This window comes from Tamandua tetradactyla, chromosome 7 (assembly GCF_023851605.1).
Source record: "Tamandua tetradactyla isolate mTamTet1 chromosome 7, mTamTet1.pri, whole genome shotgun sequence".
Lineage (NCBI taxonomy): Eukaryota > Metazoa > Chordata > Mammalia > Pilosa > Myrmecophagidae > Tamandua > Tamandua tetradactyla.
Window position 1 is genome coordinate 62,595,841 of NC_135333.1, and position 991,064 is coordinate 63,586,904.

At 37.5% G+C, this 991,064-nt stretch overlaps 3 protein-coding genes, 2 non-coding genes and 8 pseudogenes across 26 annotated transcripts; 9 read left to right on the forward strand and 4 right to left on the reverse strand.

The window, feature by feature from the left end:
* The first annotated feature begins 24,748 nt into the window (after positions 1 to 24,748).
* On the forward strand, positions 24,749 to 31,318 carry FBXL14 (F-box and leucine rich repeat protein 14). Of its 6 annotated transcripts, XM_077169615.1 has the most exons (3): positions 24,861 to 24,941; positions 25,043 to 26,050; positions 27,439 to 27,696. In XM_077169615.1, the coding sequence occupies exons 2-3, from the start codon at positions 25,116 to 25,118 to the stop codon at positions 27,533 to 27,535; spliced, it is 1,032 nt and encodes a 343-aa protein (XP_077025730.1). In that variant the 5' UTR covers positions 24,861 to 24,941; positions 25,043 to 25,115; the 3' UTR covers positions 27,536 to 27,696. The 6 variants fall into 6 exon arrangements, with proteins under 6 accessions (XP_077025726.1, XP_077025728.1, XP_077025729.1 ...); XM_077169611.1 differs by lacking the exon at positions 27,439 to 27,696 and adding an exon at positions 31,145 to 31,318 and having other exon boundaries at positions 24,749 to 26,050; XM_077169613.1 differs by lacking the exon at positions 27,439 to 27,696 and adding an exon at positions 31,145 to 31,318 and having other exon boundaries at positions 24,749 to 26,045.
* Positions 31,319 to 111,048: 79,730 nt separating this feature from the next.
* ERC1 (ELKS/RAB6-interacting/CAST family member 1) lies at positions 111,049 to 866,486 on the reverse strand. Of its 17 annotated transcripts, XR_013179465.1 has the most exons (21): positions 866,381 to 866,486; positions 818,831 to 819,656; positions 723,844 to 724,260; positions 700,353 to 700,427; positions 696,286 to 696,441; positions 694,965 to 695,057; positions 692,256 to 692,423; positions 674,696 to 674,863; positions 596,366 to 596,503; positions 594,945 to 595,085; positions 593,890 to 594,030; positions 573,785 to 573,978; positions 516,105 to 516,240; positions 458,420 to 458,551; positions 456,630 to 456,683; positions 422,347 to 422,507; positions 305,982 to 306,126; positions 229,257 to 229,355; positions 165,383 to 165,571; positions 115,983 to 116,597; positions 112,717 to 112,795 (listed from the first exon to the last, which is right to left on the reverse strand). XR_013179465.1 is itself a non-coding variant. In XM_077169618.1 (20 exons), exons 2-20 carry the CDS (start codon positions 819,497 to 819,499, stop codon positions 116,460 to 116,462), a joined length of 3,405 nt encoding a protein of 1,134 aa, XP_077025733.1. In that variant the 5' UTR covers positions 819,500 to 819,656; positions 866,381 to 866,486; the 3' UTR covers positions 111,049 to 116,459. The 17 variants fall into 17 exon arrangements, 16 of the variants coding, with proteins under 16 accessions (XP_077025733.1, XP_077025734.1, XP_077025731.1 ...); XM_077169618.1 differs by having other exon boundaries at positions 111,049 to 116,597; positions 694,974 to 695,057; XM_077169619.1 differs by lacking the exon at positions 115,983 to 116,597 and having other exon boundaries at positions 111,049 to 112,795.
* Positions 172,984 to 173,246, forward strand: LOC143689718 (small ribosomal subunit protein uS14 pseudogene; annotated as a pseudogene).
* LOC143691321 (V-type proton ATPase subunit E 1-like) lies at positions 283,629 to 291,930 on the reverse strand (annotated as a pseudogene).
* LOC143642986 (U6 spliceosomal RNA) lies at positions 344,834 to 344,943 on the forward strand. The gene has a single exon (XR_013156043.1). It is a non-coding gene; the product is annotated as a U6 spliceosomal RNA (small nuclear RNA).
* Positions 540,253 to 542,722, forward strand: LOC143689738 (E3 ubiquitin-protein ligase XIAP pseudogene; annotated as a pseudogene).
* Positions 614,175 to 648,323, forward strand: LOC143689743 (5-hydroxytryptamine receptor 1D-like; annotated as a pseudogene).
* Positions 829,921 to 830,227, forward strand: LOC143691322 (cysteine-rich PDZ-binding protein pseudogene; annotated as a pseudogene).
* Positions 831,887 to 835,708, reverse strand: LOC143689719 (transcription initiation factor TFIID subunit 13 pseudogene; annotated as a pseudogene).
* Positions 866,487 to 903,584: 37,098 nt separating the features above from the next.
* LOC143643016 (U6 spliceosomal RNA) lies at positions 903,585 to 903,655 on the forward strand (annotated as a pseudogene).
* Positions 903,656 to 926,218: 22,563 nt separating this feature from the next.
* On the forward strand, positions 926,219 to 927,683 carry LOC143689721 (elongation factor 1-alpha 1-like; annotated as a pseudogene).
* Positions 927,684 to 938,380: 10,697 nt separating this feature from the next.
* Positions 938,381 to 938,451, reverse strand: TRNAV-UAC (transfer RNA valine (anticodon UAC)). The gene has a single exon. It is a non-coding gene; the product is annotated as a tRNA-Val (tRNA).
* A 16,675-nt stretch (positions 938,452 to 955,126) lies between these two features.
* Positions 955,127 to 956,005, forward strand: LOC143689722 (SKA complex subunit 2). Its single transcript, XM_077167891.1, has one exon. The coding sequence runs from the start codon at positions 955,132 to 955,134 to the stop codon at positions 955,495 to 955,497; it is 366 nt and encodes a 121-aa protein (XP_077024006.1). The 5' UTR covers positions 955,127 to 955,131; the 3' UTR covers positions 955,498 to 956,005.
* The last annotated feature ends 35,059 nt before the right edge of the window (positions 956,006 to 991,064 follow it).

Here is a 991,064-nt window from a genome sequence, read left to right on the forward strand (position 1 = left end):
AAATATGCCCACCCATTTCTGCTCTGAAGGTCACATACTGATCATTGTGGAGAGGGACTGGAGGTGGAGAGGGACTGAACACAGCGACCATGGAAGGCCAGTGATGGCTGGCATGAGGTCACCAACCAGGTGAGTGAGATGTCTGTCACTGGGACCCTGAAGTCCTTTCTGCCTGCTGGGTCAGCTTCCATCTCCTCACTTCCTAGGTGTCTGAGATTTAATTCCAATATAGAAAAGAAGATTGTACAATCATTTCACTAGTCCAATTTACCCTGATACCAAAACCAGACAAGGCCATTATAAGAAAAACTGCAGACCAATAATCCTCATGAATGAGAATGTAAAATCCCCAATATTAACAAATAGAATCCTGCAGTATATAGAAAGAGCAGTTTATCCTGGTACTGCAAGGCTGATTCACCATTCGAAAAAATCAATCAATGTAATCCACCATATCAACAGACTAAAGAGCAAAGCTATTTTTAGTTGATATTCTTATTTTTTTTTAATGAGATAAAAGCTTACATAACTAGAAAAATATTTTTGGTGATTCGACTGCCATTGAATCTTGTTCCCAGGTGATCCTGACAGACTATAAAAGCACAGTTAGTCACTTGCATAAATTAAATAATATTTTTTAGTACCTTTTAGAGTACCCTTTCTCTGAGCAATATTGTTATACACTGGTGATTAAAACACATTATTTTCTGCTTTTCAACCCAGTGGGGGAAAACGGACAAACAGATAAACAACTCACTAACAACTGTCATAAGTGCAATGAAAAAAATAAAGTGTTGTGATGGAAACCAATAGGGGAAACTTAGTATGTTGGATGGTGATAGGAAGCCTTTCTCAGGTGATTAAAACAGAAAAAAGATGTTAGTACCTGATCTATCCTTTGTCTGACATACTTTGGTGGTGATTCAATTTGTTTTAAATTTATTTATTAGAGAAATAATGTACTTTTAAACAGCTCAGGGGAATGAGTAAGAAACGATAGCTTTTTAAAATGTTTTTTATTATGAAATGTAACATACATATAAAGAAAAAGCAATAATTCTCAAAGTATACTTCAACAAGTAGTTACAGAACAGATTTTAGAGTTTATTATGGGTTACCATTCCACTATTTCAGATTTTTCCTTCTAGCTGCTCCAAAACACTGGAGGCTAGGAGAAATATCAACATAGTGATTTAGGAGTCATACTCATTCGTTAAATCCCATTTTCTCTGTTATAGCTCCTCCTTCTCCTTTGACACTTCTTCCAACCTACAGGAATCTTTAGGCAATGCCTATTCTGACTTTTTATGTTGAGAATGGTTGTCAACACTAAAGGATAGGGGGGTGTAATCAGTTGATAATCTCGGAGAGGCTGGTCCCTCTGGGATTCAGGATTTAGCTGGCCTAGGAACCATCTGGAAATTATAGGTTCCAGGAAAGCAAACTTAGTGCATTAAATTTTTATAGAGTCTTAGTTCAAGTTCTAGGTGTTCTTAAGGGTTAACAGGAGTAATGGTGGTTGGGATTTAGCAAACCCTGACAGTTAGCACTATCTAACTGAAGTTTGCATAAAAGTAGCTTCCACAATAGCCTCTTGACTCCATTTGATCTCTCTTAGCCCCTGATGCCTTATTTTATCACACTTCTTTCCCTCCTTTTGGACAGGAAGGCATTGTAGATCCCAAGGTGCCAGGGCCAGACTCATCTCCGGGAGTCACGCCCCACATAGTCAGGGTGACTTTCACCCCTACATGTCATGTCCCACACAGGGGAGAGGATAATGATTCTCCTTGCAGAGTTGGGCTTAGAGAGAGAGAGAAAGGTCACATCTGAGCGACAAATGAGGTTTCCTGGAAGCAACTCTTAGGCCTCGTTATAAGTAGTCTTAACTTCTCCACCACAGAAACAAGTTTCCTAAGAGTAAGCCTCAAAATCAATGGCTTGACCTATTTTGGGGGGAGTCCCCAATGGTTGAGAGGGTATCTGGAGTTTCCCACATGGGAAAGTTTAATAGTTTCATTTTGTTCCCCCTTCAGATTCTAACGGACCCTACCAATACTTTTCAATTATCAGCCCACCATAGTCTGAGATGTATCTAGGTATTACATTAAGCTATACAGAATTACAAGGCCTTGTTTCTGTTCTCGACTCCAGGAGTTCAGATTGTTTAAATGAGCTATCCAAACAGATTGATTTAGATGGTATGTTGTAGAAATGTAGGTTCTAGACATAACAAACCTCTATGCTTTTGGTCTCATACAGTAGGTGAAGGTCTAGAGTACACACACTATCATCTTTTACTCTGTATTCTGATTCACATTAGCCTCAGACAGATTGGCTTCATTTGTATCTCAAAATTCCAGGGAAATACTAGCTGATATATATATAACTCAATGTCTCAGAATGAAGAAATACATTTACAACTTCAGACTAAGAGTGGCTGCTGTAAGGGCTTATAATCTAGGCTCCAATTTTCTTATATGTATTTTCTGAAAGAGACCTTAGCGTATTTGGGTTTTTTTGTTTGTTTGTTTGTTTCTAGTTTATTTATTTTATTTATTTATTTATTGTGCCTGAGCAGGCACGGGAATCGAACCCGGGTCTCCAGCATGGTGGGCGAGAACTCTGCCTGCTGAGCCACAGTGGCCTGCCCTGCTTCTGGTTTATTTTGCACAATACACTGTCCCCAAAGGTTTGTTCAGTTCACTGCATACCTCTTGGCATGCTTCCTTTTTGTAGTTGTAACACATTCTATCATATAAATGTATCACAGCTCACCATTCTGCTTCTCAGTCATTTTACCCTTTGCCTCCCTCCATCTACTGGGCACCATGGATAATGTTCAGAAAAACAAACCATGTCTTACAGTAGCCCCACTTGGCTGTGTAATCAGCAGCACCATCAATTTTGGATGATTTTCGTTAGTCCATGGCAGCAAAGAACTGACAAACATAGCATCACCAAATATCAAATCAAAACTACCCCGTATGTATATTGGAGAGGTGGAGGGAGCTGCCTGAAAATGTAGAGCTGTGCTCCAGTAGCCATGTTTCTTGAACATGACTGAATAATGATATAGCTTTCACAATGTGACTGTGTGATTGTGAAAATCTTGTGTCTGATGCTCCTTTTATCTATGGTATGAACAGATGAGTAAAACATATGGATTAAAAATAAATAAATAGGGCGGGCCACCGTGGCTCAGCAGGCAAGAATGCTTGTCTGCCATGCCAGAGGACCAGAGTTCGATTCCCGGTGCCTGCTCACGTAAAAATAAATAAATAAATAAATAAATAAATAAATAGAGGGGACAAATGTTAAAATAAATTTAGTAGATTGACATGCTAGTGATCAGTGAAAGGGAGTGATAAGTGAAAAAAATAGGGGAAACAAAGGCTAAAATATATTGGGTAGATGGAAATACTAGCAATCAATGAGTGGGAGGGGTAAGGGGTATGGTATATATGAGTTTTTTCTTTTTTCTTCTTATTTCTTTTTCTGAATTGATACATATGTTCTAAAAAATGATCATGGTGATGAATATATAACTATGTGATGATATTGTGAGCTATTCATTATATACCAAGAATGGAATGATCATATGGTTAAGAATGTTTGTGTTTGTATGTTGTTATGTTTAAAAAAACAAAAACAAACAAACAAAAAACTATCCCTTATCACTTGTCTCTACCCCCACAGCCCGCAGTTAATTGCCCCAGGTAGTGCTGCGGTATTGTTGATGTCTCCCTATTAACTACTGACCATAGCATGCATTTTTAGTTTTCCCCCTATACTCCTGTACTATTGAAACAGTTCATGTGAGAATTTATTCATAATTGTAGATTTAATCAGTGGGATAGATGGCACTATACATCCCCTTTCAATCATATTCACCTTCAGTATGGCAATGTTACTTATAACCCCACTAATTAGTTACCATCAAGAAGTGGTTAGTTTCAAACAATATTTTTGAGTTCCTTTGTTTATTCTCTATGTACCAGTGGCAGAACCAAGAATAAAAAATGAGAATTTTTTTTTATGTTTAAGGATACACCTTTGTTTCATTACTTATAATAACAAAGAGTTAGATATAGCCAAAATTCTAAGCAATAAGGGATTGGCTAAGGCAATAATAGCATATCCTCTTGGCAGAATATTATACAGCCACTAAAATGATGTTTACAAATAGTTTTAATGACATGGGAGCATGATCATCATATAGGCCAGTGAAAAAGGCAGGATAAACAATGCTGTATCCAGTATTGACACAATTGTTGTGATAACTATTTGCCCTTGTGCAAATTTAATTTCTCTTGGCCTGCTTCCTCATTTGAAAAATAGGTGTGTTAGCTATCACGTGGCTTGTGAAAGAGAAATAGGATGCTATTTGGAAATGGTGTAGGACAGTGTCTGACAGTTAGTGGGGCAACCAATTCATGGTACTAGTTACATGATTTTTTTTAAAGTTCTTTAAAGTCTAAGTATTAAACACTAACTTAGATACCATTTGATCAGTTGTTAAAACTGTGGATGTTCTCAAAATATCAAGTAGAAAATTCTTACAAATATCTGCATTGCTATAGTAATGACCTATGTTACTAAATATTTTCCAGATTTCAGGAAAATATGAAGATACAAATGTTTTTACAATTAACATATGGAAATCTTAACCACCTAAAATGGATATCCTATTATCCATTTTAAGCTTATCCATAGGCATATTAAAAAAAAAAATCTAAGTAATCATTATAAAGCCTGTTTGTACATTATGTTTCATACACCAATTTAAAATTAAAGCTAGGAAGGAAAAAATCTATAGATACAGATATCAGAGTTTCCTCAATTCTAAATATTAAACACTATCTTAAATACTATTTGATTAACTATCAAAATTGTGTGCATACTGTGAGCCAGTGATTGTATGCTTCAGATAGTCTATGGTGTGTGAGCATATCTCAATAAAACTGTATTTAAAAAAATAATAATAAATAAATAAATATTTTAAAAACTGTGCATTTGTAAAATATCAAGTAAAAAGTTATTACAAATCTCAATTTTGCTAGAATAGTGAGCTATGTTACTAAATATTTTCAATTTTTTTATTTCAGGAATTTATTTTATCTAACATTACTATAGCTGCCTATAGTTTTTTTAAACCACTTAAAAAATGAGAAATTAGGGTGGGTCACAGTGGCTCAGCAGGCAGAGCTCTCATCTACCACGTCAGAGACCCGGGTTTGATTTCCAGTGCCTGCCTGTGCAAAAAAAAAAAAAGAGAGAGAGAGAGAGAGAGACATTAACTGAGGGGAAAAAAAAGCATTACTGATAATTGATAGTGGTGATATTTGCATAACTTTGTGAACATATTAAAAATTATTGAATTGTATACTTTAAATGGGTTAATTGTATGGCATGTGAATTATATCTCAAGAAAACTGTTATATCAAGAAAACTGTCACATCAAAATCATCAGGAATATGATGATTTAGCTGTTCCTGCTGATTTAGGTGATCCATTCCTCTAAATCTGCCCATATGTGCGTGACGATACGTGTAATGAATAGCAGCACTGAAAGTAACACAAATGTCCATCAATAGTGCCTGGCTGGACTAGTTAACTGGGGTATATTGATCCAACAAAATACTACACAGTAATGAAAATGAATGGACTACAGCTGCACACCACAATATGGATGAATCTTACAAACACAATGTTGAGAAAGAAGCAAGTCACAAAATAATAATCTATGATTCTATTTATTGCAAAACTATATTGTTTAGGGATCCATCTATAGGTATGGAAGCCATAAAGAAAAGCATACGGACAAGTGATGGGAAAGGGCCTTAAGGGAGGTTCCTGGAGTGCTGGTGATGCTCTAATTCTCAGCCTGGTTGATGGATGCACGGCAGTTCACTCTAACAGGCTACGGGGTTGTGCTATATGCTCTATCACTTCTCTGCGTTGTGTTACATTACACAACCAAATATGTTTAAAAATGGAGAAGAGTCTTATTAGTGCCTAATTATTTGATGGTTTTTATATATTTTCTCAGTGGAAAGTACAATTATAGTCTCCTGGGAACATGTTGGCAAATTTAGGTACCAAAACAGTCACATGGGATCAGTACTCGAGGGCAGGGGACACAGGAGGGTATGGTGAAAGGTCAGTGCCAATCACACCCATATCTCACCTGTAGTGCCAGGCCTGGCTTCACTACACTTAAAATAGCAGCTGCAATGCCAGGAGCCTGTTCAGCATTTTGCTTCCTCTCTTTCTCACTCCAGCAAAAAAGAATCTGGCAAAACCACCTTCTCTCTCACTTTTCTTTGTCAATTTTTACTACTTAGCCCTAAGGCTAGCTGGTTCTCTTGCACGAATTTTTTCCAGAGACCTTTCTCCCTTAAAAAAAAATATATATATATATATTTTTAAGTAGTGACCAAAGATTAATAAAATAATGCACCTAAGATTTTATCAGAAAATTACACAAGCTCTTAAAAGAATCTCCAGATGCTCATCTTTCTTTTCAGCTCAATTAACAAAGCCTTTCCCTGCCAGCCTTAATTATTTCTCCCAAGGGTCTCTCTTGTGTGTTTGTGTGTGTGTGTCTCTTCCCCTCCTCTCTTTTTCACTCACTCACCTGCTCACTCTTCCTTTCAAGTTTAGCTCAATGAATCCTCTTAGCCCTAAGGCAGAGCAGTCCTTTGTGTGATCTACTTTCTTGACAACTGGTGGAAATGAAAATAAAATAGATTTTTGTGGGAGGGGGCGGGAGGGGTGGTATTTGTGTCCCAGCTCCTCACCATATAACTTTGCAGCAGACCTTTGGGAAGCCTCGTCTTCCAAATACTCTGTTTCTTTTCTTATTGTTTCTCTAGCTTGCAGGAGAAATAATGTCATTGTGTATGTATGTGTGTGTGTGTGGGGGAGTTTAATGTCCTCAAGAAAAATGCAAAATTGTCCTTCCCCATACTTATATTTGTCATTCGTAATAATGATGCACGGTTCTTGCAAAGTGTTCAGCAAAAAGGGTGCAACCACAGAGCAGAACGCAGGTACACAGAAATAGTCCCCAACAGCCCCACACTAAAGGGAAGCGGGATTCCCAGATCTCCAGTTCCCAGTGTCTTGGGAAGATGCACTACTACTCACGCACTGCCAGAATATATTCCACAAGGCCAGGCTAAGCAAATCCTGAAGATTCCAGGTCACTGGCCAGTTCCCAGAAGCAGCAGATTCCAGGTGACTCCTCCTCAGCTTTCTGGAGAAAGCACAATTTTCTTCCCAGGATACCTAGCCAAAGCCCACTGGAAATCTTATTCAATGCAGAAGATAAGAAAGAAGAATATGCCCTGTTCCTGAATCCCTAGGATATTAATTTTAAAAGATGCTGAGAAAGAAAGGCAGTAGCCTGTTACTGTTTTATTTCTTTTTCTGTTGTCTTTTTATTTCTTTTTCTGAATTGATGCAAATGTTCTAAGAAATGATGAATATGCAACTATGTGATGATATTGAGAATTACTGAATATATATGTAAAATGAAAAAAAAAAAAAAGAAAGGCAGTAGCGTGTGACCCAGAGAGTGACATTAGGGAACTTTTTTGAGGAGCAGGGAGGGCAGAGAGCAGTGCTGGCTGGATGCGTTCAGCTTCCTACAAGTCATCTATTTTCACCAGCTCTAGAGTTTTTGGATCTTGTACTATAGAGGGAAACATTTTCCTGGGTGGGCAACTGCCACCCATTTCTGCATATTCCCTAGTTTAAAGAGGGCAAATGAAGCAAATAAACAGAGTTGTGAAACCCCATCCTGGACAGGCTGATGACCCCTGTTCCATGCCATGAGCTAATTAGAATAAAAATGTTCTTGTGCTACCAGGTAGACATGTTCCTGTTTTTGCAAACTAAAGCATGTTTTAAAAGCATCTGGATAGATCTTAACATTTAAAAAAAGCAGGGATCGCCAACTGGCAGACAGCCAAATTTCTTTGGCTAGCACAAAGTTTTTAAATTTGGGGAATATGAATACATTTGGGGTGGGGGAGCAAAGGATCTCTAATTTTCCAAAGTCCCACCACTTCCTATTGTATTTCTCCTGGCAGCTTCACAATGTTCATTGTGTTTGTCAAGCTCTCAAATAATCATTTTGCTATATGCTATATAAATAGCAGGCTTAATTGTTTATAAATCTGAATTTTCACATGTGGGTTTTTCTGAAAGCAGGCATACTGATTCTTTTTCTCAAAATAATTCTTTAACTCAATCCCCCAAACAAACTTTGGGTGAGAAGTTACTGCCTCAGCTTATTCTAGCCTTCTTACTCTCTTAAAATGTTACTGGAACTGACAACCTTCTGCTTCAAAAAAATTAGCAATTTCCATTTGGAAAAATAGTTATAGCTATTACATTTTTATAAACAAATGGGAGAAAAAGGAAGATTAAGGGGGTTGGGTATTGCAGGGAAAGGAATAGTGGGAGTAGCAGCTCTGGGCCTGTAGAGCCTTCAAAGATGAGTGCCAGTAGGTCTGCCTTGGAGCCTTCATCGGCCAGGAAGGAGCATGTGGGAAAATGGCAAAGGGATGATCGTGGGCAGATGGGCTCTCCCAGCAGAGTGGGAAAGGAAGAGTCTGCAGGCTACTCCTCCCTGTAACTTAATGCTCATGCAGAAATGACTGGCTTTTATTTTTTGGAAAACCAGTAGCTCTAGGTTATGGAGGTCTGCCTAACGCTGTCCCTGGCTATTGCCCATGTTTCAAATGAATCCTTCAACTGGGCTATGGAAGAGTTCTTAAATCCTCACCAAGAAGTGCCAAGCAGCTTTCCAACGAACACCAGCGGCCAGGAGTCCAGCCCGATTCCGCCACAGCATGGTGTCCTTCCTCCCCGGATGAGAACATTCACTGCCAACCTGGGCAGCCACTCTCATCTCCGCCTGGTCACTGCTGAGAGGCTCGTGTTCCCTCTGCCAAAGCTATAGTCACCGCCAACCACACCAGACCAGGTTTGTGGGTCTCACAGACTCTGAATTTTGGCACCAAATAACCTCTGTGGCTGCCTCAGGAAAAAGCCTGAACCCCAAACTCAGGCCTGGGCAGGTTAAAGAGGCTTTTGGTTTGCCACTGAGATTCTCGAATTTCTTTTATGGCTCTGCCAGGCCTCTTTTCACCTGGCATCCAGCCCTCTTTGTAAATTGTGCCTGTGGCTATGTGGATTCCCAGTAAAGGCTGTGATGATGGAGCCCAAGCCTTGTGGGCTTTTGTGCTGCCCCAACCAGGATCTTTAGAGAAAATGGATGTAACTGCAGAAAAGCCTCTGGTCAGTACCTAGCATTCAGCAAGTGCTCAATAAATGTTAACTGCTCATCACTTAAAAGTATTTATTGAGGACCTACTGAGTACCCAGGGAGTAATACGGGAGGTTATAATAAATTAATAAGATGTGATCTCTCTCTTCTAGGAATGCAATATCACTGTATTGGCCAATGTTAAGTAAAATTAAATGCTCATTTCCTCAGTTGCATTAACCATATTTCAAGTGTTCAACAGCCACATATGGCTAGTAGCTATCATTCTGGACAACGCAGATACAGAACATTTCCATCATTGCACAGGATTTAAAGACAGCGCTGGTCTGGAGTGAAAGCCATGCAAGAAAACCAATTATCACTTAACACAAAACCAAAAGCTGCCTCTGAAAACTGTTGTTTCAGTTTGGTACAGTAAGGGCTATAAAAGGGGTATGTGCAAATACCATGGGCACGCAAGCAAGGCGACTAGCTCCAACCACGGACCCAGTATCAGCACCCACCTTCTATCTTGGGACACACACTCCTCTCCAAGGACAACCTCTACCTCACATCTTTATCGTTAATAATGAGCAAAAGCACACATTTTGTAGTGGAACTGGGGGCAATTAACGATTATCAGATCTAAATATTCTGTAACTCAGAGAAAAAGAAAAAGTTCAGACCCAGGGAAAATGCCAGGAAGTAATTTAAACGGAATTCTTTCTATAAATCTGATTCGAATCAACTAATAAAATTAAGCATCTACTTGGTCTAACTCAAAGATGAGTAAGAGATTCTTATAATCTTGTAGGGATGAGGCAAATACTGCAAGATTTTAATATTTAGCAGAGAAGTGTATTAGAATGGAGGTACAAATCACTATCCAAATACCTAAGAAAGACAAATGCCAAAGAGGGAGGTGCTCCCCTGGAGGTGGCATTTGACCCTATCCCTAGGAGGATAGGCAGGATTTCCACCTGTGGAGACACGGGAGTAAGACCCGTCCCCTGAGCAATGGCACAGAAGTCTGAAAAATGCATGTCACATTTTGAGAATGACAAGTACATCATACATGTAGTATGTCCAAGGGGTGGGGATGTGGGGAGAGTGAGAGAGTGTGCCAAAGCCAAAATCCAAAGAAAAGCAAAGTCATTAATTCTTGGTGAAGCAGGACCTTCGTACAGAGGCTGCACCAAGGAGTTTGGGCTTTGTGCTGTCATCTGCAGGGGCATGCAAAGTCATTTAAACATGGGAGAGGTACTGTTAGACCTGTACTTAGGAAAATGCTGGCAATAGTTCACTGGCAATGGTGGTTGATGGAGTGTGGAGAGTGAGAACCTGGAGGTTAGGGGGCTGCTGAGAAGTCTAACCAGTGGGAAAATAGGTAAGGAGCAGAAGGAGAACAATGTCACCCTGAGTGGAAAGGAGGAGAGAAGTATGACCTGCATACAGTGCAGCCATGAGAATAACAAATGATAGTGGTGGGAACTCATCACCACTCAGACCCCCAGATTGTCCTCTGCCCTGACCTTGGTCACTAATGACTTGAAATAAAGAATTCTAATGGTAATTTCTATCTGCATGACGCTTTGGTGGGAGCCCACTAAGAGTTCTGTGCTCATCTCCAGGGCTGCCTTAGGAGGCTACAACAGGTGTGATCCCCATGGGATCTGGCCATCTTGTAGACACATGCCATTATCAGAAAGAATCACTGCTACTGGAAAAAACAAGTAGCATGTAGTACATAAGCAATCTAGGATGATTCAGCAGAAATACATTTATTAAAATTAACAACAATTATAGTTAACGATAGAAATCATTATTAATGGCATCTGCAGTCCTGGATATACACATATTTGCCCAAGGAGTTCCTTTACCCTCATACAATGTCTTCCTATTTTGGATCCTCATAGCTATTTGTGGCAGAGATCACTTAAGAGTCACTAAAACTGTCTTATTTTTTTCTCAGACACACAGCTTGACTTTATTTCCCATCTTCCATTGTACTAAGGTGTGTCCATATGACTGAGTCCTAGCTGGTGGAATGTTTGTTAGAAGAAGGGAAGTCCACAACTTCCAGACTTGGCCCATAAAAAACCTCCAACAAGTAGACGTCTGTGCCCTCTTTCCACCTTTCAGCTTGCCGTAGACAAGCATGGCAGCCTCCAAAGCCAATGCCAAAGACAGAGACAGAAGACAGAAGAAGCCCAGATTTCAGAATTACCACCTGGAGGAGAACGGCCAGCCAATAAGGAATGCTCATTTTGTTTTTTACATGAGTGAGAAATAAACTTCTATTGTTTTTTAGCCAATCTACACTTGGGGGGGTTGTTTATTACAGGAGCTAGCATTACCTAAACTAACACAAGCACATTTTCCTTTTTTTTAATTAGAGAAGTTGTAAATTTACAGAAAAATCATGTATAATATACAACACTATTATTAACATCTTGCATTAGGTGGTACAATTGTTATATGGAATCTTGAATAGGGAATGGGATTTTGTTGGTTTGTACAGGTTAGTGTAATGCCCCAACACATCCCAGAGTAATTTTGAGCAGAGAATAAAAAAGAATTGCAAAGTCCCCTTGGCGGACTGGGGAGAAAGGAGAAAATACTAAACTTCCCCATCTAAGGAATTCCCAATATTTTTGCAAGCAGAGGGGACAACCAATTCAATAGACTGAGCCCGTGATCTTAGGGCTCACCCTTATGAAACTTATTCCTGCAAAGGAGAAGCTAAGCCTACTGATAACTATACCTAAGAGCCACCCCAGAGAAACTCTTTTGTTGCTCAGATGGGGCCTCTCTCTCTAAGCCAACTTGGCAGGTGAGTTCACTGCCCTCCCTTCCATGTGAGACATGACTCCCAGGGGTGTAAATCTTCCTGACAACATTGGACATGACTCCTGGGGATGAGCTGGGACCCAACATCATAAGATCGAGAAAGCCTTTTTTTTTTTTTTGAGAAAGCCTTTTTGACCAAAAGGGGGAAGAGAGAAATGAGACAAAATAAAGTTTTGGTGGCTGAGAGATTTCAGACAGAGTTGAGAGGTTATCCTGGAGGTTATTCTTATGCATTATATAGATAGCCCTTTTTAGTTTATGGTGTACTGGAGTGGGTGGAGTGAAGTACCTGAAACTGTTGAGCTGTGTTCCAGTAGTCTTGATTCTTGAAGATGATTGTATAACTGTACAGCTATTATAATGTGACTGTGTGATTGTGAAAACCTTGTGGCTGATGCTCCCTTTATCCAGAGTATGGACAGATGAGGAAAAAAAAGGACAATAAATAAATACTAGGGGTGATAAGGGGTAAAAAAAACTTGGATAGATTGCAATACTAGTGGCCAATGGGGGAGGGGGATAAGGGGTATGGGATGTATGAGCTTTTTTTTTTCTTTTTCTGGAGAGATGCAAATGTTCCAAAAATGATCATGGTGATGAATACACAACTATGTGATGATATTGTGAGCCACTGATTGTATACTTTGGATGGACTGTATGGTACATGAAGATATCTCGATAAAAATATCTTTAAAAAAATTTTTTTTTAAAGTTTTTTCTCTTTCCAGTGCCTGCCCATGCAGAAATAAAAGGTCTTTTCTCATGATGGGTAAAAAATGCTATCTCATTTTGAACTTCATTTCTTTGATTATCAGCAAGGGCATGCATAATTTTGATGTCTATTAACTATTTGTATTTCCTCTTTCATTGATCATTTAACTTCAAAATTAGAACGTTTACAGGAGGTTCACAGGAGATATTGCTGCCCGCAATTTTTAGCCAGTGGCCGAGTAAAGGGGACTAAAGTATCTTGCCCAGAACTGCACCAGCTCAACTGACCTGAAATCATGGGCCTTCTAGTATCGGTTCAGCTCGCTGCCTCCAGGAGTATGCCTGCCTCTCATTATGTGTTAAATTCAATGGAATAAAAGTGGCTGCAAGCATAGCACTGTGGGGTTCCATATTTATTCTCTTTCTGTGACAGCCGCATCCAATTTTCTCAGTTGAGGAGTCAAAGGGGTTACAAATTCCACCCAGGACCTGGAAATCCAGCTGGGCTATTTGAGCTTCTTTCTACCTCATCATGAATAAAGATTCTACAGAGGGGCCCTAAACAAACAATGCTGCTAATGATGTGTGAGGCAGATGGGTCCTCAAACTCAACTAGCCAGGGAGACACTAGCTTTGCCTGGCTAACTCCAGCGCAAAAATGTGTTTTTTGCCAAAGAAACCCTGTAACTAGATATATGCTTAAGTCACACAGAGCGCGGAAGTGTTGAATCAGAAGGCATTTCTTGGCCCTGCTGCTTCTCCAAACCTAACCAAGCTTTGTGGCCAGGGAACTATCCTGAAATCACCCCTCTGAGTGTCTGGGTGATACTAGGCAGCACATGTGTATTGAGTCAAAGGGACGGAAAAAACCTAACCCTCTCCTCTTTCCTTCTGGGTTCTATCAGCAAAGTAAAGATTGCTGGTTTCAAAGGCAATCAGAAATTTAGTTTAAAAATACAGATTAAAAAAAAAAAAAGACAAGAGCAGGAAATTCTAATGAGGATCCTCTGCAAAAACAAAAACAAAAACAAACAAACGAACTGCCCAGAACCAGTGCCCAGAGTTCAAACCTAGGAAACGTTAGCCAGTAGTGCTCCAGCAGATCAACCGTGGGGGCAAGAACGAGGAAGAAGGAACGAGGGAGGAGCGTTCCAGGATCTTCTGGAAAATCCTTTGTGGCTGTAGTGTCCGGTGTGGCTGGATCTGAAACTCTGACACACCACAAACTAATGTGTATTGATGACACACAACCTTCCTACAGGCTCCTTGTCAGCTTGGCTGCACAAGAGACATCTCATTCTTTCTACATACATGTGGCACATTCACCACCCAGCAGAATGCCTAGGCTACTGGTGGTACCCATAGATGAAAGTAAGAACAGGAATGTAAAAATGAATCCTGATGGCAATTTCCAGCTTAACATAACCAGATCCCTAAGAAAATTTTGGTGGTAAAATGTATTCGTGTTTGTGTCACAAGAAACCACACACCCAACGCTAAAAGCCAATATCAACAACCAAAAAGTCAATGGAAAATAGCATAGCATAACGCAGCAAGTACAATGTGACCTGATTTGGTTCAGCATGGAATGGTGTGGAGCAAACGATAAAATGATTGCATTTTCCCAACTTTAACAAAATATTCTCAAAGGTTGGGCCCAAACCATAAATATCTGTGTGCTCCATCCCACATCCTGCACAACTCCAGTTGCTCTCAATGACCTAGAGTGGTGCACCCATCTACACATTAAGGCAAAACTTCCTATTCCTCTGTCTCTTCCCACTCTCTCTGCCCACCCTCATGCACACATCCATTGACCAAAGAAAAATGATAAGACTCAGAGTCAATATTTATTGAATGTTGACTGCATATACCCTACCAGGGGGCAGGTGAAGAGTAACAAAGAAAAGAAAGGCAAAATCCGCATTTTGTATGAATAGCAAGAGGGGTCCGGGAAGTGGGTAGCAATCACAGGTAAAGGTTGCTGTGGGATTGAGGGGTGGGGGACTGAGTCCCCATTTCTGTTACATTCTGGGCAGCTGAGGCTGCAGGATCTGTTTGGCTAGCCTGTTTGAACAAACAGAAAGTGTGATAATGTATACATTATGCATCAAAGTAAACTTTCCTTGACCCATTCAGCCCTCTGACTTAAAAAAACAAAACTTTTTTTACTGAAACAAGACATGCATAGAATTAAATGCACAAATCTTAAACATGCAGCTTGGTGAATTTTTACATATGCATACATGTGTGAACCCACCATGCACATCAAGAACCATTTAATTTTTCATGGAACAGACCAAATTGATGTGCCACAGAAAAATGCAGGAACATAATCCAGCTGGATCTCTAATATACTTTCAAAAGTTTTTTGTTGTTGTTGTTAATTTTTTTGATGTTTAGAGAGTTGTTGTTTTTTGGTCAACTTAAGAAGGATCTAAGAAACATGTTCCAGCAGGCATAACAAGCAGGTATTCAGGATAGTCTTCTCTAATGTTTAAGAAAACATTCAGGCTTAGCCTGACAGCTGCCACATATCTGCATCCCTAATGTTTAGGAACAGGGTGTGAAGCAGTTTAACTTTTATATGTAATCTTGGTGTTGTCTCTTGCAAAACACTACAAACTTTTAATTCCTTCTACTTTTTTTTTGTCCCCAAAACATTTATTTTCCATGGTAGAACAGCAAGGGTAGACAATGCTCTTTTCAGGGCTCAATTTTCCCTTTTCCAGCTATACCTTAGTATTTAAATAAACAGGATTAAAAAAGAAACGATTTTTCCCCCCCAAAGAAAAAGGGAAAAAAAACACACCTTGGTTTGGAACAGGATCCAAGCATTGGAATTGAACAACCAGTTCTCTCCCAGTGCCAGGGATAATTTAAGATGATCTAATGTTAATTATGAGATTCTTTATGTTGGTCAAGGATTAAGAAATGCTTAAATTTTAACTCTTGACAGTTCTTTTAATTCATGTAGTGGTCACAACTTTCCATCAATCCTAAACGGTATTTTTAATAAATGATTTATTTATAATAAAAATTATGATGTTCAGGATATGAAGTGTAACAGAAGGAAGCAAATATATATTAGTTAGCAGCTTCTGTGCACTTTCTATATGAAGCATTACAGGCAAAGCTACGTAGCTGATGAAATCCCAGTACAAGCTAATGCCATCTTAGCCCTACCAGCAATGACAACTTCTTAATTTAGATAATATTCTTGAAAGTATGCCACACTTTTTAAAGTTTATAGGTACATAATCAGGAAATTGGAGAAGTACAGTGAAAGAGGACCACAAAGACTGTGCTTCCCACTTTCTAGCAGTGCTTTTAGCAGCCACTGATATGTCCAGATGACACACATAATCACTCTCTTTAACATTTCTACCTTTCCTAGATGGAAATACTAGTGGTCAATGAGAGGGAGAGGTAAGGTGTATGGTACATTTGAGTTTTTTCTTTTTAATTCCTTTTCTGGAGTGATGCAAATGTTTAAAAAGATGATCATGGTGATGAGTACAAAACTATGTGATGATATTGTGAGCCACTGACCGTACACCACGTATGCAATGGATGTGTGTGAAGATTTCTTAATAAAAATACATATTTTTAAATTTCTGCCTTTCCCCCTTACTGCAGCTATGTCTATTAGTAATCCAATCACACAGCAGTAAAAATGATCAAATCCCATGTGCTTTTTTTGCTTATGTCACTTTAACGTTCATATTGCATATAAATTTTATTGAAACCTGGAGTACAAAAGCAATGATGGCAGAAGGCTACAAAACTGAGTGTGCCTCTGACTGAAGCCGTCCATCGAAGTTCTGCAGGCTGTAGGAAAAGTGCCCCCAGCCACTTCCTGTGGCCCTGAAAAGGTTGCTCCTTTATCCTTCACCTTGTTTTTCTTCATTTGTGAAAAACAAGTATCGTCATTAACTGTCTACACAGTGTTTTCAAAATTTCACAGGGAAGGTATTATCCAACTAGTAAGATTTGTTATGATGCCCAAACGTTGAGAACTCTCATTTGGGTTCCCTCAACTGGCAAAGCCAAGGAATTCTGATGCTTAAAACAGATGCCTGCTTGATAAACCACTCATGGCTTGAGCAAGTTATTTGAACTCTTTGGCCTTAAACAGTAAGTGAGGTTTAAAAATAAAAAGTCAACAGCAAACAAAGAGCCTCACTGAATTCTAGGTCCCAAGACTGACGCAAGTTGTTCCAACTTTAGAAAAAAATGTGGGCAGGATTTTGGTACTATTTTAATTTCACACAACGGGGTAGATGTCAAGGCTTGGTGTTAGGGGCATTTGGGAAATAACTGGTGATCAGGAAAGCAGCAGCATCACATAGTATAAAGATAGGATCTCTATTTGTTAACCATCTTTTCTGGTGTGTGAAGAGTTAAAAATACTAGCAAGGTTGAAACTTGGCTTTTCTGCCCTATGAGATTCTAGCTATTATTTTCAAAACCCTTAGCCCTAACCTTTTGGCAGAAAAGGGGACCTGGCTTGTGAACTCTGCAGCAGGGCTGATCCCCAGCACTCCTCTGGGTCTGACATTATATAAGAAATGTAAATGCTTTGGTTCATCCAAATAAGACTTTCCAGCAAGGCCTGGCTCAGGGCCAGCCCCTTTTCACAAAGGGAATATAACCTTCAAACTCAGGCTCAGTAGGGTTTTAGACAGCAGGGTACAAAACAGTTCTGAGTAAGATTGATCTCTATCCCCCCTGCCTTTTGAAATATTTATCAAGATATGACAGACCTGTGAGGGTCCTGAAAAAAAAAAAAAAGACCTTTCCCAGCAGAGAGAACACAGCCTCAGGCTAGAGAGAAGCAGTAAAGTCAGCTGTCCACTCGGGGGTGGTAAAAGTTTGGAATTTAGTCAGCCTGGGGTAGTCCCAGGGCTCGTGTTTACTTCCTTTGGAAAAGAGAATTGAAACTGGTTAAAAATATCCCTTCTCCACTCCCACTTCAGCCTTCAGGACTGAAGATCTGGAAAGAGCTCTAGGTGCAGTAATTGTCTGGTTCCACAAACACAAAATGACATTGGATAAAAATTGATGAGGCAGAAGCCTAGCTTGAGTCCTTTCTTCTTCATTCCTCTTCTCATTCCAGATGTCCCTCCTGCCTTTCCTGCTTTTGCATTCTTCTCTGCCAGGAATGGACTCATAATTATTCCTATATCACTTTTCCCTCTGTTCAGACCCTCCCACTCTTTTCTTGCCCTTGGCCACGCTCCTTTTTTTCCAGCACTGCCCCTCCATGTCAAAATTTCCTTTAGGTTCTGCTTAGTGGATCTCATTTGGGAGAGAGGTCTCCGGCACTGAGAGTGGGCTGTTTCATGGGTAAAGGGCTAATGGGGATGCAGCCACTAGAGGGTGACATAATTACACAAAAGCACATTCCTTCGGGACTCTCCAAGGCCAGAGCCAGTCGAGCATCCATCCAGCTGTGGGCTTGGAGGTATAAAAATGGATTATCAGCACATCTATTCACCATATGCATACTCACAAATGCTGATTCATATACAATCTTCCTCCCTTTCTCTCTTTCTCTCTCTCTGTCTCTCTCTCTCTCTCTCACACGCGCACAAACACGCATTAAAATGCTGACCTACTTAGGCTAACAAATCAACCAGAGTTCTCACGTGTTTCACACAAAAGCCCCATACCTCACCCTGGCCAGACATTTCTGACAGTACAGCCAGTACTTCATCCACTGCTAACCAGTGCTTTGGTGGACCCCTCTTTATTTGGCAACATAGAGTAACTGCATTCTAGTAAGGAAGAGTGCTATATACCACATAGATAGACAGATAGATACAGCCATATATATATATGTGTGTGGCAGCGAAGCATGGTTTAGAATGTGGGTTTTAGAACCTGACTACAGGCTTCAAATTCCAGTTCTGCTAGCTGTTTGATTATGAGCAAGTGACTTCTCCATACCATAGTTTCCTTATCTGTAAAACGGAGATAATAACAGAATCTTCTTTATAAGTTGTGAAAATTAGACAAGTTCATATATGTAAAGACCTTGAAAGAACACCTACTACAAACAAGTCCTCAATAAATATTAGTTATTTTCATTATGATCAGGAACCATACCAGGAGATTACATGCATTTTCCCATGCAATCCCTATAAAACTCCCAAGATGTGGAGAACACTAGTTCCATTTTACAGATAAGAAAACTTATCTCCAAAAAGTTAAATGACTTGTTCAAGGTCATAGAGCTAATAAGTGGCAGAGCCAAGATCTAAATCCAGAATCCATCAAACTCCAAACTGTTTTTCTCCCTATACTAGTGGGGGAAAATAATTCAGTCTTCATTCCAGAGCAGCTTATCATTCAATAGACATAAAGATGGGGGGGAAAAAAACAAAAACAAAAAACAACAACATAAAAAAAAACATAGGGGGAGTGGGGACAAGGGATCCGCGTCTTAATAAGTCTTCAAAGTTATTCTGATACATGCAGTCTGAAAACCACTAGTGGAAGCAAAAGAAACCGTGAGAGCTGGTAGTGAAAAACAGGTTAAAGGATGGATATTTGGCAAAAAGAAGTTTGGTACTATTTCTGTGTGGGTGAATGGACTATATTCCTCTTTGCAACTTAGGAGAAAATGAGGTGCGAAGAGACTGCTGGTTTTGCTCTAACCGAAAGATCATTTTATTAATATTCTGCACTTTTGCTAGGTTACTCCTCCTCAAACCTGCATATTTTTCAAAAACAGGAAATAATATTAAAAAAAATGTTTAACTGTCAGCAAATGTATATCTGCACACTTTGAGGGTGCATCTGTGTGGTTTGTTTGGGCTTTTGCTTCAAGGCACAGTTAAAAATAAACTGACCATTTGTAGGCCCTCCTGCTGCTATATGTCAGGTTCTAGAAGAGGCCCTTCCTTTCTCCTGGATTTTTTACCTCCACAAATTCATTTTATAGAGGAGGAAACCGAAGCTCAAAGAATTTAAATCACTTTGCTGTAGGCCATACAACTATAATGGGAGAGCCAAGATTCAAATGCACAACATCCCTGTCCAAGGCCATGTAAATTTTGTCCAAGGCTGCCTTGGAATCAGAGCTTGATGGAGTGTCTCCTAAGGAGTCCTGCTTGTCACAGCACTCAGGGGAGACACAGGGGAGACACTCCCCATACTTGGAGGCTTTCCTCAAGAGGACAGCAGCCCTTGAACATCTCCCTTTTTTCCATCCCTGCCTGAATACTTCCAAGTTCTATTGTGGAGGGGGAAGGGGAACACGTGGACAAATGAGGAAAAAAATTTTTTTCAAGGCAATCTTGGTTTTAAAAATAGTAGCAAGGCCACAGTGGCTCAATAGGCAGAGTTCTCGCCTGCCATGCCAGACCTGTGTTCGTTTCCTGGTGCCTTCCCACGAATCAAAAAAAGAAATGTAGCAAGGTCCAAAACATGAACTAAAGTTGTCTGACTTCAAGCACTGAATTTCATCCAATAAAGCTTCCTTCATCTTAAAAAAAAAAAAAAAAGCACCTAAGAATTGTCTGAAAAGGCCATTTTTTAATTAGCATAACTGTCACAATAGGGAACAGCTTCACAATGTATGGTTGCCATTATCTTGCAAGTAAGGAAAAACTTCAACTTGTTCCCTAATAAAATATCCACCCGATGCAATGACCCTCCGCTTCACCCTAGCCATTCTCTGAACTGAGTATATTTTATTGCTATTACTCTATTGGCACTTACAACAGTAACAAATACTGTCATTGCCAGCAGGTATTTTCTGGCTCACTCACCGGATTCTAAGTCCTTAAAGAGGAGATAGCATCTTCAACACCTCTGTTTACTTCAGGACACAAATCAGTGCATGTAATTTATATGAATACTTCCTAAGTGACTGAGAGAATTGAAAGCCCACCTTTCTCGGTGTTCAGTGCCTGGTTTTGTCTCCAGTTAGAACACAGCTTATTTTTCTAAGATTATCACATCCACCTGCTTTCTAACAAGAACTAAAGTACTTGTTAATATTAACAAATAATAGCTGATATTTGGGATTATTCTCTCACTGTATTTATAATCCTTTGGGTTGGGTATCTAAAGATATGAAAATATATGTTAGCATTATTAACACTCAAAAGTTGCAAATTACAAAGGGCAACACTATTTCAAAGTAGAGGGAAGCCCATTCACCCATTTGCCTTGTCAGCCGGCATAATTATTAACTGTGCCCCACTTTTATTCTTATGAGTTTTCCAGGCTATACATCCAAGTGTATAATTGTCCTAATGAGAGGGCTCTAACTACCCAGATCTCAAGCCCTTATTTTCTATGTGGTAGATAAAGATGATGTTACATCCTTGTTCACAGGATACAGCAAACTGATAATTTGGGAAAGAGTAAATAAATGTTTCAGGGTGTTCCTGGCACTTTGTTGAGGTGAGAAAATTTTTCACCTATTTTTTTTCCTCTTTTAGTTGCTTTCAGTAAACCTTGAAGTTGGAAAGTGGCTGGAAAGGCACCATTTCATAAACTTCAGATATCCACTTCTATTGGTTCCTCAGAACTCTTGGAGAAGATTTGATATGTAGATAGTCTTTCATAAGGATATACCATTGGTATTCATCTCATTCATTTCAGTTCAAAAATATTTAAGGAAAGTCTATCAGGTACATTAGAATTAAAGGAAAATATGCACAACATATTTTAACTCCTTTGATCTGACACCCAGTAGACTCTGAGCCAATCATTGTGGATATACGTATATATTCTCGAATGAGGAGCTAAATCGCACATCTCTCCTGATCCTTCCTGCCAGAGCTTCCCTCTCAGAATGAGGAAGTACACAGACTTCACTAAGCCTGACCTTTGGGTGGGTCTTTCCACTTTCCCAGGCCACACCCAGGTGGAAAAAAAAAAAGACAACAAAAAACACCCTAAATGAAAACCTAATTTCTTTAAAATTTTTGGTTAAGTTTTGGAAAGACTTCCTAGGCAAGGCTTTTATTTCTACATCTAAACATTGAAGTTCATAACTTAATCAGAAAATCTTTATTTTGGACGCAACCTGTTGAAATGGATTATATATACGAATCTCAACCTCTCCTTAAAATACGAACAGTTATCCATAGGATTTCCCACAGTGATATACATCTTTTCCAGACAAGCAGAGTCTCTGACCTATACACACCCTCCATATATTTTGTGCCCAAATGTGAGGGGAATCATTTCTTCAATGCCATTTAAAAAGCACTGCCTGGCCTCCATTAATTTTCTGTGATGCCTCGATGTTATATTTTTCTATTTATTTAAAGTGAAAGCAATCATATTATTATCCTGAAAATCCTTGTAAGAGATGTTAACTATTTAAAATAAAAGGCTCTGTATTAACAAAATTCTAGAGTTCAATTAAAAAAAGATTTTGCTAGCACTAGGACAGGGTAGGTGGCCAACTTCTAGGGAAAGTGCTCCAAGGCTCCTCTGAAAGACTCTTCAGACTTGAGAACAATGGTCTTTCCAGAAGAGGAAAACCACAAAGCCCCTTCTCTTTAGGTGAGGTCCCTGCCTACAAATCCACCCCAAACCTATGGCCTGGCACTTTGTTTTGGGTTAAATAGGATTAAGGTACACTATAGGTGCTTTGGATTAAGACCTCAAAAACACAAGCATATCTACATCCACATACAAAAACAGTAACTTTCATGTAGACTTTAAAAGTTTAGGCAGTGAGAAGCCCGTATGCGCAGATACACTCCTGAATTTAGACACCGCCAGGGCACATCTGGAATCATCTGAATGATTAACAGTACAGTCTATTATTCAGGAAGGTTATAAAAATCAACAGGCCTCACACCACGTATAATGTGGGTGAGGTAACAAACTTGTGAGAATTTTTGCTTTGGCCGTTTCCTGATTTAGAAGCAGGCAAGGTAGGTGAGGTCTACAATGTATTATGCCTATTAGTGAATCTGTGGGTACTTGGGCAGTATTGGTCTCTTGCCCCAAAAGAGAAGTGGCCAACAGTGAACACTCATATACTAAATATGGATTCCATTCAAAATCTTGTTCAGGTCCTCAAAGAATCTATGAAACCTTTTTCTGATAGATAAATCTGGTCGTCTTTGTCTAACCGCTGGGCCCAAAAACAGGTAAAATATATATATACATAGCAGGCCGATATTTTTGATGTCCAAAATTCTTGGTTTGGCAAGGGTAGTTAAAATGAAACCCTGAAACCCTGTCCTCCGTGTGGGAATCTAAGACCCAAGAGCCACGTTCCAGAATGGAGCACTGCCCTGCTTCCATAAAACATGGCTTATGAACCAACAAGACATCCGTTGGTGCACCTTAAATCAAATCCAACAGTCATTATCTGTTACACAAAAGTAAATTTGTATTAGCACATACAACTATCCTGACAAGCAGTCTAACCGGGCTGTACAATTTATAGTCTAATATTTGACGAGAAGGAAAATTAAAAAAAATACGGTTTAGGGGGGTCGCTCCCTGGTATACAAGAGAAAAGAAGGCTGAGAGAATGCACGCCAGGGCACCGCGAGGCGCACCTGAAAGCAGACGCAGAGCCCGGAAGTGGCTGAAGTATAAAGATCGAAGGGAAACGGGCTAGCGGTTTCTGGAAGCACCTAGAAGATGCTAGAAGGTAGTAGTGAAGCTAATTCTAAGAAACTCTAGAACGAGAACTGAAGAGGGTCAGGGTTAAACTAAAGTATGGAAATAATAAAGCTAATTTTTTCCGCAATTTAAGACTGGGGAGAAAGGAACGGTAGGAAACAGCTTCATTGGGGGGAGCTAGGGGTGTGGTAGCAGAGACGTGTTAAGGGGCATTAAGGACAGTAAAAGGAAGGGGAGCTGGGGTGATGATTATTGAGTACTAATATCAGGAGGTGGGTCTTGTGAGGATAATAAAGGGAGAAAGGTGTAAAGTAAGGGTCAAGAATTGTAGGGGCAAACTATGGGAAGGGGTTGCTCAGACGTCAGCAGCAGAGGAAAAGAAGGAACAGGGTTGGGGCGTGGCCCAGAGAGGGAATGGCTCAATAACGGGCGGCGGGGTGAAAAGAAGAAGGGTGGGGAAGAGCTCGGCTGACAGCTGCTCTCCAATGGCGTCCACAGGGTTAAAAATCAGGGGCGACTAGAATAGGAAGAACTCCGTTTCCAGGGTAACGGCTCCGACAGTTCCGGCAGCGCAGGCTCGTACCACTGCGCGCGCGCGCGCGGGGGGAGCGAACGAGGGAGGAGGGGCCGCGAGAAGGAGCAGTCGGGCAGAGGGGTACGTCCTGGACGCTACCAAACGCGCGGCCCGCCTGCTCGCCCGGGGTCTGCGCCGAGCCGCGCTCTGGCCGCGACGTCCTCGGTGCCGGGGCTGGCGGATCCCAAGTGCCTGCGGACAACAGGGGGAGAAGGAACGTGCGCCCGGCGGCCCGGATTGGCCTCCTGGTCCCCCCGCCAGGTCGGTGGAGTGCGGGCGGCCCGGGGCAGAGAGGTTTGAAAAGCGGGCGAGAGACAAAGGCAGCAGGAAGCCTCGGCGGCGCCCCGAGCCGGAGCGCCCAGCCCCCGGGGTCCTCTCACTGGCCCGCCGAGCCGGGCGGCAGCTGGAGGCAGCAGCTCAGGAGGCGGAGGATGCGGCAGGGGGCGTGGGAGCGGCGCAGCGGGCGGCGCGGCGCGGCCGGAGCGCGGCGTGGTTAGACCGCAGGCGGCGGCGGCGGCGGCGGGCCCGGCCGGGCTCTGGGAGCGAGGAAGGGGCGCCTTCCCCGCCCGGGATGTGAGGACCGAGCGGAGCCCGGGGCGGGGGGAGGGCAGGGAGGCGACGCCGGCAGGCAGGCAGGAAGGAAGGACGGACGGAGCAGGAGGAGGAGCGGCTGCGGCAGCCGGAGCCGGAAGGCGGGGAGGGGCCGTCAGTTGGGCCCGCGGCGGCGGCAGCGGCCGGGAGGAACCGCGCGCGTCGCCTCCGCGGGGCCCGAGCGGCGGAGCCCGCTCCTCCTCCCCCCGGCGCTGCGGAGGGGGGAGGAGGAAGATGGAGACCCACATCTCATGCTTATTCCCCGAGCTGCTGGCCATGATCTTCGGCTACCTGGACGTCCGGGACAAGGGGCGTGCGGCGCAGGTGTGCACGGCCTGGCGGGACGCCGCCTACCACAAGTCGGTGTGGCGGGGTGTGGAGGCCAAGCTGCACCTGCGCCGGGCCAACCCGTCGCTGTTCCCCAGCCTGCAGGCCCGGGGCATCCGCCGGGTACAGATCCTGAGCCTCCGTCGCAGCCTCAGCTACGTGATTCAGGGCATGGCCAACATCGAGAGTCTCAACCTCAGCGGTTGCTACAATCTCACCGACAACGGGCTAGGCCACGCGTTCGTGCAGGAGATCAGTTCCTTGCGCGCCCTCAATCTAAGCCTCTGCAAGCAGATCACCGACAGCAGCTTGGGCCGCATCGCCCAGTATCTAAAGGGCCTGGAGGTGCTGGAGCTTGGGGGCTGCAGCAACATCACCAACACTGGCCTCTTGCTCATCGCCTGGGGCCTGCAGCGCCTCAAGAGCCTTAACCTCCGCAGCTGCCGCCACCTCTCGGACGTGGGCATCGGGCATCTGGCTGGCATGACCCGCAGTGCGGCCGAGGGCTGCCTGGGCCTGGAGCAGCTCACGCTGCAGGACTGCCAGAAGCTCACCGATCTTTCCCTAAAGCACATCTCCCGCGGGCTGACGGGCCTAAGGCTCCTCAACCTCAGCTTCTGCGGGGGAATTTCGGACGCGGGCCTCCTGCACCTGTCGCACATGGGCAGCCTACGCAGCCTTAACCTGCGTTCCTGTGACAACATCAGTGACACAGGCATCATGCATCTGGCGATGGGCAGCCTGCGCCTCTCGGGGCTGGATGTGTCCTTCTGTGACAAGGTGGGGGACCAGAGTCTGGCCTACATAGCTCAGGGGCTGGACGGCCTCAAGTCCCTCTCCCTCTGTTCTTGCCACATCAGTGACGATGGCATCAACCGCATGGTGCGGCAGATGCACGGGCTGCGCACGCTCAACATCGGACAGTGTGTGCGCATCACGGACAAGGGCCTGGAGCTGATCGCTGAGCACCTGAGCCAGCTCACCGGCATCGACCTGTATGGCTGTACCCGAATCACCAAGCGCGGACTGGAGCGCATTACGCAGTTGCCCTGCCTCAAGGTACTCAACCTGGGACTCTGGCAGATGACGGACAGTGAGAAGGTCAGGTGAGGGCGGCAGCACCAGCTCCCCTTGTCCTGCCCTCTTCACCCTTCCTTTACCACCACCGCCCCCTCCTCCCTCTCCATGCATATGTATACATAAATCATTGCAGTCGATGGGATGGGGCGAAGGAGGAAGCCTCAGGCTCGTTTCTCCTTCCTCCCACCATCCATCCCCTACCAAGCGCCCATTCTCACCCCATCTGGGGATGGAAACCGATCTAACCCCATCACTCTTCTGATACCCTAAGCTTGTTCCCCTCTCCTTTCCCCAGAGGAGGGAGAGATGGACTCAGTTACTTACCCACTCCTCTTTGGAAGACGGATGGAGGACTGATTCAGCTACTGTTTCCCCACTGTGATGCATTTGAAAATGGGGTGGGGGACGGGGGAGAGTAACTAGTCCTTTCAACCCTGGGGAGTTGAAGAAAATGTCTGCCTTCACTTAAACTTTCATTTGAATACTGTGATCTGGTTTTTATTTTGAAGTGTATAAAAAGCAAACCCAACTACAACGGCCTTTTCACCCTTCTTTCACGTCTGTAACTAGTTCCAGTCTTCTCATCACTTCTCCTTTTACCAAACTTTGATGTTCATTGTTATCTTTTATCTTTTTTTTTTTTTGGAAGAAATTTGAAATCACAGCCTTTTTTAAAGTACTTTTTTTTCTGCTGAAAATATTCTATATATTATATATATATAAATTATATATATATGTGTGTGTCTGGCTACCTCGTTTTAGTTTACTTTTTTCTCTGAAGCCCTGGAATTCTACAAGAGAGATATTTTGAGACTGAAACATTTTGTGCCTACCCTGGAAAGATGCCCGTTGGGTTTGTATGTCTTTTTTGTTTTGGCTTCTTCCCAACCCATCATCCATCCAGTGTGTCCCACTTCCACTTTCTGGCTATAATTTTCTCCATATCCATTGGGATTTGAGGACCTAATGATATTTCTAAATCTTGACTTAATTTATAGCACAAATGTGTGGGAGAAATGAGAGTTGAACTGTTTTTTTGTTTGTCTGTCTGAGATGCAGATTATGTCTTGAAGATGATTATTATATATGCAAACTCTGCCCTTCTTCGCCCTCTTTCCAAGTTTCCTCACAAAAAGGTCACCCAGTGAGGCTTCCTATTGGAAGCAGAGGAGCAGAGCTGGCCTGCAGGAGCCCCTGGGCTCAACGCAAAGGGAGGAAGGAGACTGAAATCCATGTCTATCTCTGTTCTGTTAATAAAATGGAGTTTGTGGGTTTTAAAAAATTGTTTCTAAATGGAAGAATAGATGACTTTCTTTATTTTGGTGGGGGTTTGAACTTGTGGCTTTAAAAACAAAAGATTCGCTTTTGAGTAGGATGTATATTTTTGTTGGATTTTTTGTTTATTTTTTTTTAGAATCCTCCACAGCAACATGCCAGATCTTTACCAACATGGAGTAAAAGGAACCCAGAGACCTTTATCAATTAATTGTACTGTTTGTGAATTTATATAAATAATTACAAAGATCCTCTTAAAACGTTTATATTCTTACAGTAAAAGGTTAAACTGATATTTATATAATAAAAGAGGAAATATGAAGTATGTTTTGGAAAAAAAAACAAACCTCGTATCTGTGCATTATTTTGAAGGCATTGTGTGTTTGGGTTCATGCCAGGGTAGGAGGTGCTATTTGGTGTGCTCAAAGTCAAAGGAAATAAGGTTCAGAATTTGCAGCCTCTGCGGTGCAAGGAAACGCAAGGTTAAAAGTTTATTCTGTATTAGGCTTACTACTGACATCCAAATGTTCTGTTTCTAGAAATGTGATTAGTCTGGAGATTACAGAGCTTTTGGTTTTAAACTCAACAACATGGACATTTAAAGAAATTGAACAAAATGGGGGGGGGGATTTTAACCAGCTTTTTAATAGTCAGTTTCCCCCCTAGTGGTCCTTTGTGGGGTGGGGTGAGGGTGGAAATGGGATCTAGGAGTAGATACTGAAAAGTGGGTCATGAGATCTGGAAGTGGGGAAGAAAGATGGATTTCTTGGCCCTTGGAGTGGGTGTGAGTGGAGGGAACTGAAGCCATTGTTCAGAAAAGTTAAAAGAGCACTGTCCCTGCCTGCTCGCCTGCTCAGTCATGCATACTGAATCTCCCTGAGTGAGTGAGGGTCCCAGTGGAAGGGAGGAGGGCAGTTCAACCCCTCTTTTTAACATTCCCCTCCAGGCCTGGCTGTATTTAAGCACTTTCCTGGGGGATGGGGCCCTTGGCCGGGAATTCTTACACATTTGCATTTTAAGCACTTCCAGCTCTGAGGCTGGCCACTCCTCCCTGTTATAGAGGGTTCTAAGACTGACTTCAGGACAGATGAATACCCACAATTCTAGCAAAGAAGCTGCTCTGGTAGGCAATAAATAAGCTGACACCCAGTGGTAGGGTTGTGGAAACATAAAGAGTATAAAAGCTCTTTAACAGTGGAGTAATTCATATTCCTGATTTCACAAGGGTCTATCTTAGTTGTTTCTGAGATTACTTTTTTTTTTTTTTAAACACTGATCCCAAGCAAGAGCTGATAAGAGTAGATAAAACTTTCCTGGATCAGCCCCTCTTTCCAGGAAGGAGGCTAAAGCTCAGGTTTTTCTTGGGATAAGATTATTTTGTAAAATTTCCAAACTTTCTGATTGAACGTAACACAAAAGCAGCATTGTTTCTTTCTAGAGAGGGACATCACAATTGGGTCTAATCGAGCCTGACACTAGATCCATCTTCCTTTTCTTTGGGGAAGGTGTAGATCTCTTTCTTCCCACTTACATTACATTGCATATTGCCTGGGAAAAAAAATAGTTATGTGTGAACCCTAGTAAGAAATAAGGATTCTGGATTAGGGTCAGTTTGTCATTTGGCACCTGACACTACAATGCGTGAAGGTTAACACGAGTTATGGAGGTTCTAAGCCTGGCTTTTCTTTCAAGAGCTTGCATGACTGCACAGTTCCAGTCAGTAAAAACGCAGGCGCCTCCCAGGTCTTAGGTGCTATGCTCCCATTCTTCATTTTAATTCACAAAATAATCCTGCCAGCTATAACCTAGAGGGTTTTCTGCTTTGCTTAGCTTTTTTTTTTTTTTTAACATTAAATATACACTTCATTAGAGGCTGGTAAATTAATATTTCAAAGTTAAGAGCATGGGCCTAGTGTCCTTATCCCAAATTGGGCATACTTAAGAACAACTGTCCGGAGCTTCTCTGGAAAAGATGAATAAACCACTAGTTATCTCATTAGTCAAGATCATTTGCTAATCTCAGGCTTTTTGGATGAAGGAAATGAACATGTGTTGAGAACCTATGGTGTGCTTTGCATGGTACCTGGTAAATATCTCATTTTAACCCACTGTGAAACAGGTATCCCTTTCTTTACAGTAAGGTATGGAACTTGCCTAAAGGCACCCAGCCTGAAAGCTAGCGGGGCAGGATTGCAAACCCAGGTCTGGGTCTAAAGTCCAGTTCCCTTCTCTATGAGGTTTTGTTTTGTTCCCGGTCTGACCCTGTTTTCCAGGAAGGTGACCCTCACTGAAGTGATCGGCAGCTGTGAGGAGCTCCTGCCCCAGGGCACAGCTTGGGAAGAAGGGTGGGCTTCCGGAGGTAGGGAGGATGCGATGGGCACCACACCAAAGGAAGGCAAAGAAACCCCTTAAAGAGTATAAGCTCTAGGAAATGAACTGCTACGTATGGGTGGGGCAGGGGCGGGTACAAATGTTAAAAACACATTAAGGCAATTTTAGGTATCTACTGAAACTCAGGACTGAAAAAACAAAATATAAAAATATATATCTTATCTACAAAGTAATAAACCTTATCTAGAAACTGGGTAGTGGTAAAGAAAGGGCTTCATGTACCTCTCCCTTCTGTGTCTCTTTGGGCAGTAGCCCTTTAATATCTGCACTGAAAAGACAACCTATAACTGCAACTGGGGTGTTCAGACACTTTCTGCAGCTTTCCCCCACCCCAGGGCATAACAAGTCCCAAGCTGAGTATACTGGGCGCCTTGTGCAAGTCTCCCTGCCCTGGGACTCCTTCCTGCTGAATTCCTATCCTAACTTGGTGGGGAGAGGGGCAGGATTTGGAGAAACCTGCTTGATTTATTCTACACTGGCAACAGCAACAAGGATGTTTGCCTAACTATTACGTTTATTAAAACTGAAATAGTTAAGAAAAACTGGTCATAATTTCATAATTCAAATCAACAGATTTGAAAAAGTAAATTTTCCTTTTATTGAGTTTCTTTTCAAAGATAAGAACTTTCTTTTAAAAGATACATCTGAGGACTGTAAATTGAAGCATAGCTTATCCCCCAAATCTTGGTGCTTTCCTGCAACAGTTACTAGGTAGATACAGTCTTGCAATATAAGTAAAACCTTTTACTTTTGACATGGAGAATTTGAACTCAGGTTTTCAAAGGGGAAAGGGTAGTGGCCCGCAGGGACCACTGTGTTCCAAAAGAAGAAGAACCTCTTGATTAAAAGCTCAGATCTGTAAAACAAAACCAAGACCTCATGCAGCTTCTGACAACTGTCTCTCCCCAGTGGGATGAAAGGGGGAGCCCCTGGCCTCTGATCTTAGCTCTGTTCTGCCTTCGAGAGGGAGGGACTGTGTGAGTCAGCTAGTGGTTCCTGCTTTCTGTTCTCTTTCTCTTCCCTGCATCAAACATCAGCCCTTTTAAAAGTTAATTCTATCCCTTTAGTGTAGGGCAAGACCTACATTTTGTGCCACTGTGAACCCCTGAGGAACCAGAGGGGTGAGGCTTTCTGGCAAAATAATGTTGACTGCGGGTAGAGCACAGACATCAGAAAGCCATGTGCAAACCTAAGCTTATGCTTGGGCCACATATTCAAATATTGGGTAGCCAGTTCAATTTTTTTTCAAAAAATTGCATGCAGTGAGACATGAAATAATCATATTTGGATTAGTGCCAGCTGTTATTCATTTGCTTATCATTATCAAAGGTAAATGGTATGGCTGGGATAACAGCATATATTCTCAGCTCTTGGATGGGAAGCAGGTATTTCTAATCAGTTGGTAAGTTTAAATCTCCACAAATGTTCAGTTCCAGTCTTTTCCTCTTTTCTAGGAATTGCTTTGATTTTGCCTGGTGGAGCTGCCTTTACCAACCCAGGACACTTGATTCTTTGTAAGGCTGCGTCTTCCCATTAAGGTGCAAGAAAAAGTAAGCTTGAGATCTTAACTGCCCAACACTACAGTGGGCACTGCTTACCACCCCAAATAAAACAAAACAGAAACCGGGTCCCTCAGCCTGCTGTTTGTTAACCCAGAAACATGTGCACATCTTCTTAGAAACAAAGACTTAAGTGTTTATTTTCTTATTACTCTTCTACTTTTAATTGTTTTAGGGGCAAGTGCCACATATCCTTAGAAGTCCATTTTTATTTCTGATAGTGGAAGTGGCAAGTCCCAATTAAAGAGGTACTTTAATCAGGTCTCCCAAAGCCAGCCGGTGTGATGGCTGTCATTTACTGGAATGATTTCATCATAGCACAGTGTTTAAGTCCTCTGTTGCAAAATTTTCCTTTTCCCAAACCTGGCAGATACCGTACATTTAATCTTATCAATGGAGAAAGAGTCCTGACAGGGTTGAAAAGGTTCTGCCTAAGTGACAAGTCAGTTTCAGAACCAAGGCTGCTCCAGACAGTAATGACAGAGGTGATAGCATGCAGGTGGTTGTTTGATCTTTCCCGGAGACACTGCAACTACCAACAGACCCTTCTCTTCAGAAAGGTGCTAAACTATAGCTTAGTATTTTTGGTGGGAGTAAAAAACAAAATAGAACAAAACAATAACCCTGAAAGTCATTACTACAATTTAATACGCATTGAGTTATGCAGACTTTCTTAGATATTGTTTCCAAGCACTATATGTACACAATTACTCAAGAAGCTGAAAAACCAGTGCAAGTTGGCAAATGGACTACAGGGGATGACAATAGCTAGTAGTGCCGAATCTGTTGCCTGTTACCCTCCAAGGGCTTGAGCCAGTTTCAAAAACACTGCTTCGCCACACACAGTGATGTGAAGTACAGATGCTGGACGTCTGTGCTTGTGATAGCCTCAAAGCTAAGAACTTACAGACAAGTTTGCCACACTACAAATGTCCATCACACAACTCTACTGCAATCCTTTTACAGTCTTTCAGAATCAAGTTCAGGAACACCAGCTATTTTCTCTTCATTCAAAGGTAAAAACACTTCACAGATGTTTTAGTTACAAGACCCTCTTGTTCAGGAAGAGTAAAAGGGTCTAATTTGTTAATACCAGGCACCCTCTTATATTTATTACTCCTCAATTTATGTAATCTACACTTGAGAAGAATTGGCCTAGCACGCAGCTGCCTGTCAATAATTATCACTCATATCATGAATGTAAGATGCTGGGATTGGATGGTGGGGAAATAGTTGTCTGACACCAGATTAATTTATCATGAATAGTATGGGATTACTCAGTATGGCTTGGAAAACATTGTTTTCCTCATCTAAAAAGAGTATGAAAAAAAAAAGTATGAGAAACATGAGTATGTTATGAACATCTATAATAATATTTCTCCTTAGGAAATGTTTATCCCAAATGGCATTATTTTATGTCCATATTTGTGTAGGAAGAGCTACCTGCTTCCATCTTCCAGCCCAGGGCAAGGCTCTTTTAGAAATGGTCTCTAGATAAGAGGAGACAAAACAAATTAGTCTGGATATTCCTTGGAATCTTTAGAAAATTCACCGAGGCTATAATTGGACAGATGTTTAAAATAAGGGAGAAACTACAACAGTTAATCCCCTCAAATAAATTCCCAATGTTCTTAGATGGATGATGACCTAGTTGATGCCTTCCATTTTTATTTCCAAAGTTTTAAACCTTAACTTCATCTCAAGAACCCACTGCTATGAACTATTAAAGTTTCTTTAAAAGAGATGGCCAGTAGGTGTGTCTTAAACAAACAATAGGAAAATCCAGCTAGATTCAAATGACAATTCCTAGCTCTTCTAGTCCATTTCAAAATCTAGATAGTTTTTCAGGACTCTGTATCAATGGTATGGCTGGGTTCTGGGGCCCCCTGGGCTCTGCCAGGCTCATAGCCTACTGCTGTAAGGGAGCAGAGATGGTCTGGAAGTTTCCTGAGCCCAGAACAGCTGAGGGGCTCCTCCAGCCTGAGCCGGTGTCTGCACTTGAGACAGATGCTCGGCCATTGTGCTTGCAGCCAAACCATGACAGTCAGAACAGTGGGACCCTAAGGGAACCAGCTGGCCCATCCTTCCCCCCACAGAAGGGTCTAATTTTCAATGGAATCACAAGAGAAACTGCAGAAACTCACTAGAGTGATACCACACGGCATTTAGTGAGCTTCACCCCTGTTCACTTCAAACATAAAAATGTGTATACATGGGTTAGAAGTCAAACCCTATGCATAATTGAAAGGTGGAGATGGAAAATAGCTTTTGTCTCCTTGTTCCGGACTGTTCCCCTGATCCTCCCCACCCCCACCCCAAACCAAAAATACAACTCTCCGGCCCACTCACCCACGATTTACCCTCCTCCCTGTGATGGGGATACACTGTTGGGTTACATAACCAGGATCAGAGGAAACTAGGATCCCTTTACCCCAAGTTTATTAAAATGATTTTAGGTTCCGATATAAGGCAGCAAAATAAAGTATGGTTAACGCAACACTAAATATTTGCTCTCAAAAGTGGAAGATGGTAAGAGGGAAGATGAAATTTATTCCAAAATATACAAGTCCTAAGTTTTGCCGGCAGGCGGCAGCATTGTCTGCGAGTTGGCGGCTCTTTCCACTGGGGCACCACGACCTCCCATCTGACAAATCCCCTCTGGTCACCCACCCTCCTCTTACCTGGTCTTCTCTCTCAAAAGAATTTCCCCAGGGTGTAAGAGTTGACTAGAGAGAAGTCTCACATCGCTGATGAGATGAAATTGAATTTTAAAATACCAGTGAAGCTACTCCCAAGAGACCAAGAGCTGCACATTTGTTTTTGAGCAAGGTAAAAAACGTGACCCCCTCACAAAGGTTCCCTGCAGTAGCTAGCAGCCCTCTGCTTTGGGAACCTGCAGGAATCAAAGAACAATTTCTAATTCTTCTTCAAAACTATCTCAAGCTCACAAATCCTGTTAGACTGCCATATCTGGGAAGTTTGGGAGAATAGATATAGAAAAATGTTTCGGTTATCCATGGAGATACCAATTTTAATAGCAAGAGCAAAAGAGCTGGTTTTTTTTTTAATATTACAAAAAGTATATAAAGTGTATTGTCTAAGATGAAATGTTTTTGAGGTCCTTTGAGGGAAGGCAAATATTTTTAAAATATCAAGATTATCTGTTCGTTTTATTATTACTAAAAGAATTTTCCCAGCTAAAGAGCTCTATAAAATGTAAAGGAGTCTAGGAAACTGAAAATGTTAAGAGCCCTAATAAAGAAGTGAGGTTGCTTGCCTGAAATTCTTCCTATGGAAAATGGACGTTAGGAAAAGGTAGCAGAAATCAAAACAAGGAAAAAGAACCTTCTGAGCAAAACTGGCCAGATTCCACAAATGCCACAATAAAGGAGACGCTAAAGCCAGGAGAGGCCTTAGCAGGCCTTGCCTTCTGAGCCCCCAATCTTCTGTACTCAGGGAATCAAAGTGCAGGTCTAAGGGCAGCTGCATTAGTGGGTGAATCACCTTTTATCAGCTCCATAAGGCAGGGGGTCATGTTGTGCTTAGAGAATGAAAAAAAAGAAAGGAAAAGCTTCGGGAACTCAGGGCTTAGTCATGAAGCAAACTGCCATTCCTGGCTCCACCACACAGGTCTTAAAAAAGCAAAAAGCTCCCTGGACAACCTCATGGAAACCACAGCAGACGTATGCCACTATTAGTGACCATACAGGCAGAGTACAGACTCAGGGGGAACAAACAAATGAAACGGAAGACGGAGAGGAAAGAAGAGAAAACACGTTATCACTCCATGCAAAGCTAGGAGTCTGACGAGCCAGAGTAAAGACAAATGACCTGGAATTAAAGCAAGGGGACGGGTAAGCTGTCAGCGCCCTGCAGTGCCTGAAGGTGATCGTGGAGGGGCGTCTGGAGGACGGTTCTTTGGTTTGCTGCCTCCAGAACAGCTTTCCCGGACCAGCAGGTTTTCAAGAAGATAGGCTCTCTTTCTTTGATCGTTTGAATTCTAACTCGAGGCAAAAATTCCAACGTTTGGCCGCAGGGCAGGTCTGGCGATGGGCCTGCAATTGAGGAGATGGGTCTCTGGAGGGCATGTCAGTGGCTGCCTGACCCCCACGGCCACCCCCTCTCTAGCTGTACACTCATGGCAGCCGGGAAGATGGTTAGGTTTTACCCATTATCCCAATTTCACAGGGGAAACCAAATTAGAACGACCTAGTGTGTGCAGGGAGAAACAGAAAACCAGCGTTTCCCATGCAGGCTCGACTGTGCTCCCTTTTAATCCCGCATGACCTCTGTGCTCCATTTTGGTGAGGAAGATACGGCTGACAGTTCTGTGAATCTCCAAGACAAGTTTCTATTTCAGGGAACTCTCCCCCCATCCTCACCCTGGAGGGCTCCCATGGCTGCACAGCAGCCACACAGCCTCAGTTCAGGGTAGACGCTTTCTGAACCATCCTCTCTCTGCACGCTCAGTCCTGTCCCCAAACTTCCTCCAAAAAGTAAAATGTTCCACCGGACACACAGTCACCCTTTAAGGTGTCCCAGCATGGCCACTGCCCCCCACCCTCGCTTTTCTGCTGCTTCTAGGAGGGCTGCCCTTGGGAAATTCCTGGTGATGTGCATGTAAGCCACCTGTAATGCTATGAGACCCAGGGCCTCTTGCACACCTCCGAGCAGGTTTGGGTTGCCTTCCAATTGACGCCCCAGAGCAAACCCTGCAGTCCATTAGTCCTACCTCCACACCTGCCAGGGACTCACAGAGAACCTGAGGAGCCTGTGTGCAAGTGGCTGAACCCCTTCCCACCCTTCCACTGGTGCCAAAAGCAAGCCCGCTGATGCTAATCTACCCCCTCACTTGCAGCTCAACAGCTTTTCTCCTTTAAGCCCCTGATAATGGTTTAACTAAAATCCCCTTTTGATGGAAAAAAAATCCCAGCTGGACGTTTCAGGCCCCAGCACAATGTACAAGTCTGCAGGTCCCTTTCCCTACCTTACAAAGGCCTCTAATCAAGTGGAAAATGTGCTGGAAGCCAGAGGTTTGGGTCTGCAATTATTTTTTAAGGGATTACTAGAGAAGAATAGGGGGCAGCAAGGACCCCCCCTCCCCCTTTGTTTTCCATTTGGTCCTGCTTTTAGACATATTTAGCCAGCAGTAGTCACCCAGTTCTCCAAGAACGAGAGCCTCGGCCCTCCCTTTCCTAGTGGAAAGATGTCAACTTTGAACACCATCCCTTCAAAAAGATTCAGCATTTGGAAGCAATATGCAGGTCCTATTCTGACCCCATTTAAGCTCTTATTTATAAAACCACCATCCAACAGAATCCTATGTGTGGGGAGAGCACTCATTCATTAACCTCTAACCCTGCACCGCATGCAGAGGGGAGAGTTCTCGCCGTGTCCATTCAGGGCTAGAATTGAGGGTATTCACTCGGGCTTCCCAGGCTCAGGAGGGCAGGAGGTCATGTTCCCAACCTGGCCAGATATCCTCCTCCTTATTTATACACATTGACCCTTCCCCTCGACGCTCAGCAAATATCCACAAACCCCGACCGCTTAATCTCAGGGCAAAGCAGGGATAAAAATATAAATCGTTAACCATTTTTATTAGTCTATTTGGAACCTTCGTTTAAAAATGTCCTCAATGGAAGGAAGTGTGTCTTCTATGTATAATGTCATTTATTCAGGGATGTTTATTAAGGGTTATTTGATAAAGATGAACCTTTCAGGTTTGCCCAAACTGCTCGTTTGGATTGTTTGTTCTATTTCAGCACAGAGAGACTGCTCATCCTTCTAATCCCAACTGAACTAGTGATATATGCAGATACCCAGTAAAAAGGAAATGAGTACAAATTCCTAAACTCATTCTGGAATGATCGAGGACTAGACTATTCCTGAAAGTTAAAAGTCAGCATATATTTCAAACCAAATTCCACACTGAGTAATAATTTTTCCAGTCCTTTTTTCAAATTCCCTTAAAAAAGAGCCTATGGTCAAACAATAACTACAATAAAAAACAAAACCTAAAAATAACCTTTTAAAAAAACCGAAATAACTACAAATAAAATAACTCTGACAACTCTGCTGTGTTTTCATCAGTCCAAATGCTTCATTGATACGTTTTACGGTATAGGTTTTTCGTTTCTTCCTTAGAAGAACCCTAAACAATCCAGAACTAGAAGGACAGAAGAACAACTATCCCATTTAATATTTAGTGCAAATAGTCCACAAGTCTTTTATGTTGGCTTTCACACCCCTCTGGGAAGGTGTTACAGAAGGAAACCATATAGTTTCCCTCAAGAACGCAAGGAAGGGTGTACTCTCTGGGCCCCCTCCGCAAATAACGACAAGCAGGCCTGCTGAATCACGTCCACTGGTCACCCCCAAAACGTAGCTTTTCTTCAGAGGTGAATAATCTCAACCCAACTTTAGGTGAAGAACAACTTCTTCAAAAAGGCGACAGGTTGCCTTCTAGGGCACCGAAAGCAACAGGAGGTATCTCCTGCTCCTTGACCAAGGAGCGCATGGCGAGGTGGGCCTGCCTTACAGGACCATCGCTCCATGCATCCCCCACCCTATTCAGAAGACTCCTCTGCTGCTTTCCCTTGGATACCACCATTGTTTGGGTATTTGTTATTATTCTTTTACTTCTCTCCTCTTTGGACATACTGCGTTAAACAAAATAACAGTTTTCCAAGTTGTTTTTCCTAGCAAAACCAGTTTGGGGAGGAATAAGGCAGCACTTTGGAAACAATCATTTGATGAAACAGTGACAAACTATGCCTCTCAGCTTTTCCTGAGCAGCTGAAAATTTCAGTACCTTGGAACAGAAACATCTTTCAGACCACAAAGGCATCAACAAACCCTTTATAAGACCAACTTTCTTAATTTTCCAGCCAACAAGCAAAGCAAGCTGAACGTCATTAGAATTAAGATGTGCAAAGCTTTCAAGGTCTAAAAAGAGAAGGAAGCTGCATCTTGATGTTGAAATGGCATCTGTCTAAAGTTCAACGTGTCTACTGGCAAGGCAACCTACAATGTTTGGGAATTGCCCTGGAGTCCACGAAGAAGAAATGAAATAGGGGTATCTCAGGACCACCCTGAATGGGACCTGCAGGGAGGAAGGGAGCCCACCTCCTCTCACACTGTTTTCTTTAGCTCTTTCTCTCATGCTCTTGGTAGCCCAGGTCTACATCTCTCTCCTGTTCAAATGATTTCAGTCTCGGTTGTATGGATTCATATTTTAAAATTCTCCCTGATTCACTAGTTTTCCAACACCTAAGGGCAAAAATCATGTTCCACCTGATTCTCTTAACCACCATTTCCATTTCCATGCTAATGTTTACAACTCAGCATCTGCAACCCCACTCCTGAGACTCTGCCTTCCTGACTCCCTCTCTTCTGCCCCTGTTCTGCCTTCCATGTCCATCCCAGGCCTCTCCCAACAACCATGGAAATTCCCAGAATCATCCAAACTCTGCAATTCTGTTTCCTTCAGCTTGTCACCAGCAGCCAGACAAATAATAATTACCATTATTGTGTTGATTGGCAAAGTCCACACCACAGTTTTTAAAAATAATTTTCACTATAATATGCCCTTTTAAGGCTGTTTGTAGAGGTGATACATAAATCCTTATAAAAATCACCCAATTTTATGTTATACATATATATAACCACAATTTAGAAAAAATTGTCCAGAATGGAAAAATTTTGGATGGCAAGGCTCTTGAGTCCGCATCTGCTCCAGCTTTCACGCAAGCAAGATGACCAACTATCCCAAATTTGTCTTCGATAGGAGAATCTTATTCTTGATAGGGTATCTTGAAATTAAACATCATTTGTAGGGGCTGAGCCCCCAAAGGACTAAGGGTCCTCAGTAACATAAAGAATATTAACATTGTTCCCTGGATCTCCTGCTTAAGAATCTCTTAAAGTTCCTCTCTGGGAACCATTAAAAGTTTATCCACATGGTGCTGACAGTCAAGTGGCAGGACTGATAAAGCTTGAGCTTGACTTTATCAGTTAGAGAGTTAAGACTACCTTAAGAGCCTAAAAGAATGCGAACAAATATTCCATCTGACCAACCCATGACAACAGTCGTGCAAAATCGCAAGATTCCACTGGTCTTTTGGGATGCACGACTAACTAATAGCTAAAATGCTAATGTTTATGAATGACTTTCTAAAGATACAAATTCATGTAGATTCAAGGCTATGTTTCACTTAATAAATATTTGGCTGCAATTACAGGCCTGGTGCCAAGAGCTGGGGATACAGAGTGATGTTGCACACTTACTTGTACTGAGCTGTGCTTTCCTGAGTGGGAGAGAAAGAAGTGGAGTTTCACTGGGAACTGCTCCCAACCCACAGTCTGATTTATCTGTGCCGCAGCCTGTAATCTGGATATGCCCATGGGAGTGAGTCTCATGTGTGTTTTAGGAAAAAACAAATGTTAGGAATTGTGGCTTTACAGAAAACCACTTCGGAGCTTCAGTACAGCAGGGAGCCAGGCAATGGTGGAAAAGGAGGCAGAAAGGAGGTTTCTAGACATACAATCTTAAATTCCCTGTAACTTCCTGAACAGTGGCTCCAGGCTGTGACAGCCTGGCTCCTATTCCACATCAATCTCAACCTGTTTTCATTGATACAAAAATATTGAGGAGTGAGGGGCTAAATGAACACACAATGTCCTACACTGCTCCCCACCCTTGTCTCCAGCACCCCCAGCACTGGACCTGCCATCTGCCTTTCCATCTGGGTCAGCTCGGCCAGCCCAGCCTTTACCAGCATAGCCCAAACTAAAAAGTTTCCAGGAGGCCAGGCCGAACCAGGTCCCTGACTTACATGGCTATTTGAATTATTCCCTGCTTCATCTCCAGTAATTTTGTTTTAACAGAAAAAAATGGCTTACGAGAAGAAAAGGAAATATTTAAGGTTTCCTTCCGCTGCTCAAGGCTGATTAAGAGAAAACTGAAAAAACCTGTTGGGTTATGTGGAGGCCCTGTGCACAATCTGTCATGTGCATGTCGTGTTGACACACACACAAGCCGACAGAGATGAGAAAGGGAAGTTCCTGGGAGCTGCTTTCGTAGGGCAGGGCCCTCTTCTACTGAAGATCCTGCAAAGGGACAAAGTGCAGCGTAGGGGCCACACTGGCCCACCACTTCATGCTCATTCCATAGGGTCCCAGCAGACACAGGTCCCTAAAGACACGAGCACAGAGACTGTAAAACTCTCACAGCGATTCCTCCACGACACGCCCAGAACAGATCATGCACACCGCACACAATTTTTCCACTGAGAAACCACAAGGGCCTTCACAAGCTCCCACGACTGTCAGCTCCAGATATTGACACGGAGCATGGCTAGAAGCCAACAGCAACCTCCACGGCCAGATCACAGTATGCCTGGGTGTGGAGAGGGCTGATTCCAATCCCAGAGAGTCCTACATGAGCTTTTGGCCTGAGGGAGTAGATGCTGCGAGCACAGCATTGCCAGTGACCAATAAGAAAGAGGATTTTTTTTTCAGGGGACCCTGAGCATTTTGGTGTTGATTCCAAATTCCATTAACCCCAGCCCTGCACAAAGGTCAACTGCTTATGACTGGAATATTCAGGACCAAAGATGACACATGAGACTGACAGATATAGATAGAAAGACAGATAGATAATAGATAGAGGATAGATGGTGACAGATATAGAATAGACACACACAAACATTCATTCATGCATGCATACTTACTTATACTCTTTTCTGATGAACTCTTAATCAGTTTCTCCTCAGAATCCCAACTCCTTTTATTTTCAATTGAGAAATCTCCACACATATAAACCCAACCATATTATACAATCAGTGGCCCACAGTATCATCACATAGTTGTGCATTCTTCACCATGATCATTTTTAGAACATTTGCATCACTCCAGAAAAAAAATACAAAGAAAAAAAAAGAACTCATATATCCCATACCCTTTTCCTTCCCTCTCATTGACCACCAGTATTTCAATCTACTCAATTTTTACCCTTTATCTCCCCCTATTATTTATTTTTTTATTCTTACTATTTTTTTTTATTCATCTGTCCATACCCTGGTTAAAAGGAGCATCAGACACAAATTTTCACATCACACAGTCACAGTGTAAGGGCTGTATAGTTATACGATCCTCTTCAAGAATGCGGAGCATCTGTGCAGCTGTTATTATGGATGCTCTGGTATCACTGAGGCTCCGAATTTCAGATCCCTCAAAAGAAGGCTTTTAGCTGGGGGTGCCCTGGTCAACTCTCCCTGGATTCACTGGCTATGCCTCCAAATGGCCTTCCCTGCCACTAGTGTCACTTATTGCATGTTCTCATCCACACCATGGTATCTCTGGGTGTGGTCTTGGGATTGTCCATAGAAGAATCACCTGGGGACTTGCCCAAAATGCACTTCTCAGGGGGAGGGGTCCACAACCTCTCTACTCTATCCCTAGAGTTTCCCTACATGTAAGCTGATCATATTGTTATCTTGCTTAAAAACCTCCAATAGCACCTATTGCATAAAGAATGAAATCCAATGGTAAGGATAGTCCAGGACTCTGAGCCTTCAGGGGTCCCCAGATGCTCCTCAAACTTCATCTCCTGCCAGTCCTCACCCTCCTAAACTGTAGCCTCTCATTCTGGTTACAGATGACCCTTTGGCTTTGTTATGTTGCATCCCAGCCTAGAATGCTCTTTCACCCCGATTGATTGGAGAACCCTTCCTCACCCTTCAAGGCCTGGCTCAAATAAACTTCATAAAACCTTCCATTACTTCCTGATCTGAAGCTCTGGTCTTTGCACTTCTTTGCATTTCCTAGTTAAAGGTGGTTGGCTGGAATTCATATAGCAAGTATGAAGTACGTACTGAGCTTCTACCTGGTACTCGGCTCTGTGCTGGGGGCTGAAGATACAGCAATGGACAAAGCTTGGCTCCAGACTCACAGAGCTTACAGGCTGTCAGGAAGGTAGACAATTAATAAGTAATTACCACAATATGTGATGACTGTTTGGACAGAACTAACTAGTACTAACAGAAAAATCACAGGGATTTAACCTGGTCTAGGGATCAGAAGACGCCTGCTAGATAATGCCAGAACTGACTTACCTTTGTATTCCTAGCTCTGTCCACGGGAAGGGTCTTGAAAAACATCATTAACTGAAGAGTCATCCAAATACTCATGGTTCTCAAATGTTCAGCGAGACTTTTACACCCACAGGCCTATTAGACATTTCTACTCATTTAATTCACAGGCACCTCAACTGAACACATTCAAAGCTATATATTTTTCCTCCCAAACCTACTCCACCATCCCCAATTTACAGTCTTCATAAAAGGCATCACTTGGTTGGCCAAACAATAAGCCTGGAAATTGGTTGTTTTGGTTTATCAATGCTGCCGGAAATGCAATATACCAGAAATGGAACAGCTTTTTAAAAGGAAATTTATTAAGTTACAAGTTTACAGTTCTAAAGGCCATAAAAGATGTCCAAACTAGGGCATACAGAGAAAGATACCTTGACTCAAGAAAGGTTGATGGGTCTGCAACATCTCTGTGAACTGGGGAGGCATGTGGATGGCATTTGCTGGTCCTCTGGCTTTTGGTTTCAAACAACTTCCCTAGGGGTGTTTTCTTTCTGCATCTCCAAACATCTCTGTGTTGGCTCTGAAGCAACTTCAAAATGTTTCCCTTTTAAAAGGACTCCAGTAAACTAATCAATACCCACCTTGAATGGGTGGAGTCACATCTCCATCTAAATAAAAGGTCACACTCACAATTTGGGCATGCCACATCTCCATGGAAGTAATCTTATCAAAAAGTCACACCCACAATTGAGTGGTTCAGTCTCCATGGAAACAATCTAATCAAAGGCTTTCACCCTACAATTTCAAATCAGGATTAAAGGACATGGCTTTTCTGGGGTACACAACACTTTCAAACCAGTGCATTGGGCATGACTCCTTTCTCTCTCTTATTATTCTCCAGGACCAACCAGAGCATCCATGTCCTATTAATTCCACTTTCTAGACTCCAAGGGCCTCATCCTCCCTCTCCACAACCACTGCCCCGTGTCAATCCTCATCATTTCTAATTTTAACCCAATTTTGAAGAGTGGCTTTTATAATGTACACATTTGATTCTAATCACTTCCTTGCTCATAATTTTCCAATGGTTCCTTCTGGCTTATAACTTAAAAATCCAAATTCTGCTGCACACCATCCCAGGTCCTTGGTGATCTGGCCCCATCTTCCTGTCCACTATACATGGCAACTGCTTCCATCAGCTGTGGTCATGGTCCTTTAACAGGCCATGTCCTCTCACACTGCACCCTCCACTGGGAATGGGGCAGAACCCCTGGGCTTGAGGGTCCAGTGCAAGGGACTGGATGGGATGAGACCTGGGTCAGTTGAGGCTGCCTAGTACATCTTACGTGGTAATAAAAAAAAAAAACCCAAAGGCTTAATGAATGGTGTTTTGTTTGTTTGTTTGTTTTGGGTGTATGGTCCAAGAACTGAACACAGGTCTCCGACATGAAAGGCAAGCATTCTACCACTGAACCACCCATGTACCCATGAATGGTGTTTTGATCAGGTCAGAATATCCTTGACTTGAAAGAGGAGCAGTATTTGCATTAAAAGATTCCCTGAAGCATGAGGTCACCTTTGGGGGTAAGGGAATGTTCTGTATCTTGAACATCGTGGATGCATGCATATGTCAAAATGCATATTCTATATTTTAAATGAATGCAGTTTCTTGTACATCAATTGTACCTCAATAAAGCTGTTTTAAAAAATGTTCCCTCCAACAAAACTAACTACAGTATGAAATTTCATATTCCCACCAAGAATGCACCATCCCTGATTATTAGCCTGTAAATTCTGCTTTTCCTTAGCTCATAGGCATGAAGCATCTCCTGACTCCCCTAGGCAAACGTGGGTGTCAATCCTCTCGTGCTCTTTTCCAGTTGCAGTCTTCCCTCTCCATTCTTGATGGTGAGGTCTCTGAAATCCCCTTGTTAAAAGAGCTTGCAATTAAGATGCAGAATGAATTCTTAGAAATAACAGATTTGGGGAGCCAAGGTCTCAAGTGACTCAAATAGCAGGAACTGTCTTTTCATATTGGTACTCCTTGCACCCAGAAGAGTGCTTGACATATAGCAGACACTCAATAAATACTTGAGGAACAAATGGATGGGAAGGCTTGGGGTTGTAATACATGTTCAGTGATTGAATCATATATTAGTAATGACTTCGAATATGTTTGGGACAATCTTGCACTAACCTTGCTGGTTGAGAAGTCCATTAAAAACCTAGCATTTTATTAAAACATCATGCTTTGATAACTGCTGTGTCCCTATCCCATTTCAGGGATGAAGAAACTGTACATATGATTAGAATATTTCAAGTGTCTTTAAAAAAGCACTATTTAGGTTTATGCAAGTGATGAGCTGTGTTGCTTAAGTTCTGCTGAGTTAAAAAGTGTTTTATAAATACTACCATATGAAAACATGTTTTTGGAAATATACCCAAGTATATCTAAAATCTGAGATAGACCCAGGATTCCAAAACAGAGACCAAAGGACTGTCCAGAGCAGGGATTATTAATGATACGCAAATGCCCCAGGAGAGGTGGACTACTGACAGCAAGACATATTTAATTTGCCATAGTCTCTCTCAACACAGAGATTCAGCAGGCATGAGTGGAAGGAGCCAGATAAGTGACCAGGCTGAGCTGTCTATAATTTCTCCTCCTACTAAAACCACAACCCCCTTGGGAGACCACCAAAGGGATAAGAATCATAAGAGACAGAGGACAATTAATACCATTTGGTCTCCAGGATCGTCAAAGAGCTACTGAATAGTCAGTGTACGCTCAGACTAAAACAGACAAAAATGGTCAAGAAATTTGAGTTCTGTTTGGCTTTGCTCACTTAGTCCTTGGCTTAACTTGATTGACCTTGCCTTGCCTCACTGTTTTCACTTGTAAAACCAGAGCCGACACTAGACACAATACTTGCCATCAGTCCCAGCAAACACTGAAAAGGGTCCTATGTAGAGGGGATTGGGAAGAGTATAATAAGCTTCAGTTTGGCAAGTATTTTCTGCAGATATAGAAAGGGCAGAGGTTCTGCCCTAATCCCCTCACTTTCACCCCTTCAGGGCTCAGGAACCCAACTTTTAACTGCCAGCTCCTGCACTGATCTCTTTGAGGGCTGTGTCTGGTTGCAGAGACTACTTACTTGCCCATCCCTTTAGAAATTCATGTTCCCAGGGACAGCCCTCAACTAACTGGTAGGAGTTGGTGCATAAGCACTCCAGCTGCCTGGCTCCCCTGGGATATGTGTGCTCTTGGGCTGAGCTCCCCAATGTCACAATGTACCCTTTATCCACTACTGCCTTCTCTTCCCTGTCTCACGTTCCCAACCAGTATTTCCTTCACCTCAAAATAATTTACTTGCCTTTAAGCCACTGCTTCAGGGTCTGCCTCTGGGAGAACCCAAACTAAAACAAGAGGTCTTCTCTGGGCAAGACACCATACTCATACTAGGTATAGCTGGGAGAGGCTTAGACCAGAGAGGAAAAAGGACTTCACCTAAACTGAACACAAACAACCAACTTCAAAAGTGGATCTTTTGCAAATGTTCAAAAAAATGATCATGGTGATAAATACACACTATGGGATTATATTGTGAGCCGTTGATTGTAACCATACCAAGAACGTTTGGATGTCAAGAACGTTTGTATGTTTGTTTGCTGTTTACAATAAAAATATCTTTTTAAAAAAGTGGATATCTTAGAGAGAGCCTCAACCCCATAAAATGAGCTGTGGTCTTTCCTGCCTGAAACACCCTTGCTTGCACGGGCAGCTCTTATTACATGGATGGGGAGTGGGGTCACACTGCAGTCTCTACAAGTGGACAAAGGGAGGCCCTCACTCTCCTGCTCCTCTATATCCACCTCCTCTCCTTGGCACAGGGGACCCTGGAGGAGCACAAGTCTTCAGGCAAAGTTGACTCAGCTCCTCTGCAAAGGGCTTTTCTGTAGAACTGCCTAGAATGAGCACTAAACAAGCTTGTAAACAAGGGTGAACTGTGCACAAGAGCTGTGAAGTGCTGGAGCGGACCACATCGTTTGTTTTTTAATTCAGTATATGAAGTTGTGTGGGGAAGGAAGAGGGCGGGGGAGGGGGGAGGGGGAAGGAGAGAAATATCAAATAAATAAAAGTGAGTTTTTAAAAGTAAATGGCACACTGAATGAAGCTGCATCCGAGCTATAGGTTTTTGTTTTGTTTTGTTTTGTTTTACTATTATTACTTTTATTTTTTTCTCTATATTAACATTCTATATCTTTTTCGGTTGTGTTGCTAGTTCTTCTAAACCAATGCAAATGTACTAAGAAACGATGATCATGCATCTATGTGATGATGTTAAGAATTACTGATTGCATATGTAGAATGGTATGATTTCTAAATGTTGGGTTAATTTCTTTTTTTCCGTTAATTAAAAAAAAAAAAAAAAGTAAATGGCCCCTTTACAGTCATTACCTTTACTCAACTAACAAAGGAAAGGAAAAGGAAAAGGAGGAAAAAGAGAAGGCAAGACAGAGAAAGGATAAATTAAAGCCACTTATATTCCCTTGACACACAGTCACCATAAATATATATTACATATGCATATAAACATAAAATTATTGATCATATGTATCAGCATGAGATAATGATGCATGCATTTTTTCCATTTCTGTTCCATAAGAACTTTAATGTATTCTTTGCATCCTTCCCCCAAGAAAATGTTTTTAAGATTATTATTATTATGAAATATAATTATTCTGGGTTGTTCTTAATGCCTCAGACTATATCTTTTGCTGCCCAGTCCAAAATGGCCTGAGAAGCAACACATTTAATTATATATATATACACACACACGCATACCTAAAATTATGATAAATTTAACAATGTTATGCATTACTGAAAAAGCAAAATATGACTACACAGCAAAAGCTGAACACACAAGGAATTCACAGCTCCCCTAAGAAAAGACATCTGTTTGACCTGACTAGCAATTTCCCCCCGAGATATAGGAATGTCTCTGTATTTCATTCCCTGACCCTTCCCTGAAACAGTTTCAATCACTTGACAAATCATTATCATTCATTAGGAATGTTTACTGAGTGCCCATATGTGAAAGAAATCCACTGTACATTCCACAGATGCAATGCTTCTCCCAAGGGGTTTTCATTTTGAGGCAAACAACATAGAATATATGTATATCTTCCTTGTACACATTCTGTTTGGGGTTTTGGTTGTTGCTATTGTTTTTTGTTCTATCTCTCTCTCTGGTACAAAGGAATAATATCTTGGTTTTGTAAACTATGTTGGGTCATTTTGCTTCCACGAGACATATACTGTAGGAAAGAATAGAGATTGAAGGAGGACAGAGGACAGGAGATGAAAGGAACAGGAGGTAAATTAAGCAGTCATGGCTGCACCCATGAGGAAGAGGTCAAATTGATTACAAGCAAATATCTCACTATCACAATTCTCATAGCCTCATCTCAAAATTGCCTCATCTCAAAATTGCCTCATCAATTTGCTTGGGTCAAATTCTTTCTGTCCCCATTTCATAGAAAAAGAGACTGAATTCCTTACTACACAGCTTGAGAAGTCGAGGGATATAGATTCTAAATTTTCTCTTCCAAAGCATCTTATTAGGCCTGTCTGAGTCCAGTTATGTGCCAAGATGTGGGAGAGCTTGTCTCTCTCTCTCTCTCTTTTTTTATTAGAGAAGTTATGGGTTTATAGAAAAATCATGCAAAAACTTCAGAGTTCCCGTACCACCCGCCACCCCCCCCGCACACACACACACATACACACACACAATTTTCTGTATTCTTAACACTTGGCGTTAGTTTGGTACCTTTGTTATAAATGATGAAACAATATTATTATAATTGTCGTATTAACTACATCCATAGTTTACATTACGGTTCACTGCTTGTGTTGTATTGTCCTATGGCTTTCAAAAAACTTTCTATTCTATTAACACCCATACAATCTAAAATTTCCACTTCCATCCACCTTCAAATACATAAGTCAGTGGTGTTAATTACATTCACAATGTTGTGCTATCTTCACCACCATCCATTACTGAAACTTTTCCATCAACTTGGTCTATTTTAATTGTTCAGGAAACTGCTTTCTACATCCAGTCTTCCCCCTGCTTCCCAAAAGCATCTTCTGGTTGGAACTCCAGAACAAGGCTGCCAAGACCTGAACTTGCCTTCATGCTGAACCTGGCTGGCATGCGCTTTCAGTGAAAGCAGCTTTCCCCAAAAAGAGAGCACCACCCAGCAATGTAGACATTTTGATAAATCTGGTTTCCTGATGTTTAATCCCTTGTTCTTTTTACTATAATACCCTATCTCTATGAATCTATTCTGAACAAATGGTCCTCTATGTGACAATATGAAACCACAAAAATAAATGACTTAATGCTTTCACTAAGGACTCTCCCCAATCCCTTCCCTACAAGGGAGAGGTTTTCAGCTCTTTGTACCACATAACTCCAGTTGGTAATTTTGAATTCTTCTTGGCAGAAGTAATATAGGTCAAATTCCATTAAACACATATCACTATAATGAAAATCCATTAAGCAAAAAGAAAAAAAAGTCAAACCCAGCTTATGATGTACAAACATCAGTAAGGTTTAATCAGCAAGAGTTTAGTACTATACCACAAAACAATGCGGACAGTGTTTTGGATTTTACTGACAAAAGATCTTGCCTATCTTGTAGATTACTGACCTGCTGTTGGTACGCTCTATAATTCAGCTGCCAGTACCTGACTTCTATGCCCCTCATCATAAAAGTGGCTGCATATCACAAAGTTCAAAGCTAGGATGCACCAGGCAAGTCCCCGAAGGGTTCGTCCCTAAACCTCATTTGGTATCTTCCAGGTAATCACGTATGATATGCATCTTGCTACCCTGGTATGGAGAAGAGGATGAGAACTCTCAGCACCTCCCCTGGCCTGGCTCCCCCAAGACCCAGTAACCAGCCATCTGGAAGCTTAGGAGGTTTGGTCATCTGGGAGAGGTGCTGGGGTCCTCCGGGCTTTGTTGGGGAAGGAGACTTGGGTCATTTTCAAGAATTCCTTATTAAAGGAATTATGGTAAGGTTTGTTGTGTGTGTATGTGTTTCATAAAAATTTATTGTTGTAACATATATCGTAAAATTTGTCGTTTTAACCATTTTTCAGTGCACAGTTCAGTGTCACTAGTTATCTTTCTAAGGTTGTGCTCCCATTGCACCACCATTACGAAAGCATCTCATCATCCCAAACAAAACTGAACCCATTCCCCGTTCTCCTTGCCCCCAGCCCCTGGTTACTCGTAGTCTACATTCTGTCTCTATGGATTTGCTTATTATAGTATTTTGTATAAGTGGAATTATAAAATATTTGTCATTTTGTTTCTGGCTTATTTTCCTTAGCACAATGTTTCCAAAGTTCATCCAAGTCGTAGTATGTATCAGAACTTCATTTTTTTTTTTTAGTGTTAACATAACTTTATTTAAAACATCGTTTATTGTCAAATATAGCGTATATACAAAAAAGCAATTAATTTCAAAGTACACTATAACAAGCAGTTAGAGAACAGATTTCAGAGTTTGGTATGGGTTACAATACCACAATTTTAGGTTTTTCCTTCTGGCTGCTCCAAGACACTGGAGATTAAAGGAAATATCAATATAATGATTCCACAGCCATACTCATTAGTTAAGTCCTATCTTCTCTGTTATAACTCCTCCCTCACTTTGATTCATCTCCCAATCTTTAGGGGTATTTGGGCTCTGCCCATCGTAACTTTTTCACATTGGAAAGGGGTGTCGATAACATGGGGGATTGGGACTAGATGATGTTCTGGAAAGTCTGGCCCCTCTGGGCTTCAGGACTTAGCTGGCTTAGGAACCATCTGGAGGTTGTAGGTTTCTGGAAAGTGATCTTAGTGCATGAAACTTTTGTAGAATCTCAGATAGAGCCCTAGGTGTTCTTTAGGGTTGACAGGTTTTGGTTGGGATTTGGCAAACCATGTCAATTAGCAAAATCTAGTGAAGCTTGCATTAAGAGTAGCCTCCAGAAAAGCCTCTCCACTCTATATGAACTCTCTAAGCCACTGACACCTTACTTTGTAACATTTCTTTTCTCCCTTTTGGTCAGAAAGATGGTGTTGATTCCATGGTGTCAGGGCCAGGCTCATCCCCGGATGATGGTAAGGTTTTTAAAGAAGGGATAATAAGTGAAAATTCTTGAGAAATGTATCACATATCTGAAAAATTCAACTGTAGGTAGAAGTAGGATAAGGTGGGTGTCAGAGTGGGAGACTGGTTCCTCTGTGAGACAGCCCTTCCGAGAGGGGGTCCCTCCTATCTTCCTGCACATGGAGACAGTGTGTGTAGGTGTGGGTGTGATGTTGCAGTTTCAGAAAGGGCCAGTCGAGGAAGCAACAGCAATGAAAAGGAGGCCACAAGGAACGAGGAAACAGTCTACATGAGTACAAATTCAAGGCTAAGATCCAAGTAAAACATCAAATTGGAAAGAAAAAAGAATAACAGAAACATTTCAGATGACGAAGCTGAAACTCCGTCCCGGGGATGTGGCTGCTTGAGTCTCCTCTCACGCCTGACAGCTGGAATCAGAGCCCTGTCATTTCTAGGAACCGAGTCCCTGGCATGCAATGCCTCTGGTGTACATGGAACCGGCTTGCCCACAAGGGCCCTGGGAAAGGGACTAGGTATGTGGGGCCAACTCCTCTCCTACCGGGATTTCTCAACCATTAGCTCAGATTGGAAAGTAGGTATTAGCGTAGTTCACGCTGGGACACCCTCTGAACTCTGCTTGCCCTGGTCCTGGAACTTACACCGTTCAAAGGGAGGGGAGTTTTAATAGCATGGAAAAAACAAGAGAAAGAGAATGAAACACTTGTAAAGTATTTGATAGTGTTTAGTCATAAACATATATTCGTGCAAGTGGAAAGGGAACTGTGCACTCTATAACATACACAGTAAAGATTCCAGAAGAACAACCTTTTATGTGACCTCACGGAGCAGCCAGCCTGCGGCAGAGTCAAGAACCGAGCTGAAGCTGCTCAGTGCCTGGGGCTTTTAAATACCTTTGCACAATATGTTGCTTTGCCGTGACCTAGAGCTTTCTGAAGAGAGCTGAGAAATGAGTGCATGTAATTTCTGCAGCACTGTAGAAAAAGCACTGGAGTTCAAAGCTCAGTTATGCCCATTATTTGTTGCATAGCCCTGAGCAAGTTATCTAACCCCCAGCTCTTTCCTCCTCTGTAAAATGGGAATATTAAAACCTACTCCATAAAGTTATGATTGTAATAATGAAATGAGAGGATGTCTGTAAAGCACCTACTGCAGCGCCTGGTACTTAGTAGAAACTTCAGTCCTTCAACCAATTTTAACTGAGCACCGTGCTAGGTGCTGGGAGTGAAACAGTGGGCAAAGGCAGACCTGTCTTCTGGGAGCTTTCAGTACGGCCACAAGTCGTCTACTCACTTGATGGTGGCATTTCGTGTAGGACACACCAAGGTTGTGCCAAGGGACACCTGTGGTACTGCATAAGTGACAAAGATAAGTGAGGTTCAGACTTTGTCCCTCAATTGCCTAAATCTGATTGAAAAGGTAAGAGAATCACATGAACGGATGGTCGGCCAATCGTTATGTGACCTTGAGCATCCAATCACTTGAGGCCTTACTTTGCTTGTAAGCAAAATACGGAGATTGAATTTAATTCCCAAGCTCCTAATGGAGCTTTCAAAAGTACAGATTTTACTGCCCCACCCCAGACCGACTGATCAGAATCCCTAAGCGTGGGGCTGAGGAATCCAAAATGATTTCTACAATGTTCCTAAGCAACTGTGTTCTATGACAACTTAACTGTAACACAAAACTGAAGCTAAACATGCCCCAGAAAAAGCAGGATACCACGCTATGGGATAGCATGGAAGTGGAACTTGAGCTGAGCCTTGGATGAGGGGTTACATCTGAACTTGAGGGGTCTGAGAGAGGGAGCAGGATGGAGATGAGTAGCCAGACGTTCGGCCTGAGGATCAGGTGTGTGAACTGCAGTGATGGGACTTGAGGTTGGCAAAGAAGATTGGAACCAACTTCAATTTCACTCATTCATTCATTTATTCACTCATTTAGACATGGAGTATCTGGCAATATCAAGCATGATTTTAAGCCCTAATGCTGGAAAGATAAAGATACGGCGCTGGCTGAGCAGCTTGGTCTAGGAGGCTACAGATGCCCAAACACTAATTAAGCATGTACAAGTGCTAAGGGAACCCAGACAACTAACTGTGCCTCGAAAAGACCAAGATGGGTGAGAATAGAGGAGAGAGACTAGGATAATAGGAAAGGGAAAAGAGGCCAAAAGACAAGTGTTAGAGGCTAGACACAGATTTACAAAGCATTGGCTTAACCAGCTAATTAATTAAAAACAGTGTCTGGCACATAGCAAGAGCTCAATACTCATTTTCTGAGTAACTAATGGGATGTTGGGCAAAATCAGAGTAAAGATGCATTCCTAAGAATGGTGGGACGTGGAGGAAATGCAAACTCAGTCTGAGACATGTTGAACTTCTCCAGATAGGAGATATCAAGAGGCAGCTGGAACACAGAAGTGAAATTTGGGAGAGAAGTTTGGGCTAGATGTTAGGTTTTGGGAATCATCCATGTGGAGATAATATAGTAGATACAGTTACAAAAATTATATAGAAAAAGAAAAGAGCCACAGGCAGATGCACCGTAATTGAGGGTCTCTGAAAAAGACAGAGAGAGCACAGAGAGGGAACAGAGGAAAAAGGAAAATCCAGCATCATGGAAGGTGGACAGAAGAATTTTGAGGAAGGCTGAGGTACCAGAGAAAGGCAAATCCAAATTCTGACATAGTTTCAATAATTTTTTTCCATAGAACAATGTGGTTTTTTTTCCTTCTTGACATAAGTCCATGACAAGTCTTGAATGGTTTTACAAGGAATATCTTTTGAATTTCTAAAATTCAAAAAAAGGTTCGGAGAGTTAGAACACTGAAACTATGAAAATCAGCATTACCCCATTCAGTAACTGTTAAGAAAGCTGAAAGAGTGCTCAGACTTTGACTAGAGATACAAGTGAAGCTGATCTGGATAGGACTAAGGTAAATCCAAACACTAGGGAAAGCATGAGGTGGCCCACATTTTAAAACATCAACTTCTGTGCGAGACTAAAGGGAGAGAGATTTATTTGGGTCAAAATTTATATTTTGGGTAGCACATCATCTAATTTAACCTGTATGGTCAATTTACTTGAACACCATAATGACATGGAATCTTGAGGTCTGGTGGTTTGTCCAGGTTAGTGTGATGTCCCATAGATCCCAGAGTAATCTGGACAGAGAATAAAAAAGTATTTGCAAAGTCCCATTGCGGGGCTGGGGAGAAAGGAGGAAATATTCAACTTTCCCATCTGGGGAGTTTCTGCTATTCTCACAAGCAGTGGAAACAACAAATTCAACAGGCTGAGCCTTTGATCTTGGGGCTTGCCCATATGAAGCTTATTCCTATAAAGGAGAAGCTAAGCCTACTTAAAATTACACCTAAGAGTCACCCCCATAGAGCCTCTTTTGTTGCTCAGATGTAGCCTCTCTTCTAAGGCAACTGGGCAGGTAACTCACCACCCCACCCCCTACTGGGACATGACTCCCAGGGGAGTAAATCTCCCTGGCAACATGGGACAGAAATCCTGGGATGAGCCAGGATCCAGCATCATGGGATTGAGAAAGTTCTTGACCAAAAGCGGGAAGAGAGAAATGAGACAAAACAAAGTTTCAGTGGCTGAAAGATTTTTTAACAGAGCCAAGAGGTTATCCTGGAGGTTATTCTTACACATTACATAGATATCGCTTTTCAGTTTATCATGTATTAGAGTGGCTGGAGGGAAGTACCTGAAACTGTTGAGCTGTGTTCCAGTAGCCTTGATTCTTGAGGACAGCTGTATAACGACATAACTTTTTTTTTTGAGCACTGTTTATATAAAGTTTATATAATTGTGGAACATTATTTTATACTATTTATGAATACAAACATGTAGTAAAAGTATAAAGAAATGAATGGGAAAGACACAACAAATACAGGATGGTAGTTTCATTGAAATGATAGGGAAGGGAACTAGGCGGGCTATGCAGGGATGCTCACATATATTTGTAATATAGTTAAATTATAGGTAGAAACAAAAGATCAGGTTAAAAGTTTTAACAATATGATTGATATGGATGAATTTGATTTTAAGGTAATGACAACTGGAGTTAGAGAAGAACCAAGCAGTGATCAACAAACTTTTTCGCTTTAGTTCTGCCCACAGAAGTAAAAACTCTCATACCTCCAGGTAAACCCAAAGCATTCTACAAAGTCTAGAGTTTTATATTTGAAGGCTTTGTTACTTTTGTATTCAACCCTATAATATGTTTTTTTCAACATATAAACATACAAACACAAACATTCTTACCATGTGATCATTCCATTCTTGATAAAGACTGAGATGGTACCATCCAGGAATGCCAAGAGTGTATAATGACAGTAACTAAATGCACAAATTCAAAAATGCTTTTGCATGAGGAAGAATAAAGGAATGTCAACACTGCAGGGAGTTGAAAACAGATGGCAATTAATATTTTAAAACTTTAACTCACGTGTGAGACCAAAGCAAAAAATGTTTATTTGGCACAAAATCTACATTTTGACCAGTGCACCTCCTAATATAACTTATGTAGACAGTTTAATTGAACACCATTAGTACATGGAACCTTGAGTAGGGCATGAAATTTCGTAGGCTTGTCCAGAGTGATGCCCTGACAAACCCCAGAGCAATTTGAACAGCGAATAAAAAGGCAAGAAAGGGAGAAAACTCAACTTTCCCAGGTGCAGAATTCTGGACACTCCCACAAGCAGTGGGGACAACCAAAGCAACAGGCAGAGACCTCAATGTGGGGGGTTGTTCGTACGAAACTTAACCCTGCAAAATATGTTTGTTTTAATATCAATGTATCTTATATATAATTTACATTCTAACCTATTTATATATAATTTGCATTCTAACCTATTATATGTGTAACTACATAGCTTTTAAATGTGATCATGTGATTGTGAAAACTGTGTTGATGCCCTTTTTATCCAGGGTATAGATAGATGAGTAAAAAAAAATAAGGATAAAAATTAAATAAATGATAGGGCAGAATAAAGGGTAAAAAACTGGGTGACTGAAATAGTGGTGGTCAAAGAGAAGGAAGAGTAAGGGGTAAGGGATATACAGGTTTTTTCTTTTTTCTTTTTCTGGAGTGATGCAGATGTTCTAAAAATGGTCATGGTGATGAACACACAACTATGTGATGATACTATGAGCCACTGATTATATAAAATATGGTTGGACTTATGTGTGTGAAGATTTCTTAATATTTAAAAAAAAAGTATTAGTATTAATCCTGAATGTTTCAATGCAACGTCAACCTGAAAAACTAAAAATGCAGTGAGGTAGGGAAAGAATTTATTGGGGAATATTACATCCTTCTTGTCACAGATAAGAAGGAGAAAAGTAGATTTGTGACTGTTTTACCCGGGTGAATAGCTGGGTTCTGAGTCTTGAGGAAATATTCAAGTCAAAGCACACTTGGCTCACCCAATGATTCATTCATTGAGGGCCTGGCACAGGGCTAGAATCTGAGGATATAAAAATGAAAAATCCATCAGGGAGCTTATGGTCTATTGGGAAAAATAGTCAAATTATTAATTAGTTTAAAAATATGTTAAAAGGCCTTAAACAGAGAAACTTTAAAAAACAATAATGTTTGTGAACCTATCACATACTGGAAGAAATTAAACGTCTTCTTCCATGAGTTCCCGTCAGAACATAAAAGGCTTCTTCAGCTTAGTGAGTGGCTAAGGTCTTATGCTAGTAGATACAAAAAGCTATGTTCAAAGCCTCATATTCCGTTTCTGCTGCCCAGTTTGAAAGCTAGCAGCACTCCATTGGGGCCTTTTTGACTGTGACCTCGTGTGTGACAGGTCTTTTCCACTGTTAGGGATCAAATGAAGCTGGACCAATGTTCCAGATGTTCAGAAACTTCTGCTCATCCTCAGGGAGAAATAAGCCCTCTCCCCCACTGGGGTTCCTCCCTCCCATTTCCACAGAAGTCAAACATCTAACTTCAACAACAGCCCTCTCAGAAAGACAAGAAATTCACCCTCCAACCAAGGAAATGGTAGTTTAATTTAAACAGCAGGTTACCACAGATGTTAGCTATTAATACCGGTCTCAATAACAGGCATTCTAAATTTTCTTTTAACGAACAGAAAAGGTATCGAGAAGTTAAGTGACTGACTCTTTGTCAAATAATAAGTTGATGTCAAATGCAAGAAGACAGACCACAGGCCTAATCTGCAGTTCCAGTACATATCATTATCTGTTATAGCTTGAAGTGTGACCCACCCCCAACCCCCAAAGATATGCCGAAGTCCCACTCTCCAATACCTCCGTGTGGGGCCTTATTTGGAAATAGGGTCAATACGGATGGAATTAGGCAAATTAAAATGAGTAGGGTGGGCCCTTAATCCCATATGACTGGTATCCTTCTAAGAAGCAAAAAGGGGACACTGGGGAGAATGCCATGCAATTGACACTGAAGAGATTGAAGACCAAGAATTGCTGGCAAACCAGCAGAAGCTACAAGAGGCAAGAAAGGACCCTTCCCTACAGATTTTGGATTTCTAACCTCCAGAACTGTGAGACAATAAATTTCTGTTATTTTAAGCCACACAGTTTGTAGTAAAGTTTTTCTTACAGTTAATCTGTATTTGCAACTTTAAAAAAGTAACTTATGGGTTTTACTTCATTCCATGATCATTTGCAGAAATTTTAGAAAACATAAATAAGCAATGAGAAGAAAAAGTGCCTAAAACTCTAACACCATGAAAGAACCACTATTAATATTTTGCATAGCATTTTTAGCTGTCAACTGTCCCAAGTTCGTTTTTTAAAAGTCCAATACCATGTAAGGAAATTTACCACTCTCCTTAGCTTACAGATAGCAAAATGTGATCTAGAAAAGTCTGGTGTCAGGAGGCAAGTCAGACTTACAACTCAATTCTACTCAGTTACCCAAGCCTTCTTGCCACTCCGCTAACTATCTGGATGTTTAGAGTCATTGCCTGCTATAGCCAAAGCCCCTGGCTAAAAATACAACCTCCTCTGAGATGGTTTCAGTTATTTAAATGTTTGAGAGCCAGCCAGACCCTGGTCTGGGCACTGAACAAACATCTGGGAGAGGGTTCAGCCAGAAACGCCCCCAGCAGCTGGAGGCCATATGGGCACAGAGCCTCTCCAGCCGGTGTGCCCGCCATGCCCCGCCCCACCCCCACTCTCTGCACTTCGCCTTCAAAGCCTTCTGGCCCCTCTTTGCCAAGACCATGGCTCTCTCTGCTCCTCGGACCTTCCTTACTTCCCCACTCTGCCCAGGATAATGATTTCTTTTGCCTTCTTTGTTCCTTTTCCCTGTCATGTCTCTACCATCTCCCTTTTCCATTCTGCCCTTCACCTGGAAGAGTTTTTCCCTTTCTTGCTTGTCAGTCTGATGGTTTCCTCCAAGTCCTTCCTCAAAAGGCATTTGTTGCTGAAAGGCTTCCACTGGACTTCTCACACCAGAGGCTTTCCTTAAGCTTCCCCTAACTGTTTACCCTCACCAGCCAGGAGTCATTTATTGAACCAAACTCACCAGGAGCCTATTCTGGGTCAAGTGCTGCATGGCTGCCACAGACACAATAATGAACAAAAAAAGTGGCTTCTGCCTTCAAGGACCCATGTCTGGTGAGGGGGACAAATTAAAACCAAACAGTTAAAGGAGTGTGCTAGGTTTTATACCAGAATTACCTGGGGGAGCTTTGAGGAGAAAGCACGCCTGCCTGGGGAGAGCAAGGAGGCACGAGGAGAGGGTCTTTCTGAATGAATCGTATGGTATTCCTGGTCATCGAAAAGGTCATAGGTGCAGAAGGGCATTCCAAACAGTGGGAAGAGCATGTGTGAAGATCTATAAGCATAACAATTTGGGCATCATGTTCAGGAAAACAGCTGGTGACTCTTCAATTTGGGGAGTGGCAGGAAAGGACCCCAAACTCCATACCAAGGAGTGAGAGAGCACAGCTTCCTCTTGGGACTACAGAGTGCTGCTGTTCATATTTCCCTTGTAAAAGGGGCTGAAATCGACTTTGATCTTACTGGATTCTGTATCTAATTTTTATTTTCAGTTGGAAAGGTTCAGAGCAGTTTTCTCCAGGCATTGGGTCACAGCAGAGCTAATACCATGGCTGAATGCAGTGCACGGTCACCGTTAAATCACAATACAGCCACTGGAGTCTGTTCAAGTTGAATAACTGTCTCAGCAATGATAGATTCTCAGTGCTTGTGAGTTTCCTCATCTATTAAATTTGGCGATGGGCTAGATCAGGGACTTGCTCTGAGAAAAGAGGGCTCCACAGGCAGTAAGTGTGGGAAACACTCCCCCTGGTGAAGGAGTCACATTGCCCTTTAACACATTAAAGTCCTGTGGTAAAAAAAGCTTAATTTGGTTTACATCAGCACTTCTCAAACTTCCTTGATCACACAACCCTTTTTGTCCCACCAAATACCTATTAGCCTCTAGGGAGAACACATGTTGGAAAGTGCTGTATTAGATTATTTCCGACCTACTTCTCAACCATTTAAATCCACTGTTCTATGGCTTGAGAATAAGCCATTAGGCTAGAACTGAAGTCATCAAAATGTGATTGAGTTTTATATATACTAACATGTATTCCGAGAAGATAATGAAACTGGAAATGGGGCATATCTTCATGAAAAGGTACAATGATGATAATGATGAGCGATACTGGAGGCTGAAGGACCAGAAATAGAAGTGGGTAGAGAAATAATACAAAAAGCAGGAATAAGAAAAAGTTCTGAGAGGTAACCAAACTGGTTGAAAGATAAAGTTAGGAAAACCTCGATCAGAAGGAAAGAAAAGGATCTAATAAGTTAGGCAATCAGTTTAAACTCTTTTGGAAAGTGTGAGGCAGTTTCCCAGAAATTCCGTGGGCACAAAGGAAGGCTGAAATAGGGAACAGGACGCCATAAGGAGAACAGCCTCTACCTCAAAGCACAAGAAACCCATTTCCTCACTGACCAAGGGAACGGTGAGAAGGAGTCTTGGCAAAGGACTAAAAATCTAAGGAGAGACTAGCAAGAAGCAGAGTATGACCACAGGGCCAAGAAGAGGAAGACTCACATAAACTTGGGGTGAGAGAACTAAAGAGTACCTTAAATCTGTGATCTACCCACTTGGTATGAAAAACACAGGTTACCTGCTTCAGCTGTGCTCTCAACCCCTTCCCTCCTGAGGCCTCTGGAACTCTGCTTTGTTTAATCACACCCCTTCTCGTGCATCTTCTGCCCCTTTCCAGTCCACCTCCAAGATTTCCCACTGCAAGTTACTGTCTGATTTCTATCCTTACCTTCACCGCCAGACTTCTTCCTGGATAGTACAATTTCCCAGATAGACGAGCCACCTAAAATTGAACATGTCCAAAAAGGAATCTATCCACTTCCCCTTCAATCCAGTCCCTAACTTAGTTATTCACTTTCACACTAACTCCATGTTCCAGGCAGCCAGGCTTGAAGCCACAGTCACCTTCCCATGATACTTAGGTGACAAGTCTTATAAAATCTACCTCTGTGAAATGTCTTACATCCGTGCCATTCTTTGCAGTCTCACCGTACCACCCTAATTTACTCCTGACCTCTTAGCATGGTGGCCTTCAAACTGCTTTCTGTCCTCTAATCCTGGAAGGACAAATCCTCACACACATGCCCCCATTCTCTCTTAATTGATTCAGATACCAATTAGAAGACTTCAGTAATTGATTACAGCACTCTTTCACCCTGGGTGAGGACTTAACATCATAATCTTTCTTCATGCAGGAGGCAATCCTAAGAAGCCACCAGCAGTCAACTAAAATTGACACTCAAGATGATGCGCTAGCATACATTTGATCACAGTTAACAACTCTGAAATGTGAATGTAAACTGCAATGCTGTCAGCCAGCGAGCAGTCGTGACATAATCGTCATTGCCTCTAAATGACAGAATTTGGTCACAGTGGCTTGTATTGTCGTCACTTCAGTTGAGTAATGTGCATTGTTGGTTCTATGCACACTGAGTTTAACTGCCATTTAAATGTCATCAAAAAGATGACACCATAATTTGGCATTGAAACAAAGTTGTTAGGACACAGAAACAGCATGGAAACAAAACAACAAAATCTAAATTTTACATTAGTGAATCAAATGTTTGCTATCAGAGCAATGGCCAGAATTCCATATTTTCTTGCAATGGACCAACCATAAGTTTCATGGGATCTAAGAAAGGAAGATAATCACAGGTATATGAAGTTGGGTTACCTCTATTACTGAGATATGGCTTATCACAGACCAAACAATGCAACTGAAGGCAAGATAAATGTCCAAATCCTTCAGAAAGAATCTTTTTCATCCCCTAAAACAGAAACTTTGTACCTATAAAACTTCCCATTTTATCCAGCCCTAGAAGGTTTATGAACTCTTGGTTGTCATGTTTAGTGTCTCAATAATTTTTACATGGAACCCTTAGGCCAAAAGAAATACTTAATGGTCCATTTATTAAGTAGCTAAGTCCAAACAATTAAAGTACTTTGTCCCAACAATTTAGTCACTTGAAAAAATAATACCCATAAAGCGAAAGAAAAATATTTGTATTTCACTCTTAAATAACCTCACAATAACCCCCTGAGGTACTCTCATAACCCCTGTTTAGATATGAGGAAGTTGAAACTCAGAGACATTCCCAAGGTCCCAGAACTAATAAATGGTCTGTCTTTGTGTAATCTGTGTAGTTTTCTTGTTCCTCCTGCAGAATGTAAGCTTCTTAAAGGCAAAGACTTTGCCTCAGTCATTGTACATACTCTGCAGAACCTAACAGAGCATCTTGCAACACTATATAAGTGAATAATTATTTAATTAAATAGTCTCTATGGAAAGAGGCACTCTCATTATAGCATCTTTTGCATTTTTAGTGCTATATCTGAGCCTGCCAGATTGAAGGATGGTGGGGAAAAGGAACCAAAGGAAACGGAAAGAAGAAAGGATGGATGGTCTTAGTAACCTGGACAGAGGTGGCCAAGGAGTCTACAAGTGGTGACCATTTCTCACCCACAACAAGTCAGCCTGGGGAAGTCTTAAACTTATGAGCCACCCCTGGGCTGTTTGGCTTTCACAGACTGACTCACATGACCCCAGCCAGCTCTGAAGTGCCAATGTGAACTCTCCTGGAAGGAAACGAGCCCTCGATCACCCAATATGAACATCTTCATTGTAAAACTAAGTCTGGGGGGACCACCAAGGGATTCATCACACATGTGCTAAAACCAACTGCACCCAAAGGGTAAAAAGCCAAAGCAGGTGCACGGCTCTAAGAACGAGCACAGGGCAGCTCCCTGTCACTGGTTCAGAGCTAATGTCCAATGTTCACCTCTCTGGGCCATGGCCATTCAGGGTCTCAGTGAAGGTGGTTGGTAAACTCACTGCAGATTGTGGAAACAAAAGCTTCCATCACAACTTTGACCACACATGCACCTTCACGGGAGGAGATCTTCCGGGGCAATACATTGCTGAATCACTCCAGCTGTATCTCAGGATACCCACTGTGATATCTGCTATAAACCAAACACAACAAAAGCCCATTTTTCTACACTTACCCTATGGCATGAGTGTGAGCCACATGTCCCAGTAATCTGTACAAAAGGACTTTTATTTTACCTCTGAAGAAAGTGCAGAGTATGGTGGAGGGAAAACAGCTCTCCATCAGAATTCATTTAATTCACTTCACCTCATGTACCCTCCTAAATTCTGAACGTGAGTATGTATGTATGTAATATGCGGTGGCTGACAGAAATGTGTCCCCGGGGAAATGGCCAAGGAGAAACTATATGGATTAAGTGGATCTACCATGCTGAAATGCTGACAAACCCCTGCAGTTCTGCAGAGACAGCAAGCTAAAACCACAAGATTCATAGATCTCCCGAGACCACAGAAATCATCCAGTGGAAGGTACATTTGAGGCAGAAAGATTAGGAAACAAGACTACAATCGGGGCCACCAAGTCCAACAGTGCGGAGACCCTGCAAAAGTGCTGAAGTAAGAACTTCCTGGTCCCTTCTCCCAGACCTCCTTGTTCTCTCACAGCCCATTCCAACATGGCGATCAGGACAACAAGGTAACAGTAAAACTAGTGGTACCTCCTACGATACTTTGCATCTGCGGAAGTGAGGGCAGTTTTCAAGCACACATCTCATTTCAACGGATCCTCACAACACCTCAGTGAGGTGGTAGGCATATGTTAGCCCTGAAGAAATGGTTACCTAAGAAAAATATTAGCCTAAAGTCAAGACAGCTGGTTCACAAATCCAGATTTCTCCAAGTTGGGACTTGTCTACCTCATTTTTAATCCAAACACCTCAAAGCATTCTTACCACCATACAAATGGGCAAATGAAAGAGTGAAGTGATATGCTTGAGGTCACACACACATGCAAAGCATTATCATATTATCACCTGTTCTTGCCAAATATTCCCATAAACTGCAAGGTTCCCAGCTGATGGAAAGAACAGCCTGGCATGGAAGACTTGACTCACCAATGATGGAAATGCCATTGAAAGATGACTCCTAAGGATACTTTTCAGAATATTTAGCAAGGTAATAATATTCAGTTAGGATTCTGCATGATCTGTGATTAGCTCCAATTATCTTAAGAGGTATTAGGAAATACAATCTAAAATCACTTCAATTCACACTTATTTAAAAGACATACATCATACAGTATTTTGAGAGAAAATTGACAAGAGTTGTCACAACACATGAAAGATGTTTTCATTTCAAAAAATTTACTTTTATTTTTTGGTGGACTTTCATTTACCCCTAAACTTCTAAAATTGTGCAAAAACGCTATGATAAAGCTCAAGTTACTGAGCTCAGACTCCTAGCTGTCTCACACTGCTAACAATCTCACTCAATGAGCTACGGGATGGGGTTTTGATGTCCAAGTCATCTGTCCCTTAGGAAAGTCCATAGCTTCTGAGATCCTGAAATCCTGATGACACCAGCTAATGACCTTTTACAGCATTTCCCACTTATTACACAAGGAAACAACCTTAAATACTCCACATATAGGAAGACTTTAATTTTGTCAAAATTATTGTGGCTTAACTAGATTTCTAAAGATGTACAAGGTACTTCCCCACATCAATAACTAGTATAGGATGCCTCAGTGATCAGTATTACCTATTTGATATGTTTCAAACGTTCGATAGTGGCACAAACGATACATCAAAAAATGAGTAACTCATAAAATGGCAGAAAGCATTTGAAAATCATAAATATGATAAGGGAATTATATCTAAAATATTAAAGAACTCTTACAACTCAATAATTAAAAGACAAAACCCAATTTAAAAATGGGCAAAGGACCTGAATAGATATTTATCCAAAGAAGTTATACAAAAAGATGCACAGTATCATTGGTCATTAAGGAAATAAGTTAGTGGTTGCCTAGGACTGAGAGAGTTGGGAGGAAATAGGGGAGTGACTGCTAATGAGTATGGGACTTATTGTAGGGGTTCTAAAATTGATTGTGGTAAGGGTTGCACAACTCTGAAAATAAACCAAGAAGCACAGAATGGATGAATTTATAGTATGTGAATCATATCTCAATAAAATTGTTATTAAACCAAAGCAAGTAGCAATTAACACCCCTGGAATCAAGCTGAGACATGCCTTAAGAGTAAGGACCATGTCCTAGGGTAGGATGGATATAGTCAGACTAGGGAAACCGAGAAAGATGAATAGAAAACAAATAGCAACACTGTAGATTTAAACCAAACCATGACAGAAATTACATTATATTGATAAAAGTTAACCTCACTATTAATAAGACATAGCAACATTGTGTATCCCTGATATGATGCGCTGAGAAGGGTACAACATCACTTGTGTGTTATTATTGACAGAAATGCAAAATCACCATCTAATCACGAGAAAACATCAGACAAGCCCAAACTAGGGGTCATTCTACAAATGTACTCTTCAAAAGTATCAAGGGCACAAAAGACAAATGCAACACCAAGGAATTACCACAGATTGCAGAAGACTAAGGAGACATGACAATTAAATTTAATGAGGGATTTTGGATTAGGTATTGGTGCAGGAAAAAAAAATTAGTGAAAATTGGTGAAATTTGAAGATCTGTGAATTACTTAATACTGTAACAACATTTATTTCCTGTTGTTGATAATTCTATTGGTTATGTAAAATGTTAATATTAGGAGAAGCTGAGTGGAGAACATACAGGGATTCTCTGTACTATTTTTGCAACATTTCTGTAAGTCCAAAATTATTTCATAATAAAAAGTTAAAAGATGACATTAAACATAAACAGACTAAACATCCCAAATAGAAGACAGAGATGGTCATATTAACCGAAAACTAGAATAGAACAAATGCCCATCAAAAGTGAAGAGATGAAAAAATTGTGGCATATTCATTTAACAGTATACCACTCAGCAATAAAAAGGAATAAGCTACTGACACCTGCAACAGCATGGTAAGATCTCACAGACGTTATGCTGAGCAAAAGATGTCAGACACTCCCTGCCCCCCCCAAACATCCCTTATAATTCTACTTATGTGAACGTCTAGAACAGTTAAACTAATCTAGAGTGATAGAAATCAAATCACAAGATGCCTGAAGTGTGTATTTGGGGGTGGGTGGGTGTTGTGGAGACTAATTGCAAAAGAGAACAAGGAATTTCTGGGGAAGTAGAAATGTTCTATATATTGATTGGGGTGGTAGTTGCTGGTTATATATTTTTGTCAAAATTCATTGACCTGTACATTTAAAATACGTGAATTTTATTGTACGTATTTATTTAATTGTAATTGTATTATATATATTTATTGTATGCATTATATATATTGTATTTATTGTATATAATGTGTTCTACTTCAATAAAGTAGAATAAAAATAAAAAGTAAGTACATGCACACTTTGGAGATATTAGGGTTCCATTCCAGATTACTACAATAAAGCTAATATTGCAATAAAGTGAGTCACAAATTTTTTTGTTTTCCAGGAGCTTTGGCTCCCTGTGTGACACCTAAGACTCAGAAATGGAGTCCTGCAGATCTGAAAGTCAGCATTGCTACACACAACTACTGTTAAAGAAACTGAAAAAGAAATCAGCCTTCAATTAAAGATAAGAATGAAGTTAATAGGTCGGGATTAAGGTGAATCAGAATACGGATGATAGTATGTATATTTTAGAACTTCACTTACCGTATGAGACCAAAGGAAGAGAGGTTTATTTTGTCCAAAACCTAGATTTTCTCTAGCATATAATCTAACAACCTGTCTGGACAGCTCATTTAAACAATCCAAACACATGGAGCCCAGAATCAGAATAAGGGCTTGTAATTCTGTATGGCTTAAGGTAATACCTAGATACACCTCAGAGTATGTTGGGCAGTTAATTAAAAAGTATTGTCAAAATTCCTTGAGGGATGGAGAAAAAATATGGAACTATTAAGCTTTACCACTGGGAAATTCCTGATCCTGTCTCAAATATTAGGGACTTCCACGTCAACAGGCCAAGCCCTTGTTCTTGAGATTTGCTTTTGTGAAACTTATTTCTGTAGCAGAGAACCTAAGCCTACCTATAGTTATGCTTAAGAGTTACTTCCAGGAAACCTCTTCTGTTGCTCAGATACGGCCTTTCTCTCTCTTTAGTCCAACTCCACAAGTAAGACCATTACCTTCCCCTGTACGTGGGACATGACATCCAGGGGTAAAAGTCTCCCTGGTAACATGAAATATGATTCCCAGGGTTGAGCCTGGCCCTGCGTCATGGGATCGACAACACCTTCCTGACCAAAAGGGGGAAAAGAAGTATCACAAAATAAGGTATGAGTGGCTAATAGAGTTCAAATAGAGTTGAGAGCTATTCTGGAGGATTATCTTATGTGAGCTTCAGCTAGATTTTGCTAATTATCAGGGTTTGCCAAACCACAACCAAAACCATTCCTGTCAACCCTAAAGCATACCTAGGGCTCTATCTGAGATTCTACAAAAGTTTCACACACTAGGAAAACTTTTCAGAAACCCACAACCTCCAGGTTGGTTCCCAGGGCAAATTAGTCCTGAAACTCAGAGGGACCAGACTCTCTAAGAACATCAACTAGCTCCATCCCCTTATTCCATATTATTGACAGCCATTTCCAACATGAAAAAGTTAGAATGGCTGAGCCCAAATACCCCTAAAGGTTGGGAGAAGGATCAAACGAGGAGGAGTTGTAATAAAGAAGATACGATTTAACAAAGGAATATGACTGTTGAATCAGTATATTGATATTTCTTTTAGTCTCCAGTGTTTTGGAGCAGTCAAAAGGAAAAATCAAAAATTGTTTAACTGTAGCCCATACCAAACTCTGAAATCTGCTCTATAACTATTTTTTACAATGTACTTTGAAATGTATTGCTTTTTTGTATATATGCTATATTTCATAATAAAAAATGTTAAAGAGAAAAAAATAGGGAGGAAATAATCTTTGTAACAAACACTGCCAATAAAAATTGTTCAAAATATTTAAAAAATAGTTTATAACTGATGAGATTCATTCGAGGGCAGGAAACTTAATTCGTATCTCTGTGTCCCCAGAACCTAGCACAGTACCTAGAACATAGTCCATGCTCAATAAACACTTGGTGAATGACGGGGAAAAAAGTAAAATGCCACTAAAGACTTCATCAGCACACAGGATGGTTATTAGTACACTTCAAGAATCTCACTTGAAAGGAAATAGTTAAAAGCTGTCTGGTAAGGTTTTGACCATGACCCGCCTTGTTTTGCTTACAGTACTCAAATTGTATGTATATGAAAATGTAATGTTATTGAGGTCACATTACTGTTGAATTGACATATTTGTGTGGCCTATTAATGCCATGTTTTAAGTCTGACCATCACACCAGCTTTATCCATCTCAAGCTTTCGGTTATGTCAGCAGAATGAGGGGCTGGCAACTGCACAATGGCATTTTTTGTGCCTACTTAGAAGCACGATTAGCGTGTTCATCCGCTGGGTGCTATCTGTGTGCCAGGTCCCGTTAAGCACTTTCCATGCCCTTCACTTAGTGCTGATAGCCCTTTACAGATTTTAACAGATGAGGAAACTGAGGTCAAGGACATTTAAGTAACTTGCTCAAGGTCACCTCTGTGAGGTAGTCCCACTGCAGAGAACTGGGGAGCCAGAAATGAGTCAACACCTTTGGGCTGCAGAGCCTGATTTCTCAAGCACTGTGCGTAAGAGACGGGGCTTATTTCTTCATGATAAAGACGACTGTGTTAATGCAGATGATATTTTACCTGACACATGTTTCAATGCCAAGGCAGTGAAATAGAGAAGTGTAAAGTGGGAAGGAAAAAAAAATAAAACTCAGACTCTAGTTATAGGATGTAATTCCTTTCTGATCCTTTCAGTTGCAATTTTACTGTATGCCTAGAAATAGACAAACAAGAAGATAAGCCCCAGGTATGACTCATTGGTGAGTCACCTGGGCTTGCGTATTATCAGTGAATGTAAATAAGCCTCTGGGTCACATTTCCACTCTACACATCTGACAGGTAGGAATAATGCCTTATATTTTGTTATAAACCATGTTCATACACATCATCTCATTACACCCTAACAACATCTCAAGGAGACAGGCAAGGCAGGGGTGGGGGTGCTACGCTGTGAATCCACTCACAAATGAGGAAAGAGAGACTTGCAGTGTGAAGCTGCCCAAGATCCCTGTTAACACAGGGGCAGAAATCCCAGATTTCTGACTCTCAGGTGGATACAGGAAAGCTGAGCATCCTCCAGCATCAGGGTCTAGGGATCCAGAGGTTGGTCTTTGTCTAGTTTCCTTTTTCAATTCTAACTCTTGACCAGTGCCCATTTAACATGAAGGTGACACTCCAAATATTCCGTGTGGCAAAACCACAGGAGCACATTTCCAAGGAGACAGCAAGGCAGGCACCAGGATACAGCAGGTCATCTTAGTAAAAAGTGATCAATGATGTTACCACGTTTCACCAAATCTGAGACACTACTGATTCTGAAAGGCACGTTATTTTGTATTACTAAGAAAGAAAAATGCTTCCAATTAAACTAAGACACAATATTGATTTTTAAGATGCCTCCTGTTCTCAGATATGCTAAAAAGTGCCTTAGCATTGATGATCTATGTATGTTAATTCAGGTCCAGCTTTCTCAAACTGGGGAAGTCACTGACTCATTAATTTACCAATATTACCGAGTAATAACAATGTCAGGTGCTGGGGCTGCCGGTGCTTTGAGAGAGAACAAAGATGAGTAAGGCACCACTTCTGCTATCCAGCAGCCCGCCTCTCAGACTGTGGGGTCCTTCCAGGAAATTCCAAGAGCCTGGGGCTGCTGAGCATGGAATAGTTCTTTGGTGAAAGCAGCTACCTACCATACAAGTGAATTTTCAGGTCTCCTTTGCGCCTGAACTTTCAAACCAAGCCAAACTATGAAACACTCTATTCCTCCAAACCAAACTGTGAGAGGTTATTTGGAGCATCTATATGATGATTTCCTGACACTTTCTCTGTTTTCAGTGAAGAGATGAAGAAGGCAACTATCACTTGCTGAGTACATCGTATGTGTCAAGAGGTGCCCTAACTCACATGAATGATCACATCTGATTCTCCGAATTCTCCAACTTTACAAGGTGGGCATCATCATCCCTGCTCAACAGATACAGAAACTGGAGCTCAGGAAAGTTAAGTAACCAAGGTCAATCTGGCTGTAAATGGCTGAATCGGGATTCAAGCACGAGTCCACTCAACCCTAAAGGCCACACGTCAGCTCCATGATATGATATGAGAGCGCATGGAGGGCCAAGGCTTTGAAAAGCTTGAAAATCACCACTACACTCAAATGAAGTCTGGAAGGCTGACAGCTATTTAAGCAACCACACAGTTGGTAACAAAACTTGTTTTGCTACAGAACACCCTCAATTTGGGATCCTTTTAAATCAATAGGATGGCTGTTCATTTCTCTGCAGTGATTTAGGTACAGTCCTAAATTTAGGGATAGTGGGGAAGCAGCTGCAGAGCTTCTCCTACGATCCTCTGAATCAACCTGGGAAGACCACTTAACTGTGGATTCAGCAAGCATGCAGTTATGCCCGTTAAGTCACAGGGCTAGGGCTCTGTCTCTCAATAAGCACACAGCTAGAGGGGAGATAAGACGTGAGCACAAATAACAACAATAAAAAACAAGGCGTGAAGAGGATCATGTGATGAATATCCAGAGAGAAACTCAAGTTCAGTATTCTCTGAACTGTAATGGCAGAGCCCACTCCTACCACAGAGAGATCATTGCCAACACAGGTGACCAGAAAGGCGGCTTCTTCTACCTTGAAGAACAGGTAGGTATGTGTTCTAGTCTGCCAAAGCTGTCAGAATGCAACACACAAGAGGTGGATTGACTTTTAATAAAAGGTGATTTATTTAGTTAAAATGTATAGTTCTTCAGAGGAAAGACAACTAACTTTCATCTGAGGGTCTCTCTTACAAGGGAAGGTACAAGGCGATCTCTGCGGGCCCCTTCTCTCCAGGCTTCTGGGTTCCAATAGCTATCCCTGGGGTGATTCCTTTCTGCATCTCCAAAGGTCTGGGTTGAGCAGTGAGTGCTGAGGTAAGGTATTCTGAGCTGCCTGGGCTATGCTGCGTTGAGCTCTCTCTTTTAAGCTTCCCATGAATTAAATCAGACATCACTCATGGTGGAAGGCACGCCCCTTAGAGACTGCAGATGTAATCAACCACAGATGAGTTTCACAAGCTAATGATTCAAATCCACAGCAACAGAATGAGGCACCATCACCCGGCCAAGCTGACACATGAACCTAACTACCACAGTGTGAAGAGGAGATGGAAGGGGAAGGGGCTCCCAGAGGAATGAGTGGCATGAGCAAAACAGCAGAAATTCTAGTTTGGCTGCAACATAGGGAAGTTGTGGGAGAGAGATCTGCAAAAGTAGATTAGGGTAAAATTTTGAAGAGAATTGAATATCAGAGTAAAGCTATATCTGTTGGGTAGGGAAATGAGGAGTCCTTCAAGAGTTTCAAGCAGGATAAGGACTAAAGCAATAGTTTGATTCAGCTGGGAAGACAGTGGGAGATGTCTTGTTTGGGGGGTGGGGACAGACCAGGTTCAACCATCAGGTGAGAAGCTGCTGTCATAACTCACTCCTGATGCACAAGGAAGGGCCTACACTCAGGCAGTGGCATGAAAATAGGACTCAAAACAGATCATTCCAAAGGAGTTAGGAGGAACTTAAGGAAGGAAATATTGTCAGGAAAAATACTGAGATATTTTGGAACAGTGGTTCTCAACCAGGGGCTATGTTGCCCCCTGCCCCACACCCCTCCCCACCCCTGCCAGGGGACATAAAGCCATGTCTGGAGACACTTTTGAATGTCAAGATTCAGGGAGGGAGGTGTGACTGTCCCCTAGTGGGAAGAGGCTGGGGACATGGCTAAACATCTTACAATGCACAGGACAGCCTCAATAAAGAACTGTCAGATCCAAAATGTCAATGGCGTGAGGTTAAGAAATCCCACTTCAGAACAACCGCAGGGAAACAAAAGTGGTCAAAGACACTACACTCACTACACTCACCAATAGCCAAAGACACCAGAGGGAATGGCTCTTCACAGAGCACAACCATTTACCAAAAAACAGACCCATGCTGATCCATTCATTCTCTTAACCTACAACAGTCTGCACCAGCTCTATGCCAGACCGGTGATAGGCACCGGTGATACAGAGAATAGGCAAAGTCCGCCTTGAGGAGTTCCCACCCAGGAAGAAGAGGAGCTTATGAAGAAATAAACAGATGTGCTTATGAATACATCTATACTTGCACATATGTGCATAGGAAAGGCTGAAAGAAATATACCAAAATATTATCGATGGGTATCTTAAACTTAGAATTATCATTTCAATTTTTCTTCTTATTTTTCAGTGAAAATATGTGTGAATTAAAAACATGAACTGAAATTTTTTCTATTTTTTTCAACAGGTGTCATTTTTTAATAATTTTTTAAAAGTATCATCAGTTACAACAAGATAGAGGTATGCCCTATCTTGCTTATTATAATTAGTTCACACCAGTGAGATCATACAATATTTGTCCTTTTGTGTCTGGCTTATTTCACTCAGCAAAATGAGGATCATCCATGCTGTCACATGCATTAGGACTTCATTCTTTTTTACTGCTGAACAATATTCTATCATATGTATATACCACATCCATTCATCAGCTGATGGACACCTGGGTTGTTTCCATATTTTTAGCAATTGTGAATAATGCCACTGTAACATTAGTGCACAAATATCTGTTTGAGTCCCTGCTTTTAATTCTTCTGGGTATATACACAGTATCAGGATTGTCAGGTCATATGGTAATTCAATATTTAGCTTCCTGAGGAAATGCCAAACTGTCTCCCACAGTGGCTGAACTCTTTTATATTCCCAATAGCAATGTATGAGTGTTCCTATTTCTCCATGTCCTCTCCAACACTTGTAACTATCTATTTTCTTAACCATTTTAGTGGGTGTGAAATGGTATCTCATTGTGGTTTTGATTTGTATTTCCCTAATAGTGCTGTTGAACATCTTTTCATGCACTTTTTAGTCATTTGTATTTCCTCTTTGGAGAACTGTCTACTCAAGTCTTTTGCCCATTTTTTTAAATTGGGTTGTCTTTTTACTGTTGAGTTGTAGGAGTTCTTTAACTATTCTTGACGTTAAACCCTTATTGGCTATATGGTTTCCAAATATTTTCTCCCATTGAGTAGGCTGTCTTTTCACTTTTGTGACAAAGTCCTTTGATGCGCAAAGTTTTAAATTTTGAGGGAGCCCCATTTGTCTATTTCTTCTTTCATTGTTTATGCTTTGGGAATAAAGTCTAAGAAATTATTGCCTAAGGAACCACAAAATCTTGAAGATGTTGCCCCTACATTTTCTTCTAGAAATTTTCTAGTTCCGATTCTTATATTTAGGTATTTAATCCATTTTGAGTTAGTTTTTTTTGTATACAGTGTGAGGTAGTGGTCTTCTTTCTTTTACATATGAATATCCAGTTCTCCCAGGACCATTTATTGAAAAGGCTATTCTTTCCCAGTTGAGTGGACTTGGAAGAAATGGCCATGGATGTGAGAACCCTCATGCATTGTTGGTGAGAATGTGAGAAAGTGCAGCCACTGTGGAAAACAGTTTGGGGGTTCCTTCGAAAGTTTATCAGAGAATTACCATTTGATCCAGCAAATACCACTTCTAGGTATATACCTCAAAGAATCGAAAATAAGAATTCTAATAGATATTTGTATGCCAATGTTCATAAACACCATTATTGACCATTATTCCACCAAAAGGTGGAAGCAACCCAAGTATCCACCGACAGCTGAATAGATAAAAAAAATGTCTATCCATCCAGCTGAACATTATTCAGCCAAAAAAGGAGTGACGTTCTGATACATGCTTCAGCGTGGTTGGACCCTGAAAACATTACGTTGAGTGAAATAAGCCAGACACAAAATGACAAATATTGTATGATTCCATTTATATGAAATACCTAGAATAAGCAAATTCATAGAGCCAGTGTGTAGATTAGAAGTTACCAGGGGCTGGGGTGGGAGGGAATGGGAATTATTGCTTAATGGGTACAAAGTTTCTGTTTGGGATGATGAAAACGTTTTGGGAATGGAGAGTGGTGATGGAAGCACAACATTGTGAATCGTACACCTAAAAATGGCTAAAAATGGGAAATTCTATGTTAAATTTTGGTTACCAAAATAAATTTTTTAAAAACTCCCCTCCTTTGTGGTGTTTGTATTCTAATGAAGGGATGCAGATGAGAGAACAAGTAAGTAAACTTTACACATGTTCAATGATCATAGATACTATGGAGAGAAAGGACGTAGAGAAGGGGGCTAGAGAAGGATGGGATGAGTACAATGTATAAACAGAAGTCAGAGAAGACCTGGCTGGGGGACATTTGACAAAAGGCCTGCGGATGGTAAGGGAGTGCAGATGGGCAAAAAAACCAAGGCAGAGGCATGGAAGTAGGTTCTAGGATGAACAAGGAGGACGGCATGCTGGAGTAAAATGAAGCAGGGGAGAGCTGATAGATGACAGTCCCAGAGGGAAGCAGGGGTCAGATCGCACAGGGCTTGTGAGCCACCAACAGGACTCTGGCTTTTTCCTGAGTGAGACAAGAGGCCACCGCAGGGCTCTGGAGGGAAAGTGGCACGATCTGACAGGTTTCAGCAGGTTTGCTGTGATGACCAACGCAGAGACCAGTTAGGAGGCTATGATCCAGGAGAGAGGAGGTGGTGGTGGAACGAGGGAGGGAGCGGTGGTAGGTAAGGGTGAGATGCTCTCAGGTTCTGCATATATTCTGAAATTAGAGGGAAAGACAGAAATCAAGGATGATTCTAAGGTTTATGGCCTGAGCAACTAGCAGGATGAGAAGGAGAACCGTATCTATGTCCCCAGCACATGGAACATGTCTGAGTCAATACTGTTAAATAAATAATTCAACTATCAACAGAAAAGTCATTTCAGCATAATTAGTAGGCAAGATGGGCATATTTCTAGCAAGGAACATGCCATGCAATGACAGGGTTCACTGCCCTAAGTGAACACAATAACAAATATTTATTGAGCACTTTCTACATTTCAGACACCGTTTTAGGGTCTGAGGATGCAACGGAGAATAAGACAGACATGGGGGGAGACAGATATTTAATAAGGAAACTAATAAATGAATAGCAGAGTTATAGGTGGTGATAAAGGCCATAAAGGAAACAGAAAACTGTTGCGTGGGTGGGTACTCTTCCAGAAGCAAGAAGTGGAGACCTCGGCAGGGTGGGAAGGAGCCACCCTGGCACAAAGAGGGCACAGGGAGCAGCAGATGCAAAGGCCTGGACAGGCATGGGGTGACCACACAGCAGCAGTGAGGCCTGGGTGGCAGGAAAAGGGGTGGGGGGAGCAGTGCAAAATGGGGGGTTGGGGGAAAAGATTCAGGAGCCAGGCTTGGGGGCTGGGAAGACCATGGGGAGGGGTCTGTATATACAAAACCTGTAAGAAACAAGACTCTCAGGATATGGTTAAAATCCGTATATATTCAGTACTGGCTGCTGCTGTGGGAAAAACCATTCTCATAGAGGACCTGGGAGATTTGGTTGGGAGCAGGGCTGGCGGCAGCAGCACTCACCTCCATTCTGGAGAAGGGCCCAGAACAAGGAAGGCAAGTGGGTCCCCACTTTCCCGCCAGACATCCCCTGCCTAATGGGCTGCAAAAGCACAAAAGGAAGAGCTCACAGCATCCAGCCCACAGAGGGGTAGAGATGGCCTGACTCAGTGATTTCTAAATATGTGAATTCGAATGCCCTTTAGGCAGAATGTACTCTTTGCTATAGGGAGCCCTCTCCACTCTCCTCTCATTTCAGCTACTTGCTTGATTCCTAGAAACAACTGAGTATGAGATCTGGAACTTTTTCTCTACACAAGCCTACAGCCTTGTTTCACAGTGGTAGATTGGCTTAGGAAAAAAAGGGAGACTCTCCCCTTATGTTTAAAGCCAGTTTTACATTTGGTTTCATAGAAGTCACATTTTTAGAAATAAGAATATACAACATGGGAAGATTGTGAGTGACTTCTAAATGTCGGGAACTGCATGAGCATCCCCTTAGTAGGGACAAGACTTGTTTGGGACGGGGATCAGCAAGACTCTGGCCTTCCCAGCCAGGCAAGGTGCAGCCCTCAACCACAGACACATCAGAATCTAATGCTCCTATTGAGTTTCCGACCTTTCCTTCCTTTCCTCATGGCCCATCCTAAAAATCTATTTTCTCCTTGCCATTCTATAAAAAGTAGGCCTCCATGATCCCCACCAATGCAATCATCGAAACAAGACCTCTGTCTCATCGGCCCAGGTGACGTTCATGAGCCACTTTCTTCAAGAACTGGCAAGCACATGCTGACACAGTGAGTGTGCTGCTCACATCCCACAAAGAGCAGCTTTCACCTTTACGGGGGAGGGGGGCAACTCAGGGGCGGAGGGCCAAGGGAGAGCCCTGCCGGCAGGTCTTCACCAATCCCTGTTGCTACTCCAGGCCTGCAGATTTCCAGCATGGGCTACCTGCTTTATAGACATTAACCCCCACCAAACCCACTGAATTAGTCAGGGTTCTCTAGAGAAACAGAACCAACAGAAAATATCCGTAAACATGAGACTTATAAAAGTGTCTTATGCAACCATGGGGATTAAGAGTCCGAAATCCATCAGGCAGGCTGCAAGGCTGGAAACTCCAATGAAGGCTCTCGACGAACTCCACAAGGGAGGGTGGCTGGCTGAAGAAGTGAAAATCCTCTCTTCTCCTTTAAAAACCTTCAACTGATTGGATCAAATCCAACTGATTGGATTCTCTTGTTTGTAGCTGATCGGACACGTACTCAGTGACAGATGCAATCAACTGACTGACAATCGATTTAATAAAACAGCCTTCAGGTTTATCAATCAGCTAAGAAATTCCTTGCAGTAACGGTCAGGCCACTACTTGCCTGACCAGACACCATTACCTGGCCAAGTTGACACTTAAACCCTACCATAACACCCACCTCATAGCAACCAGGTGTGAAGCAACTTACCCTACGTCATGAGTGACACTAAGGCACATAGAAGTCAGGCAACTGGTCCCACACAAGGATATACAGCTAATACATGATGGTGCTGGCACTCACACCCAGATGGGCTGACTGCAGAGAGCCCTTGTCTTCTCTGCTGCTCTTACTGCCTCTTGTCTCAGACTATATCCTTCTAGTACAGTCTAGAACGTTCCTCACCTCCCTCCTTCTCCCACCAGCTCCAGTTTCTGAGGGGGATGGAATACTTTCTAGTTCTAAACGTATATACAAAATCTCTTCAAAGGTTTAATTACCTTGACTTTGCAGGTCCTGGACCCCAAACAAGATTTCAGTGGGGTATTTAACAGTTTATTACTCAAATTTTTCCAGGAGAAACTTCTCAACAACCGTGGTCTTAGAGATGAGTCTGTGACAGAGACCCAGGGTACTCCTTCCCCCGGGAGCAATGGAGCCTCCTGTCACCTTAGGGAAGAGAACTGGTGCTGGCTTCTCAGCCGTGTCCAGCTGCTGGTTAAGTCCAGACTCGGGAAAAGCCATATCCTGGCTCCAGCCCAGGAGCTGTATTGAGTGCAGGCACGGCTACAGGAGCAGAGTCCAGACGTCCTTACCTTAAACCCCAGGCGGAGTAAGACTCTGCAGGCAACAGCATTACCAGGAGCTGAGGTCAGAAAAGCTTTGTTACCATATTTCTCCCTCCCCCAACAGGACTCGGACCAAATCCAAGGACTGACGATTCACAGATAACACTAAAGAGATCTTTGGGGGGTAACGTTTGTAAACCGATAACTTTTTAATCCACTGCCTTCTCTAACCCAAGCCCCTTTATACATTAGTCAGACCAGAGTAACCTTTTAGGAGTTAGCGTTTCTCCAGCTCAAGGAGAAGACTATAAAGTGGCTTAAGAATGGAATCTGCGGGCCTCACCCCAGGCACTCGGGCACCAGCCTGAAGTCACCCAAAGCTGGAGACAGAGCCTCGTCCTAAGCCTCAGATGCCGACGAACCGCAGAGGGCCCTGCCAGGCCAGAGCCCCAAAGCCAGGAGCACAACTAGAGCCTCCTGCTCAACCACAGACCCCGCCTGCAGCCCACCGCCTGTGAAACACTGACGCTGTGAAGGAGGCAGGCGGAGCCCTCCCCCCGGGTTGGGAACGCGCCTCCTGGCCTTCCATTGGCCTGCCTCCCCAAACCCCAGTCCTGGGCCACGGCAGAGAGATTTCCAAAACCCAGAAATAGCAAAAGCTGTTTAAAATGACAGAAGGTCAGCACTGGAAGAGGCCTCAGACACAATCTCACCCAACACCCTCACTTTATAGAACCAGAGAGGAAAGGATACAACGTGCCCCCGTCTCCCACCCCAATCCTCCAGCCCCTGCCCAAAACAAAAACAAAGCACAAGAAAATCTCAAGAAAAGACGCAGACACAAAGAGCAGGACACTGGCAGCTTGGGTCCTTTAGAGGTTTGCAAAAAATAAATTCTGAGAAAACACCCCGCTGCTGGCCTTGCTCAAAGGGGAACCCTGAGCCTGGCTGGGGATGATTATAGCTGAGCACAGCCCCCGAGGGCCTGAGGTGGCAGTCTGAGTCCATGTGTCCTGAAACCTCCTTGCAGAGTATTTGGAGGGGTCAGAGGAGAGGTTTGAAAGTCTATGCTCTGCAGAAGTGAAAATCACCTCATCTCCCCCCAGTACCCAACCAGGTTCTAAATCACCCAGGAAGAAAAAGAGACGGGAAGAAAGCCATATGGGTGGAGAGGCAGACCAACTTTAGAAAGTCTAGAGGAGGACTCAGGCAGCACAAAAAGACCAAACTGCAACCACAGGGGAACAGAAGTCAGGAAATGCTGCTGCAGCAGCCAGCCCCATGGCGAGACCACAAGCCAGTGTGTCAAACTGGGATGGAGGTGGGTGGGTTTAAATTTAGCCAGGTAAACAGAGCCAGCAGAGGTGGAGAGCTGGAGAGCGCCTGGTAGGAGCCTTGCATCACCTGCGCTGCAGAGCCGGGAACACTTCCCACTGAAGGGAAAAGCCCAGCTAGAACTGTACCAGACGCAGGTCCATTTCCAGGGCTCTACCAACATTCCATGGTAGAAGTGGAAGGCAGAACCTCAGGGTGATTTTTACCTTAAAAGGTGGCTTAGATGAAAACCCATCAGGTCTTCTCATTCATATCATGGTATCTGTTCTGGACTTCTCTGGACTGCCAGTTATAGTTGGAAGATGCTCAGCAGAAACCAGCTAAGAACACCCTTAAGCAGGATTGGGGGAGCTCCCACATTCTCTCACCACTGCACAGAGGGAATGGGATTTTTATATCTATCGCTCTGATGTTTACAAAGAGTTACCAAAACAAAGACAGCCAACGATGAAGACTGTATTCAGTCCTGGGGCTGGAACAAAGGTAGAGTTGAAGTCCCCTTTCAAAGATGAAGGAGAAAAATGACAGGGAATTTGAAAAGAAGGCAGGAAGGACAGAATCATAATCACAAGCAGGAAAGTTTCTGTGGTTCAACTGGTTTTTATTCCTGAGAAAGGCAAGAACCACCAGTTCATGTAAAAATGTCCTCCCCTGTTGAAGATGCCAAGCTGGGGCAATCTAGAAATCAGCAGAACTACCCAAGAAGTAAAAATTAGAACAGAGCAGCCTGGTCCCCTGCCTTTCTTGAAGAGGAGCAAATAAAAATTCTTTTGCTGCCACTGCAGTAAGAGGGGAGTGGATTACACAGGTGAAGAACAATCACCATTTTTTTGTATGTTTCTTTCCCCCCTTTCCTTCACAGCATATGGCTCCCAGCAATTTGGCAATATCCCTTTTAACTTATGCTTTTTTGGATAGAAAATGTTTTAGAAATGGATTGTTTCAAGCCAATAAGAAACCCTTGGAGATATTACAACCACCAAATGATCTAAGGAGGGAACTGATTTCAGACACCCTGGGCGCGCACTCACACACACACACACACACACACACACACACACACACACACACACACAAACACACACACGCCCTCGCTCACACATTTTTACTGTAATACATGAGAAAGCAGAGCCTGGGAAAGTAGGAAATCCATGGATGGAAAAGCGCCAGCAAGCTCCTCCAAGCAGGGCTCCCGCTCCCTGGCAAGGAGATCCCAGAGTGTGTCACACATGCCCTCTCTGATTTTCTATCACAAGAAAAAAGGAAGGGGAGGTGTTTTTTTTCTACTACTGCCCATTATTTATCCATATATTGTCTCTTGGGGTCCCTTTTACTCCTGTCACTTCTTCCCCTGGGGTTGGCTCCACTTACTTGCTAATCTACCTGCACAGCCCTGGCCTGAATTATGCCTCTTCTCCTGGTGCTTGGACCTGACATAATCTGAAGATCCCAACTGCATCCTTCTTCTTGCAATTATTCCAGAGGAACAATTCCCTGCAAAGGAGACCCACCTCCCTTCTATTTGCTATATTATAACCACAAATCTCCTGTGTCAAAGACAGAAAAGACACTGTTTTGAAATGGAGGAAAACCACCACTCAGCCTCCCACCTCTTATGGGTCTAGTAAGTGTTTGCCAGGGCTTGCGCAGGAACCTGGACAGGGCATGCCGGCACCAGCATGGGGCCTGGCAGCCACCAGTCATCCATGCCTAGGAACCAGGACACCTGTCTTTATAGCAAGCCCTACATCTGAAGCAGACCCCAGCCTGAGTGGTTGATGCAAAAAAAGGGTCCTAGAGCTTTCTGTGTGCCTGCCCAGAGGCAGCCCTATATCACCTTAAGGCCAGATACAGAAGGGGTCACCCTAAGCTTCATCCCCACAGCTACTTAGTGCTGGTATTTGTCCAGGAGCTGACCAGGCATCTGACCTGGTGTTTTGCCCGCACTGATGTCAGGGGCATAGATTTCCCCTGCAGCTCTGACAAATGGGTGCATTCCTGGGCGACTGGAGCAGGCTAGGGGATTGGTAACAGGATCCTGAGCCTGAGCCAGGTACCACCAGGGCAGAAACTGCTTAGAGGAATAGGAACTGCAAGCTGTATGCCAACAAGACCAGGTGGCAAGAGCAGTGAAGAAGGAATCCAGGAAAGTGGAGACTAAACCCCCAATCATGGCTGAGAAAAGAACTCACCTCCTGACCCCCTCGTTTCCCTCTCTGTAAAAGAGAAACAATCAATCTCTAAAAAAAATGGAATTATCTCCCACAGCGATTTGCAGGATTTGACTAGTATTGCAGGATTTGACTAGATTTGCAGGATTTGACTAGTACTTGGCAAGTATTTACTACGTTCCACGGACAAGATGAAGACATAGGTTCTGTCCCACCTCCCACGGCAGAGATGACGAGACGTAAGGGGAGGGTCAAAGACTGAAAACTTTACCACCACTGAGGGCTCTACCTGCTCCGGGCTTAGGCACCGAACTAACATTCTCTTGCTGGGGTTCAAGTCATCCGGATGTAGCCCTCATGCCAGTCTGCTTGATGCCCTGCGCAGACCTCAGGAGAAGCGGGGACGACCCAGCCCGGGAAGGTGCGCGAGAAGTTCCAAAGGACTCACGCCTGGCGGGTGGCGGAGGGCAGTGCCCGGGGCGGTCGGTGCGCACGTCCCGGGGACAGCAGCGCCGGGGCCACCTCCTCGGTCGCTCCCCTCTTGGGGATGGAAAAGCCGCGAACGCGGGTGCTGCCGTGAGAGGGAAGCCTCGCCCTAGGTCGGGAGCGCCCTCGGCGCTGCACGCGCGATTAGGGAGCCGCGGCCCGGCCGAGAGCCGCTCGCGACCCCAGCTTTGTTCGCCGCCCGGGGTGGGAGAGAAATGCTTCCCTCCCTCGCCCCCCCCTCCCCCCCACCTGACGGGCCGCCGCCGACTCCGCAGACCCTGCTCCGAACAAGCACAACAAAGTCTCCGCGGGCTCCCGGGGCTGTGCCGCCCCTACGCTCTTTCCGCTCCGGGACCCTGGCCCGCTCCCCGCACCCCGAGCGCCCAGACCCACCGGTGTGGGTGGGGGTTGGGGTGAGGACGAAAAGCCGCGGGAGCTTTCGGAAGTTTCGGAGCGCTGAGGTAGAGAGGGGGGCGCCTCCGGGTCGGCGAGGGCCGAGGGCCGAGGGTGGCGGGGAGGCCCCGGGCCCGCGCGGCCCCCTTTCGCAGCTGGCAGCGGGCGCTTACCTGCATGTCCCGCCGCTCGTCAGGCCCGCCGGCTCCGGCTGTCGTCCTGCTCGGCCCGGCTCGTCCAGCGCCCGGCTGCGCGGAAGCGCGGCCCGAGGGGTTTGGGGGCGGCGGGGGGCCTGTCCGGCCCGGGGCCCGGAGCCGTCCCCGCCCGCTTCTCTCAGCGCGCGGGCCGCTCCGGCGGCCTCACCGGGCTCCTCATCCGCTGAGGGCCGGGGTCCGGGCGCGGGGCGGTCAAGCGGGCGGGCGGGCGCGTCCCGCTCCGGGGGTCCCGCTGAGGCGTCTGCCCGGCCCCCTGATGCTGGGGCAGCGTCTGTGGAGCCCGCGGAGCCCGTGGAACCCGGCCTGGGCGGTCTGGCCCTCGGAGCGCGCGCTCCTGTCTGTTCCCGGAGGGCTCGGGCTCCGCGCCGGGGACCCCCGAGCTCGGCCGGTGGGGGAGGCCGGGGAGCGGAATCCGCGGCCGAGCAAGAGAGGCCCTCGGGCCTGGGTGCTGGCTCGGCCCGGCGGCCGTCGGTCGTCGCGGGGCTGCGCGCACTTCTCCGGTGCGCGGGAGCCCGGGCAAGTTTCGGCCCTAAGTTGGCTGCGGGGCGGGCGGCGGCCGCGGCGCGGAGTGCAGGGCCGGCGCGGGCGAGCGGCTCCCGGGGGCGCCACCGCCTCCGCCCCGCCTCCCGCGCCTCCTCCCCGCCCCCCGGCAGCCGCGCCGGCCCCAGCTCGCTCCTGCCCACCCGCCGGGCCCGCGACACCCCTCCCGAGAGCTTCCTCCGAACGCCGGGACCGTGACCTCCCGCACCTGCCTCCTGCTCCCTCCCTCGGCCCCTCGGCAGAGCGACCCCGGCCGTGGGTGCAGACGGGCCCACCGCCCAGCCCCTTCCCCCAGCGTCGCTCACCCACCGCCTCCCTCTCCCGAAACTCGACCCCGGCCTCCGAGAAGACCTGCGGGACTGGCCGGGCGCCTCCGGACTCTGCGTCCTGGGCTCCCGGCCGGAGCTCCAGCCTCACGTGCTGCGGAGCTCGAGGCAGTGAGATGAGTAGTTACACCAACACCTTTATATTGAGCCATCAAACATTTGCACGAGCTTTATCATCCTCTGAGTCTTCGGAAGACTTAGAGCGATCAGGGAACTATTATTTCCACTTTACAAACCTAAGTGGTTCCCCTCCCGGTCCTGGACCACGTCCCTTCAGGCTCCAGCACAGCGACATCTCTGGGATGGGGAAATCTGACGCTGGAGGGAGGATCACACCAAGAAAAAGGTTTCCTTCCCAAAGGAAATGCCTCTCTCAACACTTCGGTGAGGGATTTAGGGCTGAATTCTCTTGCTTTTTGTGGGGAAACGGAGGCGTTTGTGGGGAAAAGGTGGCGAAACCAGCCCCCTGGCAACTAAAGGAGGTTGGTGGCCTGAAACGGTTACTAGAGTCCAGTATTTGGCCTCAGGTGAAACCGAAGTTTAGATATTGAGGCCCCAAGTCCCCGTAGCAGCCACCTCACAGCGCCCCTGGATGAGCTGCCATGAGGGTGCCCTAGGAGGTCAAGAGTTAACAGAGATCCCACCGAGGCAGGAGCTCACACTCCAGCTGCTGGATCCTGATCCCCACCTGGTCAGAGTGGCCAGCCAAGAGCAGCCAGCAGGATTTGAGGCCTGTGGACCAGCTGCCTTTTCTTTTACATTCTGAAACCCCCATCTCTTCCCTGAGTGAGTAGGAGGTCACCCGGCTAAAGAAATTGCCTTTGAATGCAGTATACAGTGAGAAAAAGAAAACAATAGTAATCGTGGAAAGCTTTGCCTTTTCTTAATTAGTAACCATATAAGGTGACAGCCTCCCTCCCCACCTCAGGGATGGGCTTCCTTTCAGTGGGGGGAGGGGCAGGGAATGGATGGGACCAGAAGCCCACCGCACTGGTCAGGCAATAAGGAGCTATTGTCCTCTGGTGCTTTACAATGAGGAAAGCAAGAGCTGTTTTAGCAAATACCCAACTAATTAGAGGAAAAGCCTTCCTTGGAATGGTGCTGGCCTGGGCTGGAGGTGCCCTGAGACTTTTCTCACCTCGAAGTGAATGGGGTTTATGAGGCCAGGTCCAGCAACTTTAAATGAATGGCCTATAATTGTCTTGGGGTGGGGGTGGGGTTGCTGCCTCCACCCAGAGGAGAGGGGAACTAGTTCAAGGCTTTATCTTTGGGAGACAAGGAGAAGAGCTGGTCTAAAGATGGTATAAAAGCTTTAAATCCACTTTGTCAAATCCCAAATAGGCCCAGTTCCTGTCCTTTGAATGAAGCATCAGTCCTGGGGTTTAGGACTTTGTGGGAGGTCAAGAGGCCCCCATCATTCCAGAATGCAACCTGGGAGAATAGAGGGATTCACTTCAACACACATTGAGTCCTAGACACCCTCAGGAAGTTTAAGTCTAGAGGGCTGGACTGGGGGATGGAGAGGTGGGGGGGGGGGGTGCAGGGAGCAAACCTCTCATTTGAAGCCCAGAACAAGCCCAAGAAGGAGTGGCTTTGGTGCCCAGCTGAAGACCCAGGATGTGTAAACCTGACCAGATGACAGCAACCCCCTGCTGAATGTCCCACAAATCTTGTTCCCTCCACCGCCACCACCACTGTCTCTGTCCAAGATGAGTCAACACTGGGGCCCTGGGAGGGAAGGTGCAGTGCCCCCAGGAAAGGAGCTTGCGGCTGAGTAGCCAGGAAAACATTTGAATGAGGAGACAGATGAGATGTGTGCCAGATTCCCAAGGGAAGTGGTGAGCTCCCCATTGCCTGAGTCACGAAGCTCCCAGAGCATCTGTAGCAGCCCAAAGCCCAGTGCTGATGGGAATCTCCACCCATCTTTCACTCATGTTTTGTCTGTGATTGCTGGGTGGAGTCTCTCACTCTCTCATTCATGTTTTGTCTGTGATTGCTGGGTGGGGTCTCACGCCTTCTCCCCCAAATAAAACATATCCTGACCTAGAATTTGTGGCTATGAAAAGAAGAGAGAGTAATGGGGCCTGTGGCTGTTTTTCATGATTCCTGCTATGTTCATTGTGGCATCTTTCCTCCTCCAGTCAAGGTCATGACAGGCCATGACAGCCACACTGACCCTTCCCAGCCCAAGAATCTAACAGAAACCCTGTGAGAAAGAGCCAGACAGGAAAGAGCCACTTCCCTTGGGAATCTGGAGCCTCCTCGATGTCCTTCCTTTGGGGTATACACCTCCAGCTGAGCTCTGGCCCTTGGGCTCTTCCTTTTGTCATTCCTAATGCCGGGAGGAAGAGTGTCAGGTGTCCCTGCTGTTCTGTGGCTGCTGGTGGCAGAGCAAAGCACTCCTGTTGTGAAACAATCCTCATTCCACCCCTAATTTTATCTTCTCTGGCCCTTTCAAAGGCTTTATTTGGGATACAGGAAGGTTTTCTTGGTGGAACCAGCCTGATGAGCCTTCAAACCCCAGAACCAGGCTGCTGGAAAGGCAAAGCAAATAGTTTTTTATTCTAAAGCTATTTCACAGGTATTTTTCCTCTATGGCCTGCATTATTCACTGTTCATTTCATGCTTGTTGTCTGGATGCAATACAGAAATCACTGCTTTTTTAATAACAAGGACTTAAAACATTGGTAGACTCTGCCCCAAATATACAGACCCCTTCCATAGATTACTACCACAGACTCACATCTGGAGCAGAGGGAATTCTAAGGGATGGAATTACAGGGCTGGTAAGAAGAAAACTATGCCAGGCGTCATGAATTTGAATCTGGCTCTACAGTTTAGTTGTATGGGAAACTGTTCTTACTAAGATGTGGAAAACATGAATTAATTTCTATGCAGAAGGAGAGCCAAACATTCTCTCTCTAAGCCAGGTAGGCAGGTGAACTCACACTGCCCTTCCCCCTAAATGAGACATGACTCCCAGGGATATAAATCTCCCTGGCAATGTGGGACAGAACTCCTGGGATGATCTGGGACCCAGCATCATGGGATTGAGAAAGCCTTCTTGACAAAAAGGGTAAGAGAGAAATGAGACAAAATAAAGTTTCAGTGGCTGAGAGATTTCAAACAGTTGAAGGGTTACCTTGAAGGTTATTCTTATACATTATATAGATATCACTTTTTACTTTATGGTGTATTGGAGTGGCTGGAAGGAAGCATCTGAAACTGTTGAGCTGTGTTCCAGTAGTCTTGATTCTTGAAGATGATTGTATAACTATATAACTTTTACAATGTGACTGTGTGGCTGTGAAAACCTTGTGGCTGACTCTCCCTTTATCCAGGGTGTGGATAAAAAAAAGTTAAAAAAAAAAAAATAATAGGGGGTGCTTTCGTTTGTAAGCTGCTGGAATGCAATATGCCAGAAATGGAATGGTTTTAAAAAGGATATTTAATACGTTGCAAGTTTACAGTTCTAAAGCCATGAAAATGTCCAAATGGAGGTACCAACAAGCGGTTACCTTCACTCAAGAAAGGCTGATGCCATCCAGAATAGCTGGCCTCTGCTGGGGTCTTTGGGTTCTGGACACCTCTGTCAGGTTGGAAAGCACATGATGTCTGCTAGGTTTCTCTCCTCATTTCATAAGGCTTCCTTATCTCCAAAGGTCATGTCTGTGTGGACTGTTTTGGTTCTAAAGGTTTTCCCAAAATGGTTCCTTTGTAAAGGGCTCCAGTAGGCAATATCACCTTGAATGGGTGGAAATCATTTTCCATCTCCATGGAAACCATCTAATCAAAAGTTACCACCCACAATTAGGTGGGTCACATCTCCAGGGCAACAGTCAAAAAGATCCCACCCAACAATATTGAATGAGAATTAAAGAACTTGGCTTTTCTGGGATACACAACAGATTCAAACTAGCATGGAGGTGGGGAGGGGGTGGATAAGGGGTAAAAAGAAATTGGGTAGTAGTCAGGGGCCGGGATGTTTGGGTTTTTTCTTTTTATTTATTTTTCAGGAGTAATGCAAATGTTCTAAAAATGATAATGGTGATGAATATACAACTATGTGATTATACTGTGAGCCATTGATTATATACTTTGCATGGACTGTATGGAGCATGAAGATAGCTCAATAAAAATATATATCGTTTTAAAAGGAGGGCCAAACAACTGACAGTCATGACAGCGCATATGCGCATAGGGCTTACCAGTTTATAAACTGCTCTTATGTTTTTTATTCCAATGGAGGTTGGTCAAAATGATGGCGGCCACACTCACTACCTTTGAGGGGGAGGTTCTAGCACATTACTAAGCTGGGGACTCTCGAGTCAGCCTGCCCTGCAATACCCAGACTCTACCTGTGTGATCCTGGGCAAGCCTCTCAGTCTCTCTAAGTCTCACTTTCCTCCCCTGAAAGATGAGAGTGGTGGTGAGATCACCTACCTGTGAGGAATGTGAGAATTAAATGAGATAATGCAGGAAAAGAAACAAAGTACTATGTCTCACACATAGTATATACTCAATAAATAATAATATTATTATTTAGATATGACCTGATTTTCTATTTGTCCTGCTTAATGATGTTCTTTGTCCTTGAATTCCTGGGTTTTTTGTTTGTTTTTTGATTAGAGAAGGTTTAAAGAGAAATCATGCAGAAAGTTCATTGTTTCCACAAAACCTCCTCACTTATACAGTTTTTCCAATTATTAACACTCTGCATTAGTGAAGCACCTTTGTTACAATTGATGAAACAGTATTATAATTATGCTATTAACTCAAACTCCTGGATTTTAATCCTAAATGTTTTCTCCTAAGAAAAGTCAACAAGTGTCCTAAATTGTTCTATCAATTAATTGCTACCTCATAAATACCAAGATTGCAGCAGCTGAAGGGGACACTAAAAACTTTCAAAGTCTAGAGACCCCAGAGCAGACTGGGTGGAAAGAATGTCATCATCCCATCAGTATCACGTGTCAAGGTCCAATTAAGAGAAAATGGGAAGGGGTGGGCCATGGTGGCTCAGCAGGCAAGAATGCTCACCTGCCATGCCAGAGGACCCGGGTTCGATTCCTGGTGCCTGCCCATGTAAAAAAAATAAAGAGAAAATGGGAAGTACTAGTGATGTGGGCTCTTCTTTATAAACTGCTCAAGGGCTTCACCAAAAATTAAGGTGCTATTTGGAATTGTGATTGACAACAAATATTATTTTCCTTTTAGAGTCTCAATGACATCCCCATGTCCCATCTCCCCACCCACCCACCCCTTTCTCAATTTGGATTAAAGTCCCTTACTGTTTTCTACACTAAGAGACAGGAGCCTGCCCTCGAAGAGCTTTATTCTCTTGGTGGGGCCAGGTTACAAGCAAATGGAAGCAAAAGCAATTGACAGCTGCCCATGTCATCTGCCTGGGTGCCAAGGCTCTGGCAGGTGAGGCCATCAGGACTAAGAGGGCTTGCCCCCTCCCTCCCTGACTGGCTGGTATACGCTGGGCCAGCCCCTCCTGGGCTTCACTGTCTTCACCTGTAAAAAGAATGGGTTTCACTAAACAATCCCCAAGTTTTTTCCCAAAGAGTTAAAAGGGAAATGGGGCAAGACGATGGAGGTTTAGGTGGAAGACACTGAATTTGAATCATATACATTTAGTTTTGAGTGTCACTGGGGGCAGTCAGGTGTTGACAGCAAGAAAAAGGGAACTGGAGGGAGGGTTAGAGGTCAGGTTGGATGGAGAGGCTGTTTCAGCGAAGCGACTGATAAATATGAAAGCCAGACGGCAAGGGGTCAAGGCGGAAAGAGATGGCGAAGGAGGGGGGCAGCATGTGCAGATAATGCCTCCGAGTGTAACTATGGAGGGAAGGGCGGGGGCTGAGGAGTAGCAGGAAGGGGCACTGGGCTCAAGTGATGTGTTTCGCACAACAGGGGAGCACGGACACGGACACGCTTGAGAGCAGAGAGAAGAAAATTGAGGAGGGCGAGAAATTCCTGTTAGAGAGGGATGGGAAAAGGTGGGGAGTGAGGTCTCACTGGCTGGGAGGAGAGAGAGGCCAGGAACTCTGCAGGAGGGTAGCATTCCGGGCATCAGGGGCTACTTCCTCCTTCTTCTCCAGAGATCCCAAGAACTACAGGAAAGGCCGATCCCAAGGGAGAGGCCAGTGGAGAAAGAGAGAAGGGGAGGCAGCTGCCTGCCCAATGAGAAGCAAGTGGCTGTCAGGGAGGCTGCTGCAGGGTGAGGGCTGGCAGCCTCGTGTGGGGGACAAACCTATGTCAGGGGATCAGAGGGCATCTCAAGGTCATTCATCCCCAAATTGTTCCCAGAGGGGCTTCCCAGGACATGACGGGTTGAATCAATTGTACGTCAGAATCTCCTGGGAGAGAATTTAAAAATATAAGTTCCCAGGCTACCCCTTAGGTTTCTGAATTTGTGTGGTTGAAATCTATAATTTTTAAGGCCCCACAGGTGACTGATTTTCCATCTGGTTTGAGACTCAGTGGCTGGGTTAGCCGACACAGATCCAGCCTTTGGAACTGGGGAACGAGGGGGAGGCTGGGGAGAGTGAGGAGTGGGGGTGAGGCATGCCGAAATGTACAGAGGTGTGATGATTAATTTGCCGTGTAAACTTGGGGAGCCTCTGGTGCCCAGTCGTTCCGGCAAACACTAGTCTAGATGTTGCTGTGAAGGTATGGTTGTACGCGGCTGACATCTGCAACCTTTACGTAAAGGTGATGATCCTTGGTAATGCGGACGGGCCTCGTCCAATCAATTGAAGGTCTTAAGAGCAAAGCTGAGGTTTCGCTGGAGAAGAAATAATTCTGCCCTCATGACAGTGGAATGGAAATCCTACCAGTTTCCAGTCTGTTGGCCACCCTACAAATTTAGGACATGCCAGTCTCCACAATTATAAGCTGGTTCCTTAAAATAAACCATCTATGTATGTATGTTATGTGTATCTCTCTATCTGTATCTACCTATATGTCATCTACAGAATGTATAGAGATCCTGTTGTTGTCTTTCTCTGCAGGCCCCTGACGATATGAAAGGTAAATTTGAGAAGAGCTGTTGCCCCTCCTTCCCTCAGCTGCAGGAAATTTATCAGGTAAAGTTCTGCAGGCTCTGTGGCAGTGGAGATGGGTGAAAAGAGGGTGGGGTGTGAATCTGCCCTGTTTTCCCGCAGCCTGTCTCCTTTCTGCCCGTCCCCAGGCAGGGACCAGCTGTGGGTGCAGGGCCCTCCTGAGCTGGGTCCTGCCACCATGTTTGCGAGTTCACTTTGGCTAAATGATACTAACGGGAAATAAAGGAAATCCATGGGTAATCCCAACATCTGAAGGTAAGTGAAAGTTTGTCCCCCACCCTGTAATTATCATCAAAAGCATTTACAAACTACTGAATTCCACTCTGTGAGCTTTGAGGTTTCGCTGGACATTTTCTTCTCTGCAGCTCATGTTTGGCTTGAGAACGAATGGCTGCACATCAAGGGGAAATGGTGATACATGAAAACATGTCATTGTAATGGACAACTGTTTAACAGTCGGAATTCTTAAACATTCAGAAAATTAAGTGTAAAGCATTTAGCCCAACACCCTCCCTTATTTTCGGATATTTTCCACTCTACATAATTATGCACGCATCTGGGTCTTGACACAACCACTTTTAGCATCCTTCATTAATCTTTCAGATTCTTAAATATACTGTTTAATAAAAATGACTCATAGAAGACAGCAGTCAGGTTCAATGTCAACTAGACTAACACATCTCCCTTCTAAGAGTCCTTCCTGGGACTTCACGCTTTGGCCATAAAAAAGGTGAGGAGGGAGAGCTGGCTAGTATAGAGATTAAACGTGGATTACGTTTGGTATTCCCTTATCTTTCCAATTCCAAATACGGGCTGTGAAACCTTCCATTCAAGGAAAAGAATGAACAGATAAATTCTTCCAGTTTTTATAGGGTTGGACGCCTGTCCAGAGGTGCAGACTTGCACACTCCAAATCGGAGTAGGTAGGAGATAAGGAGAGAACAGGGCAAGAGGCAACTAGCCCAGGGAGAAGGAAAGTGCTGCCTGGTGACTTGGCTCCCTGCACCACATGCTCTGATCCCTTTGATGGCCAAACTCCCACCCACCCGCCCTTTCAATACTGCCCCTCCTTTTTCTTTTGCCTTTCTTGTAGCCTGTACCCCCACCTGCCTATTTCAGTCGCGGAGTGCCATCTGCGGTGCATTTTAAGTAGGGATTTCTGGAAACAGGAAAGCTACAAGCTCCACAGCAGAGGATTCTCCAGTGGAGGAATTTCAGGCACCCTCCAGGCATCTGAATGCAGGAGACACTCCAAGGCCAAGGGGTAGGTGAGGAAGCTGACGGGAGCCTGCCCTGTATGCTTGCATCTTGCCACCCAGGCAGCAGCCTGCCAGCAGCGTCCACCCCTGAAGGCAGCACTGCTGGGGACGCCCAGCCACCCAGCCGGTGGCAGGCAGCCAGAAGCTACTTGTTTGGCTTTTTTCATTTGAATGTCCATCTGGGTTTGCAGTAAGTTACAGGGACAAGGCCCTGGAGCTCAGGAGCTGCAGTGAAGGCTCTGCACAGGGAATGTAAACCATGCCGGGGAAGCAGGGTTCTCAGGAGTTTTCCTCTCTGGGTGGGGTTGTGTGTGTGTGGGCGTGTTTAAGATCCCTTCATTGTAACAATTAAAGGATCAGAGTAAATCTGGCCACAATCTGCACTTTAAAACCACTTTCTTTGCACTTGAAGAACCCTCTGCCTGGCTCTGCTTGCAAGGGTGACAGATGACAGTGACCCAGGCAGACAGAGGACACTCAACTGTTACAAATACTGAGTGCATAAATATTTACCTAGGTACAAGCAGGGCCCAAGTGCCTTTTATGTGGTCGGGAAAGAGGAATGAATCATGCAGGCTGGTAGTTGGCCCAAGACCAGGAGGGAAAGGGGAGTTCCTTCCCTGGGGAGCAGCAGTCTAGGAACCAGAAGTGGGCGGGGAAGGTCCAGAGCTGGGGGGGTCTGGATTTATGGGGCGGCTGGAAAGCGCACATGCGTGGACACCCCGGGCAACCCAAGTTCTGCCTTGGAAGAACCTGGGGGAGCTCTGTGGCTCCCCAAGGGCTGGAGGGGCCCCAGCTGAGTTTTCACCACTCTTTGAACAGAGTAGAATCCCAGCCTGTTCTCAGAGGAGGGAGAAGGAGAGGGAGGGAGGAGAGTACCACCAAGTGTGTGGGGGGATTGCAGTGAAGACCTGCTCAGCTGCCACTGGCCTGCAGTTCCACCCCGCTGCAGGGCATGCGCTCCGGCCTTCACACTGGGTTCTGCTGGAAAAGGGGTGTCTTCTGCCATCACAGGTGATACTGTCACCCACACCCCAAGCCCCAAGCCTAGACCCAGCTTTAGCCACAGACCCACATTCTAACTTTATTTTCAGTGAAGTTGGGGAGCATCCGGTTGGCGGGTAAAGGGTGTTTTGAGCAGCAAAATCCACAGGTATAAACTGGGACCAGGCGCCCCTGGGCAAGGTGCAAGGCCACCCCAGAGCTCCATCTCTTCCTGTCAGCAAAGTCACTCAGGGCTGGTCCAGCAACAGGGAAACCCTCCCAGCTTGTGGTTGTTTCTGCAACTCCCCATTTGACCATTTCTCTGCCCCAGAGGGCAGGCGAGAGAGAAGGGAGTAATGAGGTGGAAGTGTCTCTGTTCGGCCCTTGTTCCCAACTTGGCTAAGAAGGAGGAGATGTCCATCTTCCACCTGAGCCAGGCCCTGGCCACCTCCCTCCTTGAGATTCCCCTGCTTTGCCCAGGGGGCCCTCTGGGTGTACCCAGATCTTCCACTCACTGGGTCCAGATATGGGTGCTGGGGCAGGGACACCTTCCCTGCATGATCCAGCATTAAAACCACTGTTTTGGTAGCTTGAATTCTGAAGTACAGGCCTTAGGAAGAGCTTTTGGAGTAGGATGGTTTCCCTAGCAACTAAATGAAGATGCTTTGCCAATTGTACCTTACCATATAAATGTTAGTTTTATGTGTATATATCGGCGAACGGTGTGAGGAATGTGTGACGGGACACCTGCATCGATCCAGGACTAGTTTCTGCAGTTATCACAACATCAACATGACAAAAAGGGCCAGTTCTAATTGAGAGCTTATAGTGTGCTAAGGAAGCACTTTTCAAGCAGTAGCTCATTTAATCCTCACGACATCACTATGAGGTTGGCACTGTTATTCTCCCATTTTACAGATGAGAAAACTGAGGCTTAGAGAGGTTAATTTACCTCCCCACAACACACAGCTGGCAGGGAGCCAGTTCAGGCTTCATGGAGAAGGGCCCATATGGAGAGAAAAGACTTCGGGGAAATGTGCCCCTAAGGGAGAAGAGTCCTAGGCCAAGCTCTCTGCTCCAATCTACTGCTTAAGCTGTAGGAAGGACCTACCTACCCACAGGAAAGCAAATTTCCTCTGGTCCTAATTCTATAAATAATGGGAGAGAGAGAATCGGGCTGGAGAACATGAGGGGGATGTAAAAGATAATGTGCTTTTTAAATATAACCTGTTGGGTGGGCTGTGGTGGCTCAGCAGGCGGAGTTCTTGCCTGCTATGCTGGAGACCCGGGTTCGATTCCCGATGCCTGCCCATGCAAAAAAAAAAAAAAAAGATTATAATAAATAAATATAACCTGTTCACGGTGAGGCAGGAAACCCATTTTCTCCAAACTAAGAACTGCAGCCAGGGCAGTTCTTGGATTCTCATCTCCATCCCTCCTGCTAGATGTTGCTTTTATTAGAGCAATTTCCAGGTGGTGCTTAGAAGCCCAGGGGATGAGACCCTGAAGTCTGTTCAGGCTGTGAATGGGCCAAACCAATGAGCACGGGTCTCTGAAAACTTGGGAGGGCTGCTAATTCCTTCACTGTGGTCTCACAATTTCCTTTCTCACCTCCACCCAGCCAGGGTCAGAAAAGTCAAAGACCCCACCAAATCCCAGGGTGGGGAGCTCCCCCTAGTGGCTCAGTGGCTCCACTGTGAATGGCCCCTGGACCCTTGACTCAGGAGGGAAGGGTGCCGAGTGTTGAGCAAACTCAGTCGGAGCTTGGCATAAGAGAGAATGGGTAGTTTTAATAGCTGATCAAACGGTATCTAAGTTAGTTTTTAATACTTAGAATTTAAGAACTTTGCTATCCGAATATCTAGATTTTTTTCCTTGTTGCCTTAATTTTAAATTGATTTATGAAACACTTCGTAAACACAGGCTTTATAATGATTATATGGACACTTTATTTAAATATGCCTATGGTTAAGCTAACTAAGATATCTTTTTTTGGTGGTTCTAAGTGTATTGTTTGTTTTCTTAAAAAATACTTTAAAAAAAAGAGAGCGCGCGCGCGAGAGAGAATAGGTCAACAAAGCAGACACTTCCTAATATCCTAAAAATTTCCACAAATCACTCAATTTAGGTTGAAATTTTCCTGTGCTCAGTCTCAGCCTATAGTGAAATCGAGGGTGGAAATTGCACTGAAATCCACTTAGCTCAGAAGACTGAAGTGAGAGGAATCCCTCTACCTGATGTTAAAACTTACTATGTAGTTTAGAGTAGTCAGGACAGTGTGATCTGGGTGGAGGGAGAGATGTATTAATCAGTGGGGCAGAACAGAGGACCAGATATAGCCAGCATAGATATTTACAACAGATTTTTGACAAAGGTACAATTGGATGGACTTCCATAGGTGAGAAAAAGAACTTCAACCTCACGTTATACAGAAATTCATTTTAAAAAGTCATGGGTTTGCATGAATCAGGTAAAACTATAAAACTCTTAACAGAAAACATAGGAGAAAATCTTTGGAATCTAGGGCTAGGTAGAGCATTCTTAGATATGACACCAAAAGCACCTAAAATTAAAAAAAAAGGGGGCTTCATCACATTTAGAAACTTTTTCTTTGTGAAAGACCCTGTTAAGAAGATGAAAAGACAAATTACAGATTGGGAAAAATATTTGCGAGCCACATTTCTGACAAAAGATAAATTTAGAATATATGAACAACTGTCAAACTCAACAGTGAAAAAACAAACAATTCTATTAGAAATTGGGCGAAAGACATGAACAAACATTTCATCAAAGAGGATGCACACATGGTAAATAGGTCCATGAAAAGATGTTCAACATCATTAAAATCACTATGAGATGTCACTGTGAGAATGGCTCAAATAAAAAATAGTGACAAAACTCAGTGGCGGCAGGGGTTTGAGAAAGTGAATCTCTCAGACATTGCTGGTAGGAATGAAAATGGTACAGTCACTCTGGAAAACAGTTTGGCAGTTTCTTATGAAACTAAACACACACATTAGTGTACTATCTGGTAATCTCAGGCTTGAGCATTTATTCCAAAGAAATGAAAATTTATGTTCACACAAAAATCTGTACTTGAAAGTTTGTAGCAGCACTCTGGGTAATAGCCAAAAACTGGAAGCAGCCCAGATGTCCTTCAATGGATGAGTGGCTAAAGGAATTGTGTTCTGTCCACAAGAGGATACTACTTAGGAATTAAAAAGAACGAACCATGGAGACATGCCACAGTTTGGATGGACCTCAAAGGCATTATGCCGAGTGAAAAACATGTGACATAGTGCACGTTTCCATTAAAGTGACATTCTCAAAATGACAAAATTATGGTGACAGAGAATAGATTGGTTGTCAGGGCTTGGGGATGGAAGAGTGGAGGAAGGAGGAAAGCGGGGCTATGATGAGAGGTGTGAGGGAGAGCTTTGAGATGGTGGAAGAGTTCTGAATCTTGACTGTGGTGGTGCTTATATGAGTCTAGGCATGTGGTAAAATGGCAGAGAACTGCACACACACACTCTCACACACACACACACACACACACACACACACACACACACGAGGGCATGTAAGGTGGAGTCAATTTCCTGGTTTCGACATTGTGCTATAGTTACGGAAGATTCCCAATGGGGGTAAATGGGTGGGGGGTACATGGGGCCTCTTTGTACTATTTTTTAAAACATTTTTTTAAATTGTGAAATGTGCCATGTATGCAGAAAAGTGACATATTTCAAAGTACATTTTAATGAGTAGTCATAGAACAAACTTCGAAGTATAATACGTAGGGTTCCACCATTTCAGGTGTTTCCTTCTAGCTGCTCTAAATACACTGGAGACTAAAAATAAATATCAGTATAATGATTCAGTAGCATACTCATTTGTTAAATCCTATCTTCCCTGTTATAACTCCTCACTTTCATTTGATCCTTCTCTCCATCTTTAGGGATATTTGGGCAATGACTATTCTAACTTCTTCATGTTGAGAAGGGGTATCGACATTATAGGGTAAGGGGGATGCAACTGGTTGATGTTATTGGAGAGAATGGTAACTCCGGGTTTCAGGGCTTCTCTGGCATAGGAACAATCAGGAAATTGAAAAATAAACTGAGTGAAACTATTATAGAGTCTCAGGAATACTGTTGGTGGGGCTTGGCATACCGTGGCAATTTGCAATATCTAGCTGAAGCTTGCATAAGAGTAACCTCTAGAATAGCTTTTTCGATTCTATTTAATCTCTTAACCACTGCAACTTGATTGTGTTACATTTCTTTTCCCTCTGCTGGTCAGGAACGCATTCAAAATTCCATAATGCCAGGGCCAGTCTCATCCCTGGGAGTCATGTCCCATGTAGTGGAGAAAGTAATGAGTTTATTTGCAGAGTTGGTCTTGGAGAGAGAGGCCACATCTGAGCAACAAAAGGGGTTCTTGGGAAGTGACTCTTAGGAATAATTATAGGTAGTCTTAGCTTCTCTGCTATAGAAATGAATTTCATAAGAACCAGCCTCGAGACTGAGGACTTGGCCTATTTACTTGGGAGTCCCTAATGCTTGAGAGAGAAAATCAGGAATTTCCCAAGCGGGTAAATTTAATAGTCCCATATTTTTCTCTCTACTACTTTTGCAACTTCCTATGAATCTGTCATCATTTCAAAATAAAAAGTTGAGAAAAAAAGAAAAAAGATTGGAAAACGATTCACTCAGTTCTCCAAGAGATAAGGAAGAGACGGGAAGAAAGCTTTGTGGAGCTAGAGCAGGGCATTGTGCATGGAACAACTCCTCAGTCCTCACAATGGCCTCACAAAGCACACAGTATCCCCTTTGCAGACAAGCAGCCAAGACATAGGTGGGAGAATTATGCTTCAAGCCGAGTCTGTCTGACCCCAAAGGCTGTTCTCTTTTAGGGAGCTGGAGAGTGCGTGTGCTTCTGAGGTTGAGTGCTTGAAGAAGAATCAATGGGCACATCAAAGAAAAATAAGTTGTGCCATGCCTGTCGAAGTAACCACCATCTCAGAAACAGGCCTTGTGCACTTTATTTCAATCATCATTAATTGAACTGGGTCACCTACACAGGTCATTCTGTTTGAGTTCATCCACATAAGCCAATCAGAACAAAGACCTGCCTTCTGAGCACTCATGTCCTTCCTTCAACACCATTCGTATATCACTTTCCAGCCCATAAATCTGGGTGATTATTGAATGAAGGTTAAACGCCTTGGTCCTGCCCAATCAACTCCTAAATAAGCATTTGGTGTTCCCTCCCATTGCTCTCCAGATGAACTGTCTCCTCTGACTGAAACAGTTTCTGGTCCTCAGGCTGACTTGCCCACAATCCCTAGTTCCCATTGATCCTTCCATTGTTTGCAGCCCATCTAAATTCTGTTCATCCTTCCAGACCCAGACAAGTGCACCCTCTGAGATGAAGCCATTAGCCCAACATCCAGGAAGTTCCCTGTTTTCACACTCAAGTGCTTAGGTCTCAAATACTCTATGATCCCACTGATACGAAATAATTAGAAAAGGTAGATACATAGTCAAAGAAATGTCAGGGGTCTAGGAGGGGGTGGTGAGTGGGGAATTATTGCTTAACTGATACAGAGTTTCTGTTTGGAGTGGGATGGAAATATTTTGGTCATGGTAGGTGATGGTGGTACAACATTGTGAATGCCATTAACACCATTGAATAGTCTATGTAAAAGTGATTAAAATGGGAAATGTTATGTTGTATATAGGTTACCAGAACAAAAATTAAACAGACAAACCATCAAACTGTACAACAAACACAATGAACCTTAATGCAAACTATGGGCTACACTTAATAATATAATTACAATAATATTGGTTCATCATTTGTAACAAAGTTACCACACTAGTGCAAAATGTTAATAATAGGGAAAAAATGCATGGGAACACTGTACTTTCTGCATGCTTTTTCTATAAAACTATAACTACTTGAATAAAAAATGAAAAAATGAAGGTAAAAAACTTGGGTCTCTTCCTAGCACAAAGTAGGCTCTCAATAAAGGGTTGTTGAATAAGTTAACTGTGAACTTCTCACATATGGCCTTTACTGACACTGAATGTATATCCGTACACTAGTTTTACCTTTCTAGCTAGAGGGTAAGTACCTTAACTTATTTTTTTATATTTGTTTTGTATTCGCCAAAGCCTCAGCCCAGTTTGTTAATGGATTTTAAAACAACCACTAGTGACGAGAGCTTTGGCTTTCACCCATGCCTGGCTAACAGCCTCTCCCCCTTGCCAGCTATCTGGATTTCCCAGACCCAGACCCGGCTGGGGGTGCTGGTGGACTTGGGGTCCTGTCTCCATTGACTTCCCTCGCCTTGTCCTCTTCTTTTGTGAAGAAGTATGAACTGCTAAGGTCCCAAGATGTGCAATCTCTTAGCAAGAACCCATCCACCCACCTCCCTCTTCATGATCATTTCCTCCAGCAATCATAACCTTCCTTGGCAGGGGGGTAGGGGGTGGGTGTGTGGACGTAGTTCCTTCAGTCTCAGGCCCACATCTGAAATGAACTCAGACTGTCCCTCATAGCTGTGCAGCCATCTCTCAAGGTGAGCACATTTGGAGGACATTCTGGAGAGTATAACTGAAGAAGAATTGGTTGGTGGCTGGGGTAAGGCTGGGGCTATGGCTGCGAGGGGGCCTGACCTCATCGCCTTTCATAACACAGTGGGGCGGGGGCGCCGAGGGAGACGCGCCAGAGGGAGGACGGTGTTTGTGAAACTCAGTGACTGTCTGGAGAAGGAGCCTGTGGCAAAGACAGTGAGTGCACAGAGTGGCCTCCTTTCTGCTCTCCAGGTTCTCTGGAACCCAGCATTGGCGGGCTGTATAACCCTCCTGAGCCAGCAAGAAGTTGAGGGCTTCTGCTCATGAGTACCTTCCGGAGGGAAGGTGTGGGTGTTCTTGAGCCTTTGCTTGGAGGTCAGGAGCCAGACTGGGATTCGTCCATCCAGCCCTAGCCCCAGAGAAACACTACAGAGCCCAGGGAAAGGGCGTCCAGGGAAGCTGAGTTCTCTAGTACCCCCCATTCTCTGGTCAGGCAGGAGAAGCAGATCCAGGTTCACAACACTGACAAAGTGACTTTGTAGAGTTGGGGGAGGAAATGGATGGGAGTGTGGCTTAATGAGATGGCCCAACTTTCACCTCTATTTCCACTGGTTGGGTAAGTTCCAGGCTCTTCAAGGAAGGAAGGAAGATCCCTGGGAAGGTGCTGCTGAAAGGCACGTTTCCTCCTCCCCATGGCAGTGTGGACACACATGGCTCTTGGTAACCGACCACCCTGTTCCTGTTTTCCAAGATGGCAGCACTTCAGCATGACCTGTGCAGAGCAAGCCTGGTGAATTCCTGGGGCTCCAGGCCACCATGCAGAATTGCAACAAGAGGAAAATCAGGGTCTCCCAGACTTTTTTCCAAGGGCAGGAGTCAGCAAGCCATATCTCACAGGCTAAATCTAGCCTGCTGTCTATTTGTATGTGGCCTGTGTGCTAAGAATGAATTGTATGCTTTTAAATGGATGGGGGAAAATGTTTTCAAAGAATCATATTTCATGACATGAAAATTAAATAACATTCAAATTTCAGTGTCCATAAAGTTTTATTGGAACACAGCCACACATATTCATTTACGTATTATCTGTGGCTGTTTTAGCACTACTCAGCAGAGTTGAGCAGTGGCAGCAGAGAAGGTAAAGCTTCCAGAGCCTAAAATCAAGACTGGCAACATAATTTGAGGTGTAAAACGAAAATGGGGGACTCCTTGCTAAAAAAACGATTACGAATTCCAAGACAATGAGAACAAAACATGAAAACAAATGTGGGGCCTGCTAAACCCAGAGGCCCTTTACAGTATGTTTGCTGACCTCTGCTCTAGGGTTCAAATCCCAACCTACTTTTTTTTTTTCTATTAATGTCACTCTTCAGCAAATTTTAGAGGAAATTATTAAAGTGTTTGTGGACTCTCTGAGAAGAAATTGTTAAATACCAGGACCCACTCTGGGTTCACTAAAAATAAATTATTCCAAATTAGACTCCTTTCTTTTGTGCTAGAACTATGGATTGGGGTGGGGTGGGGAATATGGCCGGGCAGGCAAATGCCACAGATAAGCACACCAGTTCGTCAATCCAGGCAGTCATCCCATATTTAAATCAAAATAGCAAGAAAAATGTGTGAAATTTTCTTCACAGGCAAAGTGAAATTTAAAGGTGTAATTTCTTTGTGTCTTCTTATTTCTTAGATACCGTGATGGCTCATTTGAAAGTCCATCTCATATGACTTATGGATGGGTGGAGAGGCTATTTTTAAAGTTATTTCGAAATTATTTGGGCTTTTTCTCAAGCCATTTGCAGAGGCTGTGCATGAAGTCAAATGCATGTTAGCATTTTTGTTAGATACATTAATTGAATTTGGTACAAACCTGGGGGGCATGGTTTATGGCTCTAAAATGGGAAAGGATTGAATTCCCATCTTGGTTCCCATTGGTTCATGACTGTCTACCCTTTGCTGTTGCTGGCAATTTGAGAATTTTATGGCTTTGGAAGCTGCAAAAAGTTTTTTGCTGTCTCCTCTAGATGACAATTTATTTAGTAAATGTGAGCCTGTAAGAGAAGCCTGTAAATGGCTTCTGTAAGAGGGCCCAGTGTGCTTTCCATATCTAATTGAAGCCAATCATAGACCTTTGCCATTTCTGGTAGAACGGATTTGTTCTTGGGGTAAAAAGGGCTGGGAAATGGAGTACAGGCTCCACCAGTTTAGCCAGGGCCAGGTTGCCCAAGCTCGGAGACCTTACGGGTTCCATGGAGAGTCTCGGGCTCAAGAGCAGGGATCTGGGGGCTGCCGCGAGAGGATGGGTGACCTTGCACACGCCACTTAATATTTCGAGGCCAGCTTATAAAATGAAGAGAATTGACAGGATTATTTCCAAGATTTTTTCCAGTTCTAATCATCTATGCATCTATAAGGAAGAATTTTCTAATATAAAAATCTGTTCAAAAATAGAACTGGATGCCTTGGTGAGGTGGGGGGAGGAAGACGTGCAGTCATGCAGATTTCTGCAGCAAAAGGGAAGTTAGCGCGATCCCCACCCCCACAGCTCTCTTACTGAGCCCTTGACGGAAAGCAGCTTCTTCTTATTTCTAGTACAAAACGAATTCCTCAGGAGGTTTCTGCTCTAAACCAAGCAAATCTAATAAAAGGTAGTTTACTCAACCTCCTTGTGCCCTATTCCCCAGCTGCAAAATGGAAGCAGGATTCAGGTATAATTTTAGAATAGGCAAGAGGAAGGCCAGCCACTGGACAGATGGCCTGGGGCAAGGGGGCGGGGTGGTGGTGGCTGCTGGGCCGCTTGGGGCGGGGCGCGGGGGGAGGTCATGGTTCTCCCAGAGGCCTTCAGGCCCCAAGTGAGGCCAAGGCTGAGCCAAGGAGGTGGCAGGCCCTTGTGCCCTGGGGCAGAGGGGAGGCCCAAGGAGCAGATGCTAAGCTGTGGAGGGACCTCGGTGCCTGGCTGACTGGTGGAGACCCTTTCCTTGTCAAACTGGCATGTTCGAAAGAATCTAGACTAGGGAGTGACATGACCCAAGCTGGGCTTGGGACTGCAAGGATTTGGAGTGGGTGCAGCTTTTGAAAGGGCACCAGCTGCACCCAGAGAAGATGTAGGAGAGCCCTGGAGGGCAGTAGAGGGGAAATTAGGTATCAGGAGGGCCTGGGTTGCAAATCCTCCTGGCTGCTGCCCGGCCACGTCACTTGGCTGCTTGGACCCTCAGTTTCCTTCATATTCATTTAGGGGACCCATTTTTATTGAACACCCTAGAAGATTCCAGCCACTGTTCCAAGCCCAGGGATGCACTGATGATAAAACAGGCATGGCCCGGGTTCTCATTCAACATCTGTATAAAATGTGGACAGTAATGCCCAGTAACGCATGTCAGGGGCCAGCTCGGTGTCTGGTCACGAGCACTTAACACAGAGCTCTTCCCGTCCCCTTTACTCGGCCGTGGGGGGCACGTTGGCAGATCAAGGACACTGTAGGGTCTCCTGCAAGTAACCTCCTGTTGAGGGATTCATATAAATAACTCCCTTCCAATTTCCATCTTTAAAATTCAAAGGAGGGGGCGGGCCGCGGTGGCTCAGCGGGCAAGAGTGCTTGCCTGCCATGCCGGAGGACCCCGGTTCGATTCCCGGCCCCAGCCCATGTAAAACAAACAAACAAACAAAATATAATAAAACAAGAAAATGTTTAAAGATGTTTCCCTTTCTTCCTCCCTTCCTTCCTTCTCTCTGTCTTTCCTTCCCTTCCTTCCTTCTCTCTGTCTTTAAAAAAAAAAAAAAAAAAAAAAAAAAAAATTCAAAGGAGGCCATTGTGAAAAAATAAAAACAAAATCCAAGGGGTGCTTCATATAAAAACCAGGAATCGGCTCTATGTGCAGGCAAGCTGCTCAGAAAGGAGAGGCCGCGCCCGGGGGCAACGTGAAGGCAGCGGGGTTGGTCGGGGCCAGCGGCCGGGCGGGAGGGGCTAGGTGGGGACGGGGCACTGGCCAGCCCCAGGTTTGCTCTGGTAACCAAAGTTACCAACGGTCAACAGTGACTGACGCAAACCTGGAAACAAACATGTATCAGCAAACCTCAAAAGGCATCCCAAGAAAAGCTGGTGCAGACCCAGAAGATAAATAATGGCATTTGGGTCTGGAAACGCCTTCACCAAGCCGGCCTGGCTGCAAACAGGCAGGACTTTTGTATCCTGGAGACCCAGGAAAAATTCCTTCCTGGCCTTGCTGGGAATAGAAACCATCCCTGGTGAGCACCCGGATAGAGCAGACCGTGGCCCACAGAGCAGGGCCGTTTCCAGTCCCTGCAGTTTCCTGCTCTCCGACGGCACGTATGGAGGAAAAGATGAAAACGGGGTTTTATGGTGCAGCCATTTCAAGTAAAGGGAAAAAACAGGAGCGAAAGAAAATAAGGCAACTGCTGGCAAAGGGTTTGGAGGGTTTGGGGTTGTAGCAGGCGTGCCCACGCCCGGGTGGGGGACAGAGCATAGGTGGGGAGGGCCAAGGGCCAGAGGGAGTGCGGCTAGTTTTCTTCCCTGGTGGAGCGCAGACCTCTGCTCTCAGGGTTCGAACCCCACCCTACTCTTTCTGTTCTGTTAATGTTAATCTTCAGCAAAGGGCCGTATTCTTTCCTGATCACCAGGTTCAAGCACGAGCATCACAAAACCCCCTGTGAACGGCACACTTGCTCACTCTACGGGCTGAGCTTCTAGAGCACACACCTTTCTTTCTTCTCCACTACTCCTAGGAGGAAGACGTCAAACAAACTCCCGAAAGAAGAAATTGCATTGAATAGAAGTCCTAGTTTGCAGACAATGTATCGCATTTTATTTACAGATATACCAACAACCATCTGTATATTGGAAATTATTCCAAAGGTATCCTATGGAGTTCCACAGAACCCATCCCCACTCTTCCAATCTTATAAGATGACAAAGATTCCGGGCAAAGGTCCTATGTACCCTAGGAGTTAACCCTAAGGAGATTTATAAGAATCTTGTGTCCAGTACCAAACTGTCATGATTTTAATATGTTATAATGAAACCAACGCTTTTGTTAAGACAGGACAGAGCAGTGTGTCTCCTGAAGGCATTCAACCACTGGAGTCTAACTAGACAGGAAAAGATGAGAACGGCCCTGTCTCCCTTAGACAAGATTCCCTCTTGTGTCAGTTTGAAACTGTTGTGCCCCCAGAAAAGCCATGTTCTTTAATCTTCATTCAATATTGTTGGGTGGGATCTTTTCTTAGTAAGTTGTTTCCATGGAGATGTAACCTACCCAATTGTGGGTGGGACCTTTTGATTAGGTGGTTTCCATGGGGATGTGTCTCCACCTATTTCAAGGTGCATCGTTTACTGAAGTCCTTTAAGATGGAATCATTTTGGAAAAAAGCAACAGAGCCAACACGAGACCCAGATATTTGGAGATACAGAAAGAAAATGCCCCTAGGGAAGCTGTTTGAAATCAGAAGCCAAAGACCCCAGCAGGCACCAGCCTTCCCAGCTGACAGAGGTGTTTCAGAACCATTGGCCTTTCTTGAGTCAAGGTATTTATCTCTGGATGCCTTAGTTTGGATATTTTTATGGCCTTAGAACTGTAGACTTGCAACCTAATAAATTCCTTTTTTTAAGAGCTGCTCCATTTCTGGTATATTGCATTCTGGCAGCATTTAACAAACTAAAACACCACTCTTCCTCCTCATCATTATACTTTTCCCTCAGGTCAAAGAGCTCAGAGGGGCTTCTCATTTCTCTTACTCCCACTCAGTGGCTGGAGGGATGTTGCTTGCTGTGGAAAGGAAGGGTTCCTGTTCTAGGAACCAAGGGCAGCTGAGTGGGCAAGGGGCAGGGCTCCTGTTCTCAGGAGGCTTATGCCAGAGAGGTGAGATAAGACACTTTCAAGTTCAAAGGCATAAATTGCAAGATACCTAGTGGTGCAGAAACATGCTCATAAATTCTGAGAATTCAGGCGATGAACCATTGAAATGTTTGAGTTTGGCGGGGCCACTGTTGGAAGACTTCAAGTATCTGAACTTGGGTTAGAGATAAGATTTCCCTCTGCACTGTAACAGTATTTCCAGTTGATGCTAATTCTGATCCCAAATTCCATTGCTCATTGTTGATTCATCTCTTCTTCTGATTCCTCAGTTGGACTGAAATTCCTTGCAAGCAGGGATTGTATGTGTATTTCTGTGACTGGTATGATACTGGTATAGTTCCCTGTACCCAGTGAAGAGGCACCTAGTTTTGGGAGGAGGGAGGCTGCCTTGGGTGGGGAGAGAGGGATGGGGTGTCCTTGGTGGGGGGAGCTGGGCAGGTGAACAAGCAGAGCTGGTCTGTCAAAAGCTACTAAGTGGACAATTTTGGCCAGCTTTGTGTCTTGCTGGAGGAGACGCTCCCCTCCCCTGCCATGGTTCCTTAGGCACACATGAAGTGCCAGTTGCTAAGGAAATAACATGAAGAAAAGTGGGAAAAGAGTCAATTAGTTTAAAGGCTTACCTGGGCTCCTGTGCTGTCCTCCCAGGCCGGGGCGGGCGACCGTGTCTGCTCGGCGGCTCCTCCTGCCCTTCCTAGGGTGCACACCTTGGCGCGCTCCCGCTGCTGTCTTCCTCCACTGATTCCTTCTGGATTAGCTCAGTGTAGCATTACCCCAAAGACTCTGTCCAAGTTGGCAGGAGCCACAAATAGGGCTGTTTGGCTTTTAATAAAGTTTATGGTTTAAATCTTGTGCTCTTAACACTTTCTTTGCAAGCCTCAGAGGGACACAAAAATGTTGAAGTTGTTTACTCATTTCCTTTATAACATGGAGACCCTCGCTCTTAGCCAAAGCTTGTGTATTTGTGTGTGTGTTAACATAGAGTTAGGTCATGAGGCTGTATGTTCACACACACACACACGTGCACATGTGCACACACGCTCAGAGAGAGAGGAGGGAATCTTTAGAAAGACTGGATGCATTTCAGTCCCTGGCAAGTTTCCAAAATATCAACTGAGTCTTTCAGCATAAAGATTTCCCCTGAGGAACTAATACCTACACTGGAGTCTGTGTCTTTGCTCCCTTGAGACAGGGAAGGAGCCTTATCAGACTTGTGGAGAGCTGGAAGGAAAAAAAAGTTCAAAGAGCACCAGGGGCCTTAAGCAAAGACTTCAGCCCGGGAGAGCAGAGAGAAGGGCATGGTTAGCTCCTGCAGACAGATTCTGAGGCTCCAAGGTCAAACCCCAGCTGCCTGGCTCCCAGCTGTGTGCCCAGGAGCCACAGCGTCAGAGGCAGCCGGCTCTGGTGGAGCTGCTGCTCCAGGCCCCGCGTGGAAAATGAGGAATCTGACAGAGGAGGCAGCAGGCGGGATTCCCCGTGACGTCAGGGAGCATGGCCCAGGCTCGTTTTGACCTGTCCTGCCTACAGGGGGAATTTCAGTTCAGAACAGATGTCCGTGTCAATATTTCAGGGACGAATGCATTTCCGACAACAGGGGCTAAAAGTGGGTCAGCTGGGGCAAAGAGTAAAAGCTAGCGGGGCGCCTGCAAGTAAGCAAATCAGTCCTAACCGCTCTTGGCAAGCCCCGGCGTGTGCCCTGGGGTGCCCGACTGCTGTGCAGGGGACCCAACGGGAAGGCTGGACACATTGCCTGCCCTCACGGGGCTTCCAGTCTGTGAGGGGATAGAGAAGAAAAGCAGGGACATGTGTTTTGGGTGGGAGAAAATGGGGATCCAAGCCCTCCCTCAGTTCTGGGGCTGAATAGGGGACATCTTAAGTGCCTTTTGCAAGTTTTAACCCATGTAGATGAGTTTGGAAATACCGGACCCGGGGTTTGTTCATCCCCCGAAGCCTGAGCTCCATGACGCGATGTCCTGGCCAAAGAATCCAACCTGGGACTGCAGCCTCCCTGGGTCTCTTTTGTCACAGTGACTAAGACAAAAGGCAGGGCAGACAAAGCTCTTATTCAAGAGCCTGTCCCTGCAGGAGGAGCCCCGTCCCCGGCTGATGAGGCAGGCGGATTGGCATCTGGGTTTTCTCCCCTCCTAAAGCAGAAACAACATGATTGTTGGCAAATGACTCCCTGGAGGGGAGGGGACGGCAGCCCAAGCTGAGGACCAGCCTCCCGGCGGGCAGGCCCAGAGCCCCCTGATGGGCAGGGGCTGGGCGGGCTGGGGAGCCCGGAACAGGGCTGGAGTGTTGACAGAGGGCAGTGATTCCCTCCTGTGCCCAGGAGACACCCACCCCAGACCTCAGGTTTCCCATCTGTGGAATTAGAGGCAGACTCAGGTCGGGGTGGACTAACCCCATTTTCACTATTCTAGGCTTCCAGGCACAACAATCTATGGATTTCCTCACAGGCAGGGGGGCATTCTCGCTGTGCATATGGCCAGCACTGAGCAAGAGTTTCCTAAGCAAGGATTGGTTCTCCCAAGCTGATTCAACTCAACAAAGAGCTACTGGGCCCACCATGCGCTATCATTGGGCCTGGTGCTTCCCTGACACCGTCCCATTTCACCTTCAGTACACTCCCGTGAAGGGGTAGCAGTATCTCCATTTTAAAGATAGAACACTGAAGGTCAGAGAAGTCAAGTGAATTCATCAAGGCCACGTGCTTAAAAAGTGGCAAAGCCAGAATGGGACCCCAGGTCTCCCAACGCCCGGCCCGGTGTTCTCACTGTGCCTCCCTCCATGTTCAAGGCCCGGGCCCACACAGCCCACACCCAGCTTTGCCTTGAAATCCAGAAGCTGGTTTATTTCTTTCCATTCAGCTGGATGAGCACCCTGTTCCCCACCAGCCCTCAGGCCCTCAAAGGCTGGACTTGAGCCTTCTGGGCTGGGCCTTGCTCAGCAGCCAGCCCGGGGCAGGGTAGGTGGACTGGCTTTTAGAGTTTTATTTCCCCCTTAGGAGCCGGCTGACTCCTGAGAGCTGCAGCAGCATCCTGACCTTGACTCTTGAGATACAAATCAAAGAAGAACTTTAGGTGCATGGCGTGGAGCACCTCTGCCACCCATTCACCCTGGAGCCTGCCCTGTGTCTCCCAGTTGGGTGCGTACCTACTCATTTGAGCTTTACCCCTTCCCTCGATGCCGGGTCCTGGCTGCTGCAGGAGGCGTGAGGGTGGGTGCCTGAGAGCCATCACACACCTTCTTGGGGTGTGTTCCCAGCACAAACATATGGCAAGGAGCCTGGGGACCAAGCACTCAAATCCATATGAAGACAGTAAACAGATTCCCTCCAGAGCTTCGTTTCCAACAACCGTTAAAAATAAAATCTTATTTAAAAAATTTCAAATCCAAGACAGACCAACAGGATACATCTCCTGAGTGGTGTGGGGTCTAGCAGGGGCCAGAGACAGCTTTTCAGCATGGAAGCTCCGCAGACATTTGATGGACATTTTTCCTGCACATGTGCACATCTGCCTCTTAAGAAGAACATGGCTTGAGTGCTTCACCCTCATAAGCAAAGCTGAGGAGACCAAGGTTCTGAGACTGAATGACCAGGGAATGGTCAAGGAGTGTTAAGTCAGGAAGGGAAAGATTAACATCAGTGCGGCTGTCTTGGAAACATGGAAGACAGAGTGTTTTACCACCGGGACCAGTGCAGGACTGAATGCCCCACAGTCATCCCTTAAGCTGCTGCTGATGGCAAGTGAAATGACTTCTTCCCCAGGCAACATGGCAAAGGGATGGGCTCTGTGGGTGGGGAGGGCTGATATGGCATTACTAAATCTTCAAACCTCATTCATTTCCCACCCAGGGCCTGAAGAAGCCAAGAACATTCATAATGCTTCATCACCTGACTCCCAGGAGATATATGGGGTCCAGAGTCTAAGAGCCTGGACTCCTGGTGTGACTCACGTCCATGTTAATGGTAATAAGCCAGGCACATTATTTCCCTCTGTTTTCTGAACCTGAACACCCCCCCCCCCCCCAGCCCCCACCTGAGTCCAATTCCTCAAACCCTCCAGGCTCCCAGGAAGTGTGTTCAGTGCCTACCATGGCTTTGGGCCTTTGGTGGTGCTGTGGGTTAGTGAAAGGAGCTGGGGACCAGACCGACCCACGTTTGAACCCCAGATCCATCCCTTCCTGGCTGTATGACTTTGGGTGACCTAATATCCGCTTTTTAGTTTCTTTAACAGAAAACCAGTGGGGAATGATGACTGCTTCATAAAGTAATTAGAATGTATAAATAAGATAACTTTTGTAAAGGGCCTACCTGCCCGGCTTGTAGTAGGAGATGTGTTAAAAAAAAAAAAAAAGAGACAAATTCTCCTTGCTTTACAGATACCCTTGGTGCCACCTTCTCATCTAGCCTCTCTGGGCAGGATCTGGGAAGCTGCCTTTCCCAGGTCCAAGCCACAGCCTTCTCTTCACCATTTTCAGGAGCCCTCAGAATCAGCGAGGTTGGAAACTTTTCAGAGTTAGCATCTGGGGTGCTTTTCTTAAAATCAGCCCCTTGTGGCTTGGGAGGGGTTAGGGCTGCCGTTGGCCTTGTGAAGTACAGCACCCTGCCAAGCAGTCCTTCCTTTTATAGCATTAGAGATTTTTCACCATATGGACCCATTTAACCTCCTTTCAAGCTTCATTTGTGGCTGCTACGTCCCTCCTCCCTCCCAATGAGCCATGCAGTACTGAATCTATCGGCCGTGGACCACTGGCTATGCCTAACACTGAGGATTTTCCTCCTCTGTTTTTGCTCGTGATGTCTTGCTGGCAAAAATCCATCTCTCAATTTTCAAAGTCCAACTTGAAGATCTGTGAAGAGTATTCCCTGCTCTTTTGTGCTCTCACAACCCATTGTTGGGCTTTGTTTCCTCAACTGTATGAGTTCCCTGAGACAAGTGATTCCAGCAAGGGGTTGCAGAGCACAATCTCTGAAGACAGAGCTACCCTACCGCTGGCTAGCTCTACGACCTTGGGGAAGTTATCTACTCTGTGTGTCATCTGTAAAATGGGGATGAACTACGTACCTCAGAGGATTGTTATGACAGGTAAGTGAAATAAAACACATAAGAAGCTCAGAACTATTGAGTAGTGGTAAATTAGTGGTAAATGTGGGCCGCTAGCTATTATTCTTTATAATCCTGGTGCCTAGAACACAGTGGAGTACAAATATGGAACTGAGTACCATAGTGGCAATTTGTGAATGCGTATTACTTGGAGCCTGGGTGAAGAGATCCATGTGTGATGTTTGGACAACTACTATTGAAAAATGTGAATATTCAATTAATTAAGGAAAATTCAGACATACACAAGAAAAGAGAGGAGTATAATGAAGCCCCATGCCCCCAATGCCCAGCTTCAACAATGATTCAATCCTGACCCATCTTTTTGTGTTTATATCCCACTCCTCTCCCCCTCTCCAACACATACACACACACTGGATTATTTTAAAACCAATTACAGATGGGAAGAGAGCAAGTTTATGCTTTGTAGTCTTAAAGTAGCTTTCCAAATGGGTAAGCATAATATTCTACAATCCTTATTATGACGTGTGGCTTGTGACATGGACGGAGACGGTATTATTTTACAGAGGGGGATTGAAGAGAGGCTGACAGGTCAAGGAACAGCAAAAGGCTCCTGTCTGCAAGTCCAGGGCTCTTTCCAGGATAGCCTGGAAAACTTGTGCTCAAATCAGCTCCTGCAGAACCCCTTCCCCTTCCACAGTCTGATTCTTAATCCTCTTTGAGCCAGCCTGAGATATTCCACCTCAAAAAGCAAGTAATAGTGGTCCTTTTCCAATTTGCAAAAAAAAAAAAAGAAAAAAAAAATAGGTTAACGGATAGAATTCTTAAAGTTCTTCTGACCTATTTTCCTTAAACCTATGGTTTCCTGGTCCAGTTGTCTGCAACTGAATGCTGGTAGACCACAGAGTGAATAAATAAAGGATGAACGGAAAACCCTGGAAACAGCTGACCAATGTGATGATAGCTCTCTGTGGACACATCTGCTGTGGCTGTGATTTTAGGCTCTGCCATATGCCACATTCTCTGCTCTGCTTCCTACTCCATATGAACCAGTTTTTCAGAATTGTCATAGCCTTGTCTCCAGGTGCTCCTCTACCAGCAGAGCTGTGGAATTGCTGTTCTGGTGGAAGAGGGTGAGGTAGGGATGAGATCTGGGATCTAGGGACTAGGAAGGCCTGCGAAGAAGAGCAAGGTTTGACTCACATAAAGCACCAAGGCCAGGGGTAGGAAGAGAGAGTGCAGCAAGCAGGGACTTCTGGATTTCTTTCTGGGGTAAACACAGAAACAAAGCTATGCAGAAAACTAGTTTTTATAAGAGAAATTCTCCAAAATAATTTCTTATTGAGCATAGAGCACAAGAGAAATATTGAAGCTGAAAACTATAACCACCTTCCAGCACAGGTCCTTGTGGTTCCTCTTTTGCTTGATACCCCTACTTTGTTGGCTGATACAGCTCCTATATCCCAGGGTTAATCCATTAGAACATACTTCACTAAAGGTCAAATCCGAAGTTGGAACATAGCCCTTTCAAGGTGTGAGACCCTCCTTGGTGCCCTTCCCTCTTAGTGTGAATAGGAGCTTCATGGGGACCTACTCAGGTCTGGAACACAATTAGAATGGAAAAGGGGAACTTGGCTTAGGGCCTAGGGCAAGAGGAAGGCAGAAGCGAGGTGGAAATTGACTGATAAGCAGTGAAGGGGCTGCAAATCCAGAAAGTTCAAGTAGTCTCCTAAAGGGAGCCTACCCTTCTCTCTGATGAAATCACCCCACTAGGCCTGTGGATAAGGAACTAAACCCGATCTAGGGCTGAGTGTGCTATAAATTTGTGACCTCCCATCCCACTAATCTCCTGGTTCTCAAGTTATCTACCACTGGAATTGACCTTGTGGGACCTCTGGCCTCTCCTTGCTCTTCTAGCATTTGAGGACACATCTCACCGAAAGACCTGACTGGATGAGACTCAAAGAAGGACACAGCACACAATTTTTAAATAACTTTATAATTTCCTGATGGATTTAGTTTGTGAATAAAAAAGAAAAAATGAACAAAGTGTTTACAATAATTATCAAGGCAAAGTTGAATGTAACACATTTCTTTGTAATGTCATTATCCTGTCAGTAACACGACTCCAGCAAGGATGCACATATACGGTTGAAGGCAGCGGTGCATGTGCATCACTGGCACCACCACGTGGGCTGCTACTGCTACCAGAAGGAACTCAAGCTACAAGGAGACAGTGCCCAGTGTTCCTCAGCTCCTCCACTAAAGTGCAACACTTCTCTTCTGAAGTAGAGGGGAGTAAATCCCAGGGTGACCCCCAAGGCCCCATCTTGGACATCCCAAGGTGCTTGGCAGGTTCCTGGGCTAGGCCTGCAGTGGGGCCAGCTGGCCAGAACAGGTGGTGTTGCCTTCAGGCAGGTCTAGCTGCATTAGAGGATGAATGCAATACTGGTGTGGTGGGGAAAGAAGGGCTGGGCCCAGAGTGCTTGCTCAGGCCCAGGGCTGGATTCTGTGGCTTCAGCACGGTTCCTTTCCTTTCCTGGCCATGGCATCTCTGCGGCCATGGGAGATATCCTGGGCCTCGGACATTTGGGAGTCTAAGAAAAGGAAAGAATCTAGGGACTGAAGCCCAAAGGAACTGAGATCTGAGTACAATTCATTTCACCTGGATTGCAGGCTCCAGGCTGGCCAGTGTCTGGCCCATACTGGATGGGCCACTGGGTGATATAGCACCAAGTGGGCAGGAGAGAGGTTCTGTGGCCTGGGCAGGGCTGCTGCCAGGTGCGGGGGCCTCCAAGTCAAGCCCAGGTTACCACATAGTATTAGGCACACTGGGCTAGGACTAATGTGGGGTGAGAGTGGTTCTGGGGTCACAAAATTTGAGGCCTCTACCTAGAGGTCCTGAGGATGTACAGGAAAACCCTGGTGCAACTGGGACTTTGAGTCCCCAGATTCTTGTTCCTTTTACTCACCAGCTGTGGTCATTGTATTTCCCAAGAGGCTATCCCAGCTTCCACCTAAGCCAGCTTGAAAGGAGGGAGAGGAGTTTGGCTGCCCCATAGCTTGAATTCCTTTTTTTAAAACATGATATTGATTTGCAATTTTTAAAACACAGCTCTTTTTTTCAGTTCTACAACTACTTTAAAAAAATTTATAATCTCAACAATGGACACAATGTAACTGCTCCGATTTTCTGAATCACACGGACAATATTGACAAGCAGAGAAACAAAAGAGGAGGTGGGATGGGACAAAAATCCACTTCCTCCAAATCAATCCCTAAAACCACCTCCCCTAGAAGAGTCATGGGGAGAAATACATACCTACAACAGGGTCACAGCACTTGCCAAATACATTGAAAAAAATCAGGAGACACTCAGTTACAGTTTTGACACTAAAAAGTTCGGAAACAGTTTTTGCTTAAAAAGAGTACATAAGGACAGCCATTTTGTTCAGAAGGATTTCCCTGTAATTCATGTGTTTTCTTGCCTAAAGAATCCCTTGGTTCACATTGGGGAAGCCCCAGATTCTTTTAAAAACATTTCCTTGAATGATTTAAGTCACTGTCCTGAATGCCCAGGGACCAGCAGTGATGAATGGTTGGTCTTGCAGGTGTTGTGAAGGGAAGGCTGCTACACTGTGGTCTGTTCTCTCTCTTCATCCTCTTGCCACTGTTCTGAACTCCTGCAGGTGGGAGATGAGGCTGGGGAGGCAGACACTGCACCCTGCTGGGATGTGGGAGAGGCCAAGTGAGGACCACATTCTAGTGTTGACATGTTCCTCACTTTGCTTTTTTTTCAAAGACTCTGAAGACCTAGTGCTTAAGTAACTGGCTTGGGCAGGAGGGCAGATGGTTCTGGGATCAGTAGGATGCTCTAGCAGCAAATCCAAATGCCAAACTGACCATTAATAGTGGAGGGATTAGTTCAGCAGCTGACCAAAACTTTCTATAGACTTCTCCTTCCTTTCCTCTCTGGGGAGTAGCTATGCCAATGGGCCCCTCATGGAAAACTATTTATTGACAAAAAATGGTGAGTCACATCACCACCATTAACACTGAAGATGGCCTTGGGTCCAGTCTGCTTTATTAGGATTTCTAAAGCCAAAAATAATAAGAAGAGAGAGGCTCTTAGATTTTCTTTAGATGTACAGTATAAGGTTAAATGTTAGAGCTGAGATGGATTTGGGGATTCCTGTTCATACTTTTTAATATGCTAAAGTCCATTTAAAAATGTTTCCATTGCAGCATGGTACGATGGTGGCTCAGCAGGCAGAATTCCTGCCTGCTGTGCTAGAGACCTGGGTTTGATTCCCAGTGCCTGCCCTTGTAATAAAAAAGAAAGAAAGAAAAAAATGCTTCCATTGCAAATGGAATCCAAGTCTTGCAAATTCAGATACTTCGTTAATAACTCAATGAGGACCTGGGATAGCGATACATGAAAAGATGACTCACTTTGCATTCCTTTAGTTATGAGCCCCAGGTAAGATTTCACCCTCTCCTCTTCTTATTGTCCCCTTTGTGATGACTGTGATTTGGGGAATGGATCTTTAGGTGCCAATGGAACAGATTAGTTTGGTGGACATTACAGGCAATTTGCAGTGAGTTTTTCAGGCCACAAACCTTCAATTCAATAGCAGTTGAATGACCTTGTGAATACAGAAAAAGGCCATGGAATGACAAGTTCTAGTGTGATGGGAGTTTCACATTTAGTAAATGTTGGCTCAGTGAATGAGGTAAACTCAATTATATTCTTTAAATGCTAGAAAATGTATTAACTTTGCCCCTACAAATATAAAGGCAGGTCATGTTTACTATTACATTTTATCCAGAGCCTGCTTTCATCCAGAACCATTTGAGATGCCGGGATCACCTCCCAAGAAGGACCAAGGAGAATCCTTGCTAGGGTCATAGCGACCAGACAAATGTCTGTCTCAGAAATTTTTCTTCTCAGAAACACTTCCCACAGAGAGCTTCTGTAAGATTTTTTGGGAGAGAAATCTATGGGTAGGGTTGAAATGAGGAGGGGAAAGAAGGTGTTGCAGTTGGAGTCACGCCAAGTAGACAAGAGTGGGAGGGACTGAAACTGCCAAATGGGTGGAACCCAGGGAAACTTGCCTGATGCCTTCCCTTGTCAGACCAGGCAGAGAAGAGCAGGCCAGGTCTGGCCACTTTGTTATTCTGCTGTGGTCCTGAAAAGGGTGTTAGCATGCCTCAAAGTTCTTTGCATTATGGTGAGTGGTGTGAGATTCTAATACCCAGTCCTGAAATATTGGAGGCTTTCTACGTGATGGGCACTGCAATAAATAAATGGAATTGAGGTAACTGACCACAAATGACCACCACTTACTTCCTAACCCCTGCACCCACCCCTGGCTGGCCTGGCTCTCAGGAAGCATCTCAGTAAGAGGTTTATGAGCAGAGTTCATTAAAACCTTCGATAAGGAACACTCCACAGCTTCCCATAGGGAGAGGGATTGTTTTACAACAGGGAATAGGGCAGCTGGGGACCTGACCATATAAGTTAAAGGGATAGCCAAAGGCTGGGGGTAGGGGGAGGAGGGGCAGGTGGGAAGATACTGGACTGATGGCTATGATGACTTTACAGGCAGCATTAAATTCTTTGGGTGAGTAATAGGGGGAAGGGGAGAGGAGAAAAAGCAAGATATAAGGAGAAAAACAAGATAAAAACAGTTAGCCCAGTAGCTGTTATCAGAAGATGTTAAGTGTCTGTTGGGAGGCTAGTGGCAGAGATGGTCAGAGGGCTGAATTTGGGTTAAGTGGCCTATTTCTTGGTGCCTGATTATTTATCACTGACTTTGTCTATATAGAGGAAGCAGGGAGGGGTAAAAATCTTCAGAATGCCAATACTTTTATTTGGATTTGCAATTCTAGTGTCAACTTTCTGATTTGCAAGGTGGAGTTGGCCCAGTTCTAGGAGGTGCCTGCAGACACGGTGAGAAAATACTATCTGTAAGTGGATAATCAGTCCCCTAAAGAGTATACTCTTTCAGGAGTGACAACCAAAATCCTGCAGGTAATGGGTGACTCAGCCCTCCCAAACCCATTAATCCCATTATAATAAGAAATGTTGATTGGCGAAAAACTTTTCTAAAAAAAAGGGACTTGCTATTAGACAGAGGAGGGACAGTATATGTGTCCCTTTACTGCTTTGACTAAACTACCTGCTTCCTCGCTGAAAGGAGACTTTTTCTCTGATGGGTACCTAGCACATGACATGTCCCCAGTAGGTAGTTCATAAGTATTATTTGAATACAAGAAAGGGGGAAAGAGTATTGTGGGATAAGGAACACTCACTGGGCCAGAAGAAGTTTCCAGGCAACACACAAGGTTGTGGCTCTAGGAGTATAAGTCAAGAATGAAGTTCACAGGTAGGAGATGGGTCATAAACTTTGGCAACCACTGAGTGGCAGGAGCTGGAAGCATGGGCAGCATTCTTGTGGGGCCTGAGGCCTACAATGCTTATGAGGGAGAAGCTCTGGAGAAATAGCCCAACCCCAAGAACAGCTGTCATCCATAGGATGCAAGGAAGTGGCTACGGTGCTTCGTGTATCAATCCCTCTTCTCTTTCTTTCAGTTAGTGATTTTATCTGACAAACTAAAGTACAATAAGGTCAAACTTCTAAACAAAAGAGATTAGGGAGAGATCTTTTCATGCCATAAGCAAGAAAGGGTAAGGCAGACAGGATTGGGGTGAAGTCTCAAACCTTGGGTGTTATGTTTGCTAAGATACCATGAGGCTGCCTGCACCTCCCCTGCATAAAACATTACACATGAGATGAGACAGTAAAAAAGGAGAATTGGTTTTCTCCTTATTCCTGCTCTTTCCCCCCACTGTCTTTTTCTAAGACACTCTCTTTTTGAGATTTTTTCTTTACCCTCTTAGGAAAAAGCACCTGTTGTGATGTTAGAACACTAAGCTCTCTGGTCCATTGTGAGATAGCATTACAATATGCTGAACTTGAAATAGAGTCCAGATTTGGTTCTCATGTCCAAGGAGAAAAGGTAAAAGGATGCTCTACTCTATGTCCTTCTGTAAGGACAGAGTCACCAGCTTCCACACTTCTCTACTGCTGATGATGGGATGGCAGTTTTTCATGGAAACTCAGAAGCTTTCCCACCCTGGACATCAAGAAAATTAGTGTAGACACATGACATCCAAAGCAGACAGTCAGATTAAGATGACAGACAGCATTAAATTAATAGAAATCATGCTGGAATCACACTTGAATTGCTGAGCAAGATACGATGGAGTTTGTAGTGTTGATTTGGTGCCAAGAAGTTTCTGGGTGCCTTTCCTCAGACTGCTCCTTTCTTGGCTCCTGTATTGGTTATATCAGGCTGTTTGGCTCACCACACCCCATAAAACAGGGTCAGGATGACTCTTCTAATGCATTGACCACCTGCTCCAGGATGTCAGGGCAATGGTCTGCTATCTGCTGGAGGATGGCATTGGCAAACTCCTGTAGTTCTGCATTGTCCCGCTCACCTTTTTCCAACTCATTCTGCAGCTAAAAGGGAAAGGACACATGAATTTCAGTTAAAATACAACAAACCTATTTATACTGAGTTGAGAATTATTGTTTATCAATAAAGAAATGACAAAAAGAGATACCTCCTATGTGAAGTCTCCCTGCATCAAAATTAACAAGAAAAGTATGAAAGTAAATATCAAATGTCTCTTCACGAAAATGAGGACCAGAGAAGCTAGTGACTAGTCCAAGGCCCAAAGTCAGTAATTTGCAGAGCTAGGACTCCAAGCCCAGTGCTCTCCTTCTAGGTGGAAAGTCCTCTCTCCTGTGCATGTCAGTGCATGCACGAGAGTGGGAGAGGGGATCAAGGATGATCTTAGCTAGGATCTTGATCTTGCTATTGTCTTCTGACACAATGGCAGAAGTTTATAATTAAAGGACTTTCCTCGTTTGCTATACCATTTTATTCAGTACATTAGACCACCCTACTTCAGGCCTGCTTATTTAGCTAAAGAGATTATTTTGAGAAACATAAGACAGAACTCCATTTGTTTAGGAGTAAGCATATTTTTGTTTCTATTATTTTTAATACCCTCTGACAATCCTTCAAATACTTTAACCAACATTTATTGAATGCTTATTATATACTAGGTGCTGAAAGATGGATGGATTTTGTCCTTGTCCTGAAAACCCATTTAGGTTAATGGAAGAGAGAAACATGTACACAGATAAATCACAATCCACCAGAGCAACTGAGGCATGAGCATGTGCTATGGTAGAAGACATTAGAATGAATGGTTCATCTTGGAAGAGACTGAAGATGTTACTAAAGGTAACACAAGATCTGGTTCTTGAAAGCTGAATAGAAATTTGTCTGGCAAATCCAAGGCAGAAGAGGCTTTCAAGCAGATGAAACCAATGCAGATGTGTGGAGCCATGAAAGGGCCTGACATAGATCTAGGGATCGCTGAAACACTCAGTATACTTGGAGCATAAGGTAAGGGGATTGGATTGGGCACAGAACGAAAAGAAACAAATCTGAAGAGACAGTCTGGGTCCAGATTGTGGATGTTAAGTTAAAGAATTCAGATTTTATTTTTCTATTTTTTTTTTTAAAGAAGGAAGTCCAGGACAGTGACATAGCAGCTTAATTTTCTTGGAAGATAACTTAGAAGATAAGAAAAATATGTAGATTAATTGGAAAGAAGAATTTTCAAGGGATGTTATTGTTACAAGTCCAGCTGAGAGTGAAGGAAGGCTAAAAACTCAGATAGGATTGGGGGAACAGAGAGAAGAACAGATGGATCTGAAAGTGTTCAAAAGTAAGATGGTAGGAGGTGGAGTTAAGTGAGAGAGAAAGGGGAGTATTTTTTACGATTCTAGCTGGTGAAACTGGGCAAATAAAACTGAAAATACAGGAGACAGAACAGGTTTTACGAAGGAAAGTTGGGGAATTAAATTGAATTTAAGGCATGATCAAGAACATGGTCTCTGGAATCAGGCTGCCTGGGTTCCAGTGCCAGCTGTGTCAGTCTGTACGACCTGGACTGCCCTGAGCCTCAGTTTCCTCATTTGTAAGATGGAGCAATAATAACATTTACAGGGTTGTTCTAATGATTTTTTTTTAAATGCAATTTTATTGAGATATATTCACATACCGTATAATCCATATAAAGTATACAATCAATGGTTCAGTGTCTCATAGTTGTATATTCATTACCAGGATCAATTTTTTTTTATTAACAAAATTAACTAACAAAACATTTAGAAATCATTCCATTCTACATATACAATCAGTAATTCTTAATATCATCACATAGTTGCATATCCATCAGTTCTTAGTACATTTGCATTGATTTATAAAAAGAAATAAAAAGACAACAGAAAAAGAAATAAAATGATAATAGAGAGAAAAAAAAAACACTATACCTCACATGCAGCTTCATTCAATGTTTTAACATAATTACATTACAATTAGGTAGGATTGTGCTGTCCATTTCTGAGTTTTTGTATCCAGTCCTGTTGCATAGTCTGTATCCCTTCAGCTCCAATTACCCATTATCTTACCCTATTTCTATCTCCTGATGGTCTCTGTTACCAGTGACATATTCCAAGTTTATTCACTAATGTCGGTTCATATCAGTGGGACCATACAGTATTTGTCCTTTAGTTTTTGGCTAGTCTCACTCAGCATAATGTTCTCTAGGTCCATTCATGTTATTACATGGTTCATAAGTTTATTCTATCTTAGAGCTGCATAATATTCCATCGTCTGTATATACCACAGTTTGTTTAGCCACTCGTCTGTTGATGGACATTTTGGCTGTTTCCATCTCTTTGCAATTGTAAATAACGCTGCTATAAACATTGGTGTGCAAATGTCCGTTTGTGTCTTTGCCCTTAAGTCCTCTGAGTAGATACCTAGCAATGGTATTTCTGGGTCATATGGCAATTCTATATTCAGCTTTTTGAGGAACCGCCAAACTGCCTTCCACAGTGGTTGCACCATTTGACATTCCCACCAACAGTGGATAAGTGTGCCTCTTTCTCCACATCCTCTCCAGCACTTGTCATTTTCTGTTTTGTTGATAATGGCCATTCTGGTGGGTGTGAGATGATATCTCATTGTGGTTGTGATTTGCATTTCTCTAATGGCCAGGGACACTGAGCATCTCTTCATGTGCCTTTTGGCCATTTGTATTTCCTCTTCTGAGAAGTGTCTGTTCAAGTCTTTTGCCCATTTTGTGATTGGATTGGCTGTCTTTTTGTTGTTGAGTTGAACAATCTCTTTATAAATTATGGATACTAGACCTTTATCTGATATGTCGTTTCCAAATATTGTCTCCCATTGTGTATGCTGTCTTTTTACTTTCTTGATGAAGTTCTTTGATGCACAAAAGTGTGTTCTAATGATTTAATGAGATGTTTATATAATGCTAAGCATGATGCCCAACACAGAGGGAATGCTCAATAAATGTTAAATGTCATTATAACTATTATTACTGCTGTTATTAAATAGAAAGAACATGTAGATTGAAAAGTGAGGAGAACCAAGTTTTCATTCCACTTATTGAGTCTAGATACTCTGAGCCAAGAATTAGCATGGTGCTTGTTCAAATATATGAGTTGGAAACAGATCTATAATCTATCTTCTGCTAAATATTAATTAAAACACCAGTAGTGTGAGGGTCAGATATAAACCACACTAAGGTTTGGGACACCTCAGGGTCTGGCTATGTCACATGAACATGACTCTCTGAGATGGGACACTTGGGAAGCCAAGTGCCTTGTAAATTCAGCTGCACAGAATATAACCCAGAAATGCTGTTAGGTGAAAAGGCTACAACTCTTCAGCCCCTTCCCTGGAACTGAGGGCAGCCATGCAGAGCAAGTAAGGAGGTGGGGACGGTGGGATGCGTCACTTTCTTATCTCATTCTCTCCCAGGAATATTCTCCCAGGAATATTCTGGACAACTCTGAAAACGAAAGAAAAAAAAATCCCCCCAATACTACCACCACCTGTAACCACTGCTTTATATTTTGCCATATACTCACACTTTGTCTTATCACATACACAGTAAATTTTAGAAACAAATGGGAATAAGATTATATAAATTATTTGTAAACTGGTTTTGTGTCTCACCTAAAAGTACACTTTAAAAATATTTTTGAACCAAATCTAAAAGGCTATTTTGGAACTTGGTAATTCATTCTAAAATTTATCCTGAAGTATAAATATATAAGAAGAGGAAAGAAAATAGTTTAAATGAAGAATCATGTGGGACCTACAGTACCAGACAATAAAATAAATTATGAGTATACTAACTAGAAGAGTATTGCATTAATAATATTAGATCTATAGAATTCAGAATATGTTCGGGAGGCATTTAAAATCAATGAATTGTATTAGGTCAACCGGGCTGCATTTGTGGTTAGAGTCTTGCCTCATATCATACATAAACACAAATTTCAAATTCGTTAAAGATCTAAACTTATAAATTGTACTGTGACTATACTAGAAGTAGATTTAAGAGCGTATTTCCATAATTTTGGACTGGTGCTTTTTAACCCAGAGGCCATAAAGGAGGAGACAATGAAAATTTGACTGTTCAGATATTTAAACCTTCTTATTTAGAGAGAGAAGATACATAAATTAAATTAAAATAGAAATGAGGACTTGGAAAACTTTTATGATAAAATAAGACAAGACAAAAAAGATGAAGGATCAATATCAATATATGGTGAAAGAGGTACTATAACTCAAAAGACCAATAGTGTAATAGATAAACAGGTGGAGATATGAACAAAAAACTCACAGAAGAAATGTAAATGGCTAAAAACAAAAAACACTCAACCTCATTAATAATTAAAGGAATACAAATTAAACAAGATAGATGTTTTTTTACCTACTGAATTGGCAAAAGTTTCAAAGATTAATAAATTATGTTGGTAAGGGCTTGGGGAAATGGGTATTCATAAACAACAATCAGTGAGAAGACAGACTGGTGAGCAATTTGGGCTCATCAACCAAATTTAACTGTACATATCCTCTGACCAAACAATTTTTACTTCTGAGAGTATATGTTATAGCATTATCAGTTAAGAAAATTTTAAAAATATGCATACAAAACTACAATGAGATATCATATTTCACAGCCAGCAGCAGAAGGCCATTATCAATAAAACAGAAAACGACAAGTGCTGGAGAGGATGTGGAGAAAGAGGCTTCTTTTCCACCCGTTGGTGGGAATGTCAAATGGTATAACTGCTGCGGAAGGCAGTTTGGTGGTTCCTAAGGAAGATAAGTACAGAATTGCCATATGACCCAGCAATACCATTGCTAGGTATCTACTCAGAGGACATGAGGGCAAGGACACAAACGGAAATTTGCACACCAATGTTTACAGCAGCATTATTTACAATTGCCAAGAGATGGAAACAGCCCCAAAGTCATCAACAAATGAGTGGCTAAACAAGCTGTGGCATATACATACAATGGAATATTATGCAGTTGTAAGACAGAATAAAGTTATGAAGTATGTAACAACATGGATGGACCTTGAGGACATTATGCTGAGTGAGATTGGCCAGAAACAAAAGGACAAATACTGTATGGTCTCACTGATAGGAACTAACATTAGTGAATCAACTTGGAGAATTTCAGCTAAGAACAGAGACCATCAGGAGATAGAAATAGGGTAGATATTGCATAATTGGAGCTGAAGGGATACAGATTATGCAACGGGACTGATTGTAAAAATTCAGAAATGGATAGCACAATACTACCTAACTGTAATACAATAATGTTAGTACACTGAATGAAGCTGAATGTGAGAATGAAAGAGGGAGGAGGCCTGGGGGCACAAATGAAATCAGAAGGAAAGATAGGCAATAAAGACTGAGATGGTATAATCTAGAAATGCCTAGAGTGTACAAAGATAGTGACTAAATGTACAAATTAAAAAATGTTTTTACATGAGGAAGAACAAAGGAATGTCGATAGTGCAGGGTGTTGAAAACAGATGGTAAGTCATATTTTAAAACTTTAACTTATGTGTAAGAATAAAGCAAAAAATGTTAATTTGGTATAAAATTTATAATTTGACTAGTGCATTTCCTAATATAACTTATGTGGAAAGCTTAATTGAACACCATAAGTACATGGAACCTTGAGTAGCGCATGAGATTTTGTAGGTTTGTCCAGAGTGATGCCCTGATAAATCCCAGAGTGATTTGAACAGTGAATAAAAAAGTATTTGCATAGTCTCTTATGGGAAATGGCGAGAAAGGGGGAAAATTCAACTTCCCCATGTGGAAAATTCCTGATATTCTCTTAAGCAGTGGGGACAACCAAAGCAATAGGTTGAGCCCTCAATCTTGGGGTTTGTTCATATGAAACTTATCCCTGCAAAGGATAGGTTAAGCCTACTTAAAATTGCTCAGATGTGGCCTCTCTCTCTCAGCCAACATGACAAGCAAACTCACTGCCCTCCCCTTCTCTACGTGGGACATGACTTCCAGGGGTGCAAACCTTCCTGGCAACATGGGACAGAAATCCTAGAATGAGCTGGGACTCAGCATCAAGGAAATGAGAACTTTCTAGACCAAAAAAGGGAAGACAGAAATGAGACAAAATAGTGTCAATGGCTGAGAGATTTCAAACAGAGTCAAGACGTTATTCTGAAATATTCTTACGCATTATATAGATATCACTTTTATAGTTAAGGTGTAATGGAGAGGCTGGAGGGAGGTGCCCGAAAATGTGGAGCTGTGTTCCAGTAACCATGTTTCTTGAAGATGACTGTATAATACTATGGCTTTCGCAATGTGACTGTGTGAATGTGAAAACCTTGTGTCTGATGCTCCTTTTATCTATGGTATGGGCAGATGAGTAAAACATATGGATTAGAAATAAATAAATAATAGAGGGAACTAATGTTAAAATAAATTTAGTAGATTGAAATGCTAGTGATTAAGGAAAGGGAGTGATAAAGGGTATAGAAAAAAATAGGAGAAACAAGCTAAAATATATTGGGTAGATGGAAATGCTAGCAGCCAATGAGAGGGAGGGGTAAGGGGTGTGGTGTGTGAGGATTTTTCTTTTTTCTTTTTATTTCTTTTTCTGAATTGATGCAGATATTCTAGGAAATGATCACGGTGATGAATATACAACTACATGATGATATTGTGAGTTACTAATTATATACCAAGAATGGAATGATCATATGCTAAGAATGTTCGTGTTTGTATGTTGTTATGTTTAAAAAACAAAACAAAATAAATAAATAAAATAAAAAGTACGTATAAGAATGTTTACTAAGGCAATTTGTAAGAACAAATTTTATTAATGACCTCAATGTCCAACAAAAGACAAAATATGTTTGGACCTAAAAAGATAATACAAGTTAAAAAATTAAATACATATCACATATGAAAGAAAAACAAGACTATTAATAGCAGTTACTTTGAGAGGATAGAATGATTTTTTATTTTACTCTGCACTGTTTGAGTTTAATACCATATGTGAGCATTAATTCTGTGATAAGAAATATGAGTAAATACATATAAATATCTTTCAGAGTTGAATGTTTCTTTTTTCTTTAAGCTTTTTACTTTGAAATAATTTCAAACTTATAGAACTGTTGCAAAAATAATACAAAATCCACACACTAAACTTTAATATACCTGCCCTTGCATACCTACAATTCACCAATTTTAACATTCTGTCACATTTGCCATATAATATGATTCTATTTTCTCAATATATGAGAGTAGGCTGTATACATCATGCTCCTTAAGCACATAATACTTGAAAGCATATTTCCTAAGAACAAAGATATTCACTTATACAACCATCTTAAGTACGGTTATCAAGTTTCAAGAAATTTAACACTGATAAACAGCTTACAATCTATACTGCAATTTTTCCCTATATTTCAATAATGTCCATTTGAGCCTTTTCTTCCCCATTATTAGATCTCATCCTGGATCATGTATTGGATTTAATTGTCACTATCTCTTTAGTTGCTCTTGTTTTTTAACCATTTATATACAACACAGATGTTCCCATCTCAAACCACTCCCTCCCAGCATACCATTCTGTGGAATTAATAACACTGACAATGTTGTGCCACCCTCACCACCATCCATTACCAAAACTTTCCCTCCACCCCAAACAGAAACTCTATACCCACTGTGCATTAACTGCCCCTTCCCCTTCTCCCCTGACCCTGGTAACTTGTACTCTACTTTCTGCACCTATGCATTTGCATACTCTAACCATTTAATATAAATGGAATTACACAAAACCTGTCCTTTGGGTCTAACTTATTTCACTCAACATGATGTTTTCAAGGTTCATCCATGTAGTGGCATGCATCAGAACTTCACTGCTTCTTTTAAGGCTGATTAATATTCCATTGTATGAAGTTACCACATTTTCTTTATTCATTCATCTGCTGATGGACCCTTGGGTTGCTTCTATCTTTTGGCTATTGTGAAAATTGTTGCTATGAAAACCGATATATAAATATCTGTCTAAGTCCCTGCTTTCAATTTTTAAAGACCTAATTCTGATATTCTAAATTCTTGAGAAGGGACAAGTAGAAGTAGATAAAATACTCATTCAAAAAGTATTGACTGGGTGGGCCGCGGTGGCTCAGCAGGCAAGAGTGCTTGCCTGCCATGCCGGAGGACCCCGGTTCGATTCCCGGCCCCAGCCCATGTAAAAAAACAAACAAACAAACAAAATATAATAAAAACAAGAAAATGTTTAAAGATGTTTCCCTTTCTTCCTCCCTTCCTTCCTTCCATCCTTCCTTCCTTCTCTCTGTCTTTCCTTCCCTTCCTCCCTCTCTCTTTAAAAAAAAAAAAAAAAAAAAAAAGTATTGACTGATTTGTCAATAAAAAGAAATGAAGTACTGATGCATATTACAACATAGATGTACCTTGAAAATCTTACACTAAGTGAAAGAAGCAAAACACAAAAGGTCACATAGCCTATGATTCCATTTATATGAAATGTTCAGACTAGGTCAATCCTGAGACAGAAAGTAGATTAGTGCTTATCTTGGATTAGGGTGGGCTGGGGTGGGGAACAGTTGGGAGTAACTGGTAATGGAGATGGGTCTTTTTCGGGTTATGAAAATGTTCAAAAAGTGATTACGGTGATGGTTGCACAATTCTGAGAATATACGAAAAACCATTACACTTCACACTTTAAATGGCTATCTCATTAAGCTGTAAAAACCATTCATTAAGGGGTGTGGCCAAGATGGCGGCTTAGCAATGTGTGTGCTTTAGTTTGTCCTCCAGAACAACTACTAAATTACCAGAAACAGTACAGAACAGCTCCTGGAGACACGTCAGTGACCGGACACACAGTGTACCCCAGTCTGGACCAGCTGAACCGGCTGCAAGCCACCCTAGAACCATGAGTTTCCCAAACCGTGGGGGCCAGCGCCCCTCCCCTATAGGCTGCTTCCCAGAGGGGAAAGGAAAGGGACTTTAACAGCAGCAGGGGTTGAGTCCAACCAAACACCAAACGTGGCATTAATTAACAAATTCTGACTATTAAAAATAGGCCCCCAGCTCAGGTGAACCTGGTCAAAGTGGAGGTCACTCATTGGGCTAACAGAAAAAGAAAAAAAGAAAAGAAACAGGTTTTTGTGGCTGTGTTTCTACAAAGGCTTGACTGCCTCTGGATTCAGCAGCAGGACTTCTCAGGCTGCAAGCTGCTTTCAGGGCTTGTCTCCTGCCTGTGCCTTCCCCAGGGGAGGGGTGAAGCCCAACTTAGGTGGAATCCCTCCCTCAAGGAATTCAGACTGCGGGGCTTGGTAATGTGAAGCCATTAAAACCAGCTTACACCTCTCCTCTGTCTTCACCATGCCCCCAGCAGGGAGAGTCTTCCAAAGTTAAAGGTGCCACATAATCTTATGCAGGTGGGACCCGCAGGCAGACAAGTGCCACATACTGGGCAGGATAAGAAATACAGAGCCCAGAGACTTCACAGGAATGTCTTTTAACCTGCTGGGTCTCACCCTCAGGGAATACTGATGAAGGTGACTCCTTCCCCCTGATAGGAGGCCAGTTTAGTCCGAGAAAACCTGGCTGGAGTCTATAATACCCAAGTAGATCCTCCTAAGGCTGGGGTGGGGGGAAAGGCACCATACAAGCAGGGCAAGAAACAAGAAAACAAAAACCGAAAAATCATCCTTTGTTAAACAAAACCTAAGCTAGATGTCCAGAAAAAGCTGAACTGAATGTCAAAAAACAGATAGACAACAAATTCATCCAGCCAGAAAACCCTAGGTAAGAGAAGTGAAAGCAATCTCCAGAATAAACTAATTAAGGTAATTAAATGTCTAGATGCCAGCAAAAAATAACAAATCACACTAGGAAAACTGAAGATATGGCCCAGTCAAAGGAACAAACCAATAGTTCAAATGAGATACAAGAGCTGAAACAATTAATTCAGAATATAAGAACAGACATGGAAAAACCTCATTAAAATCCAAATCAATGCATTGAGGGTGGATATGAAGAAGGCAAGGAATGAACAAGAAGAAGAAACGGAAAGTCTGAAAAAACAAATCACAGAACTTATGGGAATGAAAGGCACAGTAGAAGAGATGAAAAAAACAATGGAAACCTACAATGGTAGATTTTGAGAGACAGAGCGTAGGATTAGTGAACTGGAAGACAGAACATCTGAAATCAGACAGGAAACAGAAACTATAGGGAAAAAAATGGAAAAATATGAGCAGGGATTCGGGGAACTGAATGATAATATGAAGCACACAAATATACGTGTTGTGGGTGTCCCACAAGGAGAAGAGAAGGGAAAAGGAGGAGAAAAACTAATGGAGGAAATTATCACTGAAAATTTCCCAACTCTTATGAAAGACCTAAAATTACAGATCCAAGAAGTGCAGAGTACCCCAAAGAGAACAGATCCAAATACACGTTCTCCAAGACACTTACTAATCAGAATGTCAGAGGTCAAAGAGAAAGAGAGGATTTTGAAAGCAGTAATAGAAAAGAAATCCATCACATACAAGGAAAACCCAATAAGATTTCTCAGCAGAAACCACGGAGGCGAGAAGACAGTGGGGTGATATATTTAAATTACTAAAAGAGAAAAACTGCCAACCAAGAATTCTATACCCAGCAAAATTGTCCTTCAAAAATGAGAGAGAAATTAAAACATTTTCAGACAAAAAATCACTGAGAGAATTTGTAACCAAGAGACCAGCTCTGCAAGAAATACTAAAGGGAGCACTAGAGACAGATACAAAAAGACAAAAGAAAGAGGTGTGGAGAGAGTGTAGAAAGAAGGAAAATCAGATATGACATATAAAATCCAAAAGGCAAAATGGTAGAAGAAAGTACTACCCATACAGTAATAACACTAAATGTTAATGGATTAAACTCCCCAATCAAAAGGCATAGACTGGCAGAATGGATTAAAAAACAGGATCCTTCCATATGCTGCCTACAGGAAACACATCTTAGACCCAAGGATAAACACAGATTGAAAGTGAAAGGTTGGGAAAAGATATTTCATGCAAATAACAACCAGAAAAGAGCAGGAGTAGCTATGCAAATATCCAACAAATTAGACTTCAAATGTAAAACAGTTAAAAGAGACAAAGAAGGACACTATATACTAATAAAAGGAACAATTAAACAAGAAGACATAACAGTCATAAATATTTATGCACTGAAACAGAATGATCCAAAATACATGAGGCAAACACTGCAAACACTGAAAAGGGAATTAGACACATCTATCACAATAGTTGGAGACTTCAATTTCCCACTCTCATCAATGGACAGAACATCTAGACAGAGGATCAATAAAGAAACAGAGAATTTGAATATTACAATAAATGAGCTAGACTTAACAGACATTTATAGGACATTACACCCCACAACAGCAGGATACACCTTTTTCTGAAGTGCTCATGGGTCATTCTCAAAGATAGACCATATGCTGGGTCACAAAGCAAGTCTTAACAAATTTAAAAAGATTGAAATCATACAAAACACTTTCTCAGAACATAAAGGAATGAAGTTGGAAATCAATAATAGGTGGAGTGCCAGAAAATTCACAAATATGTGGAGGTTCAGCAACACACTCTTAAACAACCAGTGGGTCAAGGAAGAAATTACAAAATAAATAAGTAAATATCTCGAGGCGAATGAAAATGAAAACACAACATATCAAAACTCATGGGACGCAGCAAAGGCAGTGCTAAGAGGGAAATTTATTGCCCTAAATGCCTATATCAAAAAGGAGGAAAGGGCAAAAACTCAGGAATTAACTGTCCATTTGGAAGAACTGGAGAAAGAACAGCAAATTAATCCCAAAGCAAGCAAAAGGAAAGAAATAACAAAGGTTAGAGCAGAAATAAATGAAACTGAGAACATGAAAACAATTGAGCAAATCAATAAAACCAGAAGGTGGTTCTATGAGAAAATCAATAATATTGATGGGCCCTTAGCAAGATTGACAAAAAAGAAGAAGAGAGAGGATGCAAATAAATAAGATCAGAAATGGAAGAGGAGACATAACCGCTGACCCCACAGAAATAAATGAGGTAATAACAGGATACTATGAACAACCTTATGCTAATAAATACAACAATGTAGATGAAATGGACAACTTCCTAGAAAGGCATGAACAACCAACTTTGACTCAGAAGAAATAGATGACCTCAACAAACCAACCACAAGTAAAGAAATTGAATCAGTCATTAAAAACCTTCCCAAAAAGAAAAGTCCAGGATCAGATGGCTTCACATGTGAATTCTACCAAACATTCCAGAAAGAATCAGTACCAATCCTGCTCAAACTCTTCAAAAAAACTGAAGTGGAGGGAAAGCTACCTAATTCATTCTATGAAGCCTATATCACCCTCATACCAAAACCAGACAAAGATATTACAAAAAAAGAAAACTACAGACCAATCTCTCTAATGAATATAGATGCAAAAAACCTCAGCAAAATTCTAGCAAATCGAATCCAGCAACACATTAAAAGAATTATACATCATGACCAAGTAGGATTCAGCCCAGGTATGCAAGGATGGTTCAACATAAGAAAATCAATTAATATAAAACACCATATCAACATATCAAAGCAGAAAATCACATGATCATCTCAATTGATGCAGAGAAGGCATTTGACAAAATTCAACATCCCTTCCTGTTGAAAACACTTCAAAGGATAGGAATAGAAGGGAACTTCCTCAACATGATAAAGGGAATATATGAAAAACCCACAGCTAATATCATCCTCAGTGGGGGAAAACTGAAAACTTTCCCCCTAAGATCAGGAACAAGACAAGGATGTCCACTATCACTGCTGTTATTCAACATTGTGTTGGAAGTTCTAGCCAGAGCGATATGACAAGAAAAAGAAATACAAGGTATCAAAATTGGAAAGGAAGAAGTAAAACTCTCACTGTTTGTAGATGATATGATACCACATATTGAAAACAATGAAAAACCCACAGCAAAACTACTAGAGCTAATAAATGAGTACAGCAAAGTTGCTGGTTACAAGATCAACATTCAAAAATATGTAGTGTTCTATACACTACTAATGGACAATCTGAGGGGGAAATCAAGAAATGAATTCCATTTACAATTGCAACTAAAAGAATAAAATACTTAGGAATAAATTTAACTAAAGAGACAAAAGACCTATACAAAGAAAACTACAAGAAACTGTTAAAAGAAATCACAGAAGACCTAAATAGATGGAAGGGCATACCGTATTCATGGATTGGAAGACTAAATATAGTTAAGATGTCAATTCTACCTAAATTGATTTACAGATTCAACGCAATACCAATCAAAATCCCAACAACTTATTTTTCGGAAACAGAAAAACCAATAAGCAAATTTATCTGGAAGGGCAGGGTGCCCCGAATTGCTAAAAGTATCTTGAGGAAAAAAAAACGAAGCTGGAGGTCTCACGCTGCTGGACTTTAAGGCATATTATGAAGCCAAAGTGGTCAAAACAGCATGGTATTGGCATAAAGATAGATATATCGACCAATGGAATTGAATAGAGTGCTCAGATATAGACCCTCTCATCTATGGACATTTGATCTTTGATAAGGCAGTCAAGCCAACTCACCTGGGACAGAACAGTCTCTTCAATAAATGGTGCCTAGAGAACTGACCATATGCAAAAAAATGAAAGAGGACCCATATCTCACACCCTATACAAAAGTTAACTCAAAATGGATCAAAGTAAACATTAGGTCTAAGACCATAAAACAGTTAGAGGGAAATGTAGGGAAATATCTTATAAATCTTATAATTGGAGCCAGTTTTATAGACCCTACACCCAAAGCACAAGTACTAAATAAATAAATAAATAAATAAATAAATAAATGGGAACTCCTCAAAATTAAACACTTTTGCACATCAAAGAACTTCATCAAGAAAGTAAAAAGACAGCCTACACAATGGAAGACAATATTTGGAAATGACATATCAGATAAAGGTCTAGTATCCAGAATTTATAAAGAGATTGTTCAACTCAACAACAAAAGGACAGCCAATCCAATCACAAAATGGGCAAAAGACTTGAACAGACACTTCTCAGAAGAGGAAATACAAATGGCCAAAAGGCACATGAAAAGATGCTCAATGTCCCTGGCCATTAGAGAAATGCAAATCAAAACCACAATGAGGTATCATCTCACACCCACCAGAATGGCCATTATCAACAAAACAGAAAATGACAAGTGCTGGAGAGGATGTGGAGAAAGAGGCACACTTATCCACTGTTGGTGGGAATGTCAAATAGTGCAACCACTGTGGAAGGCAGTTTGGCGGTTCCTCAAAAAGCTGAATATAGAATTGATATATGACCCAGCAATACCATTGCTAGGTATCTACTCAGAGGACTTAAGGGCAAAGACACAAATGGACATTTGCGCACCAATGTTTATAGCAGCATTATTTACAATTGCAAAGAGATGGAAACAGCCAAAATGTCCATCAACAGACGAGTGGCTAAATAAACTGTGGTATATACATATGATGGAATATTATGTAGCTTTAAGACAGAATAAAGTTATGAAGTATGTAACAACATTGGTGGACTTTGAGAACATTATGCTGAGTGAGACTAGCCAAAAACTAAAGGACAAATACTGTATGGTCTCGCTGATATGAACTGACATTAGTGAATAAACTTGGAATATGTCACTGGTAACAGAGACCATCAGGAGATAGAAATAGGGTAAGATATTGGGTAACTGGAGCTGAAGGGATACAGATTGTGCAACAGGATTGAATATAAAAACTTAGAAATGGACAGCACAATACTACCTAACTGTAATAGAATTAGGTTAAAACACTGAATGAAGCTGAATGTGAGAATGATAGAGGGAGGAGGGCTGGGGGCATAAATGAAATCAGAAAGAAAGATAGATGTTAAAGATTGAGATGGTATGATCTAGGAATGCCTAGAGTGTATAATAATAGTGACTAAATGTACAAATTTAAAAAATGTTTTTGCATGAGGAAGAACAAAAGAAGGTTGTGTTTGTTTGGTTTTTTGGTATTTAAAAATTTTTTTTAATTAAAAAATGGTCATGGTGATGAATACACAATTATGTAATGACATTGTGAGCCATGGATTATAACCATGGCAAGAATGTTTGTACATCAGGAATGTTTGCATGTTTGTTTGTTGTTTACAATAAAAATATTTAAAAAAAAAAAAAAGAGGCTCTCTTGGGGGTGACTCTTAGGCCTATATTTTAAGTACACTTGAGCTATCCTTTGTGGGGTTAAGTTTCATATGAACAAATCCCAAGACTCGGGGCTCAGCCTATAGCTTTGGTTGTCCACACTGCTTGTGAGAATATCAAGAATTCAACTTGGGGAAGTTGCATTTCTCCCCATTCTCACCATTCTCTGAAGGGGGCTTTGCAAATACTTTTCCACTCACTGATCGAATCACTCTGGGATTCATCGGGGCATCACTCTGGACAAACCAACAAAATCTCATGTCCTACCTGAGATTCCAAGTACTTACAGTGTTCAATCAAACTATCTACATAAGTTATATCAGAAAATGCACTAGTCAAAATAAAAAATTTGTAACAAACATTTTTTGCTTTACTCTCACAGTAAGGTGATATTTTAAAATATTATTTACCATCTATTTTCAGCACCCTGCAATAATAACATTCCTTTGTTCTTCCTCATGCAAAAACATTTTTAAAATTTGTGCATTTAGTCACTATTATTATACACTCTAGGCATTCCTAGATTATACCATCTCAATCTTTAACACCTATCTTTCTTTCTGATTTCATTTATGCCCCCAGCTCTCCTCCCTCTATCATTCTCACATGCAACTTCATTCAGTGTTTCAACATAATTGTATTACAGTTAGGTAGGATTGTGTTGTCCATTTCTGAGTTTTTGTATTCATCCTGTTGCACAGCACTGACACTTTATTTTGTTTCATTTTGCTTTTCCCCTTTTGGTCAAGAAGATTTTCTCAATCCCTTGAGGCTGAGTTCCAGCTCATTCTAGGATTTCTGTCCCATGTTACCAGGAAGGTCCACACCCCTGGGAGTCATGTCCCATGTTGAGAGGGGGAGGGCAGTGAGTTTGCTTGTTGTGTCGGCCAAGAGAGTCATCTGAGCAACAGAAGAGGTTCTCTTGGGGGTGACTCTTAGGCCTAATTTTAAGTCGGCTTAGTTTATCCTTTGCGGGATTAAGTTTCATATGAACAAACCCCAAGATTGGAGGCTCAGCCTATTGCTTTGGCTGTCCCCACTGCCTGTGAGAATATCAAGAATTCTCTACTTGAGGAAGTTGAATTTTCCCCCTTTCTCACCATTCCCCCTAGGGGATTCTGCAAATACTTCCCTATTCACTGTTCAAATTGCTCTGGGACTTATCTGGGCATCACTCTGGACAAACCTACAAAATCTCATGCCCTACGCAAGGTTCCAAGTACTATGGTGTTTGATTAAGCTGTCCACATAAGTTATATTAGGAAACACACTAGTCAAAATACAAATTTTGTACTAAATTAAAATTTTTTGTTTATCTCACACATACGTTAAAGTTTTAACATATTAATTACCATCTATTTTCAACACCGTGTATTATTGACATTCCTTTGTTCTTCCTCATGCAGAAACATTTTTAAATTTACACATTTAGTCACTATCATTATACACTCTAGGCATTCCTAGATTATACCATCTCAGTCTTTATTGCCTATCTTTCCTTCTGATTTCATTTGTGCCCCCAGGCCTCCCTCTATCATTCTCATATTCAGCTTTACTCAGTGTTCTAACATTATTGTATTAAAATTAGGTAGTATTGTGCTATCCATTTCTGAATTTTTACAGTCAGTCCTGTTGCAGAATCTGTATCCCTTCAGCTCCAATTACCCAATATCTACCATATTTCTATCTCCTGATGGTCTCTGTTACCAAATGAAATTCTCAAAGTTCATTTGCTAATGTCAGTTCATATCAGAGACCATACAGTATTTGTCCTTTTGTTTCTGGCTAATCTCACTCAGCATAATGTCCGTAAGGTCCATCCATGTTGTTACACACTTAATAACTTTATTTTGTCTTACAGCTGCATAATATTCCATTGTATGTATATACCACAGCTTGCTTAGCCACTCGTCTGTTGATGGACATTTTGGCTGTTTCCATCTCTTGGCAATTGTAAATAATGCTGCTATAAACATTGGTGTGCAAATGTCCGTTTGTACACTTGCCCTCATGTCCTCTGGGTAGATACCTATAACAGTATTGTCAGATCATATGGCAATTCTATACTTAGTTTCCTGAGGAACCACCACACTGCTTCCACAGCAGTTGTACCATTTGACATTCCCACCAACAGTGGATAAGTGTGACTCTTTCTCCACCTCCTCTCCAGACTTGTCGTTTTCTGTTTTATTGATAATGGCCATTCTGGTGGGTGTGAGATGATAGTTCATTGTGGTTTTGATATGCATTTCCCCAACAGCCAGGGAAGTTGAGTGTCTTTTCATGTGCCGTTTGGCCATCTGTATTTCCTCTTCTGAGAAGTGTCAGTTCATGTCTTTTGCCCATTTTGTAATTGGGCTGTCTGTTTTTTGTTGTTGTTGAGTTGAATAATCTCTTTATATATCCTGGATACTAGACCTTTATCTGATATATCATTTCCAAATGTTGTCTCCCATTGTGTAGCTGTCTTTTTACTTTCTTGATTAAGGTCTTTGAAGCACAAAAGTGTTTAATTTTGAGGAGTTCCCATTTATTTATTTATTTCTTCAGTGCTCGTGCTTTGGGTGTAAAGTCAAGGAGACCGCCTCCTCTAGATTGATAAGATATTTCCTGGCATTTTCTTCTAACAGTTTTATAGTCTTAGATCTAATGTTTAGATCTTTGATCCATTTTGAATTAATTTTTGTATGGGGTGTGACATATGGATCCTCTTTCATTCTTTTACCTGTGAATATCCAGGTCTCTATTCACCATTTATTGAAGAGATTGTTCTGTCCCTGGTGAGTTGGCTTGACTGCCTCATCAAAAATCAATTGTCCATAGATGAGAGGGTCTATATCTGAACACTCATTCCATTGGTCAGTATATCTATCTTTATGCCAGTACCATGCTGTTTTGACCACTATAGCTTCGTATTATGCCTTAAAGTCAGATAGCAAAAAAGAATTTTTGCTCTTTCTTCTTTTTTGATATAGGCATTTAGGGCAATAAATTTCCCTCTTAGCACTGACTTTGCTGCATCCCATACATTTTGATTTATTGGTTTTTCATTTTCATTTATCTCGAGATATTTACTGATTTATTTTGTAATTTCTTCCTTGACCCACTGGTTGTTTAAGAGTGTGTTGTTGAGCCTCCATATATTTGCGAATTTTCTGGCACTCTGCTGATGATTGATTTCCAGCTTAATTCCTTTATGATCTCAGAAAGTGTTTTGCATGATTTCAACCTTTTTAAATTTATTAAGACTTGCTTTGGGTCCCAGCATATGGTCTATCCTTCAGAATGATTCATGAGCACTTGAGAAAACATCTTAGGGAAAAAAACGAAGCTGGAGGTCTCGCGATGCCTGACTTTAAGGCATATTATGAAGCCACAGTGGTCAAAACAGCATGGTATTGGCATAAAGATAGATATATCGACCAATGGAATCGAATAGAGTGCTCAGATATAGACCCTCTCATCTATGGACATTTGATCTTTGATAAGGCAGTCAAGCCAACTCACCTGGGACAGAACAGTCTCTTCAATAAATGGTGCCTAGAGAACTGGATATCCATATGCAAAAGAATGAAAGAAGACCCGTATCTCACACCCTATACAAAAGTTAACTCAAAATGGATCAAAGATCTAAACATTAGGTCTAAGACCATAAAACAGTTAGAGGAAAATGTAGGGAGATATCTTATGAAACTTACAATTGGAGGCGGTTTTATGGACCTTAAACCTAAAGCAAGAGCACTGAAAATGGGAGCTCCTCAAAATTAAACACTTTTGTGCATCAAAGCACTTCATCAAGAAAGTAGAAAGACAGCCTACACAATGGGAGACAATATTTGGAAATGACATATCAGATAAAGGTCTAGTATCCAGAATTTATAAAGAGATTGTCCAACTCAACAACAAAAAGACAGCCAACCCAATTACAAAATGGGAAAAAGACTTGAACAGACACCTATCAGAAGAGGAAATACAAATGGCCAAAAGGCACATGAAGAGATGCTCAGTGTCCCTGGCCATTAGAGAAATGCAAATCAAAACCACAATGAGATATCATCTCACACCCACCAGAATGGCCATTATCAACAAAACAGAAAATGACAAGTGCTGGAGAGGATGTGGAGAAAGAGGCACACTTATCCACTGTTGGTGGGAATGTAAAATGGTGCAACCACTGTGGAAGGCAGTTTGGCGGTTCCTCAAAAAGCTGAATATAGAATTGATATATGACCCAGCAATACCATTGCTAGGTATCTACTCAAAGGACTTAAGGGCAAAGACACAAACGGACATTTGCTCACCAATGTTTATAGCAGCGTTATTTACAATTGCAAAGAGATGGAAACAGCCAAAATGTCCATCAACAGACGAGTGGCTAAACAAACTGTGGTATATACATACGATGGAATATTATGCAGCTTTAAGACAGAATAAACTTATGAAACATGTAATAACATGGATGGACCTAGAGAACATTATGCTGAGTGAGTCTAGCCAAAAACTAAAGGACAAATACTGTATGGTCCCACTGATGTGAACTGACATTCGAGAATAAACTTGGAATATGTCATTGGTAACAGAGTCCAGCAGGAGTTAGAAACAGGGTAAGATAATGGGTAATTGGAGCTGAAGGGATATGACTGTACAACAGGACTAGATACAAAATCTCAAAAATGGACAGCACAATAATACCTAATTGTAAAGTAATCGTGTTAAAACACTGAATGAAGCGGCATCTGAGCTATAGGTTTTTTTTTTTTGTCTGTCTGTTTGTCTTTTTTTCTCTTTTTCCTTCTTTTTTTTTTTTACTATTATTATTATTTTTATTTTTTTCTCTATATTAACATTCTATATCTTTTTCTGTTGTTTTGCTAGTTCTTTTCCTAAATCGATGCAAATGTACTAAGAAATGATGATCATGCATCTGTGTGATGATGTTAAGAATTACTGAATCATATGTAGAATGGAATGATTTCTAAATGTTGGGTTAATTTCTTTTTTTTTCTTTAATTAATAAAAAAAAAAGCATGCCTTAACTACATGCTGTTAGAAGACACCTTAAATTCAAAGACAAAAGCAGGTTGAAAGTGAATGGATGGAAAAAAATATTCCATACAAACAGTAACCAAAAGAGGGCTGAGGTAGCTATACTAACATCAGATAAAATACATTTTAGGTCAAAAACTGTTACTAGGGGTAAAGGAGGTCACAATATACTAAAAAACGGGTTAATTCAACAAGATATATACAAACATACATGCATCTGGCAGCAGATCCCCAAAATATATGAAAAAATATTGACAAGTTTGAAGGCAGAAATAGATGGTTTTGCATTAATAGCAAAATTAATAGCAGGCTACTTTAATATACCTCTTTCAATAATGGACAGAACATGTGGAAAGAAGATCAGCATGGAAATAAAGACTTGAGCGATAGTATAAACCAACTCGATCTAACATATATAGAGAGAACACTTCATCCAGAAGCAGCATCAGAGTACAGATTTTTCTCTAGTGCATATGGCTCATTCTCTATGACAGAGGATGTTAGGTCACAAAACAGTTCTTAGTACTACTTACAAATACTGAAATCATAAAATGTATCATCTCTGACCACAAGAGAATGAAGCTGGAAATCACTAACAGGAGAACTGGAAATTTCACAAATATGTGGAAATTAAACAATATACTCTGAAAAAAACAACAGGACAAAGAAGTCACAAGGGAAATTATGAAATATCTTGAGGTGAATGAAAACAAAAGTACAGCATGCTAAAACTTGAGAGATGTAGCAAAGGCTGTTCTGAGTCAGAAATTTAAAGCTCTAAATACTAACATCAAAAAAGAAGACATCCTGTGACATGACATCCAGGGGTGAAATTCTCCCTGTCACAGGGGTATGAGTCCCTGGGATGAATCTGGCCCTGGCACCATGGGATCCACAACACTTTCTGGACCAAAATAGAGGAATGATGTATAATAAAATAGGGCATCCATGGTTAAGAGATCAAATACGGTCAAGAGACTTTTGTGGAGGCTACTCCAATGCAAGCTTCAGTAAGATAGTGTTAATTCACTGGGGTTTCTGGCAGTGTTCATGATTCACAATGAATGGAGGTGGCCTGAGGGTACAAGGCCTGAGTAATGGAAGAGGGAACTATGGTGTATACATACAATGGACTAATGAGCAGCCACAAGAAAGAATGAAGCTGTGAGGCATGCAACTAGATGAATGAACCTTAAAAGCTGTATGTTGAATGAAAAAAGATAAATATTATCATGCCTCAATCATATGGACTAACTACAATATAAAAATTCGGTGAACTAAAGTCCAAAGCATGGGTTATTAGGTTGGGGCTTATTGTAAATGTCACATATATTCAAGAGGTGCAACTATTAATTCTAAATTCCGAAATACTGAGCTATTTGTATATAACATGGTCTTCCCCAGAAACTTGGGGTATTTATGTGACACCTGAGACTCAGAGTTAGAGCTCTGAAGCTATGAAAGTCAGCAGTACTCCATACAGGAACTGTTTAAAACATTGCAAAGTGACCAGCCATCAAGTAGAGATACGAATGAAGCTGATCTGGCTAGGACTAAGGTATATCAGAAGACTGGGTAAAGGATGATATCGTCCATATTTTAAAACTTCAACTTCTGTGTGAGACTAAAGGGAGAGATGCTTATTTGGTGCAAAATTTATATTTTGGGTAGTGCATTTCCTAATTCAGCTTGTATGGTCAGTTTAGCTGAACACCATAAGTACATGGAATCTTGAATAAGGCATGAGATCCTGTTGATTTGCAGAGGTTAGTATGTTGCCCAATAAATCCCAGAGTGATTTGGACAGTGAGTAAAGAAGTATTTGCAAAGTTCCCTTGGAGGAATGGGGGGAATGGGGAGAAGGGGGAAATATTCAACTTCCCTATTTGGAGAATTTCCGATATTTTTGCAAGCAGTGGGGACAACCAAATCAATAGGCCGAGCCCTCGATCTTGGGTTTTGCCCCTATGAAACTTATTCCTGCGAAGGGTAGGCTAAGCCTAGTTAAAATGATACCTAAGAGACCCCCAGAGAACCTCTTTTGTTGCTCAGAAGTGGCTTCTTTCTCTCTAAGCTGACACAGTAAGTGAATTCATCGCCCTCCCCCAGTATGTGAGACATGACTCCCAGGGGTGTAACCCTCCCTGACAACATGGGACAGAAATCCTGGGACAAGCCAGGACCCAGAATTAAAGGATTGAGAAAACCTTCTCGACCAAAAGGGGGAAGAGAGAAATGAGAAAAAATAAAGTGTCAGTGGCTGAGAGATTTCAAACAGAGACAAGAGGTTATCCTGGAGGTAATTCTTATGCATTATATAGATATCCCATATTTAGTTTATGGTGTATTGGAGTGGCTAAAGCTAAAGCGAAGTACCTGAAACTGTAGAGTGCTGTTCCAGTAGCCTTGTTTCTTGAAGATGATTGTATAATGATACAGCTTTTACAGTGTGACTATGTGATTGTGAAAACCTTGCGTCTGATGCTCCTTTTATCTATGGTATGGATAGATGAGTAAAAAATATGGATAAAAAATAATAGGGGGAACAAAGGTTAAAATAAATTGAGTAGATGGAAATACTAGCGGTCAGTGAGAGGGAGGGGTAAGGGGTGTGGTATGCATGAATTTTTTCTTTTTTCTTTTTTCTTTCTTTTTCTAGAGTGATGCAAATGTTCAAAAAATGATCACAACTTTGTGATGATATTGTGAGCCAATGATTGTATACCATGTGTTCTAGTTTGTTAGCTGCTGGAATGTAATATACCAGAAATGGAATGGCTTTTAAAAAGGGGAATTTAATAAATTGCTATATTTTAAAATAAATATAGCAATAATTGCTATAGAAATGTCCAATCAAACGCATCCATGGAAAGATACTTTGGTTCAAGAAGGCTGCTGAAGTTCAGGGTCTCTCTCTCTCTGTTCGCACATGGCGAACAGGGTGAGGATTTCTCTCTCATCTGGAAAGGCATGTGGCAAACATGGAGTCATCTGTTAGCTTTCTCTCCTGGCTTCCTTTCGTGAAGCTCACTGGGAGGCGTTTTCCTTCTTCATTTCCAAAGGTCACTGGTTGGTGGGCTCTCTGCTTCTCGTGGCTATGTCATTCTTCTCTCTCTGAATCGCCAGCTTTCTCCAAAATGTTTCTTCTTTCATACAATTCCCACAAACTAATCAAGACCCACCTGAATGGGTGGAGACACGTCTCCACCTAACCCAGCTTAACAACCAATCCTGATTGAGTCACATCTCCAGGGAGATGATCTAATTATAGTCTCAAACATACAGTACTGAATAGGGATTAGAAGAAACAGCTGCTTTTACAAAATGGGATTAGGAATAAAACATGGCTTTTCTAGGTATGTACATCCTTTCAAATCAGCATACCATATTTGGAATGTTTGTATGTTTATATGTTGATTTATCAATAAAAATAGTAAAAAAAAAAAAAAAAAAAGAGATAGTGCTAATTGCCATGGTTTGCAAAACTCCAACCAGCATCACTCCTGTTAACTCTTAAGTACACCTAGGGCTTGAACTGACACTCTATAAAGATTTCGTGTCCTAGATTTGCCTTCATGGAACATATAATTCCCAGAGGGTTACAAGGGCAGATAAATCCTGAAACACAGAGGGACCAGCCTCTCTAAGATTATCAATTAATTTCATCCTCCTGTCCTTTAGTATGGCTGCCTCTTCTCAACATGAAAAAATCAGAATGGGCATTGCCCAAAGATCTCTATAGATTGGGAAAAGGCTTAAAGGAGAAGGAGGAGGTATAACAGAGAAAATGGGATTTAACAAATGAGTATGGCTGCTGAATTACTGTCTTAATATTCCTTCTAGCCTCCAGTGTTTTGGAGCAGGTAGAAGGAAAAATCTGAGATGACAGAATGTTGCCCATGACAAACTCTGGGATCTGTTCTGTTACTACTTGCTGACGTATGCTTTGAAAATTATTGCTTTTTTCTTTTTTTGCATTGTATGTATGTTGTATTTTATAATAAAAAAGTTTTCAAAGAGTAAATAAAATGTCAAAAAAAAAAAAAAGAGAAGACATCCCCAAATCAGAGACTTAACCTCATACCTGGAGAAACTAGAAAAAGAAGAATAGTAAGTGCTCACTAAATATTTATTGAATGAATACTTGCTATGTTCCTCAGGGTAGCTAGAGTTTTCAATGTTATAACATAATAAAATCTTCTCTCAAGGTTTCAAAGGTTAAAAACAAAACAAAAATAGAAACAAACCAATTCTCTGCTTCCCACCTATGGCACTGAAAACTCTGTATTGAGATATTGCCAATTCAAAGCTCATAATTTAGTTTTTTACACTGCTTCCATCCTAGGCAAATATCTAGCAGTGGAACTACTAGATCCAAAAGTGCTAGATTCTGAAATTTAGAATTATAAATCTGGAAGGGAGTTAGACAACCACCAGTTCAATTCTCTAACATTACAAATAAACCAACTGAAGTCTAAATAGGTAAAGTGACTGACATAGGTTAGACTCACAGAAGTATTTGCTTTAGGAAAACTTAATATGTATCATTATTTTTTAGGCCCAGCCAGTGGTAAGGGGATCAAACTCTACTGTCCCTAGATGCACAAGATCTCTGCAGAGAAAAAATGGGAGAACATTTTAGAGCTATATGGTCTTGCTGGCTAACTACCAGACCTTTCAGAGTTGTGATATTATTCATTGCTTACCATTTTTTGAAGGTTAGGTCAGAATCATGATTTTGTGAAAGTTAACAACTGAGAGAAACATCACACAACCTAAGTTAAAATGGACAAATGAACTAGGGTCAATAGCAATGACCAAACACATGTTGCTAACAATTGTCACTCTAAATTAATCTCCTTACATATAGCAGAAGCTGGAAACAGACAAGTACAGTGGAGGAAACAGCCCTGTTTTAAGAAACGATCCACAGAATGAACTTTTGCTTTCTATCTGATGACTCTGTTTCGTATTTGCTGATGTTACTAACATTCGTATGTTAGTCTAATGTCTTAATTTCTAACCTACTTACGTCTAGACACTTCTAAAATGCTGGTTGCTTTCCTGCCTAAAGCATTCTTCCCAGGCTGAGATAATTTAATTTTTTTCTCTGTGATATTCTCTCTTTACAACTTCCCAGGGTACTGTCTTTCCTGAAAGGCTGTATCTTGATATAAATTCTATGTATTCTCTGAACAAGTGGGGAAGGGGGATGGAGAGAGGGAGTAGGGCAAAAAAACAAAACAAAACAAAACAAAACGACCAAAAAACCCTGAAAACTTGCCTACAAAAGGTAAAGGTGGGAATAGTGGAAAAAACCTACAAAGCCAACTGAGATTTACAAAGGTTAGACTGGCCCCTTGTATGTTAAATTTCAAGAGCCAAGGAAATTGCAAATTATCTCTTATGTAAAAATGTTCCTGGAAAAAAAAATGTTCCTAGAACACCAAAGGAACAGTAATGTATCATCCAATTCAAAGGACAAGCCAGTTACCTGTCTGCGTGGAATGCTCAGATAAGGTACAGCAATGAGGCAAAGAGATGGATGGGATGCTCTCTAGAAAGCTTTACCAGTCCAAAGATTTCCCGATGTAGTACTTGAGGCCTGAGAAAGTGCGGAGTTTTATAAACAAAGAACAAGATATCCAAAGCTAGGCACAATTGGAATACGGTTGTCTAGGTTGATTTAGTAACATCTCACATTATTTCTTACAAATCTTTTACTGTAGTGAATAGAGACATTCAAATTAAGGGCTCATCATCATCAAAATGGAGGAAAATTCCCTTCTCTGCCAAAGGGATCCATCAGAATAGCAGTAGGGTTCTCAGAAATCGCAGACATAGCCACGTTAGCTAGCCAGCCCAGCGTATTTGGTTTTATTCTCAGAAATGAAAAGTGTCAAAGGGGAGAAGACCCCAACCTACCCCACTCCCATTCCGAAACACACACACACACACACACACACACACACCACAACAAACCAAACAATAAGCAATCCAATGGCTGAAATTGCCAGGGTGGTAAGAACGAGGCTTTGTTACAGCTGAGATTTAAGTGCTAAACCATCACAAAGTCAATCCAGGTCCATCCAATCTCTCTGGCCAAGCAAGAAGAGAGAGGAAGAAGTTTCCCTCCACCATAGAATGCACCTTATGCCCAGGACTGCTCTCTGCTGTTTCCAGCACAGGGTATCTGATTCTAGCACCACTATAACAGAGGAAGAAGGGAAAGGCTCCCAAAGAGAGCTATGGCTCTTACTTGATTTTCTTTTTCTTCTACATGCCAAATTGATACATTTCCTAACTCCATGGTGAGATGACAGAATGACCCTTTGGTGTGATATAAACCCTTGGCCCAGTAACTCAAAAGGACCATGGGAAGGGGTTCCATTATTCACCAAAGCTTTGGGATTATGTAGGCTGCTCTAGGTGACCTCTTGGGCACACATAAGCATCTCATGTGCAGTGGTAAGGAGTAAGCACAGTATGGTAATGTGGCAAATTGTGTCTGATGTAGGTGACATGGAGAAGGATGGGGGTGGGGTGGGGGCCTAGAGTTGCATGCTGCTAATTTTGGATTGCTGAAGGGAAGAAAGTATGTGATATGATTTGAAAGCTCTTGGGGAAGGTTGGGGTTGAAAGAAAAATATTCCCACAGCCCCTACAGCTCCAAGAATTTTGCAGTCAGAGTTTACTAAGGTGAAAAGGGTGAAAATGAGAGCTCCAGGGATATTTCCAATACAGTCTGGCTCAGTGAATGCTTTAGGTCCACCACACATGTGAGTACAACTCTCCCAGAAAGTGTGGGCAAAGCTATGGCATTCCAGGCTCAAATGGCCTCACACAGTTTATTCCCACATGGAGGGAATGGCCAAGCATGAGAAGAAAAGCCCACACTAAAGAAGTATTTCTGGGAAGTTTTACTTTACTTACTGAAGAGAAGAAGGATCACCAGATATTTTTTTCTACATCTCTTCCCAAAGAAGGAACTTGAGAGGAAGGTGAGCTCAATTCTCCAGAAGCAGCCAAGGGAGAAAATGAGCTCTATCCTGGGCAAAAGATTGAGCCATGGAATCATCCCACTGCACACAACCCAAGGAGGCCAACTAAAATAAACAACACCCCCAGCTACTCCCACATGTGGCTCTTTCCAATTATCCCTAGTACCCAGAGGGCTGCTGCCTGTGGGCTGTGGTTTACTAGACAGTGCTGAAGAGCTCAACCATAAGGGTTCGACTGTCAGTGCAACAGAGAGGCTGGCAAAGGTACAGCCCTGCAGGAAGTTAAGGAAACTTTAATAGATTTTTTTTTATCATCAACTATTCAACTTTTTCTCCCCCCAAAACCCACAGGACTTGCTCTGTTATCCATGACTGAAACACACTCTGCTGGAGCTAGAAGGCAAATGCCCCTGAAGCATACCGCAAAAGATTTAACATTAGTGAAGGAGATGATAGTGAAGGAGAATATAGAGCTTCCTCTGACAACCTAAGGGGATTTTTTCTAAAGGCTGCAAGGTGAGGTAGTGCAAAAGGTTTGAAATGGAAGTAAATGTCCAGTCCCAATTCTATCACTTAGTCTTATCATCTTGGGCAAGTAACTTCACCTCTTTGGCCTCAGGTCCCTTATAAGTTGCACCTGTTTGAAAGGATTATGCATCCTAGAAAAGTCATGTTTTAATCCTGATCCGTCTTGTGGAGGCAGCCATTTCTTTTAATTCCTATTCAGTACTGCAGGCTGGAAACTTGATTAGATTATCTCATACAGGTGCGATGTGCCCAATTGCAGGTATTAACCTTTGATTAGTGGGAGATATTACTCCACCCATTCCAGGTGGGTCTTGATTAGTTTACTAGAATCCTTTAAAAGAAGAAGCATTTTGGAGAGAGAGAGAGAGAGACATGAGAGCCTATGCAGCCAGAGACCTTTGGAGATGAAGAAGGAAAACACCCCTGGGGGAGCTTCATGTCTACTAGCCACCTCTTTAAGAAAGGTCCAGTTACTAAGTTCTTTTCATATAGCATGAAGTACTAGTTCTAGACCGAAGTAACCAGCAGGACCTGCACTTCCCTAAGGGACCATTCTGTATTCAGTGTGAGTAACGGATTCTGCCATAGTCTCCTTACCTTAACAGGCAGGACCCCATGGTTTATTTGGTATGTGTCTTGGGGAAAACCTATTTGGATTTATTCTGTTTGGAGTTCATTGGGTTTCTTTGACTTGTATATTTATGTCCTTTATAAGGGCTTGGAAGTTTCCCCCCATTATATCCTCAACTACTTTTCCTAGCCCTTTACCCCTCTCTTCTCCTTCAGGGACACCAGTGATTCATATATTTGTGTGCTTTGTTTTGTCTATCATTTTCCTGAGATCCAATTCAAATTTTTCCATCTTTTTTGCCATATGCTGTTTTGAGTCTTTGAAGTCAGTTATCCTGTCCTCTATGATATCTGCTATTTTTCTATTTATTCTTTCAAATTCCTCTTTATGCTCTTCTACTGTCTTCTTGATCTCCTTTATGTCATTTGCCATTTCACTTATTAAGTAGAGTTGTATGAACATTTTTGATTAGATGTTCCAATGTCTGTGTCTCCTCTGGTGTTTTAATTTGGTCATTAGGCAGGGCTGTATCTGTCTGCATTGCGATATGCTTAGTGATCTGCTGTCTTTGTGGCATGTAAATATCTTGATTGATTTACTTTGGGAGTTGATTTCTTTCAGTAGTCTAAGGCCTTGTGTTTGCAGGATGGATGTGCAGCAGGGAGCAGGGTATGGGGTGGGGCACAACAGTGTGGTGATTCATTTCAGGGCAGGTATAGGCGCAGGCTGGGGATATTATGCTGATGCTTGTGCACATGGGTGCTTAGTTGACAGGGAGGATGTAGCTGTGTGGGCACACTGGTCTGGGGCATGGGGCCCTTTGTGGACATGTGTAGAGCTGTGGCAGCAGGTCGGCGTTTTGCCTTCGTGGATTGGGGGCAGATGTGACCCGGCTGTGCAGGTCAGCACTTTCTCAGAGCTGGGAAGTGTGATTGAGGACTGTGTGCAAGTGTGGTTCTAGACTGCCATAAACTGAAGTTCCCAGAACTAAATGACATGATTGGGGGTCCATGTGCATGTGCGGGTCTAGGAGAGCTGTAAACTGAAGTTTCCAGAGCTGAAGAATGTGATTGTGGGCCCGTGCACATGCATGGGACTTGGAGTGCTGTAAATTGATGTGCAGAGCTCAGGGTGGGTGGGGTGAGGCTGTGCGACACTATGGGTTGGGGGCCAGGGGCAGAGATTAGTGCCCACAGCCTTCATGCACTGGCAACAGCCTGTAGGGAACAGGGAGGGGGAGGTAGTGCTCAGGAGGGGTATAGGAGAGGTGGGTTGAGTTACACTTGGGGTGGGAGTGTGGGGCAGGTAGGCAGGAAGGGGGCTGGTGGGGCTGGGGCGCTTGGAGCATAGGGAATGGGAGCAGATGACAGGGTTTGGGTGCGTGGGGTGTGGGGTGAGTCACTGATTACGGGGCTGCACTGGTAAAGGGTAACGTATTCAAGGAACGTGGTCTGGCTTATTTCCTAGTCCCTGGCTCCTGTCCATGCACTCCTGTGGACTCCGCACCTCCATGCCAGGCTCTAGTTACTTTTCAGTTCCTCGGCCTCTGCAACCAGGGCCACCCTATGTGGTACAGCAGGCTCTTCCAGGTCAGTTGCACTCTTGAATCACTGTCTCAGTCACCCTCCCATCTTTTCTCTGATTTTTCCATGGAGCAGGGCTGAACTGGAGCTACTCTATTTGGCCATCCCCCATGGATATTTGGAATGCAGTTTCCAGAGCTTGTTTGCAAATCAATTGTTTGAGACCCTGAAACAATTTCCTAAATAGTAGTCATGGGGGACTCCCAGGGAGTCCCCATGAGCCTAATTTACCAGCATACTGTTGGTGCACAGTGCCACAAAGCCTAACCACCATTTATAACACTTTTCATGGGGAAAGATGCCATTTGAATTCTAACTACAGACATCAGGAATATATCTTCACTTATCCCAGTAGCAAGTGAGTGAGGCCTGACTCTATCTTTCCATCTTAACATTGGCAGGGGCAGTCAGGAAGAAAATCCCACTTTTCTGGCAGTGTAGCAGAACATTTTTCTAAGGGGTACAGGAGATTTTCTGGGAGGCTCAGGGAGGAATAGCAGCAACAGCCAGAAAGGCTCCTAGTGGCTGCAGTGGAGGATTAGGTAACTCAAGTAGCTGGTTCTCTTTGGATTAGTGAATAATAAAGGAAGTTCAAGGGAAGCAGAACTTTAAGTTATGGAGCACAGGGGAGTCTAGTGGGCAATGGCAGCAATGTCTTTCTGTATGTAAACCAGGAACTGCTTATTTCAGGTTACTCCTTTGATTTTATACCTGGAGAGTCCTGCCCCACTGGGGGAAGGGTAGGTTCTAAATCTTTTTCTTTCTTTAAATTTTCATGGGTTAACTCTAGAGAATTTGGAGAATTGCTACTGTGCAGAGTCACTGTCACTTCAGGAGCATCATATTCCTCAGGTCTACTGGGGCAGAAAAGTGGCTGAAGGTCCCTGGTATACACAATAGTAGGAGGTACGGTCTATGGGAGACTTAAGTTACTACTGTTTCTAGACTTTCCTTATAAAATTTCTATCACCAAACCTTTTGTAAGGAGTTAAATAGTTTAGAAGAAAACTAAGAAAAAGTTATTTCAAACATTCTGACTGGATAGGAAAAATGTCATTTCCAAAGTGTTGAAGTTCTAGTGGCTTTAACCTCACAGCACCCTTACTGGTTATGTTCATATTTTTTTGGCATTCATGAGGACTAATCTTTGCCTAGTTGGAGGAAGCATTACTCTGGAAGATGACATTGGAAACAACAGACCAGTGTTTAATGTAGTAGAGTGTAGTAATTGTCAAGACTTATTAAAATTCTAAGATGGTACATAATCACTCTGGCAGGAGTACCAGGGAACCAGGGAAGGGTGCTAACCTTCTCCTCCCAGGGGAATTCTTTAAACACAAAGGGAAAAATACAATTAGGACAGATAAAAAAAACATTTAAGATCTCTATAAATACAAAGCCTTATAATTAAAAATTACATTTTCATAATTTAGAATTCTGAGGAGTCCAGTGGAAGGCCAAACTAATAAAAACTAGATTAAAAAAGATTCTTATGTTCTTTACTGCAAAGCAGAGGGCACATGATACCTAATTCAGAGTGGGTATTTTATGTTCAATTTAGTCTTGGTGAGTTGGGGGCAGGCACCAGTAAAGAGGATCTGAGCTGCCTTAGTCAAGAGGTGGAGGAAAAGACTAGTAGATAAACCAGGAACAGAATTCTCCTTCTCCAAGACAAGTATAGGAAGGAAATGGTTAAAGGGCTCTTTCGTATCAAAAACATTTTGGGCTAGGTAGGTTTCCTAATATTCTTTCCAGGTCCACTGCATACTGAAGGGCGAATCAAATGGCCTTCGTTCCTTTCTCTCTCTCTCTCTCTTTTTACACAAACAAGATTATTCTACATTTAGCATGAAGCCTGGAATTTTGCCCCATCTACGTCTTTTAACATGTGTATACCACAAGGCTATTCTCACAATGGGAGTGAAATGCAACTAACATTTAATAACTGTGTAATTTCAACTATGTAAAAGAGTTTCTTATCTCTTCTGTATTCAAATCCCCGTTTCCTCTTTCTTTTCCCAACTTAGTTTTAGGGGGCTTTATCAGAATTAAGGCAGCAGTTTTGTGTCTTAAAGCCCAACCTATTACCTTGGCAGCTCCTGTACCTCTCTTGTGGTATGTCTGCCCAGCTCTTACCTATCTTCCTCATTCTTTCTTTTCTTTTTTTAATTAACTTTTCTTTGCCAGGGATTTCCACATTCAATTGGGAAGATACTCTGCTCTTTGTATAAAAAGGTTAGCAGCAGCTGTCAGAGGAAAGAGAAGGTGCCAGACTGTGTGAGAGCAGAGAGGAGAGAGACAAAGAGAGGCTATACCACAGTGTTTTCTCATAAATTTGTCCAAGACAGACAGACAGACAGACAGACAGACAGACAGACAGACAGACACAAATACACCATTCCCAAGCCTGGTGCTGATACAGACACACATTTATTTTCAAGTCTCTGTAGTTTTTTTTTTTTTTTTTTTTTTTTTACTGGACTGCTGGTCTTGCCTCTCTCAGCCTCCCACATTCTGCTGCTCATAGTTTTTTGGACAAGAGTTCAGCATCTGAGCTTAGGAAACAAGTTTAAACATCACAAAAAGAAGAAAGCCAGATTAAATACATTCAGGCTGGGAACCAGAACAAACTTCGTTGCCCTACAAAGAAAAATTACTCTTTTTCGTTTTTTTCTTATATTGTCTCCCTGCCACCCCTTAGTTCCTGTCCCACAACAACTCATATGCCCATTTGGCTTACTTGTGTGATACAATAATCTGTACAACAATCAAAAGAAGAGAATGAAGTGTCATGTCTGTGACTGAAGATGGATGCACTCCTTGACTGAGGGAGCTGCCTTATATGTTCTGTGCTCAATGCTGCCCTAGCATTAACACCCTGTAATCCACCACATTGAAAAGAGAGGGGTACAAGGCACAGAGCATTTGATCAAAACTGGGAAAACAAATGGAAGAAGGAATCCAAGGAGAGTACACAAGTGAGCCAAGTTTTGAAACAATACTTCCTGAAAATTAAAAATGAGACTGATTGCTGGGAAAGGGACCTGGTATCCAAAGCTCAGTGACCCACATAGTGGGCTGGCTGATACAAGCTCATTCCAGTGTTCAGTTCCTGATGTGAGGCTGCCATTTATGGTGGGGGAAAAAAAAGTTTGTACTCCAGGGAAAAATTCCATTTTTAGCTTTTTAGCAGAATCTCTTATCAGTTGAACTGCTTCCAGCAGTTCAAAAGGAGACCGAAGGTGGGGTTTGGTTTTCTATTTGTTTTAAATTACATTAACATTTATAAACAGCAAAATGCACAAATCTTTAAATGTACATTAAAAAAAATCTTTTTATTTAGAAATAATTTTAAGCTCACAATAAAGTTACAAAAATAATACAAAAACAATACAGAGAACTCTTTAAGTGTATTATTTGATTAATTCTGATAAATATATGCACCCACATAACCATAACCCCAATCAAGATAGAACAATTCTATCATCCAAGAAAGCTTCCTTGTACCTTTCAGTCAATTCTTATCCCTATAGGCAAAGGCTGTTCTAACTTTTATCACCATAGATAAGTGTATCTTATTCTTGAAAACTATATAAATGGAATCACACATTAATTATATATTCTTTTGTACTGATTTCCTTTAACATAATATTTTTGAGATTCATCACAAAGTTGCCTGTGTTAGTACTTTATTCTTTTTTATTGCTGAGTAGTAGTTTGGTATATGATATAAAATAATTTAAAAAAATCAATTCTCCTGTTAATGTATATTTGTGTTATTCTGTTTTGGTTTTTATAAATAAGACTGCCATGAACAATCTTGTTCAAGTCTTTCAATAGACATACGTTTTCATTTCTCTTGGGTTAATAACTAAGGATGGAATTGCAGGATCATAGGATAGAGGTATGTCTAACTTAATGAGAAAACTGCCTAACAGTTTTTCGAAGAGTTATACCATCTATGAGAAAATATATCAGAGTTCTAGTTGCTCCATAGTTTTGCTAACACTTGGTATTTATTCTTTCATTCATTTCTACCAGTATAGACTCACAGATTTCTATTTTATTCAGTAGCAATGATAATCTGTTATCATTATAATCTGCTATCATTATTTTATTATGGCACTCAAATTCTTCCAGATTTTGCCAGTGGGATACCCCATATCTGTCTGACATATCCCCATTGGTCTCGGAATAGTTCCTTACTTTCTGGTACAGTAAGGTTCAGGGCTTATTTTGTACTTCCCCTTACATAGCCCTAGCTTCTATCTCTATCTATCTGTCTGTCTGTCTATCCATCTATCTACCATGAGTTTACACCAATACCTCCAATAATAATCCAACACCACAAGATTTATTCTAGCTTTATCCTTTATATATTTGTAACTCCTTTCTTCCTATGGTGAGAAACCTGGCTCCCACTATCTTAATATATTTACTTATTTGCTCAATCTTCTTGTATGTAAATAATTTTCTAACCATAGGAGCCATCTTCTCAGCTCCGACCTAACTAGTTCCACTCATGCCAAATGAATTTTGGCCCTGCCAAAAATACTTTCATGTGGGTTGAATCTCTGGCCCTAGCCTTCCAAACCCTTTAGCTTTGCTGGCAAAATCCTTGGTCACACCAAATATATTAGACCCAATCCCTGGATCCAGCTCTAATGTTAAACATGCCAGCCATGCTGACTAAATCCTTGGCCTCTAGTTCATTATCGGCTGAATCCTTGGCTCCAGACCCATGAAACAATGGTAGCTAATTCCTTGGTCACCATATAGGGGGAGAGACTGACAGACTGACTTTTAAAGCATATGGCTCTACATTTAAAAGGAACACCAAATATTTACAAACCAGTATTTGTCAGGGACTTTATCTTTGAATTTAGTGCTGCTTAACATATATAATATTTGGTCATACCTACTAAAATTTAACAAGTATTTCCTGAATATGCAGTCCATCAATTCTTCCAAAGATGAGAATTTATTTCTTAAATTAAATAATAACCTAGATATCTGAGTACTTATTTGGGCAGCAATATTTATGGTCTCCTATAGATTGCTATTTTATTTTTATTGAAATGAACTTTGGTGTTTTGGTACTGGTATACTTTGAGAGACGTTAAAAAAAGACAAGCAGCTCCATGAAGCTCATTGTTGTATATAACAGAAGACTGCTGAAGATGTTGCTTATAGTTTGACTCTTTATGAGGATCATGGGGAAGAAATTTCTTTCAGATGTCAGGACTAGAAATAGACATGTTTCTGCTGAGTTACTGGTTTGTTTTAATCTTCTGGGATATTACAAACCACAATCAAGTTTCTTGATACTGCCTGATAGCTTACTTCTGGCTTCACCTTATTTTTTTTCTAGCTTCATTTTCCCTTCATTATTAGAACCATGGGTATGGGAAGGAAAAAGTGAGGAAAGTTCTTTAGGTGATTCTGATAAACTTCCTCCCAACCCCCCAGGCAGTTTTCCAGAACCACTCAGCCAATGTGGAGTATTATAAGATTTAGAACAATATTATTATTACATCTGATTATTATTACATCTTTTTGATCCATGCATTCCTTAACCTTAAAGGTGAACTAATATAATGTTGTGACTTATAACATCTAATCTTAAATGATAAGACATAAAAACGATTCTGTAAACTAGAGAAAAATGTTTATCTCAAAAAGGTAAAGTAATGACAATTCTTTCATGTATACAAGATATTAAGGAACAATGTTTTCTTGGCTATAAAGTTTCTCAAATTTGACCTCATCTAAGTTTATTTAGCTGCTGGACCTTGACAAGATCATAGTCAGAAGCAAAGTGGTCCTGAATTCCAAAGTTTGGTAGAAAACCAAAAAGAAAAGAACTGAAATACTTAAGTCTCCCAAACAAAATTTGCATGCACCCGTTCACGAACAAACCAAAATATCTGAAGTGTATACAATTAACTGTTGGTAGCTAAGACCAAATCTCATTAGTCTATAGTGACTATCTGACCCTGGCCTGTGTGTGTAAAATCATAATACATAAAATTTCTTCAAACTAGGATACTGTGACACAAGAACAATATTATGCTCCGAGCTGGTTACCACATTCACTTTATAACCATATGAGCCATTACACTGGTGACAAGTTGAAAAGTTGAAGTTTATTGTTGCAGAGAAATCATGTTATACAGCACAGCAATGGATGAATAAGAGAGCCATAGGGGACTTATAAATGTTTCCTCACTTCACTGTAAAGCTGAATACAACCACTTGGAGCCATGAGAAAGATTACATATAAGAGCGTGGTCTTTCCACTATCTACACCTGCAAATATCTGGAGTATCTCACCCTGCTGCATCTTTCTGAAATTAAGGAATTGATGTGTAGCATATGTTCAGTTCAGCACAGGCTTTTAAAAACATACACAATGTTTATGTTCACCCATTGTTTCCCCTCTCAAACATAACAGGACCCAAATCCTTGAGCACTGTGAAAGTAACTAAGTTTGAAATTTTAAAACCCCGAACTATTTGCATTTATTTTGAAGGGAAAAGCTATTGGTCTGAAAGATTTCAGTTGAAAATTTCCCACAATTATCATGTAGCTTTATAATACTCAAACTGAGAACTGATGACTCCACTCCTTGAATAAATGTTAACAAGTGTCAATGCTGGACTTGTGGAGACACTAACAAGGTTTTGTGTCCAAGAGTTGGTAGGAAGGCTTGGCAAAGATATGAGAGTATCTTATGTACGAAAAGTTAGAAGTACAGTATGGAAAACCTAGTGGGACTGGGCCTGGAATTTCAATAACAAGCTATGATTCTGGAAGATAACAGGCAAATATAAGAATATCCTAAAATAACAGAGAAAATGCTTAAATCTAAAACTGAACTCAATGAAAATGTTTCCTCGGTGCTAGGCCCAAACCACTTTGTACCATAATGGCACTTTAATTTTGACATTTCCTCTGTTTCTTTAAAGAACGTTCTTTAGGGCTCCAGGAACCACATATAAAATGGTATATGATTCACAGCTATCTGAGAAATTTAAACAAGGTCTCTTTCTTTTAATATCAATTGACTAGAGAGTCTGGGTTCACTAAATAATAATGAATAGAAAGATAGGTTGAACAGTATAATACGTATATTTCAAATCTACATCTAAACAATACTGCATATCTTTTTATGGAAACATATGTATATTAAAAAGGTAAAGATGTGGACTGGAAAACACACAGGAATTTAGGACAGTTGCTGCCACTGGAGAGGAAGAAAAATTGAAAAGGGATAAAAGAGGACTTTAAATATATTAAGCATAAAAAAAAACCTGAAGTAGATATGGTAAGGTAATATTTGTTAATTCTGGGTACCAAGGTGATGTTATATCAATCTCTGCACTCTTCTGAATGCTTGAAATATTTCATTGAAAATAATTTGGCTTGCTGGAATGTGAACAATATACTTTAAAGCACTATCTTTGTTGTTTTGCAAAAAAAGGCAGGGAAAAGAACTAATAAAATTTGATTTATTTACCTCATTTGGTTGTTGCAAAGATCAAGTGATATCACATATGAGAAACTGTTTTTTACATGGAAGGGACTGCAGTTAGCAACAATAAATAATCTCACTGAATTGACTAAATAATAAAACATCTTATTTTTTTCAATATTGTTTAGGATTTATTCTATTACATCTCTTTAAAGTGCCATTTATTTAAACTACTCATGCTTGCAAGTGAAATTATGTCTGGGTTAATCGTTGCAACTTATTAAAATGACAACTATCAGAACTCAGGTTAAGAGCAGTCCCAGCTAATCAATTTATTTTTTAGCCCATACCTGCTCTTGTAACTTATGAAATATAATCTGAAAATTTTGATAACTAGTATATTTCCCCCATAGCTTTCAGAGAAGTATTTTTTCTTAACTACTAATTTCTATGACATACAGCCCATATAATAATTACTCTGCAATAAATTTATTTAAAAATGATAATGATTTGGTACAACTACACACAAAAACCAAAATAGCTTGTTTTCCAAAATTAGAAATATATATATTATGTAAAAAGTGGCATCTATAGGCCTTCACAGAGGAAACCTCTGCAAAATATTTTTATGACTCATATATATTTTATGATTCATATATATATATATATATATATATATATATATATGACTGCTTTCTTGGAGCATAACATGGATATAGAATGACAGGAAGCTTAAAATTAGGAAAAACAGATATGGTTAGAGATATAGGATTAAAATTTTCCATGTTCCAGAACAGGGAAAAATTCTAAGCAGATGTAGGACTCATCAAGCTGATTCTTAGTAAAATATTAATTGAAAATACTAATGATGATAACAGCAATATCAACTACCATCTATATGCATTATAAATCTTAGAACATTGAAAGATGAAGGAAAGATGTAGGGAGTAGAGATGTTAAAAAAATTAAGATATAGGGTGGGCCACGGAGGCTCAGTGGCAGACTTCCCACCTGCCATGCCGGAGACCCAGGTTCGATTCCCGGTGCCTGCCCATGTTAAAAAAGTAAAAAAACTAAGATCAAACAGATAGGAAGTAGAGGAGAAAGAATACAAATCTAAATCTGTCTAGACTCTAAAATACTGTGCCCTTTACTTCCATACTACACTGATACTGATGCTAATAGCATATGACACACCTGTACACATGCCTTGCCTGTCATCCATGTACCCAACTGTCTAATCCCTTCCAAACTCACATACCTCACTCAAAGAAAACTTCAAAGAGTATAAAATTTGGAGACAGACTTACAAAACTCATAAATTAAAAACTACCTCTTTGAAGAGATTCAAGGCAGAGCCTAGAAAGGAATTCATCACATCCTGCCATTTAGCTGTCTTATAATTATCATTAAGTTGCCACAGACACTTTGATAGGCTGGGAAAACACTTCAGCAGTTTTATGGAGTTAAATCATCTTCTAACTTTCAAAGATGAACTGTTTTACTTGGCGTGTATAAATGCCAACTGGTTCAATTTTATACTAGGAATAAAATGACAATCAATATATTTCCTAAATGCATCCTTATGGAATTCTGATTCAATGATATAATCTTACTTCTAAATTCCTTCCTAGGCTCTGGCTTACATCTATTTACTGAAGTGATGTATAATTTTTTCAATTTTTTAACTATGATCAAAATTTTATATTCTCATTTCTGGATATTTTTAAAGATGAGATTTAGTAATCTTTCCAATCTATTTGAATACACTACTTTTATACTTTTTAATACCATGGGTTATGTGCTGGTTTGAAGCTATTATGTACCCCAGAAAAGCCATGTCTTTTAATCCTCATTCAGTATTGCTGGGTGGGATCTTTCTGATTGTTTCCAAGGAGATGTGACCCACCCAATTGTGGGTGGTAACTTTTGATTAAATGGTTTCTATGGAGACATATCTCCACCCATTCATGGTGGGTTGCTTTCTGAACTCTTTAAGAGGGAACCATTTTGGAAAAAGCTCTAGAGCCACCAGAGCCAACAAAGCCCACACAGGCAGAGATCACTAGAGATAAAGAAAGAAAATACCCTGCGGGAGAAGCCATTGAAAAAGCTTGGAGAGAAAACTGGTAGATGTCGCCATGTGCCTTTTCACCTGAGAGAGAAACCCTGAACATTGTCGGCCTTCTTGAACCAAGGTACCTTTTCCTGGATGCCTTAACTTGGACATTTTCATGGCCTTAGAACTGTAAGCTTACAACTTAAGAAATTCCCCTTTTTTGAAAGCCGTTCTGTTTCTGGTATATTGCATGCTGGCAGCTTACAAACTAAAACGCGTTATACAGGGACAAACATCAAAAGTTCAGTTGTCTTGAAAAAAATAATTATGGAATTGAGAAGACTTAATTAGCCTATAGGGAGACTCTTTAATAAAGTGATTCATGACTGAAAGTAAGGTTCTGACATTCACTTCCTTTTAATTCACCATCACAGAGCATTCCACTGTAACTATGCTAGGTGATTTAAGTAATTGTTGTTAAACCTCATGCAATCCTGAGGGGCAAGTATTATTATCCCTATTTTAGTGTTGAAAAAACTGAGGCTCAGAAAGTAAAACAAAACAAAACAAAAAAAACTTGCTCAGTGTCACATAGCCAAAAAAGGACAGAGTTGGGCTTTGGACCCAGATCTGTTGGGCTCCACTGTCATTATGTTTTTTACTATGCCACTCTGCCTCTGGGTATGTGTTTATTATGTATGTATTTTTTAAGATGTGAATAGTTTATTGGGTTTTATTTCTACATGGTTTAAGAAAACTTCCAAATTGGGTTAGCAGAATGAACATCTGCTTTTCATGCTATCATTCTTTAAGGGCATGAGAGCTTACTTACCCTGTTCTCCCCTGGCTTTTCAAAGATTTCACAACCCCTTTCCAAGTAAATACAAATTAAAGTACCAGTTACCTATCAGTACACAGAAAGCCTGAAAATGTATATGTAATGAGTTGCTTTCTGCATCTCTCTTTTATATGTATTCTGTACAAAAATGTACAGAAAAAAAACATTGGAGCCTAAGCTTAATATACTCCAGCTGTCTAAGTAAGCAGAAGTTGAGCGTCTTGGATAAAGAGAGCTTTGTGTAAACACATGTAAACTCTGTATAAGTAAGGACCAAGAGATGCTGAGGTCTTAAAATGGACCCTTTGTGCATTTTCTTCCGTTAACCTTGAAAGTTGACAATAATCTAAGTTTATAAGGAATTCACGTCTGCCTAGAATACAGAAAACTCTAAAATAACACTGCTCCCACTCTAACAACAAGAAAAGGTAGATAATCTTCAAAATCATCATTTTTTTTGAGCCCATTAGCGAGTAGAGGTCACAAGGTAACTAGATAAACTGAATTCAAGGGTGACAAGCCTGTCTGAGGAAAGATGGGACACACCTTTGGCACAGCACAGGAGGGAGTGGTGGCAGCCATGAAAGTGGGTAGGTAAAAACAACCAAAATTTAAGCAAAGTCAGAGTGAGTGCCAGCTTGACAGTTTAAAGACTCTTGAGGCCCTAGAGGCAATGGGGAATCCACACCCATTTTCCAAATATTTCCCCTGGGCCTCCACTGAGTGTTCATTAGAAAAACTGGAGGCAGAGCAGGAAAGCTGAGAGCACCTTTCCTCAATGGTGCAGGGGTGTGGGGCCTGCCAAAGTCTGAGAGTAGAGCAGGAGTACTAGAGAAATCTGCTCATCTCCGGGCCCTATAACAGCACAGGTGGTGACTGACTTCCATGGGAAGACAGGCACAGAAAACCCACAGCAAAAACCATGTGTCAGGGAAGGGCAAGAAACTCTTCTGTGCCTAGAGCCTGATCCTGTTTTGCAAGGAAAAGCTGTCAGAGCAGGAAATTCTCATGGCCTCTGTTACTAGGCAAATATTGGTTGTCACTAGAGAAGAACTACAAACCTAACCTATCTCCCGCAGTGACATTAGGCAAAAGCAATCTATCACCAAGGTAGAGACAGGGAGTCTATCAGCGTCCAAGATTCTGAACTGATTCGAAGCAGAAGGGAAAGGGCAGAAGTCTACCTGCAGTCTAATCCCTGAACTGGGTAAGGGCAGATGCGGTATGTTGCTGGGGTGGGGCAGGGACACAGAGACTGAGGCTGCCTAAGACTGAGGCTGGAGCACAAGAACTGAGAAACCACCCTTGGCCTCACCGTGAGTCTTGCACTGAAAAACAAGAGCAGTCTACAGCTTGGAGAAGGGCAAGAGCATGAAGAGAGAGCCGTCTGTGCTGGCATGCAGGACCCGCTGTAGGTTGAGAGTGAAGTAGGAAAACAGAAAAACTGGCACTCCAGAAATCACATTAAGCATACAGCAATGGCAATCCACAACTGGAAAATTTAAAGCCTGTGATACAAAGCAAAAACCAAACCTCAACTCAGCTTAATTACTGACATATCTGACCCGTTTTACTGACATAAATACTATTTACCTCAGCCACCACTGCTCTTTTACATACAATATTCAAAATTTAGTTATAAGACACAAAAAAGCAAATTAACTTGGAGATAGATCAATAAGAACTATCCAAACTGAAATATAACAAGAAAAAAAAAGTGAAAACAACAACAAAACAAAACAAGCATACAAGAGCTGTGGAACAATATCAAATTATCTAACAAATATGTAACTGCAGTTACAGGAGAATGGGCAGAAGCATTTGAAGATATAATGGACAAGAGTTTTCCAAGATTAATGAAAGACCACAAAACATAGATCCAAGTTGTTCTGAGAACCCCCAAATGGATAAATATAAAGAAAAATACAACAAGGTGCATTACTGTCAAATGGCTGAAAACCAAAGAAAAAGAGAAAATCTTGAAAGCAACCAGAGAAAAAAGAAATATTGCATAGAGGGGATGAAAAAAGATATTAGGTATTACAATAGTTCTCTTCACCGAAACTACAAGCCAGAAGAAAATGGAACAGCGTCTTTGAAAGTATTAAAAGAAAAGCTATACCTAGAGAAAAATATCTTTCAAAAAGGAAGTGGAAAAAAAGACATTTTTTCAGACAAGCATAGATTCATCACCAGCAGATGTGTCCTACAGGAAATTTAAAAGGAATTTTTCTTTAGGCAGAAGGAATAAAACAGAAATTTGGATCACACAAACAAGAAAAAGAGTGCTGAAGACAAATATATGAATGAATACAAAAGACATTATTCTTACTTTAGTCTCTTTAAAATGTAACTGACTGTCTAAATAAAAAGAAATTACAATTTACTGTGGGGTTTAAAACAAGTAAAATAGCATAAAGTTTGGTACAAAAAATAGAAGTATACTACTGAAAGATTCTTATACTAAACTATTCTTATAGTATACCTGAAAAGGTATACTATCTCTTCAAAGTGGACTATCATAAATTAAATACATATACTGTAAACTATAATGCAATCACTAAAAACAATAAAACAAAACAAAAAACAAATATGCATAGAAGTATAGCTTTTAAGGCATTAGTGGAGATAAAATGGAATTATAACATAATTATTTCAAAAGAGCAGGGTGCAAAATCTGAGAATCGAATTTGAGAGCATAGGGTGTCAGGTGGAGGCCTATTCTAAAGGTCCCTAGATTGTAAACTCTTACAGCAGTCACATCTCTTTCAGAGTTATAGCTGTCATTTATAAATTCTGAGATGCTGAGCTCTTTGGGTATAACTTGGTCACTCTCTGGAATTTCGGGTATCTGTGTAAACCACCCAAGATTCAGAGATAGAGTTCTGCTATTAAGAAAGTCAGCATTACCCCACACGACAACTGTTAAAAACACCAAAAAAGTGATCAGACTTAGAGATATGAACGAAGCTGATCTAGGTAGTACTAAGATAAATCAGACTGAAGGGTAAAGGATGATATTTACTGTATTTTAAAACTTAAGCTTTTGTATGAGACCAAAAGAAGAGATGTTTATTTGGTACAAAATTTATATTTTTGGAGCATGCTATCTTAATTTAACTTGTATTGTCAGCTTATCTAAACACCCATAATTACATGGAACCTTGAATAGGGAATGAAATCTTGTTGATTTGTACAGGTTGATGTGATGCCCTGATACATCCCAGAGTAATCTGGGAGGGACTGGGGAAAAAGGTGGAAAAATTAAACTTCCCTACTTGGGGAAGACCTGATATTCTTGCAAGCATTGGGTACTACCAATTTGATGGGCAAGGCCCTTAATGCTGGAGACTGCCCTTATGAAAGTTATTCTTGCAAAGGAAAAGTTAAGCCTACTTATGATTAAACCTAAAAGTCACCCCCAGAAAACCTCTTTTGTTGCTCAGACATGGCCTCTTTCTCTAAGCAACTCAGCAGGTGAACTCACTGCTATTTCTATTACATGGGATGTGACTCCCAGGGTGTAAATCTCCCTAGCAATGTGGAACTGACTCCTGGGGATGAGCCTATCTTTGGCAGTGTGGGAGTGAGAAAGCCTTCTTGGCTAAAAGGGGGAAGAAAAATGACACAAAATAAAGTTTCAGTGGCTGAAAGATTTCAAATAGAGTCGAGAGGTTATCCTGGAGGTTATTCTTATGCATTATACAGATATCCCTTCTCAGTTTTTGGAATAGCTAGAGGGGAAATATCTGCAACTGTTGGACTACAATCCAATAGCCTTGATTCTTGAAGATGACTGAATAACTATAGAGCTTTTAAGTTACGTCCATGTGAAAATCTTGTGACTGACATTCCCATTATCCAGCATACAGACAGATGAGTAAGATAAGAAAAAAAAAGATAAAAAATAAACAGTAGGGAGTATGAAAGGTATAGGATGTTTTGGGTATTCGTTTTTTACCTTTATTATTACTCTTATTTTTATTTTTAAATATTATTTTGTGAATAATAAAAATGTCCCAAAATAGATTGTGATGAAGAATGCACAGCTATATGATGATACTGTGAACCATGGACAGTATACTTTGAATGATTATATAATATGTGAATATGTAATATATCCTGATAAAAAGAAAAAAATAACAAAAAGAAAAGAAAAAAAAGCAGGGGAAGAAGAAAATGGAACAAATAACAGATGAAACCAACAAAAAATAGATGATAGCTTTAACCCAACTATACTGATAATAACAGCAAATGCAAATGGTCTAAACACTTCAATTAGAAGATAGATTGATTCATTGGATTTACTGTGCAAGAAATTCACCTTACAAATATAAAGGCACAGAGAGCTCAAAAGCAAACGTACAGCAAATGATTTACCAGGCACACACTAATCTAAAGAAAATTGGAATGGTTAAGTTAACATCAGGTAAAACAGACTTCAGAACAAGGACCATTATAAACTTTGAAGAGGAACACTGTATAATGACAGAAGAATCAATTCATCAAAAAAAAAGACATAAAACTACCTTTAATATGTATGCACTCAACAGAGCTTCAAAATATATAAAATATATATTAAAAACTGGTAGAACAAGTAAGAAAAATAAACACATCCATAAATTTAGTTGGTATGATAGCTAGCCTCTATGATGGCAAAGGAAATGAAACAATTCTGGGAAATCTTCAGATGTAACGTTACATTTTTAGATTCCTATATGCCAGGCAGCTATAGGCTATAGGGTCAAGACTCAGGGTGGAGAATATTCCCCACTGGTTTCTGACATCAACATTCAGAGACTACCCAGAGCTATTCAATGGCACCGAGGAAACTGTCTTGTTGAGCATTCTCTACATGTATTGTACTGTGCCAGGTATTTTCAAAATACAAGACATCTGGCAATGAAGACATTTATAATCTAGTTGGAGAAATAAAAATCACAAATACGAAATACTCATGAATAACAAATTATAAAACTATGCAGAACTTATTAGAATTCATCCATTAATTTAACAGTTATTGACTAAGTACTAAGCACCTAGTGTGGTGTTAATTCTAAGATGAAAATGATATTGTTCCTGCCCTCAACAGTCACACAGCCTAGAATGGGAAGACAGATATGAAAACAAGTAAGTATGAGAGTTATAGGTACCACAGAGCCCAAGAGACGGAATGGCATGCTTTTCCCAGGGCTTCAAGTAAGAATGCATAGAAGAACTGATGTCTGAGATGAGTTTTCAGAGATTACTATTTAGGTGTTCTCCAGGGAGACAAGGGAGGGAAGGGCAAAGCAGGCAGAAGGATTGACATAAACAAAAGGACAGAAGTATGACATAGTGCAGCCCTTTCAAAAAACTGTAAGTGGTTTGGTATGTTTCAAGGTGAGAGAAGGGGTGCATTTAGTGTTTAGGTTAAATGAAAGATGGTCTTGTATGATGTTGGTAAGGAACATGGATTATCCTTTCTGCCTTCTTTTCTCTTCCACTTTGTCTTTCTTATTCAACATATACTTACTGAGCAGTTACTATATGCTAGGCACTGTTCTTGGTACAGAAAATACAGTTTTGAACAAGATATACAAGGTTCTTGTCTGCCCTCATGGGGATGATGTAGGATGGAGCATGGTGGCAGTGAAATGCCCTAGAGATACAGATTTGAATAATGCAAATATCAGAGCAGAAAGCGCTAAATCACAAAAACAAAAACATAAAAAAAAAACCCCCACACAAAATGAAGTAATATACATATTCAGCAGTAACTCATATCTCATGTCTTGGATTTCAAAGATTAAAGTCAAACCCTGATTACAATATTTTCACAGGCAAATCATTTTGTACTGTTAAAGGGCATCTTTGTCAATGCCACGCATTATTTCCTTAAATTACTACTTGAAGTAAGGAGGCAGAAATTTGGTTGATTTCTTCACCAGTCTATAGCAGCTACAGAGAAGCTTACAGAAGGTGGTAGTAGTTGCTGAACTCCTTCATGGATGACCTAATATAGAATGAGTTATGATATGGTACACCATGGGAAGACAGGCTCAGGCACAAAAAAAGACTCCCGGCAAGTGACTATTTTATTACTTACATGGCACAATGGGTCCAAAAGAGTAGAGGAAAAGATCCCAGTATGGCCAGTCACCTGGGGAGGTCAACTGCTCAGGTTAGGGTCAGTGGATGATGGGTCTACACACCCCGCTTAGCATTGGAGATGAGAGACAATTGTGGCTGGTACCTTGGGAGGCCACATGTTTGGCAACTCCACATACTTCGTTTTCTGTCAGAGATGAGGGACCTACACTGCCCCAGTACTGGGATTTTATACACTCTGGGGGATGGGGTGAGGGAGGGGGAGTTCTGCCAATGAGCAACCTTTGTGCCTGGACAAGCACAGCTGCTGGTGAAACTTTAACATCTCCCCTGGCTGCCTGCAATTTCTTATGAAATGGAAACATAATGAACACCTGCATGCAAACAAGCACAAATGGAAAGAAACCAAACACTTGCACACAAACAAGCAAGATGGGAAAAGGAAGGGTGTAGCAAAGGCCAGGAGAGGGTAGGTAAGGGCTGGGAGATGGCCACTGAGTATGTTGGTGTTTCCCCAGCATTTAACCACCCATTTCCCAGGTTCCCAGGAAATACTGCAAAAGATACACTTTTGCAGACCTCAAAGAATAACTTTAGTAACTGAAGTACATTCTTGATCAAGTGGAAACAAACAATAGTAACAGAATTCATGTATATGAGCAAAACTGTTTTGATGACTGTGGTAGCTTGACTGTAATATCATGTGCAATGGTGAATTTATTAATGAATTTCTGGTTTCATTCCCTGAAAACTTTCTGAAGAATTTTTAATTTGGAATTTTCTTTGCTTGGTCTCATCTCTAAGTTTTTGGGTGCCCCCTCTATCCTCCCTTAGACAGACTGAATTACGTCTAACCCATATTTGAAATACAAGGCTGAGGAAAAAAACTTTTTCCATTTTAAAGACAAAACTATTTTATAAATAATTTAATGTCAGTTAAATTCTGATATACCACTACTGGTGTGCAAAAATCTGAAGTAGAAGTCTCTAAAATAAACTAGCCATATGCCCTATTTCCAGTGGGTTTTTAGTTACATTATCACTGCATGGTTATTAAAAGCCAAAAGAGCTCTTACGAATTAATTCTACCCCTTAAAATGTCTTCCTTCTTCTAAGAAAGAAAGAAATAAAAAATTTCTATGGCAATATGGTAAATTTAAGAGGTAGGGCTTACCTTTTCACATCAAATAAACAAGGTATCTTGAATAATTAGACTGTTAAATATGTCTATTATTAGATAATATCCACATCATGGCACCATAAATACAGCTCTAAGACTCCAGTTTGCATTTCTTAATTTGCATTTCCCTTGCTATTGTTAACATCACATCACAGGAGGTTATGTATTTAACATTATTTGCCTTCATATATTACGAGTAAATATTTAGCTGGGAAATAGTGCAAAGTTTCAAAATTCTGATGAAGCATTATAGTAAATTTATAATGCCTATGCATCTCTTTAGTCTTCTGGTTGGTCTGGTTTTGGTTTATAAGAGATAGGGGTATCATCAACCTCTATCTATAATCTAGGAGCAAAAGGAGCTTAGAATTGATGTTTTAAAAACTTTGCCTTCTCTGTTTCGCTTTCTCTTTTTCTATTTCATGTGTTCCTTCCATTTTCCTTTTTTTTCACTTTCCCATATCCACTCTATATCCCTATTCTCATCCTGTTTTCTGTTTTTTTTTTTTTTTTTTTTTTCTTTTTTAACATGGGCGTGCACTGGGAATCGAACCCGGGTCCTCTGGCATGGCAGGCAAGCATTCTTGCCTGCTGAGCCACCATGGCCCACCGTTTTCTGTTTGCTTTATTCATGATTTTTGTTTCTAGACTAGCTTTCTCACTTTGTTGAACTAGAAATCACAACAGGAAAAAAGAGAATGATTGTATCTTTATAGACAAGAGTAAACAAAAATGCCGTATGGGGGTTAACCTAAACTAATCTATCTAATGGTTCTTTAACTTAAAAATGTAAGAGATGTTGAATTCATAGTTCCCTACAGACAAGTGAAGATACATGCTACTGAGTTGTCAAAAATTCCTTATCTAAACATCCTTTACTCAGACTTTCTTTCAGTAGCCATAATTTCAATGTAATAACCTATAGCATGTTAACAGACAAGTTCTCAACCTACTCCCTTCTAAAGCAGCCCTTTCTGACTTCTAAGCAAGTTATACTGAGGGAGGGATAAAGTGACATTTCCTTCAAAAGACAATTCATAATATCTGTTGTAGAATTAGCTACTGCTAAGAATCTTGTGTCTAAACACTGAACTCTTCAAGGTGGCTCCTAATGCTTCAACCTAAATAGCTGCTGAATTTTAACAGACACTTAGGAAAGCTCAAGTGACAGACTTACCTGATCTTGGGTCATCTTCTGCAGCTCATTCTCCCAAGCTGCCTGGTCATCATCCAAGTTATAGGAAGCTGGTGGAGTGAGACCACGAAGGATCACGGGGTCTCGATCATGGCAGAGGGCTGTCAGGTGTCCAATATACAACTTTAATTTGCTTCTATTTTGGTCAAGTTCTAAAAGGGGCTGGATGATCTGAGGTGGAAAAAAATGAGGAAAGTCAAAGTCAATCTGCACTGAGAAGTTCAAATATTCTTGATGTCTTCCAAGTCAAAGAAAACTGACCAAAGACTAAAGCTCTTCTAATCACTACTGAAATCTTCAGGATTATAAAAATTAACAACCCCACATACTGTGGCACATTTATATTGTCACTCCCAACCATCATTTTGGGGAACGAGGAGGAAATATAGGTTTAGTATATCAACATGAGACCAAGAGGTCTGAATTTAGGCAGAAGATTAAGCACAGGGCTAACGTGTTTTAACAGAGATGACATTCCTAATACAGAAAGATTCCAGTTACATCATAGTTTCTCTCGTCATTTGTTTGTGAATAGGTTACAAAAAAATTGCTAGTGAAATCTGTTCATCTGAAAATGTGAACTATGTATACCTCTGAGTTTCTCCAATTCCTGGACTGGAAGAAAAATTCTGCCTCTGGCGAGGGTGCATGTTTTTCTTGGCCAAGAGATGTGATGGGTTAACTCATTACTAAATCTGCCTCATCTTGGTTTAAGCTCTCTTCATTCATTTCACAAAGAGTCTATCCTATATTCCTTTTAAACACTAATTGAGAAATCCTTATATAACACCAAGTACTTGACTCATAGCCAAAGACTTGGAAATTCTCTTAGTTGTAATAGTGGTTCTATATTTTTCTTGAATAGCAGACCTGTTCTAATTTGTTTTTTTTTTCTTACTCCTTGTACCCTGAATGAATAACTATCTCTTTACCTTCTCTCTTTGGAAGCAAACTAAATGGGTAACTTCTGCTCCAGAATTTCATTTGACAGCTCTTATGACAATGCTCTGGCAAGGTATTTAGTAGTCGGTCAAAGCCTGGGTGTTTAGGAAGAGAGTTGGGCCAAATATCAGAACACTGAAGTGTCACAGCAGCATCTGCTTGATACAGAGCAGCTGTGAGGGATGCAGAGTGCAGCCAAAATCCTGGAAATTCTCAAAATGTTCCCAAGACTTACAAGGCACAGACTTACACCTGTTGCATGTCACCAGGCTGGCATTTTTCATCAAAAGCACACCTCTGACCCACCTAATGAATAAGGAGTTCAGTAATCTTCAAGTCAACAGATACAGGATCTGGTACTACTTTCAACAGTGACACTGATTTCTCCTTGGCTCCCACAGAAGACTGCTCCTTCCATTTTCCTTTATTTCTTTTTACTAGTTTTTTTTTTTAATTAATACTTTTTTAAGTGAATAAAGTTTTATATTTTTTTATAATGAAAGAAATACATATTTTACTTTTTAAAGGACTGTTCATGACATTGCATAGTCCAGAAAACTTGGTTTTTAATGGCTGCATAATAAATATACCAAAGTTCCTTTGTTTCTAATACTATCTCCATGAAATAAATATTGTAAAGAGGGCAAAGAATCAGGGCTCCATGGTCTAAACTTTATCTTTGGCTTACTAAAGAGATCAGAGTTCAGATTTGCCCCCTAGGGAACAGAAAATAAGAGTAATAGGGTTAGACTAATATACAATATAATATGGATTAACATATATATTAACCTAATCTAACCTAACCTAACATAGGAGCTGGGGCCTGGCTGGACAAACCAAAGAACATGAATCATTTAGCATTATTTTTATTTTTTGAACACACACACAAGTCTATACACCTTATAGAGCTTATAATGGGTAAGCTTATGGTACTGGTTCTGTGCTGGATCCTACTTGTGGCAGGCAGGCAATCTCAACGATGGCAATCTCAGAAGGCAGAGACTGTTTCAATCACAAACACCACTAACCTCTAAAAAAACAACTGTATGTTATTTCTAATAGAAATAATTCCAAAGTGCAATCTTTAAAGGCAATATTCTTTTAAATGTAAGCATACTTTGCACTTCAATAACTAAATGTTCAGTCACAGTTCTACCACTACACCATGACTCTAAGTGTTACATTCCAACTTACTTCTGTTCCTTAGGGAAGATGTATTTTTATAGATGCACATCACATATTTGGGCTGCAAGGGTAAAGCAGCTGATATATTAGGTAATAACTGTTTTGGACTAGAAAATGGGCATAAAAAAAAAAGCATGACCACTGAGGAAAGGGACATGATGAATAACAGTAATGGAAAGGTCAAATATGCCATAACAAAATGGAATTTAGAAGGACACTACTTTCACTGTATGACTGGAGATGAAAAAAAGAGATTTTCCTTGTTCTTAACCAAAGATGAATTTCAAAGTAGTTTAAATGCATTTCATGTTGAGTGCTAATTGATTTAAAAAATATGATCATGTTGCTGCACTCTGAAATTTTTCAAAGTCCAGTTGAAGACTTAAAGAATTTATCCCTCATCTCTTAGGACAAAAACTCACTCTATGCAATGACTAGGACATCTGTCCTTTCTTCTCATATCAAAAGGAATGGCTTTTATTTTTTTCTTTCTTAAACTATAGCTCTTATTAAGTTAAAGTATATGAAACTGCCCAAATAACACTGCTCTCAAATCTATCCATAAAAAAATTAGTTTGGCCTCTTGGGACACATTAACCTTATCAATGATGTGGGAAATACACTTATCTCTACCTTTTCTCTCCTGTCTAACTTGAGCAGGCCACTTAGAAAAGAAACTGCATTTCCTACAAGGTTGAACTACCACTGCCTAATGTCTAGAGAAAAGAGTGACACTTGTCAAGTAGAAAGAGGATGCCTTATAGGATCCATTAGTTATGTTTTATGTCTACTTAACCCTGGTAAATTTGCAAGGAGTCCTACCAAAACACATAGAAATGTGGTCAGAATATATTGGTCCTATAGCTATGCAGAACTAGAGCTATCTAATTTGTACTGGTGAAAAATACGAAATGTACATGTCAAGATAACCTTGTTTATGCCAAATATAATGCCCAAATATCAATATTTCTCCAATTCTACATTTATCAAGTTGTTAAATAGAAGAATTTAAATTATAAAGAGGGATGAGAAATTTTTGGTTGAACTACTCAGAGTTTTGTTTCTTTTTGCAAGGATTTATTTGCTTATGTATTTGATTCACAAACAGGTTTCAAAGGTCGGTATTCAATGGTATATGATGTCAGGACCAGTGGTCTTCTGAAAGTGTTTATTTTAACCTCCCTTCCACTTAATTACGGTTAAATGGTTAAAGGTCTTTTGGAAGACAGATGAGTTGTTCTTATATTCTTCAATACAGATAATAACTAAAAGATTCTATAGGGCTCATTTCTGCAGCTCAATTCTCTATGAGATCTGAATGTACTTTCTTGGACCATCTGACTTTTCAGTATCAAGATGGGATGTGCAGAGTGAAAGTCCCTTAACTGGTCAATTATGTGGCCTGCTTTTCTGTTCCCATTCTATTGTTTCTATGTCATATGTTTACTTTAAGTACAGGTTAGTTGGTTAAAACACATTCTAGGAACTCATTTTGAGAGGTATAGTATATCTTCATCATAAAGACTGTATGGATTGGAATTGATTATTATTTGGGACTTAAGGTACTTGCCCTTGGAGGACTAATATTTTATTATTTGGAAGATGCCATTTGTTTCAGGCTAACATTTACTGAGCATTTATTAACAAAATTTATCAATCCAGATTCAAAAATATTTTTTCCTTTGATAATTAAGAATATCTTTTTGATTGTACTTCAGGATCAGGAAGATGGAGGATAGTGTTAAGCCTCCTGACAAAAGTTTGGAGCTTTGATTATGTTCTCATTTACAAGTAGCCATTTTGTAAAGAACAGAGGTCTTTGAAAAAAAAAATACAGTAAAACACTATAATACTTTTGTTATAAGCTGTACTGCATATTAAATCACATATATTAAAACTAAAAAATTACATAACTTGCTTAACAAACATTTACTTAATGCCTGAGGTATGCCACATCTAGTTTTAGCTGATGGGGATATTAGGAAAAAGATGTGATCATACACTATATTAAAAAAAAATCATTAGGTAAGAGAGCTAATGTTTTGGGTGTGCATTAGAATAGGTATAAATTCATTATTTATCTCTGTTTTAACTTTGATTTTGAAATTTACTTAGGCAAACTCTTAAATTCCACATAAAAACACTTTGCCTTGATCTGAGGCTTAGTCTGACTTAGTCTTCAATAATAAGGTTATGAAATTCAACAAGTTTTTCTTAATGGCCTCTGAAATCCAACCTCTTAAACAAATAGGCTTTCCATTTAAAACACAAACAGAGGATAATTAATGGATTCCCGAATGGTTTTAGTGCTATGGTGCTTACTCATCTTTAATCCTAACAAAAAGAAAAATATATATACATTCTAGAATAGCCCTCATCTTATACTTTTCTGGCAAGAAATATACTGGACAAGAACATGCATAGCAGGTTTGTGTCTTCATAATAACCTGTAAAGAACTCAATGCTTCAGGATGTTTTATAAGAAGATACACCTGTTTAATCCCCATCAGAAAACAAACTTTGTTGTAAGCTTTGGGAATCTGAAAAGTTTCAGTAGCTTTATACTGAATTTGTGCTTAACTGGCGGTCTACAGTCATTAAAAAATGACTTTTTTAATACAGATAAATGACTTTTTAAATATAGATAAAATGAATGAGAAAAAACTTTCTCATTTAACACAGTTAAAATCTTCATCCTAAAAAACTTTCTCATTCATTTTATCTATATACTGGGTAAATGAGAGAAATAGATGTAAAAAAGAAACTTAAAATTTCAAGAAAATTAAAAGATAACCAAGTTAAAACTAAAGGCAAGAAACCTCAGAGCTCCAAATCCTAACTCTTACTTCATAAATATTTTTCTTGTGTATTTATTTGATTCCCCAGATTTTACTGACTGTGATGACTGTCTTGTATGTTTATCTAGAGAAACAAAAACAAAATGAAAAATCATGCCAATGACAGAAATAAAGAGCCCAGAATAATGCTACCCAGAATAATGTTTAGTAAGTACTTAGAATAATAGTTTTACTACGCAGGTCCCACTTTTTCAGCACCTCTTATAGATGACCTACCTGTTTAATTTAATTATTATTATTTGTTTAAGTATTTGGACCAGGGAATCACTTAGACTCAATTAACTTTATCATTCATTTTATCTATATACTGGATAAATGAAAGAAATAGATGTAAATACTCAGTTACCACTAGGACTTCAAGATGTGGTCACAGAGATCAGAAATCTCACTACTAAAAGAAATATATGGTTCTAAAAGAAAATATTCTCTAGGTTACCAGGAGACAGAATGAGGGTAGAGAATAGGGAGCTGATAGTTTGTGCAGTATTTTTTTTTAATTGTTAGCAATGCATTTATTTATTTTAAACAAAATATAGGAAAATCATTCCGTTCTTATATGAAGCTTATTATAATGGAATTTACTTGTACTTGTACTATTTATCTAAACACTTTTACTTTGTATTTGCCCCTTTTAAATTTTTAATTAAGGTTCCTTAATACTTCTATGAGAATAAGCACTGGACTATGTTTTGGAAATAGAACCTGGTAATGGAAATAGCATAAGATTATTCTTAGTCACGAAGGGACTAATCATAGGATGAAGATTTTAACTGTGTTAAATAGTATAAGCATTATCTTCTTGTGGGCTAGGTGATGAAATAGTGGTGTTAATGAAATTGTTTTGTGAAGATATTCATGATGTGTACTAGTACAGCTAGATCTAATATAAAGGACCTTTTCCAATTAGGGTTCTATCAAGTGTGAGCATTTTATATAGTTTCTCTAAAAGCTAATTAGCTAACATTATCTTTGAAAACTTTAGCTAAGATGTTGATGATTTGAACATGATCCTAAATGATTTCAGATTCTCAGATATGGCAGAGGGATTGTCCCCCATCTGGATTTCTGGTGAAAATATCTCTGAAGAAAAGGATATTCCAAATTGCCTTCGTAGTACCAAGAGAATATTTGAATTCCAGGTATGACCTTAAAAATAAGGGGTATTTTAGTATGTAATCACTCTGATTTATCTTTTTTGTTTTCTTTCATCAAGATGAATTCTTATATCATATAATACATCTAAAGTGTCCAATCAATGTCTTCTAGTTATATTCACAGAATTGTACAGTCATCACCTCAATCAATTATGGAACATTTTCACCCTCAAGAGGGTTCACTGTGTTATACAGTTCCATGTTTCCTCCTCTGGCTTTCCTTCTAGTGATACACATCACCCTAAACTTTCCCTTCCGACTACAATCATATCCACACATTATCACTGTTAATTACACTCACTATATGTGCTACCATCACCTCCATTCATTTCCAAACATTTAAAATCCAATGCATTACATATTATTTGTACGGGTTTTTAATAAGTGCTTTTGTCTCAGGTGATGAAAGAATATTACAATATAACATTATTTAATAAGGTTGATTGTAAATGTTTGGAAATGGATAGAGGTGATGGTATCATATTATTGTGAATATAATTAACAGCAGTGAATTATGGGTATGATTGTGGTTGAAAGGGGAAGTTTAGGGTTGTGTATGTCACTGGAAGGAAAGCTAGAAGACAAAACATGGGACTGTATAATATAGTGAAGGTGTTGTGGACAACGTATGTGGCTAATTGTACAAATATAAGAATATTCTTCCATTAACTAGAACAAACATACGTCACCATTACTAGGTATTAATAATAGAGTGGTATACGGGGAAAAATACAACTAAAGCAAACCATGGACTATAGTTAACAGTAATATTCTTTTATCACTTGAGACAAAGGCACAATACCAATGTTGAGTCAATAATAGAGGGGTATAAGAGGTATGGTATTTTTCTTTTTGGAGCAGTGAAAATGTTCTCAAACTGATCGTAGTGATGAATGCATAACTCTGATTATACTGAGAGCCACTGATTGTTAAAAATAAAAACAAAACAAAAAATCTGTCTTATGTAGTCCAATAAATGCTATTCAAATTAAACCTACAGGATGTAAATAGTGAGCAGAGTTGTTGGGGGCCTGTCCATTTATGAGGGAAGAAAATGTCCTGCTAAGCCTATCTATTCATGTGCTTATATAGGATGTTAAGCCTGCAGGTATCTCAAGCACTTCCTTTAATACTTGAAAACTTTAAGATCTATGAAAGTAAGGTTATTCACCAACAGGAGGGCAGGCAAGGATGTACAACTGAAGAAAGGGTAGATAAATGGGACATTTAGTAGAGAGAATACTACTATGAGGCACAGGAGCCATTACGTGGAACTAGTCAAAGGCACTCAGAGTATATCCCTGGAGGGATGGTCAAGGGAGAGACAGTGGGATAAGCAGAATCCAGAATCCACCAACTCTGCTGGATTCAGAAATGCCAGGAGTAGTTATGTGTTTCAAAAATTTTATTCTCTCTTTTTCCTTCTTGTCTCCCTGAAAGCAAGATGAGTCATCAGCAGCTCTACTGGAGCATTCATGAAAATTTGGCCAAGGTTCCCACTCTTGCTGCATCTGCTCAAACCGGCATGGTCTGATCTGGAAATATGGCCTCAATATGTGCTGCCAATGTTTCCATCAGTACGCCAAGGATATCAGCTTCATCAAGTTGGACTAAGTGATCTTCCTTGATCTTCCAAGACATCTACCTGACTAAGGAAACAATGCTAGTTCTTTGTATATAAATAAAGCTAAGAAACTAAAAAAAAAAAAAAAATCTTATTCTTTGATGTTAAGAGTGAATAAAGATGGGAAAACACACTTCAACTGAATTGAAGCTTGTGTCTCCAAAAGTAAATAATTTTTATGTATTAGTGAAAAATCTGGGAGCTAAATATTAGCCATATATATATATAAATGTCTTCCCCACTGTACAGTGAAGTTCCAGGGTTATATATTTATGAATGATAAATCATGGGGAAAAAATTAGGCAAAACAGGAAGAGAAGCTGATGCTTTTTGAGATGGCAAACCAAATAAGACTGATGCTTGGATTTAAAAGGAAAAACTAGGTAAGCAGTTGGCTACAGGCAAATTAGTGGCCTTTAACTCCTTGTATGTCTGTGTACACACTCAAGTACTGAAATTGATAAATTCACTCCTAGTTCTGATCCTTTGCAGTCGGATGCCTAAAGGACCCCTGGAATAATTGTTTGCTGCAAACACAACAGCACTTCTTGGCATTATTACATGTCTTATAGATAGATCTGAAAAACAGCATCAAGCATGTTGCCTGTTGGGTAAAACATAGTAATAGAATTTTTAATAAGGCTGACTGCCAATATTTGGAAATGGATAGAAGTGATAGAGGTAGTACAATACTGTTAAGTATAATTAATAGCGCTGAGAGTGAGTATAGTTGAAAGGGGAAGCCAGTATTGTGTATGTCACTAGAAGGAAAGCTAGAGGATAACATGTGGGACTGTACAACATAGAGAAAACTGTTGTGGATGGTGACTGTGGTTAACAGTACAAATATAAGTATGCTCTTACATGAAATAGAATAAATGCACATCACTATTAAAAAGTGTTAATAATAGGGTGGCATATGGGAAAATACAATTAATGCAAACTACGGACTATAGTTAAAAATAAATTATATTCTTTGATCAGTTGTAATGAAGGTACTACACTAAAGCTAAGAGAAAATGACATGGGGGGACAAGGAGTATGGGATTTTTTTTTTTCCGGAACAATGAGAATGTCCTCAAATCGACTGTGGTGGTGAATGCACAACACTGAGAGCCATTGATTGTACACTTTGGACAGACTGGTGTGTAAATAAAATGTTTTTTTTAAAAATGCAGTAACTGGAAACAGCCAAAATGTCCATCAACAGACAGTTGGCTAAACAAACTGTGGTATATACATACGATGGAATATTATGCAGCTGTAAGACAGAATAAAGTTATGAAGTATGTAACAACATGAATGGACCTTAAGGACAGTATACTGAGTGTGATTAGCCAGAAACAAAAGGACAAATACTGTATGGTCTCACTGATATGAACTGACATTAGTGAATAAACTTGGAATATTTCCTTGGTAACAGAGATGATCAGGAGATAGAAATAGGGTAAGATATTGGGTAATTGGAGTTGAAGGGATACAGATTGTGCAACAGGACTGAATAGAGAAACTCAGAAATGGACAGCACAATACTACCTAACTGTAATATAATTATGTTAAAACACTGAATGAAGCTACATATGAGAATGATAGAGGGAGGAGGGCTGGGGCATAAATGAAATCACAAAGAAAGACGATAAAAATTGAGATGGTGTAATCTAGGAATGCCTAGAGTGTATAACGATAGTGACTAAATGTACAAATTTAAAAAATGTTTTTGCATGAGGAAGAACAAAAGAATGTCATTACTGCAGTGTGCTGAAAATAGATGGTACTTAATAGTTTAAAATTTCAACTAATGTGTGAGCAAAAAATGTTTATTTGGTACAAATCTATACTTTGACTAGTGCATCTCCTAATATAACTTATGTAGATAGTTGATTGAACACCTTAAGTACATGGAACTTTGTGAAGGACATGAGATTTTGTTGGTTTGTCCAGGTGATGCCATGATGAATCCCAGAGCGATTTGATCAGTGAGTGGAAAAGTATTTGCAAAGTCCCCTTCGGGGAACGGTGAGAATGGGGGAAAACTCAACTTCCCCAAGTTGAATTCCTGATATTCTCACAAGCAGTGTGGACAACCAAAGCTATAGGCTGAGCCCCCAATCTTGGGGTTTGTTCATATGAAACTTAATCCCAGAAAGTATATGTCAAGCCTACTTAAAATTAGGCCTAAGAGTCACCCCCAAGAGAACCTCTTTTGTTGCTCAGATGTGGCCTCTCTCTCCAGCCAACACAGCAAGCAGACTCACCATCCTCCTCCTGTCTACATGGGACATGACTACCAGGGGTGTGGATCTTCCTGGCAGCGTGGGACAGAAATCCCAGAATGAGCTGAGATTCAGCATCAAAGGATTGAGAAAAACTCTAGAATGAGCTGAGACCCAGCACCAAGGGATTGAGAAAACCTTCTCTACCAAAAGGGGGAAGAGTGAAATGAGACTAAGTGTCAATGGCTGAGAGATTCCAAACAGAGTGGAGAGGTTATCCTGGAGGTTATTCTTATGCATTAAGTAGATATCACCCTGCTATCCAAGATGTAACGGAGAGGCTGGAGGGAACTGCCTGAAAATGTAGAGCTGTGTTCCAGTAGCCATGTTTCTTGATGATGATTGTATAATGATATAGCTTTCACAATGTGACTGTGTGATTGTGAAAACCTTGTGTCTGATGCTCCTTTTATCTACCTTGTCAATAGATGAGAGGAGCATATGGAATAAAAATAAATAATAGGGGGAACAAATGTTAAAACAGATTTAGTTTGAAATGCTAGTGATCAATGAAAGGGATCAGTAAGGGGTATGGTCAGTAAAATTTTTTTTCTTTGTTTGTTATATTTTTCTGTTGTCTTTTTATTTCTTTTTCTGAATTGATGCTAATGTTCTGGGAAATGATCATGATGATGAATATGTAACTATGTGATGATATTGTGAATTGCTGAGTGTATGTGTTGGTAATGTTTGTGTTTCTTGTAATTTTTTTTAATTAATAAAAAATTAAAAAAACAAAACAAAACAAAAAAAACGCAGTAACATCCACAACACTTCATTTTCTCCTCTATCTAATGGAAGGTACCAATTGCATTTGGGAGTGGAGAGGAATGGCAAACAGGGTTGCCTTGGGAAAACAAAGGAACCTCCTGACCTAGATAGTATCTAACAACCAAGGAGAAACATAACAAGGGATGTGAATCTAGATTACAGGGAACATATCCATTGGCAACGTCTCATTGCCCACAGGAATATAAAGAAGAAAAGAGCTAAGTGTGCTTATCTTCTAAAATGAGATTTGACAGCCTATGTTGGGGTCTGTCAGAGGCTTCTGACAGAGGCCAGTTTCTGGAGGAAACTTCAGTAATTAGTAGTCATTTCAATGTCAGGTTAAGGTGTGTGTGTGTGTACACAGAAGAGTTGGAATAGCAGACACAGACAATCTGCCGTTAGTCACATTATCATTTCAACTCTAGTGTTCAATCAAACACAATGGATTAAGAAGATGCTGTGCAGTCTACTGCTGAATGCTCAGACGGGATGTGGCCACTGAATACCTCATCCTCTGTGTGAAGCATTTGGCAGAAATAGCTCCTCATTAAACAATGCTTAACAAGAACATGGTCTGAGAGGGTACGGGGGAAGGGAAGGAAAGTTTAGCTATCACCTGGAATCCAGGGCAAAATACACCTGTAGCTGTGTATAACTCTCAGAAATAAATACCTTTGCTGCTCGGTGAAAGAAAAGTTACAGGGGGTGCGCAGGTAGTTCATTGGCAGAATGCTCACCGGCCATGTGGGAGGCCTGGGTTTGATGTCTGGCCCACGCACACACACACATGCACACACACACACACACACACACGCACACACACAAAATCCATTCTTTTTTTTTTTTTGTCAGTCAAAAGTGTTTGTTTTCCACAAACTCCCTTTATTTTCTACTCAAGATAACATTGATATTTCTCATTCCTCAGTTTGTGATATTCCTTATTTTCGTTTTTAGAATTCTCCCCGTGTCAGGGAGGAGAGACAAATAGTGCTTCTTTCATGGTCAAGGTCTGTACATACAACTTTATCACTGCATTAAAAAAATGAGATGATTTTGCCCCATAATTTATAACCTAAATGATTGTCATCTGATAACATTCAAATGCAATTATCTATAAATTTGGGACACTAACAAGCTGTTTTTATATTTTTAATGGAAATATTAGAAAGTAGATATAGGCATAAACTTGTTTCTTTGTTTTATTGTATCTACTATAAATTATCTTTTGCTGCAAAATGCAAAACTGCTCAAAAAAATAGTTGCAGTTTATCAAACACTAAATTGTACAAGTAAAGAAAAGTATTATTATATAACAAAGGACCATAAATTTTAGCCCTGTAAACAGGATTTTTTTCAAAATCCATTCTTGAAGCATTATTGTTATAGGGTAAAACTGGATAAAGTGTGGCACATTCACCCAGGGGAATATTCATGATGTACTAAAAGTGAAGTTATAACAGAATATTGAATGATAGAGAAATACTTGCACAACATGTTTTAGAGAAGAGACCCAAAATATATCAGTGCTATATGTTGATTATACTTATTTTTCCACCTGGTATTTTCCTATTCCAAACTTCCTTTGCATTAACTACGTGATCTTATGCTCTAGAACTGTTTCCATGAAAGTTTATTTTTTAAGAAATAAAATAAAAGTTAAAAAAAAGAGAGAGAGAGAAGTTACATACAGGAGTTTGATCTCTTAATGATGAAGCTGGAAATAGCCAGGAAACAAACTGTGAAAAGTTAGAAACATTTGTGATTTGGTGTGTACAAGAATGCAAAAGTGTGTGCTTGTACTAGCAAGGAGGAAAGATGGGGGGGAGATTTCAGCAAAATGGCCCTAAACTAATATATGTTTAGCTTCAGCACAGCTTAGTTTTCTCTGAAAATGCATGCCTTGAGAACTTTGCAAAATTGTAAGAGGATATAGGAAATGGTTTGACTATTATAAAATTGCACTTCAAGAACTGAAACCAGGGTTGGGACAGGAGGCACAGAGGGTCTCTCCCTAACTTACTTTCTCATTACTATAAATTGAAACAAAGCTATGGTTCAATGAGATGCCAGCTAATTGCAGGAAAGCTGTGTTATATATCCTCTGACCCCCACCTTCAGCAGCTTTGCTTTTTTACCCGCTCATTATTATTCTCTTCTCTTCCTCTTCCATCTCTTCTACTCCTGACCTGCTCACACGAAGAATCTTCACTTCTACTCCAAACATACCCAAAATCTCTTATATCTAAGAAGCTATAGAGGGTTCTTGGCTGCTCTGACAGAGCTGTTCTTCCTGGATTTGGGTCTGCCATAGTAAATCAGGAAATAATATTTAAAGCAAATTCTTTCTGAAAATGTTATACACCCTCAACAAATCCCATGGATTAACAATTTCCAGACATCACCTCTTTCACCTTGGGAGCAATCCAGGCTTCGGGTGGGAAAAAAAATATTTGCAGAAAACAAAAAAGAGGAAGCCTGCTCATCTTCTTTTTTTTTTTTTTGAGAATAAAACCTCTCATGCAGTCACTGAATTAATTTCTCTCACTCTTTCCTTCTCTCAGAAAGTTTAAACTGCTTGACATAACACAAACCCTGATGGACATCACCATTTTTATTTTACTAGTTGCTAATACTTAAGCAAAGCTTTATTATTTGAGAATATAAAAGTAAATATGATTAAAGGGTGCTTTGAAAATTATTGTTTTTTATTTGCTTTGTATATATATTACAGAATTTAGAAAGTTTTTTTTTTAAGTAAATATGACAAAAGAGGCTCAGCATAGCAAATACCCACAAATCCCTCAAGTTGTGGCTGATGCCATATGTTACAAGTTAACAGCCAGGGGAATCTAGGATTAAATAACCAGGGGCATGACAAGTTCCATGATCTCCTGTCATAGTATCTTTTTCATTTATATAACCCATCTTTGGGAGAAGGGTCATGTGCCCTAAATCCCTCTGCTCCAGCACAGGGCTCATTACATGCTGAATGAAGAAAAATTCTAAAGTGTAGTGGCAGAGAGGGACAGTTCCACTGGAATGTGAGAAACCAAACGGGCAGAAGTTCAAACCCTAGTGTTCTGACAGAGTTGACAGATCCTGAGAGGAAAACAAAGTATTAACTTGTAAAAAAAATTGGGGTTCAGACAGGCCATGGGAGATATGCCAAGGAACCAGAAATGAGGGGGTACATCTACACTAAAGCATGATCTAACAGAGTAAGTGGGCTCCTACTTAAGATGTAAAGTGACTTAATAGTGTTAAAATAATAATAATAATAATAAAGTTTGTTCAGAATCTATTTGTTTAATTTACTAGGCTCTAGCCCAACCTTTTAGTATTCATAAAAAAGCTACCATATATACGGACCCACATTTTGCCAAATGTAGTAACTGTAGTGTAGAAATCTAAAGGTTAAGGACCAAGTTTCTGACATAAGCAGAGTATCTAATACATTACGGATATTTAAAAATGAAACAGAATGAAAGAGTAAAATAATAACTCCAACTCCAGAGAGATCAAGCAAAGAAGAAAAGGGACCAAACAAGGCAGAAATACATCTTTTCTTCACCATGTTAATCTATTCTTATTTGTACTTTTTTTCCTGGTTCTTTTTCTAGTGAGTATACTTTTGGTGCAGGAGGAATACCTCTCTCCATGTTTCAAGCAATCTGCCCAAATATATGCCCCACCCAGTTTTGGGGGATTCTTCATACTCCTGCCTTGTGAGTTTTAGCAACTATAATCTTCTTGTGTGAGATGCTACTGCTGACAAGAAATAGAAAACTTTTCTTGGATTATCAACAAAGAGAAGCCTTTGCTGTCTTTTCATCTGAGGTTTCATGCCACGTGGTCTACTTCTATCATTTGTCTATCTAAAAAACCATCCATACCTCATTTTCCAGGAGCACCAATTCAAAAGATATTGCAAAACCATTGTAAGGCCTATGCGTGTGTCTCAGACTGCCTTGTGAATACACGGCCGTGCGTTCTGTATACCCGAAAGTTTACAGCTTCCCCTGATTTCACTAATATGCTGTCTCAATGATATATTTCTGTGCACAAAAATAAAGCATCAGGTTTGTATATTACATAAAAAACACACACACATGAAATGTGATATGATCAGCTGGGGCCAGGCTCCTCTGAATTGGAACTTTGGCATTCTGGCATCTTTGGAGCAATTACAATTTGAAACTTCCAGGAAAGCACAGCTGGCTTGCCTGGCTGCTTGCTCTTATGTTATTTCTCTTATGAAATTTAGAGAGAGTTATTTCTCTTATGAAATTTTTTTATTAGCTGGTAATGGAATTAACTTAGGTAGGTCTCTGTCTCATGATCTCAACTAAGAATTTCATCTCCCAGAACATTTCTCTGGCAAAAGCTTCTGTGGCATCTCAGCACCTTACAGCACTACATTTAAAGCAGACACAGTAGTCTTCATTCTTTAGTGCCAAGGAAGGCAATGTGGCTGGCTATGGCCATGGCCAGAAACATGACTTATTCAAATCTGGTAGCCAGAAGCATGCAGGCCCTAGGCTGGTGACATGCTAATTACTGGTGTTTCCGGTTTCAGAGACTTTAGTGAAAAAAGGTTTTCTTCACCCTGAGGATACCCTCACCAGAGGCAGATTTGTAACACTTAGGTAATATGCTTTGAAATCTACCCTGTGCTGACCACTCTGTGGAGCAGCGCAGAACTATGGAGGAATATAGTGCCGTGGTTAAGAGTATGGGCTTTGGAGATAGACTGCCTGGCTTAACTCCTGTGTATTCTATATTCTAGCTAAGAGACTTAGAACAAGTTACTTTGGGGATAGTTTATCTTATAGGGTTGTAATAATCCATGTGTCTGCCACACAGTAAAACTGCATCAATAATTATTAACTATTATTTCCAAGCATCTATTTCATCATCTGTAAAACAGGAATAATAATGCCCAGCCTCGTGATGATTTGAGAACATGTAAAATAGAAGTTTTTTCTGATAACTCAAACTGACATTCTGACTCTGACAATATTTTAACCCTACCATTTGCTCTTCACAAACAACTCTAGGTGCTTAGAAAATGGCATATAAAGTAATGAAAAGCACAAAGAATTGGATAAGCAATACAATAGGCAAGGGAGCTGGCAAATTAAAGCATGATTTTGTATAGCTATCAGCTAAGAATGGAATTTGCATATTTCAATGGTTGAAAATAAATCAAAAGAAGAATATTATGTGATGTGGAAACTACATGAACTTAAAATCTCAAGACGTATAAATAAAGTTTTATTGGAATACAACCAAGCTCTTTCATTTACATACTGTCCATGGCTACTTTTATGCTACAACAGCAGGGCTAAGCAGTTTTGACAGAGACTGTATAGTTTGCAAAGCCTAAAATATTTACTATCTGGTCCTCTGCAAAAAGAATTTGCTGACTCCTGCAACAGAACACTCCCAGATAACAGAGTAATTGTAATCTCAGAGAAAAAAACTCTTATAATACTTTTCTCACAGATTACTTAAGAGATAAATAATAATTATTGGCTTTTAAAAACCCAGTTCAAAATGAACATTACTGGTATCAACAGTAATAACCCAAAATAACACACTGGCAACTGGAAAACTGGATTGGTATAGGCATATTAAAAAAACTCAGAGTTGTAGAAGTTCTAATAAGTAAAATATGATATGGACAAAAATATCTGATTGATAATAAGATTATTACAACATTTAAATATGTAAAAGAATCACTGCTTATTAAAATGATTTTGGTAAAATAAGAAAACTGAAAAAGTTGGACATATTCATCTATTTTGTATAGAAAGTGGATCACAGAGTTAAATTGGATTAATTTAGTTTCAGCTCCAGAAAATATTCTGAAAACTCTTTAATATTGATATGACCTGATTTAAATGTTTGTGAAGAGATCAAATGTTTATACAGAGTCAAACATTATGAGGGTTAAACAAGTTAAAAACAATCACTGGATCAAAATAACATCCTGTACTCATTTTGAATATACAGCATAAAAAACGGAAGGGATTTTAGAGATCATCTAGGTCATCAGTCCCCTTGCTCCCTTTTTTTGGTTCCACTTTCTAAATGAAAAATTCAAAACTCGGAGAGGTAACCCAACCTATAAATACGATCAGAAGTTAAGTTACTCAATTCGCATCAATGCATTATAGCTTGATAATTCTCACCATGATCAAATATTGAACATGCAGTTTTTATTTCATTGCTTTAATCTGAATAGTTTCCGTGGGCAGGTTAACTATACGCTTGAACTATAACTTGACTTTTGAATTGTTCTCTATATTCTAAACCAAGAGAGACCAGAAACAACTTGAGTTTCTTGGAAGAACTAAAGCTTTTTGACAATAAATATATTCTCACTTATCCAACTCTTCCATCACTGCACCCATTCAGGCCCTCTGAATCTCTCAAGGACAAAATAAGAAGCCTGTCACTGGTCTTCCCGTTTTCAGTACTGCTCCCTCTCCCATCCATTTTCTACAGATGGCAACGGAGTACTAGGCTCTCCAGGATCCATCTGCTACTGATTGCACCAACTGCATGTCATGTTTCTGTGGTGATTTTTAAATGAGACAAAAATTCTTTGACATTCTTCCCTTCAAAAGGTGGAATCTAAGTCCTCATGCCCTGTTAAGGATAAGATGGTCTTAGTGACTTGCTTCTAGGGAACAGAATGTAGGGAAAATGATGGTATGTAACTTCTGATTCTAGGTCATATAAAACATTGTATTTATCCACCTTACTCTCTTCCCCTGGATTATTCATTTTGGGTGAAGCCGGCCACCATACCCTGAGGATACTCCAGCAGTCTTATGGAGGGTTTATATGGGGAAAAATGGAGGTTCTTGCCAAAAGCCAACATGAACTGTGGGTGAGCCATCTCGGAATCAGTTCCTCTATGTCCAGTCAATCCTTTAGATGACTGCTATCCAAATGACATCTTGACTGTAACACCATGAGGGACGTCAAGTAAGAAGTACCCAGTTAAGCTGCTCCTAAATTTCTGATCCACAGAAACCATGTAAGAAAATCAATGCCTATTGTTTTATGCTGTTAAATTTTAGGATAATCTATTAGTTAGCAATAGATTATTAATACACATCCTAAACATTATCCACATGAATCCCTAAGAGTCCACTAAATTTATCATGTTGTTTAGTGGACTTCTAAACCTTTGCGAATGCTACATTCTCTTTCTAAAATGATAGCTGCCTGACAAATACCTTTTGTTTCTTCAAGAGTCAGCTCAAGTGCCACCTTCTCCATAAACCCTTGAGTCTTTTGTGGAGACCTGGGTTCTCCTATTGTGCCTTGTATAATTTTCTCTGTTGGAGAAAAATCTCTTCTTTATTATTTGTTTCATAGTCATGAAATATGCATTTAATCCATGTACCTAATTTAGTGCAGGCACATGGCAGATTCCTAACAAATATTTCTGAATTAATTTTATTTCTCATTTTAGTCCATTTTAAACCAAAATAATAAAAGCTTCAAAACAGAATTATGGAATTATTCTACATGAACTTGAAGACCTGGGCTTCAATGTTAAAAAATTGTGCAGAATAGATTTCCAATTTGTTAAAACATGAAGTCTGTGATAAACATGCTGGTTCCATTCAGGACAGATAAAAAAATATAAGTATAAGATATTATTATTATTTTTTTATGCATGGGCAGGCATCAGGAATCAAACCCAGGTCTCTGGCATAGCAGGCAAGAATCCTGCCACTGAGCCACTGTCACACCGCCCTGAATATGAGATTTTAAATAATGATCCACCACTACAACAACAGAGACCAAATTTAAGATGTTTTATTTGATATCAAGAATGCCAAAATTAAAAGTTAAATAACTTATTTCATATTCAGATGAAAAGAAACCCAAGAATCTAAGAGCCTTCTATGCTTGCCAAATTTCTACTCATATAAGAAGTTTGTGTTTCTAGTCTTGAAATTCAGGAAGAAACCATGGTTTATGTTCAGTGTTGACTATGTTTCAATGAAAAGAAATGAAATCTTGCTAACAAGTGTTTTGCCTTAAAACCTGAATTTTCACCAAAAAGAATCAGACATCTGTTACGAATATTTCAAAGACTAAGTTTCGATTTGTGCTCTGCTTTGATCTCCTAGGATAATAGGAAGACAGTGATACAGTCCAGCTACACCTCAATCAAGTGTGTTCATTTAATTTATCCCAGAAATGCTGAGGGCCAGATTCAGCTGGAAACTAGCCTCATCATCCCAGGATCAGGAAAAAGGAAGACATATCAATGGAGAACAGCTTTTTTGCTTTGGCTAATGATGCGGTTTTATGTTTAAAAAAAAATTCATTTAACCCAAAACAGACAGAAATCCTAATGACAGAAAGAATGTATACAAAATAACAAATTAGTGGGGAGCTGAGAACAAATTAACAGAAGGAATACCATAGAACCCTATTGTGAAAAGACTGTTGTTTAGTAGTTCAGGTAAAATGTGATCCCAAACATGTCCTCCAAACATAACTTTATAAAGTAAAAATGTTAAATGTTGGGCAGGTGCTGGGCCTATCTTCCAAAACTGGTATTAAAAAGCAATATAGAATTAAATATCTAGGAATAAACTTAACCAAGGATGTAAAGGACCTGTAGACAGAAAATTACAAAACAATGCTAAAAGAAATCATAGAAGACCTAAATAAATGGAAAGACATTCCATGCTCATGGATTAGAAGGCTAAATGTCATTAAGATGTCAATTCTACCCAAACTCATCTGGAGGTTCAATGCAGTCCCAATCAAAATTTCAACAACCTATTTTACAGAAGTGGAAAAGCCAGTTATTAAATTTATTTGGAAGGTTAAGGGACCCTGAACAGCCAAAAACATCTTGAAAAAGAACGAAGTGGTAGGACTCATGCTTATAGACTTAAAAGCATATTATAAAGCCACAGTGGTCAAAACAACCCCCTCAGCATTTCTGGGATAAATTAAATGAACACACTTGATTGAGGTGTAGCTGGACTGTATCACTGTCTTCCTATTATCCTAGGAGATCAAAGCAGAGCACAAATCGAAACTTAGTCTTTGAAATATTCGTAACAGATGTCTGATTCTTTTTGGTGAAAATTCAGGTTTTAAGGCAAAACACTTGTTACATCTGGGACAGAACATCTCTTCAATTAATGGGACAGAACAGTCTCTTCAATTAATGGGGTTGGGAGAAATGGATATAGAAATGGATATCTATATCCAAAAGAATGAAAGAGGACCCCTATCTCACACCCTAAACAAAAATCAACTCAAAAATGGGTCAAAAACTCAACAACCAAAGAACAAATAACCCAATTATAAAATGGGCTAAAGACATGAATAGGCATTTTTCTGAAGAGCAAATACAGATAGCTAAAAACACATGAAGAGATGCTCATTTTCATTAGCTATAAGGAAAATGCAGCTCAAGACTACAATAAGATACCACCTCACACCTATAAGAATGATTGCTATTAAACAAACAGGAGATACAAATGTTGGAGAGGATGTGGAGAAACTGGAACAATTATGCACTGCTGGTGGGAATGTACAATGGTACAACCGCTATGGAAGACAGTTTGGAGGTACCTTAGGAAACTAAATAATGAGTTGCCCTATGACCTGACAATACCATTACTCAGTATATACCCAGAAGATCTGAAAGCAGTGACACAAACAGCCACTTGCACACTGATGTTCAATAGAAGCATTATTCATAATCACCAAAAGATGGAAACAATCCAAGTGCCCATCAACAGACAAGTGGATTAACAATATGTGATATATATATCACACACACACACACATATATATATATTCCATCGTATATATTTATATACGATGGAATATAATGCAGCAGTAAGACGAAACGAAGTCCTGAAGCACATGACAAGATGGATGAGCCTTAGGGACATAATGCTGAGTGAAATAAGCCAGACACAAAGGATATATACTGTATGATTCCACTTTTATGACCATGGTAAAGGCAGGGTTTAACAAATGAGTATGATTGCTGAATCATTATATTGATAATTCTTTTAGTCTCCAGTATCTTAGAGCAACTAGAAATAAAAACCTAAAACTGAGGAACTGTAACCCACACCAAACCTTGATATCTGTTCTACAACTAATTGTTGCGATGTGCTTTGAAATTTATTGCTTTTTTGTATATGTTATTTTTCCCAAAAAAGAAATGTCAATTGTGATGATAAATGCACAGCTATATGAAATAAAAAAGAATAAATCTGGTGTACAAATTAAAAAAAAATGGGTCAAAGACCTAAATATAAGAGCCACTACCATAAAACTTCTAGAAGAAAATGTAGGGAAACATCTTCAAGATCTAGTGATAGGCACTATTTTCTCAGACCTTATACCCTGAGTACAAACAGTGAAAGAAAAAATAGATGAACAGACTAAATACTCTGAACTTTAAAGAACTTTATTAAAATGGGTGAAAACGCAGCTGAGTCAATGGGAGTTTGATTTTCAGAAGATATAAAGAAAGCATACAACTCAACAATAAAAAGATAAACAACCTAATTAAAAAATGGGCATGAATATTACTTAAGGACTTGCACCCTATTCTGGAAAGATTTTGTGCATTTTCGACTGTACTCAAGACAGTTGAGTATTGTTAGGGGAAAAATATGGCTATTATTGTTTTTTATTTGGAGATTAAGCATGGTTTAAGAGGATGTGTATAGCTGCCAAGTTGACAAGAGGTGGACTGTGATGGTCAGGTTCATGCGTCAACTTGGCCAGGTGATAGTGCCCAGTTGTCTGGTCAAGCAAGCACTGTCTATCTGTTGCTGCAAAAACATTTCGTGGACATAAAGCATCAGCACATTGATTGCATCTATGACTGACTACATCTTCAGTCAGCTAAGGGGTGTCTTCCACAATGAGACAACTAATTGTTGCGTTTAATTGGCTGAAGGCTTTTAAGGGGAAGGTGACCACTTCAGCAATCAGAAGAGAGAACCTTCATCTCTACTACAGCCAGCCAGCCTCTCCTACAGAATTCATTGAAAACCTTCATTGGAGTTGCCAGTTTGCAGCCTGCACTATGGAATCTGGATTTGTACATTCCTGCAGTTGTGTGAGACACTTCAATAAAATCTCATACTATTTTTTTATTGTATAGTATAACATATATACAAAGCAAATAAATAAAAAAGCAATAGTTTTCAAAGCACTCTACAACAAGTGGTCACAGGACAGACCCCAGAGTTTATCATGGGCCACCACATGATCCTCTCATATTTTTCCTTCTAGTGGCCCCAGAATATAGGAAGCTAGAAGGCTTAAATACTTTTTCATCATCACAATCGACTTTCTTTCCTTCTTTTTTTGTGAAAAATAACATATATAGAAAAAAGCTATAAATTTCAAAGCACAGCAACACTATTAGTTGTAGATCATTTTTCAGACTTTGGCATGAGTTACAATTTCACAGCTCCAGGTTTCCACTTCTAGCTGCTCTAAAATACTGGAGACTAAAAGAGATATCAATCCAATGATTCAGCCTTCAAATTAATTTGTTAAGTCCTATCCTCTGTGTATAATTCCACTATCACCTTTGATCTTTCCATACCTCTCTTCAGGGTTGTTTAAGCTATGGCAATTCTAACTTTCTGATATCGGAAGGGTCTCTCACCAACATGTGGTAGGGAGATGGAGCCAGCTGATGTTCTGCAGAGGCTGGGCTAGGTTTCAGGAGTTATCTGGATCAGGGACTCACCTGGAGGTTGTTCGTTTCTGGAAAGTTACTCTAGTGCCTGGAACCATTGTGGAATCTTATATATTGCCCTAGGTATTCTTTAGGACTGGCTGGAATGGTCCTGGTTGGGGCTGGCAGGTTATGATAAGTAGCAAGGTCTAACCGAAGCTTGCATAAGAGCAACCTGAGAGTAGCCTCTCCACTCTATTTGAACTCTCTCTGTCACTGATACTTTATTAATTACACTTCTTTTTCCCCCCTTTGGTCAGGATGGAATTGTTGATCCCATGGTGCCAGGTCTGGATTCATTCCTGGGTGTCATCTCCCACGTTGTCAGGGAGATTTTCACCCCTGAATGTCATGTCCCATGTAGGGAGGAGGACAATGAAAATCTCATACTATTTCTAAAAAATGGGCAAAAACCATGGATAAGTATTTTTCCAAAGAGGAAATACAAATGGCTAAAAAGCAAATGAAAAGATGTCCAGCTTTACTACATATTAGGGAAATACAAATCAAAGCCACAATGAGATTATCATTTCACACCTACTAGAATGGCCACCATTAAAAAACAGGAAGCTACAAATATTGGAGAAGATGTGGAGAAATAGGAACACTTATTAACTGCTAGTGGGAATGTAAAATGATAGAGCCTCTGTGGGGACAGTTTGGTGGTTCCTCAGAAAGCTAAGTATAGAGCTGCCTTATGACCTGGCAATACTGATAGTCAGGATATACCCAGAGATCTGAAAACATAGACTCAAACAGTACTTGCATACCAATGTTTATAGCAGCATTATTCACAACTAGCAAAAGATGGAAACAACCCAAGTGTCCATCAAAGATGAATGGATAAATAAAATGTGGTATATACATATAATGGACTATTATTCAGCAGTAAGAAGGAATGAAGTCCTGAAGCATGTGAAAACATGCATGAACCCTGAGGACATTATGTTGAGTGAAATGAGTCAGACACAAATGGACAAATATTGTTATGATCTCACTAATATGAAGTAATTATATGTAAACTCATAGACATAAAATCTAGAATACAAGTTACCAGTAGATAGAATGAGGCTATAGAACAGGGAGGGATTGTTTAATATGTGCAGAATTTTTAACTAGGTTGAACTTAATTGTTTGGAAATGGATAAAGGGAATGGTAGCACATTATTGTAAGTATAGTTAATAGAGCTGAACTGTGGGTGAATGTGGTGGAAGGGGAAAGTTTAGAGTCATGTATATCACCAGAAGGAAAGCTGGAGGTTAAAACATGGGAATGTATAACACAGTGAATCTTGTGGTGGATGACTGATTTACAGTAAAAAATATTAAAAATTTCTTTCATTAAAAAAAGGGGGATCCTTCCTTATGTTAACTGATGAGGGCAGGTATTAATGATGTAATATTCTAGAAGGTGCACTAGATATTGGTGGATAGTCCCAGGCTAACATCATACTGGGAAACTGACACCCATGAATGAAGTCAGCTTATAGGCTAACTTGTTAGGGGGTAGTGGGATATTAAGTGATGAAAAATGTCTACAACAATGCATAAAACAATAAATAAAATACATGCAGCTTTTCTTTAGGGTAAAAACTCATCTGATTCTTTCATTCAATAAATGTTTGTTGAGCTCTGTAGGACTACCATATTTTCAGATGACTAAGAGAAAACAATTAAAATGTGAAGAATTTTATTTTGCACAAAGTACAAAGATAATTTTAACGTCCAGGAAGAAGGTCTATAAAAAGTAATACCACAAACAGGAGGAAGATGATCCTTCATTTAGTCTAATTCTCAAGATCATTAAGATTTGAACCCTTTGTTCTGAGAGTATATGTGTCACAATGCTTAGGCAACTTTATTATTTTCAGTCTAAGAAATAAATAAAGTGAGTCACAGGACACTTAAATCACTTAGCAGAAACCACAAATATGTACGTTGTATCCACAGAATACTATAAGCGATGTTTTAAAATTACATTGAGAGATTCTCTGCCCCAAGTTACTTAAAACGTATTCATGTGACCTCTGTCAAGCTCATACTGTCACCAAGCCTGTCAAGAATTACTCAGAACTCTAGAGATGGTAGCTTCTGCTACATTCTATTGCCCAAAAATTATACTTGTGTCAGAAAATCCCAGAAAAGTCACCCACCATGACAGGGTGCTTCTTGTAGGTAATTAGGTGGCTAATTTATTGGTGCTTCAGGCACTATTAGTGAGCTAATTATTCAATGTTTCAGAAAAGAAGAGTAATTTCTTTTGTGATTATCTTTTACTGTAGGAAGAATTAATTACTAGGTTTTTGTGTTTTTTGTACAGTTGGAGCATGTTACTGTATCAGGACGGAGGAGAAATCTATGAAACTAATAGTAGCAGCAAAAGAACTCACGAGCTTTCTAGGGTTGTACCACTGCCACCATCACTGTCAATGTCATTGCCATTGTTACTGAGAACTTCCTATGTACCAGGTACAGGCCTAAGTGCATTGAATACATTATTATATTTAATTCTTACAATAATCTTATGATATAGGTTTTATTCTTGCCATTTAACAAATAAGGAAATTGATGCTTAGAGAAGAGGTTACACGATTTGTGGGAAGTTATACAATTACCTACTGTCCAATCTGGATTTAAATGAGCAAAACATGCTCTATATCAAGCTAAGAGGTCATAAAAATAATATAACTACCTTATAGGGGAAGCAAAAGAAAATAAATTTGTTAGTTTCAGGGTATGATGTAATACTAAATTAAAAAAAAGAAGTAGAAACTTGTAGGTGTACTACTATGCATGCATCACATAAGAAAAACTATAGCACTGGACTGTGATACATGAAAACATCCACAGACGTTGCATCAGGTGGTGGGATTATGGGAAATTTCTTTTTCTTCTCTATTTTCCAAGTTCAGCAGCTATTGTTGACTACAAATCCTCTTCTCATTCCAACCTCCACAAGCTCTGAGGTGCACGGAGACACCTTAATGGAGTGGAAACCCCTGCACAGTAATTTACCCAGTACAGTATGTAACGTTCTCTACCCAGTATATTTTGACAGGTAGAGAGGAGAGACATCTAGGAGATATGGTGAAGCCTATTCTTTTCTTGCCTGCTACTGAAATGGCAAAATGAGATTCAGTGTGCTTCTATCTTCATGGTCCTCAAGTTGTGGAAGGCTCTGGACTTTAAGAAAAAGAAGGTAAAAAGGGGTTTGAAATACTTCTAGGCTGGTGACCAGTTATTACAGAAATCCTACCTGGGAATAAGACACATAAACTTTCCTGTGTTAAAGCTTTTGGGGGTAGGGGTGTGGGGGAGAAATGTTATAGTAAGCCATTGGAGGAGGGCAGAGGCAGCTATTTTAAAGCAATCCCAACAGTTATAATACTTCCATAGCAGAAATATGCTTTTATAAGAAAAAACTGGAAGGTAGAACATGGGCTAGTCCCAAACTGTTTTAAATTATGGAGGAAAAAAAAAGAGAAGAAAACAAAATTGAATTTAGGGGTACAAAGGTGGGCAAGAACAGGGTGAGAAAAACTGAAGCAAAGTGTTTGAGACATGATTTTAATTAGGAAATAAAAGCAGCATGTCATTCCCATGTTCACAGAGCTTTCAAATCTGAAATTAAGATGTATTTCTGTATCTTACTATATGAACTACAGTAGCCCACAAAGCATATAACAAAGCTGTATTTAAATTAACCAAAGCTTTACCCTTGAGCGAAGATACTAGACTTATGGGAATTTCTGCACATTATTGGAAAGCACTTGAGTAATAGATATGGTTCATGTTTAGGAGAGAGACTAAACCTAAGAACCCAGAAATGTGGTATTGACTATACCCTGTTGTCATGAATGAATTCCTCTGACTTATCTGTAAAGAATGTTCTAAAACTAATCGTGTTAGACTTCAGATACCAGCAAAAATTATATAAAAATGAATATTGGCTATATGCAGCTTAATATATAATACCTACAATTGGTATAGCAAACTATGGATTATAATATATAATACTTTCATATTCATGAAAAAAGAGTATGAATTCACTAATGAGCATTTCATCAGTGGCTTAAGAAAGGTAGGATAATTCTCATATCCTTTTTAGAGATGAATGAATGGAGATACTAAGAGTTTAATGAATTACTTGAAGTCTCTGAACTTTCTATGTTTTTTTCTATCTCATTTTTTTCTTTAATTTTAAAATATTTCTTTAAACATAACAACATACAAACACGAATATTCTCACCATATGATCATTCCACTGTTGGTATATAATCAGTAACTCACAATACCATCACATAACTGTATATTCATCACCATGATCACCTCTCAGAACATTTGCATCAATCCAGAAAAAGAAATAAAAAGAAAAAAGAAAATAATCATACATACCACACCCCTGCCCCTCCCGCTCACTGATCACCAGCATTTCAATCTACAAAATTTATTTTAACATTTGTTTCCCCTATTACTTATTTATTTACTGAAGTTTACTTCAATTTTTTTATAAATTAAAAAAAAATTTTTAAGCATAACAACAAACACAAACATTCTTACCATATGATCATTCCATTCTACATGTATATCAGTAATTCATAATATCATCACATAATTGTATATTCATCATCATGATCATTTTTTAGAATATTTGTATCAACTCAGAAAAAGAAATAAAAACAAAACAGAAAAAAAAATTCATACATATTCTCCCTTATCCCTCCCTTTCATTCATCACTAGCATTTCAATCTACTAAATTTATTTTAAGATTTGTTCCCCCTATTATTTATTTTTAATCCGTATGTTTTATTAGTCTGTCGAAAAGGTAGATAAAAACAGCATCAGGCACAAGGTTTTCACAATCACACAGTCACATTGTGAAAGCTATATCATTATATAATCATCCTCAAGAAACATGGCTACTGGAAGGAACACAGCTCTATATTTTTGAGCAGTTCCCGCCAGGCTCTTCATTACACCTTAACTAACAAGGTGATATCTATATAACGCATAAGAATAACCTCCAGGATAATCTCTCGATTCTGTTTGGAATCTCTCAGCCATTGACACTTCATTTTGCCTCATTTCGCTCTTCCCCGTTATGGTTGAGAAGGCTTTCTCAATCCCTTGATGCTGAGTCCCAGCTCATTCTAGGATTTCTGTCCCATGCTGCCAGGAATGTCCACATCCCTGAGAGTCATGGCCCACGTAGAGAGAGGGAGGGCAGTGAGTTTGCTTGTCATGTTGGCTGAGAGAGAGAGGCCACATCTGAGCAACAAAAGAGGTTCTCTTGGGGGTGACTCTTAGGCCTAATTTTAAGTAGGCTTGACCTATCCTTTGTGGGGTTAAGTTTCATAGGAACAAACCCCAAGATTGAGGGCTCAGCCTACTGCTTTGGTTTTGCCCACTGCTTGTGAGAATATCAGGAATTCTCCACATGGGGAAGTTGAATTTTCCCCCTTTCTTGCCATTCTTCCAAGGGGACTTTGCAAATACTTTTTTATTCACTGTTCAAATTACTCTGGGATTTATCGGGGCATCGCTCTGGACAAACCTACAAAATCTCACGCCCTACTCAAGGTTCCATGTACTTATGGTGTTCAATTAAGCTGTCTACATAAATTATATTAGGAAATGCACTAGTCAAAATATAAATTTTGTACCAAATAAACACTTTTTTACTGGGAATCGAACCCGGGTCTCCAGCGTGGCAGGTGAGAACTCTGCCTGCTGAACCACCATGGCCTGCCCACAGATACACATTTTTTGCTTTAGTCTCACACATAAGTTAAAGCTTTAAAATATGAATTACTATTTTCAGCAACCTATAGTATTGACATTCCTTTGTTCTTCCTCACGCAAAAACATTTTTAAATTTGTACATTTAGTCACTATTGTTATACACCCTAGGCATTCCTAGATTATACCACCTCAGTCTTTATTGTCTATCTTTTTTTCTGATTTCTTTTGTGCCCCTAGGCCTCCTCACTCTATCATTCTCACATTCAGTTTCATTCAGTATTCTAACATTATTGTACTACAGTTAGGTAGTATTCTGCTATCCATTTCTGAACTTTCATAATGTCTTGTTGCACAATCTGTAGCCCTTCAGCTCCACTTACCCAATATCTACCCTATTTCTATCTCCTGATGGTCTCTGTTCTTAACTGAAATTCTCCAAGTTCATTCACTAATGTTAGTTCATATCAGTGAGACCATACAGTATTTGTCCTTTTGTTTCTGGCTAATCTCACTCAGCATAATGTCCTTAAGGTCCATCCACGCTGCTACATACTTCATAATTTTATTCTGTCTTACAGCTGCATAATATTCCATTTATGTACACACCACAGCTGGTTCAGCCACTCTGCTGATGGACATTTGGGCTGTTTCCATCTCTTGGCAATTGTAAATAATGCTGCTATAAACACTGGTGTGCAAATATTTGTTTGCGTCCTTGCAATGGTATTGCCTAGCAATGGTAGCGCTGGGTCATATGGCAATACTATACTTAGCTTCCTGAGGAACCGCCAAACTGCCTGCCACAGCAGTTGTACCATTTGACATTCCCACCAACAGTGGATAAGTGTGCTTCTTTCTCCACATCCTCTTCAGCACTTGTCGTTTCCTGTTTTATTGTTAATAGGCATTCTGGTGGGTGTGAAATATCTCACTGTGGTTTTGATTTGCATTTCCCTAATAGCCAAGGAAGTTGAGCATCTTTTTATGTGCCTTTTGGCCATATGCATCTCCTCTTCTGAGAAGTGTCTGTTCACATCTTTTGCCCATTTCGTAATTGGGTTGTCTGTCTTTCTATGGTTGAGTTGAATAATCTCTTTATATATTCTGGATAATAGACCTTTATTTGATATATCATTTCTAAATATTGTCTTCCATAGTGTAGGCCATCTTTTCACTTTCTTGATGAAGTTCTTTGATGCACAAAAGTGTTCAGTTTTGAGAAGTTCCCATTTCTTTCTTCATTGCTTGTGCTTTGGGTGTAAGGTCTAGGAAACCACTTCCTATTATAAGGTTTGTAAGATATTTCCCTACACTTTCTTCTAAAAGTTTTATGGTCTTAGACCTAATGTTTAGGTCTTAGATCCATTCTGAGTTAATTTTTGTATAGGGTGTGAGATATGGATCCTCTTTCATTCTTTTGCATATGGATATCCAGTTCTTTAGGCACCACTTATTGTAGAAACTGTTCTGTCCCAGGTAAGTTGGGTTGACTGCCTTATCAAAGATCTATTGTCCAGATATGAGAGGGTCTATATTTGAACACTGTATTTTATTCCATTGGTCAGTATATCTATCTTTATGCCAGAACCATGCTGTTTTGACCACTGTAGCCTCATAATACACCTTAAAGTTAGGTAGTGTGGGACCTCTGACTTTCTCAAGATATTTTTAGCTATTCAGGGCATCCTGCCCTTCCAGACAAACTTGGTTATTGGTTTTTCTATTTCTGAAAAGTAAGTTTTTGGGATTTTAATTGCCATTGCATTGACCCTATAAAATCAATTTAGGTAGAACTGACATCTTAACTATATTTAGTCTTCCAATCCATGAATATAGTATGCCCTCCCATGTATTTAAGTCTTCTGTGATTTCTTTTAGCAATTTCTTGTAGTTTTCTTTGTATAGAACTTTTCTCTCTTTAGTTAAATTTATCCCTAAATATTTTATTCTTTTGGATGCAATTGTAAATGGAATTTTCTTCTTGATTTCCTCCTCAGATGGTTCATTACTAGTGTATAGAAACACTACAGATTTTGAGTGTTGATCTTGTAACCTGCCACTTTGTTGTACTAATTTTTTTTAGCTCTAGTAGTTTTGCTGTGGATTTTTTGGGATTTTCAACATATAGTGTCATATCATCTACACACAGTGAAAGTTTTACTTCTTCCTTTCCAATTTTGATGCTTTATATTTTTTTTGCTTGTTTAATTGCTCTGGCTAGAACTTCCAGCACAATGCTGAATAACAATGATGATAGTGGACATCCTTGTCTTGTTCCTGATCTTAGGGCAAAAGTTTTCAGTTTTTCCCATTGAGGATGATGTTAGTTGTGGGTTTTTCATATATTCCCTTAATCATGTTGAGGAAGTTCCCTTCTATTCCTATCCTTTGAAGTGTTTTCAAGAAGAAAGAATGTTGAATTTAGTCAAATGCCTTTTCTGCATCAATCAAGATAATCACGTGGTTTTTCTGCTTTGATTTGTTGATATATGGTGTATTACATTAACTGATTTTCTTATGTTAAACCATCCTTACATACCTGATATGAATCCTACTTGGTCATGGTGTATAATTTTTTTAATGTGCTGCTGGATTCGATTTGCAAAATTTTTTTTGATGATTTTTATATCTATATTCATTACAGAGATTGGTTTGTAGTTTTCTTTTTTTGTAATATCCTTCTCTGGCCTTGGTTTGAGGGTGATGTTGGTTTCGCAGAATGAATTAGGTAGCCTTCCCTCCTCTTCAATTTTTTTGAAGAGTTTGAGCAGGATTGGTACTAATTTGTTCTCAAATGTTTGGTAGAATTCATATGTGAAGCCATGTGGTCCTGAACTTTTCTTTTGGGGGAGCTTCTTAATGGCTAATTCAATTTCTTTACTTGTGATTGCTTTATTGAGGTCATCTATTTCTTCTTGAGTCAAAGCTGGTTGTTCATGCCTTTCTAGGAAGTTGTCCATTTCATCTACATTGTCTAGTTTATTAGCATAACGTTGTTCATAGTATCCTCTCATTACCTCCTTTATTTCTGTGGGGTCTGTGGTTATGTCTCCTCTTCCATTTCTGATTTTATTTATTTGCATCCTCTCTCTTTTTCTTTCTGTCAACCTTGTTAAGGGCCCATCAATCTCACTGATCTTCTCATAGAACCAGCTTCTGGTTTTATTGATTTTCTCGAATGTTTTCCTGTTCTCAATTTCATTTATTTCTGCTCTAATCTTCATTATTTCTCTCCTTTTGCTTGCTTTGGGGTTAGTTTGCTGTCCTTTATCTAATTCTTCCAAGTGGACAGTTAATTCCTGGATTTTTGTTCTTCTTTTTTGATATGGCATTTAGGGCAATAAACTTCCCTCTTAGCACTGACTTTGCTGCATCCCATAAATTTTGATTTATTGGGTTTTCATTTTCATTTATCTCGAGATATTTATTGATTTATTTTGTAATTTCTTTCTTGACCCACTGGTTGTTTAAGAGTGTGTTGTTGAGCCTCCATATATTTGTGAATTTTCTGGCACTCTGCCGATGATTGATTTCCAGCTTCATTCCTTTATGATCTCAGAAAGTGTTTTGTATGATTTCAATCTTTTAAAATTTATTGAGACTTGCTTTGGGTCCCAGCATATGGTCTATCCTTCAGAATGATTCATGAGCACTTGAGAAAAAGGTATATCTTGCTGTTGTGTGGTATAATGTCCTATATATGTTGTTAAGTCTAGCTCATTTATTGTATTATTCAAATTCTCTGTTCCTTTATTGATCCCTTGTCTAGATGTTCTGTCCATTGATAAGAGTGGGGAATTGAAGTCTCCAACTATAATGGTAGATGTGTTTATTTCTCTTTTCAGTGTTTGCCTCATGTATTTTGTAGCATTCTGGCTCGGTGCATAAATATTTATGATTGTTATGTCTTCTTGTTGAATTGTTCCTTTTATTAATACACAGTGTCCTTCTTTGTCTCTTTTAACTGTTTTACATTTGAAGTCTAATTTGTTGAATATTAGTATAGCTACTCCTGCTCTTTTCTGATTGTTATTTGCATGGAATATCTTTTTCCAACCTTTCACTTCCAAAATATCTTTATCCTTGGGTCTAAGATGCATTTCCTATAGACAGTATATAGATGGGTCTTGTTTTTTAATCCATTCTGCCAGTCTATGTCTTTTGATTGGGGAGTTTAATCCATTAACTTTTAGTGTTATGACTGTAAGGGCAGTACTTTCTTCCACTATTTTGCCTTTTGTATTTTATATGTCATATCTAATTTTTCTTCTTTATACTTTTACTGATAGTCTTCATTTCTACATTTTTCTCCACACCTCACTCACCCCACTTTTCCTATCTGTCTCTGGTGCTCCCTTCAGTATTTCTTGCAGAGCTGGTCTCTTGGTCACAAATTCAGTGATTTTTTTGTCTGAAAATGTTTTAATTTCCCCCTCATTTTTGAAGGACAATTTTGCTGGATATAGAATTCTTGGTTGGCAGTTTTTCGCTTTTAGTAACTTAAATATATCATCCCACTGTCTTGTCGCCTCCACGGTTTCTCCTGAAAAATCTATGCATAGTCTTATTGGGCTTCCCTTGTATGTAATGTGTTGCTTTTCTCTTTCTGCTTTCAAGATTCTCTCTTTCTCTGACATTCTGATTAGTAAGTGTCTTGGAATATGTCTATTTGGACCTATTCTGTTTGGGGTACACTGCACTTTTTGGAGTAATTTTAAGTCTTTCATAAGAGTTGGGAAATTTTCAGTGATAATTTCCTCCATTAGTTTTTCTCCTCTGTTTCCCTTCTCATCTTCTTACCCACAACATGTATATTCCTGTGCTTCATGGTGTCATTCAATTCCCTGAGTCCCTGCTCATATTTTTCCATTCTTTTCCCTATATTTTCTTTTGCTTGTTGGATTTCAGATGTCCCATCCTCCAGTTCACTAATCCTACCTTCTGTCTCTTGAAATCTAACATTGTAGGTTTCCATTGCTTTTTTTCATCTCCTCTACTGTGCTTTTCATTCCCATAAGTTTTGTGATTTGTTTTCCCAGACTTTTTTTTTTTTTTTTTTATTTTAAGGAAAGACAGAGAGAAGGAAGGAAGGATAGAAGGAAGGAAGAGAGGAAGAAAGGGAAACATCTTTTAAACATTTTCTTGTTTTATTGTATTTTGTTTCTCCGTTTTCGTTACATGGGCTGGGGCCGGGAATCGAACCGAGGTCCTCCGGCATAGCAGGCAAGCACTTTGCCCGCTGAGCCACCGCGGCCCACCCTGTTTTCCCAGACTTTTGATTTCTTCTTTTTGTTCATTCCTTGCCTTCTTTATACCATCCCTCAATTCACTGATTTGACTTTTGATGAGGTTTTCCATTTCTGTTCAAACATTCTGAATTAATTGTTTCAACTCCTGTATCTCATTTGAATTGTTGGTTTGTTCCTTGGGCCATTTCTTCAATTTTTCTAGTATGATTTGTTATTTTTTGCTAGCATTTAGGCATTTACTTTCCTTAATTAGTTTATTCTGGAGATTGTTTCACTTTTTTTACCTAAGATTTTCTTGCTGGATGACTTTGTTGTCTATCTGTTCTTTGACATTCAGTTCAGCTTATTCTAGACCTCTAGCTTAGGTTTTGTTTAACAGGTCAAAAATTTTCAGTTCTTGTTTTGTTTCTTGCCCTGCCTGTATGGTGCCTTTTTTTTTCTCCCCCTTAAGAGCGTCCACTTAGATATTATAGACTCCAGCCAGATTTTCCCAGACCCAACTGGCCTCCTCTCAGGAGGAAAGAGTCATCTGCATCAGTTTTCCCTACGGGTGAGACCCAGTAGGTTGGTAGGCTTTCCTATGATGCCTCCGGACTCTGTGTTTTTCCTATCCTGCCCAGTATGTGGTGCTTTTTTGTCTGCAGGTCCCATCACCATAAGTGATGTGGTACCTTTAACTTCAGCAGGCTCTCCCTGCTGGGGGCATGGTTGAGACAGAGGAGAGGTTGTAGGCTGGCTTTAATTGCTTCCCTATTCCAGACTCTGGGGTCTGAATTCCTTGAGGGAGGGATTTCACCTGAGCTGGGCCCTACCCCTCTCCTGGGGAAGGCACAAGCTCTAAACAAACACTCAAAGAAGCTTAATTCTGCCTATGTCTGGGGCAGTTGAGAAGCCCTGAGAAGCCCTACAGTTGTATCCAAAGGGTAGTCAGGCTCTAGAAACACAGCCACAAAAAAAAAGAAAAAGAAATATCCTTTTCAGAGCAGGATCCCCATTCCTCAGGTTTGCCAATCAAGAGCTTAAGTTGGTACATTGCTCTGTGTATCTTCAGGTCCTATGTGCCCTCTCCTTTCCTTCAGGGCCCAGACCCTTTCAAGTATTATGTGCTATCCGATTCAGAACACCTGTTCTCTTTTTTTTGTCAGTCCGCCCCCTCTGGCCGGGGAAAAGCCCAGCAAATTCAGCTTTTACTCAAAGTTCAGTTGAGGTGTGGGCCTATTTTTAGTAGTCAGAATTTGTTAATTAATTCCACAATTGGAGCTTGGTTGTGCTTAGCCCCTCCTCCTGGGAAAGTCTCTTTCCTTTCCCCTCTGGGAACTGGCCTGTGAGGGAGGGGCGCTGGCCACTGCAGCTTGGAGGACTCACGGTTCTGGGTGTGCTCACAGCTGGTCTAGTTTGCCTGGACTGGGGTACACTGTATGTCTAGTCACTGATGGGGCCCCAGCGGTTGTTCTATACTGTTCCTGGCTATTTACTAGCTGCTCTGGAGGATGAGCAAGATCCCATACCTCACTAAGCCACCATCTTGGCCCCACCTCTTTTTTGTGTCTTTCTATGTTTTTTATTATTTCCAGTAGGTAAATGGATATAATAATGGATAATTTACATTAAACAGAAAAATGGATATATCTGAACTTTAAGGAACTTAATATCTTAGTGCATTAGGGTCAGAAAAATGATAATTGAATAAAAAACAACCTTGACAATTAAAGGGCTATTTAAAACCTGTGTTTAAGTCATGTAAACAGATCAACTTTGCCTCAAAGAGATTCTGAAAAGTAAAAAATATATCAAGGAGGAACGATGTGTGTGAGGTCTTTGTCCACAGAGGACTGGGTATCTTTGTGACTAACCAATCGGTTTTCTGTTCTACACCTGCTGTGAAATAGGCTGGATAAGTACAGATGATGGGCTACTCTCCTCTCAGTTGAGTCAGGGATTCAGGATTTGGTGAGGCTGGTGGTGTGGAAAGTCTGTTTCTTTGTCTGTTTATCAAAGGCTGCTATAAGTTTGGGGGAAAAGATAAGGAATCAGAACATGGAAGAGACTGCTATCCATTGTAGTAGGAAAATATTATTATCCCTACAGGAGAAATGGCCACATCATCATACCCAAAAGTACTTCCCTTCCATCATGCACAATTCAGTACAAGTGCCTTACCAAATTTAATCATGTATATATATCCCAGGAGTAGGTAATTTCCTTTGCACAACAGAAACACATTTCAGAAGAAATAATTCTTGGCACCAAGGAATTCTAACTCTGTTCTAGTATAAGCAATAAGGTGCTGTTCCAAAAGCTAAAAATATTAATATTCAATTGAACAGAAATAAAGAAAGAAGAGAAAGTTTCTTAGGTTTTAAAGATTGAAATAACAGCTTCTTGAGGTCCCAGGCCTCTATCGCCTTCTCCCTGGCTAATGAGTTAGTGAGTACTGCTGATCTATGAATCAGCAGCTCTTCATATCATCAGCTCTTCACAATACACAAGAGTTAAAAAAAATATCATCAGCTCTTCACAATACACAAGAATTAAAAAAATAGTTGGGTAAGGAAAATCACAGGGGATCACTTCATTGTTTACTTTATTTCTCTTTAAAATGCCACAACCAATTTTGGTTTGTTTCCTTCAGGGGATAAAGAAATAAGAGAGGAAAAAGGGAAGATTACAGTGAGCTTCCTTTAGGCTACTGGGTCTCTCCTGTGTTTCTGCTTAAGGCAGCTAGGCTGATCGCCTCTAATTGCCTTGAGGATATTTAGAACAAGGAGCATCACTCTCTTCAGCCCTCATTTGGATAAACTGTTTTGTTCTAAATAAATGAAAAAGAACAAAGCAGAATTATTATACTTTATTCTCCAAAAGGTGTTGGTATATAGAGAATGAGTTTTGGTTTAAATAAATACCAGAAAAGCAGTGAAAATGTAGCAGAAGGTCATTAAAGTCCTGTATTTATGAAGTTCTTTACCTCTTCTATTACCTTTCCAGTGAAATCATATTATATGGTATATACAATTAGTATCTACTCACTCTGTCACTATAAGGTTCTTCTTCCTTCAATATTACATTTCAGAAGGACAGGACTAATGTTAAGTCAACAAAGGAGGTAACTAACTTCCTGAAATAAATGTGTTTTCCATAGCATCTCAATCACTTTGAGACTTCTAAAATAGGAATATTAAAAAGAAACACATATAGGGTGCCTGGGTAGTTCAGTGGTTAGAATGCCTGCCTTTCATGCAGGAGACCTGGGTTCGATTCCTGGACCATGCACTGCCCCCCCCCCCCCCGCCCCCCCAAAAAAGAACAGAAACACATATATTTATATACAGGAAAAATATATCATGTGGCAATCTGCCACCCAGAAAATACTACAAAGTTAATCAACAAGTATTCACGGATACCTCTTATTTGCAACGTAACGCTTTTATCAATCTTTTGTGTCAATTTTTAGTGCTCCTTCATGATTTAGACTGATAAAGTAGATTTCAAGGAAACAAATATTCTCAGAAAGAAAGAGGATATTTCATAATGATAAAAAGGCTAGTTTATCAGGAGTACATGAAAATCATAAACAGGTATACAACTAATAATAGAGCTTCAAAACACATGAGGCCAAAATGGACATAATTCAAAGGATAAATAGAGAAATGTACAATTATAGTTGACAATTTTAATACTCTTCTCTTAGCAATTAATAGAACAGATTAAAAAAAGTTCAGTGAAGACACAGAAGATCTAAACAACTCTATCAATCACCCTAATAAGGTATTTATAGAACACTGTACACCACAACTGAAAAACACCATTCCTTTGAAGAGTACATGCTATGTTCAATAAGATCAATCATATTCTGGGCCATAAAACCAGTTTTAAAACATGTAAAATAATTAAAATCCTACAAAGAATGTTCTCTGATCATAACGGAATTAAACTGGAGATCAGTAACAATAAAATATCTAGGAAAAAAATTGTGACACTAAAACATACACTTTTGGATGAAAGAAGAAATCTACAGGAAAAAGAGGAAACACTTTAAACTGAATAATGAAAATACATTAGAATTTGTGAGATGGGGCTAATGCAGTGGTTAGAGGGATATTTATAATTTTAAATACTTGTTTTAGGAAAAAAAAGATATGAAACAACAATGTAAGGTTTTATTTTAAGAAGCTAGGAAAGAACAAAGTCAACTTAATTAAGTAGAAGGAGTAAACAATAAAGAGAAGCTTATGAAAGAAAAAACATACAATAGTAAAAATGAACAAGACCAAGAGTTGGTTCTTTGAAAAGATGAACAAAATGAATAAACCTCCAGAGAGACAAAAAAATGGAGTGAGGATTGTGGGAAGATGGCAGAGTAGAAAGCTCCTGGAATCAGTCCTCCACCCAAACAACTATTAAACACACAATAACTGTCTGAATCAACTATTTCAAGATTCCAGAGTTCAGCAGAACACTGTACAACATCCAGGGAAAAGCAGGAAGAAGAGACTGGTAAATCACTTCAAAAAAAAAAAAAGATCAATATGCTCAAGGGGATTGTCATGGTTAGGGATAGGTGTCAACTTGGCCAAGTTGTGGTATCTGTTTATCTGATTGGGCAAGCGCTGGCCTGTCTGTTGCAATGAGGACATTTCATAGGATTAGGTCATGATCACGTCAGCTACATCAACAGCTGATTCCATTTGTAATCAGCCAAAGGGGAGTGTCTTCTGCAATTAGTGATGCTAAATCTAATCATGGGAAGCCTTTTAAGGAGGACTCAGAGGAGACAGGTTCCATTCCTGCTTTGGCTGGTGAGCCTCTCCTGTGGAGTTCATCCAGGCCATTCATCGGAGTCATCGGCTTCGCAGCCTGCCCTGTGGATTTTGGACTTTGTGTTCCTACGGTCACGTGAGACACTTTTATAAATTTTATATTTGAAAGTGTTCCCTGTTGATTCTGTTTCTCTAGAGAACCCTAACTAATACAGGGATGAAGGGGAAATAAAGACAGAACTAAAGGATATCAGGAAAACAATGAATGAACAATATGGAACTCTTAATAAAGAGTCAGAAATTTTAAAAAGGAACCTAACAGAACTATGGGAATTGAAGATAACAAAAACCAAAACAAAGAATTCCTAGAAATGTTTCAACAGCAGATTGGAGCTTGCAGAAGAAACATCAGTAAACTGAAAGACAAGATAATTCAATGTGTCACTCCAAGGAGCAGAAAGAAAAAAGAATTATAAAATACAAAAACAGCTTGATGGGACACCATCAAGCATATCAATATAGACATTGAAGAAAGAGAGAAAAGGGAAAAAAGAATATTTAAAAAATGACAGAAAACTTCTCAAATTTAGTGAAGACATGAATATGCTCATCCAAGAAGCCCTGAGAGTACCAAACAAGATATGCTTGAAGAAATGTACACCCCATCACATACTGATCAAATTAACAAATGCAAAGGACAAGGAGAGAGTTCTGAAAGCTACAAGAGAAAAGCAATGTATTATGTTCAAGGGAGGCCCAATTAGATTAAATGCCAATCTCTCATGGAGATTAAATGCCAGTCAATCATGGAAGAAAGAAGGCAGTGAGTTCAAATACTTAAAGTGCTGAAAGAACATAATTGCCAAGCAAGAATGTTATATCTGGCAAGATTCTTTTTCAAAAGTGAAGGACAGATGCAGACATTCCCAGATAAAAGCTCAGGGAGTTCATCACTAGTAGATCTGCCTTACAAAGCAATGCTAAAGGGAATTCTTCACAGTGAAAGAAAGGACACAGATAGTGTGGTTCAAAGTGATAAAATAAAGACTCCCATTAAAGGTAACTTTTTAGGTAACTGTAAATGCCAGTACTATCATATTTATTGGTATGTAACTCCACTTAATACTTTCTATTGGTGCTTGTTTCAGTTTGCTAAAGCTGCCAGAATGCAACACACTAGGGATGGATAGGCTCTTAAAAAGGGGATTTACTTAGTTATAAATTTATAGTTCTGCAGAGGAAAGGCAGCTGGCTTTCTCTGTCATATGAGAAGGCACATGGTGAATGGTGGATCTGCTGGGCTTCCGTCCCATCTTCTGGGTTCAAACGGCTTTCCCCAGGGTGAGTCCTTTCTGCATTTCCAAACTTCTGGGTCTGGGGGGGAAGGAGAGGGAAGGAGAGGGAGGAAGAAAGAGAATCTTATCTGGGAAGAAGACACTCTGCTGTGATCTTTACCAGTCAGACTTTGAATGCTGTCTCTGAAATTCCCTAGCACTCCTCTTCAGTGGTGCTGTCCCGTCTGGTGATGTAACTATGTCCCATGTCTAACAATTTTTTAATTACTTTCCTAATAAATTCTGTTTTTATATCACTGAAGTCTATGTTGTCTGTGAATCTGAGCCTATAAATTAAGTGGCCACAATATATTGCCTTTCATGCAGCAGGTATTCCGAGCTGCTGAGCTCTCTTCTGACTTTTCTCTTTTAAATCTCCATTGAAATTAAATGTCACTCATTGTGGAATGCACTCCCTTTAGTAGACTGCAGATATAATCAGCTACAGATGAATTTTACATGCTGATGATTTGTGTCCAGAACAATGGCGCATCATCACCTGGCCAAGTTGATACCTGACCCTAACTATCACAGAGCTAAAATGTGAATACATTAAAAAGTAATGATAAAATTTTTTTTTTTAAAGTAATGATAAATCAATGGTTTGGGACATAGAATGAACAAAGATACAAGTTGTAACAAGTACAAAAAAAGATGGGGGTATAGAGAGACAAGGTATATACATACAGAGTTTATGTATGCTGTTGAAGTCAAGTTGGTATCAAATCAAATATGATTGTTGCATATTTAGGATGTGAAAATTTAATTCCATGGAAGCCACAAGGAAAATATATGAAAAATAACTCCGGATAGAAATGAGAAGGGATCAGACAAGGTACAATACAAAAAAATCAAAGTAGTCATTAATGGAAGAGTTGAAGGGTAAAAAAGTTATAAGATTTTCAAAGACTGAACAGCAAAATGGCAAAACAAAGTCCTGCATTATCAATAGTAACTCTAAATATAAATGAATTAAACTCATCAGTCAACAGGCAGAGATTGGTTGAATGGATAGAAAAGAATGACTTACATATATGCTGTCCACAAGAGATTCATTCACCTTACATTCAAAGACAGCAAAGTAAAAGGATGGGAAAAATATACCAAGCAAGCAGTAATCAAAAGACAGCTGGGATAGCTATACTAATATCAAATAAAATAGACTTTAAGTAAAAAACAATTACTAGGGGCAAAGATAGCCATTATGTAAAGATAAAGGGGTCAGTTCAACAGGAAGACATAATAATTATAAATATATATGCACCTAAGAACAGCCCCAAAATATAGACGACAAATACTAATAGATTTGAAGGGAGAAATTGACAGCTCTACATTAACAGTAGGTGACTTTAATACACCACTTTCAATAATGCATAGACCATCTAGACAGAAAGTCAATAAGGAAGTATAAGAGTTAAATGATACCCTAAACCAACTAGACCTAAAAGACATATATATAACACTAGACATATATAGAACACTTCACAACAACAGAATACACGTTCTTCTTGAGTGCACATAGATCATTTCTCCAGAACAGACCATATATGTGGCCACAAAACAAGTCTCAATAAATTAAAAAATATTAAAATCATGCAATTGAAATCATCTCCAACCACAATGGAATGAGCTGGAAACCAATAACTGAGGGGGAAATGGAAAATTCACAAATACGTGGAAATTAAAAAATGTACTCAAACAATGGGTTAAAGAGAAAATCTCAAGGGAAATTAGGAAGCATCTTAAGGTGAGTGAAAATGAAAATACAACCTACCAAAACCTGTAGGACGCAACAAAAGGCAGACCTGAGAAGAAAAGTTATAGGTTTAAGTGTTTACATTAAAAAAGAAAAAGGATTTAAAATCTGAGCCCTAAATGTAAAATGGAAAACCTAGAAAAGAAGGACAAATTAAATCCAAAGTGAGTATAAGGAAGAAAATAACAAAGACTAGAGCAGAGATAAATGAAATAGAGAATTAAAAAACAATGGGGAGACTCAATAGAAACAAAATTGGTTCTCTGAAAAGTTCAATAAAATTGACAAACTTTTAGAAAGACTGACAAAGAAAACAATCATTCAATTGGGAAAGAATAATCTCTTCAATAAAGGGTGATGGGAAAACTGGATCTCCATTTGCAAAAGAATTAAGGTAGACCCCTACCTCACCTCACAAACATAAAAAAATCAACACAAAATGGATCAAAGACCTAAACATAAGAGCTAGGAATATCAACCCCCTAGAAGAAAACATAAGGAAGCATATCCAGGTCTTTGTACTAGGCAATGGCTTATTAGACTTTACACTAAAAGCAGAAGCAACAAAAGAAAAAAATTTTTACTTTTGCACATCAAAGGACTTTATCATGAAAGTAAAATGAAAACTCCACAATAGGACAAAATAATTGGAAACTACATATCTAATAAGTGTTTAATATCCAGAATATAAAAAGAAATCTTCAACTCAACAACAAATAGTCAAGATTCAAAAATGGGCAAAAAGCTTGAATAAACATTTCTCCAAAGAAGATGCACAAAAGGTAAAAACTCACATAGAAGAATATTTTAGCAATTAGGGGTAAGGCAAAGGTATCTTAGCATCTTAGTAAGAATCCAGAAAGCAATAGTATTAAAAATTGAAAAATTAGACTTCTATGCTAATTGATAATTCTAACTGATAATTCGACTTCTATGCTAATCAGAAGATACCACAGAGAAACTGAATAAACAAGCCACAGACTAGGACAAAAAAGGACTGGTATCTAAGATATATAAAGAATGTTTATAACTGGGCAGTGCAATGGTGGCTCAGTGGCAGAATTCTCGCCTGCCATACCAGAAACTCTGGTTCGATTCCTGGAGCCTGCCCATGCCAAAAAAAAAAAAAAAAAAAAAAAAGAATGCTTATAATCTAATATAAATGGGGTAAAGATTTGAACAGACACTTCAGAAAGGAAGATATACAGATAGCAACTCAATACATGAATATTATTACTCATCAAAGAAATTAAAATGAAAACCATAATGAAACACTACTAAGCACCCATCAGAATGGTCAAAATTAAAAAGACAATATTAAATGTAAATGGGAGCATAAACTGTTATAATCACTTTGGGAAAAGTTTCTTATAAAACTCAACATATAGTCCGGGCCAAGATGGCGGCTTAGCAATGTGTGCGTTTTAGTTTGTCTTCCAGAACAACTAGTAAATAACCAGAAACAATACAGAACAGCTCCTGGGACCACATCAGTGACTGGACACACAGCGTACCCCAGTCTGGACCAGCTGCGAGCCCCCCCAGAACCATGAGTTCCCCAAGCCACGGCAGCCAGTACCCCTCCCCCACGGCTGCTTCCCAGATGGGAAAGGAAAGAGACTTTACCAGCAGCAGGGGCTGAGCCCAACCAAATGCCAATTGTGGAATTAATTAACAAATTCTGACTACTGAAAAAGGCCCCCAGCTCAGGTGAACCTGGTCAAAGCGGAGGTTGCTCATTTTGGCTCCGGTGCCAAGGGGGCAGGGCTGACAGAAAAGGGAAAAAAAAAAGAGAAGGAAACAGAGGTTTTTGTGGCTGTGTTTCTACAAAGATTTGACTGCCTTTGGATACAGCGGCGGGGCTCCTCAGGCTGCAACTGCCCCAGGCATAGGCAGAAACAAACTCGTTTTGAGGGCTTGTCTGAAACCTGTGCCTTCCTCAGGGAAAGGGTGAAGCCCAACTCAGGTGGAATCCCTCTCTCAAGGAATTCAGACAGGAGGGCTTGGTAATTTGAAGCCATTAAAACCAGCCTACAACCTCTCCTCTGTTTCCACCACGCCCCCAGCCAAAGTTAAAGGTACCGCATCATCTTATGCTGGTGGGACCTGCAGGCAGACAAGCACCCCATACTGGGCAGGATAAGAAAAACAGAGTGCAGACACTTCACAGGAAAGTCTGTCGACCTGCTGGGTCTCACCCTCAGGAAAAACTGATGCAAGTGAATCTTTCCTCCTCATGGAAGGCCAGTTTGGTCTGGGAAAATCCGGCTGGGATCTATAATACCTATGTAGACCCTCCTCAGGGTGGGGGGAAAAAGGCACCATACAAGCAGGGCAAGAAACAAGAAAACAAGAACTGAAAAATTCTCCTCTGTTAAACAAAACCTAAGCTAGAGGTCCAGAAAAAGCTGAACTAAATGTCAAAAAACAGATAGACAACAAATTCATCCAGCAAGAAAACACTAGGTAAAAGAAGTGCAAGCAATCTCCAGAATAAACTAATTAAGGTAATTAAATGCCTAGACGCCAGCAAAATATAACAAATCACACTAGGAAAATTGAAGATACGGTCCAGTCAAAGAAACAAACCAACAATTCAAATAACATACAGGAGCTGAAACAATTAATTCAGAATATATGAACAGACATGGAAAACCTCATCAAAAACCAAATCAATGAATTGAGGGAGGATATAAAGAAGGCAAGGAATGAACAAAAAGAAGAAATCGAAAGTCTGAAAAAACAAATCACAGAACTTATGGGAATGAAAGGCACAGTAGAAGAGATGAAAAAAAACAACGGAAACCTACAATGGTAGATTTTGAGAGACAGAACATAGGATTTCTGAACTGGAGGATGGAACATCTGAAATCTGGCAAGAAAAAGAAAATATAGGGAAAAAATGGAAAAATATGAGCAGGGATTCAGGGAATTGAAGGACAATATGAAGCGCAGGAATATACATGTTGTGGGTATCCCAGAAGGAGAAGAGAATGGAAAAGGAGGAGAAAAACTAATGGAGGAAATTATCACTGAAAATTTCCCAACTCTTATGAAAGACTTAAAACTTCAGATCCAAGAAGTGCAGCATACCCCAAAGAGAATAGATCCAAATAGACATACTCCAAGACATTTACTAATCGTAATGTCACAGGTCAAAGAGAAAGAGAGAATCTTGAAAGTAGCAAGAGAAAAGCAATCAATCAGATACAAGGGAAGCCCAATAAGACTATGCGTAGATTTCTCAACAGAAACCATGGAGGCAAGAAGACAGTGGGATGATATATTTTAATTATTAAAAGAGAAAAACTGCCAACCAAGAATTCTATATCCAGCAAAATTGTCCTTCAAAAATGAGGGAGAAATTAAAACATTTTGAGACAAAAAAATCACAGAGAATTCGTGAACAAGAGACCAGCTCTGCAAGAAATACTAAAGGGAGCACTAGAGACAGATACGGAGGCAGAAGAGAGAGGTGTGGAGAAGAGTGTAGAAAGGAAGACCATGAGTGAAGGAAAATTAGAAGGACATATAAAAGCCAAAAGGCAAAAAGCTCAGGCAGTAAGAACACTGATGTTGATAGATTAAGCTTCCCAATCAGGGGACATGGACTGGCAGAACGGATTAGGGAACGGGACCCATATATAGCCTGTCTCTACTCAAAGGACACGAGGGCAAGGACACAAACGGATATTTGCACACCAATTTTTATAGCAGCATTATTTACAAATACCAAGAGATGGAAACAGCCAAAATGTCCATCAACAGAGAGGTGGCTAAACAAACTGTGGTATATACATACGATGGAATATTATGCAGCTGTAAGACATAATACAGTTATGAAGTATATAACAACATGGATGAACCTTAAGGTCATTATGCTGAGTGAGATTAGCCAGAAACAAAAGGACAAATACTCTATGGTCTCACTGATAAAACTGACATTAGTGAATAAACTTGGAGAATTTCGTTGGTAACAGAGACCATCAGGAGATAGAAATAGGGTAAGATATTGGGTAATTGGAACTGAAGGGATACAGATTGTGCAACAGGACTGAATGTAAAAACTCAGAAATGGACAGCACAATGCTACCTAACTGTAATACAATTATGTTAAAACACTGAATGAAGCTGAATGTGAGAATGATAGAGGGAGGAGGGCTGGGGTCACAAATGAAATCATAAAGAAAGATAGACAACAAAGATTGAGATGGTATAATCTAGGATTGCCTAGAGTGTATAATGACAGTGACTAAATGTACAGATTCAAAAAATGTTTTTGCATGAGGAAGAACAAAGGAATGACATTACTGCAGGGTGCTGAAAATAGATAGTAATTAATATTTTAAAATTTCAACTTATGTGTGAGACTAAAGCAAAAAACGTTTATTTGGTACAAAATTTATATTTTGACTAGTGCATTTCCTAATATAACTTATGTAGATAGCTTGGTTGAACAATATAAGTACATGGAACCTTGGGTAAGACATGAGATTTTGTTGGTTTGTCCAGAGTGATTTGATCAGTGAGCGGAAAAGTATTTGCAAAGTCCCCTTTGGGGAATGGTGAGAACAGGAGAAAATTCAACCTTCCCAAGTTGAATTCTTGATATTCTTACAAGCAGTGTGGACAACCAAAGCTATAGGCTGAGCCCCAAGTCTTGGGGTTTGTTCATACGAAACTTAACCCCACAAAGGAAAGGTCAAGCCTACTTAAAATTAGGCCTAAGAGTCACCCCCAAGAGAACCTCTTTTGTTGCTCAGATGTGGCCTCTCAATCCAGCCAATACAACAAGCAAACTCACCACCCTCCCCCTGTCTATGTGGGACATGACTCCCAGGGGTGTGGACCTTCCTGGCAACGTGGGACAGAAATCTGAGAATGAACTCGGACTCAGCATCAAGGGATTGAGAAAAACCCTACAATGAGATGAGACCCAGCATCAAGGGATTGAGAAAATCCTGTCGACCAAAAGGGGGAAGAGTGAAATGAGACAAAGTGTCAATGGCTGAGAGATTCCAAACAGAGTTGAGAGGTTATCCTGGAGGCTATTCTTACGCATTAAATAGATATCACCTTGTTATCCAAGATGTAATGGAGAAGCTGGAGGGAACTGCCTGAAAATACAGAGCTGTGTTCCAGTAGCCATGTTTCTTGACGATGATTGTATAATGGTGTAGCTTTCACAGTGTGACTGTGAAAACCTTGTGTCTGATGCTCCTTTTACCTAGTTTGTTAACAGACGAGTAGAACATATGGAATAAAAATACCTAATAGGGGGAACAAATGTTAAAATAAATTTAGTTTGAAATGCTAGTAGTGATCAATGAAAGGGAGGAGTAAGGGGTATGGTGCATATGGGTTTTTTTTTCTGTTTTTGTTTTATTTTTCTGTTGTCTTTTTGTTTCTTTTTCTGAATTGATGAAAATGTTCTAAGAAACAATCAGGATGATGAATCTGCAGCTATGTGATGATACTGTGAATTACTGATTATATATGTAGAATGGAATGATTACATATTGGGAATGTTTGTGTTTCTTTCTGTAATTTTTTTATATTAATAAAAAAATTTTTTTTAAATTGAAAAAAAAAAAACCTCAACATATACCTAATTTATAACCAAGCAAATTCACTTGCAGATATTTATCTAGAAAAATATAAGCACATGTACACCTAAAGAGTTGTACAAGGATGTTTATCAGCCTTATTCATAATAGAAAAAAACTGGAAACAGGCCAGATATCCATCAACAGAAGAAAGCATAAATAAGCTGTGGATCAGTTGTCATACAATGGAATTCTACTCAGCAACAAAAATGAACAAACTACTTATTTAAGCAGCCAAAGGAAATGCATTATATTATCAAACGCATTATACTGAGTAAAAGAAACCTTTCACAAAAAGCACAGACTATATATGCATAGTTCTGTAGTTCTAGAATAGGCAAAACTGACCTATATGAAAAAAATATTAATAGTGGCTGCCTCTGGGGTTGAGAGTGAGTGCAGACTTGGAAGGGGCAAAATAGAATTTTCTTGAGGGATGGTAATCTTCTGTATCAGCGGTTGGCAAATTACAGTCTACAGGCCAGATCCAGCCATCAGTTTCTGAAGTCCTGTGGGAGCTTAGAATAGATTCTGCATTTTTAAATGGTTGAAAAAAAAATCAGAAGAACAATAATATTTCAGGACTCATGAAAACTATATGAAATTCAAATTTCAGGGTCCATCCATTTATGTATTGTCTATGGCTGCTTTCATATTACAACAACAGAGTTGATTAGCTGCTACTGAGACTTCATGGCTCTTGAAGCTCAAAATTTTTATTATCTGGTCCTTTTACTATCTGACCCTGTTATATATCTTGATAGAAGTTTAGGTGTCAAAGGTGTATGGGTATTCATTTGTCAAAACTCACACAAAATACTTTATTACCAAATCTGTGCATTTCACAGATTTGTACATTTGTATATTACAAATTATATATATATGCATATATAAAAATACGTATATTACAAATCTGTCCATTTCACAGATTGAGAAAACAAATATAAACTACGTTAGAGCTTTATGACACACATGGAGTGAAATATATATACGTGCCTAATAATTTGAAATACATGAAAAAAAATGAGATGAGTTGATGAATGGAGAGACAAATAAGGTAATATATCAAAGTCTTAAATGTAGAATCTCGTAACCGAGAAGTTAGGATTTAAGGGATGATTATAATTATTGAATCATTATATAAATATTCTGGCATACTGGAGTAGACACAGGGAAAAACTTAAAATCGCTGAACCATAATTCAGCTGTCTTGATCTCCGATAATGATTATTTAGCCTTTATCTTGTATCCTGGTGATTGTAAAAACCTCTTGATTGATCCTCACTTGTACCCATTTTATCTTATTTTTTAACTTTGAAGTCTTGTGATCACTAAAGACAGTCTGTAACGTTTATTAATGAAGGGACCTGGGTCAACCCAGAACTAATCCACCCCAAGTCCAAAGTTATCGTGGTAACTGAAACTGGATCTAACCAAAATGGGCCCACCTGACATGCATAGTAGCTTAGACTTTAACCTCTGAGTGGCCACCTACACCTCACTGTAATACTAAAAAATCACACCCATCATCATACTGAGGCTGCCATTTTCATATAAAAGTACTGTGACTAAGCATGTACTCAATTTGCACATGCTCAATAATTAGATCACCTCTAATTACATCATCTGGAGCCACTGTGCTCATTATCCTAAAATCTGCCCATCTTTTGATACTACAAAAACTGTAGTGATCAGAATCACTACAGTTTTGGGAGAACAGATTTTGGGGTCCATAGGCCATCTGATCTCCTGCTTTGTGCCCAGCAAGAAACTCATTCTCTCTTTGGGGTCTCAGGAATTGGTCACTGAGTACATCAGGCATAGAACTGATCGCCTTTGTCTGGTAACAATCTGAGCCATGAGTATTTATATGTTCATGGTACAATTCTTGTAACTTTCCTATACACTGGAAAAAATTTGTAGTAAAATGTTGAAAAAAGGCAAAATTTCATTAAAAAGAATCTAGTAAAACTATTTATAAAAGTGATTTTCCCATTCATAGCATTTTTCTGGGTCTAATTTTTAAAAGGGGGTCCCCAAATTACGTATCTCTATTGAAAAATATTTCAATTCATTAAAAAAGTTCAGTTCATAGCTGTTGGGTTACCTAAATCTTTAAAGCCCTGGGTTCTAGCAACAAAGATAGAGTGTACCTTTGTAAAGGAAATCCCAAATAGGAACATATTTTAAAAGAATAAAGTATGCAAATATTATTTTAAGAACTCTTCCTACCCTAAGAGTTCCATTCTAGGAAGAACAAACAGCACAAACCCCTTAATATGCTAATAGATGAAACAGTTAAATAAACAAATAGACCTGGTCCCAAGCAGAGAATAAAAAGCTAATCAATGTGGGGGCAGGGGGGAAGAAGAAAAAAGAAAAGACAACAAACAAAAGCTCAATGGCAGTTCTTTTCCAGTTGAAAACCTTGACGTATTTATCTGGTAAAGAGAAAGGATGCCTCTTTTCCTTACTTCACTAGGTTATAAAAATGTTTCAAACACTATTTGGTACATATTTTGAATACTTTTTACTAGAAAATCATCATTACTTTTTTTTTTTAAAGGTTCTAGGCCATATATAAAATCTGATTTAAAAACACAGCTTCTGGGTGGGCCATGAAGGCTCAGTGGCAGAGATCTTGCCTGCCATGCCGGAGACTTGGGTTCGATTCCTAGTGCCTGCCCATGTGAAAAAAAAACAAAAACACAACTTCTATACTGATATGGGAAAGATGAAATTCAATTAAAAATTTTATTTTATATGAAACTTTAAAAAAAAAAAAGAAAGAACTCTTCCTAAAGTAAAAGATAGCTTATTAAATAGAATAAAAGAATCTGAGTGTCAGGTTTAAAAAAACACTGAATCCCCTCATACTATATATTATTAATATTTGAAGCAAGAAAGGTATATCATATTCACCTAAGAGGTACCCAGGATTTATTATTCTTGAGGAAAAGTGCATTTGTAGTCTACTAAACCCAGGATGCATTATCAGAAAGGTTAAGGTACACAACACTTTGGACGAGAGCCACAAATCAGTCCAACATTCTTATGTTGTTACTATACGGTCCTTACTACTTATTTAGCTAGGTAAGAGAAGTTTCTTATCAATAGTTCTCATTTCCTTTTTTTTACTTTTTATTAATGTACAATATAACACATATACAAAGCAAAGAAAGAAAAGAAGCAATAATTTTCAAAACACTCTTCAACAAGTAACTACAGGACAGATCCCTGTTTGTCATGGGCTTCCATATAATCTCTCAGATTTTTCCTTCTAGCTGCTCCAAAACATTGGAGGTTAGAAGGAATAAATATTTTATCATCATAATCAACTTTTTTTCCTTTTTTTGTGAAAAATAACATATATACAAAAAAACCAATAAATTTCAAAGCACATAAAAACAATTAATTGTAGAACAGATTTCAGGGTTTGGTATGGGTTACAATTCCACAGTTTTAGGTGTTTACTTGTAAGATACTGGAGACTAGAAGAAAACATCAATGTAATGATTTCAGTAATCATACTCGTTTGTTAAACCCTACTTTCTCTGTATAACTCCACCATCTCCTTTGAACTTTCTCCCACTATTTAGGGGTATTTGGGCTATACCCATTCTAACTTTTTCATGTTGGAAGGGGCTGTCATTAATATGGGGTAGGGAGATGGAACCTAGGGAGGCTGGCCCCTCTAGGTTTCAGGACTTATCTGGTCCAGGGACCCATATGGAGGTTGTAAATTTCTGGAAAGTTATTCTAGTACATCGAACCCTTGCAGAAGCTTATATATTGCCCTAGGTGTTTTTTAGGATTGGCTGGAATGGTTTTGGTTGGGGGTTGGCAAGCCATGATAGGTAGCAGTATCTAACTGAAGGTTGCTTAACAGTGACCTCCAGAGTAACCAATCAATTCTGTTTGAACTCTCTCAGGCACTGATACCTTATTTGTTATACTTCTTTTCCCCTTTTTGGTCAGGATGGCATTGTTGATACCATGGTGCCAGGGTCACATTCATGCCTAGGAATCATCTCCCACACTGCCAGGGAGACTTTCATCCCTGGATGTCATGTTCCACGTAGTGGGGAGTACAATGATTTCACTTGCAGAGTTGGGCTTAGAGAGAGAGAGGCCACATCTGAGCAACAAAAGAGGTCCTCCAGAAGTAATTCTTAGGCATAGCTATAGGCAGGCTAAACTTCTCTGCTACATACATAAGCATCACAAGATCAAGGGCTTGGCCTATTGATTTGGGTGTTCAGAATGTTTTGACACAGAGGTTTCCTGGATGGTGGTAAAGCTTAACAGTTCCATATTTTTTTCTCCCATCCCCTAGGATGTTCCCTAGGGAACTTTGCCAATACTTTTTATCTGCTTAATATATTCTAGGATGTATCCAGGCATTATGTTAAGCTATACAGGATTAAAGGCTCCATTCTTATTCTGGGCTCCTTGTGTTTTGACTGTTTAAATGAGCTATCCAGACAGGTTGAATTAGATTATGTGCTAAAGAAAATTTAGGTTCCAGACAAAATAAACCTTTCATCTTTTGGTCTCAATAAATACAGACAATGTCTTCCTTACCCCTGTGTTCTGAATCTCATTATTTTTAAATTGGATTTTCTTATTCTCTTTTCTTAGCATGAACACAAAGGCATAATACCTCTTTTTAAAAAAGTCCTTCTAGCTATAGGTTTCCTTATTCAAAGTGGATCAAGTTGTTAGGCTTAGTCTGATACTATCTGGGTTAAAATCTCTGCTACCTAAAGGCTACGTGAACTTGGATAAATTAGGTAGTTTTCCTGTGGTTCAGCTTACACAACAGTAAAACTGTGATAATGGGGTGTATCTCTCAGAACTGTTGTGTTGAATTGTTGGACTGAAGCTTATAAAATGCTTGGTGCTTAGTAGATAATCTTAAATGCTAACTATTAGCATCATTATTATGTAGTTTCTATTCTCTTGCTGAAAATAGCCCCCTCTTCTAAGATCTTTTAGGACTTTGTATAGGTTCAAGCTGCTGGGCCCAGGCAAAAAATGAAACTAAATAGTTTAAACGTTACAGTTTTATCCTAATGATAAAAAGAGAAGGGGGCTATTGTCAACTGATCTTTGACAAGTCCTCCAAATCCACTGAACTGACAAAATAGTCTTCTCAATAAATGGGCATGAATATCAACAGCCAAAAGAATGAAGGAGGACCCTTACCTTTTGACGCCCTATACAAAAATTAACTCAAATTTGATCAAAGACTTAAATATAAGAGCCAGTACCATAAAACTCCTAGAAGAAAATATAGGGAAACATCTTTAAGACCTAGCATTTGGAGGTAGTTTCTTATACTTCACATCCATAGCACAAGCAACAAAAGAAAGGAATAGGTAAATGGGAACTCCATAAAAGTAAAAGTTTTTGTGCATCAAAAGATATTTGTCAATCCTAGGAGTGTAAACCTCCCTGGCTACATGGGACAGAAATCCTAAAATGAGATGGGACTCAACATCAAGGGACTGAGAAAACCTTCTCGACCAAAAGGGGGAAGAGAGAAATGAGACAAAATAAAGTGTCAGTCAGCTGAGAGATTTCAGAGTCAAGAGGTTATGCTGGAGGTTATTCTTATGCATTATATAGATATCCCCTTTTTGGTTTAAGGTTATTAAAGAGACTAGAGGGAAGTGCCTGAAACTGTAGAGCTGTGTTCCAGTAGCCACGTTTCTTAAAGATGACTGTATAATGATACAGCTTTTGCAATGTGACAGTGTGATTGTGAAAACCTTGTGTCTGATGCTCCTTTTATCTACAGTATGGACAGATGAGTAAAACTTATGGATTAAAAATAAATAATAGGGGGAATAAATGTTAAAATAAACTGAAGATTGAAATACTAGTGACCAATGAAAGGGAGTAGTAAGGGGTATAGAAAAAAAAAGGGAATAAAGGTTAAAATATATTGAGAAATACTAGTGGTTAATGGAGGGTAAGAGGTATGGTATATATGAGTTTTTTTCTTTTTATTTCTTTTTCTGGAGTTATGCAAATGTTCTAAGAAATGATCATGGTGATCAGTATATAACTAGGTGATGATATTGTGAGTCATAGATCATATTCCAAGAATGGAATGTTCATATGTTAAAAATGTTCGTGTTTGTATGTTATTATGCTCTGTGAATAAAAATTTAAAAAAAAATGCTAAAAAAGAAAAGCCATCCTGTAGAAAGTTTATAAGAAAACCATTATTTGAGCAAACTGTGGAATATTAAATAGAACTGTTTTTAAGTAAAAAAAAAAAAAAAAAAAGACTGTCAAAAAGCTGACAAGGCAGCCAACTCAATGGGAGAAAATACTTGGAAATCGCGTATTGGAGAAAAGTTTGACATTCTACATACATAAATAAATCATAAAACTCAACAACAAAAGAACAACTCAATTATAAAATGAGCAAAAGATATGAACAGACATTTTTCCAAAGACAAATACAAATGGCTAAAAAGCACATGAAGAGATGTTCATTTTTACTAGCTATAAAGGAAATGCAGATCAAGACCACAATGAGATACCACCTGACACCTATAAGAATGGCTACTATTAAACAAACAGGAATCTACAAATGTTGAAGAGGATGTGGAGAAACTGGGACGTTTATGCACCACTGGTAGGAAGGTATAATGGTACAGCTGCTATGGAAGACTATTTGGTGGTTTCTTAGAAAACAAAATATTGAGTTGCCCTATAACCCATCAATACCACTACTTGGTATATATCCAGAAGAGCTGATAGCAGTGACACAAACAGACACTTGCACACCAATGTTCATAGTAGCATTACTCACAATTGTCAAAAGATGGAAACAATCCAAGTGATCATCAACAGACAAGCGGATCATGAAAATATGGTATATACATACAATGGAGTATTATGCAGCAGTAAGATGAAATGAGGTCCTGACACATATGAAACATGGCTGAACCTTGAGGACATAATGCTATGTGAAATAAGCCAGACACAAAAGGAGAGATACTATATGCTTTCGCTTTTATTACCTTGGTAAAGGTAAACCCAGAGGCTTATAATGCAGAATACAGGAGAAATAGAGATGCCCAGAAACTAGAGATGGGTGAACGGCAAGCTAATAAGGTTGAACTTAAATAAAAGGCAATGGATAGAAGCGAAGGCAGTTCATTAAGTGGGTCTATAAGTAATATTGCCATGTTGAAGGTGAACATGTTTGAAAGGGGTTGTATAGAACCATGTATCCCACTGATTAACACTATAAATACAAATAAGTTTTTGCATAAAAAAAGAAAGAAGGCAGGTGGGGGTGTCTATACAGAAGTGCCTTACCAGAGTGCAGAATATGGCATGCAGAAAGAGCCCATGGAAAGACAGATATGATAATAGCAGAGAGAACCCAGGATGGAAACATCGGAGTGGAGGGAATAGAATCCTCTACAAAATCATGAAAACAGAAACAAATGAGGATTTTAACATTTATTTTAGAGGAGGGAGAGGGAGGGAAGAAAAGCATGAAGGGTAGGAGGCAGGCTCTGTGTCTATGATAAAGAAGAAACAATTAAAGACATATTTGGAGATCGAGATGGTATAATCTAGGAATGCCTAGAGTGTATAATAATAGTGAAATGTACAATGTACAAATTTTAAAAATGTTTTGGCATGAGGAAAAACAAAGGAATATCATTATTGCAGGGTGCTGAAAATAGATGATAATTAATACTTTAAAATGTCACTTTATGTGTGAGACTAAAGCAAAAAATGTTTATTTGTTACAAAATTTAGATTTTGACTAGAGCATTTCCTAATATAACTCATGTAGATAGTTTGATTGAATGTCATAAGTACTTGGAATCTCAGGTAGCACATGAGATTTTGTTGGTTTGTCCAGAGTGGTCCCCCGATGAATCCCAGAATGATTTGATCAGTGACTGGAAAAGTATTTGCAAGCCCCCTTTGGGGAATGGTGAGAGTGGGGAGAAATTCAACTTCCCCAAGTTGAATTCTTGATATTCTCACAAACAGTGTGGACAACCAAAGCTATAGGCTGAGCCCCCAGTCTTGGGGTTTGTTCACATGAAACTTAACCTCACAAAGGATAGGTCAAGTCTACTTAAAATTTAGGCCTAAGAGTCACCCCCAAGGGAGCCTCCTTTGTTGCTCAGATGTGGCCCCTCTCTCCAGCCAACACGACAGACTAGCAGTCTCACCACCCTCCCCCTCTCTGTGTGGGACATGACTCCCAGGGGTGTGGACCTTCCTGGCAACGTGGGACAGAGATTCTGGAATGAGCTGAGACTCAGCATCAAGGGACTGAGAAAAACTCTAGAATGAGCTGAGAATTAACATCAAGGGATTGAGAGAAACTTCTCGACCAAAAGGGGGAAGAGTAAAATGAGACAAAGTGTCAATGGCTGAGAGATTCCAAACAGAGTCGAGAGGTTATCCTGGAGGTTATTCTTACACATTAAGTAGATATCACCTTGTTGTTCAAGATGTAGTGGAGAGGCTGGAGAGAATTGCCTGAAAATGTAGTGCTGAGTTTCAGTAGCCATGTTTCTTGATGATGATTGAATAATGATATAGCTTTCACAATGAGACTCTGTGAATGTGAAAACCTTATGTCTGATGCTCCTTTTAGCCACTATATCAATAGAAGAGTAGAACATATGGAATAAAAATAAATAATAGGGGGAACAAATGTTAAAATAAATTCAGTTTGAAATAGTGGTAAATGAAAGCGAGGGGTAAGGGGTATGGTATGTATAGTCTTTTTTTTTCTCTATTATCATTTTATTTCTTTTTCTGTTGCCTTTTTATTTCTTTTTCTAAATCAATGCAAATGTACTAAGAAATGATGAATATGCAACTATGTAATGATATTAAGAATTACTGATTGTATATGTAGAATGGAATGATATCTAAATGTTTTGTTTGTTAATTTTTTTAATTAATAAAAAAAGTTTAAAAAAAAAAGACATATTTGGGAGAAGTGTACAGGAAATACTCTAGAACTGGGATTCAGCTAGTGCAAGAACAGTCTGAAGCCAAAGCTGAAGATGATGGAATTTATCAAATCTTCTTATTCAAAAGAATAAGAGGACCAAGAGAAAGAAAAGGAGAAAGGGGGGCCAAGAGGAATGGAGAGAGAGAAGGCAGGGGGAATCATGTTATAAATGATCAGCTGTCTCTTCAGGTTGAAGACGTCAATAACTAATATTAATCAAGTGCCCATAATATGTCAAAGTACTACTTTAAGAGCTTTATATTATCTTATTTAAGTTATTATTTCCTTACGCAAGTGAACAAATGAGGTACATGGAGGTTAAGCAACTTATTCAACTTCACATAGCTACTCAGTAGTGGAAGGGTAGGATTTGAAAATAGGCAATTTGGTTCCAAGGATGACATTATGATATTGACCCCAAGCATCAGGACTAGATGAGGCAATAAATTTAAAAGACAGTAATTCAGGCAATATCCAAGGGAGGATGATTACTATTTAGTCCTCCTGTAAAGTTTAATATGTAACTGTTCTTGTGAGTCCCCTTACATTTGCAGTTTGCCTAAAGAAACTGAGTGCCTTATATTATGAGAGAAGTATGTGTGGGAGATAACCAGGGGATGAATGAAAGGACACAGACACCCACTGCTTCATTTGGGCTGTTTTCCTTACTGGCCCCTACACATAATCTTCTCATTCCTAGGACCTTTCTGTTGATTTCCATTCAAAATTCTTTTCCTTTTCCCTTTCATCTACTTCAACTTTACCCAAACTCCAAAACCTAGTTCTTCTCCTAAGCTGTTGTTAATTTCTTTGGCTCCAAATTTCTCACTACATCCCTGGTTGGTTACATTTATAAAAATATCAGTGAAATGAGGTCAGAAATCCACTTAGGTTCCTTCTGGTAAAGGCAGTTTTGTCATATTCCCACATAATAATACAATCCAATTTAACACCTTTTACTGAGTGGATAAAAAATCTTGGGTTATTTAACTTCTATGAGTTCTGTTTTTTGTTTTTATGAAAATGAGGAAGACAACCTGTTCTTATTAGGGCATTATGAAAGTTAAATATGAGAAAACAGATTGAAAGTGTCTGGCCCATAATAAGCACTTAATAGATACTTATTCTTCTTCCTATTTCTCTGCAGCTAAGATAGTTCTGCTTCTTGAATTTCTACTGGTTTTCCAAGTATGGTGGTTTGAAGCTGTATGTACCCCAGAAAAGTTTGTTTAAATTCAATCCATTTCTGTGGGTGTAAACCCATCATAATAAGTAGAACCTTTGGATGAGGTGACTTCAGTCAACGTGTGTATGGTTTAGTCCAATAAGGATGGATCTTAATTCTATTACTAGAGTCGAGGAATGAATTCAGACACGAGTGAGAAAAAGCCATGAGGCCAGAAGCTGAACTGGAAGAGAAGGGAGAGACCAGGAGATGCCTCCATGTGCTTTATCATGTAACAGAGGAGCCAAGAATCCCCTGCAGCCAGTCACAGAATGCCCCAGAATGATAGGGATTCAGGGAGAAAGCATCCCCTGGATGATGCCTTGATTTGGAATTTATTTTAGCCTAAAAACCGTAAGCTAATACATACCCATTGTTTAACCCAACCCATTGCACAGTAGCTTAAGCAGCCTAAGAATCTAAAAACACCAAGCTTTTCAGGAAGGAAGGCTCCTGCTAAAGTAATCTCTGATTCCCTTCTAAAAATACAGGGTCAAATTCTTCTTTGTTTGTTGTTATATGTCAAAAATTGGTCCTGGTACTTATTGTGAGATGCTTTAATGCTCACAGAATCAACTATTCCTTCCAAACTGACAAAATATTACAATTACAAACCCTGTTCAATTCTGCAAGATGATTTTAACACCTCCCTTCCATAGACACAGTCTCTAGAGATTTAAGCAACTTCCACTTTAGCACTATTGCAATAAGAATAATTTTAGGATGTTTCCAACTGAGAAGGGGATTATGTAGACAATTCAACTAGGACAGATAAAAGGGAAATGCCAAAAGAGAAAAGGATACTTGTCTTAAAAGCTTGTGTTAATATTAATATAGTCTCTAATTTAAAAAATATTTTAATATACTGGTCCAAATCCTGCTTTGGGATGTTACAGTGCTAATCTAATAGGCATGTAACCTTATCCAGACTTTAGTCTGTGGAATGCTCTTACATCAAGACCAACTGCTAAGCCTCTTGGCAGGTACGTCCTTTACTTGAGGGTCTGGCAGTTTACAAATTGTTTCCATAGGCAAAGTCCAGAAAGAGCACATGATCACGTACCTACTATGCTTCCAGCTCTCTTTAAAGGATATAAACCACAGGTTACTAAAAGGAAAGCTTCTATCTGAAGGATGTTCATTTAGCAAATGGAAAAAATTTCTGAATTATACTTGACTCCATTTTTTTACAAGTGTGTGCTAAATGGTGGGGAGTCACATTTCATTCTTTTACCATGTAACTATCCTGTTATTGCAGTACCATTTGTTGAAAATTTTTTTGGGGGGAGGGGGAAAAGTGCATGGGCCAGGAATTGAACCCGGGTCTCCAGCATGGCAGGTGAGAATTCTACCACTGAATTACCCTTGCACTCCAGCTTGACTCTGTTTTATTTACATGTGATTATAGATGTAAGACACTAGGACTTAATTATGACTTCCCTTTAAATTCTTAACATTTCTCTAGAGTTCTTTTGTTTTTAAACAAATGAATTCAGAGGAATGAATTCAGACATGAATAAATCTTTCTGAACTTCCTTCACATGTATTAGTAATGCTGATATTAAAGCCAATAGCCACTTCTATGTTCTTGGTTTAAATGCAACTTTACATTTCTGGATTTCATGAATTCACAAGATCATTCATTCATTCAATATTTACTTATTGAGGCATTGTTTTAGATGATGAGACTAAAAATAAACATATTATTGAAGTCACTCCATTACTCTCAAGAAAAAAAAAACATTAAATTCCCTGACCTCCTGGGACCTACATTCTACTGTAAGAGAACACAAAGAAAGAAGAAGTAAAGGGATCCCTTTACTTGGAGTACCCCCTTGGAGTAAAGGGATACAGAGTGGCAGGGAAGGCTCATTTAGAGGGGATGTGCTACGAATCAACAATAATGCCATACAACCAGATTTAATGGCAATTAGACCCAACGCAATTTAAGTATAATACAGTAATGTATTCAGCTGACTTGCTGAATAGTTATATAACTATTATCAAATCATGCTTAAATTCTACTTAGAAAATTCAGAAGACTTGATAGAGATCTTTGAAAAGAACAGAAAGAAATATGAGGGAGAAAACTGCTTTATATTTCACATGGATTTTTTATATGTGGAGGTAATCCTTTTCATACATTCTGCCTGTGTCAGGAGGGTTGCCTGACAGCAAACTCTTTCAGTAACTAAATTTCATTAAACAAATTTATTTTATAATTAATTTCTTTATAAAGTTTTTTCTCAAGAAAAAAATTCCTCAATATATAGGAGATTAAACTTTTGGTGATGAAAAAGGAGATATAATTATTACTATGCCTTGGATATCTCTTTCACTCTGAGCTACAAGTCCTTCTCTCCAGACCACAGAAATACCAGCGGACCTTAAAGTCACAACTTCCAAATCTTTGTTTTGCACTCTTACCTATAAAATGAGAGCAGTGTATTAGACGAGGAACAGATGACAATATTGATGATAAAACTAACTTTTTTTCTTGTATGGGCAGGCTCTGAATTTTTTTTTAATATTAACTTTTATTGGAGCTTACTATTTCTCACAGTTAGATCTACGTTGATGACATTGACAAAAATAAAAGCACACATTTACAGAGTACTTTTTGTGTGAAGACACTGTTCAAAGCATTTCGCATACATTAATTTATCTATTTCTTCCAACAACCCTATGAAGTAGATACTATTAGTAAACCCATTCTATAGATAAAGAAGTTATCTTCCCAAGGTTACCACCTAAGTAGAAGAATCTGGACTCAAAAGCTGTGCAGTTTTGGATCCAGAGTCCATGCTACACTGCCTCACCTAACTCATCTACTTCTCATAATTATCTTCATTTTAAAGATGAAGTACAAAGAGTTTAAATAGCTTGCCCAGGTCAAAGCTAATAAGTGGTGATATTAGGATCCGAGCAGAGATATTTGAGCTCCAGAGTCTATACTCTTAACCACTATTCTCTACCACCTTTCATGAAATGGCCTAATTTCAAAATTCTTTCAGCTTTATACTTCTGTGAATTTCCTCCTCTCTAAGTATTGATTATGCACAGTAACACTTTGCCAGTATATACTGGTGTTCTGTAAAATGTTTTAGATGCAAAGTATTATCTATGTTCTTAAGTTTGATAAGTAAATTTCAAGAGTTTGAAATATTGTTATGAAAACCTGCTCTCTGTAGAATTAGCAAGGCAAAAAGTAAAGGAAACTGAATACCTGATAGCGACTTCTGCAATGTTTTAAGAATTACTCACACATTTTGTTAGGGAAAACCTTTATGATTCAACGTTGTTTATAGCACATTTTAGAGAGTTTGAAATTCCACATTATAAAAACTCCACTCTGGCCAGCCAATTGTAATTGTATTACGTTTAAACTAAAGGCAGTTCATATTTTAGGGCAGTGAGCTCAACAGTGTAATAACTGCAAAAATAAAAATCAACGGCATTTGAATTCTTACTCTTAGTTATTCTATATGGTAGAAGAGTAAGAAAATGGAGATATCAAGAACAAGTCTATGAGTGTTTGCTCATTTTTCACTGTTCTGGTGATGCTACCTATGGGCCTTGTTTCCCAGAACACTGTTTCTTCTCATTGGCAAGAAAAAGGGCTTGTAAACAAAATACAATCCTGTTCACATATGGGGGTGGGGGCTGCTTCCTTCTGAGGCATGCCAAAAAGCTCCTATGTTCTTCCAAAATAGACAAGGCTGAAACAAGTTTATTTCTAAGTAAAAGACTAGTGAATTACATTCAACTACTGTATGCCCCCCACATGCCTCATGATGACAAATATCTATCCTTGTAGAGAGTAAAGAAAAACTGCATAGTAATTTTCTCAACTTTAGCTTTCTTTGGCATGCAGTATTCTACCCTGAAGGTTTTTCGGACTGGTGTTGCACATTTAACCTTTTTTTTTCACACCCTTAGGATAAAGTCATCTGGAAAGCTTCCCTTTTCCATAGAGTATATCTCTTTCTACAACTTACCTTATCATCCTTCTTGGCTGTGTTCACTAGTGGGAGGTCTACAAATGTCCTCATCACTTTAAACAGTTTAACACCAAGACAGACATTTCAGGGAGGACTGACTCCAAAAGAGTGAGATCACCAATAAGCACAGGCAGTGAATCCAGGGAAAACAGGGCCACAAATATGTGTGAACTTATTAATCACAATTATTATTTTTTTCTAAGAAAAGGATTTCCTTAGTCAAACCTCCAGGGCATCAGCTCAAAGGGAGATACTGCCACAGCTGGACTATATTTTCTAGCCAACTGGCCTGGAAGGGAGAATCTAGACAGTGTCCTGGTAACGGTTTAACACAGCAGCAGTTGATGAAAGAGAAGGAAAATAATTCTTTACAGGGACCTTTAAAAAAGTCTTTCTTTACTTTTTTGCTCCTCTTCATTTTTAGGAATAGTTTGAGAGCAATTTCAAGGCCCTAGGGGATGTCTTAGTACACATTCCATAAGAATTACCGACCCTGAGAATTTAGAGCATTCTTCTAAAGATAGAAATAAAAGGTTTTAGTCTATAGTTCAGTTTCATTTTTAAAAAGACTATATATATTTATAATTATCATAGAAAATATGTTTTAAACCTAGACCAGTAATAGAGTATTTGATGAATTTTCTATTCTCAGTTTGATGTAAATCGTTATAAATCTTACCAGGACACTGTAAAATCACCCTATTTAGGGTGATTTAAAAAATCACAACTGGAGAAATTTAGTTATATGCCCTGGAAGTTCTCCCAAAAATGCACAAAAGAAATTATAAAAGTGACTATTAACACACACACATAAAAGCCACAAAATCCAAACCCCACTATGTCAGAAGCACAGCAACACACACAAAAATCTTGTGAAAAAGAAAAAGAGATAGCACACCAAGGGATTTCATGAATTACAGAGAAACAAGAAGTGAGCATGATTGTGTAAAAAAAAGGGAAACAAACAAACCAAAAAAACATTTCCGTAGTTAAGGAAAGCTGTTTCTCACCGTTCTGAACAAAATGGCTGAACTAAGAGCATCTGATTGGCTATGCCCATATACCCTCCTCCTCATCCTATTGGGAGAGAGATGACAAAGGAACAATGCCCCAGAGCAGCATGGGAATGAAAAAGAGTTGGTTAGTATTTAAAACAAAGACATAAGCATAATGTAGTAGAAGAAAATGGTCTTTTAATTTCTTGGCTCTTTATGTATTGAATTCCAATTTCCTAAACTATTAAAATTAGTATTTTAGTTTGCTATTACACTTCTACTCTTCCTACCTTTCCAAGATGCCTTCTCTATCTCAGGGCTGGATCTGGGCAAAATTGTTAATTTGGATGCTTTTTTTCATATTTTACCTTTTCTTCAACCTTTCTCCATCTGCTTGCCTCAACCTACTCTTAGGCATCCAGTTCCTTTTATCTATTATCAATTTCCTTTCCGCTAAGGAAAGTTCTGCATATGCATCTTATATACCCTGGCATAAATTTAATTCTAGGAATCAGGAAGCAGAAGGAGAAAACAGTTATTTCTTGGCAGGGAAAGATTGCTGACATCAGGCAAAAAGTGCTCCTTTTTATCTACATTAAAGAGTGGTACTGTCTTTCCTCTAAAATCAAAGGCATGCCTCAAGTGGTTTAGTAAATGTCATTGTACTAGGACTATATCATCTGAATCTTAGAAAAACTTGTAATTTGGATATCACTGCTGCTTTCATCTACAATATATCTGCTCTTCTCTTAAGACAATACTGTAGCTGTCATTTAGTGGAGATGTTTAGCCCATGGGTTTTCCTTGACTTTTTGTCATATGTATGTAATTACTTTATTATTATTTTTTCCCTCAATTATATATTTTAAAACTGAGTGTGATGGAGATGTTGAATCTGATTTTTGGCAATGGGATATGAGGTAATCTGTTCACTACTCTCTTGCATCCATCACTTTCAAGATCCTGGGAGAGTTTCCTTTTAAAAAACTAGCATTGGATATGATTCCCTTCAGAACTATCAATTCCTCTGTTGCACCGATGCGAAGTTGAAGGCTGCAATTTTCCTGGAGAATCACATATGCTGGAGGAAAGTCACCAAGGAAATGGAGTGAAGAGACTAAATTTCAATCATCAGTTTTAAAAGGGAATGAGCAAAGATTTAAAAAACTGCAAGTTAACTCTACATTCAGTTAGTTGTACTTCGTTGAGCTTACAGAGCAAGCATCTTGTTTTCCTAATAAGGCATTGTTTCTTTGATAAGAAAGTAGGACAGCTAAAAATTAGTGTGTATCTCTGAGAAGGTTAAAAGATTTTTCTCAGTCCAATTCAAGGATTCTTTATTGAACTCAAATTTTTGGAGTATCTGCTTTTAAAATATTCAACATCACCACCTTCATATACAGATACTGAATCTGTGTTTGTTTTTTAATGGGTGAAGGAGTTTTCAGAAACTTAGATTATCTATTTTTATTTGTCTAACTTGATATTAGAACATATGTTATATGCCTGAACTTGCCAATATAATGATAAAAAATACGTCAAAATGTTAAAAAAAAAAAAAGCATACTGGATTTTATAAAACATTCAAAAGCAATCTTACCTGGTCTGGGGAGGGTTTATGGTTGGATTGATTGGAATGAGAGGATTTGAAGTGGTCATCCTCATAGTTGTCGGCCATTAGCTTCATTCGATTTTGTGTCTAAGACAAAATGATTCATAAGGTGAAATTTAAGTAGAATTTCCATGACATACTGTAAGGTTACAAGACTTTTATAAGAAAGGATAAACCTAATCATGCTTGCAACAAAACAAATGAAACATAGGATTTTTGTGGTTATTGGGGGAAAAAAGTTTAGGCACCTAAACTGGTAGAAGAATTTGTGGGAGGAGGGTCAATTTCCCCAAATTAAGTACTTTAAAAAATGCTTGTATGCTGTTGTTTTTAAAGTAAAGACTGGATTATACATATAACACTCTGTAACTTTGTTTTTTCATTTTATGATATGCAGGAGCCATCTTTCCATGTTACTATATAAGAAACTACTCATCCTTGTTAACAACTACACAGTATTCCATTTTGAGGAGATGATATAAAACATAAATCATAAATATTGGGGGAATAAGTTATTATTTGTAAGTGAAATGAGTATACACCTAGAAAATCCAAGAGAACCAATTGAAAAATGATTACAACTTAAATACAGCTAAGTAAGGTGGTTAGACAGAAACCACCTACATTTATAACATTCAATAGCTTTTCTTTATATCATCAATAAACAACTCAGGTTTTGAAAAGAAATCAAAGATTCTAAAATCCTGCTCCTTAACTCCAGGTCAAGAGAGGGTTACTGGGTGCATGGGTGATTCAGTAGTAGAATGCTTGCCTTCCATGCAAGAGACCTGGGTTTGATTTCTGGACCATGCACTGTCCTACATTCCCTCCCCCCCCCCCCCAAAAGAGCGGTATTATTTAATTGCTTTTTCTCCATGTTTACCAAAAGGGAGGATGGGATTAGTGATTTCGTGTGACTGGTCAATTTATGTCCTGAATAAATGATTAATATATGCAACATGTTAGAGAATTCACTCTAACAGGGCAAGCAATTCAGAACATGCCGGGTACACTATGCATGAAATAAAATGGCAATATATGTTGCATTAATAAAACTGCTGCTGAAACCTGAAGTGTGTGCATCAAAATAAATTTGCTAATACTGTATGATTAAAACATGTTTATTGTAGATAAACATTTATTGAAAAATAAAATACAAAATAAAAAAGCAAGAAAGAATCATCTGCAATCCCTCTAATCAGTGATAATTACTGTTACTATTTACATGCATCCATTCAGTCTCTTCCCTATGAACATACAAAGTGGTATGCTCTTCTATCTATTCACCTATTTCTGCTACAATATGGTACTTTTAAATTAGGATAACATGGTTTAATTTAATATCTGGTAGGACATGCCATCCCTCCCTCTCATCAATTCTACTTTTCCAAAATTTGACTGGCTACCTTTAACTCATTTTGAAGAAGTATTTTTACTGCGAAATCTTCACGCACACATACAGTCAACATTTAACTCATTTTATTTTATAGATGAACTTAAAATATTTTGTCTAGTTTTATGAAAAACTTCATAGAGATTTTCTGCGGTATTTTTTCATGACATAAAGCCTTAGCAAAGGCTCTGCAGTCAAATTGCCTTGGATGTGAATTCTAGCTCTTTTATCAGTTATCTAATCTTGTAAGGTACTTAAAGGGTCTGAGACCCAGATTCCTTATCTTTAAAATGGTGATAATAATAGTTTCTCCACAGAGGGTTATTAATAGTAACATGAGTTCAGCACTTAGAAAGGTGCCTGAATAAAATCAGCACCAGGTAAATTTTAGCCATCATCATCATGAACATTTAATTAAATATTATTCTAAAATGTAATTTTAACTGGCTACATAGCATTTACCTGAATCAATGTGTTTAATGAGTCCCATATAGTTGGGCATTTAGGCTCTTTCCATTGTCACTTAATTTATTTAACAGTTCCTTTCTCCAGTAGATACAGAGAGCAAAGAAAATATTAATCAATAAATTGTCTGTGACATAAAATTTATCTTTTCTGGGATGCCCTACACTGACCTTGACAATACATTGGCAATTTTTCTTATGTTATATGGTTTCTGCATGACACAAAGTTTTCTGCAAAGTAGTTTTGGGGAAAGAAGAAAGGACAGAGGAAAGTGCAAAGAGGCATATCCAGACGTATGCAAAACATCTGCACATCATTTATTTGATTAAGAAACCTTTCCATGTAGACTGTAATAGGAATGTGGGGGAAAGTGTATTTTGGCTAGTTATTTTCTTAGAACAAAAAGACACTTTTAAATACCTGATATCTAGAATAAATTTTTAAAAAAGTAAAAAATTCTAATAAAGCACATGCAAATCCATTTTCAAGGTAGAAAGTATTTCAAGAACTTCTTAGGAATGATTATGTAGACCAAAGATTACTGATTCGATCCATGTAAGTGAATGAAGAAACAATCATAGGAATTTAAGCCTCATATATCTAAAAGACATATTTTACTGCCATGGAAGGTACTTGACAATCAAATGTTGCCTCTTGAACCATGCCATGGGCATGTGCAGGTAGTTAAACTCCCCTGGTCCCAATGGTATAAAGAATAAGATAGCCTGTAGGAAGGAAGGGATAAAGAAAAAAGAAAAGAAAGGAAAGAAGTAGAAACTTGCTGAAATAAACTTCTTTAGCTATAAATGCTTATCTACTTATATATGTTTACATATTCTCCTAGAGGAAAAGGAGCTCACTGCTTATTTTATCTTTTAAGACTGAAACATTAATGCCTAAAAAAAGGTGTTACAAAAACTATATTTCATAGAAAATACATAACATATTTAATAAAGTATGTTACTTATTCAAATCCAGATATTAAAAGGAGTTTGAATTCCAATTGGCATTATCAGGTGATTCACTAATCTGCTTTTCAAATTTTGATAATGATATTAACCTACCTTATTAAAAATGTTTTAGAAATAAGTATTAGAGCTCCTAAGGTATTTTTTAAAAATCATAAATAAATCTTTACTAATTTGGGTTATTCCAATTATAATTGCCTTTAAGACAATATCCAAAGTATTTTGTATATATTTGTTAACCTTGGGTCAGGGTTTCTCTCTCGTTTGGAAAGGCTTGTGGTGAACACGGCATCATCTGCTAGCTTTCGCTTCTGGCTTCCCTTCACGAAGGTTCCCAGGAGGTGTTTTCCTTCTTCATTTCCAAAGGTCGCTGCCTGATGGACTCTGCTTCTTGTGGCTATGTCATTCTCGGCTCTTTCTGAATAGCTCATCCTCCAAAGTGTTTCCTCTCTTATAGGACTTCAGAAACGAATCAAGACCCACCCAAATGGGTGGAGACACGCCTCCAGCTAATCCAGTTTAACAACCACTCTTGATTAAATCACATCTCCAGGGAGATGATCTAATTACAGTTTCAAACATGCAATACTGAATAGGGATTAGAAGAAATGGCTGCTTTTACAAAATGGGATTAGGATTAAAACATGGCTTTTCTAGGGTACATACATCCTTTCAAACTGGCACAACATCATTCTTTCCCAACTGAGTGGACTTGGCATCTTTCTCAAAAATCAACTGGCTGGAGATGTAAGGGTTTATTTCCGAACTCTCAACTTGATTCCACTGGTCTATATTTCTGTCCTTGTATAAGTATGACACTGTTTTGACTACTGTGGCTTCATCTTAAATTTTGAAATTGGGAAGTACAAGTCCTCTACATCCATCCTGTTCTTTTTCAAGATGGTTTTAGCTGTTAGGGGCACCTTGTCCTTCCATATGAATTTGATGATTAGTGATTCCATTTCTGCAAAGAGGCATGTTGGAATTTTTATTGTGATCTCATTGAATTTGTACATTGCTTTGGGTACCACTGACATCTTAACAGTATTTAGTCTTCCAATCCACAAGTAAAGAATGCCTTTCTATTTATTTAGGTCTTTTTAAATTTCTTTCAGCAATGTTTTATACTTTCCTGCATAGAAATCCTTTACCTCCTTGGTTAAACTCATTCCTCGATATTGTATTCTTTCAGTTTTTGCTGAATTTGTTAGCTCTAGTAGCTTTCTACTAGATCTTTTTGGATTTTCTATATATAAGATCATGTCAACTTCAAAATAGGATACTTTTATTTCTTCCTTTTCAATTTGGAATCCTTTTATTTCTTTTTCTTGGCTAATAGCTCTGGCTAGAATTTCCAGTACAATGTTGAACAGCAAAGATGAGAGCAGACATTGCTGGCTTGTTTCTGATCTGAAGGGAAAGTTTTAATCTTCTTCCCCTGAATATGAGGCTAGATGTGGGTTTTTCATAAATGCCCTTTAGCATGAGAATAATTCCTCCTATTCCTAGTTTTTATCAAGAAAGGTGCTGGATTTTATCAAATGTCTTTTTTGCATCAGTTGAGATGATCATATATATATTTGACCCCTGCTTTCTATTACTGTGGTGATTTCTTTTGTTATGTTGAACCACCTTTGCATTCCTGGGATAATCCCACTTGGTCATGGTATATAATTCTTTTTGTGTGCTGTTGGACTCAGCTTGCTAGTATTTTGTTGAGAACTTTTTCATCTATATTCAAAAGGTGTTTTCTCTTATGTTGAAATCTTCTACAAGTTTTAATGTAGAACTTTTAACTCTTCTTCTAAATATTATCCCGTTTCCATTAGGATTTATACTTCGAATCATGATTATTTAAAGATGAGCTTTACATTTTTCAAGTGTTTGGAGTTTAGTAGTTGTTTTATTATTGATTTTCTAAACTTACTGCATTATATTCAGAGAACTAGACCCAAACATTACAAATTTGTTGGTCTTTGAGGGACTTTAAGGCCTAGTATGGATCTCTTTTCATAACAAGTAATTCATTTGTGCTTGCTAAAAATGTATATTTTCTAATTGTTGGGTAAAGAACTATCTATATATGCAGGGGCTAAGACTATTAACTATGTTTTTGAAAGATCTGATATATTTTAATGTTGCCTTTAATCTGTTTGATCTGGTACATTACTGAGAAAGACGTGTTAAATTCCCCAATATGACTATAAACTTATACATTTTATCTCTTAGGTTATGTTCTTAGTTTCACACAGCTTTAGGAATGTTTTGTCATTGAGGAGAATTATTTGTCTTATTGCATAGTGAATATTTTCATACCTAATAATGCTTTTCTGCCTTAAAAGCCTATTTTGTTCAGTAATCACAGAAGTTTATTGGCTTTCTTTTCATTTGCATCCTCCCTCCTACATTTTTAAAAGCATTTTATTTTCATTCTTTCTGTATCATTTTGTTTGAGGTATGTCTCCCAAAAATAATATATTCATTTATTCAACAAATATTAGCTACTTGACCTTTCTCTAAGTCTTGCAATAAATGAACAAAATCTCCGCCCTCATAGAGCTTACATTTTTAAGGATATTGGCTAAACTTAAAAACACAACAACAACAAATAGTTCAATTTTGTATTTTTTCAATCTATACTCCCAAAAATGTAAAACTATTTATATTTAATGCATTACTGATTGTAATAGAGTCCTCTAGGGAAACAGAACTGAAAGAGATATCTATAAATAACATGACAGTTTTATAAGAATTGTCTTGTATTAGTTTGCTAAAGCTGCCAGAATGAATATACCTGAGATAGAATGACTTTAATAAAGGGAATTTAATAAGTTACATATTTACAGTTCTAAGGAAATAAATATATTAATTAATTTATTAATAAATAAAAACTGAGGCGTCCAGAGAAAGATACCTTGGTTCAAGGAAGGCTGATCTGGGAAGGCATGTGACTGGCATCTGCTGGGCTCTGCCTGTGTCTAGGCATCGACTCTCTTTGTTGGCACTCCAAGCATGTCCAAATATCCATGCCTCTGTCAGCTCTGAAGCAAATGTTCTCTAAGCATGTGCATTTGAGGTTTCTTCAAAATATTTCCCCTTTTACAGGATTCCAGTAAGATAATTAAAACCCACCTTAAATAGGCGGAGTCACAATTCCAAAGAACCAAAAGGCCACACCCACAACTGGATGTGCCATATCTCTGTGGAGATTATTTAATCAAAGGGTTTCCACCCTACAATATTGAATCAGAATTAAAGGTCATGGATTTTCTGGGGTACACAACACTTTCAAACTAGCATGTCTCATATGACTACAGGGACGTGCAAGTCCAAATTCCATACGGCAGGCCACAATATGGGAATCTGATGGATTTTGATGAATTCCCCAGGAGAAGCTAGCTGATTGAAGTAGAAATGGAAATTTCTCCCTTCTGCTGAAATCATCAAGTCTCCCTTTAAAGTCTTCAAATGATTGGATGAGACTTTTCTCATTGTTAAGAGGCAATCTCCTCAGTCGACTGCAGATGCAGTCAGCCATAGATGCACTAAACTTACTGATGATTTAAGCCCATGAGATGTTCTTATACTAACAATCAGGCCAGTGCTTGCTTGACCAGACAACTGGACACCACAATCTAGCCACATTGACACATGAATTTAAGCATCACACTGAAATATATAGATTTATTTCTATGATGATGCAGGGTAATTTACATGTATTTAACCTACCTCTCCCCTCTTTTCCAGTCTTCTAGTGAATATATCAAAAATTTTATTTGATCTTTTCCTTCACTGTTTTGAAGTTTTATATCCTTTTGCTTTAGCTTTACTGGGTACCTATAATTTTCACCATGTCTACTTAACAGTCTAAAGTTAAGCAGGTCTCTCCTGTCCTTATTCTATAATATAAGGATTTATATAATATTCTGACTGGCCCTACTTCCCACTTATTGATTTTATTACTTTGGTTTTAATCCTTCACCACATTTGTCATTGTTATCAAATAAAATTTTTATGTTTAATGCTTATTAAGATTTACCTGCACATTCATTTCTCCCTGGAGTATGACATCTCACTTAATTTCCTTTTTACTGAAGTAGTTAGTTTTTAAATTTTTTTAAATTGTGAAATATAACATATATACAAAAAAGTAATAAATTTCAAAGTACATTGTAACAAGTAGTCATAGAACAAGTTTCAGAGTTTGGTATGGGTTACAGTTCCACAATTTTAGGTTTTTCCTTCTAGCTGCTCCAAGATACTAGAGATTAAAAGAAATATCAATATAATGATTCAGCAATCATACACAGTTGTTAAATTCTATCTTCTCTGTTATAACTCCTCCTTCTCCATTAATCCTTCTCCCAATCTTAAGGGTATATGGGCTATGCTCATTCTAACTTTTTCATATTGGAAAGGGCTGTTGATAATATGGGACGGGGGATAGGAGTAGTTGATGTTCTGGCCCCTCCGGTTTTCAGGACTTATCTGGCCTAGGAACCCTCTGGAGTTGTAGGTTTCTTGAAATTAATCATAGTACATGAAACTTTTGTAGAGTCTCAAATAGAGCTAGGTGTTCTTTAGAGTTGACAGGAAGGTTTTTGGTTGGGATTTGTCTAACCATGATGAACAGCAATATCTAGCTGAAGCTTGCCTAAGAGTAGCCTCTAGACTCCATTTGATTTCTCTCAGCCACTGATATCTTATTTTGTTACATTTTTCCCCTTTTGTTTTATAAGGGCACAGTCAATCCCATGGTTCTAAGGCCAGGCTCATACCTGGGATACATGTCCCACATTTCCAGGGAGATCTTCACTTCTAGATGTCATATCCCATGCAGGAGGGAGGATAATGATTTTACTTGCTGAGTTGGGCTTAGAGAGAGAGAGATAGAGAGAGAGAGAGAGAGAGAGACTACACCTGAGCAACAAAAGAAGTCCTCTGGAAGCAACTTTTAGGTATAACTATAGGTAGGCTTAGCTTCTCTGCTACATAAATAAGTGAAGTAGTTATTTTTTTAATCAGTGAGCCCATATGGTCTCTCAGCTTTTTCTAAAAATTTTAATTTCTCCACATTTTGGGCTCAGAGTTTTAGATTAGCAGTTATCTTCCTTGACATTTTGAAGATATTATTCCACTTTTATACCTTTACTGCTCCTTCTAATGGTTAGGTTCTAGCATCAACTTGGCAAAGTGATGATACCCAATTGTCTGGTCAGGGAAACACTGGCCTGATCAATGCAGTAAGGATATTTCATAGCAGGCTAACGAACTGGAAGGCTGGTGTACTAAATCATCAATCAGTTGACTGCATCTACCATCAACTAAGCCATGTCTTCCACCAATGAGACATGGCTTTTTAAAGAAGAGAGAGTTTAGGTTACTTCTTCAGTCAGTGAGTCTCTCCTGTGGAGTTCGTCCAGACTCTTCACTGGAGCTGCAAGCTTCAGAATATGTCCTGCGGATTTTGGACTCTTCCATTCCCATGGTTGTGCGAGACACCTTTCTAAACCTCATATTTACAGATCCTCTCCTGTTTGTTCTGTTTCTCTAGAGAACCCTGACTAATACAGCTTGGTACCAGGAGTGGTTCTTGAAAAACCAAATCTTAAAAATGGGTTTTTACAAATGGTTTTCTACTCTGATTAGATTCAGAGGCACTAATGACTTTGTTTCCAATAATCAAGATAGCACTGACAGTCCATGGGGTGAGCTGGCAAATATCATCGTTAGATTCTGCTAATCGTACGCTTGTATGAGGGAAGGCTCTGAGTGAGAGTGTTTTTTACACCTTTACAGAGTTTTGTGAGATTAAGAGGTATAATGATGTTGGCTGGTTGTGTTAGATACTCCGGATACAGTAATGAGAGAAAGGGATGAGCTGAAGGCTTCAAATTTGAAACTTAAGTGCCATATGAATGATGTAAAAGTTTCTGTGTTTGCCCTGATAGAAAATCTTATTTTCTGTGGTTGCAGACTTGAGATTTCTAAAAACCAGACACAGTGCCTTATTGTGCAAGTTGCAGATTTACAACATAAAATAAAATCTCAACCTTACAGGATGTTTGCTATTAAATTAAGGACTTTGATTGGAAAAGAATGGGATCCTGAAACTTGAGATGGAGATATATGATTTGATAATGATGGTAATGGTGAGATGGACTCCCTGGAATCTGCTGAACCTTTGCTAGATAGACCTTTATGCTGGTTTGAATCTGTGGTGACCCCAGTAAGGCTATGTCCTTTAATCCTCATTCAATACTGCTGGCTGGGAGCTTTTTGATTGTTCCCATGTAGATGTGGTTCACCTGACTGTGGATATTAATTTTGATTAGAGGGAGATGTGACTCCACCCATTCCAGGTGGGCTCGACTGGAATCCTTTAAAAGAGGAAACATTTTGGAAAGAGTTCCTTTGTAGAGCCACAACAGAGCCCGCACAGCCAGAGACCTATGGAGATGAAGGAGGGAAAACTACAGTGGGAGAGCTTCGTGAAACAAGAAGCCAGGAGAGAAACCTAACAGACACCACTATGTTTGCCATGTGCCTTTCCAGTTGAGAGAGAAATCCTGATCATCGGACTTCTTGAACCAAGCTATCTTTCCCTGTATGCCTTAGATTGGACATTTCTATAGACTTGCTGTAATGACATTTTCACAGCCTCAGAAAATGTAAACTTGCAATGAATAAATTCCCTCTTTTAAAAGTCGTTCTGTTTCTGGTATATTGCATTCTGGCAGCTAGCAAACTAGAACAACCTTTAATGCACTGTCCTGAGAAAAGAGATTCCTGACCTCTAGCCTACCTTGAGAAAAGTTTCCCAGCATTCAGTCTGCCCAGAGGAGTCTGCAATCCACCTAAAGAGATTAATCCTTCTGTGCCTGCTAACCTTGTAACCACCTCCCCTGGGGAAACAGCCCTCACTCCTCTGTCTGGAGCAACTAATCTGTTTCACCAGATGAAACAGCAATGGAATGTCCTGAAGCATTTGGCTTGAAAGACCCTTCTATTTCTTTTCATGACCCACCCCTACCATCCCTCTTTTCTTAAGACCTATAACAAGATTAAGTCCCAAAAGGCCCAAAAAGGTGAGGCACATAATGTGACCCATGAAGAGATATGCTATACTTCAAAAGAACTGCATGAGTTTTCCAATCTATATAGGCTGAAATCAGGGGAGTATGTGTGGAAATGGATATTAAGGGTATGAGATAATAGGAGAAGGAATATAAAGTTGGATCTAGTTGAATTTGTTGATATGGGCCCACTAAGCAGAGATTCTGCATTCAATGTTATAGTTTGAGGGGTTAGAAAGGCATTAACAGTTTGTTTGGATGGTTGGCTGAGACATGGATCAAAAGGTGGCCAACATTATCTGAGGTTGAAATGCTTGACCTTTCCTGGTATAATGTAGATGAGGTGATCCATAGGCTTACAGAGGTGGGAATGTTAGGGTGGATTTATCATGGAAGACATGCTCACACACCCTGGGAAGTATACAGAGCACACACCTTCCACCAGAACTATGAGAAATAAATTCTGGAGACCAGCTTCATCATCTCTGAAGAACTCTGTAGCCAACCTTCTCTGTAGGTCAGATATTACTGTGGGAACTGCTGTCACTGAGCTGGAATCCTTAAACACAATGGGGACAACAGGATCCTGAGCTGGCAGAAGCCATGCCGCAATAGTCAATCACCACAGAGAAGATGGGTGTGGCCACCATAATGGACAGCAGACAAAATAATCTGACTTGAAGAGACTTGTGGCACTGGCTAATAGATCATGGGGGTACCTAGAAGTGAACAGATGGACAGTCTACTCAATTTTTGTTTGAGCTGTATAAGCAGAAGAACTCTAGGTCAAGTGAACAGAAGTCTAACTTGAATTACAAAATAGACAGTCACGGCCCCTTAATCAATTCCCAGACTTGAGACAGTTTACAGGCCCAGAGTTCCTTGAATGAGGGGAGAGCTGGGTACCCTTGAGGGAAGGACCCTTTAACACTTCCCAAAATTTACACTGTTAACTTTCCCTCCAGCCTTTCCCAAGGAGACTTATGGCCTTTTATCAGGGTGACTGTGCACTGGGGAAAAGGAAATGATCAGATATTTCAGGGATTATTAGACACTGGCTCAGAAATTACATTAATTTCAGGAGATCCAAAATGTCACTCTGGTCCACCAAGCAGAATAGGGGCTTATGAAGGTCATGGACCTGTAGCTGAGGTCCATCTCATAGTGTGTCTAGTTGATGCCCAGACCCATTCTTTGGTTATTTTCCCAGTCCAGAATGCATAATTGGAATTGACATATTTGGCAATTGGTAGAATCCCCACATTGGTTCTCTGATTTGTGGAGTGTGGGCTATTATGACAAGAAAGGCCAAATAGAAGCCACTAGAACTGCCCCTACCTAGCAAAATGGTGAATCAGAAGCTATGCCAGATTCCCAGAGGGACTGCAGAGATTTGTCACTCTTAAGGACTTAAAGGATGCAGGGGTGGTGATTGCCACCACATCCCCATTCCACTCTCCTATTTGTCCTGTGAAGAAAACATACGGGTCTTAGAGGACAGTGGATTAATGTAAACTTATCCAGGTGGTGACTCCAATTACAGCAGCTGTCCCAGAAGTGGTATCATTGCTTGAGCAAATCAACACATTGACTGGTACCTGGCATGCAGCTTTGATCTGGCAAATGCTTTTTTCTCAATAGCTGTCAGTAAGGACCACCAGAACAGGTTGCATGCAGCTGGCAAGGCCAGCAGTATACCTCCATTGTTCTGTCTCAGGGGTATATCAACTCTGCAGCCCTATGTCACAATCTTGTCCTCAGGGACCTTGATCATTTCTCCCTCCCACAAGACATTAGGCTGATCCATTATATTGATGATATTATGTTGATTGGACCTAAGGAAAAAGTAGCAGCTCCTCTAAACTTATTGGTAAGGCATTTGTGGGTCTGGGGATGGGAGATAAATCCAAGAAAAATAAAGGGGCCTTTCACCTCAGTGAAATTTCTAGGTGTCCAGTGGTGTGGGACATGTAGAGATATCCCTTCTAAGGTGATGGACAATCTGTTGCATCTGGCTCCTCCTACAACCAAAAAAGAGGGAGAACGCCTAGCTGGCCTCTTCAGATTTTAGAGACAACATATTCCTTATTTGGGTGTGCTACTCTGGCCCATTTAACAAGTGACTAGAAAAGCTGCTAGTCTTTGGTGGGGACTGGTACAATAGGAGGCTCTGTGACATGTGTAGGCTGCTGGGTAAGCTGCTCTGCCACTTGGCTCATATGATCCAACAGATCCAATGGTGCTGGAAGTGCTAGTGGCAAAGAGGGATGCTGTCTGGAGCCTTTGGTAGGCCCCTATAGGAGAATCACAATGCAGACACTTAGAATTTTGGAGCAAAGCCTTACCATCTGCTACAGAGAACTACTCTCCTTTTGAGAGGATTGGGTATTGGGGAGAGCTTGGCTGCCTCCCCATTGTTCTGGAGGGGTTGAGCATGTGCCCCAGAGATGGTAGAGAGCCCAGGTGTGGCCCTGGTGCTTGGAGAGACTGGAGCCAAGAAAGAGGTGGTCTCCCCAGTGTGTGCCAAGGTTGCATTCAGAGAGAGGCAGGCTGCTGCACAGACACTTGGAAAGGGTGGGACTGCCATTTTCTAAAGTCCTCTCAGATTCTGAAATCTAATGGAGTTTGCCCTGCAGTTTTTCAAAACTGTTTGGGTCCAATGACCCCTGTGCTCCTTCCAATTTTTCTGTATGGAAATGGGAACATCTATTCTATGGCTGTTCTTCCTTTGCATGCTGGTAGCAGATAACATGTTCTGAGTTTTTACAGGTCAGAGTCAGAGGAAAATTTTGCCTTAGGATATACCGTGCCTTTAGCTGACTTTGATGAGATTTTGTACTGTTTCAGGCTTTATACTGTTACTGAAATGGTTAAAGGCTTATGAGATATTGTGATGGAATGAATGCATTTTGCATTTGGAAAGAACATGTCTTTTTGGTGTCCAAAGTTAGAATATGACATTTTGAATCTGCTGTGTATCCCAGAAAAGCCATGTCCTTTAATCCTCATTCAATATTGCTGGGTGGATCTTTTTTATTGTTTCCATGGAGATGTGACCCACCCAATTGTGGGTGGTAACTTTTGGTTAGATAGTTTCCATAGAGATTAATCTCCACCCAGTCAACATGGGATTGCTTTCTGGAGCCTTTTGAGAGGGAACCATTTTGGAAAAAGCTCAGAGCCACCAGAACCAACAGAGCCCATGCAACAGAACCTTTGGAGTAGAAGGAAAATACCCCCAGGGAAGCCTTATAAAATGAGGAGAGAAAGCTAGCAGACATCACCAAGTGCCCTCCCAGCTGAGAGAAAACCCTGAACTTCATCACCATTTCTTTGGAGTTAAGGTATCTTTCCCTCGATGCCTTAATTAGGACACTTCCACAGCCTGTAAACTTGCAACTTAATAAATTTCCGTTTTTAAAAGCCATTCTGTTTCTGGTACATCACATTCTGGCAGCTTATGAACTAAAACAGTTGGTGCATTAAATCATCAGTTTATTGATTGCATCTGTGGCTGATTATATCTGTGCTCAACTAAGCCGTATCTCCCATCAATGAGATAATCCAATCAACTGAAGATTATTTGAGGAAGAAGAGAGATTTTCGGCTGCTTATTCAGCCAGCCAGCCTCTCTTCTGGAGTTCATCCAGACTCTTATTCTGAGCTGCCAGCTTCACAGCCTGCCCTGCAGATTTTGGACTCTTTCAATCTCAGGTTGGGTGAGACATCTTTATAAATCTCATATTTATAGATCTCTCCCATTGGTTATGCTTCTCTAGAGAACCCTAAGACACTCTCGCTGAGATATCTGTTGTCAAATTCTTGTACTTTTGTAGGTGATCTGCTCTTTTCCCTCTGGTTACTTGTATGATGTCTTCTTTTCGCCCCCTTTTTGATGTTCTGCAGTTTCACTAAAATATTTCTGCATGGGGATTTCATTGATCTTTATCAAGATATGCTGTGCTTCTTCAGTCTGAGGATTCATGATTTTCATCAATTCTGGAAATGTGCATTTATCTATTCTAATGTTGCTCCTTCTAAATCTTCTCTATGATCTTTCTCAAAACTTCTATCAGATGAATGCTGTACCTTCTCTATCTTTCATGTCTCATAATCTCGTTTACATTTTCTGTCTGTGGTATATTCTGGGTAACTTCTGCAATTATCTTCCAATTCATTAATTCTCTTTTCAGATATGTCAATTTGTCCATTGAATTTTTAATGTAAAGACCAGAATTTTTGTTGCATTTCATGTTGGTTATTTTCTACATGTACTTGGCTCTTTTTGTTGCTGTTGTTGTTGTTGAATTAATATTTTTTATTAGAGAAGTTGTAGGTTCACAGAAAAATCATGCATAAAATACAACAGAGTTCCCATGAACCACACTATTTAAAATCTAGCAACAGTGTGGTACACTTGTCACAATTAATGAAATAATATTTTTATAATTGGACTATTGTGATGGTTAGGCTCTGGTGTTAACTTGGCAAAGTGATTATGCCTAGTTGTCTGGTCAGGCAAGCACTTGCCTCATCACCGCTGCAGGCATATTTCATGGCTGGTTGATAAACTGGAAGGCTAGTGTATTAAATCATCAGTTGGTTGACTGCATCTCTGGCTGATTACATCTGCTATCAACTAAGGTGTGTCTTTCACAACAAGATAATCCAGTGAGTTAAAGGCTTTTTTTTTTTTAACTTTTTTTATTAATTAAAAATTAATAAAATTAATTAATTAATCCTCCCTCACTTTTTTGAGGATTTTTATAATATCTCAGCTCATTCCAGGATCTCTGTCCCACATTGCCAGGAAGGTCCACACCCCTGGGAGTCATGTCCCACGCAGAGAGGGGGAGGGTGGTGAGACTGCTCATCATGTTGGCTGGAGAGAGAGGCCACAACTGAGCAACAAAAGAGGCTCTCTTGGGGATGACTCTTAGGCTTAAATTTTAAGTAGACTTGACGTATCCTTTGTGGGGTTAAGTTTCATGTGAACAAACCCCAAGACTGGGGGCTCAGCCTATAGCTTTGGTTGTCCACACTGCTTGTGAGAATATCAAGAATTCAACTTGGGGAATTGAATTTCTCCCCGTTGTCACCATTCCCCAAAGGGGGCTTGCAAATACTTTTCCAGTCACTGATCAAATCACTCTGGGATTCATCGGGGCATCACTCTGGACAAACCAACCAAATCTCATGTGCTACCTGAGATTCCAAGTACTTATGCCATTGAATCAAACTATCTACGTGAGTTGTTTTAGGAAATGCTCTAGTCAAAATCTAAATTTTGTAACAAATAAACATTTTTTGCTTTAGTCTCACACATAAGGTGACATTTTAATGTATTAATTATCATCTATTTTCAGCACCCTGCAATAATGATATTCCTTTGTTCTTCTTCATGCCAAAACATTTTTGAAATTTGTACATTGTACATTTCACTATTATCATACACTCTAGGCATTCCTAGATTATACCATCTCGATCTTTACCATCTATCTTTCTTTCTGATTTCATTTATGTCCCCAGCCCTCCTCCCTCTATCATTCTCACATGCAGCTTCATTCAATGTTTTAACATAATTACATTAGTTAGGTAGTATTGTGCTGTCCAATTCTGAGTTTTTATATTCAGTCCTGTTGCACAATCTGTATCCCTTCAGCTCCAATTACCCAATATCTTACCCTATTTCTATCTCCTGATGGTCTCTGTTACCAAGGAAATATTCCGAGTTTATTCATTAATGTCAGCTCATATCAGTGAGACCATACAGTATTTGTCCTTTTGTTTCTGGCTAATCATACTCAACATAATGCCCTTTAGGTCCATTCATGTTGTTACGTACTTCATAACTTTATTCTGTCTTACAGATGCATAATATTCCATCTTATGTAAATGTCACAGTTTGTTTAGTCAACTGTCTGTTGATGGACATTTTGGCTGTTTCCATCTCTTGGTAATTGTTAATAATACTGCTATAAACATTGGTGTGTAAATGTCCATTTGTGTCCTTGGCCTCGTGTCGTTTGAGTAGAGACAGCATATAGATGGGTCCTGTTTTTTAATCCATTCTGCCAGACTATGTCTTTTGATTGGAGAGTTTAATCCATTAACATTCAGTGTTATTACTGCATGGGTAGTACTTTCGTCTACTATTTTGCCTTCTGGATTTTATATGTCATATCTAATTTTCCTTCTTTTTACCTTTACTCATAGTCTTCCTTTCTACGCTCTTCTCCACACCTCTCTCTTCTGTCTTCGTATCTGTCTCTAGTGTTCCCTTTAGTATTTCTTGCAGAGTTGGTCTCTTGGTCACAAATTCTCTCAGTGATTTTTTGAGATCCTGGAATGAGCTGAGATATAATAATATGAGCTCATATTATTCCATTTTTTTTCCCCTATAGTTTCTGTTTCTTGTCGGATTTCAGATGTTCCGTCCTCCAGTTTTGAAATCCTATGTTCTGCCTCTCGAAATCCACCATTGTAGGTTTCCATTGTTTTTTTCATCTCTTCTACTGTGTCTTTCATTTCCATAAGTTCTGTGGTTTGTTTTTTCAGACTTTCAGTTTCTTCTTTTTGTTCTTTCCTTGCCTTCTTTATATCCTCCCTCAATTCATTGATTTGGTTTTTGATGAGGTTTTCCATGTCTCTTCGTACATTCTGAATTAGTTGTTTCAGCTCCTGTATGGCATTTGAATTGTTGGTTTGTTCCTTTGACTGGGCCATATCTTCAATTATCCTAGTGTGATTTGTTATTTTTTGCTGGCGTCTAGGCATTTAATTAACTTAATTAGTTTATTCTGGAGATTGCTTTCACTTTTATCTAGGGTTTTCTTGCTGGATGAATTTGTTGTCTATCTGTTCTTTGACATTCCATTCAGCTTCATCTGGACCTTTAGCTTAAGTTTTGTTTAACAGAGAATTTTTCAGTTCTTGTTTTCTTGTTTCTTGCCCTGCTTGTATGATGCCTTTTCCCCCCCACACACTTAGGAGGGTCTACTTAGATATTATATACCCCAGCCAGATTTTCCCAGACCAAACTGGCCTCCTATCAGGAGGAAAGAGTCACCTGCATTGGTTTTCCCTGAGGGTGAGACCCAGCAGGTTGAAAGACTTTCCTGTGAAGTCTCTGGACTCTGTTTTTCTTATCCTGCCCTGTGTGTGGCGCTTGTCTGACTGCAGGTCCCACCAGCCTAAGATGATGTGGTCCCTTTAACTTTGGCAGACTCTCCCTGCTGGGGGTGTGGTGGAGACAGAGGAGAGATTCCACCTGAGTTGGGCTTCACCCCTCCCCTGGGGAAGGCACAGGCTCCAGATAAGCCTCCCAAAGAGCTCACTTCTGCCTATGCCTGGGGCAGTTGCAGCCTGAAAAGTCCTGCCGCTGTATCCAGAGGCAGTCAAGCCTTTGTAGACACACAGCCATGAAAACCTCTGTTTCCTTCTTTTTTGTCCCCCCCTTTTCTGTCAGTCCTGCCTCCTTGGCACCGGGGCAAAAATGAGCAACCTCCGCTTTGATCAGGTTCACCTAAGCTGGGGGCCTATTTTTAGTAGTCAGAATTTGTTAATTACTTCCACAATTGGCATTTGATTGTGCCCAGTCCCTGCTGCTGGTAAAGTCCTTTCCTTTCCCCTCTGGGAAGCGGCCTTTCGGGGAGGGTCGCTGGCTGCCGCAGGTTTGGGAACTCACGGTTCTGGAGGGTGCTCGCAGCCGGTCCAGCTGGTCCAGACTGGGGTACGCTGTGTATCCGGTCACTATCGTGGCTCCGGGAGCTGTTCTGTACTGTTTCTGGTTATTTAGTAGTTGTTTTGCAGGACAAACTAAAACGTGCACGTTGTTAAGCCGCCATCTTGACCGAGTTGAAGGCTTTTTAAGAAGAGGGTCTCTTTGGCTGCTTCCTCAGCCAGTGAGCCTCTCCTGTCCAGTTGGTCAAGACTCTTCATTGGAGCCGCCAGCTTCACAGCCTGCCCAATGGATTTTGGACTCTTTCATTCCCATGGTTGTGTGAGACACCTTTATACACCTCATATTTACAGATCTCTCCTGTTGGTTCTGTTTCTCTAGAGAACCCTGAGTAACACAACTATTAATTGTAGTCCATCAATTATAATAGAACTCACTGTGTTGTACACTCCTTTGTTTTTTTAAAAATAATTTATATTCTAGTAACTTATATACAATGTAAAATTTCCCCTTTTAACCACATCAGATATATAATTCAGTGCTGATAATTACATTCAAAATGTTGTGCTAACTTCCCTGCCATCCTTTACCAAAACTTTAAAAACAACCTAAATAGAAACTCTGTACAATTTAAGCATTAACTCCCCATCCCCTACATCTACCCCACCCCCTGGCAGTCTATATTCTATATTTTGACTTGTTTTAAAGTCTATTTTTCATATTCTGTTTTACTCAGTGTATTTACTGAATGTTTACTATTTGCCTATCTGTATTAGTCAAGGTTCACCAGAGAAACAAAACATACATGCATACATATATATGCAAATACTAAGGGATTTATTATAGGAATTGACTCACATGACTGTGGGGATTGCAAGTCCAAATTCCATAGGACAGGCCGCAGGTTGGAAGCTTGATGAAGGTGAAGCTAACTTTCCCAGGAGAAGCTGGCCTGACTGACTGAAGTAGAGACAGCAATTCTTCTTTCTGACTGAAATACTGAGTTCTTGCTTTAAGGTCTCCAACTGATTGGATAAGAAGACTCCTCCCATTACTGAGGGCAATCTCCTTTGTTGACTGTAGATGTAATCAGCTAAAGATGCAATCAATGGACTAATGATTTAAATCCATTTACCAGTGCCTTCAAAGTAACAGTCAGGCCAGTGTTAGCTTGACACAACAATTGGACAGCATGATTTAGCTAAGTTGACTGACAAAATTAAGCATCACATTCTACCTGTGTCAACTTGGCACCCATACACATCTCTTTATACCAAGCTTAATATTTAAATAAAGACAATAACATAGTCATACTTTGACCTAACAATCCAACTGTCCTGTATACAACTGGAAACATAACTAACCCTTTTCCCAGAAGGAGACGCAAGTTCTCGGGTGATAGTCATTCTTATCCTTGAAATGTTGTATATGAACTACTATGAAATAAAGTTAATACCACATATTAACTTATATGTTATATGATAAGGAAATAAGAGAGGGAAGAAAGCAAAGATATTTTTTATGCACATACATACAAACATATTTATAACAAAACAAGGAAGATATGCTCATAACCCATTAACAATGCTGGTTTCAGCAACTGGTTAGATGTCATAGCTCATATTTAAATTACCTTCTTCCACTATCCATTCTATATTTCCTTTACTCCCAGCAAGTACTTCAGCAGGCCATATGGTGGCGTGACCCAAACCTTCATTCCTGAAAGGTCTGGGCCATTAATATTCCTGCTGGATTTGGTTATTATAGCTTTCTATTGACTTTAATCACAGGGCATGGCAGAAGTATGAGTCATTCTATGGGACTTCCTGTATTCCAGGCATACTCTTCCTTACCTCCATTGTATAGCTGCAGTCCTATTTTCCTTTTACAGTCAGGATCAATCACCTTAGACAGTATAGCAACTCCCTTCTTTGCCTATTCAGGGGCATGAGGAGCCCAAAGTAGATGGAAGGCAGTCTTAACTTCAAGTTCAATAGAATTATTGTTATGTCTCCTAGTGGAAGAACTCCTCCTTTTATAACTAAGACCACTAGACCAGCAGAGCATAAGACCATGGGGGCAGGAAGCACACATTTTTCTAGTGGATCAATAGGGGTATTAGTGAGTAGTGCCACTTACATTTCTATGTGATTATGTGAGAAATAGCACTATATACTGGGTGTTGAGTGAGAGCATATACAACTTCCTGGAAAACACTGCCGTAGCCCTGCAAGGTATTGTTACTTAGTTTGTGCTATAATTCAGTCTCTAAAAAGCCATTTCTGACCCAAGGGTCCATTGATTGATGAGCAGAAGGGTGATCTGAGGTGTACACATACAATGGAATACTGTGTGGCTGCAGGAAGGAATGAAATCATGAGGCATGCAATAAGGCAAATGAAACTTGAGGACATTATGTGGAGCAAAATAAGCCAAAACTAAAAGGACAAATGTAGTATGGTCTCACTATTGTGAACTAAGTATAATGAAAACTATCTGAGAATTAAATTTGAGAGCTTAGGTTATTAGGAAAAAGAAAGTGGGCAGAATTTGAGGTATTGATGATTAAGGAATGTAGAATATTCAAAAGGTTCATTGTAAAGGTTTATAAATGAATAGCACAATACTGTGTGATGGTAGCACAATACTGTAAAAGTGCTGTTAACAACATGAAGTGTGAGTATGCTTGAAAGAGGTAGGCTAGGGTCATGCATGTCACCAGAAGGAAAGTCAGAGGATAAAAACTGGGACTGTATAACTTAGTGTATAGTATAACAGAGTGGGTAATGATGGTGGTTAATTGTATAAATGTAAGAGAGCTCTTACACGAACTAGAACAAACATATGCCACCATTACAAAGTGTTAATAATAGGGTATTATAAAGGAAAAATACAATTAATGTAAACTAATTGTTAACAGTAGCATTGTAATATTCTTTCATTAATTGTAACAATGGCACTATATGGAAGCAAAACATCAATAAAAGGAGGATATAAGAGGTACAGGATTTTTTTTTCTTCAGAAGAAATGAGAATGTTCTCATACTGACAGTAGCAGTGAATACTTAACTTTGTGATTATACCAAAAGCCATTGATTGTACACTTAGGATGGGTTATATGGTGTATGAATAAAACTGTTATAGAAAAAGGCCATTCCACCATTTTATGCATCCACTTTGTCCAATGCCTTGTGAATGGATAAAGCATTCTGTAAGTTCATAGATGGTAGTTGTGGCAGAAGCATTACATGTCTATTCCAGTAAGAACAGAATGCTGCCCTTTTCATGATAGAAGTGGTCTGATGTAATCAACTTGCCACTAGATAGCAGGCTGATCACCTTGGGAAATGGTGCCATATCAGGGGCTGAGTGTTGATATTTGGTGCTGGCAGATTGGGCACTCAGTAGCAAGTGAAACCAGGTCAGCTTTGTTGTGCAGACATTCATGTTGCTGAACCCATGCATAACCTTAATCCCTACTACCATAGTCACTTTGTTCATGAGTTCATTGGGCAATGAGAGGAGTGAGTGGGGAAAGAACCTGGCTGGTATCCACATCCTGGGTCATCCTATCCAGGTGATTTTCTCCTCTGTGGAGGTCACCCTCTGAAAAGAAGTCACATGGAAGACAAATATCACGAAGCTTCACACATGCAGCTTTCTACATGTGTCTGGGGGTATATAATTCAACTGATCACACAGCATTGCTTTAAGATCCTAAATAAATTAACTCATTTAATTTCATAGCCACAATATGAAATAGGTACAATTTTCATCCCAATTTTAGAGTTGAGGAAACTGGGGTATAGAGAGCCTAAATAATTTAATGAAGTTCATATGATGAACACATTGGGGGGCTGGAACTCTAATACAAATAGATGGATGGATGGATATACCTATACATTTTATTTCTTCATTCATGAGTTGATGGATATTGATGTTGTTTCCCCTTTTTAGCTATTATGAATAATGCTGCTATGAACATTATTGTATGATATTTTGCATGAAAATATATTTTCAGTTATCTTAGGTATAAACCTAGAAGTAAAATTGCTAGGTCATATGGTGCATTTAACATTTTGAGGAACTGCTAAACTGTTTTCCAAAGAAGCAGTACCGCTTCACAATCATCCAGCAATGTGTAAGCATTCCTCCGCTTTTTCACCAATAATACTATTGGAACTATCACCTCGTTCTGAGGTGATAAAAATGTTCTAAAATTAGATAGTGGTGATGGCTGTACAACTCTGAAGATACTAAAAACTAATGCATTTGGCACTTTAACATAGTGAATTATTTAGTGTATGAATTACATACACTAATGTAATGTACCACTTCGTGATATTTGGTGAAAAAATATGCAATCTGTCTTTTTCATTATAGCCATCCTAGTCAGTGTAAATTGGTATCTAATTATGGTTTTTTGGTTATATTTCCCTGATAGCTAATGTTGAGCATCTTTTCATAGGCTTTTTGCCTATTTGTGTATCTCCTTTGAGGAAATGTCTATTCAAATCTTTTGCCCATTTTTCAGTTGGGTTATTTGTAGTTTTGTTATTGAATTATAAGGGTTCTTTATATTTTAGGCACGTCCCTTTTCAGATATAATGATTTGTACATATTTTCTCCTGTTCTGTGGGTTGTCTTGTCAATTTCTTGATGGCATTATTTGTAACATAAAACATTTTGATTTTGATATGGTCTAATACATTTGTGTTTTCTTTTGTTTCTGTGTTTTTGGTGTCATCTCAGAAACCACTGCCTAACCTGTGGTTATAAAGAGTTATTACTATGTTTTCTTCCAAGAACTATAAACTTGTTTAAGTTTAGTGTTTTGGGGTTTTGTTGTTTTTTTTGTCTTTTATTTAAGTCTAAGATCTAAACAGATCTTGAGTTCATTCTTTTCAATAGTATAAGGTAGGGGAAGGGGTCTAATTTCATTCTTTGCAGGTGTGTGTCCACTTGTTCAATTGTTGCAAAGGGTATTCTTTCTATATTGAATTGTCTTGGCAGTCTTTTTGCAAATCAATTGAGCACAAAAGTTAATTTCTGGAGTCTCAATTCTATCCCATCAATCAATTTGTCTACCCTATCCCAGTATTACACTGTCTTGATTACTGTTGCTTTGTAGTCAGTTTTGAAATCAGTAAGTATAAGTACTCCATCTTTATCCTTTTTCAAAATTGTTTTGGCTATTTTTGTTCTATATATTACAAATGAAAACTGCATGTGAATATGCAGTTATTTAAAAATTAAAAGTTAAAAGAAGAAATACTCCAGTAAAAAAAAAAAGGGAGGAAGGGAGGATAAAAGAAACTTGTATTGCTATATAATGATAGTTTTGAAACTGGGCATGGGTCAGTGAAGGTTTCTTTCAGTTTTTGCCTTTTATGTGTATTTGGAAATTATCAATATAATTTTGTTTTGGTTTGTTTTAAAGAAAAGTATTGAGGCTCTGAAGCTATCCATCCACATACTGAAATATTATTCAGCCATAAAAATGCTACAAATATGTATTAACCTTGAAAACACTAAGCTAAGTAAAAGAAGTTACAAAAAGACCACATATTGTATACTTCCATGTACATGAAATGTTCAGTAAAGGTAAATCAATAAAGACAGGAAGTAGATTAGTGATTCCCAGGAGATAAGGAAAATGACTTCTGATGGGTATGAGATTTCATTCTGAGGTGATGAAAATGTTCTAAAATTAGATAATGGTGATGGCTGTACAACTCTGAAGATACTAAAGACTAAATGCATTTGGCACTTTAACGTGGTGAATTATTTAGTATACAAATTACACATCAATAAAGAATTATGAAAAAGAAAACGGACACAGAAACAGGTTGAGGGGTTGTTCCAATGGGTAAATGTTAGCAATTTAAATATTAAAAAGATTTGAGCATTCACGTTATTGAAATGCAGTGAATGATACTAGAAAAAAAAGACACTAAAATAAAAGTAGGAGATTGTGGTGATAATTGCACAATCCTATAATTTACTAAAAGACATTGAAACATTATATGGGTGAATTGATGGTATGCAAATAATATCTTAATTAAACTTTTAAAATAAATAGTAAAATAGTGGACTAATTTACCATAACCGAAGTTTGCTAGGGCACTAACTGTTTAAGCATGAATGGAATTTCAGCATAACAAAATAGCTCTAGTAGATGAGAGAACATTAAATACAAAACAATTTCAATGAACACATTCAGAAGTAATAAGAAAGTTATAAAAATTATTTTGTAACCCTTAAAAATAATTGACTCAGGTACTGAATATTATTAAGAGGATAAAATAATTAGGTAAAAGGTTAATAAATTTATAATGAAGAAATCAGTCTGTTGCCATCTGAATTCACTAATCAATCTTATTGCTAAAAGTCAGACAACCATTACGTGTCTCCTCATGAGATGTAATAGGAAATATACACAACTTTCTGTATAAAGTATTTTTGTCCAAAAGACAAGAAATTGGACTTGAATCTAATAAAGTCTTTATCTGGTTTATAGGAAATACAAAGACAAGAGGAACAGATTAAGCATAAACAGATTCACTAAAAAGAAATAGGCGAAATCTAGAACGTGGGGCATTCTACAGGACAAGTGACCCAATTTTGTCAACAAGTTAATGGCATGGGAAATCAAAAATGTGAAGGAATGGGGCAGTTATCCAACTACCTTTCATTCTAAAGAATATTCTTTCCCCACTGAATTAACTTGGCAACCTTGCTGAAAATCAAGTGGCCATAAAAGTTAGATTTTATTTCTATACTCTCAATTCTATTCCATTGATTTATATGTTAATCCTCATGCCAGAAATAAACTGTCTTGATTTCTGTAGCTTTGCAGCAAGTTTTGAAATAAAAAAGTGTGAGACTTCCAACTTTGTTTTTATTTTTCAATACTGTTTTGGCTATAAAAAGTTCCTTGTATTTCCACATGAATTTTAGAATAAGCTTGTCAATTTTTGTGAAAAAAAAAAAGGGGGGGGGGAAGTGGGAGCTGGGCTTTTACAAGGCATTGTGTTAAATCTGTACATCAATTTGGTGGGCACTGATATCTTAACAACATTCAGTCTGCTAACCCAGAGACATGGGATGACTTTTTATTTATTTATGTCTTCTTTAAAATTTTTCAATTATGTTTTATAGTCATCAGTACACAAATCTTGCACTTCTTTTGCTAATAACATTTTTGATGCTAATGTAAACAAAACTGTTGTCTTAATTTCATTTTTGGACTGTTCATTGTTACTATGTAGAAATACACATGATTTTTGCATATGGATCATTTACCATGTAAGCTTACTGAACTTTGTTTATAAGTTCTAAAACAGTCACTATTGGTTTTTTTTTTTTGGCATGCTGATTCCTTAAGACTTTCTTATATAAGGTCATGTCATCTATGAATATAGCTTTATTTCTTCCTTTCCCATCTGGATGGCTTTTATTTCTTTTTCATTTCCAATACAATGTTGAATAGTAGTAGTAAGATGGACATCTTTGCCTTGTTCCTGATTTTAGGGGGGAAGGATTCAATCTTTCACCACAAAAGATGATGAGAACTGTGAGTTTATCATAGACGCCCTTTATCTGGTTGAGGAAGTTTCTTTCTATTCCTAGTTTAAGTGTTTTTTAATCATGAAAGGAAATTGTCTTTGTCATATGCTTTTTCTTTATTTAGATTATCATGTGGTTTCTGTCCTTTGTTCAAACAATACAGTATAATACATTGATTGTTTTTCATATCTTGAATCAACTTTGCATTCCTGGGATAATCCCACTTGGTTATGGTATATAATCCTTTTTATATGCTGTTGGATTTGGTCTGCTAGTGTTTTGTTGAAGATTTTTGTGTGTAGATTCATAAGGGGTATTACTCTGCAGTTTTCTTTTCTTGTGATGTCTCTTCTGGTTTTGTTATCAGCATTTGTATGTCCCTTTGACAGGATCTTTATTATTTTTGCTATCAGGCCAAAGGTGTGCAAGATCATCTGGCATCAGCCATTTTTCCAAGGAGTCCATTTAATTTAGTGGGAAACCTCAATCTGGGTGTTGGGGTGTTCAATGCTGTTGGGTTGCCCTTGCTTTTATGCTGTTTCAGTAAGAGCCAGAAATGACTTGTGTTTTTTTTTTTTAAAGAGGAGGACAATTACAAGTTAACATTGATATTTTCATTTCATATTTTAGATTATAGATATTAACATTTATGGCTAGGTTTTTATATTACTTCTTATTTTATGTATCTTTTTTCTCTTACGCGGAAAAATCTCGGTTCCTCACAAAAAATACCATAATCACTAGTTATTTGCATCCAGCAATATAATGTTTTCAAAATAACAATACCGACAATCATATCAATATGACTTCAAAATTAACTTTAATTTTCCTTGTGTTTTAAAATTTTTCCTAGGAGAATATTCCACTAAGGATATACAGAGAAAAATCTATATTATTTAAATTTAGCTGACATAATTATTTGCTCTGTGTGACTAGATCAACAGTATATAAATAGATTCACTTGTTTCCTTTTATTTTCAATTTCCGAGAATTTTGAAATTTCTGATCTAGTTTACTTTCAATTATGTAAAACATTTACATGATTCCAAAGTCAAAACTATAAACTAAGCACATTCATAGAAGACTTGCTTCTATCCTTGGTTCCTCTACCTGTTTTCTCCCTGTTTTCAAAGACAACTTATTTGGGCAAATTATTTTTTATTTATTTACTTTTTTTTCTCTTTCAGCCATTTTTTTTTACAGTTAATGTTCAATGCAAATCAATTCTATAATATGGTAAGTTTCTATGAATCACAGTATGAGTACAAAACAATATACAATTCAAAACAGATGAACGATATTCAGATATGAAGTAAAAGGGAGTATTCATCCATACATATACAGAAGTTTGAGATCTGTTGGGTTTTTTACTGTGTGGGTTTCTAAAGGTGGAAAAAAATGACTGGCTAATGACACCACTGTGGCTATATCAGATACTGAAACATCTAAGCATCAGTGTGTAACCATGTGAATAAAAAATTTCATGGAGTATCTTTTAAAAAGGTTTCTGTACATTGAAGCAATTGTAAAAGACTCACTTTGCAGAATCAAGCCAACTTTAGGTTCTAACTATACAAAAATATTAACTTATACAGAAAGTGTTCCAAATGTGGCTATTCTGATTCATAAAGTTAAAAATGCGTGTACAGAAAGAGTACAACAATTTTCGTGAATTTAATGCAGGGCAGGTGCCAGTCTTCATTTCTCAAATACTGGATTTGCATTATTTTTGACTCCTTTGTATTTGCCTTTTAAATTTCAAGATCTGTCAATTGTACTTTCAAAATAGATCACTTATTAAATTGTAAAAAGTATGCAACCTATGCAGAAACAAAAAAGCAACATTTTGAAAATGGTTGCTGTCAGTGTATCTCTTCTCTTTGGAATCAGTTTAGCTAAGTGAATCGGGTGCAGTTGTTGGATGGGAATGTGATGGGACATGCCTACCATTTGATTTCGTAAGTGTCTAAGCAAGATTTACTCATCACACTTATACTGGGGGATAGGTTCTAGTACACCACTGCATTGTCAATTATTACACAGAAAGTCAAATACACCATCAATCCAAAGCCTCAAAAATAAAAGTGCAGTTCCCAAGAGAACAGTGACAGTTTAACAATGTAAAACTTTCATCTAGAGTTTATCAGCATTAAGTTAGTATTGGTGAAACAGTACATGGAGAATTTACAGTAACACCTGGGTTCCTTCTAATGATCATATCATGGAAGCTTTTGTATTACCTAATCATTTCATGGCCCTATATATTTAATGTACCAAATGAAAACTTAATCTCCATTTTGCACCCCATTGTTTCTCTCTAGATCTTTTTTTTTTGTTGTTGTTGTTGTTTTGCATGGGCAGGCACTGGGAATTGAACCTGGGTGTCTGGCATGGCAGGTGAGAACTCTGCCTGCTGAGCCACCGTGGCCTGCCCAAAAAAGAGTTTTTAGTGTTTATATTTATTAAGTCACATTTAAAGAAATCATCTCTTCATTTTAGATGTTTTCTCTCTTCATCTTCTACATGAAACTCCATAAGATTTAATATTGGCATTCATCATGTAGTCAAATCCTTTACGTGTTCTTCAAACCAGTAAATTTGGGATTCTCAATATTTCCTGCATCAATAAAGCATGGAACCAGGAGATTTGATGAAGACTTGTTTTCTCTTGCCAGTGCTGAACTTCACATGCCACTTGGACTGGGTTCAGAAGATGGAAAAGTATAGATGTTTCTTGGCCTAAGTCTTAATAATAGAGATGTAAAAGGGAAAGCGAGACCATGAGAAGGCTGGTCGTAGACTGCAGGGCACTGCCACCTCCTGGGATGTTGGCATTAGCTAGACTTGGGGCAGCTTAGGTTCTGGGAGGAGTTACTTTCAAGAATTAAGACAGTTGTTGGAGTTGGAAAATTCTGCATGGGTAAGAGCAGTGCCAGAGGTAGTGGCCCCAGCCCGGCCACCATTGCTTTGCCTGTCTGGTCTGTCAGTGTACTTCATGTCTCGCTGGATGCTGGGTGTGTGGACAACCACTGGCACAGAGGGGCACAGACAAAGTGGGATTATTAACTTATTTCACTGTGGTAATTTATATATATATATCTGACTTAAATTAGACATTTTAACCATTTGTAAGTATACAATTTAGAGGCATTAATTAAATTTATAACGGTGTGCTACCATCATTTCTAGCCATTCCCAAATTTTTCATCATCCTAAATAGAAACTCTGTATCCATTAAGCAATAACTCTTCATTTCCCTTTCTATCCTTGGTAACCTCTACTCTATTTTGTCTTTATGAATTTGTTTAATCTAGATATTTCATATAAGATGAATCATATAATATTTGTCCTTTTATGTCTGACTTATTTCATTTGGCATAATGTTTTCAAGATTCACTGACGTAGCAGCTATCAGAATTTCATTCCTTTTTGTTCCATTGTATTTAAAATATCACGTTTGCTTAACCAATCATCTGTGGATGAATACTTGGGTTGTTTATACCTTTTGGCTATTGTAAATAATGCTGCAATGGACAATGGTGTACAATTATCTGTTTGTGTCCTTGTTTTCAATTCTTTGGGGTATATAACTAAGAGTGGAATTGTTGGGTCATATAGTAATTCTCTTTAACTTTTTGAGGTGGAATCACCTATTTTCCACAGCAGCTGCCCCATTTACATTTCTACTTGCAATGCATAAGAACTTCAATTTCTCTAAATCTTCATCAATAGTTGTGTGAAGTGGTATCTCACTGTAGTTTTTTAATTTGATTTCTCTATTGGCTAATGATGGCTAGTATCTTTTCATGTGCTGCTGGTCATTTGTTTATCTTCTCTGGAGAAATATCTATACAAGTGATCTGTTCATTTATTAATTGGGTTGTCTTGTGTTGTTGACTTGCAATTCTTTGTATATTCCAGATATTAAATTTTTAGCAGAGATATGATTTGCAACTGTTTTTTCCCTGTCTATAGGTTGGCTTTTGAGTTTCTTGATAATGTCCTTTGATGCACAAAAGTTTTTAATTTTGATGTAGTCCAGTTTATCTATTTTTTTCTTTTGTTGCTTGCGCTTTTGGTGTCATATCTAAAAATCCATTGCCAAATACAAGGTCCTTAGGGTTTTGACCTATGTTTTCTTCTAAGAGTTTTAGCTCTTGATTCATTTTGAGATAAATATTGTATATGATGTGAGGTGATGGTCCAATGTCATTCATTTACATGCAAATATCTAATATTTCTAGTACCATTTGCTGAAGACACTATTCTTTTCCTGTTGGGACAGGATTTGGCACCCTAAACAAAATTCAATTTGCCATAAATATGTAGGTTTATTTCTGGACTCTCAGTTCTGTACCATTGGTCTACATATCTATGCTATGACAGTACATTGATTACTTTTTGACTTATTCTTCAACTGTTTCTTTTGCAATTACAAGTAAACATATACACAATTATGAATGTTACCTCCTTTTCTTACATAAAAAGTAGCATGTTAAATACAGTATTCTGCATCTCTCTTTTTCATTTAATAATATATTCTGGAAACCACATCCCATCAATCAGTATCTTTTGCATTCCTTTTTAACAGCTGCACAGCACCCTACTGTATTGTATGTATTATAATTGATTCAACCAACATCCCACCATTAGACATTTGTGTTATTTCTATTCTATTACAATTACAAATACTGTAGCAATGAATTACTGTATATATATATATATATATATATATATATATATATATATATATATATATATATATATATATTTTGTAGTTTTGAAGATGTATCTTTGGGATGAATTCCTAGAAGTGAAGCTTGAGTCAAAAAGTAATAATGCACAGAGAAGTAATTTTATTAGATATTGCCAAATTCCCTCTGTAGAAGTTGTATATTTTGTATTTCCACTCACAGTACAGTAATGTCACAGCCTGACATTAGAGTGCCTGATTGTCACAGTTACTAAGCTGCCAAAATGCAATATACCAGAACTGCCAAGGCTTTTAAAAAGGGGAATTTAATAAGTTACAAGTTTACAGAGCAAAGAAAGTGAAAATGTCCAAATTAAGGCACCAACAAGAAGTTACCTTGACTCAAGAAAGACCGATGCTTATTGAACACCTCTTACCAGCTAGCTCATGGTCCCTTGCTTTTGGGCTCCATTTCTTTCAACTTCTGTTCCTATGGGGTTCCTCACTATGCTTCTCTGGGGCTGGCTTTCATCTCTTGTCTTCTCTTGGCTCTCTCCAGGTTCTGTCTTGCTTACTCTCTCATGGCAATATCTGTTGGGCTCCAAGCATCTCTGTCTCTGTTCTCCAAGTGTTGGCATCTGCGGCTTTTGTTGTTTCTGTCTTTTCTCTCTTCAAAATGTTTGCTCTTTTAAAGGATCCTGGTAAACTAATCAGGACTCACCTGAAATGGGTGGAGTCACAGCTACATCTAATCAAAAGGTCATACCCACAATTGCACATGTGACATCTTCATGGAGATAATCTATTCAAAGGTTTAACCTACAATATTGAATCAGGATTAGAACAGCTGCCCCCCAACCAAAATTGGATTAGGCTTAAAATATGTTTTTTCTGGAGTACATAATATTTTCAAACCGGCATTCGGATTATTTCTATTCTATTACCATTACAAATACTGTAGTAAGAAATGGCCTTGTATATATGCTGTTTTGTAGTTTTGAAGCTGTATCTTTGGGATGAATTCTTAGAAGTGAAACTTGAGTCAAAAAGTTAATGCACAGATAGGTAATTTTATTAGATATTGCCAAATTCCTTCTGTAGGAGTTGTATATTTTGCATTGCCACTCACAATACATTAGAGTGCCTGACTATCATAGCCTGGTCAACTGAGCATGTTGCTAAACTTTTGATTTTGGCCAAAATTATCATGAGTGAGGTTGAGCATCTTTTTATATATTAATAACCATTTACATTTCTTTCTCTGTGATTGTCTAGTCACACCTTTCGACTGTTTTATACTATTAAACTGTTGGTATTAGGTAACTTTTACCTATTAACTGTTTTCCTCTCAATTTTTAGGAATGTTTTCTATTAGGGATACTAGCTCTTTGTGATGTAAGTTGCGATTTCTTTCTATAGTCTGATCTTTGTTGACATTTTCAGAGTACTAACCATTATGCTTACTGCCTCAATTGCTCTTTTCTTATGGTCTTTATACCTTCTTTTTATCTGTATAATTATTTTAAAAACTTTTTATTATTGCTCTTCTATTATCTCAAGTCCTTAGAGTGGCAATCCTCCTGGTTGTTATGGTTTCCTTATGGTGGATTGATTTTGAGTTTATCTTAAGGGGGAGCTTCTTTTTTTTTTTCTGTAGGAACACTGTGAAGCCTGAGTTGTTGAAGGATTCCATCAGTGATACCGTAATTGCTTCTGCTAGGCTCTGAAGGTGTATATAAGCCTGGGATCAATTTTAGTAGCAGTATCTTAGTAGGACTTTCTACTCTAAGTGGCAGTGTAAATTTGTACCCTTAAACTGCAGGAGGTAGACTTCAGAATTTTTATTTCTTAGAGTGGACCTTTGTTTTACTTCCCAGAATCTCGGCAGAGAAAAGCTTTTTTATCAAGTACTGATGTAGAGGTTTGACTGAATTAGTCCTGCCTTCCATTGGACTGTAGCCCTTTGATTGTTCTGTCTTTAGACCCAACTCCCTATCTCATGTGAGCCTAATGCCTCATCTCCTTTCCCTTTGGAGGCATTAAAATCTAAGCTCCTAGTCAAAACTGGGTTTGATAATTCCTTAGGCTGATGCTGCATCATCTCACACACCTCATCTTTGTCTTTCAAATGCTGTTTGCTTCTGACACCTTGAGATTTTCATTTTTCTCCCATGAGCTCAACCATGCATCACAAATTTTGAGAGGTGATTAAAACTTAGCCAGCATCTTTAGGTTTGGAACAAAAGGGTTTCAGTGCTCTTGGAATCTCTTTCAGATTCTAACAATCTGTTTACATATCTTTTCTTTCAAAAGAATGTGAGATTAGAGGACTGAGACAGTTTCATTCAACTGTGCATTTTTTGAATATTTAGAAAAATTGCTAGCACATATAAGATCCTTAATACATGTTTGCTGAATTCAAGAATACATTTCCATGTTTGGTACAAAGTAATAATACGTTGTAGTAACCACCTTTTCTATCATTAAGGAATGTTCTTATTATTTTTCTTGTAATGGACTTTTTATTTTGAAAGATTTTTCTATTAAACTTTCTGTATTAAATAATTCATTTTTCCATTTGTATTAATTAAAATAGATATACTTACCAATTTCACACGAATATGAAAATCCAGTCTTACCACAATGAGTTATCTCAGCCCAAAACAAAGAAAATAGACATTTTAACTAAACTAGTACAGTCTTATTTCACATAAAGACATACTTTCTATTAAGCTACTTACACTAGTTTAAAAAAAAAACTCAGAATCTGGGGCTCCAGTTTGTAAGTATTTATAACGTTTTTCTTTAATTCCCACACATACAAGTAAATTTATATATATAAAGGAGAATGTTTAATTACAGATACTCATTATTTACTTCAGTACTCACTGGATGTTTTAAAAAAGAGCCTTCCTATAATTTACCTTCTCATCTCAGAGTATTCTTAGCTACATCACCACTGATGGCATTAAGCGCACAGGATATCTGTTCTTTCAACATATTCCACATTCCCTACCAAAAACCCTACTTTTTTCCTCTGGGCAGAAGAGCAAAGAAAAAAAACCAAATAAATACTAAACTGCCAATCTACTGGTTTTACACAGCCTAGTTTCTTCCATCTCCTTAACCCCATATCCTTAATTCTTAGACTAGTTTTTGTGGGATTCTGCGCTTTTATAACACAGAGACTTGGAATATAGTTGGAAGAATTTTCAAATATTAGTTAATAGACTGCACTGAGCTGAAGAAACTCCTGAGCTGCCAGAAAGAATATTTTAATCTTAATAGTTAATACTGATTGTCATGTATATCTAGCATTTTTATATATGCCATGTATACTTTAAATGAACTCTGGAGGACAGGAGCCTACACTTGTCTCTCCAAACAAATATTAACATGAGGATAAAGAACATATTAAACATTTTTCAATTAAAAAATGTTATACAGGAATTTCTATTCCATTCCTAATTTTTAGCTGTCTCATTTTTTGGCAAGGCCATGGTATATAGCTGCAATATACTCTGGTGAACAAGTGCCAGATGTATAAAACCATTCCTAAAATTAGGTCATGAACTTCAGTTCCAGGACTAAAATATTGTGTAGGCCAACTTCCTTATACTGATCCAATACAATATTTGAAATGAGACTATTCAAAAACAAAATGTGATTGAGATTGTATTTCTGATCACTGCTATATTTTCTTGTATGCATTTCCCATCTTTGCAATAAATCTAACATAACTCAATTTTAATTTTAATGCCATAAGAAAAATTTCTGGGGTGTATTTGTTCTTAAAGAAATAGCCCTATATTCTCCAAAGCAACTAGAATGTTTAAGGGAAATATTAATTTGATCTAGTGACACTCAATACTATATATAAAAAAAGAAGAAAACCTAGGCCAGTACATCTGTTATTCTGGACGGTAGTGAACAAAGGCTAGGATGTGAAAACATTTACCACATTTCTGTCTATGGTTTAGGTTATATAAGTGGCTGAGTAGGCAATTACATTTTTACAGATAAAGATGGCCATAAGTTAAAAAAAAAAAAAGACACAATTTATTCATGCCAAACAGAAAAGGCAGATCTTTTATTTTTTGTGATCTTAGATGGTATTTAATGCAACTTAAAATAATATTTCCTTGAGTCCTGTAGCACAAACTACAGGTACCAGTTACAACGCACCCCCTGACCTCCCAACCAAACAATTTAGCACTACAAAGTAAAAAAGTTTGGTATTTTTCCTTCAAATAAAAGTAAGATCTTTTCTTTTGTAAACACACAGAAATTAACTTTAGATGCTTTGCTGCTTTTCATAAAATAGTAAAAAAAATTTTTTAATTCTCTTGCTAGAGGAAGAGTTAAAGCACTTACCATATCCCTTGCAACAACCCCGCCCCCACCCCAACACACACACATACACTATAAAGGGAAAGAAAAGAGTACTTTAGATTACAAGATTTGAAATTCTTAAAGTAAGAGGTTCTGAAGAAATCTTACTAATTCTCTGAAGAAAATCATATTATTCATGTAGGAAAGGAAAGAATGAAATTACCTCAAAAAATAAGCTAATGATAAAACTATACTCATGTGCACATACCCTGAAGTATCTTTAAATAAACTCAGGGCATATGAAAACAGGAATCTTACTGGAAACTATGCAGACTAAAAGCAGTTGATATAAGGCCAAACTCCGCAATACCATCTTTATTTCTGTTTTCTGAGAATCATTATAAAATGAATTCATTTCTCTGTATATATGTGTTTAGATAAATTTATATTCTTGGTCAAATTGTTAAAATTGTTATATAATGGTCAGTTCATTGTTGGTTATTTGTCTATTCCTCAAAGTTACTTCTTTTTTGTAAACTTGAACTTGATGCTTTCAAGTCTTTTGCGCAGAAGTGAAAAAACAAACTGCCATTATTAAAATCAGGCCTTCTTAAAAAAAGCTTAAATTATATACAAAAAAAGTATCTTACATGAGTTCAGCTATGCATGGTTATTAAAATACTTCCAATAATCATTCAATATATCTAAGTATTTGAAAACCTTTTATTTCTAGAAATAAACAAGAAATATCTGGTATGGATAGATTCTAATAAGGAACAGATACTCATTAGAACTACTTAAAAGGAATTAGAGACTGAATAAATTAATGATACTAGACAGCAAAACTTGTCTGCTACTACCTACATGTTTTTCTAAAACACGTAACTATGTCACTGGGGCTAAAGGGTAAGAAAGAGATGAAAATTATGATTTAAAAAAAATTGGGTTATCTAAATGTAAGCTAAAAAATTAAACCTATTGATTATTAAGATATCTAAGCCCAGAACATATCTTTGGATTTTCTAAAGAGACAAAAGTAGTTTTGCATAAATCTTTTTTCAGAAGTAAATGCTAGCTTTACCTTCTGTTTCCAGGAAGATGAGGTAAATGTACTTTTCCCTGTCTTCACATTAGGTACAGTTAAAAGCCCTAGACAGTCTATATAAAACAAATATAACGAAGAAGGTGGAATGACTAAGAACCCTAGAACCCTAGGAACGACACAATGGTAAGTTCCCTGGATTTTGCTTTTGCCTGATATATGTAGACTTAGAGCTGAAAAGCCAAGAAATCTAGAAACGTCAATGGCACAGACAAAAAAAGAGTCACAACAAAAATCTGCTCTTTCCAGCCAAAGAACCAAGAAAGGGGGAGCCTAGCAAGATAGAAAACCTTTGGAGAATAATCACTCTACTCATCACAGAGAACTGTAGGCCCACCCACCATTACCTGGCCAGTAAAGGACTTCTTTCTTGCCAGGTTGTAATGAGATGCCCCAAACTCCACTCCCCACACTGGGATGATGTCAGAGAAAAGCAAGGAGCAAGGTTGGACTTATATCCTCACTGGGTGCTAATAGACTTCCCCTCTGTGGTGTCAGTGAAGAGCAGGTGGGTATCCTAGAATTCCATCCCCATCTGGCAGTAATGAGTTGCTCTTCTCCTAGAAGGTGTCAGAGGAAGCCTAGTTGTGAAGAGTCAGGACTTTCACTACTGCATAGTGGTAATGGAGCCACTCCGCTCCCAACTCTGAACCCTTATCTCACTCCCATCTCTCCATCCCACCCCCCACACCCCACCATTCTGTCAGTGGCAGACACACAGGGCACAGTAATGAGACACTCCTACCTCTCCCAGGCAGAGAGACAGCAGTGGAGACTTACTGGGGAGTCAAATTCACACATCTGCCCAGGAGTAACAAGGCAACCCTATACCTTGCGTTTCAACAGTGGCTAAGAAGGGAACCTGGAATTTTACCCTCACCAGGCAACAGTGAGGCATCACCCCATCCCCAGTCAGAGAATCAACTTTATTGTTAGCTAAAATAGAATGCATGCCAAAACTGAAGGTTTAAATAAGATGCAGACTCATAGAACATAATATTGAAAAGGTCTAAGTTTCAACTGAAAGTTAACTTGTCGCACCAAGAAACAAGGAGAGCTCAAATGGAATGAAAGAAAGGACAACCAACAGAGATTTCAGAATTATTTGACAAAGATTTTAAGGCAGTATCATTAAAATGCTTCAGTAAGCCATTTTGAACATATTCTAAAGCAAATGGTTCAAACATTTCTAGTTCTACAAAGAACTAGAAGATATAATGAACAACCAAATGGAAGTTTCAGAACTAAAAAAAATACAATAGCTAAAATAAAAAGCTTAAGGGACAAAAAGGAATCAAGGAACTGAAGTACAGAAAAATAGAAATTATGCAATATAAACAATATATATATAAAATAGACTGAAAAAGAAATGAATACCTCTCTTTGAAAAGGATATAAAAGGTATATTGAGCAGAAAGGAAGGGTTAAAATTGTCCCTATTTGCATATGACATTATTGTCTATATAGAAAATTCCAGAGACTCTACAAAAAAAATACTAGAAATAATAAGTTCAACAGGATTGCAAGATACAAGATAAACATGCAAAAATCAATTGTATTTCTATATACCAAAAAATAACATAAGTACACTGAAATAAAAAATACAATACTATGAGAAATCTTTCAAGGGAAAAAACACAAATGAAACTAGGAGTATATCTATGAAAACATTTACAGGGTTTACATACTAAAAACCACAAAACTCCAATGAAAGAAATCAAAGCAGATCTAAATAAATAGAGATATATATCATGCTCATGGACTAGAAGACTCAATATAGTTAAGACATCAATTCTTAACTATGTTGTAGACAGCGAAATGTAGACATAGACAAGCTTATTATAAAACTTACATGGTGTGCCAGTTTGAAAATATTATGTACTACAGAAAAACATTGTTTTAATCCTGATTCAATCTTGTGGGAGCAGCCTTTCTTTTAATGTTGATTCAATACTGTAGGTTGGAAACTTCTGGTTAGATTATCCCCATGGAGATGTGAAACACCTAATAGTGGGTGTGACCTTTTGATTAAGTGGAGATATGACTCCAACCACTCCAGGTGGGTCTTAATCAGTTTACTGGAATCCTTTAAAAGAGGAAACATTTTGGAGGAAGTTAGAAACAATAAAAACCTCAGAGCCAATAGAGAGAGCAGAAGTAGATGCTTGGAGAACAGTTGCTTCTAAGAACAGAGACATGGATGTTTGAGACGCTTGGAGTCCAGCAGACATCACCATGAAATATTAAGAAAGCCAGAAGCTGGAGAGATCTAAAGGAAGCCAAGAGATGAAAATCAGCCCCAATGAAGCAAAGCGAGGAACCCCCACGGGAACAGCGGCTGAAAGCAAGGGAGCCCAGGAGCAAGGGACCAATAGATGCCAGCCATATTACTTCCCAGCTGACACAGGTATTACTGACTCATTGGCCTTTCTTCCATGAAGACAACCTCTTTTTGGTGCCTGAATTTGGACACCTTCACTTCCTTAGAGCTATCAACTCGTAACTTATTAAATTCCCCCTTTTAAACGCTGTTCCAGTTCTGGTATACCACATTCTGGCAGCTTGCAAACTAACACATATGGAAAGGCAAAGGAACTAGAATAGATAAATCAATTTTGAAGAAGGAAAATAAAGTGGGTCTACTCAATTTTCATGATTTATTAAATAGCTATAGTAACCAAGACTATTCATTATTGGTGAAGAATAGAAACATAAATCAACGGACCAGAATAAAGAACCCAGAAATGGATCCAACATACATACTCAACTAATTTTTGACAAAGGTGCAGCAAAAACAATTCTATAGAGGAAAGACAGACTTTTCAACATATGATGCTGAAACTTCATATGGGCATCCATAGGCATCCATTGGGCATCCATAGGCAAAAAAGAACAAACCATGGCCCCAAGTCTCACATTTTATACAAAAATTAACTCAAAATGGATCACATATTTAAATTTAAAACCATACAACTTTTAGGAAAAAAACAGGAGAAAATCTTCAGGTTAGGCAAAGAGTCTTAGACTCGACATGAAAAGCATGATTCATGAAAGCAAAAATTTATAAACTAGACTTCTCAAAATCAAAAGCTTTTGTTCTAAGACCCTGTGAAGAGGATGAAAAGGTAAACTACAGACTAGGAGCAAATACTTGCAAATCACATATCTCATAAAAGACTAGTACCAGAATATATAAAGAACTTTTAAAATTCAACAGTAAAAATCAAATAACCAAATAGAAAATGGGCAGAAGACATGAAGAGACATTTTATTTAAGAGGACACAAAAATGTCAAATAAGCACATGAAAAGATGTTCAAGATCATTAGCTATCAGGGAAATGCAAATTAAAACCACTACAACAAAAGAGAAAACAAACAAAAGAGCCACAATAAGTATCATTACATACCTAGAGAATGTCTAAAATAAAAAATAGCAAGAGGGAACTGCCCTCTTGGAGTAATTCGCCAAAATGATGAACACAAAGGGAAAGAGGAGAGGCACCTGCTATATGTTTCCTAGGTCTTTTAGAAAACATGGAGTTGTTTGGCCACATACATGTGAATCTATAAGAAAGGCGATATTGTAGACATCAAGGTAATGAGTACTGTTCAAAAAGGAATGCCCCACAAATGTTACCAAGGCAAAACTGGAAGGGTCTATAATGTTACCCAGCATGCTGTTGGTATTGTTGTAAACAAGTGAAAAGTCTTGCCAGAGAATTAATGTGTGTATTGAGCATATTAAGCACTCTAAGAGCTGAGATAGCGTCCGAAGCATGTAAAGGAAAATGATCAGACCTATTTCCTACAAATTCATGGCATAAGAGACATAAAAAATAAAATACTTGTGGATTGCAAAAAAGAAGAAAAGCAAGAACACTGAAGACTGGTGAGGACGTAAAGAAATAAGGCCATTCATACATTACTGTTGGAAATGTAAAACAGTACAGCCACAGTAGAAAACATTTTGGTGGTTTCTTTAAAAAAATGCATAACAACTAGAAAGCACAACACAACTGCTCTACTGGGCATTCTAGAGCAATGAAAACTTACATTCATGTTCACACAAAAACTTGTACAAATGTTTACAGAAGATGTATGCATGACAGTCCTTCAATGGATAAATGGTTTAACAAAGTATGGTATATTCATACAATGGGAAACTTTTTATTGATTTTTGTCATCAATAAAAAGGAATGAACTACTGATAAACAACAACTTGGATGAATCTCCAGAGAATTATGCTGAGTGAAAAAAAGTCAATTCTTAAAAGTTAGATTCTGTATGATTCCATTTATAAAATATTCTTGAAATGACAAAATTATAGTAGTGGAGAACTGAATAGGGGTTTCGAGAGATTAAGGAGGGGAAGTGGGTGTGGCAATAAAAGAGCCACATAAGGGAACCTTGTGGGGATGGAAAGAGTCTGTATTTTAACTGTATCCATGACAATATCCTGGCTGTGGTTTTGTACACAGTATCACATCTTAGTTTTCTAAAAGGTTATCATTCAGAGAAACTGAGTAAAGCGTACATGGATCACCTTGTCTTATTTCTTACAACTCCATGTGCATCTACAATAATCTAAAAATGAAAAGTCTGATTTTAAAATGCTATAAATAAAAAGAAAGAGAGGGCAGGCCATGGTGGCTCAGTGGCAGAGTTCTCATCTGTCATGCCAGAGACCCAGGTTCGATTCCAGGTGCCTGCCCAAGCAAAAAAGAAAAAAGAAAGAAAGGGAAAGTACATGGTGATGATTTACCAAAATAATTTCTTAAGATTCTTTTTACAATGTTAAGTGTATACCTTAACAACTACTTATTTTAGTAGCCAAATAGTTTTGGAAAAACTCTTTAATATGTAACTGCCCACACTATTCTAACCAACTGCAACGAGTGAGATGGAGATTGTTAGAGTGGAATGCAGCAGCTAGCTCATGCTACAAAACAACACTATGTATTCAGTCATAAAAATCACACAGCAACCCCTTTCCATTACTTCTAACTACAACTGGTGAGGATGTAGTAGCTCTTACTTAAGGTATATAGACTGGAGTAGTTAAAAACACAGACGGGGTTGGGCCATGCTGGCTCAGCAGGCAGAGTTCTTGCTTGCTATGCCAGAGACCTGGGTTCAATTTCTGGTACCTGCCCATGCAAAAACAAAAACAAAAACAAACAACCACAGACAGAAAAAAACAAAAGACAAAAAAATGAATAAACAACAGGGGTATGGGATGTTTTTTACTTTTATTTTAATTTTTTTTGAGTAATGAAAATGTTCAAAAATCAATTGTGATGATGAATGCACAGCTATATGATGACATTGTGAACCACTGACTGTACACTTTGGATGACTATATGGTATGTGTATATATCTCAATTTTAAGAAAGTGAACAAAATTAAAAAAACACAGACTTGGGGAAGACTTGTGCACTCAGACATAAAAGAGTAATTGGTGTGGAATTTGACCGTCCACCATGAACAGATAAGTGGATACAATATGTAACACAGCTGTTTTCAGACAATGGGACAAAGGCAGTGTGTGATTAAGATTCTTCAGAGAAAGGAAACAAAAAAGTTGGACCATATAATTGCTGTGGTTTTCTGCTTGGAGGCAACATGCAGACTTCAAATCAGAGAGGAGAAATCTAAGCAGAGCACAGGAATCTCCCTGATTCAAGGAGACAGAGACTGGTGTTCAGGGAGGCTGAGGTGACTAGAATTACTAGGGCAGAATACCAAAGGAGAGAGAGCCAAGAAGAGTAAGCTACTCAAGAAATTTACATAAATGTTCCTGTGCATATTTAGCTGAATAGTATTCTGGGCAAGCGTAGGGCAAAACTCCACAGGGCCAGGAAAATAACAGCTGCTAGGAACCGATAAACTGGACAATTACCAAGCGCATCCACAGGACTATGAGATATTCAAATTCCACGCGGGCTGAGAAGAGTGACCTCTTGAACACTTGGGGCAATGAGGACAAATCCCAGAAAGGCCATCTCCTATATGTGGGGCTAACCCAGTCCTAGAGTAAAGGATACTCCAAACCCGTCCTATGAAAGCATAATATCAAGCTTTGAAAGGGTCAAAGTTAATCAGCAAGTAAATTAACTGCCTGCCAAAACAAACTTCAATACTTTTTAAAGGAAAACTATAAAATACAAAAAGCCACCATTTCTAATGTCTAGCATCCAATAAAAACAATGACATGCAAAAAAGTAGATAATTGTGATTCATAATGAAAAGGAAATCTAGAAATAGAATCAAACCTAGGAAATGAAAGTGGTGGCATAATTAAGAAGCAAGAACCTTAGAGGAGCTATTATAAATAAGTTCAAGGATTTAAAGAAAAATATAAATATAATGAGAAGTGAAATTTATAACAAAGAATCAAGTAGAACTTTTATAGATGAAATATACCAATTTGAAAAAAAAAAATAACCAGATGGGTCTAACAGCAGGTTAGACAATGCAGAAGATAAAAGTGGTAAATATGAAGATGTAATAATAGAAACTCCCCAAAGTAAAGCATAAAAGGAAGTACAGAAACTCAAAGAAACTGAACAGAGCCTCAGTGCCAGTAATATAATATCAAGCAATCTAACATGCATATATGCAGAGTCCCAGAAAAAGGGAAGAGGTCAGATCAAATATATGAAAATGCAATGGCTGAAAAATGTCCACTTTGAAGAAAATGACAACCCACAACTCCAAGAAGTTCAACAAATCTCAAGCAAGAGTAACACAAGGAAAACTTCACCAAGACACATCATCATCAAATTACTAAAGGCCAGTGAAAAATAAAAACAATTAAGGTAGCCAGAGGGAAAGAAGAGCACATGATATACAGAGGAACAATAATAAGAGTGACAGCAGATTTCTCATTAAAAAAAAAAAAGAAAAGCAGCACATAAGGTAATGCTGAAAAAAAAATGAACATTGATATCAGGTGAAAATAACTTTCAAAAACAAATGCAAGATAAATTCATTTTCTGACAAACAAAAGCGGAGAGAATTTGTTACTAATGGACCTTTGCTGCAACAAACATTAAAGGAAAGTCCTCAGACAGACGGAAACTGGATATACAGAAAGAGAGTATAGCAGAATGTAAAAAATACGAATAAATGTTAATCTTCTTCTCATTTCTTTAAATGAGAATTGCCGGTTTAAAGAAAGAATAGTTACAATGTATTACAGATTAATAAAGAACGAACTGTGAGGAGTCATACACATATCCATTTAATATACCAAATTAAATGCATGATAACTACTAAAAAAGATGGGAGGAGAGAATAGAAATAAGATTCTTATATAAGAAACCCTATCATATTACTTGAATGCAGAGTGTGGTAAGTTAAAGGTGGATACTGTAAATCCACTAAAGAATGAAACAGAGATATACCTAATAAGTCAATAAAGGAGAGAAAATGGAATATTAAAAATTACTCAGTTCATTTCCTGGTGCCTGCCCATGCCAAAAAAAAAAAAAAATTACTCAGTTAATCTGAAAGAAAGCAGTTAAAGAAAAGAGGGGAAAAAAAGAGATGGGACAAATAGAAATAATGCAAACTCAACCATCTAGATTATCAGATTAAATGTAAATGGTGTGAGCCAATTAAAATGTAGAAATTGTGAGTCTCAATAAAAGCAAAACTTAACTTATGTTGTTAACAAGAAACATTCTTTCAATATAAAGACACAGCTAGATTAAAAATAGAATGGAAAAAAGATACATTAACACTACTCATAAGGAAACTAGAATGGCTATATTAATATCAGACAAAGACAACTTGGGATAAAAACTATTACCAGGTTTAAAAAGGGTCATTTAAAATTGATAAAAGGGGAAATTCATCAAGAGAAGAGGAAACAACTGTTTTAAATATGCATGCACTTAATTTTTTTAACTTTCTCAATTGTATAATATAACATATATTCAAAACAAAGAAAGAAAAAAGCAATAGTTTTCAAAGCACTCTCCAAAAAGTTGTTACAGGACAGACCGCAGAGTTTGTCATGGGTTACCATACGACTCTCTCAGATTTTTCCTTCTAGCTGCTTCAGAATATATGAGGCTAGAAGGAATAAATATTTTTTTATCATCACAATCGACTTTTTTCCTTTTTGTGATAAATAAACACGTACAAAAAAGCAATAAATTTCAAAGCACAGCACAGCAATTTGTTGTAGAACAGATTTCAGAGTTTGACATGGGTTACAATTCTACAATTTTAGATTTTTACTTCTAGCTGCTCTAAGATAATGGAGATTAAAAGAAATATCAATATAATGATTCAGCAATCATAGTTGTTTCTTAGACCCTACCTTCTCTGTATAACTCTACCACCACGTTTGAACTTTCTCCCACTGTTTAGGGGTATTTGGGCTTTGTCCATTCTAACTTTTTCATGTTAGAAGAGTCTATCAATAATGTGGGGTAGGGAGATGGAATTAGCTGATGTTCTGGAGGGGCTGGGCCCTCTAGGTTTCAGTACATATCTGGTCCAGGGACCCATCTGGATGTTGTAGGTTTCTGGAAAGTTACTCTAGGGCATGGAACCTTTGTAGAGTCTTATATATTATGCTAGGTGTTTTTTAGAATTGGCTGGAATGGTTTTGGTTGGGGTTTGGCAAGCTATGATAGGCAGCAATGTCTAACTGATGGCTGCATAAGAGTGACCTCCAGAGTACCCTCTCGACTCTATTTGAATGCTCTCTGCCACTGATACCTTATTTGTTATACTTCTTTTCCCCCCTTTGGTCAGGATAGCATCATTAACCTCATGGTGCCAGGGCCGGACTCATCCCTGGGAGTCACCTCCCATGCCATCAGGGAGACTTTCACCCCTGGATGTCATGTCCCATGTAGTGGGGAGGGCAATGATTTCACTTGCAGAGTAGAAGCTACTTACATAGGCTTCACAAGAGTAAGCCTCAAGATCAAGGGCTTGGCCTATTGATTTGGGTGTCCCTAAAGTTTGACACAGTATCAGGGCATTCCCTGATGGAAAGCTTTAATAGTTCCATATTTTTTCTCCCATCCCTCAAGGGACTTTACCAATACTTTTTAATTATGTGGTATGCATCTAATTTTAGAGCCTCAAAATTTATGAAACAAAATCTGAAGAACTGTGAGGAGTCATACACAAATCCACAAATGCATATGGAGATTTCAATATACCCTCTCAGTAATTGTTAGAACGATAGGTCAGAAAAATCATTAAAGATACAGCAGAATTGAACACCACCACCAACCAAATATTCCTAATTGATATTTATAGAACACTCCACCTCAAACAGCAGAACACATGTAACTTTCAAGTGCAAATGGATAATTCACTGATATTTTATAGACTGGTGAATAAAATATGGATCTATAAATTTAGAAGGACTGAAATCATTCAGAGAATGTTCCCTTATTACAATGAAATTAGAAATCAGTAATGAAGATGTGTGGAAAATCCTCAAATATTTGCAATTAAACAATAGAATTCCAATATACTAGATTAAAGAAAGAATCACAAAGAGCATTAGAAAATATTTCAATGGAATCATAATGAATGTATAATCTATCAAAATTTGTGACAAGCAGCCAAAGGAATGCTCAGAGGGAAACTGGTAGCTTTAAATGCTTCTGTTAGAAAAGTTGAAAATCAACAATCTAGCCCTCCACAGTAAGGCTAGAAAAAAAAAGGGCAAAGTAAACCTGATGTAAACAGAAGGAAGTATAATAGAAAGCACAAATTAACACAATATAAAATGGAGAAGTAGTGGAGAAAATTAATGAAAACAAGTTTAACTAGCCTGATCAAGAAAAAACAGTTAAGAAACAAATTACTAATATCAGGATATAGGCAGGGGTATAATGATAGATCTTGCAGACAATAAAAGGATAATGAGGGGGATATTATGAGTAATTTTGTGCCAATAAATTGTGTCAATGTAGATGAAATGGGAAAATTCCTTGAAAGGTACAAAATACCAAAACTGACACAAGAATTGAATAGAAAATTTGAATAGACTTTTATTAATTAAAGATATTAAAAATCATTCCACAAAGAAAATTCCAGGGCCAGATAGTTTTTCTAGTAAATTTGGTCACTATTTAACAAAGAATAAATAATAACCTTATACAAACTCTTTAAAAAAAAAAAAAGGGGGGAACTTTCCAATTAATTTTATCATGATACCAAAACCAGAAAAACACATTATAAGAAAACTTTACCCAATATATCCCTCATAACAAAGATATAAAACATCTTTAACAAAATATTGGCAAGCAGAATCCAGTACTATATTGTAAAGGAGTGTTTATCCCAGGAATGTAAGAATGGTTTACATTAGAAAAATTAATCAGTACAACTTATTATATTAAGACAATAAAAGAGAAAAAATGTAATTTTCTAAATAGATGTAGAAATAGCATGTGAAAAAAATCTAATACCTATTTATGATTATACTCCTCAGCAAATCAGGAAGAAAAGGTTACCTTCTCAACCTGATAAAGAATATCTATGAGAACCCATAGCTAATACTTAACGGTGAAAGACTGAATTCTTTCCCCCTAATTGAGGAAAAGACAATGATGTCCACTCTCACTACTACTATTCAACTTAGTATTAGAGCCTCTAGCCAGGACATTAGAAAAGAAAAAGAAATAAAAGGCAACTAGACTGGAAAGGAAAAAGTAAAAATTATCTCTATTCACAAAGGACAGGATTTTAAAGTAAGTCCTAAAGAAATCTATATGCACAAATTTTTATTTTTTATAACAAATGAGTGCAGCAAGATTGCAGGACAAATGATCAACATATAAAAATCACTTGTATTCCTATAGAGTAATACAACAATCCAAAAATGAAATTAAGAAAACAATTTTATTTATATTAATATCAAAAAGAATATTAGGAATTTAACAAAAAATTAATAAAAGAACTGTAAGACTTATATACTTGACAACTACTAGACACCACTGAAAAATATTAAAGAAGGCCTAAATAATTGGAAAGCCAGCTCATGTTCATGGATTAGAAGACTCTGTACTGTTGAAATGGTAAAACTTATAAACTGATCTACAGATTCAATGAAGTCATTTTTAAAATCTCAGTTGTGTCTTTTTGCAGAAACTGACAACTTGATCCTAAAATTTATATGGAAATGCAAGGGAAGAATAGCCAAAACAATCTAGAAAATGTAGAGTAAAGTTGGAAGACTCATATTCAAAACAATGTGATACTGGCATAAGGACAGATAAACTAATAAAAAGAATAGAATTGAGAGTCCAGGGGGAAAAAAAATTCACATATTCATGGTCAATTTAGTTTTGAAAAGGGTGCCAAGATAATTCTATGAGAAAAGTGGAGTCTTTTTCAACAAATGGTGCAAACACAACTAGATAAACACATGCGAAAGAATGAAGCTGGTCCCTTTCCATACATCATAACCAAAAACTACAAAAAACGGACCAAAGCCTTTAAATGTAAGCACTAAAACTATAAAACTCTTAGAAGAAAATACAGGAGCTAATCTTCAAGACATTGCATTAGGCAACTTTTTCTTAGATGTGACACCAAAAGCAAAAGCAACCACAGAAGAAGTAGATAAATTGAGTTTCAACAAATTTAAAACTTTTGTACATCAAAGGACACTATCAAGAAAGTGAAAAGACATCCCATAGAATGGGAGAAAATATTTGCAAATCATAAATCTGATAAGGGACTTGTACCAGAACATATAAAGAACTTTGACAACTCAATAATAAGAAAACAAATTACCAAATCAAAAAAATGCACAAATCCCAAGAAAATAAGCCAAGCCCTAGATGTTGATCCTTGCCCATATGAAATCTATTTCTGTAAGGGAGAAATTAAGGCTACCCATAACAAGGTTTAAGAGTTGGTTCCATGAAGGCTGTTTGTTGCTCAGATGTGGACTTTCTCTTTTTTTTTTATTAACTTTTTAATTTTTTTAAAAACATAACAACATACAAACATGAACATTCTTAACATCTGATCATTCCATTTTTGGCATATAATCAATAGCTTACAATATCACATAGTTGTATATTCATTACCATGATCATTTCTTAGAACATTTGCATCAATTCAGAAAGAAATAAAAAGAAAAAAGAAAAAAAAACTCATACATATACCATGCCCTTTACCCCTCCCTCTCATGAGACTGCTAGTATTTCCATCTACCCAACATATTTTAGCCTTTGTTTCCCCTATTTTTTTTCTATACCCCTTACCACTTCCTGTCATTGATCACTAGCATTTCAATCTACTAAATTTATTTCAACACTTGTTCCCCCTATTATTTATTTGTTTTTAATTCCATATGTTTTACTCATCTGTCCATACAGTAGATAAAAGGATCATCAGATACAAGGTTTTCACAATCACACAGTCACACTGTGAAAGCTATATCATTATACAATCATTTTCAAGAAACATGGCTACGGGAACACAGCTCTACATTTTCAGGCACTTCCCTCCAGTCAGGAGGTAGACTCTTAAATTTTACACCAAAAATACCAGGAACAAAATTAAAAATAGATAAATGGGAACTCCTCAAAATCAAATTCTTCTGTGTCTCAAAGGACTTTGTCAAAAATGTAATGAGGAGGAAGATGGCGGCTTAGTAAGACGCGCGGATCTTAGTTTCTTCTCCAGGACACCTACAAAGGGGAGTAGAAACGATACAGAAAGCGCCCAAAGCCACAACAGAGATAAAAAAGACAGCGTACCCCATCCTGGAACGGCTGGCTGGCTGAGAGAAGCAGCTCGGGTGAGATCGCCGAGGCGCGCGGGCCTTACCGGGCGGGGTGGCAAGCGGCCGGAGTTACTCCCTTCCCCCTTCCCGGGCCGGCTGGGAGAATTGGAGAGGCGGTCCCCTGAAACAAAGACGGCTGGCGCCCACACCACGCGCAGCCCCCGGACCAACAGAGAGAATTGGATCAGAAACCCCCAGGCCGCGGAGAACGGTGACCCCGTGACTCCCGGGGAACGTGCACTCTCTCGGGCGGGCCGCTGCCGCTGGCGCCCTCCCACCACGCTTGTTGCCCAGGGCCGACTAGGAAATTCGGACGGGCTCTTTCCCTGGCTGCGGCGACCAGCAACCCTCCCTGCGTTCGGACCCCGGGCCGGCTCAAGCCGTTTCGGCTAGCGAACCCCCAGGACGGCGAGAGTTTTCCAAAGTTTAAGGTCCCACAGCACCTTTTACTGGTGGGACCCGCAGACAAACGTGTGCCACGAGCGCCACCTACTGGGCAGGATAAGAAAAACAGAACCCAGAGATTTCACAGAAAAATATTACAACCTTGCTGGGTCCAACACCAAGAGAAATCTGAATAAATGCCCAGACGCCAGCAGCAGAAGATAACTGTCCACGCTCAAAAGATTGAGAATATGGCCCAGTCAAAGGAACAAACCAATAGCTCAAATGAGACACAAGAGCTGAGACAACTAATCCTGAATATACGAACAGAAATGGAAAACCTCTTCAAAAATGAAATCGATAAATTGAGGGAGGACATGAAGAGGACATGGGCTGAACATAAAGAAGAAATAGAAAAACTGAAAAAACAAATCGCAGAACTTATGGAAGTGAAGGATAAAGTAGCAAACATAGAAAAAATAATGGATAGCTACAATGATAGATTTAAAGAGACAGAAGATAGAATTAGTGATTTGGAGGATGGAACATCTGAATCCCAAAAAGAAACAGAAACTATAGGGAAAAGAATGGAAAAATTTGAACAGGGTATCAGGGAACTCAAGGACAATATGAACCGCACAAATATACGTGTTGTGGGTGTCCCAGAAGGAGAAGAGAAGGGAAAAGGAGGAGAAAAACTAATGGAAGAAATTTTCACTGAAAATTTCCCAACTCTTATGAAAGACCTAAAATTACAGATCCAAGAAGTGCAGCGCACCCCAAAGAGATTAGACCCAAATAGGCGTTCTCCAAGACACTTACTAGTTAGAATGTCAGAGGTCAAAGAGAAAGAGAAGATCTTGAAAGCAGCAAGAGAAAAACAATCCATTACATACAAGGGAAACCCAATAAGACTTTGTGTAGATTTCTCAGCAGAAACCATGGAAGCTAGAAGACAGTGGGATGATATATTTAAAATACTAAAAGAGAAAAACTGCCAACCAAGACTCCTATATCCAGCAAAATTATCCTTCAAAAATGAGGGAGAAATTAAAACATTCTCAGACAAAAAGTCACTGAAAGAATTTGTGACCAAGAGACCAGCTCTGCAAGAAATACTAAAGGGAGCACTAGAGTCAGATACAAAAAGACAGAAGAGAGAGATATGGAAAAGAGTGTAGAAAGAAGGAAAATCAGATATGATATATATAATACAAAAGGCAAAATGGTAGAGGAAAATATTATCCAAACAGTAATAACACTAAATGTCAATGGACTGAATTCCCCAATCAAAAGACATAGATTGGCAGAATGGATTAAAAAACAGGATCCTTCTATATGCTGTCTACAGGAAACACATCTTAGACTCAAAGATAAACATAGGTTGAAAGTGAAAGGTTGGGAAAAGATATTTCATGCAAATAACAACCAGAAAAGAGCAGGAGTGGCTATACTAATATCCAACAAATTAGACTTCAAATGTAAAACAGTTAAAAGAGACAAAGAAGGACACTATATACTAATAAAAGGAACAATTAAACAAGAAGACATAACAATCATAAATATTTATGCACCGAATCAGAATGCCCCAAAATACGTGAGGAATATACTGCAAACACTGAAAAGGGAAATAGACTCATATACCATAATAGTTGGAGACTTCAACTCACCACTCTCATCAAGGGACAGAACATCTAGACAGAGGATCAACAAAGAAATAGAGAATCTGAATATTACTATAAATGAACTAGACTTAATAGACATTTATAGGACATTACATCCCACAACAGCAGGATACACCTTTTTCTCAAGTGCTCATGGATCATTCTCAAAGATAGACCATATGCTGGGTCACAAAGCAAGTCTTAACAAATTTAAAAAGATTGAAATCTTACACAACACTTTCTCGGACCATAAAGGAATGATGTTGGAAATCAATAATAGGCAGAGTGCCAGAAAATTCACAAATACGTGGAGGCTCAACAACACACTCTTAAACAACGACTGGGTCAAAGAAGAAATTGCAAGAGAAATTAGCAAATACCTCGAGGCGAATGAAAATGAAAACACAACATATCAAAACTTATGGGACGCAGCAAAGGCAGTGCTAAGAGGGAAATTTATTGCTCTAAATGCCTATATCAGAAAAGAAGAAAAGACAAAAATTCAGGAATTAACTATCCATTTGGAAGAACTGGAGAAAGAACAGCAAGCTAACCCCAAAGCAAGCAAAAGGAAAGAAATAACAAAGATTAGAGCAGAAATAAATGAAATTGAAAACATGAAAACAATAGAGAAAATCAATAAGGCCAGAAGTTGGTTCTATGAGAAAATCAATAAGATTGATGGGCCCTTAGCAAGATTGACAAAAAGAAGAAGAGAGAGGATGCAAATAAATAAGATCAGAAATGGAAGAGGAGACATAACTACTGACCTCACAGAAATAAAGGAGGTAATAACAGGATACTATGAACAACTTTACGCTAATAAATACAACAATTTAGAGGAAATGGACGGGTTCCTGGAAAGACATGAACAACCAACTTTGACTCAAGAAGACATAGATGACCTCAACAAACCAATCACAAGTAAAGAAATTGAATTAGTCATTCAAAAGCTTCCTAAAAAGAAAAGTCCGGGACCAGATGGCTTCACATGTGAATTCTACCAAACGTTCCAGAAAGAATTAGTACCAATTCTCTTCAAACTCTTCAAAAAAATCGAAGTGGAGGGAAAACTACCTAATTCATTCTATGAAGCCAACATCACCCTCATACCAAAACCAGGCAAAGATATTACAAAAAAAGAAAACTACAGACCAATCTCTCTAATGAATACAGATGCAAAAATCCTCAATAAAATTCTAGCAAATCGTATCCAACAACACATTAAAAGAATTATACATCATGACCAAGTAGGATTCATCCCAGGTATGCAAGGATGGTTCAACATAAGAAAATCAATTAATGTAATACACCATATCAACAAATCAAAGCAGAAAAATCACATGATCATCTCAATTGATGCAGAGAAGGCATTCGACAAGATTCAACATCCTTTCCTGTTGAAAACACTTCAAAAGATAGGAATACAAGGGAACTTCCTTAAAATGATAGAGGGAATATATGAAAAACCCACAGCTAATATCATCCTCAATGGGGAAAAATTGAAAACTTTCCCCCTAAGATCAGGAACAAGACAAGGATGTCCACTATCACCACTATTATTCAACATTGTGTTGGAGGTTCTAGCCAGAGCAATTAGACAAGAAAAAGAAATACAAGGCATCAAAATTGGAAAGGAAGAAGTAAAACTATCACTGTTTGCAGACGATATGATACTATACGTCGAAAACCCGGAAAAATCCACAACAAAACTACTAGAGCTAATAAATGAGTACAGCAAAGTAGCAGGTTACAAGATCAACATTCAAAAATCTGTAGCATTTCTATACACTAGTAAGGAACAAGCTGAGGGGGAAATCAAGAAACGAATCCCATTCACAATTGCAACTAAAAGAATAAAATACCTAGGAATAAATTTAACTAAAGAGACAAAAAACCTATATAAAGAAAACTACAAAAAACTGCTAAAAGAAATCACAGAAGACCTAAATAGATGGAAGGGCATACCGTGTTCATGGATTGGAAGACTAAATATAGTTAAGATGTCAATCCTACCTAAATTGATTTACAGATTCAATGCAATACCAATCAAAATCCCAACAACTTATTTTTCAGAAATAGAAAAACCAATAAGGAAATTTATCTGGAAGGGCAGGGTGCCCCGAATTGCTAAAAACATCTTGAGGGAAAAAAACGAAGCTGGAGGTCTCGCGCTGCCTGACTTTAAGGCATATTATGAAGCCACAGTGGTCAAAACAGCATGGTATTGGCATAAAGATAGATATATCGACCAATGGAATCGAATAGAGTGCTCAGATATAGACCCTCTCATCTATGGACATTTGATCTTTGATAAGGCAGTCAAACCAACTCACCTGGGACAGAACAGTCTCTTCAATAAATGGTGCCTAGAGAACTGGATATCCATATGCAAAAGAATGAAAGAAGACCCATCTCTCACACCCTATACAAAAGTTAACTCAAAATGGATCAAAGATCTAAACATTAGGTCTAAGACCATAAAACAGTTAGAGGAAAATGTAGGGAGATATCTTATGGATCTTACAACTGGAGGCGGTTTTATGGACCTTAAACCTAAAGCAAGAGCACTGAAGAAGGAAATAAATAAATGGGAACTCCTCAAAATTAAACACTTTTGTGCATCAAAGAACTTCATCAAGAAAGTAGAAAGACAGCCTTCACAATGGGAGACAATATTTGGAAATGATATATCAGATAAAGGTCTAGTCTCCAGAATTTATAAAGAGATTGTTCATCTCAACAACAAAAAGACAGCCAACCCAATTACAAAATGGGAAAAAGACTTGAACAGACACCTCTCAGAAGAGGAAATACGGATGGCCAAGAGGCACATGAAGAGATGCTCAATGTCCCTGGCCATTAGAGAAATGCAAATCAAAACCACAATGAGATATCATCTCACACCCACCAGAATGGCCATTATCAACAAAACAGAAAATGACAAGTGCTGGAGAGGATGCGGAGAAAGAGGCACACTTATCCACTGTTGGTGGGAATGTCAAAGGGTGCAACCACTGTGGAAGGCAGTTTGGCGGTTCCTCAAAAAGCTGAATATAGAATTGCCATACGACCCAGCAATACCATTGCTAGGTATCTACTCAAAGGACTTAAGGGCAAAGACACAAACGGACATTTGCACACCAATGTTTATAGCAGCATTATTTACAATTGCAAAGAGATGGAAACAGCCAAAATCTCCATCAACAGAAGAGTGGCTAAACAAACTGTGGTATATACATACGATGGAATATTATGCAGCTTTAAGACAAGATAAACTTATGAACCATGTAATAACATGGATGGACCTAGAGAATATTATGCTGAGTGAATCCAGCCAAAAACTAAAGGACAAATACTGTATGGTCCCACTGATGTGAACGGACATTCGAGAATAAACTTGAAATATGTCATTGGTAACAGAGTTCAGCAGGAGTTAGAAACAGGGTAAGACAATGGGTAATTGAAGCTGAAGGGATACAGACTGTGCAACAGGACTAGATACAAAAACTCAAAAATGGACAGCACAATAATACCTAATTGTAAAGTAATCATGTTAAAACACTGAATGAAGCTGCATCTGAGCTATAGGTTTTTGTTTTGTTTTGTGTTGTTTTGTTTTGATTTTACTATTATTACTTTTATTTTTTTCTCTATATTAACATTCTATATCTTTTTCGGTTATGTTGCTAGTTCTTCTAAACCAATGCAAATGTACTAAGAAATGATGATCATGCAGCTATGTGATGATGTTAAGAATTAATGATTGCATGTGTAGAATGGTATGATCTCTAAATGTTGGGTTAATTTCTTTTTTTCTGTTAATTAAAAAAAAAAAAGAGAAGGGATAATTGGAGATGAAGGGATACAGACTGTACAACGGGACTGGATATAAAAACTCAGAAATGGACAGCACAATACTACCCAATTGTAATGCAATTATGTTAAAACACTGAATGAAGCTGCATGTGAGGTATAGGTTTTTTGTTTTTGTTTTTTTTGTTTTTTTTTCTTTCTATTATTGTTTTAATTCTTATTCTGTTGTCTTTTTATTTCTTTTTCTAAATCGATGCAAATGTACTAAGAAATGATGAATATGCAACTATGTGATGTTATTAAGAATTACTGATTGTACATGTACATTGAAATGATCTCTAATTGTTTTGTTAATTCTTTTTTTAATTAATAAAAATAAAAAATAAAAAAAAAAAATAAAAAAAATAAAAAAAATGTAATGAGGAAGTCAACTCAATGGGAGAAAATATTTGGAAACCACATATTGGATAAGGGATTGATATCTGGATATATAAAAAAATCATTCAACTCAACAACAAAAGAACAACCCAATTATAAAATAGCAAAAGATATGAATAGACATTTTTCCGAAAAGCAAATACAAATGGCTAAAAAACACATGAGGAGATGTTTATCTTCATTAGCTATATGGGAAATGCAAATCAAGACTACAATGAGATTATCTCCTCACACCTACAAGAATGGCTACTATTTAACAAACAGGAAATGACAAATGTTGGGAGAGGATGTGGAGAAATTGGAACATTTATGCAATGGTTGGTGGGAATGTATAATGGTACAGCCACTGTGGAAGACAGTTTGGGGGTTCCTCAGAAAATTAAATATTGAGTTGCTCTATTACCTGGCAATACCACCATTTGGTATACCCTTGGTATATACTCATTGCATGCCAATGTTCATAGCAGCATTATTTACAACTGTGAAAAGATGGAAGCAATCCAAGTGTCCACCAACAGACAAGTGGATAAATAAAATCTGGTATATACATATGATGGAATATTATGCAGTAGTAAGGTGAAAAGAGCATATGACAATATGGATAAACCTTGAGGACATATGCTGAGTGAAATAAGTCAGACCCAAAAGGATAGATGCTACCTGATCTCACTAGTATGACCCTGCTAAAGGAAAACTCAGAGTCTTATAGTGTAGAATATAGGGGACCTAAACATACACAGAGGCTAGAGCGAGGGAATGGCTACTAGTAAGGTTGAACTCAAATGTATGAAAATGGATAGAAGCGATGGTAGTTTATTAGTGGGTTTATAAGTAATATTGCTATATGGAAGGTGAATATGATTGAAAGGGGTTATATAGAGCCATGTATTTCACTGATTAACATGAAAAATATAAATAAATTTTTGCATTAAAACTACTTCAAAGGTATGAATCTTGAACAATGAGTCAATGATACAGGGGTATAGGAGGAAAACTACTATTGCATCCTATGGCCTATATTTAAGAGACATCACCAGCAACATAGCAATACTAGTAGGTAAACAATTGGAGGGGGAGGGACAAGAGTTAAGGTGAGTATTGTATTTTCTTTTTGCTAAAGGTGTGTTCATATTTTAATTTTCTCTTTGGAGCACTGAAAATCATCTAATGCTGAAAATGATGATTGTACAACTAAGTGAGGATACCGTGAGACGTGGATTGCTTATTTTGAACATTATCTATGATGCCCAATGGATGGAGGTGGCCAAATGGTACAATGACTGAGTGTGCAGGTTTGAAACTATTATGTACCCCAGAAAAGTCATGCTTTGGTCCTGATCCAATCTTGTGGGGGGGGGGGGCAGCCATTTCTTTTAATCCTGATTCAATATTGTAGGGTGGAAATCTTAGATTAAATTATCTCCACAGAGATGTGACAAGCCCAATTGTGGGTGTGACCTTTTGATTAGCTGAAGATGTGACCCCCACCATCCAAGGTGGGTCTTGATTAGTTTGTTAGAGTCCTTTAAAAGGGGAAACATTTTGGAGAAACTTCAGAGCAGATGCAGACACCTAGAGAACAGTTGCTTCAGAGCTGACAGAGCCAACATGAGAACCAGATGTTTGGAAATGGAGAGCACAGCAGGAGTCGCCATTTGCCTTCCAATGTGATGCTAAACAAGCCAGTGCCAAGAGTTGTGTCCTGAAGGAGCTAAGTGAAGGCCCACAGATACCAAGTGTTCTAGTTTGCCAGCTGCCAGAATGCAATATGCCAGAAACGGACTGGCTTGTTAAAAAAAAGGAATTTAATAAGTTGCAAGTTAACAGTTTTTAGGTCATAGAAATGTCCCAATTATATTAAGTCTATAGAGATGTCCAATCTAAGGCATCCAAGGAAAGATACCTTGATTTAAGAAAGCCGATGAAGTTCAGGGTTTCTCTCTCAAATGGAAAGGCATATGGTGAATATAGTCAGGGTTTTTTCTTTCTCATCTGGAAAGGCACATAGCGAACACGGTCAGGGTTTCTCTCTCGGCTGGAAGGGCACATGAAATGATGAACACAGCGTCATCTGCTAGATTCCGCGCCAGCTCCTGGGAGGCGTTTTCCTTCTTCATCTCCAAAAGTCACTGGCTGGTGGATTCTCTTCTTCGTGGTGCTGCGGCATTCTCTGCTCTCTCAGAATCTCCCTCTTTCTCCAAAATGTTTCCTCTTTTATAGAATTCCAGTAAAGTAACCAAGACCCACCTAGAATGGGTGGAAAGATGTCTCCACCTAATCCAGTTTAACACCCACTCTTGAGTGAGTCACATCTCCATGGAAATTTCCAACATGCAGTACTGAATAGGGATTAGAAGAAATAGCTGCCTTTACAAAATGGGATTAGGATTAAAACATGGCTTTTCTAGGGTACATACATCCTTTCAAACCAGCACACCAAGTGAGGAACCCCCACAGGAAACAGAGGATGAAAGCAACAGAGCCCAGGAAAAGGGACCAGTAGATGCTAGCCATGTGCCTTTCCAACTGACAGAGGTATTTTAGATGGCGTCAGCCTTTCCTGACTGAAGGTAACCTCTTGTTGGTGCCTTAGTTTGGACATTTTCTTGATACTATACCTTTAAACTTTTATCATTAAATTCTCTTTTTAAAAGCTGTTCCATTTGTGGTATATTGCATTCCAGCAGCATTAGCAAATCAATACATTGAGAACCAGAAAGGCTAACTGTAGCATATACATATGATGGAACATGGTGTGGCTAAAGAAAGGACAGAAGTTGTGAGGTACACAATGAGGTGAATGAACTTGAGAACATTACGTTATGCAGAAAAAGCCAGAAATAAAAAGACAAATAGTGTATGGTCTCTTTTAGAAAACACTTATAAGAAAATTGGGGCCTAGATTGTAAGCTCTTATAACAGTCACATTTATTCCTGAGATTTGTTATTTCTAGACTCTAAGAAAAACAAAGAAACAAAAAAATCTATAAACTTACAAGCTAATAAATTCCCACTGTTAAAAACTAATAAATACCCAATTTATGGTATCTGCTTTGAGCAGCTTAGCAAACTGAAACAGAGGGCAATGCATGATTAGGAAACATGACCACATCTTAATGTCTATATACAAATAGAGTTTGAGATGGCAATTAGCTAGACTAGAACCAGTCTTGAATACTTTGATTTCCTCTAGCATATAATTCTAGCTGGCTATCTTATCTAATTAATAAAGGAAGAAAACTGTCACAAAATATTAACTTGACTTTAAGAGTCTTGTACTTATTGACAAATCTTCACTTGGAAATAGTCCATACATGGTTTACAATCAGTGGCTCACAATATCATTACATTGTTGTGTATTCATCACCATGATAATTTTTACAACATTTGCATCACTCTAGAAAAGAAATAAAAAGAAAAAAGAAAAACTCACACACCCCATGCCCCCCACTTTTTTTTTTTTAAAAGAGGTCTTCCATTTAGCAGATATTGAAATTACTATAAGTTGAACACAGCAGAGTAGAGGGATATGAGGAAATGGTGGCCTGTAATTGGTTTTAGGCAATTGACTAGACCACCAAAAGGTCAACCAGGCTCCTAAGTGTGTTTTAGAATCTGGGTCTCAGTAGACAGTTTGTATTGGCTTCCAGTCTGCAATGTGGGTACAACGTGAAGAGAATATGTATATTTAAATGTAGTAATATCCATTCAATCTCTCTGTATATTTCTGATGATTCAACAGCTAGTTAAAAGTTAGGTATGCCCTGAATGTACATGTTCAAAATCGTTTCCAAAGATCTCATAATTTTAGATTTGACTATAGTAAGTTGCAATTTTATACAAGTCCAGGAAAAACATCAAAACATCATATCCAATACAGAATGTAGTATTCAGAAATAAGATTGGCAATACCATAAAGTTTATTTTAAGCATTCTCTACTTTGAAAACCAATGACCAAAAATACTATTTTAGTACTGAGACTCAACTGTTCAGGTATTTGGCTAGATTCTTTTATTTTATAAGAATTCTGAAATTCGGGGGGGGGGGGGGGAAATCCTGAACCTTAGGTATGACAGGTGGTTATTCTCTGATGGCCACACTTTTAGAGGCGCTTTTCAATAACAGTTTTCTAGCTCTCTTACCTGTATGAATTTTTCTTGAGAATGCAAATTTATGAATTCTTAAAATTAAATACTGGTGGCCAAAAGATAACTTAACAAATACTTTGAAGTACTTTGGGGCCAGATTTGCATGTATGTGCCTATATATGAGTGATAGTAGCAGTAGTTTCTTTTAGGGTGGGTGATTTTTCTTCTTTATTAGAGAATTTATGTCTTACAGAACAGTAATGCATAACATACAGGAGTCCCATATACCACCCTATTATTAACACTTAGCATTGGTTTGGAACATTTGTTGCAATTAATGATAGCACATTTTTGTAATGGTACCATTAATTATAGTCCATGGTTTAACTTAGGGCTCATTGTTTGTGTAGTGCAGTTCAACACTGGGTTTGGAGTCTTGAGTCTATCACTAAATAATTGCACCATCTTAAGAACTGAGTTTGCTGTGGTAGAGTTTTTCTCATGCACCTCAATTCCTTTCCCCTGCTCTAGAGAAGAGAAATAATGTCACACAAAAGGGGTCAAGTTCTATGAACAAAATACCTGTTCCAGAATTTATTGGCAATAATCCCCATCTAATCTAAAACTCAGGTTAGGGAGGAAGAAGATGGTGCTCTACTAAGGAAGAGGATGGTTTCTCTACTAAGATGAGACAGAGTCAGACAGACCCAAATTAAAATTCTAGCTCTGCTATTTATCAGCTGTAAGACATTGGGCAGCTCCTGCAGTCATCTGAGGAAAAAATAAATGGGCAGTGGGAGAAAGAAAAGGGCTTTGTGAAAATATTTAGGCTTAGCACTAAGCAACTTCCCCAAACCCTTAGTTTCCTTTCTTTTCTGTCTGCTAAAGATAATAAAAGTATTCTCTCAATAAAGCGGTAAAACTTTTGCAGAAGATGGATAATGGAAATGGCTCTTTTCTAGGTAGCTCAGTAAGAACTTAACACTTTAAATCATTAACTTGCAGTGCCTTGACAAAACAAACAAAGAAAACCAACAGTTATAGCCACGCAAACTTTTTGTTTTAATAAACAAAGCTCATTTTCAGGGCTTAGATTTTAAATCACATTTACACATAAGGAAAATTTCTAGGCTCAGAGGGGTTAACAGTGAAGCTACTATAGCTGAAAGGAATGCATGCCCCACATGAGTTTTTAAACATAAAGACAAAATATCAGACATATCACTCTCTAGACTAGATTGCAAGAGCCAGAAAAGAGTGGAAGACTCAGGGAAGTTCATGCAACCACTAACCAATTCTTCACCTTCATGCTGCAGAATCAATAGAGAGCTGTATTAGTTTTAAATGAACTCAAGGTAGGGTCCTGATCATTTTAAGTGAAACTTTCTCCATTGTTAACAACTAGGCCAAGGGCATTTCCTAACGAAGGGTATTTCATTGATAAGTACTTAACAATATTAGAATAGCAAAGAGGAAGTTAAATAAATAATCTTGGTTCTTCAAATATCAGAAACTTTCATATCATAGCAGCAGAAGAGTGGAATGAATTACAACTCCCAAAGGCTTGGTCCAAAAACTTCCTGTTGGCATTTGCACCAAACAAGGCTCCCCGTACTTCCGGCATCATCTGCTGGGCTATAAGATCCAGCCTACTTTCTAGGATCATTTATTTTATGATCTCCACTATAGATCTCAACACCACCAGCTATATCCTCCAGCAAGTAGGACTCCTGATCAATCTGAACATCAACATCTTTTTTATTTTTTATTTTACATGGGCGGGCACCAGGAACCGAACCCGGGTCTCCAGCATGGCAGAAGAGAATCCTGCCACTGAGCGACCATCACATTGCCCCATCAACATCTTTTTTTGGTGGCAATTTTGTACATAGGAATTTCTTTTTTAACACCACAGCCTTAACCAGAGCAAAATCCTGTTTCCTGCAACGAATAAACATTTGGGGCTCCAGCAACTGGTACAAACCTTGAAGGATCAGTCCATCTGGCAGCACTTGGTACCTGGTTGTATCTTGCTGAGTCTCTGTTTTGCTTCATTTAGTAGTTCTGTAATAAGGTCATCTCTGGCACTGAGAACTCTGCGCCTTGTTCAATTCATCAAATTGGACATCTAAATTTTCTTCTGCTGCTCAATCAGCTTTTCTTTCTTTTTATAGTATTCCATAATCTTCAGTCTTTGGTTTTGCACAAGTCAACCTTTCTCAATGTTGAACTCTTCTTTTGCCTTTGCATTTCTTTCTTCTGCTTTTTCATTAGCTACTTGTTCAATGAAAGCCATCATATGCTTAATCTGCTTTTGCACATCAGCATCGCTGAAGGCCATGGTGAAAACAATGCTAGCCAGGTGGTTAAGAATATCAAATTTGGATTTGAAAAGGGTGGTAGAAGGAATGAGTAGCAGTATTTTAATAGCACAATTATCAGTGATAGTGATTTCAGGTTACTAGCACATTGGTTTTCAAACTTGGCTACTTAAAAATGAATGCACCATCCTTCGTGATCTAATGCTATTCTTTATTCCAGTCAACAATTTCTAAAATAAATGTTGAAAAGAGAAGACATCTTTTGATAGAAGATGAAGAAGAGACAGAATTTCTTTTGAATGATAAAAATTCTGAAACTAGATGGCAGTTATAGTTGTACAACATTGTGAATGTAATTAATACTACTGAATTGCATACTTCACAAATGGTTTAAGTGACAAATTTTATGTTGTATATATTTTACCACAAATAAAACAATAAATTAGAGGAAAAAAAATTGGAGGCAGTTCTTTATGATACTTTACATATTTTCACTGTAATTTAAAGTAGGGATAGGTTAAAATACTATCTTCCACAATAGAATACCATGGGTCCATTAATAATATGGCTGAAGGCTACTGAAATCTCTTGTCAAAAGCATGTAATGACTGATGCATTTTGGTGTAGTAATTAGGAGTGCCAGCTCTGGAATGTCATGATTTATTTGACTCCTAGCTTGTCACTTACTAATTATGTGACTTTGGACATTTACTTAACGTTTTCCCCTCACTGTCTCAACTGTAAAATGAGAAAATTGCTACTTCACAGGGTTGGTTTTTTTCTTTTTAATTAAAAAAAATGTCTATTGTGGTCACATGTATACAACACAAGATTTCCCATTTTAACTACTCATATGTACAATTCAGTGACTTTACATTTGAATATCACACTACCAACACCACCATCATTATCAAAACTTTTTCATCACTGCAGACAGAAGCTCTATACTCACTGAAACAGTAATTTCCCTTTCTCATCCTCCCCCACCCCTGGCAGCCTTTCATAGGGTTTTTGTGAGGTTAAATGAATTAATTCATGCAAAGCACTCAAAAAAGGGCTTGGATCAATATGTTAGATATTATTATCCACAAAGCAATTAATGACATGAATATTGTCTTCTTGAAAGCCATGTAATACAGATGATTTAATTTGGTCATTAAATTCTAGTTTGCTAACAAGGCACTCTGTGACACCTTATTTTCTATTCTATATATCATTCCTCTTGTTCATGAATGCAAATATCATTTAACTCTAAATTCACATTTAGTTAATACTTTTGTTAATTCAGAGAAATCTAAAGAGGCAGAAGGGAAATACTGGTCTTGTTTATCACCAAGAGAAGTTTCACAGGGGAAAAAAAAATCCTCTAACTAATCTTTCTAGTTTTACTTATGCTTAATGAGATCCTCAGACCAAGGTCAATGAGCACGAGAAACATAGCTATAAATCACACTATCTGGCAGCTACAGAAGAAGAGGTAAGTATAGGAGAAGGAGGGGCAAAAACATGGGTGCAGGAAACCTAGATTGATTTATTTGTATTGAGACAATTCAAGAGAGATCAGAAAATCCAAAAGATTTATAAGTTCCCTGTGGCATCATAAAAGGCAGCAGTCTGATAATAGGAATGGCAAGTTAGATTTGATACTAGAAAAGAAGAAAAGGAAGAGACATCAGGTTTTTATGAAGAATTTTCTCACATCTGGAATTAATGACAAAAAAAGACAGAACAGATAGAGGAAGGGAGACCAGGTTCAGATATCCCCACATCTTCCAACCTCTGGACTTCAATTACTACCATCAAGCAGATCTCATCAAAATATGACTAACTTCTCTGTATGATTCAAAACAGATGTAAAAGTTAGTGAGAAATGAGGATTTCCCCCCCAACTTCAAAATATAATACATTTTACCTTTATAAAATAAGCAATTTCTATAGATGGATTTAAGCAATTCTTATATATATATATATATTTCTTATACTTTACTTCTTTTAAAACTATTGCCAGTATTGCAATTAGCAGACAATACAGAAATATGTAAATATGCTGATTTGTCAAAATATGGAAAATAAAGAATTTCAGACCTCAGAATTCATTTGTTCTAACTAGCCAGTATTTTATAAACAAGGAAGATAAAGCCTAGAATGGTTAAGTTAGGCAGCCTGTGGTCTGATTTAGTCAGGTTTATTAGATTAAAAACAAAATTAATAAATTAGTTACCCACACTTAGACTTATATAAAAGTCTGGATTATGAAAGGATAAATGGATACCTGGGTAATACTGGGCTCATTTCTTTCATGGCCACAACCAGCTGGAATGAAAGGTGGCTGTGCTCTTTAGACAGGGCATGTGGCTCCTAGTTCATCTATATTCTTTCTCTCCAACTGGCTTATACCACCTGCTCACTTTTATTTATGATATCTGTCTGGCCCACCTAGCCCTAGTGTAGGTGCTATAAGGGATCTGAATAGTGAGTGGTGAACTAAAGTGCGGTATATTAGCTGATGGTGGTAATATTGCTCAAGATTATACAGATAGGTATCAACAGAATTGGAGCTAGAGTTCAGGTCTCTTGACATTTAGTTTAATAGTATTTCCATTGTACCAAACTGCTTCAAAAAGCAAGAGGAAATAAGACAACTACAGTTACAGAATGGGAATTTCTATGTTTAAGGAAAAAGCCATACTAATGAGAATAACGTGGTTCAGAGTAAAAAATAAATAGGATTCTGGAGTAGCTAGAAGGAAAAATCTGAGAGGACGGTATGGTAGCCCATGACAAACTCTGGGATCTGTCTTTTAACTATGTGCTGAAGAGTGCTCAGAAAATTAATGCTTTCGTCCTTCTTTGCTTTGTATATATGTTTTATTATACAATAAAAAAGTTAAAAAAAAAAGGATAAATAGTATTCAACTACAGTGCAGTGAGTAAACAGTTTCTCTTTTTCAATCTCTCTGCTCTCTCTCTTCCTTCCCCCCTCAACTGTTTCAATTCATGCCCAAAGGAAGGTGTGTGACAGAAATAAAGCACAGAGTAATTCTGCTAATAAGAAAACAAACAAACAAACTGATTTCATGGCTAACAAATTTCAAAATACGAAGATGAGTCTTGAAGTGATGATTAAAGTAGAGCTTAAGATTAGGAAGTTGAAAACCATTCCAAAGGTGAGAACAATGAGTGGAAAATGTTATTTGTATTTAATTCTTTTCAAATAAAACTGAATATTATCATCAGCCTGTTTTAATGTTTATAGTGGTGCAGAGGAAGAAGTTTTATTTTTTATTGAATACTTAACATAATTTAGAATTGAAAAGAGGATAATTAAAAAGAGATTAACACTTAAAAACAGGTCATGCCCTTGATCCTGAAGCTTACTCTTGTGAAGCTTATGTAGGTAGAGGAGAAGCTTAGCCTACCTATAGGTATGCCTAAGAGTTATTTCTGGAGGACTTCTTTGGTTGCTCATATGTGGCCTCATTCTCTATGCCCAACTCTGCAAGTGAAATCATTGCCCTCCCCCCTAAATGGGACATGATATTTAGGGGTGAAAGTCTCCCTGGCAATGTGGGAGATGACTCCCAGAGATAAATCTGGCCCTGGCAGCATGGGATCGACAATTCCATCCTGACCAAAAGGGGGAAAAGAAGTGTAACTAATAAAGTATCAGTGGCAGAGAGAGTTCAAATAGAGTCAAGAGCTACTCAGGAGGCTGCACTTATGCAACCTTCAGTTAGACACTGTTTCCTATCACAGCTTGCCAAACCTCAACCAAAACCATTCCAGCCAATCCTAAAGAATACCTAGGGCAATATATAAGATTCCACAAGGGTTCCATGCACTAGAGCAACTTTCCAGAAATCTACAACCTCCAGATGGGTCCCTGGACCAGATAAGTCCGAAACCTAGAGGGCCCAGCCTCTCCAGAACATCAGATAGTTCCATCTCCCTACCCCATATTAGTGACAGACCCTTTGTAAAAGGTTACAAAGGCCATAGTCCAAACATCCCTAAAGAGAGGGATGGAAAGATCAAACGTGATGGTGGAGTTATATAAAGAAGATAGGATTAACAAATGAATATGAAGGCTGAATCATTAAATTGATATTTCTTTTAGTCTCCAATATTTTAGAGCAACTAGAAGTAAAAACATAAAATTGCAGAATTGTAACCCATGTCAAACTCTGAAATACGTTGTACAACTAATTGTGGTGTTGTGCTTTGAAATTTACTGCTTTTTTGTATATATGTTATTTTTCACAAAAGAAAGAAAGAAAGAAAGAAAAAAAAAGGCAATTGTGCTGTTAAAAAAATTTTAAGCCTTCTATCCTCCTATAATCTGGAGCAGTGAGAAGGAAAAATGTGAGGATCGTATGGTAGCCCACAACAAACTCTGGGATCTGTCCTGTAACTACTTGTTGAAGAGTGCTTTGAAAACTTTTGCTTTTTATTTCTTTGCCTTGTTTATAAGTTATACTATACAATAAAAAAGTTTAAAAAAGAAAAAAGAGGTTAACATTTTCATCTAAGTCAGTAAGGATTACTGAATCATGAAATACTGATTAAATTGCAATGTCTATTCTGTCAACTTCTGAATATTGTACATTCTAACTAGGCAGAAGGTTTTTACTTTCTATGATCACAACATAAGTCACTATTTAAGAGATAACATCACACAGGACAGCTGAGAGGTTGGCATTAATGTATACAGCAAATACAGGAGAAAGTAGTTACTGTGAAGTGCAACATAAAAGGAATCCTCCAGCAGTGCCGGACATAAATGTGTTCTCTGAGGAATGTCTTCTCAGTCATGCAAAAGGTACCTGGCACCATCAACGTTTGGTGAACAAGTAGATACATGAATGCTTTCAGAGGTAGTTTCACTCCCAATAATTTAAAACTGCTTACTGAGATGGATAGGAGTCTATTACATTTCACTTTCTATAAGCATTTTCTGTAGCACTTAAGCTGTTTTAACACTTGCTACTCAATTTTCCCTTTGTTTCACTAGCAACTCAGGAGCTCTTTGCAGCTTTACTCGACTATGGTTCTCTTTTTATGGGATGTAAAATAGTTTTACTATTCCTCTCTCTCTCCAATTTTAGATATTACTTTTTAACTAATTTTAATGGTATGATGAATGGACTTTTCAGTTGTTTCAGAATTGATGTTCAGGGCCCAAAGCTGGGAACAAAGAATTAAGCAATCCATATTATGGAAACGGCTAACCAACAAATGGAAGCACATACCAGTCTACCACCTCAGTTCCTATCTTTTTTAGTCTACTAAGACTGGTGTTAGAGACAGAAGAGAGGAGGTGGTAGAACAAATCTTGATAGCATAGGGACGATGATGTGAAAAACAAAACCAAAGGGATCAGGAATAGGCCCTGGTCAACTGAACTCTGTAGCAAAGGAGGAGTCCTGGTATGTGTATCTGTTTGAAAAAACAGCTAGATTTCCCAAGGGAAGATACCCTTCTGCAGCGTATGTAACATAAAATCTTCACACATCACACAGCATTACATTTATATACCATTCTTCTCAAGAAGATCTTGGTTCTCTATCAAAATACTAGCCAACTGATCTTCAAATTCCCCTAACAGAAACGGGAGCGATAATAATTTTATACTTGGGGAAAATGTAGCATGAACATATAGAAATTCATCCAAGCATTTTCTTTATCCACAAAATAACAAGCATGTATGCATTATTTGATTATTCTGGCCTACTCAGTCAACTTAGATATCCTTAATCCATTTAGAATTCTTTTATTTAGCATATTGGAAACTGATAGCTTTTTCAGAAAATATAAATGTGGATAATAAAATTAGTTTAGAGCTCTCAAACTGAGTCAGATATCACTAATACTAATACTACGAGTAATAAATGCTCAATAATAAAATGAGCAACCTAAAATTGTGTGAGAAATCACTGATAAATAGATTCTTTTGTTCAGTTTTCTTGTGTAATATCAGGGAAGTACAACTTCTTTGTCAGACTAGATAATTGGAAAACCCTTGGGTGACAAAATACTTAGAAATGCTGAATTAAGTAGCTGAGCTTGCAATAGAGGGAGGTTCTCAAAGGTCATGTCTGTTTTGTATACTACTATATCACCAGCACCCAGGACAGAGCTTCACATTATAGTAAGCACTAAATAATAATTGCTGAATGTTACTAAATGAATTTGAAGAGAATCTAGAAGGACCTGTTAACAGTAAAGGGTGTGGATCAAGGAAGAAGAGGTTCCTAGACAACAAAAGTGCTAAAACAATGGAGATTAGAATTAACTAGACCCAAAGCTCCAATTAGAAACACTGATAAGGCAATGGAGGCTATGCTGCAGTGCAGATTGACTCTTCATATAATCTTCTGATACCTAGAGATGATTGTATCATTAGTTATTTAGTACATTGTTTTATCCTCTATGAAATGGAACTATACTACTAATATTCTGTTTTCCTATAGAAGATCCTTTTAGAAAATGACAAAATTATGCAAACACATGAAAGAGGGAAAATAAATGCTCAACATTACAGTCAGACAAGTGTGAGCATACAAATAAAAGATGTGAAGCCATCTGACTTTACAAGAATTTTTTTTAACTCAACTGAATCGTTGATATCAGTATCAACTAGAATAGATTTCCTGATAGTTATTTTAATAATTCATCAATAAGAATAGAATTTTCTATGGAAAAATAGGTATATAGAAGGTATAAAGAATCACAGGTTTAATGCTGACAATAATTTTCATAATGAATTATGAATCTGGAAAATTCATAAATGAGGAGCAAAGGTTAAAGCCTAAAATGTTTTATTGTAAGCTTATTCAGAAGAAGCAACTGATTAAAAAAACAGCCAATCAAAATCTTGTGCTTCTCATTCCGGGTGAAATGATTCATCTACATAGCTTTTTCAGAACCAACTCACCATTATCTTATTACAGAAAACAGAATATTGGAGGGGGGGATAGTTATGAGGTTATTTCTATGAATGACAAACAAACATGGAAACATTCCTGACATGATTATAATCAATGGTTCACAAAATCAACACATAATTGTGTATTCACCACCATGATCATTTTTTTTAACATTTCCATTCTTCAGCAAAAGAAAGAAAAAAGAAAAAACTCATACATTTCATACCCCTTACTCCTCCCTCTCATTGACCACTAATATTTCAATATACTCAACTTACTTTAACTTTTGTTCCTATTATTATTTGTTTATCTCTTATCCATATTTTTTACTCATCTGTCCATACTGTAGATAAAAGGAGCATCAGACAAGGTTTTCACGATCACACAGTCACACTGCGAAAGCTTTATCATTATACAATTATCTTCAAGAAGAATGGCTACTGGAACACAGTTCTACAGTTTATACTTCCCTCTAGCCACCCTAAAAAGGGGATTCATATACAATATGTAAGAAAAACCTCCAGGATAACCTCTTGACTCTGTTCGAAATCTCTCAGCCAGTGACACTTTATTTTGTCTCATTTGTCTCAACACTTTTGGTCAAGAAGGTTTTCTCAATCCCTTGATGCTGGGTCCTGACTCATTCCAGGATTTCTGCTGCATGTTGCTAGGGAGGTTTACACTCCTGAGAGTCATGTTCCACCTAGAGGGGAGAGGGCACCGAGTTCACTTGTCATGTTGGCTGAAAGAGAGGACACATCTGAGCAACAAAAGAAGTTCTCTGGGGGTGATTCGTAGGCCTAATTTTAAGTAGGCTTAGCCAACCTTTGCTGGGATAAGTTTCATATGAACAAACTCCAAGATTGAGGGATTGGCCTATTGATTTGGTTGTTTCCACTACATGTGAGAATATCAGGAATTCTCCAAATGGGGAAGTTGAATTAGAAAATAGAACATTTGCCTATGGAACACAAAAGCTGAAAAATCCATAATGAATACCATCATCAAGCACGAAGTTTCCAGAGCAACCTGTAATTATGGGAAATTTTATTTTAGAGGTGATTACTTTATATTATTTTGAAAAAGCAAATTATTTTCTAGTTTTTGTTTTTTTCTAAAGCAATTTATCCCGAAATGCTACTAAATTAATGCATTTTGAACCTCAAGTTGGTGGTCAGCTAAATAGTCTTTAGAACAAATTTTGTATCAAAAATGGGGTTTGTGAAGGATTGCGGAAAGACAGCAGAACAGGAAGTTCCAGGAAATGGGCCCTCCACCAAAACAACTATTGAACTGGCAGGAACTGTATGAATCAACTATTTTGAATTGTTGGAGACTAGCGGAACACTGAGCAGCATCAAGGGAAAATAAAGAGGAAGAGACTGTGTATTGCAGTAAAAAATCAATGAATTTCACACTCTGTTACCCCCAGGGTCTTGACAAATAATGATTAGGTCCAGCAAACTAGGTGTGGTGATGTATGCACCCTAGTAAAAACACGCTCTTAAACATAATCCACTTCTGTTGGGGTAACCCAATGTAAGGAGGACCTTTTGACATGGCTAAGGTGTGGCCCAACCCAATCAGGATGAGTCTTAATCCTAATACTGGAGTCCTTTATAAGAAGAATAAACTTCAGATACACAGAAACAAAGATATATGAGGCCAGCATTATCCTGATACCAAAGCTAGATAAAGACAGCACAAGAACAGAAAATTACAGACTGATATCCCTTATGAATACAGATGTAAAAATCCTCAATAAAATACTGTCAAACTGAATTCAACAGCATAGTAAAAGGATTACACACAGGGACCAAATAAGATTTATTCTAGGAATGCAAGGATAGTTTAACATAAGAAAAGCAATCAATGTAATATATCACATTAATAGAACTAAGGAAAATAAGCACATGATCATCTCAAATGACACAAAAAAGTCACGTGACAAAATCCAGTATCTTGTTATGATAAGAACATTAAGAAAACTAGGGAAGGGAACTTTCTTAACATGATAAAGAGCATTTATGAAAAGCCCACAGTATATATCATAAGCAATGGTAAAAGACTGAAAGCTTTCTACTTAAGGTCAGGAACGAGACAAGGATGCCTGCTGTCATCATCTTGTATTAGAAGTTGGAGCCAGAGCAATTAGGCAAGAGGAAGAAATAAAATGAATCCAAATTGGAAAGAAAGAAATAAAATTTTCCCTACTCACAAATGACATAAAATCATATATTAAAAATCCCAAAGAATCCATAAGAAAGCTACTGGAACTAATAAATGAATACAGTACAATTACAGGATATAAAATACATAAGCAGAAGTCAGTTGGGCTTCTATACACTGGTAATAAATAATTTGAAAAGGAAACCAATAAAATAATACTATTTACAATACCAACTAAAAGAATAAAATACCTAGGCATAAATTTAACCAAAGAGGTGAAAAACTTGTACTCTGAACACTCTAAGCACTGCTGAAGACATTATAGAAGATCTAAATAAGTGGGAAGATATCCTGTGTTCATGAACTGAAAGACAACATTGTTAAGATGTCAATACTGCCTGAAGATTACCTACAAATTCAGTGCAATCTCTATCAAAATTCCAGCAACCTGGTTTACAGAAACAGACAAACTGATCCTCAAATTCATATGGAATTGCAAGGGCCCCAAATACTCAGAACAATCTTGAAAATGAAAAAACAACTTATTACAAAGCTACAGTAACTAAAATAGTGTCATTTTGGCATAAGGATAAACCAATAGAATAGAATTGAGAGTTCAAAGATAAATCCACACATCTAAGGACAGATGGTTTTCAAACAAAGGTGCCAAGTCTATACAACAGGGAAATAATAATCTCTTCAACATATGTTTCTGAGACCATTGGAAATCCAAATGAAACGAATGAATGTGGATCTCTACCTTTCACCTTATACAAAAATTCAAAATGGATCAACAACCAAAATGTTAACACTTTAAAATTCCTACAAGAAAACATAAGAGAAATATCTTCTGCACCTTTAGTGAGCAGTGGATTTTTAGATTTTACATCAAAAGCACAAGAAACAAAAGGAAAAAACAGACTAAATGGGCTTCAATATTAACATTTTTTTGCATCAGAGGAAAGTATCAAGAAAGTAAAAACACATCCTACAGAATGTGAGAAACTATTTGGGAACCATGTATCTGATAAGGGTTAAATATCCAAAATATATAAAGAACTTCTACAACACAACAACAAAATGACAACCTTAAAAAATGAACCAAGAATTTACATAGACATTTCTCCAAAGAAGATATTCAAATGGCCAACAATAAATGAAAAGATGCTTAGTATTATTAGCTATTAGAAAAATGCAAATTAAAAGTACAAAGAGATACCATTTCATAACCACTAGCTTGGCTATTAATAAAATTCTGAAAAAATAAAAGTGTTGGCAAGTATGAAGAAGAATCTTCCTATATTGTTGATGAATATGAAAATGGTACAGCCATTGTACAAAAGAGTTTGATGGTTCCTGAGAAAATTAAATATAGAATTACCATATCACCCAGTGATTCTACTCCTTGGTAAATTCCCAAAGAACTGAAAACAGGGACTTGGACAGATATTCATATATCAATGTTCAACAGAGCATTTTTCACAATGGTCAAAAGGTGGAAGTAACTGAAGTGTCCATCAACAGGTGAATGAATAAACAAAATTGTGGTATGTGTATACAATGAAATATTGTTCAGTGATAAAAAGAAGTGAAGAGCTGATGTACAGGCAACAGCAAGGATGAACCTTGAAGACATTATTTTGAGTGAAATAAATTAGACACAAAAGAACAAATATTATATGATTTATCTTATATAAAATACTTAATATTAGCAAATTCATAGAGACTGAAATCAGGAAAGTGGTTAAAAGAGATGAGGATTGGGGGAATGGGGAGTTACTGTTAAATGAGTATAAGTTTGGTTTGGGATGATGAAAACAGTGGAAATAGTAGCAAAAGCTTCACAATATTGTTAGTATACTTAATATAGAACTGTCAAATTAAAATGGTTAAAACGAGCTTTATGCTATGTATATTGTATGCTAATTAAAAATGAAAAAATTATTTTAAAAAAACCTATAGTTTTGAACCTATAGGACCCTGAAATAAATACTACACCCGGCTATACTCAGATTGTAATAACTCCTTATTTCATGTAAGTCATGAACACATATGAAGCTGTAGGAGCTCTGATACTCCTACAGCTTAAGTGGATGGTTCTGTTCTTTCAGCCGCCCTGTAAAGGCCAAATGGACTGGTCCCACACATACCCACAGGTCAGGGATCCATGGGATCAAACTCTCTTCTATAATCACTCTGCATATGAATATCCACGTACTAAGAGTGGCCTATGAATCAAAGGAATGCTTTTAGTAAGTTGGCTCCTGGCTGGTACTTTTAAGAGTGGTTTGCAGACTGCTCAAAGCAGATAGAACATGAAATATTCCCAGGTGCTTCCTCTTAGACCACAAAGTATTTAGTCCTAAGAAGGTACTATCATCTCTAAAGACATTTAAAAAAATCTATTTTGTAGCTTCAGGGTCATCTTGTATATCATTTGAAGGATAGGGACAAGCCAAACCATGTCTTTCTGTTTCAGGTTCTTCATAGGTACAAAGGAAGGAAGCAGTCGAATTACAAATAAATACCTTCTCTTATTTTTCAAGGATGTGGGAACAAATGAGTGCCATAAAAAGCATGAATTATTCTAATTCCAATATACCTTTCTACTTACCTATTGCCTATATATAAAATGGAGAGTAAGAGAATCAGTTCTCAGGTGTTTCATCCATATAATAATACAATCCAGACTTGTGGTGAGGATAGATCTGATGTATATCAAGCACCTGTGCTGAGCATATTACAGTGGACACAGGTACTATGCTTTATTCATTGTCATTTTATTTTCACATAATTCTTAAAAGTCAGCAATGGTAGTCAGCAATATAAGGAACAAACAAGTATGCAAGTGGAAGGTCACAGAAACAGAAAATGAGTGAGATGAGAATGTAAGCTTGGGAGCTAAAATCTTCCCAGTGTTGAGAACTTTAGAAAGGTTGGCATTTAAATGATGCTCTTCAATGATGGAAACGTAAGCAAGATTTAATTTATAATTATTTTTTAAAATGCTACACTACAATCACAGTATTATGAAGAAAAAGAAGGAAAAAAAGGTGCTCTTTCTCCTAACTACTCTTAGAATATATTCTTCTACAGAGGACTAGAACACCGTGTGCTAGCTGTGCAATTCTGAACACTAGAGTCGCATTGAAAATTATTCAAAATTATTAAAATGACTGAAAATGAGAATAATAGTTACTGAAATTCCTCCTTCCCTCAATGTAACAGGCATCACCTCCTCTAACAATAAGAAACATGTATCTTTCTTATTGTGGAACAGGGACCTTGATAGGGAATGGGATCTGAGCATCTTGGGTTTGCTATCTTATTTACTTTTATACCAACCCTGTGGGTAGGTAGTGTGATACCAATTTTATACAAGGAACATAAATCTCAGAGAATTAATTTGTGCAACTGATAAAGAGATAGAGTTATAAAGGCTCGATTAGTTTTCAAGAAGAAAGAAATTCCATTTTCATTAATATAGTATTTGGCATATAGTTGATAATGAATCTGAAATGAATGGGCAAACAAATCACTTAATGTTTGAATTATCTGTTGAGGTTGTCAATAGGAAGGTGGTAAGACCTGGAACTACCCTTTAAAGAATGAGTTTGCTGAAAAACTAGCACTTAAATCTCTAAAACTGTAAGCTTCTTTAAGGCACGTAGTCTGTCTTTGCATCCCTCATGCCTAGGAAGTGTTGGAATGAGATAAATCTGACAATTTACCCTGATGCAAAGGACTACAAAATTGTAGTTGCAAATGAGATTGTCTAGATTCAAACGAAATCATTTTCAGTTTGTAGTCTTTACTCTTACATTGTATAGCTGACTTCTGTATGTGTGTGTGTTGTGTCTCTCATACTTTCCCCCCCTATTATTTATTTTTAATCCATTTGTTTTACTCGTCTGTTGATAAGTAGATAAAAGGCACAAGTTTTTCACAATCACACAGTCACATTGTGAAAGCTATATCATTATACAACCATCTTCAAGAAACATGGCTACTGGAACACAGCTCTACATTTTAAGGCAGTTCCCTCCAGCCTCTCCATTAACACTGTAACTAAGAAGGTGATATCTATATTACATGCAAGAATAACCTCCAGGATAACCTCTTGGCTCTGTTTGGATTCTCTCAGCCACTGATACTTTATTTTGTCTCATTTAGCTCTTGCCCCTTTTGGTTGAGAAGGTTTTCTCAATCCCTTGATGCTGAGTCCCAGCTCATTCTAGGATTTCTGTCCCACGTTGCCAGGAAGGTCCACTCCCCTGGGAGTCATGTCCCACCCGTAGAGAGGGGGAGGGTAGTAAGTATGCTTGTTGTGCTGGCTGAGAGAGAGAGACGCCACATCCAAGCAGTATAGTTGACATTTAAAAACAGAGAAAACTTCTGGCCTGTCTTGAAAAGCCAAACCTGCCACTGACACATCTGTATAGAGCACACAGCCACAAAGTTAGACTGCACATTAACTGCAAATGCACTATGGAGGCTGTAAAATTCTTTAGGTGTGAAAAGAAGAAAATAATGTGGACAGAAGGGTCATCTTGTGACAGACACTGAGGCTGAACAGATAGAATTAATGCTTTCCAGGATTCTATCTGAGTTTACATGAAATCCAGTTTGGGTGCGCAATAATCACAGCAAGGGCTTCTTCATGACACACCGGCTGGCATCTGCCACAATACATCTGGAGTTTGTTGGAAAACCTTTAGTTTTTATTTTCTCACTGGGTGCAGCCCCTTCCTCTGATGCAGCCTCTCCAAGTGCTGTGTTACCATGAATAAGGTAAGGACTCAAGTTACTCTGAAGGGGGAGAGTAAACTGGCATCACATTAGAGGGTGACTTAAAATCTGTAAATCTCTCCTTCTTCAACTCTGACAACAGCAATGGTTTGTGAGAGCCAGGAGGGAGCGGCAGCTCCATTTACTAGAAAGTATGATCAAGTTGACTGCTTCCTTGTTAGGAAATGGCCTGTACACTGAGGCACATTCCAGCTATTCAAGGGCTAGAAGCTTTTATTTTAAAACAATGTTAATGTTGTATCCTCTTTCTAAAAGGCCTCTCCGTTGTCCAAACTTTAATATACAGACTTAGAGAAATTAAAGAACTGAAATGTCTTTGGCAAGATTCATTCTTTCTTGCTCACATCATCCCAGATTCATGTTGAGAGAGAGGAGAATGTGAAACTTCACATGGAAGAAAGATAGAAAAGCATGGAAAAGATTTGTTCTATATTAACTTTCTCCTCACATAAATTGCATCTATACAGAATAATCTGTGCATTTAGCTAGAGGTGAAGATACTAGGAATTTTTAGCCACTAGTTTCTAAGGTTATAAACTCATGGGTTAATTTTCTTTAACTAGGGCTAATAAAAACAAATGGACTTGAGAGCCAAATAATCAAAAACCACTGTGAATTTCACGAAGTGATTCACATACTGTTTGATATCCTGTCTTAAGTGATAATTACACAGATGTATGTGAATGTAATTTTTCATCAATTTATACATTTAAGATTTGTGTATTCTATGTGCTTTACTATGTATCTTTTCTGTCTCAATAAAATTAAAATAAAATTAAAAAAAAACTATGAATGAGTTATAGTAATTCTCTGGTCTGCTAGACATTCTATTTTGTTTGGTGTCTCAAGATGGAATGATTATAAGCTGCTTAAATCATATGCCTATAGCATCAATCTTAAAGAGAACTGATATTGCTAAGCCAAACCCTACTGGACAGAAGCTTTTAATAATAAGCAATATTCTTCTTGTTTTACTTAACAGACATCCAAAAATTGGACAATATCTTCTTCTTGCTACAAATTATCTTAGGACACCGGAAAATTTTTCTTTCACTTGTACATGAGCAATGAGTTGGTCATCTATCTATCCTGCAGAAAAGGAATTTCTTTACCTGTGTTCTCAGCAGAGCCAGCCACATAAACAAATATAAAGCCTATTCTAATCATATTTAATATTGGTATACAGAGACAGTATCTTTATGGTATAAATATTGATTCTTGATAATTAGAATTTTAAATTATGCCCCAAACACTATCAATTGATGACTGACTTCCCAAAGTACAAAAAAAGAAATTTCTTCACCCAAGAAGCTCTTTCCCAATCTCATTTTTTCAGGAGGAGAAAATTTAACAGTCAAAATGCACAGAAAACATGACTGAGAATGCAGGGGATGACACTGGAAGACAGGGCTGTGCATACTGTACGTTGTACAGGAACAGCCAATGAAGGGGGTTAAAGTTATAGAAGTAGACTCAGCTTTAAGAATCCTGCCTTTTCCTTACCCTAAAAAGGGGAAATTTTTTAGTTTTCACTTTCATAGTTGAAAGGCCTTACATAAATATTAAGCATTAAATTGGGAAGAGTTTAAGTTGGGAAAGAAAAGGGCTAAACTTTGCTCTTATCTTCAGAGCTTACCCAACCCTCTATAAATGGAAATCCTTTAATGAAAGCATCTTTAGCACCTACTGTAATGGGTCATCTGATTGGATATAAAAAACAGCCTTTTCCATTTCAAATGAGCAGAATTTCACTTAGCCAATGTACAATGTTAAAAAAAGCATTCTCACAGGAGACTTGCAACATATTTCAAGTCAGCCTTGCTACCAAGAACACTCTGTATTTGTTAGTCAGAATCAGAGATGTGTGAAGAAGATGAAAACTATGTGCATATGAAAATTAACAAGATACAAACATCATGTGTCTAATATGAGACATAAGACCTTAAAACACAGTCCAGCAAAGAACTGTGTAGAGAATAGTGTGAAAGCTAGTCTCAGTGATCCTTCTCCATGGGATCCTCCCTGGTATTTGATTTTACCTGCTGTTTGAGCTGCTGCACTAGACGATCCTTCTCTCGCTTGAGTGCAGCCACTTCCTCTTGAGTCTTTTTCTTAGAGGATGAAAGCTCCAAAAGGGCTATATTGGCATCTTTTTCACTAATGGCAGCTAGAAGAGCCTCTTGCCTACAAAGGAGAGAAAAGGTAGACTTTCATTTCATCCTCACAATTCTTTGACATCACTTTCTGGGTCATAAAACTGAGGCTTAGAAAGTTTATATAGCTTAAGTTCACACTTCCATTCAATCCCCCTTCAAATCCTTCTGACTCCAAATTTCTAAATCATTCTTTTATACTGCCATCTCAATAAAGAGTTACTATATGTAGTTATAGTTTAATTTCCAAAGAAAATAAGTTAGCAACATCTTTTTTTTTTTTTTTACTAAGAATAACCCTTTTACCTATACACTTCATCCATTTAGCTCATCCTTTGATAAGTATTCTATAACTTCCAGGCAATGCAATGTTATCCCAGAGAGGCATTACTGAACCAGAAAACAGTTTCATGTATAGAATTATAACAAATTGAAAACCTCCATAAATAGGATTTAGAAATGCAGTAATTTGTTCCTGGGGCATTCTGAACATGGAAAATTCTTTTAATCTTATCAATGTTTCCAGATGTGGTTTTATCTGGCAATGATCTATACACTTTGAAAAAGTAATTTAAACTTTACACATTTCTTGTGGTTTAGCGCATTACTTTATGGTTCAAAGTCCAGAAAGGAAAAAAGAGACTTAGTAGGGAAGGAGACATGAGAAATTAACAAAATAATCACAATGAAGTTGATGAACAACAATCAATCTCAGAATCCAAAATGCATCCCTCAATAGTTTATCTTTTATGTAAGTTATCCCTAAGAAGATAGATTTTATTTACAGGAACTATATAAATGGCCTGAGCTTCTAATCTGAGGAAATGCTGAATCTGAAAGTTTAACTTTGCTTCAGTTTTTTTAAAGATAATTATGCTTCCATAGCGGTCACGTGAACGAGTTTTAGTTTAGCCACAAACTGGAAAGCTATCTTTTGAATATGCTGATAGGGATATTCTTTATTCTGGGTGGGTAGGTATGCTGAACTCTGAACAAACAATACTAACAAATGGGAAATACATATCAGTTTGCTCACAGAAATAAAGATTTGTTTAGTATTTGTTCTCTATTACAAGGGATGAAAACCCTTATCAATTCCGGTTATCACTTTCTACTGTCTCCATATTCTAGTTAATTCTAAGAAATGACTTACAACATGAGGTTCCAGTCAATTCCAAAGGATGACAGTCTAAATATAACCACTGGCCACTTAAAAAAAATATGCTAAGTGGTGAAATGAGCATAAAGGTGAAGGAGCTCAAGATGGTCTTGCTATGCACAGTTTCTTGTTGGTTGTCTTCATCTGTTCCCTTCTGAGAAGCTAAACCACTGACAAAGTTGGAATGAGAAACGTAATTTCTCAAGAAGGGTGCTGCATTTCTATGCACCATTAGTCAGAGTCACACATTCAGTAGCAGACTTGTAGCATAAGATACAGGAAAGATACTACTCCATCTATTTAGATTAAGAGTCACTAGTACCTTTGCTGAATGCAAGACACAAAGGTAAAAGGATTTAGTTCCATTCCGTGCTTGGGAAAGCAACATAATATGAAATAGCAAAATTTATTCTTTATTGTTGAAACATCTTGACCGAATTTCAAATTCTTTTCATAAATGATACTTGGCCAACTAGTTTGGTACAGTTAATCTCTGGGGTACAGTGTCAAATTCCAAACTGCAACAAGCAAGTGACAATTTAGATTTTAAATAAAGGATGTGGCACTCAAGTCTGAAACACTGGAATAATGTCTTCTTAATACGACATATAATTTGAAGTTTTTTTTTTTCAGTTCAAATAGAGATTTTATCATGTCATTGATGCTATTTATTTTTCATTGAGCATTGAAAATATGCTATGCCTGGCACAGAATCAAATTTTCTCTCCCATACCCTTAGCTCTCACCCTCTAAAAATTCCCTAACAGTTTATCATACTACTGCTGCTGTCCTTTCCATTTGAAAAATATATTCTTTTTTTTTTACTTGTCTTTATTTTATTTTTTGATACTTGTTCATTATGGATTTTTCCTGCATTAATTTTGATTTTTTAAAAATATTGCACTAAATAGTATTTATATTGATAACTAAGTATTTTGACACTCTCTTAAATTTTGCCCAAGGCATTAATCTTTTTTTTTTTAAATTTTTTATTAATGAAAAAAAATTACAAGAAGCACAAACATTCCCAACACATACACTCAGCAATTCACAATATCATCACATAGTGGCATATTCATCATCATGATCATTTCCCACACATTTGCATCCATTCAGAAAAAGACATAAAAAGACAAAAGAAAAATAAAACAAAAACAGAAAAAAAAATTTTACTTACCCTTACCCCTCCTCGCTTTCACTGATCACTAGCATTTCAAACTAAATTTAGTTTAACATTCGTTCCCCCTATTATTTATTTTTATTCCATATGTTCTACTCGTCTGTTGACAAGGTAGATAAAAGGAGCATCAGACACAAGGTTTTCACAATCACACAGTCACATCGTGAAAGCTATATCATTATACAATCATTATCAAGAAACATGGCTACTGGAACACAGCTCTACATTTTCAGGCAGTTCCCTCCAGCCTCTCCATTACATCTTGAATAACAAGATGATATCTACTTGATGCATAAGAATAACCTCCACGATAACCTCTGGACTCTGTTTGGAATCTCTCAGCCATTGACACTTTGTCTCATTTCCCTCTTCCCCCTTTTAGTCGAGAAGGTTTTCTCAATCCCTTGATGCTAAATCTCAGCTCATTCTAAGGTTTTTCTCAATCCCTTGATGCTGAGTCTCCACTCATACCAAGATCTCTGTCCCACATTGCCAGGAAGGTCCACACCCCTGGGAGTCATGTCCCACTCAGAGAGGGGGAGGGTGGTGAGACTGCTTGTTGTGTTGGCTGGAGAGAGGGGCCACATCTGAGCAACAAAAGAGGCTCTCTTGGGGGTGACTCTTAGGTCTAAATTTTAAGTAGACTTGACCTATCCTTTGCGGGGTTAAGTTTCATATGAACAAACCCCAAGACTGGGGGCTCTGCCTATAGTTTTGGTTGTCCACACTGTTTGTGAGAATATCAAGAATTCAACTTGGGGAAGTTGAATTTCTCCCCGTTCTCACCACTCACCAAAGGGGGCTTTGCAGATACGAAAAGTATATTCTTGATAGATAGATGTAGATCTGCCTAAAAAGGACAATTCATCATCAAGAGAATGAAGTATTTTGATTATATATTATACATAATCATAAATTCTGGTTAATGTCAATATCCTTTATGGGTAGATTAGCTTTCAGATTTTTCTGTATTTTGGAAAGGGACAGAAATAGTAGTTTTCTCTGCTTTACGATTTTAGTGCATTTGAAATGGATACTATGGGAAGAATAACTTCTTGAAAAAAATTTGGAGGATAGGCAAGAATGTGGAAACTAGTAAATATTAATAACCCTAACTTTTTGGGAATAAGAAAGATTGTTATTCCTTGAATATATCTGATAGAAAAGACCATATGGTATAGTTGAATTTATGTGGTTAAGTTTCTTTCCCCCCCATTTTTTAAAACTAGAAAAATTGTAAGTTTACAGAAAAATCATGCATAATATAGAGTTCCCACACAACACCCTATCGTTCTGGTTAAGTTTTACACAGCACACTGTAAAGTGTCTAAACTGAAAATTTTTGTTAAGAATATCCTGCTTTTCAGAAGGAATCAGAATGAAAACAAAATAAAGCAAATTGCAAAAAGAACCTTATTTTAGTACCCACCTTATTTTATAATTGCTTCTTTGTAAAAATTTTTTTTTTCTGAAAAAGTAATATGTATTTCATTGAAGAAAAACTGAAAGAAAGAGAGGCTATAGAGAAGAAAATAAAAATGAGCAGAAATAGTTCCTTTTTAACCTGGGTCAATGGTTTCAGATATAGAAGTCCCCTGTTCTAATTAAAATATGGATATTTTAAAGAAAACTACCCTTGACAGGGATTAATAACTGACTTTAAGAGCTTTACTAACTAAAGATTATTCATAGAAAAGAAGACTTGCTGGTGAAGGACACTCTGACTTGGTTTCCCTTGAGGCCCTAGGGAATAGTACAAGCCCATAAAATGTGAATGGTAATATACACGTGACAAGCCCAAAGCAAAATAAAAATACAATGTTATTCCTGCCAAATTAGTCTTCTTCTTCTGGTCATGTCTCTTTCTCAGTGAAAAAAAAATTGAAAACATGGATACACAACATTTCAAAGTGATCAGTAACCCCCTACTCCATGACTAACACATCATATTACTTGCATAAGAAGTAGGTAGTGCAGAAACCCAAGTTCATGTCATTAAAGTGGTCTACTCACTCCATCCATCCCTGGTGCTTTAAACTACAAGAGCAGTTGAATCTGCCCTTTGACCTCCAAATTCTAACAGAATCAAGACATCTCTAAATGTACTCTGCAGCTGCATTTGGGACCCAGGAAATATTTAAGATCACCTCCTCTACCTTTTCTGCATTTTAGGCAAATATCAAAAATAGGCAAATATTAAAGGCAAATGGAGGGAGAGGCAGGGCAAGATGGTGGCATAGTGAGGTATAAAATTTAATTCATCCCCAAAGCAGTAGTAAACAGTCAGGAACTGTACGGAACAACTGCTGGGGTGAAATCAGTGAATGGCACAGCATACACAAATCTGGAATTGGTGAAATGACTGAGATCCTACATGGAACTGTAAGTCTTCCAAGCCACAAAGCCTGGTGGCCCTGACCCACAGGCATAGCAGGCTGGTTCCCTGAAGGGAAAGGAATTAGACGTTAATAGTAGCAAGGGCTTAGCTCAACCAAGCTCCAACTGTGGAAGTAATTAACAAATTCTGACTACTGAAAACAGGCCTCAAGCAAGTTAAACCTGGAATAAACACTAAAGAAATCAGGAGCTTTCACCATGGCAGAGAGGGAGTGGGGTTGATGGAAAAAAACAACAACAACAACAAAAAGGCTTTTTGAGTTGGACAACACAACACTGGAAAAGGGCTGGACCCTAACAAAAGGAGGCACATAGAGCCTTGGAACACACAGAGTCATGTACCAGCTTAAGCTCTTGTATTGGCAAGCCGAGGAGCAGGGGTCCCATTCTGACAAGGCTTCTTTTTTACTTCTTAACAGCCATAAGATAGAACTGAAAGCACTCTCGGGCTCCAGCACTGCTTCAGGCAAGAGCAAAATTAAGGCATGTTTGAGAGACAAAGTAACTAGTCAGGTGAAAGGGATTAATTCCCTAAGGCACATATCTTTTCTAAGAAAAGGGGGCAGGGCCTAGCTCTAGTGGAGGACCTCCTTCATGGAATTCAGGCCACAGGGGCTGGAAAATGGAAGCACTCAAAGCTCAACTACTACCCCAGCCACAGTCTCAACCATACCAGTGGCAGGGAGAGGTTGCTGAAATTAAAAGCACTGCCTCACTTTACACTGGTGGAGAGCTGTGGACTGACAAGTGCCACATGCTGGGTAGGATAGGAAAAGCACACAGTCTAGAGGCTTCAGAGGAAAGTCTGACAATCTGCTGGGTCTCACCTTCAGGGAAACTTGATCTAGCTACTCTTTCCTCCTGAGATGTGGGCTCCTCTGGTCTGGGAAAATCTTACTGGGGTTAATAATATCTGAGGAGACCCTCTTCAAAAGAAAGGCTCTATAGGCAGAGCAAGAAACAGAAAAAAAGAACTGAAAAATTCTAATCAGTTAAACAGAACCTATGCTAGAAGTCTAGAATAAGTTGAACTGAATGCTGAAGAAGAGATAGAGGACAAAGCCATCCAACAAGAAAACTCTAGGTAAAGGAGTGAAAACAACCTCCAGAAAAACTAATTACAGAAATCCAATGCCTAGATGCCAGAAAAAATAATGAATCGAAGACACAGCCCATAAAAGGAACAAACCAACACTTCAAATGAGATAGAGGAGTTGAAACAATTAATTCAGGATAGTCAAAGAGACATGCAAAAATCAAATCAATGAGCTGAGGGAAGAATAAAGAAGAACTCATATTAAAAAAAAAAAAACAAATCGCAGAACTTATGGGAATGAAAAGCACAACAGAAGAGATGAAGAAAACAAAACAAAACAATGGAGGTGGCATGGGTGGCTCAGTGGTAGAATGCTCGTCTTCTATGTGGAAGACCCAGGTTTGATTTCCAGACCATGCAATCCCCCACCCCTCACAAAAAAAAAAAAAAAAAAGAAGAGGCAGAAAAAAAGATTAGCGAACGAGAGGACTCGACATCTGAAATGTGACACACAAAGGAAAATATAGAGAAAAGAATGGAAAAATAGGAGCAGGGTCTCAGGGAATTGAATGACAACAGCCAGCACATGAATATACGTGTTATGGGTGTTTCAGAAGGAGAAGAGAAGGGAAAAAGAGGAGAAAAATTAATTGAAGAAATAATCATTCAAGTTTCATCTCTCATGAAAGACACGAAATTACAGCTCCAGGAAATGCAGAGTACCCCAAACAGAATAGATCTGAGTAGACCTACTCCAAGACATTTACTAATTTGATTGTCAAATGTCAAAGACAAAGAGAATCTTGAAAGAAGCAAGAGATAAGCAATCCAACACATACAAAGGAAGCTTGATAAGACTATGTGTGGATTTCTTAGCAGAAACCATGGAGGTAAGAAGACAGTGGTATGATATATTTAAGATTCTGAAAGAGAAAAACTGCAAACCAAGAATTCTATACCCAGCAAAACTGTCCTGCAAAAAACAAGGGGGAGATTAAAATATTTTCAGACAGTCACTAAGAGGAATTGTGACTAAGAGGCTGAACCTACAAGAAATACTAAAGGGAGCACTACAGGCAGATAGGAAAAGACAGGAGAGAGAGGTCTAGAAACTAGAAGTCTATACTCTAGAGAGGTCTAGAGTATAGAAATGAAGTCACTAAGAGGAAGATAAAAAGAGAAAAAAATTAGATATGACAAATAAAATCCAAAAAGCAAAATGGTAAAAGTATTGCCTTTACAGTAATAATATTAAAAGGTAATTAAACTCCCCAATCAAAAGACAGAGACTGGCAGAATGGATTAAAACAGGACCCATCTATATGCTGTCTATAAGAGACTCACTTTAGATCAAAGGACAAAAATATGTTGAAAGTGAAAGGCTGGGAAAAGATATTTCATGGAACTAACAACCAGAAAAGGGAAGGGGTAGCTATACTAATATCCAACAAATTAGACATTAAATGTAAAACAAAAGAGACAAAGAAGAACACCAACTACTAATAAAAGGAAGAATTCAACAAGAAGACATAACAATCATAAATATTTATGCACTGAGCCAGAGTGCTCCAAAATATAAGAGACAAACACTGCCAACACTGAAGGGAGAAGTAGATAACTGTGCCATAATAGTTGGAGACTTCAATTCCCTACTCTCATAAATGGATAGAACATCTAGATAGCAGATCAATAAGGAAACATAGATTTTGAATAACATGATAAATGAATTAGATTTAACAGACATTTACAGAACATTACATCACACAACAGCAGCATACACATTTTTCTCAAGTGCTCATGGATTAATATCAAGGAAAGACTATATGCTGGGTCAGAAAGCAAGTCTCAATAAATTTTAAAAGACAACGCTTTCTCAGATCATAATGTAATGCAGGTGGAAATCAACAACAGGCAGAGAGCCAGAAAATTCACAAATATAATGGAGGCCAAACAACACATTCTTAAACAACCAGTGGGTCAAGGAAGAATTTACAAGAGAAATCAGTAAATATCTCAAGGTAAATGAAAATGAACATACAACATATCAACACTTATGGCATGCAGCAAAGGCAGTGCTGAGAGGGAAATTTATTGCCTTAAATGCCTATATTAGAAAAAAAGAAAGAGCAAAATTGAGGCATTAACTGTTCATTTGGAAGAAGTAGAGAAAGAACAGAAAACTAATTGCAAAACTATCAAAAGGAAAGAAACAATGAAGAGCGGAAATAAATGAAATTGAGAATATGAAGATAGAGAAAATCAACAAAAGCAGACGTTGGTTCTTTCAAAAAATGAAAAAAATTGATGGACCCTTAGATAGGCTGAGAAAGAGAGAGAGAGAGAGAGTGAGAGAGAGAGAGAGAGAGCGAGCGAGAGAGAGAATGCAAATAAATAAAATCAGAATGGAAGAAGAGACATAACCACTGACCCCACAGAAATAAAGGAGGTAATGAAAGGATACTATGAGCAACTATATGCTAATAAATTAGACAATGCAGATGAAATGGATAACTTCCCAGAAAGGCATGAACACCAAACGTTGACTTGAGAAGAAATAGACAACCTCAACAAACCAGTCACAAGTAAAGAGACTGAATTAGTCATCAAGAAACTCCCATAAAAGAAAAATCCAGGACCAGATGGGTTCACATGTGATTCTATCAAATCAAGAAAGATTTAGTCCCAAACCTGTTCAAACTCTTCAAAAGAACTGAAGTGGAGGGAAGCTACCTAATTCATTCTATGAAGCCATTCTCACCCTAATACCAAAGCCAGACAAAGATACCACGAGAAAAGAACATTACAGACCAATCTCTTTAATGATACAGATGCAAAAATCCTCAACTAAATGCTTGCAATTTGAATTCAGGAGCACATTAAAAGAATTATACATCATAACCAAGTGGGATTTATTACAGGTATGGAAGGCTAGTTCAACACAAGAAAATCAATTAATGTAATAGACCATATCACTAAGTCAAAGCAGAAAAACCACATGATCATGTTGATTGACGCAGAAAAGGCATTTGACAAAATTCAGTATCACTTTCTTGATGAAAACACTTCAAAGGACAGGAATAGAAGGGAACTTCCTCAACATGATAAAGGGAATATATGAAAGCTTTCTACCTAAGATCAGGAACAAGAGAAGGATGCCTATTGTCACCACTGTTATTCAACATGCTGGAAGTTCTAACCAGAGCAGTTAGACAGAAAAAAAAAAAAAGGAAAAGAAATAAAAGGCATCCAAATTGGAAAGGAAGATGAAAAACTCTCACTGTTTGCAGATGACATGATACTATATGCTGAAAATCCCAAAAAGTCTACATCAAGCTTACTAGAGCAAATAAATGAGTATAGCAAAGTGGTAGGATAAAAAAATCAACACCCCCAAACAAGTAGTGTTTCTATACACTAGTGGTGAGCAATCTGAGAAGGAAATCAAGAAAAAAATTCCATTTACAATTGCAGTCAAAAGAATCCAATATTTAGGAATAAATTTAGCTAAGGATATAAAAGACCTATACACAGAAAACCACAAGAAATTGCTAACAGAAATCATGGAAGACTTAAACAAATGGAAGGGCATATCATATTCATGGACTGGAAGACTAAATATAATAAAGATGTCAATTCTACCCAAAATGATTTATAGATTCAATGCGATAGCAATTAAAATACCAAAAATTTACTTTGCAGAAATAGAATAACCAATAACCAAATTTGTTTGGAAAGGTAGGGTGTTCTGGATAGCTAAAAATATCTTGAGAAATAAAAATGAAGTGGGAGAGCTCACATTACATGACTTTAAAGCATGTTATGAAGCCACAGTGGCCAAAACAGCATGGCACTGGCATAAAGATAGATATAGTAACCAACGGAATTAAACTGAGTGTTCAGAAATAGACCCTCTCATCTATGGACAACTGAACTTTGATAAGGCAGTCAAGCCAACCCACATGGGACAGAGCAACCTCTTCAATAAAAGGTGTTTGGAGAACTGGATATTCATATGCAAAAGCATGAAAGACAATCCATATCTCACACTCTATACAAAAATTAACTCAAAATGGATGAAGGACCTAAACAGAGTTAAGACTATAAAACTTTTAGAAAAAATATATAGGGAAATATTTTACAAATCTTGTGATAGGAGCTCTGGGAAACTAAGAAACCTTTCAGCACTTTTCAGTTTGTATTACATTAATAGGCATTGTTGTGTAAATGTCCTCCAATTCTTTGGCATATGTATGGTCTGCGTTTATGGTTTATTATGTTTATGGTTTATTTCTCTTAATTATTTTCTGCACTGCATGCTGCATGTACCTAAACCATTTGTAACTTTTTTTTTTAAAATTTCGGGTTGCAGTTATTCTATTTACTCTATACTCATACTATTTGCTAGTCTTTTTTGTTCATCCTAAGCCTTTGCTCAGAAACAGCTAGAATGCAAGCTCCACAAGGGCAGTTTCTTTGTTTGTTTTGTTCACTGATGTATCCCAAATGCCAAGAATAATTCCTAGCACAGAGTATGTACTTAACAGATGTACTTTAAACCAATAGCTCCTTCATTTTCTGGTTCTATTTCTGACTGTATGGTAAATTTCCAGTTGTTCCAGGATTGTCACATATCTTGAAGTTGTTTTACTGTATTTTTAAGACTTTTTTTTTTTTTTTTGAGGTGGGGAGAGGGGACCCAGCACGATGGAAGGCCAGTGAGCAGAGTTTAGAGTAGAGAATGTCAAATTTTGAAACCATGAAGGAAATCAAGACGTAGAATGAGGCCACCACCTTTAGCAACCTATATTTCATTTAAAGACGGAAAAAGCTGCATTTTTATCTACCTAGAGAGGCTACATTTGGAATACTAGGCTTAATACCCACCCCCCAACAGGAAGGTTGTTTATTTTATGCTTTTCATGTTGGTTGTTATGTTGCCTTTACTTGCTTTTTTAAAAACTTTTTTTATTGTATAACATAACACATATACAAAGCAAAGAAAGAAAAAAGCAATAGTTTTCAATGCTCTCTTCAATAAATAGTTACAGGAGAGATCCTGGAGTTTGTGATGAGTTACCATACCATCATCTCAGATTTTTCCTTCTAGCTACTCCAAAACACTGGAGGCTAGAAGGAATAAATATTTTTTTATCATCACAATTGACTTTTTTCTTCTTTTTTTGTGAAAAATATCATGTAGATAAGCAATAAATTTCAAAGCACATCAAAAAAATTAGTTGGAGAACAGATTTCAGAGCATGGTATGGGTTACAATTCTATAATTTTAGGTTTTTACTTCTAACTGCTCTAAGATACTGGAGACCAAAAGAAATATCAATATAATGATTCAGCATTCATACTCGTTTGCTAAACTCTACCTTCTCTGTATAACTCCACCATTACCTTTGATCTTTCAGGGGCATTTGGGCTATGCCCATTCTAACTTTTTCATGTTGGAAGGGGTTATCAATAATATGGGATAGGGAGATGGAATTAGCTGATATTCTGGAGAGGCTGGTTCTACCAGGCTTCATCTTGATGTTGTAAGTTTCTGGAAATTTACCCCAGTGTGTGAAACCTTTGTAGAATTATGTACACTGCCCTAGGTGCTCTTCAGGATGCTGGAATGGTTTTGTCAAATTATGATAGGTAGCAATGTCTAACTGAAGCTTGCATAAGAGTGACCTCCAGAGTAGCATCTCAACTCTATTTGAACTCTCTTAGCTACTGATACCTTAATTTGTTACACTTCTTTTCCTCCTTTTGGTCAGGATAGCATTGTTGATTATATGGTGTCAGGGCTGGACTCAACCCTGGGAGTCATCTCCCATGCTTCCAATTAGACTTTCACCCCTGGATGTCACATCCCACGTAGGGAGAGGGCAATGACTTCACTTGGAGAACTGGACTTAGAGAGAGCGAGGCCACATCTGAGCAACCAAAGAGGCCCTCCAGAACAAGTTCTTAGGCATACCTGTAGGTAGCCTAAGCTTCTCCACTACATACATAAACTTCACAAGAGCAAGCCTCAAGGACTTGACCTATTGATTTGGGTATTCCTAATGTTTGACACAGTATCAGGGGTTTCCCTGATGGTAAAGTTTAATAGTTCCATATTTTTCTCCCATACCTCAAGAGGCTTTGTCAATACTTTCTGATTATTTGCTTAATTTACTCTAGAATGTATCCAGGTATTACATTAAACTACACAGGATTAGAGGTCCTCATTCTTATTCTGGGCTCCCTGTGTTTCGATTGCTTAAATGAGCTATCCAGGAACTATGTGCTACAGAAAACTTAGGTTCCAGATATAATAAACCTTTCTTCCTTTGGTCTCAAAGAGTAGGTGAGGTTCTAAAATACAGACAATGTCTTCCTTATCCCTGTGTTCTGGATTACCTTAATCCCGACCTAACTGACTTTATTCTTACCTCTAAATACCTGGTTATACATGTATAAAACAGTCTCTCAAAATCTAGAAATAATAATTATCACTCCATACTAAATGTGACTGTTATAAAAGCTTACAATCTGTTTCTTATAAGCATTTTCTAAAGGAGACCATACAATACTTGCTTTTTTGTTTCTGGCTTATTTTGCTTCACCCAGAATCCCACAGGTTCATTCACAATGCTGCATGCCTCACAACTTCATCCCTTTTTTGTAGCAGCACAATATTTAATCATATGCACACATTATTTTTCACCAATCTACTTCTCACTCAGTGTATCCTTCAGCCACCTGCAGTCATTAGGCATCATGTATAATATTAGGCTTAATTTTAAATGTCATAATTTAAGAAGCTATGCAAAAGTAGAGGGCATCCAAAGGAAGGTGACAGAGGGTAGCATGTTCCTCAAAAAAGATTTATTGATTTTAGCAAGATAATCGCTATCAGGAATTTTTTTTTAAGTTTTTTTTATTAATTAAAAAATTTATTAAAACATAACAACAAACACAAACTTACCATATGCTCATTCCATTCTACATATATAATCAGTAATTCACAATATCATCACATAGTTGTATATTCATCATCATGATCAATTCAGAAAAAGAAATAAAAAGAAAACAGAAAATAATTCGTACATAACATATCCCTTACCCCTCCCTTTCATTAATCACTAGCATTTCAATCTACTAAATTCATTTTAACATTTGTTTCCCTCATCATTTATTTTTAATCTGTATCTTTTATTTTATTCATCTGTCAAAAAGGTAGATAAAAGGAGCATTAGACACAAGGTTTTCACAATCACATAGTTACACTGCGAAAGCTATATCATTAAACAATCACCTTCAAGAAACATGGCTACTGTAACACAGCTCTACATTTTAAGGCAGTTCCCTCCAGCCTCTCCACTACACCTTAACTGAAAAGGTGATATCTATTTAATGCATAAGAATAACCTCCAGGATAACCTCCTGACTCTGTTAGGAATCTCTCAACCATTGACACTTTATTTTGTCTCATTTCTCTCTTCCCCCTTTTGGTCGAGAAGGTTTTCTCAATCCCTTGATGCTGAGTCTCAGCTCATTCTAGGATTTCTGTCCCATGCTGCCAGGAAGGTCCATACCCCTGGGAGTCATTTCCCACATAGAGAGGAATAGGGCTATGAGTTTGCTTGTCCTGTTGGTTGAGAGAGAGAGAGACCACATCTGACCAACAGAAGAGGTTCTCTTGGGGGTGACTCTTAGGCCTAATTAAGTAGGCTTAGCCTGTCCTTTGTGGGGTTAAGTTTCATATGAACAACCCCCAAGATTGGGGGCTCAGCATGTTGCTTTGGTTGTCCCCACTGCTTGAGAGAATATCAAGACTCCTTCACTTGGGGAAGTTGAATTTTGCCCCCTTTCTCACCATTCCCCCAAGGGGACTTTGCAAATACTTTTTTATTCACTGTTCAAATCACTCTAGGATTTATCAGGGCATCTGTTCTAGTTTGCTAGCTGCCTGGAATGCAACACACCAGAGATGGATTGGCTTTTAATAAAAGGGGATTTATTTGTTGGTTCTTCAGAGGAAAGGCAGCTAACTTTCCACTGAGGTTCTTTCTTACGTGGAAGGCACAGGATGGTCTCTGCTGGTCTTCTCTCCAGGCCCCTGGGTTCCAACAACTTTCCCCCGGGTGACTTCTTTCTGCATCTCCAAAGGCCTGGGCTGAGCTGCAAGTGCAGAGATGAGGAATGCCGAGCTGCTTAGGCTGTGCTACATTGCGTTCTCTCATTTAAGCACCAGCCAATTAAGTCAAACGTCACTCATTGCAGCAGACACGCCTCCTAGCTGACTGCAGATGTAATTGGCAACAGATGAGGTTCACGAGTACCACTGGCTTATGTAAACAGCAAGAAGATTAAGTATGCTCACCTGGCCAAGTTGACAACTGAATCTAACTAACACAGCATCACTCTGGACAAACGTACAAAATCTCATGCCCTACCCAAGGTTCCATGTACTTATGGTGTTCAAGTAAGCTGTCCACATAAGTTATATTAGGAAATGCACGAGTCAAAATAAAAATTTTGTACCAAAAAACATTTTTTGCTTTAGTCTCACACACAAGTTAAAATTTTAAAACATTAGTTACCATCTATTTTCAATACCCTGTAGTATTGAAATTCCTTTGTTCTTACTCATGCAAAACCATTTTAAAATTTGTACATTTAGTCACTATTGTTATACACTCTAGGCATTCCTAGATTATACCATCTCAATCTTTATCATGTATCTTTCCTTCTATTAGGAATTTTAAGGTAGGCCTTACAGAAACAAGATAATTTGTCTGTGTTCCCCTAGAAGATGCAAATAACACCATACATGGGAAATACTGAAAGATACAGATTTCACTTTATAAAATGAACAGCAAGTGTATTAACACTTGTTAATGGAATTGGGTAGTCTAAAAAATTATAATGCTTTCCATGACTAGGTATTTAATGAGATTATCAGATATACTATAAAAATAATTTTGTTTTGAATGGCAAGTCTATCCTTTTTAAGTTTGTCCGGAGTGTTGCCCTGATAAATCCCAGAGTGATCTGAACAGTGAATAAAAAAGTATTTGCAAAGACCCCTTGGGGGAATGGTGAGAATGGGGGAAAATTCAACCTCCCCAAGTTGAATTCTTGATATTCTCACAAGCAGTGTGGACAACCAAAGCTATAGGCTGAGCCCCTAGTTTGGGGGTTTGTTCATATGAAACTTAACCCCACAAAGGATAGGTCAAGCCTATTTAAAACTAGGCCTGAGAGTCACTCCCAAGAGAACCTCTTTTGTTGCTTGGATGAGACCTCTCTCTCCAGCCAACACGACAAGCAAACTCACCACCCTTCCCCTGTCTACGTGAGACATGACTCCCAGGGGTGTGGACTTCCCTGACAACATGGGACAGAAATCCTAGAATGAGCTGAGACCCAGCATCAAGGGATTGAAAAACCTTCTGGATCAAAAGGGGGAAGAGTGAAATGAGACAAAATGTCAATGGCTGAGAGATTCCAAACAGAGTCGAGAGGTTATCCTGGAGGTTATTCTTATGTATTAAGTAGATATCTTGTTATCCAAGATGTGACAGAGAGGCTGGAGGGAACTGCCTGAAAATGCAGAGTTGTGTTCCAGTAGCCAAGTTTCTTGACGATGATTGTATAATGATATAGCTTTCAGTGTGACTGTGAAAACCTTGTGTCTAATGTTTCTTTCATCTACCTTGTCAACAGATAAGTAGAACACATGGAATAAAAATAAATAATAGGGGGAACAAATGATGAAATAAATTTAGTTTGAAATGCTAGTGATCGATGAAAGGGAGGGGTAAGGGGTATGGTATGTATAATTTTTTTTTCTATTTTCGTTTTCTTTTTCTGTTGTCTTTTTATTTCTTTTTCTGAATTGATGTAAATGTTCTAAGAAATGATGATGATGAATATGCAACTATGTGATGATATTGTAAATTACTGATTATATATGTAGAATGGAATGAGCATATGTTAGGAATGTTTGTTTCTTTCTTCTAATTTTTTTAAAATTAATAATAATAAAAAAAGAGGGCAGGCCATAGTGGCTCAGCAGGCAAGAAGGCTTGCCTGCCATGCCAGAGGACCTGGGTTCGATTCCCAGTGCCTGCCCATGTAAAAAACAAAAAAATTAATAATAATAATAAAAAGAAATATGTAAGAAATTTGTCTCATTCATGTTCAATATTATCCGAACAAAGAAAACATTTTTAAGAAAATGCATACAACAGTATGCGAGAACAAGGGAACAAACGTTTATTAGATACTGCAGACATAGATATTGTAGCAACGTACCACAGCAGTGAAAAATCAAAAACTCACAAAAATTTTCCTACAAGTTTCAAAAGCCAGTTACTGCAAAAAGTAACTTAAACTTTGCTAAGCTCATTTTCTAGGCATTTTTATACGCTTAGCTGCAGGTCCAAAACCATGAACTGCTTTACTTACACACTAGCCTGTGAGCTGTAATTTCATTTCTACTATCACAAACAAAATGATAAAAGTTAGCAATCACTAAATATATGACGAGTGCCTATTATTTGCTGGGTCTCTTAATCTAAGTACTACATACTATTGATACACCAAAAACAACGATCTCACAGAATCTAATAGTCTTATTAGGGAAGTAAAGTTATATATACAATTGAATAATTATAAATGGGATTTCTATTTGCTGTTTAATGTCAGATGTTGTACAACACATCTTTATAGATTATTTTTAGTTCTGATGATATGCATGTGTCAAAATACCAGAAAATTCTCTCTGTTTTAAAAGCAAACAAAACAAAAATTTTAGACAAGGTTTCCTTTAACAGAGCCTTACATTTCTTATGCTGACAATAAAAAGACTGACTTTGTTAAAACTATGGCAAATACTGAGGTATGTGCAAAATGCAACTGTCCATATGGGGATAATAAATATGGTATCATCTATATCCCATGATTAAATCAGTTTGCCCCAACATAAATGAATTTGATTCCAGAGTTTCCTTGGGACTACTAAAAGTTTAATATTAGTAATAGGTAAAGATGCTCCTTTTATCCTATTTACTTTAGCAAAAGTTATTCAGTTGCTTCCTCCATATAATGTAGTATAATGCAGAGATAAAAAAATTTTACCTGCACTTACATTTCCGAATAAAACTAAGAACTCGTTTTGGGAAGTTATATAAAAACATTTATTCTAGTGATGCTGTCAGATTTCTCTTAGAAACTGGTTTCAAAACTTATTGTATTATTTAACTATTTGGAATTCTGACATCCTTTTTTTAAAAAAATTGAAGTTTATTTTTAACACTAACCCTAATTAGTACTAAATGAATCAGGGCATCAGGTTTCCTGGGTCATAACAAGAAATAAGCGTCTATTTCAGGGGAATCTTGTAAACTGGCTCTGAAAGTAAATCCCAAGAAGGGGTTACAAAATAGTTTTAGCAATGGCAAGCACCAATGGATTACATGTAAAATTGTCTAGGTAACTATTCTGAGACTTGGATGCTAAATTCTGGTATTCGTTTAAAAATTATTCTTAACTATTTTTACGTATTCACAGCAAATGTTATATTCCTCATGAATAGATCAGGATAACATCGTCTTTTGCATACAATGTTTTATCTAGAGATTGCCTTCCACTGAGTAAGATATCCAGATTCTTGTTGGTGATATTCTAAGCTTCTTTACTTTTGAGTTATACTCGTTCAAAGTAGTATACTGCATATGTAGCTTAGTGTGTTCTCTCTTTCCTGCTGGCTGGATGAAATGTGGTAGATCACATGGATGAGGGTAACATTGCAAGGATGGAGAAGCAACAAGAGAGAATGACCCTGAACCCCTGACAACTCTTCGAGCAGAATTACTATAATGGCTTGGACTATTACATCAAAGAGACAAATACTTACACATAGTTTGCTCCTTGCATTTTTTGTTATAGCAGTTGAACATATGTCTTAATAGTTTTAATGAAGTGATCTGTATCTGCTTAGCATTTTGTATAAATGACTTTTCAAAGTCTATGTAAAGTCTATGAAGAGCAAAATAGACATTATAACTGGGATCTGAATATTAGAAGAAAAGCAAGACATCACAATAAGCCTCAGAATACAATCTTTAAAAAAAGGCACTAGAGGAGAAAGAAATGCCTTGTTAAATTAATGTCTGCTCTTTAGGAATGGCATTTTACTTATAATCATAAGTAAATCATAATCATAAATCATAAATAATCATTTACTTATATGATTATAAGTAAAATCCACTAAAATATACAGGATCCACATTAATTTGTAAAATAATGGCACATGGTGCCTTTCATTAAAAGAAGTTGAGAACTACAGAATTAGTCAACTGCCAAATTTTTACGTAAAGTACAACAAATTCTTAAATATTAGAGGATTCGAGCAATAATGCAACTATTTAGTGATACCCAAATATTTAGAGACCAAGAGTCTTTTCTGCATACTATGTAGAAGCACCACAACTTATTTTGAAATACTACATCAGAAAGTAAAACAGTATCATTTAAATAAGATTCTTGGACTTTGTTTTCAACATAGTCACAGTTCATCAGAGTGAGCTGTCTGAATCTAGTATAGAAGTGATTCCTGAATATTACATAAGGTCCACCTATTTCCAGGGAGGACTCATAAAATAAAGTGCATTTTATTCAGTCTAATCCAAATGACTGTTCCAAAGCTCATCATGTTAGAATTACTGATGCTCGTCTTAAAAAAAAAAAAAAGAAAAAAAAAAAAAGAGAAGAAAGTCTCTATCAATACTACTTTTCCCAGTAGATGCTATGCCTTCTTTCCCCTCCTGGTCAAAATGTTTAGGACTCCAAATTATTACTAATGACAAATTTGGGTTTCTGATATCTAGATGGCAAAGACCTTATCAGTTCCTTTCTCATATAGAAAGTCACTTCCAAACACTAGGACAAAAAATACAGAACAAACTTTATCTTTGACAATGCAAGAAAAATTAACACTATGCTAAAATATAATATACAAAGAGGACATGGGAAAGGAAATTCTAAATGACTTAGCATATGAAAATCAATCCGAAGTGTCTACAGAGGGAGATAGTTATGAGGGAGAAGTAACCTTACCCTGTACAACCCAGGTCAGTGGCTATGAAAACTTGTATAGCTTATTACATTGTATCAGATTTGCTTTACAAATAGTGCTTTTTAAATGTAAAATAAATTATTATTTTTTAATATTTTAAAAAAATATTTTTATTGAAGACTTCCGGGAAGATGGCCGAATAGAGTAGCTCGAGATTAGACCTGCTCCATGAAAAGTTAAGAAGGGACAGAAAGGCAAGTGAAGCGGCGATTCCAAAGTACAGCTGACCTGGGAGAGCCTTATGCACATGGGGCAGCCCTGGTTTGGATGAGTACAGTCTGTGGGAGTACATGGACAGGGAGCAGGGACTAGGAAGTAAGCCAGGCCATGTTCCTTGGGTATGCTACCCTCACCAGCACTGACCCTATGACCGGTGACTCACCCCACACCCCACACACCTGAACCCCCTCACCTGCTCCCAGTCCCGGTGCTCCAAGTGCCCCCCACCCCACCAGCCCCCAGTACACGTACCTGCCCCACACCCCCATCCCAAGTGCAGCCCAACCCACCTCTCCTACACCCATCCGAGTACTACCTCCCCCTCCCTGTTCCTTATAGGCTGTTGCGTGTACAAGCTGTGGGCACTAACCTCGATACCTAGGCTACCTCTGCTTGCCTGCCCATAGTGTCGCCCAGCCTTACCCTGATCTGTGCATCAGATTATGGCACTCTTAGAGCCACACATATGCATGGGCCCCCAATCACATCATTCAGCTCTGGGAAATGCACTTTACAGAAGTCCTAGAACTGTGTATGTGTACAGCTCTCAGCCTCACTTCCCAGCTTTAAGAAAGTGCTGACCTCCGCAGCCAGATCACATCTGCCCCCAATCCATGAAGGCATAACATCGACCTGCTGCCACAGCTCTATACATGCACACAAAGAGCCCCATGCCTGAGATCAGCGCACACCAGGGTTACGCCCCCCAGACCAGTGCACCTGCACAGCTACATCTCCCTGGCCGCTGGGCGCCCACATTCACAAGCATCAGCATAACATTCTCAATCTTCGCCTATACTTGCCCTGAAACAAATCACCGCACTGAGTGCCCCACCCCATACCCTGCTCCCCGCTGTACAACCATCCTGCAAACACAAGGCCCTAGACTACTGAAAGAAATCAACTTCCAAAGTAAATCAATCATGATATTTATATGCCATGAGTACAGTAGAAGATCACTAAGCATATCACAATGCAGACAGATATAGCCCTGCCTAATGACCAAATTAAAATACCAGAGGAGAGACAGATGTTGGAACTAATAAAAGATGTTCACACAACTCTACTTAATAAGTGGGACAGCAAATGAAATAAAATAGATCAAGAAGAGAGTAGAAGGGCATAAAGAGGAATTTGAAAGAATAAATAGAAAAATAGTAGATATCACAGAGATGAAAAATTCTGTTTACCAAATAAAAAATATACTAGAGGCACACAACACCAGATTTGAAGAGACAGAAGAAAGAATAAGTGATACAGAGGACAAGATAACTGACTTTGTTATCAGTTGACTTCAAACTGACTTTGAAGATTCAAAATGGCAAATGGCAAAAAAAGATGGAAAAAAATTGAATTGGATCTGAGGGAAATGATAGGCAAAACAAACCATACAAATATAATCATTGATGTCCCAGAAAGAGAAGAGAGGAGTAAAGGGCAAGGAAGAGTAGTTGAGGATATAATGGGGGAAAACTTCCCAACCCTCATAAAGGACATAAATATACATGTCAAAGAAGTCCAAGGAACTCCAAACAGAATAAATCCAAATAGATCTTCCCCAAGGCACATAATAATCAGTCTGTCAAATGTTGAAGAGGAGCAGAAAATTCTGAAAGCGGCAAGAGAAAAACAATCTATGACATACAAGGGAAAGGAAATAAGACTGAGTTCAGACTACTCAATTAGCACCCTGGAGACAAGAAGGGAAGTGGTATGATATATTAAAGATGCTGAAAGAGAAAGACTTCCAGCCAAGAATCCTGTATCCAGCCAAACTGTCCTTCAAAACTGAGAGAGAAATTAAAGTTTTTATAGACAGAGAAGTTCTGAAAGAATTTGTGTCAACAAGAGAATGGTCCTACAAGAAATACTAAAAGGGGTTCTGCTGGCTGAAAAAAAAAAAAAAAAAGATAGGAGAGGGAGGTCCGGAGGAGGGCACAGAATTGAAGAATACTACTAAGGGTAATTGAAAGAATACAAAGAGAAAGAGGGAAAAGAATATATAGATCTGACAAATAAAATAAAAAATATAAGATGGTGAATCAAGAAATGCCTTTTCAGTAATAACTTTGAATGTTAATGGATTAAACTAATGGACAATTAAAAGATACAGATTGGCAGAATGGATTAAGAAATATAATTCAGCTATATGCTGCTTATAAGAGACTTATCTTAGACACAAGGATACAAATAGATTGAAAGTGAAAGGATGGAAAAAGATTTTTCCATGCAAGTTGTAACCAAAAGATAGCAGGAGTAGCCATACTAATATTGAACAAAATAGACTTTAAATGTAAAGACATCATAAGAGACAAAGAAGGACACTATATACTAATTAAAGGGTCAATTCACCAAGAAGATACAACAATCATAAATGTTTATGCTCCAAATCAAGGAGCTCCAAAGTACATGAGACAGACATTGGCAAAACTGAAGGGAGCGACAGGTGTTTCAACAATAATAGTAGGAGACTTCAATACACCACTCTCCTCTATAGATGGAACAACCAGACAGAAGATCAACAAGGAAATAGAGAAGTTAAATAACTTGATAAATGAATTACACCTAACACACATATATAGGTCATTACATCCCCAAAGCACAAGGATATACATTCTTCTCTAGTGCTCATGGAACATTCTCCAGGATAGATCATATGCTGGGGCACAAAACAGGTCTTTATAAATTTAAATACACTGAAATTATTCGAAGCACTTTCTCTGATCACAATGGGATGAAGTTGGATCTCAATAACCATCAAAGAACGAGAACATTCACAAATACTTGGAGATTAAATAACACACTCTTAAACAACCAGTGGGTCAAAGAAGAAATTACTAGAGAAATCAGTAGCAACCTGGAGATGAATGAAAATGAGAATATGACTTATCAGAACTTATGGGATGTGGCAAAGACTGTGCTGGGAAGGAAATTTATTGCTCTAAATGCATGTTAAAAAACAAAAAAGGGCGGGCCACGGTGGCTCAGCAGGCAGAGTTCTCACCTTCCATGCTGGAGATCAAGGTTCAATTCCTGGTGCCTTCCCATGCAAACAAACAAACAAACACAACAAAGCAAAAATTGAGACTTTTAACAACACACCTGGAGGAACTTGAGAAAGAACAGCAAACTAACCCAAAGCAAACAGAAGAAGAGAAATAACAAAGATTAAAGATTAAATGAATGGGAGAACAAAAGAACAATAGAAACGATCAAAAAAACCAAAAGTTGGTTCTTTGAGAAAATCAGAGAAATTGATGGGCCACTAGCAAGACTGATAAAGAAAAAGAGAGGATGCAAGTGAACAAAATTAGAAATGAGAAGGGGTGCGTTACTATACAGCCTGAAGAAATAAATCATAAGAGAATGCTATGAATAACTATATACCAGCAAACTAAACAAGTTAGATTAAATGGACAAATTCCTGGAGACACGCAAATCAGCTTCACTGGTTCCTACACGCAGGAAGAAACAGAAGATCTCAACAAACGAAAAATAAGTAAAGAGATTAATCAGTCATCAAAAATCTTCCTACAAAGAAAAGCCCAGGGCCAGACGGCTTCACAGGGGAATTTTATGAAACATTCCAAAAAGAACAGTAGTCCTGCTCAAACTTTTCCAAAAAACTGAGGAAAAGGGAACTCTACCTAACTCATTTTATGAAGCTAATATCATTTTAATACCAAAACTGGGTACAGATGCTATAAGAAAGGAAAACTACAGGCCAATCTTCCTAATAAACACAGATGCAAAATTTCTCAATAAAATATTAGCTAATCAAATCCAACAACACATTAAAAGAGTTATATACCCTGACCAAGTGGGGTTTATACCAGGAATGCAAGAATGGTTCAACACAAGAAAATCAATTAATGTAATACAGCACATTAACAAATCAAAAGGGAAAAATCACCTGATCATCTCAATTGATGCTGAAAAAGCATTCAACAAAACTCAGCGTCCTTTCCTGATAAAAATGTTCCAAAAGATAGGAATTAAAGGTAAGTACCTCAATATGATAAAGGGATTATATGAAAAAATGATAGCCAGCTGTCATACTCAATGGAGAGAGACTGTAAGCTTTCCCCCTAAGATCAGAAACAACATAAGGATGCCCACTGTCACCACTATTATTCAACATTGTGCTAGAAGTTCTAGCTAGAGCAATCAGCTAGTACAAAGAAATAAAAGGCATTCAAATTGGAAAGGAAGAAGTAAAACTCTCATTATTTGCAGATGATATGATACTATACTTGGAAGATCCTAAGAAATCTACAGCAAAGTTCCCTGAGCTAATCAACAAATACAGCAAGGTGGCGGGATATAAAATTAATGTGCAAAAATCAATTATATTTCTATACACAAGCAATGACCCAGCTGAGGAGTCAGTTAGGGAAAAAATTCAATTCAAAATAGCAACTAAAAGAATCAACTACTTAGGAATGAACTTAACTAGGGACATAAAGGACTTGTACACAGAAAATTACATAACATTGCTAAAAGAAATCAAAGGAGATCTAAATAGGTGGAAAGACATTCCCTGCTCATGGATAGGAAGGCTAAATATAGTTAAGATGTCAATTCCCCCCAAATTAATCTACAGATTCAACACAGTACCAATCAAAATTCCAATAACCTACTCTGATGATTTGGAAAAGCTAAATACCAAAATCATCTGGAAGGGAAAGACACCCTTCAAAGGTAAAAGCATTCTAAATAAAGAACAAAGTGGGAGGTTTAACACTCCCTGACTTTCAAACCTATTATAAAGCCACAGTGGTCAAAACAGCATGGTAGTGGCACAAAGATAGAAGCATTAACCGATGGAACCGAATTGAAAGTGCAGAAATAGACCACCAAATCTATGGTCAACTGATCTTTGACAAGATCCCCAAATCCTCTGAACTGGAACAAAATAGTCTTTTCAATAATTGGGCATGGAAGAACTGGATATCAATAGCCAAGAAAATGAAAGAGGATCCCTACCTTACACTCTATACAAAAATTAATTCAAAGTGATCAAACACCTAAATATAAGAACTAGTACCATAAAGCTTCTAGAAGAAAATGTAGGGAAACATCTTCAAGACCTAGTAGTAGGTTTAGAAGTAAACAGGTTTCTAAACTTTACACCCAAAGCACAAGCAACAAATGGGAACTCCTCAAAATCAAATGCTTCTGCACTTCAAAAGACTGTCAAAAAGTTCAAGGCAGCCAACTTAAAGGGAGAAAATATTTGGAAATCACATATTGGACAAAGTTTGATTTCCTGTATATACAAAGAAATCATACAACTCAACAACAAAAGAACAAACAACCCAATTATAAAATGGGCTAAAGATATGAATAGACATTCTTCTGAAAAGCAAATACAGATGGCTCAAAAGCACATGAAGAGATGCTCATTTTCACTGACTATAAGGGAAATGCAGATCAAGACTACAATGTGATACCACCTCACACAGATGGCTACTATTAAACAGGAAACTCTAACTGTTGGAGAGGATGTAGAGAAACTGGGACACTTATGAACTGCTGGTGGAAATGTATAATGGTGCAGCCACTACGGAAGACTGTTTGATGATTCTTTAGGAAACTAAATATTGAGTTGCCCAATGACCCAGCAATAGCACTATTTGTTATATACCCAGAAGAGCTGAAAGCAATGACACAAACAGATATTTGCACACCGATGTTCATAGCAGCATTATTCTCAATTGCCAAAGATGGAAACAAACTAAATACCCATGAACAGATGAGTGGATCAACAAAATGTGGTATATACATATGATGGATTTTTATGCAGCAGTAAGACAAAATGACGTCCTGTAGCACATGACAAGATGGATGAGCCTTGAGGACATAATGTTGAGTGAAATAAGCCAGACACAAAAGGATAGAAACTGTATGATTCCACTTTTATGACCACCATAAAGGTATAATCAGAGGCTTATAATACAGAATATAGGGACTTAGAGATACTTAGAAGCTAGAGATGGGTGAATGGTTAGCTAATGAGGTTGCACTCCAATGTAAGGGAATAGATAGGAATGAGGGTGGTTCTCTAGTGGGTCTATAAGTAATATTACCATATTGAAGATAAACAAGATTGAAATGAGTTGTATAGACCTATGTGTCCCACTGATTAACACTAGAAATAAGAATTAGTTCTCATAAGAATTACTTCAAAGATACGATTCTTGTACAGAGAATGTTTTAAGTCCAGGGTACAGGAGGTGAAAGGAAATCATCAGCACTAACACAGCAACATCAGAGGTAAATAATGGGGGGAGGGACAAGAGGTAAAGGAGGTTTAGATTTCCTATTTGTTGAGGGTGTGTTTATTGGTTTTCTTTCTCCTGGGAACAATGAAATTATCTAAAATTGAGAATGTTGATGGACTGTGGACTTTGGGCCCTCTACATGATGCCTGATGAACGCAGGTAGCTGAAGGATGCACTGACGGAGAAGGAGATTGGTGAATGAACTATGGTGTATACTTACGAATGAAGGTTGTGCTGCTATAAAAAGGAACAATGTCGTGAGGCATGCAACGATGTGAATAAACATGTGGGTAATTAGGTGAGACAAAATAAGCCAGAAACAAAAGAACAAGAATGATATGGTCCTTCAGAAAATGATTACAAGAAAACAGAGGCTTAGATTATAAGCTTTTAGAGCAGACACATTAAGTCCAGAGTGGTGATTGTGATTTCTGGATTTTGAGAGGCTGTTTTAAATATATAACCTGATATTTAGAGATAAGAATGAAGCCGAACAGGTTGGGGTTTAACTAATTCAGAACATAGGGGTAAGGAAGACAGTGTCTATATTTTAGAACTATACATACTCTTTGAGACCAATGGAAGAAAGGTTTATTTGGTCTGGAACTGAAATTTTCTGTAGTGCATAACCTAATTCAACTTATCTATATAGCTCATTTGAACAACTGAAACACAGGGGGACCAGAATAAGAAAGAGGTCCTCTAATCTTGTATAGATTATTGTAATGTCTGGATACATCTTATATTAAGCAGATAATCAAAGAGTATTGGCAAAGTCCCTTGAGGGATGGGAGAAGGAATATGGAACTATTACCATACTCAACATCAGGGAATCCCCTGATACTGTATCAAACTTTAGGGACACCTAAATCAATAGGCCACACCCTTGATCATGAGGCTTACTCTTGTGAAACTTATGTAGGTAGTGGAGAAGCTTAGACTACCTATAGGCATACCTAAGAGTTACTTCTGAGGACCTCGTTTTTGCTCAGATGCGGCTTCAGTCTCTCTAAGCCCAAATCTGCAAGTAAAATCATTGCCCTCCCCCCTACGTGGGACATGATATGCAGGGGTGAAAGTCTCCCTGGCAACGTGGGTGAGGACAGACCTGGAACTGTGAGATTAACAATTCCATCATGACCAAAAGGGGTAAAAGAAATGTAATCAATAAAGTATCAGTGGTAGAGAGAGTTCAAATAGAGTTGAGAGGCTACTCTGGAGGTTGCTCTTATGTAAGCTTCAGTTAGACCTTGCTACATATTATAACCTGTCAACTCCCAACCAGGACCATTCCAGCCAATCCTAAAGAATACCTCAGGCAACATATAAGATTCTACAAGGCTTTCATGCACTAGAGTATCTTTCCAGAAATCTACAACATCCAGATGGGTCCCTGGACCAGATAAGTCCTGAAACCTAGCCCAGCCTCTTCAGAACATCAGATAGTTCCATCTCCCTACCCCATATTAGTGACAGACCCTTCCAACATAAAAAGGTTACAAAGGCTATAGCACAAACATCCCTAAAGAGAGGGATGGAAAGATCAAAGGTGATGGTGGAGTTATACAAAGATAGGATTCAACAAATGGATATGACTGCTGAATCACTAAATTGATATCTCTTTTAGTTCCAGAATTTTAGAGCAATTAGAAGTAAAAACCTAAAATTGTGAAACTGTAACATGTCAAACTTTGAAATATGTTCTACAACTAATTGTGGTACTGTGCTTTGAAATTTATAGCTTTTTTGTATACCTGTTATTTTTCACAAAAAAAAGAAGGAAAAAAAGTCGATTGTGAGGAAAAAAAATATCTAAGCCCTCTAGCCTTCTATATTCTGGAGCAGCTAGAAGGAAAAATATGAGGGGATTGTATGGTAGCCCATGACAAACTTTGGAATCTGTCCTATAACTACTTGTTGAGTGCTTTGAAAACTATTACTTTTTTATATCTTTGCCTTGTGTATATGTTATACTATACAGTAAGAGAAGTTAAAAATCAAAAAAAGAAAAAAAAAGTACTGAAGCAGTCCAAGGGCCCAGCAATTAAGAATGGGCTAACTAAATTGTGGGGACACCAGAAAATTGAATTCCATGAAACTATTACAAAGAATAAGGCAATACACTAATAGGAAAGAGCTCCAAGGCATTTCGTTAAGTACAAAAAGCAAGATGCAGACAGTGTCATAGAATGCAGCCACCTGTGAGGGGAAAAATCTACATACGTAAGTAGGCAAACTCTCAGTCTCTCTGGTAATAGTGGTTGTCTCTGAGGAAGGAAATCTGGTGGCAGGAGGGGACGGGTGGATATCTTTTGAACTTTGTACTGTGTACATATATTTATGTGAAAAGTAGTTTAAAATATGAGTGGATAGGAAGATGGATAGAATTGTCAGTGGTAGTGGAGCAGTGGTAAACTGCTGCTGCTTTAATTGTGTTTTACTGTGCCTGGCAACCTTTTTTTTAACAAAGATGAGATTGTGTTACTTTGATAATTAGAAAAAACATTAAGTAAAAGTCTAGGTGGGAATTAATAGTAAAGTAAGAAAAAAATATTTTTATTGAGAAATATCCACACACGTACAGTCCAACCATATTATAAAATCAGTGGCTCACAATATCATCACATAGTTTTGTGTTCTTCACCATTAACATTTTTAGAACATTTGCATCACTCCAGAAAAAGATATAAAAATAAAAAAACTATTAAAAATAGAAGCCTAGGATCTTCTCCTGACATAATGAATCTGAATTTCTGAAGATGGGCATCTATGCTTTTAATAAACTCCGCAGGTCATTTTGAGACTCACTACCTTACAAGGAGATGAACTAATTAAAAAAGCTACCAGCAGTTTATTGGGTATCCCTGATTCCCAACATCCTTACCAAGACTAGGCTTTTAACACTTGTATTATTTCTCCAAATAAGCAAAAAACAGTAAGTATATACAACTCTTCCAATTTCAAGGTGAAAATGATCAAAGTATTTTTAAACTCTTAAAGGCTAATGATATTGCAGACACACATAATACTGACCATTTCTGGCTTTAGAAAAACCATGTAGAGATGACTACCAGGGGCTGGTTTTATGTAACAGATTATTTGAAAGAAAGTTTAAGAGGACATCTCATAATGCCTCTGTGGGCAAATTTCCTCCTATCTTCAAGGCAATGGCTATCACAAGACAGATAAGTGATCTTAGGATCTTCTATTTTCCACATATTTGCCTTTAGAAACAACCAGAAGCCAAGGTTATTTTGGTGGGGACTTTACTCAAACACTATCAAAATCCCTAGTGAATTATACCTGTGTTGGAGATCTGGGGGTTTATGGGGTTAGGGGTATGAAGCTCAAGAGAAACCTCAAGAGAAGAAACTAAATGGTGGATTCACGGTAACATCTAGGAATGGTTAGTATAAAAAGATTTATACTGGCCTTTTCTTCCATTTTGTCTGTCCAACTCCCAACAGTATGTTCTTTCTGCTTCATATTTGATAGTATATCATGAACAGAAAATTTCAGAATATAAACCTCCCATATGAAGATGGAGTCCCTTCAAAATAAGGTACATCTACCATTTACCTTTTCATTGTTTCTTAGGAAGCCTGTTTTCAAAGAAAAATAAAGTCCTCTTACATTATTTCTCAGAACTCAAAATCCCAAAAAGCTCCATTTAGTTAGATGTCCGCTCTAAGAATTATTGAAAGCTTTAAGCAATTAATCCCTGCACTTTGTCACTGTCCCACTGTTTACTTAACCTTTTCCAGTACTAGATGGATAACACGTCCATACCAGCTGTCCACAATGTGCTACAGAGAGGGCTTGCTTGCCTTTTCTTTAGCTTGCACTGCATTCCAAGTCTGTTTGCTATGACATTTGCTAGAAGAATGCCAGTGGTATCATGGCACTCATTTCCCCACTTTCTAGCATAATCAAGAGCTAATTTAGTCATGATTTCACATAATAGGCAACATTAGACAGAACATGTAATGTTTGGATTTGTGGTAGGCTGCCTGAAAAAAAAAAAAAAGGTAGGAACCATCCCAAGGCATAAATATCTTAGATATTCTACAAGCTGTAGGTGGTGGTGTATGAGTGCCTGTTCGGGTGTGCTAAGAAAGAATTGAAGACTCTGGGGATGCTGAGACCTTGGAGGTTACCAAAAAGACCTGATGACCAAAACGGATGAAAACAAACCCTGTAATTTATTACCTTCTTATATTTATGATTCAACAATTCCATCACTCATCTGCTGTCCATTTGTTGGGGAAAATTAAAAGACCAAATCTCCTACACAGGTTTGGAATGGAAACACATGAGAGAGAAATTCTGTAGGACTGGGCAAGTGACTATGCTGGCATTAGGTGATGAATTATTATTATCAGCTGGGGTGATTCTGTTTTCCTTGCATTTTTTCACAGGTTCTAGTTCTGGTCAAACACCAGATATAATTTAGAAAGAATGCTTACCATGCCCATTTTTCCTTTAAATAAAGGAGCACATAGTTAAAGCAGGTTTAAAAGGATAGGAAAAGCAGAATCTTTTAATAAAATTATTTTTTTATCTGAAGTTTTCCTGCATAGCAATGACCTTATTTTTAGTGGGGAAAATAGGCCCAAAAAGTAGTAAAACAATAACCCTTTGCTGTCTACTGTCTATATACTTACTTTTCAAAGACACAGGAAAACAACAGTTAAAAATATTATTTCAAAATAAGTTTTACAATTTCACTATATGTAAAATAAAATTTAAGCTTTTTTTTTTGCATGGGCAGGCACCAGGAATCGAACCCAGGTCTCTGGCATGGCAGGCGAGAACTCTGCCTGCTGAGCCACCATGGCCTACCCTAAACTTCTGCTTTTTAAAAAGTATTTTTAATACTAAAGATTTTAAAACCACAGAAATTTTTATCTATCTAGCTTAGTTATTTTGTATATGACCTCTAGATCTCTTCCTCCTCTTGACTGAATATTCTCACAGCACCTCTATTTTGTGTTAAGTTATAGCAACATTCATATTTTTCCTCCAAAAGCTGATTAATGGTATGAACTTCATCACCTACATCTTCAAATCAGCTATAGTACCTAATTGGTTGTGCCTTCCTTATAGGGGTAATTCAATAAATATTTGTTGAACTGTCTTTTCCAAAGTGTCCTTCCATCTGTCCAGCTAGCTCAACTAATCAGAGCAAGAGTAATAAAGATACTTCCTCTGTAAGCTTGTTATTTTCCATCTGTTCCATGGCCCAAATTTTGACATAGCTAGCACACATAGCTAGCTATTCTTTAGTTCAGCATTTCCCAAAAGTGCATTGCACAAAAATACAGCAAGTGATATTAATAAATGTCCCATGTAAAAAGATTTCCATAGTCAAATAAGCTTTAGGAATATTGTGCGCAATAGCACTACTGTAGAACTTATAATAGCTTTTTATGGTGTATGTTACACATTTTACTAGGAGGCAATATTTAAAGCAGGGATTGGAAAACTGCTGAGAAGCTAAGAATAGTTTTTATATTTTTAAATGGTTGAAAAAAATTAAAAGAATACTATAAATGTGAAATAATGATATACAATAATTTTTGACAATTCTATTAAATTCAAATTTCAGTGTTCATAAATAAAATTTTAGTAGAACAAAGTTCATTTATGTATCGTCTATGGCTGCTTTAGAGCGAAGATGGTAGAACTGAGTGGTTGTGATAGAGAACCAAATAGCCCACAAAGCCCAACATAATGACTATATGACTTTTTACAAAAAAAAGTTTTCCAACTCTTTTATAAAGCATTTTCCAAACTTACTTGGCCATACGACCCTACCTTCTCTTTTACTGGGTTTCAGAAAACCAACTAACACCTTAAGAGATATTACTATTCCAAGAAAACCATTTGGAAAGTGGTGATTTAAGGATAAGCCAACGGTTCCTCAAGAGAATGGCAGCAAACACTATGAAAGGACTAGGTAAGAATTCACCGTGATTAACACTGCCAGCATGATTACTATACAGCCAGATACTTTGCTGAGCACTTTATATGGATTAAGAACTTTAATCCTTACAACTCTATTAATGAAATGTCTTGAAATATCCAAAGGAGACATCTACTAGGTAGCTAGATTGATTGGCATGGAGCCAGGATCTGAGTGGATGTGGAAATCATCAGCCACAGAAGTCACCTGAGACATAGAAGTATAAGAGACCACCAAGATCAGAGGAGGGGTACCTGGTATTGGTGCAAGAAGAGTCTGTAAAGAACTGAGGGATAGTAGTCTTAGAGGAAGAAGGAAAAAAGGAGAGAGTGGTAACCTGGAAGCCAAAGATGGAGTTTCAAGAAATAAGAAGTGGATCAAATACTTTAAACTGTTTACAGACCTGTTAATGCAAAGAATGCAAAATTTCCATTGGATTTAGCTTTTGGAAAGTTACTGGTTACTTTGGAAAGCAATTTCAGTGATAAGAGTACATCGAAAGCCACACTGTAAAAAGGACTGAGGAGTAAATGGTAGCAAAGAGGGGGAAAGAGACCATAAACTAGTCTTTGTAGATCACATAGAACAAAACTAGAATCATAAACTCTTAACATAATAACATCAAATCCATCCACAAAAATCATTGCCCAACTTGTTCTATTACATTATTGTCAAGTTGCTCTCCAAGTCGATGCTCACATTTAAGGACATGGAACTCTAGCTGTCCCAAAGCAGCCTATACCAACTTTAATAATGTAACTCTTAGAAGTAATTTCATTAAAAAATAGATCCTTAAAAAAAAAAAAAGTTCCTAAGAGTTGTCTATTTGTAACCTCCTTAGTCCTACTCCTTCATGTCACATAAAGAAATTAATCACTCTTCCTTATGACTGTCTCTTTAGTGCTAAACAATTACTCATCAAAAATTTGACTAAGATGCTATGACTTAATTTAGTCGTTCTCTAAGTCCAAGTACACTGAATAAAAGTGTTATAGGGCCAGTATGAACTGGTACTATGGGCTGATTTGCTGATGAATTTCTAAGGTACTGGATCTCCAGAGCGATTATTTTTAGAACAAAGTAAACCTTAAGCAATTAGTACACACCACAAACAACAAATTAGGATCTTCAATGGCTCTTTCACATTTAGGCTAGTATTAGGAAATTTCACAGCAATTAAAACGTAACATTATCTCTTATTTTAGAAAGTTCATTATTTGACTTGTCCAAACACACCTCTGGGTAGAAAGATTTGACTGTTTCTCATGCTCCAGAATTTTGTCACAATGAAAACTAAGAGATTAGATTGAATATCAGATGCTTAAATGGCCAAAAGAAAAATGATAATTCAAACTTAGAGTACTCCATTTCTAGAGTAATTACACATTGTCTTACACAGGAGGCCATGAATTTAAGGAGTCTTATTTGTATGTACTTTGAAAGAAGTAAAACGAAAGAAAACAACAGAAAGAATAGAAAAAGTAAAAGCAAGTGCTGCAGCCTCAAAAAAAAAATCTCTAACTATATTATTATTTTCTCAAAGTTCTGTAAATCATTAGGTGCAACTGTAAGTATACTTGTGGACCCTTGTTTCAAAGGTCTAAGGCTAAAGGTGTATGACAGCGAGAACTTATTTGGGGATCTACTGACAGATCTCAGTTTGGTATTTTCTGGATGAATTCTAAGAATATTCCAATTATAACAATTCATGATTCTATTTTTTTGCATTTCCCTTATGTCTAATGATGATGAACATCTTTTCATGTGCCTTTTTGCCATCTATATATCTGTTTCAGTGAAATGTCACTTTATTACACATCACAAACTATACATCATAGCATTCAAACCTTTTGCAATTTGGCTCCAACCTAAATTTTTCAACTTGATGTTCCAGTCACGTGGAAATTTCTCATGTTCTCCAAATATATGATGCCTTTTGTTTTGCCAGGGCTTTTAAAATTCTTTTCACTTAAGATGGCAGTCTCCTAAGCCCTCTTGCCCCTGTTGGCTCAGTTTAATTCAGTACTTATTTATTAAATGCTTTCTATGTAACATACAAGGTTGTATGAGAAAGCCAACAAATGGACTCCTGAAAACTCTTCTAGGTGACTGAAACAGGGTAGCATGATGACATTTTATTGTGGATGGAGCCCTGTGAGGCAATGGGTGGCAGAGGCTTGAGACCTTTGAAGCTCTGGGGAGAATGGGACATTTCAATATGTTGGACTGAGTTGAAACTGAAAGAAAGGCCTAATGGAGCTTGGGGCAGAATGTGGTACTTGGTGATTTATTTAGTAACGGTTTGGCCATGTAAAAAGAGCAACTGTTGTTTGCTTCTAAAAAGTAACTTGTGAATCACAATTATGATGTAAAACTAGAAAATAAGTCCTCTCCAATTCAACTGGTTAATCACATATACCTGCAAGGTTTCCCCTTCCCCCTATTTCATTAACAATGATCCTCCCTCCAGTAAAACAAGATATATTTAAGTTATTATTTAAACATGTTAAGCCTACATTCACTGGACACTTTTCATGAAAAACACACATAGATTTATTTTAACAAAACATATGTGTTTAAAATTTCAAAGAACAGAAGTCATATCTAGTTAGTTAAAAGACCCTGTTAAGAGAATGAAAAGACCATCTGTAGACCAGGAGAAAAATTTGCAAACTACATATCTACAATATATAAAGAACTCTCATAACTTCACAGTACAGATGAAACAATCCAATCACAAAATGGGTGAAGGACATAAAGTGACATTTCACTGAAACAGATATATAGATGGTAAAAAGGCACATGAAAAGATGTTCACCATCATCAGACATAAGGGAAATGCAAATCAAACCCAATATTACTATGCACCTATCAGAATGGCTAAAATAAAAACAGTAACAACACCAAATGCTGATAAGGATGCAGAGAAACAGGCTCACTCATGCACTGCTGCTGGGAAATTAAAATAGTACAGTCACTCTAAAAAATAATGTGTCAGTCTCTTAAAAAAAAATTAAACATACAACTACTACTAGACAATGTAGCAATTGCACTCATGGGAATTCATCCCAGGGAAAAGAAATATATGTTCTCTCAAAAACCTGTACATAAATGCTTAAAGCAGCTTTATTAATGACAATCTAGATGGGAACAACCCAGATGTCCTTCAATGGGTAAATGGTGAAACAAACTGTAATACACCCATACCATGGAATATTATTGAACAATAAAAAGGAATATAAACTATTGATAGATGTAACAACCTAGATGAATTTCCAGAGAATTATGCAGAGTGAAGAAAGCCAATCCCCAAAGATTATGTACTGTATCATTCCATTTATTTAACATTCTTGAAGTGAAAGAATTATGGAAATAGAGAACAGATTTGTGGTTGTCAAGGGATAAGGGAGGTGGGATGAGAGGGCAACATGAGGGACCAGCTGTGGTGAAAGGGATGTCCTGCATCTTGACTGTGTCAGTGTCAATATCCTGGCTGTGATATGTTGGTACACAAGATCACATTTTGGTTTTGCAAAATGTTACCTTTGGGAGAAACTGGGAAAAAGGTATATGGGATATCTCTGTGTTGTTTCTTACAACTCTATATGACTCTACAACTATCTCAAAATAAAAATTTAATTAAAAAGCAGAATAGACTATTTCATTTGGCTTAAAATGAAAATTAATTTATTATGTTTACATAATTATGTTTAATTATGTAATTAATTAATTTTGGCTCAAAATTTGACTACCCCATATATATCTGAAGTACAATACTAACAGAACCTCTTGAAGTCTAAAATGTTGGCTAGATTGTAAATCTTGACAAACAAACATACAAACATAAAATGTTGGCTAGAATTCTAATCTTACTGCAATCCTGGCAATCATAAGCTCAGACACACAAAAAAAGGTGACTGATCATTGATATGTAGTCCAGTGCAGTAATTTGCCAAAAACAAAACCGCTTGAAAAATATACGGGCAAAAATCTAATGTATTCAAGTCAATTTCACTATACAGAAATAAATCCAAGAGAAATATTAGTGACAACAGTACTAAACTAAGTTTCAGAGCTATTTTTAAGATTTTTAAGCAATGAATTGAAGACTGGATAGACAAAAAACCCAAGGACATATTCTGAGTATGATGCTGAGCTGAGCCAGGTCTAGAACTGTATGTTCCTAAAATATAGGAAGAGATATCTTGGATATGACACAAGCTGTTACTGGCTCTGCCCTATCTAACTTTATGGATTTATGGCAGTTTCCCACTTAAAAGCCCATTCCAGAAACCATGTGTGTCTTACATATTTGCCATTCCTACCGTGGTATGGGATAAATAAATCATGGGGCTGGGTCCGTACAGCCAGCCTGTAAAGTGATTCATAGAGCCAGCAGTACCATCCCTTAGGACTGCGTACTTTATTACGGTGAACCTCAGAACAAGATACAATTTCCTGATTCAAGAAGCAGCCTTTAAATCAAGACACATGAACAGCTCTGGAACCACTTGAAAATACAAAAGGTCTCAACCTACCACCGTTTCTTGGTGCTGGCCAGCACTTGCCTGATTCTGTGCTTTTTAACACTAAATAGTAAATTAAAAAATGAGCCCCTTCTGGGTGAATTATTATGATGTCAGGACAACAGAAAAAAATTAAGTGCAATAGACCCATCCTCTATGTCCACTGCCCTCTGTTTTTCCATGACTTTATATACCTACTCAAGAAAATAATATTCCCCATGTCAAATGTTTCTCTTCTCCTTCTCCTGGTATACAAAACTCACAAACCAAGAAGAGTCCTTTTCGGTGTCAAAATAAAAAAAGCAAAGGACTGTGAGCCTGGTTTCTCCCTAGATAATCCAATAAGGAGCATTAACTAGAGTGATGAAGCAAAATTGCTAAGGCATTTTCTGGGCTTGGAGATCTACATGGCAGTTAGTACCATTTATGTACATGTTACATATACTTTAAACCAAGATTGATAATAGCTTCAATCTTGTTACTCATGTTTAGGAAAACTGGAAATGTAACCAATTCTAAAGATTATAGGTTTGCTGGACTACTAAGGGCATTTTACTTTAAGCTCTAAGTATAATCACCAAGCTATCTTTTATGTTCTCAAGTCTTCCCTGAATAAAAGCAGCTAAAACCACATTCCTAGGTATAAAAAGAAATCATAAGCCAAGCTCCCAAAGTTTTTAGCTAGATAAAAAGTTATTAATCCTAATCAATCTCATTCTATGGATTTACTTTAGTCTCCAAGCCAAAGGCCAGTCACATACTAACATTGTTTTATGCCTTTTCTTTTGAAAACCTTGGAGCAAAAGAAGTGTTGAGATGCTCTATTATAGCTAAGGAATTGACTCCAATGCCCTGGTTCTTTTGGGTACAACTGCGACTACTTCACTTTTATTCAATAAAGACCTGTTTGATACAAATGTTTTGGGGGCATGCAGTCAATATCAGACACAGGAAGCTGAGTGCTTTATTACATTCCTTTACAATAAAGAATAGGGCCAAAGAAAGCAATATGGAGTCTACCTCAGTTGCCTCTTTATACCTACCTTCCCAAGTTGTTGAAAGGACTGGACTGCACATTCATGAGGTGTTCAAAAATTTGAACATGGTAACTGGAAGTCAAGCTAAACTGCAAAGATCAAATCATAAACATTTCAAGATTCAAACTTTCCAATGAATCACACGGGAATAAATGACTACGGAATTCTCAGCAACTTCTAAAAAATTTACCACATTTAGATGATAATGTCATCTCCTTTATATCTTATAGGACATATATCTTTGAAAGTTCTGAATTGGAAATATAATCTTATAATGTGAGACATTATACATCTTTATATTATATGTATATATAAATTAATACATCTTTTCCCTTAGGCTGATTTTTCTTCATTGACCATACAGTCCAATAAGTTTCCAAAAAATAATTCAGTAATAAAATTTCTATAATTAAAAATATTAAATCTTGGGAACAAGAGAGGCAGACAGGCTCTTCTTAATGACCTCTGGCTCACTTCTTGCATCTGTGTCTTGCTAGAAAAAGTATTCAAGCCAGAAAACAGCAGTTTGGCAGATCACTAACATTGGCTGTGGAGTTGGTTCTCAGGAAACGCCACCAGCCTTTGCAGACTGCCAGCAGTTTACACAAGCAATGTACACATGTACTGTATGCACATGGAACAATGCAAACATGTGCTGTAAAATGAATCACACTTTGGAGGTAATGGAGAGAAATATGAGAAACCTGAATTAAAGAAAAATAACACTCATTTCTAGATAAGCCTTGATTTCCTAAACCTGGAAGCAAAAAGATATTTTATGTGGCTGATGTGAAAACTGACACCAATCACAAAATTTATTGAGTATTTTATAGGACATCAAAATAGACATGTCTGAGTTTTATAGAATTTCTCTATATAGAAATTACTACATTATCTCAATTTCTCTTTTCAAGGTGGTTAATTCTGATTTGGGTGCATTTTATATTCACTAGTAAGTTAAGCACACTTTGAAAAAGTTAAAAAAAAAATACCTGACGCTGAAACATATCTTAGTTTTTCAATGACATATTTTAAGGAGGTACATTTCAAAATTGTCAAGAGTGAGTCTTGATACAGGTAAATTATTGTGTTGGTCTCAATTCTGTAAACATCTTGGACTATAAAATATCATCTTCAATTGATTCTGGCTCAAATTCTAAAAACAAACAACAAAAACTTCAAAGCCAACAATCTCCTAAACAAACGTCACATCACGCACTGTTTCCCATACACTATAGTAACTGACTGATAGCATCTATCTTATTCTATTAGGGTCAGCCAGGGGATTCTCCTAGAAAGGAAAGAAGAATTATCAACTTTTGAGGTGGATCATAGTTGCTCAAATTTCTCATTACATCCTTTATCTATACTTCTTATTTATTATTAGCCTAAGATGAGCTGTTAAGTTTTTAAACTGAAACAAAAAGATTCTTCTTGTCATTAAAGATGGACCCCTTTTGATACTTATTATGTTTTTTTTCCCTTCAGCTGCCCCCTCTGCAAATCAGAGGGACTAATATTGATCTGTTATCAAAGATACTATAAAGATTAATGAATATTTGTAAACATCCCCGAAGAAAGGCAAAGTAAAACAATGAAAAGGGTTTTTCCTAAGGAAAACTCTTAGGATATTTTCTCCAGAATTTGTGCTTTTTATAGTACAGTTCAATATACAGGTAGAGAGGAAGACAAACTTCTTATTGCCAACCAGGCCCATTTCCCACCCAGGCCACTCACCACCACTTGCCATTAAGCCAAGCCAGTATTATGTAAGGCATTTAGAGATATGTAAAAACAAAATGTCACCGGGTGCTCACATTGGCAGCACATATATACTAAAACTGGAACAATACAGAGAAGATTGGCATGGCCCCTGCACAAAGGATGACATACAGATTCATGATGCATTTATATTTTTGAGACCTTTATGCAGAAAAAACATTTTCATCATTTAGGTGAACTTTGTGCATAGTATGTTTTATTTTTTGATTTTTCAAATGAATGTTCTGAATTTAAACAGAGTTTTAGTAATAAATTTTTTTTAAAATGTTATGGGTAACATGAACACTGACTTAATTAGAAATTATATTTTTCAAAATTATATCAAGAGAAGATTAAAGTGGGCGGGCCATGGTGGCTCAGTGGCAGAGTTCTTGCCTGCCATACCAGAGACCTGGGTTCGATTCCCAGTGCCCGCCCATGCAAAAAAGAAAAGAGAGAAGATTAAAGTCACTCAAATTTTAATGGAAAAAATAAATTTTCTTTTCCTTAATTTAAAATTCTATGTAAAATCAACATTTTCTTCTTAATCTTGTGATCTTCCTCCTCTATATTTGCAATTAAAATGTAAGCAAATATTACACAAACATTAAAAAGACTATGAAAACTAAATACACAAATAAAAAAAGAAAGACTCAAATTCTTCATTTCATTTGGATATGTTGAACTTCTTTATATCTTCAATAAACCAGCTAAAAGTGTCAGATACTACTGATAAAAGATGAAAAAGACAGTCGCTGCACACAGAAAGTTATAGTCCAGGGGTTACCAAACTGAGGTCCTTAGGCCATTGGAGGCCTTTGCTTCTCAATCTATACTACTACCCACTCCCTTTTGTTTCAGCTTCAGGCACATATCCGATAGCCTACTGGATAGTTCTATTTAAATGCTTCACATCTCAGTGGAACACATTAGCACCTACCTAGTTGCTTAACCCAGATACCTAAGGATCACCCTTAACACCTCTACTTTCTAACTCAACTAGATCCAATTGATAACCAATAAATTGTGTCTTTTCTCTCAACTATTTATCAAAAATCTCTTAAACCTCATTAGCACTGTCTTCGTTCAGGATCTCAACAACTCTAGAGTACTAGTGCTTCCTTAACTCTAAATTTGCCCCCTACATCTCATTCTTCACACTGTTACCAAATTATATATCCAAAATGCAAATATGAAAATGGCTTATTTGCTCAAAACACTTTATAGCTCTTCTATCACATCCAGGATGGGGTAGCCAGTCACCAATATAGCTCCCAGAGCCCCTCTTCCTGATATCCACCCACTTTTGTAATCCCTTCCTACATTATACTAGGGTTAGTCTGTATAACCAACAGAATGTGGCAGAAGTGATACAATCACTTCTAAGATCAGGTTATAAAAGACACTATGGTGCTCTCTCAATCTTGGATCATTTCTCTGTGGGAAGCCAGCTGCCATGCTGCAAACAACCCCACAGAGAGGCCCACAGAGTGAACAAACAGCCAGTGAGGAACTGAGGACTCTTGTCAGCAGCCATGTGAGTGAGCCACCCTGGGCATACCTCCTCCAGCTGCAGTCAAGCTTCATATGACTGCACCTACAGCTGCAACTTTGTGAGAATCCTGGGCCAGAAGCACCAGGCTTGGTGATTCCAGATTCCTGAATAGCAGCTGTGAGGATAATTATTGTTTTAGACCACTAAGTTTGGGGTACTTTTTTATGAAGCAATAGGTAACTAATATACTGGATAACAGCCAAGTTTCTTAGCATGGCACATAATTCCCTTCATGATCTATGATTATCCCTCTCTAATATTAAATTCTACCATTATCCATTATTTTATGCTCCAATAGTACTGAATTACTTTGATTCCCCATCTCTTATCAATTACTATCCAGCTTTTAAAATCCTTTTCTGAGATCACATCTTCCTGGAAGCTGCCCCAGATCATTGCTTCCTATCTACTTTATGTTTCAGGTACAGTTTGACCACAGCCAGGATTCTTAGCTACCATTATACAGAGTACTTGCAGGGCCAGATGCCCAACACAACTTTAGTAGTGAATGGCACAGTGTGGCTATACAGAGTAGCCTTATGTATATGCTTCCATTTTTGCAATTGCTCATGCTTTAATATATTTGTTTATATGTCTGTTCTTAGCACCTAAAACAAGGTATTCAATAAACATTTGTTGAATAAACAAACTTGTACTAAATTTTCAATATAACCATGCCACAAGAACACTTAAAATATACAACTTTAAGAAACAAGAATTTTCAGAAGCAGTAATGATAATTCTCAACTCTTATTTTAATTATTTTAACTCCAGACACAAAGTTTTTATCACTAGAAAAGGAATAGGCTATGAAATGCAGAGAATATATCCTTCACAATCCATATCCAAAACAAATTTTTTTTTTGCTGTTGAGAAAACAAAGCCTGGGGTTTAGATTAGTGTTTCCTGTTTTCATATGATGAAATACATAGAAAATGATAATATTTGTGTGGCACACTGAAATAAAAACATAAGGCTAGGGTGGTTAATGGTGGCTCAGTGGCAGAATTCTCGCCTGCCATGCCAGAGACCTGGGTTTGTTTCCTGGTGCCTGATCATGTTAAAAAAAAAAGGAGGGGGGGGGGGCAGATTTTGCTTTAAAGTGGCAGATTTCAGAATTTCCTCCCCAATACCTGAAAGAAAGAAACAAAACACTGTAAAAGCCTCCAAAATATTCACTTGCAGCTACCAAACAAGACACAGTTTCAACTTCAGTTGCAGGTAGGGAAATGAAACAAATTCTGGCAGGGAAAGGTAGAAGTCTTAACCCTATTCTAAGCCCAGAAATAATACCAGAGTAAACAGTGAGATGACAAGATTACGAGAAATTCCGATGATAGTATCCCCAATTTTCAATGCGGACTGAAAGGGCAGATCAACAGTTCCAAGAAATTTAAGTGAGAAGAAAATGCTTCAGCACATGCATGTGAAATTACTAGGATATGCCATTTTCTAGGGTTTAATGAAGAATTTCACAAATTATCTGAACCTGACTCATTCCTGACTAGGATGAATACATGACATTTATTAAAATTTCAGACGAGGAAAACCGAAGTCCAGGTCTAACAAAGGCTGTGCGTGGTCCTGGCTGAGCACTGGTCCCACTCCCCACATCCCTCAGGCTATAGAAAAGCAGACCAAAACCAAATCCCAGTTCTCACTCAGACTTGGAAAGAGAAGCAACCAGGTTTCAGAAAGGTGGGGCCAGAAAAGGATTAGGAAACATTCATTCACTCTACATTAGAACACACCCAAGAATTTCATAACCAACCAAGCTGTCTTCCAGTATAATGACAAATAAATATCATCCATCATGCAAAGACAAAAAATGAAAACAAGAATTCAGCAACCATAAGGCATTCCTGGGGGAAAAAATAAAAACAATGAAGGATAAAATTCAATAAACAAAAAGATGAATCAAAATTAGTTATTCAGGAACAGAGAAAATGTGGTATAAGATAGGTAATAACACCAAAATATAACTGTAGAACATAAAACAAATTTGGGAATTATAATTATAAAACCAAATGTATTATAAACTTTGGCAAAGCTAAAATAAAAATGTGTCTTAAAAATTGGTGAGAAGTGCTATTTTCACCATCTTTTAGAACAGGGGGAAATTAATACTGATTAAAGTAAAAAGATGCTGTCAAAAAAACATTATTCCAATCTCAAACTTTATTCCTTAACCTTGGAAAGATGTCAGGAATTCTTTTCCTTTGGAGTGAAGAAATATTCTATTGAAAATCCATTTGTTTATCTGTTATAATCAAGTAAAGTCAAATCCAATTTTTATTTAAAATGGCATATTGTTATGATTCCACTATTTTTTCCTTGGGTATATATGCATAGTAATACGACTGTAAATGATGGTTATTTCTTAGCTAGTCGACTTTTGGGCTACTTTTTTGCTTTTTTCTTTCTATATTTTGCTATCACTTAAATTTTTAAAAATAATAACTATTATTTTTAAATTGACAGTTATTACTCTGAGAAATTATATATGCTTTTACACTGATAAATTATGAAAGGAAGTACTTGTGAAGAGACAGTATTTCAAGTCAAGGTGCATCTCTCTAGTCTTATTTAATATGTAGTTCAAAATTATAGTATATACTATAATTTATGTATTGGCTAAAGTGCACACTGACTTGAGGACCAATATGAGAAAGAAGAAAAAGCATGCGCTTTAGACTTCTACTTTATCACCTATTAAGTGCTGTGACCCTAGATAAAGAGCTTTCTGAACTTCATTTTCACATCTGTTACTATGGCAGTATAAATGCCTAACCTTTTAGAGTTACTAAGAATGAAACAGTTTTAAATAACACACCTCTGTTACAGGTGTGAGTTGGGCACATGGTAAGTACTTAAATACCAGTTTTCCTAGAGAGCTCAAGTTCTAACTACAGAAAGGGAAAACTCAATTCCATTCTGAGTTTTGTATTTCTCTCCAATTATATCTCATAATCTTTAGTTAAGACTGAAATGGATACGAGTTTTATACCCCAAGATTATTGTGGCTAAGGACTGTTAACTCTGTTAAAACATGATGGCCGAAATGCAAGGAACTCTAAATGGTTTAACAATACAATCTTTCATATGGTTCCATGTGCTCCTCAGAAGATTAACATCTTCTTGATCAGTGTAGAAAGAATATTATATTCAAAGTGTATGAAAATTCCCCTTTCTCCCATTGAGATGTTACAAGAAACTATCACATGCTCAAAGCAAAGGTCATGACTAGCAAAGAAAAACAAATACCACAGGACTGGATCAGATAATCTATTTTTAAAAACAATGCCTTCCCCCCAAACCTGTCCCCTTTTCATCCATATAAGACAATTTTAACACAGTTAAAACAATATAGATGCTTTATTTAAAATAATTATGAAAATGTTTTTACATATGAAAGACATAATAAAATCTCAGAATATGGTTTATTTCCGCATAATAGCATACAGTTTAGAAGCATCAAAAGGAAGCTCTATAGTAACAGTAATTATATGGTGTGCTAATCCTTTCTAGTTCTGTAGAGAATAAAATGAAAGCACTTGAGATTTAGTTGAGAAGGAAGAGGCTGAAGAATATATATGACACAGATGTTCACATAGAATGGGTAGAACGGGTGGGTAAATGATTGATTAAAATAGTAAGCTCATAAAAGCTACAACCTACCTAAAAAAAAAAAAAAGATTTGATAACAATACAAAAATAACTAAACTGTTAAGTTACTAGAGAACCTGCTTCAAGGAAAAACAGGCACATAGTTTTTGTGTTAAATTCAGTGGCCCCACTGTAGCTCATAGGATTTATTTTGAAAGAGTATGATGACTGAATGGGATATTGTCATCCTGGTACAATGAGCAGCAGAGCTATGAAACTGTGTAATACAAGGATTAGTACCAAAGGTCCTATAATTTGAAGGCCCCATGAAATATTTTAGAATCAGTAATAGAGGCAAAGGACGGAAATACTAGTTGCAACAAAAAGAATTCTCCCTTGAAGGATGGAGTCTACAAAGTAAAAAAAAAAAAAAGGTCATTTGCTTACGAAGCTGGTTTGCATAGGGCTCTGTTGACCTCACGCTGTCTGCGTGAAAGATCCCCAGAAGAGCTGTAAAGTCTGCTTTAAATCGAGGTGCTCTAACTCCTGTCTGTCAAAACAGGGCTATTTTCTTAAAAACATTTTAGAGCTGCCTAGTGCCAGGACTGATTAGTTTAGGGACTGAAGAGAGTTGTGGGACAGCATGAGTGATGAGCAAAAAAAGAAAGAAAGCATGGATAGTGGTGTTTATTTCATTAACATTTTTCAGAATGTGCTTAATTATCAAATTCAGAGAGTATTTCTCTCTGGACTCAGGGAATAGATTCTTTACTCGTCTTCTGTGCTAGTCTCTTCCCATTCCAATCAATCTTTAACAGAGTCAGATTAGCTTCCTGAAATGAGAACTGGATCATGTACCTCCCTGTTTCCTATGCCAACAGAATAAAAATCTCAATCAGTGGCAAGGCACACAAAGCCCTTTCAATTTTAACCCTCGGAATTCTCCTTAAATACTCTTTGTTCCAGCAATATTAAATTTCTTAGTTACTCAAATATATCTTAATATTTCACATTTCTGTAATTTTTCATATGCTAAGAACACTATCAGTGCTCTGTTTCTGATTTCTCGTTTAAGAGAGAGTTCTGTGAATCCTGCCTTTACATTCCTGGTAGTTTTGGGTCCTTCTCTCTCCTCACTCTCCCATTTGACCCTTTTCATACTTCCTTTATATACATTAACACAGCACATTATAATTTCCTGGCTTTGTGTATTACTCCACTGATTAGTGAAGGTAAAAATCATGCCTTTTCATCTATGAATCCCAAACAGAGGACTAACAGGCACAACTTATTTATCAATTTGTGAAATATTCTTATATTTTTCTTAAGTTCAAAGCTTTGAATATACATTTAAAGAGATTAAAAAACAAACCTATCAACAGAATTTTTCTAAAGTATGCAAGCCTATTCTAGAGGAAAGCCTGACATCTAGTAGACACTCAATAGTTTTAATGTCTGAATATGTTACATAACCAAATTTCTCTAGTAGGAATTTCTATTTCTGGGATACAATTTATATCTGTGGGAATTCATTTGATTCCCAAATCCTATCTCATGTGGCTATAATGTGGAAAAGAACTCTATTTCCCTCAGGTATTTGGCAGAAATACTGACCCAAAGAGACTGCGTTATAGACACAAAGTGAGATTATCTACCACAGTTCCAAAACAAGCAAAATGTGTGCAGGTCCCAGACAAGTAAGTTTCTGAATCTCATAAAATTCACTACTTTCAAGATGATCATATAGGAATGTGAGGAGTCAATAGGGGAAAGGGAAGCAAAAGCTTGTATCAGGGAGGGAAATGAGAATTTAAAAGAGGCACTTAATAGACTAAGGCTTTAGGCATCTGCAAGTACAGAAACCCATTTTCAAATATTAATAAGGCAGAAATCCCCAATTGTGGATTTATTTTACATCTAAAAATATGACCTTCACAAATGACCAATAAATGCAAAGCACTTAAAACTGTCATGCATAGCATAAATTTCCTCAATAAGAAGTAACTAAAGCTGGCTCACACGTCTGTCCTATATATCATACATGCTATTCACTGGCCAGCTAGCCAATTAGCATTTGAGACCCTAGTAGATACCAGTCCCTATTCTACATGCTGAAAGATGGGAAATAGGAAATCTTTGTTGAATTTAGCAGAGCAAGACATAGATCTCCAAGATTGTCTTCCCACTCAGTAAGTAAGGACAGTTGTGTGAATGGATGAGTCAATGTTCCCTGGGAGTATATGCCAGTTATTAAGCTTGTGGATGAACCAGAACAAATTCTGGGATGTTAGCACTTCTAGGCCCACCCACCTTCTAAGAATGGCAAATACAGACTCATTTAACTCCATCAATGCCTATTCTAACCCAATGAAGAGTTTATTAAATTATGCTAAAGGAATACAAGTAGTAAATTCATTAGGAGGAGAGGCAGTAGCACATGTTCGAGTTCAACAAATTTCTAGATAAATAAAATGAAAATCAGTATGCTGACAGATGAACAGAACAGGGGAATCTGACATTCAGGATACAAGCAGAAAGGGGCTAAGGTAGAGATGGGAGTTGATCTTTCCTGCAAATCTGCAAAGAGGTCCAGGACTCAAAACTAGTCTGTGTGAAGAGTAGGAATGAAAAGTCAAAAGCAAGGAGGGTCACTGAAAGTTTACCTGTAGACTGCAAAAATCAGCTCTCTTTACCTTTTTATCCTCTTAAACAGGGTAGGCAGCCTAATATTTTCCTAATCTAGAACAAACAAGAAAATAAGCAAGCAAGCAAACAAACAAATACATAAATAAACAAAGTTATTGGGAGCGATCTATGCCTGTTTATGTCAGAGTTGATACTTAGAGTAAATTCTTCATTCTCACACTTAGGGGAAGCCTCTAACCTAAAAGTCTGCAAGTTGACAAGTTCTGTCCATGTATTTGATGCTTCTAGTCAGTGCATTATTTAGATGAGAGAACCAGAATGGAAGTAAACTAAACATGCAAATGCCACTGAAAAAAATCTTAATTCAGCTTAAATAACCCAGTTCTCCTTGAAAGGACAATTAAGTACCATCAGACATATGCGCAAAATCTCTGAAAAAAAGAGAAAATAAACAGATCTAGTAACCCAGGCTGGAGATAAAAGAATTTGGGAAGGAGAAGAAAGTTTCCAAAAGCATCTAGTTAATTTTCTCAGAGACATTCAGGAAGATATTAAAGTCACAAAAGAAGAAGCCATAAAAAAGAACATTTGGATTGTACAAAGGATATAATTAAACTGATTATCAAAATTAAAAAAAAAATTCAAAAGAAGGACTGTAAGATACAGTCAAGGAAAGACCCTAGAACTAAAGGAGGAGGAAAAGGAATTGCAAAGTGATGTACAAGGCTGAAGCCTGGCCTGCCAGGTTGTGGGTCAAAGAGCAGACTGAAATGGATAGGAATTTGACTCTCAGTGGATAATGGGGTTGAAAGTATGTTATAGGAGACACAGGATAGGAACCAGGCTCATTGCTCAAAATCAGAAGTCACAACTCCCCACCCCTATCCTGCTGTAAATTGCTCTCTAGAGCTAGGGTACAGAGAATCAAGAACAGAAGAACCAAGTCATCTGGGGTCTCTGTGACTGGATCCTTGTGGTGACAATCTCACTATCACCCTGGCCAGGAACCACCATTTAACTGAAAATGTTCATAGCACAACTATGTACCTCAACCTGTAAAACAATCCATGTCTCTATCAATAGTAGCATTAATAAATAGATAAATAATTGACAGATAAATAGTGGTATATTCACACAATGTAGTACTATGTAGCATGAGATTAAAAAACTATTAACTACAGCAATTATTTGTATAAAACTCACAAACATAATGTAGAGTGAAGAACCAAATAGATGTAAGAATTCTTATTTTATAATTTCATTTATCTATCATACAAACAGAGGTAAAATTAATATACGCTTTTAGAAGTCAGAATAGGTTACACAGGGGAGAGGTATTACTGACTGGAGAGGAGCACAAAGAGGGGTTCTGGAGTTCTAGTAATATTCTGTTTCATGAATTGGGTTTCAGGTTACACAAAGATTTTTTTGTTTATGGTTGAGAGATTCTTTTTTATTTTGAAATAATTTCAAACTTACAGGGTAGTTGCAAAAATAACACAAAGTCCATACTTTGTGTGAACTCTAACTCTAACATACCCCTCTGAGATACCCAGATCCACCAATCTGACATTTTCCCACATTTACTGCATACACAGTTTTAAGTTTGTGAAAATATATTAAGCTGAACTGACAGTATATATAGTCTTTGATAGATAAAGAATACTCCAAAAAAGTTTACCAAATATTTCAATGAAATTAGAACAAAATCCCAAATGACTAAGTAACTTGGATACAGCTGAAGGGGGAATCAACAAATTGAAAAACAGTTCTAGGAACTCACTGAGAACACAGAACAAGACAAAAAGATTTTTAAAAAATTGAAAAAAGAAATAAAGAGAGATGGATAAGAGACTAAGTGACCCAGAGTAGAAAAATAAAGAGATACAAACTAGAAAGAAAAATGAAGAGACATGGAAGAAAAACTGAGCAATGCCAATATAAGGCAACTAGGAACTGCAGAAGAAAAGAACTCTAGAAAGTATAGAGGGAAAACAATATTTGTAGAGATAATTATTGCTGATTTTCCAAAATAGAAGAAAAAAAGTCTTCAAATTTAAAGCATTATTCTACATCCTGTATGAATTAAACAACAATAAAAGTTCAACTGCGAGAAGTTAGGAACTGAAGAGGATAGGGGAAGAGAAGTAGAGGGAAGGATAGAGGTACAGATAACCTTGTTTTACACAGTGGCTAGTCAAAGAGATCCTATGAGTAGCTGACAGAATAGAAATTAGAATTTAAAGTACATGATTTAAAGTTAAAAGGCAACAAATAAGAATACTAAGAATACTAAAATAATACTACAAAAATTGGGAAGAGAGAAGGAAGAAAGGTAAAAGTTTAAGTAAGCTAAATCTTAAACTTTTTAATCAAGGAGTCAACAAGACATAACAGTTTGAGCCTAAAGTTTAAAGTGATGAAAGAAACCTCAAAAAGAAAAAAAAAATCCACTCTAGGAGGTGGGACTGGAGGGAGAGAAGGTTGAGGTATTGTTGCTTTTCCTTATAAGCCCTTCTGTACCATTTGATATTTTACCATGGTCATGCATTATGTAGACTACATAGTTTACTGAAGAAGATAATAGAAAATTTTGCTCCTATAAAAAGTGAGTTGCTATTACTAGTCACATAGTAGAGGAGACTGATTCTAAGTCATAAATCAAGATACTGCTTGAAACATCAGAGTTCAGTCCAATGCTGCTGGCTCTAGGGTTTAAATATCCCTATATCAACTTTCATAAGTTACTTCCACTGGGAATCATTAAACTATTCTCCAGAATCTCTTTAAAGGTAAAACCAAGCACACTAAAAAACTGAGGTCAAAAGTTAGGGGAGCTTTCAGCTTAAATCATCTTTGACTCCTCCCTTTCCTTCAAACCCCAGATATCTCTGTCACCAAATCTTCTGTTCATTCTACCTCCTCAATATTTCTCCAGCCTCCACCTCTGGCATAACCCTAATTCATTATTTCTTGCCTGAATTGTTTTAACAACCTCTTTTGTTTTATATTAATTATTCATATTTTTCTCCTTCCCCAACTAGTAAGATCTAAAAAGGCAGCATAGGTGGCAATAAGAAACCAGTGTTTCAGTTCTGGTTCTTTTCAACTTATTGGTAGAAGTGGAAACATTACTGGCTGCCCTATTACCTCAGTGTTCTAGTTTGCTAGCTGCCAGAATGCAACACACCAGAGATGCATTGGCTTTCAATAAAAGGGGATTTTATTTAGTCAACGTATAGTTCTTCAGAGGAAAGGCAGACTAACTTTTGACTGAGTTCTTTCTTACATAGGAAGGCACAGGAAGATCTCTGCTGGCCTTTTCTCCAGACCTCTGGGTTCCAACAACTTTCCCGGGGTGATTCTTTTCTGCATCTCCAAAGGCCTGGGCTGAGCTGCGAGTGCTGAGATGAGGTATGCTGAGCTGCTTAGGCTGTGCTATGTTGAGCTCTCTCATTTAAGCACCAACCAATTAAATCAAACATCATTCATTGCAGCAAGCATGCCTCCTAGCCGACTGCAGATGTAATCAGCAACAGATGAGGTTCACATGCCATTGGCTCATGCCCACAGCAATATAACTAGGCACCTCCACCTGGCCAAGTTGACACCTGAATCTAACTACCACACCCAGTTTCCTTAAATATAAAATGTGTATATTGAAGGCAGCCCACTCATAGGCTACTATAAGCTTCCCCAAATTAACAAAATGCATATCTAGAAAATAGAAAACACTATGAAAACTTATCATTATTGTATTTATTGCATCTTTTTGCATTTCAAATATAATTTTATATAGCAAAGGCTATCATTAAATATACATGTGGTTGATTTGATTTAGGCTACTGGGAAATCATTTTTGAGAAATTAGATGAATCCATACTGAAAAACTGAGAAAACATAGCTTTCTTTAAGACAAAGAATTCTATAAGAATAAAGTAACTTTTAAATAGATATTTATTCATCCATCAAATGAGCTGTCTTGGAAGTTCTAAGTATGAAAAACACAAGAAACCTCCTTCCCTTCTTGAGAACAGAGATTATGTACTGTTCATAGTTATGCTGCCAGTATGTAGAACAGTTATAACACTGATTCAAGGTGCTCATAATTTACTAGAAGAAAAGACATGTACACACATTGCTTCAATTGCTTGTAAAAAATGATAAACAGTTATAGAGGTTCAGATCGAACTCAGGAAAGGAGTGGCTGCTTCCTGCTGTGGTATCAAATTGGGGAGTATCTTAGTTTGCTATGACAAATACCATCCAGTGCGTTGGCTTAAACAACAAACATTTATTGTCTCATGGTTTTGAAGGCTAGAAGTTCAAAATTAAGATATTGAAAAGGCATTGCTATCTTCTGGTGTTAGTCGTGCTCTGGTGATGACAGTCTGTCACATGGGGTGATTTCTCTCTTTCTCTGGAGTCTGGCTGACTTTACTGCAACTTCCTCACTTACGAGGACTCCAGAATAAGGTTCACCCTGATTTAGTCTGACTACACCTCAAAAGGATCTTTGAAGGTACTATTCAAAAATGAGTCCGCATACTGAATCACCTGAGTATATCAAAGATACTATTTACAAATGGGTTCACACCCACAGGAACACAAAGTAAGACCTGAATATGTCTTTTGTGGGGTACATGACCCCATAAACAGGGGTCACCAACAGGGACAGAGAATAAGTGTATGTATGTGTATGAGAGACAGAGATAAAAAGAAGGAAGGAGAGAGAGAAGTCAGGGAGGAGGAAGGAGGAGAAAAAAAGGTGATAATAGGGACTTCCGGAGAAGATGGCGGCTTAGTTAAGGTGCGCGCGTCTTAGTTCCTCCTCCAGAACAACTACTAAATAACTAGAAACAGTACAGAACAGCTCCCGGAGCCACGACAGAGACCAGATACACAGTGTACCCTAGTCTGGAACGGCTGGACCGGCTACAAGACTCCGCTGCGGTGAGGTCCCCGAGCGATGCGCGCTTTCCCGGGCCGCGGTGGTTGGCGGCCGGCCCCCCTCCCTCCCTCCTGGTCCGGCTGAGAGACTCGGATCAGCGGTTCTCCAAGTCGTGGCGGTTGGTGACCAGAGCCCCTCCCACACACGTGGCTTTCCGGGCCGGCTTGGAGCCTCCGATCGGCGGCTCCCCAAACTGCGGCGGCCGGCGCCCCTCCCCCACGTGCAGCTTCATGGCCGGCTAGGAGCCTCGGATTGGCAGTTCCCCAGGCCGTGGCGGCCGGCGATCAGAGCTCCTCCCACACACGTGGCTTCCTGGGATGGCTGGGAGCCTTGGATCGGTGGTTCCCTGAGCCGCGGCGGCCGGCAACCGGAGCCCTTCCCACACACACGGCTTCCCAGGCCAGCTGGGAGCCTTGGATCGGTGGTTCCCCAGGCCGCCCTCCCCCACCCACAGCTTCCTGGGCCGGCTGGGAGCATCGGATCGGCGGTTCCCCAGGCCGCGGCGGCCTGCGACTGGAGCCCCTCCCACACACGTGGCTTCCCGGAGGGAAAGGAAAGAGTCTCCAACAGTAGTAGAGACTGAGTCCAACCTAACACCAATAGTGGCATTAATGAACAACTTCTGATTACTAAAAATAGGCCCTCAGCTCAGGTGAAACTGATCAAGGCGGAAGTCGCCTATTGGGCTAACTGAAAAAGAGGAAAGGGGGCGAAACAGAGCCTTCTGTGGCTGTTTCTAGGGAGGCTTGGTTGCCTCTGGGATCAGCGCTGGGATTACACAGGTTGCAACTGCCCAGAACGCAGAAACAGGCTGCTTTCAGGGCTCTCTACCACCTGAACCTTCCCCGTGGGAGGGGTGAAACACAACTCAGGTGGAATCCTTCTCTCAAGGAATTCAGATCCCAGGACTTCACAATTTGAAGCCATTAAAACCAACCTACAACCTTTCCTCTGTCTCCACCACACACCCAGCTTCGAGAGTCTTCCAAAGTTAAAGGAGCCACAACATCTTTTGCTGGGGGGACCCGCAGACAGACAAGCACCACATACTGGGCAGGATAAGAAAAACAGAGCCCAGAGACTTCACAGGAAAGTCTTTCAACCTGCTGGGTCCCACACTCAGGGAAATCTGATTAAATGCCCAGACGCCAGCAAAAAATAACAAATCACACCAGGAAAATTGAAGATATGGCCCAGTCAAAGGAACAAACCAATAGCTCAAATGAGATACAGGAGCTGAGACAACTAATTCTGAATAGACGAACAGAAATGGAAAACCTCTTCAAAAACCAAATCAATAAATTGAGGGAGGACATGAAGAAGGCATGGGATGAACAAAAAGAAGAAGTGGAAAGTCTGAAAAAACAAATCACAGAACTTATGGGAATGAAAGATACAGTAGAAGAGATGGAAAAAACAATGGAAACCTACAATGGTAGATTTCAAGAGACAGAGGTTAGAATTAGTGAACTGGAGGACGAAACATCTGAAATCCAAAAAGAAACAGAAACTATAGGGAAAAGAATGGAAAAATTTGAACAGGGGCTCAGGGAATTGAATGATAATATGAAGCGCACAAATATACGTGTTGTGGGTGTCCCAGAAGGAGAAGAGAAGGGAAAAGGAGGAGAAAAACTAATGGAAGAAATTATCACTGAAAATTTCCCAACTCTTATGAAAGACCTAAAATTACAGATCCAAGAAGTGCAGCACACCCCAAAGAGAATAGACCCAAATAGGCATTCTCCAAGCCACTTACTAGTTAGAATGTCAGAGGTCAAAGAGAAAGAGAGGATCTTGAAAGCAGCAAGAGAAAAACAATCCATCACATACAAGGGAAACCCAATAAAACTATGTGTTGATTTCTCAGCAGAAACCACGGAAGCGAGAAGACAGTGGGATGATATATTTAAATTATTAAAAGAGAAAAACTGCCAACCAAGACTTCTATATCCAGCAAAATTGTCCTTCAAAAGTGAGGGAGAAATTAAAACATTTTCAGACAAAAAGTCACTGAGAGAATTTGTGACCAAGAGACCAGCTCTGCAAGAAATACTAAAGGGAGCACTAGAATCAGATACGAAAAGACAGAAGAGAGAGGTATGGAGAAGAGTGTAGAAAGAAGGAAAATCAGATATGATATATATAATACAAAAGGCAAAATGGTAGAGGAAAGTATTACCCAAACAGTAATAACACTAAATGTTAATGGACTGAATCCCCCAATCAAAAGACATAGACTGGTAGAATGGATTAAAAAACAGGATCCTTCTATATGCTGTCTACAGGAAGCACATCTTAGACCCAAAGATAACATAGGTTGAAAGTGAAAGGTTGGGAAAAGATATTTCATGTGAATAACAACCAGAAAAGAGCAGGAGTAGCTATACTAATATCCAACAAATTAGATTTCAAATGTAAAACAGTTAAAAGAGACAAAGAAGAATACTATCTACTAATAAAAGGAACAATTAAACAAGAAGACATAACAATCATAAATATTTACGCACCGAATCAGAATGCCCCAAAATACGTGAGGAATACACTGCAATTACTGAAAAGGGAAATAAGACACATCTACCATAATAGTTGGAGATTTCAATTCCCCACTCTCATTAATGGACAGAACATCTAGACAGAGGATCAATAAAGAAACAGAGAATTTGAATATTACAATAAATGAGCTAGACTTAGCAGACATTTATAGGACATTACACCCCACAACAGCAGGATACACCTTTTTCTCAAGTGCTCATGGATCATTCTCAAGATAGACCATATGCTGGGTCACAAAGCAAGTCTCAACAAATTTAAAAAGATTGAAATCATAGAAAACACTTTCTCAGATCATAAACAAATGAAGTTGGAAATCAATAATAGGCAGAGTGCCAGAAAATTCACAAATACGTGGAGGCTCAACAACACACTCTTAAACAACCAGTGGGTCAAGGAAGAAATTACAAGAGAAATCAGTAAATATCTCAAGGTGAATGAAAATGAAAACACAACATATCAAAAGTTATGCGATGCAGCAAAGGCAGTGCTAAGAGGGAAATTTATTGCCCTAAATGCCTATATCAAAAAAGAAGGGCAAAAATTCGGGAATTAACTGTCCACTTGGAAGAACTGGAGAAAGAACAGCAAACTAACCCCAAAGCAAGCAAAAGGAAAGAAATAACAAAGATTAGAGCAGAAATTAATGAAATTGAGAACATGAAAACAATAGAGAAAATCAATAAGACCAGAAGTTGGTTCTATGAGAAAATCAATAAGATTGATGGGCTCTTAGCAAGATTGACAAAAAGAAGAAGAGAGAGGATGCAAATAAATAATATCAGAAATGGAAGAGGAGACATAACCACTGAACTCACAGAAATAAAGGAGGTAATAACAGGATACTATGAACAACTTTACGCTAATAAATACAACAATGTAGATGAAATGGACAAGTTCCTAGAAAGGCATGAACAACCAACTTTGACTCAAGAAGAAATAGATGTCCTCAACAAACCAATCACAAGTAAAGAAACTGAATCAGTCATTCAAAAGCTTCCCAAAAAGAAAAGTCCAGGACCAGACGGCTTCACATGTGAATTCTACCAAACATTCCAGAAAGAATTAGTACCAACTCTGCTCAAACTCTTCAAAAAAATTGAAGTGGAGGGAAAGCTACCTAATTCATTCTATGAAGCCAACATCACCCTCATACCAAAACCAGGCAAAGATATTACAAAAAAAGAAAACTACAGACCAATCTCTCTAATGAATACAGATGCAAAAATCCTCAACAGAATTCTAGCAAATCGAATCCAGCAACACATTAAAAGAGTTATACATCAGGACCAAGTAGGATTCATCCCAGGTATGCAAGGATGGTTCAACATAAGAAAATCAATTAATGTAATACACCATATCAACAAATCAAAGCAGAAAAATCACATGATCATCTCAATTGATGCAGAGAAGGCATTTGACAAGATTCAACATCCTTTCCTGTTGAAAACACTTCAAAGGATAGGAATACAAGGGAACTTCCTTAAAATGATAGAGGGAATATATGAAAAACCCATAGCTAATATCATCCTCAATGGGGAAAAATTGAAAACTTTCCCCCTAAGATCAGGAACAAGACAAGGGTGTCCATTATCACCACTGTTACTCAACATCGTGTTGGAGGTTCTAGCCAGAGCAATTAGACAAGAAAAAGAAATACGAGGCATCAAAATTGAAAAGGAAGAAGTAAAACTATCACTGTTTGCAGACGATATGATACTATACGTCGAAAACCCGGAAAAATCCACAACAAAACTACTAGAGCTAATAAATAGTACAGCAAAGTAGCAGGTTACAAGATCAACATTCAAAAATCTGTAGTGTTTCTATACACTAGCAATGAACAAGCTAAGGGGGGAAATCAAGAAACGAATTCCATTTACAATTGCAACTAAAAGAATTAAATACTTAGGAATAAATTTAACTAATGAGACAAAAGACCTATACAAAGAAAACTACAAAAAACTGTTAAAAGAAATCACAGAAGACCTAAATAGATGGAAGGACATACCGTGTTCATGGATTGGAAGACTAAATATAGTTAAGATGTCAATCCTACTTAAATTGATTTACAGATTCAATGCAATACCAATCAAAATCCCAACAACTTATTTTTCAGAAATAGAAAAACCAATAAGCAAATTTATCTGGAAGGGCAGAGTGTCCCGAATTGCTAAAAGTATCTCGAGGAAAAAAAACCAAGCGGGAGGTCTCACGCTGCCGGACTTTAAGGCATATTATGAAGCCACAGTGGTCAAAACAGCATGGTATTGGCATAAAGATAGATATATCGACCAATGGAATCGAATAGAGTGCTCAGATATAGACCCTCTCATCTATGGACATTTGATCTTTGATAAGGCAGTCAAGCCAACTCACCTGGGACAGAACAGTCTCTTCAATAAATGGTGCCTAGAGAACCGGATATCCATATGCAAAAGAATGAAAGAGGACCCGTATCTCACACCCTATACAAAAGTTAACTCAAAATGGATCAAAGATCTAAACATTAGGTCTAAGACCATAAAACAGTTAGAGGAAAATGTAGGGAAATATCTTATGAATCTTACAATTGGAGGCGGTTTTATGGACCTTAAACCTAAAGCAAGAGCACTGAAGAAATAAATAAATAAATGGGAGTTCCTCAAAATTAAACACTTTTGTGCATCAAAGAACTTCATCAAGAAAGTAGAAAGACAGCCTACACAATGGGAGACAATATTTGGAAACGATATATCAGATAAAGGTCTAGTATCCATAATTTATAAAGAGATTGTTCAACTCAACAACAAAAAGACAGCCAACCCAATTACAAAATGGGAAAAAGACTTGAACAGACACCTCTCAGAAGAGGAAATACAAATGGCCAAAAGGCACATGAAGAGATGCTCAATGTCCCTGGCCATTAGAGAAATGCAAATCAAAACCACAATGAGATATCATCTCACACCCACCAGAATGGCCATTATCAACAAAACAAAAAATGACAAGTGCTGAAGAGGATGTGGAGAAAGTGGCACACTTATCCACTGTTGGTGGGAATGTCAAATGGTGCAACCACTGTGGAAGGCAGTTTGGTGGTTTCTCAAAAAGCTGAATATAGAATTGCCATATGACCCAGCAATACCATTGCTAGGTATCTACTCAAAGGACTTAAGGGCAAAGACACAAACGGACATTTGCACACCAATGTTTATAGCAGCATTATTTACAATTGCAAAGAGATGGAAACAGCCAAAATGTCCATCAACAGATGAGTGGCTAAACAAACTGTGGTATATACATACGATGGAATATTATGCAGCTTTAAGACAGAATAAACTTATGAAGCATGTTATAACATGGATGGACCTAGAGAATATTATGCTGAGTAAGACTAGCCAAAAACTAAAGGACAAATACTGTATGGTCCCACTGATGCGAACCGCCATTAGAGAATAAACTTGGAATATGTCATTGGTAACAGAGACCATCAGGAGTTAGAAATAGGGTAAGATAATGGGTAATTGGAGCTGAAAGGATACAGACTGTGCAACAGGACTGAATACAAAAACTCAAAAATGGACAGCACAATACTACCTAATTGTAATGTAATTATGTTAAAACACTGAATGCAGCTGTATCTGAGCTGTAATTTTTTTTTGCTTTTGTTTTTTGTTTTTTTAATATATTTTTTGTATTTTTTATTTTTATTTTTTTCTCTATATTATCATTTTATTTCTTTTTCTGTTGTCTTACTATTTCTTTTTCTAAATCGATGAAAATGTACTAAGAAATGATGATCACACATCTATGTGATGATATTAAGAATCACTGATTGCATATGTAGAATGGAATGATTTCTAAATGTTGTGTTAGTTAATTTTTTTTAATAATAATAAAAAAAGGTGATAATAAAGACAGTGAGTGGTGAACAGTAGGGAGAGCCAGATTATGAAGAACCTTCAAAGACAGGCTAAGGTGTCTCAATTTTATCCTGAAAATGAATATGAAAAATAATATTCTACACAAATAGTAACAAAAGAAGAATTGTGGTAGCTATACTAATACCAGATAGAGTAGACTTTAAGTTAAAATTGTTCTAAGGACACAGATGACACCATATACTGATAAAGGGGTCATTTAACAAAACATAACAATTATAAATATATATGCACCTAATGTCAGAGCCCCAAAATGTATGAAGAAAACACTAGCATATATGAAGAGAGAAAGTAAAAAGACAACCTACAAAATGAGAGAAAATATTTGGAAATCATATATCTGTTAAGGGTTTAATGTCCAGATTATATAAAGCACTGATACAATGCAATAAAAAGGCAAATAACCCAACTGAAAAACAGGCAAAAGAACTTATTTCTTCAATGTAGACATGCAAATGGTCAATAATGACATGAAAAGATTGTTAATATCATTAGCCATTATAGAAATGCAAGTCAAAATTACAATATACCATTTCACACTCACTAGAATGGTTACTACTTAAAAAAAAAAAGAATAAGTGGTAGTGAGGAGGTGGAGAAATAAGCTCCCTTATACATTGCTAGAGGGAATATAAAATGATGCAGCTATCAGGAAAACAATCTGGTGGTTCCTCAAAAAGTTGAATACAGAATTACTATTCAACCTAGCAATCCCACTTCTAGGTATATACCCAAAAGAATTTAAAGGAATGACTTGAACAGATATCCTCCCAACTATTCACAGTGGTATCATTCACAACTGCCAAAAGATGGAAGCAACCCAAGCGTCCATCAATTGATGAATTTAAAAACAAAAAGCATTATATCCATATAATGGAAAATTATTCAAACATAAAAAGGAATGGAGTGTCAATACATGCCAATGCATGGATGAACTGTGAAAAAATATAGAAAGGACAAATATTGTAATATCTCAATTATATGAAATAATCAGAATATGCAAATTTACAGTCAGAAATTAAAACATAGGCTACCAGGGAGAGGAGTGGTAACAGGGAATATAGAGTTAAGGTTTGATGGATACAGAGGGAACCTTTGGGGTCATGGAAAATTTCTGGTTTCAGATGACAATGATGGTACTATACCATTGTGAATGTAATTAACAGCAGTGAATTGTATACTTGAAAATGTTTAACATGGGAAATTTTATTTTGTATAAATGTTGCCAGAATAAAAAACAAAACAAAATGCAGTGGGGAGCAGCCAATGGTGGCGCAGTGGCAAGAGTTCTTGCCAGCCATACCGGAGACCCAGGTTTGATTCCTGGTTTGATTTCCTGTCCATGAAAAAAAAAATGCAGTGGGGGACAATTTGGCAGCTCCTCAACAAGTGAAACCAAGAACTACCCCATGACCCAGCAATTCTACTCCTAGGTATATAGGTACCCAAAATAACTGAAAGCAAGTATTCAAACAAAAATTTGTACAAGACTATTCATAGCAGCCTTATTCACAACAGCCAAAAGGTGGAAATCCAAATGTCTATCAAATGAAGAAGAGATAAATAGTATGTTGTATATCCATATATCAGAATATTATTCAACCATAAAAAGAAATGAAGATTTGATATATGCTACAATATGGATAAACCTTGAAAACATTACACTGGGTGAAAGAAGCCAGACACAAAGGCCATAAACTCTATGATTCCATTTATATGAAATAATCAGAATAGGCCAATTCATAGATACTAAAGACAGACTAATGGTTGCAGGGACTGGAGAGAGAAGAGAATGGAGAGTGACTGTTTAATGGCTTGGAGTTTCTTTCTGGGGTCATGAAAATATTCTGGAACTAGGTAGTGGTGACAATTGTACTATAGTGTAAATGTACTAAATGCTACCACTTCTGCATTTTAAGATGTGTAAAGGGGTAAATTTTATTTTATGTGTTGTTTACCACAATAAAAAAACACAACAGAAAAAAAAGCAGAGAAAAAATAGTACTGCAAGGACTGTCAAAAATTGAACCTGGAGTAAAGTCACATTCTTTACTTTGGAGAAAGATATGTAGAAATAGAAAGTTCTACCTTATGTTGGTAATCTCTAACTTTCCCAAAGGGGGAGAAACAATGAAGTAAAAATGATCAAAGAAATTACCGTATGAACTATTCATAAACTAGAAACTAAAAACTACTTAGTTTTCAATCTAAATCAAATGTCCTTATAAGCAGTTCCTATCAAAACTTAAGGGAGATTTCTTTCTCTATGTCTAAAACATCTTTTAAGTACAAAGAATTATGGCACTTAGTCTGTTCCAAGCTCTTCTTGCGTATAACCTTTGTCTTTGATAAAGAGTACTTAAAATGCAATTTGGAAAGCGTACTATTGTGCAGGAACAAAATTTAGTTTGCATCCTTTTTCTGAAAAAGATTAACTGTGTTTCAAAGGCACAGTACTAATTTATGGACAACTGAGGTGAGTTTTTGTAATGAATGCTTTCAGTTTCATGTGATCAGGATCATTCTGAATTTGACTGGAAGTTATCATCTGACAATTAGACAACTTTGATGGAATAATGGGACTTACTATAGTTTATTACTCCATTTAACTGGTCAGGCAAAGGTCTGTTAGGGCAGACTTTGAATTTTTTTTTTTATCAATTAGTGGACTTCCCATAACATATCTGGCTTATAATATGTTTCACTTTGTCAGAGGTTGCAAATAAGTGGGGAGAGAATGATTCTACCTTATTTTCATAAAATAAGAATTCAGAGAGAAACTTGTAAGATTCCAGCATTTAAAAAAAATAAATCAAAATGTATCTATAAGACTACAGCTAATACACTAATTCGGACTCTTTTTTTCCAAAGGAATGAGAAGTTTTTGGATTATAAATATCGAAGTAGAAAATTGGTGGTTTTATACTACAAGCAAGACCCTGAAACCTGTAAAGTTCATCTGATTTCTATATGAATTTGTATATTATGAAATAAAAGTAAATATTAAGTGAATTAATGGTTCACAGTGATCACCAAGACCACTAATGTCCAAATAAAGGTCCAAATGGTCAGTTATAAAAACCATAATTTCTGAAAATCTGATCTGAAAGTAAATAGAATGGAAGTTAAAAGATATACAATATTAGGGAGCCTGGAACAAGAATGAAAGCCTTTAATCCTGTATGGCTTAATGTGGTGCCTGAATGTATCCCAGAGTATACTAAGCAGATACTCAAAAAGTGGCAGGGTCCCTTGAAGGATGGGAGAAAAATTATGGAACTGTTAAACTTTACCACCAAATCCTTGGACACTCTGCCAAACATCAGGACACCCAAATCAATAGACCAAGCCCTTGATCTTGAGGCTTGCTCTTGTGAAGCTTATGTATGTAGTGGAGATGCTTAGCCTGCCTATAGGTATGCCTAAGAGTCACCTCCAGAGGATCTCTTTTGTTGCTCAGATGTGGTCTCACTCTCTCTAAGCCCAACTCAGCAAGTGAAATCATTGCCCACCCCACCACATGGGACATGACATCCAGGGGTGAAAATCTCCCTGGTGACATGGGACATGACTCCCAGGGATGAGCCTGGCCCTGGCACAGTGGGGTCAGCAATGCCATCCTGACCAAGATGGGGAAAAGAAGTGTAACAAATAAGACATCGGTGGCTGAGAGAGCTCAAACAAGAGTTGAGAGGCTACACTGGAGGTCACTCTTCCACATGCTTCATGTTAGACATTGCTAACTGTCTTAATTTGTCAAACCCCAACCAAAGCCACTCCTGCCAATCCTAAAGAATACCTAGGGCAATATATAAGATTCTACAAAGGTTCCGTGTACAAGCATAATTCTTCAAGACCTACAACCTCCAGATGGGTCCCTGGACTGGATAGGTCCTGAAATGCAGAGGGGCTAGTTCCTCCAGAACATCAACTAGTTCTATCGTCCATCCCATATTATTGACCCCTTCCAACATGAAAAAGTTAGAATGGGCATAGCTCAAATACCCCTAAAGAGCAGGAGCAAGATCAAAGTTGATGATGAAGTTGTACAAAGAAGGTTGGGTTTAACATGTGAGTATGAATGCTGAATCATTATACTGGTAGTTTTTAGCTTCCAATACCTTAGGACAGCTAGAAACAAAAACTGGAAATTATGGTATTGTAAATTATTACAACAACTAATTGTTCTACAATTATTTGTTGTGATGTACTTCAAAATTTATCGCTTATATATATATATATATATATATATATATATGTTTTTTAAAGATAAGGAGTATAACAAAGAAAATAGGATTTAACAAATGAGTATGACTGCTGAATCATTATATTGATATTTCTGTTGGTCTCCAGTGTCTTGGGGCAGCTAGAAGAAAAAACGAAAAATCATTGAACTGTAATTCATATCAAACTTTGAAATCTGTTCTATAACTACTTGTTAAAATGCACTTGGAAATTTGTTGCTATTATTATTATTATTATTTTTGCATGGGCAGGCACTGGGAATTGAACATGGATCTCCGGTATGGCAGAGAACTCTGCCTGCTGAGCCACTGTGGCCCACCCTGTATGTTATATTTTACAATAAAAAATATACATATACAATATTATCTTTATTGAATTTTCTCCAACTTTTGTTCTTCTGATGTTAATTTTACAGAGTTTTATGCAACATGCCCCCTATGTTTACTAATAATGAGTTGTCTTGACTTCCTTAGGTAATTTTCCTATGGCAGAGAAAATGCTAGTCAAATAGAATAAAGAACAAAGCCAAACTCAGGGATTTCTTGGCAAGATCAGCAACCTTGACCAAACGTTATGCTTAAGATAGTCTTATATTTAAAAAAAGGGGGGGGGGAGCTGGTGGCGAGAAGAAACAAAAAAAGAAAATGTAATTACGTGATTTTTGGACAGATAATTGGCATTTTTGCAACCCATAATCTAGGTAAAAATAGTATGCTATGGATTCTCTATACATGTAAAGGAAAGTAAACAAGGTAAAAATAGTATGCTATGGATTCTCTATAGTAAAGGCCCTGACAGTTTGACAATATTCATCAATACAGATTCTCAGAATACTGATATACACTGCTTGACTTCTTAATGTTTTCTTAAAATGTGGTTTTATTTTGTTCTTACTTAATCTCCTAAACTGCTAGACACAAAATCAGTTTAAGACAGAAACTTGCCTGCTGGATAAGGGTAATAAAATAATTTTTAAGAACTTTCTCATGTTCACTGTGCCAGTTTGAGTCTATTGTGCACCCCAGGAAACTCAAGTTTTTAATCCTTATTCAATATTGCTGGGTGGGATTTTTTTTTATTGTTTCCATGGAGATGAGATCCATCCAACTCTGGGTGGTAACTTTTGATTGGATGGTTTCCATGGAGCTGCGTCTTCACCCATTCAAAGTGGGTTTGGTTACTGTAGCCCTTTAAGAGGGAACCATTTTGAAAAAGCTTCAGAACTAACAGAGCCCACACAATCAAGGACCTTTGGAGATGAAGAAGGAAGATGCCCCCAGGGGTGCTTCATGAAACAAGAAGCCAGGAGAGAAAGCTAGCAGATGTGGCCACATGCCTTTCCAGCTGAGAGAGAAACCCCAAACATCATCAGCCTTCTTGAGCCAAGGTATCTTTCCCTGAGTGCCTTCGTTTGGACATTTTTATAGCCTTGCCTTAATTTGGACATTTTCATGGACTCAGAACTGTAAACTTGCAACTTAATAAATTCCTTTATTAAAAGCCATTCTGTTTTTGGTATATTGCATTCTGGCAGCTTACAAACTAAAACATTCACATTCTGCCTAAAGCTGAAGGAAGGAAGTTGAAGAGCTTCTTTAGAAATACTAGTCAACAAGTTTTTGGTTTTGTAGTAGTATATTGGTTTAGAAAATATTTCCTGAAATCGGTGGACCAATTTCAAGACACTGATCACTCTTTTGACTCATGATCATGACTGCCATAGCACCATTATTAATATTATTAAAAATAATATTATTATAACTTAACTTTTACAACTACCCAAAGTGGTAGGTGCTAATATCTTTGTTTAAAAGATGGAGAAAGATGTAAATTAAGTTAATTTGTCCATACTCACAGAGCTAAAATGATTTAGAGATTTCAACTCCAATTTTGATCTATATCTCTAAATATCTACCAGTAGTACTAAAATTACTGAAAACAATTTAATATGATCAAGCTTCTAAATCCAAGAATCAATTTATAGAAAGTACTAAAAAAAGAAATATTATATTTTCACAGGGATGCAATCAGCAAAATTCAGATTGCAGTCTCACAACCTGTCAGTTTTGCTTTCTTTTCAAATAAACAGAAATGGATGGGGAAGTAAATTAAATTTAATAAACTGAGATAAATTTAAGAGACATATAAACCAATTGCATTATACAAAATGATTTGGATACTGAATTGGATAAATTACATTATACAAGTTTTTTTTTGGTTATATTTCATTCTTTTTCCATGAGACTGTTCCATTATTGCAGCACCATTTGTTGAAATTTTGTGAGGGAATGCATGGGCAGAATCGAACCTGGGTCTCCCACATGGCAGCAGAGAGTTCTACCACTGAACTACCCTTACACAGCGAAATTGAACAAATTATAAACAAAGAAATGTAAACGCTAACTTGATATTTGATTAGCATAAGGAATTACTGTTAATTTTTTAAAGCTGTGAATATAGTATCATTGCTATGTTTAATACCTTTATCCTTTAAAAATATATACCGATAGACTCAGGATAAAATAATATGATGTCTATTATCTGCTTCAAAAATTAAACAGAATGGTAGAAGTGACAATAGATAGAAAGCAAAATTAGCCCTAAGCTGATATTGTTGAAGATTGGTGACAGATAAATGGTGGTTCATTGTTTTATTTCTAAATATTTTTAAAACTTTTCATAGGGAAAAAAATTCCATCCAAAAAAACTGTCAGCTCACAAATCATCTGATCTCCATGGCTTGAATTAACATAAGTATCACACAAAATATGATTATTTGAATGATGGACTGGGCATGAAAATTTTAAGTATCTAATATTTGCACTTGAGTGGCTTCTTTAAACAACAACACCAAATTAACACTAAAAACCTGATGTTTACAAAAAATAAAGAGAAAACTAAGTAACAAGAGGGAAGGTGAATTTTTTATGAAGGCGTATCTGAAGTAAGGTAAAAACTCAATTCTGACTTCTAGTATCCCAAAGAGACATTCAGCCCTTGTTATCTATAGAAGGGGAACATTCTAATGTATCATAAGAAGTTTTTTTTCTCATGTAGAGTATCTTAGTCACAAAAGTCTTTATAAAAGGAATACTGAGCAATATAGAGGGTATCATACAGTAAAACAATACTTTTTTCTATAATCATTGGTTTTTAAAAAATTTAGAGACTTTCAAAGACCACCAATATTCCATGTTTAATACACTTCCAAGTAATTAAAAATTGTTTTGCACCTTCAAATTAAGTTGCCTACTGTGTGGGTTACAAAATATATGTGTATGAGTGGTTGTTGCTACCAGTGAAAGTAGAGGATGAGAAATGGGAGTGAATGGATGGGGAAATAAATACTTTAGAGTTGTGACACGTGATAAAACTTGAAAATTTACTTTAAGTATCGACACCATTTTCAGTTAAATATGAGATTGTTAGTAAATATCTCCAGAAATAAAGTAAACAGAAGTAGCTAATAATTCTAATGTCCAATTTGGTAAATTATATGTATCAGACAAATTTTTAATGGATGGAAAGATTATATTTTATTTTTGTCTTTTTAAGAATAAACTTTGGATTTAAGCCTGCTTCCAATGCTTCCTTTCTGCCTGGATTATTGCAATGACTGTCTGAGACTATGAACTCTGATTTGCTATGCTGAGAATAATAAAACATATGATACCTTTGGTATCCGGAAGTGACAAATTATACTCCTGACATTCATCCAGGAAAGTCTACCTGTTAAGCTCCTTGAAATGAATCCTGTTAAAAAGTAAAAAAATCTCAACAGACTCCAGAATGAGTCACGCCTTTTGTCTGGGTTCCTTTCCCACCCAACCAGTAAGGCAATCCTTGAGTTCATCATCGTTTCATCAATGTATCTCTCAGATGCCAATGATGAGTAAAGGTTATGCCACTTATTAATTCCTGGACTTTCTGTCTTTTCTCAGGCAAAAGCAAATCCAAAACAGATGGATATGTTTTAAACTCACTATACCCAATCAATTCACCCAACTCAGAATAGGGAATGACTGACAGATGTTGGATATGCCACTAAATAGGCACATTTCACATTGTCAAGATGAAGAGCAGGAAAACCAAGATGTCAGTTTGGGGGGAGAAAAGAGCACTAACCCACCTTAGACGAATTGCTGATGACTAGGCCTCAGGTGTGACAGAAGCTCAGAGCTGAGACTGTAATGCAGCAAGAGTGAAGTTCTGGTGAAGGGAGTGAGGCAAGAAAGAATGCTGAGAGGCAGAAACAGCTAACCATAGAGGTCTCAAGGTAAGGAGTACTTTCATGTTAAGCATTTAAAATAAGGGACAGAGAAAACAAAAGTAAAAAACATTCTTTGTAAGCAAATTATCTTCCCAATGCCTTTTCTATTTTGAATGTGGGTTCAGGTCTAAATTTTTCCTGGGAAAAACATGGCCATAGTTAATTGTCTGCAATGAATTTACTGTACTTTTTATCTACATTCAAGAAACTTAAAACAAGAAAACTTAAAGAAATACTGAGAAAATGGATTTTAGGAATAATATGTAAAAGAATGTATAATAGGTATGATTATGTTTTCCTTATAAGAATACAGCATCTGACTCTCAATCTTGGTAATACATGTGTAATAATAAGTTGTAAGGCTCTTTTCAAATGGTGTAATGGTAAAAGAATCAAAGACAATGATCATATTGCTTACTATGAACTTAAACTTTATTTAAATACACCACACATATTTAATAGTACTTAAAAAACCGCAATATGTAAATGTAAGGAGTTGCTATTATTTTCAAAATTAACTGATATCCTACATTGGCTGGAGGTAAAGAAAATATTCAAAGTGAAGGCATAACAAATTGCAAGTAAATATAATAAGATAACTATGGTTGCGAACTTTTTTTCTATCATATCACGTCTCATAATTCAACTCATATAAGTGTGGTTGACATTAAAATGAGAATTATCCAAATTTGAGACACTGCATACTAATGTCCCACATTACTTGCCAAAAGTTAAATATTCACATTCCCAATTAAATATTAGTATATACCAACATGGGCCCTCTTTTTAAAGATACCAGATTACAAATGCAATTTTCCTATTTTGGAGATGAACTGCCTGGTAATAAAGACAAGAGATGGACGAGAAAGCAGCTTTTATCAATTCCTAGGCCAGAACTTTCTATTTTTCAATTCACTGTTAGAAAATGCAAACTCTGATTAATCCTTAATAAGCAAGACTTAAGAAAATTAGATGTGGAAAAGGAAGTCAACAATAACTGATTTAATAAATGAGCAAAATCAGCGAACTTGGCTATTCCAAAATGAACAAACTGACATGGGCAAACTAAAAAACCCAGTTAGAAATGAAAATGTAGAAAATATAAGAAGGTTCAAACTGGAAAAGAACTACTGGGGCAAGTTATAGCAGTTTTCAACAAGGAGTTAAGAAGAGGCAAACCTAAAAGAAACTGGTGAGAAAATTCTGAATTGTCACTACTAAAGATGTTTATTATGTTGGAACTAAATCCTCACCTCTCTGGATTGGTTCGGTGTGATAAATATTTAGTTCTCAGCAATTTAATTAAGTACTAGATTTTATTAAGATGGAAAAAGATGTCCAGTAGTTTCTGCTCTTTCTTTTTTTTCACTGAAAATTAATGAATATGAGATGTTGCTTAGTATAATGGAAAGAACCTAGCAGTAACCAAAGTCATAGATCTAGTCCCACTTTCTCACTAAATTGACTTTGTGATTTTGCACAAATATTCATTCTAAATACCACTTTCCTTCTGTGTAAACTAAGAGAATGGAAAAGGAAAAAAAGGAAACCAGTATGCACTGAGAATCTATTATGAACCATGCATTCTTAGTTATTTTCATATACTACGCATTTTACAAAGTGTAACAGAATATAAAGTATCTGAATGTTCTGCATGTACAAAGGAAAAGTATTATTTCATGAAGGTTTTTTCCAGTAATATAAAGCACAATGTGTAGGTGTATATACTATAAGTTTAGAGATTTTTTTGAATTTGAACAAAGGCCATCCAAAGGCTTTCAGAAAAAAGAGGCAGATACTATGTTAACTTTAGAATAAGTTACAGGGTTTGAATGATTCTGAATATAAATTCTTATAACATTTTAGAAGGTCTACAGAATATAATGAAATTAATATTCTGAGCAAGACAATCTATGATACCTAAAATCACCTTAACTTTGTTCTTTTAAGAATTAAAACTTTCAGAGTTATACATTTATTTGTCAGTACATCATTTATCTTTTATAAACACTGACCATCTCAAGTGACAAAAAGATATTGGATAAGAATGGACTAGGTAGAGAACACTTAAGTAAACTGATGCACAGTAAAAAAAGATGGAAATTAGTGTAAAAGATACAAACTTTTAAAAAGAGGATAGAGAAAAAAAGAAAAGAGAAGGAACTGTACTTAGGACCTCTTCAGTTCTTTGGAGTTGCTGACTATCTTTAGGGCCACTTGGATGTCAATAGAAACCAAGAGGAATAAACTTTCCAGCTGTCTTTTCTAATGTAACATCCTTAAAAAGAAAAGTTTAATGAAGTTTCTGAGGTTCAAGTGATTTGGCAAAGATAACTAAAGAAGTGGATATGGAAGAAACATAAGATATTTTAACACAATGCAGTAATAATATGTACATGTTATTAAAACAAGTTTATATTCTTGTATGATGTGTGTATATCTATCACTAGTTCAAATTGTATTTCTATATAGGAATTGCCCAGAAGTTATCACTGGTTAACATATATTGACTAATATTATAGGCAGGTCCAGTCTACATACACATATGTATGCATGATAATGTATGAAATTGGCCTAAGAACTGCTCTAATAAGCCATAGTTTTAGAATAAGTGTTTTACTCACTGAAGTACACTATACCAGCTCTATCCTTTACTCATTTTTCTATATGATAGTTTCCCATTCATGTTTATTTTTCCATTATTTGACATTAAAAACATTTGTCAGAAAATCAAGCCAGGGTAACAGCCTCCTTCCTAGCAAAACAAATAGTCCAACTCTGCCCCTATATTCACATTTAAAGAGAGTGGTAAAAATAACAGACATTCTGTGACTAAGTTCTACCCCTCTAAAAATTATCTTTCAGACATTTCTTACTATAGGAATAGCCCTGACAGAAAGAATGAAAGAAACCTAAAAGAGCTTACTATTACTAACATGAATCATGTGCTAGTGGTCACTGTGCTACATACTTCTACATACAATTTCTCACTTAATCCTCACAACTCTACAAGATAAGCATTTACTAGTATTTTTATATACATGAGGAAATTGAGGTTCAGAGTAAATAAAATCAAATGTTTATGCCTGAGGTCATATAGTATGGATTTAAATTTGGTTCTAATTTGAAAACTCATGTTTTTATTACTAAATTGAAGACATTCTTACTATATTATAGAGGTAATACACACATGATTTAAAAAATCATGAAGTATAAAAAGATACATATATATAATGAAAAATGTCTTTCTCAACCTTACGTTTCTTCTCCCAATGACACAGATAACTTATATGAGCTTGTGTATCTGCATATGTATATTCACATTTCCTCCCTTTTTACACAAATGGTAGCACACTGTTTTCCTTCTTGTTTTTTTCATTTAATAGTATCAACCAGATTTATAATGGCATGTATCTTCTGAAGTCCCTAGTCCACTTTTGGGTTTGAAATAGTTGCATCAATGTGAAATGAATTTTGTACAAGATTACTAATATATTTATTAAATTTTATAACATTAAAATTTATTATTTTAATAGCATAGTGTTAGAAGTAACTCGAATGTCCATCTAATTAAATATAGAACTATGGAAGACTGTATCACTGGAGGGGAAATAGAGTAATGGTGTGGAAAGACATCCCAAATATAAAAACAGGGCAGGAAAATTTAACAGATGAATACCACCCAGTAAGCACAACAGCGTGGATCAGAAATACTCTCATATGTAGCCGGTGAGAGCTTATTTTAGTAGGGCTTTTTTTAAGGGAAATTTATGTAACAGGTATTAAACAAAATCTACATTATTTTTTTCTCAGCAATTCCATTAAAAATTATCTTAAAGAAATATGCTTACAGATGTGTAAAGATGCAAGTATAATGATGTTCTGTCCAGTATTGTCTGTAATACTGCAAAACTAGAAATAATCTAAATGACAACAGAAAAATGATATGTAAATAATATATCTGCACACTGAAATACTAAACTGTTGTTCAACAAAAACAGTAGATCTTACACTGACACTATTTAAAAAAAAAAACACCATAATATTCTTCATTTAAAACAGCAAAAAATTGCTGTTAAGTGTTAAATTGCTGAACATTGTAGCTAATATTTCATATACATAAATCAGAAAACCAAACAAAAAAATAATGAAACATGAAACCCCTACTCCCTAGCACTCACACACATATACATACACACTCAAATAGTCTATATACTTTCCCGTTTCCATTTTAGCTTTAGCTACTTTTAATATGAAGACTTATTAAAGGTAAGTAAATAAATACAAGATTTAAACATGCCAAGCACACCTTTGTGATTGCCAAAGGTTTGGAAACAAGAGTCAAATTATTACAATTCAGAGACCTCTATTTTCTAATGATAAACTCAACTCATGAATCTATTTCAATAACAATGTAAACTATAAGAACCTACAGGAAAAGACAAATCTGAAATAGATGATTAAATGAAGTTTTGCCATACCACTCAAATAATACTTTCAGAAATGCGGGTTTATGGGACTGACCAGCTATGGATGGCTGCTAGTAACTAACTACTCAAAAGAACTGTACATTATCCCACAGAGAACCTAACAGTATCCTGTATATACAAAGAGATTAGCACAAAAATAGCAGAAAGTGACACAATAAACAGACATTCTGTAACACAGAAACTGATTCAGAGTCACTTGATAATAGGCAATCACCTGTTTCAGGATTTTCAAATCAGTTACCAGTTTACAGCTGGGGCAAGTGATGTAGACTTGTTCTGTTTGGGATATGAAGCAAAGAGGAAAGCTAAAAAGTAGAGGGAAGTACTCTCCTTAAAGCACAAAAACATATCCACATATAAACAATATGGGATGAAATAAATATCAAAATTAACTCAAAGTTATTACTGCCAAATTTTAACAATAGGCAATAAACTGTCACTGATGTGAGACTAAGGGATGAAAATGAAGAAAATTATCATTGTAGAATAAAAATATCAGAAATAATAAGGCAGCAATCATAAAGCTAGTATCAGTAAATTCAAAAGTCAGGAACATGGAAGAAATATAGGCTAAAAGTTCTGTTCTTTGTGAACGTCCCCCTGCCCCCCTTTTCTTGGGGATAACATATGCTGACACTTAATTATTCCCACAGAGAAAATCCTTTTCTGTAACGTCGTCTTCAAAATTACAAAGAGCTGAGAATTACACAGTAAATTTTTGGCAGTTAACACTGGAGAGACTGTTGCTTAGAGCTGCTACACCCAAACACTTAGCTTCTCAGCAAATAGGACCTGCTGAGGCCCATAAACTAATCTCTCTGGAGGACCCCACTGAGATACCCACATGTTCTATAGCTCAGTGCCAACACCCCTTTCAATATTCCAAAGGTTCACTTGCAAATCTGCATAAATTGCCAGTTTCTGTTGGCTCCAGAGACAGCTTCACCTGCAGGGTTTCATTTTTCTGTTTGACACCTTAATGTTGATTTTCCTATACACTACAAAAGAGCCCTCTCCAGTGCTTTTCCCACAATTATACAATCACTCCACTGTAACTCAGAAGAGGATTAATGATTGAGTTTTATTTTATTGTAGTTTTGATTAATCCTGACTTTGTTTAATTTGTGACCTTTGCTGGAATCTCAAGGGCTGGGAATTAGAAAATGCACACTGTATCACTGTACTCTGAGCAGTCTGAGCTTGCCAATTTATTTCATGCCTCATTAGCCACAAAAGCTATGAAATTTTAGTCCAAAAACAGCTCCGTATTTTTTCAGGGTATGGGTACAAAATTTTGTATGAGCTTTTCATTTTGATTTAAATATAGTAAGCCAAGAAAGTCCATCTTGGTTATGCGAACAGGGTTCTGATTCCAATTGGCAGGTATCTCAGTAAAATACTAAAACTCAGGCAAGTCAAATCATGATGCAACTATGCTGATTCCCAAAGTTTAGAATTAATTTTCATGTAGAAAAAACAATGACTTTTTAAAAATTGCCAAAAAAATTACAATATTCTTTGATAAATTTTTTTGTAACTAAAACCAAATCAATACCAATAAATTTAATTGACTTTATGTTAAATTTTAAAGATATCACATTATGGAACAAGTGCTATAATTTTTATTTATTATTTGATAATCACGTATTTATACATTTTTTATAAATTTACAATACAAACCATGTGACATGCAAAGTAGCGTCTGTGTTAGGGCTCCTCGAAATCCTAGGTTGTCCAAATCAGTGCAATTAAGTGACACAGTCAAGATTCAAACCCTGCTGCCTTTGTCCTTAAAGATCATACTAGAAAAGATATCTAACTGCTAAAATTTATGAAATAATGTTACCTTCTGGTAAAGATCATTATAGAAAGGATATCTAACTGCTAAAACTTATTTTGTTCTCCACATTTCAACATCTCTTTTTTCCAGTCTAATTCCCTTGTGAGTTACTTGATTGTCAAGTTTTGAAGAAAGAGAAGAGCATGCTTGTTTCAGACCATTCTGCTTTCTTCTCTTCAGATCCACCTGCCTATGCAGAAGGTATATCCTGTGTTGCGTTCTGCTCTGTTGTAAGGAGACTAGTTTTTCAGGTGTGCTAGTAGGTAGACTGTGTAATGCAGAAGTGAAATATTAGCAAAGTCAACTGGCAACAAAAATAAAGTCAATTTTTCCAGTGATCTTTACCCGTACCAGAGGCAATATTTTTCACTTCCTTTGTTATAACCCCTGTAGTTCTCTCTCAACTGGATTCAGATTCAGAAGGCATCAAATGCATTAAATCATGGTTACAAAATCTACCTCCGCCATATTTCAGCCTTCAGTAAAAATTCAGCCTTTTTACTACATAAAGGACCACCACAACTTAGAGCTATTGCTTTTGTGCAATTGTCCAAATTCTATCCTATGACTATTCACTGAGCTTCTAGTAATAAATAACAGTAGCAAATAACAGCCAAGAATTGTCTTAAGTTCCTTAAAATATTTTAGCTTATTTAGTACCCTCAACACTAAATATTACTACTAATCCTCATTGGACAATGAGGAAACTGAGTGACTGAGAGGTTACCTATGGTCACTTAGCTAGGAAGTGTTGAAGACCATATTCAAATCAAGTCTTTTCTCGAAGAAGATACACAAATGGCCAAAAGTCACATGAAAAGATTTTCAACATCCTTAACCATTAGGGAAATGCAAATCAAAACCACGAGATACTATTTCACACCCACTACAAGAGTGAATGAGTACTATTTTGAAAAAACAAAACATAATATTACAAGTATTGGAGGGGATGAAGAAAATAGGAACACTCATTCATTGCTGGTGGGAATGTAAAATGGTGCAGCCATTGTGGAAGGCAGTTTGGCAGTTCCTCAGAAAGTTAAGTATAAAATTACTGCATGTAGTAGTTAGGTTCAGGTGTCAACTTGGCCAGGTGATGGTAACCAGTTGTTCCTCTGTAGTGTACTTAAACATCAGCATGTGAAATTCATCTATGGCTAACTACATCTGCAGTTGGCTAAAGGGAATGCCTTTCACAATAAGTTTAATTTAATTAGCTAGAGGCTTAAGAGAGGTCAGAAGAGAGCGCAGCAGAGCTCAGGAGCCAATCACATCTCACCTCAGAGTTCAAAGCCGGCTCAGACACAGATATTTGGAGATAGAGAAAGGAACTGCATTGGGGAAAGCTGGTTGAACCCAAAAGCTGGGAGAGAAGCTCAGCAGACATCACCACTGGCATTCCCAAAGTAGTAAATTTGTAACTAAATAAATTCCCATTATAAAAGCCGTTCCATTTCCGGTGTATTGCATTACAGCAATCTTAGTAAACTAAAACACCATATGACCAAGCAATCCCACATCTATGTATATACCCCAAAGAATTGAAAGCAGAGACTCGCATGATATTTACACACGGACGTTGGTAGGGGCATTATTAATAATTGTCAAAAGATGGAAGCAATCCAAGTGTCCCTCACTGGTGAAAGAATAAACAAAAAGCTTATATCCATACAATGGAACATTATTAAAAGTAAGAACAAATTAAGTGTTGATACATACCACTCCATGGACGAACCTTGAAAACATATGCTATGTGAAAGAAACCAGAAACAAATGGACAAATACTATATGATATCACTGATATGAAATAATCAGAAGAAGCAAACTCAAATAGTGAGAATCTAGAACAGGTTAGCAGGGAACACGGTTGGGGTAGGAATAGTGAGTTAAGGCTTAAAATGTGCGGAATTTCTATTTGGGAATGACATATAAGTTTTGGTAATGGATGGTATGATGGTAGCACAATGTTGTGAACTTAATTAACAGTACTGAAATATATATTTGTATGTGGTTGGTTAAAAGGGCAAATTTTAGCTTGTATACATGTTCCTAGAATTAAAATTGTTTAAAAAATCCATGGAACTGCACTACACAGTGAATCTTAAGTTAAACCATGGTCTATAGTTAATAATACAATAATAAAAATGTGCTTTCATCAATTGTAACAAATGTACCACACCAAAGCAAGGTGTTAATAATGAGGTGGAATTTGGGGACCCTGTATTTTATGAATGATTTTTCTATAAACCCACAACTTCTCTTTAAAAAAAAAAAAAGGTCCCAGAGTCTGTGTGGTTAACCAGTTTTTATTTTTTTCAGTTTAGTCGGTCCTGAGGAGCTAATTTTTAAATAATGAAGTAAACAAGAATAAAAATGAATAGAAAATGCAGGATACACATAGTAAAAAAAGTATTGTTTTGTTAAACATTTGTTTCAGGTGTGTGTGTGTGTGTGTGTGTGTGTGTGCATGTGTATGCCTGACTGTGAAACAGATACATGTAAAATATTTTTCTTAGTCAAAGTCAAAAAAGTTTGAAAGTTACTGTTCTTATATGCTATGCTGTCTTTCAATAGGTAGGTGAAGGGCCACAGTTATTCAACAGGTAAGCATTAAAATTTATCCACTTTCATTATAGTCTGGCATAGTAGTAATTATAACCTGAATTAAAGTACCATCAATATCTACTATTAGATAATCTACAATACTACCCCAGTTCCCGAAATGTGGAGCCAAAGCACTCCTAGGGAACTCACAGCGGCACTAAGGAATACTTTAGTTTTAGAGGGAAGAGCAATATCTGTCCAACCCTGGAACATTACCGAAGTAGCTCACAATTTCAACACTAGATCAAGTACATTCCTCTTCATAATGTTCGATCTTGGGAAAGCTGACTTTTCAACGGGTTTGCGATGATTTAAAGCACTGGACAGAAATCAATGGCAACAAGAAATGAGAATGGCATTGTCCAATCTGATTTCATGGTTTGAAAACCTGTGCCCAACAATCATACATACCATTAGTATTAAAAATGAAATAAAAATGTTTTTTGAAATGGCTATTAAATTGTTAGGACATAAATATTTTAAGTTGTACAGTTATAAATATTACTAGATATTTTGGTCTAAGGAACATGAAAAAATTACTGATGGCACTGAACTAAGAAAATTTAGGAACCTCTATAAAAAAATGGACTTCCTTTAAGATACATGATAAAGAAATTCCTTAAATTTGAAGAAATTTCAAGTAATCTTTCATTTCATACATGTGAAGCAACATAAATTGCTTTTATTTTTCATTAAAAATTCATTTTAATACAATTAGAGTTCTTTTCCCTTTATTTCAAGTCTTTATTTGTTGCTAACCTGCTACAATACTCTGGGATCAAAAGGAAATATGCCCATGAAGTAATCACTGCCACTAAGGCGAAAAACTTACAGTTAACGAAGAAACAGATTCTCAACTGCAAAAACATTATAAATCAGCAGTCACTAACTCATCAAACTTTCATCTTACTTTGGTCCTTGCTTTCCCTTCCCTAAGAACAATACTGTTACTTTTAAAATAATGAAATAAAGTCTTAAATAGGCACAGTGACCTTAACAGTAACATGACTCTTGGGATTTATCTCCTGATATTTAGAACTGTGTTCTGAGTATTCAGAAAGGATTTATGATGAATCAAAGCTACTACTGTTCACTCCATTACATCTACAATAGAGTGCAAAGAGATACCATAATATTTTCATTCAGTACATTTATTAGCTACAGTTCAGTTTAGTTCTAGTCAATAAATACACAGTGTTATATAAGCTGAAAGCCTTGACTTACAATACTTCTTTAAAAAGCTGAGGTGGAGGAGGAACACCACAGAAAACATAACTCCTCTCACCTAAAAAGGCAAGTAAAAAATGTTCAATTTTAAATAAAAAATCTTGGGCATCATAAGGGAATCATCAACTTACCTAACAGTGACTAAAAGGATGCTTAGGTAGTTAGTTTAAAAAACAAAACAAGAAAAAGCTCTGGTATCTTTTCATGTTTTGAAAAAGAAAAAAGATATTAGGATGCAAATGGTACACATACAAACTAAAAAGTAGTGATAAGAAAAGAAGCAGCTATATCAAAGAAAGTCTTTCAAACTAATAATTCTAGAATTTACTATAAAGGGAAGAAGTTACTTCATTCAAAATTCTACGTGTTGACTGAGAAGTAGAATGGTGAACTGTGGTGTATACATATGAGGGAATATTGTGTGGCTACAGAAAGGAATGAAGTTGTGAGGCATGCAACAAGGTGAATGAACCTTGGGAACATTATGTGGCACATAATAAGCCAGAAACAAAAGAAAAAATATTGCATAGTCTCTTTTAGAAGATACTTATAAGAAAATTGGGGCCTAGATTGTAAGCTCTCACAGCACTCACATTTAGTCCGGAGCTGAAAATGTTGGTTCTAGACTTTGAGATGCTGTGCTATATATATAACCTGGTATCACCCTGGAACTTTGGCTACCTGTGTGACACCTTAGACTAAGAGTTGGAGTTCTGCAACTCTGAAAGTCAGCATTGCTACATACAATAACTGTTAAAGAACCCAAAAAAGAGATCAGGCATCAATTTGAGATACAAATGAAGCTGACTGGGTCAAGAATAAGGTAAACTAAGGTAAATCAGGATACAGGGGTAAGGACTTAGTACTTCATCTGCTATATGAGACCAAAGGAAGAAAGGTTTATTTTGTTCAAAACCTAAATTTTCCATATCACATAATCAAACTCAACCTGTCTGGATGGCTCATTTAAATAAGCCAAACACATGGAGACCAGAATGGGAATGAGGGATTGTAATTCTATATAGCTTAATATAATACCTGGATACATCACAGAGTATATTGAGCAGATAATTAAAAAGTACTGGCAAAGTCCCTTGAGGGATGGGAGAAAAAATATGGAACTATTAAGCTTTACCACCGGGGAAACCTCTGATACTGTCTCAAACATCAGGGACTCCCAAGTCAATAGGCCAAGCCCTTGGTCTTGAGGCTTGCTCTTGTAAAATTTATTTCTGTAGTGGAGAAGCTAGGCCAACCTATAGTTATACCTAAGAATTACTTCTAGAAATTTTCTCTTGTTGCTCAGATGTGCCTTCTCTCTCTCTCTCTCTCTCTCTCTCTCTCTAAGCCCAACTCAGCAAGGAAAATCATTACCCTCCCCCATATAAGCGGTATGACATCCAGAGCTGAAATTCTCCCTGGCAACATGGGACATGACTCCCAAGGATAAGCTTGTCTCTGGCACCATGGGATTGATGACATCTTCCTGACTACAAGGAGCAAAAGAAATGTAACAAAATAAGGTATCGGTCACTAAGAGAGTTCAAATAGAATTAAAAGGCTATTCTGAAGGCTACTCTTATGCAAGCTTCAGCTAGATATTGCTCATTACCATGGTTTGCCAAACTCCAACTAAAATCATTCTTGTTAACTCCAAAGAACACGCAGGGCTCTAACTGGGATTCTTCAAAAGCTTCATGCACTAAGATTACTTTCCAGAAATCTACAATCTCCAGATGGGTTCCTAGGCCAGATAAGTCTTGAAACCCAGAGGCCAGCCTCTCTAAGAACACCAACTAGTTCCATCCCCCTATACCATATTATTGACATATTTTTCCAACATGAAAAAATTAGAATGGGCATAGTTCAACAACCTCTAAAGATTGGGGGAAGGATCAAAAGAGAAGGAGTTAACAGAGAAGATAGGATTTAACAAATGAATATGACTGCCGAATCATTATACTGATATTTCTTTTAGTCTTCAGTGTCTTGGAGCAGCTGGAAGGAAAAACCTAAAATTATGGAACCAAACTCTGAAATCTTTTCTGTCACTACTTGTTACAATGTTCTTTGAAATGTATTGCTTTTTTGTATATATACTTCACAATAAAAAATATTAAAAAAAAATCCAATGTGTAATTTCTATTCAGTCCCAACTACTAAACAAACAAAAAACAAACAGCCTGCCTAACATGATTAAGTGCCTGTGGACTCAGTAAAATATTCTGTGCTAAAACCATAAAGTCATTGGGGGTTGGGGGTGGGGGGTGGAAGTAATTTCACCTGAGGGTAAAATCACAAAGAAATTATTTTATATATCATTAATTCAACTATTGCTTCTTCATTTATTGGTTCAACATTAAGTGACCTGATAACGATTTTGAAGAAAAAACAAAATTTATCTTCCTTCTCAAAATGATCAATCCACCGAACCTGACAACAGTTGAGATTTGTTAAAATAGCTGCCTGCTTAGTGATAAAAGAGATGGGATGCTAACCAGCACTAGCAGATTACAAATGGCCTTTAGGATTTTTGTAGGTCCAGTGCTGTGGACCATCAGCACTGCCCAGAATAGTGGCTGATAATATGGCATTTGCCTACAGTATTCTCATATGAAATTTCACTGTTATAACACAAATTGTTTGAATGTGATGTGTATCTAAGTCTGTGTGACGTTCAATTATTGATACTCTTTAACAGATGGAAAATTTCAAGGTGATTTCCAAAAACAGATTTTATAATTTTGTAACACTAAAACAAAGGAAAGCACACTCTTAAGCAGCACAGATGCAATTGGAACAGGTACATTTGTCCTTGCCAAGAAACTTCTGATTAAGCTCTCTTCAGCATCTGGAAATTACCGACAACTTCAAACCATATTACTTCATTATAACATGGCTTCATCTGTAGCAAGGAGAGCTATAGGATCTACCTAATAATAGAAACCAATTTAAATTGTTCATGGTGTCTTAAGTCTTGAAGTGTTGAAGTGGTTAGGCACATTAAGCCTGACAATAAAATCAAAATAAAATAAATAAAATATCAGACCTAGAAAGAAAAATAAATGTCCTCAAGTACAGTTTTATAGGAGAGATCCAAACATAATACAGTCTTATCTCTGAAAAAACTGGTAGCCAAAAGAGGCTTACTCCCCTAGTTTCTCCGTCAGTATTTATGGGTTGAGCAATTACCACATGGAATAAGCCCCTTTAATACCACCTGGTTCACTTCTCTGCAGTAAGTTCCACTCCCAGGACTTTCATGGCTCATTTAGATAGTACAGTGCATTCCCTCTATAGATTTGCTCCTGGGGCTTAGAGAGTTTAAGATATACAAGATATGAAGATGAAGGTGTTCATCATGACACAGAATGGAACTCTGAGCAAAAGCAACAGAAGCTGGTGGTCATGAGCAGGATGGGAACAGAAAGGATTTTTTTTTCTTTAAAATATACTAGAAAAATAAACTATCTCCATAAGACATGTAAAAATTGTGTAAAAACAAATGTTTCAAGCAGAAGTAAACTCTCTTAAGTTTACAAAAACTTAAGACAGCAAAATAACATTTCAGATAGAGATGAGGAGGGGAAAGCACATCTTTTTATCATTCCCTGTGCTGCTTTTACCATCAAATTTTGATCCAAAAGTGCTGTAATCCTACAAACAATGGCAAAAATTTTGCAATAGACACTTTGTCTAAAACATAATAATCAAAATCCATCTAATGGATTCTGAAACTTTAGGAGGGAAAAGTATGCATTTAAAATGGAAGGCAGGCAAAAATTAGGAAAGGAGGAGAAAAATAAACAATACAAACTAAAGATAAATTTGGTTTAAGTTGGAACTTACACTTCTGATAAAATGTGAACTAAGTAAAAATAAAGACCCTCCTCCCATCTTGCTCCAACCTTACGAAAATACTTCATAATATATAAAATAATGATCAGGCATTAAGTACACACTAAATCAGGAGAAGTGCCAACAATAAAGATGGACCTCAAAGTCAGAATGAATAACAGCTTAAGCTAAAATCGCTCATGGGATTAAAGGCCTTAACAGCTAGGAACTACAGAGAAGATTCCAGGATTCAGGGACAGGAGGAGATAGAACTAACCTCTGGAAAAAACTTAAGAAAGCCACACAAGTTGGCTGTAAAATGTGACCTGAAAACTGCCTACCAGCCTTATGAAGCAGCAAAGAATGTGGGGCTATGGGTGAAAAAAGAATCAGCCATAAGAAATAAGTGTTATCTTAGAGGTACACAGAATCTCAAGCAGAGAAATTAACATAAAAACTGGTCCCAGAAACAGTGAAGGTATAGGGTTCCAGTAGAGACCAATTCAAAGCTGATCTGAATGGATAAGACTACCAAGGAAAGTAGTCCCACAGAATATGAGCTTGTAAATAAAGATTACTAACCATATGTGAAAACAAGTTCCCATGAGGTAAAGCTTAAAGTCACAACAAACAAAAGACCTCACATTGTAAAAACTGGAAATAACAGAACCGTTTCAAAGGGCCTTAAAATAAATATAAGAGTAACTACCTTAATATAATGCCAGATATCACTCTCAAGATTAACCAATATCGTCTTTTCCCCTCCAATAAATTCATGATGTCTGAGGAATATTCAAAGATTGCAACTAGGAGGTAACTGTAGAAGACTAGGTTGGCTACCAAATCAACATTCATACCCTGATCTTCCACCTTCTAGCATGCAAGCTTTTTTCATGTATCCTCCTGTTTTGGTTTGCTAAATTTGTGGAATGCACCATAACAGAAATGGAATGGCTTTTAAAAAGGGAATTTATTACAAGTTTACAGTTTTAAGGCCATAACAATGTTCAAACTAAGATATCCAGCGAAAGGTATGTTGACTCAAGAAAGGCAGATGGGATTCCGGGCCAAGATGGCAGCTTAGCAATGTGCGCATTTTAGTTTGTCCTCCAGAACAACTACTAAATAACCAGAAACAATACAGAACAGCTCCTGGGGCCACACAGCATACCCCGGTCTGAACGAGCTGGACCGGCTGCGAGCCCCGCCAGACCCATGATTCCCCGAGCCATGGCAGCCATCGCCCCTCCCCCACAGGCTGCTTCCCAGAGGGGAAAGGAAAGAGACTTTACCAGCAGCAGGGGCTGAGCACTACCAAATGCCAATTGTGGAATTAATTAACAAATTCTGACTACGAAAAATAGGCCCCCAGCTCAGGTGAACCTGGTCAAAGTGGAAGTCACTCTTTCTGCCCCAGCGCCAAGGGGGAAGGGTGACGGAAAAATTAAAAAAAAAAAAAAGGAAACAGAGGTTTTTGTGGCCATTTATACAAAGGCTTAACTGCCTTTGGATTCAGCGGCAGAACTTCTCAGGCTGCAGCTTCCCCAGGCATAGGCAGAAACAAGCTCGTTTGAGGGCCTGTCTGGAGCCTGGGCCTTCCCCAGGAGAGGGGTGAAGCCCAACTCAGGTGGAAACCCTTCCTCAAGGAATTAAGACCCTAGGGCTTGGTAATCTGAAGCCATTAAAACCAGCCTACAACCTCTCCTCTATCCACCACGCCCCCAGCAGGGAGAGTCTGCCAAAGTTAAAGGTACTGCATCATCTTATGCTGGTGGGACCTGCAGGCAGACAAGCACCACATACTGGCCAGGATAAGAAAAACAGAGTCCAGAGACTTCACAGGAAAGTCTTTCAACCTGCTGGGAGGCCAGTTTGGTCTGGGAAAATCCAGCTGGGATCTATAATACCCAAGTAGACCCTCCAAAGGGTGGGGGGAGGGGAAAAGGTACCATACAAGCAGGGCAAGAAACAAGAAAACAAGATCTGAAAAAATCCTCCTCTGTTAAACAAAACCTAAGCTAGAAGTCCAGAAAAAGCTGAACTGAATGTTAAAGAACAGGAAGACAACAAATTCATCCACCAAGAAAACCCAGGTAAAAGAAGTGAAAGCAATCTGCAGAATAAACTAATTAAGGTAATTAAATATCTAGACACCAGCAAAATATAACAAATCACACTAGGAAAACTGAAGATATGGCCCAGTCAAAGGAACAAACCAAAAATTCAAATGAGATACAGGAGCTGAAACAATTAATTCAGAATGTACAAACAGACAAGGAAAACCTTATCAAAAACCAAATCAATGAATTGAGGGAGGATATAAAGAAGGCAAGGAATGAACAAAAAGAAGAAATCGAAAGTCTGAAAAAACAAATCACAGAACTTATGGGAATGAAAGGCACAGTAGAAGAAATTTAAAAAACAATGGAAACCTACAATGGTAGATTTTGAGAGGCAGAACATAGGATTAGTGAACTGGAGGACGGAACATCTGAAATCTGACAAGAAAAAGAAAATATAGGGGAAAAAAATGGAAAAATATGAGCAGGGATTCAGGGAATTGAATGACAATATGAAGCACACAAATATACATGTTGTGGATATCCCAGAAGGAGAAGAGAAGGGAAAAGTAGGAGAAAAACTAATGGAGGAAATTATCACTGAAAATTTCCCAACTCTCATGAAAGACTTAAAATTACAGATCTAAGTACTGCAGCATAGATCCAAATAGACATACTCCAAGACATTTACTAATCAGAATGTCAGAGGTCAAAGAGAAAGAGAGAATCTTGAAAGCAGCAAGAGAAAAGCAATCAATCACATACAAGGGAAGCCCAATAAGACTATGAGTAGATTTCTCAGCAGAAACCATGGAGGCAAGAAGACAGTGGGATGATAAATTTAAATTATTAAAAGAGAAAAACTGCCAACCAAGAATTCTATATCCAGCAAAACTGTCCTTCAAAAATGAAGGAGAAATTAAAACATTTTCAGACAAAAAAATCACTGAAGAATTTGTGACCAAGAGACCAGCTATGCAAGAAATACTAAAGGGAGGACTAGGGATAGATACGAAAAGACAGAAGTGAGAAGTGTGGAGAAGAGTGTAGAAAGGAAGACTATAAGTAAAGGTAAAAAGAAGAAAAATTAGATATGACATATAAAATCCAAAAGGCAAAATGGTAGAAGAAGGTATTACCTGTGCAGTAATAACACTAAATGTTAATGGATTAAACTTCCCAATCAAAAGACATAGACTGGCAGAATGGATTAAAAAAACAGAACCCATCTATATGCTGTCTCTACTCAAAGGACATGAGGGCAAGGACACAAACGGACATTTGCACACCAAATTTATAGCAGCATTATTTACAATTATCAAGAGATGGAAACAGCCAAAATGTCTATCAACAGATGGGTGGCTAAACAAACTGTGGCATATACATAAGAGGGAATATTATGCAGCTGTAAGACAGAATAAAGTTATGAAGTATGTAACAATATGGATGGACCTTGAGGACATTATGCTGAGTGAGATTAGCCAAAAACAAAAGGAAAAATACTGTATGGTCTCACTGATATGAACTGACATTAGTGAATAAACTTGGAGAATTTCATTGGCAAAAGAGACCATCAGGAGATAGAAATAGGGTAAGATATTGGGTAATTGGAACTGAAGGAACACAGATTCTGCAACAGGACTGAACATAAAAACTCAGAAATGAACAGCACAATACTACCTAACTGTAATAAAATTATGTTAAAGCACTGAATGAAGCTGCTTTGGGAATGACAGAGGGAGGAGGGCTGGGGTCACAAATGAAATCAGAAAGAAAGATAGATGATAAAGACTGAGATGGTATAATCTAGGAATGCCTAGAGTGTATAATGATAGTGACTAAATGTACAAATTAAAAAAATGTTTTTGCATGAGGAAGAACAAAGGAATGTCAATACTGCAGGGAACTGAAAATAGATGGTAATTAATATTTTAAAATTTCAACTTATGTGTGAGACTAAAGCGAAAAATGTTTATTTGGTACAAAATTTATATTTTAACTAGTGCATTTCCTAATATAACTTATGTAGATAGTTGGTTGAACAACATAAATACATGGAACTGTGGGTAGGACTTGAGATTTTGTTGGTTTGTCCAGAGTGATGCCCGGATGAATCCCAGGGTGATTTGATCAGTGAGTGGAAAAGTATTTTCAAAGTCCCCTTTGGGGAATGGTGAGAACGGGGGAAATTCAACCTCCCCAAGTTGAATTCTTGATATTCTCACAAGCAGTGTGGACAATCAAAGCTATAGGCTGAGCCCCCAGTCTTGAGATTTGTTCATATGAAACTTGACCCCACAAAGGATAGGTCAAGCCTACTTAAAATTAGGCCTAAGAGTCACCCTCAAGAGAACCTCTTTTGTTGCTCAGATGTGGGCTCTCTCTCCAGCCAACAAAACAAGCAAACTCACCACCCCCGCCCCCCATCTATGTGGGACATGACTCCCAGGGGTGTGGACTTTCCTGGCAACGTGGGACAGAAATTCTGGAATGAACTGAGACTCAGCATCAAGGGATTGAGAAAAACTCTAGAATGAGCTGAGACCCAGCATCAAGGGATTGAGAAAACCTCCTCAACCAAAAGGGGGAAGAGTGAAATGAGACAAAGTGTCAATGGTTAAGAGATTTCAAACAGAGCCAAGAGGTTATCCTGGAGGTTATTCTTACATATTAAGTTTTTTCACCTTACTATCCAAGATACAATGGAGAGGCTGGACGGAACTGCCTGAAAATGCAGACCTGTGTTCCAGTAGCCATGTTTCTTGATGATGAGTGTATAATGATATAGCTTTCACAATGTGACTGTGTGATTGTGAAAACCTTGTGTCTGATGCTCCTTTTATCTACCTTGTCAACAGACGAGTAGAACATATGGAACGAAAATAAAGAACAGGGGAACAAATGTTAAAATAAATTTAGTTTGAAATGCTAGTGATCAATGAAAAGGTGGGGTAAGGGGTATGGTATGTATAATTTTTTGTTTGTTTTCGTTTAATTTTCCTGTTGTCTTTTTTATTTCTTTTTCTGAATTGATGCAAACATTCTAAGAAATGGTCATGATGATGAATATGTAAATATATGGTGATATTGTGAATTATTGATTATATATGTAGAACGGACTGATCATATATATTAAGAAAGTTTGTGTTTCTTTCCTGTAATTTTTTTTTAATTTAAAAATTAATTAAAAAAAAAAAAAGAGAGGCAGATGGGTCCAGAACACCTCTGTCAGCTGGGAAGGTAGGTGGCTGGCATCTTCTGGTCCTTTGGCTTCTCCTTTCAAACAGCTTCCCTGGGGGCGTTTTCATTCTGTATCTACAAACATCAGGGTTTCTTGTCTGCATCAGTGCTGAAGCTTTTTCCAAAATGGTTCCCTCCTAAAGACTCCAGTAAAGGCCCCACCTTGAATGGGTAGAGACACATCTCCATGGAAACCACCTACTCAAAGAGTCTCACCCACATTTGGGTGGGTCATATCTCCATGGAAACAACTTAATCAAAATGATCTCATCCAACAATGTTGAATTAGGATTAAAGAACAAGACTTTTCTGGGGTATACAAGTTTCAGACCAGCATATCTCCCCTTCCACAGTCTGACTCAAAGAAAAAAAGACTCCATCTTTACATTTCAGGGGAGATTTGGATTAGTCTAAACTAGAAAAGGTAATCCTATTTGCCCTTCTTATCCTAATGAATTTGAATTTGACTCAGTCTGCCAAACTAAATATTGAGTAAAGATGTCTGCTATTGGTGGAGGTAGGGAAGAGTGGTGTCCTGGATTGAAACTGTTGTGTACCACAGAAAAGGCAAGTTCTTTAATCCTCATTCAATATTGCTGGATGGGATATTTTTTATTAAGTTGTCTCCATGGAGATGTGACTCACCTAATTGTGGGTGGGACCTTTTAATTAGGTGGTTTCTATGCAGATGTCTCTCCACCCATTCTAGATGGGTCACTTACTAGAATCCTTTAAGAGAGAACCATTTTGGAAAAAGATTTAGAGCCCATACAACCAGAGACCTTTGCAGATGAAGAAGGAAAATGCGCCCAGGGAAGCCTTGTGAAACGACAAGCTGGGAGTGAAAGCTAGCAGATATCATCATGTGCCTTCCCAGCTGAGAGAGGTGTTCTGGATGGCATCAGCATTTGTAGAATGAAGGTAACCTCTTTTGGTGCTTAATTTGGACATTTTAATGACTTCAGAACTGTAAACTTACAACTTAATAAATTCCCTTTTTAAAAGCCATATATATTGGATTCCAGCAGCTTTAACAAACTAAAACAAGGGGCTTCTGAGGAAGGTTTCCTCATACCCTCAAAAAACAGACCCAAGAACACCCAGAAATGGTGTCATCATCCTGATACCAGCCTGAGGATAAAATCAATAAACAGTCCAATGCTGGTATACCTGGTCAGTGAATAATTTTAAAAATCCCTACTGTAGTTGCATTTATGCTTTCCACGTACAGAATGTTTTCTCATGACAATACAAAAATATTGTAAACTCAACAATGAATACCCCTTCCAATTTTATGAAAGTAAACCACCACACCCTAAATAATATCTGGATTAAAGAGAAGACCTCAGAAAAACAAAGACTTTTATAATACACAAAACAAAATTTCTGTATATGAAACTTGGATAGAGCTAATGGGATTCTTAGAGAAAAATGTATAGCATTCTAAAATAACATTCAATTCAATGACTTGGGAAAAATAAACATGGTAAATGTAGAGAAAAGAGAAAAAGGAAATAATGGAGCAGAAACGAATGAAAAAAGGAGATAAAAAACAAAGAGATTCAACAAAATAAAAATTCCCTAATCAGAATTAATAGCACCGGACTATTAGGCAAGTGAGAAATAAACTCCTACTATGTCGTGCCATTGAAAGTTATACACCAGCAATAAACAATTAGAGAATGTAACAGAAACAAATATACCACTCACAACAGCAGCAAATAAGGTATCTAGGAATAAATGTAACACAGAAGTACAAGAACTGTAATGAGAAAAAAGTACAAGACATTAATGAAGGTCATAAAAGAGAACTTAAATAAATGGTTGAATAGGCCATGTTAGTGAATGAGAAGAGTCATGGTTATTAATATATCAAATATTGCCTAAATTAATCTATAGACAGATGTATTGTGATGGATTGTTTCCAGATGTGCACACTGCCATCTGTGAAATGCAAGGGTAATTTTAAGGTCAAGTGTTTGTTATCACTGCTAACTAGTAACCAGTGTGTGACAAAATCTCTAAACAGGAAATACATGGTCATAAACGCACTGAGAAGAAATAAGTTTGGGTGGAAAATTGTATCTAAGTCAACAGGGTGTTATAAGAATGTCATTGTGTGGTAGAAAAGGCAAAAAAGAGAGAATGAATCCAGTCACAATAGCTTCCGCATGCATAGCAATTGTGAGCCTCTGCTAATTGGAGAGGTTTATCTGTTTTCCCTCTGAGAAAGAATTACATCTCAAGTTATATGTACATCACAACTATTTTCCATAGCACTTGTTCCTAACCAAACTGGCATTTTCTACTTAATTTCCTAGAGTCTTAAACAAGAGAGAAGAGATGAACTCTGGATCTAAACAATATTCAATCTGTCTTGAAGACCTACCTTGTAGGAAAGACACACATTGTAAAGTCTTTTTAAAACAACCAGTTTTTGGTAACATATCTTCTAGGATATTATATGATATGCAGTCCCTATCTCATTTTCCCTCTACAAACATCCAGTTGTGTTTACATCATTTGCTGAAAACATAACTGCTTCCCTATTATATTACACTGGCCCTTTTCACCCATAAATATGTGGGACTTTTTGGGTACTCTTTATTCTGTTTTACTCATCTATGTGTCTATCTTTGTGCCAACAACACTGTCTTGATTTTGGAGCAAAATTTAAACCAGGTAATGTAAGTCTTCAGCTCTGTTCTTTTCCAAAATTGGGTAAGCTCTATGAGCTGCAATGAAATTCCATGCACATTTTAGAATGCAAATGTCAGTTTCTACTAAAAAGCCCCCTAGGTCAATTAGAGGAAAACGGACACCTTAAAGTTTCAGTAATTCAAATTATGAGCTAGATATATCCCTTTATTTATTGAGGTGTATTTTTATTGTCTCTCAGCAACACCTTATAGTTTTCAACATGAGATCTTACAAACTTCTGTTAAATTTATTCCAAAATATTTTATGGGTTTTGATGCTATTGAAAATAAAATTTTAGAATATATCTGTTTCATTTGTAGTTGCTAGTATATAAAAATACAATTTTTAAGAATTAGTATCAATCCTGCTCAAACTCTTCAAAAAAATTGAAGAGGAGGGAAAGCTACCTAACTCATTCTATGAAGCCAATATCATCCTCATACCAAAGCCAGACAAAGATACTACAAAAAAAGAAAACTACAGACCAATCTCTCTAATGAATACAGACACAAAAATCCTCAACAAAATTCTAGCAAATCAAATCCAGCAACACATTAAAAGAAGTACATACTATGACCAAGTAGGAATCATCCCAGGTATGCAAGGATGGTTCAACATAAGAAAATCAATTAATGTAATACACCATATCAACAAATCAAAGCAGAAAAACCACATGATCATCTCAACTGATGCAGAAAAGGCATTTGAAAAAATTAAACCTCTTTTCCTGTTGAAAACTCTTCAAAAGATAGGAATCGAAGGGAACTTCCTCAAAATGATAAAGGGACTATATGAAAAACCCACAGTTAACATCATCCTCAATGGGGAAAAACCGAAAACTTTCCCCCTAAGATCAGGAACAAGACAAGGATGTCCACTATCACCACTGCTATTCAACATTGTGTTGGAAGTTCTAGCCAGAGCAATTAGACAAGAAAAAGAAATAGAAGGCAACCAAGTTGTAAAGGAAGAAGTAAAACTCTCACTGTTTGCAGATGATATGATACTATATGTCGAAAACCCCAAAAAATCCATAGCAAAACTACTAAAGCTAATAAATGAGTACAGCAAAGTGGCAGGTTACAAGATCAACACTCAAAAATCTGTAGTGTTTCTATACACTAGTAATGAACAATCTGAGGGGGAAAGCAAGAAAATAATTCCATTTACAACTGCAACCAAAAGAATAAAATATTTGGGAACAAATTTGACTAAAGAGGCAAAAGACCTATACAAAGAAAACTACAAGAAATTGTCAAAAGAAATCACAGAAGACCTAAATAGATGGAAGGGCATACCGTGTTATTGGACTGGAAGACTAAATATAGTTAAGATGTCAATTCTACCTAAATTGATCTACAGACTCAATGCAATACCAATTAAAATCCACAAAACCTACTTTTCAGAAATAGAAATATCAGAAACCAAATTTATCTGGAAGGGTACCCTGAACAGCTAAAAGTATCCTGAGGAAAAAAAGTGAAGTTGGAGGTCTCACGCTACCTGACTTTAAGGCGTATTATGAAGCTACAGTGGTCAAAACAGCATGGTACTGGCATAAAGATAGATATACTGACCAATAGAATAGAATAGAGTGTTCAGATATGGACCCTCTCATCTATGGACAATTGATCTTTGATAAGGCAGTCAAGCCAACTCACCTGGGACAGAACAGTCTTTTCAATCAATGGTGCCAAGGAAACTAGATATCTATATGCAAAAGAATGAAAGAGGACCCACATCTCACACCCTATACAAAAATTAACTCAAAATGGATCAAAGACCTAAACATTAGATCTAAGACCATAAAAATGTTAGAAGAAAATGTAGGGAAATATCTTATAAATCTTAGGAGGTGGTTTCCTAGACCTTACACTCAAAGCAAGAGCATTGAAGAAAGAAAGAAAGAAACAGGAACTCCTCAAAATTAAACACTTTTGCACATCAAAGAACTTTGTCAAGAAAGTTAAAAAACAGCCTACACATTGGAGACAATACCTGGAAACGATATATCTGATAAAGGTCTAATATCTAGAATACATAAAGAGATTGTTTATCTCAACAACAAAAAGACAGCCAACCCAATTACAAAATGGGAAAAAGACTTGAACAGACACTTCATAGAAGAGGAAATGCAAATGGCCAAAAGGCACATGAAGAGATGCTCAACTTCCCTGGCTATTAGAGAAATGTAAATCAAAACCACAATGAGATATCATCTCACACCCACCAGAATGGCCATTATCAATAAAACAGAAAATGACAAGTGCTGGAGAGGATGTGGAGAAAGAGGCCCACTTATTCACTGTTGGTGGGAATGTCAAATGGTATAACTGCTGTGGAAGGCAGTTTGGCAGTTCCTCAAAAAGCTAAATATAGAATTGCCATATGATCTGGCAATACCATTGCTTGTTATCTACTCAGAGGACATGAGGGTAAGGACACAAATGGCCATTTGCACACCAATGTTTATAGCAGCATTATTTACAATTGTGAAGAGATGGAAACAGCCAAAATGTCCATCAACAGACGAGTGGCTAAACAAACTGTGGTACATACATACGATGAAATACTATGCAGCTGTAAGACAGAATAAAGTTATGAAGTATGTAAAGTTATGGATGGACCTTAGGGACATTATGCTGAGTGAGATTAGCCAGAAAAAAAAGGACAAATACTGTATGGTCTCACTGATATGAACTGACACTAGTGAATAAACTTGGAGAATTTCATTGGCAACAGAGACCATCAGGAGATAGAAATAGGGTAAGATATTGGGTAACTGGAGCTGAAGGGGTACAGATTGTGCAACAGGACTGAATATAAAACTCAGAAATGGACAGCACAATAGTACCTAACTACATAATTGTAATACAATTATGTTAAAACACTGAATGAAGCTGAATGTGAGAATGATAGAGGGAGGAGGGCTGAGGGCACAAATGAAATCAGAAAGAAAGATAGACAATAAAGATTGAGATGGTATAATCTAGGAATGCCTAGAGTGTATAATGATAGTGACTAAATGTACAAATTTAAAAAATGTTTTTGCACAAGGAAGAACAAAGGAATGTCAATACTGTAGGGTGCTGAAAATAGACGGTAATTAATATTTTAAAATTTTATCTTATGTGTGAGACTAAAGCAAAAAATGTTTATTTGGTACACAATTTATATTTTGACTAGTGCATTTCCTAATATAATTTATGTAGACAGCTTAATTGAACACCTTAAGTACAAAGAAACTTGAGTAGGACATGAGATTTAGTTGGTTTGTCCAGGGTGATGCCCCGATAAATCCCACAGTGACTTGAACAGTGAATAAAAAAGTATTTTCAAAGTCCCCTTCGGGGAATGGTGAGAACGGGGGAAATTCAACCTCCCCAAGTTGAATTCTTGATATTCTCACAAGCAGTGTGGACAATCAAAGCTATAGGCTGAGCCAATCTTGGGGTTTGTTCATATGAAACTTAACCCCACCAAGGATAGGTCAAGCATACTCAAAATTAGGCCTAAGAGTCACCCCCAAGAGAACCTCTTTTGTTGCTCAGATGTGGCCTCTCAATCCAGCCAACACAACAAGCAAACTCACCACCTTCCCCCTGTGTATGTGGGACATGACTCCTAGGGGTATGGACTTTCCTGGCAACATGGGACAGAAATTCTGGAATGAGCTGAGACTCAGCATCAAGGGACTGAAAAAACCCCTAGAATGAGCTGAGATCCAGCATCAATGGATTGAGAAAGCCTTCTCCACCAAAAGGGGGAAGAGTGAAATGAGACAAAGTGTCAATGGCTGAGAGATTCCAAACAGAGCCAAGAGGTTATCCTGGAGGTTATTCTTAGATATAGATATCAGCTGGTTAGTCAAGATGTAGTAGAGAGGCTGGAGGGAACTGCCTGAAGATGTGGAGCTGTGTTCCAGCAGCCATGTTTTTTAAAGATGATTTTATAGTGGTATGGCTTTCACAATGTGACTGTGTGATTGTGAAAACCTTGTGTCTGATGCTCCTTTTATCTACCTTATCAGCAGACAAGTAAAACATATGGAATAAAGATGAGTGATGGGGGGAACAAATGTTAAAATAGAGTGAAATGCTGGTGATCAGTGGCGGGGAGGGGTTGGGGGAATGGTACATAGGAATTTTTTTCTGTTCTCTTATTTCTTTTTCTGAATAGGTTCAAGTGTTTCAAGAGATGATCATGATGATGAATATCTAACTATGTGAGGATATTGTGAATTACTGATTATATATGTGGAACAGAATGATAAAAATTACTAATGTTTGCATTTGTTTGGTGTTTTCTGGTATTTAAAAAAATAAAATAATTAATTAAAAAATACAATTTTTATGTATTTGTCCTACTTAGACATTCATGTTGTATATGAACAAAGATAGTTTTCAATACTTCCTTTCAAATTTTATGCTTTTTCTATTTTTTGACTTATTACATTCATGGGATCTCCAATATGATATTAAATAGATGGAGTAAAAGTGGACATCCTTGCTTCCTTTGCAATATGAGGGGCAAAGTGTTCTACTTTCATCATTAAGTATGATATAAGCTATAAATTTTTTGAAATTACCTTGGTACTGAGTTGAAGAAATTTTTTTCTATATATCTAGCCTGCAAGGAGTTTATTTTTTTTTAAATCATGAATGGGTGTTGCCTTTCCTCAAAGGGTCCTTCAGAATGTACTGAGATAATATGATTTTCTCTCTTTATTAATTAATTGACTTTTGAATAATGAACAAAACTTGCATTCCAGAAGTAAGCCTAACTAGGTTGTGATGTTTCTTATTTATGTTTGACTCCATTTGCTAAGATTTTGAGGCGGGGAGAGGGGTGTGTTGTTACGTCAATGTTCATGAGGGATATTGATTTATTTTTTTCTTTTTATAATGTTATTGTCAGGTAAACTTGGTTTCATAAAATGATTGGGAAGTATTCTGTCTCACTTTCTGTAAAGATTTCTATAAGATTGGTATTATTTATTGCTTAAATGTCTGGACCTGGATTTTCTTTGTGGGTTTTTTTATTTCAAATTCAGTTTCTTTAACAGATACAGATTTTCTGTTCCTTCTTGAGCAAATTCAGATGAGTTGCAGTTTTCAAGGAATTTGTCCATTTCATCTGAGTTATCAAATTTATTTGCACAAAGTTGGTCAAAATAATCTTATTAGCTTTGTAAATGTCTTTAGAATCTGGAGTTACACTAGTTTTCATTCCAGATATTGGTAATTCATGTGTCTTCCTTTTTTCCTTCAGCAGTCTGTTTTAATTTGTTAAAGCTGCTGTAATACAATATACCAGAAACGGAATGGTATTTAAAAAGGGAATTTATTAGGTTGCAAATTTACAGTTCTAAGGACACAGTAATGTCCAAACTAAGGTATCTAGAGAAAGATACAATTCCAAAGAAAGACCCAATGAAGTTTGGGGTTTCTTTCCTAACCGTGAAGACACATGGCAACATCTGCTAACTTTCTCTCTTCATGTCATAAAGCTTCCCAGGGGGCATTTCCTTCTGCATCTCTAAAGGTCTCTGGCTGTGTGGACTCTGTTGGCTCTAAAGCTTTTTTCAAAATGGTTCCCTCTTCAAGAGCTCCAGTAAGCAACCCTACCTTGAATGGGCAGAGACCTATTTTCATGGAAAACACCTAAGCAAAAGGTACACCCACAACTGAGTGGGTCACATTTCCATGGAAACAATAAAAAAGATCCCATCCAGCAATACTGAGGGAGGATTAAAGAATACAGCTTTTCTGGGGTACATAACTTCAAACTGGCACACAGCCTTTGTAGGGGACTATTATATTTTATTAATTCTTTGAAGAGAACTGGTTTGGCTTTGTGAATTTTCTGTAGTCTGTTTTCTGTTTCCTTAATTTCTGCTCTTATCTTTAATACTTCCTTCTTTCTATTTATCTCAGATTACTTTGCTCTTTTTCTACGTTCTTTAAGTGAAAATTCAGATTACTGAGTTTAAACCTTTTCTCTTTACTAGTATAGGAATTTAAAGGTATACATTTTACTCTACTTCTTGAGCTGCATATGAAAATTTGACATTTTCACTTTTATTCAGTTCAAGTGATTTTTTTCATATTCCTTATGGCTTCTTTAGAACTGTTTAGGGTTATTTAGAATTGTGTTTTTCCAAATATTTCTAAATATCTTACTATTATTAACTACTAATTTAACTTCATTGGGGTCACAGAAAAACATATTTAAGCCATACAAATTTTAATGCAATTTATTTTATGGCCTAATATATATTCTATTGGTGAACATTCCATATGTATTTGAAAAACATTTATTTTTGAATTATTGATTGTGGTGTACTATAAATGTTAAGTCAATTGGTAGTCGCCAGATCTTCTATAGTTTTTTTACTGATTTTTATTTTGTTGTTCACTTACTCTACCAATTTTTCAGAAATGGTGTTAAAATCTCCAAAGGTAGCTGTGGATTTGTCTATTTCTCCCTTTGATTTCATAGCTTTTTCTTCATGAAATTTTAAAGTCTGATATTAAGTGTATGCATATTAAGGACTGTTTTATTCTTCTGATGAATTAGCCCTTTAGCATTATGATGTGTCTCTCTTTATCTCTGGGAATATTCCTTGTCTGGAAATCTCTTTCATCTGATATTAATATAGACATACTAGGTTTCTTATGATTACTCTTTGCAAGGTCTGTGTTTTCAATTCTTTAATTTCAACAATCTGTGACAGTATGTCTCTCACATACAGCATGTAGTTGGGCCTTGCTTCTTTTTTGTTTTTAATCCACTCTAATAATCTCTGTCCTCTAATTGAAGTGTTTAGCCCATTTGCATTTGATGAAGTATTGATATGGTTGAATTTAATAATATCATCTGTTTGTCCTTTCTGCCTTTGTTCCTCTGTTGTTTCTTTCCTGCTTTTACCTTCTGGGTAACTTGTATAATATTTATTATTACATTTATTTCCTCTATTGGCTTTTCAGTTTTTAAGGTTTGTCTGTTTGTTGTTTTTAACATTTGGCAGTTGCTTACAGCTAGCAATATGCATCCTTAATTTATCAAAGACTATCTGGGTTAGAAATTGTACTGCTTCACACCTGACACTTTGTATTTTCCACTTCACAAATGTAACAACTTTACAACAGTAGAACTCCAACTTCAACCCCAATCTTTTGTTGTACTGTTGTCATACTTTTATACACATTATAAACTCCATCTTACAACGTTTTTATTTTTGCTTTAAATAGTCTTTTTAAGAAAATGATGGGAAGAAAAAAAGTGTTCTATATATATCAACTTATTTACCAGGTCTTCATTCCTTCCTATAGATTCATATTTCCATCTGCTATCATTTCCCTTCAGCCAGAAGAATATCCATTAGCACTTACTGTAGAGCATATTTTCCAAAATTAATTCTTTTCACTTTTTTATCTGAAAATGACTTAATTCCATCCTAGTTTTATAAGGACATTTTTCTCTGGTGATATAATTCCATGCTGACAATTATTTTTTCAGTACTCGAAAATATTTTCCATTTTCTTCTGATCTCCACCGTTTCTGATAAGAACTCAGCTATGATTCTTATCACAGATTCCCCACATGTTCTGTTTTTTTTTCCCCTCTGGCTGCTTTTATTTTTCGTTATGTTTTGTTTTTTATCAGTTTGATTATAATGTTTCTAGGCATTATTTTCTTTGTATTTATCCTGCTTGAATTCACTGAATTTCTAGGATCAGCGTATCTTAATCAAATTTGAGAAGATTTTAAGTCATTGTTCTTCAAATTCATTTTCTTACCATTCTTAACTCTCTTATCCTTCTGGGATTCCAATTACACATATGCTAGCTCATCTGATGCTATCTTACATGCTCCTGAAGTTTATTCATTTTGTAACAATCCTTTCTCTCCATGAACTTTAAGTAGGATAAGATAAGTTCCATCAACAAGATAATACTTTCCTTTAGTTACTTTCGGAATTATGGTCTTTAAAATGACTTTAAAAGGCTTCGTGTGTGAAATCTAACATCTAGGCTTTCACTCAACTGATTTCTACAGGATGCTTTTTTCTTGACTATGGCTCATATGGTACTGTTTCTTTGTATGTATGGTGCCTGAGTTTCCTAGGCTGTCTTAGCATAGAACGGATGGCTTAAAACAACAGAAATTTATTGTCTCACAGTTCAAGAGGCTAGAAACTCAAAATCAGCATGTCAGCAGGGCCATGCTCCCTCTGAAACTTATAGAGGGGTGTTTGTACGTAATCCTTAACATTATTTAGCTCGTAGATGCATTATTTCTATTTCTGCCTCCATTATCTTCACACGCCTTCTTTCTGGTTCTGAGTTTCTCTTCCCCTTCTCATAAAGACGCTATTCATAATGCATTATGTGCCCACCCTACTGGTGTGACCTCGTTTTAACTTAATTAATTTAACCTTCAATGAGGCTATTTTCAAATAAGGTCACAAGGACGGGCACCAGGGGTTTGGACATCAACATTTGGGTGACACAAGTCAACTATAACATCTGGTAATTTTTAAAATTCAATATAGGGTATTGTAAATATGTGCTGTAAAGTTCCTGGATTCTATTCTTTTTTTCTGAAGAGTTGATTTTTACTCCAGTAGATAGTTCAGGTGATCTCCTTGAACTTGTGTCACCTGGTTTTATCTCGGATTAGGATGAACATTTTGAAAACCCAGGGCATTATCCAAGCTTATCTTGCTGTGACTTATCCTTCAAGCTCCGTCTCCCTGAACACTTTGGTAGGGTTTTAAATTTTGTTAGGCCGGGTCTGGGGTCAGCTTTATCCAAGGGCATGGCCCTTACCCCTAAGGCCCAGGTATTCTGTTGTCTCAGTTGATGTCTGAAGTGTTTACAAGGACTTTTTCACTCTGGCTGTTGGAATTCCAAATGTCTCAACGTGTTTTACCTCTAGTGTTACAACTCTACTCCCAACCCTGTAGCAATCATAACACTGGTAAGCCTCAGATAGTTCTCATCCAGTAAATGGGTAGCTTAGTCCTCCACCAGGAATTCCTGAACATCGACCTCCAACTTCTCATTAGCATACTGTTACTATATTATTTACTTCCCTGAGTTACTGAGGGCATTTATAAACATGGAATCAAGGGACCTCAGAAGGTTGACTTGGCAGTGAATTATATGATTTGCAAATGGGTAATAAGAATCTTAGAGATTTAGGACAAACCTTTCATTTCTGAAAGACAAAACAGCAGACCTGAAAAGTTAAGCAGTTTTTCCAGCTGAAAAGAAGTACAAACTCGATTTTCAGTTATGAATATCATGCTTTACAAATATTCAGCTTTACCAATTTCAAAGCGTTTTCATTATATTTGATCCTCACAACAACTTCATAAGGTGGGTCTAAGTTTTATTATATTTGTTTATAGGTAAGCAATCTGGCTCAACTTGTAAGGACATTCTTTGGTTCACAGAGTATCATACCATAGTTGTTATCAGGATACTCTGATAGCAAAAGCTAATAGGTAAACATCTGGATTACTACCTTTTAATCCATAGCTTGAGGGAGTTTACGTCTACATAATGAGTAGCTATCTATAAAGTATTCTCTGCAGGACACTGACAGGGAGGATCCTGAGAGGAAAAGACAAAACAAACTAAATAAAACAAGAAATCTCGCATATTGGTATGTTATATAACAATTTCCTACCCATGATAGTTATCCCTTTAACTAATTCAGCTATATTTAACAGAATTGACTAGGATTAACCCTCTACCTCAAGCATAAAAAACATGGAAGAGATAAAGAAGTAGCAGGGCAGTAATCCCATGCCCTTCCCCTGAGAAGAAAGAGGATCTGCTTTAATTTCATTCTGGCACTGGTGAGGACATTTTTGCACACAGACCATACAGGGAGAGAGAAAGAATTATGCAACATGGAAAAGAGAGGGATGGGGAACCCTCATTCTGAAAAAGTGAGTTGTATAGTTGCTGCTTAGAGATTATTCCAGCCATATGAGGCTATATATATGAAAGATGACTCATATAAGAAAAATTATTTCTCAAGTGGGGTATCTTCTGTCTGGAAGTTACATTTCACCATAAATGGCTAAAAGGTAGAATTTCTTTAGGCTTTAAGGGAAGAAAGAGGCAAGTGACTTTTTTTTTTTTTGGTCAATGCACTCCATTTATTTTAATGTTTGTTCCCCCTATTATTTATTTAGTTTTAATGGATATTTTTTACTCATCTATCCATACTGTAGATAAAAGGAGCATCAGACACAAGGTTTTCACAATCACACAGGTACATTGCAAAAGTTATATACAATCATCATCAAGAAAATGGCTACTGGAACACACTTCTACAGTTTCAGACACTTCCCTCTAGCCTCTCGAATACACCTTCAACCAAAAAGGGATATCTATATAATGCATAAGAATAGCCTCCAGGATATCATGACTCTGAAATCTCTCAGCCACTGACACTTTATTTTGTCTCATTTCTCTCTTCCCCCTTTTGGTTGAGAAGGTTTTCTCAATCCCTTGATGATGAGTCCCAGCTCATTCTAGGATTTCTGTCCTACATTGCCAGGGAGGTTTACATGCCTGGGAGTCATGTCCCATGTAGAGAGGGGGAGGGCAGTGAGTTTGCTTGCTGTGTTGGCTCAGAGAGATGGGCATCATTTGAGCAACAAAAGAGGTTCTCTTGGGGGAGACTCTTAGGCCTAACTTTAAGTTGGCTTAGTCTATCCTTTGCGGGGATAAGTTTTATATGAACAAACCTCAAGAATGAGGGCTTGGCCTATTGATTTTGTTGTCCCCACTGCTTCAAGAATATCAGAAGTTCTCCAAATGGGGATGTTGAACTTTCCACATTTCTCGCCATTCCCCCAAGGGGGCATTGCAAATACTTCTTTATTCACTGTTCAAATTACTCTAGGATTTATTGGGGCATCACACTAGACAAACTTACAAAATCTCATGCCCTGTTCAAGGTTCCATGCACTTATGGTGTTCAATTAACCTGTCCACATAAGGTATATTAGGAAATGCAGCAGTCAGAATACAAATTTTATACCAAATAAACATTTTTTGCTTTAATTTCACACAGAAGTTGAAGTTTTAAAATATGAATATCTATTTTTAAAAGCCTGCAATATTGACACTCCTTTGTTCTTCCTCATGCAAAAATATTTTTTAATTTGTATATTTAGTCACTATCATTGCACACTCTTGGCATCCCTAGATTATACCATCTCAGTCTTTATCATCTATCTTTCCTTCTGGTTTCATATGTGCTCCCAGCCCTCCTCCCTCTATGAGTCTCACATTCAGCTTCATTCAGTGTACTTACATTATTGTGCTACAATCAGATAGTATTGTGCTATCCATTTCTGAATTTTTACAATCAGTCCTGTTGCACAATCTGTATCCCTTTAGCTCCAATTACCCAATATCTACACCATTTCTATCTCCTGATGACCTTTGTTCTTTACTGAAATTTTCCAAGTTCATTCATTAATGTTAGTTCATATCAGTGAAACCATACAGTATTTGCCAAGTTCATTCATTAATGTTAGTTCATATCAGTGAAACCATACATGGCTAATCTCACTCAGCATAATGTCCTCAAGGTTCTTCTGTATTATTATATGCTTCATGACTTTATTCTGTTTTCCAGCTGAATAATATTCCATTGTATTGTTTAGCCACTCATCTGTTGATGGACATTTGGGCTGCTTCCATCTTTTGGCTATTGTAAATGATGCTGCTATAAGCACTGGTGTGCAAATGTCCATTTGTGTCCTTACCCTCACGTCCTCTGAAAAGATACCTAGCAATGGTATTGCTGGATCATATGGCAATTCTACAGTTAGCTTCTTGAGGAACTGCTCAACTGCCTTTCACAGCAGTTATATCATTTTATATTCCCACCAACAGCGGATAAGTGTGCCTTTTTCTCCACATCCTCTCCAGCACTTTTCATTTCCTATTTTATTGATAATGGCCATGCTTGTGGGAGTGAAATGATCTCATTGTGGATTTGATTTGCATTTCCCTAATAGCCAGGGAAGTTGAACATCTCTTCATGTGCCTTTTAGCCATTTGTATTTCCTCTTCTGAGACGTGTCTATTTGTGTCCTTTGACCATTTTGTAATTGGGTTGTTTGTCTTTTTGTTGTTGAGGGCAAGGAAGGGACTTTTATGGTCATTTCTAACGGATTCCAATTCAAGTCATGAGAAAATAAAAAAGATTTGGGAAAAACACAGTTGTAATACTCATGTGCCATCTTATGGGAAGCTAGGTGCCATGGTAAAAGCATAGGGGCAGGAAGAGATAAAGAAACCCAATAATTACTTTATTTAATAAACCCATTTCTACCATTTTCTTATAACAACTGAGTGCCCCAACTACACTATTAAGTTCTGATGAGATAAAAAACAGTCGAGATCATAGAGTCTATGAGGTAGGCAGCATTAATAGTTGGAAATCAGGGTAGAAAAACAGGGGGCAGAATCAGGGAGTTAATGAAGACTAGGAAGGAACTCCCAAAGGATAATTTATTATAGAAATAAACTCTGCTTTATAATTTTAACTAGGAGCAGTCCCATCAGTGTTACTTGTTTACAGCTATACTGTAGCACACACACACACACACACACACACACATATATATATACTCTCTATATATGCTCTGTCTATATATGATCTATATAAATATTTATATATGTTTTTTCAGGACAGGTGTAGGAAATATCTATATTAATTTTATGTTGATTCCCCATAGAATATTTAAACCTCCATATTTTGGCTCACTGTGAAAAATGCTTTCCACTCCTCTAAAAGCCCTTTACCATATTTCTAATTACTCAAATAAAGGCTTCTGGTGGAAGTATTTAAAAATAAACATGACTTTATATTAAGTACACATGTTCTTATGCAACTTAGAATGCACTTCAACTCTGATTTTTCCTGATACATTGTTATTAGGATAAAATTTGCATAACTATTTTCAAATCTGTAGTTAATACGAACGACTAGGTCATAAATCTTCAGACAATTTTTTTTCAAATATTGGCAATCCTACAATGACTTTTAAAATGAAATACTACAGAATATCAAGAGATTAAAACAATTTTTAAAATCTCATTTTAATTATTTAAGGGATAACAGATTGATCACTTAACACAATATCCCCAAATAGCTTGACTGTTTTTTTTTTTCGACAGCCAGTTTCTTCAAACAATTCCAAACATGCCATATTTTTCTCTCTGAAAGGTAGGGATTTTCTGAACATCAGAATTCAGATTATTTGCCAGACTCTTTTTAGGCACAACGAAAATTTATTTTCTGTCTGAGGGAAGTTAGACCTTTTCTTTAGCCAAAAGGCATATCATGATGATTTTAATTTAGCTCACAGAGGTTCAGATTTCTCTGCCTGTCTTACTAATATCAAGAGAACATAAGCCTTCTAAACATGTCTGTTTAGTTCAGTAATGTTTTTGATTTTTCACCTGTGTTCTACATGATGTTTTTATCACAATTCTTTTTATGAATTATCAATTAATATAGCAATTTGTTGAATTCCTATTAGTTGGTTTCATCCCTTGACTGACATAACAATTAAGTTGTTTAAATTTTATATTATGAAGCCAAATGGTTAACTAAAATCTTTCAATGATACCTGTCTTATCTTATAGACAGGTGAGCAAAGAAAAATAATTTAAAAATGCAGACCCACAGGCAGAGCAAGTAAGCAAGAGACAGTGCATATAATGTGAAATTAATAATAATGCTTGGCACAGCGGCTCAGGGTAAAAACTGCTACCATGAGACAGGATATGGGAAGCTACTTACCAAACAGTTCAGGATTCATACACACACACAGAGAGAAATATCTCTTTGACCCCTTAACCCAAACAAATCGGTCCTCAGGGTAGTCAAATTGACAGCTTGATACACTTTTATTGAAAATGAAAAGTGAGGCTTTTTAAGCTTTATTCTGAGTGTCAACGTTGAATGGGGATGCAGCAGAAATTTGAAGGCAAGGTTGGAGAAGGAAGCACCTCATCTAGAATTCTTAGTAGTTAACATCATGATCTGAACTTAGAATTTATTACAGCTATTCGAGTTTTTGGTATTTTATTATTCTGCCCCCCCAACCCCATCCCACTCCCTTCCTTTCTTCCTTAAGGGAAAGGGGCAAACAAAAGAGTGGAATAAAAAATTAAAAAATAAAAAAACCACAGCATAAGGAAAAGAACTACTGTGAGATTTGCAAATAAAAATGTTCTCTCTCTTCAGGGCTGGCTGAACAACTCAAATGTTTCTACGGACCACTGGCAGGCCACCAACAGAACAGTTTCACCATCTCTCCAAACTGATGCCCATGATTTACCTGTAATAGACACTCAAAATAATCATAACCATAAGTGTTAGGAATAGAAAGAAGTATTAGATCACTCTTTTTTGACTAGTCAAGATTATTTCAGAAAACTAGACTATTCCAGTGCTTTGGAGAAGAATAGTTGATACCCACAGGCCAACTGCTTTTTCCTCAGGGCAGACTTTTTTTGTTCTAGATCCAGAGTAACACATGCTTCAGTCTCTGCACATTGCATTCCACTCCTATTTCCTCTACATTTCAATTTCTCTGGTTATACTAAACAAGTCCCTATACTTCTTCAATTACCAGTAATTGAACAATTTATACCTTTAACAATGGTAGCTATTACGACTATTGAGTAAACAATTGTGTTGTCACTGCCAATAGCCACAGGTGGGATGTTGCCTTTCTCCTCTTAAATTTTCCTTAAACAGATTTTGGTTTTTCTAAAAATCATCATCAGGAAACACTTAAATCAAGATAATAATAGGAAACTATTAAGTGTTTATTGTGTCAGGCCTGTTCTCAACCTCTGAATTAATTCATTTATTTCTCAAAAAAAATCTATGAAATAGGCACAATTATCATCATCATTTTTACGAATGAGGAGACTAAGGCATAAAGAGAGGTTAAGTACGTTGCCAGGGTCACAGAACTAAATAAGTGGCAGAGTCAGAATTCAGAAACAGGCTTTTTTATACCAGGAAGTACACTCTTACCACTTTCATGCAGAACTATCTGGAGAGAATAAACCTCCTTACAAATTGACAGAATGAAACAAATTTGGAGCAAAGTTGTAGAAACTGAGAGTTACACAGCAGCCCAGACTGGATGATTAATAGAATTTGTTCAACATATGAAAAGGAAGAGTACAGAACATTGCAGAAGAAAAATAATTCCTTTGGTCAGCTACTTAGTGAAAAGGAATTGCAAGTTTACCATATCAGAATCTATAATATATCAGGTATAGTTTTTGCATATAATTATACTTAGGTTAATTGCATTGTTTTCAAATAACATTTTACCAATTATTATTTTATATATTTGTTATCAAACCATAAATTTCCAGACTTTAAAAAAATATAGGGGGACATGATATCCAAGGATGAAAGTCTCCTTGGTGGTGTGGGAGATGACTCCTAGGGATGAGCCTGGCTCTGGTACAGTGGAATCAACAATGTCTTCCTAACAAAAGGGGGGAAAAGAAGTGCAACAAATGAGGTATCAGTGACTGAGAGAGTTCACATAGAGTCAAGAAGCTACACTGCGGGTCACTCTTATACATGCTTCAGTTAGACATTGCTACCTATCATAACTTGACAGACTCCAAACAAACCCATTCTAGCTAATCATAAAGAATACCAAGGGCATTATATAAGATTCTACAAAGATGCCATGCACTAGGGTAACCTTCCAAACCTACAACCTCCAAATGGGTCCCTGGACCAGATAAGTCCTAAAATGAAGAAGGGCCAGCCCTTGCAGAACATCAACTAGTTCTATCTCATATTATTGACAACCCCTTCCAACATGAAAACGTTAGAATGGGTACAGCCCAAACATCCCTAAAGAGTGGGAGACAGATCAAAGGCGATGATGAAGTTATTCAGAGAAGTCAGGTTTAACAAATGAGTATGAATGCTGAATATTATACTGGTATTTCTTTTAGCTTCCAGTATCCTAGAAGAGCTAGAAGTAAAAACCTAAAATTGTGGAATTGTAACCCATACCAAACTCTGAAATCTGTTCTACCATTAATTGTTGCAATGAACTTTGAAATTCACTGTATTTATGTATATGTTATTTGAAGAGAAGGAAGAATATAACAGAGAACACAGGATTTAACAAATGAATATAACTACTGAATTATTATATTGATATTTATTTTGGTCTCCAGTGTCTTGGGGCAACAAGAAGAAAAGATGAAAAAATGTGGAACTGTAACTCGTACCAAACTTTAAAATCTGTTCTATAACTATCTGTTAAAATGTACTTGAAAATTTATTGTTTTTTGTATATAGGTTATATTTCACAATAAAAAAAAAAAGGACAGTGAAAAGGTATAGTGGTTTCAATTAACCATTCCATTCTAAAGAGAAAAAAATAGGCAAACCATTTTTGTTTCCCACTCATTGAAGACCTGTTTGGGTTGGTCTACAGGGCAGTGCAAACAGATTTATTACGAATCATCACTCTCTCATCAGAGAATTTGGATAGAGAATTTGTCCTAAAGCACTGAAATAATTTACTAAAAGGCAAAGTATTAAACAAACATTTTAATAAGATATTAAAATGAAAGATGACAAGTTCAAGTGCAAATTAAGGCAAGGATCTGCATGACATTTACATGGGCAGGCACCGGGAATCGAACCCGGGTCCTTGGGCTTGGCAGGCAAGCATTCTTACCTGCTGAGCCACCATGGCCCACCCTCTGCATGACATTTAAAAGTATGTCTAAAAACATCTTGATGCCACAGTGCTTTACGAAACAGGTCATCTATCTGCCAGAGCCAGATTTTAACACTTTATATCTAGAAATTAATGTTCGTATTTAAAATTTCCATACCATTTATAAATGTCTATACATATTTTAATTATTTACCCATGCCTTATTGTGTGAGTTCTTGACCTTACCAAATCAAAAACAGTTTTGCTAATCACACTATTTTTTAGAAATGCAATCATTAACCTGGGTTGGCAAGGGAAGTATATAATACAGTTTGGTACAGCAATGTGTTAAAAAAATTCAGACACAATGCTTATTTCATGGTTTGAAGTCAAACATTAAAAAAAAAAAATTGATATCATCTCAAAGTTGTAGGGTAAAGGGAAATTCCCATAAAAGTACACCACTATTATGTTCTAAATAGTTACCTTAACAGAGCATAGAAGACCTGACAACTAAAGTCAATGTAGTAATTAATGTTTAGGGAAAACATAACAAAACTTATAATGTTGTTTTCCCCAAGGCTTATTTTTGCTTAGGAAATCATATATGATACCTTTTCTCCCCAAAGTTATCTCCATCTTTCTTTCTTGGAATGACATTGGTACTTGATTTAATTTTCTTCAACTTCATCTCCTACCATGTCCCAGACCTCTTCAAATCAATGACTTCTTCTCTACTGCCCAGCAATTACCTCTATTACTCTATTTCCAAAATATCAAACTTTGAAATTTCCCTGCAATGACAAAAATCTTGTCTTACACCTCTTTCACTAGCTTGCTACAAATAAACATATTTTCAAGTTTTTTCCTCATGATGATGATAACCCCCCCCCCCAAACCCTCCTTATTCCCACAGTATATAAACCTATTCTGGCTCTACCTACTCACCACTTCTAAGAGCAGATCATTCATAATGCTTTTTCAAAAGGTTAGAATCTTTCTTTAACTGTGGTCTAACAATCCACAAGTACAAGAGACACCCCAACATTTTTTTTCTCCAACTCTTGGGTTATTGTCATAATACCATGGTAATTGTACTCATGAAAATTCATGCTAAAGTATCATGGCAGGATCCTCTACTACTCTATTATTCTAGTGTTCCGAATTTATTGGTGTTCCCACAAAATGCTAATCGCAGTCCTCAAATTAACAGAAAAGATGTTATGTTAGCTTAAATTAGTAGGGGGGTTGAGAAAAGAGTGTTTCTTTTAGGACAGGTAGACTGTGCACTTATGCAAAGGAGAAGGAAATAGTAGAGAATGAGCAACTTAATATACGAGAAAAATTAGTACAGGAATATTTCAGAAAATGAGAACAGTGCTTGAGATTGGAACCAAGATGGCAGCTTAGTGAGGTGTGGGACTTAATTCATCCTCCAGAGAAGCTAGTAAATAGCCAAGAACCGTACAGAACAACTGCTGGGGCCACGTCAGTGACCGAACGCACACCGTACCCCCGTCTGGACAAGTTGGACTGGGGTCCAAGCCCACCCAGAACTGTGGGCTCCCCAAGCTGCGATGGCCAGCACACTTTCTCCACAGGTTGCTTCCAAGAGGAGAAAGGAAAGAGACTTTACTAGCAGCAGGGGCTGAGCACAACCAAGCTCCAATTGTGGAATTAATTTAAAAATTCTCACTACTAAAAATGGGCCCCCAGCTCAGCTAAATCACGAGTAAAAGCTGAGGTTGCTGTTTTTTGCCCCAGCACAGAGGGGGCAGGGCTGACTGAAAAAGAAAAACAAAAAAACAAAACAGAGGATGTAGCATAAAATACTTGAAAGGGTCTGGGCCCTGAAGGAAAGGAGGGTGCACACAGGACCTAGAAATACAAAGAGCAATGTATCAACTTATTCTCTTGATTGGCAAACCCGAAGAATGGGGGTCCTGCTCTGAAAAGGTTTTTTTATTCTTTTCTTTTTTCGTGGCTGTGTTTCTATGCCTTGACTCTTCTTTGGATATAGCTGTAGGACTTCTCAGGCTCCAAATGCCCCAGGCAAGGGTGAAATTAAGCTTCTCTAAGAGTGTCTGGAGGCTGTACCTTCCCCAGGAGAGGGGTGGGGCCAAGCTTAGGTAGAATCCCTCCCTCAAGGAATTCAGAACCCAGGGTCTAGAAACTAAAGCAATTAAAGCCAGCCTACAACCTCTCCTCTGTCTCAACCACACTCCCATCAGGCAGAGTATACTGAAAGTAAAGATACCACATTACCTTATGCTGGTGGGACCCACAGGCAGACAAGTGCCATATACCGGGCAGGATAAGAAAAACACAGAGTCCAGAGGCTTCACAGGAAAATCTTTCAACCTGTTGGGTCTCACCCTCAGGGAAAACTGACGTAGGTGACTCTTTCCTCCTGAGTGGAGGCCAGTCTGGTTTGGGAAAATCTGACTGGAGTCTTTAATACCTAAGCAGACCCTCCTACTTTAAAACAAACAAAAAAACAAAAAACAGGCACCATACAGGCAGGGCAAGAAGCAAGAAAACAAGAACTGAAAAATTCTTGATCTGTTAAACAAAACAAGCTAGAGGGCTAGAATAAGCTGAACTGAATGTCAAAGAACAGATAGACAATAAAGTCATGCAGCAAAAAAAATCCTTGGTAAAAAATTGAAAACAATCTCCAGAATAAACTAATTATGGAAATTAAATGCCTAGATGCCAGGAAAAAGTAATGAATCATACTAGGAAAACTGAAGATATGGCCCAGTCAAAGGAACAAACCAACAATTCAAATGATATACAGGAGCTGAAACAATTAATTCAGAATGTTCAAACAGACATGGAAAACCTCACCAAAAATCAAATCAATGAATTGAGGGAGTATATAAAGAAGACAAGGAATGAACAGAAAGAAGAAATCGAAAGTCTGAAAAAACAAATCACAGAACTTATGGGAATGAAAGGCATAGTAGAAGAGATGAAAACAACAATGGAAACCTACAATGTTAGATTTAAGAGACAGAAGATAGGATTAGTGAACTGGAGGACAGAACATCTGAAATCTGGCAAGCAAAAGAAATTATAGGGAAAAGAAGGGAAAAATAGGAGCAGGGACTCAGGGAACTGAATGACAACATGCAGTGAATGAATATACGTGTTGTGGGTAAGGAGAAGAAAAGGGAAAAGGAGGAGAAAAATTAATAGAGGAAATTATCACTAAAAATTTCCCAAATCTTATGAAAGACTTAAAATTACAGATCCAAAAAATGTAGCATACTCCAAAAGGGAATAGATCCAAACAAACGTACTTCAAGACACTTACTAATAACAATGTCAGATGTCAAAAAAAAAGAGAGACTCTTGAAAGCAGCAAGAGAAAAGCAATCCATCACATACAAGGGAAGCCCAATAAGACTGCGTAGACTTCTCAGCAGAAACCATGGAGGTGAGAAGACAGTGGGATGATATATTTATGTTACTAAAAGAGAAAAACTGCCAACCAAGAATTCTATATCCAGCAAAATTGTCCTTCAAAAATGAGGGGAAATTTAAAAATTTTCAGATAAAAAATCACCGAGAGAATTTGTGACCAATAGACCAGCTCTGTAAGAAATACTAAAAGGAGCACAAGAGACAGACAGGAAAAGTGAGGAAAGAGAGGTGTGAAGAAGAGTGTAGAAATGAAGACTATCAGTAAAGGTAAAAAGAAGAAAAATTGGATGTGACATATAAAGTCCTAAAGGCAAAATGGGAGAAGAAAGTACTGCCCTTAAAGTAATAACACTAAATGTTAATGGATTAAACTCCCCAATCAAAAGACATAGACTGGCAGAATGGATTAAAAAATAGGACCCATCTATATGCTGTGTATAGGAGACGCGCATCTTAGACCCAAGGATCAACATAAAGTGAAAGATTGGGAAAAGATATTTTATTCAAACAACAATCACAAAAGAGCAGGAGTAGCTATACTAATATCCAACAAATTAGATTTCAAATGTAAATCAGTTAAGAGAGACAAAGAAGGATACTATGTATTAATAAAAGGAACAATTCAACAAGAAGACATAACAATCATAAATATTTATGCACTGAGCCAAAGTGTTCCAAAATACATGAGGTAAACACTGAAAAGAGAAATAAACATATCTACCCTACCAGTTAGACACTTCAATTCCCCACTCTCATCAATGGACAGAACATCTAGACAGAGGATCAATAAAGAAACAGAGAATTTGAATAATACAATAAATGAGCTAGACTTAACATATATAGAACATTATATCACACAACAGCAGGATATACCTTTTTCTCAAGTGCTCATGGATCATTCTCAAGGATAGACCATATGCTGGGTCATAAAGCAAGTCTCAATAAATTTGAAAAGATTGAAATCATACAAAACACTTTCTCAGATCATAAAGCAATGAAGTTAGAAATCAATAATAGGCAGAGTGCTAGAAAATTCACAAATATATGGAGGCTCAACAACACACTGTTAAAAAACCAGTGGGTCAAGGAAGAAATTACAAAAGAAATCAGTAAATATCTCAAAATAAATGAAAATGAAAACACAACATATCAAAATTTATGGGATGCAGCAAAGGCAGTGCTAAGAGGGAAATTTACTCCCCTAAATGCCTATATCAAAAAAGAAGAAAGAGCAAAAATCGAGGAATTAACTGTACACTTGGAAGAACTAGAGAAAGAACAGCAAATTAACCCCAAAGCAAGCAAAAGGAAAGAAATAATGAAGATTAGAGCAAAAATAAATGAAATTGAGAACATGAAAACAATTGAGAAAATCAACAAAACCAGAAGTTGGTTCTATGAGAAAATCAATAAGACTAATGGACCCTTAGCAAGGTTGACAAAAAGAAGAAGAGAGAGGATGCAAATAAATAAAATCAGAAATGGAAGATGAGACATAACTACTGACCCCACAGAAATAAAGCAAGTAATGAGAGGATACTATCAACAACTTTATGCTAATAAACTAGACAGTGTAAATGAAATGTACAACATCCTAGAAAGGCATGAACAACCAACACTGACTCAAGAAGAAATAGACGACCTCAACAAACCAATCACAAATAAAGAAACTGAATTAGTTATTAAGGAGCTCCCCAAAAAGAAAAGTCCAGGAGCTTCACATGTGAATTCTTCCAAGCTTTCAAGAAAGAATTAGTACCAATCCTGCTCAAATTCTTCAAAAAAATTGAAGACAAGGGAAGGCTACCTAACTCATTCTATGAAGCCAACATTACTCTCATACAAAGTCAGACAAAGATATTACAAGGAAAGACAATTATAGACTAATTTCTTTAATGAATATAGATGCAAAAGTCATCAACAAAATTCTTGCAAATCAAAGCCAACACCACATTAAAATAATTATATACCATGACCAAGTAGGATTCATCCCAGGTATGCAAGGATGGCTTAATTTAAAAATATCAATTAATATAATACACCATATATCAACAAATCAAAGTAGAAAAACCACATGATCACCTCGACTGATGTAGAAAAGGCATTTGACAAAATTCAACCTCCTTTCCTGTTGAAAACACTTCAAAGGACAGGAATAGAAGGGAACTTCCTCAAAATGATAAAGGGAATATATGAAAAACCCACAACTAATATCATCCTCAATGGGCAAAAACTGAAAACTTTCCCCCTAAGATCAGGAACAAGACAAGGATGTCCACTATTACCACTGCTACTCAACACTGTGTTGGAAGTTCCAGCCAGAGCAATTAGACAAGAAAAAGAAATACAAGGCATCAAAATTGGAAAGGAAGAGGTAAAACTTTCACTGTTTGCAGATGATATGATACTATATGTTGAAAACCCTGAAAAATCCACAACAAACCTACTAGAGCTAATAAATGAGTACAGCAAAGTGGCAGGTTAGAACAATCAAAGCTTTGTAGTGTTTCTATACACTAGTAATGAACAATCTGAGGGGGAAAGCAAGAAAAGAATTCCATTTACAATTGCAACCAAAAGAATAAAATATTTAGGAATAAATTTAACTAAAGAGACAAAAGACTTATACAAAGAAAACTACAAGAAATTGCTAAAAGAAATTGCAGAAGACTTAAATAAATGGAAGGGCATTTATTCCATTTATTTGGAATTCGTATTCATGGATTGGAAGACTAAACATAGTTAAGATGTCCATTCTACCTAAATTGATTTATAGATTCAATGCAATATCAATTAAAATCCAAAAAGCTTACTTTTCAGAAATAGAAAAACCAATAACCAAATTTATCTGGAAGGGCAGGGTGCCCTGAATAGCTAATAATATTCTGAGAAAGAAAAATGAAGTTGGAGGTCTCACACTACCTTTAAGGCATATTATGAGGCTACAGAGGTCAAAACAGCATGGTACTGGCATAAAGACAGAGATAAAGACCAATGGAATCGAATGGAGTGTTCAGATATAGACCCTCTCATCTATGGACAACTGATCTTTTTTTTTTACATGGGCAGGCACCGGGAATCAAACCCGGGTCCTCAGGCATGGCAGGCAAGCATTCTTACCTGCTGAACCACCATGGCCCAACAACTGATCTTTGATAAGGCAGTCAAGCCATCTCACCTGGGACAGAACAGTCTCTTCAATAAATGGTGCCAAGAGAACTGGATATCCATATACAAAAGAATGAAAAATGAAAAAGGATCCATATTTCACACCCTATACAAAAATTAACTCAAAATGGATCAAACACCTAAACATCAGATCTAAGACCATAAAACTTTTAGAAGAAAACATAGGGAAATATCTTATAAATCTTATAATAGGAGGTGGTTTCCTAGATCTTACACCCAAAACACAAGCATAAAAGAAAGAAAGAAATAAAGGGGAACTCCTTAAAATTAAACACTTCTGTACATCAAAGAACTTTATCAAGAAAGTAAAAAGACAGCCTACACAATGGGAGATAATATTTGAAAATGATATAACAGATAAGGGTCTAGTAACCAAAATATATAAAGAGACTGTTCAACTCAACAACAAAAATACAAACAACCAATTACAAATGGGCAAAAGTTATGAACAGACACTTCTCAGAAGAGGAATACAAATGGCCAAAAGGCACATGAAAAGATGCTCAACTTTCCTGGCTATTAGGGAAATGCAAACAAAAAAAATTTTCAGCTAAGAACAGAGACTATCAGGAAGATAGAAATATGGTAGATATTGGGTAATTAGAGCTGAAGGGATACAAATTGTGAACAGAACTGACTGCAAAAATTCAGAAATGGATAGCACAATACTAACTGTAATATAATTATGTTAGTGCACTGAATGAAGCTGAATGTGAGAATGATAGAAAGAGGACTATTGGAGGCACAAATGAAATCAGAAGGAAAGACAGATGATAAAGACTGAGATAGTATAATCTAGGAATGCCTAGAGTGTACAAAGATAGTGACTAAATTACAAATGAAAAAATGTTTTTGCTTGAGGAAGAACAAAGGAATGTCAACATTGAAGGGTATTGAAAATAGTGGTGTTCAAGTTTGCTAGCTACCAGAGTGCAATATACCAGAAACCAAATGGATTTTAAATAGGGAAATTAAATAAGTTGCTAGTTTACAGTTCTAAGGCTGAGAAATTGTCCCCATTAAAGTAAGTCTTTAGAAATGCCCAATCTAAGGCATCCAGGGAAAGATACCTTGGTTCAAGAAGGCCAATGAAGTTCAGGTTCTCTCTCTCTCAAGTGAGAAGGCACATGGTGAACAGGGTCAGGGTTTCTCTCTCATCTGGAAAGGCATGTGGCGAACATGGCATCATCTGCTAGCTTTCTCTTCTCGCTTCCCTTCATGAAGCTCCCCAGGAGGCGTTGTACTTCTTCATTTCCAAAGGCTGCTGCCTGATGGACTCTGCTTCTCATGGCTATGTCATTCTGCTTGCTCTCCCTGAATCTCTCTTCTCCAAAATGTTTCATCTTTTACAGGGTTCCAGTAAACTAATCAAGACCTACCCGAATAGGTGGGGACACGCCTCCACTTAACCCAGCTTAACAACCACTCTTGATTAAATCACATATCCAGGGAAATGACCTAATAACAGCTTCAAACATACAGTATTGAATAGGGATTATTCTGTCTTTATGAAATGGGATTTTGATTAAAACATGGCTTTTCTAGGGAACATACATCCTTTCAAACCAGCACAGATGGTAATTCATATTTTAAAACTTTAACTTATATGAAGAATAAAGCAAAAAACGTTTATTTGGTACAAAATTTATATTTTGACTAGTTCATTTCCTAATGTAACTTATGTGGACAGTTTAACTGAACACCATAAGTACATGGAACCTTGAGTAGGGCATGAGATTTTGTAGGTTTATCCAGAATGATGCTCTGATAAATCCCAGAGTGATTTGAACAGTGAACAAAAAAGTATTTGCAAGGTCCCCTAGGGGGCATGATGAGAAAGGGGAAAATTCAACTTCCCCATGTGGAGAATTCCTGATATTCTCACAAGCAGTGGGGACAACCAAAGCAATAGGCTGAGCCCTCAATCTTGGGGTTTGTTCATATGAAATTTATCTCTGCAAAGGATAGGCTAAGCCTACTTAAAATTAGGCCTAAGAGTCACACCCAGAGAACTTCTTTTGTTGCTCAGATGTGGCCTCTCTCTCTCTCAGTCAACATGACAAGCAAACTCACTGCCCTCCCACTCTCTACATGGGACATGACTCCCAGGGGCGTGGACCTTCCTGGCAACATGGGACAGAAATCCTAGAATGAGTTGGGACTCAGCATCAAGGGATTGAGTAAATGTTCTCAACAATAAGGGGGAAGAGAGAAATGAGACAAAATAAAATGTCAATGGCTGAGAGGTTATCCTGGAGGTTATTCTTATGCATTATATAGGTATTACCTTTTTAGTTAAGGTATATTGGAGAAGCTGGAGGGAACAGTCTGAAAATATAGACCTGTGTTCCAATAGCCATGTTTCTTGAAAATGATTGTATAATGATATAGCCTTCTCAATGTGACTGTGTGATTGTGAAAACCTTGTGTCTGATGCTCCTTTCATCTATGGTATGGATAGGTGTAAAACTTATGAATTAAAAATAAATAAATAATGGGGGAAAAATGTTAAAATAAATTTAGTGATCAATGAAAGGGAGTGGTAAGAGGTATAGAAAAAAAATAGGGGAAACAAAGGCTAAAACATATTGGGTATATAGAAATACTACCAGTCAATGAGAGGGAGGGGTATAGGGAATGGTACATATGAGTTTTTTTCTTTTTTGTTTTCTTTTTCTGAACTGATGCAAATGTTCTAAGAAATGATCATGATGATGAATATGTGATGATACTGTGAGTGATTGATTATATACCAGGAATGGAATGATCATATGGCAAGAATATTCGTGTCTGTATGTTATGTTTAAGAAAAATTAAAAAAAAGAATAGTGGTTGAAATTTATGATAGAGAAAAGAAGCTAGTATTATGAAGGAGAAGGGATATCTTTTCTGAGCAGAATATAACAAAAATTCAGAAAACTGCTGAAGTTATGATGTTAATGTTAAGACTTGGCTTCGGTAAAATGGGTATAGTGCCTTTATTTAAGGGTGCACACTGGGAAAGGAAAAAGAGATAGTAATGTGTGATCTCCAAAGCAGACATACTTGTTCCAAAGAGGAAGAAACCAAAATTTCTCAACAAGTCACACAGAAGAAAAAGAAGCATCTACTAAGTATGAGCAGATGCACGCAGGCTGCACAATAGATTATAATCCCAGGGAGTCACAAGATGTGAGTTAAGCAGGAAAATAACTTACAGCAAAATTTTGCTAAAATAGACAATTTTACGAAAACTTGTAGCAACATGTTAATTGTTCAGTCTGGGAAATAGGTGTATGAGGGTTCGTTATGGTCTATTTTTGTGTATCTTCAGAAATTTTTACAATGAAAATGTTTTTAAAAATTGCCTTGGGCAGGCCACAGTACTTAATAGACAGAGGACTCACCTGCCATGCCGAAACCTGGGTTCAATTCCTAGTGCCTGCCCATGCAAAAAAAAAAATTGCCTAGGCATTATATGATTCAAAGTCAATAGTCCTACCAGACAACTGAGTGAAAACATATGAAGAAATAAAAGTCTGTGGTAAAAATGACATGGATAAATATAAATACCAATATTATTGCATTTTTGCTTTATAATTCCACTTTTTAATTCCTACGGGATTTAAAAGGCAAATGTTCAAAATGTAATGATAAATCAGTGATTGGGAATCATATTGTATAAATACATAATCTGTAACAAGAACTATATAAAGGTGGGGGACAAGGATGTAGGAACATAGTGTGCACATACTATTTAAGTTAAATTGGCATCAAAGCAAATGAGATGCTTATAGATTTGGGATTTTAAATTTAAATTTAAGCCCTTGGTAACTAAAAGAAAATATTAAGGAATATGCAAACTCATAGAGACAAAAAGTAGAGTACAGGTTACAGGGGTTGGAGGCATGGACAATAGGGAGTGAAAGCAAAATGAGTATAGGGATTCTGTTTGGAGTGAAGAAAAAGTGCTAGTAATGAATGCTTAGGGAACAGCAACATTGTGAATGTGATTAATCCCAATGAATAGCACACTTGGGAGAGGTTGGAATGGGAAGATTTATGGCGTATATATGTTCCCACAATTAAAAAAATAAGAGAGAGAGAGAATCTAAAGAGATTAAAAACGAAAAACAATGAAAACAAAAAGTCCTCTTCCCTCAGTAAGCTCACCAAATCACCTGAACTTTTAGAAGATTTTAGAAATTTCAGAGAGGCAACTGGATACAAATACATAGACAACAGAGAACATTAAAATCCACTGAGGAAGAGGCAAAAGTAATTCCATTTAACCAAGATTTATTTCAAATTTGTTCTGAGGATTAAGAAATACAAGCTATCCTAAAAATTAGGTAAGTGTCTTGGGGAAATAAACAAGGCAAAAGATGAAAATAACAAGGAAAAATACTTTTACTAAGCATAGGTCTGAAGAATAATATTATAAAAACTTACTTCATCTCCAGAACTTCCTCTAAATGTTTCCTCCTCTCTGCCCGTAGATTGGTCAAATGAGTTTCCTTTTCTGCCAGTGATTGCTGGGTGGAGGACAGCTTTGCTTTCATGGACTCGAGTTCCTGCTTTACCTTCTCCATGGCCATCAGCAACTCCTCCACCTATGATACATACGGAAAGGAGGAAAAGAGAACACCCTGATCAATTAACGGCAAAGAAGTCAGGGAATGGACAAAGTTCTGAGTTCACACAATTGAAAATACACAAAAATATATCATAAAATCTGTACTGTTCATGGATTAGACATGTGCATTAAGAAGATACAGCGGGTAATGAAATAAAATCCAGATGATCCCGCCACTATAATTCTTTACATCTTAGGTAAGACAGAACTTCATTTTCTTTTTGATACATGTAAGGGATATAAGTCATCAATTCAAGGAGTCACACACCGCCATAGACAATGCCTTTCCAGGAAGTTCTTCAGAAATGGTCCAGAAATGTCCAATGGAAATAGTAACATAATAGAAATAAAAATATAAGGAGCAAAATAATAATTAAAAATGTTTACAGAACGATTTTAGAAAATAAAAGACATAAACTTGACTAATAACAGAATCAGGACACATACAAAACAAGACTATCTTTTTTTATACAATTAAAAAAGAATTTTATTTTAAGAAACAGCTAAGTTTCAAACAGATAATTTCTGACTTAAAATCCAGGTAGGCAGAATTTTTAAGGAAGGAAGAAGTTAAAAAAGAAAAAAAAGAAAGAAAAATATATGACCAGATACACAGCTATAGAACACCTGGAGAAAAAAAGACTTAATAGAAACAGGCCTAAAAAAAAAAAAGCTCAAAAGAAAGAAGATAGAACACCAAAATACAGAGGAAACAAACTAGTAAAGAAGCCTAAGAACTTTACTAGAGATTTCTACTTCTGGAGTGGTCCCTAAATCAGAATTATTTAAATAAGCATGTTTATTTTAATTGAGGATAAAAAAATGTGCAGAAAAAAATATGTAATAAACAAAAAACATGCTGAAAAAATTATGTGATTAACTCAACCAATTAAGTGACCACCCAACTGCACCAATCATGAGAGTTTATGTTAGGTTATTGCTTGTCAATAAATAATAGTGGTGACAAAAAATCATTTCAGAGGTAGAGGTGGGGTAGGTAGAGGTTGGGCATCTGCCCTTTATTTATTCCTCCTTAAAACTACTGTTGTGAAACTGAGAGCAGTCTGGAGATAAATCTGCAGTATTACAAATATGAATTATTAACAACCCCCTGGATATTAATGCCTCATACCAAACCAAAGGCTTCATGTTTATTGGTAACAACTGTCGAACACAGATAGTAAACAGACATATCTCATTTGGGGCACCTGAATTCCTTTCTTTGTTAATTTTTCAAAAACAATCAAGTTAATGTTCTCAGCTAAAAGCATCCTCACCTTTTCAGCTGCCGTGAAAATATATGCAAGTATGCAGGTCTCTTTAGATATGTATTCAGATACCTGAGAGCTTTATATGAACGTATGTCACTGTCCACCCTTTTGAAAACTACCAATAAGGATAATCCCATTTTACTGTTCAAATTCATGTAAAATCCTATCTAAAACTGGGTTCAAATGGCACACCAAGATATGTTCTTATATTAACACAAAATTAGTAATGGATAGCACCATTTAAAAGGCTCAACTACACAAACTGTGGGATGTTCCTCTGTTTTATGAATTCACTAGAAATAGATTTCTATTCTAAAAAAGAGACTCCCTCCCATCCCTATCTTTCTACAACTCCGAGCAAACAGTAGAATCAGTGTCTTTACATAATTTGGAGAAATATTTTATGTATATATAAGAAAACATTTATAAATAACATATTTCTACTTTTTCTACACAAAAGGAAGACCACTGTATACATACGCTTGTGCACCTATATGTTTGGTAAACTTTTTATCGAAGTACAACATAAATACATAAAGCTAGCAAGTAAAAAAGCATGAAAAAATTTCACAAAGTGGAAACACAGCTATGTAATCATCACAAAGATGAATAAACAGATTATTACCAGTACCTCAGAAGCATTGTATTCCATTTCAAAGATAAAAGTTAGTGATTTACTCTGACTTCTAACACTCTATATTAGTTTTGTCTACTGTTTTTAAACTTTATACAAGTTGAATTATGTAACATATAATGTTCAGTTCAGGTTTTTTTTGCTCACTTTTTTGTCTGTGAAATTCATGCATGTTATAGGGTTTAATTATAGTTCTGCAATTCTCATAAATGTATGAAATTCTAATATGTGAAATTGCCACAATTTATTAAGGTGATTTAGATAAAGAGAAATTTAGTGTAGTAAAATTAATTTTTTTCTTTGTTTCTTTTACGTTCAGAGATATTTTGTATAATGAAAAAGAAAATTTTGCCTACCTCAAGGTAGACTGTTCTTTCACCTGTTGTTCAGTATTACTGTTTATGTTTCACATTTAGATTTATAATATACACAAATGACTTTTATATATGGTATAATGGTCAAAATTCATTTTTTAACATGGATATCCAATTGACACAGCACTTCAAACAGCAGTTGGAAGGTATTTCATAGTTAGAAGGTAGTACTTTTTTATTTGGCAAAAGATCAGAAATTGTGTAAGACTACTTATAATAAAATGGAGCAAAAACTATTTAAAAATGTTTCAGAGTAAGCACTTAAAGTTTCAGAAATGGGCAATGTGAAATACTGAATCCATTAAGAAAAAAGGAAACATACCATATGAATATATTCCAGAACTAAGAGAAAAACATATACCTGCATACTCACCATCTAGGAGCTGTGTAAATGCAATTATCTATCTGCATCTAACTATTCCCAGTACGAGATATCCCCATCTTTAATTTGTTTCTTATTCCCTTGCTTTTCTTTATTTTTTACACTGAAGGATATATTCTGAAATAAAATACTACTTAATTTATGAATTTAAATAACCTTTATGAAAGGTTATGAATTTTGTATAAATAGAATCTTATTTATTTTTCCATGATCATTAAAGAAGGGCCACCAAACATATATATTCCAGAACAAAGAGCAAAACACACACCTATATACTCACCAAACAGGAGCTAAAAGCAGTGATAGACAAACAGTAATGAGCAATCCAGCACACATAACATGGTTTCCTACTAAACTAAAACAGCAGCTTGGAAAAATGCAGCAAAAAATGTACAAGATTCCTTTCACACATCTTGTTCCAGAAAGCAAGAGAACTAGAGGACATCTCAAAAGGACAAAGAAACACTGATAACAAAACAAAAAACAAAGATATCATGAGGAGAAAAAAACTACAAAGGAACATCCTTTTACAAATATTAATGAAAAAACCCTTAGAAAGTATTAGAAAACTGACCCTCACAAAATTGAATATGAGATTTACCAAAGAAACTTAAATTTGGTTTAAGATATGAAAATCAACCGATATAATATGCTATATTTTTTAAAAAATGAATAAAAAACATGATCATCTAAAAAGATATAGGAAAAGCATTTGACAATATCTAACATCCTCACATGAAAACAAAAACACAAAAAGCAACAGAACTTCCTCAACCTATTAAAGGGCATCTATGAAAAATCCACAGCTAACCATTTGTGCCAGTTTGAATCTATTGTGTACCCCAGAAAAGTCATGTCCTTGAATCCTTATACAATACTGTTGTGTTGTATCTTTTTCATTGTTTCCACGGAGAAGTGTCTTCAAGGTGAGGCTGCTTACTGGAGCCCTTTAAGAGGGAACCATTTTGAAAAAAGAGCCACCAGAACCAACATAGCCCATGCAGCCAGAGACCTTTGGAGATGAAGAAGGAAAGCGCCCCCAGGAAAGCTTCATAAAACAAGAAGCTGGGAGAGAAAGTTAGCAGACATCACTATGTGCCCTCCCAGTTGAGAGAGAAATCCCAAACCTCATCAGCCTTTCTTGAGTGAAGGTAACCTCTTGGTAGTGTCTTAATCTGGACATTTTCACGGCCTTAGAACTGTAAACTTGCAACTTGTTAAATTCCCCTTTTCAAAAGCCACTCCATTTCTGATATATTACATTCTGGCAGCTTTCAAACTAAAACACCATCCTTAATGATAAAAGAAAAAATGCTTTCCCTCTAAGACCAGGACCAAGAAAAAGACAAGAGTACCCACCCTCACCACTTACACATATAATCTTTTTAGAGATGAAGCCAGGGAAATTAGGCAAGATAGAGAATTAAAGGCATTACCATTGGAAAGGAAGATGTAAAACCATCTCCATCTCCAGTTGAAGATGATATGATCTTGTATAAAGGAAAATCCTAAAGAATCCAATAAAAAAACAATTAAAACTAATAAATGAGCATACCAGGATACAAGGTCAATATAAAAAATCAATTGTATATTTGTACACTAGTAATGAATGTTCTGAAAATGAAATTTTAAAAAAGTCCACTTAAAATAGCATAAAAAAAAATCCCTACTTAAAATTTAAACAAAAGACTGGAACAGAATAATCTCTTTAATAAATGGTGCTGGGAGAACTGGATATCCATATCCAAAGGAATGAAAGAGGACCCCTACCTCATACCCTATACAAAAATTAACTCAAAGTGGATCAAAGACCTAAACATAAGGGCCAGTACCATAAAACTCCTATAAGAAAATACAGAGGAACATCTTCAAGACCTAGTGAAAGGAGGTAGCTTCTTAGACCTTACACCCAAAGCATAAGCAAAGAAAGAAAAAATAAATGGGACCTTCTCAAGATTGATGACTTCTTGCTTCAAGGACTTTGTAAAAAGGGTAAAAAATAAGAAAACTCAATGGGAGAAAATATTTGGAAACCACATGGTTGATAAGGGTTTGATATCCAGAAGATATAAAGAAATTTTACAACTCAACAATAAAGACAACACAATTATAAAATGGGTAAAAAACATAAATAGACATTTTCCCAAAGAGGAAATACAAATGACTTAAAAGCACATGAAAAGATGCTCATCCTCACTAGCTTTTGGGAAATGTAAATTAAAACCAAGATTGAAATTATCCAAAGTACTTTCTCTGATCACAATGGAATAATGTTGGAAATTAATGATCACCCAAGAACCAGAGCTTTCACAAATATATGGAGATTAAACAAAACACTCTTAAATAATCAGTGGGTCAAGGAAGAAACTGCTAGAGAAATCAGTAAATATCTGCAGACAAATGATAATGAGAATACAACATATCAAAATTTATGGGATGTGGCAAAGGCAGTGCTGAGAGGGAAATTTATTGCCCTAAATGCCTATATTAAAAAACAAGAATGAGCTAAACTTGAGGATTTAACTGCTGACCTGGAGAATTTAGAAAAAGAACAGCAAACTAACCCCAAAGCAAATAAAAGAAGAGAAATAATAAAGACTAAAGCAGAAATAAACAAACTGGAGAACAACAGAACAATAGATAGACTCAATAAAACTAAAAGTTGGTTCTTTGAGAAAATTAATGAAATTGATGGTCCTCTAGCTAGACTAACAAAGATGAAACAAGAGTGGGTACAAACAAACAAAATAAGAAATGAGAAGTGGGCTGTTACCACAGATCATGAAGAAATTTAAAAAATCATAAGAGAATACTATGAACAACTCTATGCCAACAAATTAGACAACTGAGATGAAATGGACAAATTCCTAGAAGCACATAAATTACCTATACTGACTCAAGAAGAAATAGAAGATCTCAACAAACCAATTACAAGTAATGAGATTCAATTAGTCATCAAACAACAACAACAACAACAAACCCAGGACCAAATGGCTTCACAGGAAAATTTTATTGAAGATTTAAACAAAATAATAATGCCAATTCTGCTCAAACTCTTCCAAAAATCTGAAGAAAAGGGAACGTTACCTAATTCATTTTATGAAGCTAACATCACTCTAATACCAAAATTGGATCAAGAAGATACAAGGAAAGAAAACTACAGACCAATAGCCCTAATGAACATAGATGTGAAAAATTCTTAACAAAATTCTAGCAAATCATATCCAACACCACATTAAAAGAATTATACATCATGATCAAGTGGGATTCATACCAGGAATGCAAGGGTGATTCAGAGTAAGAAAATCAATCAATGTAATACTGCACATTAACAAATTGAAAGGGAAAAATCACATGATCATATCAATTGATGCTGAAAAAGCATTTGACAAAATCCAGCACCCTTTCCTGATTAAAAAAAAAAAAACACTTCAAAGTTAGAAATCCAAGTAAACTTTCTTAATATCATAAAGGGCATATATGAAAAACCCATAGCCAGCGTCATACTTCCTGATGAGAAACTGAGAGCATTCCCCTTGAGATCAGGGATGAGACATGCGTCCCCATTGTCACCACTGTTATTCAACATTGTATTAGAAGTACTAGCTGGAGCAATTAGACAGGAGAAAGAAAAAGGCATCCAAATAGGAAAGGAAGAAGTAAAACTTTCATTATTTGTAGATGACATGATCCTATACTTAGAAAACCCTGAGAAATCTACAGCAAAATTACTTGGGCTAATAAACAAATTCAGCTAAGTGGAAGGATACGAGACTAATGTACAAATATCAGTGTTTCTATACACAAGCAATGACCTATCTGAAGTGACAACTAAAGAAAAAATTCCATTCAGAACAGCACCCAGAAGAATTAGGTTTCATGGAATAAGTCTAACCAGGGATGTCAAGGACTCATACACAGAAAATTACAAAAAATTGCTAAAAGAAATTAAATATGACCTAAATAGATGGGAAAATATTTCATGCTCATGGATAGGAAGATTGAACATCATCAAGATGTCAATTCTACCCAAACTGATCTACAGATTCAACGCAATATCAATAAAAATCCCAACAATCTACTTTGAAGACTTGGAAAAACCGGTTATCAAATCTATATGGAAGGGAAAGAGACCACAAGTATCTAAAGATATCCTAAAAAAGAAAAGCAAATTAGGAAGTCTATCACTTCCTGACTTCAAAGCTTATTATAAAGCCACAGTGGTCAAAACAATATGGTACTGGCGCAAGGACAGAAGGACTAACCAGTGAAATAGAATTGAGAATACACAGATTGACCACCAAATTTATGCACATTTGATCTTTGATAAGGCCCCCAGATACACTGAATTGTGACAGAATAGTCTTTTCAATAAATGGGCATGGGAGAACTGGATTTCAATAGCCAAAAGAATGAAAGAGGACCCTTACCTTACACTCTATACACAAGTTAATTCAAAATGGATCAGAGAGGGGTACAAGGGTAGTTCAGTGGTAGAATTCTTGCCTACCATGCGAGAGAACCGGGCTCAATTCCTGGGTCCATGCACGTCCCCAAAAACAAAACAAACAAATAAAAATTCAACAAATAGGGTGGGCCACGGTGGCTCAGCAGGCAAGAATGCTTGCCTGCCATGCCACAGGACCCAGGTTCGATTCCCGGTGCCTACCCATATTAAAAAAAAAAAAAAATTCAACAAATAATGCTGCAATAATGGGATACTCACATGGAAAAATAATGAAACGTGACCCACCATACAGCATAAAATTAAAAAGTGGATCAAAGACCTAAATATAAGAGCAGTTCCATAAAACTTCTAGAAAAAATTGTAGGGAAATATCTTCAAGATCTACTAATAGGAGGTAGCTTCTTAAACTTTGGGCCTAAAGTACAAGCTGTGAAAGAAAAAATGGACAAGTGGGTACTCCTTAAGATCAAGAGCTTCTGTGCCTCAAAGAACTTTGTTAAAAAGGTGAAGAGGCAGCCAACTCAATAGGAGAAAATATTTGGAAACCACATATCAGACAAAGGCTTGATCCTTTATACATAAAGAAATTATACAGCTCAACAACAAAAGAACAAATAACCCAATTATAAAATGGGTAGAGGAAATGAATAGGCACTTTTCTGAAGAGCAAATGCAAATGGATAAAAAGCACATGAAGAGCTCCACATCCTCATTGGTTAAAGGGAAATGCAAATTAAGATGACAATGAGATATCACCTCTTATCTATAAAAATTGCTGCTATTAAACAAACAGGAAACTATAAATGTTCGAGAGGATGTAGAGAAATTGGAACATTTATTCACTGATAGTGGAAATGTAAAATGGTTTAGCCGCTGTGGAAGTCAGTTTGGCAATTCCTCAGAAAACTAAATATTGAGTTGCCCTATGACTCAGCAATACCAATACTCGGTACATACCCAGAAGAGTTGAGAGCAGTAACACAAATAGACATTTGCACACCGATGTTCATTGGAGCACTATTTACAACTGCCAAGAGATGGAAACAATCCAGGTACCCAACAATAGATGAGTGGATAAACAAAATGCAGCACTTAGACAAAATGATGTCCCGAAACATGGCAATGTGGATGAACCTTGAGTACATAATGCTGAGTGAAATAAGTCAGACATAAAAGGACAGATACTGTATGATTCTGTTATGACTGATATAGCCACTAACATTTTGGTAACAGGTAAGAAGAAAAAATCTGAGATGAAGGCAAGGTAGCCCATGACAAACTCTGGGAACTGTTCTGTAGCTGCTTGTTGAAGTGTGCTTTGAAAATTACTGCTTTCTTTCTTTCCTTTGTGTGTGTGTGTGTGTGTGTGTGTGTGTGTGTTTGTGTTTACAACAAAAAAGGTACAAAAAAAAACCCAACTATAGGAAGTTATAGTAATATTAGATAAAATAAATTCCTGAAATGAAAAATTTAAAAATATTTACTAATATAGCTCACTGCTATAGCAAAGTTGATATTTGTAATAACTTTTCACTTGATATTTTGAGAATGCACAGTTTTGATAGTTAATAAATCAGTATTTAACATAGTGTTTAATATTTGGAATTTAAGAAACTCTGATATCTGTATCTATAGATTTCTTTACTTCCTTGCTTTAATTTTAAGTTGGTTTATGAAACATATTGTACAAACTGGCTTTATGATGATTACTGAGATTTTTTTTTTTATATATTCCTATGAATAAGTTAACTAAGATATCCATTTTAGGTGGTTAAGATTTTCATATGCTAATTGTAAAAACATTTGTATCTTCACATTTTCCTGAAATCAGGAAAATATTTAGTAACATTGGTCATTACTATAGCAATGCAGATACTTGTAAGAACTTTCTACTTGGTATTTTGAGAACATTCACAGTTTTAACAGCTGATCAAATGGTATCTAAGTTAGTGTTTAATACTTTGAATTAAGAACCTTCAAAAAAAGTGAGGGAGAGTATAAAATATTCAAAGATAAATACAAACAGAAAGTTTGTCAAAAAATGAGTTGTTCTACAAAAATTACTAAAGGAAGTTCTGTAGATTGAAAAGACAGGAGAGAGTGCTTCAGAGAAGTGTGAAGTGAGGATCTTCAGTAAAGGTTAACTAAAAGGGTAAATGTAAAACCCAAAAGTACTGTATCCTCATTATATAACTGCAGTTCATATGAGACAGAATACAACTGAACAAGTAGTAGTTATATTTTCTGATACTAGACATATATGTATAAAGAGGTAATCAGGAAAAAAACCATGAAGAGGGGAAACAGAGGGATAGGAAAGAAGACAACATGTATGCTATTGAAGCTAAGTTGGTATCTTTTCAAATTAGCATGTAAGGATACAGGTCATCTATACAAACCCTAGAGTACCCACAAATCAAGTATTTCTGTTTTATAAATATAGAAACAGAATTTGAATTAAAATAGATATGCAGAAACAGAAAGGAGAAAGGGATCTGACAAATACATCACAAAAGATCAACTATGCAGAAAAGGAGGCTGCAACAAAGGAAGAGAGATATTAAAAAAATATATGACATATAAAAACCAAAGGACAAAATGGCTGAAATAAGTACCGCCTTTAAAATAATATCACTGAATGTCAATGCATTAAACTCCTTAATCAAAAGACACAGATTGGCATAACGAATAAAAAGTATGATTCAACTATAGGTTGTTTATAAGACACTAACATTATGCCTAAAGTCACAAATAAGTTGAAAGTGGTTGGATGGAATAAGATAATCCATGCAATGAGTAAACAAAAAATAACTGGGATAGCTATACTAATATTGGACAAAATAGACTTTAAGTCAAAGCTGTAAAAAGAGACAAAAAAAGATACTATATTTTAATAAAAAGGGCAATTCACCAAGAAGAAGTAACAATTGTAAATATTTATGCACCTGACCATGGAGGCCCAAAATACCTGAGGCAAATACTGGCAGGACTGAAGGGAAAAATAGACACCTCAACAATAACAGTTGGAGACTTCAATACACCAATCTAATCAATCCACAGAACATCTAAACAGAAGATTAACAATGAAACGGATAAGTTGAATAACATGATAAAGGAACTAGACCTAATAGACACATACAGAAAAACCACAAAAAACAGCATATGCATTCTTCTTGAGCATGCATAGATAGACCAGGATACACCACATGTTGGGTCACAAAACAAGTCTGAATAAATTTGGAAAGATTGGCATAATATACAGCATCTTCTCTGACCATAATAAAATGAAGCTGAAAATCAAGAAAAGGCAGATAATTGGAAAATCCACAAATGGAAGTTAAATAACACACATTTTAACAATCAGTAGATCAAAGAAATTGCAAGACAAATCAGTAAATGTCTTGAATGAAAACAAGAACACAATGTATCAAAATATGGGCTGCAGCACAGAAAGCACTTAGGGGGAAATTTAGAGCCTGAAATACTTACATTAAGCAAAAAGAAAGAGCCAAAATCAAAGACTTAGCTGCACACCTGGAGGAACTAGAAAAGGAACAGCAAACTAAACCCACAGTAAGTAGAAGGAAAGAAACAACAAGAATTAGGGCAGAAATAAATGAAATTGAGGATTTCATTTATTGTTAAAACACACTCAAAAGTTGGTTCTGTGAAAATATCAATAAAAGTGATGAATCTTTACTTAGATAAATTAAGAAAAAAAATAAAATAATAAATGAGAGGGGAGACATTACTAACAACTCCACAGAAATAAAAAGGATCATAAGAGGATACTAAGACATCATCTGTATGTCAGCAAATTAGCCAACTTAGGTGAAACAAATTCTCAGAAACACACAAACAACTTACAGAGACTTTAGAATAGAGATTGAATCAGTCATTCAAAAGCTCCCAACAAAGAAAAGCCAGGACCAAATGGCTTCATAGGGAAATTCTACCCAACATTCTAAGAATTAATACTGTTCTAGTTTCCTAGCTGCCGGAACCGGGGATATCAAGAAAAATTCCATTTACAAGAGCAACTAAGAGAATTTGTATCTAGAAATAAATTCAACCAAGGATGTAAAGGACTTATACACAGAAAACAACACAACTTTGCTAAAGGAAATCAAGGACTTAATTAAATGGAAGGACATTCCATGTTCATGGATTGGAAGACTAAATGTCGTTAAGATGTCAATTCTACCCAAATGGATTTGCAGATTCAATGAATTTCAATCAAAATTTCAAAAGCCTACTTCATAGAAATGGAAATGCCAATTATCAAATTTATTTGGAAGGGTAAGGAGGCCCGAATACTCAAAAACATCCTGAAGAGAATAAAGCTGGAAGATATCACTTTCTGACTTTAAAGCCTATTATAAAGCTATCATGGTCAAATTAGCATAGTACTGGCACAAGGACAGATATAATCAACCAATGGAATCAAATTGAGAGTCCAGAAATAGACCCTCAAGCCTATGGCCAATTGATTTTTGACAAGGCTGCCAAGTCCACTCAATGGGGAAAAAATAGTCACTTTAACAAATGGAGCTGGAAGAACTGGAGATCCATATGCCAAAAAATTAATATGGACCTCTATCTCATGATATATAGGCAAAAATTAACTCAAAGTGGATCAAAACCTAAATAGAAGAGTGTGCTGGTTTGAAAGGATGCATGTCCCCTAGAAAAGCTATGCTTTAATCTAAATCCCATTTTGTAGAGGTAGAATAATTCCTACTCAATACTGCATGTTTGAAACTGTAATCAGATCAGCTCCCTGGAGATGTGATTTAATCAAGAGTGGTTGTTAAATCAAGACCATTTGGGTGGGTCTTGATAAGTTTCTGGAGTCCTATAAAAGAGGAAACATTTTGGAGAATGGGAGATTTGGAGAGAGCAGAGAATGCTGCAGCACCAGGAAGCAGAGTCCATGAGCCAGTGACCTCTGGAGATGAAGAAGGAAAACACCTCCCGAGGAGCTTCATGAAACCGGAAGCCAGGAGAGAAAGCTAGCAGATGATGCCGTGTTCACCATGTGCCTTTCCAGCTGAGAGAGAAGCCCTGACTGTGTTCGCTATCTGCCTCCTCACTTGAGAGAGAAACCCTGAACTTCATCGGCCTTCTTGAACGAAGGTATCTTTCCCTGGATGGATGCCTTTGATTGGACATTTCTATAGCCCTGTTCTAACTGGGACATTTTCTTGGCTTAGAACTGTAAACTAGCAACTCATTAAATTCCTCTTTTTAAAAGCCATTCCGTTTCTGGTATACTGCATTCTAGTAGCTAGCAAACTAGAACAAAGAGCCAGGACAATAAAACTCCTAGAACAAAATGTAGGGAAGCATCTTCAGGGTCTTGTGTTAGGCAATGGTTTCTTACACTTTATATCCATAGCACAAGCAACAAAAGAAAAAATAGATAAACAAGACCTCATCAAATCAAAAAATTTTTGTGCATCACAGGACTTTATCAAAGGCAGAAAATATTAAGAAACCACATATTCTGATAAGCATTTAATATCTAAAATGTATAAAGAAATCCCATGACACAACAATAAAAAGACAAACAACACAATTTAAAAATAGGTAAAAGACTTGAATATGCATTTTCCTAAGATATGCAAACGGCTAAAAATGACATGAAAAGATGCTCAACATCATTAGCTTAAAAGGAAATGCAAATCAAAACCACAATGAGATCCCATTTCACAACCATTAGAATGGCGAATGGGCACTACTGAGAAAACTTAAATTACATGTGTTGAAGAAGGTGTGAACAAATAGGAACACTCATTCATTGCTGGTGGCAATGTAAAATGGTACAGCCACTGTGGAAGATAATTTGGTACTTCCTCAGAAAGTTAAACATAGAATTTCCATATGACTCAGCAATCGCACTACTAGGTATATATCCAAAATAATTAAATGCAGGGACTCAAACAGTGTCCATCAAATGATGAGTGAATAAACAAAATGTGGTATATCTATACAAGGAATATTATTCAGCCATAAAAAAGAAGTGAAGTGCTGGTACAGCAACAACATGGATAAACCTTCAATACACCATGCTGAATGAAATAAAACTCCTTTTATACATTCTCCCTAGTAAGAAATAATTTTAACAGACAAATTCACAGAGCCAGAATCTAGAATACAGGTTATCAGGGGCTGGGTGAGGGCCAGGGATGGGAGTTAATACTTAAATTATATAGAATTTCTACTGGAATTGACTGTAAAATTTTGGCAACGGATAGTAGTGATGGTAGGACAACATTATGCATGTAATTAACAGCACTGAATCATTTTTGTGAGTGTGGTTACAGAGCGAAATTTTACTAGAATAACAAGTAAAAGAAAAAACCTAGGAGTATACACATAATGAATCCTTTCATAAACAATAAACTAAAGTTAGTATGACTATTGTAAAAATGGTCTTTCATGAATTATAAGAAAAATACCTTACTAATGAAAGATATTAAAAATAGGGTGGTTTATGGGAACTCTCTATTTTATATATTTTATGCAAGATATTCTTGTAAATCCACACTCTCTAAGAAAAAAAACTGTTAAGGAAAAAGAAAAAGATATGAGGCAAACACTATACATATGGAAAAAAGCCACTTTTATATCGAACCTTATCAAGAATTATAATAAATACAAATGGATTAAATACCTAGTTGAGAGGTAGAGCTTGTCAGAATGGATTTAAAAAGAAAGCAAGATTCAACTGAAAGCTGTCTACAAGAGACCCATTTTAAATTCAAAGACACAAATATGTTGAAAGGAAAACAGTAGCTCATGCTAAAAGCAATCATAAGAGACCAAGAGTGGCTATATTATTACTATTAGATAAAATTGACTCTTACATAAAAATAATTACAAAGAGGGACATTTTATAATGTTAAAGGGGTCAATTGGCCAGGAAAATATAACAATCATAAATATACAAATCCAAACACAAAGAGCCGAACTATGTGAGGCAAAAACTGACAGAATTTAAGGGAGAAACAGATAATTCAACAATTATAGTTGGAAATTTCAATACCCTATCTCAATAACTGATAGAATAGAGAGAAAATCATCAAATATACAGAAGACCTAAACAACAGTATCAATTAAACTGACCTGTCATCTGCAGAACTCTTCAACAAACAATAGCAGAATGCATACTTTTTAACAAGTGAAAATGGAAGATTCTACAGAAAAGACCACATGCTCTATTAAAAGTAAGTCAAAACAAATTTGAAAGGACAAAAATCATGCAAAATATGTTCTCAGATAATGAAATCATAACAAAAAGAAATTTGGGAAATTCATAAATACGTAGATGTTAACCATTGCAAATAACCAATGGTTCAAAGAATAAATCACAAGATTAATGAGAAAATATTATGCATTAGATACAAATGCAAACACAAGATATGAAAATGCATAGGGTGTAGCAAAAGCACTGCTTAGAAAACAATTTTTTTGTCTTTTCCTTTGTTCACCAACACAAACACTCAAAAGAAATTATTCGCAAATATTCTCATGATTTATAGCCTATTGATTGATGTCAATGTAATTCAGCTCTTTTTATTTGTATCTCCACAACAGATTATTCTTATTGTTATCCTAAGAGTCAATACGTTTTTAACTAACCCACTTGTGTATCACTTTCTTTGCTCTTCATAATTTCTTATAGCTCAAATCTTTTCTCTCAGATTACTTCTGCCTGAATAATATTCTTCAGAATTTCCTTTAATGGGGGTTTACTCTTGGGAACCCTCTGTTGTGGTTGTCTGAATGGATTTCTATTTTGCCTGAATTCTTGAAAATTGAGAAGCTGTCAAGACTAACTTCCTCCTTTGAAGGACTTCCTTCTTTCCCTTTCCTCTCCTTCCTCCAATCATGTTGGAATTTGTTGTGCTTCTTGAATCTATGAATCAGTTCTAGAAAAGTTTCAATTATTATTTCTATAAATAGTATATCTCCTCTCCCTCTAGAATCCTAATTAGATTTATGTTCATTATCCCATAATTCTTTTAATTCCTCTTTCACATGTTTGTACCTCTTTGTTCCTATACTGGGCTATATTTAATGTAATTTCTATAATTCTAACTTCAAGTTCACTAATTCTCATCCTGGCCATATCTAATCTGCTGGACATTCATTCAAAGAGTTTTCACTTTCAGGTACTATATTTTTCAATTCTAGTTCTTTGTGGTCCTTTTTCAAATTTACTTATTATTCATTAATATTTTCAAGTTTCTCTTTTAATATTGGACAACACTCAATTGCTAATTGATTAGGTATCTGATCATTCTAATATCTAAAATTTTCAGTTCTGACTGTTGGCTATCACTCATTTTATATATATATATATATATATATACACACATATGTTTTGTTTTTGTTCTTTCTTTTTTTTTTCTGCATGGGCAGGCACCAATAATTGAACTTGGGTCTCTGGCATGGCAGGCGAGAACTGCCTGCTGAGCCATCATGGCCCGCCTTCTCACTCGTTATATTTTGTATTCTTCTATGTTTATTTATTTTAAGGTAACTTTATTGAGATACATTTACATACAATACAACCCATCCAAAGTGTACCATCCATGGCTTTTAGTATAATGATGGTTGTGCGTTCATCACCATAATCAATTTTAGAACATTTTCATTACTCCAAAGAAAAAAAACCCATACACCTTAGTAGTCACTTTCTCAATCTCTCTATCCTTTCCCAACCCTACATAACCACTAATCTAATTCTGTCTCTGTAAATTTGTTTGTATCTATTATATTTTATTTTTCATTTATACGTTTGTTTTTAACTCTCTGATGTTCATTTTCCTTGGTACTTTGTGTAAATATTTTTAGTGGCCTCTAGAGATACCTAGGAGTAAGCCCAGTCCTGAACTACTTTTTAAGCTAAATTCCCAAACTGAAGTATTTTGGGACACTAAGGAGGGTGAACTGGGGCCATAAATGCATGAGAGAACCAATCCACAATTGTGAATTCTCAGGCAAGAATTTCTCTCCTCTACTCTGCACCGAAGTTTGAGACAGTTTTCCTTGCATCTTCCAGTGGAGGTAGAGAATGAAAATTTATTTCTAATTAATTCATACTGTACAAGTATAGCATTGTAGGGTTACAGCTTTGTGTTTTGGGGTGGAGGAGGTTGCCTATTAGATTCTCCACCTTGGGCTAGCCCTGGATCTTTTCTTTTGTATTGCCAAGATCTAAAGACCAATATTCACTTTACTCATTTATCAAGTACTTATCTTTGGCTTCCTTGCCTATTTATTTCCTGGATTGAGATTTTCTTACTTTCTTGCCAACTTATGAATGCACATTTTCTCAACCATCTTCAATTTTTTCTGTGGAAGTCATTTTCTTGGCACTCAGTTTGCGATGTTTGCAGACACACTTTACTGTCATTCAAAATTTTTACTTTTTATTTTAATTTTTCTTAAAGATTGCTTAATTTTCCCATTCATTTTTAATGTCTGACCCTCAAGGTATTTCTGCCTCCTTCAGATTATACATATATCCAAATAAGTTTTAAGGCATTTTTAATATTCAAGGTAAGTGTGGTACCATAAACCAGGATTTCCAACTGATCACCTGATTAACTTCTCTGGCTCTAAGCCAGGGAAAAAGTTTCAAGGTCAAATCAAATTACTTCACTGTCTGTTACTTCTCCATCATTCAGGAGAATGCATTCAGCTAGAATCACTTGGTTATATATTCCATTACATGCCTACCATACAGCAGTTGTTATATATATAGTACTGGGTATAGTTGCTTAGAAATAAAGGTAATAAAAGCTAAGTAGAATAAAAGGAGAGATAAACTCCATACTAAACAATAAAAAAATTTTCCACAGTTTTAAAATTTGCTCCAGATCACAGCAAGATTTTCAAAAGCACATGTTTTAAGAAACAAAAAAAAGCCTAGGCTGGAGCTGGGATTCAAGTATGTAATTTTATTGCCTCAAGTAAGATATTAAGGAGAAAGCATTGGGCTTGACAGTGTGCAGTGCCAGTGGGACCAGATGGTTTCCTTAAATCACAAGCTAATAAACTTCTATTCAGAATCAGAAGGGAATGAACTATGATTTTACCACAGATCCATATTCCTTAAAAAAGCAACTGGGTGCTTCAGGTGCTGGCAAAGTCTGAACCTTCAAGTTTCCCACCTTCTTCTGTTCCACAACCAAGAGCAAGATACTTTTTGTAGTTTCGAAGATGCTTATGGAAAATCTTGTTATAGTTTCTTGTGAAGGTAAAGTTACAAGTCTCCAAAAGAAAAAGTTAGAAAAAAAAAGGAAGTGGTATAAAAAGATTACCTAGAGAGTAAACATTTAACATATAAGTCATATTTTCATGAGGTCCACTATTTTCTTGTAACTGAACAAAATTCTAAAATAAAATACATTCTGTTTTATAATAATAAAAAAAGAGTTACCAAGCTCCTTAGTTGAAAAGAATTTTGAGGTATTACTAAGAGCTAGCTAAAGAAGGAAACAAATTCTACCACTCTCTTCTAAGAAACTTCTTTAGCTACCCCTTCACTAATGAGAAAATTTTTTTGCTTCTTTCTTTTTTTTTTGTATGCTGTATGGCAGGGTCATATTTCATTCTTTTTCCATGTGAGTATCGTGTTATTGCAGCACCATTTGTTGAATTTTGTTTGTTTTTGTTGGTTTCTTTGTTTGGGATCATGGGCCACTAATGAGAATTTGAATTATATTTCCTAACACCATTTTATACTAATATTTATATTAGAAATATTCTTTTTCTCAGTATTTTTAAAACATTTTTTTATTCTGAAATAATTTCAAATTTACAGGACAGCTGTCCTTTTTGCTAATGCAAATTATTAATACCAATAATAATAGTATTACAATAGTACAGTATATTATGGATTTGGAATTATATAGTTATATATTAGTTGTAGCTACTGTATTAATGACAACCATCATCATCATCATAATATAATACAAATCACATTATTTGAATCCTTTCAAATGAACTGTATATGTATTGACTCATTAAATTGACACAATTCTATTATAAAGCATTGTTAATATTATTCCCATTTTTACAAAAGAGGAGATACATTTAGAGAGTTTAAGTGTCTTGCCCAAGGTCATACAGTCAGAGGAGGCAGTTAGGATCCCAACCTAGGCAGTCTGATTCTAAGGTATTTAGTAAATACTATTTTGCTAAGAAGTGCTGGTCTTCACCAACCAGATATTAAGACAACTTTCCATAACTTAAATCTAATAAGTCAGTCTGGGGAGTGTTCCCATGGCCACTCTTGCATCTTTCTGTCCTTTTGCCTCCTATGTCTCCAACCCTCTAAAAAAATATTTTGTCATCTCCTACCACATACTAGGCACTATGTGTTATGCACTGAGGCACCACAGAAATAAAACATTTTCCATACCCATCTTGAATCTAAGAGTCCAGAGAGAGACAGTCATTAATAAAATTTATAACTGTATAATTATTAATAGTGAACACTGTTATAGAAGAAAAACAGGATGTCATGAGGAAAAGTAACATGAGGCCCTGATCTAAACAGTTCTGGGCTTAACTAAAGTTCCTCAAGAATGTCAAATGAGCAGATGGGGAGGAAAAGGGCATGCAGTTTAAAGGCCCAGAAAGTGCAACAGCCCGGAGGTGGGAAAATGCATATGCATAAAATAAAACAAAACAAAAAGGTCAATGTACATCACAAGTAATAAAAACAAGGAAAATCCAGGATGAGAGACACGGTGAGATTAGCTCCACTAGTTTCTTTGAAGAAGGTGAGTACTAGTCTTAATGGATCAAAACTTCAAAATAAATTAGCTGCCACAGAGTAAGAACTTAATTTTTTTTAATTTTTTCTTTCAGCCCTCACTCAAATGCATTTGACTTACATAATTAGTGCTGATAATAATTTTCTACTGTTTATGAAATTTTAAGTGAATCTTGAGATAGCCTAAGAGTAATAGATATACTGAATTTGGCATTATATTAACTGTAGGAATTATCAAATACTATGACTATCTTTTATTCCTGTCCTTATGAAGGAACCACACAAAAATAGGAGCCATAGACAGAGCATTGAAGAAGAAACCATATTTCCACAATTCAAGCTTGGAATTCAATGGGTTTCTTTACTTTTTATATATTGCAGCATATTTCCATAAAGTCAACACTGCCAAAGGTTTGTGAGAACAAATAAAAATCAGCAAGTGACATTTTAAATAATTAATATACTCTTTGGTAGGGGAATTTACAAAACGTTCTTCCTATCTCTCAAAATGCAGCTCACATTCCCAAAGGGCAATTAACAATCCTGGGTATTTCTATAAAAACATATGGATTGTAAGTATTCACAAAATTAAGCTGAATTATGGAGGAGGTAATTTCCCACTGATAGGCTGCACTCCTTCACTAGCAACTGCTTTTAAGTTTCCAGTAATGCTATGTTTGGCAACAAAGTTGATATTTCATTAATTACATATATATTTTTGTGGAGAAAATGCATTATTTCTATTATAATCTCTGGAAAGTAGTGAGAAACAAAGTACTAGCAAAAGAAATCACATTTAGCTTGTCAAAAGTTTACTGTAAGACAAGGGAGAAAAAAAAAGATGGGGCTTAATTATCTGCAACTGAAGATAAACTTAAGAAAAGAATAGAAACATGATGCGAAAAAACTGCTTCTAATATAAGAACACTGATTTTCTTTTTTTGTTGGTGTTTTATTTTTTATTTGTTTGTTTAATCAATTTAGAGGGCATGTGTAGATAAATCCTACTGTAACACTCATCACTTCTAAGTGAAGCTTGAAAAAGCAGACATCTAAAAATCATCCATATCTTCAAAGCAAAACAAATGTCACCCAGACTGCTACGATTCTCACCATTCTGTGTCACTGAAATTGGAAAGATGTGTAAACTCGGGATAATATTTACCTATCAATTCTATTTAGGTGATTTTTTTCATCAAAATAGCATCATAGCTAAAAAGAATAAAATGTGAATTAAAGCAATGAAAACAAACTTATTTTTTTCAGTTCTGTTATTGGATTGTCTCTTACAATTCGCTTTTTTCAGCAACAAACACATCGTACCAGAATCAAGTACAAAATAAAGTTAATAATTTACTGGGGCTATATAAGCTCCCTAACTCTTCTGCATTATGGAAGCAGAAAAGGATAAAATGAATCTAAATAGCAGATTACATTGTCCAACTTCCTCCAGCAACAGTAACGAAGAGGCGGCACCATCATTTCATACCTTTTTTTGCATCTGTGTGCTCTTTATATTTTATCAGCGTTTGTGACAAATATGAACAGATTTGGGATGACAAGATTTTCTTTTGATCTTTGACCTCTGATAAGTTTCTGAAATTTTTTTTCCTGATTTTCTAGTAAATAAAGAAAATGGCATAAAGAAAGAACTGAGTGGTTATCTAAGTTGCACAAATTTTAGGAAGAAATTTCCTTCTTGATTTGAAATGTTCTGGTAATTTCAAAGGAGAAAACTTTACCTGCATTTTATTATGGAAAACAGTAATCCCCTCACTAGCTATAAACCACCAATAGAGAACAAAGAATTTAGGTCCTGAGCCCTTCTTCTAAGAAAAACGACTAATTTCAGTAAATTGCTTTATGCTGTTTCCTTAAGTTTTCAACAATAAAAATAAAAGTTTACTAGCATAGTTAATCAGCAATTTTAGCCTTTCTCATTTGCAATCCTAAGAAAAATAAAATTGCTACCTAGAAGCAAACAAAGTTGATATTTCATTAATTACATATATATTTTTGTGGAGAAAATGCATTATTTCTATTATAATCTCTGGAAAGTAGTGAGAAACAAAGTACTAGCAAAAGAAATCACATTTAGCTTGTCAAAAGTTTACTGTAAGACAAGGGAGAAAAAAAAAGATGGGGCTTAATATTTGGCAAATCAAAGATACCAAAGGGGAATTCATAAGCATCGTGTGTGTGTGTGTGTGTGTAAACAAAATTATTATTTTGGTCATAATAAGGCTTAACATTTGTGTATTGTCTTTACAGGCCACCAAAAACACTTTCAACATGAGGTAAAAAGTGAATGCTTACGGAGATAATAATCCCCTCTTTATAAGTGAGTCCTAGATTATGGGACTTGCCCTAAATTACATAGTAAAGAGATAAAAAAATAGAACCCACAATCATCTGACTTTTGATCCAATGTGCTCTACACTAACCCTTAATGACTCCATCCATTTGTTAAAGAAGGTGGAAATAAGAGAAAAGGACAAATGAATGCCAAAACAAAACTTGGAACACACCACACACAAAACTCTCTACTGTAAGGGATAAATTCTCCTCTATGTGATTCTTCAGGAAAATAGTTTTCACTGAAAATATCCAGGAAGGTGCAGCCAAGAACAAAAACTGCATATAAAAACAGTGGGAAGCATTCTGGGTCTCATGGCTTCACCTCCAGCTATATCTTGGATGACTGCCTCTGTTGTCAAAAACTTGGTTTGTCAAACTTCTCAGTAGGAGATAACAGAATAAAGGCAAAATACCCCTAGAACTCATTACAAACAAACTATATATCATCTGTTATAGATCTGCCACATAGATTCCAAAAGTGCTTCCTAGTGCTTAGGTGGAAGTATAAAAACACAAATACTTTGAAAACCAGTTATCTATAGGCTTCTGGTACTCATCTCCGGGGTGCAATTTTGGAATATGACAAGGTTTTCTTTCTTTTCCACTGCAGTTAAATTTTTCATTTCTTTATAAGTTTTGAAAACAGCCAACGTCCTTTTTTGAATAAGAATTAAATATCAAAGCCTAAATTTGGAGATACAGAAGTTTCAGGAATACCAATAATATAATCATATACTACTTGTATAAAAAATTTTCACAGAAAACTATGAAAAAAAAAGTAAGATTACATTATTTTAAGAACTACTTACACAAACTACTCATGTATAAAAAGATTTTGGTTATATTATGGCATGTGATTATTTCCTGGGGGCTTCAGTTTTTTCTCAAATTTTCTTTAGTTGTTGTCTACTGACCCCATCTGGTAAAATTATAGAGGATGTTATCATGGCTAAAGCTTCTGCCAACTCAACTTCTAAATTTTATGTAAGAAGAAATTTTAAGAGAAATCAGGAAGTAAATGACCAGGACAAAAGGATTCAAGGATTCTTAGTGTTATTCTTCTTTAATACATGGGATGAGAGAGAAAAAAACATAATAAAGAAAAGGTCATATCACAGAGTTAAAAGGATTTTAAATTCCAACTAATCTATACTGCCACTTTGCTTCACATGTAAAATTCTCCATAGTTTTTTCTGCCATATTATTTATGTTTTCCATTTTCTTTATTAAATATACCAAACATGACTCCATCAAAGTATACCTATCAGGTTTCTAAAAGAATGAATTCATTTTGCTGCTTTTACTCATTATTCTTGAAGATGCTTTTTTAGGATTTTGATCTTTTATTAAAACTGATTTTTTAATACAAAGATGAAATAATCATTTCAAAATTGTATACAGCAAAATAATAAATATGACTTTAAATAGTACATAATAGTATCAAATTTTAAGTACAAAGTTACTAAATGTGGAGAAATGTCAGCTTTAGACTATTTAAATCGGTCTTGTAGTTACAGATTACAGTTATCTACCATTCTTACTATCAACATTCAGGATCTGATACTACTAAAAAGGATAAAAATTATAAGGCAAAACAGAAGGATAGTTCTGAAAATACACTCAAAGTTTCATTTAACTGACCATCTGACTTATCCTGTGTCTGTGAAAGTGGATGTAACAATAACATGGAATTTCAACTCTGCATTTGAACATTCATTCTCTGAAACTGACTTTTTCAACTTGCTGTTATTTGAACATATTTGGATAATTTCCATTTATAACTGAACTGAAATGCAGAATAATAGTGGTTTGCCATTTTAAGAGACTATATCATTCCTGTAACTAAAAGTCCATTTCATACATCTCTCCAAGATCAAAAGAAGTTTAAACATGGAGATTTCTACCATGGCATGGTATAGCTATTTAACTTCTTTCAACAAACCAGAGATGGCAGACTTCTCTTTGAAGTGGCAGCCCTGTTGGCCTTTGAAGTCCCTTGTCGATTGCAGAATGGGTCTGGTGGGGTTTGTTTTGTAGCCAGCTGTCACCATGAAGGCAGACGTGACGTATTTCCAGCAGTTTCACTTCAGGGTCTGTCAAGTGACTGATTTCATAACCAGTCACTATAACAAAAGAGATTCAAACTCCTTGACAGTAGAGGAAGAGTCTACAATGAAACTTACTAGGTTCCTCTTGATGGAACTCAATTTAAATACTGAACACATTACACGATGGCAGAGAAAATGACTGTGAACTTAACTGTCATATCTCCTCAGATCCCTCGAACATTACAAGTATACTTTTTATTTGTTTATTAATAATGTGTTTCATAATAATATCCTAAGTTTTAAAATGAAATATCTTTGAACAACAGTATCTAAAATCTTTGCAATGACCAAAGATTACGACTTTCACAAAATTAGAAAACTGCATTACAAGCACAGTTTCTGTTGCTAACTCACAACTAGACCTTCTTATAAGACAATGATTCAATATAGTTCTGAGAAACAAGTTTTGCATCTATAATACTTTTAATTGCTCAGCTTCTTATTACAAGAATTCCCATCACTACTGATGCAGAAATTGGTTGAAGATTTATAAGGAATTTATAAGGGTAAGTAAAGAAAAATAATTTAAGCTCTGTTAAGAAGAAACTTCTATAAACTATTAAATGCAGCCCATTATAGCACTATAATAATATTATAAACCTATTTTTAAGGGGAGTAGAAGATGACAAATCTTAAAAAAACTTAACACATCAAATTCACCAATCATGATCAGAAATATCAGACCTGCTAAAAGGAAATGAAGTAGAGATAAAAAGACTTTTACGCTAATTCCATCCCTGTTTACATCTACTTGGTAGAACATTTTGAATGACTACATGTTTTTGTGGCACACAGCTCACTGCTATTTCAGAACTGAAGATAGCTGGTGTATGACTTTTAGCTAGCTCCCACTAGTGAAAAGATCAACAACAGTGGGTCTAGAGTTTTGCACATTCATTCTCTGAGACATAATACGTCTTCTATACTCCCACTGAAGAACAGGTTAGGGGATAATGATGATTTCTAAATTTTATTTTTCTATCCTGGCTACAATGCTTTAAAATCAAGCACTAACAAAATGTAAGTTAACTGCAAATAAATACTATTTATTTCAATTATTTAAATATGCTGTTCTGAAATCTTTAGGCTATTCTGTTCAAATGACAAAGGATTTTTTCAAATCCTGTGGAAAAGCAGCTGCAAGTTTCTATCCTAGATACTGGTAACACAAACCTCATTTTCTAGGTCAGTATTTGTTAATCCTTATAGTTAAAATACAAAGAATAAAAACACATAATAATTCAAAATGCTGCTTTCATAACTACTATAAATAATCACAAAATTACCATTAAACACTAAATTGTTCAGTAAGTAAAGTGAGGCTTCTGTTATTAGGGGTGCAAACATGCAGAAGGTCAGAACAAAATTTCATTTATTCACTCATTCATCCATTTGAATTCATCCAAAATGCAACAAATATTTTTTGAATGCCACTATTATGCTAGGTATTAAGATGCAACAGTAAAAAAGACACAGCTCCTGCCCTCAAGGAACTTGCCATCTGGAAAGTTTTCATTACAGAAGATAGAGACAGGCTCTTAAAAGGACAGGAAGTGAATAAGAAATAATAACATAGTATTATCACATAGTGATAACTACATCGTACAGTAAAAAACCCAAAAGACACACATAACTCAGACTCGGAAAGTCAGAGCAGATTTTATGGTCACATATTTAAGAAGCCATCAAAAGTTTAACCCACACAAATACAGAGAGTAAAACAGGTACTTTCTCAGTTCATGTGCATCTGAGATTAACTGAAAGTAGTCTAAGCATGGCAAATGGTTAATGGAAAATTAAAGTACAAAAATAAAAGCCACCATGTTATCTCCCGAATTTATATTTTTAGCTCAGAGTACCCAGAATTCTGAGTTCCCAATCCATATGTCCAATAGCCTACTTGATATCTTGTGAGGCTATAAATTCCTAGTTAAGGCAAAAATATACCTAATAAATATATACCACTAAAAATATATACCTTAAAGCGCACACACACACTCATAAGCATGATAGCTATCTGTACTAGCACCACTTCTACTACATTTCAGTGACTTCAAAAATGTTTACCTATAACATGTTTACTTATAACCTTGCAAATCTCAACTTGGCTCTATGCTTTCCTCATTCTTTTTATTATTCCCTTCTGTAACTCCCGGGTTGTACAGAGCACAACTCTGAACACTTTGTGGCTGCCCAGGACCAGTTTCCGGGTCTGTAAGGTTCTTAATAAACTTGTTACTATTTTGTTATATGGAGTGACCTTCTTCATTTTCTGGTCTTAAGTGTCCATCAAACTTTGGTGGAACCTATTCTATAGGTTCATGGCCAAACACATCTTTGAAAGAACTCACCAGCATTTCATATTCAATTTTGCATATACAAAGCTAATGCCCTATTTTAAATCTTCCTCCTCCGATTTCCCCCACAATCCACTAAACAAAACCAACTACTTAGAATCTTATCCAGAAAACTTGGAGATCAGCCCTTCCACATTCCCTCTTTCACCCTCCACATGCAATCCATCAGCAAATTCTGTTAAGTCTATCTCTGAACAGAGTCTCCATATCTACTGCCACCACTCTACTATGCACCTGGATTATACAATATCTTCTTAACAGGTCCTCTCTTCACCCCTGCTCCCCCTTCTATTTACTTTTCATTTAACTGCCAGAAAAATCTTTTTTAAACACAAAGAGGACCTCATCACTTTTCTACTTAAAATGATTTAAAGGCAATAGAACATGTGGAATAAAAATAAATAATAGGGGGAACAAAAAAATGATTTAAAGGCTAACCACTATACTTCAGACAAAATCTAAAATCATTTCGTTTCCCAGTGCCTGCCCAAGTCAAAAAAAAAAAAAAAATTAAACTCATTAACATGACCAGCCCACATAAATCTGGTCTGCCTACCTCTCTTCAGTTTCATGTCAGACCATCTATTCTTTCATTCACTTATTCACTCACTCATCTACTTCAACTCTGGTTATTTTTTAGTTTGCTGACTATGATAATTTCTTTCCATTATCAGGGCCGCCATACATGTGGTTCCTCTTGCCATTCTTAATTTCACTAATTCCTACTTAATTTTCACATTTCAACTTAAGGATCACTGTCTTAGAGATGTCATCCCTGACCATTCACCTAAATAAGGTCCCCTGTTATACTCTACTATAACATACTTTACTGTTAATTTGTTTGCAACTGTCACAATTTTAAAGTACATAATTCTGTGATCATCTGATTAATCTCTCTCATAAACATATAAAACTCCATGGAGAAAGGAATGATATTCATTTGGTTTACTAAAGCATTCCCAGTTTCTAGCACATAGTGGGCTCTCAATAAACATCTATGAGTGAATAAATGAATGATATCTCTGTAACTACTAAAATCTTAACAATGCTTGGGTAACACATTTCTGGCCATTTTCATGTTCATGGACATCTAATGCACTTTCTCACCTCTGTAACTTATTCTTTTTTTTACTACACTAATTCCATCATTTATACTATAGATATATGTATCTAATTATATGATAGCAGGTAATACACACACAATTATGGCATTTCTGGAAAATGATCTAGTCCTTTACTAACCTAGTGTTTCATCATTATTTCTTAAAGGAAAAATGACTTTCAACAAATATGTTTTTAGACTGTAGACATTTTCCTAAAAAAAAAAAATGTGTCAACAATACCAAAATACGTTTGTACTTGTATATACCAATAATACAATTCTTGTCATTTAAAAAAAAAACTGAAAGAAAGCATTACGATTCACATTCACAGCACCAATTTCCAGCCATTTATTAAAGCTACTCAATTTTTATGAGGAAAACCTAAAAGTAAAATGGAAACTAATGGGCAGATTATTAAGAGATCCTCCACTGGCCTAAAATATAGTCTCAGAAAATGAATAAGCCAGTGATGAGAACAATGCTCATCTGACTAATCTATTAGTTTGCCAGAAAACATATATATATTCCTAGAAAATGAATACACCAATGATGAGAACAATGCTCACCTGACTAATCTATTAGTTTGCCAGAAAACATATATTCCTTTTTTTCAGACCAAAATCTGTAGCATTCTCAGGTGAAGCAGACACTACAAATTCTAGGGTATGAGGCTGGGTGAGGGGCAGGGGTGGGGCAGACAGATCTTCCTGGGTCACTTTTAACATTAACCATGCTATCAGTAGTGCTGAGTCAACCAGGTAAGATGTTTAGATACTAAGCTTCTCTGGGGCCTTAAAATTTGGTCAGAACAACCCCTCCTCTAGGAGCTCTGGAGAGGGAGTGTTAGTAACAACAGAAGTACCAGCGATAGCTAATGTTTACTGAGGACTTACTATGTGCCAGGCTCTGCTATGAGTGCTTTATACAGGTGCCAGCTCTTTAAAATGGTAGATATCTTTCTTGTAAAGTTCAGAAAACTGAGGCAGAACTTGCTGAGATCACAACTTGTATGGTGGAACGATAATTCTAACCAAGGCTTCTAAGTCCAAAGCCCAGTTTTGCATTAGGTTTCTGACTGCTGATACATATACCATACAATGGGCTGGCTTAACCACAGGAAGTTACTGACTAATGATTTCAGAGTCCAGAAGGCTTGCTTCCTCCTGTGGTCAGTATCTTCTGGCTGGCTGGCAATCTTCAGGGTTCCTTGGCTTTTTCCTTCTCTACGAGTTCTGCTAACTTCCAGCTTTTGGCTGCTCCCCCTAGCTTCTCTTTTTCCATATCCAATTTTCTTTGCTTAGAAGAACTTCACCTATATGGGATTAAGGCCCACCCTCATTCAGTTTGGGCACACCTTAAATAATAAAATCTTCAAAGTTTCTATTACAAAAGGGTTCATACCCACAGTGCCAGGGGTTGGGACCTGAACATGCCTTTTGAGATGGGGTTTTTTTTTGTTTTTTTTTTTTACATATTTCAATGCTTTCCTAATGTTCTGGAGGGGACTTCTGAATGGGGAAGAATATGAAATCTCTGCATCCAACCTATAACTTCTGTCTTTGACTTGATTCCTCTAACAATGACTGGTTAATATCTGCTTCAGGAGGATCATAGTGCTTTCTCAGATGAGAATAAAAAGTCTGAGGAAAAAACTGGTTTGAAAGTAGGAATCCTAAGTTCTGGATTTGAATGGTTTTGGAGTGAGATGCAAATGAAATAGAGTAAAGACATAAAAAATAATTTTATTTTTTAGTTTGAATCTCAGAAAAGAGACCTGGACTGAATATCTAAATGTGATGTGGTAATAATAACAATGGTATCAATAAAGTTGCTAATACTTACTTAGCACAATGCCTTGATTCTTACTCTCAAACCAGTTTTTACCTCAGGCTCTCTCATCTAGAACAAGGTATCACCATTTTTATAGTTTCTCAGCCAGAAATCAAAGGGTCATCTTTGATTCCTCTCCCTTCCTTACCCATACATGCAATTCATCATCAAATCTTTTCAGTTCTCTTTCCAAAAGACATTCTAAATCCATCCATTCTCTCTAATTTCACTGCTACTATTTAATCTACTTAGCCAGTAACTCTTGCCTAGGAGTTTTTAAATGCCATTGCTCACATACTTCTACAGAGTGTATGCAACTCTGCTGCCCATACATATAATTTTAACTTGAGATCTACATTTTTTAATGCTTTAAGTTTTAAGGATTACAAAGAATGTAATTTCCAGAATATTTAAAATATTGTTTTTTAAAAATAAATCTTTTTTTAAAAAGAAAGTATCCAATGAAATATAATATTATGGCAACCCGAAATCCATCATTAACTATTTTAAAAAGATGACAAATTGCTCTTTAATGACCAAAAATTTTACATTTTCCTTTTTCTCTTTGATCGTGTTTCTATTTCATTCTTCATTGGAATTTCATGTTAATATAATTTATTTTGTGCTATACTGTTTTTATGTATCCTTTATGCAACAAAAATAAGTATATAAATTTCAATTTAATATTTAATAACTTTCTGTGATCATAAATGTTAAAAATTCTTGCAGATTTACTTACCATTACAATTAAAAGTAATATATAAGTAACCAGAACAATGCAAATGTTAGGTATTTGAGAAAGTAATATTAAACATGAAGAGAAATTGTATTAAAATGCATTTTTACCATTAAATATATTTATTCCTGATGAAATTAATGCAACTTTTATTTTTTTAATTAGTGTAAATATCCCTTGATGAATATTACTTATTGCTAGAATGACACAGGGTTCTGCATCAATTCTATTGGTCATTTCATTTTTACACGCAGAAGCACTGAGGAACTTTGTTCATATAAATAAGTAAAGAGGAATGGAGAGTTTTATTATGGTAATATAATAAAATATATTCAATTCTTTGCACCCCTCCTTAAGAATTATGTGCCTCAAATCTCAATGACCCATCATCAAAAAATTATTTATGATAACCCATCAGCTAGCAAGTTCATTAGGTTCTTCTTCAATTCTGTTGAAAACAAAGAATTAGAAACAACCTGACTTAAATTCATCCATTTTCTCAACACTGATATTTGAAGTGCCATCCCTATTTGGTATTGTCCTTTATTTGGTGTTCCAGACAGAACTTTTTTCATCCAATAGGATACTAAGATTCAGGGGAGATGTGCCTATTGCAAACTGGGGGTTGTACAACTGTGAAAAAGGAAATGAGAATGCAGAATCTGTACATCTTAGGTACCTTTATAGGCTAGTCAACCTGAGTGAAAATATGTTTGGAAGCTGAGGAGCTATGCCCACGTACTTTGGGTCCATACATTTCCAGGCATATACATATATCAGTTTGAAGACCTCTATCCTAGGTTTCTCTAAAAACCCATCCTACCTTCTGGTTTCTACTCTTAAACCCCTCTAATCCATTACACTTTAGAAGCCAGAGTGATCTTTTGAAAACACAAATCAGATGTGGCCATACCATTTCAAACCCTTCAATGGCTTCCACCACTGGTATAAGACACAAACTTTTTGCCAAGGCTTACATTAGGCCTATACACCTTGAAATGCTCCTGTTCGCCAATCCTACTAGCTTCCTCAAACATGCCTATCTTTTCCCTACCTTACTGCTGTTGTACATGCCAATTCCTCCCCAGTCTTCACAAGTCAGATTTCTCATCCTTCAGAGATCAGGCTAAATGCTATTTTCTCAGAGGACCTTCTCTGAGAACTCAATCTAAAATAAGTTCTCATTTAGCCCACCTACAGGTGTTCTGGAGGACATCTTTTTTTCTCAGATGTGGCTTTACTCTCTCTAAGCCCAACTCTAAAAGCAAAATCATTGCCCTTCCGCTACATGGGACATGACACCCAGGGATGAAAGCCTCCCTGGTGGCATGGGAGGTGACTCCCAAGGATGAGTCCAGCCCTGGCACCATGGGATCAACAATTTCATCCTGACTAAAAGGGGGAAAAGAAGTGTAACAAAGCATCAGTGGCAGAGAGAGTTCAGATAAAGTTGAGAGGCTACTCTGGTGGTTGCTCTTGTGCAAACTTCAGTTAGACACTGCTAAGTATCATAACCTGCCAAACCCCAACTAGGACCATTCCAGCCAATCCTAAAGGACACCTAGGGAAATATATAAGATTCCACAAGCATTCCATGCACTAGGGTAACTTTCCAGAAGCCTACAATCTCCAGATGGGACCCTGGACCAGAAAGATAAGTACTGAAACCTAGAGGGCCCAGTCTCTCCAGAACATGAGATAATTCCATCTTCCTACCCCATATTACTGACAGACCCTTCCAACGTGAAAAAGTTAGAATGGCCATAGCCCAAACACCCTTAAAGAGAGGGATTGGAAAATCAAAGGTGATGGTGGAGTTATACAGAGAAGATAGGATTTAACAAATGAATATGACTGCTGAATCACTAAATTGATATCTCTTTTAGTCTCCAGTATCTTAGAGCAGCTAGAAGTAAAAACCTAAAATTGTGGAATTGTTACCCATGCCAAACTCTGAGATATATTCTACAATTAGCTGTGGTGCTGTGCTTTGAAATTTATTGCTTTATTGTATATATATTTATTTTTTACAAAAAAAAGCCGATTGTGATGATAAAAAAATATTTAAGCCTTCTAGCTTCCTATATTCTGGAGGAGCTAGAAGGTAAAATGTGAGAGGATCATATGATAGCCCATGACAAACTCTGGGATCTGTCCTGTAACTACTTGTTGAAGAGTGCTTTGAAAACTATTGCTTTTTTCTCTCTGTGCTTTGTATATATGTTATTTATGTTATTTTATACAATAAAAAAATTAAAAAATAAAAATAAATAAGTTTTCCACCAAACTATTCTCTATTGTAGAAAATCTGTTCTTTTCCTTAATAGTACCTTGAGATAACTTGTAATTAAATGTTTATTTGCTGGTTTAGTTCCTGTGTTCTTCTGGGACTGTAAACTCAATCACAACTGGTTTATCACTCTACATTATCCAGGACCACAGAGTACATCGCATGATCAATAAAGACTTTTTTTAAATGAAAGAATGAATGAATAAGCAAACTAATTAATAACGTTCTTTATTTAAAATTCTCCAATGGTTCTCAATGTGTTGAGTATAAAATAAAAAATTGTGAGCACAGCATGTAAGACTGAACATACTTCAGCACGCTCTGACTGTTCTTTCTTCCTCACTCAGTTCTTACCACCCCGAACTACATCTACTAACCATCACTTAAAGTTTCCTGGATGTTTCTAGTTTTAATCTGTGCTAGTCCCTCTACAAAGAATATGTTGAACATCCTTTACCACTTCTTTGTCTAATTCTTTCTTTTAAAGACTCAGCTCATACATCAGCCATCTCCTCCAGGAAGCTTTCTATGGACTCTCAAATATGGATTACATGCCCCTCTCCTCTTTAGACCTAAATCACTCTATTCAGATCTATAGCATGACATTTATCAATTGGAACCATACTTAAAATGGGTTAATTCTTTCTAACCTATTGTAACTTAAATAATAACTATTTGGGCTTCTTAAAGACTGAGACTGTATCTATTACCTTTTTATTTCCAGTGTTTAGTGTAGGGTCTAGAAAAAGATAAGGTATTCATTCAATAAATGTTTATAGAGCAAATGTAAAAATATCACTATTTTATTTCCTGAACATTCCAGCTATTTAATAAAAATGAGGGCAATATAAATTACTATAAATATTCAGATCAGTTGAGGTCAGTGTTTATAAGATAACAGATAAATTGTTCAGACTGGTAATAGCAGAAAGTAAGAAGGCAATGAGAAAGACTGGGGAGTACAATTATAGTTCTTTCAGCACATATTACCTTTTATTGGCTACTGAACTACCAGCACTGCTTCGGTAGTGGCAACTATTCTATATGACAAAGTACTTGGGTATCACGGTGATAACTGTTGTATAAATAACTGGGTATATTTGCAGTCAATAGAGAACTTAATAAATCTTTACAAATAAAAGCTCTAATCCTAATTATGCTTATTAATCTATAATTATATAGCAAACAATAGATAAAAATCTTATGATCTTCTATGTCAAGAATGTATACTTAACATATGAGCCAGAATAATATCAAAACGGTAACACGAAAAATGAGTGTTACTATTAGAAATGAGTTTTGTGAAAAAATCGGAATTCATATGTGCAAATGTTAGTTATTTTGAGAGGGTATAATTTTATTATTGCTCAAAACATTAAAAACTATTATTTAGGAATAGATTATAAATCCAGCTTATAAAGCCACAATAAAGTTTCATTACTTTACAGACATTTTTTAAACCTTTAATTATATCTAGTTGCAAATGGTTCCTTCAATAAATAAATATATCCTCAAAGAACAGCAGTGAAGATATTTTAAACATCCTTTACAATTTTTTTCCCAAAATCCTTTTAAGCTATTCAGAACTGCTGAATGCAGGAATATTATTCCTTTTTGCCCTGGAAATTCTGATACTGTTTAACATGCAAATTTTACTTTATACATTATAAGAAAATGGACTCAAACATTCAATAAATACAAAATCTACCAAAGGTTGAGCAGAAGAAAATTTCAGAAGAAGAATGGAAAGGGATAAAATAAAAGTCAAATTAAGCCTTGAATTCTGGCCCCTTGAGAATTATTCACTTTTCATCTCTTCATTTGCTAATGCAGGTTAGAGGCCATCTTCCTTTACTGAATAATTACACAAACTTCTCTCCATTTTTGAAATAGGCTCAAAGTAGAACAACATATATTGGAAATAATGAAAATGCAAGGGGATCCTGTGAGAACATGGGAAAGGCATCAAGAAATCTTCTTTTGGAATTTTTCCCTGCTCAAACTTTAAAAGATTCTCTTTCTTATTTTCATAAGAGAAATAATTCCCACAGTTTTACTTTGCTCTCTGAAAAATTAAGAGAAGCAAATATCTTTCCTATAACACAGGGAGTTCATTTCTTCTCAGAGGCTAAATTTTAGCAAGAGACAGATAGTTTCTGAACTGAAGTAAGATAGTAAGAATAATGTTCCAGCCAAAAAATGGATACCCATTTAAGATATTTCTAGATTACCTCACTGCATACATGTGATATACATAAGTAAAAATAACAGTGCAATTAGAAGACAGAATAAAATAAAAATTAGAAAATAATAGACAAGATGGTGGGAGGAGGGTACAGTAGACGAAGGTTGTAAGGCCTCAGAAGCACAAACATACAAGGTGTTTCTTCATACCTTGAACCACTTAAAGCCCAAATGACTGGTCTCATGCAATATTTCACTGAACAGCTGTAGATAGGCAGTGAGTAGCAGAAGAGTGGAGTGGAAAACAAGATAAACAGGAAAGAGAGAAGGAAAAAGCATGCAATTAAAAGCAAATTATGATCAGTTCACATAACATTAGCTTAAAATACACATTACAGCAGTCTATATACCTTAAAGACATGATCTATTATTAATTTCCAAATTCCCAACAAGATCTTTGATGTAAAGATTTGTCAGTAAATACTAAGACAAAAGCAGAAAGAAATCTTTATGAAAAGAAAAAAAGGGACGGGGAACATTTTGAAAACAAAGGAAAGAATGTAGAAAGGGTGAAATCAGACAAAAGAAAATCCCTCCCCACCATGGTCATCCCTACTCTGAAATTTTACAGGACCCAAGCTTTATGTAACTGTGCCTAAGGAAGGTATTCAAAGGGGAAGTGGACAAGGCATTTAGCTAGGAACAGGGCATAGAAAGATACTCATCCTGAAAAAAGACCCATTTTCCCTTAGCTTTGGTAATAAATGTCATTTTGTCCCTCTTTATATACTTGACACTAAGGAAACTGTATACTTGATCTAATACAGCTCTGAAGGGAATCCTGGTGGTACATACTATACATGTCTGCCTTGAATATGTACCCTTCTTCCTTACTATTCCACTAAATTAACTCTAAATAGCATTAAGGGGGTTCTTCAAAAGATTCATGGTACCCTCTCACTGAATTATTTTTACCTATTTAGCATATTTTAACCTATTTCTCCCAACAAAGAAACAAAAAGGACATGATCATTGCAAAAATTAAATCTCATGAAACTCCAAATGCGGTAGATTCAAAACCTCAAATTATACTCTTGTAGCGGGAACTGAGATTAGAGTCATCACTTGTAAAATTATTTCTTCTATTTCCATCTTTCAGCTTTCATTATTCTGCCTAATAAAAAGTGAAAAACTAGGATATAGGGATCTTCTTTCATTCATTAACATTTACTGAGTATGTACTATATACAAAGTATTATAGTAGATGCTGTAGAGAATGGGAAGGAGCAGGTGTACAGTGATTAAAAAGGACACGGTCTCTACTAACAAAAAGCTTATAATTCAGGAAAGTTAAAAACTTTCACAAAAACACTTTTGAAGATAGTATTACGAAAAGCATCTATTCAAATCCAGTTAAGATAAAAAGATGAAGGAAATTTGTAAAACAAATGCCATAAACAGCCATTTTCAACAAGTCACCTCAAGGCTGAGATACAACATTCTGATCTGGGACTCTTCTGTGTCATGTTATCTATGTCCTTCATACTTGCTGTTAACCTGAACTTGTTATAATTTTAACTGCTCTTCTGAGCAAGGTACGGCATAAAGTAAGTAAATGAACTACTTACTATATGAAAATAATATCTCTGAGTAGGGAATGTTTTTGTGTTTTCTCATTCGATTTAGAAGAAGGCATGTGCCCAGTCTTGTTATAAGCAGACAAGTTCTTTCATCTCAACAGTACATGAGTACATACTACCTAAGTATATACGAAATGAGTCCTAAATTATTAAATGCAGAGATCTTCTGAAACACAAGTCAATTCTTGTACAACTACATTTCAATTCTTATTCAAGCCTAAATACTTAAGACTTGATAAAGTGCTTCTGAAACCCTAAAAACATACAATATGTATGTAGTTTACCTTAACTGAACTGGTTGGGTTTTACCTTTTGTTTACCCAGCAGCATCATCAGTAACTACTATGTAAATTTGCAGACCTGTTTTTCAGCATTGGTCCTGGCTGATTCCTCTTGTGCTAGTACCATTTCTCGTTCTGCAGTTATTTGTACACTTTCTCTTAGTGCTTCTTCCAGCTCTTCAATCCTGTCATCCTTCTTACGGAGATTGTCCTGGAAAACGATGGAAGACTAGGTGAAGTAGACTAATCAGTTAACCCAAGGAGAGCCTATTTATCACGAAAGGACTATTTGCTTATTAAATGTTCTTCCCTTCAGAAGTAAATCCAGACTAAAAAGTTATCTTCACAGAGGAAACTGAATATAAGGGAAGCAAAGAAATAAAGGAAATTGAAGAAGCATTTTATTAAGAGCAAAGGGTCAAGTTAGTTAAGCAAGACAAACTTGTGATAGACTTGCTCTCTGCTTAAGGCAATGAAATTGTTTGTGTTAGTGTAGGTAGTATGGACTTGGTTTTTAAAAACAAGTTTTGTTTTTAAAAAAGTTTAAAACCACAAACTTGTTTAAAAAAGAAGTTTAAAAATACAAACTTGTTTTTTACTCTGTCAACTGAGCCAGCTTTGATAAAGTCCAACTAGGATGAATATCAATACATTCTCTTTCTCTCCAAAGTCTAGATGAAAAAGAAAAGCCAAAAGCATGACCTTCCTGATTGTTTTCTTCATATAGAAAACTGTTGGTAAACTAATTAAAATTTAAAAAGCGATGAAACAGAAGGCAATGCTCCCTAATAATTTCAAGAAAAGGAGTCTTCTTTTAAACTCATATGAGAAAACTGAAAACAGTAACCAGATCTAAGTGACTGGTCTGGCTAAGGAGGAGCAATTTAGTTAACCAACTAATTCCTCTTAGCCCTGATATTGTTTACATAGGTTCAAAAAGTAACTTTTGGGGTAACACACATAGATTTCTATTAGAAAGATAAACAGAATCCAAGAGGACTTGAAGATTACATAAGATAGGAGAGATTTTAATTTAAGGATAAATGAAGCAGAGTTCCAGTAAGACGGAGAACAGCATTCACAAGGTTATTATAACATTTCCTATTTAAATTACTACAAAACCAGAGGATTAAAAAATATGCTGCTTTTTTCTTAATATATGAAAGAGAAAAACAAGGCCTGTTAAGCCATTTTCCAACTTTTAGAAGACTCCTGTCAGCAAAAGATAACATAGATATCTTTTGTTTATGCAATTCTCATTCAATTCTACTGTAGCTCACTTTTATAGGTACAAAGTTCAAGAGAGTTTTGTATGACAACTTTGTCTTCAGGAATTCAGAACTTGAAATCTGTAAAAGATAAGTCAGATTTTCTTCCAATTCCGGAGGAACAGCATCTATTATTTAACATTCTTCCTACTAAAAAGCTGGTAAATCTTTTGCTCTCTCTCAATTAAAGCAATGAGATTTAGAAAAAAGAATGCTCACATTTCAGTGATGGGTGTTATCTTCATTAAAACACAAAGTTTTCATTCTTCTCAGAGATAATTTTATAAAACACTCTCTGATCTATTCCCTTATATATGGTATTATTTTGCATAGAGCAGTTCAGCTATGTCAAAAAGTGCTTTTTGTTTAAATCTTAATGCTTCCAGTGGAGGTTTCTAAAACAGATGCCGAGTACAAAGAGAGGGGGAATGATGTCAGTAAAAATAAAGGCCAAGGTAGGTTCTTCTGATTTTCAAAAAGCACTAAATGTAACAGAAAGATTATGAGGAAAATGACAGTTCCAATCAGTTTAGTCCTCTCAAATCTTCTCATGAATAAGGACTGCTATATTTGTAGTAAGGTGTAATTATAAAATACAGATTGTTTAAGCAAATGAAGTTCTAATGTTTCCCATTTCATTCTTGTTATAAATACCTTAGAATTATGTTTATGTCCGGTCTATTATGTCTTTCACTCATAAACTGTCTTCTGGAGGTCTCCTGAGCGTTTCCATTATCCTAACGTAAATCTTTGATTCCAATGAGGCTGAAACAGTTATTTCAAATAACTTCCCAGGAATCTATTTCAAAACAGATTTACTTGCATATTCATACTGAGTGAAAAACAGATTTACTTGCATACTCATACTGAGTGAAAAACAGCTTTAAGACTAAATTAGCAGAACTTTTTAAAAGTGTTCTAGTTTGCTAGCTGCTGGAATACAATATACCAGAAACAATGGCTTTTGAAAAAGGGGAGTTTAATCAGATGCTAGTTTACAGCTCCAAGGCCGAGAAAATGTCCCAATTAAAACAAGTTTATAGAAATGTCCAATCTAAGGCATCCAGGGAAAGATACCTTGGTTCAAGAAGGCTGATGAAGTTCAGGGTTTCTCTCTCAAGTGAGAAGGCACATGGTGAACACAGTTAGGGTTCATCTCTCATCTGGAAAGGCACATGGTGAACACAGAGTCATCTGCTAACTTTCTCTCCCGGCTTCCTGTTTCATGAAGCTCCCCGGGGGGCATTTTCCTTCTTCATCTCCAAAAGTCACTGGCTGATGGACTCTGCTCCTTGTAGCTATGCCTTTCTGCTCTGCTCTTTCTGAATCTCTTTCATTCTCCAAAATGTTTCCTCTTTTATAGGACTCCAGAAATTTATCAAGACCCATCCAAATGGGTGGAGACATGTCGTCACATAATCCAGTTTAACAACCACTCTTGATTAAATCACATCTCCCGGGAGATGATGTGATTACAGTTTCAAACATACAGTATTAAATAGGGATTATTCTGCCTTTACAAAATGGGATTTTGATTAAAGCATGGCTTTTCTAGGGTTCATACATCATTTCAAACCAGCACATAGAGGAAGGATGATTTGAAATTTATTATTATGTATAAAAGATAATATTATGCACGAAAACATGAAAGTTTTCAAGATGAAGATTTCCTTAAGTTCAGTGGTAGAAATAATATCCAAGAGATAGAGTCAGTGTGCAAGACCATTTCCTTAAGAAGAGTTTAAGGTCTTACTGGCAAAGCCTGATTGAAAATTGTTCTCTATAGTAAGGATGAATAACAAAAGTCTAATGAAACTGCAAATACAAAGAAATGGAAAGAACTATTAAATGATATTTATGTGATGCTGCCTAACAACTGAATCTGAAATTAAGCATGGAATCATCTGCTCTAAGAAAACTGTATTAAGCCAGAGCAATCAGAAGAGAATGAAACATACCAAATTTCTGAGTTACCTTCATTTAAAATATCCATAATTACTTAATCCATATAGCAAGTAAAATCTGGCATCTTAATAGATATCTGCTAAGGTAAACCAAGGAAGTTGTCTTCATATTGAACTACATCTTGTATGTACTACTTAATGTAATAAAACATTGAGCCAATGTCAGGAATGAACTGGAGGTCTATAAACAGTGGAGTCCCAAACATACTACTCGGTCACATTTATAATCATTCTTTCTTGTCCTTGCTCTTTAAATGAAGATTAAATGCATCTTTCTGTACTTATATGTGTTCTAGTTTGCTAGCTTCCAGAATGCAATATACCAGAAATGGAACCATTTTTAAAAAGGCAAATTTAATAAGTCACAAATTTACAGTTCTAAGACCAAAAAAATGTCCCAATTAAAACAAGTCTAAAGAAATGTCCAATCTAAGGCATCCAAGAAAAGATAACTTGGTTCAAGGCTGATGAAGTTCAGGGTTTCTCTCTCAAGTGAGAAGGCACATGGCAAACATGGTCAGAATTTCTCTCTCATCTGCAAAGGCACATGGCAAACATGGCATCATCTGCTAGCTTTCTCTCCTGGCTTCCTGTTTCATGAAGCTCCATGGGAGCATTTTCTTTCTTCATCTCCAAAGGTCGCTGGCTGGTGGACTATCTCTTCCTCTTGTGGCTGTGTCATTCTCTGCTCTCTCAGAATCTCCCACTTTCTCCAAAATGTTTCCTCTTTTATAGGATTCCAGTAAACTAATCAGGACACACTCAGAATTGGTGGAGACACAACTCCACCTAATCCAGTTCAACAACCACTCTTAATTGAATCACCTCTCCAGGGAGATGATATAATTAAAGTTTTGAACATACAGTATTGAACAGGGATTAGAAGAAATGGCTGCCTTTACAAAACGGGATTAGGATTAAAACATCTTTTCAAACTGGCACATTCCACCCTCTGGACCCTAAAAAAAGACACATTTTTCCCATATATAAAACACATCAATTCCATCACAATATCAGAAATCCTTAAACCATTTCAGTAGCAATACAAATGAAATACAAAGTTAGAAACAGTACAAACTCCTATTAAAGTTAGTTACAGGCATCGTCTGTTCTAAGGAAAATTATCCTCTGGCTCTGAACCTGTGAAACAGAACAATTTATTTGCTGCCAACATATAAAGGAGGAATAGTTATAGGATACATATATCCATTTCCATGGGGAGGAAGGAACACAGGGGTCATTGGATCCAAGCAGTCTCAAAAACCTGCAGGGTAAAATCCATTAGATTTCGAAGTCTGAGAGTCATTTATCCTCAGGGCTTTAGAAGTGGCAGTCCCATCCTTTCCAAAGGCCTTCGCAGAGGCTTGCCTCTCTCCAAACTCAATCTTGGGGGACACTGGGGAGACCAACTTTTTCTTGGCTCCGTCCTCTCCAAGCATTGGTGCTGCACCTGGGCTCTCTGCCATCTCCAGGGCACATAGGCAACCCCTCCATGTTGTGGCAGCTAGGCTCTCCCCAAATCCCAAGGAATGTGCTTCACCCTCTCCAAGGCCTGAGGTGGAATGACTCCCACCGCAACAAGATGGAAGGCCCACTCTCTGCCTTCGGGGTAAACTCACCCTCTCCACGTGCTTGGGTGGGTCCGCTCTCATGGCCCAAGGCTTCTTGACTTCAGACCCCGGACTCCTTGGCTTTGCCTCTGAAGTTATTTTTCTTCCAATGTGTTCCTTCTCTGTTACTCTCAGTTCCTACTGGGAGTGGTTCTCTTTACACAGATCCCACAACACTCTCATTGGCTTTCTATGCAGTAGCCTCGGATTGTGCCCATTAGGCATAAGGAGTTCCCACAAATCCTTTCTGGATAACTCCATGTCCAGTCCTGGCTTTCTCTGAAATGGCTGACTGGTTCCGCATTTGGCCAACCCTCACATGGGGCACCACTCTCTGGGGTCTCCCCTCCTGGAAGCCTAGAATTTTCCAGAACATCAGTTTGTGGTTTCTTTGTACCCAAGAGTTCAGTGCTCAGTTTATCTCTTTCCTGTCTCATTTCACTGTAAGCTGCGAGGAAAAACCAGGCTGCACTTTCCACATTTAATTTGGAGATCTTTTCTGCTAAATATCCAAGTACATGGCTTTTAAAATTTGTCTTCTAGCCAGAGCCACTAGTCAATTTTGCCAGATTATCTGCTATTTTAAAAAAAGGATCACCTTCCTTCCAGTTTGCAATAACATGTACCTCATTTCTGTCTAAGGCCTTACCAACAGTATCTTTAGAGTCCACATTTCTACCAACAGTCTCTTCAAAGCATTCTAGGCCTTCTCTATCAAGCTTCTCACAACTCCTCCAAAATCTTCCCCTTATCCATTTAAAAAGCCATTCCAACATGTTTGGTATTTGCAAACTGCAGCAGCACCCCACTTCCGGTACCAAAATCTGTTCTGATCACTAGCTGCCAGAATGCAATATACTAGAAATGGAATAGGGCTTTTAAAAAGCAGAATTTAATAAGTCGCAAGTTTACAGTTCTAAGACAGTGAAAATGTCCCAATTACAACAAGTCTATAGAAATGTCCAATCTAAGGCATCCAGGGAAAAATACCTCTGTTCAAGAAGGCCGATGAAGTTCAGGGTTTCTCTCTCATCTGGAAAGGCACATAGCAAACGTGGCATCATCTGTTAGCTTTCTCTCCTGGCTTCCTGTTTCATGAAGTTGCGCAGGAGGCATTTTTCTTCTTCATCTCCAAAGGTTGCTGGTGAACTCTCTGCTTCTTGTGCCTATGTCATTCTCTGCTCTCTCAGAATCTCCCACTTTCTCCAAAATGTTTCCTCTTCTATAGCATTTCAGTAAACTAATCAGGACACACCTGGAATGGTGGAGACATGGCTCCACCTAATCCAGCTTAACAACCAATCTTGATTGAGTCACATCTCCAGGGAGATGATCTAATTAAGGTTTCAAACATATAGTGCTGAATAGGGATTAGAAGAAATGGCTGCCTTTACAAAATGGGATTCAGATTAAAACATGACATTTCTAGGGTACATACATCTTTTCACACTGACACTATATATACTCTTAAAAAAAAACCTTTAGACAACTAGGGAAAAGATCTTACTCACTTTTAGAGAGGCCAAAAATGATCAACTACAACAGGTCAAAAAAAAAGAAGGTACTGAAGTTTGCAACAGCAAAATCAGAAACTAGAAGACAACAGGGTAATGGCTTCGAAACCCAAAGGGAAAGATTATTTCAGTATGGAATTCTATATCCAAACCATCAATTGAGCATGAGAGTATAATGTAATGTGTAAAAAAATTTGCCTCACATCACAGACCCTCGTCAGAAGCTACTAGGAATGTGCTCTATTAAACTGTTACAGAAAAAATAGGAACTCACCATACATATGTGAGTGGTAAAGGGAACTTCGAGGGTGACAGCAATCCTAGAGAATAAGTACAGATTGTAGCAGAGGATGGGAATTCAGGGAAAGATGTTTTGAAGGAATAAAGCGAAGTATATATTACCTGGAAATAATTTTTAAGGTATGGTATATTTTATAATAGTTACAAAATTAGGAGGAACTTTATGGCTCTAGCAATGATTCTGGGAATGAACTGGTGATAAGGATACAAACAAATAATCAATGAAACTAACAACAACTACAAAACACCAAGGCAATCATTACTACCAGGAAAAACTAAAAGTACAAGCAAGAATATGTAATCATAGAATACTACATGTCTCAGACACAATAATGTAAGTCCTCAAAACCACATTGGCAGGTTTGAAAGGGGAGTTAGTGTGGTACATTTGTTACAATTGATAAAAACACATTTTTATAATTGTATTATTAACTACAGTTCATGATTTAACTTAGGGTTTAATTTTGTGATGTGCTGTTTCAAGGATTTTTCTCTAATTTTTACTTTAGAAACATATGTACAACCTAAAATTTCCCCCTTTAATCACATCAAATTTATATTCAGTGCTGTTAATGACATTTACAATACTTTGCTATCATCACCACTAGGCCCATTTTTAAAAGGGACAAAACATTAAAATAAGTTCTGCTGTATTTTATTTTGAAGAATGTAGAAATTTCTAAAGCTAAAATATTCTAAAAGTAGAACCTGAAAGACAGCACAAAACCAAATGGTTTCAAAATTGTCCCCTACCCCGTGCGGTTTCCTTTTTTAAAAATATATATACACATATACCTACAAAAATAATTCCGAGTTGATTTTGGTGACCAAGTTTAATACAGAATTCTAGTGACAAAACTGCTTGCTATCCCATACTTAAAGGAGTATTTTGGTTTGCAGGAAGAAAAAATAGCATTTCTGTTCAATGTCTGGACTCTGAGAAGGAGAAATGACAGTTACAACTACCTTTCCTGAATACATGTCAGTCAATGAGATGTCAGTTAATGCGATACTGGACCACAGAAAGTATGGAATACAAAAGGTTTTTCAGACCAAGGCTCAAAGAAGTAAGAGAATGTTCTGAAACCCCTGAAAAGTGCTTCTGGACGGCCTCAGTAATGAAAGAGGGATTATATAAGGCACAGCTGAAGACCATGAACATGTCCTTTACATTCCAATCCACATTTTCTCTCTCAAAAAGTCCACACTAGCCAGTTCTTGGGATAAATCATGACACAGTTATGCCATTCTGAGTCTGATCCTGGAAAACAGTACATAGAAACCTGACCTACTTAATCTATTTGAAGCATATACAGCAGGTTTGAAGGATCTCAGGTATCTGGGGAATAGGACGATGACTCACTGAAACTAAATGTGGAAAGAGATTAAAGCTAAAGTAGGATACAACAAACCTAACTTAGAGAAAAACATTCCTGTTGTTTACATGCATTCTTGACTTATTGTTAAGCTTGAAGGAGTCTTCTTAACTTCTTCATCTAAAAGCTCTGTTTTTTCCATCTCCCTATCCCATATTAGCAGCAGACACTTCCCCTATGAAAAATTTAGAATGGTCATAGCCCAACTATCCCTAAAGAGAGGGATGGAAAGATCAAAGGTGATGGTGGAGTTATACAGTGAAGATAGAATTTAACAAATGAATATGAAGGCTGAATCATTAAATTGATATCTCTTTTAGTCTCCACTATCTTAGAGCAGCTAGAAATAAAAACCTAAAATTATGGAATTTTAACCCATGTCAAAGTCTGAAATATGTTCTACAAATAGTTGTGGTGCTGTGCTTTGAAATGTATTGTTTTTCTGTATACATGCTATTTTTCACAAAAAAAGAAGGAAAAAAGTCTATTGTACTGATAAAAAATTTTGAAGCCTTCTAAGCATCCTATATTCTGGAGCAGCTAGAAGGAAAATCTGAGAGGATGATATGGTAGCCCATGACAAACTCTGGGCTCTGTTCTATAACTACTAGTTGAAAAGTGCTTAGAAAACTATTGCTTTTTTTATTTCTTTGCTTTGTACATATGTTACACTACACAATAAAAAAATACAAAAAAATAAAAAGTACTATGAAATTATAAAAAAGAATAAGAAAGCTCTATGAACTAATAACAATTGATATACAGTAAATATTGAGTGAGAAAATAAAAAAAACCTCTATCTGTATTGTCCAGTATAGTAGCCATTAGCTATGTGTAGCTGAGCACTTAAAATGTTGCTAGTCCAAATTGAGATATGCAGTAAATATACACTAGATTTCAAAGACTCAGTATGAAAAAGTAAAAAAATACCATTAATAACACTGATTATACACCAAAATGATAATATTTTGGCTTCATTGGATAAAATAATATAAATGATAAAAATTAGTATAATCAGTTTCCTTTTGTTCTCTTTAATGAGGCTATTAGAATATTTAAATAATACACACAGTTCACTTATACTTTTATTGGATAAAATTACACTAGCTAGAGCAGTTTCTAAATTTTTAATGTATCTATAAAAGGCTTTATACAACACATCACATCATGTTTTATATAAATTTGTTACTTTTTTCTTAGCTTATATCCATTAGCACACTAATAGGAGTTACATAGTCTTATACTGCCAAAAAACCCACCAATATTCAGCAATGAAAATTACTGGAATGTTAACGTTAATAAAACAAATTCAAATAGAACTGGTTCTTCAGCCAATAGGGAAAATCAAATTGTGTATTTAAGGGGAAAAATTCAGTTACATGTCAAACCACTCTAACAGTATATTAATTACCGCTACATAACAAATTAGCTCAAAACTCAGCAACCTAAAACAACAGTGAACATTTATCATCTCACACAGTTTTGTGGGTTAGGATTTCAAAAGCAGCTTAGCCAAACAAATCTGGTTTTGGGGTATCTCATAGAGCTGTAGTCAAAACAGACAGCCAGGGCCCTAACTCTAAGCAGGATGACAGAGTGAGAAGTGTTAGGGCTTTATCCTCCCACAGAAGCTTTGAACAACCAGTAAGAACTGGCAGAACTATTTTTTGTCAAACCTCCAGAAGAGTTAAAGGAATGCAAAAACAGGGCAAGTGCTGAATCAAGAAAAAGGCTATTTAAAAGTGGTAGGATCTCATGGCGTTCTGGCTAGCCCCATTCCTACCCCAGCCCCCTCACCAGCTTGGCACAGAGCTGGCCTGAAAGCCCTGTGCAGATCCATGGATCCAGTTCCAGAGGGAGCAGAGTAACTCTCGGGCACATACAGGAAGCACACATGCCCCGCCCAATCTTCTGGTGAAGGCTGAGACACTTCCATCCCAGAAATTGCCTTTCATGTAGAAGGCAGTTCACAGAGCACTACTACAGAAGGCAGTGGAGGAACAGTCAAATGGCTATCTGAGGTAATGGAGTGATGACTGTAGGACAAAAGCACAGTGCCCAGAACCATGAAGAAACTATTTCCTAAGGAAGAGGGGAACATTTGCATCTGTGTAAACAGGGAAATTCCTAGGGTCATGTGCTTATGTCCAAGACAAGATGCATGTGCAGAAAAGATCAGGGTGGCCCCTATGCTGTGGTCTGGAGCTATTCTCTAAACTCATTGTATAGATAAGCTCTGAAGTAGAGAACCTGCACCATTTAATCTGAAAAGATAAGTTAAAGATATTTTATTTCTTTCCTTCTTCTACTTCTTCTTTTTCGTTTTTTTGTTTGTTTGTTTGTTTTGTTTGTTTCTGCTAATCAAGGAAAGCTCTATTATTAACACTTGCTGGATGCAAGCTCAAGGCACAGAAACAGATGCCTCAGAGTCTAAATTCCAGTGATAATACATTAAAATATCAAAATGTCCATGTTTCAACAAAAGATTATAAAATATACAAAGAAACAGTAAGTGATGGCCCAGGCAAAGAAGAAAATTAAAGGCCAGAAGCCATCAATGAGGAAGATCTTATCTGGGACAGTCCAGAGCAAAAAAAAATAAATTGTAAATGGTCTTCATGGGAAATAATTTTAAAATAAAATATATATATTTTTGCATGCTGTATGGTGGGAATCACATTTCATTCTTTTTCCATGTGAGTATCCCATTATTGCAACACCATTTGTTGAATTTTTTTGTTCATTTGTTTGTTTGCTTAGTTTTTTTTTTGAGAAGTGCATGGGCTGGGAATCAAACCCGGATCTCCTGCATGGGAGGTGTGCTGGTTTGAAAGGATGTATGTCCCCTAGAAAAGACATGTTTTAATGTAAATTCCATTTCATAAAGGTAGAATAATCCCTATTCAATACGGTACGTTTGAAACTGTAATCAGATTGTCTCCCTGGAGATGTGATTTAATCAAGAGTGGTCGTTAACCTGAATTAGGTGATGACATGTCTTCACCCATTTGGGTGGGTCTTGATAAGTTTCTGGAGTCCTATAAAAGAGGAAACATTTCGGAGAATGAGGAGATTCAGAGAGAGCAGAGAATGCTGCAGCACCACGAAGCAGAAAATCCACGAGCCAGCGACCTTTGGAGATGAAGAAGGAAAACGCCTCCCCAGGAGCTTCATGAAACCAGAAGCCAGGAGAGAAAGCTAGTATTCGCCATGTGCCCTTCCAGCCAAGAGAGAAGCGCTGACTGTGTTCAGCATGTGCCTTCTCACTTGAGAGAGAAACCCTGAACTTCATCAGCCTTTTTGAAACAAGGTATCTTTCCCTGGATGGATGCCTTTGATTGGACATTTCTATAGACTTGTTTTAATTGGGACATTTGCTCGGCCTCAGAACTGTAAACTAGCAACTTATTAAATTCTACTTTTTAAAAGCCATTCGTTTCTGGTAATACTGCATTCTGGCAGCTAGCAAACTAGAACAGCTGGCAAGAATTCTACCACTGAACTACCCTGGCAGCTAGCAAACTAGAACAGCAGGCAAGAATTCTACCACTGAAACTATCCTTGCACCCCCTAACATTTTTTATTAAAAAGATCTAAATATGCTCAAAGAGCTAAAAGAAAACATGGACAAAGAACTAAAGGAAACTAAAAAAAAAAAAAAATGACAGATAAACACAAACAGACTATCAATAGAAAGATGAAATTATGAAAAGGAACCAAATAGCACAAAACCACAGTAACAAATTTAAAATTCTATAAAGGGATGCAACAGCAGATTGGAGCTGATAGAAGAAAGAATCTGTAAACTTGAAAACAAGTCAATTGAAATCATCCAGTCTGAAGAACAGAAGGAAGAAAGTGAAAAAAAAATAAAAACAGCCCAAGGAGCCTATGAGACACTATACGTGCTTTGTGGGAATCCCAGAAGGAGAAGAGAGAAAGGAGCAGAGAGAACATTAAAAGAAAAAATGGTTGAAAACTTCCTAAATGTAAGAAGGATATGAATATACACATCCAAGAAACTCAACAAACTCCAAACAGGAGTTTGTGCCTAGACCCACACCATGCCGTATTATATTCAAATTCCCAAATGCCAAAGATAAAGAAAGAAGTAACATGTCACATACAAGGGAGCCACAAAAAAAGATTAAATGCCAATTTCTTATCAGAAACCATGGAGGCAAGATGACAATGGGATGGCATATTTAAAGTGCTCAAAACAGAAAATTGCCAAGAAAGCCATTCTATCCCAGGCAAAACTGTCTTTCAAGGGTGAGGGAGAAATCTAAGTCATTCCCAGATAAACAAAAGCTGAGAGAGCTTTGTCTATTAGACCACCTCTATAAGAGATGCTAAAGAAAATTCTACAGGTTAAAAGGAAAACATTAGACTACAGAACAAAGCCATATGAAGTAGTAAGGAAGTTCAATTAGGCTAACAATATGGGTAAATATAAACCTCAGTACTACAGAATTTTTGGTTTGGAACTCCACTTTTTACTTCCTACAGGATCTAAAAGGCAAACATATAAATGCAATGATAAATCACCAGGGGTGAAAGTCTCCCTGTCAACATGGGAGAGGACTCCCAGGGATGAATTTAGACCTGACACCATGGGATCAACAATTCCATCATGACCAAAAAGGGGGATTAATAAACTAACAGTGGCAGAGAGAGCTCAAATAGAGTCAAGAGGCTATTCTGGAGGTTCCTCTTATGCAAGCTTCAGTTAGACCTTGCAACCTATCATAACCTGGCCAACTCCCAACGAGGGGATAAATATGGGATAAAGTGCAAACTCATAGAGACAGAAATTAAGAGTACAGATTGCCAGGGGCAAGAACTTGGGGAACTGAGGAGTTAATGCATAATGGGTGTAGGGTTTCTGATTGGGGAGATAGCAAAGTTTTACTAACAGAAGGTGGTGAGGGTAATGCAACATTGTAAATGTGATTAATTCTACTGAATGGTATGCTTTGGAGTGGTTGAGATGGGAAAGCTTATGCAGCACATGTTACAATTTTAAAAAAAAGAATGCACAACTAAAGAGAAAGTGACCATTAGATGTAATACATGATCCTAGATGAAATGTAATAATGGAGAAGAAAAAGCATAAAAGGACATTTTGGGGACATATGAAAAAATTGGAATATAGACTATATTATAGACTGTAAGCTATAAATCAATGCTAAATTTGATAACTGCAATTAAGGTGGTAATATTAGTGAATATCTCTGTTCTTAGGAAATGTGCACAGCAGTATTAAATATTCTAGGACCATGATGGATATGACCTACACACTAGGGTTCAGAAAATGGATTGATGAATAGACAGGTGGATAGATGGGTTGATGGACAGAATGATATGGCATACGTGACAAAACGTTAAAATTAGTGTTTCTAGATATCTGGGGGTTAGCGGTATTCTCTGTATGGGGTATTATTTTTATAATCATCCTGTCCAAATTTGAAAGAATTTCAAAAATAAAAAGTCACACACACACACACACACACACACACACACACACGCAGAAAGATAGCCCAGATTTAGTCCTGGCTCAAGTATCCACTACTACTTAGATGGCTGACAAGTTGGTGCTAGCTATTGCGTTATTATGACATACAGGCTGGATTCCCAGAGTAAGTAACTCAAGAAAGGCAAAAGCTTTTGATTTAGCTTCCGAACTCACATACCATCACTTTTACCATTTTCTCTCATTCATACAGACCACCTCTGATTCAATTTAGAAGAGGACTACAGAACATGTGAATACCAAGAGGTAAGGATGATCTGAGACCATCTTGGAGGATTGCTACCATAGTACCCAAGGGTTTACCTTCAGTATAAGAAAAATTGATTAGCAATGAAGCCAAAATGGCTTCTGAGAGAAAAACACATGAGCATATGAGCAGGACCTCATATTACAAACACAAAGCCTTTACTATGAGACAAAATTTAAATGGAAAAATAGTGAAGCAAATCTAAAATGTAAAAGGCAGATATTAAGGGTGTTCACAATATTAGGACACAGATCAGCATATTCTTGGATATGAAGTCAACAAAATATACATTGTGCCAGGACTTATTCAGAATAAAGTCTGCAACTGAACTAGTGTTCTTATGAAAGAAAGTTTCTTGTGATTAGGGTAAAAGTTATAGTAATCCAACAATTCATTAAGAGTTCAATATTGGGAATATACTCAGTGATATGCCAATCAATGAAAATACAACTGAAAAAAATTATCAGGCAAAACATTTAAAGAGATATACAATAGAGGTTTATTAAGAAGTTAGTCCTTACATTTGAATGAAGTCTGTTTGGGGAAACAGCCCATATAAGAAAAATGCAAATGAAATAGCAGAATCTTGGTACTCACTGTGTACAACTCTCTTTAAATCCATTTCCTAATGAGCTTTCATTATAATTGATCCTTCTCTTAAGGTAGACAGGGGGAAAAGTCACACAGTTTAGCTCAAAACACAATCTAATTTAAACTACAAAGAAGGGAATTATTTATACTGTCTGGAATTAATCAGTTTTCTAAAACCGTTTGGAAGAAAAGTATTAAAATGGTAGCCTGGGAGAGCAACATTAAATGGAGAGAGTTTCATTTCACTCCCTTGCCCTAACTTCGATATTTTACTCCGCGTAAGCAAGTCAGGCAACCCCAAATTTAAATATGTTCTGTGTGTCACAAGCAATATAGGAGCTATCTAGAGACAGTAAAGAACATGCTTTACCATTTTAAACAGTTTGTGTCATTTAAAATGAAAGCAGTATCTTTAGAATTTTACTTCAACTTCCTTAAAGTACTTTTGCACTCCTCAAAACTAACACAGACCTGTTTTCCTACCACTGGATTAAGTAACCGAAGCCTATTTATTATGCCAACTATACTTACTAGTTGGGGCCAAACATGAGAATACTTCACTCATAGTACAGGGTTCAAAGTGGCAGGTTCATGTGACTAGTTTTGGAGAGATGGTAGAAGAAATAGGAAGTCACCAAAGAATTCCTCACTTCCTTAAACAAGAAGACTCCTATATTCAAGCAAGATTAGGATTATAGCTTTAATTGTAATTTTACTCATGCATATTAACCAGAAGATTAGATCCTTTAGCAACTCCCATAATACTGTCTTAATATACCATTCGGAGCTTTTCTTCTTGAAATCAATTCCATTATCAAACTATATATCATCGTAGCTGTAAGATTCCAGCTTCCACTGCTTTTCTTTCAAGTCAGCCTTCAATAAGGAAAGCAAAGGAAAGGAAAAACAGCTCCTAAAAATTAATTCTCACCACTGAATTGTACAATTGAAAATGAAAAAAATGGGAAATTTTAGATAGTATATATGTTACCAAAATAAACATTAAAAAAAAAGAGAGCCTATAAAACTGTACAACACAAATAATGAACCCTAATGTAAACTATGGAAATTAATAACATAACAATAATATTGATTCATCAATTGTAACAAATGTACCACACTAACGTTAAATGTTAGTAACAGGGAAATTGTGTGTGGGGAAGGGTAATACAGGAACTCTATACTATTGGCATGATTTTTTCTGTAAACCTAAAACTGCTCTAAAACATTTTGTAAAAAATTAATTCATCCTGCTCAAACATTTCCCTCAACATTAAAAGAAAAAAAAGATTCAGTAATATAGTGACCTAATCATTGAACATTTGATAATGACAGATCTTATTAAGCTTTTCCTTTTTCCAACGAGAGAAGTAAGGTCACTTCGGATTTCACACAGACTACCCAAGGTATCACAGCTTCCTACTTTCTGTCATCCCTCTCCCAAATCTGACTTTGCCATGGTAATGGAGGATCTACTTGGGTTAATACTAAGAGCTGCTTCCTGTGGAGTAAACAACACTTCTCAGATAGAGTTTAACATATTCTGAAAGATATTAATGTTAGCTGCTATCCATTATCCTTGATGTAAAGAGACAGTAATTTTTTATTACTCTTAACCCCACTGCTTATTCTTCCTCCCTCTTCCCCGTACCCCAAGCATATATACACATGCAAAAGATTTCGTTAAAATCATTCAACATGTCAGGATTCAATTACCAACTGCTCAGTTGCTTTTTGGGGGAAAAAACTGAAGCCAGATGCATAGATAAAGTCAATTTTAAGAAAAGAAAACCAGTTAATGCAGGGACGGAAACCAGTTACTGACTACTTTTTATTGTAAGTAAATGCTTTGACTTAAACTTTAAAGATAATTTCTTCCCCTTTCTCTTTAAAGCGCCTCAAATGTCATCTCCCCCCCAGATCAGTTATAGCTCTGTTGTAACCATATAATTGCTAAAAACCAAAGGCTTTTGGCAATGGAAGGTAGTGACAGTAGTGCAACATTGTGAATGTAATGAACAGCACTGAATTATACATTTAAATGTGGTTAAAAGGGGAAACTTTAGATTGTGTATATGCTACAAGAATAAAAAAATAAAATAAAAAAATCCACAGAACTGCACAACACAAAGTTAAACCCTAAGTTAAACCATGGACTTCAGTGAATAGCACAATTATAAAAATGTGCTTTCATCAATTGTAATAAATGTCCCATACCAAGGCAAGGTGCTAATAATAGGGTGGTATAAAGGAACCCTATATGCTATGCAGGATTTTTCTGTAAACCCACATCTTCTCTAATAAAATACAAAGGCAAAACAAAAGCAGATGCATTTCATTAAAGAAATAACAAACATTTTTAAAATCATGTTTTATACAAATAATTTTACAGAGCAGCCAGGGCAAATATTCCATATGATTGGCCAGGTTTTATTCTTAAAAATTCTGGTACATCAGTACCAGAAACTTGGGCAAGGACATGAGGTTTACCAGACCACAAGATAAATCTTGGAATACGTAATTTTTATTAAAAGAACAAGGATAAATGCTCAAACTCTTTACCAAAAATTGCAAAGATGATCTTTAAGTTAAAATAATAAACAACTTGTGGGGTCCATAAGAGGATGAGGGTTTGGTGGTAAAGGGCCTGAAGAATGTCTCTTTCTGCTCTCCCTTTAAAAAAAAAAAGACTTTTACTGGAGATTTCACTTTCCAAATGCAAAGTAAAAAGCAGCTCCAACAATAATACAAAGGTAAGGATTAAGCCATCCATTTCACTAGGGTAAGAACACAGTTGTCCATGTATAAGAAGTTTAGTGCCAGACGTAATTTTATTCATAATCTTATGGGGAACACTTTCGTACTAAGCTCAAAGTAGGTGGTTCAATTTTCTTATAGAACAGGACTAAACTTAACTTTAGGAAACAACCTAGTAGTCTACACACTGGAATTATTAATAAACATTTTTCACATTCTTTGGGTACTTAGAGAAAGGGCTGACTAAAGGATTAAAGAACTGAAGGTGGGTGGTGATAAACACCATTGGGTATTTGGAGGAGCAGAGATACAAAAAACCCTCAGAATATCATCATTAAATATGCAGAAGAATAATGGTTAAAAAAAAGAAAAAAGGAAATCAAGAGTATAAAAACAATATGAAGTAAGGGTTAACTTTTTATAAGAAAAATGTAGAAGTTCCTGCTCCTTCATTTAATAAAGTTAATACATACTTTTATAATTAAAAAATAAACCAACATTTTAAGATAATAAAAGTCATATATATTAATTGTATTAAAGCTGAAAAAACTTAAAAGGTAAAACAAAGAACACTGTCCCACACTCAAAGATACCTGCTATAGATTGTGCAACAGGACTGACTGCAAAAATTTAGAAATGGATAGCACAATACTACCTGATTGTAGCATAATGATTTAAGTACACTGAATGAAGCTGAATGTGAGTATGATTAGGGGAGAAGGGCTTGGGGCACGTATGAAACAAGAAAAAAAGATAGAGGATAAAGGCTGAGATGGTATAACTTAGGAATGCCTAGAGTGAACAATGATGGTGATTAATTTACAAATAAAAACATACTTGCATAGAGGGAGAACATATGAATGCAACATGTAAGGTGTTGAAATGGATGGCATACCCAGGAAAAAGTATAATCAATGCAAGCTAAGGTCTATAGTCAACAGTAATATTATAATATACTTCCACTGAATGTAAAAAAGGCATTATGCCATAACTAAATGTCAAGGGGCATAGGGGAGGGGTTGAGTTGTGTTTAGTAGCCTTGATTCTTGAAGATAATATATAAAGATTTTAACTTTCACAATGTGACCGTGTGACTGTGAAAATCTTGTGTCTGATGTTCCTTTTATCCAGGGTATGGTCAGATAAGTAAAAAATATACAGACAAAAAAACAAATAAATAATAGGGGGGGATAAGGGGTAAAATAAATTAGGTAGATAGAAATATTAGTGGTTAATGAGAGGGTGGAATAAGGGATATGGGATGCATGAGCTTTTTCTTTTTCATTGTATTTCTTTTTGAGGAGTGGTGCAAATGTTCTAAAAAATGATCATGGTGACAAATGTACAACGATGTGACAATACTGCGAGCCACTATATATGGACTGTATGTGTGCAAAGATTAGCAATAAAAATATTTTTTAAAAAAAGATAATTGCTATTATGTTTCTATACTGGTTCCAGATTAATTTTATTTATAGTATGCTTATTTGTTTTCTTGTTTTATTAATAGCATGCTTGTTTCTATATTAATGGTACACTTATTTATGATCATATTATAGCCATACTGTAAAGTAACAGATTTTAAAGAGCGATAATAGAAATTTTTAAAAGAAATAAGAAAAATACAATTTAAAAAACATTATGACAAATTGGACTAAGAATTGTATAGATTTCACAAATAGTTACAATTAGCAGGAATGGACCAATAGATTCTAGTCTTTGATAAATTTGTCGCATTTCCAAATTAAAATTTTCAGAAAATATGATTCATAGTAGTAGAACTATATTATGGTGAAAAAAAGAACACTGAATACCAAGGCCTGAAAGACCTGCTTAATGATCCTCCACTTGAAAAATAATTAAATGGTGCCATGCATATTTGCTTTAATGTGAAACAACTCACAGGGATCTTGTAATGATAAAATACCATATGTCTGTATCAACACACACACACTTTGAAAAAAAAATTGAATAAGTGAGAATGTAACTAGTATAGGAAATACAATGTCTAGATTTTTTTAAGTTATTTGTCAAACTATAAATTGGGGGATTGAAATCAGATAAGAGGCCATAAATGAATGCGAAAGTGAGAGGGAGAATAGAAGCTCAGAGGACATTTCCATCAGTGATATTACTACTCCTGATGGGTATTCCACTTCTCCTTAATCCAAAATAGTTTAGTTTTAACTTTCACCACTAAAAAACCACTAATTTCAATACAATTAATTTCCCTTTCAGATTTTTTACACCCCAATCTTTTTCATTTTTCCTCTCAATGAAGCTACAATTGATCTCTAGACTTCTACTGACTTCCAGAACTATAACTACTCTTACGTTCCCAAAGACAAGCATACATTATGATTATAAATTCCTGGGGACACACACCAGTTAATTATTCATTACAGTTAGTACAATTTAGATTGAAATGCTAGTGATCAATGAAAGGGAGGGGTAAGGGGTATGGTATGTATGAATCTTTTTCTGTTGTCTTTTTATTTCTTTTTCTGAACTGATGCAAATGTTTTAAGAATGATCATGATGATGAATATGCAACTATGTGATGATATTGTGAATTACTGATTACATATGTAGAACAGAATGATCATAAGTTAAGAATGTTTGCGTTTGTTTGTTGTTATATTTTTTTAAAAATTTAAAAATTAATAAAAAAAACCACTAGCAAGATGTAACTCTTAATGAAACAGATAATTATCTGTAGCTGATTTATGAGGTTATTCAGCTCTAGAATAGCCATTAGCCAATAAATTTCATTGGTTATCAAATGGAACCAAATTTCGGCCAGGGGTAAAGTATCTATAAATTCATGTCCTTCACTGCAAAGTTTCTTAAAATAATTTTAAGACCTGTTTTGCTTTCTCTAAATGGTAAAAAATCACACAGCTTAAGCTAAAAGCTTTAACAAATTGCATAGATGCCAACAATTTGACTAAGGTGCCTCACCTATAGGATAAGAACGTTTCATGTATAATTTCAACAACTTTTCAGAGGACAGTAAAAACAGATGCTGATTTCTAAGTAATTTTTTCAGTGTAATCCCTAATATTTGTAGGGAAAAAAAGTACAACCTCACCTATTCCTATACTCTAAACAAAAAAGCCCTGGTCTGCCAAGAAAGAAATTTAATTGAAAAGAAAGAAATGATACAGGATGAAACCGTTGAACAGGTCAAGGAGAAAGTCTGGAAAGAGGAAACAACAATTTGTTTTATAAAAACAAGAACGACATTAATATATGAGGAATATTCAGCATGTGACACAGTACAATCTTAACTTTTTTTTTTATAGCGGCATTATCCACTATTTTTTAAAGTGAAAAAATAACTTATATACAAAAAAGCAATAAATTTAAACGCACATGGCAAAATTAGTTATAGAACTGATTTCAGAGTTTTGTATGGGTTACAGATCCACAATTTTAGGGTTTTCTTTCCAGCTGCTCAAGACACTGGAGATTGAAAGAAATATCAATATAATGATTCAGCAGTCATACTCATTTGTTAATTCCTATATTCTCTGTTATAACTCCACTTTCTCCTTTGATCTTTTCCCCAATCTTTAGGAGTATTTGGTAACTTTTTTTACCATGCTAACTTTTTTATGTTGGAAAGGGCTCTTGATATGATTTTAACTTTTTAAAAAGTTTTGTTAAATAATCATCCCATATCCAACTTGAAAACTAAGGATAATCAATTAGAAAGGAAACAAATCTCTTCTCAAAAAGGAAGAAACTTTTATTAAGGGTAGAACAAATCAAATCAAATTTTAAAGAAAAACATAAATGTTACACTAATTCTTCATCTAAAAGAAGGATATGTCTAAACATATGGAAAGCTGACTTTCCCCTACTTCTATTTCTATAGTTTTTGCTTTCTTTGAACTTTATTCTTAATGTCATTGGTCTCAGGAGAGCCACAGCATGCTGTCAGCAGCCCCATTAATCTCTCTGACAGCTTTTCACCAGATTAAATTCAGATCTTATCTTTGTTATAAATAAACCAAAACAAAGCCCCAAACCACTAACAATATAAGATCCCTTTCAGTCTACTCTTCACTGTCCTATTATAATGTGATTAATTCTCGTAGCTATGTGAAAAGATGCATTTAAGTGTTATTGCCCAAAGAATAAAATTATATAATAATAGGTAAATATACTCAGCTAAGGGAAGATGACATTTCCTTTGTTAAAATATGCAAGGCTCTTAAAGGGTAATTTATTAAAGTTGAGAGTACACTTAAGAGGTTTTTGATTGTAATATTATCATTTTTTAAATGACAACTAAACTTTTAATTTTTTTAATTTATAAAACTCAATAATTATAGCTGTAAATAATAGCTGCCTATGTAAAACAATGTTTAAGAAAGGCTAAAATGAAATTTTTAAAATAGCCCTGAAGTTGAAAGCAAATATTAGTCAGAAAAGGAAAAGAAAAATGGTTAAATTGCACAGAGACAATTATAAAGCAATGCATCGAAAAGTATTAAGCAATAAAATATAATTGAACATGCAGGCTGAGGGAACAATGAATAAGACAATAATAAGGATAGGAAAGAGTTCATCAACAAAGATTAATTTCAGACCAGAATGTTTAGGTGATAAATCTGGCAATCCACAAAAAAAAAGGTTCCACATTAAGCTAAAGAATACAGATTAAGAAATTAATAAATAATTTTCAAGGAATATCAACACTATCCACTTAACTAGAACACAACAGCCGTGCTAGTAAGTATCTCACCTAAAAACCAAAACTTCAGAGGGCTTGCATGATGACAGATTCCAAGTGCCAGGCTAAAATGCTTATGACAGGATTTTTGGTATCTCTCAATACAAATCAAATTAATAAACATTTATGGAAAACTAGCTACATGAAAAGTACCAAGACATGGTTCCCTAACTCAAGTATATAGCGGGAAATAATATGTTAATGATAATTAACACATAATATATGAAAAGATAAACTAATCCCTGAAATCAAAGCAGAACCAAGTTCTAACAGAAGTACAACAGGCATGATTAATTACAACTGAGGATTTACTTATTCAGGCTTCACAAGGAAGGGAACAAACGAGGTGAATCTTAAAAGAGGGGTAGGTTTTCAAGAGAGGACTTTTCTAATCCCCAAATCACCATTAGTCAAATTAGCTGAGACTACGCATCCATATCATGTTTCTCTGGGAGGTTCCTGTTGTTGGGATTTACAGTTCTCCATATGGCAATTACTTATGAGTTGTACTGTATCACAACTTCTGGTATATCCTGCATGCGTGCACACACATACAGACACGTTAGATATTAGGCATTTCTACTGTTCATAGAATGAAGAAATCACTTTGTCCTCACAGTACTCAGGCACAGTGACTGCTCTACAACAGGCACTCAGTAAGTGTTCTATCGAAGACAGCAGATTATTTTAAAATCTGACTTTGCAATTACAGTAAAATATGGTTTAGGGAAAATGTTAATGTAGTGACTTCAGATTTGTCTTTAATAGAGTGTTAAATTCTTGAGTAAGAGAAACAGAGAATTTGGCAAAATTAAATGCAGTATACCAAAAGAAGAGGCACTATAATAGAAAAATATGATAATAGGAAAGATTCATCACTAATATGTGCTTCACTGTATTTACTATTCATATCCTACATTAGTGACTACTACTAAAATTGTATAATAGTTTAAATGTGAGCATTATAAAGAAACTTTAGGTAACCACATTGTAATCAAGTTTAGAAAGTCATGTACAGCTAAGTGTATAACTAAGATATTCAAAAGATACTCTGAGGTATATTCATTGCCCTCTAAGGGGCACTGAATCTTCGTGAGCATATGACAAAAAAAGTGGCCAAGGCAAGTATCAATATTCCGTCATCTATTGCTTCTGAGGATAGTAAGGCAGTCTATAAGGCATCTCCCTTATTGGATCAGACCATTCGATTAGGCTGCCCTCCTCTTTTTCAGTCTTTCAGCAGCACTGACATAAATGAATAATGCTCCTCTAGAGAAAATCTTCTCTCTTGACTTCTGTGATGCCACACTCTATTTCTTCTCTCCTATCTAAAATGTTATTCTGTCAATAACACCTCCTCCTATTCTACCCCATCTCTAAATGCTGAGAATCCTAGGGGCTCAGGTCTAAATCATATTCTCTTAAATTTTAAATTTTATCTTTAGGTCATATAAGATCCTTATGAATTTTAACATGAATTTTAAGCTGAAAACTCCAAAATTTATTTAACCACTCCAGACTTTTCTAAACTTCAAATTCACACACATAATTGCCTGGTAGATGTCTTTGCTTCCATATTCCATGGATATTTTAACATATTGAAAATGGACTTTTTTTTTTCCAGGCAATCCTGTCTATCATCATCTTCATGCTTCCCCATTTAGCATTAGTATATATTCAGTCACTCAAATTATCCTGGATTCCTGCCTGGAGAGGTAGTGTCCTCGCTCTAAGCCATGAGAAATTACTAACCATTCTACCTAAAAATATATCTAGGGCGGGCCGCGGTGGCTCAGCGGGCAAGAGTGCTTGCCTGCCGTGCCGGAGGACCCCGGTTCGATTCCCGGCCCCAGCCCATGTAAAAAACAAACAAACAAACAAAATATAATAAAACAAGAAAATGTTTAAAAAAAAAAAAATATATATATATCTAAATCAACCCTCTTTTCTCTTCTTCTTCTGACTTCCAAAACCTCTGTCAATCATCAACTCACGACTGCATTGTTACTACAGAGCTTACTACTAGAATGTGAGCTCCTCGAGAGTAGGAACTTTGTCTTGTACAACACTACAATTTACACTGTGTCAATCTTCCACATAAAATGTTTCACAATGGCTTCTCACTACTCTTAAAATCTTAACTTCTTGTGGGCCTGCACTGTCCTGCATGATCTGATCCTTCCTTGCCGACATTATTCACCACACTCTGATTCTTGAACATGCCAAGCTTTTTTTTCTAGCTGAGGGATTCCCTCTACTTAACACATTTGTTTGTTTGTTTTTTAGATCTCATTTTAATGTCAGATCCTGAGGGATAACTTTCCTCATGGCTCTAAAATTCATATCCACCATCTTTCCCTCCTCCATTATCCATCACAATGCCCTGTTTATTTCCTTATAGCATTTACTACAATTTCTATTTACTTATTGGGTTAGGGTTATTATTTTTCATGTTGATGAGACAATATGCCCCAGAAAGGCAGGAAACTAGTCATTCCACTATTATATAAGCGAAGATTAACCACAGTGTCCAACATTTAGCATTTGATACATTTCTATTATATAAATGAAAGATATCTCAAATATGCCTAATGAAAATGTGTAAAATTAAACTTAACACCTGGAGGGATATAGACAATTAAGATTTATCAACTCTAATAAACTATGGCTTTAAGATGTACAACCATACAGAGAATATAATAATATCTGCATTGCAAATTTTAAACTGGCATAGGAAAAAAAGACCAAGATATCTATCTCATAGTATTAACTACAGCAGCAAGATGTTTTTGGAACTAGATGATTCACTTATCTCAATCCATTAAAATGAGATTGTGTGGAGTTAAGTCTAATGAGAGAATCAGCATAAACGATGTTATTCCTGGATATGTTAAAAGAAAATACCATAGGTATGGGATGTTTTGGGTTTTCGTTTTTATTCTTATTCCTTTTTCCGTAGTAATGAAAATGTTCTAAAATTTATCATAGCGATGAATGTACAACTATGTGATGATACTGTGAACCAATGATTAGTATACTTCAGATTGTAGGTATGCAGATATATCTCAATAAAATTGCATTAAAAAAAAAAAGACCCTAGAACGCAATGTGACACCAAGCCCTCTTTTCTCCACTAGGTAGTTTTGTTTGACATCTGTGAACTATGAGCATGTAATCAACTCTTCCCTAAGTACATCTTACACAGATACCATTAGAACTATTTGCAAATCCTTGGTGATTAATACAATAAAAAAATAGGCTGACATTATACTTGTTTTAAAAATAATAGGCTGACATTGATTTAAGCACTTAAGAATACATTTACAGTATTCCATAAATAGGTATAGACTTCTTTTCATTTCTTAAAATTAAAATTGAAATCCTAAAAATCCAATAATACAGGTAGGAATGAAAAATAATGGTACTTTAAGTGAGGTCATCAACATGGTAACATAACGTATACCTTGAAAATGCCTCCCCAGAGATTTTAGTAAATAAAAGGACAAATCTCACCTGCTTAGAAAACAGCAGACACTGGAGGAAGACTCCATAAATGCTGAATTGAAGAAACAGAAAAATATCAGGAAGGAAAAATTCTATCCTAGATCAATGGTTGGATCTCATTCCCCTTCCACTCACTCAGTTTCACGGAGGCAGCATGGCCCGGCTGAGACTATAGAGAGACTCACAGCAGTGAGTTCAACCTCCACGCATATCATCCAGGTACAGAGACCAAAGTTCACAGAGACCAGGTTAGACAGAAGCCTCTGAGTAGTGCTGCATACAAGAGGGCACCCGGGTGATGGTGGGGAGACCACAAAAGTACTGCTGGCAAGAACTGTTGTGCCCCCACTCAATACAGTTTTAGTCAGCTGGACTGCCTAACCACAAAATGTGCTTTTCTGAAATGAACCACCTTTCTATAATAAACCTAAGCGTTCCCGAGGGCAGGATACCCTAATTGGAAAGAAACCAAAGACAGAAAGCCTGAGAGAAAGAAAAAGGGTGATAGGGGTTAAAGTGAATTGCTGTAAGATAGGATGGATCCCAGCATTAAAAAGTAAAAGGAAAATGAGGAAATGAGTGAGGGAGAAACTTTAAACATGTCATAGGGGACAAAAGTCTGTACAAGAACAGATCAAGGTTTCCAGAGAAGGTACAGAGGAAATGAAACTTTCTCCGAGAGGTGAAGCAGTGAACAATAGTTCAGTCTCAAAAACGGCACCACAAAATGATGCTGGGTAAAATAACCTGAGGGAGGGGCAAGTGGCTTAGTAAGGTGTGGAATTTAGTTCATCCTCCAGAGCAGCTAGTAAATAGCCAGGAATGGTATAGAACAACTGCTGGGGGAACATCAGTGACCAGACATACAGTATACAACAGTCTGGACCAGGTGGAACAGCTGAGACCCCACACAGAACTGCAAGTCTCCCAAGCCATGGAGGCCAGAGCTCCTACCCCATGGGCACGGCAGGCTGGTTCCTCAACAGGAAAGAAAACAGACTTTGCTAGTAGCAAGAGCTTAGCTCAACCAAGCTTCAAATTCTGACTAATGAAAATAGACTCCTAGCACAGAAAAACATGGAATAAACACTAGAAGTACTAGAAGTTTTTCGCCCAGCAGAGAGGAGGTGGGGCTGACATAAAAAGAAAAAAAAAAGAACCAGACAGAACAAAATACGGGAAAAGGGCTGGACTCCAAGAAAAGAGGGCACATAGAGCCTGGAGAGACACAGAGTCATGAACCAGCTTAAGCTCTTGATTGACAAACCCAAAGAGCAGAGGTCCTGCTCTGAAAAGGCTTTTTTCCTCTGCTCCTTAACAGCTCATTAGATAGAACCAGAAGCCTTCTCAGGATCCAGCAGTGCCCCAGAGAAGGGTGGAATTAAGTTTCTCTGAGAGATGAAGTAACTAGCCAGGAAAAAAGAGTTAATTCGCCAAAGGTTGCATCTTCCATAAGAGAAAGGTGGGGCCCACTTCAAGTGAATCCCTCATTCAAGGAATTCAGGACCCAAGGACTGGAAAACTGAAACAATTAAAGTCATCATATTACCTCGCCTCTGTTTCAACCACTCCCCTGACAGGGAAAGTCCACTGAAGCAAGAAGCACCACATCACTTTACACTGGTGGGAAGCTGCTGGCAGAAGAGGAAAAGCACAGAGTCTACAGGCCTCATAGGAAAGTCTGTCAACCTGCTGGATCTCACCCTCAGGGAAAACTGACGCTGGCTACAATTTCCTCCTTAGACATGGACCTGTCTGGCCAGAGAAAATCTGACTGGGGTCTACAATATCTGAGGAGATCCTCCTCCACCTCAAAAAAAAAAAAAAAAAAAAAATGCCCCATATACACAGGACAAGAACCAAAAAATTCTGATCAGTTCAACAGAACCAATGCTAGAGGTCTAGAATAAGTTGAACTGAACATCAAAGAACAGATAGAGAACAAAAGCATCCAGCAAGAAAATCCTAGGTAAAGGAGTGACAACAACCTCCAAAATAAACTAATTAAGGAAATCATATGCCTAGAATCAGCAAAAAATAACAAGTCATACTAGGAAAACTGAAGATATGGCCCAGTCAATGGAACAAAACAACACTTCAAATGAGCTGAAACAACCACTTCAGGTTGTTTGAACAGACATGGAAAAATCTCATAAAAATCAAATCAACAAGCTGAAGGGAGATATAAAGAAGACACTGGGAGAACAAAAAGAAGAAATAGGTTTGAAAAAACAAATCATAGAACTTACAGGAATGAAAGACAATAGAAGAGATGAAAAAAACAATGGAAACCTACAATAGACTTGAAGAGGCAGAAGAAAGGATTAGTGAACTAGAGGACTGGACATCTGAAATCTGGTACACAAAAGAAAATATAGGAAATAGAATGGAAAAATATAAGCAGGGTCTCGGGGAGCTGAATGACAACATGAAGCACACAAATATATGTGTTGTGGATGTCCCAAAAGGAGAAGAGAAGGGAAAAGAAGGAAAAAGACTAATGGATGAAATAAACACTGAAAATTTCCCAACTCTTATGAAAGACATAAAATTACAGATCCAAGAAGTACAGCATACCCCAAACAGAACAGATTCAAATAGACATACTCCAAGACACTTAGTAATCAGATTGTCAAATGTCAAAGACAAAGAGATAATTTTGAAAGCAGTAAGAGAAAAGCAATCCATCACATATAAGGGAAGCCAGATAAGACTATGTATAGATTTCTCAGCAGGAATGATGGAAGTAAGAAGGCAGTGGTATGATACATTTAAGATTCCAAAAGAGAAAAACTGCCAACCAAGGATTCTACATCCAGAAAAACTGTCCTTCAAAAATGGGGGATGATTGAAATATTTTCAGATAAACAATCACTGACAGAATTTTTGACTAAGAGACCAGTTCCGCAAGAAATACTAAAGGGAATACTACAGGCAGATAGGAAAAGACAGGTGAGAGAGGTCTGGAGAACAGTGTAGAAATGAAGACTATCAGTAAAGGTAAAAAGAAAAAAAAACAGATATGACATATAAAATTCAAAAGACAAAATGGCAGAAGTACTGTCTTTACAGAAATAACATTAAATGTTAATGGATTAAATTCCCCAATCAAAAAACCTAGACTGGCAGATTGGATTAAAAAATAGGACCCATATATATTGTGTCAGCAGGAGACAAAGGATAAAAATAGGCTGAAAGCGAAAGGTTGGGAAAAGATATTTCATGCAAACGACAACCAGAAAAGAGTAAGAGTACCTATACTAATATTCGACAAATTAGATAAATATAGAACCATTAAAAGAGACAAAGAAGGACATTATGTATTAATAAAAGGAACCATTTAACAGAAAGACACAACAATCACAAACATTTATGCACCGAGCCAGAGTGCTCCAAAATACACGAGGGAAAGGCTGACAACACTGAAGGGAGAAATAGACACCTCTACCATAATAGTTGGAAATGTTCAATTCCCCGCTCTCATTAATGGATAGAACGTCTAGACAGAGGATCAATAAAGAAACAGAGAATCTGAATAATATGATAAATGAATAGACTTAACTGACACTGACAGAACATTACACCCCAAAACAGCAGGATACACACTTTCTCAAGTGCTCATAGATCATTCTCAAGGACAGACCATTTGCTAAGTCACGAAGCAAGCCTCAATACATTTAAAAAAAACTAAAATCATAACATTTTCTCAGATCATAATGGAATGAAGATGGAAAGTCAGAGAGCCAGAAAACTCACAAATCTATGGAGTTACACAATGCTCTCTCTTTTTTTTTTTTTTAGTTTAAATTCTGATATTAGCTTTTTTCTTTTTTTTCTTTTTTTTATTAATTAAAAAAAGAATTAACAAAACAATTAGAAATCATTCCATTCTACATGTACAATCAGTAATTCTTAATAACATCACACAGTTGCATATTCATCATTTCTTAGTACATTTGCATCGATTTAGAAAAAGAAATAAAAAGACAACAGAATAAGAATTAAAACATTAATAGAAAGAAAAACAAAAAAACAAAAAACCTATACCTCACATGCAGCTTCATTCAGTGTTTTAACATAATTGCATTACAATTGGGTAGTACTGTGCTGTTCATTTCTGAGTTTTTATATCCAGTACCGTTGTACAGTCTGTATCCCTTCAGCTCCAATTACCCCTTCTCTTTTTTTTTTTTAATTAATGGAAAAAAAGAAATTAACCCAACATTTAGAAATCATACCGTTCTACATATGCAATCAGTAATTCTTAACATCATCACATAGATGCATGATCATCATTTCTTAGTACATTTGCATCAGTTTAGAAAAACTAGCAACATAACCGAAAAAGATATAGAATGTTAATATAGAGACAAAAATAAAAGTAATAATAGTAAAGTCAAAACAAAACAAAACAAAACAAAACAAAAACCTATAGCTCAGATGCAGCTTCATTCAGTGTTTTAACAAGATTACTTTACAATTAGGTATTATTGTGCTGTCCATTTTTGAGTTTTTGTATCTAGCCCTGTTGCACAGTCTGTATCCCTTCAACTCAAATTGCCCATTATCTTACCCTGTTTCTACCTCCTGCTGGACTCTGTTACCAATGACATATTCCAAATTTATTCTCCAATGTCTGTTCACATCAGTGGGACCATACAGTATTTGTCCTTTAGTTTTTGGCTAGACTCACTCAGCATAATGTTCTCTAGGTCCATCCATGTTATTACATGCTTCATAAGTTTATCCTGTCTTAAAGCTGCATAGTATTCCATCGTATGTATATACCACAGTTTGTTTAGCCACTCTTCTGTTGATGGAGATTTTGGCTGTTTCCATCTCTTTGCAATTGTAAATAATGCTGCTATAAACATTGGTTTGCAAATGTCCGTTTGTGTCTTTGCCCTTAAGTCCTTTGAGTATATTCCCAGCAATGGTATTGCTGGGTCGTATGGCAATTCTATATTCAGCTTTTTGAGGAACCGCCAAACTGCCTTCCACAGTGGTTGCACCCACAATGCTCTCTTAAACAACCAGTGGGTCAAGGAAGAAATTACAAGATAAATCAGTAAATATCTTGAAGCAAATGGAAATGCAAATACAACATATCGATATTTATGGGATTTAGCAAAGTCAGTGTTAAGAGGGAAATTTATTGTCTAAATGCCTACATTAAAAAAAAAGAAGAGCAAAAATCGAGAATTAACTTTTCACTTGAATGAATCAGAGAAAGAACAGCAAACCAACCCCAAAACAAACAAAAGGAAAGAAATAATGAAGATTAGCACAGAAATAAATGAAATTGAGAACATAAAAAAAACTGAGAAAATCAACAAAACCAGAGGTTCTTTGAGAAAATTAATAAAATTGATGGGCCCTTTCCTAGGTTGACAACAAAAAAAAAAAAAAAAAAAGAGAGAGAGAGAGAGAGAGAAGATACAAATAAATAAAATCAGAAGTGGGAAAGGAGATATAACCACTGATACTGCAGAAATAAAGGAGGTAATAAGAGGATGCTATGAGCAACTACTTGCTAATAACTGAGACAACACAGAAGAAATGGACAACTTCCTAGAAAGGCATGAACAACCAATGTTGACTCGAGAAGAAATAGATGACCTCAACAAACTAATCACAAGTAAAGAGACTGAATCAGTCATCAAAAAGCTCCTAAAAAGAAAAGTCCAGGACCAGATGGCTTCACATGTGAATTTTATGAAGTATTCCAGAAAGAAGAGCACCAATCCTGCCTAAATTTTTCAAAAACAATTGAAGAGGAAGGAAATCTACCTAACTCATTCTATGAAGTGAACATCACCCTAATACTAAAGCAAGATAAAGATACAACAAGAAAAGAAAATTGCAGACCAATCTCTTTAACAACAATAGATGCAAAAATCCTCACAAAACACTTGCAAATCGAATTCAGCACATTAAAAGAATTAAACACCATGACCAAGTAAGATTTATTCCAGGTATGCAAGGATGGTTCAACATAAGAAAATCAATTAATGTAATACACCATTGCCAACAAATCAAAACAGAAAAACCACATGATCATCTTGATTGAAGCAGAAAAGGCATTTGACAAAATTCATTCTTTCTTGACATGTGCTGGGGGCATATATGAAACAAAAAGGAAAGATAGGGGATAAAGACTGAGACGGTGTAATTTAAGAATGCCTAGAGTGGACAACGGTGATGATCAAATGCACAAATAAAAAAAACATTTTTGCAAGAGGGAGAACAAATGAATGTCAACATTGCAGGGTGCTGAAAAGAGATGGCATATGAGGAAAAAATAAAATCAATGAAAATTAGAGTCTATAGTCAACAGTAACATTGTAATATGCTTCCACTGAATGTAACAAAGGCATTATGCCAAAGCTAAATGTCAACAGGAGGGGTATGGATTCTTTGTGGAAGCAAAAGAAATGTCTTCATATAGATTATGGTGGTCTATACACTTAGGTTGGTTTGTATGATGTGTGAATAAAATTGCTTAAAAATGGACAGAGAGAAACAAGTGCTAGAGAAAAGCCAGAGAAGAGATGTATCTATTCATTGTCAGTAGGGAGTGTGAGAGGTGCAGCCCCTTGAAGGACAGTGTGGTGGTTCCACAGGGACTAGGGGTGGGGTTGCTATATGATCCTAAAACTGCTTCTCGGTATATACCTGGAGGAACTGAGAATGGGGACTGGAATGGACATTTGCACACTGGTGTTTATGGAGGCAGTGTTCCAAATCCACAATGGATGGAGGTGGCCAAAGGATACAACGACTGAGGAATGGAAGGGAGAACTATGGTATATACATAGAACGGACTACTGAGCAGGCACAAGAAGGAATGAAGTTGTGAGACACAAAACTTGCTATATGAACCTTAAGGACTATATGTTGAATGAAATGTCAGGAACAAAAAGACAAATATCATCATGCCTCAATTATACAGACTAACTATAATATAAAAACCTGGTGAACTAAAGACAAAAACATGGGTTATCAGGTCGGAGCCTATTGTAAAAAGTCCTAGATTGTAAGCTCTTACAGCAGTCACATGCATTCACGAGACATAACTGTTAATTCTAAATTCTGAGATACTGAGCTGATTGTTTACAACCTGGTCATTCCCAGAAACTTCAGGTATTTGACATAGGAGAAGCAGAATTAGCATTATAAAGCTATGAAAATGAGCAGTACCCCACACAAGAACTGTTTAAAGAGATAAAAAAGTGATCAGACTTCAAATAGAGATACGAATGAAGGTGATCTGGAATTCAGAATACAAGGTTGGGGATGATATCATTCATATTTTAAAACTTCAAATTCTGTGTGAAACCAAAGGGAGTGATGTTTATTTGGTACAAAATTTATATTTTGGGTAGTGCATTTCCTAATTTAACTTGTATGGTCAATTTAGTTGAATACCATAAGTACATGGGGTCTTGAACAGGGTGTGAGATCTTGTTGGTTTGTTCAGGTTAGTGTGATGCCCTGATGTATCCCAGAGTAATTTGGGCAGTGAATAATGAAGTAATAACGAAGGAGGAAAGATTCGACTTCCCCATTTGGAGAATTTCTGATATTCTCACAAGAAGTGGGGATAACCAAATCAATAGGCTGAGCCCTTGCTCTAGGGAATACCCTAAGATATTCACTCCAACAAAGTATAGGGTAAGCATACTTAAAATTATGCCTAACAGTCACATCGACAGAACCTCTTTTGTTGCTCAAATACAGCTTCTCTCTCTAAGCCAACTCAGCAGGTGAACTCACTGCCCTCTCCTCTACATGGGACATGACTCTTAGGCGTATAAATATCCCTGGCAACAAGGGACAGAACTCTCAGGATGAGCCAGGACCCGGCATCAAGGGACTGAGAAAGCCTTCTTGACCAAAAGGAGGAAAAGAGAAATAAGAAAAAATAAAGTTACAGTGGCTGAGAGATTTCAAACAGTCGAGAGAAGAGCCTGAACACAAAGCCAATCAACAGTAAAACCATAGACAAAAGGGAGAAACGGAACTTCACAATTAATTCAAGATAAATCAGATGCCTAGATACTATAAAAATTGCACCCCCCACTAAGAAATCGGTCAAGGGAACATATTAAAACTACAGAGGAGACTCAGAAATTAAAACAAAGAATCAAAGTTGTTTGAACCAATGTTCTAAATCAATTCAAGGAAATGAAGGAAAATATAAATATAGAGCTAAGAGACATTAAGAAGACAAAGTGTGAGTAAAAAGAAGAATTTTAAAGTATAAAAAGACATATAACAGAAATTATGGGAATGAAAAGCACAATAGTAGACATTATAAATACACTAGAAGATTTCAACAGGCAGAAGAAAAATTAGTGAACTAGAACTCAAACACTCAAAATCATTGTTGGAAGAACAGATAGAGAAAACCATGGAAAAAAATTGAGGAGCGTCTCAGAGCTTTGAGTGACAGCACAAAGCACACAAACATACATGTTATGATGTTGCAGAAGCAGAAGAGAAGGGAAAAGAGGCAGAAACAATATTTGAAAAAAATAAAGCCAAAAATCTCGCAACTCTTATGGAAGACATAAAGATGCATATCTAAGAAGCAGGACAAACTCCAAACAGCATAAATCCTAATAGACCTGAATCAAGACACATATCACCCAGAATGCCAAATGACAAAAATAAAGAGAGAATCCTGAAAACTGCATGGGAAAAGAGATTTGTCACATACAAAGGATCCTCAGTAAGATTAAATGCTGGTTCATCATCAGAAACCACAGAAGCAAGATGGCAGTGGAGTGGTCTTTTTAAGGTACTGAAACAGAAAAACTGCCAGGCAAAAATTCTTTATGAGCAAAAATGACCTTCAAAAAAAAAATTAAAGGGAATTTAAAATTTCACAAGTAAACAAAACCTGAGAGAGTTCCTCAACAAAGACACGTTAGAAGAAATATACAAGTAGGTTTTATTCCAGATATACCAGGGTGATACAATATAGGGAAATCAATCAATGGAATACCATATGAACAAAATGAAGGAGAAAAAACCACATGATCATATCAGTTGATGCAGACAAAGCACTTGACAAAATTAAGCATCCTTCTTGATAAAAATACTTAGAAAAAACAGGAGTAGAAGGAAACTTCCTCAACACAATAAAGGGCATATATGAAAAACTCATAGCTAACATTATATACTTGATGGTGAAAGAATGAAGGCTTGCTCTCTAAGATGTGGGACAAGATAAGGATGCCCACTGACACCACTGTGATTCAACACTGTATTGGAAGTTCAAGGTGGAACAATTAGGGAAGAAAATGAAATAAGGCATACAAATTGGAAAAAAAGAAGTAAGTTTTTCACTATTTGCAGATGATATGATCCTATACACAGAAAGTCCCAAAAAACTGACAACAAAGCTACCAGAATTAGGGTGGGCCACAGTGGTTCAGCAGGCAGAATTCTCCCCTGCCATGCCGGAGACCCAAGTTCGATTCCCGGTGCCTGCCCATGAAAAAAAGAAAGAACAAAGCTAACAGAGTTAATAAACAAATTCAGCTAAGTGGCATGGTAGAAGATAAACATTACTATAGAAATCAGTAGTGTTTCTACGCACAAGTAATGAACAAGCTGATGAGAAAATCAAGGAAAAAAATCATCTACATAAGTAATTAAAAGAATAAAATATCTAGGAATAATTTTACAAAGGATGTGAAACACATGTACCCAGAAAACTACAAAACACTGCTAAAAGAAATTCAATCCTAAATAAATGGAAATATATTCTGAGTTCATGGACTAGAGATTAAATATTGCTAAAATATCAATTCTACCCACATGGATTAACAAATTCAATACAATCCCAATCAAATTCCAAGAGCCTATTTTGCAGAATGGAAGAGCCAATTATCAAATTTATTTGGAAGGGTATGGGGCCCACAACAGTTAAAAACAATCTTGAAAAAGAACAAAGTTGGAGGTCTCACATCTCCTGAACTTAAAGCCTATTACGAAGCTACAATAATAAAAAAAAGCACGGGTTGGCACAAGTTTATACTGACCAATGGATGAAATCGAGAGCTCAAAAATAGCTCTCAACAGCTATGGCCAATTGATATTTTTTTAAATTTCACTAAATAAACAATATATTTAAAGAACTGACATGTGAAAGAAAGAGTACTCTCCCACTCCTTTGGGACATTCATTGTTTTTCTTTCTTTAATCTTTTTTATTGTGAAATACAACATATATACAAAAAGCATTAAATTTCAAAGTATATTTTAACAAGTAGTTTTAGAACAATTCAATGTAAAAAGTAAAAGTGAAAGTTTCACAATTTTAGGTATTTCTTTCTAATACCTTTAAGATACTGAAGACTAAAAAGAAATATCAATATAATGATTTAGTAGTCATACTCATTTGTCCTATCTTCTCTGTTACAACTCCTTTTTCTCCTTTGATGGCCATTTGATTTTGACAAGGCTGCCAAGTCTACTCAGTTGGGAAAGAATAGTCTCTTCAACAAATGGAGCTGGGAGAACTGGATATTCACATGCAAAAGAATAAATGAGGATACCTATCTCATACCACATAAAAAATTAACTCAAAATGGATCAAAAACCTAAAATAAGGAGCTAGGATTATAAAACTCCAAGAAGAAAATGTCAGGAAGCATTTTCAAGATCATCTGGTTAGCCATTGTTTCTTAGACTTTATACCCAAGCACAAGTAACGAAGGAAAAGATAGATAAATGGGACCTCATCAAAACTAAATACTTTTGTACCTCAACAGACTTTGTCACAAAGTGAAAAGACAACCTACTCAATGGAAGAAAATATTTGGAAACCACATAGCTGATAAAGGTTTAATATCCAGAACTTATAAAGATAAAACTTATAAAGAAATCCTACAACTCCATAATAAAAAGACAAACCAATCTAAAAACATTCAAAAGATATGAATAGAAATTTCTCCAAAGAGGAAATACAAATGGCTAAAGAGCACATGAGAAAATGCTTAATATCACTAGCTATCAGGGAAATGCATTTCAAAACCACAATGAGAAAGAAAAAAAAAACACCACAATGAGATATCATTTCACACTCACTAGAACAGCTATCATTAAAAAAAGAAAAAGAAAATTACATGTGTTGGAGAGGATATGGACAAATAAGAATACTCACTCATTGCTGGTGGGAATGTAAAATGGTGCAGCTGCTGCAGAAGAATGTTTGGCAGTTCCTTAGGAATCTAAATAAACATTTACCATGTAACCTGGCAATCCTGCTACGAGGTATATATCCAGAAAAACTAAAAGCCAGGACTTGAACAGATATTTGCCCACTGATGTTCATAGTGGTATTATTCAGCAACCCAAGTATCCGTCAACTGATGAATGGATAAACAAAGTGTGATAAATGCATTCAGTGGAACATTATTGTTGTAAAAAGTAATGAAGTCCTAAGAGATACTTCTGGAGAACTTCTTTTGTTGCTCTGATATGGCCTCACTCTCTCTAAGCCCAACTCTGCAAATGAAATCACTGCCCTTCCTCCTATGTGGGACATGACATCCAGGGATGAAAGTCTCCCTAGTGACATGGGAGATGACTCCCAGGGATGAGCATGGCCCTGGCACCGTGAGATTAACAATTCCATCCTGACTAAAGGGGGGAAATAAGTGTAACTAATGAGGTAATAAATGTAACTGATTAAGAAAGTTCAAATAGAGTCAAGAGGCTACTCTGGAGGTCACTCTTTTTGCAAGCTTCTGTTAGACATTGCTACCTATCATAACTTGCCAAACCCCAACCAACACCATTCCAGCCAATCCTAAAGAACACCTTGGGCAATATATAAGATTCTACAAAGGTTCCATTTGCTAGGGTAACTTTCTAGAAACTCACAACCTCCAGTTTGGTCCCTGGACCAGATAAGTCCTGAAACCTAGAGGACCCAGCCTCTCCAGAACATCAGCTAATTCCATCTCACTATCCTATTTTACTGACAGCCCTTTCTAACATGAAAAAGTTAAAATGGCCATAGCCCAAATACCTCTAAAGAGTGGGATAGAAAGATCAAAGGTGATGGTGGAGCTATATAGAGACAGTAGTGTTTAATAAATGAATATGATTGCTGAATCATTAAACTGATATTTCTTTTAGTCTCCAGTATCTTAGAGCAGCTAGAAGTGAAAACTTAAAATCATGTAATTGTAACCCATGCCAAACTCTGAACTCTGTCCTACAACTAATTGCTGTGCTGTGCTTTGAAATGTATTGCTTTTTTGTATATAGGTTATTTTTCACAAAAAAGAAAAAAGTCAGTTGTGATGACAAAAAAAATATTTATTCCTTTTAGTGTTCTATATACTACAGCAGGTAGAAGGAAAAATCTGAGATGATGGTATGACAAACTCTGGGATATAACTACTTGCTGAAGAGTATTTTGAAAACTATTGTTTTTTCTTGCTTTGCTTTGTATATATGTTGTATTATACAATAAAAAAAGTTAAAACAAATAAAAATTTTTAAAAAAGTAATGAAGTTCTGATGCATGTGACTATATGGATGAACCTTGAGGACATTATGCTGAGTGAAATATGCCAGACACAAAAGGACAAATATTGTATGATTTCACTGATATAAACTAATTATAATAAGCAAATTTACAGAATTAGAAACTAGAATATAGGTTACCAGGGGATAGACTGAAGATTGAGAAATGGGGGAACTGATGCTTAATTTATACAGAATTTCTGGTTAGGTTTATTGTAAACGTGTTGAAATGGATGGTGGTGATGGTATATATTATTTTGAGTACAGTTAAAAGTGCTTAATTATGTATGTGAATGTGCTTGAAAGGGGAAGTTTTGGGTATTGTATGTTACTGGAATGGAAGAGAAGAAAATATGGGACTGTACAACATGGTGAACCCTGTTCTGGATGATGGACTAGGGATGACAGTATAAGCTTAAGAATGTTTTTTATGAATTGTAACAAATGTACAACACTACTACAAGGTGTTAATAACAGAATGGTATATGGGAAAATATACACCTAATGTAAACTAATTTGTAAACTGAATAGTACTATTGTAATATTCTTTCACCAATTGTAAGAAAGGTATCACTTTAATGCAAAGTTTCAACAACAGAGGGGTATGCAGGGAAGCAGTACTTTATTTACATAATTTTTTAAACCTACAAGTTCTCTAATTAAAAACAATAATGATAATAAAAAAAGGTGAGGTTTAAAGAAGCCAGAAAAAGGACAGATATTGTATAATTTCAATTATATAAAATACCTAGAGGAAGCTAAGTCAGAGGAGACAGAGAGAGAGAGAGAAGTCACAGGTTACCAGAGTTTGGTGGGCAAGGGAAATGGAGAGTTACTGCTTAGCGGGTACCAACTTCTGTAATAGATGGTAGCAAAATACTGTGAATGTAACTAATATTACTGAATTGTATATATGAATGTGTTTAAATGGGAAATTTTGTGTTGTATATATGTTATCACAATAAAATTTTTAAATAAAAGAAAAAAAGAATAGACTAAAAAAAAATAGAGGATATCAACAACAACAAAACTTAAACATAAAGGAGGGTTATACAGCCATTAGAAAACTTACTACTGAAGATTACATAGAAAACATAGAAATGCTTATCATATATAGTTACATTGAAACCTAGTAAGAATATATATGCATGTCAAAAAAGATCAGGAAATAAACAAAAATGAATACAACTGAATGTCTGAAATTCAATTATTTTGTAATCTGTAAAATATGGTTCCACACCTGAAAAGGCAGACAATATAGTAGACAAAACAGAGGTAACCAACAACGACAAGAGACAATTATGATCATAAAAACAAAAATGTAAAATAGTACTTGGAGAATGGTTAATTCTGTCACGGTAGTGAAGATGCAGAAGGGGGAGGGGTGGTTTCATTTCTACAAAGATTTTTTTTTTCAAATGTGGTCTCAAGATACCTGGAGCTCTCTGTACTTACCCTCAACCATCAGTACATTTCTTTGAATTTTAAATTTGGTCTTTCAACATTAATTTTAAAAGACTAATACATAAGGACAGGTTGAAAGCATCAGTATCAATACAAGTAGTGAAACTTACTATTTCTCATGAAATTACAATTTTAAATCTCAGTATATAATTACTAATTTAGTATTTCACACACTGATATTCACATTATTGGGGGAGGAGGTGGATATACTACATTGTTTAACTTTAAAGGAAGTAGCTATTTGGTTGAGAATCACAAAATAATAAAAAATAAAACAAAAATAATTGGCATAAGCTCCTAGAATACTATAGGCCCTCAAAAACATTAGTCATCAGAGACCTTTGGAGATGAAGAAGGAATAAGCCCCTGGGGGAGCTTCATGAAATAAGAGGCCTGGAGAGAAAGCTAGCAGACACTGTCATGTTTGTCATGTGCCTTTCCAGTTGAGAGAGAAACGTGATTGGCCTTCTTGAACCAAGGTATCTTTCTCTGGATGTCTAAGATTGGACATTTCCATAGCCTTGCTTTAATTTGGACATTTTCATAGCCTTAGAATTATAAACTTCGAACTTAATAAATCCCCCTGTTTAAAAGAAAAAAAAAATGCAAAAAATGATAGTCGAAAAACCACACGCTCGGGAGAAGATGGCAGCTTAGTAAGGTGCGCGCGTCTTAGTTCCTCCTCCAGAACAACTCCTAGATAACTAGAAACAGTACAGAACAGCTCCCAGAGCCGCAACAGACACCAGACACACAGTGTACCCCAGTCTGGGACGGCTGGACTGGCTAGGAGACTCCACTGCGGTGAGGTCCCCAAGCAGCGCGCGCTTCCCCGGGCCGCGGTGGCTGGTGGCCAGAGCCCCTCCCTCCCTCCTTCCTGGGCCAGTTGGGAACTTCGGAGCAGCGGTTCCCCAAGCCACGGCGGCTGGCGCCCCTCCCCAACGTGCGGCTTCCCGGGCCGGCTGGGAGACTGAGATCAGCGGTTCCCCAAGCCGCGGTGCCTCTCCCACACACGCGGCTTCCCGGACCGGCTGGGAGCCTCGGATCGGCGGTTCCCCAAGCTGCGGCGGCTGGTGGCCGGCACCCCTCCCACACATGCGGCTTCCCGGGCTGGCTAGGAGCCGTGGATCAGCGGTTCCCCAGGCTGCGGTGGCCAGCGACCGGAGCCCCTCCCACACATGCGGCTTCCCGGGCCGGCTGGGAACCTCGGATCAGCGGATCGCCAAGCCGAGATGCCCCTCCCACACATGCGGCTTCCCAGGCCAGATGGGAGCCTCAGATCGGCGGTTCCCTAAGCCGCGGCGGCCGGCGACCGGAGCCCCTCCCACACACATGGCTTCCCGGGCCGGCTGGGAGCCTGGGATCAGCAGTTCCCCAAGCCGCGGTGGTCGGCGCCCCTCCCCCACAGGTGACTTCCCGGAGGGAAAGGAAAGAGTCTCCAACAGTAGTAGAGACTGAGCCCAACCTAACACCAATAGTGGCATTAATGAACAACTTCTGACTACTAAAAATAGGCCCGCAGCTCAGGTGAAACTGATCAAGGCGGAAGTCGCCTATTGAGCTAACTGAAAAAGAGGAAAGGGGGTGAAACAGAGCCTTCTGCGGCTGTTTCTACGGAGGTTTGGTTGCCTCTGGGCTCAGCGCTGGGATTACACAGGTTGCAACTGCTCCGAACGCAGAAACAGGCTTCTTTCAGGGCTCTCTACCACCTGAACCTTCCCCGTGGGAGGGGTGAAACACAACTCAGGTGGAATCCCTCTCTCAAGCAATTCAGATCCCAGGACTTCACAATTTGAAGCCATTAAAACCAACCTACAACCTTTCCTCTGTCTCCACCACACACCCAGCAGCGAGAGTCTTCCAAAGTTAAAGGAGTCACAACATCTTTTGCTGGTGGGACCCGCAGACAGACAAGCACCACATACTGGGCAGGATAAGAAAAACAGAGCCCAGAGACTTCACAGGAAAGTCTTTCAACCTGCTGGGTCCCACACTCAGGGAAATCTGATTAAATGCCCAGACGCCAGCAAAAAATAACAAATCACACCAGGAAAATTGAAGATATGGCCCAGTCAAAGGAACAAACCAATAGCTCAAATGAGATACAGGAGCTGAGACAACTAATTCTGAATAGACGAACAGAAATGGAAAACCTCTTCAAAAACCAAATCAATAAATTGAGGGAGGACATGAAGAAGGCATGGGATGAACAAAAAGAAGAAATGGAAAGCCTGAAAAAACAAATCACAGAACTTATGGGAATGAAAGATACAGTAGAAGAGATGAAAAAAACAATGGAAACCTACAATGGTAGATTTCAAGAGACAGAGGTTAGAATTAGTGAACTGGAGGACGAAACATCTGAAATCCAAAAAGAAACAGAAACTATAGGGAAAAGAATGGAAAAATTTGAGCAGGGGCTCAGGGAATTGAATGATAATATGAAGCGCACAAATATACGTGCTGTGGGTGTCCCAGAAGGAGAAGAGAAGGGAAAAGGAGGAGAAAAACTAATGGAAGAAATTATCACTGAAAATTTCCCAACTCTTATGAAAGACCTAAAATTACAGATCCAAGAAGTGCAGCGCACCCCAAAGAGAATAGACCCAAATAGGTGTTCTCCAACACACTTACTAGTTAGAATGTCAGAGGTCAAGGAGAAAGAGAGGATCTTGAAAGCAGCAAGAGAAAAAAAATCCATTACATACAAGGGAAACCCAATAAGACTATGTGTTGATTTCTCAGCAGAAATCATGGAAGCGAGAAGACAGTGGGATGATATATTTAAATTACTAAAAGAGAAAAACTGCCAACCAAGACTCCTATATCCAGCAAATTGTCCTTCAAAAGTGAGGGAGAAATTAAAACATTTTCAGACAAAAAGTCACTGAGAGAATTTGTGACCAAGAGACCATCTCTGCAAGAAATACTAAAGGGAGCACTAGAGTCAGATACGAAAAGACAGAAGAGAGAGGTATGGAGAAGAGTGTAGAAAGAAGGAAAATCAGATATGACATATATAATACAAAGGCAAAATGGTAGAGGAAAGTATTACCCAAACAGTAATAACACTAAATGTTAATGGTCTGAATCCCCCAATGAAAAGACACAGACTGGCAGAATGGATTAAAAAACAGGATTCTTCTATATGCTGTCTAGAGGAAACACATCTTAGACCCAAAGATAAACATAGGCTGAAAGTGGAAATTGGGAAAAGATATTTAATGCAAAAACAACCAGAAAAGAGCAGGAGTAGCTATACTAATATCCAACAAATTAGACTTCAAATGTAAAACAGTTAAAAGAGACAAAGAAGGATACTATCTACTAATAAAAGGAACAATTAAACAAGAAGATATAACAATCATAAATATTTACGCACCGAATCAGAACGCCCCAAAATATGTGAGGAATACACTGCAAATACTGAAAAGGGAAATAGATACATCTACCATAATAGCTGGAGACTTCAATTCCCCACTCTCATCAATGGACAGAACATCTAGACAGAGGATCAATAAAGAAATAGAGAATTTGAATGTTACAATAAATGAGCTAGACTTAACAGACATTTATAGGACATTACACCCCACAACAGCAGGATACACCTTTTTCTCAAGTGCTCATGGATCATTCTCAAAGATAGACCATATGCTGGGTCACAAAGCAAGTCTCAACAAATTTAAAAAGATTGAAATCATACAAAACACTTTCTCAGATCATAAAGGAATGAAGTTGGAAATCAATAATAGGCAGAGTGCCAGAAAATTCACAAATACGTGGAGGCTCAACAACACACTCTTAAACAACCAGTGGGTCAAGGAAGAAATTACAAAAGAAATTAGTAAATATCTCGAGGCAAAGGAAAATGAAAACACAACATATCAAACCCTATGGGACGCAGCAAAGGCAGTGCTAAGAGGGAAATTTATTGCCCTAAATGCCTATATCAAAAAAGAAGAAAGGGCAAAAATTCGGGAGTTAACTGCCCACTTGGAAGAATTGGAGAAAGAACAGCAAACTAACCCCAAAGCAAGCAAAAGGAAAGAAATGACAAAGATTAGAGCTGAAATAAATGAAATTGAGAACATGAAAACAATAAAGAAAATCAATAAGACCAGAAGTTGGTTCTATGAGAAAATCAACAAGATTGATGGGCCCTTAGCAAGACTGACAAAAAGAAGAAGAGAGAGGACGCAAATAAATAAGATCAGAAATGGAAGAGGAGACATAACCACTGACCTCACAGAAATAAAGGAGGTAATAACAGGATACTATGAACAACTTTACGCTAATAAATACAACAATGTAAATGAAATGGACAAGTTCCTAGAAAGGCATGAACAACCAACTTTGACTCAAGAAGAAATAGATGACCTCAACAAACCAATCACAAGCAAAGAAATTGAATCAGTCATTCAAAAGCTTCCCAAAAAGAAAAGCCCAGGACCAGACAGCTTCACATGTCAATTCTACCAAACATTCCAGAAAGAATTAGTACCAACTCTGCTCAAAATCTTCAAAAAAATTGAAGTGGAGGGAAAGCTACCTAATTCATTCTATGAAGCCAACATCACCCTCATACCAAAACCAGACAAAGATATTACAAAAAAAGAAAACTACAGACCAATCTCTCTTATGAATATAGATGCAAAAATCCTCAATAAAATTCTAGCAAATCGAATCCAGCAACACATTAAAAGAATTAGACATCATGACCAAGTAGGATTCATCCCAGGTATGCAAGGATGGTTCAACATAAGAAAATCAATTAATGTAATACACCATATCAACAAATCAAAGCAGAAAAATCACATGATCATCTCAATTGATGCAGAGAAGGCATTTGACAAAATTCAACATCCTTTCCTGTTGAAAACACTTCAAAGGATAGGAATACAAGGGAACTTACTTAAAATGATAGAGGGAATATATGAAAAACCCACAGCTAATATCATCCTCAACGGGGAAAAATTGAAAACTTTCCCCTAAGATCAGGAACAAGACAAGGATGTCCATTATCACCACTATTATTCAACATCGTGTTGGAGGTTCTAGCCAGAGCAATTAGACAAGAAAAAGAAATACAAGGCATCAAAATTGAAAAGGAAGAAGTAAAACTATCACTGTTTGCAGACGATATGATACTATACATCGAAAACCCGGAAAAATCCACAACAAAACTACTAGAGCTAATAAATGAGTACAGCAAAGTAGCAGGTTACAAGATCAACATTCAAAAATCTGTAGTGTTTCTATACACTAGCAATGAACAAGCTGAGGGGGAAATCAAGAAACGAATTCCATTTACAATTGCAACTAAAAGAATTAAATACTTAGGAATAAATTTAACTAAAGAGACAAAAGACCTATACAAAGAAAACTACAAGAAACTGTTCAAAGAAATCACAGAAGACCTAAATAGATGGAAGGGCATACCGTGTTCATGGATTGGAAGACTAAATATAGTTAAGGTGTCAATTCTACCTAAATTGATTTACAGATTCAATGCAATACCAATCAAAATCCCAACAACTTATTTTTCGGAAATAGAAAAACCAATAAGCAAATTTATCTAGAAGGGCAGGGTGCCCCGAATTGCTAAAAGTATCTTGAGGAAAAAAAACCAAGCTGGAGGTCTCACGCTGCCGGACTTTAAGGCATATTATGAAGCCACAGTGGTCAAAACAGCATGGTATTGGCATAAAGACAGATATATCGACCAATGGAATCGAATAGAGTGCTCAGATATAGACCCTCTCATCTATGGACATTTGATCTTTGATAAGGTAGTCAAGCCAATTCACCTGTGACAGAATAGTCTCTTCAATAAATGGTGCCTAGAGAACTGGATATCCATATGCAAAAGAATGAAAGAGGACCCGTATCTCACACCCTATACAAAAGTTAACTCAAAATGGATCAAAGATCTAAACATTAGGTCTAAGACCATAAAAAAGTTAGAGGAAAAGGTAGGGAGATATCTTATGAATCTTACAATTGGAGGCGGTTTTATGGACCTTAAACCTAAAGCAAGAGCACTGAAGAAAGGAATAAATAAATGGGAGCTCCCGAAATTAAACACTTTTGTGCATCAAAGAACTTCATCAAGAAAGTAGAAAGACAGCCTACACAGTGGGAGACAATATTTGGAAACAACATATCAGATAAAGGTCTAGTATCCATAATTTATAAAGAGATTGTTCAACTCAACAACAAAAAGACAGCCAACCCAATTACAAAATGGGAAAAATACTTGAACAGACACCTCTCAGAAGAGGAAATACAAATGGCCAAAAGGCACATGAAGAGATGCTCAATGCCCCTGGCCATTAGAGAAATGCAAATCAAAACCACAATGAGATATCATCTCACACCCACCAGAATGGCCATTATCAACAAAACAAAAAATGACAAGTGCTGGAGAGGATGTGGAGAAAGAGGCACACTTATCCACTGTTGGTGTGAATGTCAAATGGTGCAACCACTGTGGAAGGCAGTTTGGCGGTTCCTCAAAAAGGTGAATATAGAATTGCCATACGACCCAGCAATACCATTACTAGGTATCTACTCAAAGGACTTAAGGGCAAAGACACAAACGGACATTTGCACACCAATGTTTATAGCAGCATTATTTACAATTGCAAAGAGATGGAAACAGCCAAAATGTCCATCAACAGACGAGTGGCTAAACAAACTGTGGTATATACATACGATGGAATATTATGCAGCTTTAAGACAGAAGAAACTTATGAAGCATGTAATAACATGGATGGACCTAGAGAACATTATGCTGAGTAAGACTAGCCAAAAACTAAAGGACAAATACTGTATGGTCCCACTGATGTGAACCGACATTCAAGAATAAACTTGGAATATGTCATTGGTAACAGAGACCATCAGGAGTTAGAAATAGGGTAAGATAATGGGTAATTGCACCTGAAGGGATACAGACTGTGCAACAGGACTGGATACAAAAACTCAAAAATGGACAGCACAGTACTACCTAATTGTAATGTAATTATGTTAAAACACTGAATGAAGCTGCATCTGAGCTATAGCTTTTTTTTTGTTTTTTTATATACTTTTTGTATTTTGTATTTTTATTTTTTTCTCTATATTATCATTTTATTTCTTTTTCTGTTGTCTTGCTATTTCTTTTTCTAAATCGATGCAAATGTACTAAGAAATGATGATCATACATCTATGTGATATTAAGAATTACTGATTGCATATGTAGAATAGAATGATTTCTAAATGTTGTTAGTTAATTTTTTTTAATTAATAAAATAAAAATGATAGTCATGTTTGTCCCTTTCATCATGCCACCATGACCTGTTACCTGCTTTTAAAAGGTATGGATAAATACCGAATATTTTACTATAAGATGTTATTTTCATCGGTGATATAAAATTTTTTTTTAATTCCTTAAATAAAAACATCCTGCTTTTAATTCTCTAGCACAGAGGCCAGCAAACTGTCATACAGGGGCAAACAGTAAATTTTTGTGCTTTATGAGCCAGAAGCTCTCTGTTATAATCATTGAACTCTGACAGAGTAGCAAAAAAGCAGCCATAAATAAACGGTTGTGGCTTTGTCCCAATAAAATTTATTTACAAAAACAGACACCAGACCAGATTTGGCCAACAGGCCATTTTTTGCTGAACCTTCCTCTAGAATGACAGAGGGTATACCTTAGAGTTAATAGCAGAAAACCCAATAACTTTTGAAGGTTCCAATCAAATGAACACTGGTTCTGAGTCTCCCAGTCTTTCATAAAGTTCCAAGAAAAGAATGGAGAAAAATCACAGTGGTTACCCTGAGCAAGCAGCACTGGATTAGTATTATAAATCACTATCAGTTGAATACAACAGAAACAAAAATTAAGAAGGTACTTATAGATATAATGGTGAAAACAGATGCATGTTTTATTACATCTTATTGCTCACTAGCTCTCCACATGGTAACTCAAAATTATTTCACATCTGTAATTTGCTAAAGAAGCACGTATGCCTGTCTGGTGTCTATCTAGCTTTGTCATCTTGTACCACGTTTCTCTGGGATGCTACATTGTAAACACAGACAATTTTCAAATCCTAAAGTAATAAATACAAACAACTAACACAGTTGTTATGCCTCCAAGAGGCCTGGTCTTTTTATCTTTTGCTGCTATGGAGTAGAAAGTAACTACTTTTTCAAAAACATTAACAACTAAGAAATTGTTTATCCTGGGTGTATAATAGAATTTAATCAGGATTTAAAAAATAATCCTATAAATATGAAAGGAGTGAAAGCTAGATCACTGAGTAAACTGATATGTGCTTATATCTTTCCCATTAGTATGCAGTTTATACAACAAAATGGTATTTTGCTCAGATAACATTCGGGCATTTAAAAGCAATCAAACAAAAAAGAATCCAATCTAACAGCCTTAGGATCATCCACAATTAAAACCCTGTGCTTAAGAGATGCCAGAAACACTAAAACAACCTATCTAAATAGTAATGTAGCACAATTCCAAAGCATTTTGAGAAAATAAATGAATACAATTTCATGAAAAATATTAGGTGTGGTTTTTGAAAAAGCATCACAATCGTCCAAGGAAATGAAATTTGCCTTAGAAGCAAAGTGATTAAGAAAGTGAAGTGAGTGACTTAAAAAGCTGAGGAAATGTAGTGAATGACTCTTTAAACAGCATTTTTACTCCGAGCTAACAGGAAAGTTGGAAAATTAGTACAGAGTTCCCACATACCCAGGCTCCTCTAATGTTAACACCTTCCCTAACCATTATATATCAATCAGAACTAGGAAACAAACATTGGTACAACTGCCATTAAAACTAAAAAAGGACCATATTCTAATTTCACCAATAACGTCCTTTTTCTCTTCCAGGATTTAGCCAAAGACTCTACATTTCATTTAGTTGCTATTTCCTCTAACTATGCACTAATCAATCTGTAACAGCACTTAGTTTTTCCCTGTGTTTCATGACCATTACACTTTTTAAGTGTACTGCTTTGTTGTTTTGTAAAATGTCCCCAAATTTGAGTTTGTCTAATATTTTCTCATAATTGGAATGATTATGCATTTTTAGAAAGAATCACACAGAAATGATATTGTATACTCATCCTCAATGCATCATATAAGGGGTTCATGATGTCGATATGTCTTATTATTGGTGATGTGAACCTTAAACATTTGGTTAACGTGGTGTCTGCCATGTTTCTTCACTGTTTCCTTTTATATTTAATAAATATATACAGGAAAATATTTTGAAACTATACAAGTCCCATTTCTCCTTGAACTTTCACCTATTACTTCTAGCATACATTAGTAGATTTTGCCTGCATCAATTATTACTCTGGTGATACCTCATACTGATGTTCCCTTGACCCACTTCCTTCTACATTTATTAACAGGAATTCTATATGAAAGAACTATACCTACTTCCTAATTTACTCATGAATTTGATTACACATTTGATTATTTACATCAGTATGGAGTCATTAGTCTATAGATTAAACTCAAATACTCTGAAACTTATTCATGCAAAGGATTAGCTAAACCTTCTTATAATTATGTCTAAGAGTCACACCCAGAGAACTGCTTTTACTGCTCAGATATGGCCTCGCTCAGCCAGCTCAGCAGGTGAACTCACTGCCCTCCCCCACTACATTGGACATGAATCCCAGGTGTGTAAATATCCCTGGCAACGTGGGACAGAACTCCTGGGATGAGCCAGGACCTGGCCCCAAGGAACTGAGTAAGCCTTCTTGACCAAAAAGAAGAGTTACAAGGCAAAATAAAGTTTCAGTGGCTGAGAGATTTCAAACAGAGTTGAGAGATTATCCTGGAGGTTATTCTTACACATTATACAGATATCCTTTTTTAGTTTATAGTGTATTGGAGTGGCTAGAGGGAAGTACCTGCAACTGTTCAGCTGTGTTCTAGCAGTCTTGATTCTTGAAGATGACTGTATAATGATATAGCTTTTACAATGCAACTTCATGACTATGAAAACCTGTGTCTGATGTTCCTTTTATCCAGGGTATGGACAGAAGAGTAAAAAAATATGGATAAAAAATAAATAATGGGGGATGGGCTGGTTTGAAGCTATTATGTGTCCCCTGAAAAGCCATGTCCTTTAATCTTCATTCAATATTGCTGGGTGGGATCTTTCTGATTGTTTCCATGGAGTTGTAACCCACCCAACTGTGGGTGATAACTTTTGATGAGACAGTTTCCATGGAGATGCACTTCTACCCATTCAAGGTGGGGTTGCTTACTGGAGTCATTTAAGAGGGAACAATTTTGAAAAAAGCTTTAGAGTCAACAGAATCCACACAGCCAGAGACTGTTGGAAATGAAGTAAGAAAATGTCCCTGGGGAAGCTGTTGAAGAAGCCTGGAGAGAAAGCTAGCAGACATCGCCACGTGTCTTTCCAGCTAAGAGAGAAACCTTGAACATCAATGGCCTTCTTGAACCAAGTGTGTTTACCTGGATGCCTTAATTTGGACATTTTAATAGTCTTGCCTTAATTTGGATGTTTTTACAGCCTTAGAACTGCAAATTTGCAACTTAACAAATTCCCCTTTTTAAAAGCTGTTCCATTTCTGGTAGATCACATTCCAGGTACTTACAAACCAAAACAGGGGATTGTGGGTAAAATAAATTGGGTAGATTGAAATACTAGTATTCCCCTCAATGAGAGGAAAATATCCCTCAATGAGAGGGAGGGGTATAGAATATGGGATGTATGAGCTTTTACTTTTTTCTTTTTCATTCTTTTTCTGGAGTGAGGCAAATGTTCTAAAAATGATCATGGTGATGAATATACAACTATGCGATGATATTGTGAGCCTCTGATTATACACCTGTATAAACTGTAAGTGTGTGAAGATTTCTCAATTTTTTTAATCAAATATTAATGTTATATTTATTATGTTGCTCTCATTGTTTCAACTTTGGCTATTAGGAACTCCTTTTGGTTGGCTCCTATATTCTTTCCAGTCCAATACTAAAGAGCTCATTTAAACCTTCCCACCTTACTTATTTGCAAATGCTTTCTTGAACAGTGAGAACCATGGAATTCATTATCTACAATATATTTCCTTATTTGTTTAATTCTACTATACACTTAAAATGGTTTCAAAATTGGTAACCTAGTCTCTGTGAGAAAAATATTTACTATAAATTACAGCATCTACGTACAGTTCCTTTTGTTTTTATCTTTATAATATTCAGTAAAGATAATGTTTTCCAAAGCTACTTGGGTTAGTTCTCTTCTTCCCCTTCTTTCTGAGGTTATTTCTTTTTGTGTTTCCCCCATATCCTGGTTGGTTTTACTTATCTTTTAGGATATGTGAAGGACATGTGAAACATTACTACAGTTCTAAGCGTCAGAGTTATACAAAGATCCATGCTCAAAGAAGCATCATATTTTCCTCTTACCTGCTACCCTGATCAAATTTCCTCCTCTTTTATATCTCTTTTTCAGCTAATGCTGTGGATAATTGGTCTCTATAGTTACAAGTTTAGAGACCTCCCAATATTTCTCTTGAAAAAAGAAGAGATATGTGTCTTTTATTTCTTACACCATAGGTAGCATAGTATACATGTAGTCTTAAGTATTTTATGCTTTGTTTTTTTTTCATTTGACAGTATGACCTGGAAACCAGTCCGTATAAGTGCACTTATACAGTGATGTTCCTCATTCCAAAACCGCTGGTACTAACTGTGTGGATGCACCTTAAATGAGTCAACCACTCTCTAATATACAGAAATTTAAGTCGTTTACAATATTTAGCAATTAGAAAGAATGCTGCAAGGAGTAACTTTGTGTTGTGTCCTTATATTGCCGGAACTGCATCTTCACAGTATTTTTACTAGACGTGGGATAGCTGGATCAAAAGTTGCATATTTATTTCTGTTACGTTTTATAAAATTTCACTCTAGAAGAATTGTACCAATTTCTATTTTCACCACAATGTTTAAAAATGCCTATTTACAACAGTCTTAGCAATAGAATGTGTTGTCACTGTTTATAGTTTTCCCAGCCTGATGGGGAGAATTGATATCTCAGTGTTATTTTAATTTGTATTTCTCTAGTTAACTTTCAACGCTTTTAAAAATAAGTTTCAAAGTCATTTTTATATCTTTTTTGGTGAATTGGTGGTCAATACATTTTTCCCACTTTCTTATCAGGCTTTTTAGTCCTCTGTTCCTCCATTTTAAGAATTCTTTTTAGAATAGGGATACTAACATTTTGTAGCATTATGTTGCAAATATTTTCCACCTAATGTCACCTGTTTTTTACTTTGTTTTGGTGGGTTTTTGGAGTGCAACTTGAAAAAAAATTGTGTAGATAAATTTATCAATTACTTCCTTAATGCTTTTGGATTTTAAGATATAATTAGAAAGCCCTTCTCTAAATCAGTGTTAAAAAGAAACACACCTAAGTTATCTTCTAGTACTTAGATAGTTTCATTTCTTATATGTATATGATTAATCCATTTGAAATTTAATTTTGTGTGTAGTGTGAAATGTGAACATAATTTTATATTTTTACAAATGGCAACCCAATTGTTCCAGTACCATTTATTAAAAAGTCCATCTTTTCCCCTAGGGATTTCACATGCCACCTTTCTTAGGAAACTTGTACTTTAGTTCTCATTTTTGAGAAAATTTTCTCTCTTTTTTTCATTTCTTAGTTCCATCAAATCCTTTTTATTTCTTCTTTTTTATGTCCACTTTTCTTTTTTAAAATATCTGATTCAAGGTAGTTTTTCATAGGTACATTAAATGTTTGTTTTATTATTTAATTGTCTGAAGTATGGATTTATCAATTTGTTTCCCTTTCATGATTGTTTTATGGTGGTGAAATTTCGTTCCCTGAATTTCCTCAGTTGCTGTCTATTGATTTCACTTTCTTATTGTTCAGTTTTATGATACTGGGGTATTTTACAAGATTCCCAATTTAATGGCACCTTTGTCTGTCAATTTAAGTGGGGTTGTATTTTTATTTGTTTTGCAGATGAAAACTAGTTATGAGTCTTCATATTTTGTGATTATTGCAATGCAAGACTATATTCTGCTATTTTTTTCTACTTTCACCCTTCATCATCTGATAACAAAGGGCACTTCTTCCTTCATTTGCTGTGGATAGCTGTCCTGTGCCTTTTAGGATGTTTAGGAGTGTCCCTGACCTCTACCCACTGATGCCAGTAACACTTCCCAAGATGATTAACTAAAGATATCTCTGGACATTGCCAAATATCCCTTAAAAGCCAACATCATCCCTAGTTGAGAACCACTCCTCTAAATGAAGTCCCATGAGGGAAATTTCTCACAAAATTCTATTACGAAAATTTTAAAATTTCACTCCTAACGAAATGGATATTTCTTTCATAAGATAACTATATAATTCTTAATGTTTTCCTTGTTACATCAACACCACATTCTTATTAACATCTATTGCTATAGATGTAGCTATATAGATTATCTCATTAATCTTCACATCCTTTTGAGTTAGGAACTCTGTAAGGAATTTGCCTCATTAGTTTCCATATAGAATAATAAAATAAGCATTATCTTCATTTTATAGTCAAAAACAGGGAAGCCTAATTCATTAATATTTTTTTCATCCTCTTTATTGCTTGGAATTTCACTGTAATCTACCTAAAATCTTCTCTGGATGTAGGTAATGATATTAAAAAATAAGACCACTAACTTGGTTTCGATCTGGATATGAGATTTATCTAGGAAACATTTTTTATTCCTGATGTATAATTACATTTTGTAGCATAGTAAAGAACATATGAAGATATGAAAAAACAGAAAAAAAATTTTTTAAATACTAGCATGATAATTAATATAATTAAAGTATCCTAAAAGATAACTCTACTGACAAACTGAAATTTATATCTAGGAAAATAAGTTTTGAGATAAAGTTAATGATGGTGGAGATGCCGTACCAACTTTGTAATATATTGCAAACAATACAATATATTGTTTTGGATTAAAACAAAACAAATTTAAAGCTAAATGGAAATTTTCATAATATTTAGCATATGATTAGCTAGACAGAAGAATATGTTTTAAAAGCAGCCCAGTCTACTAAATCTTACTTAGGAGAACTGGGTATCAGGATAAAGGAGGAATACTTTAAATTCATGTCTCATAAGATATATTAAAATAAATTCCATATGGATCAAAGAGATAAATACTTACAATAAATGCATACATACAAACATATTGAAACAGCTAGAAGAAATATGTGTAACCCCATAGTAGATGGGAAATAAATTTTTAAAAAAAGGAAAAAAAAAAGCTTTGAAAGGACAAGACAGGCCCAATAGAGGTTTTTTTTGAGGTTCACAGAAATTAGTATAAGAAATTAGTATAAGCAGTATAATAACTAAACAGGAAAAATACATGGCAAACATTATTCAACTTAAATATATAACATTTCTATTCAAAGTGGATATTATATGTACATTCCTTGACAGGCAGCAAATATAATGAAAGTTTGACATGTAGGAAATTTGTCATAATAAATCATTACCTGGAAAAACTGCATAGCTTCATTAAACAAACCTAAGATTTGAAGATACCATTATATGTATATAAAATAAGCAACACAAATCAAATAGAATCAAAATGGTTGCTAAAATATTACTAAGGGTGGGCAGTGCAATAGTGGCTCAGTGGTAGAATTCTCGCCTACGATGCCGGAGACACCGGGGTTCTGTTCCCGAAGCCTGCCCATGTAAAAAAACAAAACAAAAAACAACAAAAAAACAAAAAAATTACTAGAGGTATTATAAATTGGCTCAGCCTTTTGAAGAGAAATTTGGGAAAAGCTGCAACACATAATTTATTTTTACCTAATAACTGCACTTTGGCAAATGCGCAAAGGCAATCACCCAGCTGAGGAAAAAAATTTTGAGACAAATTTGTTCAGTGAAAACTGGAAATAAGCAAAATTTCCAACAAAAGAGGAACTTCTATAAAGGTAAAGAATTTTGGATTCAATTGAAAATAAGTATACATAGCATTCATTATGAAGATACACAATCATGGAGATGATTAAACGGTATAATATTTAGTATTTAGAAAGCAAAATGTTAAATAGTGCATAAGTTATTGTTACAAATGAGTAAAACTAAGTTTAGAATAAAATTTGGAAAGATATAAGCAGACTTCAATTTAATGTATTAATTTTCCTAGTATATTAAGAACTGTAATTTTTAAACAGTAAAAGTAAGGCAGATGACTTGAATTTACAAAACTGAAGAAACCAACTCCAAGAAAAACTAAAATATGAAATAAAATGGTACTTGAAAAAAAAATGGTACTTGAAAAATATTTTAAAATATTTCTTAAGGAAGAGAGGCCAAACACAAATAAGGAGTATGGCTAAGAAACAAAGCTAGAATCAAAGACTCTATTCCAAGGCTAGGTAAATATGTTTAAATAGGTTAATTTAGAATTTAAGGACACACTAAAGTCCATGTAGCCCAATTTAACCATCTTATAACTTATTTTAGATATATGAAAACAGGTTTAAGAGGCTAAATGGCAGTTTTGATTTCTAGCATTTTATTAGGGAAATTTTCAAACATACAAAAAAGTACAGAGAGGACATTATAATGATCTGCATGCTACCATTGCTCAAGCTTCAAAAAAAAGGCCAATATTTTCAGTAATTCTGTGCCCCATCCCCACTGGAATTTAAAAAAATAGATCTGAGACAACTTATGATTCAGTATGCACCTCTAATTAATAACTTAAAATAATACCATAATAATGTGTAAAAAAAAAATTAAAACTTTCTTAACATTTGATATTCTGTAAATGTTCACATCTCCCCCACTAAATGTAACTGTCTTTTTGCAGTTTGTCTATCCAAGTCAGGATCCAACGAGCAATAAACATTGCATTTCCCTGAAATTATATGTTTGATAATTTTTAAATTATTGTACTCATCTCTGTTCTTTATCTCCTTTGCCATTTATAAATTGAAAAAATCAAGTCATTTATCATGTAGAATTACCTATAATCTGGGCTTGGCTGACAGCATATCTATTTTACTCATTGTTACAAATGAGTAAAACTAAGTTTAGAATAAAATTTGGAAAGATATAAGCAGACTTCAATTTAATGTATTAATTTTCCTAGTATACTAAGAACTGTAATTTTTAAACAGTAAAAGTAAGGCAGATGACTTGAATTTACAAAACTGAAGAAACCAACTCCAAGAAAAACTAAAATATGAAATAAAATGGTACTTGAAAAAAAAAGGTACTTGAAAAATTTGACATCCCTCTATCTTATATCCACTCTTTAAACTTCTTGATTAGACTTATATTTGACTCTTTTGACATGTACTGTGTACTTCCAATTAACTAAATTCAACACAGCAGCAGGCTCGAATAGTCTTTATTTTTGAAGAAATTGAAGGGTATGTCAAAGGGTTGAGGTGGTATCAAACTGTTCCATCCATTATGAAATTGAAATCCTAGACATAGTCTAATTATTAAACAGTTTCATAAATTATAAAGATGCCAATTCAAACTTGTAAGCAATGAAATAATTTCTTATAAAAATTATAGTGAAATTATTAACTGTAAAGGAAAAATAATACCCTCACCACACACAATAATGTAAAATAATATAAGAAAAATTTAAGATGAATTTTAAAAAGAAAAGGTAAAAATGAAAGCATAGAACTTAAAATTATTTACAGGTAAATACTTATATGCACTCAAAATGGGGACAAGCTAAGCCAAAAAACCCATGGGAAAAAGCTGTCATGGAAGAGAGAGAAAGAGATTTGAATTACAATTGAAAATTCAATCTGAATTTGAAAATACTGAAAATTCCAGACATGAGAAAGTACTCAAACTCACTAGCAATAGAGAAATATAAATTAAAACAAAATGTAACTACTTATTAAGAGTGCTCTGAAAACTGCTTTTTTCTTTCTTTGCTTTGTATATAGTTATACAATTAAAATAAAAAATAAACAAAAAACAAAAATGAAATATTCTTCACTCATCAGATTAGGGGAAAAAAAGGAGAAGTAAGAGAAAGGGAAAATTGCCAACTGTTATTGACAAGGTGACGGAAATTGGTATTCTACTTTTTTCAAAAAAAAGTTTAAACTGTTTTAACTGTCTGTTAGAAGAATATGTTTTGTTTTGTTTTTTGCATGGGCAGGTGAGAACTCTGCCTGCTGAGCTACCATGGCCCACCCAGGAGTATGTGTTTTATAATCAGAAAAAGTAATATAAAAGAGGAACAAAAAAAGAAATTAAAAAGCAGTGTCTTCATATCTGAAATGAATTTGTTGTAAAGCCTAAAAATGGCCTCTAGATAATAATTCTTCCACATTTCTCTAACAATGATTCCTTGATTATGCAATTGTGGTATACACACCATAGCATAACCAATTAGAAATTTTAATAAGAGAAAAAATAACAGCATTGCCTTAGCAGACTTAGCATGAGTATCAGGGGATTTCAGCACGTTTATAGTACTGTCTTCAAAAAACTAAAGCCTTTATTATAAAGCATTATGGTCAAGACAAAGAGGAATGGCACTAGATTCATGAAGTCTCAGTTAAATTTATGGCTTAGCTATTTAGAAAGTTGTATGGATTTAGGTGAGTCATTCAATGTTTTTGAGCCTATTTCGTCATACTGGATTGTGTGAAGGGTTAGTTTCCAATACTTTCCCCCTAAATGGCACTTTATCGTATGGTAGCTACCATTACTGTTAGTGAGCTTGGTTCATCTTAATCTGTGAATAATTATATGTTGACACTTCAATTATCACTCCTTCATGAAGAGAAAATATATAGTTTATATGTTCTGGCTTACCATGAAGTATTCTTTCTAAATACAATGTTTTAAGGGAGGAAAGGAAGGAGGGAGGAGGATGAAAGAAAGATAGAAGGAAAAAAGAAAGGAAGACTAGAAAAAGGAAGAAATTTACACAAATACAGATTAGCAATACACTTTAAAGAATGGAATTGGCAAACAGTTAATACTGACCACTCTGAAACTCAACAGATCGCACTCTGGCATAAAACTTACCACCCAAGTGTGTTCAACTTGAAGCAAGATGAACTTTCTCCTATGCTGAGGTGTCCTCACACCAAGCTGTGGAATAAAACTTGCCTTTTCTATTTAAACCCTTTATTGCTAAACAGTTGGTCTGGGAGGAAGGCAGCAAGCAGGGTAAGAGAGAAAAAAAAGAGGAGGATAAAGACAAAGAGAGAAACAACATGCAATTATTATCAAATCTCTTTACCCAATCTTTTCAGATTCTCCTTGTGTTCTAACCTGTAGTTGTTGAGAGCTGTCATTGAGATTGTCCTCCCTCCGCCGAGCCTCCTCTAGCATCTGTGCACTCTTCTTTTTTTCCACCTGTTCCTTGTGCTTCAGATTTGCTACCTTCTTATTCTGGTCTTTCACTTGCCTATTGATAGGGGGGAAAAATCAAGCTTTTCATACACAAGCACAGAAAAGAAAATATTTATTTATAGACTTACACTACTGACACCAAGGAAGAGTTGAAAGTCTACAAAGATTTTCTGCTGCAAAACCTCTTCAATGATGCACATTTCCTTCCTACCAATGATAGCAAATTATTTATAATGATGTTTCAGTTTTCCTCTAAAGAACATATATTTCATCAAGTACTTCATAAAGCTCAGTTAAATCATAAAACAGAAAAACATGGCTTACTTTGAAATCATAGAAAAAAAACACAATTCAGAGATTTACATTGGAAATATGGCAACAATCTTCTGATGTCAATGCCATGAAACATTATAATAGCTGATTAAGAAAGGTTTTGTAACACAGCTCTAATTTTACTATTACTAAATATTTCAAACACTCGAAAATCAATTCATGATGTATATTATACAATACAAAGAACAATAATGATATAAAGACCTGGGAACCCAACTTAAAATATAGAACAGTATAGCCACTTCTGACATTCCCTACATACTTCTATCCTATCCTGTGCCAGAACTGCCTATCCACTGAAAAACTTCTATCTTGAATTTTGCATTTTAAAAAATCCTCTTGCTTTTATTATACTTTTATTATATAGAGATCCTTCATCAAGTTGTACATGATTTTGAACTTTATATATAAAGTTGGTTTAATTCTTTCCTTCCAAAATATATTTTGAGACTCATACTGGTAAATGAGATGTAGTGCAGTGGTTTTTTTACCCTTTCATTTTAAATGTGGTGCAGCATAATGTATGGTAATTATTTTAACCCCTTCCCATGATGATGGACATTTCAGTTGTTTTAATTTTCTTGCTTTTACAAACAATGCTGTTAGGTGCACTCTGATAAGTTTCTTCAAGGTACAGATCTAGAAATTGAATTGCTATGCCATACCATAGGCACATGGTCAATTTTACTAATTATTTTTCAAGAAGTTAAACTGATTTACGCTCTTGCTTGCTTATAGTATATAATAGTGTCCATTATTTTCTCTACATCTTCACTAACACTTGATATTATCAGACTTCCTTAATTTTGCCAATCTGGTCTTGATATTATCAGACTTCCTTAATTTTGCCAATCTGGTAGCTATAAAATAGTATCTTGTAGTTTCAAAATTTTAAAAAGGCTGAAAATTTTTTCACATTGTATTTGGCCATTCCTATTTACATTTCTGTTAAACAACTATGTCTTCTGTCCATTTTTCAATTAAGATATCTTTTTTTAATTAACTTGAAGGTATCATTTATATATTCTCAATAATACTCTTTCATCTGTTATATGGAATCCAAATATTTTCTTTCAATATGTAAATTATTTGATTGCTCTGTGGTACCTTTTCATTTATAGAATCTAAAACTTTTAATTGTTTCAAATATGCCAATATTTCCTTTTATGGACTATAATTGTGTGATTTTTTCATACAATCTTTCCCCGTCCCAGAATATCAAAAAGATTCCCCTAAGTATTTTATAATGTAACTTTGCACACTGAAGTCATTAACCTACAGGAACTGACCTTTGTTTTTAGTATAAATATATAATTTTCTTTTTTGAGTATGTTATGAGATAAGAATAAATTTCATTTTTTATATACATTGATAACCAACTGTCCCAGCTGTATTTAATACATTATCCCTAGTGCCATATATAAAGTTTCTATATATGTACGTATACATGTGCCTATTTTGTGACTCTCTACTTCAATGGTATGTTTGACCATTTCTGTGCCATATCTATACTATCTTAATTATTATACCTTCTGAAGAAGTATTATTATCCACACTAAGTCAAGCTCACCTATCTTGTTCTTCTTCAGGCCTATTTTAGCTATTCTTGGTCCTTTATATTTTTCATATAATTCAAAACCAGATTAACAAGTTCCACCAAACAAACAAGAGCAAACAAAACAAAACAAAACAAAAATGACCTTTTGAGATTTTGATTGGAACTGCACTGAATCTATGTATCAATTTGGGTAATGCTATCGAATCTTTCAATTCATTAACAAAACGTTTCTCTCCATGTATTTAGGTCTCCTGAAAAGACTTTCAACAAAGTGATAGAATTTTCTTCATAAAAGACCTGCATTTATTTTGTGATATTTATTCCTAGACAACTTATATGTTTTGTTGTCATTGCAAATTCTAGGCATGATGTGATTATACCTGCACATTCCACCTTCCCAATGTGTTTTTTATTTAACAATACAAGTATTAAAAGGATCCCTTGGTATCATCTAATATCCAGGCCATATTCAAAATTTCACCAGTTGGCTCAAAAAAGTTTTCTTACTGGCCTGTGTCTGAATCAGAGTCCAAAAAAGGTCCACACATGGTGTTCAGATCCATCAAGCCTCTACTAATCTAGACCCTTACCTCCTCTCTGACTCAGTTCTGTAAAATGATCCACATTCTCATTTATCTGTTTGCTTTCTCATGTTGTCATTTAGCTTGTTTCTTTATCTCCTGGTTTTCTTTTCTCTTCTCATCTTTTTTTTTTTTTTTTTGATACAGAAAGTTATCTTTAAGGGCTAATTATATTCAGTTACAACTATGGAGGCAAAACTAATAAATGGTGTATTTACATTGTCTCATATGAGCAATCACATAATGTCTGATTTTCCCATTTTGGGTGAGGCTAATATTCATCAGTAGAGTTAAAGTACAAACAAACACAGTCCCTTCTTTGTAGTGTTTCCCTTTGATCATTTAATGGCTCCAGGCACCAATGAACTTTTCCTGAAGAAATTAGTTCAGTATCTTTTTTTAAACTTGAGATGAAATTCACATGACGCAAAATTAACCATTTTAAAGTTCCCAATACAGAGTCACTTAGTACGTTCATATTGTTCTACAATAATCTCACCACCCCAAAAGGAAAGATGTACCTCTTATGCAGTTCTATCTCATTAGCCCCTCCTTCCAACACATGATAACCAATATTCTACATTTTACAATGATATCTTCTTAAAATTTATATTTTCTAACTTTTTTTGCTGGAATATAGGCATTTACTTGATTTCTCGTATGTATTTTATATTTGGAAAACTGCCAAATGTGCCTGTTAATTCTGGAGTCTTTTTGGGTTTTCTATGAGGATAACTACACAATACATAAATAATGATCTTACTTTCAATCGTTACAACCTTACTGAATTTGCTTCAACTTCCAGACACAGGATGAAAATAAGTGAGACTAGGTATCTTTGTATTTCTCCTAATTCTAAAGAAAATGCTTTCTATATTTAGCCATTGAGTTTATTTGCTGTAGGTTTTGTTTCTTTAGTTTCTGCTTTTGGGAGGGCTGGGTGGGGGTAAAAACTCTTTATTCCTTCTATTCCTTGTATTCCCAAATGAGTGAATGTTGAATTTATTGAAAATTTACCGCTTTTTTGGCATCTACTGAGACTATCATATGCTTTTCATGCTTTGTTAATAGATTTTGTAATGTTCAACAGATTTTTCATGAAATAAACCTTGTATTTCATTTGAATTTTTTATCAATGGACTTCTTTGCTTCCTTTCCACCTAAACCATACACTTTAATGAAAAATAATCTGGCACCCTATTGTTTTCGTGTAAGGAAGGTTTTTCAGAATATATAATTTACCATACTGTCAAAAACAAAACTGTAAAATCTTCTTAAAGGTTTTGAAAATCAAAATCTCTTTTGGATGGTTTGGATGTGATTTTAACTATAGGCAAAAAGAAAAAACAGAATGAACAAGAAATTGATAATTTCTAAATGCTTCTTAAACATACAATTTGAACTAAAAGAAATTTATTCAAGATCAAATAGTGAACTGGTATAACAGATGATGAGAAAAAATCCATACATTGATGAAAATGTATAATGATAAGCTATTCAGAAGTCACATTTCAGATCTTCACTTTGTGTTATCTTGGATGTCTGTGATTCAACCACAGAGAAAATAACAAAACCAGTTATCACTAGAATAAATAAAAGGAAAGTAATGCTTTATATTTGATTCTCTTCAAGCATAATTTCCTGTGTTAATGCTTCTATTTTTATTAATCTGATATCAACTAATGAAAAAAAAAGAAATTAGGGCCTATGTATTAGGAAAGACAAAGAAATGGACAAATTTTTTTTCATGAACCAAAGAGCTCTTTCTCAAAATTAAATTCTTCATAAAATTGGCTTACTGCTAAAAAAAATTTTGCTGTTTAAAAAGAGAAAAAAAAATTAATGATGCATAAATTTCTTTTACCTTCCATCTGTGAATTGTTTCAGATGGTGCTGGCAACCACTGATGTTTACAGCAAGCAGCCTGGCTATTTGGGATATTATGACACATGGAATAAGGAACCTAACTAAAGCCACTTGACTCTTTTTCGGTCAGAAGGCAGATATTATAGGCTAAACTTTTGACCCAATCAAGGGAAATTATATTCCTCGGCACTGTTTATCATAATTATATCTGAGAGTAGGTACAGTTTCTTTTATACTAACTTTACTCCCAAGACCCAGAACTAGGTCAGAGTGTTTTTAGTTGTTTCAAAAAGGACAATAAAAACTAAATTTGTGGCCCTTGCTCAACCCTGACCAGCAATTTGTGAGTTTTTGCGTCTACCAAAAAAAAAGTTCATTTTGATCTTCAAAATATCAGGCATAAAATTTTAATGGTTCACTCCTTCAAATGTAAGTTATATGATAAAATGCTAAGGGAAAAGTTCAGGATATCAAGTTGAATATAGAACATGATCTCAAATGTGTGTATGTGTATGCAAATGTGTGATTAAGATAAAAATTTTAAAAGAATAATATAAAGGATATTTTAATTTTCCCCTTTATAGCTTTCTATAGTTTCTAAAATTTCTATACTAGTATAAAATATTTTACTATTAAAAAATTATGTTAAATGGTTATATCTCAAAAGAGGGTTTTCACCCACATAAGACTGAATGGAAAGTAATCCAGTAATTTGGTGCTTCCTTATTTTTTTTTTTTGGTCTTTAATTTCCAATTTCTAATCCAGTTTCTTCCCAACCTTTTTATTTCCTTTCTTTTCCTTAGTGTTCCAGCTACTACATCTGTTTTTTCACTTTATAGACTAAAGGACAACTAAAAATGAATTATTTTATATACAAGGAAACAAAGAAAAGTGTAGAAAAGTATGCAAGGATTAAAATCAACCTCTCTCCTATTGTTTTTTCCCCATCCCACATGCCAAGCATTAACGCATATAGAGTTCTGAATTAGGTAATTAACCGGGGGGAATAACTATACACAATAAAATTTTCCCCTCCCTAATGTCCTTTCCAATACTGTTTTTTGAGGAAGGGAAAGGAGGGGGCCACAGTTAATATCCTTTTGTTATGTATCACAGAACACAATGCAGCATCATTAAAATATTTATTGTAAGTAAAAAAGATAGCATATCTTGAATGTATATATATAAATTATTAGAAAATGTGTAGGCTAACTTAAATGTATTTTAAGAACACATATTTCTACACATAAGTCTGTGAAATCTCCTTCATTTCCCTTATGAACAGATCAATATGTAAGTTGACTTAAATGAGAGTTCACAAGCAAACCCAAATAAATAAGTAGACCCATACCACTCCTTAATGTGCTACAAGAAAGAAAAGGACTTAATGGCTTTGAACAGATTTCTAACAAATATCTCAGATTGCTGTTGCACTTGAATTAAACTGAGTTAAATTAAAAGTTACATAATTTCTATCATTCCTCAAGCAAGAAAAGAGGAGAAAGGAGAGTAACAAACTAATCACTGAAACTCAGATTTTTGATTGATTAGTTTCTTTTACGACACACAAAATATTTAACTCTCTCCAGTCCCACATGGATATGAATAAAGAAAGTGTAAGAAAAGAGAAAAACAAATACAGAAAAGGAAACATAAGTTTATCTCTACTGTATCTAATACAAGAAATTTTGTAAAATGTGGCCCAGCAACTTGCTATTCAAAATATAATCCATGAATTCACACCATCATCATTACCTGGGAACTTGTAAGAACTACAGAATTTTGGGCTTACACCACAACTATCAAATCATGATCTGCATTTTAAAAAATCCCCAATGATATGAATACACTGCTCAATTCCCAACGCTATACTGGCAGGCTCTGTCCCCATTTTCTTTGCTATGGCCACCTTCAACTTTCTGTCTCTTAAAATCCAAAATCACATTTGACAGTATCTGTCTGTTAGGTCATAACCAGCATTGACATTTCCAATTTCATTAAAATTTTAACTGAATATATCTATGATTTCTAAATTCGTTCCTCACATTATATGAGTTTTTAAGCCTATGAAAACATCCTCCTAGAGTTTGAAGTCCATGTCTGACAGACTTTGTGTGTGTGTGTGTATGTGCAGGCACCAGGAATGGAACCCAGGTCTCTGGCATGGCAGGTGAGAACTCTGCCACTGAGCCACTGTGGCCTGGCCCTGATATACTTTTGTAGTACAAAATTCCCAGCACAGTTCTGTATGGTATGTTCATTAAACATGTATTGAGTAAGTACATGAAAAGGAAACTAAACTTATGCCCTCTGCTGATAAATCCACCAAAAACTTAGCCTGAGGAAAATATAGCTCATCATTTCAAAACATCATAATAATATTTCCTATATTTCTTAAACAGCTGCAAAACTAACTGGCAAAGAAAGTTATTCTTGGTTTTGTTCTTCAAACCTTACTTCTATTTTATTAAGAAATAATTGTCAGAGACTATGCTTTCATTGGCTGTTTTGCTTTGCCAAAAAGAGATACATAGGGTTTGTGGTAAGTGATTAATAACATATTTCCTCTCTCTCTCTCTGCATACACACAATACACACATGTATACACATACATATATTATTTATATTTCAATAAATAAATAGAAATGCCTATATACCCCATATATTAAGCTCTGAAGGATCAGGAAACACATTTCCTTTCCCCCACTTGGTACGTGTGTTTGTGTGTGTGTGTGTATGTAAAGTTATATGCTTGAAACTAAGCCCAGATATAATGCTATAACAATCCTTGTACTGAGGATTAATACTCAGGACTTAAATGTTTATCAATCTCATTATCTCACTTATCATCTTCTAAAAACACTATAATCAGGATTTATTAACTTCACTTAACAGATGAAGAGACCAAAATATCAAGAAAATTTGGTAGTTAGCCCAATATCAATTTTAGTTGTCAAAGAACTTATACTCAAATGCAGGTAGAATTGACTATAACTACCATACTCTTAAATTCTCTGCTATAGAAATTATTAGCAAAAATGGCTAATTTGTTAAGAACTTTGACACCAAATATTGAATGAATACGCCTTGCAAAATACATTAAAAAAAGACTGCCTGGGAGGACAATGGTGGCACAGTGGCAGAGTTCTCACCTGCCACACCGGAGATCTGGGTTCGATTCTGGGTGCCTGCCCACGTGAAAAAAAAAAAAAAAAATGACTGCCTTTGACATGATCTTACATATACAAAATCCAAAAAAATCCAAAAGAAAATTATTAGTTAATAAACAAATTCAGCAAAACCGCAGACTACAAGAGTAACATGCAAAAATCTGTTGTGTTACTATACACAAGTAATGAACAGTCAAAAATGGAAATTCAGAGATGACAACACAAACATGCCTACATAAGACATCCCCTGAAAATGCCTCCCCAGAGGTTTAGCAAATAAAGGGAAAAATCCCACTTGTTTAGAACTCTGGAGGACAGCAGAGACAGCAAAAGGACTCAACATATGCTGAATCAAAGAAACAGAAAATTATCAGGTAGAAAAATTCTGCTGCGGACTTAGTCAGTTGCTGTTCTCCCTTTCCTCACTCAGTCCTGAGCAGCTTGGAAGCAGCACACAGGCAGCACAGCAAGGCCAGGTACCTCCCACCATGGACAGAGACTAAAGAGTAACCAACAGCAGCAAGCTTGAACTCCATGTATCCAGGTATAGGGACCTAATTCCACAGAGCTCCAAAGTGACAAAAGCTGCACAGAAGTGCTGCATAAAAAAGCATCCCCAGCAGGAAAAAAAAAAAAAAAAAAAAAAGAGAGAGAGAGAGAGAGACACGCGATTAACTGCTGGAAGAACTGTTGTGCCCTCACTCAATCCAGTTTCAGTCAGATGGACCACCTAAAGGCAAAAAAGATTTTCTGAAATTACTCAACTTTCTGGATTAACCCACTTGGCTGCCCAGGGCAGGATACCCTATTGGGGAAAAACAGAAGCAGAAAAGCTTCACGCAAAAAAAAAAAAGGGGGTGTGGGGGATTAAACAGAACAGCTGGAAGAAAGAATGGGTCTCCAGAATTGAAAAGTGTAAGGAAAACAGGGCACTGAATGAGGGAGAAAATTTAAACAAAGCCTAGGAGCTGGGGAGAAAAGTCTACATAAAAATAAATGGAACAAATCAAGATTCCTGGAGAAGCAACAGGGGAATGAAAGTTCTCTTTTGGAGGTGAAACAGTTGCACAAAAAGTACAATATTAAAACTTGCACTACACATCTAGAACAAGACTCAAATGAGGAAGAGATGAAAAATCTGAACAAATACACGCTATTCTAAAGGACAAACAGACAAAAGAGACTTGAAGTCAAAAGCTGTTATAAAAGACAAAGAAGGACGATATATATTAATAAAAGGGGCTATCTACCAGGAAGAAATAATAATTGCAAATATTTATGCACCTAAAATACATGAGGCAAACACTGGCAAAACTGAAAGGAGAGAAAGACATCTTGACAATAGCTGGAGACTACAATATACTACTCTTATTAATTGAATATCTGGACAGAATATCAACAAGGAAACAGAGAAGTTGAATAATATGATAAAGGAACTAGACCTAACAAACATATACAGAACACTGCACCACAAAACAGCAGGATATACGTTCTTATCAAGTGCGTACTTATCACTCTCCAGAGCAAACCACGTTAGGTCACAAAACAAGTCTCAATAAATTTAGAAAGAAGGGCAATCATACAAAGCATCCCCTCTGATCATAATGGAATGAAATTAGTAATCAATAACAGGCACACTGGAAAATCCACAGCTATATGGAAGTTAAATCACACTCTTTTAAACAATTGGTGAGTCAAAGAAGAAACTGAAAGGGAAATCAGTAAATATTTTGAGATGAATTAAAATGAGAACACCACATATCAAAACTTATGAGATGCAGAGCAAAGGGAGGGCTGAGGGGAAATTTATAGCCCTAAATTCTTACATTAAAAAAAAAGAGGGTGGTGGACGGTGGCTCAGTGGCAGAATTCTCACCTGCCATGGCAGAGACCTAGGTTCGATTCCCAGTGCCTGCCCATGCAAAAAAAGAAGAAAGAACTACAATGAAAGACCTAACTGTATAACTGGAGGAACTAGAAAAAGAAAAGCAAACTAAATGCAAAGTAAGCAGAAAGAAAGAAACAAAAAAGATTAGAGTAGAATTCAATGAAATTGAAAGTAAAACAACCAATAGGGAGAATTAAGAAAACCAAAGTTGGTTCTTTCAAAAGATCAATAAAATTGACAAACTCTTAGCTGAACCGACAAGAAAGGAATAGAGAAGATGCAAATAAATAAAATCAGAAATGAGAGCAGGGGACATGACGGCTGAACTCACAAAAATGAGAAGGCTTCTAAGAGGATACTATGAACATCTGTATACCACCATTACACAACCCTAGATGAAATTACACAACCTAGAAAAAAATTGAAGAGGAGGAAAAATTACTTATCTCATTCTAGGAGGCCAATATTACCCTAATACCAAAGCCAGATAAAGATTCTACAAGAAAAGGAAATACAGACCAGTTTCTCTTATGAACATACATACAAAAGTCCTCAACAAAATATCAGCAAATTGAATCCAACAGCACATTAAAAAAATTAGACACCATAATCAAGAGGTTTTATCCCAGATATGCAAGGATGGTTCAACACCAAAAAATCAATTAATGTAATAAACTACATGTGCTAGTCTGAAAATGTTGTGTACCCCAGAAAAGCCATGCTCTTCCATCCTGATTCAATGTTGAAGGGTGGAATCTTTTTGATTAAGTTGTTTCCATGGAGATGTGACCCACCCAATTCTGGAGCGGAACCTTCTGATTAGATCATCTCCCTGGAGATGCATCTCTACTCATTCAAGGTGGATAGCTTACTGGAGTCCTTTTAGAGGGAACCATTTTGGAAGAAGCTTCAGAGCTGATACCAACAGAAACCTTTGGCGATAAAAAAAGAAAATGCCCCAGGAGAAGTCACTTGAAAGGAGAAGCTGGAAAAGAAAGCTAGCAGAGGTTGCCATGTGCCTTCCCAGCTCACAAAGAAACCCCAAACATCATCGGCCCTTTCATAAGTCAAGGTATGTTCCTCTGGATCCCTTAATTTGGACATTTTTATGACCTTAGAACTGTAAACTTGGCACTTAATAAATTCCCTTTTTAAAAGCCATTCCCTTTCTGGTATATTGCATTTCTGTAGCTTTAGCAAAGCAATATACCACATCAACAAAATGAAGGAGAAAACCACATGATCATCTTAATTGATGTAGAAAAGGCATTTGACAAAAATTAAGCATCCTTTCTTAATAAAAACACTTGGAAAAATAGGAATAAAAGGAAACATGCTCAACATGATAAAAGGCATGTACAACAAACTCAGAGCTAGCATTATTCTAAATGGTGAAAGACTGAAAGCTTTCCTTCTAAGATCTGGAACAAGATAAGGATGCCCAATGTCATCAGAGTTATTCAATGTTGCACTGGTGGTTCCAGCAAGAGCAAAGAAAAGGAAATAAAAGGCATCTACATTGGAAAGGGAGAAGTAAAACTTACACTATTTGTAGATGACATAATCCTCCTATGGAAAAATAGAAAGCCCCCCCCCCCAAAATTGACAATAAGCTAATAGAGCTAATAAACGAATCCAGCAAGGTGGTGGGGTACAACATAAACATTACCATAGAGATCAATAGTATTTCTATACACTAGTAATGAACAATCTGATGAGAAAATCAAGAAAACAAATCCATTTACAATAACAACTAACAATCAAAGGATCTGCACATGGAAAACTACAAAACACTGCTAAAAGAAATCCAAGATGAACTAAATAAATGGAAAGGCATGCTGTGTTCATGGACTAGAAGACTAAATATCATTTCTCATGGCCAGGTTCATGTGTCAACTTGGCCAGGTGGTGGTACCTGTTTCTGTGGTTGGGCAAGGGCTGGCCTGTCTTTTCCTATGAGGACATTTCATAGAATTAAATCATGATCACGCTGGCTACATCCACAGCTGATTCCATCTGTAATCAGCCAAGGGGAGTGTCTTCTTTAATGAGTGATGCTTAATCTAATCACTGGAAGCCTTTTAAGGAGGATTCAGAAGAGAGAGACTCTCTTCCTGCTTTGGCCAGTGAGCCTCTCCTGTGGAGTTCGTCCAGACACTCCATCGGAATCGTCAGCTTCACAGCCTGCCCTACAGATTTTGGACTCTACATTCCCATGGTTACGTGAGACACTTTCATAAATTTTATACTTATGAATACTTCCTGTTGATTCTGTTTCTCTAGAGAACCCTAACTAATACATCATTCTACCCAAATGGATTTACAGATTCAATGCAATTTCAATCAAAATTCCAACAGCCTACTTTATAGAAATGGAAACATCAATTATCAAATTTATTTGGAAGGGTAAGGGGCTCCAAATACTCACAAACCTCTTGAAAGTACAAAGATGGAGTACTCACCCTTCCTCACATTAAAGCCTATTACAAAGCTATTATGCTCAAAACAGCATGGTACTGGCACAAAGATAGATGTATCAACCAATGGAATCATACTGAGAGTTCAGAAATAAACCCTAAAACCTATGGCCAATTGATTTTTGACAAAGCTGCCAAGTCCACTGTGCTGGTTTGAAAGGATGTATCGACCCTAAAAAAGTCATGTTTTAATCCTAATCCCATTTTGTAAAGGCAGCCATTTCTTCTAATCCCTACTCAGTACTGTATATTTGAAACTGTAATTAGATCATCTCCCTGGAGATGTGACTCAATTAAGAGTGGTTGTTAAACTGGATTAGGTAGATACATGCCTCCACCCATTTGGGTGGGTCTTGATTAGTTTATTGGAATCGTATAAAAGAGGAAACATTTTGGAGAAAGTGAGAGATTCAGAGAGAGCAGAGAATGCTGCAGCACCACGAAACAGAGAATCTGCCAGCCAGCAACTTTTGGCAATGAAGAAGGAAAACACCTCCCGGGGTGTTTCATGAAACAGGAAGCCAGCAGAGAAAGCTAGCAGATGATGCTGTGCTTGCCATGTGCACTTCCAGCTGAGAGAGAATCCCTGAATATGTTTGCCATGTGCCTTCTTACTTGAGAGAGAAAGCCTGAACTTCATTGGCCTTCCTGAACCAAGGTATCTTTCTCTGGATGCCTTTGATAGGATAATTCTATAGACTTGCTTTAACTGGGACATTTTCTCAGCCTTAGAACTGTAAACTAGCAACTTATTAAATTCCCCTTTTAAAAAGCCATTCCATTCCTGGTATATTGTATTCTGGCAGCTAGCAAACTAGAACATCCACTCAATTAGAAAAGAATAGTCTCTTTAACAAATTGAGCTGGGAGAACTAGATATCCATATGCAAAAAAATGAACAAGGCCCCCTATCTCAAACTGTGGTAGTTAGATTCAGGTGTCAACTTGGCTAGGTGAAGGTGCTTAGTTCTACTGCTGTGGACATGAGCCAATGGCATGTGAACCTCATCTGTTGTTGATTACATCTACAGTTGGCTAGGAGGTGTGCTTGCTGCAATGAATGATGTTTCATTTAATTGGCTGGTGCTCAAATGAGAGAGTTCAAGGTAGCCCAGGCAGCCCAAGCAGCTCAGCATACCTCATCTCAGCACTCGCAGCTCAGGCCAGGCCTTTGGAGATGCAGAAAGAAATCACTTTGGGGAAAGCTGTTGGAACCCAGAGGCCTGGAGAGAAGGCCAGCAGAGATTGCCCTGTGCCTTCCCACATAAGAAAGAACCTCAGTTGAAAGTTAGCTGCCTTTCCTCAGAAGAACTAATGAAATAAATTCCTTTTTATTAAAAGTCAATCCATCTCTGGTGTGTTGAATTCCAGCAGCTAGCAAACTAGAACACAAACCATACACAAAAATTACCCCAAAATGGGCCAAAAACCTATATAAGAAGAGCCAGGACTACAAAACTCTATAAGAAAAAGTCAAGAAAGCATCTCTAATCTTGTGTTAGGCAATGTTTGCTTAGACTTTATACCCAAAGAACAAACAATTAAAGAATAGATAAATGGGACCTCATGAAAATTAAAATCTTTTGTGCAAGGACTTGACATGAAAGGGAAAAGACAACCTACTCAATGGAAGAAAATATTTGGAACCCACATATTCAGTAAAGATTTAATATCCAAAATATATAAAGAAGTCTACAACTCAGCAATAAAAAGACAAGTAACCTAATTTTTAAAATGAGTAAAAGACTTGAACAGACATTGCTCCAAACCAGACATACAAATGGCTAAAAAGCACATAAAAAGATGCCCAACATTACTAGCTATTAGGGAAATGCATTTCAAAACCACAATGAGATATCATTTCACACTCACTAGAATGGCTACTATTAAAAAAAAACCAGGAAATTACAGGTGTTGGAGAGGATGTGGAGAAACAGGAATACTCATTCATTGCTGGAAGGAATGTAAAATGGTATAGCTGCTGCGGAAGACAGTTCAGCAGTTCCACAGAAATCTAAATCAAGAAATGACAATCCAGAAATCGAGAAATGCCAATTAGGTATATATTCAGAATTCAAAGGAGTGACTCGAACAGATATTTGCTGCTACGAACATTATTATTCACAATTATTCACAATCGCCAAAAGATGGAAGCAACCCAAGTGTCCATCAACTGATGAGTAATAAAGAAAAGTGGTATATACATAGGATGGAATATTATTCTGCTTTAAAAAGGAAGAAAGTTCAGATTCTGAAACATGCAACAACATGGATGAACCTTGAGAACATTATGTGAGTGAAATAAGCCATACACAACAGGACAAATATTGTGTGATGTTACTAATATGAGCTAATTATAAGAAAACTCATAGGGCTAGAATTCAGAATATAGGTTACCAGGGGATAGACTGGGGACAGAGAACAAAGAGTTGATACTTAATTTGTACAGAATTTCTATTTATGTTTATTGTAAAGTTTTGGAAATGGATAATGGTAATGGTAGCAAATTACTGAGAGGGTAATAACAGTGCTGAATTATGTATATGAATGTGGTTGAAAGGGGAAGTTTTGGGTCATGTACATTACTAGAAAGAAGATAATACACAGGACTTTGTAACACGGCAAACCCCTGTTGCGGAAGATTGGCTGGGGCTAATAGTACAACTCTAAGAATGTGTTTTCATGAGTGATAACAAATGTGTTTTGTTATTAGTGTTGAACACTAATACAAGGTGTTAATAGGGTGGTATATGGGAAAATACACTTAATACAGACTACAGTTACTCGTACTATTTTAATACTCCCTTATCACTTGTGATAAGGTACCACACTAATACATTGTGTCAGTAGGGGGAAATATGAGATCTCTTTATATATATGACTTTTTTGTAAACCTACAACACTCTTACTAAAAAAAGAAATTTAAAAAGCATTATGCTAAGTGAAAGAAACCAAACACAAAGTACTATATATTACATGATTCCATTTATGTAAGATATAAATATAAATAAATCTATGGAAATAAATTAGTGGATATACAGGGCTGGGGTAGAATAGAGGGATTGAAAGGTGACTGCTATGGAGTATGGGGTTTTCCTTTTTGCAGTAAGGAAAATGTTCTAAAATTGATTGTGGTGTTGAATACACAATTCTGAATATATTAAAAGCCAATGATTATATCCTTTGGATGGATTGTATGGATGTGAATATATCTCAAACAGCTTTTTAAAAAGAAACAGAAATTAAGAAAACAATTCCATTTATAATAATAACAAAAGGATAAAATATCTAGGAATACATTTAACCTATGAGGTGAGACATAAATTGAAGACTACAGAACACTGCTAAAAGAAATTAAAGACCTAAATAAATGGCCAGCCATGCTGTATTCATGGATTTGAAGACAATATTATTAAGCAACATGTGGATCCAACACAGTCCCTTTCAAAACCCAGCAACCTTTATTTGTAGACACAGAAAAAGCCAATCCATAAATTCACATGGAATTGCAAGGGGCCCAAATAGACAAAACAATCTTGAAAAAGAGGAATAATTCGGATGTCTCACTTTTCCCAATTTGAAAATTTACTGCAAAGTTACATAATCAAAACATCATGGTACTAGCATAAAGGCCAATGAAATAGAATTGAGAGTTTAAAAATGAACCTACACATCTAAGGTCAATTGATTTTCTACAAGTTTGCCAAATACATTAAATGGGAAAGAATTATTTCTGCAAATATGGTACAGGGAAAACTGGATTTCCACCTGCAAAAAAATGAAGATGAGCCCTTACCTCATGCCATATGCAAACAACTAATTCAAAATGGATCAAGCATTCTAATATGGTTTTATAACCACGAAACTCTTACAAGAAAAGTATAGGGAAAAATCTTCAAGGCCTTGTATTTTGCAATGGGTTCTCAGATATGTCACCGAAAGCATAAGCAAAAAAAGAAAAAAACTTGGACGTCATTAAAATCAAGAAATTTTATTCAAAGGATATTATTTAGAAAATGAAAAGACAACCTATAGAATTGAAGAAAACAGTTATAAATCATATATATGAGGGCTTAATATCCAGAACATATTTTAAAAATCCTACAACTGAATAGCAAAAAAAACAAATAACTTAATTTAAAAAGGACTTCAAGAGATAATTCTCCAAAGAAGACATATAAATGGCCAATCAGTACATGAAAATATGGTCACTACCATTAGCTACTAGGGAAATGCAAATCAAAACCACTGTCATTAAAAAATAATAATAATAGTATACATTGGTGGAAAAATTAGAACACTTGTTCACTGTTGGAGGGAACGTGAAATGGTTGCAGCCATTATGGAAAACAGTTCCGCAGTTCCTCAAAAAGCTAATTATAGGATTATCATATGACCAGGCAATTCCACTTCTAGGTACATACCCAAAATATTTGAAAGCAAATATTTGGTTAAGTACCACTATTATGTATCAAACACCGGAGATAAAAATTCATGAATAAAAGTAATTCCTGCTCTCAAGTACTTGCCAGCCATCCAAGCAAGTCAAGCATATACACAGTGCTATAAGAACGGAGAGAAAGGGATCTAACCTTGCTGGAGGTAGGGGTGGTGGGACTGACCATGAAAGACTTCCTGAAAGTGACTTTAAAAAATCCTAAGAGATAAATCTGTGTTATTTGGCAAGAGATATATTACTAGGCAAAGAGAACAATGTGAACAAAAGCCAGGAGAAAAAGTCTGTGTTAGGTTGGGGGGTGTATTAGTTAGGGTTCTCTAGAGAAACAGAATCAACAGGGAACACTTGCAAATATAAAATTTATGAAAGTGTCTCATGTGACCGTAGGAATGCAGAGTCCAAAATCCACAGGGCAGGCTGCGAAGCCGATGACTTCGATGGATGGCCTGGATGAACTCCACAGGAGAGGCTCACCAGCCAAAGCAGGAATGGAACCTGTCTCCTCTGAGTCCTCCTTAAAAGGCTTCCCATGATTACATTTAGCATCACTAATTGCAGAAGACACTCCCCTTTGGCTGATTACAAATGGAATCAGCTGTGGATGTAGCTGACGTGATCATGACCTAATCCTATGAAATGTCCTCACTGCAACAGACAGGCCAGCGCTTGCCAAATCAGATAAACAGGTACCACAACTTGGCCAAGTTGACACCTATCCCTAACCATGACAGTCCACCCCTTGTCAACTTGGCACCTATATATATATATATTACCTTAGACCATACTTAATTTCCAAATGAAAAACAAATAAGCACACATTTTTTTCTTTTACCTGACAATACTCAACTGTCCTGCATATAACTGGAAACACATTAAATCTCTCCAGAATACGGTGCAAATCCTTGGGCAACATTCATTCTTAAACTTGATATCTTACAACTTAAATAGTATAACATGAGAAACAGCATTACAGTCCTCGTTTCTGTAACTGATCACGTGGTCGAAGCTCATATTTATCACTACCTTCTTCCACTACCCATTCCATGTTCCCTTTCCCCTCAGCAAGCACTTCAGCTGGCCGTGGTTCTTTGCCTGGTGGGGTGACCCAAACCTTCATTCCTGAAGTTTCAGAGCCATTAGTAGTCCTGCCTGGATTGTGTTGTTGCAGTTTTCCATTGATTTTAATCACAGGGCATGGAAGTACTAATAGACGCCCCAGGAGATCTCCTATATTCCAAGAAAACTCTTCTTTACCTCCATTATGCAGTTGCAGTACTACTTCCTTCTGATAGTCAGGGTCAATTACCCCAGACAATAATGTAATCCCCTTCTTGGCGTGCTGATCCAGAGACATAAGTAGCCCAAAGTGACCAGGTGGCACTCTTAACTTCCAGTTCAGTGGTATCACAGTTGTTTCTCCTGGAGGAAGCACACCCTGTTTTGGAACTAAAACCTGTAGACCAGCAGAACTCAGGGTAGCAAGGACAGGAAGCAAAAATTTTCCTAGTGGATCACTAGGGGTAATACTGAGTGGTACCACACCCATTTCCAACCCTTGGTTCCTGGACCCATGGATCCTGGCTATGGGAGAAACTGCACCATACAGCGGACGCTGATTCAGAGCATACACAGCTTCCTGGAGAACATTACCCCAGCCTTTCAAGTTTTTGCCACCTAGTTGGCACCGTAATTGAGTTTTCAAAAGGCCATTCCACCGTTCTATCAATCTAGCTGCTTCTGGATGATGGGGAACATGGTAAGACCAGAGAATTCCATGAGCATGTGCCCATTCCCGCACTTCATTTGCTGTGAAGTGTGTTCCTTGATCCGAAGCAATGCTATGTGGAATACCATGACGATGGATAAGGCATTCTGTAAGCCCATGGATGGTAGTTTTGGCAGAACCATTGCGTGCAGGGAAAGCAAACCCATATCCAGAGTATGTGTCTATTCCAGTTAGAACAAATCGCTGCCCCTTCCATGAAGGGAGTGGTCCAATGTAATCAACCTGCCACCATGTAGCTAGCTGGTCACCTTGGGGAATGGTGCCATATCGGGGGCTGAGTGTGGGTCTCTGCGGCTGGCAGATTGGGCACTCAGCAGTGACTGTAGCCAGGTCAGCCTTGGTGAGTGGAAGTCTATGTTGCTGAGCCCATGCATAACCTCCATCCCTACCACCATGACCACTTTGCTCATGAGCCCATTGGCAATGACAGGAGTTGCTGGGGAAAGAGGCTGACTGGTATCCACAGAACAGGTCATCTTATCCACTTGATTATTAAAATCTTCCTCTGCTGAAGTCACCCTCTGGTGTGCATTCACATGGGACACAAATATCTTCATGTTTTTAGCCCACTCAGAAAGCTCTATCCACATACTTCTTCCCCACACCTCTTTGTCACCAATTTTCCAATTATGGTCTTTCCAAGTCCCTGACCATCCAGCCAAACCATTAGCAACAGCCCATGAGTCAGTATACAAATGCACCTCTGGCCAGATTTCCTTCCAAGCAAAATGAACAACCAGGTGCACTGCTTGAAGTTCTGCCCACTGGGAGGATTTCCCCTCACCACTGTCCTTCAAGGACACCCCAGAAAGGGGTTGTAATGCTGCAGCTGTCCACTTTCGGGTGGTACCTGCATATTGTGCTGAACCATCTGTAAACCAGGCCCGAGTTTTCTCTTCCTCAGTCAATTCACTGTAAGGGACTCCCCAGGAGGCCATAGCTCTGGTCTGGGAAAGAGAAGGTAATGTGGCAGCAGGAGTAGAAACCATGGGCATTTGTGCCACTTCTTCATGTAACTTACTTGTGCCTTCAGGACCTGCTCTGGCTCTACCTCGTATATACCATTTCCATTTTAAAATGTGCTGCTGTGCATGCCCAACTTTATGGCTTGGTGGGTCAGACAACACCCAACTCATGATAGGCTACTCAGGTCTCATGGTAACCTGGTGGCCCATGGTTAAGAGTTCAGTCTCTACTAAGGCCCAGTAGCAGGCCAAAAGCTGTTTCTCAAAAGGAGAGTAGTTATCTGCAGCAGATGGTAAGGCTTTGCTCCAAAATCATAAGGGTCTGCGTTGTGATTCTCCTATAGGGGCCTGCTAAAGGCTCCAGACAGCATCTCTATTTGCCGCTGACACTTCCAGCACCATTGGATCTGCTGGATCATACGGCTCAAGTGGCAGAGCAGTTTGCACAGCAGCCTGGACCTGTCGCAGAGCCTCCTCTTATTCAGGTTCCCACTCAAAGTTAGCAGCTTTTCTGGTCAGTCGATAAATGGGCTGGAGTAGCACACCCAAATGAGGAATATGTTGTCGCCAAAATCCAAAAAGACCAACTAGGCGTTGTGCCTCTTTTTTGGTTGTGGGAGGGGCCAGATTCAGCAACTTATCCTTCACCTTAGAAGGGATATCTTGACATGCCCCACACCACTGGACACCTAGAAATTTTACTGAGGTGCAAGGCCCCTGTATTTTTGTTGGATTTATTTCCCATCCTCTGACACGTAAATGCCTTACCAGTAAATCTGGAGTAGTTGCTACTTCTTGCTCACTAGGTCCAATCAACATGATATCATCAATATAATGGACCAGTGTGATGTCTTGTGGGAGGGAGAAACGATCAAGGTCTCTGCGAATAGATTATGACATAGGGCTGGAGAGTTGATAAATCCCTGAGGTAGGTCAGTGAAAGTATATTGCTGACCTTGCCAGCTGAAAGCAAACTGTTTCTGGTGGTCCTTACTAATAGCTATCGAGAAAAAAGCATTTGCCAGATCAATAGCTGCATACCAGGTACCAGGGGATGTATTGATTTGCTCGAGCAATGATACTACATCTGGAACAGCAGCTGCAATTGGAGTTACCACCTGGTTGAGTTTACGATAATCCACTGTCATTCTCCAAGACCCATCTGTTTTCTCCACAGGCCAAATAGGAGAGTTGAATGGGGATGTGGTGGGAATCACCACCCCTGCATCTTTCAGGTCCTTAAGAGTGGCAGTAATCTCTGCAATCCCTCCAGGAATACGGTATTGCTTCTGATTTACTATTTTGCTTGGTAGGGGCAGTTCTAGTGGCTTCCACTTGGCCTTTCCCACCATAATAGCCGTCACTGCACGAGTTAGAGAACCAACGTGGGGATTCTGCCAGTTGCTCAGTATGTCTATGCCAATTATACATTCTGGAACTGGGAAATAACTACAGGATGGGTCCGGGGGCCCACTGGGCCCACTGAACCCACTGTGAGAAGGACCTGAGCTAAAACTCCATTGATCACCTGGCCCCCATAAGCCCCCACTCTGACTGGTGGTTCAGAGTGACGTGTTGGGTCCCTTGGAATTAATGTGACTTCTGAAACAGTGTCTAATAATCCCCGAAATATCTGATCATTTCCTTTTCCCCATTGCACAGTTACCCTGGTAAAAGGCCGTCGGTCTCCTTGGGGAAGATGTAGAGGAAGGTTAACAGTATAAATCTGTGGCAGTGTAACAGGTTTCTCCCCCATAGGGACCTGGCCTCCCCTTCATTCAAGGGGCTCAGGGTCTGTAAACTGTTTCAAGTCTGAAAATTGATTAAGGGGCGGTGACTCTGTGTTTTTGTAATTCAGGTTAGACTTCTGTTCACTTGACCTAGAACTCTTTTGTTTATACAGCTCCAACAAGAATTTAGTAGACTGCCCTTCTATTGTATTTCTAGGCACCCCATGATTTACTAGCCAATGCCACAAATCTCTGCGTGTCATATAATTTTGATGCCTCCTTTGAGTTTGTTGTCTATTATAATACCCGCGTCTATCCTGTCCTTGGTGATTAAGTGCTGCCACCTGGCTTCTGCCAACTCGGGATCCTGTCATCCCCATTGTGTTTAAGGATTCCAGCTCAGTGACAGCAGTTCCTACAGTAACATCTGACCTACAGAGAAGTACAACCACAGAGCTCTTCAGGGATGATGGTGCTAGTCTCAGAAACTTATTTCTCACTGTTCTGGTAAAAGGTGCATCCTCTGGACATTTCTGGGGTGTAAGAGCAGGCTTTGCATGATAAATCCACTCTAATATTTCAATCTCTCTAAGCCTCTGGATCCCCTCATCTACATTATACCAGGGCAGTTCTGGCATTTCAACCTCAGGTAATGTTGGCCACCTTTTGATCCATGTTTCAACCAACCACCCAAACAAGCTGTTAACACCTTTTCTAACCGCTCGAGCTATAACATTGAAAGCAGAATCTCTGCTTAGTGGGCCCATATCAATAAATTCAGCCTGATCCAGCCTTATATTCCTCCCACCATTATCCCACACTCTTAAAATCCATTGCCACACATATTCCCCTGATTTCTGTCTATATAAATTGGAAAACTCACACAGTTCTTTTGGAGTATAACGTACCTCCTCATGTGTGATACTTTGTACCTCACCTTTAGGGGCCTGTTGGGACTTTAGTCTAGTTATAGGTGTAGAAGAAATGAGGGGTGGTGGGGGTGGGTCATGAAAAGAATTAGAAATATCTTCCAAGCCATTTGCTTCAGGGCTTTCATTTGCAGTTTCATCTGGTGAAACAGGATTAATAACTCTAGGGCTAATCCCTTCAGGAGGAGGTTGGGTGGCCAATTCTTCAAGGCAGGCTGGAGGTGGGGCGGTTATGTCCTCAGGGCAGACTATTACAGGGTTATCTAGAGAAGGCTCAGCATGGTTTAGGGTTTCAACCTCACCCCCAACATCATTATCAATCCATATGTCACCATCCCATTTTTCAGGGTCCCACTCCTTTCCAATCAATGCCCTCACTTTAATGGCAGACACTATGCAAGACTGAGATTTCAGTTTACGTTGTAAAGTTGCTACTCTAACAATAAGATTCTGAGTCTGATTTTCAGAGATCTCAAGTCTACGGCTACAGGAAATAAGATTTTCCTTCAGGATACTCATAGAAACATCTACATCTTTCACACAGCGCTTAAGCTTCTCGTTTGAAGCCTTAAGCCCATCCCTTTCACCCCCTAATGTAGTCAGTGTATCTAACAACAACCAACCAACATCTCTATAACTCTTATTTCTACAAAACTCTGTAAAGGTGTCAAAAACATTATCCCCAAGAGTCTGGCTTCGTACAAGCGAAGCATTAGGAGAATCGAATGATGATATTTTGACTATCTCCTTTGTTAACTCACTCCATGGATTGGGAGTGTCATTCTGATTACGGGAATCAGTGTCCTTAGTGTCTCTGAGTCCAGTCAGAGTAGAAAACCATTCATAAAAACCCATTTTTAAGATTCTGTTCCTTAAGAACCACTCCTGGTACCAAGATGTATTAGTTAGGGTTCTCTACAGAAACAGAATCAACAGGGAACATTTGCAAATATAAAATTTATGAAAGTGTCTCACGTGACCATAGGAACAGAGTCCAAAATCCACAGGGCAGGCTGCAAAGCTGATGACTCTGATGGAGAGCCTGGATGAACTCCACAGGAGAGGCTCACCAGCCAAAGCAGGAATGGAACCTGTCTCCTCTGAGTCCTCCTTAAAAGGCTTCCCATGATTACATTTAGCATCACTAATTGCAGAAGACACTCCCCTTTGGCTGATTACAAATGAAATCAGCTGTGGATGTAGCTGACATGATCATGACCTAATCCTATGAAATGTCCTCATTGCAACAGACAGGCCAGCACTTGCCCAATCAGATGAACAGGTACCACAACTTGGCCAAGTTGACACCTGTCCCTAACCATGACAGGGGGAAACCTCAGAATTAAGTATATCCAGAGCTTAAGGCTGGAGGAGCAGTGTAAAGATAAAGGAAAATAAAGGTAAGCAAAAGTCAAATAACTTAATCATGCTACGGTAGTTTGAAGCTATCATGTACCCCAGAAAAGGCCATGTTCTTTAGTTTGTTTCTGTTTGATTATTAATTTTTTAAATTTAAACATCAATTCATATATTCTTCATGGAGCTTAGAAATTATATTTTGAGAGTTTATTTACAATCATTAAAAGCAGATGGTTCTGTAAACTTACAATTAAACTCACAATATTAAATAGAAGCCAATTGTCTTCAAAAGTAACTGTCTACTTTTTCATAAAAATATTTCAAACACTTATAATTCACAATTTTTACAATATTGAACCCAACAAAAATTTTTCTACAAATGACACCACTTTCCAAAAAGTTTAAAAGACATCACAGAAGAATGTGATGTTAAACCAAATAGTCTCATCACCACAAAATATTTTACTTTTAGGAAATATTGTACAGTATTTGCTTTTAAATTGGACTTTGATGCTAGATATCAGTTGTGTTTAGGCTATGAAAACACACCAAATTTAATACAAGTCATTCTTACGTATGCAGTAGACTGTTACATGTGACCAGTTACCATATACACTGTCATACAGTAATTGCAGAAATGGCAAAAGGCAATCTTTATGAAAGACAAAAAAAACTTTTATTAAAAGGCAAGCTGGGGCGGGCCGCGGTGGCTCAGCGGGCAAAGTGCTTGCCTGCTATGCCGGAGGACCTCGGTTCGATTCCCGGCCCCAGCCCATGTAACAAAAAACGGAAAAACAAAATACAATAAAACAAGAAAATGTTTAAAGATGTTTCCCTTCCTTCCTTCCTTCCTTCCTTCTATCCTTCCTTCCTTCTCTCTGTCTAAAAAAAAAAAAAAAAAAAAAAAAAAAAAAAAAAGGCAAGCTGCCAGCTGGGATTGGAGCTGAGACAGGGGAATATGTTTTTTGTGGTTGCTCTTACTGCTCAGGGAAATGGAGGGACCATGTTGACACCCCGGGTGGGCATGGCGCTAATCAAGGGTTGCCTCGGCTCGAGGGTGAATAGGCCTGGCTGCAGAACAGAGTTGGCATTTCCATATTGGGACCCTCCCCTCAAGACCTCACTGGGTGCCACAAGTGGTCACAGCTGGCGCTCCAGGCCAGGGATTTCCTGTATATCCTCCCGATCTGAAGCATGTACCTTGTGTGAAGCAGAGTAGCATGTGTCTGGCCAGGGCATGCGAAACAGGGACCAAAGAGCTTCCGGAAGAGGAAATTAGCTAGTAATTCCAATCATTGATGCCCAAGTCACCGCTCCAGCATATTCTAAAGGTGGACAAGTCCTATTTTCAAGAGAAGATGACTTTTAACAGTTTGGAAGGATCTCAAAGTTGAATGCCTGCAGACGTCAATAAGGAGGAAGAACTTGTAGAAGAGTTTAATAGATTAAAAACTTTTGGTAATTTCCCAAGTAGTAGTCCTGTTTCAGCATCAACACTGGCACGAGCTGGTTTTCTGTATACTGGGGAAGGAGATATTGTATGGTGCTTTAGTTGTCATGTTGCAGTAGAGAGATGGCAATATGGAGACTCAGTGGTTGGAAGACACAGGAAAGTATCTCCAAATTGCAGATTTATCAATGGCTTTTATTTTGAGAATAATGCTGCACAATCTACAAATTCTGGGTCCTAAATGGTCAGTACAAAGTTGAAAACTGTCTGGGGAACAGAAATTATTTTGTTGTAGACAGCCCATCTAAGACTCATGCAGATTATCTTTTGAGAACTGGACAGATGGTAGATATATCACATACCATATACCTGAGGAACCCTACCATGTGTAGTGAATAAGTGAGATTAAAGTCATTTCAGAATTGGCCAGACTATGCCCACTTAACCCCCAGAGAGTTAGCTAGTGCTGGACTTTACTACACAGGTATTGATGATCAAGTACAGTGCTTTTGTTGCGGTGGAAAACTGAAAAATTGGGAACCTTATGATCATGCATGATCAGAACACAGGCAACATTTTCCTAATTTCTTCTTTGTTTTGGACCGGAATGTTAATACTCAAAGTGAATTTGATGTCGTGAGTTCTGATAGGCTTTTCCCAAATTCATCAAATCCTCCAAGAAATCCAGCTATGGCAGATCATGAAGCATGGATCATTACTTTTGGGATGTGGATATACCCAATTAATAAGGAACAGCTTGCAAGAGCTGGATTTTATGCTTTAGGTGAAGGTGACAAAGTAAAGTGCTTTCACTGTGGAGGAGGACTAACTGATTGGAAGCCCAGTGAAGACCCGTGGGAACAACATGCTAACCTGGTACCCAGGGTGTAAATATCTGGTAGAAGAGAAAGGGCAAGAATACATAAATAATATTCATTTAACCCATTCACTTGAAGAGTGTCTGGGAAGAACTGCTGAAAAAACACCATCACTAACCTAAAGAAGGATACCATTCTTGATGATACCATTTTCCAAAATCCTATGGTACAAGAAGTTATACAAATGGGATTCAGTTTCAGAGACATTAAGAAAATAATGGAAGAAAAATTCAGACATCTGGGAGCAACCACAAATCACTTGAGGTTCTGATTGCAGATGTAGTGAGTGCTCAGAAAGTCAAAGCATAAGACGCATCAAGTGAGACTTCATTGCAGAAAGATGGCATTATTGATCCCATGGTGCCTGGGCCAGGCTCATCCCTAGGGTTTATCTCCCAAAGCAAGGGAGATTTTCATCCTGGATGTCATGTCCCACATAGGGAGGAAGGCAATGGTTTCACTTGCAGAGTTGGGCTTAGAGAGAGAAAGGCCACATCTGAGCCACAAAAGAGGTTCTCCACTAGTGACTCTTAAGCATACCTAATAGAGATTAATACTGAAGGGCAAGTAAGGCACCTGCAAGAGGAAAAACTCTGCAAAATCTGTATGGATAAAAATACTGCTGTAGTTTTTATTTCTTGCGGACATCTGGTCACTTGTAAAATAACGTGCTGAAGTGGTTGACAAATGTTCCATGTGCTACACCATCATCACTTTCAAGAAGAAATTTTTTATGTCTTAACCTAACTCCACTCTGCATTTTGCTGCTATTACCCTGACTGAAAGTGTGATATGAACCACTTTAAATAATCAGCACCGAATTTCATTAACATTTGCTACCCGAGTAGAAAAAAATTTAATCTATAATGTTTTAGTTGGCAATCTAAAATTTGAATTATTGGAGTTTTCAGGAAATAAGCTATGTTATTTATCCTATTTTTTACTGTTATCTCATAGACATCCTAGACATAGGTAAGAAACATCGTATTATAACTGATCACAACATGTATATATAATACACCAGCGTATTCTGTAAGTGTAATTGAATTAATCAACCAAATTTTTCATTCTTTTCAGCTAGGCTTAGCAAATGAAAACTTGGTATAAATGTTGAGATTAGACAATCTTTCCAATCACATAATTGGTTTTTTTGTGAAAAAGGAAATTCTCCACACTGGTGGAAAGGTGGAGATCACTTTTAGGTTTTTGTCTTTGTGTTTCAGGACTGTCTGCTTTCTTTTAAAATTAAACACACCCATTTGTGAGAATGATTTTAATAAGTGATTTGCCATTTCTAAACAACATTTTAATGATAGAATACCATGTAGCCTGCATGTACTGACATGAAAAGATGTCAAAGATATATTACATGTAAAATGCAAGTAGCAAAATTCTATACGTAGCATGAGCCAAATTAAGGGTTATGTGTTCAGAAGTGTATAGAACAAAAGGTTTGGAAAGACGTGCACCAAACTGTTTTCATTTGCTAAGCCTAGCTGAAAAGAATGAAAAATTTGGTTGATTAACTGAATTATACTTACAGACTAAGCATGGTTTTTTTAAGGGGTGGTGGGATGGAATTGGGAAGGGGCCTTCACTTTCTACTTTTTAAATGTTGTTCTATTTGAATTTTTGTAAATATGTATTACTTTTGTAATCAGAATTTTTAGAAAATATTTTACTGATGTAAAGACTTAGGCATGTTCAAACACCAGCAAAACTATTTATTGCTCAGCTTAAGTTTTTCTAACCCAAGAAGGCAGGGCAGGTAATCTTTTTAGTGCCAATGTAAAATTTAAATGTTTTTATGTTTTTCCTGCTTTATGGATGAAAAATATTTCTGAGTGGCAAATTTTTTGACAGGTAGATCATGTCTTCTCTTATTTCAAAATAAATATTTCTGATTTTGTAAAATTAAAATTAAAATTAAATCAGATCTTCCAACTAATTAGTAAGGATTCATCTTTAATCTTTGCTAGTTTAAGCCTGCCTAAGTCACTTTACTAAAAGATCTTTGTTAACCCAGTATTTAAAGCATCTGTCAGTTTATGTAGGTAAAAGTAGAAGCATGTTTGTATGCTGCTCTAGTTATAGTTACAGCTTTCCATGTTGAGATTCCCATATCATCTTGCATCTTATAATTTCATGTGAATTTTTACCATTAAGATGATTGTTTAAGATGTACATAGGACAAAATGTCCTGTCTTTCCTTTACCTAAATTTTTTGTATGTTTTTTGACTATGAAAACATTTGAATAAGTAGTAGACACTTCTGTAATAAATGTTCGCTCAAGATCCTTAAATCCTCTTCAAAATTATAAAATACTGACAAGAAAAGAACAATCATTGTTTAAACATTTAAAAAGGAAAAAAAAACACTTAAATGAAAGTTTAATATGAGTAAAAACAGAAATTTTTAAATACTTCATATATCACCCAGAATTCACATTATGAGATTCTCACAACAACCTCTTATAGGAGTGAGTGAAGCATTTCACATCAGAGAAAAGTTTGAGTGATGCTGTTAAAAATTGTATTTTCTAAGAGAAAGAGTATTGCCATGGTCTCCTAACCTCTGATGATTACTACTTTTAAGTGATATTCATTAAAAGCACTGCAAGTTTAAATGAGAATTTCTTAAATAATGACTGCCCTTGTTTTTGTATTACTATGTAAATCCTCAGTTCTTTACTTTTGTACTCTCTTCTATCTAGATTTAGTTATATATTCATTAAGATAAATTTTTTATTAAGATAAATTTGATATGTATAGTCTAAGTTTTAAATATAAATATTTCTACAAGGGGAGAAAAGTATTAAAGTTTTCAAAATGTGTTTTTCTCATTTTCGGCTCCAAATTAGTTAGCCAGGACTGAATTGTTTTAACATAAGGCTTTTTTGTTTTGGGAGTCTCAGTTCATTAAAACTCTTCTTTAAAACTTGTATGTTTAGAGTTAAGCAAGACCTTTATTTACCTTTATTTCATGAGCTGTGAAATTTAATGCACAAAACTAATGTGGCTAGCAAGTTTTTTAAGAAGTGTTTAGAAATACTGTTACTTCAGGTTCTTAAAATCACTCAGCACTCCCAACTTCTAATCACATTTCTAGAGACATAACAATGTGTGTCTATACTCATACTATAAAAAGTACTGGACCCTTCCCATCTATTTGTGCTAAAATTGATCGTTTCCAAGGTCAAAGATATAACCAGATCTAACACCTTCTACCCAAAACAGTATAGTTCTTAGTACTTTCCTTTTCTGTTAAACTTTATGCTAGGATTTCAAAATCATCACCTATTTTACTATGTTCAGTAAATAATAATCTTGAGAAAATTTAAATTGTTTTGTAATAAACAGTTATCTTTATTTGTAATAATTTAGTATGCTGATCAAAAGTCTTAATTTTTGAGAAAGGTGTTTAATGTTTATAAAGCAAATTCCAGTTTATTAATTAATGACTTCTATTGCCTTCCTTGCTAGATTATTTTTCCCTTTGTTTATAGGTTGAGGTGGGTAGGGTGAGTGTATGATATGATTTGGCCCTGCGTATTATGATCTTTTGATGTTTTTGTTGTTATACAATTTAAACCTTGATATTTGTTTTTTCATGTTTTCATTTTGTGGTTACAATTTGTATTTTGAACTCTCTGAATGGAGACCACTACCACAGCATTAGTTGCTGTGCTGGTTTGAAAGGAAGTATGCCCCCTAAGAAAAGCCATGTTTTAACATAAATCCCATTTCATAAAGGCAGAATAATCCCTATACAATACTGTATATTTGAAATTGTAATGAGATCATCTCCCTGGTTGATATGATTTAGTCAAGAAGAGTTGTTAAACTGGATTAGGGGATGACATGTCTCCACCCATTTGGGTGGATCTTGATTGGTTTATTGGAGTTCTATAAAAGAGGAGATATTTTGGAGAACGAGAGATTCAGAGAGAGCAGAGAATGCTGCAGCACCACAAAGCAGAGAGTCCACCAGCCAGAGACCTTTGGAGATTAAGAAGGAAAACACCTACCGGGGAGCTTCATGAAACCGGAAGCCAGGAGAGAAAGCTAGCACATGACATCGTATTCGCCATGTGCCCTTCCAGCTGAGAGAGAAGCCCTGACTGTGTTCGCCATGTGCCTTCTCACTTGAGAGAGAAACCCTGAACTACATCAGCCTTCTTGAACCAAGGTATCTTTCCCTGGATGCCTTTGGTTGGACATTTCTATAGACTTGTTTTAATTGGGACATTTTCTCGGCCTTAGAACTGTAAACTAGCAACTCATTAAATTCCCGTTTTTAAAAGCCATTCCATTTCTAGTAGATTGCATTCCAGCAGCTAGCAAACTAGAACAGTTGCATATATTGTTATTTTTTAGATCCAAATCATTGTTTTATTTCCTGATGATTCCCCAGTTGTTGCATGGGGAAAAAGGGTGGAAGAGGTAGGAGAAATAGAATAGGTTGCATATTATTTCCACTCCAGAAATAAGAAAATAGGAAGGAATATTTGGCAGAAAAAGTTCTTTTTTGGTCAGATCTGTTAAGGAAAAAAAAAGACAGCCTTTTCTTCATCTGTGAAATAAGCAAACTAATACCTATCTCAAAAGATTATGACAGGAGATCCAAGATGGCGTCTTAGTAAGGTACATGCGTCTTAGTTCCTCCGACTCCAAATCAACTAATAGGTGAACAGAAACAGTACAAAACAGCTCCCAGGGCTACAGCAGGGAATGGACACACAGCGTAACCAAGTCTGGGCTGGCTAGTCTGACTGCGAAACTCAGCTGCGGTGAGTGAGATCCCCGAGCGGCGGGCGATTTCCCGAGCAGCCGCAGCTGCGGCGGTCCGAGCTAATCCCTCCCTCCTTCCCGGGCTGGCTGAGAGACTCGGAGAGACAAGCTTCCCAGCCAAGGCGGCCGGCGCCACACTTTTGCGGGCGGCTTCGAGTCTCGGCTTCGAGTCCGCGACTACAAGTCTCGGATCAGAGGGCTATCCAAAGTCTGGGCTGGCAAGTCTGATTGCGAGACTTGGCTGCGGTGAGACCCCCGAGCGGCCGCAGCTGCGGCGGTCCGAGCTAATCCCTCCCTCCTTCCCGGGCCGGCTGAGAGTATCGGAGAAGCAAGTTCCCCAAGCCGAGGCAGGCGGCGCCCTTCTTTTGCGGGCGGCTTCGAGTCTCGGCTTTGAGTCCGCGGCTACGAGTCCCGGATCAGAGGGCTATCCAAAGTCTGGGCTGGCAAATCTGACTGCGAGACTTGGCTGCGGCGAGACCCCTGAGCGGCCGCAGCTGCGGCGGTCCGAGCTAATCCCTCCCTCCTTCCCGGGCCGGCTGAGAGTATCGGAGAAGCAAGTTTCCCAAGCCGAGGCAGGCGGCGCCCTTCTTTTGCGGGCGGCTTCGAGTCTCGGCTTTGAGTCCGCGGCTACGAGTCCCGGATCAGAGGGCTATCCAAAGTCTGGGCTGGCTAGACTGATTGCGAGACTCGGCTGCAGTGAGACCCCCGAGTGGCGTGCGATTTCCCGATCAGCGGCAGCTGCGGTGGTCCGAGCTACTCCCTCCCCCCTTTCCGGGCCGGCTGAGAGTATCAGAGAAGCAAGTTTCCCAAGCCGAGGCAGGTGGCACCCATCTTTTGCGGGCGGCTTCGAGTCTCTGCTTCGAGTCCGCGGATACGAGTCTCAGATAGGAGGGCTATCCAAGCCGCGGAAGCCCCCCCCCCCCACGGGAGGCTTCCTGGTCCGGTGGGGAATCCCCCAGGCCCGCTGCGGCCCGCAACCAGCCACAGGGTCCCCTCAAGCCGCGGCAGCTGACGCCCCCACCACGCGCGGCCCCTGAACCAACGGAGAGAATTGGATCCGAAATCCCCAGGCCACGGAGATCGGTGACTGGGGGAGACCCATTCCAAACACTTGAGACAAACGTGTGCCACGTGCGCCACGTACTGGGCAAGATAAGAAAAACAGATCCCAGAGATTTCACAGAAAAATCTTACAACCTTGCTGGGTCCAACACCCAGAGAAATCTGAATAAATGCCCAGATGCCAGCAGCAGAAGATAACTGTCCACGCTCAAAAGATTGAGAATATGGCCCAGTCAAAGGAACAAACCAATAGCTCAAATGAGATACAAGAGCTGAGACAACTAATCCTGAATATACGAACAGAAATGGAAAACCTCTTCAAAAATGAAATCGATAAATTGAGGGAGGACATGAAGAAGACATGGGCTGAACATAAAGAAGAAATAGAAAAACTGAAAAAACAAATCGCAGAACTTATGGAAGTGAAGGATAAAGTAGCAAACATAGAAAAAATAATGGATAGCTACAATGATAGATTTAAAGAGACAGAAGATAGAATTAGTGATTTGGAGGATGGAACATCTGAATTCCAAAAAGAAACAGAAACTATAGGGAAAAGAATGGAAAAATTTGAACAGGATATCAGGGAACTCAAGGACAATATGAACCGCACAAATATACGTGTTGTGGGTGTCCCAGAAGGAGAAGAGAAGGGAAAAGGAGGAGAAAAACTAATGGAAGAAATTATCACTGAAAATTTCCCAACTCTTATGAAAGACCTAAAATTACAGATCCAAGAAGTGCAGCGCACCCCAAAGAGATTAGACCCAAATAGGCGTTCTCCAAGACACTTACTAGTTAGAATGTCAGAGGTCAATGAGAAAGAGAGGATCTTGAAAGCAGCAAGAGAAAAACAATCCATCACATACAAGGGAAACCCAATAAGACTATGTGTAGATTTCTCAGCAGAAACCATGGAAGCTAGAAGACAGTGGGATGATATATTTAAATTACTAAAAGAGAAAAACTGCCAACCAAGACTCCTATATCCAGCAAAATTATCCTTCAAAAATGAGGGAGAAATTAAAACATTCTCAGACAAAAAGTCACTGAAAGAATTTGTGACCAAGAGACCAGCTCTGCAAGAAATACTAAAGGGAGCACTAGAGTCAGATACAAAAAGACAGAAGAGAGAGATATGGAAAAGAGTGTAGAAAGAAGGAAAATCAGATATGATATATATAATACAAAAGGCAAAATGTTAGAGGAAAATATTATCCAAACAGTAATAACACTAAATGTTAATGGACTGAATTCCCCAATCAAAAGACATAGATTAGCAGAATGGATTAAAAAACAGGATCCTTCTATATGCTGTCTACAGGAAACACATCTTAGACCCAAAGATAAACATAGGTTGAAAGTGAAAGGTTGGGAAAAGATATTTCATGCAAATAACAACCAGAAAAGAGCAGGAGTGGCTATACTAATATCCAACAAATTAGACTTCAAATGTAAAACAGTTAAAAGAGACAAAGAAGGACACTATATACTAATAAAAGGAACAATTAAACAAGAAGACATAACAATCATAAATATTTACGCACCGAACCAGAATGCCCCAAAATACGTGAGGAATACACTGCAAACACTGAAAAGGGAAATAGACTCATATACTATAATAGTTGGAGACTTCAACTCACCACTCTCATCAAGGGACAGACCATCTAGACAGAAGATCAACAAAGAAATAGAGAATCTGAATATTACTATAAATGAACTAGGCTTAATTGACATTTATAGGACATTACATCCCACAACAGCAGGATACACCTTTTTCTCAAGTGCTCATGGATCATTCTCAAAAATAGACCATATGCTGGGTCACAAAGCAAGTCTTAACAAATTTAAAAAGATTGAAATCTTACACAACACTTTCTCGGACCATAAAGGAATGATGTTGGAAATCAATAATAGGCAGAGTGCCAGAAAATTCACAAATACGTGGAGGCTCAACAACACACTCCTAAACAACGAGTGGGTCAAAGAAGAAATTGCTAGAGAAATTAGCAAATACCTCGAGGCGAATGAAAATGAAAACACAACATATCAAAACTTATGGGATGCAGCAAAGGCAGTGCTAAGAGGGAAATTTATTGCTCTAAATGCCTATATCAGAAAAGAAGAAAAGGCAAAAATTCAGGAATTAACTATCCATTTGGAAGAACTGGAGAAAGAACAGCAAGCTAACCCCAAAGCAAGCAAAAGGAAAGAAATAACAAAGATTAGAGCAGAAATAAATGAAATTGAAAACATGAAAACAATAGAGAAAATCAATAAGGCTAGAAGTTGGTTCTATGAGAAAATCAATAAGATTGATGGGCCCTTAGCAAGATTGACAAAAAGAAGAAGAGAGAGGATGCAAATAAATAAGATCAGAAATGGAAGAGGAGACATAACTACTGACCTCACAGAAATAAAGGAGGTAATAACAGGATACTATGAACAACTTTACGCTAATAAATACAACAATTTAGAGGAAATGGATGGGTTCCTGGAAAGACATGAACAACCAACTTTGACTCAAGTAGAGATAGATGACCTCAACAAACCAATCACAAGTAAAGAAATTGAAGCAGTCATTCAAAAGTTTCCTAAAAAGAAAAGTCCAGGACCAGACGGCTTCACATGTGAATTCTATCAAACATTCCAGAAAGAATTAGTACCAACTCTCCTCAAACTCTTCAAAAAAATCGAAGCAGAGGGAAAACTACCTAATTCATTCTATGAAGCCAACATTACCCTCATACCAAAACCAGGCAAAGATATTACAAGAAAAGAAAACTACAGGCCGATCTCTCTAATGAATATAGATGCAAAAATCCTCAATAAAATTCTAGCAAATCGTATCCAACAACACATTAAAAGAATTATTCATCATGACCAAGTAGGATTCATCCCAGGTATGCAAGGATGGTTCAACATAAGAAAATCAATTAATGTAATACACCATATCAACAAATTAAAGCAGAAAAATCACATGATCATCTCAATTGATGCAGAGAAGGCATTTGACAAAATTCAACATCCTTTCCTGTTGAAAACACTTCAAAGGATAGGAATACAAGGGAACTTCCTTAAAATGATAGAGGGAATATATGAAAAACCCACAGCTAATATCATCCTTAATGGGGAAAAATTGAAAACGTTCCCCCTAAGATCAGGAACAAGACAAGGATGTCCACTATCACCACTATTATTCAACATTGTGTTGGAGGTTCTAGCCAGAGCAATTAGACAAGAAAAAGAAATACAAGGCATCTAAATTGGAAAGGAAGAAGTAAAACTATCACTGTTTGCAGACGATATGATACTATACGTCGAAAACCCGGAAAAATCCACAACCAAACTACTAGAGTTAATAAATGAGTACAGCAAAGTAGCAGGTTACAAGATCAACATTCAAAAATCTGTAGCATTTCTATACACTAGCAATGAACAAGCGGAGGGGGAAATCAAGAAACGAATCCCATTTACAATTGCAACTAAAAGAAAAAAATACCTAGGAATAAATTTAACTAAAGAGACAAAAGACCTATACAAAGAAAACTACAAAAAACTGCTAAAAGAAATCACAGAAGACCTAAACAGATGGAAGGGCATACCGTGTTCATGGATTGGAAGACTAAATATAGTTAAGATGTCAATCCTACCTAAATTGATTTACAGATTCAATGCAATACCAATCAAAATCCCAACAACTTATTTTTCAGAAATAGAAAAACCAATAAGCAAATTTATCTGGAAGGGCAGGGTGCCCCGAATTGCTAAAAACATCTTGAGGAAAAAAAAACGAAGCTGGAGGTCTTGCGCTGCCAGACTTTAAGGCATATTATGAAGCCACAGTGGTCAAAACAGCATGGTATTGGCATAAAGATAGATATATCGACCAATGGAATCGAATAGAGTGCTCAGATATAGACCCTCTCATCTATGGACATTTGATCTTTGATAAGGGAGTCAAGCCAACTCACCTGGGACAGAACAGTCTCTTCAATAAATGGTGCCTAGAGAACTGGATATCCATATGCAAAAGAATGAAAGAAGACCCATATCTCACACCCTATACAAAAGTTAACTCAAAATGGATCAAAGATCTAAACATTAGGTCTAAGACCATAGAACAGTTAGAGGAAAATGTAGGGAGATATCTTATGAATCTTACAATTGGAGGCGGTTTTATGGACCTTACACCTAAAGCAAGAGCACTGAAGAAGGAAATAAATAAATGGGAACTCCTCAAAATTAAACACTTTTGTGCATCAAAGAACTTCATCAAGAAAGTAGAAAGACAGCCTACACAATGGGAATCTATATTTGGAAACGACATATCAGATAAAGGTCTAGTATCCAGAATTTATAATGAGATTGTTCAACTCAACAACAAAAAGATAGCCAACCCAATTACAAAATGGGAAAAAGGCTTGAATAGACACCTCTCAGAGGAGGAAATACAAATGGCCAAAAGACACATGAAGAGATGCTCAATGTCCCTGGCCATTAGAGAAATGCAAATCAAAACCACAATGAGATATCATCTCACACCCACCAGAATGGCCATTATCAACAAAACAGAAAATGACAAGTGCTGGAGAGGATGCGGTGAAAGAGGCACACTTATCCACTGTTGGTGGGAATGTCAAATGGTGCAACCACTGTGGAAAGCAGTTTGGCGGTTCCTCAAAAAGCTGAATATAGAATTGCCATACGACCCAGCAATACCATTGCTGAGAATCTACTCAAAGGAATTAAGGGCAAAAACTCAAACGGACATTTGCACACCAATGTTTATAGCAGCGTTATTTACAATTGCAAAGAGATGGAAACAGCCAAAATGTCCATCAACAGACGAGTGGCTAAACAAACTGTGGTATATACATACGATGGAATATTATGCAGCGTTAAGACAGGATAAACTTATGAAGCATGTAATAACATGGATGGACCTAGAAAACATTATGCTGAGTGAGTCTAGCCAAAAGCTAAAAGACAAATACTGTATGGTCCCAATGATGTGAATCGACACTCAAGAATAAACTTGGAATATGTCATTGGTAACAGAGTTCAGCAGGAGTTAGAAACAGGGTAAGATAATGGGTAATTGGAACTGATGGAATACAGACGGTGCAATAGGACTAGATACAAAAACTCAAAAATGGACAGTACAATAATACCTAATTGTAAAGTAATCATGTTAAAATACTGAACGAAGCTGCATCCGAGCTATAGGTTTTTGTTTTGTTTTGTTTTGTTTGTTTTGTTCTTATTATTATTACTTTTATTTTTTTTCTCTATATTAACATTCTATATCTTTTTCTGTTATACTGCTAGTTCTTCTAAACCGATGCAAATGTACTAAGAAACGATGATCATGCATCTATGTGATGATGTTAAGAATTACTGATTGCATATGTAGAATGGTATGATGTCTAAAAAAAAAAAATGCTCAGCACAATACTGCCTAATTGTAATGTAATTATGTTGGAACGCTGAATGAAGCTGCATCTGATCTATAGTTTTTTGTTTTGTTTTGTTTTGTTTTCTCTTATATATTTTTGTACTTTTTATTTTTATTTGTGTTTTCTCTCTGTGTTATCACTTTATTTCTTTTTCTGTTGTCGTGCTATTTCTTTCTCTAAATCGATGCATATGTACTGAGAAATGATGACCATACACCTATGTGATGATATTAAGAATTACTGATTGCATATGTAGAATGGATTGATTTCTAATGTTGTGTTAGTTAATTTTTTTAATTAATAAAAAAAAAAAAAAGATTATGACAAAAGAAAAAAGGTTAGGAGAGTTCAAGGAGACCATGTATGTAAAGCACCTGCTATAAATGTTAATCTAACCCCTTCCTAACACCCTTTTACCCTCCATGGGTTTGGATTGCCTTGACCTGGAAATTGAGCAAAAAGTTAGAAGAAATTCTTATATGATAATTCTTTCAGTGACTCTTAATCATTCTTTTTGGTGTTTCTCATAGTTAAGATACAAACTACAATAAATAGATAGATCAAGCCCTTAAAATATTTAAATTTCTTTTATGAAAACTTGAAAAAAATACTCTCCTCAAACTTAGTTGAGCTTCCCTAGTGGAAACAGTTGTTTCATTTCCACATTAATAATCAGTTTCAATTTAACTCTTAAACACTTATACTCATTCGCAGCATATTAGAACACCAGAGCTAGAAGTGACCTTAAAGAACATATAATTCTTCCCCCTTATTTTATAGGTGAAGCAAACTGTAGCACAAAGGTGAAGTGATTTGTTCAGAGCTATATAGCTAGTTAGTGGCAGAGCCAGGCCTGGGACATAATTTGAAGGTGAAACTTCACCAAGCTATCTCTCCTGGGAAGTGCCAATCATTTATTTCTTCAACCCCTCTTTTCACTGTATCATAACTTTCACTACATATTAAATGACACTTTAATACAGTAGGACAATCACATATATTGTGCACTACAACATTAATGTTTGTGTGGTAAGATTGTATTTTAAAGTCTAATGTTTTGGGATATGCATATAGATTTTTCAGCATTTATTACATTTTTATGTATTATTAATGTAACATTTAAAATTACTATATAGTTTATCATTTTATCTCTACTTAGTAACAAATTTGCATTTCTGACTTGATGTAATTTGCGTTAGAAGATTTTGCATTTTTTTTTTCATACTATATTATTGGCATACTATATCTAACCAACCTGGCAGAATCACTGATTCTTATGTCATTGTTTTAGTGTTGTGAATAATCATGTGAAATGTTTTGAGATAGAGTGCTATATTTGTGAATATAATTTTATGGCTTTTTTCATTTAGCAGGAGCCTTTCCATCAGCATGGAAAACTAAGAAAATTGCTTTCTACTGTATAATCTGGAACTCATCTTAAAGTTTATTGAAAAATAAAAAAGAAAGGCAACCTTGGTGGCAGAATTCTCACCTGCCATGTGGGAAACCCAGGTTTAATTCCCAGCCCATGCACTAAAAAAAACAAACCAAACAAAAAACAACAACAAAAAAAGGCAACCAACATTGCCCCAATTTTCCATAAAAATCACCTCTTCCTCCTACCTTCTTTTCTCCATTTAATAGTACCTTTCATGGGATGTCATTACACAAAGATACTTACTCACTTTTACCTAAGATAGCCTTTTACATGGTTATGTTCTTTTCTGATAAACTGAATTTATCAAAGGTACCAAGATTAGACGCCTAAGTAGTTTCTGGTTTTTCACCTTTTTCTCAATGAGTTTCCACTCACAAGGCTGTGTATGGGATCATCCTTGCATCTCCTGATGCTCTCACACCCCTCCTGTGCCTTGGCATCTATCATCTGATTCAGGTCACTGTCATAGAAAACAACCATGTCTGCTTCCAAAGGTTCATACTTGTACACCAACAGATCTAGGCACAGCTGGCAGGGAGCTCTGTTCTGCCTCACCAAGGAGTGCAGCAATGATGACAACACGCCTGGACCAGATCCCTCCTTTGGCTCCTTGGAAGCTTTTATGGACCTCTCTGTCCACACATTTCTGCTCTTTCAGCTCCTAGCTTCCAACAGAAGACGTCTTTGGTCCACTCTGGTCCAACTCAGACCGGCCTCAGTTCTTGCAAGACTTCATTCCTTGGGTCTCCTATTTTCTCACTGGCCCATTTCCAACCAAGTCAGAGTGCCGTTACCAAGATGCTACTTGATTTTGTATACATCGCTCACCACACTGACCCCATTTCACAGGTGCTGATATTTTTCTTCATCTCTTTTTATCTGACCAACAACTCTCCTTGTACTGTATCAAACCTAGGCCAGAAAGGGGCCATTTTCCTTTTAATCCATTCCTGTGGGTACAGGCCTTTTGTGGGTGGAGCCTTTCAATTAGGTTATTTCAACTGAAATGTGTGTGACCCACCCCATTCAAGGTGGGTCTTAATCCTCTTACTAGAGTTCTTTATAACAGGTTAAAAGACAGAAATACAGACAGAAGCTAAAAGAGATGAAATCCAGAGAAGCTCATGGAAAAAGCACCAGAGAAATTGAGAGAAAAAGCCACAGAAGGAGAAGTCAGAAGCTGAAACAATGAAACCCTGGAGAAAAGGACAGTCAGATTCCATGTGCCTGGTTATCTGATAGAGGAGCCCAAACATACTGATAGCAGGTCTTCAGAGAAGGCCTTAATTTGATACCTTAATTTGGTTGATACCTTAATTTGGACATTTGATACTTAATTAAGTTGATACCTTAATTTGGACATTTCTATGACGTTAGAACTGTAAATTTGTAAGCTAATAAATTCTATTGCATAAGCCAACCCATTTCTGGTATACTGTATTTTGCCAGCTTCAGCAAACCAAAAGAAAAGCAAGGAATTTGTGGTGGTAAGTAAAATAAAATGCCCATTTGCATTGGAAATTGCTGGGAGAAACCCCTTTGGGAAAAAGGATTTTCCAGGAAAATCCTTTCCTGGAAAATAATTGGTTTGCAGGGACTTTTGGAGAAAATGGAACAATGGAAGGCATCCTACACAACTGGGAGATAAGCAACACTTGGTGATAAACCTGTTTCAGTCCAGGAGAGATAGTTTAACAGATTGGACATACAATATTAACTAATGCATATCTGCTTCCCTCTCTGTAATAGAAAAAAGACTCTCTATGCAAAATGGAAACTTAATGTTAGTCAATAAATCTCCTCCCTTGCTTCTGCATTCACCCTACAGATAAGCTTCACCTTCCTACTCCCTTGTGGAGCTCCCTTCTACTTTCTGAATGGGATGCTGCCCAATTCATGAATAACTCAATAAAGCCATGATATCCTAAATTTCATGAAAAGTTTTTCTTTTAACAATAATTTATCCTAAGTATAAAATATTTGACATAGAGAGATGTTATAATCAGATTTCCATAAATTTGGAAAACCAACTGAAGGGTAATCAAAAGCAGGGGAAAAGAGGGGTAGAGGACACAATTAGATGGCTGTTACAGTAACATAGCAGTGTAGTAATGCAGGGAAAATGAAACGATAAGGAAGAACCAATTCTACTTTGCCCTAAACTTATATCAATAAAATGAACTCGTTTGCAAAACAGGCAAACTGGTACGGTGTACATTTAATTAATCTCCTTTCAAATCAAGTAAAGATAGCCTGTGAGAGAGTTCAACTCACAATGTATTCTATGAGTTGATTTGATTCTACCCAAGCTATACTATGATGACCACTTTCCAAACTCATTTTCCTTCTAGTTCTCTTAGAAAGTCATCTGCAAATAACTCTCACGTTAACATTTGAATTAAAAAAATTTTTTTTGATAGGAATTTCTGCTATGACTTTCAAAATAGTAACATTTAACATGGTTCTTAAGTGATACTTGAATTTAGAAACTCGTAATAACTAACACTGAAATTTGTAAATGCCTAGACAAAATACCTGGCAAGAACATGTTTAAAAATGTCTTCTGGTCACTGGTAGTAAATACAATATCCCAAGCAAGACATAAACAAAATAAAATAACTTTATACCATAGTAAGGGAAAATAAAGTAAGGAAAATTAAATAAGTACATTTTTCCTGCCTATAACAGGGCTCCATTAGACTTGTGTCTTAAATATGAAATCTGCTTGCAAAAAGAAAGAAACTATTTCTCTACTATCACGCTTTAAAGTCTGACACCCACACGACTAACACAACTTTACTGACAAAATGCCAACAATGGATAAACACTTTCACTTAGACTTTTTTAGAGAGAACAAATAAATATGTATGCAAATTAAGCAAAATACCTTATAGATTTGGAGCTATCAGTTAAAACCACTGGTGGCTGTTTCGATAATTTTAACTGTAGAACTTAAAGCCATATGTGTGACAAAAACTGGAGATTGGAAGGGAAGATTTCTGTGAAAATAAGTACAAATCTATACCCAGGTGTGCTAGTTTGAAACTGTTTTGTACCCCAGAAAAGCCATGTTCTTTAACCCTCATTCAATATTGCTGGGTGGGATCTTTTTTTATTGCTTCCATGGTGATCTGACCCCAACCAATTGTGGGTGGTAACTTTTGATTAGGTGGTTTCCATGGAAATGTGTTCCACCCATTCAAGGTGGGGTTGCTTACTGGAGTCCTTTAAGAGGGAACCATTTTGGTAAAAGCTTTAGTGCTGACAGTGGGGGAACAGCCAGAAAACTTTGGAGATGCAGAAGGAAAACGCCCATGGGGAAATGGTGTGAAGAAGCCAGGAGAAAAACCTAACAGACATCCATGTGCCTTCCCAACTGACAGAGGCGTCCTGAAGCCAAAGACCTCAGCAGATGCCAGCCACCTGCCTTTCTAGTTGACAGAGGTGCTCCAGACAATCAGCCTTTCTTAAGTGAACATAACCTCTTATTGGTGCCTTAATTTGGACATTTTCACAGCCTTAGAACTGTAAACATGCAACTTAATAAGTCCCCTTTTTAAAAGTCATTCCATTTCTGGTATATTGCATTCTGGCAGTTTTAGCAAATAAAAACACAAAACTTAAGTATTCAGTTGGTCTGAAGTTTGTGAATCACTCTTCCTTCTCTTTGCGTACCCTCATTTCTTGTCACCTTGTTATATTTCTTAACATGTTTTTATACATTTATATGACAACATAACAGGTGCCAATGAAAACAGTGCTTTTTGCTCTATCTTGAACATTTAACTTGCCTTTTGCTATAAAACCTCAGAGGGCCTTTAACAGAGGCAAAGGATAGTATTTATATCCTGAAACCAAGGAAAAATAGATTTGCATAACAAGTTCAAATGCGCTACCACAGAAAATCAACAAGGAAAATATGTCAAATGTTTGGGAATGAAAAAAAGGGGTAGGTGATTGGTCCCCAAAATTTTATTTATAGTCAGTGGTCTAAAGCCTTGCCAGTCAGAACATGTTCCACAGACCTGCAACTTAACTACCACCTGGGAGCTTTTAGGAATGCAGGAACTGAGGTCCCAACCCCAACCCACTAAATCAGAAATGCATTTTAACAAACTCCCATTTGATTTGTATGGCACTACCCAAATACATAAAATATAAGCTGTACTGAAGAGTTCCCTTGAATCAGGTTAGAAATATATTGATCAACAGGGCTACACACATAGAAAATATTTCATTCAATACCAGAGAAACAGCTCATCCAACAGAATATAAGTGGTAGAAGAGTGGCAATTCTCACCTGAGAATGTGGGTAAAAGGAAAAACTCACTATAAAAAAAAAATCCCAGTTTCCCAGTGCCTGTCCATGCAAAAAAAAAAAAAAAAAAAATCCCAAACTTTATTCCATGAAATCACAAGATTTTTTTATAGTGCATAAATTTCCTACATGTTGATAACGTGGTCAGGAAATTACTCATATGGAACTGTGTATTTCATCTGGCCCCTTGAAAATAAATCCTTGTGAGACTGCTTTAGAAACAGTTCAACTGCAGAAACCTTATTTTATTCAGTATGAGTCAATTTCCCAGGCAAAATACTCCCTGTATATAGTAATTAAAAAGAAGATACAACTAGAACACCATTTGCCAACAGTTGACAAGAGGTGGAGTTGCATGCAGTTCCACTGCAAGACCACACAATGGTCTTGGTTTCTATACATTCACAACACAATCCAAACTTTCACTTCCATGCTACAAGACTATAAGAACATACAATCTAAATATTATTCTTGAACCTCACAAAGACATAACAGAGTAAGAAATAGAGGAAAGTTAAGTAATAAACTTGAAATTAGAGAAACAGGATTTGTACTTTAGGCTCTGTCACTTAGCAGCTATGACATACTTGGATAATGTGTCTAACTTCTCTGAACCTTAATTTTCCGATTTATGAAATGAGAAAATATCATTCATTTCGTAAAGGTGCTATGACTAGAAGTGCAATAAAGAATGTGATAGCATTTAAGAAGCTCAAGACATTATATATTTCAGTGATTTTATTGAGCTGAGGAGGGTGCCAGGAATTAGGGTTATAGATAAAATAAGAATACTCAGTTAAACATGTATTTCAGATAAATGACAAATAATACTGTAGTATAAGCATGTCCCAATATTTATGAGGCATCTTCTACTAAAAAGTGTATTATGTACCTGGAATATTTTTATTTGCTAACTCTGGCAACTGTACAGAAAATAAAATTCTGACTAACTACAAAATTAGTTTCTCCTTTCTTCTCTATTGAATTTGCGATCTTCAAATCATCTACAGAATGACAGGTGGTCATTAACAATTGCTATCTAGAAAAACAATGTTTATCACTTCTCAGTGCATGATAATACGAAATTGAATACTATTCATGAGAAAAATTAGGTGGATCAACACAATTCTGCAGGGATATTTTTTTTCCTAGCAATGAATCATTCAAAATAGTATCAATGGATTTATTTCAGGAGATGCTAGTTAACAGTGGGGGCTGCTACCCTGTACTTTTGTGGGCTATTATAAAAACACCAGCAAAGGAAAATAAATAAGGAAATACATTCTTAAGATTGTTTAAGAAAACCAAAGGAATGAAGGGGAAGCAAAAGTAATGCAATTAACAGACCATTCTCCTAAGTCATTAACTCTTGCATACGAGCCAAACTCCTTGTAAATGGATCCCACTGGGTAGGAAATTCTCTAGAGCCTATAAAGCCCTGAACACTTTGACCCCCAAAAAATAAGAAAATATCTTTGCCTTCAAAAATACAATTAAATCTCTTTTTCTGAATAACATCTCATGAGGTATTAGTGGCTACTTTATTTTCTTAATGAAATAAGTCAATAATATAAAACATTTCTTAAAATGTGCACCCAAAGAAATGTCCTGTGGGATCAAGCTAGATTTTAGACATCAGTGCAAAAATATTTTATCAAACTTGATGAGAGAAATTATACAATGGCAATACATTTGAGCAAGATAAAAATATTTAACTTTTACTGTATAACAATATAGGGACTCTGGTCTTCTCTTGACTCTTGCCTTTAGCTAAACGTATTCCCATATAATAAAAAGTACGGATGAATTCTGAACCAAATCACATATTATTATCTATGCCTTAAATTATTTCTTTTTAGTCTTCTCTGGGGCTAATGTCATTGAATAGGAAATAAGATTCATATATTTGAGGACAGAGTGTGAATGTTCAGTCAGCATCACTCTAAATAAAACTACTCTGCTCTGTAATGAATGGGAAAGGGCACATTGGAGGGCAGTGGAGGACAGGAGAGGCAGAGGGGAACAAAAATAAATCTATTAAAAATGTAACTGCTTGTTGCATGGTAGCATAAAAAAAATGGAACTGCTTAGTGGAGACATTTATGAAAATGCAAACACAATATTACCAAAAAAAACAAGGAATTACATGCAAAAGACACAGCATAAGACAAAAGTGATAAAACTTCCCACCAAGAATAAGAGTTTGCGTTGTAAGAAAATTAAGTTTTAGCTTTTACACAAGATGGCGCTGCAGAATAACTCAAACTGGTTTTGCAGGCAAGGAAGGAGAGCACCTCTGGTGGAAGCCTAGAATTGGCGCCAAACAGGTAGAAACAAGTTTAAATAAGTAATGACCAGGGTCATTAAAAATGTAAAACATAATCAAAGGAGGAACTTTCGGCAGGAAGTTCAAATTAGATTATCCAGATAGGCTATAACATCTGTTATCAATCAGCGGAGAAACCGGGGAGGGTCTGTGAATCAGGACAGGCATAACAGTTTCTGCATTCTATCGTTTGGTGGGCCAGCCACCATTTTATGTTCAGCATGCGTGCATTCTTGCAAGATTGAGAATAAATTATTTTCTTCTCCATAATCGAATAAGCCTTAGTTCTCCTTCAGGTACGGCGTTCTTTCTAACAGCCTGAAGCTGAAGTGTTTTCATATTTCATCGTACTTGGAATTAGTTAAGTGGTATCCATACTGTTTTAGTATTATACATGGATACCAACTAAGGGTAGAAAATGGAAAAACAAAATCACTTTAAAACGCAGTATCTTATGTTTGCCACTCCTACTGCAACATTAAAAGACTTCTTGAGTAATAGAGTTTATACAAAATGGGGGTTCCATAACAATTTAAACACAACAAAATAAAACTAAAAAGCCTTAGGTGGTAAAAAAAAAAAAAAAGTTGGGTACCAATAATGCAAATAAAAAAAGACACACAGAGAGAGAGAGAAACACCAAGAGTTAAGAAACAAGTATAAAAAAGAAAAGTGAATAGACTGGAAAGTATCAATAAGGTGGTAAGAGAACTAGCAAAAAACAAACTACAAGAGAAAAATTTCTGGAAGAAAGAGTTAGTTAATAAAATCGCAAAACCCAGAAAGGTCAAATAGGCCCAAGATAAAATCAATGAATTTGGCAACTAGTACAACATTGAAGCAATTTTAGCACAGCAATAAGAGAAGAATTCAAACTGCACTGATTTGGAAAACAAATGGGAAGTAGGAAAGGAGAGGGAGCAAGTATATAATGATTCTTTCAAGAATTGTGCAAGTAAATGGAAAAAGAAGGAGTAAAATGGAAAAGAAAAACACTGCAGTAGATTAGTAATAAAAGAAGACACAGGGAAGGATTATTTATATTCTTAACGATGGAGGCTAACGTTTTTTATGTTCAGGAGAGTCAATGGGAAGAAAGAACGGAAATGAGGAGGAGAATTTAATTTATGGAGTAAGGTTTTGAAAAGTGATAAGAAAGAGATGAAGAGAATAGAAAGAATTAGCCTTGGAAAAGAATTGGGACACTAGATCCTTTAAAGCAGAAGGAAGGTAAAGATGAGTGAATATAAATTCAGAGATGGCTGAAACCTAAAAGCTCTATTTACTACTCCTCTGTTGAGAGAGAAGGAAGAGGGCAGTTTATATCTGACTGAATCAGAATTAGATTAGAATTCTTTTATGAATTAGATTAGTATTAGTAATTCATGAAAGAATGTTTTGTTGTTGTTTTTTATTAACAACTTGACACCCCATGCAAATTGATTATTTTATAATGAGTAAGTCAAAGTTAAGGAATCCTTTTCAGAAACATTTTTTAGGCCCTCAATTTAAACATCCCCTATAATTTACAGAAAATGAAAATAGGGAATAGAAATGGAATACAGAATCCCTTTCCAACAAAGTCTCAACTTATCCTTCTGCCTATAAGACAAATTTTAGCACCTTGAAAGATAAGTAGAGTCTTAAAATATCATTACACAAGGAATGTCTTTTTTATTTTTTTATTCTCCAAACATATACAGCTTTGCATTAGGAACTGACTTTGTACTTTCTATTCATACCAATATGAATCTATAGGAACAGTATGGTGTTTTAAAGAACTGAAATGTACAATTCATGTTATGATATACTAAGTCAAATTGGACTCCAGGGAAAACGCAAAAAAGAAGTAATAATAGTAATCATAACAACTGCATTTACTGATTGCTTACACTGTGGAGAAACTGTCATAAGTGCTACTTATTTTTAATTCATTCAATTTTAACAATAGTCCTTTACATTAGACAATTATCCTAAGAAATCTGCTGAAGGATCTTTAAGCAATATGGAGCTCCGTAGCTCATACTCATTCCTAGGCTAGAGTATATGTAATATAAGGTTGAAATGAAAAAATCTGGCTTCAAATCAGAGCACCATCATTTACTAGTTGGTGGGAGAAATTACTTTTCCTAACCTTAATTTCTCAGCAGAATAATAATCTACCCTATGTTTCTCATATGCAAGCAGTGAGAATCAAAGAGATAAGTGCATTATGAACAGCAAATATATATGATATCATTATTATTAGTTCAGCTGCCAGGAAAAATGCATATGGTATTAACCATCTCATATTCTGAACCCTACCAGAAATTCTCACACTTTAATTCACGTTGCAATGGCTCATATGTAAAAGAAATAACTAAAAATGGAGGTTTTCTAATTGTTAGTTTTTTTTACTAATGAAGATGGGCTAGTTACTTAATGCGCTCTGCACTTGGACTTTCACCTAAAAAATTAAAATAATAAATCTTTATATACCATTTCTGAGATGAATAACTAAAGTAAAATATGTAAAGATCTCATCATAGTGCCTCTGGTACATATAAATAGCATAAGGGTGGTTGTTTTTGTTATCACTAGTTCTACCACTCAGCAGGATCACAAAACAAAAACAAAACCTAAAAGGGGTAGAGGTGTGAAGGTACATCTAGGTGAAATAACTTAAAGGTGCTTATACAAATTCATAGACCATAACAACTTTCTCTCCAACATTGATTCTGTACTTTACCTTGTTGAATAGCCAAAATGTCTCAAATGAAATTTTAACTAAATTAAAACAATATTTTTCCTCCTTATTCCCTTCATGGCTCCTTTCATCTTCATTTCTCTCTCAAAGCTTGGTCTATCAGATTTTTGCTCTTTGAATATTCTCACTATCTTAAGCACAGAAATATGAATCAACTCTAATTTATGCACTAATGACTAGATTTCTAGACATTTCTTTCTGAAATAAGTTCTAACATTTCAATTCCTTAATAGAATTCAAGATAGAATTAGTATATAGTGTTCTTTTACAAATCTTTGTTTTAATACTGACCTTGAGGTGAGACTGAAGGAAACAGCAAATCCAGGAAGAAATTGTGAAAGAGAAAGTTAGAAAGATTAATGAGGACAATATTCAGAAATAATATTCATGGACATAGACAAAACATAAATCACAGGATTAGAGAAGAAGGGGTCATACAGATTCTGCACAGACACTAAAAATTAGAAATTTCAAATTTTCAATTCTCAACAAATGTGTTTTCTCATCAGATTGTACCATTTCACCTTAATAAAATAAAAATAAGTCTAAAAAAGTCTAAAATTCCCCATTTTCCGAGGCTGGGAGAAATCCAATTTCTTAAACTCAAAAGAAAAGAAGAATGGTTTAGCCACTCCCCTTCTCATGAAGTAACTAGAACTGATATTAAGTGATTTTGCAACTTGAGACTGTAAAATTTTATATATACCCACCCCACTCCATAAAAGGACCCAAGTTTCTAAGAACAAAAGCAGAAAAATATTGTTAGCATCTTACTGTATAATATAGAACTCTAATTTATTTTTGAGAATTTGAAATAACTTCCTCAAATGTTAAAAAACTCTAATTTTATTTTTCCTCCTCATCACAACCAATACTCGTCACTGTAAATCTACCATAACCCATCTCAAATGGTGCAATCTAAAAGCAATAATAAACAAAAAGATACAGCTCTGTACACATCAATTCATTCTCAGTGTTGCTTGGAAATGAAAGTTGCAAAGTAATTATGCTCAATATTCTATATAGCACAAAGCCCCTTTGTTCATTATTGCCTTTTATAATAGCAGGCACTCTTCTCTGTTAATCAATTAATCAATTTCACTGAAATGAGTATTATCCTTTAAACAGTTAATCTTCTAATGGCCAGTATCATCTAGATTGTCTTCATGACCTAAATTTTACTTCAATATCTAAAACAAAAGGTTAATTCCTGAATGTAAACAGAACTTCAATTTCTACTTTAATGTTTTCTAAAACTTGGTGATTTGTTGCAAAAGTCTACTTCAGTACACAATTATGTGATGATATTGTGAGCCACTGATTGTAACCATGTCAAGAATGTTTGTATGTCAAGAATGTTTGTATGTTTGTTTGTTGTTTATAATAAAAATACATTTTTAAAAAGTCTGAGTACTCAGACTTGGAGTTTTTAAAAGTTACTGTGGAATAATGAAGGATAAGGAGGACAAGATTTATTACTCTTCATTATCTAAGATAAAGAGATGAAAAACAGAAAAACAAAATGACTTGCACACACTGATAAGTGGTAGATCCAAGATAAGAATGTAGGTCTACTGACACCCTACCTGGGCATACTTTATATGTTCTATAATGCTTCTTTAGGAAACTATAAAACTCATGGATCTTTAGCATTTTTAGAAGAGTGTAAAATGTAGACAATGTTCAAAGGCAAAAAGAGGACAATCTCTACACACTGTTCCAAATTACCTTTTTATTCCTGATGGCACAGGAAATTAGAACAATTTTAAATCAACAATAAACACTAACTGAAATCTGTCCTAGATGAAAGCTAGACAAGACATAGGCAAATACACGAAAATAATTACTAAACTTACTCCTGCCAATAGAGAGAAATTTTAGTTATCTTTTTTACCTATTTTATTGCTATGTTCACTTTGTCACCAAACTATAACCCTTGACAATCAAATTTAGGAGAAAACAATGTTCATATGGAATAATATACGATTCTAGTGTTCATGCTTTTAATTTAAAAACTTTAAAGTAGCCACTAAGCACAAGTTCCTGTAATAACAAATTATAAGGTGCTGGACCCACAAGAAACTTTAGAAATTTCTATGTAAAGTTGCGCAATTTATGCCTCTTCTATTTTTATCTATTTATTATCTGGGGGGGATACATGGGCCAGGAATTGAACCCAGGTCTCCCACATGGCAGGCGAGCATTCTACCACTGAACATCCCATGCATCTTACTCTTCTTTTAAAAGGAAATCCATGAAATTGATCAAGAAGGAAGCAGAAAGTAACAAGCAGCTTCCCCTAGAAAGTAAGCTGAAACAAGCAGGATCAGATAAAGAACCGCTCATCTTTAGTTATAGAATGTATTAGCATCTTTCTTTCCCTTTTTCTTTTTTTTTTAACACAGCCTATTCTCCTTCAAGTGAGAATACACATTATATGATTTTGTAATGAGTCTTTGTAATCACCACCAACAGCAGTCATTTCTTTTCTACTCCAACTGCATCAAATACATATCCTCTGATAATGTGTTTCCATAAATGTTAAAGTAAGAAAATTCTCTAAGGAAAACATTTTTTTATAAACTGTATAACAGTTTATGCCAAAGCTATATACACTTTGATAGTAATTTCTATACAGCAGATCTCTGAAGAACTTACACTGAACATTAATTGAAGATTTCTTTAAGAAAAAATATTAACAAATATGCAAACTCAACAGCTAGATTTACATTTTCAGGTTATACTGTGTCACAGATATCTGATCCCAACTATAAAATAATCCCAAACATAAGGTCCATTTTCCCAATGAGTAGTGCCAATAAAAATTTTTATATAGGTCAACCTGAACATATGCATTTTCAGAATACAGATACAACCGTCAAGTATCTAATTATATGAAATATATTTATTTGGTTATATATACATTTAAAATGGAATATTTGATAAAATACTGTTAATTTACAAATACTACTTTATTCTTCTCATACATTCAATGAAAAAATTTTACTCATTCTCTTAATACACATCCTTCTCATCAATTCACTAGGGATAGAAGATGAACTCTATTTACTACCAAGAAAGAAAAAAATTATACCAATTATTTGTATAGCCTGATTTTAGATATGTTAAAATGAAAAAGGTTGTTAAAACTGGTATTTAATTGTGATAAAAAGAAGAGAAGTCTACCTATATTTCTATTTAACCTACAGATTTAAAAATAATCTCATTAAATTAAACTAATATATTATTTTAAGAATATTTTAAATATATAAATCTACTTACACTTATACAGAAGGAAAAGTAAATGTGCATGTGTATACACATTATGGACATATTAAAAAACAGCACAGAAATAAAATTTTCAATATAATTAACAAATATAAAAAGGGCTAATGAATCTCCATCTGTTTGATTACTGAAGGGTTTAAATATTATCGGTGCAGGAAGTTATAAGGAGGGAAATGTGGGATGATAACAGTGGAAAAAGAATGGAGTTCTTCCTCTATTTTTTAACATATATATTTAATGGGCCCTCATTAATGTATATTACAGAGCACAATCTGATAGGACTACAGGAAAAGCACAAATAAAGAAAGAGACATTACTATTGACAGGAGGTCAGTAAAGTTTTCTTACAGAAAAGGTAACAGTTAAAAGAGAGCAGATTCCTACAAATCAATAAGAAAATTTTAGTCAAGGCACATGAGAAAAAAAATTCACCTTCTAAAATTGACTCCTATTTTGTAAGAAGAGAGTCTTCTAAGACTACCAAAACAAAAACCATTAACAATCCTGTAAATTAGTTCAAGCTTACAAATTTTAGAAGACTTTTGAAAAATATCTTCACTTCATTACATAACTTTTCAGATACTAGAAAATCGTATAAGCAAATATAAGAATCAAAAGGCTACAACTTTAAGCCTAGCAATTGTCTTCTCTTGATTTCTCTAAATGAAAGTTCTCTTTCTCTTATAAACATTTACCCACTAGTTATGCACAGCGTTCCAATATCTCAGAGTTTGTTTTTCTTGACAAGTCATCCTAGTCGGTGTAAAGAGCATCTCCTAGTTTTGATATGCATTTCTCCAATGACTAAAGATGCTGTGTATCTATTCATGTGCTTACAATAGGTCCCTGTATAGAAACGTCTGTTCAGATAGATCCAATTTTTAAAGGAATCAAATTTATTTTTAAACTCAGAATACATCCCCTTTAAAGTAGTTGCCTATTTGAGGGCAAAACTGCTGTATATGCCCCTCCCAGTAGGTAAGAGGGGTAAAGATCTGTTCTAGACATTTGGGTGGAGAACAGAGGCAGGGAAGAGAGAGGCAAGGGAAACACAGGACTGAAACCTGTGTACACATATCTGAGAATAATGGTATAATGAATAATCTTCGACTGCTTTAACTGGTAACCTGAAATTATTACCTCATTGATTATTTTAAAAGAGTCAAAATGGGAATAGCAAAGTAATCTTCCCTAATTTGGAGGAAGTAATTAAAAAATTGGGAGAAGTTATTTTTAATTCAGAAGAAATTAGACATCAATCAATGTTGATTATCCAACAGCTTCAATCTTGATTTATTTCTCAAAAAACAAACTTTTAAAAAGATTGCTTCTACAGTTTGGGGGGATGCAGGGGGTAGGAAATAAATTTATAAATCACTATACTAGTTTGAGCGATTTTGGCTGTAAAAAATAAAGAAAATCCGGATTCAAACTGGCTTAAACAATTCAGAAAATTTACAATCTCACATAGCAAGAAGTCTTGAGGTGGTTTTAGAAAAGAGTTCTGGCTCTGCTTCTCTGCTGTTTGCTTAACGGTCACCACCTGGATGTTGGCTTCATCTTAGGCTGATAGAAGGTGACTGCAGTACATTTTGGCTTCATATCTGGACATGATAACGTCCAGGGAAAAGGGGCCACCTTTCCTCTTGCAACTCTTTCTTATATGAAAATCATTCTCAGAAGCTTTCCCATAAGTTGGCTCTCAAATCACATGAGTTAAATGTTCAATGCATAACTAGTCACTGGTAAAAGAAAGCCATTTTCAGAATTGGCTTAAATTAAACAGGATCTACTCTTGGAGCTGGAAGGAAACCAAATTTGGAGTTGTGCTAGTATAGTCAGGAAAATGGATATTTGGTTGTTGTAACTATTTTAAACTAAACTCAGTAAAATAAGGGAAGCAGAAACCTAAAAGCTTCAGCCAAAAGAGGGGGCTCAAGTATAATACAAAAAGTTAATTTTATTTTTTTTAGTATTATGCTATCCATTTCTGAGTTTTTAAAAATTTTTTTTTAAATATGACAAGAAACAAACATTCTTAACATATGATCATTCCGTTCTACATATATAATCAGTAATTCACAGTATCATCACATAGTTGCATATTCATCATCATGATCATTTCTTAGAACATTTGCATCAATTCAGAAAAAGAAATAAAAAGACAACAGAAAAAGAAATAAAACAAAAACAAAAAAAAATTATACGTACCATACCTCTTATCCCTCCCTTTCATTGATCACTAGCATTTCAAACTAAATTTATTTTAACATTTGTTCCCGCTATTATATACATAAAGTTAATTTAAGAAGTGGTTTTCAGGCTCTCAGATCTAAGGCTGTCTGTGGGTATAGTTGGGAGGAGATTTGCTACAAAGGACATGAGGAAAACTTCTAGGGTGAAGGAAAGTATTCTACATCTTTTCTACATCTTGACTGTGGTGGTAGTTAATATAAGTATATATGCTTGTCAAATCTCCATATGCCTAAAATGCATGCATTTTTTGCATGTAAATTATACATTAATAAAGTTATGTTTTTAAAGGACTTTTAAAGAAAAGAGGCTTTCCTTCAAGAGTCTGCTTAAACTTCGTCTAACAGAGGTCTTCCCTGACTGTCTCATGAGTACAGTAACCACCACATCCTGGCACTCCCTATACTCCTCACTGTGCTTTATATTCTCTGTAGTATTTTTCACTGGTTGACAACTACAGCCTTAGTTCCCATTGTCAATTTAACCTCTAATTAGAGTATAAAATTCATGAAGGCAGAGATTTTGTCTGTTTTATTCCCTGACCACTAGCACCTACAACAGTACCTGGCAGATAAGATTCTCCACAAATAGAGAAATTAATTCATTAATTAATGAAAAAGGAGCATATGGTTTGGCAGAAAAGAGAGTGGATGGTGAAATAACTAAACTCTTACTTTCAAGAGTTTGATAATTATAAATCTTAACAGTGGTGTTTTTAGAGGTATATATTTAAAGACAAAAGAATAAAGGAAAACAAAGAATTTTAGAGCTTTTAAAGATTAAAGGTTCCAAAGAAAGTATTTCCTTCCTTCTCATCTGTTAGTCCCTCCATCAAACTTCAAAGTACACCTCAAATTAAATTTGTACCTATTAAAATCCTATTTACTTCTCTCAAATGGGGAAATTTGAAAATGTGGACATTTTCAAATTAATTCTTTAAATCCAACAATAACAGATCCTATTATTCTTTAGATCACTGAAAATTCCTAATCTCCAAAAACCAAAGGTAACCTATCAGGAGACTGCTTCTCAATATCCTAAAATGTATGAAAATCAGAAGATGGTTTTCATTCTTTAATGAATGACATGTTGACTTCATTGTAAATGAACCCCATATTAGAATAAATCCAAGATTTCTGCTGAAAACACCAAATTTTGATTCATTAGTCACTTCTCTATTAGAAAAAAGGTAATAAAGCAAATACAAAAGTAAAATTATGAAACAAAATACATCATCTGGCTCAGAGAACAATGCTCCCAGTGTAACTGCACGACCTGGGTACTTAACTAAAAAGGATAGCATGGCGTGAAAGAACAGACAAAAAACTAATTCTTTCAGGAGTCTGCCAAGATACTAATATGAGAATTCTATCACCCTCCATTATTGTGTTCTCTAAATTTTAAATATTAAGCCAAAGAAAATTCCATTTAACGGAGTTGAAAATATGTTCAATTTAGAACAGAAATTCCCAATTATATTCAGGGTGACTGAGGCTACTCTAAATCTACCTACATATGGACAATTCAAGCTTTTCTTTTCCTTCAATCGATCTATAAAGACTACAGGACAACCAGGTGCTGATTTCCTTGAAGGGTCAACTGTTCTGGGCCACTGAGCCCAGTTATCCAACCAAATCCTAATCTAAATATTGCTGTGAAGATATTTTGCAGACATAATCAGTTTAAGGAAGATTATCCCAGGTAACAAGTGAACCTGACCGAATCCTTTGGAAGGCCATAAAAAGCTTTTACAAAGCCTGTGGAATTTCATCCTGCACATAATCTTCTCTTCCTGATGTCCGACCCTATAGATTTCAGACTTAGCCATCTCCCACAATTCCATAAGCCAATTCTTTATAACAAATCTCTTGATGTGCATGTGTGTCTATGTGTGTATGTATCTTACTGTTTCTGCTTCTATGGTTGAGTTTCAATTGATATATAGCACAGTACGGAGTATGATTTAGAAGTAGTAGTTCTTAGATTTAATTGGGGAATAAATTTATGTTTTCAGATGTATGATATATGGGTGGCCTTGCATAATCTTCTTTTAAAAATTGTAACTGGTCAAGACAGTAGTACAACTAAATCCTTTTCTTACAGGAACTACTATTATTCTGTAAGAGCCACCATAGGAAGGAACGAAGAATTAAGTCTGGGAACTCTTCATGATATAATCTAAATCCTTTAACATTAAAGATCTTGACATAACAAATACTGTGAAATGCAAAGAATACTAAAAATTTTCTTTAATTCAATAATTATAATTGCTTTTGCTTTTGCATTTTGAAAGTTGCTGAACACCTTTTAGAAATGATTTCTACAAGTTGAATTGGGTGGTACTCTACACTGAGTCAGCTAAGGGCTACTAAAAGGGCACTGCAACCTAAGAGCTACCACATAAAAGATAGGCTAGAAACAAAGGCAACTATAACTGGCAATACTGGAAAATTACCAGAAAGAACACAGACTAATTTTTATTCATAAGCTGTATACCTAAGAAGTACAGTTGAACTTAACATTTAACTGGTTGTTTTTTAATTCTAATCAAGCAAAATTCCCAGTAAGCCCCAGCAATAACAATTCACTTCTGTTCAAAACTGTAGCTTATGTAACACTAACTTTTCCAGGAAGTCCCAAATAAACCATTGACAGGGTAGGGACAGAAATCTGATGTGGAGAGTACAATTTGTAGAAGACTGGCTTTCTGAGAAACAGTATGGCCAAGAAGCAGACAGAGAGAAAAACCAAAAACCTTGATGGAATAAGATCATGATACGACAAACCAAAAGAAGGGTGAAGAAACAAATGATAAATTACAGAGAGATATCCACATACAGAAGTAGCAGAATGGCAATACATGAAGCAAATGGTTAGTAAGATATACAGCAGCCACATAAATGCACCATACAACTAAATCTGGGAATAAAAAGTATAATAAATCACAAATGTCCTTTGACATATAAAGCTTGGTTATCTCCCAGCAGAACTCTGCCTATAGCAATGGCCTCCAAGGGTATAGGGAAAGCTAAAATAAAATCTACCTTACTTTCTAAGCAAACTATAATACTAAATAAAGTATTACATTTTTACTGAAGATACTGATCAAAATGGGGCAAAAACATAAATCCCCTATGAGTAGGGAAACTTCAAATAATAGTTGCCGGGTGGGCCGCGGTGGCTCAGCGGGCAAAGTGCTTGCCTGCTATGCCGGAGGACCTCGGTTCGATTCCCGGCCCCAGCCCATGTAACAAAAAACGGAAAAAACAAAATACAATAAAACAAGAAAATGTTTAAAGATGTTTCCCTTTCTTCCTTCCTTCCTTCCTTCTATCCTTCCTTCCTTCTCTCTGTCTTTCCTTAAAAAAAAAAAAAAAAAAAAAAAAAAAAAATAATAGTTGCCAATATATCTAAAAAGAATATATGTAATTTTGGTGAAACAGACTGAAAATCAAGCTAGGAATTGGGAAACCAGCTTCTATTAGCTCTGGTTCGACAATTGCATAACATCTAAGGGAAAATATCAAGGTCTACCAGTAACCCCAAAATTTAAAACTTAGAGAAAATTCTACAGAAATAGACTAAACCACTTCCACAACCTTCGAGAGCATGAAAACAAATTATTCCTAAGGGATCAGGTGCTAAGGAGACATACAGATTAGTGACTTCATTCTGTCACTGTCAGTCTCTCAGAGTATTGACAACAGGGTGATTAGTCTCCATTTAAGGAGGCTCTACTGGAAGAGCTGTTTCTATACATTTGTGAATTCACGTTAAATATAAAGTGGAAAAAGAGAGGTCAAGAGGCATATGCTTGATCTTTAGTGTAAAACACTCCAAAGAAATGACGACGAAAATTCTAAGAAAACTGTTTTGCTGGATCTGCTCAAACGTACCTTATTTTGAAGAATTCAAAGTCAAAGCTCCATAAAAAATCACACCCAAGTCTCCTAAACTACCCTCAAAATGTCTCTCCTTCTGATACTGATCTATGCACTGATTTAGCAGCCTGCTTCTCCACAATACAAATTCAGAAAAACCTAAAAATTCATAGCCCAAAGAAGTAACAGCTTAAGACAAGGCCTAAAACAATGATAAAATATTAACTCCTTGAACCTGAGGCTCATTTACTCATTAACAGATCCATAAATAACAAATAAGCAAGTAGCTATTTGTACGGTCTTGATTAGTTTAGTAAAAAGCGTTAATATCTGAAAATCACTGAATACTTCTCTTCTGCTAATCACTGATATTGAAGTCATAGTTCTCCAATTTCTCTCCACTACATGTTGCTTCTTAGACACTGTAACAAAAGAATTTACACTGTCTTAAAATAAAAAGCCGATAATAAAGTGACATCAAGCACTCAAGACCTTAAATTCAGAGGCAAATATATCGAAAAATATTTCCCCCTAAAGTAGACACTATTAAAACTATACTTTAACCTCTCTACCTAGTGAGTCCCCATTCTACTTTCCCATTCTTTACCTTTCCAGTTCAGCTATCTTCTTATCTTTATCATTCTTCTCATTTTCCACCTCCTTCAAGATTTCCAAGAGGCGATCAACTTCTGTCTGGGCTTTGTTGGATTCATCTTTGTACCTACTGATCTCTCTCTCCAGTTGCTGTATTCTGTCACTCATCTCAGGACTGGCTCTGGCTTCCAATGTTGCCTCATGTGCCTACAAAGAAAAGTGTCGGTCAGATACATACACAGTGGCAGTAGCCAAACTCAAATAATTGTCTTGTGTTTCAGTTTAAACCATGTATTATCAACTTTCAGTATTATAAAACTCTAAATTATTTTACCTCTCCTAAACTACATAAAAAATGTTACCAAATTTAAAAATGAATTTTAACTATTAGAAATATTAATGTTGATATAGGAATAAAAAGATAATAGACCATAAATTTATTAGTATGAGCTTCAAAAACATATGTAGATCCTCCCAAGATGACCTTGAAGGGTTAAACATTTATCTGCATATAAACACTTTGGCATGTTATACTGTTTTTAGTTATACTTTGTATTTGCTACATACATTTTTTTTAGATATTTGTACAGTAATATTTTAGTGCATAGTAATATTCCTTATATTACTAGAAAATATCTGGAAAATTCCACATAAAAAATAACCAAAATGAAAGAAGACACAGTATTATATTAAAAATAAATAAATAAATAAGAAGCAGCGTTTTATTAAGAATTTAAAAATGAACAAATGATAGGCCTATAATGAGAGATATTTTCTGATTTCCAAGATTAACCAAAGATGAATTTAAATATACCAATAATTCCAAAACTCAAATATAACTACTACTAATACTTTGATGTATTTCCATCCTTGTCTTTTTCTGTGTATGTTTGTTCTCTCTTTTCTCCCCACACGAGATATATATTTCTAAATTTATATACATAATAAACTATGTATAGACATTCATATACAGACTTTATTAATAAAAAATTTGCTTATATTCATACCACCCAGAGATACTCATATCGCAACCATGCAATTTTATTTTTTTATTTTATTTTATCTTATTTGTTATTTTATTTTACCACATAGCTCATATACTACAATTTTGTTATCTGTTTTGTCACTTTAATTTACTACAAACATTTTCCAATGTCCTTAAACATAATGTAAAAATATAACTGTTAATGACTTTATTCCACCTATGCATATATCAATAAGTAATCAATTAGCTATCATTAGGTATTCTAGCTACTTATTTTCATTTTTTAATCAACACTGCACCTCTGGAAAATTATCTCCATATCGTGAACTTCCTATGGCTCCAATGTGTAATGAATACTCCTTAAGAAAAAGAGTGTAGGGTGGGCCACAGTGGCTCAGCAGGCAAGAATGCTTGCCTGCCATGCCTGAGGACCCAGGTTTGATTCCCGGTGCTTGCCCTTGTTAAAAAAAAAAAAAGAAAAAGAGTGTAAAATTGTGACCAAGGTATACCAAAAGTAATATATCTTTTGACTTATGGGATTTGCATTTTTGCACTAAAGATGAACAGTTAAGTGTAGGGTTGTGCTGGCTTGAACTGTTTTGCACCCCAGAAAAGTCATGCTCTTTTAATCCAATCTTTTGGGTACAGGCATATTTGGGTGGGACCTTTTGATTAGGTTGTTCCCATAGAGATATGACCCTGCCCATTCAAGGTGGGTCTTAATCCACTTACTAGAGTCCTTTAAGAGAGGATCATTTTGGAAAAACTTCTGGCAATCAGAAGACACATGCCCAGGAGATGCTAGAAGAACTCAGAGGATCTGAGAAAGCCATTTTGAAACCAACCAAGGAGAGAAGGGTGTGCAAATGTCATCATGTGTCTTCCCATGTAACAGAAAGCCCAGACACAATCAGCCTTTCCTGAGTAAAGGTGTCCTCTTGTTGATGCTTTAATTTAGACATTTTCATGGTCTTAGAATGGTAATTTTATAACCTAATAAATCTCTTTTGTAAAACCCAAATGATTTCTGGTATATTGCATACTGGCAGCTTAAGCAAATCTAAATAAGGGTCTTCTGCTTGAGGATCTTTTCTACAGAGATCTTACAAGTTCCTCCTTTCTCAACCAAATCCATTTAAGGAACAAACTGTGGAAGAATTAGCCTGACAGTTTGCCCCAGAAAGAGTTAATACAATGTGTTTATTACTCTTCTCCTGTAAACAACAGGAAATTATTTTCTCATAGTTTTGGGGACTAGAAATCAAAAATCAAGGTGTTGGCAGGATCACGCTGTCTTTGACATTTACATTGTTCTAACGGTGCCTGGCTGGCATAATTCAATCTCTACCTCTGTCACATGGCCATGTGTCTTCTATCTCCTAGTCCTGACTGAATCCAAACTTCCTCTGCTTATAAGTGTGAGAGCTTAGCCAGAGGAACAAGCAAGGATGGACCTCTCGACACTCCTCTGGGAACTTTCCAAACTAACATTTCTCACACTCAAGCAGCTGCCTCCTTGTGATAAAAATCCGTTATTCAGCCTTCACAATTACATTATTGGGATAAACTCCCTCACTTGATACCTGCCCTCCGGCAGTTACAACCCTGCAGAACTAAGGCAATGTTTTCACCAATGGAAAGCCGCCAAACTCCCAAGGACCCACCCGTGAGAAACCTGCCTAACTCTATCCCCAACTCTCTTTAAAACTCCTACTCAAATCCAGACAGGTGGGAGTTGATTTCTTGAATTAACTGTCTATGCTGTCCCTCTGCTAATAAATCTTCCTTCCCCTGCTGTCTCTGCTTTGTGTCTCTGAATTCAGACCAGCCCAGAACTTTCAATAAGGACTCCAGTCCTATCAGATTGTGGCCACCCTGATTCAGTTTGGTTCACCTTGACAGGATCTTCAAAGATTCTCTTTATAAATGAGTTCAAATTCACAACACGGGGGTGAAGACTTGAATGTGTCTTTGTGGGGTCAAGATTCAATCCACAGCACTCACATTCATTATTTTCATAATATTTTTCTCCTATATGAATTCTCTATTTTTTAAAAAATGTTTTCTTTATTGTGAAATACAACATATACATAAAAAAAGCAATAGATTTCCAAGTACATTTTAACAAGTAATTACAGAACAGATTTTTAAATTTGGTATGAGTTACAGTTCCACAAGTTTTCATTTTTTCTTCTAGCTGCTCCAAGACACTGGAGACCAAAAGAAATATCAATATAATGATTCAGCAGTCATACTCATTTGTTAAATCCTTTCTTCTCTGCTATACTCCTCCTTCTCTTAAAATAACATATATGCATAAAGGCAATAAATTTCAAAGTAGATCACAACAATTAACTGTAGAACAGATTTCAGAGTTTGGTATCGTATGGGTTACAATTCCACAATTTTAGGTTTTTACTTCTAGCTGTCCTAAGGTATTGGAGGCGAAAAGAAATAATCAATGATTCAGCACTCATACACATTTGTTAAACTCAAATTTCTCTGTATAATTCCACCATCGCCTTTGATGTTTCTCCCATTCTTTAGGGGTATTTGGGCTATGGCCATTCTAACTTTTTCATCTTGGAAGGGGCTGTCAATAATATGGATAGGTGGATAGAATTAGTTGATGTTCTGGAATGGATGGCCCCGCTGCATTTCAGGATTTGTCTGGTCCAGGGACCCATCTAGAGGTTGTAGGTTTTAGAAAGTTACCCTTGTGCATGGAACCTTTGTAGAATCTCATACAATGCCCTAGATATTTTTTAGAATCCTCTATTTAACAAGAGTTGATTTCTCTCAGAAGGCTTTCTTACATTACTGCATTCAAAGAGTATCTCTCCTATATGAATTCTATGTTTGATGGGTGGTACCTTCTAAAAAGGTTTGCCCATATTTAACACCAATAGGCCTTCTCTTCTACCAGGCTCCACTGGACTTCTGGCTTCCAAGTGTGATCTTTTGAAATGTAAATTTACATATATCCTTTCCTTAAAAAGGATATGTCTTAAAATCTTTCAACGATTTCCTATGTTCCTTATGATAAAATTCAAAATCCTTAACAAACCTAAAAAAGTTCTTCATGACCTGGTCTCTGCCATTCCTCTCAACGTTTTGAGCATGTAAAACTTCTCGGAAAGGATCCTGTCTCTAGGTCCTAATACTATGTCTGGTAAATAACAGAAATTTGATAAATATTAAATGAATAAGCCCAATATAAAACATAAAATGAATTTTGTTATAGAAACAATGATATAATTAGTTTAAAATTAGTTTTTCTGCTTTTATGGATAGCCTGGAATTCAAATCACTAATACAGCATACCTACAGCATTCTGCATCATAATTAATCAATTTGCAAATTAAATTATTTCAGTCTCATTTTCCTCATTGGCAAAATAGGGATAATATTTACCTCACATTCAGTATCATTAAAGATACAATGAGACAGTGTGCAACCCTCTTTGTAATTAATTCATTACCACCAGTCTACCTTTTATCTTAACCTCATTTATAAAGATTTATAAAAATTAACAGATAGCTCAAACACAGTTCATTGCATTTCTTAATCAATATAGAAAAAAAAGTTGAGAATGTGTGACAGTACTGAAGGCAGTTATATAACCTCCAGTTTCTTTTTAACAAAGCCGTGGAAAGGAAAAGCTATTTTAATTGTCAAAGATTATCACTTAGGATCCAACTAATTTTATATTCCATATGATGAAAGCAATTTATTTCCTAGTATTCAATTTCTAAGTTTTTTCTCTGCTTACTTTGTATTTGACAAAGAACTAATAATGAATGGAGAAATAATTATCTTAGATTCCTAATGGATAAGTTTTTCTTAAACATTCACTCTTTGGATATTCATTATTATGCCAAAAATCATCACAAGCCAAGAAATGCTACAACATATAGTAAGAAGTACAAATGTGCATTAGACTGCTCATGATCTCTCTAAGATACTATCAAAAGGCATGACCAGAGATTCACTGCCGATCTCACTATAGCAGGCAACAATACTGACTGTCATTTCCCTCCCTTCCCCTATATACAGCATTACAAACATGTATCAATCACATGGTGCTGAACACCCAGAATCATACAGTCTTCATATAGTCTGATGCAAGGGTAATGGCCTAAAAATAAAGTTGCTAAAAAAAATGGCCACACACATGATAACTCTCTGATGCAAGTATTCTGGATTTTAAAAGATAATGTGGAACAAATGAAATTAGAAAGCAACAACCACACTGAAAATTGAAACTAGAAAATTTTCCAGGATCCTGTTGCAAATGGCGACTGATACCTTAATGCATTTTGGAATAAAAAGCAGTTTCAATAATTAAAAACTAATTATTTCTAATGTATCTACCAAATCTCTAAATCAATGCTTTTATAATGAATTTAATGAGAAGATAAAGCATAAGATTACCTTTTCCTATATTCAATATGCAACAAAACATGTATAGTTCCTTAAAATAGTTTTGAAAAAATATTTTAAAATATTAAAGGTGCAAATTTATACACTTGGGAAAATTTTAGAAAAGCTCAAATACCATGAATAAATAAGAAATGCTCATGTAAATTGAGTTAAAGGCTTTGTGGAAGTAATAGCTATACTTTTGTGATTAAGCTCTTGACCAAGTACTTTTGCTTAAGACTTCATTAGCGGTGAAAAAAATTTGCCTTAAAAATTGCAAACTTTATTTTAAGGAACAAATACATGTTCCAGGAAGACGGTGGAAGAGAAGAGGTCAAGTTCACCTCTGCTCCAAGGAAGTGACAGAAAAACAACTGGGACAACATTTCCAGAATGTAAGTGACCTGGGAGGGTGTTCTACACCACATAGGGAAGTGTGGTGACAAAAGTTGAAGAACTGAGAACAAAGAGACCACCAGCTAGTGCAACAGCCTAACGCACCCCTTTTCAAACCGAGGCCTGGAGCCCTCAGGAGTATACAGACGAGGAGAATGGGACTAGGAATTAAGCAAAGCCGCATTCCTTGAAAATGCTACACCCATGTGCACTGGCCTCAAGACTCACTCCATACCTCACTCCACACCTCAAACACCTAAACCCCGTTCTGCAACCCCTCGCCATGGTCCCAGTGCGCATCCCCAACCCAACCTCCACCCACACAGTAACCTCCCCAAACCCCACCCCAAGCACACCTGCCCCAAGCTGACCCACCTCTCCCAGGCAAGCGCAGTCTCGCCCCGCCCCTCCTGAGACCTGGGTACCCACATCTATCCCTCGACCCCCACCTATCCCTCCTGTCCCCTGCAGGTAGTCACCTGCATAATGTTGCAGGTGCTCACCTTGATACTCGAGCCACACCTGCTCCCAGCCCATACAGAAGCACAGTTCAGCCCCTCTACCCTGAGCTTGGTACACATGTACATCACCATCCAGACCCCAACCCAAGCTTGCACATACCCACACTCCTACCACATACCCCCAGCTTTGGGCAAGCACTGATGAGCACATCTGGGGCACACCCATCCCCAGCCTATGCAGATGCAACCCTACCCTGCTGTCCCTGAGCTCTGTGTACACGCACATCAGGGCCCTACCACCCCAGACCCATACTTGCACATAGCCGTATTCTTCCCACCTGGCACCCACGCATCTGTGCACTAGCCACTTGACCCCTGTATCCCATCCCTTCTGCCCCGCACATGTGCACACCCTTGCCCCAACCCCCAGCACAAGCGCCCTGCTTCCACACCTGGAAAGTGCTCACATGTGCATCTGTGCCAAACAGCCTCCACCCTGCCCAAGCGTGCTGCCCTATCCTATACCTCCCATACCTGTATAATTGTGCCAGGATACTGCCCCTGAACATCATCCACCCTTGATCCAGTCCCGTAAGCCTGCAACCTGTGCCCTGCCCTGGCACACACGCACATCAATATGCCAACGCCCTGGACCTTACCCCTGCACAGATACACCCACAACTTGCTTTCCCAGTGCTCTGACCTCTGTGACCCCTACCCCACAGCCTGATATCCACAAACCCCATGTTCCATGGGCCTACCTACATCCTGCTCGTGCACCAGCCCCCATGCATCCACATACCCTCTCCCATCTACCACCCACTGCACCCTAGCTCTGTGGCCCCCATGTCAAATCATGCTCCTGTGCTCCAAGGCCAGTCTGAGCTGCAATCCAGCCCCATGGCCCGCAACACCGCAACTCCAAAACCCGGTACCCCCCACCTAGGCTCGCACTAGCATGGTGTCCCTGACCGTGCCTATACCTGGACCACAATCCATCACCGCACTGTTCTGCTCTACCCCACAATCCACATCCTGCTCCATACCTGTCCCCAAAATACAAAGCTTTAAAAACTACAGAAGGAAATCAGTTTTGCAAGTAACCTTATCAAGATGGGTCCCTGGACCAGATAAGTCCTGAAATGCAGAGGGGCCAGCTTCTCCAGAACATCAAATAGTTCCATCCCCCATTCCATATTATCAACAGCCCCTTCCAACAAATTAGAATGGGCATAGCTCAATACCCTAAAGAGTGGGAGAAAGAACAAATGTGATGATGGAGTTATACAGAGAAGGTAAGGTTTAACAAATCACTAATATTGCTGAATCATTATAGTGATATTTTAATCTCCAGTATCTTAGAGCAGCTAGAAGTAAAAACCTAAAATTGTAGAACTGAAACCCATACAAAATTCTAAAATCTGTTCTACAACTGATTGCTGTGATGTACTTTAAAACCTATTGTTTTTTGCATATATGTATATATGTTATTTTTCACAAAAAAGAAAAAAGTCAATTAAGATGATAAATGCACAGTTATATGATAATTTGTGGAGCACTGATTGTACACTTTGGATAATTACATGTATGTGAATATATAATATATATCAATAAATTTTAAAAATAAATTAAAAAAGAAAAAATACGCAAATCTGATGGAAAAAAGGATTCACCGTTCTATACTGTGAATCAGATATTTTGCTACCTGAAATATCACTCGTTTCATACTGTTTTGATAGTTTTTGAGTTGTTAGAGTGGGAGGGAAATTCCTATAGGAGTTCATCTTTAATGGATAGGAGTGGAAGTCTATACAGATTTTTTTTTTAACTTTTTATTCTGAATAACTTCAAACTTATAGGACAGCTGCAGAAATAATACAAATCCTATGAAGAGAACTCTAACCTACCTTCCCCACCCCCAAATACCAAGATCTACCAATTTTAACATTTTGCCACCTTTACCGAATCTTTCTTTCTTCTTCTTGTTCTCTTCTTTTAGTCCTACCGTACTATCTACTTTCTGAACATCTGAGAGCACGTTGCACACAACAAACTCCTTGAACAGACATTACTCCCATGTACATTTCCTACGAATAAAGATATTCACTTATGTAATCTCCTGAAGTGTAGTTATTAAGTTCCAGAATGTAACACTGAAATAAAAGCTTGTATTTTACATTTCAATTTGTTCTCGTGTTCCAGTAATGTCCTTTTGATATTTTTCTCTCCCATTTGTGGATTCCTTCCAGTAACATGTATTGCATTTAATTATCATTACCTGTTTAGTTTCTTTTTCTTTCCTTTTTTCAATTTTGGAAATATATATGCTACATAAATCTTTGTATTCAAACCCCTCCAGCATGCCACTCAGTTGGATTACCCACATTCACAGTGTTGCAGTACCCTCACCAGCATCCATTACTATAAACTTTTCCTTCACCTCAATAGAAACCTTACATTCATTTTGCCTTAACTACTCATTGTCCTTGATCCCCAACTCTGGTAGCCTGTACTCTCCTTTCTGTCTCTACGCGTTTGCATATCGCTGATACTTTTTTCACTTACCATAGGTATCCTAGTTCTTCATAGTTACCATGAGGTTTAAATTTTACATCCTAAATCTATAACAACCTCAACTGCTATAATACTAACATAACTTCAAGGGCATACATAAACTACTTTCCTATACCTCTCTTACCTTCACCTTTAGGTAATTCTTGTCACTAATTACATATTTACATTGAGTCCAAAACCAATGACTTATCACTATAATTTCTGCATTTGGTCTTCAGATCCTATAAAGAAGTAAAAAGTGAAGTTACAAATAAAAAATGCAATAGTACTGGTGTTTACATTTTCCGTTATCATTATCTACCAGAGATTTTCATTTCTTCATGTGGCTTCAACTAATTTTCTACTATCCTTTCCTTTCAGCCCGCAGAATTCTCTTCAGCATTTCTCATAAGACCAGTCTAGTGCTGATGAACTTGCTCAAATTTTGTTTATCCGAGAATGTCTTAATCTCTACCTCATTTTTGAAAACAGTTTTGGTGAATATAGAATTCTCAGTTGGCAATTTTTTTGCTTTTAGCACTTTAAATACTGTCTTCTCATTGTCTTCTTGACTCCATGATTTCCAGTGAGAAATTGCATTTAATCTTATTGAGGTTCCCTTGTACATGACACGCTGCTTCTCTCTTGAGCTTTCAGAATTCTATCTTTGGTAATTATAGTTTGATTATAACATGGCAGATAATGTGGGTCTGCAGGGGGTTATCCCCTTTGGAGTTCAATAAGCATCCTGAATATGCATATTCAAGTATTTCATTAAATTTGGGAAGTTTTTGGCCATTATTTCTTTTAATACTATTTATATTCTTTTCTCTCCTTCTTCTGGGATTCCCACAGTGCATGTATGCTTTGAAGGTTTCTCACAGGTTCCTCAGGCTTTGTTCATTTCTCTTCATTCTTTCTTCCTTCTGTTCCTCAGACTAGATGATTTCAATTTAATATCTTCAAGCTCGCTGACAGTTTCTTCTGCCACTTTCAAACTGCTGTTGAGCACCTCTAGGGAATTTTAATTTTTTGTTAATATATTTTTTAGCTTTGTTTGGGTCCTTCTTACAATTTCCATCTTTCTATTGAGATAATAACCTCAAACTTATGTTTAAAAGGGTTGAAGACTCAACTCGAGTTAAGCAAAATTTTAAAAATGCTTAAGATACTAAATCTCCCCCCCACTCCCGCCCTCCCCTCCCCCCATCGGAAAGAAATCTTCTCTTGTTTGAATTCTTTTTTTATTTAAACTTTTTTTAAGTATATTTTTTGACCTTTTACTTTTCTTTATCTTCATTGTATTATCCCAAAACCATTTCCTTCGACTTTTATTTATTTTCTTCCTGACTGTTCTCTCCTTTCAGCATCAGGAGATAGTGATGAGTCACCCATTCGACCTAGTAAGTGACTTGGCAAAGTGGTGCCATAAAGTCCTGGTTCTTGTTTTTTCTATATGTTGTACATGTTCCTTTTCACTACCCTATAGAAAAGTGAATACACTTGACCTTATCATCAAATCCTTTCTCAAGTAGAAACTTGAGATTCTTTTTGAACTACTCTTTTCTTTTTTAAATTCAGATATAAGATATAAGTTTTACTCTGGGAACTCACCAGGTTCTGAAAGTGAAGAGCTGCAGAAGATTTCCTTATGGCTGTGGCAAGGGGAGGGAAGAGTGACCATTATGAAATACACCCAGGGTGGTTCTCCAACCAAAGGCCAACTGTGCTGGCTTGAAAGGATGTAGAAAAGCCATGTTGTTTTTTTTTTAAATCTAAATCCCATTTCATAAAGGCAGAATAATCCCTATTCAATACTGTATGTTTGAAACTGTAATCAGATCATCTTCCTAGAGATGTGATTTAATCAAGCATGGTTGATAAGCTGGATTAGGTGACAACATGTCTCCACCCATTTGGGTGACTCTTGATAAGTTTCTGGAGTTCTACAAAAGAGGAAACATTTTGGAGGATGAAAGAGATTTGAAGAGAGCAGAGAATGCTGCAGCACCATGAAGAAGGGTGTCTACAAGCCAGCAACCTTTGGAGATGAAGAAGGAAAATGACTCCCGGGGAGCTTCATGAAACCAGAAGTCAGGAGAGAAAGCTAGTAGATGACACCGTGTTCGCCACATGCCCTTCCAGCTGAGAGAGAAGCCCTGACTGTGTTCAGCATGTGCCTTCTCACTTGAGAGAGAAACCCTGAACTTCACTGGCCTTCTTGAACCAAAGTATCTTTCCCTGGATGCCTTAGATTGGACATTTCTATACACTTAATTGGGACATTTTCTCAGCCTTAGAACTGTAAACTACCAACTTATTAAATTGCCCTTTTAAAAGCCATTCCATTTCTGGTATGTTGCATTCCGGCAGCTAACAAACTAGGACAACCAACTAACCAGGGAAAAGACTTTACCAGAGCTTTATTCCACCTGAGAGGAGGATGTTTCTCCTCCAGCCTTAGTATCTCACCTATGGGGGGTAGAAGAGGGGCTGTGTGCTAAGAAACTCTTGTGAAGATCACAGGCAGGGACACAGAATAACAAAAGACTGAGATTTAATCATAAGATTATAGAATGCTTCACTTTCCCATACTTTCCCACAACACCAAGAGCGCTCCAGTATAAGAGCCATATGATGATGACTAAGGAGGGAAGCCCAAAGTAAACAGCGGAGATAAAAATAAGGACATGAGAAGAATGTGAAACTTCTAGCACCTATCACTGCAGCAAATATTAAATACTGCCCAAATTTTAGCGAGATTAACATAAAACCTCACATTACATACCTATCTGCTTAGTTTCTATTAACTGACAAAAATTACAAGAAATGCTGACATGCAAGAAAAAAAATCACACTGTCTGAAGAGAAAGCACGCATCAGAACTGAACTTAGTCATGATAGAGATGTTGGAATCATCAGACAGGGAATTTAAAATAACTATGATTACTATGTTATGAGTTCTAAGGGAAAAAGTAGACAATATGCAAAAACAGATGGTATAATAAATGCAAAAAGCTAGAAATTCTAAGAAAGAGTGAAAAAGAAATGCTAGAAATCAAAAACACTGTAACAGAAATATAGAATAGAATGCCTCTGATGGGGCTCGTCAATAAATTGGGCACAGTCAAGCTTGAGGATAGTTCAACAGAAACCTCCCAAATAAAAAGCAAAGAGAAAAAAGAATGGGGGGGTGGGGGGAGGGCAGGGAACAACAGTATAGAACATCTAAAAACAGTGGGAAAATTTCAAAAAGTAGCAGCAGAAGAAATATTTGAAGTAATAACGTCTGAGAATTTCCTAAATTAATGACAGACATCAAACAAGGAAGCTCACAATACTAAGTAGGTTAAATACTGTGGGGGAAATATAAGTAAAAATAAAATCTCCTCCTAACCCAGAAAATTTCTGCACAAATACAGAAGAGAAAGTAAAATAATTTTATTATTGAATAAGTTTAAACCAGAATATGATACACCACAGGCAACCCACAAAGAAATTGCAAAGACAGAGAGCTCACCCCTTTTTTATGGTTAAGGATACAACATCATTTCATACCCATTTAAGCTATTTCAGAGGCAGATTTATGATTTGGGGCTAAGCCCCCACCCCCGCCCCCAGAAGTTATGCTAATCTCTTTCCAGGAAACTGGAAGGTAGGGACAATTTCTTCCTTGATTACAGTGACAGAAATATAGACCTTCCTGTGTAGTGAAATTTGCAAGAGGCTCATTTAACTTTTTACATCATACATTATACAAGAACAAATAAAAAGAGAACTTAAGGGTGGACGATGGTGGCACAGTGGCAGAGTTCTTGCCTGCCATGTCAGAGATTCAGTGCCTGCCCATGTAAAAAAAAGAGAGAGAGAGAGAGAGAACTTAAAGTTAGAAGTTTTCTAAAGTAAATGCAAAGAGAGTGGGCCCACCTGACGTGCAGTAGCTCAGACTTTAACCCACAAGTCACTTAGACCTCATTCTGCCATTTTCTTTCATATGTTCTATGACTAAGCATGTAATCAATTTGTGCATGCTCAATAATCAGAACACCTCTAATTACATCATCTGGGGCCACAGTGATCATTATCCCAAACCCTGCCCACATTTACTCTAATAAAACTACCCAAATTACTGCAGTTCGGGGAGACATATTTTGGGCAATTAGGCTATCTGCTCTCCTACTACATGTGTAACAATAAACTCTTTCTCCCTTTGAAACCCTGGTGTCTCAAGAATTGGTTATTGAGCGTGTCAGGCAAAAGAATCCACAGCCTTAGTCCGGTAACAATTAGACCATGCAAAGTCAAACTTCCCCAATTCTACTCCCATTTTTCACCTCCCATATCCAAAAAATTTCCCTTGACTTTCAGATCACAGAAAGAGATTTTAATTCTAGCCTTGCCTCATGTCTCTATGCCAGCCTACCTCACAATAAAACTCTTTCTTTTCACAAAATCCCTGTCATATTGGTCTTTGTGCAGCTAGACCCTGTTTGGTAACAGTAACTGATCTAAAAGAGCTGTTTTGGTTTGTTAAAAAAGTAATAATAGCAACAATGCTATTGTGTGAGTATAGCATATAGACAAATGTATGACGGCAACATCATAAAGGTTGGGAGGGAAGAATTGGAAACAATCTATTACAGGTTATCTGTACTACACTTGAAATAGGCTAGAGGTATTCGAAGGTAGATTGAGATTAGTTAAAAATATAAATTTCAAATTCTAGAGAAATCACTTAAGGAGTTTTGAAAAGTATAATTGATACACTAAGACAGAAGAGAAAACGTAATCACAAAAATGCTCAATGAAATCCAGGAAAGCAGAAAAGGAAGGAAAAATGAAGCAAAGAGCAAATGCAACCAAGAGAAAACTGTATTAACAATCTCTTCCTTGGACTAGGGTGCTGTAGAAGCACTATAATAGGAAAGCATCAGTAATGAAATAAAATGAAAAGGAACAATTCTCCAGAATGAAACAAAGGAATACACAAAAAGAAAAATGAACATGGATAAAAAGAAAGGTAACAAATATAAAAAGGAAAAAGCCACCTACCTCTTCTACCTAAAGATAAATCTTTACTTCTTTCATGAATCTAAATATAAAGCCTAAAATATAAGAGACTTAAAAGTGACCAGTCACAGAAGTATCTAGAAGTATGATTTAAAGGAATATTAGAAATAAACAAATAGAATGTAAGATTATCATAAACAAGGAATTTAGGAATATTAAAGAATAACATTATTCTAGAAATTACCTTTCAGTTTTATAACCCTAAATAATCTAATAAGGTCTAACAGGTCCTTCTTCAATGTTCAGTTGTTAAACGAAAAATTACCCCAACTCATTTCATGAGTAAAAAAAATGTCAACTATCAATCTGAATTGGTTATAACTGGTTATAGTTGGTTATAACTTAATGGACATAAGCACTTTACTATTCATTCAAAGTAATTTTAAGATAACCGATTTTCTTTTTTTTTTTTGAGCTACAGAGTGTGATTTTAGTTTTGGCAGATTAATAATGAGAGTATTAAGTTAAATGCACTCAATATATGGAAAGAATCCAACACTAGGAGTCTCATGATTAGGCTATTCCTCTTATAGAGAGTAAATATCTGCACTGTGTCCTAACATTCACCAATGTGGGTGACTATCATGTTACATTCTCTCGTCTAGGAAGCAGGATTCTAATGGAAGAAAAATAACAGATTAAATAGAGATTTTAAAATTATAGCCTCATATTCATTCATAAGAGATCTGCATATTTTAATGTTCTTCTGAAACACCACTTTTCTAAGAGTTTGGGGATTCTCATGAATAATTTAATAAGGTAGGGTAAGAATGTTGAAAGAATTAAAATACAAATGGTATTTTGAGCTTGATTATTACTCTTTTTTTTTTTTAATTTTTTTATTAATCAAAAAAAAGAAAAGAAATTAACACAACATTTAGAAATCATTCCATTCTACAAATGCACTCAGTAATTCTTAGTATCATCACATAGATGTATGATCATCATTTCTTAGTACATTTACATCGATTTAGGAAAAGAACTAGCAAAACAGCAGAAAAAAATATAGAATGTTAATATAGAGAAGAGAATTAAAATAATAATACTAATAATATATATATATATATATATATATATATATATATATATATATATATAAAGGAAAAAGAAAAAAAACAAAAACAAAAGATACAAACACACAAACAAACAAAAAACCATATTTCAGGTGCAGCTTCATTCAGTGTCCCAACATAGTTACATTACACTTAGGTATTATTGTGCTGTCCATTTTTGAGTTTTTGTATCTAGTCCTGTTGCACAGTCTGTATCCCTTCAGCTCCAATTACCCATTATCTTACCCTGTTTCTAACTCCTGCTGGTCTCTGTTACCAATGATATATTCCAAGCTGATTCTCAAATGTCGGTTCACATCAGTGGGACCTTACAGTATTTGTCCTTTAGTTTTGGGCTAGACTCACTCAGCATAATGTTCTCTAGGTCCATCCATGTTATTACATGCTTCATAAGTTTAGTCTGTCTTAAAGCTGCATAATATTCCATCGTAGGTATATGCCACAGTTTGTTTAGCCACTTGTCTGTTGATGAACATTTTGGCTGTTTCCATCTCTTTGCAATTGTAGATAATGCTGCTATAAACACTGGTGTGCAAATGTCCGTCTGTGTCTTTGCCCTTAAGTCCCTTGAGTAGATACCTAGCAGTGGTATTGCTGGGTCGTAATCCATTCTGCCATTCTATGTCTTTTGATTGGGAAATTCAGTCCATTAACTTTTAGTATTATTACTGTTTGGATAATATTTTCCTCTAACATTTTGCCTTTTGTATTATATATATCATATCTGATTTTCCTTCTTTCTACACTTTACTCCATACCTCTCTCTTCTGTCTTTTCGTATCTGACTCTAATGCTCCCTTTAGTATTTCTTGCAGAGCTGGTCTCTTGGTCACAAATTCTCTCAGTGACTTTTTGTCTATAAATGTTTTAATTTCTCCTTCATTTTTGAAGGACAATTTTGCTGGATATAGGAGTCTTGGTTGGCAGTTTTTCTCTTTTAGTAATTTAAATATATCATCCCACTGTCTTCTAGCTTCCATGGTTTCTGCTGAGAAATCTACACATAGTCTTATTGGGTTTCCCTTGTATGTGACAGATTGTTTTTCTCTTGCTGCTTTCAAGATCCTCTCTTTCTCTTTGACCTCTGACACTCTAACTAGTAAGTGTCTTGGAGAACGCCTATTTGGGTCTATTCTCTTTGGGGTGCACTGCACTTCTTGGATCTGTAAATTTAGGTCTTTCATAAGAGTTGGGAAATTTTCAGTGATAATTTCTTCCATTAGTTTTTCTCCTCCTTTTCCCTTCTCTTCTCCTTCTGGGACACCCACAACACGTATATTTGTGCGCTTCATATTGTCGTTCAGTTTCCTGATCCCCTGCTCAAGTTTTTCCATTCTTTTCCCTATAGTTTCTGTTTCTTTTTGGAATTCAGATGTTCCATCCTCCAGTTCACTAATTGTAGCTTCTGTCTCTTTAGATCTACCATTGTAGGTATCCATTGTTTTCTCCATTTTTTCTTCTTTGTCTTTCACTCCCATACGTTCTGTGATTTGTTTTTTCAGATTTTCTATTTCTTCTTTTTGTTCAGCCCATGTCTTCTTCATGTCCTCCCTCAATTTATTGATTTGGTTTTTGAAGAATTTTTCCATTTCTGTTCGTATATTCAGCATTAGTTGTCTCAGCTCCTGTATCTCATTTGAACTATTGGTTTGTTCCTTTGACTGGGCCATATCTTCAATTTTCCGAGCGTCATCCATTATTTTCTGCTGGTGTCTGGGCATTTGATCAGATTTCCCTGGGTGTGGGACCCAGCTGGTTGAAAGCTTTTTCTGTGAAATCTCTGGGCTCTGTTTTTCTTTTCCTGCCCAGTAGGTGGCGCTCGTGGTGCTCGTCTGTCTGCACGGCAGTCGGCCCGGGAAACCGCGTGTGGAGGGCGGGGGGTGTTGCCGGCCGCCCTGGCTTGGGGGAGTGCCGGTCCTAATTGCCCAGCTGGCCCGAAACACCAAGCATGACGGGAGGGCCCCGCTATCCAATGTTTCCAGTCAGACCGGGGAGCCACGTGCGTGGAGGGGACCCCAGTCGCCAGCCGCCCCGGCCGGGAAAACGCGCCCCTCGGGTAGCTCACCGCAGCAGATTCTCCCTGCCCGTTCAGCTGTTCCAGAATGGGGTACGCTGTCTTTTTGGTCTCTGTCGTGACTCCGGGAGCTGTTTCGTATTGTTTCTGTTTCTTTAGTTGCTTTTCTGGAGGAGGAACTAAGACCCGCGCGTCTTACTAAGCCACCATCTTCTCCCTCTGATTATTACTCTTTTAGTAAGTTCCTTCATATGAAAATCCACAGTTTTGTATTATGATCTTAAAAACAAAGCAAGAATGGATGAATGTTCTAGTTTGCTAGCTGCCAGAATGCAACACACCAGAGAAAGATTGGCTTTCAATAAAAGGGGATTTATTTCGTTAGTTCTTCAGAGGAAAGGCAGCTAACTTTAACTGAGGTTCTTTCTTATGCGGGAAGGCACAGGGCGATCTCTGCTGGCCTTCTCTCCAGGCCTCTGGATTCCAACAACTTTCCCCAGGGTGATTCCTTTCTGCATCTTCAAAGGCCTGGGCTGAGCTGTGAGTGCTGAGATGAGGTATGCTGAGCTGCTTGGGCTGTGCTACCTTGCGCTCTCTCATTTAAGCACCAGTCAATTAAATCAAACATCATTCATTGCAGCAGGCAAGGCACTCCTCCTAGCTGGCTACAGATGTAATGAGCAATAGATGAGGCTCATGTACCATTGGCTCATGTCCACAGCAAGAGAAAGGTGCCTTCACCTGGCCAAGTTGACAACTGAATCTAACTACCACAACAAGTTTATTCTTTTTTCATTCTTTTGCTGGAGAGATGCAAATCCTCAAAAAAATGATCATGGTGATGAATACACAACTATGTGATGACATTGTGAGCCACTGGTTGTAACCATGTCAAGAATATTTATATGTCAAGAATGTATATCAAGAATGTTTATATGTTTGTTCATTATTTATAATAAAAATATTTTTAAAAAAATAAAAAAAGACCATACAGAGATCCCCTTTTACATAACTCTTGTACTTAATTGAGACTATTAAAAAAAAAAAAAGCAAGAGAAGCTTCTGTCAGTGCCCAAATCATTTAAGACTGTAAAGGGAGCCAGAGTTTGGTGTTGCAAGGCAGCTGGGATGGGATCAAGATGGCAATAGTGACAATAAGTCTGGAAATTCAGCACAGGAGCATTCACAATCTGGAAAGGGGCATTCACAATCTGGAAAGTAATGTACCCCAGAAGTAAAAGGAGAAAACAACATGTATATTGCCAAGTGTCAGAAACTCTAAGGTATCTCAAAGATTGCTAGCCAGCCAGAAGATAACCCCAGGAAGAAACAAGTCTTCAAACATCAAAATCCCATGCAATATTCTCTCATGTGTATACACCACATCTGCTTTTCAGTTAATGTACACTTCGACCACCTCCATCCAGTGGGTATCATGAATAATGTCGCCATAAACATCAGTGTGCAAATGTCTATTCAGGTCCCTGTTTTCAGTGCTTCTGAGTATATTCCCAGTAATGGGACTGCCTAATCATATATGACCCTATAGCTAGCCTCCTGTGGAACTGCTACATAAGATGTGAGGCATGCAGCAAGGTGAATGAATCTTAGGGGACATTATGTTGACCAAAATAAGTGAGAAACAAAAGGACAAATACCATATGGTCTCTTTTAAAGTACATTTATAAGCAAATGGGGCCTAGACTGTAAGCGCTTCAGCTGTCACATTTTATTCCTGAGCCATAAGTCTTATTTCTAAACTCTGAAATGTTGTACTCTATGTGTATACCCTGGTATTTCACTGGAACTGTGGGTACCTGTGTGATACTTAAGATTCAGAATTGGAGTCCAGGAGCAAGGAACCAGCAGATGCCAGTCATGTGACTTCCCAGCTAACAGAGGTGACACAGATGCATTGGCCTTTCCTGAATTAAGGTATCTTGCCCTGGATGCCTTAGGTTTGAACATTTTTACAGGCTTAGAACTGTAAAGCTGTAACTTATTAAATCCCTTTATAAAAGCCATTTCAATTCAGGTATATTGCCTTCTGGCAATCTATAAACTAAAACAGGTGGATAATTAAAAAGTATTGGCAGGATCCCTTCAGGGACTAGAGAAAAATATATGGAACTATCACATTTTCCCACCTGGGAAATCTCTGACACTCTCTCAAGCATTAGGGACACCCAAGTAAATAGGCCAAGCCCTTAATCTGGAGTCTTGCGCTTATGAAACTCATTCCTCTAACGGGGAAGCTAAGCCTACCTAAAATTATGCCTAGGAGTCACTTTCAGAGAACCTATTTTGTTGCTCCGACATGGCCTCTCTCATTCTAAGACAAACTGTGCAAATAAACTCATTCGAGACATGACTTTCAGGGATATAAATCCTCCTGGCATATGGGACATGACTCCCAGGGATGAGCCTGCCAGGAACCATGGGATCAACAGTGCCTACTTGATCAGAAGGGGGAAAAGAAATGTAACATAATAAGGAATCAGTGGCTAAGAGATCTGAAATACAGTCAAGAAGCTATTTGAGGTTACTCTTATGCAAACTTATGCTAACAGCCATGGTATGCCAAGCCCCAAACAATAGTATTTCTGAAAACTCTAAAGAATACTCAGGGCTCTATCTGAGGCTTTATAATAGCTCCACTCACAAAGTTTACTTTTCAGAAACCTAAAACTTCCAGATTCTTCCTATGCCAGATAAACCCTGAAACCCAGAGGCACCAGTCTTTCCAAGAGCATCAACTAATTGCATCTCCTTACCCCATAAGATGATACCCCTTTACAACATGAAGTTAGAACAGTGAATGGCCAAATATCCTTGATGGATGCAAGAGGGATCAAATATCAAATCAGAGGGAGGAGCTGTAGCAGAGAAGATAGGATTTCACAAATGATCATGACTACTGAATCACTATATTGATATTTCTTGGTACTCTCTGGTGTATTAGAACAACTAGAAGGAAATACTGAAATTATGGAACTGTAATTCATATCATACTTTGAAATTTGCTCTATAACTACTTGTTAAACTGTATTTTGAAATTTAGTACTTTTCTGCATATATTTCATCAAAAAATGTTTAAAAATGTAAAAAGGGGGGGGCAAGAAAATAAGAAAGTTTGTCTTTAACCTTTTTCAGCTGGGATTCCATTTTCAGGCACTCTTCCTTCTTCTGCTCCAAAGCAATCTCTAGTGTCTTAAGCCGTGAGTCCTTTTTCAATCCTGAGGAAGCCAGTGAAGATGCATGCTCCTTCAGATCCAAGAGTGAAGCCTAAAAGAAATAATACACACCTAGAATAAATACCAACTAAAAACAAAATGGAAATTAAAAATGTTTAGTTTACTATCATGGGAGTTTACAGTTCCTTTCCACTGCCATATACTATTTCTATTTTAAGAATATTCATGAAATATAAAATGATGGAAATTTTCTTAGCTTTAACTTTTAATCCCAACTAAAATAAATCTGATTTTTGCCAAGAATTATCAACCCAATAGTGATTCAAAGAGTTCTATAAATATATATATATTCTCACAAAATAACGAGAAGTGGTTCAAGCTTTGTGAATGTCAGCAGTCAACCTTAGTAGCTACACTGACTCCTTTTAGAAGGAAAAATTCTATTAGGAACTTAACTTCTATAAATTTTCTTAAAGATGTTAGAAAGAAAATCCATAAAAAGATCGTAAAGTTCATGTATTATTATCTGAGCACATGTTATCAAGTCCCTTTGCTATTATATCACATTAACAGGATCTCCAAAAGCAAGATCAAAGCATACTAAATCACCTAATTGGCCATGAATCATTTAAGATTTTTCTGCTGATACTAAGAAACACTTCACAAATTATTGTAAATAAATGTTCCTCCTTTGTCTTTTTTGCCCTTAGCACAACATTTCTCCAAATTTAACTATTTCCCTTAATTGAGGGCCTTTAAAATGCTTTTAACAAGATAACAACTAACAACACAGTGAGAGAGATGAGATCTAGAATGTGAATGTTTCAGTCTACTATGTCTCTGCAAAGCTTCCTGAATCATGCTTTAAGGTCTCACAAAAAGCTGGCTATAAGAATCTTAAGAAAACCTTTCATCAAAAATTGTTTTGTATGAATTATGTAAATAACGACAATGTACAAGATAATGGCTAAGCAAACCAAGTAATTCCATTTGAGGGATCTTAACCTCCTTCTCTGAGAGGTCGCCTTGCAATAGGCTGACTTTTTCTTTCAAATCTTTAAGATCTTTTTTGTAGTTATCAATTTCCTCCTGCTTCTCACGCTCATCTCTGTCCCGCTGCTCCTTTAGGCGTTCAATTGTCCGCTCCTGTTAAGAGAGCATATCAATATATGAGGAAATTTCTTTTTGTACTTATATCATATGACTAAAATTCTGCTTTTAGCTGATAAAATTTCACACTTGTATCCTTCCTTCAAAACTTAGTGGTGAAATTTTAGTAACTGACTTTTTAAAGCACTCATCCTTCCTACCTATCTTACCTTAACAAGGATCTGGCTTTGTTTTTAAACATTCAAGGTTTTTTTCCCTATAATCTCAACTAGTACTAGGTACCCCTAAAGCATTCTTTTGACATAATTCCATTTACTCAATTTCCAAGTAACAAGCACACACACACACACACACACACACACACACACAGACAATAAGTAATACATATTTCTTCTTCTTTATATATAATTCACATGTCACCTAGGGAGCAATGAAACAACTCACAAGCCGCAAAAAAAAAAAAAAAAAAAAAAGGAGGTGGGAGAGATTCCGATGTATTGAACTTAAAGTATAAAGAAGGCTTAAAAAAAAGAGAAACAATATCTCTGTCAAAAGATATTCAAGAAGTTTGAAAGTTGAAACAATTTAAGTATTATTTTTGGGGATTATGTCTGAGTATAATTAAGGATCAAGCTTTGGTCCCTGGCAGGCTGTCTAGAGCATTCTGAGGACAAAAAACAGAAGGAACAATGATCATAACCTGTAAAAACAAAAATTCAATTAATACAACACAGAGAGATTCCCTAAACCTCCTTCTAAGACATTAACATGAGTCATGGTGGACCACATCTTTAGTCAACCATTCCTGAAAAACCAGGTTTGTGCAGAAAGGCCAAAAAAAAAAAAACAAACAAACAAAAAAAAAAAAACAACCCACAACCAAGAGCAAGCACATTATATTAATAAGTAAAATAGATGAATATATAGTTACCAAGATGGGATAGTAAAGGAGGACTACACATAGCTTCCTGATGGTCAATGTCTGAAATTTCCACATCCCCCCAATTTAGATGGTCAATAAAAATAACTTCTCTTTTTCTTCAGAAGTAATCACATGGGGACTTTGTGGACGGCTCATTAAAAAATTCTGCCACTGCCCTCTACTGTGAAATGCATCCTGTCTTCTAATAGATACTTAAACTGGCAACAACTAAATGAATTTTCTGTCCCCTTTGATTATGTGTGAAGAGGTCTTTTCCATTTTGTCCAAAAGGATTTCTTCGTGTTCTAGACCCAAGTTCCAACATTTGGAGAAATTTTTAGATGAATGAGATTACAGATGAGATCTCTGTGAAGAATCTGGGCCAGTCACTCACTTTATCTGCAAGGGCTTCCTCCAAAGTTGTCAAGGCAGTGTCGGTGTTGGTGGTATCCGCCTGCAAGGATTTTACTCGCTCTTTCAAGCTGCTCATCTGCTTTTCCTTATCTCTAAGCTGTTCTTGAAGATTTTCAATCTGATTGCGGATATACATTTAAGAAAAAAAAAAAAAGAAGAAGGAGACATTTAGAGAAATCTAAATAGAAAATCCAAAAAGTCATTTTTAAATAAGAAACTGAAAGCTCAGGGGTACATGTGTGTGTGTATGTGTATGTGCTTTCTGTATAAAGAATTTAATTCTAAAAGTTTCAGAATTACATGTAAAACCTTAAACCATGCTTTATGGCAAGAACAGAAAAAGGTGCAACCAATGGCTATGGATGCACACTTATATACACAAATCCATAAAGAGATAAAGTATCTAAGGAGAAAAGACTCAATACAGAGATGAGGGTGAAAAGGGGGCCTGTAGAGAGGAAAGCCACGTGAATGTAATGTGATGTTACACACAGATGAGGGTGAAAAGGGGGCCTGTAGAGAGAAAAGCCGTGTGATGAATGATTACTTCTAAAATGACACTGTCAATGTCAAGAGGGATTCCTTCACACACACACACACACACACACAAAACCAAGAGAAAACAGAATATGGAAGAATTAGACAGCAATAAAGATGAGCCAGCTGTATAGAGGAAAAACTGTTGTCAGTTTTTATTGTTGTGCAATACTGGTGCTAAGTTAAATATTTATATGGTCTTTTATTTAAACAGCAAGAACATATCTGCGAAATTTCTCATTTTAGCCATTTATTCCTCTATACAGCACACGCATATGCATTGTGCATTCATTTACCCAAAAAGCATTTACTGAGATCTTTATTATGCACTTGGCACTAGTGATTAAAAAAAGAAAAGATAGACCCATTCTTCTTATATTATGAGATGGTAATACAACTCCCCATTGCGTAGCTGAAACAAAGCTATGGGGGAGTTTTGTGCTAAAAAGCACCAATTTTATTCTGTAGAGATGGGAACTATTAATCAGAGTTTTAAACAAAAATGGTCTCATTGGCTCTTACTTTAGGTAGATCATTCTGATAGCTGTGGAGAATAAATTTAAGAGAACTTGCATAGGGGCACAGAACACAATTAGGGGGTTTTATCAGCTCAGGTAAGAGAAGATGAGGACCTAAATGAGCTGAGAGATGGAAAAGAGGGAATGGCTTTGAGAAACACTGTGGAAATAGCATGCTTTCACCAGGGAAATTCAGCTACACCTAATGGAAAATATTAAGCAAAAATTATAGAGAATTTTAGGAAGACGTTCTTAATAAGCTAAAGGAAAACTTTAAGCCAAATAAATAGTCTAGACCTCACAAAATTCATTCATTTATTCAACAAACAAATGAGTTCCTGCTACATGCCAGGCACTTTTCTAGGTGTTGAGGATTCAGAAGTAATCAAAATAGACAACAGTCACTGTCCCCATAGAGCAGTGGAGCAGCAGGTAGACAAAATAAGTGGATATGATATATAGGATGGTAATATTTTTCATGGAGAAAAATGAAGCAGAAGAATATAATCACTGTCTTCTCTTGAGCTAACACTAGAAATAGCTGTTTTATTCTACCTGGCTTTCAAAATACGACATAAATGTTACCTCTTTGGGGAAGATTTTCTGGTTCTCATCCCAATGAGAATAATATGATCTTTGCCTACATATCATTAGTGCATATATACATAGGGATACATTATATATAAATAAGTGTGTGTACACATACCAGATACATATATACCACAAGCAAATATATGCATCTTCTTTGTATATCTCTCCATTATATCACTAATCCCCAACCGTATTTAACTATTTGTTTTATCCATGTCTCCATGAGTAGAAACAGATTCCCTTCCACCTTCCCAAACACTCCCTCCTCTACTTTATATCTTCATATCTGACATCCATCAAGTCTTAAATAAAAGTTGGTTAATTAACCAATAATTAATATAACAAGTTTGGGCTTAGGTCAACTATATTTGGCTAACTATATTTGGGCAAAAGAAATAATCAGTGAACTTGAAGACACGATAGTAAGAAGGAAAGAACAGAAAAATTTAAGTGGAATCTCAGGGATTTCAGTGACACTATGAAGTGCACAAACATACACATGATAGGTGTGTCAGAAGGAAGAGGGAAGGGAAAAGAGGCAGAAAGAATATCTGAGGAAATAATGGATGGCTGATTTGCCATCAGAACCTAAGGGGGCAAAAAAGCAGTAGTATATTTAAGGTACTGAAAATGAAAAACTGCCAGTGAAAATTCTTTATCCAGCAAACCTGACTTTCAAAAATGAGGGAGAGTTCACAATATTCACAAGTATCCAGAAACTGAGAGAATTTACCCAAAAAAAAAAGGCCTGTCCTACAAGAATTACTAAAGGGAGAACAAGTTAAAAGGAAAATACAGGAGAGTGGCTTGCAGTAGTATAACAAAATGAAGATCTTAAGTAAAGGTAACTAAAAGAGCAAATGCAAAACCTAAAAGTGCTGTATTCTCAATATACAACTACTCCATAATTCCTTTGAGAGTCAGAATACAAATGAATAATAAAAAGGCATATTTCTTGATGAAGGATATGAAATAGAAAGAAGTGGGATAAATACAACATAATGAAAAAACAGAGGGATATGGGAGCAAAGGACATGTATGCTACTGAAGCTATGTTGGTATCTTCTCAAATAAGATGATAGGTATAAGTTGTATAATATAAATCCCAGGATAACCACAAAGAAAGTATCTTAAATATATACAGAAACAGAAGTGAGAAAGGGATCAGTAATATATATATATATATATCACAAAATATCAACTTTACAGAAACAGAGGTTGTAATAAAGGAAAGAAACATCATACAAAGACACACTACATAAAAACCAAAGGACAAAATGCCTAAGTATGGACTTTACAATAATACTGAATGTCAATGGATTAAACTCCCAAATCAAAAGTGACAGATTGGAAGAAGAGATTTGTTTTTAAAAAGTACAATCCAACTATATGGCTGTTTTCAAAAGACTCACCTTAGACACCAAAACACAAAGTGAAAGTGAAGGGATGGAAAAAGAATCCATTCAAACAGTAACCTAAAAAGCTGGGGTAGCTATACTAATATTGGACAAAAATAAGCTCTAAAGTCAAATGCAATTATAAGAGACAAATAAGGATTCTAAATATTAATAAAAGGGTCAATCTACCAAGAGAAAAGAACAAACATAAATAAATACACGAGTCAAAACTGAAGGGAGAAATGGGTCTCTGCAATAATAGTTGGAAACTTCAGTACATTACTCTCATGAATAGAAAACATCCAGACAGATGATCAAAAGGAAACAGGAACCTGAATAATATGACAAATGAACTAGACCAAACAGACATAAACAGAACATTGCACCCCAAAACAGCAGGATACACATTTTTCTCAAGTTTTTACAAGGAGCATTCACCAGGATAGACAGTATGCTGGGTCACAAAACAAGTCTCAATAAACTTAGAAAGATTGAAATCATAAAAGTTTTATTCTGACCATAATGGGAATGAAGCTGGAAATCAGTAACAGGCAGAGAACAGAAAATCTACAAATATATGGAATGTAAATAATACTCTCTTAGACAACCTGCTGTCAAAGAACACAGCAAGGGAAATCAGTAAATACCTTGATACAAATGAAAATGAGAACACAACATACTAAAATTTATGGGATGCAATGAAGGTAGGGCTGAGAGGGAAATGCATAGCCCTAAATACTTACACTGAAAAAGATGAAAGAGCTATAATCAAAGACCTAACTGTACAACTGGAGGAATTAGAAAAAGAACAGCAAACTAATCCCAAAACAAGCAGAAGGAAAAAAACAACAAGGATTACAGCAGAAATAAATGAAACTGAGAATAAAAAAACAATAGGGAGAATTAACAAAACTGAAAGTTGGTTCTTTGAAAAGATCAATGAAATCGACAAACCTTACCTATGAGAAGGAAAGAAAGAGAGAATACACAAATAAGTAAAATCAGAAATAAGAAGGGGGGACATGGGCGGGCCGCGGTGGCTCAGCGGGCAAGAGTGCTTGCCTGCCGTGCCGGAGGACCCCGGTTCGATTCCCGGCCCCAGCCCATGTAAAAAACAAACAAACAAACAAAATATAATAAAACAAGAAAATGTTTAAAAATGTTTCCCTTTCTTCCTCACTTCCTTCCTTCCATCCTTCCTTCTTTCTCTGTCTTTAAAAAAAAAAAAAAAAGAAGGGGGGACATTATTACAAAAATAAAAATGATCATAGTAGGATACCATGAACAATTGTATGCCAACAAATCAGACCATCTAGATAAAACAGACAAATCTAGAAACACACAAGCAACCTATACCATCTTTAGAAAAACGGAAGACCTCAACAACCCAACCATGAGTAAAGAGATTAAATCAGTCATGAAAAAACTCCCAACAAAGAAAAGTGCAGGACCAGACAGCTTCTGGTAAATTCTATCAATCATTCCAAGAAGAATTAATACCAGTTCTGCTCAAACTCTTCCAAAAAACTGAAGAGGAGGGAACTACCTAACTCATCCTAGGAAGCCAACATCACCCTAATACCAAAGTCAGATAAAAATACTACTAGACGACAGGCCATGGTGGCTCAGCAGACAGAGTTCTCGCCTGCGATGTTGGAGGCCTGGGTTCGACTCCCAGTGCCTGTCCATGTTAAAAAAAAAAATTCTACTAGAAAATTAGAAACCAATTTCTTATGACTCTAACTGCAAAAATATATTTAACAACTCAACAAATACTTTGCAAATTAAAGCCAACAAAACATTAAAAGAATCAGATACCATGATCAAGTGGGTTTTTAAGATTTAAAAAAAAAAAACTTTTATTCATAAATCTTCACACATATATAGCCCATACATGGTGTACAATCAATGGCTTACAATGTCATCACATAGTTTTATATTCATCACCAGTATTGTTTTTAGAAAATTTGCATGACTCCAGAAAAAAGAAATAAAAAGAAAAAACTCATGATCAAGTGGGTTGTCTCAAGTATGCAAGGGGGGGTGGGGTTCAACATTAAAAAAATAAAAAATGTAATAAACCACATCAACAAAATGAAAGGAAAAGGCCACATGATCATCTCAAATGATGTAGAAAAGGCATTTGACAAAATCTAGAATCCTTAGAAAAACAGAAATTGAAGGAAAGTTCCTCAATATGATAAAGGGCATGTAAGAAAAGCCCACAGCTGACATCATATTCAAAGGTGGAAGACTGAAAGTTTTCCCTCTAAGATCTGGAACAAGATAAGGATTCCCACTGTCAACATTCTTATTTAGCACTGTGCTGGAGATTCTAGCCAGAATGGTTAGGCAGGAAAACTAAATTAAAGGGTAAAGGAAGAAGTAAAACTTACACTATTTGTAGAAGACATGATCCTCTATATAGAAAGTCCCGAAAAATCAACAACAAAGCTACCAGAACTAATAAACAAATTCAGTAAAATGGCAGGGTACAAGATCAAGACACAAAATCAGTAGTGCTTCTATACACTAGTAATGAGCACCCTCAGGAAGAAATCAAGAAAAAAATTCCATTTACAATAGTGTGCTGGTTTGAAATGATGTATGTCCCCTAGAAAAGCCATGTTTTAATCAAAATGCCATTTCATAAAGGTAGAATAATCCCTATTCAATACTGTATGTTTGAAAAGATAATCAGATCATCTCCCTAGATGATGTGATTTAGTCAAGAGTGGTTGTTAAACTGGATTAGGTGACGACATTTCTCCACCCATTTGGGTGCGTCTTGAGAAGTTTCTGGAGTCCTATAAAAGAGGAAACACTTTGAAGAATGGGAGATTCAGAAAGAGCAGTACCACAAAGCAGAAAGTCCATGAGCCAGTGACTTTTGCAGATGAAGAAGGAAAATGCCTCCCGGGGAGCTTCATGAAATCAGAAGCCAGGAGAGAAAGCTGGCAGATGATATGGTGTTCACCATGTGCCCTTCCAGGTGAGAGAGAAACTCTGACTGTGTTCACCATGTGTCCTTCCACTTCAGAAAGAAACCGTGAACCTCACTGGCCTTCTTGAACCAAGGTATCTTTCCCTGGATACCTTTGATTGGACACTTCTATAGATTTGTTTTCACTGGAACATTTTCTGGGCCTTAGAACTGTAAACTAGCAACTTATTAAATTCCCCTTTTTAAAAAGCCATTCCACTTCTGGTATATTGCATTCCAGCCGCTAGCAAACTAGAACAAACAGCAACTAAAAGACTCAAATGTCTAGAAATAAACTTAACCAAGGATATGAAGGACATGTACCCAGAAAACTACTAAATGTTGCTAGAAGAAATCAAAAAAGACCTAAATAAATGGAAGGACATTCTGTGTTCATGGACTGGAAGACTAAACATCTTTAAGATGTCAATTCTACCCAAATTGATTTACAGAGTCAATGTAATCCCAATCAAATTTCTAACACCCTACTTTGCAGAACTGGAAAGCCTGCTTTTCAGAATGGATAATTTATTTGACAAACAAATTATCAAATTTATTTGGAAAAGCAGCCCAAATGAATATTTAAAAACCTTGCAAAAGAAGAATGAAGTTAGAGGATTCACATTACCTGGCTTTAAAGCCTATTACAAAGATACAGTAGTCAAAATACCATGGTTCTGGCACAAGGATAGATATATCAACCAATGGAATCAAATTGAGGGTTCAGAAATAGACCTCAAATCTATGGCCAATTGACTTTTTTTTTTTCAACATGGGCAAGCACCGGGAATCGAACCCGGGTCCTCTGGCATCGCAGGCAAGCATTCCTGCCTGCTGAGCCACCGTGGCCCGCCCTGGCCAATTGATTTTTGACAAGGCTGCTAAGCCATATGCAAAAGGATGAATGAGGATCCCTAACTCATACCTTAATAAAAGTGAACTCAAAATAGATCAAAGACAACAGAAGAGCCAGGAGTATAAAATTCCTGGTAGGAAATGTAGGGAAGCATCTTGTGTTAGGCAATGGTTTCTTAGACTTTACACCCAAAGCACAAAAAACAAAAGAAAAAATAATAGATAATTTGGACCTCCTCCAAATTGAATATTTTGTGCATCACAAAGGTGAACAGGCAGTCTATTCAATGGGAGAAAATATTTGGAAACCACAGAGTTGATAAAGGTTTAATATCTAGAATATCTAAAGAAATTCTACAACTCCATGACAAAAAGACACACAAACCAATCTAAAAATGGGCAAATGACTTAAATAGATATTTCTCCAAAGAGGAAATACAAATGGCTAGAAAGCACATGAAAAGTTGCTCAACATCACTAGCTATTAGGAAAATGCAAATGAAAAAAAAGAGATATCTTCACATCCACTAGAATGGCTAATATTAAAACAAAAAAACACAAAATTACAAGTATTGGAGAGGAAGTGGAGAAACAGGAACACTCATTCATTGCTGGTGGGAATTTAAAATGGTGCAGCCACTGTGAAGGATAGTTTGGTTCCTCAGAAAGTTAAATATAGAATGACCATATGATCTGGCAGAGCTCCTACTAACTTTATATCCAAAAGTTTGGAAAATAGGGACTCAAGCAGATATCTGCACACCAATGTTCATGGCAGTATTTTCATAATTGCTGAAAGATGGAATCAACTCAAATGTTCATCAATTGATGAATGGATAAACAAAATATGGAATATGAACATTTGATGGAATATTATTCAGTTGTTAAAACAGATGAAGTCCTCTTACACGCAACACCACGGATGAACCTTGAAGACTTTAAGATGAGTATAATTACTCAGACAGAAAAGGACAAATAGTTTAAGATCTCACTGAAATGAACTAACTATAATAATCAAACTCACAGACTTAGAATCTAGAATGCAGTTTACCAGGGGCTAGATTGGAGGTGGAGAAAAGGGTGTTAATGCTTAATTTGTACACAATCTCCATTTAGATTGATAGTAAAGTTTTGGAAATGGATGGTGGTGAGGGTAGCACAAAACCATGCGTGTAATTAAAAGGCTGAATTATATATAAGAATGTGTACAATGGGAAATTTTAAGAGTTATATATTTTACTAGAATAAAAATTAAAGGATAAAACATAGGACCATATAATACAGTGAAACCTACTGTAAATGATAGACTATAGTTAATAGTATAAGCATGAAAATGTTCTTTCATGAATTATAACTAATGTACCACATTAAGGCAAATTGTTAATAACAGGGTGGTAGGGATGCAAGAGTAATTCAGTGGTAAAATTCTCGCCTGCCATGTGGGAGACCTGGGTTCGATTCGGCCCGTGCACTCCCCCCCAAAAACAACAACAACAACACATGATGCTGCAATAACGGGTTAGTCACATGGAAAAATAATCAAATGTGGCACCCCCGACCCCACCATACAGCATACAAATAATAATAATAATAGGGTAGAATGTGGGAAAAATATACCTAATGCAAACTACAGACTATAGTTAATAGTACAATTTTAATACTCTTACATCAATTGTAACAAAGGGACCACCCTAATGCACAGTGCCAACAATAGGGGGTATATGGGAACTCTGTATTTTTATGTGGTTTTTCTCTAAACCAAAAATTTCTTTATAACTAAAAACATTTTTTAGAAAAACTTGCTGCCGACCCCTGTAACAGCAATGATTTTACTTTTATAACTATATAGTTAAATTATTTTAAAAATTCATTATTATTTGTTGGGAAAAAATTTTTGCTCATAATACTCAGGTACAGACGCTAAGCTAGGTAACAACCCATTGACAAGTTCTTTCTAAACTCTTTCTTTTTCAATTACCCAGCTACCTAGATAAATTTACAATGCTGAGCTGCAGGAAAGGAAAAGAATAGCACCAGTTTACTTCCAAAAAGAAGTAAATTTTACCTAGTGAACAAAAATGAAGAAAGGACAGTAGATACTAAAATTGCTTCCTTTGGGCACGCTGCTATCAGTGAAGAAAAACTAAACTAGAAACAAACATTTGCAAACTAGTTGCTTTTAAACATAGAACAAACCCAAAAGATGCTTAGGGACTGGGGGTGCTGATGGGAATAAAATACTTCTCTTTTAACTTATCCAGCAACATTATGGATCACAGTTGCACCCTACTGCAGGTTCCTCTGTTATATGTATTCATATATTCACTTGGGTTGTGATTAAAAGTTTGGTGACTTTTTTATCAAGGACCTCTATGTTTATATGTGTCACTAACCAGCTGTTATGGTACATGTACGTGAATGCTACTACAGTGTCACATAAATGGCTTCCCATTATTTTCTTTTGCACTAACTTAATGTGAGAATGTAAAAGCTGTTTCCCCGATCATCCCATATCATAGCATACTACCATATATTACAGAACTTTTGTCAAATATATGACAGAAAACTCCTTCTATGCTGTTTGATTATCCACAGGGTCTGAAATATATTATATATAAAAAGCTATGAATACAACAAGCAGCCAACAGATATACTGAATCAGTTATGCACATACTTGAACATAAAGATAAAGATGATTATTTGGAATCATATTAAGTGGGCAAATATTCCTTTAAATATGCACCCAATATCTACCAAAAAGAAACAACTCCATTTCACAGAAATAAAAAATATAGAATCCCTAAAATAACATAACAATAATAGTGATGGCAATGAGGATATGGTAATGATAACAGACGTAGCCAACACTTAAAAAGAATATACTCTGTATATGGCAGGCACTGTTCTAAGAACTTAATATATAACAATTTGTTTAATCATCACAAGATCATGAGATAATTAGTATAATGATATTTGCATTTTACAGAAGATAAAACTGGGGCATAGAGGGATTATGTTACTCACCCAAAGTCAGTGGCCACATGAAGCTGATCAGAAGCATCTTTCCATAAACAATTCATATCATACAATATGTATTGATATGGCATATTATGACTATGATTACATATTAAAAATGTACCTCCTACTGAAGCAGAGAATGAAGGGCGGTAGCACCAAACCACTACAAATGCAAAAGTATACCTTTTATGAAAGGAAGATATACCCAATCACAATACACTAAAGCTGGTGGGCAGAGTCAAAGATATTGCCTGTCAGCATTTCAGGTATAAAAACAGTCTTTTTAGTCTCATTTTCAGTGGCCATAAGGAAGTTACTTTATTCATAGACATGTGCACTCAGGTGCACGTGACAACAAAATAGCTAAATAACTTTTCTTCTTGTACTTATAATTTATTTTAATAAAATTATTAAAATGATTGTTACAGAAAACATGCTTCAAAATCATTCAGAAGTCCATAGGCTTTATTCTTACTTTCTATACTCTAGTTGATATAGGAAGAGATCATCAAGTACTTATTCACATGTATTCAAATTCTTTCTGAGTAAAATTTTTAGAGATCAAAGGAACTGGCACAAATTCTATACATATGTGTTCTGATAAAATAGGGGGATGGGGTGAACCAATTAGGTTTATACATATAGTTTATCATAGCAGAGAAGATCTAACAGCAAAGCGTTTAGAAAGGAAATAATGTTTAAATTAACATTTATAAAAAGAAGACATTTTCCTTAAACTGACCTCTCTAATCACATTTTATTTCTACTTTCTGGATTGAAGAGAAAGTAGAAATAACATAATTGTTATATTTAAGCAGAGCTTTTCTTCTCTTCAGACAGTTTTTACTTTACAAAGAGAGAAAAACTTATAAAACTAGAGGAAGGCTAAATGCAACTCTACTATGGACAAATTCATCAGATCTGCATGCTTATTTCACACCATCACAGATTTATTGACATCTTTTGTTTTGGGTTTTGTCAGCATTGCCAGTTGTCAGAAGCTATCATGTTTCAATGTAGGTCATTTATTCCTAGTCAGTTGAACTGATTACTTGTCTGGAGGGGATAAGACAAACGTCACATGCTCCCTGCAGAGATATAGCAAAGCTGTCTCTGTGGGAATAGGCACCTGATGTCCTGAAAAGACTTAAGTATTGGCAAAGCTGCTTGAGTCTGGGACAAGGCCTTGGGAAATGTGCAGCTTTTCCACTCATCCAGGCGCAGGAAAGCAGATGATTCAGCCCCTGCTTCCTCCTTCCCCTTTCCTTAGTTACATATATAATACGTATTATATATGTTACACTTTTGCTACTTTCTTTTTCTTATATATTATACATATTACATATATAACATGTATTATATATGTTACACTTTTGCTGCTTTCTTTACCTCACAGCCCTATGAAATAAATAGTACTGAACCTCTTGGGGTCTTTGAATCTCCATCAGAGCTCAGAGTCCCACCTGGTCCCAGCTTTAACAACATCTTGGTCTCTCGTCTTTCTTTCTTTATTCCCTGTCGCCTCCCTTCAGTCCTGACACTAAGCCGTGCTGGTCAGGGCAATTACTCTGCTTTTGAGGCCTAATTATCAGAGTAAAGTAGAAGGTACTTCCTCTGAGATACAGTCCAAAGATCTTACAGAATTTTGGCAAACTTTTCTCAGTAAATTTGGATGATTTTTCTAACCTGAAAAACTCCCCTAGGTAAAAAAGTGTTCAGAGGGAAAAAGGAAGTCTGGCAATTACAGGAAGGTTAAAGAGATAAATAACAAAATAAAGTCTGAGGCTTGCACCTATTTTCTGGATTGGGTGTACATATGGGTGTGGGCAGAAAGAAGGATGAACACAAGAAGCTGCTTCATCAAAGCTTAATTTAATAACTTAAAATCTTTAAGTAGTTACTTACTTCAACTTTTCAATTACAGCAAACAGGTACCCAAATAGCCGTTTCAACAGGTGAAAATGCAATGCAAGTTAATTCATGTCAAGCTATAAACAGTTTTGGAGTGTAAGACTATACTGACTATAATTCAAAACCTTGATCAAGTATTTTTCTCTAATCTTTGTCTCTTTTTAGGTATTCATCTATGTATTTATTACTCTGACTCATTCCTGGTAATGAGACTAGTTTCTCCTGTGAGACTACTAACATTTGCCACAATAGGTTTCTGACCCTTCCATATTGACTTGTAATTACTATTTTTCAAGTTTAAGATGCATGCTCATTAATACAGAAGTCAGGATAATCTGAACTAGAGCTTGTAAGACTCAGAATTCTAATGTGATATTCAATCAATGGATAGAAAAAGGAGGACCCAGATAAATAAAAATCCTCAAAGTTTTCAAGTAACCTTAAAAAATCAGAGAAACTATGCTTTAATAATAGTTAAAATTATTTCTGTGTTGTAAAAAGCACTGCAATATAAGCCTCTAAACAGTTATTACTTCTGTTACAATTCTGTACTTCAAAATAAAGCAATTATACAAAACCACATTCCTTCAGGTCTACTCACTCCCCATTCTTATTGCACTTAAAATGCTGGTAGACAGAGTACCTACATTCCTGCAAGTGAGAAACACAAGACAATCTAAAGACATATCCATCTTTATCCCAGGAACTGGAGGTAGGTTCAACATATGAAAATTAAAGAATGTAATACTCCATATTTATAGAATAAAGAAAAGAAAAAAAAACATGATCATCTCAATACAGAAGAAAAGAATGACAAAATCCAACATGCTTTCATGATTTAAAAAAAAAAAAACATTCAATAAAGTAGGAATAGAAGGAGTTTCCTCAACCTGATAGAGGGCATCTACAAAAACCCACAGTTCACATCATACTTAACAGTGAAAAGCTAAAAGCTTTCTCCCTAAGATAGGAACAAGATAAGGATACCGGCTCTTGCCACTTTTATTCAGGCAAGGTAACTGCCTGGAAAGGTAATGAGGCAAGAAAAATAAATAAAAGGTAGCCACATTAGAAATAAAGAATGAAAACTATTTCTATTTGTAGAACACATGATCTTATATGTAGAAAATATTTTAAAAATCCACTAGAAGGATCTCTGAGCAAAGCAGCAAGATGGAAGTGGGTTTGTTCCACTGAACTAGTACAGAACAGAATAATCAGTTTAGCAACAAACAGAAGAAGCTACTGAAGCAGCTGAAATTTGCAGAATGCCTAGACAAAAAAGTGGACTTGAACAAAGTAAATTTGGAGGTCATAAAACTTAGATAACAAAACGAGTAACAGAAATCCTTGGATTTGAAGATGGTGTAGATAGAATTTATGTTCAACCAGCTGGAAGTAAAGAATTGAGAATCCAAAATTATGCAAATTACCCTGAGTTTCTGAATTGAAAAAACGCTAGAGAATTTATGAGAGAACTGTGGTCTCTGCTGTTAAGTGCACCAAAAACATTGCTGGAATCCCTTCTACTTCCCTAGAACTGAAGAAAGAAAGAAAACAGAGACAGATTGAACAAAAAAATTTTGGAACCTCTGAAAAAGCAAGATGAGACAAGAGGGATAAGGAAGAAAAAGAAAGCAGCAGAGAAAAAAGGGAAAGGTCTTAAAGTCCAGGAAAACACAAATCTAGATCTCCTTCTCCTAGAAGATAATCTTCCCCTGTCAAGTCAAAGAGAAAAGTGCAGTTATTCTCAATGTCCCTGTCATAGCACCAAGACCTGGAGGTCCTTTTCCACTCCAGAAAAGAACAAAAAACTTCAGAGCTCCCAGAACCTTCAGTAAAAGTAAAAGAACTTACAGTACAAGAAGTCACTTTTACTAGGGCATCCTGAAAATTCCCAAGCCTGAATCTGTACCAGACCCTAAAGAATCTTCTCCAGAAAAAAACTCCAAAAAGAAAAGGAAAAGATGCATCCAAGATCTTGGTCACATTTCAAATCACATTCCAAATTCCCACACTCATTCGTGCTCTCCATTTCAAACTTGACCTAGACAGCACCACAGATCTCGCTCAAGATCATATTCACCTAGAAGGCGGCCAAGCCCAAGAAGGCAGCCTTTTCCTCAGAGAAGAATTCCACCAAGATGAATGCCTACTCCACCAAGGCATAAAAGGAGTAGATCTCCAGTGAGATGAAGAAGGTGCTCATCATCATCCTTGTCTGGGAGTAGCTAATCATCATCTTCATCTCCTTCCTGGTCACCACCAAAAACGCCTCCTAAGAGGACATTTAGTCCTCTTTAAAAAACTCACAGGTTATCTCCTTCAGCAAATCCTCCAAAGCAAAGGCACCCCCTTCGTCTCCACCAACTCCATCACCAAAAATTCATCATTCCCCATCATCCCAGCTGTCAAGCCCTACCAGAAAAAGCTGTGTATGTGTCTCAAGAGAGAACTTCAGGTAAAGTGACAAAACATAAAGGTACTAAGAAAAGAGAGTCTCTTTCACCAGCACCCAAGCCTAGAAAAGTAGAGTTATCTGAATCCAAAGAAGATAAAGGTAGCAAATGGCAGCAGCAGACTCTGTACAGCAGAGATGCCAATACAGACAACAAAACTAGCTGTCTTCATTTGACTCCATCCTCCTCCTCAGAAAACAAGCGACCCAAGAGGTCCCATGTGAAGAACGGTGAAGTAACTAAGCAGGCAACAGAGACATTCTATTTCCAAAGTGCCTCGCCATCACCACGAAAGCACCAGAAAGAGACTTCCCCTAGTGGTAGACAGAGGAGAAGTCCCTCTCCATTACCCATCAGAAAGCGACATTTTCCTTCTTCAACTCTTCCTCAGGGTGCAGATCTCACACACTACCATGACAATAAAGGACTCCTTCTCCTCCAACATGTTGACACTCACCTTTCCCAAGAAGATACTCTCCTCCAATACAGAGGAGATACTCTCCTCCACCTCCAAAGAAAAGAAGAGCTTCTTCCCCTCCCTATCCCCCTACTAAAAGAAGGGCATGGCCATCTCCACCTCCAAAGCATTATGTCTCCCATTCTCTACCACCCCAACAAAGAAGCTCCCCAATCACTAAGAGAAATTCACCATCATTATCATCAAAGCACAGCAAAGGGTCTTCCCCAAGCCTATCTACCCAAAAGGTCCAATCTCCAAAACCAAACAAATGGCACTCACCCTCACCACAGCCTCGAGCTCCTCAAACCACCTCAAGCCCTTCACCCATTCAAAGAGGAGCATCATGATCACCTCAAAGAAAGCAGTCCCCATCTCAAAGTACTAGGCCCATTAGGAGAGTCTCCAGAATCCAAAATGACAAAAAAAAAGCTGCCTCACCAAGCCCTATCCATAAGGTCTCAATCTGTCACTGAGCCAGAGCTAACCCTCTACAAGCTGGTAACCAGTAGCATCAGTCAAAAAAGCTAAAAGCCCAAAACCAAGCCCATTTCCAGCAAGGAATTCAGACCAGGAAAGGAGGTGGGAAGAAAGAGAGAAGAAAATGAAGGTCAAACACAAAACACAAGAAGCACAAAAAAGTCAAGAAGGGAAAGGTTGTGGCTACAGCTGCTACAGTTACTGTAATTCCTGCAGCTATTGCTGCTCCCACAACTACATCAGCACAGAAAGAACCACAGGCAGAGCCAGAGCCGAAAAAGGAGACTGAAAATAAACCTGAAGATAACCTTGATGACTTAGAAAAGCACCTGCATGAAAAGGCCTTGAGATCAATGCGGAATGCTGAAGTGTTCCCACAGTCTTAGATGGAAACGTTTGTTATGATGTAAATTTTATTTGTAGGTAATTCAATTTCAAAATTGCTCAAATGTGCTTGAGCTTTAGGCTATAACATTTGTTGTAATAACAGCTAGGTTGAAAGTCATCATGTAAAAATAGGGACATGGATTTACATTGCAAAAGGCGTTCTCAGTGTATTAGTGACATTCTTTCAGTGACAGCTGACATAAATTCATTTAGAGTGAAATATTATATATAAGCCAAAAGAAAATCCTCTTTTTAAAAAGGGGGTTTAAATATGGTTGGTGCTTTTATGGTTCCTTTAATGTCTTTGGCTATTCCCAGGGTTTTTTTCCCCTCTCATTTGAGTTTTAGCACCCATTTAAGTTATGATGCTATCAACCCAGTATGATTTGTAAGCTTGCCCAGAAATAAGACCACTGTTGAACTACCACAAAAGTATAAATGAATATTTTAATTCCACAATCTTTCCTGTTGCCTATGAAGTCTCTGCTGAAATGAAGCAAAATTTGAACTCTAGGATTAAAACAGAAAATGAAAGCATGATATCTGACAGGACATTGTGGGTTTATACTGATGTGTAACAAGTTGATGTGGATCAATGGAATTTCATTCTATTCTGGTTTTGGTGCTCTGATTTTCTCCCTTCTTTTCTTTTGTAAAGGCAGTTATCTAGTCCTAGGAAGGATACGTCAGTTATATAAAATTTTGTTTTATGAAATGCCATGGCTCCAATCATACTTTTGAATTGTTCTTTCAATTGATACACACGACTTTCAGAGCTCCTATATTTTAGCTTGAAATAGTGTCTTGTTTTCATTGTTTTTGTTTTTAAGCTAATGCTACATAAAGCTTATGCATTAAACAATTAATTTCTAAGTTAAAAAAACACTATTGGGGCTAATAAGTGAGTTCAGCAAAGTTGAAGGATATAAAATCACTATAGGAAAATCAACTGTATTTCTATACACTAATGATGAACAAAGTGAAAATGAAATTAAGAAAATGCCACTTATAATAGCTTCAAAAAGAATATAGTAAATTTAACAAAGAAGTGCAAGCCTTGTAAACTGAAACTCTAAAACATTTTTGAGAGAAATTAAAGAAGACCTAAAGAAACTGAAAGACATTCTGTGTTTTCACAGGTTGGAAAAATTCATATACTCCCCTAACTGATTCACAGATCCAATGCAAACTTTGTCAAAATTCCAGTGACCTTTTTTACATAAATGGACATGCTGACCCCAAAATTCGTTTGGAATTGCAAAAGATGCCAAATAGCCAAAACAATCTTGAAAAAGAACAAAGTTAGAGAACACACAATAACCGATATCAAAACCTACTATAATGCAACAGTAAAGAAGACCATACAGTATTGGTATAAAGATCAATCTATAGACCAATTAAACAGAAATGAACGTCTATTTCTCTAGGCAACAGATTTTCAATAAGGGTGTCAAGACTATTCAATGGGGAAAGAACAGTCTCTTTAACAAATGGTACCAGGACAACTGGATAGCCACAGGCAAAAGAAAGGTGGTAGATACCTACCTCACACCATATATAAAAAATTAACCCAAATGGATAAAGGACCTAACTATAAGGGCAAAAGCTGTAAAAGTCTTCAAGAAAACACAGGTATTAAACTGTACAACATTAGATTAGACAATGATTTTCTAGATATGACAACAAAAGCATAAGCAACCAAAGTAAAAAAGATAAATATGACTTCATCAAATTCAAAACTTTTGCGCATGAACGAAGACTATCAAAAAGAGACAACCCAGGGGGTGCAACGGTGGCTCAATGGCAGAATTCTAACCTGCCATGCCAGAGACCCATTCCTGGTGCCTGCCCATGAAAAATAAACAGACAACCCACAGAATGGGAGAAAATATTTGTAAATCATATATTTGACAAATGTCTAGTATCCAGAATATATAAAGAATTCCGACAACTCAACAAGAAAAAAGACAACCCAGAGACATCCAAGAAGATGGCAAGTAGGATAGGTCAAGTTTACCCCTGCTCCAAAGAACAGCTAGAAAAAGGACAGAAAAAAGACCAGGGGAGAAATTCCAGCATGATAAATGACCTGGGAGGATCTTCTACACACATAGGGAGGCCCTGAAGAATTAAGATACAGAGAATGGGAGACCAGCTGGCTAGTGCAAGCCTAGCACATCCATTTCCAGATGGGGCATGGGCCCTAAGAGTACAGGGACAGGGAGACAGGACAAGAAAGGAAGCCAAAATGTGTTCCATGAATGTGTTTCCCTCAGGTATGCTGCCCCCACCCCATGACCTGTGACTCCCCCAACACCCCACATACATGAACCTTGCTACCCAACCTCCACCATACTGCAAATGCCCAGTCCCAAACCCCCTCCCCATGCATCCTCGCCCCACACCCCCACCCCACGCATGTGCACAAGCCTCTCTCAACCCAACCCATCCCTCCCATGCAGGTGCACAGTCTCACCCCATCCCTTCCAAGACCCATATACCCAAGGCCAGGTCCTATACCCCCATCTCCTATTCCCAGCCCCTGGCACGCAGTTACCTATGCATCTGGACTGCAAGCGCTCAATGAAGCCATACATGCACCTAGTCCATACAGTCAGTCAACGCCAACTGCCAACACCCTGCCCCAAGCTTTGTGCACACTAACTTCAGCATCTGCTCCCCAGACGGGTGCATGCACACATGCCCACTCAAGCCATGCCCCCTCAGCTCTGGTGAAGCACTGACCTGCACCCTGGGGACACATTCACCCCCAGCCCACACAAATACAATCCCACCCCACTGCCCAAGCTCTGCACACATGCATACCAGGGCCCCTGCACCCAGACCCTCACACAACAGGACCCTGCCCCAAAGACCTGCTCACACCATGGCCCTGACCCAAGATACATGTACTAGCACAACAACATCCTCCCTGCCAGACACTCATGTATCCATGCATGGACCTCTTGACCCCTGTACACCACCCTCTCTGCCCCGCACACGTGCACACCCTTGCCCCATCCCATGACACAGTGCCCTTCTCCCACATCTGACAGATGCTATCAGGCACATCTGTGCCACATAGCCTCTGCCCTACAAAAGCAGGCATCCCTACCCTGCCCCACCCCTGCCATCTGTGGACCCACACCAGGGCCCTGCCCACCAGTCATTACACACTTCTGACACATGTCCCACAACCTCCGTAACCTGTGCCCCACCCCTACAAACCCATGCATTGTAACCCCGTCCCCCTGGAGTCCTCCCCATGTGCAAAGACACACCCGTGCCCTAACCTCCCTGTCACCCAACTTCTATGCCCTATACCCACACCATGACACCCACGAACTACATGCTTCACCTGGCCAACCTCATCCTGCTTACATACCAGGCCCAGTATATCACCCCAAGCCACCTCCTGCCATGCCCTACTTCTGTGTCCCTGCTACACCCTACTCATATACTTCAAGGCCTGCCTGAGTTGCACCTTGGCCCCAGCAACACATGTCCACAATCCTGTAACTCAATCCCATACTCACAGGCAACAGTATAGAGTCCCTGACCCACACATATACCTGCACTGCAACCCACCACTGCAACCCCCTCCCCATGCCCCAACTCCTACTCCATACCTGTTTGGCAAATACAAAGTTTTAGACTACTGAAGGAAATCAACATCCAAAATACCCCTATCAAGATTTTTACATGCTGCAAAGACAACAGAAGATCACTAACCATATGAAAATGTAGACAGATACAATCCAGTCTAATGACCAAATTAAAACACTGGAGGAGACACAGAGTTGGGAATACCTAATCAAAGATGTTCATATAACTTAACTAAAAAAAAAAATCAATGGGATGGTGAATGACATAAAGGAGATCAAGAAGACACTAGAAAAGTATAAAGAGGAATTTGAAAGAATAAATAGTGAAATAGCAGATTTCACAGAGATTAAAGATGCTGTAGAGCTTTCTCCGCCGGCCCGCCGCGCAGCGCCCACGCCCCGCAGCAGCCGAGCCGCCCGCCCTCCTTCTCCGCTCTCTTTCTCCGCCGGCCCGCCGCGCGGCGCCCACGCCCCGCAGCAGCCGAGCCGCCCGCCCTCCTTCTCCGCTCTCTTTCTCCGCCGGCCCGCCGCGCGGCGCCCACGCCCCGCAGCAGCCGAGCCGCCCGCCCTCCTTCTCCCCTCTCTTTCTCCGCCGGCCCGCCGCGCGGCGCCCACGCCCCGCAGCAGCCGAGCCGCCCGCCCTCCTTCTCCCCTCTCTTTCTCCGCCGGCCCGCCGCGCGGCGCCCACGCCCCGCAGCAGCCGAGCCGCCCGCCCTCCTTCTCCCCTCTCTTTCTCCGCCGGCCCGCCGCGCGGCGCCCATGCCCCGCAGCAGCCGAGCCGCCCGCCCTCCTTCTCCCCCCTCCTCCCCCTCCTGCTCTGGCTGCTCTCCAACCACCACGGTGCCCTCTTCCCGCACCTTCACTGTGCTCCTCCGCCACCAGCCTCGACAGCCTTGCCGCCCTCACCTTTCCTCCTCCAGAACAGCTACTGGGGGAGTGGAGATAATACAGAGCAGCTCCCGGAGCCACGAGGGAGATCAAAGGGACAGCGTACCCCATCCTGGAACGGCTGACTATCTGGGAGAACCAGCTCCGGTGAGATCACCAAGGGGCACGGGCTTTCCTGGGTGGGACGGCAAGCGACCGGAGTCCCTCCCTTCCACCTTCCCGGGCCAGCTGGTAGAATTGGACAGGCGGTCCCCTTAGGCCGCGGCGGCTGGTGCCCCCACCACACGAGGCCCCCCGGAACAACTGAGATAGTTGGGTCGGAAATCCCCAGACTGTGGAGAACAGTGACCGGGGGATCCCTTCCAAACACGTGATCCCCCGTCGGCTGGGAACAGTGCACTCTCCCGGGCTGCGACAGCTGGCGCCCTCCCACCACGCTTGGTGCCCCGGGCCGACTGGCTAATTTGGCCGGACGCTCTCCTGTGCTGCGACGGCCGGCGACCCTCCCCGCGTTTGGAACCCCGGGCCAGCTGGCATTCTTCCAAGACGCTTCGGCTGCTGAACCTCCCCTACGGCGAGAGTTTTCCAGAGCTGAGGGACCCACAGCAACTTTCGCTGGTGGAACCCACAGACAGGCGTGTGCCACGAGCGCCACCTACTGGGCAGGATAGGAAGAACAGAACCCAGAGATTGCACAGAAAAATCTTTCAACCTGTGGGGTCGAACACCCGGGGAAATCTGACTAAATGCCCAGACGCCAGCAGAAGATAACGGATCACGCTCAGAAAATTGAACACATGGCCCAGTCAAACGAAGAAACCAATAGTTCAAATGAGATACAGGAGCTGAAACAACTAATGCTGAATATACGAACAGAAATGGAAAACCTCTTCAAAAACGAAATCGATAAATTGAGGGAGGACATGAAGAAGACATGGGCTGAACATAAAGAAGAAATAGAAAAACTGAAAAAACAAATCACAGAACTTATGGAAGTGAAAGATAAAGTAGAAAAGATGGAAAAAACAATGGATACCTACAACGACAGATTTAAAGAAACAGAAGATAGAATTAGTGATTTGGAGGATGGAACATCTGAATTCCAAAAAGAAACAGAAACTATCCGGAAAAGAATGGAAAAATTTGAACAAGGTATCAGGGAACTCAAGGACAATGTGAACCGTACCAATATACATGTAGTGGGTATCCCAGAAGGAGAAGAGAAGGGAAAAGGAGGAGAAAAACTAATGGAAGAAATTATCACTGAAAATTTCCCAACTCTTATGAAAGACCTAAAATTACAGATCCAAGAAGTGCAGCACACCCCAAAGAGATTAGACACAAATAGGCGTTCCCCAAGACACTTACTAGTTAGAATGTCAGAGGTCAAAGAGAAAGAGAGGGATCTTGACGGCAGCGAGAGAAAAACAATCCGTCACATACAAGGGAAACCCAATAAGACTATGTGTAGATTTCTCAGCAGAAACCATGGAAGCTAGAAGACAGTGGGATGATATATTTAAGTTACTAAAAGAGAAAAACTGCCAGCCAAGACTTTTATATCCAGCAAAATTGTCCTTCAAAAATGAGGGAGAAATTAAAACATTCTCAGACAAAAAGTCACTAAGAGAATTTGTGACCAAGAGACCAGCTCTGCAAGAAATACTAAAGGAAACACTAGAGTCAGATACAAAAAGACAGACGAGAGAGACATGGAGAAAAGTGTAGAAAGAAGGAAAGTCAAATATGATATATATAATAAAAAAGGCAAAATGGTAGAGGAAAATATTATGCAAACAGTAATAACTCTAAATGTCAATGGACTGAATTCCCCAATTAAAAGACATAGACTGGCAGAATGGATTAAAAAACAGGATCCTTCTATATGCTGTCTACAGGAAACACATCTTAGACCCAAAGATAAATATAGGTTGAAAGTGAAAGGTTGGGAAAAGATATTTCATGCAAACAACAACCAGAAAAGAGCAGGAGTGGCTATACTAATATCTAACAAATTAGACTTCAAATGTAAAACAGTTAAAAGAGACAAAGAAGGACACTATATACTATTAAAAGGAACAATTAAGCAAGAAGACATAACAATCATAAATATTTACGCACCGAACCAGAATGCCCCAAAATACGTGAGGAATACACTGCAAACACTGAAGATGGAAATAGACACATCTACCATAATAGTTGGAGGCTTCAATTCACCACTCTCATCAATGGACAGAACATCTACACAGAGGATCAATAAAGAAATAGAGAACCTGAATATTACTATAAATAAACTTGACTTAACAGACATTTATAGGACATTACATCCCACAACAGCAGGATACACCTTTTTTTCAAGTGCTCATGGATCATTCTCAAAGATAGACCATATGCTGGGTCACAAAGCAAGTCTTAACAAATTTAAAAATATTGAAATCATACACAACACTTTCTCGGATCATAAAGGAATGAAGTTGGAAATCAATAATAGGCAGAGTGCCAGAAAATTCATAAATACATGGAGGCTCAACAACACACTCTTAAACAACAAGTGGGTCAAAGAAGAAATTGCAAGAGAAATTAGTAAATACCTAGAGGCAAATGAAAATGAAGACACAACATATCAAAACTTATAAAGAGATTATTCAACTCAACAACAAAAAGACAGCCAACCCAATTACAAAATGGGAAAAAGACTTAAACAGACACCTACCAGAAGAAGAAATACAGATGGCCAAGAGGCACATGAAGAGATGCTCAATGTCCCTGGCCATTAGAGAAATGCAAATCAAAACCACAATGAGATATCATCTCACACCCACCAGAATGGCCATTATCAACAAAACAGAAAATGACAAGTGCTGGAGAGGATGCGGAGAAAGAGGCACACTTATCCACTGTTGGTGGGAATGTCAAAGGGTGCAACCACTGTGGAAGGCAGTTTGGCGGTTCCTCAAAAAGCTGAATATAGAATTGCCATACGACCCAGCAATACCATTGCTAGGTATCTACTCAAAGGACTTAAGGGCAAAGACACAAACGGACATTTGCACACCAATGTTTATAGCAGCGTTATTTACAATTGCAAAGAGATGGAAACAGCCAAAATCTCCATCAACAGAGGAGTGGCTAAACAAACTGTGGTATATACATACGATGGAATATTATGCAGCTTTAAGACAAGATAAACTTATGAACCATGTAATAACATGGATGGACCTAGAGAATATTATGCTGAGTGAATCCAGCCAAAAACTAAAGGACAAATACTGTATGGTCCCACTGATGTGAACGGACATTCGAGAATAAACTTGAAATATGTCATTGGTAACAGAGTTCAGCAGGAGTTAGAAACATGGTAAGACAATGGGTAATTGAAGCTGAAGGGATACAGACTGTGCAACAGGACTAGATACAAAAACTCAAAAATGGACAGCACAATAATACCTAATTGTAAAGTAATCATGTTAAAATACTGAATGAAGCTGCATCTGAGCTATAGGGTTTTTTTTGTTTTTGTTTGCTTGTTGGTTTGTTTGTTGTTGTTGTTTTTTACTATTACTACTACTTTTATTTCTTTTCTTTATATTAACATTTTATATCTTTTTCTGTTGTGTTGCTAGTTCCTCTAAACCGATGCAAATGTACTAAGAAACAATGATCATGCATCTATGTGATGATGTTAAGAATTACTGATTGCATATGTAGAATGGTATGATTTCTAAATGTTGGGTTAATTTCTTTTTTTTTTTTCTTTCCGTTAATAAAAAAAAATTAAAAAAAAAAAAAAAAAAAAAGATGCTGTAGACCAAATAAAAAATATACTAGAGACACACAACAGCAAATTTGAAGAGGCAGATGAAAAAATAAGTGAACTAAAGAACAGGACAACTAATTTTGAACACACAAAAGAGCAAATGACAAACGATGGAAAAACTTGAATTGGATCTCAGGGAAATGATGGACAAAACAAGGCGCACAAATATAAGAATCATAGGTCCCAAAAGGAGAAGAGAAGAAAGGGCTAGGAAGATTAGTGGAGGATATAATGGGGGAAAACCCTCACAAACTTAATAAAAGACAAATATATGCAAATCAAAGAAGTCCAATGAACTCCAAATACAATAAACCCAAAAAGGATTTCCCCAAAACACATACTAAACAGTTCAGTCAAATGCTGAAGAGAGGCAAAAAATCCTGAAACAGCAAGAGAAAAACTACTACACAGAAGGGAAATCACATGAGACTGAGTTTGGACTACTCAGTTGGCACTATGGAAGTGAGAAGGCAGTGGTATGATATATTTAAGATCCTGAAAGAAAAACACTTCCAGCCAAGAATTCTGTACCCAGTCAAACTGTCCTTCATAATTGAGGAACAGATTAAAATTTTCGCAGACAAACAAATCCTGAAAGAATCTGTCAACAAAAGAACAGCTCTATAAGAAACTCTAAAGGGAGTTCTGCCCACTGAAAAAAGAAGACAGGAGAGGGAGGTCTGGAGGGGGGGGACACAGAATTAAACAGAACCAGTAAGAGTAACCTAAAGGGTAAAAAGAGAAAGAGGGAAAGAACATATAGATTTGACAAATAAAATCCAAAGGATAAAATGGTGGATTCAAGAAATGCCTTTAGCATAATAACTATGTATGTTAACAGACTAAACCTACCAACTAAAAGATACAGACTGGTAGAAGGGATTAAGAAATATAATCCATCTATACGCTGTTTACAAGAGACCCATCTTAGACACAAGGATACAAATAGACTGAAAGTGGAAGGAAGGAAAAAGATGTTCTATGCACACTGTGACCAAAAGAAAGCAGGAGTAGCTATAATAATATCAGGCAAAATAGACTTTAAATGTAAAGACATTGTAAGAGACAAAGAAGCATACTATATATTAGTAAAAGGAGCAACTAACCAAGAAGAAATAATCATAAATGTCTATGCTCCTAATCAAGGAGTTCCAAAGTACATGAGACAGACATTGGCAAAGCTGAAGGGAGCAACAGATGTTTTATCAATAGCAGTAGGAGACTTCAATATCCACTCTCCTCTACAGACAAAACAACCAGATAGAGGATCAACAAGGAAATACAAAACTTTTCAATAAATGAATTAGACCTAACAGCCATACATAGGTTGTTACATCCCAAAACACCAGGATATACACTCTTCTCTAGTACTCATGGAACATTCTCTAGGACAGATCACATGCTGGGACATAAAACAGATCATATACAACATATCAGAACTTATGGGAGGCAGCAAAGGCTGTGCTGAGTGGGAAATTTACTTCCCTAAATGCCTACATTAAAAAAGAAGAGCAAAAATTGAGGACTTAACTCTAACCTGAAGGAACCTGACAAACAACAGGAAACCAACCCCAAAGCAAATAGAAGAGAACTAACAAAGATTAAAGCAGAGTTAAATGAATGGGGAAACAAAAGAACAATAGAAAGAATCAACAAAAGCATAAGTTGGTTCTTTGAGAAAACCAATAAAATAGATGGGCCACTAGCAAGGGTGACAAAGAAAAAAGAGAGAGGATACAAATAAAATCAGAAATGAGAGGGGGTCATAACCACAGACACAGAAGAAATTAAAAAAAAAATCATAAGAGGATTCTATGAAAAACTATACACCAATAAACTAGACAACTAAGATGAAATGGACAAATTCCTGGAAACACATAAACAACCTACACTAACTCAATAAGAAACAAAAAATCTCAACAAATCAATCACAAGTAAAAAAATTCAAACAGTCATCAAAATTCTTCCTAAGACAAAAAACCTAGGACCAGATGGCTTCACAGGGGAATTTTATCAAACACTCCAAAAAGAACTAACACCAATCTTGCTCAAACTTTTCCAAAAAATTGAGCAAAATATAAGCACTACATGACTCATTTTATGACGCTAACATCACTTTAATAACAAAACCACGTAAAGATACTATAAGAAAGGAAAACTACAGGCCAATCCCCCTAGTGCACATAAATGCAAAACTCAACAAAATATTAGCAAATCAAATTCCAACAGCACATTAAAAGAATTATACACCATGACCAAGTGGGGTTTAAACCAGGAATGCAAGGATGCTTCAACACAAGAAAATCAGGTGATTTGCACAGCTGTAATTTTATACTGAAATTATCACACTGGAAGGGAAAAATCATATGATCATCTCGACTGATGTTGAAAAAGCATTTGACAATATTCAACATCCTTTTCTGACAAAAACACTTCAAAACGTAGGAATCAAAGGTAACTTCAACATGATAAAAGGCACATATGAAAAATCCATAGCCAGCATCATACTCAAGGGTGAGAGGCTGAAAGCTTTCCCCCTAATCGGGAAGAAGACAAGGATGCCCTCTGTCATCACTATTATTCAACATTTTACTAGAAGTTCTAGCTAGAGTAATCAGGCAGGAAAAAGAAACAAAAGCCATCCAAATTGGAAAGGAAGAAGTAAAACTTTCATTATTTGTAGAAGACATGATACTGTACTTGGAAAATCCTGAGAAATCTAAACAAAGTTACTTGAACTAATAAAAAAATTCAGCAAGGTGGCAGATTATAAAATTAATGTGCAAAAATCAGTAATGTTGGGTGCATGGTTGGTTCAGTGGTAGAATGCTCACCTTCCATGCAGGAGACCAGGGTTCGATTCCAGGACCATGCACCCCCCAAAAAAACCCAGTAATGTTTCTATACACAAGCAATGACCTAACCGAGGAGTCAATTAAAGAAAAAATTCCATTCAAAACAGCAACTAAAAGAATCAAGTACCTAAGAATGCACTTAACTAGGGGTGTAAAGGACTTGTACACAGAAACTACTAACACTGTTAAAAGAAATCAAAGAGGATCTACATAAGTGGAAAGACATGCCATGCTCAAGGATAGGAAGGTTAAATGTAGTTAAGATGTCAATCCCACCAAAACTAACCCACAGATTCAATGCAGTACCAATCAAAATTTCAACAACCTACTTTGAAGACTTGGAAAAACTAGTTACCAAATTCATCTGGAAGGAAAAGAGACCCCAAATAGTTAAAAGCATCCTAAATAAGTCAAGCCTACTTAAAATTAGGCCAAGAGTCACCCCCCAAGAGAACCTCTTTTGTTGCTCAGATGTGGCCTCTCTCTCCAGCCAACACAACAAGTAAACTCACTGCCTTTCCCCTGTCTACATGGGACAGGACTCGCAGGGGTGTGGACCTTCCTGGCAATGTGGAACAGAAATTCTAGAATGAGCTGAGACTCAGCATCAAGGGATTGAGAAAACCTTCTCGACCAAAAGGGGAAAGAGAAAAAAGAGACAAAATAAGGTGTCAATGGCTGAGAGATTCCAAACAGAGTTGAGAGATTATCCTGGAGGTTATTCTTACACATTAAATAGATATCATCTTGTTAGTCAAGATGTAATGGAGAGGGCGGGCCACGGTGGCTCAGCGGCAAGAACGCTTGCTGGCCATGCCAGAGGACCCGGGTTCGATTCCCGGTGCCTGCCCATGTTAAAAAAAAAAAAAGATGTAATGGAGAGGCTGGAGGGAATTGCCTGAAAATATAGAGCTGTGTTCCAGTAGCCATGTCTCTTGTAGATGATTGTATAATGATACAGTTTTCACAATGTGATGTGTGATTGTGAAAACCTTGTGTCTGATGCTCTGATGATAACCTTACCAACAGAAGAGTAAAACATATGGAATAAAAATAAATACTAAGGGGAACAAATGTTAAAATAAATTTAGATTAAAAAGCTAGTGATCAACGAAAGGAAGGGGTAAGGGGTATGATATGCACGAATTTTTTTCTGTTGTCTTTTTATTTCTTTTTCTGAATTGATGCAAACATTCTAAGAAATGATCATGATGATGAATATGCAACTATGTGATGGCATTGTGAATTATTGATTATATATGTAGAAAAGAATGACAGAATGATCATAAGTTAAGATGTTTGTGTTTGTTTGTTGCTATATATTTTTTTAATTTTAAAATTAAAAAAAAAACCTTCCTAAAAAAGAGCAATGAAGTGAGAGGATTAACACTTCCCAATTTTAAAACTTATTATAAAGCCACACTGGTCAAAACTGCATGGTACTGGCAAAAAGAAGTATTGACTAATGGAATTGAATCAAGAGCACAAAAATAGACCACCAAATCTATGATAAACTGATCTTCTACAAGGCCCCCAAATCCACTGAATTGGGACAAAATAGTTTTTTCAATTAAATGGGCATGGGAGATCTGGATATCAATAGCCAGAAGAATGAAAGAGGATCCTTACCTTACACCCTACACAAAAATTAACTCAAATTGGATCAAACACCTAAATATAAGAACCAATACCACAAAGCTCCTAGAAGAAAATACAGGGGAACATCTTCAAGACCTAGTAATAGGAGGTAGCTTCCTAAACTTTACATCCAGAGCAGAAGTAACAAAAGAAAAAAATAGATAAATGGGAACTCCTCAAAATCAAATGCTTCTGGACCTCAAAAGACTCGTCAAAAAGGTAAAGAGGCAGATAAATCAATCAGAGAAAATATTTGAAAATCACACATCAGACAAAGGTTTGATATCCTGTGTACATAAAGAAATCACACAACTCAACAACAAAAGAACAAGCGACGTGATTATAAAGTGGGCTAAAGATATGAATAGGCATTTTTCTGAAGAGCAAGTACAAATGGCCAAAAAGCACATGAAGGGATGCTATTCTCATTAGCTATAAGGGAAATTCAGACTAAGAGTGAAATAAGATACCACCTCCCTATAAGAATGGCTGCTATTAAACAAACAGGAAACTACAAATGTTGGAGAGGATGTGGAGAAACTGGGACACTTATGCACTGCTGGTGGGAATGTATAATGGTATATCCGCTGTAGAAGACAGTCTGGCAGTCCCTCAGAAAAATAAATTATCAAGCTGCCCTATGACCCAGCATACTACTACTCAGTATATACCCAGAAGAGCTGAAAGCACTGACACAAACAGACATTGGCACACCAATGTTCATAGGAGCACTATTCACAATCACCAAAAGGTGGAAACAATCCAAGTGCCCATCAACAGACAAATGGATTAACAAAACGTGGTATATACATATGATAGAATATTATGCAACAGTAAAATGAAATGACATCGTGAACCACATGACAAGATGGATGAGCCTTGATGACATAATGCTGAGTGAAATAAGCCCGACATGAAAGGACAGATACTGTATAATTCCACTTTTATGACAAAAGTAAGCATAAAATCAAAGGTTTACAATACAGAATACAGGGGATGAAGAAACACACAGAAGTTTGAGATGGATGAACAGTTTGCTAATGAGGCTGAACTTAGCTGTAAGGGAATAGAGGGAAGGCAGTTCATTAGTCGTTCTATAACTAGTTTTACTATATTGAAGGTGAACATGATTGAAAGGGGTTGTATAGACTCATGTGTCCCACCAATTAACACTACAGATACAAATAAGTTCTTGTATGAACTACTGCAAAGTTATGACTCATGTACAAAAAGTTTGTCATTTTGGAGTATGGGGGGGGGGGGGGGCGGGTGAATAATATTGCATGCTATGGGCTGTTTAACAGGAAAACATCACCAGTACAACAACAATGCCAGAGGTACGTAAAAGGGGAAGGGACAAGAATTAGGGGGAGGTTTAGATTCTTTATTTGGTGAGGGTGTGTTTATTGGCTATCCTTCTCTTGGGAACGATGAAATTATCTAAAATTGAGAGTGTTGATGAACTGTTGACTTTGGACATCATACATGAGGCCCAATAGATGGAGGTGACTGAAAGATGCACTAACTTGAAAGCAGATTGGCAAACAATGGTGTAAACATATGATCAAACATGGTGCTGCCACAAAAAAGGATCGAAGTTATGAGGGATTCAACAATGTGAATGAATATATGGGCCATTTGGTGAGGCAAAATAAACCAAGAACAAAAGAGCAACTACTGTATGATCTAATTTAGAAAATACTTATAAAACCTGGGGTTTAGATTGTAAGCTCTTACATCAATCACATTTAGTCTGGGTAGTAATTGTTATTTCTGGGTTTTGAGAGGCTGTTTTACATATGTATAACCAGGTATTTAGAGATAAGAATGAAGTCGATTGGGTTGGGATTACAGTGATTCAGAATAGAGAGGTAAGAAAGACATTGCCTGTATTTTAGAATTTCACCTATTCTTTGAGACCAAAGGAAGAAAGTTACTTATGTCTAGAACCTAAATTTTCTGTAGCATATAATCTAACACATACTGTCTAGATAGATCATTTAAACAATCCAAACACAGGGATCCTAGGAAAAGAATGTAGACCTTTAATCCTGTACAGATTAATATAATGTCTGGATATATCCCAGAGTATATTAAACAGATAATCAAAAAGTATTGGCAAAGTCCCTTGAGGGATAGGAGAAAAAATATGGAAGCATTAAACTTTACCACTGGGGAAACCCCAGATACTGTGCCAGATATTAGGGGCACCCAAATCAATAGGCCAAGCCCTTGATGTTGAGGCTTACTCTTGTGAAGCTCATATATGTAGCAGAGAAGCTTAGCCTACCTACAGACATGCCTAAATCACCTTCGGAGGACCTCTTTTGTGGCTCAGATGTGGTCTTTCTCTCTCTAAGCCCAACTCTACTACTGAAACCATTGCCTTTCCCCTCTAACATGGGACATGACACCCAGAGATGAAGGTCTCCCTGGAGGCATGGGAGATGAACCCCAGGGAGGAGCCTGGCCCTGGCACCATGGGATCAAAAACTCCATCCTGAAAAAGGCAGAAAGAAGTATAACAAATATAGAAATCAGTGGTTGAGAGAGTTCAAATAGAGTCAAAAGGGTACTCTGGAGGTCACTCTTACGCATGCTTCAGTTAGACATTGCTACCTACCATAACTTGCTAAATTCCAACCAAAACCATTCCTGCCAATCCTAAAGAATACCTAGGGCATTATTTAAGATTCTACAAAGATTCCACGCACTAGGGTAACCTTCCAAAACCTACAACTTCCAGATGGGTCCCTGGACCAGATAAGTTCTGAAATGCAGAGGGTCCAGCCTTTGCAGAACATCGACTAGTTCCATTCTTCCATTCCATATTATCGACAGTCCCTTCCAACATGAAGAGTTAGAATGGGAATAGCCCAAATACCCCTAAAAAGTGGGAGAAAGATCAAAGGTGATGGTAGAGTTATACAGAGAAAGTCAGGTTTGACAAATGAGTATGAGCGCTGAATGATTATACTGAGATTTCTTTTAGCCTCCAGTACCTTAGGGCATCTAGAAGTAAAAACCTAAAATTGTGGAACTGTAACCCATACCAAACTCTGAAATCAGTTCCTCAACTTATAGTTGTGAGGTACTTTGAAATTTATTGCTTTTATGTATATATGTTATTTAAAGAGAAGGAGTATAATAGAGAAGACAGGATTTAACAAATGAGTATGACTGCTGAATAATTATATTGATATTTCTGTTGGTCTCTAGTGCCTTGGAGCAGCTAGAAGAAAAAACAAAAAAATTGTAGAACTGTAATAACTACTTGTTAAAATGTACTTGGAAATTCATTGCTTTTTGTATATATGCTACATTTCACAGTAAAAAGAAAAAAGAGACAACCCAATACAAAAATGGTCAATGGATGTGAATAACATTTCTCTAAAGAAGATAAAGAGACAGCCAACAGCAATTATATGAAAAGAGTCTTAACGTCATCAGCCATCAGGGAAATGCAATGCCACAATGAGATAATACTTCAAATCCAAAGATGTATAAAACTTTTTAAAGAAGGGAACTGACAAGTGTTGGCCAGAATGTGGAGAAACAAGTACCCTCATATTGCTGATGAGAATGTATAATAGTGTGCCTGTTGTAGAAAATAGTTTGGTAGTTTCATAGGAAGTTAAACATGGCATTAGTATATGACCTAACAATTTCACTGTTAGGTATATACACAAGAGAAATACAAGTTGCACAGGAATGTTCATGGCAGCACTATTCATAATAGCCAAAAAGTGGAAGCAACCCATAGATCTATCAACTGGTGAATGGATTACAAATATGGTATCTCCATACAGTGTAATATTACTCAGCCCTATAAGGAATGAAATACTGATACATGCTACAATTTGAAAGAACCTTGAAAACATTACGCTAAGTAAATGAAGTCAGACACAAAGGGTCACATATTGTCTGAATTCACTTAATATGAAATGTCCAGAATAGGCAAATACCTAGAGATGGAAAATAGATTAGTCATTGCCTAGGATGAGGGGAGGGGAGTAATAGGGAGTGAATGTTAACAGGAACAGAGTTCTTTTGGGGATGAACAAAATGTTTTGGAATTAGACAGTGGTGATGGTTGCATATCTTATGAATATACTACAAACCAATGAACTGTATATTTTAAAATGATGAATTTTATAGTATGGAAATTATATTTTAATTAAAAGAAAAATCCATCCAATTACTCCCTTAAGTGCTAGTTTCAAGATCAAAGTTCTACAATATCCATCCACTCTCAAGATCTGAATACTTGAGATATACACTGTTTTATCCACAAAACAATATAAAACAATTCACCCAAGTTTACCTGTTCCTAATGTACTTAAAAGCTCTTTTGAATTCCCTATACCATCTACTCAAATGTTCAGTCTGATTATCTTCCTGAAGGAAGTCTTGTAGAAGGTAGATCCATGTTAGATCACTAATATGCAAATATTTTAATCTAGACAGTTGTGCTTCTCACCTAAGATGAATCTCAAAAGCAAAAATTCAGCATTAACTTACCTGCTGCTCAGTCCTCCATCCATCCCACACACCTTTATACTACTATACTTTTTTCCTATGACTTATCTTCAAACTTTTGGTAATTGCTGAACTGGACAAAACAATTTTAAACTGTTCAGAATTAAGCTTGGGAGTGGCTTCTGTTTGTGAGCAATGGATGAGAGAGAGTACCTAATAATAACAGACTAAAACATTAAGTAGAATATGAAAATAGAAAATTTCCTCTTCTATTCAAACTAACAAGGTTATAAAGTTATACTACAGAAGAAAAGAAAATAAGGGCTTCAATACTATACAATATGAAAAAGCTTATGCATGCCATATTTTCTACCGCTTATTAAACTGGATCAGATATTTTCCAAACATGGCCACAAAAATATCTCTCACCTCACATACTCTTCTGCAATTTTATTTTTCTACCCCCAAATTGGTAGGGTCCAATTCTGACCCTTAAATCAAATCAAATCATGGGATCTCTATAACCAACAGCAGATAGTAGAAGTAACACTGCCACTCCCAAACTATTTCCTGGTATAATCTTTAATTGGCCAAGCAGCTTCTTCTTTTTGACTCTGGGAAGTCAGAGACTATAAAAATGCAACTACCCCTGCCATGCTGTAAGAAGCCCAGAGCATGTGCAGAAGCGATGAGGAAAAACACACCATGTAAAGAGAGGCCAAGGAACACTAAAGCAGAAAATGTATGCCTGAAAAAGCCATCTTTATATTGGCTACATACAATACAGACATCCCCAGGCTGACACCACATAAATCAGACAGAAACTACCCAGCTGAACATTTCCTGAATTCTTGACTCAAAAATTAGTGAGGAAAAAAAAATTTTTTTAAACCACTAAATTTTAGAGATAATTTGCTATAAACAATAGATTTTTCTTCACCTGTCATAAAACACTGGTTTTGTAACTGTTCTTCTAATTACTTATATCTGAAGTTTATTGTGGCTACATTACCAGAATATATGGATGAAGTGTTGTGTTAGTCAGCATTCTCTAGAGAAACAGAATCAAACAGGAGATATCCATAAATATGAAATTTATAAATGTCTCATTCAACCGTGGGGACACAAGAGTCCAAAATCCACAGGGTAGGTCATGAAGCTGGCAACTCCAATAAAGTTCCTCAATGAAATCTACAGGAGATGCTCATCAGATGAAGAGAAGTAAAAATTCTCTCCTCCCTTAAAAGTCTTCAATTGATTGGATGAAATCCACCTGACTGAATGTTCACATTTGCAGAAGATTCACCTTTAATTGAGCATAGATGTAATGTCACAGGTGCAATCAGCTGGCTAATAATTTAATAAACCAGACTTCTGGTTTATCAACCAGCCATGAAATATACTTGCTGTAATGGTTAGGCCAGTGCTTGCATGACCAGACAACTAGGCAGCATCACCTGGTCAAGCTGACACCTGAACTTAACCATTATAGGCGTGTTTTGTTTTGTTTTATTGTTTCAATTTTTGGAGCAAAGTTTTCTAGAATTGGAAGGATGGTTCTAAGGGACATATTATAATTAAAAGATATTTCATAACAAGTAAACTAAGATCTTCCCTCTTTTAGGGAATAATTCTCCACCATTATAAACATTTATTATATAAGATCAGCATCCTTTAAAAACAATTACCTATTGATATAATGGAGGTTAAATTAGACTTTGCAAACTCAATCATCTACCTCTTTAAGGCTTACTTGAAAAAGAAAAGGGGAAAAACTGCATGAAGCAAACTTAGTTATATGGGGTGTTCTTCCTCAGTTACCAGTAAAAATGTCATCATCATCAATCAGATATCATTTACTATGCATCTGCTTTTTAAATAAAATCATATTCTAAGAAGTTGGTTAAATATGTATGTGCATATATACACATACATATATATATACATATATAAACACATATACATTATATCCACACACACTCCATATACAAAAAATGAAGTGAGAGGTCTCATACTACCTGACTTTAAAGAATATTACAAAGCTACAGTGGTCAGAACAGCATGGTACTGGCATAAGAACAGACAGACTGACCAACGGAATTGACTAGAGTGTTCAGATACAGACCCTCTTATCTATGGACAACTGATCTTGGGATAAAGCAGTCAAGCGAACCCACCTGGAACAGAGCAACCTTTTCATTAAATGTGCTTGGAGAACTGGATATACATATGCAAAAGAATGAAAGAGGATCCATGTCTCACACCCTATACAAAACTTAACTCAAAATGGATCAAAGACCTAAACATTAGACCTAAGACCATAAAATTTTTAGAAGAAAATGTGGGGAAATATCTTACAAAACTTGTGGCAGGAGGTGGTTTCCTAGATCTTATACCCAAAGCACGAGCATTGGAGAAAGAAATAGATAAGTGGAAACTCCTCAAAATCAAACAAATTTTGAAGAACTTTGTCAAGAAAGTAAAAAGGCAGCCTATGCAATGGGAAACAATATTTAGAAGCCATATATCAGATAAGGGTTTAGTATTCAGAATATATGGAGTCTCCTACTCAACAACAAAAAGACAAACAACCCAATTAAAAAATGGGCAAAAGACATGAACAGATACATCTCAGAAGAGGAAATGCAAATGGCTAAAAGGCACATGAAAAGATGATCAAATTCACTAGCTATTAGGAAAATGCAAATCAAAACCACAATTAGATATCATGTGACACCACTAGAATGGCCATCATCAGGACAACAGAAAATAACAACTGCTAGAGAGGATGTGGAGGAAACACACTTATCCACTGTTGGTGGGAATGTAAAATGGTACAACTGCTCTGGAAGGCAGTTTGGCAGTTCCTCAGAAAGCTAAGTATAGAATTGCTATATGCTCCGGCAATATCATCGCTAGGTATCTATTCAGAGGACATGAGGGCAAGGACACAAACAGACCTTTGCATACCAATGTTTATAGCATTATTTCCATCAAGAGATGGAAACAGACCAAATATCCATCACAGAAGAGTGGCTAAACAAGCTTGGTATGTATATATGATACAATATTACACAGGTGTAAGACAGACTAAAGCCACGAAGCAGGTAACAATGGGGATGGGCAGTGAGAACATTATGCTGAGTGAAATTAACCAGAAAAAAAAAGGACAAATACTCTATGGTCTAAGCGTACTTGGAGAAACGAAGTTAAGAACAGGATATCAGGAGACAGAAATAGGGTAGAGATTGTGCAATCGGTGTTGATGGAATACAGATTGTGCAACAGAACTGATTGTAAAAATTCAGAAATGTATAGCATAATACTCCCTGATTGTAGCATAATAATATAAATACACTGAATGAAGTTGAATGTGAGTATGGTTGAGAAAGAAGGGCTGGGGGCAAGTATGAAACCAGAAGGAAAGATAGAGGATAAAGACTGAGATGGCATAATTTAGGAATGCCTAGAGTGGACAATGATGGTGATTAAATGTACAAATTAAAAACATTTTTGCATTAGGGAGAACAAATAAATGGCAATATTGCAGAGTGTTGAAAATAGACGGTATATGGGGAAAAGTACAATCAATGCAAGCTAGAGTCTATAGTCAACAGTAACACTGTAATATCTTCTGCTGAATGTAACAAAGGCATTATGACAAAACTAAATGTTAAGGGGGGACAGGAGTATGGATTCTTTGTGGAAGAAAAGGAAATGCCCTCAGGTAGAGTACGGTAACAAAGGCATGTCTACACACTTCGGTTGGACTGTATGATATGTGAATAAAACTATTTAAAAATGAACAGAGAGAATAAGTACTACAGAAAATGCAGAGAAAGAGATGTACCTATTCACTGTCAATAGGGAACTGAGAGGCCCAACCCCTTGGAGGGCAGCGGGGTGGTTCCACAGGAGGCTAGGGGTGGGTTTGACTTATGATCCTGAAACCCAGTTGCTCAGGACATACCTAAAGGAATTGGGTGTGGGAACATAAGCAGACATTTGCACACTGAGTTTCCTGCGACAATGTTCCTGATCCACAATGAATGGAGGTGGCCTAAGGGTACAATGACTAAGAAATGGAAAGAGGGAACTATGGTGTATACATACAATGGATACAGAGTGGCCCCAAGAAGGAATGAAGTTGTGAGGCAAGCAACTAGGCGAATGAACCTAAGGACTGTACGTTGAGCGAAATGTCAGGAACAAAAAGCCAAATATTATTATGCCACAATCATATGGACTAACCATGATATAAAAACTTGGTGAACTAAAGTCTAGAGCATGGGTTATCAAGTTGGGGCCTATTGCAAAGGGTCTTAAATTGTAAGCTCTAAATGCAGTCACATATATTCAGGGGGTGTAAGTGTTAATTCTAAATTCTGAAATACTGAGCTTTTTGTATATAACACAGTGGTCATTTTCAGAAATTTCAGGTTTTTATATGACATCTGAGACTCGGAGTTAGAGCTCTGAAACTATGAAAGTCAACAATACCCCCCCACACACAAAAACTGTTTAAAAAGGTAAAAAAGTGATTAGACATCAAGTAGAGATATGAATGAAGCTGATCTGGATAGGACTAAGGTATATCAGGAGACTGGTTAAAGGATGATATCACCCATATTTTAAAACATCAACTTTTGTGGGAAAGTAAAGAGAGAGATGTTTGTCGGGTGCGAAATTCCTATTTTGGGTAGTGCAATTCCTAATTTCACTTGTATTGCTGGTTTACTTGAATACCATAAATTCATGAAATCTTGAATAGGGTGTGAGATTTTGTTAGTTTGTCCAGGTTAGTGTGATGTCCCGAAAAATCCCAGAGTAATTTGGGCAGTGAATAAAGAAGTATTTGTAAAAGTCCCTTTAGGGGAATGGGGAGAAAGGAAGAAATATTCAACTTCCCCATTTGGAGAACTTCTGATATTCTCGCAAGCAGTAGGGACAACCAAATCAATAGGCTGAGCCCTATGATCTTGGGGTTCACCCCTACGAAACTTATTCCTGCAACGGATAGGCTAAGCCTACTTAAAATCATGCCTATGATCACCCCCAGAGAACTTCTTTTGCTGCTCAGATGTGGCCTCTTTAAGCCAACTGTGGCAACTCACTGCCCTCCCTCCTACATGCGATATGCCTCCCAGGGGTGTAAATCTCCCTGGCAACATGGGAAAGAAATCCCAGGACGATCTGGGATCCGGCATCAAGGGAATGAAAAAGTCTTCATGACCAAAAGGGGGAAGAGAGGAATGAGACGAAGTTTCAGTGGCTGAGAGATTTCAGTTAAGAGGCTATCCTGGAGGTTATTCTTATTCATTATACAGATACTCCTTTTTAGTTTATTTTGTACTGGAGTAGCTAAAGGGAAGTACTGAAACTGTTAAGCTGTGTTCCAGTAGCCTTGACTCTTGAAAACAATTATATAAAGATAAAACGTTTACTATGTGACTCTGTGATTGTGAAAACCTTGGGTCTGATGCTCCTTATATCCAGGTTATGGACAGATGAGGAAAAATATAAGAATAAAAAAGTAATAATGGGGGGACAAAGAGTAAAATAAATTGGGTAGATGGAAATACTAGTGGTCAATGAGATAGGGGTAAGGTACATGCTGTGCATGAGATTTTTCTTGTTTCTTTTCATTTCTTTTTCTTAAGTGATACAAATGTTCTAAAAAATGATCATGGCAATGAATACACAACAATGTGATGATATGAACCAGTGACTGCACACCATGTATAGAAAGTATATGCATGAAGATTTCTCAATATACCTAGAGAACTGGATATCCATATGCAAAAGAATGAAAGAGGACCCATATCTCACACCCTATACAAAAGTTAACTCAAAATGGATTAAAGATCTAAACATTAGGTCTAAGACCATAAAACAGTTAGAGGAAAATGTTGGGAGATATCTTATGAAACTTACAATTGGAGGCGGTTTTATGGACCTTAAACCTAAAGCAAGAGCACTGAAGAAGGAAATAAATAAATGGGAGCTCCTCAAAATTAAACACTTTTGTGCATCAAAGAACTTCATCAAGAAAGTAGAAAGACAGCCTACACAATGGGAGACAATATTTGGAAATGACATATCAGATAAAGGTCTAGTATCCAAAATTTATAAAGAGATTGTTCAACTCAACAACAAAAAGACAGCCAACCCAATTACAAAATGGGAAAAAGACTTGAACAGACACCTCTCAGAAGAGGAAATACAAATGGCCAAAAGGCACATGAAGAGATGCTCAATGTCCCTGGCCATTAGAGAAATGCAAATCAAAACCACAATGAGATATCATCTCACACCCACCAGAATGGCCATTATCAACAAAACAGAAAATGACAAGTGTTGGAGAGGATGCAGAGAAAGAGGCACATTTATCCACTGTTGGTGGGAATGTCAAATGGTGCAACCACTGTGGAAGGCAGTTTGGCGGTTCCTCAAAAAGCTGAATATAGAATTGCCATACGACCCAGCAATACCATTGCTGGGAATCTACTCAAAGAACTTAAGGGCAAAGACACAAACGAAGATTTGCACACCAATGTTTATAGCAGCATTATTTACAATTGCAAAGAGATGGAAACAGCCAAAATGTCCATCAACAGACGAGTGGCTAAACAAACTGTGGTATATACATACGATGGAATATTATGCAGCTTTAAGACAGGATAAACTTATGAAGCATGTAATAACATGGATGGACCTAGAGAACATTATGCTGAGTGAGTCTAGCCAAAAACTAAAAGACAAATACTGTATGGTCCCACTGATGTGAACCGACATTTGAGAATAAACTTGGAATATGTCATTGGTAACAGAGTCCAGCAGGAGTTAGAAACAGGGTAAGATAATGGGTAATTGGAGCTGAAGGGATACAGACTGTGCAACAGGACTAGATACAAAAACTCAAAAATGGACAACACATAATACCTAATTGTAAAGTAATCATGTTAAAACACTGAATGAAGCTGCATCTGAGCTATAGGGTTTTTTGTTGTTTTGTTTTTTGTTTGTTTTTGTCTGTCTGGTTGTTTTTCTTTGTTTTTTTTTTACTATTATTATTACTTTTATTTTTTTCTCTATATTAACATTCTATATCTTTTTCTGTTGTGTTGCTAGTTCTTCTAAACCGATGCAAAAGTACTAAGAAACGATGATCATGCATCTATGTGATGATGTTAAGAATTACTGATTGCATATGTAGAATGGTATGATTTCTAAATGTTGGGTTAATTTCTTTTTTTTTTCCGTTAATTAATAAAAAAAAAGATTTCTCAATATAAATAGTAAAATAATAATAACGTTATCAAAGTGAGTTTTTAAATTTTTATTTTTTTAAATTTATTTATTAATTTAAAAAATAAGAAACAAAATAAAACATATATAATCAGTAATTCACAACATCATCACCTAGTTGCATATTCATCATTTCTTAGAACATTTGCATTAATTCAGAAAAAGAAACAAAGACAACAGAAAAAGAAATAAAACGAACACAGGAAAGAAAAAAAAAGATTATACCTATCATACCCCTTACCCTTTGCTTTCATTGATCACTAGCATTTCAAACTAAATTTATTTTAACATTTGTTACCCCTATTATTTATTTTTATTCCACATGTTCTACTCATCTGTTGACAAGGTAGATAAAAGGAGCATCAGACACAAGGGTTTCACAATCACACAGTCACATTGTGACAGCTGTATCATTATTCAATCATCCTCAAGAAACATGGCTACTGGAACACAGCTGTACATTTTCAGGCACTTCCCTCCAGCCTCTCCATTACATCTTGAAGAACAAGATGATATCTACTTGATGCATAAGAATAACCTCCAGGATAACCTCTCAACTCTGTTTGGAATCTCTCAGCCATTGACACTTTGTCTCATTTCCCCCTTCCCCTTTTGGGTAAGAAGGTTTTCTCAATCCCTTGCTGCTAGGTCTCAGCTCATTCTAGGGTTTTTCTCAATCCCTTGATGCTGAGTCTCCGCTCATTCCAAGATCTCTGTCCCACGTTGCCAGGAAGGTCCACACACCTGGGAGTCATGTCCCACGTAGAGAGGGTTAGGGTGGTGAGACTGCTCGTTGTGTTGGCTGGAGAGAGGGGCCACATCTGAGCAACAAAAGAGGCTCTCTTGGGGGTGACTCTTAGGCCTAAATTTTAAGTAGACTTGACCTATCCTTTGCGGGGTTAAGTTTCATATGAACAAACCCCCAAGACTGGGGGCTCTGCCTACAGCTTTGGTTGTCCACACTGTTTGTGAGAATACCAAGAATTCAACTTGGGGAAGTTGAATTTCTCCCTGTTCTCATCACTCCCCAAAGGGGGCTTTGCAGATAGTTTTCCACTCACTGATCGAATCACTCTGGGATTCATCGGGGCACCACTCTGGACAAACCAACAAAATCTCATGTCCTACCTGAGATTCCAAGTACTTACGGTGTTCAATCAAACTGTCTACATAAGCTATATTAGGAAATGCACTAGTCAAAATCAAAGTGAGTTTTATTAAATAATTATAAGTAAAAGAAAAAAAGGGGGAGAAATTCAAATGCCTCAATAAATTAAATTTCAAATTCATAATGAGGACCTGAGCTAGTCTTTTCTTAACTTAGTTTGGTGAACCACTGGGTTATGACTTAAAATGACAAAATTTAGAAAATATCAGAATGAATTCCTGCTAAAAAATAAAATGTTAAAATTTTAAAAACAAAATATTAATTTCCTCTGAATATTTTAGTAAAAATTATTTTTAATGATATAGCATATTCTCCCTACCATTTCATAACATGGACAAAGTGAAGAAACTAACGACAGCATTACCCAAGACTCCACAGAAAACAGAGGATAAAGACAATCTAGTCTGTCTGACTTCCTACCCAAAACAAAGTAACAGAAGAAACTTAAAGAACCAACTTAAGACAAAGAACCCCTTCTAACTTTATATATATATCAGCTGTCTGCTATTGTTAAATCTAAAACTCTAAATACCAAAATTCAGGAGAATGGAGAAGCAAGCAAAGCAAAATAAACAGAAGTTACAGAAGCATAGAACAGAATATTGACAGCATCTGTATAAGCAGATTAAACTCCAAACTACATTGTCATTTATAATTAATCAAGCAAGATGCTGTACAATTTTAACACAGATTCTGAATGTAGCTCAGATTTAAATGCTCAATTACATTTTCCAGGTCAGTGATTTATTATAAAGATAAGAAATTTACTGTAACACAAAACTACTTTAAACCATAGGAGACAGCCTTGGGAAGGAGGAGCTAAACACTAATCTCATTGTATGGCCTGCCTGGCCATCTGCTATTGTCCCATTTCATTCCCTGAACAGAGGACTATGTCAGTGCATACAAATAGGTACACTATCTAGAAAGCTAGGTGACTACAGAAGGGGAGTGGTGGCCCAGACAGAGCCAAAAATGGTCCAGCCTATGTGTCTCACAATCTAGCCATTCTCACTGCTGCCACTGTGCTCAGAAAAGAATAATTTTTCAAATGCACACTTGAATAAATAACATATTAATTCTCAGTATTCTTTCTTAAATATTACAATGTTATTTTATTATAAATAACGTTTAGGAAAGAAATTTTAGAGAACGCAGGTAATAGAACAAGAAAAGGGAAGAAAGAAGTTACCATATCCCTTTGCCCTGTGCAGTAAGTATATGAATCAAGAAGTCAATAAAGTCAAATGCTGCGCAGAATTAAGGCATCTTCAGGGGATAACTAAATTTCTACTTTAAAGGTTACACTTCAACATCTTACTGCAGATAAATTTCTAAACCTTTCAACTAAAAAACTTCAGGGCTAGAGGAAAGAAAAAGTCAAATTCCATTTATTAGTTTATTAGGATAATAAAGATGAACGTATTCACTGAAATCTATCTCATTAAGAACTGCGTATAATTTCCAAGAGACCAGGTGATTTCAGGGTTTACAACAAGAAAGAAAAAGCATTCATAGGCTCTACCAGAAATATTAAGAATGTATATTTCAGAATGTTTGAAAAACAAAAGTATAGTTTCAGGTCATGGCACTCTTAGAAAAAACACCAGGTCACATTTTTATTCATACTGCACTCTCTGCCTGGAATGTTCTATCTTCCTTCTCAACTTGCTTAGCAAACTTTCATTCATATTTCAAGACTAGGCTCCTAAGACTTCCTTAGACTCCTTTCCCACATGGTCAAATTTAAATCTCCCTGCATTGTGCCCCACTGTACACCACTCATATTTCTAACATAGCATCTTTAACTTCCACAACACTGGACTCTTAGAAACAAGAGAACATATCTGATTTATCTTTGTACTTAGCATGCTGCCTACCATACAGCAAAAGGTGATATGCTAAAGACAGTTTAGGAAGATGGGAAAGACTGGAAAGCCTGTAGGAACATAATTCTGATTGTGCAACTATATATATATATACTCAGTAAGGAAAAAAAGAGAAAATACAGAGAATATTTCAGTGCATACAAATATATATGCTGCTTAGAAGGTTAGGACAATATAAGTGGGTATTGGTGGCCCTGATAAAACTAAAAACAGTTGAGCATATTATGTGGCTCACAATCCAGGCATTATCATAAAAAGGAATTGTACACAGTGATCTCTCAAACTGACTCAGATTTTAAAGACATATATAAAAGGGTTTGAATGAAGGATATAAACAAAGAAAAGCTAGGAGTATGGTTTATCAAAAAGGCTAGACCTCAAACAAACTGAGCTTATAAAAAAGTATTCTACAGACAATAAAAGAGCTTTTAAAATTGTTCTGATAAAAATATCAATTTGATCAGAGGTTTCTTATAATGTACCACAAAAGTCATTCTTGAGCCTGTTCAATATTTTATCATTCACATGAAGGTATAAGGAGTATGATCATTAATGGAAAAATGAAGGAAACTGACAGACTAAATGATCAAATCACAATTCAAAAAGATCCTGAAAGATTAGAGTAATTGGCTGAATTTAACAAAGTGAAATTGTTAATGAGAATAAGTCACATTGGTATCTTTTTTCTACATTATATACCACCTCACAGGTTTCAAGCTTGCTTTCACATATATTACATCATTTAACAAGTACCCCAAGGTAGGTATTATATCCATTCTACAGATGAAGAAACTGAAGTTTAGTTTCAGTTAGATACCCAATGTCATATTTCAGCTAGGGTGAAGAACTGAATATTAATAAGGATCTAATCATCTTTCTTGGAATTAGATCCAGAATTCCAACTGGACAAGTAAAGTACAGAAGAAAAATGAGTTTAGACAAATAACTGCCATTAGAAACATCAACTAGGGTCAAAACATGGCAAACAAGAACAATAAAAGGAACAGAAAATATTTCACCTAGGCAAGAAGCTACATGCTGCCAAATACCAAACTCTAAATATCTTAAAAAACATAATGCAGAAGAAGGATTAAACTTGTTCATATGGCCCTAATCAGCAAATACTATAAGGAACGAAGTTTCGGTTCAAAAACAGGTCAAAATTGTCCAAAACTAACACAAGTTACCTAAGATGAGGTGAATTCATTAATCATCATTGAACATACCTGACCATAAGCTAGATAAACCTATTTGCCAGAAACTTTACAGGAAAACTTTAACCAAACAAGTAGCTGGACTCTATTAAATGAGACTCTACATCTATATCACACATTGCTTCAAAATGTACAAATGAACTTTTAGGGAAAGGTAATGCTAATTTTAAGATTATATTTAAGAAAAATTCTTTTAAAATCAATATACATATTTACATTTAAGATGAAAACATATACATATATGGAAATACAGAGGTTTTTTCTAAGCGTTTTCATTATTAATACTCAAACAAAAAGAAAAGTATACAGAAAATTTAAAAACACCCATGTACCAGCCAAATTTAACAAAAAAGTAAAAAGTGCCTCCAGTTATTTTTAATTACATCATATAATATTCTATATACACAGATATATAGAGATGTTACAACATATAATAATGAATTAAACATCCACAAACCTACTACCTAGCTTAAGAATGAGAACATTACCTCAACTACCTAAGATACCTATACATTCCTCCTTAACACATCTCTCTGTCTTTCCTGAAGTTTTATTTTGAATATTCTCTTACCTTAGGACAAATAACAATAATAACATTTTTACCACATTGTTCTAGTTTACTAGCTGCCAGAATGCAATATACCAGAAATGGAATAGCTTTTAAAAGGGAGAATTTAATGAGTTGCTAGTTTACAGTTCTAAGGCCGAGAAAATGTCCCAACTAAAACAAGTCTATAGAAATGTCCAATCTGAGGCATCCATCCAGGGAAAGATACCTCGGTTCAAGAAGGCCGATGAAGTTCAGGGCTTCTCTCTCAAGTGAGAAGACACATGGCGAACACAGTCAGGGCTTCTCTCTCATTTGGAAGGGCACATGCTCGACCCCACCATGTGGTGGCAGCCAGGCTCTCTTCAAACCGCAAGGAATGTGCTTCACCCTCTCCAAGGCCTGAGGCGACATGACTCTTCCACTGCAACAAGGTGGAAGGCCCATTCTCTGCCTTCGGGGCAAACTCACCCTCTTCACCAACTTGGGTGGGTCCGCTCTCCTGGACCGAGGTTTCTTGACTTCAGACCTCAGCCTCCATGGTTTTGCCTCTGAAGTTAGTTTTCCTACAATGTGTCCCTTCTCTGAATCTCCCAGTCCAGACTAGCAGCGGCTCTTTTTATACAGGTCCCACAGCACTCTCATTGGCTTTCTATGCAGTAGCCTTGGATCATGCCTGTCAGACATAAGGAGTTTTCACAAATCCTTCCTGGATAACTCCATGTCTGATCCTGGCTTTCTCTGAAATGGCTGGCTGGTTCCACATTTGGTTAAATCCTCACACAGGGCACTATTCTCTGGAGTCTCCATTTCTGGAGGCCCAGAATTTTCCAGAACTTCAATTTCTGATTTCTTTGTACCCAAGAGTTCAGTTTTCAGCTTATCTCTTTCCTGTTGCATTTCACTATAAGCTACAAGGAGAAACCAGGCAGCACTCTGGACATTTAATTTAGAGATCTCTTCTGCTAAATATCCAAGTTCATGGCTTTTAAAATCTGCCTTCCAGCCAAAGCCACTAGTCAATTTTGCCAGGTTATCTGCTATTTTAAAACAAGGATCACCTTCCTTCCAGTTTGCAATAACACGTGCCTCATTTCTGTCTAAGGCTTTGTCAGTGGTATCTTCAGAGTCCACACTTCCACCAACAGTCTCTTCAAAGCATTTTAGGCCTTCTCTGGAATTTTCCAGGACATCAATTTCTGGTACCAAAATCTGTTCTAGTTTGCTAGCTGCTGGAATACAATATACCAAAAATGGAATGGCTTTTAAAAATGGGAATTTAATAAGTTGCTAGTTTACAGTTCTAAGGCCAAGAAAATGTCCCAATTACAATAAGTCTATAGAAATGTCCAATCAAAGGCATCCAGGGAAAGATACCTTGGTTCAAGAAGGCCAATGAAGCTCAGGGTTTCTCTTTCAAAGGAGAAGGCAGTCAGGGCTTCTCTCTCAGTTGGAAGGGCACATGGCAAACATGGCGTCATCTGCTAGCTTCTTCTCCTGGCTTCCTGTTTCATGAAGCTCCCTGGGAGGCGTTTTCCTTCTTCATCTCCAAAGGTTGCTGGCTGGTAGACTGCTTCATGGTGCTGCAACATTCTTTGCTTTCTCTGAATCTCCTTCCTTCTCCAAAATGTTTCCTCTTTTATAGGACTCCAATAAACCAATCAAGAGCAACCCAAATGGGTGGAGACATGTCATCACCTAATCCATCTTAACAACCACTCTTGACTAAACCACATCATCTAGGGAGATAATCTGATTACAGTTTCAAACGTACAGTATTGAATAGGGACAGTATACCCTACCTTTATAAAATGCGATTTTGATTAAAACATGGATTTTCTACGGGGCATACTTCCTTTCAAACCACCACACACATGTTCCTAAATATTATATTAGTATTGCTTGTATTTTAGCTTTTTAAAAGAATAGTAATCGTTAATGACAATTTTGTTGTTGTTAATATCATGCTTCTAAGATTTACCTATGTTGTTGCATATAGCTACTGTTCATTCATGTGGTCTGCTAGAAAATATGGCATCATGTGATGATATCAGAATTTAGTTACCCATTCTTCTGTCAGTGCACATTTGCATAGTATTTCCAGGCGGTGGTGGTGTTTTTTATATACTGTAATGTTATGAGCATTCCTACACATTTCCTGGACATTACGCTTAAAGTTTTTATACCTAAGAGTGAAAATGCTCGGTCATGTTGATTTGAGTATGTGTTTTCCAAAGTAGTTACTCCAAGTTAAACACCCACAGCAGTTGTAAGAAATCAGGCGTCACCCTCTGGACACTTGGTATTGTCAGATATCTTAATTTTTTGCCAATCTACTGTAAAATAGTATGTATAAAATATAATCTCAATATGGCCTTTTTTATATTCCTGATTACAGTGAGGTTTTACAATTTCTCATATTTATTTGGGATGTTCATTTTCTCTTCTCACGTATTTTTATGAATACATACATAGGTTGTAAAAATATAAAATCATGCATTCTGATCTAAGCTATAGGGAGGACATGCATAAACACCAAAATCAAGTATTTATCTCTGGGATTAAATGGAGAGGGAATACTTTCAAGGAGATACATAACAGGACTTCATCTGTATTTGAAATTTTATTTCTAAGTCAAGTGGTAATTGTTACATCCTATATTAGTCTCTATACTTTTTTGTATCTCTGAAATAATTACACTTAAAAATATATGAAGATAATACAAAAATATAATCAACAAGCAAGAACTTGGGAAATACAGTATCCATGACACTTGTGAAAAATTATTCAAAGAAATGCTGGGGCAACCAAGAACTAAATCAAAATTTAAACCTTGGGAATAGTTATGCTGTGTCATTTAAAGGACTGGTACTGAGTATTAAATACATTTAAACACAGAAATAAAGGCTAAACTATGCAACTAAGTTATAAGTTAAAATATACAACTAAGTTACAATCATAGAAAAGAAAGTTTTCCTCCTTGGAAGAGTAGCACAATGTTTTTTAAAACAGTATAATGGACTCAGTAAAACAAAATAAAGCTTTCTAACAAAAAATCAGGAAGCAGGGAAGGTAATATAAATGATCTAATTTATCTTTCATAGAATGTAACAAACAGACATGGCTTCCTCTTAAAATTTGTTAAATCAAGATATAGGAAATTGAAAACACTGTTTAAAGTAACAGAGAGAGAATCACAGAAGAACTAGGGGACAAATTATATACTTTTCCCACTCCATGAAATTTGTCTTAATCAGGTAAAAAATTACATCATTTTATTAAACCCAGTGGTTAATTCTCAATCCTCATTCTACCTAACTCATCAGCAGTATCTTTAACAAAGACACTGTCCTATCAAAATAGCAACATGATTATTTTTTGGAATAAGAAAATATGACAAAATGACACCAAAGTTCATCTGGAAAAATAAACAAGTGAGAAAAGTCAGAAATTCTTCCAAAAAGAAAACTAATAACAGGGAAATCCTACTAAATGCCAAAACACATTGTGAAACTATAATAATTCAACAGTTTGGTGCTGTCACAGAAGCAGAGAGGTAGATTAATAGGAGAGGCTAGAGTTCAGAAACAGGCCCAAGTTTATTAGAGCATTTATTTTTGACATTTAGATAAGATGATAAAAGGTGGATTGGTTAATAAATATTACAAAAACCACTAGCTGGCCATAAGTAAAAACATAAAGCTGAATCATTACAGCAATATACAAATTTGATGAAACGATGCTCAGATGTGGAAGGAAGAAGAGAAACAAAAGAGAAACTTTAAAAGTACCAGAAGAAAGCGTGTGTCTGATTAAATAACCTTGGTATTAGTAAGGAATTTCTGAGCATGACCTAAAATCAAGACAGCATAAAGAAAAAAAACACTACTAAATTTGACCATATAAATGTTAAAACAAATACCATAAAAGAAATAAAAAAGAAAATTTATTTATAAAACATGAAAGGGGAAGTTTACTTACAATAGAACAAATACTATAAATCATTAGGGAAAAAACTAAACCATATAAAAGAAAGATGGGGAAAAGACAGGTCGTTTCCAAAACAAATTAATACAAACTGTCAAAAAAAAAAAAAAAACTATGAAAAGATGCTCAATGAACACTCAAATAAATACTAAGCAAGAAAATGGTTTTCATTACCTACCTGGTCAGTAGAAATTTTTTTGAAGTTTTGATAACAAATGTTTGATCAAGCTGTGCAGAAAGACATTCTTAGTATAAAAGGTACAAGGTTTTTTGAGGACAATTTGGCACAATACCAATTTTCTAGATGCATACAATATCAAATCACATATGAGAACACTGTGTGTTATATTATTTTAAAAACCAAACAAGAAAAAAATCTATAAACACCTACCTATAAGTGTATTAGTTAATTAAATTATGGTACAAGTATAACATAGAAAGCCATACAGTAAAAACAGTAAGATAAAACTACACATACTGATATAGAACAGATTTTTTTAATGAATGAAAAAGTACAGTTGTGTAATAAAAAAGGCGATATAACATATATGCTTATAAATGCACAGATATTTTATGAAAGGTATACAAGGGATTGTTAACAATGGTTACATCTCTAAGTAACCGCATTTAGAGATTAAATGGTGGAGAAAGGGACTTTAAACTTTCACTTCATATATTTTTATACTTCTTAAATTTTTGCTTACCTTGAATTTACTTTCACAGTCATAAACTAGTTAATTTTTAAAGAACCACATTGTCATTTCCAATTTCTTTGCTTTAAAAGAATTACTTATCTAGACTTCAGAGTTGAGCACAGTTATATTTCAAATATAAAGTGGTTCTGGATTACATACAAAAATCAGACGAAAAAGGTTAAGAGGACAAATTTTTATAATGGTTGCATAATTTTCTGCCCCAAGGTATATTCCGAAATTATTCCTTCTTCTTAAAAAAGTATAGGTAGTTCAGTGGGAGAATTCTCACCTGCCATAAGGGGAACCTGAGTTCGATTCCTGACCCAAGCATCCAAGAAAAAAAATAGAACTGAATTCTAAAGGCTAAATTGCAAATTTTGTTATATATGTTACCACAATTGTTTTTAAAAGCTGGTATGTTAGCAGTCAATAGCAAAGTTTTAACAACAGTTCACAGTGGGAATGGCTAAGGGTTTGAGAGCAAGCCAAACAATGTATATTGATAAAGAAAAAAATGCTTGTTTTTTTGTGTAATAGTATAACAGACAATGCTGTAAATACGTCTTATAAGTAATAACATGTTTTGCAAAGCTACAGTATTTCTAAGTCCTCAATTAAAAAGCAGTATGGAGGAACAGGAGGGGACAGGGCAACAGAAGGCAAAATGACTGGAGGTTATGGTCAATCTGAGACAAACTGAGGCACTGAGCAAGGAAGAGGAACCCAGTAAAATAAGCCTTGCTTCCATACCAGCGTGGCCAGCATGGACTTCTGAACATTTGCCCCTCTCAGTGAACTCTAAGCTCCAACTCATATATTTTTCAAGTCCTACTAACTAAAATGTTTGCCTCTTTAGACTCAAAATGATCAATGGAACAGGTACCAAAGTTTAGTATCTCACCAGGTGTCAAGCTTAACCTAGGTAAACTCCACAAGTTGATGACTGAATAGCTTCTCTAAATCAACTGGAACACTGTTTCTAGTTTTAAAGCTCCCAGGAGGTTCTGCCAGACAGAGTTCAAAACTAGTGAGTTATCTTGAGATTCATTTGGTTTAGGAAACCTTGAACCAGCAGCTAGGAGTCACCTCAAAGTTTGTTAAGGAATCAAGTCTTGGAGTCTTTTCACTATGATCTGTTCATCTGATATATAGCTTCCACCAGTGTAAAACTAAAGGATGGCTTTCTTTTGTGGCCAGGAAAACTGTGAATGAAGGAGCTTAAGTATGGAAAAGGCCACCTACAATTCCTCCACCAAACCAGTCAGTAGAAGACCTGCTTCAGGAGACCTCTAACAGATCTCTGAATATTAGAGAAACTAGAGAAGTTTGGCATCTGAGGACCTTCCAGGCACTCAAGAGTTTCTTTCTGTGTTCCTTTCCAACAGTACACTTGACCACAGTACTGATACTATCCAATGTCATCTTCTCACAAGGAAGCTCCACATCCCAGGCACTATCCCACTGGCTTTCTGCTATGACCAATGTTATATTTTTCAACTTGTGATATCCATCAGCATTGCATACACCATCACCCACATCTGAAGCTTTAGCAAAAATCCTGTGTTTCATCTGGCTGACTTCTGACATCACGTGCTGTCTGGGCGTCTAACTTGCATCTCTGTATAACTGTTCTGGAAAGGGACTGGGCTAGTACCGATACCTGCAACGGAGTCAACACCAGACATTCAGCCTCCATGATCACAATCATCTGAAATATCTCCATCTCTATCTCCATCTCACTACTGTTTCTCCAGATCTCCCACACCATCTACTGTGGGGCCTTCTACATCCTATCCAGGTTGCTCATCATCTTCTACCTAATTGCCAGGAACAGTATTCCGAATCTACCACCACTTCACCAGTGCCCACTTCCTCACAGGTTCTGCAGGGTCCTAACTCTGCTCACTTAACCCCAGCCACCAGAAGAGGCACTTACACTCAACTGACTCCTATTTTTCAATCCTGTGAAAATACTGTTGACAATAAACTGAAAGAGGTAGATTTTTGCTGTTTAAGAAAGGAAAGTCATAAAAACCCTAGGGATAATAGTGGCGGCCTTTAACATCTGCTGGCTGCCCTTTTTTTTTTGTTATGCCTCTAGTCCTCCCCATCTGTCAGGATTTCCAACCCTCTTTAACATCTTCATCTGATTAAGCTATTTAAATTTCTTCATCAATCCAGTTATCTACTCTGTATCTAATAAAGTGCTTCAGGAAGCATTTCAGAAAATTGACTACTTCCAGAAAGCCACCTAGTTCTATTTAGTAGCAATTCTTGTTATCTTTTATATCCTATAACCAAACAGAATGGTCTTTTTATTTTTCCTCAAGTCTTAGTTAAATCAGCAGAATTGTTCTTCATTATTTTTCCCGTTAACTTCTTAACTGTTGAGCCACCAAAAGCTGTACAGCTGTATGAAATGGGATACAAATGAAACCTGCAAACAGAGTTCAGCAGAAACCTGAACCACAGGTTTCCGTATTGATACTACTCAGACAGAAAACTGTCTAGCTCTGCAGATAGGACCCCCAGGCTCAAAGGAAAGGTTTTCTGGTCTATCTAAGATTTATGTGGAGTTCAAAGAAGGGTAGAGGAGATTAATGACCTGAGTTGAAAGAGAACTGAAGTCAGGAGAGAAGGTTCCATTCCATGTACTACCTTGGGTAGGAAAATAACACCCAGAGATTTCTTCTATTAAGTCTTTCTTAGAGTGAATCTCTCCTAATTGCCCATGGGGAAATATTTGACAATGGGGTGGTAATGATACACAGTGACTTGGAAAAAGACTGAGTAGCAACGTGGATGATAATTGGAACTAGACCAATTCTTCTACACTCTCTCCTTCTCCAAAAAATCTGCACCATCTTAAAGTTCCATAGTTAAATCATGATTACTGAGAGGTTCCAAGACAGCAGTATACTGAGGCATGGAACTTAGTTTGTCCTCCAGAGCAGTTAGTAAATGGCCAGGAACAGTACAGAACAACTGATGGGGCCACATCAGTGACCGGACAAACAGGGTACAACAGTCTGGACAAGCAGAACCAGATGAGTCCCCTAAGCCTCAGAGTCCAGCGCCCTTCCCCCGCAGGCTGGTTCCCAAAGGGGAAAGGAAAGAGACTTTAGTAACAGCAAGGGGCTGAGCTCAACCAAACCCCAATTGTGGAATTAATTAACAAATTCTAACTACTAAATATTGGCCCCCAGCTCAGCTAAACCTCGAATAAAAGCTACTTACTAGTTTTTGTCCCCATGCAGAGGGGTCAGAGCTGATAGGGGTAAAAAAAAAAAAAAAAAGACAGTTTTTTTTTTGATCAGACAGCACAAAATACTTGCAAAGGTCTGGACCCTAAAAGAAAAGAGGAGGCACATAGGACTTGGAGACACATAGAGCAACATACCAACTTAAGCTCCTGGTTTACAAACCTGAGGAATGAGGGTTCTGTTCTGAAAAGGATTTTTTTTTCTGTGTTTCTACTGCTTAACTGCTCTTTATATACAATTACAGGGCTTCTCAGGCTCCAACTGCCTCAGGCAAGGGCAAAAATTAAGCTTGTCTGAGAGATAAAGAGACTGGTCAGGTGAAAGGAGGTAATTCCTTGGAGGCTGTGCCTTCCCCAGGAGTGGAATGGGACCCACCTCAGGAGGAATCCCTCTCTCAAGGAATTCAGACCCCAGTGACTGGAAAACTGAAGTTATTACAGCCAACCTACACCCTCTCCTCTGTCTTAACCATGCCCCCAGGAGGGATAGTCTGCTGAAGTTAAAGGTACTGTATCACTTTATGCTGGTGGACCCACAGCCAAACACCAGAAAAAACACAGTCTAGAGGCTTCATAGGGAAGTCTTTCCCTCAGGGAAAACTGCTGCCAGTGACTCTTTCCTCCTGAGAGGAGGCCAGTCTGGTCTGGGAAAATTTGACTAGAGTCTATAAAACCTAAGCAGACCCTCCTAAGGGTGGGGGAAAAAGAAACCATACAGGCAGGGCAAGAAACAAGAAAACAAAATCTGAAAAATTCTGATCCATTAAACAAAACCTATGCTAGAGGTCTAGAATAAGCTGAACTAAATGTCAAAGAGCAGACAGAGAACAAAGCCACCCAGCAAGAAAATCCTAAGTAAATGAGTAAAAACAATCCACAGAATAAACTAATTAAGGAAATTAAATGCCTAGATGCCAGTAAAAAATAACAAATCATACTAGGAAAATTGAAGATATGGCCAAGTCAAAGGAACAAACCAACAATTCAAATCAGATATAGGAGTTGAAACAATTCATTCAGGATGCTCGAACAGACATGGAAAATCTCATAAAAAATCAAATAAAGGAATTGAGGGAGGATATAAAGAAGGCAAAGGACAAACAAAAATAAGAAATCGAAAGTCTGAAAAAACAAATCACAGAACTTATGAAAATGAAAGGTACAGCAGAAGAGATGGAAAAAAAACCAATGGAAACCTACAATGTTAGATTTCAAGAGGCAGAAGATGGGATTAGTGACTGCAGGATGAGATATCTGAAATCCAACAAACAAAAGAAAAGACAGGGAAAAGAATGGAAAAATATGAGCAGGGACTCAGAGAACTGAATGACAACATGAAGCACAAAAATACACATGCCGTGTCCCAGAAGGAGAAGAGAAGGGAAAAGGAGGAGAAAGACTAATGGAAGAAATTATCACTGAAAATTTCCCAACTCTTATGAAAGACTTAAAATTACAGATCCAAGAAGTACAGCATACCCCAATCAGAATAGATCCAAATATACATATTCTAAGACACTTACAAATCAGAATGTCAGATGTCAAAGAGATAGAGAGAATTCTGAAAGCAGCAAGAGAAAAGCAATCTGTCACATACAAGGGAAGCCCAATAAGACTACGCATAGATTTCTCAGCAAAAACCAGGAAGGTGAGAAGACAGTGGTATGATATATTTAAGATTCTAAAAGAGAAAAACTTCCAACCAAGAATTCTATATTCACCAAAACTGTCCTTCAAGAATGAGGGGGAGGGCAGGCCACAATGGCTCAGCAGGCAGAGTTCTCACCTGCCATGCCGGAGACGTGGGTGTAATTTCCAATGCATGCCCAAGCAAAAAAGAAAAAGGTGGAAAATAACATTTTCAGACAAAAAATCACTGAGTGAATTTGTGACAAAGAGACCGGCTCTGCAAGAAGGGAGCACTAGAGACAGACAGGAAAAGACAGGAGAGAGAGGTGTGGAGAAAACTGTAGAAATGAAGACTATTAGTAAAGGAATAAGAGGAAAAATTAGATGTGACATATAAAATCCAAAAGGCAAAATGGTAGAAAAAAGTACTGCCCTTACAGTAATAATACCAAATGTTAATGGATTAAACTCCCCAACCAAAAGACATAGACACATCTATAATGCTGTCTACAGGAGACACATTTTAGACCTAGGACAAACATAGGTTGAAAGTGAATGGCTGGTAAAATATTTCATGCAAACAACAATCAGAAAGAGCATAAGTAGCTACACTAATATCCAACAAATTAGACTTCAAATGTAAAACAAGTGAAAGAAACAAAGACGGACACTGTGTATTAATAAAAGTAACAATTCAACAAGAAGACATAACAATCATAAATATTTATGCACCAAGCCAGAGTGCTCCAAAGTACATGAGGGAAAGGCGGATAACACTGAAGGGAGTAACAGACATTCCCTGCTCTCATCAAGGGATAGAACATCTAGACAAAGGATTAATGAAGAAACAGAGAATTTGAATAATACTATAAATAAACTAGACTTAACAGACATTTATAGAACATTACACACCACAACAGCAGGATATACCTTTTTTCTCAAGTGCTCATGAATCATTCTCAAGGACAGACCATTTGCTGGGTCACAAAGCAAGTCTCAAAAATTTAAAAAGATTGAAATCATGCAAAACACTTTCTTGGATCACAAAAGAATGAAGTTGGAAATCAGTAATAGGCAGAGGGCCAGAAAATTCCCAAATATATGGAGGTTCAACAACACACTTGTGCTGGTTTGAAAGGATGTATGGACCCTAGAAAAGCCATGTTTTAATCTAAATCCCATTTCAGAAAGGTAAAATAATCACTATTCAAATCTGTATGTTTGAAACTGTAATCAGATCATCTCCCTGGATGATGTGATTTAGTCAAGAATGGTTGTTAAACTGGATTAGGTGACAACATGTCTCCACCCATTTGCGGTGCTCTGGGTAAGTTTCTGGAGTCCTATAAAAGAGGAAACATTTTGGAGAATGGGAGACTCATAGAGAGCAGAGAATGCTGCATCACGACAAAGCAGAGAGGCCACCAGCCAGCGACCTTGGAGATGAAGAAGGAAAATGCCTCCTGGAGAGCTTCATGAAACCAAAAGCCAGGAGAGAAAGCTGGCAGATGATTCCATGTTCGCCATGTGCCCTTCCAGCTGAGAGAGAAGCCCTGACTGTGTTCGCCATGTGCCATCTCACTTGAGAGAGAAGCCCTGAACTTCACTGGCCTTCTTGAACCAAGGTGTCTTTCCCTGGATACCTTCGATTGGACATTTCTATAGACTTGTTTTAATTGGGACATTTTCTCAGCCTTAGAACTGCAAACTAGCAACTTATTAAATTCCCCTTTTTAAAAGCCATTCTGTTTCAGGTATATTGCATTCCAGCAGCTAGCAAACTAGAACAACACTCAAACAAACAGCAGGTCAAAGAAGAAATTACAAGAGAAATCAGTAAATATCTTGAGGCAAATGAAAATGAAAACACAACATATCAAAATTTACGGGATGCAGCAAAGGCAGTGCTAAGAGGAAAATTTATTGCCCTAAATGCCTATCTCCAAAAAGAAGAACAAAACTCAAAGAATTAACTGTTCACTTGGAAGAACTAGAGAAAAACAGCAAACTAACCCCAAAGCAAGCAAAAGGAAAGAAATAACAAAGATTAGAGCAGAAATACATGAAACAGAGAACATGGAAACAATCGAGAAAATCAACAAAACCAGAAGATGGTTCTAATGAGAAAATCAATAAAATTGATGGACCCTTAGCAAGGTTGACAAAAAGAAGGTGTAAATAAACAAAATCAGAAATGGAAAAGGAGACATAACCACTGACCCCACAAAAATAAAGGAGGTAATGAGAGGATACTATGAACAATTTTACGCTAGTAAACTAGACAACGTAGATGAAATGGAAAATTTCTAGAAAGCCATGAACAACCAACACTGACTCGAGAAGAAATAGAGGACCTCAACAAACTAATCACAAGTAAAAAATTGAACGGTCATTAAGAAGCTCCCAAAAAAGAAAAGTCCAGGACTGGATGGTATCACATGTAAATTCTGTCAAGAATTCAAGAAAGAATTAGTATCAAAGAATTAGTATCAATCCTGCTCAAACTCTTCAAGAAAACTGAAGAGGAGGGAAGGCTACCTAAGTCATTCTATGAAGCCAACATCACCCTCATTCCAAAGCCAGCAAAGATACTACAAGAAAAGAAAATTACAGACCAATCTTTCTAATGAATACAGATGCACAAATCTTCAACAAAATTCTTACAAATAGAATCCAGCAGCACATTAAAAGAATTATACACCATGACAAAGTAGGATTCATCCCAGGTATGCAAGGATGGTTCAACATAAGAAAATCAATTAAATAATACACATATCAACAAATCAAAACAGAAACCCACATGATCATTTCAATTGATGCATAAAAGGCATTTGAGAAAATTCAACATACTTTCTTGAACACACTTCAAAGGACAGGAATAGAAGGGAACTTCACCAACATGATAAAGGGACTATATGAAAAACCCACAGCTAATATCATCCTCAATGGGGAAAAACTGAAAGCTTTCCCCCTAAGATCAGGAACAGATGTCCACTGTCACCACTGTTATTCAACATTGTCTTGAAAGCTCCAGTCAGTGCAATTAGACAAGAAAAAGAAATACAAGGCATCAAAACTGGAAAGGAACAAGTAAAACTCTCACTGTTTACAGATGATACGATACTATATGCACGGCAAAATCCACAGCAAAACTACTACAGCTAATAAATGAGTTCAGCAAAGTGGCAGGTTACTAGATCAACATTCAAAAATCTGTAGTGTTTCTATAGACTAGTAATGAGCAATCTGAGGGGAAGATCAAGAAAAAAATTCCATTTACAATTGCAACCAAAAGAATAAAATATTTGGAACTAAATTTAACTAAGGATACAAAAGACCTATACAAAGAAATTGCTAAAAGAAATCACAGAAGACCTAAATAAATGGAAGGGCATACTGTGTTCATGGACTGGAAGACTAAGTATAGTTAAGATGTCAGTTCTACATAATTTGATTTATAGATTCAATGCAATACCAATTAAAATCCCAAAAACTTACTTTGCAGGAATAGAAAAACTAATAACCAAATTTTTCTGAATGGGCAGGGTGCCCTGAATAGCTAAAAATATACTGAGGAGGAAAAATGAAGTTGGAGATCTCACAGTACCTGACTTTAAGGAGTATTACGAAGCTACAGTGGGCAAAACAGCATGGTACTGGCATAAAGATAGATATACTGACCAGTGGAATTGAATAGCGTGTTCAGATATACACCCTCTCATCTATGAACAATTGATCTTTGATAAGGCAGTCAAGCAAACCCACCTGGAATAGAGCAGGCTCTTCATTAAATGGTGCTTGGAGAACTGGAGTAGAGATCCACATGCAAAAGAATGAAAGAGGATCCATGTCTCACACCCTATACAAAACTTAACTCAAAATGGATCAAAGACCTAATTAGTAGACCTAATAAAACCATAAAACTTTTAGAAGAAAACATAGGGAAACATCTTACAAAACTTGTAATAAGAGGCGGTTTCCGAGGCCTTACACTCAAAGTACAAGCATTGTAGAAAGAAAGAGGTAAATGGGAACTCCTCAAAGTTAAACAAATTTTGAAGAACTTTGTCAAGAAAGTAAAAGGGCAGCTACGCAATGGGAAACAATATTTGGAAATGACATATTAGATAAGGGATAGTATCCAGAATATATAAAGAGATTGTTCAACTCAAAACAAAAAGACAAACAATCCAATTACAAAATGGGAAAAAGACATGAACAGACATGTCTCAGAAGAGGAATACAAATGGCTAAAAGGCACATGAAAAGATGCTCAACTTCCCTGCCTATTAGGGAAATGCAAATCAAAACCACACTGAGATATTATCTCATACCCACCAGAATGGCCATTATCAAAAAAACAATTGCTGGAGAGGATGTGGAGAAAGAGGTACACTTATCTACTGTTGCTGGGAATGTTAAATGGTACAACTGCTGTGGAAGGCAGATTGGTGGTTCCTCAGAAAGCTAAGTATAGAATTGTTATATAATCCGGCAATATCATTGCTAGGTATCTATTCAGAGGACATGAGGGCAAGGACACAAACGGACATTTGCACACCAATGTTTATAGCAGCATTATTTACAATTGCCAAGAGATGGAAACAGCCGAAATGCCCATCAACAGATGAGTGGCTAAACAAGCTCTTTTTCTGGAGTGATGCTAATGTTCTAAGAAATGATCATGGTGATGAATATACAACTATGTGATGATACTGTGAGCCACTGATTATACATCAAGTATGGAATGTTCATATATTAAGAATGTTCGTGTTTATATGTTGTTTGTTCGGTCAATAAAAATATATGTATATATAAATAAAAAACATGATTACCCTCATTGAAGTAGTTTAACAGATTTGGGGAACACCAAGCTTTGAGTAGAATACCATTCTAATTTTTATCTTTGTGCTTTACCTCCCTCAAAAACTATCACTTCATTTTTTACACTAAGTCACTATCAAAGTTGACTGGACTTTTTAAATGGACTTTTTCTTTCAAAATAGCTTTGGGTTTGCAGAAAAGGCAAAGATGGCACCAAGTTCCCATGTACCTAGAACCCAGTTTCCTCTACTGTAACATCTTATATTAGTATGGCATATTTGTTATAATAATGAAAACTGATGTAGTATTATTAACTGAATTGCATGTCTTATTCAGATTTCCTTAGTTTTTTCCCAGTGGATTTTTCAGTACCAGAATACCGTCCCAAATACATAGCATTTGGCTGCTATGTCTCCTTGAGTACCTCTTGGCTAAGACAATTCCTCAGACTTTCCTTGTTTTAGAACGCTTGATAATAAGGGGAGTATTGATCAGCTATTTCATGGAATGTTCTTCAAATGGGATTTGTCTGATATTTTTCTTATTATCTGAATGAGACTGTGGGTTTTAGAGAGGAACACCACAGAGGTGGAGAACCATTTTCATCATATTCTGTCAGAAGTACATACTGTCACCATGATCTACCACACTTGATGTTGATATAAATTATTTTTTACATCCCATTCTCATTATACAGACTTTGAGGGTTTGAGTTATCAAATAAAAAGCTTAAGATAATATGACAAACAAAAAAACAACATGAACAATAGAATCAATAAAAACAGTAAGAATTGCTGAAATCAAACCTGATTGACTATTTCTATTTAGTTAGGTCCTATGCAATTGTTTTAAGATAAAAGAGTCACAAATAACTTTCAATTTGTTCTTTCCCTGCAAATATGGTCTGTTTTTTGAAAAATATTTAAAAGGTCTATTTTCAATACCATGACTATCTAAAAGAGAAGTCTCTAACCTGGGGAGAAGGGATGGGGGATGGTTACTACTAGCTTATTCAGAGGTGAGTAGGACATATAACTATGTCCAAAATACATCTAAGCATCTTCATTAGGATGATATCCTATATTGTCTGGGAGAACTGCTTCAAATGTTGACTCTATTTAAAGTTAATATACACATTTATAAACACTCCATCCAGAGCCAAAAGGAATAGGAAAAGACTATTATTTCCTTTAAGGAACAGGAAAAGATGAGAGCACATATAATACAATAAGCTGCAGTAGAGTGCAAAGTAAATTGCCCCAAAATACCCAAATCAACCTTCTCTTAAAATAAAATCATGATTCTGTTCTTCTCAGGGTCTCAATGATAGCCATGTGACTGTCATCCACCAACAGGTTAAATCTTTAAAAGTGTTACTGGTAGGCAAATACTTTTTATGTTCTCTCCACCATCACATGTCATTCCCCAGTATATCCCATAGAAGGTGTGCTGGTTTGAAAGGAAGTATGCCCCCTAAGAAAAGCCATGTTTTAATATGGATCCCATTTCTTAAAGGTAGAATAGTCTCTATTCAATGCTGTGTATTTGGGACTGTGATGGGATCATCTCCCTGGTTGATGAGATTTAGTTAAGAACGGTTGTTAAACTGGATTAGGGGATGACATGTCTCCACCCATCTGAGTGGGTCTTGATTAGTTTCTGAAGTCCTATAAAAGAGGAAACATTTTGGAGAGAGGGATTCGGAGAGAGCAGAGAATGCTGCAGCACCACGAAGCAGAGAGTCCACCAGCCAGCAACCTTTGGAGATGAAGAAGGGAAATGCCTCCCGGGGAGCTTCATGAAACTAGAAGCCAGGAGAGTAAGCTAGCAGATGACGCCATGTCTGCCATGTGCCCTTCCAGCCGAGAGAGAAGCCCTGACCGTGTTCACCATGTGCCTTTCCAGATGAGAGAGAAACCCTGAACTTCATCGGCCTTCTTGAACCAAGGTATCTTTCCCTGGATGTCTTTGATTGGACATTACTATAGACTTGTTGCAATGGGGACATTTTCTCGGCCTTAGAACTGTAAACTTGAAACTTATTAAATTCCCCTTGTTAAAAGCCATTCCGTTTCTGATATATTGCATTCCAGCAGCTAGCAAACTAGAACAGAAGGCAAAGGCATGAAAACAAAAAAAAAAATATTCATTTACTCTGATTTTTTGCTAAAGGAATACACTCTACGTTACGATTTTATGCCTCTCAATCTAGATATCCTTTGGTCTCTTTACAGCATAATGCACAAGATTTTTACTAGATGTATTTCAATTAAAAGTGAAAAAAGAACACAGGATTGTATTTAAACTAAGTTTCAAACGCAAGCACCACTATTCTCTTCCTGGTCCCACAGAAAGCTTATAAAATTTAACAGTAAAAATACAGCCAGATATGATTATTAAATGGAAATGCAGAAAAAGTTTACTCACGTAAACTTTTTTATCAAAGAAAATTGATTACTCCTTTTGAACAGTCATTTCACGTAATCAAAAATTATACAGATCCTTTGAGAAATTTAAACTGTCTCTGTATTTATTGCATTCATTTTATTTATATTATGTAGATCTGCCTCTACTTTATCAGTAAATGGGAGTACAAGAAATTCATCACAAATGCTGATTCTGACCACATCAGTACATTAACTTCCACAACAAAGTAAGTAGAAAGAACCTAAAGGCCTGAATACTGACAATATACATACAAGGTCTTTATCTTATAAGAAGCATATTAACCTAAATCACTTTTGAATGTATCTGTTTTGTTATCTATTCAATAGCTGTTTTAAGACAAATCAAGGTTAATAATGTAATAAATTATTGAGGCAATAGTGTGTAATAAGAACATAATTATTGACCTTCCACTGCCTCCTGTCAAAAATGCATAGGCTAGACAAAGGACAATACATGCAATGTTTGAATACTGTTTCATACTGTGGAAAATTTAACACATATTGCCAAATAACCTTCTCAGCATAGAAGCTGTTGTAGCAGAAAAAGCAGCATTTGGAGTAAGACCAACTCCTTATAAAAATCTGAGGCTACCACTTTCTAGCTTAACAAATTTATGCAAATAAACCTCTTTTAACATGTAATTTGCTCTTGTCTTTTGGGGGCTTGTTTTTGTTATTCTTTTATTTTACTTTCATGAGAGGGAACGTAGAAGCATGAAAGGTGAGATGCCAGGAGATCAAAAGAGTTTTATTAGTGGGGTGAAATCAATTTTACAGGTTAGGACTAACATTTTTTATTTCCTTTAAGGAATAGGAAAAGACTATTATTTCCTTTAAGGATAGGAAAAGATGAGAATACATATAATACACTGAGGACAGGTTTATTTTTTGCAAGTTTGCTTCAACTATTTCTGTTTAAATAGATATAAATATATGCTTTTACTGGATTACAAGGTAAAATATATTCCTTACTAGCATCATGATCTAAAAATCTGAAAATCACCAACTATGGTAGAGCAGTCCAGATTTAAAAGCTACTGCCACAGGCTTGTACGGATCAAACAAGTTTATAGATGTAAAATGGCTAGCATATTGTTGTCATTCTATTGTTGACAACTGAGACTTTTTGTGATAAAAAGGTATTAATTCTAAGTTCAAAACTCCACTGAAAGTAATGAAAAATCTTTTTTTAAATAAATTTGCTGAAGTAAAATAAGAAATGCATTACTTCCAAATAGCTTTTCGGTTCTAACCAGTTTATCTTTTCCTCCAGTGATATTAATCATTCCAATGATTTCTTTAGAAGCTTGCTCTCATGTTATTATAATGACCTAAAAGGCAAAGTTTAGTGATGGCCAAGGACCCATGTAATCTTTCTCCATTCTGGTTTCAAATGAAATAATCCTATAGAATGACAGTGAAGGGAAGAGAAGCTGGGAAATAAATGCTTTAAAAGACAAATACAGCCCCCTTAAATTTATGAACTAATGAAAGTGATAATCCATCATGTCACCAACATAGCAGACAAAGATGGTCATAACATAGCAATGAAATAAGTTTTTTGCATGAACATGTCTTCAGAGACTTGTTTTGTATGACTTTAAATGAATTAAATCTTCTTTTCCTTCACAAAGTCTACCCCCTATGAAAAGCAATGAAATTTAAAATATTAACATTTTTACAGTTAACCCTATGTTGCAAGAAAAATTTAATAAGTGAGAAGTCCAAAAAGGTTATCATTTGTGTGCCAGTTTGCAAGGATGTATGTCCCCTAGAAAAGCCATGTTTTAATCTAAATCCCATTTTCAGAAAGGCAGAATAATCCCTATTCAATACTGTATGTCTGAAACCGTAATCAGATAATCTCCCTGGAGATGTGATTTAAGCAAGAGTGGTTGTTAAACTGGATTAGGTGACAACATGTCTCCACCCATTTGGGTGGGTCTTGATAAGTTTCTGGAATCCTATAAAAGAGGAAACATTTTGGAGAGAGCCAGAGAAGAACAACACAGCCATGAGAAGCAGAGAGCCCACTAGCCAGTGACCTTTGGAGATGACAAAGGAAAACACCTTTCGGGGAGCTTCATGAAACAGGAAGCCAGGAGAGAAAGCTGGCAGATGATGCCACATTTCCATGTGCTATTCCAGCTGAGAGAAACCCTGAACTTCATTGGCCTTCTTTAACCAAACCAAGGTATCTTTCCCTGGATGCCTCTGATGGGACATTTCTATAGACTTGCTTTCATTGGGACATTTTCTCAGCCTTAGAACTGTAAACTAGCAACTTATTAAATTCCCCTTTTTAAAAGCCATTTCGTTTCTGGTATATTGCACTCTGGCAGCTAGCAAACTAGAACAATTTGTCATTAATCATATTAAATATTACTGAATAAATCTTAATCTAATAAAAGTCACTTTTATGCTATTATGACTAAATATACAAGTAACAAAATATGAGAAAAATATGCATTATGATCAAGAGATCAGATATGAAAGAATCATTCAGAATGATGAAGTATATTATTTTTAAGTCACCATATTAAAAGAGCAAAAGAAAAAACACAGCCCATTTTTCTAGTTGCCAAGGCATATGATAAAATTTGACATACCATAAAGGTATCCATTCTTCTTAAAAATTCATTGTATTTAGAAAAATACTTCCTCAACAAAATACATATATCAATTCTAATCCAAAAAGAAGCATCATACTTAGTGGACAAGCTTCAAACACTCCCATTCAGATCAGATACTAAAGCTGTTCATTATCACTACTACTATTTAGCATGGTTTCAAATGAACTAGTATGTAAATAAACAAGAGAAAAATTAGGTTCATATTCTAAAAATTTAATCATTACTTGAAATGATACACTGTATATTTGAAACCCAAAGGGAATTACTAAAGAATCAATCCAACCTTTAAGAACATTCAGTATGGTGACTAAGAATAAAATAATATACGAAATCACAAACCACCATATATAAATAAAAGTTTAGAAGATATAATGAAGAATATAACCCAGTTTACAACTGACACAGACATAAAAATAAACTTAATAAATGTATAAGACTTATACAAAGCAAACAGTGAAACATTCCTGAGGAACACAAAATTTTAACTCTTTGAAAGACACACTATATTCTTGTCAATTCTCTCTAAAGTAATATTTCTAAAAAACATTAATGCATGCAATTCTGCCAAAAACAAAGCAGCAAAAATGGGGGCAGGGGGTTGAGATGAGCCACATCTAAACTTCATATGGAAAATAGTCAAGCAAAAGTAGCTAGGACATTTCTGAAAAAGATGACTAGCAAAAAAGGAACTCACATCAATAAATGTTAAGATATATTGGAGGGCAGGCCACAGTGGCTCAGCAGGCAGAGTTCTCACCTACCATGCCAGAGACCCGGGTTCGATTCCCGGTGCCTGCCCATGCAAAAATAATATATATATATTAGAAAGACATAATAATTAAATAATATTAAATATTATTACTATGATATTAAAACAGTGGTACTTGACAAAAAGACAGGTCAATAAAAAGAAGAAATATTCTAAGTAGAACTTTCAAAGTATATCACAAAATTCAGAAGCCTTAAAAAATAACTTTATAAATTTAAAAAAATGAATGAACAAGACTTTTGGTGACCAACTTGGTGGGTGTAAGACGTTCCATAAATATGGTAAGAGGAGCTTGGAACACCCTTGTTAGTCACTCCCCAACCCTTTTCCTCATGCAGTGTGGAACAGCCTGCGCTTGCATTGCGAGCCTGGCCCTATCATAAAGGGTGCACAGAAATCCCTGTGTAAACTGGGGAGCCTGTTATGTCAGTGTCAATCTTTCAAGCAGCAGCCTGAATGACTGAGCCAACACACTCCTATTTGGCTCACCCTCCCAGAACGTGCCCCGCAGACAAAAGCACCTTGCTAACAAATAAAGCAGTAGAAGAAAAAATAAACAAAGCAATTACTTTAAAATTTTAGTTTTTAAAGATACAAGGTAGAGCTCTCTGGCTGAGGGCTGGGGCAGGGGATGAGGAAAGGGACAGTGTATTTCATAGGGAATAAAGAGAGCATTTGGATTCCTGTAAATGGAGGAATTCCTAAAGCCATTAACAATCACAAGTCCAGCAAGACTTAGGCTCAGAGAGGACCCCACACTTTTGTGTCAGGCTGACCTTCTTGTAAGAGGAGTAAATTCTTAAGGAGAGCACCAGCCAATGAAGAGCCAATTTGTAAGGCTGTGAAACGTGATGTTTTCATTGCTCTGTTTGGTTTTGTTAGCTCCTGGCCCTCAAGGAAATCTCTGTCACGTCACTAGCTGGATACAAACTTAAGGGACACTTCAAGGATAAAATTCCATAGTTAATACATTAAGATATCAAAATGCAAAGTGTATAACAAAAGAGCACAAACAAAGAAACAGAAACACATTCCAAAGGAATAACATAAAACCATCAACAAAGAATATCAGACTTTGGATATACCAAAGATGTTTAAAAAAAAAATGATTTCAAGATGCTCAAAGAGATAAAGAAAACCACAGAGAAAGAATTGAAGGATATCAGGAAAACAAAAATTAAACAATATGAGAATCTCAATAACGAGATACAAACTTCAAAAAGGAACCAAACAAATGTCTATATAGATTATGGTGGGGAAGCCATGGCTATTTATTTAGGTTGAATTGTATGATGTGTGAATAAAACTGTTTAAATATGAACAGAGAGGAACAAGTGCTAGAGAAATATGGAGAAAGAGATGTATCTATTTGCTGCTGTAGGGAAGCTGAGAGGCATAGCACCACAGAAGGGGAGTATGGTGGTTCCACAGGAGGCTAGGGATGGGGATGCCATATGATCCTGAAACCCAGTTGCTAGGTATATGCCTGAAGGAACTTAGAGTGGGGACACAATGGACATGTGTACACTGGTGTTTACAGTAGCAGGGTTAACTACTTGGAATGGATAGAGGTGGCCTAAGGGAATAATCACTGAGGACTGGAAGGTGAAACTGTTGTATATATATATATACAATATATATATATATACAATAGGCTATATATATATATATATATATATATACACACACACACACAATAGGCTGTGAGAAGAAATGAAGTTGTGAGGCATGCAATTAGATGAATGAAACTTGAAGACAGTATGTTGAATGAAATGACAAACAAAAAGAAAAATATTGTCATGCCTCAATCACATGGACTAATTATAATATACAAACTCAAGAGAACTGAAGTTGAGAGCATCTGTTTCCAGGTTGGGCCTATTGTAAAGCGCTCTAGATTGTAAACTCTTACAGTAGTCACATCCATTCTGGAGTTGTAACTATTATTTCTAAATTCTGAGATACTGAGCTATTTGTGTTATAACCTGCTCTTTCCCTGAAATTTTGGGTATTTATATGACACCTGCAATTCAAAATGAGAGCACTGAAGCTATGAAAGTCGGCATTACCCCATATAACTACTGTTTAAAAAGGTGAAAAAGTAATCAGATTACAGTTAGGGATATGAATGAAACTGATCTGATAGGATTAAGGTAAATCAGAGTACAGTGTAAAGGATGATATTGTCCATATTTTAGAACCTGTTTTTGCATGAGGAAGAACAAAGGAATGTCAATATTGCAGGGCACTGAAAATAGATGATAATTCATATTTTAAAACTTTAACTTATGCATGAGACTAAAACAAAAAATGTTCGTTTGGTACAAAATTTATATTTTGACTAGTACATTTCCTAATATAGCTTATATGGACAGTTTAATTGAACACCATAAGTATATGGAACCTTGAATAGGGAATTAGATTTTGTAGGTTTGTTCAGAGTGGTGCCCCAATAAATCCCAGAGTGATTTGAACAGTGAATAAAAAAATATTTGCAAAGTCCCCTTCCGGGAATGCCGAGAAAGGGGGAAAACTCAACTTCTCCATCTGGAGAATCCCTGATATTCTTGCAAGTAGTGGGGACAACCAAATCAATAGGCCAAGCCCTCAATCTTGGGGTTTGTTCACATGAAACTTATTCCTGCAAAGGATAGACTAAGCCTACATAAAATTAGGCTTAAGAGCCCCTAGAGAATCTCTTTTGTTGTTCAGATGTGACCTTTCTCTCTCTGAGCTAACACGGCAAGCTAACTCATCGGCCTCTCCCTCTCTACATGGGACATGACTCCCAGGGGGGTAAACTTCCTGGCAACATGGGACAGAAATCCTAGAATGAGCTGGGACTCAGCATCAAGGGATTGAGAAAACCTTCTTGACCAAAAGGCTGAAGAGAGTAACGAGACAAAATAAAGTATCAGTGGCTGAGAGATTTCAGAGTCAAGAGGTTATCTTGGAGGTTATTTTTATGCATTTTATAGATATCCCCTTTTTAGTTTAAGGTTTATTACAAAGGCTAGAGGGAAGTGCCTGAAACTGTAGAGGTGTCTCCCAGTAGCCTTGTTTCTTGAAAACAAATGTATAATGATATAGCTTTTATAATGTGACTGTGTGATTGTGAAAAACTTGTGTCTGATACTTTTATCTAGGGTATGGACAGATGAGAAAAAACATACAGATAAAAAAATAATAACAAGGGGACAAAGGGTAAAATAAACTGGGTAGATGGAAATAGTGTGGACAATCAGACGGAGGGATAAGGTGTATAGTATATACAAGTTTTTTCTTTTTCTTTTTCTCTGGAGTGATAAAAATGTTCAAAAAATAATCATTGTGATAAATATACAAATATGTGATGATATTGTAAGCCACTGAATGTACACCATGTATGGAAGGTTTGTTTGTTAAGAATGTTTGTATGTTAAGATTTATCAATAAAAATATTTTTTATAAAAGAATAAATAATAGGGGGGGTAAAGGGGAAAAATGGGTAGACTGAAACACTAGTGGCCAATGAGGGGGGGAGAGAGGGGTATGGGATATATGAGGTTTTTCTTTTCTATTTTTATTTTTTTTCTGGGGTGATGCAAATGTTCTAAAAATGATCCTGGCAGTGAATATACAACTATGCAGTAATTTTGTGAGCCACTGATTGTATACTATGGATTGACTGTATATATATGACAATTTCTCAATAAAAATATTTAAAAAAATTAAAAATAAAAAAGAACCAAACAGAAATACTATAGTTAAAAGCCTGAATAACCAAAATGAAAAATTCCCTAGAGTGTTTTAGCACCAGATGACAGCAGGGAGAAGATTCAGTAAACTCAGAGAAAAGAAAATTGAAATAATTCAGGCTAAGGAGCAGTAAAAAAAAAAAGAGTGAAAAACTGAAAAAAACTTAAGAGACCTGTGGAATGCCATCAAGTACACCAACATTCATATCATGGGAGTCCCAGAAGGAGATGAAAGAAAGGCACAGAAGGAATATTCAAGGAAAGAATGACAGAAAAGTTTCCAAATTTAACAGAACCATGATGTCATGGTTAGGAACATGTGTCAACTCGGCCAAGTTGTGGTAGTTGTTTATCTGATTGGGCAGTACTGGCCTGTCTGTTGCAATGAGGACATTTCATAGGACTAGGTCATGATCACGTCAGCTGCATCCACAGCTGATTCCATTTGTAATCAGCCAAAGGGGTGTGTCTTCTACAATTAGTGATGCTAAATCTAATCACGGGAAGCCTTCTAAGAAGGAGGACTCAGAGGAGACAGGCCCCATTCCTGCTTTGGCTGATGAGCCGCTCCTGCGGAGTTCATCCAGAACCTCCATCGGAGTCATCAGCTTCACAGCCTGCACTGTGGATTTGGACTCTGCGTTCCTGCAGTTACGTGAGACACTTTTATAAATTTTATATTTGCAAGTGTTCCCTGTTGATTTTGTTTATCTAGAGAACCCTAACTAATACATCTTGGTACTGGGAGCGGTTCTTAAGAAACAGAATTTTAAAAATGGGTTTTTATGAATGGTTTTCTACTCTGACTGGACTCAGAGACACCAAGGACTCTGATTCCCATAATCAGAATGACACTCCCAATCCATGGAGTGAGTCGGCAAAGGAGATAGTCAAAATATCATCATTCGATTCTCCTAATGCTTCGCTTGTATGAAGCCAGACTCTGGGGGATAATGTTTTTGACACCTTTACAGAGTTCTGTAGAAATAAGAGTTATAGAGATGTTGGTTGGTTGTTGTTAGATACACTGACTACATTAGGGGGTGAAAGGGACGGGCTTAAGGCTTCAAACGAGAAGCTTAAGTGCTGTGTGAAAGATGTAGACGTGTCTATGAGTATCCTGAAGGAAAATCTTATTTCCTGTAGCCGAGACTTGAGATCTCTGAAAATCAGACTCAGAATCTTATTGTTAAAGTAGCAACTTTACAACGTAAACTGAAATCTCAGTCTTGCATGGTGTCTGCCATTAAAGTGAGGGCATTGATTGGAAAGGAGTGGGACCCTGAAAAATGGGATGGTGACATATGGATTGATAATGATGTTGGGGGCACGGTTGAAACCCTAGGCCATGCTGAGTCTTCTCTAGATAACCCTGTAATAGTCTGCCCTGAGGACATAGCTGCCCCACCTCCAGTCTGCCTTGAGGAATTGGCCACCCAACCTCCTCCTGAAGGGATTAACCCTAGAGTGACTAATCCTGTTTCACCAGATGAAACTGCAAATGAAGGCCCTGAAGCAAATGGCTTGGAAGATATTTCTAATTCCTTTCATGACCCACCCCCACCACCCCTCGTTTCTTCCAGACCTATAACCAGACTAAAGTCCCAACAGGCCCCTAAAGGTGAGGTACAAAGTATCACACATGAGGAGGTACGTTATACTCCAAAAGAACTGTGTGAGTTTTCCAATTTATATAGACAGAAATCAAGGGAATATGTGTGGCAATGGATTTTAAGAGTGTGGGATAATGGTGGGAGGAATATAAGGCTGGATCAGGCTGAATTTATTGATATGGGCCCACTAAGCAGAGATTCTGCATTCAATGTTATAGCTCGAACAGTTAGAAAAGGTGTTAACAGCTTGTTTGGGTGGTTGGTTGAAACATGGATCAAAAGGTGGCCAACATTACCTCAGGTTGAAATGCCAGAACTGCCCTAGTATAATGTAGACAAGGGGATCCAGAGGCTTAGAAAGATTCAAATGTTTGAGTGGATTTATCATGCAAAGCCTGCTCTTACACCCCAGAAATGTCCAGAGGATGCACCTTTTACCAGAACAGTGAGAAATAAGTTTCTGAGACTAGCACCATCATCCCTGAAGAGCTCTGTGGTTGCACTTCTCTGTAGGTCAGATATTACTGTGGGAACTGCTGTCACTGAGCTGGAATCCTTAAACACAATGGGGATGACAGGATCCCGAGTTGGCAGAAGCCATGGCATCACTTAATCACCAAAGACAGGGTAGACGTGGCTATTATAATAGACAACAAACTCAAAGGAGGCATCAAAATTATATGACGTGCAGAGATTTGTGGCACTGGCTAGTAAATCATGGGATACCTAGAAATACAATAGAAGGACAGTCTACTAAATTCTTGTTGGAGTTGTATAAACAAAAGAGTTCTAGGTCAAGTGAACAGAAGTCTAACCTGAATTACGAAAACACAGAGTCATGGCCCCTTAATCAGTTTCCAGACTTGAAACAGATTACAGACCCAGAGCCCCTTGAATGAAGGGGAGGCCAGGTTCCTTTGGGGGAGAAACTTGTTACACTGCCACAAATTTATACTGTTAATCTTCCTCCAAGTCTTCCCCAAGGAGACCGACGGCCTTTTACCAGGGTAACTGTGCGTTGGGGAAAAGGAAATGATCAGATATTTCGGGGATTATTAGACACTGGTTCAGAAGTGACACTAATTCCAGGGGACCCAATACATCACTCTGGACCACCAGTCAGAGTGGGGGCTTATGGAGGCCAGGTGATCAATGGAGTTTTAGCTCAGGTTCATCTCACAGTGGGTCCAGTGGGCTCTCGGACCCATCCTGTAGTTATTTGCCCAATTCCAGAATGTATAATTGGCATAGACATACTGAGCAACTGGCAGAATCCCCATGTTGGCTCTCTAACTCGTGCAGTGAAGGCTATTATGGTGGGAAAGGCCAAGTGGAAGCCACTAGAACTGCCCCTACCAAGGAAAATAGTAAATCAGAAGCAATACCGTATTCCTGGAGGGATTGCAGAGATTACTGCCACTCTTAAGGACCTGAAAGATGCAGGGGTGGTGATTTCACCACATCCCCGTTCAACTCTCCTATTTTGCCTGTGCAGAAAACAGATGGGTCTTGGAGAATGACAGTGGATTATCGTAAACTCAACCAGGTGGTAACTCCAATTGCAGCTGCTGTTCCAGATGCAGTATCATTGCTTGAGCAAATCAATACATCCCCTGGTACCTGGTATGCAGCTATTGATCTGGCAAATGCTTTTTTCTCAATAGCTATTAGTAAGGACCACCAGAAACAGTTTGCTTTCAGCTGGCAAGGTCAGCAATATACTTTCACTGACCTACCTCAGGGATTTATCAACTCTCCAGCCCTATGTCATAATCTATTCGCAGAGACCTTGATCGTTTCTCCCTCCCACAAGACATCACACTGGTCCATTATATTGATGATATCATGTTGATTGGACCTAGTGAGCAAGAAGTAGCAACTACTCCAGATTTACTGGTAAGGCATTTACGTGTCAGAGGATGGGAAATAAATCCAACAAAAATACAGGGGCCTTGCACCTCAGTAAAATTTCTAGGTGTCCAGTGGTGTGGGGCATGTCAAGATATCCCTTCTAAGGTGAAGGATAAGTTGCTGAATCTGGCCCCTCCCACAACCAAAAAAGAGGCACAACGCCTAGTTGGTCTTTTTGGATTTTGGTGACAACATATTCCTCATTTGGGTGTGCTACTCCAGCCCATTTATCGAGTGACCAGAAAAGCTGCTAACTTTGAGTGGGGACCTGAACAAGAGGAGGCCCTGCGACAGATCCAGGCTGCTGTACAAGCTGCTCTGCCACTTGAGCCGTATGATCCAGCAGATCCAATGCTGCTGGAAGTATCAGTGGCAAATAGAGATGTTGTCTGGAGCGTTTGGCAGGGCCCTATAGGAGAATCACAACGCAGACCCTTAGGATTTTGGAGCAATACCTTACCATCTGCTACAGATAACTACTCTCCTTTTGAGAAACAGCTTTTGGCCTGCTACTGGGCCTTAGTAGAGACTGAACGCTTAACCATGGGCCACCAAGTTACCATGAGACCTGAGTTGCCTATCATGAGTTGGGTGTTGTCTGACCCCACAAGCCATAAAGGTGGGCGTGCACAGCAGCACTCTATTGTAAAACGGAAATGGTATATATGAGATAGAGCCAGAGCAGGTCCTGAAGGCACAAGTAAGTTACATGAAGAAGTGGCACAAATGCCCATGGTTTCCACTCCTGCTGCCACATTACCTTCTCTTTCCCAGACCAGACCTATGCCTCTTGGTGAGTTCCTTACAGTGAATTGACTGAGGAAGAGAAAACTTGGGCCTGGTTTACAGATAGTTCAGCACAATATGCAGGTACCACCCGAAAGTGGACAGCTGCAGCATTACAACCCCTTTCTGGGGTGTCCTTGAAGGACACTGGTAGGGGAAATCCTCCCAGTGGGCAGAACTTCGAGCAGTGCACCTGGTTGTTCATTTTGCTTGGAAGGAAATCTGGCCAGAGGTGCGTTTGTATACTGACTCCTGGGCTGTTGCTAATGGTTTGGCTGGATGGTCAGGGACTTGGAAAGACCATGATTGGAAAATTGGTGACAAAGAGGTCTAGGGAAGAAGTATGTGGATAGAGCTTTCTGAGTGGGCTAAAAATGTGAAGATATTTGTGTCCCATGTGAATACACACCAGAGGGTGACTTCAGCAGAGGAAGGTTTTAATAATCAAGTGGATAAGATGACCCGTTCTGTGCATACCAGTCAGCCTCTTTCCCCAGCAACTCCTGTCATTGCCCAATGGGCTCATGAACAAAGTGGTCATGGTGGTAGGGATGGAGGTTATGCATGGGCTCAGCAACATGGACTTCCACTCACCAAGGCTGACCTGGCTACAGCCACTGCTGAGTGCTCTATCTGCCGGCAGCAGAGACCCACACTCAGCCCCCGATATGGCACCATTCCCCAAGGTGACCAGCCAGCTACACGGTGGCAGGTTGATTACATTGGACCACTCCCTTCATGGAAGGGGTAGCGATTTGTTCTAACTGGAATAGACACATACTCTGGATATGGGTTTGCTTTCCCTGCACGCAATGCTTCTTCCAAAACTACCATCCATGGGCTTACAGAATGCTTTATCCATCGTCATGGTATTCCGCATAGCATTGCTTCGGATCAAGGAACACACTTCACAGCAAATGAGGTGTGGGAATGGGCGCATGCTCATGGAATTCTCTGGTCTTACCATGTTCCCCATCATCCAGAAGCAGCTGGATTGACAGAATGGTGGAATGGCCTTTTGAAAACTCAATTACAGTGCCAACTAGGTGGCAAAAACTTGAAAGGCTGGGGTAATGTTCTCCAGGAAGCTGTGTATGCTCTGAATCAGCGTCCGTTGTATGATGCTGTTTCTCCCATAGCCAGGATCCATGGGTCTAGGAACCAAGGGGTGGAAATGCGTGTGGTACCACTCACTATCACCCCTAGTGATCTACTAGGAAACTTTTTCCTCCCTGTCCCTGCTACCCTGAGTTCTGCTGGTCTACAGGTTTTAGTTCCAAAACAGGGTGTGCTTCCTCCAGGAGAAACAACAATGATACCACTGAACTGGAAGTTAAGATTGCCACCTGGTCACTTTGGGCTACTTATGCCTCTGGTTCAACACGCCAAGAAGGGGATTACATTGTTGTCTGGGGTAACTGACCCTGACTATCAGAAAGAAGTAGGACTGCAATACATAATGGAGGTAAAGAAGAGTTTTCTTGGAATATAGGAGATCCCCTGGGGCGTCTATTAGTACTACCATGCCCTGTGATTAAAATCAATGGAAAACTGCAACAACACCATCCAGGCAGGACTACTAATGGCTGTGAAACTTCAGGAATGAAGGTTTGGGTCACCCCACCAAGCAAAGAACCATGGCCAGCTGAAGTGCTTGCTGAGGGGAAAGGGAACATGGAATGGGTAGTGGAAGAAGGTAGTGATAAATATGAACTTCGACCACGTGATCAGTTACAGAAACGAGGACTGTAATGCTGTTTTGCTCATGTTATACTGTTTAAGTTGTAAGATATCAAGTTTAAGAATGAATGTTGCCTAAGGATTTGCACCCTATTCTGGAGAGATTTAATGTGTTTCCAGTTACATGCAGTACAGTTGAGTATTGTCAGGTAAAAGAAAAAAAATGTGTCCTTTTTGTTTTGATGTGGAAATTAAGTTTGGTTTAAGGCGATATATATATAGGTGCCAAGTTGACAAGGGGTGGACTGTCATGGTTAGGAACGTGTGTCAACTCGGCCAAGTTGTGGTAGCTGTTTATCTGATTGGGCAAGTACTGGCCTGTCTGTTGTAATGAGGACATTTCATAGGATTAGGTCATGATCACGTCAGCTGCATCCATAGCTGATTCCATTTGTAATCAGCCAAAGGGGTGTGTCTTCAACAATTAGTGATGCTAAATCTAATCACAGGAAGCCCTTTAAGGAGGACTCAGAGGACACAGGCCCCATTCCTGCTTCGGCTGGTGAGCCTCTCCTGCGGAGTTCATCCAGACCCTCCATCGGAGTCATCGGCTTCATGCCCTATGGATTTGGACTCTGCATTCCTGCGGTCACATGAGACACTTTTATAAATTTTATATTTGCAAGTGTTCCCTGTTGATTATGTTTATCTAGAGAACCCTAACTAATACACATGACTATGTGTATTTCAGAAGCCCTACAGACTCCGAATAGAGTAAACAAGAAGAGAACCAAGTCCAGACAAATAGTAATCAAACTGTCGAATGCCCAGGACAAGGTAAGAGTTCTTGAAAGCTGCAAGACTAAGGCAATGTATGTACAAGGGAGTCCCATTAAGATTAAGTGTCAATTATTCCTGAGAAACCTTAGAGGAAAGTAGGTAGTGCTATGAAATATTTAAAGTGATGAAAGATAATCACTTCCAGCCAACAATTTTATATCCAGTGAGAACTTATTTCAAAACCAAGAGAAAGATTAAGACTTCCCAGATAAATAAAAGCTAAGAAAGTTAGTCACCACTAAGCTTGCCCTATAAGCAATGTTAAAAGGAGTTATTCAAACTAAAAGGAAAGGATACCAGACAGCGGATCGAAGTGGCTTAAAAAAAAATAAAGACCTCTGGTAAAGGTAACCATATGGGGCGGGCCGCGGTGGCTCAGCGGGCAAAGTGCTTGCCTGCCATGCCGGAGGACCTCGGTTCGATTCCCGGCCCCAGCCCATGTAAAAAACAAACAAACAAACAAAATACAATAAAACAAGAAAATGTTCAAAGATGTTTCCCTTTCTTCCTCCCTTCCTTCCTTCCATCCTTCCTTCCTTCTCTCTGTCTTTCCTTCCCTTCCTCCCTCTTTCTTAAAAAAAAAAAAAAAAAAAAGGTAACCATATGGGTAATTACAAATGCCATTATGTTTTATCGTATTTTTTGGTATGTAACATCATTTTTTAGTCCTTGAAATTCTAAAATACAAATGCATAAAAAGTAATGATAAATCTACATTTTTTTGACATGCCATATATAAAGACACCAAAAAAAGTGATTTTACTGATAAGAAATAATTAAAATAAGCAAATTCATAGAGTCAAAAACTAGAATACATGTTACCTGGGACAGGTTGGGGGTAAGGAATGGGGAGTTTCTGTTTCAGGGAATGGAAAAGTTTTGGTAATACATGGTGCTGATAGTATCATAACATTGTGCAATGTAATTAACACCACTAAAGTATCTATTTTTAAATGGTTGGTATGGGAATTTTTATAATGTATAAACTTTTAGAAGGTATAAATGTATTTACCAGAGTAAAACTATGTAACACGAACAGTTAACCCAAATGTAAACTAGGGACTATATTTAATAGTATAATTTTAATAATATTATTTAATCAGTTGTAACAAAATACAACAATAATGCAAAATGTTAATAATAGAAAAATCATGCATGTGCATGGGGTCAGGACATGGAAATTCTGTACTTTCTGCATAATTTTTCTGTAAAACCACAATTTCTATAATAAAATAGTATACTTCACACATTTTTTACTACAGCATCATTTTATATAAAAGCAAAACTTTTAAACAAACTATTAGTAGAAATCTTGTTAAATAAACTTTAGTACATCCATACAATGATGTCACAAAAAGAATGAGGAAGACCTTGGAAAGAGTTCCAATATACGTTAACTGAGAGAAGGAAAGTAGCAGACAATAAGGAACAGAAACACTTGCACAGACACACGTTTTTGTTTGTATATGTTTTTGCTTGTATGCATAAGATGTTTCTGGAAGAATACAAAATACCAGGAAAACAGAAAAAATAGACATATTTTGCTTGTATATATATAGAATGTTTCTGGAAGAATACATAAGAAACAGCTAAGGGGAACCGAGCAGTTGGCAGAAAAGTATCAGAAAGATATGACTATGCATAAAAATTTAAACCTACAAAATTAGTACCAATTAACAAAATACAGTCAATCCATATTTAGAGATAAAATTTTCATGATTACTCACAAAAAGAAAATAAAAGCCAAACTGATATAAACTATAACTACAGAACATGATCCTCTATACATAAAAGAAGAGATTTCTGAGGTAGAGAGTTTTATTCCTTAACTATTGCTAGAAGTTAAAAACAAATTGGAAATGCCGTATAAATCAATTAAGTTTTAGAAATTTTTAATAATTTTTTAATTAAAAAAAAAAGAAAGAAACCTAAACTGGGAGTATATCAAGTATTTCTGATCTTTCACCTAACTTTGAACAATAACTACCTTTAGAATTTTCCCTACTTATTTCACAGTGAACCTCTTTCTGTTAATGGCTAAGGAAAAAGGGGAAAGAAATCCTCCCTTTCCTTAACACACCTACATTATGTGTTACTCACAGTAGCAAGTTTCTGTATTCAAAATTGTCATTGTACTACTAATAATGTAGGTGGAGTTACAACTATCCCACATCCATGTACTATACGAATTCATGTCATTACTGTTCAAGAAGAGGTTCAGAAGAGGTATAAAAACATTAATTCAAACTTCTGGAAATTTACAGAAGCCCATGGAAAAAAATACTGAAAGGTACTAATAGTGTTACTTGAACATTTTGAAAACTGAATATACAGTGCAGTTTTATACACTATGCAACAGTTGTTTCAACCACTGTTCCTCAAAATATAAACAGAGCAATGAAAAAGAAATTTGGGCAGTTCTTAGGTATAACTTAGTAGTAAGATGAGGTTGTCTGTCAGCGGTGGGACACGGAACTCGGAACACCTGTACCCTACCTTCTTCTGAAGAACATTAACCTTCCGCTCCTTCACATCCAGCATATCCTTGAGGTCATGAATCTCTCCTGCTTGTGTCCCCTTTTCCTCAGCCATTTCCTGAATTTGTTTTGTCTTTTTATTCAGCATGGTTTCCTTCTCTTCTAAACGCAGTCGGAGAGCATCCACCTTAAGAAAGTAAGATTTTTGAAAATGATTATTTGAAAAAGATTTTAATTCCTTCCCAATAGACATCTATTGTTGACCAAATGATATATATATATATTAAACCTTTCATTAGAACCAAATATAATACCACCCTAAATGCAACTATTAGTATTTAGAAAATAAACTCTAAAACGTTGCAAGCATTCTTTTTTTTGGCATGGGCAGGCTCTGGGAATCGAACCCAAGTCTCCGGCATGGCAGGCAAGAATTCTGCCACTGAGCCACCACTGCACCACCCGTGAGCATCTTTACAATAATAGGACTTACCAGAACACATATGAATCAAGGGGATAAAATGGAAAATTGTTATAAAAAGTTTGAGTAGTTCTACTTCTATAAAAGCAGTATACTCTGAAACTATGTTTCTCAAATTTTACATACATCAAATCACCTGGAGGGCTTAACAAAACAGATTCTCAGGCCCAGCCCACAAAAAGAGTTTCTCAAGAATTAGCATTTCTAATCAGTTCCCAAATGATACTACATTGTTGCAGAAAATTGAAAATTAAATAGAAAATCATCCACCAAGCATGACGATGGTGTTTTCAATAATATAATCTAGCCCAATAGTACAATGTTTTGGGGGCAGAAAATTCTACAATACCCTCAGTTATCCTTATGAAACAAAGGAAAGACCTACTTTCAAACCCCAAGACTAATCAGCTAAAGTCTGGTATCTAATTACTTTTATCCCTGAAATTTATCACCCTTCATTCATTAGATATAACATAAAAATAATTAGAACTCTAATGATAGTATTTATTTTAAAATCCAATAACAGCTAATTTCATTAAGCTTTTAGAACCCTGCATACTCTAATATTTTTAGTTTTCTGCTCGTACACAAAGGAGTAACAATTCAGCAAAACAGGGAGGTAGATTTCTTTCATCTAAGATAACGGTATCCAACAGAAATATAGTGAGTCATATATACAAGTTACATAGGTAATTTTAAATTTTCTAGTAGCCGCATTAAAGTAAAAGACACATTTCCAGGGAAGATGGCAGGGTAGGGAGCTCCAGGACTTAACTCCTTCCATCAAAACAACTATTAAACAGGCAGGAACTATCTAAAACACCTATTTTGAAACTCCAGAGGCCAGAAAACATTGTACAGCATCCAGAGAAGGGCAGGAGGAAAAGGCTGATATATTATGGTAAAGAACTGTAAACTGCTCTCTCCACCTGGTGGACACCAGTGTCCATCCCCTACTCTTGTTGTAGGCCACCAGGGAATCCAATCCCTGGTTAGCTGCTGGTGACAGAAAGGGACTTCCCCAAGAACAGGACTTGGCATGGCCAACAGCTGATCACAGCTTTTGATTAGCAAATTTGGATCACTGGAAGCCCAGTTCTGAAGACAACTATTGTTTCAACCCTCCTCAGACAAAGTCAGTGGCAGCCATTGTTTCAATCCTCCCTGCAAAGGGACAGAGGCTGTGGACAAATAAAGACACAGCATTTCCTCAGTCCCACAGGGGATAGTTAGCTAAAGGGCTGCATTTGCTGCACAGGCCAGGAAAGCTCACCTTTGGGGAGCCATCAGAGAAGTTTTTGCTTCTGACCCCCTACATGGGCACTTTAAAGCCGTTCTGTGCCCTCTTTGCGTGCCTGGCCACGTTTTGGATGGGAAAGACTGACTTGTGAGAGGTGTGTCCCGGGGCGACACTCCTCCCAGAATTTGTCCTCCATGCAAAAGCAGTATGAGACAACAAAATGAGTGCAAAAAACTATAGAGACAGTCTGGGACCAAGACCTGCTGGCTTCAAGTACCCCCAAAAGGGAAGTTTGTCCCCTGGGAAACAGAGGGGACGACCAAATTCCCGTACACAGCAGAACTCCAAAACTAATAAGCAAAAGTCCAGGATAAGACAGAGGCCCAAAAAAGACAGGGAAAACCCTGCCTTGTGCAGACCTTCCTGATAAGAGGGCCTGAACCTCAACAAAATCTGTCTTATCACCAGCTGGTTACAAAACAGATATCCTAAGGAATAAACCCCGAAGTTAACATTTTAAATTATTAAAATAGTGTGTACTGAAAGAGTACAAGACAAACACAGAAACAGGAAATGATGGCCCATCCAAAGGTAGAGACTAAAAATACAGAAAACACCAAAAAGAAGCCAAGAGTGTGGACACACTAAAAAAGATTTTAAAATTATCTTCAAAAAGCTCAAGGAGATGAAGCAAAGCAAAGAAAAAGAACTAAAGGATATCAAGAAAACAATGAATCAACAATCTAATAGTCTAGACTCGCCCTACAAGCAGTGCAAAAAGGGATTTTTCAGACTGAAACAAAAGGTCAATAGACAGTGGTTCAAAGCAGCATAAAGAAATAAACACCTGCGGTAAAGGTAACCAAATAAAGGTAACAAGGGGCACAAGAAGACTTCTGAGAGTGATACATAATAATGCCCATTATCTTGACTGCAGTGTTGGTTTCATAGGTATGTATGCCGAAACTCATCAAATTGTACACATTAAATATGCAAAGTTTATTTTAAGTCAATAAAGCTGTTTAAAAAAAAAGAAAGAAATGTAAAACAGCATGACAGCATGGTATTAATGTAGGAACAAATGGATAAACCATTGAATCAGAAATGGAAGCATAACAGACCACACATATAGGGATCCATATATATATATAACACAGGTGACACTGTAATCAGTTAGGAGAAGATAGACTATTTAATTAATCATTTCTAGATAACTGGTTACCCATGGGAGGGGAAATTGGTCTTTAATTATTATCATATACAAAAATGAGTTCTGGGTGAATTAAAGATCTATAGATGAGAAGTAAATCTTTAAAACTTTAAGAGGAAAATATAGGAAAAGTACCCTTAAGACAGTGACGTTTGGAAGGATTGGTTTTTAAAAGAACCAAAAAGGATAAATAATAAAGGAAAAATAATAGCAAATCCAACTATATTAAAATTTAAAACTCCTACATAAGACACCATTTTTTTTTTCATTCAAAAAATATTTATTGAGAGCTTTTTGCATAGACATTAGTATAGATTCTGGGGCTATAGCAGTCAACAGTTGAGACAAAGTCCCTTCCCTCTTGGAGCTTATATTCTAAAGGGAAAGATAGAAAATAAGCAAATGCATATAAAATTTATATTGTCAGGTACTGATAAATACAACGAAGAAAACTAAAGCAGACATGAAGAAAAGCTACCTAGCAACAGTATTGATAAAAGGCAATATCTATTGATTTCTTTTTTTTCTTCCCCCCACCCCTCCCCCTCACATCAGTATTGCACTCTAAATTTATTTTAACATTTGTTCCGCCTATTATTCATCTTTATTCCATATGTTTTATTCGTCTGTTGATAAGGTAGATAAAAGGGGCATCAGCCACAAGGTTTCACAATCACACAGTCACATTGTGAAAGTTATATCATTATACAATCATCTTCAAGAAACATGGCTACTAGAACATAGCTCCACGTTTTCAGGCAATTCCCTCCAGCCTCTCCACTACATCTTGACTAACAAGATGATACCTATTTAATGAGTAAGAATAACCTCCAGGATAACCTCTCGACTCTGTTTGGAATCTCTCAGCCATTGACCCTTTATTTTGTCTCATTTCATTCTTCCCCCTTTTGGTCGAGAAGGTTTCCTCAATCCCCTGATGCTGAGTCTCAGCTCGTTCTGGGGTTTTTCTCAATCCCTTGATGCTGAGTCTCAGCTCATTCCAGGATTTCTGTCCCATGTTGTCAGAAAGGTCCACACCCCTGGGAGTCATGTTCCATGTAGATGGGGGAGGGTGGTGAGTTTGCTTGTTGTGTTGGTTGAGAGAGAGGCCACATCTGGGCCACATCTGAGCAACAAAAGAGGTTCTCTTGGGGGTGACTCTTAGGCCTAATTTTAAGTAGGCTTGACCTACTTTGTGGGGTTAAGTTTCATATGAACAAACCCCAAGATTGGGCTTAGCCTATAGCTTTGATTGAGCAAGACACCATTTTAAGGTGTTTCTGCTTTATTATTTTATCTATATTCTATATGGCTGAAATTATTTCTTAGTAAAAATAATTTAAGAAATATATTTATATTTGCTTTATAAAAAGGTACATATTGTGTGATGTGACCAAAATTAAATATGGCCCAGTATTCAACTTCAAGTTCCAAAATTTATGACCATTTACAATCACTTCCCCAAAGCTTGAAATACTCAGGTAAAAAACTGTAAGTTAATATGTATCAAGATGATCTATGTAATATTTTCCTCCAGCACAAGGAAAAAGATTATTTAGTGGTGACATAAAATGTGCTTTACTGACAAAACAACCAAGCTACAATAAGTAAAACTTTATAAAGCAAAAGATGTTATATTAAAATATTTCTCATTTTGGTGCTGAGATTCAGCATTAAGGATCCAAGAGCAAGAATAGAAATCCAATGCAAAACAAAGATGAATTACATGACTATCACTGAGTTCTCCAATGGTCCCTTTTAAGGTATAAATTGACAAAAATCTTTTCATTTCCCTCTGTTTACATCTACCTCTTAAAATCAGAAACATTCTACTATGCAAAGACAGAAAAAAAAGATTCAAAACAAAATGTCAGAATAGACTGAATAACAGTCAGGAGAAAAGTATTGCCACCACAGAGCAAAAGATTATTGTGGTATATGAAATTCAACGACCAGGCTGCCTAAGATGCCAAAAGAACCCATTGATCCTTATCTACTTAGCAGGCAGGCACAGCTCAAGTCATCCTGTGCGGTTACAAATCCCATTTGACAGAATCAGATTTGGTTCCTATTAGCTGAATCCATTACAAGGCATCAGCCATGGTGAGTACAGAGAGTGCTTACAGAACCCTTTGACCCTTGCACAGTTGAGGAAATCTTACAAAAGTACATATGACAAAAATTATTTTCAAAAATCACATGCTAAATTATCTGTATGCTGTTTCTTTAACAAAAGTACTTAGATATCTAAACTGCACTTTTATATTAGATCCCTGACTCAGTTAAATGACCTGGAAATGTGCCAGTGCTAACCAGTCATAAACATCTGTATGTCATTTTGAGAGAATGTCAGATATGAGACCCACAGGAATTGGTTACTAAAAGAAGTAAAGAAATGAGAGCACATTATAAATGTAGAAACATCTAGTATAAGTGTGGCTGGAAATGTAGACTTTGATATAAAAAATATTTCATATCACAAATATCAGGTACAAAAATTGCTCAAGTCCAGACCTTAATTACTAAATGATCTTTTCTTTAGTAGTATTTAATTTAAATAAAATGTGTAACACTTTCTCTTAGTCCAATTTTTCATACAATGCAGAATTCAAATGTGCTGGTCTCAAGATTTAAGATAAAAATAACCACAAAAACCACTTTACTACTACTAGATTAATTGCTCAGAATTCTACACTGATCTTTTGGTTTCGAATGAACTAAATTGATAGTATAATTTTCTGTGAGGCCCGTATTTGGCAAACCACAAAAAACATATTCAGGAAAACCCCTGAAAGACCAGCAAGACACACAGTCATCACCCAAACACCCTTTCTTGACAAGATGACTAAGATCTTGTTTATTCACATCAACTGAACTAGAGGAACAGCATCCATGCAGCATGCCAAGCATCAACATCTATGGCAAATAGGTTTATGCCAACTTCAACAAAATCAGACCGATGTTTTCTCTACAGACAGAAGTGAACAGGAAAACAGCTATGCTATTCTTTGGCTCCTCATTTCTGATCAGAAAACTAATACCTCAATCTAGCTTAACCTTCGATCAACAGTAATAATTAACTGCATGGAAAAATGGCTCGTTTTCTATAATTTTTTCTTGGCTTTGCCAAAATGACTCTCTCACTTTCTAACTCACTGACTAGAATTCTTCAGTTTTCTTCACAGGATCCTCTGTCATTTCATCCCTCTTCACATTTCACTTCACATCACTTTCTCTGGAGAAACCAAATAAATCTTAATTTAAGTATAGTATATATAAAGATAATTCCCAAACCTTTATTCCTAACCCTAACCAGTTGTGAAAATATGATATTCTAACAAGATTTTCTATTTAAACCACATCTTCCATTGAATAGTTAAGAATGAGATTTCTTTCACTTTAAAGGATCTTTATCTTAATATGGTCCAACACCAATGTATGCTAAATCTGAGTGCTAAGAATCTGTGATATTATTTTCTGCATTTTCCTGGTATTCTGAAATATTTCTTAAAAATTTTTTAAAAAACAGATAACTGAATTTAAAACTCCTTGCTTTAAAGCTAAAGAAATCAAAACCCAAACTAATTCACTGAGTGACTTGCTTAATGTTACTAAGTATAATTTCCAACCATATCTCCCAGTTGTTTCTATCTGCAGGGGAGGCTGGATGAAGGATATTAGACCATGGGATTGACAACACACAGAAGACACACAAACAAGACTTAAAAAAAAAAAAGAAAAAGACTCTTTCAACAAACTGTACTGAGTCAGTATGAAGCTTTACCTAACAACAAAAACAATAATTTGAAGAGCTCAGAGGAAAATCAAAAAGGCCAGGGGTAAAGATTCATACGCAGTATCTTTGCACTTCGTTTACAAAAAAAAAAAGCTGCAAGTTAAAAAACTAATGTTAGTATCTTCTCTACCCAATTTCGCTTGAAAATTCAGAGACAAAACAGGGCACAGTAACGGCTAGGACAAAATGTACTACAATAAGCTGGATTCAGCTTGTAGACTCTCAAGCAAAATGCTACTATTCTAGGTCTCTGCAAACATGATAAAGCAATACGGTCAGTTAACCTAGTTCTACCTTAACCCCTTGATGCCAACATATCTGTAATACTTACTCATTTGGGTATCAGAATTAAGATTAACTAAGCCCTATACTTCTTGCTTTGTAAAAACCTTAAGAATCACACAAAGAGAGAATTTCAGCGTTAGAAAGGATGATATTGACTGTATATTAAAACTTCATCTTCTGGGAGAGACCAAAAGAAGAGATGTTTATTTGGTGCAAAATTTCTATTTTCAGTAGCACAATATCTAATTTAACTTGTATGGTCAAACTTATCAGAAAACCATAGTTTGTACAGCTTAGAGTGATGCCCTGATACATCCCAGAGTAATATGGGCAGAAGATAAAAATATATTTGCAAACACCTCTTGAGGCACTGGGGTAAAACGTAGAAATAGTAAACCTTCCCACCCAGGGAAGATGTGATATTCTTGCAATCATTAGGGGCTGCCAATCTGATGGTCCAGGACCTCAATCTTGGGGTTTGCCCTTATGAAATTTATTTCTGCAAAGGAGAAGCTAGGCATACTTACAATTGTGCCTAAAAGAACCTCTTTTGTTGCTCAGATGAGGCCTCTCTCTCTAAGCCAACTGAGCAGGTAAACTCACTGGCCTCTTCGACCATGTGGGACATGACCCTCAGAAGTACAAATCTCCCTGGCAACATGGGACATGACTCCCATGGATGATAATACTGTGAACCACCGATTGTAAGCTTTGGGTGATTATATGGTTTGTGAGTATATAACAATAACATTGCATTTACAGAAAAAAAATGAAAAGGCCCTTAAAGGTCACTGTATTCAATCTCTCATCTGGAGTCTGAATCTCTTTAGACTTTAGATAACCCCTTCAAAGAGCCACCTCCAGTAATAACCAGGGACACAGTTCCTCTCTAGGAAGCCCTGGCTGCAAAAGCTGAAGAACTGAGACAAATAGAACAGGTGACCTTTCAGCAAATGCAAACAGCCTAGCGTGCCCCTTTCCAAATGGAAGGCTGGAGCACTCAGGAATGCATGGACGGTGAGATGGGGACTAGGAAGCAAGCCAAGCTGTATTCCTTGAACACACTACCCTCATGCACACCACCCCCACCCCACAACTCCCCCCAAACCCCATGCACCTCAACCCCGTAACCCACACCCCTCACCACACTCCAAGCACCCCCACTCTGACCTCTCCTACCCCTAAATGTCCACACCCCATACCCACAAGCCCATACATGCGCCTGTGCCTGTCCAACCCACATCTCCAACACAAGGTCACATTCTGGCCATGCCCCTCCAGAAACCAGCACAACCAGGCCCTGCCCCTTGGCTCCCACTTCCCCCTCCCTGCCCCCTGCAGACAGTCACCAGCACACCCGGGCTGAAAGTGCTCACCTTCATATCCAGACCACATCTGCCCCCAGCCCCCATGCAGTCATGCAACTAGCCCCACCCTTCTCTGAGCTCTGCATGCATGTACATCAGTGTAAGGCCCCTCAATCTATGCACAAGCACTCACACAGCTCCACCACAACTCACAGCTTTGGGCACACAGTAACCTGAGCTTCCAGGCCACACACACCCCCAGCCCATGCACACACAAACCAGCCCACGGCCCCTGAACTCTGTAAAAGCGCACACCAGGGCCCTGCCCCCTAGACACATGTACACCAAGGCCCCACCCCACAGACCTGGGCATGCTCACAGCCACATCCTCCCTACTGGGCACACACACATCCATGCACTGATCTCTTGACCCCAAACCCCTGGACCGCACGCATGCATGCCTTGCCCCACCCCCTCACACAAGCGCCCAGCTTCCACACATGCCAGGTACTCATGTGCGCATCTGTGGTATATAGACACCTCCATGCACACATGTGTGGCATGCTCCTATCCCATCCCAGACCTGTGCATCCCATCCCAGACCTGTGCACCCCACCAGGGCCCTGCCAACTGACATAAACCGCCCCTGACACATGTCCGCAACCCCCGTGACCTGTGCCCTGCTCCTATACATTCGCACATCTGCATTCCAGGCCTCCTAGACCCCTCCAGCTGTGCAAGGACACATCCGTGCCCTGCCCTCCTTGTGCCCCAAACTATGTACCACCTACCCCACACCTTGATACCCACGACCCCCGTGCTCCACGTGACTACCACATCCTGCCTGCGCACCAGCCCCGTGCATTTGCTCAGGTCACCCCATCAGCCTCCAGCTGCGTCCTACCTCTGGGTCCCCAACACCACACCTTGCTTCTATGCTCCAAGGCCTGAACGAGTTGCATCTAGCCCCCACACCACACCTCTACAACACACCACTCCACATCCCAGGCTCACAGGCACCAGCACAGTATCCCCAACCCAATCCTATACCTGTGCTGCAACTCGTCACCACACTGTTGTGCTCCATATCCTTGTCCACAACCATCCCACAGATACAAAGTTTAGACTACTGAAGGAAATCAATTTTAAAAGTAACTCTGTCAAGATATTTACATGCCTTAAAGGCAACAGAAGGATTACTAAGCATATGAAGATGAAGACAGATATAGCCCAACCAAATGACCAAATTAAAACAACAGAGGAGATACGGACTTTGAAACAACTAATCAAAGATGTTCCTAAAACTCTAACAAATAAAACCAATGGGTGGTTAATGACATAAAGGAGATCAAGAAGACACATTAGGAGGGCCTAAAGAGGAACTTGAAAGAATAAATAGAAAAACAGCAGATACCACAGGGATTAAAGACGTTGTATACCAAATTAAAAATGTATTGGAGATACACAACAGCAGATTTGAAAAGGCAGAACAAAGCTTTAGTGAACTAAATCCAGGGTATCTGATTTCAAACACACAAAAGAGCAAATGGCAAAAAAAAAAAAAAAAGAAAAAATTTGAATTGGATTTCAAGGAAATGATGGACAAAACAAAGCACGCAAATATAAGAATCATCAGTGTTCAAGAAGGAGAAGAGAAGAAAAAAGGGCTAGGAAGATTAGTTGAGGATATAATGATGGAAAACTTCCCAAACCTTAAAGGACATAAATATGCAAACCAAAGCAGTCCAACAAACTCAAAACAGAATAAATCCAAATAGGCTTCCCACAAAACACATACTAATCAGTTTGTCAAATGCTGAAAAAAAGCAAAAATTCCTGAAAAAGCAGAAAATCTCTTAAAAAATAATCTACTGCATACAAGGGAAACCACGTAAGACTGAGTTCGGACTACTCAACTGGCAATATGGAGTTGGTATGATATATTTAACATGGAGAAAGAGAAAGACTTCCAGTCAAGAATTCTGTACCCAGCCTAATTGTCCATCAAAACTGAGGACAACTGCAGGGTGTTGAAAATAGATGGTAAATGGGAAAAAGTACAAACAATGTAAGCTATGGTGTACAGTCAACAGTAACACTGTAATATGCTTCCACTGAATGTAACAAAGGCATTGTGCCAAAACTAAACGTTAACAGTTGGGGGGAATGGGAAAGGCATATGGATTCTGGGTAGAAGAAAAGGAAATGTCTTCATGTAGAATATGGTGGCAAAGGCATGTCTCTACAATTAGGTTGGATTGTATGATGTGTGAATAAAACTGTTTAAAAATAAACAGAGAGGGGTGCACAGGTAGTTTAGTGGTTAGAATGCCCATCTTCCATGCGAGAGACCTGGGTTCGATTCCCGGACCATGCACCCCCTGCCCCCCCAAAAAAAAGAAAAAGAAAAAAATGAACAAAGAGAAACAAGTGCTACAGAAAATGCACAGAGACAAATGTACTTATTCTCTGTTAGCAGGGAAACAAGAGGCCTAGCCCCTTGGAGGGCAGTGTGGTGGTTCCCCAGGAGGGTAGGGGTGGGTTTGCCAGAAGACCCTGAAACCGACCATTGCTCAGTATATACCTATAGGAACTGAGTGTGGGGATATGAATGGACTGGTGTCTATGGTGGCAGTGTTCATGATTCACAATGAATGGAGGAGGCAAAACACTACAATGACTGAGGAATGTGTATATATACAATGGACCACTGAGCAGCTGCTAAAAGGAATGAACTTATGAGGCATGCAACTAGATGAATGAACCTTAGAGCTGTATGTTGAATGAAATGTCAGGAACAAAAAGACAAATATTATCATGCCTCAATCATATGGACTAAGTATAATAAAAAATTTTGGAGAACTAAAGTCAAGAGCATGGGTTATCAGGTTGAGGTTTATTATAAAGGGTCTTAGATTACAAGCTCTTAAAACAGTCACGTAGGGTGGGCCACAGTGGCTCAGCAGGCAAGAATGCTTGCCTGCCATGCCCAAGGACCTGGGTTCGATTCCCGGTGCCTGCCCATGTTAAAAAAAAAACAGTCACATACATATTAAGGAGTATAACTGTTAATTCTAAATTCTGGGATACTGAGCTGTTTGTATGTAACATGGTCTTTCCCAGAAACTTCAGTTATTTATGTGACATCGGAGACTCAGAGTTAGCGCTTTGAAGTCAGCAGGACACCACGTAGGAACTGTTTAAAAACTTGCTCAAAACTGATCAGACATCAAATAGAGATATGAATGAAGCTGATCTGGAAATAACTAAGGTATATCAGAAGACTGGGTAAAGGATGATATCATCCATATTTTAAAACTTCAAATTCTGTGTGAGACTAAAGGGAGAGATGTTTACCTGGTGCAAAATTTATATATTGGGTAGTGCATTTCCTAATTTAACTTGGATGGCCAGGTTAATTGAACATCGTAAGTACATGGAACCTTGAATAGGGAATGAGATTTTGTTGGTTTTTCCAGGTTAGTGTGATACCCTGATAAATCCCAGAGTGATCTGGGCAGTGTAAAAAGAAGCATTTAGAGGGGCCAAGATGGCAGCTTAGCAATATGCGTGTTTTAGTTCGTCCTCCAAAACAACTACTAAATAACCAGAAACAGTACAGAACAGCTCCCTGAGCCACAATAGTGACCGGACACACAGCATACCCCAGTCTGGACCAGCTGGACCAGCTGCGAGTCTCCAGAACCGTGAGTTCCCCAAGACGCGGCGGCCGGTGCCCAATGCCCTTCCCCCACAGGCAGCTTCCCGGAGGGAAAGGAAAGACACTCTAACAGTAGCAGGGACTGAGTCCAACCAAACACCAATTGTGGCATTAATAAACAAATTCTGACTACTAAAAATAGGCCCCCAGCTCAGGCGAAACTGGTCAAGGCGGAGGTCGCTTATTGGGCTAACTGAAAAAGAGGAAAGAGGATGAAACGGACGTTTTTGTGGTTGTTTCTACAGAGGCTTGGCTGCCTCTGGATTCAGCAGTGGGACTACACAGGCTGCAACTGCCCCAGGCATAGGCAGAGACAGACTGCTTTTCAGGGCTGTCTCCCGCCTGTGCCTTCCCCAGGGGAGGGGTGAAGCCCAACTTAGGTGGAATCCCTCTCTCAAGGACTTCAGACCCCAGGGCTTGGCAATTGGAAGCCATTAAAACCAGTCTACAACCTCTCCTCTGTCTCCACCACGCCCCCAGCAGGGAGAGCCTTCCAAAGTTAAAAGTGCCGCAACATCTTTTGCTGGTGGGAACCGCAGGCAGACAAGCGCCACATACTGGGCAGGATAAGAAAAACAGAGCCCAGAGACTTCACAGGAAAGTCTTTTAACCTGCTGGGTCTCACCCTCAGGGCAAACTGACACAGGTGACTCCTTCCCCCTGATAGGAGGCCAGTTTAGTCCAGGAAAGCCCAGCTGGAGTCTGTAATACCTATGTAGACCCTCCTAAGGGTGGGTAGGGAAAAGGCACCTTACAAGCAGGACAAGAAACAAGAAAACAAGAACTGAAAAATTACCCTCTGTTAAACAAAACTTAAGCTAGAGGCCCAGAAAAAGCTGAACTGAAGGTCAAAGAACAGATAGACAAGAAACTCATCTAGCAAGAAAACCCTAGGTAAGAGAAGTGAAAGCAATCTCCAGAATAAACTAATTAAGGTAATTAAATGTCTAGATGCCAGCAAAAAATAATAAATCACACCAGGAAAATTGAAGATATGGCCCAGTCAAAGAAACAAACCAATAGTTCAAATGAGACACAGGAGTTGAAACAATTAATTCAGAATATATGAACAGAAATGGAAAACCTCATCAAAAACCAAATCAATAAATTGAGGGAGGACATGAAGAAAGCAAGGGATGAACAAAAAGAAGAAATGGAAAGTCTGAAAAAACAAATCACAGGACTTACGGGAATGAAAGATACAGTAGAAGAGATAAAAAAAAAAAACAATGGAAACCTACGATGGTAGATTTCAAGAGACAGAGGTTAGAATTAGTGAACTGGAGGATGGAACATCTGAAATCCAAAAAGAAACAGAAACTATAGGGAAAAGAATGGAAAAATATGAGCAGGGACCCAGAGAATTGAATGATAATATGAAGCGCACAAATATACATGTTGTGGGTGTCCTGAAAGGAACAGAGAAGGGAAAAGGAGGAGAAAAACTAATGGAAGAAATTATCACTGAAAATTTCCCAACTCTTATGAAAGACCTAAAATTACAGATCCAAGAAGTGCAGCGTACCCCAAAGAGAATAGATCCAAATAGAACGTTCTCCAAGACACTTACTAGTCAGAATGTCAGAGGTCAAAGAGAAAGAGAGGATTTTGAAAGCAGCAAGAGAAAAGCAATCCATCACATACAAGGGAAGCCCAATAAGACTATGCATAGATTTCTCAGCAGAAACCATGGAGGCAAGAAGACAGTGGGATGATATATTTAAATTACTAAAAGAGAAAAACTGCCAACCAAGAATTCTATACCCAGCAAAATTGTCCTTCAAAAATGAGGGAGAAATTAAAACATTTTCAGACAAAAAGTCACTGAGAGAATTTGTGACCAAGAGACCAGTTCTGCAAGAAATACTAAAGGGAGCACTGGAGACAGATACAAAAAGACAGAAGAGAGAGGTGTGGAGAAGAGTGTAGAAAGAAGGAAAATTAGATATGACATATAAAATACAAAAGGCAAAATGGTGATTTGAACAGTGAATAAAGAAGTATTTGCAAAGCCACCTTGGGGGAATGGCAAGAAAGGGGGAAAATTCAACTTCCCCATTTGGAAAATTCCTGATATTCTCGCAAGCAGTGATGACAACCAAATCAATAGGCCAAGCCTTCAATCTTGGGGTTTGTTCAATTGAAACTTATTCCCGCAAAAGATAGGATAAACCTACTTAAAATCAGGCCTAAGAGTCACCCCCAGCGAACCTCTTTTGTTGCTCAGATGTGGCCTATCTCTCTCTCTCAGCCAACATGGCAAGCAAACACACTGCCAACCCCCCACCAATATGGGACATGTATCCCTGGGGTATAAACCTCCCTAGCAACATGGGACAAAAATCCTAAAATGAGCTGGGACTCAGCATCAAGGGATTGAGAAAATATTCTCAACCGAGAGGGGGAAGAGAGAAATGAGACAAAATAAAATGTCAGTGGCTGAGAGATTCCAAATAGAGTCGAGAGGTTACCCTGGAGGTTATCCTTATGCATTATATAGATATCCCCTTTAGTCTAAGGTGTATTAGAGAGGCTAGAGGGAAGTGCCTGAAACTGTAGAGCTATGTTCCAGTAGCCATGTTTCTTGAAGATGAACGTATAATGATAGAGCTTTTGCAATGTGATTGTGTGATTATGAAAACCTCGTGCCTGATGTTCCTTTTATTTACAGTATGGACAGATGAGTAAAAAACACCCCTGCATATCCATGCTCAATTCCCCTGTGCCCTAACCACCCATGCACCCTCAGAGCCCTCCCGATCAGCCCCTCCCACTGTGCCCTGCCTCCATGTCCCTGTGCTGCACCCCTCTCCACACCCAATGTGCCTGGGCACCAGCTTAGCACCCTTCCCTGCACGTAGCCCTGCACTGCACCCCTGTCTACGCCTGCCCTGCAAATACAGGGCAGTGATTGGGAGGGCAATCAACTGCCAAAGTAGCCTTATCAAGATAATTAAATGCCTCAAAGTCAACAGAACCATATCTTTTTACTTCATAGGAGTGTGATGATATTTAGTTTACTCCAGGCTGTTAGGGGTTAGGACATAAGAAACAGAAGGAGACAATTATATTAATAGAGGAAATCAAACAGGACGCAGAACGACAGCAACTTGTAACTATTTTTAGAACATTTCTTCTATTATAGAAATCCATGACGACTTTCAAAAAGCTGGTTCAAACTGTCTTTTATTGGGCTCTAATATGGATAAGATTTTTTGAAAAAAGTGATTCTTGTCAAGTGAAATAGGCATATTACATTCACATAATCATCCCAAATTCAAAAGGAAGTTTAGCTTTTACACTGTTCTCTCTTTCCAGATGAGGAAGATGTATCAAAGCAGTTGAACCAGTAACTTAACAAGAGTAATCACTGTGACTCAGCTACTCCCATAATGGCTAAAACAAATATAAAAACCATTCAGGGAGTGACCACAAATGAAGTTTTTATTCTCCATGGTACAAGAAACCAATCACAAGCCATCTGTGTGAGGCCTAGCTAATAAGAACAATATTTGAGGGGGTACAAAGAGAAGGATGGATTGCCAAGGGAAAAGGTCATTTATTAGACTGTGACAAGCTTTTAAATGTTTGCAACACCATTAACCAACTGCTTGGTTCTCTGGTTCCCACACCTGCCGCCTCCATTCAAAGCTATTACTGTAGCAAAACCTGGAAGTAGGGGTCACCTCTAAATCACTGGCACCCTCTTTTGACCCTTTGTAGTACTGCATTTATACAAGTTACTGAAGTGAAATCTATTAATAAACCATAAACCAATAACTTCGCAGGCAATGATTCTATTTTTTAATCTCCTGAATAAACTGAAATTTGGCTTAATAAAAATGTGAAAGACCAGATCTTCTAAATAAAAGGTATGTCCATGAAAGAGAAGCCTATGTTCACTTACATCATCTTAATAGTTTATATATAATCAGCAGATTTTATTACTAGAATTATAATGACCATGATAATGATTAATATACAAAGGACTTAATATATTCCAGGGACTAGGCATAAATAAACTAGTTCAAGTCACACAACAACCTTATGAAGTAGGATCTACTTTCTATTCTCTTCAGCTTATAGATGTGGAAAATGAGACACAATGAGGTTAAATAACATGCCCAAGATCATATACAACTGCTAGTAAGTGGTAAAGCTTAAGTTCATATTCACTAAATATGACTTTAGGGTCTGAGCCTAACTACTACCACATGTCATGATTTTATAAAAATATCCCTGCCCTGTGAGGTAGAATGGACAAGCATCATGAAAAAAATGAAACACGAATTAAAATAGAGTACAGGTTTCTTTGTCAAAATGCATGAAAAATTATAAATATTTCAGCCGAATACTTATTTTCAACAAAGCCCCAAACTGTACATAAATAAGATATCACATGAAATAAAGTTTTGGTCATTTCCCTATGTTTTTCTCCATTCCTCAACTGAAGGATTTTACATTCCTTCTCCACTTCGTTCCTTTTTCCATTAAAGTAAAAATTATATATCTATGATTTATTTAATTACCATTATATAATCTGGCTCTCAGTCAGAAAAGAAGGAAAAGGAAATAATATAAATTTGTTTGAAGAACTCAGTGAAATAGGGGACCTAGGTAGAAATAGGTAAGTAGCTCAGCTTAATAGAAGAAAAATCACAGCACAAAATGTGGATTAGTTTTTTATTTCACTTCCCTCCTTCCCTCTAACTGTCCATGCTTCCCTCTCTGTTTCCCTCACTCTCCCTCCTTCCCTCTTCCCTTTTTCCTTCCCTTCCTTTTTGCCCCTTTCCTTTTTACCATGAATGAAAAGTAAAGCTTCTAAATCAATTAATCATTTTTTACAACTATCCTTTCATTTTAATAATATTAGTTGAGAAAACACTTCTGAAATACAGACTTGGTGAAAACTCAGAGTATTAAAAATGTAAATAAACTATACCGGTTTTAATTTGCTAGGTTTAAGAACTGAGATAAGACAGCTAAATTTTAGTATAGTAACTGATCACACTGTTAAAGATTTAATGATAAGACTATCCACATTTTTTAACTCTAAACATGTAACACATACAAAAAGATGCTGTGATGGTTGGATTCTGTTGTCAACCTAGCCACGTGATGATGCCTAGTTGTCTGGTCAGGCAAGTATTGGCCTAAACATTTCTGAAAAGATATTGAATGGCTGGTTGATAAACCAGAAGGCTGGTTTATTAAATCATCAGTCAGTTCATTGCAGCTGTGGCTGATTACACCTAAGATCTACTATGGCTGTGTCTCTCACAAACAAGAGAGAGTCCAGTCAGTTGGATTTGATCTGATCAGTTGAAGACTTTTAAGGAAGCAGAGAGAATTTACACTGTTTCTTCAGCCAGTGAAACTCTCCTGTGGAGTTCACTGAGACCCTTTATCGGAGTTGCCAGCTTCACAGCCCGCCCTATGGATTTTGGACTCTTATACTACCACAGTAGTGTGAGACACTTAATACACCTAATACAGATACCAAGGAATCAAATCCCCACAAATCTCAGGACTACTTTACCTCAGTCTGTAGGATGGCAGCCCGTTGTTCCTTAGCAGTCAAGGACTCCTTCAGCACTTCAATGTGTTGCTTACTGTCTGAGAACTGGTTCGTGAGTGTTTCTAGCTTTGTCTGTAGGGCTAGGAGTTCTGTGTCCTTTCTGGACAGTTCCTGTTTCACCTGACCAATCTAGAGAAGAAAATAAAACACTATAAGGAAGGAAGAAATTAAATAATCACCTCTGGTCTGGATCTAACAGATGTGAGTCAAAAAGATGTGAAACTAAATGCAGCATTAATTTTATTATAGGGCATAATTCATCTTTTTGCATCAGCAAATATTAGCATTCTCCATCAAAAAAAAAAAAAGGAATGGAGGGAAGAGGACATCCTAATTCAATCAGATGAGTATGATATATGATGGATCAAACGTAGTTTTGGATAGCTGTAACACCAAAAGAAATAAAGAAACCTCCTTAGTTACTATTTAAAGTAAATTTGAAAGCTGCTGTGTTTTTTATTTTTCCAATAAGATTTTTCTTCATTCTCCAACAAAAGTTTACACAAAATCCCTATCCTTTTAAAAGTTATTTATTAAAAAAATTAAGAAACCAAATAAAATATCAACATATATAATCAGTAATTCATAATATCATCACTTAGTTGCATAGTCATCATTTCTTAGAACATTTGCATTAATTCAGAAAAAGAAATAAAAAGACAATAGAAAAAGAAATAAAACGAATGCAGGAAAGAAAAAAAAAAGATTATACCTACCATACCCCTTACCCCTCGCTTTCATTGATCACTAGCATTTCAAACTAAATTTACAAAATCCCTACCTTAAAAAAACTACTTTTAGTGTTGTAAGGCATTATAAATGTGCACTTTAAAATCCTTGTAATTTTAATGACTTATGGGAACGAACCAAAAAAATATTCTACCCACAAAGTCCTAGCATCAAAAATATGTCATACAAACTAAGAGGATAAAAGTATGTAGCCTAAATTAAGAATGCATAAAATCTCATTATTTAAGATGCTACATTTTCTATTTACAAATGTAGTTATTCAATCATTCAACAAATATTTTTTATACTTATTGTATGCAAAGTACTTGAGGATCGTAAAACATCAGTGAAAGATTTTGTGAATGGCTGTTATTTTCATCCAATAAAATAGATACACATCCAGGAGTTACCATCTATTGTGATGGTGTGGTCTTTCATGATATCACTTTACCAATAAAAATGGGCACATTACTATTATTCCATCCCTAACACATGGATTGCACTAAAACACATATTTGTTGTATGAATGAATATTCAGGAGAAATGCTTAAAGTGTTACCACTTCCTCAGCTAAAGAACTATGGCCTAGAAATTACTCAAATTTCCAGCTACTTTCAATTATGCCATCAAAAATAAATATAAAATCTCTGTTTTCTGATCATCTGCATTATTAAATAAGCTTCAAATAAAGTCAATAAAACTGACTTTAGAGACTGAGAAAGAGAAGATAATATTACAAATGAGAAGCAATATAATATAAAAGTTAGGCATACAAGGCTTTACGGTCAACCACACACGAGACTGAGCCAGCTATGTGGTTTTAAGCAATTACTAGAACTTCTAAAGCCTTGGTTTCCTAATCTGTAATACAGAGAAATTATACCAAATGCCATTGTATTGTTAGGGATTAATTTTTTTAATGTTATAAAATGTAATTAGTCTGTTGTCTGTATGGACATAGAAATAATAATGGCTAAGAAATAAAAATAAAGTTGTAGATCAACTTCTCTTCCAGACAATACATGGTTACCAAAAAGCCAAATTAGAACCTTTCAGACAAAATATTTCACCTTTTATCTATATAAAGTGGTCCATAAATAACAAAAACATCAAATTGGCAAAATTTTTTAAGAATTTTCATTCTGGTCACAACCAGTTTTCCCTGACACTTTGACAGATGGCCTCATTTAGGACAGTACAGTGAAGAGCCTAAAGGCAAAAATTCTAAATCCAGATTATTTGTCTAATCTGCCCCAATTAGTTTTTTCCCAGATACCACTGTTACCTTGGTTTCTCCACCCATAAATTGGGATTAATAATATACCTATCCTGGCAGATTATAAAATATCTATTTTAAATTCATTAGACAGAAGAGTGAACTAGTAAACTAGAGTTAAAGACTTTTTAAGTCTCATGTTGATTTTAATTCATTACACAACTAAATAAACTAATCACTTTCAAAACAAAATTTTCTAAAGAAAGCAACATTTGTTGCAAACCCACCTAATGGAAATATAAAGATAATGTCTATATAAGACGATAAAGCACTTTACTCAAGAATTTCAAATTCAAACATTATATGATAGACTAAGTATATCTGCATATTCTTGTATCTAAGAAGAAAAAAGATTATTATTCATATAAATCAACAAGCTTCCAGTAACAAGAAAAAGACAGAAAAAACAAGGTTTGAAGTACATCTATAGAAGACAAAAGCAACAAGTATAGGGCTTCCAGAACAAGTGAGGGCTCAATGCATACGAAGTGACATATGCGGAGTCAAACTTGTGAACAAGAGTTGGTTAAACAGCAGAGCAGGCTGGTTAGTGCTAGTATTGGGCAAAGCTGCCAACCATAGAGAAGGAAAGTATAAGACACCCAGAAGCCAGAGCTAGCAGGGTCCCACTGTGGGAACACTGCACGCAAAGGGATAAATCTTACGGCAAAGACCTCGGCCTGAAGACCAGCCGCTCTCTTTTTCAGCTCCTCCCCTTGAGCCTCTTTCGAACTTAGTTCCTCCTTCAGTTGCTCTACCTGTCACGACATTGTTATTCTTTTTCACTTCTGTATCAACTTAGGTCTTCATAATATTGGCTTTTGAGCCAGAGTGGTAACTGGAAATAACAGTAACTGATACAACACAATCAAACCTGCTCCCTTACTCCCCTTCTCAAAGGGCCCCAGGTGGTTTCTCTATTTTCATAGGGCTTTTATAAATGGACTGGAATGTGCTCATCACAAACGGGATGTATAAGCATAGAGATTTATATTGCAGTATATTTTGTTCTCAATTTGGGAAGAAGGAGCTACAAACTAATAGAAGGTTGAATTGTGGATTTTTTACTTCTAAAATTAACATGAAATTGGAAGAAGAACTCATAGATAACAGATTCTTAGAATAATACATATGGGTACAAGAAGCCAGAAACTGGAGATGGAATTATGATTGCATAATTCCTTTACATTATTAGGAATGTTTCAGTTTTCAGTTCCAAGAAACTGGGGAACTAAAATGACTGAGTTCTGGAGTTGGGGAAAAAACATGTATTTTCTAGCTAAAATTTCATAATTACAATTATGATTTTTAGTTAAACAACAATAAAACTGATAAACTAATAACTGTAATCCTCAAATTTGCCTAGATGGTTTACAACCTCAAAGTAAATGACTTTGGATCTATGGAAGGAATACTGTGTCTGAATTTTATAAACATGGACTGATACACTTCAGTGGCACCTATCTTATCGTACATACACCTGAAGGGCAAGTGAGAAGCAATAAGTCTGACAGCAAATGGTTGTTCTCCAAAGACAGCAAAGGACTTTCCTGTGGGGATGTATTCAAAGGGAAAACATGATATTATTTAACCTATGTCAGAAAAAAGGTGGAGAGAGATTCAGCCTTAGGGTTTTGACTTTTAAAATACTTGACAAAAGAGAACTTGATGTCTTACAGAGTGGGAAAAAAATCATTTGAATATACTTATATTAATCACCCCAGAAGTACTGACAGATACAAAATGTTAAACTGTGACAACACAGCATAGTCTCATATGGGAAATTTTCTTTTCAATGAAAACTCCTATAAATTATACAATATAAGTATATCTGAATTCAATTCTGGACAAGTTCCATTTGAAAGAATTGTTCTGAAAGTATTCTTCCCTAAAGTCTGATAAAACAGCATGAAGCAGATCTGCACCATTATTCAGGAAATAGGAATATTCATTAAACCACTTTTAAGAATTACAGTACACCATTACCTTATTTTTCATAAATTTAGAATGGCTCCGATACACCTCCATTTGCTTCATTTCCTCTTCCCGTTCTTCAGTACTCAAAGCCCCATTTGATTTTAGCATCTGAATTTCCTCTTCCAAGTCTCGGAGCCCACGTTCCATAGAGGAAATTTTTGAATCCTGAAGACAACAGAATATTAGACTTAAAAATATTCACAAAAACTCAGAGAAGTTGAACAACCCGGCCTTTAAAAATGTTACATTTTAAAAGGTAAACAAATATGCAGAACAACTGCTGCCTGACAATTGATGCCTTGCTTGTAAAATACATCATTTATGGCCATTTGGGTGAGAAAAGGAATCTTATATCTTAATATAAGAAAAATCTTACAATATGATTGTTCTTCCTCTGGTTATGGACCCTTTTAATTAAAGTTGAGAGAATTAACTAAAAAAGTAAAAGCAATGGAAAACTGATTAAAGTTTCTTTGCATTTTATCGTCAACAAATATCTAGTGAAAAAAATTCTAAGATTATACTGGGTGGCCCCTAAAAGGCACATTTCTACAAGTACTATATTTTACTAACTACATTTTATCATGTTAGAAATTTCACCTGTTCTGTATACATTTGAAGTATTTCATGATTTAAAAAAAAAAAGTCTTTGTAAATCATCATCATTACCTATTTTTATTCAATTTCTTGATTTTGTTTCTCACAATATCTAGTTTATTCCCAAGACTACTTTAAATATCATCAATTACAGAACTGCCACACACAACTAATACTCTTTTATCTATAGTTGCATATACTTTTTCACCTAAGAAATAGAGTTGATAAGAGCAAACATTCAGTATTAAGCTTTATTTCACTTGGAGTTTTAGGGAATTCATTCCTTTGGGAAACACTTTTGAGATTAACTTCCTTTTCCACTTGACCTCAGGGATTTCTTGATTGACCTCACTTGCTATCATAACTCCTTTTTCTCATCCACAACACGCATAGGCAGTTCTTACCCAAATGAGCAACTCTATTATCAAAACTTACACCCATAAAAGTTTCTCCCCAGAAAGGGCCCATGACTGCAGCTCTGAAAACCATCAGGGAGTCACTGACAGCCCAGAAAAAGAACCTACCAGGATACTTACTTTCTGAAAACAGGACAGAAAATTAACACCTGATACTCTGGGCTAGTTCTAGCACCAGTTAGACCTCTACCCAAGCTAGATTTATTTGAGGACAGTTCCTCCAACCAGGATTCATTTTCCTAGAATTTTTAATAGCTAAATAAATCTAGTCCTTATCACCTTACTGCTCTGTCCTTTCCCAGACCTGGCTCTCCTATCATTGATTAACCAATCCTACTGAATCTACTGAAATCCTGTTGTTGTTAGATTCCCTCAAATCCTTAACCTTTTTGCAGAGATTGTCCCAAGTATAATCTAGCTTCCCCAGGTGATACAATTTCCCTAACCTCTCTCCAGTGAAGACCTCTAGCAGGGGGAAAGAATCAATGTTCTTTTCCTCAATGATGTTTCTTCCCTTTATTTAAAGCTCATATTCAGCTTCACATTACCCTCCTCATTGTGACCATCACAATCACTCCTGCCACCTGGCTCACAATCCTTCCTTCACTTATCACTTTTGCCATCATCCTAAGATTTCAACGTCCAAATTCTTTAATCTTTTTAATTCCAGTGAACTCATCCTCCAGTCCATTTCAGCTATCCCGTTTAGAGGACTGCACTCCAGATTCCAATATCACTCTTGACCCTCTTTTCCAGTTCTGTCATCCTGCACTCTCATTATTTCCTGTCCTTCACCCTCACTGAGATCTCTACTACCATAACTTCTACATTTTCTCCCAATCTCAGTCAACTCTGAATTATCTTCCTTCCACATCCAGTCTACATTCCAGGACTGATCAATAAACTACTCTTTCAATACTATCCTCAATTCATTTACATTCCTGTCACTCTGTTACACCTACACAGCAAAGCTCTAGCCCTGGAGTACAGTAATTCTTCTTTCTCCTTCCATGATAAAGGAGAAAGTGGGGGGAGAGTGTCAGGCAAGAAAGGAGAGGTGGAAAAAAAAGAAAGGGAGACGGAGGAAGGAGAGGAGAAGGGAGAAATGAAAATTACATCATCTTGTAGGTTGTTAGGCTCTTTTATTGTATATCAATCTTCTTCTTTTCCCATTTCCCTCAAAGGCTATTCTAGAGCTTCATCATTCTCTCAGGCTCATGCCATTCTCTCAGCAACTAAGCCATCAGTTGTGATTTCAGGATATCATGCACCCAAGTCCCACTGGACCACTAAGAACTTTCTGCTTCATAGCAGAATGAATCTATTTTAAATAATAGATTCATTACCAATTAATAACATTACACTTCCCCATTCAGTTAAAAGATGATTAAAGGAAGAATTTTTGTGTTTATGTTGTACATATGGTACTACAATAAAAACTTTTTTAAAAAAGGGATGATTTTAGTGGATATAAGTAAATTCATGTGTTTTACTCCTAGGTAAAGAGAGGAAGCAGAAAATAAAATGAAAAAATAAACTTGTGGCAATGCAAATTTCACCATTTGAAAGGCTCTTTACAAGGTTATTTTCAAAACTACTAATCATCTAACTACAAAGAATCCAGTATCCAGTAATTTGAAATTAGTTTGGTAAATCCTTTCCCCTTCAAGAATGAAAATGTAGGCAAGCTTTCAAAACAAAACAATCCAAATTAAGAGAACGTTTTTCACAACTATACTTGAGAAGGACCTATTTACATAAAATTATTTATATATGAATAACTAAATATTCTTGCCAGGTCAACAAATATTAAATGTACACTCACAATGCAAAGCACAGTGTCAAGCATTTTAGGAGATATCAAGAAATGAAAAAAGAAAAACATAGGGGAGGGAGAAGAGGGTAAGAAAAAACATGTTACTACAACTAGTAACAACAGCAACGTCAGCTAACAGTTATTGAATATTTACTATGTACGAAGTCCTGGTCAAAGTGTTTTACATGTTTTAACTAATCTAAACCTCAAAACAACCCATAGGTTGGATTGCTGTTAAATTGATACGGAAACTAAGGCGTAAAGTTGTTAGGTAACTTGTTCTATGCCATACAATTGGTTAAGTGAAGTCAGATTTTTAATCCAAGAAGTTTAACTACAGAGGGTAAGCTCTTAAACACTACTCTATACAGCCTAAAGATTTGTAATTATTCATTAAAAAAACTTGAAGTATATTCAAAGAAGACTGCATGGTCAAAACTATTTCCTTAACACTACTATGGCATTATTTGCCTCTTCCGCTGTGTTAACATTTGAACTAAAGGTATAAAAGCAATGGTGAGCAAACCCGCCAGTGCCTTAGCACAACTCAAGGGAGTGGCATCATTAGTAATCACCGCACACATCACTGTCAGGTCTTGCAGGAAAAAAATAAGACACGTTTCAAAGACTGTTTCACTATTTAACTAAGAATATCCTTGGTGAAGGAGTCAAAATTATTTAGTAATTCTTAGCCCTCATATACACATCTTTTTCATATTCTGAGTGAAGAAATGGGGAACCAGGCATGAAGCACTTCTGCTGCACAGTGAAGTAAGTACAGTAGCTGTTCTAGGAAAAGCACTCCTGTGCTGCTTTGAGTTGTGAGCTGAATTAGCAACTTTTTTCACAGAATACTATTTTTGCTTGAAAAGAATAACTGAGAGGCAAATCATGGTTACTCAGACTTGATATTTGGCAGATATTTCCCTAAAAATTCAATGAAGCAAGACTATCTCTTTAAGGGAGTAAAGGGGTCCCGAGATCAAAATATTTATAAACAGCTGATTTAAGAAATCCTGGATAAATCTTTCCAGTTTAATGTGAGTTATGGTCTATAGCTGAAAGAAAATTAAACTTACGTTCTTTTAAAATACAATTTTCATGAAGTGTTACTATTTCTTCTCTGTAACTACAAAAATGAGTAAGATTTTATTGCATACCATTTTCTAAAACTCACACATGAACTGTGACAACAGTGACTTAAAAATGTAAACAGACTCACAAATCTTTATTAGACTCTCACTTACCTTCATTTCAATAACAGTTTGTAGAGCTTTTGTTTTGGCAGAGTCAGGGGCATTCTCAAATCTCCGGTGCATCTCCTATACAAGAAAAGAGAATAAATGCCTTCTTCTTACTACCATTTTTTTAAAGGGGAGGGGAGGAAGAGTAATTATGTGCAAAAGATGATTACAACAGCCTTCTGAAACCCTCGAACCCCATTCTGACAACCAGACCTTTCCCTGTGGATCAGGGAATCCACAGACTTACATTCAGGCTAATTCAATCACACAAATATAGGAGGGTCACTGTCTCTAAAGACCAAGTTATTTAAAATTAGTCATACAGACCCCAACCACTTGCACAGATGAAACAACACATCTCCAGCTTGGTGTGTCACTCTTCCACACGACTCCAAGACATATAATCAGACTGTCAAATGATCCAAAAAGGGATCACAAAAGTTCCCTTTGTAAAAGGAGAAATAAACACATTAACAATAGTCTACACTGCACAAAGTCATTGAAAGTATCAGTATTGCAACAACCTTTCCACAGCATCCACCACCAGAGTAACAACCACCTGGTTACCCATGAGGAAAATCTTCCAGTGAGGTTACAAGAGGAAAGAAAAAGATAAGAATAAAAAAAGAGTTTCCTAAGTAGCTCATGCTTTGAAAATGTTAGAAACAATGTAGCTTTTTTTTTAACCAAATTTTAATGCCTGCAGGATGAGGAAAGAAGTAGGGGTGGATAAGAATGTGTCACAATTAGGGTCTTCAAGGATCACAGAGAAATTACCAGACCACTTCAGGCAAATCTCTTGTCAGATTTCTGAACATCTTGAGTTAATCAGTCAATACTTACAGAATTTCTGGGGTACCTTCCAATGACCTCAGGGAATACAAAGATGAATACTTTCCATCTGAACAATTCTTACCATAACAAAAGGAATATACAGTATAATACTCCAATTATTTCACCAAATTTATTCATTCTGGTCTGGCCAGGAAAAATGGTTTGAGGGAAATAGAAAACATAACTGCAATTTCACTGAGTTACCTCTTCCTGAAAGAGTGGTTCTAAGTGAACTGACAAAAGTTGTAAATCATAAACTGGCAACAGTTTAAACTACAGTAATTTTTTAACCACCTCTCATCTGGCTGCCCATCTGTTTGTGCCCATGGCACAAACCACTAGTCACACCACCACCTTTTCTGCTACTTCTCTCCTAAATATCGAAATGGGCATCCCACTTGTACGTTTTTTTTTTTTTTATTAATTAAAAAAAATTAACTAACACAACATTTAGAAATCATTCCATTCTACATATACAATCAGTAATTCTTAATATCATCACATAGATGCATATTCATCATTTCTTAGTACATTTGCATCGATTTAGAAAAAGAAATAGCAAGACAACAGAAAAAGAAAAAAACGATAATAGAGAAAAAAATTTTTTAAAAATTAAAAAAATAATAATAATAATAATAAAACTATACCTAGGATGCAACTTCATTCGGTGTTTTAACATAATTACATTACAATTAGGTAGTATTGTGTTGTCCATTTCTGAGTTTTTGTATCCAATCTTGTTGCACAGTCTGTATCCCTTCAGTTCCAATTACCCATTATCTTACCCTATTTCTATCTCCTGATGGTCTCTGTTACCAATGACATATTCCAAGTTTATTCTCTGATGTCGGTTCACATCAGTGGGACCATACAGTATTTGTCCTTTAGTTTTTGGCTAGACTCACTCAGCATAATGTTCTCTAGGTCCATCCATGTTATTACATGCTTCATAAGTTTATTCTGTCTTAAAGCTGCATAATATTCCATCGTATGTATATACCACAGTTTGTTTAGCCACTCGTCTGTTGATGGACATTTTGGCTGTTTCCATCTCTTTGCAATTGTAAATAATGCTGTTATAAACATTGGTGTGCAAATCTTCGTTTGTGTCTTTGCCCTTAAGTCCTCTGAGTAGATACCTAGCAATGGTATTGCTGGGTTGTATGGCAATTCTATATTCAGCTTTTTGAGGAACCGCCAAACTGCCTTCCACAGTGGTTGCACCCTTTGACATTCCCACCAACAGTGGATAAGTGTGCCTCTTTCTCCACATCCTCTCCAGCACTTGTCATTTTCTATTTTGTTGATAATGGCCATTCTGGTGGGTATGAGATGATATCTCATTGTGGTTTTGATTTGCATTTCTCTAATGGCCAGGGACATTGAGCATCTCTTCATGTGCCTTTTGGCCATTAGTATTTCCTCTTCTGATCGGTGTCTGTTCAAGTCTTTTTCCCATTTTGTAATTGGATTGGATGTCTTTTTGTTGTTGAGTTGAACAATCTCTTTATAAATTCTGGATACTAGACCTTTATCTGATATGTCATTTCCAAATATTGTCTCCCATTGTGTAGGCTGTCTTTCTACTTTCTTGATGAAGTTCTTTGATGCACAGAAGTGTTTAATTTTGAGGAGCTCCCATTTATTTCTTTCTTTCTTCAGTGCTCTTGCTTTAGGTTCAAGGTCCATAAAACCGCTTCCAATTGTAAGATTCATAAGATATCTCCCTACATTTTCCGCCTTCATCAGTTTCGCCTGAGCTGGGGGCCTACTTCTAGTAGTCAGAATTTGTCCATTAACACCACTATTGGTGTTTGGTTGGGCTCAGTCCCCGCTACTGTTTGGAGACTCTTTCCTTTCCCTCCGGGTAGCCACCTGTGGGGGGAGGGGCGCTGGTTGCCAGCCGCCGCGGCCTGGGAAACTCGCCTCTCCGAGACTCCCAGCCCGTCCGGGAAGGAGGGAGGGAGGGGCGCCGGCCGCCAGTCGCCATGGCCCGGGGAAGCGCGTGCCGCTCAGGGAGCTCACCGCAGCGGATTCTCGCAGCCGGACCAGCCAATTCATACTGGGGTACACTGTGTGTCCGGTCCCTGCCGTGGCCCCGGGAGCTGTTCTGCACTGTTTCTGGTTATTTAGTAGTTGTTCCAGAGGAGGAACTAAGACGCATGCACCTTACTAAGCCGCCATCCTGGCCCCCCTACTTGTACGTTTAACAAACATCTCACATGCCCTAGACTGAACTTTCAATTGTTCCACCAAAATCTGCTGAATCTTTCTGTCACTCAAAGCAAAAATCTAAGAGTTTTCTTAATGCCCTCTGTTATGGTCAGGTTCATGTGTTAAGTTGGCCTGGTGGTAATACCCATTTGTCTGGCTGGGCAAGTGCTGGCCTGTCTGTTTCTATGAGGACATTTTACAGAATTAAATCATGAGCACATCGGGTATATCCACAGCTGATTCCACTTGTAATCAGCCAAGGGGAATGTCTTCTGCAATGAGCGATGTTTAATCTAATCAATGGACAGCTTTTAAGGAGGATTCAGAAGACACACACTCTCTCTTCCTGCTTCAGCCAGCAAGCCTCTCCTTTGGAGTTAGACCCCAGACCCATCAGAGTTGTCAGCTTCACAGCCTGCCCTATGGATTTTGGACTCTATATTCCTACGGTTACATGAGACACTTTAATAAATTTTATATTTACAGATATTTCCTGTTGATTCTGTTTCTCTAGAGAACCCTAACTAATACAACTTGGTACCAGGAGTGGGGTGGTTTTTAAGAAACAGAATATTAAAAATGGGTTTTTATGATTGGTCTTCTACTCTGACTGGACTCAAAGGCACTAAGGACTCTGATTTCCGTAATCAGAATGATACTGCCAATTCATGGGGTGAGTTGACAAAAGAGACAGTCAAAACATCACCATTTGATTCTTCTAATGCTTTGCTTGTATGAAGCCAGGCTCTGGGGGATAATTGTTTTTGACACTTTTACGGAGTTTTGTGGAAATAGGAGGTATAGAGATGTTGGCTGGTTGTTTTTAGATATACTGTATACATTGAGTGAAAGGGATGGGCTTAAGGCTTCAAATGAGAAGCTTACTTGCCATCTGATGGATTGTAAATGTTTCTATGAGTATCCTGAAGGAAAATCATATTTCCTGTAGCCGTAGACTAGAGAACTCTGAAAATCAGACTCAGAATTTTATTGTTAGAGTAGCAACTTTACAACATAAACTGAAATCTCAATCTTGCATGGTATCTTCCATTAAAGTGAGGGCATTGACTGGAAAGGAATGGGACCCTGAAAAATGGGAATGGTGACATATGGATTGATAATGATGTCCATGGAGAGGCTGAAACCCTAGGTCATGCTGTCTTCTCTAGATAGCCCAGTAACAGCCTGCCCTGAGGACATAGCTGCCCCACCTCCAGCTTGCCCTAAGGAGTTGGCCACCCAACCTCCACCTGAAGAGATTAGTCCTAGAGTGATTAATCTTGTTTCACCAGATCAAACTGCAAATGAATGCCCTGAAGCAAATGGCTTGGAAGATAGTTCTAATTCCTTTCATGACCCACCCCCACCACCCCTCATTTCTTCCAGACCTATCACTAAACTACAGTCCCAAGAGGCACCAAAGGTAAGGTGCAAAGTATCGCCCATGAGGAGGTATGTTACATCCAAAAGAACCATGTGAATTTTCCAATTTATATAGACAGAAATCAGGGGAATGTGTGTGGCAATGGATTTTAAGGGCGTGGGATAATGGTGGGAGAAACAGAAAGCTGGAAAAGGCTGAATTTATTGACATGGGCCCACTACGCAGAGATTCTGCATTCAATGTTATAGCTCGAGGGGTTAGAAAAGACATTAACAGTTTGTTTGGATGGATGGCTGAAACATGGATCAAAAGGTGGCCGACATTCCCTGAAATGCCAGAACTGCCCTGGTACAATGCAGATGAGGGGATCCAGAGGTATAGAGAAAATGGAACGTTAGAGTGGATTTATCATGTCAAGTCTGCTTTTACATCCCAGGAATATCCAGAGGATATACCTTTTATAAAACTGTGACAAATTTGTGAGCTAGTGCCATCATCACTGAAGAGCTCTGTAATTGCACTTCTCTGTAGGTCTGATATTACTGTGGGAACTACCATCACCGAGCTGGAATCCTTAAACACAATAGGGATGAGAAATTTCTAGGTATCCAGTGGTGTGGACTCAGCATGACGGAGTTAGCAGAAACCAGGTGGCAGCACTTAATCACCAAAAACAACAAGGTGAATGTGGCTATCATAATAGACAGCAGACTTAAAGCAGGAGTCAAAATAATCTGACTCACAGAGACTTGTGGCATTGGCTAGTAAATCTTGGGGTACCTAGAAGTACACTAGATGGACAGTTTATTAAATTTTTGTTTGAGCCGTATAAACAAAAGAGTTCTAGCTCAAGTGAACAGAGTTCTAACTTGAATTACAAAAACAAAGAGTCACAGCCCCTTACTCAATTAACAGACTTGAGACAGTTTACAGATCCAGAGTCCCTTGAATGAGAAGGAGGCCAGGTCCCTTTGGGGGAGGATCCTGTTACACTGCACCTAATTTATACTGTTACTCTTCCTCTGAGCCTTTCCCAAGGAGACCAACAGTTTTTTCCCAGGGTAGCTGCACACTGGGGAAAAAGAAATGATCAGATGTTTCGGGGATTATTAGACACTGGTTCAGAAGTGACATTAATTCCCCAAAATGTCACTCTGGCCCACCAGTCACAGTGGGGGCTTATGGAGGTCTGGTGATCAATGGAATTTAAGCTCAGGTCCATCTCACAGTGGGTCCCCAGACACATTCTGCAGTTATTTCCCTAGTTTCAAAATGCGTAATTGGAATAGGCATACTAAGCAACTGGCAGAATCCCCACATTGGTTCTCTAACTCTTAAAGTGAGGGCAATTATGGTGGGAAAGGACAAGTGAAAGCCACTAGAACTGCTCCTACCTAGCAAAATAGTAAATCAGAAGCAATAATGGATGGATTCCTGGAGGGATTGCAGAGATTACTGCCACTCTTAGGGACTTGAACGATGCAGGGGTGCTGATTCCCACGACATCCCCATTCAACTCTTCTATTTGGCCTGTGCAGAAAACAGATGGGTCTTGGAGGATGACAGTGGATTATCATAAGCTCAACCAGGTGGTAACTCCATTACAGCTGCTGCTCTAGATGTGGTATCATTGCTTGAGTAAATCAATACATCCCCTGGTACCTGGTATGCAGCTATTGATCTGGTAAATGCTTTTTTCTCAATAGCTGTTAGTAAGGACCACCAGAAACAGTTTGCTTTCAGCTGGCAAGGTCAGCAATATACTTTTATTGTCCTACCTCAGAGGTATATCAAATCTGCAGCCCTATGTCAAAATATTGTCCACAGGGACCTTGATCGTTTCTCCCTCCCAAAAGACATCACATTGGTCCATTATATTAATGATATCATGTTGACTGGACTTAGTGAGCAAGAAGTAGCAACTACCCTAGACTTATTGGTAGGGCACATGCGTGTCGGAGGATGGGAGATAAATCTAACAAAAGTAAAGGGGCCTTCCACCTCAGTGAACTTTCTATGTGTCCAGTGATATGGTGCATGTCAAGATATCCCTTCTAAGGTGAAGGATTAGTTGCTGCATCTGGCCACTCCTATGACCAAAAAAGAAGCACAATGCCTAGATGGTCTCTTTGGATTTTGGCGACAACATATTCCTCATTTGGGTGTACTACTCCAGCCCATTTATCGAGTGACCAGAAAAGCTGCTAATTTTGAGTAGGGACCTGAACAAGAGGAGGCTCTGTGACAGGTCCAGGCTGCTGTACAAACTGCTCTGCCACTTGGGCCGTATGATTCAGCAGATCCAATGCTGTCAGTGGCAAGTAGAGATGCTGTCTGGAGCCTTTGGCAGGCCCCTTTAGGAGAATCGCAATGCAGGCCCTTAGGATTTTGGAGCAAAGCATTACCATCTGCTGCAGATAACTACTCTCCTTTTGAGAAACAGCTTTTGACCTGCCTCTGGGCCCGAGTAGAGACTGAATGCTTAACCATGGGCCACCAAGTTACCATGAGACCTGAGTTGCCTATCATGAGCTGGGTATTGTTTGACCTACCAAGCCATAAAGTTGGGCACATGCAGCAGCACTCCATCATTAAATGGAAATGGTATATACAAGACAGGGCCAGAGCAGGTCCTGAAGGCACAAGTAAGTTACTTGAGGAAGTGGCCCAAATTCCCAGGGCCTCCACTCCTGCCACATTACCTTCTCTTTTCCTGACCAGAGCTATGGCCTCTTGGGGAGTTCCTTACAGTGAACTGACTGAGGAAGAGAAAACTCAGGCCTGGTTTACAGATGGTTCGGCACAATATGCAGGTACCACCTGGAAGTGGACAGCTATAGCACTCCAACCCCTTCCTGGGGTGTCCCTAAAGGACAGTGGTGAGGGGAAGTCCTCTCCGTTGGCAGAACTTCGAGCAATGCAACTGGTTGCTCATTTTGCTTGGAAGGATAACTGGCCAGAGGTGCGTTTGTATACTGACTCATGGGCTGTTGCTAATGGTTTGGCTGGATGGTCAGGGACTTGGAAAGACCATAATTGGAAAATTGGTGACAAAGAAGTCTGGGGAAGAAGTATGTGGATAGACCTTTCTGAGTGGGCTAAAAACATGAAGATATTTGTGTCCCATGTGAATGCACACCAGAGGGTGACTTCAGCAGAAGAAAGTTGTACTAATCAAGTGGACAATATGACCCGTTCTATGGATACCAGTCAACCTCTCTCCACAGCAACTCCTGTCACTGCCCAATGGGCTCATAAACAAAGTGGTCATAGTGGTAGGGATGGAGGTTATGCATGGGTTCAGCAACATGTACTTCCACTCACCAAGGCTGACTTGTCTATAGCCACTGCTAGGTGCCCAACATGCCAGCAGCAGAGACCCTACACACAAACCCCGATATGACACCCTTCCTCAAGGTGACCAGCTGGCTACACAGTGGCAGGTTGATTACACTGGATCATTCCCTTCAGGGAAGGGGCAGCAATTTGCTCTAACTGGAATAGATACATACTCTGGATATGGGTTTGCTTTCCCTGCATGCAATGCTTCTGCCAAAACTACCATCTGTAGCCTTACAGAATGCCTTATTCATTGTCATGGTATTACACACAGCATTGTTTATGATCAAGGAACACACTTCATGGCAAATGAAGTGTGGGAATGGGCACATGCTCATGGAATTCTCTGGTCTTACCATGTTCCTCATCATCAAGGGGCAGATGGATTGACAGAACAGTGGAATGGCCTTTTGAAAACTCAATTACAGTGCCAACTAGGTGGCAATACTTTGAAGGGCTGGGGTGATGTTCTCCAGGAAGCTATGTATGCTCTGAATCAGCATCCACTGTATGGTGCTGTTTCTCCCATAGCCAGGATCCATGTGTCCAGGAACAAAGGGGTGTAAATGGGAGTGGTACCACTCACTACTACACCTAGTGATCCATTAGGAAAATTTTTGCTTCCTGCCCCTGAGACCTTGAGCTCTGTTGGTCTACAGGTTTTAGTTCCAAAAGGGGGTGTGCTTCCACCAGAAGAAACAACAATGATTCCATTTAAGTGGAATCTAAGACTGCAACCGGGTCACTTTGGGCTACTCATGCCCCTGGATCAATAAGATGTGCTTGTTTGAAAGGATGTATGTACCCTAGAAAAGCCATGTTTTAATCCTAATCCCATTTTATAAAGGTAGTCGTTTCTTCTAATCCCTATTCAGTACCGCATGTTTGAAACTGTAATTAGATCATCTTCCTAGAGATGTGATTTAATCAAGAATGGCTGGTAAACTGGGTTAGGTGGAGTCGTGTCTCCACCCATTTGAGTGGATCTTGATTAGTATACAGGAATCCTATAAAAAGGGAAACATTTTGGAGAAAGCTAGTGATTCAGAGAGAGCAGAGAAGAATGACATAGCCACAAAAAGTAGAGAATCCACCAGCCAGAGACATTTGGAAATTGAAAAGGAAAACATCTTCCAGGGAGCTTCATGTAACAGGAAGCCAGGAGAAGAAGATAGCAGATGATGCCATATTCGCCACATGCCTTTCCAGATGAGAGAGAGATTCTGACTGTGTTCACCATGCACCTTTCCACTTGAGATAGAACCCCTGAACTTCATCGGCCTTTCTGAACCAAGGTATCTTTCCCTGGATGCCTTAGAGTGGACATTTCTATAGACTTGCTTTAATTGGGATATTTTCTTGGCCTTAGAACTATAAGCTTACAACTTATTAAATTCCCCTTTTAAAAGTCATTCCATTTCTGGTATATTGCATTTTAGCAGCTAACAAACTAGAACACAAACCAAGAGGGGGATTATGTTACTGCCTGGGGTGACTGACCCTGACTATCAGGGGGAAATAGGACTATAACAATACAATGGAGGTAAAGAAGAGTTTTCCTGGAATACAGGAGATCCCCTAGGGCGTCTATTAGTACTACCATGCCCTGTGATTAAAATCAATGGAAAACTGCAACAACCCAATCCAGGCAGGACAACCAATGGCTCCGAAACTTCAGGAATAAAGGTTTGGGTCACCCCACTAGGCAAAGAACCATGGCCAGCTGAAGTGCTTGCTGAGAGTAAAAGGAATATGGAATGGGTGATGGAAGAAGGTAGTGATAAATATGAACTACGACCACATGATCAGTTACATAAAGGAGGACTGTAATGTTGTTTTGTTCATGTTATATTTAAGTTGTAAGATATCAAGTTTAAGAATGAATATTACCCAAGGACTTGCGCACTATTCTGGGGAGATTTAATGTGTTTCTGGTTGTATGCAGGACAGTTAAGTATTGTTAGGCAAGGTAAAAATGTGTCTTGCATTGTTTTCTATTTAGAAATTAAGTATGGTTTAAGGTGATGTGTATAGCTGCCAAATTGACAAGGGGTGGACTGTCATGGTCAGGTTTATGTGTCAACTTGGCCAGGTGGTGGTACCCGTTTGTCTGGTTGTGCAAGTGCTGGCCTGTCTGTTGCTATGAGGACATTTCATAGAATTAAATCATGAGCACTTTGGCTGCAACCACAGCTGACTCCATTTGTAATCAGCCAAGGGGAATGTCTTCTGCAATGAGTGATGTTTAAGCTAATCAATGGAAGGCTTTAAGGAGGGTTCAGAAGAGACACTCTCTCTCTTTCTGTCTTGCCGAGAGGGCCTTTCCTGTGGAGTTTGTCCAGCCCCCCCCCCCCCCCCATCAGAGTCATCAGCTTCACAGCCTGACCTACAGATTTTGGATTCTACATTCCCATGGTTACCTAAGACACTTTTATAAATTTTGTATTTACCGATATTTCCTGTCACTTCTGTTTCTCTAGAGAACCCTAACTTATACACCCTCCTTTCTCTCTCAAAAGCCACAGTCAATCTGTCAGGAAATTCAGTTAACTCTACTTTCAAAACATATCCAAAATTCAACTACGTATTACCATCTCTATCACTACCTAGTATGAGCCACTAAACAAAGATACACCTTTTAACTCAACAAACAACCTCCTACTTCAGTTCTCAGCTCCCACTTATTTTGCTCCTCCACAATCTATTCTCAAAAAAGCACTCATCAAGTAACTCAAACATAAAAGTGGTCCTATCACTTTTCTGTTCAAAACCATGTCACGGCTTACCATTTGACTCAAAGTAAAGCCAACATCCTTTCAGTAGCCAACAAATCCTCTTACTATCCTCCCTTAGTCATCATGCTTCAGCCACAATGACCTCCTTGATGTTCCCCAAATATGCCAGCTATGCTCCAGTTCCATAGGACCTTTGCACCAGCTATTCCCTCTGCCTCAACTCTTTCTCTAGTTGCTGGCTAGCTTCTTCATCTTCAAATAAGGCCTCATATGTCCCTTCTACATTATTAGTTGTGAGGATGACACTATGGTTATGCAAGAAAGTGCCCATATGGGCAAAGGCTTTGAATACACATTTCTCCACAGAACATCTACAAATGGCAAATAAGCACATGAAAAGATGCTCAACATCATTAGCCATTAAAGAAATGCAAATCAAAATTATGAGATACATCCTCACATCCACTAGAATGGCTATTATTTTTTAAACCAGAAAATAACAAATCTTGGTGCAGATGTAGAGAAATAGGAATCCTTGTACACTGCTGGTGGGAATATAAAATAGTGCAGTCACCATGGAAAACAGTTCGGTGGTTCCTCAGAAAGTTAAGTATAGAATTATGACAAGGCCCAGCAATCCCACCACTAGGTACATACCCAAAAGATGTGAAAGCAGAGAGTCAAACAGATATTTGTATACCAATGTTCACAGAATTATTCAAAACAGCCAAAAGGTGCAAGCAAACCAAGTCCATCAACAAATGAAGAGAGAACCAAAATGTGGTATACACATACAATGGATTATTATTTAACCATAAAATGGAATTAGTTTCTGATAAATTCTACAACAAAATGAACCCTGAGTCATCATGTTGAGTGAAATATGCCAATCACAAATGGACAAATATTGTATGATCTCGCTGATATAAAATTATTAGTATAAGCATATTCATAAAGTCAGAATCTAGAATGTAGGTTACCAGGGGCTGGGATAGGAGTAGAGAATGGGGGTGCAGAATGAGAAGTTAATGCTTAATTGGTACAGAATTTCTACTTGGGTGATGGAAAACTTTTGATACTGGATAGTGGTGATGGCAGCACAAATTATGAATGTAATTAACATCTCAGGTATACATATGCATATCCTAAATATGTATAAATATGTATACATCTCAGGTATACACATGTATATGTATACACATACAATGAAGTGTATAAAAAAGGAATGAAGTTCTGATACATGCTACAACGAGATGAATCATCATGTTGGATGAACTATGCTTAACTAGACATAAGAGGACAAATTTAAATTTAGGGTTACTAGAATAAATTTTTTTTTATCTAAATAGGATTAAATTCTTTTAATTCAATCTTGTGGGGCCAGACCTATTATTGTGTAGGACTTCTTAATTAGGTTGTTTCTATGGAGATGTGACCTTTGATTAGGTTGTTTCCATGGAGATGTAGCCCTGCCCATTCAAGGTGAGTCTTAATCCTTTCCTGGAGCCCTTTATGAGAAAGAACTCAGAGCCTACACAAAGACAAGAGAGACGAAACCAGGACACAGATGTTTGGAAATGCTAAGCTAAGAAATGAAATCCAGAGTGTGCCCCCAGAGAAGGTAAGTGAGGATTCACAGACGCTTATTGAGAAAATCATTGGAATCAGAAGCTGAAAGCTACAAACCAAAAGCAAGGAGCAGCAGGCACCAGTCACGTGCCTTTCAAGCTGACAGAGAGGTTCCAGATGCCAGGAGCCTTCCTTCAAAGTCAAGATGTCTTTCTCTGATGGCCTTAATTTGAACATTTTCAGAGCCTTAGAACTGTAAATTTGTAACCTAAAAAATTCCGTTTGTAAAAACCAAAAAAAAAAAACCAGCCATAGGACTGTATGACACAAATGATGAACTCCAATGTAAACTACGGATTAGAGTACATAATCGTTTAATTATAATATCAGTTCATCAATTATAACAAAGGTAACACAGTGCAGTAATGCAAAGTGTTAATACTCAGGAAAACTATGAAGTGGAGTATATGGAAACTTTGTATTTTCTATACACCTATGACTCCTCTAAATAAAAAAGGGATATGCAAATTCAGAGAGACAGAAAGTAGATTTACAGGTTACCAGAGACAAGGACAAAATGAGGAGTTAATGCTTAATGCTTACAGAGTTTCTCATTGGGGTGATGGAAAAGTTTTGGTAATGGTAACGCAACACTGAATGTGTAAGTAATACCACTGAATTGTATGCTTGAAAACAGTTAAGACAGAAAAATTTATGTTCTATGTATGTTACCAGAATTTTAAAAAATTGTTAAAGCCCATATGTTTTAGAGATGCATACAAAAGTCTGGAGGGATAAAATGACACCATGCCAAGAATTTGCTTGAAATCTTTGGTGAATAAAAAAAAAAGAATACATGAAACAAGCAAAATTTTAGTAACTGGTGTATCTGATTGATAAGTATATGGCAGTTCATTATAGTATTTGCTCTGCTTTTGTGTAGATTTGACATTTTTCATTATAATAAAATTAATACTTAACATTCTCAGTGTACCCAATTTTATATTTTTAAATTGACAAAAAATAACCCACATGTCCTTTCTCCGCTTTATACTGCTCTATTTTTTCTTTTTCCTATAGCACTTTTATGCTGATATATATATATATATTTTTAATTTATTACGTGTATTATCTTCTTTTCCCCCTAACAAGACTGTAAGATCCACAAGGTCCAGGATCTTTGTTCCAGTCACAATGGATTCCAACTGTTTAGAACTGTAGCTGGTACACTGTTAAATACTTACTAGATATTTAACGAATGAATGTTCAATGAATGAATAATGAATGGTTATCGATCTTTCAAGACTTGGTTCAAAAGATAATCTTTTAATCCCTTTTTACTCCTGCACTGAATTAAGTGCACCTGCTGTTATTTTTCATAGGATATGCTACAAAACTCTCGTTTAGCACTTAACAAATTATATTTAGAATAATTTTTCTAACATGTAAGACTGTGAACTCTTTAAGGGCAAAATCTGTCTTTCATATTCCCAACATACAGACAAGAGTATGAGAAATCATTAAAAATTATTCCTCTTGTGTTGAATGAACAAATGAATGAACAAATGAATGAATTAAGCCAGTTTCCATCCTCACCTCACTACAAGATCACTCTCTAAAATATCAAATAAATGACCTCCTTGTTTCTAAACCTAACAGTTATTGCCAGTCCACACACTTTCTGAATTCTATCTAGTAATGACTTTGTTTTTAACCATAGAGGGCTGAGGGAAGAACATCTTTAAATTTTTCCATTGGCATCCAGTAAAGAATTATCATAGCAAACACTTGTCTGTGAGCTTACCTGTTTCCTATCCACAAGACAGACATTTTCTAAGTTTCCTTGGAACTGTTCTCAATTCTCTATAACCACAATCCAGGAAATCCACTAGGCCACAGGGTAACATAATGTGAATTAGATAAAAGCAACCCCTCTGCGGTAGATGCAACCTTCCCATGAAGCATGAATTTTTGGCTCTGCTCACTCCATCAGCAAGAAGCTCTTGTTGGTGAACAACCTGCACATGCAACCATCCAAGTTCTCTAGTCCCAGAGCTTTATTACTTTTCCATGAATAACCTGTAAAATCTATTTCTCTCACCCTATAGTGGACATCTATCACTGTTTCTCATCATGTGATATCTGATCTCTTTCCTATATGTAGGGATTTTTAATGTAGAATCTACCTCCAACAATAGAAGCTGAAAATGGCAGACTTGATGCCCCTGCCTTTCTGCACTGAAAGTCCAGGCACACGATCTAGTCACCGAGACACATTCAGCACCTACTTTGAATCAGAAGCTTCTGACATGAGGAAGCAGGGATAAGAATAAAAAGGGACCATTATGTCAACAGGTGGCAGAGGCAGCAGCTATCTCACGCTTTCAGGCTTGACAATGCAGAGGCCCTAATGGTAGCAAGCAGTGTCAGCAGCAGCAGCAGAACAAGCTGCTGGGCCTGGCCTGGGCCTGTACCTATGCCCAGCAGCAATAGCAGCAGTCTTCAACAAACCAATAAAGGAGCAGGATTGATTTAAGGCACTGTTCTTGGCTATATAATTTCTGAAACCAGATCTCCAACTTTCCCAGAGATTCTGGGACCTATCTATTTATCCATTTATTAGTGCAAGGAATTATGCTACATTTTAGAGGTATAAAGATGAAAAATAACAAATTTGGTGCCTTTTTTTTTTCGCATGGGCTGGCACTGGGAATTGAACCTCCGTCTCTGGCATGGCAGGCAAGAATTCCACCTGCTGAGTCACGATGGCCCACCCTGGTGCCTTTTTTAAAATAACTTTTAGTCTTGTAGGAAAGCTGTATATTAGTCAAATAATCACCAAAATAATTCTTCAGGGTCACTGAAGACCTCCACATTGCTAAAACCCACGCCTCCTCCTCAGTCTCCACCCTTCTTGATCTATTAGCCTGTGGCATAGTTTTCAATTCCTCTTCCTTATATTCTCTTCCCTTGGCTTCCACAAAATAAAACTTTCCTAGCTTTTCCTTCTACCTTACTACTTTCTTTTCTTCCCATCTCCTTATAAGTATTCCAGGCATCAGTCCTTTGTCCTCCTCCCTTCACCATTCCCTTAATAATCTCATCTAGTCTCATGACTTCCAACATTATCCATATAATGATAACTTCCAAATTTATACCTCCAGTTGAAACCACATTTGTATATATAACTGCCTTCTTAGCATCTCAATGTGGCTATCTAATGGATATCATACTGTCAGTATATCTAAAACTGAACTCCTGATCCTCCCCTTTCAACCTGCCTCACCTTCCTTATCTACCCTATCTCAAGTGATAGTAATGTAGACTGACCCCTTGTTGAGGCCAAAAACACAGGAGTCAGCCTTGATTCCTCTTTACCTACATCCAAAACACCAGACAATCCTCTTGTCCCGATTTCCAAAATATGTCCAGAAACTGACCACATCTTACTACCTTCACTGCCACATTGGTCTGAAACACTATTATCTCTTGCCGGAATACAGCAATAGTCTATTTACCACAGAGCAAAAGTGATCTTTTTAAAACAGAAGTAAAAACATGCTTAAAAGCTTGCAAAAGCTCCTCCTTTCTTTCATAGTAAAAGCCACAGTGCCTATTCTGGCCTATCAGGTCCAATATGATCTGACCCCATTACCTCTCTGGCCTTTATATGCTCTGCTTTGACCAGTCTGCTCCAGCCACAATAGCCTCCTTGCTTTTCCTCAACACATCAGTCATGCTCCTGACTTAAAGCCTTTGAACTCACTGTTCCTTCAGTTTGGCTCTCTCTTCTTCCAGAGAGGCTGAATAGCTCATTCCCTCACCTCTTCAAGTCTGTTCAGAAGTTAAAGTCTCAAGGAGACTCATCTTATCGTTCTATTTAAAGTAGCAACCAGCCTCCAACACAAACTTCCAATCTGTCAACCAAGCTCAATTTTTTCCTTAGCATTTATCACCTTCTAATAGCATACGGTTACTTAAGTTTATTGTTTATTGTCTGTCTCCCCTACGCCCAAAAGTCTTTCTCTTTTTTGTTTTCTGATGTATACCAAGCACTCAGTACAATACAGAGTACACAGTAGTGCTCAAGTATCTGTCATATTTGACATTTGTGAAATGAATAAAGAAAATAATAAAAAACATACTTGTATAATTCATATGTAAAAAATGCTCTGAAGATAATGTTCACAATACTCTGAGAGAAAAATTAGGGGTATCTTAATCTAGTTTAGAGAACTGGGAAAGTTCCCCTAAGGAGTAGCTGAGAGTTCAAGAATAAGTAGGAGTTAAAATGTGCAAAGTGAAATTTTAAAAGGCGAGGTAGGAAAGAACTCAAAGATATGGTCTCACCCAGCTAAAATGTAGGAAAATAAGGACAAAAGGAAATTGAGAATCTAGAATTTGCTCTCCATTACATAATCCTGGAAAGTCTTAGTGAACTCCAAAATGTACAAATACCCCAGCCTGAAGACTGCTATTCTACATGACCTGCCTCTCTTTCCTCATCTTACATTCACTGTTTATTTTAATTAATTATGAAACATTTCAGACATACAAAATCCCCTCAGTCATAGAAGCATCGATTTGGCATTTTTTTAAAAATTTGAAACTAGTCATCAAGATAATCTGTGAATTTCAGGTTGCCAAATCACTTCTGTTCTCATCTTACATTCTAGTAAGTGCCTGAGAAGGCACTCAAAGCAGTGGCCCACTCCCTCCCTGATACATGTTTTCTCTTGACTACTATGGCACTATATTCTAATGTTTTTCTTTCTACCTTTCCAATTGTTTCTTCTCTATTTTTCTTAAGATTATTCCTCCCTAAACTACAACTCTAACTGCTATGCCACCTAACTCATTAGTCCTAAATTCCTAAAACCTTTTCTCCTTTCCATCTACACCATCTGAATCTTCTACATACTTAAAAGATAATCAAGATGATGGTGAATTTCTAGGCCTGACCTCCACTCTGATATCAAGATTCATATATCCAACTACCAATTTCATGTCTCTATTTAGATGTCTAATAGGTAACTCAAACTTTTTTTAGCCAAAACAAAACTCTCCTCAACCTAGTCCCTACCTGAGTCTTCCCCATTTCACTAATGGTAATACCATCTTGGTGGCCCAAGCCAAAACCGAACCGTCTCCTTTCATTCCCCTGGGATCTTCATTTCCCATAACCACTTTAACAGCAAGTCCTAATTATTCTACCTCCAAAATTTCTCTTGAATTAATCTACTTTCCTCTACTTCCAGCTGAGGTTAAACCTAGATTACCATGACAGCCTCTAATTGGTTTCCTTCCTTTGCCTTTGTTTATTTTCAAGAGAGTACCAGGATAATCTTCACAAAACATCGACAAAATCAGGGCACTAATCTGCTTTAAATCCTTCGGTGGATTTCCCAATATACTTCCCACTCCCTACAAGACCAACATGATCTAATCAATTAATGATATAAAATGACCTTCCTGTCATAAACTATAATGAAATTAGATGAAAGGTATGGAATAATTGTTTTCAGATATTGGATAAAAGCAGCACAAGACTATGATAAAAGAAAGAAACAAGATGATGACCCAGACTTTCTGTCTGGAGGCACAGAGTACAGCAGTTTCATAAACCTTAAAGGACAAATCAGTGGTTGAGGGTCCCAAGGCAGTAGAAATATGCAGAACAGAGTAACAGAGAGAAGGAAGATTATCAGAGAAGTAATGTCTAATCTGACAGGGGTCCTGAATCTTTGGAAAATACAAAGCTGTGCATATGCAGGGTAGGACTCTATAAGGCAGGTAAAGAACTACTGGGGAGGGGTGCAAGGGTAGTTTAGTGGTTAGAATGCCCGCCTTTCATGTGGGAGACCCGGGTTCGATTCCCAGACCATGCCCCCCTGTCCCCTCCCCCTAAAAAAAGAACTACTGGGGAAAGCTCAATTATCAAGGAGCTTTGAGTTGTGCAAACACCAGAACTCACCCAGGGGCTGGAAAAAAATACCAAGTTTCAAGCAGTCAGAGTGAGTGAGAGAGCACCAGTGGCATTTAGCAGGGATACCAGAACGGACAAGACCTAGGAGTAGAGATCTAACCTTGGAGAGAGCTATTCTCGACCAAATCTAATAAAGCTAAAAGCAAGCCTTAAAAGTATCAAGTTACTCTTAAATAAATTAATTCCTGCAAAACAAAACAAAACAAAACTTTGTTAAGGAAGACAACAAAATCCAGGCACTCAGCAACTTAGCATCCATAATGTCTATTACACAATAAAAAGTACTTAATATGCAAAAGCAGAAAAGCATGATCTATGACCAGAAGCAAAATCATTCAACTGATATGAACCAGAAATTACAAAGATGTTAGAAATTACCATTCCAGCTAATAAACAAAGAAATGATTGAATTCCATGAGGAAAAAACGTGGAATCTGTAGAATAGATTTAAAAATAAACTAAATCATAACATTTAGGGATGATATTATTACTATAATCAATATAATAATACTACACCATTAGGCCTCATGATAACTATAATGAAAAGCAAGAGAGTGATTACCATAAAAGTCAGAATAGTAGTTAATTTTATTTGTTTTATATCATTTTCTATGTCTGTTCTATATCCAAAAAAGTTTTAAAAAACCTCTTGAATCCATCTGTTTTCTTCTACTCCAACATGTAACACATAAACAATCTTTGGCTACTAATAAAATCCCACAACTTTTGTTTATAATATTTTTTGCTCGGTATTCCTATACCTATATGAAAATATTAAAACTGCATTTCTTAAAATACCTCACAATTCAGATTTTGAATTAATTTATCGGACTTCTTTTTTTCTACTGATTCCAAATAAAGTAAACTTTGAAATGCTTTAAGATAAAAGTTTAACAATTTCATTTTAAATCCTAGCAAGCACACAAGCAAAATACAAAGAAAGCAGAAATCCAATTGAACAAATAATTCTTCTCTACATATTACAAGGAACCAAGATGCATTTTCAACTATCTGCAGGCATACAGCTTTCCTATTAAGACATTTTAAAGCCCATCACTTGTAAAGAATTTCTGTTTATAGGTCTGCACATTAAAGTTCATTATGAATGCATCTTCCAGTTAGTGAGCTGATAAAACTCCTTTTTCCCACTCAGCACATCAAGCCTATGACTCATACACTGGTAATAAAGAGAAGAGACTCTAGAAATAGAAATGAATGTACTAGTCAAACTATTTTAAGTGGAAGAATATGCACTTTGCTCACTTAATTTCTCTCCTTGCAGGCCTGAAAATTTTCATTCAAAAATAAATTAAAATAGAGGTAGAATGATCTGGATCCTGTTATATTATTAAATGTGGTAGATTTATTTAATTGCTCATGTTCTCTCATTAATTTACTAAAGAATAATAACTAATCTGGAATTAGTTTTTAAAAAGGTTAGAAACAAAATTTCATGTTTCTCCCTTTCCTTAGTTTCTTTTTTTAAGAGTCCATTTTACTTATACAACTGAGAGGAAGGAGATAGCTACAACTGAAAAAAAGTTCTCATGCCTGAAATTTCTTTTTTTTCAAGTTTCAAGTTTTAGCCTTCAGTACCCTTGGTTCAAGGATAGACATTCAAGATTGTTTAGGAAGTCCCTTCACAATTTCTGGACTTACTGTATGTACTCAAAACACAGAGGAGACAGAAATAAAGAAAATGGAAGATAAACAGAATCCTCCCCACTTTTTCTGTTTCTTAACTCAGCATTGTACTTTATCTTTTTCTACCTCCAGCAATGGAGAAGAACATTTATCTTCTTGTAAAACTGGAAACCAGGGTAGGGGGAATAACCTAAATAAATAAGATGTAAAGCTGTTTTATTTTCCAAAAATCATTACAAAATGTCAAACTATGGACCCATTTTTCTTTTTAATTTTTCCCTTTTTTTTTGTTCATTTTTTCTTTTCATAGCTCTCTCTTTTTTTTATTCCAATCTCCTTTGCTTATACTTTACAAATGCCAATGATACTGACAGACTTGTAATGACTCCAAAGTGCTAGATTTAGAATTCCTAGCCTAGGACCTATCCATAAAATAAGACTTTTTTATCTTAAACATTTCTGCAAACACTAACATGATAGCAGCTGTACTAACAAGGTATGTTAGTTAAAATATTATAGATACCAAAAACTAGCATGAATGCAACAATGTTTTAAAATAAATTTTTCTGTTATTTATCACAACAGCACATATCTACATTTTTTTTTTTTAAAAAAAGGAGTATAATAAATATATAATTGAATTGGCCTATAGATAGTGTTAGGTATGCCTATGGTTTGCAGATCCAAAAATTACATAATCCCTTAAGTATCCTCTGCCAATAGTCTGAGAATCAAAGTTTGACTGTCAAACTTTGCTGTATAATAACCTATAAAACTTGTTAAGACTTCTATGTCCAAGCACCAAACTCTATCCAAGACAAGTCCTGACTGTAGTTCAATATTTGTCCACTAGATGTCCTTACTCTTCTATCAATCAAAAGGCGCTAAAGCAAAACTATGAAATCTAACAAGAACAGTTATAACAATGTACTTTCAGTACAAACAGAAAATACCATTCTTAATCTAAATTTTATTTTTCCTTTTTGGATTTTTGGGGGGTTATTACTAACTTATCTCCAGAATCACGTTTCACCAAAAAAATGGAAAATGAATCCCAAATGTTAATGCATACAAACACCATTTTATTAATACCATATTTCATCAAAGCTAAGATACCATTGATTTTAAAATGCACCATTATTTGCTGGCAAGAAAAGGAAGAATGCCTCAAAATAAACCATGACATAAAGCTGTACCACCTAGAATATTTATTTTACACTGATTCCAATTCTTTTTTAACTTATTTAAAAATAGTTTAATCACATATCATTATTAGCCTTTTTCATAACTTTGTCCATACCCAATACTTTTTGTTTAATGCTTATTCACAGTATACTATTTCTGAAAATAAAATGTACAACAATTATAGTTAACATGAGAAATACCAACAATGCTCATAATTCAACTGAAATTATGACAAAATGAACAGCCATGGCTGTTTGTGAACGCACAGCAAATATATATATTACAATTGCTCCCTTGCTGTTAGAAACTATAAACTGCCATCAAGTGTAAGATTTAACTCAATTTCACACTGTTAAAATGGGGAAAACTGTTAAGTCTTACAACTGAGGCAATACCAATTTTTAAAAGGTGAATGATAATGCCAAAACTTCTGGATATCCTGATGTTGCCAACCCACTATTCTTTTTGCCTCTCCTAATACATTAGTGACACAAGTCATTTCAACAGTCATTACAAGTTGCCATTCACTTAACCTGTTTTAGAGCATCTGAGTTCCTTAGTAGATTTTCCTCATTTATTCTCAACACAATCAGAGTAAGTTTTAAAACACAAATCAGATCATGTCACTTCCTTCAATAAATACTTGAAGGGTTTCTCTTGGACTCTGATTAAAATTGTTGTATTTTCAAAGTACCATGAAGGCAGGTACTCTGTCTCCTAGAGAACATGGTAGGTGCCAAAAAAAAAATGTCTGATGAATAGACTCTGCTGGCCCTGGTGCCCTCTCCAACCTCTCATCTCATGCTACTCTACTCCTTACACAGTATGCCCTTGTCCTCTGGCCTTCTTCCCATTCCCTCAGAACTCCTTCCTACCAGGCCTTTGAAACTGTTATCTTCTTCATGAAATGATTTTACCCAAGCTTTCAGCAAAGTGGCTCCTTCCCTACCTTTGGATCTCCATTTAAAGGCATTTTCTCAAAGACATTTACCTGACCACTCTGTTTTCAGAAACCCCCACACCCAACATAATAAGTACTTCACCCAACTCATTTCTTTCATCCCATAATCAAGAGTTTACTGTTTCTCTCCCACTAGATATTTAAGTTCTAGGGGAGCGAGATCCTGTCTGATATAAATATATATATACAGCCAGTGCCTATTCTAGGATCAAATGCATGTTGGAGGCTCAATAAACATTTGTTGGAAAATGTGAGAAAGGAAAGGTGGTACCAAGAACCTCAAGCATCTTATTGTTGTGGAAACAATCTTGATGTATCAGTCTGGCCACGTTATAAAACTTTGGTCCAAGTTATCGTTTTAACTTTATTAATTGTATTTTCTAACATACACAAGTTTTAAATGAACCCATTTTTAAAGTTCATTCTCTGGCAATGCTTATTTACTATCACAAGATTGTATTAAAACTTTTTCACGTACATTTTCCTTTAATGTTTTTAGTTTTTAAAAAATAGCTCTTATTTCATCTGGAATTTCATTTGCTATAACAAGGTAACCTTTTTCCAAACGGATGGCCATTATCCCAGAACATTCATCACATATTTAATACTATATTATTTTTTCTGGACTCTAGTCTGTTTCATTAACCTAGCTATTGCTATATCAGTACCACATCATTTTTATGATAATGAGTTTAAAACACATTTCTCATCATCTGCTTAGGCAAACCTTCCTGCATTGTTTGTCTCACAAATAAACTGCAAAATCATCTATGCATATTTCAAGAGTATTTAATTTATAGATTTGGGAAAAACTGACATCTCTATATTAGTCTTCTCAACTGTACTGGCTGGGGAAGAGGCCTTTTCTCTTTGATTACATTTATGGAACTATGTAAATTCTTCCTCTTTCTTCTATAATGAGTAAGTCCTTGAATATATAGTGGGTAAGAGCTAATATATCACCTCCTATTATCCTCTCATTACTTGCCTAATTGTTTCCAATACCTCCTTATATTTATCTATTCATATTATCTTCATCCACACTTTGACAAGCCCAACTTATAAGGAACTACAATTACATTTTCCACCTTAAATCATTTGTTGCTCTACACATTATGCTTCCATTACAAAGATTGTGTCAGCCGCCAATCCAGATCTATCCCTTGTAAACTATCTAGGTTTCAACTAGTGATAAACTTGCCATTCCCTACCCACTTGCTATCCAAACATGAAAATTAGCAGGAGCCTGTGACAAAATACAATGAAGCTACCATAGCTGTTAATTTTTTTTTTTATTCAATGTAAGATTAAATCTTCATTTACGAAGAACCCAGAAAAGTAAAGAATTATTTAGCAGAGTGGTCTGCTAAAGTCTGGGTATCCTCTCTGAAAAATAAATGCCAGCGTGCCTCTATGTCATTCTTTCCAGCTGTTCCTTCTTGGCAGCAAATGACTTTTATTTCATATCTTTTACAGCAAGGCAACAGTTTCCAAGGAAACCACAGGGCAATCATCCATTACTGCTGTCAAGGACTTTATAAGCACACCTAAACTGAGGTGTGCACATAAATTTATCTAGGCCAAGATATTAATAAGAAAAATAAATATATTATGTCATAAAAATTCAAAAAGCAGTTGCTCACCTCTCTCAATATATTATTCTCTTTTTCCTTCTGCTCCAAAAGGCTCTCTAAGTGGTGTACATGCATCTCTGCCTCTGCTAATCGTCTTGTTCTCTCATGGTCTTCCTCGGTAGCCTTGGCGGAAAGTCCTTTGCTCTGCAGCATCTCCAGAAGCTTCTTAATGGATTCATCCCGAGCATTCAGGGTTTGCTTCTGAGTTTCAATACGCAGCTCCATTTCCTCCAGCGTCTTTCGAAGAAGAAATAGTTCCTTGGCCTGCCGCTCATGCTCAGCATGCAACCTCTGAAAGTTCTCCTCTGTCAGCTCTGCCACACAGGGTTCACCAGTCCTACTGCTACTATCTTGCTGAAATAGTTGATTCAGGTCCCTCTGGATCCGCAATTCATCCTGGAGAGCCTGGATTGTCATCTGCATGTGCTAAAAACAAGATGAAAAGAAATCCCCAAGTCAGCCTTCCTTTTCAAGTAGCAAAAACGGAGCAGCTTCTTTAACCCTTTGGGGAGTCAAAAATTAGCCACAGGGGCTCTCAGAACTCCGCATTTAGCAAATTATAATTAACATTATTCTGTTTTACATTTTCTAAAGAAAAAAATGGAAGAAATAATCTACAAAATGTGATTCAACTTGCGTTTTTACCCAACAGGAAGCAAGATAAATTAGATAAATATGGCAGCTCCTTTTGTTGCATAAACCACGATAAAACACAGACTCTGTTCAAAATTAATAGACTGAAATACACAGGAATTGAAGTTCAGGGGAGGGGGAAGATAGGAGAAATTTGCAGAAATACAAACACATTCATTCAAAAAAGTGCAACAAAAAGCAAAAAGGCTGTCAAAGCACAATATGAGTTTCATGTATTATAAATATTAACTAATACTAACATTTAATGAGTGGTTTCTGAATGCCAGATTATGCCAATCACTTTTTTTGTATTAATTCACTTAATCCTCACTATGACACAGGTACTGTTAGTTTTATTTTATTGATGAAGAAACTAAGGCTTAGGGTAAGTTTTATAAGTAATTTGCCCACAATCACATAGTTAAGTGACAGTGCTGGCATTCAGGTCAGAGCAAACCTCTCGAACTACTGACACTAGTACTACTCAGATGTAATGATATAACTCGAAGCTTAAAAAAACAGAGAACATGTGGGTGAGCTTTTTATACAAGGTTTAAGATAACAATAGAGGTAAGTAATTAAATGACTATGTTAATCCAGATAAACTAATGTTTGAAAGATATATCCTTAGCCTGTATCCAAAATGCAATGATATGACTCTTCAATATGAAAGGATAAGTAAATTTGATCATATTGTGCAAAGAATTCCAAAGGATGTTATATCATTTACCTTATATTTAGGAATGAAGAAGCAACAAGAAGATCATGCCTGTATTCTAGATGAGGTCTGGGAGTTTGCCATAGTGAAAAGAACTCTAAACCACAATCAGAAGACTAAGTAAAATCAGTTTTAGTTCCAGCTCTCACACTGTTACCATCTTTCTGGGTTTCAGAGTCCTCATTTTTAAAATGAAGGTACTAATACCTATATTATCTTTTTACAGAATTAATATGTCATGGAAATCTTTCTGGTGTGTATTTAAAAACATACGTTGTTTCAAATACTGACAGACAGTACAACAATAGTATAATAAATATCTCAAGAAAATGATTTGGCAAGTGTACAAAGTTGTCTATACAAAAATACTCATTGTTTATAATAGTGACACAATTAGAAACAACCTAAATGGATATTAGTAAGTGATGGATTAAGCATAAATAAGAAATGTCCACACTATTTAATATTATGCATCAATTAAAAATAACAATGTAGGTTACATTTATCGACAAAAACAATGGTCACAATGAATTGTCCATATGTGTAAAAAAGTAGACTGCATAAAGCAAGTATAGGATGACCCCCTTTCTAATTTAAAAGGGAATGTATATATGCAACAAAAAATATGAAAAGATGTAAACAATTATCAATGGCTACTTTCAGTGGTTTTCACATTTTTCTTCATGCTTTTTTGGTACTAAGTTTCCTACAGAAGTATGTGATCCTTTTTGTAATTAAAAAAAAAAAGACATTTTCACCTAAAAATAAGAGAAATAAACTTCAAAGATGTCTGCTTGGAAACATAACACTGTGTTCAATTTGCTACCATTTTTTTAAAGGGGAAGAAATAATGAGTATTTATTATGAATTTTAAATAAGTAAAATATTCATAAGAAATTTTAAAATCTGGGAAGTTATCCAAGAAATTATAAACAGTAGTCTTTGTAGGAGGAGAAGGAGAAGAATTTGACTGGTTAAGGGACAAGCTGTATGAAGAAGTTTTTACCACATCTTAATCTTTTCGAATTTTTTTAGTAACAGGTTTACTGAGATAATTCATCCATTTTAAGTGTACAGTCAATGGTTTTTAGCCTATTTACAAAGTTGTACACCAATTACCACCAATTAACTCGAGAACATTTTCATATCTCAAAGAGAAATGCCATAACCATTAGTCACTTCTCATTCCCTCTTTTTTCCAATACCCCTCTTGAATTTTGAACTATTTGGATCTGCTACCCATTCAAAACATGAATTTATATATTTTTCAAAGGTAACTGCCATAGAATCCAGGTGTATGTATACAGACAGGCACATTAATAGGTATGTCTTTGCACACGTATCCAAATTTTTCTTAGGGATAAATTACCAAAGGTTTGTTTTATGAACAAACCCACTTTTCAGACATTGATAAAGTCTTCTTTTCTTCACGTGATATTTTATACAAGAACACTTCAGATGTGTTATTATATGTGACTGATTTTAACAAATCCTATTAGATTTGGATGAACTAGTTACATGTTATATTCATAGTTTTTTGTGAACCACCACCTTTTTGTTTTAAAAGATGGCTTATTCTGAGCCTTTATACAGTAGCTTCCTGTTTTTATGCCAAAATAAAAAACTTGAAATCTGTTTCAAACAGAAAAATAACAGCTATCAGAAGTATGTTTTGTTTTAGCGTGAGTTTACTGTTACTTTGTTTATTGTAGAGGTGGACATTTAGCGTTCAGTGCAGTTTTCAATAAAAAGTAATAAAAATAAAAAAAAATAATTGCCATAGAATCCAAAACTGTATGCATATAAACAGGCACATTAATAGGTATGTCTTTGTACACATATCCGAATTTTTCTTAGGGATAAATTCTCAAAGGTGGAATTGCTGGATCAGAAGGTATGCACAGTTACAATTTAGATACATATTAGAAAATATTTCTAAATAAATCTGTACAGATTTAAATTCCCATCAAACAATATCTGAAACTGGCCACTTCCTCATACCTTTGACAACAGTAGGTATTTCCATTTCTTTTTTTAATCTTCGCCAGTCTGACTGGGGATGGTGGGGTGTCAATATCTCATTCTTGTTTTGCTTTACATTTCTTGGATTAAAATGAGGCCAAGTATGTACCCACATATTTACTGACACTGTGGATTTCTTCCTTTGTTATTATTCTTTGCCTACTTTGTTAATGGGGTATTTAACGTTCTCCTATTCTATTTTAAGAGCTCTTTATATTAAGAAAATAACCTTCTATCTGCTGTATAATTATAAATATTTTCCCAAGTCTGTCATTTTTCTTTTAATATTGTGTATTGTGACTTTTAAATACAGAGTTTCTTTTTAATGCAAAATCTATCAACCTCTTCCTTTACGGTTTCTGGCTTTGATATTATGCTTAGAAAGTACTGAACTTTCAATTCTGATAGTTTTCAAACTCTTGAAAAGCACTACTTTTCTTACTAAGAACAGACTTTCAATAAAGCTATCAGGTATTTTTTAATTCATGAATATGATTTCAATGTATTTAACTGTCAGCATTGCCTTTTAAAGATTCTTAACAGTTGTTGGAGTTAAAGATCCTCAAAAAATATATAACAAAATTTATTACTTTCAATGGGTTGGCTTTTTCAATGGGGATTTAATAGGTTAAAAATTTATACTTCTAAAGCTATGAAAATGTCCAAATTAAGGCATCAAGAGGAAGATAACTTCTCTGAGAAAAGGCTGCTGGCAGCAGGGTTTCCTCTGCCTTATGTGAAAGCGCATGGCGACGTCTGCAGGTCCTTCTCTCCTGGACTCTGGTTCCAATGGCTCTCTCCCAATGTCTCTTGGCATTTTCTCTCTCTCATAAGAAACCCCAATAGAGGGATTAAGACCCATTCCAAATGGGCTGGGTCATATCTCAGTTGAACCAAAAGATCCCACCCACAGTAAGTTTGCCCCCACAAGGACAAACCCTAGCTTCTTTCTTTATCACTGGAAACCTAAAAACCCAGATGCTTCTGAGTGAATTTATCCCAAAGGGATATATCACAAATTAAATCCCACAAGGAAAATGATTTCTAGGTACACTGTTTCTCCATTTTGGACATTCATCACAGATTCATTCAAATAAAGAGAAATAGATGTTGATTATAGCTGATAATCTCACATACCCATTAGTACATACAACTAAATCTAGTATAGCAATTACTATATTGGTGAAAAAAGAAAATGCAACTACTAATGTGTCGGTATATTCAGCTCTGCTCATACTCATTTTACTACAGTATAGAATTAAAAGCAATGCTCTGCCTATTAGCTCAGAAGGCTCCACTGATGTGCAAATCAACATTCCTTTTAAGGCTACATTCAGGCTATAAAATGCCTGCAAACTCCCTTGGATAAAGAAAGAAGGAGGCTAGAAGCTAGGCTACACCTTCTTCAACACGTTTATACACAAGATTAAATAAGCATATTTACATATTTCATAGACATTTATGATGAGCAACCAAAAACAGACACTCTGAATTCAGTAAAAAGACCTCAGTTGTGAGATATTAAGCAAATTCCTATTTGGGAATTCTGCTCATGATAATATCCATAATTATCTTGCCCTTCTCAAATTCCAAATTTTAGACTGTCACTTACTCATCTACTTCATTTCATTCTAACACTTAGACTGTTCTGGAAAAGCTAGAAAAAATAGCTGTCTAAAATTTACTCCAAAGATTATGAATCATTACAACAACTGTAACTTAAAGAAATGGGAGGATCTGAACAACCATATGGGAAATTCTTAAGTCTCTGACAGGGAAAGATAACATAGTATAACAGCAACTGCTCACTACAACCCTTCATATATTTTGGAAAGCTAGAATCTCTTCCAAGGCAGAACTTATAACAAATAAATGAGATAATATTTTGATCCAGTCATTCTTGATTTCTAAAATGATGGAAATATATCATCTAGGGCAATTTTTAATTAGCAAAAAAAATAATTTTATGGATACATGAAAATGGTTATCATTACAAAAAATACACCCACAGAGAACGCAATGCACTGTTCATCAAGATAGCCAAAATTAAAAGGAAGAAAAGTTACCATTGTGCGCTATTATAAATGTTAAACTAAGAGCAACTTATTTGTAAAACATGTAAATACATACATTAAGTATACTTTATTACTGTAAGATGCAAAAGCACTTATAATCATTATCAGCAAAGTCACCAGAGTTGAGCCTCCAGCTTACTCAGTTTAATCTGTGCTGCATGTACTGTATGCTCCCTAGAACAGTACTCATCAGATTGATCTGTAAGTTATCTGCTTGCATCTATGCTCAATAAACTCTCTAGGACTAGAACTATCACCTTTTTATCCTGGAGCACAGCAGAGTATTTGACAGTAATAAAAGCTCAATAAACATTTGATGAAAGATTAACAAAAACAAATTTGGAGAAACTATTTTGAAAGCAAATGGCAACAGGATAGGAGATGCACTTTAAGTCCCTAAAAGGTTATTTCTCCCCCCACAAAATAACATAGTGACTTACTCTTACTCTGTAACAATTAATTCTTCACCAACCAATACAAATAAATCTATCTCAAAATCTAACTGGCCATAACACAAAACACAATGCTTATAAAAATGTTAATTACATACTCTGGGTTTATGTAATGTTTGCCCTGTAATTAAAGAACATTTTTAGGTATTTAACAGTCAAAAGATATCTTTCCTACTTTTAGTACTACACAAGGTACGGCACACGAAAATACACAGGATGGAGTTCTTGTCCAAAACAAAGCTTACAAACAGATAAAGCATATTATTTAGGAATGACACACTGACTCACCAGAGTATCTCCTTATTGGAAAAACGTCTATTCATATGCTTTGCCCATTTTATACTAGAGATGTGTATTACTCAGGGTTCTCTAGAGAAACAGAATCAACAGATTCGATCTGTAAATATGAGATTCATAAAGGTATCCCATGCAACCATGGGAATGAAAGAGCCCAGAGTCAGCAGGGCAGGCAATGAAGTTGGCAGTTCTAAGGAAGGGTCTGGAAAAAATCCACAGGAGAGACTTGCTGGCTGAAGAAGCCTTTGACTGATTGGATTATCTTCTTGTTGGGAGATGTTGGTCACAGATCTAATCAGCCACATATGCAATCAACTGACTGGTGATTTAATACAACAGCCCTCCCGTTTATCAACCAGCCAGGAACTACCCTTGCAGCAACAGTCAGGCCAGTGTTGCCTGACCAAACAACCGGGCATCATCACTTGGCCAAACTGATACCAGAACCTAATCATCATAGGTTCTATGTTCTTATATTGCTGTGTTGTAGAATTTTGCCACTATACTGGATATCAAACCCTTACCAGATATGTTCTCTCCCAATGAGTTGTTTGCCTCTGTACCTTTTTGAAAAAATCTTCTGAAGCACAGAAGTACTCAATCTTGAGGAGTTCCCATTTACCTATTTTTTTCTTTCATTGTTTGTGCATTGGGTGTAAGGTCTAAGATGGTACCTCCTATCACTAGGTCTTGAAGATGTTTCTCTACATTTCCTTCAAGGAGTTTTATAATACAGGTTTTTATATTTAGGTCTTTCATTCACTTTGAGTTAATTTTGTATGGGTTGTAAGGCAGGGATTCTCTTTCTTTTCTTTGGATATCCAGATCTCACAGCTACATTTGCTGAAGAGACTTGGTCTGTCCCAGTTCAGTGCATTTAGTTGCCTTGTCAAAAATCAAATGATGATAGATCTAAGAGTCTATTTCTGAAATCTAAATTTCATTCCATTGATCAATATGTCTATCCTTGTGTAAGGGTCTTTTTTAATTTAATTTATTTAAAACAGAGAGTTAATTTAAACTATGAAAAGCACTAGACTACATGATTCTTAAAGACATTCTTCACTCTAAAGTTTTATGAATTTGTAACACTTTAGCCTAGATATGATATATAGATTCAAATTCTAAAATCAAATAGGTCTGAAAACTTCAAATTTGTTGTAAACTCGCTAGAAAACCTGTCCTTACATGAGTCTGTTTTTTAGTTTCTACCTATCCCAGTATGGATATTCATACATTTCATTGCAAAACACATATAAAAGAGAACAAGCCATAGAACATCTTTTATAAATAAAATTTTTAAAAATGCAGAAGTAATTGATGGTGTTAAAAACAAAGAGTGCTTCTATGATCTGTTCATAAGATGTTTCTTGATCTTGGTGTTGCATACAAGAGAATATTCATTGAACTATATGCAATTCAGATGTGTACGTTTGTACTATATGTTATATTTCTATATGAACTTTTGATTTATAATTTTTATGATATCACATTTGTAAAAAGAAATTACCTCTTCCTATCTCTTATTTTCCTTCTGAACCTCTCAATTTATCTCCGTCTCTAGCTATCTATCTGCATTTAACTTTTTCTATCATCTCATTTTAAAACCAAATATACACAGCCTGGTCTGAAAGATATATAATACAACAAAATGTAACAGTACCCACAGATGATGAGAAATTGGATGCTTTCATATGATATTTGAATTGTCATAATGAGTATACCACTAGTTTTATAAACTGAAAAAAACAAAGCTAAGCAAATTTTGAAAGATTTTAAGAAAAGAATACAATAACAATTTTAATCCAATTAATCTGAAAACTTAGAAAACTGGGCAAATTTCTACAAAAATAATAATTTACGAAAACTGACTAAAGAACAAATAACAAACATATAGCTATAGGGAAATTGAACTAGGAGTTAAAGTATTTTCAAAAAAAAAAAAAATGCCAGGATCAGGCAATTTTTCTAGAAAGCTCTACCTCACTTCAAGAAACATGTAATTCCAAATAAATACAAACTCTTAAAATGAACAGGAGGGAAGAACCTCACCAGCTTTTAGGGGCTAGAATAACACTGATGCCAAAGTAGAAAAGGAACATGGGAGAAAAAAACTACATGACAATCTCATTCATGAATATATGCAAATAAGAAACAAAATACTAAGAAAATTAAATCCAGCAATGCTCAAAAAAAAACAATGCATCCAAATTAAAGCAAGTCCATAGAAATGTCCAAACTGGGGCATCCGGGGAGAGAAACCTCGGTTCAAGAAGGTCAGTGATGTTCAGGGCTTCTTTCTCAACTGGAAAGGCACATGGTGAACATGGCGACATCAGCTAGCTTTCTCTCCAGGCTTCTGGCTCCATGAAGCTCTTACAGGGGTTTCCTTTTTCATCTCCAACGGGCTCCAAAGGGCTCTGTGGTTCTCATGGCTCTAAAAAATGGACCTTTCTAATACGTTCCCTCTTTTAAAGGATTCCAGTAAACCTGGAATGGGTGCAGTCACAACTTCATGGAAGCCATCTAATCAAAAGTTGCCACCCACAATTGGTGGATCACATATCCATGGGAACAATCAAAAATACTCCCAGTCAACAATATTGAATGAGGATTAAAGGACATGGCTTTTCTGGGGTCCAACACAGATTCAAACGGGCACACTTCCCAGCTGACAGAGATGTTCCTGAATCAGCCTTTCTTGGGTCAGGGTATCTTTCCTTGGATGCCTTAACATGGACATGTTCACGGCCTTGGAGTTACAGACTTGCAACATGATAAATTCCATATTTAAAAGCCATTCTATTTCTGAATTATTGTATTCCAGCCAGCTTAACAAACTAAAAACAGGCAGATTATATGGTAATTTTATACTTGGCTTTCTGAGGAACCTCCAGACTGTCCTCCTCAATGGCTGCACCATTTTGCATTTTTATCAGTGGCGTATGCAGGTTCCTGCTTCTCCACATGCATGTCGACACTTGTTTTTGTTGCTTTAATGGGGGCTTTGCTTCTGAGTGTGAGGTAGCATTTTGTTCTGGTTTTGATTTGCATTTCCTTAATGGCTAATGGGATTGAGCATCTTTACATGTACTTATTGGCCATTTCTGTATCTTCTTGGCTTCAAATCCTTTGCTCAGTTTTTAAATTGGGTTGTCTTTTTTCTTGTTGTGTGAAGCTTTTATATATGTGGATATTAAACCCTTTTCGGATTAAAAAAAAATTCAAAACTAACACTCTCTAAAAAAACAAACAAAGATGGGGAGGACGTCTCCTCGCCCGGAGATTGAGCAGTCTTCTGTCACGCCAAACTGCAGGTTTCCATGTCAGTTCTCATCCGTACAAGAGATAGATTTGAAGTTCCTTCTCTGGCTGGAAGTTCTAGAGGTGGCTGCTCGTTTTCTGTGGCCAGGCCCCTCTGCATCTGGCAGGGTCTCTGCGGTACAAAGGATTAGGGACAGTTCTCCTTTGCACCATCTTTAAACACGAGGAATAATCTGTTCCTCCTCCAGAACAGCTACTAGAGAAGTAGAAACGATACAGAACAGCTCCCGGAGCCACGACAGAGACCAAGAAGACAGCGTACCCCATTCTGGAACGGCTGACTGGCTGGGAGAACCCACTCCGGTGAGATCGCCGAGGGGTGCGGGCTTCCCTGGGCCGGGGTGGCAGGCAGCCGGAGTCCCTCCCTCCCTCCTTTCCGGGCCAGCTGGGAGAATTGGATCGGAGATCCCGAAGCCGCGGAGAACGGAAGGGAGCCCGGGCTCCCTTCCAAAAACGTGGCTTCCCGGTCCAGCTGGGGACGGTGGATAGACACTTCCACAAGCTGCGGCGGCTGGTGCCCCCAATCCACGCTTAGTGCCCCGGGCTGGCTGGGAAATTTGGACAGGTGCTCCCCCAAGCCGTGGAGGCCGGCAACCCTCCCCGCGCGCGGATCCCCGGGCCGGCTGGGAGATTCAGATCGGTATTCCCCCAAGCCGCTTTGGCTGGCGACCCTCCCCTACAGCGAGAGTTTTCCAAAGTTAAAGGAGCCACAGCATCTTTTACTGGTGGGACCTGCAGACAGATGGGCGCAACGAGCGCCACCTACTGGGCAAGATAAGAAAAACAGAGCCCAGAGATTTCAAAGAAAAATCTTTCAACCTGCGGGGTCTTACACCCAGGGAAATCTGATTAAATGCCGAGACGCCAGAAGAAGATAATGGATCACACTTAGAAAACTGAAAATATGGCCCAGTCTGAGGAACAAACCAATAGTTCAAATGAGATACAGGAGCTGAGACAACTAATGCTGAATATACGAACAGAAATGGAAAACCTCTTCAAAAACCAAACCGATAAATTGAGGGAGGACATGAAGAAGACATGGGCTGAACAAAAAGAAGAAATAGAAAAACTGAAAAAACAAATCACAGAACTTATGGGAGTGAAGGACAAAGTAGAAAAGCTGGAAAAAACAATGGATACCTACAATGGTAGATTTAAAGAGACAGAAGCTAGAATTAGTGAATTGGAGGATGGAACATCTGAATTCCAAAAAGAAACAGAAACTACAGGGAAAAGAATGGAAAAATTTGAACAGGGGATCAGGGAACTGAATGACAATATGAAGCGCACAAATATACGTGTTGTGGGTGTCCCAGAAGGAGAAAAGAAGGGAAAAGGAGGAGAAAAACTAATGGAAGAAATTATCACTGAAAATTTCCCAACTCTTATGAAAGACCTAAAATTACAGATCCAAGAAGTGCAGCGCACCCCAAAGAGAATAGATACAAATAGAACATTCCCCAAGACACTTACTAGTCAGAATGTCAGAGGTCAAAGAGAAAGAGAGGATCTTGAAAGCAGCAATAGGAAAGCAATCCATCACATACAAGGGAAACCCAGTAAGACTATGCACAGATTTCTCAGCAGAAACCATGGAGGCAAGAAGACAGTGGGATGATATATTTAAATTACTAAAAGAGAAAAACTGCCAACCAAGAATTCTATACCCAGCAAAATTGTCCTTCAAAAATGAGGGAGAAATTAAAACATTCTCAGACAAAAAGTCACTGAGAGAATTTGTGACCAAGAGACCAGCTCTGCAAGAAATACTAAAGGGAGGACTGGAGACAGATATAAAAAGACAGAAGAGAGAGGTGTGGAGAAGAGTGTAGAAAGAAGGAAAATTAGATATGACATATAAAATACAAAATGCAAAATGGTAGAGGAAAGTACTACCCAAACAGTAATAACTCTAAATGTTAATGGATTGATCTCCCCAATCAAAAGACATACACTGGCAGAATGGATTAAAAAACAGGATGCTCAATGTCCCTGGGCATTTGAGAAATGGAAATCAAAACCACAATGAGATATAATCTCACACCCACCAGAATGGCCATTATCAACAAAACAGAAAATGACAAGTGCTGGAGAGGATGCGGAGAAAGAGGCACACTTATCCACTGTTGGTGGGAATGTCAAATCGTGCAACCACTGTGGAAGGCAGTTTGGCGGTTCTTCAAAAAGCTGAATATAGAATTGCCATACGACCCAGCAATACCATTGCTGGGTATCTACTCAAAGGACTTAAGGGCAAAGACACAAACAGACATTTGCACACCAATGTTTATAGCAGCGTTATTTACAATTGCAAAGAGATGGAAACAGCCAAAATGTCCATCAACAGACGAGTGGCTAAACAAACTGTGGTATATACATACGATGGAATATTATGCAGCTTTAAGACAGAATAAACTTATGAAGCATGTAATAACATGGATGGACCTAGAGAACATTATGCTGAGTGAGTCTAGCCAAAAAGTAAAGGACAAATACTGTATGGTCCCACTGATGTGAACCGACATTCGAGAATAAACTTGGAATATGTCATTGGTAACAGAGTCCAGTAGGAGTTAGAAACAGGGTAAGATATTGGGTAATTGGAGCTGAAGGGATACAGACTGTGCAACAGGACTAGATATGTTAATGTCAATCCATTAACATTTAGAGTTATTACTGTTTGGGTAGTACTTTCCTCTACCATTTTGCATTTTGTATTTTATATGTCATATCTAATTTTCCTTCTTTCTACACTCTTCTCCACACCTCTCTCTTCTGTCTTTTTATATCTGTCTCCAGTCCTCCCTTTAGTATTTCTTGCAGAGCTGGTCTCTTGGTCACAAATTCTCTCAGTGACTTTTTGTCTGAGAATGTTTTAATTTCTCCCTCATTTTTGAAGGACAAAAACTCAAAAATGGACAGCACAATAATACCTAATTGGAAAGTAATCATGTTAAAACACTGAATGAAGCTGCATCTGAGCTACAGGTCTTTGTTTTTGTCTGTCTGTTTGTTTGTTTGTCCTTTTTTTTTTTGTACTATTATTATTATTTTTATTTTTTTCTCTATATTAACATTCTATATCTTTTTCTGTTGTTTTGCTAGTTCTTCTAAATCGATGCAAATGTACTAAGAAATGATGATCATGCATCTATGTGATGATATTAAGAATTACTAATTGCATATGTAGAATGAAAAAAAAATGGACAGCACAATAATACCTAATTGTAAAGTAATCATGTTAAAACACTGAATGAAGCTGCATCTGAGCTATAGGTTTTTTTTTGTTTGTCTGTTTGTTTGTTTGTGTCTTTTTTTTTACTATTATTATTATTTTTATTTCTTTCTCTATATTAACATTCTATATCTTTTTCTGTTGTTTTCTAGTTCTTTTCCTAAATCGATGTAAATGTACTAAGAAATGATGATCATGCATCTATGTGATGATGTTAAGAATTACTGATTGCATATGTAGAATGGAATGATTTCTAAATGTTGTGCTAATTTCTTTTTTTCTTTAATTAATAAAAAAAAATTGTAAAAAAAAAACAGTGCGTCATGACCAATCACACTTTTTCCCAGATACATGGTTTGTTTAACATTTGAATATTTTATCATGTAAACAAATTTAAAAAGAAAAATAATATGGTTATAACCCAACAAACACAGGAAAAAGGGAAAAATCAATATATATTCAGAATTATTTTAAGTAAAAACCTCTCCATATAGGACCAGAAGGGAACTTTGTTAATTAATGAAGAATACATCCCCTAAACCTATAGTTAATAATGAATTATGAGAATAATTCCTTTAAAATCAAGAATAAGATCACTGTCAAGCTGATCATTGTTCTAGAGAAACTAACCCGTACATGACAAGAGAAGGAAATATAGGAATCATGATTATAAAAGACAAAACACAACAGCCATTACACAGACATTATATGATGAAAACCTAGAAGAAACTACCATTAAAATATTAGTATTATTAAGAGTTCAGGGGCACAGAGTTCTGGGAAGATGGCTGAATAGGGTAGATCAAGTTTAGCCCTGCTCCAAGGATAAGTTAGAGAAGGGAGGGGAGGTTCACTGAGATAGCAAATAAAGAGTGAAACTGACCTGGGGTGGGGGGCCTTCTGTGCTGTGTGAGGCGGCCCTCAGTGCAGGAACCCATGGGGGTGTATGAGCAGGGAGACAGGAACTGGGAAGTGGGCCAAGCCACATTCCTTGGGGGTAATGAAAACACCAGCGCAACCCTATGGCCTGCAACACACTCCTAACCCCACGCACATAAGCCCAGTCACCTGCCCCCACTCCCTGAGCTCCAAGCACCCCTGCCCTACCAGCCCCTGTGCACTATCAGCCCCAGACCTCCTCCCCAAGTGCGAAGTCCAACCCACCATTCCTGCACCCCTTCTGAGCACTACTTTCCCATCCCTGCCCACTGCAGGCTTTTGTCAACACATAAAGCCTGCGAGTACAAACCTCCATACCCGTGCTACACCTGCAGCCTACCCATAGTGTCACACAGCCTCATTCCACCCACCCTGAGCTCTGGGCATCAGTTTACTGCACTCCTAGAACCGTGCATGTACTCTGCTACCAGTTACAGTCCTCATCTCTGGGAATATCAGTTTATGGCACTCCTAGATCCACATATGTGTATGGCCCTTACTCACACTTCCAAGCCCTGAGAAAGCACTGACCTGTGCAGCCAGGTCACATCAGCCCCAACCCACGAAGACATAAGGCCGACCCGCTGCCATGGCTCTGCACATGCACACAAAGGGCCCCATGCCTTAGACCAGTGTACTCATGCAGCTAAATCCTCTCTAGCTGCTGTGCACAAGCACCAGCATAACATCCCCAACCTCCACCTATACCTGTGTTGCAATGCAACACCATACTCTTGTGCCCCGTCCCATACACAAGCATCATGCTACACACCCACCGTGCAAACACAAGGCTTTCAACTACTGAATGAAATCAACTCCCGAAGTAAATCAATCAAGGTATTTACATAAGATGAAAACAACAGAAGATCACTAAGCATATGACATCGCAGACAGATATAGTTAAAATAAAACACTAGAGGAGACACAGATGCTGGAACAACGAATTAAAGATGTTCATATAACTCTACTTAATAAAATAAGTGGGATGACTAATGAAGTAAAGAAGATCAAGAAGACAGTAGAAGAGCATAAAGAGGAATTTGAAAGAATAAACAGAAAAATAACAGACATGATGGAAATTAAAGACTAACTTGACCAAATAAAAAATATAGTAGAGGCAAATTTGAAGAGACAGAAGAAAGAACAAGTGATATAGAGGACAGGATAACTGATTTCGAACACTAAAACTAACAAATGGAAAAATTTAAATTGGATTTCAGGGAAATGATAGACAAAGCATGGAAATATAAGATTTATTGGTGCCCCAGAAGGAGAAGAGAGGTGTAAAGGGCTAAGAAGAGTAGTTGAGGATATAATGGGGGAAAACTTCCCAAACTTCATAGAGGACATAAATATGCAAGTCAAAGATGTCCAACAAACTCCAAACAGAATAAATCCAAACAGGCCTTCCCCAAGACACATACTAATCAATCTGTCAAATGTTGAAAAGAAGTAGAAAATTCTGAAAGAGATCCTTTAATCCAGTATAGATTAAGGTAATGCTTGCTTGGATACATCCTACAGTGTATTAAGCAGATAATAAAAAAAAATTGGTAAAGTCCCTTCAGGGATGGGAGAAAAAACATGGAACTATCAACCTTTGCCATCAGGAAATCCCCTGATACTGTGTTGAATTCTGGGACACCCATATCAATAGGCCATACCCTTGATCTTGAGGCTTACTCTTGTGAGGCTTATGTGGGTAGTGGAGAAGCTTAGCCTACCAATAGGTATGCCTAAGAGTTACTTCTAGAGGACCTCTTTTGTTGCTCAGATGTGGCCTGACTCTCTCTAAGCCTAACTCTTCAAGTGAAATTATTTCCCTCTCCTGTACATGGGACATGACATCCAGGGGTGAAAGTCTCCCTGGCAACATGGGAGATGACTCCCAGGGATGAATATGGCCCTTGCATGGTGGGATCAACAATTCCATCCTAAGAAAAAGGGGGAAAAGGAGTGTAACTAATAAAGAATCAGTGGCAGAGAGAGTTCAAATAGAGTCGTGAAACTACTCTGGGGACTGCTCTTAGGCAAGCTTCAGTTAGACACTGCTACCTGTCATAACCTGCCAAATTCCAACCAGGACCAATCAAGTCAATCCTAAAGAACACCTAGAGCCATATATAAGATTCCACAAGGGTTCCATGCACTAGAGCAACTTTCCAGAAATCTACAACCTCCAGAAGCACATATATGTGTTACAGGTGTCCCAGAAGGAGAAGAGAAGGGAAAAGAAGGAAAAAGACTAATGGTGGAAATTATCACTGAAAATTACCCATCTCTGATGAAAGACAAAATTACAGATCCAAGAAGTGCAGCGTATCCCAAACAGAATAGATTCAAATAGACATACTCCAAGACACTTATTAATCAGAATAGATGTCGAAGAGAAAGAGAGAATTTTGAAAGCAGCAAGAGAAAAGCAACCATCACATACAAGGAAGGCCAATAAGACTATGCATAGATTTCTAAGCAAAAACCATGGAAACGAGAAGACAGTGGTATGACATATTTAAGTTTCTAAAAGAGAAAAACTGTAGACCAAGAATTCTATACCCAGCAAAACTGTCCTTCACAAATGAGGGGGAAATTAAAACATTTTCAGGCAAAAAAATCACTGACAGAATTTGTGACCAAAAGACTGGCTCTGCAAAACATACTAAAGGGAGCACTACAGACAGACAGGAAAAGACAGGAGAGAGAGGTGTGGAGAGGAGTGTAGAAATGAAGAATATCAATAAAGGTAAAAAGAGGTAAATTAGGTATGACATATAAAATCCAAAATGATAGAAGAAAGTACTGCCCTTGCAGCAATAACACTAAATGTTAACGGATTAAACTCCCCAATCAAAAGATATAGACTGACAGAATGGATTAAAAAACAGAACCCATCTATATGCTGTCTATAGGAGACGCATTTTAGACCCAAGGACAAACATAGGTTGAACGTGAAAGGCTGGGAAAAGATATTTCATGACAATGTGACTGTGTGTTGTGAAAACCTTGTGTGTCTGATGCTACTTTTATCTATGCTATGGACAGATGAGTAAAACATATGGATTAAAAATAAATAAACAATAGGGGGAACAAATGCTAAAAAAAATAGATGATACATGGGGGAAAATGTATCTGTTGCAAACTATGGACTATGGTTAACAGCAATATTATAATATTCTTTCATTAACAGTTAAAAAATGTACCACATCAGTACTATCAGTCAATGGGTGAGGTGGGGGGGGGGATAAGGGGTATGGGAGGATTTGGGTTTTATTTTTTATTTTTATTTCCTTTCTAGAGTAATGAAAATGTTCCAAAATGGGGGTGTATGCACAACTACATGACTATACTTTGAGCCAGTGATTGTACACTTCAGATGGTCTGTATGGTGTGTGAGTGTATCTCAATAAAACTGTCTTTTAAAAACAAATAAACAGGACAGTAAAAAAGATGAGGGGGATATCAAAATATTTTCAGACAAACAATCACTGAGATAATTTGTGACCAAGAGACCGGCTCTGCATGAAATACTAAAGGGAGCACTACAGGCAGATAGGAAACGACAGGAGAGAGAAGTCTGGAGATGAGTGTAGAAATGAAGACTAACAGAAAACAAGAGGCCAAGACGGTGGCTTAGCAATGTGCGCGTTTTAGTTCTTCCTCTAGAACAACTACTAAATAACCAGAAACAGTACAAAACAGTCCCGGAGCCACGTCAGTGACCAGACACACAGCGTACCCCAGTCTGGACCAGCTGGACCAGCTGCAAGCCTCCGCAAATCCATAAGTTCCCCAAGCTGCGGCAGCCAACACCTGGCACCCCTGCCCCACAAACAGCTTCCCAGAGGGAAAGGAAACTGACTCTAAACCTGGTCAAGGCGGAGTTCACTCACTGGGCTCACGGAAAAAGCAGAAAGGGGAGAAAACGGAGGTATTAGTGGCTGTGTTTCTACAGAGACTTGATAAAACTCTGGATTCAGCTGCGGGACGTCTCGGGCTGCAACTGCCCCAGGCATAGGCAGAAACGGACTGCTTTCAGGGCTGTCTCCCACCTGTGCCTTCCCCAGGGGATGGGTGAAGCCCAATTCAGGTGGAACTGCCCTCTCAAGAATTCAGACCCAGGGCTTGGCAATTGGAAGCCATTAAAACCAGCCTACAACCTCTGATCTGTTTCCACCACGCCTGCAGCAGGGAGAGACTTCCAAAGTTAAAAGTGCCACAATATCTTTTACTGGTGCGACCCGCAGGCAGACGTGACACATACTGGGCAGGGTAAGAAAAACAGAGCCAGAGACTTCACAGGAAAGTCTATTAGCCTACTGGATCTCACCCTCAGGGAAAACTGATGTAGGTGACTCCTTCCCCCGGATAGGAGGCCAGTTTAGTCTGGGAAAACCCAGCTGGAGTCTGTAATACCTATGCAGACCCTCTTAAGGGTGGGGAGGAAAAAGGAACCGCACAAGCAGGGTAAGAAACAAGAAAACAAGAATTGAAAAATTACCCTCTGTTAAACAAAACCTAAGCTAGAGGCCAAGAAAAAGCTGAACGGAAGGTCAAAGAACAGATAGACAACAAATTCAGGTAGCAAGAAAATCCTAGGTAAGAGAAGTGAAAGCAATCTCCAGAATAAACTAATTAAGGTAATTAAATGTCTAGATGCCAGCAAAAAATAACAAATCACACCAGGAAAATTGAAGATATGGTCCAGTCAAAGAAACAAACCAATAGTTCAAATGAGATACAGGAGCTGAAACAACTAATTAAGAATGTACGAACAGACATGGAAAACCTCATCAAAAACCAAATCAATGGATTGAGGGAGGATATGAAGAAGGCAAGGAATGAACAAAAAGAAGAAATGGAAATTCTGGAAAAACAAATCACAGAACTTACGGGAATGAAAGATACAGTAGAAGAGATGAAAAAAACAATGGAAACTTACAATGGTAGATTTCAAGAGAGAGAGGTTAGGATTAGTGAACTGGAGGATGGAACATCTGAATTCCAAAAAGAAACAGAAACTACAGGGAAAAGAATGGAAAAATTTGAACAGGGGATCAGGGAACTGAATGACAATATGAAGCGCACAAATATACGTGTTGTGGGTGTCCCAGGAGAAAAGAAGGGAAAAGGAGGAGAAAAACTAATGGAAGAAATTATCACTGAAAATTTCCCAACTCTTATGAAAGACCTAAAATTACAGATCCAAGAAGTGCAGCGCACCCCAAAGAGAATAGATACAAATAGAACATTCCCCAAGACACTTACTAGTCAGAATGTCAGAGGTCAAAGAGAAAGAGAGGATCTTGAAAGCAGCAATAGGAAAGCAATCCATCACATACAAGGGAAACCCAATAAGACTATGCACAGATTTCTCAGCAGAAACCATGGAGGCAAGAAGACAGTGGGATGATATATTTAAATTACTAAAAGAGAAAAACTGCCAACCAAGAATTCTATACCCACCAAAATTGTCCTTCAAAATGAGGGAGAAATTAAAACATTCTCAGACAAAAAGTCACTGAGAGAATTTGTGACCAAGAGACCAGCTCTGCAAGAAATACTAAAGGGAGCACTGGAGACAGATATAAAAAGACAGAAGAGAGAGGTGTGGAGAAGAGTGTAGAAAGAAGGAAAATTAGATATGACATATAAAATACAAAACACAAAATGGTAGAGGAAAGTACTACCCAAACAGTAATAACTCTAAATGTTAATGGATTGATCTCCCCAATCAAAAGACATACACTGGTAGAATGGATTAAAAAACAGGATTCTTCTATATGCTGTCTACAGGAAACACATCTTAGAACCAAAGATAAACACAGGTTGAAAGTGAAAGGTTGGGAAAAGATATTTCATGCAAATAAAAACCAGAAAAGAGCAGGAGTAGCTATGCAAATATCCAACAAATTAGACTTCAAATGTAAAACAGTTAAAAGAGACAAAGAAGGATACTATGTACCAACAAAAGGAACAATTCAACAAGAAGACATAACAATCATAAATATTTATGCACCGAATCAGAATGCTCCAAAATACATGAGGCAAACACTGCAAACACTGAAAAGGGAAATAGACAAATCTACCATAATAGCTGGAGACTTCAATTTCCCACTCTCATCAATGGACAGAACATCTAGACAGAGGATCAATAAAGAAACAGAAAATTTGAATATTACAATAAATGAGCTAGACTTAACAGACATTTATAGGACATTACACCCCACAACTGCAGGATACACCTTTTTCTCAAGTGCTCATGAATCATTCTCAAAGATAGACAATATGCTGGGTCACAAAGCAAGTCTCAACAAATTTAAAAAGTTTGAAATCATACAAAATACTTTCTCAGATCATAAGAGAATGAAGTTGGAAATCAATAATAGGCAGAGTGCCAGAAAATTCACAAATATACATGGAGGCTCAACAACACACTCTTAAACAACCAGTGGGTCAAGGAAGAAATTACAAGAGAAATCAGCAAATATCTCAAGGCAAATGAAAATGAAAACACAACATATCAAAACTTATGGGATGCAGCAAAGGCAGTGCTAAGAGGGAAATTTATTGCCCTAAATGCCTATATCAAAAAAGAAGAAAGGGCAAAAATACAGGAATTAACTGTCCACTTGGAAGAACTGGAGAAAGAACAGCAAACTAACCCCAAAGCAAGCAAAAGGAAAGAAATAACAAAGATTAGAGCAGAAATAAATGAAATTGAGAACATGAAAACAATTGAGAAAATCAATAAAACCAGAAGTTGGTTCTATGAGAAAATCAGTAAGATTGATGGGCCCTTAGCAAGAATGACAAAAAGAAGAAGAAAGAGGACACAAATAAATAAGATCAGAAATGGAAGAGGAGACATAACCACTGACCCAACAGAAATAAAGGAGGTAATAACAGGATACTATAAACAACTTCATGCCAATAAATACAACATTGTAGATGAAATGGACAACTTCCTAGAAAGGCATGAACAACCAACTTTGACTCAAGAAGAAACAGATGACCTCAACAAACCAATCACAAGTAAAGAAATTGAATCAGTCATTAAAAACCTTCCCCAAAAGAAAAGTCCAGGACCAGATGGCTTCACATGTGAATTCTACCAACATTCCAGAAAGAATCAGTACCAATCCTGCTCAAACTCTTCAAAAAAACTGAACTGGAGGGAAAGCTACCTAATTTATTCTATGAAGCCAACATCAAACTCATACCAAAACCAGGCAAAGATATTACAAAAAAAGAAAACTACAGACCAATCTCTCTAATGAATATAGATGCAAAAATCCTCAACAAAATTCTAGCAAATCGAATCCAGCAACACATTAAAAGAATTATACATCATGACCAAGTAGGATTCATTCCAGGTATGCAAAGATGGTTCAACATAAGAAAATCAATTAATGTAATACACCATATCAACAAATCAAAGCAGAAAAATCACATGATCATCTCAATTGATGCAGAGAAGGCATTTGAAAAGATTCAACATCCTTTCCTGTTGAAAACACTTCAAAGGATAGGAATACAAGGGAACTTCCTTAAAACGATAAAGGGAATATATGAAAAACCCACAGCTAATATCATCCTCAATAGGGAAAAACTGAAAACTTGCCCCCTACAATCAGGAAGAAGACAAGGATGTCCACTATCACCACTGTTATTCAACATCGTGTTGGAAGCTCTAGCCAGAGCAATTAGACAAGAAAAACAAATACAAGGCATCAAAATTGCAAAGGAAGAAGTAAAATTATCACTGTTTGCAGATGATATGATACTATATGTCGAAAACCCTGAAAAATCCACAGCAAAACTACTAGAGCTAATAAATGAGTACAGCAAATTGGCAGGTTACAACATCAACATTCAAAAATCTGCAGTGTTTCTATACACTAGTAATGAACAATCTGAGGGGAAATCAAGAAAAATTCCATTTATAATTGCAACTAAAAGAATAAAATACTTAGGAATAAATTTAACTAAAGAGACAAAAGACCTATACAAAGAAAACTACATGAAACTGTTAAAAGAAATCACAGAAGACCTAAATACATGGAAGGGCATACCGTGTTCATGGATCGGAAGAATAAATACATTTAAGATGTCAATTCTACCTAAACTGATTTACAGATTTAGGTAGAATTGGGTAAGATATTGGGTAATTGAAGCTGAAGGGATACAAACTGTGTAATAGGACTGGATACAAAAACTCAGAAATGGACAGCACAATACTACCTAACTGTAATATAATATGTTAAAACACTGAATGAAGCTGCCTGTGAGAATGATAGAGGGAGGAGGGCTGGGGACATATTGAAATCAGAAAGATAGATGCTAAAGATTGAGATGGTATAATCTAGGAATGCCTAGAGTGTATAATAATAGTGAAATGTACAAGGTACAATTTTAAAAATGTTTTTGCATGAGAAAGAACAAAGGAATGTCATTATTGCAGGGTACTGAAAATAGATGGTAATTAATATTTTAAAATATCACCTTCTTTATGAGACTAAAGCAAAAAATGTTTATTAGTTACAAAATTTATATTTTGACTAGTACATTTCCTAATATAACTTATGTAGATAGTTTGATTGAATGCCATTAGTACTTGGAATCTCAGATAGGACATGAGATTTTGCTGGTTTGTCCAGAGATGCCCCGATGAATCCCAGAGTGATTCGATCAGTGAGTGGAAAACTGTCTGCAAAGCCCCCTTTGGGGAGTGGTGATAACAGGGAGAAAGTCAACTTCCCCAAGTTTAATTCTTGATATTCTCACAAGCAGTGTGGACAACCAAAGCTATAGGCAGAGCCCCCAGTCTTGGGGTTTGTTCACATGAAACTTAACCCTGCAAAGGATAGGTCAAGTCTACTTAAAATTTAGGCCTAAGAGTCATCCCCAAGAGAGCCTCTTCTGTTGCTCAGATGTGGCCCCTCTCTCCAGCCAATACAATGAGCAGCCTCACCACCCTAACCCTCTCTACGTGGGACATGACTCCCAGGGGTGTGGACCTTCCTGGCAACATGGGACAGAGATCTTCGAATGAACAGAGACTCAGCATCAAGGGATTGAGAAAAACCCTAGAATGAGCTGAGACCTAGCAGCAAGGGATTGAGAAAACCTTCTCGAACAAAAGGCGGAAGAGGGAAATGGGACAAAGTGTCAATGGCTGAGAGATTCCAAACAGAGTCCAGAGGTTATCCTAGAGGTTATTCTTATGCATCAAGTAGATATCATCTTGTTATTCAAGATGTAATGGAGCGGCTGGAGGGAACTGCTTGAAAATGTAGAGCTGTGTTCCAGTAGCCATGTTTCTTGAGGATGATTGAATAATGATACAGCTGTCACAATGTGACTGTGTGATTGTGAAAACCTTGTGTCTGATGCTCCTTTTATCTACCTTGTCAACAAAGGAGTAGAACATATGGAATAAAAATAAATAATAGGGGGAACAAATGCTAAAATAAATTTAGTTTAAATGCTAGTGATCAATGAATGCAAGGGGTAAGGAGTATGGTAGGTATAATCTTTTTTTTTTCTTTCCTGTGTTTGTTTTATTTCTTTTTCTATTGTCTTTTTATTCCTTTTTCTGAAGTAATGCAAATGTTCTAAGAAATGATGAATATGCAACTAAGTGATGATATTGTGAATTACTGATTATGTATGTTGTTTTGTTTTCTTTCTTTATTTTTTTAATTAATAAATAAATTAAAAAAAAAAAAACTATACAGTTAGTGTTTATGAAGGAGGCTGAAAAATAGCAGTTTTGTACCAGACCACTGCATCTGTTTTGGACTGGATAGTGTTCTAAATCTTAGTCCTCAACCTTGAGTGATGTGTCTTAATTTTTTCACAAAGTTCAACATGGTACCAATTCAGCCTTTTCAAACTTTTTCTTTTAATTTAGGGAATTAAACATTGGATTTGTTTTGTTTTGTCTTTTCTAAAAAAAACTATTTACTGAAACTTTGATTTTCTTCAGAAGTGAACGTGATTTTGTTGAAAATTCTATGCAAATAATAAATACATTCTTTAACTTAAAAAAAAAAGAAATGAAGACTATAAGAAAAGGTGAAAGGAGAAAAAAAATTTAGATATGACATACAAAATCCAAAAGAAAAAATGGTATAAGAAAATACTGCCATTATAGTTCATAATATTAAATGTTCCTGGGTTTAATGCCCCATCAAAAGAAATACATTGGCAGAATGGATTAAAAAACAGGATCCAACAAACTGCTGTCTACAGGAGACTCATTTGAGAACCAAGGACAAAAACAGGTTGAAAGTGAAAGGTCGTGGAAAGATATTTCATGCAAATAACAACTATAAAATAGAACAGAAGTAGCTATACTAATATCCAACAAACTAGACTTCAAATGAAAAGAGACAAAGAAGGACAATATGTATTAATAAAAGGAACAATTCAACAAGAAACATACCAATCATAAATATTTATGCATCAAGCCAGAGTGCTCCAAAATACATGAAGCAAACACTGAAAACACTGAAGGGAGAAATAGACACCTCTACCAGAATAGTTGGAAACTTCACTTCCCCGCTCTCATCAACGGATAGGCCATCTAGAAAGAGGATCAATAAAAGAAACAGAGAATTTGAATAATACAATAAACGAACAAAACTTACCAGACATTTCCATAACATTACACCCCACAACAGCAGGATACCTTTTTCTCAAGTGCTCATGGATCATTCTCAAGGATAGACCATATGCTGGGTCACAAAGCAAATCTCAGTAAATTTGAAAGGACTGAAATCACACAAAACACTTTCTTGGATTACAAAGGAATGAAGTTAGAAATCAATAACAGACAGAGGGCCAGAAAATTCACAAATATATGGAGGCTAAACAACACACTCTTAAACAACCAGTGGATCAAGAAAGAAATTACAAGAGTAAATACCTTGAGGCAAATAAAAATGAAAACACAACATATCAAAATTTATGGGTTGCAGCAAAGGCAGTGCTAAGAGGGAAATTTACCACATTAAATGCATATATCAAAAAAGAAGAAATCAAAAATTGAGGAATTAACTGCTCACTTGAAAGAACTACAGTAAGAACAGCAAACTAACCCCAAAGCAAACAAAAGGAAAAAAATAATGAAGATTGGAGCAGAAATAAAATTGAGAATATGAAAACAATCGAGAAAATCAACAAAAGCAGAAGTTGGTTCTTTGAGAAAATCAATTAAATTCATGGGCCTTTAGCAAGGTTGACAAAAAGAAAAAGAGAGAGGACATAAATAAATAAAATCAGGAAGGGAAGAGGAGACATAACCACAGACCTCAGAGAAACTAAGGAAGTAATGACAGGATTCATTAGGATGCTAATAAACTAGACAACATAGATGAAATGGACAACTTTCTAGAAAGGCATGAATAACCCACACTGACTCAAGAGGAAAAAGACAACCTCAAAAATCAGTCACAAGTAAAGAAACTGAATCAGTCATCAACAAGCTCCCAAAAAAAGGAAAGTCCAAGACCAGATAGCTTCACATATGAATAATACCAAGCATTCAAGAAAGACTTAGTACCACTCCTGCTCAAGTTCTTCAAAAAACTAAAGAGGAGGGAAGGTTACCTAACTCATTCTATGAAACCAGTATCACCCTCATACCAAATCCAGATAAAGATACTACAAAAAGAGAAAATTACAGAGCATTCTCTCAATGAATATGGGTGCAAAAATCCTCAATAAAGCTCTTTGCAAATCGAACCCGCGAGCGCATTACAAGAATTATACACTATGACCAAATGGGATTCCATTCCACATAGATGGTTCAACATAAGAAAATCAATTAATATGATATGACATATCAACAATTCAAAGCAGAAAAATCAAATCATCTCGATTGATGCAGACAAGGCATTTGATGAAATTCAGCATCCTTTCTTGATGAAAACAACTTCAAAGGATAGGACTAGAAGGGGGAGAATACAGACTGTATAATTCCATTTATATGACGTTCTAGAACAGACAAAACTAATCTAAGGTGAAAGAAATCAGAATACTATCTGTCTTCGGAGGGGGGATGGGGGCCAGGGTGGTAATGACTGGGAAGGGGTTCAATGGAACTTTACAGGATGATAGAAAATGATTTACACTTTTATAAGATTATCTGAGTATCAGCTTTTGTCAAAACCTGTAGAACTATGTTACTTATCTGTACATTTCACTGAATATAAACTGTCTCAATAAAAAATATTTTTAATTAGTTAGTAAAAGGTATAAAGTTTGAATTGGGAAAAGTAAACAATCATTCAAGAGAACTTCTTAACAAGTAGGAATGACCACTTAAAAGGGAGAGTAATTTAGCTGATTTCTAAGAAACCCCCCCAGTTCTAACATGCTGTGTATTATACCCTATCACCAAATTCAATTTAGCATAGTATTCTTAAAAGGGTAAAAGAGAAAATGGTTTAAAAGCAGAAGCTTAGATTTACAAAGGCTCGTTCAGCTCATTTGAATGTTTTAATCAAGAAACAATTCAAAATGACAAGTGCATTGCTCATGGGAATGTAAAATGGTACAGCCACTGTGGAAAACAATTCAGTAGTTCCTCAAAAGATTAGAGAATTACATATGACCCAATGTGCTGGTTTGAAACTACCGCATACCCCAGAAAAGCAATGTTCTTTAACCCTGATTCAGTATTGCTGGATGAGACTTTTTGATTAAGTTGTTTCCAGAGAGAGGTGACCCACACAATTGGGGTGGGGCCTTTTGGTTTCCATGGAGATGTGTCTTCACCCATTCAAGGTGGGGTCACTTACTAGAGCCCTTTAACAAGAAATCATTTTGGAAAAATTTTTAGTGCCGACAGAGCCCACACAGCCAGAGACCTTCTGAGATGCAGAAGGAAAATGCTCCCAGGGAAGTCTTATGAAACAAGAACATGGGAGAGAAAGCTAGCAGACATTGCCATGTACCTTCCAAGCTGAAAGAGGTGTCCAGCAGCCAGAGACCCCAATAGATGTCAACCACGTGCCCTTCAAGCTGACAGAGGTGTTGCAGAGGGCATCAGCCTTTCCTGAGTGAAAGTTAACCTCTGTTGGTGCCTGAATTTGGACACTTCCACAGCCTTAGAACTGTAAAATTGCAACTTAATAAATTCCCTTTATAAAAGCCTTTCCATTTCCGGTGTATGGTATTGGTATTCCAACAACTTTCACAAACCAAAAAAACCCACCAATACCACTTCTAGATATATACGCAAGAGGAGTAAAAATAGGGAATCAGACAGATACTTGTACACCAATGTTCATAGCAGCATTATTCATAATAGTCAAAAGACAGAAACAACCCATGTGTCCATGAACAGGTGAATGGATTAAAAAATATATATATACAAATTGATACAGGCAGCTCTAGTTCATTCTTTTATAAACTGTATAATAAAGATACACAACCAGTTACCTAAAATTCTAGAACTCAAAAAGCTCTGAAAAGTCTTTGATTCAAAACCTTGACCCAACTGCTATAAGACTATTAACCACATATTTATTCCATTTAGTACAAGTATTCGTAAATTTTCCTTAAAACATGTGAAATGCTTTTTAAAATAAAAAAATTCTACCCATGTATTTTTAAATCTATTTCTCAATATAAAGCCTTATGTTTCTATTTAAACAAAGACCTCAGGGCAGGGGTAGTTTTCTACTTTGTTAACTTACTGCCATTTTTAAGACATCTTAGATTATTAAATAAGACGGTACATATAAAGTAATCAAATTCATATTCTACATATACGTAGAATATACAAGATGTAATCTTGCACATAAACTTTCTTTAAAAATGCTCACAACCAGGGGGTGCAAGGGTAGTTCAGTGGTAGAATTCTCGCCTGCAATGAGAGAGACCCAGGTCTGATTCCCAGCCCACGCACTTTCCCCCAAAACAAACAAGCTAATGAAAGAAAAAAGAAACAAACATAAAAAATTCAACAAATGATGCCACAATAACGGGATACTCACATGGAAAAAGAATGAAATTGCTCACAACCAAATGTATCTCTCAAAACAAACCTACCATTTTTAGCTCCCATGGTATGAAATAATGAAAAACACATAGAGGATAAAGCTCCAATGAGAACAAGTTGTAGAGAAGATGAAAATTTCCAATGAGGGGAATTAGGAACTGGTTTACCACCTGGACTGTATTCTTAGACTAAAGAACTAAACTGATAAGCAATCAAGAATACAGAGTAGAAATTAATAAATTTGCCATGCTGATATATTTTGAGGTTTGGTTTCTTTAAAAAACAAAATTGTAATTAAATTCAGTGCTTTAAGGACATGTAACGAAATGGAATTGCATTTCATTTTTGAAGGGCTTTATTCAACTCATTAAAGAAATAAAAATTATCCTACAAAAAAACGAAATACATTTCTTCATCTATAGTCCTTGTCACCTGGCCTCCTCTTTTCCACTACAATCTTCTCTCTCTGTAAAAGGAAATGAGAGAAGAAACAAAGGACTGAGACGAATTTTAATTTCTCTTCTTACCTTACATGCCTCAACATGACACCTCTGGCTAAGAATTCCCATAAAATCTAACTACCTTAGAAACAAAATTCTACTCTCAAAGATTCCTGTAAAATTATCTTAAAGATTAGGACCCTGAAAATTCAAAAATCACAATGATCAACACTTTCCCTTTCACCCCTTTCAAATTAATTGCAAAAGAAAAAGAAAAAGCATCCAATGTCCTTTTTGTATAAGGCATTTGGAAAAAATAGTCATTCAGGGATACCTGATTCACTATTGATCTGTAAAGTTTTAAACAAATATATGAACGAGGACAGAGCTAAGATAATTCTTTTTCTGGCAGTTCACCATTATACAAGGGAAAATTAACAGTTTAAATAAAGCTACTTTTTTTTAACCAAAGGTGTCTAAACAAAAACAAGAAAACTTAAATGAGATGTTCACAGAGGAATGCTGAATAACTTAAATGAACCTGAACTATTTCACATTTTTAATAATACAAACTTAACTAAAAGAAAATCTGAATCCAAACTAGAGGCCAATACCATAAAAATAAGAAATCTCCAGCAACCCAGGAATAGTACTTTAAGAGAAAAACTAATTCAACAGGGGAATGACAGGTTTTGAAAGGATTCTATCCACCCCAGGAGGCCTATTTCAGACAGTTCTGCCTCTACAAATAAGAACTGCTACTGAAATAATAAACTTAATCAAACAATGAGGAATAGAGGGAAAAAAAACACTGAAGAAAGATCAATTACTCACTGACTAAAGATATATTCTTAGTTCCTACTGTGTGTCAGGCATTATGTGCCTAACTACAGATAAAATGGTAGAAAAAATACACATGGTATCTGTCTTCATAAAAGATGCCATATGATGGAGTAAGAGTCATCAATCAAACAATCATAAAACATATATACAATTACTACAAACAGTGACAAAAGCTACAGGTTCAAGGTATTAAGAGAATATTTGTCAAAAAAAGACAACTTGACCCACTTTGGAAGGGTGAGGGAGTTTACCTGAAAAAGTGATCTGTAGGTTGAATGAGATTTGAAAAATTAATGAACTTCTCTTATGCCACGTATTCTGTGAAAAGAAGACAGCTTATGTAAAAACTCTGAAGAAGGAGGAAGCACGGCATATTTGAAGAATTAAGGAGAATGAAATAGAGGAATTATGGAAGTATGTAAAGAGTTTTAACATTAATAGACATTAAGTACAGGAGGATGACAATGAAGAGTTTTGAATAAGGGATTATCATCACCATTATCACTCACATTTACAAAGTGTTTATTACATGCTGGGTACATATTACTTCATTTACTTCTTAGAACAATCATACAAAGTAACAATTACTTTATAGAAATTTTACAGATGAGGAAGCTAAGGTTTGGACAGATTTAGTAACTAGCCCAAGGTCACATAACTAGTGAATGGTGAAGCCAGAATTCAAATAATCCCATTAGCGTTCTTAAAAGCTAAAATACGTGAGAAACGGGAATAAAACAACCCATTTAAATCAGAATCCCTAACATAAACCTCACAATTTATGTCCCTTCGTGAAAATTACAAAATTATATTGTTGATCATAAATCAATTAGCTGTTTACTTAAAAATCAAACTCTTATTCAAAAAGCAGAAAACGATAAGCCAGAGACAAAAGACACAGTCCATGTCTAAATTTTTAAAGCACACAAACCTAAAATGGGATCATAATGTACTTTGCAAGAAAATGGAATACTAAAAATAATTCATTAATACCAGAAATTTGTTCAATAAATATCCTTATCAATTTCATATTTTCTTACTTGCCAATAAAGCACAAATAACCCAATTAACCATTCAGAAGTCATCCTTTCATGCCAAATCTTCAAAATTGAGATTTAATTTATTAGATGAGGACAACTACTGAACAAACATCAGAACCTGTTTATTTATGCAATTATGCCATAAGAATTCCAAGAGCAATTCAGAATCATACAATTTTAAAACACATTAAAAGAAAAATACAATTAAAACTTTTCTAAAATTTGTCTTACTAATTATTAATTGAGATGCCTTTGTATTTACTACTAACAAATGGTATCATTTAAGGGAAAAGAATGAATGCAATCTAACAGTATAATTTCCAAAGCTATAGTTAAAAAAACATCACATATAGCCTCTCTCTCTCTAAGCCAACTCTGCAAATAAGCTCACTGCCCTCCCCCACTTAGGACATGACTACCAGGAGTGTAAATTTCCCTGGCAAGGTGGGTTATGACTCCCAGGCATGAGCCTGGCTCCCTGACATCATGGAATTAAGAAGGCCTTATTGACCAAAACCAGGAAAAGTAAATAAATGAAACAAAGTTTCAGTGGCCAAAAGATTTCAAAGACAGTTGACAGGTCTTTCGGGAGGTTATTCTAGCACATTATATGGATATGACTTTTTAATTTCCAGTGTATTAGAATAGCTAGAAGGAAATACCTAAAACTACTGAAATGTAATTGAGTAGCCTTAATTCTTGATGGTAAATTGTAAAACTATATAATTTTTACAGTGTGACCATGTGAAAGGCAAATGAGTAAGAAAATTAATTCATTAATAATAAACGGGGATACAGATATGGGATGTGATAGGTAGGTTCTGGTGTCAATTTGGCCAAATGATTATACCAAGTTGTCCAGTCAGGCAAGCACTGGCCTAACCATTGCTGTAAGGATAATTCATGACTGGGTGATAAACAGGAAAGTTGGTGTATTAAGTTATAAGCCAGTTGAGTGCATCTGTAGCAGATTACATTTGAGATTACCTATGGTGATAACTAATTGTGTCCGCCACAGTGAGATGATCCAATCAGTTGAATACTTTAAAGAAAGAAGAGAGACTATTACTGCTCCTTCAGCAAGTGAGCCTCTACTCTGGTGTCAACCAGACCCTTCACCGGAGGAACCAACTTCACAGACTGTCCAAGGGATTTTGGACTCTTCCATTCCCACAGTTCCATGAGACACCTTTATAAATCTCATATTTACAGATCTCTCCTCTTGGTTCTGTTTCTCTAGAGAACCTTGACTAAAACAGGTTTGTATCAGGAGTGGTTCTTTAGAAACTGAATCTTAAAAATGGGTTTGTACAAATTGGTTTCATACTCTGGCTAGACTCAGAGGCACTAATGACTCTGCTTCCAATAATCAAGATGGCACTGACAATCCATGGAGTTAGTTGGCAAAAGAAAAACTCAAAATGTCACCATTAGATTCTGCTAATTGTACGCATAGACAAGGCAAGGCTCTGGGTGATACTGTTTTTGACACCTTCAAATATTATATTAGTTAGGGTTCTCTAGAGAAACAGAATCAACAGGGAAAACTCAGAAATACAAAATTTATAGAAGTGTCTCACATGACCACAGGAACACAGAGTCCAAAATCCGCAGGGCAGGCTGTGAAGGCGACGATTCCGATGGAGGGTTTGGACGAACTCCACAGGAGAGGCTCACCAGCCAAAGCAGGAAGCGACCTTGTCTCTTCTGAATCCTCCTTAAAAGGTTTCTAGTGATTAGAGTAAGCATCACTCCCTGCAGAAGACACTCCACTTGGCAGGTTACAAATGGAACCAGCTGTGGATGCAGCTGACGTGATCATGATTTAATTCTAAGAAATATCCTTATTGCAACAGACAGACCAGCTCTTGCCCAACCAGAAAAACAGGCCCCACCACTTGGCCAAGTTGACACATGAACCTGACCATGACAGTCCACCCCTCGTCAACTTGGCAGCTATATATATCACCTTAAACCATGCCTAATTTCTAAATAAAAAACATTAAAACACACATTTTTTCTTTACCTGACAATACTCAAGTGTCCTGCATATAACTGGAAACACATTAACTCTCTCCAGAATAGGGTGCAAGTCCTCGGGTAATATTCATTCTTAAACTTGACATCTTACAACTTAAATAGTACAACAGGCACAAAACAGTATCACAGTCCTCATTTCTGTAACTGATCACGTGGTCATAGTTCATATTTATCACTACCTTCTTCCACTATCCATTCCATGTTCCCTTTACCCTCAGCAAGCACTTCAGCTGGCCGTGGTTCTTTGCCTGGTGGGGTGACCCAAACCTTCAATCCCGAAGTTTCAGACCCATTGGTAGTCCTGCCTGGATTGGGTTGTTGTAGTTTTCCATTGATTTTAATCACAGGGCATGGTAGTACTAAAAGACACTCTAGGGGATCTCCTATATTCTAAGAAAACTCTTCTTTACCTCCATTGTGTAGCTGCAGTCCTATTTTCCCCGATAGTCAAGGTCAATCACCCCAGAATAATGTAACCCCCTTCTTGGCTTGTTGATCCAGTGGTATGAGTAGCCCAAAGTGACCAGGTGGCAGTCTTAGATTCCACTTCAATGGAATCATTGTTGTTTCTCCTGGTGAAAGCATTCCCCCTTTTGGAACTAAAACCTGTAGACCAGCAGAGCTCAGGGTAGCTGGGACAGGTAGCAAAAATTTTCCTAGTGGATCACTAGGGGTAATGGTGAGTGGTGCCACTCCCATTTCCACCCCCTGGTTCCTGGACCCATGGATTCTGGCTATGAGGGGAAACAGCACCATACAGCAGATGCTGATTCAGAGCATATACAGCTTCCTGGAGAACATTACCCCAGCCTTTCAAGGTATTGCCACCTAGGTGGCACTGTAATTGAGTTTTCAAAAGGCCATTCCACTGTTCTATCAATCCAGCTGCTTCTGGATGATGGGGAACATGGTAAGACCAGAGAATTCCACTAGCATGTGCCCATTCCCTCACTTCATTTGCTGTGAAGTGTATTCCTTGATCAGAAGCAATGCTATGTGGAATAACATGATGATGGATAAGACATTCTGTAAGCCCATGGATGGTAGTTTTGGCAGAAGCACTGCATGCAGGGAAAGCAAACCCATATCCACAGCATGTGTCTATTCCAGTTAGAACAAATTGCCATCCCTTCCATGAAGGGAGTGGTCCAATGTAATCAACCTGCCACCATGCAGCTGGCTGGTCACCTTGGGGAATAGTGTCATATTGGGGGCTGAGTGTGGGTCTCTGTGGTTGGCAGATTGGGCACTCAGCAGTGGCTGTAGACAAGTCAGCCTTGGTGAGTGGAAGTCCATGCTGCTGAACCCATGCATAACCTCCATCCCTACCACTTTGTTTCATGACCACTTTGTTCATGAGCCCATTGGGAAATTACAGGAGTTGCTGGGGAAAGAGGCTGGCTGGAATCCACAGAACGGGTCATCTTATCCACTTAATTATTAAAACTTTTCTCTGCTGAAGTCACCCTCTGGTGCGCATTCACAAGGGACACAAATACCTTCATGTTTTTAGCCCACTCAGAAAGGTCCACCCACACACCTCTTCCCCAGACCTCTTTGTCACCAATTTTCCAATTATGGTCTTTCCAAGTCCCTGAACATCCAACTAAACCATTAGCAACAGCCCATGAGTCAGTATACAAACGCACCTCTGGCCAGTTTTCCTTCCAAGCAAAATGAACAACCAGGTGCACTGCTCAAAGTTCTGCCCACGGGGAGGATTTCCCCTCACCACTCTCTTTCAAGGACACCCCAGAAAGGGGTTGTAGTGCTGCAGCTGTCCACTTTCGGGTGGTACCTGCATATCGTGCCAAACCACCTATAAACCAGGCCCTAGTTTTTTCTTCCTCAGTCAATTTCCTGTAAGGAACTCCCCAAGAGGCCACAGCTCTGGTCAGGAAAAGAGAAGGTAATGTGGCAGGAGTGGAGACCATGGGTATTTGAGCCACTTCTTCATGTAACTTACTTGTGCCTTCAGGACCTGCTCTGGCCCTACCTCGTATATACCATTTCCATTTTATAATAGAGTGCTGCTGCGCAAACCCAGCTTTATACCTTGGTAGGTCAGACAATACCCAACTCATGATAGGCAACTCAGGTCTCATGGTAACTTGGTGGCCCATGGTTAACCGTTCAGACTCTACTAAGGCCCAGTAGCAGGTCAAAAACTGTTTCTCAAAAGGAGAGTAGTTATCTGTAGCAGATGGTAAGGCTTTGCTCCAAAATCCTAAGGGTCTGCGTTGTGATTCTCCTATAGGGGTCTGCCAAAGGCTCCAGACAGCATCTCTATTTGCCACAAATACTTCCAGCACCATTGGATCTGCTGGATCATAGAGCCCAAATGGTAGAGCAGCTTTTACAGCAGCATGGACCTGTCGCAGAGCCTCCTCTTCCTCAGGTCCCCCACTCAAAATTAGCAGCTTTTCTGGTCACTCGATAAATGGGCCAGCGTAGAACACCCAAATGAGAGATACATGGTCGCCAAAATCCAAAAAGACCAACTACACGTTGTGCCTCTTTTTTGGTCATATGAGGGGCCAGATGCAGCAACTTATCCTTCACCTTAAAAGGGCAATGTCGACATGCCCCACACCACTGGACACCTAGAAATTTTACTGAGGTGGAAGGCCCCTGTATTTCTATTGGATTTATCTCCCATCCTCTGACATGCAAATGCCTTACCAGTAAGCCTAGAGTAGTTGCTACTTCTTGCTCACTAGGTCCAATCAACATGATATCATCAATATAATGGACCAGTGTGAGGTCTTGTGGGAGGGAGAAATGATCAAGGTCCCTGTGGACAAGATTATGACATAGGGCTGGAGAGTTGATATACCCCTGAGGTAGGACAGTGAAAGTATATTGCTGACCTTGCCAGCTGAAAGCAAACTGTTTCTGGTGGTCCTTACTAATAGCTATTGAGAAAAAAGCATTTGCCAGATCAATAGCTGCATACCAGGTACCAGGGGATGTACTGATTTGCTCAAGCAATGATACCACATCTGGAACAGCAGCTGCAATTGGAATTACCACCTGGTTGAGCTTACGATAATCCACTGTCATCCTCCAAAACCCATCTGTTTTCTGCACAGGCCAAATAGGAGAGTTGAATGGGGGTGTGGTGGGAATCACCACCCCTGCGTCCTTCAAGTCCTTAAGAGTGGCAGTAATCTCTGCAATCCCTCCAGGAATATGGTATTGCTTCCGATTTACTGTTTTGCTAGGTAGGGGCAGTTCCATTGGCTTCCACTAAGCCTTTCCTACAATAACAGCCCTTACTGCAAGAGTTAGAGAGCCAATCTGGGGATTCTGCCAGTTGCTCAGTATGTCAGTACCAATTATACATTCTGGAACTGGGGAAATAACTACAGAATGGGTCCAGGGGCCCACTTGACCGACTGTAAGATGGACCTGAGCTAAAACTCCATTGATCACCTGGCCTCCATAAGCCTCCATTCTGACTGGAGAGGCTACTCTGGAGGTTGTTCTTACAAAAGCTTCAGTTAGACCCTGCTACCTATCATAACCTGCCCAACCTCAACCAAGACCATTCCAGCCATTCCTAAGGACAACTAGGGCCATATATAAGATTCCACAAGGGTTCCATGCACTAGAATGACTTCCCAGAAACCTACCACCTCCAGATAACTCCCTGGTCCAGGTAAGTCATGAAATGTAGAGGGCCGAGCCTCTCCTGAACATGAGATAGTTCCATCTCCTTCCCCCATATTCGTGACAAACTCTTCCAATACGAAAAATTTAGAATGGCCATAGCCCAAACACCCCTAAAGAGAGGGATGGAAAGATCAAAGGTAATGGTGGATTTATACAGTGAAGATAGGATTTAACAAATGAATATGAATGCTGAATCATTAAACTGATATCTCTTTTAGTCTTAAGTATCTTAGAGCAGCTAGAAGTAAAAACTTAAAATTGTGGAATTGCAACCCATGTCAAACTCTGAAATCTGTTCTACAACTAATTGTGGTGCTGTGCTTTGAAATTCATTGCTTTTCTGTATATATGTAATTTTTCACAAAAAAAGAATGAAAAAAGTCGATTATGATGATAAAACAGTATTTAAACCTTCTAGCCTATATATTCTGGAGCAGCTAGAAAGAAAAAAATCTGAGAGGATCATATGATAGCCCATGAAAAACTCTGGGACTTGTCCTGTAACTACTTATTGAAAAGTCTTTGAAAACTATTGCTTTTTTTTTTCTTTGCTTTGTATATATGTTATACTATACAATAAAAAAGTTAAAAAAAAAAAACTGAACCACAGGAGTAATAACAATTTGGGTATCTTCTAAGCATTTGAGTAAAAGACATTTATTTGGATTAGACATAAAGCCAACAGGGGAAAATGTATAAAGAAGAAAACATAATATGCAAAAGAGCTAAGTTAATAAAGCCCTCGAATAGTATTCCCTTCCCCACTCAAGCAATTTTAAATCCTTAGGGTCTTTCATTATATTCACATTATAAAAAAAAAAAGAAAAATCATATAGAAAGACAAATTTATCACTAAAGTAACCTTGAGCATTCAGAGGAAAGTACTCTAATACCCTGACTTCATAATATTTAAATCTCATTGCATTAGCAGTTTTTAACTCAGACTTTTGTTTTGCTGATAAGTATTTAAAAGCAAATTTTATAGTATGTGGTATAACAATCAAAAAACACTGAGAGAGAGTATCTGAATGATGTGAGATTGTCATAGAGAGAAACACTGAAAACACAGGCAAATGTATGAAGGATAATGGGAGCCTAGTTTCTCACTGAAGGAAAAGAGAATTGCAAATATGGAAAGGGAAACAGCTAGAAAGAATCCTCTGGTGTTGAACCAGAATTGAAGATATTACTTTAAACCTATGTTTTTCAGCATATAAAAATAAATATAGTAATTAATATAGACATGCGTGTAGATAATTATGCATATTTATGAAAAAAAATATATATATACACACAGTCACATAAACACACGTACATATAAATATTCCCTACTTCAGTCAACTGAGTGGAACTGGAAGGAGGAAAATCTCAATAGCAATGAGCCTATCTGAGCTCAGATCTTGACCTCTAATAATGTCCACTGAAAGTAATGTAAGGCTTCATAAGAAATTTCTGACTGAGGGCTAGGGTATGAAAAGTACAGGTGAGTCTGGAACATATTGTTAGGCCAGAAATTAAATCCCATTTCTTGGTATATATACAAAATAATTGAAAGGAGGTTCAAACAGATTATTTTTACATCTGTGTTCATAATGGCATCATTTCCAATTGCCTAAACGTGGAAGCAATCTAAGAACCAATCAACAGATGAATGGATAAAAAAGCACAGTATATACATCCAATAGAATATTATTCAGCCATAATAAAAAGGAATGTAGGACTGACAAGGTTCAACATGGATGAACCTTGAAGACATCATGTTGAGGAGAATAAGCTAGACACAAAAGGACAAATATTACATGATGAACCAATGATATGAAATAATTAGAAAAGCAAATTCATAGTCAGAAACTAGAATACAGTTTATCAGGGGCTAGAATTGGAGTAGCAAATGGGAAGTTAATAATTGGTACAGAGTTTCTTTCTGGGGTGATGTAGAATTTTTGGCAATCTGTGGTGGTAATGGTAATACAACACTGTGAATGTAATTAACACCACTGAATTATATATTTGGATGTGGTTAAAAGAGGGATTTTTTTGGTTGAGTGTACTTGCTAGAATACAAATGTGAACAAAAAACAATACATATGGTGAGCCCTAATGTGAATTATGGACTATAGTTAACAGCATAATAATAGTATTTTTCTTTTTTCTTTTTTTTATTTTCACTTTAATAGTATTTTTCAATAATTGTTAACACTGGAATTACACTAATGCAAAGTGTTAAAAATAGGGAAAGCTGCATAAAAAAAACAACCAAGGAACAAATAAACTCTGAAATTTACTTACAACAAATGTGACAGAAAAAACTTTCTCCTCATACATGGAGTCATATAAATCAATGAAATAGTAAGAACTTCCTCACTCCTAGAAAAACTGAACAACAGAAATAAACAAGTCACAAGTTAAATGCATAGGGCCAACAAACACATGAAAAATGCCAACAAAGAAAGGCAAAATAAAACAAGATAATACTTTTTAACCTATGAACCAGGTAATCAATTTTTAAATATTATATTAACAGGTAAGAGAAGACAGGTAATTCTGAATTACAATGCAAGTAATCACCCAAAGGGGTCCAATATTTCTGGAAAGCAATTTGTCAAAAGGTATATCTAGAATAATCTTTCTCAACTAGTGCCTCACTAAAGAATTAAGTCATACATAAAACGATTTCAATAACTATTTTTTCACAGTTCTTGCAAGGATAATTCACAGCCGGTACCAATCTAGACACATAGGAAATAAGTTGATCCATTAAATACAGTGCATACCTAATGGAATTAGGGCTTAAGTCTCTCAAAGGATTCAGGTGAAAACGACTGACTTAAAGTCACTAGAAAACAAATAACAATAAAAGATATAGTCATTAAGAATATTATATTCATTCTTTCATTTTATAAGCACAATTGTATCATCTTCAGGAAAAAATATTGTATTGCAGTTATTTATAAAGACACTTTTATAACTTTTTTTCTCATTACAAAGTAAGAAATACATATGGAAAAACATTTTAAGAATACATAAGTGTAATGTAGAAAAAAGATTTCTGTAATTCCTTTGAAAGTCCATTTTTTTTAGCAGCGTATCAAATGAAAATAATCAGAAATATAAAGGTTTCATTAACAGACAGCCATAACACATCATATATGACAATAAAAACTGAAAAATCCCAAATGACCAATAACAGAAAAATGGGTAAAAGTATTGTGATGTTTGGGTTGTGGTGTCAACTTGGCCAAGTGGAGATGCTCAGTTGTCAGAGTAAGCAATCACTGGCCTGACAGTTGCTGCAAGGATACTCTCATGGCTAGTTGATAACTGGAAGGCTGGTGTATTAAATCATCTGTCAGTTAATTGCATCTATGGCTGATTATATCTGCAATCAACTAAAGCAAGTCTCCCACAGAGATAATCAAATCAGTTGAAGACTTTTAAGGGAGAAGAGAGACTTTTTCACTGCTTCTTTAGCCAACGAGTCTCTCCTGTGAAGTTGGTCCAAACTCTTCATCGGAGCTGCCAGCTTTGCAGCCTGCCTTATAGATTTTAGACTCTTCTATTTCCACGGTTGTGTGAGATACCTATATAAATCTCATATTTACAGGTATCTCCTGTTGGGTTTTATTTCTTGTTCTAGTTTGCTAGCTGCCGGAATGCAATATACCAGAAATGGAATGGCTTTTAACAAGGGGAATTTAATGAGTTGCTAGTTTACAGTTCTAAGGCCAAGAATTGAAACAAGTCTATAGAAAAGTCCAATCAAAGGCATCCAGGGAAAGATACCTTGGTTCAAGAAGGCTGATGAAGTTCAGGGTTTCTCTCTCAAGTGAGAAGGCACATGGCGAACACAGTCAGGGTTTCTCTCTCAGCTGGAAGGTCACATGGCGAATACGGTGTCATCTGTTAGCTTTCTCTCCTGGCTTCCTATTTCATGAAGCTCCCCGGGAGGTGTCTTCCTTCTTCATCTCCAAAGGTCGCTGGCTGGTGGACTCTCTGCTTCATGGTGCTGCAGCATTCTCTGCTCTCTCTGAATCTCTCATTCTCCAAAATGTTTCCTCTTTTATAGGACTTCAGAAACTAATCAAGACCCACTCAGATGGGTGGAGACATGTCATCCCCTAATCCAGTTTAACAACCGTTCTTAACCAAATCTCATCAACCGGGGAGATGATCCCATCACAGTCCCAAATACACAGCATTGAATAGAGACTATTCTACCTTTAAGAAATGGGATCCATATTAAAACATGGCTTTTCTTAGGGGACATACTTCCCTTCAAACCAGCACATTCCACCCTCTGGCCCCTAAAAAAGACATGTTTTTCCCATATACAAAATACATTAATTTCATAACAATATCAGATATCCTTAAACCTTTCAGTAGCAATACAAAGTATCAAATTAGAGACAGTATGAAATCTCATCAAATCAGTTACAGGCGTGGTCTATCCTAAGGCAAAATTCTCTCCATTTGCTCTAGACCTTTAAAAACTCATAACAAGTTATTTGCTGCCAACATACAAAGAAGGAACATTCACAGGATACACAGACACATTTCCATAGGGAGGAAGGAACACAGGGGTCACTGGACCCATACAGTTTCGAAAACCTGCAGGGCAAAGTCCATTAGATTTCAAGGTCTGAGAGTCATTTATCCTCAGGGCTTTAGAAAGTGGCAGTCCCACCCTTTCCAAATGCCTACGCCTGCCTCTCTCTGAATGCAACCTTGGGGGATATTGGGGAGACCACCTTTCTCTCAGCTCCACCCTCTCCAAGCATTGGGGCCACACCCGGGCTCTCTGCCATCTCCGGGGCACACGCTCAACCCCTCCATGTGGTGGCAGCCAGGCTCTCCCCAAACCCCAAGGAACGTGCTTCACTCTCTCCAAGACCTGAGGCGGCATGACTCTCCCACTGCAACGAGGTGGAAGGCCCATTCTCTGCCTTTGGGGCAAACTCACCCTCTCCACGGGCTTGGGTGGGTCCACTCTCCTGGCCCGAGGCTTCTTGACTTCAGACCTCAGCCTCCACGGTTTTGCCTCTGAAGTTATTTTTCCTCCAATGTGTCCCTTCTCTGAACCCCTCGGTCCAGACTGGCAGCAGCTCTGTTTATACAGGTCCCACAGCACTCTCGTTGGCTTTCTATGCAGTAGCCTTGGATCATGCCCATCAGACATAAGGAGTTTCCACAAATCTTTCCTGGATAACTCCATGTCCGATCCTGACTTTCTCTGAAATGGCTGGCTGGTTCCACATTTGGTTAAATCCACACTCAGGACACTATACTCTGGAGTCTCCCTTTCTGTAGGCCCAGAATTTTCCAGGACCTCAATTTCTAGTTTCTTTTTACTCAAGAGTTCAGTTCTCAGCTTATCTCTTTCCTTTCGCATTTCACTATAAGCTGTGAGGAGAAACCAGGCTGCACTTTCAACACTTAATTTGGAGATCTCTTCTGCTAAATATACAAGTTCATGGCTTTTACAATCTGCCTTCCAGCCAAAGCCACGAGTCAATTTTGCCAAATTATCTGCCATTTTAAAACAAGGCTCACTTTCCTTCCAGTCTCCAATAACACGTGCCTCATTTCTGTCTAGGGCCTCATCAGAGGTATCTTTAGAGTCCACATTTCTCCCAACAGTCTCTCCAAAGCATTCTAGGCCTTCTCTATCAAGCTTCTCACAACTCCTCCAGAATCTTCCCCTTATCCAATTAAAAAGCTGTTCCAACATGTTTGGTATTTGCAAACCACAGCAGCAGCACCCCACTCTCCGGTACCAAAATCTGTTCTAGTTTGCTAGCTGCTGGAATGCAATATACCAGAAACGGAATGACTTTTAAAAGGGGTGATTTAATGAGTTGCTAGTTTACAGTTCTAAGGCCGAGAAAATGTCCCCATTACAACAAGTCCATAGAAATGTCCAGTCAAAGGCATCTGGGGAAAGATACCTTGGTTCAAGAAGGCCGATGAAGTTCAGGGTTTCTCTCTCATCTGGAAAGGCACATGGCGAATGCAGTCAGGGCTTCTCTCTCGGCTGGAAGGGCACATGGCAGACACGGCATCATCTGCTAGCTTACTCTCCTGGCTTCTGGTTTCATGAAGCTCCCCGGGAGGCATTTCCCTTCTTCATCTCCAAAGGTCGCTGGCTGGTGGACTCTCTGCTTCATGGTGCTGCAGCATTCTCTGCTCTCTCTGAATCTCTCATTCTCCAAAATGTTTCCTCTTTTATAGGACTTCAGAAACTAATCAAGACCCACTCAGATGGGTGGAGACATGTCATCCCCTAATCCAGTTTAACAACCGTTCTTAACCAAATCTCATCAACCGGGGAGATGATCCCATCACAGTCCCAAATACACAGCATTGAATAGAGACTATTCTACCTTTAAGAAATGGGATCCATATTAAAACATGGCTTTTCTTAGGGGACATACTTCCCTTCAAACCAGCACATTTCTCTAGAGAACCCTAACTAATACAAATAAGTATCTGTGGACATACACAGAGACATGTACATATAACACCAACTGAGTATGTCTGTGACAGAAGGAATTACAGGAAAGTCCTTTTTTCAACCCTATATACATTTATACATTCTTGAAATGTTTTTGCATATGTATTTATTATTTTTAGATGAGAAAAAATATTACAAAATTAACTCTACAAATTTATAACATGTTCAGAGAAGCAACATTGCTAATATAAGATTTTTTATTAAAGATGACACAATCATGCAAATAAAAGAGCTTCAATATAATATTCTTCTTAAAGAATGCACAGATCAATATTCCTGACAGTGCTACCCTGATAAAATGCCCTCCCATGTACTTTGAAGTTAGACCCCTAAGAGTAAGTTATTCTCCAGTCAAGAAACTCTGATTGCAATTTTATGGACATCTTAACTAAAACTGAGAAATTGGCTGACCTTTCAAACATACACTAACGAGTGAGTAAAATCCATTTTTAAGGGGTTAGGCAATAGGTTTCCTCGAGATCTGGCCATCTGTAAAATCTGCTTACTATGAAAATCCCTTTTTACGCAGTGTTATCAAGGTTCTAATCAATATCCAAGATACGTTAAGTGAAAAACTTGAGCAGCAAATAACCTGAAATCACTATACAATATCTTCGTTAGGCCATATAAATGTAATATCTACATTCAAGAGGAACACTCATTTAAGCAATATGCATAGAGTTTATAAAAAAACAATACTGAAACTATAAAATCATCTTATACTCAAACAAAAGCAGTAAGAGTTTATGCCTATGATTCAGAAACGCTGAAGTCATTGTTTGACATTTGGAACAAGGCTATAATAGGATCTTTGAAATAGAAATGTCAAACTGGCATATCAAATTAAGCAATTACTCTAAAAAACAGCAGCTAAAATGGAATAGAGTGAAAGTGGCAAACTCCAAAGGATACCTATATAGTCTCTTTTCCTCTAAAATTTATTTTAATAATATGAATTAGCTCATACATGACCATGGTAAATAAAGGATTATCACTACATCAACGCTGCAGTTGGTTCATAAGCAATTTTTCCTAACCAAAGGAAGTTGCACTATAGCCTTCAGCAGAGAAGGAAAATGCGTTCAGTCTGGCTGCTGCATAAATAGGAACCCTTTCTATTCTATTTTAAGAAAATTAATAATAAGCACCTGCATCCAGGGCTCCCCTCCCACAAGAGTACACCCTTAAGCACTCTTGACTCTTGATTCACAGCATGTTGTACAACCTCCTGTGCTCAGAGATCCACTTCCATCTGCATTGCCTCTGCACCACGAGCAAGCATTTCTACTCTACTTTCCTGAGATTTTAGTACCTTCTGGGGCAGCTGCCAGCCACCAAAATGGTCTGCCTAATGCAATATAAAAGTTATCTGAAGCACCATTGACTATTTTTGGTAGTATTCTGGTTACAGAGTTACATATATTTTGAAGTCTAATCCTAACTTTACTAGAGTCAAATTTTTAGAACCCAATGAAAGCTGAAACACCTACATTTTACACTCGTGATTTTTCAAATTGTTACTTCTTATAAAATGAGTCATAAAATCAATTTACTAGTTCACAGCTTTTTTAATCAATAAAGCAATAACATTTAAATAAATCTAAGTTACATCACCCATAAAGAAAACAAGTGCTGTGACACTTTTGTTTATTCAGACCATATGTATGTGTATATACATACATGTATCTGTGTATATATCTTATACACACAGTGTGTGTATATATTTATATTTCTATAGTAGGCTCTCATCAAAAAGTACTTATTTTATACCAAAGGGAAATATAGCTTCCTAAAACATTCAAAATATTAGATTTCATTAAATGGGTTAAAATAAATATTAATGTTAACTGCTAAATGTTACCAAAAGTTTTCATAAAAATGACCTCAGGTTTTTAAATTCAAAGTGCTACTGAAGGAGGCAAACCTTCATTCATATGATAGCTCAGATGACCAGTCATGCCTAAAACATCAATTATGTAAAAAACCCAAAAAAGGGTATAGATAAACTGGGTTTAGAACTAGCAAAAAAAGTTCCCCGTCTGGGTGGGGAAGGGGTGAATATATGATCAAAATGGAAATTTCTTATCAAGTGAAAAAAAACCTGATTTACTATTTCTTTTAAATGTCTTTCATTTAAATTATTTCCTACAACACAGACAAGTTTTTGTTAAATTTTTAAGTATAATTTTCAAAGTCTATTTTAAATTAAAAAGTAACAAACTTCAAATACATCAAGTTGCAAACAGAATCTTTCTATGGCAAAAAATCACTACTCAATACATTTTCAACTATAATAGTGAAAATTATAGGTGAAACAGGGAATTTAAAAATTTCTAATTAATTTAAAAGTTCCTAATCAGATGTTCAGGCTGGTAATTTCCAAAAGAGCAAAGTTATACAACAAATGTAACTTTAAGACTTAAGATACTTTGAACATAATCAGATCAAGGTAAGTAACAAGAGTGCTCCCTACTAGCCAGTCACTGATTAAATTTCAAAAATAAAGTCACTGCCACTGATTAAATTTCAAGAGCTTACTCTTAATTTGACTGATGAACTACGTTTAAAGCAAATATAGACAATATTTTAACTGTAAAGACTATTTAAAACCCATTAATATGGAGAAAGATGACAAAGTAAGTCAGGACTCCATTCTCCCCACAAAATCTTTGAACATACACCAAGAACTTGTAGAAACAACTTTCTCAAAGCTCCAGAAAAGTTAAAGGATTCCCCAAACAAGGCAAGCACTGATAATAGAAAAGTCAACTTAAAAGCAATAGGATCTCCTAGAGCCCTTGCTGGCCCCTCCTCAACTCCTCAGGGGCTCAGGGCTCCCAGTTTGTGTACCTGGTCCTGGGTCCAGATGGAGCAGAATAAATATACTGGAAGCTTCTATGTCAAGCACAACCTGTCTGGTGCTGAACTGACAGACTCACTGTCACAAAACTTGCCCTGTGTGTAGGATGCAGCTCACAGAGCTCTCCAACCCAACAGTATGGGAGAGCAGTCGAGACATGGCTACCTGGGGCAAAGGTCTGCTGGTTGTGGATCATACACAACAGAGCCTGGGACCATTAGGAAACTGTACTGGGGAAGAGCAGACATTAGATCTGTGTAAATGGGGGAATTCCTAGGACCACATACGCATGCTAAAGACAAGTAGAATATGCAGAAAGGATGAAGGAGATGCCTATGCTATGGCTTCAAACTATTCTATAAACTCACCACATATATGAGCACTGAAGGAGAGAACTCACACAGGTCAATCTGCAAAGACGAAGAAAAGTGTGTGTATGTTTGTTTTTAACTTTTTTTTTCCTGCTACATCCTGTAATTCAAGGAAAACTCTGTCATAAGACTAGCTGGATACAGGCTTAAGGAAGAATTGCCTCAGTCTAAATTCCACCAATAATAATAAAATAATATTATTTTAATAACATCAAAATGTCCAGGTTTCAACACAAGATTACAAAAAATACAATGAAACTGAAAACAGGGGCCTGAAGGAGAAGATTAAAGCATTAGATACCATCAAGGAGGACAACTAGACCAGGGAAATACCAAAAACATTTTTTAAACGGTCCTAAGTATTACCAATGAACTAAAGGAAAACATGGACAAAGAACTAAAGGAAATCAGTAAAATGAGAGAAACACAGGAGAGTGTCATTATAGAGATGGAAATTATGAGAAGAAACCAAACAGAGCCGAAGAGCAGAGTAACAAAAACCTACAATTCCCTAGAGGGGTCCAATAGCAGACTGGAGCTGGCAGGAGAAAGAATCAGCGACCTTGAAGAAAAAAAGATAACTGAAATCATCCAGTCTGAGGAACAGATGGGAGAAAAAATGAACACAGTCTCAGGAACCTGTGAGACATCAACAAATGTACTGTCAGAGTCCCAGAAGGAGCAAAGAGAAAGAGGCAGAGAGAATATTCAAAGAAATAACTGCTAAAAACTTCTTAACTTTAATGAAAGACAAGAATATACATATCTAAGACACTCAATAGATTCCAAACGACAAAAAAACAGACATACATTCTGAATTATTATTAATCAAACTGTCAAATGCCAAAGATAAATTGTAAACCAATAATTCTATATTCATCAAAACTTTAAAAAGTGACAAAGATTAAGACATTCCCATATAAACAAAAGCTGAGGAAGTTCATCATCACTAAACCAGCCCTTCAAGAGATGCTAAAGGGAATTCTGTAGGTTACAAGGAATAGTGAATAGACAATAGTTCAAAGATGCAGAAATGAAGATCTCTGGTAAGGGTAATGAAATGGGTAAAAATAAATGCCAGTATTTTTAGTTTGTAATCCACCTTTTAATTCCTACAGGATCTAAAGGGAAAATGCTTTTTTTTTTAGAAAACAATTTCATTTGGCAAATACTCAAACATCATCAACAGAACAATCTGATCAGTAGGTCTTGAGGTAACTATTAAAAAACATACAATGTATATTCAGCCCCATGGAAAACAGATTCATGGAGCATAAAAAACTATAGCCTAAAGGTGGTTTAATATTGTATAATTTATTATCAATAAAACTAACACCATTACAATAGCATTCATTCATTCATTCTTCCACCTCCCCCCATTAAAATTAAACATAAGAGGACCTCCGGGTCAAGATGGCGGCTTAACAATGTGCGCATTTTAGTTCGTCCTCCAGAACAACTACTGAATAACCAGAAACAGTACAGAACAGCTCCTGGGGCCACGTGAGTGACTAGACACACAGCATACCACAGTCTGGACAACCTGGACTGGCTGCGAGCCCCCACAGAACTGTGAGTTCCCAAAGCTGCGACGGCCGGCACCCTTTCCCCACAGGCTGCTTCCCAGAGGGGAAAGGAAAGGGACTTGACCAGCAGCAGGGACTGAGCACAATCAAACGCCAATTGTGGAATTAATTAACAAATTCTGACTACTAAAATAGGCCCCCAGGTTAGGTGAACCTGGTCAATGCGGAGGTTGCTCATTTTTGCCCTGGCGCCAAGAGGGCAGGGCTGACAGAAAAAGGGGGAAAAAAAGAAAGAAGGAAACAGAGCTTTTTGTGGCTGTGTTTCTACAAAGGCTTGACTGCCTTGGATATAGCGGCAGGACTTCTGAACCTGCAACTGCCCCAGGCATAGGCAGAAGTGAGCTCTCTGGGGGGCCTGTCTGGAGCCTGTGCCTTCCCCAGGGGAGGGGTGAAGCCCAACTCAGGTGGAATCCCTCCCTCAAGGAATTCAGACACCACGGCTTGGTAATTTGAAGCCATTAAAACCAGCCTACAATCTCTCCTCTGTCTCCACCACATCCCCAGCAGGGAGAGTTCGCCAAAGTTAAAGGTACCACATCATCTTACACTGGTGGGACCTGGAGGAAGACAAGCGTCACATACTGGGCAGGATAAGAAAAAGAGAGTCCAGAGACTTCACAGGAAAGTCTTTCAACCTGCTGGGTCTCAGGGAAAACCGACACAAGTAACTCTTTTCTCCTGAGAGAAGGCCAGTTTGGTCTGGGAAAATCTGGCTGGGGTCTGTAATACCTGCATAGACCCTCCTAAGGGGGGGTGGGGAAGGCACCATACAAGCTGGGCAAGAAACAAGAAAACAAGAACTGAAAAATTCTTCTCGTTAAATAAAACCTAATATATAAAGGCCCAGATAATAAATAAAGGTCCAGATAAAGCTGAACTGAATGCCAAAGAACAGACAGACAACAAATTCATCCAACAAGAAAACCCTAGGTAAAAGAAGTGAAAGCAATCTCCAGAACAAACTAATTAAGGTAATTATATGCCTAGACGCCAGCAAAAAATAACAAATCACACTAAGAAAACTGAAGATATGGCCTAGTCAAAGGAACAAACCAACAATTCAAATGACATACAGAAGCTGAAACAATTAATTCAGAATATACAAACAGACATGGAAAACCTCATCAAAAACCAAATCAATGAACTGAGGGAGGATATAAAGAAGGCAAGGAATGAACAAAAAGAAGAAATTGAAAGTCTGAAAAAACAAATCACAGAACTTATGGAAATGAAAGGTAAAGCAGAAGAGATGAAAAAAACAATGGAAACCTACAATGGTAGTTTTATTTTATTTATTTTTTTTTTACATGGGCAGGCACCAGAATCCGAACCCAGGTTCTCAGGCATGGCAGGCAAGCATTCTTGCCTGCTGAGCCACCGTGGCCCGCCCCAATGGTAGATTTTGAGAGACAGAACACAGGATCAGTGAACTGGAGGACGGAACATCTGAAATCCGGCAAGAAAAAGAAAATAAGGGGAAAAAATGGAAAAATATGAGCAGGAACTCAGGGAATTGAAAGACAATATGAAGCACACGAATATACATGTTGTGGGTATCCCAGAAGGAGAAGAGAAGGGAAAAGGAGGAGAAAAACTAATGGAAGAAATTATCACTGAAAATTTCCCAACTCTTATGAAAGACTTAAAATTACAGATCCAAGAAGTGCAGTGTACCCCAAAGAGAACAGATCCAAATAGACATACTCCAAGACATTTACTAATCAGAATGTCAGTGAGAAAAAGAGAATGTCTCTTTTTCACAAAGAGAAAGAGAAAATCTTTAAAGCAGCAAGAGAAAAGCAATCCATCACATACAAGGGAAGCCCAATAAGACTATGTGCAGATCTTTCAGCAGAAACCACGGAGGCGAGAAGACAGTGGGATGATATATTTAAATTATTAAAAGAGAAAAACTGCCAACAAAGAATTCTATATCCAGCAAAATTGTCCTTCAAAAATGAGGGAGAAATTAAAACATTTTCAGACAAAAAAATCACTGAGAGAATTTGTGACCGAGAGACCAGCTCTGCAAGAAATACTAAAGGGAGCACTACAGACAGATATGAAGACAGAAGAGAGAGGTGTGGAGAAGAGTGTAGAAAGGAAGACCTTATGAGTAAAGGTAAAAAGAAGGAAAATTAGATATGACATATAAAATCCAGAAGGCAAAATAGTAGAAGAAAGTACTACCCATGCAGTAATAACACTGAATGTTAATGGATTAAACTCTCCAATCAAAAGACATAGACTGGCAGAATGGATTAAAAACAGGACCCATCTATATGCTGTCTACAGGAAATGCATCTTAGACTATGAGTAAAGGTAAAAAGGAAAATTAGATATGACGTATAAAATCCAGAAGGCAAAATAGTAGAAGAAAGTACTACCCATGCAGTAATAACATTGAAAGTTAATGGATTAAACTCTCCAATCAAAAGACATAGACTGGCAGAATGGATTAAAAACAGGACCCATCTATATGCTGTCTACAGGAAATGCATCTTAGACCCAAAGATAAACATAGGTTGAAAGTGCAAGGTTGGGAAAAGATATTTCATGCAAATAACAATCAGAAAAGAACAGGAGTAGCTATACTAATATCCAAAAATAAGACTTCAAATGTAAAACAACTAAAAGAGACAAGGAAGGACACTATGTATTAATAAAAGGAACACTTCAACAAGAAGACATAAAAATCATAAATATTTATGCGCCGACCAAGAATGCTCCAAAATACATGAGGCAAACACTGAAAACACTGAAAAGAGAAATAGACACATCTACCATAATAGCTGGAGACTTCAATTCCACACTCTTATTAAGGGACAGAACATCTAGACAGAGGATCAATAAAGAAAAAGAGAATTTGAATAATACGATAAATGAGCTAGACTTAACAGACATTTATAGAACATTATACCCACAACAGCAGGATACACCTTTTTCTCAAGTGCTCATGGATCATTCTCAAGGATAGACAATATGCTGGATCACAAAGCAAGTCTCAATAAATTCAAAAAGAATGAAATCATACAAAACACTTTCTCAGATCATAAAGGAATGAAGCAAAACACTTTCTCAGATCATAAAGGAATGAAGCTGGAAATCAATAATAGGCAGAGTGCCAGAAAATTCACAAATATGCGGAGGCTCAACAACACACTCTTAAACAACCAGTGGGTCCAGGAAGAAATTACAAGAGAAATCAGTACATATCTCAAGGCAAATGAAAATGAAAACACAACATATCAAAACTTATGGGATGCAGCAAAGGCAGTGCTAAGAGGGAAACTTATTGCCCTAAATGCCTATATCAAAAAAGAAGGGCAAAAATACAGGAATTAACTGTCCACTTGGAAGAACTAGAGAAAGAACAGCAAACTAACCCTAAAGCAAGCAAAAGGAAAGAAATAATGAAGATTAGAGCAGAAATAAATGAAATTGATGACATGAAAACAATTGAGAAAATCAACAAAACCAGAAGCTGGTTCTATGAGAAAACCAGTAAGACTGATAGACCCTTAGCAAGATTGATAAAAAGTAGAAGGGAGAGGTTGCAAATAAATAAGATCAGAAATGGAAGAGGAGACATAATCACTGATCCCACAGATATAAAGGAAGTAATGACAGGATACTATGAACAACTTTATGCTAATAAACACAACAATGTAGATGAAATGGACAACTTTCTAGAAAGGCATAAACAACCAACTTTGACTCAAGAACAAACAGACGACCTCAACAAACCAATTACAAGTAAAGAAATTGAATCAGTCATTAAGAAGCTCCCTAAAAAGAAAAATCCAGGACCAGATGGCTTCACAGGTGAACTCTACCAAACATTTCAGAAAGAATTAGTACCAATCCTGCTCAAACTCTTCAAAAAAATTGAGGAGGAGGGAAAGGTACCTAACTCATTCTACAAAGCCAACATCACCCTCATACCAAAGCCAGACAAAGATATTACAAAAAAAAGAAACTACAGACCAATCTCCCTAATGAATATAGATGCAAAAATCCTCAACAAAATTCTAGCAAATCGAATCCAGCAACACATTAAAAGAATTATACATCATGACCAAGTAGGATTCATCTCAGGTATGCAAGGATGGTCCAACATAAGAAAATCAATTAATGTAACATATCATATCAACAAATGAAAGCAGAAAAGCCACATGATCATCTCAATTGATGCAGAAAAGGCATTTGACAAAATTCAACACCCTTTCCTGTTGAAAACATTTCAAAGGATAGGAATAGAAGGAAACTTCCTCAAAATGATAAAGGGAATATATGAAAAACCCACAGCTAACATAATCCTCAATGGGGAAAAACCGAAAACTTTCCCCCTAAGATCAGGAACAAGACAAGGATGTCCACTATCACCACTGTCATTCAACATTGTGTTGGAAGTTCTAGCCAGAGCAATGAGACAAGAAAAAGAAATACAAGGCATCCAAATTAGAAAGGAAGAAGTAAAACTCTCATTGTTTGCAAATGATATGATACTATATGTCAAAAGCCCAAAAAAATCCACAGCAAAACTACTAGAGCTGATAAATGAGTACAGCAAAGTGGCAGGTTACAAGATCAACACTCAAAAGTCTGTAGTGTTTCTATACACTAGTAAGGAACAATCTGAGGGGGAAAGCAAGAAAAGAATTCCATTTACAATTGCAACCAAAAGAATAAAATATTTAGGAATAAAGTTAACTAAAGAGACAAAAGACCCATACAAAGAAAACTACAAGAAATTGTTAAAAGAAATCAGAGAAGACCTAAATAGATGGAAGGGCATACCGCATTCCATGGAATGGAAGACTAAATATAGTTAAGATGTCAATTCTACCTAAATTGATTTATAGATTCAATGAAATACCAATTAAAATCCCAACAACTTATTTTTCAGAAATAGAAAAACCAATAATCAAATTTATCTGGAAGGGCAGGGTGCCCTGAATAGCTAAAAGTATCCTGAGGAAAAAAAAAATGAAGTCGGAGGTCTCACGCTACCTGACTTTAAGGCATATTATAAAGCTACTGGTCAAAACAGCATGGTACTGGCATAAAGATAGATATACTGAACCAACAGAATAGAATAGAGAGTTCAGATATAGACCCTCTCATCTATGGACAACTGTTCTTTGATAAGACAATCAAACCAACCCACCTGGGACAGAACAGTCTCTTCAATAAATGGTGCCTAGAGAAATGACTATCCATATGCAAAAGAATAAAAGAGGACCCATATCTCACACCCTATACAAAAATTAACTCAAAATGGATCAAAGACCTAAACATTAGATCTAAGATCATAAAACTGTTAGAAGAAAATGTAGGGAAATATCTTATAAATCTTATACTAGGAGGCGATTTCCTAGACCTTACACCCAAAGCAAAAGCACTGAAGGAAGAAATAAATAAATGGGAACTCCTCAAAATTAAATACTTTTGCACATCAAAGAATTTTGTCAAGAAAGTAAAAAGACAGCCTACACTATGGGAAACAATATTTGGAAACGATATATCAGATAAAGGTCTAGTATCCAGAATTTATAAAGAGATTGTTCAACTCAACAACAAAAAGACAGCCAACCCAATTACAAAATGGGAAAAAGACTTGAACAGACACTTCTCAGAAGAGGAAATGCAAATGGCCAAAAGGCAAATGAAGAGATGCTCAACTTCCCTGGCTATTAGGGAAATGCAAATCAAAATCACAATGGGATATCATCTCACACCCACCAGAATGACCACTATCAATAAAACAGAAAATGACAAATGCTAGAGAAGATGTGGAGAAAGAGGCACACTTATCTACTGTTGGTGGGAATGTCAAATGGTACAACCGCTGTGAAAGGCAGTTTGGTGGTTCCTCAAAAAGCTAAATATAGAATTGCCATATGACCCAGTAATACCACTGTTAAGTATCTAGTCAGAGGACATGAGGGCAAAGACACAGACATTTGCACACCAATGTTTATAGCAGCATTATTTACAATTGTGAAGAGATGGAAACAGCTGAAATGTCCATCAACAGAGGAGTGGCTAAACAAACTGCGGTGTATACATACAATGGAATATTATGCAGCTGTAAGACAGAATAAAGTTACGAAGTATGTAACAACATGGATGGACCTTGAGGACATTATGCTGAGTGAGATTAACCAGAAACAAAAGGACAAATACTGTATGGTCTCACTGATATGAACTGACATTGGTGAATAAACTTGGAGAATTTCATTGGCAATAGAGACCATCAGGAGGTAGAAATAGGGTAAGATATTGGGTAACTAAAGCTGAAGGGATAAAGACTGTGCAACAGGACTGAATACAAAAACTCAGAAATGGACAGCACAATACCATCTAACTATAATACAATTATGTTAAAACACTGAATCAACCTGAATGTGAGAATGATAAGAGAGAGGAGGGCTGGGGGCACAAATGAAATCAGAAAGACGATAAAAACTGAGATGGTATAATATTGGAATGCCTAGAGTATATAATGACAGTGACTAAAATGATAGTGACTAAACGTGCAAATTTAAAAAATGTTTTTGCATGAGGAAGAACAAAGGAATGCCATTACAGCAGGGTGCTGAAAACAGATGGCAATTAATCTTTTAACATTTTAACTTATGTGTGAGACAAAAGCAAAAAAGTTTATTTCATACAAAATCTATATTTTGACTAGTGCATTTCCTAATATAACTTATGGAGACAGCTTAATTGAACACCATAAGTACATGGAAACTTGAGTTGGACATGAGATTTCATTGGTTTGCCCAGAGTGATGCCTCGATGAATCCCAGAGTGATTTGAACAGTGAAAAAAAAAGTATTTGCAAATTCCCCTTCGGGAAATGATGAGAAAGGGGGAAAATTCAACTTATCCAAGTTGAATTCTTGACATTCTCACAAGCAGTACGGACAATCAAAGCTATAGGCTGAGCCCCCAATCTTGGGGTTTGTTCATATGAAACTTAACCCCACAAAGGATAGGTCAAGCCTACTTAAAATTAGGCCTAAGAGTCACCCCCAAAAGAACCTCTTTTGTTGCTCAGATGTGGCCTCTCTCTCCAGCCAACACAACAAGCAAACTCACCATCCTCCCCCTGTCTACGTGGGACATGACTCCTAGGGGTGTGGACCTTCCTTGGCAATGGGGGACAGAAATTCTGGAATGAGCTGAGACTCAGCATCAAGGGATTGAGAAAAACCCCAAAATGAGCTGAGACTCAGCATCAAGGGATTGAGAAAACCTTCTCAACCAAAAGGGGGAAGAGTGAAATGAGACAAAATAAAGTGTCAATAGCTGAGAAATTCCAAACAGAGTCAAGAGGTTATCCTGGAGGTATTCTTACGCATTAAATAGATATCACCTTGTTAGTCAAGATGTAGTGGAGAGGGTAGAGGGAACTGCCTGAAAATGTGGAGCTGTGTTCCAGTAGCCATGTGTCTTGAAGATGATTGTATAATGATATAGCATTCACAATGTGACTGTTTGATTGTGAAAACCTTGTGTCTGATGCTCCTTTTATCTACCTTATCAACAGATAAGTAAAACATATGGAATAAAGGTGAATAATAGGAGGAATAAATGTTAAAATAAATTTAGAGTGAAATGCTGGTGATCGGTGAGGGGGAGGGGTGGGGGGTATGGTATGTATGAATTTTTTTGTTTTCTTTTTATTTCTTCTTCTGAATAGATGCAAATGTTCCAAGAAATGATCATGATGATGAATATACAACTATGTGATGATATTGTGAATTACTGATTATATATGTAGAACGGAATGATCAAAAGTTACGAATATTTGCATTTGGTGTTTTTCGGTATTTAAAAAAATAAATAAAAAATGTGATGGTGGAATTATACATAGAAGATAAGACTTAACAAATGAATATGAATGCCAAATCATTAAATTGATATCTCTTTTAGTCTCCAGTATTTTAGAGCAGCTAGAAGTAGAAACCTAAAATTGTGAAATCATACCCCATGTCAAAGTCTGAAATATGTTCTACAACTAACTGTGGTGCTGTGCTTGGAAATTTATAGCTTTTGTATATATGTTATTCTTCACAAAAAAAAAGAAGGAAAAAAAAGTCAATTGTGATGATAAAAAGTATTTAAGCCCACTAGCCTCCTATATTCGGGGAACAGCTAGAAGGAAAAATAGGAGAGGATCATATGGTAGCCCATGATAAACTCTGGGATCTGCCCTGTAACCACCTTTTGAAGAGTGCTTTAAAAACTATTGTTTTTTATTTCTTTGCTTTGTATATATGCAATACTATACAATAAAAAAAGTTTTAAAAATTGGCTCAAAAAACTCAAAAATTAAAATACATAAATATAATGAAAGAAATTGGGGGAAAAAAGTCCCTTTAATGAAGGGTCATCAATAACATGTTAATTGTTTAAGAGTTTCGATAGATAATTCATGTATTATATAAATGGTGAAATAGAATATCATGGAAAGCTTACATCTAGCTTAAATATCTAGCATAATATTTGTCCCAAAACTAGAACAGAATATTACAAAGTAAGAAAAAAAGAAAGCAGAATAATTTCTCTTGTCAATCTAGATTAAAATATTCCTAAATAACCCATTAATAAACTGAATCCCTCATTTCATGTTAAAAAAATTTAAAAAAAAAAAAAAGCTATTGGTAAAGTTCCCTGAGGGAGGGGAGAAAGAATATGGAGCTATTAAACCTTACTATCAGGGAATCCCCTGATACTGTGTCAAACTTCAGGGATACCCAAATCAGTAAGCCATGCCCTCGATCATGAGGCTTACTCTTGTGAAGCTTATGTAGGTAGCAGTGAAGCTTAGACTACCTATAGGCATGCCTACTTCTGGAGGACCTCCATTGTTGCTCAGATGTGGACTCAGTCTCTCTAAGCCCAACTCTGCAAATGAAATCATTGCCCTCCCCCCTACGTGGGACACGACATTTACAGGTGAAAATCTCCCTGGTGACGTGGGAGACGACTCCCAGGGATGAATCCAGACCTGGCACTGTGGGATCAACAATTCCATCCTGACCAAAAGGGGGAAAAGAAGTGTAATTAATAAAGTATCAGTGGCAGAGAGAGTTCAAATAGAGTTGAGAGGCTACTCTAGAGGTTGCTCTTAAGGAGGCTTCAGGTAGACCTTGCTACCTATCATAATCTGCCAACCCTCAACCAGGACCATTCCGGCCAAACCTAAAGAACACCTAGGACAATCTATAAGATTCCATAAGGGTTCAAAGCACTAGAGTAACTTTCCAGAAACCTACAACCTCCAGATAGGTCTCTGATCCAGATAAGTCCTGAAATCTAGAGGGCCCAGCCTCTCCAGAACATCAGATAGCTCGATCTTCTACCCCACATTAGTGACAGACCCTTTCAATATCAAAAATTTAGAATTGCCACAGCCCAAACAACCCTAATGCAAGGTATGGAAAGATCAAAGGTAATGGTGAAGTTATACAGAGAAGAGAATTTTTAAGAAATGAATATGAAATATGAATGCTGAATCATTAAATTCATCTCTTTTAGTCTCCAGTATTTTAGAGCAGCTAGAAGTAAAAACCTAAAATTGTGAAATTGCAACCCATGTTAAAGTCTGAAATATGTTCTGCAACTGATTATGGTGCTGTGCTTTGAAATTTATAGCTTTTCTGTATTATGTTATTTTTCACAGAAAAAGAAGGAAGTCAATTGTGATGATAAAACAATATTTAAGGCCTATAGCCTCCTATATTCTGGAGCAGCTAGAAGGAAAAATATGAGAGGATTGTATGGTAGCCCATGCAAACTCTGGGATCTGTCCTGTAACCACTTGTTGAAGAATGCTTTGAAAACTATTGCTTTTTATTTCCTTGCTTTGTATATATGTTATACTATATCATAAAAAAGTTAAAAAATAAATCAATAAAATAAAATAGTTAAAAGGTGAATTTTACGTTATGTGAATTTTACCTCAATAAAAAAAAAGTCGCACCTATGAAAAAACATGGAGAGGTGATTAAAAATTCCCTTCAAAAATGTATAAAAACAACATTATTTTTCCCTGAAAAAACTTACTAGACTGGGGTGAACTCTGTATGAATGAAGCATCTATCTAAACATGACAAAAAGTTAGGCAACAGTAATTAATTCTAGCTTAACTGTTTCAGAATCATGTTGATGGCACTGAATATGAACTCAGCATTACATTAAATGAATAATAGCCATTATTACTCTTTTCCTTTGGACCCATATGTTTTTGCATAATGTCAGTTATAGTTAGTGCCAACAACCTGTTACAAAATGAATAAATGATAATATTTATCCCTTCAGGTTGTGAGTTCCTATGTTTTAAAGTCCCATATATAAGCAGTTTACCCCATTTCCCCTCAGGTTTTTAGATATAGTTACAAATTTGCTTATTAATCTTGAATGCTTCAAAATAGAAAAACCCAAGATAAACACCATCTGACATTTTTAAATATACATAATACTTTTTAACGTTTTTCTCAGATTGGGCACATAATCTTGATTGTATTTTCTTTTCTTTCCTTATTTCACTCTGTGGCCAAAAAGATTTATCAAGTAAGTTAATGATCAGTTGCCTCTTTACAGTTATAATAGTTTAACATAAACAACGCTTATCTTAGTTACCTTATTTCACTCCTTGTATTCAAAAGTGAAATAAAATACAACTGCCAATTATCACCAAAAACAGAATATTAATTCATAATTAATTTGTCTCCAAACACCATTAACATTTGCTAATTCTGGATAATGGTATTCATAGGTCAGTGTTTGTTTTATTTTTAAACTTGTCTGGATATATGTAGAGAAAATAAATTAAAATCTAGTGTTCTAGGTTTCTCACTTGTTTGACTAGATGAGCATTTCTTCTAGTATGATGCCCAGATCTGCAGCATCAGCATCCCCTGGGAATTTGTTAGAAATGTAATTCTTGAGCCCCATCTCAGACCAACTAATCAGAAACTCTGGGGATGGAGCCCAGCAAATCTGTGTTTTAACAAACCAGGTAATTACGAAGTTCACTCAAGTTTGAGAATCACCTGACTAGATAAAATATCTAGCCATTCATAAAGAACAGAAAACAAGAGAGGCAGGTTAGAACAAAGATAAGTAAGAGAAAGTGCCTAGGTGCTTTCCCAGTCAACTTTCATGTCCTACCCACACCCCTTAGGTGGCCAAGGTCTTTCTTATTTCTAATTCTACCCAGATAAAGTCATTTGGCACCCATCAATGTATGCCTCTTAGTCTACTTGCATTACACTTTTTTTCTATCTCTAAATTCTCAACCCTGAACCATTATCTAGGAGAGTGTTTTTAAAAATATTAATGCCTAAGCCCAATTCCATACCAACTAAATCAGATTTTCTGGGTATGGACCCAGACAAAAGCATCTTAAAAGCTTCCCAGGCAATTCTAACATGCAGCAAGAGTTGAAAACCACTTCAGTCATAATGAAATTTTTGTCTTGAAAATGCTGAATTTTATCTGTACCCTGTAATCCTGGGAAACAACAAAGGCTGAGAAATCCCTTATTACCTGTGCTACTGACCAAGATGACCTTAACCTTTCCTGAGCTTGACTGAACTTCAGAGAGCTTTCTCCATGACTCTAGGCCCCTGACTCCCTCACCTTGTCCCTTACAGAATCCAGACAGAATATGTTCCACCTACCTTCAATACTAAACTCAGGAGATAATACCATGTAATGTACACACCCCATTGCTTGACCACTCCCTCCAGTACCTTCCGTTAGTTCATCTAAGTCCTTAAAAACTGTCCCGTCTCCCTGTTTCAGCAGACATGAGCCCTCTCTCTCTCCTCTACTGTGATAGCCTTCTAATCTCTCTCTCTCTCTTTCCTCTGTCACAATAGCCTTTGGGTCATTCGGTCTCTCTCTTTCTCTTCTTTATTTAAATAACTGAATAAAGTCCACTTTGCCTGTTTCACATTGTCTGGTGCAAGTATTTTCAGCCACAGCTCAAGGTGGATATTTCTCCAAGTATGATATGACAGTGGCCCACATCAAAATCACTGATAATCATAATAATTTCTAAAAATGTTATTCAAGATAATATTCAGTAGTACATATATGACACTTTTGAAAATAGCTTTGTATTTGCTTTTACAATGTTGTGGGTTTTTTTTTTTTTTTTGGCAAGTGGTACGTATGGCAGTGAGGGTTTCATTTTAGAATGATTCCATTTTCTAAATTGAGTCAATTAAAAAACTACTAAATAAACAATGGTATAAGGGATAGGCTGAACATTGAAAAGGTGGTATGGAAACAAAAATGTTTGGTTATCTTGACCTCAGTTGCTTACTGAAAATAGATAACTAGGCCCTACCTCAATAGTCCTAAACCAAACATTTTGAGACTGGGATCCAGAAATTTAGCATTTTAACAGGTGTGCCAGGTGATTCTTATTCACTAAACCTTGAGAAATGCTCTAACAAGAATTTGAACCTTTTGTCACTAGGCATAAAACAGGTTTGGGTGTAAAAGGGAACCCTCCGGTTCCATACATTTCACTGTCACCACTTCCTAGTCTCACAGAAGGATAAGCCCCCATTTACAACTGCCAGGTGAGGAAAATGTACTTCTTTAGTTTCTGGTTCAAGACTTCCCATCCTGACTTTCCATTCCATCACTATTATGCTTGGGTTCATGTTATCAAATTGGCCAGGTGATGGTGCCCAGTTGTCTGGTCAAGGAAGCACTGGCCTAACCATTACTACAAGGATATTTCATGGCTGGTTAATAAACCAGAAGGCTGGTTTATTAAACCATCAGCACAATGATTGCATCCATGGCTGATTACATCTGAAGTCAGCCAAGGGGAGTCTCTTCCACAGTTAGTGACATTTCAGTTGATGGCTTTAAAGGAGAAGTTAGAAGAGAGAATCTCTCTCTCTGCTTCAGCCAGCCAGTCTCTCTTGGGGGGATGTGTTAAAGACCTTCATGAGAGCTGTCAGCTTGCAGCCTGCCATATGGAATTTGGACTCATGCATACCCACAGTTGCATGAGACACTTTTACAAAACATCATATTTACAGATCTCTCCTGTTGGTTCTATTTCCCTAGAGAACCCTGACTGACAAAATCCCTTTACTTCAAGTCTCACAGAAGCCAGGGCTCATTCTAATTATGCTCTGTACTGTTTGGCCCCCTTATCCAAGACCCCCATGCTGTGGACAGTCCCAATTCAATATGACAACTTCTTTTCCCATGCTCATTCACCTTCCCATCTACCCTTGGAAGCTAATTCAGGAAATACAAAACACTGGTACAATTCTAATCAACCCAGATTATATTTGTACTCTCAAATTCCAGTAATAAACATCCACTATACATTCAAATTGTAAATTGCTTTTAAATGTTCATATATTATGGCATAGTTATACATACCACCCACTGGACAGAGGACGGCAAATAAGTTTCAGTTCATGTACCTACCAACACATCAATTAGTGATAGCCACCAGAGGTTCTCAACCTTGGCTGCAGACTAGAATTATGCTAAGAGCTTTAAAAATCCCCACATGAAGGCTACACCCTAAATCCAAATAAATGAGAATCTCTGGGGGTAAGGAGTGAGAGGTGGGTATTAATTTTTTGTTGTTGTGGCTGCTGTTTTTTAAGTTTTTCAGGCAATTCCAATGTGCAGCCAAGAACCTCTGACCTAAGTTCACCTAGAGAGCTCTCCATGATAAATTCAGGGATTATCTGCAATGGGTGTACAACATTTCTGCCATTTCTACACTATATTCGCTCAGCCAAATATAAAAGACTCTGACAAAACGATGACTTCTGTATTAGTTAGGGTACCCTAGAGAAACAGAATCAACAGGGAACACTTTCAAATATAAAATTTATAAAAGTGTCTCACGTGACCATACGAACGCAGAGTCCAAAATCCACAGGGCAGGCTGCGAAGCCAATGACTCCGATGGATGGCCTGGATGAACTCCACAGGAGAGGCTCACCAGCCAAAGCAGGAATGGAACCTGTCTCCTCTGAGTCCTCCTTTTTTAAAAGGCTTTCCATAATTACATTTAGCATCACTAATTGCAGAAGACACTCCCCTTTGGCTGATTACAAATGGAATCAGCTGTGGATGTAGCTGACGTGATCATGACCTAGTCCTATGAAATGTCCTCATTGCAACAGACAGGCCAGCACTTGCCCAATCAGATAAACAGGTACCACAACTTGGCCAAGTTGACACCTGTCCCTAACCATGACAACTTCTGAGAACAGAAATTCACAATTCCAGCAGTAACAAGGGTGATATACAAGTATGGTTAATATTTATCTTTGGGGTATATCTTGACAAGAAAAAAAAAAGCACAGAATATATGTTTACTCTGACCCAGCAAGTGTTTTTGAAAAGTCAAACATCCTACTTCCATTTATGAATAGGATTCATAAATGGGAGAAAGAATTTTTAATTCTTTAACAATTAAACTGGCTCAGATTCAGACACGAAATATTCTTCAATGCCTCAGATGATGTCATTTATATCCACCAATGGGAAAAAGAAATCCTGAGCAAGACAGATGTGGATTCTCTCCCTCAACCAACATGACAAGCAAACTCACTGCCCTCCCCCTCTCTACATGGGACATGACTCCCAGGGATGTGGACCTTTCTGGCAACGTGGGACAGAAATCCTAGAATGAGCTGGGACTCAGCATCAAGAATTTAGAAAACCTTCTAGACCAAAAGGGGGAAAAGCAAAACGAGGAAAAATGAGGTGTCAATGGCTGAGAGATTCCAAACAGAGTTGACAGGTTATCCTGGAGGTTATTCTTATGCATTATATAGATATCACCTTTTTAGTTAAGGTGTAATGGAGAGGCTGGAGGGAACTGCCTGAAAATGTAGAGCTGTGTTCCAGTAGCCATGTTTCTTGAAGACGATTACATAATGATAGAACTTTCACAATGTGATTGCGCGATTGTGAAAACTTCGTGTCTAATGCTCCTTTTAACTAACTTATTGACAGAAGAGTAAATCACATGGATTAAAAATAAATAAATAATAGGGAGAACAAGTGTTAAAATAAATTTAGTAGATTGAAATGCTGGTGATTGGTGAGGGGTAGGGGCAGGGGTATGGTATGATGAGTTTTTTTTTTTCTTTTTATTTCCTTTTCTGGATTGATGCAAATGTTCTGAGAGGTAATCGTGGTGATGGATACACAACTATGTGATGATATTGTGAGTTATTGTTTCTATACCAAGAACGGAATGATTATATGGTAAGAATGTTCATGTGTGTATGTTGTTATGTTTAAAAAAAATTTTTTAATTAAAAAAAAGAAAGAAAAGAAAAATCTTGAGTAAGAAAGCTAAAATGGAAAGGCAAATACTATTTCCATATGTTCCACAAAGCATATTAAAAGTAAGTTCAAATTTCTCGACAACATATCACAAATAATTTCAACTGTCTCTGGAGTTTCTGAGATTCAAATCCCTTTACAGATTACACTAAGTGCAATTAGAACTATTTATTCACTATCTTGTACAAACAGACTTCAATCTAATAGTCTATAAATCTTTGAATATGTGAAATTCAGATTTAAAAGTTTATTCTGCAATTAATATAGCACTAAAACTATTTTCCGTACAATATAAAGTGAAAAGCATATTCTTAAATAGTCACAAAATTCACCTTTCCTCTTGATGTGACAAAGAAATAATGTTAACTTTAGGAAGCTACATTTTTTCTAATAAATGAATACTTTGTCTAGAGTCACAGTTAAATCCACTTCCTGCCATAAATGCCAGCAGCAAATATATCCAATTTCTAGTTCCTCTCAAGCCAATGAGTGGGCAGAACACAAGCACTGCCAAAACGGGGAACACATGGTATCGTTCTTTGAAAAAAATCAGCAGTGGGTTACAACCAGGAGGGGAAGCCATCTGTTAGAAGAAAAAGAGGCGACAGTAGCATGCCACCTCAACCTGGGTACATTCAAGTTTTAGTTTTTAATTTCAGTTAACCCTTGCATGCTGGTTTGAAACTGTACTGTACCCCCAGAAAAGCCATGCTCTTTAATCCTCATTCAGTACTGCTGGGTGGGACCTTTTTGATTGTTTCCACAGAAATATGACCCACCCAATTGTGGGTGGGGCCTTTTGATTAGGTGGTTTCCATGGAGATGCATCTCTACCCATTCAAGGTAGGATTGCTTACTTTAAGAAGGAACCATTTTTGAAAAAGCTTCAAAGTTCACATAGCGTATTATCTAATTTAAATTTATGTTCAGTTTATTCTAACACCATAATTACATGGAATTTTGGAAAGGGAATAAGATCTTGTTGGTTTCTACAGGTTAGTGTGATGCCCCAATAAATCCCAGAGCAATCTGGACAGAAAATAAAAAAGTACTTGAATAGTCCCCTTGGGGAACTGGGGAGAAAGGAGGAAATATTAAACTTCTCCATCTGGGGAATTCCTGATATTCTCACAAGTAGTGGGGACAACCAATTCAACAGGTTGAGCCCTCAATCTTGGGGTTTAATCCTATGAAATGTATTCCTGCAAAGAAGCTAAGCCTATTCATAATTATGTCTAAGAGTCGCCCCCAGAGAACCTGTTTTGTTGCCCAGATGTGGCCAACTCAGAAGGTGTACTCATTGTCCTCCCACCTATGTGGGACATGACTCTTAGGGGTATAAATCTCCCTAGTAACATAGGACAGGGCTCCAGGGATCAGCCGGGCCCAGCATCATGGGACCGAGGAAACTTTCTTGACCAAAAGGGGGAAAGAGAAATGAGACAAAATTAAGTTTCAGTGGCTGAGAGATTTCAAACACAATCAAGAAGCTATCCTGGAGGTTATCTTCTGCATTATATAGGTATCCCTTTTTAATTTATGGTTCACTGGAGTTGCTGGAAGGAAGTACCTGAAACTGTTGAACTGTGTTACCAGCAGCCTTCATTCGTGAAGACTATTGTGTAACTATATAGCTTTTACAATGTGATTGTGAAAACCTTGTGTCTGGTGCTCCTTTTATCCAAGATATGGGCATATGAGTTAAAAAATAAGGAAAAATAAATAAATAACAGCGAGGGATAAGGGGTAAAAAAAAAATGGGGTAAACAAATACTAGTGGTCAAAGAGAGGGAGGGGTAAGGAGTATGGCATGTATGAGGTATTTTTTCCTCCAAACCAAACAAACCAAATATGAGGTATTTAATATAACCATAATTATATTAAGCAAACCAAAACACCCTGTAATGAGCAATAGTTTTCAAAATTATTAGTATCCAATTATGAATTGAATGGGTAAGAGAAAGAAAACCACCAACATTACAACTCTACCAACACTGTAATTCTATCTCACTACTGGGAGGAGCAACAAGGCAGCAAATAGAAACCACGCACACAAAAAATAAGCAGAAACAAGTCGACACAAATTCAATATCCTCTTTTATGAAAAGCACTGGCAGTTTTATCTGCATTATATTTCTAGCTTATAAACACTGTCCAAAAGTTCAAAAGAACAGAAGACAGCAAACTCCAAAATATGAAAGTAATATGAACCATAATTCAAAACTCAACCTTTAACCAGCCTTCCACCATGAGCCACGCTAACACCCATTAATTCCTCCCTGGCTTAACCTCTAAAAAACACACTAGTCACTTTTTAGGGTGTGTTCAATGTCCTATAGTATCTCTTTATTTCCTTTTTCTGACAGTCTTTAACAAGTGGAAAGAGCACCAACTATGAGGTACTCTACCTGGGCTAGAATACTCACTCTGCCACTGAAGAGCTGTGTGACCTTGGGCAAGTTACTCTCTATAAGCTTAAATCTTCACATTGTAAAATAAGAATAACAGTACATACAGCATAACCTTATGACAACTAGTAGCATAGATAGAGCACAAATTTTACAAGTCAACAACAAAAAAAGACAATCCAATTAAAAAAGGACAAAAGACTTGAAGAAGCATTTCTCCAGAGAAGGTATACAAATGGCTAACAAATACTTGTAAAAATATGCAACATCATTAGGGAAATGCAAATCAAAACCACAATGAGATACTATTTCCTACTGACTAGAATAGCTACTAATCAAAAGCATGTTGGAGAGGATGTAGAAGTAGGAATACTCATTCAATGTTGGTGAAAATCTTAAATGACTGTCCTGTTAAAATTTTATTTATGGACAGTGAAGTTTGAATTTAATATAATTTTCAAATGTCACAAAATATTCTTTTGACTTTTTAAACCATTCAGAAATGTATTTCAGGACCCCTGTTGTAAACTAACAGTTCTTAAATCAGACTGTGACAAAGTTTCCAGCGGTCCTTAAAAAAAATTGTCCCAGCAAAGTCAAGACCTATGTTTTCTTGGAGACAACTGTCCTTTATTCTGAGATAATGCAATTCTATCTCCTTTGGTGTTAATGTGCTTTTCTCTTATGAAACAACAAGAGTACATGGTCATTTACTTTTTTTTAATTTTTTACAGTTGTCTTTGACAATCCCATGCCAGTTTCAAATTTTGTTATGATATATATATTTTATTTTACTGATAAGTGAAATCCAAATCTGTGAATCATTAATGTAAGGCTTTCTGTCTAATCAAAACAAGAATAGTACTGATGTGTTTCATTTATATTTACTGATATAGATTAACCATTTAAACTAATCAAATTGCACCTTTACCATTTGCTCAATTGATCACCTACATCTCTTTTTATTCTGCCCTTTCTCCTAACTTTATGTTGGTCCATTCCCAGAAACCTGTGTAGTTTATGATATTCCCATTCTTGCATTTTCCCCTCTAAATAAAACGCAAAGGAATCTTAACGCAAAGGAATCTTAACGCAATCTTTTACATTTAAAACTTGACTGGATATGCATTAATTTCTCAATAAATATTTTAAACAAGTAACCATGATTCACTCAGTTGTATTTTAGTTGAAAACACAACAATGACATCTTTGTTGGCTTTGTAACTAGACAGATTTACATTCAAATTCTGGAACTGTCCCTTATCATATATATGAGACCCGAATAAGTCACTCTCTTGATTTTTAGTTTCCTCACTATAAATAATGACAATAGCATTTTACCTACAGGACTGCTGAGAGGACTTGAAGTAACAGAGAAATAAAGCATCCAGTATGGTCTGTAAAGGCCCCATAAATGGAAGTTCTATTAGCAGTCCTCTATATTTGGTACTCTAAGATGTATATGACAACAATGTCTCCATAAGATATTTTTATTTTAACAAAACTCTTATAGTATTTTTAAGGGTATAACGGCGACAATATAAAAGCCAAAAGGAACTTGAGTTGTAATCCTACACTTATACTGCCAGTGTAGTAAACAATAGGGAGATGTGAGAAAAGAGTATTCTTAGTGACATGCACTTATTATATATGATTTCAGTTAAAAAAAAGAGAAAAAAGTAGGAATCATGGTAGAGAAATAGTTTAAAGAAACAACAAGTAAATAAAAACATTCTATGTTGCCCATTCTGAAAAAACATCCAATGAATTGTGAAGGTTATGGCTTCTTCATACAAGGGTATATAGTTAAAATTGTTTGTAGAGAGTTTCAGGTCTAAACTAATTAGGCAGAATCCCCTTGCACACAAAGAAAAAAGCACAGTAAAAAATTTATTTCCAGCTGTATTGCATTCCTGAATGACTCACTGTGAAAATAAAATGTTTCATTCTGAAAATAAAATGTTAAATAATGGACATAACTGTAAGTGAAAATCCTGAGAGTTAATTACTCAAAGTTCATGGTAACACCTTCAGGAGTATTAAGGCTACACTGGTAGTGTTTATATATAAAAATAAAACTTATTATCCATTGAGACTCAATTGGTGGAAAAACTTTATAGGTCCCATATAACTGTTTGCCTCTGGTAGCAGATGAGATGGTACATTCAAATTTCTGAAAAAGTAATAAAAACTTTATTATAATTTTAAGATATTTAACTTTTAATTCTAATTCAACCAATATTTATTGCAAACCTTTTATACCAGGTAGTCTTTTCCATAACTTTATACATATAATTCCTTTAATATCATTAAGATATCACAACCATATAAGCATTACTGTCCCCATGTGGCAAATAAGAAAACTCACTAGAAGGCTCTTCTGATCTCTATATGCAAGCACTGATTTTACACCGCCTACCTTGAAAAGAATTCAATCGTGATTTATTTCTCATTCCCAGAAACACCTAACTGGAGTATATGGATCAGTTTTGAACTTGGGCATTGCCCAAGTTGAAGAGGTTCTCAGATAATTCCATTAGGATAAATGACAAAACAACATAAAATAATTTTAGAAGCATGAAATAACCTCTAGGAACTACCTTGTCCAATTCTCTAGGTTTCATAGATAAGGAAAATGGTGTAAAAAAAAAAGATTAAAAACATGCACATGGTTATACACCTAATTACTGAAGGGCAGAGGCAGGATCAAAACTAAAATGCAAGTCTCCTGATTTAAAATTCAGTGTTCTATTCACTACACAAGGGATTCTCAAGCTGATCAGACCCAATGCTCCCCACTTAGTACAAAATACTTTGTAACGTGCTCTTTACTATTCTAAAATTCAGATAATATTCACACATACATAATTTCAAAATAATTAACATACTGTGCTACAAAGGAAAAATGAAAGGGAAAATTTTTAAATAAAATAATATATATGTCAATATGTGAATGCTGGAAAAGGATTGTCTTCCATCAAAACAAATATTAAACATGCAGAAATTGTATGTAACAATAATTTTGAAACTCCGGAAGCCAGAAGAACACTGTATAGCATCCAGAGGAGAGCGGGAAGAAGAGGCTGATAAATTAAGGTAAAGAACAGTAAATTGTTCTCTCCTAGAAGGGGCTACCAGTGCCCATTCCTCACTCTCCTGGCAGGCAACCATCTGGTCCAGTCACTGGCTACCTTGCATTGGTGACAAAAAGGAACATAAAGATACCCCTCCCTCAGAATAGGGTAAGCATAGCTGATCACTGATCATGGCTTTATTTTTTTCAGTTTTACTGCAATACATTCATATACCATACAATCCATCCAAAGTATACAACCAATGGCTCACAGTATCATCACATAGATGTGCATCTATCACTACAATCAACTTTACAACCTTTCTTTTAATTTGCCACCAGCAATACTGGAGATGTAAAAACACTGAGTTTCCTCAGGGTGGCGAGAGACAGTTAATTAAATGACAACATTTTTGGGACACACCAAGAAAGTTTAGCTGTGGGGACTCAATGGAAAGACTCTTGGTGCAACTTCCTGATTCCTTCCCCAGGGCACTTTGGAGCCTATCTGCACCCCTTTCCTGGATCTCTAGACCTGTTTTGGCTGGGAAAGACTGACTTGGAAAAGTACTCTCCAGTGTTGTCCCTCCTCCCAGAATTTACCCTCCTGGCAAAATGAACTTCAGAAAACAAAGGACTGTAAAAATCTATAGAGTTCCAAAGTCAGAAGGTCCTGCTAGCTTCAAACACAGGGAGAGGAAAGTCTGTCTCCTAGGAAACAGCTGGGATTACCAAACCCCTGTAAATAAGGGAAGTCCAAAACAACTAACAAGCTAAATCCCAGGACAAGACAGAGGCCAAGAAAGAAAGAGAAAACCCTGGACACTGCATTTGCCATGGGCAGTTCATCCTGATGGAGGGGATGAAGCTCAAAAAAATCTTTCTTATCACCAGCTGGTTACAAAACCAGGGAAAGAGACATCTCAGGGAATAAATCTCAGAGTTAAAATTTTAAAATATTAAAATATACAGTGTTCAACAGAAGAGTACAAGACAAAGAAAGTAAGTGATGACCCATCCAAATAAAGAGGCTAAAATTACAGAAAACCTCAAAGAAGACAACAAGAATATGGACACACCAAATAAATCTGTATACAAATGATCTTACAAATACTTAAGTAGATGAAGGAAAATACAGAGAAAAGCTAAAGGATATCAGGAAAACAAGAAATGAGCAATATGAGGGTCTTAGTAAAGATACAGAAATTCAGAAAAGAAACCAAATAGAACTACTGGAGTTGAAAACCACAATATCTGAAAAGAAAAATTCCCTGGAAGCTTTCAAAACAGATTAGAGCTAGCAGAAGAAAGAATCAGTGAAACTGAAGATAAGACATATGAAAATAAAACAGGGTGAGAAGCAGAAAGACAAAAGAAATATTGAAAGCAAAAATAACCTAAGACATCTGTGGAACATCATCAAGTGCACCAATATACACATTATGGGAGTCTCAGAAGGAGAAGAAAGAAAGGCACAGAAGGAATAACCCAGTAAAATGGGTATTCATGACAGAAAACTTTCCAAACTTAGCAAAAGAAATGAATATTCACATCCACACATTAAGAGAACACAAAACAGGGTAAACAGAAACAAAAATACACCCCATCATAAACTGATCACACTACCAAATGCAAAAGGCAAGGAGAGAAAGATGCAAGAGAAAAGCAATGTGTACCAAGGAAGTCTCAATTAGACTAAGGGTAAATTTCTCAACTGAAACCATATAAGCAAGAAGGAAGTGGGCTGAAATAGGTGGGAAAAAAACAACTACCAGCTAAGATGTTTATATCCGGCAAGACTTTTTTTCAATAATCAGGGAAAGATTAGGACATTCTCAGATATCAGCATTAGACTTGCCTATATTGATCTGAGTCCCAAGCCCTGCCCCTCTTTCATTTTGAGAAAAAGTCACAGAGCCACCCACACAAATGGGACAAATATTAAACGTCAAACAATGTCAACTCCCCTCTGTTAATAACCAAATCTCACAAAACTCAGCTGAAACTCCATTGCAACCAAATTTCATGAGACTGGTATACTTTATAAGCTATTCCTGGGCACGCCATTCTTTCCTTTTCTCTCTGGGCTTTGGACAGAGTGCAGATATCCATCTCCCAACCAACCCATTGGGACAATATTCCTCGTGTCCATAAGCCCCTAATTAAACTCATGGCTACTAATTAAATTCATAAATTAATCTTCTTTCTAGCATGTTCTTTGTTCTTGGGATTGTGTTAGGCTGGAACATTGCCCTACAAGCAATGCCAGAGGGTGGTTTTCAGACTAAAAGTAAAGGACACTAGACAGTGATTCAAAGAATCATAAATTAGGACCTGTGGTAAAGATAACCATCTGTGTAATTACAAATATCAATATTATTGTATTGGATTGTTTGGTATGTAACTGCATTTTTTACTTCCTATAGGTGCTAAAATGCAAATGCATAAAAAGTAACAATAAATCTGTATTGCTGGACATACAATAAAAAAAGATATAAGCAGTTACAAGTACAAAAAAAAATAGAGGGAAGACAGAGGGGTATTGGAAAAGTATATGTGCATGTGTTCGAGTTTGCTAGCTGCCAGAATGCAATATACCAAAAACAGAACAGCTTTTAGAAGTGGAATTTATTAAGTTGCAAGTTAACAGTTCTAAAGCCATGAAAATGTCTAAATAAAAGAAAGTCTATAAAAATGTCCAAATTAAGGCACCAACAAGAGGTTACCTTCACTCAAGAAAGGCCGATGAAGTTGAGAGTTTCTTTCTCAACTGAAAAGGCACATGGTGAACATGGTGATGTCTGCAAGCTTTCTCTCCAGGCTTCTTTTTTCATGAAGCTCCCCCAGGAGCATATTCCTTCTTCATCTCCAAAGGTCTCTGGCTGCATGGGCTCTCGTGGTTCTCATGGCTCTTTCCAAAATGTTTCCTCTTTTAAAGTATTCTGGTAAACTAACCAAGACCCACCTGGATGGGTGGAGTCACATCTCCCTCTAATCAAAGGTTAATATCTATAATTGGGCACGAAACATCTCCGTGGAGATAATCTAATCAAGTTTCCAGCCTACAGTGCTGAATGGGGATTAAAAGAAGCGGCTGCCTTCACAAGATGGATCAGGATTAAAACATGCCTTTTCTAAGGCACATAATCCTTTTAAACCAGCGTGGCATGCTACTTAAGTTAGAATCAGACCAAATACAATTGTTATAATTTAGGATGTTAAAGTTCAGAACCATTGTAACCATAGCAAAAAGAATTGTAAAATATACCTAGAGAGAAAAAGAAGGCACTCAATATGGTACACAACAACAAAAAAATCAAATAAATATAAAAGTAGGCGTAAATAAGAGGAAAAAGGGTATAAAACTTACAAAGACCAAACAGCAAAATGGTAGAAGAAAGTCCTATACTATCAGTAGTGACTTGAGACATAAGTGGATTAAGGTCTCCAGTAAAAAGTTCCACATTGGCAGAATGGATTAAAAAAAAATGACCCAACCATATACTGTGTGCAGGAGATCCACACTAATTCAAAGATACAGGTAGACTGAGGGTAAAAGGACGGCAAAAATAAATACCATGTAAATAGTAACCAAAAGATAGCAGGAGTGGCAATACTAATATCGGATAAAATAGATTTTAAGTCTAAAACCATTAAGAGGAACAAAAATGGTCATTATATACCAATAAAGTAGAAAATTCAACAGGAAGATTTAACAATTATAACTATGCACCTAACAGCAGAGCCCCAAAATATATGAACCAAATACTGACAGATTTAAATGGAGAAATTCATGGTTCTATATTAATGACAGGAGACTTTAATACACCATTCTCAATAATGGATAGAACATCTAGTAGAAGATCAATAAGGAAGTACAGGATTCAAATGATATTCTAAACCAATTAGGCATAGAAGGCATATACAGAAGACTTCATCCAACAAAAACACAATTCACATTCTTCTCAAGTGCACATGGCTCAATCTCCAAAACAGACCATATGCTGGGTCACAAAATAAGTTTTAATAAATTTGAAAATACTGAAATTGTATAATGTATATTCTCTGACAACCGAATGAAACTAAAAATTAACAACAGAGGGAGAAATGAAAAATTCACAAATATGTGGAAACTAAACAATACACTTTTAAACAACCAACAGGTTAAAAGAAAATCAGAAGAAAAGTTAGTAAATATTTTGAGGTGAATGAAAATGAAAATACAACATACCAGTACTTATGGGATGTAGCAAAGACAGTGCTGCGAGGGAAATTTACACCTTTCAATGCTTCCATTGAAAAAAAGGAAAGACTTCAAATCAGAGACCTAACCTTAAAACCGGAAGAGCTAGAAAAAGACAAGCAAATGAAATGAGAGCTCAGAAATCAATCCTCACATTTATGGCCAACCGATTTTCGACAAGGGGGCAAAAAACATTCATTTGGGAAAGAACAATCTCTTCAACAAATGGTGCTAGGAAAACTGGATCTCTACTTGCAAAAGAAAACAAGGAAGACCTCCTACCTCACACCATATACAAAAATCAATTCAAAATGGATCAATGACATGAACATAAGAGCAAAAACTCCTAGAATATATAATAGACTCTTAGATACAAAATATATAAGAACAAACTCCTAGAAAAAAGTGTAGGGAAGCATCTTCAAGATCTCAAGTTAGGTAATGGCTGCTTAGACTTTACACCCAAAGCACAAACAACAAAAGAAAAAAATAAATAAATGAGACCTTATCAGAATTGAAAAGCTTTGGGCATCAAAGGACTTTATCATGAAAGTGAAGTAATAATGTACACAATGAGAAAACATCTATAAATCACATATCTGATAAAGAATTAATATCCAGAATATATAAAAGAAATCCTTCAAGTTATAACAAATAGACAAACAAGCAAATTTTGAAAATAGGAATAAGACTTGAACAGTCGTCTCGCCAAAGAACATATACAAATGGTAAGAAAGCACATGAAAAGATGCTCAAAATCATCAGCCATCAGGGAAACGCAAATCAAAATCACAATGAGATAACATTTCACACCCATTAGAATGGCTGCTACTTTTTTTTTTTCTCCACATCAGTAGGCTCTGGGAAGCGAACCCAGGTCTGCAGCATGGCAGGCTAGAACTCTGCCACTGAGCCACCATTGCACCACGTGCTGCTACTTTTTTCAAAATTGAAAATAAGTGTTGCAGAGGATGTGAAAAAAATAGGAACACCCATACATTGCTGGTGGCAATATAAAATGAAACAGCCACTACAGAAGACAGGTTTCTTGCTCCAGAGAAAGTTAAGTACAGAACTACCATGTAACCCAGCAATGCCACTACTATATATCCAAAAGAAATAAAAGCAGAGGCTTGAACAGATATTTGCACACCAATGTTCATAGCAGCATTATTCACTATTGCCAAAAGATGGAAACACCCCAAGTCCCATAAACTGATGAATGGATAAATGAAAAGTGGAATATAGATACAATGTATTATTCAGCAATAAAACACAATGAAGTCCTGATACATGTGACAACATGAATGAACCTTTAAACATGATGTTGAGTGAAATAAGCCAGACACAAAAGGACAAATATTGTATGATCTCACTGATTTGAAATAATTAGAATAAGCAAACTCATAGAGTTAGAATCTATAATAGTGGTTACCAGGAGACGGTGTGGGGATAGGGAATGGAAGTTAAGGCTTATAATGTACAGGGTACCGATTTGGAATGATGGAAATGTTTTGGTAATGGATAGTGGTGATGGCAGCACAACATTATAAATGCAATTAACAGCCCTGAAATATTTACCTGAATATGATTAAAGGGGAAATTGTTTGATTGTGTATATGGCTACAGAATAAAAATGCTTTTAAACTCATGCAACTGAACTACACAGTGGACCCTAAGTTAAACCATGGACTTCATTATAGTACAAATTATAAAAATGTTCTATCATCAATTATAACAAATGTCCCACACTAATGCAAGGTATAAGTGTGACTGGGTGTTGGATGGGAATCCTGTATATTATGCATGAGCATTCTGTAAACCCATAATAACTTCTCTAATATAGGAAAAAATATATATATGTAAATTCTGGGCATAGCTACAACCCTAGACATATGTATATACACCGGCAACTTAAGTGTAATGCTGCTGTTGAAGTGATTTTCTAAAATGGTAAAAACTCTAAGTAAAGTTCCAATCAAAACAATGTAATCTTCAATTAACTTACAAAGTAGTCCCACTTCTAGAATATTCAGTGTATACTAGAACCATTCAAAAATGCTTAATATACTTATGCATATTATATAGTTTGGATCCAGGCTCAAATCTTTAATAAAGATTTTCACCTACATAAAATTCCAGCAAAGCATTTGAAAAATGGTATGAGGGAGAATTTTCATTGTGCAAGGCTGTCTTAAGCATCAAAGACTATCTAGAAACCCTAGGCTCTCCCCATTCTAAATGCTAGGAACACCCTCTGCCCCCAGTGTATATCCAGTAACCAATGTTCCTACAACCTTCCAACAACTGAGAACCAATATACTATACCTTGAAAATAAGTAGCTATGTCAGAAAATAAATACCCATCAAGAGAAATCCAAGAATTTATCTGCTACCATTTAAGCAGATTCTCTTTTACTTGCTTCATTTCTTGAAAATGCCCTGTACAATGGGTGACCACTTAACTTCTGAGAAAACAACAAATACATTCCATGAAACTACAGAATAAGAAAACTAGAAACACTTATTCAAGTAGTACCCTAAAAATGGTTTCCTAACTTCATCAAGAAAATAGAAAGACAGCCTACACAATGGGAGACAATATTTGGAAACGACATATCAGATAAAGGTCTAGTATCCAGAATTTATAAAGAGATTGTTCAACTCAACAACAAAAAGACAGCCAATCCAATTATAAAATGGGTAAAAGACTTGAACAGACACTTCTCAGAAGAGGAAATACAAATGGCCAAAAGGCACATGAAGAGATGCTCAATGTCCCTGGCCATTAGAGAAATGCAAATCAAAACCACAATGAGATATCATCTCACACCCACCAGAATGGCCATTATCAACAAAACAGAAAATGACAAGTGCTGGAGAGGATGCGGAGAAAGAGGAACACTTATCCACTGTTGGTGGGAATGTCAAATGGTGCAACCACTGTGGAAGGCAGTTTGGCGGTTCCTCAAAAAACTGAATATAGAATTGCCATACGACCCAGCAATACCATTGCTAGGTTTCTACTCAAAGGACTTAAGGGCAAAGACACAAACGGACATTTGCACACCAATGTTTATAGCAGCATTATTTACAATTGCAAAGAGATGGAAACAGCCAAAATGTCCATCAACAGACGAGTGGCTAAACAAACTGTGGTATATACATACGATGGAATATTATGCAGCTTTAAGATAGAATAAACTTATGAAGCATGTAATAACATGGATGGACCTAGAGAACATTATGCTGAGTGAGTCTAGCCAAAAACTAAAGGACAAATACTGTATGGTCCCACTGATGTGAACCGACATTTGAGAATAAACTTGGAATATGTCATTGGTAACAGAGACCAGCAGGAGTTAGAAACAGGGTAAGATAATGGGTAATTGGAGCTGAAGGGATACAGACTGTGCAACAGGACTAGATACAAAAACTCAAAAATGGACAGCACAATAATACCTAATTGTAAAGTAATCATGTTAAAACACTGAATGAAGCTGCATCTGAGCTATAGGTTTTTTGTTTGTTTGTTTGTTTGTTTGTGTCTTTTTTTTCTTTTTCCTTTTCTTTTTTTTTACATTATTATTATTTTTTTCTCTATATTAACATTCTATATCTTTTTCTGTTGTTTTGCTAGTTCTTTTCCTAAATCGATGCAAATGTACTAAGAAATGATGATCATGCATCTATGTGATGATGTTAAGAGTTACTGATTGCACATGTAGAATGGAATGATTTCTAAAAGTTGTGTTAATTTCTTTTTTTCTTTAATTAATAAAAAAAAATGGTTTCCTATAACACTTTGGCACCTAATTGTAAGCTTCTATGGCCATGAAGAAGAGTTACATGGTAGGAATAAGTTATTAATTATTCAGGTTACCAAGTCTATGAAAGATAAAACTAAGAAAAATTTCTTAAATATTCCCCCAATTTCTCAACAGATTTAAAATTCTACACAATGGAGGATGCAAGGGTAGTTCAGTGGTAGAATTCTCACCTGGCACACAGGAGACCTGGGTTCGATTCTCAGCCCACACACTTCCCTCTCAAAAAATTTAACAAATGGTGCTGTAATAATGGGATGGTCACATGGAAAAAAAAAGAAATGTAACCCCTACCATACAGCATACAAAAAAAAAAAATTCCCACACAACAGTTTTCCAACCATGGTTCCCAAAAATAATTTTTCCTTAAAACACAATGAATGCTGTAGGAGGTTTATAATGTAAACAAATGCAATTTTATGTAAAAAAAATAAATTATTTATGTGCTTAAACAGATATTTATGAATGCCTAATCATGGCAATTTTGCTTTCATTTTTATATCATTACCTCACACTAATTACAGGAATAATACTGTACAAAAAGAAAAAATAAAGTACAAATATCTATCCAAAATTATTTACCTAAAACAGATAAATAAAATACGATAGACCATTATTTAATTTTTTTACAACGAAAATATCTGAATTACAGAAACATATGCTCTCCTAGACTTCACAGAACATGGAAGAAAAATTTAACAGAAACAATGAAGAAACACCTGAAAGAAATATCTTCTTCAGTTATACTTTTAGCTACCATGAAAACAGAGGATATAGTTTCTCCATCACAAAATCTTACAGCATGAAGCAAAACTTAGAGGTTTGTATAAATTTCCTGTTTTAGGACAAAAATACCTTATATGTAATAAAATGATGACAAACACAAAGATATTGTTATTTAAGTTTCACTACATCCTAGCCAGGAGTATCAGAAAATAAATACACACTATTTTTTTCTTTGCCGTGCAGAGAAGATTTAAAAATCAAATAAAAATGAAACATAAAAATAATAGGCCTAAACATAACAAGAATGGAATGATCATATGGTAAGAATGTTTGTATTTGTATGTGGCTATGTTTCATTAAAAAAAAAAAAAAACAGGCCTAAACAGATACAATGTAATTTTAGCAGAAGGTGACACTGAAGGGTTTAAAACTCTAAAATGACCCATTTAAATTTAATGGGAGGGGGTAAAAAAAATTACTGCATTTCTCCAGCACAAACTGGGTAATAAAAAGTTATGTTAGGGTAGGCCAGGGTGGCTCAGCAGGCAGAGTTTTCACCTGCCATGCTGGAGACCAGGGTTCAATTCTCGGGGCCTGCCTATGTTTAAAAAAAAAAAAGCTTATGTTAAATAGGTCATTACTATAGCAATATTGAAATTTGTAATAACCTTCCACTTGATATTTTGAGAATATTCACAGCTTTGACAGCTGATCAAGTGGTATTTACATGTTTATTTAGAATTTAAGAAACTCTGCTATCTTTTTTTTTTTTAACTCTGCTATCTTAATGTGTAGATTTTTTCCTTGTCTTAATTTTAACTGGTTTATGAAACACTGTGTGAACATGGGTTTTACAATGATTATTGGATACTTTATTTAAATATGCCTATAGATAAGTTAACTAAGATATCCATTGTTGGTGGTTTTAAGTGTATTGTTTGTTTTCTTAAATAAAAATACATTTTTTTAAGTTATGTTAAATTTTCTATGAATAAGGCTTACATTGTCTGGCAACATTCATTCTTTAAAACTGAACTCTTTCAGAATTTTACAATGCTTTCTAATAGTTAAGCAGTGGTGATACAGGTTCCCATTTCAAGTATTCCTTGTTGATTGCCCAAGAAATACTTGAAAATTTTTTTAGGGCAGAAATTTTCAACACTGAAGCACTGTTCACAAGATAATTTTTTAAGTATGCAATAATTCTTGAAGAAATTATGTCTTGTTACATTTAGAGTTAAGGATATGATTATATTAAATGGCCCCCAGAAAATGGGAGAATAAAACTAAATATTAGTGTGGACACAAATGCAAACAAAAATAGATCAACATATGCAGCTCCCTTTTTAATTCTTTCACAGTAAATACTAAGTAACGATGAGACAGAGGAATCTTTATGATAGTTGCAACCAAAAGCATTTGTGTAACTGAGTTGCTAAACTGTCACTACATACCAATTTTAACTTAAAAGATTAAACTGACAAAGTGATTATTCAAATTTGGAAATATGGCTAATAAACTCTCAAAAATTAATGAAATGAACCTGTCACTTAAAGGACACTAGGTGACAAGATTTTTTTTTGCTAATGATAAAACCTGAGCTTTCAAGCAGAAATTCAAATTTTGGAAAATTTGTATCCACCACCTGGCAAGAGCCTGACAGCTCGCCAAAAGACAAATATCATGCTTCACTCATACGGACTAACTATAATATACAAACTCAGAGAATTGAAGTCAAAAGCATGGATTATCAGTTTGGGGCCTAGACTGTAAATTCATACAGCATTCCTATCTATTCCGGAGTTGAAACTGTTATTTTTTAATTCTGAGATACTGAGCAATTTGTGTATAACCTGGTCACTCTCTGGAAATTCAGGTATTTGCGTGACACCTGAGACTCAAACTCAGCACTGAAGCTATGAAAGTAAGCATTACCCCATACAGAAACAGTTGAAAAAGGATCAGACTTCAACTAGAACTATGAATAAAGCTGATCTGGATAGGACTAATTAAATGAGAATACAGGATAAAAGATGATACAGACTGTATTTTAAAACTTCAACTTCTAAGTGCAAACAAAGGAAGAGATGTTTATTTGGTGCAAAACATATTTTTGGTAGCACATTATCTAATTTAACTTGTATGGTCAGTTTATTCTAAAACCATAATTACACAGGATCTTGAATAGAGAATGTGATCTTGCTGGTTTGTACAGCTTAATGTGATGCCCCAAAACATCCCAGAGTAATTTTGGCAGAGAATAAAATAGTACTTACAATGTTCTCTTAAGGGACTGGGGAGAAAGGAGGCAATAATAAATTTCCCCCTCTGGGGAATTCCTGACATTCTCACAAGCAGCAGGGACAACCAATTCAATAGACTGGCCCCTCAATCCTGGGCCTCGCCCCATGACACTTATTCTTGTAAATGAGAAGCTAAGCCTATTTATAATTACACCTAAGAGTCATCCACAGAGAACCTATTTTGCTGCTCAGATGCGGCCTCTCTCTCTCTCTGTAAGCCAACACAACAGGTAAACTCACTGCCCTCCCCCACTATATGGGACATGACTCCCAGGGTGTAAATTCTCCCTGGCAATATGGGACATGACTCCCAGGAATAAGCAGGGACCCCACATTATAGGATTGAGAAAACCTTCTTGACCAAAAAGGAGAAGAGAGAAATGAGACAAAATAAATTTTCAGTGGCTAAGAGATTTCAAAACCAAGAGGTTATTGCAGATGTTATTCTTATGCATTATATAGATATCCCTTGTTAGTTTATGGTGTATTGGAGTGGCTAGAGGGAAATATCTGAAACTGTCTAACTGTTTTCCAATAGCCTTGATTCTTGAAGATGATTTTATAACTATATAACTTCTACAATGTGACCGTGTGATTGTGAAAACATTGTGGCTGACACTCCCGTTATCCAGGGTACGGACAGGTGAGTGAAACAATAAGGACAAAAAATAAATAAATAATGGGGGGCGGGGGTTGTAACCCATATCAAACTCTGAAATCTGCTCTACAACTAATTGTTGCAATGTACTTTGAAATTTATTGCTTTTATGTATATGTTATTTAAAGAGAAGGAGGAGTATAACAGAGAAGATAGGATTTAACAAATGTGTATGACTGCTGAATCATTATATTGATATTTCTGTTGGTCTCCAGTGCCTTGGAGCAGCCAGAATAAAAAAGAAAAATCATGAAACTATAATGCATACCAAACTTCAAAATCTGTTCTATAACTACTTGTTAAAATGTACTTGGAAATTTATTGCTTTTTTGTATATATTATATATTTCACAATAAAAAAATTAAAAAATAAAATAAATAAAAATACTTCAAATAAATCACCAAATCCTACATTTAAAAAAAAATTTTTTAATGTAAAAATAATAATAACAATGGGGGCAATAATGGGTAAAAAAAATGGGGCAGATTGCAACATTTAGTGGTCAATGGGATGCATGGTTTTTTTCTTTTTTCTTTTTATTTCTTTTTCTGGAGTAACATAAATGTTTGAAAAATGTTGGTGATGAATATGCAACTATATGATGGATGCTGTGAAAAAAACACTATGTTCACATTTATTATTTTAATGAATTAAAGATTTTTTAATACCTAATACAGCAAATATTGATAGATATTACCTATACAAACGAAAGCTGTTTGGAGTTCTTAATAATTTTTCCAATTTCTCAGGGGTCGCGAAACCAAAAAGCGTGAGAACCGCTGCTATAAGCGACCATTCAAGTGCCTTAGGATCAATCAAGACCAAAGCAGTCACCCAGGGATAATTCCAAAGTGAAATCAGCCTCTGTATAGCACACACTCTCAATGTACATAAGAACCAGCCACTACTGAGGATGGTACATCCCAGGGCAGTGCGTTCATCCAGGCTGAACTATTTCTCACTTTCTCAGCCCACAGGTCGTCGTATATGGTATTAGACTGGACAGGTAACACTTCAATTCAGCATTCACCACAAGTTGTCAAAATTTAATAGAAATTACCATGTGCCTAATAGGTAGGAAAAACTGGGAGAACAAAGACAAAGAGAGAGGGGTTTCGGTGAGCATTATTGCTGATAATATGGTAAAATAAAGTAGACCCATGTTAAGGACTACCTTTCAAACACCAGAAGGAAAAATAATTTTTAAGAGAGGCAAATACCAGCACAGAAAACGTGAAGAACACAGCTCATAAAAACATTTCTAATCTTGTCTATTGAGAAGAACAGAACATTTTCAATACAAAGTTAATCATCTTTCTCACTTAAAACACATTTTCAGCAGCATTTCTTTCTCTGACAGATTTACTCAGATCCTAATTTATGATGCAGAGGAATGTGATCTCCATGAACTTGGCACTAACTAAAATAAAGTAAATTAGTTTTCTTTTATCAGAAGCTGATTTATCACAGAAACATAAACCATTATTAAACCCTTTTAATGAATAATAACTTTCAGGAATTGATAGAATCATTCAATTTATCTGCCTCAAAGAAAAATATAACAAAGACAGCAGACCAAAACACAAAAATAGTTAACTGAGAAAATACTTATAAAACAGATACCATACATTGGCTTCTCCCTTCTTCTTCATCCCTTACTCCCACAAGCAAGACATAGTTTGTGATAGAACAGTAAGATCCTCAACACTAAGAACTCTGTACATTAGTCTGTTTCCAAATACTTTACATTCATTGAAATAATTAAACCAAATTCACCATTTCTTATCCTAAATCTAATTTCCACTCACTAATCTGTCTCCATTTTTAATCAATGGCAAAACTATTTCCACAAGCTCAATATCATAGTTTATCTTACTCTTTGCTCTTACAGTTAAGTCTATATCCAAATATTTCTTGAAAATATCTCTTAGATTTTGTGCCAGTTTGAATCTACTATGTACACAAAAAAAGCCATGCTTTAATGTAGATCCAGTCTTGTGGAGGCACCTGTTTCTTTTAATCTGATTCAATATCATAGGGTACAGATTTTTATTAAATTATCTCCACAGAGATGTGGCGCGCCCAATTGTGGGTGTGACCTTTTGATTAGATAGAGATGTGACTCCACCCATTCAAGGTGGGTCTTGATTAGTTTACTAGAGTCTGTTAAAAGGGGAAATAATCTGAAAAAACTCAAATGTTTTGAGTGCTGAGAGAGCAAGATGCAGATGCTTGGAGGGCAGAAGTGCAGAGCCAAAATAAGACCCAGACATCTAAGATGCAGGGCCCAGCAGACATCACCATGTGCCTTCCCATGAGATGCTAAGCAAGCCAGAACCTAGAGTTGTGTCCCAGAGGAGTGAAGTAAAGGCCCACAGATGCTTAGAGAGGAAACTACTGGCATCAGAAGCTGGAAGCAACAGAACTGGGAACAAAGATCAGGAGATGCCAGCCATGTGCCTTCCCAGCTGATAGAGGTGTTCCATATGGAATCAGCCTTTCTTGAGTAAAAGCAACCTCTTTTTGGTGCCTTAATTTGGACATTTTCTGGCCTTTAAACTGTAAACTTGTAACTTTTAAATTTCCTTTTAAAAGCCGTTTCATTTCTGCTAAATTGCATTTGGGCAGCTTCACAAACCTCTCTCCATTCCTATTACCCAAGTTAACCCAAGCAATCCTCAACAAACTCATTTGTTTTCCATGACTTCTTTCCCTCAATTCATTCTGATGATATCTGATGATAGCAATAAATGCTGCCTCTAGACAGCATTCTTTATTATGACTGCCTTCCCTTGTTCAAGTACTCCCTAGGGCATCTTCTTATTACTTTCTAAATCTTAGAATAAGTCAGAATTTTTACTATGTCTGCCTTCCCCTATTTAAGAACTCCGTAGGGCACCTTCCTATGACTTTTCCATTCCTAGAATAAGACAGATTTTTTAAAAATCCACACTTTTAAATGTTGAATTGAATTGTATCTCAATAAAGCTTTCATAAAGAAAGAAGAAAGGGAAGGATGGAGGGGAGAAGGTAGTAAGGAACAGGAATGGAGAAAAAAGGTTGTGGGAGAATGGAGGGGAATGTACTAAATGGTTCTCTGCAAAATATTACTTTAGTCCACACCACTTCAGGCATTCTGAAAAGGTGAAAGACCTTAGCGGTCACCAAACACTTCTCTTAGAACATAACCTGATTTCCTACCACACTTCAAGTGATGGTAAAGCTTTACTTTGTGAAAGTAACTTCAATCAAATGGATATAGTTTTGTTAGATGGAGCCAAAATCTAGAATCCCATCTTTGCACTCATTTTCCCAGGTTGGCCCTCAAAAGAAAATATTAAAAAAAAAAGAGAGAGAGAGAAGAAAAAACTCCCTTCCACATGACAGTCCATCAAACAGACATAGTATAACTAAAATGTCAAAAGTCTTCTCTTTTTTAGTTCCTTCAACTGACAAAGATGATTTCTAGCCCTTCTCTGATACTCTTACTGGAAAATATAACATCTCCAGAGAAACAGAACTGACAGTAGACTATAGGTAGATTAGGAGAGAGAGACCGACAGATAGATAGATAGATGATAGATGATAGATAGATAGATAGGTAGGATAAGATAAATAGATAAGATAAACAGATATGTAAATACTGAGATTTATTATAAGAATTAGCTCATGTGACCATAGGGATTGGCCAGTCTGAATTCCTAGAGTAGGCCACAGGCTAGGAACTCAGTGATGACACTGAATTCCTCAGAGGAAGCTTGCTGGCTGAAACAGAAATAGAAATTCTTCTTTCTGATCACTGAAACTATAAGCTCTCCCTCAAAGGCCTTCAATTGATTTATATAAGACTTTTCTCATTGCTGAAGGTAATCTCCTTTGATGCTTGTAGATAAAATCAGCCATAGATGCAATCAATTAACCAATTATTTAAATTCACAAAATACCCTCACAATAACAATCAGGCCAGTACTTGTATGACCAGACAACTTGATATCATAACAGTTTGCCAAACTGAAACATGAAATTACCCATCACAGCACTCATAACAGAATGCCAAGCCCAGGGGTGGTATGGTTTTTAAAATGCAGTTATGACTTCCTTGATCATAAGATTAATGTAACTAAAATTAAATCTATTTTCTTATTTCTTTTGCACAAGAGAATAAAAAGTGGTCCTCCAAGTCAAACATAAGCTCCTATTTGCTAACTTACTGCAAACTAGCAAAGCCTTAAAACCCATTCTCTTTCACTGAGATAAAATCATACATTGGTTACACTGTGGAATCCAAGAAGAAAAAAAGAAGATTGCAATTCTATGACAAATTCTGCCATTATTTCCTCACAAATGAGCCATCATATATCTTCAACATTTTTATTAGAGACATTAAGTCATTATTTGTAACACTCCACTCCATTCCAGGTAGCAACTCTACATAAACTCAATTTCTACATACCAACACTATATAAAGTCAATTTCCCTATTTAGAGACCTTTATACATGACAAGACTCAAGGGATAAAGGGATGAATAGCTTAAATTTATATTAGCCACACACGCACATTTTGCTTCTCAAATGACTATAAATCCTCAAAAACTGAACCTATTTCTGTTTCAGAACACTGCCTATAACACATTTTTATTTGCGAAACACCAAAAAAGATTAAAACTATTCAGTAAATAGATGAGAATACCAACTTATCCACAATACTCTCAATAATCATTCAAAATTCATCTTTATGATAAAACAGAATTAAAAAGAAAAGTTAAACAAATAGGCCAAGAGACAGATCCAAGATTTTAAATAAGATTTGAAATCACAGTGAAACAAACAGTAACTTCATGAAAAGGTTTGTTTAAATTGAAATAATTATTTCTACCATGTGCCAAATTAAGGTACGAACTAAAATTATATAAATATTAATATATTTATTATCATTATTATTATATAATAATATTAATATATATTATTATTATTAATAATAATTATATAAATATTAACAGTCTTCAAACAGTCAAGACAAAGGACAAAACAAAGATTTGCACAGGGCAAACACATTTTGCATTTCTGTCCTTGAAATTCTCTTGACCCTATAAATAAATAAAATCAGAATCCAAAAATCTGAATCCTGAATAAAATCAGACTCCAAAAAGAAACAAATGCATAAGGCAAAACATCAAATCCACCTGCTACCTTGTATATTAAGCAAAATGTACTCTGATCACACAGAATTCCAAGTACTTGAAAATAATTGTAAATAAATTTCCAACTAAATTCAGCACATAGAAATATTAGAAGGCATAATCATGAAAAACATATGACAATATCTTCTAGCTGCCTTTAGCTTAGAATAAAACTAAAATATATAATCGTGCAAAGCCTCACCTTTGCAAATTCAACTGAGCTTACATCTGGATTTTCATTTTTCATCAAGTAACCTTACACTAAAAGCCTACCTTATCTTCAATTTAAAAATAAGAAAAAGAAACAGCCTTTGTTGTAAAGCACATATCGTCCAACCTCTCTAACCACCAGTATTTGAAAATTCAGTAACAAAAAAGTGTAGGACATAAAAACAACTGAGTATTTTAGAAACAATCTTCTAAAAGGAGTCCATAGTAACAACTATACACACATCAGGCAAATTTAAGTGAATATGTTTTTACATTTGATAGGACACTACACCAAGATCCTGTGGGACGAGATCAAGCATTTAGAATGGACTAAATTTCCCAGTCTCAAACTAAAAGAGTGAAATTTATTTAATTACTGTAAATCTTATCAAATCAATCTTTATAAAATAGAAGATGTCCGACTTCTGAGGACGATGGAGGGTGTAATGAATGAAGAGTTTAATTAGGGTGCACTGCTATAGACTATAATCTATTAATTAGCATTCTCAGTCTCTGTATCTCATTGCAGTGCTTCACTTTACTTTAAAATTGCACCCTTCATTTTTCTGGACCAGAATTACACAATTTTAGGACTGTGTAGTAATTACAGTGGGTGCAGGAAGAATAAATTCCTGCCAGCATTGGTGTTTAATTAGGACAAGGGGTGGAATCTAGATTAGGCAGTGTTCACCCTTCTTCAGCACACATGGTTTTTTTGGCATCAAAATCCTCTGGACTATTTCACTTTCACTGGACTCAAGCGGTGAGTACTGGCTATGGTCTTTTCAGAACAGTCAAACATTTTGCTGTTGAAAGTAGCTTGATTAGAAGGGAAACTGCCATTGTTTTATTTCCACACAGCTTTTAAAACATATGCATAAACACCAGCCTCGAGTAAACGAAAATAAATAAGTGTGCCAAATATTTTGCCTCATTAAAAGGGGCATTTCTGATTCACTTGACAAAAATATTTTTCTCAGCGATGGCCATATATTCAACCTTATCAGCAAGGTTCACTGGAGGAAAATTCAATGATAAGCCTAAAAACCTAATTCAAATTCTATCAAAATCTATTTTTAATTAAAAAAAGAAAAAAACTATATACTGTCACTCTACTCATGAAAGGTAGTCTTGTTTTTGCTTTTTAATGAAGAAGTCGAAGTTTACAGAAAAATCTAGCTGAAAACAGAGTTCCCATACATCACACCTTGACACACACAATTTCCCCTATTACTTACACTTGACATTAGTGAGGTACCTTTGCTGCAACTGAGGAAACAATATAATTTTAATTGTACTATTATAGTCCATAGATTACATTAGAGTTCAAGGTATGTCCTGCTGCACAATCACATAGTTTTTCAAAATTTCATTTGAATAATATATATACAATCTACAATTTCCCCTTTTAACCACATTCAAACATGTAATTCAGTAGTATTAATTATATGCAGAAAATTGTGCTACCATCACAACCATCCATACGGAAACTTTTCTATCACCCACAAAAACTAGGTACCACTTAAGCATTAACTCCCTATTCCCTACTCCAAACCCAGCCACCAGTAAACTACTCTATTTTCTAATTCTATGAATTTTCTTATACTAATTCCCTCATATGAATTACATCACAATATCTGCCCTTTTGCATCTGTCTTATTTCATTTGTGATATCTTCAAGTTTATCCATGGTGATGCATAAATCATAACTGCTTATACAACTCAAACAAGAATTTAGTGCACTGCCCATCTATTTTACTTTGGTACCGCATGATCTACTAGCCAACACCACAAATCTCTGTGAATCATATTATTTCGACTGCTGCTTTAAGACTGCTCTCCATTATGGTGGTCATATACACCTTGTCTATAGTAAATAACTGTCTGTCACATGGCTTCTGCCAACCTGGGATCTGATCATCCCACTGTGTTTAAGGATTCCAGCTCAGTGACAGCAGTTCCCACAGTAATATCTAACCTACAGAGAAGGGTGACTACAGAGCTCTTCATGGATGATGGAACTAGTCTCACAAATTTATTTCTCAAGGTTCTGGTGATAGATGTGTCCTCTGGGATGTGTGAGCATGTCTTCCATGATTAATCCTCTCTAACATTCCTATCTCTCCAGCCTCTGCATCCTGTCATGTACATTATATCAGGGCAGTTCTGACATTTTGATCTCAGGTAATGTTGGCCACCTTTTGAGCCATGTTTCAGCCATCCATCCAAATAAACTGTTAATGCCCCCTTCTAACTCTTCGAGCTACAATACTGAATGCAGAATCTCTGCTTAGTGGGCCCATTTCAATAAATTCACCTTGAACCAACTTTATATTCCTTCCACCATTATCCCACACCCTTAATATTCATTCCCACACATATTCCCTTGATTTTTGTCTTTATAGACTGGAAAACTCATGCAGTTCTTTTGGAGTATAGTGCACCTCCACATGGGTGACAATTTGTGCCTCACCTTTCAGGACCTGTTGGGATTTTAGTCTAGTTATAGGTCTTAAAGAAAAGAAGGATGGTGGGGGTGGGTCATGAAAAGAAATAGAAGCGTGTCTTTCAAGCCAGTTACCTCAGGGCATTCCTTGCAGTTTCAACTGGTGAAACAGGATTAGTCACTCCAGACAGTGGAGTAAGGGCTGTTTTCCCAAGGAAGGTGGTTACAGGGTTAGCAGGCCCTGAAGGGTTCATCTCGTTAGCTGGAGGCTGGATGACAGACTCCTAGGGCAGAATGGAGGAAGGGATGCTGTTTCCTCAAGGCAGGCTGGAGGCCAGGAAACTCTTTCTTCAGGGAAGTCCATTATGGGTATAATTAGCAAAGGCTCAGCAGATTCCAGGGATTCCAACTCCCCATCACCATCATTATCAAGCCATATATCACCATCCCATGTTTCAGGATCTCATTCTTTCCCAATCAAAGCCCTTACTCTAACAGAAGACATCCTGCAAGGTTGAGATTTTAGTTTACGTTGTAAATTTGCTACTCACACAATGAAGTTCTGTGTCTGTTTTTCAGAGATCTCAAGTCTGTGACCACAGGAAATAAGATTTTCTTTCAGGGCAGGCATGGAAAAATTTACGTCATTCATATGGTGCTTAAGTTGCAAATGTGAAGCCTTTAGCTCATCCTTTTCCCTCATCATTGCATCCAGATTATCTAACAACAACCAGCCAACATCAATATACTTCTTAATTCCACAAAACTCTATAAAGGTGTCAAAAACACTCTCACAGCCTTGCCTCGTAGAAGCATACAGTTAGCAGAATCTAATGGTGATATTTTGTGTATCTCTTGCCAACTCACCCCATGGACTGTCAGCACCATCTCGTTTATTGGAAACTGAGTCATTAGTGCCTTTAAGTCTAATCAAAGTAGAAAACCAATTGTGAAAACCCATTTTTTAAGATTCTGTTACTCAGAACCACTCCTGATTCTCAGGGATCTCTACAAAAACTTGGAAATATCTATAAACATGAGACTTATAAAGGTGTCTCATGTAACCATGGAACTATAAGAGTCCAAAATCCATAGGGCAGGTTGTGAAACTGGAAGCTCTGATGAAGGGTCTGGACAAACTCCACAGAAGAGAACCAATGGCTCTAGAATGAGTGAAAAATCTCTCTTCTTCCTTAAAAGTCTCAGATAATTGCATTATCTCATGGGTGGGAGACATACCTTAATTGATATCAGATGTCATCAGCAACAGATGCATGAATTGATTGATAATAAGCCTCCGGTTTATCAACCAGCCATGAAATATCCTTGTAGCAACGGTCAGGTCAGTGCTTGCCAGACCAGAGAAATGGCTATCATCACTTGGACAAGTTGACACCAGAATTTAGCCATCAAAGAAACTTTTTTTTAGATCCTTCAGATGAGATCTTTCTTTTTTAATATAAGCATTCAAGAGCTATAAATTTTCCTCAACACCGCCTTTCCTTCATCCCACAAGTTTTGGCGTGTTGCGTTTTTGTTTCCATTCACCTCAAAATATGTCCTAATTTCCTCTGTAATTTCTTCTTGACCCATTTGTTTTTAAAGAGTTTATGGTTTAATTTTCACAGAGTTACGAATTTTGCATTTCTCCCTTTGTTATTGATTCCTAGCTTCATTCCATTGTGGTCAGAAAAGATACACTGTATGATTTCAATATTTTTTAATATATTGACACTTGTTCTGTGACCTAACAGATTAGAGAATGACCCATGTGCACTAGAAATGTATGTTCTGCTGCTATGTAAAGAGTTTTATATATATCCATTAGGTCTAGTTGGTTCAGAATATCATTCAAGTCTTCTATTTCCTTATCGATCTTCTGTCTAGATGTTCTACCCATTACTGAAAGTGGTGTACTGAATAAAGAACCGTCTATTTCTCCCTTTAAATCTGTCAGTATTTGTTCCATATATTTGGGGGCTCTGTCTTTAAGTGCATATATGTTTATAGTTATGTCTTCTTGTTGAAAAGACTACTTATATCAGTATATAGTGAACTTCTTTGTCCCTCATAACAGTTATTGATTAAAAGTCTATTTTATCTGATAATAGTATAGGTATTCCTGCTCTCTTCTGGTAACTACTTGCATGGCATATTTTTTCCATCCTTCACTTCCAAATTACTTGAGTCTTTGAACGTAAGTCTCTTTGTAAATAGCATATAGTTCAGTCATGCTTTTTAATCCATTCTCCCAGGCTCTAATTTTTTTTTAACATTTTAACTTTTTTTTAATTGTACAATATAACATATAAACAAAGCAAAGACAGAAAAGTTTTCTTTCAAAATTTTCAAAGCACATTTCAACAAGTAGTTACATAAAAGATCCCAGAGTTTGTCATGGGCTACTATTCCACCAGCTCAGATTTTTCCTTCTAGCTGCTCCTACAACACTGGGCCAGAAGAGTATTAATATAATGATTTGGCAATCATATTTGTTCACCAAATCGTATTCTTTAATACCTCCTCCTTCTCTCCAATCCTTCTCCCAATCCATAAGGGTCACTGGGCAATGCCCATCTTGACTTTTTTCATGTTGAGAAGGGATGCTGACACTAAAGGATAAGAAGATGTAATTAACTGATAATCTTAGAGAGTCTGGTCCCTCTGAGTTTCAGGATTTTTCTAATCTAGGAACCCTCTGGGAATTACAGATTCCATGAAAGCAAACTTAGAGCATGTAATCTTTACAGAATCTCAGTTTGAGCCCTATGTGTTCTCAAGAGTCTACAGGAGTGATGCTGATTGGGGTGTGGCAAACCATGGCCATCAGCACTATCCAACTGAAGCTTAGAATCACCTCCAGATAAAGCCTCAAGACTCCACTTGATCTCCTTTGGCCACTGATGCCTTATTTTATCACACCTCTTTTCCTCTTCTTGGTCCGAAGGGCTTTATCAATCCAATGGTACCAGAACCAGACTCATCCCTGGGAGCCATGCCTCACACCACCAGAGAGACCTTCACTCCTGAATGTCATGTTCCACACAGGGAGGGAAGGGCATTGACTTTCCTTGCAGAGTTGGGCATAGGTAGAGAGCAGCCACATCTAGGCAACAAAAAGGCTACCTGGAAGCAAGTCCCAGGCCTCATCACAGGCAGAGTCTCTAACTTTTGACTGTAGAGTTTAATCCATTTACATTTAAAGTCACTACTGATAATGCAGGACTTCCTTCTGCCACTTTGCTATTTGGTCTCTGTAAGGCTTTCATATATTTCCGTTTGTCAATTCCTCCATCAAGGCCTGTTTCCATATTTATTTAATTTTGTAGTTAACATTTTGATTCCCTTCTCATTTTCCTCTGAATTTATTGTCCAGATATTTTCGTTTTTGATTGCCATGGGGCTTACACTTAACACCCTAAATCTTTAAAAATCATGTTTGATTTACTACCAACTTACTTTCGATAGCATATACAAACACTGTTCCTATACCCCTCTTTCCCCCTTGCTTTTTGTTGTATTTGTTACGAATTATGTATTTATACATTGTATTTCAAAACCATAAATTCATATAAAGTGGAGTTACATTAAAAAAAATACAACAGTACTGGCCCTTATAATTATCTATACAGTTAACTAGAGGTTTTTATTTTACGCTGCTTCAATCCAGTGTCTCATGTCCTTTCCCTCCAATCTGATGAACTATTCAGTCTGAAGAACTTCCTTTAGCATTGCTTATAGTACTGGTCTAATGGTGACAACTCCATTAACTTTTGTCTGGGAATGTCTTACTGTCACCCTCTTTCTGAAAGATATAAAATTCTTGGTTGGCTATTGTTTTCTTTCAGCACTTCAAATATTTTGTTCCAATGCTTTTTTGCCCCCATATTTTCTGATGAGAAAGCAGCAATAAATCTTATTGGGATTCCCTGTACATAACACACTGCTTTTCTCTTGCAGCTTTCAGAACTCTCTTGTCCTTGGCATTAGGGACAGTCTGACTACTAAATGTTTCAACCTGGTTCTCTGTGAATTTATCCTATTTGGGATTCACTGAGCTTCTTGAATAGGGATATTCATGACTTTCATCAAATCTGGGAAGTTTTCTGTCATTATTTCTTTGAATGTCCTTCTGTCCTTTCTCTCTTCTACTTCTGGGATGTCCATAAGGCATATATTGGTATGCCTGATGGAATTCCACAGGTCTCTAAAGCTCTGTTTATTTTTTTTTTCTTCCTTTTACCCTTCTCTTCAGCCTGAATCAATGGTCCTGCCTTCAACTTCACTAATTCTTTCTTCTGCTAGCTCCAATATGTTACTGACACCCTCCAGCAAATTTTTCACTTCAGTTGTAGTGGTCTTCAATTCCAGTATTTCTGTTTGGTTCCTTTTTTAAGTTTCTATCTCTTTATCGAGGGTCTTATAAGGTTCATTCATTGTGTTCCTGGTACCTTATATCTTTCTGTATTTTCTTTTATCTTCTTGAGCATATTGAGGATCTCTATTTTTTTTTTTTCAAGTTTTGGTCCAGTATGTCCAAAGTCTGGTATCTTTGTGATGGCTTTTGAAATTTTATATTATTTCTTTGGATGGGTCACCCAAAATGGCCTGTTTCTTTGTCTTATAATCTTTTGTGGCACACTATGCATTTTAATATCATCAAGCATTATCTCTGAGATTTAGTCCCTGAACTGTTTAAGTTTTTATCCAGCTAGTGATACAGCAGAGATTTCCTTTAGTGCAGAAGCTAACAAAACAAACCAGCCAATGTAGAAAACACTTTTCACTATCTTTGTATATGTTCTCTAAGTTGGCTGATGCTCTTCTTTATTAATATACTTAAATATATATATAATAATATACTATCATTTTATAATAAAGAACGATATTTTTTGGTGTTGTACTTTACTTTCAGACCACTAAAATGTCAACTGAAGGAAAAGCATTTCCCAACTCTGTTGTCTTATATCACTTGAATATTTCATTTTGTGCACCAATGATTCACAAGGTGGGGAACATTAAAATCACCCAAGAGCTGTGTTTGTTTTTGTTTGTTTGTTTTTTAGGTGCATGGTCCAGGAATCTAACCCAGGTTTTCCACATGGAAGGTGAGCATTCTACCACTGTTTTTAACTAAACATATCTAAGATTTTGAATACCCCATTTCCCAACACACACCCCCCCTACTGACAGTCCCTGCCACAGTTAATGATCATTTTTAATAGGAGACCATTACATCCCTAAAGTGTAATATGGCAGAAAAAAAGATGAGAAGTCAATATCCCTCATTCATTTTCCCTTCTTTAACAACTGAGCTCAAAAGGGGCACTAGAGAGCCATCATCTATAGAAAATGGGCAATAGACAAGTTTAAGAATCAGATGTACTAAATTCTAAACATCCCAAAGCTGGATTTTTATCAGAACCAACAAAGAGGCTTGTTTTACAAAGATAGGTTCCCGACCCCATTTTCAGAGATTTGAATTTAGTTGTAAGAAGTATGACCTGGAAATCTGTATTTTAAACAAACTTATCTGTTATTATAGTTATAACTCAGCCAGCCTTTAGGGATGCTCTTCTTACTTTTAGGATCTATTACCAGGGTCTATATTAGTTTTTTTTCTTTCTTTTTACATTTTCAAAACCTTGAAGACTCAAACTTAAGGAATTTCCTAAAGAACTGTTTTTTTTTAAGGGCATTTTTATTTTCCTTAAAAATATTGGTGTCTAAGAGAGGCAGAGATTTAAGTACATTAATAAAACATCCACATTTTGTGTAATGATAAACTTAATCATTGGTTAAAAAATAAAACTAAAGTAGCTTGAGGTTATAATGTTATCTGAGAGAATAAAATTATCACAATTTCTAATTACTTTGGCTTCCTTATTCAAATGACTCTAAGATTTAGATTTTTTAATTTGGATTTTACTATCAAATAAATTAGAGGACTTTTAATACTGTGATACTAAACTAGTATGCACACAAAAGTATTGCATGTATGCATAAAAAAACGATTTAGATACATATAATGGGGCTTTAATATACAGTAAAAATACCATTGGCTTAAAAAAGTAGTTCATAGTATAACATCTATAATATCCCATTCATGTAAAATTTGCATGCATATACGCATAAAGATGATTAATAAGGGTGAGACATCAAAATGCTAACAGTGGAATAGTGAAGTTATCAGTAGATGGAAGGATTTGAGGTAAACTTTCTCTCTTATCTATATATTTTTGTATTATTTTTACGATCAGAAAAAATAAGCTAATTTTTATTGCCTGGACTTTAACACACAAAATTTAATGTAACTAGAGACTCTCAAGTAATCAAAACAGTACAGACAAATACCTCAACTGTGTATTTATAACAGGATAGTAAGACAAACCAAAATCTTAAAATAAATAGACTTCATCAGAGACAGAGATCATTTCTAATTCTTTCTTTAGCACCATTCAAGAACACTGCAGAATCTAGATATGTTTATTACTTTCTTCATAATTCGTAGTAACCTAATGCAGAAATAAAGTACAATGATGAGATAGCTATTCCAGAAAATTATAAGAGAATTTTTTTAAGGAGGCAAATAATCCAAGCTTGCAAATTTAAGGAATGTTATAAAAATCTATTTACAATTTTAATTGCTGGAGTTTGAATATGATTTGTTCACATCTTTGGAGTCATAAAATGTGTCAGTGAATGTGACAGAGCTATAACCAAGATATCAGCTATAACCTAGAAGAGCGTAGAAAAATAATAAATGAATGTTTCACATACCTAATAAGGTAGTTCTTAGCTCTTAAACTGCAAAGTCCTGAAATTATAATGCCTAGTTTTCTCTTTTGTTTTCTAGAACCACCCAATCATACCAAATTGCTTTTTCTCCACATAAAATTTGAGGAATTAAAAAAAAAAAGCAAAAGAAAATCACTACATATTAAATCTTCATGAACATCAATAGAAAGAACTGTTACTAATTGTTGGTACTTAATAAATATTCACATCATTACTATCAACTTTTTTTTGAGTAAATTCATTTCTGTGCTGACAGCATATTGATTTGTCTTCTGATAGTTATTTGTTTTGTTAAGACTGACTTTTTCTACCATTTATTATGGCAAACCTTAATGCTACATTTTATACTAAAGTTACAAAGTTTGCAGAATTTTGCTAATGGATGTCTGAGAAGTGAAAAAGATAGTATATACAAAAAGAAAAGAAGCAAAAGAAAAGTCAGGGAAAAGAAACAAGCAGGAATGGAGAACAAGTAGCCAAGGCAACTAAGAAAAAAACAGGGCACAGGAAGTCACACCAAATCTGGAAAAGACTAAGCAATCAAGGTTAGAAAATATGAAATACAGAGGAAAAATAAAGATAAATGAACACAGAAAGAAAAAACAAGAAATAAAAACAGAATGGCTCATTTACATACATGAGTTTAGCCAATAAAGATTAAACATACATATGTAACTAACCTGATTTTCCTCCTGCACAACTCTATACTGTTCCTTCCAAATGGTGATTTTAGAAGCTTCATCTTTTCTCAAGGCTCGTTCTTTCTTCAGCTCTGGGCTCCAGAAGGTCTTGATGCTATTCATTGAAGAGCTCAATTTGCTCTCCTTTACTTCCACATCCTTCCGCAAGAGATCATTTTCCCTTAATACTTCCTTCAGCTGTGTCTGCAGATCCATGATTGTGTTATCTCTTGCCTGACGAAGAGAGTGAGGTACAGTGGATGCCATACTCACAGGAGGGAGGTGATGCTCTCCAAACGCTATGGTGTCACTAGCAACCCCACTGCTAGCTATATTAGGGCTACTGCCCATAGCAGTCATCCTAACACCATAGGGCAGACGTCCCCCAGAACGCCCAAGTGTCATAGTGCTTTTAGGTGTTTCTGAACCCACATTTTCATGGTCACTTAGATACATAGGGCCAGATGTGGCATAGGCAGCATTTAAGGATTGGATATTCTCCATTGAAAGGGTTTTCCCACTTCCACCTCCAACACTGCTTCCAGAACTCCCTCCTGTACTATTGGTTCGACGATGGCCCAAACGAGGAGAACGTGGCAGCCTAGGTGAACGCCCAGGGCTCTGGTTGCTTGGTTCCACCTTCCCAACTGAGCGAGCACTTCCATACATGGTTGCAAGGTGAACTTAGGCGCCAGGCAAGGTGTAAAGTAGAAGGAAAAAAAAAATGAACTCCGTGAGGTTCTCTATGGCTATAAGTCTTCTTAAGGCTAATCAGAAATAACAGGTCCCCAGCTGTCCAATCTTGAAAAAATATCTTACACCATATCTGTAATGAAAAGATCACACATTAAATTCTCCAATAATAAATATGTACCTTCTCAGAAACTTTTCATTACCCCTACTTGAGGAAGTGTTCTCCTGTCAGGATCATTGTACAATTTATTTAACAGGATATACCATTCTGAAAATATTTTACATGTTTTAAAAACTGAATACTGAAAACATACCACACAACTGGAAAAGAAAAAGAAACAGGAAGTATAGATTGCCAAAGAAGAAATAAAACTAAAAATTTGTACATATGATTTTCTAACTGGACAACCCAAAATAATCAACTAATAAGACATTAGAACTCAGAATTCAACAAGCTGATATAATGATCTTAGAAGATCAATATATAAATATCAATACTTACCTGTACATCAGTAATAATAATTAGAAAATGCAGTTTTTATTAAATCCCAGTTACAGTAGCCAAAAAAGTCATAAAAAACACTTTGCTATAAATTTAATAAAAATGTACAAGCATTTTTTGAAAAATCTATAAACCTTTACTGAAAGACAGAACATCTGAACAAAAGAAAAGCTATCAAAGTGTATAAATGAGTAAACTGAACTGTAAAATTGTCAGTTTCCCCCAACCACTTAGTACAATCTAACCTAAAATCTCTACAAGATTTTTCCCATAACTCAACATGGTAACTGTAAAATTCAAATGGAAAAATAAAGATACATAAATAATCATCACAATTTGAAATAGAAGAACGAAGAAGGAAGACTTGCCCAATTAGCAAGATAAGTCCATAATCCTTTATATGCAATGCAAAAAAAAAGCCTGAAATTTTTTTTTTTGATCAACTCTTTTGGAAAACCTGACCTGAACAGATATAGAGGCTACTTGTTTACACAGACCTCACTTAGTATGATTATCCATAAATATCAATGAGAAACATAACATGTGAGATTACAGAATAATGCATGATACTGAGTATTATGGGGGAAAAACCTGGCTCCAAAAACACATCTGAGTCTAAGAGTTTCTCTTAAGGAACTGTAGCCTTATAAAGTGATAGCAATTAAAATGGTACAGTACTGGCCCAGAAACAGAGTCTAATTTATAAATGGATGTTTAGCATAACAGTAACATTTCAGACCAGTTCAAAAAGGACAAAATCAATCATCCAATAAATGGAGTTTGAACAACTGGTGCTCTTAGAAAATAAAATTACATCCCTATTTCACACATACACAGAAATTAATTCCATGTACATTAAAGAACCATATATTAATTTTAAACTATTAAAAAGGACTCAAGAAAAGGCTGAGAAAGGAGTTATTGCTTAATGAGTACAGAGTTTCTGTTTAGGGTAATGAAAAGGTTTTGGTAATGGATGGTGATGATGGTAACAAAACATTGTGAACGTAATTAATATCACTAAATTGTATACACAAAAGTAGTTCAAATGGGAAGCTTTGTGTTTTATATATGTTACCACAATAAAAGTTTTTTTTAAATAATAGAAGATAAAGTAATAGAAGAATATAAGGCTTCCTAGTAAGAAACAAAAGCCAAATCAACAAGAAAACTGATGTATTTACTTACATCATAACAACAAAATATTATACCACTAAACACTGTAAGCAAACAAAAACTAGGTGAGAAATACATTCAACATATGTTTAAAGATCTGAGGGCAGAATATATATAAAGTCATCCTGTATATGAAACGCCAAATTTGAAATAACAATAGTTAAAGAAAAGAACTTGTGTTGTAAAGGGAGGATGGAAGGGAATTGTTGGAGGTAGTTTTAGTTTCACTTTTAAAACCTGAATTTTTTTAAAGGAGAGTAAATTAAATTAAAAATACATACCACAGCTATCTCTTTTCCATATTTCTCTCAAAGACAAGTAAGTATAAACGTTAGGTAAACTAGATTTCTGTGATTTCCTAACATTACTCTTCCAAAGAATTGGCCTAGGCCAAGTAACAACAGGTTTCTGCATATTAAATAACATTAAAATAAAACATCATGTAAATTGTTTTAAGTGTTCATTGAAAATGCTATTCAAGCATATCACAGGCTCAAAAATAAGATTTTAAAGTCACTATATATGCTGGTCAAAGCCAAACAGGTTAAACATCTTGAGCACACTGGCAGTCTCACCTCATTGGAAATCCAGTCAAGAGCCCTAAAAGGCAACAACAAGCAAGACAGAAAATACATACGGCCTGAAACTTTAAGGAAAAGTCCCAATTCTCCCTTCACCTCAGAAACAGCAATGGTACACCAAGTCCAGAAACTGCAATATACCACTGTTAGGAAATTCCTAACATACTTCGTGAAGTAAAAATTTCTCTTTATGATTACTGTGGATCATAAGGTAAGTGACAAGTAATAATCTACATTTACTGTTTCAAGATCAAAGAAGGATGTAAAGGTTCTATCTGTTTTAAAGTAATCTGAATATTGCTTAAAATAAGTGTGCCATTCATTATCTATCATTATCTTGAATCATAACAAAAGTTAACATTTATTGAGTTTTTAATAGAGGTCAGGTATTATTAAGAGTTTTACAAGATTTAATATTTGCAAAATTCCCGTAGCATAGCTCCTGTCATTATCTCCATTTTATAGATTAATAAATTGAGGCTTATTGAGGTTAAGTGATTTATGTAAAGTCACATAGCAGATGAAGAACTGTGGTCAAGATTTGAGTTAGGAAAACCTGACTCCAGAGCCTGGAGGCTCTTTACTGTGTGCTACCACACATCATCTGCTGATGTTAATGTCTCAATTTTCTGTAAGTTATTAAAGGCTCTACAGTTTTAATGCAGTTTGTCCTGTTAATCTAGTACAAATCTAAACTTTAGGCATGTGTTAAGTTTTCCCAATTGAAAACCCTATATAATCACATTTATCTTTATATTAATAGGAGAAAGTCTTTTTAAAAAGACGGTAGGAAATGAACAACTCTAGGGCTGATTTGTAGATTTTATCCAATATCAGAAGTCAATTGTGCTTTTTCCAAACCACTTCAAATAATCATGGAGATATTATCATCCTATAAAGTATACTGCACTCTTAAGCAAACATGAGGAATCTATCATCTGCATATTGCTTGGACTTTTAAAACATGTAATTCTGAATCGTAATTCATGGACACATCCTTTGACCTTTTCACACCATCCCAGGAAGTATAAGGGCAGTGACTCTTTTTGTAAAGGAAGCATGAGCCTGAAAATGGAGTGTTTATAAATTCAGCCATAATTGGAAAATCACACACTGATAGCTATGGTGTGTGGGGGAGATAGGGAGTGGGAGTGGCAAGCAGCAGAGGGTATTAAGAGGGGCAATAAACTCAGCAGGTGAACTCACTGCCCTCACTCCTATGAGGGAAATGACTCCCAGGGATGTAAATCTCCCGGGGCAACGTGAGACAGAAAGCTGGGAATAAGCCAGGACCCAGCATAAAGAGATTGGGAAAACTTCCTGACCAAAAGGAGGAGGAGAGAAATGAGACTAAATAAAGTTTCAATGGCTGAGAGACTTTAAACAGAGTCAAGAGTTATCGTGGTAGTTATTCTTATACATTACATAGATATCCCTTTTTAGTTTATGTTGTAATGGAGTGGCTAGAGAGAGGTACCTGAAACTGTTGAGCTGTGTTCCAGAAGCCTAGATTCTTGAAGATGATTGTATAAAGACATAAAGTTCACAATTGACTATGTGACTGTGAAAACCTGTGTCTGATGCTCCTTATATCCAAAGTATGGACAGATGAGTAAAAAATATGGATTATAAATAAATAAATAATGGGGGAGCAAAGGGTAAAATAAATTGGGTAGATGGAAACATTAGTAGTCAATGAAAGGAAAGGGAAGGGTAAGGTGTATGGTATGTATGAATTTTTTCTTTTGTCTTTTTCTTTTTCTGGATTGACGTGTCTTAAAAAAACTATCTCGGTAATGAATACACAACTATGTGATGATATTGTGAGCCATCAACTGTATACCACGTATAGAATGTATGTGTGTGCAGGTTTCTCAATACAAAAAAAAAGAGGGGCAATAGGTATAATGCATTATATAATTTATCAGTATATAAATTATAAATCACATACACTCTTATATAAGAAAAGCAATTATAGATTTTCTGAAAATATAATAAAAGGTTTTATATTAGGAAAAAAGACAGTGGGAGAAAAAATGAAATAAGTAAAACTAATAAAATAAGGAGTAACAACTCAGAATCTCAGGACTTATTCCATCAAAATCTTAAAATGTCATGTCTAAGAAGAAAATTCCTAACTGTGCTTTTGTGCAGAATTCTATTTTCTTGTATTCAAGTAACTAAACCACACTGAATGGGCTACAATCCAATAACAAAAATTCACATCAAGCTTTCAACACCAGCAGGTGCACTCTAATGTACAAGTCACTTCCATATCGAAAAGGCACTGCATGTGGTCTTTGTTTCTATCAAAACATTTATATGACACGAAAAGGAAATTCACTGGCTCGGCTGAAATTAATCTTACAAACTCCAGGGAAGGCAATGTTTTTAAAAGACTAATTTATTTTAAAAATATGATAGACACACAACCACAAAATAGTAATTCTTACACTTCCAACAATCTGACAAAAAGTTTGACCAAAAAAGTACACATGTTTTAATTTAAATAAAATTCTGGAATTAATCTATAATAACAGAAAGCAAATCAGAAGTTGCCTGGGCAACACAGTAGCGAGAGGCATGAATCAAAAAGGGGCAGGAGGAAACTTTTGTAGGTGATGAAAATATTCATTATCTTGATTAGTGTGATGCTGTGCTGGTTTGAAAGGATTATATATTCTAGAAAAACCATGTTTTAACGCTGATGCATTTTGCAGAGGCAGCCACTTCTTTTAATTCCTACCCAGTACTGTAGGCTGGAAAGTTGATTAGATTATCTCCAAGGAGATGTGGTGTGCCCAATTGTAGGTATTAACCTTTGATTAGAGGGAGATGTGACTCCACCCATTCCAGGTGGGCCTTGATTAGTTTACTGGAATCCTTCAAAAGAGGAAAGAAACATTCAAGAAAGAGCCAGGAGAACCACAAGAGCCCATGCAGCCCGAGACCTTTGGAGATGAAGAAGGAAAACACCCCTGAGGGAACTTCATGAAACAAGCCTAGAGAGAAAGCTAGCAGACATCACCATATTCACCATGTGCCTATCGAGTTGAGAGAGAAACCTTGAATGTCATCGGCCTTCTTTAACCAAGGTGTCTTTCTGTGATGCCTCAGATTGGACATGTTTATAGCCTTGCTTTAAATGGGACATTTGCACAGCCTTAAAACTGCAAACTAGCAATTTAATAATCCTCTTTTAAAAAGCTGTTCTGAATACACAACTATGTGATGATACTGTGAGTCAGTGATTATACACCATTTATGGAATGTTTGTATGTTAAATTTTATCAATAAAAAATTTTTTTTAAAATCCATTCTGTTTCTGGTGTATTGCATTCCGGCAGCTAGCAAACTAAAACAGATGGCTTCACAAATATACACATATCTAAACTCACCAAACTATACACTTGAAATAAGTGCAGATAACTGTATGTAAGTTATATCACAAAAGTATGGGGAAATTTTTCCATACATTCCAAACTCCCTTGCCCTTGATTAATCCAAAAGAAACATCTTCACTGATTCTATACCTGGTATCCTGACCGCTACTGGAAAAATCATGTAGCTGTTCAATCTGACTCTCAACCTCAGCTGAATCTATACCGTTGCCCCCAGAGTCTTACAAGTCCCTTGGTTAGCTCCATATCCGATATCTAATAGCTCCCAATGCATTATTTGTTCTGGTGGTTATTTCAAACCTCCCCCCTTTCAGTAGATGGCCTCACTACTCAGATAACAGAGAAAAACAGAGACAAGCAATAACTATCTCAAATTCCTTTTGACACTAATTCATTTACATCAACATTCACCTTTAACTCGTTTTTCCCTATTCTGATAGAAGTGGGCAAAAGCTAATCCTTCCACAGATACTTTAGTTCCCATTACCATCAGCTTCCTCTGAGAAATCTTATACTTTTTCCCAATATCTTTGTAACTTTCGTATATAAACAGTCTCCCATGACATTTTGAAATGTTCCTCCTTGGTTTCTCTTATGTCCTGTTCTCCTTTCTCCCAGTTCTCCTGCTTTTTTGTTCGCTCTTTCCACAAATGCTCATAATCTCCCGAGTTAAATTCTCATCCCCATATTATTCTCACACTACAATATCATCCTTGGGAGATCATATCTGCTCCTATTGCTTCAAATATCATCTGTACAATGAAGACTACAAATTTATTATCTCCAGCCCTCCTCACAATCAAAACCATTTATCCCACTGTCTGGATATTTTCATGTATACACCTCACATGCCCTTCAAACACAAACTGAATTTCACATCTAGGTTTCCTCCCTCCCTAACCACATCTGCTCCTGAAGCAAAAAAAGAGAGAAAACATGACAGGCGTGATTCAATCCAAATGAATGATATGAACTGTTTAAACCAGAAACCTAGAAGTCATTCCTAAATCCTAAGCCTCCCTCATACTCCCCATATAATCAGTATTACAACTCCTGTCCACTTGACTTCCAAATATCTCTCAAATCAATCCTCTTCCTCCATTCAACAATTATCATTTTAATTTAGGTCATCATACCCTACCTGAATTATGGCAACTTTCTAACCTGGTTCCTTGCCTCTTGTCTTCAGGTCATGATTCATCAGTAGGTTGTAAAATCATTTTGATGTATTGTAACAGCCTTGTTTTCTCTTTCCTTTCATTCTCTTTGCAATGAAGTTTTTTTTTAATGAAAAATGGGCAGAAAACAGAATATATAGCTCATTCTCAGAGCACATCACACAGAGGGTCTGGGATTTTATTCTACCCTACTTACAAGTTAATATGTCAGGCTGTTCCTGTTTCATGAATACTGACAGACCCGAGACTCCTAAATCAGATTCAAAAAACTTTTCACTCAAAGCATAGAAAACAGCATGACTATCAGCATGTTAACACTGGTTCCTTATTATTCCCAAGTCCCAAAAGGTGACACAGGAGGTACTGAGGAACACTGAATCTAGGGAATCCACCAGTTTTATAGCAAGTAGTAAGAAAGCATGCTCTTTGTCAGTGAGAGGTATGACTTCATCCTTCAAGATGGCTCCCTGAAACACAACTTTGAAAAATAACCTCAGTTAAGAGCAGAGCCTTGTGTTTTGACAAATGAGAAGTACAGTAACAAAAGACACCTATGGGGGGCTCTCTCTCCCAACAAGTATCTGTGGTAATTTGAAAATATGTCCATATATTCTTTGATACTCTTCCCTTCAAGAGAGGGAACAAAATTTCCTTCTCCCTAAGTGTGAACTACACACTGAGTGACTTGCTTCTAATGATGTGTTGCTTCCAAGACCAACTCATAAAAGACACTGGTCTTCTATCTTGGTCTCTTTCTCATGGATCACTCAGTCTGGAGTAGGGACTAGCTAGTGTTCATATGGTGACCCATATAGCAAGAAATTTCAGGCTCCAATCAACAGCCAGTAAAGATCTGACACCTCCTTCCAACATCCACAGCTTGGAAGAGTAACCTCCAACTCCAGTCAAGCCTTCAGATGACTGTATATCTAGCAGACATCTTGACTACCACCTTATACGATATCCTGAGTCAGAATAATCCAGCTAAGATATTCACAGAAACTGAGATAATGCTTGATTTTTTTAACCCACCAAATTTTGAGATAATTTGTTATTCAACAAGAGATAACTAATACTGCTCACTGAAACTTCTGTTTCGATGTGCATATGCATATACAATGCATACTGGATCACAATTTAAAATGTGTTCCTTTTTATAGATTGTAAACAATGCTCAGCACACCACTGCTAGAATAATCTAATACAATGATTCTCAAAATTGTTCAGGGAGTCCATCACAGTAAAATTTTCATAATACCATGAGTTTATTTGCCTTTCTCACTGCATTTTCCAAAGGTACCTGACATGTGATGATGTCATCCCACCAACAGCTAATGAAATGTGTGCTGTGTACTCTTATGCTTTAATATTGTCTCAGCTTTAATTCCTAATATGGAAAACAGTAATAGATGTAGCCTACATAAACAAAAGCTCTATGAGATCCTCATTAATTTTTAAGAGTTGCTAGACTAAAAAGGATTGTGAACCACTGCTCTAAAATTCACATATGACAATCACACATACCCACAAACTTCCTTTGATGGCTACTCACTGCTTTCAAAAGAAAAACCAAATATCTTGGCATGTGTGCTGATTTGAAAGTATTATGTACCCTAGAAAAATCATGTTTTAATCTTGATCCAATCTTGCTGAGGCAGCTATTTCTTTTAATCCTAATTCAACATTGTATGTAGAACCTTTTGATTAGATTATCTACACAGAGATGTGGCTTGCCCAATTGTGGGTGAGCTTCGATTAGGTAGAGATTTGACTCTACCCATTTCAGTTATGTCTTGATTAGATTACTATAGTCTTAAAAGGGGAAACATTTTGGAGAAAATCACAGAAATGACAGAAGCCTCAGAGTTGACAGAAACTTGACAGCAAAGGTGACACAGATGTGGACTCATGGAGAACAGAGAAACGGATGTTTGAAGATGCATGGAGCCCAGAAGATATTGCCATGAGATGTTAAACAAGCCAGAACCTGGAGAGAGTCAAGGGAATCCAAGAGATAAAAGCCAACCCTGGAGAAGTAATGTTGAGGAAGGAACAGAGGCTGAAATCAACAGAGCCCAGCAGCAACTTTTCAGTAGATTGCCAGCCACATGACTATCCAGATGACAGAAGTGTTCCTGACCCATTGGCCTTTCTTGAGTGAGGATAACCTCTTGTTGGTGCCTTAATTTGGGCACTTTCACTTCCTTAGAACTGTAAACTTATAACTCATTAAATTCTCCCTTTTAAAAGCCTTTCCAGTTCTGGCATATGCCATTCCAACAGCTTGCAAACTAGTACAGTATGTATATAAGATTTTTCATGACTTGAGCCCCACCTAGTTATCTAAAGTTATTTCTGAAAAACTCTCCTTCTGAATGCCTAGAATGTATAATGATAGTGACTAAATGTACAAATTTCTTAATGTTTTTGCATGAGGAAGAACAAAGGAATGTCAATAATGCAGGGTGTTGAAAATAGATGGTAATTCATATTTTAAAACTTTATGTGTGAAACTAAAGCAAAAAATCCTTATTCAGTACAAAATTTATATTTTGACTAGTACATTTCCTAATATAACTTATGTGGACAGCTTAATTAAACACCATAAGTACATGGAACCTTGAGTAGGGCATGAGATTTGTAGGTTTGTCCAGATTGATGCCTTGATAAATCCCAGAGGGATTTGAACAGTGAATAAAAAAGTATTTGCAAAGTCCCCTTGGGGGAATGGTAAGAAAAGGGGAAAACTCAACTTCCCCAAGCAAAGAACTCTTGATATTCTCACAAGTAGTGGGGACAACCAAAGCAATAGGTTGAGCCCCCAATCTTGCGGTCTGTTCATATGAAACTTAACCCCAGCAAAGGACAGGCTAAGCCTACCTAAAATTGGCCTAAGAGTCACCTCCAAGAGAACCTCTTTTGTTGCTCAGATGTGGCCTCTCTCTGTCAGTCAACACAACAAGTAAACTCACTGCCCTCCCCCTCTTTACGTGGGACATGACTCCAAGGTGTAATGGAGAGGCTGGAAGGAACTGCCTGAAAATGTAGAGCTGTGTTCCAATAGCCATGTTTCTTGAAGATGATCGCATAATGATATAGCTTCCACAATGTGACTGTGTAATTGTGAAAACCTTGTGTCTGACGCTTCTTTTATCTACCTTATGGACAGAGGAGTAAAACATATGGATTAAAAATAAGTAAGTAATAGGGGGAACAAATGTTAAAATAAATTTAGTAGATTGAAATGCAGTGATCAATGAAAGGGAGGAGTAAGGGGTATGGTATGTATGAATTTTTTTCTGTTTTCTTTTTATTTCTTTTCTGAATTGATGTAAATGTTCTAAGAAATGATCATGATGATGAATGTACAACTACGTGATGATATAGTGAATGACTGATTATATATGTAGAACGAATGATCAAAAGTTTCGAATGTTTGTGTTTATATGTTGGTACATTTAATAAATAAAATAAATTTTAAAAAAATAAAAAATAAAAATAAGTAAATAAATAAATAAACTCTCTTTCTCCTTCCACTAAGAGAACCGTCAGTGAGAGGATGGTGTGTGAGAAATGTGAAAAGAAATTTGGTACTGGCATCACTGCAGATACTTGGAAAGACGATGCAAGGAATACCACAGAACGTGGTGGAAGAAAACTGAATGAAAACAAAGCTCTGATATCAAAAAAAAGCAAGGTTTGATCCCTATGGAAAGAATAAATTCTCCACTTGCAGAATTTGTAAAAGTTCTGAGCATCAACCAGGTTCTCATTACTGTCAGCGTTGTGCCTATAAAAAGAACACCTGTGCAAGGTGTGGAAAAAAAGGTTTTGGATACAAAAACTACAAGCAAACATCTGTCTAGTTGCAATGAAGTTTCTGGCTTTCTGTATGATTTTACTTTCTGCTTTGAATATTTAAGGCATAACATAGATGTTTAAGTTTAAAATAGCATATTGTAAGACAAGCAATTAAGTGTAAACCCAAGAAGTTTATCAGTATTCATTATTTTGCTCTCAAGAATTCTGAACAGTAAAAATATAACTAGTTTTCTGCCTTGTTATTTTCCTTACAAGCATTTTATCCAATTAGAGTGACAAATTTAATGAAAAATGAAAAAAAATTTCCAATTCTATATGCACTTTTTATTTAACATTATTCATATAATTCTTATTGTCCCCTCCCTCCACTTTATTTATAGATATTGCAAAAGGTGAGAAGATTTTTGATGTTTTTGTTCTGAACTCAGTATTTAGGCTTATAATCCTTAACCTCATTCCCTTATTGGCTGCATAGTTCTTAGAATCAGCAGACCCTTAATTAACTGCAGTTTCATAGTTTTTAAATGTTTGAACCCATTACTGCTGAAGGGTTCCTTAATAATTAGCTCATACTCAAATCAAAGACAAGTTGGATTCATGATTTCTTTAATTCATTCTTGAAGCCAGAGTGCCAGTTCCTTTCATATTAGAACATGAACACAAATAACCCCCCATGCGTCCAGATGCATATACCATATTTCAGAACAATACATACACACACATTACCTTGAATTCAGACTGTCATGAAAGACAGAAGAACAGTGTTTGGCCATGATGACATGTCATGAACATGAATCACACTTCTTGGCAAAGCTCTTTGAAGCAGAAACCAAACTTTATGACATTCCCCACCTCCACCCCCCAAAAAGAAATAAATAGGAAAAAAAAAAAAAAAAAACTCTCCTTCTGTGAAGCAAATGTTCTAAAAAATTATCATGGTGTTGAATACACAACTTTATGATGATATTGTGAGCCACTGTTTGTACACCATGTATGGACTGTATATGTGCAAAGAAGTATCAATAAAAATATATTTTTTAAAAAATCTCATTCTCACCTGCCATGCAGGAAACCCAGATTCAATTTCTGACCCATGCACATCCCTACAAACAGACAAGCAAACAAACAAACGAAAAACCAAACAAACAAAAATTCAACAAATGGGGCTGCAGTAAGGGGATTCTCACATGGAAAAAGAATAAAGTGTGACCCCCACCACACAGGATACAAAAAAAAACTTTTCTTCTCTGTGTGCCAACCATAAGCAAGCACTTGCAATTTCCTGAATTGCCATGTTGTCTCTTGCTTCCATGACGTTCTCTCCCCCATCAACCTGCTAACAGCTACTCATTCATCCTACTAAGTTGAATTGTCAAAATCCTACACAAACCCTTCACTCTCAGTCTAAATTTAGGTGCTCCTCTAAGGTAATCAGAGGATTTTAAAATAATGTATTTACTATGTTTTAGCTAATTATCAGGTCTCTAAAGGGAAAGGAATGTCTTATTTTGATCTCCAAAATCCACGACAGTGCCTATTAGAAACCAAGCACGTAATAAATGTTTGCTGAATCCATAAATTAACCTAAATCCAAGTAAAATTCACTAGACAGTTCTTATATATTCAGAAGGTGAACTAATTTTGAAATTAGTTCAATGGAATCTGCAACTAAATGGAATCTGCAACTAAATGATAAAGTCTACATAGCATTTCCCTCATGTTGATTTCTCTATTTTTAAATTACTTAAATTATTTTCTCTTTTTTTAAATCATTTTCAATGTCCATAAATTGACAACCTCCTTCCCTTTATGTCTCGCTATGTATTTTTCTTCTCTATTGCCATCCCATGGAAATCATCAAGAAACTTATTAAATGGGCAAGATTTCAATTTTTTCTAAATGAACTGCTCTTCCTGCGTAAGTACAGATGGGAAATTCTGTAGCTAAATCTTAATTCCAAGAGGACTTCATGCACTCTAAAAACAGACTAATACCCCTTACCTTTCTAAGGAAAAAACATCCCCCCCACTCTCTCTTTCTCTCACATACATACACACACAAACACGCACTCACACACACACACAAACGCGCACATACACAAACAGCACAATTATATGCAAGAAAATAGCATCCCCTGGGTACAAATGCACTCTCAATACAGAAAAATCTCTATAAATTATCCGTTAAATAAATATTATAGCAAGAGATCTACCAAGAACTTAAAATGAGTTTTCTCATCCTACACACTGAGTTTTTAAAAATACTTTTAAAACGCCAGCACCAGCACAGTATTTAAATCTCTACGAGCTTACTGGGATTTATGTTTAGAGAAATCTCCTAAAATCTAACTCTGACAATTACCAGAAATGTGGTTTATCTTAAATTAGGTGCTTATTAATACTGCAATACATAATACAATAACCTATCATCAATTCTTATTTCCATATCCCATTAAAAACTACATTTTTCAGATCTTTCTATTTTTTCTATTTTTTTAAATACAATACAATAACCCATCATCAATTCTGATTACATTTTTCAGAGCTTCCTATCTTTTAAAATTTTTCATACTTCATTCCCTGCATCAATAGTTTAAGAAAGAATTTTCCCAAGTGCTGAGTTATAGATAATGTGAATAAGCAGTACACAAAACATTCCCAGTTTCACAGACAGTAACATTCACTGATCTGTTCAAATGCAATTTCAACCCGTATTTTAAGCTAGATGCAGTAATTTAATACAATATAGCTAAAATACACATATAACTTGTATCTCCTGAACTACAAGTAGTTTCATGGCCACATAATGGTTTTGGTCAAGTACACATTTACACAATGAAAAAGTACTAACAGATATGTTAATAAAACACTACCCAGAATATTTATCCTATCATCAGCTTTTTTAGGTAATGACATTCACACTATTCAAAGCATTTATTTTTAGAAGCTTTAACCTGATCTAGAAAAATTAATTTCTCTTTCTTGGCAAAGTTTTATATTAGCCCCAAAGTTCTAAATAAAAAGCTTTCCATCACCGAGGCATTCATATGAAAGTTACAGTTTCTCAAAAAGAAAAAATACTCTACTACCTAAAAAAAAAATTAAAACAAATTACCATAAGACACTTATACATTCTTTAAAAAGACCGTATTTTCCTATATCATCTTCTACTTAACAGAAACAAAAATCAGTTCACTGCCATTAATAAATCTCACATATTACTTTTGTCTAGAGACTTAAGAAAACATAAAACACATTTCTCAGCTATCATAGGATCAGAAGTGCCATTTAGGTGTCACATATTGAACAAATAAAGCCTACAATGGCAAAAAGACACCTAGCACATAAATACTACTTCATTATCTAGACAGTCAAAAATTAGAAGAAATTACATGAATTGCAAAGTACTTTAACTCACATTTGGTCATTAAAACCCAGTAAGTAATTCAAGTATGAAAATACAAAGGAGGCAATTAAAGGCTCAAATACTCTAAAACTGAAGACATGAAAATTAAGGCAGAAAACTGTGTTTCTCCAACTTTCATTTTTATGGTTAGATAACAGGACCTTACTATAGGAAATATGCAGCTACTTTCTATAGTTGTCCCAGAAGAAAGAAAGCTTCAGAAAGTACAAAAAGTATCAAGATCCATAGTTTGCTTCATCAAATTCTTTTCTAGCTCTTTTCAATTCTTCATTCATAGTAAGTCTTTAACTTTAGCAAACTTCCTTGGGTCCTTTCTAATCAAGAAGACAATATCTTCAACTTGTGCTCAACCCTGTCTTCTAACTGACGTTGCCTTGTGAGTCATTTCAGTGATGAACTCTATGACAAGGTCTGCAAGAATATGCACTGACTCTGGTCATCCCCAACTCCATACATCAAAAAAAAAGTCTTTCTTTTACCCTGTCCACCTTCTGTACCTCCTCCAATTTCTTCATTTTCTACCTTAACTGTGGGGTCCCCTTCGTCATCTGCCATGCTACCATTCAGCAAACTTCCAGAGCTTCCTATTTAAGCAAACATTCTCAGCTCCAAAATATAGGGTTTTCCTTAGCAGGAGAAGGCATAATTGTTTTTCAGAAAAGAAAGTCAAGAATAAAATTAACTGAGCTTTGGTGATATATACTTGCAGGCAAATATTTTTTTAAAAGGTATAGAACACAATCAACATTTAAAAAAACTGGATTTATTTTTAAGACAATAATTTAAAATAAACTTCCCCCAATGAAGTGGCATTGCAAAAACTAAAAATTCCATTCCAAATTATGAAATAACAGCGGACATAGCAGCTTCTATATTATCCTCCCTGCCACAGTTGCCTTTGCATTACAGCATATTTGTAACACTATGCTCAAGTGAAAGTACACCCACTTAAGCAAAAAGTGTAACAAGAAATCTTTTCTACAGAGTATGTGTAAAAATATACAGTTACAGGGTGAGTCATGGTAGCTAAGCAGGTAGCGTTCTCACCTGCCACGCCAGAGACTTGGGTTCGATTTCCAGTGCCTGCCCATGAAAAAATAATAATAATGTATACACACATACACAGTAACAAAATGCAATGCATAGGCCTTTAATACATTCATCCTAAGCATCACCCCATGAAATAATTCTTACTATACCATTAAGTTCAGAATATAGTGAATAGTAGGAAGGGGCTGGACTATTTTGATACCACCATTTAAATGTATAGCTTTCAACAAATAAATGAACCTCAGAATCTGTGTTCTCATCTATGAAATGGATATAATATCTTCCTTGTAGGATGGCAAAGAGGATTAAAAGTCAGTGAGTGAATGCAGAAGTGATATAAAATTTCTGGTTCTTGGTAGGTTTTCAATAAATGTTAGTCTTTCCATTTTGAGGAATTTATCTTACAAATATTTTCACCTAAGTGGGAAAACTGAATAAGTAAGAATATACTGCACGCTTCTTTGAAATAGTAAGACTCTAACAAGAGCCAATACAGTATGCAGAACAGTCCAACAATGGTAAATTTGAAAACTGTAATGAATTTAAAGACCTTCCCTGTTTAAAGGAGTGGAACCTAGGTGAGGAACAATCCAAGATCATGTCTACCTCCATCTCTACAGTTCCATTTGATCTGGCTGTCTTGAGAAGCCGTGATGGTCAAGCTTTGCCCTCCCTGAGCCCCAAGTCTCCTTTATCACTCTGTGGCCATTTCAGAGGACTCTTGTCACATGCAGCCACGTGACAGATACCTTGTGTAGGACCAATGGAGCTACACTCCAGTCATAAGGATATCTGACAAAGGAAACCAAGCTGCTCCTTGACATCCATGGCATGTCTATGTTTAAGCCCCAACCCTTTCCCATGTTGTTGTATAAGTTTTGTTTACTTCTGTTTTGTGTTTCAAATTGTCCAGTAATCTCTGCGTGAATACGGAGACAAATTTATAGGCTTAATTACTGGTTAGGCAGAAGTCCAGAAGAAAAAATTAACACCTTCAGTATACCTGCTAAAGGGTAATTAGATAAATGGATCTGTTTTAGGTAATAAATAAATAAAACTCTGTCTTATTACATTTTTTTTACATTTTTTTATTAATTAAAAAAAATTAACTAACACAACATTTAGAAATCATTCCATTCTACATATGCAATCAGTAATTCTTAATATCATGACATAGATGTATGATCATCATTTCTTAGTACATATGCATCGATTTAGAAAAAGAAATAGCAAGACAACAGAAAAAGAAATAAAATGATAATATAGAGAAAAAATAAAAATAAAAAACACAAAAATATATAAGAAAAAAAATTTTTTTTAAAATTATACCTCAGATGCAGCTTCATTCAGTGTTTTAACATAATTACATTACAATTAGGTAGTATTGTGCTGTTCATTTTTTTTTTTTTTTTTAGAAATCATACCATTCTACATATGCAATCAGTAATTCTTAACATCATCACATAGATGCATGATCATCGTTTCTTAGTACATTTGCATCGGTTTACAAGAACTAGCAATACAACCAAAAAAGATATAGAATGTTAATATAGAGAAAAAAAATAAAAGTAATAATAGTAAGAACAACACAAAACAAAACAAAACAAAAACCTATAGCTCGGATGCAGCTTCATTCAGTGTTTTAACATGATTGCTTTACAATTAGGTATTATTGTGCTGTCCATTTTTGAGTTTTTGTATCTAGTCCTGTTGCACAGTCTGTATCCCATCAGCTCCAATTACCCATTATCTTACCCTGTTTCTAACTCCTGCTGAACTCTGTTACCAATGACATATTCCAAGTTTATTCTCGAATGTCGATTCACATCATTGGAACCATACAGTATTTGTCTTTTAGTTTTTGGCTAGACTCACTCAGCATAATGTTCTCTAGGTCCATCCATGTTATTACACGCTTCATAAGTTTATCCTGCCTTAAAGCTGCATAATATTCCATCGTATGTATATACCACAGTTTGTTTAGCCACTCGTCTGTTGATGGACATTTTGGCTGTTTCCATCTCTTTGCAATTGTAAATAACGCTGCTATAAACATTGGTGTGCAAATGTCCGTTTGAGTTTTTGCCCTTAATTCCTTTGAGTAGATTCCCAGCAATGGTATTGCTGGGTGGTATGGCAATTCTATATTCAGCTTTTTGAGGAACCGCCAAACTGCCTTCCACAGTGGTTGCACCATTTGACATTCCCACCAACAGTGGATAAGTGTGCCTCTTTCACCGCATCCTCTCCAGCACTTGTCATTTTTTGTTTTGTTGATAATGGCCATTCTGGTGGGTGTGAGATGATATCTCATTGTGGTTTTGATTTGCATTTCTCTAATGGCCAGGGACATTGAACATCTCTTCATGTGCCTTTTGGCCATTTGTATTTCCTCCTTTGAGAGGTGTCTATTCAAGTCTTTTTCCCATTTTGTAATTGGGTTGGCTGTCTTTTTGTTGTTGAGTTGAACAATCTCATTATAAATTCTGGATACTAGACCTTTATCTCATATGTCATTTCCAAATATTGATTCCCATTGTGTAGGCTGTCTTTCTACTTTCTTGATGAAGTTCTTTGATGCACAAAAGTGTTTAATTTTGAGGAGCTCCCATTTATTTATTTATTTCTTCAGCACTCTTGCTTTAGGTGTAAGGTCCATAAAACTGCCTCCAATTGTAAGATTCATAAGATATCTCCCTACATTTTCCTCTAACTGTTTTATGGTCTTAGACCTAATGTTTAGATCTTTGATCCATTTTGAGTTAACTTTTGTGTAGGGTGTGAGAGATGGGTCTTCTTTCATTCTTTTGCATATGGATATCCAGTTCTCTAGGCACCATTTATTGAAGAGACTGTTCTGTCCCAGGTGAGTTTGCTTGACTGCCTTATCAAAGATCAAATGTCCATAAATGAGAGGGTCTATATCTGAGCACTCTATTCGATTCCATTGGTCGATATATCTATCTTTATGCCAATACCATGCTGTTTTGACCACTGTGGCTTCATAATATGCCTTAAAGTCAGGCAGTGCAAGACCTCCAGCTTCGTTTTTTTTCCTCAAGATGTTTTTAGCAATTCGGGGCACCCTGCCCTTCCAGATAAATTTGCTTTTTGTTTTTTGTTTCTGAAAAATAAGTTGTTGGGATTTTGATTGGCATTGCATTGAATCTGTAAATCAATTTAGGTAGGATTGACATCTTAACTATATTTAGTCTTCCAATCCATGAACACGGTATGCCCTTCCATCTATTTAGGTCTTCTGTGATTTCTTTTAGCAGTTTTTTGTAGTTTTCTTTATATAGGTTTTTTGTCTCTTTAGTTAAATTTATTCCTAGGTATTTTATTCTTTTAGTTGCAATTGTAAATGGGATTCGTTTCTTGATTTCCCCCTCCGCTTGTTCATTGCTAGTGTATAGAAATGCTACAGATTTTTGAATGTTGATCTTGTAACCTGCTACTTTGCTGTACTCATTTATTAGCTCTAGTAGTTTTGTTGTGGATTTTTCCGGGTTTTCGACGTATAGTATCATATCGTCTGCAAACAGTGATAGTTTTACTTCTTCCTTTCCAATTTTGATGCCTTGTATTTCTTTTTCTTGTCTAATTGCTCTGGCTAGAACCTCCAACACAATGTTGAATAATAGTGGTGATAGTGGACATCCTTGTCTTGTTCCTGATCTTAGGGGGAAAGTTTTCAATTTTTCCCCATTGAGGATGATATTAGCTGTGGGTTTTTCATATATTCCCTCTACCATTTTAAGGAAGTTCCCTTGTATTCCTATCTTTTGAAGTGTTTTCAACAGGAAAGGATGTTGAATCTTGTCAAATGCCTTCTCTGCATCAATTGAGATGATCATGTGATTTTTCTGCTTTGATTTGTTGATACGGTGTATTACATTAATTGATTTTCTTATGTTGAACCATCCTTGCATACCTGGGATGAATCCTACTTGGTCATGATGTATAATTCTTTTAATGTGTTGTTGGATACGATTTGCTAGAATTTTATTGAGGATTTTTGCATCTATATTCATTAGAGAGATTGGCCTGTAGTTTCCTTTTTTTGTAATATCTTTGCCTGGTTTTGGTATGAGGGTGATGTTGGCTTCATAGAGTGAATTAGGTAGTTTTCCCTCCGCTTCGATTTTTTTGAAGAGTTTGAGGAGAGTTGGTACTAATTCTTTCTGGAATGTTTGATAGAATTCAGATGTGAAGCCATCTGGTCCTGGACTTTTCTTTTTAGGAAGCTTTTGAATGACTAATTCAATTTCTTTACTTGTGATTGGTTTGTTGAGGTCATCTATGTCTTCTTGAGTCAAAGTTGGTTGTTCATGTCTTTCCAGGAACCCATCCATTTCCTCTAAATTGTTGTATTTATTAGCGTAAAGTTGTTCATAGTATCCTGTTATTACCTCCTTTATTTCTGTGAGGTCAGTAGTTATGTCTCCTCTTCCATTTCTGATCTTATTTATTTACATCCTCTCTCTTCTTCTTTTTGTCAATCTTGCTAAGGGCCCATCAATCTTATTGATTTTCTCATAGAACCAACTTCTGGCCTTATTGATTTTCTCTATTGTTTTCATGTTTTCAATTTCATTTATTTCTGCTCTAATCTTTGTTATTTCTTTCCTTTTGCTTGCTTTGGGATTAGTTTGCTGTTCTTTCTCCAGTTCTTCCAAGTGGACAGTTAATTCCTGCATTTTTGCCCTTTCTTCTTTTCTGATATAGGCATTTAGGGCAATAAATTTCCCTCTTAGCACTGCCTTTGCTGCGTCCCATAAGTTTTGATATGTTGTGTTTTCATTTTCATTCGCCTCGAGGTATTTGCTAATTTCTCTAGCAATTTCTTCTTTGACCCACTCGTTGTTTAAGAGTGTGTTGTTGAGCCTCCACGTATTTGTGAATTTTCTGGCACTTGGCCTATTATTGATTTCCAACTTCATTCCTTTATGATCCGAGAAAGTGTTGAGTATGATTTCAATCTTTTTAAATTTGTTAAGACTTGCTTTGTGACCCAGCATATGGTCTAACTTTGAGAATGATCCATGAGCACTTGAGAAAAAGGTGTATCCTGCTGTTGTGGGATGTAATGTCCTATAAATGTCTGTTAAGTCTAGCTCATTTATAGTAATATTCAGATTCTCTATTTCTTTATTGATCCTCTGTCTAGATGTTCTGTCCATTGATGAGAGTGGTGAACTGAAGTCTCCAACTATTATGGTATATGAGTCTATTTCCCTTTTCGGTGTTTGCAGTGTATTCCTCACGTATTTTGGGGCATTCTGGTTCGGTGCGTAAATATTTATGATTGTTATGTCTTCTTGTTTAATTGTTCCTTTTATTAGTATATAGTGTCCTTCTTTGTCTCTTTTAACTGTTTTACATTTGAAGTCTAATTTGTTGGATATTAGTATAGCCACTCCTGCTCTCTTCTGGTTGTTATTTGCATGAAATATCTTTTCCCAACCTTTCACTTTCAACCTATGTTTATCTTTGGGTCTAAGATGTGTGTCCTGTAGACAGCATATAGAAGGATCCTGTTTTTTAATCCATTGTGCCAATCTATGTCTTTTGATCGGGGAATTCAGTTCATTGACATTTAGTGTTATTACTGTTTGGATAATATTTTCCTCTAACATTTTGCCTTTTGTATTATATATATCATATCTGACTTTCCTTCTTCCTACACTCTTCTCCATACCTCTCTCTTCTGTCTTTTTGTATCTGACTCTAGTGCTCCCTTTAGTATTTCTTGCAGAGCTGGTCTCTTGGTCACAAATTCTCTCAGTGACTTTTTGTCTGAGAATGTTTTAATTCCTCCCTCATTTTTGAAGGATAATTTTGCTGGATATAGGAGTCTTGGTTGGCAGTTTTTCTCTTTTAGTAATTTAAATATATCATCCCACTGTCTTCTAGCTTCCATGGTTTCTGCTGAGAAATCTACACATAGTCTTATTGGGTTTCCCTTGTATGTGATGGATTGTTTTTCTCTTGCTGCTTTCAAGATCCTCTCTTTCTCTTTGACCTCTGACATTCTAACTAGTAAGTGTCTTGGAGAACCCCTATTTGGGTCTAATCTCTTTGGGGTGCGCTGCACTTCTTGGATCTGTAATTTTAGGTCTTTCATAAGAGTTGGGAAATTTTCAGTGGTATTTCTTCCATAAGTTTTTCTCCTCCTTTTCCCTTCTCTTCTCCTTCTCGGGCACCCACAACACATATATTTGTGCAGTTCATATTGTCCTTGAATTCCCTGATACCCTGTTCAAATTTTTCCATTCTTTTCCCGATAGTTTCTGTTTCCTTTTGGAATTCAGATGTTCCATCCTCCAAATCACTAATTCTATCTTCTGTCTCTTTAAATCTATCATTGTAGGTATCCATTGTTTTTTCCATGTTTTCTACTTTATTCTTCACTTCCATAAGTTCTGTAATTTGTTTTTTCAGTTTTTCTATTTCTTCTTTATGTTCAGCCCATGTCCTCTTCATGTCCTCCCTCAATTTATCAATTTCATTTTTGAAGAGGTTTTCCATTTCTGTTCGTATATTCAGCATTAGTTGTCTCAGCTCTTGTATCTCATTTGAACTATTGGCTTGTTCCTTTGACTGGGCCATATTCTCAATCTTCTGAGCGTGGACCGTTATCTTCTGCTGCTGGCGTCTGGGCATTTAGTCAGATTTCCCTGGTGTCGGACTCAACAAGGTTGTAAGATTTTTCTGTGAAATCTCTGGGTTCTGTTTTTCTTATCCTGCCCAGTAGGTGGAGCTCGTGGCACACATTTGTCTCACGTGTTTGGAATGGATCCCCCCGGTCACCGATCTCCGCGGCCTGGGGATTTCCGATCTAATTCTCTCTGTTGGTTCGGGGGGCCGCATGTGGTGGGGGCGTCAGCCGCCGTGGCTTGAGGGGACCCTGTGTCTGGTCGCCGGCCGCAGCGGGCCCGGGGAATTCGCCACTGGACCCGGAAGTCGCCCGTGGGGGAGGGGCGTCAGTCACCGGCCGCCACGGCCTGGGGAATTCCCCACCGGACCAGGAAGCCGCCCGCGGGGGAGGGCCACCGCGGCTTGGATAGCCCTCTGATCCATGACTCGTAGCCATGGACTCGAAGCCGAGACTCAAAGCCGCCCGCAAAAGTGGGGCGCCGGCCGCCTCGGCTTGGGAAACTTGCCTCTCCGAGACTCTCAGCCGGCCCGGGAAGGAGGGAGGGAGAAGCTCCGGCCGCCGCAGCTGCCGCTGCTCGGGAAATCGCGCGCCGCTCGGGGATCTCACCGCAGCCGAGTCTCGCAGTCAGACTAGCCAGTCCAGACTGGGGTACGCTGTGTGTCCATTCCTTGCTGTAGCCCCGGGAGCTGTTCTGCACTGTTTCAGTTCACCTAGTAGTTGCTTTGGAGGAGGAACTAAGACGCACGTACCTTACTAAACCACCATCTTGGCCCCGCCCTTGACTTGCTGACATTTTGATTTTAGTCTTCCATTCTTCAAAAATTGCACGTGGCCCAAGTCCTCCACGAGCTATGGGCGCCTCCTCCATCCTTATTACATTTTTAATGTAACAATACAGAGTTCACTATAGTGGCTTTCATTTAATATGGCTGTCTAGGAAGAAAGGATGCCCTGGTCTTGAACAATGTAATTTAAACTTACAAAATATTTACTACATATAATATGTAGTTCTCCATGCCAGTTTTGTACCTTATAACAGAGGTGGATTGCCTCTGATCACTGTGATTCTTATTATCAAATTTAAATTTAATAGTATACATAAAAACCACAAGAAATTTAATATTGTAATGAATCCTCTACCAACAGCCTGGTAGTACATAAATGGTGCTTCATTAAACAAAATATCAGTAGAGGTTATAAAGCACACTTAATCTATTTTTTTTTTGAACGTTAACTGCGTATATACTGATATGGAGAAAGATACAAGATATATAAGATATACTGTTAATTTTTTTAAAGCAAGATGCAGAACACTATACACAGTATGTATAATTTATTTATTAATCTAATATTTTTACAAAAAGTATCAACACATGGTTTCTAAAAGCGTAGTTCATGGACCATTAAAACAATCACATAAATCCTAGAAGAATCTTAGACTGCAACCCAAGACCTGTTAAATCAATATGGCCCCAGGAATTTGCATTTTAATAAGTACCCAAGGTAATTCTTAATCACGCTGAAGTTTGAAAATTACTGATAAGATACGTGCGTTGGTTTGAAAGGAAGCATGCCCCCTAAGAAAAGCCATGTTTTAATATAAATCCCATTTCATAAAGGTAGAATAATTTCTACTCAATACTGTATGTTTGAAACTGTAATGAGATCATCTCCCTGACTGATGTGATTTAGTTAAGAATGATTGTTAAACTGGATTAGGGGATGACATGTCTCCACCCATTGAGTGGGTCTTGATTAGTTTCTGAAGTCCTATATAAGAGGAAACATTTTGGAGAATGAGAGATTCAGAGAGGGCAGAGAATGCTGCAGCACCACGAAGCAGAGAGTCCACCAGCCAGTGACCTTTGGAGATGAAGAAGGAAAATGCCTCCCGGGGAGCTTCATGAAATAGGAAGCCAGGAGAGAAAGCTAGCAGATGACGCCGTATTTGCCATGTGCCCTTCCAGCTGAGAGAGAAGCCCTAACTGTGTTTGCCATGTGCCATCTCACTTGAGAAAGAAACCCTGAACTTCATTGGCCTTCTTGAACCAAGGTATCTTTCCCTGGATGCCTTTGATTGGAAATTTCTATAGACTTGTTTTAATTGGGACATTTTCTCAGACTTAGAACTGTAAACTAGCAACTCATTAAATTCCCCTTTTTAAAAGCCATTCCGTTTCTGGTATATTGCATTCCAGCAGCTAGCAAACTAGAACAACATGTATGTGTTCTAGTTTGCTAGATACCAAAAGCAGAAACCATAAAATGTGCTGGCTTTAACTATGGGAATTTATTAGCTTATAAGCTTATGGTTTCGAAACTGTGAGAATGCCCAAACCAAAGCATCATAAGACAATGCATTCTTCATCAAGGCCAGCTGCTGGTGATAATGGACTCTTCCATCACATGGTAGCGTCTACTGATTTCTCCTTCTTCTTCTGGGTTTCACTGCATTCAACTTCTTGAGTCCATGGTTTTCTCTCTCTTTGTCTAAATTTCATCCCTTATAAAGACCCCATTAAGAGGATTAAGAACCACCCTGAATGAGGTAGGTCACATCTTAAGATCCTACTCATTCTGCTCAGATATAGACCCTCTCATCTATGGACAATTGATCTTTGATAAAGCAATAAAGCCAACTCATCTGGGACAGAACAGTCTCTTCAATAAATGGTGCTTGGAGAACTGGATATTCACATGCAAAAGACTGAAAGAAGATCCGCATCTCACACCTTGTACAAAAATTAACTCAAAATGGATCAAAGACCTAAACATTTGAGCTAAGACCATAAAACTTTTAGAATAAAACGTAGGGAAATATCTTATAAAACTTGTAATAGGAGGCAGCTTCCTAGATCTTTCAGCCAAAGCATGAGCATTGAAGAAAGAAATAGATAAATGGGAACTCCTCAAAATTAAACACTTGTGCATCAAAGAACTTTGTCAAGAAAGTAAAAAGGTAGCCTATACCATGGGAGACAATATTTGGAAATCACATATCAGATAAGGATCTAGTATTCAGAATATATAGAGATTGTTCAACTCAACAACAAAAAGCCAAACAACCCAATTACAAAATGGGCAAAAGACAAGAACAGACACTTCTCAGAAGATGAAATACAAATGGCTAACAGGCACATGAAAAGATGCTCAACTTTCCTGCCTATTACGGAAATGCAAATAAAAACCACAATGAGATATCATCTGACACCCACTAGAATGGCCATTATCAAAAAAAAGAAAAAACAAAACAGAAAACAAGAACTGCTGAAGAAGATGTGGAGAAAAAGACACACTTATCCACTGTTGGTGGGAACGTAAAATGGTATTACAGCTGTGAAAGGCAGTTTGGCTAAGTATAGAACTGTCATATGATTGAGCAGTATCATTGCTAGGTATCTATTCAGATGACATGAGGGCAAAGACACAAATGGATATTTGCACACCAATGTTTATAGGAACATTATTTACAATTGCCAAGAGATGAAAACAGCCCAAATATCCATCAACAGATGAGAGGCTAAATAAGCTGTGGTATATACATATCATGGAATATTACACAGTTGTAAGACAGAATAAAGTCATGAAGTATATAACAATGTGGATGAAACTTGAGGACAGTGTGCTGAGTGAGATAAGCCAGAAAGAAAAGGGCAAATACCATATAGCCTCACTGATATGAACTAACAATGAGTAAACCTGGAAAATTTCAGTTAAGAACACAGGTTATCAGGACACAGAAAAAGGATAGATATTGGGGAACTGGAACTGAAGGGATAAAGATTGTGCAACAGGACTAATTGTAAAAATTCAGAAATGGATAGCATAATACTCTTGATTGTAGTATAATAATGTAAGTACACTGAATGAAGCTGAATGTGAGAATGATAGATGGAGAAAGGCTGGGGGCACATATGACACCAGAAGGAAAGACAGATGATAATGACCAAGATGGCATCATCTAGAAATGCCTAGAATGTACAATGATCACTATCATTAATCATCGTACACTAAATGAACAAATTAAAAAATATTTTTGTGTCCCCTTGGGGGAATGGGGATAAAGGGGAGAAAATTCAACTTCCCCATTTGGAGAATTCCTGATATTCTCACAAGCAGTGGGGACAACCATATCAATAGGCCGAGCCCTCAATCTTCAGGTTCATCCCTATGAAACTTATCCCCAAAAAGGGTAAGATAAACCTACTTAAAATTATGCCTAAGAGTCACCCCCAGAGAACCACTTTTGTTGCTCAGATGTGGCCTATTTCTCTCTCACCCAACACAGCAAGCAGATTCACCACCCTCCCCCTCTCTACATGGGACATGACTCCTAGGGGTGTCAACCTCCCCTGGCAACATGGGACAGAACTCCTGGGATGAGCCAGGACCCATCATCATGGGACTGAGAAAGCTTTTTTGACCAAAAGGGGGAAGAGAGAAACGAGACAAAATAAAATTTCCGTGGCTAAGAGATTTCACAGAATTGAGAGTTTATCCTAGAGGTTATTTTTAACTATTATATAAATATCCCTTTCCAGTTTATGATGCATTGGAGGGGCTGAAACCATTGAACTGTATTCCAGAAGTCTTGATTCTTGAAGATGACTGTATAAAGATACAACATTTACAATGTGATTGTGTGATTGTGAAAGCCTACTGTCAGATGCTCTCCTTACCCAGGGTATGGACAGATGAGTAAAAAAATTTGGATAATAAATAAATAAATAATAGGGTGGATAAGGGGTGAAATAAATTGGGTAGATTGAAATACTACTGATCAATGAGAGGGAGGGTAATGGGTATGTGATGATCATCACAAAACTATGTGATATTGTAAGCCATTAATTGTACACCATGTACAGAAGGTATGTGTGTGAATATTTGTCAATAAAAATATTTTTAAAAAGAAAAATGTCTTCATTTTGTACACATTTCTCTCAACCCTCTGTCACTACTTAAGTTTTTAAGCTTCAGTGTGATTATGGTGACAGCCTCCTAATTGGCCTCCATACTTAGCCTCTTCCAATCCACTTTGTAAAAATGCAAACAAAAACTATTTCCTTTACTCAAAGGTCAAAGTCCAAATTCTAACATAGTTTACAAAACTCTTCAGGATTCAAATCCAATCTCTAGCCTCATATCTTCTATTTCTTGTCCCTATCATTAACACTTATCACATTCTACCATAACTGCCTGTTACTTGCCCCCCTCCCCAGTCACTGGTATTCTAAGAAGAGAGAAAAGGTCTCACACATTATATTGTCAAGACTCAGGACAATAAAAAGTCATATCAAATGAAGTATATTAAATATTTCATAAATATTTTTGAATGAGGGAAGAGACAGAAAAAAGAAAATAGATGTTTAATCTTAGACAAATATGAAAATAAAAATTTCATAGAGCAGATATTTTTTATTATACTATTTCAATAAATTTTAATATGAATTCAAGTAAAAAGTCAACCCCTAATTTTGACCATTTAAAGCAAATCCTGACTGATGCTTTAAAAATATACATATATATTTGTCATATAGAAATAAAAGGCATTATATTTAATAGTTCCTTGTGTTTGTGAGTTTCAACCTAAAAAATAATTTACGTCCATTTTCAATTAATTTACATTCACAAATCACCTGAGAACCAGGTGAATATTGCTGTTCTATTAAAATTAAGAATTACCAAGCCCAAACTAAGAGAACAAACAATCAAATTATTTCAGAATGGATTCAGAAACTTGGCAATCCTATGAAATAGATTTACCAAATAACAATTAGAAAAATCAAATAAAATAGTCACTAACCCTATGTAAAACCATACTTTTCTACTAGAATGTCAGAGGAGAAAAATATCAAGCAAAGGTTCAGTCAAACTTTAAGACAGCAGTTTAAAAAGAATGAAAAACTACTTGAAATACTCACAATTACCTAATGAATAATCAAGTAAAGTCAATATTGCCAAGAAGGCAGAAAAATCATGTCTTATCTGAAGGGAAAAAACTCTATTTTAAAAGTTGTAAAATGTAGCAACCTCTTGTTTTAGAAGAAATCCTGTTGAATCTTTCAGAATCTTTTAGATATTTAATAGCTTCTCATTGATTAATCACAAGTTCAATCTAGTCTCTGTTTCTTGAAAAGGTCAGCAACAGTGAATTCATATGTATGAGAAGCAAAAATGGCAGCCAATAAGAGAGAAGAGAAACTCATCTACCAATTTTTTTTTTCACAATAAGTAAAATCTTTTAAAGGAAAAGATGTAAGATACTCTTTAACCAGTAGAAATAAATTATTTCCATCATCCATGTAGACACATTAACAAATTAAATGGAAAAAGAAAAACATACAATCTCAATAGGTACAGAAAATACATCAGATTGACTTTAACATTTATTAATTAAAAATCTTAAATTAAGAATAGAAGAAAAAAAAAATAGAAGGGAGCAGGCAATGGTGGCACAGTGGCAGAGTTTTCACCTGCCATGCGGGAAACCCAGGTTCGATTCCCGGTGCCTGCCCATGCAAAAAAAAAAGAATAGAAGGAAGCATTTTTAATCTAATGAAAGATATGTATAAAAATAATAGCAAATATCTTCTAGGAAAACAGCTCTGCCATGATGCTTTGGCAACATATCTATATAAGCAAAGACTGGAACCATGCTTATTTGAATTTACACAGAACAGCTCGTGATCCTCCCCAAATAGAACAGAATGGGAGGTCTTTAAGGAGCTGCTATAAGGCCACCTCCCACTTGCCTCTCTATAATTCCCTGAGGACTATCATGAGCCAGTTTCTCACTGCTTCCTGGATTCTGATGAGGTATAGGATTTACAGCCCCACCTCTACTCCACCCCCTCAGAACAGAGCTGCTAAAATTAAAACCACTTAGCAGCTGTCTAGAATGGGCTCCTCAACAACAGAGTACCCCACAGATCACAGTCTAGTCACCAGCCTCTTCTGGTGTGTGGGACAAGGATTATGGGTAGGTGAGACTTTGGGCTTATTCTTTTTTGGCTCTCAAGTAAGTAATTAACTGTCTAGCTTGCTGTATCTTTACCAAACAAGTCAGATTTAGCCTTCGCATTCCATTGTGTTTGCATGCCTGACATCATATTTTATAGTAAAAGGTTGTATAATTTCCCTTTAAGATGGGAAAATGACAAAGACATCTCCTATCACCACTCGATTCTACCACATCCCAGAAATTCTAGTCAGTGAAGTAAGGCAAAAAAAGGTATAAGAATTGCAAAGAAAAATACAACAGTAATTATGCACAAATGACATGATTACATAAATAGGGTTTTCAAAAGAATCTACAGATAAAAATTTTTAGAATCATAAGACTGGCAAAACAGAAAGCCAATATTCAAAAATCCATTTTATTTCCATACACTACCAACAAATGAAATTTATTTTTAAATCCCATTTATAATACCAGCCAGATACTCAGGACTAAATCTAACAAAAGATATGTAAGAATACTGCACAGGAAAACTGTAAAACATTACTGAGAGATATGAAAAATGACACAAATAAATGGAAATGCCATATTCAAAGATTCCACATTATAAAGAAATAATTCTACCCAAATTAATCTGCAGATACAACGTAATCCCTATCAAGTTCCCAATGTAGTTCTTTTTAACTTGACAAACTGATTCTAAAAGTTATATGGAAATACAATAGGCAAAGAATAGCCAAAACATTCCATAAAATTCATCCATTTTAGGTATCTAGTGAGTTTTAGTAAATTTATTCAGTTGTACAATCATAATCTAGTTTTAAGATAGTTGCATCCCCTCAAAAAGTTCTCTTATGCACATCTGCAGTTAATCCCCACTCCTGTCCCAGTCCTGGTATCCACTGATCTGTCTTTTCTAGAACTTTCATATAAGTGAAATAAAAAACTATTAGTTGTTTTCACTTAGTATGTTTTTGATGTTCATTTACATTGTTACATTTATGATTATTTTGTTCTTTTTATTGCTGAGTAATATTCCATTGTATGAATATACTATTCTGTTTATCAACTCTCCAGCTGATGGACATTTGGTAGGTTTCCAGTTTTTGCTATTAGGAATATCCTACTATAAATATATACACACGTTTGTATAAGTTTTCATTTCTCTTGGATAGATAATAAGAGCGGTCTTATAATAAATGTTTAACTTAAAAAACTGCTAACCTGCTTCCAAAATGGCTACAAAATTTTCATTCCCAACAGCAATGTACAAGAGTTTCAGTTTCTTCACATTCTTGCTAACATTTGGTATTTCCATCTTTTGACTATAGCCATTCTAATAGACGTGCAGTACTATCTCATTGTGGTTCAATCTGCATTTCCCTAGAGACTAATAATAGTAAGCATCTTTTTCATTTGTGTATTACCAACTGTATATCATATTTGATGAAATTTCATTTCAGATCTTTTGCCCATTTTTTCCCTTGGGTTCTTTGTTTTACTCAGTAGCAAGAGTTCTTTATATATTCTGCTTACAAATCCTTTATCAGATATATGATTTGCAAATGTTTTTTTCCCAATCCACAGTCTTTTTATTATTATTATTATTATCTTACTGGTGTCTTTTGAAGAGCAAAACTTTTAAATTTTGATAAAGGCTAATTTACCTTTTTTTTGCTTTTATGCATTTATTGTGCTTTTGTGTCACACCTATGAAATCTTTTCCTTACATAAGGTCTCAAAGACAAATTTCCTATGTGATGATGTTTCTCCTATTAGGTAAGATATAAGGGGCATTTTTTACAGGCAGATAATTCAAGTGTTCAAGCACCTTTTGTTGAAAACACTATGCGTTCTACCACTGAATTACTTTGGCACATATGTCAAAATCAATTAACCAGAAATGTGTGGGTTTGTTTCTAGACTCTATTCTGTTTCACTGATCTATATCTTCCCCTATTCCAATACCACACAGCCTTGACTGCTAATGCTTTATGGTAAGAAGACAATCTTGAAAAATAATAACAAGGTGGGAGCACTTGCTATGTCAGGAATTAAAACTTAATATAAAGCTACAATACCTCAAATAGTCTGATACTGGAACAAGATAGAGAAATGGAACAAAATAGTTTTAATTTATTACAAAACAGTGAGGAAAAGCAAAAAATGGTATAAAGAAAAGCAGTTAACCATATGGAAACAAATGAACCTCAATTCTACCCAATAGCATACATGAAAATCAATTACAGGTAGATTACAGCTCTATATGAGAAAGGTACAGCAATAACACTTCCAGAAGATAATAAAAGAGAATAACTTCATGATCTTGAAGTTGGGAAAGATTTCTTTAAAAGGACATAAAAAGCCCTAACCATAAAGGAAAATATTAACTGAACTATGTTAAAAATAAAATCTCCTGTTCTCATAAGACACTATGAAGAAAACAAAATGGTAAACCACAGTGTGTGTGTTGGGGGGGGGAGGGGAATGATGATATTTGCAATAAAAAAACCAACAAAGGATTCATATCCAAAACATAAGGAACTCTTACAAATTAATTAAAGACAATCCAACAGAAAAGAAAACTGAGCAAGATATTTGAATAAGCATTTCACAAAAAAAGACTTTCCAAATGACCAATACTCATAAAAGTATTCAACCTCATTAGCAATCAGTACTGCAAATTAAACTATAATGAGATACTACTATCAATCCATCAGAATGGCTAAAATTAGTAACAGTGACAATACCAAGAGTTGGCAAGGTGGAATTGTCAAACATTGCTTTTAGTAATTTAAGTTTATACGATCATACAGGAATTTATTTGGCAATATCTACTTAAATTGCACATATACACACACCCTATGATCCAGTGCTTTAACTCCTGGCTAGATACACATCAGAAAGGCATTCACATATGCACCAAAAGACTAGTATAAGAACGGTCAGTGGCCACTGCTAATATTTCATTGCATTTAATGTTGTATCTTTTCTTTCTCCTTGTTTGTTTGTCTCCTCCCGTAGTGGAGACACTGTATAGCTACAAATCATTGTGATTTCTCTACTTCATTAAGCATTCTTAAAAAACATGATTTTAATGGTTGTGTTAAGTAAGTCACCATATGAATCTACCATAATTTAACAATTTTCCCTTCATTTGTCATTGACAGTGTTTGTCATAGTCAGGTTCATGTGTCAACTTGGCCAGGTGGTACCCGTTTGTCTGGCTGGGCAAGTGCTGGCCTGCCTGTTGCTACGAGGACATTTCATAGAATTAAATCATGATCACATCAATTGCATCCACAGCTGAATGCATTTGTAATTAGCCAAGGGAAGTGTCTTCTGCAATGAGTGATGCTTAATCTAATCACTGGAAAGCTTTTAAGGAGGATTTGGAAGAGACAATTTTTCTTCCTGCCTTGGCCAGTGAGCCTCTCCTGTGGAGTTCATCCAGACCTTTCATGGGAGTCATCAGCTTCACAGCCTGACCTACAGATTGTGGATTCTACATTCCCACGGTTACATGAGACACTTTTATAAATTTTATATCTATGGATATTTCCTGCTGATTCTGTTTCTCTAGAGATCCCTAGCTAATACAGTGTTTTAGTGATTTCTTCTATTATAAATAATGTTTTACTATATCTTTAAGTCTAATTATCCGAGGAAATTCAGTCTTAAACACTGAAGAATGAAAGTAAACAAAAATTTGTAGTAGAAACTTGTTTGAGATAACGCATGTGAAATGTATATAAATTACAAAGTATAATGTATTTGTTAGGTATAATTATTAGTACAAATGCATGGGGAAATTTTATTCGTATTATTTCTATTATTAGACATAATCAAACTTACTATTCAAGAAAAAGTTAGAATAATTTAGAATAGAATAGAATTCTATTTAAAATAGAATTTAGAATAATTTAATTCAAAATGAATTAAATTATGAACCATAGTCAGTGCAATATATTTATAATAATATATTAAAATAAAACCAAAAAAATGGTCATAGTGGTATAATTCATAAAACCCTAAAATTAGGAACAACCTAAATATCCATGAATAGTATAACAGAGAAGTTATGCTGTACCTATACAATAGAATACTACTGTTCAATGAAAATGAACAAACTACAGCTACACAAAACAAATCTAATGCTCACAAACATAGTAGTGAGTCCAAGAAGACAGACAGAAGAATACATACAAAATGATCTCATGGTAGAAGAAAGCCTGGATTATAAGATTTCAAATATTTGTGATAGTTCTAGTGAGATGATTGAACTTTGCTTTTCTTTTAAGTTTATTTGGTAAGTTATGCTACCTCTGTATCATTCAACACTTTATTTTGAAGAAAGATAAAAACTTAATGCAATCCTGAGTGCAGAAACTCCTTGAACTTTTAAAAACTTAGGAGAGACTTCCAGGTCACGATGGCAGCTTAACAATGTGCGCATTTTAGTTCATCCTCCAGAACAACTACTACATAACCAGAAACAGTACAGAACAGCTCCTGGTGCCACGTCAGTGACCAGACACACAGCGTACCCCAGTCTGGACCAGCTGGACCGGCTGTGAGCCCCCATAGAACCATGAGTTACTAAAGCAGCGGTGGCCGGCGCCCCTCCCCCACAGGCTGCTTTCCAGAGGGGAAAGGAAAGGAACTTTACCAGCAGCAGGGGCTGAGCACTAATCAAATGCCAATTGTGGAATTAATTAACAAACTCTGACTACTAAAAATAGGCCTCCAGATTAGGCAAAACTGGTGAAAGCGGAGGTTGCTCATTTTTGTCCTGGCGCCAAGGGGCAGGGCTGACGGAAAAAGGGAAAAAAAAAAAAAAAGAAGGAAACAGAGGTTTTTGTGGCTGTGTTTCTACAAAGGCTTGACTGCCTTTGGATATAGCGGCAGGACATCTCTAGCTGCAACTGCCCCAGGCATAGGCAGAAGTGATCTCTTTTGGGGGATTGTCTGGAGCCTGTGCCTTCCCCAGGGGAGGGGTGAAGCCCAACTCAGGTGGAATCCCTCCCTCAAGGAATTCAGACATCACGGCTTGGTAATTTGAAGCCATTAAAACCAGCCTACAACCTCTCCTCTGTCTCCACCACGCCCCCAGCAGAGAGAGTCTGGCAAAGCTAAAGGTACCGCATCATCTTACACTGGTAGGATCTGCAGGCAGACAAGCGCCACATACTGGGCAGGATAAGAAAAACAGAGTCCAGAGACTTCACAGGAAAGTCTTTCAACCTGCTGGGTCTCACCCTCAGGGAAAACCGATGCAGGTGACTCTTTCCTCCTGACAGGAGGCCAGTTTGGTCTGGGAAAATCCGGTTGGGGTCTATAATATCTAAGAAGACCCTCCTAAGGCCTGAAAAATTCTCCTCTGTTAAACAAAACTTAAGCTAGAGGTCCAGATAAAGCTGAACTGAATGTCAAAAAACAGATAGACAACAAATTCATCCAGCAAGAAAACCATAGGTAAAAGAAGTGAAAGCAATCTCCAGAACAAATTAATTAAGGTAATTAAATGCCTAGATGCCAGCAAAAAATAACAAATCACACTAGGAAAATTGAAAATATGGCCCAGTCAAAGGAACAAACCAAAAATTCAAATAACATACAGGAGCTGAAGCAATTAACTCAGACTATACGAACAGACATGGAAAACCTCATCAAAAACCAAATCAATGAATTGAGGGAGGATATAAAGAAGGCAAGGAATGAACAAAAAGAAGAAACCGAAAGTCTGAAAAAACAAATCACAGAACTTATGGGAATGAAAGACACAGCAGAAGAGATGAAAAAAACAATGGAAACCTACAATGGTAGATTTCAAGAGACAGAACATAGGATCAGTGAACTGGAGGACGGAACATGTAAAATCTGACAAGAAAAAGAAAATATAGGGAAAAAATGGAAAAATATGAGCAGGGACTCAGGGAATTGAATGACAACATGAACTGCACAAATATACATGTTGTGGATATCCCAGAAGGAGAAGAGAAGGGAAAAGGAGGAGAAAAACTAATGGAGGAAATTATCACTGAAAATTTCCCAACTCTTTTGAAAGACTTAAAATTACAGATTCAAGAAGTGCAGTGTACCCCAAAGAGAATAGATCCAAATAGACATACTCCAAGACATTTACTAATCAGAATGTCAGAGGTCAAAGAGAAAGCGAGAATCTTGAAAACAGCAAGAGAAAAGCAATCCATCACATACAAGGGAAGCCCAATAAGACTATGCACAGATGTGTAGATTTCTCAGCAGAAACCATGAGGCAAGAAGACAGTGGGATGATATATTTAAATTATTAAAAGAGAAAAACTGCCAACCAAGAATTCTATAACCAGCAAAATTGTCCTTCAAAAATGAGGGAGAAATTAAAACATTTTCAGACAAAAAATCACTGAGAGAATTTGTGACCAAGAGACCAGCTCTGAAAGAAATACTAAAGGGAGCGCTACAGACAGATACGAGGACAGAAGAGAAAGATGTGGAGAAGAGTGTAGAAAGGAAGACTATGAGTAAAGGTAAAAAGAAGGAAAATTAGATATGACATATAAAATCCAGAAGGCAAAATAGTAGAAGAAAGTACTACCCATGCAGTAATAACACTGAATGTTAATGGATTAAACTCTCCAATAAAGACATAATCTGGCAGAATGGATTAAAAAACAGGACCCATCTATATGCTGTCTCTGCTCAAAGGACATGAGGGCAAGGACACAAATGGACATTTACACACCAATGTTTATAGCAGCATTATTTACAATTACCAAGAGATGGAAGCAGGCAAAATGTGCATCAACAGATGGTTGGTTAAACTGTGGCATTTACATAAGATGGAATATTATGCAGCTGTAAGACAGAATAAAGTTATAAAGTATGTAACAACATGAATGGACCTTAAGGACAGTATGCTGAGTGCGATTAGCCAGAAACAAAAGGACAAATACTGTATGGTCTCACTGATATGAACTGACATTAGTGAATAAACTTGGAATATATTGTTGGTAACAGAGACCAAGAGGAGATAGAAATAGGGTAAGATATTGGGTAATTGGAGCTGAAGGGATACAGATTGTGCAACAGGACTGAATATAAAAACTCAGAAATGGACAGCACAATATTACCTAACTGTAATACAATTATGTTAAAACACTGAATGAAGCTGCATATGAGAATGACAGAGAGAGGAGGGCTGAGGCATAAATTAAATCACAAAGAAAGATAGACGATAAAGATTGAGATGTATAATCTAGGAATGTCTAGAGTGTATAATGATAGTGACTAAATGTACCAATTTAAAAAATGTTTTTGCATGAGGAAGAACAAAAGAATGTCATTACTGCAGTGTGCTGAAGATAGATGGCAATTAATATTTTAAAACTCCAACTTATGTGTGGGACTAAAGCAAAAAATCTTTATTTGGTACAAATTTATATTTTGACTAGTGCATCTCCTAATATAACTTATGTAGATAGTTGGTTGAACAACATAAGTACATGGAACTTTGTATAGGACTTTGTTGGTTTGTCCAGGTGATGCCCTGATGAATCCCAGAGTGATATGATCAATGAGTGGAAAAGTATTTGCAAAGTTCCCTTCGGGGAATGGTGAGAATGGGGGAAAACTCAACTTCCCCAAGTTGAATTCTTGATATTCTCACAAGCAGTGTGGGCAACCAAAGCTGTAGGCTGAGCCCCGAGTCTTGGGGTTTGTTCATATGAAATTTAACCCCACAGGGGATAGGTCAAGCCTACTTAAAATTAGGCCTAAGAGTCACCCCCAAGAGAACCTCTTTTGTTGCTCAGATGTGGCCTCTCTCTCCAGCCAACACAGCAAGCAAACTCACCACCTTTCCCCTGTCTACGTGGGACATGACTCCCAGGGGTGTGGACCTTCCTGGCAACGTGGGACAGAAATCCAAGAATGAGGTGAGATTCAGCATCAAGGGATTGAGAAAAACTCTAGAATGAGCTGAGACCCAGCATCAAGGGATTGAGAAAATCTTCTCGATCAAAACGGGAAAAAGTGAAATGAGATAAAGTGTCAATGGCTGAGAAATTCCAAACAGAGTCAAGAGGTTATTCTTACACATTAAGTAGATATCACCTTGTAAACCAAGATGTAATGGAGAGGCTGGAGGGAACTTCCCAAAAATGTAGAGCTGTGTTCCAGTAGCCATGTTTCTTGATGATGATTGTATAATGATATAGCATTCACAATGTGACTGTGTGATTGTGAAAACCTTGTGTCTGATGCTCCTTTTATCTACCTTGCCAACAGATGAGTAGAACATATGGAATAAAAACAAATAATAGGGGGAAGAAATGTTAAAACATTTAGTTTGAAATGCTAGTGATCAATGAAAGGGAGGGGTAAGGGGTATGGTATGTAAAATATTTTTTTTCTGTTTTTGTTTTATTTTTCGGTTGTCTTTTTATTTCTTTTTCTGAATTGATGCAAATGTTCTGGGAAATGATCACGATGATGAATATGCAACTATGTGATGATATTGTGAATTGCTGAGTGTATGTGTTGGGAATGTGTGTTTCTTTCTTGTAATTTTTTTTTAATTAATAAAAAATTTTTAAAAATTAGGAGAGAAAATTTAAACTACTCAGGGATGAAATTTTCAGACAACTGAAATTCCTCTAGATGTTTAACATTGTATTTTGGGAGCTTTGGGTGCTGGAGAACCAAATGTTTTCTGGGTTTTTGGCCCATTTTTAACGTTCTACCATTAACTGGTCATTCGCCAGATGTTTATACACTTTCTTTAGGGAAGTACAGCTTTATGAATTATTTAAGTCATGCTGTATAATGTATATAAGCATGACTTATTATACATTTAAGTCATGTTCCTAAACATTTATTGGGTACACTCAGCAAGTGTTCTATCTAATCAGCGGGTTTCTCCAGTATGATGGTCCATTAGTTACTATCTGTTGAGTGCCTCCTACTTGGAGAACATTGAACTAGATAATTCCTTCCATTAAGGACCAGGAGTGCACTTGGTCTTTATTACTCAAATTGCTTACTTCACTTCATTGTTGTTACAGTTAACATGAACTGATAAGATATCCAACCTGTCAGAAGTGTTCATTATAGTTAATGCCACAATAGAATAGCTGGCAGACTGAGTCCTTTGATCCTATTGTATGCCTTCTCCTAGGTAGAGTCCTTGTCCTCAGTTCTCTTTCTGAAATTTTACTTTTGAAGTATTCAAGAACAATATACTGCTGGTGATACAGAGAACTCTCCATATCTTTCAATGCTTAGTTCAGTTTTTTTATAAATGCCTTTGTTTTCTGAGGAGAATGTACAAGGTGTGTGATCTCAAAATCAGCTGCTATCCTGTGCCTTTGATGTAAGTCACTACCCTTCATTTGTAGTCTAGCTGATGTATAAGTACTGTCAGTGTCTGAAAGCCTTTATCCAGAATTTTTTATTTATATCAGAGCCATGGGTTTTTTTACCCCACATTATCCACATGGTGTGTATTAATTCATTGAACTCTTTAGAATAAGTTTTTGTGAAATCAAAGTGATGAGGCATTTGCAGGTGTACTAGACAGATTTGGTCAGTATTATGTGTACGGGATTTTTTTTCACCAACAATGTTCACAAAACTTGTTACTTTTTGAAAAGTATCTTTTTTTTTTTTTTTTTTGGCATCAAGCAGGCTCTGGGAATTGAACCCAGGTCTCCAACATGGCAGGCGAGAATTCTGCCACTGAGTCACCATTGCACCACCCCAACTTTTTGAAAAGTATCTTAACATGACTTTTAACTGGTTGCCACCGATATAAAGAAATATACTGTGTATTGCTTGTACTAAAACAAATGAAAGGGTGTACTTTTTAAAATCTAGAAGTTAGGATTCCTCTTGTTGAAGAAAAATGGACTGATCCAAACCATTAAATGTTATTGGGATTTTCATGAATAGAAGCTAAATTATCTAAATATGAAATCTAACAGTGCCAGTATTCATGATAATGTGACAAGCTGTAGTATTTTGTTTTATTTATTCTATTTGGCAATTTTTAAAGGCATACTGCTGTTTTTTATTTTTTGTTTTGTTTTTTTCAAAATTGTCATATGTACTTAACTGAAATTCTTGGGACAGAGTAGGATTTAAAGTTGTCTTTGCATGTAAACTTCATCATTTGAACATTAAAATTATTTTCCTTGGGATTTTTTTTTCTAACAAATGAAAGTAAATTTAGTGGTCTTATATAAAGCTTAATTTTCAGGCTTCCTTGAATACATTAATTATAACCATTAGAATTACACTGACCAGTCTGTGAAAATATACTGCACCACCTTGCTACTTACATTTATTTGAAAATGACTTTACAATGAGAATTTATGAAAAAATATATTGTATTTCTTTTATGTTACAAAAAGTAACATCTGTAAAACTGATTTATTAAAACATGCTACATGTCCAAAATAAAGTTTATGAAGACATTTTTTAAAAATGATCCCATATATAAAAACTTGAAAAACAAGCAAAATTAAACTACAGTTTTATATAAAGAAAAACAAAAAGGTGGTTCCCATAAGTCAAGACAGTGATTACCTTCCTATACAGGGCAAGGTATGGTTATGGCTGGAAAAGGACAAAAGAAAGCTTCTGGAAAAGTGGCAAGGTATTCCAAGAAGGTCCCAGTTTCTGACCTAAGCAATGGTTATACAAGTATTTATTTTTTATTATAATTTAAGCTGTACATTTGTTTCATATATGTTCTAGATATAAAACACAATAAATTTCACAATAAAAAGGACCTCAAGAAGAAATTAATTCCTCCAATAGATAAAGTTACATTCCCACAATAAAATTATGTTTAAGGTCTGTACTTTTATTTCTTGAAAAATTTTACAGTTTCAGAAATGCTTAACTGAAGCTTAGACAAATTATTTTTTCATCAGCTATATTCTTTCTGCACAAAAGTGTTTCCAAGAAAAAAATAACAAGAAGACAAAAAATGAAAATACTATATACGTAAAGAGGCTTCCAGATGAAAATCATTGTTTATTCATCACATAACACACTATAATAAAGTAAAAAGAAATACAGGGTTTCGTTTCATTCTTGGGTAAATCATTAGAATTGAAAGTTCTTACCCTTTTAAAGCATAGATGTGATCATATCAGTCTCCTAATCAAAAAAATCTTCAACAGCTACCCATATAATATCTCAAAGACTGGAAGGAACCTTAAAAATTGCTTAGCATATACTCATTCAATGCTTGGATCCCTGACAGGAGATGCTCTACCTCAAAACACATTCACACAGGGATACAAGTAGCTAGTTCAGTGGTAGAATTCTCACCCCCCATGTAGGAGACCTGGGTTTGATTCCCGCCCCATGTACTTGGGGAGGGAGGGGGAGAGGAGGGGCAGGGGGGTGACAAAGAAAAAAACAAACAAAATATTCAACAAATGGTGCTGCGATAACTGGATACTCACATGGAAAAAGAATGAAATGTGACCCACACCATACAGCATACAAAAAAAAATTCACACCATCATTGGATGGCAATGACTTTTACAAAATCAAGAGAAAATAGTTAAATGGAAGGTTGAGAAAAGGGAGGAATCAAAAACAACACACATATTTCTGGTTTGAACAACTGGTGGTATCATTTCATGAATTAAGTAATACCAGAGGAGCAGAAATCAGGCATTCAGTTTTGTTTGTGCTGACTTAAGGGGGATCTAAATGGGAATACTGAGTAGCAAATTAGATATACTGGCCCTTAGACTTGGGAAAGAGTAAGCTGAAGACAGAAAAAAGAATCGTCAGCATACAGATGAAAAATGAAATAGGAGAGAATGAGATTGCCCAGACAAATTCAATGACTGGGCAGAGAAGTATTCAACAAAGGACACTGAGAATGAAAGGTCAGAGAACCAGGAGGAAAAACAGAAGGGAATGATCTGGAGATCCCAAGAAAAGAGAGATCTTTACAAAGAAAGGAGAAATAAACTATATCAAATGTTACTGTGTCAGGCAGCCTTGAAAATAGTTCTGAAAGATCTCTGTCTCCTGGTATTCAGGCCCTTGTGGAACCCCCTCCCCTTGAGTGTGTTGGACCTAGTGACTCTCTTCTAATAAAGGAAATATAGCAAAATGAGAGAATGTCATTTATGAGATCAGGTTACAAAAAGACTGGCTAATACCCCTTCCCTTCTCCCTGACAGAACCCTCAACCTAGGGGAAGCAAGGTGCTATGTTGTGACTAGTCCTGGAGACCCAGTGGCAAGAGACACCAATCAACAGCCAACAGCCTTTCAATACATGAATGAGCTTGGAAGTGGATCCTCCCCAGCTTTGAAATGACTGCAGCCACAGCCTTGACTGAGGCCTGAGTCAGAGGCACCATACCGAGATTCGTGACCCACTCTGTCTTTAGAGATATTAGTAATCCCAGCAACGCAATTTCAGTGAAAAAGTAGAGACAGAAACAAGTTGAGAAAAAATCGCAGGTGAAGAAATGGAGCATAGCAAATATAAACGACTCTCAAATGGTTCGGCTGTAAAGGGAGAGAAACTTACAGCAATAAGGAGAGGATGCTGGTGGACCAGAGTTTTGCATTAACATGAGAAAGACTCAAGCCTATTTATAATAATGATAATAAGAAGCCAACAGGATGGAAAAAATAAACTCTTGTGGAACTTCACCACACTATCAACACACTCCTGTAAAAGCCCTCAGCTTCTTCAAGAAACCTTTTCACTATCTGTCTTAAATGAAAATTGACTTTCCTGTCAGGACACCTTCCTTACAACTCTTCCAAGTGGAAGCAGTTCAGTTTCTCACACTCGGTACACCATATTGGGAAATGAGAATGGTACCCTCTTTTCTTCCAAAGCCCCTTCCAGACCATTATTTCTGAACCCTCATATAAAATCCTGTTATTATGATTGCCATGCTATTCAACAACACAGCATTCTAACACCTCTTTGTCATCAGCTAATTACCACCTATATACCCCCCCCCACTCAGTGCAGATATGCTATCAGCTAGTTCAGGGTTGCCACCACCTTCTACCCCACAGGTCTGCCACCATCAGGGGTCATTTCAATGTGTACACAGATGAATCATCTAACACTAGTTCCTCAAACCTATCATCTCCAATAAGCAATTCTTCATCCCCTGGGTAGAGCCAGTGAACTACTTATGAATTCACTTAATTGTACTATTATCCATTTGTTCCTCGATAGTTAGTACCTATTATTTGCTCAGTAAAGACATATGACAGATATGATCTTAGTTCTCATGAAAACTAGGACACACATTTTCATGCTTTCCACAAAACACGTATCCGAAGCCTAGATACATTAAAACTACTGCATTTCCTATAATTATCAGTCTAGAAACCATGGCGATTTTATGAAACTAGAATTATCATCTGATGTGATTTAGTAAATTCATGCTGTATCCTGGTGATCAGTACCTCCCTTGACAAGGCCTCTAAAACTAACTTTTTAATAATCTATTCTAAAACACTGCCAAGGTTCAATATAAGAGTTATCAGTCCTTAATTGTGTAACTGTGTTGCCCAACAGAGTAGCTATTAGTTACAACTGGCTATTTAAATTCATTTTAATAAAATTAACAATTCAGTTTCTCGGTCACACCAGCCACATTTCAAGTGTTTAACAGTCATATACAACTGGTGGCCACTGTACTGAACAGTAAAGATACAGAACATTTCCATCATCACACAAGGTTCCACTGAATAGTACTAGTCTTCAGTTTTTGGTATCTATTTCCTTGCTCACAGAAAAAAGGTTAAAACAACATGTGCCATTCTCCAGTTTCCTGAGAACTCTCTGAGGTTCCACAATACCCTAAGGAATTTTGTTAGTCAGGCACCATCATCATCATTACTATAAATACCAACATTATTACCATCATCATTCTCACCATCAGAGAAGTTGACTTTTATTGATACTTATTATGTCCCAAGCACTTTGTTAGAAGCTTTATGTTTATTATCTCATTTATTCCTCACAATTCTCACTTTATAGGTGAGAAAATTAAAATTTTAGACAATAAAATAATATGCCCAAGTGTGCTGGTCTGAGAGGATGTATGTCCCCTAGAAAAGACATGTTTTAATCAAAATTGCATTTCATAAAGGTAGAATAATCCCTATTCAATACTGTATGTTTGAAACTGTAATCAGATCATCTCCCTGGAGATGTGATTTAATCAAGTGTGGTTGTTAAACTGGATTAGGTGGAGGCATGTCTCCACCTACTTGGGTGGGTCTTGATAAGTTTCTGGAGTCCTATAAAAGAAGAAACATTTTGGAGAATGAGAGATTCAGAGAGAGCAGAGAACACTACAGTACAAGAAGCAGAGAATCCCCAAGCCAGTGACCTTTGGAGATGAAGAAGGAAAACGCCTCTCAGGGAGCTTCATGAAACAGGAAGCCAGGAGAGAAAGCTAGCAGATGACACTGTGTTCACCATGTGCCCTTCCAGCTGACAGAGAAGCCCTGATTGTGCTTGCCATGTGCCTTCTCACTTGAGAGAGAAACCCTGAACTTCATCGGCTGTCCTGAACCAAGGTATCATTCCCTGGATGCCTTTGATTGGACCTTTCCATAGACTTGTTCAGTTGGGACATTTTCTTAGTCTTAGAATTGTTGCTTAGAATCTAGCAACTTATTAAATTCCCGTTGTTAAAAGCTATTCTGTTTCTGGTATATTGCATTCCAGCAGCTAGCAAACTAGAACACCAAGTTATACAGCCATATTATTGTTTATATATGCACAGAATTTCACCAGTAGGAAAAACAAGAAACTAGAAACAGATTGCCTCCAGAAAGAAGACCTGGATGAGACACGAGAGTTACTTTTCCCCATATACTCTTTTATACCTTTTGATTTGATACATGTATCACCTGTTTTTTAAAAGTAAGTACACATACCTCTGTTTAGCACAATTACATACTCCCAGGCTGCCTATTTTGTTCTAAAAAGATTAAAGAATAAAATAATTTTTAAAATCCAGGGAAATAAAAAATTCAAAGATTCTTACAATTGTCTCATTTATCTCACACTAAAAAGCAGTCACTTCTCTATTATTAAACATTCTAATCAGACACATATTTAAACAAAAACAGTACATCATTCCCTCCTCCTTGAAATCTTCCTTTTCTTCACTCCCAATACATCACACTCCCCTACTTTTCCTCTTAACTGAAAGGACTCTTAAATCTCCTTCGGTGGAATGTATCAACAAAGTTAGTTTCAAGATGGTATGAACTTTTGTCAGTTCTGTTCAATGCTGAATCCCCAATACCTAAAAAAGTAGCTAGAATCATGCTCAATATAGCTATTGAATGAATAATTGAATGGATAAGTGCCCAAGGCTCAGATATTGGGATCTTTTCTCCAGCTAAATTTACTCCCTGGCTATCGATCCATCTCATAACTTTAAATACCATCTATAAGTTGACAACCAAATTTTTCACTTCATCCTAGACATCTCCCTTAACTTATATCTCTCCTCAGATGTGCTCCCCATTTTTGTGTCAAGTATGTATTTTATTTCATTAATTTCCCTCAAAGTTGATAATCAATGTATTGATAATTTGATTAACCAAAATGCCTCATTCCCTGATCTTGTTCTGATAATCAAGGTTTCCAATACAATGTGTAAAACACACAATAAAGTGCTCTTACACTACTTCTAAAAGCATAAATGTGATATAGAAAATGAGCGGCTATTGCTATGAGAATCTTAACTTTTGAGGTGGCCAGTATTAATGCTGAATTAACAGACTGACATATTTATATGACTTTAGTAATGAAGAATACAGAACATCTCAGCAGACTCGGAGACCCAAGGATGACAGTAATGACTAGCAAGTGACACTTTCTTAAAAAATAAAATGTAGTCTTTTTTTCAGGCACAAGGAATGTGAAACAGAAATAGGTCAATTTCACCTTAGACTTTCCCCCAAATCTCATGATCTCATTCCCACAAGGGAAGACTCACATCCCACTGTCAGACATTCAAATGTTATTTTAGCAGTACACACCCAAAAGTTTTACCTGGTATCTTAGTTCCCATTTGCCCTCACACATACCCAATTAAATTAAAGTATAATTCAAAGGCCAAAACTGTATGTGAATTTTAATTTTTCTAAGTAATCCAAAATCAAAACTATTCAGTGTATTAATTTGATCTCTCTGAATATAGCTATTTAAATCTCTTATTTATAAGTATACATTGGACCACACCCTTTCTCACTAAATAGCTATTATATCGTATATGCTCTTATGTGTTTCCCATAAGTCTTCACAAGCAGAAGTATTTGCTAGAAGATATCCGTGTTCTGCTCATTAGCAGGCACTTAGAAAAAGCAAAGATCTGCAACTATTGAAACTCTGTATATTTCTCTCTTGGGTTACAGGACAGCACTTCTCTGGCTACTTTCCCAAATAAACTGGTTAAGGCTTGATAAAGTCATTGCTAAATTCTTTCATGACAGTTTCTCTTCCTCCATAAATGAATTAATGAGAGTTATGCCTGCTTCCACACAATACATGTCTATCACAGGATCTTTTTTGTGAGCAAGAAATAGTTCAGGTGATACAAAACTAGCAAATAAGGTCAGCAAGTACTTGAACCGAATAAGGAGCAAGAATCCAGAAAAGAAGATTCTGTTTTACTATGTCGAGTAAATTGTGAAACATGGATGTGAACAACACTGTTTACTCTTAGTAATATCTATTCATGAAGGTGACAATATCCCAGAATGTTATTAAAGAGCATTTTAAAAGCACATGGCTCCAAGGACATTTCTAAGAAACTCAGGGGCCTACCTAAAAAAAAAATTCCATTTCATTTTTAAAGTGCATAATGAAGACGATATACACACATGCAATTGAGAAATAAAAAGTCTCCATTAATTGGTGTTGAACACAAAATGTCAAAGTCTACTAAAAAAAGGAGCTGTAAAAGACAGCTGAGCTTTAAAAATTTAAGAATTTTTCAAATTATTCATTTTGAAAATGAACCGTTCATTTGTTCATTTTATTCACTCAGTACACTCAACCAAAACCACCTGCAACTATTACTCAAAAATGTGTCTTCCAATGCAACTACCTGATCCTAAGGCCTTCTCTTAAGGGACCAGGTAAAAGCTTACAAATAACGTAGTATAAAGAGATCTTTAGGTACAGAAAAAAGAATGGATGACAATCCCTTTAAGGATCTAAGCGTAATGCGACCTATTCCCTAATGGTTGCTGCCAGAGTGAAGTTGTTTAACCCAAGATCTCACTCTTTTTTGGGTATAAAACTTCAGCTCTACCCACACCCACTAGTTACCCACCCCAAGCCAAAGCAAAGGGATTCTCTTCCCTCCCGGACCCTACCTCTTCAACCCCCATTCCACAAGGAGAAAAAAAAGAAAAATAACCAAAACCCTAAAGGAGAAATGTGAGATCATGTGCCATAGCTTCTCCAACTGCCTCAGAGGCAACATGCACAGTTAATCTTTCTGTTGAAATACAACCTTCATCTCCTATCTCACCATTTAAACATACATACACACTCAAAAAGAATCCTCACCTTCTCCAGTATTTTATATCGGTCACCTAGACCCAGATCTACTCTGACCGCACCCCAATCTCGTGGCTCACCAATTTCTCCGTCTCCCCACAACCTCGCCCTCAACAACACGCCTCATTAACCCTCCACCCTCGGTTCTCCAAGTGCCTAAAGCCCCCATTTCCCACCTTTGGCCCGGGTTCTCCATATTATCGCCTCAGCTCCCGCCCAATCCCGGAGCTCAGCCGGGCGGAGCCCGCCGGTGGGCTAAGGTGGGTTAGGGTGGGGTCTGTCAGTCCCCAGCCTTCCCCATCCCCCCGGTGGGAAAAGGAGGGGGAAGGGGTCCAGAAGCCTCACCTACAGCTCCGCCCCTCCCCGAGGGCGCTCAGCCCTGCCCTAGCCAGGGCCGGGAGGAAGAAGCCGGGTAGGAAAAGGCAAAAGCCTCAGAACAAGCGACAGACGGGAAGCTCTAGGTCCCTCCTGACTTCCGAGCTGCCACTACCGCGGCCGTCTCACCCTCCTATGAGCTGCTCCGCTGCCACCCAGGCTCCGACACCGCCGCCGCCACCACTGCCACCGCCGTCGCCGCCGCCGCCACCACCACAGCCACGGCACGGCCCAGGCGCCCGCCGACGTCACGCGCCCCGCCCCCTTCGCGAGACACCTAGCCCCGCCCCCAACCCCCCGGGCAGCTGGGCTCCAGGAGCGCCTCCTCCCCCTGGGTCTACCCTCTCTGCCTTCGGAGAGCGGGTCCCGCGTCCTGCAGGCCTTCAGCGCCTTCTAGGGGAAGGTGGGTCAGGGAAGAGGAAGCCGAGGTGACTCAGGGCTATGGCGGGACTGGGCGCCGAGGCAGAATAACGGGCGCGGAGCATACACACGTACACACACACCCTACACACGGCTTCCGAGGCCGAGCACCAGGAAGAGGCGGTAGGTGGGAGTGAGGGGAGGCGGCGTTTGTCTCCTTCTGCTTGCCGTAGGAAGTGGATCGCTTGGAAGCCAGAGAATTAGAGTCTCTTTCCCAAACCTTAGTCGCCCCACCCCCTCCTCTGCGGAGCCCGTTACACAAACCTCGGGTCAGTCACAGTCTTGGGGAGCAGCTCTAGGATTGTCAGTTGATTGACGGCTGCGCCCGAACTCCTGCAGTGGGTACTGTTTATCCAAGGGAAGTTGGATTTTTCCGCCCACCGCCCTACTTAATTTCCTTGGCTTTTGCGAAATGTTGTCGCAGGAGGTAGTAATACGATCTGAGAAATTTGAAGCTGTGTTCATGGCCCTAAGGAACGAACTTGGGCATCGCAGAAGACCCACGCCAGTGCAAGTCATTTTTCCTCCTAGTTAAGCCACATAGACGAAGAGAGCTTATGCGGAAATTAAGGTTCACATTCTGTCTCTGCAATGTGCCAAATACTGTGCTATCTTAACGGTTTTATTTCGTTCTCCCAGCAACTCCGAGGGTCGACCAGACACACCCGATACCGTATTTCAGGCAACTAATTTGGTTGTACAGAATTGTAATCGTTTTTCTTTTGTAGGAGCAATGCAGAGAGATTAGCTGCAGCCATTAATTTCAAGATGTAGGTAAACTATATCAGAACCAGAAAAGTAAAGATGGTGGGAATTATATTTATTCCCAGCCCTCCGGTGTTTATTAAAATAATTTTAAATGCCCTTGAGATGAGAGGAGTTAAAAGTCATCATTTTACCCCTCATAGTCCCACATCTCTCCGCAGTGTTTGCATTCAGTCACTCATCAAATTTACTGTTTCACCCTGCCCAGGCTCTCTGATTGTTCCCTTCCGGGATCACCATACACTTGGATCTTTCCAGTTCTTGGCCCTGCTGTTCAGTTTCCCCCTTCAGTGCATCCAACATATGGCTGCCAGTTGTCAGACTGTGTGCTGCCAGAGAAGGAGACGAGATAGCCACTAAATAATCATCCTAAAATATTTCATTCTCTTAGAAATCAAACTTTTTACCTAGGAAAATCCATCCTTCTTTGACTATTTTTCAAGGCCTTTATCATCTGACCCTCTGCTCATCCCAACAGTGTGGTGAGGTAGAAAAAAAAGTAAATTCTGAGTCAAGTTATCATTCTGGTTTCTCTTCAGCCCTTGCCTACCTGTGTGACCTTGGGCCAATTACTTTACTTCTGGGTTCTACTTTTCTCAAATGTAAAAATGGGATTTGCATTAAATGTCTGAGATCCATCATATCCCCAGAATGTGTGGCTCTGAAGAGTTAAGAGCTAAGCATTCTTTTATAGTGTAACCATGTGATTGTGAAAACCTTGTGACTGACATTCCTTTTATCCAGTATATGAACAGATGAGTAAAAAAATGAGGGGAGTAAGTAAATAAATTATAGGGGGAAATAAGGAGTATGTGGCATTTAGGATATTCTTTTTTATTTTTACTCTTTGTTTTTGGAGTAATGAAAATGTTCAAAAATTGGGGTGATAAATGCACAACTGTATGATGATATTGTAAATCATTGATTGTACACTTTGGATGATTAGATGGTTTGTGAATATAGCTCAATAAAATTGCGTTAAAAAAGAGCTGAGCACTAAGTTACATACAGGAACTCTGTCATATCACAAAAAAAAAATTATTTTTATTTATTAATTTTTTTGCCACTGCACTGGTGGTTTTTTCTTATTCCGTTCCCTGCCCCAGATACCTTGTTTTTGGGGTGCATGGTCCAGGAATTGAACCCAGGTCTCCTGCATGGAAGGCGGGCATTCTAACCACTGAACTACCCATGTACCCCCCAGATACCTTTTTTAAATCTACATTTATGATTTTTTTATTAAAACTGGCTATCTGAGTAAGTAGATGCATTTATTGCCTCTTCTTCCTAAGACCCCATTAAATTGTTACAAACCCACACAAAATAGAAAATAAGAAGACAGCCATTAGAAGAAGGAAATTTTTTTTTTTAATCTTAACATACAGAAAGTGTTAAGCCAAATGGGGGAACCATAATGTAGAATGGATACTGCTGCCAAGGACTGGGTCCTACCAACAAAGTAAGGTGCTTTAGAGAGTTTGAGGTATAGAAGTACCCACAAGTAGACAGCAGGAGCAAGAAGCAGGGTTGAAAACAGGAGATTAAATGTATGCATATCAACCAGGAGAACACCACTACCACTACCACCCTCCCCGTAACTCAGAGGCAATGGCAAACATTTGTCCCAGGTTAGAAATTCAAGCGTTCTAACACTCTTTAAGGAGATCTTGACAGCTTTTTTTTTTTTGGCATGGTCTCTGGGTGAACTTCATTTTTTTTCTTATTTGTAAAATATAACATATATATTAAAAAGCATAAATTTCAAAGCACATCACAACAATTAGTTGCAGAACAGATTTCAGTGTTTGGTATGGGTTACAATTCCACAATTTTAGGGTTTTACTTCTAACTGCTTGTTCTAGTTTGCTAGCTGCTAGAATGCAATATACTAGAATCAGAATGGCTTTTAAAAAGGGGGAATTTAATAAGTTCCCAGTTTACAGTTCTAAGGCCGAGAAAATGTCTAATTAAAACAAGTCTATAGAAATATCCAATCAAAAGCATCCAGGGAAAGATGCCTTGGTTCAAGAAGGCTGATGATATTCAGGGTTTCTCTCTCATCTGGAAAGGCACATGGTAAACACAGTCACAGTTTCTCTCTCGGCTGGAAGGGCACTTGGTGAGCAAGGCATCATCTGCTACTTTCTCTCCTGGCTTCCTGTTTCATGAAGGTCCATAGGAGGCATTTTCCTTCTTCATCTCCAAAGGTCGCTGGCTTGTGGGCTCTCTGTTCTCATGGCTATGTCGGTCTCTGCTCTCTTTGAATCTCCTTTCTCCAAAATGTTTCCTCTTTTATAGGACTCCAATAAACCAATCAAGACCCACCCAAATAGGTGGAGACATGTCATCACCTAATCCAATTTAACAACCACTCTTTACTAAATCACGTCATCCAGGGAGATGATCTGATTACAGTTTCAAACATACAGTATTGAATAGGGATTATTCTACCTTTATGAAATGGGATTTTGATTAAAGCATGGCTTTTCTAGGGGGCATACATCCTTTCAAACCAGCACACTGCTCTAAGATACTGGAGACTAAAAGAAATATCTATGCAATGAATCAGCAATCATATTCATTTTTTAAACCCTAAATTCTCTCTATAACTCAACCATCACCTTTAATCTTTTTCCCACTCTCTAGGGATATTTCAGCTATGCCCACTCCAACTTTTTTATGTTGGAAGGGACTGTCAATAATATGGGATAGAGGGTTGGAACTAGTTGATGTTCTGGAGAGGCTGGTCGCTCTGCACTTCAGAAGTTGTAGGTTTCTAGAAAGTTACCCTTAATGCATGGAAGCTTTGTAGAATCTTGTATAATGCCCTAGCTGTTCTTTAAGATTGGCTGGAATGGTTTTGGTTGGGGTTGGCAAACTATGATAGGTAGCAATGTCTGACTGAAGCTTGGTAAGAGTGACCTCCAGAGTAGCCTCCCCACTCTATTTGAACTGTGTCAGCCACTGATAGCTTATTTGCTACACTTCTTTTTCCCATTTTGATCAGGATGGCATTGTTGATCCCAGGGTGCCAGGGCTAGGCTCATCATCCCTGGAATTCATCTTCCACACCATCAGAAGGACTTTCACCCCTACGTTGGTATGGCGTGTCCCACATGGTGAGGGGGGCAATTATTTCACTTGCAGATTTGGGCTTTGAGAGAGAGTGGACAACTTTTATGGGTGCTAAAGAGTAAAGCATTCTTCATTCTGGCACAATAGCTGGTTTCCTAACAAATGATTTTGGACAAGTTGGCATGACCCTCCCAAGTTCACATGACTTATAATCAGCATTCCAACTGCCTCATTAAATATGAACAGACACCCAGGGATCATTAGATATTTAAGGGAAGGCTCCAACAAAGGGGAGAGGGAGAATATAAACAGAGATACTACAGAAAACATTTTTAAAAACCTCTCAGATTTGTGTTACATCAATGATCTATGAAAAAATAGGATATTGTGAGGAAGTAACAATCCAAGAATAAAAAGTATATCTTTGAAATTAAAAATAAGAGATTGCCAAAATTATAAAGTCACATTGTATTGAATGAAATAAGTCATCTATAAGGAACAGATATTTTTTTATTCCACTTGTATGAAATAGGAGTGTGCAAATTCATAGAGACAAAGTAAAGTACAGATTACAAGATGGGACAGAAAGGAGAAAGAGTAGTTAGTGCATAATGGGTGCAAGGTCTCTATTTGAGGTGACGTGAAATGTGGTGAATTGAATTATGTACTCCAATTTAGAAATATCATTGGTCTTGATTCACTTTCCTTTGGATCCATTGTAAATAGGATCCATTGCAAATTTGGATCCATCGAAGATGTTAACTTTAGTTCACTTGCAGCCCAACTGAATGAGATTGGGCCTTAGTCCAGATTATTGAAGTCCTTTACACACAGAAGAAATCCAGACATACAGAGAGAAAGCCACAGGGAAGAGGCAGAGGCCAGAAACACCAGAACCCAGAAGACAAAGGACTAGAAGAAGAGATGCAAGCCAAGGAACCCCAAAGATAGCTGAATGTTATAGACTTTGGACGAAAACAGTCACCTTGCTGATACCTGCATTTTGGACTTCTAGCCTCAAAACCATGAGCCAATCAATTCCCATTGTTTATGCCAACCCACTGTGACATTTCACATAGCAGCCTGGCAAACTGAGATGGAAAAGTATTGATAACAGATGGTGATGAGGCTAACAAGGCACTGTAAGTATGACACACAGCATTGTGTATTTGGGAATGGTTGAGAAGGAAAAGTCATGTCATATACATGTTTCCATAGTTTTTAAAAAGAGAGATTAAGGAGATAATAACAACTAAAGGTAATGCATGATCCCAGACAGGATCTAATAATGAAGGAGTTAATGCCCAAAAGGAAATTATTGAGACATATGAAAAAATTGGAGTATAGTCTATAAGCTACTTGGTTTGTAATTAAGCTAAATCGCCAATCATACTAGTTAATAAATCAATATTAAGCTACTTGAACTTGATAACTATACTTAAGGTGATTGTGTAAGTAAATATCATTCTTAAAAAATGTACATAATGTATACAACCTATTCTCAAATGTTTAAAGACTAGATGGATAATAGAATGATACACAAATGTAGCAAAACATTAAAAGTTGATGGGTCGGAGAAGGACGGGCCGCAGGAACAGGCTTGTGGTCTTCCTGGAGTTTGAGACTCACCTCTGAATCTGGCCCTGGGACATCTCATCTGCTCGCAGCACTTATTGCAGGTGGCAGTGCGCTGCTGCTTCGGACCAGAAGACCTAGCATTCCAGAACAGCTTTTGGCAGGGTTGGCCCTAGACCTGCTACCGCGTCTCCGAGTCAGCAACTACTAGGTGAACTGAAACAGTGCAGAACAGCTCCTGGGGCCACGACAGGGAATGGACACACAGCGTACCCCAGTCTGGACTGGCTAGTCTGACTGCGAGACTCGGCTGCGGTGAGATCCCCGAGCGGCGCGCGATTTCCCGAGCAGCGGCAGCTGCGGCGGCCAGAGCTTCTTCCTCCCTCCTTCCCGGGCTGGCTGAGAGTCTCGGAGAGGCAAGTTTCACAAGCCGAGGCGGCCGGCGCCCCTCTTTTGCGGGCAGCTTCCTGGTCCGGCTACGAGTCTCGGATCAAAGGGCTACCCAAGCCGCGGTGACCCTCCCCCGCGGGCGGCTTCCTGGTCCGGTGGGGAATTCCACAGGGCGCAGCGGCCGGTGACAGAGGCCCCTCCCCCGTGGGTGACTTCCTGGTCCGGTGGCGAATTCCCCGGGCCTGCTGCAGCCGGCGACCAGCCACAGGGTCCCCTCAAGCCGCGGAGGCTGAAGCCCCCACCACGCGCGGCCCCCCCCGAACCAACGGAAGAGAATTGGATCGGAAACTCCCAAGCCGCGGAGATCGGTGACCGGGGGGATCCCTTCCAAACAAGTGAGACAAACGTGTGCCACGAGCGCCACCTACTGGGCAGGATAAGAAAAACAGAGCCCAGAGATTTCACAGAAAAATCTTTCAACCTTGTTGGGTCCGACACCCAGGGAAATCTGACTAAATGCCCAGACGCCAGCAGCAGAAGATAACGGTCCACGCTCAGAAGATTGAGAATATGGCCCAATCAAAGGAACAAGCCAATAGTTCAAATGAGATACAAGAGCTGAGACAACTAATGCTGAATATACGAACAGAAATGGAAAACCTCTTCAAAAATGAAATCGATAAATTGAGGGAGGATATGAAGAAGACATGGGCTGAACATAAAGAAGAAATAGAAAAACTGAAAAAACAAATCACAGAACTTATGGAAGTGAAGGATAAAGTAGAAAAGATGGAAAAAACAATGGATACCTACAATGATAGATTTAAAGAGACAGAAGATAGAATTAGTGATTTGGAGTATGGAACATCTGAATTCCAAAAGGAAACAGAAACTATAGGGAAAAGAATGGAAAAATTTGAACAGGGTATCAGGGAACTCAAGGACAATATGAAGCGCACAAATATACGTGTTGTGGGTGTCCCAGAAGGAGAAGAGAAGGGAAAAGGAGGAGAAAAACTAATGGAAGAAATTATCACTGAAAATTTCCCAACTCTTATGAAAGACCTAAAATTACAGATCCAAGAAGTACAGCGCACCCCAAAGAGATTAGACCCAAATAGGTGTTCTCCAAGACACTTACTAGTTAGAATGTCAGAGGTCAAAGAGAAAGAGAGGATCTTGAAAGCAGCAAGAGAAAAACAATCCATCACATACAAGGGAAACCCAATAAGACTATGTGTAGATTTCTCAGCAGAAACCATGGAAGCTAGAAGACAGTGGGATGATATATTTAAATTACTAAAAGAGAAAAACTGCCAACCAAGACTCCTATATCCAGCAAAATTATCCTTCAAAAATGAGGGAGGAATTAAAACATTCTCAGACAAAAAGTCACTGAGAGAATTTGTGACCAAGACACCAGCTCTGCAAGAAATACTAAAGGAAGCACTAGAGTCAGATACAAAAAGACAGAAGAGAGAGGTATGGAGAAGAGTGTAGAAAAAAGGAAAATCAGATATGATGTATATAATACAAAAGGCAAAATGTTAGAGGAAAATATTATCCAAACAGTAATAACACTAAATGTTAATGAACTGAATTCCCCAATCAAAAGACAAAGATTGGCAGAATGGATTAAAAAACAGGATCCTTCTATATGCTGTCTACAGGAAACACATCTTACACCCAAAGATAAACATAGGTTGAAAGTGAAAGGTTGGGAAAAGATATTTCATGCAAATAACAACCAGAAGAGAGCAGGAGTGGCTATACTAATATCCAACAAATTAGACTTCAAATGTAAAACAGTTAAAAGAGACAAAGAAGGACACTATATACTAATAAAAGGAACAATTAAACAAGAAGACATAACAATCATAAATATTTACGCACCGAACCAGAATGCCCCAAAATACGTGAGGAATACACTGCAAACACTGAAAAGGGGAATAGACACAAATACCATAATAGTTGGAGACTTCAATTCCCCACTCTCATCAATGGACAGAACATCTAGACAGAGGATCAATAAAGAAATAGAGAATCTAAATATTACTATGAATGAGCTAGACTTAACAGACATTTATAGGACATTACATCCCACAACAGCAGGATACACCTTTTTCTCAAGTGCTCATGGATCATTCTCAAAGATAGACCATATGCTGGGTCACAAAGCAAGTCTTAACAAATTTAAAAAGATTGAAATCATACACAACACTTTCTCGGATCATAAAGGAATGAAGTTGGAAATCAATAATAGGCCAAGTGCCAGAAAATTCACAAATACGTGGAGGCTCAACAACACTCTTAAACAACGAGTGGGTCAAAGAAGAAATTGCTAGAGAAATTAGCAAATACCTCGAGGCGAATGAAAATGAAAACACAACATATCAAAACTTATGGGACGCAGCAAAGGCAGTGCTAAGAGGGAAATTTATTGCCCTAAATGCCTATATCAGAAAAGAAGAAAAGGCAAAAATGCAGGAATTAACTGTCCACTTGGAAGAACTGGAGAAAGAACAGCAAACTAATCCCAAAGCAAGCAAAAGGAAAGAAATAACAAAGATTAGAGCAGAAATAAGTGAAATTGAAAACATGAAAACAATAGAGAAAATCAATAAGGCCAGAAGTTGGTTCTATGAGAAAATCAATAAGATTGATGGGCCCTTAGCAAGATTGACAAAAAGAAGAAGAGAGAGGATGCAAATAAATAAGATCAGAAATGGAAGAGGAGACATAACTACTGACCTCACAGAAATAAAGGAGGTAATAACAGGATACTATGAACAACTTTACACTAATAAATACAACAATTTAGAGGAAATGGACGGGATCCTGGAAAGACATGAACAACCAACTTTAACTCAAGAAGAAATAGATGACCTCAACAAACCAATCACAAGTAAAGAAATTGAATTAGTCATTCAAAAGCTTCCTAAAAAGAAAAGTCCAGGACCAGACAGCTTCACATCTGAATTCTATCAAACATTCCAGAAAGAATTAGTACCAACTCTCCTCAAACTCTTCAAAAAAATCGAAGCGGAGGGAAAACTACCTAATTCACTCTATGAAGCCAACATCACCCTCATACCAAAACCAGGCAAAGCAATTACAAAAAAAAGAAAACTACAGACCAATCTCTCTAATGAACATAGATGCAAAAATCCTCAATAAAATTCTAGCAAATCATATCCAACAACACATTAAAAGAATTATACATCATGACCAAGGAGGATTCATCCCAGGTATGCAAGGATGGTTCAACATAAGAAAATCAATTAATGTAATACACCGTATCAACAAATCAAAGCAGAAAAATCACATGATCATCTCAATTGATCCAGAGAAGGCATTTCACAAGATTCAACATCCTTTCCTGTTGAAAACACTTCAAAAGATAGGAATACAAGGGAACTTCCTTAAAATGATAGAGGGAATATATGAAAAACCCACAGCTAATATCATCCTCAATGGGGAAAAATTGAAAACTTTCCCCCTAAGATCAGGAACAAGACAAGGATGTCCACTATCACCACTATTATTCAACATTGTGTTGGAGGTTCTAGCCAGAGCAATTAGACAAGAAAAAGAAATACAAGGCATCAAAATTGGAAAGGAAGAAGTAAAACTATCACTGTTTGCAGACGATATGATACTATACGTCGAAAACCCGGAAAAATCCACAACAAAACTACTAGAGCTAATAAATGAGTACAGCAAAGTAGCAGGTTACAAGATCAACATTCAAAAATCTGTAGCATTTCTATACACTAGCAATGAACAAGCGGAGGGGGAAATCAAGAAACGAATCCCATTTACAATTGCAACTAAAAGAATAAAATACCTAGGAATAAATTTAACTAAAGAGACAAAAAACCTATATAAAGAAAACTACAAAAAACTGCTAAAAGAAATCACAGAAGACCTAAATAGATGGAAGGGCATACCGTATTCATGGATTGGAAGACTAAATATAGTTAAGATGTCAATCCTACCTAAATTGATTTACAGATTCAATGCAATACCAATCAAAATCCCAACAACTTATTTTTCAGAAATAGAAAAACCAATAAGCAAATTTATCTGGAAGGGCAGGGTGCCCCGAATTGCTAAAAACATCTTGAGGAAAAAAAACGAAGCTGGAGGTCTCGCGCTGCCTGACTTTAAGGCATATTATGAAGCCACAGTGGTCAAAACAGCATGGTATTGGCATAAAGATAGATATATCGACCAATGGAATCGAATAGAGTGCTCAGATATAGACCCTCTCATTTATGGACATTTGATCTTTCATAAGGCAGTCAAGCCAACTCACCTGGGACAGAACAGTCTCTTCAATAAATGGTGCCTAGAGAACTGGATATCCATATGCAAAAGAATGAAAGAAGACCCGTATCTCACACCTTATACAAAAATTAACTCAAAATGGATCAAAGATCTAAACATTAGGTCTAAGACCATAAAACAGTTAGAGGAAAATGTAGGGAGATATCTTATGAATCTTAAAATTGGAGGCAGATTTATGGACCTTAAACCTAAAGCAAGAGCACTGAAGAAGGAAATAAATAAATGGGAACTCCTCAAAATTAAACACTTTTGTGCATCAAAGAACTTCATCAAGAAAGTAGAAAGACAGCCTACACAATGGGAAACAATATTTGGAAATGACATATCAGATAAAGATCTAGTATCCAGAATTTATAAAGAGATTGTTCAACTCAACAACAAAAAGACAGCCAACCCAATTACAAAATGGGAAAAAGACTTGAATAGACACCTCTCAGAGGAGGAAATACAAATGGCCAAAAGGCACATGAAGAGATGCTCAATGTCCCTGGCCATTAGAGAAATGCAAATCAAAACCACAATGAGATATCATCTCACACCCACCAGAATGGCCATTATCAACAAAACAGAAAATGACAAGTGCTGGAGAGGATGCGGTGAAAGAGGCACACTTATCCACTGTTGGTGGGAATGTCAAATGGTGCAACCACTGTGGAAGGCAGTTTGGCGGTTCCTCAAAAAGCTGAATATAGAATTGCCATACGACCCAGCAGTACCATTGCTGGGAATCTACTCAAAGGAATTAAGGGCAAAAACTCAAACGGACATTTGCACACCAATGTTTATAGCAGCGTTATTTACAATTGCAAAGAGATGGAAACAGCCAAAATGTCCATCAACAGACGAGTGGCTAAACAAACTGTGGTATATACATACGATGGAATATTATGCAGCTTTAAGACAGGATAAACTTATGAAGCATGTAATAACATGGATGGACCTAGAGAACATTATGCTGAGTGAGTCTAGCCAAAAACTAAAAGACAAATACTGTATGGTTCCAATGATGTGAATCGACATTCGAGAATAAACTTGGAATATGTCATTGGTAACAGAGTTCAGCAGGAGTTAGAAACAGGGTAAGATAATGGGTAATTGGAGCTGATGGGATACAGACTGTGCAACAGGACTAGATACAAAAACTCAAAAATGGACAGCACAATAATACCTAATTGTAAAGTAATCATGTTAAAACACTGAATGAAGCTGCATCCGAGCTATAGGTTTTTCTTTTGTTTTGTTTTGTTCTTACTATTATTACTTTTATTTTTTTCTCTATATTAACATTCTATATGTTTTTCGCTTGTGTTACTAGTTCTTCTAAACCGATGCAAATGTACTAAGAAACGATGATCATGCATCTATGTGATGATGTTAAGAATTACTGATTGCATATGTAGAATGGTATGATTTCTAAATGTTGGGTTAATTTCTTTTTTTTCCATTAATTAATAAAAGAAAAAAAGTTGATGGGTCAGAGTTTCTGTGTGAGGGGTATGTTGAAGTTCTCTGTATGGGTTTTGTATTATTTCTGTAACTATCCTGTAAGTTTGAAATTACAATAAATATAATAAGTTTTTAAAAATGTAAAGTTAATTGAAGTATGGAAAGATAGAATCAATGAAATCTCAACAAACATAGAAGAAATATACAAAGAGATGGAAATTTGAGAGAAATTGTAAGAGGTAAAGTCAATCCAACAGGACTATTATTACACTAGAAAGAGAAAAAAAAGTAAATGAAGGAGAGGATATTACCAACAAATAATGGAATAAGATTTCCCAGAGCCGGAGGGAGATACATGTCTTCAAATTAGATGTCATGGTTAGGCTCATGTGTCAACTTGGACAAGTGGTGGTACCTGTTTGTCTGTTGGGCAAGTACTGGCCTGTCTCTTGCGATGAGGACATTTCATAGAATTAAATCATTGTCATGTCAGCTACATCCACAGCTGACTACATTTGTAATCAGCCAAAGGGGAGTGTCTTCTGCAATGAGTAATGCTTAATCTGATCACTGGAAGCCTTTAAGGAGGATTCAGAAGAGACAGGCTCTTCCTGTCTCAGTTGGTGAGCCTCCATAGGAATCGTTGGCTTCACAGCGTGCCCTGCAGATTTTGGACTGTGCGTTCCCGTGGTCATGTGACACTTTTATAAATTTTATATTTGCGAGTGTTCCCTGTTGATTCTGGTTCTCTAGAGAACCCTAACTAATACACCATCCTGAAATAAAAAAGGTCTCATTAAGGCAGAGCATGAACCAGAAAAACAAGAGTTGAAAAATTTGGAACAGTTATCTAGAAGTTATGCTAGAGGTCTAGAGAAGTTGAACTGAAGACCAAAGAAAAGATAGAGAACAAAGTGAACTAACAAAACCCTAGGTAAAAGAGTGAAAAAAACCTCTAGAATAAACTGATCAAGAAAATCAGATGCTGAGACATCAACAAAAAATTATGAGTCATACTAGGAAAAATGAAGATTTGACACAAAGGAATAAACTAGCACTTCAAATGAGATACAGAGGCTGAAACAACTAATTAATGTTCAATCAAAAATGCTAAATCAAGTAAAATCAATGAGTTGAGGGAAGATAAGGTAAAAGAGATGAAGGACATAAAGAAGACACTGGGCGACCATAAAGAAGAACACAAAAGCTTGAACAAATGGCAGAACTTATGGGAATGAAAACACAATTGAAGAGATGGAAAACACAATGGCGTTTTAGCTCAAGTCCATCTCACAGTGGGTCCAGTGGGACCCTGGACCCATTCTGTAGTTATTTCCCCAGTTCCAGAATGTGTAATTGGTATAGACATACTGAGAAACTGGCAGAATCCCCATATTGGCTCTCTAACTAATGCAGTGAAGGCTATAATGGTGGGAAAGGCCAAGTGGAAGCCACTAGAACTGTCCCTACCAAGCAAAATAGTGAATCAGAAGCAGTACCGGATTCCTGGAGGGATTGCAGAGATTACCGCCACTCTTAGGGACTTAAAGGATGCAGGGTGGTAATTCCTACCACATCCACATTCAACTCTCCTATTTGGCCTGTGCAGAAAGCAGATGGGTCTTGGAGGATGACAGTGGATTATCGTAAACTCAACCAGGTGGTAATTCCAATTGCAGTTGCTGTTCCAGATGTGGTATCATTGTTTGAGCAAATCGGTGCATTCCCTGGTACCTCGTATGCAGCTATTGATCTGGCAAATGCTTTTTTCTCAATAGCTACTAGTAAGGACCATTAGAAACAGTTTGCTTTCAGCTTGCAAGGTCAGCAATATACTTTCACTGTCCTACCTCAGGTATATCAACTCTCTAGCCCTGTGTCATAAATTTCTCCACAGGGACCTTGATTGTTTCTCCCTCCCACAAGACATCACACTGGTCCATTATATTGATGATATCATGATGATTGGACCTAGTGAGCAAGAAATAGCAACTACTCTAGACTTACTGGTAAGGCATTTGCATGTCCGAGGATGGGAGATAAATCCAACAAAAATAAAGGGTACTTCCACCTCAGTGAAATTTCTAGGTGTGTCCAGTGGTGTGGGGCATGTTGAGATACCCCTTCTAAGGTGAAGGATAAGTTGCTGCATCTGGCCCCTCCTACGACCAAGAAAGCGGCATAACACAGAGTTGGTCTTTTTGGATTTTGGCAACAACATATTCCTCATTGGGTGTGCTACTCTGGCCCATTTATTGAGTGTCCAGAAAAGCTGCTAATTTTGAGTGAGAACCTGAACAAGAGGAGGCTCTGCAACAGGTCCATGCTGCTGTAAAAGCTGCTCTGCCACTTGGGCCATATGATCCAGAAGATCCAATGGTGCTGGAAGTGTCAGTGGCAAATAGAGATGCTGTCTGGAGCCTTTGGCAGGCCCCTATAGGAGAGTCACAACGCAGACCCTTAGGATTTTAGAGCAAAGCCTTACCATCTGCTACAGATAACTACTCTCCTTTCGAGAAACAGTTTTTGACCTACTACTGGGCCTTAGTAGAGACTGAACGCTTAACCATGGGCCACCAAGTTACCATGAGACCTGAGTTGCCTATCATGAGTTGGGTATTGTCTGACCTACCAAGGTATAAAGCTGGGTTTGCGCAGCAGCACTCTATTATAAAATGGAAATGGTATATACGAGGTAGGGCCAGAGCAGGTCCTGAAGGCACAAGTAAGTTACATGAAGAAGTGGCCCAAATACCCATGGTCTCCACTCGTGCCACATTACCTTCTCTTTTCCTGACCAGAACTATGGCCTCTTGGGGAGTTCCTTACAGTAAATTGACTGAGGAAGAAAAAACTAGGGCCTGGTTTATAGGTGGTTTGGCACAATATGCAGGTACCACCCAAAAGTGGACAGCTGCAGCACTACAACCCCTTTCTGGGGTGCCCTTGAAGGACAGTGGTGAGGGGAAATCCTCCCAGTGGGCAGAACTTCGAGCAGTACATCTGGTTGTTCATTTTGCTTGGAAGGAAAACTGGCCAGAGGTGCGTTTGTATACTGACTCATGGGCTGTTGCTAATGGTTTAGCTGGATGGTCAGGGACTTGGAAAGACCATAATTGGAAAATTGGTGACAAAGAGGTCTGAGGAAGAGGTATGTGCGTAGACCTTTCTGAGTGGGCTAAAAAAAACATGAAGACATATGTGTCCCTTGTGAATGTGCACCAGAGGGTGACTTCAGCAGAAGAAGATTTTAATAATCAAGTGGATAAGATAGCCCGTTCTGTGGATACCAGCCAGCCTCTTTCCCCCAGCAACTCCTGTAATTTCCCAATGCGCTCATGAACAAAGTGGTCATGGTGGTAGGGATGGAGGTTATGCATGGGCTCAGCAACATGGACTTCCACTCCCCAAGGCTGACTTGACTCCAGCCACTGCTGAGTGCCCAATCTGTCAGCCGCAGAGATCCACACTCAGCCCCCAATATGGCACCATTCCCCATGGTGACCAGCCAGCTACATGGTGGCAGGTTGATTACCTTGAACCACTCCCTTCATGGAAGGGGCAGCAATTTGTTCTAACTGGAATAGACACATACTCTGGATATGGGTTTGCTTTCCCTGCACACAATGCTTCTGCCAAAACTACCATCCATGGGCTTACAGAATGTCTTATCCATTGTCATGTTATTCCACATAGCATTGCTTCTGATCAAGGAACACACTTCACAGCAAATGAGGTGCGGGAATGGGCACATGCTCATGGAATTCTCTGGTCTTACCATGTTCCCCATCATCCAGAAGCAGCTGGATTGATAGAATGGTGGAATGGTCTTTTGAAAACTCAATTACGGTGCCAACTAGGTGGCAATACCTTGAAGGGCTGGGGTAATGTTCTCCAGGAAGCTGTGTATGCTCTGAATCAGCATTTGCTGTATGGTACCGTTTCTCCCATAGCCAGGATCTATGGTTCCAGGAACCAAGGAGTGGAAATGGGAGTGGTACCACTCACTATTACCCCTAGTGATCCACTAGGAAAATTTTTGCTACCTGTCCCAGCTACCCTGAGCTCTGCTGGTCTACAGGTTTTAGTTCCAAAACAGGGAGTGCTTCCTCCAGGAGAGACAACAATGATTCCATTGAACTGGAAGTTAAGACTGCCACCTGGTGACCTTGGGCTACTTATGCCACTGGATCAACAAGCCGAGAAGGGGATTACATCACTGGCTGTGGTGATTGACCGTGACTATCAGGGGAAGTAGGACTGCAACTACATAAGGGGGTTAAAGAAGAGTTTCCTTGGAATATAGGGTCCCCTAGGGCGTCTTTTAGTACTACCATGCCCTGTGATTAAAATCAATGGAAAACTGCAACAACCCAATCCAGGTAGGTCTACCAATGGCTCTGAAACTTCGGGAATGAAGGTTTGGGTCACCCCACCAGGCAAAGAACCACGGCCAGCTGAAGTGCTTGCTGAGGGTAAAGGGAACATGGAATGGGTAGTGGAAGAAGGTAGTGATAAATATGAACTATGACCATGTGATCAGTTACAGAAACGAGGACTGTAATGCTGGGGTTTTTTTCATTTATATTTAAGTTGTAAGATATCAATTTTAAGAATGAATATTACCCAAGGATTTGCACCCTATTCTGGAGAGATTTAATGTGTTTCCAGTTATATGCAGGACAGTTAAGTATTGTTAAGTGAAAGAAAAAATGTGTGTTTTTTGTTTTTTTGTTTAGAAATTTGGTATGGTTTAAGGTGGTATGTATAGCTGCCAAGTTGACAAGGGGTGGACTGTCATGGTCAGGTTCATGTGTCAACTTGGCCAAGTGGTGGTACCTGTTTGTCTGTTGGGCAAGTGCTGGCCTGTCTGTTGCAATGAGGACATTTCATAAAATTAAATCATTGTCATGTCAGCTACATCCACAGCTGATTACGTTTGTGATCAACCAAAGGGGAGTGTCTTCTGCAATGAGTAATGCTTAATCTGATCACTAGAAGCCTTTTAAGGAGGATTCAGAGGAGGCAGGCTCTTCCTGTCTCAGCTGGTGAGCCTCTCTTGCGGAGCTCATCCAGACCCTCCATCAGAATCGTCAGCTTCACAGCCTATCCTGCAGATTTTGGATTCTGCATTCCCGTGGTCACTTGAGACACCTTTATAAATTTTATATTTGTGAGTGTTCCCTGTTGATTCTGTTTCTCTAGAGAACCCTAACTAATACATTGGGTTCACCTAATTTTGCAGAGCAAAAAGAAAGAAAAACACACAATCTTGTAAGAGTTTAGGACTATACAGAGGAAAAGAAGTTCCTAAACTTCCAAAGAAGAAAAAAAAAGTTACTCATAAAAGAACAAGAATCAAGCCACCATTAGAATTCTTACCAGCACCACTCATATGAAAAGATAACACAGCAAAGCTTTCAAGTTTTTGAAGGAAAAATATCTTGAGCTTTAAATTCTATTAAAAAAAAAAAACTCTATCCCTAATTAATTTCTCCTTAAAGCAGAATGAAACATATACTCAAAAAGTTAACTGCCCACATACCCTTTTTTAGAGTTACTTGAAGATGTGCTCCAGGAAAATGAGAGAGAAAACAGAGTAACTGACAATATCATATCCAGGAATCACTAGATCCATTTCAGGGGAAAAGTAAAGGGAAGTCCCAGAAACTAGGCTTCAATGGAATGGAAGGATAGAGATTCTGAGAGATTTCTTGGAGAAAAGAGAATGCAGGTGAATAATTAATTACTGTGACAGAGAGAGTAGAAAATGCTGTTTTAAGGTTTTCAACTTTTAGACCTAATCTATAAATAAATCATACATCATTCTTCTATAGTTAAAGCATAGTTTATAGATTATACCCAATGTTGACTATTTTAAGGTAAAAGTACAAGTAACAGAGTTTAAAATGTGGAATGTAGGGAAGAAAGATAGAGATGGGAATAAAATATTTATAGTTGAGAGAACCAGAAATGGTTATTAAACATGTTGTTAGAAGTTGGAAAGGTGATCAGCCGATTAATTTTTTTTTCTTGCATGGGTAGGCACTGGGAATCAAACCCGGGTCTCTGGCATGGCAGGTGAGAATTCTGCCACTGAGCCACTATCACACTGCCCTTTTTTTTCTCTTTTCTTTTTTTTCCAATTGATTTTTTAATTTTTAATTTTTATTTATTAATTAAAAAATTAACAAACAAAAACATTAACATATCATTCCATTCTACATATATAATCAGTAATTCCTAATATCATCACATAGTTGCATATGCATTGATTTAGAAAAAGAAATAAAAAGGCAATAGAAAAAGAAATAAAATGATAACAGAAAAAAAAAGATTATACATACCATACCCCTTGCCCCTCGCTTTCATTTATCACTAGCATTTCAAACTAAATTTCTTTTAACATTTGTTCCCACTATTATTTATTTTTATTCCATATGTTCTACTCGTCTGTTGATATGGTAGATAAAAGGAGCATCAGACACAAGGTTTTCATAATCACAGAGTCACATTGTGAAAGCTATATCATTGTTCAATCATCATCAAGAAGCATGGCTACTGGAACAAACTGATTTTTGACAAGGGTGCCAAGATTATTCAGTGGGGAAAGAACAGCCTTCTCACAAATAGTGTTGGGACAACTGGATAGCTACATGCAAGAGAATGAAGTCATATCTCTACCTCATACCACATACAAAAATGAACTTAAAATGGATCATAGACCTAAATGCAAAAACTGAAGCTATAAAACAGAAGAAAATATTGGTGCAAGCTTCATGATCCTGGATTAGGCAATGGTTTCTTTATAATTTTGAAAGCACAAGTGACAAAATGGGAAATGCACAATATCTTAGAATTATTTTAAAAAGAATTTAACCTGAATCTAATCATAAAGAAACAATTAGGGAAAGCCATCATCAAGAATTGTAACGGGTCTGAGATTTTACCCTACTTACAAGATAACAAGTTTGCCTATACTGTTTCATAGGTGCTAGCTGAAGACACAAGACTCCTGGGTCAGAGACAAAGGACAGTTTATTACTCACAGAAATATCGGCATCCACAGTATCATCATTTTGTTACACCGATTTCCCAAGCCCCAATTCCCACAGGGTGATGCAATGACAGCCAAGTGACATGCAGTAGGTTGTGTTGCAGAAAAGGAATCCCAAGCTTAGAGAGCCCAGATCTTTTTTAATGGGCTGCAAAGAAACCTGCCTGACCTTTGTCTCAAGAGAGAGAGACATCTTTATTATACAAGAGAGTAAACAAACTTGCCCAGCTTCCAAGACTGTTTACTATACAAACATCCATGAAAAGATAGTCCATAAAAAAAGAACAATTGGTGCCTCTACTCACCGACACGCAAAACCATGAAAGACCATGCAGAACTGTTTCCCAGTAGTCAGTTTGTGGAACATTCTACAAGACAACTGGCCTAGGATCATCCAAAATGCTAATGTCATTGGGACAAATGATCTCAATGTCTTGCCCATATTCCCTCAACTTCACCACTTCAAAGTGCTCCAGCTGATGATCACTGCTAAATTTTGAATTTCTTTGTCTGAGGGCTTTATTCCTAAATCCATGCCTATGGGGGTTAACACCCAGAAGCAGCTCTCAATCAGTGACTGTTAAGGGTTAGTGTATAAATATGCAGCTCTCTCACCCTCTGAATGGGATAACTCTGAAATACGTGTTTTGCATTTAATTCTTTGAGTTCTGAAACAAAATTAAGCTCTAGTGTTCAGTGGTACCTCGCTTAATAACACATCCTGTATTGTTTATTTTCTTTCCCTGCCTCACTTCCCCCACTATCCTACTGTTTCCTGGGATCACCTCTCAACTAAGCTACTTGTACTGGAATCCTAGTCTCAGAGTCTGCTTTTGGGAGAACCTAAAATCAAACAGTATCCAAGTTGAAATCTCAGATATGTAATTAGATAAGAGTCTGGAATTCAGAGGAAAGATTCAGGCAATTTGTGAGTCATCAGGCAGAGGATGTCTTTTTTAGTTTGCCAGGGCGGCTATAACAAAATATCACAGACTAGTGGGCTTCAATATAGAATTGTATTGTCTCCTTTCTGGAGGGTAGAAGTCCAAAATCAAGGGGTCAACAGGCCATAATTCTTCTGCAGTCTGTAGTTCTTGCAGTGGCCAGCAATCAATGATGTTCCTGGGCTCATGGCATACTTCAATACTGCCTCTATCTCATGGCTGTCTCACAGTCTTTGTGTCCAAATTTACTCTCCCTATAAAGACACCACTAATCCACTTAAGCCTCAATTTAACTAATAACATCTTCAAAGATCCTATTTATAGGAACCTAATGTTAACTTAAATTTATAAACTTTAGAAATTTATAAAGGAATGCACATTCACAGGACCAACGGTTAGAATTTGAACATGTTTTTTAATCCATAACAATGGCATTTGCTCTGGCTACCTATTGCAGCAAGATAGATGACCCCAAACTTAGTAGCTAAAAAAAACTTTTATTATATTTCAAAACTTGTGAGTTAGAAATTTGAACCTGTCTCAACAGTAATCTTTCTATTCCACTGAGGTCACCCCATGCTCTTCAGCTGCCTGACGGGCTAATCTGGAGGGTACAAGGTGGCTTCACACATAACTGGCACCTTGGCATGGATGTTGGAAAGCTGAGCTCAGCTGGAAATGTTGACCAGAGTACCTCCATGTAGGTTTTCTAGCATGTCTTCTTACATGGCTGCTTAGGGCTCTCAAAGAGAGGACTTCTGGGAGACAGGAAGACTTCTTCCAAGGACAGGAGTTAGAAGCTGCTGGTTTCTTAAGACTCGGAAACTAGTAGAGTTTCATTTCTGCCATTGATCAGAGCAGTCACAGAGCCTGCCTAGAGTGAACACAGACCCCCACTTCTCAGTGGGAAGTGTGTCAAAGAATTTGTGACTATCTTTAATCTACGAGGACATTTAAAGCTATGAGCAGGGATGAAAACAACAAAAGTGTGAATGTAGATAGAGAAGAAGTCCAAGTACTGAAACTTCCAATGTTTAGAGACTGGTGAGATAAGGAAAAATTAGCAGTGGAGATGAGGACAATGTCATATGATGCTGCTAAGTCAATAAAATAAGAATTAAAAATTGACATTGGATTTTAGCAATGATTTGATGATTTAGTGTTGAGGATATCATTGGGGACCTTGACAAGGGCTTTTTTTTTTTGGTGGGTGAATTAAAAGTTTGATTGGTTCAAGAGAGAATGGGTTGGGTGGAAATATAGGTTGTGAGTATTAGCACTGATTTGGAGGATTTTTGCTATAAATAAGGCAAGGAATGTGTCAGTAGCTTGTGGGGAAAGTTAAGTTAACATTAGGTTCCTATAAATGGTGATGGTTAATTTCATTTTTCAACCTGGCTAAGTTATGGTGTACAGTTGTTTGGTCAAGCAAGCACTGGCCTAGTTGTTACTGTGAGGGTAATTGGTAGAGGGATTTGTATCTATAGTCAGTTGATTGCATCTACAATCTACAAAAGAGATTGCCCTCTGCAATGAGGGGAGTTTCCTCATCTAATCAGAAGTCTTAGAGTAGAACTGAAAATTTCAGCAGTCAGAAAGAAGAATTTCTGTCTTTTCTTCAGCTAGCCAGCTTCTCCTGGGGGAAATACAACTTAACCCTCGTCAGAGTTTCCAGCTTGCACTCTGCCTTTCAGAGTTTTGAATGAGCCAGATTTCAGAATCACCTTTTACCAAGTTTTCTGCTTGCAGCCTCCTGTTCTATGGAACTCATACTTGCCAATTCCCATTGTCACAGTGTGAGCTAATTCCTATGACAAATTTCTTCTGTAATGTATAGCTATTATACATTTGTCAAAACCCATAGATCTGTACAACACAGAAAGTGAGCCCTAGTGTAAACTATGTATTTTAGTAAATAACATGTATCATTATTGTTTTATTAAATGTAACAAATATACCACACTAATAGGTGATGTTAATAATAAGAGAAACTGTGAAGGGCAGGGAGGAGGGGGTATGTGGTGATTACTTTCTGCTCAATTTTTCTGTAAACCTAAAACTGCTCTAAGAAATAAATTTCATTAATTTAAAAACTTATCTGAAGTCTAACATGTTCAGAAACAAACTGTGGTCTCTACCTCTAAAGCTGCTCTTCCTATATCTTCCCCAACTCTCTAGATGGTAATGCCTTCTTTCCAGTTACTCAGACCAAAAATGTTGAGTCTTCCTAAACTAGTCTTTTTTTCTCTCACATCTCCCATTCTATTTATTAACAAAGTTTGACAGATCTACCTTCAAATTATGTCCAGAATCCAACCACTTTCACCACTTATCATTACCACAGATTATTTCAGTAATTTCTTAACTGGTTTTTGTCCTTTTATCCCTCTCACCCCACATCTCCACTCCAGACTTTTAAAAGCAAGGTCATGTTGTGTCACTTCATTACTCAAAATCCTCCAATAGCCCCTAAGCTCACTCAGAGTAAAATCCAAATTCTTATAATGGCCTACCAGATTTGGTCCCTTCATTGATGTTTTGACCTCATCTGCTACTCTCCTTCTGGCTCATTCTGCTTTACTTGAACTAAGTTGTCATTCCTCAAACACTTCAAGACTTGCTCCTTCTGATGGGCATAGTCTTCTTTCTGACAGCTACATGACTTCCTTCCTCACTTCCCTCATGTCTCAGATGTCATTTTCCAGGAGATCTTCCTCTCCATGCACTCTTCATCACCTCACACTCTTTTATTTTTCTCCATATGACAGACTATATAAGTATGTTTATATATACATATGTGCTGTGCTTGCTTATCTGTTTATTTTCTACCTCCCTCACTGAAATATAAGTTTCCTGAGGACAGGAACTCTTATTTGTTCCCTGTTTTACCCCTAGTGCTTGGAACATAGTAGTCACCTAGGAAAAAAGTTTACAGAATGAATAAATAAATAAGTGAACAGTATTAGACACATGTGTTGCTTTAAACTTTGTGTATACAATTTTCCCCCTTTTTATCATTTTCTTCCCTCTATATATGCTCCCAAAATGGGATTATTGAATCAAAAGGTAAAGTTATGACTTCGGGAAAATGGCAGAATAGGACAGGTCGAGTTCACCCCTGCTCCAAGGAACAGCCAGAAAAGGAACGGGAGGGTGACTGAGATGGCGATTCCACGGTGTGAGTGATCTGGAAAGGTCTTCTGTACCACATAAGGAGGCCCTGTTGCAAAATTGGAGAAACTGAGAAGCAGAGAACCGAAGACCATCCGGCTGGTGCAAACAGCCTAACACTGAGTCCCGGAGCTCTCAGTAGTGCACAGAAGAGGAGACAGCGAATAGAAATTAAGCCAAGCCGCGTTCCTTGAATGTGGTAGTTTACCAGCTCAGACCTGTGACCCATGACTCACCCCACACCCCACGCACCTGAATTCTGTCACCCACTCCCCTACCCTGCGTTCCAAGCACCCCCACCCCACCAATGCTCGGTAACCATACACGCCTGAGACCCCCACCCCACCCCAAAGGCTCGCATGCCTGCCCCAGCCCAACCCACCTCTCCTGCGCAAGTGCAGTTTTACCCTGCCCCTCCTGAGCCCTACCTTCCCATTCCTGCCCCTGCAGGCAGTCACCAGCACATAAAGACTGCTGGTACTTACCTCCGTACCCAGACTCCTCCTGTCCACAGCCCATACAGTCAGGCAACCCGACCCCACCGCCCCCTGAGCTCTGGACACATGCAAATCAGTTTACTGGCCCTCCCAGGTCTGTGCATGCTCATGGCGCCTTGTCAAGCCCCCCCAGCTCTGGGCAAACCTTGACCTGCACACTAGGACACATCCGCCCACCAGCCAAAGCAGGCGCAACGCCCACCTACTGTCCTGAGTTCTGTGCATGCACACAAAGTGTCCTGTGCTCTAGACCAGTGCACACCAGGGTCCCACCCCCCAGGCCCTTGCACCTGCACAGTCACGTCCTCCACCCCCGCCATGCACCTATGCTCACAGGCACCAGCGCAGCATCCCCAACCTGGGCCTATACCTGTGCTGCAATGCATCACCACACTGTTGTGCCCTGCCCCGTTCCCTGCATCCTGCTCTACATCCATCCTGCAAATACAAGGCTTTAGACTACTGAAGCAAATCAACTTTCAGAGTAAACCAATCAAGATATTTACATGCCACGAAGACAGCAGAAGATCACTAAGCAGATCATGATGCAGACAGATATAGCCCAACCTAATGACCAAATTAAAACACCACAGGGAGACACAGACATTGGAACAACTAATCAAAGATGTTTTATAACTCTACAAAATAAAATAAGTGGGTGGCTAGTGATATCACAGAGATTGAGAAGACACTAGAAGAGTATAAAGAAGGATTTGAAGGGATAAGTAGAAAAATAGCAGATGTGACAGAGATTAAAGATGCTGTAGACCAAGTAAAAAGCATACTAGAGACACACAACAGCAGATTTGAAGAGACAGAAGAAAGAATATGTGAAATAGAGGACAGGACAACTGATTTCAAACACTCAAAACATCAAATGGCAAAAAAGATGGAAAAATTGGAATTGGATTTCAGGAAAATGATGGATACAACAAAGTGCACAAATATAACAATCATTGTTGTCTCAGAAGGAGAAGAGAAAAGTAAAGTGCTAGGAAGATTAGTTGAGAATATAATGGGGGAAAACTTCCCAACCCTTGCAAAGGACATAGCTATGCAAGTCAAAGAAGCTCAAAGAAGTCCAAATATAATAAATCAAAATAAGACTTCCCCAAAACATATACTAATCAGTATGTCAAATGGTGAAGAGAAGCAGAAAATCCTGAAATTAGCAAGAGAAAAACAATCTACTACATACAAGGATAACTACATAAGACTGAATTCAGACTACTCAACTGGCACCATGGAGGTGAGAAGGCAGTGGTATGACATATTTAAGATCCTGAAAGACTTCCAGCCAAGAATTCTGTACCCAGACAAATTGTCCTTCAAAACTGAGGAACAGATTAAAATTTTCACAGACAAATCCAGAAAGAATTTGTCAACAAGAGACTGGCCTTACAAGAAATACTAAAGGGACTTCTGCCAGTTAAAAAAAAAAAAAAGACAGCAGAGGGAAGTCTGCAGGATGGCACAGAATTGAAGAGTACTAGTAAGGGTAACCTAAAGGATAAAAAAGAGAAAGAGGGAAAAGAATATATAGAGCTGACAAATAAAATAAAAAGATAAGATGGTGGATTCAAGAAACACCTTTTCAGTAATAACCTTGAATGTTAACAGACTAAACTTACCAATTAAAAATACAATTGACAGAATGGATTAAGAAATGTAACCCAGCTATATGCTGCTTACAAGAGACTCATCTTAGACACAAGGACACAAACAAATGAAAGTGAAAGGATGGAAAAAGCTGTTCTACCCAAGTTGTAATCAAAAGAAGGCAGGAGAGGCTATACTAATATCAGACAAAATAGATTTTAAATGTAAAGACATCATAAGAGACAAAGAAAGACACTATATATTAATAAAAGGAACAATTCACCAAAAAGAAATAACAATCATAATTTTTTGGGAGCTCCCAAAAAAGTACATGAGACAGACATTGGCAAAAATGAAGAGAGTGATAGATATTTAAACAATAATAGGAGGAGACTTCTCTATACAACTCTCCTCTAAAGATAGAAAAACCAGACAGAAGTTCAACAAGGAAATATAAAGGTTAAACAACTTGGTAAGTGAATTAGACCTAACAGACATACATGTATATCCCAAAACACCGGGATATACATTCTTCTCTAGTGCTCGTGGGACATTCTCCAGGATAGATCATATGCTGGAACACAAAACAGGTCTTTATAAATTTAAAAACACTGAAATTATTCAAAACATTTTCTCTGATCACAATGGAATGAAGCTGGATATCAATAACCAGCAAAGAACTTTCACAAATATATGAAGATTAAATAACACACTCTTAAACAACCAGTGGGTCAAAGAAGATATTGCTACAGAAATCAGTAGTTATCTGAATAAGGATGAAAATGAGAATATGACATATCAGAACTTATGGAGAATGACAAAGGCTGTGCTGAGAGGGAAATTTATTTCCCTAAATGCCTATATTAAAAAACAAGAAAGAGCAAAAATCAAGGACTTAACTGCTCACCTGGAGGAACTTGGGAAAGAACAGCAAACTAATCCCAAAGTAAATAGAAGAAGAAAAAATAACAAAGATTAAAGCAGAGTTAAATGAATGGGAGAACAAAAGAACAATAGAAAGAATCAATAAAACCAAAACCAGGTTCTTTGAGGAAATCAATAAATTGATAGGCCACTAGCAAGACTGACAAAGAAAACAAGATAGAGGAAGTAAATAAACAAAATCAGAAACGAGAAGGGGTGCATTACCACAGACCCTGAAGAAATAAAAGAAATCATAAGAGGATACTATGAAAAAGTATACACCAACAAATTAGACAACTTAGATGAAATGGACAAATTCCTGGAAGCACAAACAAGCTACACTGACTCAGGAAGAAATAGATCTCAACAAACCAATCACAAAGTAAAGAGATTCAATCAGTCATCAAAAATCTTCCTACAGGACTTCCAGAGAAGATGGTGGCTTAGTAAGATGCGCGGGTCTTAGTTCCTCCTCCAGAAAAGCAACTGAAGAAACAGAAACAATACGGAACAGCTCCCGGAGCCACGACAGAGACCAAAAAGACAGCGTACCCCATTCTGGGGCGGCTGAACGGGCAGGGAGAATCCTCTGCGGTGAGATACCCGAGGGGCGCGCGTTTTCCCGGCCGGGGCGGCTGGCGACTGGGGTCCCCTCCACGCACGTGGCTCCCCGGTCTGACTGGGAACGTTGGATAGCGGGGCCCTCCCGCCACGCTTGGCGTCTTGGGCCAGCTGGGCAATTTGGACCGGCATTCCCCCAAGCCACGGCGGCCGGCAACCCCCCCCCCCACGCGCAGTTTCCCGGGCCGACTGCGAGATTCAGATTGGCAAGTTAAAGGAGCCACGGCATCTTGTACTGGTGGGAACCACAGACAGACGAGCGCCACGAGCGCCACCTACTGGGCAGGAAAAGAAAAACAGCCCAGAGATTTCACAGAAAAACCTTTCAACCAGCCGGGTCCCACACCCAGGGAAATCTGATCAAATGCCCAGACACCAGCAAAAAATAATGGATGATGCTCGGAAAATTAAAGATATGGCCCAGTCAAAGGAACAAACCAATAGTTCAAATGAGATACAGGAGCTGAGACAACTAATGCTGAATATACGAACAGAAATGGAAAAACTCTTCAAAAACCAAATCAATAAATTGAGGGAGGACATGAAGAAGACATGGGCTGAACAAAAAGAAGAAATAGAAAGTCTGAAAAAACAAATCACAGAACTTATGGGAGTGAAGGACAAAGAAGAAAAAATGGAAAAAACAATGGATACCTACAATGGTAGATCTAAAGAGACAAAAGCTACAATTAGTGAACTGGAGGATGGAACATCTGAATCCCAAAAAGAAACAGAAACTATAGGGAAAAGAATGGAAAAACTTGAGCAGGGGATCAGGGAACTGAATGACAATATGAAGCACACAAATATACGTGTTGTGGGTGTCCCAGAAGGAGAAGAGAAGGGAAAAGGAGGAGAAAAACTAATGGAAGAAATTATCATTGAAAATTTCCCAACTCTTATGAAAGACCTAAAATTACAGATCCAAGAAGTGCAGCGCACCCCAAAGAGAATAGACCCAAATAGGCATTCTCCAAGACACCTACTAGTTAGAATGTCAGAGGTCAAAGAGAAAGAGAGGATCTTGAAAGCAGCAAGAGAAAAACAATCCGTCACATACAAGGGAAACCTAATAAGACTATGTGTAGATTTCTCAGCAGAAACCATGGAAGCTAGAAGACAGTGGGATGATATATTTAAATTACTAAAAGAGAAAAACTGCCAACCAAGACTTCTATATCCAGCAAAATTGTCCTTCAAAAATGAAGGAGAAATTAAAACATTTATAGACAAAAAGTCACTGAGAGAATTTGTGACCAAGAGACCATCTCTGCAAGAAATACTAAAGGGAGCACTAGAGTCAGATACGAATAGACAGAAGAGAGAGGTATGGAGTAAAGTGTAGAAAGAAGGAAAATCAGATATGATATATATAATACAAAAGCCAAAATGGTAGAGGAAAATATTATCCATACAGTAATAACACTAAAAGGTAATGGACTGAATTTCCCAATCAAAAGACATAGAATGGCAGAATGGATTACGACCCAGCAATACCACTGCTAGGTATCTACTCAAAGGACTTAAGGGCAAAGACACAGACGGACATTTGCACACCAGTGTTTATAGCAGCATTATCTACAATTGCAAAGAGATGGAAACAGCCAAAGTGTCCATCAACAGACGAGTGGCTAAACAAACTGTGGCATATACCTACGATGGAATATTATGCAGCTTTAAGACAGACTAAACTTATGAAGCATGTAATAACATGGATGGACCTAGAGAACATTATGCTGAGTGAGTCTAGCCAAAAACTAAAGGACAAATACTGTATGGTCCCACTGATGTGAACCGACATTCGAGAATCAGCTTGGAATATATCATTGGTAAGAGTTAGAAACAGGGTAAGATAATGGGTAATTGGAGCTGAAGGGATACAGACTGTGCAACAGGACTAGATACAAAAACTCAAAAATGGACAGCACAATAATACCTAAGTGTAATGTAACTATGTTGGAACACTGAATGAAGCTGCACCTGAAATATGGTTTTTTGTTTGTTTGTTTGTTTGTTTGTATCTTCTGTTTTTGTTTTTTTTCCTTTATATATATATATATATATTTTATTAGTATTATTATTTTAATTCTCTTCTCTATATTAACATTCTATATCTTTTTCTGCTGTTTTGCTAGTTCTTTTCCTAAATCGATGCAAATGTACTAAGAAATGATGATCATACATCTATGTGATGATACGAAGAATTACTGAGTGCATGTGTAGAATGGAATGATTTCTAAATGCTGTGTTAATTTCTTTTCTTTTTTTGATTAATTAAAAAAATTTTTAAAAAATTGGATAAAAAAAATAAAAGCACATAGTAGATTCAGGAAAAATAAATAAATAAATAAATAAATAATAGCGGAAAAATGTTAAAATAAAGTCAGTTTGAAATACTAGTGATCAATGAAAGGGAGGGATAAGGAATATGGTATGTAAAATTTTTTTTTCTTTTTCTATTTTTGTTTTATTTTTCTGTTGTCTTTTTATTTCTTTTTCTGAATTGATGCAAATGTTCTCAGAAATGATCATGATGATGAATATGCAACTATGTGATGATATTGTGAATTACTGATTATATATATGTAGAACGGAATGAGCATATATTATGGATGTTTGTGTTTCTTTCTTGTAATTTCTTTTTAATTAATAAAAAATTATTTTAAAAAAAGTTAAAAAAAAAAAAAAATCTTCCTACAAAGAAAAGCCCTGGGCCAGATGACTTCACAAGGAAATTTTATCAAACATTCCAAAAAGAACTAACACCAATCCTGCTCAAACTTTTCAAGAACTTGAGGAAAAGGGAACACTACCTAACTCATTTTATGAAGCTAATATCATTTTACCAAAACCAGGTGAAGATGCGATAAGAAAAGAAAACTACAGCCCAATCTCCCCCAATGAACAGATATGCAAACATTCTCAGTAAAGTACTAGCAAATCAATTCCAACAACACATTAAAATAATTATACACCACAGCAAATTGGGGTTTATGCCAGGAATGCAAGGATGGTTCAACACAAGAAAATCAATTAATGCAAATCAGCCCATTAACAAATCGAAAGGGAAAAATCACAAGATAATCTCAATTGAAGCTCAAAAAGCATTTGACAAAATTCAACATCCTTTTCTGATTAAAAAAAAAACTTCAGAAGATATGGATCAATGGTAATTTCCTCAATATGATAAAGGGCATATATGAAAAACCAGCCAGCATCATACTCAATGGAGAGAGACTGAAAGCTTTCCCCACTAAGATCAAGAATGAGACAAGGCTGCCCTCTGTCATCACTATTATTCAACGTTGTACTAGGAGTTCTAGCTAGAGCAGCCAGGCAGGATGAAGAAATAAAAGGCATCCAAATTGGAAAGGAAGAAGTAAAACTTTCATTATTTGCAGATGACATGATAGTATACTTGGAAAATCCTGAGAAATCTACAACAAAGTTACTTGAGCTAATAAACAAATTCAGCAAGGTGGTGGGATATAAAATTAATATGCAAAAATTAGTAACGTTTCTATACACAAGCAATGACCTAACTGAGGACTCAATTAATGAAAAATTCCATTCAAAATAGCAACTAAAAGAATCAAGTATTAGGAATGAACTTAATGAGGGACGTTAAGGACTTGTATACAGAAAACGACATACCATTGCTAAAAGAAATCAAAGAAGATCTAAATAGTTGGAAAGATATTCCCTGCTCATGGATAGGAAGGTTAAGTGTAGTTAAAATTCAATTCTACCCAAATTGGTCTACAGATTCAATTAATTGCTACAGAAGTACCAATTAAAATTCCAACAACCTACTTTGAAGACTTGAAAAAGCTAGATACTAAGTTCACCTGGAAGGGAAAGAGACCCCGAGTAGCCAAAAGCATCCTAAAAAGGAAGAATGAAGTGGGAGGATTAACATTTTCTGGCTTTAAAATTTTTTATAAAGCCACAATGGTCAAAACAGCATGGTATTGGCTCAAAGACAGAAGCATTGACCAATGGAATCGAATGGAGAGTATATAAATAGACCACCAAATCTATGGTCAACTGATTTTTGACAAGCTCCCCAAATCCACTGGACTGGGATCGTACAGTCTTTCAATAAATGGGCATGGGAGAACTGTCTATCAATAGCCAAAAGAATGAAAGAGGACCTTCACCTTATACCCCATACAAAAATTAACTCAGGGTGTGCAATGGTAGTTCACTGGTAGAATTCTAGCCTGCCAGGCAGGAGACCCAGGTTCAATTCCTGGTCCATGCACTTCCCCAAAAAAGCAAGCAAACAAGTCAAACAAACAAACAAACAAAAACAAAATTCAACAAATGGTACTGCAATAATGGATGCTTACATGGGAAAATAATGAAATATGACCCTGCCATACAGTATGCAAAAAAAAAAATTAACTCAAGGTGGATCAAACACCTAAATATAAGAACCAGAACCATAAAGCTTCTAGAAGAAAATGTAGGGAAACATCTTCAAGACCTAAGGAGGCAGCTTCCTAAACTTTGCACCCAAAGCACAAGCAACAAAAGATAAATAGATAAATGAGAACTCCTCAAAATCAAATAGTTCTGCACCTCAAAAGACTTTGTCAAAAAGATGAAGAGGCAGCCAACTCAATGAGAGAAAATATTTGGAAATCATACATTGGACAAATGTTTGATATCCTATGAACATAAAGAAGTCATACAGCTCAACAACAAGAGAACAAACAAGCCAATTATAAAATGGTCTAAAGATATGAATAGGCATTTTTCTGAAGAGCAAATACAGTTGGCTCAAAAGCACATGAATAGATGCTCATTTTCATTTGCTATAGGGAAATGCAGATTAGGAGTTCAATGAGATACCACCTCACACCTATATGAATGGCTGCTATTACACAAACAGGAAACTACAAATGTTGGAGAGGATCTGGAGAAATTGGGACACTTATGTGGCGGAAACGTGTAATGGTACAGCCATTATGGAAGACCATTTGGCAGTTCCTTAGGAAATTAAAAATCAACTTGCTGTATGACCCAACAATAGTACCTCTTGACATTTACCCAGAAGAGCTGAAAGCAGTGACAGAAACAGACGTTTGTACACTGATGTCAATTGCAGCATTATTCACAATCACCAAAAGATGGAAATGATCCAAATGTCCACTACCAGACGAGTGGATTAACAAAATGTGGTGTATACATATGGTGGAATATGATGCATCAGTAAGACAAAATGATGTCCTGAAGCACATAATAAGATGGATGAGCCTTGAGGACATAATGCTGAGTGAAATAAGCCAGACAGGAAAGGATAGATACTGTATTACTCCACTTTTATGACTATGGTAAAGGTAAAATACAGGCTTATAATACAGAATATAGGGGACTTAAAGATACATAGAAGCTAGAGATGGGTGAATGGTTAGCTAATGAGGTTGAACTCAAATGTTAGAGATTATAGCAGGTGGTTCTGTAGTAGGTCTGTAAGTAATATTACCATATTGAAGGTGAACATGATTGAAAGGGGTTGTATAGACCTATGTGCCCCACTGATTAACACTAGAAATATAAATAAGTTCTTGCAAGAATGACATCAAAGGTAGGATTCATTTACAAAGAGTGCTTAAGTCCAGGGTACAGGGGGGACACTGCCATTGCATTCTACGGGCTTTATTTAACAGGAAAACATCAGCAGTACCACAGCAACAGCAGGGGTAAATAATGGGAGGAGGGACAAGAGGTGGGGGGAGGTTTAGATTTCCTGTTTGGTGAGAGTGTGTTTATTGATTATTTTTCTCTTGGGAACAAAGAAATTGTCTAAAATTGAGAGTGTTGATGAATTGTGGACTTTGGGCATTAGACATGATGCCTAATGAATATAGTGGCTGAAGCATGCACCAAATAAGAAGTAGATTGGCAAATGGCATATTCGTATGATTGAATACTGTGCTGCTACAAAAAAAGCAATGAAGTTGTGAGGCATGCAACAATGTGAATGAAACTGTGGGACATTTGTTGAGGCAAAATAAGCCAGAAATGAAAGAACAATTATGGTATGGTCTCCTTTAGAAAATGCTTATGAGAAAACAGGGGCCAAGATTGTAAGCTCTTATAGCAGAAACAGTCTGAAGTGGTAATTGTTACTTATGGATTTTGAGAGGATGTTTTATATATCTATAACCTGATGTTTAGAGATAAGAACAAAACCAATAAGGTCGGGATTAAGGTAATTCAGAACACAGGGTAAGGAAGACAATGTCTTTATTTTAGAACTGCACCCACTGTTTGTTTTGTTTTGTTTTGTTTTTTGGCTTGGGCTGGCTCTGGGAATCGAACCTGGGGCTTCTGCATGTCAGGCGAGAATTTTACCACTGAGCTATCCTTGCAGTGCCTGGAACCACACCTACTTTTTTTTTTTTTGTCTTTTACATGGGCAGGCACCGGGAATCAAACCTGGGTCCTTGGGCATGGCAGGCAAGCACTCTTACCTGCTGAGCCACCATGGCCCTTTTTTTTTTGTCTTTTAAAAAGAGAATTTAAGAAGTTGCTAGTTTACAGTTCTAAGGCCGAGAAAATGTCCCAATTAAAACAAGTCTATAGAAATGTCCAATCAAAGGCATCCAGGGAAAGATACCTGGGTTAAAGAAGGCCGATGAAGTTCAGGGTTTCTCTCTCAAGTGAGAAGGCACATGGTGAACACAGTCATGGTTTCTCACTCATCTGGAAAGGCACATGACGAGCCTAGCATCATCTGCTAGCTTTCTCTCTTGGCTTCCTGTTTCATGAAGCTCCCCGGGAGGCATTTTCCTTCTTCATCTCCAAAGCGCTGGCTGGTGGACTCCCTGCTTTGTGGTACTGCAGCATTCTCTGCTCTCTGAATCTCCTAGCTTTCTCTCTTTTTTTTTTTTTATTGACAAATCTTCACAAACATACCGTCCATACATGGCATACAATCAGTGGCTCACAATATCATGACATGGTTGACCACACCTACTTTTGAGACCAAAGGAAAAAAGGTTCATTTTGTCCAGAACCTAAGTTTTCTGTAGCACATAATCTAACTCCACCTGTCTGGATAGCTCATTTGAACAACTAAAACACAGGGAGCCCAGAGTAAGAATGATGGCCTTTAATCCTGTATAGTTTAGTGTAATGCCTGGATATATCCTAGAATATATTAAGCAGATAATCAAAAAGTATTGGCAAAGTCCCTTGACGGATGGGAGAAAAAATATGGAACTACTGAACTTTACTATCAGGGAATCCCCTGACACTGTGTCAAACATTAGGGACACCAAAATCAAACAGCCAAGCCCTTGATATTGAAGTTTATTCTTGTGAAGTAGAGAAGCTCAGCCTGCCTATAGGTATGCCTATACTTCTGAAGTACCTCTTTTGTTCAGATGTGGCCTCACTCTCTCTAAGCTCAATTCTGTAAGTGAAATCATTGTCCTCCCCGCTACATGAGACATGACATCCCAGGGTGAAAATCTCCCTGGTGGCATGGGAGATGACTCCCAGGGATGAGTCCAACCCTGGCACCATGGGATCAACAATTCCATCCAGACCAAAAGGGGAAAAGAAGTGTAACTAATAAAGTATCAGTGGGTAAAAGAGTTCAAATAGAGTTGAGAGGCTACTCTGGAGGTCACTCTTACGCAAGCTTCAGCTAAACATTGCTCCCCAGTTAAACATTTGCCAAACCCAAAACAAAATCATTCCAGCCAATCCTAAAGAACATTATATAAAGATTATACAAAGGTTCCTAAGGGCATTATGTAAAATTATACAAAGGTTCTATGCTCTAGGGTAACTTTCCATAAACCTACAATCTCCCTGGTCCAGACAAGTCCTGAAACCTAGAGTGCCCAGCCTCTCCAGGACATCATCTAGTTCCATCTCCCTACCCCATATTACTGACAGCCCCTTCCAACATGAAAAACTTAGAATGGGCATAGGCCAAATATTCCTAAAGAGACGGATAGAAAGATCAGTGGTGATGGTGGTGTTATACAGAGATGGTAAGGATTAACAAACAAATATGATTGCTGAATATTAAATAGATATTTCTTTTAGTCTCCAGTATCTTAGAACAGCTAGAAGTTAAACCTAAAATTGTGGAATTGTAACCCATACTAAATTCTGAGATCTGTTCTACAACTAATTGTTGTGCTGTGCTTTGAAATGTATTGCTTTTTTTGTATAGATGTTATTTTTCAAACACAAAAAAGTCGATTGTGATAATAAAAAAAATATTTATTCCTTCTAGCCTCCTATATTCTGGAGCAACCAGAAGGAAAAATCTGAGATGATGGTATGGTAGCCCATGACAAACTCTGGGATTTGTCTTGTAACTACTTGTTGAAGAATGCTTGGAAAACTATTGCTTTTTTCTTTTTTTGCTTTATATATGTTATATTATACAATTAAAAAAATTAAAATATAGGTAAAGAAATTTTTTGGCTTTTAATAAAAATTACCAAATTGTTTTCCGAAATAATTAAGCCAATTATGCTCAGAGTACCCTTTATATGATGCTGCTGCTCAGCACTGTTTTTAAACTTTACTCCAAATTTTATAAGCAAGACTAACAAAATTGATTATTTTTCCGTATTTATTTATAGCCATCAATACTACTTTTACATAAATAAATAATATAATATAAAGTCATGTAAAATAAATAAATAAAAATAGTACTTAAAAAATTAAAATCTCTCCGTGGGCTTTCTAAAGTTTATTTACCTTCTTGGTTCTAACCTATTGGTACCCTTGGCTACCTAAAATTAAAGGGTAACCATAGGTATTCTGCTCTGAACATTGCTTCTTATTTTCCTTCATAAAATGTCATCCAGGCCTCCCAAGTTCAGGAATATGACTCCTTTTATTAGCTTTTACCTTGTTTGTAGACTTCTCACACTAGAGGAGAAGGCAGTCTTTCCTCTCTCAATGACTATCCTTTTCTTAAAATTATCATGCCCCTCCCCACAATTTTCTGAATCCTCTAATAATATGAATTAAAACATTTTGATTAAATGGAAATGCATATGGATTACTTCACAGCCATCATGAGAAAAATAAAAGTAAAGACCTATAGATTCCTTTTTCTTCTTCTCCAACTAAAAGAACCTGCTGACAGGATTTAAATCTTTATTTTGCATCTGCAAAGATGAATCTATGAAAAAAAATGGATTGTGTAGCATGTAAATCCACTTCTGCACACATATATCTTGACTTTTAGAGATGGCTACAATATAATACAAACTGGCATAGATTTATATATTGCTTCTTTTAAACAGTTTTATTGAGATACATTCAGATACCATAAAATCCATCCAAAGAGTACCATCACTGACTTTCAGTTATTCACAGAACTGTGCATTCATCACCACAGTCAATTTTAGTATATTTTCATTACTTCAAAAAGAAAAATCATATACTTTTTAGCAGTCACCTCTCAATCCCTCTATCTAGTCCTACATAACTGCTGAACTATTTGTCTCTATAGATTTACTTATAACATTTGCATTTATATAAATGGAATCATATAATCTGTAGTACATTGTGTCTGGTCTCTTTTACTTAGCATAATGTTTTTTTTTTAATTACTGTTTTCTAATTAGAGAAATTGTAGGTTTACAGAAAAGTCCTGTAAAAAATACAGGATTCCCATATAACTCCCTATTTTTGACATTTTGCATTTGTGCAGTACCACCTGCCCCAATTGATAAAAGAATATTAAAACAGTACTATTAACTACAGTTCATAGTCTACACTATATGTATTTGTTTCCATATACCATTCTTTGCAGTGTTGAAACTGTTGTGTACCCCAGAAAAGCCATATTCTTTAATCCTGATTCAATATTGTTGGGTGGAATCTTTGTGATTAAGTTGTTTCCATGGAAATGTGACCTACCCAATTGTGGGTGGGACCTTTTGATTAGGTAGTTTCCATGGAGATGTGTCTCTACCCATTCAAGGTGGGTCACTTACTGGAGTCCTTTAAGAGGGAACTACTTTGGAAAAGCCTTCAGTGCCAACACATACAAAAACATTTGAAGATGCAGAAAGAAAATGCTCCCTGGGGAAGCTGTCTGAAACCAAAAGCCAAAAGACCAACAGATGCCAGCCATGTGCCTTCCCAGCTAACAGAGTTGTTCCATACCCATCAATCTTTCTTGAGTCAATGTATCTTTCTCTGACTGGCTTAGTTTGGACATTTTTATGGCCTTAGTACTGTAAGCTTACTATTTAAATTCTTTTAATAAAAGCCAACCCATTTCTGGTATATTGTGTTCCACTAGCATTAGCAACTAAAACACCACCCCATTATCAACCTAGCATTAGTGTCAGATGTTCGTTACAGTTCATCAAAGAACATTCTTATACTTATACTATTATCCCCAAAAGATATGTCCTCTAAGTACCATGCAGTTATATTTTCATATATTTAGAAAAAGTAGTTACATATAGTCATATATATTTAAATTAAAAATCTCAATAAGGGTGCTCGCTTCGACAGCACATATACTAAAATTGGAACGATACAGAGAAGATTAGCATGGTCCCTGCGCAAGTGTATTAGTTAGGGTTCTCTAGAGAAACAGAATCAACAGGGAACACTTGCAAATATAAAATTTATGAAAGTGTCTCACGTGACCGTAGGAACGCAGAGTCCAAAATCCACAGGGCAGGCTCCGAAGCCGATGACTCCAATGGATGGCCTGGATGAACTCCACTGGAGAGGCTCACCAGCCAAAGCAGGAAATGCAATCTGTCTCCTCTGAGTCCTCCTTAAAAGGCTTCCCATGATTGAATTTAGCATCACTAATTGCAGAAGACACTCCCCTTTGGCTGATTACAAATGGAATCAGCTGTGGATGTAGCTGACGTGATCATGACCTAATCCTATGAAATGTCCTCATTGCAATAGACAGGCCAGCGCTTGCCCAATCAGATGAACAGGTACCACAACTTGGCCAAGTTGACACCTGTCCCTAACCATGACAGCAAGGATGACATGCAAATTCGTGAAGCGTTCATATTTTTTAAAATGGACACAAAATCTCTTTGCCTAAGATCTTTATCTATAGCTAAGCCTTCATTACAAAGTAATAGTAAATATGGGAAATCTGTAAAGAGAATGAAGAAGAGTTTACACAGCTTGCCGTTACTCTGAATGTGCCTCTTTGAATGCAAACAGGGGTCTAGTTCTTAAAAATCACTCGCCTTCTCTCTCTCCAGCCAACCCAACAAGCAAACTCACTGCCCTCCCCCTGTCTATGTGGGACATGACTCCCAGGGGTGTGGACCTTCCTGGCAACATGGGACAGAAATCCTAGAATGAGCTGAGACTCAGCATCAAGGGATTGAAAAAACCCCTAGAATAAGCTGAGACTCAGCATCAAGTGGTTGAGAAAAACTTCTCGACCAAAAGGGAGAAGAGTGAAATGAGACGAAATAAAGTGTCAGTGGCTGAGAAATTCCAAACAGAGTCAAGAGGTTATCCTGGAGGTTATTCTTACGCATTAAGTAGATATCACCTTGTTGTTCTAGATGTAATGGAGAGGCTGGAAGGAACTGCCTGAAAATGTAGAGCTGTGTTCCAGTAGCCATATTTCTTGATGATGATTGTATAATGATATAGCTTTCACAATATGACTGTGTGATTGTGTAAACCTTGTGTCTGATGCTCTTTTTTACATGGGCAGGCACCAGGTATTGAACCCGGGTCCTCTGGCATGGCAGGCAAGCATTCTTGCCTGCTGAGTCACCATGGCCCACCCTCTGATGCTCCTTTTATCTACCTTGTCAACAGATGAGTAAAACATATGGAATAAAAATAAATAACAGAAAACTGAAAAAACAAATCGCAGAACTTATGGAAGTGAAGGATAAAGTAGCAAACATAGAAAAAATAATGGATAGCTACAATGATAGATTTAAAGAGACAGAAGATAGAATTAGTGATTTGGAGGATGGAACATCTGAATTCCAAAAAGAAACAGAAACTATAGGGAAAAGAATGGAAAAATTTGAACAGGGTATCAGGGAACTCAAGGACAATATGAACCGCACAAATATACATGTTGTGGGTGTCCCAGAAGGAGAAGAGAAGGGAAAAGGAGGAGAAAAACTAATGGAAGAAATTATCACTGAAAATTTCCCAACTCTTATGAAAGACCTAAAATTACAGATCCAAGAAGTGCAGCGCACCCCAAAGAGATTAGACCCAAATAGGCGTTCTCCAAGACACTTACTAGTTAGAATGTCAGAGGTCAAAGAGAAAGAGAAGATCTTGAAAGCAGCAAGAGAAAAACAATCCATTACATACAAGGGAAACCCAATAAGACTTTGTGTAGATTTCTCAGCAGAAACCATGGAAGCTAGAAGACAGTGGGATGATATATTTAAAATACTAAAAGAGAAAAACTGCCAACCAAGACTCCTATATCCAGCAAAATTATCCTTCAAAAATGAGGGAGAAATTAAAACATTCTCAGACAAAAAGTCACTGAAAGAATTTGTGACCAAGAGACCAGCTCTGCAAGAAATACTAAAGGGAGCACTAGAGTCAGATACAAAAAGACAGAAGAGAGAGATATGGAAAAGAGTGTAGAAAGAAGGAAAATCAGATATGATATATATAATACAAAAGGCAAAATGTTAGAGGAAAATATTATCCAAACAGTAATAACACTAAATGTCAATGGACTGAATTCCCCAATCAAAAGACATAGATTGGCAGAATGGATTAAAAAACAGGATCCTTCTATATGCTGTCTACAGGAAACACATCTTAGACCCAAAGATAAACATAGGTTGAAAGTGAAAGGTTGGGAAAAGATATTTCATGCAAATAACAACCAGAAAAGAGCAGGAGTGGCTATACTAATATCCAACAAATTAGACTTCAAATGTAAAACAGTTAAAAGAGACAAAGAAGGACACTATATACTAATAAAAGGAACAATTAAACAAGAAGACATAACAATCATAAATATTTACGCACCGAATCAGAATGCCCCAAAATACGTGAGGAATATACTGCAAGCACTGAAAAGGGAAATAGACTCATATACCATAATAGTTGGAGACTTCAACTCACCACTCTCATCAAGGGACAGAACATCTAGACAGAGGATCAACAAAGAAATAGAGAATCTGAATATTACTATAAATGAACTAGACTTAATAGACATTTATAGGACATTACATCCCACAACAGCAGGATACACCTTTTTCTCAAGTGCTCATGGATCATTCTCAAAGATAGACCATATGCTGGGTCACAAAGCAAGCCTTAACAAATTTAAAAAGATTGAAATCTTACACAACACTTTCTCGGACCATAAAGGAATGATGTTGGAAATCAATAATAGGCAGAGTGCCAGAAAATTCACAAATACGTGGAGGCTCAACAACACACTCCTAAACAACGACTGGGTCAAAGAAGAAATTGCAAGAGAAATTAGCAAATACCTCGAGGCGAATGAAAATGAAAACACAACATATCAAAACTTATGGGACGCAGCAAAGGCAGTGCTAAGAGGGAAATTTATTGCTCTAAATGCCTATATCAGAAAAGAAGAAAAGGCAAAAATTCAGGAATTAACTATCCATTTGGAAGAACTGGAGAAAGAACAGCAAGCTAACCCCAAAGCAAGCAAAAGGAAAGAAATAACAAAGATTAGAGCACAAATAAATGAAATTGAAAATATGAAAACAATAGAGAAAATCAATAAGGCCAGAAGTTGGTTCTATGAGAAAATCAATAAGATTGATGGGCCCTTAGCAAGATTGACAAAAAGAAGAAGAGAGAGGATGCAAATAAATAAGATCAGAAATGGAAGAGGAGACATAACTACTGACCTCACAGAAATAAAGGAGGTAATAACAGGATACTATGAACAACTTTACGCTAATAAATACAACAATTTAGAGGAAATGGACGGGTTCCTGGAAAGACATGAACAACCAACTTTGACTCAAGAAGACATAGATGACCTCAACAAACCAATCACAAGTAAAGAAATTGAATTAGTCATTCAAAAGCTTCCTAAAAAGAAAAGTCCAGGACCAGATGGCTTCACATGTGAATTCTACCAAACGTTCCAGAAAGAATTAGTACCAATTCTCTTCAAACTCTTCAAAAAAATCGAAGTGGAGGGAAAACTACCTAATTCATTCTATGAAGCCAACATCACCCTCATACCAAAACCAGGCAAAGATATTACAAAAAAAGAAAACTACAGACCAATCTCTCTAATGAATACAGATGCAAAAATCCTCAATAAAATTCTAGCAAATCGTATCCAACAGCACATTAAAAGAATTATACATCATGACCAAGTAGGATTCATCCCAGGTATGCAAGGATGGTTCAACATAAGAAAATCAATTAATGTAATACACCATATCAACAAATCAAAGCAGAAAAATCACATGATCATCTCAATTGATGCAGAGAAGGCATTCGACAAGATTCAACATCCTTTCCTGTTGAAAACACTTCAAAAGATAGGAATACAAGGGAACTTCCTTAAAATGATAGAGGGAATATATGAAAAACCCACAGCTAATATCATCCTCAATGGGGAAAAATTGAAAACTTTCCCCCTAAGATCAGGAACAAGACAAGGATGTCCATTATCACCACTATTATTCAACATTGTGTTGGAGGTTCTAGCCAGAGCAATTAGACAAGAAAAAGAAATACAAGGCATCAAAATTGGAAAGGAAGAAGTAAAACTATCACTGTTTGCAGACGATATGATACTATACGTCGAAAACCCGGAAAAATCCACAACAAAACTACTAGAGCTAATAAATGAGTACAGCAAAGTAGCAGGTTACAAGATCAACATTCAAAAATCTGTAGCATTTCTATACACTAGTAATGAACAAGCTGAGGGGGAAATCAAGAAACGAATCCCATTTACAATTGCAACTAAAAGAATAAAATACCTAGGAATAAATTTAACTAAAGAGACAAAAAACCTATATAAAGAAAACTACAAAAAACTGCTAAAAGAAATCACAGAAGACCTAAATAGATGGAAGGGCATACCGTGTTCATGGATTGGAAGACTAAATATAGTTAAGATGTCAATCCTACCTAAATTGATTTACAGATTCAATGCAATACCAATCAAAATCCCAACAACTTATTTTTCAGAAATAGAAAAACCAATAAGCAAATTTATCTGGAAGGGCAGGGTGCCCCGAATTGCTAAAAACATCTTGAGGGAAAAACAACGAAGCTGGAGGTCTCGCGCTGCCTGACTTTAAGGCATATTATGAAGCCACAGTGGTCAAAACAGCATGGTATTGGCATAAAGATAGATATATCGACCAATGGAATCGAATAGAGTGCTCAGATATAGACCCTCTCATCTATGGACATTTGATCTTTGATAAGGCAGTCAAGCCAACTCACCTGGGACAGAGCAGTCTCTTCAATAAATGGTGCCTAGAGAACTGGATATCCATATGCAAAAGAATGAAAGAAGACCCATCTCTCACACCCTATACAAAAGTTAACTCAAAATGGATCAAAGATCTAAACATTAGGTCTAAGACCATAAAACAGTTAGAGGAAAATGTTGGGAGATATCTTATGGATCTTACAACTGGAGGCGGTTTTATGGACCTTAAACCTAAAGCAAGAGCACTGAAGAAGGAAATAAATAAATGGGAACTCCTCAAAATTAAACACTTTTGTGCATCAAAGAACTTCATCAAGAAAGTAGAAAGACAGCCTTCACAATGGGAGACAATATTTGGTAATGATATGTCAGATAAAGGTCTAGTATCCAGAATTTATAAAGAGATTGTTCATCTCAACAACAAAAAGACAGCCAACCCAATTACAAAATGGGAAAAAGACTTGAACAGACACCTCTTAGAAGAGGAAATAACGGATGGCCAAGAGGCACATGAAGAGATGCTCAATGTCCCTGGCCATTAGAGAAATGCAAATCAAAACCACAATGAGATATCATCTCACACCCACCAGAATGGCCATTATCAACAAAACAGAAAATGACAAGTGCTGGAGAGGATGCAGAGAAAGAGGCACACTTATCCACTGTTGGTGGGAATGTCAAAGGGTGCAACCACTGTGGAAGGCAGTTTGGCGGTTCCTCAAAAAGCTGAATATAGAATTGCCATACGACCCAGCAATACCATTGCTAGGTATCTACTCAAAGGACTTAAGGGCAAAGACACAAACGGACATTTGCACACCAATGTTTATAGCAGCATTATTTACAATTGCAAAGAGATGGAAACAGCCAAAATCTCCATCAACAGAAGAGTGGCTAAACAAACTGTGGTATATACATACGATGGAATATTATGCAGCTTTAAGACAAGATAAACTTATGAACCATGTAATAACATGGATGGACCTAGGGAATATTATGCTGAGTGAATCCAGCCAAAAACTAAAGGACAAATACTGTATGGTCCCACTGATGTGAACGGACATTCGAGAATAAACTTGAAATATGTCATTGGTAACAGAGTTCAGCAGGAGTTAGAAACAGGGTAAGACAATGGGTAATTGAAGCTGAAGGGATACAGACTGTGCAACAGGACTAGATACAAAAACTCAAAAATGGACAGCACAATAATACCTAATTGTAAAGTAATCATGTTAAAACACTGAATGAAGCTGCATCTGAGCTATAGGTTTTTGTTTTGTTTTGTGTTGTTTTGTTTTGATTTTACTATTATTACTTTTATTTTTTTCTCTATATTAACATTCTATATCTTTTTCGGTTATGTTGCTAGTTCTTCTAAACCAATGCAAATGTACTAAGAAATGATGATCATGCATCTATGTGATGATGTTAAGAATTAATGATTGCATGTGTAGAATGGTATGATCTCTAAATGTTGGGTTAATTTCTTTTTTTCTGTTAATTAAAAAAAAAAAAAAAAAAGAGAAGGGATAATTGGAGATGAAGGGATACAGACTGTACAACGGGACTGGATATAAAAACTCAGAAATGGACAGCACAATACTACCCAATTGTAATGCAATTATGTTAAAACACTGAATGAAGCTGCATGTGAGGTATAGGTTTTTTGTTTTTGTTTTTTTTGTTTTTTTTCTTTCTATTATTGTTTTAATTCTTATTCTGTTGTCTTTTTCTTTTTCTAAATCGATGCAAATGTACTAAGAAATGATGAATATGCAACTATGTGATGTTATTAAGAATTACTGATTGTACATGTAGATTGGAATGATTTCTAATTGTTTTGTTAATTCTTTTTTTAATTAATAAAAAAAAAATAAATAAATAACAGGGGGAACAAATGCTAAAATAAATTTAGTTTGAAATGCTAGTGATCAATGAAATGGAGGGGTAAGGCGTATGGTGTGTATGAACTTTTTTCTGTTGTCTTTTTATTTCTTTTTCTGAATTGATGCAAATGTTCTAAGCAATGACCATGATGAATATGCAACTATGTGATGATATTGTGAATTACTGATTATATATGTAGAACGGAATGATCATAAATTAAGAATGTTTGTGTTTGTTATATTTAAAAAAATTTTTTTAATTAATTTAAAAAATCCTAACTGAAAAAAAAAAATCTCAATAAGGGAAGTGCCCAACTTTAATTATTGATGAGATAAGTAGGTTAATATAACATTTAAATTTATAACTCAGTTGTTAGTTCACTTTCTTTGGATATTGCCTTGTTGCCAACCACCTACCCCCAAATATTAGTCTAAGATATCATTTGCAACGACCTCCTCCCAAATGCCCATTCCCGACTGTTTTTCTAAATCAATGCACAGTCTTAATTTGTTCCTCTTCTTTCCAGTTGTCATTTTAGCTTGAGAACTAATTATTTTTGTCAATCACCATTCCTATCAGTTCATACTTTCAAACTGCAAGACTCTTAGGAAGTCTTTTGGGGGAAAAATGTGTGTTCTCTCATATTTGTTATATTTTTATTTTTACTTTTATTTTAAACCATGGATAGCTTCCTGCCTGTTAACAATTACATTGTAGAAAGTAAGAATCCAGTGACCACCCTAATCAGCAATACAAGGGATTAAAAAACAACCCCAAAGGTACTGTGACAGGCGGGCCACAGTGGCTCAGCAGGCAAAAATGCTTGCCTGCCATGCCAGAGGACCCGGGTTCAATTCCCGGTGCCTGCCCATGTTAAATTAAAAAAAAAAAAAGTACTGTAACTCTGAAAAACATGCTAAATTATGATAATACCACTGGAAGTAAAGGTGAGATATATGAGGAAGACATTTCTTGGTTTTCACAGATAAGCAGTTTGAATCAACAGAATGGAAGTAACATATCCTGGATCAAGTTATCTTGATAACATGTCAAGATAAACACTGTGTCTGATACAGTGTCTGATAGTGGTTTCTTCATTGTATTCCTACCAGATTTTATCCATCACATTTAGTACTGTTTACATATACTAAAATTCTTACAATGGAAGAACCTAGGCAAAAAGTATATAATATTTATGCATTTAATAATATATATTAAATGACATATATATAACATTATAATAGAAGCAAAATATTTTAATGTTATATAACATTTAACATATATATAATGAATTAATGCAACCCCACAAATTCTCATATAAATAAAATTATTGACCAATATACTTTTGATATGAATCAATTCTCATTGTTAGAATGTTGCACAATTCTTTGACTCACTCGTCCTCCTTCTTTTATTCAATAAATACTTACTGAATTTCTACTATGTGCCACGTATGGTTCATGACACTGGGGATACAGTGGTGAACAAAATGAACAAGCCCCCTACCCTCATTGAGCTTAAATTCTTATGGAGAAGACAAGCAATAAACATATGCACAGACAGAGTAATTTGGAGTCATCAGTAAGTACTTTGCAGCATCCATAAATAAACTATTTAAGAGGGATGCTCATTACCATTCACACCAAGCTGTTTAGTAAGGAACATGATCCTCTCTCTGCCTTTGTGAACCAGTAATACTGAATTGTTTTAAGTACTAAATTTTTTTCAGCAGTACTTGAATCCTTGAATTTTTCAAATTTACTGAGCTATCTCTTTCTTCCAAGAATTTGTACTTGCTCATCTCTCTTCCTGAAACACTCTGTTTAGCAAATTGCTATTAATGATACGTGTCTGGGTTTAAATGTCAGTTCTCAGTGAAGCCTATTAAACCAGAGTAGGTGTGGCGTATTCCTTTCATAATACCAGCAGCCTTGTTATTTACTTGTTTCCCTGCTCAATTTTGGCTTAATGAGGGCAAGAACTGAGTGTAATTCTCTATTTCATTCTGAGCATCAAGCACAGAACCTGAACATGTTAATTATGAATGGATATTTTTCTTTCATGATTTAGAATTTTTATTTTCCACTAAAACATCAGACCCCAATGAGCAGACTCAAAGCAAAAACTCAGTGCCATTTCAGTGTAAAGTCATGATCGAATGGATTTTAACAGCTAAATTAATGGGTGAACTTTTTTCCCCAAAAACAGAATATTGGAAGTCACTGAGAAAAGGAAAAATGCAGTCATAGCTCTAGGCATCTGTCTTTTTCCTTCTTGATCTAGTTTTTCAACCTCAGAGCCTTAACTCTGTGGTATAGAATCAATGGCCACAAGCGGCCCCACTTGAGTTTTAACTCTGCTACTGGCCAATGTTTCTCTTTCTGAAGACGTTGTTGCCAAAGAGAATGATGCACTCCAGGAAGCTACCAAACAGAGTTGGTAAAGAAGGGAAGACATTCTTGGGTTGCAACAGGCACTATGTAGGATAAGTCAGCTAGCTATATGTAGTTCTAACCAGTAAATTTAATCTACTATATAGATGCTTCTGCTAATTGTAGCAATTTCATTTTTTCATAAATGTATTATTATTATTTTCTTTTCTACCACTAATTTGCAAATGAGTTAATACAGGCTGCATCTGCTGGCTCTCACGTGGCTCTACCAAAAAGAGACTCTCTCCAAAATGTTTCCTCTTTGATAGGACTCCAGTAAACCAATCAAGACCCACCCAAATGGGTGGAGATATGTCATCCCCTAATCCAGTTTAACAACCACTCTTGACTAAATCACATCATCCAGGGAAATGATCTGATCACAGTTTCAAACATACAGTATTGAACAGGGACCATTCTACCCTTATGAAATGGGATTTTGACCAAAACATGGCTTTTCTAGGGGGCATACTTCCTTTCAAACCAGCACACCTGATATGTCTTTTTCTTGTCTAATTGCTCTGGTTAGAAATTCCAACACACTGTTGAATAACAATGGTAACAATGGACATCATTCTCTTTTTCCTGACCTTAGGTAGGGGAAAGCTTTCAGTTTTTCCCCATTGAGGATGATGTTAGCTGTGGGTTTTTCATATATTCCCTTTATCATGTTGAGAAAGTTCCCTTCTATTCCTATTCTTCGAAGTATTTTCAGCGAGAAAGGATGTTAAATTTTGTCAAGTGCCTTTTCTGCATCAGTCGAGATGATCGTGTGGTTTTTCTCTTTGATTTGTTGTTATGGTGTATTCCATTAATTGATTTTCCTATTTTTTGTTATATTCTATTCATTAGAAGTGAGTCATTAGAACCAATCCACACTGAAGGTGAGGGAATTCAACAAGAATGTGTGAATATGAGGGGTGTATTCTTGGTGGGCATCCTAGAAGCTGCCTATCACACTAGTATTAGCAAGGACAAGCACCAATTAAAACTCTCATTCATGGTGAAAAAAATATAGATTCACTCAACTAATGTAGAAAACAATTCGGCATTATCTACTAAGTTAAAGATATGAGCAAATTATAACCCATTAATTCCACTCCTAGAAATGGGTACTTCAGTGTACCAGGATACATACTTTACAATGTTTATAGTAGCGTTGATCAAAAACTAGAATACAGTTGTGCTGGTTTGAAAAGATTTATGTACCCTAAAAAAACCATGTTTTGATCATAATCAATCTTGTGGGAGCAACTGTTTCTTCTAATCCCTATTCAGAACTATAGGTTGGAATTTGATTAGGTTATCTCCTTAGAGTGTGACTCAATTGTGGGTATTAAACTTGATTAGATGGAGACGTGTCTCCAACCATTCTACATGAGACTTGGTTAGTTTACTGGAATCCTATAAAAGAAGAAGTATTTTGGAGAAAGCTTGGAACACTACAGAGCCATGAAGCCAACAGTCCACCAGCCAGCAACTTTTAGAGATGAAGAAGGAAAATGCCTCCTGGGGACCTGGAGAAGAAGCTAGCAGATGACACCGTGTTCATCATGTGCCTTTCCAGATGAGAGAGAAACCTGACCGTGTTTGCCATGTGCCCTTCCACTTGAGAGTGAAATCCTGAACTTCATCAGCCTTCTTGAATCAAGGTATCGTTCCCTAGATGCCTTACATTGAACATTTCTATAGACTTACTTTGATTGGGACATTTTCATGGCCTTAGAATTATAAACTTGTAACTTATCAAATTCTCCTTTTTAAAAAGCCATTCTGTATCTGGTATATTGCATTCTGGCAGCTAGCAAACTGGAACAAGGGTAGAGTACAGAAATAAACAGTGGTATATTCATACGGTGAAATAATCTACAACAATGATATGAATGAACCACAGCTATATACAACAATATGGATAAACCTACTTTTTAATTGATCTATACCTCACAGAACATAAAATTTACCCCTTTAAAGTGAACAATTCAGTTTAATATATTCACTTGTGAATATATCTAATTTCAGGACATTTTCATCACCCCCTGTCTTGGTTTGCCTGAACTACTATCACAAATAGCACACGATGGGTTGGCTTAAACACCAGAATTCATTATCTTGTGGATTTGAAGCCAAGAGAAGTCCAAAGTCAAGATACTGGTAAGGTTTGCTTTCTCCCCAAAACCTATAGTATTCTGTTGCTAACTGCCAGCAATCCTTGGGGTCCCTCAGCTTCTATTTCTGCTTCCCTTCACCTGATGATGTCGTCTCCTTTCTTGATTCCCTTTAAAAAGTCTCCAGTAATCTGGAATAAAATCTACCGTACCTTAGTTGGCCTACCTTAACCAAAAATACCATTTTCAATAGGCCCAATTTACAGTGGGTTCACACCCATTAGTTTAAGATTAAGAACATGTGTTTGTTGGCTTTTTCTATTTCTCAAACTGGATAATCTCAATTGATCTATCTTCAAATTTGTCAGTTCTTTCTTTCTCTGCTCATCGTCCTCGTATTTTCCTTTATTTCTTTGGACAAGATTTCCTTTAGTTCTTTGAACACATTTAAATAGCTCATTTAAAATCTTTGTCTAGTAATTCCAAAATCCAGTTTTTCTCAGGGACAATTTCTATCAATGGCTTTTTTTCCCAGCATATGGACTATACCTTTTTTATCTTTTTTCTTTTTTTTTTTTTATGTGGGCAGGCACTGGGAACCCGAGACCTCTGGCATGGCAGGCAAGCATTCTTGCCTGCTGCCGGGGGCCTGCCTGCTATACTTCCTTAATTCTTTGCATGTTTGATAATTTTTTGTTGAAAACTGAACATTTCAAATAATATAATATGGCCACTCTGAAAACCAGATTATTCCCCCTCCCCAGGATTTGTTTCTGATGTTTGTTTAATTAATCTTCTGAGTTACTTCTGTAAAACAACAACAACAACAAAAACTGTATGCTTTGTCATGTGTGGCCACTGACATCTCTGCTTGGTTAACTTTGTGGTCAGCTAATGATTAGACATAGATTTCTTTAAAATGCCTAGAACCAATAAGTTTCCTTGTCTTCACTAAGGGGCTCTCTGTGCATGCTAGTCCATGCCTTCAGCACTCAGCCGGGAAGTTAACAAGTCTGCCTCAGCCTTTACTTCCTACTTGTGCAGAGCCTTAAAACAGCCAAGGATGAGAAATTAGGGCCTTCTCAGGTCTGAGAGGCATGCACACAGCCCTATGTATGCTCTGGCCCTCTAGATTCCCAGGAATATGTATTGGAGCTTTCCAAAGTCCCCATGCACATATCATTCCCTAGCTTTTTCTTTTTCTTTTCTTTTTCTTTTTCGGGTGGGCAGGCACCGGGAAGCAAACCCAGGTCTCCAGCCTGGCAGGTGAGAATTCTGCCACAGAGCCATGGTTACCAGCCCCCTAGCTTTTTCTTTTAAGCTTTTTGGTTTGCCTACTATCTTGCTCTAATTGGTATTCACCACTTCAGGCAGTCACAAAATTAAACAATTGCTTCTGAATGTTTGCAACAAATGCCCCACAGGTGAGGTTTTTCACATTGGGTAAACTCTTAGGTCAAATAAAGACAGCCTTGCAACTGGGATTTTTCAGGGAACCACCAGACGGCTCAAATAATGAACATTCTGTAAGAATAAGACTGAAGAAACACCAACTCCCTTCTGTTTAGTCTGGTGCTTGATGGCCTCCTTGTTTTCACCATAATTTGAGGCTGTTGGTTTTCAAGGCTACCATGGAACTGGAGAAACAGATTGGAAATAGATCATGTTAAAATGCCACAGAGTTCACTATTCTGAGATTCAACATTCTGCCATTTTCCTTGAATACTTTTTCAGATTGTTGTAAGCCTTTGGTTAATTTCCAGAGCTCTGAAAAAGTTGATTTTGACTATTTTTGTCCATTGTCAAATTGCTTTTATGAAGAAAAAAATTTTTGGAGACTCTTTTGATCCTCTATTTTTTCCTGATATCACTCATAAAAAGTGCAAATCAATTATTTTAGAGACCTGGAAATAGAAAATCAAATGACTTGGATTTCACTAATATATATACAACAGGTTTCAGTGAATTGATTTAATTCTAAAAGCTGACTGTTTTTTTAAAATTTTTTATTTTTGTCTTAATTGATCAAGGTGACTGACCTTTAGTGTTGAGTTAATACTATTTGAGGCCCACCCACAAGTTATGGACAAAACTTATGATTAGAACAAATATCACCTTGGAGATTTTATTAAGTTAAAGAAAAATTATTGACTATTCTCTTTTTCTCCAAGCCCGCATCCAGTTCATCAGCAAATCTCTTGGTTATACCTTCAAAATATATCCAGAATCCATCCCTTCTCTCTGACTTTCCCATTTCTGTCCTAGCTCAAGCTACTATCATCCTGCATCCAAATTACTGCAATAGACTTCTAATTAATCTCCTTGTATAACATCTCTAGTTTCAACATTGCAGCCAGCAAGATCCTTCTAAAACTTATGTAGGTAAATGTCACTCTCCTGCTCACAGAGAATAAAAGCCAAGGTCCTAAACATAGCCTGGAAAAACTGCATGGTCTGGATCCCAGACCTTTCTGACCTTATCTGTACTTTCCTCCTGGCTTGCTCAAATCCAGCTACTCTCTACTATGCCTGGAATGCTCTTCCCTCATTTCATTTAGTTCTTTACAAATGCAACCTTATCAGGCAGGTTTTCCCGAACTAATCAGTCTATCTAAAATAGTATCACTCCCCTTTACACTGTCTTGCTTCTGCCTCATTTTAATTCATGACAATTACTTCTACCTGTAAGCTATATATTTATTTACTTGTTTACCAAGTCTCCCCTTCCTAGAACACAAGCTCCATGAGACCCTGAACTTCATTTTGTTCTTTACTCTGTGCTGAGTACCTTTCACATAAGAGTGACTTCATGAATATTTATTTAATGAAAGATGAATAAATGAATGAATGAATGAGAAATATTAACACTGTTCACTATACTTTAGGAGCCATTGGTTGGTGACATTTTTGGAACTGACATATTATACAACTTTTACGCAAAGCAGAAAGAGCCCACACATTTCACATGAAAGCATAAGGTAATTATAACTAAATAAAGAAAACTTTTCTTTAAAAAAGAATTGATCTTCTATCTTTGTTCCAGTCTCTCATTCATACCACTTAAATCTAGTAAGAATAAGCCCACGGAACCATGTTCAAATATACATCTTAAATATTGTCTTCCTTGACCCCACATCTCCTTCTACCTCCCACCTATTTCTCTGATCACTTTCATGACACTTCTTAAAAGTTTGAACCATAGGGCCATCCCTACTTCCCTGTATCTCCTTCTCTCAATTCTACTCAAGCTTCCATGGAACTGTTCTTGTCCAAGTGATCAAGATCTTGTTTCTTTATCAGTGGTCACTTCTCCATCCTTGTCTTACCCCATCTCTTATCAATATATACTGTTGATTTGTTTGAAACATTGTCTTCTCTTTGCTTCTGGAATGAAATACCTCCCTGGCTTACTTCCTAACTTCACTGGCCATTCTTTTTCAGTATCCTTTGCTTATTCTTTCTCCTCTTTCTTGCCTCTACATGCTGGAGTGCCCAGGACTTTGTCTTGAGGTTCCTTCTCACATTTCTCTACACTTTATGCTTTCATTATTTCATCTGCTTCCGTGCCAATGACTCCTACATGTATGTTTCTAGTTCTGATCTCAAATTCTGACTCCAGATCCACCTATTAAATTGATGTTTACATGTGGATGTCTAATAAGTAACATGTTAACATATTTGAAACAAAACGCTTGATTTCCTCCAAAGCTGTTCCTCCCCATTTCAGTAAATAGCACCATCACCTACCTGACACTTAACCCAAGAACCTAGGTATTATCCTTGATTCCTTTCTTTTATTTACCCCATTATCCAAACTATGACTTCCCTATGAAAATATCTTCCAAATATTTTAAGTCTTTTTCAACTGTACTACTACTACCTTAGTCTAAGTCACCATTTATAAACTATTTACAGGTTTCTCTATTTCTATGCTGGTTCCCATACAAGTTGTTCTTCATACTATAATTAGAGTGAAGTATTTATTCAGATCAGGTTATTTCCCTGTTAAAATCTCCTAAAGGCTTCCTGTAACACTTGATTAAAACCCAAAAGCTTTATCTGGTTTGTAAAGTCTACGTGGTCAACCTCTGCTCCTTCCCAGCCTACATCTTGTACTAATCTGCCTTTGGTTCATTACCAAAACACCTCCCCACCTTGGGTCTTTGTAGTTGCTGTTCCCAGCCAGAATCTTGTTTTCTTCAAAGTAAGGTGTGATGGCTTCTTGTCATTCAATATCAGTATAAAGCCGTTGTGCCGGTTTGAATTTCTTGTGGACCCCAGAAAAGCCATATTCTTTAATCTTTATTCCATATTGCTGGATGGAATCTTTCTGATTATCCCTGGAAATGTGACCCACCCAATTGTGGGTAGTAACTTTTGATTGGATGGTTTCCATGGAGATGTGTCTCCACCCATTCATGGTAGGGTTGCTTACTGTAGCCCTTTAAGAGGGAACCATTTTGGAAAGAGCCAGGAGAGTCCATGCAGCCAGAGATCTTTGGAGATGAAGAAGGAAAATGCTCCCAGCAGAGCTCCATGAATCCTAGAGAGAAAGCTAACAAGTTCACCATGTACCTTTCCAGTTGAGAGAGAAACCCTGAATGTCACCGGCCTTATTGAACCAAGGTGTCTTTCCCTGGATACTTTAGATTGGACATTTCTATAGCCTTGCTCTAGTTGGGACATTTTCATAGCCTTAGAACAGTAAACTTGCAATTTATTCAATTCCCCCTTTTTAAAGCCATTCAGTTGCTGGTGTATCACATTCCAGCAGCTTGTCAACTAGAGCAATCATTATCAGGCATCAGCTTCATTTACTGTCATCATAATACACTACATGATATTTTATGTCTCCTTTCCCACTAACATGTAAGTTGCATGACAGCATGGATTTTACTGCTTTGTTCATTGATGTATCCTTAGTGCCTAGAATTATGCTAACTCATGATAAGGCCTAATAACCATGTAGTGAATGAATGAAAATACATATTGAAATTAAAAAGTGCAGCATAGTAGCATTAAGAGACAAGGAGAGACTTTGGTTTGGGTTCCTATTCTGATACTCCCTATGTAACCTTGTCAATTACTTAACTGTCAAAAATTCAGCTTTCTCATTTGTGAAATAGAGATAATAATAGTGCCTAGTTCTTAGAGAAGTTTTGAGGCTTAAATGACATAATGTATATTAAGCACTTAGCACACTCTGGCACATAGTATATATACAACGTTAACATTATTTTTATATTTTGGAATTCCTGTGAAAGTATTAAATCATATGCCTAAATGCATGTTTTTCTGGTAACTATAGTGGCAATGACTTGATAAACAATATGCTGCCGTCACACAATAAGCAAAGACAGGAAACAAAAAGAATGCTCTATCCCCTGGGAATCATGAGAGAACTCAAAGAAACAGAATATGTTTTTACTAGATTTGAAACCTGGCCCAGTGACTAGTACTAACATAGTACTGCTTGAGGAAAATACCATGAAACCTCCTGAAGCCAGACTCCTTTTTATATAAAAGAACCTCTGAATCATCAATTCTGTACCACGCAGATGCTTTAAATTTCAGCCTGCTTTAGATATGACGCATATAATAGGCTTAACCACTCCTGACCCAAATGAGTGGCAGATTGTATTCACCAAATACGGCTGCAACTCCATCTCCCGTTCCACATATTCTTGACGTGTGAATTTGAGGCCACTCCTATTGATAGGTGGAGTTCCATCCGTCTGAGGTAAGACTCCAGTCTTTTCAAGGGAAACATTATTTCACAGTTGAATCTTATCCCCAGTTTAAATACTGTATCAAAACACGTTCAGCAAGTAACTGAAAGCCCAACGAAGAGTATTTGAAAGCATAGGAACGTTTATTGTTAGCAAGAGGTTTGGAAGCTGGAGATCTAAGGGTTTTCACCGTGGCTCTAATCAGGACCAGCTATGCAATTTGCAGGGCTCAGTGCAGAATGAAAATGCAGAGCCCCTTATTCAAATATTATTAAGGATTTCACGACGGTGACATCAAGGCATTAAGCCAAGAGCAGAGCCCTTCTAAGAACTTGTGGGACGGGGCTCATGAAGCCGAACTAGCTCTAATGACGTCTCTGTAGTGCCATGTAGAAGTGGGTGGACCAAAAAATTCCCAGTGGACCTCCACCTTCATTTCATCAACCAGTCCTGAGCTACATGAACTATATTTGTTGAGTCTTGGAAAGTGAGTATCAGACAAAGGGGTACTAGAGTGCCACAATCAAGGTTCAATCCATGAAGAAGAGGACATTGCCATCCCAGTCAGAGTTGCGACCAAAGATAATGGCCTGGTTGCTGTGTCTTCTACAAGTACCTTATCAGAATGTCAGCACACACTAAAATTCTCTGGATTCTGTGATCCAACCAAAGTGGATCATACCATGAACACACGCCTAAATTCCTGCCCCTGAATTTTTACTTACGCTTTTTCCTCTACTTATAAGTTATGGCTCAAGTAATTTCTTATCTGCCTAAATCTTACTCATCCCTCACAGTCTCTTGAAAATGTCATTTCTGTCATAAAGAATTATCTGGTTCCCCAACAAGGTGCAATTGTTCCCAGATCTAAACCCTTTTTTTAACTTTAAATATACCCCTGGATATATTTGTCTTATCATCCCAATAGTAACTATTATTTTCTGTGTCCTGCACTTGGTCAGGGATCCTGCTACTCAGGCCAAAACAATGCATGGTGTGACCCAAGCAAGTCAATCAGAGCACTTCTCCATCATTTTCCAAATTGTATTTGGGAAAAAGAAACCGCTTTCCTCACTGAATTAAAAAGTTTCAAACCCGGAATGCTCCAGACACATTCCTCACAGGTCCCTAAAGAATACCACATTTTAAGAAACTTCTAGGTTAAAGATGTAAATGTGAAAGTTTGCACAATTAAGGCCTAATTTAAAAATGCAATACAAAATGTAAGATAATTTTTTTATAGCCTATTGGCCAAGAAAGAGTTTTTAAATACAATCTTTTTTTTTTTTTTGCACGGGCAGATACCAGGAATCGAACCCAGGTCTCCAGGATGGCAGGCGAGAACTCTGCCTGCTAAGCCACCATCACCTACCCAAGCACAATTTTAAAAGCACAAACCAAGGCAAAAAAAAAAAAAGCACAAACCAAGAAGGGAAAAAGATCTATGAATGTTATTGCATAAAATTGAAGAATTTCTACTTGACAAATGGCACTATGGACAAAGTTAATAGACAGATGCCAGAATAGAACATACTTACAAAATCAAATCTGACAAAGAGATTGATATTTAGAATTTTTAAAAATGCCTTCAAATTAACAAGAAAAAGATAATGAGAACAAGAGAAAAATGGATGAAGGATGTGAAGGGCCAATTTAAAGAATAGAAAACCAAAAAATTTTGCTTTACATCTACCAAATCATTTACATCTACGTTTTACATCTGCCCAAAGATATCACTTCACATTTATACTTTACGTCTGCCAAAATTAAAAAGCTGGATGATGCTAAATGTTAGTGAGAATATGGAAATATAGGAACTCTTGTGCATTGTAACCATGTGGCAATAAATCTGTTATTACTTATTAGGTAAATTAAGTATTTGCCTATGATTCAACAATTCCACTTCTGCATATATATTCCAAAAACATGCCCACACAGGATCATAGGGAATATGTATGGGTACATTCACTGTAGCACTGTACATGATGATGGGGCACTGGAAGCAACATGGGTATCAATGTTGGGGAGAGAAGATGGACAAAATGTCTGGGAAATACACCATAGGGAATTCTGCAATAGGTAGATGCAATGGACTAGCTTTTATAATAGGAACAATCTTAAAAACATGATGCTTAGGGAAAAAAGAGAGAGAATGACATATTTTATTCCATAGCATTTAGACAACTTTAAATATATATATATATATATATATATATATATATATATATATATATATATATATATATATATATATATATATATATATATATATATATATATATATATATATATATATATATATATATATATATATATATATATATACCCACCCCTAATACTCTCTCAAACATTAGGCACTCCCAAGAAAATAGGCCAAGCCCTTGATTTTGAGGCTTGCCCTTATGAAACATTTCTGTGGTAGAGAAGCTAAGACTACCTATAATTATGCCTAAGAGTTGCTTCCAGGAACATGTTTAGTTGCTTAGATGTGGCCTCTCTCTCTCTAAGCCCAAATCTGCAAAAAAAAAAAAACATTACCCAACCCTCTACAGGGGACCTGATTTTCAGGGGTGAGAGTCTCCCTGAAAATGTGGGGCATGACCCAGGGAGCCTGGCCCTGGCACTATGGGATCAACAATGCCTTTTGGACCAAAAGGGGGAAAAGAAATGTTACAAAATAAGATGTGAATGGCTAAGACAGTTCAGATAGAGCCAAGAGGCTACTCTTATGTAAGCTTAAGCTAGACATTGCTAATTGCCAGTTTTCCAAACCCCAACCAACATCATTCCTGTTAACTCTGAAGGACACCCAGGGCTCTGAGACTCTATGAAAGTTTCATGCACTAAGTTTCAATTTCAGAAACCTAAAACCTTCAGATGGTTCCTAGGCCATATAAGTCCTGAAACCCAGAGGTGCTAGCCTCTCCATGAACATCAAGCAATTCCATCCCCCTAACACTTGTTGAAAATACATTTCAATGCAAAAAAGTTAAAATGAGTATAGCCCAATTATCCCTAAAGATTGGGAGAAGGATCAAAAGAGAAGGAAAAGTATAACCAAGAAGTTAGGATTTAACAAATGAGTGTGACTGCTGAATCATTATATTAATATTTCTGTTTAGTTTCCAATGTCTTGGAGCTGCTATAAGGAAAAACCTGAAATTATGGAACTGTAACCCATACCAAACTTTGAAATCTGTTCTATAACTACCTGTTAAAATGTACTTTAGAAATTTATTGCTTTTTGTATATATGTTATATCTCACAATGGAAAATGTTTAAAAAAATGCATGCACCCTCATACATTACTGATGAAAATGTAAAGTGGTGCAGCTGTTGTGGAAAACAGTTTGGCAGTTCCACATAAAAGTTTAGTATAGATTTGCCATATGACTCAGCAATCCCATTCCTAGGTATATACCCCAAAGAGTTGAAAGCAGGGACTCAGACATATATATGTACACCAGTGTTCATAGCAGCATTATTCACAGTAGCCAAAAGGTGGAAGCAACCAACGTATCCATCAACAGATGAATGGATAAACAAAATGTTGCATATATGTAAATGGGAATGTTAGCTGTGAAAAGAACTGAAGCATTGGTACATACTACAACATGGATGAACTTTGAGGACATGACGAGTGAAATAAGCCAGAAAAAAAGAGCAAAATATTCCATAATTTCTTTTATATGAAGTACTTGAAATAAAAAAATTCATGGAGATAGAAAGTAGATTAATGTTTACCAGAGATGGGAATAGAGGAGAATGAGGAGTTATTAGCAAATAAAAATCAGTTTTGATTTTGGATGATGATGATATTCTGAAGTAGTCATGAAAGTTGTACAGTACCTAACAATATACTTGATGTCAAATGCATCTTATTTCATCACAATAAAAAAAATAAGTTTAAAAAAATACATGCCACCCCCCCCCCCCAAATTATACATTAAAATTTGTGGATGCCACTAAAGCAGTTATAAGAGGGAAACTTGTTGCTTTAAATATTTATATTAGAAAAGAATAAGCAAAAGAAAGTGTTTGAGTTTCTTAGGCTGCTCAAAGCAGATAATATGAAATGGGCTGACTTTTTTTCCCCCATGGGCAAGCATCAGGAATTAAACTTGGGTCTCCAGCATGGCAGGCAAGAATTCTCCCTGCTGAGCCACTGTGACCCGCCCTCACTGTGGCCAGCTCAGTGGGCTGACTTTTAACAATGAGAATTTATTGGTTTACAGATTGAGGCTGTGAGAATGTCCAAATCAAGGCATCATCCTGTGATAACTTTCTTTCTGAAGACCAGCTTTAGGAAGGATCCTCACTGAGACTACTTAAGTCCTGCCCCACATAGTAACATCTGCTGGTCTCTCCCTTCTCTTCCAGGTTTCATAGTTTTCAGCCTCTTTCTTCCACGGATTTTTCTCTGTCTGAATGTCATTCTTGTATAGAGGACTCCAGTAAAAGGATTAAGACCTACTCTGGGCCATGCCCTAAAGGAAGTAACCCCATGAAAAGTTCTTACTCACAATAGGTCCACACCTGTTGGGTTAACTTTAAGAACATGCTTTTCTGGGGTGCATACTGTTTCAAACCATCACAGGAAGGAAAAAATAATAATAGTGAAAATTATGAAATGAAGAATAGTACTTAATGAAACCATAAGCTGATTCTTCATAAAGATCAACAAAATTGATAAATCAGACTAATCAAGAAAAAAGAAAAGGTCCAAATTACCAAAATGATAAATGAAAGAGGACACCTCTACAGATCCTATAGACATTAAAATGATAAAGGATTACTATGAAAAAAATTACTGCCAGCCAATTCAAGAACTTAGATATAATGAAAAAATTCCTTGGACGGCAAATCTACCAAAGCTGACACAAGAAGATATAGATAAAGCAAATAGCCCTATATCTCTGAAAAAAATTGATCTATACTTTAAAACCTTACCACAAAGAAAACTAAAGGGCCAGGTGACTTCTAGTGAAATCTACCAAACATTTAATAATGAAACAATATCAATTCTATGTAAATCATTTCAGAAAATCAAAATGAAAGGAACACTTCCCAACTAATTTTATGAGGCAAGCTTTGCCCTGATACCCAAGCCAGACAAATACATTACAAATTTCGGCAAAGAAAGCTGCAGGCCAATATCTCTCAGAAACATAGGTATAAAAATTCATAACAAAATTTTAGCAAATCATATAAAACCCATCAAGACTAAGCGGAGTTTGTCCCAGAAACTCAAGATTGGTCCAATATGTGAAAATCAAACAATATAATTCACCACATTAAAAGACAAAGGGACACTGTCATTATTCAAGAAAGCATTTTTAATCATGCTAATATACTTTTTAAATTTTACATGGGCAGGCACTGGGAATCAAACCTGGGTCTCTGGCATAGTAGGCAAGAATTCTGCCACTGAGCCACCATCACACAGCCTAAACATTTTTGAGATAAAAAAAAAAAAAAGACTAAGGGAGCTTTTTCACAATGGGTTTGCTGCCAGAATGTAGATGTCATGAAAACCATTGCTATATATCTTAAGCCAAGATGGTAAAGGAAAAGACTCATATCAACATTGTCATTATTGGACATGTAGATTCAGGCAAGTCCACCACAACAGACCATCTGATCTACAAATGTGGTGGAATTGACAAAAGAACCATTGAAAATTTTGAGAAGGAGTCCTCTGAGATAAGAAAGGGTCCTTCAAGTATGCCTGGGTCTTAGGTAAACTAAAAGTTGAACGTGAGCGTGATATCATCATTGATATTTCCCTGTGGAAATTTGAGACCAGCAAGTATTACGTGGCCATCATTGATGCTCCAGGACACAGAGACTTTATGAAAAACATGATTACATCTGTTGTGAACACTCTTGTATTGAAATACAAACAAACAAATAACAAACATGATTACAGGCACATCTCAGGCTGATTGTTGCTGCAGGTGATGGTGAATTTGAAGCTGGTATATCCAAGAATGGGCAAACCCAAGAGAATGCCCTTCTGGTTTACACACTGGGTGGAAAACAACTAATAGTTGATGTTAACAAAATGGATTCCACTGAACCACCTTACAGTCAGAAGAGATATGAGGAAATTGTTAAGGAAGTCAGCACCTACATTAAGAAAACTTGCTGTATAAGAAGGGGAAATGAATAAATAAAAAAAAAGAAAAGAAAAAACACTTACTATAACCCTGATATAGTAGCATTTGTGCCAATTTCTGGTTGGGATGGTGACAACATGCTGGAGCCAAGTGCTGATATGTCTTGGTTCAGGGGATGGAAAGTCACCCATCAGGATTGCAATGCCAGTGAAACCACACTGCTTGAAGCTCTGGATTGCATCCTGCCACCTACTCGTCTACCTGACAAGCCCTTGCATCTGCTTCTTCAGGATGTCTACAAAATTGGTGTTATTGGTCCTGTGCCTGTGGGCTGAGTGGAGACTGCTGTTTTCAAACTGGACATAGTGGTCACCTTTGCTCCAGTCAAAGTTGCACTGAGGTTAAATCTGTTGAAATGCACCATGAAGCTTTGAGTGAAGCTCTTCCTGGGGACAATGTGAGCTTCAATGTCAAGAAAGTGTTTGTAATAGATGTTCATCATGGCAATGTGGCTGGTGACAGCAAAGATGACCCACCAATGGAAGCAGCTGGCTTCACTATTCAGGTGATTATCCTGAACCATCCAGACCTAATCGGCGCTGGCTCTGCATCTGTGCTGGATTGTCACCAGCTCACATTGCTTGCAAGTTTGCTAAGCTGAAGGAGAAGATTAATTGCCATTCTGGCAAGAAACTGGAAAATGGCCCCAAATCCTTAAATCTGGTGATGCTGCCATCGTTGATAAGGTTCCTGGCAAACCCATGTGTGTTGAGCTTCTCTAACTATCCTCCTCAGGGGTGTTTTGCGGTTCATGATATGAGACAGATGTCGGTGTCATCGAGGCAGTGGACAAGAGGGTTGCTGGGGCTGGCAAGGTCACCAAGTCTGCTCAGAAAGCTAAATAAATATTACCCATAACACCTGCCACCCCAGTCTTAATCAATGGTGGAAGACAGTCTCAGAACTGTTTGTCTCAATTGGCCATTTAAAAAACCGGTTAATGATAATGCATTGTAAAACCGTCAGAAGGAAAGGAATATTTTGTGGACCATTTGTTTTCGTGTGGCAGTTTTAAGGTATTAGTTTTTAAAATCAGTACTTTTTAAATGGAAACAATGATCAAAAATCTGTCACAGAAATTAGAAACCCATAAAACAAAGTTTAATGAGAAACCTGTGTCTTTTTTTGAATGGTCAGTCTTGAATTGCTTAGGCAAAAGACTCTTAACCTATTTTGTTCCATCTGCTGAAATTTAATAGTTCATGGTAAACTTTTGTTAGGACAGAAATTAAGTTTTTTTTTGTTGTTGTTCACCTCTAAGGGGAAGGATCATGGCTTAAACTGTTTTACATACTTACTAAAAAACAGTGGTTTGTTGGTTGCAACCTTGGTTAGTATGGAAAAGCAGAGGGTAATTTGTAATGCTTATAAGCTTCCTTAGGCCAACTTCTGAATAAAGGCCATGTGCTGCATATAGAATACTTTTTGTGTAGTTGTGTCTATATCCATAATTGTGTAAATGAGTTTATTGACTCTAGATTCTAGGAAAAATGAAAGGTGCTGGAAGTTGAAAAAAAAACAAGACTAAGGGAGAAAAATCATGGGATTATCTTAATAGCTGCAGAAAAGGCATTTGACAGAATTCAATACTGATCCATGATTATTAAAATCTCAGCAAAGTAGGAACAGAAGGGAACTTTTTCAACCTAATAAAGGTCACCACTAACAACACACACACTATAACATCTTTTATTGTGAAATGTAACATATATACAAATACAAGCAATAAATTTCAAAGTTCATTATAACAAGTGGTTATAGAGCAGTTTTCAGAGTTTGGCATGGGTTAGTTTCACAATTTCAGGTTTTTCCTTCTAGCTGCTCCAAGACACTGAAGACTAAAAAGAAACATCAATATAATGATTCCACAGTCGTACTCATTTGTTAAATCCTAACTTCTTTGTTAAAACTCCTTCTCCTTTGCTCTTTTTCCCAATCTTTAGAGATATGTGGGCTATGTCCATTTTAACTTTTTTTATTTTGAAAGGGGTGTCAACAGCATGGGATGGGAGATGGAATGGTTGATGTTTGTGGAGAGACTGGGTTACAGGACTTATCTGGTAGAATGGCTAAACTATTTTTTTCTTCCATAAATTTCTTTCATACATGGAAGGTATTTATTAATTAGGAGGCATGAAGTTTTTAAAACAAACTTGTCACTAAGCTCAGTTTTCATGTTTGTATTACATATGCTCCAGTCTGGCCGTCAGAAATTACAAATACTGTTGGACAGAATGATTTTTCCTAAGTATTTTGTTCATTTATCTGTTCATCTGAACATTTCTCACATACAAATATAGCAACCATATTTGGGCTGAGATACCAATCCTTTATGCCAGAGTTTTCATTCTCTTTGTATTGAATTTGTTTATAAAACAGTCCCCCTGTGATTTAGATTCAAACATGTAACAACAAGTATAGAAAAAGCAGGTACAGGTTTTAAGCAAGTGGTTTCCAAAGTTAAACATTAACAAAAGAAGATGAGGGCAGAGCTGGGGAATGGGGAGCTAATGGTAATGGGTGCGGAGTTTCTGTTTGGGGTGCTGGAAGGGTTTTGGTAATGGATGGCGGTGAAGGTGACAAGATATTGTGAATGTACGTAAACCACTGGACCACATGTTGAAAGTGGTAGTTAAAATGGAAAATGTGGGCCATGGTGGCTCGGCAGGTAAGAATGCTTGCTTGCCATGGCCAAGGACCCAGGTTCGTTTCCCGATGCCTGCCCATGTGAAAATACAAAAAAAAAAAAAAAAAAGGAAAATGTGATGGTGTATATGTTATCACAACATTTAAAAAAAGAGAAACTAGTTTTTTTCTTACATTATCTTTTAAGTTCTTAATAGTCCCTTTTTGTCATCAATGATACATTGTTATATTCAGCAACACTCCACAAATTTAGCCATATATTTTATATATTAGTAATATATAATACGTACTATATATTATTTGCCATGTACTGTATGTTATTGATTAGGTTAGATTTTTTTTACATTTAGTAAGAGGCTTAAAAATATTTAAGGGAGGAAAAAATCTTTGAAATGAAAATTTACTTTAAGACTGTGGTGTGAATAGAATTCCATGTTTTATAAGTCTGAAATTTAAACTTTACTAATTAAAAAAATATATTGTGGAAATACTTCAACAATTTCAAATTATGTACTGATTTTGTTTTAGTTTTCTTTGCACATGAACTCCATTTACATCATATTTTGTACTCTGTCCAAAGGCCACAGCAGAAGCTAACAATTTAGCAGACACAGCAACTGCCAAGGATACATACCACAAAAAAATGGAAGAGGTAAGAAATAAATGTTTTAAATTATATTTTAAATAAAATCACTACACCTTCAATGAGTTCATTCTTATTTTTCTTACAAGTTGCACTGTATGCATATGTAAATAAGCGGTAGCTTTGACTTATTCTTTTTCAGCTTCTATCACATTTCTTTTTATTCAATTCCTAAAATCTTTACAACAAAAGAAAATAATGCTATGATTGCAGAATTTTAAAGACCTTCAAAATGAGTTGTCTCTAATATCTAATATTCTTTTTTTTTCTCACTTTTTTGGAGGGCCAAATTATCCCACCATTTATAAGATTTAATGGTTAATATAACATATGCTACTCTCACCACTGCAATTCCCTGCAGTCCACAATTTCAGTATTTCTATGTTCACGATAAAACCTTTTAGGAAAAAAAAGAAATTAAATCTCAAAGGTCAACACTTCATACTCTAGTTCCCATTTTTACACTCCAAATTAGCATGCACCTTATAATTATTGAGTACATTACTAATGTGATAGTTTGTTGTTTTTCATGAAAATGTTGTAAAATCAAAGGTACATCTAAAATTGGAGTTTAAAAATCAAGGGAAATACAGCATATAGAATAATGTTTATAAAGGTTAATCAGAATGAGATTATACAATTAAATCTCAACTAAAGTGAATCATATCCTTAACTAAGATTTCCCTTATAATTTCTCAAAAAAGTGAAAATGTGGTCCAGTAACATGTAATATGCTTCCACTTAGTCTCATAAGAAAATACTCAATGGGCTCTATTCAAATAAAAATCAGTGAAATAGCCAAATAATATATATTTCACTATTTAACTTAGAGAGTTTTATAGCACTGCTCACTGATTTAAACTTCACTAGTCAACAGTTACTACAGTCTAGTTCACATAGATTTCCTTGAGGAACTTGCATTCATTCTATGAATGAACTCAGCTTGCACTTCAATTTATTTCATGCTTTTCATCTTTAGAAATTTGGATTAAGTCATGGATTAATCTTTTCTTGTGTTGAAAAGAAAATAAAAATTAAGAATGGCACACCTACAAAAGTACCAGTCCCACTTAATTGTCATTCCTCATAGATACAGAGGGTGGGACGTTGTGGACTGACAAAACAAATGCGTAGGTTCCTTCTGATTACTTACATGTTCTAACAAACTCAACTACTTCAGTGATAAATTTTGGTAACTCTACTGCATCGGCACATATTTCTCTGCACAGATTTGTGGTGTGAGCCATTTCTGGCCCCTAATGACCCGCAGACCAAACATCGGGAGCTTAAGGAAGACTCTGTGAAGCTGTTCCGAGGGGTGAAGAAGATGCGTGGGCAGGAATTCATTCGGCGTCACCATGTTGTACAAATTTGCATTCATAGATGGTTTCATTCAGACTTAATGCTTCAACCATTGCTGTCTCTGCTTGCGGTTTTCCAGCTCTGTGAGAAGAACCTGTCTGTAAGCGTCATACATTTTAACATTCTGTTCCAGTTCTTTCAGGAACAGCAACTTTAGCATCCCCTGGTATGTGTCCAGGTGGGCCAGCTGGAAGAGTTCCCATTTCAGAATGCGGTCATATAGTCTGGAATTTCTGCAGTATGATAAGGATTTGCAGGCACCCAAAGGGACTGTTTTTTTTCAGTTTGCTGTGGCTGAGATGCGACAGGAGGCGGTTGACCATACCGAGGTACACTAGGCGCACAGGGGTGCCTGTACTTCTTACTCACGTGGTCTACACAGCAGCCCCCAAACTCTGGCGCCTCCACTCGCTCCCAGCCTGGAGGAAGGCCCTCTCGCTCAAGGGGGTGGCTCCAGTGAGTTGTGTTTGTGTTGTGATCTATGTAATACTTCAAAAAGCATTAGGGCTTGAATTAGGAGAAAAGGTATCAGTTCATCTTGGAATTATTGGACCTTGCCAGATGAACGAAGGCATGAGATTCTGGATGAATGAAGGCATAAGACTGCGTTTTTTTTTTTTTTTTCACATGGGCAGGCACCGGGAATCAAACCCAGGTCCTCGGGCATGGCAGGCAAGCATTCCTGCCTGCTGAGCCACTGCGTCCTGCCCAAATGTCTCCTTCTTGACGTACTTGCCCTGCACCTCCCCCAGCGTGGACGCTTAGTTTTTGGTTTTCTTTCGGGACAGCTTCCTTCCAGCCGAGGCCCGAGGCCGCGCCACGCGGCCCGCCCAGAGCCGGGAGCCGGGTCCTCTCCGCAGCACAAGGCGCCTGCGGCGGGGGACCGTATCGCCAGGCTCTCCGGCGCTCCCACGAGCATAAGAGGACCCGCGCCCATGACCACTGCCGCCTAGAGAATGACTAAACTTTAAAACACTGGTAATACCTAGTGTTGATGAGGATGTGGAACGAGAGGAACACTGTAAATTGCTAGTAGGGATGCAAAATGGTATCACCACTCTGGAAAAACAGTTTGGTAGTTACTTATAAAGTTATCTGGGTGATGACCCAAAATAAATTAAAAATAAGTCTACACAAAGACTTATTCTGGAGTGTTTATAGATGCTCTACTTATAATAGGCAGCTGGTTATAAACAAATTGTGGTATATCCATATAATAGAATACTACACAACACAGGAATAAACTACTGCTACATGGAAGAACATGATTGCATCCCTAAAACATAATTCTAAGTGAAGGAAGCTAAACACAGAAGACTATGTACTTCCATTTACATGAAATTCTAAAAAAGGCAAAACTACAGTTATAAAAACAAAAAATGCTTTGGATGGATTGTATGTTGAGTGAAATGGTGTGTGAATATATCTCAATAAAATTGCATTAAAAAAATTAATGCTGGGTGCACAGGTAGTTCAGTGGTAGAATGCTCACCTTCCATGCAGGAGACCCACGTTTGATTTCCAGACCAGCGCCACCCCCCCACCCCCGCCCAAAAAAAAAAAAAATTGATGCTTACCAGGGACCAGGGGGTGGTGAAAGGGCATAAGGAAATTTTGAGGAGTGATAGAAATTTTCTATATTTTGGTTGGATTGTGGTGGTTGTTACATGGCTGCATATGTTTGTCAAAACGCATTGAACTGGGCATTTATAATATGTGAATTTTATTGTATGAAAATCATGCCTCAAAACTGATTAATTTTTACATTTTTATATCTATAAAATACACAATTTGCAAGAGTTTACAAGAAAAGATATACACTAAACACATCAAAATGATGACTGGGGTGGAAAAGGGAAATGAAAGTGGCCTATACAGTTTAAAGGGAATGAGCAAACAATCAAATAACAACAAAACAGGAATCTTGCACAGATAATGCTGATAATGCATTAGACCCTGATGAGGGTGATTAACTCAAACTTTTATATCTAAGGTTAAAAGAAAGAAAAGGAAAAAAGACGGCACTCATGTAAATATCCTAAATAATGTTACCAGGCAATTTAGTTGCCTAACTCCATATCTTTTCTGCCCTCCTCCATTATTACGGGAATCCTGACTGTTCAGGATGGTAATATATTTAGCTGAAAATATTCACCTTCTCAGGGTGGTTACATGACTTTGTCTTGGCCATCAAGATGTAAGTGTAATGTTTGATGAGGTTTATACAAAAAGTTCTTGGAAGGGTCAGCCTCAGCTAGCTTGTCCTTTGTTTTTCACTGTCTGGAACATGAATGTGAGGCTGGAGATGGAGCAAGTGTATTGTGATGATGTGCTGGTCTAGAGCTATTATGTACCCCAGAAAAGCCATGCCCTTTTAATCCAGTCTTGTGAGGGCAGATCTATTGTTGAGTGGAACCCTTTGATAAGGTTGTTTCTGTGGAGATGTAAATCACCCAGTTGTGGGTGGGGCCTTTTGATTAGGTTGTTTCCATGGAAAGGAGACCCCACCCATTCAAGGTGAGTTTTAATTTGCTTACTGGAGTCCTTTGAGAGGGAAATATTTTGGAGAAAGTACACGCACAGATGTTTGGAGATGCAGAAGGAAAATGCCCCAGAATCTACCAGAAGGATGAGATGAGAGAACCGTTTGAAACCAAAAGCTGGGAAAGAAGGACAGCAGATGTCACTAAGTGTCTTCCCATGTAACAGAGAAACCCTGGATGTGATTGATCTTTCTTGAGTGAAGGTATCCTCTTGTTGATGCCTTAATTCAGACATTTTCATGGCCTTAGAACTGTAAATTTGTCACCAAATAAATCCCTTTTGTAAAAGCCAATCCATTTCTGGTTTATTATATTCTAACAACATTAACAAACTGAAACAAATGAAGCACAAAGTATGCATAAAAAATTACATGTTACAGTGGTGAGTCCAAAAGTTAGAAGGAGCCTGCTGCATTGATAATTTTAAGAAACTGCCTCACTAGCTTGTCTGTGTATCTCCAGACTTCTTTTTTTTTTAACTTTTAAAAAAAACATACATTTTAACAAGTAGTTATAGAATAGATTTTAAAATTTGGTATAGGTTACAGTTCTAGACTTCTTTTCAGGTGAAAAAAATTTACTTACATTTGGTTAGGCCACTGTAGTGGAGTTTCTGGTATACATAAACTGATGTAATCTTAATGATGTAATAGTTTTATCATTTCAATGACATAAATCAAGCAGGTTCTCACAAATGAAATGTCAAAACTGAGGCATTAAAGGGACAATTTATGAGGGCTAGCTCACTTTTTCACAAGAGGCATTTGTTGGACGCCTGCTCTGTGATGAACACCAAATCAGAGTTCTACCAGGAATTCACATTCTTAAGGAGGATACATACAAGTAAACAGATAAATTGCAATATTCAGGGGTAGGGGCAAGGGGAGAGGGAATTAGGAGTTATGGCTTAATGGCTATAGGGTTTCTGTTTGGGGTGATGGAAAAGTTTTGGTCATGGATGGTGATGATGACAGCACAACATGAATGTAATTAATACCACTGAACTGTATATTTGAAAGTGGTTAAAATTGAAAATTTCATGTGGTATGTATGTTACCAGAATACATTTCTTTTTAATTGTGGTAAAACACAGTAAAAGCCTTACATTGATAAAGAATTTGTCAATGAAAAAGTCTTACATCATACTAAGTATAGAGCCAAAATTCTTGCAGAAGATTTTTTTTCAGAACTTTAAAAATGGCACCTAAGTTTTTTCCCTTGCCATTGATATGAAAGTTATTTCCCCTTATTCCTTTTGTGGACTTAAGAAAGATTGCTTACAATCAACTTCTGATTTTGCTTTTTATCAAAGGGAACAGGTTTTTCATGGACAATTGAAACCTACCGATAATTAACAGATCACATCGAAGGTAAAAATGTCAATCTTATCTACCTATTGTTTTACCAGAGCTGCTGTACCAAAATAGATTGGAGTCTTTTGACCACTTTCAATGAATTGTGAAAGGATGAAAATGTAGTCATTCAAAGGAAACAGGAAGCAAACAGCCTCGATAATTTAACATCTTATATATCAATGCCAAAATACATGCGAGGGGCGGGCCACGGTGGCTCAGCAGGTGGGGGTGCTTGCCTGCCATGCCCAAGGACCCGGGTTCGATTCCCAGTGCCTGCCCATGTAAAAAATAAATAAATAAAAGCATAGGAGGATCCAGGTTTAAAAAAAAAAAAAAATACATGCGAGCTTACAATGAGGAACACCTACTAATCTATGTAATATATTAGCTCAATTGTAGTTTGACCCCTAAGAAATTGCCAATGCTTGACCATTTTTGACTTATAAAAATAACTGTTTCTTATGATCCAAACTAATAACGAGGCAAAAGAGGTAACATCAGAAATAAAGAGACAAAAAGGAGGATCGGCAAAATCTGGAGAAGTCCTACATCTACCTCCCAAGTTTCCTTTATTCGATAGATATTATTGAAGACCTACTACATGCTAGCCTATTGTAGTTCACACAGTTAGTGTATAATATCAAAGAAGACATCATGGTTGTGCCAGTTTGAAACTATTACGTACCCCCCAGAAAAGCCATGTTTTAATCTCAATCCAATCATGTCAGGCCAGACCTATTGTTGAGGGTGGGAAACTTTGATTTGCTTGTCCCCATGGAGTTGTGACACACCCAGTTGTGGGTGTGACCTTTTGATTAGATCACTTTCATGGAGATGTGGTGCGCCCAAGTGTTGGTATGTCCTTTTGATTAGATGAAGATGTAACTCTGCCCATTAAACGTGGGTCTTGATTAGCTTACTGAAGTCCTTTAAAAGAGGAAACATTTTGGAAAAATTTTCAAAGCCAACAAAACCAACATGAGGCCCAGATGTTTGGAAATGCAGAGCCTAGCAGATGTCGCCATGTGCCTTCCCCTGATATGCTAAGCAAGCCAGAACCTGGAGAGAGTCAAGGGAAGCCAGAAGAAAAGCCATTCCGTTTCTGGTATGTTGCTTTCCAGCAGCTTTAGCAAACTAATATAATGGTTAACCTAGGAGCCCTGAAGGCAAAGAAATATACCTTTTCCATTTTGTAATAACACAGTACAGTGTGTTCTCCTCAGTTATTGACTGACATAAATGTTCTTAAAGAGACTTGAAGAGCATTTTCATTCATGTTATTTATTGGTTTTTACAATGTTTCTGTGAGTCAGAGAGTTAGTGTAAATTCAATTTGTAAATGGACAATTTGAGATAGAGAAAATTTAACTGCCCAAAGTAATAATTAGGTATGTCATAAACTCAAATGTGGAATGATACAGAAACAAGAAGTCCAAGTCCTCTCACCAATGGCTTTTCTGAATTGATTTTGTTAAATCATGAAATTCCACTGATGAAAAAGGATTTGAAGGCCATTTGGTCTTAGGCAGTAAATAAAGCACAAGAGACAAATTTTTCAGGATATAGATTTTCTGTAATAAATGAGACAATAAAGTTACTACTGATCACTTATACTCCTAAAGCAATAAAACCAAGGAGCAATCCTTTTTTTTTTTTTTTTTTTGCTATAAAAAGCTTTCTCTCAAAGGAGAAATAATTGAGTTAATGAATATAAAACTAGACTTATTCTCGGAGAAACTAAAAAAATGCAGCAAAAATAATTATGTTTTGTATTTGTAGAGAGCACGATAGCATATAACATTCTTTTGGTTAGTAATAATTACTTTTTACTTTTGTAGAGAGACTTTGCAGTTTATAAAGCATTTACTTATAAGATTTCATTTGATCTTCCCCCAAATTCTGTGAAGTGGGTAATATAGGTATTATTATCTCCATTTTAAAAAACACTTCATTTATTAATGCAATTTTATTGAGATATATTATATATTCACATACCATATAGTCATCCAAATTGTACAATCAGTGGTTTGCAGTATCATCATATAGCTGTGCATTTGTCATCACAATCAAGTTTTGAACATTTTCATTACTCCAAAGAAGAAGAATAAAATAAAAATAAAAGTGAAAAAGAACACCCAAAATATCCCATACTGTCCCTCCCCCCCATTTTTTTTTTGTCTTTTTTTTTTTTCTTACTCATCTGTCCATATATTGGATGAAGGGAATGACAAGGTTTTCATTATCACACTGTCACACCTTAAAGCTCTATAGTTATTCAATCATCTTCAGGAGTCAAGGCTATTGGATTACAGTTCAACAGTTTCAGGTATTTCCCTCTAGGTACTCCAGTACACCAAAAACTGGAAGAGGATATCTATATATTGCATAAAAATAACCTCCAGAATGACCTCTTGGCTCTATTTGAAATATCACAGCCACTGAAACTTTATTTTGTCTCATTTATCTTTCCTCTTTTGGTCAAGAAGACTTTCTCATTCTGATGATGTCAAGTCAGCCTTGCCAGGGAGATTTACACCCCTGGGAGTCATGACCCATGTAAGAGGGAAGGCAGTGAGTTCAATTGCAGAGTTGGTTTAGAGAGAGACGCCACATCTGGGCAACAAAAGAGTTTCTCTAGGGGTGACTCTTAGGCATAATCATAAGTTAGGCTTAGTTTCTCCTTGCAGAAATAAGTTTCATAAGGGCAAGGCCCAAGATTGAGGGCCTGGCCCATAGAAATAGCAGTCCCCAATGCTTGTGAGGACATCAGGTCTTCCATAGGTGGGGAAGTTTAATATTTCCTCCTTTTTCCCCAGTCCTTCATGGGTACTTTGAAAATACTTTTTAATCTTCTGCCCAGATTACTCTGGGATATATTGGGTCACCCCATCAACCTGTACAAATCAACAAGATCTCACTCCCTATTCAAGTTTCCATGTAATTGTGTAACCAAGAAATTAGGATTTAAAGGATGATTTTTTTGGGGGTGGTGGTGCATGGTCTGGGAATCGAACCTGGGTCTCCTGCATGTAAGGCAAGTGTTCTACCACTGAACCACCCATGCACTCAAGGGATGATTTTGATTACTGAATCATTATATAGATATTCCTTTTTGCTTTCTGGTATATTGGAGTAGACAGAGGAAATACCTGAAATCTCTAAATTATAATCCAGCTGCATTGATATCTGAGAATCATTGCATAGTTTTTATTTTTTGCCCCTGTGATTGTAAAGCCTTTGTGACTAATCTTCATTTGTACCCATCTATCCAGTTTTTCAACTTTAGAGTCTTGTAATCACTAAAGACAGCCCTTAATGTTTATTAATGAAGAGCCTTGGGTCAGCCCAGAACTAACACACCCCAAGTTCAAAGTTATCTTGATAACTCAAACTGGATCTAACCAAAATGTGCCCACCTGACATGTGCAGTAGCTTAGACTTTAACCTACAAGTCACTATACCTTATTATAATACTAAAAATCACACCCATCATCGTAGTAAGGCCACCATTTTCTTACATGCATTCTGAGACTAAGCATGTAATCAATCTGCACATGCTCAATAATTAGATCACCTCTAATTACATCATCTGGGGCCGCTGTGCTCATTATCCTAAAACCTGCCCATCCTTTAATTATATAAAACCATAAGGATTACCGCAATTCGGAGGGACATATTTTAGGCTGATAAGCTATCTGATCTGCTATGTACTTAGTAATAAACTTTTTCTCTTTTTGAACCTTGGTATCTCAGGAATTGGTCATTTGAGTGCATTGGGCGAAAGAAACCACTGCCTTTGTCCAGTAACAATTGTGGTGTTTGAATAAGCTGACCATGCAAGCTAGATTAGATAGTGTGCTACCAAAAATTTAAACTTTGTACCACATGAACATCTCTTCCTTTGGTCTCACACAGAAATTAATGTTTTAAAATATAGTCAGTATCATCTTTTACCCTTTGGTCTACTTTACCTTAGTCCTTCCTGGATCAGCTTCATTCATATCTCCAACTGAAGTCTGATTACTTTTTCACTGTTTTTAACAATTGCTGAAATGTTGGCTTTCATAGTTGCAGAACTCTAGCTTTGAGTCTCAGGTGTCACAAATGCCCAAAGTTCCAAGGAAAGACCAGGTTATACACAAAGGAGCTCAGCATCTCAGAATTAAGAAATAACAGTTACAACTCAGGAATAGATGTGACTACTGTAAGAGCTTACAATCTAGGAGCCTTTACAATAGGCCTTCATCAGATAAATTATGCTCTTGAATTCTAGGACACCATTGGATATTTGCACACTGGTGTTTATGGCAGCAGTATTCACGATTTGCCATGGACAGAGGTGGCCTAAGGGTCCATCCACTGATGAATGCAAGGGTGAACTGTGGTGTATGCATACTATGGAATATTGAGCAGCTGCAAGAAGGAATGAAAGTATGAGACATGTAACTAGGTGAATGAAACTTGAGGACAGTATGTTGAATGAAATAGGAGAGAAAAGGAAAAGACAAATATTATTATGCCTCACTAATCTGGACTAACTATAATACTCTGAGAATACTCTGAGTATTTAATTTGTGCATGCTCTGAGAATTTAATTTGAGAGCATAAAATGCTTCATTTTAACATAAATTGTCTTTAAGAAAAGTTGCAAGACTAGTACAAATAATTTCCAGATAACCTAAGCTCAGACTCTCCAACTGTTAACATTCTACCACATTAGCTCTATCATTGTCTATCATCTATCTATCTATCTATCTATCTATCTATCTATCATCTAGTATTTATCTATCTAGCTATCTGTCTATGATAAAATGTTTTTTTTTCCTGAACCATCTGGAAATTGCAGCCTTTTACCCTTAAATATACAATGTATATTTTCTAAAAACATTATTTTATATAACTGCTATAAAAGTTTCAAAATCAGGAATTTAACATTGATATAAAACTTCTGGCTAATTTATAGACACTATTCAAGTTTATCCAAATGTCTCAATATTGAACTCTATAGGAAAAGACAAGTCCCATCATGAGTTGCATTCAGTTGTCGTGTCTCTTTAGTCTTCAATCTGGGACAGTTCCTTAGGCTTTTCTTATCTTTGATGATCTTGTCATTTTTTTATGGAAAGAGTCCAGTTATTTTGTAGAATATACCTCAATGTGAGTTTTTCTGATGTTTAGTTTCAATTTTTTAAGTGAGGCAAATAATACTCAGAAAAGTATGAAAGATGGGAAAAAACGGCAGAGCTAAGACTCAAATTTGGTCATCTGACTTCAACATATTGTTCAATACATTCATAATAATAATAACTTAATTTACATGTATGTATAACTTACTTTTGCGTACATTATAACAGCCTATCAAACCAAGTGTTCAAACATAGGTTGGTTGACTATTTGCCAGGTGTCTTCATTTCCAGGCTGCTATGACAGATACCACATAGTGGATCCAGGCTGGAAGGCTTGTTTCCTCTCAGGGTCATAGCATTCTGTAGGGCTGGTAATCCTTGTGGTTCCTTGGCTTTCCTGTCACACAGTGGATGTCCTGTCCTTTCTCTTCCAGTTTCCTGCTGACTTCTAAATTCCAGTTGTTCCCTGTGGCTGTCTCACCTCTGGCTTCTGGGTTCTTCTATTGTAAGGCCTCTGGTAACAGGCCCATCCTGATTCAGCTGGCCTCACTTTAACTAAAAATAACATCTTCAGGGTGGGCCACAGTGGCTCAGCAGGTAGAGTTGTCACCTGTTATGCCAGGGACCCAGGTTTGATTCCTGGTGCCTGCCCATGCAAAAATATAAATAAATAAATAACGTCTTCAGAAGGCCCTATTTACAATGAGTTCATGCCCATAGGAATGGGGTACATAAGTCAATGTACCACACCAGTTAAATTTAAACCTTGAATGAGGGAGTGGGTAGTGATTTTCAGATTGTTCTCAAAGGTACTTCAAGCTAAGAGGGCAGTGCTCAAGTTTCCTGCCCCAGTGCCACTTAGCACAGAACCACTGTGGTTTCTCTGTTAGGGTTACATCTAAGATCTCATTTGAGAAAAAGGATTCTGATGGATTTCTAGACTGGGAGGGAGGAGAAGAGACCACAACTTGATTAAAGGAGCTTTATTGTGAGGCTATGCACAGTCAGGCTGATGCTTAAGATGGGGACATCCTTGAGCAGGGGGAAAGGGATGGCTTATATAGGATGGTTGGTGGGGGAAAAAGGAATGGTGGACTTTCATTGTCTAGCTCGGCAGCAAGAAATTGGCAGGCTAAGTGGGGAGTTATCCCAAGCTTGTAGCTGCCAGGGTTGTAACTACCAGAAGGGGGGATGTTGGATAAGGGAAGGTATTACAAGATTGTAGCTGCTGGGGCTGTAACTGCCACGGTGGGGGTGAGGGGGTAGAGGTTGGATAAGGGGAGGTATTGGAGGAGTGCAGCTGCAGATGGGTGGATGCAAGGACAATCATGAGACTGCATATGAGCTGGGGCAAGTTTGGTTTTGCCTCCTAGAAGTTATGGGTAGGGAGAGTTTATTGGAATGTTTGCTAAGGGTTGGTTACTTCATGGGGTGGGGGGTAGTTAGCCTAACTGATTGTGCTACTAAGAATTTGAAAAAACCTTCAATGACATGATCTCTAAGCTTACTTCAAGCAGTGCTGAATGGAAGAACAGATAAGGGAAGTAGAGGTAGAGATTTATTCATTGTTAAGAAAGAAGGAAACAAGTGCCCCAAATTATTCCAGAAAAAAAGTCCAGTGAACTTCAAAATATTGTTCCTAGGTAATACTATAGTATGAATTATTACACAGCCCAAGTACTGACATCAGTCCGGTCATATAGATATTAGATCCCAGTTCACCAGCTGCTTCCCCCATGGAAATTTCCTGTTGCTCCTCCAGATGGGCCTTCTTCATTCATTTAAATTTCATTATTTTGATTTCACATCATTTATGACTCTTAATTTGCATTAGTTATCTCTGATATGTCTTATTTCCCTCCTGGAATGTAAATTCCCTAAGAGCAGCTATTGTTTTCCATACTTTTTACATTCTCTGTGGTTCTCGCACATGGTTAGTGCTCAGTAAATATTTGTTGAATGAGTGAATCATACCCAATACTTACAGCATTTGGGAAAATAAAACCAAAATGCTCTCACGTTAAAGAGGCATTTAACTTAAACAATGTGGTTGGAAAGGATCAAGAGGTACAAGATTTTGATACAGAAAGACTTTCTTCTAATTAGAGTTGTCCAAAAGACAGATTTGCTGAATTGTGATGTGGGGTTTTCACTCTTGGAAGATGTGGACATTTCTGAAACTGGGACGCTCCTTGCAGTCATTGTCAGCAGGTGACAGCTGTGATGTAATCGCCAGTTCATACTGTTCAAACTTGAAGTGAGTTAGGTACAGTCTTACTACACTACATATATCAAATTTAACTTCCATTTAATTTGTCTTTCAAAAGATTACAGTAAAAAATGATTACAGTACAAATCAGAGTTGAAATGAAAGGTTTTGTGTACGTAAAAAGCCATGGAAATAGAGCAGCAAGGTGTAAGTTTCAAATTACTGAAAAAAAATTGCTTGTTGATTGGATGACTTTTCTTTATTGATGGTAAATGCAATTATAGTAAGTATTAAAATTGACAACATTTTAGATTCAATGAAATATGTTTACATCTACCTTATGGGGTTATTGAAAGGATTAAATTAGTTTATGTATGTAAAGTGCTTAGAACAGAACCTGACAGAAAGCACCATACTATTTTATATAGTCTGTATATATATATGCTTGGTCACTATCACTTTCAGAAGTTGCATCCTGTAAGCTAGTGTCTAAATAAGATGTCATGAGCAGTAAGTTTATGGGAATTGCAAAAGGGGAAATGGGGGATTCTCCAAGATGAAAATATGCCCTTGGAAATTAAGACTCAATGGCATCAAAGAAAAGGAAGGCCTATGAGAATACCATACGTTCTTGTGGAACCAGACTCTTCCAACACCTCTCAGTGAAACTGAATGAACTGAAAAGGCTCCAGAAGTAAAAGTATCACGGTTATGGTGGTAGCATCAGCCTTTCCTCTCTTATTCTAAAGAATTTCTTTTCTGGCCCACATCTCTGTTCTGCTACTACTGTCTGGCAGGACTTCTGGCAATTTGAAGTTAAATTACTGGAAAAGGACTCAGTTCTTTGTAAACATTGACTGAACCTGCAGCAACAGGAAGGGAGCTGTGCTTCTCCAAACTTCTTCACTTGCCACCTGCCTCAATTCTAGCTACAACAACTTTTCGCAGGGAATAGATTAGTTGGGCAAAGATGTTTTGCATCCAGTTGGGGTGGTTCTAAGCCCGGCTGGCTCTGTTTCAAAACCCTGGTTTGGATAGTCTGCTCAGGGTGGGCTCTGTGGAATGATAATTATTGAAAGAATGCAATACAGAGATTTCCACTTGTCAACTGCTACTTTGTGTTCCCAAAGCCTCTCACATCCTGGTTCAGAAATAGGCAGTAGAGGCTTAGCTGCTATCAAGCTCCAACTGCCCCAGGCAAGGGCAGAATTAAGCTTGTCTGAGAGACAAAGAGGCTGGTCAAGTGAAAGGAGGTAATTCCCTGGAGGCTGGGCCTTCCCCAGGAGAGGGGTGAGGCCCAGCTCAGGTGGAATCCCACCCCTCTCACGGAATTCAGACCCCAGGGTCTGGAAAACTGAAGCCATTAAAGCAAGCCTATAACCTTTCCTCTGTTTCAACCAGCAGGCAGAGTCTGCTGAAGTTAAAGGCATCACATCACTTTATGCCGTTGGGAACTGCAGGCAGACAAGCACCACACACTGGGCAAGATAGGAAAAATACGGAGTCTAGAGGTTTCATAGGAAAGTCTGTCAACCTGCTGGGTCTCACCCTCAGGGAAAACTGATGGAGGTGACTCTTTCCTCCTGAAAGGAGGCAAGTCTGGTCTGGAAAAATCTGACTGGAGTCTATAATACCTAAGTAGACCCTCCTAAAGGGGGAGGAAAAAAGCACTATACAGGTAGGGCAAGAAACAAGAAGACAAGAACTGACAAATTCTAATCCATTAAAACCTATGCTAGGGGTCTAAAAAAGCTGAACTGAATGCCAAAGAACAGTTAGAGAACAAAGCCATTCAACGAGAAAATCCTACGTAAAAGAGTGAAAACAATCACCAGAATAAACTAATTAAGAAAATTAAATGTCTAGATGCCAGCAAAATATAATGAATGATACTAGAAAAATTAAGATATGGCCTAGTCAAACCAACAATTCAAATGAGATACAAGAGTTGAAATAATTAATTCAGGATATTTGAACAGGCATGGAAAATCTCATCAAAAATCAAATCAATGAATTGAGTGAGGATATAAAGAAGGCAAGGGATGAACAAAAAGAAGAAATTGAAAGTCTGAAAAAGAAGTCACAGAATTTATGGGAATGAAAGGCACAGTAGAACAGAAGAAAAAAAACAATGGAAACCTATAATTTTAGATTTCAAGAGGCAGAAGACAGGATTAGTGAACTGGAGGATGGGACATCTAAAATCTGACAAGGAAAAGAAAAGATAGTGAAAAGAATGGAAAAATATGAGCAGGGACTCAGGGAATTGAATGACAACATGAAGCACATGAATATACGTGTTGTGGGTGTCCCAGAAGGAGAAGAGAAGGAAAAGGAGGAGAAAGACTAATGGAGGAAGTTATCACTGAAAATTTCCCAACTCTTGTGAAAGAATTAAAATTACAGACCCAAAAAGTGCAACATACCCCAAACAGAACAGATCCAAATAGACATATTCCAAGACACTTACAAATCAGAATCTCAGCTATCAAAGAGAAAGAATTTTGAAAGCTGCAAGAGAAAAACAATCTGTAACATACAAAGGAAGCCCAATAAGACTATGAGTAGATTTCTCAGCAGAAACCATGCAGGTGAGAAGACAATGGTATGATATATTTAAGATTCTAAAAGAAAGAAACTACCAACCAAGAATTCTATATCCAGCAAAATTGTCCTTCAAAAATGAGGGGGAAACTTCACCCCACAGAGGATAGGTCAAGCCTACTTAAAATTAGGCCTAAGAGTCACCCCCAAGGGAACCTCTTTTCTTGCTCAGATGTGGCCTCTCTCTCCAGCCAACACAACAAGCAAACTCAACACCCTCCCCCTGTCCATGTAGGACAGGACTCAGGGGTGTGGACCTTCCTGGCAACGTGGAACAGAAATCCTAGAATGAGCTGAGACTCAGCATCAAGGGATTGAGAAAACCTTCTCAACCAAAAGGGGGAAGAGTGAAATGAGACAATGTGTCAATGGCTGAGAGATTCCAAACAGAGTCAAGAAGTAATCCTGGAGGTTATTCTTACACATTAAGTAGATATGACCTTGATAGTCAAGATGTAATGGAGAGGCTGGAGGGAACTACCTGAAAATGTAGAAAATGTGTTCCAGGAGCCAGGTTTCTTGAAGATGATTGTATAATGATACAGCTTTCACAATGTGATTGTGTGATTGTGAAAACCTTGTGTCTGATGCTCCTTTTATCTACCTTGTCAACAGACGAGTAGAATATACGGAATAAAAATAAATAATGGGGGAACAAATGTTAAAATAAATTTAGTTTGAAATGCTAGTGATCAATGAAAGGGAGGGGTAAGGGGTATAGTATATATAAATTTTTTTTCTGTTTCCATTTTATTTCTTTTTCTGAATAGATGCAAATGTTCCAAGAAATGATCATGATGATAAATATGCAACTATGTGATGATATTGTGAATTACTGATTTTATATATAAACAGAATGATCAAAATAGAAATGTGTGCATTTGTTACGTGTTTTTTTTTGGGTATTTAAAAAATAAAATTAAAAAATTTTTTAAAATGAGGGGGAAATCAAAACATTTTCAGACAAAAAAAATCACTGAGAGAATTTGTGACCAAGAGACTGGCTTTGCAAGAAACACTAAAGGGAGCACTAGAGACAGATAAGAAAAGACAGGAGAGGGTGGTATGGAGAACAGTGTGGAAATGAAGACTATTAGTAAAGATTAACAGAGGAAAAATTAGATATGACATATAAAATCCAAAAGTCAAAATGGTAGAAGAAAGTACTGGTCTTACAGTAATAACACTAAATGTTAATGGATTAAACTCCCCAATCAAAAGGTATAGACTGGCAGAATGGATTAAAAAACAGGACCCATCTATATGCTTTCTACAGGAGATGCATTTTAGACCCAAGGACAAACATAGATTGAAAGTGAAAGGTTGGGAAAAGACATTTCATGAGAACAACAACCAGAAAAGAGCAGGAGTAGGTATACTAATATCCAATAAATTAGACTTCAAAGGTAAAACAATTAAAAGAGACAAAGAAGGACACTATATATTAATAAAAGGAACAATTCAACAAGAAGTCATAACAATCATAAATATTTATGCAATGAGCCAGAGTGCTCCAAAATATATGAGGCAAACACTGAAAACACCAAAAAAAGAACTAGATACATCTATCATAATAGTTGGAGACTTCAATTCCCTGCTCTCATCAATAGACAGAACACCTTGACAGAGGATCAATGAAGAAAGAGAGAATTTGAATGATACAATAAATGAGCTAGACTTAACAGACATTTATAGAACATTACACCCCACAACAGCAGTATACACCTTTTTCTCAAGTGCTGATGGATCATTCTCAAGGATAGACCATATGTTGGATCACAAGGCAAGTCTCAATAAACTTTAAAAGACTAAAATCATGCAAAATACTTTCTTGGAACATAAAAGAATGAAGCTGGAAATCAGTAAAAGGCAGAGGACCAGAAAATTCACAAATACATAGAGTCTCAACAACACACTCTTAAACAAATGGTGGGTCAAGGAAGAAGTTACTAGAGAAATCTTGAGGCAAATGAAAATGAAAACACAACATATCAAAATTTATGGAATGCAGGAGGGGCAGTGGTAAGAGGGCAATTTTGATATTGCCCTAAATGCCTATATCAAAAAAGAAGAAAGAACAAAAATCAAGGAATTAACTGTTCACTTGGAAGAACTAGAGAAAGAACAGCAAACTAACCCCAAAGCAAGCAAAAGGAAAGAAATAACAAACATTAGAGCAGAAATAAATGAAATTGAGAACATGAAAACAATCAAGAAAATCAACAAAAGCAGAAGTTGGTTCTATAAGAAAATCAATAAAATTGATGGACCCTTAGCAAGGTTGACAAAAAGAAGAAGAGAGAGGATACAAATAAATAAAATCAGAAATGGAGGAGGAGACATAACCATTGACCCTGCAGAAAAAAAGGAGGTAATGAGAGGATACTGTGAACAACTATGCTAATAAACTACACAACATAGATGAAATAGACAACTTCCTAGAAAGGCATTGTCATGGTTAGGGACAGGTGTCAACTTGGCCAAGTTGTGGTACCTGTTCATCTGATTGGGCAAGCACTGGCCTGTCTGTTGCAATGAGGACATTTCATAGGATTAGGTCATGATCATGTCAGCTACATCCACAGCTGATTCCATTTGTAATCAGCCAAAGGGGAGTGTCTTCTGCAATTAGTGATGCTAAATCCAATCATGGGAAGCCTTTTAAGGAGGACTCAGAGGAGACAGGTTGCATTCCTGCTTTGGCTGGTGAGCCTTTCCTGTGGAGTTCATCCAGGCCATCCATTGGAGTCATCGGCTTCGGAGCCTGCCCTGTGGATTTTGGACTCTGCGTTCCTACGGTCACGTGAGACACTTTCATAAATTTTATATTTGCAAGTGTTCCCTGTTGATTCTGTTTCTCTAGAGAACCCTAACTAATACATCTTGGTACCAGGAGTGGTTCTTAAGGAACAGAATCTTAAAAATGGGTTTTTATGAATGGTTTTCTACTCTGACTGGGCTCAGAGACACTAAGGACTCTGATTCCCGTAATCAGAATGGCACTCCCAATCCATGGACTGAGTTGGCAAAGGAGATAGTCAAAATATCATCATTCGATTCTCCTAATGCTTCGCTTGTATGAAGCCAGACTCTGGGGGATAACGTTTTTGACACCTTTACAGAGTTTTGTAGAAATAAGAGTTATAGAGATGTTGGTTGGTTGTTGTTAGATACACTGTCTACATTAAAGGGTGAAAGGGACGGGCTTAAGGCTTCAAACAAGAAGCTTAAGTGCCGTCTGAAAGATGTAGAGGTTTCTATGAGTATCCTGAAGGAAAATTTTATTTCCTGTAGCCATAGACTTGAGATCTCTGAAAATCAGACTCAGAATCTTATTGTTAGAGTAGCAACTTTACAACATAAACTGAAATCTCAGTCTTGCACGGTGTCTGCCGTTAAAGTGAGGGCATTGATTGGAAAGGAGTGGGACCCTGAAAAATGGGATGGTGACATATGGACTGATAATGATGTTGGGGGTGAGGTTGAAACCCTAGACCATGCTGAACCTTCTTTAGATAACCCTGTAATAGTCTGCCCTGAGGACATAGCCGCCCCACCTCCAGCCTGCCTTGAGGAATTGGCCACCCAACCTCTTCCTGAAGGGATTAGCCCTAGAGTTATTAATCCTGTTTCACCAGATGAAACTGCAAATGAAAGCCCTGAAGCAAATGGCTTGGAAGGTATTTCTAATTCTTTTCATGACCCACCCCCACCACCCCTCATTTCTTCTAGACCTATAACTAGACTAAAGTCCCAACAGGCCCCTAAAGGTGAGGTACAAAGTATCACACATGAGGAGGTACGTTATACTCCAAAAGAACTGTGTGAGTTTTCCAATTTATATAGACAGAAATCAGGGGAATATGTGTGGCAATGGATTTTAAGAGTGTGGGATAATGGTGGGAGGAATATAAGGCTGGATCAGGCTGAATTTATTGATATGGGCCCACTAAGCAGAGATTCTGCATTCAATGTTATAGCTAGAGCAGTTAGAAAAGGTGTTAACAGCTTGTTTGGGTGGTTGGTTGAAACATGGATCAAAAGGTGGCCAACATTACCTGAGGTTGAAATGCCAGAACTGCCCTGGTATAATGTAGATGAGGGGATCCAGAGGCTTAGAGAGATTGGGATGTTAGAGTGGATTTATCATGCAAAGCCTGCTCTTACACCCCAGGAATGTCCAGAGGATGCACCTTTTACCAGAACAGTGAGAAATAAATTTGTGGACTAGCACCATCATCCCTCAAGAGCTCTGTGGTTGCACTTCTCTGTAGGTCAGATATTACTGTAGGAACTGATGTCACTGAGCTGGAATCCTTAAACACAATGGGGATGACAGGATCCCAAGTTGGCAGAAGCCAGGTGGCAGCACTTAATCACCAAAGACAGGGTAGACGTGGGTATTATAATAGACAACAAACTCAAAGGAGGCATCAAAATTATATGACACGCAGAGATTTGTGGCATTGGCTAGTAAATTATGGGGTGCCTAGAAATACAATAGAAGGGCAGTCTACTAAATTCTTGTTGGAGCTGTATAAACAAAAGAGTTCTAGGTCAAGGGAACAGAAGTCTAACCTGAATTACAAAAACACAGAGTCACGGCCCCTTAACCAATTTCCAGACTTGAAACAGTTTACAAACCCTGAGCCCCTTGAATGAAGGGGAGGCCAGTCCCTATGGGGAAGAAACCTGTTACACTGCCACAAATTTATACTGTTAACCTTCCTCTAAGTCTTCCCCAAGGAGACCGACGGCCTTTTACCAGGGTAACTGTGCATTGGGGAAAAGGAAATGATCAGATATTTGGGGGATTATTAGACACTGGTTCAGAAGTCACATTAATTCCAGGGGACCCAACACGTCACTCTGGACCACCAGTCAGAGTGGGGGCTTATGGAGGCCAGGTGATCAATGAGTTTTAGCTCAGGTCCATCTCACAGTGGGTCCAGTGGGCCCCCGGACCCATCCTGTAGTTATTTCCCCAGTTCCGGAATGTATAATTGGCATAGACATAATGAGCAACTGGCAGAATCCCCACGTTGGTTCTCTAACTCGTGCAGTGAGGGCTATTATGGTGGGAAAGGCCAAGTGGAAGCCACTAGAACTGCCCCTACCAAGCAAAATAGTAAATCAAAAGCAATACCGTATTCCTGGAGGGATTGCAGAGATTACTGCCACTCTTAAGGACTTGAAAGATGCAGGGGTGGTGATTCCCACCACATCCCCGTTCAACTCTCCTATTTGGCCTGTGCAGAAAACAGATGGGTCTTGGAGAATGACAGTGGATTATCGTAAACTCAACCAGGTGGTAACTCCAATTGCAGCTGTTGTTCCAGATGTAGTATCATTGCTTGAGCAAATCAATACATCCCCTGGTACCTGATATGCAGCTATTGATCTGGCAAATGCTTTTTTCTCAATAGCTATTAGTAAGGACCACCAGAAACAGTTTGCTTTCAGCTGGCAAGGTCAGCAATATACTTTCACTGTCCTACCTCAGGGGTATATCAACTCTCCAGCCCTATGTCATAATCTTGTTCGCAGAGACCTTGATCGTTTCTCCCTCCCACAAGACATCACACTGGTCCATTATATTGATGATATCATGTTGATTGGACCTAGTGAGCAAGAAGTAGCAACTACTCTAGATTTACTGGTAAGGCATTTGCGTGTCAGAGGATGGGAGATAAATCCAACAAAAATACAGGGGCCTTCCACCTCAGTAAAATTTCTAGGTGTGTCCAGTGGTGTGGGGCATGTCGAGATATCCCTTCTAAGGTGAAGGATAAATTGCTGCATCTGGCCCCTCCCACAACCAAAAAAGAGGCACAACGCCTAGTGGGTCTTTTTGGATTTTAGCGACAACATATTCCTCATTTGGGTGTGCTACTCCGGCCCATTTATCGAGTGACCAGAAAAGCTGCTAATTTTGAGTGGGGACTTGAACAAGAGGAGGCTCTGCGACAGGTCCAGGCTGCTGTGCAAGCTGCTCTGCCACTTGGGCCATATGATCCAGCAGATCCAATGGTGCTGGAAGTGTCAGTGGCAAATAGAGATGCTGTCTGGAGCCTTTGGCAGGCCCCTATAGGAGAATCACAACGCAGACCCTTAGGATTTTGGAGCAAAGCCTTACCATCTGCTGCAGATAACTACTCTCCTTTTGAGAAACAGCTTTTGGCCTGCTACTGGGCCTTAGTAGAGACTGAACGCTTAACCATGGGCCACCAAGTTACCATGAGACCTGAGTTGCCTATCATGAGTTGGGTGTTGTCTGACCCACCAAGCCATAAAGTTGGGCGTGCACAGCAGCACTCTATTGTAAAGTGGAAATGGTATATACGAGATAGAGCCAGAGCAGGTCCTGAAGGCACAAGTAAGTTACATGAAGAAGTGACCCAAATGCCCACGGTTTCCACTCCTGCTGCCACATTACCTTCTCTTTCCCAGACCAGAGCTATGGCCTCTTGGGGTGTTCCTTACAGTGAATTGACTGAGGAAGAGAAAACTCGGGCCTGGTTTACAGATGGTTCAGCACGATATGCAGGTACCACCCGAAAGTGGACAGCTGCAGCATTACAACCCCTTTCTGGGGTGTCCTTGAAGGACAGTGGTGAGGGGAAATCCTCCCAGTGGGCAGAACTTTGAGTAGTGCACCTGGTTGTTCATTTTGCTTGGACGGAAAACTGGCCAGAGGTGCGTTTGTATACTGACTCATGGGCTATTGCTAATGGCTTGGCTGGATGGTCAGGGACTTGGAAAGACCATAATTGGAAAATTGGTGACAAAGAGGTGTGGGGAAGAGGTATGTGGATAGATCTTTCTGAGTGGGCTAAAAACATGAAGATATTTGTGTCCCGTGTGAATGCACACCAGAGGGTGACTTCAGCAGAGGAAGATTTTAATAATCAAGTGGATAAGATGACCCGTTCTATGGATACCAGTCAGCCTCTTTCCCCAGCAACTCCTGTTATTGCCCAATGGGCTCATGAACAAAGTGGTCATGGTGGTAGGGATGGAGGTTATGCATGGGCTCAGCAACATGGACTTCCACTCCCCAAGGCTGACCTGGCTACAGCCACTGCTGAGTGCCCAATCTGCCAGCAGCAGAGACCCACACTCAGCCCCCGATATGGCACCATTCCCCGAGGTGACCAGCCAGCTACATGGTGGCAGGTTGATTACATTGGACCACTCCCTTCATGGAAGGGGCAGCGATTTGTTCTAACTGGAATAGACACATACTCTGGATATGGGTTTGCTTTCCCTGCATGCAATGCTTCTGCCAAAACTACTATCCATGGGCTTACAGAATGCCTTATCCATCGTCATGGTATTCCACATAGCATTGCTTCGGATCAAGGAACACACTTCACAGCAAATGAAGTGCGGGAATGGGCACATGCTCATGGAATTCTCTGGTCTTACCATGTTCCCCATCATCCAGAAGCTGCTGGATTGATAGAACGGTGGAATGGCCTTTTGAAAACTCAATTACGTTGCCAACTAGGTGGCCAAAACTTGAAAGGCTGGGGTAATGTTCTCCAGGAAGCTGTGTATGCTCTGAATCAGCGTCCGCTGTATGGTGCTGTTTCTCCCATAGCCAGGATCCATGGGTCCAGGAACCAAGGGGTGGAAATGGGTGTGGTGCCACTCACTATTACTCCTAGTGATCCACTAGGAAAATTTTTGCTTCCTGTCCCTGCTACCCTGAGTTTTGCTGGTCTACAGGTTTTAGTTCCAAAACGGGGTGTGCTTTCTCCAGGAGAAACAACAGTGATACCACTGAACTGGAAGTTAAGATTGCCACCTGGCCACTTTGGGCTACTTATGCCTCTGGATCAACACACCAAGAAGGGGATTACATTATTGTCTGGGGTAATTGACCCTGACTATCAGAAGGAAGTAGGACTGCAACTACATAATGGAGGTAAAGAAGAGTTTTCTTGGAATATAGGAGATCCCCTGGGGCGTCTATTAGTACTACCATGCCCTGTGATTAAAATCAATGGAAAACTGCAACAACACAATCCAGGCAGGACCACTAATGGCTCTGAGACTTCAGGAATGAAGGTTTGGGTCACCCCACCAGGCAAAGAACCACGGCCAGCTGAAGTGCTTGCTGAGGGGAAAGGGAACATGGAATGGGTAGTGGAAGAAGGTAGTGATAAATATGAACTTCAACCACGTGATCAGTTACAGAAACGAGGACTGTAATGCTGTTTTGTTTGTGTTATACTATTTAAGTTGTAAGATATCAAGTTTAAGAATGAATGTTGCCCAAGGATTTGCACGCTATTCTGGAGAGATTTAATGTGTTTCCAGTTATATGCAGGACAGTTGAGTATTGTCAGGTAAAAGAAAAAATGTGTGCTTATTTGTTTTCATTTGGAAATTAAGTATGGTCTAAGGTGATATATATATATATATATATGTGCCAAGTTGACAAGGGGTGGACTGTCATGGTTAGGGACAGGTGTCAACTTGGCCAAGTTGTGGTACCTGTTCATCTGATTGGGCAAGCGCTGGCCTGTCTGTTGCAATGAGGACATTTCATAGGATTAGGTCATGATCACGTCAGCTACATCCACAGCTGATTCCATTTGTAATCAGCCAAAGGGGAGTGTCTTCTGCAATTAGTGATGCTAAATCCAATCATGGGAAGCCTTTAAGGAGATTGCATTCCTGCTTTGGCTGGTGAGCCTCTCCTGTGGAGTTCATCCAGGCCATCCATTGGAGTCATCAGCTTTGCAGCCTGCCCTGTGGATTTTGGACTCTGCATTCCTACGGTCACGTGAGACACTTTCATAAATTTTATATTTGCAAGTGTTCCCTGTTGATTCTGTTTCTCTAGAGAACCCTAACTAATACAGGCATGAACAACCAACATTGGCTCAAGAAGAAATACATGACCTCAACAAACCAATCACAAGTAAAGAAATTGAATCTGTCATTAAGAAGCTCCTAAAATAGAAAAGTCCAGGAACAGATGGCTTCACATGTTAATTCTAGCAAACATTCAAGAAAGAATTAGTACCAATCTTGCTCAAATTCTTCAAAAAAATTGAAGAGCAGGGAAGGCTACCTAACTCATTCTATGAAGCTAACATCACCCTCAGAACAAAACCAGACAAAGACACTATGAAAAAAGAAATTTACAGACCAAACTCTCTAATAAATAAAGACGCAAAAATCCCCAACAAAATTCTTTTAAATCAAATCCAACAGCACATTAAAAGAATTGTACACCATGGCCAAGTACAGTTCATCCCAGGTATGCAAGGATGGCTCAACATAATAAAATCAATTAATGTAATGCACATATAAACAAATCAAAGCAGAAAAACCACATGATCATCTCAACTGATGGAGAAAAGGTATTTGACAAAATTCAACATCCTTTCTTAATGAAAACACTTCAAAGGATAGGAATAGAAGGGAACTTCCTCAACATGATAAAAGGACTACAGGAAAAACCCACAGCTAACATCATCCTCAATGGACAAAACTGAAAGCATTCTCCCTAAAATCAGGAACAAGACAAGGATGTCTACTGTCACCATTGTTATTCAACATTGTGTTGGAAGTTCTAGCCAGAACAATTAGGCAAGAAAAAAGACATCCAAAGCATCAAAATTGGAAAGGAAGAGGTAAAACTCTCAATGTTTGCAGGTGATATGGTGCTATATGTCGAAAACCCTGAAAACTCCACAGCAAAACTGCTAGAGCTAATAAATGATTACAGCAAAGTGGCAGGTTACAAGATCAACACTCAAAAATCTGTAGTGTTTCTAAACTATTCAACATGGAGGCGGAGGTCGATAAGCTGGAATTGATGTTCCAGAAAGCTGACTCTGATCTGGATTACATTCAGTACAGGCTGGAATATGAAATCAAGACCAATCATCCTGATTCAGTAGGCAAGAAAAATCCAATTACTCTCTTAAAGGAATTGTCAGCGATAAAGTTTCGATATCAAACTTTGCATGCACGCTTTAAACCAGTTGCTGTTGAGCAAAAAGAGAATAAGAGCCGCATTTGTGCTACTTTGAATAAGACTATGAACACAATACAAGAACTACAAAAGCAAACGGACCTGGAGCTTTCACCACTGACTGAAGAAGAGAAAAGTGCAGCAGAACAATTAAAATCTCATATACCAGATTTGTGAAGAAATGGACTTGCAAAAGTGGACTCTAATGGAGAAGAGATTAGTTCCAGAGTGATTTAGGAAGATGTCTTATTAGCACTTACTAGAGGTCAGGGAGTGCTGGTGAGGAGAAGAGGGTTTGTCTCAGGTGTCTGGATAATAATGCATTTCACAAAAGAGGGCAGACATATGAAGAAAGTTCAGACAAAAGGATGGAACAGTAGTAAAGGGATTTAAAAAATAGATTTCCAATTAACAGCTGCTTAGTAAGCGTTCCGTAATTTTTGCTAGTTCCTCATTGATAGCCATTGAAGCTGTATTGATAGTGAAGTTAGGACTGTCTTGTGGGGAGGGGTGTGAGACCTGTCTCCATTACCAGTTCTTGGTGCCTCTGCTTGGCATCTTGCCAACTAAATTCTTTTTTGCTCAAGTTAACCAGAATCCGACTTTGTGCTTGTAACCAACAGCTGTAATTAATGGTACAGGCTTTCTAATTTTTATGAACTACTGCAATAAACCATTAAACATATTTTGGTTCTTAGGCAAATATATCTATAGACCATATATCTATATATATCTATATATATCTATAGACCAAATATATATATATCTATAGACCAAATATTTATAATTCATTACATTTTGTCTTGTCTCTTACCATATACTGGATTCCTTGAGAGCAAAAGTCACTTCTGATTACTCTTTGATTCTCAGGCACCGTACTGTACTCCACAGGTAATTTTTTAGTGAAATAATTTTTCTATCCCAGGTTAATCTTCCTAAATTACATCTTTGTTCATGGAACTCACCTAGTTCAAAATTGTTGTTGCCCACTACTTGTAAGAAAGTCCAAACGCCTGCACTGGAAGGAAAATCCAAATCAAGGTCTTTGTACATGTACACTCTAGATTGAGTTAAGCATAATAAATGTCTGCAATAAACCAGACAGGAAAATTAAAAAAAAAAAAAAAAATCTGTAGTGTTTCTATACACTAGTAATGAGCAATCTGAGGGGGAAATCAAGAAAAGAATTCCATTTACAATTGCAACCAAAAGAATAAAATATTTAGGAATAAATTTAACTAAGGATACAAAAGACCTATACAATGAAAACTACAAGGAATTGCTAAAAGAAATCACAGAAGACCTAAATAAATGTAAGGGCATACTGGGTTCATGGATTGGTGATGTCAAATCTACCTTAATTGATTTATGGATTCAATACAATGCCAATTAAAATTCCAAAAACTTACTTTGCAGAAATAGAAAAATCAATAACCAAATTCATCTGGAAAGGCAGGGTGCCCTGAATAGCTAAAAAGATCCTGAGAAAAAAAAAAAGAAGTCGGAAGTCTCACACTACCTGACTTTAAGGCATATTATGAGGCTACAGTGGTAAGAACAGCATTATATTGGCGTAAAGATAGATATACTGGCCAATGATGAAAGTTAGCTGCCTTTCCTCTGAAGAACTAACAAAATAAATTCCCTTTTATTAAAAGCCAATCCATCTCTGGTGTGTTGTATCCTGGCAGCTAGCAAACTAGAACAACCTGCCTGGCAATGTGAGACAGAAATCCTAGAATGAGATGGGATTCAGCATCAAAGGATTGAGAGAACTTTCTCGACCGAAAGAGGGAAGAGTGGTATGAGACAAAATAAAGTGCCAGTAGCTGAGAGATTTCAAACAAAGTTGAGAGGTTATCCGGAAGGTTATTCTTATGCATTAGATAGATATCCCCTTTTTAGTCTATGGTGTATTAGAGTCAAGAAGGAAGTGCCTGAAAATGTAGGGCTGTGTTCCAGTAGCCATGTTTCTTGAAGATGATTGAATAATGATATAGCTTTCACAATGTGACTGTGTGATTGTGAAAACTAGTGTCTGATGCTCATTTTATGGAGAGATGAGTAAAAAATATAGATTAAAAATAAGTAAATAGTGGGAGGGGGGAGAAACAGGCAGTAGAATGTGTAAGAACATATAGGTAAGACCCATGTATTTAATATCTGATAGTATGTGAACTCCTGCTTTTTAAAAAACAATGGTTAATGAATGAATTATTAACATTACACTAGTGTTGTAAAAGCATTAGGTTTTCAGTAAGAGAAAACAATGTAGGAAGTGAGTGGTAAAGGGAGCAGTGCAGGGGGCGGGGAGATACTGCCTGTCTCTCATGCTCCATGATACCAATGGGCTGCAGAATTGAAGGGTGGGCAATCTCTGAAAATATTTTAAATTGCCACCCTGCCTTCTTTTTTTTAATTTAATTTAATTTTTATTTTATTTTTTCTACATAGTCATCATCATGATCATTTCTTAGAACATTTGCATCAATTCACAAAAAGAAATAAAACGAAAACAGAAAAAAAATTATACATACCATACCCCTTACCCCTCCCTTTCATTGATCACTAGCATTTCAAACTAAATGTATTTTAACATTTGTTCCCCCTATTATTTATTTTTATTCCATACGTTCTACTCGTCTGTTAACAAGGTAGATAAAAGGAGCATCAGACACAAGGTTTTCACAATCACTCAGTCACAATGTGAAAGCTTTATCATTATACAATCATCTTCAAGAAACCTGGCTACTGGAACACAGCTCTACATTTTCAGGTAGTTCCCTCCAGCCTCTCCATTACATCTTGACTAACAAGGTGATATCTACTTAATGCGTAAGAATAACCTCCAGGATAATCTCTCAACTCTGTTTGGAATCTCTCAGCCATTGACACTTTGTCTCATTTCACTCTTCCCCCTTTTGGTCGAGAAGATTTCCTCTATCCTTTGATGCTGAGTTTCCAGGAAGGTCCACATCCCTGGGAGTCCTGTCCCACATGGACAGGGGAAGGGTGTTGAGTTTGCTTGTTGTGTTGGCTGGAGAGAGAGGCCACATCTGAGCAAAATAAGAGGTTCTCTTGGGGGTGACTCTTAGGCCTAATTTTAAGTAGGCTTGACCTCTCCTTTGTGGGGTTAAGTTTCATATGAATAACCCCCAAGACTGGGGGCTCAGCCTATTGCTTTGGTTGTCCACACTGCTTGTGAGATTATCAAGAATTCAACTTGGGGAGGTTGAATTCTTCCCCGTTCTCACCATTCCCCGAAGGGGACTTTGCAAACACTTTTTTATTCACTGATCAAATCACTCTGGCTACCCTGCCTTCTGCACGCATCTCCTTTCTGGCTCTCAGAGCATAAAGATTCAGTCCTTGTTTCCAGGGTGACATCCTAGATAGGAAAGGTTGATTTTCAACGTGGTTGGTTTTAGTGTTTACTTAAAGGCAGATTCACAATAACAACAGCAGTATGGGGAGAGGGTAGAATCTGCACAATTCACAGGAGTAAGAACACCGCAATTACATGGAACCTTTAAGATGATGGAATAATGTCTCTGTTAAGATGCATGACTCAACCTGCCTGTCTCTACCTCAAAGGATTGTGCTCAGGATAGAGTATAATTTTAAAAGCCTGGAGCATCCCAAAAAGGAAACTGTTTAATAAACACCAGGTGTTTAATAGGGTTAATTCTATTATTGCAAGGCAACTTGAGACATTATTAAGATGCCAATCTTCTCTACAGTCATGTAGGTGGTTTCAAGGGCACATATCAGGAGTAACAAAGAATGCCTTAGCTATCATTTAAAAAACATTTTTTTCTGAATATAAACACCAGCATTTATTTATTTTTTTATATTTTTATTAGTATAGCTGGTTTACAGAAAAATCCTGCAGAAAATAGAGTTCCCAAATGCTCCCCAGCCCATACGATTTTCCCTTTTATTAACATTTTTCATTACTGTTCATTGTGGGGAATACTAAGATGTGTAAGTTTATAGAAAAAAATAAAATCACTTATCATCCTACTGCCTAGAATGATCTTGTGTGTTTTCTTTTAGTCTTTTTTTTAATGAATACATATATAAAACATGATACAAAGTTAGTATCATATATAGTATTTAAAAATTTTTAATCTTAAAATAATTCCAAGGTTTTTAACAAAAGCTGCAAAAAAAAAAAAAAGTACCAAGAAGACCTGTATACCCTTTGCTCAAATAAGTTTATAATGCTTATAGTTAATATTTTACCCCATTGGCTTTATCATTTTTTCTCTCTCCTTATATGTATTTGTATACATAAATATTCTGAATGATTTGAGAGTGAGTTACACACACAAGGACTTTTTTACCCCTTACACTTAGGGGGTAATATACTTTAGTGTGTATTTCCTAAGAAAAAAATTTTGTCTTAAGTAATCCAGGTCTTCATAAATTCATGCATTTTTATTGATATGATAATTTCATATAATCTATCACTCATATTCCAATGTTATCAAGTGAACCAAAATGTCCCTTACAGCATTTCCCCCCTCTCCAGCAAAGGATTCAGGTATTATGTTTGGTTGTCACATCTCTTTAGGCTCTTTTATTCTGGGACATTTTCACAGCCTTTGTCTTTTCTGACATCAACATCTTTGAAGGTTGTAGTCCCCCCTGCTGTCCCCAACACACTCCTTTTTTTTTTCTTTTAATTGAATGTTCATCTTGTATTTGTCTTATGTTTCCATGTGATTAAATTGATTCTATCCATTCTCTGCCGGAAGCCTGCCTAGGTGATGTTGTGTCCTCAAGGTATCACATCTGGAGCACACAATGGCCCTCGGTTCCTCATTGGTGATACTAATTTTGGTCACCTGCTCAAGTGTTGCCCAGTTTCTCCACTGTATAATTGCTGTTTTTCTCTTCCTTTGCAACTTACAAATCTGTGTGGACACACTTGAAGATCATGCAAATATTCTGCTCCTTTTCCAAGTTCCCCCTAGACTGAGCATCCACTCACGATGCTTGCCTGATTCAATCTTTATCATGATGGCTACAAATGATTTTCCAACTCCAGCATTTCCTCGATATTTGTCAGTTGTCCCTTGCCAGTCTACAACAAGCAATAGAACCTTCATTCATTAAATAACTTATTATTTTAATTGGAAGGGACTCATTCATTCTCTTCAATACAATTTCTTCCATGCTCAACTTTCAGATAATCTATCACCATTTTTTTTCCCTTGTAGACATTCCATCTTCATCTCCTTTCCATTCTGGACTGACCCTCCTCTGGCCTGCTCTTCCTGATACTTTCTTCTTATCACCTAAGACTTTTGCTCACCTTTCTTCTGTGTTGTATCTCTGTTTCCTTTGCCTCCCTTTTTCTTGGCGTCCTTTTACATTTTGTTGGAAACATTCTGTAACTTTCTGAGAAAGGGTGGAGTGGACAAAGAAATTATTTTTTAAGGGTATGTATGTCTTAAAATATTTTTACATCTTCTCCCACTTTATTAATAGTTTGGGTATCAAATTCTAGCTTGGAAATTATTTTTCTTCAGAATTTTAAAGGCATTGCTTTAATGTCTTCTAATTTCTATGACTACACTGGGGAACATCCAATGCCTCTTCTGATACCTGTTACTTCTAATGTAACCTAATACTTTGCATGTAAAAAGTATGTAGTGATATCTTTTACAGTTTTCATTCTGGATATTTTCATTTAGGATTTTTTTTATCTCTTATGATATAAAATTTCTTTGCATAACTCCTTTTCAATTCATCATACTAAGCCCTGGGTCAGACCTCTCAGTATGAAGACCCATGTCCTTTAGTTCTGAAAAAAAATATTTTGTATTTTCTCTTTGTTAATTTTCTTCCTGATGTTTTCTTATTCTCTTTCTGGAACCTGTTTGTCAGATGTTGGACATCCTTGATTGATGCTTTAATTTTCTTATTGCTTCTCTTTTGTGTGTGTGTAAGTGTGACATTGTAGTTATTAATTTTACATTTCTATATGCTATAAACATCTAAAACATCATTATTGCATTTAAAAGATGGCATTTATATCAATGAAGAGAAAGAAAAATAAAACATTATATTTTACCTTTTCTTAAATTCCTTTTCCAGTGCTCTTCCTTTCTTTATGTAAATCCAAGTTTGTAACCTACATCATTTTCCTGCTGCCTAAAGAGCTTCGTTTAACATTTCTTGTGAGGCAGTACACTAGCCAGTATGTGTAAGACACTGTGCTTTGGCACTTAACTATCAATAAAGACTGTGAAACCAAACTTAATTCATGAGGATTGCACTCAGAAGTAAAGCTAGTAGAAACCCTTTTCTAAAAAACTTTTTTTTTACTGTGAAATATACATAGAATGCAAAGAAAGAAAAAGCAATAATTTTCAAAGCACACTTCAACAAGTAGTTACAGAACGAACCCAAGAGTTTGTCATCTGCTACCATTCCACCATCTCAGATTTTTCCTCTTAGCTGCTCCAAAACACTGGAGATAGAGGAATATTAATAGAGTGATTCAGCAGTCATACTGAATATGAAAACACATCAAATCATATTTTCTCTGTTATACCTCCTTCTTCTCCCCTTATCCCTCTCCCAATCTATAGGGATCCTTAGGCAATGCCCATTCTGACTTTTTCATGTTAAGAAGGGATGTTGACACTAAAGGATAGGAGGATGTAATCAACTGATAATCTTGAAGAGGCTGGTCCCTCTGGGTTTCAGGATTTATCTGACCTAGGAACCCTATAGGAATTATAGGTTCCAGGAACACAGACTTAGTGCAAGACACCTGTATAGGGCCTCAGTTTGAGCCCTAGGTGTTTTTTTTCCCTTGGGTGCATGGTTCAGGAATCGAACCTGGGTCGCCCGCATGGAAGGGGAGCATTCTACCACTGAACCACCAGTGCACCCCCTAGGTGTCTTAAGCGTCAACAGGAGTGATATTGGTTGGTATGGTAGTTAGGTTCAGGTGTCAACTCAGCCAGATGATGGTGCCTAGTTCTGATGCTGTGAACATGAGTCAATGGCATGTGAAGCTCGTCTGTCACTGATTACATCTGCAGTGAGCTAGGAGGCATGCCTGCTGCTATGAATGATTTTTTATTTAATTGGCTGGATGCTTAAATGAGGGAACTCAATGTAGTATAGCCCAAGCAGCTCAGCATACCTCGTCTTAGCACTCTTAGCTCAGCCCAGGCTTTTGGAGATGCAGAAAGGAATCACCCCAGGGAAAGTTATTGGAACTCAGAGGCCTGGAGAGAAGGCTGGCAGAGATCACCCTGTGCTTTCCCGTATAAGAAAGAACCTCAGTTGAAAGTTAGCTGCCTTTCCTCTGAAGAATTATATGTTTTTAATGAAATAAATCCCTTTTTATTAAAAGCCAATCCATCTCTGGTGTGTTGCATTCTGGCAGCTTTGGCAGACTTAGACAAATTTTGTACCAGGGAAGTGGGGTGCTGCTGCAGTTTGCAAATACCAGACATGTTGGAACAGCTTTTTGGATGGATAAGGGGAAGATTTTGGAGGAACTGTGGAGAAAATGTTGGAGAAGTCCTGGGATGCTTGAAGAGACTGTTGGTGTAAATGGAAAAGGGGGGACAAGGGGGGACACAAAAGGGACAAATTGGAGTTTACAAAGTGAGAACCATGGAAACTTAGGTCTGAAGCCAAGAAACCTCAGCCAGGAGAGTGGACCCACCCATAAACATGGAGAGGGTGAGTTTGCCCTGAGGGCAGAGGATGAGTCTTCCACCTTCTTACAGTGGAAGAGTTGTGCTGCCTCAGGCCTTTGAGAAGGTACGGCACGCTCCTTGGGGATTGGGGAGAGCCTGGCTGCCACCACACGGAGGAGTTGAGCATGTGCCCCGGAAATGACAGAGAGCCCAGGTGTGGTTCTGATGCCTGGAGAGGGTGGAGCCGAGAAAAAGATGGTCTCCTCAATATTCCCCGAGGTTGATTCAGAAAGAGGCGGGCCACTTCATAGACCCTTGGAAAGGGTGGGACTGCCACTTTCTAAAGCCAAATGATAACTGTCTTTCAGACTTTGAAATCCAATGGAGTTTGCCCTGCAGGTTTTCAGAACTATTTAGGTCTTGTGACTCCTCTGTTCCTTCCAATTTTTCCCAATGCAAATGAAAACATGTATTCTGTGATTGTCCCTCCTTTGCAAATTGTCACCAGAGAACTTGTTTTGAGATTCATAGGTCCACAGCCAGAAGAGAATTTTTGCCACTTTAATATTGTTTAAGGTGATATGTATAGTTGCCAAATTAACAAGGGGTGGACATGTGGTAGATAGGTTCAGGTGTCAACTTGGCCAGGTGAAGGTGCCTAGTTCTGTTGCTGTGGACATGAGCCAATGGCATGTGAAGCTCATCTGTTGCTAATTACACCTGCAGTTGGCTAGGGGAGGCATGCCTGCTGCAGTGAATGATGTTTGACTTAATTGGCTGGATGCTTAAATGAGGGAGCTCAACGTAGCACAGCCCAGGCAGCTTAGCATACCTTATCTCAGCACTCGCAACTCAGCCCAGGCTTTTGGACATACAGAAAGGAATCACCCCAGGAAAAGTTGTTGGAACTCAGAGGCCTGGAGAGATGGCCAGCAGAGATCACCCTGTGACTTCCCGTGTAAGAAAGAACCTCAGTTGAAAGTTAGCTGCCTTTCCTTTGAAGAATTATACATGTTTAACTAAATAAACCCCCTTTTATTAAAAGCCAATCCATCTCTGGTGTGTTGCATTCTGGCAACATTGGCAGACTAAAACAGTTGGGGCTTAGCAAACCAGGACAATTACTACTACTTAACTGAAGCTTGCATAAGAGTAGCCTCCAGAATAGCCTCTTGGCTCCACATGATCCCTCAACCACTGATGCCTTATTTATTTATTTTTGCATGGGCAGGCTCCAGGAATTGAACCCAGATGTCTGACATGGCAGGTGAGAATTCTGCCATTGAACCACTGTTGCACCACCCCTGATGCCTTATTTTATTACACATCTTTTTCCTATTTTGGTCCAGAAGGCTTTGTCGATCCCACAATGCCAGGGCCAGATTCCTTCCCAGAAGTTACACCCCAAATTGTCAGGGAGATTTTCACCCCTGAATGTCATTCCCACATGGGAGGAGTGTAATGGTTTTATTTGCAGAGTTGGGCTTAGAAAGAGAGGCAACATCTGAGCAACAAAAGAGGCTACCTGGGAGCAACTCTTAGTCCTTGTTATGGGTAACCTTAGCTTCCCCCCTATGGAAGTAATTTTCATAAGGGCAAGCCTCAAATTCCAGGGCTTGGCCTATTTTCTTGGGAGTCCCTGATGGTTGAGAGGGTACCTGGGGTTTCCCAGATGGGAAAGTCTAATAGTTCCATACACACACACACACACACACACACACACACACACACACACACACACACATATCCTTGCCCCCCCACCTTGGACCCTCAAGGGACTCTGCCAATACTTTTTAATTATCAGTGCACAATAGTCTGAGATGTGTCCTGGTATTATATCAAACTATACAGAATTCCAAATCCTCATTCCCGATCTGGACTCCAGAAGTTAGGATGAGCTAGGCAGACAGGTTGACTTAGGTTGTGTCTTATAGAAAATTTAGGTTCTTGACACAATAAATCTCTCTGCCTTTGGCCTCATATGGTAGGTGAAAGTACATACACTATCATCTTTTACCTGTATTTTGATTTACCTTAGACCCAGCCAGATTGGCTTAATTTTTATCACTAATTGAGGTCTGATCTCTTTTTCAGTTACTTTAACTGTTGTTATATATAGCTAGGCTAACTTTCAGGGCTGTAGTACCTCATTTCTGTGTCTTAGGTGTCACAGTTATTCAAAGTTCCAGGAAAATACCAGCAGATACACATATAGCTTAGTGTTTTAGAATCTAGAAATACACTTACAACTTTAGACCAAGAGTGACTGCTGTAAGGGCTTACAATGTAGGCTCCAACTCTTTCAAGTATTTTCTGAAAGAGACCTTAGCATATCTGTTCTTTTGTTTCTGGCTTATTTTGCACAGCACATTGTCCCCAAGGTTTATTCAGCCTGTTGCTTGCCTTGGAATGGCCTTCCTTTTTCTGTAGCCATGCCATATTTCATCATAGAAATGTATCGCAGTTTGCCATTTTGCTTTTCAGTCATTCCATCTATTGGGCATCATGGATAATGTCCAAAATAAAGAAGTCATCCTCACTTTGTTGTGCAATCCACAGCACTCTCAATTTTGACAATTTTCATTGGTCCATAGTGATAAAGAACCGACAAACACAGTGTCACCAACTATCAAATGAAAACTACCGCTTATCATCCATCCCTCCCCTCAAGTTAATTGTGCCTGGTATTGCTGTGTACTGTTGATGTCTTTCTGTTAACTATTGATCATAGCATTTTTTGTTTTTCCCTATATCCCTCTACTATCGACTCTTTGTCCACTATCTAACCTTTTAAATAGTTCATGTGAGAACTTATTTATAATTGTAGACTTAATCAGTGGGATACATGGCACTATACATCCCCTTTCAATCGTGTTCATTTTCAGTATGGTAATGTTACTTATAACCCTGCTAATTACTTACCACCACTTCTGTTTCCTAATTTTCTTATTGCTTCTCTCTCCTTTTTTAACAATCAGAAACAGTCTTTTAATAAAATCTTTTAAAAATTTGCCTATTCTTTTTAAATTATGGTTCTTTGACACCCTAAAGCAAGATATTCTTCCAGTTGTATTTTAAACATTTTTATTGTTAAATATAACATCTATGTAAAGAAAAGAAAAAAAAGCTATGGTTTTCAAAGAACACTTCAACAAGTAGTTACAAAGCAGATTTCAGAGTTTGTTATGGGTTACCATTTCACTATTTCAGCTTTTTCGTGATAGCTGCTCCAAAATACTGGAGGCTAAAAGAAATATAACTTTTTCTTTTTTTGTGTGAAAATAACATATATACAAAAAAAATTATTGCTTCTCTTTTAAAATGCTTTTTTTTTTTAGTAGAAAACTATATTACGTAAAATATACCTCCCCACCACTAACACCTTGCATTGGTGTGGAACATTTGTTACAAATGATCGTACCTTTTTTTCAATAGTAGTTACCTTTGTTAGAATTAATGAAAGATAATTAAAATAGTACTATTAACTATTATTCACAGTTTGCATTAGGTGTATTTTCCCTCTATACCACCCTATTATTACCACCTTGTAATAGTGTCACACATTTGTTTAAGTCATGAAAGAGCATTCCTATACTTGTACTATTACCTATAGCCCATCATCTATAACAGGGTTCACTGTGCTATACAGTCCTATGTTTTTTCTTCAAGTTTTTATTCTAGTAACATAAAGTTTCCCTTTTAACTACATTGAACTATATAATTAAATGCTATTAATTATACTCACACTAATATGCTTTTATGTTTTAAATTGCTTTCTACAAAATTTATTTGATGTATTTCCTAAACTTAGTACTGAAATTTTTATTTTAGCTATCATATTTTTGATTTCTAACAGCTTTCTTTAGCAAATGTTCATTTCTTTTTTTTTAAATAACATACTGTTCTCTTCATAAATAGAATGTAATTTCTAAATTTACGTTTACCTTGAAAAACTTTTTTTTTTTTTAATGTTTGCATTGTCTTGGGTTCCTTTTGCACTTGGCAGTCCTCATATTTAAGAATGTGGTACTAACAGGTTAACTGGAAGCTTTCTGTGTGCATGGAAGCTCTCTTATGGGCTTCTTTGTTGGCAAGCTTTTTTTTTTTTTTTTTTTATTCTTTTTTTTTTGAGTCTAGATTTTTTTTTATTAATTAAAAAAAGAATTAACAAAACAATTAGAAATCATTCCAATCTACATGTACAATCAGTAATTCTTAATAACATCACATAGTTGCATATTCATCATTTCTTAGTACATTTGCATCGATTTAGAAAAAGAAATAAAAAGACAACAATAAGAATTAAAACAATAATAGAAAGAAAAACAAAAAACAAAAAACAAAACAAAAACAAAAAACCTATAACTCACATGCAGCTTCATTCAGTGTTTTAACATAATTGCATTACAATTGGGTAGTATTGTGCTGTCCATTTCTGAGTTTTTATATCCAGTCCCGTTGTACAGTCTGGATCGCTTCAGCTCCAATTATCCCTTCTCTCTCTCTCTTTTTTTTTTTTAATTAACGGAAAAAAAGAAATTAACCCAACATTTAGAGATCATACCATTCTACATATGCAATCATTAATTCTTAACATCATCACATAGATGCATGATCATCATTTCTTAGTACATATGCATTGGTTTAGAAGAACTAGCAACATAACCGAAAAAGATATAGAATGTTAATATAGGGAAAAAAATAAAAGTAATAATAGTAAAATCAAAACAAAACAAAACAAAACAAAACAAAAACCTATAGCTCAGATGCAGCTTCATTCAGTGTTTTAACATGATTACTTTACAATTAGGTATTATTGTGCTGTCCATTTTTGAGTTTTTGTATCTAGTCCTGTTACACCGTCTGTATCCCTTCAACTCCAATTGGCCATTATCTTACCCTGTTTCTACCTCCTGCTGGACTCTGTTATCAAGGACATATTCCAAATTTATTCTCGAATGTCTGTTCACATCAGTGGGACCATACAGTATTTGTCCTTTAGTTTTTGGCTAGACTCACTCAGCATAATGTTCTCTAGGTCCATCCATGTTATTACATGCTTCATAAGTTTATCCTGTCTTAAAGCTGCATAGTATTCCATCGTATGTATATACCACAGTTTGTTTAGCCACTCTTCTGTTGATGGAGATTTCGGCTGTTTCCATCTCTTTGCAATTGTAAATAACGCTGCTATAAACATTGGTGTGCAAATGTCCGTTTGTGTCTTTGCCCTTAAGTCCTTTGAGTAGATTCCCAGCAATGGTATTGCTGGGTCGTATGGCAATTCTATATTCAGCTTTTTGAGGAACCGCCAAACTGCCTTCCACAGTGGTTGTACCATTTGACATTCCCACCAACAGTGGATAAGTGTGCCTCTTTCTCCGCATCCGCTCCAGCACTTGTCATTTTCTGTTTTGTTGATAATAGCCATTCTGGTGGGTGTGAGATGATATCTCATTGTGGTTTTGATTTGCATTTCTCTAATGGCCAGGGACATTGAGCATCTCTTCATGTGCCTTTTGGCCATTTGTATTTCCTCTTCTGATAGGTGTCTGTTCAAGTCTTTTTCCCATTTTGTAATTGGGTTGGCTGTCTTTTTGTTGTTGAGATGAACAATCTCTTTATAAATTCTGGATACTAGACCTTTATCTGATATATAATTTCCAAATATTGTCTCCCATTGTGAAGGCTGTCTTTCTACTTTCTTGATGAAGTTCTTTGATGCACAAAAGTGTTTAATTTTGAGGAGTTCCCATTTATTTATTTCCTTCTTCAGTGCTCTTGCTTTAGGTTTAAGGTCCATAAAATCGCCTCCAGTTGTAAGATCCATAAGATATCTCCCAACATTTTCCTCTAACTGTTTTATGGTCTTAGACCTAATGTTTAGATCTTTGATCCATTTTGAGTTAACTTTTGTATAGGGTGTGAGAGATGGGTCTTCTTTCATTCTTTTGCATATGGATATCCAGTTCTCTAGGCACCATTTATTGAAGAGACTGCTCTGCCCCAGGTGAGTTGGCTTGACTGCCTTATCAAAGATCAAATGTCCATAGATGAGAGGGTCTATATCTGAGCACTCTATTCGATTCCATTGGTCGATATATCTATCTTTATGCCAATACCATGCTGTTTTGACCACTGTGGCTTCATAATATGCCTTAAAGTCAGGCAGCGCGAGACCTCCAGCTTCGTTTTTTTTTCCTCAAGATGTTTTTAGCAATTCGGGGCACCCTGCCCTTCCAGATAAATTTGCTTATTGGTTTTTCTATTTCTGAAAAATAAGTTGTTGGGATTTTGATTGGTATTGCATTGAATCTGTAAATCAATTTAGGTAGGATTGACATCTTAACTATATTTAGTCTTCCAATCCATGAACACGGTATGCCCTTCCATCTATTTAGGTCTTCTGTGATTTCTTTTAGCAGTTTTTTGTAGTTTTCTTTATATAGGTTTTTTGTCTCTTTGGTTAAATTTATTCCTAGGTATTTTATTCTTTTAGTTGCAATTGTAAATGGGATTCGTTTCTTGATTTCCCCCTCCGCTTGTTCATTACTAGTGTATAGAAATGCTACAGATTTTTGAGTGTTGATCTTGTAACCTGCTACTTTGCTGTACTCATTTATTAGCTCTAGTAGTTTTGTTGTGGATTTTTCCGGGTTTTCGACGTATAGTATCATATCGTCTGCAAACAGTGATAGTTTTACTTCTTCCTTTCCAATTTTGATGCCTTGTATTTCTTTTTCTTGTCTAATTGCTCTGGCTAGAACCTCCAACACAATGTTGAATAATAGTGGTGATAGTGGACATCCTTGTCTTGTTCCTGATCTTAGGGGGAAAGTTTTCAATATTTCCCCATTGAGGATGATATTAGCGGTGGGTTTTTCATATATTCCCTCTATCATTTTAAGGAAGTTCCCTTGTATTCCTATCTTTTGAAGTGTTTTCAACAGGAAAGGATGTTGAATCTTGTTAAATGCCTTCTCTACATCAATTGAGATGATCATGTGATTTTTCTGCTTTGATTTGTTGATATGGTGTATTACATTAATTGATTTTCTTATGTTGAACCATCCTTGCCTACCTGGGATGAATCCTACTTGGTCATGATGTATAATTCTTTTAATGTGTTGTTGGATACGATTTGCTAGAATTTTATTGAGGATTTTTGCATCTGTATTCATTAGAGAGATTGGTCTGTAGTTTTCTTTTTTTGTAATATCTTTGCCTGGTTTTGGTATGAGGGTGATGTTGGCTTCATAGAATGAATTAGGCAGTTTTCCCTCCACTTCGATTTTTTTGAAGAGTTTGAGGAGAATTGGTACTAATTCTTTCTGGAACGTTTGGTAGAATTCAAATGTGAAGCCATCTGGCCCTGGACTTTTCTTTTTAGGAAGCTTGTGAATGACTAATTCAATTTCTTTACTTGTGATTGGTTTGTTGAGGTCATCTATGTCTTCTTGAGTCAAAGTTGGTTGTTCATGTCTTTCCAGGAACCCGTCCATTTCATCTAAATTGTTGTATTCATTAGCGTAAAGTTGTTCATAGTATCCTGTTATTACCTCTTTTATTTCTGTGAGGTCAGTAGTTATGTCTCCTCTTCCATTTCTGATCTTATTTATTTGCATCCTCTCTCTTCTTCTTTTTGTCAATCTTGATAGGGGCCCATCAATCTTATTGATTTTCTCATAGAACCAACTTCTGGTCTTATTGATTTTCTCTACTGTTTTCATGTTTTCAATTTCATTTATTTCTGCTCTGATCTTTGTTATTTCTTTCCTTTTGCTTGCTTTGGGATTAGTTTGCTGTTCTTTCTCCAGTTCTTCCAAGTGAACAGTTAATTCCTGAATTTTTGCCTTTTCTTCTTTTCTGATATAGGCATTTAGGGAAATAAATTTCCCTCTTAGCACTGCCTTTGCTGCGTCCCATAAGTTTTGATATGTTGTGTTTTCATTTTCATTCGCCTCGAGGTATTTGCTAATTTCTCTAGCAATTTCTTCTTTGACCCACTCGTTGTTTAAGAGTGTTGTTGAGCCTCCATGTATTTGTGAATTTTCTGGCACTTGGCCTATTATTGATTTCCAACTTCATTCCTTTATGATCCGAGAAAGTGTTGTGTATGATTTCAATCTTTTTAAATTTGTTAAGACTTGCTTTGTGACCCAGCATATGGTCTATCTTTGAGAATGATCCATGAGCGCTTGAGAAAAAGGAGTATCCTGCTGTTGTGTGATGTAATGTCCTATAAATGTCTGTTAAGTCTAGCTCCTTTATAGTAATATTCAGATTCTCTATTTCTTTATTGATCCTCTGTCTAGATGTTCTGTCCATTGATGAGAGTGGGGAATTGAAGTCTCCAACTATCATGGTATTTGTGTCTATTTCCCTTTTCAGTGTTTGCAGTGTATTCATCACGTATTTTGGGGCATTCTGGTTCGGTGCATAAATATTTATGATTGTTATGTCTTCTTGTTTAATTGTTCCTTTTATTAGTATATAGTGTCCTTCTTTGTCTCTTTTAACTGTTTTACATTTGAAGTCTAACTTGTTGGATATTAGTATAGCCACTCCTGCTCTTTTCTGGTTGTTATTTGCATGAAATATCTTTTCCCAACCTTTCACTTTCAACCTATGTTTATCTTTGGGTCTAAGATGTGTTTCCTGTAGACAGCATATAGAAAGATCCTGTTTTTTAATCCATTGTGCCAGTCTATGTCTTTTGATTGGGGAATTCAGTCCATTAACATTTAGTGTTATTACTGTTTCGATAATATTTTCCTCTGCCATTTTGCCTTTTGTATTATATATATCATATCTGACTTTCCTTCTTTCTACACTCTTCTCCATACCTCTCTCTTCTGTCTTTTCGGTTCTGACTCTAGTGCTCCCTTTAGTATTTCTTGCAGAGCTGGTCTCTTGGTCACAAATTCTCTCAGTGACTTTTTGTCTGAGAATGTTTTAATTTCTCCCTCATTTTTGAAGGACAATTTTGCTGGGTATAGGAGTCTTGGTTGGCAGTTTTTCTCTTTTAGTAATTTAAATATATCATCCCACTGTCTTCTAGCCTCCGTGGTTTCTGCTGAGAAATCTACACATAGTCTTATTGGGTTTCCCTTGTATGTGATGGATTGTTTTTCTCTTGCTGCTTTCAAGATCCTCTCTTTCTCTTTGACCTCTGACATTCTAACTAGTAAGTGTCTTGGAGAACGCCTATTTGGGTCTAATCTCTTTGGGGTGCGCTGCACTTCTTGGATCTGTAATTTTAGGTCTTTCATAAGAGTTGGGAAATTTTCAGTGATAATTTCTTCCATTAGTTTTTCTCCTCCTTTTCCCTTCTCTTCTCCTTCTGGGACACCCACAACACGTATATTTGTGTGGTTCATATTGTCCTTGAGTTCCCTGATACCCTGTTCAAATTTTTCCATTCTTTTCCCGATAGTTTCTCTTTGTTTTTGGAATTCAGATGTTCCATCCTCCAAATCACTAATTCTATCTTCTGTCTCTTTGAATCTATCATTGTAGGTATCCATTGTTTTTTCTATCTTTTCTACTTTGTCCTTCACTTCCATAAGTTCTGTGATTTGTTTTTTCAGTTTTTCTATTTCTTCTTTATGTTCAGCCCATGTCTTCTTCATGTCCTCCCTCAATTTATCAATTTCGTTTTTGAAAAGGTTTTCCATTTCTGTCCGTATATTTAGCATTAGTTGTCTCAGCTCCTGTATCTCATTTGAACTATTGGTTTGTTCCTTTGATTGGGCCATATTTTCAATTATTTGAGCGTGATCCGTTATCTTCTGTTGGCATCTGCGCATTTAGACAGATTTCCCTGGGTATTGGATCCAAAAGTTTGGAAGATTTTTCTGTGAAATCTCTGGGTTCTGTTTTTCTTATCCTGCCCAGTAGGTGGCGCTCGTGGCACACGTTTGTCTGCGGGTCCCACCAGTAAAAGGTGCTGTGGGACCTTAAACTTTGGAAAACTCTCCCCATCCGGGGGGTTCGCTAGCCGAAGCGGCTTGAGCCGGCCCGGGGTCCGAACGCAGGGAGGGTTGCTGGTCGCCGCAGCCCGGGAAAGAGCCCGTCTGAATTTCCTAGTCGGCCCTGGGCGGCAAGCTTGGCAGGAGGGCGCCAGCGGCCCGCCCGAGAGAATGCACGTTCCCCGGGAGTCACGGGTTTGGAAGGGCCCTCCCCCACACGTCACCGTTCTCCACGACCTGGGGATTTCCGATCCAATTCTCTCAGTTGGTCCGGGGGGCCGCACGTGGTGTGGGCGCCAGCCGGGACCGCCTCTCCAATTCTCCCAGCCGGCCCGGGAAGGGGGAAGGGAGTAACTCCGGCCGCTTGCTGCCCCGCCCGGTGAGGCCCGCGCGCCTCGGCGATCTCACCAGAGCTGCTTCTCTCAGCCAGCCAGCCTTCCAGGATGGGGTACGCTGTCTTTTTTATCTCTGTTGTGGCTTTGGGCGCTTTCTGTATCGTTTCTACTCCCCTAGTAGCTGTCCTGGAGAAGAAACTAAGATCCGCGCGTCTTACTAAGCCGCCATCTTCCAGGAAGTCCGGCAAGCTTTTTAATGAACATAGTTACGAACCTACCTTTTCCACAGAAAATGAACTTGAACATTTCTCCATTTGAATAAACATTCTTCTAAATGTGGCTTTTAATGACTTTAGTATTTACATCACTCATAATGTGGTACTTTAATTTGTTTCTGATGATTTTTCAGGGTATAAATAGTGTTGTGCAGAATATCTTGTAAAGAAATCTTTGTATATATCCCTGATAGTTTCCTCAGAATAAGGTTCTAGAGGTTAAATGCTTAGATCAGAGGTATGCACATTTTAATATATATTGCCAGATTGCTTTCCTGAAAGTTTACATTAGCTTATACTCCCACTAGAAGTGTGAAGTATCAACTATAATAAATATTATCAAAGATAATTATTTCAACATATGATTATAAATGCATTGAAAAATGTCAAAAAGAGTACACATCAACTGACAATAATGATTAACCTCTGAGAATGGTTCTGACGCATGAATGGTCAAATAATGTTTGAGTTATCTTTATATCAAGTATATTTATAAGAATATACTCGTGATATTTGTGTAAAAATATTTTTGTTTCCTAATTTGATATGTGAAATGCTATACTTGTTTTAATATATATGCTTGTATTAACGTTAAACCTCTTTTCATATTTATTGTATTTCTTCTTTCATGAAACATCTACTCATGTCTATTTTTTTACCAAGTTGTTAGAACTTTTTATATTATATAAACTCTACCATATTGATAGTGCTCTCTTTCTTGTTTATTTTTTTATTATTATAATTTTTTTTGGCTTTTAAAAAGGGGAATTTAACAGGTTGCTAGTTCACAGCTCTAAGGCTGAGAAAATGTCCCAATCAAAGCAAATCTGTAGAAATGTCCAATCTAAGGCATCTAGGGAAAGACACCCCAGTTCAAGAAGGCCAGTGAAGTTCAGGTTTTCTCTCTCAAGTGAGAAGGTGCATGGTGAACACAGTCAGAGTTTCTCTCTCATCTGGAAGGGCACATGGTGAACATGGTCAGGGTTCCTCTTGCATCTGGAAGGGCACATGGCGAACATGGCATCATCTGCTAGCTTCTTCTCCTGGCTTCCTGTTTCACGAAGCTCCCCAGGAGGCATTTTCCCTCCTCATCTCCAAAGGTTGTTGGCTGGTGGACTCTGCTTCTCATGGTTATGTCATTCTGCTCTGCTCTCTCTGAATCAACTTTGTTGTTTATCTTTAAGGTTTTATATATTTTTTACTTACAGAAGTTAAAAAATTTATAGGTAGGTAGTTACATTTATCTAGCTTTTCCTTTAAGATTTATTTATTAGCTTTTATGGTTAGAAAGCCTTTCCGCATTCTGAGGTGATAATCATCTACGAACTTCTTACTTTGTTTTATGTATATCTGTGTGCAAGTGTTGTTTAATGTTTCACCCATGAATTCAACTGGAATTTAATTTGGAGTATATTTTTATAAGGAATCTAACTTTTACCTTCAAAAGTTAACTGCCCCAACACCAATTATTATCATTTATTCCTTTTTCAGCTGACTTGAACCATCACCATTTTTAAAAAAATTTTTTATGAATTTAAAAAAATTACAAGGGGCCAAGATGGTGGCTTAGCAATGTGCGCGTTTTAGTTCGTCCTCCAGAAAAACTACTAAATAACCAGAAACAGTACAGAACAGCTCCCGGAGCCACAATAGTGACTGAACACACAGCGTACCCCAGTCTGGACCAGCTGGACCAGCTGCGAGTCTCTGGAACCGTGAGTTCCCCAAGCTGCGGCGGCCGGCGCCTGGCACCCCTCCCCCACAGGCAGCCTCCCAGAGGGAAATGAAAGACACTCTAAAAGTGTCTTTTTTTAGACACTAAAAAAAAGGGAGTGGTCCAACCAAACACCAATTGTGGCATTGATAAACAAATTCTGACTACTAAAAATAGGCCCCCAGCTCAGGCGAAACTGGTCAAGGTGGAGGTCATTTATTGGGTTAACCGAAAAAGAGGAAAGGGGACAAAACAGAAGTTTTTGTGGCTGTTTCTATGGAGGCTTGGCTGCCTCTGGATTCAGCGGCGGGACTACTCGGGTTGCAACTGCCCCAGACATAGGCAGAAACAGACTGCTTTCAGGGCTGTCTCCCGCCTGTTCCCCAGGGGAGGGGTGAAGCCCAACTTAGGTGGAATCCCTCTCTCAAGGAATTCAGACCCCAGGGCTTGGCAATTGGAAGCCATTAAAACCAGCCTACAACCTCTCCTCTGTCTCCACCACGCCCCCAGCAGGGAGAGCCTTCCAAAGTTAAAGGAGCCACAACATCTTTTGCTGGTGGGACCCACAGGCAGACAAGTGCCACATACTGGGCAGGATAAGAAAAACAGAGCTCAGAGACTTCACAGGAAAGTCTTTCAACCTGCTGGGTCTCACCCTCAGGGAAAACTGACACAGGTGACTCCTTCCCCCGATAGGAGGCCAGTTTAGTCTGGGAAAACCCGGCTGGAGTCTCTAATACCTATGTAGACCCTCCTAAGGGTGGGGAGGGAAAAGGCACCGTACAAGCAGGGCAAGAAACAAGAAAACAAGAACTGAAAAATTACCCTCTGTTAAACAAAACCTAAGCTAGAGGCCCAGAAAAAGCTGAACTGAAGATCAAAGAACAGATAGACAACAAACTCATCTAGCAAGAAAACCCTAGGTAAGAGAAGTGAAAGCAATCTCCAGAATAAACTAATTAAGTTAATTAAATGTCTAGATGCAAGCAAAAAATAATAAATCACACCAGGAAAATTGAAGATATGGCCCAGTCAAAGGAACAAACCAATAATTTAAATGAGATACAGGAGCTGAGACAACTAATTCTGAATACACGAACAGAAATGGAAAACCTGATCAAAAACCAAATCAATAAATTGAGGGAGGACATGAAGAAGGCAAGGAATGAACAAAAAGAAGAAATGGAAAGTCTGAAAAAACAAATCACAGAACTTATAGGAATGAAAGATACAGTAGAAGAGATGAAAAAAACAATGGAAACCTACAATGGTAGATTTCAAGAGACAGAGGTTAGGATTAGTGAACTGGAGGATGGAACATCTGAAATCCAAAAATAAACAGAAACTATAGGGAAAAGAATGGAAAAATATGAGCAGGGACTCAGGGAATTGAATGATAATATGAAGTGCAAAGTTATACGTGTTGTGGGGGTCCCGGAAGGAGAAGAGAAGGGAAAAGGAGGAGAAAAACTAATAGAGGAAATTATCACTGAAAATTTCCTAACTCTTATGAAAGACCTAAAATTACAGATCCAAGAAGTGCAGCGCACCCCAAAGAGAACAGATCCAAATAGACATTCTCCAAGACACTTACTAGTCAGAATGTCAGAGGTCAAAGAGAAAGAGAGAATCTTAAAAGCAGCAAGAGAAAATCAATCCATCACATACAAGGGAAACCCAATAAGACTATGTGTAGATTTCTCGGCAGAAACCATGGAGGCGAGAAGACAGTGGGATGATATATTTAAATTACTAAAAGAGAAAAACTGCAAACCAAGAATTCTATACCCAGCAAAATTGTCCTCCAAAAATGAGGGAGAAATTAAAACACTTTCAGACAAAAAGTCACTGAGAGAATTTGTGACCAAGAGACCAGCTCTGCAAGAAATACTAAAGGGAGCACTAGAGAGAGATACGAAAAGACAGAAGAGAGAGGTGTGGAGAAGAGTGTAGAAAGAAGGAAAATTAGATATGACATATAAAATACAAAAGGCAAAATGGTAGAGGAAAGTACTACCCAAACAGTAATAACACTAAATGCTAATGGACTGAATTCCCCCAATCAAAAGACAGACTGGCAGAATGAATTAAAAAACAGGATCGTTGGAAGGAATAAAGATGGCGGACTGAGGTTTACCATGGCAAGCCGGCCCTCGGGCCGGGACGGGTGGGCCCTTGGGCAGACGAGAGTCTGTTGGATCGTGGGGGTTCCTTATCTATGAAGAACGTTTTCCCTGAGCCTTAGGTGCTTTTATATTTTCTTCATCTTGAAAAGAAAAAATTGTGAACTCAGGACTTGGCACAGTATTTCTATATCATCTTGGAGTTCATAACCCCGCTTCTTTTATCTAGCCACTTCATGTTCTTGAAATGTGGATATCTCTTCTCTACTCTTTGCCTGCATGATTTGAAATTTGAAAAAGGCCATTTATCTTTTTGTTTCACTTCTCATATTCAACACAGCGAAGCCCCTATGATGCAGTCATCTTGCCCACTTGTCCAGGAAGAAAGTAGCAACTGACATGGGTTTTCTGCTGCTCTTTGCTTAATTGTAAAGAAACTATTTTGCAAACTCGAATCTGTTTAAATTGCAACAGGTGCTTACCTGGTGATATTTGTGAATTCTTTACTTTTTGTTTCAAACAAGAAGACCAAAAGCAAGTATGAATGACTTCAGGTTTTTATCATCTTCCAGTCTTAGCCACTATCATAAAAAGCACAGTTGATACTACAGCAGTAAATTACAAATATATGTCCCAGTTTGGAAAGAAAGTTATTAAAAATTTATATATGTTTATATATCTAAATCTAACTCGTCCCATGACAGAGATTTGCTGACTAAGAATAAAGGTCCATTTTGTAGTTAAACCTTTGATGTGAGAAAGAAGCATAAAGACAAGATATTACAAGGTTAAATTCCTTTGTGAATAACTATCAGGTCTCTGTACAGTTACACATTTTTGCATCTGTAAATTCACATTTTTGGATTAGATGAAGAGAAGGAAGCTGTGGTACTTTTCTCAGAGGTATTTGGACATTTGGTATTTTAAATGTTTTTTTCTTTTTCCAAGGAAGGATCAGATTATGCAGACGTTAACCCTGTGAATACACACTTGGTTTCAGTGAAGGGGTGGTAAAAGAAAACAAAACACATTTAAGTCCAGCGATGGAAACCTCATTTACCTCCTTAGGAGAGGCTGCTATATTCCAAATTATGTCCTCCTTTTTTTTTGGAGTTTTATATAGCACTTGAGGCTGGGTTTTCCATGCTGCTAATACCAGAAGAAAACTGGCATAAGTGGTTGTTCATTTCAGAAGATGTGATGGACCGTATAATATTACCTGCCTTCAACTGTGGACATAGAAGAACGGGGAAAAAAAAAGAACAAGAAAAGTTTGCACATAACTCCTTTCTAAGCAAAAGAAGCAAAAATACCTTACACAGCTCTGTCAGACTTTTTGGTGTTTTACATTTTATTGCTCCATTTCTTATAAAAGCGTACATAACTTTTTTCTCTGACCAACATGAGTACTTAGATATTTAGCCTATTTTTCTAGATGATAGTTATAATATTAGACTGAAAAAGCTGGGACTCAGGTAACTCTTTTCCCAGTTGAACTGACTTCTCATTAGGAAGTGGCCCCAGAAGCATTGTTCCTAACTTGTAACTGAGTCAGTGTAGATTCAGAAGAAATCTTGTATCTGAGAAAAACCTTTAAACAATAAGAAAAAACAGTTCCAAAAAGAAATAAGAATCTTCCTTTTCTTTCCTTAAAAACTTTGCCATATGGTGAACAGTCTGTAGTGGAAAGCTGTTCTTCCTTCTGAATCCATAGAAGACCATTGTATGAATTGCCAGGTCTTTACATAAGTAGAAACTTTTTTTCTATTGTGAATAGAGAAAATTTTAATTTTAGATAAAATTTAACAGATAAATCATCAAAAAACAAAAAAAAACAAAAAAACAGGATCCTTCTATATGCTGTCTACAGGAAACACATCTTAGACCCAAAGATAAACACAGGTTGAAAGTGAAAGGTTGAGAAAAGATATTTCATGCAAATAACAACCAGAAAAGAGCAAGAGTAGCTATACTAATATCCAACAAATTAGACTTCAAATGTAAAAACAGTTAAAAGAGACAAAGAAGGACACTATATACTAATAAAAGGAACAATTCAACAAGAAGACATAACAATCATAAATATTTATGCACCAAACCAGAATGCCCCAAAACACTGTAAACACTGAAAAGGGAAATAGACACATCTACCATAATAGTTGGAGACTTCAATTCCCCACTGTCATCAATGGACAGAACATCTAGACAGAGGATCAATAAAGAAACAGAGAAGTTGAATATTACAATAAATGAGCTAGACTTAACAGACATTTATAGAACATTACACCCCACAACAACAGGATACACATTTTTCTTAAGTGCTCATGGATCATTCTCAAAGATAAACCATATGCTAGGTCACAAAGCAAGTCTCAACAAATTTAAAAAGATTGAAATCATATACAACACTTTCTCAGATCATAAAGGAATGAAGTTGGAAATCAATAATAGGCAGAGCACCAGAAAATTCACAAATACGTGGAGGCTCAACAACACACTCTTAAACAACCAGTGGGTCAAGGAAGAAATTACAAGAGAAATCAGTAAATATCTCAAGGCGAATGAAAATGAAAACACAACATATCAAAACTTATGGGATGCAGCAAATGCAGTGCTAAGAGGGAAATTTATTGCCCTAAATGCCTATATCAGAAAAGAAGAAAGGGCAAAAATTCGGGAATTAACTGTCCACTTGTAAGAACTGGAGAAAGAACAGCAAACTAACCCCAAAGCAAGCAAAAGGAAAGAAATAACAAATATTAGAGCAGAAATAAATGAAATTGAGAACATGAAAACAATAGAGAAAATCAGTAAGACCAGAAGTTGGTTCTATGAGAAAATCAATAAGATTGTTGGGCCCTTAGCAAGATTGACAAAAAGAAGAAGAGAGAGGATGCAAATAAATAAGATCAGAAATGGAAGAGGAGACATAATCACTGACCTCACAGAAATAAAGGAGGTAATAACAGGATACTATGATAAACTTTATGCTAATAAACACAACAATGTAGATGAAATGGACAAGTTCCTAGAAAGGCATGAACAACCAACTTTGACTCAAGAAGAAATAGATGACCTCAACAAACCAATCACAAGCAAAGAAATTGAATCAGTCATTAAAAAGCTTCCCAAAGGGGATTTCCGGAGAAGATGGAGGCTTAGTAAGACGCGCGGATCTTAGTTCCTCCTCCAGAACAGCTTCTAGGAGAGTAGAAACGATACAGAACAGCTCCTGGAGCCACGACAGAGATCAAAAAGACAGCTTACCCCATTCTGGAACGGCCGACTGTCTGGGAGAACCCGCTCTGGTGAGATCGCTGAGGAGCACGGGGTTCCCCGGGCGGGCGGCAAAAGCGGCCGGAGTTCATCCCTTCCTCCTTCCCCAGCCAGCTGGCAGAATTGGGTAGGTGGTCCCCTCAAGCCATGGCGGCTGGCGCCTCCACCACGCGCGGCCCCCCGGACCAACTGAGAGAATTGGAGTGGAAATCCCCAGGCCGCGGAGAACGGTGACCGGGGGGGTCCCTTCCAAACACGTGACTCCCCGGACCAGCCGGGAACGGTGCACTCTCCCGGGCTGCGGTGGCTGGCACTCTCCCACCACGCTTGGCGCCCTGGGCTGACTAGGAAATGCGGATGGACGCTCTCACGGGCTGCGGCGGCTGGCGACCCCCCCTGCGTTCGGACCCCCCGGGCGGTTGGCACTCTTCCAAGCTGCATCGGCTGGTGAACCCCCCACCCCATGGCGAGAGTTTTCCAAAGTTAAAGGACCCACAGCACCTTTTACTAGTGGGACCTGCAGACAAACGTGTGCCATGAGCGCCACCTACTGGGAAGGATAAGAAAAACAGAACCTAGAGATTTCACAGAAAAATCTTTCAACCTGTTGGGTCCAACACCCAGAAAAATCTGACTAAATGCCCAGACGTCAGCAGAAGATAACGGATCGTGCTCAAAAAATTGAAAATATGGCCCAGTCAAAGGAACAAACCAATAGTTCAAATGAGATACAGGAGCTGAGACAACTAATGCTGAATATACGAACAGAAATGGAAAACCTCTTCAAAAACGAAATCGATAAATTGAGGGAGGATATGAAGAAGACATGGGCTGAACAAAAACAAGAAATAGAAAAACTGAAAAAACAAATCACAGAACTTATGGAAGGGAAGGATAAAGTAGAAAAGATGGAAAAAACAATGGATACCTACAATGATAGATTTAAAGAGACAAAAGATAGAATTAGTGATTTGGAGGATGGAACATCTGAATTCCAAAAGGAAACAGAAACTATTGGGAAAAGAATGGAAAAATTTGAACAGGGGGTCAGGGAACTCAAGGACAATATGAACTGCACAAATATACATGTTGTGGGTGTCCTAGAAGGAGAAGAGAAGGGAAAAGGTGGAGAAAAACTTATGGAAGAAATTATCACGGAAAATTTCCCAATTCTTATGAAAAACCTAAAATTATAGATACAAGAAGTGCAGCGCACCCCAAAGAGATTGGACCCAAACAGGCATTCTCCAAGACACTTACTAGTTAGAATGTCAGAGGTCAAAGAGAAAGAGAGGATCTTGAAAGCAGCAAGAGAAAAACAATCCATCACATACAAGGGAAACCCAATAAGACTATGTGTAGATTTCTCAGCAAAAACCATGGAAGCTAGAAGACAGTGGGATGATATATTTAAATTACTAAAAGAGAAAAACTGCCAACCAAGACTCCTATATCCAGCAAAATTGTCCTTCAAAAATGAGGGAGAAATTAAAACATTCTCAGACAAAAAGTCACTGAGAGAATTTGTGACCAAGAGATCAGCTCTGCAAGAAATACTAAAGGGAGCACTAGAGTCAGATACAAAAAGACAGAAGAGAGAGGTATGGAGAAGAGTGTAGAAAGAAGGAAAGTCAGATATGATATATATAATACAAAAGGCAAAATGGCAGAGGAAAATATTATCCAAACAGTAATAACACTAAATGTTAATGGACTGAATTCCCCGATCAAAAGACATAGACTGGCAGAATGGATTAAAAAACAGGATCCTTCCATATGCTGTCTACAGGAAACACATCTTAGACCCAAAGATAAACATAGGTTGAAAGTGAAAGGTTGGGAAAAGATATTTCATGCAAATAACAACCAGAAAAGAGCAGGAGTAGCTATGCAAATATCCAAAAAATTAGACTTCAAATGTAAAACAGTTAAAAGAGACAAAGAAGGACACTATATACTAATAAAAGGAACAATTAAACAAGAAGACATAACAATCATAAATATTTATGCACCGAACCAGAATGCCCCAAAATACGTGAGGAATACACTGCAAACACTGAAAAGGGAAATAGACACATAAACCATAATAGGTGGAGACTTCAATTCACCACTCTCATCAATGGACAGAACAACTAGACAGAGGATCAATGAAGAAATAGAGAATCTGAATATTACTATAAAGGAGCTAGACTTAACAGACATTTATAGGACATTACATCACACAACAGCAGGATACACCTTTTTCTCAAGTGCTCATGGATCATTCTCAAAGATAGACCATATGCTGGGTCACAAAGCAAGTCTTAACAAATTTAAAAAGATTGAAATCATACACAACACTTTCTCGGATCATAAAGGAATGAAGTTGGAAATCAATAATAGGCCGAGTGCCAGAAAATTCACAAATACATGGAGGCTCAACAACACACTCTTAAACAACGAGTGGGTCAAAGAAGAAATTGCAAGAGAAATTAGTAAATACCTCGAGGCGAATGAAAATGAAAACACAACATATCAAAACTTATGGGACGCAGCAAAGGCAGTGCTAAGAGGGAAATTTATTGCCCTAAATGCCTATATCAGAAAAGAAGAAAAGGCAAAAATACAGGAATTAACTCTCCACTTGGAAGAACTGGAGAAAGAGCAGCAAACTAATCCCAAAGCAAGCAAAAGGAAAGAAATAACAAAGATTAGAGCAGAAATAAATGAAATTGAAAACATGAAAACAATAGAGAAAATCAATAAGACCAGAAGTTGGTTCTATGAGAAAATCAATAAGATTGATGGACCCTTAGCAAGATTGACAAAAAGAAGAAGAGAGAGGATGCAAATAAATAAGATCAGAAATGGAAGAGGAGACATAACTACTGACCTCACAGAAATAAAGGAGGTAATAACAGGATACTATGAACAACTTTACGCTAATAAATACAACAATTTAGATGAAATGGACGGGTTCCTGGAAAGACATGAACAACCAACTTTGACTCAAGAAGAAATAGATGACCTCAGCAAACCAATCACAAGTAAAGAAATTGAATTATTCATTCAAAAGCTTCCTAAAAAGAAAAGTCCAGGACCAGACGGCTTCACATGTGAATTCTATCAAACATTCCAGAAAGAATTAGTACCAACTCTCCTCAAACTCTTCAAAAAAATAGAAGCGGAGGGAAAACTACCTAATTCATTCTATGAAGCCAACATCACCCTCATACCAAAACCAGGCAAAGATATTACAAAAAAAGAAAACTACAGACCAATCTCTAGTGAACATAGATGCAAAAATCCTCAATAAAATTCTAGCAAATCGTATCCAACAACACATTAAAAGAATTATACATCATGACCAAGGAGGATTCATCCCAGGTATGCAAGGATGGTTCAACATAAGAAAATCAATTAATGAATACACCGTATCAACAAATCAAAGCAGAAAAATCACATGATCATCTCAATTGATGCAGAGAAGGCATTTAACAAGATTCAACATCCTTTCCTGTTGAAAACACTTCAAAAGATAGGAATACAAGGGAACTTCCTTAAAATGATAGAGGGAATATATGAAAAACCCACCGCTAATATCATCCTCAATGGGGAAATATTGAAAACTTTCCCCCTAAGATCAGGAACAAGACAAGGATGTCCACTATCACCACTATTATTCAACATTGTGTTGGAGGTTCTAGCCAGAGCAATTAGACAAGAAAAAGAAATACAAGGCATCAAAATTGGAAAGGAAGAAGTAAAACTATCACTGTTTGCAGACGATATGATACTATACGTCGATAACCCGGAAAAATCCACAACAAAACTACTAGAGCTAATAAATGAGTACAGCAAAGTAGCAGGTTACAAGATCAACATTCAAAAATCTGTAGCATTTCTATACACTAGCAATGAACAAGCGGAGGGGGAAATCAAGAAACGAATCCCATTTACAATTGCAAGTAAAAGAATAAAATACCTAGGAATAAATTTAACTAAAGAGACAAAAAACCTGTATAAAGAAAACTACAAAAAACTGTTAAAAGAAATCACAAAAGACCTAAATAGATGGAAGGGCATACCGTGTTCATGGATTGGAAGACTAAATATAGTTAAGATGTCAATCCTACCTAAATTGATTTACAGGTTCAATGCAATACCAATCAAAATCCCAACAACTTATTTTTCAGAAACAGAAATACCAATAAGCAAATTTATCTGGAAGGGCAGGGTGCCCCGAATTGCTAAAAACGTCTTGAGGGAAAAAAACGAAGCTGGAGGTCTCGCGCTGCCTGACTTTAAGGCATATTATGAAGCCACAGTGGTCAAAACAGCATGGTATTGGCATAAAGATAGATATATCGACCAATGGAATCGAATAGAGTGCTCAGATATAGACCCTCTCATCTACGGACATTTGATCTTTGATAAGGCAGTCGAGCCAACTCACCTGGGACATAACAGTCTTTTCAATAAATGGTGCCTAGAGAACTGGATATCCATATGCATAAGAATGAAAGAAGACCCATATCTCACACCCTACACAAAAGTTAACTCAAAATGGATCAAAGATCTAAACATTAGGTCTAAGACCATAAAACAGAGGAAAATGTTGGGAGATATCTTATGAAACTTACAACTGGAGGCTATTTTATGGACCTTAAACCTAAAGCAAGAGCACTGAAGAAGGAAATAAATAAATGGGAGCTCCTCAAAATTAAACACTTTTGTGCATCAAAGAACTTCATCAAGAAAGTAGAAAGACAGCCTACACAATGGGAGATAATATTTGGAAATGACATATCAGATAAAGGTCTAGTATTCAGAATTTATAAAGAGATTGTTCAACTCAACAACAACAAAAAGACAGCCAACCCAATTACAAAATGGGAAAAAGACTTGAACAGACACCTATCAGAAGAGGAAATACAAATGGCCAAAAGGCACATGAAGAGATGCTCAATGTCCCTGGCCATTAGAGAAATGCAAATCAAAACCACAATGAGATATCATCTCACACCCACCAGAATGGCCATTATCAACAAAACAGAAAATGACAAGTGCTGGAGAGGATGCGGAGAAATAGGCACACTTATCCACTGTTGGTGGGAATGTCAAATGGTACAACCACTGTGGAAGGCAGTTTGGTGTTTCCTCAAAAAGCTGAATATAGAATTGCCATACGACCCAGCAATACCATTGCTGGGAATCTACTCAAAGGACTTAAGGGCAAAGACACAAACGGACATTTGCACACCAATGTTTATAGCAGCGTTATTTACAATTGCAAAGAGATGGAAACAGCCAAAATGTCCATCAACAGACGAGTGGCTAAACAAACTGTGGTATATACATACGATGGAATATTATGCAGCTTCAAGACAGGATAAACTTATGAAGCATGTAATAACATGGATGGTCCTAGAGAACATTATGCTGAGTGTGAGTCTAGCCAAAAACTAAAGGACAAATACTGTATGGTCCCACTGATGTGAACCGACATTCGAGAATAAACTTGGAATATGTCATTGGTAATAGAATCCAGCAGGAGTTAGAAACAGGGTAAGATAATGGGTAATTGGAGCTGAAGGGATACAGACTGTGCAACAGGACTAGATACAAAAACTCAAAAATGGACAGCACAATAATACCTAATTGTAAAGTAATCATGTTAAAACACTGAATGAAGCTGCATCTGAGCTATAGTTTTTTTTTTTTTACTATTATTACTACTTTTATTTTTTTCTCTATATTAACATTCTATATCTTTTTCTGTTGTGTTGCTAGTTCTTCTAAACCGATGCAAATGTACTAAGAAACGATGATAATGCATCTATATGATGATGTTAAGAATTACTGATTGCATATGTAGAATGGTATGATTTCTAAATGTTGGGTTAATTTCTTTTTTCCATTAATTAATAAAAAAAAATTTATTATATATAAAAAAAAAATCACTACCCTAGGAAAAAAAGTCATCACCCCAGGCTGTCTGTGAGTCACCCTCCTCAAACCAGGGCTCGCTGGCCAGGTGGATTTCTCGGTAGGGCAAGGGGGCAGATTCAGATTTCCAATTATATTTGTTCAGGCTAATGTATTGGGCCCCCTTGGTATCCTCACAGTGGAAGGTGATAGGATAGGAAGCAGGGGGTGGGTGGCATTTAGCCCACTCTGCACCTAGCAGGCACTATAAGTCTACTTGCTGAGTTGAAGGAAAGATTATACATTTATTATGGCTCATCCCAGGGTCTAGAAAAGTGCTGTCCAATAGAAAAAGGATGCAGGCTACAAATGTATATATTTTTTCCTTTTGGGTGTGTGTTAGTTAAATTCAGTTGTCAACTTGGCCAGATGAGCATACCTAGTTCTGTGGCTGTGGACACAAGCCAATGGTTCATGAACCTCATCTGTTGCTAATTACACCTGCAGTCGGCTAGGAGGCGTGTCTGCTGCAATGAGTGATGTTTGACTTAATTGGCTGGTGCTTAAATGAGAGATTGCAACGTAGCACTGCTAAGCAGCTCAGCATTCCTCATCTCAGCACTTGCAGCTCAGCCCAGGCCTTTGGAGATGCAGAAAGAAGTCGTCCCAGGGAAAGTTGTTGGAACCCAGGGGCCTGGAGAGAAGACCAGCAGAGACCATCCTGTGCCTTCCACGTAAGAAAGAGCCTCAGTGGAAAGTTAGCTGCCTTTCCTCTGAAGAACTAACAAAAATAAATCCCCTTTTATTAAAAGCCAAAAAAAAAAATTTCTATTCTGTAAAATGAGGTTAGACCTCCTGCTGCAAAAATGATGAGTTTCTGATTCAAAAATAAACAAGGCAATTATTTTCCAGTTTCAATAAAAAAAAAAAAAAACAGCTTCCCAAAAAGAAAAGTCCAGGACCAGATGGCTTCACATGTGATTCTACCAAACATTCCAGAAAGAATTAGTACCAACCCTGCTCAAACTCTTCAAAAAAATCGAAGTGGAGGGAAAGCTACTTAATTCATTCTATGAAGCCAACATCACCCTCATACCAAAACCAGGCAAAGATATTACAAAAAAAGAAAACTACAGACCAATCTCTCTAGTGAATATAGATGCAAAAATCCTCAATAAAATTCTAGCAAATCGAATCCCGCAACACATTAAAAGAATTATACATCATGACCAAGTAGGTTCATCCCAGGTATGCAAGGATGGTTCAACATAAGAAAATCAATTAATGTAATACACCATATTAACAAATCAAAGCAGAAAAATCACATGATCATCTCAATTGATGCAGAGAAGGCATTTCACAAGATTCAACATCCTTTCCTGTTGAAAACACTTCAAAGGATAGGAATACAAGGGAACTTCCTTAAAATGATAAAGGGAATATATGAAAAACCCACAGCTAACATCATCCTCAATGGGGAAAAATTGAAAACTTTCCCCCTAAGATCAGGGACAAGACAAGGATGTCCACTATCACCACTGTTATTCAACATCATGTTGGAAGCTCTAGTCAGAGCAATTAGACAAGAAAAAGAAACACAAGGCATCAAAATTGGAAAGGAAGAAGTAAAACGCTCACTATTTGCAGATGATATGATACTATATGTCGAAAACCCTGAAAAATCCACAGCAAAACTACTAGAGCTAATAAACGAGTACAGCAAAGTGGCAGGTTACAAGATCAACATTCAAAAATTGTAGTGTTTCTATGCACTAGTAATGAACAATCTGAGGAGGAAATCAAGAAACGAATTCCATTTACAATTGCAAGTAAAAGAATAAAATACTTAGGAATAAATTTAACTAAAGAGACAAAAGACCTATACAAAGAAAACTGCAAGAAACTATTAAAAGAAATCACAGAAGACCTAAATAGATGGAAGGGCATACCTTGTTCATGGATTGGAAGACTAAATATAGTTAAGATGCCAATTCTACCTAAATTGATTTACAGATTCAACGCAATACCAATCAAAATCCCAACAACTTACTGTTCAGAAATAGAAAAACCAATGAGAAAATTTATCTGGAAGGGCAGGGTGCCCCGAATTGCTAAAAGTATCTTTAGGAAAAAAAGATGAAGCTGGAGGTCTCACGCTGCCTGACTTTAAGGCATATTATGAAGCCACAGTGGTCAAAACAGCATGGTACTGGCATAAAGATAGATATATTGACCAATGGAATTGAACAGAGTGCCCAGATATAGACCCTCTCATCTATGGACATTTGATCTTTGATAAGGCAGTCAAGCCAACTCATTTGGGACAGAACAGTCTCTTCAATAAATGGTGCCTAGAGAACTGGATATCCATATGCAAAAAAATGAAAGAGGACCCATATCTCACACCCTATACAAAAGTTAACTCAAAATGGATCAAAGATCTAAACAGCAGGTCTAAGACCATAAAACAGAGGAAAATGTAGGTAGATATCTTATGAATTTTATAACTGGAGGCGGTTTTATGGATCTTACACCTAAAGCAAGAGCACTTAAGAAAGAAAGAAATAAATGGGAGTTCCTCAAAATTAAACATTTTTGTGCATCAAAGAACTTCATCAAGAAAGTAGAAAGACAGCCTACACAATGGGAGACAATATTTGGAAACGACATATCAGATAAAGGTCTAGTATCCAGAATTTATGAAGAGATTGTTCAACTCAACAACAAAAAAACAGCCAATCCAATTACAAAATGGGAAACAGACTTGAACAGACACTTCTCAGAAGAGGAAATACAAATGGCCAAAAGGCACATGAAGAGATGCTCAACGTCCCTGGCCAGTAGAGAAATCCAAATCAAAACCACAATGAGATATCATCTCACACCTACCAGAATGGCCATTATCAACAAAACAGAAAATGACAAGTGCTGGAGAGGATGTGGAGAAAGAGGCACACTTATTCCCTGTTGGTGGGAATGTCAAATGGTGCAACCACTGTGGAAGGCAGTTTGGCGGTTCCTCAAAAAGCTGAATATAGAATTGCCATATGACCCAGCAATACCATTTCTAGGTATCTACTCAGAGGACTTAAGGGCAAAGACACAAATGGACACTTGTACACCAATATTTATAGCAGCATTATTTACAATTGCAAAGAGATGGAAATAGACAAAATGTCCATCAACAGACGAGTGGCTAAACAAACTGTGGTCTATACATACGATGGAATATTATGCAGCTTTAAGACAGAATAAACTTTTGAAGTATGTAACAACATGGATGGATCTTGAGAACATTATGCTGAGTGTGACTAGCCAAAAACTAAAGGGCAAATACTGTATGGTCTCACTGATATGAACTTACATTAGTGAGTAAACTTGGAATATGTCGTTGGTAAGAGAGACCATTAGGAGATAGAAACAGGGTAAGATATTGGGTAATTGGAGCTGAAGGGATACAGACTGCAACAGGATTAGATACAAAAACTCAGAAATGGACAGCACAATACTACCTAACTGTAATGTAATTATGTTAAAACACTGAATGAAGCTGCATATGAGAATGATAGAGGGAGGAGGGCTGAGGACATAAATGAAATCAGAAAGAAAGATAGATGTTAAAGATCGAGATAGTATAGTCTAGGAATGCCTAGAGTGTATAATAATAGTGAAATGTACAATATACAAATTTTAAAAATGTTTTTGCATGAGGAAGAACAAAGGAATGTCATTATTGCAGGGTGCTGAAAATAGATGATAATACCTTAAAATGTCACGTTATGTGTGAGACTAAAGCAAAAAATGTTTGTTACAAAATTTGTATTTTGACTAGAGCATTTCCTAATATAACTCCTGTAGATAGTTTGATTGAATGTCATAAGTACTTGGAATCTCACGTAGGACATGAGATTTTGTTGGTTTGTCCCAAGTGATGCCCTGATGAATCCCAGAGTGATCTGATCAGTGACCGGAAAAGTATTTGCAAGCCCCCTTTGGGGAATGGTGAGAGCGGGGAAACATTCAACTTCCCCAAGTTGAGTTCTTGATATTCTCACAAGCAGTGTTGACAACCAAAGCTATAGGCTGAGCCCCCAGTCTTGGGGTTTGTTCATATGAAACTCAACCCCACAAAGGATAGGTCAAGTCTACTTAAAATTTAGGCCTAAGAGTCACCCCCAAGAGAGTCTCTTTTGTTGCTCAGATGTGGCCTCTCTCTGTAGCCAACATGACGAACAGTCTCACCACCCTCCCCCTCTCTGCATGGGACATGACTCCCAGGGGTGTGGACCTTCCTGGCAACGTGGGACAGAAATCCTGGAATGAGCTGAGACTCAGCATCAAGGCACTGAGAAAAACCCTAGAATGAGCTGAGAATTAACATCAAGGGATTGAGGGAAGCTTCTTGACCAAAGGGGGAAGAGTGAAACGAGACTAAGTGTCAATGGCTGAGCGATTCCAAACAGAGTCGAGAGG

What these genes read in the sequence shown, in the direction of transcription:
- FBXL14 (XM_077169609.1), top strand. Translation starts at nt 24,852, where the DNA reads ATGGAGACCCACATCTCATGCTTATTCCCCGAGCTGCTGGCCATGATC. An exon ending in ACGGACAGTGAGAAGGTCAG is followed by an intron (nt 26,051 to 27,438) that starts GTGAGGGCGGCA and finishes ATTTTTTTTTAG; the next exon opens with AATCCTCCACAGCAACATGC.
- ERC1 (XM_077169616.1), bottom strand. Translation starts at nt 819,499, where the DNA reads ATGTATGGAAGTGCTCGCTCAGTTGGGAAGGTGGAACCAAGCAACCAG. An exon ending in AAACTGTTATTGAAATGAAG is followed by an intron (nt 696,442 to 700,352) that starts GTAAGTGAGAGT and finishes TGTTGTCTTCAG; the next exon opens with GATTCAAAAATTTCCTCTAT. An exon ending in AAGATAGCTGAACTGGAAAG is followed by an intron (nt 516,241 to 573,784) that starts GTAAAGAATGGG and finishes CCCTATCAATAG; the next exon opens with GCAAGTGAAAGACCAGAATA.
- LOC143689722 (XM_077167891.1), top strand. Translation starts at nt 955,132, where the DNA reads ATGGAGGCGGAGGTCGATAAGCTGGAATTGATGTTCCAGAAAGCTGAC.